The following is a 1,045,603-nucleotide window of genomic DNA, read 5'->3' as shown; positions in this document are numbered from 1 at the left end:
TAATTGCATTACTCTGCATTTTTTTAGCATTAAATCTTAGCTGCCAGACCTTAGGCCATTCCTTGAGCTTCGCTAGATCCCTCCTCATGTTTTTCATTCCTCCCTGGCTGTCCAGCTTGTTACAGATTTTGGTATCATCGGAAAAAAGACAAACCTTGCCCAACAACCCTTCCATTACGTCGCTCACAAAAATGTTGAAATGTCTAAGGATCAATCCCTGAGGCACACACCACTAGTAACAACCCCCTCCTCAGAGAAAACTTTACCCTTTGTTGCCTCTCACTCAGCCACTTTCTAACCCGGTCTGTCACTGTAGGATCAATACCAAGGGCACACAGTTTATTTATAAATCTGCTGTGTAGAACCATGTCAAAGGCCTTGCTGAAATCCAAATACACTGTGGGTCAGATTTTAATACCCACGTGTGGGCGTAGATTTGCGCGCGCAACCAGCCCTCGCAGGGAACCTTCCTTCCTCCCCCCCCCCCACACCTTCCCCCCTTCCCCTACCTAACCCTCCCAAACCTTTATTATGCAAGTTGTGCCTGCCGAGTGCCAGCGCAAGATCACCTGGCACGGCCGCTGTGCCGGAGGCCTCAGTCCCACCCCACCCCTTTCACAAAGCCCCGGGGCATGCACGCGTCGCCAGGCCTATGCAAAATAGGCTCTACGCGTGTAGGGCTTTTAAAATCTGCCCCTATGTCTAGCACTCTCCCTTGATCCAGCTCTCTGGTCACTCAATCAAAGAAATTAATCAGATTCGTCTGACAAAAATTACCTCTGGTAAAACCATGCCGCCTTGCATCTTGCTACCCATTGGATTCCAAATATTGCAGTATCCTCTCTTTTAGCAGCGATTTAATTAATTTGCTCACCATAGAAGTCAGACTAACTGGCCTATAGTTCCCAGCCTTCTCCTTATTTCTTCCACTTTTATAAATAGGAACATCTGCCCTTTTCCAGTCCTCCAAAATTACTCCAGACTCTATGAAAGCATTGAAAAGGTCTGCCAACGGAGCTGCCAGATCATCTCTTAAGTTCCCTTCGTACCCTCAGAGTTATCCCATCTGGCCCCATTGTCTTATCTATTTTAAGTTTAGTTAGTTCCTCTCTTACACACTGTTCTGAAAATCGATTGAGGTTTACCTCACTTCCAGACTTATTTGTGTTTGTTTTCATGTGATCCTGCTCCAGGCCTTACCACAGTGACAACCAAACAGAAATATTTGTTAAGTAATTTTGCTTTTTCCTCATCAGCCTCTACATAGCAGAGATGAGCTTCGTTATTTACTACTGGGTCTTTTGAGTCGGATGCTTCGGGGTAAAGCTCGTTTTTCCTCGGTTAGTTTTTTGGAAAAACGAACAAAAACTAAACGGGGAAAAATGAAACCGGCCCAAAAAACGGCACAGGAAAACGAAGCTAAAAAACCCCCACCGCAAGCATTAAAATTCACCTTAATACATTAAATACAATCCTCCCCCCACCATCCCGATCCCTCCTCAAGACTTACTAACATCCCTGGTGGTCCAGTGGGGTCCCGCGAGGAATTTCTCTCTCTCCCTGCTGTCGGGCTGTCTGGCTTGCCTCGCTCAAAATGGTGCCGATAGCCTCTGACCTACTATGTCACAGGGGCTACCGGTGCCATTGGTCAGCCCCTGTCAAATGGCCATTGGCGCCATCTTGTGCTCGTACCATGTGACAGGGGCTGACCAATGGCACCGGTAGCCCCTGTGACATAGTATGGGCAAAGGCTATCGGTAACATTTTGATTACTGGCAGTCGATGGATAGATTGCTCCCGGACCCCCGCTAGACCCCCAGGGACTTTTGGCAAGTCTTGGGGGGTCAGGAGGCCCCCCAAGCTGGCCAAAATTCCCTGGGGGTCCAGTGGGGGGTCCCGGAGCGATCTCCTGCCCTCGGGCCGTGGGCTGGCAGTAATAAAAATGGTGCCGATAGCCTTTGCCCATATTATGTCACAGGGGCTACCGGTGCCATTGGTCAGCCCCTGTCACATGGCCATTGGCGCCCTCTTGTGCTCGTACCATGTGACAGGGGCTGACCAATGGCACCGGTAGCCCCTGTGACATAGTAGGTCAGAGGCTATCGACACCATTTTGAGTGAGGCAGGCCAGACAGCTCGATAGCAGAGAGGGAGAAATTCCTCGTGGGACCACCAGGAATATTAGTAAGTCTTGGGGAGGGATCACGATGGTGGGGGCCCCCCCCAAGCATTAAAATTTTGTATAATTCAAACCTCCCCGGTTTGAATTATACAAAATTTTAATGCTTGGGGTGTTTTTTTTATTTAAAAAAATAAAATGTGCCCCTCCCCCTGTACAAACCCGAAAACAAATTTTTCTTGGAGTTCGGGGAAAATATGTTTCGGGGGGCGGGGCCCCCGAACCATGACAAATTAGGCAATCTCTTTGAAATTGCCTAATTCGTCATCAACAAATGCACATCTCTACTACACAGTCCTCCTCTACACCTTTGAGACTCACAATGCCACTTTTGCACTTTCTTCTATCACTAACATATCTAATAAAAGTCTTGTCCCCCTGTTTTATCATTTTTGCTATTTTTTCTTCTATTTGAATTTTCGCATTTGTGACAAATTTTCCAGCTTCTCTTAATTTTTCCAGATATCGTTGCCTGTCTTCCTCTTTCTGTGATCTCTTGTAGTTTATAAATGCTAACCTTCTCTCCCTTACCTTTCATCTACTTCTTTAGAGAACCATAATGGTCTCTTTTCTTCTTCCCTTTATTTACATTCCTAACAAAAAGATTACTTACCCTTATATCCCCTTTTAGTTTTGCCCACTGCCCTTTCTGTTTTTCCTAGATTTTCCCCTCCAGTTAACGACTCCTTCAGGTACTCCCCCATTTTGAGAAAGTTAGTTTTCCTGAAGTCTAGGACCCTTGCCTTAGAATTAACTTTCATCTCTTATGTCCTATTATTGAGCCACACCATCTGGTGGTCAGTGGTTCCCATTACATGAGTAATGGCTTTTGAAAATTGCCCTCAAAAGTCTAGCAGAAATAGATACCTACTACTTTGGGCAGTTTTGCAGGTTCCCTCTTGGACAACCCCCTTATTGAAATATTGCTGAGTTTAACACTCTGATATATTATATGATTTTTCCCCTTTATTTTCATCAACCACATTTCAGGAATTTAGTACAGTAGCCTCAGTCATAAGGCTGACAGCACAACCAATAACTTATTTTCTACTGCCTTTCTCAGTACTGGTCTCCTCTGTTTAGGATTTTTCTTAAAAATATAAAACTAAACTACTGGAGGTCAATATTCAAAAACCATTTAGAAGGATAACTGAAAAGTTATCCTTCTAAATGGTTACTCTCCTATATTCAAAACTGTATGTGGCTAAATTCTAGAATAAGTTGGGGGCATTCCAAAGGTGGGTGGGCAGCATTTCCAGGTGGAGGAGAGTTAGCTGAATAAGTTATGAGGCTCCTCTGGTTATGCCGTAGGGCTGACCTAAAGTTGGCTGGATATACTTATCCATCTAATTTTAAGATAGCCGGGGATATTCAGTGTCTCAGTTGCGTTGCTAAATATCCGTATTAAGTTAGCCGGATAGCTAAATCTGGGTATCTTAACTAGATACTAGTCATGTCAACCATGTTCTCAGGGCTAATCCACAGTTTGTGTGAAATATTCATGGAAATCTTGTGAATGTGCTCTTCGTTGGATGCAGAACCTTTTAAAAGGTCCACTCTAAATCATGTTTCTGGAAGGAACTTTTTTATTTTTAATGAATGTTTTTGTGCTTGATCATTGGTACATAATCATAATAGTAAATAGGGAATGAAATAAATAGTGATAAGATGAAGAAATGTGAAAGAGTCTCTTTAAAGCAATTTATTAAAACCATTTAATAAAAGAGAGTTGTGGTTCTTTTCATATTTTGAGCGACAGTAAAATTTCCTGGAATATTATGGCAGTAGAAACTGAAGTATCAAGAGAGATGTATACACAATTCTGTTGGCCTGCACCATGCCCCAAATTACAATGAAAATATGTTTTGTTGAAAAGGTCATTTTTATCACCTGGGGGCATATAAGCAAACCGTATATTTATTCTCCTTTCCCTGCTGGTTATACCTCTTTTTCTGTGTCTTAGTATGTTATGGGTTTTCCTTACTGCTTTGTCATGCCGTATGTCAACCTTGCATCAGATAATATTGCTTCGGTTTGCTTTAAGATTTTCTGTGATTAGACTAATTCAGATGTATGGCACCACCAGCTCAAACTTCATTGGAATCTAGTACAGATATGGACATAACCTGAGGGCAGCCTACAAAGTCCCAGCAAAAAGCAGCAAGTGTGATCCAGAAGCAATTAAATCATGACTTGGCAGTCAAAATATCTACAACAATAATCCTATAAAAACTACCTTGACCTGCATCAGTCATGAATTTTGTGATAGAAAATGTCAGAGATATAGGATTTTCCTGCTCAAATTCTGTGAATGGGCAGACTAGATAGGCTATACGGTCTTTTTCTGCTATTGTGTTTCTATGTTTTGTTTTATTCTGCTTTTCGGCACATCAAACTGGATTAAATTCAGGTATTATAGCTATTTCCCTATCCCCAGAGCACTTACAATCTAGGGAGTCATTTTTCAAATCACGATAACTACTGCATCACAAGTTGAAAATTCAGATTAGGGCAAGGGGAGAAATTTGGCCGGGGTTAAGGCAGGACTATGGAAATTTAGGCACCAGTATCACTGAGGGCGATAATGTATCACACACTATCACCCGCATTAGCGCCGGAAATAGCTACAACTATTTCATTGGCACTATGGGGGTGATAGTGTGCAGCGTGCCCACAACCGAGGCGGACAAAAACGCACCACCTTGATGCGGCCGCCTGCTCACTATCGCTCCCTGCCCCTTTTTTTCCTGCATTTCGGCGCTATAATTATAGTGAAATAATAAATCCTCCAGTTAGTTTGTACTTGGGCCAATGAAGGCTGATGTGAATTACCCAAGAATTTGGCAGTGGGAGGTGCCCTGGTTTATAGCCTGCTGTTCTAACCAGTAGGTGGCTACTTCACGCCATTTTTAAATTGTGTTCATGTTCCCTGGCTTGCTTTCTTAAGAGACGTTACAGACCAGTATTTTTCAATCATATTTAATGCATGTCAGTGCAATCTAATTTATTTTATTTTCAATGAAATAAGTCACAAAACATTTATATAAGAAACAGTCTACAAATCATCTCAAAATATAAGAAAAAATCATCCATCCAAAAATTATGTAAGGTAATCTCAGATGATTTTATAGAGCCGTCTAGTCCACAAAGCCTAGGGGGAAACCCAAACATAGAAGATAGCAGAAGAAAATAAAAATAAGAAAGGAGCTAAGCATGAATTAGCCTGGATATCTTATACAATAGACATATATCAAACAATTTCACATAGCTACTGGAGTAGAAATAGCTAGGTACTGCTTCAAGAAAAAATCTCATTTGCTCTGGGTTAAAAAAATATGTAATTCGCACCAGAAAATTTAAACAGACATTTTTGTCGATAATACAAAAAAAAAAAAAAAAAAGCAACAGGAACTGTAATTTCTGGCACAAGGCCAAAACCATCTCTTTCTCTCCCATATATCTTTTTCCAAATTGAGGTAAATCCATATTCTCTGTCTAAAAATAACTTCAAAGTGTTACGTAAAGAAAAGCACATGACCATGCTAAGATCTTGTTGAAAACAAATGACAACAACGAGGTAGCTCTAGTAGATTCTTCAGTTGAGGACTGCCGAAGGAACGCTGTTAAATCCAAATTGTCCATAGTTAGGCTGAGCCGAGCTTTGTTCCAAAACATGGTTCTGGACTCGCTTCCCAATCAGGAGAGAATATATTTTATTCAAAGGAGGAATTGCTTCTGAAAAAATTCCAAACACCCCCATTATATATTTATTCTAAACCTCTCGAGACTACAACCTACGGGACTTTGGAAAATTTGGTATTCAGAGCTTAAGAGACATTGCCTGACTCTCCATCTGCTCCAGAACACATGACCATCATGGGGCTAAATGTAAAAGTATAGTTTGCATCCACAGGAACCCCCTGACCCCCAACAATGGATGTAAAGCAGAACTACAACATTCCCCAAACAACTCACCCTACAAAAAAGATATTCTGGTTCTGGTGTCATCGCAGTAACAGCAACACAAACTCCTTCTACTACCAGGCTCAATATTCTACTTATGAAAAGACAGCAGTTTACCACCAATGCATGTCCTCTTGAGAAAACACAACAAATAAGACTGATACAAATGTCTAACCTCTGTCACAATCCAGATCCAACCTAACATACTCCCAGGAACTGCAGTAATGCATATAAACTAATCCGCACACAGTTACACTTGTATTATGGAATGCACTCAAACAGTAACAACCCTACCTATGAAAAGGTAACTCTACAAATATTAAACCAGGCCCTAAACACCAATATACCTCCTATTAGGAAAATAGAACAAGCATCTATAGATCCCCACACAGAAATAATTGTAAAATTATACTAATAAGCAGAATGAATGTTTCAAAACAGCTATGAACAGAACAACATAAAAACTCATAAAAATTATCCAAACAAAATATTTCAAAACAGCAGACACTTAATATTCAATAATTAAAAAGGCAGTCAATCAAGAAAAGTAAATATAAAAAGCCACCTTTACTTACCTCCTCCAGCAGCTTTCCTACTCCTCTCCCATGCAGGCCAGCAGCACACACCAGAAGCAGCAGTGGCTGCTGAAGCTCTGTCCTCATGGTCCTGTTCCTTAGGACTCACGACAAATCTCTCTGTCACACACATACAGAGGCTTCCCACTCCCATGTTCTCTCTCACATATACAGGCTTCTTACTCCTACTCTTTCTCACACCAGCCCCACACACCCAGGTTTCTCACTCCCATGCTCGCTCTCTCCACACACACAAGCTTCTCATTCTCATAATCACTTTCTCTGTCACATTCACACACATGCACCAGTCTCTCTCTCAGTCCCATGCTTGCTCTCTCTACTTCCACAGGCTCCTCATTCCTATAATCACTTTCTTTCTCTTTCTTGCACACATACACACGCCATTCAACTCCCCAACCATTCTCTCTCTCTCATGCATACACACACAGGCTTCCTCATGTTTTCTCTCATGTTTTCTCACATATACAGTCTTCTCACTCCCATGATGTCTCTCTCACACACACCCCAGGCTTCTTACTTCCATGCTCTCTCTCACATGTATCACCCTGACCAGTCTCTCTTTCTCTCACAAACACACTCCAGTCATCTCCTTGACTAGTCACTGTCTCTTACATATTCACATCACCTCTCTGACCATTTTCTCTCCACCATACACATGCTGACTCTCACACTTATACACACTCTCTCAATCACAAACATGCTCTCACGTACACAAAGGCCCTTAATCATACATGTTCTCTCTCACTTACACATAGGCTCTCAATCATAGTTTCACATATGCACTCAATTACACCCACACTTTTTCACTTACACACAAGTTGGCTGGCTAGCTGCCTCTCTCTAGCTCTCACTTCCTGCCCCCCCCCCCCCCCAAGCACAAATGGTAGCTGCAGCAGCCTCATCCAGCCCCTGCAGGCCAAGAAAAAAGAATCCCATAAACTGCAGGGGGCTAATGCTGCTATCTCCTTTGCCAATTGCCAGCTGCTTCTGATTTTGCTCTGGATCCACACTACTGCTCGGGGCTGATGCTGTCGCCGCTACTTTTCAATGCAGCATGGCTCGTTCTTCTTCCCGCGCACCCCACTGCACATCACTTCCTGTTCCAAGCCATGGGGGAAGGTGCGGGAGAAGAAAAGGCCAGCTGCATCACACCAGTTGAGACTCGCTGATTTAAAGACCTATGCAGCCTCACCAGTGCACTCTAGATAGCGTCAAGTGTAAACATCAGGGGCCCAATATTCAAAACGTGCTCAGCACTGTTTAGCCACAAAAGCGGGACTTATGTGATTAAGTAGCGGCTACTAAATATGTGCCTATGTTCAGTGGCTGCCGCTTAGCTGTATAAGTCCTTTATATGGCTAAAAGTGACATGCACAAAAAGTAGGCATGTAGTGAGCCGATCAGGGGCAGAGCAAGTTAGCCTTGTAAGTATCCGTGTAAGTTTAGACCTGCCATACAGCAGGTCTAAACTTACACGGAATTGATGGCACTTTAGATGTGATACTGTGTTTGTTGCCTGCAGTCTTACTTTCTGCTTCCTGGATTCTGTTTTGTTCTTTAATAAAAGTCTATGAAATATTATTTCTGATTTGCTTCTTTTCCTCCTTTTCAGCTGCACCATCACATTCATTCATTCATTCATTCAAAAATTCATCTGTCTACTTATCTATCAAATTTAGTACTTGCCCTAAAGCTGAAGCACTCCAGGTGAAGCAGAACAATCTTTAAAAACAGTGGGCAGTAAGACATGCTGATTCTCCAGCTGAAGAGCAAGTTGGAGTAACGGCAGAGGGAGGCTTCCCACTCAAACCCCAAGAGATGACTTAAAAGACTTAAGCAGCTCCCTATCAGGGATGAAAACTCTTGCTGGGTGTGGGATCACAAATATGTGAATTTCTTTTTAAATAAGAAATATTGTATTATTTTAATATCTACAAAGGTGAATTTTAAAAGCCTGATGCGTGCATTAATTAGGGGTTATGCGAATATGTCAGGCTTGCGTGTACCGAGCAGATTTCAAAAGCCGCCCAGATACATATGTAAGTGCCACAACACATCGGTTATTTACACTTTCGAATAATAGAAGGACTAGGGGGCACTCCATGAAGTTAGTAAGTAGCACATTTAAGACTAATCGGAGAAAATTCTTTTTCACTCAACGCACAATAAAGCTCTGGAATTTGTTGCAAGAGGATGTGATTACTGCAGTTAGTGTAGCTGGGTTCAAAAAAGGTTTGGATAAGTTCTTGGAGGAGAAGTCCATTAACGGCTATTAATCAAGTTTACTTAGGGAATAGCCACTGCTATTAATTGCATCAGTAGTAGTGTTTGGGTAATTTCCAGGTTCTTGTGGCCTAGTTTGGCCTCTGTTGGAAACAGGATGCTGGGCTTGATGGACCCTTGGTCTGACCCAGCATGCAATTTCTTATGTTCTTAACACACACATCTCGGAAGTTTTCAAAAAGGAGCAGGGCATGAGCATGGTCTACGTGGGACATGGGCATCTCAGGATGTGAAACTGAGTTTGTGCATAATAAATAGTCACATAACTCCTGCTATGGATGCTGTGTAACTTATAAAATAAAGTTAAATAGGCAGATCAGCAGGGTTTTAAGGGTCGGGGAAAACTGCTGGGAGTGAAGGTTATTAAACCAAGGGGGTTTGGAAGACCTCTCTCTTAACTGGGTGAACTGTGGATGAATTGGCAAAACTGGAAATGGCGATGTACGCTCCTTTTAAAATCCTCCAATTTATGTGGTAGAAGCAGCACTTAAAATTTGGCGCAAATGTATATGCGGCTAGGCTATTTTATAACATGCATGCATATACATGCACCTGTTGTAAAATAGTTGCGTCACTAGGCATGGGCCAACAAACGTGCAAACGTGTACCATTACGGTAACTTTCAATGTGGCATGTGGGCGACATGTGTGTGCATTCATCTGTCAAAAATGTAGCCATTTTATAATGTACATGCGTATATGATAGCCTGCATACGTGTGCCTGTGCGCACAAATGCCGCTTCTATCGCATAAGTGGGATTTTAAAAGACGCATGCGCTGATGCCATTGCCAGTTTTCCCAATTCATTCCCAGTTCACCCAGTGAAGGGATTGAACTTCCAAACCCCCATAATTTAATACCCTTCCTTTCCCCCCCCCCGTTAGACCCGACCCTTAAAACCCTACAGATCTTCCTAGATTTTTTGGTTTTACAACTTATATGTCATCCATAGCAGAAGTAAAGTTACGCAGCGGGGACCCTGGCATATGCCAGTGTGTGTAAGTATTTATGTGCAAATTTTAGGTTACAATTCAGGAATGCCCATGCCCTGCCCAAACCCTCACTTTTTTTGAACTTTTCATTTGTGCACACAGTGGCAAATACGTGCATATCTGGGCGTTCTATCTCATAAATCAGATAAGTGGACTGGCAAGTGGTAGATCCCCGAAGCTTCAATTTCCTGATGATCAAATCTTTCCACACTTCTGCATAATCGATTGGGAGAATTCAGAACAATTGCCATATGTTTTGTTACCAGTGAATGTGCTGGAAACCTGGGTCATAATTGGTGGCAAATAAGATTTTATCACCAATACCAGGTCACAAACCAGACTGAATCAGCAATTGTTAATTTATTTGGTGAGCAAACATACAGTTCATAATAAGGAGTTATTGTTTGCACCAACCCAATTGCATGCACCGTTTAAATGTAGAGTAAGTCTCTACAGATTTTTTTGGTTATTAAAATTGAGACTATTTTTTTCAAAGCTTCCAAATGCACATGATATTTCAATAGTGCAGCCCAAGTCTAACTGGCTTCCTTTAGGATCTATTGACGAACACACAAAAACTTCCAAAAGAACATAAGAACATGCTATACTGGATCACACCAAGGGTCCATCAAGCCCAGCATCCTGTTTCCAACAGTGGCTAATCCAGGCCATAAGAACCTGGCAAGAACCCAAAAACTAAGTTCATCCCATGTTACTGATGCTAGTAATAGCAGTGGCTATTTCCTAAGTCAACTTGATTAATAACAGATAATGGACTTCTCCTCCAAGAACTTATCCAAACCGTTTTTAAACCCAGCTATACTAACTGTACTAACCACATCCCCTGGCAACAAATTCCAGAGTTTAATTGTGCATTGAATGAAAAAGAACTTTCTACGATTTGTTTTAAATGTGTTACATGCTAACTTTATGGACTGCCCCCTAGTCCTTCTATTATCCGAAAGAGTAAATAACCAATTCACATCTACCTGTTCTAGGCCTCTCATGATTTTAAACACCTCTATCATATCCCCCCTCAGCCGTCTCTTCTCCAAGCTGAAAAGTCCTAACTTCTTTAGTCTTTCCTCATAGGGGAGCTGTTCCATTCCCCTTATCATTTTGGTCACCCTTCTCTGTACCTTCTCCATCGCAAATATATCTTTTTTGAGATGCGGCGACCAGAATTGTACACAGTATTCAAGGTGCGGTCTCACCATGGAGCGATACAGAGGCATTCTGACATTTTCTGTTTTATTCAGCATTCTATGGAATTGGACACATTGGAACAGCATTCTCATCATATTCACTTTAATTTAAGTAGAACAGAATTTTCAGCTTTAATCTCTGTGTTACAAAATTCCAATGTGTTTATAAAACCTATAGGTAAGGGGAGGGGGCCGCTGTTGTTTAGAGCCGCACATGCACACAGTACATTGTGGAAATTCAGTCACAGTTGGCTAATCTTTTACATTATAAGGCTCTGCCAACAAATCCCATTCTTGCCTTGATTAGTAGTAATCTAGCAGGAACCTAAGAGAGGCCTCAGGGAAGGGTTCCTCACAAAGAGGGAAGCAACTTTTCTAATGAAGGAAAGTCCTAAAGTCCCATCATTTATACGGTTCCCAAGATTCACAAGGACATCAATAACCCTCTGGGCAGACTTAGAGTGTCCACATTGGAGTCGGTGTTAGAACCACTGTGGATTTTCATTGACCAATTTTTACAGCCCTTGGATCTTTTGGCTTGATCTTGCATAAAGGATTACAATCATACTTTAAGGACTTTTGACACTATTACAGTTATTGAAATACTCATCATTGTATGAGTCCTTTTTTTTAGACATTCTAATTAGAAAACAAGAGCAAAGATTTTGCACTTTGATTTACAGAAAATCAAGTGATAGGAATAATCTATTACATTTTGAGAGCTGCCATCCTTTTAAGATGAAGTCTAATTTACCTGTCAGGGGGTTCCTTCGGATACATCTAAATGCACTGAGCAATCTGATGTTTCATCCAGGCACAGGACTTATTTCTCCATTTACTGATTAGAGGTTACCCTTTCTCCCTAATAAAAACAGCCTACAAATGAGCTTTGGATGGCTTCTTCTTAATAATAAACTGTCAGAGTCTTCACGTTTAGTGTTTGTTTTAGGATATTCTCATTTGGCAACAGCAGCGCTTTGCCTATTTTCAAACATTGGTCAGTATTTACCAACTGCATGATGCATTTAAGGAAGTAGCAATGATAGCATATGCCCATGGGCGTAACATGAAATTTTGTGGTAAAATTATATTTGCCACTAATTACAGCACATTCACTGGCCATAAAACATGTGGCAGTTGTTCTGTATTTTCCCAACTGATTGTGGGAGAAGTGTGGAAAGATATGATTACTATCAGGAAATTGAGGCTTCGGGGATCTACCACTTGCCAGTCCACTTACCTGATTTAAGTGATAGAACTCCCGATTGTGCATGGTGGTCAAAACACATGTTTTGTACCAGATTTATTGATCTTTGGGGGCTGCAGAGTGACCAAAAAGTTTCAATTTAAAAAACGAAACATGTGCGGGTACAGAAAACCAGAAAGATTTCCTATGATCAGTTCCGGTTTTATTTTATCACCATGAAACAGCAACACTCAAACTGTAACCTAAGACTCTTTTCCTCTGTGTTTATTTTGGTTGTCTTTAAAATTGTGGTGGGGGCCTTATTCTATTTACTCTTAGATAATTAAAAGCAATAAAGACATCCCTCTGAGGAAGAATATGGTTCAAAACACAGTCTTTGACTAAGAATAAATAGGCACTTGGCTTACAATAGTAGTGAGGGTATATTCTCACAGCTAAGTATTGCTGTTACCATTTTTTGTGATAAGATGTTATGTATCATTCACTGAGAATTATTTGTGGATTGCATTTTTGTCTTTAACTGTCTCCTGTAAATAAATATATCTTAAGGAACCACCAATTTTTTGGATTCAACATCATTCCCACCCGACATGTCAGAGCCTGACAGCTATCTGGTAAATCCCTGGGTCTAAGCCTTACAGGAAGCCTGGACAATCCTCAGAAGGGCCTCGTCAACTGTGGCCTGTAAATGTGTTACCTTCGTGGTCCACTCATCATCAGTTCAATCATTGACCATTGCAGAACCAGTGTAGGGATTAGAACCCACCCACTATCAACAAGAGTAGGGAGTTGAATTTTGTGAGTTACTTGAGATACTGAGACTTTGTAGATCAGATTTTGGTCTGTGGTTCATTTTGAAGTATACTGTGTTTTTAATCAATTAATTTCTTGAAGATAAGAGGTAATAAAATGTTCAGAGAAGAGATTTTTAAATGTTGAAGTTAAATAAATAGCTAATTTTGAGAAGAGTAAGAAATAAAATTGGTTTGCTGGAAACCTATAAGTGGATATAAACATTTAGAACTATGAATAGAAACAGAGACAAAAATTCTGTAAAGTTTTGTTTTGTTTTCTTTAATTGACACCAATCATCTCCCCAACCAGTCTCTCTCTCACACACACACACACACACACACACACACACACACACACACACAAGCACACACATACCAGTCATCTCCCTGATCAGTCTCTCTCACACATACACACGTCACCTCTCTGGCCAGTCTCTCTCAATCACACAATGCTCTCACTCTCTCTTACTTACACACAGGCTTTCAATCACACACATACTCTCTTTATTTCATTTACACACAAGCTCTCAATCACACACATGTTCTATCTCATTTACAAACAGGCTCAATCTCACAGCCACAAGCCAGCCAAAAACATGCTCCATCTCTCGCACACACACATTGACACACACAAGCACCCTCCCTGTCTTACATATACACCACACACATACAGAAGCACCCTCCCTGTCTCACATATACATTACACTCTCACAGACGCACCTTGCTTTCAGACTTGCATGATTTTTCACTTTTACTAAAAGTGAAAGTGATGCTCCCAACCCTTAAATAAGAAAACCACATTCCAAAATGACACCCTTCCTTCAGGTTCTGTCCTCCCAAGGGACAGCCACCCACACTGTACAGCTTCTCTTGTTTTATGCTTTCAGGCAATAAACAAGTGTCTTTCTTCAAACTATCAGTCGTATGATTATTCATGTGGGAGATATGGAACAGAAAGACATCCTTAGTCAGCTTCCCTTTTAAATGGGAAGATTCCAGTCTTAGTCATTTAAAAATATACATTTTTTAAAGGCTAAAAAAAACAAAAAAGCAAAAGTTTCAGATTAGAACTATTCTAGTCTTCATGCTTAAATTATGCTTAAAAAAAAAAACCCCAAATACTTTAATTTTTTTTTGCTTTAGTATTTGTCTCTACCCACTTTAAGTTAAATTTTATTTTCCAGAAGAGGGATGCTTAAAATTCAGTAATTTCATCTTTCATCCAACTTTTCAAAAGTTGCGGTACCAGCACAAAAGCTGAGGTATATGTATTATCACATTTCATTTTTTTTAAACTGGCAGATTCCTCTCTCACATACATATCACATACACACACACACACAGAAGCACCATTCCTTTCTCACATACTCACCACATACACACCACATCTCACATACACACAGAAAGAAGATCGGTGCAGCCGGAAGCCAGATACTTCAGCCACATGATCAGCTAGACCGGCCCACTGAGGGAAGCCCGATCCCCCGATAGGCCAATCCGCCCCGGCGCCGGTGGCCTTCAGCCCCTACCATGTGACAGGGGTTGCCGGTGTCATTGGTTGACCCCTGTCATATGGTAGGGGCTAAAGGTCACTGGTGCCATTTTGGTTAGTGGCAGCCGAGGTCCCGGGAGTGGCAGATCGCTCCCGGGCCCTCCGCTGGACCACCAGGGGGGCATCGGGAGGGTGGCACTGGGGGGGGGGAGGGGGGAGGCAGGGCGAGTCGGGGACTGGCAGAATTTTGAAAGGGCACTTTTTGCCCTTTCAAAATTCTGCCCCCTGCCACATCATCCCCTAAGTATCGGCGCCCTACGCACAGGCCTAGCTCGCCTAGTGATTCCTCCGGCCCTGTATACACATGCAAGTAGCCTGTATCCGCATATATACTATTTTATAAACATCAAAAGTATGCGGGCATATTTGGTTTCATGCGCACCTTTAATGGTGCAAGAAAGAGATGGTCTAGGGGCATTCCAGGGTCAAGAGGTACATGCAGAAGTTTCTAATTTATAAGGGATTTACATTTATACATTAGCCAACTTATTCACACATTGTTAATATATGATGTGCATTCATGTGAAATGACAGACAACATTAATGACAGCTCTATGCAGTTTCTTTTTGATTTTAAACTAAATGATAGAAAAAACTCCACAACATTTCTTCTTTTTTTTCCCCTATGTTTTGTATGCACTATTTGCAAACAGTGGGCAGGATTTTAAAAGCCCTATGCGTGTAGATCCAGAGGATTTATGTGCATAGGGGGGGTTACGCGCACTGGGCCTATTTTATAAAGGCCCGGCGATGCGCATAAAGTCCCGGGGCTTTACTAAGGGGCTGTTGTGGGGCAGGGAGGGCGGGGCCAGAGGCCTCTGACACAGCGGCCATTTGCTTCTGTGTCGGAGGATTGTGTGCCGGCAGGCTGCTGGCAGGTGCAAAAGGTAAGACAAAGGTAAGGGGTGCACACACAGGGGCACACACGCACAAGGGTGGGCACACAATTGTGCCCTCCCTTGTGCGTGCCGACCCCCGATTTTATAACATGCGTGCGCCTGCACGTGCATGTTATAAAATCGGGCGTACACGTGCTCGCGCTGGGTAGCACGCGCACATGTACGCCCGTGCTTACCTATGAAAATCTACCCCAGTGTGCGCAGGAGCTCCTCAGCAAACATCCCAACCCGGGAGTTCTCCATCTAAATGGCTTTTGAATATGGACTTAAGTACATTTCAGAAGCCTCCAGAGTTAGGAGTGGGACAGACTGAAAGCTTATGGGGGTATTAAGAAAGAAAGAAGAGGCTTAATAGAAGCATTAGAGTTTATCAAACATTTCCATTGCCAACGGCTGACAGAAGGAAGAGAAAGTTCCTATGAATTAGCAGCTATTACTTTTCCAGGAACTCCCTGTCTAGTGAAAATTTTATCTCACTCCTAGTAAGAGCAGAGAACAGAAAACTACCAACTCAGGGCCCTGTCAAAGGCAGACACACAAAATGAGACAAAGTTCTTAAAATATCTTAAGGCCTAAAATACAAAAATAAAGCCATGTTAAAAACAGTGCTGCTTTGCAAGACTGCAGAAATGTACACATATGTGAAGACAAAGTGATTTAAAGTGCAGATGATTCTTTGAAGTGTAAGTGTCAGGATCTATTGTTTGACTTTGACTGCAGCTGCTCTTGGTCACCCCTCAGAAGCTGCCACCCTAGATGTGTCACAAAGACCCAGGAGATGTGTTGTGGAAAATTTCTATTGGCAGGCAGGATGCCGCTCTCTCCTCCATCTAGACTCAGCAGGATGCCACGCTTTCCTCCCCCGGACCTGGCGTAACGCTGCTGTCTCCTCCTGCGCCAAGGCACGGCAGACACAGCTGATTCCTCCTTTTCTGGACCTGCAGGGTGCAGACCATCTTCTCCCGCCAGGCTCAGAAGTGATCCTGCCAGTGTCCCTTTCCACGTTGGGGATAGTAAATCGTTTCCCATTCGGCCAGGAAGTGATACTGCCTACCCCTTTCATCCCCCACCGGGCCACCAAACTTTATCTTCTCATGCAGAGTTGCCAGCAGGGCCAAGGAAGCAGTGCAGAGCTGGCGTTGCCGAGTACTTCGGGTACCTCTACCTCCTTCTGGAGCATGTTGCATGGGTCACAAGAGCAGAGAGCTGCTGCAGGTCAGTTTCAGCCTCCTTACTCCTGAGGAGGCAAACGAGAGCATAGTTCATTTCCACTTTCTCCTGAGAAGTCTGGCGATGGGGGGTCCATTTGGCTGCCTGTGCCCTTCCTCCCCCTTCATGGAGACAGACAAGCGTGGGCAGCATGGCTCACTTCCAGATCTCCTCCTCTTCCCCTGAGGAGACAGAGGACAGCACAGGATGCAGGGGGACATTTGGTCTCTTCTTCCCCCTCCCCCCCAAGGAGGCAGATGACCACAGATTTTGTGGGCCAGTTTGCTTCCTGAGGTAGAGTGGGCTGATTCTCTTGGCCCAATAGGATTGAGAGATTTCAGCAGCCACTGCCGCTTCTTTTGTGGAGGAGGAGTAATGGAGAGGGGGAGGGAAAGGTGGGTTCTCTCTCTCTGTACTGCAGTGCTGGCACTTGGTGACCGCCCTGGAACTCAGGACCACCGGGGATAAAAGGGGGTGAGATTTACTGAAATGATCAGAGTGAGACTAGGGGGGGGGGGGGGGGGAGGGCTCAAGGACCAGTAGGTGGAATCCAAGGGGGTGGGAGACTGGGACTGGAAAGCACTGGGGAGAGAAGAGAAAGGCAGTGAGAAAGTGGGAACCCTGAGGCTTTAGCACTAGTGGGCAGTGGATGGCAGGGAGCCGAGCACGGGAGGGGAAGGGGTGGAGGATCACCGGAAGAATGAGAAAACACATTGGTGATCTATCATTCAAATCTGTGTGCGCAAGGGACAGTGTATGTGTACATGTGGGTGTCAGTGTGTGGGAGAGAGGCAATATTTAAACAAGTGGATTCATGAAGGAGTCTTAAAATTATGGCAGCTCAGAATGGGAGGAAAGGGACTTTATTCTGGAGAGTTTTGCATATGTTCAATGTTATTGCCATGATGTCCCTCACTTCCACTCAAATGCTAAACACAGCATGGAAGTTAATCTCAAGTGTTTATATAGTAGTAGTCAGTCACTTGTGAAATCAATTGTAGCGTGTGTGTGTGCGAAAGAGAGGGAGAGAGTGGCAATACTAAAATGTTCAGATTTGAACCCTTCTACCTCCCTTCATTATCCCTATCATGATATTGCCATTCCTGGTCAGACCAAAGATAGGCTTATAGGTTTATTTATTTTTATACCGCTATTTCAGTAAAACCATCATAACGGTGTACAATAAATTAAAGTAAGAAAATACAATGCATCATCGAATCATATAAGATAACAATAGCTAAAACATAACACTAAAACTTATTAATTGCTTAAAGCAAAGTTAAGATAAGATAAAATAAGATAAAGTGCTACAATGATGCCATATTCTGCTGTCACTGTAATTCCAAGTACGCACATTTAAAAAGCCATGTTTTAAGATCCGCTTTAAATTTCTTAGTATCTGCTTGCAGTCTAATCTCTTCAGGCAAGGAGTCCCACAGTTTTGGGCCTGCTATCGATATTGCTCGTTCGCGAACCTGACAAAGTTTTGCAGTTCTTATTGCTGGTACTGTTAACAGACCTCTATTAGCTGAGCATAAATTCCTCTGAGGGACATGCAATCGAACTGTTGTGTTAAGCCAATCAACATTTGTATCATGAACTATATTATAAATAATGCATGCCGTTTTATATTGAATACAATAAATTAATGGTAACCAATGTAACTTGATCAATATAGGCGTTATATGATCACTCTTTTTTGTACCTGTTAGGACGCGGGCCGCAGCATTTTGCAAAATTTGTAATGGTCGAATGACACTCTGTGATAACCCTAATAAGACAGAGTTACAGTAGTCTATGTTTGCATCAACCCCCAGTATCCTGTTTCCAGCAGCAGCCAATTCAAGTCACTAGTTGGTAGGATCCCAAGTGGTAGATACCATGCTGCTTATCCCAGGGATAAGCAGTAGATTTCCCCAAGTCCACCTTAATAATTGTTTATGGACTTTTCCTACATGAACTTGTCCAAACCTTTTTTAAACTCAGCTATGCACACAACTTTCACCACATCCTCTGGCAACAAATTCCAGAGCTTAACATTGAGTAAAAAAATATTTTCTCTTATTAGTTCTAAATGTTCCACCTAATAGCTTCATTGTGTGTCCCCTGCTCTTTGTACTTTTTGAAAGAGTAAACGATTGTTTTATGTTTACCTGTTCCACTCTACTCATTATTTTATTGTCCTCTATCACATCTCCCCTCAGCCATAGTCTCTTCTCCAGCCTGAAGAGTCCTAACCTCTTTAGCCTAACCTCATAGGGGAATATTGCCATCCCCTTAACCATTTTGGTTGCCCTCCTCTGTTCCTTTTCTAATTCTGCTATAACTTTTTTGAGATGTGGTGACCAGAACTGCACACAATACTCAAGATGAGGTTGCACCATGGAGTGATAGAGAAATATTATAATATTCTCTGTTTTATTCTCCATTCCTTTCCCAATAATCCCTAGCATTCTATTTGCTTTGTTGGCTGCGCAGCAGAAGATTCCAATGTATTATCAATGATGACACCTTGACCCTTTTCCTGAATGGTGACTCCTAATATGGAATCTTGCATTGTGCAGCTATAATTTAGGTTACTCTTCCCCAAGTGCATCACTTTACACATGTCCACATTAAATTTTGTTTGCCTTTTGCTTTTCCCAGTCTCCCAGTTTTGTAGGGTTCTCTGGCAATTTCTCACAATCCTCTTAATATTTAGCAACTCTGAATAATGTATCATTTGCAAATTTGATCACCTCACATGTTCCCATTTCCAGGTCATTTACAAATGTATTAAATGGATGTGCAGCTGTGATGACTGCATATTATGAGAGAATTTTCATACCTGTTACAAGTTAATGTTGTTCAGTTTTAATACGCTCAAAAAAAATTAAAAAAAAAAAAATCAGTGGTCCCAGAACAGATCCCTGGGGCACTCCACTATTCACCTTTTACCACTGGGAAGATTTACCGTTCAGCCCTACTCTCTGTTTTCCATCTTTTAACCAGTTCTCAATCCACAACAGGACACTGCCCCCTATCCAATGACTTTTTAATTTCCTAAGAAGTTTCTGATGAAGGTCCTTGTCAAATGCTTTCTGGAAATCCAGATACACTATGGCCTGGATTCACTAATGCAGCAAGGCTTAGTGAATCCCGGCGCTAATGGGGGACGGGGGGTGAAGCGAGGGGCGGTCCTGTGCTAGCCGGCGACGCACCAAATAACTACATCATAAAAGGTGTAGTTATTCGGCACGAAATAGGCAGCGGAAAGGCTCCTTACCTTTTCGCTGTCGGCGCCGTCTTCGCGGAGTCGGCCCCGGTGATGCCCCGACTCCTCCTCTTCCGGGACCGACTCCGCCCTGATGTAGCTACCCTGTTTCCCCGAAAATAAGACATCCCCCGAAAATAAGACCTAGTAGAGGTTTTGCTGAATTGCTAAATATAAGACCTCCCCCGAAAGTAAGACCTAGCAAAGTTTTTATTTGGGAGCCTGCCCGTCGCACAGAACACCAGAGCATGCAGCTGTGATTTGTTTTACCCTGCAGGATTCACAGTTAGTTGTCATCACAAACCAGCATAACCAGACAACTATTCAGAATATAATAAATGTTCATTTTTTGGTTCAACAATATATGTGAATTCTTCTTCATGGAAAAATAAGACATCCCCTGAAAATAAGGCCTAGTGCATCGTTGGTAGCAAAAATTAATATAAGACACTGTCTTATTTTCGGGGAAACACGGTAGCGCAGACCTGCTCTAAGCTTTCTAGCTATCGCACGCTTGTAGCGCTGGTAGCGCAAGCGTGCGATAGCCTTAGAAAATAAGGGCCTTTATCAACTAGTTCCTTCTCTATTACCTTTTTGCATTTCTGAAAGAACACATCTACATATGAGCCAACATTTCTCTGTTCTATTTTCCACCCTTGGGAAATTAACCAGGCAGAGAGAGACTTACTTTTTAGGTGTGTTCTCAGCAGCTTCCAAATTGTGATAAAGGGTTATTTTATTCTTAGAGGTACATCTAAGAAATGGGAGAGAAAAGTTAAATGGTTTCACAGGGTGTTCTCTAGGGTAGTGGCCTCAACTTTGGCATCAGATTGGAATCTAATTACCTGAAACAGCTAAAAACATGTTTATTTCTGTGAGAGTAGGTCGAGGCTGAGGTAATGTTTGTTCACAGTGGTGCTGGCATTTTATTGGCATTGTTAGACTTCTACCTTTTATTGTACACCGCTTTGGGCAGCCTGTTTGGCTGGGTAGGAGGTGTATAAGTATTTTAAATTAATTTACTAATACATTACATATATTTTGAATTAAGGAAATGTTGATTAATGAACTTTAGGAAAATATTTTTTCCACGAACAATGTCTTCATATTTAGCAATTTGTTTCTCATATAGCACAACTATATCATGTTGACAAGAAAAGATTGGATAGCAGCAAAATGATATAGTTGTGAAATATGACATAGTTGCGGCCTTGCAAAAGCATGAAATAAAATGGCCAGACATGATGCTTCCCAGTGGGGGCCCAGAAGATCTAAAGGTGTTTGGAAAATTAAAGTTCTTTTTAAATAATTATTTTTCACATTTACAGTCCATCCAGGAGCTTTTGTTTTGTAAGATTGCACTTGCTGGAGACTGAGTACCTGCATGCTGGGACTCTACAAAACAGCCCATGAAAAGTCCTGAGTCCCCGAGACATATCCAAACCAGAAGCGAGAGAGTCTCCTCCGCCGGCAACAGAATGAACTGACTTGGGCAAACCACCAGACATAACAGAAACAGGAAAGGTTTCAGGGGTCTACCGTGTCACTGACATCCCAAATCAGGCCTTTCCCTGCAGCAAACACTGCCAAAACAGAAAGAGCAGTACTTCCCCCTGCCACCGGTTCTCTGAAGCCAGAAGAAAGGAAGGTGGTGAGCCAGAAGGAGGTAGCTGTGCAGGGTTAAGAGAAGCTTCTGTCTGTGAAGTTTGGGCAGCTGGCTGAGAGGAGCAGCTGGCTGTGGTGGAACCAGTGAGTCTCCTGAAAGGTTGAGAATGGGAAAAGGAGGGGACTGCGGCAATGTGAGGAAGGGCTGGCAGCAAGCACCAACTTTTACATAATGATGCAGCACTGCTGGGGGTAGGGGGACACTCGCTGAATGAGCACATGAACAGCAATATAACTGCAAATGTCTGTCTCAGTGTGCGTTTTTGTGTCTGTGTCCGAGCCACTGGCTGGTAGTATGATTGTCTCATTACTTGGCACCTGATTCAAGAGCTGATTTGTTGGCAATAAATTAACACCAGATCAGGAATATAGGATATATGAGAGATGTAACTAAACTTGGGAGGGCTGACTGATTGCATAGATGGAAGTAGGACTGCAGTTCAGTTTGGTCATCTTTGGTCTAAGATGAGCTCTACAAAGTTGTTTAAGAAAAACGTGAAATTGATGTTGGAGAATATTTGTCGCAATTCTGCCAGGCTTCTGGTCATATGAAAGTACCTCTTAATGATTGGGTTGGTGTGCTTTTGGGAGCAGATGAAGCACATGCAGCACAGAAAGCGCACACGTGAGTCACAGATACCCCGAGGACCAGTTCTGAAAAAATCCCCAGGGCTGATATTTTCCTGCAGTATTTGTTCATAAACTTTTTTTTTTTTTCCAAACTTTTAGGGTTTTTTTTAAATTGTATTATCATCCTCAGTATTGTACAATCATATAATTTTAACCTGAACCAAGAAAAGAAAAATAAACTATCCTCATGCAGTTATGGAAACAAATATAACAAAGCGAGAACATAGAAAGGAAAAAGCTAGGGATGTGCTTTTATTTCATATCTTTTCTAAACTGAAAAGATATTCCCATGATTTCTATCTATCCTAAAATTCAGCAATCCCATATTATCTTATCCCATTATCCCTTACCTGCTCCATATGCTTACTCTCTCTATTTGGTTTTTGCATAATTCATTGACTTAACCCAGAGCTTTCCAAACTTTTCATGTTGGTGACACACTTTTTAGACAAACATAATTTCACGACACGGTAATTCAGTCTACTAGTAAACCAGAGGTTAAAGGTTAAACGAACGAAACATATTTCGACAATTTATGTATGTTTCCTTAAATATATACATAAATAAAATGTTTCACGACACAACCTATCTCATGAAAACCTTAAATTTATATTAAAAATATATATTCCAAGATTCATGTTATTGTTATAATTTATGAGAAACAATAATAAAACAAATTGTCTGTCCCCCACACACTCATCTCTCTCCTCCCCCCAGCACATGTCTGGCCCCCACACACTCATATCTCTCCCCCTCAAGCACATGTCTGTCCCCCCAGCACGTTTGCCCCCCACTCACTCATCTCTCTCCCCCCAGCACATGTCTGGCCCCCACACTCATGTACCTCGTCTTTTTGATTGTTGCCAGTTAAGTGCTTCACTCCCTTCCATGATCACCAGACACTGCTGCTTGCAGTCAGTACTCCTCATGGCCAGGCCTCATCGGCAGCAGCAGCCAATGCAAGGATGGCTGGGCTCGTTCCACCCACCAAGCCCCCCAAAAAAACACGATTGACAGCAAAAATCACCCAATAATAAGCAACCCATAAACAGAAAAAAAAAAGTGAATCTCTAGAAAAAAAAAAGCCCAAACTCGCATCAGAGTTGACCGCGACACACCTGCACACTGCAGGCGACACACTAACGTGTCCCGACACACAGTTTGGAAAGCTCTGACTTAACCCCTCCCCCTGTCTTTCAAATTCTGTATATAGACTCTAATGTGACATAGGACTTTGCCTTCGACAGTTTATTATTCCTGCGTAATTCTTGAATATTAATATATTATGGTTATTATAGTTAATGAAGTTAGCATATTTCCCTTGAATTCCGTTATATTATTTATTGTAAAGCATGTAGCTGTTAAATGTAAAGCCTGTTTCTGATAAATGTTCTACTGTTTAAACTGTTATATGTAAAGCCTGTTGCTAATTTATTGTTTCCCTGTAAACCGAAGTGATGTATGACTATACGTACCTCGGTATAAAAGAATCTATAAATAAAATAAATAAATAAAATAAAAACATTCACAACATTTTTTTAAATTTTTTGTTTAGTGCACATGTTTGATGGAGGGGAGGTATTCTTCTAGTATATGTTGTGTCTGTGGACCCTTGAACTGAGGCAAGATTTGAAGCTACCTGCAGGGAGGAGCCCTGCAGATTCTCCCTCTCAGCAGGCGTGCACAGGCGAAGCAGAGAGCAGTCAGGACCTTCACCTATACCAGCCCACATTCCCCTCGGGTTGAGCCTTTGGGTGCTGGTGGACATCAGGTGGGGGTCACTGCTGATGCTAGGGTCGTAGCCAGGTGGAGGTCAGGCGTATCCGGGGCACAGACAATGGTGAGAGGCAGGAGAAGGTCAGGCGTATCCATGGTCCAGTGCGAGGTCAAAACCAGGTATCCATCCGAAGGAAAAGAAGAGGGATGGATAAGCAGGGCAGGCAAGCAAGGGCAAGAAAAAGCAGAACAAAGACTAAAAACAAGCTGGATGAAGACTGAGGATGAGCTGGACGAAGAGTGAATGCAGGGAAGCAACATGCATGACTGAGGAGTAACTGGGCCTGTTGCTGAGGCAATGACAGAAGGCCAGGGAGAGCCCTTGATAGGGCTAGGAGTTTGAGGTCATCGGCAGGCATTGTGGGGCTTTTTTCCCCGCCATGGGTCCTTTGAAAGGAGATCGGGGCGCTTGCGGCTGGATGGGCTCGGCAGCATCCTGCCACGTGCAGAGCAGGCGGCGTCTCACCATGTTGGAGCGTGGTATCTCACTGCAGGGAGGGCCGGCCACATCAGGCCATCACAGGAGCCCATCAGGATGGCTTGGCTGGGGAGGTGAGTGCAGTGGTTTGAGGGGCCAGCCCACGAACCACCAAATGTAACAATATATAGTTTCTGTGCCAGGATCAGTAGGAATCCAGATTGTTCTGCTTTCCCAGTAAAAGGTGTATTGGTGTTCTAGGAAACCTTGCAATATTTGCATTGCCACCTTTTCACTGGTAGGGTTGTTGGTGTATGAGTTAGTGGTGTTTTGGTATGGCATGTTTGCTACATATGCACAGAGTGTTTTTTACAGGGTTTTTTCATTACTTCACAAGGTGCTTGATAGTGGAGGGAATTTGTGTCGCTTTTACTTAGACGACTCCAGAATCTGAACATTCTTTTTTTTACTGATTAGTAGTGAAACCTAGCATCCACTCAGGTAAAGGAGAGCATCACCACTCCTGACATAGTGTCTGGGGTGGCCTTCTGAAAAAGATATATTTGTGGAGAAACACATTCACTTATCAACAATCTAGTTGTCAGGAAGTAATATAATCATTAATACCTATTTGATACCTATTAAATCAAACAACTAAAACATATATTGCCAGATAACTTTAGCAAAAGCCTTTTTGGCATCTAGGCTTAAAATTACCACCCACTCCCTTCCCTCTGATTTAGATGCCAAGGGTGTGAGAACTTTACAAACATTGTTGACCCCATAGCGACCCTTTACAAATCCAGTTTGACCCGAAGATACAAGCCTAGGAACCATACTGTTTAATTGCATCACTAAAATAGATGCTAGGATTTTAATATCAAGATTTAGAAGAGAAATAGGATGATATGCACTCAGTTAGCTAGGATCTTTATCCTTTTTTTGGCCAAACAACTATCAACACCTTATGATTGATATCTTGCAAGAAAAAAAAATTCAACAACGCATAATTTAAAAATTCCTGCAAGGTAGACAAAAGATGAAACTTAAGAATTCTATAAAATTCAGGGCCTAAGCCATCCATTGCCAGTGATTTCCCCAGTCATAGCCTGTATAACTCCAAAAAATCTCTATTTCCCTAATGGGCCTATTCAGGACATCAGCTTGTTTAGATGATGACAGGATACCCAGTTCCTGAAAAAAAAGCATCTCTCAGACCACGATTAACCATCTATTCATCATAGAGAGAGCGGTAATGTTCCACAAAAAGCCTTCAGATATCCGCCATATTGCTGGCAAACTTCACTTCCCATTTTCCACTCTTACAGTCGTGGCATTATGCTTTGCACTCCTGATCAAATGAAGTATAAGTTTGCTAACTCTATTGCCAAACTTGTGAAGCTGAAATTTATAGTAATGGAGAGATTTAACCACCTGCTGATGCAACAAGGAGTTGGGCTGATTCCGAACTAAATCTAAGGTAGGCTTCTGCTTCACAGACAGATTTCTGAGGCCACCTTTTCTCCAATGCTATTGTTAGACAGCTGTAAAATCTCTCTGTACGCCTCTGCTTATTCCACTTTAGTGAAAACTACAATATGCAAATCCTGAGACACATGGGGAGTGGGTTGCAAAGCTCAGAGAGACCTCATATCTAGATGCCCAAAGGCTAAGCTAATGCAAGCTTTTAATGGCACGAGGTTTTCTTTTAATCATTGGTCTCTATGGGCTGTTTGTAAAGGGCGCTTCCCTGTGAGAAGCTGCCCGTATGCACTTTAAGTCTATGAGTACTTCAAAGTTGGGTAGCACCGATGCTGGAAGCTATACCCGAAAAATGTACTTATCTTGTAATATAATGTCCGTCGACAAGCCTTGAAGTGATGTTGGCAAAATGGTAAAGTCCAACGTTGTTCCGATACTGAGTGTTTCGGAGAGAACCTCCTTCTTCAGGGGGTCGGGTACCACTGTTGCCGGCTCTGTCGTTGTCCGGAGGTACTTTACATGTAGTGCAGAAGTTGTAATTTATACGGCAGAGCCAGTGGCGTCTCAATGTGGCTTTTCACAATGCTGAAATAAAGTCAATCGCTTGGCTGTGAGACATCTATCGGCGGCCACTTTAGTGACATATGCAATTTTATACTGTCTCACAAACCACTTTTCCAGCTTCCCACAGAAGGGTGGGAGAAACATTGGGCTGACGATTAAAAACATGATAGTTCTCCCATTCCTCTTTCAAATACTCACAAAATCTATGATCATACAACAGCCCAGGATTTATACTCCATCCGAAGGCCATCCGCTGCACTCTACCCAGTGTTAATACGACCAAGACAGAGCGCAATTGAAGGGTGATATTTCCTATAACTGCTGATTGCCTTGAAAAAAACAAAGCCTCTGACACATAAATGTAGTCAAGTCATGAGCAACTATTATGGGGATTAGAATAAAACATAAAATCTAGTACCCCAGGATGCAATGTATGCCAAATATCCATGAGTTGCAGCCCAAACATCACGAGATTAACTCCCCTGGAAGAATCCTGAGGTTCAGAGGATTTAGCAGGTTTGCCTCAATCCCATTGCAGTGACTGTGTTAAAGCTCCCATCCATGACCACCCTGTATTCAGGAAATCCTAGAACCATAGTTACTAACTGTATGAAAAAAGAGCAAGTATAAACATTTGGAGCACACACATTACAGAAAAGATATTGTAATCCATTTGGGATGCCCATCAATATTACATCTTCCCTCCTCATCCTTAAGCACTTTTTCAGTCACAAAGGGGAGCTGCTTATGAATGAGAATCCTCACGCCCCTCTGCCTCTTAGAGAAAGCACACTATCCTACCCAATCCTGCTCTAGTTTGATGTGATCCATATCAGACAGAGGAGTCTCCTGTAAAAATGCTATTTGTGTCTTCAAGCATTTTAACATACCTAGAATCTTCCTCCTCTTCACAGGGCAATGTATCCCATCAACATTAAAAGTTGTCACATGCACATTAACCATGGTCCAGGACAAAGAAGACCATCAGTGATCCTTTGGTCACCCATTTCCAAGTTACCCTGCTGACTGCTGTAAACCTCTGTGCCCCCCTCCCCCCAGGAACCACTATTTGTTCTGATTAGGGTTACCAGCGGGCTCCAGATCTTCAGGACAGGGTGACCCAGTCCTGGATTTACCTCATTGCATGCTGGGACTTATTCTGCATTCCCTAACACAAGCAAGGCTATAAGTACCTGCATGCAGGGGAGTAAAACCAGGACTGGATCAACCCGCCCTGAAAATCTGGAGCCAGCTGGCAACCCTATCACTTCCTCCTGCAACTGAGCAGCACAGCTCTGCCTGGGGGAGGGAAGCCTCTTTTGCTTTTAAGTCTAAAGATTTCTGATAGAGCTCTGTCTGGGGAATCTCTGGGAGGTGCTGAAGACAGAAGTCCTGCAGCATGTTATAATCTCTTCTCACACTGCTTAGGTGCCCCTCGCTGGGAAAGTCATCCCCAGAGAAAGCCTTGCAGCCTTCTCCAGCTTTTCCCTCTGTCACTGTTTCAGAGATTCAGTATGTGAGCAAACTGCTCCTTCTAATCCTATGTGGAGTGACTCTTGCATTCTTGGTGGAGAGGATAGTGCGGTTTGGGTACGATATTTCATTATTTTGTTACTTCTCTGAGGCTTTCCATTCATTATTTGTTGAGTTTCATGTTGCTAACCAGGATATGGTATCACCTTTGGATTCTTTTTTTCAGAGCTATTTAAAAGCAGCACAGATCCGTGTTTAGCATGGGATTGTGACGGAGTAGGCGTATATAAACAGAGCTTTGAAAGGGATCTGCTGGACTGTGCTTCTCTCTAGCCTCTTTTGTCAACCTTTGTACTTTGCAAAGAGCAATGTGCATGATTCAGCAGAATCAGAAACTTAGTGTTAGACCTCACCTGCTTTTAGCTGCTACTTCCAAAGACATTCCAAAGCCCTACTGTTATTCATAGAACATGAAAATTGTCTGTGCTGCATGCTAAAATAGCAAGCCTATGTAAAAAGCGAGGTACTAGTACACTGCTTATCTGAGTCGGCCAGCTGTTAATTAAAACAAACTGGATCAGTAGGATCCCCATTTTCATTCAGAATTTTCTTTCATTCCTGATTAGATGTTGGTATTTAAAGTTTACAGAAGCTCCTCTTTGTGATTTCCACTGTTCTAATAAATTTGGAACTACGGAGTTAACCCCGATAAAAGTCCATGCAATGATCACACTGATACATGTAAAGCAGGATCAGAGCAAAAACAACAGAACGGTGGAAGCAGAGATTTTTCAAAACATGGAATATGATTATATATAAAAAGCACATACCTTTTATTCCAAAAACTGCAAAAATACAATACATTAATTTGAAACAACAAAGATGAAACCAAGGAGTATGTCAGATAAAAAAAAAACAAAAAGTAATTCTGTGTGTGTTTTCCTCACAATGAATGCTCCCTCTTAGAAATTCTGAGCTAGCCAACAAGCAGTGCTGAGGATGTCTCAGAGGAGCAGGCAGCCCACCAGGGCATAGTCTTGGAAAGAGGTGACCAATAATGGGAGAGGGAGACTCCTTCCCCCAAAATTGACATGCCTAAGGAAGTTCTGACATAACCATGCAAAGAAAAAAAAAAGTGTATTGATTTGAACGAACATATTTTGCTGAAAGTGTACATTTCCTGCATGGGGAAAAATGATGCAAAAACACAAATTTGTTGTTGAAGCAAAAACTTGTACAGGCCAAGAAATAGGAGAAGTTGATAACTTGAGACATCTGGCCAGGAACTGCTGCTTTAAAACACAAGTCTATTTGTCCATGGCCGGGATCAAAGCAAGATAAGTTCCAAATAAGCCAAAAGCCCTGTCAGTGGGCACTCAGCATTTCACTGCCAGCCTACCACTAACCTTTCCGCCAAAGCATTATCTGTGTGCCTGGACATGCAGCACAAGGGTGGGTTATGGGAGTTGCTCAACTGCAGGATGGAAGAGATAAGCTGCTTCTCTCTGACTGTATGGGGGAAGCAACAGCGTAGGTTATACAAATGTTTCTTTGAGAGGTTTGATATTTTTAAACATGTGTTGGAGCCACTGACAACTATTTCCAGCAGGAAAAAGTCCCCAAAATTATCAAGATACTGTTATAAGCTAGATTGATAATTCTAAATGCTGTGCACCATAAACAAGTGAAAAGTAGAAAACTCTGGAGGAGGATTTCTGCTCTCGGGCCCTCGTCCATTTCTTTCAATGTAACACGTGTCTATTCATATAAATATTTATTGCTTTTATTTATTTTTTTCATTAAAATCAACTTCTAAAGTTTAGGCTGATGGGCTGGTATCCACTTCTTAACCTTTTGGCTAAGATCTAACTGTAGCTAAGCTCCCTTCTTGGCCTTTTGGTTGAGATTGAGAACATGTAAAATATGGGAAGTAAGGGGGCTAACGGTTTTCTACCTAATTCTACTGGAGAGATGGTAACATAAGGAGAAATTACTACTTACCTGATAATTTCCTTTTCTTTAATAAGGACAGGTGGATCCAGAACCAGTGGGTTATGCACCTCTACCAGCAGATGGAGACGGAGCAAAACTGATGTCATGGTACTGACATCAGCCTGCCAGTACTGTTTGCAAAACCTGATTATTAACAGATAGCCATTCATTCACTTAGCCAACAGACAAAGAGTGTAGTAACAGTAGTCTATGGACTGGAGTAACACCAGTAACCCCTGGAACATGCAGCCACACAGGAGAACAATAGTGCAACCATCCGGCAGCCAATGGCAGGAAGATGGACCCGTCCTTATTAAAGAAAAGGAAATGATCAGGTAAGTAGTAACTTCTCCTTTCTTAGCATACAGACAGGTGGATCCAGAACTAGTGGGATGTACCAAAGCTACTCCCAAACAGGGCAGGGGGCTGCCCGTAGTCCAATAATCACTGCACGTGCAAAGGTTGTGACCTCCCGGGTCTGAACATCTATGCGGTAATGCCTGGAAAAAGGTGTGTAAGAAGGACCATGTCGCAGCTCGACAAATGTCACCTGGAGAAAAAAAATCTGATCTCCGCCCATGACACTACCTAATCCCTAGTGGAATGAGCCCAAACTTGATCAGGCAATGATTGCTCAGCATCCACATATGTGGCCATGACTACCTCCTTAATCCAGCAGGCTATTGTAGCCCGTGATGTTGGCTCACCCTGTTTACTCCCCTTATGAAGAACAAACAGGTGATCCATCTTCCTGGAGAGGTTTGGAAACTTCCAAATATCTCACGATATACATCTTGATATCCAAGGGCCATAACAGGCGATATTCCTCTGATTCTCTTTCCCTGTCCAGAGATGGCAGGGAAATTGACTGACTCAAGTGAAAATCCAAGACTACTTGTGGCAAAAAAGGATGGAACAGTATGCAGCTGTATCTCTCCCAGAGGCATCCGATGAAGGGCTCTGGCAAGAAAAGGCCTGCAGTTTGGATACTCTATGCACAGAACAAATTGCCACCATTTTCAAAGTCTGAAAACTCAAGGAGAGGCTACACATCGGTGGAAAAGTAGGGCCCACCAAAAAATCCAAAACTAGATTAAGACTCCACAAAGGCATTGGTAACTGCAAGGAAGGACGAAGATGCTTCACTCTTTTAAGAAACGGGCCACATCTGGATGAGCTGACAAGGGTCCCCCATTCACCTGACCTCAGAACAGGCAAGAGCCACCACCTGTACCTTTAACGAATTAAGAGCCAACCCTTTACTCAATGCATCCTGCAAGAATTCCACAAATGAGTGAGATTTTAACCAAATGAGGAAGATCCCTTCAATCTTTACACCAAGCCTCAAACACTCACCAAACCCACACAAAGGCTAAGAAAGTGGAGAACTTTCTTGCTCATAGTAAGGATGCAAACACTGCAGTAGATATCCATGCTTCAGCAACCAAGTCCTTTCAAGGGCCATACCATAAGACAAAACAGAATCGAATCTTCGAGAAAAACAAGCCACTGCCATAGCAGATCCCTGTGAGCCAGAAACCAAAGGGGAAAGTCCACCAGTAGCCTTCACAAATCTGCATACCCTGGACTCCTGGGCCAATCTGGTACCACAGAAGCACGATTCCCGAGTGACTCTCCACCCTTCAAATCATTCTGCCCATCATGGGCCACAGGGGAAAAGGCATAGAGCAGCTTCCCCCGGCCACTCCTGCATGAGGGCATCAATTCCCAAGGACGTTTGATCTCTCCTGCGACTGAAGAAGTGAGGAAACTTCACATTTTCAGAAGTCACCAGAAGGTCCAGGAATGGATGACCTTAATGATCTACTACAATCTGGAATGCCTCATTTGAAAATTCCCATTCTCCTGGATACAGACTCTGACTGCTGAGGAAGTCAGCTCTTACATTGTCTTTTCCTGCAATGTGCGAGACTCAGATCTCCTAAAGATGCACTTCCACCCATTCTATATGTTTGGATATTTCCTGCGACACTTGCTGGCTCTTGGTTCCTCCCTGCCAATTGATGTAAGCCACCGTCATCACATTGTCTGACATTATCCAGACCGCTCGACCCTGCAAGCAGTCGCCAAATCACAAACATACCAACCAGACGGCACGGGTTTCTAGCCGATTGATGCTCTGGAGAGACTCTTCTGTACTCCAGCACACGTGCTGTCAACTCCTGACAGTGAGCTCCCCAACCCTGGATGCTCGCATCCATCTTGAGTACTAGCGAGTCCGGTGATCTTAGGGAACCCCCTTTCATAGATGATCTGCTTGTAACCACCATTACAATTGTGTGCGGGTCTCTATTGGAAGGAGAAGCCAAATTGAATATCCTGAAACTCTGGACTCCAAGGAGCCAGCAGAGTTCACTGAAGATGGTGCATATGGGCTCTTGCCGACGGCACCACCTCCAAAGTTGCTGCCATCAATCTGAATGCAGGTAGATAAGACCATAGTGTTCGTCAATAGACACATCTGTGCCATCAGCTTCTGAATATGGCCTTCCAGCAGGAACAACCTGTTCCACTTCATGTCGAACCAAACATCGAGATACTCTGTGATCTGGGATAGCCGAAGATCACTCTTGGCCAGGTTCACCACCCATCCTAGCTCCCGCAACCAAGAAAATCACCTTGCATGAGACCCGAAGGCTCTCTTCAAGACTCTTGGCCCAAATCAGCCAATTGTCTAAGTATGGGTGAACCAGAATCCCATCCTTTCTCAACTCTGCTGCCACCACCCCATAACCTTGGAAAAGGTTATGGGTGTGGTGGCCAAACTAAAAGGCAGCGCTCAAAACTGATAATGTCATCCAAAAACTGTGAAATGCAGACATCATTGATGCTCTAACCGGATGGGAATATGAGATGACAGAAATTCTTCCGACTGAACTGCCATTATTACTGAGAGTAAGGCCTCCATGTGAAAATGAGTCACCCGCAAATGACGGTTGACCCCCTTGAGATCTAAGATTGGGCAAAAAGAATCCTCCTTCTTGGGCACAATGAAATGAATGGAATATTGGCCCACATTTTCTTGTGACATGGGCACTGAAGCTACAGCCAGAAGACTGAGGAGCCTTAACAATGTACACTTCACTGCTTGTCTCTTCTGCAGAGAATTGCAGGTAGACACCATGAAAACATCCTGGTGAACACTGCAAAAATTCAGGGCATAGCCTTCTCTTATCTCCAGAACCCACTGGTCTGAGATGATCTCGACCAACCAATGATAAAAAAAAAAAAAAGAGAGAGGCAACCCCCTATCTCCTGCTCCCAGGAGCTGGGTTAGTACACCTTCATTGGGAGGCTTGAGGGGCTCCATTACCCAATCTTGTGTCCCTTCTGGGCTGCTTGGGCCGAAAGGACTAAGACCAATACAAAAGTCGAGCCCTCTGAAAGGTCACTCCTCTGTAAGGTCAAAAACGTTCGAAACCTCTAGTACAACGTCCGTGCTGGAGAAACGCAGTGTCTGTTTCTTATCTTCTGGTAATTGAGGCTGGGACTCACTCCACTTATTGTCCATTTTTTTTCAGCTCATTCCCAAACAAGAGTGAATCTTCAAAGGGCAATTTCATAAGGTTAGAGTTTGAAATTGCATCAGCTGACCAACTTCTAAGCCATAGCTGATGCCTGGCCGCTATTACTGAAGCCACCCTTCTGGCCAAAGTGTGGACCAAATCACAGTCCGCATCTGCCAAAAAGATGGCTGCTGGTTTCATCACTGTCCTGGAATTCACACCAGATTCAATCGACCTCCTAAGAGAGAAGTAAACAAGAGCGAGCCTCTAGGGAGCCACAAGAAGCTATCTACAAATTCATTCCCATCACTTCAAGGCCTTCTTAAGGATAGCCTCAATTCTCCTATCCTGTGCATCCTTCAAGGCTGCCCCCCCCCCCCCCTTCTATGGGAAAAGTCATTCTCTTGGTAACGGCACACACAAGCGCATTCACTTTTGGAAAACGCAATTGTTCTCTCGCAGCTGGATCCAGGAGGTATAGTCCTTCCAAGGCTCATCCCCCCTTTAAAATTAGCTTCCAGGGCACCCCATTCAAGATCAATCAAGTCTTGAATGGCCTCCATAATAGGGAAGAAATATGAGACTTTATGCAAAGAAATTAAAATGGGATATTTCTTTGGCTCAAACATGGATTCAGCCCCCAGGTACCTCAACATCTTCAATGTCTGGGAAATCCAGAGCCGGAAACTCAGCTCTATGAAAGAAACACAACATAGTTCTATAAAGCTCCAGATCTGGAGGAATTTCCCCATAAGGATCGGCATCATCATCCGTGCCATCTGGGTCCCTATCAGGGAGACCCGCAGCAGGTCTAGGTGTACTCTGACTCTTACCAGCAGCACCAGGTGTGCGGGAATCCACAGCCTGCAATCCTGAACCGCTATGATTGGCCCAGGGCCAAGGACTGCACCTGAGATCCATGCCAAAGCCAGGGGCTGTCAGTCCCGTGCCCACTGAACTACCTTCCCCCGCTGAAGAAACAGGGGAGCCCTAAAATCAGGCGACACCTCTGACAGCTCTTATTTCTATTCCAGCATCCAGCTGGGAAGAACCAGGCTTAGTAAAATCAGACTGAGGCAATTCTCCCTAACAGAGCTGACACAAGATAGAGGGAACACCAGGCTCAGATGCCCAAATATGGCAAGTAGCATAAAGGGCAAGGCGCTCAGGCTTCCTAACTATTGGCACCATCAGGTTGTCAGTACGCTTTAATAGGCATCTGACAACAGTGCGCCCAGCTGTGATAGCACTGCAAAAGATAGGCTCCCAAAAATTAGGCGCTCAACACAGGGTCCCGATAAGCACATAAAACTGAGCTCCCAGCAGGACGCTCAGACAGGCGCCCCCATGTGCCCAAGTAGGTGCACGAACTGAACACACAAACTGCATATGCACAACTGGACACACAGCCGAGTGCCCAAGCATGAATTGACATAACTGAAGAAGGCAGTCAAATGTGCAAGAAAAACCACACACAAATGCCGTCATGGCCTACCACGTGGTGAACTCAAGGCTGAGAGCGTGGCCGAGCCAAAAAGGCTGCTCAACCCGCCAAGCTGCCCAAGTCCCCTATGCTCCCCCAGAGGCAGGAACAAACATCTGATCGGCATGCCGAGCACGGAGACCGGAGGGGAGAGGAATGCATATTTAACTCCCCTTCTTCTCTCTTCCTTTATTTTTTTAATTACCTGAGCTCAGCCCAACTGGCTGAGTACAAGGTAGGTCTCCAGCTGCAGAGGGAGAGAGCAAGGTCCTTCATGCATTTCAGCTGGGTTTTTGTTTTTTTTAGCTAAGTCCAAGCTTCTGGACCAAGACACTCATCTGAGAGAGGGATCCAAGGATATCATCTCAGGAATTCTCAGCTGAGAGAAGGACCATAAGGTATCTTCTTTCTGCTTTTAAATTTTTTTAAGCAATCTCCAGTAGGGAAATGCACGTCCACCATCTGCTGGAGATGGAGAATAATGGCGGGCTGATGTCGGTGCAGGGGTATATTTACTGTGATGTCAGTTTGCTCCATCTCCATCAGCTGGTAGGTTCTAGATTCACCTGTCCGTATGCTAATATGATGATTTGGAATTTGTTTTTATAACTTTGGGTGCTAGTTTGGGTTCTTGGACTATGAGACAAGGAAAAATAATGTCCTCAAGTCAATGGGAGAACAGAATTTGAATCAGCTCAACTCGCTAATAATTCACTAGTTTACCTACTGGACCTCAACCTCCCCCAAATCCCGCAAGACAGAAGATGCTGTAGCTGGAAAGAAAGGCACATTCATTTCTTTTTGTTACGTTACAGGGCTACCTTGATGATCCAGCATTAGTGCTATGCAAGGGATCTGGAACTGGCAGAACTTTTGTTTCCAGTCAAGAAAGCTCCTTTTATAGAGGCACTGACATCATTAGAGTAGCACTAGAGAAAACCTGAGAGGCACTGCTTATAGCGTCATAGTAATAGGGGAGGATGCGGATCAGCACATAGAGATGGGCATGGACTCAAAAGGGAAACCTCCTCTACCAGCTTAGCATGAAGGCACCCAAGGAATCGCCTCAAATGTCATTTTCCTCTCTGCATGCTAGCTGAAGCAAATAGCTGCATTGTTTCTGCAGGCTGTTGCTACAAAGAGCATGCTCCATTGATCTGGATGAAGATTAAAGAAAAGCGTGAAGGACCAGTTTGCACTTTATATCAAATTTCTCCAATTTACAAAGAATAGAATTTTACCTCATGTAGGGACCCCTTAGATTCCGCTCTAATTAATAAGTTCCTTTTAAATGGGACATATTTAGGAATATGGCAAAATAGTATGGTCCATTCATAAGAGCACTGTGTAGGAGGTGGCTAGAATGGATTATTCCTGCAATGGAATGTACAGACTCAGAGTTTTCTAGAAGGAGTTCTGTTATGTACTGGTGAGCAGAGGAAGCGGCTTTTTTTTCCTCTGTCTTCTGCAGTGAGCTTCAGGAAGAACACAAAAAGCACAGGGTTAAAATCCCACTTTCCCCACTGTTGTTGGGCAAGTCACTTTGGGGGTAATGCAATAACAGTGTAGACAAATATTTATGCTAAGGGGCAGATTTTGAAAAAGCCCAGCGACACGCGTAAAGCCCCAGGGCAGCGTGCGCACATGGACGCGCTCGCGCAAGTTTTAAAATCTACCCCTAAGCTTTTAACAATGAGGTTTTTTTTTTAAATACCATGCTAAAAAAAATGTTTATCTCTTTTGTAATAAAATAATGATATATAGTTGTATGCAAACATTTAGGTACAACTGGTCAAACTTTATATTTCAATTAATCATTATGGGGTAGATTTTCCAAAGTACGCTGAAGTAAGTTGCGCGCGCCGGCCAAGTGCCAGCACGCAATCCCTGGCACAGAGACAAATGGCTGCTGTGCCTGGAGTTTCTGATCCCGCCCCGCCCCCGGACTGCTCCTCCCCACCCCTTTTTGCAAGCCCCGGGACTTAGACATATCCTGGGGCTTTACATGTGTCACCGGGCCTTTTTAAAATAGGCCCAGCGCACGTAAATGCTCCAGATCTCCGTGCATAACTTTTTGAAAATCTGCCCCTAAGTGAACAAAAGCTGACAAACTCTACATGATACAAACTTAAACAAAACTTCTTTGTGCAATTTTTAAAGCAAAATTGTTGGAGAGCTGATAGCAGAACATCATCCTCCAGACCAGACAACAGAGGGTTACCATTCCTCTAGGTCAGGGGTGGCCAACTCCGGTCCTCGAGAGCTGCAAACAGGCCTGGTTTTCAGGATATCCACAATGAATATGTATGAGATAGATTTGCATACAATGGAGGCAGTGCATGCAGATCTCTCTCATGCATATTCATTGTGGATATACTTAAAACTTGGCCTATTTGTGGCTCTTGGGGACCGCAGTTGGCCACCTCTGACTTAGCTAGTATAACCTGCATGGGCTCCTAGATAGGACGTATCCTGTAGTTTCTATCTTCCTTCCTGCCTACGCTGGTCATATACAATCCCCGGTACAGAACCATGTAACTGTATATATGTCTATTGTTTTATGTTCCAGTTTCCAAAACAAATAGTCCTTACCTGCTGCCACAGAAGACTCTGACTCATTTTTGCTTCACAGTAAGTGTTTCTTCTGGAGAGGTGTGGGTCCCCCACTGCACACATCCTGTTCTGACCCTGAATAAGCAGACTGGGTCAGAACTGGTACTAGAGAAGGAGAAAATGTCTTCAAACATTATTATTATTTGCTGATTTTAACTGACTGAAAATAATAAAACAGTGAATATGGCATGTGCAAAAGTCTGGATATCCTTCTACTTTCTGAAATAGTTGTCAATAAGGCCCATAAAGTTGTTTGACTCAGTAGACCTTCAATTGGTAAAGTGAAGGCAATTCCATGGATGAACAAATACTCTGACCCTTCTAACCTCTCCGGTTGTGATTGTTCAGTCTACTTCAAGCAAATGCTCAGATAGCTGCTTTGAAGAACCCATAGTTGTTGAAAGTTGAAAGAACAACAATCACAAGCTAGGGAAGCTAGAGAGGTCAGAGTATTTGTTTAACCATGAAATAGTCTTCACCTGACTAATTAAAGGACTAGTGAGTCAATCAGCATTTGGGAATTTATTAACAGCTTTTTAAAAAAGTAGTAATGAATCAAAATAGGTGTACAAACTTTTTCATATGCCGTAGTCACTGTTTTTTATTATTTTCAATACGTTAAAACAAATAGTAATTTGGCATTAATAATTAGAGAAAGATGTCATGTTTAACCTTGTACCCTGTAGAAGCTGCGTCAGTTTCTGTTCACTTAGAGATTCATTGAAATAAATAATTTGACCAAGGATGCCTAAGCTTTTGCATACAACTGTACACTGCACCTGGTAGTTTAAAAAGCAGTGCTAAGAAAAGAGCTTCAAAATGGGTAGTAAATTAAAAAGTGAGCTACAATGGTAGTTAACTTTTTACTTTACCACCCCTTTTCAACTTCACTAATTAGAGGTGGAAGTTAAGTTTCTCTCACACCTCTCAACAACAGAATTTTAAAAAAATGAAAGGACTTCTGGATTGGAGACCTTAAATTTGAGAGATCCCCACCTGAGAGACCTGATAGCAAGAGCCTGAATCCAAGACCCTGAACCCTGAGCTCCAGACTCAAATCTACTGGGTATGAGGGACCTGGACTTGGGCTCCCTAGACCAGAGATCCTGTAATAAGAGATGCGCTTTCATTTGAAATGACATCTTTATATCATTTCATGTCATTTAAAAAAAGAAGCGATAGGGAAAAAACCACTCAAAACGTCATTATTTTCTTTTGTTCTAATTATGCACTATTCAAAAATACCACGCACTATTTGCAAATGTGCACTATGCAAAAGCACTTTTAGAGCGCATAAACTGTGCACTCAGCCCGAAGTAAAGCAGTGCAGGGAGCCTAGCACAATTTATTACATTGCCCCCTTTCTCCTGTTGCCTCAGATATCCACTAGGGCTGTGCTGTCATGAAATTAAATAGGAAATGTCACCAACATTCTCTTTCATTTCAGTTTGTAAACAAGACAAAGAAAAAAAGGAAATGAAATATTTTTTGTTTCAGGCTTCCATTTTTAAAATCAGCCCCCGCCCAGGGACTCTGTACCAATAAGGGGCTAGCCATCCTGAAGTCAGCAGCATTTTGATGTACAGTCCGCACTTCAAAATGGCGCCAGCCTCAGGTCAGCCAGTGCCAATTTGAAATAGCACAGGCAAGGTAGGGATGACTGGGAGTCACTCCTGCCCCTGAGGCTGACCTTTTCATTGCAGGAAAATTAAGGGAGAATGTGAAATGGTCCAGGGGATTGGTGCTGGGAGAAAGCCCTGGGGGAAGTGCTGTTAAACTATGCAGCTGGCTTTTAGTTTTAACGCAGGCTATTTTACAAGAGCACACTCTTTTAGCTTTCAATTTCTATTTCAAAACAAAAATAAATTTTAAATGAAACGAAACCATCCATCAGTGAAATGAAATAAAAAAACACCCATACATGCTCCTAGTACCCACTTAGGACCTGATTCTCAAAAAACATTTACACACTTAAACTTGGGTTGTATATGGGTAAATGCACTTTACCTGTGTAATTGGGCTTTTAAAAATTGCTCCAATGTATGCCTCTGAATTGTCAATAGGTTTTTACCCACCTTAAGTGCACTTAACATGGATAAATGGGTTTAAATTGCTATAATACTATATTAAATTTACATACGTAATTATTTTGAAAAGTCACCTGTTAGATTTTAAGCTATTCTGGCCAGGGGTTTATTGTACCAAAATGTCAATAGTGTAAGCTGCCTTAGTTTATTTTGTTTGATATTTATATGTCGCCAATGCCAAAGCCCTAGGTGGTGCACAAATAAGCATCCATAATAAAAACAAGCAAATACCACAAAATAATGAAATAACTATAAATGACAGAGGAAAAGAACAAAAGAAGAAAAATTCTGCTCAGCGAAAAATAATTTCACCCCAAGACCACACTCACATGAGCATCATTTGTAAAGATGGGCTGAACATTGAAAATGTATTTATGTATTTTTATTTCATTTTCTTCTTTTGACAACGCAGGCTGTATGTAATCTGCCGGTCCTTTTGAATGAATAAAATATTTGATCCTGTAATTGTGGATCTATATAGGGAATAGAACTGACAGCTTTTACCAGGGATTCCTGCATCACCATTCTTATACTAAGGTAAAGTCCTGATTTTAAAGTGAAATAAACTGGACCTTATAATTAATGGAACTTAAGCTAATTTATAAGCTTGCAAAATGTGGTATAGATATTCTGTATGTTCCCAATATCCTGGGATTGTAGGCAATTCTTCATATGTCATAAACTATTCTTTTTGCTGTTTCAGAGTGTCTCGGATATTAAAACTTCTCCCATTTGTCTTGTTTTATTAATGGGTCTTATTATATCTATCGCAATTAATTTATCACAATAAACATAATGGGCCGGATTTTAAAAGATTTACGTATGTGTGTGTGTGGGGGGGGGGTTACGTGCGCCAGGCCTATTTTTAAAAGGCCCAGCGAAGTGCATAAAGCCCCGGGACGCGTGTAAGTCCCGGGGCTTTACTAAAGGGGTGGTCTGGGGGCGGGGCCAGAGGTCTCTCACACAGCGGCCATTTGCCACTGTGTTGGAGGATCACGTGCCGGCAGGCTGCCCGCGCATGCAACCTGCGCCTGCCTCCAGGCAGGTGCAAAAGGTATGATAAGAATTTGGGGGGGGGAGGGGTGCAAAGTTTAGGTTAGGGGGAATGGAAGTTCTCTCACAGGCCGATCCAATTTCGGAGTGGCCTGGGAGGGATCGGGAGAAGGCAGCACAGCTCAGCACGCACAAGGTGCACAATAATTGTGCACCCCCTTGCATGCGCTGACCCTTGATTTTATAACATGCGAGCGCCTGTGCGCGCATGTTATAAAATCAGGTGTCCATGTGTATGCGCCGGGTTGCACACGCACATGGATGCGCACGCGAAGTTTAAAAATCTACCCCAGTGGTTTTAAAAGATAAAAAATATTGAGATTGATATTCAAAAGCCATTTGGATGGATAACTAAAAAGTTATCTGTCTAAATGGCTAACTGGAAATATTAAATGCTGTCTGTGGCTATTAACTCTGATCGCGCTGTAGGGATGCCCTAAAGTTAGCCAGGTACACATATATCTGGCTAACTTTAAGATAACGGAGTATATTCAGCGGCACAGCAGGACTGCTGAATATGCCCGTTAAGTTAGCCAGATAGCTGTATTCGGCTCTCTTAACTAGCCCCTCCACGGCTGAATATCAGCTCCATTCCATAGACAGCAATTGTCTCATATAAGAAAAATATACTTTGTGCTTATAAAATGAATAAGGCATGAACATATCAGATTCACTTAAAATTGCATTTTACCAAAGCGAAAGCAGTTTAACCCAGCTTTTAGGAGATCTGAATGCAGTCAGCTCTCAGGAGCACTTCTTTTGTTGCTCTGGAGTCTCCAGTCTCGATGCCAGCATTTGGAAATTTATGGTGGCCGGCTTTGAATTGAATGGATCTCGGTTTTGTGAGGAAAACAGAGATAGATAGCAATCAAAGACTGTAAGGCACAAATTCCTGTGATGTATGCTGGTATTCTTTTGTTCGTGGGTGCATGGTACCAGGTTCCATTGTTCTCACCTTTTTAAAAAGGACTCAGTTTGCATTTCTCAGCTCATTAATGCTAATTAGTTGGCTACAAGATCAGCAGCATGACTGGTCCAGACCATACACTTTTTCCCCAAACTGTTCATTCAGCTTGAGGGCAAATGGACATTTATCACATGGCTGCTGGACTCTGATAGGTTGGTTGGTTTGAGAAAGCCATAAAGATGAGACTTTCTGGCACTGTTCTTGCTTGGTATGCAGCAAAACAGTCCTCCTTTGTTCTTTCTTCAGAGAGAAATCCAACAAGTATCCCAGACACATTTGAGACACAACTGCATCTTGAGTCAAGCTCCTACGAGCTCTCCAAAAATAAACTCAAATATACGTTATGACGATTTGGTTTTTTCTTCTGCAGAAGACAACTAAATTTAAGAACATAAGAACATGCCATACTGGGTCAGATCAAGGGTCCATCAAGCCCAGCATCCTGTTTCCAACAGTGGCCAATCCAGGCCATAAGTACCTGGCAAGTACCCAAAAACTAAGTCTATTCCATGTTACCGTTGCTAGTAATAGCAGTGGCTATTTTCTAAGTCAACTTAATTAATAGCAGGTAATGGATTTCTCCTCCAAGAACTTATCCAATCCTTTTTTAAACACAGTTATACTAACTGCACTAATCACATCCTCTAGCAATAAATTCCAGAGTTTAATTGTGCATTGAGTAAAAAAGAACTTTCTACGATTAGTTTTAAATGTGCCACATGCTAACTTCATGGAGTGCCCCCTTGTCTTTCTATTATCCGAAAGAGTAAATAACCAAGTCACATCTACCCGTTCTAGACCTCTCATAATTTTAAACACCTCTACATATCCCTCCTCAGGCATCTCTTCTCTAAGCTGAAAAGTCCTAACCTCTTTAGTCTTTCCTCATAGGGGAGCTGTTCCATTCCCCTTATCATTTTGGTAGCCCTTCTCTGTACCTTCTCTATCGCAATTATATCATTTTTGAGATGCAGCGACCAGAATTGTACACAGTATTCAAGGTGCGGTCTCACCATGGAGCGATACAGAGGCACCCTGGCAACATTCTGTTTGCTTTTTTGACTGCTGCAGCACACTGAACCAACAATTTCAATGTGTTATCCACTATGACATCTAGATCTCTTTCTTGGGTTGTAGCACCTAATATGGAACCTAACATTGTGTAACTATAGCATGGGTTATTTTTCCCTATATGCATCACCTTGCACTTATCCACATTAAATTTCATCTGCAATTTTGATGCCCGATTTTCCAGTCTCACAAGGTCTTCCTGCAATTTATCACAATCTGCTTGTGATTTAACTACTCTGAACAATTTTGTATCATCTGCAAATTTGATTATCTCACACGTCGTATTTCTTTCCAGATCATTTATAAATATATTGAAAAGTAAGGGTCCCAATACAGATCCCTGAGGCACTCCACTGTCCACTCCCTTCCATTGAGAAAACTGTCCATTTAATCCTACTCTCTGTTTCCTGTCTTTTAGCCAGTTTGCAATCCACGAAAGGACATCGCCACCTATCCCATGACTTTTTACTTTTCCTAGAAGCCTCTCATGAAGGACTTTGCAAATGCCTTCTGAAAATCCAAGTATACTACATCTACCGGTTCACCTTTATCCACATGTTTATTAATTCCTTCAAAAAAGTGAAGCAGATTTATGAGGCAAGACTTGCCTTGGGTAAAGCCATGCTGACTTTGTTCCATTAAACCATGTCTTTCTATATGTTCTGTGATTTTGATGTTTAGAACACTTTCCACTATTTTTCCTGGCACTGAAGTCAGTCTAACCGGTCTGTAGTTTCCCGGATTGCCCCTGGAGCCCTTTTTAAATATTGGGATTACATTAGCTATCCTACAGTCTTCAGGTACAATGGATGATTTTAATGATAGGTTACAAATTTTTACTAATAGGTCTGAAATTTCATTTTTTAGTTCCTTCAGAACTCTGGGGTGTATACCATCCGGTCCAGGTGATTTACTACTCTTCAGTTTGTCAATCAGGCCTACCACATCTTCTAGGTTCACCGTGATTTGATTCAGTCCATCTGAATCATTACCCATGAAAACCTTCTCCAGTATGGGTACCTCCCCAACATCCTCTTCAGTAAACACCAAAGCAAAGAAATCATTTAATCTTTTCGCGATGGCCTTATCTTCTCTAAGTGCTCCTTTAACCCCTCAATCATCTAACGGTCCAACTGACTTCCTCACAGGCTTTCTGCTTTGGATATATTTAAAAAAGTTTATACTGTGAGTTTTTGCCTCTACGGCCAACTTCTTTTCAAATTCTCTCTTAGCCTGCCTTATCAATGTCTTACATTTAACTTGCCAACGTTTATGCATTATCCTATTTTCTTCTGTTGGATCCTTCTTCCAATTTTTGAATGAAAATCTTTTGGCTAAAATAGCTTCTTTCACCTCCCCTTTTAACCATGCCGATAATCGTTTTGCCTTCTTTCCACCTTTCTTAATGTGAGGAATACATCTGGACTGTGCTTCTAGAATGGTATTTTTTAACAATGACCACGCCTCTTGCACATTTTTTACTTTTGTAGCTGCTCCTTTCAGTTTTTTTCCAACAATTTTTCTCATTTTCTCAAAGTTTCCCTTTTGAAAGTTTAGCACGAGAGCCGTGGATTTGCATACTGTTCCTCTTCCAGTCATTAATTCAAATTTGATCATATTATGATCACTATTGCCAAGCGGCCCCACCACCGTTACCTCTCTCACCAATTCCTGTGCTCCACTGAGAATTAGATCTAAAATTGCTCCCTCTCTCATCAGTTCCTGAACCAATTGCTCCATAAAGCTATAATTTTTTCCATCCAGGAACGTTATTTCTCTAGCGTGTCCCGATGATACATTTACCCAGTCAACATTGGGGTAATTGAAGTCTCCTATTATTACTGCACTACCAATTTGGTTAGCTTCCCTAATTTCTCTTAGCATTTCACTGTCCGTCTCACCAACTTGACCAGGTGGACGGTAGTATACTCCTATCACTATAGTCTTCCCTGACACACAAGGGATTTCTACCCATAAAGATTCATTTTTGCATTTAGTCTCATGCAGCATGTTTATCCTGTTGGACTCTATGCCATCCCGGACATAAAACGCCACACCGCCTCCCAGGTCCTTCTCTCTGTCATTGCGATATAATTTGTACTCCGGTATAGCACTGTCCCATTGGTTTTTCTCCTTCCACCATGTCTCTGAGATGCCAATTAAGTCTATCTCATCATGCATTGCTATACATTCTAATTCTCCCATCTTACTTCTTAGACTTCTGGCATTAGCATACAAACATTTCAAAGTTAGTTTTTTGTTTGTATTTTCATTCTGCTTTTTAATTGATAGGGGTAAGTCAGAAATTTTAGCTCAGGTGAGTTTTTAGTTACAGGCACTTGGACTACTTTTCTTATTATTGGAACCTCACTGTCGGGATGCTCTAATTCTAATGCATCATTAGTATCCATTAGGGATGTGAATCGTTTTTTGACGATTTAAAATATCGTCCGATATATTTTAAATCGTCAAAAATCGTTAGGGCCATGATACAATACCAATTCCCCCGATTTATCGTCAAAAAATCGTAAATCGGGGGAAGGGGGAGGGCAGGAAAACCGGCACACTAAAACACCCTAAAACCCACCCCCGACCGTTTAAATTAAATCCCCCACCCTCCCGAACCCCCCCCCCCAAATGCCTTAAATTACCTGGGGGTCCAGTGGCGGTCCGGAACGGTCTCCTGCAATTGAATCGTGTTGTCGTCAGCCGGCGCCATTCTGCGCCGCCATTTTGCAAAATGGCGGCGCAAAATGGCGGCGGCCATAGACCAACACGATTCAACTGCAGGAGGTCGTTCCGGACCCCCGCTGGACTTTTGGCAAGTCTTGTGGGGGTCAGGAGGCCCCCCCAAGCTGGCCAAAAGTCCCTGGGGGTCCAGCGGGGGTCCGGGAGCGATCTCCTGCCGCAAATCATTTTCCGTACGGAAAATGGCGCCGGCAGGAGATCGACTGCAGGAGGTCGTTCAGCGGGGGTTCCCAGGTAATTTAAGGCATTTGGGGGGGGTTCGGGAGGGTGGGGGATTTAATTTAAAGGGTCGGGGGTGGGTTTTAGGGTGTTTTAGTGTGCTGGTTTTCCTGCCCTCCCCCTTCCCCCGATTTAGCTACGGACCGCCGCTGGACCCCCAGGTAATTTAAGGCATTTGGGGGGGGGGGTTCGGGAGGGTGGGGGATTTAATTTAAAGGGTCGGGGGTGGGTTTTAGGGGGTTTTAGTGTGCCGGTTCACGATTTTAACGATTTTCACGATACTCTAAACACCCAAACGGCGACGATACGATTCCCTCCCCCTCCCAGCCGAAATCGAGGACACGATTCACATCTCTAGTATCCATTGAAGATACCTCTCTCCGAACCGTGCACTGCTGAGCCACTGTCTGCTTTCCCCTTTGTTCTAGTTTAAAAGCTGCTCTATCTGCTTTTTAAAGGTTAGTGCCAGCAGTCTGGTTCCACCCTGGTTAAGGTGGAGCCCATCCCTTCGGAAGAGACTCCCATTTCCCCAAAAGGTTCCCCAGTTCCTAACAAAACTGAATCCCTCTTCCTTGCATCATCGTCTTATCCATGCATTGAGACTCCGGAGCTCTGCCTGTCTCTGGTGACCTGCGCATGGAACAGGGAGCATTTCAGAGAATGCTACCCTGGAGGTTCTGGATTTAAGCTTTCTACCTAAGAGCCTAAATTTGGCTTCCAGAACTTCCCTCCCACATTTTCCTATGTCATTGGTGCCCACATGTACCACGACAGCTGGCTCCTCCCCAGCACTGTCTAAAATCCTATCTAGGTGACGCGTGAGGTCCACCACCTTCGCACCAGGTAGGCATGTTACCAAGCGATCCTCACGCCCACCAGCCACCCAGCTATCTACATTCCTAATAATCGAATCACCAACTATGATGGCTGACCTAACCCTTCCCTCCTGGGCAGTAGGCCTTGGGGAGATATCCTCAGTGCAAAAGGACAACGCATCACCTGGAGAGCAGGTCCTTGCTACAGGATCCTTTCCTGCTGCACCTGGTTGGTGCTCTCCCATCATGAGACCTTCTTCCTCCAAGGCAGCACCTGGGCTGCCAGTCTGAAGTTGGGACTTGGCTACTATGTCCCTGAAGGTCTCGTCTATATACCTCTCTGTCTGCCTCAGCTCCTCCAGGTCTGCCACTCTAGCCTCCAGAGATCGGACTCATTCTCTGAGAGCCAGGAGCTCTTTGCATCGCATGCACATATACAACTTCTCACCAGTGGGTAAGAAATCATACATGTGACACTCGATGCAAAAGACTGGGAAACCCCCTCTTGCTGCTGCCTTCATCTCAATTTTGATCAGTTCCTAGTTAAGATTTAGGTTGCTATGGGAGTAGGAATGTGTCTAACGTCCTTTAAATGTATTAGTGAATTCACTATATGTCTGGTAGTGGCCTACCGAGGTCTGATCAAACTCTCAATAAAGATTTTGTTTTTTTTTGTTTTTTGTGAAAGTGGCACCTGCCTATAAATTAAGGGATGAGCTAGGGGTGGGTGGGCGAGGGGTGGGAGGGTTGGGAAATACAAACAGTCTAACTTCAGTTAGTCAGCCAGAGTGACTCACTGCTCTCTTGATTAACAAATGTTGGTACCTATTCAAACCAAATCACGCTACCTCAACACCTTTCCAAGGTGAATAACTGAGCTGAACTTTTCAACCTTTTTACTTAGATATACACTGCTCCTAATTTATTTCTAGCTTCTGGCTACTTTTTTTTTTTTTGGGGGGGGGGGTTAGTGGGGTTTTTTTTTTTTTTTAAATACAAACACTCAGTTCTGCTTACTAGCTGCCTTACAGACTTAGACTTTTAAAAATAAACACACTACCTACTACTTACTTTTAAAAATAAACATACTACCTACTGCTTACTAGCTGCCTTATTAACTATTTAAAAATACACAGTCTAACTTGTTTATTCACTGCCTATTAAAAACACAAACACACTAAATAATATTCCCAAATAGTTAACTTTGCCCCAATACTTTTAAAAAAGACATTGTCCCAAGCAAAAACTTACTGATTCCTTACAGCCACCAGCATGGTGATCCTCTCCTCTCAGTGCTCCCACTGGTATGTGGGTTCAATTAAATGTTAAATCCTATGGATCTGGTCAACTGTCCCTTTATTGATGGAATTGGTATGTAATTGAAGAAACAGGTGCACTGATTATTTAGTATGAGAATTAATGTTTCTATAATTGGTTAGCTTTCCAGAAAATTCAGCATCATAGAACATGTTTACATGCAAAGAGAACTTACTGCAATATCCCAGTTTATATAACTACTTCATATTATATATATATATTTAAATGTATCATGACATGTACTGGTGGCATTCACATACTGCATGAGCTTATTCTATTCATATGATCCTATTCCCTGTATCTGTAGAACTTGGCAGACAAGACAAAGTCTATGACTACTCATAATAAATTACTATTGATGCTTACCTACTTTGGAAAGATAAAAGACTATGTTGACCTTGGTAGGATTTAAACCTAATTAGCAAGGAATACCTTCATTTGATTTGCTTTGTTTATAAAATGTGATTTAAACAAATTCAGAACTGGCATTTTGTTTTGTTTTTCAGCAGAGGCAGGTACTGAAGATAATGATGTTCTTCCTTATGGGCTGGCTTTCATAAGCTCTGTAAGTATGGTGTATCCCCTTCTTGGCTAGCTCTGCAGATAGTGATAGACTAGCTTTTACTTTTCTGCTCTCAGGTCTGAAGGGGCACTACGTGCTATAGGTATTCCTGGGCTCTACGTCAAGCTGCATGGCACAAGAAGCTAGGATGTCTCACTGAGATGGTTCTTGATTAAAGGAAGATGGCTTCATGCGATGTCTCCAACTCAGAGATCTGTGGGCACCGTGCACAGATGTGTAGTACCGCTCACTCTCCTGGAAGAAAATAATCTTAGGACAAAGAACAGCTCCCAGGCAGGAAACTGCAATAGTGAAAATGTTTTAAGAAAAGGATGGTTTGTTACAGAAAAAGAAGAATCACAGAAAAGTCACAGTATAACAGTCATATGCAGATTTGTAGCAGTAAACACAGCAATCCCCACCACCCCAGGTTAAAAACACTGTTCTGGTATCTTTGTCAATTTCCAAAAGGGTAATTGTTCAGCCAGCTGAATGTGGTAGATATCAGGACGGGTTTGTGTAGTTAAAACACATTGCAGGCTTGTTATGCAAGAGAATATAAAAGCACATTCAGACAGGACCTTCCCTTGAGAATGCTGGGCAGAGCCAAGCGTGCAATGGGTTACCACAGATGGAGGCTTTGTAGGTGAAATGACACAGGAGTCTTCAGCAGTAGCAGGCAAGTATTCATTACCAGAAATGAGATAGAAAACAATAAAAGTTGGGATCTGTACTTGGACCGGTGCTTTTCAATAAATAAATAAATAAATAAATAAATAAATATATATATATATATATATATATATTATATATATATATATATATATATATATATATAAATGATCTGGAAAGGAATACGACGAGTGAGGTTATCAAATTTGCGGATGATACAAAATTATTCAGAGTAGTTAAATCAGAAGCGGATTGTGATACATTACAGGAGGACCTTGCAAGACTGGAAGATTGGGCATCCAAATCGCAGATTAAATTTAATGTGAACAAGTGCAAGGTGTTGCATATAGGGAAAATCCTTGCTGTAGTTACACAATGTTAGGTTCCTTATTAGGAGCTACCAGCCAGGAAAAAGATCTGGGCATCATAGTTGATAATACTTTAAAATCGTCAGCTCAGTGTGCTGCAGCAATCAAAAAAGCAAACAGAATGTTAGGAATTATTAGGAAGGGAATGGTTAAAAAACGGAAAATGTCATAATGCCTCTATAATCGCTCCATGGTGAGACCGCACCTTGAATTCTGGTGCGGTCTCACCAATTCTGGTCGCCGCATCTCAAAAAAGATATAGTTGCGATGGAGAAGGTACAGAGAAGGGCAACCAACATGATAAAGGGGATGGAACAGCTCCCCTATGAGGAAAGGCTGAAGAGGTTAGAGCTGTTCAGCTTGGAGAAGAGATGGCTGAGGGAGGATATGATAGAGGTCTTTAAGATCATGAGAGGTCTTGAACGAATAGATGTGAATTGGTTATTTACTCTTTCAGATAATAGAAGGACTAGGGGGCACTCCATGAAGTTAGCATGTGGCACATTTAAAACTAATCAGAGAAAGTTCTTTTTCACTCAACGCACAATTAAACTCTGGAATTTGTTGTCAGGGGATGTGGTTAGTGCAGTTAGTGAAGCTGGGTTTAAAAAAGGTTTGGATAAGTTCTTGGAGGAGAAGTCCATTACCTGCTATTAATTAAGTTAACTTAGAAAACAGCCACTGCTATTACTAGCATTAGTAGCATGGGATATATTAGTTTTTGGGTACTTGCCGGGTACTTATGGCCTGGATTGGCCACTGTTGGAAACAGGATGCTGGGCTTGATGGACCCTTGGTCTGAACCCAGTATGGCATGTTCTTATTGCCAGCCCTGATAAATGTGGGAATGGGGGAAATGAGGTGCACAGTAACAAACAAGTTCTAATCCCTAATATTGCGTACACGCCCATCTTATCTTTTAGACTTCTAGCATTTGTATACAGACATTTCAAAGTATGTTTCTTGTTTATGCTAATTGCCTGCTGATCAGTTAACAGGGGTAATTTTGAATCTTTCTACACTTTACTTAAAGATATCAGGTCGACTTTGGCATTTATTGCAACCTCTCTACTGGGATGTCCTATTTTCCCTGCTCTCTTACTATCTTTCAAAGTTGCATCATTCCGAACAATGCGCTTGTGAGTGACTGTTGGATTCCCCCATTATCTAGTTTAAAAGCTGTGCTATCTCTTTTTTAAAGGTTAGTGCCAGCAGCAGCCTGGTTCCACTCTAGTTAAGGAGGAACCCAACCTTTTGGAAAAGGCCCTCCCTTCCTAAAATGAAGCCCAATTCCTAACAAACTTAAAACCCTCTTCCCTGCACCATTGTCTCATCCATGCATTGAAACTTTGGAGCTCTGCCTGCCTCTGGGTCCTGCACATGGAATTAGGAGCATTTCAGAGAATGCCACCCTGGAGGTACTGGATTTCAACTTTCTACCTATAATCCTAAATTTGGCTTCCAGAGCTTCCCTCCTGGACTTTCTCCTATGTCATTGGTATCCACATGTACCAAGACAACCATCTCCTTTCCAATACTATTTAAAGTCCTATCTATATGATTTGTGAGGTCTACCACCTTTGCACCAGGCAGGAAAATTACCAAGTGATTCTCATGTCTACCAGCCACCCAGCTATCAACCTTCCTAATAATCAAATCACCAACTATAATGGCTGTCCTAACCCTTCCCTCCTGGACACGTGCCCCTAATGCTTCTATCCTCAGGGCAAGAGGATGCTACACCATCTTGAGGGTAGGCCCTAGCTACTGGATTGCTTTCTGCCTCACCAATATTATGCTTTCCTTCCAGGTGACCTTTCTTGTCCAAGAAAGCACAGGAGCTACCAGATTGGATGTAGGGACTTCTCTACTATGTACTTGAAGGTCTCCTCTATATACCTCTCTGTCTCCATTAGCTCCTCCAGGTCTGCCTCTAGAGATCAGAATCATTCTCTGAGGGCTAGGAGCTCATTGCACCTAGTGCACATATATAACCTCACACCAGCTGAGAGATAATCATACATGTGCACTCAGTGCAAAATACTGGAAAGCTTTCCTCTTGTTGCTGGACTGCTTTCTGCATCATAATTTTGTTGATTTCTTATTGAGTTAAACTTTCCAAGGGAACAGGGATGTAAAGCTAATCTAAAGTACTTTTAGATTTATTTTATATTTGTCTGGCACAGTCCCTCAAAACACTACAATTAATCTACTTCTATCTTCCTAGTTAACCTCCTAGTTAACCACCTTATTGACTCTTGTTTTGAATTATATTCCTTCTGTATTAAATCGGTACCAAATTATTCCTAAGAAACCTACTTACCATGTAAAATCAAAACATAGAAAACCAAATAAAAACAGATATCTAGTAAACAGATAAGGTATGGCAAGATAAACAGCATATAGTAAAGCAATTTGAGGTGCAGGCGCTTCTGATTCTCTTCTGCTGCAAGGAGAGCAGGACCTCTGGAAGTTGGGGCTGTGGAATTCAAAACCTGGATCACTTGCTGTGACCTCTGGAGTCCTCTCCCAGGGGCTTCTGGGAACAGTATGCAAATTTTCCTTCTGGTCCTCTTCTGCTGCAAGGAGTAGAGGCCCTATGGAAACTGGGGTTGTGGAGTTCAAAGCCTAGAATGCTCACTCTGACCTCTGGAGTCCTCTCCCAGGGGCTTCTGGGAACAGTATGCAAATTTTCCTTCTGGTCCTCTTCTGCTGCAAGGAGTAGAGGCCCTATGGAAACTGGGGTTGTGGAGTTCAAAGCCTAGAATGCTCACTCTGACCTCTGGAGTCCTCTTCTGGGGGCTTCTGGGAATGGTATGCAAATAAACCTTCCGGTCCTCTTCTATGTATGGCTGTACAAGAAAATGGTGCCCGATAGCCCTGAGGCTGGCATCCTGTTTAATGTTGCTATAGCGCCAGTCTTAGGGCCAATAAGCACTATTCTGAAAAGGAAAGGGAAGGAGACAAGTGGGCATCCCTCCTGCCCCTTTTACTTCTCCAACCTCACAGGAGGGGTAAGTGGGGGCCAGAGTGGTTGCTGGCCCTGGTATCATTTCAGGACGGATGAAGAGAGGGATTAGAGAGGCTTTGGAGCAGGCCATGGGTCGGTGGGGTGGGACCCGGGGTAGGCTGCATTTCTTTTTTTTTCCCCCCAAAACGAAATGAAGAAAACCAACAAATTTTCATTGGTTTTTATGTTCTGTTTTGAAAATGCAATGAAACAAAATAGGAATGTCAATGATATTTCCTATTTCATGTCAAATGAATGTCCATCTCTAGTGGGCACTGGATTTTCCAAGCCATGGGAGTGAAGAAAAGAAGGAGCAACACTTGCACTCTTTTTTTTGCAGCTGCTTCCTGTTGAGGTGACCATCATGGAAAATACAGTTCAGTCACTTGGGATTAATTTTCAAAATTTTAAATTAAGGAGTTATGCACATACTTGGACCCTATGTACTCAATGTGGATTCTAAGCTTCCTAAAAATATGCAGGTAGTGAAATTTACCTAAACAAAAATAGGGACATAAAGAGGCTGGGTTAAAGATTTCCAGTTGCCACGTGATGGCTGCTTGTAGGACATTCATGTCACATGGAACTCTGCTGCAGTGCTCAGATTTGTAGTTTCTTTATTTTTCATTGTACTAGCAAATAACTTAGGTAGGAAACATGAGGTAGAAAAGGAGTCATGCTGAAACCTAATACAAATTTGATAAATTCTACCCTTCTCCATAAATAAAAAAAATCTGATGGAGGGTCCCCGGCTGTCACCATGAGGCCAGTCTATTGGTGGGAATGGAGAGGCAGTGGTAAGGTGATTGGGGACAATTCTTACTACTATAAGACACTGTCAAAAGACTTTTTTGGAATAAAAGAGAAGAAAATATTTTTTTACAGAGAGGGTGGAGGATGCCTGGAATGCCCTTCCAGAAAAGGTGGTGAGGACAAAAACAGTAAACTAATTCAAAAGGACATGGGATAAACACTGTGGATCCCCAAAGGCTTGTGGATAATAATGAAGAAAAGGTGCATGGAGATAACCTGCACAGAATCAAAATAGTGGTTAAACTGGTATTATTTATAGCACATCTAACTGCCAACAAATTTGTTGGACCCTTAAATCCAGAGTCAGTATTAACAGCAGACTCTCTTGTGATATAGGGTTGCTTTGCTTTTATTTAGTAACACTTGTATTTTGTTCATTTTTTATAAATCTTTGATAAAAACCAAAATCTCAAATTTGTTGACAAATCCAGTCTTAACAAATTGTCCTTCCAAAATAATGCTGAGAAAATCAAGATATCCGGTCACAATCCCAAAACGTTTTTTAAAACATGATACTTGTCAACCAAGAAGAGCGTCAAAGTCCCGACACGTCCATGTTTCGGACCAAAAGATCCTGCTTCAGGGGAATGACTACTGTCGAACTTCTTCTCTGTCCGCAACCATGCACCAGTCCATCAGCATATCCAAATGGCTATTCCTGGGTAACTATTTTCTTCCTGCGGTCTAAATTCAGACTCGCATTATTCCAAAATGGCGACAAACCAGAAGCTTTATGAGCCCCTCACCGGAAACACGGCAACATCCTCAGTCCTCGATCAGGTCCTCTTCCCAACAAATAGTTGATCCTAAGGAAGTCCTCCACCACGTCCAACAACAAGGTATGCGCACCCTCCAATTCTTCACAATTCTTTTGTCTCATCTGTGAAGTCTTCTATCACGTCCAATTCACCACTTAACTACGGCATTTCAAAAAATCCCTTCCAGTTTGATATAAGAAATATATGCCATCTTCAAAATGCTGATTGAGGACTGAGGATGTTGCCATGTTTCTGGTGAGGGGCTCATAAAGCTTCCGGGTTGTCGCCATTTTGGAATTATGCAAGTCTGAATTTAGACCGCGGGAAGAAAACAGTTACACAGGAATAGCCACTTAGATATGCTGATGGACTGGTGCATGGTTGCGGACAGAGAAGAAGTTCGACAGTAGTCATTCCTCTGAAGCAGGATCTTTTGGTCCGAAACATGGCCGTGTCGGGACTTTGACGCTCTTCTTGGTTGATAAGTATCATGTTTTAAAAAATTTTTGGGGATTGTGACCGGATATCTTGGTTTTCTCCTCATTATTTTGGAAGGAAAATTTGTTAATTGTTAAAACTGGATTCATCAGCAAATTTGAGATTTTGGTTTTTATCAAAAATTTATTTAAAAAATGAACAAAATACAAGTGTTACTAAATAAAAGCAAAGCGACCCTATATCACAAGAGAGTCTGCTGTTAATACTGACTCTGAATTTAAGGGTCCAACAAATTTGTTGGCAGTTAGGTGTGCTATAAATAATACCAGTTTAACCACTATTTTGATTTTGTTTACAAATAAGGTTACTGGAATATACAATTGGTGTGTTGGTGGGTGTGGTCTGTGTTTTGATAACCTGCACAGAGCAGCAGTTACTGCCCTCAACAGAGGGCATGGGAGATTACTTTCCTTAATGCTTTTGATGCAACTTCAACAGCACTCTCCACTTTGATGTCAGTTGACAGCCAGACTTTTATGGTCTGGGGTATTGATATACTGACATTAGGGATAAAGCACAGGACTGGTTCTATGGCCAAGTCCAAAACAAAACACGTTCAAGCAACATTATCTGAATTATCAGGAAAGTTGCTTACCCCATAAAAATGTTGCTAGCAGTAATTTTGTTGTGGGTTTGACAGTTGCTTGGTTTTGATTGTAAGTATTACTATGCTTAACATAAGGCTTGGGGGTAACCTGCACAAAGCGGCAGGTACTACCATAAGAAACTTGCTGGGCAGACTGGACAGACTATTTGGTCTTTTTCTGTCAACAATACTATGTTACTATGTATATGTTACTATCTTTTATGATCTCAAATATCTAGAGCAAGTCTTGGTTACTTGCAGATCTGGCTTAGCCCAAAACATTTTGGAGGAATCTTGACTCAATCTCAGTGAGCAACTTTGGTTAATAGCTGTGGATGTTTGTTTGGTTTTTTTTTGTTAGCTTATTTAATTTGAAAGGTTTTCTTCTTTAAAGTGTCCTTGTATTTGAAGAACTGTTGCATGAATAAGTGTTAATGCTTTCCCCATCTTGCCTTTACTTTTGTCTTATAGAAGATTTATATATCTGTATGTAGTATTATTTTGTTTTAAGTAGAGGCCTTGATAGCCATATGTGTTATGAGGTTCTGAATATAATTGTTTTTGTTACATTTATATTTGTAATGAATAACGCTAATTAAAGAATGTAGAAAATAGATTCTCTAAGAGCACACACATTTTTCTGGCAAGATCTGAAAAAACAGTGAGAGAGGCTGGCAGCAGAAAAGAAAACTATCTAGAAGATAGATTTGGACAGAAGCAATCAGAAAATAATATTCAAGCTTTTTGAGTCTCAAACTGTGAAGCTGGAAAATTTGGAGAACCAGGCAAGGAGAATATCCAGGATTCAGCAGGGCAGAATGTTAAGCTATTTGGAAGACTGGGATTTTCTTAAAAATATGGAAGAGCTGCACTTCTTGTTGCCAGAATTTGCAATTTTAAGGACAAAGTTAAAATAATGGCTCTAGCCAGGAGTAAGGCCACATTATATTACAATTCTAATAAAATGGTACTGCTTTCTGATTTTTCTGCAGAAGTACAGAGGAAAAGAAGTAGTATGATGAAGCTAAGAAGCAGCAACTATAAAATGAAATATACTCTGCTCTTCCCAGCCCATCTTAGAGCTGAGCCTGAAAGAAAACCTCAGTTACTTTCTGCAGTTAAGGAAGCAATAAACTGGGATGAATGTGCTGCTTGGAAAGTTGGCTGTTTTCCTTTTTAAGACATTCTTAATTCAAGCTACTAGTTCATTGCTCCTAAGGGGGCAGTGTTAAAGAAAGAAGCTATTATGTTTCACAGTGATTTTAGTACTTGCTGCGGGAGCCAAAGTTGCAGTTTAAGCTGGTGAAGTTTGTGAAGGTGGGAGATCTTCATGCACGTCTCAAGGGTTAGTGTCTCCAAATGGGTTCATTCTGTGTATAACCTGATAGAAATGAGCCTACTCGTGAGGCAGAGGGTGCTAACTATGAGTTCAGTCTCCCACAGTTACTGCTAGTTTTCTTCTTAATGTTTGCATTGTGCCAAAGAGAGCCTCCTTCTGGAGCTCATAGGCTATACAATATGTGCAGGCAACATATCGTCAAATCACTATTTGTGGTTAACGGGGATCCAGGAAGCTTGTCAAAGGGTGGCAAGCAGGGAGCGCTGAATAGTTAAAAGTTCTTTCCCTTCCTGTTGAAGTCGGTGTGATGTATGTGAAGGATATGCTGCAAGCTCATTCCAGTCAGTCTGAGCAGCACGTTACACAAAAAACACATAATATATCTGCTTGGCATTTATTTAGTTACAAAAATGTATATGCTGCATAACCAGTAAAATTCAATAAAAGCGGTTTACAAAATTACATACACAATAAAACAGCAGACTAAAAACAATACAACACAAACTCTAAGGCCTGCCAACTCCACAAAAACCCCAAATTACAGTTCTACCCTTCTCCATCAGTCACTCTAACCTCTGACTCCCCACCCATCCTATCCAACCTTCTCTCAGATATTCTTGAAGGGAAATAAATGAGAAGTTATCAACATCTGGAGGTCAATATTAAAGAGAAAAACAGTTAAGCTGCTGAATATCCCCATTTTTGGTACTATTTATAGCTGGATGTTTTATCTGGGTAAATTAAACCTGATCTATGGCAGGAGAAGCTTGTCTGATCAATGTAACCAAACAATTCTGAATATCAGCATTTATCTGGCTAAAGTATCTGGATAAGTAGTGCCACACAGATCTAACCTTTCCCCGCCCTTGATTATCTGGCTAACTACTTAACTAGATAAGTAACTTTTCCGGTTAAGTGTCAACCGCTAAACATAGCTGGATATTCAGTGGCAGCCACTTAGTAGAGAAGTCTGTACTTATCCGGCTAACAGGCTGATACAGAAAGAAACGTGGGAGAGAAGGCGAGTGCCCTGTCACACATGCCAGTGTCCTGTGTGTGCACACATGCCAGTGTCCTGTGCGTGCGATACAGTAAATAAAATTATGCTAATTAGGGCCCGCGGTAAAAGGAGGCACTAGGGACACTAGCGCATCCCTAGCACCTCCTTTTTGACAGAAGCGGCGGCTGTCAGCGGGTTTGACAGCTGACGCTCAATTTTGCCAGCGTCGGTTCGCAAACCCACTGACAGCCATGGGTTTGGAAACCGGACGCCGGCAAAAGTGAGCATCCGGTTTTCAACCCGCGAGCCACGGGCTGATTTTACATTTTATTTTTTTTATTTTTTATTATTTTTTATTCTTCGGGACCTCCGACTTAATATCGCCATGATATTAAGTCAGAGGGTGCACAGAAAAGCAGTTTTTTCTGCTTTTCTGTACACTTTCCCGGTGCCGAAAGAAATTAACACCTGCCTTTGGGTAGGCGCTAATTTCTTAAAGTAAAATGTGTGGCCTGGCTGCACATTTTACTTTCTGAATCGCATGGGAATAACTAATAGGGCCATCAACATGCATTTGCATGTTGCGGGCGCTATTAGTTTCGGGGAGGGGGGGTTGGACGCGCGTTTTCGATGCACTATTACCCCTTACCGAATAAGGGGTAAAGCTGGCGTGTCGAAAACGAGCGTCCAACTGCGGGTTGGCACTGTACTGTATCTGCCTGTCTGTAGCTTTGAATAATAGGCACCTAGGATTTTAAATAATTTAACTCATTTCCTACCAAGACAGGTAAACTATTCTAAGCCTGCAAAGCTGTGGAGGTAAACACGTTTTGAACAATGGCTAGATCTAAAATTACATACAAACGAGAACTCTAACTGCACTTCCTGAGATGATGTAAATAATCGCACAGGCTTATGCCAAGCCAACTTAGCCAATCGATATTGTGGATCATTAGAATGTTTCCAACAAAAGATCAAAGAAGCTATTGGACAGGGAATTAGCTCAAATGGTATATTGCTCATTTAGCATAGAAGAGGTAGTGAGAGCGATGCTCGCATTTTCCAATTGGAATTTTGTAGTGGAGGAGTAGCCTAGTGGCTAGCGCAGTGGGCTGGGAAACCAGGTTTCAAATCCCATTGCTGCTCCTTTTGGCCATGGACAAATCACTACCTTCCATTGCTTCAAGTACAAACTTACACCTGGATTCATCAGGCCACAGTAAAAATAGCAGAAATATGGTGCATTAGCGTGGCGTGATAAAAAGATGGGCGTGGTTAGGGAAATTAATGAAACACCACACCGCGTATTTAAGAATCACATCAAGCATCATTTAATGCATGGCACATTATTTTCTTTCAGGCAGATACAGTAAAGTGGGGCCGCGGTTACCCCGCTCCTAACCCGCTTTCTACTCACTTTCCGGCCGCGTTAGCCCTTCCTGCAATACACTATCCCCTTTAACCCATCCTTACTGCCTCTTTAAATCCCCGGGTAACCCCTTCCGCACGCGGCATGTATATTAAATGTAAATGATCAAACTAGCTATTCCCTCCCATACAGTAACGCGCGCCCCGACTATCGCTATTTTACCCTGCCGTTTTGCCGCGCGTTTAACCTGCTAACTTACCGCCTACCCTTACCCCTGCGTTAGAGGCAGGGGTAATGGTAGACGGCAAACTTTCCCCCAAAAGGAAACCTCTAAAAACCTAAAATCCCCTCCTCCCGAAGCGACTCGACATTACTTTTTGTTGCTTTCAGCATCTTCCCTTCTCTGCCGTCCTCTGAAGGGGCAGCCGGCGGCGAAAGCGGCTTGCAGCGTTCCCTCGCGACCATGTGCAGCGTCTTTTGGGAGGAACCGGAGTCCTAGCGCCTCCAGTGCCCTGGAGGAAAAATCCCCCCCCCTCGGAGAACCCAGCTGGGGTTGAGAGGTGCGAGTACTGAGTACTGAGTACACATAGACGGGCGCCCAAATGACGGTATATAAAACTCAACAAATAAATACATTTGTGTTTTATTTAATATCAAAATGCTTGGTTTTCTTGGGACTTTCATCTTGTATGAGAGCACTTGTTATGTATGAAACTGTATGAGCACACAGTCTAGAGCAGGGCTGGTCAACACCAGTCCTTGAGAGTCACAAACAGGCCGCACGGTTTTCAGGATATCCACAATAAATATGCATGAGATAGATTTGTATATGTCTCCATTGTATGCAAATCTATCTCATGCATATTCATTGTGGATATCCTGAAAATGTGGCCTGTTTGTGGCTCTTGAGAACTGGAGTTAGCCACCCCTGGTCTAGACTGAGATCTGTACTCATCACCAGTATCTTCATGTTGGTATTTCCAGGAAAACTCAGGAAAAAAATCCTTCCAAGTAGCTAAGTTACATGAGAAATCTTATGATTATGTTTATTATACTTTATATATTGCTTATAAAAAATGTAAGCGATTTACTATCTAAAACATAAATGTATTAATCCAAATAAACACATACAGGATATAAACCCCCCCCCCAAAAAAAAACCAAACATTCTAGTCTTGATCCTCCTTCTCATATGTAAGTAATGGAGTCCACCCTTAAGTAATCCCAAGATAAAGCTTCAAAATATAACTATCTTGACACCCCCATTCTATGGTTATTTTCACTTAATTTGGAACAGACAGCTGCCTGAGGAAACAATTAAATCAATCAATTTCAGGATGAAGAACATTTACCCTTCCTTTTCAAATAGAAAATCATTTATTTATTAAAAAACATTTTCCTGCTCTTATCTGCAGTTTAAGGAGGGGTACATTAAAAAAAACCACACAACAGCTATAATACAAACTCAGACTAACAGAAAACAAACATTTAACAGGTCTGCATTGATCAATACCTGTTCAAACTTTAAGAGTACAGTCAGTTTAAAGAGCTATAATATCTTAAACATCTTGGGAGAGGGGGTATGTGTAGAGGATCTCCTTCTATTAACTTTTTTTTTTTGGTGGAGTGTCCTTTCAATAGCACACCTGAAACATGATCTCATAGTTGATGAAATCTTTTGAATTTCCCAGCATATCTTGGAGGAGAGGTTGTTCCTAGGTCAGAACAATGGTGTTTGTGGGTGCTCAGGGTCCACTGTGACAAAATGAAGAGCAAGGAATCAATTGAAGCGCATTAGCATTTCAAACAAATAGATTTTAATGCTGCTTTTCCTGTGCTACTGAAATGATTAATAGGTACTCATCTCGTCCCTGAGGAGTTGCAAGTGCTTTCATGGAGTGATGATTTTAACACAGAACTACTTAGCATTCTGGGCAAGATAGGAGCTTGGTGCTGACTGACTTGTGTACTTTTACAAGTTGACTATACAAGAAATGGATATTGGAAAAAATAAATTTATCAAGAGAGCATTCACGTGAAAATGTATTTACTTATATCATCTGAATGCAGACTTAAAGCCAGGAAAATTGCATTTATAGCAAGACTTGTTCATAATACCAGTGCATTTTTTTTTTTTTAGAAACTTGTTCACTTCATATGCTTTGGGTCACATTTAATCATAAAGTCTTGCTCCAGTTATTTAATTTTTTTTAAAACTTTTATTAGTTGCAGGTAAAACAAAGTTCCTAATTAAGAGAAACCAATTACTTCCCTTTGCATGTTAACTGATTTTCATGGTCATTTTATGAAGCAAAGAGCCTGACATAGCACTATGTTTCGCCTACTGCTGCTTCAGGTGCGTCTGGCTGAAGCTGCCATGTTCATTTTCGACAACTGTTCATTTAGATAACATGCAAATGCATGTTGATGACCCTATTAGTTATTCCCGCACGATTCACTAAGTAAAATGTGCAGCCAAGCTGCACATTTTACTTTCAAAAATTAGCGTCTACCCAAAGGTAGGCGCTAATTTCTGCCGGACCCGGGAAAGTGTACAGAAAAGCAGTAAAAACTGCTTTTCTGTACACCCTCTGACTTAATAGCATGGCGATATTAAGTTGTCCCAAAGTAAAAAAATAATTAAAAATAAAAAAAAAATAAAAATGTAAAATCTGCCCGTGGCTTGAAAATCGGACGCTCAATTTTGTCGGCGTCCGGTTTCCGAATCCATGGCTGTCAGCGGGTTTGAGAACTGACGCCGGCAAAATTGAGCGTCGGCTGTCAAACTCACTGACAGCCGACGCTCCTGTCAAAAAAAGAGGCGCTAGGGATGCGCTAGTGTCCCTAGCGCCTCTTTTTACAGCAGGCCCTCAATTAAATACTGAATCGCGTGCACAGGAGAGTGGCCTGTGCACTCGCCCACTCTCCTGCGACTTTTACTGAATCGGACTGATAGTGATTTAACGTGCTTATGGTTTTATGAGTCTGCCTGGCTGTTAGGACTGCCCTGCCTCCGTTTGCTTCCCAGAGTCACATTTCTCCTGTCATGGCATGAGGTGCTGCCTAGTCAAAACAAAGACCCATAATCTGATGAGGAGATGCATCTTGGTGTATTTAAACTGATGGTTTTTGAAGCAGCATTTTGGCTCATTTTTTCTGAAGGCTTGAGAATGACTCATCTTGAACATTTTTTGAGCAGTGCACTGACTGGACTAAAGTCAGATAGAGGCTTTTTTTTTTTTTTTTTTTGGGAGATTTCTGGCAATGTTTTCTGGGTATGGACCATTTAGCATCTAACTTGTTCAGTAAAAGCCTTTTATACATACAAATGAGCCTTGATTTGTTGTTTTGGGAATTCCATAACTATACACAGAGGACAATAACGATGAGCCCTCCTCATTAAGTATTTTCAGTGTGGTTTTTTTTTTATTTTTTTTTTAATTGTCTGCAAGTATGGAATCATGAATATTTGTGGAAACCTCAGCGTTCCAGTTTATGTGCACTGAAACTTAAGTATTTGAGTACTGTGTATAAATTAATGGCTAAATTTTAAAAGCCCAGTGCGTGCAAAAAAACGGGAGATACGCGCATGTCTGGGCCAAGGGCATTTTAAAAATGGCCTGCTCACACGCATATCTCATGGTACATGCAGAAGGGGTGGGCCGGGGGCAGGGTCTGGGCGGGGGACAGCGGCCATTAGGCCCTGTTCTGGGGAAGCATGCGAGCTGGCCGGCGCGAGGCTCCTCCAAGCCGGAGTAAGTTCAGCGACAAGAAACATTAGGGCAGATAAGGGTTGGGGAGTAGAGGGGAAAAGGGAGGAAGGGTAGGTAGGGGGGGATACGAAAGTTCCTTAATTGGAGCGGACAGGGAGGGAACTGGAGTAGGCTCAAACTCGTCACTGCGCATTTTTGAGAAAATCCCCCCCCCCCCTTGCACACGTGAAATGACCCACCCACACATGCATTCACTGATGTAAAATCGGGCACCCATGTGCGCATGGGTATCACATTTTATATCATGCGCTCGTCGGGATGTGCACACGCGCCTTTTAAAATCTACCCCTAAATATATTATAAGTTAAATTTCACATTCTAGGTTTTTTTAGATATTGAGAAATATACACACTTTTCACATGCTTATGATATCGGAATAACTTTGCTTGATAGGGAACCTGGGGCATCCCCATACATAAATTGTATAGTTCATACAGACCCGCAACTTATCGGTGGGGCTTTCCTGCACCAAAATGCTAGAAATCTGTTTGGGGCAGGGCTTTAATAACCCTGGGAATAATCTTTTATCACAGTCTACAATAAATAGTTATATCAAAGTGTAAACATTATTATAAGAATGATGACATCATTCAGCAAATCTTAGCTTAGTTTCATATCCTAGTTAACTCAGTCTTTCAATGGGGATAGAGAAAACAAAGCTTTCACTGACACATGGATAAGAACAATTGTCTAACTTGCACCAAAAACACTCTGAGCAAAACTGGTTTTACAATTTTATAGCCTGTCTTTCTCTTTTTTACACATCATTGGAAGCTGTTAGAGTTAGATAGCCTTCTGGATAACTTATCTGTGGATCCAATCACGGGAGATGCTTGGACAGCGGGTCATCCCAATGGCTGGAAACTTTTACAGTATGACCCTGAAAACCCTCCCGGATCTGAAGTTAGTTTCTTGTACATTAATAAAGTAATTAGATATGAAATCGTGCTCTAAATTGTTCTTTTACTTTAGTCAAGTTCAGTAGGAAACCACTGATACCATAGTATGAGAATGTTCCACTCTGCATTGCACTTACAGTATAGTAAACCTTGACCTAAACTGCTTATGTCCTTAGCAACTTATATTGACTCATAAAAGTTCAATAGTGCTGACAAATACCTGATTTTAATACAGCAAAACAAATGATAATGGCAGGCAGTTAGCACAAGTTTCTTTCTTGCTTTAGCACCTAACCGTGTTTTTTTTTTTTTGTTTGACATCTGCTAGGAGCGTTCTTTATGATTTAGCAACCTAAATGATGAAATCTATATAAATAAAAATGTAAATGTTTGTTTGTTCAAAATCTTAAATCTCCGAAAGTTCTTCACCGATTGCTTTGAAATTTTGACACAATGCTTCATTCGAATATGTGCGTGTTTTTATATACCTATATTATATAGATGTCACACCTGTGACAGGTAAAAACATGCTTTTTTGGAAAAACAGCGCCATCTGTTGGACGTAAAAGCAACACACGCTATCTACAATATAAATGGGCTCTGACCGACGGACCGCAAATGCGCAGTAGAGAGCAGCTCTTCCGTGCATGTGCGGACCATAGAGCTCTGCGCTACGTGCTGGGTGTCACAGAGGGGAGGAAGAAAGAGCAGACGAGTCGCCGCTCCGAGAAATGGCTCAGCCCGTTCCTCCCCCGCTGGGGAAGGGGGGATGGAGTAGGGACTGCCGGACAGTTAGACACAGGAGGAGGAAAGGGTAAAAGTCGCCGAGCCAGTCCGTCCACCGCCGGGGAAGGGGGGGAGGGAGTTGGGATGGCCAGAGCACAGCTAATGCACATTGTAAACTTAAACCAGACTGTGCCACGGCAACGCGTGGCCGGGTACAGCTAGAATATAAATAAATGTCTTGCCCAGAGGACAGCAGAGTAAGTAAATGTGCATCCCTGTGCCTATGGTAGCTCAATCTTTGAATCTTGATGCAATCTCCTGTAAAGAGGTCAAGGGTTCTTTAAAAGTAGAAAAAGCCAACTGCAGTTTTGATCCCTGTCCATCTTAAATGATTAAGGATTATTATTAAGAACTGTTTACGTGAAAGCATTCTGTTAAATAACCTAATAGAGGCCGTTATTTGTCCCCTCTTTAAAAAGTCAAAGTTAGATCCCTCAGAAGAAAGCTACCACCCTGTTGCAAACTTGTCTTTCTTGAGTAGATTAGCTGAGCAGGCAGTAGCTAGTTAACTGAATTGTATTAGGGAAGATCAGAATTAACTGGACCCTAGTGAGTCCGGATTTAGAGAAGGTTATAGTACAAAAACTGCTATACTAGGCTAAGATACTCTAAGGAGGTGCTTCAGTGGAGGAAGGGACTCTGGTTTTTTTTCTCCTTGATCTTTCCTCTGCCTTGGACACCATGGACCATGATGTTTGAATAGATCTTTGTTAAGGTCCTCAGTATCGGAGTCAGTGCTTTGCATGGTTTCTTAAGGACATTCTCTATCCTTGGTGTGGAAACCATAATTTGTGATACCCTCAGGGCTCAAGTTTTGTTCCAGCCAATAGATATGTGAGGGGGTGCAGTTGCAAATATATGCAGATGATATACAAGTTTACTGTGAACATGGGGAGATAACTTTTTGCTTATAATCTGATTACTTTCCTGATTTTATTTTAGCACGTTTTAATGAAGATTTTAATACAGATGCTGTGACTTTTCTTTACAATTATATTTTTACTTGCCACTGAATTTATGAGTAAATGTTATAAAGTTTGTTTTTTTTCTCTGTATTGTTATTTGTATTTATGATTTGTATTCTATTTTATTCATTACAAGTTGTACTTACTGTTTTGTTATAACCTGTAATTCATCTAGAGCAGTGGTCCCCAAACCTGTCCTGGAGGGCCACCAGCCAGTCGGGTTTTTGGGATATCCTCAATGAATATGCATGAGAGAAAATGTACATGTTATGGAGGCAGTGCATGCAAATTTTCTCTCATGCATATTCATTGAGGATATCCCAAAAACCCGACTGGCTGGTGGCCCTCCAGGACAGGTTTGGGGACCCCTGATCTAGAGCCATTTGGATGGGCAAATGATAAAAATAAGCAATAAATAAAATATCTGTCACCTCAATGAGGTTTGAGATGGCAGAATTTAATTTTGGGGGCATACAGGGAGACAACAGGTTACAAAGGAGGCACTTATGCTTCTATAGAAGTTATTGGTGAGATTTGGAGAACTCGGTCCAGTTCTGGGGGACATATCTTCAAAAGAATATAGACAGGGCAGAGGCGGTCTGGAGTAGAGTTACCAAAATGGTGCACAGTCTGCACCCAAGAGTCTTATGAGATGAGACATAAGGATTTCAATAAGTAATCCCTGTTGGGGAGGGGAGAGGGAGGGGAGTGAATATGATATTTGATATTCAGGTACCTCAAAAGGCATAAATAATGCACAAGAAGCTACCATTATGGAGGAAAAGAAATTCTAGCACAAAAGGCCATAATGTGGACAAGTTACAAAGCATGTGGGTACTTTTACTGCGTACCAGGCCCAAATTTAGGCATAGGCAACTGCCAAGGATGGCAAATTTTGAAAGCACCAAATAGTCAAACCAACAACTATCCTACTTCTGTTTGCTTTAGGGCTTCAAAGAGCTGCTGCCATGGCCCTCTACCTATGGCCAGCAGAATCTAGAATCAGGCCCTGCTGCAAGCCCTTTGGGGTAGATTTTAAAAGGGTTACGCGCATAAGGTATGTGCGTAACCCTTTTAAAACGCCCCTGCGTGCGCCGAGCCTATTTTGCACAGGCTCGGCAGCGCGCACAAGCCCCGGGACGCATGTAAGTCCCAGGGCTTCACTAGGGGGCGTGTCGGGTGGGCGGCGTGACGTTCGTGGCGTTCCGGGGGGCGTGTCGGGGCGTGGTGCCGGCCCGGGGGCGTGGCTGAGGCCTCCGGAACAGACCCCGAGTCGGGAGATGATGAGCCAGCAGCCGGCAGGCGTAACCATTACAATAACAGTAAGGGGGGTTAGATAGGGCCGGGGAGGGGTGGGTTAGGTAGGGGAAGGGAAGGTGCGGGGGGAGGGAACGGGCAGCGTGCGCAGGGCTCGGCCCACTCAAGGTACACAAATGTGCACCCCCTTGTGCGCGCCAACCTCGGATTTTATAAGCTACGCGCGTATCTTATAAAATCCAGCATACTTTTGTTTGTGCCTGGCGCGCGAACAAATGTATGGGTGCGCGTTGTTTTTTAAAATGTACCCCTCTATAGGTAATTTTCCAAGGGAAACCATCCAGCATAAAGTATACGCTGCACTGTAGGTCTCATTTTCAGCCAGTGTAGTCCGCAGGTCCTTCCCCCCCCCCCCCCCCCCTCGGTACACTCATTTTCAAAACCAAACTACTGTGCCATGAAAACTACCTGTAGACATTTACACCTGAAGACATATGTGGGTAAGGGTCCCTGGTGGCATTTTCATGTATACTTCATGAATGTAAATAAAATATGCAATGCATGTCTCCAGGGGCGGATTCCCGATGACGACCGGCCCGGGGATTCGCCGCCCAGGCCGACCCAGGAGATACCACGTGGTCTGCCGAGCGCGGCTCTGTCACGGCCACGCTCGGCAGGCCACGTGACTAAAGTGACTGGCCCACTGGGGGATGCCCGATCCTCCGATAGGCCAATCCGCCCCTGCATGTCCCACATCAGCCCCCAGATCACCTCTCTGATATGTGGGGGAAAATGCTCACACGCAAGATGTACGTATATTTTTCCCTGCATATGGGCAAACAATTTTACAAGATGCATTTATGTGGGTAAAGCACATTTTCATTCCCTCTGTAATAATCTGCAGCCTATAAAGCAGCATCCACTATGGCTGTGCTAAGAGTACCGCAGAATAAGTTACAGAATTTAAAAATTGCGTACAATTTTTAAAACTCTGCGGATTGTTGCAAAGTACATGTATACTTGCCCTTTGAGAATTTCCCAAGGGGGAAATGCAGCTGAGATCTGCACCTCCTCTCTCTGCGGATGCTCTTTCCCTGAAATACATGTGGAAGTTAATATTCAAAAGCATTTAGATGGATAACTCAAGTTATCCATCTAACTCCACTTAAATTGTTTAGTTTTGAAAATGCAAATCAACATTATCATTTCCCCCACGTCTCAGTCTGCCTACGTTTGCTGTGAGTAAAATTATGCATGCTGTTGGGTAGTTTTTGCTACCATTATTGTCCTCTTGAAAAAATAACTTGCACAAATTTGTACCTGCTTTGTGTGCAGGTATTTAAAAGGTTTTTTTTTAGGAGAAACTATGCAGGTAAATGCTTCCTCCTGATATCTTGTCACCCCATGAACACCTTCCTAGCTGTGCAGGTAAACGTTGCTCATGTGTGCACGTATTTTCACCTGCATAGCATGCGGGCAATAAATGGAAGGCCTATTTATGTGGGTGAAATATTTTCCCCATGGGAAGGGCTTTCATTATTGTCCTCGGGGAGGGCCATTTTCAAGCAGCCTGGATAGTGGTGAATTCTGCGTCTGCATTGTAGACAGATTTTAGTAAGTATTTTTAAAGGAAACTTGTACACATGGGGTAGATTTTTAGAGACACGCACATGTTATAAAATATGAGCTGCATACGCATGTGTGTGTGCAAGGGTGGGTAGAGAATTGCAATTTCCATGCAGCAACACATCGAGGCCTTCCCCAGTTCCCCATCCCCTACCCTAACGTCCCTTCCCCTTCCCACCCCACCCCTGTCTTTTTTTATTTTGTTGCTTACTGCTCCAACGGAGCAGTAAGCAACAAAATTGAATTCAACAACAAATTGAATTCTCTTTGAAGTTATTAGTTTCAATAAATATTGCTCCATCCTGACATCTGTCAGAGCATTAGACAATCAGATCAAATAAATGTTTTCAGTTCTTTTTTTAAACAGCTTGTAACTCCTAGTGGCTCACAACTGAGCAGGGAATGAGTTCCAAAGTACAATTGAGAAGTTTTCTCACACAAACATTTGTCAAGGGAGGAGGAATAGCCTAGTGGTTAGAGCAGTGGGCTAAAAATAAGGGGACCAGGGTTCGAGTCCTGCTGTCACTCCTTGTGACCTTGGGCAAGTAACTATCTTCCATTGCCTCAGGTACAAAACTTAGATTATAAGCCCTCTGGGGATAGGGAAATACCTACAGTACCTGAATGTAAACCGATGTGATATCTCAGATCGAATGTCGGTAAAAAATAAAAGTGAACTAATTTAAGAGAGGGAACTTCAAGGAAACTCTGATTGCTAGAGCTTAAAGCACATGAAGACAGATAAACCTTTAATACCGAACTGATGCATAAGGTGACTCACTTTTCTTGGGTTTATGAACTATCATGGCAATCTTAAATTTCATATACCAAATGACAGGCAGCCAGAGCAATGCCACCAAGACATGAGCATGGAAGGATAGGTCTGACTGATATGAATCCTAAGGGGCAGATTTTCAAAGGGTTACGCGCATAACCACCGAAAAGCTGCCCCTGCACGCGCAGAGCCTATCTTGCATCGGCTCGGCGTTGCGCGCAAGCCCCGGGACTCGCGTATGTCCCGGGGCTTGCAAAAAGGAGCGGGGCGTGGGCGGTCTGGGGCGGGGGTGTGGCCTGAGCCTCCAGACACAGCGGACATTTGCTGCTGTGCCCGGGATCGCGGGCCGGCCGTCGGCCGGAAGTTACGCCTGCCCGGAGGCAGGCATAGCTTCTTCAACAAAGGTAAGGGGGGGGGGGGGTTTCTAGGTAGGGCTGGGGGGTGGGTTAGGTAGGGGAAGGTACGGGGGGGGGGGGGGCGGAGGGAACGGAGGCAGGCTGCACGGCCTGGCGTGCGCAAGTTGAACGATTGTGCACCCCCTTGCGCGCCGACCCTGGATTTTATTAACATGCTCGCAGCTGCGCGCGCATGTTATAAACTCGGGCGTAGATTTGTTCGCGCCGGGTTGCACCAACAAATCTGCGCCCGCGCGCAGGTTTTAAAATCTGCACCTAATTGTTTAGCTGATGACTATTATGACTTGCAAGACCCTCATATTTTATTACTGAAGGAATCTCCAATACAGCAAACCTACAGAGTTCCATGGTCTCTCTTTTTTTTTTTTTTTTTTAATATTTATAACCAACTGTTTTGGAACATACAATGTTCTATCTTGTCAGGCACTGTGACATCAATTTATCTGCATCATCCCAAGATGTCGTGATAGGGACAAAGAACTGTATATCATCCACATAATCTCTGTATCCTATATCAAACTTTTCTACAGATTAGTTAACATCTATTTGTTCCCAATGTTGGTAACAAGGCAGACCCTTGTGGAACACTTGTAATCTGATACTAAGAGGATACAGTACTAACATTACTTGTTTAATTTGCTGCTCTCTTATCTTCTAAACAAGAAGAAAATCAGTCCATCACCATTCCAGATACCTCAATTTTGGCTAGCCATGCCAATAAAATCTGATGATTCAGATTATCAAAAGCCACTGAGATATTAAGCAGCCCCAACAAGTACCCCTGATCAAAACCCCTCCTGATAACATCCAAGATTGAAAGATGTAATTTTTCCATGCTCTGGAACTTTTGGAAGCCATATTAATATTGATCGAGCAGGTTATGATTATCAAGAACCTCAGTAAGCTGTCTCAGTATGACTGCTTTGATGACCTAGATTTTAAAAGGCAGTAATTAAATGGGGGAGTAAGTAGCCAGCATCAAAGAATCTAGAGCTGTTTTTCCTCGGTATAGCCTGACCTGAGGCTTACTTAAATCACATTCAGGCCGATACAGTACAGTGCGCTCCAATAGAGCGCATTGTTAACCTGCCATTGGACGCGCGTTTTCCCTTACCCCTTATTCAGTAAGGGGCGGAAAACACGCGTCCAACTCGCCGAACCTAATAGCGCCCTCAACATGCAAATGCAAAGGCATGTTGATGCCCCTATTAGGTATTTGCGCGATTCAGAAAGTAGCACCTACCCAAAGGTAGGTGCTAATTTCTTCCGGCACCAGGACTTAATATCATGGGTATATTAAGTCGGAGGTCCCGAAGAGTAAAAAAAAAAAAAAAAAAATTGGAAGTCGGCCGGCTGCTGTCGGGTCGAAAACCGGGCGCTCAATTTTGTCGGCGTCCGGTTTCCGAGCCCGTGGCTGTCAGAGGGCTTGAGAACCGATGCCAGCAAAATTGAGCGTTGGCTGTCAAACCCGCTGACAGCCGCCACACCTGTCAAAAAGGAGGTGCTAGGGACGCACTAGTGTCCGTAGTGCCTCCTTTTGCCCGTTTCTACCGCTGGGCCTCATTTAAATACTGTATCACGTGCACAGGCGAGCTTTCGCCCGCTTTCCGCGGACTTTACTGAATCGGCCTACTAGGTAGGCAGCCAGAGGTCAAGGACCTATTTATGATGTTAGGCACGGACTCAATGTCCTCTCTTAGTGCCTTCAATATCACAATTAGTCAGGGATTTAGTAGGAAGGAAATGGTATTCAACAAGTCCATAATTTGCTTTGTTTCAGCAATAATAACTGCAGAAAAAATTATCCTAATTAGACCCACAGCTAAATATGGAGAGAAGAAGCTTCCATTAGGGAATACTGTTTTTTCCTGCTGCTTTTGACCTTCCAGCTCAATTTTAATCTACACAACTTAGTGCCATCGCACCATGACCCTTCATTTGCAACTAAACTGGCATTCTCCTATCTGGTCCAGGCGTTGCATTGACACATTCTTTGGCTCCCATACTTTTATCAGCTGGATAGTCTAACAATGGCAGCATGATATTTAGGAAACAGGAAGTAAATAGAGATGAGAGTCAGAAAAGACAAAAGATCCTAGTAGATGTTGGCATAAAGGAGGGTCCAGGCTCATCACATGGTAGGTCTGCTCCAAGTAGAATTCCTAGATCACTCAAAACAAACAAAAGGAACAAAGTTCTAATTTCGAGATACTGTACTTACACACTGATTTATAGAAGAGATGTTAAAATAGCTTCCTGAGGATTTTCCCCTCACATTTATAACATTCTATCTAGCCTAGCCATTTTGGTAACAGTCTTTCAGACCTAGGCCAGACACTTAGACCAGGCCTGGATTTAGTCTTAAGCAACTGACTAGAGTGCTAAATTCCCAGGTAAAAGAAAAGTCAGCTACTGCTTGCTTTATGGTCATGTGCTATCACACATTGCTGCTGCTGGGTAAAATATGTTGTTGCTTTCAATGTGGTTTGACAGTTGTTTTTGTACTGTTTTTTCAATTAGCTTGGCTAATAGGGGTACGTTGGAAACTGGTCTATAGTTGTTAAGATTTAGGGTGTCGAGGTTCTTTTTCTTAATGACTGGTTTGATTATGGCTCCTTTCAAGGTATCAGGCATTACTCCTTCATCTAGTGAGAGGTTGATGATCTTCGTTAGTGTTGTGTTATTGTGTTGGCTAATTTTTTTAGTTCTGTAATGGGAATGATGTCTATTACGTGGGTAGCGGGTTCAATTGATTTATCATTTTCTCGACTTCAACCTGTGATACCTCCTCAAAATCTGACCAATTACCAACATCTCTAGTGGGCATCTTAATTTCTTGTTTAGTAGTAATAGGGATTTTCTTTTCTCAGGTTATCAATTTTTTCTTTAAAGAATTGAGCTACATCACTGCATTGGTTCTCTTGTAGGGTTAAGTGGTTGTTCATATTGTCACTTGTTAGGTTCTTTACTCTGTTAAATAGGGTTCTGGTGGTGTTTGCAAATTTTTCTATTTTTGAGCTGTAGTATTTCTTTTTGGTGTCTAAAATTAATTTTTTGTAGTATGCTAGTTGTTTTCTATACTTTGTTAAATTCTCATTTGTTTTGTTCTTTTTCCATTCTTTTTCTTTCTTTCTCAGGGTCCATTTCACTTCTTTGATTTGTTCACTATACCATGGATTCTTTAACTTTGATTCTTTAATGCGGGCTATTTGCAGAGGGTTTAATTCGTTAGCTAAAGTAGTGGTTCTATTTAACCAGTCGTTTGTTGCTTTGGGGCTATTTGCGTAGATGATGTGTGTTAGTTCTTCAATTAGTTTGTCTTTAAGAGTAACTGTGTTGGGGGGGGGGGGGCGGTATGAGAATTCAGCTGGTTCTATGTTTTGTTTTTTTTATTGTTCCTGTGTGCTTGATCTGGGAATTAATGAGGAAGTGGTCTGAACACGGGATTTGTGTGTATTCAATTTTTATGTTTTCAAGGAGGCTAGTGTTAATGAAGGTTAGATCTAATGAGTGGCCAGCTTTGTGTGTTGGTTTATCTGTGATTAGTTTGAAACCTAATGCCATCATTATGTCTAATAGAGTTTGGCAGGTGTTAGATAGGGGGTGAACATCCATGTGAAGATTAAAGTCACCTAAAATTATGGTGGGTTTGGAGGGATTGTCTCCATTGTGGGCTGATGCTGGCTCCAGAGGCCACAGATACAGGCGACTCCTAACGTTCTGGCACCACTGGGCTCATTTCTGGACCTACAGCACCATGCACAAGAGGCTGTGGGTTTGTTTCTGCCATTGGCAAGGGGGATAAGAGCTGCAGTTGCCATTGAAACAATCTTAGCTACTGCTGACATGGTTGTGGTTAGAAAATCAGACTTTCATATCTACTGCTGAGACTTCTTGATTTGCTATAACATTTAAGGAAATTGTTCCAGCACTCAGAATTACTACGGAGATGCTCTGGGGAAATGACGGCTCATAATTAAAGGGGAAATTACAGAGATACTTCGAAGTGTACATCAAAGCGGATTACATTCAGGTACTGTAGGTATTTCCCTGTCACAACAGGGCTCACAATCTAATTTTGTACCTGAGGCAACAGAGGGTAAAGTGACTTGCCCAAGGTCACAAGGAGCAACAGCAGGATTTGAACTCTGGTTTCCTTGGGTCGTAGCTCGCTGCTTTAACCATTATAGGCAATTTTCAGAGTGTATATGCCTACTTTCCCTTAGGGAAATGCTTAAAAAGCCATGGGGGGGGGAGGGAGAACCCATGCACATTGCAACAATCCGACATAATTATGAAAATTGCCCCTGCTACTCACCCCCAACTACTTGTGAAGGTGGAATACTATTCTTTTTATACTTGCGCTATTTTTTTGTAGATCTGAATTTGTTTTTCCTTTTCCCTTAGGCATGTATGATTTGACTGTCTTGATGACGCATTGTATATAAAAGCATATTAAAAAACAAGTGTAAATGAAGAGTGTGACATAAGCAACTAAAACAACTATAGACAGGGCTGATTAGGAGTTAGAGGAGCTTGGGAGCAGCAGGACACCACTGAGCCCTGAAGTAAGGAGGGACTGCTATAGCGCAGCCGTTAATGGAATCAGCTGGGAACCCTTCTTGGAAGTCTGAGTTAATAGAGATGGGGGAGTTTTATTAAAGGTTAAAAAAAAATAAAACTGCATACAGAAGAAAAAGAATTATGCCTGGAACATTAACTAGAGTCCAATATCCATTTATGATTATGTAACTGCCACAAGAAGGGCCTTAGCTAAGTTTTACATCTAAATACAATCAATATAATTTTTCATCATCCACTTCAGATGTTTTATTTATTTTGTAAACAATGGTTTTATGAACCCTGGTTCACTTACCTTTCATTTTTGAAACAATATTTATTCATAGTACAAAGTAAAGAAGTTTTATGATGGTAAAAAAAAGTGAAAAAAAAATATAGAATCAAAAGCTACAGCTATTTTGTTCATTATTAAGTATATCTTAAAAGCCCAGTGCGTTCGCCAACGAGGGGATGCGCTCATACGTCAGGCTTGAGCGTGAATTTTAAAAGCCTAGATGTGTGCATACCTCCCACAGCTTGCCTATCTCACTCGGTTTAAAAAAGGGGAGCGATGGGGGTGTAGTCTGGATGGAATGTGGGTGTTTCAAGGTTTTGGCAAGAGATGTGTGCATAAATACCAATGCACCCCGGTGCACACCCGAGTCCACTGCTGCTAAGTTTACTTCTGCTATGGAGGAGGTGGAACTGTAAAAACATAAAACAAACAAAAGCAAGCCCTTTTGGAGGGGTTTAAAGGGTCTGGGTTAACTGAGGGGGGGGGGGGCATGCAGGCTATTAAACGAGGGGGCTTTGGGGGACTTAGCTCAACACTGGATGAATTGGTGAAAGTGGTCATGGCATGAACGCGCACTGGTTATAAAATACTCTGACTTACACAGTAGATACCTGATTTGTGTGCTTGGGCGGACACACACTAAACATTGTGCACGCATGTGCATGAATGCAGCCTATTTTATAACATGTGCACATATGTGCGCGAAGGTTGTAAGATGGCCGCGTATCTGGGCGCACGCTGGCATCCATGTGCCATAGTCTGCTTATGTGCCAGTTTGAAAGTTACCGTCCCTATTCACAATATTTCTGTGCTCTGTACAACCCTATGACATCTCTTTTTGGTTCCTTTGTATCCTTGGAAACTTTTTCTGTATGTATTGTTAACTAAACTCTAGGTAACAGAAAAAAAAAAAAAGGCTTCAGATTTACAAAATCAATGCACCATAAAATATTATAACTGATTTTTTGTAATTTCTGGTCTGCTGCTATCAGGAAACAACAATCAACATAGATTGGTCAAGTGAAGTGAATTAGGAGGAGGATTTATCCATAGATGCGTGGGTAAATTATTACATACCACCAGTGTTGTAGCTCTACATTTTACAGTACAACTTAACTAAATTAGTCAAGGTCCAACTGGAGTAGAACATAAGAAAATGCCATACTGGGTCAGACCAAGGGTCCATCAAGCCCAGCATCCTGTTTCCAACAGTGGCCAATCCAGGCCATAAGAACCTGGCAAGTACCCAAAAACTAAACCTATTCCATGTTACCATTGCTAGTAATAGCAGTGGCTATTCTCTAAGTCAACTTCATTAATAGCAGGTAATGGATTTCTCCTCCAAGAACTTATCCAATCCTTTTTTTAAACACAGCTATACTAACTTCACTAACCACATCCTCTGGCAACAAATTCCAGAATTTAATTGTGCGTTGAGTAAAAAAGAACTTTCTCCGATTAGTTTTAAAAGTGCCACATTCTAACTTCATGGAGTGCCCCCTAGTCTTTCTATTATCCGAAAGAGTAAATAACCAATTCACATCTACCCGTTCTAGACCTCTCATGATTTTAAACACCTCTATCATATATCCCCCATCAGCCGTCTCTTCTACAAGCTAAAAGTCCTAACCTCATTAGTCTTTCCTCATAGGGGAGCTGTTCCATTCCCCTTATCATTTTGGTAGCCCTTCTCTGTACCTTCTCCATCGCAATTATATCTTTTTTGAGATGCGGAGACCAGAATTGTACACAGTATTCAAGGTGCGGTCTCACTATGGAGTGATACAGAGGCATAATGACATTTTCCATTTTATTTATCATTCCCTTTCTAATAATTCCCAACATTCTGTTTGCTTTTTTGACTGCCACAGCACACTGAACCGACAATTTCAATGTGTTATCCATTATGACGCCTAGATCTCTTTCTTGGGTTGTAGCACCTAATATGGAACCTAACAATGTGTAACTATAGAATGGGTTATTTTTCCCTATATCCATCACCTTGCACTTATCCACATTAAATTTCATCTGCCATTTTGATGCCCAATTTTCCAGTCTAACAAGGTCTTCCTGCAATTTATCACAATCTGCTTGTGATTTAACTACTTTGAACAATTTTGTATCATCTGCAAATTTGATTATCTCACTCATCGTATTTCTTTCCAGATCATTTATAAATATATTGAAAAGTAAGGGTCCCAATACAGATCCCTGAGGCTCTCCACTGCTCACTCCCTTCCACTGAGAAAATTGCCCATTTAATCCAACTCTCTGTTTCCTGTCTTTTAGCCAGTTTGCAATCCACGAAAGGACATCACCACCTATCCCATGACTTTTTACTTTTCCTACAAGTCTCTCATGAGGAACTTTGTCACACGCCTTCTGAAAATCCAAGTATACTACATCTACTGGTTCACTTTTATCCACATGTTTATTAACTCCTTCAAAAATGTCAAGCAGATTTGTGAGACAAGACTTGCCTTGGGTAAAGCCATGCTGACTTTGTTCCTTTAAACCACGTCTTTCTATATGTTCTGTGATTTTGATGTTTAGAACACTTTCCACTATTTTTCCTGGTACTGAACTCAGGCTAACCGGTCTGTAGTTTCCTGGATCGCCCCTGGAGCCCTTTTTAAATATTGGGGTTACATTAGCTATCCTCCAGTCTTCAGGTACAATGGATGATTTTAATGATAGGTTACAAATTTTTACTAATAGGTCTGAAATTTCATTTTTTAGTTCCTTCAGAACTCTGGGGTATATACCATCCGGTCCAGGTGATTTACTACTTTTCAGTTTGTCAATCAGGTCTACCACATCTTCTAGGTTCACCGTGATTTGATTCATCCATCTGAATCATTGCCCATGAAAACCTTCTCCAGTACGGGTACCTCCCCAACATCCTCTTCAGTAAACACCGAAGCAAAGAAATCATTTAATCTTTTCGCGATGGCCTTATCTTCTCTAAGTGTCCCTTTAACCCCTCAATCATCTAATGGTCCAACTGACTCCCTCACAGGCTTTCTGCTTCAGATATATTTTAAAAGTTTTTACTGTGAGTTTTTGCCTCTACGGACAACTTCTTTTCAAATTCTCTCTTAGCCTGTCTTAGCAATGTCTTACATTTAACTTGCCAACGTTTATGCATTATCCTATTTTCTTCTGTTGGATCCTTCTTCCAATTTTTGAATGAAGATCTTTTGGCTAAAATAGCTTCTTTCACCTCTCCTTTTAACCATGCCGGTAATCGTTTTGCCTTCTTTCCAACTTTCTTAATGTGTGGAATACAGCTGGACTGTGCTTCTAGAATGGTATTTTTTTTTTTTTTTAACAATGACCATGCCTCTTTTGTAGCTGCTCCTTTCAGTTTTTTCTAACAATTTTTCTCATTTTATCAAAGTTTCCCTTTTGAAAGTTTAGCATGAGAGCCGTGGATTTGCATACTGTTCCTCTTCCAGTTATTAATTCAAATTTGACCATATTATGATCACTATTGCCAAGCGACCCCACCACCGTTACCTCTCTCACCAAGTCCTGTGCTCCACTGAGAATTAGATCTAAAATTGCTCCCTCTCTCGTCGGTTCCTGAACCAATTGCTCCATAAAGCTATCATTTATTCCATCCAAGAACGTTACCTCTCTAGCGTGTACCGATGATACATTTACCCAGTCAATATTGGGGTAATTGAAGTCTCCCATTATTACCGCACTACTAATTTGGTTAGCTCCCTAAACAGGGAGGAAGGGGGATTTAGGTAGATCATAAATTTGCTGCTATTTTCCAACACAGAGTAGGAACAATAGACCTAGATGGGATTATATAGCTAATGAATGCCTTAAAATAAAGGACAGAAAAACAAACCTTGAACAAATGCCTAAGGGTAGAGCATAAAAAAAGCAAGTTTGCTTGCTGTAAACTGTGTTTTCTGTAGATAGGATGAATTAGCCATGATGTCTGGGAGCGCCCCCTGGCGGCTCGATGTGGGAACTTCCCTTGGAACGTTGAAAGCCGTGCTCATGCACGCCTGCGCTATACCTTCCTGCGCATCTGCCGGCATCGCTTCAGTTTGGGAGAAAGCATAGATAGGGCAGCGGTAGTTGGTAGAAGGTAGAGCAGGCAGAAGATAGAACTGTCCAAGGAGGAGGGTGGGGACTCATGGTTAATTCATCCTGCTGTCTACAGAAAACACCATTTACGGTAAGCAAACTTGCTTTTTTCCTGCAGATAAGCAGACTGAATTAGCCATGCTGTCTAGGAGTCCCTAGCTAGGGAAGGAAGCACAGCTGTGTATGCAAGCAGGTGGATTGTGAATGTTTGTAAGGAAGGAGGATCTGCTGTGTAGCATGCCATGGAGGTGGTGGACAGTTCAAGAGTTTGTAGCATAATGTAATATCTCTCGTCTTATGGTTCTGGCATGCTGATGGAAGCAGTAATGAGACGTGAATGAATGCAATGAAGACCATGTAACTGCTTTGCAGATGTCCTGAATCGGCACTTCTTGTAGATGTGCAGCTGATGCAACGATCACCCTCATCTGGTGTGCCTTGGCTTTGGAAGGCAGCTTTTCATACTTAGCCGAAAAGCAGAACTGGATGCACTGGGTTAACCAACTCACTAAGGTATGCTTGATTACTGACAGACCTGGAGCATTCGGGTTGTAGGATAGAAAGAGTTGAGAATGTCTGTTGGGCATACTAGTCCTTTGCTTGTAGTAGGTCAATGCCCTTTTGCAATCTAAGGTGTGCAGCAGGGCCTTTCGGCTGGAGGCATGCGAATGTGGGAAAAAGGTCATAAACATTATGGTTTGGTTGAGATGGAATACTGAAACCACCTTAGAGAGAAAGGATGGGTGTGTCCAAAAGGTGACCTTGTCATGGTAGAATTAAAGATAAGGAATGTGATGGACCAGTGCTTGAAACTCACTAACCCTCTGCACCGAAGTTATTGCTAGTTGAAAGAGGACCTTCCACGTGAGAAACGTGTGTGTATGACTGCATTGGCTCAAACGGAGGATGCATCAGTGTCTCCAGGATTACGTTTAGGTCCTATGGGACTGCTGGGTGTGTAACTGGAGGGTGTAGTTGTAAAGTTCCTTTCATGTAACAGGAGATGAGGGGGTGCATGGAAGTTAAGGCACTCTGAAAGGAGGGGTGATAGGCCGCAATAGCACTGAGGTGTACTCTGATGGATGAGACTGCTAGTCCCGATATATACAAGGAATGCAGATAATGAAGTAAGCATTCCAGAGGGCACTGAAAGGGGTCCAGGGATGCTCATATACACCAGCGGTGAAGTCCTCCATGTGGACGGTCTGCGTGAACAATGATGATATATTGTACCTCCAGTGAGATGGGCAGATGGCTTAGTTCCTCCCTTTCAATCTCCATGCCGTCAAATGGAAGGGGTCTTGCGTGGTATGAAGAAGCGTCCCATCTTCCTGTGTTAGGAGATCCAGTCTGCGAGGAAGAAGGATTGGTGGTTGAAGGGAGAGGTGCATGAGGTAGGCATAACACTGCTGTTTGGGCCACACCAGCGCTATGAGGATGAGATCAGACTCCTCCACAATGCAGTTTTGTAACACCCATGCGATACGTGGGATCGGGAGGGGGGGGGGGGGCGCATACATCAAAGACCCCTCCCATTGAAGCAGAAAGGCATCCTGAGCCACTTGCCAGGAGCTGGGGTTTTAGGGAGCAGAACGCTGGCAACTTCATGTTTTGTTTGGTGGTGAAGAGATCTATTGTCGGAAGTCCTTACCTGCAGAAGGGGGAGGACACCACTTCCGGATACAGCTCCCACTCATGGGGAAGAAAGATTCTGCTGAACCGGTCTGCTTCCACATTTCTTACTCCAGATAGGTAAGTGGCTTGTAGCTGAATGAAATGAGTCAGCGCCCACTCCAAAATTAGCACTGACTCCCTGCAAAGCGGTTTGGAACCTGACCCACCTTCCTTGTTGATGAGAACATTGCTTCTTGATTGTCTGTGTAAATCATGACTGTTTTGTCTTGAAGAAGGTGAACAAAGGTGCGGACTGCTTATCAAATAGCTCAGAGTTCCAGCAGATTGATCTGAAAACATTTTTCTGAGGGGGACCAAAGGCCTTGGATCTTGAAGTGTAGTACATGAGCTCCCCCCACCCTTGGTGGAAGTGTCCATGGTTAGGACCAGCTGGTGGGATGGAGTCCAGAAAGGTGCTCCTGATTGGAGAATCCCTGGTCACAGCCACCAGTCAATGTCTGACAACATCGGATGAGTTAGGCTCACTGTCCTCGACATGGGATGGGATCGTTGGGACCACTGGAACTTCAGTCCCCACTGAAGGCAGAGCATGTGAGACATGTGTGGGATCACATACATGCCATGTGACCTAGAAATATGAGAACTTGGTACACCATGGGGTGGGAAAGGCTCTTTAAAGTTGAAGCAAGCGTCTGGAAGGTGCAAATCCTTTCCTCCAGGAGGAAGGCCTTACATATGTTTGTATTGATGATGGCGCTTATGAACTGCAGAGACTGAGTGGAATCCAGATGAGACTTCTCAAAATTGATGATAAATCACAGCTGCTCCAAAGTTGGTGCTTGTGCAGACATTCTGGGCTCAGGGTGACGAGAAGCCAGTTATCCAGGTAAAAGAAGAGCTTTATTCTTTTTCCAAAGATGGGCCACAGCTACTGCTATGTGCTGCTAGCTACTGCTAGGTATTTCATGAACACCCTGGGCACTGAGGATAGACCGAATGGCATTGGTAGTGTCCATTATTGACCTGGAAACAAAGGTAGTGCCAGGAAGAGGGGTGCATTGGTATGTGGGCATAGGCATCCTTGAGGTCCAAGGAACACATCCAGTCATTGGGATGCAGGAAAGGCAAAATGGTTTTGAGGGAAGTCGTCTTGAACATCTCCCAGTGAATAAAGCGACTGAGGGCATGCGAGTCCAGAATCGGTCGTTGTCCCCCACTCTTCTTGGGAATGAGGAAGTATTGGGAATAGAACCCTTGGAATTGTTGCTTCAGAGGCATCACTTGAATGGCCCGCTGACGGAGTAGCGAGTGCACTTTCTGCAAGAGGAGGGGAACATCCCGCACCCGCTGGGGGGATGGAGCTAAGTGTGGTAACGGAGGCTTGGACTTGAAATTTAGGCAGTAACCATTTCAGATAATGTTCAGAACCCAATGGTCAGTTGTAATTTGCGCCCATGCCCAAGCATAGGAATCTAGATGGTTGCCCAATACTTCCTGCAGCAGTGACCCGGACAATTTTAAAAAAATTATAGAGGCTTCTGTCCTGTGCTCTGCGCTGATTTCTGCAGGCACTGGGTGTGGTTATGGTTCCTCTGTTGGGGGGGTTGTTGCTGCGGTCTTTGTGGCTGGTATGGGGGCCTATATGATAAAAATGTCTGTATGACTGCCTGGGATAGAACGGCTTCCGGAAGGTGGAATAGTATCGCTTTGGCAGTGCCTGATCCATTGGAGATGTGAGTGGACACCACTACATTTTGTTCTTTTAACTGGGAAAACATTTCCCAAACAAGCTGTCCCCTTTGCAGGGCAGGTCCGCTAGCTTCTCGTGAACATCCTCACGAATAGCACTTGCTCTTAGCCAGGCAATCCTTCTGGCCACGATGGCTGCGGCGGAGGTCCATGCCGATGTGTCAAAGCTCTCGTAGATTGTGCAAAGCAGATGCAGGAGCCCTTCTTCCATCTTGGTGATGCCCTCTCTCTGGGGTCGATTACCCACACCTTGGTCTTCCACTGACTTCAGGGCCTGAAGACATTCTTAGAGATACTGGGGAATGTAGAATTGCTGCTGCTGAATTTTTGCATTCAGCATCGATCTCTGGAATACCTCTTTCCCCGACATCATCTAGGTTAAGTTATCTTTATCCACAGGGGAGTGGGAGTACAGCCTGGTCTTTCGGGCCCGCTTCATGGTGGATTCCACCACCACAGATCCGTGTGGCAACTGGACTGGGCCATAATGGAATGACTCTCATTCTAAACGTGAGATCTGTCTTTCTAAAGGTGACAGACACAGAGAACGGAGAGTCCCCATGCCCTGTCCATAGCTACGTCCAGGACTGAATATGAAGGCAGGGCAGTGAGCTCTGCTGGTTCAGCAAGATCTTGAATAAGCCATGGACTTCAGCCCTAGGGTCCAGTGATTTTTTGGTCTCCAGTAAGGATGGCACACACTTTCTCTACAAATCTGGAATAGGACAGGTGGAGACATGGGTTCCAGGAAATTCTCAGGGGGACCCGAGAGTATGCCTGTCGAAAACCCAGGGGTGGAATACACAAGTTCCTACATCGACTGGGGTGATGGTGGGCTGATCTCTTCATCATGCTGTGCCCGATCCAGGGGTTCCCTGTGTGGGGATAAAGCAGGAGAATAGTCAAGAGGATGTAGTAGATTGTGGGGCCTGAGAATACGTTACAGTGTCAAAAAAGGACTGAAGAATCCCTGTGATCTAGAACATCAATTGAGTCACAGCATTCCGTAGGGATGTAGACACAGATGCACTCCTTCTCCTCTTGGCTGGCGGAGGAGCATTCCTGTCCATTCTGGGGGAGTCAGGTATTCGGACCTGTGCTGTAAAAAGGTCCAGGTGACTTGTGTTACTGGCACCCTCTTCTGGGGTTGCTGGATGGAGCTTTTCCGGGTTGTTCAGCATTCATCTGAAGCCAGGGAATGTGAAGGGCTGGTCATGCGTGCACCGTCTACCTTTAGAGGGCCCGGAGGGGGAAAAGTGTTGAGTGAAAAGTGTTGGCGGAGTCCTAGAGTGGAACAAGCCGCTCTTCCTCACTGAGTCGTGCATCACATGGCGCAGATGTGTCAAGATAGAATGGTGGGACTTAGCCTTGGCCTTTCCCGGCATCGAAGTTGGCGACGATGGTGGATTGCTTCGGCGCCGGTTATGTCGAATGCTTCACTGTGTGCTTCAGTATCCTTTGCATCGATGATTTGGGGGTGTGCTTCAGCACTGCAGGATATGATTCAGTGGCCCTATGCTTCTTGTGAAGCTTAGTGTCTGGAGACTTGCTACGGGCAGCCATTTGGGCTCCTGTCCTGGAGAAGAGTGTGCTGATTGCTGGAGGGAGCGTAGGATCCCGAAGTTTGTGCACTTTTCAGCTTCACAATTTTAATAGCCCGCTGCTGCTGGGCCCAGGGGGTCATCCTGCCGCAATCCTGGCAGGATGCCTGCTCGTGGTCCGGCCCTAGGCAGCGACAGCAGACCACATGTTTGCCACATTGGCAAAATTTTAACTCTGGAGCTTTAGCTGAAAAGTGCTGTTGGGGGTTCACATAAGTGAAGAAAAGAGAGAGAAAAAAAAAACTATTAGAAAAGGCGAGACAGAGAAGTACCCTTGACCGTTGCTGCACGGGAAAGCAAAAACTGAGGTGATGGCTGTAGATGTGCAGGAAGGTACCACGCAGGTGTGCAGGAGCATGTCTTAACGTTCTAAGAGAAGTTCCCACATTATTCCACCAGGGGGCACTCCCAGACAGCATGGCTAATTCAGCCTGCTTATCTGCGGGAAAATAAAACTTGTGACTGAAGGGAAACAACCGTTTTCCTTCAGTCACATGGAACATAAAGACAGGAAGACAACAGAGAAAAACAACAGGCAGAAATGGGCTGTGGGAAGGAGGGTGTTGGGTTCTACTCCACAAACACTAGAATCCTGTCAGCATGTTTTCAGGTCAATAGTTATTGGTGAATGTGTTGGCAGATCTGTACAAAACTCTTCCAAGGAACCAGATCTTAAACTAGCTACTGACAATGCAAACATCTTGACAACACGGGGCTTTGACACGGCCTTCTAAAGTCAAATTTGTCAAGGTACAACAGTGAAAAATACAATCTGCTACCCAATTACAAAATGTAGCCTTTGTCACAGCAAGGGCCAGTCCATTGGGATCAAAGGTCAGGGTGGACTCTTATATGAGCTTTAGTTTGTTCCAGATCAAAGGTGATAGTGCTCCTGTAACCAAATGAATTAAATACAGCTTTTCTACTAAGTCCATATGGGCAAGGGAACAATATTGGAATAATGACTGGCTCTTCAGACACGGTTGTGATGGCATTTGGGGTATGTTTTCTGTGTCCAAACACTTGAAGTCATGTGACAATGGGATGCAAAAAAACCAAAACAAAACATTGACATCTCTGCTTAAGACTTGGTGCTCACCTGCATTGACTCAGGAGTCAACTCCTTTAAATTTTTGTCAGAATGATTTAAGCAGGAGGAGTGGGGTTTTATCCCTGTTTCAGGGCCTATGTTCAGACTGAAGAGTGGAAACAGCTGAGGACTGTTTTGACAAACCATGGCCACCGATTCCTGTCAACATTCTGGGCTTTTTAACTGACTTTGAGGCCAACTTTGAGCTGGGATTGCTCACACAGGGCAGCAGGCTTGGAATCTGTCCAGCTGGGCCTCACTGCTTGTAGGAACATCTCAGTACAAAGACAGCACACAGTCACATGGTCTTTGCACAAACTGTTGCAGCACTCCTTATGAAGATCTCTGATCTTTGTTAAAATGGGGGGGGGGGGGGGGGGGGGGGGAACTCAAGTCGTCTTTAGCTGGAAGAGAAAATCTAAGGGAAATAGAAGTGAGCAAAATGGAAACGGATTGGAAAGTAACCTTTTTGTTAGGAAAGTGGAAAGACCGCTATGGCTGAAAAAAATGAGAAAAGACTGCAGAAAGAGGAAGGCAAGTGACAATCACCAGAAAAGCTAAGAGAAGCTAGGAAAGTAGGAATGTAAAGGGAAGGAAAAAAATAGGAAATACAGTAAAATTGTGGGGCGGAGAAGGGGGGACAAGACTTATTTAAGAACGTATGGCCCACAGAAGAAAGGGCAAAAGTGTTATTGTGAAACTCAGAGGTAAAGAGGAGGAATATGTATATGAAATTAAAAAAAAAAAGAATTGCTTTACAAATATTTCTGTTGGTGTTCACTGTGGAAAGCCAGAAGAATCACAGAAAACAAACACAAATAAGATTAGAAGTGAAGCAAGCCTTAAAATGATTTTCAGAAAAGTATGTTAATGAGGAGCTAGCTTTAAGTAAGCAGATAAAGGAAACTTATAGAAGTTCTGTTAGCTCTGCTAGCTGAACTTTTCAAAGCTTCTTTAGAGTTAGCAGTAGTTTAGGAGGACTGGAGACAGGCGGATATAGATCTTCTTCAAAGTGGAAGTAAAGACAAGGTTGGGAACTACAGGCCAGTTAGTTTGATTGGTGTGATGAGCAAATTAATGGAAATGTTGTTAAAAGAGAGATTAGTCCAATTTCTGGAATCCAATGGATTACAAGATCCAAGGTAGCATGGTTTTCACCAGAGGCAGGTGTTATCAGATGAATCTTATCAATTTCTTTCATTGGGTGACCAGAGAATTGGATTGGGGAGAGCACTTGATGTAGTATAGTTGGATGTCAGTAAGGCCTTTGACATTTCCACATAGGCAGGGATTTCATTTTCAGTTATTTTATTTTTCCTTGGATTTTTCAGTGTTTATTACAACAAATATAGAAGAAAATCAGTAGAAAATATGTAATCTTTTCCCACTGATTTTCTCCCATTTTTGTTCATTATAATACTGTGAAATTCCCAGGAATAATAAAACAGGAACTGAAAACAAAATTCCCTACGCATAGGTGACAAAGAAATTGAGCGCCCTTGGTATGGGCCCTAAAATGACTGACTGGGTTAGAAACTGGTTGAGTGGGAAATGACAAAGGGTAGTGGTAAAAAGGAGTTCACTCCGAGGAGTGGGGCATTACTAGTGGTGCGCCAAAGGGATTGGTCCTTGGACTGGTTATTTTCAAAATTTCCTAAGCGATACTGTGGAAGGACTGTTGGGAAAGGTTTGTCTTTTGGTGGATAATAGCAAAATCTGCAACAGGGTCTGTGGAAAATATGAGGAGAGGTACAGCAAAGCTCAAAGAATGGTTTAGAATCAGTCAGCTAAGATTTAATTCTAAAAATATGCAGAGTCATGCATTTGGGCCAAAAAAACTCAAGAGAGCCGTACAGTATAGTGAAATTCTTCTAGATGATCTTAAGGTGGCCAAATAGGTAGATAAGGCAATGACAAATGTCAAAAACATGCTTAGGCTGTATAGGGAGAGGAATGGTTAACAGAAAAAAAGGAGATGATGTGCCTGTATATATTCCTGTAACGACCTCATTTGGAATAGCGTATACAATTCTGGAGACTGCACCTTCAAAAGGATATAAACCCGATGGCGTTGGTCTACAGGGTGGCTACTAAAACAGTCAGTGGTCTTTGTTCTAAAGAATATGGGGACAGACTTAAAGATCTAAACACATATACCCTAGAGCAGCGGTTTTCAACCAGTGTGTCGCCAAGCACCGGCAGGTGTGTCGCGGCTCCCGGTGTTCCACTGCCCCGCTTGTGCTTCCCTTCTCCCTAGGGGTGGGGCTGAAGAATGGAGACACACTGCGCGCCATCGCTGGAGGCCAGGCCTGCAGGGCCAAAGAGTAGAGAGACCTGCGCACCGCCGCCGGCAGGGCCGAAGAATGGTGAGACGCTGTGAGCTGCTGCCGGCGGGGCCGAAGAGTAGAGAGACCTGTGCATGCTGCCGGTGGGGCTGAATAATGGAGAGACACTGCGCGCTGCCCTGGTGGCTGAAGAGTGGAGAGACCTGTGCGCTGCTGCTGGCGGCTGAAGAATGGAGAGACCTGTGCGCTGCTGCTGGAGGCTGAAGAATGGAGAGATGCTGCGCTTCACCGCCGGCGGCTGAAGAGTGGAGAGACCTGTGCGCCGCCGCTGGTGGGGCTGAAGAATGGAGAGATGCTGCGCTTCACTGTCGGCAGCTGAACAGTGGAGAGACCTGTGCGCCACTGGAGGCCAGGCCGGCAGGGCCGAAGAGCGGAGAGACCCTGCGCACCGGTGGGTGGCAGCTGGAGAGCCGTTGCACACCGCCGGAGGTCAGGCCAGAGGCGGCTGAGAAGCGGAGGCCAGGCTTATTGGGCCAATGAGAAGAAACTCCATGTGAGCTTGTGTGTGTGTGGTAGAATGGGTGCCTGGGTGAAAGCTTGTGTGTGTGTGTGGTACAATGGGTGTATGAGTGGCAGTGTGTGTGTGGTAGAATGGGTGCCTGGGTGAATGCTTGTGTGTGTGTGTGGTAGAATGGGTGCCTGGGTGAATGCTTGTGTGTGTGTGTGTGGTAGAATGGGTGCCTGAGTGAGAGCTTGTGTGTGTGTGGTACAATGGGTGCATGAGTGGCAGTGTGTGTGTGTGTGGTTGTAAGTGATAGAGTATGTGTGAGCTTGTAAGTGACAGAGCATGTGTGTGATTGAGAGAGACTGGTCAGGGAGGTGATTGGTGTGTGAGTGTGTGTGATTGAGAAAGATTGGTCAGGGAGGTAACTGATGTATGTGTGGGAGAGACAGACACTGGTCAGGGAGATGACAGGTGTGTGTGTGTGTGAGGAAGTTACTGGTCTGTGTGAGGCAGAGACTGGTTGTGGGCCCTAAGGAAGAGGACTGTGAGGACAGAGCTACAGCAGCCACTGCTGCTTCTGGTGAGTGCTATTGGCCTGCAAGGAAAATGAGTAGGAGAGTTGCTGGAGAGGATAAGTAAAGGCAGCTTTTAAAGTTTATTTTTCTTGATTGACTGCCATTTTAATTATTGGGTATTATGTGATGTGCTGCTGTTTTGAAATATTTTATTGATATTTGGAGAATTTTTAATAATTTTTATGAGTTTTTAATTGTTGGATGTTATTCTGTTGTTCAGCTGTTTTGTAACATTTATTAGTATAATTTTACAATTATTTCTAAGTGGGTATCTATAGCAGCTTGGCTTGCTCTGTTTTCCCAATAGGAGGTGTGTTAGTGTTTAGGGCCTGGTTAAATATTTTTAGTGGTAAATTAGTCTTTTCATAAGGAGGGGTATTGTGCTTGCCAGTAAAGAGAGTTTGTTTTGCTTTTACAGAGATGTCATCAGATCCAGAACATCTTTTTTTGTATGGTGAGCTGTACGGGTAATGCCCTAGTTCTGCTCTGCACCCATTTTTTGGGTTCAAAGGGGTTCCTGAGGATGCAGAATGTATATGTACATTTTGCCCCATGACGGTCACAAGTTCAGTGTGTCATGCATGTGAGAACCATCTGTCAGGTGTGTCCCGGCCGAAAAAAGGTTGAGAACCACTGCCCTAGAGGAAAGGGGAGATATGATAGACATTCAAATAGGATAGAGGAAATGATATAGACACATTCAAATACCTCCGTGGTTTCCATGCACAGGAGATAAGAGGCCTCTTTCAACAGAAGGTAGGATCTCTTTTGATGGGTCATGGGATGAGGGTAAAAGGGGGTAGAGTCAAGTGTAATCTAAAGAAATAATTTCTTTACAGAGGGTGGTGGATGCATGGAACTGCCTCAACGTGGAAGCGGTATAGACAAGGACAGTATCCGAATTCAAAAGACATGGGATAAACACAGGAGATCTCTGAGAAGGTGATAAGGATCGTAAAGTGGAGTAGTTGGCGAGGATGGGCAGACTAGATAGGCCATATGCCCATTTTTTTCTGCTGCCACGTTTCTATGAGCAATTGGAGAGCCCTTGTGTTGGCACGGGCTTGCTTATCTTCCATGGCATAGAAAAAGAATCCTTGCGCAGCGGAGAGAAAACATTTTCAGAGAAAAAAGATGCACTGAAAAGTAAAAGCGATAACTGTGTCGCAAGTATTTAATGTGATGCGATGTAACTGAAGCTACAAACATGTGCCCAGTGAGAGTGTTGATCCCAAACAGGGAAAAAGTTTTGAAGTACAAGAATACCTAAACTAGGGGGAAGAAATCAATGAAACTCACTAAAAATATATGGTGCAGAGTTGCTGAAAAGTCATAAAGGCTGAAATACAATGCAATGTGTATTAGGGAGGCGGGCATCAGCAGTAATGATGCAGAACATTCTCTTTCACAAACCCATCAGGCAAAAACCGAAGAGTATAGGTCTGGTAGTGCACTGAATGTCTCCCACACATGCTCACAGCTCTCCAAGGAAAGCTACGAAAAAAAAGCCTCTAGCAAATCACATCATGTGACCCATTCGCCTAGATTGTTCCTCCCCCTCACTACCAGAGAAAGCAGAGGAAAACAGACAGGGAGCCTAGCTTTCAAACCTATCCATGGTACAACATCAGTGCATGTAAGTGGATGCATGGAGATTAATGCTAGCATTTTATAAACCGTACCGCAGGAGCCGCACAGTTTTATAAAATGTATTTTTTTCCAATGCAATTTTTATTTAGTTTTAATCAATTACATGATATGAAAAAAGGAAAAATCAGAAATAATCAAACGTAGTATTCATATATTCTTTACATACAGATCTGAATAGAACAAGCCCATTTCAAAGGGGCCAGACTGCTCATCCATATAATTAAAAAGAAATCAAGCAGATTTATCTATAATAAAAGTTTCCAAATGTGATGGCTCATGAAAAATAAATGTTTCCTTGATATTTGACTAAACGAAGACAAGGAAATTAAAAAAAAAAAAAAAAAGATGCCCCCATTGCAAGTACACATGGCTTAAACTGAATAAAGTTTCTTTTTAAACTGTATTTACAAGTATTTCCCGATATCTCCATGGAAAGTATGACCACAAAATAACCCTTTATATCTGAAATAATGCTGGAAAATAATATCTCTAAGCACTAGCTGAAACAAAGGAAACTACCAAGGTAGATCTTGTGGAAATATCAGCGATCTGTAGAAAGAGAGAAACATCAGTGCTATCAGAGAGGGCCAAGATATCTATGGATCCCTCTGAAGCTCCTGTAACTCTCCTCTTATCAAGTATATAATATCAATTAGAAAGAGAGAGCGACTTGGCAGCAAATTGCGAAACCTCAATTGCATACTTTCTAAAAAGCTTAAGACCTGACATCTAATCCCAATAAATAACACAATAGAGGAAACCTACAAAAAAACAGCCACGTATATCACCGAAGTAAAGAAAATACTTACAGACTTGAAACTCATAATAAATATAGAAAAGACAGAAATAATCATCCTGGATAGAAAAAAGAAGCCATCACCCACTCCCCTCCTCTAATAATTGAGAACCAAAAAACAGCAATTGCACCTGTCACGCACGCTCGCAACCTAGGGATCATCATCCACAGTGAGCTATCATTCAAGAACCACATCACTACTAAAATTAAGGAGGGGTACCACAAACTACTAACATTAAAACTACTAAAACCGTCCTAACCCCAGACGACTTCAGGACTGTCCTACAACTACTCATTTTTACCAGCCTGGACTATTGCAATTCATTACTATTTGGTCTACCAATCTCCACTATCCGCCCACTACAAATCTTACAAAATGCAGCCGCCAGAATCCTCACTGGTACAAAAAAACATGAACACATCACCCCAATTCTGGTATCACTACATTGGCTCCCAATAAAATTCCGAATATAGTATAAAATACTGACTCTATTACACAAACTTATATGCGAAGGACAACCTGACTGGTTAAACACAAAGATATGACTACATGCACCACAACAAAACCTCTGCTCAACCAACAAAGGCCTCTTGAAAATTCCACCTGTAAAACCGAAACAACTAACCTCAACCCTCGATATAGCCATAACTCTCGGAAGCCCCAAGCTCTGGAACTCACTCCCAACAGAATTAAGAACACAACCGATCCTAAAAACTTTCAAGAAAGAACTAAAAACCTGGTTATTCACAAGGCCTACCAAAACAACAATTGAAATCCCACCTCATCCTTATTATCCGACAACCCAAACCTTTCAATATAAACACTTGCAACCCTGTGAAGAAAAAAAAAAAAAAGAACATAACCAACACTGCTTACACAAAACCAGAAGATGTACTATAATGCCGTTACATGCGCACTAACTTATTATACTATCACGCCTATGGTCAATAATACCGACAACACTGAAATAAATGTACTTGTAAATTCTTATATGTACTTACAATACCTATACGTACTCACAAACTTTGTATTTAATTTGTAATCTATATATATGCACTAAGTATTAGATAACAAACTCTGTGGGGTAGATTTTCAAAGGGATACGCGCGTACCTCCCGAAAACCTACACCAAACCCCCCCTGCACGCGCCGAGCCTATTTTGCATAGGCTCGGTGGCGCGCGCAAGCCCCGGGACGCGTGTTAAGTCCCAGGGGCTTGCATGGAGGGGCGTGTGGGGGGGGGGGGGGGAGTGTCGGGGGCGTGCCGGTAGTGACGCGACGTTTCAGGGGGCGTGGCCGCGGCCTCCGGACCAGCCCCTGGACCGGAACATGGAGTGCGGCAGCCGGCCCGGCGCGCGCAAAGTTACGCCTGCTTCCAGCAGGCGTAACTTTGCCAACAAAGGTAGGGGGGGTTAGATAGGGCCGGGGAGGGGGGGGGGGGTTAGGTAGGGGAATGGAAGGTAAGGTGCAGGGGGGGGTGGAAGGAAAGTTCCCTCCGAGGCTGCTCCGATTTCGGAAAAGTTCAGCAAGAAAAAATTCTAAGATCTTAATTTAAGATCTTCCAGTAGATCACATTTGTAATGGAGACAAACTGTCTAATTCCTGATATTAATGAGGATTGAATATTTGTCATCACACTAGATTGAGATTCTAAATTAGTCTTGATTAATCCCAGCCTATTATCCACGTCCATCGACTTTGATGACACTCCTGTTGAAAATTGACATAACTGAGAGACAGAATTAGATACTGATGTTTCAATATGTTAAAAAATCCTCCATATATCTTTCAAAGAGATTTCAGAAGGTTCAGCTGACGTAGCCACTACATCCCTAGCTCCAAGAGAAGGTGGCTGTACAGGAGCAGGAACAGCACAGTAAACTCCTCCCAAAGCAAAGGTAGAAGCAAGAAGTCCCAGTGTGAAAACCTCCTCACTGGAGTGCAGTGCGGCTTCTCCCTAGAACCATGAACATCTGCCTCAGCAGATAACAAAGGTGCTGAGTCAGTACTCTCATTAGGTAAAGGACCTTGAGGGATAGGTGGAGAAGATCTTATCTCTGGACTCAGGTTCCCTTGCAGTGGTGAATTGGATCTGATAAAATGCTGATCCATTGGACCTTGTTTGGGAGTCGCGCTCAATGATGTAAAGTTAATTTTGCCTTTTCTCTTTCTTCCCATTTTTCAAAGGGAAAACAGTGGAAAAAGGAACACAAGGGGTCTGCCAGCGGTGACACACCACTGCTCACTGTGTTTTAAGGCCCCCAGCGATCACATGGTAGGAGTGTCGGGTGGCCAGCTGGTATCTGCAACAGTCTCCATTGGGCTGGATCAAGTTTTCTCCAATACCATGTATTTATGTTCCAAAATTATGCTTGTATATTTCAGTACTTGCAAATATTTCCAATTCAAGAAAATGCATACTTTCTCTTCCCATCTGATAAACATAACCATGTATATTTTAGGGGTGTATAAAATATAATATGGATGCATAATAACAGACATACGTGGAGGCAGTTTTTTTTTTATAAAGTATATGCGTATATCACTTTGAAAATACTTACATGTATACTTGGAAGCACCAGTTTGCTGATACCTCTACCAGTTTAACTCAGTCCTTTTCCAGTTCACCTAGAGCCCTTAGCATGTCAACCTGAAACCCATCAGTTTACCCAGACCTCCCAACTAAAAAAAATGCAGAGACAGACAAGTCCAGTTTCATCTGCGCAAGTCAATTTGCAGGTGTAAAAGTGCACATGCAATATATACATGTATGTCACTTACAAACTAGCAGCTACCACAAGTACTTCTGAAACCCACCCCAGAATGCCCCTAGACTACTCTTCATTTCCCCCCTTTAAAATGAATTCTCGACATTTAAAAATAGCATATACATGCATGCATGCTACTTACACACGTCTATGCTATTTCTACACCTGGAACTCCTTTAAAAATTTACCTTTAAGCTTCAAACTGCACACTCCATGCTGCCACCTAAATTATTTGCAATTTCTAATAGAATGTTTCTAATAGAAAGTTTCATATATGTATATATATGCATGAAAAAAAAAAGTGCAACATAAACCCAGAGATACAAAAAACGTGGAAAATATAGATATCAATTTAATCAGGTGTCATAGCAGAAATCATAAATATACCATTTTAAAGACTTAACATATTTATGGCACCCTGACACCTGATTAAATGTATATATATATTTCCCACATTTTTTGTAAATTGATTATACATACATACAACTGTATGTATGAATGTGTATGCTAGTGCAAGCCTTTGTATGTCTGAAATCATTTCAGTGTGTAAACCTTTTGAAAGCAATAGAAAATCCTTGGATTTTGGCGAATGGAAAACATCTTTGTGCAGGATTAAAAGCAGCATCTAAAGGAGTCAATGACAGAACACACACCTGGACAAAAGAAAGGCAGAGTCCCTGACACATCGTGTGCGCGCTGTGTTTTCAAGTACCAGCCTCTTTTACTGCATTAAAACCAACAGCATAAAATGCAGACTAATCCTTTTAAGGTTAAATTATAAACTGTAACAATCAACACATTTTTAAAGTCACTATTAACTCTGAAATCTTGGTACAGACTAAACAGGAGATTGTGGAAATTTACAGTACTGAGGCTACTGGGACATGGAAATAACCTGACTAGGAACAGTTTTGGTTGCACATCTGTCAAAACAGCAGGAATGCAAAATCAAGCTACAGAAAACAATAACACAATGGTCCCCTTAGGAAAAAAAAATAGTACAAATTGTACAGCTGCAGTAACATGAACAGACTTTTCTATTATATACATCGATCAAGAAAATGATCATAGATAGAGTCATAACTTAAAGAAAATAATAGATTCAGTGCTTTTACTGTTGAACATATGCCCAGTTTATTCCAGGTACTGTCTTTCTCCAGCTTGTTGCATCTTTATTATCAAAACATTGGGTCACAAACTGGCCAAGCACTAGTATCACCAGGTCTATAGGACAGCTTTCTGGGGTTTATTAGAAATCTTTACTTACTGCAATAAAAAAGCATTCCTCAATAAGTGGTCTTTACTTATGTACAGCATTTCTCTTTTTTGTTTAAAATACTGGTCCCCTTTTCTTTGTTTACTGGTGGCACACACAAATATGAAAAAAAAAAAGCCTACTCAAAATACCAAAATGTTATAGCCTATTTTTCTGTTCTGATTCTTTTTTGTGATATACACCACTTCCTCCCCCCACAAGATCGCTGTATAATTAATATACTTTATAGAGTAACAAGTTTATATATATATATATATATGGGCTTGTTACTCCATAGAGTATGTGTAACATAGAAGGAAAGCTTCACTTCAGGGGAGAAGTGCTTCCTACTACTACTACTTAACATTTCTATAGTGCTACATGACATACGCAGCGCTGTACAAAATATAAAAAGACAGTCCCTGCTCAATAGAGCTTACAGTCTAATATGACAAACATACAGGACAAGAGACTTGGGAGTTTTTCATAAAGCAGTGTTTCCCAACCTTCTCCTGGAGGCACACTTAGCCAGTCAGGTTTTTAGGATTGCCCCAATGAATATACATGAAATAGATTGCGTCTTCAATGTATGCAAATCTATTTCATACATATTCATAATGCATTGGCTCCCTATCCACTCCCGCATATAGTTGAAGCTCCTCTTTCTCATCTACAAATGCCTTCACACTCTGCAGCACCTCACTACCTCTCCACGCCCCTCCTCGTTACCTCCACTCTTCGGATAAGTCATTCTTATCTGTGCCCTTCTCCTCGGCTACCAATTCCAGACTCCGTGCTTTCTACCTGGCTGCGCCGTGTGCTTGGAATAGTCTTCCTGGACTGGTGCGTCATGATCCCTCTTTCCATGCTTAAATCCCATTTAAAGCCCAACCTTTTTTAAACCGCTTTTAAATCTCATGCCTGATTGTTTGCTTTTCGTGTTAACTAACTTTCTTTTTTTTTTAACCACTGTCTTGATTTATGACTGTTTCCCATCCTTCTCCTGGAGGCACACCTAGCCAGTCAGGTTTTCAGGATTGCCACAATGAAAATGCATGAAATAGATTGCCATACCCTTGAGTCTCCAATATATTCAAATCTGTTTCATACATATTTTTTTATATTATATTTTTATATATTATAAAAATTATAATATATATTATATGTATTATAATATAATATATATTATAAAAATATTATATTTTTGCACCCCTGTTTTTCTGTAAACCGACATGATGAGAACGAGTTCTTGAATGCCGGTATAAAAAAACCTTAAATAAATAATAAATAAATATTCATAATGGATATCCTGAAAACCTGACTGGCTAGGTGTGCCTTCAGGAGCGGTTTGGGAAACACTGTCATAAATCAAGACAGTGGTTAAAAAGAAAAGAAAGTTAGTTAACAAGACTAAAAGCAAACAATCAGGCATGAGATTTAAAAGCGGTTTAAAAAACGTGGGCCATTAGATGGGATTTAAACATGGAAAGAGGGATCATGACGCACCAGTCCAGAAAGACTATTCCAAGCACACGGCGCAGCCAGGTAGAAAGCACGGAGTCTGGAACTGGCAGCAGAGGAGAAGGGCACAGATAGGAGTGACTTATCCGATGAGCGGAGTGCACAAGAAGGGGAGTAGAGAGAGGTAAGAGAAGAGAGGTAACGAGGTGCTGCAGATTGAAGGCACTTGTAGATGAGAACGAGGAGCTTCAACTGTATGCGGGAGTGGATAGGAGCCAATGCAGTGACTTCAGAAAAGGGATTATGTGAGCATAGCGACTTTGGTGAAATATAAGTTGAGCAGCTGAATTTAAGACAGATTGCAGTGGAGAGAGATGGCATGCCGGGAGACCTGTGAGGAGCAGGTTGCAGTAGTCTAAGCAGGAGGAGATGAAAGAGTGGGTTCTGCTGGTGTGTTCAGAAAGGAAAGGACAGATTTTGGCAATGTTATAAAGAAACAAACAACACATTTTAGCAGTGTTTTGGATATGCGTAGAGAAGGAGAGAGAGAGGAATTGAAGAGGACTCCAAGGTTACGGGCTAATGGGACCAGGATGATGTCTGTGTTATGTACAGAAACAGAGAAAGAAAGAAGAGGGGAGGTGGGCTTGGGGGGAAGATAAGGAGCTCCATCTTGGCCATAGTGAGTTTAAGGTGGCGGCAGCAGCAGTGTCAGACAAGCAGGTTGAGATCCGGGACTGGATTCTGGTGAAATTTCTGGTGTGCAAAAGTAGATATGGGACTCGTCATCATAAAAATGGTACTGAAAGCCATGAGAAGAAATCAGAGCACCAAGGGTATTAGTATATAGTGAGAAGAGAAGAGGGCCCAACTGGTAGTGGAATGGCAGTAGAGATGGAACCACCAGAGGAAAGGTTAAAAGTACAAGGGGAGAGGTAAGACAGGACAGTCTCTCGAAATTCACACGAGAACAGAGTATCAAGGAGTAGATGGTGATCAACAGTGTCAAAAGCAACAGACAGGTCAAGGAGGATAAGGACAGACTTGTTTATGGCTTTAGCCATAAACAAGTCACTGAAAACTTTGGCAAGGGCTGCTTCAGTTGAATGTAGAGGGCGAAAACCAGACTGGAGTGGATCAAGAATGGCTTGAGAGCTAAGACAGTAAAGACAGCGGCGGTGAACAGCACATTCAAGTAGTTTGGAGGCCAAAGGGAGAATGGAGACGGGATCCAGTGAGGAATTTTTTTTTTTAATTTTTTTTTTTAAAGAGAGTATGATTACAGCACGTTTGAAGGCAGCAGGAACAGTGGCGGCGGAGAATGACAGATTGAGGATGTGACAGATGGAAGGGATGACTGCAGTGGAGATGGAGTTGAGGAATCGGGTGGGGCCAGGGTCAGAGGAGTTTGGAGGAAGCGAGAAGACGAGCAGTTTCCATCCAATATAACCTTCAGGAAAGGAGAAGAGAGTGGCGGAAGCTAGGGGAAGGGTTGAGGAAAGAAGTGGGAGAGAGGCAGATAAAGGTGAAATAGTTGAGAACTCAAGACTAATTTTGTGAATCTTGTCATGCAAGTAGTCAGCCAGCCTGGGCAGAGAGAGAAGGGGAGGCGAGGGAAGTATGAGGAGGGAACTGAGAGTGGCAAAGAGACAGCAAGAGCTGGATATAAAAGAGTTTGTCAAATGGACAAAGTAGTCTTGTTTGTCAAGTACAATAGCATACTGGAAAGTAGTCAGCATGAATTTGAAGTGTATGACGTCTGCATGGGCATAGGAAATTTAGCCAGAGACATTCTGCAGAGTGGGCGCAGGAATGTAGGAGGCTTCCCGTGTCAGTATAAAAACATTTCTAAGGACTAGCTTGAAACCCTGTGCCATACCATCAATCCCCAAGTCAGCAAAGCCTTTATGTACAAAAAAAAAAAATTTCCTTCAAGAAATGCAGCCCAGAAAAAAAAAATGGAAGTAGGCCATGAAAGTATATAGTGAGAGAATTGTAAACAAATTGGATTTGCTATTAAAAACAACATGGTGGGAAAAACACCAACATCTAACTGGCAGAAAAAATAATTTGATACAACAAGCTGAGAAAACAAAAACAACCAGAAGTGCATACTAGACAAGAACCTCTTGTCTAGCATACGTAGTTTCATTATTGGCATTGAAACTAAACATGTGGCATGTCTGATTAGCAAGGAACACGTCAATGCATATGGTAAACCTGAAAATTAATTGCTCAACACTTTTCTGTACAATAAGCAGAGACTGAAAAAAAGGGCAAGAAATTCAAAATTGTAACCTTTACAAACAAGTAAGCTTTTTCTCTTTTGCCCTGCTACGTTGACAGCTTAATTGGTAAAGCAAGTCCATCAATGCAGAAAGCATCTCCATCAAGAAATGTTACTTGCTGTCTCTAAAATGAAAGCAGAGTGGAGTTATTCTGCACCCCAGTGGCTGGTGCACAGTAACAAAAGATATTTTGCTTTTGGTAATGTTTCTCTCTCAATGTGCTGGCCACAGGGAAGTGACGCTGAATTCATTTGAGCTGTAATCCTTAAAAGCTTCCCCTTGCCAAGTAAGTGCTGAAGTTAGGCGTAAGCTGGCAGGTTTTTGTTTTTTTTTTTCCCTTCAATTATTCTTTTTGGAACATGCAGGTGAATCTCTTTCTGAAATTCAAAAATTAGATCCCAATTTTGAAGAAAAGAAATAGTTAAGACAAATCTTTGGATTTCAATGGCGGCCACCATCTTTGTTTTTTTTTTCTTTAAAGACCTCTACACAGTGCTTTGGAATCAAATATAAAAGCTTCCAAAAAAAGGATTTAAGTGGAGCCCAAGACATTATGTGCTGTACGTAAATGTTAAGGAAAACGGTCAATGCTCTGGAGGACTCACCTAAAGCCAGGTTTGAAAGAAACCCAAGCCGCTGCAGCTCTACTCACTGCAGTACTTGTCTCCATGTATTCAAGTGTCTTCTTACACTTTTACACAACAGTGGTTTTTTTTTTTTTTTTAACTGAGCAGATCCTAGTTTTATATCAGTTCTGAGATGACTGCCTTCTGAATCAGTTTTATAGAGGCACGGACCGAAGAAATGGTGCACTGTGCTCTGGGGATGCTATCGTTCAGTTCACAATGAGTCAATAACAATGTGGCAAAACTGAATAAAAAGGGCATGCAGCTGAGGAGTGCGTGCGGTCCTACTGCCCTAAAATTGTGCTGCCCTGCTGCAGTGACAGATGTTCAAGTCTTGGTTGGACAGCAATGGGATAATCACCTTCAGGCTCCATGATAACCATTATCCGTTTGTGATTTCTGCAGGTAAACATTTAATTTCTGTACTTACAAAAGGAATTTCATCTCACAGGTACAAGTAGGGCTTCCCAAAACACTGTGAAGAATCATTAGGCACAAGAATAAAGCCAAAGAAAGAAAATAAGGAAAGAAACATTAATTAGGCATAAGAAGAGTGACTGGGTGGTTCAAGGTCATAGTGCGGAGATTTGACTGCGGGCCTCCAGATTTCGTCATTGCACTGCTGATCTGCAGATGCCTGTTCTTATTCCAGTAGAGAAGGGTCGAATTTTGTAGCTGACACAAAAAGTTAGGATTTCAGTTAAAGGCATATCAGCTCTGCTGTGGAGAACTTCAGTTTGCTCACTTGTATGCACTACCACGGATAGATCTGTTTAACCTTCACAAAAAATTGAACATATAGAGCGGTGCCATTCTGGTTTCAATATAACATTACAAAGCACAGTGAGCACAAAATGACACATCTGAAGTTATAAAAATTAAAGTCAAAAGATGATGTCTTTTTAAGTTCTGTACTATTCTTGATTCGATAGAAATAAAAAAAAAAAACACACACAGTTTGGGCTGGTTCGGTAGAATAAAATTAAAATCCCTATTCTGCTCCTCTAGCTCTTCCTGCTAGATGTGATCCTCTCTGCTGTGTCTACAGTTCCCCCTGTGTTTCAGTGGGATCAGTGCAAGGGGGCACAGGTGCTAGGTCTGTAGGTTCTCGAGCACCTCCCAAATTCTCTCCTGCATGCCTGACTAGAAACTTAGAGTTCTGCGTTGCACAGCCACAGGGCAGGGCAGGCAAGAAGCACTTGTGCCTCTCTCCTCTGCAGCTTATCGGATCGCTAGGGAATGTGAGCAATGGGCAGCAGAGGGACCAGAGACCAGCAGCAGTGCAGGACAAGCAGGCTTCCTTCATTTGGTCTGCCTTGAGGTGCAGTGCAGATGGGGAGAGCTGCTGACAGAGGTACTTGGAAAGAGGGACAGAGGAACTCGGGAGGGGGATGGGTAGAAAAGCTGACAGAACTGCTGTGAGATGGGAAGAGGGAATGCTGACTGGGGGATGGGATGATTGGTTGCAAAAGGAGATACTGACTGGGAAAGACAATACTGGTGTGAGGATCTGGGAGAGGGATGGAAAGAAGGCAGGGAGAGAAGAGGAGTAGAGCGGAGTTATAGGGAAGCTGTGGGAGGGAGTGGAGTAGACACAGGCTCTGAGGGTGAAAGAGGCTGGGAGAGGAGCTGAAAGAGGGGACATGGGCTGTGAGAAGAGGAAATCTGCTGAGACAAGGGGATACAAGCTGTGAGGGATAAAATGGGCCGTAATAAGAGGAGCTGGGATAAGAGGTTAGGCAAGGGGAGAGAAAGAGGTGAAGAGGACTGGGAAAGGAGGTGCACAGAGCAGGAGGAGGGGGCTGATATTTAAGAAAAGAGGAGATCACAATAGTGGGAATAGGAAAGGAGGGGTCAGGAGAGGGATGGAAGTGACAGGAGGGGTAAGACTAGAAGGAAGTGAGAAAGGAGTTGCAGAGTGAAAGCAGTGGATATAAAGATATACACAAGGAGGAAAAATAAAACAAAGAAGACTGAAAACCAGGTTTTACAAGAAAGGGAATGATGAAGCAGGGAGGAAATTAAGAGAAAGTCAAAAGCAAGCAGAGACAGAGAGCACAGATCCAAATTGTTTGGTGAAGATTTCTGTCCTAGCTGGGGTGGTTCAAGGGTAGGGGCAGGTAGTATCTGCCCTTTTATTCCAGCCCTGCAATCACTGGGTTAAATGAGGTATTTTGCTGGAAGGATGGGGAAGATTGTGGTGGTTGGGGGGAGGTTGTGGTGCCATGCAATACTATGGGTTTAAAATCTTTCAAAGATTGTTCCCCCTTGGCAGCTCTGATACTGAGAGGGTTCTGTAGTCAGGGCCTGAACTGAAGGGAAAAGGAAGGGAACACAGTCCCCCTTATTCACAAAGAAAAACTGTTCCCCTGTTCTCTTCCATCGGAAACAGCAGCTCTCTCTGAGGTGTCCACGCTGAAGGCGGGAAGCACCCCATGCATCTGTGGTTCTGGAGCTGGGGAGATGCCGACTGCTGAGCTGCCAGGGTTCAGAGCATGCAGGTTGTGGGGTATTGGGGGTCTAACTCTGCAGGCATGGGGCTGACTTTGGCATGGAATCTGACTGGTGGGATTTTGAGTGCTTAGCTACCTTTTGTTTTGGCCACATGTGTCTTCTCCATATCTGCATTATCTGGACTTCTAAACATAGGCTGGACAGTCACAAGGCTCGTCTTTTATCTTTTTTGCTTGGGGAGGGGGGAGGTGGGTCAGAGGGGCACAGGATGCTATAATTTCTGTTGCGTCCAGCACCCCAAACCATTTTCAAAATGTGGCTCCTACACGTGGGGATTACCAGGGGCAGCCTGAGCTTCTTTCACTGATATGTTCGAATCACCGAGGTGGATCTTCAGGGTCATTACTGTTCAGTGGGAAGGGTGTGTGCAAAATGCAAACTTTCTTGCTTCATGAGGAACATGGGGAGAATTTGCCACTTTCTTGCTTTTCTGGAAAACTTTTCTGCAGGGGTTGAAGGTGAAGTTTTCCGCAGTGAAAACCAGGGAAATTTCTCTGTGCAAAGACGCAGGGGCGTGGGACTCTTGTGGAAAAATTATGCAAAATCAACGAATCATTTATGAGATGCTTCTGTGTGTTTGGGATGAAAAACAGAGGTGAAACTTGCAATTTTTTTTTTTCATAATTAATCAGCAAGGGTGAAAATTCTGCTCTCTGCTCATGGTGCGAGTATGTCTGTGCACCTTCTACTCATTGGTGCTGTCTGTGGACTCCAGGGAAGGTTTCTGTGCTTTTTTGGCCTTCCTCTGCTGTTGCTCTTCTTCCTTTTTCCTCAGTTTTTCCCTCTGCTTCTCCAGTTTCTCTTGTGCTTTGCGTGCTTTCTCCAGCAACAGCCTTAAGTCCTTGAGTTTTTTTTTAATGACCGCTCTATCCTGGGACGACGTAACACCGAGGGCCTAGGCATGAAGACAGACAGAAGAGCAGTGTAAATCCATGGAGAAAAAGGATCTAAAAAGGTGAGAGAAAGCTGAAAGAAATAGTTTAGGAAACAAAGAGATCTGAATTTGCTAACAAACAATGACCTCTTCATTCAGCTGACAGAAACCTCAAATATCACAGAAACATTCATTACAGTCAGGCAGCAACTAATATTAGATTCATGGACAGAGTAACAGCATTTGGTGAAGAAGTGGCCATGGTGCGTCTCCCAAAGCAGTTATCCTGGTCACTGCTAGAAACACAATACATGGTACGGCTCACAAAGTCAAAACTCCAGCACGTCCTGTTAAAGCCTAGCTGAGGATGCTGATCTGCCTCACTGGAGAGAGCTTGTCCCTCCAAACTCGGTCTGATGACAGCAAACGCTCTCTGCTATAATCAGTGTAGCGAAAGCGGCACTTTTATTTTGTACGGAGTAACTCTGAAATGGGCAGAGCTCCTTTTTATTTCAAATGTGCTGGAAAATACCTCCCCCCCCCCCCCGAAAATATCCTGGACCTGCCCCTGTGGCTCGACGCTGGAGCACTGGCTGAGGAAGGAAGGTGGCTGCTGCTACTGCAGTGACCCCTGCTGGCGAAGGAATGGCACCGAGAGGCCTTTAGCATCTGAGAGGACATCCCTCCTCCCCCCCTCACAGGCAGCATGGGGATCCTTTATCGGCAGAGTATTCTGCCTGGGGAAGGGATTATAAAGTAGAGAAAAATCAGGTTGGCAGCAGCACACACTGAAATGGGATTTTATATATCTATAAATATGGAATTGTATATCTATAAAATCCCATTTCAGCATGCACTACTGCTGACCTCTGCCAGGCCTAATTAGTAGGGATGTGCAGAGCAAAATTTTATGTTCATATTTTTTATGTCCGAAAGGGGGTCCCACTTGCGGCCAATATGGACATAAAAAAAATCCAATGAGTTGGGTATATGTACATATGTGCAAAAAAAAAATTTAAACCCCCTCACCCTCCTTAATCCCCCCCCCAGACTTACCACAACTCCCTGGTGATCGAGCGAGGAGTGAGGACGTCATTTCTGCAATCCTTGGCGAGAAGCATGTGACGTCGGGGGCACGTCGAGTGACGCGGCGTCACGTGATTCCCGGCTCGTTCGCGCCGGACGGCTCGTTCGGCCCAAAAAGAACTTTTGGCCAGCTTGGGGGGGCCTCCTGACCCCCCCAAGCTGGCCAAAAGTTCTTTTTGGGCCGAACGAGCCGTCCGGCGCGAACTCGCCGGGAATCACGTGGCGCCGCGTCACTCCACGTGCCGCCGACGTCACATGCTTCTCGCCAAGGATTGCAGAAATGGCGTCCTCACTCCTCGCTCCATCACCAGGGAGTTGTGGTAAGTCGGGGGGGGGGGGGGATTAAGGAGGGTGAGGGGGTTTATATTTTTATTTTGGCTCAACAATCGCGATTTCCCACATATCGAACATATCTATGTTCGATATGTGGGAAATCCGATCGTTTATGTCGAATCAATTTTTTAAGTAAAAAAAAAATATGAGTTGCGTTTTACTAATGCGGTCAATCCGAATGCACACCCCTACTAATTAGCTTGTATTGCTAGTTCAGTACTTTAGGACACAGCTCCCATCGCCATCTCTGCCTGTTTCTCCTGAAACGTTTAACTTACTCCCTCCCCCCCCCCCCAAAGTCTGAAGCTTCAAGCTGCACCCCCCGTATAAATAAGCAATTCAAGGGGCAAGTTAGGAATAGTGCAAAATGTTCACTCTGCAGGACAGCTCCCTTTTTTCATTAAATGTGAAGAATGCAACAGGAACATAAACACTGCACATTTGCCACATCTTTATATGACTGTTATCAGACACCTCGTCCAGAAAAGCCCATGCTGGATACAAGCAGCACACAGGAAAGGCTGACTCCCATGCTAATTGACTCATTTTTATGCTACCGTGTCCCCAGCATAGGCTGCATGCTTTTCTGTATAAATATAATCACGGAAACCACGAGTTGCATGCATAATGGCGATGATGCCCATAATAGCGATGCTTTTGCTGCCTTCAGCTTTCTTGCTTGCTCAGGTGTCTCCCCCTCACTTGCAGGTCCCACTGGGTATAACTTATTTACAGAAACTATTTATATTACACCTAACCCACCGCTGTTCATCACAGGGCGTGAGATCCGAAGGTTTCCTCTTCCCTCGGGAATGCAAAGTTCTGTGCATTTTCACAGACCTCATGACCCTTAACTGCTTCTTTTAAGGTGAAAATCCCCCCCGGAATGATGGCAATTTGTTTTGTGGTGATCTGGGGGAGAAGTTTGACAAAACTGATCTAAAACATGCCTTTTCCTACAATTTGGAAAGGAAGCTTTAAGTCTAGGTACCAGACAGGTGAATAATTTACACAATGGTGCCTCCCTCTCCTACTATCCTTTTGTTCTTTCCCTTTCATATCTTTTTTTCTCATCCTTTTAACTCTTCCTCCTTTTCCTGCTTTCCTCCCCCTCCTCCCCCCCCTCCCCCCCCCTCCCCCCCATCTCTTACCCAAACTCAGTACTGCTCCCTCCAGCCCCTGGATTTCTCTCTCTCTCTCTCTCACTTTCGCTTCAAACCATTTTAAGCTAATAGAGATATTTATGTACCTGGGAAAAGGCAGAATTTAGAACTCCTTTGAGACGCAGCGGTTTCTCAGTTGCTATGGAAGCTGACAGGATACCATCATCTGTGCCAGAAGAGATTTTTATCTTTCCTTCCACCACTCTGCTTGCTAACCAGTAACCGTGTCACTGGTTCTAAACATCCCTACTGCTTCAGCTGCTCTGGCCTGTGGGACGGGACCAACCCTAAGCTGGGGTGTTCCATGGCTGCCACGGTGTGAAACGGTTTCAGAAAATGTACCAGCGCTGGCAAATACTTTAAAAACAGATCGGGAAGCTGTACCTTGTGCGCACTGCAATATCTGTATAAAATACGCCTAAGTCAGTAGCACTGCTTAAAAACGTGACCGCCAAAAGCCATTATTATGGGTTCTGCTGTGGCAGCAGTAAAGAACGCATTAGGGGGGAGAGACTGTGTCTGTCCATCTGATCCGTGCTTCACTGAAGGGACAGTGCAGATGGCCGGACTTTGGCGCCTACGTCTGTCCGTCTGCTTGTACAGTTAAGGAACAGTGGGGACACTTGTGGGGGGGATGATGCAGACGGGCTTGCATTCGGCTGTGGCATTACAGTGTTCACAAAAAAAAAAAGTATTTGGAACGACTTCTGTAAGGAGTACGGCTTTTCAAACTTATTTTTCATAAAGACTTTACGTTGCCCTTCTGTAACTCATATGGTGGCAGCAATGCCAGCAAACATAATCTCTCACGCTCAAATTGCTGTTTGGACTGGCTCATCTTCCTCCTACCTTGAGCTTCCAGACAAATTGGATCCTGCCCTAGTTTCATTCACAGACATTTACGATCTGCGTGGATGGGGGTGTCAAAGCTTTGGTGCCATGAGCCTTCAATTTGTGGCAACCACATTATTTCACCAATTTTCCCACCTCCCCCCCGCTCTAAACAAAAATGTCACAACAAATGCCCCCAAATCTCATCCTTTGGAGCCTGTTGTGCAATGGCTGGGACTCTCTCTCTCCCCTTCCCCACTCCTCCGGGGGGGTCCTGTGCTCACTACCCTCTACCTCACTGCCAGCTCCTGCCAGCATCCTGCCACTGGGCCACTGTCCCTGGTCCCTGCACTCACTTGAATGATATTAAAAATGCACCTGAAACAAATCTTTTCCAATGGAAAGGAAGTTGTGGAGCTAGGGGTGTGACAAAAAGCTCTGGTGGGGGTAGACTCAGCAGTAACATCAGGAAACATTTTTTCATGGAAAGGGTGGTGGATGCAAGGAATGCTCTTTCATGGATGCAAGGAATGCTCTTCCGAGGAGGTGAAGACAAAACCTGGTAATGGAATTCAAAAGGGCTTTGGATAAACACAGAAGATCCCTAGTGGCAAGAGGATGCAAATGAAGCACTAGGGTAACCTGCATGAAGCAGCAGTTACAACTGTAAGAACACCTTCCTGGGCAGGCTGGACAGGCAATATTCATCTTTACCTGCTGTCATTTACTATGTTAATGTGTTGAGCAGACTGGGTCACACATTGTCTAGGAAGTTACAAATGGCATCACAATTAGAACCTATTCAACCCTCCTATGGAGGTGATTTTAAAAGTGCTGCTCACGCTAAAATGCCCACGTATGCGTGTCTGGGGGCCACATGTGCGCACGTAAGAAACGAGGAGGTGGAAAGGGGGCGTGTCACGAGCGTTCCACGGCAGGGCCAACTGTGATGCATGTAACTCCATATTTTAAAACCGGAGGCCGCAGCGCGCGGCAGCTTGTTAGCAGCGTTAACTTTACTGTTGGTCCTGAGGAGCAAGTCTGCAGATCTCGCATTTTAGGGTTTGACATGACAGGGTGAGGGTCCAGGTCACCTCGGGGGGATGGGGGGGGGGTGTGTGTGCAGGATGAAGAACTAGAGGGGTCTAGATGACTTTGAGAATGGGCAAACTGGTGGACTAATTGTTAAAACTCATGCATATTTTAAAATTCAATTACCTGCGCAGCAAAGTACTATGGAAAATATGTGAAGTAGGTTTTCTTGAGTAACCTTTTAAAATTAGGAGCATGATTTAAAATTCCAGTGTAGCTCCACTTGCATGTCAATGTGTGCGTGTAATGCTTTAAAATTATCATCTAAGTGAGGAACATAATTGCCTCCAGGCACTCAGGGGCACTGCAAGGGAGCTTTTTATTTAATTTTAAAAATAATAATACAGGGTGAAGTCCGGCCAGGGAAGGAAGGAGGGAAGACATCTGCCCCAGTTGGCCCTGGCAGCTAGGGTGCAGCAGAGGCTGCTGGGGAGAAAAAGAAAATCACATAGAAAACCTATCTTTCAGTAGTATAATTTTTTAACCAGTGGAGGATCGGCATTATTTGATTTATGCACTTTTTAAAAACCTCTTTCACAGCTTTTGTCTAAAAACTGTCCACACATATTTCACAGCAAAAGATTGTGCAGCCAATGCTGAACAGAACATTCAATAACAAAGACCCATTGCCCAGTGCCATTTCACATAACTTTAAAACAAGAAAAAGTATCTAATTCAGCAACATTCTGCTCTACCACCAACACCCTACTGAGATACTCATCTATTCAGTAATATCCATAAAAGTATTTCAAGTAGGAAATCCTGATTTTTAGCACAGGCAGAACAGTTTATGGCTGCAAAGAGCTGTAATTCCAGCCAGCTAAACTTGATGGCGGTGGGGGGAGGGGAGAGATTACAACAGAAGCATTCAAATATTTAACAGGCTTTAGTAAGGTAGGAGAAGGTGACATTTTCCATTGAAAAAGGAAATTCAAAGACAAGGGAGGAAAGTTCAGAGGAAGCATGAGCAAATTAATTTTTACAGATAGGGTGATAGATGCCTGCAATTGTCAGTACCTCTGCAATATGTGGCAGAGGTACTGACAAACGAATTGTGTCAGGATTAAGACACGCTTGGGACTGACGGTGGTAAGAGTAAGGGGGAGGGGGAGGGATAAGGTAATTGACAGAATAAGTGAGGGATGGGACTTGGGTGTTTTTTGGTCATATGGAACTTTAGAGGGCCAGAGGGAGAATAAAAGTCTATTATGAGCGAGGTAGCATGGCTGCATCGGGCTTTCAAAACCACTAGGGTAACCTGCACATAGCAGCCATAGTTATAATCCTAATATCAACCAAGACAGGGTGGCTGGATGATTCAGACAACAGTCTTGTTTGTTTAGGTTTCTGTTTGGAGTATTTCAAAGCGCACCTGGGATAAGGACATGGGAGAAGCCCTGGGTGCTGGAGTACGTATGAGTCTTGGAAGCATCAAAGAGGAAGACAACCAGGCCTGTAACAGCCTATCATCAGAAATGGGGTGGCCAGCACAGAACTAGAATTTAGATACTCCTGGGACAGACACAGAGGGAAGTGGTAGGACCAGGGTTGAGAAACTGGGGAGGGCAGGGACTGGTGTTGGTTTAATTATAGGAATTCACATGCTCACATACCCAAAGCGGTAGAGAACCAGATAGGAAGGCCACTGGGCAGACTGGATGGGCCCAACTGATCCTTAATGTACCATCATCTACCTTGCACAAAATAGTTCAGAAGTGATAATGTCTAGTAAGTTCTTTACCTTTAGCTTACTTCCATCCAATTGGAGAAGCTGCTCACCATTAATACCCTGGGCAGCGAATTCGGGTGCATATTGTTCCAGGTTCAGTCCCATTAACCAGTGGGACACCTGCTGTGTACTCCACTCCGGAACAGAACGATTCTGCCAGTGAGTGTGTTTGGGCGACTGGCCGTCATCCAGGATCTGTGAGGAGAACGGGCTGTAGTATCATTAACACAGCAAACCTATACGGCAGTCTGTGGTGTACAACATGCATCTTACAAACAAATTTTACAGAGATAAAATACATTCGGGATTCTAGCGATGGCTACATACACAAGACTGACCCATTGTGTTAGCTCAAAGAAATGATAGGGCAGTATGTTTACTCATTGGGTGAATCCTACAGTGAAGCCCAAAAGAAGGAATTATTGCTGAAAGGTAAGGCATTCAAGCTGAGCAGTTATACTACCCATGCCGGAAATCTGTCATTTACCTATAAGCCAACATCATAATTTTCCATTGATTTTCATGCATTTCACCAAGGGTGTTTTTTTTTTTCCTAGGCAATCATTTCTCAAACTTGAAATTGCAGAATAGTATAGAGGGGTTGGCAGGCAGAAAGTGAAAAATCCACCAGTTCATGCCCTAAACAAAGTTATTTTCACTATGTAAGCTCCAGCTTTTTTGGGGGGAGGGGGAGATGATTGGGATGGGCAATTTTAATATACAAATGTATTATTTATTTTGTTCTTACAAAAACAAATTGAGATTGGAGGAATCTTCCAATTAACTTGCTGCTATGGGCATTTCCTGGAAATAAAGAATTACAATTAAGGATGCATCCCATGTGCCAAATGCTCCATTGTGGATTATAATCAAGGTCAGCATTACATTAGGATATGCTAGAATACAATCTCCTCTCTTCTGCATATTAGACAGATGTACATAATGTAATTGAAATACCATATTTCCTTCACACTGTACTGACAAAGACCATAGTATCACCCCCAAAACGGCACTGTGGTTCTACACATTCAAAATATTTTGCATTTTCACAAAAATGTTTTAAAATTCCTTTGACTCAAAATATAACAGCAGCTCTTTCAGTATGGAGCTGCCATGGCAATGTGCAAAATAAATGAATCATTTGAAATGCAAGGGATGCACAACACCAACTGAAACACAGAAATATAAAATAAAATAGAGACAAGTGCACTATTAAAATGGGAAACAGCTAAGTTATAGCAAGGCACATTAGCGCCCAGAGAAGGTGTGTGCATTTGTAGCTCCATCCCTCCCCCAGACACTTCTCCCTGCTCTTCTCCCCCCTCCACCCTCTGCACGCTTCTCTCTCCCTCCCCTTCCCCCAATCCAGATGGTAGGAAGGAGGAGGCACTCTTTCTGGCTTTTCACCCTCTGCCTGCCTACGCTAGCATTTCCATTTTATTATTTTTTTTATCTTGGGGAGCTGCCCCTCTCGCCTGCCTCTAGTTACAGCTCTGGGAAACACGGCAAACAATCACCATGGGGGAAGTAAAGACATCCGTTTCATAATCCAGGGAGCGGACCACAAATGACTGCAAATTGTTGGTTTACAGCATGATGCATAAAAGATAGGGCGACTAGAGAAAAAAACACCCCTCATGCGGATGTAATGCAGCATGTCCTGAGAGTAAAGAGCCGCAAAGAAAAATTCACTGTAATATTAGTTTCCTGAATATCACCCAAGATTTGCATAGCCGCAAACAGGTTCCCCCTAGACATTCCTGGGAGAATTACTGCACAGAAAATGACATTTGATAGTACTGTGCCTTCCTGTCAGTAAAACAGACTAATTTTGTCCTTTTTTCATTTCATTAAATATGTTCACATTAAACTCAGAGGTGACTTCAAGGAAACAGACATTTCTCACATTTTATTCTTCACCGTTCACACTTTTGCTTCAGATAATTTCAACCATCTCCAGCAGTGAGAGCATTATTCCATAATGTCCAGGTGTGCTAAAGATGTGTTTTTGGGATAGAGTATTAATGGTTTGTCCAACTTTTATTTAAACCGAACGTGAAGTGTATACGATATGTTCGGCATATAAAAATCCCTAAATAAATAAATAAAGAGCAAGCCAGTCTTTGTCTAACACTCTGCAGGACATTACAGATTTTGTATAAATCATGTTTATGGGATGTTATTTTGCATATGGGAAGGAGGCGAGCTCTAAGCTGTAGTGAGGAAATGAACAATGTGGTGAGTACAGTTAACTGTCACAATGAAACACACAGCCAACCACAGAGAGCGCTCTTGATTGTCTCACCTCATCATCTATCATATCCAGGCTCTGGTTGGGCAAGCAGCAAAGAAAACAGAATTAAAACACCATTACAGAGGCAAGAACATGATATGTAATAGAACAGTCAAACAAGCTGCTCTTGCAACACTTGCACCAGTATGAACGAAATATAGATACACAGATATAATCATCCACAAACATATATATATATATATATATATGCGATAATTTCCTTGACAATGGAGAGCAAACCTTTCCCTCATTTGGTATATGCATGAAACCATGTAGCTGAACAAAATAAAGATAGAATTAAAAACAAAATACAAATTTTTCCTTTTTTTTTTTTTTTTAAATTCGGCCTAATCGTTCCTCCTTTATCCTTTCCGCTCAGTTAGAACCAGTGCTGGGATCTAGGTGCCAAGAGCTTTCATTCACAACTCCCCAGGGGGTCCTTCCCCCTCCCCCTATTTTAATAGACCTTCCCTCCCACTGTTCCTAGTCTGGACAATGCAGCAACAGTCCTGAGGCCAAGAGCCATGCAATATCATGGGGGTCTAAATCCAGTCACCAGGTGTTGTCCATGACTTTGACCATGACTCCTTCCTGGCTGACAAAGAGTGCAGGCGACCCAACTTGAGAATGGAACCATAGACCTTCCTCAAGACCATGTATAGCACTGCCACTGAACCACCAGATCAGATCAGCCTGTTTTCCCTTAGCATAAACTCTGCCTATAGCATAAAAAAATATATTTTTTGACATCATTTTATTATTGATAGGTGGTAGAATCATCCACCAACAATTCTCAGAAAATAATAGGGATTTTACTACTACAATATGGGTTCTGTTCACATTTTCTGTGCAGTCTTGCAGTACTCCTCTGGGAGAGACAGGCAATGAACTCTTCCAACAGACAAGTTAATTTAGCCTACGGCCTTCGTTCTGCATTTCCTTAAAAGAAATGTACCATAAAAGAAAATGCTAAACTCCAAAAAATTAGCAAACAAAATGCACACGCTACCACTGTCATTGCTGTGTGCTACACCACAACAAGGCAGCTTTGTTCAGGATTCTGCTGGGAAAAACTGGTTACGACAAATGTTGGAAGAGAAAAAAATGTGCTTTTAAAATATTTTTGCTAAAATGGAATTCATAGTGGTCCCATTATACACATTTTTTAAAGGATGACTTTGGAAAATAGAACAACTCTGGGGAAAAAAATGTTCTTCTTTCATCATGGCTCAATGAAGTTTTCTCAAATGGGTAAAAGCCAGGAAATAAATACTACCTGCTGATTTGCAGTTTCAAAAAACCCCAAACTAAGACTGCATACTCCAAGGATTGCCTTAACTTCAAAAGGGGCTTTGCCAACAGTAAATCAAGCTTTTAGGGATTTCACAGTGTATCATGTGTGAAACAGTAACTATAAAATTGATGCCTATGCTAAAAGGTGGACACATAAGAGCCAATGTTAGCACTGGCATGCACAAAGCCTTGTTCAAATTAGGAATTTTTCTCGTTTGCTTTTAGAATCCATTACATGCCTTCCCCTTAAATTACAAAACACTGTTTAAGCCAGTTTTAACCTTACTCCTGTATTTGTCTGTGATTTTTTTGTTTTTGTTTTTTTTAATTTCTCTTCTTCCCATCACAAGTCTATTAAACTCTTGGCCTGAAGAGCAACGGGAAATGACTCAAGGTGCTGCGAAGATGAAACTTCCAAACTTCCAATAGATTACCAAGGGGTTCCAAGGATGTCATCATCACCCCTGCTAATGAATATTAAACAGCAATTTTTTAAGTAGACACACACTATATAGAAACATAGAAAAAGATGTAAAATAAGGCCCTTAAGGTCCCATATAAGTCGGCCCAATTTCATAAACCTGAGCTGATTCATTGGCTCTCCCCTCAACTCTTTACAAAGGGACGAGGAATAGGCTAGTGGTTAGAGCAGTGGGCTACGAACCAGGAGACCAGGGTTCAAGTCCTGCAGGCAAATCATTTTACCCTCCATTGCCTCAGGTACAAAAACTTAGATTGTAAGCCCTCTGGGGGGGGGGGGGGGGGGGGGAATAGGGAAATACCTACAGTACCTGAATGTAAACCGGAATATAAAAATAAATAAATAAAAAATAGGGATCCCTCTATGCTCATCCCAGGCTTTCTTGAATTTACTGTTTTTACCTCTACCACCTTCCCTCTGAGAGGCTGTTCCATGTTCCTGCCACCCTTTCCATGAAGAAAATATTTTTGTGTGTTACTCCTGAGCATACCCCTCCATGGAGATGCACCCTGTGACCATTATTGGCGTGGATTTCAATAAATAAATTGTATAAAAGAAAGTGGAGTCAGAAAGGTGTGCAGAACGCACTCAAGTCCTTTCCTTTCATTTGGGCAGATGCAGAAAAGTTTTCTAAAACCTAGGCAATAGGCATGTGAATTAGTTAAAAATGAAACTGAAAAACAAAACAAATATGGCTAATTCATTTCTTTCGTGAAGCACCAAAACGAATTGAGGGGGGCCCCGACGAATTAAACAAATTCTATTGGTTTCATGCGTTTGAAACAGAATGATTTCTATAAGCCATTATAATCAATGGGTTCATAGAAAAAAAATCATAGAAATGCAGCAGGTGCCTCTGAATAGTTACAAGTTGATACACAGTGTAGAGCAGGCAGTCAGCAGAGAAGGGTAGGATAGGCATGTTGTAAAGGAGACAAGAGGAATGACATATCACAGCAATTTGTCAATCTGACCTATCACTGTGAACCGGATACAGTGACGCTGATCTAGAAGATTGAGTATGTCAGAGATTTGCTTTGCATTCATTCTGAAGACATTGTCTGTGTGATGGCATGTGTTCTGAGCTCTCTCTGAATCTAGTTAGACCAGAGCTTTCCAAACTTTTCATGTTGGTGACACACTTTTTAGACAAACATAATTTCGGGACACAGTAATTCAGTCTACTAGTAAACCAGAGGTTAAAGGTTAAACGAACGAAACATATTTCGACAATTTATGTATGTTTCCTTAAATATATACATAAATAAAATGTTTCACGACACAACCTATCTCATGAAAACCTTAAATTTATATTAAAAATATATATTCCAAAATTCATGTTATTGTTATAATTTATGAGAAACAATAATAAAACAAATTGTCTGTCCCCCACACACTCATCTCTCTCCTCCCCCCAGCACATGTCTGGCCCCCACACACTCATATCTCTCCCCCTCAAGCACATGTCTGTCCCCCCAGCACGTTTGCCCCCCACTCACTCATCTCTCTCTCCCCAGCACATGTCTGGCCCCCACACTCATGTACCTCTTCTTTTTGATTGTTGCCAGTTAAGTGCTTCACTCCCTTCCATGATCACCAGACACTGCTGCTTGCAGTCAGTACTCCTCATGGCCAGGCCTCATCGGCAGCAGCAGCCAATGCAAGGATGGCTGGGCTCATTCCACCCACCAAGCCTCCCAAAAAAACGCGATTGACAGCAAAAATCACCCAATAATAAGCAACCCATAAACTGAAAAAAAAAAGTGAATCTCTAGAAAAAAAAAGCCCAAACTCGCATCAGAGTTGACAGGGCTTGCGCGACACACCTGCACACTGCAGGCGACACACTAAGTGTCCCGACACACAGTTTGGAAAGCTCTGAGTTAGACTGTTTTTTGCTGCTGGCCATTTTCTAGCATTACTGTGCCAGTCACACAAGAGAAGAAAGCAGAGAGGCAGTGGTGCATCACAATACCTGTGTCTCAGAGCAGATTGTGTTGCTTGCGGTTCTTTTTGCTTTCTGGTGACTGAAGGCAGACTAGAGATTTGCTTGAAAAGCTGTTAGGGATTTTCTGTATGCCTGACCAGTCGGTAGTGTGGGAACTGGGCATAAGTGAGCACTGAGGGCAGAGCAGAGCGTGCAGCATACCAGGCTGTGTTGTGAAGTAGTGCAGACAGTGTGACACTCACTGCAATCCTAGCAGTTTCTCCGTGTTCTCCAAACATCAGCGTGGTACTGACACATTCAGTAAGCATTACAATACCACTGTGAAATATTAAATCACTGAAATCTTCACATACCCAGCAACAGAAAATCAATCATGTCAGGGATATGGAAACGCAGAACAGGTAAAGTAAATGTGTTCAAAATTGGCCAGGTTGGCACCGGAAGTGCCAGCAAGAACCCAAAAATTAGTCCTGTTAGTAAGCTGAAGCGGGATTTCTTCGACTACTTTGTTGTATTAGGGTGTTTGCTTTTGTCCAGAAAAAGAGGTGAACAATTTTGGAAAAAAACCTCTCCCCTCCACCTATTTTAGTTATTGTTTTGTTCTAACCCCTCAGCAATGATCCCAGCATAGTTTCCACACCCTATTTGTTTCCACTGTGTTGTATTCTCCACAAATCAAAAATGTGAAAGTTTTTCCTTCCATCTGCTTCCTGCCTCATACTTACCTACCTCCCCCCCCACCACCCCCAGTTGCCATATCACCATAAAGAACTTGCTGTCATATGCCAACCTTCCCTAATATTGCTGGTGCCCTCTTTTGGAGCCTGGGGGTGTTCTTCCCATACCTGCGCTCTTCTTGGTTTGTTATCCTGGGGTGTTTTGCCCCAAGAACAAACATTTGAAAGCAAAAAAAATAATTGTCATTACCAGAGCCCAAAACCTGTTCCACGGTTCTTCCTTTATTCCAACAATCTCAGCCTGGTTCTCCTATCCTGTTGTATGCTTGATTAAATTGGGCTGGTTTCTTAAAAAAAAGCCCTCATTCAAAGGAAGAACTGCTGGTACAAGATAAAAGATGCTCAAGAGAAACCAATTGCTATACTGAATGTCATAAAAGGTTAAAGTAGTAAGAGGGAGCTCATGCAAAATCACTAAGTGATGAAATACAACAGACAGAGCTTAGGTACAGGATATGGGAACTCTTTTGCCCCCAAATCCCTCTTTCTAAAGGAGAAAATACTGGTGCAAGAAAAAAAAAAAGATGCACAATAAAACCATTTTGATGTGCTGAATGTGATAGAGAAATGCCTCCGTCAGCAAGAATGCCTCCATCAGCAAGAATGCCTCCGTCAGCAAGAATGACCTGCACAACGGGTGGCCCATCTCCTGCCTGGCCAAAACCAAGGCTTTCATGGAGAAGTACACCCACTACTTCCTGGAGGTTTCTCTGCAAGGCCATGCCTTTCTTGGTTTCCGTCCATCCGTGGTGGCGGCTGCCTGCATTAATGCTTCTCGCATCTGTCTACAAATTTCTCCAACCTGGACCACACAGCTGCAACTCTTGACGGCCTACTCTGTGGAGCATCTTGCGGTGTGCGTTGACCTGCTGCTCATGGCTCACGACAGTGATGCCCAAGAAGCCAATGCCAGAGATTTCATGCAAAATCAGGAAATGGGACAGGCTTAGGGCAGCTCAATGATGTGGGAAATGGTCTCTAAATAAAGCAGCCCTCACTGTTTTCCTGGAAAGCCGTCTCACAATAATTAGAAAAACTATTGTCATATGTAAGTATGATAATAACCTTTACATTTGGCAAATCCATTCTAAATGGTACAGGGTGGAATATCTAAATTCCACCCTGTACCTTGGGGTCTGTGTGTCACTCAGCCTTGCTTCTGTGCCCAGAGTTTACACCTTGGATTTCCCTTTGCCACCGTGCCTTGTTCTCATACCCCAGAACTATACCTTGATAGTCTGGAGAGATTTTTGCTTTGCACCTTTCATGGTGCTTTGAAGCCTTGAAGCCACTCTTTATGCTGCTTGCCCCCTTTATCAGTGCTTGCCTTGGTAGTTTTACTGCCACTTTTTCTGCTTTGTTTCCCCTTTCATGCAGCCTTAGGATGCTAATGCCACTTTTGCTGCCAGTTTGGCACTTGAGATGCCATCAAGGGTTCATAGCACTGTTGCTGGTAACCTCTTTTGGAGACTTGGGGTGTTCTTTCCTCTTTTTCTATTTCTTTCCTCCTCTCACAGTGTCTTGGTGAATTTCTGCCAATGTTGGTATCTCTTTGCCTCTTTATGGAGTTGTAGGCTATATTCATGCCACTTTTGATGCACTATCCACTCTTCTCAGTCTTTCTAGGTACCTTGGAGTTCTTTCCCCTTTCTATTCATTTCTTTCCGCAAGTTTTAAGATAAATTAGCAAATGCCTATTCTAGAGCCCAATATAGGCTGAAAATTACCTGTAATGCTTCCTTCATTGACTTTAATGACAAATGAAAAATCATACTAAAAATGTTTTTTTTTGTTTTAAAACTAAAGAAATTAATTAGGATACCCACAAAATGAATTTTAAAGTAAAACCAATTTTTTCGTGCTGCACATGCCTATTAGGTACCAGCCCTGAATGTGAATTTTTATAGTTTTAAGTAGTTTTTACATCTTTTTTGTTTTTTAAACTTTTTTTTTGCCCTTTTCCTTTTTTTTTTGACATTTCCCCCCTTCCTCTCCTAATATCTGCCTTCTATCCATACTCTCCCACCTTCTACCCTTTTTGTGCAGCCCATTAGACACTGTTCCTCCTGTCCCCAACCCCAGCTCCTCTACCTGGTGGGATTCACTGTATGTCAGTTTAGGCACCCAGGCAATCTAGCAACTGCTTTTATTCTGGCTCTGCCTTTGGGTAGCATTTTATCCATCCACCCCCTCACCCCTGCCTGTATATTTCTGCACATTCAAGGGAGTTATCTGCTAGTTCCTAATGTTCACCCTGACTCTATGGAGGTGACCTGGCCCAAAGCAAACTGCCACATCGCAGATCTGCCAATTCTCCTGCATTTGGAGAGTTTCCTGCATGGGGAATCTCTCCTACTCTTCAGGAAATCCTGGCAAGATGGAGAAAGATAAATAGCACAGCCAATGCAACACATTAATTGCTCAGTGTTGCCTTCTTGCAACCCACAGCAATGCAAGGTGTAGGCAGCAATGTGGGCTGTGGGATGTTTAGCAAGCCCAGTGATACCTTTTTCTGTGGTCTACAGCAGAAATGTGCAGGTGAGGAGAAGACAGGGGGACACACAAAGCTGTCCCCTTATCCTCTCTGGCTATCGGAGTTCTCTATGACTTACTCTGCTAATGAATGGGGAGACTTCCAATGGGATATAATGGGGGTGGAGGTGGGGAAGGGAAGAAAGGGAGATGAAGGAGAAAGTGATGAAGAGGGAGGAAGGAGGGAAAGGAGGAAGAGATGAAGAGGGTTGAGAGAGGGATGGAGGAAGATGAGGATGGAAAGAAGGGAGGATGGAATGGAGGAGAGGATGGCAAAGAGGTGAAGGAGAGTATAAGGATGTGTGTTAAAGTGAGAGCAGGAAAAAGCAGTATATGAGAAAGGAAGGAAAGGATTATTATGTGTGAGAGGAAGGGACGTATGTGTAAAAAGAGGGGGGTAAGGCCTGGAAATCATGAAGTGGGGAGAATGGTAAAATATAATGTAGCATAAAGAGAACTAAAAGGGAAAGTGAAAGAAATGACAAAAATTGAATCTAGTAACAAACAAAAAGCAGGGCAGAAAAATATATATATAGAAGAAAGTTTGAAAAAAGCATGGGCGAGATGATGAAAACCTAGAAATCAGAGAGAAAAATAGAAAAAATGAAAACAAATCTAAATACAATAATAAAAGAAAGGTGGGTGGCTCCAAGAACGAGTGATCGGATATCCGGAGAAGCAAGAACAGGCAGGCAAACGGTGAGGGCAGAGATGCTAGGTAGCTTCCATTTGCTCCAATCACTTTTCCTTTTGGATTGAACCCTCAGGTGTTGGTAGCCAGCGAGGCATGGGTTTAGGGGGGCAGCCTTTGAACTAAGCAAGGTGTTAAAAGCCTGGAACAAAGCAGGAACACAAAATAGGTCAAGCGAGAATGCTGAGGGCAAGAACTGGAGAGTATAAAATCTTCTTGGTTCAGGTAACAGGAATGGAGGCAGACTATGAAGGCCAAGAAATAGGACTAAGCTGTGGTAATAGACAAAAAGCCTGAGTAAAAACACATATCTAGGCAGAAAACAAGATGGCCGTTGAGTGGAAGTGAGAGGCACAAAGCTGGGAGGACTGGATATATAATCCAAGTGGCTCAGAGCACCCCTACAGGCCAGAGGTGAGTTTGGGTACAGTTTCTCACAGGAAACCCATGAATTCAACTGAGGTTGGAACAAAGGAGAAAGGAACAAGAAAAAAGCTAAGGAAATAAGCATAAATTATCTAAAAACGCAAATGTTTGAAAATATTTTATGGAAAATAATAATATTACATTACAGGGTAAATTGGCAGACCAGGAGTAAAGAAGTTAGTAAAAACTAGATGGGGTGAGGGAGAGAAAGGAGCCATTACCAGTAGCCCTGCACGCAGTGACTGGATTCCAGTTAAAAGTTGCTCCCCTGTGACCTCATCGGGGTGAGTTGGGCCTCTATAAGATCCTCACTACAGCGGTGTGCTGAAGTCCAGGTTTGATCTTCCTATTGTTAGGATATTCTGCTTTTCTTGGCTTCCAGATAAATGGGTAAGAAAAGGAAGTGTGGTATTCATGCCAACCCATCTGTGTCTTCTGCTATCCATTCTATGCAATGAATTCTGGAGACTTTTAATTTTCAGCAACAAGAAGTAATTGGAATAGGTGAACTTGGAGCCACGTTCTGAATGAGGCTGTGGTCTTACTGAGTCCCGATGGGCCTTTTCCTCCGCAGGTTGATGAATTGATTGGAGAAGGAATAATGGAAGTGGGTATCTCCACTCCCTCACCTCTCCGTGATGGGGACTGCCTAGTAATTGGAGGTTTAACAACTACCTCCATCCCCATTAGTGTTGAGGCATCATGTAACACCCTGCCTAAGAAGCCTGATATAACAATATTCAAAGTGTTATGGTCAGCTATTGTAAGTCTGGAGAACTCAATATCCTCTAAAATTCATCCAATGCTGAATTTGTTAGCTAGTCTCTCAGGTCAATGAATGCACATTCACAACAACTTAAAGACTATAATGAGAAGATAAGTGAAATTGAGAGTAAAAGTTCAAATTTGTATGAAACTAATGTGGCTTTGATTAAGGACAATCAGATATTGTGCCAGACATTAGAAAATGCTGGTTAGCTGTGCTACAAGATTAAATCTTAGAATGTTACATTTTCTTAGATGCTTTTTGATTATACCTTCTAAATGTTGACTTGGTTTTATGTGAATTTTTTTGAAGATGTTTAAAGAGTCTGTTCCTCCCGTTTCTAAAGTCTTATTTACCTGAGAAAGTGAAGAATGTTCCTGATTCAGAAAAGGATTCTAAATTAAGAGAATTCTGCGAGTAAATTTAACCTCACTGCATTTTTAGAGCAATCACAGTGTGACGTCATGAATAGAGCTATTCTATTAGGAAGCTTTGTCCATGAGTCAGACAAGCAACTGACTGAGAATGCTCTTTCATGTTAAAGAATCTTGTTTCTTAGGACAAAAAAACAGCAGTGTTCCTTGACATAGGGAAATACAATATAGAAAAAGGATGATTTTGTTAAGGAAAAACAATCAAGAGTAATTGCTCTGGGGCAAGTTTTCTTCTCAAATTTCCCTGTAAATGCATGGTGAAACTAGAGGGGTCTAAATATGTTTGCTCCAATTCAGCTGGAAGGATTTCTATAAAATAGGAGTGTTCCAAGTGCTCCAATTGCTATAACCCATAACACTTTTGAATTACGCCTCAGTGGATTAGCCGATTCTTGCATAATTTTCTTGTGTTTAACTCCCCCATGATATAGAATAAATGAATGGCTGAATCGCAACTTGTTTTTTTAATTTTTTTTAACTTTCTTTCTTACTCTAACTGTGATTGCCATGTTTTCTTGCATCACTGTTCTCTCGATTTGATTTTGTGAAAATTAATAAAGAGATAATGGAGAACTAGATGGGCTAAAGAGTGTTGCTTAGTTCTTGGAGATCCAGAAATTCTATGTTATCATAAAATCACACAGGATATGTGGGAAACTGGGATATCTTAAACAGAACAGTTGTGTAGAGGGGGCATGTCCGGGATGAAGGACGTGGAGCAATGAATGCTCATTATGCTACTGGGCCCACCTTCACTGACCTGATTGGTCAAGTAGAAGGGGGAAGAGACTCAGCCTCAACCTAGTGCCATAGGATCAGTGAGTTCCTTGGACTCGATGGATGCACATATTGTTTGTAGCTCCCTCACTGATGGACTCTACAATTTTATCCTTGGAGGTGCCCTGAACTGCAAGAGTACTGGTGGGTTTTCAGGATTCTAGACCTTTCTTTTAGCCCAGAGATGCAGGTCCCTCCACTGGCCTCTGCCTGTGAAGGAATGAGCGAGATGACGTCAGACTCCAGAGTGCAGCAGGATCTGAAGCTGCTGACTGAAGAGGCTGGGTTATGGCAGCAGTGGGCAGTAGAGCGAGCCAAGGCTGAGGAGGAGGAATGATTGTTTGGGAGAAAGAATCAAGCAGAACAGCAGAAAAGAAGAGTTTGGGAGCAAGTCTGATGCTTCAGGAAGATCAAAAGCTGTGAATTTGGAGGGAATTCAGTGATTCACAGCAAAATCGAGAGACTGGAAAACGATTAGAAATCTTACATTGCATTTTAACGTTCCTAGATTTACTACTTCTCCAATGGTTCTGTTAGAAGGGTATTTTATAGAAAATCTGAAAATTTCTGAAAATGCTTCTCTACTTGTTTTCATAACATATTATTTTCCTCTCTTTGTTAAGAAAGAGGGCCAACAGCTAGATTCAAGTATGTTTAATTTCCTTGATTGAACAGGTGCTCCGGAAGAGGTAGAGGAAGATGCACCCCGGAATAAAATGTATTAGTAAATTTGTTTTCTAATCGGCCAGAGATTTGGGTGATGAAACTTCTTTTTCTAGAGAGAGAGGTACCTTTTTTTGAATTCTAAAATTCAATGTTTTCCCAGATGTGGCCAAGTCCACTCAACAGAAAGAGAGGCAGTTTCTTTTATTGCATCTTAGGTTTTACCATTAGGTGCTATATTTTGGATGAATTACCCCAGCAAATGAGTAGTTAAATATCAAGCAACAGGATGAATTTATATGTTTTCTATGACCTTCCTCAACTCACAGCTTTTTTTTTTTTTTAGTACCAGACTAGGAGCAAGTAGAGCTACTCTGGCAACAATCTCTCTCACAACTACTAGTTATAACTTCTTGGCTCTTTTAAAAATGGCAGTTGAGTTTCATTGTTTAGATTCCTCTTTTTTCTTCAATTCTTCATTTTCTTTGGAATATTTTTTCATGCCCCCCCTATAAATCTGATGGACTGATATTATTTCAAGATTTGTGTATTTTTTTCTCTATGGTAATCATTCATTTTCTTTTGGTTGTTCTTGAAACAGTTTTCAATGCAAGCGTTTTCTTGTTATTGCCAATTTAAAATACAATAAATAAGAGTTTAAAAAAAGCAAAATTTGGAAAGCTCAGGAAATTGTACTGGTCCTGGAGAACACTGGAGTCTTTGAAGGTTGTGATAAATCCTTTCTGTATGTCCCTTAAAAGGTGTCACAGCCCACACAGTAGAATAGGTGAGGTTATCTCATTGCTTTAAGGAAATGAATTCTGAGATTCAAGAACTCGCACATTGTAGGCACCTTTCCCCTGCCCTTTTTGGCATGGTTAATATTCCACATCTCTGTACATGCTCACAAGTAAATCTCAGGTTAGGGAGATTACTGGGGGGGGGGGGGGGAGAACAAGATGGCAGAAGCCTAGAGTTCACACTCTTACCTACCTTCCCCTTCTTGCCAAGTGATTTCTTCTCTCTCCTTTACTTAAGACTCAGGATGATCAAATGAATAGGGAAGACCTGTGTGTCCCCTTCAACTATGGGTCCCCCTACTGCAAGTTATTAGAAACGCAGCAGCAATCCCCAGTGAAGGTCCACTTGAGTGAGCAAGGGAGGAAGGTCAGCCACCCCCAGCCTTTCTGAAGAGTGAAGTGCCACTGAGCCCCAGGATGGGAACTCCACCTGCAAATCCAGCAGGGCAGGATACCATGCGAGCACTTCAGGTGCCCTTGGATGACGTGGCTGCCTCTGGGGCTGTTGAAGCTTGACTTTACAGTCCTGCTGGTGGAGGAAGTTTGGTAAACAATGGTGGACTATAACTAATGTCTTAAGGATGGTTCCATAAATTATTAAACATTCACACACTATAAAGTAGAAATACCCACTACTTTTGCACCTACATTTACGGTGTATGAATTGATTAGAACTACATCTGAAAAAGTAACAGAGGTTTCTACTTTATATTGCTGTACTGTGGGTATAACTAATAAATGAGTATCAATGATCTCAATGTTCTTGAGGGACATACTACTGGAGCCCTTGGTTTTAGCGAACACGACTCTTGCCTATTCAAGAGATTATGCACCATCACAAGTAGACTAAATGCACGCCTGCTTTTTATGAGAAGCCAGTGCAAATCCCTTAGTGCTGGGGTGACGATCAAAATGTATTATTCCTAATAATACACGTGCAGCTGCATTTTAAACAAGTTGCAATACCCTCAGTAGCTTATCAAGCAAACCTATCCATAGGGTATTGCAGTAATCAATGTGGCCCAGTATGAGGGACTGAAGTACTGTACAAAACATTGCGACTGGCAAAAAAGACTTTAAATGGCACAACAGTTTCAATTTATAAAAAGGCCAGGACTTTGCGTTTTATAAACTTTCCAAAGTTGTCCATTTGTACAACTCTCACTATTTTTCTTGGAATAGGAAGTTTTAAAGATTCCGAAACAGCCTTGCCCCCTATATCCAAGGCTCATTACCTGCCACTGTCTATTAAGAAAACGGTGGTTTTGGCACACGGTCTCCAGAGGGCAAATTATCCTTTGATTTTCTAAATTTAACGCAAGCTCTGGAGAATGTGGAGGATGATGAGGCTGTGAAACCAGCTACTTTAATTGTTAACTTCGATCTTGAATCAGATAGAGGTCTTCCAGCTCTTTATAGGCATGGGGAAACCCAGTTCCTGCACTATAAAATTCATGCCTCTAACTTATTAGGAGAAAATAAGAGAAGGAAGAAGAACTGGCAGTATGTTCATCCATAAGAGATACCTATCTCATATAAAAAGGAGAGTAAAGGAGGTAGCTACCTAGTACAAGTAGGCCTACTAAATGAATGGAAGCAGAAGAATGGATCAGATCAGGACATCAGTAAAATTCAAGTTCCAAACAGAGATCTCTAAATTGGAGGGCGTCTCTAGGTATAGGAGTCCCAAATTTCAAAAGGGAAACAGCTGATGTTTGAAGTATTTCTGTAGTATGGATTTATCAAAGAGAACGTGTATTGTGTGTCAGATTATCCATATCGAACATGTACTTTAACGATGACTTTATGCTAGAACACTATTCAAGTATTCTTCGGCACTTGGAGATACACAGAGATATCCAGGGCTATGAAGTGTAAAACCCCTCTTCAAGCCAATTACAGAGAATCCACCTAACGAGGCTTAAGAAAATTGAAGGTATTGGGCTAAGACTTAGTCCTGGTATTAATTGTGGACCCTTGACTCACAGTGAGTCACCAGTTGGTGTTACAAGTAAATAAGCCACAAAATAATAATTATAAAAAAAAACCCCTCTCACTTAAGGTTCCAGTTTGGCGGCTCTGACATCATGACTGTACAAGATGCATCTGAGAGCAAAGGAGAAAAAATGTAAAGGCTGGAATTGCTTAAAAGCCCTTCTGGACTCTTTCCTGCTCCCCACAGAGACTGTTTCCAAAGAGACTAGAGCAAAGAGACAGTGAGGAGCAGGTAGGATCCCCTATTGAATCTGCTGGGAAATACAGCTCCAGAAAAGTGCCTGCAGAGGAACCAAGGCTTCACGTGAGGTTTAGGCGAAATGTGATTTTGGATAGAATGGCAGCCTCTGAGGATGCAGCAGGGATAAGCAGTCTTGGTCTCAGCTGCAGCAACAGGAAGAAAATTGTAGCTTAGAAGAGCCATCAGCAAAAGACCTTTTTGTCAATAACTTCCCACAGTTTCTAGGTATAAAGATGGAGAAGCCACACAAATGTAACACTCTGCCACGCTTTACTTTTGGAACTAAACAGAGGCAGCAATAACAACTTGCTACCATAATTTCTTTACATAAGACTTTTGTCATGTGTCTCTCTCGACTAGATTGTAGGCTCCATCAAGCAGGAGCAGGGACGATCTCTTATCTTGCATGTGTCTAGCTGCACTTGAAAATCATTTATTTATTAAGTGTGCCAGGCAACTGAATGGCTATAAACTGGCCAGGTCTCGACTAGCAAGTAAAACAGGAAAGCTCCTTACACCCACACTTAGTCTGCTGAGAGTCAGCTAGACAGTATAAAGGGCCATGCAGTAGGACAATCCTGGGAAAGGGACTGTGCTCAAATTCAGCTTCTCGGGTGAAGATTAGCTGAGTGTGCCTCCTTGATGTGTTCTCTAGCAGATTTGCACAGTGCCTCCCAACTCAAATTCCATCCAATTCCCATCTTAAAGCGCTAGTTCCAACTGGACTCTGTGGGAAGAGAAGGATAAGGATACAAGGCCAGTGGCTTGCTACACTAGGGAGAGAAGTGGTTGGGTTGCTGATGTGCCATGTGTGTCAGCAAATTGGGTCTTGATCTCATTCTTGTATTTCCTGTAATACACTTTCTCATTTTTCATTCTTATGGGTTACTGGCTGAATGCAGTATCTTGTGCTCACTCCCCTTTATTACTAGATTACTGGTGTACACACACACACATCTGTGCACATAACTTTCCTGGGTGGATGCACCGTGAGATATCATCTACTTGCAATCAAGACTCATCTTTGTAAGAGGCAGTCTGAGCTTCTTGTTCCCATCCGGTTGAGAGGAAATCACAGGCCCCGCACCTTTAAAAGGTAGTCCCGTGAACAGACCAGGAAAAGAAAGATGATCTATCTTACGGAGAAGCCAGGAAGGGGTTTAACTCATACATCACAGAAAAATGCAAAATTTATTTATTTATTTTTTAAACTCCATTACCCAAAGAAGAATTTCGGTACCAGTGAAAAAAATGCCACCAGGGACATAGATGTAATATTTCTGCAGCTAGAAAGTCAAGCACATACCTCATCTGACGACAGCACTAAAGAATGAGAACGTCCAGGGCCTTTGGGTTCTGCCACTAAACCACTCAGATCTGCTGAACTTGTACTGCTAGGGCTGAAGTCATCACTGAATGTGAAATTCTACAAACAAGAAACCAAATGACCATGAACTGAACAGAAGTTAATTGTAACATAAGAGACTAAGTGCCACCCAAACACAGCTGAACTAAAAAGTCAGTTATGCTGAGATGGTCCCCTGCAGGTTCAAAATGCTATTTAAGTACTATGTTGCATGCTAGAAAAGTCCCTTGCTGGGCTCCATCTAGAAGGAGAGCATAATCAAATGATGTGACCCAGGAAAGCGTCTGAGCACCAAAGAGGAAGGAGCTGGGTCTTGTGTGCTACTTGGATCATACGAGTAGCTTTTGCCAGAAGTACATAGAACTCCTGTGATTTTACAGCACTACAAAATAGCATTGCATACCTGCAAGGCGGATTTTTAGCACGGCAGACTCCAGAACTTGCAATGTTGAAGTGCTATTTGATGACCTTTATTAAAACATCTAAGACGACAGATGAGTAATAACATAATTTAAGAGAGAGAAGGCATGCCTTGCTAATTGGTGACCAACGGGTTGGGTCAGAAACTCCGATAAAAGAATGGACACAGTACCTTTCACTAGTGGTCAGCAACAACAGGAATGTCTTCTCTGAGGACCCAACTGTTATTTTAAATAACCAAAAAGTTTTAAAAAACCCAAAGCTTCATGCATTTTATTTACTTATTTTCAGAGTCACTGGCTATATGCACCATTGACTGTTCACACTAGTGGTCTCCGCCTGGTAATCTGAGAGCACTAGTGTAGCCACTCACCACCTGGGTAATGCTCCAGATGCTCACCCACCTGCAATAGTCTCCTTTGGTTTGGGGGGGGGGGGAAGGGGGGTTATTATAGATCATTGTCATGTGTTAGGTTCCTTTCTTTTAACCTAGCTGAGATAGGCCATTGACAAGTACTACTCAAGTGGAGATGGTACTTCAAAAGGATAACTGAAATTTTAAATAGACATTTTTCAGTGCACATTGGAACCATTTCATAGTGAACTCTTATGCAAACTTCCTGATGCGGGGAATGTTCCCCAAATTCCAGTCTACTTCTAAGGTATTTCAGAAGAGACATTTTGCCTAGGCTGATCCAAAAATCTGCCACGCTGAAATACCTTTCCCCGGGTATATTATTTATAAGCTGAAACAGCACTATCTATCCCTCCTAAAAGTTTAGGATGCACAGTAGTGCTTTCTTAGACGCTCAACGCCTCTGTGACAGGGTGAGTATATCCTGCACATGGATGCCTTTATTCCAAGGGATTAAACTTGTTCTAAGATTGTGATAAATTGCAGGAAGACCTTGTGAGACTGGAAAATTGGGCATCCAAATGGCAGATGAAATTTAATGTGGAAAAGTGCAAGGTGATGCATATAGGGAAAAATAACCCATGCTATAATTACACGATGTTGGGTTCCATATTAGGTGCTACAACCCAAGAAAGAGATCTAGGTGTCATAGTGGATAACACATTGAAATCGTCGGTTCAGTGTGCTGCGGCAGTCAAAAAAGCAAACAGAATGTTGGGAATTATTAGAAAAGGAATGATGAATAAAACGGAAAATGTCATAATGCCTCTGTATCGCTCCATGGTGAGACCGCACCTTGAATACTGTGTACAATTCTGGTCGCCGCATCTCAAAAAAGATATAATTGCGATGGAGAAGGTACAGAGAAGGGCTACCAAAATGATAAGGGGAATGGAACAACTCCCCTATGAGGAAAGACTAAAGAGATTAGGACTTTTCAGCTTGGAGAAGAGACGACTGAGGGGGGATATGATAGAGGTGTTTAAAATCATGAGAGGTCTAGAACGGGTAGATGTGAATCGGTTATTTACTCTTTCAGATAGTAGAAGGACTAGGGGACACTCCATGAAGTTAGCATGGGGCACATTTAAAACTAATCGGAGAAAGTTCTTTTTTACTCAACGCACAATTAAACTCTGGAATTTGTTGCCAGAGAATGTGGTTCGTGCAGGTAGTATAGCTGTGTTTAAAAAAGGATTGGATAAGTTCTTGGAGGAGAAGTCCATTACCTGCTATTAGGTTCACTTAGAGAATAGCCACTGCCATTAGCAATGGTTACATGGAATAGACTTAGTTTTTGGGTACTTGCCAGGTTCTTATGGCCTGGATTGGCCACTGTTGGAAACAGGATGCTGGGCTTGATGGACCCTTGGTCTGACCCAGTATGGCATTTTCTTATGTTCTTATGTTCTTATGTTCTTAAGAACCTGCCAAGAAATATGTGGCAGAAGGTTAAAAAGGAGAACCAGCTCCAGGAAGTAACTAATTATTCATGTTGGCTAAGCGAGTCAGCACTGCGTTCAGAACTCCCACAGAACAGCAGGTGTTCCTGGAGTATAAGAAACACAGTCTATGTGGGAGAGGAAGAGAAAAAGAGTGTGTTATGCAGAGTTCACCAGGGACTAATGCAGTAGTGGTATCGATTTTTTTCTCATACTCTGGGACCAAGAACATTGTCTCCGTGGTCATACATATTTTTCTAGGATGAGTAGGGAGTTGAATAACAAAGGGAAAAGATAGAACACCTCTGTATTGGTGAGACATCTGGCACATTGTGTTTATAGTTCTGGAAGCCGTACCTTCAAAAGTTATAGGTAGGCAAGAGGTGGTACAGAGAAAAGCAACTCAAATGGTAGAAGGTCTACATTTAAAGCTATATGAAATCAGAATTCAGAACTTATATATTTAGTTACACCATGCATTCCAGCAGGACATTCTATTATTAATCCTCATTTAAATACCTGAAAAAAATAAAGGAAAAGAAATAAACCTTTCCAATGAAAAGAAAGTTGTAGATCTAGGAGTTATGGTATGAAGCACCAAGAGGACAGACTCAGGAACGTCAGTATTTTTTTTTTTTCCACGGTTAGCATGGCAGATGTCTGGAAAGTCCTTCTGGAATGGGTGGTGGATGCTAAACTGGTAAAGGACTTAAAAAATGTATAACTAGAATGGACCCTAACTTGCAAAAAGAGAACGGATAGCAGAGGCATGGCCTAGTGGCACCACAGACCATGGGGGTAGGCTAGTGTTAGCCTGTTAGAGTGGCAGTTATGACCCTAATAGCAGTGGTATGAATGCAACAGGCTGTCAAGCAGGCACTGGAGTAATCAGTATGTTGTGACCATGATTAAAACCCAACAGGATGTTTTGTACAATGGTTTTACTAGTTTTGGTAGCTGTGTGGTGGATTATTAGAAAACTTGATAATAAGACATTAAAGGGGAACTGGATGTTGGATTTGGTGTTGGATTGGTAACAATCATAGAGAAACATGACAAAGCCTGAATCGGCCTACTAGTGGAGGTGATACAGACTAGTACTTTAACACATATGCCGTCATATGGACGGCAGTGGGTTAAAAAACGAAGGTAAAGGGCATCAAGGTTGGGAAGCAGTGTTAGGTTGAGTGTAGATATTTAAGTCCTCATCTAGCTAAGGTGGAAGAATTGCAACTGGGTAGACTGGATAGTCCAATTTAGGTTTTTTTCTGCTGTCATTTACTATTCTACTCTGCTGTAAACCAGGGAGAGGTGGCTTTTTCTGAAGAGCTGGTTAATGTCATAACCTGCTAGTAAGGTAAAGACTTATTAAAGGTGCTTATTTACTTTCTCTGAGGCTGGAGAAGCATAAATATTGTTGATCAGACACAGCTGGCTCTGTTGTAAGGTTCATCTGTACCAGAGAACCACAGTCGACCAAGACTACCATAGCCCTGATACCAGGGCAAAGATATTACAGTAAAAGTCCCATTATCTGGAATTCATCCAATCAGAAATCTCAAATCATACACATCTAGAAATGCAGTCCCCCCCCCCCCCCTTGCATAATTGCAAGGACACAGACTTCCACAGGGCAGGGAGCACACGTTATGGATTTCACTATGATAGGATTCCACTGTGTAACAGAATTTAAGATATATATGTATATATATACACATATATATATATATATATATATATGTATATATATACACATATATATATATATATATATTTTATTATTTTACCTTTTTAATTTTTTTTTTTTAGCACAGCAATAGTTGTAAAGGTTTCAGGATACAGGTTTGAAACCCTAATAGAATCTTAAGAGCTGGAGGTATCAGTTCTTTGGTAAGTGGGTCTTGCACTGCTCTGTTTAGCCACTAAACTGCATTCGTACCCTCTCTCAAACAGGGAATGGAAATGGAAGCTGACAAAAAAGTAGGTTAAAGACCCTATACCACCCTCTGGGAGAGCCCCAAAAAGGGTCTTTAGAAGTAACCGGAAGCATTACCATTTATTTGTCAGCTAAAACCAAGGATATTATTAAGATTTCTGTCCGATCATTCTCATATTCTTAAGGAGACTGGTTTGAAGGGTTTGAAAGTCCCTCCTGGTCTATTACCCCACCGTTACAGATGTCAGTACACCAAAGCACTGCCGTCCCGTGCCGACTCTCGGAAACCAGTCACAGCACCATCCTGATGAACACAATACCGTATTTGAAAAGTTACTTTAAGGAAAGGCCGTTTAAAATTAAAAAAAAACGGAGGGTTTGGCCATAACAAGAGATACATACCTTTTATTGTAAAAGAAAAAAAAAACCGTATGGCGTTGAAGAAATGCAGTAATTTTAGAAAGAGAATGCACGAGGCAAGGTCAGGAGGAAAGGTGCGGTGGGAGGGTGGGAAGCAGGCAGGTGTATATTTTGTGAGAAGCGTCCTGGGGGGTAGTACTGCTGCTTTAATGATTCATCGTTTAATTCCATGGGTAAAGGAGAGCTTCTATTCCCAATGCCAGTGTCTGCATCCAGAAGTAGAAACACCAAAGCGAGACAGCCTTAGCCCCCCAAAAACTGGATTGGTTGAGACACCACAATTTTCCACTTGCTAGAGTGAGGAAGGATTAATCGTCAAGCTCCCCAGATTTCACTGTGCAAATCACTACAGGGCTGCTAATCAGTTACAATTACTGTTTAATCTGTAAAATCTTCTCTCTTCAGCATCAGATTGCAAGGCGGGGACCTGATTTGTGGGAAAACGAAATCCGAATGCCAATCAAGTGTTTTTTTTTTTCTTTTAAGGGGAAATGACCAATTATATATGAGCGAAGTGACACGGTCCCAATCCTGGGGAATCTGTGCAGCATCAGGTGTGGCCTTCACAGACTTCCACCCCACCCCCTCCCCCACCAGCCTTCCAGATAGGAACAAGTAATCTGTAACTGATTGCTGCTTAACCGATCAGATCTGCCATCACAAAAAAGTCACAACTACTGATTGCATACATACATACATACAGCCATGCCTCAAAGTTCAGCATTTTAAGAAAATACAGAAACTAAATACTATACCAAACGATATGAATGGGGGAATACTGGTGGCCATGAAAAGATGCTCTGTCAGAGAGAAACAGCACACAGATGAAGATGGATTAGAAACATTACATTCAAAGGTTAAGGTTATGGTTTTTTTTTTTTATATCATGCTGACAATTTCCATGCAAAAGAAGATACAAAAGGGTCGCACGTGGCTTATGCTAAAGGATTTAAATGACTCTGTTCCCAGCCCATGTTGATATTTTTGTTAGAGGGGAAAAAGATGATTAGCTGGAAACATTAATGCTGAAGGTTTTAGTAGGTGATCACCTACCTTTAATCTTTTTTTTTTTTTTTAATTACTTTAAATACATTTTCCGATAACACCATTAACAAAGAAAACATTGTTTTCGTACAGACTTGAAGTACTCTTTCAAAGGTTATCCAGTGATTTTTTTTTTACAATATAGGTGCTTTAATAAAGTGGAGATTTTACAATAGAATGGCATATACTGTGGGCCCCTTCCTCGAGGATTCAAACGAAGCTTTTAGATCGGTTCAGTGATAAAACACATCTTGTCTGTCTTACTGGGGCAACAGCAATACAGCAGGCTGAGTGAACGAGTGAGAGAGAGAGAGCGAGGTCTCGTACAATCTGCAGTAGAATTGTACAGATGTAAAATAAAAAGCCTTTCCTTATTTGTTTGCACTTTTTTTTAGGTAAAAATACACATCTACAGATTTATTTATATTGTTGCATCATGACCACATTAGTCCCTTATTTAGCAATAAAAAAAACAAACCCCAAAACACAAGATCTAAGCAATGCATTCACAAAAGGTTCTGGAAATGTCCTCTGCCCTTTTCTTTCGTTTCTACCTTGGACCCCCTCTTGTCTGGGCTGAGGTTCTCCGAGGAGGGCTCCGTGGAGCTGGCCGGGGAAGGCACGTTGCTGGAGGAGTTGGATCCTCTGCCGCTCCACGTGAAGGGCAGACAAGGCGGGAGGGAGGAGGAGCGCTCTCCCAGGGACTGGTTACTTCCTGAGCTTCCCAGCGTTTCTCTGGAGGTCCTGCTCAACCAAATTGAATGACAAGCAGCGTTAATGGAATGAAGTTTTACTCACCTTAAATGCTCAGGCATTTCTGCCTGGAGCATGACGTTCTGAACTTGCTTAGTGATTTTTTTTTGGTTTGTTTTTTTATATCCTTTGAAGATTAAGTTCTAAAGCAGGCGTGGCTCAGCCTTTCACGCACCAAGAGTCAAGGAATCAGAGCGCACAAATACCAAACATCCTCACATTTTCAAGAAAAGAGATAGGGTGGGGGGAAAATGGTCCTTGGAGGAGGGGAGAGATGCTCACTGTTGGGAACACTCCTTCTCCGATATCTCCACCGGAATCTCTCTCTCAGTGCTCCCATCTTGTCCCTGGTCTTTCTCATCTCAATCCCCAGTCTCTCTTTCAATCCTACCCTGATCCCACTGCCCACTCTCAATCTTCCACCAGTCTCTCTCTCATTCCCCCAACCTGTCCCTCACCAGTCTCTTGCTATCCAATCCCATCCTATCATTTTCCCCACCAGCCTCACTCTTAGTCCCCATCCTATCCCCACGAGTCTCTCTTAATCCTCTCACCAATCTCTCTCAACTCCTTCACCCTGCCCCACCAGTTTCTCTTAATCCCTCCACAAGTCTCTCATCTGTCCCCACCAGTCTCCCTCAATCCTCCCACACTTTCCCCACCAGTTTTTCTCTCTTAGCAGTACCATCATAACTTCCCGCTGCCACAAGTACGAGAGGCTCAGCATCCCCAACACAACACTTCCCTCCTAGCCCCTGGTGCTAATTCCCCCTCCGTACCAGTATCCCAAGGCCTCGCCCTGACTGCACCACTTCTGTGTCTCTCTCATGCATCCTCTGCCACAATTCCTGGCTCTCACAGCCTTCCCACTTCATTACCTCATTGTGTGTCCCTCTCAAACCTTTCCCCCTCCCAGTCACAACCTCTAGCTTTCTCTCACCCCTCCATCCCCCCATCACACCTTTGGATCTCATTCCTCCCTAACTCTCCCCCTTTCCCTCCACATCACAACCTCTGGCTCTGTTACCCTCCCTTTTGCCCTTCACCACCTCTGGTCCTCTGTCACATTCCCTCCCCCCTCTTCACTACCTGGGGCTCTCAATCATCCTTCATAACCCCCCTTCACCTTTCTCTCACACATACCCTCCATCACCTCTACCCCACCCCAACACCATTTATGGTTCTTTAACCCCTCTCCCCACCACCACCTCTGGCTCTCTTTCTCACATACATCTTCCCCCCCCCCACCCCGACTTTCTCGTACCACATTACTGCCTTTGCCCATGTTTTTAAAACTCCTTCACCTCTATCCCTAGCTCTCTTGTGCCCCCTCCACTCAACTATTTCCCAAACAATACCCCCCCAACATAGCTCTAATGAAATTTCCTCTCCGGCCCTCTCCCCACTCGCTTATTCCTCCTACCTTAGCCCTGGGCACCTCATAGCTGCTGCAGAATTTGTAGCAGCGCAGCTCTTGGAGGAATAGGATGCCAGACAGCCTAATATCCATTGCTGATTACAAGGAGATGAGCAGGGACGTGATACTCACCCCCCTCCTCAACCATTTATCCCCTTTCAAGTCCCTCCCGAGAGAAGCCTCCATCCCCTTTTGCACTGCTCCTCCCTCAAGCATTCTCACCCTCACCTCCCCCCACCATTCACCACTTCTTGCACTGCCCTCCCTCCATTCCTTGCATTCACCCCCTTTCCCTTGCCACATCATCATTTGGGCTGAATGAAGCTGCAAGTGACTTCTCTCTCTCTCTCCCACTTTGCTATTGGCTGGAAGCACAGTGATCTGCTGCGTCCTCTCCAGACCCTTCCCCTCTAGGTAATACAGCAGAGAAGGGCCCCCTCTGTTCCAGGCAGTAGGTGGGGTGGAGGGTGGACAAGGATAGGGAGGGCCTGGAACAAGGTGCTGACTTTGCTCTCCTCTGCTATCCTGTCAGCTCCAGCCTTTGCCAGCCTCTCCCCATCATCCAATTCTTCAGGTTGCAGACAAGAGGGGGAGGGAAGAGCAGGAAGAGTAGACGAAAGCCTCTGCCCACTGCTCCAGTCCCTCCCTTCCCTACGGCATCAAGCAGGCAGCACTGCAAGGGCAGGAGCAGAGGAGCTGGAGGAGAACGGCTTCTCTCTGCTCTGTTATGCTGTGTGCGCTCCCTGCTCTGGCCTCTGGCCTCCTGTCCTCCACAGTACTGCTCAGTTGACAGGAGGACAACAGCTGCATTTTGCATACAAAAGAGCCACAGGTTAGTCCCCGCAGTTCTAAAGCATCTACAGTTAACAGCAATTAGTCTATGTAATCTTAACTATTCACTTCGGAATACATTTTCAAAGCCATCTGGCTTCATAAGTGAGGACTTAGGCAGCTAGGCCAAAGCCCTTGAAAATTTACTGAGACTGAGCAGCAGACTAATGCAAATTTCAGGCTAAACTAGCCCCAGCCTTCCCCAGCGGAACGGACGCGAGAGCAGCACTGATCACTGCTGAGCGCTTGCTGATGAAGGCTGGGCCCTTGCAGAATTGTAAGTGCAAGATTCTGCAGGGAATCGGAGGCTGTTGGGAAGATACTTTTTTGATCTTGGGTGGTGGGCACTTTTTACTGTTGCCATCAGGAAGGAGGGAGGGGCCGGTTGGGAAGACTTTTTTTTTTTTTTTTCCCTTTACCTTGGGAGGAAGGGAGGGGGGAGGGGAAAAACTGCAGTAAAATTTCAGTGCTGCTCAGTGGCCGCTTGGCTGGCTATATTGTAGCCGGCTCTGTTCACTGTAGGCATATTTTCAGCAGAACGTTATCTTGGCTACTCAGCTGCTCTTTGAAAATTGGCCCCTTAGTTATTAATCCTCTTTGGGAAGGCTATACTCAACCCCCTTCATAAAAGGTGACCTTGTTTCTTAAAGTTCACCTGAACAAAAATAAATCAAACTGACATCCATGGCTGAGGATTTTGGGGGCACAGGTAGACCTGCCGGCATTTCTGCGAAGTCCGTGGGCAGCTTTCACCAGCAAGACTTTGCACTCATTTTCAAAGGAAATCCATTTGCCTCCTTTCCCTTTGAAAATTATCCCAGAAAAAAAAAACTATCTGCACACATTTAAACCTGTTTTATGCAGGTAGTTTTGACAGGAAATATTATGTGCATGCTTTTGAATTGTGTGTGCGACAATCCCCTCCCCTAGCCCTACAACCTCCTCTCACTGCAGGTAAAAGTACTTGCAGAGAAGCCCCACGCGCCTACTTTTACCTGCATCAGGGGAGAGGACTTTTTTAAAAAGCCAATTTTTGCACGTAAAGCACTCTTTTTACTTGTGGAAATTATTTTTAAAATTACCCTCATAAAGGGCAATTTTAAAAAGTCATTTGCCCAGATAAAAGCAAGCCTGAGGATCAACAATATGCAGATTTGTACCCACGGAAAGAGTAGATAGGATCAGAGGTTAGGTTGGGGGAGGCAACAATGTGCATATTTGTGTTTTCAAAACTACACATAGGGGCTGATGCAAAAAAAGGTGCGCCCGCTTTCCTAAAGTGCCCCCAGGCACCTCTCCCGGGGGCGCGATGCCTTATTTAAATTAGGGCTCGTGCTGTCAAGAAGGCTCTTGGGGTGATTGCATGCCCCTAGCACCTCCTTGACAGCGTGTGCCTGAGAGAAGTCCGCTGTCGGTGGCTGTCCTCCGGTTAAGAAAGCGGACGCTGAATTTATCAGCATCTGTTTTCCTAACTGGCCCACATGCATGGGTTAGGAAAATGGACGCTGACAAATTCAGCGTCCATTCTCCAAACCTGACTGCCGGAACCATAAGGAGTGAATAAATCAATATTAGATTGTCGGGCACTTAATATTAATTTATTCATTCCTTCACTTATTGCCGATTGGTGCTTTCATTGTCAGATGTCAGTGGAAGGACCAATCCTCTTTCAGGAGGCAATAAGTGAAGAAGTGAATACATTAATATTAAGTGCCCGACACTAATATTGATTTCTTCACTCCTTACGGTGCCGGCAGTCAGGTTTGGAGAATGGACGCTGAATTTATCATTCTCTGTTTTCCTAACCCATGGATATGCCAGGGATTGAGGAAATGGATGCTTGTCAACTGAGCATCCGCTTCCTGTACCTGACTGCCGGCACTTTTTTTTTTTAACTTTTTATTTATTTTTTTAATTTGTTCCTTCTACTTAACATCGCAAAGATATTAAGTAGGAGGCAGTACAGAAAAGCTGTTTTTTCTGCTTTTCTGTACTACTTTAAGGGGCACTCAGCAATTAATGCTGAGTGCCCCTTGTGTCTGACGCACAAAAATGTGCGTCAGACACACTTTTTTTTTTTTTTTTGCATTGGGAGTGAATAGCTAATAGCCTCATTCACGTGCATTTGCATGTGATGAGCGCTATTAGTTTCACTCTGCATCAGACGCCTGTTGTGGAGGCGCTAATCTTCCTATTGCATAAGAGGATTAGGTAGCATCTATACAACCCATGTCCAACTGCGGGTTGTACAGTGCGCTTGGCTGAGTGCACTGTATTGCATCGGCCCCATAGTGTTTTACAGGTTAAAAGTATGCACAGGAAAAAACAAAGGTGCAAATCTGTGTGTTTACCGCTTCCCTCTTCTCCTTGCCTTTAAGAACTGGTGCCCATGGGGGAAAAGTACCCACAGATTATTCACAACAATGCCAGCACTTTTGAAAATTGCCCCATTAATGAGACCCCCAACCACAACTCTAAAAATTAGCAGGGAAAAATCTGTGTTTTAGTTTGATTTTAAGTCATATCAAAAAAGTAAATTTTAAGACATGGTGACTTAGGCCCTGCTCCTCTTCGGAGTCCATCATAAGCACGTTAATATGGCCGAAGCACAACCATGATCCTTTTTATGCTACCTTTCAGCCTGGTCTTTCTTTGACTCCCCATCTTACTACCAACCATAATCTTCCTTGTTCTTGCTGCAGCCAAGAAGCTATGTGAAGCTGTTTTTAGTTACTGGTTTAACATTCACACGTTTGTTTCTCTAAGTTCCTCTTTACAAAGGAGTTTGTGTGCAGCTTATTTTACTTTAGATAGCACTTTAAGCTAGCTATGAGGAACAGATTTGCGTTATAGTCCATTCTCTCTGCCTCTCATGCACCTACCTCACTTCCTGTTCATTTAATATGGATGTTTAGAGGGCACAGACTCAATTCCTTATAGATTTATTTTGCTATATAAATAGATTCTTTTTCTCAATTAAATACAACCTGCTTTTAATTATTTAACATTGATTTTCCCTTATCATTCTTTTTTTTTTTTTTTTTTTTTTAAATAATTAAATTATAATCCACACTTACTTGTCTTGTCTGAGTGACTAACTGTAAGCTCCACAGAGCAGGGGCGCTCTCCTATGTGTATCCGTACAGTGCTGTGTACATCTGTAGTGCTATAAAAATTGTAAATAGCTGAAGTAATAGAATTGGAGACAATTTTTTTTAGGGCTTCTAATGGGCTTAGATTGTGAAGTTATTTTAAATGTGTGTGGCTGATACGTCTTATATCTGTCAAAGTTATTTCTCAAAAATCTCCTTTAGAAATACTGGAAGGCTTCAATGAATACCAATTCCAAGTATGCAAGCAGTAATGAAACATGCAGCAATCAGTCCACCGACACACTCCATGTTTCGCCGGAACGCTGAAAAGGGAGGGACAATTCAATCTTGATTAACATGAATTGCATCAGTCTGTGATCTGAATCATGTTGACTAACATGGACTGATCCAATGTTAGTCAAGTTTGAATTATCCCTCCTGTTGCAGCCTTCGGGCAAAAAAAAGGACCATGTCAGGGGACTGACTGTTACATGTTTCATTACTGCTTGCATACTTGGAATAAAGGACTTGGGATTCATTGAACCTTTCCAGTGTTAATTAAAGGAGGTTGTTAAGAAGGAACTTTAAGGATAGATCTAAGATGCGTCTGCCACACACTTATTTGATTTTGTACCTCTGGTGTGTTGCGCTGTGCTATCTCCACTTTCTTGCCTGCTGATTTTAAATATGTGCCACAATCCCAAATCACCAAAAGCTTAATTTTTTTATGCTTTTTTCCCCAGCTTTATTGTTAACAGATGCACCACAAGTATTTCCATATTACTTCTATATGCTTTATATATACATATATTATATACACACACACAATATAAATCTTTTCAAATAATAAGACCAGAGGTCTTTTTTTTTTTTTTTTTACTGCTTTATACATAAGACTCCTATTTCTTTACCGGAAACATAATAATCAGTGATTTTGAGAAAGGAAATGTTTTTCTCAGTGCCTGGGCACAATAATATCTTGATGACAAGGAAGGAAACAATGTCTGGATTTTCTCTTCCCCCATTACCTGCTGCCATAAGACAACCTGCTGGCTTCTCGCTCTTTGTCGTTTCCATTTTTTCCCCTACTGAAACACCTCCTTTTGGGATCCCTGCAATAACAACACAGCATTCAGAAAGAACCCCCTGGCGTCTGGATTTAACACATATTTTATACTCTTTCTATATAAGTTACATATATAGAAAGTCAGAGGTATTTTTAAAGTATGGCTTTTGTGAAATGCTTACCTTAGTTCGATAAGGCTTCGTTTTATTTTTCCTTCATGTCCCACACTAGGGATGGGTGCCCTTGGTGACTGTGAACATATGGCACCATCTAGGATATATTTGTACATGAAAAACATCCATTACCATCTTAAAGGACTACAATATATTTGATTTTTAGGCCAGGAAAACATTACTACATATGTGCATATACAGATAGATTTTGGAGATACAGATATAGTTCTGAGCATAGCCATATATATATACACATAAAAATACACCCCGGGAAAATCAGATATTTATCACCAGGACTATAAATTGTACCCCGAATGAAGATCAAATTAAGTATGCAAATCAATGAAATAATTAGGTGAACTGGTACTAAATGTGCTGTGTGCATCTAGTAACTTACTGGAAATGATAAGCAGTTGAGGGCTTTCTCCTCAAATGCAGAACTGGAATAACTATTACAAAACCTGGCACTTCGTCCTGTACAATACACATCTAAAGGGGGGGAGGGAGGATTCAGTTTTCATGAATCTCTTATTAAAATGTATATCAGATTTGACTGAACTGTTTGCATGAACTTAGTAATCTTGCATACTTACTAATGCTGTATACTTGCTATAAAATATCCCATATTTTTAAACATACACATGCAGTCATTCAGAAAAATCCATTTGTCCTAGCAGCAGCTCTTATTTACAGATGTGTTACGAATTTAAGGAAGAAAAAAAAAAAAGGATTTTTTAATAACATTATAATACTACTGCTTAGTGCCTCACATGAAATTTGTAAAGGTTTAAAAAAAAAAAAAAAAAAAAAAAAAGTCCCTGCAACAGAAAATATTTTCCATGTCTCCTGGTTTCAAGGTACAATAGTTATAACTATTTAGTATGGCATCCCACTCGTACAGATAAAGACACTGGAGGGAGCTAGCATTTGTTATCTATACATAAACATATCTGAGCATCCCACTGAAGCAAGAGCCTACTACAGTTGACATGGTCGCTAGCTGTGGGAAGCTGCTGCCAGCCGCAGCTGGGTGTGATTTGGTTTCATCCAGTGTCCTCAATGGGTCGAATGCAACTGGCACCAAGGATGAGGTGTATAATGGACTTGCAGCCAGTAATGCTGAGTACGACTTGTGACAACTGCCGACCGCACGAGAGAGTCCATCTGTGAGCACAGTTTTCAGATGAAGAACACAGGGACAAAGCATCAATGCTGTACCATTCAGACTGCATTCCAGATGGCCACATAAGATGCTGCAAACTGGGACTCCTTCCGCCACTGGCACGTCTGCCAGATTTAAGAGCAATAAGGTATACAGGCACACAGGCAGCCATGGCCAGGTCCATGTTAAATCACCTTCACACTAGTGCCCATAAGGCATAGTATCAGGTAAACAGGGAGCAGGAGACACCTCAGAAGCCCTGCTGGAGCCAGTCCACCACTCATAAGAACATGCCATGCTGGGTCAGACCAAGGGTCCATCAAGCCCAGCATCCTGTTTCCAACAGTGGCCAACCCAGGCCATAAGAACCTGGCAAGTACTCCCCACGCATTGCTAGAGCTATAGGGCCTCCCACCTCCTCCCTATTGAAGACCTTGCCTTTGTTTCTTACTCTGCTCTTCAGCCTCTTTTTCTGTGAAACACCAGCCCAACACTTCTTTCCTCACAGTTACAAAAACAGAGGTGATTTGTAACTTGTTACATGAATATCGGTATATAAAAGTGCCAATAAATAACAGTTCAAGCACGGGACAGAAAACAGAAAATGATCTTCAAAAAGAGTTTAGAAGCCTAACTTTGGGAGTTTGGCACCTAAATTGTGTAAATTTACTAGAGCTAAGTCCTTAAATTTAGGTGCATAAAAATGGCTATGAGGCTGGAGATAGGGCAAGAAAACAAAATTAGGACCTTAGTGTTGATCTTCACAAAGTGCCTAAATCTAGCAAATGAATATTTATTTTATTTATTTAAAAAGCATTTCTTAACGCTCCTCCAGATTAAAATAAACTGCTCAAAGCGATGCACAACCATCAAATAAAATCAGAAATACAAAACATCACAATAAAACAATATTAAAACAACATGAACATAATACACTAACATTTAAATCTGCTTTTATCTTCCTTATCAGCACTATTCCAATCCTGCTTTAAGCACCTGTGGTTATGAGCCATGTTTTCAGACCTTTCTAAGATTTTAACTGATCTCTCTCTTTTCTTAAAGAACTTGGAAGTTCATTCCACAATTTCAATGGTGCCGAAGAAAAAGCCCTGTTCTGCAAGCAAACTTGTTTAAACTTAGCAGGCCTAAATTTAGCACCTTAAGTTTTAGGGGCCTAATTTATGGGAATTTTCAGCAGAATACTTAGGCACCCAAGGGCCCTATTTACTAAGTATTTTTTTCCATAGAACAAAATGGGAGAACATCTTTAGTAAATAGGCTCCTAACTTAGGCCTGGATTTATCATCCCTCGCATAATAATGATGAATCCTGCGAAAACGGAGGGCGAGGGGGCGGGCCTGTGAAAGCCCGCAGCCTTCGCACCATGGTGGTGCACCGGCTGCCGGCTTTCACACCAAAAAACGCCACCATGTAAGGTGGTGCTATTCGGTGCGTTGCTGCCGACGATAATGTTAGTAACATTATCGCTGTCAGCAAAGACACCGCCGTCTCCGCCCCTCCCCCTAATTTACATTCCATCACATGTGAAAAGGCCCTTTTTGCGTGCAATAAGCCTTCCATAAATGACCCCCTTAGGGGCCTAAAAGTAGGTACTCTGCTATGCTCTACTATCAGCTTCATGGTAATTTGGCTGCTCAGTCAAGCAAAAAGATAAAAACAATGAAGGGCAGGAATATTTACAACTTCACTGAACCAGAAAGGCTGTGAAAGTAATGTGTGATTCTCTTTCTGATATTAAGAAGCTTGGGGACTGTGATGAAGCAAATCAATGGTCAAATTAATACTTTTGAATTAAAAAAAAGAAAAAGAAAAAGAAAAAAAATCAAACGAGGTGCTGAAAGATGTTTTGGCAAATGAGTCCAGGGGAAAGTGAGACAACTGATCAGTCACCAGTTTAAGAAAGGAAACCATGTGTTTTGCAGTACAGCAGAGTACAACTTTCAGTTATCTAATCTCAGGTATACTATTTTATTCTATATTTCACTGTTGTTCTATGCATGGTACATTTTTACTGTAAGGCATGTAACAAAATTAAAATATTGTTATATTATCATGAAGCCTGGGAGGACAATTTCTGGAAAGTGGGAGCACATTAGCTCAGCTGCAACATATTGTTCATGCATCTGAGGCTGTAGCAAGGCAGGCGGTACAAACTGAAATTCCTTTTAGACTTGTTACAAACTGTGTACACAAGAACAAAGCAATGTTTCAGAAGAGAACGCTATCACCGCAGCATCTGTCACCCAAACTTGGCAGGAATGTGAATTGCAAAAGCTTTTTTTTTTTTTAAAAAAAAGGGAGAGCCATCTCAAGGTATCTTTAGAGACATATGCAAAACAAAAAAAAAATTAACACATACTGAAACACCACCTTGGAAAAGCAAGGCAAGAAAACATGCAATTTCTGGGACATGACCAAGGATACACATTAAGAGATTAATATTCACCACCATTTGTCTGGCTGAGTTCGGACTTAAATGGATCAATGGAATGTTTAAACATCCCTGCTGGCTAACCAGCAGGATGAAACTTATCCTAATAACTAGGTGGTGTTCCAGGGGCCTCTGGGGTGAAGTTAAGTTAGCCAGATAAATAATTCGGCTAACTTCAATATTCAGCTAGCTAGATAAACTCTTGGCAAACCCTGGTCGTGCCGTAGAGATAACTGGTTTTATGCAGTGGCATTTCTGTTCAAAGTTAGCCACAAGTTTAACCAGCTAACTCTGCTGGCAAGACAGCAGCAGAAAATGGACCCCCTGAGGGATCCATACTGAAACAGTTTGCCTGGATAACTTTAGGACATAGCTAGACAAACTGCAGTACTGAAATATCCCACCACTTTGTCGGCCTCAGGCTTGCCTGGGTACATTTTCTAGCTAGATAAAACATACCTGTATATACCTGAGGCATTCCAAGGGTGTCTTGGAGTGGGGCTAATTTACACAGAAAACACTGACATTCAGTGTTATCTGGATACATTTTCTGGATATATCTGGTCATACCAGACAGCAATCCTAAAGTTATACCAATAACTTGGACTTTTATCTGGCTATATTAAATGGAACGCATAATCAGCCACTTTCTGCTGAATATGCAAATAAAATTATCCAGATATCTTTTTTCAGATAACTTACCCACATACTGGATTCTCTGAATATGTGCGAGTTTCTGATAGGCAGTTCTCATCTCCTGCCAGCAGGGGCTTCTGCAGGCTTCAGGGACTAGCTGGTCAGTCCTTTATCTCCTTGGCCCACCACTTCCTGCTAGCAGCCATATATAATTTCCAGACTTCCAGTCAGCAGGTTTCCAGCAGCCTTGTTGGAGGGCTACTTTCAGAGTTTGTCTCACTGCATTTATTCCAGCATGTTCCTTGCTTCTCAGGAGCTTCTGATTCATCTTACCAGGTCTTCCTTTTTCTAGTTTGTTTGTGCTACATACTGTGATCCTGCTGAGTCCTGGTTTGGGGCCTACTACTTAAGTCCTGCCGGCTACAGCACCCGAGAGTTCAACCCAAGGACAAGATAGCCAGCGTAGGCAGAAAACACCCTGCCGCTGTTCCAGTTGGAGACCGTCTGGCTTGCCTGGCTAGTGTACTGACAACTCCAGCCTTGGAGTCACAACCCCAATATAATATGGACCTCCTACTGTTCAGGAAGCACTGGGAGAAGTAACTACACCTGTGACAAGTAGACAGCACTTTTGCAAAGATACTGACATGACCATGGATTGAGTTGTAAAAATTACAAAAAAATATGGCATGAACTAAAATGAAACTGTATTGTGCTTCTGACAACACCAAAAATAAGTTGTACTCTGAGCAGGCAGTTTTCAAAGCCTATTATCTGGACAAATAATAATTAGCCTCGACAAACTGCCCTCCTCTGCTCAGAGAAAGCTACCTGCAGGCTCCCAGAGTATGCACACATTTAGCTGGGCTAGAAAGGTATTTCCATGGGTGTGTTTACCTCGGGGTAAGAAAACAGTGCACGTACATTCGATCTTCCCAATGCATGCTTGCTATTTTATCCCCCTCCTGCGTGCTGCCTGCACTAATAGTGGGTGCAGAGCGCGCAAGTTATTTTGGCGAAGGTGTTCTGTAGCCATTGATTTTCAAAGGGAAGTGATGTGGATGGGTTTCGCTCTGAAAAAGTGTTTTCAATAATGCATGGGCTAAAAGTCTCCACATGCAATACAAACATTGGGCTTTCCAAAATTATTCCCCCTCACCATCTGAATGTGTAAGCCACTAGATGCCACGGGAAGAACTTTGTAACACATAAAAGAAACCAAAACGTAATCCCAAAAATAATCCATTAAGAAAGATGGCAAAGGGCGAAGCTGAGACACTGTGATTGAGATGGACTTGCTGTGAATACGAACATCTCTCTATATGCTTACTGACATTTTACACAGGTGTGGCCTAGAGGTAATATACAATTGCCAGTGAATGATAATATACCCCAAATAGCACCCTGACAATAAATATTGGGTATACAAGAAGGTAATAAAAGAACCTCATCGATTCAAAAATCTGATCCCAAAACTTATCCCTATTTGACAGCAAGAAGGGGATCAAAAGGTTTATAATAAGTGCTTTGTAAATAATGCCCTTCACCAAAGTCTTGCAAAACCATTCATGTGTTGGTTTTGGCTCTATAAGTGTGAAAACAGAGACATAATGAACTAGGGGGAGAGAATTTAGAAAGAGATGAATACGAGGATGCCAGATCAGTACTCACAATTGTATAAATTCTCTCACTTGTTCTGCACTCATATGCTGAACATCGCAAAGATTCATTATATACTGAGAGGCGCTGCTCATAAACAGAAAGTGTGTACAGAAGTTCTGTACGAACATTGGAAGCACAAGCAGAGCTATGATAAAGGGGGTGTCTTACTTATTGTAGCCGCAGCCCCCAGTATCCCGCAGCAGCTCAGGAAGAGATTCTGCAGTACGGATTGAAAAATTCCTCGGCCAAGTTTCTGAAATTCTGTAGCAATTCTGCAGCACAGCTACCCAAATATTATTTAGTTAATGTAAATTTATTTTGTATAATAAAGTTAAGGTCATGTCCATACTTGCTGTGTGTCTGTACAATTCATTTTGTTCTTTCGATACTTTTTTTGGGTGGGAATCTCAATTATCTATGTGGGAAGAGAGAGGAAGAGGAGATCTCAAGGGCGAAGAGAAGAGTATGAAGGAGGACTGGGGAGGGAGAGAGAAGAAGGGGAGGGGGGGGGGAGAATGGGGGATGGGAAGACAGAGGAAAGATCAGGATAGAACAACATATCCCAATCTAGTCATGTAGGGGCATTAACAAATCTGGTTTTCAGGATCCTGAAAAGCAAACTGGTTAGGGGTTTCTACAGGGGGAGCTGGAAACCACTGGGATAGGGGATGGGGGATGGGGAGAAGGAAAGGAGAGTTGAGAAAAGCTTCTGACATCATGGAGAGGATTCTTTGCAGGGGACTTCTGGAATCTTCTAGAAAGATCTGAAAGCAGGAGAAGGAATTTCTCATCGCCCCAACCCCTCAGTCTCCATCCCGCACCTTCTCTCCTCCCATTCTCATTCAGTTCTCTTTCTCTCCCTCTCTCCCCTTAAAACTCTCTCCCCATCCCAGGTTTTCTCTCATTTCTCCATTCCAAAGGTCAATATACAGTTGTGCTCATAAGTTTACATACCCCTGACAGAATTTGTAAGATGTGCAATTATTAAACCAATTTTAAAGCAGACTAGCACAGATTCCTCAGATTTTAATAAGTGCTTCAAAATGCAGCTGCTAGGTTTTTATGTGGGGGAAAGAAATTTGATTATATCACCCCAACCCTTATCAAACTACACTGGTTACCAATTCAGCAAAGAATTGAGTATAAATCGTTATGTATCTTATTTAAATCTATAAATAATAAACAAACTGAATGGCTGAACGCTTTACTAGACTACAAACACCATAAAGAAACCTTTGTTCTTCAAATAAATGTTTATTATCTGTACCATCAATTAAAACTGCGCATCTAGCAGAAGTGAGAGAGCGAGCCATCTCAGTAGCAGGGCCAAAATTGTGAAACTCATTACCTGAGGAACTTAGACTGCAAAAAGATTTAAATATTTTTAAAAAACAATTAAAAACACTTATTCAGAAATGCATATGATTTGGAAGCTGGGTAAATAATTCAATGTGTCTGTGCAATCCTTTTACTGGTTATTTCTTATTGTTTTAAAGCTGTAACATCTTGCTTAATTTTGTTATTTTGATTGTTTTGTATTATTTGTATGCTTTTATTGTATTATTGAGTTTTATTGTGTTCTTATATAGTGTTTACTATATAAGAGTGTACACCGTCGAGATTGTTCCAGATTGACGGTATATAAAACAAATAAATAAAATAAAATAAATAAATGTCATTTTTAATGTGTTTCAAATTAAACTATTTTGTTAGTCACAGAATAGCACAACCATAGCAATAAAGGAAATAAAATGGTCCTGTTCAAAGTTTACATACCCTTGCATGTTTTGTACTAATATACACTCAAGTTCACACACACAGGTTGAGATGGCAATGAAGAGTAGGTATCCAAACCTGTGCCTTGTTTGATTGTAATTACTGTCAGTTTCTTAGCTCTTGAGAAATCCTTGTGCGTTTCATTCAGGGCTGCACTGACTTTGGTGATTACTGAAGCATGGGGAAAGCAAAAGAACTGTCAAAGAATCTGTTAGCAAAAGTAGTTCAATTTCATAAATCAGGAAAAGGAAATAAAAATATATCTAAAAACAAACAAACAAAAAAATATATATATGTATGTATGTATGTATGTATGCATCCAGAAATGCCAATCAGTACTGTTCAAACTGATCAAGAAGTGGAAAATTATGGGTTTGGTTAATACTAAGCCAGACCAAGAAGGATTTCAGACAACTGCCAGGAAAATCTGTGGGATGCACAAGCAACGTCATCTGAAATACAGGATTCTCTGAAACAAAGTGGTGTGGGTGTTTCACCATGCACAATAAGAAGATACTTGGGGGAAATGCACAATAAGAAGATACCTGGGGGAACAAAAAGTGTCGCATGGTAGAGTTGTCACAAAAAAGCCATTGCTGCACCAATGTCACAAAACAGCCTGCTTACAATAAGCCAAACAGCACCTAGAGAAGCCTCAAAACTTCTAACAAAATAATTTGAGTGATGAGACTAAAATTGAACTTTATGGTCACAACCCTAAACGCTATGTTTGGAGAAGTGTCAATACCATTCCTATCATGAAGCATGGAAGTGGATCTCTGCTGTTTTGGGAGTGTGTGAGCTACAGAAGCACATTGAATTTAGTCAAAATTGACAGCAGGATGAATGCAGCACCTTATCAGAAAATACTGGTGGAGAATTTGCATTCATCAGCCAGGAAACTATGCATGTGGCACAGTTGGACTTTCCAACATGACAATGATGCAAAATATAAGGCCACTTCGACCCTTCAGTGGCTGCAGCAGAAGAAAGTAAAAGTTCTGGAGTGGCCATTACAGTCTCCTGATCTCAACATCATTGAGCCACTTTGGGGAGAACTGAAACAATCAAATAATTAATAGGATCTGGAAGCATTTTGCCAAGAGGAATGGGCAGAGAAAATAAAGGGCCTCATTCACAACTATTGCAAAAGATTGTAAGCAGTTATTGATGCAAATGGGGGCAATTCTCAATATTAAGAACTAAGGGTATTTTATTATTTTCTTTATTGCTATGGTTTAATGATTGTGCTATTCTGTGATGAATAAAATAGTTTAATTTGAAACATTAAAAATAACAAACATGTTTTGTCTGATCACTCATGTTTTCCTAAAATGCTACACATTTTACAAATTCTGCCAGGGGTATGTAAACTTTAGCACTGCTGTACAAAATGTACATACCCCCAATTCTCCCAGTTCCTCTTTCACACCCCCCCGCTCTATCCTCTGAGCCCTCTTTATTCCAATGATCCCACCTCCCCAATCCCTTCCCTCCCGTGCTAATTGGGTCAACAGTGGGAATAGGGGAGCTGTGGTGCCTTAGGCTGAATCTGCCTCCTTTTCGGGGCCCAGAGTTTTACTACTGCTTTAACTATCTGGTTCAAAAGGCTAGTCAGGTCCTTGGCAGTATAGAACAATAATGTAGCTTGAGGACTGCCCCTCACCTCCATCACTGCCAAACTGATCAGCACGGGATGCAGGAAATTGGCATAGAGGGGGTTGTAAATGTGCTGCTGGCTAGCTACTGCCTCCTCGCCCCACCCCCCTATTCTCCTATGAATGTTCTGCAGGAACCGGCCAATTCTGGATTTTATTACACTTCTTGTAATTGCAGAACAACAGGGCCCTGATTATAGACTATCTTTTACTAAGACTCTTATTATTATTTGTCTATCTTTTTAGGTACTAAAAGCATAAAAAAACCCCCATACAAATTGTAGATACGTTTTTCCATGTTTTTCAGGCAGTAACATGTTACTGCCTGAAAGAAGACAGAGAAAAATGGAAGGAGTATATCTGGGTAATAACCATCTATCCCTGCCCCATGGAAGAATTATTTTAAATGACCAAACATACTGGGTTGTTTTTTTTTTTTTTTTTAAACTGGAAAGAAAAACAAATAGTCAATGAAAAAAATGTAGTGGGCCCCTTTTGCAAATACTGTTAATATAGCAAGCTTGCAAAAGTGAAAGATAAGCGACTGACCATGATTATTTTCAAAGACTGGTCCACTTAGATATGTAAGAGACTTGTGATACTCTCAACAATATATCTCCCACAGTTTTTTAAAATATTTTTTTAGATAAACTCAGCATCATATGATTATGAGCGTCATCTAGGCTTCATCAGCTGATAGTCCCAAGTAAAATTGGCCTTATACATAATCATTAATCATATAGATATAGATACTGAGCCGCTGTGCAGCTAGGCTAGTTAGCTGAATAAACTTATCCAGCTAACTTAACCCATATATTCAGTGGTGCAACTATGCCACTGAATATATCTGGCTATCTGAAAGTGAGCCAGGTAAGTTTATCCAGCTAACTTTAGGACAGTCCTATGGGCCAGCCAGACTTAGCTAGATAAGTTATCCAACTAACTGAATATCTGAGTTAGCTGGATTACTTAAACAGCTAAGTCCGCTCCTCCTCGGAATGCCCTCACCCCGCCTGCCACTTTCCAGCTAAAGAATTAGCTGGCTAACTAGTCAGCAGGGCCAGATATTTTGCTGCCGCTGCTTAGCTGGATAAGCCCTAAATTGTCCAGCTAAATAGTACTGAATATCATTCTCTTCTTGTCTAACAAATGTTAAACGTTTTTGTATTTATGCGATGTGAAAATAAAATAAAAAATGACTTATCTTAAAATAGTCAAACGTTTATTAATCCATAAAGTTTCCAAAATGACATGTTAATTACAGATTCCCAAATTGGAAATCTCACAAATTTTCATCCCACAAAATCCCAAAACAGATATTTCAAATGGTCATTTTTTTTTAGGGGAAAATGTTTAAGTATTCAGTGCTCTTTTCTCTAAAAAAGACAAGATAAAATAACCAAAGGAAAAATTAAAAAATAAAATATTCTGGGCAGATCTAGTGATGTGTCTTAATACCCTATTAAAAGTAATCAACTTCTTAGCTGCTCAATATTTTTTTCTTCAACTAGAATTCACTACTTGTTAAATTTCTACTATTTTATATACATTCTATGGTTGGAAAATGCACTGAAACCCCCCCTCTGTTAAAACTCTACTTTAAAACTTTGCTCCAAAGTGAATGTAAATGGGGATATTATCATAGTTACATTTCTCGTTAGATATTGACTCACTATATGCTAGCATATCCCAACAACTATTTTATCTTTGAAGATCTATTTTTTCTTCAATTCACAGAACAGCTATGGATGTGCCTTAGCCCCAGACTTAGCTAATCTTTATGTTGCTATTTTTAAGAGACTTATCTTTACTCATCACAATGTTTTCATATATAACTCTTTGGGTAAGCTCCCATAATAGCATATACTTGAGGACGAAGTGTGAAAGACTATGTGATGATGTCAATTTTACCAGTGATCACAAATAACAAGATTACATCTAAGGGGCATACACCGTATGGTAACTACTCTTTATGTGATCAGACAATTTTTGGGACAGTTTGGTGAAAACACTGAGTACAAATTGTGAGGTCTTCAATTTTTCATCTAAGTTTGTCAACTATTTGATAGCTTGTCTATATCAAAAGATCTATGTTGGTAGAACAAAGCAGACAATTTGCACGTGTTTAACAGAATATTGGAGTTGCCTCACTAGTAATAATTTAAAAGCACCGATCAACATTCTGTTGAACATAGGCATTCTTTTCAGCAACTGAAGTGGTGCATTATCAAGCAAGGGAAAAGTATATCTGAATCTTAGAGTTATTTCAGATTTTTAAAGTAAATACAGTATCTCCACATTGGCTAAATTCAGAAATTGAATGGAATTCTGTCCTTCAGTTATATAAAAATTTGCAATGTTTTATTAGTAAGGACTTTCACTTTTGAGCTAAGTTTTTTGAAGCAGAGCTTCTACAGAGTTTATTTCAGTGTATTTTCCCACCATAGATAAGTCTATGCAAAAATGGAAGTTTAACAAATGGAGAGGTCCGGTTCAAGAAAAACATGCTGGTTTCTTTTTACAGGATAGTTAAAATACGTCACTGAATCTGCCCAGAAGATTTTTTAAAATATTTTTCCTTTGGTTATTTTATCTTGTCTTTTTTCTTTTTGAAGAGAATAGAGTGTCAAGTATTTTAAAATGTTCCCTGAAGAATGACGACACAAAACGTGGACTGATGTTAGGATTTCATAGGATGAGAATTTCTAAAATTTCCAGTTGGTGCTCTGTAATCAATAAGTAGTAGTTTTGGAATCTCTATGGATTAAGGAACATTTGACTGTCTTTTTGAAGATAAGTCGTGTGTTTATTTTATTTGTACATCGTATTAGCACAAAAAAAAGCAAAACAAAAAGGGGTAGATTTTCAAAGAGATACGCGCAAAACCCCCGAAAACCTACCCCTGCGCGCACCGAGCCTATTTTGCATAGGCTCGGCGGCGCTTGCAAGCCCCAGGACGTGCGTATGTCCCGGGGCTTTCCAAAATGGGCAGGGCCGGGGGCGTGGCGGCGGTCCGGGGGCGTTCCCGAGTGCTCCAGCACAGCGGCCTGTGCCGGGGCATGGCACGTCAGCAGCTGGCTGGCGCGCGCAAGTTAAGGCAGGCGTAACTTTTGAAACAAAGGTAGGGGGGATTTAGTTAAGGCTGGGGGATGGGTTAGATAGGGGAAGGGAGGGGAAGGTGGGGGGGACGAAAAAAAAGTTCCCGCCAAGGCTCCTCCGATTTCGGAGTGGCCTTGGAGGGAACGGGGAAAGCCATCGGGGCTCCCCTTGGGCTTGTGCACCTTGCGTGCGCCGACCCTGGATTTTATGACGTTATAAAATCGGGTGTACATTTGTGCGCGCCGGGTAGCGTGCACAAATGTATCCCGCGCGCGTAACTTCGGCCCCAAAATGTTTAACATTTATTAGACATTTATATGACCAATGATTATATATAAAGCCAATTTGCATCAAAATTATTACTTGACACTAAAAGCAGATGAAGCCTAGTATGATGGTCATATCTTATGATGCTGAGTTTATCTAAAAAATAAACTGTGGGAGATATAATGTTGTTGAGGGTATCATGATTTTTTTCAGCCATGTCTCAGGATTTGGTAGAAGGTCTATGAATCTCAAGGGCTATGCTTCTCAGATATTCACAAATGCACTTGATAGGCAACCAACATTATAAAGAGATTTAAGGACAGAGGGGCGGATTTTAAAAGCCCTGCGCGCATAAATCCTTCTGGATTTATGCGCACCGGCGCGCCTATTTTGCATAGGCCGCCGGCGCACGCAGAGCCCCGGGACGCGCGTAAGTCCCGGGGCTTTCTAAAAGGGGCGGGGAGGGGGCATGTCGGGGGCGTTCCCGAAACGCTGCGGCGCTTTGGGGGCATGCCGCGGCGTTTCGGGGGCGGGCCCGGGGGCGTGGTCGAGGGCTCCGGACCAGCCCCCGGGACCGGAACATGGAGCGGGGCTGCCGGCCGGCGCGCGCAAAGTTACGCCTGCTGAAAGCAGGCGTAACTTTGCCGACAAAGGTGGGGGGGGGGGGGGTTTAGATAGGGCCGGGGGAGTGGGTTAGGTAGGGGAAGGGAGGGAAAGGTGGGGGGAGGGCGAAGGAAAGTTCCCTCCGAGGCCGCTCCGAAATCGGAGCGGCCTCGGAGGGAACAGGGGAACAGGCAGCGTGCGCTGGGCTCGGCGTGCGCAGGTTGCACAAATGTGCACCCCCTTGCGCGCGCCGACCCCGGATTTTATAAGATACGCGCGGCTACACGCGTATCTTATAAAATCCAGCGTACTTTTGTTCGCGCCTGGTGCGCGAACAAAAGTACGCAATCGCGTATTTTTTTAAGATCTACCCCAGAGTGTACAGCATTCTATTGACTACTCATTTTTTTGGGAGAAGAGAGCCTGTAAAAAAGTTAAGGATGTATAGCAAACATAAGAAATTAATCGGTGCACATCCCTAAACCCGTGTGCTCTGCATGGCAGCTAACTGCACCACCACTGGGCCGTTAAGAACAGTCCTACTACAACAGTCCTACTACTCTGCTATTATTAAACAATTGCTCAATGTTCTGGCTTCAAGGTTCTGAAAAGTATAAATAGGAACATTTTACTGACAGTAATTAATTTTGGTCACTTAGCAGAGCATAATCAAAATTCACCTATGGTTCTTTTTTTGGGAGAAGGTCAAAAGCAGCCCAGAGATAAGTCATATTATTTAATTGAACTGTCAAAAAAAAAAAAAAAAACCCACAAAAAAACCCCCCTCAGGTTAATTGAGATTAGAATTTTGACTGCATATTTTACTATGCTGAATTATAAAATAAAGTCCAATTGAGGCCTTTTCTGACTAGAATATAAATTAAATAATTAACTGCTCAATATATATTTTTTAAATCATGTAAGGTTAACTCTTACTAAAGAACTTCTTTTCATGCTGTGATATTTTTCCTAAAGTTATTCTTTTTTTTTTTTTTTAATATACCGTATTTTTCGCTCCGTAAGACGCACCTGACCATAAGACGCATCTAGGATTCAGAGGGGGAAAATTAAAAAAAAATAAAATTGTGCTAAACCGGCTTTGTCCCCGGGCGTCTGTGCGTCTTATGGAGCAAATTAGGGGAGTGCATAACATTTTTTTTCTCCCCATTTTGTTTTCGGGTCTGGGGAGAGCCATTTCGGTCCATTCCCCAGATCAGAAATCTTTTGTCTTTCTAATTCTGTGGGAACCCCCCCCCAAAAAAAAAAAAGACCAACCCCATCCCAACCCTTTAAATTAATTAACAACCCCCCACCCCCCTGACTCCTCCCCAAGATCTTCCAAATTAATTTACAACAACCCCCCACCCTCCTGACCCCTCAAGACCTGCCAAAGTCTCTGGTGGTCCAGCGGGGGTCCAGGAGCGGTCCGGGAGTGATCTCCTGGACTTGGGCCGTTGGCTGCCAGCAATCAAAATGATGCCGACGGCCCTTTGCCCTTATTATGTCACTGGGGTCGACCAATGGCAGCGGTAGCCCCTGTGACATAATAAGGGCAAAGGGCCATTGGCTGCCAGTAATCAAAATGGCGCCGACAGCCCTTTGCCCTTAATATGTCACAGTATAGCATGGGTTATTTTTCCCTATATGCATCACCTTGCACTTATCCACATTAAATTTCATCTGCAATTTGGATGCCTAATTTTCCAGTCTGACAAGGTCATCCTGCAATTTATCACAATCTGCTTGTGATTTAAGTACTCTGAATAATTTTGTAATTTTGTATCTGCAAATTTGATTGCCTCACTCGTTATATTCCTTTCCAGATCATTTATAAATATATTGAAAAGCACGAGTCCCAGTACAGATCCCTGAGGCACTCCACTGCCCACCCCCCTCAACTGAGAAAAGTGTCCATTTAATCCTACTCTGTTTCCTGTCTTTTAACCAGTTTGTAATCCACGAAAGGACATCACCATCTGTCCCATGACTTTTTACTTTTTCTAGAAGTCTAATCTCATTTAGATTAACCAGTCTTTAGGCAAAGCACTACAGTATTGGCAGATTGTGACAAGCCAAAAAGTAATGATATGTTACTAGGTCATCCACCAAAAATGTGTTATTAAAAATGTAAAATACACAGCTGCTGCATTGCTCGAATCCTACGTATAGCATTATGCAAAGATATGGGTAGAAGACAGATTTTTTTTTTGTTTTGTAATGTATCTTACTATGACGTAGATAAATCACAATTCACAGGAGTGATCACACAGGTGTACTAACATACAATCTAATTCCAAATTGAACACCTAGTACCTTTTGCATTTTTAAGACACAGCCATGTTTCGCAACTTCCACTGCTGCTTCAAAGCATTCTATTCACAACATGGACTAAGCAGCAACATTTTCATGATTTGCAGAAGTCTATGGATCAATTTAGATGAGATCTATGTTGTTTCAATTATCTAAATTTTCTAGAGATAACAACTATCGTAAAGGCTTTATTTATCCTTGGATAAATACAGAGAATAAGGAACGTGGGCAGAGACATGTTATGATGCTTCTTCATCGGATGGTTCTAGTGATGAGGAAGAATCAAAATCTTTTTTAGGCAAATGTCAAATGTGAAAACAAGAATGAGGGAAGTGGCTTCCACCAGTGAATAGGAGAGATTTGGAAGATTACCCAAGATGACAGACTTGTTTGCAGAGAGGTAAGATCATTTGATCTTCAATTTGTCATCGTGTTGTTTGACTCCCATAGAAGAATCTGTGTTAAAGAATGAGTTGACTTTTGTCCCATATAGCCCACATTTAAGTTTTCAATTTCGAATTGATTTTGAAATGTTTTGGTGTAATCTACAACTTAAACTTTATTTCTCCACACACCTCTATGAAGAATATAGTGAATCGAGAGTTTCTAATCGCTATATGTGGGTGATGCCAGGATCCATGGATCCTACTTTGTTAACATTTAAAGAGCTTGTGTTAAAGGATGTTGCTGCATTAGAATCCACAACTTGTTATTTTCGGGAAAATTTAAGTAGAGAACAGTGAACGGCTTTAAAAATGTTATGAATGGGTGTCTCCCTGGTGATCAAAGCAGCTGATAAAGGAGGAGGGATAGTCATCCAGGGATGGGAAGACTTTAAGCGTGAATGTCTTCGCCAGCTGAATGATTCACTATGTTACCGGAAATTGCCAAAAGTTCCCACGTGGGATTTATAGAGATAAATCAAAAACTTAACTGAAGAGGCATTGGAACAGGGATATTTACATAAGATAGAGTTTCAGTTTCTTAATAGGAATTTCCTTGGATACCAAAGTTTTATGCACTTCCAAAGGTTCATAAGCAACTAGTTAATCCACCTGGTCGGCCAAACATCTGTTTGAATGATTCAGTATTGCAACTATTATCCCAATAAGTGAACACTTTTTTGAATCCAGTAGTTACATCAAGTCCTTCATTTGTTAGGGATTCTTCACCTTTTTTTTTTTTAAACAGTTGCTCGATTCTGTTCAGGGAGCTCATCAGGAATGTGTTTTGGCAACTTTAGATGTTACATCTTTATATATGATTATTCCTCAAGAAGCTCTTGAAGTTATTTGGCAAAGGCTGGATGCACGTCCTAGACCGATGCCTGCACCTACTGAATTTTTTTCATTAGCTTGTTTAGGGTTGACAAAGGATTTTTCTTATTTGATGGGCAAATCTATGAGCAGATATTGGGAACTGCTATGAGTGCGACATTTGCTCCCTTATTGGCAAATCTTTTTATGGCAGAATTCATTTTCAAATGCCATAAAACATCAGAGAGTCAGTAGCAAATAAACTATGACCACTATCAACAAAAAAACTCAACCCTAACTCCCCAAAAAGACAACCGTGGTTCACCAATGAACTCAGAAAACTCAAATAAAACAGACAGAAAGAAAGCAAATGGCGCAAAGCCCCTAGCCACAGCACACTATCCGCATACAAATTTGCCCTCCACCACTACAAGAATGCTACCTTAAGGTCAAAAAGGGATTTCTATGCTCACAAGATTCATGACCTTATCTTCGACTCTAAAGCATTATTCTCATACGTATCGGAACTTACACAAACTAATGCTCCAACGATCCCTAACGACCAAGCATAATCCAAAGCCGATGAACTAGTGCTTTTCTTCCAAAACAAAATCTCCAATCTCTTAACTCTTCTGCCCCCATCCCCTCTGCTACTACTAGCTCCCACCATCTCCTAAACAAACAAATCTCTCTTGAATCATTTGAACCCACCACTGCTTCAGAGATCCAATCGCTATTAAAGAAAATGAAACATTCCTCCCATCCATTCGACCAAATCCCTACAAAACTACTCCTGCTAGTACCTGACACCATCTCTAAACCCCTGGCTGACATCAAACTGTTCATTATCTCAGGGGATCTTCCTAGACGCTCTAAAACTAGCATCTCTTAAACCTCTCCTAAAGAAACCGAATTTGGATCATAAAGATCCCAACATCTTCCACCCTATTTCCAATCTTCCTTTTGTAGCCAAGATAATGGAAAAATTAGTTAACTTGCAATTTTCCGATTACCTAGATGATCATAAAATACTGCACCATACCCAATACGGGTTCCGTAAGGCATTAAATACTGAAACCCTTCTCATTTCTCTCACTGACTACCTCATCATGGGCCTGGACAAAGGACAATCCTTTTTACTAATTCTCCTCGACCTGTCTGCGGCCTTCGACACCGTCAACCATTCCATCCTCCTTAACCGACTGGCGGACATCGGAAAAGCAGGAACGGCATTTACATGGTTCGAAACTTTCCTTAATAACAGAGGTTACAAGGTCAGAATCAACAATAAAGAATCCCCTCGTTACAACTCATCACTAGGAGTTCCTCAAGGTTCCTCCCTTTCCCCCACCCTTTTCAACATATACCTACTTCCACTCTGCCAGCTGCTAACTAACCTTAAACTAAAACATTTCCTTTATGCCGATGACGTGCAAATACTGATCCCCATCAAAGAATCCATTACAAAAACACTCGAGCACTGGGAAACCTGCCGATGAGAGATCAACCTTCTCCTCTCTAGTTTAAACCCGATACTAAATTCAGCGAAGACGGAACTCCTCCTCATCTCCCCAGAAAACAGTAATACCACACAAAGTGCACCATCGAACATCTTTGTAACCCAAGCAAGAGATCTAGGAGTACTAATCGACAACCGTTTGAATTTAAAATCATTCATCAACTGCACTAGCAAGGATGGCTTCTATAAACTGCAGGTACTAAAAAGAATTAAAACACTCCTTCACTTTCAAAACTTCAGAACGGTCCTCCAAGCCGTAATTTTCTCCAAGATAGACTACTGCAACTCTATCTTGCTAGGTCTCCCTTCCTCATCCATTAAACCTCTTCAGATGCTCCAAAACGCGGCAGCCAGAATTCTGACAAACACCAGAAGAAGAGAACACATCTCTCCCATCCTCAAAAATCTACACTGGCTACCAATATATTTCAGAATTCTTCATAAGTCCATTTCCATCATTCATAAAACCATCCATTCCCAAGCCCCTCTTAGCCTCCAAATCCCGCTCAAACTACACTCATCATCCAGACCCATCAGAGAAGCCTACAGAGGATCCCTACAGGTCCCCCAAACCAAAGTTACACACCATCTTTCCTTCAGAGAACAGGCCTTCTCTACAGCGGGACCATCTATATGGAACGCCATTCCCCCTGACCTCAGACAGGAACCATGCTTATTAACATTTAGAAAGAGGCTGAAGACATGACTGTTCAGACAAGCCTTTCCCGAATCTAACTGAAGCACCTAATGGACTTAACAGACTAACTGCAACTACCATTAAGATACATTCCAGCACTATGTAAAAAATGTTCCTCTTCTTACTGTTAAACTACTTCGGCTTCTCTACTTCCTCCCCCAGTTCATGCTCCCCCTGTTTTATTGTAACTTTGCCAGCTTCTCTCCACTGTTAAATGTTCAAATTTATCACTCCCCCTGTTACTTGTAAACCAGCATGATGTGATTGTATCATGAATGCCGGTATAGAAAAGCTCTAAATAAATATATAAATAAATAGACATGCAATTCCTTTGTTGCTTCTATAAAGTTGTGGAAGTGCTTTATTGACAATTTTTTGATTTGGGAAACTACTATAAAAAAGTTGCTGAATAGTCGACAAATGAATATTCAATTCACTGCTCAGAATGAACAAATGGCTTTTTTTTTTTTTTTAGATGTTTGGATTATCAAAACTGAAGATGGTTTTTCCACCACTCTGTATAGAAAACCTATGGATAGGTCTTCCTTTTACAAGTTTCCATCCATATCATCTACATAAATTTACCATTTTTGCAATTCTTATGTTGCTGATGCTTATGCACCTGAATGAATGAATTTAAATGACAAGCACAAGTAATGGTGGATCGTTTCATTGAAAGAGGTTATCTTGTTAAGATCATTAGAAATGCCTACAAGTGAGCCTTATACTCAGATCATGAAGCATTATTATGGTCGAAGAAAAAAAAGAGGCAGTTTTTTTGTGATATTATTTGTTCACTACGATTCTCTAATTTTTCGAAATCAATCTGCAACTTTATCAGGCAACACTGGGAAGTGTTATTACATCATTGTTTCAGAATATCGGTAAGTTTTGCCTTTATTCAAGGTAGAAATCTCTCGGATACTTTAGTGTCTTTTATATTTAAGGAACATTCAGAATGTGTGGAAGATAATTTTGGTCACAAGACTTGTGGAAAATGTATATATATGTTTGTGCCCACCACAAATCCACGTGACAATCTGAAGTATTTATTGAAACACTCTTTGGACTGTGATAGTTTGTTTATTGTGTACATTTTTGTATGTCCATGTAAGCTGCTGTACGTTGGAAAAAAATACTCAAGCTTAGAGTATGTTTAGCAGAGTGTAAGAGCCATTTGGTAAACCAAATGTTAGAAGCACTGATTGTTCAAATTGTTTTCAGAAGGGTCATTTCTTTGATGAAATTTAGTGTGCTGTGTGCTGGATAGGATCCTGGTTTATAGTTGAGGAGGGAATCAAAGGCTTCACACATCTTCTGCAACAAGAGCAGCTCTGCATTGCCTTATTGTCTAAATATTTTTGTTGAGTGGCATTTTTTTCAATTAAAAAAATCTTTAAAATAAATTTCATGAATGAACTTTGCAATTATGGAAAATTGCTATACCAGCATCACACGATTTGATTGGTTCTTGAAGCCCTCTCATTGGCTGAGGAATGAAGTGATAGAGGTTTTTAAATAAAGTTTTTTTTCAGACTCTTCAAAATGGCCGTGACATCAGAGGCAGATGCCAGTTGCCACTTAGTCTGTTTTGTGAACAGAATGCCCTGAAGCAGCAGTAGAAGTTGTGAAACATGGCCATATCTTAAAAATTTGAAAGGTACTAGGTGTTCGATTTGGAATTACAGAGTTCATAAAATATATTTGCTTTTCACTTATTTCATATTGTTAGTCAAGAAGAAAGGGCACAATGTGAATGCTGTAGAGAGACAAAATCCATACTGTGTATATAATGTGGAGCAGCACCAAGATAAAGACTTCCTCCTTTCATTGCTACTTGCTACATGATGGTCAAACAAAAGGGAAATTCTGTTTAAAAAGTAGCTCTAAGTTTAAAGACAATGCCAGCAGCATTTTGATTCCTGTGAAATCTGTGAGTTTTAAAATAAAAAAAGCTTTTTTTTCTATCCTGCAATCACAGTGTGCGCCTACAAGAGCCTGCTGTCCATTTGTGAAACAGAATATGACGACAGGTAATGATCCCTTTAGTCTTCCCAATTTACTTCCTATTGCAATGGCATAGATATCATTTGACCTTTGGCTTTTTCTTCACTTATCTGTGCTTTCCACAGGCTTTCTTGAATTCTGTTACTGTTTCTGCTTCCACCTCCTTCATTGGGAGAATGTTCTATGCATGTGTCACCCTGTGAAGAAACATCTATTAATTTACACTTGATTCTATTGCCAAGGAACCTCATGTGATGACATCTTGTTCTAGAACTTCCTTTCCAATGAAAAATATTTGCTCCTTGTACGCTATCATATGAATTTTAAAAGCATGGCGCTCGCCAAAAGTGAGATAAGCGCACAGATTGGGCTGGTGTATGCTAAGTGGATTTTAAAAGCCGCCCAAGTAAATGCGTTATCTCCCGCTACATGCACAAATGAAAAGCTCCAAAAAAGAGGAGGGGCATGAGCATTCCTGGATTTCAACGTCAAATTTGCATGTAAATACTTACACACACAGGTTCGTGCCAGGTTCCCCTACTGCTTGACTTTACTTCTGCTATGGATGACGTGTAAGTTATAAAACAACAAAAAAAAAATGCTAGGCAGATTAGTGGGATTTTAAAGGTTGGGGCTAACAGGGGAGAAAGGAGGCTATTAAACAAGGGGGATTAGAAGTCCTATCCCTTACCTGGGCCAACTGGGAACAAACTGGAAAAACTGTTAATGGCCTTGGCACATGTATCTATTAAAATCCCCCTACTTAGGAGATGGAGGTTGAGGCAACTGCAACCCACAAACTGTCAGACATGGAGACTGACTAAGGTTACTCTACACTATGCTTTCTTTTCTACAGAACCCTGTAGTTGCTCTCATTAAGGGCTAAAGCCTGAATATGTTTTCACTGTGAAAGGACTGTGCCAGAGGGGGTTTTCTTTTGGAGTTTTTCTTTTTTTTTAATTTTATTTTCCACCAGAGCTGCAGGCAAGGGCTGTGGGCCTACAGCTGAAAGCAGAGAAGGGGTGAGATTGTGCCTCAGCTCCCCCTCAGGACACTTTCAGAGGACCTACGTTTTGTGTTTCTTTCCATAAAGATTGAAATGCTACTGCTGGGGGTGGGGAGCAAGTGCCTTTACATTCGTTTGGTTAAAGACAGAACCACTACAATAGGGAAACTAGAGAGTCAGGGAGTTGACCATTGTAACCAGCAGCTATTTTAAGCCCTGCAGAGGACCCTCAGTAAAAGAAGTCAAGTCTGTGTTAAGGTGGAGACTCAGCATGGACCCTGGATTCTGACAGTATTATAGACTCAGCTTTCCACGTCCCAAGGAAGCTACCTTTAGTTCCAAGAACTGTCCGCTTGAAGAACTGTGGTGGATAATGTCTCAGAAGAAAGGTGCCCTGGAGGGTCCTGTTTTTCAATTATGCAAGTTTAGAGTTGAAGCAAAGATCAAGTTTCAAGTCCCAGGACACTTTGCTCAAAAATTATAATTCAAAGTTTTAAGTGTTTGTAAGGAAACAAGTTTTACTGTGCAAGAACAGAATAAGGCCTTTATTATAGACAATGTTTTTCTATGAAGTAAGGTTGAGTCACTGGAAAATGCATCTAGTTACGACAGCCTGTGCTTTTCAAATCTTCTTATTCAGCCTTTTTGTTATGCCAAAAAAATACTTTTTGAGTACTGGATCACTGTAATAAGCTCTGTGTTAAGACTATGGGCTGAAATTCAGCACACAGTTTAACACAGGCATTAAAAAAAACTACCTAACTCCTGATGCAGTAAGCAAATGGTATGCTAATGCACTGGAAATTAAAAATGTGCACTCAGCATAAGGGAGACAGGATTTAGGAATCATGCACAAAGCCTGTTTTCTGTGCATGAATTCTGATTACGGGTCCTGGCACCAGAACTCTTTCTTCTGCCCATAGAACACCACCTCTGGTCAGGGGAAAAATTTCCAGCACAAAAAAAACACAAGCCAGCACACCTCTGTATTGGGGGATAATAGCTAATGCTTTTATTTGCATGGGATTTCCATGCAAGGGTGCTAAAACAATGCACACAATTTTAACACACACACAGACATTGTGTGTGTGAAACTCTTTGCAGCAGCAGCAGCAGGACTGCAACCTGTGCACAAAAAACATTTGCACACAGCTGCGGGTAAAACTGTGTGCTGTATCGAACGAACCTTATTATTTCCCTTATATGTTTCTTGTAAAGCCCGTTTCTGCATTTTTGTTACATGTAAACAGAGATGATGTTCCAAACGTGCCGCGGTATATAAAAATAAATAAATAAATAAATATTACATCTGGCCCTAAGTTGAGCGTTTGTGAGGAAAAGATTTCTACCTTGCAAGAATCTAATGGGGCCATAATTAATTTTCTTCAAAACAAAGATATAAGAACTGTGCTTCTCAAATGTTCTTAAGAGTTACTATTTATTCAGCCTACATGCTATGCTGAAAAAATACTTTTTGAGTCTTTTCAGAACACCTCCTGAAGCAATGCTGTCAGTTTCTAAGGCATATTACATTCCCATGTCCAAACGCCAAGTTAATTTGGCAGAAGACGAAATGGATAAGGTTGATCTCCTCTGACAGTTTGCTTGAAAGAATGCAGGAGGCAGAGAGCTCCTCAGCAACTTTGCTAGTATCTTTTGTTTTTGACCTGGATAGAAAAGTGGTGCTGCATCTATTCTTTAAAAATAAAAATTGCTTTTTTTTTTTGGTCAGGAGGTGTTCCCTGATATTTCTAGAACTATCCAGCTGCGTAGGAGAAGGTTTCTTGAATTGAGACAGCATGTGATGTCTACACACATCACATGCTGCGGATTATTTGCTTACATTTTTAAGTGTATAGTGAAATAGGGCAACAAAGTAATATTTGTAGAAGTGGGTCATTTAAAAAAATCTCTCTCTATAGCGAAACCCCTGATTGTCTCTTCGTAGCTCCATGCTAGTTTCAAATTGATTTATTAATTAATGGGATGGATCAAAAGACCAATTGCATCGTGTAATGCTCTCAAGGACCCCCTCACCCGCTACACTCAATAAAAGTAAGTACTGTTTGTTTCAGTAAACTTGACTTTAGTCTGGAAGCATCTTCAGCATTGACTAAGTTGTCAAGAATGTGACTTCCTGACGATAATTCAGCCCTCCTCATTTGACAATCAATACCACCGCATTGCACAAGTACAGGTCTGTTTTTAGTTTCTATTGTTACTTATTGTTATGTGAGATGTTGCCTCACACATCCTTAGAATGACTAGAAACCCCCCAAATTGGGAGAGAGCGCATTAACAGAGATAGGCTACTCTGGTTCCCAGATGCCAGTTAGGTACATAAAGGTACATGCTAATTAATTACACTTAGTTTCACTGTATTGCAATGAATGTAAACCAGTTTCATACTGAATATGAAAGAAACTGGCCCATGGGGCATCTGACTCCCTCGTGCTCTTTCCCAGTGGCCCATGCTTCAACAGCTCCAAAAAGCAAGTCAAACTGAGCCTTGGGAGATACATTATGTGACCTGGAGCTTGACAGAACAGAGTCAAAATAATCTGCAACATAAATTTCACATTTTTCCTAAATAAGTAGTAGAGTACACTCTAGACCAGACTGGGCAAACTAAGCTGCAATCTCGCTTCCCTCCATGCAACTGGACGGGCCCCCTCCCCCAACAAGTTTGGTTAGATCTTATATATCTGTATCTTTATCTCTCTCTCTCTATATATATATATCAAATACAAGAATCCAGGCAATGTGAATATGTATATGAAGTGCTCACTCAATACAGCAAGAGAACACAAGGTGCTGAGTTGACTTTCTCTCTGAAAGCTGGATACCCTCACATAAAGTACACACTATCCTTATGATCAAATATTAGGGGATCAGGAAAGGCGACCCAAGAGGATTCCAAAACGGCACGTTGAAACCACTGGGCTGTAGAACGACAAAAGCTTATTGTACTTTGCTCAGACTTGTCAAGCTGCCCAAAACAAAGTCGGGCCTGCTAATGAGTGGACTGCCCTCACCAGTCCTTATACTGGCAAAAGTTTGGATTGGATCTCCCTTATAGAAAACAGGCTGCAGACTTAAAACGATGTATCAAGCGAGACCTTCCTCCTGCTACTTCCGCCACGGGAACCAAACGAGGTGCCCACACAGCACCTCGTGTTCTCTTGACTTTATATCATCCAAATTCGCACAGTGTGATCAATGTGACTCCTGAGGAAGCCTGTTTTCAGTGGAACAGGGCCTTGGTGGGGACTGCACGTTTACACCTTGGAAATCTGATCATAATAGAAGGGAGATTAGTGTCTAATAGTTTCATTTGTATCAGGTCTGTGACACTTGTTTTTTTTACATTTAACTGACTGATTGTTATGAGTAATTGTTTCTTTGTATTAAACTTTTGTATCCTACATAGAACTGAGCAAATGTTCTAGTTTTTTTTTTTTAGTTAAGGAATGTTTTTGTAATTGAACATAACCGGATGTATACATGTTACTGTGTTCATACAGAAGCTCATTTATTTTATGTAACAGCATAATAGGTGTCAAAGAATAATTTTTAATTTTGTATACTGCATATTCATTCTGTACATTAGTTGTTTTCCCTTGTGGGAATTTTCTTTGCTGTGTCTATATATATGTATATATATATGTTGTTTATATATTTTATAAAACACATGTATATCATATATATGCATTATAAATTACTTGTGTAGATCTGCTTGTGGCCTCTTAAGCATTGTATATAATGCCATGCACATTTGTTTGAAAGTTATCCTCCCTGCATTTATAACAGATTTTACATGGAAAAGGACATAGTACACTCTTCTGAGGTAAAAATATCACAACATGTATATTATATACACTGCTGTGGTGCCAACCAAAAAAACAAAGACCCTGGAAACCACATGGCAGACATATTATATGTGTGTTTGATGTGGACTAGGCATTCAGAAACCAATGAATAAAATGAATTACAATTACAATATAGTAAACCTCTCATACCAAAACAACACTAATTGCCAGTACTTAAACAGTGACAATCCTATCTTTGAAAAGGCAGAACTGCAAATATTAAACTAGGCCCTAACACCCAGGCCTGGATTTGTCAATAGTGACACTCGGCCTGTGCCTAGGGTGGCAGGCATCTCAGGGGTGAGGGGGCGGGGAGGGCAGCAGGCTGGCTGAAGATTTACTGCCTTCCAGCTGTGCTGAATCTCACTCAGCAGAGAATAGTCCTCTGATTCCTGATCCAGTCCCTCCCTTCCCAGGCAGCATGCAGGGGACAAAATGGGAGGAGAGTAAGCCTGGAGCACAGCGAGCAAAGGAGGATCATTTTGGTAAGATTAGGAGGGGCTGAATGGGGATCACTGGGGGTGAGAAGAGAGGCTTAGGGATGAGAGTGGATCACATGGGGGGGGGGAGGGGGCAGTCTGTGTGTGTGTGAGAGAGAGAAGGGATTGATGCTGGTGTGTGTCTTTGCCAGATTGAGAGGATAGAGAGGAGCTGTAAGGGGAAGCAGGATCAGAGCACAGTAAGGATACCCCCTCCTCTCCTTCCCCTTCCCCACCCACTGTGATTCAGGGTCTCCCTCCCTTGATCTCAGATTCTATCCCTCAGATCCTGGAACCTCCCTTCCTTCCTCTCCAGATCCTGGAACCAAGCCCTCAACTTTTCCTACTCAATTTCCCTCTCTCTCAATCCCAGAACCTCCCTCCCTCTCCCATCTCAGATTCCACTTTCCTCTCCCTTCCCCATTTCCCATCCTCCCCATCCCTTTCTACCTCTCCTCCCCCATCCTCAGTCTTTCCTTCTCATACTCCTCCCTCCTATCCCCAGTCCTTTCAACTTCTCCTCACCCCATTCCTAGTCCTCCACCTTTCCTTTCCCCATCCCTAGTCCTCTCACCCTCTCTTTCTCTTTTGCCCATCTCAGAGATCACATCCATGTACTGATTTTTAAGATTCCCTTTACTCCCCCAATTAAAACAAATTATACAGGCAGGCAAGGTTGGAAAATTACTTCATTGTTATAGTATGAAAGATGGAAACGTTTGCCAATGTGCTTCAGATTTTTCCAGTTTTTGCCACAGAATCTATGCCTGAGCCTGGGTCTGGGCCTTACTCTTCCTGCTCATTCTTGTCTGATGTTGGTTGGGTGGGGTGGGGGGGGCACAATAGCAGCAACAGTGTCTAGGGGAGACAAACTCCTAAATCCGTATCTACTAATTAGAGATGGGATTCAGCCGAACCTTTTGGTTCGGCCTTCATTATCGGCCCGCCACAGGAAGTTTCGTTTTCCTGTGGTTCAGGCCAATTCTATTTTGTCTATCCCCCCCCCCCCCCCGAAATGAAGCCCGAAAGCCGGGGCGGGGGGGGGGGGCAGATGGGGGGGTTGTAAAAAAACAAAACAAAACAAAAACCCAAACCCACCCCAACCCTTCAAATTTAATTAACTGCAACCCCCCACACTCCCGACCCCCCAAGACTTGCCTGACTGACTCCCCAAGATTTACCGAAGTCCCTGGTGGTCCAGCGGGGGTCCCGGGAGCAATCTCCTGCTCTCGGGCCGTTGGCTGCCAGTAATCAAAATGGCGCCGATGGCCCTTTGCCCTTAGCGTGTGACAGGGGCTATCGGTGCCATTGGCTGGCCCCTGTCACAAGGTAGGTGCAATGTTTGTTTTTAATGTGCCCTTTCTCCCCCCCCCCGAAATACGATAAGAAAACCACACAAAATTTCATGGGTTTTCTTATCGTTTCGGTGCCCTCCCGAAACACGATGAAATAGGAAATATCATCTCTATTTCCTATTTCATCGCAAACGAATGCACATCCCTACTACTAATACCCCTCATATTAGGAAAACAGAACAAGCCAGGCTGCTAGAGATCCCTAGGCAGAACATACAAGCTAGCAGAATATCTCACCTCAGTCACGCATGCAGAACACAAACAGACCCTCAGCAAATGTATTTATTTATTTAAAAACGTTTCTATACCGTTGTTTAGTAGTGCACCATCACAACGGTTTACATTTAGGCATGAAATAGGTTTAATAGTTTTCTAAGTTATCCAAGCGGTGCCAATATTTTACGGTTACATTGTTCAATAATATACTCTAATTGAAAAAATGACATCATCACGCTAACGGCAGAGCCGGTAAACGACGCCGTTATGCCGGGCGTCGCGTGACGAAGGGGCGCGACAAAGGGGATTTCCCCTTTGTGCTCCCCTTCGTGCTAACCGTCGTGCTTCTTGTAAAATAAGTTTAGTTATGTTTGTTATTTAATTAACCTTTATTAAGTTGTCTAAAAATTTTGCTTTTATATCTTTTTCAGTTCTAGATGTTCAATGTATTAGACTAAGGAATTGTATTTCCTGCTTGTTCAGCTTTCACTGTAAACCGGCCTGATTTGCATTTTATGCAAGAAGGTCGGTATATAAAAATTATAAATAAATAAATAAATAAATAAAAGTGGGTTGGAGAAGCTATTTACGATTGCTGTGCTAATCGTATAGGTGCATACTGTTTTTAAATTAATATTTAATTATGAGCAAAATAATAAAAACAAACTCTGCTTTTATAGGTGACTTTCAGCTGAATGTATTTGTTGTTTCTTCAGTGACCTTACTGTGGAATGCTTTTTTGAAGAGCCAAGTTTTTAAGCTTTTTTTTGAAGAGTTTTATATGCAGAATAAAGAGCCTATAAATTAAAAACAGAAATGTACAGACAAATACTGAACTGGAAACCACAACAACTAGTCCCTATATACAGTGTAAACATGGAGAAACAGAATCACCACCATTCCTTATAAAATATACAATAAAATCAAGAAATAAAATCATTAATAGTAAACCCATACTAATAAAAAGAATAAATATTTCAAAACAACATTAATTACAAACTCATACATACATTTCAAAAAATCTACCAAACACCAATAAAATATTTTAAAATAGCAGACATCAAACATCACTCAAATAATTAAAACTAAAAAGGATAAAATAATCCCTCGCTCTCCATATTTGGGAACTTTTGATTCCAATCACCCTGAGATTATGATGGAATCCTCAAGGGTGGGGAGATGCCCAAACTTTGTACTCTCTCATATACATATTTATTCTTATGCTTGCACAGAAGCATGCTACTCACACACAGGCACACTCTCTCTCACTCCTCTCTCCCTTGATATGCAAAGAAGTAAAAAAAATAAAATAAAAAATTGCTAATTACATTGGTAGTTTGGGGGGGGGGAGGGGGATCAAGGCAAGGCAGCCTGTTCATAATCCAGGAGGTGACCTTTGGTGTGGGAAGAGGAAAGCTGAAAGGCCCCAATACTGGCTGGGAGGGGGGCTATTTTTTTTTTTTGCAGTGGCCCAAACATATGGTGGCCAGTGGCAGAAAGCAATGGGAGGCCTTCAGCTTGCAGCGAGGCACCGGTGCGAGAGATCTGTTGGCTGCCTCCCACTGGCAGAGGAAGAAACAGAGGCAGAGATGTGAGCGGTCGCAGGGAGAACATTTCCCACTGCTGTAGGTACTGGTGCCATGCTGACGCAGTGCAGGTTGGAGAGGTGGGAGCAGGCCCCATGCTGCTGCTGCTGCAGCAGTCAAAACTATAAGGCAGAAGTAAGTGGATAATCTCAGGAAGAAGCTCCCACTCTACAAAAACAACTACCGCAGGGCTGGTGTTGGTCATAGTGACTTCACAGGCATTCGGCTGCTCTGACCAACACCAACCTATGTGACTAGCCAGACTGGTCCCAACAAAGCCCCAGTAAGCCATCTGCCCCTGGAAATGAAGTTCAGGCAGTGGAGCAGAGCTTCTTGCTGCACTTGCAGTGGTATCTGCAGTTCTGAAAATGTAAAACAATGCCAGAGGTGCCAAAATACACAGTAACAATCCTTCTCTCATACATGGTGAATCAGAGATTCACTTCTTACCAGATCAAGGAAACTGCACAGATACTGTTCTCACTTCTGCTTCCCGCAGTTCCAAAAGCCACTTTTTTTTTTGGGGGGGGGGGATTTCAGGTCAAAAATGCAACTGGTGCCCATCAGGTTCTCCAGGCAGCCACTTCCATCCTGCATGCCTCCCTACTCCAGCATCATGATTATTAATAATGTTCAATGTGTTACATTTAAATCCAAGAAACCTTAGTAATTGCAAAGGGACGAGATCTGGTTTATCTATGGAATACTTCCATTTATTTGGACTTTGAGTTGACTCAGATTGTTCTATCCAGCAAGGATGACAGTCACTATGAACAGTAAAACCAAAACATTTGAGGAGCCTGATAAACTATGAGGTTATTTTATTCTCTTTCAGAAAACAAAACAGACTTGGTGATTTATATTTGCAGGAGATGACAAATGATTTTTGATTTGCATTGTTATCATAATTATAATAAGTACCTTAGAGACTTAGAAAGAGTTACTGTGAGGTAGGTCCTATGAAACTTGTATAGTTGTACAGTTTAGGAGTTTCAGATCTGCAGGCAGATTTGTTACTTTGAAATTTAATTTTCTGTATAAGCAAAATGGAGCTCTATAGTACCTTTGCACCATGTGAAAAAGCTTCCAGAGATTTCCTTTGAAACAATAACGGGCATACAGAGAACACATTGTAGAAATGTGAAACAATGAACTTTGCCAACAATCTCTGACCTTAATAGATACAAAAATGAAGATAAAACTGTTACATGAATAAATGGAGTATGTTATTGCATTACAGAGTGTGAGAACGTGTATTGCTCTAAAAGTGATACACTTAATGGTTCTGGATGATAAATGTTTTACACACATGGAAAGGCAGCAGTCTGAGAATTTTACAGAAATACAACAAATCTATGTTGGGGATTGAGAAGAACTACTGTACATGTGATTTATCTGTAAAAACTAAGGGGTAAATATTCAAAGGCCATTTAGATGGATAACTGAAAAGTTATCCATCTAAATGGCCAACTTGTGATTTTAAAACTCTTACCCAGCTATGTTCTAGCTGGATAACTCATTATTGAGCTAGAATATAGCCGATTAAATCGGGGACATTCCAGGGCGGGCAATAGGTTAAAGTTCAATGGCAGGGGGAAAAGAGGAATTCGATTCAGACAGCGACCAAAAAGAGCTTTGACTTTTATAGTCTGGGAAACTGATAAATATGGGGGTGACCTGTACGGCGCTACAGATACTATCATAAGATTGCTGGGTAGACTGGAAGGACTGTTTGGTCCTTTTCTGCTGTCATTTCTATGTTTCTATGTTAGCTGCATATACTTATCCGGCTAACTTTAAGATAATTTGGTATATATTTAGCGGTGCAGCTGAATATCCCAGTTAAGTGAGCAGGATGTGTATCCAGCTAACTAACTAGCCACTCAGTGGGTGAATATCAACCCCTAAAAGATGATCTGACTGATTTATCTGCAAGGTGTAAAGGCTTCTAGAGATAATCTGAGCTGTGCAGGGAACATACGGAGTAGCTACATTTTGTGCAACTATTAGTCAATATATCTTTTGACTTTAAATATTACTCATTGAACTTTATTAATAAACCATAGCTTCACGTGAAAATAAGAAGCAAGGGTTTAAAAATGTATTTATTTTATTTATTTAACACTTTTTTATACCGACCTTCATAGTAATAACCATATCGGATCGGTTTACATAGAACAAGGGTATAACTGAAGCAATAAAATAAAAGTAATTAACAAGAGAAGTGAATAAGGCAAAGTTACATTTAACAAGGAGTAAAAACTTGGGAAGCTTAAAAGCTGGAAGAAAGAAAGGCAGGAGGAATTATAACATAATACAAAAGGAATTTGGGTTAGAGCTTAAAATGCTTTAACCTGTGATTGTCCTTCATTCAAAAGGATAGTGGACCTCTATCCTCTACGTCCAGGTGAGATAAAATATGACTAGTGATTGTCTAGCGGGTCATCGAATGCTTGGTGAAATAGCCACGTCTTGAGTTTTTTTCTGAACGTTATTAGGCAAGGTTCTAATCGGAGGCTGGAAGGAATGTTGTTCCATATCGCTGGTTCTGCAATTGAAAAAGCTCGGTCCTTGGTCGAGGACAGGCGTGATTTTGTAGGCATATTATATATGGGTATATTCTGTGTTAGTGCTGTAAAGGAAGGTCCAAGATAGTGGATCAGCAGCAGGTCATTACTGCCCAAGATCCAGAGTGACTGCTCTTTTTCCTTAATTTTCACTTTATAAAATCTTGTCCTATGAAAGACTTGCATTTTTCTGTCTGAGACAGTGGTTCCTGCTGTAAGAAGCCCAGTGGATCGCTTTGTTTCTTCTGCAGCAGCAGCTGCAAGTTTGACTCCTGAGACAGCATCCTGGGTCTGTCAGACACAAGAGGGTAGGGTACACTGTTGTTCAATCTGGACCATGAAACAACCTTTGGTCAGCCTCCCAACGACAGCTGCGTTGAGAACTCTTATGCAAACTATGGAGAGTTTGGTCAAATTTGATGATGCAGCAGGGCAGCACGGGATTACAGAGCAGTTATCAGAGACTGCTGCTGCTCCAGTTGGATTACTGGAGAGACAGTAAGTAGTGGGCTAGGACCTATCATTTTGGGAACTTCTTTAACACTCACCTGAACAACAGAGCATGGGAAAATGCTGGTGATGGAGGAGTCTGGAACAGATCTTGCTTTAGAAATCCAGGGGATCTTGGTATAGGTAAGAGACAGAGGTTCCAAGAAACTTAAACCTGTGTTGATAAGACTCCGTGTTGTTATTAGCCTGGAGACTATCTGAACTGCTTGGAGAGGTCTCTCGCTGGCTGAATTTTCATCTAGCAGAGCAAATCCAAGAATTTAAAACCTAGACTAAATTCCTTGAGACTGAATTTACGGCTCTAGAACAGACTTGGCCAAGGAATGTGACTCAACCCTGGTTAAAGACTACGCTCCAAGACTGAGAAATGTGAGAAGGCTGTTCAGCAGGAGATTCAGTTTTATTAAATTTGCTGTAGTTCTCTCTCACATTTGTTGCTGACACATTTTGTAGATACTGTTCAAAAATCTTGAAAATACCTATCCAGCTTCTTCCTCCTGCTGCAATGTTTTATTACCACCTCCCCCCCCCCCCCCCCCTCAGAAGAAGAAAATTGTGCAGGAAAGAGGAGATGGTAATCCCCAACTATTGTTTGCTAGTTTGGATACTGGCATTTTTCAGAAGTCTGAGGATGAAACCCCCTACGGTTACTTTGTTGATTATTTATTTTGTATTAGATCCTGACAAGGAATGTATTCTTAAACTTTATTTTTTTGTTAGGTAAAAGGATATTTTATTTTTAAATTTGAGTTAGAATTTTCTCTGATATTGGGAAAGGAAGCACTAATTTTCTTTTCTTTTGTGATTGTGACCCAGAGACCTGCAAGCTGGGAAGTTAATTTGCAGAAATTCCCTGGTTAGGGTGTTCTGATGTACCAGAATATGTTTTATTTATTTCAGAGGGCACGGTTAATAAATCCTTTTAAATAAATAAAATAGTTATTTTCAGGGAGTTATTACAGCTGGCCTTCTTTTTTTTTCTGTGACAAGGGTTCATAGTCAGATTCTTCCTGCTTGTTATCAATCCCAACTGTTTCGCTACCATAAGACCGTACAGTTATTACTACTGCTTTCTGTTTTTTGTTCTCATAATTTAGTTCATTATTATTACTATTCATTTGATATACTGCACTTTGATCAGAGCGGTTTAGAGTACAATCCCTTATATATTATTAGGTTTTTTATTTTTATATGCTGATTTGGATTTCCCTTCTTTACGGCTGACTTCATACAGCAATGTAAGGATTAGTAAGGAAATTGGGATTTTTTTCCCCCTATTTTCTCTTATTTTTCTGTGTACCTATATCACTGCTATTTAATATCAAGAGATATTATGAAGTAAAATTGCATAAATATAACAAAGAGAAGGGGGTTGCGAAAATGTATGGCTGGGTCTTAAAAGATAACACTGAGGAAAAGCATTAGGGAGTCTGCAAATGTAATCTAGGAGATTCTTTGAGGTCCATAATGGAATATCCTTAATGTTAATAGAGGTTAATGTAATGTAATAAGCTAGATACAGAAACGTGTTGAAAAGCTGGTATCTGAGGGGCTGGCACAGCTTCAGTAGGAAGTTTGTAATAGTTTTGTAATAGTTTTGTAATAGTTTGCTTTAAAATAAAATGGTGCTAAATCAATCCAGGGATGTAGGTATATGAATAGTTTATGCATTTGTTATGCTAGTTGAAATATGCGATCGGGATTAAATGAAAGGATGGATGTTTACAGGAAAGAGAATGAAAAATGAAGATATATGTCTGCACTAAGGGAGATTGGAAAGTGAATGAAATGAAGGGAAATAGGAAGGGATTATATTTCTAAGAATTACTTCTATGTAGTGTTAGATTACTGTTTTTAGATTATTACAAGGAACTAAATTCATGTGTGGGAAAGGTAGGGTGTGAGAAGAATAAAAAGGTTGGAGAACAGATTCCTCTTACAGGTGTTCTGAATGCTAATGGAGCCAAATGTTTGTTCTAGGGTTATTTATAGTTTATAGTTTGTTCTGGGAAGATTCAATTGCAGAAACTGCACAAAGTCTGGTATATGTTTATTGCGGATACTAAAACCATGTTGTATAGATTTGAATTTCATGGATGCACGAAGGTTGGTCCAGTACAATCAGTGGTAGTGCACTTCCATTTGGAAGATCTCTTAATTGGATCCCCGAACTGGGTCTTCCACTCTGTGGGTCAGCTGGCGGTTTGCAGATGCTGTAGAGGCAAGGTTCACAGCTGCCAAGGGAGAGGGAATCATGGTCATTGCTGTAGGGGTCACACCTTGTGGCCAGATTTAGGGCCCATGACCGCAAGATTCTGAAAGGCGCCCTGCTTATTAATGGCCCCCTGTCCAGAACCATCACTACAATGACCAGACTGGGTACATGGGAAGGGAGGCAGGAGGTGGAGGTAGAAAGAATGTACAATAGTGGAAAAGATCCCTGGGTAGTTGCACCTGAAGGTTCCCAGTCTTCTGGTTCTGACTGAGCTGAAAGTACAAAGCAGCAGGATAAAAAAAAAATATGGGTACATAAAAATCAAGAACTAAAAGTTTATGTGGGAAAGATGTTTGTGTCTAAATTAAAAGTAGCATTTATACATGGAATGAATCGTTCAACTTAAAAGATTTTAAATTAACGTTAATAAGGAAAACCCTGACTAAAGCTGAAGAGAGGGTGAATCAAATATTTATTTGTCAGCAATGGGAAAGGCAAATGGAGTTGATATCTTGTTTAAGAAGTCCTTGAATCTTAAACCGATTTCTTAAACATCAGATGCTAAAGGGAGGTGGTTTATAGGTGACAAATCTCTGGACGCAACCCCCCCCAACTTTCTGTAAAGTATATACACCCCAACAGTAGATTCCTTGACATTTTCTCAAAGTTTACATGGAAATAAAGGTTATCAAATAAAAAAATAACAAGGTGATCCCTTTATATTGGATTAACAATACATTTTTTGACTAGTTTTCGGGAGCTGACACTTTTCCTCAGCTCTGAAAAAGTTAACAAATCATAGTTCCTTTAGAGGAGCTATGCTGTACCTATTATAGGATGGGATTTCAATTAACCACTATATTCGATGTTAGACAGGCGTCTGAATGTAAAGGTTAAGCATACTAAATCTCTAAATGTAACTAAATCACTGATGAGGGAGAATGTGTTTTTGGACCCACCGAGACACTTGCATCCTACATACAGAGATTATATGCATTTCTCCTTTCCTTGTCAAACATAGTAGGATAGACTATTTCTTGATATCCAAAATGATTGTGCCTTCAATCGTTCAGGCAAAGATCTACAGATCCTGCTGAAATCCATCTAACTAAGCTGAGGGGATAGAAGTCTTCCCAGTCCAACTTGCATCTTTAATTCTAGCATTCTGGAGGTAATTCAATGTAACAAGGCAAGTGGTGAATTTCTTCGTGTAAGGGTCTATGCAATAAAGTTTAGTATACATGCTAATCAGCATGATTTGTATCAAGGTCTTGACATGGACACTAAGGTCCTATGTTATGTTTGCAGGAATACACTTGTAACCCCGCCCTGGTGTGTTGTCGAGCACAGGTGAGACCATAAACTTATTTATACTCTTTGGGGCAGGGACCCTGACCAGCTCTTGTACCTCTTTTACTTCCCAAGGTGTAGGTTTGTTGGACTGGGGGAAGAAAGGAGTCCTCTCAGGTCCCGATGTGACACAGGGGTCGTTGCCTTACACATTCCCTTATGTTTTCCCTAGGGAGGATGTTGGTCTCTGATGTGGGTGCACTAAGTGCAGAAATAAATACTCTGCAGCCTCTTGGTTAGTGTCCAAAATAAAAGTCTTTACTGTTAAGCACTGATGGTGAATGTCACAAAACAAACTGCAGTACCACAGAACTCTCTCTTCAGTCCCTTTACAATTTCTTCTTTCTATCTGCGCAGGACTCATATGTCAGGACAGGAAAAACATGCACTCTTGCTTTAAAATGAAGTGGCACTCCCAGATGGGCAGGGTCTTTAGGATGGTCAAAACCCCTTCCAAGCTGATAAAAATAGCAAAGTCTATGGAACAGAGAGTAAATCTACTCTCTCTCTTCCCAGGGCGGGAACTCTAGGATGGGTATCCCCAATGATGTTATTTTCCTATACTCATGGTTAGCATATCTTCAGGATCTTCTTGATCTTACACAGTCTTTTTAGTACTCTCTCTCTCTGTAAGGGACCCTCGCTGAAACAAGCAGTTCTCTTGCTTCTAGCAGGAAGTGGCAGCCAAAACTCTTCCTTTTGGATCTTCTAACAAAAGTGTACTTTCCCCAAAAAAGGAACAGAAACTAACAGAAGAGTCCTCTCCTCACCCCCACTTCAGGGGTGTATCTTCCCTATCCCTGGGTGGTTCACATTTCAAGGTTCCCCAATCTCTGCATGCAAGACATGCCCAGTTGTCCAGTGCAGCTCCCAATAAAAATCTCAAAACCCTCAAAAGCAACCCAGGCGGATATCCCAACCAGCTACTGAGTAGACTGGAAGGAACTCCATCCCCACCCTGGTCAGGGCCAACAGCCTGGGTCCGCCTGCCTTTACTGACTGGGCCTGTAAAACAACAAAAGGTAAACTCTTAACACCTCTGCACCCTGTGCTAGCAAAAGGACTGCCTCTCAAGCTCACTGTGCAGAACTTCTACACGCTAACGATTTTCGCACTGTCCTCCAGGCACTTATTTTACCTAAACTTGACTACTGCAATGCATTATTTTTAGGCTTACCAATTCCAACTGTCCGTCCTTTACCTGCAAAGCGCAGCGGCACAGCTTCTGACTAACACGAAGAAATATGACCATGTCTCCCCCGTTTTGATGGGATTACATTGGTTACCAGTCCAGTCGCGAATCCAATATAAATGTTTGTCATTAATACTTGAAGCAGTGTATGGCAATAACGCTGAATGCCTGTCTTCGTATCCACACCCCATCACGTAATTAAAGAGCTCTTGGCAAAGTCTTTCCTTTTACCCTGTGCCATAATTCCAGAGATGGCATCAATAAAAATTAAGGAGAATCTAGTAATAATTTCATTATGTAGAACATTTTTTATAAATTGGATAATTCACTGAAAGTTACATGGAAAGGAATCACGAACATGCTCTCACGGTACAACCCAATATTTAACATTTTGCATGGATGGCAAAGACAAGAATACATAAAATGCTGTACTGGGTACTAAAAGGAAAAAAAAAAAACGTTTGGCCTTCCAAAGGATATAATGAAATTTAACTTTACAGGTTATCAAAGATTTAAATGGCTTCAGCTGAGGCACGAGATACAGGAAAATGTATATTTATTCACTGCAAGACATACCAGTGATTTTTAAAGCTTGTGTTAAGGTGCTGGTATTCTCTGAAGTGATTACAGAATGCACTAAGGGGTAGATTTTAATACCTACCCGGCGTGCACACATGGACATGCGATTTTATAACATGCGTGCGCAGGTGCATGCATGTCATAAAATCAGGGGTCGGCGCATGCAAAGGGGTGCACAATTGTGCACACCGACGCCCATGGCCTTCCCAACCCCCTAATGTAATCTCCCTTCCCCTCCCGCCCCCCAGCTCTCACCTAGACCCCCCTGACCTTTATCTTACCTGTTGACACACAATCCCCCGGCAGAGCGGCAAATGGCCGCTCTGCCGGGAGCCTCTAACCCTGCCCCCTGGACCGTCCAACCGCCGTCCCATCCCCTTTTTCGAAGCCCTGGGACATACGCGCATCCCGGGTATGTCCCAGGGCGTCTGGCCGGGCCTTTGTAGAATAAGCCCAGTGCGCGTAGGCGTTTCAAAATCCGGGGCTTACTGGGGGCTGCTGAGGATCTGAAAAAGTGTGGGAAGAGGACTTAGAGGCCTAAATGAACCTGCACAATGGGGGTTTTATTTTTAGAGCAAATTCTCATGGGTTTGGATGGCCATCTCTCTCATTCATATGTTATATGTTGTTGTTCATAGAGCAGTTTGGACAGCTACAAAACAAAACAAAAAAAGTAAGGCTCAGGAAGATCACAAACATTGGTTTTATCACCCAGTGATAGGGACATTCTTAAATATATTATATTATATATATATTTCTAACACAATAGCATAAGGGACATTTTGGATAGCAGCATGGAGAAAGATTTAAAATGTTCTACATATCTAATGTGATTTTTTTCATTTCAAATTACTACTGTATTTGGAAACCAACTGCAATTACAGAAAATATTTCTACCCGTACTAAGAAACCGATAGATACTTTACTATCCTTGGCCTTCAAATTTGTCCTTAATAACTGGTAAGGTAATTCCTAGAAGTGCAAACTTGTTGGAACATAGTATGTATGCCTGACAAGCTGAAGAACAGAATTAGAAATATTTATAAAATCAGGAATCGTAAAGATCACTGTGCATCCTAGCTTCTAACACTGCAACCTTTTTTGTCATCTGATTAGTTAAGAAAGGGTGTACAGTATAGCAGTAGCACTCTCCCAGATGAGTCAATGTTATTATGTTACTGAATGAAAATAGTCTACAAAAACTTATATGAAGTCAATAAAAAAAAAATATATATGAACATAGCGCCTTCCCTGCCTCCCCCCACCAAAAAAAACACAGCAGCTCTGGTAAGAGAAATACATATGTTAGGCAGACAAATGCATAACCCATTTCAGAACAGCAAAAATAAGTTTGCAAAGGATTCAAAAATGCTTTTTCAAACATACTTCATGAGGGTAATTTTCAAAAACAATTCCGCAAGTAAAACAGCGTTTTACCAGCAGACATGGGCTTTTCTGAAACAGCCCACCCGACACACAGTTAAACTTATGCACGCATGTCCTGTCTGTGCATACGCTGCTTACTCAGACCGAGCGTAGGCACTCCTGGGGGTGGAGGTGGGGAGAGGTTTGGACTTCTGTGCATGTGTATGCGACTTTTCAGGGAACACTTGTACAGTGGTTCCCAACCCTGTCCTGGGGACCCCCCCCAGCCAGTCGGGTTTTCAGGATATCCACAATGAATATGCATGAGAGAAAATTTGCATGTTATGGAAGCAGTGCATGCACATTTTCTCTCATGCATATTCATTGTGGATATCCTGAAAGCCTGACAGGCTGGGGGGTCCCCAGGACAAGTTTGGGTACCACCGTTTTAGCAGGCATAATTTGCGTGGGCAGATATGGTGGGCATCATTTTCAAAGTGGAGTTAGGAAAGAAAGTCAGCTTTAAAAATTGGTGTAACTTATGCAGGCGTTTGACGGCTAATTTACACTCGAGGTTAGAAAAGCCTGCGCACATTTGTGTGCTGAGAGAGATTCGTTCCTGTGGCTAAGATTCTCTTACCTGCGGATGTCCCTGTGAAAATTACTCTCAGAGAGTATTGTGTCTGACATTTTCTTGTTCTCCCTTTATCATGCATGACTTGAGACTTCTGGTGTGATAATACATATTAGATCTGCTACAGGAGATACTAGCTGTGGCTTGACTGCTTTCAGACGGAGAACAAGTGAAAATTGTTTAGAAACGGCCTAGGTGTCTAATGGATACTGACCAACTACCTCAGTATAGGAACGGTGAGGTGTAAGAAAATAATAACTTTATGGGTTTACTATAAAGAACGATCACTCTTTGGTTTTTCTTAGATGTATTTCTACTCAAGCCCTGTAGAGCAGAGGTGCTCAAACTGGTCCTCACCCCCCCCCCCCCCATCCAGTCGAATTTTCAGGATATCCCTAATGAGTATGCATGGTAAATGTTTACATACATAAGAGGTAGTGCATGCAAATGACAATGCATGAGATTTATTTGCATACATTACCTCATGTATGCAAATATTTCTCATGCATATTCATTGGGGACACCCTGAAAATCTTGCTTGCTGGGGGGACGGACGGACCCCAAAGCTGGTCCGAGCTCTCCTGCTATAGACTATACAAAGATTACTTTTACCTTCCCCCACCCATTTACAATATAACAAACTAGCACATACAGTGGACACGCCTGTTTTTACTGCATAAAATCCATTGCAACCTATTCTGTAATCAGCTATGTGATAGTCAATTCCATTATAACAGAAGTTTCTTCAGCTTTACTGCCAGTTCTTCCCTGTTGTGACTTATGTGGCAAAGCACAGTTTCAAGCTTAAGATATTTAATGATTCTTACCAGCCTCTCAGTTATGAAGACAAAGTAAGCACAGTGAATGCACAATTGCTCAAAGCCCAAGCTATGCCTTCAGCCTGACCGACATGCTTGTTGGTTGGATGATGCAAAGAAGAAACTTCAGAACTCAACAGGATTTTGAAGGAGAGGAAACTGGAGTGTCTCCTTTAGCATATTGGGAAAGTGTACCTCCAGTGTGCTGCCGCTCTTCCTCTTGGCTTTCAGTTGCGTAGTCGTAAGAGAATGCTGGGCTGCCAGCCCCTGGGGACACTGAGGAAGCCCCAGAGTCTGATGCTGGGGAGCAGGCTGTCACAGACATGGGGAGGGGTGATTTTGCAATATGCATGGGGCTACCGTAACTGTCTGATGTCTGTTGGTACAAGAGATTTATAAGTAGGTTATGCCATCTGGTAACAATTCAAAGCAACGCTTGCTCTGAAATTATGTCATTTTATTAAGAAATTAACAGATTGTTATGCATTTGAAAACCAAAATAAATGCCATAAGCATTCATAGCGCTCTCACATACATCATACATTTTTGATGCTTAAAATTTGGGGTGTACTGAATGTTACATTTAAGTATTTGGCTGAATATCCAATGACAGATTTCAATTATCAAAATCAAAGTGCATGTTATAACCTAAATATTATCAGGATGTCCCTTAACATGAATAGAGCTTAGACGTGACACTGTTTAAAAGGCAATAGTGCAGGTGTTGTGCAGTATATGTACACCTGCATTAAAGCAGCATGCCAATATTACAAATTCATTATTTCTTTTTTGAGAAGTTGGCCAGAGATGGGCAATGAAATTCAGTGCACCCCTACTTACATGTTTCCTAAGATCACTAAACCAAACATTAAATACAAAAACGAATGAGGAAAACAAATACAGGATACAAATAGAGTTGCTTAAGTATGACTTCCTCCCTCTGTAACGTAAAGAAACAGTTTCATATGCCGATGTGCATTCTGCTATATTAAGTGTTAACTCATGACGCTCACAGTAGCAAAGGACACAATCTAAATCATGAATCGATAGCATTTGGATAAATCAGAATAAAGCATGCTGTTCCCAGCGAGACAAACAGATGTGTGGTCTCCAAGGAGACTGGGCTTGCTCACTATTCAACCATTATTCCCAGCAACCATGCACGGATAACTTGCCTTATAACAGAACTACACAGAAAGATGAAGATGTAGAACAAACCAGACCCCCAGAGGTTATGAAGCATAAAACATACAATTTAAATAGATGGTCTGCTTACCTTCCTTTCCAGGCTGTCCTCGCCATCAGTGGAACTGATACTGTCACACAGTCTTGCTCTGGAGGGTTTCTGCCGTTTATTCTTCACAGAGAGCTGGACACGAGTTTTCATTGCTTTGGAATCCAGCCTGTCTGTTTCTGGGACAACTTCATTGAGATCTGTGAAAACGGGAGTTTCATGGTTATTTAATAACTCCCTACACTATTCAAGGGAAAAGAATTATGGAAAAATTACAGCTCTTGGATTGTTTTTTTTTTCATATTATTATAAAGAGTGCCTACTATGTCTACGATATATACAGGGAGCATAACTTTCAAATGTATCCATGGTATTGGATTTGTGCACACAAGTGGACGCTCAGATTTTCAATTCTGTTCTGAAAGTACACACGTATGTTTCATTACATGCAAATATTTCCAATGTAATGGAAGTGCATACTTGTCTACCTATTTTATAAACATATACATGTATGTATATATACATATTATTTTAACATGCTGTTTATTGAACAGTTGAGATTGTTTACAATCCATTAGAAACAATTTTCTTGATCTCCCCATTTGCCGTAATTTTATAGCAGCTCCCTATATTCCAGTATTTAATGAGTCATATGAATATAATAGCCCATCATTTATTCTTCAATTTGCCATCTTTCCCTTTTGCTTTCCTACGCACATATAAATCCTCAATCTGTAGGCGGACATCTTCAGATATATGATTCAAAAACGGTCTCCAGATGTACTGAAAATTCTTGGCATGATTCCGTTTTCAGTGACATCAATTTAGCCTCTAGCGTCTCTTATGAAGATCTGCTAATTTCATGTATCTCATGTCGATTATAGATGGATCTATTGCCATTCATTTCACTAAAATACATAGTTTCCCCAATCATACAGCATTTATAAGAAATTTTGACTACTTTCATCCATAGAGTTTAATGGGAGATCCAATCCTAACAAACAAACTTCTATCAGTAATGGTATAGATCGCCCTAACCAAAGGGTTAATTTCTCACCAACAGTTTTCCAGAAACTATCAATACATGAACAATGCAATGTCCCGTGCAGAAATGTAGCATTAGGGGTTGTACATTTTAAACACCACCTTTGATTAGCAATGCCCTTTCTAAATGCTTGCATTGGTGAAATAATGATTTTTTTTTTATATATGTATTTGTAATTCTCTGATTTGTATTGAGCATATATTTTGGCATTACAGGCATATATTTCATCTTCAGACATGGAGATTTGAAGATCCATAATCCATTGTTTTGCAATGGAAAATATAAGTTTATGGCTTATAAGAATTTATGTATTAGTGATAATACATATTTTCCTTGAATACAAGTGAACACAAAATGTTGGCATGCCCCTGATGTCCAGGTAACCGACTTCAAGTCATATGTTTTCTCTATATAATTAGAAATTTGGAGATATGTTAAATAATCCTTTTGCTGAAAATTTAAGTGTTTGATACAGTAGTCAAAAGAATATATCTTTGTTTTGTATATCAATAAACTTGTATACTATATTTGTGTGTCATTTTAAATTTTTTATACTTACTATGAAGAGCACCTGATGGAAACCTAGGAATACCATGTAGATGGAACAAAAATGATTTCTCCCACAGTACTTCCAATACCCTCCCCGTAAATGTTACTAAGCATAAACAACAGATTTCATCCTCAGTTGTCCAAGTGAGCTGGTTTGGTAATTCTGAGTGGAAAGCATGTAATACAAACTTTGGAGAGAATGGTATCATTAACCTTTCATCCATAGGAGAGTCAATAAAGGAGAACTTGTCTCCAATCCAATCAGCCACATATCGCAATAAGCACGCCACATTATATAAACAAATATTTGGAAATTCCAACCCTCCCTCTTCTTTAGACATCATTTTACTTCTGGCCAAACTAGGTGTTTTCCCTTTGCTTCATAATCAATTGAATATTCTTTTTCTTGAGAATCAATCGGGATCATTTGTAAACTGAACTTAGGAAAGAGCACCTGTTTAATTAATGCTATTCATCCAGCTCTTCGTTTTTAACTGGAATTCTTTAATAAATGGAGTAATATTGAGCAAGTACCACTGGGAAGAATCTTCATAGATTTTAAGGCCCAGATAAGTAAGAGTATTTCCTGCCCATTTTAATGGATATTGTTTCCCTGAATTTTTTTTTTCAGTATCCTGTCAAGTCTAGCGCTTCTGTTTTATCTAAGTTTAGGCATAGCCTTGAAAAATGCCCATATACAGCAAATAAATCTAAAACTTTTTGCAGATACATTGGAGCATTAGGTAAGAACAGAAAGATATCATCTGCAAATAAGGTTTTTAAGAAATGTGACAAGTATATTTTAAGTGCGAAACAAATAACATATATATGAGTAAGCCCCTCCCCAATTTATATGCACTGGCAGGAATTTTATAAAGTATGTACATATACCATTTTGAAAATACCTTGCGTGCATACTTGAAATCAGTTTGCTGATACCTCTGCCTACTCCCAAGTCCTTCTCCAGTTTGCCCAGATTTCCTCCCCAAAAATTGCAGACAGACAAGTCTGATTTCACTTGCACGAGTCAATTGGCCGGTGTAAAACTGTACGAATAAGTTCAATAATTTATACGCATCTCTCTCATAAATAGAAACTTTCACGCGTACGTCTTGGAACGCCTCTAGACCAGCCCTTTTTTTGTGCAGATAAAACGTAAGTGCGAAATGGTAAATGCACAGCTGCTTACACGGCTGAGAGTACAGGCTACTTACACACACATATGCTATTTTTCCGTGTGGAACCCCTTTGAAAATGTACTCAATATTCTACACGCTGCATAATTCTGAGCTGTGCAAAAAATTATGCAGGCCAGTAAATCTCTCCAGGGCAGTCAAATATCATCCAAACCAGCCAGAATATCTTTATAGCATTAGAAACTGCCTGCAGGCTGAATAGTTCAAGTTAGTTCATTTATGCAGCTTGAGAATTTTGCCGATTAACATGGTAGATTGAGAAAAACTCCACAACACACCAAGACAGGAGGCTGGACATTTTTATTCTAAAAGTTTCTTCCTAACTGTAGGCCGAAGGTGACTATTTCACCTTTGGATACATAGAAACAAACCTTGACAAACAAGTTACAGGTGATATACTTTTTTAGACTAACTTAATCCACCTGAGACTAGCTTCATCAGGTCAGTAAGAATGAGCTACAGACGAAGCTGCCAGAATACACAAGCAAACCACAGCTTACATTACAATGGTGGTATTTGTTTTCAACCCTATGAAAATTTTGAAAAGTAAAAGGACAGGAGAAGAGAGGTATTATGTGTTAATGCAGGGGTAAATAAAGGTGACAAACAGGAGAATTTGTAACTACATTTGTATGTCCAAGGTTCTAAAAAGCAGTTCTGTGGTAGTATTGTGCAATAACTGCAGACATTTCTTCAGTTCGCCTAGTGTCTATCCCTGATATAATATGTTACAATAATCTACTCAAATGGAAATCAGAGCACATACAAAACACTGAAGGTCATTTCATTCTAAAAAGATTTTTTATAGCTGACAATGGCCACAGAACTGGAAGGATGCAGTACAAGCCAAAGAAGCTGAAAATAGTTTAATTTTCTTTTTACATCCCAGCTTTCGAGACTGGTAGGCATTTCTCTGTCCCTAGAAGATTTACAATCTACAGGTAAGTTGTAAAATTGCAGGTGCCTGCACACATGTGTACAGTTGTTCTCTGTGTGTTTATATTTGTTTGGCAGAGGGACCGTGTTGCAGTGTTGGATACTTGCTGAGGTGAGATGTGCTGCAAGGCAGTGAGTATCCTGGAGGTAACCGCTAATGAAACAAAACAGACAAAATCTTTAATACACTAATAATTTAAATTCAAAATGGACCATTATAAAAGAAGCCAATGGGAAACCATCAGTTTGCCTGACATTAAATTATTGTAAAGCTTGTTGCTATGTTACGTTACAATGTGAACCGGGGTGATGTTTTTAACGTGCCCCGGTATATAAAAAAAATCTTTAAATAAATAAATAAATAAATAAATCAGTAACCAAAGGCTAAACAGTTTTTTTTAATCATAGATCCTCAATATCACTGTCCTTATATTTATGAAAAGCGTCTTACAATTGCACTTAAAATTATCGTGTATATAGGTGATCAAAACTCGTGCAAGAATTTTCGGGCGCCCAGTCACTGCCTGCACTCCAGTGTGCTGCCTCCAGGCCAGACTGCCACTTCTGCAATGGTCAGGTGAGGGTCTCGACCATTCCCATCCCTTCCTCCCCCTCTCTTTGCACCTCCTCTGCCCACTGATCCCCCCCCCCCCCCCACCCCCGTTTCCCGCTCTTGTCAATGTCTGGGACTCTCTTGCTTGTTTTCTCCCTCCTCACTCAGCTGCCTTCTGTCCAGGGGATCCCTCCTCCTACGGTATTAATCCTCCCCTGCTGCCACCGCTGCCCCAGCCCTCTCACTTCCTCCTCGTGTCTTCACTCACACCTCTCACACGCTCAATCACTTCCCTGCCACTGGCTACTCTTCCACCTAGCGCACACACACCCTATGCAAAACATTATGACAGCCAAACAAGACAAGCCCAGCAAACACAAACACATCTTTCATAAACACATCTTTCATAAACCCCTCGCCTACTGCCTACCCTTCAGATCAGAAAACCTTTGTCTTTCTATTTCTGTGGGAAGCCCCCACCCCAAAAAAAATCCCCAATCCCAACCCTTTAAATCAAATAATAACCCCCCACCCCCTGCCCCCTCCCAAGACCTGGGAAATTAAAATTGTTGGTGCTACATGTGGTCTGTCCCTGGGCGTCTGCGCGCGTTATGTAGCCAAATAGGGGAGTGCCTAACCAAATTTGCACTTCCAAATTTGTTTTGTGGTCTGGGGAGGGCTATTTTGGTGCTTTCCCGAGATCGTGCAGGTTTAGTGTATATATTTGTGTGTGAACCTCCCCCTTCCCCCAAAAAACAACCCTATGAGAAAAGTTCTCTTAAACTAACCACCCCACACTCTCCTGCCCCATCCCCCAGCCCCGCGAAAAACAGTAGCCCACCCCCTGCCCCCCCCCAGAGTTGCTGAATGAATGAAACCTGCCCCCCCCCCTCGTGACCCCTCCCCAAGATGTTCACAATAAATTCATCACCACCCCCCACCCTCCAGACCCCTCGAGACCTGATAAAAATGTCAGTCGGTGGAGCGGGCGTTCAGGAGCGGTCCGGGAGCGATGTACTGGCGTTGGTCCATCGGCTGCGAGCACTGAAACGGGTTCCGACGGCCCTTTGCCCTTACTATGTCAGTGGGGTGGAGCAATGGCAGCGGTAGGTCCTCTGACATAGTAAGGGCAAAGGTCCGCTGGATGCCAGTCCTGAAAATGGTGCTGAGGGGCCCTCGCCCTTACTATGTCACATGGGCTACTGCCGCCATTGGTGTCCTCGAGTGGCAAAGTAAGGGAAAGGGCCATCGGCGCCATGTTGAGTGCTGGCAGCCGACGGCCGTAGTGCAGGAGATGTGTCCCAGACCAGTCCTGGCCCCCCGCTGGAGCCTCCCGGACTTCTGTCAGGTTTTGTGTGTGTTGTGAGGGCCTGGGAAGTAAATCAATTTGGCATGTGTGGGGGGTGGGGGGGGGTGTGAGGAGGGTGGTGGGTGTATTTTATCTGTAAAGGAAATAGTTATCTTCCGGCGAAAAAAGTGCGCGAATGTGTTAAAATGGAAGTGAAACGTGGACCTGGACTGGCGAAATGATTAGTGTAGCGTGTGTTAGTGTAAGGTGTAACAGATGGCACTTATGTCCAGCAGATGTTGCTGTTTTCTCAAAAAAAATGTTAAACCTATTTTACCTGTCACAGGTGTGACATATCTGTAATGTAAGTACAGAAGAACCTTCCTGTATGCAAAATGAAGGTTGAGTCCAAATTTGAAAGCAATCGGTTCAGTGGTTTCTGAGATTAGTGATTTTGTCCAAACTATTTAACATTTTTATTTATATAGATATACACTGTTTTGGTTTTTAAGAAGATAGATATCCTAGTTATTTTTATACATAGACTTTTTGTGCAGTCAGTATCCTATAATTAATTTTTTAAATTTCACCTCCATTTTGACATTGACATTGGTACATTCCAAGTAATTGTGCACGGCTTTCTTTACACATCACAGTCATCATATTCATTCATGATATACTTTATTCGTGCACAACTGAAGTGCACAGATCAATATCGGCAGTACTCAAATCAGTTGTTTTGCAAAGTCCCCATCAAATCTGCATACCCACCCGCCCAATATACTAATATTTCAGCCAGCGCGAGCGGTCCACAAGATGTATTTATTATTAGAGACTTTAAAGTCTATTTTGATTCAAGTAGCCCCGTCACGTCTAGCGCCGAACAATATTAGAACAATACTTTGGGCATTTACATCCACCCATCTAACACTTTAAGGAGTGAGCGAATGGTCTATGTCACTGACATTATAATGGTTATACTTTAAATGAGCGCTTTCATATATGTCTGTTCTGTCGCAAGTTTCTAAAAGCTTACTGACCCAGCCGCACAATTAATTAGCTAGTTTCACTTTTGGTGGGAATTCTTTCCACAGTATCGCGATAACAGCATTTAAACATCCCGATCTACGCTCACAAACTTTTCATTCTCTGACTACGTGACACAGGTAAGATGCAACATGCCTAAGATATTCCTTTTTGCATTATTATAGTCCTTTTTATAGCTGCACAACTTCACAGACTACACATGAGACTGTTGCTCGGCGCGTCTAACCAAAGCCCGCATAGTCTAAAACATATGATGGTCATCCTTTGCTTTGTTGTTTCTAAAAATATAGACACTTTATATTGAATTGACATGCATTTTTCATGTTGGTAAATATGAGGGCAGCCGGCAGTGTATTTAATAAATGCATATGATGCTTTTCAATAACTCACAGCACTGATTTAAGTTCAATTCCATTCTTATGTCTCCACCGCGGTTTGTGAGTACTGCCGATATTACATTTTCCACATAATTTTTTCACACACACATTTTAAATATACAATTCTCTCTGACTCATCGTCATGGTTCAAATTTAATTGTTATCCTTTTTTCCTTGCCAACAATAGTCTTTTTTAAATTTTGACGGCTTTTTCTACCACATATACCCAATTCTATTCATTATATGCTGTTTTTATTTTGCAACAGATTTCTCAGAAATTAACTCCATATATCTTGATATCCTAATTTGGAAGTACTGTCTGCACATCATTCACTAAGGTAACCTATCTAGCCTTTTTTAACTTTTTTTTTTTTTTTTACTGTACATTTCGTCACCAGCAAGCTAAATGAGCATTAACACTGCCACCATTAAAGGTTTTTAATCATTCTTAATATTATTCATATATTTTTTAAATTACTTTCAATAACATGTTTTAAGGGTATGTTAGTGTTTGCAACGTACACTTTTATATCAACACAACTAAAATTGTTTTTTTATCATAATTTCTAACTTTAGGATTATTATTCATAGAGCTCCATTTTACCTCTTTTTTTTTATCCCTTTTTTGTTTTAATATTTTTTCATGATTTTTAATTTTTATCTAATGTTTTAGATAATTTAATTTTACATTAACAAATGTTCACTTTTTATGTGTGTACATTCTCCATATAACACCAGGTTGTTTTCCCTGTCTTAGGATTCACAATTTACATGTTGTAATGTCATAACATTGAAGTGTTACATAAGACGAGTAACCACTGGTACAGGTATTCACTGCTATGATACAAGCTTTGTTTTCACTGATGATTTCCCTCATTAAATTCACGCCCACCGTTCGCAGACACACATATACACATACATTTTGCACAACAAGCAAATGTCATGCATCAATTGTTAGCCAATATGTATTGATGTCACAATATGAACACAGTCATTTTGTCCATTTTTGGGAAATATATATATGTTTTATTATTTATTTTGATTTTAATATTTTATTAGTATTGACATACATTCATGTTCATTTGTCTACTGTATATGTATGTTTGTCATGTGTAATTTTAATTAATATTGTTCTTGTAGTAGCCCCTGAGGCAGCTCCTGCGAGAGCGAAACTCGGCCAGAGTCGGGCAATATACCAATAAAGAAGCCCTTGACACACCGATCACTATCGTTTGTTCTGCTTCCAGCATCACTGATCAGCTTCCGATTTGCTTTTTGGGTCCTACACCTTGCACTTGTCCACATTAAATTTCATCTGCGATTTGGATGCCCAATCTTCCAGTCTTGCAAGGTCCTCCTGTAATGTATCACAATCCACTTGTGATTTAACTACTCTGAATAATTTTCTATCATCCGCAAATTTGATAACTTCACTCGTCGTATTCCTTTCCAGATCATTTATATATATATATTGAAAAGCACCAGTCCAAGTACAGATCCCTGAGGCACTCTACTGTTTACCCCTTTTCCACTGAGAAAATTGACCATTTAATCCTGTTTTCTGTCTTTTAACCAGTTTGTAATCCACGAAAGGACATTGCCTCCTATCCCATGGCTTTTTAGTTTTCGTAGAAGCCTCTCTCGAGGGACTTTGTCAAACGCCTTCTGAAAATCCAAATATACTACATCTACTGGTTCACCTTTATCCACATTTTTATTAACCCCTTCAAAACAATGAAGCAGATTTGTTAGTCAAGACTTCCCTTGGGTAAATCCATGTTGACTGTGTTCCATTAAACCATGTCTTTCTATATGCTCTACAATTTTGATCTTGAGAATAGTTTCCACTATTTTTCCCGGCACTGAAGTCAGGCTCACTGGTCTATAGTTACCCGGATCGCCCCTGGAGCCTTTTTTAAATATTGGGGTTACATTGGCCACCCTCCAGTCTTCAGGTATAATGGATTATTTTTATGATAGGTTACAAATTTTAACTAATAGATCAGAAATTTCATTTTTTAGTTCCTTCAGTACCCTAGGATGCATACCATCTGGTCCGGGTGATTTGCTACTCTTTAGTTTATCAATCTGGCCTGCTACATCTTCCAGGTTCACAGTGATTTTGTTCACTTCGTCTGACTCATCACCCCTGAAAACCATCTCCGGAACTAGTATCTCCCCAACATCCTCATTAGTAAACACGGAAGCAAAGAATTCATTTAGTCTTTCTGCAATGGCCTTATCTTTCCTAAGATGTTTTTTTCGCTAAAATAGCCTCTTTCACCTCACCTTTTAACCATGACGGTAATCGTTTTGCCTTCCCTTCCACCTTTCTTAATGTGTAGAATACATATGTACTGCGCCTCTAGGATTGTATTTTTAAACAATGTCTATGCCTGTTGAACACTTAACCTTTGCAGCTGCACCTTTCAGTTTTTTTCTATTTTCCTCATTTTATCAAAGTTTCCCTTTTGATAGTTTGGTGTTAGAACTGCAGATTTACTTTTTGTCCCCCTTCCAGTTATTAGTTTAAATTTGATCATGTTATGATCACTGTTGCCAAGTGGCCTCAACACCGTTACCTCTCTCACCAAATCTTGCATTCCACTAAGAATTAAATCTAAAATAGCTCCCTCTCTTGTTGGTTCCTGAACCAATTGCTTCATGAAGCAGTTATTTATTACATCCAGGAACTTTATCTCTAGCAAGCCCTGATGTTACATTTACCCAGTCAATATTGGGGTTAACTGAAATCTCCCATTATTATTGCACTGCCAAATTGGTTAGCTTCCCTGATTTCTTTTAGCATTTCATCATCTGTCTGACCATTTTGTCCAGGTAGATGGTAGTATACTCCTATCACTATACACTTACCCAACACACATGGGATTTCTACCCATATAGAATCTACTGAGCATTTAGTCTTGTGTATGATCTTTATCCCATTGGACTCTATACCCTCCTGGACATAAAGTGCCACACCCCCACCAAGTTGATCTTCCCTATCATTGTGTATAATTTGTACCCTGATATAGCACTGACCCACTGGTTATCCTCCTTCCACCAAGTCTCTGTGATGCCAATTATGTCAATCTCATCATTTACTGCTATACACTAACTCTCCCATCTTACTTCTTAGACTTCTGGCATTGGCATACAGAATGCCAATGTGTGTTTTTTGTTTGTATTAACAACCTGCTTTTCAGTTGTTAGGGATAATTCGAAAATCATTAGCTTCAGTGATTTTTTGCATATAGGCACAAGAACTATGTTTGCTTTTAATGGAACCTCTCTGTTGGGATGCCCTAACTCTCCTGATTCATTAGTATCCTTCAAGGATACATTTCTCCGAACCATGCACTGCTGAGTGACTGTCGGCTTTCCCCCTTGTTCTAGTTTAAAAGCTGCTCTATCTCCTTTCTGAAAGTTAGTGCCAGCATCTTGGTTCCACTCTGGTTAAGGTGGAGCCCATCCTTTCGGAAAAGTCTCCCCTTTCCCCAAATGTTTCTCCAGTTCCTTATAAAGCTGAATCCCTCTTCCCTGCACCATTGTCTCCCATCCACACATTGAAACTCTGGAGCTCTGCCTGCCTCTGGAGACCTGCATGTGGAACAGGAAGCATTTCAGAGAATGCCACCCTGGAGGTTCTGGATTTCAGCTTCCTACCTAAAATCCTAAATTTGGCTTCCAGAACCTCTCTCCCACAGTTTCCTATGTCGTTGGTGCCCACATGTACCACGATAGCCAGTTTCTCCCCAGCACTGTCTGTAATCCTATCTAGGTGACGCATGAGGTCTGCCACCTTCGCACCAGGCAGGCAAGTTACCAGGCGGTCCTCATGTCCACCAGCCACCCTATCTACATTTCTAATAATCGAATCACCAACCATGATGGCCGGCCTAACCCTTCCCTCCTGGACAGTAGCCCTGGGAGACTTGTCCTCAGTGCGAGAGGACAATACATCACCTGGAGAGCAGGTCCTTGCTACAGGATCACTTCTTGCTACACCAGGGTGATGTTCTTCTACTGGGAGACCTTTCTGATCCAAGGCAGCACTGGGGCTGCCAGACTGGATTTAGGACTTGGCTACTATGTCCCTGAAGGTCTCATCAATGTACCTCTCTGTCTGCCTCAGCTCCTCCAAGTCTGCTACTCTAGCAGAAAATTCAAAAATTAAAAATGGTATGAATACCAATAAGGCTTTCACCAACATATGGGACAGCCTAATTAACAAAAATCAGTGTACATAATAGAGATGTGCATTCGTTTTTGCCGAATTGGAAAATTTCAACAAAATTGTCCAATTCGGCATGGATCGGAGGACCCAAAAAAACGATCGGGTTTTCCTCGAAATTTCTGGGAAAAATCATTTTTCGGGTTAGCACGGAAGGAGGAGCACATTTATTTTAAAAAAACCCAAACCCACCCCAACCCTTCAAATTTACTTAATTACAACCCCCCCCCCCCCAAACTTGCCTAAAGTCCCTGGTGGTCCAGCAAGGGTCCTGTTCTCAGGCCGTCGGCTGCCAGTAAACAAAATGATGCTGGTAGATAATGGTGCGGGCCATCCATTGCTCCTTCCATGAGACGGGGCCGACCAATGGCACCGGTAGCCCCTGTCATATGGTAAGGGCAAAGGACCACTGGTGCCATTTTGTTTATTGGCAGCAGACGGCGCGAGAGGGAGAGATCGCTCCCGGGACCCTGCTGGACCACCAGGGCTTTTAGTAAGTCTTGGGTGGGGGGGGGGGGTTTGTATTTAAGTAAATTTGAAGGGTTGGGGTGCTGGGTTTTTTCCGTTTTTTTTCAGTGAAAATTGTCGAGAAAAAACCCCCAACCCGTTGGAAAATAAAGTTTTCCACAGGTCGCCCGACCTGACAGATAAAAACGAAGCACATCTCTAGTACATAAAGAAAACAGTGTTCTCTGTTTATTTTGATACGTTTAAGAGAGGACCTTTTTGAGCTTTGGAGTTTTTTGGTATGTTTCTATGTTTAACAGACACTGTTGTCCCACACTCCAAAGCTTAAGATGGAGGTTACCAAGTCTGACTTACTGACCCAATAAATAAGCTGTTTTTTGGTTGGTTTTTTTTTTTATAGGATATCCACAATGAATATGCATGAGATAAATTTACAATATTGGATCTTCTGCATAAAAAGCTGCATTTGCACTTACCAAATACATCATCAAGGTCACCACCTTTCACAGCTCCTCCTGCAAATATTCATAAAATTATTGGTTAATGATATTTATGCTTACAGGTGTATATTATAAAAACTCTACAAAGTACCCAAATGATCAGCACACTTGAATATTACAACCAAATAACTCGTAACTGATGGTAGTGCAGGGGCCTCTGCAAAATTGCTCAATGATCTCAGTGGACAACTTGGTATGGGAACACTGTTAGGAGCTGGTAAAATGCGAATGGATGACATTTGTTTCCAACCCTGGAAACAGCAAAAATATGCAACTTGAATTAACGGAGATTTGGACCAGCTCAACAGGAGCAGTCTCAGCAGCAAGCGCCAGTTCTTCTGCTCCTATCTGTGTAACCTTTCTGCCACAACACAAGAAACTTAAGAGCAAATCCCGAGACTGAGGCAGACGAGCCCTTTCTGTTGCTTCACCGTAGGCATGGAAATTTAATTTCATTTGCATAGCAATGTCAATTAATGTTATTTTTAATTCAAAGCTTTGGCAGGGCCTGAATAACTTCTGCAAGCTTTTCTCTCATTTCTCTTCGTGGTGCAACAGCCAAAACAGGTTTTGTGCAACCTGCTGGGTGCTACCAACACTCAGAAGTGCAAATAATTGTCAGCCACTCCAGTGTGGCACACCATGCTCCAACGGCCTACAATTCAGGCTTATTTTAAACATTTAAAAAGGATGAAGGCATCATTAAAACATCATTAAAATGATATTAAAAAACAAAATTAGAATACCAAGACCACCTGCTCAAAAGTCTTTCACATTGTGCCAACTTAACTGTATCCTTTAAATAATAAGAATCCCATAATAACTAGTATTAGCTGCAACTACGGGTTACAGGCCCTTTAAAGCAGTGGCTCTTATTCAGGTCCTAGGGAGCACGCTATCCAGTCTTGTTTTTCAGGCTAGCTGTAACAAACAGTATGAGACAAATCTGTATACATCAGCCAGATCATTTGAACCAATGTCTGTTAGCAAACTGTGGTTTCTACTTTCTTGAGTTAACTTGGTCTAGACGTACTGCAGGCAGTGTTCATAGCCATGGCGAAGAATGAGCACATTATATTTGAATACCCGTTAATAGTTGTATGCATTAATAGTTAAGTATAATACACCATAAGTGAAGCCAGTATTTTGTCCCACATTTTATCTGTGCTAGAAATTTCAATGGTATGAGAGTTCATCTAATACAGTGAGCAAGCAATGTACGTTGGCATGGTACCAAAAAAACATCTCCTAAGGAGATGTAAGGTAATATGCATTAACATGCATTATTTAAAGCCGCTCCCGTTATTTTTGATGGGGGCTATTCATTAATAAAGTATATTAATGCACATCTCAGGTTGATAAATAGACTCCATCGAACTTCTCCTCAGGGCAAGCTATGGAGGTAATGTTTCTAGATGCCATAAATAACTGCTTCAGGGAGCAGCTGGTCCTGAACCCAGGAATGGAGATTCTACTTTAGATCTGGTTCTCAGTGGAATGCAGGACCTGGTGCAAGAGGCCATAATGGTTTTTTTTTCAGGCTATCCATGACATGATGGAGCCGCCTGACAATAATGATCACAACACAATCACATTTGACATAATTGAGGAAGCATGATAAATACAATTACAGCATTAGGATTTACCTTTAAAAAAAGACTATGATAAAATGAGGAAATTAGTTAGAAGGAAACTGAAAAAAACAAATTACAAGGACTAAAGAGTCTATATGAGACATGGATGTTACTTAAAAACACCATGTTAGAAGTCCAGATATATTGTAGTCTGTAGGTCACAAATCTGAGTTAGGCCAAGAACCATTTTCTCCGAGTGAAACTAAGATGGAGGACAGCAAGGGCTTTGAATTTTCCACTATGCCTTGGAAGACTACAGACATCGTTGGAAGACTACAGACATTACAGAAAAACAAGGTTATAAACTATTTGAGAAGACTCCTTGCCTGAAACAAAGAACTCAACACAGATTGGATATTGCTTATCTTTAAGGCATTCTTAAGACTATGTGGTCATCTAGACAAAGATGAACACTTCTCCAAAAAGGAAACTCTTCCAAATCAAAAGGCTGCACTTGGTCCTCATCTATATGCAAAGTAGTAATAAAATCTTCTTCAGGGACATCAAAAGCAAGAAGCCTGCCAGGGAGTCAGTTGGCCATTTGAACAGGGGTAGAAGGGTGCTAAGGGAATAGGAAAGCAAAATTAATTTTTTGGTTCAGCCTTCATTGCAAAGGATGTTAGGGAGATATTGTATGCTGGATCCACTGTTTGTAGTTAAGATTCGGAGGACCCAACACAAATGAATGTGAATCTGGAAGAGGTGCTGGAGCAACTGACAATCTATATACTCGTGGTATAAAATCAGGACTGGATGGTATTCACCCACAGCGCTGAAGAAATTCAGATATTATTAAAATCTGCCAGGGGGTTATCCTGGAAACTACAGACCAGTAAAGCTGGATGTTGGTGCTGGACAAAATGGTAGAAACGATGGTCAAGAACAGAATTAATAAACTACCCTGGGCCTGCCTTACTTAAATAGCTATACAGAGCTCTGGCCAGACTGTTAAATTGATTGATTAGTACTCTTAAGTGATTAGGATTCCAAACAAATATACAGGTGCTCCACAGAGGCAAAGTGACAAGATGTCTCTTATTCGGTGCAATAATTGAGGATCTCTACTCCAGAGGCAGACGTCCACCCAGAAACAGAGTATGTACCACCTGTTTACAGTTCTCCGCACTAAACAAAGGAGTTGGCTGACATTATAGAGCAGGGGTGGCACTCGAGAGCCATAAACAGGCCAGGTTTTCAGGATATTCACAATGAATATGCATGAGATAGATTTGCATACAATGGAAGCAGTGCATTCAAATCTATCTCATCCATATTCATTGTGGATATCTTGAAAACCTGGGTTGTTTGTGGTGTCTCTAGGACTGGAGTTCGCCAACAAATTAAGGAAACCTCCATTAATACACAACATCTACAAAATCATCTACCACTCCTACAAAGGAGCCAAAAAACTGATATAGAAGGGTCACAGTGGACTCTGGTAAGACAAGACCCATGACACAGACATCCTCCTCAAACCATACCCATACAGACTGCCTTCACAGCAACAGAAACAGATTATACCTTACAAGGTGTATCTCAAATATTAGATGAGTTCAATAAAGACATCCACTGTTCACAAAAATCCAAAGATCCCAAAATAGAAATATCTTTCTCTTAGGGGGCATTAACTTGGAGATGCTTGTAAGGCAAAAAAAAAAAAAAAAGAAGTCAAATGGCTACTAGGATCCTCAGCTAACAGGAATCACAAACCAGATTCTTTGTACTATCACAGAAGATATGCAATTCTGACACTGATCTTAGCATCCATTTGGATACCAATGACCTGGCAATAAATGAAGTCCAGACAGTTTTCCAGGCTTTAGGGAATGGGCTCCAGCATTAGGCAAGGACAGTAGCATTTTCAGAAGTATTGTATGGTAAGGGAGATGAAAGGCTTGGTTGTATCACCAACTTTGTAGCTGCAACTCAATGCAGCAGTGATGTGGTTGCATTGTGCTTCCTGGAAGGCATGGGGGGAACCTGGCCAGAGCAGCAGCTGCAACCCTAAAGAGGATACAGTGCCATTGGGTTCCATGTGGAAATTTGATCTACTTTGGGAAGATGCATATAAAATTGCCGCAAGGCAGACTAGATGCGTGTTTTTGATCTTTACCTGCCGTCATTTCCTATGGGACTATGTTTCTAACATGGCTTAACCACAGACTGCATGTACTTTCCCTTTGAAAATTATTCCACTAAAACTACCTGCACACAGTTGCATCTTAATTTGTGTGCAGATAATTTTCTTGGGAAAAAAAAATTACATGCATGCTTTTGAGAAGGCAATCCTATGCACGTAGTTCCAAACCTCATCCCGACCTCACCCACAGGACTGTCTCTTCAGACTGTGGGTAACCATAAATGCATACAGGAATATCGGGGCGGGGGAGCAATTTTGTAAAAGCCCATTTCCATGGGCACTGTTTTACCTGTGGAAATGACTTTGAAAGTAACCCTTATGGTAGAGATTCCAACTGGAATAAGATGACAAGTCAGGTCAAACAGGGATGTCTGCTTGGATCTCTGTTTAATATTCTTACCAGTGATTCTTTTTTGCCAATATCAACTGGATTACACCGTAAAAGGATAAACCAAAGATTACATAGAATACGAGCTTTCAAGATCATGCAGATTTCTTCACTTGTGACTTGAAAAAGTGATACAAATTCTCTGGGAGAACAGATGGATAGCTAGCAAGATGAAATTTAATGTACTCCTGTTTACGGTATTACAACATTCAAGCAACATACTTTCAAGAGGGGCAATACATGCCAGCATTAACCAGAGAGAGAGTATCTAATATGGAGATTAGGGCATAAAACTAAGGGAGCTTAAAGGAAAAGTGGAAGCAAGAAACAAAGATGTCATCCTTGCACCCTATAAAGCTTTTGACAGGCCACATTTTTGGGAACTATCAGAGCTTAGGGATGAGTGAAAAACAGCACAGATCAATCACACAAGTCAATAATTCAAACAGGGTTTATTTGGAAACTTTAAACCACAAAAGAAATAGCTTCATCAGCAGTAAACAGGAACATAATCATAGCTTATCTTTAGTTTCCTCCAAGCAAATAATAAAAGACAACAGTATAGTGAAGGTCTCTCACTCTTCAGGCAGAGCATCTGCCACAGGTCAGGAGCTCTGCAAACATTCTGCTGTCCAGGCCACGACCAGGCTTATTTCTCCCTGATTATGGAAATGTCTTCATCCAGGAAGCAGTCAGCCTCATCTTGCTGGCAGTACTTTCCTTCGGTCTCATAGGCAGAAGACTTGCAAACTCTGGCTTGAATTTAGACATAGGTTGTCCACCTGTAACATTGGGTAGAAGATATCCCTATCTTGTTATAGGCATCTATTCTTAAAAAATATATTAAAAAGCAAGAAAAACTACAAAAATTGGCCACTTAATTATAGGGAATACAAGAGATTACAATATCCTGAAAAACTTTTCAGACTGTGGTTACTTTCCTTAGAAAAAGAGTTTTGATGGGATATAATCACAATGTACAAATTGGCTAAACATTAAAAGACAAGTTTTGTTGATCCAGTGCCTTAATTCATCACGTATCTGAGGGTCAGGAAGACATTTTTGTTCACTGTGCTTCAGTATTGGCTACAGGTAACATGATTTGTTTGTCATTTTCATATATTTTCTTCCAGGTAAAGACAGCTTTAAGGCACAAGTCACTTCACCTTCCATTGCCACTAGCACAATTTGGGATTGTAAGCCCTTTGGGAATAGGGAAAATACCTACTGTACCTGAATGCAATCTGTTTTGAAGTGTCACAAAAGGCGTAATATAAAATTTAAAAGATTAGAATGAGAAGAAAATTGGATAAAATAGGCCTCTTCTACACTTTTTTCCAGTTCAATTATGTACTTATAATTGAGATAACTGTCCATGCCAAGACAAAAGAGATGACTGAAAGCAGTACTGCGATTAGAAAATGGAATTAAATTACTTGTACTCACATAGATTTTCTCAGAGATTGCAAAGATGTTTACCCATACCAGATGTTCTCAGAGGACAGTAGGATACATAAGCTTTTCACACATGGGTGACCTCAGCCAAACTGAGCCCAGGTCAGAGCTTTACTCAAGCTCTACACTTTTAAAACTGTTCTACTGAGAATGTGCAAGAGCGCCTACGTCTGTGGTGAGTGCGAAGAACCCCTCTCAGTTCAGTATAAATCCATAAAATTTAGAGAGACCAACTCCTAGAAAAGGTAGGTGGGATTGTGAAAACTATATATCCTGTTGTGTGCTGAAAGTATCTGTTGCAGGTAAACAACTTTACTTACTCAGTGCTTCAACTGCCAGGATGGGCAAGCAAGATGGGCCGTATCGTCTTTTTTTTACCATCATGTTTCTATGTTTTTTCAAGGACAAGCAAGATACATGAGTCCTCACACATGGGAGTCCTCAGCTACCAGGTGCCTTGAAATAAAAAAACGGAAAATGTCATAATGCCTCTGTATCACTTCATGGTGAGACCGCACTTTGAACACTGTGTACAATTCTTGTCGCCGCATCTCAAAAAAGATATAGCTGTGATGGAGAAGGTACAGAGAAGGGCAACCAAAATGATAAAGGGGATGTAACAGCTCCCCTATGAGGAAAGGCTAAAGAGGTTAGGGCTGTTCAGCTTGGAGAAGAGACGGTTGAGGGGGATATGATAGAGGTCTTTAAGATCATGAGAGGTCTTGAATGAGTAAATGTGACTCGGTTATTTACACTTTCGAGTAATAGAAAGACTAGGGGGCATTCCATGAAGTTAGCAAGTAGCACATTTAAGAATAATCGGAGAAAATTATTTTTCACTCAACGCACAATAAAGCTCTGGAATTTGTTGCCAGAGGATGTGGTTAGTGCAGTTAGTGTAGCTGGGTTCAAAAAAGGTTTGGATACGTTTTTGGAGGAGAAGTCCATTTATGGCTATTAATCAAGTTTACTTAGGGAATAGCCACTGCTATTAACTGCATCAGTAGCATGGGATCTTCTTAGTGTTTGGGTAATTGCCAGGTTCTTGTGGCCTGGTTTGGCCTCTGTTGGAAACAAGATGCTGGGCTTGATAGACCCTTGGTCTGACCCAGCATGGCAATTTCTTATGTTCTTATGAAAAAACAATAGTACAAAAGGGCAAATATCAGGTTTTTGTTGGCAATGGGAAGATCTGTAATCTTCTCTTTTTTTTTTTTCAGGCATCCTGAAACAACAAGAATGAGCCCTAGGGGAGATGGAATTGTATTCTAAACCCCCAAATAATCCATGCAAGACAGTCTGATCAAATCTACTGTCATATCCGGTATCCCTATCCAAACAGTAGTAAGTTGTGAATGTGTGGATAGAAAACCATGTCATAGCTTTGCAAATCTCTCCAATGGAGGTTGATCTCAAGTGGACCACCAATGTTGCCATGGCTTTGAAACTATGAGCCTTGGCATGCTTTTCCAGAGTCAGATCTGTCTGAGCGTAACATCTGCTATTCAATTTGACAGTATGCATTTGGCTACAGCAATTAGTTATACTGGGATCAAAAGAAACAAAAAGTTGGGGATCCAAGGTGGTCGCAGGGTAAGTCACAACACTGGTGAGGTCCGAGACCCTTTTAACTGCTGCCTTTTTTTTTTTTTAATTTCCTATGACTCATAAGCTCAAGGGCAAGGTAAAGGAATTTCACCCTGATCTCTCCCAGCCATCTCAATTTTGTCAAACCTCAATGGCTGAACTGAGAGCAACCCTTGGCAGTTTACTCAATGCTTCTACTGCTGAGAGGACTGGAAGTGACCGTCCGGCTGGATACCAAGGTTTGCCTCAGCCCAAATGAGCTTGCTGCTTCCCCAGTGGTGAATCATGGAGCTGTGGCTTGCCAGAAATGTTAGAGTGTACAGAACCTAAAGAGGAAGTAAAGACGGAAGCTACTGTGGCACCAAGGAATGAATCACTGACAGAAATGGCAAGGCTACCGGAGGCATTACGATCTGGATCCACAGGTGAGAGAGTTAGTAAACGTTGGTATTTTAGGAGGTGCTACATCAGACTCATGTCTGGCTAAGAAACCTCCTTTAATTAAACCTTCCACCATCACCCTGCGGACTCTGTTCTGCCCTGGTCTCACCAGAGAAATTAAATGTCCTCTTTAACTGTTACCTCTCATATTCAACTAACAGTACAGGCCTAAGAAATTGTCCTAGATTCTCATGCTAAGACAATTGACTAGCTTGGGCTAGTACAGGATAAGTCTGTGGTTCATCGGAAAAATGAAAACTCTGCAAGGCAGCTCAACCTTTGCCTGTTGAATTTCCTAAATTTTCCCTGACCTCTCCCCTAGACCTCTTAAAAGTATTTACAAGATGTCCTTAGTATCCCAGGAGAGATGATGACATGTTAGTAAGAATTACTTTTTGTCTTTTGGGAAAAGATTTGGTGTCAGGAAGGAAAGACTCAGACAGTCTGGATTTGACTGGGCAACTGGAGGAATCCTCGGCAGAAGAGAACAAAAAAGCCACAGTATTAATTACTTTTGTTTTTCCACAGGATCATGATATTTTGCGTCTGTTCTTTTGCAATCATCAGAAATTAATTTTAGTCCAAAAATTATGGATTTTTCCAGACCTTGGTAAGCCTACCTAGGAACAGAGAAAGAAATGCATTACTATGCGTCAAGAGGTATCTTCTTTCAGGTCAGGAACTTCAGCTGACAGGAGTTTACTGGTTCAAAGAAAGTTTTCATCAGATCCCATGATAGTGGGATGCTTCAAAAGAAGCAAGCCTTGCATAAATTGAACTAAAGGGTGTACAGAGTTGGGTTTACCTTTTGCATGTTGATAAGCACTAATTGCATTAAGGTGAACCCTAACAGTTAGTTTATAAACCAGACTCTAAAAAAATCATAGAAGGTATTCAAGCAGTTTTCATGTGGGAAGCAGAAAGGAACTAAGGACTTTCTCTTACACCTCAAGGCAAACCTTTCTAGAAGACATAAGAATATGAGAGAACCTCTGACAGATTTAAGGAATTCAATACCATCTTCTTAACATACAGGCTGGCTGTGAGGACTAGAGACCTTATGATGGGAAGAAGCAATGCTCCCTGGCTCTGTGCAATGAGGGTTGCAGAATTTGCCAACCTGGCTGGTTTCCCTGATGGACAACTCCTGGAGAAGTGAGAATCTAATCTTTCTTGTCAAATAAGGGGCTACGAGAATTATAGTCCTTTGGTCTATCCTGAGTTTTAGGTGGTCTTTGCCACCAGAGAATTGAAGGATGTGTATTCACAAAACCCTCTCGCCAAGTTATAGGGATGGCATCTAAGGCTACTTTGCTCCATAAACCTCTGCTGGAACAGAATTGAGAAATCATTCTTTTCAGAGGAGACACCAATAGATCTACAATGGGTATTCCCCACTCGCAGCGTATCTGAATTACTACTCTTTTGGTCTGGAACCATTTGTGTGGATCCAGGGTTTGACTTGGTTTGCCTGCTAGGGTATTGTCCTTGCTCCCCTGATAAGTGGCTCTCTGAGTTATTCCCTGCAAAGTGACAAGACCACATTCTGAAAGACTCTCAACAAAGAAGGCAGGATCCTGTTTCTCCTATCTTGTTTATGTAAAACATGGCCACCTAGTTGTTTGTCTAAATTAGAATAATTTTGTCGGTTAACTGATTTCTGAAAGCCTTTAGAGTATTCCAGATTGCCCTTAGCTCTAGGAGATTTGTGGTAACTTTTTTTCCTGAGAAGACCATAGATACTGGATGCAGAGCCCATCTAGATGTGCTCCCCAGACAAGGTTGGACACGTCTATTATAGTAATTTGAAAGCTGGAATTTGAAAAGATATCCTGTTAGCCAAATTCCACTAGTTTAGCCACCAAGATGAATCTCTGAGCCAGTGACAGATTTAGGATTTTTCCACCTCTAGGCATTGTTGGTGCTGTCATCCCTCCTCTTGCCTGCCCTGAACAAAGGACAACAGAGCAGAAAGTCTAAGCCTAAGCCTTCTTTGTTCTACTCTATCTGTTCCAGCTCACCTCCACCCCTCATATCCCTAAATACCAGGAAGAGAGAGGTTGAATTAGGGAGCAGTGTGGCTATGTTTTTTGCTCCCTTCAGTGTGCTCTGGCTTCAGCCCTTCCTCCTGTTTCCTGCACAGGACACGATGGGATGGGCTGGAATAAGAAGCAGAATAGTTTGTCTTTGCTCTGTCTCTTCCAGCCTCACCCATCTCCTCCTGTTCTCTGTTTAATGAGATTCAGCACAGCTAGGAGGCAATAAATTTTCATCCAGCCTGCTGGTCCCCAGAATTTTGCTACCTTAGGTACAGGCCTAGTGTGCCTATTGGCAAATCCAGGCCTGCCCTGAGCTGATGAGTGATTTGGGCATTCTCTTGAAGATCTTGCATGGCCTGTGTACACAGATATTTGGGTTCATTGAGCTTGTCTCATGTGGAGACATGCACTGTTGATTCCATAAGGCCCAACGTTCTCAACATATCTCACGTTAATTTCTGCTGACTTTGTATTTCTACCAGGGATAAGCTGGTTATTCTTTCTTTTGGAAGGCTGCTGTCAGAGTCATGTTTAGCAGAATTCCTACAAACTCCAATTGAAATAATGAGCTTAATAGGGATTCTGGGTAGTTGATGATGAACCCTAGTAACTTCAACACCTGACTGTTTTTAATCATTAATCCTGTGGCACTTCCTTTAGATGTGCTCTTGATTAACCTATCATCCAGATAGGGAAACACATGCATTCCCTATATATGTAAAGCTGCACAGCAACCACAGATAAACATATAGATTTATATTCCATTTTTCACACTTTTTTTCAGCACTTCCATGTCATAAATACACACAATGCTGATGTTAGGCCGAACAGCAGAACACAATATTGGTGGTGGTGATTCCCTATTACAAATCAGATAATTCCTATGATCTAGAGATATCCCTATGTGGGTGTAGGCATCCATTAAATCCAGTAAACCCAGACAATTTCCTATTCTCCAGGAAAGGAATTAAGGCGCTTAGGGAAATCATCCTGAACTTTTCCTTTACTAGAAACTTGTTCAAGGATTTTAGGTCTAGGAAGGGACAGAGTCCTCCTGTTATCTTTGGAATCAGGAAGAACTTGGAATAAAATCCCATCCTTTACCCCATGGTGAAACAATTTTCCACCATCTTAGCTTCTAAGAGGGAGAAGAGCTCCTTTAAAAGCAGCTCCTGAAGCTGAGAGATAGACCCCGAACCTCTCCATGGACAATCTGGTGGAGTTTCCAAAAGATGTAATTTGTATCAATTCTGGATTCTACTAAGATCCCATCTGTCTAAAGTTATACAGTTTACCTTTATTTATTGTGATGATTATTATATACCCTAGGAGAGATGGGATGAAGCAACCAGTGGGAGAATCCGTGCAAGAGAGGAAATCTGGTGAAACCTTCAAACCCCAAGAACCCTCAGATTAGGGGGAAATCTCTTTCTCTGAGAGGCACGGGGGGGGGGGGGGGGGGGGGGGGGGAGGGTTGGAGAACCAAGTAGGAGGAGCTGCGCAGCCTTTACCTCAGCCAGGGGGAGGGGACACCCAGGTGGATTGGGCGGAAAAGGGGCCTGCAGAGGGGGCTGGACAAGAACAGGAAGAAGGATTACTAAAGACAGAGGGAGACATGGAGGAGATGGAGGTGTTGGAGAATCCAGAGCCAGAACCAAAGCCGATGGAGGTGGGAGATGAATGATGGATACTCCTGCAAGGAGACCTGGATCGCTAACAGAAACTGCTATGAGGGCGATTGTAGCTGTAGTTGGGAAAGGCAAGTGTATGAGTCTCCCTCTACAAGCTACGGTGGGTAGTAGCAATAAGGGCTTGGTTTCCATCGAACCAAGCCCACAAGCACTGGATTTGGTGCTTGAAAGTTTCTTCTGGTCTAAGCCAGAAACTGTGCCTGAGACAGAGAGGTTTAAACCCAGAGGCAGAAGCCCAAGATTTTGCCTTAAACAGAGACTTGAACCCAGTGGTATAAACCAGAGGCTGATCACACTGTGGTTCTCTTCATGAACTGCAGTTTGGCCTGTGCAGAGAAGACCTCTTTTCAAGAAGCCTGCCATGAACTGGAAGGGGACAGTAGAAGGACAGTGCTTACTCTCGGTTGTTTAAGCTCCCTGCAGGGCTAAAGTATCCGCTGAGGCAATGACTGTGTTTTGAGGTTACCATGCTGCACAGAGGAATTTCTGCAGAGGTGAATGGGTTACAGAAGCTTTGGCTATGCTGGGAATCATACAACTTACTCTTAATCTGTGGGAATGCGGACATGATGACATTATTTACAGCAATTTCTAACATGCTCAATTATGAGACCTCTGTTGTGGGCGGTTTATATCATCACATACGTAATAAAAACAGTTTAAAATATCTTAAAAACAACTTAAAACAAACCAGACTTCATATAAGCTTATCCAGAAATCTTGCAAAAGAAATTAGCTTTTACCTGCTTATGAAAGGCACTATAATCCTGAAACTGCCTGTTCTTCACCAGAAGGCCATTCGACAAACATGGTGCTATACAAAAGACCCTGTTTCTTGCCTCCTGGAGTTTCACCATAGCAACACCTGGAACTGTTAACAAGAAAGCCTCCTACATGCATAGGTGCCTATTAGGTACAATCCTAGACACCACCATCTTCAGATAATCCTGGCCCCCCATGAATTGCCCTAAAAGTCAACGATATTTTACATTTAATTCTCTGACTGACTGAAAGCCAGTGCCAAGATTCTAGCACTGGAGTAATATGATTCCTTAAGGGGGCCCTAGTCAACAAACAAGCAGCTGTATGTAATACTAAATGATAAAGCCTTAGTCTTACTCTCACAGGAAGGTCCTCCAGAATGGGTACTGGAATACTTGATGTTTTCCAGAATCAAGTCAAAATCCATTTCCACATTTTGACTAGTCAGCTGGCTGTGACTTAGGTGTTCTCTCCTGTCTGGATCGATAAAAAGGCACCTACTATTGGCAGGGATGAAGAGGATGGAGGATAACGTTGCCTCAGCATCCCACTCCAGTACCTCCTAGTTGATGTAGAAAACATAGGTAAGAAGTGGTTACAGAGAGTCTGAGTCTGGCACACTGGTCTTTTATTTGATCCACCGCTTCCCTTGACTATCTCCAAAGAGATTTCTTCCACTGAACTCCTCATGTAGAGTATATCAGTAATCTTGTCCTACACACCATGACAGAGAGCTGAAGCTTACAGCTATGGGAGTCTGCATGCTCCAATCACAATAGCAGAGACTGTCAATGTTGGTGCAAAAACATCATAGGTTGATCTGACCAGATGTTTCCACATTCCTAACCCTTGTCTACTAGTGACTCCAGCTCATCATGCTTCTCCTGAGGGAGTAAACTTGACAGGGTCTTTATTTTTTTACAGAATATTTTCCATGTACTGGCCCCATAAAGAACTGGTAGGACACACACTGTATGAGGAGAGCATAGAAAACCTTCCTTCCAACAATGCCAAGGGAGCACAGAGGATTGTATTCTCATCCTCTTGGTCTTCTTGAGAGTGGATTTTACTACAACAAACTGGTGAAGCAGTTGATTCTCTAATCTGTGAGCTTTCAGAACATGATACATTGAGTCTACTTTAAGTAGGGATAAAGGAGGGAAGACCCTTCTACATTTTGTTTTTTTGTAATTTATATTTTATTTATAAACTGGATAATGTACAAATGTGTAATATAACAACACCACATTGCAGAGTAGAATATGGTACATAAGAACAAAAATGCCAAAATTTCAAAGAGTCCATTATATAGCAAACTGTCACTATGGGTACAAAAGAGCAAAGATGATTTAAAATACACTGAGTCTGTAATGCAACAATCTGTCATGATATGAACAGAAATCAAGGTTAACAAAGTACAGTGATTCCGCTATATGTCGAACTGTCATTATATGTGAATATAACAAAGTACCTACTGTAATAGTACCTTCCTACAACTCAGTGGTTAACAACATTCTTATCAATAAAGACATTACAAAACTATGCTATTGGCGTCTCAGTTACTTGAGTAAAATTTATCCAAATCCCTGGTGAATCCCATCTTATGCCCTATCCCTCCCCCCCCCCCCCCCAGCAGCCAGCTCATCAAACATTCCTTTCTAATCTTGTTTTTGTTGGGTGTATACTTAACAAGACATTGGTAAGATGTGTGGGACAGTGACAAGCCTTGAGGTAAAAAGGGTGTGGCTTTACGTTATGGAAAGAACTGCCTTTTGGTACATCAACACCAACTGTGCAAGTCAGACATCCATACCATCATTCCTTGGCTTTTCCCTTCACATATGGTTCCCAGACCTTTTGAAATTTAAGTAATTGATTTTTTCGTTTAGCCGTGAGGTGATTCATATGATACACCTTATCTAGTCTGGTCAAGACATCACGTAACACAGGTGTCTCAGATTTCTTCCACCAATATGCAATTTCACATCAAGTCGCCAGTGCTACCTGTGTTACCAGTGTTCTTTGCCAAGCAGTTCTTTCCTCCAGATCTGCCTGCAATAAGCAGAGCTGGGGAGTTTGGGTTATTGTAAATTTTAAAGTATTTTGGATATAATCCTGTATACCTGCCCATGTCTGTGCCACTTTGGGGCACTCCCACCACATGTGATAGAAGGTGCCCACCAAACCACACAGCCTCCAGCAGCTAGCGTTAGGTCGTAATGACATTCTGTGCAGTCTTTCCGGTGTTAAATACCAGCGATAAAGTAGTTTATAACAGTTTTCTTTTAGGGTCGCTGAGACTGAACACCTAGCTATGCGCAAATGGCAAGTTTCCCATGCCTTCGCGGTCATAGTGTCGGCTAAATCCGAATCCCAGTTCACTTGATGTGTGGGTTTATTTCCTTGTCCCTCGTTCAACAAGGCGTAAATCCTAGAGATATGCCTCTTAACCATATCAGCATTCCCACAGAATTTCACAAATATAGGTTGTTCCTGAGCGAACAGTTTAGTTAATCTATGTGTGGAGAAGAAATGGGAAAGTTGTGAACAAGTATATTGGTCTGACTTAACTAATTGGTACTGGGCCTGCAACTCCGAGAAAGGTATAAGTTTACCATCTTTCCATAATTGGCCCAGGGTAGTGAGTCTCTTATGCTGCCAGCGCCTAATGAACGCGTCATCCATCCCCGGAGGGAATAGTGGGTTGTGTAGAAATGATGTATAGTGGTACGCTATTTGATCCCCTACGAGCTTCCTTTTCCATTGATGCCAAGTTTGCATTACCACCTTGGAGAAAGTTGTTAGTCTTTCCCCGCATATTTTATGGGTTGCCCAGACCCTAGAAGCCAGAGATGGTGCTCCTGCCACTGCCCTTTCTATTAAGGTCCAAGGTTTGGGCTGTTTATGACAATGCCAATTAACTACCACGGCTAGTAGATTAGCAACATAATACCATAATAAGTTGGGAAAGTTAAGCCCCCTATGCAGTTTGTCTTTATATAGCACTGATCTAGCCACCCTTGGGGGTTTCCTTTTCCAGACAAAGCGGAATAGCTTCCTCTGCCAGAGAGTCAATGCTTTAAGAGGAACTCGAACAGGGAGCATCTGGAACAGATAGCAAAATTTTGGCAGAACCGTCATTTTAACTGTAGCAATACGCCCTATCCATGAGAGATTTGTTCTATCCCATCTATCAAAGCAGTGTTGGACTGAGGTGACAAGAGGCTCATAGTTTAAGTCGTACAATTGCTGGAGATTAGACTGATCTTAACACCTAGATACTTTACCCACTTTTTAGCCTTCTTAAAGGGCAATTGAGCTGCCAGTTGTGTATATTCTGTTTCAGACAGAAACATTTAGCAGTTCAGATTTATCCTCGTTCATTTTGAACCCTGACACCCTCCTGAAGGTTTTGATTTCTTCTGCTAATGCCAATAAAGAGGTTTCAGGTTTGGTGACCGTAAACAGAAGATCGTCAGCAAAAAGGGATATTTTCTACTCGGAACCCCCCCACTTGTATACCTTTAATGCACTGCTGGCGACGTATAATTCCTGCTAGGGGTTCTAGTGTCAGGGCAAATAAAAGGGGTGATAAGGGGCATCCCTGTCTAGTTCCTCTCTTTACATCGAATGGAGAAGAGAAAGCACCATTAATCTTGATATGGGCCTGGGGTTGATCATAAAGTTTAGACACCCAGGTCTGAAAATTAACTCCCAACCCCATTTTAGTAAGCACTTGGAATAAATATGGCCAGTGGACTCTATCAAATGCCTTTTCGGCATCAATTGAGAGAAGTGTTGTAGGGATATCGTTCTTATGTACATATTCAATTAATTCAACAACTCTACGAACATTGTCCGATGCAAGCCTCCCGGGTATAAACCCCGATTGATCCTGTGCGAATAAAGTAGGAGCCACATGACCCAGTCTCCTGGCAAGGATTTTTGCCAAGATCTTTAAGTCTATATTGATGAGCGATATCGGTCTGTAGGAACCGAACAGGGTATGATCCCTCCCTGGTTTAGCCAGAATGGTAATTCCTGCAGTGTTCGCTTGTTGGGAAATTCGGCCAGTTTCACTTAAATCATTAAACATATTTATGAGAGGTGTAACTAGCAAAGGTCCAAAGACTTTGTAAAACTTCCCCGTGTACCCATCCAGTCCCGGGGACTTCCCTATTTTTAGCTCTTTTATAATCTGTAGGGCTTCTGTTTGCGTCACCTTCCCATCTAGGTGCTGACGTTCTACATCCGCCAGTACTGGTAAGTTAATATTCTCCAAATACTGGGATATCTCTTGTTCTGATATCGTCTTATCAGAGTCGTATAGTTCTTGATAATATGCATTGAACCTCTTTCCTATCTCTCCTTGGGAATAAATATATTGCCCATCGATATTACGTATTTTTGTGATTTGTGCGGTGGCCTCCTTTTCTTTTAGTTTCCTTGCTAAATGCTTGCTAGCCTTGTTTCCATATTTGAAATGTTGCTGCTTAAGTAAATCTAACTGATGAGCCACCCTTCCTAGCTCCAAATCATGGAGCGCTCTGCGTGCTTCCTTTAATTGTTGTGCGATATGGACCTTCATATTCTGTTTATGTCAGAGTTCCAACCTAGCAATGGATTCTAGAAGCTATAGTCGCTTCCTTGCATTCTCTCTTTTAACAAACACTGCCCGGGATATAAATAAGCGCCGTAATACCACTTTCAGACTTTCCCATAGCGTACCTGGTGACACCTCCCCATTATCGTTCGTGTCCAGAAAGTCCTGTATGGCTTTATTTATCGTCTCAACAAATTCCTTATCATCCAGTGAGTGATCATTGAGATGCCAGAACAGAGTCCCCTGATCCCCCCCCCGGACTGACACAGCGTCAACCATATCGGGGCATGGTCGGACCAGGTTATGCTACCAATATCTGTATCTGAGATGTTACTCACCAGCGCTTTGTCTATTAGGAAATAATCAATTCTTGAGCAGGATTGATGTGGGTGTGAGAAATATGTGTAATTCCTGGCCGTGGGGTTTAGCAACATCCAAATATCAGTGAGACCCCTATCCTCCATCAGATGCTTTAATGCTTGCCTCCCTCTGCGCCCTCCTCCTGTACCAGAGCTGGTATTATCTAGGTATGGATTCCTGGTGATATTAAAATCCCCGCCTACAATTAAATGACCCTCTGACCATTCTGCAATTATCCTGGAGACCTTCATATAAAATTCTGCCTGGGCGCTTGTGGGAGCATAGACATTAACTAGCGTATAAAGTGTGTTATGAATCTTCACTTTCAGCATGATATATCGTCCCTCCACAACCCGTAATATTGTGCCCACATCTGGTGTAACATGCTTGGAAAACATAATACCCGCCCCACAATATTTCCCCCCCCCTTAGTTGCCGCTGCATAATAATAGAGAGGAAAATCCCTTGATAATAATAACTTTTCAAACCTTTTGGCCAGGTGCGTTTCCTGGCAAAATACAATATCAGCATGCATAAGTTTCATATCCTGAAAGGTTTTCCTTTTCATTGGTGTGTTCAACCCTTTGGTATTAACAGAAACTAGTTTTAGACTATCCATCTGCATATATAATTAGGTTCAAGCCATCTCTTCCGCCTTCCCCACTGAACAGCGCTATGTCATGCCCCCCACCAATAACATGTCTTAATTTCCTTGTAGCACCCCGCTCCACCGTAGACGCTCCTGACCTGCTAATTTTATGATTCTGAGCCGTTCCCCCCCCACTTCCCATCCCCACCCTTCCCATCCCCCATTGGACCCACTATCTGTGTGAGTCTCGTCCTTGGAGAGTGATGACATCACCGAGCAAGCTCCCTCTCACCTCCCACCCCTTCTCTTCATTTATTTATATAAAACAACGTTGTTTCGCATAAACCTGTAACAAGAAAGTAAACTTAGCCGGGGAACCTAACCGGTATTGTGGCCACAATGTGCCTTGGTCCCCCCACAGTTTGAACTTAACTCCGCTGAGTCTTACTAATACCTCAAAGTCCCTTCACCTCAACCTGGGCCTTTAGATGCATTAGAGTCCTCCGAGTTCCTGTGCAGCCGTTTCCCACCTTTAGGCACTCTTTGCCACTTAGGGTATTCTCTTGGGGGTGCTGCCTCCAGTGTTCCTGCTTTCGCGGATCGCCGTTCATCTGTCATGAAGCCCGCTGCTCGTAGTATATCTTAGGCCTCTGACACTTTCTGGACTCCAGATGTAATGCCATTAATGGAAAGACTCAGTCCAAAAGGGAACATCCATCGGTATCGGGAATTTTGGTCACGCAGTACTTGCACCACTGCCCGGAACTCTCCGTTTTTGAATTGTGGTGAACGCCAAGTCTTGGAATATTTCAATCTTTTGCCCATGCCACTGCAAGGAGCCGTGTTTCCTGGCAGCACTCATCACATTTTCTTTCACGGTAAAGTTATGGAAGCATGCAATGATATCTCTAGCCTGGTTATTCCTGGGAGCTCCCAATGACCTGTGTGCTCTATCCAAGGCAATAGTTGTCTCCTCGTCTGAGGCTTGACCTTCACATAGCAAGTGCACACATATCTTGGACTACCTTGGTGCAGTCCATATTTTCAGCAGTTTCTGGGATACCCCTGAAACGTAAATTGGACCTCTTCAAGCCTGTTCTCCATATCTTCCACCTGTCTGGATAAATTTTCCTGCGTGCCCTTTAGTTTTTGTTGTTCCTCGCTAATAAATTGACTGTGTGTCTGTTGTTCCTCTAGGCCCTCCTCCATGATTTCCGCACGTGGTGGTTTAGCTCAGATACCTCCGTTTTTAGGCCCGACATTAATTCCTCCATCTCCTTTTTATATTGAGCCATGTCTACTCTCAATGCCCCAAACCACACTGTAAATTCAGCCCGGGATGGTATCTCGCCATCTCCCTTCTCTTTTAGCCCCGATATTACCTCCTCCTTCGTTCCCGGGAGCATGCTAGGCCCATCCGCCATTTTGTCCACATTCTCCGAGTCCAGCTCCGCCGCTGCTGTGGCGAACGAGAATCTTTTTAAGTCCGTTTTTTTTTTTTGTTTGCAGCCATAGCAGCGCTTGAGGAGTATATATCTCCATTTTTAGTGAAAACCGAGGCTTCGGTGTGCCGATGTTCGCTGATGTTCGGAGCAGGAGGTGAGCAGCCCGAATTCAGCCGTCCGTCCTGCGCGGTGACGTCATCCGCTCTCCCCTTCTACATTTTTAACTGTATCTCTTTACAGATGTCATTGATGGGCACTGATAGCATTCATAGGAGGATTCAGGAACCGGAAAGTGTCCAACATTTGTGCCCTGGTTTCATCCTTTTTTTTTTTTTTTTTTTTTTAACTATAACTGAGTGGTTTCAGCTAGTCCTTAAACTTGGTGAAGGAGAGATCTGCTGGAAGAGTTTCTCCTTTTCTGTGGAGAAAAGAGGACTGAGGGGGAGATTTATAGACTCCTCCTTTTTGGTATAGTCTTCAGATTCATAATTATATCCTCAAGAATGCACAGATTTCAAGTCAGAATAAGGCATCAGAGTCAGCATCTGGCTCGTAAAAGAGGTCTCTGTAAGGGTTCCCTTTGACTGTTGGCATCTAGGCTCAGATGAATATCTGCACCTTGGTGAAGCTTCTTCCATGATGCCCTAGAAATTGCCATGGATGCAATGGGGATCAAAGCAGATATCTCTTCAAATCTTTGCATTAATGCCATATTGCTAGGTGCTGATAGAGTCCCTAGAACTGGGTGAAGCTCATTCTGTATTAACATCGATAATGCCGATGCACTGTCAGCCAGAGTGCAATCTACCACCTCCTGGATCCGTCTATTCAGCTCCTCCTCTAAAGTTTCCAATGCAAAAATGGCTTGGGGAACAGAAGGAGTGGTCACATATTCTTGGGTAACTTAAGCTATATCGATGGCTGCAATATGAGCCCTTGAAGACTGTCGCATGCCCTCAGAATGTCTTGAGTGTGATCAGCCATCTCCAGAGGGTTGACTGGGAGGATGTATGGCTAGAGTCACTATCTTCTTGCTCCTGGCATCAAGCATAGTCAGGGATCAAATGTCAATACCTCTGACTTTGTTCAATGCCAAATCCCCCGATGCCACTATCAGTGAAGTGAAAAACCCTTGCTTTCATCAGGTGAGAGGAGCTAGACAATGGTCTGTCTCCTTGGCCTTTACCAGTGCTCAACTTCATTGAAGATCAATAATCCCTTGAGATAGATGCCCCACCCATGTCTGGTGCAATTACAGGGCTTACTGATGTCGATGCTTATATTGCTAATGGGCTGGTTTTGATGAATCCAAAGAGATCTTTCGTGAGCACTAAACAGGTCCGATGCCTCGATCTACAACCAGAGATGTATTTATCTCCCAGGAAAACCATACAGATATCATATAGATCTATAAGACAAGACATCATGCAACTGCACTGGAGCTAATTGCTGTAGTTGCTGGCCTTTGGTTCTTTTTGGAATATTGACCGAAAAATAGCTGCAAACTAAGCTCTCTGAGCCACTAGGTCTCAAGGGAGCTGATGCAAAAAAGAAAGAAAACTTTAAATTATTGAAAAAAACCTTAAGTAGTTACTAAAAGGAGAGAGACTGAAACAGGCAACTTAAAAAGTTGTTTTAATGCTGAAATATGAGGAAAGAGACAAAAAGTTTGTTTCCCTTTATGGAGCACATAAAAACGACTATTGCTACCGTAGGCAAAATGGAACCAAGAGGGGCACTGTGTGCTCCCCACTGATGCAAGAACTCCTAAACGTGCTCAGTACAGCAATTTTAAAAGTGTAAGCTTCAGTAAAAATCTGACCTAGATTCCATTGGCTGATGTCACCCATTTATGAGGACTCATCCTTCTTGATTTATTCTTTGTGAGCATTATTAAAGTTAAGGCCAGTATTAGAGCTGAATTTGTGGACTGATGGATTTACACTGATTTAAACTTGTGGATTTGATGAAGAAATAAATGTACTGAACCACTGCCAACCATTTAGGAGTCTTAACTTTGTATGCAAGTCGTCCATGCAAATATATTTGAAAGGAAATGTTTATGATGAATGCAGTCATTCCATGAGTCTACAAAATATGACACTTGGTGCATATATTTAACTAAACTGGCTTGCAGGATTCCTTAGAAAGAAGGTCTAATATATATACTTATATGCTTAGTAGAAAGGGACAGGGAAGGTAATTTTCAAAGAAATTTCATGGGTAAAACTGTTTTATCCAAGGAAATAGTTTGTTATTAAATTGTCTGCCCGATATGCAGGTTAGCTTATGCACTTATCTCCTCTATGTGCATAAGTTTACGCGGATTGAGCAAAGGCCTTCTTAGGGGTGCAGCTGTGGAGGCGTTTGGACTTCTGCACATATTTTTGTTTTTTTCAAAAGTATGTGCATATATTTTCTCAAAAATGTCCTGCACACAAATTAGTTGTACATGGTCACCTGCACTGACTTTTTGGATGGGTAGATTTTTGCAGAAAAGTATGCACAAAGATTTAAAATCATCATCTACATGTGTATGTTTCCCTTCCCAACCTAAATATGCCCCCTGTAATACTACCTCTCAGTGCAGCTAAAAGTACACACATTGTAGGTAGTGAATGGACATTTAGTAGCACCGAGGGCAATTTTCAAACACATGCACGTAAAACACATTTTAGTTGTGTAAATCACTTTAAAATTGTTTTCATGGTGGTTTTCTATAACTGGGCTCTATTACAAATAGATAAAGAATTTGTGTGTTAAGGCTGGAGATCATTTTCAAAGAGTTACATGCATACAAATGAACATATTTGCACTCAAGTAGTCTGCATGCGTGTAATCCGTATTTTATAAAAGTTGAAAGTATGCATGTACTTTACATTTTGCAGATATATATATATATATATAAAAGAGTGTATAAAAAAGGCTGGTCTAGGGACATTCCAGGGTAGGGCCAAAATTACGTGTGGAAGTTGCTATTTTAAGAGACGTGCGCACATTTGGCAACTTTCCTAAATTGACTAATTGCTAATTATCCGGTGTAATTCATATTGGACTTGTTTATTGCATATTATTGGCTAAGTGGGAGGTCTAGATGAAATGGGGAGAGTTCAGCCTGAAGAACGAGGGGGGGGGGGGGGGTTGATGACCTGGAGGACTGGGAGAACTGGTGGAATAACTGGTAAACTGGCAATTTCAAGTATGCATGCGTGTTTTAATATATACTGACTTGCGCACATAAATTGGGTTTTACATGAGTAAATCCTATTTTATTTTTGCTCAGAAAATATGTACATATGTTTTTTTTTAATCAATTTTCAAAATTTAATACAAAGCAATACATCTTTGTTCAGCAAATTATTCGAGATCTTTGCCAAGAAATAATAATATAAAGAAACATGTCAAAAACAAATTTACATATTCAGTATTTGAATACACAATCTCTTTTGAACAAGGGGGAGGGGGTTAAGAATGAGGAGAACAATACTATTATCACCAAAAAAAAAACCTAAAAGGAAAGAAAATAGTGATTATACCACTCCCATTATTTTATTAACCTAGTAGACTTAGATGTACTTTCAAATCTGTAGGGTTTTTTGGTTTTTCAAAAAACTACTCAGTTCTTCTGGGTTGAAAAAAATATAAGTACTATTCTCCTTTTTTTTTCATCACACATCTAAAAGGGTAACGTAAAAAAATGAAGCTCCACTATCCACTACTACTTTTTTCATATTTAAGAAAGCCTTGCGGCGATCTTGTGTAGCTTTTAGCAAAATCATGATAGATCCTAGCTGGACCATCATAGAAGAAAGTATTGAAGTTTTGGAAGTAGTGTTTCATTACTAAGTTAAGATCCTAATAGGAAAGAAACGTGATCAAAAGAGTTGCTCTCTCGAGAACCTCTTCTGACGAGGTCTCTAAAAAAGCAGTCAAGTTATTCAACTCTAATGGATTAGTAGGAACCATTGCCGAACCCTGTTTTCTTTGAAATGGAAAAAATATGCTCTTACTTAAAACAGGTATTTTATCCAAAGGGATTTTAAAATTTTCCACAAAATATTTCCTCACTGAGACAGATGTAGATAAGCCTAATATTTTGGGAAAATTTATAATCCTTAAATTTAATCGACGTGAGTAATTTTCCAGAGCTTCAATTCTCCTCACAGTATTTAAATACTCTCGAATTATCGAGGCATTTACTAACTGTAAATTTTTTATATCAGAACCCATTGATTGCAAAGTGAGAGAATGTTCTGAAAGTATTCTTTGGTGGTCACTAGTCACAACATCTAATTTTGCTGTAACTTCCAGACGCTGAGATTGTTCTTGAGAAACCTGCATAAGCCCCGCAGTTAGGTCCCATAAAGAGTCCAAAGTCACCACTGCTGGTCTCATCAAAATCTGAGGGGTGACTGAAGTAGTTGTAATCCCAGGAGAAACATTTTCCAGATGATGTTGTTCACTCTGTATTCCTCCTACCACTTCTACATTCACCATAGATGTTATCTGAGAGCTGTTCCTTTCAGACTCCCCAACCTGGATTGATTCTAAACTTCCTTCGACCGGGGGACTAGCTGATTTCTTAGCTGTCTCCCAAGCACTAGTTTCAATCCCAGGGAAAAGGGGTGGTATCCTAGGGTCTGGAGGCATAAGTAAAACTTCCCCTGACGAAAAGGATACTCCTTTACCTGTTTCGCCAATGAGGCTTACCTGCATAGGGTCAGGAGTAGATACTACAAAGTCAGTGATGACCCGCTGATCTAATGGAAGTGAGGATTCCGAAGGGAAAATCCTCACTTTACCCTTCCTCTTATGCGACATTTCAATGAAGAAAATTAACAAGATATTCCAGGAAGCTTAGACCAAAACGAGACTTTGTTGTAATAAAAATCACTATTTACCTTTACTCTCCTTGTGGGGACTGAAAATTCTGGAAGGAATCGAGATATCCACTTGAGAAGGGAGTGTTTGATTTCTTGAACAAAGCCGCATGCCCCTTTGGCGCGCGCGGCTTCGGCAGCACACCGCTGCCAAGCCAATTTTAAAGGGCTTCCCTCGGCAACAGGCGGAAACGACCTCACGACACCCTGTTCCAGTGCCAAGGCTCTCCGAGTCTGATGATATCAACCTTTCTTTTAGCAGGGTGATGTCCCCCTCAGAAGGGGTCTCTCCTCACCTTCCAGGCAAGTCTGTCCCCCACATATGTATTTTTAAAATAGCCAGGAAAAGTATGCACATTCATTGGTTTGCATGTATTTGCATGTAAATATATATATATATATATATATGCACATATGTTGTGGAGTAGAGATATGCATATTTAATAATACGAATAGGTTATAAAATACTATTGTCGATCTACGCATGGTCATATACATGCGTATATGCCACCGTGTGGAGCTGTTTGAACATTATCCTCATTACATTTATCACTAAATTTACTAACGAATGATAGCACAAAAGTAATTCATTCTAAGACCTTTCTTTAACAAAATTGCTTAGCCTGAGGTATCTTAATTTCCATTCAAATTAATGGAAATTAATTCAAATCTGAATTTATTTCAAATTTAAATATTCTAATAAAAGAGCGGTCAGCGATAAAATGTAATTTAGTTTGGTTTATTAAATGTGATATACCTTTACTAATAATTCACATGGAAGTACACAATACCAATAAAATAATAGGAGAAACAGTAAAATCATAATATCACACCAATGCATTCCCCTCCTAAACCCCCACATAAAGTTCATCCAACACTATCACAATATCACAACTTTTGCCCAACATTTATCACAGGATAAAGCAGAGTTGCATACCTGTTTATAGAACTATGACTGGCGTACTGAGCATGCCCAGCAAGCTACTATCCACACATCCAAGCAGGGTCCCTCTTCAGTCTCGTAACATAGAATTTCCACACACCCCCCCCCCCTAAAGAAAAAACACAGACGAAACCCAACTCCACGGGGTGGTGGGTGGGTTTCATGAGGACTAACATCCTGTTGTCCTAGTACACCTGTTACAGGTAAGCCACTCTGCTTTCTCCTAGGACAAGCAGGATGGTAGTCCTCACACATTATAATTTGGAGCAGCTACAGGCTGCTCTAAACTATAATGAGTCAGCACTTAACAGGTGCCAACGTACACAACTCGTGCTGCGACAACCTGGGAGACAGCCTGAATCCAACCCAGGGCCTAAGGTAGGCAGAGTTGGGTTTCATGAATGAAAAAGATTTTGGAGGATCGACTGACCAAAACCGCTGTCATGCCGACCGTCCTTAACTAGGCAGTAGAGTATGGCTAAAGTATGGAGAGAACTCCAGGTCGCAGCCCTGCAGATCTCACCCACCGACATGGCACGCAAGTGGGCAAATGACACCGCCATGTCATGCAGCAAATGAGCCTTAACATGGCCACCAAGCTGCAGTCCTGCCTGTGCATATCAGAACGAAATACAAACTTGCCTGCCAGTTCGATAAAGTCTGCTTGGACTGTTGATTTTTGTCAAACAAGACAAAATTGTGTGGATTGCTTATGGCCCGCTGTATGCTCTAGTTAAAAAAAAAAGTAGGGCCCTTTTGCAGTCCAGGGTGTGAAGAGCCCGTTCACCCTGGTGCGAATGCAGCTTTGGAAAAAAGGTGGTAGGACTATAGACTGATTGAGATGGAAATCAGCCACCACTTTAGGAAGGAACTTAGCATGCGTACGCAGAACCACCTTATGAAAAAATTTTGTATAAGGTGGGTACAACACTAGAGCCTGAAAATCACTGACCCTGCATGCAGAGGTGATCATGACCAGGAAAATAACCTGCCAGAAGTCTTTTCCAAGTATTTATTATGGTGGAGACGTATATTAAAAGAACTGCCCAACTCAGGCAGAGTTTCGCCACTCAGGGGTTCAAAAAAATAGCTTGGACTGAGAACCATTGAAAAATTGAACTTATGATGCAATGTCATTTAAATGAGTGGAGACCATACATCTGGTTGTGGAGAGCATGTATTGGGCGCCACTGTGTGAATGGTGTCCACACAATTTTGAGATTCACTATATACAACTTAAGAAACGCCTCCACTGTGGATGTTGTTTAAATGACATTGCATCATAAGTTCAATTTTTCAATGGTTCTCAGTCCAAACGATTTTTTTGAACCCCTGAGGAAGCCGTTGAGAGAGTGGCGAAACTCGGCCTGAGTCGGGCAGTTCTTTTAATATACGTCTCCATCATAATAAATACTTGGAAAAGACTTCTGGCATCTATCTCCTTTGTTTTACCTCACGGCTTTTTTAGATCGCCTACCTTCTTGTTTCTTGGGTCAGGAAGATAACCTTCCAGGATAGATACTTCATGTCACAACATCGCAGAGGCTCAAATAGGGGTCTCATCAAGTGCTCCAGGACCCAGTGGCCTAATCAGAGACTTGATCTGAGTAAGCCTCGCATGAAGCGCCCCAAAAGTGGCTGCATTGAGATAGGTGAGCCATACACCCCACAGTGATAGGCCCCAATAGCGGTGAAGTGGACCCTCACGGAGGTGGTCTTCAGGCCAGTGTCAGAGAGATGCAATAGATAGTCCAGGAGTTGAGGTGGAATAGGAGAATGGATCCAACCCCATGTCTCTCGAACCAGACCAAGAACCTCTTCCATTTCAGACTATAAGACTTCCTAGTAGAGGTACTTCTGATGGTTGGGAGAGATAGCAATGTACGTGTAGGCATCCTTTAAGTCAAGGGAGTAAAGCCAGTTCCCCTTCCGTAGGAGAGGGATCAGGGCCCCCATTGAAACCATTCTGAACCAGTCCTTTGCAAGGAATCTGTTCAAAGCCCTCAGGTCCAGGATAGGACAGAGGCCTCCTATTTTCTTGGGAATGAGAAAATATTAGGCATAGAAACCAGTGCCTCACTGACTTAGTGGTATGGGTTCGACAGTTCAAGCCATTATGAGGGCGGAAAGAAAGCTCTACTCGCAGTATTTTCTGGTCCACCGAAAACCCCCATGAAGGGCACAGAGGGGATTTTGGGGGGACCCTGTGGAATGATGGATAGCACCGAGTGGGTCCGAAGTGATTGCCTACCAGCGATGTGCAAAAGTCTGCAGGCACCCTCCAATAGGAGGGTTGTTCGTCACGGGGACAGGCTGGTGGCTTAAACTCCCTCCCAACCAGTCAAAACCCCGTGGTGGTACTCTGCTGCTGGGCTGGTTTTGGCCAAAGGGCCTGCAGCTGTTGCATGCATGTCCTAGGCACAGCACTCTGCAACCTCGCTCTACCCGCTGGAGGATAATATTTCCTTTGGGCGGTAAAAGGGCCATCTTGAACTCTGCCTCAATGGCTTCTTGCCAGAGGACTGAGGGTTGGAGGTGCTGGCCGACAGGTGCTGGAGGGTTTTGTGATAATCCTTCAGCTATTACACTGCTTCCTTGATTTTAATTCTGAAGAGATTTTCACCAGTACAAGGGAGGTCAGCAGCAATACGCTCCTGCACTTCAGGCCAGGGATCCAAGGCCCGAAGCCAGGCCAGAGGGCGGGTGTCTATGTCTGCAGCAGCTACCATCACCGCTGTTTCGAAGACATCATAAGCAGATCAGACCTCGTGCTTGTCACACTCCAATCCCTGCTGAATCACTTTCAGGAAAACTTTGTGAAGATGTTGTGGGAGGCATTCTACCAGATCTTGAACCTGTTTCCAGAGGTTCCTGGAGTACTGACCCATGTACCTGAATGTAATCCACTTTGAAGTGCTGAAAAAAAGTGTGAAAAGTGGAATATAAATCTAAATAAATTAAAAATAAATACAATAAAATGCTATCCGGGTCACCAGCATGGACCCCTGGAAACTTTTCTGACCTAGGGCATGCAGGGTCCTGTGATCATGACCTCGAGGAGAGGAAGCAAGGGTCCATGTCATCTTAGCTCTCTTGAGAGTGGATTCCACTACCACGGAATGATGTGGAAGATGGCGTCTCTCAAACCCCGTGGTAGGTTGCACCAAGTAATCCGTATCAGTCTTTTGGTTCACTGGAAGGACAAAAACGAGGTGCTCCAAGTGGACGAACAGATCCTTGAAAATGTTGTGCACTGGCACTGCTACGACCTCTTTAGGGGTATCCACAAATTGTAGGATCTCCAGCCTTTTGTGCCTGGAGTCCTATTTGGCCAAAAGCTGGAAAGGCACAGACTCTGACATAGCCCTTAGAAAACCAGCAAATGACAGGTTTTCTGGTGGAGACTTATGCCTTTCCTCTGGATGCGAGGGCTCAGAGGGAAGATCCTCAGAGTCTTCTGAGGAGAACAGGGATGCCTCCCACTCCCAAGATCATAGGGGGCTTCCTCCACACTTAAAGCACCCATGGACAATGGAGATGGAGCCCCTACACTAGGTCTAGGCCTAGACCGTGAAGGCACCGGGATCCCCAAAGGTATAGGTGCCAGCACCGAAAGCGCTGTGGGCACAGAGGGGTACCTCAGCACTGGTGGCATCGTGGGCACTGGAAGCACCAAAGGAACTGGGGGATCCATTGACACTGAACCCGATGGTCCTTCTTCATCAGAGGAATCAGCCACAGAGACAGCTTCCAGTAGAGGCCGCTTCGGTGCCCTGTGTGGCATCGAGGGTGGCCAGAGTACCGGGATAGGCTGCATCAGTAAGGCACCGGGCAGTAAATACAGGGAGCAAGGGAGCAAGCATTGATGGAGCCAGTTCCGGCAGCAGTGGCGGCCCTGAAGGAACTGGCAGTTCAATGCCTTGTAGGGCTCGACTGACTGCCAACTGTACATGATGCTCCAACTCCTCCTCAAATGCTGACGACGAGAGGCATCTTAAGGAGGAGGAGGCGGAACTGAATCCCCAAGGGGGATTGGTGCCCATCACTGAAGCTGGTGGGGATTGCCTCAGGCCTTTGGTCTTGACGGAGGGTGGAGCCTCCTCAGACCGGGGCTGCTTTGGGAGCAACTTGAACGGTGCCGATGCCTACTTGAGCTTGGAGCCAAGGGACTTCTCTGACTTCTCCCGATGCTCACCCGGTCCTTTCCAGTGAAGATCCAGACCTGAAACAAGAGAAAACAGAAAGCAGATGATCCACTGCACCCGATTCAGAGAGAGAACTCTGCAGTGGAGAAGACAACACAGGATCAGGAATTTCTGATTCACACCCCCATGCCATTGATGCCCCCGATTTAGCAGTTGACATTTCGGTGCCGAAAAGTTTATCCATCTTGTCCAGACGCAAGTAACAGTCCTTCAAGATTCATCTGGGCACAGAAGGTGCAGCCTCCCACGTCATATGATGCCCCCAGGCAAGAAATATAGACGTCATGGGGGTCCGTGATAGACATGGTCTGAGGGCACTGGGGGCATCGGCGAAAACCAAACTCCATGGGAAAAGGAATCCGGCGCATGGTCAATGGCCGGCGGATACCAGGAAACGGCCCAGTCAGTAACTGACCACTAACAACGTAAAAACTTGCCACGATGTCTAGCCACTAACCCCAGGAAACAGAGGGACCTAGCGTGACTGGGAATAAAGAAAAGAACCACAACTCAACAGCAGCGATGCGAAAGCCTTGCGGAAAAAGAGGCTGACAAGGGACCCCCACAAGGACGGTGGCATGCTGGGCATGCTCAGTGTGCCAGTCAAAGTTCTAGAAACTTTGACAGAAGTTTTCCATGCCATGTTCCATCTGATGATGTAACCCATGTGTGAGGACTACCATCCTCCTTGTCCTAGAGAAAGGCAGTTGTTTTAAAGATCCCTGAAAGTGTTTTTGTTTTTTCTTTGAGAAAAGTAGGGAAGTTGCATTCTGTTACAGGACTGTAGTCCTTTACTTTTATTCAATCGATTTCATGTATAAAATATTTTTATTTATATACTTAATACAATTTTAATGCGTCTATTTCACATGGGTTATAGAAGTAAGGATCAATAAATAAGTTGCCATGATAACTTTTTATTGAATGCAATACATCTGTCTAGAGTTAGTTCAGCAGAAATATATCATCCACAACTTGCTTGTTGGCTCTTAATTCTGCATATTCAAGTGGACTAATGCAGCAAATAAAATATATTTGGGTTAAAAGTACAAATGAACTAGTATATGTTACAATGTCAGAAAAATCTTTAAAAAGTAAAATCAAAATTAACTCAATCATGCATTTATTTTACATGGCTAGGAAAGATTTTTGATTAAAGTCACACACATACATACCATACATATTTGTAGGGAACATTTGGTTTCCCTAACTAAAAGGAGTGTACTAATTTACTGGGGAGGTTCTGTGTAGAAATAAGTGAGAAAGATTTGGTTTTGCTCCTCCATGTGGGAACAGTAGATGGTATGTTCGAGCTGTTTATCACCTCAAAGCACCATCTATCCTCGTGGATTTTCAGTTCAGCTTTTGTGGGAGCAGGACCTCTTTGGCTCTTGTTCTATAATTTTTTTTTTAATTTAAGGGAAAGGGGTCAGGAGGATTAATTTTTTTGGAGTGAGCTCTCCAGCTGACTCGGCTGCCTGCCTGATGGTGGATTGAGGAAGACCAATATAAAAGGCACCAAACTGTCCAAATTGCTGGAAGCCAGAGTTTTTTACATTCTGAATATGAGTAGAGGAGAGAGAAACTAGGGAAAGGTGGGAAGGTAAAGAAGAGTGAAACACTGGATACCATTAGCCTGTTCCAGAGCTCTCTACTTATTCCCATCTAAAGCTACATTAGTAGTAAAATGAGAATGGACAAATCAGTTCTAAGATTTACTTCCAACAGAAAGAAAACGTTCTGAAATGTGCAAATGCTCCCAGAAGTATTCAGGGTGCCACATTTACTTTATGGTTTCCTGCTGAACATATGGGTAGCAATAAGGGGATGTGTTTTGTTTTTCTTAGATACCAAACTTTGAATGTTTTGGCCTCTAGGAAATCGGATAATGTTAAATTTGATTCTGAAGACACAGAAGATGCTCTCTTCACTTGAATAGGAATTTACCGTTATTTTTCATAAAGCTTTTTCAGATTATTCGTTTTATTGTTTTGAGAAATGGAGTGTATGTATATGAAAGTTACCCTGCTTCTTCATTTAATTCCTTTTTTTGTATAGTGCTTTCCCATCCCATCTTGTCTTTCTATGTTTTGGAGGGATAAATTAATTGGCATGTTTTGGATAATTTAACAATTCTTGATGCTGATTACATTACATTGTGTTGTATCGTACATTTATATACTGCCTAATCAATACAACAGAATGTCCTTCGAGAATCACATACAAAAAATAATCTTATAAAATACAATAAATATATAAAATATCAAATGCAAAGTGGAAAAAAATTGCCTGCCTGTTTGATTGCTTTGGACTCTAAGCCAAATTTTGAGAATTCCTTGTGAGAGTGTTGGTACCCCTTTCACAGTGGATTGGGGCATCTGCTCTGTAAAATTAGATCACGTGTAAGGGAAGATTCTGGCAGTCTTGTATCTCTCCTCCCGAGGATAAAGCTGACTGGAGACCCACTGGAGAGGACAAATATGTTTGCACTCTGTTGGAGGGAAGGAAGATTTTTCACCCTTCGCGAGTCTTGTTTGATTCTTTTTTTCCCTTTTGGATTTAGCTAATATTGTTGTTCCACTTGTGGCTGATGGTGTACCCGGAAATCAGTAAACTAAACCTACTACACATGGAGATCTTTTATCCAGAAAGAAAGGGATGTGCTACACGTTCCATTTAATGGAAGGGATCCCAATAAAATGCACTACCAAAAAGGAAACAGAGAAGATACAAAGTAAAGGTAACAAGAACTTTGTTTGCTGCTGTGTATTGGGAAGTGGTGCCCATCAGGCACTGCCTAAAGATTATGGATTCCATTGTAAAGTAGAGTTGCTTACCTGTAACAGGTGTTCTCTGAGGACAGCAGGATGTTACTTCTTCATAAATGGATGACATCATCAGATAGAGCCCGATGCGGAAAACTTGATCAGCATGCCCCATACCACACGTGGGTCCCTCTTCAGTCTCGTAACATAGAATTACGATGAAAATTTTAAAAAATTAGGCAAAACTCAATTCCGCGGGGTGAAGGGCGGGTTTCTTGAGGACTAACATCCTGCTCTCTGTGAAGAACCCTTGTTACAGGAAAGCAACTCTGCTTTATCCAAGGACAAACAGGATGGTAGTCCTCATACATGGGTGAATCCCTAGCTACAGGCTGCTCCCCAGCACAAAAGGGGACCAACAGACACCTAACCAGGTGCCATTGGGCACAACACCAATGCTGTTGGTTAACAGAGGAGGAGACAGCCTGAACCCAAACAGGGCCTATTAGTTTGGGAGAGTTGGGTTCTACACCTCAAATAGTAGGTTCAGCTAATCTGTCCTCCGGAGCCTGTCACGTCGGCCACTCCCATCCAGACAGTAATGGGATGTGAATGTGTGGAGAGAACTCCATGATGCAGCCTTGAAGATCTCCTCCATGAGAAATGCTCGCCAGTGGGCCATCGACGCTGCCATGGCTCTGACAGAATGAGCCTTAACATGACCCCCAAGAAGCATTTCTGCCTGGGCATAACAGAAGGAGATACAATCTGTTAGCCACCTGGATACTGTCTGTTTGGTAAAGGTGACGCCCAACCTATTCCTATCAAAAGGCACAAAATGTTGGGTGGACTGTCTATGGGCTTCTGTCTGCTCCAGGTAGAAGGCTAAGGCTTGCTTGCAGCCCAAAATGCAGTGCTCATTCGTCTTGGTACAAAAGGGGCTTGGGAAAGAAAATTAGCAGTATGAATGACTGGTTAAGATGGAAAGCCATCACCACCTTAGGCAGGAACTTGTGCAAGACCACCTTGTCATGATGGAACTTAGTATAAGGTTGATAAGTCACTAAGACCTGGACCTGACCCTGAACGCTGAAGTGACAGCCACCAAAATTACGACCTTCCAGGTCAGGTACTTCAGGTTACAGGTGCACAGTAGCTCAAAAGGAGCTTTCATCAACTGAGCTGACACCACATTGAAGTCCCAAGAAACAGCAGGAGCCCTAGGGGAGGCTTCCACTGAAGCAGGCCCTGCATGAAATGTACCACTATAGTCTGTACAAAGATGAGCATACCATCTACACCATGGTAGTAAGTGCTAATTTCACTGAGATGAACTCTAACAAGCCAGCCTCTGACAGGTGTAGAAGGTAGTCAAAAAGTGTTTGTGTTGGTCAGGAGAATGGATCTAGGGCCTTCTACTCACAACACATGAAAAACCTCATCCACTTCAGTCTGAAGGACTTTCTAGTGGAAGGCTTTCTGGAAGCCACCTGGTCCTGAGACACATCCTCTGAAAGATCAAGCAGCTGCAGGACTGACATCTCAAAATCCAGGCTGTGAGTAATGGGGCCTGGAGGTTGGGATGCTGCAGTCTGCCCTGGTTTTGTATGAAGAGATCTGGGGAAGTCCCCAGACTGACCAGTTTCTGGATGGACAACTTCTGCAGGTGCAAATCAGACCTGTCTTGTCCAATGAGGGGATATAAGGATCATAATCCCTATGTCCTCGTGAAGCTTCAAGAGAGTCTTCGCCAATAACAGAAGACCCATGCCCCAATGACAGGCAAGGGTGTCTGACCTGTACAGGTAGCAAAACTGTGACACCTTCCTGTTGCAGAGGGGATGCAAACAGATCTATGTCTGAGCTCCCCCAGAGATGGAATATCTGATTAGCTACCCCTAGTGCAGTGACCATTCATAGGCTCTATTCAGCCTGACCACTATGACATTCTCCGTTCCGTGCAAGTACATGGCTCTGAGCACCATCCCACTGGACAGGGCCCATGTTCAGATATGGACTGCTTCCTGACACAGGAGGTATGATTCCACGCCTCCCTGCTTGCTAACATACCACATGGCTACTTGGTTGTCAGTTTGGATCATGACAAGTCTGTTGGACAGCCAATCTCTGAAAGCCCATAGCGCGAACCTGATCGCCTGAAGCTCCAGGAAGCTGATCTGACAAGAATGTTCCTGAGCGATCCACAGTCCCTGGGTGCTGAGCCCATCTTCATGAGCTCCACACCCCAAGGTAGATTCATCCGTGGTTAGCACAATTTGAATAGGGAGACTCCAAAAGGAAATCCCCCATTCCTGACTGGAAAGTCCCCGCCACCAAGAAAGGAGTCCTTGAGACACAGGGTGACTCAGATGCAATCCTGGAGGCTCTGGGTGGCTTGGCACCACTGTGGCCTCAGGGTCCATTGGGGTCTGTGCATGTGTAAGCGTGCCAATGGAGTGACATGAATGGTTGGTGCCATTTGGCCCAACAGTCTCAACATGTGCCAGGCTATTTGCTGGCTTTGTTGCACCTCTGAAGCAATGGTCGCCAGAGCGACGGCCCTCTAATGCAGCAGAAAGGCCCTGGCTTGAGCTGTGTCTAGCAGGGCTCTGATGAAGACCAATTGAGGTGATGAACTGAAATGGGACTTCAGGTAGTTGAGAATGAACCCTAGTCACTCCAACACCTGAATGATCAAGCATATGGACCGGATGGCCCCTGCCTGAGACATGCTCTTGATTAGTCAATCATCCAGATATGGGAAAATGTGCACTCCCAGTCTGCGGAGGTGTGCAGCCACCACAGCCAGGCACTGCATGAAGACCCGTGGGGTGGACACAAGCCCAAACAACAGCACCCGGCACTGGAAGTGCTGTTTCCTCACCACAAACCGGAGATACTTCCTGTGACTGGGGAAGATCTTGTTATGGGTGTATGCGTCCTTTAGGTCGAGGGAGCATAGCTAGGCCCCTTTTTGCAAAAGGGGGATCAAGGTGTTCAGGGAAACCATTTTGAACTTTTCTCTTTTTAGAAACCTGTTCAAGGGCCACAGGTCTAGGATGGGACAGAATCTTCTTGTTTTCTTTGGAATCCGGAAGTACCTGGAGTAGAATCCCCACCCTCTTGGAGGGTTTCATGATGGTCCCAGAGTTGGGCCACAGCATCATTTACCCTATCTCCGAAGAGATTATTTCCTGTGCATGACACACAATCAATTCTTTCCTATACCTCTGGTCTGAGATCCGAAGCCTCTAGCCATGCAAACATCATGAGGATCGGTGATGTACATGGTCCTCGGGCACTGGGGAAAGTGACGTTAACTAGATGCAGCCCTGATGGGGCAAAACAAACAGGGAAAAAACAGAACGTTGGTGGCAAGTGTCGATGGAAGACGGGCACTGGCTCCACGGGGGGTGGGGAGGTACTGGCCACAAAAAGAAACTTAACTGAACGCTGAAAACCCTGAATGGGGGGCACTATGAGGAGGCACCGAGAGGGACCTGGCAACAGATTGATGGGAAAAAAATTGCAAAAAAACCACAAAAGCTAAAATGTTTAGAGTTCAATTAAACCACAAGGCTTACAGTTCCATGGAAAAAAAGAGAAAGAAGAGGAATCCCACGTGGATGCGTGGACAGTTTCTAGAAACTTTGACATAAGTTTTCCGCATCAGGCTCCATCTGATGTTGTCACCCATGTGCGAGGACTACCATCCTGCTTGTCCTCTGAGAAAGGGGAGATACACCACTCATCTCTCCTGGGATTGGGAAATATTATAGCTTCCTAGTATTATAATAAAATTTGTGATCAGCTATTAGAGTTTTCTGGATTTACAGATGTTATGTCAGCTGAGATTTTTGCTGTTTGTATGAAAATATAAGAAGAAAGTTTATCAATAAATTTTGTCTTCACAATCAACATCCGGTTAGCAAGTTTCATGAAGAAAGTCAGTTGTGTATATCTAGTCCATATCAATAGCCTAATAGTGAAGAAATAACTGCAAAACATTAAAAGACCCACAAGTGTGGTTTCTGGTATTTGTCGCACATAGTTATTACAATTTAAAATCATCCAATTATGTATTGTACAAAGTCTCTATACAATGTCTTTATGAGCCCACAATAAAATAACATTCTTTTCAGAAGGAAAACACTGATTCTTTTTATAGCTCTCACAAGTCACAAACAGCATTGGACTATTCTTTTGTTTACTTCCGTTATTCACAGAATTACAAGGTTTAGGGGCTTGGTTCAACAAACCTTCAGTTAAGCCATCCAGGTAAGTCATTTGCTTGGTGTCCATGTTCTCTGTTCGAACTCCTCTTGAGACTTCTCCGAGAGATGTTCGGCCTTCCAAGATATTGTTGTTATTGTTAACTTGACTCCCATTCTGTTTCAGCAGCCGAACTACTTCAGCTTCCAGGTCCCTAATCTAAAAGATATAAAGATAGGAACAAGGGGCCTGATTCCATGTCTTGTGGAGAAGAAACCAGTTTGATGCACATACATGGGCATTCTAAAATTGACCCAGGCTCAGTGCACATAAAAGAATAAACACCTCATGGTTTTGCACCTTTTACACATCTGCTCCAAGCAGGGTCTAACTTCTGTGTGGTAATTTGCGCGCAGTTTTTAAAATCACAAACTGTGTTTATGTGCCAACTCCACCCCTTCACCCTGGATCGTCTGTCTGTAGTCACAAACACAGTTTGTGATTTTAAAAGCTGTGTGTGCAAATTATCACCTACCTGAAGCAAGTGTAAATTTTGTGCAAGCTGATTTCTGCATGTACCCCACCAATTCCCTAAGGATTTTCAAAGCGAATGTGTGTGCAATAGTTCGCTTTGAAAACATGCACGATGTGCATGCAGAGGTAACGTCTGAGGGGGTCTGTTTGAAAATCACCCTCTAAAAGAACTTTCAGACCTACAGTAATTATCCACATCTCTAATCATACCGCGTTAACATTGCTTACACGAGCTTGTAGACTCTGAACTTCTGCAAAATGAAGTTTCTCCAAATCTTCAATTTTTTTCCTTTCAGCTTCCTGTCGTTTGATAAATTCGAGTTCTCTTTAAAAATAAATAAATAAATAAAATAAGCACATAGAATTGTGATGATAAAGAATCAAATATTCAAATGTTTCATATCCTCCTTTCTGACATGATTACATTAAAAAAATGTTAGCTGACTGGAAAATCTGCTATAGGTGGAATATAAGTATTTTAAATAAATTATTTAATAAATGTCCTACTATTACAACACAAAACATGAAGTAAACAGGGAGGAAGTAGTTAATCCATACAAAGGCCTCTAATGATCATGTGACTAAGTCCCATCATACGTTAGTATGTCTAAAATCAAGGTCATGAAAATCGGTAGCACAAAAGCCTACACATTAATCTCCTGACATTTCAATGTACATGAATATTTCTTCATGATTTAAGATCAACTGGCTATGTTAAAGTTATAGAGACCGAAGTAAAAAAAAAAAAAAAAAGCAAAACAGATTTTGATGATGAGAAAATAAATGATGTGATTTATCTTTGAGACCCTGCCATGGTATGGTCTTCTACAGACCATATTCCAAAGCAATGATGCCAGAAGACTGCAATCCCATACCATCGGGCTGATATAGTAAAAGTTGCGGGAGAGCGGGCGAGCGCCTGTTCTCCTGGCGTGCGCACAGGCCACTCTCCTGTGCGCGTGATTTAGTATTCAAATGAGGGCCCGCGGTAAAAAGAGGCGCTAGGGACACTAGCGTGTCCCTAGCACCTCTTTTTTTTGACAGGAGCGGTGGCTGTTAGTGAGTTTGACAGCCGCCGCTCAATTTTGCTGGCGTCTGTTCTCAAACCCGCTGACAGCCACGGGTTCGGAAACCGGACGCCGGCAAAATTGAGCGTCCGGTTTTCAACCCATGAGCTGCAGGCTGGATTTTAACTTTTTTTTTTTTAAAATTATTTTTTACTTTTGGGACCTCCGACAATATCGCCATGATATTAAGTCGGAGGGTGCACAGAAAATCAGTTTTTACTGCTTTTCTGTACACTTTCCCAGTGCCGGCAGAAATTAACACCTACCTTTGGGTAGGTGCTAATTTCTGAAAGTAAAATGTGCGGCTTGGCTGCACATTTTACTTACTGAATCGCGCGGGAATAACTAATAGGGCCAGCAACATGCATTTGCATGTTGCTGGCCCTATTAGTTTCAGAGGGGTTGGCCGCGTGTTTTCGATGTGCTATTACCCCTTAGTGAATAAGGGGTAAAGCTAGCGCATCGAAAACGCGCATCCAAACACGGGTTAACAGTGCGCTACTGTATCGGCCCGATTGTTAGGACTTTCCGATGTAATGCCGCAGCTGCTTACTTTTGCTGAAAGTCCTTGATGAGTTTCTTTGCTTTGTTGTACTTCTTTTCCAAGGCCTGATACTGGCTCTGTGTCTCTTTGAGGTGTTCATTTACGGTGTGGCACAGGGACTGTGCCTCGATCCAGTGGCTCTCCAGCTTCAGCATCCTTTCCTTGTTTTCTTCAATGTTTTGCTGAAGTTGGGTCTTCTCGAGATCCCACTTCACTTTTTCATTTTCCGCAGCTTGCAGCTAGGAAAGAGCAAATTAGATAAATCCATCTTTCATAAGGTCCATTCAGATTTTTCATTTTCAAAGCAGGAATTCTATCAATGCTCCTCAAGCTATCAGGTTTACCTCTTGATAGACCCTGTTCCTTTTAATCCAGAGCCTACCTTCTGCTTTTTTCCTGAAGGGATTTTCTCTCATGTTTTTGCTGCCCTTAGAGACACAGAGAGTTGATAATAGTTTGGCCTATGGTAATTCTTCCCCAACTCATTCTGTTTCCATAACTCGGGCATCTCTGGGGCTTAACACAGCTTTCAGGTGCACATCAGAAGCGAAGCATTTACTTTGACCGTAACATGTGGCAAATGGTAAGAGGTGCTTTCAACAACTCAAAAGCAGATCTTTTGCCTCAGAGATACCATAAAAAGCAAAATGGATATTTATAATTTTGCTTATTCTAGTGGGTACTGAATTGCTGAATTACCTAATTTACTGCATGGCCTTTCATAAACAATCACTGCATCCCTGTAGTGATTTCCCTCTTTTACCTCATACTGTGCCGTACTCTCTCAGCACTACCCAACACTAAAACCATAATTACTAGGCATAATTTAAGAATGAACTCTGCGTCCTAAAGGCAGTCTTCTCGTTTGTGCATAAGAAAAATACCATTCATGAGAAAAGCATTCACAGGCACTTTTTTAAATATCAAAAAGCCTCCAGTGTACCCTATAGCTACTGCATGAAATCATTACAAAGAAAACCTAACTGGCTACTGCTTAAATAAATAATGTTTAGTATCCTTAAATTATCAAAATGAAATCAAATTGCCTTTATCTATAATCTGTCTGTCCTATGAGCGGTTGAGGCAAAGAACATGAGTCAATTGTAAATTCCATAAACAGAAAGAACAAAACCATAAAAAACAAAACATCTTCGATTTATATTCTTAGTAATATTGATTACTCTCCCCTTCCTTCAAAAATAAAAAAAAAAATCCCAATAAAAGCAGATGAAAAGCTACTCGCTAAAGTATGTTGTATCCAAGCCAACCAGTCACAAACACTGTTCAACAATTGAAGAACTATGGAACTGGTGAATCATGTTTTAAGTTTAATGAGCAGCATCCTAATAAAACTTCTGCAGATCATCAGTTTTCTTTCAGTACAGAGACAAATTCAATTAAAAAAAAACCAAAACATGAATGGAAGATGCATTCATCTAAATGAAAATAAGAAAATGTGTGGACAAATGGGCATTTCTTTCAACCAAATCACAACTTCATTTTACCCAGTAAACTGACTGCATGCGTTTGGCTCTCCATTTTTAATTAAGTTTTTCCTGCAATATTATCCATCACCATTTATTGTACAGATCAGATAATTGCTTATTTTAGATTGCATTCTAAACAGTTTGAAGTCTAGCAATCTTGCCAATTGGTACAAACCTGGAAATACCTTGTTTCACAAATGTTACTGAATATAATCCAGGAGACATTTATACCTGATGGGATCATGCAGCACATGTAAGAGTGTGTGACATCACACTTCTAAACACGGCAGCTTCCAGGGCAAACCTTGCATTCATAGGGAAACATTAAGAATTTAAAAACTGAATTATAGCTAAAATTCTGTGTGTTATATAAGGTACTCTACCATACGCCTTTTGATATACCATACAGTACATGGTGGGATATAGTTTACTTCTGAACATAGCAATTATTAGAAATGTCACATTATAGGAGGCAAAGCCTATGAAATACATTTATTCCATTCATTACTATAACAAAGGCCAAGTTCTGCAAAAGTTGATTTCGAGAAGCAGCAGAAGATTTGGCACAACGCCCTGTTGGGGGATCGATTTATGTCTCCTGTCCTTCGGTCGAGGTGGGATTTGAGCAAGGTGTGGAGGTAATGCTCACTGTGGCAGGGGCTGTGGAGGTGGGCACAGCGAGGACAGACACAAATTGCAATGGATGGACATTTGTATGAGAAGGGGAAGGCCCAGCCCTTGTGACAGGACGACTCTGGGTAAAGGAGTGAGTGGGGACAGAGGGGGAAGAGAAGAGGGAGGGCAGGGGAGCAAATCCTTATTCTCACCAACAAAAGACAAATCACAGTTTGAACTGTAAGGGTTCTCACATTTAGTCATGGTCTGCTGTAAGCTGCAATCTGTTTAATAACGCTGCTTCATGCTGTTACATTGCACAAGTTAAAGCATAAATTTAACTCATTTTTAACTAATTTGCTCTCTTGATCGTCGGTCTTTATGCTCTTGTGTTTATTTATTTGGAGCCATTCACTCTGAATGACTTAGCTACCTCACTGTTCAAGTACTAGCAGTCTACGAATCGTCAGACTGGTTTGAAAATAACCACAAACCACAGGTGGCCAAAAACCCTCCAAATCAAGAGGCAGGTCTAGTGTTATGCCCCTGCCACGTGGTAGATCTGGGTTCAATTTCTGAGCCCGCTGCTGGTTCCTCGGGCTGGGCCACAGATGTGGATGCTCCCAGCTCCCACTGGGGAGGAATCTCAACCATGGCACAGCTGTGGCACCCTGTGGCCAGACTCTCAGTGCACGCATAATGGGCTCCAGAAGAAGCCTCAATCCAAGATGACTGGATTAGACAGGATTGGGGGAGAGGGGGCGGGGCAAGGGGTGTTAAAAAGTAAGAAATCCCCCCTTCCCTGGCTGCGAATAAAGGTTCGTGGTATCCTAGCTCAAGACAGGCAGATTCTGACAGGAAGCTCAAAGGGGCAGAAAAAAGCGACAAGCCAAAACAATAAAAAAAAATCCCAACTCAGGGCATGCTACTGAAATGCTGATAGTTAAAAGCAGCACCAGATGGCCTGAAACACTGTCAAAACTAACAGTGAGCTGGAAGAAGTAGTTAGAGGATATCACAGCTCACCGGATATTTAAGCACAATAAAAGCACCAAGCATGAAGGTTTTGGGCTCAACAGTTTTTTCCCTCTTGCCTCTTTGGGCTTCCAGTTCAATTGGAAATGTTGTCTGCTGGATTATAGTATCATGTAATCTCTTGAGGTTTTTACTCTATTTTGATAAGTCCCACACTGTCCCAGCCACTGCAGTGACAGTATATGGTGAGGAGCTACAGGCCACAGCTTCCTCTGGAAGATGGTAAGCTTACACCCCGAGTGTGGCTCTAGGTGTTGCCAATGTGCAATGGCTGAGAGTTCCCCTCCCCTAACCAGGGCCGGTGTGAACAATAGGCCGGACGAGGCAGTTGCCTAGGATGGCATCAATGGGCAGGGTGCCAACTGGGTACACGAGGGAGCCATTTTCAAAATGTCAAAGGAGGGGTGACAGTTGCGGAGCACTTGCTAGGTTTGTGTGACGGTGTATGAAGAGAGAGAGAGAGAGAGAGAGAGCACTCACTAGGTTTGTGTGACATGGTGTATGAAGAGAGAGAGAGAGCACTCGCTAGGTTTGTGTGACATGGTGCATGAAGAGAGCGAGAGCACTCGCTAGGTTTGTGTGACATGGTGTATGAAGAGAGAGAGAGAGCACTCGCTAGGTTTGTGTGACATGGTGTATGAAGAGAGAGAGAGAGAGCACTCGCTAGGTTTGTGTGACATGGTGTATGAAGAGAGAGAGAGAGAGCACTTGCTAGGTTTGTGTGACATGGTGCATGAAGAGAGCGAGAGCACTCGCTAGGTTTGTGTGACATGGTGCATGAAGAGAGCGAGAGCACTCGCTAGGTTTGTGTGACATGGTGTATGGAGAGAGAGAGAGAACTGTAAGAGGGAGACCATAACTCTAGATATCTACCACTGTCAGAGGGGCACATTCATCTCAGAGCGGGTTTGGGGGTGTGGGGGGCAGTATTACATTGGTTTGCCTAGGGTGTTACAGACCTTTGCACCGGCCCTGCCCCTAAGGGGCTATGACTATGGCTTCTTATTTGCCACAGCAGAAGTTAGGACTCAGGAATTGAACCCAGGTCTCCCACAAGGCAATGCACAAGACTGCCATGGAGCCTAGCCCCAACTTTGAATGCCTGATGAGGATCATAAATCCAGTTTCTAATTCAGACACATCCCTAAAGCTTCTCGTCAGGGCTAAAAGTCATTTTGGGAAAATGAGAGATTAAGTTTTATGCTTTGTGCATGCTTTGTGGCTTCTTCACCAGATCTGCCTAGTTATCCAAATTAAGTTAGTCAGTTATTTTCTAACTTAACTACTGCATAGTAAAACGACTACTGCCAAGCTCAAGTTTGGGTATTGTCTTCTGATGTCCTGCACAGACAGTACAAAGCCTGAGCTGAAAAATTCAGCATCAATCAACAGTAATCATGAGTGTGAAAACATAGCTACGGTCTACGCAGGAATGATTTGGGAATCATACAAGATGCAATCACATCAAACTGATACACTTCATTTTCACAAAGTAACTTCCAGTGGTAGAGCCATGTTTTTACATCACTCTCTGGATAATATGCAGCAGAAATGGGATTTGAATGTTCAATGCTGAAAACAAAATTCTAGGGCAAAAAATAAGGGAGAATTAAGAGGGCCCTGGTTTTATGCACAGGAGCGTAAGTAACTTGGGTGGAGTGCCCAGCAATCTCCTCCTCTCTCCCCTGCTTTGTCTGGAGGCATCGGCGGGAAGATTTTGCATTCCTCAGCACTAAGCCCAGAGTATTGTGGGAATGGAGAGTGGGAAGGGCAGAAAGCAGAGAGACTGCAACAGGAGGCAGTCTCCGGCTCCTGGATCATAACTCAAGTTTCCCTCTTTGAAATTCATCGTTATTGTCACGATGCCTGGTGGAAGGTTTTCTTCAAACTCTATATGATAATGGGGACATCTGAGCCAAAAGTTCAAAAGATAGGGAACAGCAGCTATCTAGAGCAGCTTCAATTGAAGTGGGGTGAGGGAGAGAGGAAGGGCAATACCTCTTATCCTGGCAAAGGCAGGGGACTCTCTCCTTATTAAGGGAAGTGTGCACTGGGGCTTTAGCTTGTGGGAGTGGTGGTGCTGCACAGCTCAGTAGGCAGGTGGGGCATTGGCAGCCTCAAAGAACTGCACAGCACATGTGCCTGCTGCAATGCTAGGAAAGGACCCCAGCTCGGTTCGTGGTACTGTTAGTACCACCCAACCTGTGCAGACGGGGCGGCGGGGGCAGACCCCATCCCACTGCAGCCCGAAGAGAGGCTGGTGGGTCCATCCTGCCAAGGCTCGAAGAAAGGGGGAGGAGGATTCAGAAAGTGTGTGGGTATGAGAGAAAGTGAACCTGGTTGTAGGCCTGTGTGAGAGCCTATATTCATGTGTGTGTTACAGCCATGTGTGTCTTTGAACATGTATGAGAGAATGAATATGTGTAAGTGTGTGAACAGAGCTGGGCTCTCTTTCTCACACACACACACACACTTACACAGTTGGGGGTGGGCTTTATCCACCATTTTCATCCAGGGCAATAAAGCTGGCCCTGCTGGAAAGACCAGCCCAGGCTTGGATGGTGAAGCAGGCTACCTAGCTTGGTTATGGCTGGCAGCCAAACAGGACAGAACTTAGCTTGGGGTGATTTTATGTGATAACCTGATATGGATAAAACCGTTGCCTAAGTTAATTCCACATGAACAAGGTAATCTTTAAAGGAAAATGTAAATGTAACATATTACCTGCGTTAGGTGCACTTACCATGGCTAAAACCTACTGACAATTCAATAGCATATACTGCTACAATATATGCTATTAAATTGTCAACAGATTTTGTCCACATCAAGTGCACTTAATGGGGGTAAGTAGGCTTTTGAAAATTACATTTTCTTTTGAAAATTAACCTGAAAGTATCAAATGTGATTTTTTTTTTGCATTAAGGCAGAGGGAAGGGGAAGCAAGGATCATGACTACTTACATTAATACTCTTTTTGCTTACTACTTATTTTATTATTTTATTTAACACATTTATAACCTGCCTCCCCAATTTAATTAAAACGCCCAAGGCGGCATAACAGACTAAAAATACGTAACACATGGTTACACAATTATGACAATACCATCATATCTTATTTCAATCCATCACTCCTCAGCTTAACAACCCAGTAAAAAGTCTTTATATCTGTGAAAATGATTTTCTTGCAGAAAGTCATAATTTTGCTCCATTCTGATCTCTACTTGTAGAAAGTTCAACAATACTGGGGAAAAAGTTGAAAAGCCTCTTGCTCGTAATTGGGGATGCCTTTAATCTTTAAAACTGGGCACCACCTACAATGCTCCCTGGCTCGATCGCAATGGTCACGTGGGCACCTACCAATTCAATTTCTTCAGTAAATACTCTGGGGCCCCTTTCCTCTCAATATCCAAAAAGTCAATATTAAGATCTTAAATTGGGTACATTTGTTTATGGGCATCCAATGTAGCTTAAAGAAATGCAATCTAATTGGTATTGTACAGAATACTCCCATCACTAAGGGACCATCATATGTTGTACCACCTAAAGCTTACTAATAGGTCTATCCTGAAGGCCCACATAGAGGCCATTATAATAGTTTATCTGGAACATACTCAGGGCTTGAATCACTATCTTAAACATAGCCATCTGTAGAAATGGCCAAAGTCTTTTTACTTTCTTCAACCTATAGTATATACCATGAAATATCTGGGATTCCATTAGAAATTTTGAATTTAGCTTTACTCCTAAGTCATGGCCCTCTCCCACTGAAGTTACCTTATCCAAATCAATCATCTTAGTCACTGGTGAAAAATCCATTTTATTTCCACCTATTCCAAAAAGCTCTGTCTTCTTAACATTTAACTTCAATTGACTTTGAAAAAGCCACTTTGACATAATTTCCAATTTAGATTCTAATTCCACCACATCCCCTATTCTATTCTTGCTTAATGGAACCACAATCTGAACATCATCAGTGTGTATGTGTGTGTGTGTATATATATATATATATATATATATATATACACCTACAACTGAAGAGAATAAAGAAACATTACCAATGGTTGTAAAAAAAAATATTAAATAGGAGAGGGGATAATGGCTTTGCCTGTGGAACCTCACATTTCATCAAAACTGGGGTGCAATAATTTCCATCTACAAGGACTTTAAAAGTACTACTCAAAAAAAAAAAGAAAAAAAGATGTAACCAACCCAAAACATCCGATAACCTCAGCATAGCATTTCTCTTCTGCATATTATGATCCACCAAATCAAAAGATGATAAATCTAACAATCAGCAGTATCTCCTGGCTCCTATCTCAACAGTGGTACATATCATCACATACAGAAACTAATACGTCTCTGTACTACGGACCCTCTTGTAAATCCTGCCTGATTTACTTTCATTGTATTAATTTGGAATCATTATGTGATTTATTTATTTTTAATATCCCACTGGCAGCATTTTCCAAAGGTTCGGTGGGTGAGAAGTCAAAATAGATAATTATCTTTTCATAGATATTCTCTGAATTACTTTTTTCCTGGGGAAGGAGCCCAGTTTTACAGGCGGAAGGGGCTTGTTGAAAATAGCCCCCGGGAGGTCTGCCTGTGAGAGTGCCCACGCAACACAATTTCACACCTACTTTTGTACGCACATTAAACAGGCAATCCGGGGGCAGAGCTCGAATGGCATCAGTATTTATACACAGACTTGTCCATGCACAAAGTTCCACATGCTCTCGAATTTTTATAAGCCCCTAATGCCCACGAATATTCGGGCTTGAATATAAACCATCTGCAGACTTTAGACTATTTGAAGATGACCCTTTTTTTTTTTTTTTACTCTACGTTCAAACATTTTTATGGAAATAATTTTTAGTGCCTTTGAACCCCGCTGCCAAAATTATCCAAACTATGACACTAGAACTGAGTGCCTCACAGTGATGGCTAAGTAGATCAATTAACTACTTCATACTCTTAATTCTATTTTTATTATCGGTATGGTTTATAACGTTCATTTTCCTTGTTCCCTTGTTTAGTGTGTAAGCCACATAATTAATGTTCTGCTGTGTATAATAGCAAACACTAAAAAAGATTTACATCTGTTTACCCACTTGAAAGAGCAACGAAAAAATGAATAAAGCAGCAGAGTTAATTGGATATAGATATATATATATATATATATATATATATATATATATATATAGATATAGATATAGATATAGATATATAGATATCTCTTTGAGTGTGTAGAACGTCACAGAGGTGGCTCCGGGAATTCTAGAAGAGAAGCCACACAGCCCACTGAACTAATCAATAATATTCACTAAAGCTGTATAAACTGAAATGTCTGGGGTCAAACTCTTATATTTTATAAGGGATGTATGTCTTGAAGATTTTTTATTTGCCCATACCTTCACTACCTGTGGTTAGCATCTCACCATAACCCCTTCCCCTCCCCCCCCCCAAAAAAATAATAATAAAACAGTCAAATGACTCTTCTCAGTCTACTTTAGCTTAAGAAAACACTTTCTTTTTTTTTAAAGATACTGTACACATTTTTCAAAGTATAGGAGCAGGTCTTTTTCAGTCAGGACATAAGGAAATCAATACTATTACAGACACGTACCTTTGTCTTCAGCTTCTGTATCTCAGCTTCTGTAACGGCATGTTTGATCTGCAACTAAAATTAGAAAGCACAAAATTAAATAACTGAACTAAGACAAGTGATCCAGCGCTTAAAAGCCTGCACAGCCTAGTGTACAGGGTTCCCCATCACACAGCAGAAGGCCTGGAGAAGTACTGCACTGCAGCAGGCTGTAAATTTAATCTGTCTAGCTGTGCAACCTAATTAAAGAGGGGGTGTTGCCTAACAATTCATAATTTTTATTTTCAGATTAGGAAAGAAAACAATATACAGTAGTGAGTTCTAGCACAGAAAACAAAGATCAATTTAAGATGGCTCTGTTTTACAGTTCTGTGATCCTGCTGTTGCATTCTCTGAATTCAAACACATTCTCTTTGTACCTTCCAAACACTGAGGGGGTAATTTTGCAACATCGTGCGCAAGCTAGCTGGTAAATAATCTCACAGATTACACCAATTTCCAAAGCAGATTTGCACGTACACGTCAGTTTTGAAAATTACTCCACCAAATCTACCCTACGCATTCACAGCTGCTAAAAATGCTAGTAGAATTTTTTCCTGAAATTTTATTTGAATGCTTTTGGAAATCCATGCAAGTTCAAACCCTTCCCTTTTTAAAATTAGATGCTTGTAAATTAGTTTTATATAATGTCTTCCTTCCAGTGATTATGTCAAACCTGACTGCATTATGACCACTAATGCTAAGTGGCCCCACCACCAGTACCTCTTGTAGCAGGTCATGCATTCCATTGACAACTAGATCTCGGTTCCAGGACAGTCAGTTACGACATCTAGAAACTACCTCCCTAGCATGTCCTGATGAGTCATTTATCCAGACAATGCTGGGATAATTGAAATCTCCCATTTCTATTGGGTTGACTATTTTATTTGCCTTTCTAATTTCTGCTACCAATTTCACTGTCAATTCCATTTCACTGTTCATTCTAGTCAGATGGATGAAGTATACCTCCCACCAGCCACTCTTACCAATCCATAAAGATCCCACAGTGCAGTCTGTTTTCCATAGGACTATTATCCTGCTTGACTCTATACCTTCTTTAACATATAGTGCCACCCCTCCACCAATTTGATCTGCCCAATCTTGTTATAATTGGTTCCCTGGTATCAACGTCCCATTGGCCATCCTCCTTCCACCGGGTCTCTGAGATGCCTATTGTGTCTATATCTTCATCTAGTGTCATGCATTATAAGTGCTAGATTAATGAGTATACTACTAACGAAACACTGGAACAGTGCTGGCAGTGTCGAGTGGTGTTTTGAAAGGGATTATGAGATTAACTACTAGTATTATTGTGGAGGAGTGGTTCTCTAGTCTTTTCACAGTCCTACTTATAAGAGTCCAAGGAAGGAATACATAAAGCAGCTTGTCTTTTTACCTTAGCAGAATCAAGGGATCTATTCCGATGACTGAAGAAACTGTAGAATTTGGAATTCTACTAGTTGTCATCAGATCCAGAGAGTGCCCCACTGGTCTAATATTTAATGGAAACTCTCCAAGTTGAGATCCCACTCCCCAGGAACCTGAATGTTTCTGGGTAAAAATTCAGCCCGGACATTGTTGATTCTCGTGATGTGTACCAATAAAGATGAGCCAAATTCTGCTCCACCCACTGGAGCAACAGTTGTCAACCTTTTTTTTTTTTTTTGGGGGGGGGTGGGTTAGGAAGACTTGCCCTATTTTAGTACTGAACTGGGCAACTAAGAACTCTAAGGACTGGGAGGGTCTCAGCCTGCTCTTTGAATAGTTTATCACCCATCATAAGCATTACAAGGCCTGGACAATTGTGGCAGATGCCAATTGTTTGTCTTGGAATCATTTGGCCCTGATGAGTCAATCATCTAGGTAGAGATGCACCATACATGACTACAACTATGATCTTGGCGAAAGTCCTTGGGGCCATAGTGTGTCAGAACAGCAGAGGCTTTAACTGGAAATGTTCTAGGACACAAAATTTGAGAGATCTCTGATCTTCCCAAATGGGAAAATAAATATGAAACTAGACCTCTGCCAGGTCCAGGGATAAAACGAACTCTTCTCTTTTTACTGCCACTTTAAAAGCATGAAGAGTCTCCATTCTGAAACAGAGAACCCAGAGGCAATTATTGATCCCTTCAGGTTCAAAATATGGTAAAATAACCCATCCCTTCTTTGGGACTACACCATAAATCAAGTATTTTCCCTGGGCATCGGACGGGGACCAGAATCATAGTTTCCAATCTAAAGTTATCATGTTAGCTCTCACCATTTTTCTCTTGTTGACAGACATGCAGGAGAAATCTTAAAGGCATCACCAACCTCCAGGAAATATCCATTGTGCACAACATCTTGGACCCACTGGTCCAACATCCACTCCCAGTAAAAATGCTGAAGGTTATCATCCACTGGAACTGGAAGGGACCTGCTAAATCTCATTGGGATCACTGAACACCTCTTTATGTCTCAAGGTTGTCATTGCTTGGCTTATCTTCATGAAAGCAGTGGTTCCTGCCATGAAAATGACTGCCCCATGAAGGGAACTGTTTCCATGGCCTGAATCTTCTGGATTCCTTGAGGTGCATGCAACTTCTGGCACCCTGAGTCCCTGGAGTCTGTCCTCAAGAATCCTCTGGGCTTAGATTCTCCAAACTTCTTGACCAGCTTATCCAGTTCCTCAAACAGTAGCTTGCCCTTAAAGGGCAGCTTACTGAAGTGTGCTTTAGATGAGGTATCCACAGCCCAATTACTGTAATGATCGTGAGCCCTTGTGCTGTGGCGAGGTTGGCCCATCCTAGTAGGCAAACTCACTAGGCCCATGCCGACAGCGAGCAGATGTGCCCTGAGCTGGGACAGAGCTAGGGCTTCACCTGTACCAGCCACGTTCCCTGCTAGTGCAGCCTTTGCTTTCCAGGGGACAGCAGTTCTTAGGTGATGGTCCCACAGGGCAAAGATGAAGAGAGAGTCCGGGCCCAAGCTGAGGTCAGTGCAGGCAGCAGTCAGAACATAGTCTAGATCTGAAGCAATAGTCAGTGGCAGGCAAGAGAAAAGTCTGGGATTGAAGCAGAGGTCAATACTGGGACAGCAGGCAGACAAGTGAATGGAATAGGAACAGGACCAGGCAAGGAGTGGGAATGAGGCAAAGCTGGACTAGGGCAAAGCAGACTGGACAATGCAAAGCTGGGCTGGGTCAGGAAGCAACATGCACAGTAGAGACTACAGGAGGACCTGTTGCTAAGGCGAGTTGGAAGTGGCATGGTTGGGTTTAAATACCCAGCTGCATGTCATCATCACGGTACACTGGTACTTTTTCTTCCCACCGTGGGGCCTGTAAATGCTGACGCAGGGCGTGCACACCTAGGGGATGGTGCAGCACTATGGTAGGAGGCACAGTGGCGGCATTCACACCACAAAGAGCACCCTGGGGCTTCCAGTGGTAGCTTGGGTGAGTGTAGCCGGTCATGGAACCACCTTGCAACCAGCCAAACGTAACAATTAAACACCTAGAGTAATCTTGGGCTGCAACATAGAAGCCACTGAACTAGAGAAGACTCTGACAAGATCATACATGATGTCCCACCAAAAAGGGAATGCCCGATTCCAAACGTGTTTCATGCCAGACTTTCAGGAAGCTGCTGAATCCAGTGGACCAAGGCCTGAGAAAAATATCCTCCATAAATAGAAGGTTGTATGGCCAATGTCACCACCAAAACAGCCTGTTTTGGGTGGTCTTCAATCTTCCTATCCGGCAGGACCTTGAGAGCCATGCCACCTTCTATTGCTATAGCAGTTTTACACATTATGGCTAGCATCAGAGCGTCCACCATGCAATTTGATGGAGGCTCTCCTTGTCCTCCATGTGCAGTAGATACAATTTGAAATATAACTATAAAGGCTTTTTTCTCTTTTGTGCAGAAAGGAGATGAGCTCTTGTAACTAAAGCAAGATATAGGGAGGGAACGTGTTTTGACAAGCACAAGAGGCAGTAGCATATGGAGCCATGGAAATGTTAAAGGTCAGGCGGTCACTATTTGGCCATCAGCCAGTCAACAAGAAAGTGTTAAACAATGAAAAACTGATCTTTTGCAGTAGACTTGAAATGAGCCACTTGTGTTTTTATGACCTTTTAGAAACAGGTGATGAATTTTAATAAAATAGAGGTTTAGGTTTTTACCAGGAAATGCCTCCTGGTCCCATCAGAGGCACATAGCCATCACCTAGCTGGACAGCAACAGCCAATGGTATCAGCTGGTCACATCTAATATGTCACATGGCAAAATCACTCCTGTGTGGAATAAGTAAAATCACAAGCATAAATGAAAGAAGAGAAGAATCTATGCTACCAGGGCTGAATCTGCACTAGCAGCTGAACTGTAACAAAAGAGAAGATCCTGATATTCACTATGCCAAGACCAGAGTGCCCAAGAGAAAGGGACCATGCTGGAAATCAGAACCTGTTCTGGGAGACCTTCAGTTGGCCAACAGAGATATTTCCATCAGAGACATTCCTGGTCCAATTTGGGTGCAATACAATTATGTTGGGATTTTGATTCTCTTGGTATGTTTTTTTCTCATACAAACACAGAGCTGGGTTCAAACACTTATGCTAAGAAGAGATAAATAGTTTTCCTAAATAAAGGCTGGGATAAATTCTTATTGTGTCCTAATGAGTTTGACTTGGGTTTGGTAAGGTACTACTTCCTATGGATATTTACAATATTTAGGGACTTTTTCCTTCCCAACAAGAAATCTGAACACACACTTAAGGGGCAATAATACTGTCTCTGAGGGTGGGCAGAGCTATCAAAGAAACAGCCTTATAGACCGGGCTTCTGATTTTTGGTTCAAACCGAAAAACCCTGATAAAGCATATCTGATGGGGAAATTGGGCTTTTTGGTTTGAACCAAAATAAAACACAAAAATAGCCCTATCTTGAAGTGCTACTATGACATTATATGGCTTCTGTAAGCAGGGCCAGATGACATTGCAGCGGGCCAATGGAAAGCCTAAGCCCTGCTGGTCCAAGAAGAGGATAGCAGGAACAGCACTAACCACATCCGCTGGCAACAAATTCCAGAGTTCAATTGTGCGTTGAGTGAAAAAGAATTTTCTCCGATTAGTTTTAAATGTGCCACATGCTAACTTCATGGAGTGCCTTCTAGTCCTTCTATTATCCAAAATATTAAATAACCGATTCACATTTACCTATTCTAGACCTCTCATGATTATAACGACCACTATCATGCCCCCCCCCTCAGTTGTCTCTTCTCCAAGCTGAACTGCCCTAACCTCTGTAGCCTTGGTTGCCCTTCTCTGTACCTTCTCCAAGACAATATATCTTTTTTGAGATGTGGCGACCAGAATTGTACACAGTACTCAAGGTGCGGTCTCACCATGGAGCAATTGAGGTATTATATTTTCCATTTTGTTCACCATTCCCTTCCTAATAATTCCTAACATTCTGTTTGCTTTTTTGACTGCTGCAGCACACTGAGCTCGTACACTCCCTGCCACACCCACATACTTCCACCATGCCCACCAATGCCACATCCACATACTGTGCAACAGCATGTAAAATATTTAAGATAAATTGATGTATACCTTATTAAATTGAATCTACCTAAAAATGCACCAATTTTAATTGCATCAAGAAAACACCACCACGTATTTTTGGTGTACACCAAAATACATAGTTGCCTGAAAAATAAACCCCTAAATCATTATTTTATAAACTCTTACAGTAGAAGACCTACTTACAGTATAGTGATCAGTTGGAGCTGGGGCAGGAATTCCAGAAAAACTTAGGTCACTGATATTGCTATCACGTATGGTGTGTTCCAAATCAGGAGACCTTTCCTGCTGGTACTTAGGTGCTTCCTTATCTGGTTCCACTGATTACTATGTTTTGTTGTAGGGTAAGAGCCAGAGGTCCACCGAAGGATAGCCTTATTCCAAGGAATCACCCTGAATTGCTCAGTTATGGGAAGGGATGGGGTTATAGAGTTTACAATTATTTTTTTTTAAGGTGCATCACAGGCAGGATGGGTATGCTGGGTATGTGGGCTGTGGGAGAGAACTACGCTAAGTCTAATCTGAGGGGAGCAGGGGAATTGCTCTGCAGCACGTATCCCACCAGGAGGAGCCAGGCTCCGCAAATGCTGCACAAACATTCTCTTTCTCTGAACTGCTGCTCCCAGTAATCCAGCTCTCTCCTTTTTCTATTTCAATAAAAGTTTATAAGGAGCTTTGCCACAGCAAAGGACGAGGAAGGAGTGAGGGTGAACAGCCAGGTTTGGGTTTTTTTTTGTTTTTTTTTTTACTGAGGCAGGCTCCACTCTCTCCAAGAGCTCAACATGCCTGGGAGACACCTACAAGGGGCAATTAATCAGGACCATGAAGGATCCTGGGAACAGCCCCAAGGCTTACTCCATCAGGGAAAAACCAGAAGTCCTTGGGAGGTAAAACTTTTAACAGGGGAAATCAGCCCAAGGAGCACTCTGTCCTCTGCTCAATCAGGCCAAGACATGGGCTAAGGACCCTGGAATGTTGCTGCTCTAATCCATGCAGCTACTTTCTGCTGGAGAAAAACTACTGCAAGGGCCCAGACTGCACCTGCCTTTATCCAATATTGTCGCAGAGCAAAAGGCATGTTCTCTATCTCCATTATCTGGAAGGCAGAGTAAAGCCCACTTATCTGGACTGGCCTAGCAGGATGATAAGGAAATAAAAATCCTTAACATAACCATTTGTTGGAAAAATACATTTTTATATTTATACTCCAGTTTCAAAGAATGTTATATAGGAGTTAGAGAAGACATCTCGTTTAAGCAAAAAAAAAAAGAAATTCCTTTGTAAATGTTGCCTTTCCCTCACTGCCTTATCTATAATCACAATACCAGATTACCACAGTATTTATTACCCCCTTAAAAAAAAATCCTGAAGTGCGTTACAAATTAAGTCAGATTAATACAATCAATTAAAATGAAATAACTATTACTGTAATGTTAAAATTACAAATTAATACATTTAACAAATAGCAAAGCATCAATTTAAATAATTAGTTAATAAATAAAATGCAGCCAGCCTAATAGTAAATTTGGGACAATTTAATTTTCCTAAAAAGTTGCCGATATACATTTTAATTTAGCAGTTGTAATACATCAGAGAAATACAGCATAACAACTCTACTTTAGCAGCAGACTCAGACAGCATTCAGCAAATAAAGGCTATCATTACAAACTTCTAAGAAATAAAATAGCAATCCAAAACTATGGGCTTCATTCACTAAGCCACAGTAAATAAAAGAAATTACCACCTAATATATACCATTAACATTGTGCAATAATAGCTAAAGTTATCGTGGTATTCAGAATAGTTAGGAGGCAAGGATATGAAAATATTCTGTGAAGCGATAAAATATCGCTTTGCACAGTATTTTCTTGCTGTATAAAAGCAATTCCTGTTTTTGCTCCTTTAAAGGTTGGTTAGGTATTGGAGAAGAAAAGAGTTTTGTTTTTTTTGGAGAGGAGGCTTTAGATATCAATTACCTGAGTGCTTTGTCTTGTGTTTTCTTATTTTCCTAAAGTCCTTACCTTTTCCATGGTCTTTAGTTTTTATTTGTGAGTAAAAGAAAGAGTGCGTGTGTTTCTCTTCTTTGCCTTATCTGTTTGTCCCTTTTGTTTACAGCATGAAAGAAAGCTTGTGCTACACTAACTGCACTAACCACGTCCTCTGGCAACAAATTCCAGAGTTTACTTGTGCATTGAGTGAAAAAGAACTTTCTCCGATTAGTTTTAAATTTACCACCTGTTAACTTCATGGAGTGCCCCCTAGTCTTTCTATTATCCGAAAGAGTAAATAACCGATTCACATCTACCCGTTCTAGACCTCTCATGATCTTAAAGACCTCTATCATATCCCCCCGACAGCCGTCTCTTCTCCAAGCTGAACAGTCCTAACCTCTTTAGTCTTTCCTCATAGGGGAGCTGTTCCATTCCCTTTATCATTTTGGGCACCCTTCTCTGTCAGAACTTTGAGGGTGGGAGGCATGGCGATGGATGGCTACTGGGTAAGACCCTTTAACACTTATTTCCTTGCGCGATCTGTTTTAAGGCTTTTTGGCATATTGCTGGAAGAAAAGTTAATGTTTAGTTTTTGATCAGCTATAATATGTGCAGCCTATAGAAGCTATCTATGTGCATCACTTTCTCTGCCGATCCCAGCATGTGGGAGAGTGAGAGCTTGCGTGTGTTTATGGTAAAGCATGTGAGAGAGAGAGGGGGTGTGTGTGTGTGTGTGTGTGTGTGTGAATGGGAACCTGGCAGGTATATATGTGTGTTAATGAATGGGAACCTGGCAGGGATGTGTGTGTGTGTGTGTGTGTGTATGTGTATGTGTGAATGTGTGTGTGTATGTGTATGTGTGTATATGTGTGTGTGTGTGTGTATGTGTGTATATGTGTGTGTGTGTGTGTATGTGTATGTGTGAATGTGTGTGTGTATGTGTGTGTGTGAATGTGTGTGTGTGTATGTGTGTGTGTGTATATGTGTGTGTGTGTGTGTGTATATATGAGACAGCTTGTAAGAGAGATAGTGTGTGTGCGCGGGGGGAGGGAGGAAGGGAAGAAGATGGGAGAAGAGTGAAGAAACAGAAAGAGAAGAAAAACCCTGATAAATGAATTAGAAGACCAACAAGGGGAAAGTGGAAAGAGAGAGACCAGGGCCAACTGATTGGAAAAAAAGATCAGATGTCAACGGTAAAAATTGAGTGTTTTTAGCAATTGTGATATGCCATCTTTGGGAATAAAAAAAATAATATTTTTTGTATTTTGCTTTTTCTTTAAAGTTCCACTGTTCACTCTAGTTTCTTAGGCTATTTCAGTTTTGTCTAAATGTTTGTTTCTAATTTGTAAGCCCTTATTTTTGTATTAGATAAGGGTTAGTCTGTGTTCTGCCTGTGTGTGACTGAGGTGTAGTTTTTCTCTGTAGAGATCTGAGGCAGTCCAGGTTGTTCTGTTTGGCCAATAGATGGTATCTTAGTGTAGCAGGGTTGGTGTAATATGTAATATTATATGGTGTAATATGTATTGCTGCCTTTTCCTAGATAAGGTTGCTGCCCATTGAATCCTGAGAATTCTGGCAATGATTATATGGTATAGCAAGGTTCTAGAAACAGAGTAGGATTAAATGGACAATTTTCTCAGTGGAAGGGAGTGGACAGTGGAGTGCCTCAGGGATCTGTATTGGGACCTGTACTTTTCAATATATTTATAAATGATCTGGAAAGAAATATGACGAGTGAGGTAATCAAATTTGCAGATGATACAAAATTGTTCAGAGTAGTTAAATCACAAGGAGATTGTGATAAATTGCAGGAAGACCTTGTGAGACTGGAAAATTGGGCATCGAAATGGTAGATGAAATTTAATGTGGCCAAGTGCAAGGTGATGCATATAGGGAAAAATAACCCATGCTATAGTTACACAATGTTAGGTTCCATATTAAGTGCTACCACCCAAGAAAGAGATCTAGGCATCATAGTGGATAACACATTGAAATCGTCTGTTCGGTGTGCTGCGGCAGTCAAAAAAGCAAACAGAATGTTGGGAATTATTAGGAAGGGAATGGTAAATAAAACGGAAAGTGTCATAATGCCTCTGTATCGCTCCATGGTGAGACCGCACCTTGAATACTGTGTACAATTCTGGTCGCCGCATCTCAAAAAAAGATATAATTGCGATGGAGAAGGTACAGAGAAGGGCGACCAAAATGATAAGGGGAATGGAACAGCTCCCCTATGAGGAAAAACTAAAGAGGTTAGGACTTTTCAGCTTGGAGAAGAGACGGCTAAGAGGGGATATGATAGAAGTGTTTAAAATCATGAGAGGTCTAGAACGGGTAGATGTGAATCGGTTATTTAGTCTTTCAGATAATAGAAAGACTAGGGGGCACTCCATGAAGTTAGCATGTGGCACCTTTAAAACTAATCGGAGAAAGTTCTTTTTCACTCAACGCACAATTAAACTCTGGAATTTGTTGCCAGAGGATGTGGTTAGTTCAGTTAGTATAGCTGTGTTTAAAAAAGGATTGGATAAGTTCTTGGAGGAGAAGTCCATTACCTGCTATTAATTAAGTTGCTTATTTAGTGTGGATGTTAGTATGAATACCCACCTTAAAGCTTTGAAAATGACCCTGAAGAACAGAGAGCCTGTGCAGTTGGAAACGTTGAGCATTCGTGGAAATAATATTTGATACTTTATTCTGCCAGACAGTTTATCCCTCAATACCCTGCTAGTTGATGTTGAGCCCAAAGTGAAATCCAAAAAGAGAGAAGCTGGTAAGTGAGCAGATTAATGTTCTATAAAACTAGTTCCAGTATTCTAAGGATGTTCTCAGGACCAACATGAAGGTAACCATTAGTCCCAGTTCATGGAGGCTGTTGTCTAGGATCTCTCCAGGAGTGTTAACGCTCTGAAACCTTCTTGTTCTTATGTCTGCTCTCTCAATGGATGAAGGAAAACAGTAGTGTGCCCTAGGGATTTGTACTGCAACTGGTGTTTAACATCTTTATAAATGATCTGGAAAAGGGAATGACAAATGAGGTGATCAGATTTGTAGATGACAGTTATTGTGATTTGTTAAATCACAATCCGCTTGTGAGAAACTGCAAGAGGACTTTGCAAGAATGGGAGTCTAGACATCCAAATGGCAGATTAAATTTGGATAAGTTCTTGGAGGAGAAGTCCATTAACGGCTATTAATCAAATTTACTTAGGGAATAGCCACTGCTATTAATTGCATCAGTGGCATGGGATATTCTTAGTGTTTGGGTAATTGCCAGGTTCTTGTGGCCTGGTTTGGCCACTGTTGGAAACAGGATGCTAGGCTTGATAGACTCTTGGTCTGACCCAGCATGGCAATTTCTTATGTTCTTATGACTTAGAAAATAGCCACTGCTATTACTAGCAACGGTAACATGAAATAGACTTAGTTTTTGGGTACTTGCCAGGTTCTTATGGCCTGGATTGGCCACTGTTGGAAACAGGATGCTGGGCTTGATGGACCTTTGGTCTTACCCAGTATGACATGTTCTTATGTTCATTTTTTTTTTTTTTGCAGGGTTTTGTGCTTCTTCACAAAATATTTGGCAGTGGAGGGAGTTTGTTTTGCTGAGATGACACCAGAATTTTAGTATGATTTAATTTTGAATAATTTTTCATATCAGTTTTATTCCTTGATGTTTTGTGAGGAATGATGGTTTCTGTTTTTCCATTGCATAATATAGTTGGCTTGTTGCAGTTTTCAGTTCAATTTTTGTTGGCAAGTTTGGAGTATTTGGGGGGGGGGGAGAAGGGCACCGTATTACTAGCCTGTCCTGGGCACCAAAATATCTTAGCCCGGCCCTGCCTTAACTAGACACAAAAATTAGCCTCATCTGCCACTGGCTGCCCCTGGTTCTCTTCCCCCTCCCCCTTCTCTGCTGGTCCTGCTGCTTGGCTGTGTGACTTGTCTCCACTCTCTCCCTGGGCCCTGTCCCACAACTACAGCATAGGAGCTGGAGACTACTGCCGCTCCTGGCCCGCTGCTACATGCCTATAACCCAGCTTGTCTCCCTAACTTGCTTAGTCCTGTCCTTCTCTTGCTGACCTCCAGCTGCTGCAGCCTCCTGTGCTGCTCGATTGCATTGCTGAGGATCAGGAATGGACACTAGTACTGCACTAACCAGCTGATGCAATACAGTGCACTTAGCCAAGCGAACTGTTTAACCCGTGGGTTGGACACGCGTCCATAACCCCTTATTCTATAAGGGGATTAGCATGTCCAAAATGTGCGCCCAACCCCTCGTGAAACTAATACCGCTCATCACATGCAAATGCATGTTGATGAGGCTATTAGCTATTCTCCCGATTCCAAAAAAAAAACATGCGCCCGAGGCACACATTGTTACCCTCAGAAATTAACGCCTGCCCAGAGCAGCCCAAAAGGTGTACAGAAAAACAGAAAATGCTGCTTTTCTATACTTCCTCCATCTTAATATCATGGCGATATTAAGTCGGAGGAACAAAAAGGATAAGAATGTAAAAAGTAAAAAATAAATTTTAAAACTGTGCCGGTGCTCAGGTTAGGAAAAGGGACGCTCGTAAAATTGAGCATCAGTTTTCCTAATCCACTGACTGCCACCTCTCCTGGGCGCCCATTGCCAAGGAGCACATTTGTCCCTAGCGCCTCCTTGGCAGCGCGACCCCTCATTTAAATATTTGATCACATGCCCAGGAGAGGTGGCTGGGTACGCGTTAGAAAAGCGGGCACTCAACACTGAGCGCCCATTTTCTGTTCTGATTTATTGCATCGGCCTGAAAGCAAGGTAAATAAATGCTGTGGGTTTATTAGTGGGATTGCTCCTCCTAACTGTTGAGTGTTGAAGTTCTTGGCCTCGGTTTGGAGGTATTGGGGTGGGGGAGGGGAGCACTGAAAAGGAAGTGTGTGCATTGCAATTTTGCTGGGCTTGGGCCTAGGGAAGAGGGGGCACTGGGGAAAGAAATTCTTCCCTTTCCCCAAAAGGCACCTTGATGTTGTTGCCCTACAGCGCAATTTCTGCAGCAGCAGCATACATGGCCTTTTCTTCTTCCCGCGTGCCCGGTAAACATCAGTTCCTCTTCCGGGCCACAGGGGCGGGAAGAAGAAAAGGTCACGTTCCTGTTGCCGGCTTCCACAAACACTGCTGCCGTTCCCCTCGGGGCTTGAATGTGCTGATAGCCCAGGCAGAAACAGCAGCAGTGTTCCTCTCGCTGAGGTGAAGGGGGGGGGGGAGAGCAGTGGGTGTGCAACACACCTGCCGGTGCTTTGCGACACACTGGTTGCGAACCGCTGCGCTAGACGACCAAGGGGAAAAAGGTGCTCAGGGAAGACAAGGACATAGTAGAAAAACTGAATTAATTATTTCCCTCCATTTTTATGGAAAAGGATGTTGAGAACATATCCACACCTGAAACATTTAATAATAGAGATTCTGAGCAACTAAAATGAATATCTGTGACAACAGAAGCTGTATTAGATCAGACTATTAACATCAACAGTAAAAAAAAATCACTGGGACCAGATGAAATCCAACCCAGACATGCTGCAAAACAAGACAAGTATATTAACAACTAATTATTCATCATTTGTCACATTCATCCATTCATTATTATATTAAGTTACTAAAAGATATTGTTAGTACTGAAAGCCTAAATAAAATTCTCATCAGAATCTGAGGAACACTTATTCTCCTTCTTGAACTAACTTACTTTGAAAACGGTTCACTCCTGCTATGGATGGGGGAAGATACATTGATTTTGTACTATTAATAGTAAGGCAGTATTACATAAATGTTCTTCTCATTATGGGAGATACAAGGCAGGCAGATATCACTGCTGCTGGTATGAACTGCATGGCTTAAAACTTTTATTTTACTTTACCTTCAATATGATTGATTGGGCCATTTGAAAGTAAGGATTTTGCAAACAAGCTGGAAATCAATTACTGTATATTATTCAGAGCAGAACGAGTGTTACAGAATAAATACACGCATGAAAAAGTTTCAATTCCAAGACTCACCTCTTTGAATTTGTGAGCAAGCTTGCTCGCATCCAGCTCGGAAGGGGAAAACATGTCATTTTCTGGAATATCGAACACTTCAATGGCCATTTCTCCCCCTGGATGAATTGGGCCCACATCCTCATCCTCCTCATCAGTAGCATATTCCCTTGTCTATTATAATAAAACAAAAACATGTCCATTTTCCTGCATGTAGAATGTCATATGATATTGAAACAACACTACAGCAAATAAAAATGTAAAAAACACACTATTACTGACAAACTGTTAAGGAAGCTGGCTTGCAGATCTGGAGAGCAGACATGCAATAAAGGTTATATTGCTGTGGTATAAGTATGTTTATTTTGTTAGTGAAATAATTTAGTGAAATACCTGCATTTTAGTGCAAGATATCAAAGCAAATATTTTAGGTTCCACTTGTGAAGAGATCATGAAAGAATGAAATGATATATTAGACACCAATTTATTGAAAATGAAATCATACATTTTAAAAAAGTCTCTTAAAAATCCTTACAAATATTTAACCCCCCCCAAAAAAAAAAAAACAAAAAACCAACCACCAGATATCAACATAACCCTTCTTTAATGAGCATATCCTCTCAGGGCTGGAAAAAACTGAGTGTGCTGAATGGTAAAATTTACTGAGAATGGACATAACATTTTAAAAAAACAGAATGAATGCTGGTGATCTCCATCCCAAAGACTAATAAAGACAGAGAAACATAATGATGGAGCAGAGTTCCAACTGTTGCAAATTAGTTCAAATGCATTTATAACAAAACACAGTACTCAGGAAAGCGACCCATGCACAGTGCTTTTGCACATCTCGGTAGGCATGCCTTCGTTAACTCTTTCAAAATGTACAAAAACTAGGGGATCCACTGTGAAGTTACTAGGTAATACATTTAAGACAAATGGGATAAAATAATTTTTTACTCAAGGCATAATTAAAGTCTGGAATTCGTTGCCAGAAGATGTGATGAATGCTGACAATAAAGCTGAATTTAAAAAAGGTTTGGACAAGTTCCTGGCGGCAAAGTCCATAAACCATTATTAAGGTGGACTTGGGGAAATCCACTGCTCATCCCTGGGATAAGCAGCTTGAAATCTAGTGATCTTTTGGGATCCTGCCAGGTACTTGTGACCTGGCTTGGCCACTGTTGGCAACAGGATACAGGGTCTGATGGACCTTTGGGCTCACCCAGCATGGCAAACCTTATGTTTTGACGTACAGCTTGTATCAAACATTTTACAAATTTATTTATTTATTTATTTAATTTCTTTTACTATACCGATGCTCAAGACTAGGTCTTATCGTACCGGTTTACAATGTAACTGAGGGGAAACCAATTAACATCAAGGTAGAAAGTAAAGTTACATTAAACAGGGAGCGTAAAAACTGGGCAATGGAAGACAGTACAGAATTTAAACTAAGAAACAATTAGAGAGAGATAAATATATAATCAACAAAAACTATAAGATACGTAAACATAGATTTATCCTAGGCAGTTATTAGCATGGTATGTCCAGTGGGAGAAGGAAAGGGTGAGGTTGGGTGGGGGGGAAGGGGAGAGGGAAAAGAGGGGGGGTAGGGATTAGGGAGGGGTGGGAGAATGAGAGTCAGTGATGGTTGAGGAGATCCTTCAGCGGTAGGCTTCTGCGAACAGCCAGGTTTTCAATTTCTTTCTGAATGTTGAATGGCATTGTTCTTGGCGTAAGTCTTGGGGAAGTGAAATGGACACCTGAGCTTTATTTTGGAACTCATCAAGCTTTTCCAATGATATAACACTACAGTTATCCTAATGCAGACATTTTACATAACTGTTGATAATCCAGGTCGGCCAAATTTCAAAGCAATTTATACAGTTAAAAGTGTCTGTTCCGTATAAATCAGCTGTCTAGAAATTGTCTGCCCTTAATGTGATGAAAAGCATGTGCGTTGTTTGACAGGGTACATGCTTTTCACATTGACAGAAGGCAGTCCCAGAAGTGGGGGGAAGGGAGTTTGGGTCAGGGGTTTCCACCTGTACATCACCTTAGGTCTGTTTAGATTGCATAAGGTCAGCAATATGGTCCTTCTGCATTGAAACTCTTCAGTATTTAAGATATATGGAAGGTCTGGTCCCCCTGACGCAGCCCTGATGCGAAACACGGCTGTGTCGGGGGTCCTTGTTCTTACACCATGTATCACTATTTGTGCTTTTGAACATGTACCACTGATGTGACTGTATTCACAATAAAAAGTTTGTTGCTAATATGTATTGACCAGTCAACATTGTTTGCCACACATTATATTTACATTGTATAAACAAAATATGACAGATAAGGATCACTAGGCCCCATCAAATCTGCTTAATTTAATTCATATAATGCCACAGATTCCACTGATCTCTAGCTCTCTCTCATTTCTTTGTAACTAAGGATCCTCTGTGCTTAACTCCCTGTTGAATTCTGTTATGGTTTTTGCCTCTACCAACTCCGCTGGGAGGCCATTACATGCATCTACAGCCCTTTTTGTGAAGAAATATTTACCAATAATAATCTCAAGCCTACCCCCTTTGGGTTTCATATCCATAGAAAAGGAACTTCTTGTGCATTAACACTTTTTAGGTATTTGAATGTCTATCATATCCCGCATCAATTCTCTCCTCTCCTCTAGGGTATACATACTTATGTGTTTGTCTCATCCCATAGAGCTTTTGTACAGTCCCTGCACCATCTACCCTACCCTATTTCCTTCTGGAGATACTGCCTCCAGAGCTAAACACAATATTCTAGATCAGATCTTGCCAATGAACTTACAGAGGCATTATCAACTTTATTCTACCAATCATACTTTTTGCACCCTAGCTTCCTTCTGGCCTGGCCTTCATGTTGTACAGTTTTGTTTCCTAGAAATCACCAGATGTGACAACCCTGAAGTCTCTCTTCTAATTAGTGCACATTAGTATATCCTTCCCCATCCACCTCGTGCCTCATACTGCTCTCCTGGATCACTCAGCCCCATATGTATGACTATAGGGTTTTTTTTTGTTTGTTTTTTGTTTTTAGCTGCCATGCACTTTGCCACTCTTCAAGCTCTCTTAGATCACCCCTTATTTTTCTACTCTTTTTGGGGTGACCAGTCTGTTGCAGATCTTAGTGTCATCTACTAAAGGGAACTCTTCCCTACTAATGTCGCTACAATATCACTCAAGAACTCACAAAAATGTTAAACAGAACCAGCCACTTTACCAAACCCCAAGGCACTTCACTGATATCCCATCTTTCCTCAGAGTGAAACCCAATACACTCTGTTGCCTATCAATTCTAAGCCAGTCATCCAGTTTGAGGCCCACCCAAGACATACAAAAAAATATTCCTGTCAATCCAGGCTATAAGTACCCAAAAACTAAGTCTATAGGTACTTATGGCCTGGATTGGCCACTGTTGAAAAAGGATGCTGGACTTGATGGACCCTTGGTCTGACCCAGTATGGCATGTTCTTATGTTATGTTAATCTAAATCTCTTGCAACCAGCAACAATGTAAAAAAATTAATAGTGACAGGAAATTTTTTTTGTATGTTTTGGGTAGGCCTCAAACTGAATGACTGGCTTAGAAATGATAGGCAACAGAGTACATTGGGTTTCACTCTGAGGAAAGATGGGATATGTGTGAAGTGCCTTGGGGTTTGGTAATGTGGCTGGTTCTGTTTAACATTTGTATACTATGTAGATTTAGTGTAAAATACATATAAGAAAAGCAATTAATATACAGATTTGCAAGGTATTAACAGCTGAAGGCCAAAATTTCAGCCACAGGCTAATAATTCAGTTATGTACTTAACACTTCATGTATGCATCATTTTTGCAATGAAAACTCAAAGCAAACGGATATTTTCCTGTGTTACTTCATGAAAAATGCATATTAATAGAGACATTCTAGAAGGTTTTTCCTGTTAATACAGAAGTATGACAGAATAGATGTTCACTTCTGTTTGAATTAGGCATATACAAAAGAGTATAAAGAAAACTTATGAGCAGGTTTCATTTTATATACTAACATTCATTCTACTGATATCTTTTCTGATATTTGCATTAAAAAATGTTTAACAGAATTTGTAGCTGTCTCAAACACATTTATCAAGACATATCTGTATTGTTTTACACAAGACAGCAAACTCAAAATCTGAGATACATTTCTGTATTTATAGCTACCACGACATTTTTTGTCTCATTAATGCTAACAAATGCTGCTGGCAATTCTTATTGCAATCTGGTCACTTGATTTTTTTTCTATTTGTTGGGGACATGCAAACCTAGAAAGCCTTCCTACCCAATGGAGACCCCAGTGGTATCAGGACTTTTGTCTTATTCATACTGATGGTGATTATTTTGCTTGGGGCCTCAATGTCACTTGTACGGACTAGGGGCTCTGACTCGGAGGCAATTCTGAGTCCAGGAGTGCTACTCCCAGCAGTTACAGCCACCCCATGGCAAAGATGTCTCCTACACAGGTTGCGTTCTCCTTTTGGTGTCACTGGAAAATGGTTCTCCGGATTCAATGGAAGTTACACAGGGGAGAGATGATCAAAGCCTGGAGACAGCTGGTGCAGCTTGTGAAGTGGTGGTGTTGGAAGTGGGAGAGGCCTGTGAAGCTGCAGGGATGGCTACTATGGAGAGTGGGGCTACTGCCAGAGGTGCATTATATATTTTATTTGGAAAAAAAAATGAACTCACTAAAAATAGAAAAAAGTACTCCAAGCAAGGTACAACATACCAATAAATACAATTAAAATAATAAGTACAAATATGGAATACCAATATTGATTAGAAAAGTATAAAAAAGTAATTAAATATTCCATGAATACAACGTCAAAATCAACAGAAAAATAAAAATATTCATAAATAAAAACTAAGAACAAAATTAAAATTAAAACCTTAAAGCCACCAGAATACTGCACCACAAAAAGACAAGTAAAAGCTTGAGAGGAAAAAAAATGATTTTACTGTTTTCCCAGAGGATAATTTTCAAACAACCTGCATATTTTGAAGTCTACAGGAACATTTTACCTACAAATGTTAGCCTGAATTTTCAGTGCACATTTATGCACATAAATCTGCTTTGTAAACTTGCAAGTGGGTCTGGAATCAGTATCGATACACTTGCACAAAGTTGTACTCACTCAGGGGCAGGTATAATTGTGGGCATATATATATTTACATACATACTTTTGAAAATCAAAAGGATATGTGCAAATTATGTCCCTGTTCCAATCCCACCCTCCTAGAACACATCCCCCATGTGCATAATTAATTCCTTCTGAAAATTATCCTCACCCCCCCCCCCAGAGTTCTAAATAATTAGTTATGCAACAAACCTCAGAGGGAAGACTATTCCAAAGATAGGGGGCAACAGAGGTGATGCTATGCTTCCTTTTTAACCAAAGGCGAACCAAGAGAACATGGAGGACACATGACTGGGCCAGATGGTTTACACCTCAGAGTTCTGAAAGAATTCAAAAATTAAACTGCAGATCTACTACTAGTAATTTGTAACCTATCATTAAAATCGTCTGTTGAACCTGCAGATTGGAGGGAGGCCAATGTAACACTGATCTTTAAAAAAGGCTGCATATGTGATCTGGGAAAATATAGATTGGTGAGTCTAACTTCAGTGCTGGGAAAAATTGTAGAGACTATTCGAAAGAACAAAATCACAAAACATATAGAAAGATATGGCATAATGACACATAAGACAATAGATTACCCAAGGGAAGTCTTGCCTCACCAATCTGTTACATTTTTTGAATGGGTTAATAAACATGTGGATAAAAATGAGCAGGTAGATGTAGTGTATTTAGATTTTCAGAAACTGTTTGACAAAGTCCCCCATGAGAGACTCATGAAAAAATTGAAAAGTTAAGGGGTGGAGGCAATGTCCTATATTGGATTAACTGGTAAAAAGACAGAAACAGAGCAGGATTAAATGGTCAGTTTTCTCAATGGAGAAAAGTAAATAGTGGAGTGCCTCAGGGATCTGTACTGTGACCAGTGCTGTTTAATATATTTATAAATGATCTGGAAAGGAATACGACGAGTGAGGTGATCAAATCTGCAGATGATACAAAATTATTCAGAGTAGTTAAATCACAAGCAGATTGTAAGAAATAGCAGGAGGACCTTGTGAGCTGTGAAAATGGGCATCAAAATGGCCAATTTAATGTGGACATGCAGAAAGTGTTATACATGGAGGAAAGTAACCCACAATGTAGTTACATGATGTTAGGCTCCATATTAGGAGCTACCACTCATGAAAAGGATCTGGTGTCATCATGGACAGTACTTTGAAATCCTTGGCTTAGTGTGTGGTGGCGATCAAAAAAGCAACCACAAAGTTAGGAATTATTTGGAAAGGAAAGGATTGGAGAATAAAACAGAGAATGTCATAACTCACTCCATGGGGAGACCACACCTAGAGTATTCTGTGCAAATTCTGTTTTCCACATCTCAAGAGAGATATAGTTGAACTGGAAAAGGTATATAAAGAATGACTAAAATTATAATTGGGATTGAACAGTTCCCCTGTGAGGAAAGGATAAAGAGATTAGGGTTGCTCAGCTTGGAGAAAAAAATACAAAGGGGGAAGGGGGCGGTTTGTTGTATGACAGAGGCCTATAAAATCAAGAGTGGAACAGAATGGGTAATGTGAATTGGTTATTTACTCTTTCAAAAAATATATGAAGTAGCATGTTCTGAATTCATTGCCAGAGGATGTGGTAAAAGCATTTAAAATAACTGGGATTAAAAAAAGGTTTGGGCAAGTTCCTGGAGAAGTCCATAAACCGTTATTAACCAGGTAGACTCGGGGAAAGTCACTACATATCCCTAGGAATTAGCAGCATTGGGATCTTATTTACTGTTTGAGATCTTGCCAGAAACTTGTAACCTGAATTGGCCACTTTGGAAACAGGAAATGGGCTTGATAGATGTTCAGTCTTAGTATGGCAATTCTTATGCTTTTGAAATTTGGTATTACCAGAAGTAAAGATACTGTAGATACTGTTTCCAGTATATTGCAAATTTCCTTTCAATTTCTTCTCAGGAGTGTGCATTTGTGTTTTCACAGTAGGGAGGATCCACTCTCAGGAACAGCCCTCCAAAGAATGTACAATGTTCTGTTATTATTCACATCAAAGAAATGGTTATGGCTGGGATGAAATCTTCTAATCAGCCAACACAGTGCTTAAATTTAGCTTTGTCAATACAAGATTCTTTGGTTCAAGATACTGCTGAGAGTTACTGATATAGAGAATAAAAGTAAAACATAAAATATGTTTTAAGGCTTTCTTTGGAAATTTGGAAAGTAAGAAAAAGTAAAAATTTAAGATTGGTAAATTGTCCAAGATTAGAAATGTCTATTCCCTGAGAATTATTTTTTCAGTACTTGATTGCTTATTTATTTCAATATTTGCAAACCACCAATCAAAATGTCTTAGTCGTTTCCATAAATACATTCATAAAATCAATATATAGGATAACATTAAACAAATTAAAATAAAGCAAAAATTAAAATATCATTGACTAACCTAAGACAACAAAATAAAGTAAAAGCATTACACTGGACTTATAATAAAAGACAATGAGTGTTGCACAGAACCTCCATAATTACACCTTATCATACTTCAACTGTACATAGTCTCCCTCTTTTCTATTTTATTTTTTGTTTTTTATTTCATCTATCTATGCCTTTTCCCCTTCCCCTCCCCATCCACCCCTTCCCACACCCCTCCTACCCTTGCCCTGCCCCCCCTGCCTATCCTCCCCCACCTCTCCTTCCCCTATCCTCCCTTATTTTATTGCTCCTTTGGTTCATTGTATTTTGTTTTTGTTATTAATGTTATATTGTTTTATTGTATTTCCCGCCTGAGTTCATTGTAAACCGGAATGATGTGCTTCACGAATGTTGGTAAATAAAAGTTAATAAATACATAAATAAATAAATTATCAAACCTGCATCGAATACTGCCTAAAATATACTCTGAAATAAAACCTGCCTTGTGCCCATAAAAAACAGACACTTAGGTCAAAAATGAAAATGATAATACAACTGATTCCTCACATTAGTATAGGCCTTTTTCCTATATCATGATGTAGTTAAAAGCCTGCTGGAAAAAGAAACCCTTCACCAGCTTTCTAAATTTAAGAAATAAAGTCTCTTCTTTTAAAAGCCGAGGGAGTGACTTCCGGAGCTCAGGACCTTGCACATAAACTTGTTCACGAGTTTCATCTAATATGACTACATTGTGAGAAGATTTTTTTATTTGCAAGACTTAAAGAGGCAGATCTGAGAGGCCTGATGGACAACAAAATTTCAGAGAGGCATTAAAACTTGTGGACACAAGGCCATTAAAAACATTAAAAACTAATAGGGATGGGCATTCGGGAGAAAGGAAATAGGAAATGAGACAAATTTCCTATTTTGTTTCAATTCATTCTAACACAATGATTGAAAATCTGATTAAGTTTCATTGGTTTTCACATTCCTTTTGAAAACAAAAAAACAAAAGTTATAACTCAGACCTAGCCTAGGGAATAGACCAAGGCTCTAAGAGAGGGCCTCAGGCAAACATAGGAGCCACTGCCTAGGCCCAAGCACAACACCGGGGTCTCAGTGGAGGTGTAGGCCCAATGCTGGGGTCTCAGCCGAGACCCCAAAAATTGTCCTCACTTACCCAGGCTGGAGGCCGGGGACCAACACCTGGGTCTCAGCCCAAACTGGTTTGTGGAGTTCCCGACGAGGTACAGCTTCCAGTTTTTGAGATGATACTATCTCATAGAAAGGAAGGCCTATAAGGAAGTATTTCCTCTATAGATTCTTTTCTTTATTTCTATTCTTGTTATTGCAATAACTATTTGCCTTGATTAATCTATGTAATATTTACTGGGATGAAATGTGCATATTACTGATATTCATTTTTTATATTTTTACTGATTATACAATTTGATACCAATTTTTACCATATTTAATAAAGTTTTGCTTTTACAAGATTGTGTGTGTATATGTTCTACGATGTAATAGGACACCACTTTAGACCATCTCTCACACTTAGGCCCCAGGCTGGATCCCAACGCCTTGGCTTCAGCCTAGGACAAGATCTGGAGGTCAGAGCCCAGGCCTCGATGGTCAGCCTATTCTGTCTTACTGAAAATGACAGCATCCGCTGGGGAGGTGCCAGAATTAACTACAGCATTTCCCTCTTCAGCAGAAGTTGCCATTTTGGTGTATAGCCCAGGCCTAGGCCTAGTTTGAGGCCCAAGTATTGGGACCTGGCATCAGGCCTGAATCCGGGATGAGGCTCAAGTATCAGGACCAGGCCTTCAAGCCTCGGTCTTGTGTAGGTCATCATTGGATCCCCCCTCTCCTGGACCAGGTAGGTGGAAGCCAGTGAGGATCCTGCATTTTTTCAGGTGGGAAAGATTGGAGGTAGGGACAGGTGGTCTCGTAAGGCCCAGTTTCTTTCTTTTTTTTTTATGTTTCTTTTGTTTTAAATGAAGAACATTTGTGGAGGAAAACCCTCCAAATGAAATTTTTACTTCTTCCCACCTTTAAAAACATTACAATTTTAAATTTAATCCGCCAATTGATTGGTTACCAATGGTATTTTGACAAAATGGGAGTATTTTGTTGGTGGATAGATGCTCTAGACACTACTCCTTCAGCAGAATTCTGGATGTATTGTAGTGCCCTGATGGTGGATTGAGGAAGACCAATATAAAAGGCACTGAACTGTCCAAATGGCTGGAAGCCAGAGTTTTTTACATTCTGAATATGAGTAGAGGAGAGAGAAACTAGGGAAAAGTGGGAAGGTAAAGAAGAGTGAAACACTGGATACCATTAGCCTGTTCCAGAGCTCTCTACTTATTCCCATCTAAAGCTACATTAGTGGTAAAACGAAAATGGACAAATCAGTTCTAAGATTTACTTCCAACACAAGAAAAATGTTCTATCCTGAAATGTGCAAATCCTCCCAGATGTATTTTCAGAGTGCCATATTTACTTTATGGTTTCCTGCTGAACATATGGGTAGCATATAGGGGATGTGTGTGTTTTTTTAGATGATACTAAACTTTGAATGTTTTTGGCCTCTAGGAAATCGGATAATGTTAAATTTGATTCTGAAGACACAAAAGATGCTCTCTTCATTTGAATAGGTATTTATCGTTATTTTTCATAAAGCTTTTTCAGATTATTCGTTTTACTGTTTTGAGATACTGGGGTAGATTTTCAAAGGGTGACGCGTGTAACCCCCGAAAACCTACCCCCAACCCCCCCCTGCGCACGCTGAGCCTATCTTTCCTGGGGGAGGGATGTCGGGGGACGTGTCATGGTCGGCGCGTCATCGGGGGCATTCCGGGGGCGTGGCCATGGCCTGCAGACCGGACCATGGCGTGCTGGCTGGCCCAGCGTGCACAAGTTACGCCTGCCTTGGGCAGGCGTAACCTGTGCAACAAAGGTAGGGGGGGGGGTTTAGATAGGGCCGGGGGGTGGGTTAGGTAGGGGAAGGTGCGGGGGGTGGGGTGGTGGAAGGAAAGTTCCCTCCGAAGCTGGCTGCACGGCTCGGCGCGCGCCGGCTGCCGATTTTGGATAGCCTTGCGCATGCTGACCCTGGATTTTAACGGCTACGCACATATCTATTGAAATCCGGCGTACTTTTGTTTGCGCCTGGTGCGCGAACAAAAGTACGCGCGTGCACTTTTTTATAGAGTGTCTGTGTATGAAATGACCCAACTTTTAAAAATCTTCTCACAATGTATATTATTGTGTATTAGATTGTGTATTGTGTATCAATGTATATTAGATGAATCTCGTTCATTGAAGGAATTATTTCCTGATGCTTTTTTACATATCTTACTTAACTAGACCCAAATATGGTATAAAAAATTTGCAAGTAATTAGAAGTATATGAAAAAATGTTCCACTTGTGGAATGTTGGTACCTAAAAGGTTAATTGGCATGTTTTGGATAATTTAACAATTCTTGATGCTGATTACATTACATTGTATTGTATCGTACATTTATATACTGCCTAATCAATACAACAGAATGTCCTACATGCATCAGATAAAAAAAAAATCTTATAAAATACAATAAATATATAAAATATCAAATGCAAAGTGGAAACAATTCAATAAACAATAAGTATAAAACAAAATAATCGAATGCCCTAACATACAGCTGGAACCAAGCCTTACTCTTGCTAGGGAGGGACCAGCTAAAACACCACTCACTAGCTAGACCTAAGCTCATAAAAACACTAACCACTCTCCTCCTTAATCCTAGAAATTACCAAATAAAATAAATCCTAACACATTCACTGCCCATTTGCTCCCTGAAGGTCACCCCAGGGAGCACTATGGGTGCTGAATTTTTTTTCTTGCATTTATGATTAAATGTATAGTCAAGTACCAGGGCATGGGTCTATTTTTTTTTTATTTTTTTTTTTATAATGCAGTCCAACTTGATCTTTCTTCAAGAAACCTCTCATTTTAATCGGCTAGTGGAAAACATCCCTAATTTTATGTTGAGGATTGTTTTGTTTTTTTTTTGCAGTGTCCACCTCTAATTTCAATCTTGGTTATTTTAACCAAAGATAGTTCTTTGTTTTCCCTGTTTTATTTTTCTTTGTTTCTCTTCCATTGTGATTTTTTGTAATTTTTCCTTTGTATTTCAATATTGCCATTGTATTATTTTAGTTTTGTAAATGCTGCATTATTTCTTTCCTAGTCAATAACTGCTTGGCTTAAATTGTGAAACTAAGAAATAAATAAAAACTAGGCTTGGGAGCACTGGATGGCCGGCACTATCTTTAAAAATGGTGCGGGCCATCCAGTGCTCCTACCATGTGACAGGGGCCGGCCAATGGCACGGATACTCTGTCACATGATAAGGGCTATCGGCGCCATTTTGATTAGTGGCAGCCGACGGCCCAGGAGCGGGAGATCGCTCCCGAGATCCCCACTGGACCACCAGGTACCTATAAAAAGGTTTTTTTTTGGGGGGGGGGGTCGGGAGGGTGGGGGAAGCTAGGGGATTAGTTTTAAAGGGTCGGGGTGCGTTTAGGGGTTATTTTTGTGTGCCGTTTTTCCCGCCCTCTCCCAAAACGATAAGAGAACCCACACAAACAATATCGTGGGGTTTTCCTATCGGGGGAGCCCCGATTTCTGACGATTTTGAAAATATCGTACGATATTTTCAATCGTCCGAAGCCCGATTCACACCCCTAGTGGTTATATATAGGCATTAATGCTATCCCACAACTGTTACCCAAGCTAAAGATAGAAGGCATGGAACTGAATGCTGGTTCAAAAGTAAAGAATTTGGGGGACGTTTGTGATGATCAGTGGGGTTTTGATTCTCATATTTCTTTGATTGTACAGCAAGTCTTTTTCAAACTGAGGCTACTGAGGAGATTGCGGTGGTGTTTATTTCAAGTAACTTTCCGGTTGGTGCTTCAGGTTTTTGTATTGTTCCAGAGAGACTATTGAATTGGATTGCAGGTAAAGCAAAATATGGCCACAAGGTTAATCTATGTTTTTCCTTGAAGGGTTAAATGCTGCTACTTTGTTAAAACATCTATATTGCCTGCCAGTACAGCAAAAGGTAAGATTGTACCATGTACGTACCATGTACGTTAAACTCAAAGGTCATGGGACAAAGTATTTATAGTAGTTAATAGAGATTTACAAGCTCAGGAGATGTCTTCTCTCAGTATTGGAGATTTTATTTAGTGTTCCAACATTCAAGGAAGTAGCACAATTAGGAAGAGGCTTTTTTCTTATCTTAGGCCTTGAATTCAGCTCCAAAAGAGTTGCGGATGGAGCCCAATGATTTACTCTCTTGAAAAATGGTATAAGCTTGGCTTTTTCCAGGTTAGGCTGAGTATAATAATTGTGATATCTCTGGCTTTCTGCAGGTTATTTTTATTTTGTTTTATTTAAATTTTTGTATAATTTGGAATTGTATGTTTTATTATTGATTTTATTATGCTATTGTAGACTGTATGGACCAGGGATTGCTGAGTGAACAGTTAATATGAATGAATAAATAAACAATAGATTAATCATCACACTATTCATGACAATTTCAAAAGAAAACATGTTTTTCTTTTCATTTCAGTTTGTGCCATGCTGCACTTTTAAAAAGTGTCCAAGCCTTTCTCCCACCCTCCACAGGCCTCCTAGTGGATTGTCTGCCATCTCCTGTGCCTCCCCCCCCCCCCACCAGACTCCCCCTTACCATATTTGAATCTGGTAACCTCCCCTGGGGACCGGGTCAAATCCCAGTCACTCTTGCCCCACCTGTGCCATTTCTCAGGGAGAGCGGTGATACCAGCAGTATGTTCAGGAGCCTGGAAGGGGTAGGAGAAAGCCAGGGGTGGGCTTTTTCTTTTTTTAAATGATGGCCAGAGTAATGAAAAAAACAAAATGAAACAAAAATAAATGAAACAAAATTAAAGAACATGAAACAAATGGGTAAGAAAACAAAAACAAATGCAAAAATTCTAATCCTATGCAACATGCCTATTGCAACTATATTCTGTCCTTACAGAATTTTCAATGGAGCTACTATAAATTACAAAAAATTATACTACAAAATTCATCTTTAATCCTTCTCAGCAATTGCATTAGTCCATGCTTCTTTATCTCGATACTTAGATTTATCATGGACTTTCTCAGTACTATATACCCAACTTCATTTCATCTTCATTCATGTCATCTTCTACATTCCTCTAAGAGCTCTGCATTCTCAAACTGTTCACATTCACAACTATTTCAAGTACACTCTCAAAACTGCAAGGATTCTTCCTTCTGATTTAATCCTATCCAAACCCTCTGTAATTGCCTCAGACGTTTTAAACCACTTCTTGAAACATCTTTTTTCAAGACTTATCTTTTACATTATTTTCCTCTCTCTTTCAACACGGACCATTATATTCTGCTTAACGTGAATGCAAAATAAGAAATCCAGTGATCTATATCCATGACCTTCTCAATTTTTACATTCGTGACCTTGCCTCAAAAATGATTAATCGATTACAGTACTTTTCAGCAAATGTTGTAACTTTTAGTGAAACACACAATCTTCATTGCAAAATAAACCAAATTAAATAATTTAAAGCAACCAGAGAAGCATTCTCAATATCTTGTTAATATTATGCAGCAAAGATGATACAGAAAGTTAGTAGTATTTTTTAGAAATTTGATTAATGAACTACAAAAGCAGCAGAAAGCACAGATAAAGTTATTTACTTCAAAACAAACCTTTTTAACGTAATAGTTGTTATTGTTATTGCAGTTGCCTGAGGTTCCTTGTAATTGATGCTCAATGTCCTAAAACAATTAACAAAAAAATAAGCAAGAAATCTCATCTATAATTATCTTGATGTTAAATTTACCATTGTGCAATAAAATTTTGGAATTTTCTTTATGTCCTCACATTAGCTCACACTTACATGGCATGTTATAAATGTAATAATCAATATCAGAAAAACTGGTGAAATATGTGATAGGATTACAAACAAAATATGAAAAAAATCACATATATTGACATGAGCTTATCAGGACAGGTTCACCCTCATATATGAGCCACAGTACATCTACACTGAAACAGTGTTTTAACTCTTGTGCACTTATTGTAAATGTGCTCGCTCACCTTATATAATCATGGGATGACCTTTTTTCTGTCACATTAAAGTGTGCTGTTTTTATAAGCAGAAAAACCTTTTTTGTAAGAAAGGTAAATTTTTTTTGAAAAGGAAACAACTTTTTTTTGAGTATATTATATTAAAGCTTTGACTCCAATCAAGAAAAGTTTTCTCTTCCTTTGATAAAATTTATCTTTTCCAAAAAGACGGTACAGAGCAAAAAGCTCGTCAGCTTTGCTCTGCCGAGTGCCCGACACCGCTGGTGTTTCGAGAGTTTCTTCTTCAGGGGCTTAAGACACTAAAAAGAATAACAAAAGCATATTTAGCATCAAAACCGCCAACCATTACCCCAAAAGTTAGTAACATGAACTTATGAATTTAGAGTCAAAAATCAAGTTCCTGTGTTATGCGGCAGAGTAGAGGACACGCCATCTTACAACTGATGTATTTAAAGCTGCGTACAGCTTCAAACGAAGACCAATCAGAGCTAAAATTCAAAAGTCGAAGCCTGCTATTGGAAGGTTAAAGAGCCCTTTAAATCAATGAAGTCCACTCAATGCTTCGTTCATACCCCGAGGAAATTCCATACGGAGTCTGAAAATCCATCTTTGCTCTCTATAGTTTAGCAAGGATTTTATGTCTCATCCTCTGATGTTTTCTGGGACCATATCTAAAATGGTCCACCGGAGATCTGTGAAATCGTGACTTGCTGACAGGCAGTGCTTCACTATTGGCGCTTCAATATTGCCTGTCTTAAGTCTGCTTCTGTGCTCTCAGATGCGTCCTGATCGGTCTCGACGTACGACCAATGTACAATAAAGGACAGGAACATTGTATTAGATACACAACATAACGAGAATCACAATTGGTGAAGAATTTCTTTTTATGTTCAAGCTCGGTAATTGGATCCTTCCAAATCTCACCGGTCATCATTTCTGATGGTGTATCCTCTCTGGAATGAAATTAAAGGTGGTTCTTTAAACATGGGATGAAGTTGTAATAGGTAGCCTCTCTCGAAGAACCGCTTGGCCAAATCATATGCCTGATATTTAAAATCCTTTAATGAGGAGCAAATATGCCGTAGGCGAAAAAACTGGCCCACTGGGAGGCCGTTTTTAAAATGCCCTCGGATAGAAACTCTGATATTTCAGAAAATTGTTCTTATCAATGTCCTTCCGATGAAGAGTGGTACATATTTGGTTTCTATTTTTAATAATCATAATGTCCAGAAAAGGTAATTGCTGATCATCAACCTCTGATGTAAATTTCAGGTCACTGTCTTATCGTGTTTAACCACAAAAGAAATAGCTGCAGACATGGTGAGTCTGATGTCCAAACGAAAAAAAGGTCATCAATGTAGCAAATCCATAGGCATACATTCTGAAAAAAGGAGATGTGTATATTATCTGTGTCTCAAGTCGATTCATCACCAAGTTGGCAACTGTAGGGGTAACTGAAGACCCCATCACAATTCCATGAATTTGAAGGAAAGATTTACCACCGAAAGAAAAGTAATTGCGCTTCAATACTAGCTCAGTTAGCTTTAGTAAAAATGATGTTGGAATCCGATGAACCAAAGTGGACAAAGCTTCTTGCACCACATCAATAGCAACCGCATGTGACACATTTGTGTATAATGAAATGACATCCATTGAGACTAGTTGTATTTGGTCTGTAGGTAACTCAATTTCAGAAAGTATTCTCAGGATATGTATAGTGTCTTGGACAAATGACCGTGTTTGTTTTAACATATGGCAGGAGAAATTTGTCCAAAAATATGGCGAAAGGTTCTAAAAGAGAACCATTGCTGGAAATAAAGTCAAAAGTATACATAAACACTGGCATGTCCTACAACTTCATCCCATGTTTAAAGAACCACTTTTAATTTCATTCCAGAGAGGATACAACATCAGAAACCATCTTGTGAGAGAGCAGCATTGCCAATTTCTCCCCAACCATACACAACTGGCCATCATGAAATTTGTGGTCATTGTGACATGTGTTACAATGCGATGACCGGTGAGATTTGGAAGGATCCAATTACCGAGCTTGAACATAAAAAGAAATTCTTCACCAATTGTGATTCTCGTTATGTTGTGTATCTAATACAATGTTCCTGTCCTTTATTGTACATTGGTCGTACGTTGAGATCAGGATGCGTCTAAGAGAGCACAGAAGCAGACATAAGACAGGCAATATTGAAGCACCAATTGTGAAGCACTGCCTGTCAGCAAGTCACGATTTCATAGATCTCCGGTGGACCATTTTAGATATGGTCCCAGAGAACATCAGAGGATGAGACATAAAATCCTTGCTAAACTATAGAGAGCAAAGATGGATCTTCAGACTCCGTACGGAGTTTCCTCGGGGTATGAATGAAGCCATTGAGTGGACTTCGTTGATTTAAAGGGCTCTTTAACCTTCCAATAGCAGGCTTCAAAGACTTTTGAATTTTAGCTCTGATTGGTCGTTGTTTGAAGTTGTACCCAGCTTTAAATACGTCAGTTGTAAGATGGCGGGTCCTCTACTATGTTGCATAACACAGGAACTTGCTTTTTGACTCTGAATTCGAAGTTCATGTTATTAACTTTTGAGGTAATGGTTGGCGGTTTTGGTGCTAAATATGCTTTTGTTATTCTTTTTAGTGTCTTAAGCCCCTGAAGAAGAAATTCTCGAAACACCAGCGGTGTCGGGCACTCGCCAGAGCAAAGCTGACGAGCTTTTTGCTCTAGACCGTCTTTTTGGAAAAGGTAAATTTTCTCTTCCTTTGATAATATTTTTCTTGATTGGAGTCAAAGCTTTAATATAATATACTCAAAAAAAGTTCTTTCCTTTTCAAAAAAATGTTAACTTTCTTCAAAAAAGGTTTTTCTGCTTATAAAAGCGGCATACTTTAACGTGACAGACTAAAGGTCATCCCATGATTATATAAGGTGAGCGAGCACATTTACAATAAGTGCACAAGAGTTAAAACACTGTTTCAGTGTAGATGTACTGTGGCTCATATATGAGTGTGAACCTGTCCTGATAAGCTCATGTCAATATATGTGATTTTTTCACATTTTGTATGTTATAAATGTAGACACAATACTCCTTATTTGTATGTATCTATAAATAGTGAATTTGTTGGTCAGGAAAGCCATATTAAGATGAATGCTTTATTTTCAACTGGGCCTAAGTTAATGATTTAAACCACCGATAATACAGAAGCAATTGTGAAACAAGTTCCGACTGACAGGCAAAACTAGGTTCTTACTGGCTGGGAAATACACATTTTGAATGGCTATGAACCATAGACCCCGATTGGCCAGAAACCCAAAGCAATGCAAAACTATATAAGAATCTGAGAATTTTTCTAAAGAATTGTGGCAGATGAAGTTAAGATAGGTTTAATTAGGAGCTGATACTGTGATTTCAAGACTTTTCAAATAGACCTCACCTGCTCTTTTGAGGGAAAGACCACCTGTACCTGAATAAACCTTTCTTTCTGGCAGAAGAAACCTAGTGGTTGGTGTGGCTTTGCTTGAATGAAGAAGTGATCGGGTAACGTTTTGTGGTTATTTCAGGCTCTAGCCAAAGAGGCCAATGTACTAACCTGTGGGATTTCCCATAGGTTAGCAGCAGCAGCCTTTTTTGCTGTGATGGAAATGAGCTCTCTAGTAAACCTGTGCGCCAAATTTTCCGATGGAGCCTGGCAGAAAACGATAACTGCACCTCACTGAGATGCAGGTATCTTATTTTGTGAAAAGCAGCATGCAAAGATGCTTTTGCGTGTAGGTTTCCACAAAATTCAAAATTAATGAACTGTTCTGCATACTTCCGCATCCCAGCAGCTCAATTCTGAAATTTATTTAGGTATTTTATATATCATCGTTCCAAAAGAAGATCACAACGGTTTACAAAAGCGACATTCATATTATAAGTCAACATAACATCTAAAACATGTTAACTAGAGGGTCAGAGTAGTAATTTGTGATATATAATTTCCATTTCAATGGCCATCATATATTAGTCAGAGTTGTCTTAATGTACTTTGCATCACTCATTAATTGTTATTATTTCTAATTATCATTTTTTTTAATATTGCAGTTTTCTGCATATTGATATTTTATGTATGATCATATGCATTTTTGAAGAGCTAGGTTTTCAGCTCACGTTTGAAACTCTTTCAGTTATCAGACAAGCATCTCTGGTAGAGAATTCCACAACAAGGGGCCTGCAATGGAAAACATTTGGTCTCTTATTTGCATTAGATGCGTACTTCATATTGTAGGCACAGTTAACAGACTTTTGTTTGCGATCTTTGTTTGCTATGGTGTGTATGGTTGGAGATTTATGCCTATTAAGTGGGGTTTCTGCTGTTGATGTTAAAAATCAGTGTTAGTACTTTGTAATGGATTCTGGATTGTACTGGCAGCCAGTGGATTGTACTGGCAGCAAGGGGGTGATGCGGTCAAATTTCCTTGTCCCTAATAGAAGTCTTGCTGAGGCATTTTGTAGTAGCTGTAATGGTTTTAATAGTCCTGAAGGTAGGCCTAGTAATAGGGAGTTGCAGTAATTTATGTTTGAGAATATCAGTGCTTGTAAAACAGTGTGGAAGTCCTGAAATGTTAGCAAAGATTTCAACCGATGTAATATTCACAGCTTGGAGTATCCTTTTTTAATTAATTTATGTGCTTTTTCATTGTGATGTTCTCATCTATCTGTATTCCTAGGTCCCGTACTTCTTCAGAGGGTGCAATTTGAAAGTCTAGAGGTGGTGAGTTAACTATACAGTCACACATTATTTAACCACACAACTTCAGTTTGTTTTTTGTTTAGTGTTAGTTTAAACTGCAACAGTCCCTGCAGCCCTAAACTTGCTTACCCTACCTTCACAGAACCATGTAAAATTCCTGCGGACTCTGTCAGGGCTGGATTTGAGAGCGGCTAGAGTCCTAATTGCTGTAGAGAATTTATCATTTCATTGCTGGACTGGTGAGACTGAGGTGGTAGATGTGGGCATGTTGATGAGATTGCTTTAGCTTTCACTTGTAACACAGGACAGGTTCCCGTTGAGAGGTTTGGATGTAGGATCACAGAGGATTTGATTTGGGAACAGGATGTTGGTCCAGGCAAGATTATGGTCCGACCAGGAAATGGTGACCGGTGATACTGAGTCAGAGACTATCTTGGTACTAGAAAACTGGAAAACTAGGTCAAGAGCGTGGCCATGTCTGTATGTAGGGAACTTGATCAACTGGGTGAGGCACTGGAAGCTGGCAGCATCTCCTTTGAGGGGGGATTCTGCATGAATGTTGAAGTCTCTTAGAATCAGGAAATTGTGGGTGGTAGTAACGATATCACGTAGGAATTCAGATAGCTTAAGGCAGTGATTCTCAACCTTTTTTCTACTGGGACACACCTGACAGATAATGTTTACATGCCTGACACACTGAACACTTGACCATTACAGGGATAAATGTAAAAATATACTCTGAACCTGCCCCCTGCCCCCAAGAATGGATAAGGGGAGATTTCTCCATATAACTCGCCGTATATTCTGATTCTGGTGCTATCTCAGTAACAGAAACACAAACTCCCTTACTACCAGGCGCATTGTAACTATACAAAACCTGAAGAAAAAACCCCCCACTCAGCACATGTATAGCAAACCTGCCATACCATAGCAGTACTAATTCTAAGAACTCGGACAGCAATATCCCTACCTATGAAAAGGCAGCAGTGCAGCACCAGTGCATGTCCTATTGAGAATGAGAAAACGCAACAAATAAGGCTGATACAAATCCTACATACCAGTAAAATACCTCACCTCACTCACACATACTGTTCTAACCTTTACCAAATACAGAATAAAAGACTACAAATTACAAATGTGGAGACAAACACTGGAATGGAAACCTCAAAAATCATTTCTGTATGCAGTACAAAACTGGAGAACTAGAAACAGGAATACATTTCTTCCCACACTAAGCAAAGTAGAAAGAGAGAAGAACTGCACATTCCCAAAACTGTCATATGTCTCTTGCTCCCTGTAACTCCCCCTCCATGCCTCCATCATCCTTTGCGTCTCCCAATTATTCACTTTTATTCCCTCACACACATATCCCTGCCCAGTATCCCCCCCCCCAATATTTTCTTCCCTGTGCGCCTTCTCTCTCCTGCTCGACTTTCCGCACATCCCATCCCCCTCCCTGCCCAGTTACCCCGACCCTTGTTTCCCACCCGTTCCACCTCTATCTGCTCAGAATCCCCAATTTCCTTTCCCCCACCCTCCATAGGGTGAAGAGATCAGCAGCAGCATCACTCCCAGACTCAGCAGAGGGAGATAAAGTTTGTGTTCCTTGGGAGCCCAGAACAGCAGGAGTTGGCAATGGCTCACTCTGATCTGGGTGAAAGAGGAAACAGCCTCCCACTGGGCCAGAAAGAGGAGAAGGAAGTGAGAGGAGCCTCCCATCAGGCCCAATATAAGAGAAGTCAACCAACTCCACCCAGGCTGATAAGGAGACTGCAGCCTCCTGCTGGCCCTGCGGCACACCAGGGTGTCCCGACACACTTGTTGAAAACCACTGGTTTAAAGAATGAGTCAAGGTGGGAAGCAGATAAAGATGATTTTAGGTCCCTCACTGTTTTGGAACTTTGTTACTAGGCAGATTTTCCTATCTGTTTAGTAACTTCTAGCTCCAGGGCCAGTGAGTGATTGAAGATGTCAAACTTCTCCTCCACGGTCCATGAGTCAGGGGATGTGGTGAATTTGGTAGCCAGGTTGGCAAAGCTGAGTGAGAATGTCACCTTCTCCTATGCAGGTCTCAGTGATAAACAGAATGTGAAACTAGTATTCTGCAATTAGGTCCCGAATGTGGTGAGATTTGCTGTTCGTAGAGTGAATATTAAGAAGGCTTAGATGAAGGGATGGAGGAATGATTTGGTTGGATTGGGTAGAGATCTTGGGTTGCAGGAAGATAGGGGGATGATAACTTGCATGGTTTGGCTTTGGAAGTAATAGACCTTGCCTATCCCAAATAGTGATGTGCATTTGTTTTTGCTGAATTGGAAAATTTCAACGAAATTGTCCAATTCAGCATGGATCCGAGGACCCTCAAATTGATCAGGCTTACCCTGAAATTTCAGGGAAAATCGTTTTTTGGGTTAGCATGGGGGAGAGGGGCACATTTATTTAAAAAATAACAACCCCCAAACCCATCCCAACCCTTCAAATTTACTTAATTACAAACCCCCCAACCATCCCGATCCCCCCCAAGACTTACTGAAAGCCCTGGTGGTCCAGCGGGGGTCCCGGGAGTGATCTTCCGCTCTCGGGCCATCGGGCCTGCCAGGAATCAAAATGGTGCCGGTGGCCCTTTGCCCTTACCATGTGACAGGGGCTACCGGTGCCATTGGTCGCCCCCTGTCACATGGTAGGAGCAATGGACGGCCGGCGCCATCTTAGAAAATGACGCGGGCCATCCATTGCTTCTTCCATGTGACAGGGTCCAGACACAAAATCTTTACCCGAAGCACATCTCCAAATGTCATTACTTTGATTGCTCCTTAAAGATGATTTGTAAAAATCTGTATTCTTTCCCTGTCTACAAATTATACACACATATATATATTAAAGCTGATAAAATGAATAACTATATCTATATCAAAGAATAGATGTAATTTTCAATTCAGCTAATTATGGTCTGGTATTTACTAAGCTGGGTTAAAATAGTGCTTATAGCCATGAATGAAAACCTGAAAAATCTAACACTGCAATCTGTTAAATAAGATGTCATTCTCATTCAAATACATTCTATGCTATGTGTATTAGTGTAGACAGCTTTCCTGTTGCTCTTTTCCCCAATTCTGTATAAATGTTTAATGTTTTACTCACTTGACTATTTTCACTTACATTAGGGCTTTCTTCACCCATCCTCAATGATCCTAGTTGAAAGCCCTCCTGCCAGTCTGTGCTGGAAGACATGTTGGTCCTCTTTTGACAAGTGAACCCCCATATCTCTGCTCAGCCACAAACCTTGAACCATCATTCCATGGTCCAGGAAGCCAAAATATTCATCAGCACCATCTTCACAGCTATTCAAGCATCTCCAGAATGGAAGCTTCCTTGCTTGGGCCTTTATTCTTGATTGAGAGGATTGAGGGAAAATACCACTTGGGCACCTATCTGCTTTACCCTCTTGTCCCAGAGCCATGAAGTCGCTTTTGGGAAACTGAGCTAAAAATACTGATTTATTGATCTCCAGCAATCAAAAATATAAATCATTTTCCTCCAAAGTCATGAATATGGGTAAATAGTATGAACTAAAGACACTTTTGTAATACTTTTATCAACATCTGAAAAGTATCCCAGTGCCTATGTTCATGATACCATAACACTATTCTAAGTTTCCTTTTAGGTCGCCCAACAAAAGTACTAAAAGAGGAATTAGAAAAACTTGTAGCTCACACAAAGAGGAAAAGACTTAAGTAGTATCTTAAGAGGTATAAACCTGTGGTAGGATGTATGTAAAACTGTATGATGGTTCTGATGCTATAATCTACATTTAGTACCTGTTGAGAACCAAGGGACAACTATGCCTCAAAACTTCCAACCAAACTTTCAGTCAAGATCTGATTTACGTATCGGACTGCATTTCTATGAATGCTACTGTGATGGGCTGGGCAGACCCCACGCACTTCGTAGGTAGAAACAAGGATTAAAAAACTTGCCTTTATTAGGAAAGCTTATGCCTGGAGAGGCAATTAGCTGCATGTGGGTGGATGCTCAGGCAAGAGCAAATGGTTAGCATTCAAAAAATACAAAGACAGTCACAGGAGCACAGGCAGAGTGTTCAAGAAAAATGAAGGGAAGTAGTGAGAGCAAGAAGCAAAAACTTAAACAGAGGAAAAGAGTTACCCAAATGAACAGAAGAGATAACCCCATCTTTAGATATACAAGGGAGAGATTAAAAACCAACCAAAAGAGGAATAAGTAAGATAAAGTGGAATAAGGGGTAGCCTTGTGGTTAGAGCAGGAAGCTGAGCCAGAGAGGTCAAGGTTTACATCCCAATGATGTTCCTTTGTGACATGTCACCTTCCACTGCCTCAGGTTCAAACTAGGAGCCTATACCATATGGGCAATATCTATCAAAGACTGACTGGCACCATTCTGAAAATGGTGTGGCTGGAATCAGAGCCTTAAGGGGCACTCAAGGACCCACTGGACCACTAGAAGCTTCCACAGTGAATACTAAGAGGGGGGCAGTGTCTATCTGGGAACAAGGGTGGAGAATGGAGGTACGGGGAGAGCAATTTTCTCATACAAAGGGGGAAAAGTTTGGCTCTGGAAGGTGGGGCTGGGCCAGCTTTCTCTCCCCTCTACATATTCATGTATTTATTTGTACTTAACAGTTCGGCAGCTTCTAGGTGAGGCAAGGTGAGGAAACAGGAGCCTCAATAGAGCCCCCTCCTCCAATTTTTACAGACCTGAAAGGGGGCTGGGGTCTGTGGGCCGCATGGGCTCATTAAGAAAGATCCCAGGAGCATCAGAGCATGTGTTAAAATCCCAGTGCTCCCAGGGAAAGTAAGCAACATCTATAGAAGCATAGCTAAATTTCATCAAATAATGTGATTTAAGAATTTCAGGGCAGGCTATATTATTTGATTTGCATATTTCCCTATTTATGAACTGATCTGTATCTGTTTGCATGCAAATCAGTCCATTTTAATAACATTGTGCAGTTTTTTATAGGGGTGGATCACGCAGGGAATTTGAAATTCTGTGCATTATACCTACAGTAAGGAATTTACTGCTCCGTAAACATTGTTTACCATGCAGTAAAGGCCTGCCACAGTTTAGTAAATGAACCCCTTAGATTATATGTCCTCTGGAGACAGGGAAATATGTTTGATTGAAGCTTACTTTCAGCTAGCAATGAAAAGGTATGAGCTAAAAATAAAAATAAATGATAAAAACAAGTATAGTGAGAAAGTGAAATTTGTGTCTAGGACAAGCAGAAGGAAGAAATGTTAAATATCTTAATTTACCTAATGTTTACAGAAGGGTGAAGAACGAGCTGGAAAATTGCAACTACTATAAAATGATTACAATCCAAATTATAGGCTGTACTGAAAGCCCTTAAAACAAGTGAGGCCATAGGACACAATGGTGTATACCCAAAAGATACTAAAAGAGCTCAAGAATGCGTTGACCAAACTCTTTACAACAATACTCAATTTGTTTTTGAAGAGAGGGGTAGCCCCAATATTCAAGTGGGGAGGAGGAGGTGGCTGCGGAGGTTGCAGTATTAACAGCCAAAACTGCAGAAACAGTTCTAAAGAAAAGGATGGTGAAACACTTTGCAACAAGAAGACTACAGTACATCAGACAACATGATTTCAACAAGGGGAAGATCCTGAGGGACAAGGTCATTGCATTCTTTAATGAGCTGACAAAAGTGATGGTTCAGGGAGATAAAGTAGGCACGGCCTACCTAGATTTCAGTAAGGTCTGATAATGGAAGACTGCAAAGCAAGCCAGATGATATGGCAGTAGGACAAAAAGTTTTAAATTTGGGGAGAATCTGGTTGAGTAGCAGGATGGAGAGAGTGGTGGTCAATGGATCCTAATTCTGGAGAAGGGAGACTGACCAGTGAAGTATCCCAGTGCTTGGTGCCAGGATCGGTTCTTTTCACTACCTTAGTAACATTGCAGAGGAACTTGGGGGAAAAATATGCTTGTGGGGAGATGACACAAAAATCTGTCACAGACACACAGGAAGAGGTGAAAAAATTAAAAGGCGACATGAAGGAACTGAAAGAACTATCAAGAGTTTTGTAAATGAGATCCAATGCTAAAACATGGAAAACCATGCAATTGGGATACAAAAAATGCATTAACCATAAATCAGTTAGAAGGACAAGAACTGGAAAATATTAAAGCAAAAAAAAGATCTAGGAGTAATCATCTCAGAAGACCTGAAGGCAACCCATGTAATAAAGCAATTGTGAAAACTAACAGTATGATTGGTTGCATAAATAATGGGAAAAACACAGTTTACTTTCAAAAAGGCAGTTAAGAAATCCTAACAAACAGAAATAGAACCCCATCTTCCTTTGGAATGACACTGAGACATTGAGAGGATGGGAGTGATTCAGAGAATGGCTACTGCAATGATTCAAGGCTTGCAACACAAAGTGGCTCAATACACTCAAAATGTACTCATGTCTGAAAGAGAGAAAAGGGGAAAATCATAAAAAGTTTTAAATATTTAACAGGCTTCAATAAAGAAGGTGAAATTGTTCATAGGAATAATTCAGAGAGAAGCAGTTAGGAGAAAGTTGAAAAGATGAAAATTCAGAGCAAACCTGCCAGCAGAGAGAGGGACAAGCTAAACCATGACAGACTTTAAACATGTCCAGGATAAAACACAGAGTGTATTGGTAAGGGCAGATGGAGGTGGGAAGAACAGGAATAAGAAATGAGGGATTTCGTAGATGCTTCCTTAATCATATGAAACTTCAGAGGACTAAAGAGGTGAAAATACAAATCAATGTCCACAGTGTGCATTGGAGTCATTTGTTTTTGTTACTTTTGCTGAATTATATAGAGGTTAGGCTGTATGGATTCAGATTTTTCACCCAAACTAGTTTGAAGGCCACAGGCCAACGTCTGAGTGTACTCCTTGCACTGTGAAATGTTTATGAACAGGCAAGTCTATTTATTAGTTATTCCACTAAGTCTATGATGAGAAATCTAGCAATTAACTTATACTAAAGCCTGAGAGAGAAAGAGAAGGCCACACAGCTGTGCCTGAAATCGGATAAGAACTCAGAGGGAGGGAAAGCCATTCCTTCCAAAAGGTTTTGGAGTGTAGAAGAAGAAAGAGAGAGGAGAGAGAGCCCTGGACATGATGGTACGGCTGCTCCTTTGGAAATGTAAGCTTTTTATATCTATGTAGTAATTATTATCTTCCATTACTTCTTCTGTGTAATCTGGTTTTATTTGTTCTATCCTCCTATTGCTCAAATAAACTCACTTTCCTAAATACCTGGAACTGTGATGTAATGAACTAAAGTTTGTGTGTGGCTCTTTGTGTAGGGGATAAGTTCCTGGGTTCAAGCCCCCAGGTATTATCCCAGTAATTGTGTGTGCTTATATGGGATAAGCCCCTCAGGTAGCCCCAGTGTAGACCTCAGTGAGATTAGCCCCCCCCCCCCCCCCCCCCCCCAGGTCAGAGCCTGGGCAGAATTCCAGTGTGCACAGTCTGAACCCATAAGAGTGCAATACAAACAGATCAAACCTCCGAGAAGGATGGGATAACCTGCATAGAACAGACATAGCGATAACCCTATCACCACCAAGCATTGGGTGGCTGGATGTTTTCAAGACAACTGCCTCACTAGTTTTGGGGGCTGCTTGAATAAACAGTTACAAACCTTGGTGATAAGAAAGAGGAAGTGGCCTGGATGCTGGATTAAGTATGCAACTTGCAAAAACCAAAGTGCAAGATGATAAAAGCATAGAATGGCCTATCACGAAAGATGTTGGAAGTCAGCATCGTAATAGAGTTAGAAAATGCTTGGGACAGATACAAAAGGAAATGGTAGAAACAGGGATGAGAGGTTGGGTAAATTTGTTCTAATATACCACATACATGTGATGACATCTAGCTTTTATTTCCAGGGGGGGGTGGGGCAGATGGGACATCTTCCAGACTTTCAAACTCCTGTTCAACTGAAATTTTGAACTGGCTATCGGCCAGTAAATTAAAGCTGGAAAGTAAAAAAACAGACACTTTAAGGATTGGATTACCTAGTCAAACTGATTTTAGCCTCTCCCCTCTATTGAAAATGATCATTCCTGGAGCCCGGGGCATTGAAAATGGTGACATTCTCCTTGTGATTTTGCAGTTAGATTTCTACATTGCTTTCTTTGTTAATTCACCTACAAGACTACTAAGGAAGCTGTAGCTGATACAGAGCAGAGCTGATACAGAGGATGATTCTGGATAGGTCAAAGGGAGCGTGCCAGCAGCCCCTGTTAAAAGAACTTTGCTGGCTACTTATTTTGGTCTAGATAAAATTCAACTTACTGACCTCGATTAATAAAGTTTTGAAGGGCAAGTAATCATCCTGTTTGAGAAACTTTCATGGTATGAGTGTGTTCACCACTCAAGAGGTTTATCTGATACGCCCTCCTCTACTCTATTTAATGTAAAAATCAAGTTCAGCGCTTTTTCCAGTGTGGCTTCCATCTTGTGGAGTAAGATGCCTCAAAAAACAGAGTGGATCACATTTCTTTGAGAAAAGTCCTGAAACCTCGATTGTAATGAGTTTAATTCTTTAGTAATAACTGACCTTATTTTATTTTTGCTTACAAAATTAAAATTAATCCATTACCTCCATGCAGACGATGTACAGATTCTGATCCCTATAACAGAATCACTCTCTAAAACGCTCTCATACTGGGAAAGCTGCTTGGAAGCTATTAACTGCCTACTCTCAGGTCTAAACCTAGTCCTCAATGCATCTAAGACAGAACTCCTCATCTCCCCCGACCACTCTGCCCTAACCCATCTGACATCATCCAACACCCAGATCTCTCAAGTAAGGGACCTAGGAGTCATCCTAGATAACCACCTGAATCTAAAGAAACCCATCAGCAACACCTCCAAGGATGGTTTTTATAGACTCCAAGTTATGAAAAGGCTCAAACCTCTCCTCCATTTCCAGGATTTCAGAACTGTGCTCCAAGCCACGCTCTTTTCCAAAACAGATTACTGCAACGCTCTCCTTCTCGGACTCCCTTTCTCCTCTATCAAACCATTACAGATGCTCCAAAATTCGGCAGCCAGAATCCTAACCAACACCAACAGAAGTTCGCACATCACTCCCATACTACGGAACCTTCACTGGCTGCCAATAAAATATAGAATAATGCACAAGGCCCTCACCACAATTCATAAATCCATATACAATCAACAACAACTAGACCTCCAGATTCCTCTCAAATTATATTCATCCTCAAGACCTATAAGAGAAGCGTACAAAGGTACCCTGCAAGTTCCCCCAACAAAAGCCACGCGACTATCATCCACCAAAGAACGAGCATTTTCTACAGCGGGTCCAACCATCTGGAACAATATGCCCATGGACCTCAGACTAGAATCTTGCCCTCGAACTTTCCGAAAAAAACTTAAGACCTGGCTCTTCCTCCAGGCCTTCCCCTAACTTTCTAGGCCATTAATTGTCAACCGGACAGGACTCTGCTTTACCGGCTAATGCCTCGCCATGTTTAGACACTATAATTAAGCCGCCGTTTCTTTTTGTTTCATTGCCTTTTCTAGTTCTCCTCAGTTACACTGTCCTTTACCTCTGACTAGCCTAGCCCCAAGTTATATACCCTGTTATATGTAACTTCCGCGTCAAGTGAATTGTTCTTGTTTAAGTTATACCCTTTGTTACATGTAAACCGATCTGATATGAAATCTTTCATGAAGGTCGGTATAGAAAAAATGTTAAATTAAATAAATAAATAAATAATAAATAATTAAGTTTTCTATTTGATATAGTTTGCATCAACGTTTATTCTTTAGTGGATTATATTTTAACAAGAGTCACTAGTTTTGGCATATTTTGGATGTTGCTTTGTGTGTTATATTGTCCATGTTTATGACTGTACACTGCCTTGTTGTGATTTATAATTGGAAAAAAGCGGTCTATAAATATTTAAATTAAATTAAAAAAGAGCAGCAGAAAGAAAGAACTGCACTGAAAGTATGGGGAATTTTGGGGCTTGATTTACCAAAGTCACTTTCGCACATAAAATTTCATTTTATGCGCATAAGTGCTGCTTTGAAAATCAACCTAGGTTTGAACATGCCAAAGTACGCACAAAACCTCATGTCACATGCACTTGTACCTTCATTAATAAGAAGTGTTCCAAGGGACAGAGTTGGGAGAAGGAAAATATTTATATGAGTACTTTCAGTGTTTTGAAAGTGCTCATGTAAATGTATATGCAGGGAGTTACAACCTGCTTGGAAGCAGGGGGGTAACTTTTTGCGCATACCAAGACAACCTGCAAATTTTCAAAACTGACGTATAGGCATCAATTATCTTTGAAAAATTGGGCAATCGCCTCTGGATACAAAGCACCTGCAGGCTTTAGCCTTATGTGGGCTGTTATAAAACTACCATCTGCATGCACATCTACCCAACCTGGTAAAGAACCAGACAGGAAAACAAATGGGCAGACTGAGTGGACCAACTGGGCTTTAACTTCCATCATCTACTAAGTCTCAATGAACTTTTCAAAAGCTATTAACACCTGACCCCTGTACATACAAAGATATCTCCTACATAGACATTGTGAATACAATGAACACATAGGACAGGGTTGAGAAGGACAGATTAAGAGCTTTTCTTTCTAGTGAGTTTCTAGGAAGTTGAATACAGGCAGGAGCTGTGGTGGTTATAACTAGGGGTGTGCGTTCGGTCCCTACGTATTGGCAATCCACAAAGGATGTTGCCATATTCGTTGTATTCGTGGGGAAGCGAAACGTATGGAGATTCCCCACGAATACAAGAATCTTCGCCGAATTATTCGGCTGCCTAAATAAATCAATTTAAACAAACCCCCCACCCTCCTGACCCCCCCCCCAAGACTTACCAAAACTTCCTGGTGGTCCAAAGGGGGGTTCGGGAGCCATCCGCTGCACTCTTACACCCTCGGTGCCGGTTTCATCATGGCGCCGATAGCCTTTGACCTACTATGTCACAGGGGCTACCGGTGCCATTGGTCAGTTCCTGTCACATGGCCATCGGCGCCATCTTGTGCTCCTACCATGTGACAGGGGCTGACCAATGGCACAGTAGCCCCTGTGACATAGTATGGGCAAAGGCTATCGGCACCATTTTTATTACTGGCATCTGACGGCCAGAGTGCAGGAGATTGCTCCGGGACCCCCGTTGGACCCCCAGAGACTTTTGGCCAGCTTGGGGGGGCCTCCTGACCCCCATAAGACTTGCCAAATGTCCAGCAGGGATCCAGGAGCGACCTCCTGCACTCCAGCCGTCGGATGCCAGTACTCAAAATGGCGCCGATCGCCTTTGCCCTCACTATCTCACAGGGGCCCTGTGACATAGAGAGGGCAAAGGCGATCGGCGCCATTTTGAGTACTGGCATTCGACGGCCGGCATGCAGGAGGTCACTCCCGGACCCCTGCTGGACGTTTGGCAAGTCTTGTGGGGGTCAGGAGGCCCCCCCAAGCTGGCCAAAAGTCCCTGGGGGTCTAACGGGGGTCCCGGAGCGATCTCCTGCCCTCGGGCCGTCGGCTGCCAGTAATCAAAATGGCGCAGATAGCCTTTGCCCATACTATGTCACAGGGGCTACCGGTGCCATTGGTCAGCCCCTGTCACATGGTAGGAGTACAAGATGGCACCGATGGCCATGTGACAGGGGCTGACCAATGGCACCGGTAGTCCCTGTGACATAGTAGGTCAAAGTCTATCAGTGCATTGATGAAACCGGCACCGAGGGTGTGAGAGTGTAGGGGATATCTCCCAGACCCCCCGCTGGACAACCAGGGAGTTTCAGTAAGTCTAGGGGGGTTCAGGAGGGTGGGGGGTTGTAGTTAATTTTAATTTTAGCTGGGACATGAATAGAAATTGCCATATTAACGCATCGGGGCGCCACATGGCCGAATGCAACGCATCTGCTTCCCGACGAATCCAAATCCCGAATGCAACGTATGGCATCCCTCTGCACATTCCTAGTTATAACCCAGGCTGTAGCCTGGAAGCATGAAACCCCCAAAATTGAAGAATTAGACAAAATTCTCTTTTCAATACAGCACTATTTTACTTTGAATTAGGCTGCCGCAGGAGTGCTTCATTATTGTATTTGCTACTTGTTAAACCTGAAAGGGAGAGAGAGACTTTCCTGGGTTCTGATCTATTTTGCCAGATCTGCAAGGTGAAAGATTTGTATTGTGAGCAATTTGTGTTCTTTAATTGCCCAATCCTGTCAAGGAGAACAAACTGTCAAACACTACTGTAAATGTAAACTGTGAATAATGCAATGATACTTCTTTTCCTAGCATTTGATTTCATGCCAGCTTGCCAAACTTCTCCTCTGAAACCTTCCCTTCCTGTTCATTCAATTAGTCCTTAATTTCTAGGTATCAGAACACACTGCAAATCCCAATTCTATAAAACCTTTTTGCACTCCCCCCCCGCCACAAATCTTCTGCAGAAAATACTGAATCCCCTTGTAACTATTCCTTTGATCGCAAACGTTTCAATCCCCATGAACCGTAGTCCAAGTAAAAACTAATATAAGGCATGGAACCTCTAGGATTATAATATTCATTATACACCTCCCTTAGCATCGGTCTCCCCTTAGAATACAAAGTTCATCAAGCTAGTAAATGATAGGGGTAGTAAGCTAAAACATTTTGTGGCTTTTTTTTTTTTCGTTTCGGGGGAGGGCCATTTTGGGTCCCCCCTTGGATCTAGGGTTGTTTCCCATTTTTGGTGTAAAAAAAGCCAAAACACCCCAATCCTTCTGATGCCCAATGACAATGGTAGCTTCCCGTCACAAAATAGGGGCAAAGGGCAGCCAGCACCATTTTGACTAATGGCATCCAGCGGTTCGGGAGGCCTCAGCTAAACCACCAGGCAGTTTAGTTGAGTCTTGGGGGGGGGGGGGTGTCAGCTACTGGGGGGCTTAATATTGTAATAAACTTGAAGGGTTGGGACGGGTTACTGGATTATTTCTTTTTTTATACAAAATGTTGGTTTTTTTGGCCAACGTCAGCGGCAGCTTTTGCTGAGACTTTTGCTCATCCAGAAAGGACAGTCATTTCAAGATAAGTTTTATCTTATATACGAAAAATGATTTAAAAAAATAAAAATAAATTGCACAGATGAAAACTGAATAAAAACAGGTTAGTTGGAGGTTTTTGACTGATGATTAGAAAACACTGCCATACTAAAGCTGGTTGACATAGTATGCCAGATTTCTGAGGTCTTTTCCTCCACATTCTCATGTTGTGAATCCAAGATACTCTCGGCAGCAATACTATTTCCAGTGAAAGAATTTTGTATGTTTTGGGTTATCTTTTCACTAGCCCCTTTGTGGTTATTTTGAGTATATCAATAAATAAATAAAAATAAACATACAAAATTTCATGTTTTTCCTTTTTTTTTTTATTCCAAATTGAAACAAAATAGGAAATAACATTGGTATTTCCTATTTCATTTCAAATTAATTCCCACCCTTCGTATATAATTACTCAAGGCCAGTATTCCAAAAATGTTAGATTGCATTTCACATGCAAGCAATTTCCACCAGTTTAACCAGTCAAAGAACCATTAATCTGTTCCACTGCAAGAAAATAAAGAGGAGCATATGCCGATGAATGCAAGAGGTAATTTATCCTGCAGCAGCTTTTAGGATCTTGTTTTGAATAAACTACTAGAAATGTTGCAGAATGACCAATGCAGTCTTAAACCCTCATGGACCACTGGTATCTTTTTTTGTTAACTCAATAAAATTTAAGAAAACCAACAAAGATTCAAGCATGCATAAAAGAAAAGGTAGCTTTAGCATCATAACTATACTGAACTATAGTAATACAATAATCAATAAATCATCAAAATAAACCTGTTTCAGCAAAATACTTGATATAAACCTATTTAACACATGTGCTCAATTATCCAAAAGTGTTCATATCTTTTTTTTTTTTACCTAACCAATAGCAGAAAAACGTTTACAATCACCGCATACATGAGAACCAACAGCACTAGATAAGTGGGATGTAAAACCCTTGTATCAAAGAGATTAAAAAATATCTTTCAAATTCCCAGTGAAAAGGGAAATTAAACAAATGTGAATAAAATGCTGCATTAAAGGAACACCATTTGAACGTATTTCTTCACGCACATACAAACACCTTACCAGGTAATCATGCTCTGCATAGCATAGATCAATAAAGGGTCAAAGGTCTGCCAACCAGATTTGGCTGCTCGTTGCCAGTACTTTAGGAAAAGAGATGTTAAAATTTGCCAAGGCATGCCCACAAGCATCAGAAACACTGGGATATAAGTGAAAGATGCCAGGGGCTACCTGGATGTACTATCAACCTTCACTGATTAGAAATCTGCTCATCCAATAGAGATGTGTATTGTACCGGCAATCGTTTCCAGTTTGGTTTTTGTAGAACCACGGGAAATTTTGTTTCCTGCGGTTCTGACCATTTTTTTTTTTCGGCTGTTCCGATCCGAAAAACAAAACAAAACATAAAACCCCACCCCAACCCTTCAGATCTAATTACTTACAATCCCCCACCCTCCCGATCCCCTCAAAAATTGCCTAAACTCCCTGGTAGTCCAGCGGGGGTCCCGAGAGCAATCTCCCCCCCTTGGGCCATCAGCCGCCACTAATCAAAATGGCGCCGATGGCCCTTTCCCCTTACCATGTGACAGGGGCTATCGGTGCCATTGGCTGGCCCCTGCCAGCCATTGGCAGGGGCCAGCCATTGCTCCTACCATGTGACAGGGGCCGGCCAATGGCACCGATAGCCCGTCACATGGTAAGGGCAAAGGGCCATTGGCGCCATTTTGATTAGTGGCAGCTGATGGCCCAAGAGGGGGACATAACTCCTGGAACCCCTGCTGGACTACCAGGGACTTTAGGCAATTTTTGGGGGGGGAGGGTTCAGGAGGGTGGGGGATTGTAAATAATTAGATCTGAAGGGTTGGGGTGGGTTTGGGGTTTTTTTTTTCTGTGTGCCCTTTCTTCCCCCCCCCAAAAAAAATGATAAAAAAACCACACAAAATTTTGTGGGGTTTTCCTATCATTTTCAGGGACCCCCCAATACATGACAAATTATGAAATATCGTACAATATTTTAATTCGTCATAAAAACAATGCACATCCCTATCATCCAAGTGATCTGTGAAACATGGTTTGGTAATCTCTTGGTTCATGTGATCCCTTTACTTACCCAAACTGTGGTCATGGATTGTGATTTGCTTATTTTGGACCTCCTGAGGGACTACCATGGACATAATCACCAGTGAGGAGACAAGAATATATGCAGGCCTGGATGAATCCTTCCCCTTTCCTTCCAGGTGACTGAAGTGTATACAGCATGGAGGAGGAGAATTTGCCTGAACCTCTCTGAGGCTGCCAGAACTTTTCTCTAATGGCACTGCCACGCCACGAGAGCAGCTACTCAGGAGATATATCTTACATATATTTGGGCCTAATACAAGCAAACATCAAGACACAGCAGTACTGTACATTTATACACAGGGCAGAAAGATTACTAACAAAATTTTTACCTCGTCGTCATCTGCATCATACTGGGCATAATGCTGCTCCATCAGCTCTTTCTGACGGCGCTCCTGCTCCAGAGTTTGGCTAATCAGTTGCGCAACCTCACTCATTTGTCCCGGCTTCTCACGTCCTATCACAAACCTGTACAAATTATTATTGTGGAAAGTTACTCACTGTCCCAAATCACAATTAACTCATCACAGAGAGGGTACTAAACTCTCTGCAAAGTTTCCCTTTGAAATTTCTGGCAGTGCATGCACCATGTACCCTATCTGCATACACTGCCTCAGCAAGGGAGTAGGTGCAAAAAACGTGCATGGACTTGAAAATGAAGTCACCAAGTGTGCATTTCCGATCCTTACCTAACCCTGCCCCTCTTTTCTCATTGACAAAATTGCACATCTTGTGGAACAGCACGCATACTGTTACCCACATTAAGAGAGAACAGTATTCAAACTGTGCTTACCTAGGTAAACACCATTATTGCCCCTTAAATGTTTGAGTTTCCCATGTTAGACAGAACTCCCGTGTCCTGATTTTTTGCATGTTATAATGTTCCTGAATACAGTTAGTGATTTCAAGAAGAACAAATCTCTAAGACAAGATAAGGCAGAAAATGTCTTGTTGATCTCACAAATTGGACTGCACTCTCCTTGGTGTCCATCATGTTTTTGTCAAACACTGAGCTTATAAAAATTGTTTAATGCAATTTCGTACAGAATGAAAAAAAAAAAATAGGAGGACAAGCAACTATTTATATGTTTGCTTCTATGTTATACATGATAAATTAGAACTTTATACATTCCAAGTTTAGATGCCAGGGATAGCTAAAAGATAGGCATGATTAAAATACACACTCCCAGTAACCTCGCCAATGATCATGATGCCTTGCAATCCAGCAGCTCACTGGTCAAAGTGCACGATGGTGAATAAAAAATGTCACTATCTTGAACGTGTTAACATGTTCCAGAGACAAATATCAATGTCAAGGTCTGCCAGCCATGAAAGGGCTTCAAAAAGAAGTACATCTGTTTTTTGCCATTCTTCCATTGAAGGAGCACAGATTACAGTGGTTTCCTAGTTTGGGCTCTATTACCACAAATGCACAGTGGACTTGGTACACTGAAATAAAACCCTCTATACAGCATCAAGTACAATGATGAGATTTGCAACTATAGTGGGCCTAGGAAGATATCCGAGCGCTAAACAGGTGTCAAGGTAGCCTGTAATCCCTAAATACATATATCCCCACATATCCCCATATATATACATATATCCATATATAGTTAATCATTCTCACATATATATTGTTCATGGCATTGCATGTATTTGTTTTCCTGTTACCTGTTAAACGCAACTTAAGTGTAGTTTCTTGTTTATTGTAAACCGATGTGATAGCCCTGATGAATGTCGGTATACAAAACCATTAAATAAATAAATGTGCTCATGACAAAAATCCTTTCCTCAGTTAAACACACAAATTAAATTGGAAAAAAATCCTATCACCTTTTTTATAAAACGGTATTACCTTTTAATAAAATTTATTTTAATACTTTTGAATTTGATATAGTATAGTTTTTGTACCTAAATTTATTTTTCCTCTCTCAGTTTATACATGTGTATATATATACCGGTAGTTCAATCAACTCAGTTTCTTGCTGTCCAATTGTTTTCTGCTTCTATAACACAGACATTCACAAACTAAAATGTTTCATCATTTGACAGCTTTTCATTTCATGAATACCACTAATGTACCCAATTCTTTTTGTGAATCTCTACATATACTTATTCTACCTATTCCTTTGTTAGTTTTACAAGAGGCAAGTTTATGTTACTTCTTTAGCTCCTCTTTTTTTAATGCCTAATAGATTTCAGATGCAAGTTTTTGCACTTACACAGTTGGTTATATCGAAAAATCAGAGGTCCACAGAGCCCAACCTTCTGATTGTCCAACAGTTCTCTCTACACAGTAGTCCAGGGGAAGGTGGAAAACACTGTGGAATCTGAGCGAGTACTGGCTCTGCCACCTTCAACCCAACTCGTTCTACTACTACAGAACCATTGTATGTTCAACAGGTACAGGAAACTGAATTAGTAGGGGGAAAAAAAAAAAAAAGGTGTTGGGGCCCCATTTCCTCCCTCATGTACTGAAAGTGTTGCCTCCACATTGCTTCCAGAACCAACTGAGAAGAAAACATTTCTTGTACAGAGCTGCAGGGCTTTCAGAGTTATCAGGCTGACCTGGACTAACCTGCTGAGATCTCAAAACATTGTCTACTACTATACAGTAGTGTGTTCCTCATGATCCGGCAGCAAATATTCCAGTCTCTGATGTATAACTAGGCACACACATGATCTTAAGATAAGAGGATTAGACAATGCCACTCTCTATAATTCACTTAAGGATGCTAAGTTTTAAAGACGGTAGCTAAAAATAACACTTTCAAACAAGCTACCTGAAGAACTGGAAGTTCATCTTGGTCGAAGAGATGACAATCAGCGGCTGTAATAAGCTGATGGGGGGGGGAAGCCACCTTTGGGCATTTCTATATCATATGGTAGCATGTGCCCTGGTTTCCTCAAAATATCATGCATAAGCATTCATATTCTGCTCAGCTACTTTTATCCACAGCAGACAGTGGGATATTTTAATAGATAAAGTGGAAGTAACAAGCAGTGTAACAAAAATGTGATCCATCTGTACCTCAGTGAATCCCAACTTGAGAACATTTGTAGGAGTGTTTCTGAAATGAGAAGCTCTCTACCTGAATACCATGCATTTCTTGCAACAAGTTTGTTACTGGAGGAGTTTAGTAATGACATGGTCTGGAGGAATGAATAGATCTTGAAAACGAACTGCTTGAAAAAAAAAAAAAGTTTGATAACTTCCAAAAGGACATTAAAGGGAACTTCAAAGATCTCTTTTGCATAATCTCCATGTAAATAAATAATTAGCATAATCTTTATCAGCCAAATGTTGCATATAGCACACTTAAGGAGCTATTTTCAGATTTAATTATGATGTAAGAAATTTTCTGTGCAGTATAATGGAATTTCATGGAAAGAGGGCACAAGTGACATCATAGTAGCAGCAAGTTATAAGAACGGAATCATTGTCCCAAGATTAAAGGAAATCTGTCAGCTATAAAGTTACAAGAAAGTAAAGCAGAAACTTATAATTATAATATTTCTAATCTACATATTTATAAATTACAATGTATTAGTCTAAGAGCAGCCAAGAGGGGACTGATGATGGCATACCTGAGTTTTACACTGAATTCCTCATTTAAGTGCTATCTAGCACATTTTTTAAGGTTGCAGAGGTGTGAGCCTCTAGCCCTTAAGAAAATCTCTGGCCTCCTTAACTAAGGCAAAAAGAATAGCCTTCAGCCCTTATTTTAAGGCATTAAAAGTCAAACAGCAGAAAAATAAATTCCTTACTCTATTAGCAGGCCTGCAAACCTTCCTGATCTTGCTGTATTTCTTCCATTGTAAGAGAAATTTGGAATGCAGTTGGTTGTTTCTCTTCCCCAGCCTTTACCAATCTCCAAGTTCAAGGAACAATCACAAAACTGAAGTAGAAATCATCTACCTTGGCAGTAAGGTTGTGAAAATTAGCCATTGTGTTAACTGCTTTAGCAAAAACAAAACCTTCTTCCAGTCTTGTCCAAGCAGGTTTGCCCTCCGATCCCTTACTCTGCCCTCTCTCATGTAAAGATTATTCCTCACAAAGGCTATTTTTAAAAAAGCTGAGTGCATAAGAGAGAGGCGCTTACTTTCAGCCTCCATCCTTTGGTGGAGGCATCCATTACCAGAACTGTTTTGTAGGGGAGCGAGCGAAGAGGGGTTCCTTCTATGAGAACACATGGGTGTAGCCACCACTGTCACTCTTATTTCATGGAAGTCGTGACATGCACCAGAGACAACAGTTGATGGGCACATAGACCCCACTGGAGATAGTGGATATGAAAATGGGTCAGTAGAACCGCATAGGTGGCCACTGCCATATGGCCTAGTACCATAGGCCTAGTCCCTAGACTAGCAGTTGCCTTGCAGATGAGCAAGAGAAGTGATTGTGGATGAGTGATGTCATGGTGTTCGCTCAGTCGGGAGATAGGAATGCTCTTTCCTGTATCAAATTTATCCAAGCCTCGATTAATTTTATTTTTCAAACTATCAGAAAACCTAAGCCCTATAGAAGAGCTATGGTTGAGCTCAGAGAAGGTAGTACTTTGTCCCTTGAATTCGCTGTGATAAAACAATCATCCAGGATTAGGAAGACAAATTTCCTGTGATGTAGATGAGCTGCCATTACTATGAGGCAACTTCATAAAGACTCTTGGAGCTGATGAGATTCCAAATGAGAGTACTTTGTACTGGTAGTGAGAAGAATCCACCCAGAAGCAGTAGCAGCACCAATGCAAAGGGCGGATGGGCGAGTGTATGCATCCTTTAGATTCAAAGCACACATCAATTTGTCCTTCTGTATATAAGACAGGATTGTGATGAGAGTTCATTTTGAATTTCTTTCAAAGAATGTGTTTGTTCAGGCCTCACAAGGTAAGAATGGGCCACAATCCCCTTGTTTCTTGGGAATTAGAAAGTATTGAGAATGGAAACCCAGTGCGTGCTGAGAAGCTAGGATTGGTTCTATAACTCACTGTTGGAGAAGCAACTGGACTTCCAATCAAAGCTGTGGTAAATGAGATGGGTTCAGATGGAGTGCGAATAACATGGGAGGGATAGAGACAGGAAAAATGCAACTGGTACCTAGACTGCACAATTTGGAGGACCCAAAGATCCTTGGTGATCTGATGCCACTCCTCCATGAAATGTTGAATTCTTCCCTCTACTGGAAGAAATGGATTGTTTGTAGGGATCAAAACCTAGGCCCTGGTTTGGGTTGGGCCTGTTATGCAGGTTTCTGTTGGCAGCGTTTTCTTTATTAAGGCCTGACTGGAAGGGACAGTAGATGGTACTTTTGAAAAGAGCATTAAAGCCTCCTGTGAAAGTATAGTCATTTGTATAGATAGAAGCGAAATCACTCTGTGGTGGTCTGTTCAGGAGCCATTCAGAATGTGATGGTGCAGTCATTCCCGTCCTTTATCTGGCGCAAGTCAATGATATTGTGTTGGTTGCATCAAAGCTGCGCCATGGTTCCTTGCACTGTGATTTGCAGGATCATGTATGGAGGCTGCAGGCTTGCGTTGACTGGAGCATTGAGCATATTGGTGGGTCATGCACATAGTGCATCAACTGCATTGGTGTGTTGAGTACATCAGAGTTCTACTTAATGTCCTCATACCAACAATGTGATTCAAGCTGTTACCTATGTCATTCTATATTAATTGTGTCTCTATTGTTACCCCGATGTTCTAATGTTAATCGTTGTTATATTTGTTCCTCTGATTTTTAATGTAAATCGTTGTTATAATTGTAAACCGGAGTGAAGGCTGACACCAATACTTCGGTATATAAAAACATACAAATAAAAATAAATGTGTTAAGTGCTTCGATTCGCCATGCATCAATTGCATCAGTGAAAGTTGCATCAGATGAGAATGCACAGTGTGTTGCCGATGCTTTTGACTCTGATGGCTGTGTCAATGGTGCTAGTGCCAATACACTGAGCTTAGAATGTCTATGCTTCTTTGAAGCAGGTTGTAATGGCTCCAATGATTGATGCCGCTTTGTCTTCAATGCAGGATTGCTGGTGGACCTCGACCCTGTGACTTCATTCTACACAGACGGTGGAGTTTTTGAGGACTTCTGCTCAACTCATTTCCTGGCAAGGCGCTAGGACACAGAGACCTACTGCAACTCTGGACAGATTTACATAATTCCTCAACGTGAAGCACCCTGGATCTGTGAAAATGTGGAGATATCTGTCCCCAGGCATAGCAGTTCTTCTGGTTGTGTTCCAGGCCAAGGCATTGATAACACAATTCATGGCCATCTGTGAGAAACAATCTTTCCACAAATACAATTTTTGAAGCTGCTCATCAAAGTTGCTTTCTTCTTCTGACCGGAAGTCGTTGAAGAGAAGGCCATACTTCCTCATTATGCTGGTATTTTTATTTTTTTTTTTTGTAGCACTGATAAGTACTGTTGTGGGGCTACAGACACAGCATGTCAACTTATAAGGAAGAAAACTGAAGTAAAAATATTGATTTGAGGTGGTTATTTTTCAGAAAATTATAGAAGAATTCACATCCATGCTGTGCTCGGACAAAAAACAACTGAAGAAACTCACAAAGCAATGTCCGCTCAAGAACTCCCACACATGCTCAGTAGAGTTCAAAGCTCTACTTGCTTAGAGAGATGAGTCTGTTCGGTGCTGCCGGATGATATTACTTGACATTTAAAGGCTAATTCGGCCTGCTTATTTATGGAAAACTGCCTTGTGTGAAACAGGAGTGTGCTGCATGGGTACAATTTGAACATGGTGCTAATAAATCTAAACAGAAAACTATAAATGGTATAGAATTGAGAAATAAAATTTCATTGCATTACAGAAAAAGGACCGGTTTACTAAAGTCCATTAAAAAATGCACATCAGTGTGTATTTTTAATTCATATTAGTGTGTCGGCATTAATGTTGTATTTACTAAAAGGTGTTATGCGGTTACTGGGGCCAGTAACACACACAGATGTTACAGGAAATGGAAAGCATCCGCATTCCTGCTGCTGGTAATGCACAAGACACAGTAATGCTAGCCATACCCCCTTCCCATTTTCCTAAAAGGCCACTGGCAGCCTGAAGTAACCCCACCTACCTCAGAATATCAAATTACATTTGAGCATCAAAACTCACCTCCCTTGTTCCCTCCTCTGAGAGCTTAGTAGGGGGGACCTCCCCATCTGTATCTATGCTGAACAAAAGGAATTGTAAATGCTCTTGGCAGGAGCGATCCTTTCCTGGATGAGCTACTTGGCCTCTAGGTTTATGGCCTTCCAGTTAACCTGCTTTAGAAGTTACTGCAGGTAATGTGGATGTTGTGGGGAAGGACAGCCTAGATCAATGCTGGTAAACACCAGTCCTCGAGTGCCAAAAACAGGCCAGGTTTTTAGGATATCCACAATGAATATGCATGAGACAGATTTGCATACAATGGGGGCAGTGCGTGCAACCTCTCTCGTGTAAATTCATTGTGGATATCCTGAAAACCTGACCTGTTTGTGGCACTTGAGGACTGGAGTTCGCCATCACTGGCCTAGAGGATGTTTTTATTGAGGGGAGAGAGAGGGTGGGGAAGGCAAGGTGAAATATGTTCAGAAAGGGTGGCAGGGTGATTACTATTTAGAAAGAAGGCCTATTGCTGACAAAATGTTTGGTTAGACAATCTTGTGGATCTGAACGTTTATTGTTAAGAACTTATGGAGAAGGATGGTTTTAGCAGCAGCTTAATTAACTGAGCGCCTAGAGAATTACCTAAATCCTAAATCATTATCGAATTTGTTTGATATCTCTGAAATAACCCTTGAGCCTGCTAAATTAATTATTCTTGGGGATTTTAAAACTCTCATTCATAAACAAGACTTGTCAAGCTGATAATTCTGTGAACTGTATGTCAGTATTTGGATTCAAATAAGTTATTAACTCATCAACCCACACAGTAGGTCATACCCTTGGATCTGATTTTCTGCCCCATGGGGGGGGGATAGATAAGGGAAGTAGCAATTTCCTTTCTTTCATATACCAATCATTTTTTAATTAAGGGTAAAATAATAGGGTGCATGACTTTCAGAAATCAATGCATAATGAGGCAGAAGATCTGTCTTAATAATAATAATAACACTGCCTCAGAACAGTTTTGTAAGTTTCAGTGGCTCCTCAGCAGAATGAATCTGAATTCTCAGGAGAAGAGTTAGTTAACTCTTGGAATTCAATTAAGAATTCTGCCGGGGAGCCTTGAAAATTTGCAAAACTGTTCTAAGACAAGATTACTAGGACAGATCTTCTGCCTTTCTATATATTGTACACTATTGCAGAAGAGCTGATATAATATGGTGGGTAACCAGAACTGGGAGATCTGCTCTTTGGTTCACTGATGATGTATCAAAACGTGAGAAGCACCAATAAGGGGTGTGCATTTTTTTCGTTTCACTGGTGGGGTGTTTTTTTGTTTCAGGGTTTGAGGATATGTTTCTATTTCACTTTGGTTTTAGTGTGCACTATTTTACAATGGAGGGTGCTAAAATCAAAACCCATGCCGACTGAATAAAGGACAAGTCCCATCCCGGCTTTCTTCCACCCTGCTGGATTGCTCCCAACCCCTTTCCAGCTTACTCACACCTAGTCTGGAGTCCCAAAAGGGGCAAGACCGACCCCCAAATCACTCTTGCCTCAGGTGCTGTATTTCAAAGTGGCACCGGCTGCCCTGAGGAAGGGAAGGCTTTTTTTTTTTATTCCTATGGCACGTTTTGTCTGCAGGGGCATGGCCCATTTTAGAAACAAAAGCATATTCCTAGCACCAAGTCTGATCAGAAGTCTCTCAATTTTCCTGCTAGAGCATAAATGAGTGCTTGAAACAAAAAAAAATATTTTTCTTAAAGAGTACATGATTGAAGAATTTCCACTGACTGGCAAAAAAAAAAACACCCCAAAAAACTTCCCAAAATTGCATTTCCATGCTACTCAGATCCAGCCTAACAGTAAATGGTCTGTGTCACATTTTATGGATAACGGTTTACAGATTAGGTGCAAAATGGATGACTGTGTTGCCCTTTTATTAGAACAGACTACGCTGCCTCTTATGAAGCAATTGACTAGTTGTCTGCCTATTTCATATGAGGAAGTAAAAAACAAAAAACCTTTGGATCAAACAAACCCCACATCTTGCATTCTGGATCGCTGTTCTTTTGGGCTGGTTAAGAATGCTAGGAGAGGGTTATTAAAGTGGATCCAATAAATTATCAATTCCTCTTTTATAGAGGAAGAGAGGCTTCCTTAAAAGTGGCAGTAGTTTATCCCATATTAAATAGCCCTCTTTAGATTAAGAAAATCTGGACAATTTTTGTCCAATTGTCAATATCTCACTGCAAATCAAATTGAAAGGGCTGTGACAATACAAATTATTAATTTCATTAAGGAAATTGATTTCTTAGACAGTAGGCAATCTGGGTTCAGACAGAGTATTTATTAGGGATATTGATAGGGGTTCTTGTTGCTATTATTTCTGATCTCACTGTGGCATTTGATACCGTAGATTAGAGGTAGCCAACTCCGGTCCTCAAGAGCCAAAAACAGGTCTGGTTTTCAGGATATCCACAATAAATTTGTATAAGGCAGATTTGTATATGATGGAAGTAGTGCATGCAAATTTCCTCAGGCATATTCACTGTGGCTCTTGAGGACCAGAGTTGGCTATCCTGCCATAGGATCATGCTACCCTAGCAGAGCACTTCCGGCCTGGAGTGGGCAGATACAGGTCCCTAAACAATTATTAACCAGACAGAATTGGAGGTCTCACTGCATTCTTCTGAGGGTAAGCAATAAGAAATATATTATATTATTGGGATCTTCCTGATTCTTCCAGACTAGCCACGGTCAGAGACAGGATGCTATGGACCTCTCTGTTCTAGCATAGTGTCTCTTATATTCTTTTGTGCATAGTAGATTCTGCAGTTTGAAATATTTTATGAATTATATGTAGGCAAAAAAAAAAAAAAAAAAATCAGACTTGAGACCTAGAGGGTCCATATAGCGATAGTTACTGTTCAATGTAAACCGGGGTGATATGTATATTATACAGGAACCTCCGGTATATAAATCCTTAAATAAAATAAATAAATAAATAAAATATGCTGCTGTGACATTTTTGCAAAAAATTCACATTATGCAGCATTGTGAACTAAGATAGAATTGATCCTATATTCAAGAAAAATATAGTAATAAAATGGATGTGGCTTAAACTTACAGAACTAATGAGATATATGGGGTTTGATGGTCCCATGTGGGTGTTTTTTCGTCATTGTCAAGAAGGATATTTTTGTTTCCATTCCATTTTTTTTAATCTAAAATTGAATGCAGTTTTGTTGGATAATGAATTCCTGTATTCAAAATGCAGCATCACTGTCAGCTACTCTCCATTTTACAAGACACACCTGAGGATACTAATATTCACGACAATGCTTAATTTAAGAGCTTAACAGATTAATGCTTTGTCACCTGAAGTATATGGATGTTATTCTGAACAATTTCACATTTGGGGGCACTTGTATGATTTACTGAAAAGAAAGAATATAGATGATCAAGGATTCCATGAATGGAAATCAGAGCTTTGAGAACAGGTTTATTCTAGAATTTCAGGAAATCCACTGATAAATGTTTCCAGCATAGCTGTTATTGTGTCTGAACATAGTTTCTGTAATAGATAATTCCCTTACAATGAATACATGGTAAAGAAACAGTGTATGTTGAGACAGCTTAACGAGGGCATTTATTTTTTTTTTTACTGTGTGAACGTTTGTGAATCTATCACTGGTTTTTGATTTAGTAATTTATTTTATAAATTAGGCATGCGCTAAAACAGTAATTATTCTGATGGTTACATACATGGTTTGAAAATGAAAAACAAAAGAACAAATGACTGCTAAAAACAAGAGGAAGATGATTATAAAAATGGCATATGCACATTAGCTATCAGATGATAAGTTTTTCTTTTTATTTACTGAATTTTAAATTACATTGAACAAGCATATACTTGTCACTAGAAACATGTTAAACCATAACAAAAATATTATGAAATGGAAAATAAGGGAAAATACATCAAATGTGGTATATTCAATAATACCTCAAAATTTAAGAGAGGGTTAAAGAACAGTGTGAGCAAAACAGAGCAGGAAATAAATACAAGAAAAGGCATTAGTAGAGGATGGTATGACTCATGAGACATTCTCGCTTCTCACACTGGAAAGCCTCCACAATTATCTTTGAATCTAAGTACAGCCTAAGTTGCTCAGGCATAAAACATTTTTAATATTATAATAATGTATTATAAACTTACATCGATAGTACAGGAAAAAGATGCCCCGAGGGAACATGGCACATCTCTAAAAATAATTTCCTTCTGTCCTATGTGGTCCTAGCCACATCAGGCAAAATCCATATTTGCTGACCTAAGAATGATTGCATTTTTCTAAAGTATAAACACATGACAAACTCAAGACTCGTTCAAAAATAAAAGAAAACTTGTTCAAAAATAAAATGGAGCTCTCCTGATGTTGTCTTCTCCAATACAGCTGTAATATCCAAACTATCTATGGTAATTTGAGCTTCACCTTAACCTTCCATCTGAGCCCCTCAAAGCACCACTGAAGTCAAATAAAAGCTCTTGTTTACTGGAAGGACTGACTCACGGGCCAATACAGAAAGAAGCGTGGCAGAGCCAGCAAGCACCCGCTCTCCCGACACGCGCACAGGCCAGTGTCCTGGGCGCAAGATTCAGTATCGGTCCGCATGCAAATTAGGGCCTGCGGTAAAAGGAGGGGCTAGGGACACTAGCGCGTCCATAGTGCCTCCCTTTTTGACAGAAGCGGCAGCTGTCAGCGGGTTTGACAGCCGACACTCAATTTTACTGGCAGTGGTTCTCGAACCCGCTGACAGCCACGGGAGCGCACTTTACTGTATCGGCCCATCAGTGGGTAAGCTGGAGCAAATATTTCTTCTTTAGTTAAGTCATATAGGCCCACATCAGGAAACATCTGAGTTTTCTGACCATAGAAGAAATCCACTATGCTTGAAAACCAAGTCTTTCTCTGCTTCTTGAACAAAGGTAAGGATGAATGTAGCCCCAAAGTTGGAACACAGTGGAGGGGGAGGAGGAGTTAAAACGCTGGGACTAAGAGAGACCTCTGCACCTTTATTACTCTGATCTCCTCCGGCTGACATTGGGCAATGGGCATGACTGTCCATTGGCTCTTGAACCACCATAGATGCAATGAAAGAAGCCCAGACTTCTCTTTCCTTTAGCCAGATAAACCCTTTGAATATATCTCATAGATGACAGATTTTACTAGGAGACTATTTTTGTCTCTCCTGAACACTGTTTATTTTTGTGTAAAAACTTAATAGATGCTTAATTAAAAAAATACATCAACACAGTTGATATTGTCTTAGGACTTGTAGTGTGATTCCTAAAAAAAAAAAAAAAAAAAAAGCACAAACACAGTGCCTTTTAAGTCACTAAAGATGGCTCTGTTTGGAGGATGACTGAGGTCAAACCAGACAAGCCTCAAGGTTTGAAATTATTTACTCTCTTCCAGCTAAATTTTGTCTGGGTACCTACTCAGTGTTTATTTTAATATGGTCTTCACTATAGATAGGTTCTATTAATCCAAATAGGAACCTTATTTGAGGTGAATTTTTATTAAGGACCATGAACTTTTAGCTATTTTCTTTTAAGCAACACATCAAGGTAAAGGTGCAGGCACTAAGACAATGGTCCTGAGGCAGTAGAATCACAACTGTGTTTATAAGACTCTTTTTCTTTATAAGTATCACTCACGTAAATTCCTACTTGGACTTAAATCAGTTTTATGGAAACCCACAAAAGAAAATATAGGAAGTGACTGCTTTTTAAACTTTGCCTTTGCTGACTCTGATTTCCCCCTAAACTGTGCAAAGAATCTCTCCAACACTTTCTCTGTTCCAGGGAGGGGATTCGCCGCCATGCTCTCTCTCTCTCTCTCTCTCTCTGCTTAAAGGACAAGGAATTCCTAGATTGTGCCCACTCCTCACCCTCCACACCCTAGGGGCCTAAGGGGATTCCCCAGCCCGTATCCTCTCCTGAGGAATAACCTGGCCCAGAAACCAGACTGCACCAGGCAGCAAACATGTTTACGGCACTTGCTGTAACTTTTTTCATCTTCATTTAGAGACCATTTGTCAATGTAAAAAAAAATGTAAATGCTATTTTTCAGTAAAGTTACCACCTTTTAATCTTTAAAGGTGTATGTGTGTGAGGGCAATAGGAAATAATCTATCAATGCATCTATATAAACGCTCTAAGGCCCTTATTAAATTATATTGGACTTCATAGAAGCCAACTTTTAAAAATACTTAGGGATGCTGAACACCACAAATTACAGTGCCCCAAGCAAAAAAGAAAAAACAGAACACAGACGCTCAATGTGTCTGACCACCCTATATTTAAATGTCCAGAGAGAAGCAGGTAATGTGGACATGAGGCAGGTGTAAGTGATCAAAACAAAAGCCAGGCAAGGCCTCAAAGTCCCACCAGTCATCCTTCTCCTCAACCCCAGCTCAGCCCCACCAGTCTCCCTCCCTCCTGCTCCATTCCCTCCCCCCAACAGCCCATCCACTTCCCCCACCCTCCTCTGTCACTAGCACTCTCTCTCTCTCAACACCCCCTCCCCCCTTCTCTCATTCTCTTAATACCCTCTTCCTCCTCCCGCTCCACTCTTAATTCTCCCTCTCCTACATGGACATACATGGGATTGTATATTTAGAAGGAGGGAGTTTAATACCCCTCTTCCACCCCCACTCCCTACATCCCTTTAGCCTGCTCAGTTCCCCATTTCCCACTGACCTGTCCTGTCCTCTGTTGCCAATTCTTCTTCCTATCCCCTCCACTCCCCAGCAGGTCCCTCCTACCCACCCTCTGCCAGCTGCCCTCACCTGCAGGCCTGAAGAGACTGAGTCCCACTCCTCATCAGCATTTTAACCTTTCCTTCACTGGCAAGCTCTTTCAAGTTGTGATGCCCCCTCCTTAGGCTGGGATCACTTCCCTGTTGGGCACTCCCCGAGTCCAGGCACTTTTTTCCTGGACCTGCTGCAGTCTCTCTGTCCCCTGCAGCTCTTCACACACACTCCAACCGCATTACCATGAGCCCTAGCAGCCCAGCAGTCAGTCTCTCTCCAGCTTCAGGGCCATAGCTGCACATTCCTGCCCTCGATCTGGAGAAACCCCAGAGATAACTACTGCCTCTTGCAAAATATAAAAGGGAACGTTTTGTTTATTTTTGTGAACGAGGAGAACAATCTTCATTCACTTTAGTTCCCCCTCAGTTCAAACCCTGAACACAGCCCCTCTCAATAATGGAGCTGCCAGTTTTTAAGGGAGACATTTTAAGCCCATGATTTTGCATGTCACCAAAACCTCCTTCCCATCCTTCCAGTAAAATATCTTATTTACCCTGGTGACTGCAGGGCTGGAAGAAAAGGGAGGTACCATCTGCCGGCCCAGCCAGCACAATTCTCCATCTATCTTCTGTCTCTGCTTGCATTTGGCTTTTTCTGTTTTCTCTCTGCCTCCTCATTCATTTTTCGGCTTCATTTTTTTTGTTTTTTGTTTTTTAATCATTTGTTATTTTTCCTCCATGTGTCTTTCTATCCCCTGGCTTTCTCTCCATAGCTCAATATCATCTCACCTCCTCCTGCTACTTCCATCTCTCTGCTTGCTTCTTTTTACCTCTTTCCTCCACCATGATCCCTCTCTTCTGACAGTCCTTCCCTTGGATTACCTCCCCCTATCAGCTCCTCCTCCTCTGTCCACACAGCTCCATCCCCAGTCCTCTTCACCTCTCTCTTCCTCTTAAGTTGCCTTCATCTAACCACTCATCCCAGCTCTTATTTTAGTTCTACGAGAACTCTGCAACAAATCAAAAAAACAAACACAAGTAAAAATTGGCAGAAAGGAGAGGCAATAACACGTGCATGACAATGATTACATAGTGCATGACAATGTGCATGACAATGATTACATAGTGAAAAACAGAAGAAAACTGGTAATAACCATACCCAAAATAATACAAATAGTTACAAAGTGGTAATGTATGTTTCTACAGGCTCCAAATGCGCCAAACAGTGGTATGCTCTATCCGCGCTGCTAGCAGCTTCCATCTCATATTACAGACAGTATTCCACCAAAATGTTACATTTAAACAGCAAGATTTCCAGCAACCTGAAACATTTTGACATGCTACAGATAATAACATGGCTTCAGAACACAGTAAAAGAGAACAAGGTACATTTCAGAATTACAACAGCATAAATTAGAGGGGTACGGATGTCCAGTATTTTACAAAATTTCCCATACCTGTCCCCAAAACGTCAAACATTGGGACAGTAATATATGAGATGATCTAACGTGCCAGCAGGAAACATACAGAACCAGCATAAATCAGATAAACTAGAATCAAGCTTATGTAATCTAACAGGGGTCCAAATACACACAGTGAGCAAGAAAAAAATTGGACCGTGCCAGAGAAGCAGAAGTGTACATCGTATTACCTCTGCCCGGAAATACTGCCACAACTTACGAGATATAGCTACAGGTAATTGCTGTTCCCATATTAGATTAACCCCTCGAACTATGAGGCAATGGACGCTACAAATGTTGGTAAAAGCGGAAGCCATATGGCCAGTGGCAGACGGGATACGAGAAATACTCAGTATTGTTGGAATAGCCTGGAAATCAGAAAAATGTGTAGTCCAGTGAAATTTGTAGTCTACTGAAAGAAACAAGAAGGAAGGGCAAACTGAGCACAGCGATGGGAGAGATTTAGACACACCATTATGTACTGTATGATGAAGAGACCAAATTCACCAGGAAGGCCAATGGACACAAGGTTTATTAATTTTAAAAGACTGGATTACACCAAAAAGGAAAGCTCCCATTTTTTTTTTTTTCTCCTTTATCTTTTGGTCATCAATGTTACAACGTTATCATTAAATTTTGAACTTATGTACACTGTTCCAAGTTTCATAACCTTGTTCTATGTAATGCCTTTTGGCAATTTTCATGTTCTGTTTCAATGTAAACCGATGTGATCTTTATTTCATATAGGAACACCGGTATATAAAAATCTAAAAATAAATAAATAAATTTAACTCTTCGTATTACAACCCCTGTCCTCTCTACCAGCTTGTACACCCTTTTCCATTATCTAAGCTGCTTTCCTCTCACAGCTCTGCTACTCTCCAAGCCCCTCTCACCCTCACAGCCTGTGTCTACTCCTTTCCCACATACCCTCTGAGTCATTCTTCCCCTTCCAGTTCCTCACTTTCTCCTCTCCCAGGCAGAATTTCTTCTCTCATTTCCTCTCCCAGAATCTCACTGCTGTATTTTCTCTCCCGACCAGAATTTCCTTTTACAGTCTCCCAGCTTGCATTATCTCCTCTCCTAGCTCCATCGCTCAGCAGCTATACCCACCTCCTGTGCACCTCAGGGAACCTGTCCTACGCTGCTGCTGCTACTCTCTGCTACTGATCAGACTTCCATAGGCTGCAGGGGGAGGTGGGAGCAGAGGCAAGGAGACAGGAGGACTTCCTGTCTGCCTTCCCATGCAGCCCAGAGCTCTCAGCAGTGCAGGAGATGATATTGGGGGGAGCTCAAGCACCCACAGTGCCGATGCCTAGGACTGATATTATATTATATGTCATTACAATGCTGGTTCACAGCAGATCACAGTAAAACAAAAACAAAAAAAAGCACAAAAAAGATACAAAAATGATAATACAAAATATATAGACAAGCGGCAAGCCACAAAAAATTACACATACTATCCCCTTCCATGGGCCAGGCTCATTCTTTCTTCCAGACCCCTGAGAAAGGATGTCCAACTCAGGCCAACTCCTCTCTCCCCCTTTTCTCACCATCGTTATTTGGGATAGAAGGAAAGCAGAAATCCTAAGTGATTTATTTACTTTAGTATATAAGATAGAGAATGTGTGAGTGAATGAGGTATATTTTTAGGGGTGTGTATTTAAATGGTGATGTATTAGGGTAAATATGTGCATACAGTAGGTGTCCAGAGTGTCAGAGGATAAAGAGTTATGATATGTTTGAAAAATTGAATATTTAATGCTGTTTTATGAAGTGATATGTAATTGAAGAATGTATATGTAGTAAATGTGATACTGTTTATGAAGAAAAGATAAAAGGATCCCTTATTTTGTTGTGATTACTAGGATTAAATATAAGGGAGGGTGATAAGTCTCTTTGTATGTTACCTTTTACAAAACTGCCCTCCGTCCATGATGTAAACTTACCTGCATACATCCCGTGTGGAAGTAAAGTTTCCCACACTGAGCAGTAGGGGTGTGCATTCGTTCCCTATGAATTGCGAATCCGCAATGTATAGGGCCTTATTTGTTGTATTCGTGGGGAATCGAAACGTATCACAATTCCCCACGAACACAACGAATCTTCGCCAAATTATTCGGCTACCTAGGAGCCAATTTAAACAAACCCCCCCACGACTTACCAAACCTCCCTGGTGGTCCAACGGGGGGTCCGGGAGCCATCCCCTGCACTCAAAACCACAGCTGCCGGTTTCAAAATGGTGCCGATAGCCTTTGACCTACTATGTCACAGGGGCTACCGGTGCCATTGGTCAGCCCCTGTCACATGGCCATCGGGGCCATATTGTGCTCCTACCATGTGACAGGGACTGACCAATGGCACCAGTAGCCCTTGTGACATAGTAAGGGCAAAGGCTATCGGCGCCATTTTTATTACTGGCAGCCGACGGCCCACGTGCAGGAGATCACTCCCGGACCCCCGCTGGACCACCAGGGACTTTTGGCAAGTCTTGGGGGACCCTCCTGATGGTCGGCCCATGTGACATAGTGAAGGCAAAGGCTCTCGGTGCCATTTTGAATACTGGCAACCGACAGCCAGAGTGCAGGAGGTCGCTCCCGGACCCCTGCTGGACTTTTGGCAAGTCTTGTGGGGGTCAGGAGGGTCCCCCAAGACTTGCCAAAAGTCCCTGGTGGTCCAGCGGGGGTCCGGGAATGATCTCCTGCACTCGGGGGGCCCCCCCCCCCAAGTACGCCAATGTTGCCAGGTACTTGACTCCTGGATTGGTCACTGTGGTTGGAAACAGGATGCTGGACAGGATGGACCTTCAGTCCGACCCAGTATGGCAACTTATGTTCTTAAACTCAACCAACCAAGGGCGCAGAATACCTAACCTGGCAAACAAACCAGGGAACCACATTGCAGTGCACAACGCTGCCACTGAACCGACCAAATTCTGCTCTTCCTTCAACCTACTCAATTATGTATAAGATAGTCCCCATAATAATTCTTTAACCATTGCTACACAACCAGTATAAAGTAGCGTGGTTACTATTTATTTATTTAAGGTTTTTATATACCAGCATTCATGATAGAATCACATCATGCTGGTTTACATTGGAACAGTGGTGCATAACAGAAAAACAAACTGGAACTGTAGAGCGGAAGAAAGCAGTTACAAAAAACAGGGATGCTTAAACTGGGAGAGGAAGGAAAAGAAGAGGAGAAAAGCAATTTAAATATTTACAACGAACAGTTAAAATAAGCTGAAAGTGTTATAGAACTTGAAGTGGAGGGCCATTAGCTGGTTAGGTGTCTTCCACAAACAGTTAGGTGTCTATGTTAGGTGTCTTCAACAGTTAGGTGTCATATGTTCTTATGTGTCTTCAACAGTTCATATGTGTCTTCAACAGTTAGGTGTCATATGTTCCACTATGTTAGGTGTCTTCCACAAACAGTCTGCGAACATCTGTGGGGGGAACCATCCTGACACAGTCTTCACTTCCTGTGATTGACACTTCAAGAAAACCACTTCACTGTGGAAGTTTGTGAATGAAGATCACCTTGCATCATTAGAGAGAGATGTTTGGGGACTGAATTCCCAGAGTCTGTGCTAAATGCCTCAGAATCCCTGCTCTCTCTGTGCATTCTTTGTCTGAAAGCCTCAGAACTAAGCAGCTGAGATCCACTGAACTAAGCAATTGGATTCTGGGGCGACTATCATGAATGGATGAAACTGAATAATATGAAGTGAACCTTTATGTCAGCAACATGCTGCAAATGAAATTGAACCTGAAGAAATTTTTTTTTAATTATTTATTTATAGCATTTGTTTTTAAATACATTCAAGAAATTATTATAAAGAAAAAAAATGACATTACTAAATAGAAAACTTATTGCAAAAGGTCTTAAAAAATAAAGTAATTAACAGTAATGCCAAATATTCCAAATCCTGAATCTGAGGGTCCAAAACACTATGCCAAAAGAATTTAAATCAGGCAATACTAGCAGACAGTAGAACCTAATACATATGAAAGAAATATCCCAACCACTATGAGATTATACAGTATCAGAAGGATATGTTTCGCTTATAGAGGAAATCCTATATGAAAGAAATTTAGAGAGAGTTGATAAGGATGAAATAAAATATGAGACATCACAATGTTTAATGAGACATTTACATGGGTATTTTAAAAGAAATAGAGCACCCATTTGCAATAATCTTGGTCTCATTTAAATAAATTTTCGGCTTTTTATGAGTTTGTTTTGCCAGGTCTGGAAATACTTGTAACTTCAAACAGAGAAAAAGCATCCTAAGGATCCAATCTGTCTGATTCAAGTAGGAAAGATATAATTAAAGTTACTGGTTGAGCCATCTCAGTATCAGATGATTCTAAGATCTCTGAGATATTTAGATTACAAGTATCTCAAGGTGAAAGAGTCTGAATATTCTGACCCTTAGCAGATTTGCTCTTAAAAGGAGTTAACTAATATATATGTTTGCAATCGGTGGTAATGTTTGCTCCAGCTACATTAATATCTCTTCCACGTATCCTTGGCTGGAGTAAGAGGAGCTCTGGGAAAATTTAGAAGCCATAGATTCTGTCCACAGATTTGATTCTCCATATTTTCAAGCCTATTTGTAAGGAATTGATTTTCTCTCACCAAAACTTGATATTGTTCATTTAAATTTCCATAGTCTTGTTTCACGGTCTCACAAGTCTGGACGATCTTAACATTTTCATTTTGTAAGGACTTAACTTGAATCTCTATCTCAGTAAACCTTGTTAACCACAGGGCTCAGCTGAAGTGTAATATTTGAATTTAAAGTTACTATCACATTCTCTTCAGAATGCTGTACAGGACCCTCTGGTGGGGATTTCCTCTGCGACGCCGAGAAAATCTGTCTCCAAAGTGGCGGTTACAGGCACAGCAGTCTTGGAAGGGCTCTCAAACTCCGCACCGTCAGCGTGTGTGTCGAGGGCCGTCGCTAAGTGGTGGTTCTCCCTGCCACGAGATTCACAGGGGCCATTCTTTCAGCCGGTGAAAGAGATGTTGAGTCTTGGAGGGGGTCATGGATTTCTTCCTCGTGGCTCCCTTCGTGAGACTGACGAGCGATTCCTTGGTGTACATGTGCGTCCATCGGTCCGAAAAGAGGGCCATCTGGGGGGGTTTCCGAGACTTCCATTTCCCTGGCCCTCCATTTGTGGTTGGAATGAGATATGCATTTACCCAGACAAAGCAGAAGAAAGAAGGACGCCTCAGCGTGCAATGCTAGATCGCCATCTTGGATCCCAACAAACAAAGAGCCTGAAAATATTTTTCCCCTTTTAGAGCGATTGCATTATGGGATTTTTCCCTCTTTTTTTCTTGGGTACTTTTCCAGGTCTGAACTAGTGAGCACCAGTGACTCTTAGTTATTAAAATGTTCATTTCCCTTTTTTGTTGCAAATCCAAGCATGACACCTAGTGACTGAACCATAGATCTTTGTTCATGCTCACTAATAGTGGTGAAGCACAGCAACACCTCTTGCCTTGGTATGGTGACTCCCTGTGGTTAAACTATAAAACACACCCTTCTTGTAATCTGTTAACAATTACTAGTGGGTAATTTATCTCGCTTGCTTTTATTTATATACTATACAATCTTTAACTCATATATTTAATTTGATTTATGCTGGATATTCTGAAAATAAATTGTTTTGACTTACAGAATGGTGTACTAACTGGAACGGAAAGGTTTTCAGTCTGAAACTCTGCCTAAACTTGCAGGGGTTCAAGTGTGTTGCTTATAGTATTAATATTTTTCTCCTTCAACAGTTTTCCTCCATCTCCACACTCCCTCCCCAGGGCCTTTGCTAGGAAGGAGCAACAAGGGTGGAGGCACGACTGATACCTAACGTTTAGCAAGCAATCGAGGGGGTGGACATCGACATAGGCTGTAACCTAGAACCCAGGAATGCTGGCACCTCTGAACAGACTGGTACAGAGTGCTAGAGGAAGTGGCAGAAGGGTAACTGAGCTACTGGGTTTTTTTTTAGAAAAAAAGCTAAGATTTTTTTGGTTACTTTTAAATATTTTAGCAGTCAATATGTATTGGGTACATCTTAAGCAAGAATTTGTATACAACTGTTGTAGTGAATAAACATTGCATAGCACTGGTCATGAGATACAATCAAATGAGGGGAAAAGTCAAGATTTTTGCTTCCTTCCCATCCCCCCCCCCCCCAAGACAAGTTGCAGTGCCACAGCTGGTGGGTAATATTTGTTTATAAAATAAAGAAAAATAGGCAGAAGAGAGAACATTTGAACTTTATGTTTGCAATATGCTCACTTCTACCAGATGGGTAGAGTACAACGAAAGGGGCAAAAAAATCCCCACAATGCATGAAAGATGAACATATGGTTAATGGCCTAGGGACCCCTATGGTTTGCTGAACTTTATCTAAGGTTACCAGATGGCTTTGGTCATCAATTATGCCTTTTATTACTCCCATCCCAATGCAATGTGATATTTTGTCATCCTAAAAAAGCAGAACCACTAGCACCAGAATTCAGTGGGCCAGATTTAAATTACAATTAAATGGCATGGCCTGTCAAGAGCCCACCTGGAAGGGAAGAAGATTGGAAGACATGAGCTGAACTCCTCAGTTTTCTCTGATTAACTTGGGACTGTCCAAACATAGTCCTAACTTGCCCATAAACTCAGATCTCTATAAGCTAATGTAAATTGTTTACAATATACAGTGCAACAGGGACCCCAACCAACGGGTATTTAAGTGTCTCGATCAATTTTATAAACCTGTAGCAATGCCAGTCATTAACAGAAAGACATCTAGGTAGAAAGCATCACTACAAGGCATATGGTATATCCTAACATCAGATACATTCTTAATATTTAAAAGGAATGTAATACTGCACTCAAGTCTAGTTAACCCAATAAAGATGCCCCAATCATTTTTTATCTAAATTAGCAAAGCTTGCAATCAACTGCAGTAATCATTTTAACCCAGATGCTATGACAGTTTCACCCATTAGATTTTATGCATATCAATCAACTGAATGAACTTTAAATTAACCAGGACTGATTGTATTTAAAAACTGCGCTGGCATAAGAGAACAAACAAGATGCCATCTGCCCATTTTAGAAGGAGTCTGTTCTATCACATCCTAAAAGTGAACCTGTCCAAATTATTAATGGCAAACCATAATTCAGCCCAGTACTAATGACATGCAGAGAAGCTCTCTGCCATCACAGACCGACAGGAAGAGCCACTGGGCCAAAAAAAGCCTTGTAAAAATCTTAAGGGAATTACAGATATTAGTGCTAAACATGTAATCATTATTCAGTATTCTGTTCCAAAAAAAAAGGCCCAGAGAGAATATCAGAGACATATAACACAAAGAGCAGGAAATGGAGGGAATCTGAATAAAGAGAAGAAAACAAAATATGAGTGAGAAGTTTAGAGAAAAAAAAAAAAAGGATGAAGAAAGGTCAAATGGCTTGAGAAATTATGCTATCCTGAATGAAAATAAAAGCAGCAGCAATGCACGCAGTACATCAAAGGATACCATACATAGAGGCGAAAAGTAAACAGAATAAAATATATTAAAAATATAAAACAGAATTACAATTACATAAAATTTAAGAGGAAACAAAATAGAGAATAAATCCCAGAAACCTGAAAGAAAAAGAGCAGAATAATATTTAAAAATGCAAAGGAGAAATATGAAAACAGAACAGACGTGCGTTTCTAACAAATGCACAAACTACGAAGAAAGACTCCATTTTTGGTCCCTTAGAAATTAAACCAAAAATAGCATATGATAAACATGCCAGAATATTTTGGGGTATTTTTTATGTATATTAAAAAAAAGGGGGGGCCTCCAGCAGGCTCAGGCCCCTGTCACAGGGCCCTGAGGCAGACTCCAATCACTTAGGCCCAGGACTGGCCCCATTGCTGAGACTTGGGCCTAGACCCAGGCCCGATCCTGGGTCTTGTTAGCAAAGCTGAGGCCAAGGCATTCCATCTTCTTTCTATGAAAAATTACTGTACAGCCATTCAAATATATGTCCGTATATCAAAATGGCACAATCTGTTTGGGAGAAGGCGCCTCAGTGGCGCCACTGGAGCATATCTTTTGGGCGGACAGCATCATTTTTTGTTGATGAAAGAAGCTAAGATGATGAAAGGCCTGGGCCTCCAGGCTTAAGTCTAGGAGATGGGACCCAGCCTCGTGCTGCGCCCTGGCGCTGGGCTTAGGCCAGGCCCTGGTAATGCGACTTGGGCCTGTGTGACAAGACCCTTCCCAGGCCTGTTTTTGATTTTATAATGAAGTAAATGGGGCCAATTGATTGCTTTCCCCTTTGACTTCAAAGTAAAATGAAAAAAATCAATGAAATTAATTTTTTTTTTTCATTTGGAGATGAATTTGACAAATGATTGTGACCTACAAAACAAATGCATGAACCAAAGTTTTTTTTTTTTGACTCTGCACATATCTAGTAAACATTAGGATATAAAACAGAACTTAGAAATGACAGATAGCATAAGATATATAGGACATTTTTTTCACATTTTGTTAGAGCTGCAATGTGCAGTAATAAGTGTATGTTAAGGGATGATTAAAGAAAGTAATAAGAAGTTGCTAACAGTTATATAACAGTTATAATTTCCAAAATTTTGGCTCAGTAAAGATTTAGAATTTCTAAAATATGGGTTGAGTTCCTAATTTGAATTTAAAAAATAATAAAATTTCCTGAAGCCTTAGATGAGAATAACTTATATCTTATAACTGGATATATCTTGAGAACACTGCACAAGGAACTTAAGGTTAGAGAGCATGAAATGCTCAGCTGGTACAACCCAATTATCCACAGGTGCTGACCTTGGTTCTCAAGATACAGATAATATTTTCAACCCCAATGCACTTAATTTGGGTAAAGATATGTCTTAGCTCCATTTTAGCAAGTTTCAACTCTGCAGAACTGAGTTTAAATTACATTTTTACTTTAATTAACTGGTACATTTTTATCTTGGTCCAAGGACCACAAAAACAATAGATGTTCCCATTTAAAAAAAAAAAAAAAAAAGGCTCATTGCCAGTACTTTCTGAGAGATAAGTTTGAAGCCTGGCTCAGGATTATGTTTCTCCAGCTGAAAGAAGTCATAAGGGTCACAGTCGTTCATGGAGTGGGGCACAGTCACCTAGCTACCTTATTCACATTAAATTTTGATTTCCACATTCAGTAGGTTGGCAAGCAGCAAACTTATCCAGGTAAAAATGATCAGGATAACTTTAGCCGAATATTCAACAAAATATATCTCCTGCTAAATATACTCAGCTAAAGTTAACAGGATAAAGTTAACCAGGTAACTTTGCCGCTCACCAGCTTACTGAATGATTGAAAAGAAAAAGTCACAGGCTCTGATGGGCCCAATTTTCCTACCTGGAACGGATCTGATACTCTGTACCCGGAGTATGTCTATTCCTGAAGAGAAATCTAACCATGTTCCAGTCTTTAGTGTTTGTTCCTGATCCTGCTCTGAACAATCTAGTCCAGGATATGAATGCTACTAGAGTGGTTCCTGCCACGCCGCTCCAGGAAGAGCGCAAATCAGCTATACCACTCCAGGAGGAGCCCCGTCCAGCCTTGCCACTATGGGAGGAGCCCCAGCCAGCCAATCCAGCCATGCTGCTCCAGGAGAAGCCCCTGAAGGATCCTGCTTCTACAACCTGCCTCTGAGGGATCCCAGCCTTGCTTTTGAGAGAGAGTTTAGTCCACTAACTTTGCTCCTAAAAAAAAAACCAAAAAAAAAAAACCCAGAGTCTGACAACTCAATCCCAGGTGTTCTCAATGGACCTTCAAAGACTTTATGCAGACCCTGTTGCCTATGATTCCTAGTCTCAGGTTCCACCCTGGCTATACTCCCAATGCCCAAGATCTTCCTTACTGGAGAGACCAGAGGCTTAAGGGGGGGTACTGTTAGGATTAAGTCTGCTATGCAGCCTCCCTGTCATCAAAGGTCCACATGGAGCTACACCTGCTCTCACTCCAGCCATAGTCTCCATGGGCTCATGACTTAGCAGGGCTTGGCCTATTCAGCCCTGCTTCTTGCAATACCCGACGCCTCCTCATCAAGTTTCCTCAGCTCTGCTTGGCCCTGTTCTACCTTGTATTGCACTCTGTGGCTTTCAGGCCTTCTAGCTCAGTCTCCCCTTGTCTTATGGCCTTCTCAGGTCTTCCAATTCTGCCTTGCCTAGTCCTGTGGCCTCTGGGCCTCCTAGTATCTCCCTTCCAGGCCTTCATGCCTTCTAAACTGCTGCCTTCAGGCCTCTGTGTTCCTTGTTCTGTTCTGTCTTGCCCCCATCCTGTCCTTGTCTGGCCTAGTCCTGTTCCTGGTATCTGTTCCCTGTATTGCCAGTGCCTTGGCTTGTCCCAATCTGCCCAGCCTATCTAGCCTAGTTTCATGTATGCCCAAGCCCTTGTATCCAGCCCTGCATTGCCTTCGCATCCACTCCTCGTCTCCAGCCTTTGTCTCCAAGTTCCAGCCTACACCTCGATTCCAACCACGGACTAAGTCCTGCCAGCCACCAAAACCCAAGAGCCCATCCAGCAGGGGAAGTGGCTGGTACAGGCAGAAGATCCTCTCTGCCCTGAAGTCCTATGCTGCCCCCTATGGGGGGCCCCCAGCTCTAACTGGACCCTCAGTTGTGACACTTGCATGGATGATTAATTTAACTCACAAAAATGCCAACACCACGATGATTCAAAAGAAATCTGTCTGCATCAAAAGGAAACTCTCATAGAAATGCTTTCTTCTCAGAGCGTTCAATTCAATAAAGAAACTCAGAATTTATAAGGTGGTGTATGATTATTCGAGTGCCTTTTATGATTCAGTCTAAAACCCACTGTGGCATAAGGTTGCAGATTTGTGATTTGGCATAAATGTGAGTCTGATAAGACGCTGATGAATTTAAACACATTTGTAAATTATTTTGAAATACTGGATTCCTTATTAGTATCGATGATTCATTATCTGTGAAGGATCTTTTTGGTTTTGCTCTTGTTTTAGTGTTGTGGTTTATAAAGTTAAATAAGATATTTCTGCAATTTTTAATACAAAATTACTATTTATTGACTCATTTTCACAAATTGAAAATCAAAAAGTGAATGTGGCATGTGCAAAGGGGCAAACAGCCCTTCAGTCAATACTTTGTAATGCCTCCTTTGGCAGCAATAACAGCTTCCAATGTTTTTGTAGACAGCTAAGGATCTTTCTATTTTTGCTTTGGTAATTTTTTCCCACTCTTCCTGCTCAGATATTCTTAGGTCTCCTTGCTTACATTTCCCACAGATTTTCCCCATAATTGTAAGGGGTAAAACTGAAAGATCAAACAAGACTACCTAAAGGCGCCAAAATATGTTAAAAAGGAGTGGAGACTAAGAGCTACCTTGTGGTACTCCTTACAACACCTCCTTAAATTCTTAACCCCTTGAAATGTTAAAGTCTGATCTCTTTTTTTTTTTTTTTTTTTAAAGGAAAAGTTGAAATCCACCTCAACACTGAACCCTAACTCAACACAATGCATGATCAAAATAGAATGATTCACTAGATCAAATACACTGGATAAGTCAAGCAGTAATAAATAAATAGTGTCTCCTACATTCAATCGATGCGACACCTCAAACAATGCCACTAGCATAGTCTCCTTACTAATCACACTTTAATCATACAATTTCTCTTCAAGATCACAAAACTCAGATACTTGTTTTCTACCTTATCAATAAAATCAGCAACAAAAAGGCAAATTAGAGATTAGTGTATTATTACATACTGCAGGGTCCAAACTGGTATTCTTTAAGACGGGTGGAACAAGAGCCCTCTTCAATATAGTTGGCACCTCCCCTCCTAACAAAGGATAATTCAGGTTTAATAACCACAATAGGACCTCATCAAAGAGACTTCAAATTAAATAAGATGGACAAGGATCCGATATAAAATGGGACATTTAATCTGTCCTAAGTAATGTTTAAATTCCACCAAGGAGAGCTGGTCAAACTCCCTCAAATCAAGCTGGCTTGAACCAGCCAACCTCTTCACCTCTACCAAGTCAGGCCTCTTAACATCCCATTCCCGATTCCCCCAATCCCAACAGCCCCCTGTTGCACCCGGTCGCAGATGGCTGCACCCTCTGTTGCTTACCTTTCTTCTGCCTAACTCCGTTCATCTTGGGAAGATGGCTGCCTCTGCTTCCTTACGCCGACCCGTTCGGAGTCTCCAGTCCGGCATGGGCAATTGCGTTCGCCATCTTTTTCCTGGGATTACCTAGGGCATGAGTGCGCAGCCCCGTCCTTTACGTGCGTCATGGCAGGAACCTCGGGGGCGTCCCCACCGCATGACGTCACAAGCTCAGGACATTTAAACCCAATTCGCAATTCCAGCTATGAGTTGGGTGGGAGGCTGCCCGTGGTCCAGTTAGGATTGCCCTTGCAAATGCTGCGTCCTCCCGGGCCTGAATATCCAGACGGTAGAATCTGGAGAAGGTATGGATGGAGGACCATGTCGCCGCTCTGCAGATCTCGGCAAGTGACAGCATTCTAGTTTCTGTCCAGGAAACCGCCTGGGCTCTGGTAGAATGGGTCTTGACCTGTAGAGGTGGTGGTTTTCCCGCTTCTACATAGGCCGCGCCTTGATGACTTCCTTGATCCAGCGGGCAATGGTTGCCCATGAGGCCGCTTCCCCTTGCCTCTTCCCGCTGTGAAGGACGAAAAGGTGGTCCATCTTTCGTACTGGTTCCGACATTTCCAGATATCTGCTCGGTCACTAAGCGCACTACCATCCCAGTGGAGGGAGGAGCGGTGCTCAAGGATGCACACGACCGGCGCCTGGAAGCAATACTGAAACAATCATTTGAGGTGGCAGCCATGTCCCTGCAGATTGCGGCCTGCTGCACCGTGGTGACACGTTCCTGTTTATCCCAAGCCAGGAACAACATCCCGGGAGAAGACATGGAATCAGCACTATCATTCCTCACGGATGCGGCATCCGATCTAGTGCGCACAGCAGCCAGAGGATTGTCATCCACAATGGCAGCCAGGAGACAACTCTGGCTTCGAAATTGGTCTGCTGACGCCTCCTCCAAGACACGCCTCATGAGAATGCCCTTCAAAGGATCTCTCCTCTTCGGCAGTGAACTAGAGAAGCTGGCCAACAAATGGGGCGACTCCCCATTACCTCGCCTGCCGGAGGACAAGGCGAAGAGAAACCAGTGTCCCTTCCCCAGGTCCACCAGAGGCAGAAGCTCACAGCGCTTCAACCCTTACAAGAACAACTATCAAGCGCCCCGCCCTATGGGCAGGAACCAGTCCTTTCGGAACAAGCACAACAAGAGGGGAACCAGCTCGGGTCCAGGTCCCAGCCGCACCCCACAATGAGATTCAGCCGACCCATCCAAGGGAAGATGCCATAGGGGGCAGGCTAACCCTATTCTACCGCAGATGGGTCGAGATAACTTTGGACAAGTGGGTCCTAGCCATCATCCGAGAGGGGTACTACCTGGACTTCTTTCGAACCCCTCCGGACAAGTTCGTGGAATCTCCCTGCCACGACCCCCACAAGAGGGCGGCAGTGGAAGCTACACTGACCAGACTCCTGGCCCTCGAGGCCATAACCCCGGTACCCACACGTGAAATAAATACTGGACATTACTCCATTTACTTTATTGTTCCCAAGAAAGAGGGTACATTCAGGCCCATCCTGGACATCAAGTCGGTCAACCAACACCTAAGGATCCCACGCTTCCACATGGAAACCCTACGTTCGGTCATACGTGCAATACAACCAGGAGAGTTTCTCACATCCCTGGACCTGTCGGAGGCCTACTTACACATCCCAATTCATCAGCGCTACCTATGCTTCAAGGTCCTGAATCAACACTACCAGTTCCGGGCACTACCCTTCGGGTTAGCCACTGCTCCCCGGACGTTCACCAGGGTAATCGTAGTGGTGGCGGCAGCACTCAGGAAGGAAGGAATCCTTGTTCATCCCTACCTGGACGATTGGCTGATCAGAGCAAAATCACCGGAAGAAAGCCACCAAGCAACCAGCAGTCATCACTCTACTGGAAAGCCTAGGATGGGTAGTTAACACGAACAAGAGCTCCCTTCAGCCCTCGCAGTGGCTGGAATACCTAGGAGTCCGATTCGACACCAAGGAAGACAAGGTCAGCCTGACCCCCATGAGGAGATCAAAGCTGTGGAACCGGCTCCAGACCTTACTGAGCGCCTCCCGTCCCACAGCATGGGATTACCTGCAAGTCCTCGGACTAATGGCATCCACACTGGAAGTGGTACCATGGGCACGTGCCCACATGAGGCCCCTGCAATGCTCACGTCTATCACGGTGGAGTCCATGATCCCAGAACTACACCGTACGTCTACCACTACCGGCCAGAGTCCAGACCCAGCTACAGTGGTGGCTACAGACCAGCCACATGAGCCGGGGATCAAGTCTATCCTCCCTAACCTGGACCCTGCTCACCACAGATGCCAGTCTACATGGGTGGGGAGCACACTGCGAAGAGCTAACCACCCAAGGGCGGTGGAACGAAGAAGAGGCGGGGTGGAACATCAATCGCCTAGAAGCACGGGTGGTCAGATTAGCCTGCCTGTGGTTCGCCCACAGACTTCGAGACAAAGTGGTCAGAGTGATGTCGGACAACGCCACGATGGTGGCCTACATCAACCGGCAGGGCGGAACCAGAAGCCAACAGGTCTCCTTAGAAATAGACCCCCTGATGGCCTGGGCGGAAGCAAATCTCCAAGACATTTCTGCCGTCCACATCGCCGGGAAGGACAACACTACGGCAGACTTCCTCAGCAGGGAAAGTCTAAACCCAGGAGAATGGAAGCTGTCACCCACAGCCTTCAAGATGATAGTGAATCAGTGGGGGACTCCAGACATGGATCTTCTAGCAAACAGATCCAACGCTCAAGTACCCAGATACTTCAGCCGCAGGCGAGATCCACAGTCCCAGGGGATCGACGCCCTGGTACAGGCCTGGCCACCGGGGACTCTGCTATACGTCTTTCCACTGTGGCCCTTGCTGGGCGCAATCATTCACAAGATTCAGCAGCACAGGGGACTAGTTCTTCTGGTGGCCCCAGACTGGCCAAGAAGACCCTGGTACGCAGACATGAGAAGACTACTGGCAGGGAATCCCCTACCCCTGCCTCCACACAGAGACCTGCTACAACAAAGTCCCATCCTCCACGAGGATCCAGCTCAATTCTCTCTTACGGTCTGGCCATTGAGAGGGCCCGCCTGAAAAAGAGGGGATATTCGGGGGCGGTAATAGATACTCTCCTCCGAGCACGCAAGTTCTCCACATCTCTAACATACATAAGAATCTGGAGAGTCTTTGAGGCCTGGTGCGAAGACCACAATGTCAAACCACGCTCCTCTAAGGTTCCCGTGATCCTGGAATTCTTACAGAATGGACTACAGAAGGGTCTGTCCCTCAACTCCATCAAGGTACAGGTGGCTGCATTGTCATGCTATGGCTCCAGGAGAGAGGACGACAGCATAGCCTCGCACCCAGATGTATCACGCTTCCTGAAAGGAGTCAAACACATTCGCCCACTACTAAAGTGACCAGTGCCCCTGTGGAACCTCAACCTCATCTTGGAATTCCTAGCGGGATCCGCCTTCAGACCCCTCCGAGACCTGTCCCTCCGTCTGTTAATCTTGAAGATGGTGTTCATGCTGGCCGTGTGCTCGGCCCGCCGCATCTCAGAGCTACAGGCCCTGTCCTGCCGTGAGCCATTCCTCAGACTCCCCCCGGGGACCATTCAGCTACGGACGGTTCCCTCCTTCCTCCCCAAAGTGGTCTCACACTTCCACCTTAACCAAACCATCTCACTACCTACGATGGGCGGCTTGAAGAAGTCGGAAGAAGCCCATAGTCTGCGCCATCTCGACATCGGCAGACTCCTATCCAGATAATGAGCTTGATGGACTCTTGGTCTGGCCTAGTATGACAAGCTTTATATTGCAGTAGTTATGAATGGAAAAATGAGCATTTCAAATGCGCGGGTAATTAGTCCTTTTTATTCTAGGATGTGTTTGATTGGTAAGGTAACTGTCTTATTAGATCTATAGTGAAACATCTGTTGACCTGCAAATCTCGCAATATATTTTTTTCTTATTTTCCTCCTTTAAACCCTAGGTGCGTCTTATGGTCAGGTGCGTCTTATAGTGCGAAAAATACGGTAATCTTTTCTCAGGATGATTAACATTCTCATTCCCTTGAGAATCCTTAGCAAGGAATATCTGTGAGATTTTCGTTTACTTTTTAATTCATAAGCTCTTTCCTCCCATTGGTTTAGTTCCTAACATAGCATGATTTATTATTTTTTCGGCCCAGCGATTTCCTCCTGCTGCTTTGGACCTTCAGTTCAATTGGAACTGCCCCGCTGTCGGGCTATGGCATAATAACATTTCATTGATAACTACCCTGGGTTTTGCCCACTTACGTTATACCCCCTCCCAATTCAGCTTAGCCATCAAAGTGACTGTCCTTGGCCTGGCGCCACAGACCACAACTCCTTCCAGAACCCGCCCCAAAGTCTGTCCACTAGAATTATTTTTCTCATTGCCTCCTCAGCATCTCTGCCCAGCCCAAGGAGTGAAAGATCTGAGCCAGGAATCACTCAGCGTCTTTGTCATGGCAGTGCACAGCATTGCCACTGGGCTAGGCCAACATGATGCAGGTAATCCCCTACACAGCTAACACCTAGCACTAATTTGTATTGGATGATAAATTATCTGTGGGACAAACTAAATGTAATGCTATGTCATTAAAAACATAGTGTGCATTTAATATTATATGTTCTTCAAGAAGGTATTTTTCAGGGGAAATGTACCCTCCTGAACAGCACTTATCAGACACTATTTTCCTGTTTTTAACAAGCAATCATGAACTGTGGAGCAGGAAATATTCCTGATACCTTGCGGGTGAGAGATGGAGAGAGCATATCTGAGGCCAACCCAGTTTTTCCTAGCGTGTAGCAGATGGACTCAGGACCAATGGGTATAGTGTACTCCTGTTAGCAGTTGGAGACGGATCAGATTTCAATCTGACGTCAGCCCCTAGTACATATACCCCTGCAGGAAGTGCAGCTCCCCAGTATTTTCCATCTCCATTGCAGTTAGGGACTATCTGCATGCTCTCAGAGCATTAGACCAAAATTAAAGAAATTTAAAGAAGAAACCCACCTGAAGACGAGCCCCGCACTCCTGCGGTGATACCCTCGGGTCCCTCCCCCAGTTGAGTTTCCCGAGGTGATTTCCGTGGTCCCTCGGAGGTGAGCCTCGGTCCGGCAGCCGATCCACGGCAGGGACCTAGCCCCCGAATCCTTGGGTGCAGCGCAGAGGCAGCCTCGGTCCGGCGGCCGAATTGCGGCGAGGACTTAGCCCCCGATCTCGGGCATGGCTGAGAGGCAGCGGGTGCATCCCCTCGAGCGCGGCGGTGAAGGTATTTGCCCTCTCCCCCCCGCAGCCGGAGAGAGGGATTGTGCACCCAACACGCACTTTTTAACAGAGCAAATTTAACACCAGCCCAAGAGTTGGCATTAAGTATTGCCATGTGTCAAGGGCTCATCTAAAAAACTAATTTTTCTGTGATTTCTACACCTGAGGCGCATTTTTTTTTTTTTATATACTGTAACTCCCTGACATGGCCACATTATCACTGCCGCCAACCCCGACCCCAGCTGCTTCCCTGACAAGCGGGCAGAAGAAAAAGAAAAGGGTCCATGCACCCGGGGTCCACCTCTCGCCTCTGCCCGCAGCTCTTGCCATCTTGCAGTATGTCCAACTTTCCAGGTATTTAATGCACAGGTTTTTCATGTCCCGAGCCAAAATCAACAAAATGGACTCAGGAAATTGTTGGTTAAGTGACTGATTGTAACATAAAATATTGAGAAAAGTGCACCACTAAAAGCCAGCGGCCTATAATGGGAAACAATAGATTTTACTTAATCAAAGCATAAAAACAAACTATGGCATCAATCAGTGTCACAATTTGTTTACACGTGGGAAGTCAGTTTGATATAAAAATGTATCTCTTTTAGGCAGGGAGAAAGATGTGGGGAACAGATGCAAAACGTGTATCCAAAGTGGGTGCCCATTTTTCCAATGTACTCAGAGCTACAGCTCCCCCGGGCACACCTGCTGCACACCGAGCAGAAGATTTCAAAGTATTAACAATGACACCTAGACCCTTTTCCTGATTGGAGACTCCTAATCTGGAACCTTGCATTGTGTAGCCATAATTTGGGTTCCTCTTCCTTAAGTGCATCACTTTACACTCGTCCATATTAAATTTAATTTACATGACCAGTCTCTCCCAGTTTTGCAAGGTCCTCTTGCAATTTCTTACAATCCTCTTGATTTAATGCTGAATAAATTTGTGTCATCAGCAAATTTGATCACCTCACTCAATCTCATTTCCAGGTCATTTATACATATACAAGCCGTTAAGCCCGTTAAAACGGGCTACATTAAATTTTTTTTCAGTCCATTTTCTAACACAGCACCCTTCTACACTTTTTCTCCCTCATGCCCCCTTCCCCTCGTTCACTCACCCCCTTCCCTCCACTCAGTCTAACTCACCCTCTGTCTCCCACTGCCTCCTTCCCCTCACTCTCACCTCCCTCCTCTTCCCTCAGTCACTCCCACCTCCCTCCCCTTCCCTCAGTCACTCCCCACCCTCTCTCAATCCCATCCCCTCTCCCTCAGCCCTCCTCCACTCCCTTTTTCTCTGCTCCACAACTTCTTACCCTTCCACTTACTCACATCCCTCTGTCTCTCACCTCCCCCTCATTCTCCCTCATTCTCTGACTCCCCTCACTCTTCCCCACCTCTCTCTCCCTCCCACACACTCTCACCCACTCCTCCCTCCCTCCCACACACTCCCTCCCTCTCACTCTCTCCTCCCTCCCTCTCACTCACTCTCTCCCTCCCACTCAGTCCCTCCCTCTCCCTCTATCATCCCTCAGTCCCTCCCTCTCACTCTCTCCTCCCTCCCTCTCACTCACTCTCTCCTCCCTCCCTCTCACTCACTCTCTCCTCCCTCTTACTCAGTCCCTCCCTCTCACTCAGTCCCTCCCTCACTACTGGCTGCTGCTGCTGCTGACACTCGATGCCGCCGCCGCTGCTCCTCGTTGCCGCCGCCGCCATATTGATATATTCAGCTGACGCTCGCTGAGACCGGCGTGCTTGCCCGCACATGCGCAGTAGAGCTGCTCTCTACTGCGCATTTGCGGCACGTCTGTCAAGCTTCATTTATTAGGTTGATTAAAAAGCAGCGATCCCACAATAGATCCCTGGGGTACGCCACTATTCACTTTTCTGACTTGGAAAATTTACCATTTAGCCCTACCCTCTGTTTTCTCTTTAAACCAGTTAGCAATCCACAAAGTGCGCTGCCCCCATCCCATGATTTTTTAATTTCCTAAGAAGTCTCTCATGAAGGTCCTTATCAAATGCTTTCTGGAAATAGACACACTCTATCCACTCCTCCCTTTGCACATGCCCCTCCCCCCCCCCCCCCCACCACCCCCGATGATGCTCCTTGCGCTTCCTCACTGTTTTTTACCCTACACTCAAGGGGGGGGGGGGGAGGTGAGGAAAATCACCACCAGAGGGAGATATGCAGGAGACATCTTTGTTGGGGGTCAAGTAGGGGTGGAAAGAAAAGCACCACCAAATGAAAGTACTGGGGAGGGAGCAGCAGTGCATTCCTGTTGGAAGGACAGTGTGAGGAAGCGGAGATGTCAGGAGTACGGCACGGTAAGAAACTGGGAGCCTCACTGGACAAGAGTAAGGTAAGGTGGTCAAAGCATCACCATGAGTAAAGGTTGATATCAGCATCACAGTAGCATTTTCATGCATGGTCAGTGTTTATTATGGTGGCAGACGTACAGTTACAGTGAACTTGTTATATGAATTCAAGGCTATGGTCTCAGAGCTCTAAAAGAAGTGAATCATTTGTAGTGCAATTTTTAGTTAGGACATGGGAAATTTAGGAATTATTCTGCTCTCTCAGACAAAAAAACTAATGACAGGGTATTCAGATAAAACAGATTCTCCATGTCATGAGGAAAATGCCCAGCTTATCAAAACATTTCTACAAAAGACAGTACATCATCCACAGTTACTATCATGATGGATGCTCACATGAGCTACTGCAGGAATGCTAACATCTTTCCTCTGGTGTTCTATTTGGCTATGTTGTGGCCTAATATGTTGGTGTGTTGGCTGTTGCATTTTAAGCTACTTTTTATTTTTAGCAGTTATCAATCTACTACCTTTTATTGTAACCAAGCAACTAATCATTTGTAACTGCAATCCATTTAGCTTTTATTATTAGTCTAGCACAGCAGGATTTAAAAAAGGTTTGGACAAGTTTGGAAAAGCCAGGTAGATTAAGGAAAGCTATTGCTACCCCAGAGTAACAGAGAGTAACAGGAAAGAGATCTATTTTATGGCATGTACCAAGCAGTTGCAACCTGGACTGGCCACTGTTAGAGATGAATGCTAAGCTCGATGGAACATTGACCTGGCACCGCATGGTATTTCTTATGTTTGTACATTCTTAAAATTTTCAGCTATTGGCTTATTTCCATGACTTGTGCAGATGCTTTGATAATTCAACATTTTGTTTCCTGGGTGCCAAAGTGGAGGAATGCGACAGCTAGAAAGCATGTCTTTGTCCCTGAATACTTATGATACCTAAAGAGAGCTGGGTTACATTTTTAGCCTTGAAAAAATACGGAACGAAGTATTCTAGGTCACTGACTTTTGCTGAAGAGTGTGCAAAGCCCATTCAGAAATGCAAAAAAAAAAAGCTTATGGGATAAATCCCTACTGTAATGCCGAGTACTGTTCAAGGTCTCTGAACAACAACTGACAATTATCAACAGGAATAGATAAGAAATTAGCTTCACAACAAAATGATTACTGCATTCTACAAGAAATTTTCAACTGATTTTAATACAAACCTAATGCAAAAACTAAAATGCAAAATAATTTTGATTGTTTCAAACTAAAAGCATAATGCTCAGAATGAAAGAGAAAGATGCTGTAAAGGAGATGAGGCACTAGACAAGATTCTCAAAGCTATTTGAAAGAAAGAATGGCCATGGAAAAGCACGAATAAAAACTGAAGGACTTTTCAGCATGGCTAATACAGAACATTTACAGAAACACAAACACAGAAATGACAGCAGAAAAGGACCAGATGGGTCCATCCAGTCTGCCCAGCTATCTTATTTTAGTATCTGATGTGCAGGTTACCCCCCCCCCCCCCCCCACATGCTTATCAGTTCCCCAGATCATAAAATTCAGGTCCCTCGGTTGCTATTTGAATCCAATTCTCCATTATCCTTGCAGTTGAAGCAGAGAGCAAGATTGGAGTTACATCAAAGTATCAGGCTTATTGGTTAAGACAGAGCTTTCCAAAGTGTGTGTCGGGACACATTAGTGTGTCGCCTGTAGTGTGGAGGTGTGTCGCCCGGTCCACAGGGCCGGCGGAAGCAGGGAACTATAGCAGGAAGATCTGCGGGCAGTGGGTGGAGCTTACATCACCACGGCCCGAAGAAAAGGGTCACGTTCACTCCTCCTCCTTCCTGCCTGTGCAGCCCTGGAAGAAAAACGTTGCCGGAGCCATGTGGGCAGGAAGGAGGAGGAGCATCTGCTGCGTACAGAAGAAGAGCAGCATTAATGGGCCGTTGCGGATCCCACATCGCGACGGCCCGAGAAGAGGAGGAAACCCGATAGCAGGGCCGCTGCAGATCCCATGTCACGGCCAGGGAAGATCAGGGCCTCTGAAGAGCCCATCCTTCGGCAACCCGTGCAGAGGGACAGCATGTGCCAGTGAGAGCCTGTGCTTGAGCAAGAGAGCATGTAGGAGTGAGAGAGCCTGTGTGTGTTAGAGTGAGACAGCATGTGCACGAGAGAGACAGTATGTATGTATGTATGAGAGAGAGGCATGTGAGAGTGAGAGCTGTGGATGTGTGAGATTGCATGTGAGTGAGAGCCTGTGTGTGTGAGAATGTGTGAGATAGCGTGTGAGAATGAGAACCTGATTGTGTGTTTGAGGGAAGACAGATGGAGAGAAAAGAAATAGAAAAAAAGACCCTGTAAAAGGAATTGGCAAAAAAACAAGAAAGGAAAGGTGGAAAAAAAAGCCTGTGACCAACCGATTAGAAAACTAAGATCAGACAGCAAAGGTATAAAAAAAAATTACTTTTTGGCACATGTAATTTTTAGGAATGTAATCTTTAGGAATGTAATCTTTAGGAATGTGCAAGAGTAGCACTTTCTCTATGCCGATCTCACAATGTACGAGATCAGCATGGAGGAAGTGGAAGCCTGCAAATATTTATTATGAGATAGGTTGTGTTGTGAAACATTTTATTTATGTATATATTTAAGGAAACATACATAAATTGTTGAAATACATTTTGTTCGTTTAACCTTTAACTTCTGGTTTGCTGGTAGACTGAATTACTGTGTCACGAAATTATGTTTGTCTAAAAGGTGTGTCACCAACATGAAAAGTTTGGAAAGCTCTGGGTTAAGAGTAGGGATGTGTGAAGCCTTTTCGGCTAGCCACAGGAAAAATTTGTATTTCCCGCGGCTCGGGCCTTTAAAATTCGGGGAGACTCGAATTTAGTTTTAGTGCGCACTAACGGGGAGTTAGTGCACATTAAACTTGAAATCAAATTTTTCCCCAAAAAATCGGGAAAAATTCCTTTGGGTTTCGGGCTCCCCGAACCAGGACGAATGCACAACCTTAGTTAAGAGTAGTAACCGCCACACCAGCAAGTTACCCTTATGTATTTTCTTCATTTCCATCCTCTAGCTTTAGGGATCCACAGGGTTTATCCCATGTCTCTCAATTCTTTCACTGTTTTAATCTTTACTACCTCCACGGCATTTTAGGCACCCACCACCCTCTCTGTGAATAAATATTTCCTGACATTGGTTCTGAGTCATCTTTCCTGGAGTTTCATTTTGTGACCTCTATTTCTACTTCTTTCCAACAGAAAAAGTTTGACGAATGTGCATCATTAAATTCTTTCATGTATCTGAAGGTCTGTATCATATCTCCCATGCACCTCCTCTCTTCCAGGCTATACATATTTAGATCCTTCAGCCTCTCCTCATAGGTCTTCTTATTCAGACCTCACACCATTTTGGTCGCTCTTCTTTGGACCATCCTGTTTTAATCCCTTTTGAGATATGGGCTCCAGAACTGAACACAGTACTCCAAGTGAGGCCTCACCAAAAACCTGTATAAGGGCATTATCACCCCTTTTTTTTTTTTAACTGGTTATTCCTCTCTCTATGCAGCCCAGCATTTTTCTGGCATTAGCTATCACCTTGTCACATTGCTTCACCATCCTCAGATCTCCAGACACTATTACCTCAAGAATCCTCTCTTGGTCTGTGCATATCAGTCTTTCACCCCACATCATATACAGCTCTTTTGGATTACCACACCCCAGATGCACGACTCAGCACTTCTTGGCATTGAATCCCAGCTGCCACTCTTCCACCTTTCTTAAATCTCTTTTCATTCTCTCTACACCTTCAGACATTTCCATTCTATTGGAGATCTTAGTATCATACGCAAATCAACATATTTTACCTTCCTTCCCTTCTGCAATGTCGTTCACAAAGATATTGAACAGAACCGGACCCAAAACTGAACCCTGTGGCACTCCACTTAACACTGTTTTCTCTTCAAAGTAGGTTCCATTTATCATCACATTCTATCAGTCAACCAGTATGTAATGTACACCACCATCTTGGCGCTCACTCCCAAGCTTCTCATTTAATTCACAGGCTTCCTATTTGGGATTGTATCAAAAGCTTTGCTGAAATCCAAGTAGATCTTCCTCGATCCAATTCTCTAGTTACCCATAAAAAAAAAATTAAACAGATTTGTCTGACATGACCTTCCAATGGTGAATCCATGCTACCTCAGATCCAGCAACCCACTGGATCCTTTCTTCAGCAGAGTCTCCATTAATTTTCTCACCACAGAGGTGAGGCTAATCGGCCTGTAGCTTCTGGCATCCTCTCTGCTACCACTTTTGTGAAGTGGGACCACCACCGCTTTTCTCTAATCATGCGGCACAACTCCCATTTCCAGGGATCTATTTAACAGGTCTTTTAGCGGACCCGCCAGCACATCTCTGAGCTCTCTCAGTATCCTGGGATGTATCTCCTACGGCCCCATGACCTTGTCAATTTTCAGTTTGCCCAGCTCCTCCCATACATTCGTCAACTCCATCCCCAGCAATGGTCCTTCTCCAGGGTCGTCTTTAGTGAATATCGAACTGAAGTATTTGTTTAATATTTCTGCCACTTCTTTGATACTCTCTATAGATTGCTCCTTCTCAGCTTTCAATTTCACTGTACCACTTCTGACCTCCCTTCTCACTTGATATATCCGAAAAATGTTATCTTCTTGCTTTTCCTCTTTGGCCATCCTTTCTACCTCTTGACCTTTTGCTTTCCTTATTTCTTTCTTTGTTTCCCTCAATTTTAACAGATATTCTTCCCTGTGTTCCTTTTTCTAGGAATCCTTTATACTTCTTGAATGCTATTCTTTTTGCCTTTATTTTTAGAGAACCAGATTGGTTTCCTTTTCTTCTTACTCGTTTCCTCTTTTTTTTTTTTTTTAATACATAGATTTGTTGTCTTTGTAATAGATCCTTTTAACTTGGCCTACTGTTCCACCTCATCCATTTTCTCCAGTCTTCCAGTTCTTCCTCCAGGTATGTCCCCATTTTGATAAAGTCTGTATTTTTTTAAATTCAAAATACGGGTGTTCATGTGAATTCTCTGTGTCCTATTTGTAAAATTGAACTATAATATCTGATGATCACGTGCTCAGGTGAGCCCCTACCCGAACAGCAGAGACATTATCACCATTAGTGAGCATCAGATCGAGTATTACAGCCTCTCTCGTGGGTTACATCATTATATGTTTTAGCAGAGCCCCTTAAAAGGCATCCACTATCTCTCTGCTTCTCATACATTCCGCAGAAGGGATACTCCACTCCACATATGACAGATTAAAATTTCCGAGCAACACTTTGCCCTTCTTTCCCACACCAGCAAAAAATGGAAGCACAATGTTCTTTTTTTTTTAGGATGGTTCACAATGCTTCTTTTCTCTACCCCACATCCTTTACAATTCAGCTGATTGGATATTGTTTTTGACATAAAGAACTACTCCTCCTCCTTTTCTGTCCTTTCTTAGCAAGTTGTACCCCAGGATGGCCATATCCCAATCATGAGAATCAGTGAACCAGATTTCTGTAACAGCAACAATGTCCAACTGTCCTTTACCATCAGGGTCTGCAGGTCTGGGATTTTGTTGCCTTGACTATGAGCATTTGCAGTCATAGCTTTCCAGCTGCTCTTTGTACTCATTTTTTCTGCTTTTTTGAACTGATTGATTGTATTACCTACTCTTCTTTCCTTCCTGTTTTGCTTGGGAATGAAATGCCAAATTCACTGGCTACCTTCAGCCACCCCAGCTCCCTAGTTTAACTGCCTGATAATGTATGGTCTGAATTTTTCACTTAGCACCCTCTTTCCTGCCATTAACAAAGGTAGGCCATCCTTACCATATAATCTTTTATTGCTCCATACACAGCCCCAGCCTCCAACGTATCCAAATCCATATTATTTACACCAGGTTTTGAGTCAGGCATTGAAATTATCTATAACATAACCTTTCCTTTCCCTTTCCACAAACAGGTAATACTTCTGAAAAAGCAATAGTGTCTGCAACATGTAATTTTTCCCTAAATTTTGGAAATCTTTCTGTACATTATGGATACCGTTTCTAGCAAGGTCCCTGGTCCCAGATGGATGACAAACTTATATCAGAGGTCTTTATTTCTTCTGTAATTGCATTGCCCACATGGTTTGCATTTCTGTTAGCTGAGGACCCTGGAAGGCATTTAACTGTTGTATCCCCATCAAGACGAGTTTCCAAATTGGTTCCTCTGATGAATGAATCTCCCAGCAGCAGCTTTCTTTTTTGACATTTGGTCATGTTGAAGGGTATCTGGGTTCATTGGGTGACTACATTCCTTTCAGATATCATTTCATATTCTGTTAATTGGACTTCATTTTCCAATGCAGAAAAGAGAAATTACTAATTACCTGATAATTTTGGTTTCCATAGTTTAGACAGATGGACTTGAGATCAGTGGGTTATGCTCCCCTGCCAGCAGATGGAGATTGAGCAAGCTGATGTCACAGTATATATATACTCCTGCAGTGACACCAGGCTGCCAGTATTCCCTTCAAAAGCAACTGTGGATAGCCTAGCAAAAAACTCAATTAAAAATAGCCAACCATTACAATACTTATCCAAGAAACACTGAACTCAAGCAATGAATGAATGTACACCAATCTAGGGATTGGATGAACACTTACCAATAATCTCCTAGAACACATAGTCCCACAGAAGGATCACAGACACAATCATCTGGCAGTCGAGGGTGGGGAAGCTGAGTCCATCTGTCTACACTAAGGAAAACAAAATTATCAGGTAAGTAGTAACTGCTCCTTTCCCAGCATGTAGATAGATTGACTCAGGATCAGTGGGATGTACCAAAGCTACTCCCGAACAGGGTGGGAGGCTGCCTGCAGTCCAGTGAACACCACATGTGCAAAGGCTGCATCCTCCCAGGCCTGCAGATCCAGATGATAAAACCTGGAAAAAGCATGTAAGGAGGTCCACATCGCAGCCTAGGAAATGTCGAAGAGAGAAAATCTAACCTCCACCCATGACACTCCCTGAGCCCTAGTGGAATGAGCCTTAATCTGAGTAGGCAAAGACTTTTCAGCATGCACATGTGCGGCTGTGACCACCACCACCTACTGTAGTCCGCGAAGCTGGTTTGTCTTGCTTCCTTCCATCATGAAGGACAAACAGGCGGTGTGTCTTTCGGAAGGTTCAGAGATCTCAATATACCACATGACATGTCTCTTGACATCCAAGGGATGCAGGAGGCAAAACTCCTCCACATCCCTGACCTTATCCAAGGGTGGCAAGGAAATAGACTGATTTAAATGAAATTCCGAGACCACCTTAGGCAAGAAGGATGAAACAGTACGTTGTTGAAATGCCCCTGGAGTCATCCGAAGGAACAGCTCCCAACAAGACAAGGTCTGCAGTTCGGAAATTCATTGCGCAGAATGGATAGCCACCAGGAACTGTTTTCAAGGTCAATAACCACAAGGAAAGGCTATGCAGCAGTCAGAACATAGGGCCTACCAAGAATTCCAACACCGAATTAAGACTCCACAACGGAACGGGTAACCTGAAGAGAGACCGAATATGCTTCACTCCCTTCAAAAAAAATGTGCACATCAGGATGAGACGATATGAAATCACCATTCACTGGGCCCTGAAATAGGCAAGAGCTGCAACCTGTATCTTAAAGGATTGACCTTTAATTCCTTGATTTAATCCATCCTGCAAAAATTCCAAGATGAGCGGGATCTTAACCGAACAAGGGAGAACATCTCAATCCTCACACCAGGCTTCAAACACTCTCCAAACCCGCACATAGGCCAAGAAGTGGAGAACTTCTGAGCATAGAGCAAGGTAGCAATCACTGCAGAAGAATATTCACGCTTCAACAAGCGAGCCCTCGCAAGGCAAAACAGAGTCGGATCTTGGTGCTGCTGCAACAGATTCTTGTGCGGTGGAAGACAAAGAGAGGTCTCCACCAGGAATCTTCACAGATCTGCATACCATGGTCATCTGGGCCAATCCGGTGCCAGCAGGAGTACCAACCTCCCTGTGATCTTCAATTCTGTGAACTATCCTGCCCAACAAGGGCCATGGAGGAAATGCATAAAGCAACTTGCCTTCCGACCAGACCTGTACGAGGGCATCTATGTCCAGGGACTATGAATCTCTCCTGTGACTGAAGAATTGAGGAACCTTCACATTGTGAGACATTCCCAGCAGGTCTAGGAATGGAAGGCCCCAGCAATCAGCTATCAGCTGAAACACCTCGTCCAACAATACCCATTCTCCTGGGTCCAGACTTCCCACTAAGAAAATCTGCTCTTATGTTGTCCTTTCCTGCAATGTGAGAGGCCAAGATCACCTGGTGATGTTCTTCTGACCATTCTATAAGGTGGACTATTTCCTGCAACACTTGCTGGCTTCTTGGTTCCACTCTGCCGGTTGAAATAAGCCATCTGTGCGTTGTCAGACATCACTCGGACTGCTTGATCCTACACAGTCTGTGGCTGAATTGCAAGCATGTCAACCAGACTTCCCGGGCTTCCAGGTGAGTGATGTTCCAAAGGGACCCTTCGGAATTCCAGTGTCCTTGTGCCGTTAGCCCCTTATAGTGAGCTCTCCAATCCTGGAGACTTGCATCTGTCATGAGTATGAACCAGTCTGGCGAGGTCAAGGAAACACCTTTTATCTGATGATCCTCCTGCAACCACCACCGGAGGTGAGAGCAGATTTCCATCGGCAAGAGGATCTGAACAAAATAATCCTAAGACAGCGGGTTCCTACGAGACAGCAGGATGCACTGAAGAGGATGATTATGCACCCTCGTCCACGGCACACTTTCAGGGTTGCCACCATTAAACAGAGTATCTGTAGAGAGGGCCCCACAGTCGGGCGGATACTGTTCTGTGAGATCAACTTCTGAATTCGAAATTATGGGAGGAAAACTTTGCCCTGCTTCATGTTGAGCCAAACACCCATATACTCCAGCGACAAAGGCTCTCTTTAACCAGATTCACCACCCAACCGAGCTCCTGCAAGAAGGAGATTACCTTGCAAGTCACCAAGCGACTCTCTTCCACAGACTTGGCTTGAATCAGCCAGACATCCAAACATGGGTGTACTAGGATTCCATCCCTTTGCAACTCTGCCACTTCTAACACCATAACCTTGGAAAGAATTCTGGGAGCAGTGGCTAGGCCAAAAGACAGTGCCCGAAACTGATAATGGCACCCCAACACCGGAAAACGCAGAAAACGTTGGTGGTCCAAACAGATGGGAATATGAAGGTAGACCTCAGAGATCCAAGGAGGTCGGAAATTCCCCCAACTGCACAGCTATTATCACTGAGCGCAATGACATCTGACTCCCTTGAGATCCAGAATGGGACAAAAGGAGCCCTCCTTCTGGGGCGCAACAAAATAAATGGAATATAGCCCCATACTTGCTTGAGATGTAGGCACCAGAACCTCAGCCCTCAGCCTGAGGAGTCTTAGTACTGTAGATTCCACTGCCTGTTTCTTCTGCACGGAGTGGCAAGGAGATACTATGAACACGTCCCGAGGAATATTACGAAAATCCAGCGCATATCCTTCATGTATCACCTCCAGCGCCCACTGATCTGATGTGATCTCGACCCACCTCTGAATAAAGAGAGAGGCATCCCCCATCTCTAGTTCCTGAAGGTGGGTTGGCAAACCTTCATTGTAAGTCTCGGGAGGATATGCTCCCCGAGCCCATTCCCCACTTGGGCTATCTGGGATGAAAGGAATGAGATCTGCTGTAAAGCCAATTTGTCTGAAAGGTCGACCCCTCTGTAGGGATGAAACCGCTTGGAACCCCTGAGATGACCCCCTTGTAGCAAAGGGGTACTGCAACTGTATCTTATCCTCCAGCAATCAAGGAACCGGAGATTCATCCCACTTACTTGTCAATTCTCCAACTCGTTCCCAAACAAGAGCAAGCCTCTAAAAGGCATTTTCATGAGATTAGCTTTGGAGGTCACATTAGCCAATTAATTTCGCAGCCATAGTTGAAGCCTGGCCGCTATCACCAAAGCCACTCCTTTAGCCAAGGTACAGAACAAATTGCAGCCTGCATCTGCTAAAAAGGCGGCAGTCGGTTCCATAACTGTTCCGGAATTCACTCCTGAATCAACCACTTCCTAAGAGAGAAGCAGACATGATCGAGTCATTAGAGTGCAACAGGAAGCTATCTGTAAGGTCATTGCCACAGCTTCAAATGCTTGCTTAAGGATAGCCTCAATCCTTCTATCATGCACATCCTTCAAGGCCACTCCTCCCTCCATGGGGATAGCACCCACTTTTGGAAAACACAAATGTTCTCTCTCTCTCTCCGCTGGATCCAGGGGGTAGAGTCATACCAATGTCCTACTCCTTTTGAAATTTGCCTCTGGAGTGCCCCCATTCAATATTGATCAATTCTTGAATGGCGTCCATAACAGGGAAGAAAGGAAGAGGCTTTACACAAGGAAATCAAAATGGGATTCTTCTTTGGTTCAGACATTGAATCTGCACTAGGGACCAACCAGCATCCTCGTGGTCAGGGAAATCAGGGCCGACAGTTAATATCTATGAAAGAACTGATACAGTTCCAGTGCTTGAGGAATTTCCCCATCTTCCAGGGAATCAGTAACTGCCTTATACCCAGTGCCTTCCGGGTTCCCACTGGTAATACTGGCAGTGAACCTAGGAATGGAAGAGAGAGGGGCTACCACCAGCTGAGGATCCAACCTGACAGGATCATGCAAAGTTGAGGACTGTACCCGCAGAAAGGATTACAAGCCTTGAAAAAAACTCTATCCAAGAAAAGGCAACAGGATCCAAGCCAAACCCAGGAGGAACTGGAGCAAGGCCCATTCAGCTGCGATCTCCTGCAGAGGAACCGGTCAAAAGTAAGTGCCAAGGTCCGGTGTACCTCCAGACAAATCCTTTGCCAGACTATTATCAGGCTGGGAAGATCCAGGCTAAGTAAAATCAGAGGAAGACAATTCTCCCTGAGCTTCTAAACCAGGGCTTCCCAAACCTGTCCTGGGGACCCCACAGCCAGTCAGGTTTTAAGGATATCCACAATGAATATGCATGAGATAAATTTGCATATACCGAGTCTCCATGGTATGCAAATGTATCTCATGCATATTCATTGTGGATATCTTGAAACCCAACTGGCTGTGGGGTCCCCAGGACAGGTTTGGGAAGCTCTGCTCTAAACAGCGCTGACACATGTTAGAGGATACTCCAGGCCGAGATGCCCGAGTATGACAGGCAACGTAGAGAGAAGGCACTTAGGTTTCTTGGTCATCGGCACCAGAAGTGCACAGCCAATGGAGAATGCGCTTTCAGCCGGCTTGCGCTGAAAAAATTCAAGTGCACAATTTTATGTACACAAACATTAGGCACGCCCAGAGTAAATGCCATCAAAAAACAAACTGTGTGCCACCGATGAAGTAAAAAATGTGCGCACAACAGTTGCGCTCAAAAGTGAGTGCACAATGTGTGCGCAGAGCCAACACACTGCACACACTGATGTTCCTGTAGAAGGCGGCAGAGCATGCACAAAAGCGCATGAAAACGCCGCCATGACCTACCATACGGCACACAGGAAAATGCCTAACTGTGCTGCCTAGCTCACTGGGGCCACTCAACCGCCAGACTGCAGAGTTCCCCTAACTCCTACGGGAGTGGGAACAAACGTCGGAACGGTGTGTCGAGCATACACTGGCTCTGTCTCATAACAATTTTTTTTTTTTTAAAACTTACCTGAGTTCAGCCCTTACAGGTTGATTACAGAGACAGCCTCTGGCAGTGGGGAGAGAGGGCAACTGCCATCACCACCCGCACTTGGCCTCCTGCAGCCGCTGCCTTTAAGCTGTACAATCAGCTAAGTCCACACCAGTGTAAGCCAGCTACTGGAGCTACGCACACATCTGAGGGACCACAGAAATCACCTCAGGAATTCTCAACTGGGGGAAGGACCATTTGGTATCACCACAGGAGAGTGGGGCTTTACTTTTCCATTTAAAATTCTCCTTCTAAAATCTGAATCAATCCCCAGTAGGGAGATGCACGTTCCCCATCTTCTGAGAATCCTGGCAGGCTGGTGTCACTGCAGGAGTTATATATACTGTGACGTTAGCTTGCTCCATCTCACTGGTCCTGAGTCCATCTGTCTATATGCTAGGAAAATGCATTATTTATGTAAGGGTAACTGCACGGAAAGTGGGTGTCCATCACAGGCCTTATTCTACCAGAATAAAAGTGCATCTTTTCTATTTTGCATACCTAAAAAATAACAGCATCTTGGATGGAAGTGTGTTGACTCAAGACCCAAATATGCCACCCCTTACCCCATTTCCTGATTATATAGATCGTTTTCTGGGTCAAAGATTCAAACCTACAGCTTTACCCACTTAGATAACTTGATGCCTGTATTCAATTAAACCACCCCTATCAATGAACCTTGAGACTCTACATATTTTTGCCTATTTTCTCATTTGTCTTTCCTGCCTGTCTTGACTCGACTAAGTTCCACTGTGCAGGACTGTCTCAAGTGTGTTTCTTTACAACACTGCATACACCTTATAGTGCCATATATTTTTAGCAGTGGTCTTACACAGCACCCTCTTTCCAAACAGAATCTCAAGGATCTCACAACTAAAGAAACACCAGTATTAGAAAGGATGGCTATGCCCCTTTACATACCACAAAAGAGTTTGGTAGGCAAAAAAAAGCAATGCCATTATTGACCCGGAATACTGACTCATAAAGCCTTAATACAATAAAGATTTTGTTCCATAAACACAGAACAGAGAAAAGTCCTTTGTGAATGAAGTCCAGAGTCTGGCCATTCTAACCACACATGGAATATTTTTGTTTGCAATCCAGAAGATATATTTCCTTGCTTAATGTGCCATTTAAATTATCACATCAATTCCTTTCACTTTTCATTGGCTTTTGGCAATAAAAGTATTGTTTTCCTCAAATAAAAAGCACTTGCAAAAAAGCAGATTTTTCACATCAGTCAGCTTCAACTGCTGATTTATGAAGTGTGACAAACTGCCAAACTACCACTGCTAATTAATCTAACATCGAGCTCTGGCCTGGCACTTGGTGCCCAGGACGTCAGATATTTGCATTTGAATATGTCATAAAAACTGCAATTGCTTGTGGACCCAGCTGACCAGCAGAACTGAATGAATGACTTTCTGATGAACATGAAATAATGGCTGGGCCAGGGACATCATGGCAATTACCTGGAGCATAAAAAAAAACCCAACATGATTTTAGGGCCAACATGTGAGAAGCTCAAATTTGGAAGCAAATTCTGCCATGGTGAGGTTCATCCTGGAGTTGACCGCTGTAGAATCATGCATGCAGAGACAAACAGAGAACTAACCTAACCTCATGTCATAATAAAAAGCTATGGTAACTAGGTGCCAGAGGTGGGAAAACCATGGCCCATATGAGATTTCCATCTGAGCTGGGTGGTGAGTCAAGTTTCAGCATGCCACAGGAAGAGAATGTTACTTCTAGTTAGAAGTGATGATATCAGTTCATGGGACCTCAAGGATGAACCCCCACATGCCTAACCCTGGTTTTTCAGACTCTGAGGCTTCAGAGGAGACCAAATCCAGACTTCTGGGACCCTTACTGGCTCGTCCACCTGGACCAGGTCCAAACATTTGCCCATCCATGCTGTAGGCAGAGAAACACATTATGAGTGCATTAGCTATAAAGCTCATATCATTTATATAAAAAAATAGCAAAACAAGAAACCGTGTACCTATTTTTACTGGACTAGCATTTAAGTGCTTTTAAATAACCTCAGAGTCCTTCAATAGATGTGGCAGCTCCTGTCTTACATCGTTATTCATTTCAAAGCATTATGTAAAATTCCTTGTATACTGGTTCAATAAAAAGTGCCACACAAACTATTTTATATTCTCATGTTTAGCTATCTGTTCTAAACAGCATTTTTCATGTACCCACTTTACTGACAATACCATATCTACCCATAAATACACAAATATTGCTTTAACAGCCCAGCCCAAATAAAATTTTGAGCAAATCCATGAAGTTTAATCCACTTTTCAGACAACCACCAGAAATCAAGAGGGTCACAAGCCAAAGATAGAAAGGGAAGGCAGTTTAGCAAAGAAATAAATGAGGCACTGCCTTAACATTTAAATTGCTTTCAGATAAATCAGCTTCCATTTATTTTCTTAGCAGACCAAAATAAGTCCATAGAGAATTAAAAAAAACAAGAATGACAACGTATGGCTACCCAGAATGTTTACTAAATTTGATTCAAATTCTCACCCGCACTGCTGAAAAAGCTATGTCAAGGGGGAGGGGGCATTTGCATGGTGGGGAGAAGCAAGATGCAAAAGATACTGCCAGATGGAGCAAATAAACGTGAGATCAGAATCAAAGAAAAGATACAGAAACTATAGAACTTTAACTGATGGAGCATGGTTTGCTCTGGCGTAGAAACGTTTTAGTCAGAGTTCTAGAAAGCTGAGCCACCAGTTGACTTGCCAGGGAATATTAGCCTGAAGAAGGGACGGCTAAAAGAAGATATGATAGAGGTCTACAAAATCTTGAAATGAGTGGAACAGGTAAGCGGGGATTGGTTATTTACTCTTTCAAATAGTACTAAGACTGGGGGAGACTATGAAGATAATAAGTAGCACATTTAAAACAAATCGGAGAAAGTACTTTTTCACTCTGTGCACAATTAAACTGTGGAATTTGTTAACAGAGGAAGTGATAAAAACAGAGTAGCTGAGTTTCAAAAGGTTTTAGACAAGTTCTAGAAGTATATGGACAAATCCCATATACAAGCTATACTCATACTTACCTCTATTACTAATATCAGTTGTATTCAATTTTATTTAGAAAATGCATCTTCCTTAAATTATGCTCAAGTCATGGTACAACATAGCTGAATTCACTATACGTTTACATGTAAAATAGTTAAACCTCAATAAATATGCAAAAAACAAACACAATACCATGTATATAGAGACTTTGCTAACAAACGTGAATACATTCTGTTTATGATTGCAGGACATCATCCTAACTCAACAGTTGGACTCAAGCATGGATCCATCAAACTCCATCACCAATGACAATCAGCTAGTATCTCGGAACATAGACAAGAATATGAGGACAGATTAAGATCATAAGGTCCAAATGGTCTGCCCAATCCCACACCTAATACCCACAAAATTATCCATTACAAAACTATCTCTGATATATAATCTGTTCTAATAAGCACCAAAATGTGCAGTAGTAATTTCAGGTCACCTGATATGAGTGTTCTGAATACTATTTTGCATAAATTTTGATGGTATGGGTAAGCTGTGTTGAAATCTTTCCACTGTCTCAGGTACAAACTTAAGGGCCTATGTACTAGCCCGTGGAATTTTTCATGGAAGGAAAAATAGTGCAGGAGTCACTAAGCTGCAGAAATCGGTACTGCAGTTTACTGAAACACACAGTATTTTCCCCCATAGAGCTGGGAAAATACTGCAGCTTAGGAACCCTCAGGATTGTTCATGTGATTGCAGCCCTACAGCCCAGGGTAGCCATATTGTTAAAGGGGCTAATCGGCCTATATAACCCCAACCTTGCCAAATTTTATCAAAACCCCATGGATCTAGACAGTCCCATCCTCTTAACGTGGCCACAAAACTCCAAAATTAAAAAAAAAAAAAGTAAGAAGCTGAAGCCTAGGTCCTCCCCCCATGCAAACCCCATCTTTTTTATGCAAGGACCCCCCCCCGGACCAGCAACCCCCCCCTCTCCCAACATAGGCCCCCCTCCCAACAATCCTTTGCCATACCTCTAGATCCCTGGCAGACTATTAAAGACCCAGAATGCCCTCTAGACACCGGGCCTTGTTCCATCACTTACAATGCGGTACTAGCCGGCTAGTTTTAGGGGTAAATTACAAAACCGTCCAGCTGGCGCCATATTGATAGTAACAACACAGGGCCCAAAGCCTAAGGGGTGCTATGGATGCCCACTAGACGTCTAGGGCCCCAGAGGCCTGTACAGCAAGGAGGGGATTGGAAGAGGGCTTGAGCAAAGCTTTTTTTTTTTTAATTTGGGATTGATGGCCGTCGGCTGCCAGTATTCAAAATGGCGCTGATAGCCTTTGCCCTTACTATGTCACAGGGCCGACCAATGGCAGCCGACAGCCAAAGTGCAGGAGATCGCTCCTGGACCCCCGCTGGACCACCAGGGACTTTTGGCAATTCTTGGGGGGGGGGGGGGGGTTATAGTTAATTAAATTTAAAGGGTTGGTATGGGGGTTTTTTTTTCAACAAAGAACGCTAAGTTTTCTGATAGGGGGAGTGGACAGAAATGGCCCTCCCCAGACCTGAAAACAAAATGGGGACCAAAATAAATGTTATGCCCTCCCCTAATTTGCTCCATAAGATGCACAGATGCCTGGGAACAGAACCAGTTTAGCACACCATTTTTTTTTTTTTAATTTTCCAGCTCTGAATCCTAGGTGCGTCTTATGGAGCGAAAAATACGGTAAACCTAATCTGCTTTGAAGTGACTGACCAGTCACGAAAGGTGGGGAATACATGTAAAAAAAATAAAAAAAATAAAAATTAAATCAATATGCACAGGATTTGATAATTGGAAGAGTTTGGTTCTCAAATACATACTCTGTTTTCTAAGTAGAAATAGTGGATAAACCAACTGGGATTGCAGGGGAAGTTTTTCAGCATGGACAGCTTCTATTAAAATGAGTTAAAATTCCACTTTACAAGGAGGAAAGATGGCTGCTGCTACAGTGCTAAAATTAAAAAATAAACAGATCACCTGTCGGGGCAAAAGCAATACTATCAAGCTCAACATTCTATTTTTTTGGCGAAAGGCACACAACCGGGATTTTTTTTTTTTCCTTTAACAACTTCTTTGTATAATCGATTTTGTGAACACTTGCCTACTGTTGTGGCTCCTATATAGAACCTGATTTAATAAAGATTTCTCCTACGGGCACAGAAAGCGAGAAAATCTTGCTGCACAAGTCCAAAAAGGTTTCATTGCAAAGAAACAGAGCATCCCCTCTTTATGAAAACACGATGCAGGCTAATAACTGAGAAATATGGCAGCAGAATTAGCACTGGGGGGGAGCCATCTGTGTTTGTGCAATGAGGGATGAGTATACTTAGCCGTTGGGCAGCGCAGGAGCTTTTCCAGAGATGCATTTTCTGTGTACTGCCTCATTTTTCAGCCTCGCTCTCTAATCTGCTGTGGTTCAATTCTAAAACGGTGGTGCCTGCAGAAATCAGCTCCATTCCAAGGGAAAGGGTCTTGCTAAATCCATTTATTTGTAGCGTAAGATGAATTTAAGTCCATAGAGAGAGAGCAAGAATGCACACCCCCCAACACACATTTCAGTTACTACCCTGCCCATAAGGCAGGCATACCAACGATGCGAGGAATTTATAATCATAACCTCCAAAAGCAGAAATTCCGTCTCGTGCAGAAGATGCTCAGAGATTCCTAAAAGGTACTATGGTGACCAGCTTAATGAACACACAGCTTGCCCAGGAGGAGGAATTCAGACTGCTGAAAACAGCTGGAGGAACCACATATGCAAAGAGGAGGCAAATGCAGCATGGAGTAATAAGCTCAGACAAACACACTTGAAAAAAAATTGCTAAATGTCAAATAATAAGGCATTGAATAAATAACAGCGGAGGAGAACCACCAAGTACAGGCCGCTCAAAGGCAAGCTGAAAAAATGCCACACTAGAAAAACAATGCAGAAATGCTGTGTGTTAATGCTCCAATGCCACACAGATGTACTTTCTATATACTAACTCATTTTAAGTCATTTCCTACAGGGAAACTGGCCTTATAACATCATCATGTCTGTCTCTCTCTACTGGTCATTCCCTCTGTAAGGCCCCATTTCTCCCACTTAACTTTTGAGCCATTTATCTAATGTCATTCAGATTTCTGCCAAAGGCAGTAGATTGTTCACACTTTCCATGTGGCCTCACTGTCCCTGACACTTGGAGTCCAGGTTTCTCTTTCCCACAGGAAGCCAGCCAACTCAGTTGAAATCTCAGAAAAGTCAAAGCACCCTGTGATGTCACTGAGCATTTTGAAAGTGGCCCTGCCATTGGTTAGTAATCATAACCCTATGCAAATTTGTGTACTAGAAAAGGAAACTAGTCATCATAAAATGTTCATCCAAACCCTCGGCTCTGTTGTACTCTTGCCTGCTACAGTTCAGCTTCTCAACAGTGGTGACTACAGAACTCAAATGTAAGATCTTAAACCACAACACAGAAATGACGTTACCTGACTTTCCCTCTGGTGTTTCTGAGAACCGTGGCAGCGAAATTCTGCGTGACCCCCACCAGACTGATGCCATCCACTTCCACAATTTGGTCATTTACTTGGATCCTATTGGAAAACAAAATTACAATGTCACTGCCACTTACAATTAGATGCAAACAGCGAAAGGGAAAGGAAAATGCTGTAGGATTTTACAGCAGCTGTACTAACACATTTTTCAATTAAACCAGAAGCTGAGCAAAACCATTAAGATTCTATGCTATCACTCTGAATTGTGTAATTTTGGAACAGAAATAACTATCTAAGGAAGCACTTGTGGTCAGACAGCACTTTATAAGTTAATACTGGATATCCACATGAACCTACAATTTCAGGTACACGTCGATTTTTATGATTATTAAAATATATAAGTGAAAACTTCTGCAAGGGCTGGCTGTCAGCCCTGTAGGAGATGCGGCAGGTGTGACGATCTTGCTACTGGGATTAGCACTGCATGAGTGTGACTGAGCTGCTTCCTACAGGGGCAAAGGAGAAACGGACCACTTTGACAGCCCTAAATTGCTTCCGTACTCAAGACAGCAGGTCAAGAGTTGATATAGCAAAATGGCAATACTCTACCAGACCTGAGAGGCCTGTAGCTGGGGTAAGAGGCAGACCATGCAACACTTTTCGGTCTGCCCGCTGCTTGAGAATGGCCTTTACACAGCGCATGATCTCGTGGAGGGCATCTCACGAGTGCTGAATTGCGCTCGTCGGCAGAAAGGAATAGGATTATGGTGGATGGACGTGAGAAGCAGCAACCCTGCTTTCCCAGCTTCATATCTTGGGCCTCTTGTTTTCCTTTCACATTAACAGGAGGGAAAAAAAAAAAAAGTTGACATGTAACGTTGAATGCTGGGGCTAACTGTGGCTGTGACGGACAACGGGTCGGGCCCTATGAAGTTTTAGCTCAGTTTAAAAGTTATTGGGCAGACTGATGTCTAGCAATAGCTTATCCAAAATCACAAATAGTGGAACCAGAGAAATGCACTCCAAATAATCAATTTCCAATGCCATGGTCAACTACTTCGGCAGAAAGAAAGAAAATGGCGCAAAGCCCCCTCACCGGCCTCAGTCTCTGACTACAAACGTACACTCCACCAATACAAAAACAGTATACAGAAAACAAAAAGAGACTTCTATGCCCGTCAGGTTCATCACCTCATCTTTGACTCAAAAGCTTTATTTGCCTTCGTCTCTAATCTCACTAAACCTATCACTCCGGATATACCACCAGAACTTTCTCAGACCAAAGCAGACGAACTGGCTCTTCATTTCAGCAAAAAAATCTCTGACCTCATCAATCAATTGCCACCAACCACTAGCTCTCAAGATTTCACACACATTCTCCCTAACAAAGATATCCAACTTAACGCATTCGAACCCATCACTGTCACAGAAATACAATCGGTGTTGAAGAAAATGAAACCTTCATCACACCCCTTCGATCAAATTCCTTCCAAAATGCTACTTCTCATTCCTGATACTATATCAAAATCACTAGCCGAAATTATAAACTGTTCACTGTCCCAGGGTATCTACCCAGATGAACTAAAAACAGCTTCAATCAAACCCCTCTTAAAAAAACCGAATCTAAATCCAAGCGATCCCAATAACTTCTGCCCTATTTCCAACCTTCCATTCATAGCCAAAATAATGGAAAAATTGGTGAATACACAACTCTCCAACTACTTGGAAGATCACGGAATTCTATCTCCAAACCAATATGGCTTTCGTAAAGCTGCAAGCACAGAAACATTACTTCTTTCACTCTCAGACTTCCTCCTCTCCGGAATAGACAAAGGCAAAGCATTTTTACTAATCCTCCTCGACTTCTCGGCGGCCTTTGACACCGTCAACCATCACCTCCTTCTAAAACAACTAGCTAATATCGGAGTTACAGATACTTCACTAACATGGTTCAAAACCTTCCTGGAAAACAGAGGATATAGGGTTAAAATTCATAATACAGAATCACAATATCACCCCTCCACCAGAGGGATGCCACAAGGTTCATCCCTTTCACCCACTCTATTCAATGTATACCTGCTACCTCTTTGTCAACTATTAACAAAATTAAAACTGAAACACTTCCTCTTCGCTGACGACGTACAGATTGTGATCCCTATAAAAGAATCTATCAAGATAACAATGGAATACTGGGATAGTTGCCTATTAGAAATCAAACACCTCCTTAACAGCCTTAACCTAATCCTTAATGCGTCGAAAACGGAATATCTCCTTATAGCACCTGAAAACAACAACACACTTTCAAAGCCTCCAACCATTCTACAAACCACACATGTAAGAGATCTAGGAGTCATCTTAGACAACCGTCTTAGCCTCAAACCATTCATTAACAAAACTACCAAAGACTGCTTCCACAAATTACATATTCTGAAAAGAATAAAGCCACTTTTCCACGCGCATGACTTTAGATCAATCCTACAAGCAATAATCTTCTCCAAACTAGATTATTGCAATTCTTTACTACTAGGCCTCCCAGCTTCCTACACCAAACCTCTACAAATGGTACAGAACACTGCAGCCAGAATCCTCACAAACTCCAGGAAAATTGACCACATCTCCCCCATCCTCAAAGACCTTCATTGGTTACCGATCCACTTCAGAATTATGTACAAAACCATCATGATTATCTACAAAAACATCCATCAACACACTCAACTCGACCTACAAATCCCTTTTAAAAAACACACATCTGCCAGACCCATCAGGGAACACTACAAAGAATCACTACAGGTTCCACATGCCAAAACCTACCACCACAAATCCTACAGTTCAAGAGCTCTCTCATCTGCAGGTCCAATCCTTTGGAACTCCATCCCCCCGGACTTAAGACAAGAACCATGCGCTCTAACTTTTAGGAAAAGACTAAAAACTTGGCTTTTTGAAAAAGCATTCCCAGAACTGGATTAAATTCTCCACCCATCAGCATAAACACAAAAGTTAGTGAACTGTAACAAAAACCCACTAACTTCACACGCAGTGACAACAACATATTATTATACTTCACAACAATTCATATTTTGTCAATCTTTCCTACCCATCTATATTTTATAATTTTATACATATTTATTAATTGATACAGTTGGATAAAATGTTAATATTCTTTCTTTAATTTCCTCCCCTTTCAGATCCTAGTTATTTTTCCTTGTTTTTTTTTTTGTAACTTTCTCACATCCTAAATATTGTTACAATGTTTTTATTTGTTAAGTTTCTTATTATATTTGATGTCGAATTGGGAAATGTTTCTACCATGTTACTCTCTGCAGTTATTCACATTGTTAATTGTAAACCGGGTTGATGTGATTCATATCATGAAACTCGGTATAATAAAAAAAATAAATAAATAAATAAATAAATAAATAAATAAATAAATGCCAATTTCCAATGCCATGTCAAACATGAACAGTTAGGGGGACCTTAAAGAGAACTGTTCATGTTTGACAATTGAGCAATGGAGTTGCCGCTTTGAATAATAAAGACATCTTTACTTAAAATCCTTAAACTTTTGGACCTATTAAGTTTCTTGCATCTCCTTTGGCATTGGAAATAGCAATAGCTTATAAACAGCTGCTAAACCACACTAGTTACTTAAAGATGCACTTCAAAATGAAGGCCCCCTCCTCCCTGCAAACCTCCCATAAATTCCTTTTACGTAACACCCAACCACTGAGGGGTGTGTGTGTGTGTGTTAAATTTTCGAACAGCCTGCATAAGAAATGCACTTGCGTGCGTATGCTCGCTTTGAAGATTACTCCATCAATTACATCTACTAAAACGTATGCGGAAATATTTAGGGAACATGTATGTGCGCATGTTTGAAAATCCAAAAATTATCAGGACGTATCAAGCCCCTCCGCCCAGGTAAACTTACACATGAGCATGACACACAGGCGGGTGGAGTAGGCAGTTTGATAAAAAGACATTTCGCTGAGTGAAGAGCTGTTTTACCCATGGAAGAACATTTGGGAAAAAAAAAGCTCCCCGCATTAATAAAGCAAGAATCCAACACTAGCAGGTGAACAGCAGAGCCAGAGAAGGAAATCCAAACGGCGCTGGTGTGGCAATAATAAAATGGGAACACGGTTGCATTCCAAAAGATTTAGTGCAAACAGAACAAAGATAAAATGCACAATTTTGACAAGCTGGACGTGATACACAAGGTGGCCAAATCAGGGAGAAATTTCATGGAAAAATCTCAGAGAGCAATTTACTGTCATGTAATTTTCCCTTCCTCCTGCCAAGAGCGGTAAAACTTTCTTTTGAAGCATGGGAAACATTTTTCACTCCAAAAAATACATCAGAGGAGTTCTGCTTTTGCCTATCACACACATTTATGAATCCTAGCCATCAACAAAAGCGCCAATAAAAAATACATTTTTATATTATATATAAAAACACTGAGTGAGCAAGTTCATTATTTCTCTATTTTCACTTTGGTAACGTCTCCTTAAAAAAAAAAACCAAAAAAACCAAGGAAAGAATCATCAAACCTCCAAAAGTGTCTACCATTTCACCTCCTCAAACGTGATTCAACTTATCCCAGCCCCTCCCCCATCTCGGAAAGCATGGAAAGGTACCCGCTAAGAATATACAAAAAAAAAAAAAAAATCTAATTTAATTTTACTTGCAATCTGCCTTGAGATCATCTTTGGAAACACTGAATACCAAATGTTTGTACATAAATTAACTGGCGCAAGGGCATGAAATGGTGACCTTTTCTGCAATGATTTCTATTTCACTCAAATTTAAATGCTAAATAAATAAATAAATCACACAATTTTATGTCATTCATTTCATTTAGTCATTTATAAGCCGTGCTTCCAAATAATACACATGCCCAACACTGTGCACAATAAAAAACTGTCTACAGCTCAAAAACTAAACAGATATAAATGTTTACAACGTATACAACAATAAACCCCTAAACCAGCAGCAGATCAAAAATACTACAAAAAGCCTTCTTTATAAGGCAGAACAGGATCATCTGGCAGGCCTAAATGTTAAGCTAAACAAGCAGGCATTGGTCTGTGTCCTGAAATTTAGATAGTTTGGCTTCAATTTGCAATGATATGGGGACTGTATTCCCTAGGGGTGAGCCATACAGAAAAAGGGTCTGTTGTGATAGTCAGAGAGCCACAGTTGCAGTAGCAATGGAATAAACAAACGTGCCTGAGTGGAAGAGCATAAAGTAAAGCCAGAAATATATGGGACAGGTAAACAGCTCACGTAAACTGCACCATCCCCCACCAATTGCTTTAAATGTAAGCAGCACTTTAAATTTTATTTGCAAGCAATCGGGAGACAGTGATGCTCTCTCAGCACTGATGGCATCCTCTCCTCGTAACCATGGCCTGAAATCAGCCAAGTCCTCGTTGCAAGTGATGTAATCTGAGCCTGCAGAGGCAGATTAAAATCTAACAGGAAAGGGTTTCCCAAACCTGCCCTGGGGAACCCCCAGCCAGTCGGGTTTTCAGGATATCCACAATGAATATGCATGAGCTAGATTTGCATGCACTGCCTCCAGAGCATCACGTTTTATCTCATACATATTCATTATGGATATCCTGAAAACCCAACTGGCTAGGGTCCACCAGGACAGGTTTGGAAATCTCTGCAATAGGACCCTTAGTTCTTTCACCTCAAACTGAAAGGGAAGAGGGGGGGTCCCATCCAAAACAAACTGTAGGTTGTGGTCTGTGGCAAGAGATCTGTTCACCCAGAAAAGCTCCATTTTCTAACCATTCAAATTTAATTTGTTTACCCAGAGCCATGTTCCAACGTCTTGGAGACAGCTGGATGTTTTTGACATAAATTCTGTAGCTGGTCCCATACTATCTAAGCACTTCCTTTAATGGCTGGCGATAAATATTAAACAATGTGGTGGAAAGTAATGCTGTCTGAGTAGGCCAAGGAGTGGATATCATAGGCCAACAATGAGTGGCTTTATCCAATAATCTAACTTGTAGATTCCTATCTCCCAGAAATGATTGGGACCACTCTAAGATGACCCCACCAAAATCAATATTCCAATATTCCACCATTCCAATGAAAATTAGAAAGGTCCTTAAAATCATTTGCTGGGGGAGGGGAGGGGAATAGAAGAGTCAATTTTCAAAGGCTTAGTCAAGAAGTATGCAAGTAAGAATCAGGGGGTTAGGTGGGTAGAATGACTAAATATGGCTAAGTGGATTTTCAGCTGGCTAAAAGTACATGCGCAATGTCATAACACAAGTAGTTTTGGTCGTATTAAAGAGAGACATTTTGGAGGAGTGGTTGAAAACTACACACGGATATTTTATTTAAAAAAATGCATGAGTGCAGTAAAGCTGCATGCTTTGCACCATTGCTTTAGATGGTGCAAATCTATGTACTCACTTTTATGCGCATAATAAGCTGATGGTCTTGTGTTGGATTTGTGGCAGCTAGACTGCCAGTTAGGTACCCTCCTGAAAATCATCTTCTAGATGTGTAAAGTTGGATGAACTCATCACTTTTTCATTATATAGTCATCCTATAATGCCTAGGAAACTCGTAAGTGAAATAGGAAAATTGGTTCTTACCTGCTAATTTTCGTTCCTGTAATACCACAGATCAGTCCAGACAGGTGGGTTTATGCATCCCTATCAGCAGATGGAGGCAGAGAACAAAACTTTGAGGTACTGCTGCATAACAGAGTGGGATGTAACCAAGCAACCCTAAATTGGGCGGCATCCTGAAAGACCCGCACGCAGAACACTCTCACCAAAGGACGCCTCCTACTACGCCCGCACATCCAAATGATAGTGCCTGGTGAAATTATGAAGCAAGGACCACACCACTGCTCTACAAATCTCCTGAGGAGAGAGCAACTGACACGCTGCCCAAGAGGCCACCTGCGCCCTTGTAGAATGTGCTTTCAGCTCCTCTGGAATCTTGTGACCCTTACAAATATATGCAGTGCAAATGGTCTCCTTTAGCCAACACGCAATTGTGGCCTTTGATACCTTATCACCTTTCTTTGTGCCCCCGAACAGCACAAAAAGATGATCTGACCACCAAAAAGGATTAGTGACCTCCAGATTACTGCAAGAGAATCTGACGCACATCCAAAAGATGTAATTCCTTCTCTCGCGGGGAATCTTTAGACCACTCCGGGAAGGCCAGAAGATCCACCATCTGATTAACAAGAAAATAGGACACCACCATCGGCAAAAAGGAGGGGACCATTCGTAACGTGACTCCATCATTAGAAATGTGTAAAAAAGGGTCCCTGCAGGACAGAGCCTGCAACTCCAAAATCCTACAGGCGAAACAAATCACCACCAGAAACACAGTCTTCAACATGAGATCCTTCAGCATCGCCGTCTCAAAGAGTGCATCACAGAGTACTCGCAGAACCAAGTTCAGGTTCCATTCTGGACACAACTTCTGAACCGGCGGTCGCAAATGCTTTACCCCCTTCAGAAACAGAACCATATCAGGGTGCAAGGCTACAGACCTACCCCGCAACTTGCCCCTAAGGGAACCCAAGGCCAAAACCTGAACGCGGAGTGAGTTATAGGCCAAGCCCTTTGACAAAACCTCCTGTAAGAAGGCTAAAATCTAAGGACAGCCATCTTTACAAACTGCCACTGAAGGCAAGACTCAAAAGCCTTCCAGACCCGAACATATACTAGTAACATAGAAGGCCTCCAGGCCCGGAGAAGGGTAGAAATAACTGGCTCCGAATAACTCTTCAGTTGCAGGTGCCGCCTCTCAAAAGCCAAGCTGCGAGACAGAATTGATCCTCGTGGTCCGCAAATATGGGCCCTTGATGAAGCAAGCGTGGCAGAAGGGCCAGCCTGAGAGGTCTCTCTACCGCGAGATGAACCAGGTTTACGAACCACGGGCATTGCGGCCACTCTGGTGCAACCAGAACCACAGACCTTGGGTGAGACTCTATGTACCTCAGAACGTGCCCGACCAGTAGCTATGGGGGAAACACATACAGAAGTATCCCGGATGGCCAAGGACACCCCAGAGCATCCAGGCCCACTGCGTCAACCTCTCTTCTGTGACTGACAAATCTCATCATCTTTGCATTGGATCGCGTTGCCATGAGATCCAACTGTGGAACACCCCACCTGGCAGACACAATCCCAAGCTTCCAGGGACAATTCCCATTCCCCCGTATCCTACTATTGTCTGCTGAGGAAATCCACCTGAACAATGTCTGCACCTGCAACATGGGAGGCCACTAGTCCCTTGAGATGAATCTCCGCCCAGATAAAAACAGTTGCCAGGACTTTCAGAGCCACCGCATGACTCTTCATCCCTCCTTGCCTGTTGATGTATTCCACTGTCTGAGAACACCCAAACGATCCTGGCTCAATGTAGCTACATGACCCAGGGAAGAAAGGCTTTCAGAGCCAGACGAGCCGCCCTGGTTTCCAGACAACTGATAGACCAGGAGCTTTCCAGCTCCAACCAAAGCCCTTGGGCTGATCTCCCCAAGCACACAGCTCCCTAGCCCCTGAGACTGGCATCCATGGTTACCACCACCCAGTCCAGGATTTCCAGATCACAACCCTTTTCCAGACTGGGCCATGAAAGCCACCACAACAGACTGCAGGACCTGGAACTTTGCGGAAGCGGCAAAGGCAGATGATATTCCTCAGACACGGGATTCCATCTGGACAAAAGCACGTTCTTATGTGCTTTTGTGTGGTCTTATGTGTGGAAGGCCCATGGGATGAAGTCTAATGTGGAAGTAATGGACCCAGGACCTGTAACTAATCCCAGGCCGTTGGCACTGACAATCTCAACAGATGCGTCACCTGCACCTGTAACTTTGTCAACCTGTCCGAAGTGAGAAATATCCTGCCCTTCTGGGTATTGAACCACACCCCCAGATCCTCCAACATCTGGATCAGCACCAGGTGACTCTGGCATATTGATCACCTAACCCAATGATTCCAAGGTGTCCATCACTTGCTGAAGTGACCGCACCCACTCCTCCTCCGTCTTTGCATGAACAAGCCAATCATTCAGATCGGATGAATCAAAATTCCTTCCTGCCGAAGGGCAGATGCCACTACCACTATCACCTTCGTGAAGGTGCATGGCGCTGTGGCCAAGCTGAAGGGAAGAGATTGAAACTGGAAGTGCCATCCCAATACCAAGAACCAAAGAAATCTTTGATAGTCCTTCAAATAGGAACATATAGATAGGCTTCCTTCAGATCCAGCAACTCTAAAAACTCACTTTTAAGGACTGCAGCAATCACAATGTGCAATACCTCCATTCAAAAATAAGGAACCTTCAGGGCCCTGTTGACCTTCTGCAAATCGAGGATGGGCCAAAAAGTTCCTTCCTTCTTGGGCACTCCAAAATAAATGGAATATTTGCCCCGTCCCTGCTCTTCCTGAGGTATGGGAACTATGGAATTTAGCTGCAACAGCCTGTGCAGAGTTCCTCACACCACCTCTCGCTTGCTCCGAGAGGCCACATGGGACTCTAGAATGGCTTCCCTGATGGGACACGAAAATTCTAAAGGGTAACCTTCGCAAACTAACTCCAGCACCCAGCAATCTGAGGTAATCTTGACCCACTCCTTGTAAAAGCTGGACAATCTTCCCTCGACCACTTCTACGGAGGATTGGGCAATGTTGACTTCATTGTGAGGATTTTCCCCCCACTGGCCCCTTAGCTGGCACTATCCCTGGAAGATCTGTGGGAGTTCCGAAAGGACTGCTGCCATCCAGCAGACTGCTTTGCATCCACACCAGAGGAGGACTTGTCGGCCAGGAACCTACGTGACTCCTAAAAATGGACCTGTGATGGAAAAACCTTCCTGGAGGTCTTTTTATCTTCTAGCAACTTGTTTCCTTTGGACTCCCCCAAAGTCTACATCAGCTGATCCAAATCCTCCCCAAAAAGGAGTTTTCCCTTGAAAGGAAAATTACACAACTACGCCTTGGACCACATATCAACCGACCAAGTCCGCAGCCACAAACGCCTGCGAGCTACTACTGCCAAGACCATGCTCCTGGCCAAAGTGCACACTAAGTCAAACACCGCATCTGCGACATAAGCCATTCCAGCCTCTAAGCATGCCAACTGGAGAGCACTAATGTCTCCGGAGGAGACTATTGCACCCAACATAAACAAGCCCTTTGCATCATGCTGCCACAAATAACGGCTCGGAGTCTCAAAGCAGAGACTTCGAACATCCACTACAATTGAATCTCCAACTTGCGGTCCTGCACATCCTTCAGAGCATCCGCCCCCAATACCGGTATGGTCGTCTTCTTGGTCACCACAAACTGCCACGTCCAACTTTGGTATATATAGGAGCTCCAAGGTCTCCTCCTTCAGAGGATAAAACTTAGTCATGGCCTGGCCAACCTAAAGAATCGCTTCTGGAAAATCCCATTCCCGGTTCAATTTGCAAATCTTCTTAGGCAAAGGGAAGGCACTAGGAGGGCTCTGCAGCCCATCCAGAACTGGATTCATTCCCTCATTATCTAACTCCTGAGTCATTTTTAACCCCCAGTTCCTGCAACACCTAAGGAATAAGAGGGAATAACGGGATGCAACTCCTCCTTCTTGAACAAGCAGACCACCTTAGGATCATCTCCTTCAGACATCGGAAACTCATCCTGATCCGGTTCATCCTTATTCGCATCCGGGACAACATTCGGAGCCGCATCCACTTCCACACCCGGTTCTGACTCCTGCAACTCTGGGTCCTCCTGCAAATCATCTGAATCATCCAGATCCCTGGAATCAGCATCCAAACCTTCGCACCCCAGACCCAGACAGCGCAGCAGATCCCCAGACACCCCAGAGGGCACCACCTTAGGACGTTTAGAAGCCCGACAACTAGGCCTCTTCTTAGGATGCAAAGACCCCAGTTCCTTCCTTGCCAGGAAGACCTTATGGAGAAGTAACAAACAAACTCTGGCGAGAACTCATGAGGATCCGCAGTCCCCTACCCCCAGAGACTGTCATCCGACTACCCCACCTCCTCCTGTCCCTTTGCACCACAGGCGACAGAGGAGGAGCAGCATCCATGGTGACTCCTGCTCCAACTAGCCCCTGTCCGCGATCTCCAGTGGGACTGGATGCCCCCCCCCAGGGTCCCATGGCACTCACAGCTGCATTGTCTGATGATCGGAGGGCCTTTTTCCCTATGGTCACCCCAACGAAGTCCCTTCTCCCCTTGCCGCACAAGCAGTGCAGAGAGATCAGCTACTGAGCAGTGCGGACCAAACACCACAGACCTTACAGGCCACTACATGTGGCTTCATCGCCATGCTAGACATAGTGCACGGAAAACCCCGCAGGCCGCACATGTGGCATACTGAAGAAAAGTTGGGGTGGGTGGTGCACGGGAAAAGGCGTGAAAGAAAACATTGTTGCAAACAGAGGTCCGTGGTGTCGGCAGCAAGAGCGTCACAGAAGAAAACATTCAAACCGCACCCGCAGTTAGAAAACAGTTCCCCGCCGCCAGAAATAGGCGCTCATGAAAACTCCCTCAAACCTCCAGGCTCCCCTGGAGAGAAGGAAGGAAGGCAATTCCCTGAATCCAACCCTTTTGAAACGCAGCAGATCCTGCTGTCCCTGGCATACTCACTGCTGTGCCCTGACTTTCCTGCAGCTGCTGTAACAAAGAAAAAAAAACCCCACACTCCCCCCCCCCCACCCCAAACAGCTTAAAAGCACAAAACCAGGGTACTTCCTTGACAAATAGGTGAATCTTCAGGAGGGGACCTTGGAAGTCCTGAGGGAATCAGTCCCCTGGGCTAGCAGCACCTCCGGCCAACCAAAGATGAGCACCAGCCAAGGGTTTCCAACCCCCCTGGTCCACCTAAGGGATGGTCCATAAAGGAGCCTCAAAACAAAAACACAAAAGGCACCTATTCTAATGATTGTAAACCAATCAAGGCGTGCAGACAGATAAGTGTATAAAGCAAAAAAAGTTTTTCTAAAGGCAGGAGCCGCATCTGCAAGCCTGACGACGTGTCTAACCTTACCCGGTCAGACCGTCCGGTCTGTTCTTCATCTGCGGCTCCTACCTGGCCGTGAGGCCTGTTGGTGATTTATAATAGCACTTAAGCCTTAAAATTGTATTGTTCATGAATGACAAATGTAAACAATATCCTATGAATGTTTTAGCAAAATTCCTGACAATGGCCGGTGTTTCGCTGCCTGCCTGGCAGGCAGCGAAACACCGGCCGTTCAATAGTATCTTCGCTTTTATTTTTGCGAAGATACTATTGAGAGACTGGGAGTCCATTTTGAAGGAGGCTGTTACCCCTGATGAAGCTGCCAGGCAGGCAGCGAAACACCGGCCGATGTCGGGAATTTTGCTAAAACATTCACGGGACATTGGACATTGTTTACATTTGTCATTCATGAACAATACAATTTTAAGGCTTAAGTGCTATTATAAATCACCAACAGGCCTTACGGCTGGGTAAGAGCCGCAGATGAAGAACAGACCCGACGATCTGATCACCCCCTTGGTGATGGATGAATAGAGTTCGATAAAGGTCCATCGGAGATCTTGAAAATCATGGCCCACTTCCAAGAGGCCAGCTAAAACACGACTCAACGAGTACTGCAGCTGCTTGACAACCTGAAATTTACAAGCTCCAATTATGCTTCATTGTTTGGAAGTAGGTCATGATATTCAAGACCTCTAATTGATGCTTGTGGGTGCTGTTATCCCCTGACGCAGAGATACACTTGAAATGTGGATCCATGTCAGGCTAAGCTAAGTGTCATGTTATAATGAAAATAAAAGAAATGTATATATGTGACTAATCTGAGTACACAGGATCGATGATTAGATTTGTTGAACCATTATAATTTGAGAGTTGGTTTATTGTATGATGGTCCTTTTCATATATTTCTTGTTGTATTGAAGAGTTTTGGATAGAACTTGTTTGTTCGGGAAAGAATCCTAACTGTTGCACAGCAGCTATGGATGAGATTTGGGGTGCAAGCACACCAGGCCCTGAAGAAAGCTGTGCTCTGCAGCCCCCTCTGAGGGCTGTTGCTGTTCATAGCTGGGCTACTGAAGGAGGAAGGTGGGGGACTAATCAGTAAATAAACCCTAGTAGCTTCTAATGAAAACCCATGACACTGTAGCCTTGGCATCCCCCACCAAGTTGTTAAATGACAGAGCAAGGTTAGTTCTAATTGGGTTGAAAGCTAAGGTTTGAATGTAGATTATCCCAGCCTACTTCCCCTTCTCCCAAATGTGAGGGGGGGGAGTAATGTTCGTTTTATATGCTTAGAAAGGAAACCAGTACAAGCAATATCTGGAGCATATGGTAGGTTATTTAGATGTCATGCTCAATTGGATCCATAGATTTTCGCTGTCCTACCTCTATGAATTAAGAATATCTTTTATTCTAGGGCTGAACAACCTTCTCTTTATCAGAATTTGCTGGAGCTGAATGAAGTGACTGTCATGACATCTGACCAATTACAGATCATGTTCATTCTCCCTTCTACATATTTGTGCACTTGATGTTACATTACCTCTTTACGCTAAAGAGTCGTCATTTGATACTGTATTTACAATTAATATTTGTTTGGCACTTCCTCTTCCATCTTACAAATCCTTGTTAGAGCAAAAGGCTTGTGATGCACTGGCTCAGTTCATAATTGAATAGCAAAGAAAGAAGAAGGATTTTTATAACTTGATACCATGCAGGCTTGCTTTATTCAGATCAAGAAGATTTCCAATGTGGCCTCCTTTAGGAATAGACTCAGTTCAAATTGATTCACATGATACTTATTCATGCAGTCTGTGACTTCAGGGCAGGTTTGGAGTTTAGTGATGAATAAACACTTTTGCTTCAAAAGAGGGAAGTGCCCAATTTTCTGTATACTGATTTTCATAAGAATATTCCTGTATGAAGATTTCTCTTCTTATTCACAGCAGCATAACATACAGGCAGTAGGCTTGTATCCTGAGGTGAGAGAGAGAGACTGGGAGAGCCATGCTTGTTTAAATTGTCTTACTGTACAGAAATCGTTAAGACTAACTCCTTTTCCTGTACTTACCCAGATCTGTCCAGACAAGTGGGTTTATGTATCCCTACCAACAGATGGAGGCAGAGAACAAAACTTTGAGGCACTGCTACTTTAACCGAGAGTGCCACCTGCAGTCCTTCAGTATTTCTCTGTCTCCAGCAGATGGTAGAGATGCAGACCTGCAGTCTGGAAAGAAAAATTTTAGAAGTTGGAAATTTGGAGTAGTTGGCTCCCTGAGATGTTAGGCTCCTTTATGGATCTCAACAACAAAGAGTGTATAGTAGGTCCTCAGACTCAAATCAAAAACACAAAAGGCACCTATTCTAATGATTGTAAACCAATCAGGGCGTGCAGACAGATAAGTGTATAAAGCAAAAAAAATTTTTCTAAAGGCAGGAGCTGCATCTGCAAGCCTGACGACGTGTCTAACCTCACCCGGTCAGATCGTCGGGTCTGTTCTTCATCTGCGGCTCTTACCCAGCCGTAAGGCCTGTTGGTGATTTATAATAGCACTTAAGCCTTAAAATTGTATTGTTCATGAATGACAAATGTAAACAATGTCCAATGTCCCGTGAATGTTTTAGCAAAATTCCCGACATCGGCCGGTGTTTCGCTGCCTGCCTGGCAGCTTCATCAGGGGTAACAGCCTCCTTCAAAATGGACTCCCAGTCTCTCAATAGTATCTTCGCAAAAATAAAAGCGAAGATACTATTGAACGGCCGGTGTTTCGCTGCCTGCCAGGCAGGCAGCGAAACACCGGCCGATGTCGGGAATTTTGCTAAAACATTCACGGGACATTGGACATTGTTTACATTTGTCATTCATGAACAATACAATTTTAAGGCTTAAGTGCTATTATAAATCACCAACAGGCCTTACGGCTGGGTAAGAGCCGCAGATGAAGAACAGACCCGACGATCTGACCGGGTGAGGTTAGACACGTCGTCAGGCTTGCAGATGCAGCTCCTGCCTTTAGAAAAATTTTTTTTGCTTTATACACTTATCTGTCTGCACGCCCTGATTGGTTTACAATCATTAGAATAGGTGCCTTTTGTGTTTTTGATTTGAGTCTGAGGACCTACTATACACTCTTTGTTGTTGAGATCCATAAAGGAGCCTAACATCTCAGGGAGCCAACTACTCCAAATTTCCAACTTCTAAAATTTTTCTTTCCAGACTGCAGGTCTGCATCTCTACCATCTGCTGGAGACAGAGAAATACTGAAGGACTGCAGGTGGCACTCTCGGTTAAAGTAGCAGTGCCTCAAAGTTTTGTTCTCTGCCTCCATCTGTTGGTAGGGATACATAAACCCACTTGTCTGGACAGATCTGGGTAAGTACAGGAAAAGGAGTTAGTCTTAACGATTTCTGTACAGTAAGACAATTTAAACAAGCATGGCTCTCCCAGTCTCTCTCTCTCACCTCAGGATACAAGCCTACTGCCTGTATGTTATGCTGCTGTGAATAAGAAGAGAAATCTTCATACAGGAATATTCTTATGAAAATCAGTATACAGAAAATTGGGCACTTCCCTCTTTTGAAGCAAAAGTGTTTATTCATCACTAAACTCCAAACCTGCCCTGAAGTCACAGACTGCATGAATAAGTATCATGTGAATCAATTTGAACTGAGTCTATTCCTAAAGGAGGCCACATTGGAAATCTTCTTGATCTGAATAAAGCAAGCCTGCATGGTATCAAGTTATAAAAATCCTTCTTCTTTCTTTGCTATTCAATTATGAACTGAGCCAGTGCATCACAAGCCTTTTGCTCTAACAAGGATTTGTAAGATGGAAGAGGAAGTGCCAAACAAATATTAATTGTAAATACAGTATCAAATGACGACTCTTTAGCGTAAAGAGGTAATGTAACATCAAGTGCACAAATATGTAGAAGGGAGAATGAACATGATCTGTAATTGGTCAGATGTCATGACAGTCACTTCATTCAGCTCCAGCAAATTCTGATAAAGAGAAGGTTGTTCAGCCCTAGAATAAAAGATATTCTTAATTCATAGAGGTAGGACAGCGAAAATCTATGGATCCAATTGAGCATGACATCTAAATAACCTACCATATGCTCCAGATATTGCTTGTACTGGTTTCCTTTCTAAGCATATAAAACGAACATTACTCCCCCCCCTCACATTTGGGAGAAGGGGAAGTAGGCTGGGATAATCTACATTCAAACCTTAGCTTTCAACCCAATTAGAACTAACCTTGCTCTGTCATTTAACAACTTGGTGGGGGATGCCAAGGCTACAGTGTCATGGGTTTTCATTAGAAGCTACTAGGGTTTATTTACTGATTAGTCCCCCACCTTCCTCCTTCAGTAGCCCAGCTATGAACAGCAACAGCCCTCAGAGGGGGCTGCAGAGCACAGCTTTCTTCAGGGCCTGGTGTGCTTGCACCCCAAATCTCATCCATAGCTGCTGTGCAACAGTTAGGATTCTTTCCCGAACAAACAAGTTCTATCCAAAACTCTTCAATACAACAAGAAATATATGAAAAGGACCATCATACAATAAACCAACTCTCAAATTATAATGGTTCAACAAATCTAATCATCGATCCTGTGTACTCAGATTAGTCACATATATACATTTCTTTTATTTTCATTATAACATGACACTTAGCTTAGCCTGACATGGATCCACATTTCAAGTGTATCTCTGCGTCAGGGGATAACAGCACCCACAAGCATCAATTAGAGGTCTTGAATATCATGACCTACTTCCAAACAATGAAGCATAATTGGAGCTTGTAAATTTCAGGTTGTCAAGCAGCTGCAGTACTCGTTGAGTCGTGTTTTAGCTGGCCTCTTGGAAGTGGGCCATGATTTTCAAGATCTCCGATGGACCTTTATCGAACTCTATTCATCCATCACCAAGGGGGTGATCATTTGGCTGTTCTCAACTACAGGAAGCAGTTTTGGATATTCGTGTTAGGATCAATCAAACCTGCAGGTTGAAATGATTAAGTTGAATGGCACGCTGTCATTTAAGACTCACTGGGACACCAGAATGACAGGCAATTGTTTTCTCTAATAGAATGTAAGGCTGCATTAGACTTCTTGTCTTTAGACTGATAATTATCAGTCTACAACCCCCTACAAGTATTATAATGGTTATGTAACAGATATGGTTGCTTGCTTAAACACCGCATTGTGCTTTATCTACAGCTCAATCCTTGTAGGTGCTAAGATGCAAAGCGGATGTCTCCAATCAGTTTTGAATGAAGCACACTCTTATTCCCTAACATATAGGTACACTCAAAATGTGGATCCACTTCAAGATAGGCTAACTGCCCTATTATCATGCAAATTAAGATACTAATAATATATTTGAGAATGTGATTTGAGGACACAAGACTAATGATTAGAACTGTTGAACCAATATAAGAAATTTGCAGTTAGTTCAAGGACCCATGTCAAAACACCAAATGCAAGGACAAAATGCATAAAAATCCAAACGTATTTGCACATAATGATGAACAAATTGTTCAGGGTCAATACCACTCTACTGCTTACTATGGAAGGGGTGGCCAACCCCAATCCTCAAGAGCTACAAACAGGTCAGGTTTTCAGGATATCCACAATGAGTATATATGAAATCAATTTGCATACAATGATAGCACTGCATGCAAATCTCTCATATCCATATTCAATGTGGATACCCTGAAAACTTGGCCTGTTTGTGGCTTGTGAGAAACAGCATTGGTCATTCCTGCGTAGGAACATATAAGAGTGTTCTATAACCTGTGGATGGCCGGGGGGGACGAAGTATGGGGGAGAGGCAGACTATATAAACTGACCACTTATTACCTCCTATATATGCAATCCAAGAGGCTCAGAAAGGTCAGTGTGAGAATTACAGTATTTCTTTATCTTATGCTTTTATATTTACTATTATCAATGTATCTTTTATTATTCCCTTATTACTCTCTAGCACTATTATATTCATTTTTATTCCATTACTACCTTTCATTATTATATTATGATTCTTTATCAGTATTACTCTATTATTGTTGCATTATTGTGTCATTAGGATGATGTCATCATTGGTTACGCATGCCATTTATATGTTTATCTATCAATTCTTTTAACCTGCTAAATCAGAACAAGTCTGGTGAGAGCAGTTTAGAATAATCTAAAAATAACCATAACCAATAAAATACATCAACGTAAAATTACATAAAATCATTCATAAAAACTACATAACTAACTAGCAAAAAGAAAACAATCCCAAGGGCTCTATGTCTCAGATTAAAATAATTAAGCTTGTATTTTCTTCCTAAAAGCTAAATAGTTTGATTCTAATCTTATTTCCTGTGGTGCCGAGTTCCACAACTCTGGCCACCGGCTAACAAACATCCTCTTCCTATAAGCCACATTTCTCATGTCCTTTCTGGAGGTAACCACACATAGAATGTCATTCTGGGAGTACAAATCACAATATGGAACGTAGCGCCTTAACCCTTTCTGTAAATACTTGGCTCCAGCCCCATGTAGCGCCTTAAACATCAAACAGAAGATCTTAAACTGAACTCACTATTCTATTGACAGCCGATATAATTGTTGTAACAATGGTGCAGCACTCATCCTTCTGTAACAATGGAAAATCAACTGAGCGGCCATATTTTGGACTGCTTGCAGCTGAAGTAACTCATAAGAACATAAGAAATTGCCATGCTGGGTCAGACCAAGGGTCCATCAAGCCCAGCATCCTGTTTCCAACAGAGGCCAAACCAGGCCACAAGAACCTGGCAATTACCCAAACCCTAAGAAGATCCCATGCTACTGATGCCAGTAATAGCAGTGGCTATTCCCTAAGTAAACTTGATTAATAACAGTTAATGGACTTCTCCTCCAAGAACTTATCCAAACCTTTTTTGAACTCAGCTACACTAACTACACTAACCACATCCTCTAGCAACAAATTCCAGAGCTTTATTGTGCATTGAGTGAAAAAGAATTTTCTCAGATTAGTCTTAAATGTGCTACTTGCTAACTTCATGGAATGCCCCCAGTCCTTCTATTATTCGAAAGTGTAAATAACCAGAATTGTACACAGAATTCAAGGTGCAGTCTCACCTGAAAACCATCTCTGGAACTGGTATGTCCCCAACATCCTCATTAGTAAACATGGAAACAAAGAATTCATTTAGTCTTTCTGCAATGGCCTTATCTTCCCTAAGAGCCCCTTTAAACCCTCAGTCATCTAATGGTCCAACCGACTCCCTCACAGGTTTCTTGCTTCGGATATATTTTTAAAAATTTTTATTATGAGTTTTTGCCTCTATGGCCAACTTCATTTCAAATTCTCTCTTCACCTGTCTTATCAATGTTTTACACTTAACTTGACAATGCTTATGTTTTATCCTATTTTCTTCAGATGGATCCTGCTTCCAATTTTTAAAGGATTTTTTTTTTGGCTAAAATAGCCTCTTTCACCTCACCTTTTAACCATGACGGTAATCGTTTTGCCTTCCTTCCACCTTTTTTAATGTGTGAAATACATATGGGCTGCACCTCTAGGATTGTATTTTTAAACAATGTCCATGCCTGTTGAACATTTTTGACCTTTGCAGCTGTACCTTTCAGTTTTTTTCTAACTATTTTCCTCATTTTATCAAAGTTTCCCTTTTGAAAGTTTAGTGTTAGAGCTGCAGATTTACTTATTGTCCCCTTCCAGTTATTAGTTTAAATTTGATCATGTTATGATCACTGTTGCCAAGTGGCCCCACCACCGTTACCTCTCTCACCAAATCCTGCGTTCCACTAAGAATTAAATCTAAAATAGCTCCCTCTCTTGTTGGTTCCTAAATCAATTGCTCCATGAAGCAGTCATTTATTACATCCAGGAACTTTATGTCTCTAGCAAGTCCTGATGCTACATTTATCCAGTCAATATTGGGGTAACAGAAATCTCCCATTATTATTGCACTGCCAAATTGGTTAGCTTCCCTGATTTCTCTTAGCATTTCATCATCTGTCTGATCATTTTGTCCAGGTGGACGGTAGTATACTCCTATCACTATACTCTTACCCAACACACATGGGATTTCTACCCATATAGATTCTATTGAGCATTTAGTCTCTTGTATGATCTTTAACCTGTTGGTCTCTATACCCTCCCGGACATAAAATGCCACACCCCCACCAAGTTGATCCTCCCTATCATTGCGACATAATTTGTACCCTGATATAGCACTGTCCCATTGGTTATCCTCTTTCCACCAAGTCTCTGTGATGCCAATTATGTCAATCTCATCATTTGCTGCTATACACTCTAACTCACCCATCTTACTTCTTAGACTTCTGGCATTGGCATACAGACATTTCAAAGTGTGGTTTTTGTTTGTATTAACAACCTGCTTTTCAGTTGTTAGTGATAATTCAGAAATCATTAGCTTTGGTGATTTTTTACATATAGGCACATGGACTACGTTGGCTTTTATTGGAACCTCTCTGTTGGGATGCCCTAACTCTCCTGTTTCATTAGTATCCTTCAAGGATACATTTCTCCGAAACATGCACTGCTGAGTGCATTGTAATAGTCAAATAAGGGACAAACCATTAACTTGGTGCTTCTCCCCTTTCTTTCTCGGGACTATCCTAACAGCAGAAGAGTTTGTAAAAATAGTTCCATGCCAACTCAATGTCCAAGTCTGGAGCCAGGTACTAAACTTCTTGGGGTGAGTGGAAGATGTCCACTATTCTGTTGCTCCTATAATAGTCCTGGGAGAATTCTGTGCTACTGCGCAATGCAGAATTTGCGCAGAATTACCATTTTCTGCACAGAATTTGATGAAGATGGAGGTGACCCAGGCGTACTGTGAGCAGAACTCGTCCAGCTCGCAGCGAAGATGAAAACCCAAGCATGTCACAAGCGGGGTGGCGCTTTATGTCCGGGATAGCACAGAGTCCAACAGGATTAAGATCCTGCATGAGGCTAAATGCATAATCAAATCTTTATGGGTAGAAATCCCTTGTGTGTTGGGGAAGACTATAGTGATAGGGGTATACTACCATCCACCTGGCCAAGACTGTGAGACGGACAGTGAAATGCTAAGAGAAATTAGGGAAGCTGACCAAATTGGTAGTGCAGTAATAACGGGAGTTTTCAGTTACCCCAGTATTGACAGGGTAAATGTATCACCAGGACATGCTAGAGAGAGAAAGTTCCTGGATAGAATAAATGACAGTTTTATGGAGCATTTTCCTATGTCGTTGGTGCCCATATGTACTACGACAGCCGGCTCCTCCCCAGCACTGTCTAAAATCTTATCTAGGTGACGCGTGAGGTCCGCCACCTTTGCACCAGGTAGGCATGTTACCAGGCGATCCTCACGCCCACCCGGCTGTCTACATTCCTAATAATCGAATCACCAACTATGACGGCCGACCTAACCCTTCCCTCCTGGGCAGTAGCCCTGGGAGAGAGATCCTCAGTGCGAAAGGACAATGCACCACCTGGAGAGCAGGTCCTTGCTACAGCATCCTTTCCTGCTGCACCACGTTGATGTTCTCCGAGTTGGGACTTGGCTACTATGTCTCTGAATGTCTCATTTATTATCCTCTCTGTTTGCCTCAGCTCCTCCAGGTCTGCCACTCTAGCCTCCAGAGATCGGACTCGTTCTCTGAGAGACAGGAGCTCTTTGCATCGCATGCACATGTACAACTTCTCACAGGTGGGTAAAAAATCATACATGTGACACTCGATGCAAAAGACTAGGAGGCCCCCCCTCTTGCTGCTGGACTGCTGCCTTATTCTCAAATTTGTTCAGTTCCTAGTTAAGTTTTAGGTTGCTATGGGAGTAGGAATGTGTCTAATTAGCTTTCTTTAAATGTATTAGTGAATTCACTATGTGTCTGGTAGTGGCCTACAGGGGAATGATCAAACTCTCAATAAGGTGTGGGGAATTCGTGAAGTGAAGTTAAAAGGCTGATTTTTTTTTATTTTTTTAAGTGTGAAAGTGGCACCTGCCTATGAATTTAAGGATGAGCTAGGGGTGGGAGGGTTGGGAAATACAAGCACACTAATTTCTGTTTATTAGCTGCCTTACTGACTATTAAAAACACACACACACACAAACACACTAAATAATATACCCCAATAGTTTACTTCTCCCCAATACTTTTACAAAATAATTTTCCAAGCAAAGCTTACTGATTCCTTTCAGCCACCAGCAGGGTGAGCCTCTCCTCAGTGCAAAATTTTAAATTATTTTGCACACAATTCCCCCAGGAATACTGTATATGAAAACCTGACGCTCAGGGTTTCACCAACCTGTAGAGAATGGAGAGATAATGGTCTTATATATGTTGCTCAACTATTGGATGAGAATGGGTTCTTTACTTTTAAGTCCCCGTGTGACTAATTTGATCTGTCTCCCCACTCACAATCTTATCTCCAACTGAGAAGGGTTTTGGGGGAGAAATTTGATTTGACCAAGCCATTACATCAACTAAATGGGCTGGAGACTTATGAGCGACCCTGATGCATATTCTAAGGGTATTTCTCTTATACATTTAGGAATGCCCCTTAGTAAATATGGGAAACAAACTCCACAATCTATAGTGGATACCTGGAACAATGATCTAAATTTAGAGTTAGATCATAGAATCTGGAAGCATATCTGCCACAGCCAGGGCAGCGCTGGTCAAATGTCACAGGACAGAGATCATGCGTCCGGGTCAGGAGTTGCATCTTGGCAAGAGTAGTCACCCCCTCCAGATGGAAAAGGGGGGCAGCAGTCTGTAATGTTCCTGTTTGGCTATTCTTGAGCTTTTGCATATGTATACCCTGCCTGTTAAAAGCAGCTGGGGAGAGGGCTCTGGGAGGTGGTTGGAAGAGGTCCATTCATACCAGCAGAAGACGATGCCCAAGAGATCACCCCTGACCTTCCCTGCAATGAAGCAGAAGAACTGCTGTGTCCTGAAAGGCTGCAGGTAAGAAAGTCCTGTCTGTTACCTGGCTGCTTGTGTCAAACCGGTCTTTTCTTCTCCGAGCTGGAGATAAGCCTCCTTAACCCAGCAAGTGACAGGGGCCAAGAATAAATGCTCCCTTTGGTAGATTCTGCTCCAGGGTGAAACTGAAAGTAATCTCCTAAGGTTATGAGGGTAGTTAGCTAGCTATGTTTACAAATATACCCAAAGGAAGTCAAAGTCTCTGATAGGTTTGCTCTAAGTTCTCTAACGATGCAAAGTTGTACTCAGTATAAGCCTATGCTGTGTTAAGGACTGTAGAGGCAATTGTTGTCTAACTGGTAAGCCTGAAATGTCTGATCAATAAAAGTGATTCTTGGACTGAAAGTGTCCTTCCTGAGCTGCTGGGATTGCATATATAGCAGGTAAGAAGTTGTCAGTTTATGTGGTGCTGTACCTCCCCCATACATCAGTGAAGACTAACGGGGGAAGGAAGTAGACGGCAATCCACAGCTTACAGAATACACATTTTCCAACACCTAAATTATGAGAATAAAGGAAGCAGTGCCAAATCTAGATTGGTTATTGAACTCAGCCCACTACCCAGGCTAATTCACAGTGTCTTAGTAACATAGTAAATGATAGCAAAGACCAACTGTTCCATCCAGTCTACTCATTTATTCTCATCTTCCTTCTTTATACTGTACCATCTTGAGTAGATGAATGCACAAAACCCTCTGTTCACACCTAGCCCCATTCTCTCTCATGTCAAAGCACAAAGTTTTTTTTATAGTCTAAATACTAATACTAGTTTGGCTGTGGTCCAAGCATCCGGCTTCCTCGGTCCCCTGCCAGACAGACCTCGGTATGCGAGTGCCTGCACTTCAGTTAGGATTTCTAGATATCACTGTACTGTTTCTTCAAGGGAGAAAATATGGTAAAGAGAGCAAGAATGATGAGTGGGAAGAGGATTAGAGGTGAGAGTGAGCATGTTTGGGAGAACAAAGCATGTGAGTATGCTGAAAGTACCGTATTTTTCACTTCATAAGACGCACTTTTTTTTCACCAAAAGTGGGGGGAAAATGTCTGTGCGTCTTATGGAGCAAATATTAAAAAAAAACAAAAAAAACCCCCCTAACTATAACCAATGGTTTTTTTTGTCCCCGGTCCCCATCCCAACCCTTTAAATTTAATTAACTACAACCCCCCACCCCTCCTGACCCCCCCAAAACTTGCCAAAAGTCCCTGGTGCTCCAGCGGGGGTCCGGGAGCGATCTCCTGCACTTGGGCCGTCAGCTGCAAGTATTCAAAATGGCACCGATAGCCTTTGCCCTTACTATGTCACAGGGGCTACACCAGTGCCATTGGTCGGCCCCTGTCACATGGTAGGAGCAATGGACAGCCGGTGCCATTTTGAATACTGGCAGCCGACAGCCCAAGTGCAGGAGATCGCTCCCGGGCCCCCGCTGGACCACCAGGGACTTTTGGCAAGTCTTGGGGGAGATCAGGAGGGTGGGGGGGGTTGTAGTTAATTAAATTTAAAGGGTTGGGATGGGGAATGGGGACAAAAAAAACCCAAACATTTTATGCCCTACCCTAATTTGCTCCATAAGACGCACAGACGCCCGGGGACAGAGCCTGTTTAGCACACCATTCTTTATTTTTTATTTTTTTTATTTTCCCGCTCTGAATCCTAGGTGCATCTTTGGGTCAGGTGCATCTTATGGAGTGAAAAATACGGTATGTATGGGTGGGAGAGGGAGAGGGAAAGAAAAGTGTGTGCGAATGAAAATGTGTGCGTCTTACAGAGAGAATGTGGATGGGGAGTAGAATGAGAGGAGTTGGTCTGAATGAACATATGTTGTGTGCGAGAGAAAAAAAATTAAAAAAAGGAAAAAAAGTCTGTGTGCCCAAACCTCCTGCCTAGTAATCCAGGGCCATCTCAGCGTGACAGTAAATTGAAAGTTCCCAGGTATGGTGATTCTTGAAGTACAGCACAGCATGCACAGTAATGTGTCCCTTATCTAGAAAGCAAGCCTTACTGTAAAAATCATGAAATCAAATGGAAATTTTAGGTGTGACAGCATAAGAAAATATATACTAAGCTTTACTTTAAAAGAAGGATTTACATTTGGAAGACCTGCCACCTATGCATTTTACTTCTCTTCAGTTTTGTACCTTTTGCTCACTTTGTTACATTTTGACACATAAGGAAATCTTTACTAGGGCTGGAAAAGACAGATAAGGTTTTATTCTAACAGTTTGCCAAGTTGTATTAACTCAGTAGAAAGTCCAACAATGCTGGAGGGATGTCAAAAGATTAGTCACAATTAAGACTCTCGTGACAACATGCACAGATCTGTCCTGGAAGGGTCCATCACCGGCTAATATGCAGCTTTCAAACTGTTCTTTAATGCAGCGTTCTCTCGGCCCTCTCCTGGAGGCTCACCTACCCAGTCCGGTTGTCAGGATTACCACAATGAACACACATGCAATAGATTTGCACACTTTCAGACCCAGTATATGCAACTCTCTCTCATGCATTTTCATTCAAGATATCCTGAAAACCTGACTAAGGTGCGCCTCCAGGAGAGGGCTGGGAAACACTGCTTTAATGCCTAACAGAGGGCTTTTGCCAAAATGACCCCATTTTAGTACTTTAAAATTCATATGACCCCTAGACGTTGATCAAAACAATGGGGGGGGGGGGGGAGGAGAGGACTAATCCCATTAAAAAAAAACAAACCCAAACACTCCCTTTTCAACCTCTGTACTCCAGTTGATCCCCTCACTCCCTTCAGCATTTCTCTCACATCCCCACAGCTGACCCCCTCTTTTACCAAGACCCTCTTATAACCCCAACTGATCCTCTGTCAGCCCCTCATCCTAATCCTATTCCCCCTCTCACAGTTATCTGTTCTTACATCCCTCATCACCTCTCATCTCATTCCTTCTCCCATCCCTCTCTCAAGCCCCATCCATCTCACTCTCTCTTATCCCTGCTACCTTTTCTTACAACATCTCTAGCAGATCCCCTCTTGCTTTCCTCTTCCTTTTCCAGTTTTCTCCCCACAGCTACTCCTCTCTCTCACTCACCCACTGAGGCTCACCTTTCTTGTTCATATCCCCCCCCCCCATCTTCCTCTCCCCTCAACCCCCATAGTCATCCCCTCTCACACCAATTCCATCCCCCTCTTTTACCCTCACAGCCAATCCCCTCTCATATATACCATCCACATTCACTCCAGCTCCTCTCACTCCCTTCAGCCCATCCCCTCTAACCCCCAAAGCTCACCCTCCTGTCAATCCCCACCCCCCAATCCCATTCTAATCTTCTCAAGGTTTCCCCTTCCAGTCGATTCTCTTCTGAAACCCTTTCTTCCAGCTAATTTCTTCCCTCAAACCCCTCTCCAGCTGATTCACTCCTCTGGAACAACCCCCCCCCCACATAGATCCTCTCTCTTAATCCCCCCCCCCACCAGCTCGCCTTCTCCCACAGCCACCTCCTGAAACTTCTGTTGCTGATATTCCCATCTCAAATGCCCCCCTTTTATTTCCCTCCACATATTCCCTGCCCCTTTGAGTTCCCTTGTTTGAAACTCACTCCGCTGCTGCCCAATCAGAGTCAGAGGTAGGAGGAGAGCTAAAGTATCTTTGGCCTCTCTCCTTCTTCTGCAGTAATGTTTTTGATCCAGGCTTGTGCGGGGGATCCGTGGGTTGCTACATTGGATCGGGCAGGTGTTAGGGGTACCCTTGCCCAATTCAGTGCCTAAATCTGAGCAGGCAAGCCTCCCTCAGGCTCTTCTATGCTGCAGGCGGCTCTGAGTATTTTCTCTACTAAGGCCGCCAGCGGGTTTGATTCTGCCAGGCAGTCCCACATCCTCCACTCCATTTTGTCCAGGAGGAAGAGCCTGGGAAGGGGAAAGAGGTGAGGTGGGGGTGACTGGGTAAGAAGGCGGGTGAAGGGACAAAGTGGGAAAGCACAGGAAAGGGTGAGGGAGAAAGTAAGAGGAGCTTCTGCAGGAAGGGAGAGAATGAAAAGCTAAGGTAATGAGGAAAGAGGGTGAGAAGGGAGGAAAAAGCTATGATAGTGACTAAGAGGTAAAAAGAGGAAGACGAATCTCTAGAGAGATAGGAATGAGGGAAGAACTCAAGTAGTGTGAGAAAGAGGGGGAATATCTAGAGGGAGGGAGGGTAGATCCTCTGCAGGGAGAGAAGGGGGGGGGGAAGATACAAGATAGTGAGGGAAAGGGAAAGAAGAGCGGAGGTAGTGAGGCTGTGGGCTGCCCGGTCGCCCCCATCCCATCAGCAGCCAAAGTGGAGTGGAGGCCACCTTGTGATCCTGACCCGATGGAGGCCAAAGTGAAGAGATGGGCCCAAGGCTGCTGGGGGAGCAAGTAGAAGAAAAGAAGGTGACACTGTCTATGTGCGCATGTGTATGTGAGACAGAAGGATCACGTGAGAGAGGTAGTTTATGTGTGAGGAGAATGTGTGAGCAAGAGTGGTGAGAGAGAGAGAGAGAGAAAATATGTATGTGTGCACATGCATGGGAGAGAGGGACTGTGTGTATCAGAGAAGAACCATGTGGGAATATATGAGAGAGAGGAGAACGTTTGTGTGCCCTCCCACACCACTAATCCACAACAAACTCAAGATGACAGATTTCTCAGGTATGGGGAGTGGGATGTTTCTTTTAACCCTTATTAGTTTTAATTTGGTGTTATTTGAAGTGTCTGCTGTTTTGAAATATTTTACTGGTGTTTGGGAAATCAACTTATATGAGTTTTTAATGACTAGATTTTTATTCTTCTTTCTTGAAATATTTACTTTTGTTATTAATGTGGTTTTACTGTTATTGATGTTTTATATTTTATAATGAATGGTGATGTTTCTGTTTTACCCATTGTTGTACTATATTGACTGCACATATTTATTTATACCTTACGGTCTCTTTTTTATTCTGTATTTGGTGATGGTCTGTCTGTGTGCTGCATGGGTGACCAAGGTCAGATACTCTGCTACAGTGTAGTTTCTTGTTAGGAATCTATAGCAGCCTGGCTTGTTCTCTTTTCCTAATAGGACTTCTGTAATATTTGAAGCATTTCTTTTTCATTGGTAAGATTGCTATTGTTTGAGTGCTGGCAGTGAGTGCTGATTTGGTTTAGGAGGTTTACTATATTGTAATTGTTCGCTCATGGCTTTTCTGAGGTTCAAGCCCACATCCAACACACGTCACAAAAGGCCTAATATCATATAGGTACTTTTGCAGGGTTTTTTGCTTGTTGTCACAGCACTGCATGTAAACATAATATATTTTTACTTTAGAAGACCGTGCTCTTAAAGTTTGTCCAGAGCATCTAATACCCTTCTACTGGCTATGGGATGCAAAGGAGAGAGGGTGGACCTGGGTTGGGAGGAGATTTTAAAGCTTAGATTACTGGAGGGAGATAACTGAACAGGGGACAGGGGGGAGGAGGGGGGCAGCACAGTAGTTTGCACAGGGCAGCTCAAAAGCTAGCACTGGCCCTGGGAGGAGAATGGGTGGGCACTGGTATCATTTCACTGTCCTTCCTGGCCTGCCCTCTCCCTTTCAGACAGCAAACACATGTGGCCATGGAGGAAAGAATGGGTTTGCTGGTTTACATCAGCTGGCACTGGCTTTGGAAGCAGCTGGGTTCTGGGGGAGGTATGAAACCCACAGGGATCCAACTCCTAACTCCAGCTGATGATGTCGTAACCCCATATGGGGGTGTGACCAGGGGATGGGAAGGAACTGCTGGTCTAAAAGCTAGGATTGTGAATCCAAATGACCTATTTCAATAAGGAGGTGGGCACATTTGGAGTTATGCTTACCAAGGGTCTTTTCCCGAGCCACAAGATGTGAGGAAATCTTGTAGGATTCAAGCATTTAATTTAAAAATCAAATAGGATGCCAGACAGCACTATTAAGAGGAGAGGGGAAAAACGACATTTCAATGGCAGAAAAACAAATTAGAATGGAGAGAGATTTAAACATTTGTAGAACTTTGTTTTTCTTAAGTTTCTAAAGCAATGCAAGTATCTATTTGGAGGGATGGCCTGGACTTCACGTATCACCAAGAAACAAAAGCTCAATCTTCCAAAGGGCTGAATCCAGCATTAACATCCGACAGTTATGGTTGGGTGCGGCTATGTGCGTGCAGCACTTGAACACTTCCACATACTCCATTCACCCCCTTCCTTGGCTTTTCCACAGTTTATGAAAAAGTATTTCATGTGCGAGATTGTGTGTGTGAAATTTATGGAACGTGCATCAAGGAAAAACAAAGAGCTAAAACCAGGATTAGCGGAGCAGCCACCTCATACATCCATCTAACTGCACGCGTGACTGGGAAATTCCCGCCTGCATCCATGCTTAGTGCGCATCAAGGCTTGCTTCTCTTCTATTCACACGGCTTGCTTCTCTGAGTTCAGGGGCCCAGTTTAGTCTGCACTTTAATTTATTGAGTTAGTAGAAAGTTTCAAAACCATTTGAAACTGCATCATGGGCTGTCATAAATCATCCTGCAGCACAAGTAAAGCTAACTTATAAGCCATTTTCAAATACAATATACAGGAAGCAACGATTGTTATAACAATGTCATGCAGTTTAGATTTACGATGTTACCTGCCGTCCCTCTGTGCAGCTCCACCTTCTGTTACAGTTTTGACAAATATCCCCAGTTTTTCGAGACCTGCGTCTGCGCCAACTCCCATTCCAATAATGCTGATTCCAAGGCCCTCTTCATCTGTTAATGGGGAATAAATACATTATCCTTAGCACCTCAAAGCATTTACAACCACAGCCCCCTAATGATGCAGCTACAGCAGAAAACAGAGAAGCAATTTGCTTTACTCTAGCTGACAGCATGAGAGTAGGGTGACTGGATACTGTGGGATTTTAGCCAAACAGGAAAACGTCCTACTCTGTCAGAGGATATACAGAAAGATTTCAGTTTCCTCAGCAGACACAACCTCGCTGCATTATCTCATGAAAGAATACACCTCTTGCACTACACTATACTACCTGCACAAGGTTTGCATCTGGGCTTAGTACACGAGCAATCTCTGGACTCAGCAGCACCAGTGAATCACTGTATGACCCACTATATGCAGCATGACTTTTAGTACTGAAACAATAATCCCCAACGAACAGGGCTTTTTCTCCCAGCAAATGCTCAAACTGAGTTTCTACTTAATAATGCCCAATCAGTCCTCAGAAAATTAAGAAGTCATAAGATAGGAGTCCCATTGAGATACGTAGCTTGTTAAAAAAATTGAAAACAGGATAGGTCTAAATGGTCAGTTTTCCCAATGGAGAGAAGTGAATAGTAGTGTGTCTCCGGGATCCATACTGGGACCTGTGCTGTTTGACACATTCATAAACAATTTGGGAAAGGGAGCAACAAGTGAGATTATCAGCTTGGCAGAGGACATAAAATTATTCCAAGTTGTTAAAACATGAGCAGATTGTGAAGAACATAAGAACTGCCATGCTGGGTCAGACCAAGGCCCATCGAGCCCAGCATTCTCTTTCTGCCCGTGGCCGATCCAGGTTGTAAGTATCAGCAGCAGGGGTAACTTGCTTGATGCGGCGGTTACTACCCTTAACCACGAAGCCTTATGCTCACCTTTGATGCAACTCCAACATTACTCTCTGCATCAATGGCAGGGGGTGGCAGGAAATTTGAATCAAACAGTTACCAACAAGGGGCCCTGAACTTGGTGGTCGGTGAAACAGCCAAGTATGGGAAAATAAGTGTGGGAGCTTGCTGGGCAGACTGGATGGGCCAACTGGTCTTTTTCTGCCATCATTTCTATGTATGTTTCTGGCAGATCTCAAAGTAGGGGTGGCCAACTCCAGTCCTCAAGATCTACAAACAGGCCTGGTTTTTAGTATATCCATAAAGAATATGCATGAGAGTGATTTGCATGCATGCATGCATTGTATGCAAACCAGTAAATAGGGAATGGTCACTTACCTTTTCAAATAATACTAAGTCTAGGGGGTACTCCAAGAAACTAACAAGTAGCAGATTTAAAACAAGGTGGATAAAGCGTTTTTTTGTGCTCAACGCACAATCAAGCTATGGAATTTGTTGCCAGAGGATGTGGTCAAGTTATCTAGCATAGCTGGGCTTAAAAGGGGTTTGGAAAGTTCCTGGAGAAAAAGTCTATAAACCATTAATAGCCAGGTAGACTTGTGAAAGCCTCTGCTTATCCCTGGGAATGAGTAACAAGAAATGCATCTACTCTTTAGGATCTGCTGGTCACTTGTGCCCAGGATTGGCCACTGTTAGAGACAGGATGGTGGGCTCAAAGGACCTTGGTCTTATCCAGCATGGCAATTCTTAGGTTATAGGATGTTGGGCTCAAAGTTGATGGGCCTTTGGTCTGACTGAGCAAGGTATATCATAAGTCCAAGTTTTGGATTTGGATTTAATTGAGCGCCTTTCTAAATCTGAGTTTAAAGTGCATTAGAAATCCAGGTACAATTGGTACATCCCTGCCCCAAAATGGCTAGGGCTTACAATCTAAGGGGACTATTTATTAAAAGTTGCCTCCTATTTTGTGTCTATGGAGAAAATGCTTGGTAAATAAGCCCCTAGGTTGCACCTGAGATAATGGAGGGTTAAGCATCAGTGGGAGCAGCAGAATTAGATCCCTGGCTTCCCTGGTTCTCAGCCTACTGCTGAAATCAAGCTTGAGGTTACTTCCACTTTACAGCAAAAAGGGACCTCTTAGCATTGTAGTGAGATCCTTTAATATGCAATTTGACTGACAAGGAGAGAAGCTATTTGCTAGCAATGTCATCAGTGACATCCATTGTCTCTCGCTCCTTCAAACAGTAACATTTGACTGATCATTTTATTGATACTGCTTTAACTGTGAATATGCTGCAGGCATTCACAACAGTAAAATAGTAAAACACTGCTGTTACAGTGCTTTTTGGGGGATATTTTTTACTAAAGCAAGACATAACGCTTGATTATCATGGTTGCCACTATTAAACACCCCGCCCCCCAAAAAAACTAGAATTTGATCCATATACTTCAACACTCAAAGCCATGAATGCAAGAAAAAATGTCATGCACAGAATCGTCAGATTTCTTATACTGGTTCAACAGTTCTAATCAGGCCATATATATTTATCACGAGAATTACATGTGTGGCCTCAAATTTTTCCACACACTCTTATTCTATTTTTACGTTTAAGAAGATACAAATTACGGCACTTTCACATACAGTGACTATCAATATTCTACATACCCCTGAACATTTTTCACATTTTCTTTTGCATCTGACGTGCATGCATTTTAATGAGAAATTGCCACCCCCACCCCCCCAAATTCATAAACAAACCAACAAACCATATTCCCCAGCATTCTGGGCCAAAAATGTTTTACTGGGGGACAAAGCATATAATTATGTATCCAAAAAACAAAAACAAAATCCACCAACTTTGTCTCCACCCCCACTGGATAATTTCTACCTCCCTGACTTAATACTTAGAAGAAAACCCTTAGCAGCAGTTACAGCTGTGAGTTTGCTGGATAGGTCTCTAACAACTTTGGTTACCTAGGTTTGTCAAAATTAGTCCATTCTTCTTTACAAAACCATTCAATCTGTCAAGTTCCTTGGGGAGCACTGATGGCCAAGGCTCCGTCTTGGCCATTCCAGGACATTACCTTTCTGTTCCTTAGCCACTCCAGTGTGGCCTTGGCTCATTGCCATGCTGAAAAGTGAAGTTCTACTCTAATTTCAGCTTTCTTGAGAGCAGCAGGTATTCCCCAAAGACTTTTCCATACTTTTCTCCATTTCCTTTCCCCTTCTGTTCTGACAAGTGCACCAGGCCCTGCTGACGAGAAACATTCCCCTAACATGATGCTTCCACCAGCAAGCTTCTCTGGGGTTTGCACCAAACCTAGCACTTTGCATTCAGGCCCAAAAGTTTTATTTTAATTTCGTCAGACTGACAAAACCTTTTGCCGCATGCCTGCAGTATCCCCTCAGTGTTCTTTTGCATACTTCAAATGGGATTCAAGATGGGTTTTCAGGAGTACTGGCTTCCTTCCCGCCACTCTACCGTACAGTCCAGATTTATGGAGTGCTTATGATATTGTTGTGATATATATATATATATATATATACACATATATATATATATATATATATATACACATACACACTTTGACAAGTCTTGGCCATCAAAGCCTGTAGCTCTTTCAAACTGGCCACTGGCCTCTTGGTTGTCACCTCTGATTAGTCTTCTTCGTGCTCAGTCATCCGGTTTGGAAGAATAGCCTGATCTAGGAGGGTTCTTGTTAGTACCATACACCTTCCACGTTTTTAATAATTATCCCAACCATGCTCCAAGGGTTATTCAAGGACTTTGCAATTCTTTAATAGTCATGCTCATGTGGGCATGATTGGTTACACCAGAGCTTTAAGCATTAGGATTGCTACAGAAATATAAGGGAGGTGAATTCCAAGCTATTCTGTGTTTTTATTTCTCCTTCATTTTCTAAGGAATTCTAGAATATATTTTTCACTTGGTGGCTGAGAGGCAGGATGTATGGATATATGGAGCAAACAGTATTTTAATTTATCTTACTTCTAGGCTTTAAGGCAACAAATGGTGAACATTTTGAAAGGGGATGTAGACTTTCTGTAGCCATTGCAACAATGAACGCAGCTTTTGTTTAATCTAAAACTTGGCATACATCATATCTGGCTGCACAGCTGCAAAAGGTAATAACCCAAAGGGTCCCTGAACAAATTATGTTACCCCATGCTTCAGATGCATATGAATAATAATAATAGAATAGGCACCTTTCTCTAGTTCTGTAGGGAAAAGATCCAGCTTTTCTACACGCTTTTCCAGTTCATATTCTGCTGATGCAGCCACTGGGTCCACTTCATCGTTTCTCCTGTCATAGTCTTCATTTGAGTAGGTATTAAACACCTAGAGAAATAAGCAGCAACATTGTTAAACTTATGCTGTTCGGATGAATGGTCAATCATTATCTAGGTAGTTTGTGCTTAAATTTAGTTCAATCATAAATATCTTCTGCCTTGCGAAATCCTATAAAATTAATATTTCTAATACTGGCTCAGATGCCTTATAGCATGGATTGATCTGTCACTGTTTTTCTGTTTCCAATACAGTGTAATACAAGAGTTTATTAAATGTGCTTTTCCCGGCAAGATATGCCATAAGCAATGAATAAGTGACTATATATTTTCAATTAGAGAAGGTCATTTTCAAAGGGACTTTTGCGAGTAGGGTAGTGCTTTATCTTCAGAAATAGACCCTTAGGAAACTGTGCAACTATGTGCATAAAATTAAGCGCACACTCACTGGGGTAGATTTTCAAAGGGTCACACGCGTAATATAGGTCTTGCAGGCATAATATACGCGCGCAACCCTGAAAACCTACCCCTGCGCGTGCCGAGCCTATTTTGCCTAGGCTCGGCAGTGCGCACAAGCCCCGGGACGCGCGTATCTCCTGGGTCTTTGAAAAAGGGGAAGGAAGGGGGCGATCCTGAGTCCTCCAGCACAGTGGCTGTGCCGGGGGGATGGCGCGCTGGCAGCCGGCCAGCGCGCACAAGATACGCCTGCAACAGGCAGGCGTAAAAAAAATAAAATAAGGTAAGGGGAGGGATTTAGATAGGGCTGGTGGGTGGGTTAGATGGGGAAGGAAGGAGCGAAAGAAAAGTTCCCTCCAAGGCCGCTCCGATTTCGGAGCGGCCTTGTAGAGAATGGGGAATGCCAAAGGGGCTCCTCTAGGGCTCGGCGCGCGCAAGGTGCAGAAGTGTGCACCCCCTTGCGCACATGTTATAAAACTGGGTGTACATTTGGGCACACCGGGTAGCGCGCACAAATGTACCCCGCGCGCGTAGGATTAAAAATCGGCCCCATCGTTTGAGGTACTTTTACATGCATAGGAGGAGTGGAATCTGTCAGGGTTAGGGACCTGCACACACACTTTCTGATTTTCAAAGATACGTGCATAAATTCTCTGGGCCAAACCATGCACAACAAACAGCAGGTGTTACTGTGCGCGTGTAGTTTTGCCAGGATCATTTTCAAAGCAGATTTATTCGTGCACGTCCATTTTGGATAACCTACGTGCGATGTTACAAACACTACCCCGTGAATTCTGTGAAGGCTACAAGGATACCTTTTATCAGATCAATATAAGGATTATTCCTTTTGATACTACGCAGATCCATTTTTCAAAACATTTCTGGAGAAGGCCTATGTTGACATACCGGTAAATAAGTTAATTACAATCTATAAAAGAGCACAGTTGTCTCCAGGAATAATAAAGTTAAATGATCTCTGCACTATATGTATATAAATAGGCTTTTTTTCAATCTCTAAAGGAGGCAAAAAGCTTTCCAGTATTCAATTTATATCTTCTAGTACACAGTAGTTTGCCAAAGAACTAGAAAGTATCCATAAAAGCAAATGATTCACTACCTTTGTTCTAATAATTGCAGGGAAAGCTCTGGAATGACTGTGATTCATAGTACTCCTATTAATAATTAAATTGCTCAATAGGTGGATTGCAAACTGAGTGGTATCAAGCTAGTTCTAATGTAACAAGTTATACTGCATGCTGAGATACTTTGATCCACTCTGAATTATGATACTCTCTCATTTACAGTTACTTGGACTGTCACTATAAAGTAGTATCAGAAAAGTATAAAATCTAAAGATGTAGGTTAAAAAAAAAAAAAAAGATAGTCCCTTTTAATACCTTTCAGGGCATTCTGCAACAATACTGGTGACTTCTGGGGAATTTTATTGAACATTTTGTTATTCTGCTGGAGCCTCAGAAACAATAGAGTTCTAGGTGCTAAAAAGGCTGGTGGTTTCAGTAAAACCATAAGGGATAAAAATGTTGGAGATTCAATGTAATTATATCGAATATATAAAATTGACTGACAAAAAACAGTAAACTCCAGACAAATAAATAAATAAAACAGCATAAAGACTAAGATATGGAAAAAACTGCTATTTATTTAAATGTGTTTAAAACAATTTCTATTCCACCTATAATGGATCTCCATGCTAGGCGGATTACAACATAATTCAGCTAAAAGTTAGAGAGAATAACCAATCTTAATATAGCATCATCTTTCGTTAGTCATTTAACATTCTTCTATGTGATCCTCCTTTACTTTCCTTCCCTTAACCTTGTAAAGCACACTCCATTACTACTGCTAATTATAATGGCTTGAAAAATGGTTTATGCTACAGTATGTATACAAAATTCCCTTCATTACTTAAACCATAAATATTAGTAAGCAGCCACTTTAAAAGATATACATCCCAGTTTGTCGGATAGTCCTTTGTAACTTCTCTATAGCAGCTCCTAAGTGACAGAAGTTTGGAAAACTGCAAAGGTAATGTGTGCATCCTTGGAGATAGGGAGAGCTAGGGAGGTTCAAAGAGTACCTAATGCTGATCATGGGATGCACCATGCAAACCAGTTCAAAGGGCAAATCCGCTTGAGCCCTAGCAAAGTCTGAACCCTATCCTAGAAGTCAAGGAAGTTTCAAGAATGAATTGTTTAAGGAAGAAAATCATGGATACCATAACTGAATCCAGCTATTTCCAACCTCATGATGAATGATCATAAAGTGGAAAGCAGACTGTCCTTAAGGTTAAAATTAGCAGGAGAAGTAAAGTCTCTTGTCAGAACTACAGAAGGTTAGCCTACATTGCATTAATATTGGTAATAGTGGAAATGTTTCTTTTACAATAAATGCAAAAATATGAAAATTTTATAGATTCTATCACCACCAATTGTCATTCTTACAATAATCCACAATAAAAGAAACAGTCCAATCTATCAAAGAGGATCAAATCAAAAAGCAAACCAGATGCACTTTTTACTTTAAGAAAAACAAATGTGCGCCATTACAATATTTTAAGACGACTGAGGGACTCTCATACTGGGTCACACAGATCAAAACTTCAAAACTGTGAACGGACCCTATATTTAATCATAGGTCCATAAGAACACAAACTTCTCAAAACAAAAATCACTTTTTGATATTTACATATAATTGAAAATCACCACTCTTCCAACATTGAAAGTTCTTTAAAGTTAAATCTGTCCCCGTATTACCGAATTTTCAAATCTGAGTCAATACCAAACAAGGGACCATAAGAACATAAGAACATGCCATACTGGGTCAGACCAAGGGTCCATCAAGCCCAGCATCCTGTTCCCAACAGTGGCCATATGAACCTGGCAAGTACCCCAAAACTAAGTCTATTCCACGTTACAGTTGCTAATAATAGCAGTGGCTATTTTCTAAGTCAACTTAATTAATAGCAGGTAATGGACTTCTCTTCCAAGAACTTATCCAATCCTTTTTTAAACACAGCTATACTAACTGCACTAACCACATCCTCTGGCAACAAATTCCAGAGTTTAATTGTGCGTTGAGTGAAAAAGAACTTTCTCCGATTAGTTTTAAATGTGCCACATGCTAACTTCATGGAGCGCCCCCTAGTCTTTCTATTATTTGAAAGAGTAAATAACCGATTCACATCTACCCGTTCTAGACCTCTCATGATTATAAACACCTCTATCATATCCCCCCTAAGCCGTCTCTTCTCCAAGCTGAAAAGTCCTAACCTCTTTAGTCTTTCCTCATAGGGGAGCTGTTCCATTCCTCTTATCATTTTGATCGCCCTTCTCTGCACCTTCTCCATCGCAACTATATCTTTTTTGAGATGCGGTGACCAGAATTGTACACAGTATTCAAGGTGCGGTCTCACCATGGAGCAGTACAGAGGCATGTGACTCTGTATTGCTCACATATCCACTGTGACGCCTAGATCTCTTTCTTGGATGGTAGCATCTAATATAGAACCTAACATTGTGTAACTATAGCATGGGTTATTTTTCCCTATATGCATCACCTTGCACTTATCTACATTAAATTTCATCTGCCATTTCGATGCCCAATTTTCCAGTCTCAGAAGGTCTTCCTGCAATTTATCACAATCTGCTTGTGATTTAACTACTCTGAATAATTTTGTATCATCTGCAAATTTGATTATCTCACTCGTCGTGTTTCTTTCCAGATCATTTATAAATATATTGAAAAGTAAGGGTCCCAATACAGATCCCTGAGGCTCTCCAGTGCCCACTCCCTTCCACTGAGAAAATTGTCCATGTTTTGAAAATGTTTCTTCAGCAGGGGAAAACAAAAGTTCAATCATACATTTCTGGGGTCACTATTTACCAGCAACACAAATGAAGGAATAAACTTGGTATCTTCTTACCACCATTAAATTTAAACAATAAATCTCCATACAATTATACAAATAGCTAACTCTCTCTGTGAACTGCTACTAATCTCTTATAGTATGCTGCCATCCTAATATGTTATACTGTGCCTTGAATGAATTTCATATTCAAAAAGGCAAGCAAAAAATCCAAAAAATAAAGCAAGTTTGCTTACCCTTAAATAGGGTTCTTTGTAGATAGCAGGATGAATTTGCCATGATGTGTGTTTGACATCATCTGATGGCACCTAATGGACGCCTCTCTCAACGCGCTCAGCTCCTATATTAGTTTTAATACTGATTGACCTTGCCCTTTCATTTTGTCTCCATATCAAGATCATTAAAGCCAGTTTCTTTAAACTTCCATTCTACGTGGTCTCAAAACGTATTGAATAAGGGTGATTTCTGAATCATAGTACGGGTGTCCATTTTTCCCATAGTAGATTACAATTCCATTGATAGGTTTACCGACCATAATGGTAAAACCTCTTCAATTGTTTCTAAATGCTGTGGCATGCCTTATTTCTGGAACCAAGAAATGTGAGCATATTATGCCTGTACTCATTGACTTGTATTGGCTTGCTATACCTGAGCGCATCAAATATAAGGTTGTACTGATTACCTTCAAACTGATTTCCTCAGCGGTTACCCCATGATACAATGCTTTGCTGCGCCTGTATTGTTCTTCCCACCAACTTCGCTCCTCTCTAAGGGGCCTGTTGGACAAACCTTCGCCGGTACATGCCAGACTCTGTTGTATGAGAGATTCTGCCTTCTTGATCGCAGCTCTGGCTCTTTGGAATACTTTCCCTGAATTTCTGTGATTGGCAGACAATTTAAAGACCTTTAAGCAGTTCCTGAAGACATGGCTATTTAGGCAGGCATTTTATTAGTAGTCTATAGTGTATTTTATGTACCTTTTTTAAATAACTGGGAACAGGCTAGTTAGATGTTTGTACATTTCTGTTTAAAAAATTTGTATGCATGTTCATCTTTTGTACATCGCCGGGCATTTATGTGATTAACACATTTAAATAAAGAAAGATAAAGTTAAATAAAAGTCTTACTGAGCATGCACAGATGTTCCCATGCATACTGCCTTGTGAGCCCCTCAGCCTATTTCAGAGCTTAAGTTTTAGCGAGGTATCTAACTCTCCAGTGAGGTGGGCAGGAAATAAGCATGGCTAATTCATTCTGTCTACACAGATCCCTATTTACAGTTAAGCAAACTTGCTTTCTCTGTCGACAAGTAGGACTGAGTTAGCTATGATACGTGAGGTGTCTCAAACTGATGATTGCAAACTAGAAATTTACTGAATGAAAAACTCAGCCCCACCAATAGAGAGTGGACTACTGAGTGAACAGGTTGTGTAAAACTGCTCGTTCAAAACTACTGTCATCTCTTGATCTGGTGTAGATAGCAGTTGGATGTGAAGGTGTGCATTAGATGACTAAGACACAGCTTTGCAAATTTCTTCAGTCAAAACTGTTAAAGGTGTGGAACCACCACCGAGGGATGGTCCCCAGTGGTCCTCGTTACCAGGAGGCAGTCCTGGTGGAGAAGACCCAGCTTGAGCTTCACCTATACCAGCTCTCATTCCACTCAGGTTAAGCCCTTGGGTGCCGGGGCTGGCAGGACTTAGGTGCAGGTCTCCTCGCGGAGCGGAGTCCAGGGAGAAAATGAAGCAGCATCAGGAAGTCCGGGTCAAGGCAGGTGGAGTTCAGGTGAGACCGTGGACAGTCCAGGAGTCGGGGCTGGCAGAAAACAGGCAACACGATGGACCAGGCCAGAGGTCAGGGCAGGCAGCAGACAAGCGGAAGCAGGAAGCCAAGCCAAAGTCAGAACCAAGAGGACAATCTGAAGAGCAGGGGCTCAGGAACAGGAACAAGCAGGAACTCAGGAACAGGAACTCTGGAACGCAGCAACAACGCACTCTCAGGAGTAGGACCTATTGCCAAGGTGAAGTGCAGGAAGTTGAGCCGGGCCAAAAAGCCCAGAGCCATGATGTCATCTTCGGAAGTTTCCAGCCATGGCCCCTTTAAGTATCGGCATGTTCCACGTTCGCGCTAGGGGAGTGCACGCTGGAGGGAGGTCGGCGGCGTCCTAAGACGCTTGGGAGAGATGCCGCCGGCCGATTCGGGGCCAGACCATGCCGAAGAGGGAGCCCGCAGCTGTTGCCTGCCGAGGCAGTTAAGTGGACCTGGTCGCGGGTTGCCGCAGCCGGGGTTCCCAACAAAAAACAGCCCTTAGGTAAGCCAGTGAAGCCACCATGACTGACTTGATGAGTCTTCATAGTTTGTATTCTGTAGGCCAACCAGCACAAAACAGCATGCAATACAGTTCACTAGTCATTTGAAAAATTTATTTCGGCAACAGCTACTCCCAAACTGTTGGGATCATATGATACAAATGACCAAGAAGCCTAATAATGAGGCAGAGTCCTTCTCAAATAACAGGTCATGACTCTCTTATAGTCCAAGGAATAAAGAGCCTTTTTACTTCTCAAGTGCATGAGGCCATGTAAAAAAAAGGTAGGAAGAACAATCATTTGATTGATGTGAAAACAGACACCATTTTCAGAAGAAACTTTGGACGAGAACATAGGACAACCTTATTGTGGAAGAACTGAAGGTATGGCAAAAAGGAGACTAGTGCTTGCAATTCACTGACCCATCAAGCAGATGTGAAGGCTATCCAAAACAGAAACTTCTATGTGAGGAACTTTAGAGTAACCAACTCCAGGGGTTCAAATGGAGCCTTCATAAGCTGAGCTAAAATATTAAGGATCCCAAGGCACCAGAGATTTAGTGAGATTTAGAATCCCACCACCTGCTGATAGGATGCCGCAACAAAGAAAGGGAAAATAAGTACTAGAGCAGCCAGAGAGCTAGCCTGGTAACAGGATGAACACCTCTTCAATTGAAGACTATCTGGCAGAGATCACATCTTCCACTTCATTTGAAAGAAGCAAGGAAGAAACTACCATAATTCAACATCCATGCCATGAGAGCCTGAGGAGCGGTTTGGATAAGAACATAAGAAATTGCTATGCTGGATCCATCAAGCCCAGCATCCTGTTTCCAAAAGAGACCAAACCAGGCCACAAGAACCTGGCAAGTACCCAAAAGTTGATTATCCTCCTGTATAATGAGGAATGGATAAGTCCGTAATGGGGTCAGAGGCCACTCAGACAACTGAATGAGGTAGGGGAATGACCACGTTGGAACAATGAGAATCATTCTGGCACTTGCACATTCTTGAGGCACTTTGTGGACTTGGACTGTCCTCACAAGTATCCAGCATCCCAATATAGCAGAAAAGTACTGGGAGCTGAACTGAACATGTTTGGAAGCATGAAACAAATTTTTTTTTGCTTTCCTGTTGCCCTGCAAAACAAACAAGTTGATCAGCAGCTGACACCACAGATTGAACAATCTGCCACTAATGGGTCCAAAGCCTACTCATGTGGCAGAAGGACTCAGCTGAGATAGTCCAGAGTGTTTAGGACTCCTAGAAGTTATGTCACTTGAAGATGAGTACCATAACTGACAGGTTTCTTTACTCTCTCTTGAAGCCCTCTGGATCTGTAGGTAGGCTGTGTCCTCTTGTTTATGGAAAACATGGCTACCTGATTGTCTGCTGAATTAAGATTCTCCTTCCTGCTAAAAGGAGAGAGAAAGCTATCAATACATACTGAATAGCATATATTTCTAGGAGGTCGATCTGAAGACAACTATCTGCCAAGAACCATATCCCACTCCCCTCCCCCAAGTCAGAGCTGTACCAATAGGAACTCCACATAAGGAGGCTTCAGTCAAAAGGGTCAGATGATGAGGCTGAGCCCACAGAGGGAGACCCACCACCAGGACTGATGACTTAAACCACCACCAGTGCAATGCTGCTTTCATCCTGCTCATCACTGAAAGGTGATGAGATAATGGTTGACACAGCTGGTTCCAATGACATAGACAGCCCCATTGAAGACTTCTCATGTTCAACCACATCAATGGGATGATATGACCTGCCTCCGCCATATGGCCCAGGACAAGCAAGACTGGAGTCAGATTCTGCTGCAAGAGAGCCTTCACCAGGCTCATTAACACCATGGCCCTTTCATCTGTTCAGCCTGAAGAGTCTATTGATGCAACTATGAACAGAATCCTTTGGAAAGGAGTGAGACTTCACTTGACAAAGTTGAACAGGAACCCCAGGAATTCAACGAGTCAAATGGTTTTCTCGAGGGACTCCAGCACCACGTAGTGAGATGACTCTGTCACCACCTAATGATCCAGGTAGGGGAAGAGACAAATTCCCAGCTAACACATGTACACTGATACCACCACTAGGCACTTGATGAACACCCTCAGGGCACCAAACAGGTCAAAGGGAAGGACTTTATACTGATAATGAGTCCTCTCCACTATGAATCTGAGGTATCTCCAGTGAGATTGATGAATGGGGATATAAGCATAGACATCCTTGAAATCCAGGGCACACATTCAATCCCTAGGTTGAATGAATGGGAAAATTGTGTGAAGAGAGTTTGTTCTGAATTTCAATGAAATTCTGCTCAGTCTTCATAAATCCCAGATAGGTCTTATACCTCCAGTTTTCTTGGGGATGAAGAAGTAACAGGAATAGAATCCATGGCCTCACTCCTGAGAAAAGACTAGCTGTGTTGCCTTCTGCTGAAGGAGCAATTCTACCACCAGTCAAAGACAGGCAGACTCAGATGGGTCCGAACTGAAAACCACCGGCTGGAGGGTAGGCAAAAGAATAATGAACTAAAAAGTCATGGGATAGGAGGCGATGTCCTTTCATGGATTACAAACTGGTTAAAAGACAGGATACAGAGTAGGATTACATGGTCAATTTTCTCAGTGAAAAAGGGTAAACACTGGAGTGCCTCTGTACTTGGACCGGTGCTTTTCAATATATTTATAAATGATCTGGAAAGGAATATGACGAGTGAGGTTATCAAATTTGCACATGATACAAAATTATTCAGCATAGTTAAATCACAAGCAGATTTTGATACATTACAGGAGGACCTTGCGAGACTGGAAGATTGGGCACCCAAATGGAAGATGAAATTTAATGTGGATAAGTATAAGGTGTTGCATATAGGGAAAAATAACCCTTGCTGTAGTTACACGATGTTAGGTTCCATATTAGAAGCTACCACCCAGGAAAAAGATCTAGGTATCTTAGTGGATAATACTTTGAAATCGTCAGTTCAGTGTGCTGCAACAGTCAAAAAAACAAACAGAATGTTAGGAATTATTAGGAAGGGAATGGTTAATAAAACGGAAAATGTCAAAATGCCTTTGTATCACTCCATGGTGAGATCACACGTTGAATACTTGTACAATTCTGGTCATCGCATCTCAAAAGAGATATAGTTGTGATGGAGAAGGTACAGAGAAGGGCAACCAAAATGATAAAGGGGATAGAACAGCTCCACTATGAGGAAAAGCTGAAGAGGTTAGGGCTGTTCAGCTTGGAGAAGAGACGACTGAGAGGGGATATGATAGAGGTGTTTAAGATCATGAGAGATCTTGAAGGAGTAGATGTGAATCGGTTATTTACACTTTCGGATAATAGAAAGACTAGGGGGCACTCCATGAAGTTAGCAAGTAGCATATTTAAGACTAATCGGAGAAAATTATTTTTCATTCAATGCACAATTAAGCTCTGGAATCTACTGCCAGAGGATATGGTTAGTGCAGTTAGTGTAGCTGGGTTTATAAAAGGTTTGGATAAGTTCTTGGAGGAGAAATCCATTAATTGCTATTAATCAAGTTGACTTAGGAAATGGCCTCTGCTATTACTGGTATCAGTAGCATGGGATCTTCTTGGTGTTTGGGTACTTGCTAGGTTCTTGTGGTCTGGTTCGGCCTCTGTTGGAAACAGGATGCTGGGCTTGATGGAACCTTGGTCTGACCCAGCATGGCAATTTCTTATGTACTTATGTTCTAATGAAAGAGGTAACTAGACTGCACAATCTTTAGAACCCGATGATCACTAGTGATTTTTCTACTCTGACTGAAAAGTCTGGCTCCTTTTCCCCCCAAAGACTCATCAAAAACCAGGCCCAAATTTCACCTGTGGTTGTTGCAGTGTCTTAGATTGATGTCTTTCCCATTGCTGCCTTCTAGCTAGAAGCTGTTGCTGCTGCACAACAAGGGCAGTTTGATAAGATGTGGTTAAGGCAGTTAGTCTAGCTGGGTTTAAAAAAGGTTTGGATAAGTTCCTGGAGATGAAGTCTATAAACTATTAGTCAATAGGTAATAGCCACTGCTTGTTCCTAGCATTTGTAGCATGGGATCTATTTAATGCTTGGGTACTTGCCAGGTACTTGTGACTTGGACTGCAGATAGGATAGTGGGCTTGCTGGACTCTTGGTCTGACTAAGTATGGCATATCTTATGTTTTTATGATAACGTTGATAAGAATGGAAAGGGTATCTCAGCTATAAGAGACGTATTGGCGCCTGGGAGTGAGAGGCTGATTGCCTCTTCCCATCAGCAGTGACAAATCAATCTAATCCACAATCTCTTTGTGTTTCCCAAGCAAGGGACATCTGCAAACCAATCATGCATGTCTTCCTGTAGGCTGCTGGCTCAATTATGTCCAGCGTGTAGGTCCCAATAGCTGCAGCTGAAGTTCTGGCCACCTTGAACGCTATATAGACTGAGCAGAATAAATGTCTCTCGCATGCCTCTGTGCCCTCTACTATTTTTTAGACTGCTGCATGCTCTATGCCTAGTGACTATTAGAGTTCAGCTTCTTAACACATTGGTGCAAGTACTGAACCATATACAACTGATGTACCACTTTACAAATGCTCAGCATTGAACTCTGGAATATCTTTTTTTTCCCAGAAGTGTCCAAGAGCTTTGGATCTTTCCACAGAGTGGCATTAGAGATTTTCTGAGACTTCTTTGCTAATTTAAAGACAGATTCTACCACTACAGAGTAGTGAGGCATTTGGACACACGGAACCCAGGTGCTAGCAGCACCCTATACAACAGGTCAAGTTTCCTTGCTACCAGCAGGCAAATAATGAGGTTCTGCCATACTCTGGACTGAAGATCCTGGCATAAGATCACTGCCAAGTCTACAGGAAACTGCAGGAGCTGCAAAAGGTCAAAAACCTCTTCTCAAACCTGCCTTCTTTCTGACACTGATGCCCAGAACCTTAGCCAATCTATCCAGAAATCTGGAAGAGCAGAGATCCTCCAGAGGGGAGTAGTGAATCGGTAAGTCAGATAAAGCAGTGGTCCCCAACCCTGTCCTGGGGGCCCACCAGCCAGTCAGGTTTTCAGGATATCCACAATGAATATGCATGAGAGAAAATTTGCACTGCATGCACTGGGTGATACTTCCCAACTATAAGAGAAGGTTTGCCAGAGTGTTGGGGGCCAACACCTATGATGGCAATTCTTGTGATGGGCTATGCTTTGGTATGGAACAAGAAAGAACTCTAGTTTGCAGAAACTGGAGTTTCCATTTTAGACAAGAGAGGCTTCAAGGCCCCTTTCCTGTCTTTAGAAATTAAGGAGACAATTTTTTCACCAACTCAGTAAGCTGGTCCATCATTGTAATCTCTGGGCGAAAGTTGGAGAAGCGATCCTCTTCTGGTTTCTAAATAGACTCATCTTCACTTTGCTGGAATAGAGCAGATGTATTTAGTTCCAAAGAAAGGTTAGATTCTGAGGCGTTCCAATCAATGTAGTTGGGCCCTGATTTGAGGCCTCTGCTGCCTTTGTCAGAGTGGCCTTGCCCAGTGCCATTTTTCAACACCACCTGAGTTATAATGGATAGAATTGTCACTGGCATCTCAAGCCTGTGCACTGAGGGAACCATGGACTGTGCACTCCATGCTGAGGCCACGAATGGTGCACTGGAGAAACTGGGGTCTGGGTAAAAAAAAAAAAAAAAGATTGCTCAGTGCCATTAGAACCTTCCACATCATGAAAGAGGAAGATACCTGCACTAAAGGTTCCATAGTCCAGGAGTCGCGCATGATTTCTTACTCTTCAGGTCCAACAGATTATGCCTTGGGAATGAGCCTGTCATCTTCTGCACCTTACCTTGTGCTGAGCAGTTCTGTACTCTGTTCGACTGCTAGCCTGAGGTGAATCCAGAGCCCGGTGTCACAAAGGGGGAGCCTTAACTGTGGGATTGGGGATGTAAGCAGCCTTTGCTCAACTTGGCATGGCATGAACTAAAATACCACCTTCTCTGGGATGATGAACAGCTATGAAGTCCGGACTCATGGGTACGCTTAATCCTTGCGCACTTTTCAGATATCCTCCATTTTTCAGGCCAGATATTGTCGAGCCCTGAAGGGCATATGATCACAGCTATAACAATAAGCCATGCTGTGGTGGGGGCCCAAACACATGAAGCAAACGTCTGCGGAAGTTTGGTCCAAATTGACCTGAAGGATTTAAAGGCCATGAGTACCATGTACATGCAACTTTGTCCAAATGCGGCCAGTTCAAAATGTTCCCCCAATATAATGCAACATTTTTCTTTTTGCTATATAATAATGTTCTAACTTCTCTTATGTGTCGATAATTTATTTTATTATTATTTGGGTGGAGGAAAAGGGATCTTAGGGATCAGTGTAGAAAAGGAAAGAAGAGATCGGCCTAGGGCTGGGATCTTAGGGATAGGGGAGGAAAAGGGAAAACAGGATTGGATAATGAGGGAAGAGAGGACTCAAAACAGGAGGGAAATAGAAAGGAGAAGACTCGATTAGAGATGGGGGAGGATAGGGAGAGATTAAGGGAGTACAGATGGAGAGGAGAAGATAGGAGATGGGAAAGGATCAGATCAGAGTTGTGGAGAAGTGAGTAAGGAAAGAATTGGAGATAGCGGGAGAAAAATAAAAGATGGGGCGGGGGGGGGGGGCAAGAATGGAAGAAAGATGGAGGAAGGGTATTCAGAACCGGGAGAGGGAGAGAGGATGCCCACTGATGCCATGCTGCTTTTGCACCACATACCTGGTGCTAAACCCCTTTTTCTTGCAAACTCTCCTGCCTATCCTTTTGCACTTCTCACACACACAAATCCAACCTGTCCCCTGTCTTCTTCTCTCACCCTCTTCCCTCTCTCCACTGTTGATTTTCACCCTTTTGTCCTCCTCCCATTCTTTCTGGGAAGTGAGTTGGGCTTTAAACCATCATGCCATGTAGTTTAAACTGCAAGTTGGACTCTGGGCAGCAGAGGAGGAGGATGCAGCCCAAGACAACACCTCTTTCCTCCTCCTGGCTGTAATGTTTGTCCAGTCGCGGGAGAGCCAGTGACCGGTTGCACCCACCCAAGATGTCACCAACCCTCCCCAATGCAACCCAGACTTCTTTGCTGCAGGAACACTGCCATCTCTCTCACTCCCAGCAACGCATGCCACGCCCTAGGGCATGTACATGCGTGACAGCCCTGCCTTCATAGGACCTGAAGCAGAAAATCTGAAGCAGCACCAGGAAATAACGTCAGCATGGGGTGGGAATTTAAACTCCAGACACACTCCCAGCCACTGCCTCAGCAACAGGTCCTCCTGTTGCGTTGCCTGTTGCCTCTTTACCTTGCCCTGCTCGTGTCTTGGTCCCCAGTGCCTTGTCTCTGTCTTGTCTGTCTGTCTCTGCCCAACGTCTGGTTCTGACCATTGCAATGGACATTGACTTCTCTTCTGGACTGCTGCCTGACCTGACCCTAGCTTGGACCTCAACCTGTCTGCCTGCTGCCGGCTCAGACCTTAACCTGGATACAGTTTGCTCGCTGCCTGCCTTGATCTCTGCCCGGTACTCGACTGCATCTGACCACTCCTTACAGGTCTCTTGCCTAAGCCCTTACGGTCCCTGGAACCCAAGGGCTCAACCTGGGAGGTACAGGATTGGTATAGATGAAGACCTAGCTCCAGTCCTACTAAGAACGAGTCCACCTGCTGTCTGCATGGGCTTAGTAGGTTCGCCTGCCAGGCTGTGTCAACCACGCCACAGCACGAGGACTCGCATCGTGTTGCTGGCTGGATCAGCGCATGGGAATTAAAAGGGAGTAAGAGTGTGGTGCACACCCCTGCATGCCTATGTGTAGCCAGTTGCTGCCCCTTCCCATTCCTGCTTCTGGTCTCCTATGATTCCATGACAGACTTGTGCAATTCTACAGCAAGAACTGAATGTCAACTCTTATTGCAGCTGTGGAATCAAAAGAGCCCTAGGGCCCTGCTTATGCACTCTTCCCTGCTTGAATTCATATTGGACACCAATCCAAGCCCATTTTACTTAGTAAGTATACAATGGGAAAATCTCCTGTGTGCTAAATACTGATGCAACAAAACACAATATGGTTCAAAAGAAAAGGCAAAAAGATGACCATTGCTGGCAAACCACATAAATCAAATGTTTTCTGTTGAACCTTCTGTACGGCTTATTTAGACAGTGAAGGAAGTCATTAAAACTCCTCTTAAAAAAAATATAAGATCTCTGTCACATCTGTGGTGGAGACAAATCACACCAAACAGAGCAAACCTTAAAATACTGGCTTTGTGCAAGAAATGATTCTTACTACAATTCACAGCCCCCAGTTTCCTACCACAGCTCAAGGGGAATGTTCTTTAGCAAGCATTAGAAAATTCTGTGGCAATGTTTCTCAGATTCTGCACAAATTAGGTAGCACATATCCATACATTTGAAAATTTTCATATTTAATCATATACATTTGTATTTTACTTTAGAAAAATAAATCCATACTCTGGAATTTCTTGTGTCCCCATTTAATCTGGTGGCTCTTTTGGGGAAAAGGAACCTTCGTGATCAGCCTTAAGATGGGAGAAGAGGAACAGAGAATGGAGTAAGGGGAAGGGATCTCAGAAAGAAGATGCAGAGGGATATGGAATAGAGGAGAGGAATCTCAGGAATGGAGGGGGGACTCGTATGGAGGAGAAGAGGGAAAATCATTCATGTGCAGGGGAGAGAGATGGGAGATCACCAAGAAAAAGGAAGGAGAAGAAAGAGAACCCAGAGAGGGAATGCTATGTCTGGTAGGGCCATCCAGTCAGGACCAATAAAGCAAGAGGGTAGACTATCCAAGAAAGCCATTTAGGCAACAATGTAGATTAGACGCCAAAAGTAGTCCAAGGTTGAGCTTTATTTGAAAGGAGATGTATATTATATATTGTGCCCGACTCAGGCCGAGTTTCGCCCCACCAGGGGCTGCCTCAGGGGCTGTATATGAATGAACACTATGTTAACCAGAAAATTCACTTAAACTTAGTGCACCAAAAATCAGGTAGTCTTCTGGTTCAGGTATAACAGTGGTCTAACTCAGTCTCCGCTCATACATAACAAGGACGTCAACCATGCAATACTACAAAGGTCAAAGCACCACATTCTATCCCCAAGCAGCACAGGATGATAACTTGGTCCAATGTGCCACGGCTCTGATGTTCTCATCCTAGCCAAGCCTGGATCGTAATGAGGTAAGGAGAGAGATCCACGGACCAATGCCGACGCTTCCACTTTAATCAGGCTTCCAACGTGTCCTGTGGCAATTAAGGATGTGCTGACGTTTGCTCGGTTTCATTTCCTGCGCAGAAATATTTTAAAATCAAAATTTGCATGCACATGATCAAATATGCATGTAAGCAATCAAATGCATACATACTAAAAAGTGTGCAAGCTGAATTGATTTTGTATGCACAAAAGGGTAATTTTAGAAGAGAGTCATACACAGACTTGTTTATGTGCGTAAATCTGCTTCTGAAAATCAGCCAGACGTTATGAAGGGAAAGGTACGTGTGTAACGATTACAGTTGTAATTTCAGGGGACGGAGTTGGAGCGGGTAAGTATGCATAGAAAAGGTACACAGAAAAGGTTACACTTGCTGGAGTGTAGGTAAGTGCCCCCTCCACGTCTGCCCACATGCACACCGGCACAATCCAGGAAAACAGATTTAAGCACATAAATTCACTTTGAAAGTCTAGGCTGAAGGCCGCAGGTACTGTGTAGTCACAGACATTAGTCCTAGGCAGGCTGTGGAAAATAAGCTCCCAATGACAGAAAACAAAAGAAAAGGTTTTTAGCTGCTCACACCTCCAGCCGCAATTCCATGGAGAGGACCGGATTCTGCAGCCCTTCCCCCAGGCATTGAAGTGCAGGGAACGGGGGGGCGTTCTACTGTAAGATACCTGAACTGCTAAACTGCTAACTTGCTGGTAAATGGCACCTGTGACATTTGAAACAAGCCTCAGGTAGACAACCTAAGAGAAGATGTCATTGTAATGATGCTCCTAGGCCTGGACTGGAATTTGTCACCTCTACCATGCAATTTTGTCAGAAAAATATGCAACGCAAGTTCTTTTTGGACCCTGTTTTCCTCCTACTTCTTTGTGCTTTCAGATCAATTAGAACTATCTTCTATTGGGCAACAGGCCCATGAACTTTCACTTACAGCTACTATGGGTCCTTTCCACCCATAAACCCTAAATTTGGAACACAAATGTACCCCAAGTCAGTCGATACATGTTGACTTTGTCAAATGACTTAAGACACCCTCTCTTCCCCTAGGGCCCACGAACACCATCTCCACAGCATCCCCAGCCCAAGAGGCAGAAGCAGGGCTCAGGAACTGAACCTTAATCTCCTGCAGGGCAGAACACAGCACTGCCATGGAACCATTGTTCCAGCGGCAAACAGGAATTTTAATTCTTTCAAATGCTGGTGTAAACTTCAATATTTTTTTTTCTTCAAGAAATAGCACATCAAACTGAGAACCAAAGAAAAGTCCTACTCTTTTCCTTGTGCCCACAGTATGTGGCTTCCTTGTAGGAATTCAGCAGCCATTTTAAGCTCTTCTCAAGTAAAAAGACATAACAGCAACAAGAACAACAACATTCCAGTTCAGTGCGTCATCTTTGCAGCCGCACACTTCCACCGCGTAAAAAAGATTACATCCCATTTACGGGGGGCTTCAGTTACAGATGAGAGCTTGGAAAGTCGGCTTGGCATTTCTGCCAAGTCCTCACCTGCTTCCTTCAAAGCTGAACTCATTTTGGTAGTAGACACTGCTGAGTTCATCTCGGAAGGGCTGTCAGGAAAACTCAGATCAGTGAATAAACATCACCGGGAACATGAAGGAAGCAAATCTCTGTCAAAATCCTGACAACCTCAATGACCAAAAAACCTATTTTAGGCTACTGTGATAAGGCAGCCATCACAGTGAAGTGTCTTTCTTTAATTCCCTTTAAAAAAAAAAAAAAAAAAATTGACAGTGGTGTGAACTTTTCCTTGCAGAAAAGGCAAAATATTTTTGTAGTCTTTGCTGAGGGTACAGGAGGAACAGTGGGGCTGCATATTTCCAGGGAGTGTAAAATGTCAGCGCACACAGTGTGAAGTGGAGCACTTCGGTATGATATACCTGTTATTCTTTACCCTTCTTTTTGTTTCTTAGAGAAGGAAAAAAGTGTCATAAGAACATTAGAAATGCCATTTTGGATCAGACCAAGATCGACTGAACCCAGCATTCTCTGGCGAGCCAGCAAATCCCAATAAGTCAATCTAGTTCCTGTTACTCACACCCAGAAATAGCAACGGCTTTCCCTAGTCCACCTGGACCTATCCTTCAGGAATTTGTCCACACCTCTTTTAAACCCTGCTATGCCACATCCTCTGGAAACAAATACTGCTTAATTGTGCACCGAATGAAAAAGTACTTTCTACGATCTCTTCTGAATCTGGTGGTTGTTAGTTTAATGAAGTATCCCCTTGTATTAATAATGTTTGAAGGGTAAATAGCCATCCTTTACTTACCCGTTCCACCTCACTCATGATTTCATAAATTTCTATCACAGTTCCCCCTCAGCCACCTCTTTTCCAAGCTGGAGCCCTAACCCCATCATAGGGGAGCTGTTTCAGCCCCTTTATCATTTTTGTTACCCTACTCCCCATATGTCTGCTAGTTACACTATGCCTTTCTTGAGCTGAGGCACCTAGAACTGCATACAAAACTCAAGGTGCAGTTGCATTATTGCTTGATACAGAGGCAATATGATATTTTCTGTTTCATTCTCCATTTTATTTTTCAGATCATTCCTAACTTTCTATTTGCTTTTTTTTTTTGACTGCCGCCGCACAATAAGCTTTGAATTTTAATATGTCCACAAGGAGTCCAAGATCCTTTTCCAGATTGATGACCTCTAATACACAGCCCAGCACTGTGGACCTGTAGATGGGATTATTCTTCCCTGTGTGCATCACCTTGCACTTTTCCACATTAAATTTCATCTGCCATTCAGTTGCCCAGTCTGCTAGTCTTACAATCCACTGCTGTTTTAACAACTTTGAATAATTTCTTTTCATCTGCAAATTCGATCACCTCACTCATCATATCTTAAATATCACAGGTCCCAATGTAGATCCCTGTGGTTCTCCACTTGGAGAATTGACCGGTTAGTCCTGTGTTCTGTTTCCTTGTCTTTTAACCAATTACCAACCCATAATAGGCCACTCCCTCCTATCCCATGACTTTTTAATTTCTTGAGGAATCTCTCATGGGGGACTTCAAATGCCTTTTGAAAATTCAACTACCCAATATCATTCAGCTCACCTATATCCACATATTTATTAATACCTTCAAAAAAATCTAATAGATTTGTAAAGCAAGGCTTCCCCCTTGCTAAAACCATGTTGACTCTGCCCCATTAAGCCATGTCTGTCTACATGGCCAGTAATTTTGTTTTTAAGACTAGCATCTACCATTTTACCTGGCACTGACATCAGGTTCACCAGTCTAGTTTCTTAGATCACCCCTGGAGCCATTAAAAAAAAACTGCATTATTTTGGCCACACTCCAGTCTTCAGGGATTGTGGCTATTTGCAATGATACATTACAGATTACCAGTTACGTGGGGTTTGCTATATCTTGTTTAAATTCTTTCGGGACTCTGGAATGCATACTAGCCGGTCCTGGTGATTTGTTACTCACTACTTTGTCAATTTAATTCATTACATCTTCCATTATCACAGAGATTTGTTTTACTTGCTCATAATCACCACCATCAAAAGAATGATTCTAGCATGGGTATATGTAATGCCCTTCTCAGTAAAGACAGAGGCACAGATTTTTCTAGTCCTCCTGAGCACCCCTTTTACCCCTTGCTCATCTAGTGGCCCAACTGATTGGCTCTGAATGTACTTGAAACTGTTTCTCTCCGTTTTTGCCTCAGAGACTAGCTTCTTCTCCAGTTCTTACTTGGCTTGTCTTATTACATTTAACTTGCCAGTACTTGTGCTCTTATCCATTTTCTTCATTTCCATTTTTTGATAAATGCCCTTTTGGCTTTAACTACTGCTTTCACCTTACCATTAAACCTTGCTGGCAGTCGTTTGGGCTTTCGTCAACCTTTTTTAATGCATAGGATACATTTTCTTCTGGCCTAAGATGGTATTTTTAAACAATGTCCATGTGTCATGCAAACTTTTTTAACCTTAGCAACTACTCCTTTTAGGGGTTTTTTTTCTAACTAATGTCTCATTCTATCATCGTCTGAGTCTCCCTTTTTCTCTTTATATGCAGTCAGAGGAGACCCTCTCACCGACCAGTGAAGAGAAACACTCCCTAGATGATGCAGGACTCTCTCTCTTTCCAACCTTCCCCATCACTACCATGCTGCAGCAGAGACAGAGTTAACAAGCTGGCAGGCTGGGGCATTGGTACTGGTGGCTGCTGCTGCTCCTGTCCCCTCCTTTATAAATAAGAGCAAGGGGAAAGGAGCAATGGGCCCCCACGAGCATGCACTAACAGCCCAAGCACTATATTCCCGGTTCAGCCCAAGGGTAGGAGACATGGGAGGAGGAGGAGGAAGAACAGGGGGAAGAGAATACAAATGGAAGGATGTGGGCTGTCTGTTTCTCTCTGGCTCCTAAAAATTACTGCTGGCACCTAACAAGTTCGAATAGTTTTCCAACCCTGATGCAGAAGACCAGATACATTTCACTAGAGATAGCCAGCACTTTTTGTTTTATTTTGTTTCAATTAGTGCATGCTAAAAATGAATGAAACAAAAACAAACAAGGGAAAAAAAAAAAAGACAAAACAATTTCTTTCTGCACATCCCTACATTTCACCATGCACTGACTTTAGAAGAGTGCTGTGCCAACAGCTTTTGTTAAACTGAACAGATGACCTAAGGATAATATACAATTGTGGGTCAAGGTCTCCAATGTGAATTTCACCATTGCTGGAATAACTTATACAGCCATTATTCCTGTAGGGGGCATTAATCTCAATGACACCACTAAAAAGTCGGCCATGAAAAGGACCTAGAATACTACTAGCCTCTTACTGCATTCTGTCATGTATGTGGCACATGTGTCAAGGTCAATATTCATCTAAAGAAAAAAAAAAAAAAGGGGCATTGCAGACATTGTATACCTAACAAGGTCCAGATACATTCCAGACTAGTCAAATCTGCCCTCAGGACTTCAAGTACACCCATGTCCCCCACAAGAGCAAAACAGGCAAAGGTTAGCTGACTTCTTTAGGTACACTCTGGGCCTGACACACGCCCCTAACACAGGAACCAGGAGTGGAAACCACCCTTCTCCAGGCCAGCATCCACCCCCCCCCCCTGGAGGATCCTCCTAATATATCACCCACCAACACCTCCCAGTGCAATCCTGTATGAACTAGATCAGATCTCTTACAAAACACAAGAACACTAATCCTAGGAGACTTACATCCATGTAGATGAGTCACATTTGTAATCCCACAAGAACTTCTAGCCTTACTGGAATCCCTAAGCTTAATTCAACCAGTAAATTACTCAATTTGCTCAGAAGTACACATTTTGGACAAGTTCTTAACCCACTCCAATTTCTTAAGTGAAAAATTAATCAAGGTACAAAATCACTGCAGTCTCCTGCACAGACCATCACCTGCTGCATCTTGAAATACTTCCACTCCTACTAGCCCAGAAAACCCAACCATAAGAGACCAGACTGGTTTAACTAACATCGTACCTCAACCCAGCCTCCTCATTGCATAACCTCTCATGCATAATGGAGAATGACTCTTCCCCCTCCACAGCCACACAGGTAGAAAACAATACGATCACCCCAGAGAACATTACCCACATAAAATAACCTGAACCAACCCACTGGTTCACATCAAAACTAACAGCACTAGAGAACTGGCAGGAAACTAACAGAACTGGTACTAGTCAAAACCCCAGCCAGAGAAAATCCAATGTAAACAGCATACCACAAAGCCTCTACTTACGCTTGTTCTCAAGTAAGTTAAGTTAACCTAGCTGATAATTCAAGACTATAAAAAAGCTTTTGGCGTCTGTCTCCCTCCTTCCCTCCACATTTGCAACCCAGGCCCATCCTAACGAGCTGAATTCTTTATAGAAGAGATCACCTGCATCCCGTCATAGACAGACAGGGGATCAATGAGAAGTCCTCAGACATGACAGCTAGCAATCTTCAACCCACTACTAGAAGATATGAATGCCCTGCTCACCGCCATCAAACCAGCCACCTGCCTTGAAATTCTCTATCCATCCTGACTAATCAAACAAGCCAAATTGGGACTGTTCTATCACATCCAACCCATTGTCAAGCCCATTTTCCATATTGCCTAAAAAAAAAAAAAAAAAAAAGGGAGTAAGAGCAGAAAGACGGTCAGAGCAATGCTGGAAGTAGCTGGAGGCAGGTAAGATTTGACAGAGTTGCCGGCTAGGAATTTGAGAGGGGAGGGAGAATCAGAGAGCTGGGAAGGATGCGGTTAATATTGCAGGTGGATGGGGAAGGGGACGGCTGGTTTCAATATCATGAAAGGAAAAGGGGGACAAACTCAGGTGGCAAGGATCCACTTTTTCTTCTTTAATGTAATTATAGGCTAGCACCCAATTCCCCTCTCAATTCCTAAATTAAAGTATTTTGGTGGGCTAAGAATTTTTTAATTGTTTGTGATTATGTTTAAACCAGCTATATCTTGAATATAGCCAGGTAAGTATCAAGTTATCTGAATACACATCTGAGGCAGTCCTAGAGGTATCCAGCTAACTTAACCAGATAATGCTGATTTCTGGTCAAATTAGACAGATACTGCTCCACCTCAGAATGCCCCGACAAACAGCTAAGATGTTAGCTGTATAACTACTTTGCCAGATAAGTTGAGGGTGGTTAAACCCCCATGGTTACACAAAAGGAAGCTACTGTTAGACAGACTTGATTGAGGTTTTTTTAAGTGGAAATCAGGAAGTTGTGGTAGGTATTGCCAATCTGGACTTAGGTAAGGACTTTGATACTGTTCCGCACAGAAGACTGGTAAGCTAATTGGAAGGCATAGGAATAGACCAGAAATTTGTAAATTGGGTGAGAAAAAGGTTAAGTGATAGGAAGCAGAGCATGGTGGCAAATGGAGTCCACTCTGGGAAAAGCAATATGATTACTGGGATTTCCCAGGACTCGATACTGAACCTGGTTCTTTTAATATCTATTTATATGTTGATTTATATTCCGCTCTTCATGTAGGTACTTACCTTGTATTTCCCTGTTCCCAGAGGTCTCACAATCTGTTTTTTTGTGCTGAGGCAATGGAAGGTGAAGTGACTTGCCCAAGGTCACAAGGAGCGGCAGTGGTATTTGAACCCTCGTTTCCCTGATTCTTAGCCTTAACCACTAGGCTACAGAGAAATTTCTACTTACCTGATAATTTCCTTTTCTTTAGTAGAGACAGGTGGATCCAGAACCAGTGGATTATGCATCTCTACCAGTAGATGGAGACAGAGCAAAGCTGACACCATGGTGTATATATATTCCTGCACTGACATTAACCTGCCAATATGCTCTGCAAAAGCCAACTGTGAACAAACTAACAAAAATGTGATAACAACCACTCCAGTAACCTGCCAACAGGAACCATTGAACTCAGACAAGGAGAGCAATAACACTAGTCTAGGGACTGGATTGACAAATACCAGTAATCCCTGAAGCACGCAGCCAAAAACGAGGACCATAGCACAACCATTCGACAACCAAGGGCTGGAAGATGGATCTACCCGTTTATACTAAAAAAAGAGGAAATCATCAGGGAAGTAGAAATTTCTCCTTTCTTAGCATTCAGACAGGTGGATCCAGAACCAGTGGGATGTACCAAAGCTACTTCCGAACAGGGCGGCAGGCTGCCCGCAGTCCAGTCAAAACTGCACGTGTGAAGGCTACGCCCTCCCGGGGCTGCACATCCAGGTGATAATGCCTGGAAAAGGTGTGTAAGGAGGACCACACAGCAGCTCGGCAAATCTCGACTGGAGACAACAATCTAATCTCTGCCCATGACACTGCCTGAGCCCTAGTGGAATGAGCCCTAATCTGACTAGGCAAAGGTTGCTCAGCATCCACATATGTGGTCGTGACTACCTTCTTAATGCAGCAGGCTATTGTAGCCTACAACGCCAGTTCGCCCTGTTTACTCCCATTAGGGAGAATAAGCAGCTGGTCAGTCTTCCGGAGAGGTTCAGAAACCCACAAATACCTCAAAATATGCCTTAGCATCCAAGCATCGAAACAGGCGATATTCATCCACATCTCTCTGTCCAGAGACAGCAGGGAAATTGATTGATTCAAATAAAAATCTGAGACCAACTTTTGGCAAAAAAAGATAGAACAGTATGTATCCTTATCACCCCTAGAGTCACTCTCGGGAACAGCTCCCAGCAGTTTAGAGATTCTTCATGCAGAACAAACTGCTACAAGAACTACTGTTTTCAACCTAAGTAATCTCAATGACAGCGGAATTATTAATAAATCGAAACACCAGGGTCAAGAATTTATATTTGACCCTCCAAGCAATAGGCAATGCAAGGCACTAAGAACAGGAGAAACATGTTCAAACATTACCTGAAAGAATGTGCGCTGCAGAATTTTGCACAAGTTGAAGTGCCCTCAAAACGCTGGCTGGTCAAGACGAGAAATAAGGAGTTGCAATAATCGAAAGATGGAAAAGGCAACAATTGCAGAACAGGGCAAAAATCATCAGGGTTTAACAAAGGTTTCAGTCAACATAACATCCTTAACTTAAAGGAGGAGGAGTAGCCTAGTGGTTAGAGCTGCGAACCAGGGAAACCAGGGTTCAAATCGCACTGCCGCTCATTGTGACCTTGGACAAGTCACTTTACCCTCCGTTGCCTCAGGTATAAACCTAGATTGTAAGCCCTCTGGGGATACAGAAATACATTATCTGAATGTAATCCACTTTGAAGTGCTGAAAAGCAGAATAAAAAAAAAAAGAAAGCAGCAGTAAACTCCTTTAATGTGAGGGTACACAGAAAAATGAAGCATCCAAAATTACTCCCAGATTCTTGAACTGCGTTTTCATGGGAAGTGAAAAACCATCCCAGGGAAATCTGCACAGATGAATGATTTCAGACTTTTCAACATTCAAAATCAGTCTGTTAAAAAAAAAAACAGCCATCTTTGATTGTTGAGAGACAAAGAGTCAAAAATTGAAAAGTTATTGACCATAACGTTGTAACTGGGAGAAGAAAGAAAAAAAGTCCTGTTCGAAAAGTTTGAAAGACACTCCCAAGGTGGATAGCAGTTTACCTAATGGAGTCAAACAGATATTAAGAAGTCCTGCGGAAGATGCAAACCCCTGGGGCACAAAGGTGTCAATGTGTTACAAATCAGAAAGATAGTCTGAAATCCTCCCCTATCGTACACAATTACTGAAGAAAGAATTAAACCAGGCTAAGACTGACACTGCAATCCAAACCTTTTCTAAACATGACAGGAGAATATTGTGATTTATTGTATCATTTATCATGATTTAGCTTAGTTTATCTGTCCTATTTAGTTTAACTGGTGAAAACTAAAAAAAATGTAAAATGAGTTAATTAAATGCAGAGGCGTTTATCTTTTTTTTTTTTTTTTTTTTTTTTTTACAAAGATGCTGTTGACTCAAACATTTCAAGCTGGTGAAAGTTCAGGCTTTTTAGGGGATGAATATGCTCAACTCAAATCAGAACGACTATAATCCAAGTCATCATTCTATATAGTTTATATAGAATACGCAATATCCATATTTGTTAAAACTTAGAGCACATATTTTAAGTAGTGCAACCATTTTTGGCCCTGGATTCGTGTAATGAGGAATACTCAGGAGAGAACATATTTATCTGTAGGCAGAAATAAAGCCAGCTGCTAAAGTAATGAAAGGAACACTGTGAAAATTAATTTGATAAATTGTTCCTAAAATCTCCCTTTACTAGATCATTTATGATGCATTAACTTCACAACAGCATAAATGTGGTGAATGAATGATGGCAGTAAAAGACAAACTAGACTATCCAGGCTACCCACTGCTTCATGTAGGTAAGGTGACAATAAAAATTCCCATGTGCAATCCAATGCAACTCCTCCCAACTCTTCTCCCTAATCTGGTCCTTTACCTGACCTCTTCACCCTATTCCCACTATCGCTCCCCATATTTGACCCAAGCATGCCCAAAATCTGTTAAAGTACTGACTTCCAACACCTCCACTGGTATGCAATGTTCTCTCTATGGTGCACCCACATAGAGTTTCTCATACTGCCGCACACATCTTGAATATGTTGAAGAAGTGGGAGCCTGTTTAGCACACCTCATCTACTGGCTGTATGCACATATTAAAAACTCACGGAGTTGGCAAGTTCTGTATGCTATCTTGCGATATATGAGATCAACACAGAGGAAGTGCCAGCCCCATGAGTTTTGAATATGTCGCCAAATAAGGAGAAGCAGCAAAACGGACTCCTGCCCTCCTCCTCCAATGAGGCATGGGGCAATGGCAGCATCAGCAGTACAATGGGCTCCTGTCATTTTCCCCCAACGGGGCATGGGACAGCAGCCACAGTGGAAGAGAGGCAGGCCCTGATGGGGCTGCTGGCAGATCCCATGTGCCACTAGCAGCCAAAGAAATGGATGAGAGGCCTGGCCTGCATATGAGAGAGAGAGCACCTGTCTATGAGCGAGAGGGAGGGGATAAAGTTTGTGTGCCTGCCCCCCCCACCCACAACAGCAGCTAATACATAACATCAGACTGACTGAAAATCAAAAGTTCCCAGGTATACAAAGCAAGGAATTTTTCTATCCTTAATTTTAATTAATGGGTGTTTGATGTGTGTGCTATTTTGAAATATTTTGTTGTTTGGAAGAAGTTTTAAAACTTTTTATAGGTGTTTTTAATTATTGGATGCTGTTCTATTTATCAGCTGTTTGGAAATATTCTATTAAAGTTTTATTATGATTGTTTTATATTTCTTGATATTGTTTGATAGTTTATGAGGACTAGTGATGTTTCTATTTTCCATTATTGCACTGCATACAGAGTCTGGCTTGTTGTGATCTCTATTTATACTTGGTCTCTCTATTCTGTATTTGGTGAGGGTCTGTGTTCTACGTGTGTGACCAAGGAGAGGTATTCTGCCAGCTTATAGTTTCTGTGTAGTTATCTATACAAGCCTGGTTTGCCCTGTTTTCCTAATAAGAGGTATATTGATGTTTTAGGGACTGTGTAATGTTTGCAATATTGCCTTTTCATTGGTAGGGTTGATATTGTTCGAGTGCTGGCTATTAGTACTGATTTGGTATGAAAGTTTTACAATATTTTTTATTGTAATTCATTTTCCTCAAGGCTTTTTGTGGGCCAAACCCACACTCAACACATTACGATAGGCCTAATACCATATGGGCTCCAAGTGTCATTTTTTGCAGGGTTTCTGGTTGATACCACAGCAATACATGTATTTCTGTACAAAAACTGGTGCCATTACAGGGCCAGCTAGCATCATTTTTACATACCAGCAGGTGGGGCAAGGCACTTGGAATTTTGGGCTTACAGTTGGGTAAGATAGAGTAGGGGATGCATCAATTTTTAAAATTTAGTACACTGGAAGGAGGACTTTTTTCAGTAGGGAAGGGGGACCTGGGGCAGTGCGAGACTTAACAGTTTTTATTGCATGTTGGTTACTGGAAAAAACAACATAAATTAAGTGTAAGGACACCTATTGTTTTCACACAGCAGCAAAAACACTAGTACCAACCCTGATCCTCATCTATTTAACTGTTCTTCACGAGGGAGCAGTTTCATCCCTTTTAGCATTTTTGTTGCTCTACTCTGTACCTTTTCTAGTTCTGCAATATTTTTTAAGATGGGAGAACCAGACCTGTACACAATACTCAAGATGTAGTCACACCATAGATTTATACGGAAACATGATAGTCTCACTTTTATTGGCAATTCCTCTCTGAATAATTCATATCACTATTTGCATTTTCACTGCTGTTGCACACTGAGCTGAGGATTTTAACTGGTCCAAGGTCCTTTCCTAATGTGGGAGATCCTAATATAGAACCCAGCATTTGCATACATATACTTAAGATTCTTGTTCCTAATGTGCATTGCTTTGCACTTGTCCACATAAAATTTGATCTGTTATTTAGATTTGCGATTTCCCTGTCTTGTAAGGCCCTTCTGTAATTTCTCAGTCTGCTTGTGTTTTAACTACTTTAAATAATTTTCTGCCATTGCTCAATCTGATCACCTCCCTCACTGCTCACTTTTCCAGGTCATTAATGAGTTTGTTAAACAGTGGGCTCAGTACAGATCCATACAGCATTCTGTTCACCCGTCTCCTTTGGGAAACATGATCATATCACCCTACTCTATTTCCTATCCTCAAACCAGTCATCAGTCCACAATAGGACACTGCCTCCTATTTCATGACTTTTCAGTTTACTGAGGAGTCTTTTGATGAGGGACTTTGTAAAATGCCTGCTGAAAATGCAGTACACCATGTCAACTGGTTCACCCTAATCCACATAATTATTTAAATTTTCAAAGAATTCTAAGAATGGTATGGAGCACTTCCTTTTGTTAAATTCATGTTGGCTCTTCCCCATTAAGCCATGTCTATCCATATGAGGAGAAGGCAGAAGGGCAAATACTGTGAACAGGGGAGAAGGCAGCAGAAGGGTAGATGCTGGAAATGGGGAAATGGAACGTCGTTGCTGTCAAGGGCAAGAATGGCAATGGAGGCATTATATTGATGATGGATAGTATATATATAGATGAATGGGGAAGGTGGTGGAAGAAATAGGAGACAAAGAATGGAAGGCTAAGAGAGAAGAAAATGGAGAAGCAGTGAGAGCTGAAAAAGATGTAGAAAAAAGCTTAGGAGTAGTGAAGAGATGGTAAGGAAGAGAAAAGAGAAGCGGAGAAGAGAAACATGGAGAGAATGAAGGAGAAAGACAGAACTTGGGTTCTTAGTAGTAGGCTAGCAGCAGCAGTCAATGATGGCACTATGGTAAAATCAGCAGCTCCTGGTACGAAAAAGTTCTGTGCTCAATGGAAGGGCACACCAACACACAGCCTGGAAAAAAATTAAAGGGAACACTGCTGGGTAGGCCCCTTCCCGCTTTGCTATCTTTCTCTATGATTCTTACCAGACCAACAAATGCATCCAACACCCAGGTCCCCTACCACAGTGTCTCTCTAGCTGGTCCTGGAGCACTTTTAGGGTTAAAATGTGCCTTGACCAGCCTCGAACCAGGGTCTGCTTCATTCAGGGATGGTGGGCTGTATGCTGAACTCAAATAAAAGGCAAGACCAGGCAGCTAATAGCCTGGTGCATGACCCTACCCCTTAGGATCCAGACTGCTCATCAGGGTATTCAAAAGATAGGCTCGGATGCTAGAAAGGAAGTCTTGAAGGACAAGAGATGCTATTGGATCCCAGTGGGAGACCTGGAAACTTTTAAAACTACTGTATACAGATGTTATATGATGGAAAGGTACTGAAGTGTTTAACCTAATTTGTCCATAGTGAATGATGGCAGATAAAGACTCAAAATATCCATCCAGTCTGCCTAGTAAGTTTTTTGTTTTTTTTAATGTAGTTTTCTTTAGGGTAATAGCAGCTGCAGCTCCGTGCAGACTACCCCAAGTCACCTATTAAGGATGTACAGACTGAATTTAAGTCGGGCCTCAACCATGAGTGTCTGAGCCTTAAGTTACACCTGCAGTATATTTAAGTTAGGAAATGCCTGTGTTATGCCCTACCTGAAAATAAACTAGCATTGAGACAAATCACTGAGGTTTGTTACTGAAAGAGCTTCCAACCTGACAAGTAACCTGCGTGCCAGTTTGGTTTTCATGCTATCCATAACTGCATGCAAACACTCATATGCATATCTATTGTGGATATCCTGAAAACCAGAATGACTAGGAACTATTCTGGGACCAGTTTGAGAAATACTGACTATCATGTCTTATTACCAAGTTTTCTAATGATCCATACAGCTACCAAAACTAGTCATTGTCTAAAACAGGAAATGTCCAACACTGGTCCACAAAAGCCATAAACTAGCCTGGTCTTCAGTATGTCCCTAATGAATATGTATGAGATAGATTTACATACAGCTAACATAACATGCATGTAAATATATCTCATGCGTATTCATTAGAGATATCCTGAGCACACAACTTTGAGGACCGAAGGTGGATTCCCCTAGTTTAAAACATTCAGCTCCCACTAGCTCATTAAAGTTTGGGTTTTAACCATGGTTATTCCATGCAGGTTGCCTCAATGCCTTCTCAGAAACTGAGTGTTACCATTACTATACTCCTGCTGTTAGGGTTACAACTGTTTTCCCATGGCTTGTTGTACCAAAAAGGTCATGTTTCTGCCATCCCTTCACTTTTTTGCAAGTAAGAATCCTCTCTTTGTCCTATAACCTTTTGCAGCATTACCATTTTAGCTTCCACTACCCATTCTGGAAGGGTACTGTAGGCATCCACTACCCTGATGTTGTTCCACTTAAAGTATGTATTATTGTTACTTGCTTAGAACTCATGATAGGAGAGATACAAATCTTCTAAATAACCCTAGTTCTGCAACTTCTTTTCCACTTAAAAATATTTACTTCTTGTGCATTAATACCTTTCAGGTATTTAAACATCTCAGTCTTACTAAGCCCAACAATGCATGAGATGTGGACAAAACACATGCAAGCTTATGGACTGGTGAAGTTTGTTTGTTTTTTTTTGAGTGGGGTTTTTCCTTCCCTCTCTCGCCATCCCAGGACAATTATAACCCTCATTGACAGCTACGCTCTTCATAACTACGCGCTTTGATTGGCCTACCACTGAAGTCTATTAGATTAGTCCGTATCAAGAAGCATGCTCTCTCATTTCTGAAATAGCTTGCTGCTTGAGGTCCAAACTTCTAATGACTATCTAGACTTCAGAAACTTTAAACATTTTTATTCTCTAATTACTTATATGTGAAGTTTATACAATTCCTGTATGTTTGAAATTGCAGATATCTTTATATCTCCATGTAATGGCTGCTAACATTCTTTTTCTTTGATTACTGCACACATTCATGCATAAGTCAAAATATTTTAGTCTAAAAATCAATCCTTAAGATCAAAGTCACCTTATCCATGGGTCGATCCAAATGAATAAGTCAAGATTCATGATTGAATCAGATGCATGCTCCCCTTCCCGATCCCTTAACTCACCTGCTGCAATCAGTATGACAATGGCACTTGAAGTTGCTAAGGCACATCCTTCCTTCCTCCCCCACGTTGTCCCAGTATGGCATTCAGACATATCTCCCTCGCTATCAGGACACAGACGACAGCACTTGCAGTTGTTGAGAACGTCCTCCCTTCTACCAAGCTAGGGTCTGATTGGTGCACTTAGAACCATATGGTTCAAAGCGCGCCACTGAGACCCCGCGGGGGAGGAGGGAGGATGCACCTCAACAACTGCAAGTGCTGTCGTCGGTGTCAGGATAGCAGTGAGAGAGTTAAGGGATCAGGAGGGGGAGAAAGTAAACAATTCAAACAGCAGGGACGGCCACGGGTGGACGGAGGGAAGGATTCCAACAGCAGGGACAGCCATTAGAATAATGACTTCTTACCCTCAAGAAAAGGAGCTCTGAGAAGAAAAAGAGCATCTTACATAGCATCATTGAAACTGAAGGTTATTGAACGTGCAAAGGAGGCCAATAATTGTGTAGCAGCAAGAGAATTCAATGATAGTGAAAAACTTGCCAGAGATTGGAGGAAAAATGAGGAAAAGCTGCTAGAAATGCCAAAGTCAAAGAAAGCCTTACATTTCAAAATTGTGCCTTTTGATGGAATGGAAAAGGATTTGAATGACTGGGTAATGGGATGCAGACAGAATGGCTACATTGTGACTCACTCGAGCATTAGGATTCGTGCCCTTCAAATGGCAAAAGAAGAAAAATATTCAGTGTCCAAAGATCTGAAAGAATTCACAGCATCGTCTGGTTGGTGTTCGTGGTTCATGAACCGATATTGATTGTGCCTTCATCAGCGTACAAAGATTTCACAGAAACTGCCTAAAGAGCTTGATGAAAAGATTTGTTCGTTCCACAAATTCATTGTTCAGCAGAGAATAATCATTTTGATATGAACATTGGTAACATGGACGAAACGCCAATGACATTTGATATGCCTGGCAATTGACTGTAGCTGGAGTTGGTGAGAAGACCATACTTGTAAAAACAACTGGTCATGAAAAAAAAACCCAGGTGGTCCTGTCTTGCCTGGCAGATGTTACAAAACTGCGCCCGTTAGTAATATACCAAGAACCTAAACATTCCGGCAGGCATAATGGTTCAGGTTCATCCTAAAGGCTGGATGGGTGAGGAGGAAATGAAATGGTGGCTGTGCGATGTGTGGGGTAAGGCAACTAGGCATGGGGCTAAGATAATGACTGTCACTATTGGTGTGGGATATGTTCCATGCACATATAACAGATGTGAAGGACGATGAAAAGAAAATGGCGACCACGTTAGCAGTGATTCCAGGAGGTCTGATATCAATGCTCCAGCCATTAGATGTCTGTCTCAACAAGCCTTTCAAGGACCAATTATGGAATGTGGCAACAGTGGATGTGGTTCTGGTCAAGCAATGAAAGGAGGGAACCTGTTGAAACCAGACATTGATTTGGTAGCAAAATGGGTAAAGGATACCTGAGAGTCAATTCCAGCAGAAATGGTAAAGAAGTAATTCCAGAAATGCAGCATTAGCAATGCTTTGGATGGATCAGAAGACAACGTCATCTATGAAGACAAAGACGAATCAGCATCGGATGATGATTCAACAGATGGAGATTGCAAAGACAACGTTTACACTGATGACATCACCAAAGAAAAATTCCACAATTTATTTGGACTTTCCGACGATGAAGAATTGGACTTGGAAGGTTTTGAATGAGGCACTTTATTCTTCATTTAACTAAATAAAAGGAATTTTCTTAAAACTGTTTCTTATTATGATTTCATCTTCATTTCATAAGCCCCCTAGGTTTTACCCTCAACTTATCCACGGTTCATAGAAATTTCTTACTTTTTGGGCCCAAAACTATCCTCAACTTATATATGAAATAGACTTATACACTAAGTATACATGGTAATAAATGTAAATCTGGTTTTGATTTATTTTGTTTTTACTGTTTTTGATTGTAGGTTATATTATTGACTTTTTACATTTATATTTTATCCTTAGGACATACCATTTCCTGGTGTTTCCTTAAAGGGAAAATACTGAGGTCCATATTCAGCTACTGAGTGGCTGGCAAAGTTGGCCATATTGAGACATTGCCAACAGTTTTGAGATTATGTAACCCTTGAAGCAGGCAATAGACTGTCGCTGAAATATTGGCCTTTGTCAGATATTCAGATGAATGTACAAGGTTTAATGTGGCTTGTCTACATTACAAGTTGTTTTTAAATCAGTGTGGTAATAGATGTGAACGTGAAGCAACAGTAGAACGTCATGCTTTTTTTTTTTCACATGGATCACTGACTATTTAAGATAAGTATAAATGTGTTTGGTGATTAAAAAGAATTGAGATTGGCTTAAATATTGGACCAGTAAATGACTGAGTAAAAAGCACTGCCTTCTGATACTGCTTGGGGCCCATTACAAGGCGAGAGGCAGCAGATTAGATCTTCTGTGCACTATCCTCCAATGCTGTGTGCAATAATTTAAAAAGAAATCCTGGTAAAGCAAAAGGTGCCTTATATGAAATCTGTGTGAATGTCCTCTTTCTTTTTTGTTTTGATACAGAGAGGTGCCGCTGAACTTGGTTTCTCAGTTATCAACATCATGATTTATATTCCTGCTAGCTAAATCTCCTGGCAGGCATTTAACCTTGTTTCCCTTGAAATGTTTCCCCAAGTTAATACTTTTGATAAAAAGAGTCCCCCAGCAGCAGTTTTGGAATCTTTTGATGGCATCTTTGGGTTTTTGAACATAGTTAAGTGTCTTTCTTCACCTCTGATACCACTTCAGATGTCATTTCTGGAGTATCATCTGTTTCCAATGCTGTGAAAGCATTTTGCATGGGTGTCATTTGTGTGTGAGAGAGAAACTGGGAGGGAGGGGTCTACACATCACAGGTACTATTCTGCCAGAACCCACTGTAATCCTCATATTCCTCCTTCAACTCTTTTGTGGGAGTGCAGATAGATTTTCCAGATGCTGCGTGTGGGAGAAACACTTCTAATTTTAGTTCAGTGCCATACCAGGTGGGGAGGGGGCGAATGTCCTGATCGTGAGGCCCAAGAGTGTGTTGACAGCAGGGGTGATTCTACCTATGAGCATAGCATGGGCCCATTGCATGAGCACACAGTACTCTGCCCCCAGTGATTCTACCAGTGATTCTACCCTGAATCTTACAGCTGAGAACAGCACTCTGCGGCCTGCTCCAGCCTCTCCCTTCTCAAGCGGCATGCAAGGAATAGAGGGGGGAGAAGCTTTGAGCTTGCAGCAGACAGAACACAATGCAAAACAAAGAGCCCTCTACTCCCTAATCTAGCCCCTTCCTCTCCTCCCTGCCCTCATCCGTCTGCAGGTAATAGGAGGGGGAGGGGTGAAACAAGTATGAATATGAGAACAAAGAAGAATTCAGCTTTTGTCTGCATATTTGTTTCTAATTTGTAATCCTTTACTCTGCATTTGAAAAGGGTCTGGGTTCTGTGTGAGACCATGTTGACATATGCTGCTAGTTTGTAGGTACCGTGTAGGGATCTGTAACAGTCCGGCTTGCTCTGTTTCCCCCCAACAGAAGGTCTATTGATGACTGAGCCCACTGGAATATTTGCATTGTTGCCATCAAGGCTTATTTGAGTTCTGGGAGTTAGTGCTGTTTCGGTATGGCAAGTTTGCTATATTGGTTCTGAGGAACTTTTATGCAGAGTTTGTGTTACTTGGTGGGACTGTGTCATTGTTACAGAAGTGACAATATAATATGAATTTTTTTCTACGGTGAGTAATAAGGGGAAACATGAGTTCAGCCCAGGCAGCCATTTCAGAGATTATCTTCAACCAAAGTTAGTATGAATTTATTTCAGTTAATAAATGTGGGTGTTTCTTGGGTGGAGCAGAGGGGGAGGAGGCAGGGTTGCACTCTGACTCCAAAAATCACAAACAACACATTCATCAGGCTCTATGACGTGATTTTTTAAACATATGAATTGTGTATATACATTCAAAAAGTTCAATATTTAAATCTGAGGTTCAGTTATGCAATTACACAGGACTGTTTGGGGAAGGGTGGTGGTGAGGACATAGTTGTGACAGAATGCCCAATTCTGCCCCTTAAAAGCAGCTCTTCCCCTTAGCCCCTTTCAAAGATTGCCACAGAGGCTTCAGCTGGTCCGAGTGCTCAGTGTGTCAGGGGATTCCACCAGACCCTGCCCCTGCTTAGAGGTCAATGGGGTGTAGATGTGTTAGGGAGGTGGACCACTCTCCACTAGATCCATGTGATGCAGTAGGCACTTGTGGTGAGGTTCCCAAGATCTCGAGTTCTGCATCATATTCATCTCCCCATGGAGGGGGACAGTGGACCTTACAGGGAAGTGCAAGGGGTAGTGATGGCTGGGACCTAGGGAAGAGATTGACCAGGACCTACTGGGAGGAAGGTGAAAGGAGTCTAGAGGAGGTATGCTGAGAAAAGGGTTACTGTGGAAGTTCTGAAGTTGAGGAATCCAATAAAGAAAGGAATTCTTCAGAGCCTAATGGATGAGTGTATTGGGGAGATCTAAGGAAGAAACAACCTGCCCTGGAAAAGTCCAAAGAGTTGCTGACTGATCCAAAACAACTGCCTCTAAAGTCACAATTAACTTTAGGAACAATAAATAGAAATTCATAAACAGGAAGGACAGAAGAAACTCCCCGATATGTTTGTCCTCCTTAGAAAGCAAACTCTGTTGAGCAGGAATTGTATCTCATGCAGCTCTATATGGCTCTGTGCACAACAGGCAGTTCCATTTTAATCTCCTGCCAAACCCAGGATAACAATGAAGGCCCTGACCTCCCAAGAGAGTCCTTAACTGGTGAGGCAGAACCAAAAGAAAGGAAATTAACCAGTAAGACTAAATTTCTCCTTCCTTATCATCCTGCTGCATTAGTTCACATGCATGAGACATACCCAAGCCCATTACAACACAGGTGGGAAGAAGACAGGGCTGCTCAAATAATGACTGGCCCATAATGGCATCTCCCTTGGTTTGCACATCTAACCCATACAAGCTTATGAGTGAATGTAAGCAGGATCAAGCGACTGCCTTGCAGATGTTTTCTGAAGCAAGCACTGTAGACTCCGCTCAAGCGGAAACCAGAGCCCTCGTACTTTGAGCACAAAGCATCTTGAGAACCTGTTGATCCTTCAGCAAAAGGTTGAGGAGATCATCTGCTTGATTCACACAGACAATTAAGAGTTTGAAATTACCTCCCCCTGTAAGATCTGCTGAATAAAGACCCACCAGTTAGCCAAAAGGTATTAGCCATCTTTTAAATACCGGAGGAAGATTCAAATAAACTTTAATAAGGGGAGAGACTACCCTTATAATTACCTTCCCTTTTATGGGAAAAATGACCTTGGATAAGAAGGATGGCACTGGTTTAAAATGAACTATTCAGAAAATCCAGGTGGAATCACTGCCAATTAAAATCTGTAACTCTGGGCATAAGCCACTAGGGATACCGCCTTCAAAGATGCACCAGTCCAGCATGTGCCCACTATCTGCTAAGAGATACACCAAGGGATGTCACTGAAAAGGGTGCATCCTCCGCCTCCTCCTGCTAGTAAGTGATATTAACTTGCGCGTATGAACTAGTGTAACAGAATAAGGAAAACATTTCAATGGGCAATATCTGTACTTCTGGAAAGAATTCACCCCTTAAAATCTCTTGCCAAGAAACTAGGTCTCTTGGAGCAAATATGTTTGCTACTCTTGACAATGTTTGGTGGTATCTGAGAAGATGAAATATGTTTTCTCTGAGCCATCTCAAATAAGATTTTCTTTAGGATCTAAAAAGATGTCTGGTGCCAAGGCCGCCAATATTGTGTCTTAAGTGGGTGATGTGGTTTGGATCTGTCAGATGTGTCAGCTGTGGCTTGAGGCAGAGTTCTCTCTTTTTTGTCACTTCTTATTGCTTCCTGATCATGGGATTTTCATTCTTGGCTCTTTCCTATTTTATGGACTATAAACAAAGCAGTCTGATTTTTTTCTTGTATTATAAATATTACTTTTGTAAGGGTTTGTTTTTTTTTATAGTATTCACTTTATTACATGTATCAAGTATATTCTTCATGATTTTTTAATTAAATAATTAACATTAAAAAAAAAAAACCAAAAAATAAAAACCTGAACTCTGCCCTTGGATGACTATATAAAAAAGCAGGAAATGGAGAGAGTGGGTGGGGGAAGGGGTCTAAAAACAGCAGTTTTGAAAGACTTTTAGAATGCAAATGCACCCAAACTGAAGAACAGAAAAATAGTAAATATACAAAAATATTCTCATTATTAAAAGCAAAAAATAATCTCAAACTCTTAGCTTATGCAGCAGGAAAGCTGAAGGCTGTGCAACTCCAGAATGTCTCCAATGAATGTAAGGACTAGAATCAAAGATTAAACTCATATTTTAACAAAACAATTGCTCAGTTGCCATTTGTGCTAAATAAAGCTTTTTGGTTTGCTTTTAGCATTGGATATTGGCATCAAGGAACAGATCGCTGCCTCAGTAACGTTGTTTCCCATCCCACCCAGCTACAGATTCCAGAGGTGCCTTCCCTAGGCATCTTTTTCATGTCAGTGGTCAGGGTCTCTCTCAAAGCAAAAGCTGCCCCAAGGGCCAGGGCGTCTGAAAACCATTTTTCACTAGAACCTGAACTGCATTACTTGAGGGGACATTATCCTCCAGCTGGAGGTCTGGTCACATCTTCCTAGCTCAGCTTGACGCTTTCTTGCTTTATGACTGCAGCTGAATTTGTGTGGAAAATCATTCTGTGTGAACAACTTCTGTAAATCTGTTCACACTTTGAAAAAAAATAAAAAGTCCAAAACCAAAGAAAAATGAAGCGAATCAACCTTGCTTAACAGAACAATGTGTCACTCCTACATTCTGTCCATTGTGGCACTGCAGGTTTGTGGAGGATTGCTAGAGGCAATTTGTCAGCACGGTTCAAGCAAGAACAGTAACTTTTATAGACAGAAGAGTCTCCCCAAACAGCTACATGAATTTCTCCATAGAGAGGAGCAGATTTCTCAAGGGTTTTCCTACAGGTACAGAAAGAGGAAAAAAAAACAAACAATCTCCCGATAAATCAGGTCTAGAACATCAATCTGCAGATACTCGATCGTTTGCAACAGTTAGGGTTTAGTGGGACCGCTTTCCAATGGGTCCCGTCTGGTTTAAATGATAGAGAACAGCAAGTTTGTTACAATAATGAAAAGTCTCGATGGTTTGGTGTGCAATAGACAGTACTACAGGGCTCTGTATTTGCAGCTTTTTTTTTTTTTTTGCGTATTTACTACGGCTCTGCCTGCCATTAGGCCGCCTTGGCATGGAATTTGGAGTGTACACAGACCAAATGCTGTCATTTTCCAGTAAAATACTTAATTCCTGTGATGATGGGGCATTTTACAGACTGCCTTACAGTTATTCTACTTGGATACATGATTAACAACCTTATTCTTCTTTTCTCAAACAGAATTCAAGATGTAAAGAACTGTATATTGCCAATTAATGGGAACCTTATTCAGTTTAAACCTGTGCTTAGAAACCTAGATTTCCAATTCGATTCGCTTCTCAGATTGAGGTCACATATTCTAGCAGCCTTAAAAACAGGCCACTTCAAAATAAGGTTTTTGCGACATCTTAGATATATTTGGGACTGGGATGACTTCCGTTCTGTGGTACAAGCTTTTGTACTTTCCACAACGGATTCCTGAAAAGGTTTTTATGTCGGTTGCGCCATTTTTCATGTTCGCAGGCCTTGTAGTTGTTGCAAAATTCCACCACCCCTTTGGTTTTTAGTGGTTTAAGCTTGAGAGCATGCAACCCATTTACCTCAGAAATTATACTGCCTCCCTGTACAACGCAGCACCTAATTTAAACTGTTTGTTGGTTCTTGTTTTACATCCTTGAAAGGGAATGGACCTTCTTATGTCTAGGCCAGGGGTGGGCAAGTCCGGTCCTCGAGGGCCGCACACCAGTTGGGTTTTCAGGATACCCCTAATGAATATGCATGAAATAGATTTGCACACAACTGAGGCAGTGTGTATGCAGGTCTCTCTCATGCATATTCATTAAGGATATCCTGAAAACCCGACTGGTTTGCGGCCCTCGAGGACCGGAATTGACCAAACCCCTGGTCTAGGCTAATGGAGTCTTTTACTCCTACCCGAAGTTTGCATTCTCAGGGGAAGGGGTTGCTGTCCATGCCATCTGCGAGGCTCGCTCAGCCAAATGAAACAAGAAAGCCTGCTTTTTCAATTATTGGCCCAAGTTTGTGGATTGCTTTGCTGGAAACCCTACGTTTTGTAGATGATCTTTTCTATTCTGCAAACAGCTAAAAGTGTTATTGCTCCAAGAAGCATTTGGCAGGGGAGCAAGTTAGGATTTGTTCAGTGTTGTGTATTCAAGGAATGGGGTATGCCTTTTTTTTTTAATTACATATTTTTGCTCGTTTTATTTCTAATTTGTTTTGTAATCCGTTTAGTATGGCAGGTCCGCTATAAACAGATAATAAATCTTTTAAATACATATAAATAAATATAAATCTCTCTTTCCCTCTATCTATAAACAGACACACATACACATACTTCATTTTCAAAATGACCACGGAGATCTCAATTGCTGCGGAGCTTGAACAGCTTGGGCTGGGGGATGGATGCACTGGTGGTTAGGCGACCCCAAGAGAACAGAAAAAGACCAATACCTCAGGGGAACAGCCTTCAAGGACAGCCTCTGAATCCCTGGCTCCCAAGCAGATAGATTTGCTTGAGAATCAGTTAAAAGGGAGTGCTGGAAAGAAAATGTTCCCAGCAGTTCAAAGGCTACCCAGCTCTCCTGCCACAAGACCTCTGCCCTGTGTTTGTATTTGGGCCAAGTTTCCCTGTAACTCAGACCTGCTTCACAGCAGGAGCCTGGCCTGCTTGCCTGTGGACTTTAACAAACTTTATTCAGCATCAGAGCTACTGGTTCACTGTTGCTGCACGGTTTTCCTTGTTACTTGTGCAATTTGAATTAAAAGGCCTAAAACTCATGCCTGACCTGTCTTGTCTGTCTCTTCCTCAGCAGTCCAGGAGTACATCCCACTGGGGACCTAACAGCCACTTAGTGACAATGTTCGCAAAAATAAAATAACCCACAGAAGAGCCTTTGGAGCACACTGCATGTACATGGATAAAACAGCAGAAGCTGAAAGGATTTGGTGGAAAGCATTTACTGCATTTTGTACATATCTTGAAAAAAAAAAGTAATAAAGCGTTCAGTGCCAGATTGCTCATTTTCTTTGTATGTTCAACATGTTTCTTAATTGTACCTGCAAGCAGAATTTTTATCAGGTTTCTGGTTTCCTGCTAATGATGGCATCACTCTTTTTCTAGAATAAATTGCCTCAGAACAAAATATAAAGCTACCAATACTGCTGGCAAGAATGTTTCTCGGGAAAACATTTGTACCAAGTCTATTTCATTAGAGCTAATCATATCAGTGCTTTCACATTTAAACAGCTTTCCACTTCATAAGCAATTTATTCTTCTAGTGCCTCTGTATACAGTATCCACGGCATTGCAAAGTGAAATCTCAGCCAAGGTCTCGATCTGCTATCTCGGCTGTATCGCTGATTTGGAGACACCAGCTATGGCTTCAATCCAAAAGATGGTTGCGCATAGATAAATATATTTGACTGGTAATTACTTCACAATCAGCAGTGTGTTGTTTTTGCCTTTCAACAAAATCTACTTCATCAATGGGCCTGTGACCAGAGATAAAATCTTGCTCAGGCTTCTTTATCCCCAATAATTTGGCAATTGACAGCACTTCACTGGGGTGGTTTACTATTTCACTCTTCACAGCCTCTTTTTGGTTAAGAGCCAAGTGCAAGTTCTGAGACAGGAGATGAGGAAAGTCCCTTCTTGGCCTTGCGGCTGAAACTGAGAACCTGCATAAAATGGGAGGGGGGGGGGGGTGTTTAACACCCTCCCACCCAAATCCATTGGGGACAGAATAATGTAATGATACCACCAAAGCAAAAGGATTAAAACTCCTAAAAAAAAAGAAAGATGCAGTTTATAGAGTGATGTTACTCAAAGCTTGACCACATTACTATTAGAAATTCATCCATTATCCCCAGTTACCAAAGAAGTCCCACCCCCTGTTCCCAGTCTCCCCCTTTTGTTTTCCCTGTCCTTTGCATTGTGTACTGCTGTCAGGGCTGGCCTTTGGATAAGACAAGCAGGGCGGTTAACTGGGACTCTGTGATATGAGAGGCTCCCTGCCGCCAGCTCAAGGGTCACTAGTGCTCCCACTGCTGTGCTTCCCCTCCCCCCCCAGTGCTGGCATTGTACGCCTCTCCAGGCACATGCACATAAGAGCCAGCATGGAGGCATCACATCAGCTATGCAGGCAATGATGAACTGGCCAACGCAATGGAAGCATCATGTCACATTTAGCCATGTGGACAGGAAAAGGAACCACTAGGCAGAAATAGGAGGGAAGGGCCTGAGGGGAGGGGGGGGGGGGGTTCATGAAGCTGCCACCTTATCTCCCAAGAAAATGCTACTAACAAGGACAGAGAAAATGCCTTGGGGGAGGAGAGAATGCTGGAGGCAGAGCCCCCCTAGTTTCCTATGGAAGATTTCTCAAGATTCTGTACCGAATGAAATTTGCATAATTTTGAGTATATCTACATATAGGTGTAATTTTTTTTTTTTGTTTTATAAAAAAAAAAAAAAGTTATTTTCTGACACTTGTGTGTCTAGTTAATTTGGTTCTTTTTAGAGGAAAACTGATTTTAGTGATTGATGAAGGAGATAAAATCTAGAGATGTGCAGAGTATTTCAGAGAGAAATGAAAACGTGATCTCAGGCAGGAGGAGAAATGAGGGATAAGGGATAGAGCAGGATAAAGACACAAAAAGGAGAAGTTGGAGGAATCAGGAAATAGAGGGAAGAGCAGTGAGAGGATTTAGGGTCAGAAGGGGAAAGAATGATCCATTCCCTCTGAGGAGATTGGCAGGACGTATTTGGAAAGGCAGTAAGAAAACTGGAATGGGTGAGGGGATTGAAGAGTGTGTGAGTGTGAGTGTGTGTGTGTGAGAGAGAGAGAAAGACTGGTTGGGGAGATGACTGGTGTGTGAGACAAGAGACTGGTCATGTGAGGACAGAGCTTCAGTAACCACTGCTGCTTCTGGTGAGTGCTATTGGCCTGCAAGGGAAAGGAGTAGGAGAGTTGCTGCAGAGGGCTTTTATACATTTATTTTTCTTGATTGACTGCTGATTTACTGGTGTTTAGAGAATTTTTAATAATTTTTATGAGTTTTTAATTATTGTATGCTATTCTATTCATCAGCTGTCTTTAAACATTTATTCTGTTTATTAGCATAGTTTTACAATTATTGTTTTATATTTTTTGAATTTTGTTTGATATTGTATGAGGAATGTATAAACAGAAATGTACAGACAAAAACTGAACTGGAAACAGCAAGAAGCCATAAATTCTATGCAGTGCAACAGTGGAAAAACAGAAACATTAACTTTATGGTCAGTTTTTTTCTGGATTTGGTGAGGATCTGTGTTCTGCATGTGTGACAAAGGTAAGGGCATTCTGCAAGCTTGTAGTTTGTGTAGGGATCTATTACAGCTTGGCTTGTCTGTTTTCCTAATAGGAGGTGTATTGGTGTTTAGGACCTGGTTTAATATTTGTAGCGCTGCCTTTTCATAGATAGGGTTATTACTGCTTGAGCGTGTGCCATAATACAGGTATTACTTTGTGTGCATTATTGCAGATCCTGGGAGCCTTTTAGGTGCCATATTTTTATTTCCATTTCTTCAGTTTTGTATTGCATGCAGAGTGAATTTGTTTGGGTTTCCATTCTAGTTTTTGTCTCCATGTTTGTAATTTCTAGTCTCCCTGTATTTGAAGATTGGTTCTGTGTGTGTGACCGAGGTGAGCTAATTTTACAAGCATGCAGGCATTTGTATCAGTCTTGCTTGTTGTGTTTTCTCAATAGGACACGCATGGTGGCAAACTGCTGCATTTTCATAAGTAGAGCTATTGCGCCTGGTAGTAGTGTGTTTGTGTTGCTGTTACTGAGAGGACACCAGAAACAGAATATGTCTTAGTTCTGCTCTGCACCCATTTTTGAGGGTTGGGGGACTCCTCTGGATGTTTACATTTAGCCCTGAGACAGTCATGTATTCAGTGTTTCATGTCTGTGAGCATCATCAGTCAGGTATGTCCAGACAGAAAAAAAAATTGAGAACCATGGGTTTAGATGACTTACTTTACCTCTTGAGATCAAAAGAATGAGCCAAGTTGTTTTACCAGTCATAGGCTGAAGGATGCTTTCTTTGGAACCATAGATAGCCAATTTTCAAAGGTCAGCATGGAATCGATAAGAATCCTCAAACGTTTCACCGTTGAGGCTTTGCTAATAATAATTTTAGGGAATTCTTCAGGAAAAGGGAAAGAACTGATACACACGACAGTGAAGCTGCTCACCTGTAACAGGTGCTCTTTGTGGACAGTAGAACAAAATCTGTCACCCAAGTGGTGATGTTATCCAACGGCTCCGAGACAGAATTCTCTCTCAAGCTGAGAAAGAAAAACGGGATTCTGAGCATACACAGGGATTCCTACGCAGCCGCTCCATGCGAGCGTCCCCAGTCCTTCCCAAGCTCAGCGGGGAGAAGGGTGGAATTTTGTGCCAATAACTTGCGCAATCAGAAAGCCACGAGGAAATCTTTTTTTTTCTCACTGGCAATCCTTGATTACTTGAATCAAATGAGACGAATAGTTGAGAGTTTCCAGAATGAAGATATCCTTTCCATGTAAAGCTTTTTGGATTGTTTAAAAAAACAAAAAGTGCAGGGCATTCTCTGCTTTGCTGGAATGAAGTTTTGGAAAGAAGGTAGGAAGCACTATGGACTGATTTAAATGGAATCAAGAAACTATTTTTGTTAAATTCTGATGAGTCTTAATAAAATCCTATTTTTTAAAAATTGAATATCGGGTTCATGAGTCAAAGGCCTGAAACTCGCTTACTCCTTGGATTGAAGTTAAAACTATTAAGAAAGCAGAGCTGCTTGCCTGTAACAGGTTTTCTCCTAAGACAGCAGGATGTTAGCCCTCACACATGAAGCCCAGCACAGAAAACTTGTCAACGTTTCTAGAAACTTTGACTGGCACACTGAGTATGCCCAGAATGCCACTATCCACTCAGGGTCCCCTTCAGTCTCGTAACATAGAAATCCTAAAAAATAAAACACATAGGAGAAACCCAACTCTGCAGGGTGGCGGGCAGGTTTCCTGAGGACTAACATTCCTGCTGTCCTAGGAGATCACCTGTTACAGGTAAGCAACTCTGCTTTCTCCTAGGACAAGCAGGATGGTAGCTCTCACACATGGGTGAATACCAAGCTACAGGCTTGTTCTCGAACTTTACTAAACCACATAGGCACCTAATCTGGTGCCAATGGGCACAATAACTATGGTGCTGTGGAGAACAGAGGAAGACAACCTGAACCCAAAAAACGGGCCCTAGGCAGGAAGAGATGGGTTTTAAAGCTGAAAGAGATTCTGAAGAACAGATTGGCCGAAGCTGCTGTCATGTCAACCATCTCTGTCCAAACAGTAATAGGCAGCGAATGTGTGGCGAGAACTCCATGTCGCAGCCTTGCAGATCTCAGTCACGGGGACTGCTCACAAGTGGGCCACCGAAGCCGCCATTGCTCTGACAGAGTGAGCCTTGACGTGGCCTCCAAGCTGAAGGCCTGCCTGTGCATAGTGGAAGGAAATACAATTCGCCAGCCAGTTTGACAATGTTTGCTTGGTAACCGCAGCTCCCAATCTATTCTTGTTGAAAAAGATGAAGAGCTGTGTGGACTGCCTGTGGCCTGCTGTTCACGCGAGGTAGAAGGCCAAGGCCCTCTTGGCCTGATGCGAATAAAGCCTGGGGGAAAAGGTAGGCAGGACAATTGACTGGTTAAGATGAAAATCAGCCACCACCTTCGGCAGAAACTTATGGTGAGCACGGAGAACCACCCTATCATGAAATAATTTTGTGTAGGGTGGATACAACACCAACACCTGAAGCTTGCTGACTCTGCACACCTAAGTAACCGACACCAAGGGATTCCAGCACCTGAATGATCAAGCGTGGGGAGCAAAGCGCCCTCTCATGCGCCCTCTTTTTTTTTTTTACATCAGCCAGTCGTGCAAGTGGGGGAACATGTGCACCCCCAAGCAACAGAGATGTACACCCACTTCTGCCAGGCATTAGGTGAAGACCCATGGGGCCAAAGCTAAACTGGTGCTGGAAACCCTTGGTGGCGGTTACTTAGCCATGCAGAGTCCGCAAGCTTCAGGTCCTGCCCACCTTTTCCCCCAGGCCTTATTCGCATCAGGGCAAACGGGTTCTGCACAGATTGGATTGCCAAGAGGGCCTTGGCCATTCTTTCAGCTGTAACTGTAAGTACACTTGTGTACCGTTTTAATATGAAACCTTTTTTCTCTCATATATATTTTAATTTTTTTTATATGCAACTAAAACCATCCATTCCTATTTTCATTTACTCTCTTTCAATTTTCAGGATTTCTTTGCAGGAGAAAATGACAAACACTTATCTTTAACTGGAGGGAATGCCTCCACTTGCTCTTTTGAAATATCCTGCTCAATTCCCCATGCCAGACACTGTCAGCATTGCAACGTGAATCGTCTGCTTCAGGGGTTAGAGAGAGCTTAAGAAACAATTAACAGACTCATATTAGATATCCTTTCTGGTACAAAGAAAAGAAGAATTCTAACTTACTATGTATCTGTGTTTTTCATTCATATGGCCACCATCTTACTTGGATAGTCGGCATCTGCTTACTTACGTGGGCTTTTCAATAGGTAACTGAACAATCACACACACACACACACTTTAGTGATGTCACAGTGCTTCCCTGTTATCCCTAATTTCATCAGGGGCAGAAGCCTGTTTCGCTCAATGTTTTAAGCAATAACAATGTCCTAGTAAAAGAAAGACCAGTCTATTTCTCTATTGAGACCCTGAGGCATGATAGTGTCCCAATTGTAGATGAACTGTTTTAACTGTTTAGATCAACAGTTTAGAAAAAAAAATCTGGAAAATCCTCAGTTGAATCTGTACTTTCTTCTACAAGAAAGAGAATGGACTGAGTCATTTTCTGTCTGAAATCCAGATATCATAGATCCTCAAAAGGGGTAGTACTTCTGGGTGTTTCAAGGGATCTGGAGGCAACCCTGGATAGTGATCCAAAAACAATACTTCACACAAAAGAAATGGAATCCTCTTTTGAATCATCTTGATGAACATGGGAGACCAACTTTTCTGTTGGTGGAAAGTGAGCAGGTGCCACACATGAAGGATTCTGGTATGGAAGAACCTGACACATGAAGAATTCTGGTATGGAAGGTTGTGATTAAATCTGAGATGCAAATCTCTCCAGAACCAGCTCATCTGAAGGAAAAGGCATAGAAAATGGGATATCATTCATGTATTTGAGGACAAATTTTAGCCACATTTTCGGTACTGAAACATGAGATCCTTGTTCTCAAAGACATGATACAGAGGATAAGCCAGACTCTGGCACCTCACCAAAGCCAATTCTAATTTCAGTTTTAAGAATTGAGGAAACTGTCACCCTCTCCCTCCCAGATCTTCTCTATTGCTTGGACCTATCAGCCCTGCTTACCTCTCCATCCCTACACAGCACCAGCAATGAAAGCAGCAACCTCCTCATAACACTGCTACAAGACATACACCAATACCTTACTCAGACTGACATCAACTGGAAGAGCTGAAACTGTCTCCTCATGGGGCTAGGCCACAGAGGCCAAATAGCTTCATGGGGGCTGTCAAATTTCTCAAAGTCTTAAAGGCTGTGCATTTCCCTTTTTTAGCCAGTTTGGCAGAAAACAGCAAGAGCAGGACTGCCTTGAAAGAGAGAAATTGATAGAAAGGAGGCCTATAGGGAATGAAGAACATTGTACAGACCTTGCCTGCTACCCAGACAACAGTAGCCATACCAACAATGCAAGCCATGCTGATGGGAAGCAGAGGCAATAGGCAATAAACAACAGAGCTGGGAGTGTCCGCCCTCGGAACCTGTAACGATACCAGTACATCATGCCCTTGCACTTCACAAAAGTCATGACTGTGGCCCCCCCTTGCATAACACACCACAGCCATGAACTCTCCAGCTAATCTTTCCCACAATGCCATTCTGAAAGATAAAAGAAGCAGCAGCAGAAATCCAAAAGGAGAGGAGACAACACGTTCTTCAGCCCTTCAACTCTCCTACTGGGCCCTTAGCTCATCACTGTAAGAACTGAAAAGGAGAAAAAATAATGCTCCCCCCCTCCCCCCTTTTATCCCCATAGGAAATCCATCCATCCATCCACTACATGCCCAACCATGTGAACCATTAGATGGGATTTTCCTGCCATACAGAGACCACTGGTCTTGTACAGCGAATCCCCCACCCCCAAAGAAACTCCCATCAAGTTAGGTGGTCAGACGCCGGGGCAGCAGCCATGATCTCATCTGGTCACCTTCCCATAGTTTTTACCAACAAGAATCCAATTGAGGAAAATACATGATTAATCAAATTCTTTGTTAACAGATTCCTCTAAAATGAATGCTGCTGGGATTGTTTATCATCATCATCATCATCATCATAATAGATAGATAGATTTCAGTTTATATTTAAACTATACCTTCCTTTAGGTACTGGATTCAATTCAACACAAAATAATGTGGCCCTTTCCAAATCAGATTTTGATCTAATATCTTACCCAGGTGGTTCAATCTGACTTGTGCCATTGCAAAGTACTTGAGAAATGATTCAGACGTCAAGCCTAAGCTTTCACCTTGAAACATCAGTAACCAGAAGAATCTACACAAGTTTTGTAAAGTCTGACACTTTCAGAATCAAAAGTTAAAGTTTTATTTTCAAAGGGCTGGCTAGAAGGCCCTGTGGTAGACCTGGATTCAGTCCTTGGCTTTGGATCCTTGCTCCTATTTCTGGCTGCCAGAAGGAAAAGTGGAGACCTTGCTTACTTCCTGAAGCAGATAACTTCACTTGTCACACCTGCTCCCTGGAAGGTCAGCACTAATCAGAACTCCAGAGAGGGCTGCAAGTCTCCCCTCAGTTATCTAATGAGGTAACTGCATTCCTCTGGGCAATCAAAGTTAATTGCCATTTCAAGACTTTATGCTAATCTAAAGAAGCATTTTATTTTCACTACCTCAAACAATGTGTCAACTTGAATTGTTCCCAAGGGTGAATGCCCTCACAAAACTGAAAGAAAGAAAACCATTCTTGAAATTAAAAAAATGCATTTTCTTCACGTTGGAGTTTTGTTGCAGGTTCTGTGCACTAGACCACCCACTAAATATGCCCTAGCATCCACATCTCCTCCACACAGAGTCTAGCTGGAAGCTGCAGCAGGAGCTGTCAGTTTTATATATGACATTGCCAATGGAGGAGCAAGGCCGTGGAGTGTTTAGAGAATTCCGGCATGCACCAAACTCTAATTTTCTTTTATTTGTAATTAAAAATGTATTTTGTTTTGTTTAGTATATCTGATGCTCTACATGCTTAAGCAGCATTTCCACTCAACTAAGTCTATTAAGTAGAAGTGTTACTTTAATAAACAACTTGGTGCATGGAGCAAGAGCTGCTTTTTTTTTTTTTTTTTTTTTTAATTAATTGGGGCATTAAAAACTGTGGACTGGAAAATTTTCCTCCAAGCAAAGTTCTCCATTTCTAAGGAAACAGGCTAGTTAAAAAGAATTTGCTGTTTTAACCAGGTATTGTGTGTCTTCTTACCAAGACAGGAAGGATGGGAACTGCTATCAAGCCCTTAGAGAGTTTGAGACGCACAATGACATTTGTCCTACTGTTATTCACATTAAACTGCAAAACCTCCCATATGATTTGAACTTTGCATTTTAGCCCAATTTTAAGGTAGTCATTCCCTGCAATTAGGGAACACAGTTCAATAAGCCACAACTATAGGAAAATACCTAGATTTGGAGCAAGGATTTAGAGTTTAACCCTTGATTGAAGCAGCTAGTACAAATAAACAGGCCGATACAGTAAAGCGCGGCCGCGGTTACCCTGTTTCTAACCCAGTATGTACGCACAATTTGGACGCGCATGTCAAACCTGCGATTCAGTATCCAGTTTTACGCGTCCTTACCGCTTCTTGAAATCGACGCGTATCCCTTTCCGCCCACGGCATGTATATGATATGTAAACGTTCGGATTAGCTATTCCCTCCGATACAGTAAGGTGCGCCCAGATTATCGCCATTTTAACCAGCTATTTTGCCGCGTCTTTAACCTGCAAATTTACCGCCTACCCTGACCCTGGCGTTAGTGTAGCGAACTTAGCCGCTCAGTCCCAAACCAACCCAATCCACAGAAAAAAATGCTTCTCGCACAAGGGGGAAAAATTATTACACAAAATAAAGCGAGGCGCAGGGCGAAAATCATTTCTGTATTACGCTCGGGCATTGCCAGCTTGACAAGCGTCGGGCAAGCCCCAGCAGCCGGTGATCGGCGGCAGGGAGGGCAACAAAGCTCCGATTTTCCGCCTCCTTCAGATGGGCAAGAGAGAGACGAAATTTCACAGGCAAACTTTCCCCCAGCCCCCGCTCACCTGCCTTGGCCGAGGCCACGCAAGCCCCCAGCAGCAGAAGGGCGTCCATGGGTGCCGGTGTCCCGTGCGGGCGCGCTGACAGCTCCGGAGCAGCCCCAGTCCTCTCTCCCCTCCTCCCGAGGCGCGCACCGCGGCTCCCCTGCCTCCCGGGGGTAGCCGGCGGCGAGAGCGGATTCAGCAGCCCAGGGCGGATCGGGCGCTCCCCATGCGAGGCGGCTTCCAGCAGCCCCCACCGGCGAAGGTGCATGAACGCACATCCGAGGTCACGGCGTGCGTTCATGTGCTTTCGCTGCCTTGAGCGCCCAAATTGGGCGTACAGGCGGGCGCTCAAGCATGAACGCACGCCTGTACGCCCAATTTGGGCGCTCAAGGCAGCAAAGGCGCATGAACGCACGCCGTGACCTGAGAGCCCGGCTGGACATCAGAGGTCACGGACGTCCCCTGGAAACGCTCCACGTGTCCCCTAGAAACGCTCCACATCCAGCTCTAACCTGGGCTCCAGCTTGGGGTCTTCTCCGTGGCCAGCAGCCGGGTCTCCAGCGGACTGGCCGCGGGCGCCGCCAACAGAGCCTTCTGCCTGGCCTCCACCTCGCCGGCCTTCAGCAGCGACCACGGCGGCCTCTTTTCCAACACGGCGGGCGGCGGGGTGGCCGCCCGCGGCCTCCTCCACCTCCTCATCGCAGGACGCCAGCGGCCAGTCGGCCTTCATCTCCAAGGTGCACAGCTCGGCGGCCGAGGGCCTGTACCCACGCATGGGCATGGCACACCCCTACGAGTCCTGGTACAAGTCGGGCTTCCACTCGGGCCTGTCGGGGGAGGTGGCAAACAGCGAACGGTGGGACGTGCACAGCCAGGCGGCGGCGGGACCCTGGCTGGAGGTGCAGAGCCCGGCCGGCGGGCTGCAGCCCTCCCCGCAGCTGGGCGCCTACAGCCCGGACTTCGGTTCGCTCATGCACTCGGCCTGAAACACAGCACCAAAACAGAACACCTTCCCGCTGCGGTGAGCACCCGCCTGTACGTCCAATTTGGACTTTCAAGGCAGCGAAGGTGACCTCGGACGTCGGACGTCCAGCCGGGCGCTCAGGTCGCGGCGTGCGTTCATGCACCTTCACTGCCTTGAGCGCCCAAATCGGGCATTCAGGCGTGCGTTCATGCACCTTCACCGGCGGGGGCTGCTGGAAGCCGCCTCGCATGGGGAGCTCCTGATCCACCCCGGGCTGCTGAAGCCGCTCTCGCCGCCGACTGCCCCTGGGAGGCAGCGGGACCGCGGTGCGCGCCTCAGGAGGAGGGGAGAGAGGACCGAGGCTGCTCCGAGCTGTCAGCGGGAGACCGGCACCCATGGACGCCCTTCTGCTGCTGCTGCTGGGGGCTTGCGTGGCCGCGGCCAGGGCAGGTGAGCGGGGGCTGGGGGAAAGTTTGCCCGTGAAATTTCATCTCTCTCTTGCCCGTCTGAAGGAGGAGGAAAATCGGAGCTGCGCGCACAGGTGCTTTGTTACACTCCCTGCCGCCGATCGCCGGCTGCTGGGGCTTGCTGGTGACAGGCACTCAAGGCAGCAGGGTCTGTAGGAGAACCATCCACTTTCCCGGTGGAATGACATTTGAAATGACAGGTACCAGCACACCCAGAATACTGTATAGGTGCTGTATAGCGCTCTATTCAGTAAAATGGATTGCGCACGCCTACCGCTTCAAGGACCCGCTTTGGATGCGGCTTGCATTTGCATCTCATTTGAATACTGTATCGAGCGGTATGTGATCCAAACTGTGTGCGCAGCAAACGAGGGTGTGCCCAGCACTGCCGCATTCTTTTTTATGCGTCCTTACTGTATCAGCCTGAAAATAAGTCAAACTAACTTTTCTTTTAAACCCACCTGTGATGGAACAAATAGATCCCACATGTGGCATGGGCAAAACTAGGTCCAAATCATGCCTTTTCCAAAAAGGCTGCCTGAAATTATTCCAAAAATGTTTCTAGCCAAGAGAAAGGACCTGCATGGAAAATGCCTTCCCTCAATTCCAGAATAAGTTTCGGTATATCTTCTGAACTGTCATTTTTCATTTTAAATCCTTTTTCTTTTTCATTTTAGAGTGTGAAAGCTACCATGTTTCATTCTCTACTTCTGCCCTGGAGACTGAAATATCCCAAGCCACAAGCTCCTCGTCCTTGCTCAATAGGCAATAAGAGCTCTCCTGCCGCAGCGCAGAAGAAACAACGTTCAACAGCGAGACTATGAAATGTGCCCTGGCAGCTGCATGCAAATGGCATCCTCAAACCTTCAGTTTAACAGACTCTGTACTAATTCTGAGGAAAAAAAATGAGAGGAAGCAACGGCTGGATTATGAAAGAAGAGGGTTAGAACAGCATAAGTATTAACTGGGCAGCCCGAACACCCATGGTTCTATCCTGCCCCAGCCCCATCTGAGTCAGACAACCAACATTACACAGACACAGTGAAAACCTGAGTAATAACTGGGAAGCAAATGGCTGCAGCCGTTTACTAGAGTACGCTAACAGGGGAGTCTAATTTAGGTGCAGAGTCTTGAATCCCAACCGCAAGGCAGATGCCGATATATCCGTTCCTTCCACTCGAGCAGAACCAGGAGAGGGGGTCACACTCCCTGCAAGCTCCCCCAACCAGCGGCAGAACGCCGGATCCCCTCGCAAATGTGCTGGCCGTTGATTCATCAAGGCCCACTCCCCAGGCCTGACATTCATCATCAATGGCCAATCGCCAAGTGGTTGCCCCAAGGCCCCTCTCTTCCTTACCGGCACCTCCCTGCTTCGTATACAGCCACCAGCATTATAAATAATCTCCCAAGATTCAGTCGCCATCGCCAAATCGATCCTGTCAGCTATGGGTCACGAAGTACCCTTCCGCGCCCCCCCCCCCAACAGGACATACTCCCCCCCCCCCCCCCCCCCGCCATACCAAACAGCTACGGCTCCTGCATTAAAGCAGCGAATACCATGTGCAAAGCCTGCAGTAACAAATCATTTCCCATGTCGGACAAATATACTCTGTTCAGAGCATACAATTTTGCACAATGCGCATCCACCCACACATGCCTTAAGAGGATATCCGCCCAGGAGTTGAATGGCCTTGGCTATCTGCCTATTGACCTTGACACAGTATCTCCTCCACCATCCAATGCCCAATAGTTTCCACCAGGGTATGATTTCGTATCGGCAGATTCTTGGTCGAGTCCAAATTTCCCTCTCACGGCCCTTCTACGTGCATGGTTAATGAATAAGTGACCAACAATGACGACGGACAACAGCTGCAAGAGAAAGAAAATTTAAGTCGCGGGACACTCCAAACCCGGCACAAGCGCAGGGGAGTCATAGTCACGCCTGATGTATAATGCAAATGTCCTGAACCTCCATCGGCCCCATCTGTTGTATGACAGCCTGTGGCAGACTGGCAGCAGCGCTGGAGGCGGCACTGATGCGGAATGAGTGAGTGCCGAAACATTCACTCTGAAGCCTGGTCTTTAGCAGCGCTTTCTTAAAGACTGCATAAAACTGGTATCTGCTTAATGGGGGATTTGTTCCAGTGCAGTAAGAACAAGCCATCCTCTTTTGGGAGTAATGCTAGGTAAAGTGTCACGGCCGCATCTGAACATGTTACCAGACCTTTGACTGCAGTTAAAGTGATGACTTGACCATGCGCCCATTGATCTCAGCCTCAAGCATAACGTGCTGTTCAAGACGCTAACGTCCTCCCATAGCAAGCCACACAGCTGTGATGTATTCCGTGATGGCGCTGTGAACTCGTTAACGCGCAGGGCACCAAAGAATGCAAGCATGACAGCGATTCGGAAGAGCATAGTCTTGAACTCACTCACCGCTACTAAGGGCAGGGCACTCTCCACGGCGACATCCGGTCATGAGTTAGCAGCTTCAGAGTATCATGCCAAGGTAAGTACTCTCTTGCCCATCCTAGCTTTACTCTTTTGACCGCAAACTTTTGCTCTGCTTGGCTCATTTCCAGCTTCAGGAAGAATGCTAAGGTGGCTAGGTGCAAACGAACCAAGTTCCTGGATAACCTACACTGCTTGGCATGCACTTTGTATCTAATCAATAGATTCTTAGAAACCAAGTGACCCGATCAGTGATTTGCAATGAGGAACACCTTCGCTTTGTTGTAATTGTGAATATAGGCATTCCAGGTGGATGGAACAAGTAATCTTCGCAGCATCTCATAAGCCGTATGGCTCCGAAAGACCATAGCTGCTCTGGGACCTCTCTGCCAACCAGCTCCACTTGTGGCGCCAGCTTCCTGGAACAGGACCACTTGCAACAAGAGAATGAATCCGCTATCTCATTGCACATTCCAGGACCAAGCTTCATCCGTGCCGCAATGTTCATGTGCAAGTAACATAATACGAACTCCATCAGCAACTATGACACCAGGAGGCACTTGGAGGTCTGCTTGTTTACCAACTGGACTACCACTGCATTGTCGCACTATTACACCACCCGTTGACAACTAAGCACCTCGCCCCGGTTGCGTATGGCAACTACGATAGGGAACAGATAAAGAACTGTGATATTTCTGGTTAAGCTAGTCGCTGCCCAATGGTCTGGCCATCACGCTGCACACCAAGCGCCTTTGAAATAAACACCGAAACTAATACCTCCTGACACGTCTGAGTAAAGCTGAAGGTCGTTGCTGCTGCCCGGCCTAGGAAACCACACAAACACTGTTGACGTCCTTGAGGAACTTAGATCACAAAACTAAGTCCTCATTGACTGACTTGCTTATCAGCAGGCGGTGGTGGTCATGAACCAGACCCACCTTGGATCAGATTAATCAGCAAGAAAGATTCTACCCATGGGGATAACTCGCACAGCGAAGGCCAAACTGCCTATGAGAGACCTCATGTGCTCAGTATGTCTTTCCTACTTCGCATGGTGACAGCCACCATATCGGCCAGTTTCACTAGCTTGTCACTAAGGAGTGTGGATTCCATTCGCATGAAATCAAGCTCAATCCCCAGGAAAGTAAGGACTACCACCGGGCCTTGAGACTTGTCTCCTGCCAACAGGACGCCAAACCTCCACGCCAGCTTATGAAATGTGTCAAACGGCCTTACACATTCAGCTGCACCCCCTCTTCTTATAAATAGGAAATCAAGGTAATGGACTAGCGACACTAACCCAGTAACCTCTGAGTGGCCTAATGTAAGAAGGTACTGAATGTTTTGAAGCAGGTGCAAGAGATAGAGCATCCCATTGGCAAACACTTGTTATAATAGAAATCCCCCTGAAAACTGAAGCTGAGTAATGGGAAACTGCTCAGGTGAACTGGGAGTAACTGAAAAGCAGACTCAATATCCACTTTTGCCATGAGGGCACCCTGTTCACAGGAGCTCAGTAGCTCTATTGCAGTGTCAAAGGATGAATACTGTACAGAGCAGTATTCCAAGGTGATATGGTCATTCATGGAAGCCCCCACCGGATTTGATAAATTGTGTATCAGCCTGTACTTTCCAGGCTCCTTTTTGGGGACGATTGCCAGGGGAGACAAGACAAAATGGTCCAGCAGGGGATCGGCGAAGGGACTGGCAATCCTCCCAACTTAAACCTCCTTCCTGATCTTCTCCCTGACGACAGCCAGACTGCATGCCGAAGGGGCATTAACGACCCTGCTGTATTGCGGCTGACCTGTATGGGAGATAAGGAAATTATCTCGGAAACCACTCAAAGTATTCGCCCCTACACTGTCAGGGTAACGTGCTAACCATGGAAGCATCACCTGCCACTTTACAGGGGTCAGGGCAATAACCTGTCCCCACCCTCTAATTATCACTTTGCCAGCATTTTCCCGCTGCTTAAGATGTGCTTATGCCTGCAATCGATAGCGGAGCAGGCTCCTCGGTTGAATCTCCAGTCGACATTGGTGGGGGGTTTGCGAATGCTTGGCTTGTCCGCCACGCACCTACTCACTGCGAAAGGGCCGTGCACCCCGCTTTGGCATCAAGAAGGCACAGTCATTTTTGTGAGCCAAAGGCTGTCATTCTACCTTCCCCAAGACATGGCGGACTTGCTGGCCATTCTCTCCTGAAAGGCTTTGTCTTAACTGAGCCATGTGAACCCCACTGTACTCTTTTGTAAGTCCCCAAAATGGTGTCCAGATATGTGAACAAGGGCTGCATTACAGCAGGCTCCACATGCAATAAAGCTCTGGAATTTGTTGCCAGAGGATGTGGTTAGTGCAGTTAGTGTAGCTGGGTTCAAAAAAGGTTTGGATAAGTTCTTGGAGGAGAAGTCCATTAACGGCTATTAATCAAGTTGACTTAGGGAATAGCCACTGCTATTAATTGCATCAGTAGCATGGGATCTTCTTAGGGTTTGGGTACTTGCCAGGTTCTTGAGCCTGGTTTGGCCTCTGTTGGAAACAGGATGCTGGGCTTGATGGACTCTTGGTCTGACCCAGCATGGCAATTTCTTATGTTCTTATGTCCACAAAAGCCATTTGAGAGAAAGCCCATACCCAGTTTACAATTTCCCTTTGTGAGGGTTTTGCTGCCTCCAGCTCCTTTTTCCTTTCCCGTTTCCTATGCCCCTCTAGCAACCGGAACAGGTCAATATACTGCCAGTGCCTGATGCGATGCCTGAGGGTTTGGGGCACAGATTCCCAAAGTTCATGCTCCCCCCTCCAGCAGTTCTGGGGGGCATGCGGCCTCTTCCCAGCCTAGCTTACTTGCCACGGAAGAGGAGCGCAAAGCTCCAGAAGTAAAGGAAATTGTATCGGTCGAGCGCTCAAATACAGGCATTGACTGCATTTCTCCTCGCCCCCAGATTGATGTGGGCTAGGTGGAAGCATTATGGGGGGGCTCCTTGTACCCATGTCTGCACTTGGTGCAGCCAGGAGTGTATTGACTGCGCTCTCCCGATTCCCCACCACTATCGGGAATTGGTGAGAATTCCCGATAGGATTAAGGTGGTGATCCATACGCAGTGGGACCATCTCACTCATATGGATGGGAGTCCCACTCAAAAGTCCTGTCCCTCCAGTATTGCGTAAAGTTGTCCGAATCCCTTGCGGAGCAAAAGTAATTTCTGGGCCTCTGGTACAGCCTGCACCTTGGACCAGAACTTTCAAGTAGGCGCTCGAAAGACGAGCGCGAAGCCATCCGGGATGGAAGCCTGTACCGCAGTACTTCCCCTTGGGCTGTGCCCACTTGTAATGCTGGGCTCGCGAGAAGGTGCTGAAGCACGCTCCACATGGTCAACCAAGTTTTGCAGACCTATTTCCAGTACCAGAATAGGGGGGAGCAGCATAGCAACTTCGGGCAAGAGACACACATGGTCCTTCTTGCTCTCTTCAGCTCTGGGCTGCAACATCTCAGTGTTGTGCTCATCAGAACTGCCACTGCCCCTTGCTTGCACTTTTCTTCCTTGGCACCTTTTCCGTGCAGAATTATCTAAATTCTGCTTGCCTTTCCGAGCCCTTCCCATCTTTGGCCCACCTTTCCCAGACCTTACCCCCCCCCCCCCCCGTCTTTGCTCCTTGCGGCAGCCTGGTTGCCCTACCTCCTCTCCCCGTCGGCTTCTGACTCCCCTCTGGTCAGAAATGCTAGTGGGCGGGAGGGCCATGGAATGAGGACCTCAATGACAAGAGTGCCCAGAACCTCTGCAGCGCACTGTGCTGGGGCCTGCTGAGCCACAGCCGAGCAGTTGGACCTCAGGGACATCTGTGGCAAACGTTGGCCAGTGGCCACATGTCTGAGTTACCAAGTGCCAGATTTCAAATAAAATTTTTTCCTAGCCAAAATTATTATTATTATTATTTTTTTTTTTTTAAGGAGCATACAAAAGGCAGTACCACACGGTCTCAAAAACGGGGAAGAGTGGGGGGGGGGGGCGGCATGATTCAGCACACGGCACGTCACGTCTGCGAGGTCCAGTAAAAAGCAGGTCTTTTTTTTTTTTTTTTTTAATTCCTTTACATCTAGAGAAGTGCTTCAGTGCTACTCACCTGGATGTTTGCGGCAGAGCAAGGCCTGCATCTCGACCAATCGCCGCAGCGAGATTGGGACCGGAGCAGAAGCGCATCGTGCCACGCCATGGCAAGGAGGAAGAGGCCAGACAAAGGGGAGCCAGTGGGTTTTAAGTTTCCCGCCAGTCCGTCCCTCCCCCTGGGCAGTCATCGCGTCGCTCCCCCGGCCAATCGTAAGGCCCAGCATCGGGAAGCGTTCTGACGTCACCACGCCCGACCAACCAGGGGAGCAACCTCAAGAGCACTTCCCCCCACACACGAGTAGGATGCCACACATTTTTTGCCAGTTGAACACAGCCGGCACCATCACCGCCAGCTGCTGCTGGAGTGAGAGGGGGCAAAGGGATTCCCCCCCCCCCCCGCACTCATCGATAGGCCCGGCACCAGCATGGCAGCTGCGGTGCCCCCCCACAGATGCAGTGGGTGCCTGGTCGTTCCCAGTGCTCACACATCCGTGCTGGGGCACCTCCCACGTCTCACTCTGATCTACACACAAACTAAGCACATTTGTAGCGGTGCTGCTTTACATTGTTCTATACAAGACTTAGTTATATCGTAATGAATCTGGTTTTGTTTTGTTTTTTTTAAACACTGTGACCTAAATACTGCTACTTGACTCCAGCCTGTTAAGTAACTGGCACTCAGAACAGCCAATACTAATTTGACCTCATTGGTACTATATTTGCTTTCTTGTTTACATTGTAAGGATCAGCAAGCAAATGAGCTCTGGAGCAGTGGCAGAAATAGGAACCATGCTATCTGCTATTTTGCGAACAGGCTGTTCAGTGGGTTAGGCAAAAAAAAAATAAAGTATTTTCTTCTTGCATAAAGCAGCACATGGGGTATGGATATTGACATGATAAATCTGAAAGGTGTTTTTCACATCCGTTTCCCTCAGAGACCTCGTGTGTGTGTGTGGCTGAAGCTGCCATTATTTCAGGTCCACCTGACTCTCAGTGATGCAAGCGAACGGGAAAACGAGGGCAGAGGGCTCTGCTACTTCCACATCTCAACGAAGGCATCCTAGGCTCCTCGCTGTGCCTCCTTCAGCATGGCCGTGTGTTGTGCGCCTTCCTTGTAAATTACTTAAGCAAAATGATTGCTTTGATGTTGCCACTAGACGACTAAGGTGTTTAAATTGGATTAAAGTAACATTTAAAACTTTTTAATTATGAATCAGGACTTCATTTTTTTTCCTTTGGTTTACAGCATTCATCGGTTTAAACAACTGTGTATGACAGTACTGTAGTGTAAGCCAACAATTGAGTTTTCAGTTTATAACAACACCTGTTTTGCATATTTGCGCTCCTATCAGGGATGGCTTTTAGGTAGGGCAAGCTGGGAAGTTGCCATGGGCACCCTGGATGCAGCTGGGTCACCCGTTGGGGCTGGCCAGTCAGTGGGCAAGGCCAAGGTGGTGCTCATTGGATATGGAGCTGGCTGGTGCAGGAGACAGGCAACTCAGGCAAATTTTAGCTGCAGAGAGGCTGACCCCTTAAAGGCACGATTCTGACCAACTGCAGATACTATGGCACTTAGGAGGATCGAGCAGGCGGCTCGGACTGGGCAAGCGGCCCAACAGATCCGGCACAGTCCCTCAACGCTTCAATGGCCAAGAGGGAGGAAGAGGTGAATGCTGAGGCACTTAGACCAAACGACCCGACTTCCACGGTCGGGTCACCGGCAATGACGCTATGGCTTTAACGGCCAGATGTAAGTGGCAGCTGCCTGGCTTCTACTGCTGGGGGCATGCGCGCGCCTCAGCGGACTTACATGCTTGGTACTTAGAAGCGGGGGGGGGTGTTCGCTGGTCACAAAGTTAGTTAATAAATTGTTATGTTTTACTATTTATGATAATGCTGTTGTTGTGCTATTTATTGCTGGTTAATCATATTGATGGGCTGCGGCCATTTATTGTCCAACAATAAACCGTTATCGGAAGACGTTGTGTGAGACTGCAATGAATTGGGAAGGGTGGGTGGGGGTTAGACACAGCCTTTCCACTGCCCACACTGAGCCTCGTAAAGACTCGTGGCTCTGAAATAAAGAACTGGAGAATTAAGACTAACTTGTCAGGATGCTCAACCCTAGTCTTCATACAAATTTGAGAAAGAACACACAAAAGAACTGCATGCCAGTTCTAAAGTGCAGAGCAGATTTTGCCCTAATCAGTCTCTGTGGGTATTTGCAGAAAGTTATCACAGCAGTAGGCAGCTCCGGTCCTGCAGTAGCACAGACAGGCCTGGTTTTCAGAACATCCACAATGAATATGCATAAGAGAGCTTTGCATACAACCATGGCAATGCACACCAATATACCTCATGCCTAATCATTGTGGACCTGCCTGTCATACTGTAGGACTGGAGCTGCCTTCTTCTGCATCACCTTACAGTTATATGAATTAAAAGAATGACGTAGATGACCTTCCTCAAAATCCTAGAATGCTGCAAACATTAGGGTATGTGTTGATAAAGAACTAAGTTTAATCAAATTTACTACTTTGGCAGGATTGCAGGATATTGGTCATAAGTACCAGAGAGCGAGTTTGTTTAAAAGATTTATAACCTGCATTGATTCTGATGTTTCTATGTCACTCAATCCAGTAAAAAAAAAACAAAAAAAGAAACAAAAACAGTTGTCTATATCAAAAACAGCCAGTGAAAATTCATGAAAAAATACTAAGAAAGTGAATTAATTTAGAAATATCTTGATATATCATAATGAAAAGAAATCATTAATTCAAGAAGAAATAAAATATCAATCATTTTTATTGCTATTTCTACTAAATTATTTCTCTTCTCCATCCCCATCCTGTGTAGTCCCACAGCAGGCCAAGTATTTTATGGCAACCAAGTTTAAAAAAAAAAAATAGAAGGAATCATTGCAATGTCTTCTAAAAACACAATCAATTTGGTTGCACAATGAAACCAAGTTTGATTCTAAAACTGTTTAGGCTCATAGCTCCAGTACAAAATCAAGGCATTGTGTGCCACATTCTGTTTAAGAGTCCAGCACAAGTTGGAGTGAAAATATTACAAGATTAAACCTGCCTCACTTCCCCAAAATGTGTACAAGTAGCACTCATGTTAAGTAGTTAGCAGGGCCTGGAAGGAAAGAGAAAGATGGGCACTGAGGAAGTAAATAGAGAACACAAGGGGATATGAGAAGAGGAAAGACAGAAAGGAAAAATAGGAGAAGAAAAGAAATGACAAAGAAAAATGGGTGAGAAACAAATGGGAAAAAAAGGAATGAACGTAAGCAGGGGATAAAGAAAAACAGAACCTAAGAGAAGAGTCACAGACACACCAAAAGGCTAGAAAACTATTTTTCAGTCTCAGTGGAAAATGTCATCCAGCAAAGATCTGCACTGATTAGTGCCTCCTGGGTTTACCTGGCTAAGTGCAGATGTCATATTTACTTTATTTATTGGGATTCTTTTTACTCATCTTACTTCCATAACACGGAAAGCAAGGTATAATAAAATAATAATTACATCAAGATCAGTGAAACATACCAAATTAAAAAATAAAGCCCATATCAACTGCAATATTACAATTTAAACAAAACAAATGGAGGGTAATTTTATAACTGTGCACACACTCTGCACCAAATTTTCAAAATAAACATGAGTCAAGTTGAAAATTTGCAGGTAATTAGCCGTGTATGCACACACCCAATAACTGGCACAAAGCTGCACCTCTTCTTTGAAGGATTTAATTTGTGCAGATTAATTTATATGTATACTTTTGATTTTAAAAAGTGTGCACACAGGCTCCAACTCTGCCCCAGCTTCTCCCACCTCTGTAAAAGTGTTTTACATGCACAGAGCCCCAGGCTTTTTTCCTAACAGTCCTTTACTTGGCTTTATGCATATCAATGGCGTTGAAAAATTCAGCCCAATATAATTACATTCAAATCTTGTTCTACTAGCACAAAATCAGAAATAAGAAAATATTATGAATTACAATAAGCAACAAACTCTTGTAGGAAAACGGATTCAAATTTCACTCATTTTTCATACAAACTGAAAATTTTGATTTTCGATACTTCCAGGAACATGTATATTCCGCAAAGCAATTGTTTAGCTCTGTGCGCTCAACATTACAGACTATGGAAGCTGAGCAGCTGAAAGATGGGTGTATCCAAGTTTCGGTTAAATACCCCACCCCTAATAAAATAACTCTTTTAAGTGATATTTATATATTTAGATTTTCTATGTATATGTGACAGAATATATAAATATCACTTAAAAGAGTTATTTTATTAGGAGTGGGTGTATGCATGTGGTGTGAATGGGGTGTGTGTAATGTGGGGTAATTAACCATTATTGATGTTTTGTATTATCGTATAATAAAGAAAGATTGGCTCTCATTTATGTTGTTTAATGTTTCATGCTGCATTTGAGAGTCGTGTGTAATCCTGCCCATTTGTAGTGTATCCAAGTTTTACCATTGGAACTCAGAGCGCTATCCATGCCAGAGCGAGGTGGTGAAAGAGCACTGGATTCCGGAATTCAATAACAGTACTTGGATAGGTGAATAGTGAAGTGTCCCAGGGATCTGTTCTGAGACCACTGCTTTTTAATATATTTATAAATGACCTTGAAATTGAAACAAGTAGTGAGGTGATCAAATTTGCCAATGACACAAAATTATTCAAAGTTGTTAAATCACAAGATGAATGTGAGAAATTGCAAGAGGACCTTGCAAAACTGGGAGTCTGGTCATACAAATGAAATTTAATGTGGACAAGTGCAAAGTGATGCACTTAGGGAAGAGTATTTATTTAAAATCTTTTCTATACAGTCATTAAGTTATTTACCTTCATAACGGTTTACAGGCTGGCACAAATAGGCAAAACAAATGTTAGTACTTTAACCCAAATTATGGCTACTAAATGCAAGGTTGCACATTATTTGTCACCACTCAGGAAAAGGATCTAGGTGTCATTGTTGAAAATCTGTTAAAATCTTCTGCTCAGTGTGCAGCAGCAGCCAAGAGAGCAAATAGAATACTAGGGATTATTAGGAAAGGGAGAATAAAACAGAGAATATCATAACGCCTCTGTACAGCTCCATGGGGCAACCTCATCTTGAGTATTGTGTGCAGTTCTGGTCACCACATCTCAAAAAAGATATAGCAGAATTAGAAAAGGAACAGAGAAGGGTGACCAAAATGATAAAGGGGATGGAACAATTCACTTATGAAGAAAGGCTAAAGAGGTTAGGACTCTTCAGCTTGGAGAACAGAGGGGAGGTATGATAGAAGCCAATAAAATAATGAGTGGAATGAAACAAACGTTAATCTGTTATTTACTCTTTCAAAAAGTATAAAGACCCACAATGAAGTTACTAGGTAATATATTTAAAATTTAAGTAAAAAAATAATTTTCTTATTAACATATAATTAAGCTCTGGAATTCATTGCCAGAGGATATGGTGAAAGCTATTAGTGTAGCTGCGTTTTAAAAAGGTTTGGACAAGTTCCTGGAGGAAAAGTCAATTAACCCTTATTAAGGTAGAGTTGCAGAAATCCACTGCTTATTCTTGGGATAAGCAGCGTGAAATCCATCTATAAGTACCTTGGGATCCTGCCAAGTACTTGTGACCTGGCTTGGCCACTGTTGGAAACGGGATACTAGGCTTGATGGACCTTTGGTCTGACTCAGTATGGCAAGTCTTATGTTCTATGTTCTTATGGATATGAATAAGATCATCCACCAGCATTCGCATCCCAAAGATGATGATGCGCACTTCAGAATATCAGACAAGATTTTTGCCAATATTTTCCATTATCTGGAGGTGTTATTTTACATCATTAAACTCAGGAAAGTGTTCTTTCATGGCAGTTGTTGGGAGACGCTTCAGCCAACAAGAAATGGATGTAAAGCTGTACACAGAAAATCCTGAGTGCCAATTCGAAGAGTAACTGTTTTCAGGTCTCTCTGCAGGAAAAAGCTGTTCCAGTCCCTTTTTTGTTTAAATAATATTGGTCTTCAAGTAACATTCATCTTTCAAGCCTGATGGTTATTTAACTATCTACAGGGATTCTGATTTGAATATTCTGATTATACCATGAGTTATTCCTATTTTTATAATTAGCATATGTTTATCTTCTAAACTGCTACGATTATAGGCATGTGCAATAAATAAATGATTTGAAATAAATATTTTGAAATCAGTTAGCTGCTTGATTCCTACAGCACGAATGCCTCAGGTCTAACCCTGCGCACATTACTGCAGGTGGAAGACAGCACAGAAATTAAACGATTCAAAAAACATATATATAGAAACTGAAAAAGCACTTCTAAAATATTCAGTTTCACTTGATAAAAAACCGTCCCTGCTAAACGGGTTACGTTCTGCTTGCTTTCTGTGAAAAAGCCTTAGCCGAGGTAATTAACACCACAGCACAGAGTTCACCAACTATTAATCTTTTGAAGAAAGGAGTGTATGCCAGTTTAAGAAATGAAGCAATATACCTTGTTAAAACAATCATCATGATTTGGCAGTTTATTAAGATGTATATTTTATCCAGTTTTGTACTGTTCTTACCTATTTTTAAGTATTTTTACATTTAATGTATTTATTGCTTTAAAAACTATTATGTACATAATCTGTACCCCCGCTTAGAATTGTAGATAGGCGAGTTTTGCATTTCAAATAAATTCATCAAACAATATTAGTTTAATTTTTCATGCGCTCTTAATTTGGGTTTTACATGCAAGCCCCTCTTCTGTCGTCTAAGCAGCACAGAAGGTTACACTGACTTGGGGCTAAGTCCCCTCACAGAGTCACAAAGTCTATCAGCCCCAGGGCATGGGTGGGGGATAGACCTCCAGGGCCCAACTCCCACTGCCTGTAACTGTCAATTCTTATTTGCTGATTCATGACTAAATATTCTAAGGTTGTTTGCAACATTTTAACCTCTGCAACATGCTTGAACCCTCCCGGCAGCAGAAAGAGGGAAGCTGGTGTACGCTGCCACTGGAAGGAAGCAAGCACTGTCGTGGTCTCTGACTGACACTGTACGGGGCACTGCTGACAGAACTATCACTGGCCAGTTACTGAGGAGATGCTGCTACCATGCCTGGGTGACTGCGAGCCAAGACAGAATGAAGGAAGGATCCCATTGGAAGCCTGCAAAAACCTGAGGGACGACGTGCATCCAATTGCGATTGGGTGCAGGTTACGCCCATTTTAAGAGCACGGGTAAAAGGAAAACTGAACTGCCTCTTGCTGTCTCCATGCGCATGCTTGAGACAGCAGATGTGTGTGCTATCTGGAAGCAGGGCAATAGCTAGCTGTGTCTGACAGTGTAGAAGCGGCTGGATGTGTGCACCTATGCACATGAGGTCATACACATCTGTCTGCATGCATTAAGCTTTGAGTGCAAGACCAAGTGGGAAAGTCTTTTGTTTTAAATCAAAGTATGACTAAGTATGTGACTATGAGAGACAGAGAGAGAGAGAGAGAGAGAGAAAGAAGGCAATGAGATGTAAGACAGAAGAAGAGGACAACTAAGGAACAGAGATAAAGGAAAGGAGAAAAATGCTGCAATGCAGTGATAAATGAGCCAGGACACTAGAGATTTTGTCAGTGCATATTCAGGCTGTTAAAGCTATTCTACTTCAGTGTCCACTGCGGTAGGTGAGAGAGTAAGAGTAAGCACTCAAGCAGACCCTGCCTCTCCCTGACACGCACCATGGGGTAAAGTCTACAAATCCAGTTCTGGAACTCTGCTGCACATTGGCATGAGGTCTGCACTGATTTATTTACAAATATATTTGCCCTTAAATTTATTTTTTTTTAAACTTTTCCTACCTTTGCTGTGTGTACATTTTTTCTTCTGTACATCCCTAGTGTAAATTTTCATCTTTCTTCAGTTATACTATTTTTTCCATTATTCCCTTTCATCTTTGTTCTCGTCTACTTTTTTCCTCATTTCCTCTCTTCTCTTATGCCACCCTCTCTCTGCCTCCAAAAGATGCCTCGTCTCCTATCACCTGCCTCACTTACCCACTGTTTTCCTTTTCTCCGTTCCTTTCACACACGTCTTCTCAGGTCTCCCCTTCCCCTCCCCTCCCTAGCCTGTCACCCTTCCCACCCTGTGCAGTGCCTTCACCCTCATCTCACATTCCCTCTGGTCTCTTTCCTCTCCCTTAATACCTTTCCTCCCTCTTCTCATGTTGCTTTGCAGAACCCAAATTCTCCATCCCCCTTGGCCCGCTGCTGCTGCCTTCTTTCTGCAACTGAAGCCTGATAAAGTGGTGGCCTAAGCCAGAGAGATTCTGGGTGCACAGAGGTATAATTAGCAGGGGAAAAAAAAAAAGAGTCAGTATTGAATCTGTACAGATTATTAGTTAGACCTAACCTAGAATACTGTGTTCTGGAGGCCATAAAGCCAAAAGATTATAGCTAGATAAGAGACAGTGAAGAGAAAGGTAGCCAAAATGGTGCAAGGTCTGCACCAAAAGCCATATGAGATGAAATGAGACCTAAGGATCTAAATATGTATACCCTAGAGGAGAGAAAAGATGGGGGAGATATGGCAGAAATTTATGACTTATTTAACTTGATATACCACTTGTCAAAAATCCCATCTAAGTGGTTTACAATAAAATTGTTGTGAGTTAGGAATATGATTGTTTATATATGTGACAGTGTTCAATTTTATGTGCCAATATCCATCTCCCTGCAGGATGCTGTAGAATCTGTTCCCAAATCTCTTCTAGCCATCAGATGTTGAATGAATGCTAAAACTGACTTTAAATATTGAATACACAACTGTCTGTTCTTGGTAGGTTTGCAACAAACGATGTTCCTTCTTCCTTAGTATATGCGGAATGGCCTATTCCAACCTAAGAACATAAGACTTGCCATACTCGTTCAGACCAAGCACAATATCCTGGCATGCCGCGAACGGAGCGCGTCCTGCGGCACATGCTCCGTTCGCGGCAAGGATGAAGGCCCGGCGCGCCGTTCGCAGCAAAAAGGGAAGGCCCCCGTGTGCCACGATCAGCGCACCCGGGCCTTCATCTTTGCCGCGAATGGAGCGTGTGCCACGGGACGTGCTCCGTTCGCGGCATGCCGGGGTCTCCGCTGCTATTTTCTGCTTAAGGTGAAAATGGAAGGCCCTCGTGTGCCGCAAACGGCACGCTGGGCCTTCATCTTCGCCACGAACGGCGCAGGTCCCGTGGCATGCCGGTGAGAGAGAATGTGTGTCGGGGGGGGGGGGGAGGGTGAGAGAGAGCAGGAAGGTGTGAGAGCATGGGGGAGGATGCCGGTGAGAAAGAATGTGTATGAGAGAGAGGGGGTGACAGAGAGCATGGTTGGTGAGAGGGGGTGGGGAGGGTGTGAGAGAGCATGGATGGTGAGAGGGGGTGGGGAGGGTGTGAGAGAGAGCATGAGAGGTAAGAGAGGGTGGGTGGGGGGAAGCCGGTGAGAGAGAATGTGTGTTTGAGAGAGGAGAGGGGGTGTGGGGGAGTGTGAGAGACAGTTTGGTTAGTAAGAGGGGGAATGCGCGGGATGCTTGAGTGTAGGTTTCAGAGAGGGAGCCTATATGAGGGGATGTGTGTGTGTGTGTGTGTGTGTGTGTGTGCCAGAGAGTGAGGGTGTGTGATTGTGGAAGGGACACTCTTACAGTGAATTTCTAGGGACATTCTGCTCAAAGCAAGAGCAGATGTGCCAATAAAAAGGCTCACTGCCCGGACGTAGAACGGGTACAGTTCTTTATATCTAGGCCATTGTTCCCTCTAAGCTGAGCATTTGAGCAATTGCTCATACATTTTGGACCGTCGCTCACAAGTTTTGATTGATCCATCACAAGGATTTTAATTTGTACTATATACAGAAATGCAACTATTACTGGTGCTCAAAAATTGTTGGTTTAAAAAAATTGGTGCTCACAAAAAACAAAAAAAAATGTACACACAACTAGTCACTCCTTAGAGAGAACACTGATCTAGGCTTTCCTTTGACTACAGTAAAAGCTATGCAAGCTTTTCGGAATGCCACTGCCCTTGTTCTGAACAGAGCTTGCTTAAGAGAACGTATCTGACCTATTCTCCGCTCTTTATTTATTTAGGCATTTTATATACCGTCATTCCAAGAGAAGATCTCAATGATTTACAAAATCAGCATTCATATTCTTGGTCAAAATTCACTTTTTGGGTAACATTCATATTTTAGGTCAACACAACAGCAAATACGGTGTTCTAGGTCATATTCATACTGGGGTAGATTTTCAAAGGGGTACGCTCGTAAGATTTTATTTTATTTATTTATTTTAAGTTTTTCTATACCGGCATTCGCAATGAGTATCGCATCATGCCGGTTTACAATTAACAAGTGGTGAAGGGAGATAAAAATAATAATAAATAATAATAAACATTAACAGGTGCTGAAAAAAGGTTGCAGTTACAATAAAGCAAGGGAATTACACAACTTGGAGCAGTGAAAAGGTTGGTGATGAGATTGGTAGAATTGGTAGAATGATGAGATTAGTAGAATCTTCCAACTGCGCGTACCTCCCGAAAACCTACCCCAAACCCCCCCCTGCGCGCGCCGAGCACAAGCCCCGGGACGCGCGTAAGTCCCGGGGGCTTGCATGGAGGGGCGTGTCGGGGGGGGCGTGACAGCGGCCCCCGGACCGGAACATGGAGCGCGGCAGCAGACCCGGCGCGCGTAACTTTTGGGATAGAGGTAGGGGGAGGTTTAGATAGGGCCGGGGGGGGGGGGGGCGAGGGAACGGAGGCAGGCTGCGCGGCTCGGCGCGCACAGGCTGCCGATTTTGGGCAGCCTTGCGCGCGCTGACCCCGGATTTTAATGTATACGCGCGGCTACGCACGTATCTATTGAAATCGCGCGAACAAAAGTACGCGTGTGCACAGATTTATAAAATCTGCCTCACATTTTCTAGGTCAATACAACAGTAAATACAAATTCAAATTCTATCATTACGCTTTACATCATTCAGTCTTATTGTTCACTCTATTAACATTGTCTCTAGTACTGACAGTGATCAGCATATTGGTGTTTTACATGAAATCATATAAATTTCTAAAGAGCCATGTTTTCAGTTCATGTTTGAAACTGTCTCTTTCTGTTATCAGATGTAATGACTGTGGAAGAGAATTCCACAATTTGGGGCCCGCTATGGAAATCATTCAGTCTATTTGTGTTAGGTGTGTGTTTCACGTTGTAGGTACCTTTAGAAGTCCTTTGTTTTGCGATCTTAGAGTTCTCTGAGGTGTGTACGGTTAAAGTGTCACTCCTATTAAACATGGGTTAAATTTGATAATATTAATACGTTATAATGAGTTCTGGATTGTACAGGAAGCCAGTGCCGTGCTATCATGGAGAGGATGATGTGGTCAAATTTCCTTGTCCCTATAACAGTCTAGCGGAGGCATTTTGTAGTAACTGTAGTTACTACAAAATACAGTCTTTACACTGGTTATCAATCTCATGGCATGTCAAGTTTAAGATTCTAACTTTAAATCACAAGGCTTTGAGTGGGGATGTAATCTGCCTCAATACAACTCTAAAGATATATCAGCCACCTCATTATTTAAGGTCTGAGGGGAAAAACAGATTACAAGTTATTTCAATTCAAAAAGCCCATTTGTCAAACAAAAGTCAGGACCTTTAGAACTTCAAGTCCTCAGATATAAAACTCATTCCCAATGCACTCAGAGCAGAGGTGTGCACTGGTTCTTTAGGAAACATCTAAAGTCATACCTTTTGGGGAAATAAATTAACCAGGCTTGATTTTGATGTGGGGGAGGGGGTGGTTTATAATATTCTGTGATCAGTCCTCTTTTGCTTGGGTGATTGTTTTCCTTACTATGGAAAATGCAGTCAATAGTTTCGTTTATTGTTTTATTAGTTTTGTTTGTTTTACTTATGAATGTATTTTTGCACCCTACCTAGTATTTTGCAGAATTGCAGGTGATAAATGATTTAAAATAAATCTGAACAAGAACATTTTATGTTCCATTCCCTCCCCTAATTTGGCAGTGTCTCTAACCCTAGTTGCAAAAGGTTTCATTACCATTGTGAATAATAGTGGAGTAATAGGTCAGCACTGCCTTGTACCTCTGCCTAATGGGAGAGGCAGATAACACACCCTTTGTCTTAAAAATGCTCCTGAAAATTTGGTACTTATGGTCAATCTAGGTTAAAAAAAAAAAAAGAAAAAGGGCCAAATCCACAAATGTTTACAATTCTATTTGACCCTGCTGCATACTTTAGCATCCAAAGACATCAGCAAAGATTCCTGTTTCATTTTCCTATCTTCATTAAATCAATGTAATACTGTATTTCTTATGCTCCAATCCATACACATGGTAGAAAAAAATGTCCACATGCATGCTTAGCATTTTTAAATCACAGTTCAATAACGAAACTGGTGGTCTATATGATCCACACTTCAATGTACCTTTTCCTAGTTTATGAATTATTGAAATGACTGCACTCATCACTGGGTCAGTGAGAAGCTCTCTTTCAAGAACTATATTAAAATTTGCTGCCAGATCAGGATAAATTATTTTTGCATGACATCCCCATCACCCAAATTTTCCCTAGTTTGCTAGGGATTTTTTTTTTTGAGGCGGTATCTTTTTAATAATTATTTAATACACTAATACAAAAGGGCATTAAGTGTTAAAGTGCCAAAAGGCGTATTATTTACCACAGATCCCATTATTTTCAGCGGGGCTTATTTACTCTAATGTGCTTTTTGGCATGTTAATCCTTAATCACCTTCATGAATAGACTTGCTAATCAAGACTTCTCTTGAAGCAACAAACAGCATGAAAAATGTTTTAAAAATTTAAAATCAGAGAATATCATACTGAAAAATAAAAAATAAATTCACAAAAAAACATAGAAGATCCTAACATTTCAAATCAACAAAATTACCAAAAATACAGAATCCAAAAGAAAAAGAAGAAAAATCTAAATACAGATTATATATTTATATTTATTACAGGGAACCTAATCAAACCTGTCACGCTAATTAAGATAATTCCATCCTTTTTAGCCTGGAGGATGACACTCAATTGTTTTGAATCAAAGAAAAACTTTAAACTTTAAACTCAAGTGTAACATTTACTGGGTATCCTAAAAAAATACAGTGCCCCAATGAACACATTCTGGCATAGATGTAAAAATATTTTTTCTGCTGGGTATGGGAACAGAGTCAATCTGGGAAAATTAATTTCACTGAAAAATAATTCTTTTCATTAACTTTCTTCACATCTGTTTGATTTCTGTTCAAAATTCTTTAAACTATTTTTTCAGTTCTAGTTTCAGCATACTTTTATGCAGAATTTCTTTCAGAATATATGTTTTCAAAGAAGAATGTTGTCACACTGACAACAAAACAGAGGGTCAAATGTATAAATGTTGGAGTCAAAACCCTCTATTTTCCCTTGTTCTGACATCATCCTATTTTCAATGACCTCCCTTCTTGCCTCCTCTTCTATTTATCTTGTATCGCAGGAAATCCTCCATCTTCCTAGCTTCCATCAGTTTTTGTCCTTCCATTTTCCTGCTTACCTGTGCTGTCTCATTTCTCCCTTCTGCTGTCCTTCCCCATCCCCTCCCCCTTTTGTCCTCTCCTAAAGGGAGAGATTCACATATCACGATCTTTCCCCACCCATTCCATGCTACCTTCTAAGCTAATTCATGAAAGTGTGCTAGCGTTAACACACACGATTTACTACAGTTCCTATTGGCTATAATAGGCCGCACTGACTAATAACGTGCTATCACAGGTAAATGCAAGTTATTGAGGGAATGCACTTTCATGAGTAGCATGATGCATAGGAAAAGCAGGCAACAGAGAATCATGCTCACTTTCCTCTTACACTGCCTCTACTGGCAGGGAGGATGATTGCAGTACAATCTAATGGATGCTGATCAGTACAAGGCAGCTGCATGCATCCTAATATCCCAACCCCATGCAAAATTTTGTCCACAAAGGGAGAAGCTGTGGGGATCCCGAGGCTTGAAATAAACCCTGCAGAGTTAGTGCAGTTAAATTATAATTTTTGTTAATAAAAGGAAGAGAAGGTCTTTGTTTAAGTTCCGTGACTCTCTAACATCCATGGCAATCAACTTTTGATTGAATGGCTATGTTCTAAGTGTCATTTACAGACAGCTAACCTCTACATGCAGTCAAAATAAAGTAACTTTCCTGTTCGTTTTCCTCTCAGAATACCAAACTCCACCACCTTGAAACATTCTCCCAATCAGATCAATAATAACCCTGCATGCTAATGCAGTGTTTTCATCCTTATAGAATAAAACAAAAATCCCTTGCATCACAGTTTATACTAACAGAACCCTTGTGGAGGATATTCTCATTTGTTCATTATACTGATCACTGGCACATATTTCTCAGCACCTTCTTATCCCGTCTAAGGCAGCCATAGGTTGAATAATGACCAATTCTAACAAATAAATAGAATACAACAAAATTAATTCTCAGTAAAAAAAATACATTCTATACTTGAAGGGGCTTTTTCGGTCTGATGTCTGCATCAAACCCTGTTTGGGCTAAAGAGCCCTCCGACGTCACAGTCTATGGTGTGTTTAACTGCTCTGCACGGGAAAACAGATATAATAAAGAAGCCGTACTGAGATGTTCTGCATGTCAGAACAGCAGACCACCAGGATAAGAGCAGATCAAGTTCAGGAAGCTCATGCAGGGGTGTGTGTCTGTTCCCTGGGGAGAAAGGGAATGGAGGGAGGATCCAGAAGCAGCAAAGGAAGGCTTTCTGACTAACTACCAGGGCTGTACAGGAATGCTCATCTTCCGAAAAGCGCTCTAAACTGCAGCTGTCGGCGAATGGAAAATGAAGATAAATGAATAAAATGGGTTAAAAAAAAATTAAGAAACTAACAATGACCTGGAGGCAAAGATCTCACTAAAATTGATACAAATAGTGCAAAACCTATTAGGATTTCATTCTCTACAGTGGCAGACAAAAGAAGGAAAAAACCCTCATCACTATGACAACTAATTTCAGGCTCTGTACTAACATCTTTCCGCTAATACGCAGTATCATCTCCTCAGTCAGAACATGCCACTGCTTTAGTAATATGTTTATTTCCAAAGGCCAAACAATTTATCCTGTCAAAAAGAAAATGTCAGTCAAACATCACCATCAAACCACAGTCACAAAATTCTGTATGTTAATCAGAGACAAACCCTACTGTTTCTAAATGATTCCTAGCTTCTACAACCCCGACCATTGAGCCGCAACTCAAGGATTGAGGAAAAACATTGTATATTTGGATGTGTGTTTTCTTGTTTGCTTACAGCTCATAATTGCTCAGTATATTCATCAACATAGCGATGTGCTACAAAACTAATTCATTCCTGTGTAGGCAGTGTCAATACAAACGTTTCCATTTGCAGACATGCATCACTGAATTGTAATCCAATCCATGACAGACTTTAATCTCCTTTCACAGGGGCCCAATTTGATCTGGTTGACCTGATATCCGGGACCAAAGAGCCAGAATTAGTCATTCTCTGCAGCTGGGGTGCATTACAGCAGGTAGTGCTGGTCATTTTATCTCCCCCCCCCACACACACACAGGCCACCTGCAATGGCTTTTCTATACATGAATCAGCACAAAACACAGAGTTCACTTCAGTTCTGCAAAGCAGCTTTTAGATTGTGTCAGATAACACCAGTCTACATCCTGCCCTACGATGTTCTTAAACTTCAACATCAATGAACAGAAAATGAAGCCATGCACAACATGAACTCATTTAGCCCAGTCTGAATTTCTCGCCGCTCAGATATGAAAACATCTTCTTGAAACTCAAAAGGCAACTTCTGCCATGGTATTGATGCCTACAACTAACACACTGCGCATATTCCTCTGCCTGAGTCTGCTCAGCAGAGAACAGAACCCTTGAGGAGGATATTCGCTTGCCATCCAGCTACAGGCTACAGTCAAGAGAGTGTCCAATAAACCCCCACGGCATGCACATACATTCACAACTGAACATAACACACAAAAAACTATTTAAACGGTTGGGGGAAAACTATAGGGTTTTGGTTTTTTTTTGGGGGGGAGGGGGTTAGCAATCTTCTAAAAGCAAAAAGAAACCTTACAATGGCGACCTAGACTTATCTTAAAACTGAACAGAAACTCTGGAATATAGTATTAGAAAGGTCTCTCCTAGAGGTTTTCTATTTACTAATGTATTTACTGTTCTTGGCAGCCTTCCTCTGCTCCTTTCGGCTTCCGGCTTAATCAGAACCTTCCCCAGCTAAGGCTAGGCCACAATGAGCCTTCAGCAGTAGCTGCCCAGGGTTTTACCTCTCTCCCCCTCTCCCTTTGCAGCTACCGCCGTCCAGCGAGAGGCCAGCACTGTGTATCCCCTCGAAAATTCAGTACATCTCTGTTCTTGCATCGGTCACTTGGGTGTTTCTGCTGTACCATCCCAGGGAATACCTGCTTCCCAAGGGAAAGGCTGATTCCACACAATCCCCAACCTCTGCTAGCACAAGGAGCAGGAACCTGGCCTGGAGATCGAATCCAGGCCTCCCACATGGCAGCGCTGCAAGTGGGCTATTGGGCTGGCCCACACGAGACTTTTTCTTAAGTTATACATTTTTAATTATTAAAAATAATCAGTGGGGCAGTGAAGTATTAAGAACAAAGACAGAATCAGTGGCATTCAGAAGAAGATGAGCATGGTGAACAAACGTTATTCAGTTTAAAACACACAGAGCTATCCATGAATGGGCCAACTCAATGACTCTGTGGCACTCCTGTGTGCTGCCATGCAGGAGATCAGAGTCAATTCAGAGTGGCTTCTACACCTCAGCTCCGCTGGCACTAGGGATGTTACAAATACAGTTTCCAGTTCTTGGGATAGAGGGGAGTGTGGTCAAGAGGGTTCCAAGCTATTGTACAACAGTGACACGATTCCAAAATCAGTCACAGCCTATGGCCAAAAGTGATCATTGCAATAAGTAGGTTAGACTTGGAAGGGGTTATAAATATAGAACTCCCTAACCAGGAAGCTACAAATGAAGGTTTACTGCACAGTAGCCCGACTAGAGGCTGGTTTAGACTATTTGGTAAATTTAAAAGTAGTAGAAACTGCTGGGTCAAAAATAAACACACCACAAGAATAAAATCCCCAGATACGCATTCTTTATAGAGACAACTGATCAGCAAATTCTATTAAAATACAATTCTAATTTATTCACTGAAAACAGTGATGGTTTTATGGAATACCAGCATGCATTGTGGCATTATTCTCAAACAAGCACGGAACCTAATTCTATTTTTTCCTAGCCTCTTGCAAGAAACTGATGTGCTGCACTAGAATTCCAGACAGTTTTAAACAAGTAAAAATGCCATTCCAAGATGTCTAGATCAAACAGTAAGAAGGAAGGCACTATAGTTCTCAGGATTTTGATCCCATACATTCTAAAGCGGTAATCCTAGTTAGACTGCTGAATCCACTCCAACCCAACCCATACGCAATCCAGAGATTATTAATTACTATTTAATCTTAAATAATATAGAGGCAGATGTAATAAACAGTGTGTTTAAACTGTTCTCTGAAATTCATGCAAGTGCTAATAAACAATTTAATTCCTGGATTCAGTAGGCTTTTATTCTATAATGCATCAGGAATTTTTTTTAAAAAAGCATGCTAACCTGAAAATGGTTGCAGAAGACATGCGATTTATGAGCATAAAACATTTTCAGCACAGAAAACATTTTGTGTGCACAAATCGTGTTTTCTGCACATAGATCATGTTTTAAGCTTGCATGCCTCTCAGCAGCATCAGGGAATAACAGCTAATGCCCACATGTTGTCACGTGCAAAGTTCATTGCTGCATTAGGAATGAAGTCTATGCACAGAACATTTGGGCACATTCACAGGTAAAACTGTGCACATAGCCCAGCACACCAGATCATATTGGGCCCTTAAATAGCCCTGCAATTTATAATTACACAAATAATCATGAGAAAATATTTGCAAAGCGCACAGATAGACTAATTAAAGAAATATGAATTTCAGAAGGAAATAAACTTAAGCCAAATTATCAGGAGGCAATAATGAACTGCTCACATCAAGGCAAACTGTGGGTAAGTTTTAGCTGCAGAGTTTGTGCCAAGAATCGAAACAAAAATGTGCAGGTAGATTTGCTTTGATTATTGTCCCTTGAAAAGCATCTGCAAAAATTTGCATCGGCTTTTTCCACAAGTGCTTTCTGCAGCAAGAACTTTGTATGTTGCTGTCTCCCAACCTGCCCCCAATACACACCTCTGCTATCATCGGGTAAAAGTACTTGTGTTTGCCTGCATAGAGAACATAAAAACGTAGCATACTGGGTCAGACCAAGGGTTCATCAAGCCCAGCATCCTGTCTCCAACAGTAGCCAATCCAGGCTACAAGTACCCAAAAACTAAATCTATCCCATGCTACTGATGCTAGTAATAGCAGTGGCTATTTTCTAAGTCAACTTGATTAATATGGACTTCTCCTCCGAGAACTTATCCAATCCTTTTTTAAACACAGCGACACTAACCACATCCCCTGGCAACAAATTCCAGAGTTTAATTGTGCGTTGAGTGAAAAAGAACTTTCTCCAATTAGTTTTAAATGTGCCCCATGCTAACTTCATGGAGTGCCCCCTAGTCTTTCTATTATCTGAAAGAGTAAATAACCGATTCACATCTACCCATTCTAGACCTCTCAAGATCTTAAACACCTCTATCATATCCCCCCTCAGTCGTCTCTTCTCCAAGCTGAAGAGTCCTAACCTCTTTAGTCTTTCCTCATAGGGTGGGCAATTTTCTAAAAACCCATTTGAAACCCGCATAATGAGGGTTTAAAAACTGCCCTCAATAAGGAACATTTTTCAAAGGCACTTCTGCAAGTAGAGCTTTACCTGGAAAAACTGCTCTTTAAAAAAATTGCATGGTCAGTATGTGAGGACTTCTACACACATAGGGGAGAGGCATTCTAGAGCGAGGAGTCTGGGTAGGGTGAGACATGCGCATACTTTATTTTTAAACTTGTGTGTATAAATTCTCTCAGCAAACCTGTGGCTACAAATATCAAGTGTAACTGAGTGCATGTAGTTTTACAGTTATCGGTGATTTTCTTTACAAAAAAAAAAGGCAACAGTGTGAGGCCAGCCCGATCAGGATCTCTGCCCTCCTTAATATCACAGTTGGTCAGGGGAAGAGGGGACTCCCTCCAATGATGCAACTGCAGAGAAGCTTCCAGACATGATGGTGGCAGCCTTGCCCACAAGTGCCCTCCTCAACCTCTCTCTTCCCAGCTCATCCCCACCAGTTTCTCTCTCGTGCTCTGGCCTTCTCTTTCTACCCAAAGCCTGTCCCCTACTACTCTGTCTCCCCCTGCTCTCTTTCCCAGCTCATCCCTTTCAAATCTATCCCCAAAGCTTCCCTCTCTCAACTGCCATACAATCCCTACCAGTCACTTTGCTCCCCCCACCCACCCTAGGCCCCAGTCCATCCCCAGTAGTTCCCCCCCCCTCCCATCACCCTCTCACACCATTCAACCGGTTCTGGCTGGTTCACCTTATTATGGATATTACTGCTACCTCTCCCCTTCTTCCAGGACAGCGGCAGTGAAGCCTCAGAGGAGCTGGGGCACAATTGGGCTCCACTCTTCTCCTCCTCTTGCAGGACAACAGTGCTGCAAGCTTCAGAGAGTTACGAAATGCCTGGCTTCCATCTTGGGACCTCAGCGTGAGATGCAAATTGGTTTAACTGATGTACATATCTGTCAACTAACTTGCTCGCAATGTTACAAAATCTCCCATATTATGAAGGGTTTCACAACCTCAGTTACCAAAGGTAGTCTCAGGAAAGCTAAGATACGGGAGGACATCAGACAGAGGAAGACTTCTCGGAAAGCTCAAGATGCACAGGTCCCTTTCCAAACAGTTCTCGGTATGTTACCATAGATCTGTGTGGAGAGTTTTAAATGGCTTCTTTTTTAACTTTGAATTTATTCAAATATATCCAAAGTCAAAACAATACATTTTTATGGAAGAAAGAATCTCAATTTTACAAAAGTGAAAATAAGATAAGGGAAAGAAGATTTATTTTATTTAGTTTTATTTAGCTTTTTATATTCCGCTTTTCGTGCTTTTTTCAGCACTTCAAAGTGGATTGCGTTCAGGTACTGTAGGTATTTCTTTCACAAGTATTTCATCCAATCTGTCCACAAATTAAGGGAGAACCAAGTCATTTACCAAAAGAAAGAAAAGTGACCATTGGTCTGGAGCAATATAAAGCAAAGGCATCTAAAGGTTACTCCTCAAGGGGAGCAGTAACAAGCTAGAGAACTTAGTCACTAAGGTGGCAGATATTTAGGAAGGTTCAAAGAAAGTATATCTCTAACCCCCTGGAGTTTTATTAAACATTTACAGGGAGAAACAACCTTTGAGACTCATGATAAGAAATGGCTTCCTTTCCTCTCAGTAACTTTGGAGACATCCAGGCAGATCCTTATCGATAATTCAAGAACAAAATGTTTGACTAATGCAAAAGTAATTATTAATGTTCCCGGCACAGGCAAGTAAAATTCAGTCCCTCCAGCACACCAGTAATATCTAGAGTGTCCAAGGAGAATTGTGAAGTCTGCCGTTGCCCTTCCACTTTTCCTTTTTTAAAATGTGGCAAGTAAAAAGTCCTAGAAAGGAAAGGAATGCACTCTAGTAGTACCTTTAACACCTCAGTAATATTTTTTAAATGTATCAACTGTGGATACTGCACTTTAGGAAAATGTGATCAGGTACAGATTGTGCACTCTCACAGCATACAAGGTTTTCCAATTTACTAAGAGGAATCGTAAAAGTCTCTATCTTTAATTTTCTTCACCTTATCCTCCAACGACAAGGTATGGTTCTTCATATCTGACATTTCAGTCTCCTGGGCTTTAAAATCTCTCAGAGATTGTCCTAATCTACCCAGATAAGGCTCTCTACAAGGTCTCAACACCATCCCAAATAGTTTCAAAATTAATTTGGTTAGGTCTTATCAACATTAGCTCCACAGACAATGGAGAGCTTCTTCGCACCCCTGATGACAAATTCATGGCCAGTTATCACCAATCTTCAGTTCCATGGTCCTAGAACCCACTTAGAATGCCTCCAAGCTTAAGATAGATTTATCTTGTTTAACATGCATAGTAGTTGATGGCAGATATAGACCTCTTGGCTCACCTGGTTTGCCAAGCCGCCCTTGCCTACCTGAGACCCTACTCTATCTGTGATCATGCTCATACTTTGCCTTACCCTACTCTGTGTCCCAGGTATGCCTGCATTCTATCATTGCTGAGTACCACCAATTCTGTTTGTGGGATGTTCCTGGCATCAACTACCCTCTCTTGATAAGGAAGTATTTCTTTACATTCCCTTCCGAGCCTCCCTCTTGCCAGATCTGTATCACATCTCCTTGTCGCTTTGTTCAATACTTTTTCATATTTTATTGAAGTTTGCTGAAGCATTTAAAAAGAACATTTGTTTCCTACTTGCATTCAAATTTGCAAGGAGAAAGAGGAAACTATTACACTATGACCATTTTACTACAGTTCTTGGGTTTTCTACGACAGGTCCTCCTTGAGATAAATACAAATTTGTTTTAGCTAAAGTAACTGGGAATCAATATAACAGATGATGGGCGCTTTCTTCCTCACCCTATTTCACCTGTCAACTTGATGCTTCTGAAGTGGCACCCAACTGGTAGCTGGTAGCAAGATAACGATGAAACATAAGAGGTAACCTGGAGGACTGTTGCCCATATTCTCTGTTAATTTGGCTGAAACCTGGACTGTGCAAAGTTTGCAACTGCTTTGGAAATGTTATCTTTAGCCTATATTCTAAAGGAAGAAAAGAAGGCTTACGAGATTGGTATGTGTGTGTATGTTTCCCTTTTAACTTTCCAGGCCAATAGTCAAGAAGCCAGTGAGTGGGGTAAGTTAGCCTGCTGAAGTTTACCTGCCTAACTAATCTTTGATATTCAGCACAGCATGTAACTGCACAGTCTGAATACACTCAGATAAAGTTACCCTGGTAACTTTGCTGCTCAATGGCTTACTGAATATTGCAAACAAGAAAAAAAAAATCTTGGGGCAGAACAGCAGCCCAATTCCCCCCACCCTCAAAGTAAAAAAATAAAAACATTAAAAAGAAAATTCTAGCCCAAGTTAGTGGCATCACCCTGCCCATAAAAAATACTTTGTAGCTATAAGTCAGTACCATCTCTGCTTTAATTACTTGTGAATGTTTAAGCTACGGATGATCTACTGGGTGTGAGTTTCTTTGCCTCCTTTGATATGGTAGACTTTGTTGAGCAGGTTATTACTTTGTTGCATATTCATTTTTTTCCCACTTTAACATTCTTACGGATTTCTGATTTGCCTGTATGACTTTGAAGGCCTGGTGCATCAGGAGGATGAATTCTGCCAAAAATGCTCCTGGAGGGGGGGCCAAGAGTCCCCCCCCAACCTTGAGATGCTGCCTCATGTTTGAGGAAGCCATGGAAGGTGGGCTTGAGATCATAAGGCTTCTACTAAGTAAGCTGCCCTGCTATAGATCCGCCTCTTGATCTGATGGCTTTGCAACCTCTCCCTGAGGGGAGCTGGCCGTTTCCATAGTCTCCTCGGAGTGGGGTGCGGGATCTGCCCTGCTGGATTCACCCTCCCAGAGTCTGTTTCAGAAAGGGGGGCAGAGGGACCCTGCTAACTTGGGGACCCTCTTAGTACCGCACTCCGAGCACCTTCTTCCCCTTAGCATTTTCGTGGGAAGGATGTGGCTTGCCCTGGCGATGATTTATTTTTTATTTTTAACTCACCATGGGTACGAGTGTGCCTCCTGCGAAAAGAGAAGAGAGAAGCGCCATCCATCCACCTCTGCTGGAGACAGAATTCCTGAAGGCTGCCTCCAACCACACACCTCTTTTACAGTAGACCTAACATCACACGAACGTCTGAGGAGGTGTGGTTTCAGATTCCACCGGCAGAGGAAGAGGGAATCCCTACACTGATGACTGGTCTAGCAGTAGAATAAGGAACCCCTACCTTTAAAAAATTGTATGGCAAAAATCACCCACCACAGCTCCATCCTTGAACCACCAAAAGTGGCCCCCAATTCAGAGCAGGAGGAGAGGCTTTTACTACTTTCCACTATGCTTAATACTAAGTGCAGATAAGCTCTGACAGCTACTGGCACTTAGTATTAATTTATGCATTGCACTCAGGCACCGACAGCTGATCCACATAATTCTGGACAGCAGAAGTGTGCATATATGGATCAGCTGTGAAAGATCCAATACTCATTCAGTACTAAATGGTCCCTTCACTGACATGTCCAGTGAAGGGACCAATCATTGCCTGAGTGCACTGAAAAATGAATAGTAAGTGCTAGTAGCTGTCAGACCCTGACACTTAGCATTAAGTGGAATGGGAGGAGAAAGTAACTGCCTCTGCTCTTTTTGCTCTGAAATGGGTGGAATTTAGGGGGCTCAAAGGTGGGGGGTATAGTGAGTGACTTTTTTTTTTTTTTAAGGTAGGGAATAAGTGGTTTAAGTGCCACTTGGCCACTCTACAATTTTAATATTTGGAGGGATGGTTGCTGGATCATGGCTATATTTTTAAGCATATTGGGGGAATGGGAAAGTCACTGCTGGGACATGACTAGAGGTGTTGGTTTTTTGGTTTTTTTTTTTTTTTTTTTAGTATATTGGAGGTCGGGGGGGGGGGGGGGGGAAGGCGTGCAAGCGACACTGATGGGCTGAATTTCTATTAGCCACCTAACGTTAGGACAGGAATTTTTCTGACGAGACTTAGCCAGCTAATTTTATCCCAGCTAACGCTATTTGGTGCAAGCTGGAAAAAATTAAGTCACGCTCCCAGAAGGCACCGGCACTAATTCATTTTTAGCCAGCTAAATTTTAACCGCTCAGCAGGGAAGGAAATCCAGATCTTGAGGTTTGTCTGGCTAATAAACCCTTTTGAATATTGAGCTATTCCTATTTAGTGTCCTATCCAACTTTTCAGTACATTTCAGGGGATCCAAGAGAATCCCAACAGAGGTATTTTATTTTTTTTGTCCACATACCTACGCACATTTCAGAAAGTAGGCTTCATTAGTTCCGTGTAGACAAGTTTAATTGTGCAGCTTCTGAAACGCTGTGCCCAATTTCCAACAAACTCACTGTAGTACATATAAACACAATGCTCATTTGTTGTCAAGCTGATTACATTTCAATATTGGATCAATAAAGGTTTCTGATGGGAGGCCAAATTTGACTTGCTTCAGCAAATTTACTAGTATCTAAAAGCTTTTCTTGTTTTTTTACATTCCTGTGGCTGTGCATTTGGCACAACTGATTTCTTCGATGGACATGGGAATGCTATGATCCACAATTTAGTTTTCTCAATAAATTTTGAACAAAAACTGCAATACAGTTTCTTCCATATTATTTGAGATGGTGAAGCAAATACCTCACGACTCTACTTCCTTGCCTTTTGACTTCTTTATCTATCTGTAATGTTTCTTAATACAAAGTCCATGCAAGCTGGAGGTGGGAGGCTGCGACCAATTCAATTTTGCCGTTACTGTACCTGCTCAGCAGCTGGATAACATTCTTAAATCACCAAAAACATCCAGATATCACACACAACTACATCTAAGGGCACTAAATAAATGCCTCTGTGTCATGGATCTGCCAAGCCAAAGAGTTTTGGACTAGATAAAAGACTAAAGTATTTCAAAATGCACCCTGCTGGCTGTTAGTTAGATATATTTTCTGAAATTATTAAATATATGGTTCTCTAAAAAGCACGGAGGCTGGTGCATGTGGCAAACGGTGTGCACTGTCATGCGAAAGGTCTTCTGCTCCCGGATCAGCCAGCGTACGGGATGGTATAAAAGTAATGGTGGGGAGGACTGGGAGAGGGAATCATGGTCATTGCTTTAGGGGGACATCTGCTGGCCAGATTTAATGTCCGTGATTACAGGATTCCGGAAGGAGCCCTGATGGCACAGTTCCCAGCCCAGGACCATCGCTGCAATGATCAAATCATGTTATCTTGGGGGGGGGGAAGGGTGCAGATATAAAATAAGGGACAAACCTTCAGGTAGTTGCAAAAGAAGGCTCATGCGGCCAGATCCCAGGCTTGGTTCCGGCTGAGCTGATGAAAGTTCAAAGGAGCAGGAGGAGACAGCCGGATCACAGTGAGTGTCGCACTTTCACAGAAATTGCTGCTGCTAGTTATGCTTGTCTTGGTAGCTTTTTAACACCAACCCACAAGCACCGTAAACCCTTGTCATCACAAAGCGATTGCTCAAGCTACTCTTCAGATCTGTCCAAGTGCAGCTTTGGGAGTAAAACCACACAATTTTCATCGGTACATGTCTCTTCCTGTTTTAGCCTCCTTGCTTTAAAATGCAAGACTTGCTTGAAACCGTACAGAAGGGATTTAAAAAAAAAAAAAAGTTTACCGATCCTTCTGGTCAAACTACTGCTCTGTTCAACTTTCAAAAGCCATGGCTAAAATCCTGGACCGCGAGGCCTATGGCAAATGACACGAAACAAATGCATCCAAGCACACACCGTACACTAACGATGTTATCACTTGAAAAGATTCATATTTCATATCTTTCTTGAGCAGCAGCAGATTCCAGAGGAAGACCGGCCCGGGGATTCGCCGCCCAGGCCGGCCCAGGACACATCACGTGGTCTGCCGAGCGCGACTCCGTCACAGCCGCGCACGGCAGACCACGTGACTGGAGCGACCGGCCCACCAGGGGATGCCTGATCCCCCGATGGGCCAATCCGCCCCTGTTCTTGCGTTCAGGTTCCTTTAAACTACAGCAATGTTCTTTTTTTCTCTCTCTCTCCATTTCTACATCTCTTCTCCATGCGTGTGTGTGTTGTAACTTATTTTCCAACCTTCCACATTCATCTTTACCTTTCGTTATCTTATTTTTATGCTCCTTTTACGGATAAACATTTACACAAGTAAACCTTGGCTGCAGTCTCATACAGCCTTCCTCATTGCATCGGCCTAAATCATTCACACACAGCCACAACACTCAAGCTGCTGCTCCTCCCTCCTCCTCCTCCTCACACAGCTTCCTTCAGGCTGACAGAACCATCGCACTCAGTCTCATTTCCGATGACGCACAGACCAGTAAAGTCAGTCTTCTCCCACAGCAAGCAGGCACTTGGCAGCCCTGGTCTTTTTATCTGTAGAACTTCCTTCTATTTTTCACACCTTTACACACTGTTCTCAGTCACAGAGTCCTGAATTTAATCCACTTTGAAATGCCAAAAGGCAGTATATATAAATCTAAAAAATAAAAACATTTTTCATAAAGTCCTGAAGCTCTCCAGTCCCCCGGATCCTACCATAGCTTTATTATCCCCCTCTAGGCCACGCAACCACAGGCCCTCTCTCTCTCCTCAAGGGCCTTGCCACTGTGTTACAGAATTTTTCTCTCTCTGGGCCCTATGCTGCAGCGTTTCCTTCTCTCCAGGCCCCACTGCACCTTTTTCTCTCCCTCTCTCTGGGGCCCTGCTGTTTCTGCAGATCCTGTCCCCTCTAGGCTCTGCAGTAGCTTCTTTCTGTTTCTCAGAACCAAAGCTCTCCTCCCTTCCCTGGAGGCCTTGCAGTGCTCATCTGTCATGCCATATCTACGCACGCCAGCGTCCACATGGCGATGAAATGCGACATCATTTAGGCAGGAGGTGTTCTTTAGACAGTGGAGGACCAATTAACTTTCAAAGGCTACACAAAATGGAGTGACCACATAGAGCCCATGGGTTGCCAGTAGGCCATTCTACAGACATTAAAGAAAGAAACACAGGGCTGCTTCTACGGCCAAGCCCATAAGCAAAACATGGGGGTAATCTGCACGGCGTGGCAGATACTACCATGGGAAGCTTGCTGGGCAGACTGGATGGACGACTGGTCCTTTTCTGCTGTCATTTCTATGTTTCTGTGTTTACCTATATAGTCAAGGTTAGCACTTATCTAGTGTTTGAATAACACTACAGCACTGGCAGGCTACAGCAGGCATGATGTCGCAGTGTGACAAGCACTATCACTATCCTGCCTACCCTCACTTTTCCTCTCCACCCTACCCCTTTCGTTTGCCTTTCCTCCCTGCCACCCAGTAGTCCTCTCTACCTTTCCCACTGAATGAGGACCCTTCCATTACCCTCTGCTTTTGCATCTCCAGTGTCTATCTTTGGCTAAGTAAGTGTACCTCTGTACCTACACATGAGCCACCATTGCACTGAAGAATGAATGACCCATCATATTGTGCATTAAAATGTCCTACTTAGAAACTATGCAATCCCCATTCAGAACTAAGAGATGCAGCCAAATCTGTTCAGTATTGAGTTTTGGAGTGAATAATTGGATACTAACTACTGGCAGCTCTCAGAGCTCTCGGCAGTTAATATTCAGCCCAGTGGGAGCAGATAAGAGCCTGACCTCCTCCCACTGGGCTTCAGGGGGTTGACCAACAATTTTATTTTTGATACGGGAAGAGAGGGATTGGTGTTTGGCCCACTACATTGTTTCTTAATCTTGGGGTTGTGGGCAGTGGCACTGGGGCTCAGGCATCTGGCCTGCTATGTTTGTTTATGCATTTAGTTATCTAGCTAAGGGACTGCATCTTTCCCAGAGTTAGCTGGCTTCCTTTATTTGGCTTGCACTGAATTTCAGCACTAGCTGGATAAATCTTAGCCACGCCCCTTGAAATGCCCCTATCCCGCCCCTCCACCCTCAGGGGGTTGGGGGCTAGGTGAATTTTAAATGCTGTATTTTGCCCAGCTAACTAGTCAGACAAATGCTTTGAAGAGCAACCTCAGACTTTCTGAAAGACTGAACTTTACCAAAGGAAGATAAATCAGAGCTCTGTATAAGTTGTGGTTACACCAATATTTTTCTGATGAAGAGTAATGACTGAAAGAATAACAACTTTAGGCAGGAAGGAGGAGGGAATACAAAGCATAACTTGTATCAGCGAGAAAGGCGATGTAAGGGAGAACCACAGGACAAAGTGCTTAGCTCAGCAACTAAGTAAGTACGATGTAATAACTAAAAGAACTGTTTCAACATACGTATAAGGAACATATGGAGAAAGTTTCAAAAGGAGGAGCACAGCAATCAAATTTGATTTGAAGGAGGAACAGATGAATATGTATTAGCTGGATTCTAGTAATTACTCAAAATCTTGACATCACAGGGCAAGTGCTGAAAGAGCGACCACTGAACCTGCTTTTTGGACCCTCACGGTGTTCAAGAATAATCTTTTGTCCGCTGTTGGCACAACATAATTCAGGCTCTGGGAAAAAGGATAAACTTGTGATGAACAAAATCACAAACACAGTAAAGGAGACATTACTTACCTGACAATTTCATTTTCCTTAGTGTAAACAGATGGACTCAGGGCCAGTGGGATGTACCAAAGCTACTCCCCAACAGGGTGGGAGGCTGCCCGCGGTCCAGTCAACACTGTACGTGCAAAGGCTGCGTCCTCCCGGGCCTGCACATCCAGATGATAAAACCTGGAAAAGGTGTGTAAGGAGGACACATTGCAGCTTGGCAGATATTGATGGGAGACAACAGACTAACCTCTGCCCATGACACTGCCTGAACCCTAGTGGAATGAGCCCTAACCTGAATAGGCAATGGCTTTCCAGCATCCACATAAGCGGCCGTGACCTCCTCCTTAATCCAACGAGCTATAGTAGCCTGAGAAGCCTGAGGACCCTGCTTACTCCCGCCATGGAGAACAAACAGGCGATCCACCTTTCGAAAAGACTCAGACCTCCAGATACCGCACAAAACGCTTAACATTCAAGGAGCGCAAAAGGCTCCTGACCTTATCCAGGGATGGCAAGGAGATGGACAGATTCAAATGAAAGTCTGAGACTACCTTGGGCAAGAAGGATGGAACAGTACACAGCTGTAACGTCCCCAGAGTCACCCGAAGGAATGGCTCCCGGCAAGACAAGGCCTGCAGCTCAGAAATCCCACATGCAGAACATATAGCTACCAGGAACACAGTCTTCAAAGTCAACAACCTTAAGGACAGGCTACACAGTGGTTGGAACATAGGGTCCACCAAGAAGTCCAGCACCAAATTAAGACTCCACAATGGAACCAGTAACCCCAAGGGAGTCCTAAGGTGCTTTACTCCCTTCAAAAAATGGGCCACATCAGGATGAGATGACAAAGAAACACCATTCACCAGGCCAAAAGCAGGCAAGAGCCACAACCTGCACCTTCAAGAAATTAAGGGACAAGCCTTTATTCAAACCATCCTGCAAAAAATCAAGAATGAGAGGGCTCTTAACTGAACGAGGAAGAACACTTCACTCCTCACACCAGGCCTCAAAAACTCTCCAAACCTGCACATAAGCCAAGGAAGTGCAGAACTTGTGAATGCGGAGTAAAGTGGCAATCACCGCAGAGGAATAACCACGCTTTAACAGGTGAACCCTCTCAAAGGCCAAACTGTAAGACAGAATTGAGTCAGATCCTCATGAAGAACCGATCCTTGCTGAAGCAGATCCATGTGCAGTGGAAGACGAAGGGGGGCCTCCACTAGAAGTCATCGCAAATCTGCAAACCACAGACAGCTGGGCCAGTCTGGTGCCACCATAGTTCTATCCCCCTGTAGCCTTCGATCTTGCAAATGATCCTGCCCAGCAAGGGCCATGGAGGAAAGACAAAGCAATGTCTTCCGGCCAGACCTGTACAAGAGCATTTATTCCCAGGGATCATGGATCTCTCCTGCGACTGTAGAAGTAAGGAACCTTCGCATTCTGAGAAGACATCAGCAGGTCTAGAAACGGAAGGGCCCCAGCAATCCACAATCAGCTGAAACGCCTCTGCGGACAACACCCACTTCTCCTGGGTCCAGACTCTCCCTGCTGAGAAAGTCTACTCTTACATTGTCTTTTCCTGCAATGTGAGAGGCCAAGATGACCTTCTGCCTATTTCATCAGCTGGTCTATTTCCTGCGACACTTGCTGGTTCTTGGTTCCTCCCTGGCATTTGATATAGGCCACCATAGTCGTGTTGTCTGACGTCATGTGAACCACTTGAGTCTGCAGCCTGTGGCTGAACTGCAAGCATGTCAGCCATACCGCTCAGAACTCCAGGCAATTGATGTTCCAGTGGGACTCTTCGGCATTCCAGCGCCCCTGGACCATTAACTCCAGACAGAGAGCCCTCCAACCATGGAGACTCGCATCTGTCATGAGTACCAACCAGGCCAGAGAGGACACGGGAACTCCCTTTCTCAGATGATCCTCCTGCAACCACCAGTGGAGGCAGAAGCAGATTTCCATCGGCAAGTGGAGCTGAACCGCATAATCCTAAGACTGCGGATTCCAACAAGATAGCAGAGAGCGCTGAAGGGGTCACATATGTGCCCTTGCCCATGGCACCACTTCCAGGGTAGCTGCCATCAAGCAGAGTACCTGTAGGTAGGACCACGTCAGGCATATGGTGTTCATTAACTGACACACTTGAAACATCAATCTCTAGATCCAAACTTCCAGTAGGAAAACTCTGTCCTGGCCTGTTCGAACTGGACCCTTAGATACTCCAATGACTGGGATGGCTGAAGATTGCTCTTGGTCAGGTTCACCACCCAACCGAGCTTCTGCAATAAGGAGATCACCTTGTGTGTCACCAGGTGGCTTTCTCCCTGAGACCTGGCTCAAAATCAACCAGTCGTCTAAATACGGGGGCATCAGGATTCCTTCTTTTCGCAAGGCCGCCACTACCATCATCATAATCTTGGAAAATGTTCTGGGAGTGATGACTAGACCAAAGGCAGCGTTCAAACTGATAATGGCGCCCCAACACCACAAAGCATAGAAAGCGTTAGTGTTCCAATCGGATGGGAATATAAAGGAAAGCCTCCGATAGATCCAAGGAGGTCAGAAATTCCCCCGACTGCATCGCCATTATTACAGAGCGAAAGGTTTCCATTCAAAAATGAGTCACCTTCAACTGACTGTTGACCCTCTTGAGATCCAGATGAGACAAAAGGAGCCCTCCTTCTTGGGCACAACAAAATAAATGGAATTTCGCCCCATACTTTTTTGAGACATAGGCACCAGAACCACAGCCTTCAGTCTAAGGAACCTTTGAAGCATGAATTCCACTGCAGCTTCTTCTGCAGGGAGTGGCACGGGGACACCATGAACATGTCCCGAGGAATTCCAGTGCATACCCTTCGCTTATCACCTCCATGATCCACTGGTCCGACGTGTTCTCGATCCACCTGCGATAAAAGAGAGCGAGATAGAGAGAGAGATATGTCCCCCTATTTCCTGTTCTGAAAGGTGGGTCGGCAAACCTTCATTTGGAAGCTCGGGAAGGAAAGGAAGCTCAGGAAGGACAAAAGGACTGAGACCTACCGAAAGGTCATCCCGCTGTAGGGAGAAAAATGGGTGGATCCTTGGAAAAGCCCCTCATGCCAAAGGGGCATTGTAACTGTTTCTTATCCTCCAGCAACCGAGGCACCAGAGACTTGCCCCACTTACTTGCCAGTTCCTCCAACTTGCTCCCAACCAAAAGCAAACCTTTAAAGGGCATCTTGGTAAGACTGGCTTTGGAAGCTGAGTCGGCTGACCAATTTCACAACCTGAGTTGACACCTGGCCGCTATCACCGAAGCCACTCCTCTGGCCGAGCTCCAGACCAAATCACAGCCTGCGGCAGTAGACCATAACCGCTCTGGAATTCCCTCCAGACTCATCAACCTCCTGAGAGAAAAACAGACAAGATCTCACCACTAGGGTGCAACAGGAAGCAATCTGTAAATTCATTGCCACTGCCTTAAAGGTTTGCTTAAGAATAGCCTCAATCCTATCATTTACATCCTCCTTCCTCGGGGATAGTCATCCGCTTAGACACGGCACATACCAGAGCATCCACTCTGGGAAAACGCAAACGCTCTCTCACAGCCAGATAAAGGGATACAGGCCTTCCAATGTCCAACCCCCTTTATAATTTGCTTCTGGGGCATCCCATTCCAGATCCATCAATTCCATCACTGGGGGAAAAAAAGAGGCTTTACGTAAGGAAACCAAAATGGGATTCTTCCTTGGCTGTGACATAGCATCTGAACCAGGTACACCCAGCTGTTTCAAGGTCTGGGAAATCAGGGTCAGCAGTTCATCTCTATGAAAGAACCACAACATGGTTCGATACGGTTCCAGTCCTGGAGGAATTTCTCCATCTTTCAGGGAATCAGGATCAACCTCATCATCAGTGCCATTCAGATTCCTATCAGGAACACCCACAGGGAGCAGAGGTGAGCCCTGGTGGTTAAGCATAGGACTGGAAGAAAGGAGCCACTGCCTGAGGGTCTGACTGGACAGAAATGGGGGAAGCAGAGGACTGCGCATAAAGAAAGGCTTGTACGCCTTGAAAATATTCCACACCTAAGAAAAAGCAACTAGGTCCAGACTAAGCCCAGAAGGAACTGGAGCTGGTCCCACAGAACTGCTCTCACCAGCAGAGGAGCCAGTCAAGGGAGAACCAACCATGACCAACCCATCATCAGAATGGGAAGAGCCAGACTTAGCAAAATCCAAGGAAGACAACTCTCCCTGAGTGTCTGAGCAGTGCTGACACAGGTTAGAAGCCAAGTCAGGCTGAGAAGCCCTAATATGACAGGCAACATAAATAGGAAGACGCTTAGGCTTCTTGCTTACCGGTGCCATTGCTGCGGTAAATATGCGTCGGAACAGCTCATGCTCAAAAATGAAATGCGCCCAAAAAATAAGCTCCTAGAAGAAAGTGCAGCAAGGCGCACGCACAACCTGTGTGCCAAGTTAAGCATGTACAAAAACATGTAAAAAGCGTGCCCAAAAAGTGAGTGCACAATGCATGTACAGAGCTGACACACTGCACACACCAACAGCCTATAGAGGGCAGAATACGCACAAGAGCATGCAAAAATGGCTACCACGGCCTACCATGCAGTGTGCAAGAAAAAAAACCTAAGTGTGGGGCCTAGTTCACAGAGGGCCGCTCAACCCGACAGGCTGCCCAGTTCCCCAACCCAAGCGGGAACGAACGTCTGCATGACATGCCGAGAACAGAGACCAGCCATCCCATTCATTGGAGTATCTAAGTATCCTGAAACCCCTCTGCCTCTTTTTCTGAGCTTACCGGCTGAATACAGAGACATCTCTAGCTGCGGGGGGAAAGGGCATCTGCCATCACCACCGCGCTCAGACTCCTGTACCCACTGCCTTTCAGCTGAACTAGCAGCTAAGTCCACGCCGGGAAACCCAATTACCGGACCAAGGCACACCTCTAAGGGTCCATGGAAATCACCTCAGGAATTCTCAACTGGGGGAGGGACCTTTATGTATCACCACAGGGGAGCGGGGCTTTCCTTTCCTGAATTAAAATTTCAAATTTCTCCTTTCAAAAAACTCAAAGCAATCCCCATAGGGAAATGCATGTCCTCCATCTGCTGGAGACGGAGAGGTCTGGGGTCAATGCCGGGTTATATATACTGTGATGTCAACTTGCTCAGTCTCCATCTGCTGGCAGGGGAGCATAAACCCACTGGTCCTGAGTCCATCTATCTACACACTAGGAAATACACTTTAGACTTACTTTGTTGGCAAGGTCAGAGAACAGAGAAGGGACTCTTCTAGAGATCTTGCATTTGTTTCAAAATCTTCCTTTCATGAGCTGAGCCTAAATATTTAGCTGTTGAGGATTTAAGCTGTGTACCAAATCCATTGAAGGATTAGTAGGAGTTATAAAGAGGTACTGATTTAAACCAAGTCTGCAAACCATATCCTTTTCTGGGTCAATAGAGATCAATCATCCCACATTTTTCCTTTATTTTCCCCCAATTACCTTGAATAAAAAGGCAACAGTAGTTAAGTTCAACCCTTGTAGCCCTCAAAATAGAATTGTGCTTCAAAATGTCCATAATAAATATTCCAGACACATTCATATGAATACACTTTAATATACAGTTAATGTACATATTTCAGTGACCCTGAGAAGCAGATCTATTTAGGAACTATGAGGATCAAATGTCAAAACCAGCATGATCTGAACTGCATTTGCAAACATATTCAAAAAGTATCTGTGGTTGATGCTCTTTTCCCTTAATATCTGCTATGCAACAGACCAGTGTTTCAATGTGCCTTCAAACCTAAATCAGGTGTGCCATGGAAAAGTCACCACTGCCTGACGCTCAAATTCAAGCACTTGGGCTCCACTATCAGCACCTTATAGCAATAAACGACACCAGGAGTGGTTCTTAAACTTGTAGTAACTCCTTTCTGAGAACATGTATAATCATTCATGCCTTGTCTTCCTAGCTACAGCATAACCCCTAGAGTGTGATAATTAACTGGCAGCATGCCGGGTATGGCTACTGGCAGGCTAGGACCCACTGTGTGGCACACATATTGCACAGAGCAACTCATCTTGTTGTTCCCCAGGCTGAATGAGATGCGCAGCGAGTGCACTGAGCACTGGATATGACAGTGTTGGCGGCAGTAGCAGCAGAGGAGCTCTGGCAGCTGAATGCAGCAGCTAAGTTAACAAAACCTGATGCTCACACCACGTTGACTTCTTCTAAACCATTTTTGGCTTAGTATCTGGCATGCTAAGATACCTTGACATAGGAGTCATCATGTTAAAAGGGCATTTTTTGTCTTTGAAAGGCTATACCTATTAATCATTTTGCTTTGCATGAAAATCTTGACATCTTACAGACAAGTGATTAGGAAAAACATCCTTGCAATTAACCTAGCCTGCAATGAGTTTTCTTGCTAAAGGAGCAGGTTTCTATGCCAACATAGATAAGAGGCTCTTTAGTAGGGAGTTGCTTCTTATGCCTCCTTTAAGATTTAAATAAGGAAGTGTTACCAATTACATTATCTGTTGGTACAGCTTTGATTTCAAAGTGAAAGAGAATCAACCACAGTGCTCTAAACACCAAAGATATGTTATGTGGCGAACTGCCTTGAACTTAGTGGGACTTCACAGAGCTTCTCTTTTTAATGCTCTTGCCTTTATAGAAACTGGAACCCACACTATAGTTCAGTGAATGGGCAGCCTTTGAGAGAGATGGGAGTTAAAGGGAAACCTAAGAGCTATTTCTATGTAGGAAATTCAAACTAATGGATTCGAGTTATGGCAGAGGAGGCCAGAATGAAGAATAAACGTGTACATGGATCTTAGATGCAGAAAAGCCCAAGTAACTAGGTCTCAAGTTCAAAATCCTCTCAGGCCTACAAAGCTCTGTCAAGCTTACTTTAATGTGATCTAAAACTGTTAAAAGAAGTATTTTGTTAAATGCCCAATTTTTCACATGCAGTGCACGGAAATGTCAGGTCACAGAAAATCACCACCATTGCTCCCAGATGACAAATAACTGCAGTGTTAGGAAGTTATCCAGCATGATTCTTAACACTGTCAGGTCTGTTTCCTTGGAATAATGAGTCTGGAGCAGGCAGTTAAATATGGTATAATGCAAATACTTTTTTGCTTCACACATTATCCCAATGACCATGACACTATAAAAACAAATACAGCTAAGATAAATAGAATTGCTAAGCACTGGAACTGATAGCCTCTTGTATGCTAAATCTGAAACCTTTTATTATTTTTATGAATAGATTTCTGAAGATATGACTCAAATCCATGGACATGAAAATATGCAGGAGACATTATGTATCCAGTCTAGCATGCAGACATTAGCCCCAAATGCTGAGCGACAGAAACGTGTATTGTAGAAGATGGCACGCAGTATCTGTTTTACCTGCATGCTACAGGGGGAACTTCTGTTACCTGTAACTCTGCACTCCTTGGCTCTTATTCAGAAAAGACGACTCCAACCCTATTCTGTGCCTACGGAAAAAATCTTTATGGAATATGGCCATATGTGTCTATGTAAGCAAAATGCACAGGCTGTAGTTATTGAATAAGAAGGCAATTTAAGCCATACCTTGACAGATTTCCTTTGGATCTAGGAGCTAAAAAAAAAGCCATGAGAGCTCTTTCAACTTCTTCAGCAGATCCCCTGAAGGTGATGGGGGGAAGAGAGGTTCAGACAGCTCTCCAACAACTGGCTGCAAAGTTTTTGGGGTTCCCAAGGTCTGCTGTAGCCCTATTATCAGATTCATATTCTGTGTTTTTTGTGGATTGGGCGGTGGTTTTTGTTTTTGGTTTTTTGTTTGTTTTTTTTTAAATCAGGCCTCTTGCCACATAAGCATGCTGACAGCAGTGCGCTGGTGGCTCCCTGACAGCTGCACCACAGGTAATTGTTTCGCTGCTTCAGTTACCAATGGCACAGATCCCCCACAGGTCTCTGTCATCCCTCCATCCTGACCCCCAAGTAGCTTTCCTCAATCTCTCCACCCCTCTCATGCCAAGCAATTTCCCTTTCCCTCTCTCAAACTCTCCCCATCCCCAGCAATATCCCTCTTTCGATTCCCTATCGTCCCCCAATGTCTCTCTCTCTCTCTCTCTCTCAACCCCCACCCCAAGTCTCCCTCACTCTCTCAATCGCCCACCCTTGTCTTCACCAGTCTCCTCCTGTCAACAAAAGCTAGATGTAGGCACTTAACATTGGTGGCAGCGTGATCTGGGGCTGGAGAAGTCAGGCAGTGACAGCCAAGGCTTGTTCTTATCTGAAGGGGCAGCAGAGAGAACCAGGGAGCACAGAGGTCAGCTGCCACAATGTTGGATTAGGCAGCAGAAGCATCAACAAGAGGAGTAAGGGAGAGGGACCTCAACTGCAGCAAGGGGGTTTGGGGGGGGGGTCCGCACCTCGCTGGCTGTGGCTATTGCTGCCAGTCTAGCGCTGCGCAGCTCTCAGTGAAGACCGAGCCCCAACGCTGCCCGAACTTCCATGCTGGTCTTACGGTTTCGCAAGAGCAGCAAGGAGGGTTTCAGGGCATTGTGCTGCTCAAACTCACCGAGAGCCATGCGCACAAGCCCAGATCAGAAGGGAACCGCCGCCGAGACAGCTGGGACAAGGCACGAAAACCCACCCAGGGTGTCACGGTGAAAGGGCTGGTCGCCATGGCAACCCAGCATGCAAGATTTGGATTTCTGGAGCCCTGGATTTAAGTCATTGACAAGGGTGAAGAGCAATTTAGCCAGGTAAACTGACTGCCAGAAAGCCATCCCTTCCTGAAGAAGTCTGAAAGAATGCAGGGTGCTTTCAGCTGCATTTGGGAGAGGCGGCACAGGGAGGAGGGGCAGGGGAACGTTTCTGAGTGGAGTCAGAACATACACACACACACATTGTATTTTCAAAGGTGCACGCATTATTTTCCATAAAAATTCTCCCCTCAACAAAAAGCAGGTGCAAAGAAAACACCAGAACTTTGACAATTTTCATGGGCGCAAAGTGAAAGTGAACTTTCCCTTTGAAATTTGGTGCAACGTCTGTAGGAAGCTGTAGACAGCTTGAAACCCGTCCCCTGAAGCTCATGTTAATACCTCTGCCTCCCTAGCTCACGCTGGGTAACCACAAAAATAACTATTGCCCATACAAGATGTTGAACTTCCTAGTGAGGACATATGCATTTAGGTCATTTAGATTTAGGGCTGAATGTTTAGGAGCTACAAAATATATGGAATAAATTCTTTGGAGCTGGGCCTTTACTAGGTAGTTTGAATTCAAAGGCAAATGTAAACAGAGTCCCTAAAATATGGCATTTAAATTACCTTTCTGGGGACAGGAAAGGATCTGGATCTAAAGCGGCATGCTGCTTGGCACTGGCTCTGTTACAAACGGAGGTTTAAATGGGTTTTAGGATATGTGAGCTGGTTTCAGAAATTGCTTGGTCATTCAATTTTTATATTCCGCTATATCTCAATATTCAAAGTGGATTGCACAAATACATTCATAATCTCGTTAAGAAAACAGTCTCACATCATAATAAAACACATTTTCTCTTGTATGTACACAGCACTGCCTGCTCTTGGCAGTGCTATACAAATGATTAACATTAATGGAACCCCCCAGCAACGGTTCTTCTGGCAACTGGCCCGTGGGCTTTAAAAGTGGTCATGTGACTGAGGAAATGGACCGGGTTCAGTCGGAATGAGGAACAGGACAGGGAAACGGTAAAAAGAATCCATATTTCCCAACCCGTGTAAAATGTGGCCCCACACTTCTTCAGTCCTTTATCATCAAATTAAGGATTTGAGAGATTAAGTAACTCCAGGCCACACACAAGTTTGGGGGCTCCAACTTAAAATCAGTTTATTTATGGCTCTGGAGAATTGGCAGTGAAATACACAAAACGATGAGCCATAGGCTTCCACAGCTGAGGTAACAGCAGCTAGGGCAATAAAAATTCACTCTACCCCTCAGCAGCAATTAGAATGTACTTCATTGCAAGAAATACAAAAAGACTTCGTCCTCACCACGTCCTGTTCCCTTGCGTTCCAGCTGCAGACTTTTTTTTTTTTTAAAGAACACTCCTCACTTGAGAAAAACAGCATTAGACACTCCTTCTAAAGCAAAAGTGGCCAATACCAGTCCTCAAGAGCCTCAAACTGGCATGGTTTTCAAGATATCCACAATGAATATGCATGAGAATTTCATGCACTTCCTCCAATGAATGTAAATCTCTCATATGCATATTCATTGTGGACATCTTGAAAACCGGCACTGTTTGTGGCTCTTGAGGACCAGAGTTGGCCACCCCTGCGCTAGAGGCTGTTACGCCACACTAACTTAGAGTTAACATAATTACAGCTTAGTACTGCATAGAAAATGAAAGCTATTTAAAAATTCTTCAGCAAAATTAAAAAATATTTGTTCTAATTGAATTACAAATAAAACATAAAACCAAGTATAAAAAGCCAAACACACCACAAAAAATCCATCAACTAGTAAAGACAAACCATTAAACATACGTATTGAAAACAAGAGAAACGATAATTAAATTTTAAGTGTTTGATAAATCATAATACAACTTAAATATTGGAACCAAAAGGCTGAAAAGTAAGAATGCTTTAACATTTACTTAAAAAATATTTCCCACACCCTACAAAGTTCGGGATAGGGTACATACAAGAACATGCATAATAAAATGATCAAATTATATAGAATAAGACAAGAACATGAGACCATGTGGAATAGCCTAGTGGTTAGATTATGAACCAGGGAAAGCAGGGTTCAGATCCCACTGCGTTGTGACATTGGATAAGTCACCTCACCTTCAGTTACCTCAGATACAAACTCATTCATCAAATAGCGTTAAGGCCTCATCAAGCAATAAAAGAGGTCTAACGCGCGATAAGCATGTGATCTTTATTCTGTCGTGCAAGAGGATGCAAATTAGAGTACACAAAAGCTAGCTTTTTATGCAAATGAGGGACTCCTACCGCATGTTGCAAAAATTTAACACACACTGCCGCGGGATCTTGCGTCAGAAATAACACCTTTTTTGGTGCTATAGAGGGGTAAAAAAATGTTAGTGCAGGATAGCCGCTGATATTGTGGGTTGCAGCTATAATGGCAGCTAATATAGCAATCGTGAAAACAAAGGCTTTTCTCACACACACTTTCACATCCCTTTTGGGCCAAATAAAATACCTTTTCTTTCCTGCCCCATCTTCCAAAATATTCTATGTTGGGGGAAGTATACTAGTAGTGGAATACTGGCTGCTTCATCGGTCCAGTTACGTGATGGAATCGGGATCTGTGAGCACATTTCAAATAGGGAGCACATGTAGGCTCTATCAGTGTATTTCATACCAAGCGCACATATACACACCTATGTTACAATGGCTGTGGCCATTTTATTACATACAAGTGTACATGTGCGCAATGCATGGCATCAAATAGGCTGAAAGCGCCTACATGTGTGCCCCATTTAAAATGCGAGTATACATGTGCGTGCAATCTCGATTCCTTCACGTAAGTGGGTTTTAAGGATGGGATGGGGTAATGTGGATTTATTCTGGGCTGCAAGGGGGGAGGGGGGCAAGTCGAGAGTAAACAAGAAGGTGAAAATGGTAAATGTTTATTTTTTTTTCCTTTGGAGTGTATAAGACACACTGCACTCCGATGGTTTGTGTATTTGGTTATATTGGCGTGCCAACGCCATTGCCAGTTTCACCAGTTTGTTCCCAGTTTGTCCAGGGTAGAGATAGAACTTCTAAACCCTCCTAGGTTGGTTTGTTTTGTCTTCCTTTCCCCCCAATTAGCCACAACCAGTAATAGATTGCTGACTAGCCCAAGATTATTTTCTTTTATGGCCTATACGCCATACATAGCCGTAGTTAAATTACGAGGTAGGGGACCCCAGCGCACGCCTGTGCACAATTATATACATGGACTTCTATTGGCCTCCCCTACAAGCCTACACTCCACCGCTTTTTTTATACTTTTCACGTGTGCACGACAAGAGCTACGCACGTACTCAGGTGCCTTTTCAAACACATTCTGTGTGTATTGACCCGACTTGTGTGCGTATCTTCCGGTTTGAGAATGCAATGCACTATTGCGTCACAAAATAAGCCATTCCGTGATAAAAAAAAAATCATAACTCACGATAATTTTTTGTATCTATGCGGAATCTTGAAAATATGCATAATCAAGCCCCCCCCTTTTTTTTTTTTATCATGCCCTTTAACGTGCCATATTTCCATATTCCGTGATAAAGATAACAGTTTGATTAATCTAGGCTTTAAATTGTAAGCCCTCTGGGATAGGGAAATATCTACAGTACCTGAATGTAATTCACTCTGAAGTGCTGAAAAGCAGAATATAAATAGCTAAATATAATCATACAGGAAAGTGCCTGGGAATTACTAGTTATTTGCCCAGATAATAGAGGAGAGGAGGAGGACCTGGCTAACTGCTGGAAAGGCTGCTTTGAATAGGTAAGTTTTTAGTGCTTTTCTAAATTCTTTGTCTTGTATCAGCGAGCTGCTGCATTTTGAACCAGCTGTAGAGGTTTAATTGTGTAACGCGGGAGACTTATGTAGAGTGAGCAACAGAAATCAAGAGCAGGATGGATTAGTGATTGTAGGACTGTCTGAAAATCAGATAGGTCTAGGAGAGGCTTAAGGTGATGTGAAAATCTAAGCGAAGGATGCATGGAGGGACATAAAGAGTTGAGGATTATGCCAAGGTTACGTGCCTCTTTAGCAATATGTAGAGTCTGACTGTCGAATGAAAACTTGGCAGGATTTCTGTCCAGAGTTGTATGATCTAGCAGAATGATCTCCGTTTTCTTAACGTTCTGATTGTGGATAGGTATAGGGAAACTGAGTAGTGACCAGGAAGATTTCAATGGGAAGAGGACTTGGTGTCTGCATATAATCTATACGACAAGCCAAGAACAAGAGAGATGACACAGGAGTGTGAAGCAGACATCGAATAAGGCTACAGACAGTGCCGAGCCTTGGGGAACTCCAGTAGGGACAGAGTACTAGAAGTAACAGAGGTGGCCATTGTTATTTGTCAAATTCAATTGTGGAGAGAAGGACTGAACCATGATAGTACAGCACCAGAAATCCTAATATCAGACAGACAAGTAAGGAGAACATTATGATTCAGAGTGTCAAATGCAAATGTAGTGTCTAGAAGAAGAGCTGGAATCGAACCCCTGATGCAAGAATGTCAGTACTAGATAAAAGCAATTTTTTGGTACTATGGTATTTCCTGAATCCAAATTGGTATTGATCCAGGATTGAATTATTGTCGAAGAACTGTGATAACTGTTTCAGCACAACTGATTCTATGCTTTAAGTTAAGAAAGGGAGAAATTGATAATGGGACAAAAGTTTGAGATATAAGAGGGTTCAGAATTTGGCTTTATTTATTTATAAAAATTGGCCTGAGTGATGCCCACTTCAGTGGAGAGGAAGTGTTACCTGAAGAAACTGACAATTTTAGTACTGAGGTTAATTTCATTACGAGCTCATTTAAGTAGGACAGCAGGGCAAGGATTAAGAGAGCAGGATGAGGAATTTAAGCACTTAATGGTTTGCAAAATTTCAGATTGTGAAACAAATTCATTTCAACTGTTAAATGCAACAGGGTTGTCGTTTGGCAAGGCAGTGTCACTTGAAGGAAAGGAGATACAAAGGTTAGCAATTTTAGCAGAGAAAAAGTCAGCGAATAGATTACATAATTCTGACCGTATTTGCTTATGGATAGTTATTTAGGTTAGAAGGTAAGCTGACGAGTTGCTTTAGAGTACAGGAACAATTCCTTACAATTGTCGATGGACCTTCCAAAGACAGGGTAGTCAGATTACTGTCTCTCACAGAAAATGGAAGAGAATTCTAAAGCACAGGACTGGCCACAGAAAGAGAGCAGTTACGGGTGTCAAGCAGGTAGAAAGATTTCAATGAAGGCATTACCAGGCACAATTTCCCTGCAGAACAAGTGCATTAATAAGACAGCAAGATCTCCTCTGAGAGTTTAGAAAATAACTAGAGCATCTGAAAGTTTAACAGCAATGCAACAGGGAGCCAATAAAAGTTCTTCAGCCTTGGGGTAATATGGTCCCTAATGCCTGGTTACAACCGGATGTCAACCATGGTGTAGTCTGCACAATTGCCATGTAGGGTTTCCCTACTGCACTGTCTTCTTAAGGCTGCATGATGGGAGAGGCTTGATTTTCCAGTGGTGTAGTTCCAGTTAAGCCCCATGGCAGTGATCATGTGCTTGGTAAAGTACCGAAAAGGTTTTCCTCTCTGTACACAGGTGCTCTCTTGCAGATCACTGTGATGCCGCTGGTCATTTCTGCTAGTTCTAACTTTTTTTTCTTTCACCTTTTTCCTTCAGGTCCTCGTGCCCGGCAGCAGAAATAGTGCTGCCGCCCCTGTGCTCACTGAAGCTGAGCTCAGTAAGTAGTACTTGCATGTGTATTGCTAGTCCATCTGTGCTGATCCGAGGCATGTGGCACATGCTGTCAACTGTATTTTTTTTTTTTTTAATTACAGGTTCCTGGGTTGCTGTTGCTGCTGAGGTGGTGATTCCATTCCTGCTCTTCCTTCTGGCACAGATACTTTTTTTTTTCTGGCAGGTGGGCTGCATCGTCGGCACTCGTCACTGCAGTTTGTAGAAAGGGCTGTTCCACTCCTGCTCTTCTTTCTGACATCATTTGGAAGCCTTGTTTCAACGCAGATTCTTCTCCCACGTGGATGCCCGGTTTCTGTCGTTGTTCGCCCCTGTAAGTCTCCTCTCCTCCTCCCTTAAGTATTTAGGCACCAACATTCCTGTTCATTATCCTTGCTGATCCAACACTGGACTGGTAGATCTCTAGGCTTCTGATGTGCATTTCTCATTTTAGGGGGCGTTTTCTCCCCTTTGATGGGCGCATCGTCATCGTATATCATTGCGGTTTGCAGAAATGATGGTTCCGCTCATGCTCTTCCTCCCCTCTTTTCTAAAGCATCTGGCACTTTAATTTTTCGGCTCACCTGCAAAACGCACTAAGCAAAAATTTTAAAAAACGTATATAATCCACGTTTACCACAGGGAAGCAGCTACATGCAACACCGCAATAACTGAAATAGCCAGCGCCCTCCTCCCCATACCTCCGCATTTCCCAGAGCCGCTAGACTGAAGGAACAGAGTGGGCTCAAGCCGCAAGCTCACACCTCCTGTTTGGCAGCAGAAATGGTCTTGAAGTCCACTCAAAAGCTTGATCAGCTCCAGATTTGCAAGTAATAAATTCTAGGATGAAGTCTGTCAGTGCCTTAAGAGTTCAGAATAATGTGGATTGACATTTAAAGACTTTCTATTTGACCGGCACCAACAGAAAATAAATTACAGCAGCAAATACTCCCACTTGCTCAAAATAAAATTTAAAAAAAGGCAGCAGCTAAAGGGGACAGAGGAATCAAGTTTAGCGGCTGGCCCACATGGGGGCTGATGCAGTACAGTGAGCTCAGCCGAGCGCACTGTATAACCCGCAGTTGGACACCGGTTAAATAGGCGCTGATCCACCCCCTAATGCAATAGGGGGATTAGAGTCTATTTAACACGCGTCCGACGCAAATGCATGTGAATGAGGCTATTACTCATTCACTCCGAATGCAAAAAAAATAAATGTGCGTCTCAGGCGCACATCTATCGCTCAGCTATTAACGCCTGCCTGGAGCAGGCTAGCTGAGCGCACTGAAAAAAAGTACAGAAAAAACTGCTTTTCTGTACTTTTTTTTTTTTAAGTTAAAAAAAAAAAAAAAGAAAAGAAAAACCTCTGCCGGCTTCTTTGAAGAGTTTATCGGCGTCTGTGTTCATAACCGGCAGACCGCTGGTAACCGCGCTTGCGCCTCCTTGCTAGCGCGACCCCCTAATTTGTTTATTGCATGGCGCGCCCCCCTTGCGGGGGCCATGCACACATTAAAGAAAGCGGGCGCTGAAAAGTCAGCGCCCGCTTTCCGCATTTAATATTGCATCGGGCCCATGGCGGATGCCCCAGAAACTGAACCTCTCAGTCTGAGCCCTAGTCCCAGAGAGATTCTGCGAGCATGCTCTAGAGAGCGCTCAATTCAGTCAAGACTAAATCTGGACTCTGATGTCCGAGACCACTTACGTGAAAAGCTGCAATGAATGAAGCCGAAGAGTCAGAAAATTCCCAGGAGGAATGAGCAAACGAAGGCCCAAGCACTTGGGAAAAGAACAGAATTCCCACTTGTGAGATATTTTCAGTCCGCGAGTAAAAAAAAAAAAGGGGATCCTCCCAACACACATGGACATTTTAAGCAGAACATGAAAACCTACCTCAAGGTATCTCCGGAAAAAGAGGATTCCGTCAGAAGATCCTTTCCTTGGGTGAGCTGAGGAGAAACCACATGCTTAAAAGTCCTGGCGCGTTCCTACTTAGTACCATATCTGAAGATGCACCACTGATTTGCCCAAAGCCCCTAGTTAAACTCAAGGTTTCAAAGAGGACGGATCTGTGAAATTGGACACACAGACCCTTTAACCTATGCACGCTGTATCTGTGCAGCACCTTGCAAATAAGAATCAGAGCAGTTGGAACCACAACCATTAGAGTTGTCTGTAGTCATTTTGTGTTTTGGCCAACACAAATCAGAGCTGCTGCTGAGAACATCTGGTCTCTGGTGCTTTGGGTGCTTTCACCCACAGTCCACCTCAGCATCTTATCAACCACTCTAAAGAGCCCTCAGACTGTCAGGAACTGACATCTCAAACAGTTACACAAGCTTGAGAAATGAGTTTTACCGGATTAAGCATGTACAAGAAATGGAGTCTGCCATCCACAAGCCCTTTTGGAAGCTTTACAATTATTGAACAGTTCTACAGAAAAAAAAAACAAAAAACCCTACATTTTGTTTTCTGTTTCTTTCAAGCAGACTCAGAACCTCTCTCTCTGGGCTTCCCTGGTGCTCTTTCTTGCTATAAATTTCATTTTTGCAGCAAGCAAGAGGCACTGGTTCTGTAAGAGACACGAGTAATTCAGCTATACAACGATTAGAGTAGGGGCATTACCAAAAAAAAAAAAAAAATACAGAACAAAGTGCACCAACGTGTGAAATTCCATTTGCGGATATAAGAAAGATTGAGCTCCGGAAGGAATACAGTAGGGCTTTGTAGTTTTTTTTAATGAATTAATAAAGATTTAAAAACTGAAGACAGAATAATGAATGATGCAGACACTACTATTATTTTCAGGCCACAGAGACTGAAAGTCGACATCAAATGCAGTCTCATTTGATCAGTGCTATGAATGGAAGGTGTGGTATGCTGGTTAGAGGGTGAGAGAACTATGCACACCGGGAGAGCTCCTGGGACTCAGGAACTCAAACCCTGCTTACCTACTGATTTCTCTGGATGATCTTCCATGAATCATTTTATTTCCTGTGCAGTACAGGCTGGTAAATACAATTTTTCATGGGACAGTTATTTAGAACTTTACATACTAATATTTTTTAGTTGCCTGATTCTAAAAGACAACTCTGGGAAATTACAAACCGTAATCAATACCCGAGAAATAAAGCAAATAAAAATAAATGACAAATACATTAAAGATAAAACTAAAATAATAGCACACAACAGCAATGAATGTATGTAATGCCTCAATAATCCATCCCTCTCACCAATGAGAGAAGAGCAGCACCCCTTTATTTCAACAGCTCATTCCTGCTCACTCTTTCTCCGGCTCCCCTCTCTATTTGTGCCCCTCATGCTCTGCCCCCAATTTTTTGCATCTCATTCACTCCTCCCCACTCTAAACCCCCTCAATCATGTTCCTTCTACTCCTCTGCATCCTTCATATGCTCCTCCTCCATTTTGCACCCTGCCCTCTCAGAGAAAGATCTGAGTGCAGTAGCCTGCAAAGCCAAATATAGACCAGTAGATATAGTTATTGGTAATTGTTTATTAGGTAGATCAATTAATTACAGAAGAAAATGGGTAATCCCAAACTCCCAACTCTGGCCGATATATACATGCATCTGGCCAAATTCAACTATTATATATATATATTTATAGTGCCTGTACTTATTTTATTCGGAACCATATACATGAGATACTTCTTGAATTAAGTAAATGCTCGTATAGGTCCCCAATTGTGCTGTTTCCGGCTGTAGCAAGTATCTGTCAGAATATCTATATTTTCTGTCATACACCAAGTAAATGAAGACAGAGAAGTCTATTACCTGCTTTTGGAGGAGAAGTCCATTACCTGCTATTAATTAAGTTGACTTAGAAAATAGCCACTGCTATTACTAGCAACGGTAACATGGAATAGACTTAGTTTTTTAGGTTCTTATGGCCTGGATTGGCCACTGTTGGAAACAGGATGCTGGGCTTGATGGACCCTTGGTCTGACCCAGTATGGCATGTTCTTATGTTCTTATGATTTAGAATCAATGAGAAAGGTAAAGAATTTTGGGGGCTAAATTATTTATTTAAAAGATCGGAAGGTGGCGTTCACTAACATGGTTGATAGGAAAGACAGAAATGTCATCCCATAGCAATAGTGTCATATGTCCCCACTGGATGGCATTTGTGGGAGAAAATGCTGATGGTTTTATGTAACACTGCAAGTACAAGTTTCAATCCATTGTTTAAGATTAGCTTATTTTTGTGATCACAGTACAGCTAAGAGTGGAATAGAAGCGTCTTTTTCAATTTAAGCCATAATGGGGCTGGTTCAAATACATAGATGATACATGTTTTTACTCTCCCTGTTTTAATGTAACTTCTCATTTCTACTTATACGTTAATTGGTTTCCCCATGTTCTAATGTAAACCGGTACGATAAGACCTGGTCTTGAGTGTCGGTATAGTAAAAGAAGTTAAATAAATAAATAAATGTGTGCATTTGCAGTGCTAGCACTTGTTTAATTGACTGGAGCCGCATGCTTGAGATACCGGTTTGAAAGAATGAATGCCTGCGGGGGTCTCCTTTTGTGACGCCATCCTTTCTTGTTGGTTGAGAACATAAGTCACGGTGTATGTACTCTGTCTGCCCACTGGACTAGTGAAGAAAATGGGCTAAACTAAAATAATAATAATATACCTTTGGAGTATTGTTCTGATTAAAGAAAATAGGTAGTAAAGTGGCCATTATATAATCAATCGTATTGAAAATAATGATTTATGCACATGCAACGTGCCCAATTAATATGAGTTCAGTTCTAATTTTCTGAAAATGTGTCTACCAAACATTTATTTCCAAAGTATGTGGTGTTATTTTAATGTGAACCAATAATAAATTATAATTCTTTTGCCATAATAAAGCTCTCTCTGCACCTATAAAAAAATAATAGGTAGAAGTTTAAAATATAATTTATTGAATTATTTCAACACAGCACTACCCCTGTTTGAAACTATAAAAACAACTTCTTATGCTCACCAGCTACAACTGTGCCATCACCCAACACTGATTGTGGAACATATATGGCTTTTGCAAATGCAGGTAAAGAATCCTATTCTGATTCAATAATTAATAAAGAGTTAATATTTAATCTGATTAATAATGATATGTCCTTATTCTCCTTTAGGACCCATGAGCTAAGGAATTCACATTAAAAACTGGAGCGTAAGCCACATATCGTTTTCTAATAAGCTATCACCGTCTCCCATACATATTTCATTTTAGTTAAATAATGCATTTTTTTCTTTTCCTCTCTCTCATGTGGGATATTTCTTGAACTTTAGAACTTATAATATGCATATAACAGGTTGCATATGTTTTCTCTTCACCTAATGGTGAAATGTATATACTACAACCAAGAACTATATCGACTGGTCTACATTTTTATATCTGGTACCTGGCCTTCACAGACCGTCTTCCATGCTGTTTGAGAAGTATTACATTAAAAAGCACACTGGCAGCCAGACTGGATGAAAGGGGAATAATGATCCTGATTCTTCCGCTCAGGTTTGTTTCAGAAAGGTGAGAAGACAAACTGGACTGCAGAAAAAGATTAAGCATAAAGCTCTGATGGCAGTAAACCACATTAATGGATTTGCTCACACAATGTCCCAGCTCTCAGATGAACAGTTTTGACAACTACCAGTGTGACTAAAAATTGGAAAGCATCTATTGTTAAAATGCAGCAAAACCACACTTCTTTAAAAAGAGATGACTGTATGTCGTGTTTCAGTCAAATATAGAGTAGAGATATGTTCATGCAACGTTGCTCTGATGATCATGCAACATCTTAACTTAAAAAAAAACAATGACCAGGCATGACAAAAAGATCTGTTGTCTAGCATTTGGAGCATTTTTACTTTCAGTTCAAATAATGGAAACAAACTAAGGGCCTTGAGACGGATTTGAAGTGGCATTTCACAATTTTACATAGCACAGAAATGGGGAAGGCCTGCTCGATACCAGGTTCCGAGCAAAGAGTAAGGAGAAGCCCATGGGGTGGCAGTAACACAGCACCAGCACTGACATGTTGTCCCCAGCCTTTTCTTCAGGGCCCCACAGGGCTCCACAATCTTCAGTAGAAAAAATACCAGCCAGGACTGGAGAAGCTGGGGAGGGCCTAGCTGCCCATGGTGGGCTCTATTAAGAAAAATCCAGCAGCTCTTTCTTCCCCTTGTTGACCCAAGCAATGTTTGCAGGTAGCGGCAAAATGGAGGCTAGTGATGAAGCTGCATCGGAGCCTGTGACACGGAGCCTGTGACACTTCACGTCACTGCAGCAAGATGCACTTTGATCACAAAACATTGCAGAGCATGTGCCTTATTCTGTCTGAGGAACAGACCACGGTTTCTTTTTTTTTTCTGTGGTTACATCCTCATATGTTGTGCCACTGGAGAGTAGCCTCTGGTCAAAGAGCCATGATCAGTGGGTGCCCTACTCTTGGGATACTGATGAAAGATGCAGATCATAGTAGAGATGTGAATCGGAACCAGAATCGGTTCGAATTCCGGTTCCGATTCACATGTGGGTTTTTTTTCATCGGGCCCGATCGCGGTTTTGTTTATCGGCTGCGCCCGAGCCAATAAACAAAAAACCCACCCCGACCCTTTAAAACTAATCCCTTTGTTCCCCCACCCTCCCCGACCCCCCCAAAAACATTTTACAGGTACCTGGTGGTCCAGTGGGGGTCCCGGGAGCGATCTCCCGCTCTCGGGCCGTCGGCTGCCACTAATAAAAATGGCGCCGATGGCCTTTGCCCTTACCATGTGAAAGGGTATCCGTGCCATTGGCCAGCCCCTGTCACATGAAGGGAGCACTGGATGGCCAGCGCCATCTTTAAAAATGGCGCGGGCCATCCAGTGCTCCTACCATGTGACAGGGGCCGGCCAATGGCACGGATACCCTGTCACATGGTAAGGGCAAAGGGCCATTGGCGCCATTTTGATTAGTGACAGCCGACGGCCCGGGAGCAGGAGATCGCTCCCGGGACCCCCACTGGACCACCAGATACCTGTAAAATGTTTTTTGGGGAGGGGTCAGGAGAGTGGGGAAGCAAAGGGATTAGTTTTAAAGGGTCGGGGTGGGTTTAGGGGTTATTTTTGTGTGCCCGTTTTTCCCGCCCTCCCCCATACCGATAAGAGAACCCCCACAATCAATATCGTGGGGTTTTCCTATCGTTTCGGGGGAACCCCCGTTTTCTGACGATTTTGAAAATATTGATGATATTTTCAATTGTCCAAAGCCCGATTCACATCCCTAGATCATAGTCCCTTGATCTATGCAGCCATGGTCGTCAGCAAAGACAGGAGGGAGTAGAAAGCCATGCCCATGCTGGCTGGGTATGGCCCATCATCTCATACTCTAAAGGAAGGGGGCAGAGTCAATTTGTGGCCAGAGCAGCTTAGGGATGGGTTGGAGGCAGGAGTGGCACCTAACCTTTCAAAGGTGGGCCTCTTAAGCATGGGAGAGACTGCACTTAGTCAAAGGCAGTTGGGTCACTGAAAGTCAGTCATTCAATGGGATTGGGGCAGGCTGGAGTCAAATTGATCACAGACAGTCACTGACAGGTGGGAGAGGGAGGGAAACTACATGACCATGGCAAGGGTGCCTCTAGGGTGGTTGACAGTTTTGCAGGTGTACTGTAGCACCTCAGAATACCATATTCAAAAAAAGCAGTATAATCCAATTTTTTTAAACCACTGTTGAAGGATTATCATAAAGCGTTTTTGTTTTTGCTCTCTGTCTCTTGAAATAAATTAGACCCCCAAAATTAGATCATATAGCCCTGTCACTTTTTTCAAAAAAGTTTTTCTTTTAAGTTTCCTGTGCATCAGGTTCATAAATCAATTTTTTTTACGTGTCCTGGGTACAACGAACATCACTGCATGGCTGCTTATAAAAACATCATTCTTCCCATACCCAGCATGCTTTTCTCCAATATTTGAAAAGTGCCCTGCAGGCTCTCAAAAATCTGTAATTATTCCAAAAAACATTGGATTATACCTCATCTTTTGATTTGTTGAATCCGACCTCAGAATCTCTTGCCAGGTCCTTGGGCATATCGGTTTCCTTTTTGGGGGATCTATGTGGCAGCCTGCTTCAGCTTCCAGCAGAAGTCTTAAGTTGTACTCCGATGCCTTGAGGGAAAGGGCTCATGGTGTGCCTCCACTCGGCCTGACGTCTCGATTAAGGCTGGTACCATTCACGTCACCTTTCAGAAGTTGTTCCCAACTTGTGATCAACCTTGGATCCCATAAATGGTAAAGAGAGTGGTTTTCTGGATTGGTAATTTGGGGGTAATGCCACTCATATACAGACAGTCTGCAAAGTGCAACATGGTGTTTAATCTGTTAAGGGATTCTTTGCTGTGTTGCTTAAGATTAAATATAACTGCTTGGTACCTAGAATGTAACTGACTCCCCTCTACTTTCAGGACCGGTGTTTCCCCGGGTGGATGAAGAGGGAAAGGCAGTGATGCCAGAAGACCTTTGGGCAAATCGGAGTGAAAGGGCCTGGGAGCTCCGATTGGTGGCTCCAACCGCTTATAGGTGCAGCTTCAGGGCAGTCTGAGTTATTTATGGAGTCAGGGGCTGCCACCTGAACTCATGGGAAAGGAGCCATTGATCTGTTATATAATGCACTCAAAGGGTTGGGGGTTAGTTAGGGGACCAGTAGCACCATATCACAGGGCTGATGGTTTTCTCTAAACTGCAGGTGGGGCAATTCCTCTTTGACCTTTGTAGTAAGGAAGGTCTTGGCCTGACTGAAGATAGCCTGTTGAGCACCTCATCTTAAATGTAGCTGATCTTATTGGGGTAAGCAAACCTGCAACATGACACATCCTTATTTTATATGTGTTTTTCACTGGCCTTTTTTCTAGGGTTATGCAGATAAGTGAGCTGGTTGCCAGTGTAAAGAAAGAAGCATGTGAAAATGGCTTCTTAACAAGCCATGCAGTCTTGCAAGGAGCAACCTGTTCATGAAGATTCATAGGTCAAAGCATCAGGCAGATAAGGTGCCTGTCACTTATACAGTAGGCCATCCCTTCAAGTTTTACGTGCAATGAACCATGTGTATGCTTTCATAGCTATGAGGCCAAAGAGGGGCCCACATCTAGCGAGTATTCAGGGACGCTGCCTCCTACTAAATATCTATTCACAACTATGTTTAAGTGTTGTTTAGCAGCAGTGAGCAAAAAAGCAGCACAAGGTCGTGGCCCATTCAATTCATATCAGGACTGCCATGTGTGCTGTCTTGTGGGTTTTGCTAGTGGATACCATAAAAAGGATAGCAAGAGGATTACCTGCATAGGTGGGCCAGTGGTCGGGGGAAAGATGTGAGGATTGTTAATTCACATTCTTTTAAATATGCAGGTACAACAGATCATATATGCCTGGTATGGCTCTTCCATTAGGCAAACTTGGCGGTTGCCTGGGGCACCAACATTTTTGTGGCAGGAAAAAGCGCCAGGTGCCACCCTACTCACTTTTAAGGCATGGAACCATAAGAGAGAATGGAGTGGATGCTGGGGAGATGTGGGGAGTGGAGACCGAAAGGAAAGTGGGTGGATGGGAGAATTGTGGAGAAAGTGTGCTGGACAGGTGGAAAAAGGGGTTCTGGATAGGTGAGGGGTGGAGAGAGAATGCTGGGTACTTAAAAAAGGGGGCATAAAGACTGGGGTGATGGTACTGTGCTGAGTAGAGCCTGAAGGCTGGGGTGTGAAGGAAAAATGGATAGGGGACAAAGGGAGGGGGGATGCATGACCGAGCGTGAGAGGAGAGTAGGAGGTGGATACCAATAGGTAGGTAAATAGGAGGGAGATGCAAGATTACAGATTCACCCAGCACACTTAATACCCTTACACTGGCCCTAGCTAAGCATTCCTTTGCTTCCCAGACTGTCAAGTGGGTGGCACCATGGCTTGGTGGCAAAAGGAATCTGCAGGACTGAGATGGGCAAAAGGGGAATAATCAGAGACCAATTAATCTCATTCCTGTTTCAGCAGGCCAAAGTACAGTAAGATAGCCTGGTGACACAACTTGGAGATGCTACCTGTGTACAAATTCCCATCTGCATCTAAGTACATGGAGAGGGAGCTTGCTTTGAAAGCATGCTACACCCTGAGATGGGAATGGTTTACTCTGATTCCTCTCCCTGAAAGAGATGGTACCTTGGGAGGCTGTGGTGCTGAAACACTGAAATTGCTGTCCTGTGGTCCCCCTTAACCCTTGGAAGCAGGCATTTGGAATAGTATCAGAAAGCAGCTCTGTGTCTGATCCAGTGCATCCCCCATAACTTTTACCATGCATAGCATGAAGTATTCCTGTTCTATTGCAGCTTGGGTAATCTGTGACAGTTCCACACTCGGATGTCCGGAATTATAGTTTAAGGGGACAAAATCAACAGATTTAGCAAAAGGAAGTCGGTGCCTCACAGATCTGCTAAATTTTTATGACTGTGTAAACAAACCTGTGGATAAAGGTGAGCCAGTTTATAGAGTGTATCTGCATTTCCAGAAAGCATTTGACAAAGTCCCTCAAGAGAGACTTCTTATGAAATTTGAGTCATAGGATGGGGGCAGTGTCTTATTGGGGACTGTGAAATGGTTAAAAGATAGAAAACAGAGAGTAGGGCTAAACAGTAAATTTCCTCAATGGAGAAAGATGAATAGTAGAGTGCCCCAGGGATCTGTTCTGGGACCTCTCCTTTTTAACATTTATAAATGAACTGGAAATTAGAACAATGAATGAGGTGATCAGATTTGCAGATGACACAAAATTGTTACAAGCTGTTAAATCACAATAGGATTGTGAGAAATGAAAGAGGACCTTGGAAAACTGGAAGACTGGGCATGCAAATGAAATTTAATTTCATTTAAAACTATCCTCACAGACAACCAATTGGCTATAAATACCAACAAAACTGAACTTATCATAATTTCACCTCCAAAAAACACAATATTGATTAACTCTGAGATTTCTCAAAACAACTACCCTATTTCACAAGTACGCAGCCTTGGTATCATCATTGACAGTAATCTCACGTTTAAAAAATTCATCGCGGATACGGTAAAAAGCGGTTTCTACTATTTTATCAAGGATTGACTACTGCAATGCTCTGTTACTGGGTCTACCTAAAACCACCATTCAACCTTTACAAATGCTGCAAAATGCAGCTGCCCGTATTATCACTGACACAAGCCGCCATGATCACATCACCCCAGCTCTTCAGTCTTTGCACTGGCTACCCGTGGCTTACAGGATAATTTATAAATCTATGTCTCTGATACACAAAGCCATTCAAAACAGAGAAATGCTTTGGTTCACAGATCAACTACAATTCAAAATTTCCTCCCGCCCAACGAGATTCCAGAATTTAGCCAAATTAAACATTCCTGCACCCAATCTGACTAAACTCTCTAGTACAAAAGAACGATCTTTCATCATTGCTGGATCAACAATATGGAACACCATGCCCTCTGAATTACGCCAGGAACTCTGTCACAAAAAATTTAAACAAAACCTTAAAACCTGGCTATTTAAAAAAGCCTACTAACAATAATCTGAATCCTCATCTACTCTTCCTAACATCCACAATCTATCATATATTGTTTATATGTTATTAATACAAAGTTATATACGGTATTGTATTCAAGTTACCATGTTATATTGTAAAGCGCAATGCTGAATTACTGTTTGTATGTAAACCGAGATGATGTTATTTACGTACCCCGGTATAGAAAAATCTATAAATAAATAAATAAATAAATAAATAAATAATGTGGACAGTACAAAGTGATGCTCTTAGAGAGCGTAACCCAAATTACAGCTACACAATACGAGATCCACACATTAGGAGTCACCATTCAGGAAAAGGATCTATGCATCATCGTTAATATGTTGAAATCTTCTACTCAGTGTGCAGCAGCAGCAGCAGCCAAGAAAGCAAACAGAATACTAGGAATTACTAGGAAAGGAATGGAGAATAAAACAGAGAATATCATAATGCCTCTGTATCACTCCATGGTGCGACCTCATCTTCAGTATTGTGTGGTCAGTTCTCATCACCACATCTCAAAAAAGATAGCAGAATTAGAAAAGGTACAGAGAAGGGCAATAAAAATAACAGATGGAATGATTCCCCTATGAGGCAAAGCTAGAGAGGTTAGGACTCTTCACCTTGGAGAAGAGACAGCTTATGGGAGATGTGATAGAGGTCTATAAAAAACACTCAGGTACTGTAGGTATTTTTCTCTATCCCCAGAGGGCTTACAATCTGACTTTTGTACCTGAGGCAATGGAGGGTAAAGTGACTTGCCCAAGGTCACAAAGCAGCGACAGCGGGTCTCGAACCCTGGTCTCCTTGTTCATAGCCACTGCTCTAACCACTTGGCTATTCCTCCTTTTATTAAAAAAATTATTATGTACGTGCATAACCCTTTTAAACCCCTCCTGTGTGCACCGAGCCTATTTTGCATAGGCTCCTCGACGTGCGTATGTCCCGGGGCTTGAAAAAAAGAGGTGGGGCAGGGGCGGACGCATGGCCAGAGGTCTCCGAAGGCCTGCTAGCCAGCGCACGCAACTTAAATAATAAAGGTAGCGGGGGCATTTAGGTAGGGCTGGGGGGTGGGTTACATAGGGGAAGGTGCGGAGGGGGGGGGGGGGCGAAAGGAAAGTTCCCCCCCAAGGCCGCGCCGATTTCGGAACAGGGAAAGCCAAGTGTGCACCCCCTTGCGCACGCAGACCCCGGATTTTATAACATGCGCTAACAATCAATTAATTATGTTCCCATTTTATCTCTAGGTTATTAGTGTTTCACTAGTCCTCTCCAGACAAGTGGCAGCAACACAGGTCTTGTCTCTCTCAAATCAGTTCAGGAATCCCCCACAGTATTCTAAACTAAGTAAGTTTCAGCAAATTACTGCTCTGAGTGATGTCACTGAGTAAAATAGTTCCTTCCCTCTTTGTTCTGGGGAAATGAGAATATATATCAAATTTAATCAAGCTGGTAATGAGTAATAGGATTAGAGAAATTTTTAATATACTTTTAATTCTACTGATCTCACAAAATAATTAATTTTGAAAAGTGCTTTTGCTTTAAAATAGTAAAGCTACACTAACTTCTTACTTCAAGAATTTTAAGCAGGGCTTTGCTGTCAAGGAGATTCCACGGTAACAGTTTCCCGTGTTATGATTGCTCTGATGCTTTAACCAATGGAACTAGTTTTTATGAATGGCAGAGACAATTTTAAAATAAAATTAAAACCTATATTCCACAAAAAAATAATTTTCCCCAAAATGCAAAATGAACACCTTAAACTTATTCATTCATCATTCACATCTCTGCAGTATTCATTCCCTTGAAATCCCTCACGATTCCCCTTAGTTTCAAGTTTAAAATTAAAAATATTTCAGAACTTTAAAAATAACCAGATATTTCTTAGCACTCCTTAAATGTTTATTAACTCAGTATATATTTTCTAGAGTATGTACCTTATTATTTGGTCTCCAGAACTATTTATGTAGATAACCTTTTACATGGATTATATTTTAAAGTCGTCTCATGACCATAACCATCAAAAGTATGAATTCTGAAACCTTAAAGGCTCCTCTGAACCCCCCCCCCCCCACCTCCAACAATGGTGTGTAAATGTGTGTGTATCCCTTTAAAAGTTTGAGAGCCTCAGCAACTACTACTCATAAAAATTGCTAATATTTGGAACCAAGTGCTTAAAACATTTTATTTTTACTTAAAAAGCGCCTCTAGGCACTCTACTGAACAGCCACTGATGTCATCAATGACATCATTGGTTCCTTCACATACACAGTGTGCCAGGAGTCTGTCTAAGGCTCCCGGCACCAAGTGCCCTTCCCCTTATTTACTTATAGTGCAATGGCAGCTTCCCAGGCTGCCGCTGCCATATCTGGGCAATCAAGCAGCGGCTCTACTTTATTTATTTATTTATGTTATAATAATCAACAAAAATTGATTTGGGACCCTAGTGCTACACTGAAGTCCCGGAGCATGGCAGCACTGACACTCACTGCCCACTCCAGTCCCTCCCGCACACATGGCTGCTTATTATTTTTTCTGTGTCTGTACTGGCGGGAGTCCCCATTCCCTCATGGCACACTTCAGCACTACAGATACACCTCGTGGCTACGACGGGAGCCTTGGAGCAGTCGCATGGCACCTGTAGCCACCCGCTCCAGCCTCCCAACGCCTCCCCACCTCCCCAAAAGCGACCTGCCTTCAAATCACGGCAGACACCACCAGCTCGTGGCAGATGTTGCTTTAATTCAATACATAGCCTGAGCCGCTGAAGGGCTATGTATTGGCGGACACCGCCCCCCCTCCCCTTTTTTTTTTTTTCTTCACGGCACTTGCCGCTTTCACTTTTAAACCAGTGACTCAGCTGCTGGAGGCCAAGCTTGCATTACCCAGCCCCCGGATCACAAAATCTTTTTTTTTTTTTTTTTTTTTAAATGCCATGCTCCACATGTCCAGCAGCAACAGGGTTGCCAAAAAAAAAAAAAAGAAGAGAAATTAGGTTAACACTATCAGGCCACCACAGCCCAGAAGAGGGACTGCAACATCACAGCCAGCACAAACCCCAGGGACTAAGGCACCCAGACACAAAGTATAGGTTATTACTTTTATTTATCTATTTTTCTACTTATCTACACATGCAATGTGCAGCTGATGCTGGTGGAGAACCTGATCTGGATGACGGTTCAGCTGGACTCCTTTGCTGGTGTTCTTAATAGTGGCACAGATACGGATGCTTCAGAAAAAGGCAGGTGAGTATGGTAGGGAATGTAAGGTGAAGAGAGCTAGCTGAGGGCGTCAGAAGGATGTAATAGTTTCTCATGATGTATCTTTTTAGTTGTTTTCCCAGGTGATCATTGGCCGATGGACAAAGAGAAGCAGCCAGCATCTCAGGAGATACAACCTCAGAATCCGCTTCCCATGGGAACAGCAGAACAACCCATTAACAGTCTGCAGCTGCCAAGCGAGACACTGGTACCTGATACGCAAGACGTCAGACAGTTGAGCTCCACTTCACATGGCCAGGCACTTTCATGACTGACATCTAAGGATGTACCACCAGCACAGGAGGCAGCATGGCTCCAGATCTTGGCACTGTCCCACCAGCATCGATGCCATGACAGACCAGATAGCTACAGAACTGACTGCGAGGCAGAAACTAGTTGAAACCCATGAGATGGCAGGATGGATGGCTATACCCAACGAGATGGAACACGTGGAAGGAAATGCATAGCCCTTGATTCGATTAACGGGATATAAACAGGATCCTTACCTATGCAATTGGGCTCATATTCCCCCAGGAGACAAGCTCATCATCTAATTCTGAAACCACAGAATACAGCAAAGCACCATGCAGAGAACCAGAGGTGGGAGCAATGGACAGAAGCCATATCTACTGAAAAAAATTCCCACCACACTACACCATCAATCTCTTATTTCTGACTTTATCAGGACCAGTCCTCACCCCAGAGCGGACCACCAGTGACCATCCTGCAGTGAACTGCCATGCTGGACCACAAAGAATGTTCTCATAGTTCACTTCTGTGATTGGTTGCTGACACACAGCTGTACATCAGGTTTACTGGGCATGCACCCCCCCCCCCCCCCCTTGCGATATACAACTGACACCAGCATCCAAGCTGAACTCTTCCACTCTTATTTGTAGGCCCATGCCAGACTACCAATAACTATCCTGCAGTCAACTGCCACACTGGATCACCAATGAGTCTCTGAACCCCACCTGGCTCACAAATAACCATCAAAGACCAGAAGGGGACAGTAGCTCAGGAGCACTGCACACAACCTGTACATTCAGAGAGTGGAAATGCTTCCTGTTACAGTATGCCCTCTCTCTCTTCTGTGTGGGAGGGTGAGAGCAACACGGGTGCAATCGATTGCATTCATTACATTTGGCATGTCAGCTATATCGAAAAAAAAGCATACTTCATCTTCTGAGGCTCTAAGTTGCTATGTGTACTTGAGGTACTCTCTGACACATTTCATCATCAAACCTCAGTACCTGGCTGAAATGCCTTGAAAACGATGTTTCATACCGGCCACTACAGCCACTGTATTCTGGAAAGAGCCAGTGGCAAGAAAATTTAAGGTACTGAGAAGCTTGACCAGGTCTGGAATGGCATGTCCTCAAGTGGTTAGACTATCAATATCGTCTCTGATTTCTTCAGAGAGAAATAATTGCCCTGGGGGCTCAGTCTATATGTCTGGAACACATCGGTCTCCAGTAACCCCAGCAACGTTGTCCTCAGGAGACGCCTCCATGCCCTTCTGCAAATGGCTTGAACCAGGACAGTCTGCTCCTCTCAGACCAACCTTCAGTAATAAATTGTCTTCTCTTTGCTTTAAAACTTCTGCCACTCTAATTCTTCAGCTCACTTGCAAAACATACCAAGCCATAAAAAAAAAAACAAAAACCTGTATATAACCATATAACCCATATTTGCCACAGAGAAGCACCTACATAGAGTAACACAATAAACTAAAATGGCCACCAGAAACGTGACAAGCTTTACTCCCGCCCTGAGTCTGGCATTAAAATTTCCCATCTTAAAACCACTCACTAAAATGTCTCTCCACTAACACGGTTCCCTGCTAAGACCTTCGTTCACATGTAATTTGCATGTACCCGCACTAAGCATAAAACGGGCTTCTTAGCATAGGTTTTTTTTAGTGCTAAAACCCATATTACATGCCAGAGTATGGTTTAGCACCACAAAAGCCCACACTAAAACCAGAGTAAAAATCTGTAGAAGGCTCCCTGCAACTTATTACATCTGCTGCAGTTATTAATTAGAAACCGTGCATCCTCACACTGAATAAAATATACGATGACAGAAAAAGGCCAAAAGGTCCCTGCACGTCTGCCTCTAGTTATTCCGTGTGCACTGCTAGGAATATATCCAAGCTGCCAGTTTGTAACGGGACTCTCCTTCCCCAGGACAGAAATTGTCACCTTGCTCCTTTGCACTCAACATTTTGGGTAGACGAGCATACAAGAGTCATTTAATTCTCCCCGGCTCCCCTCCTTCCTCATGTCTAACCACAAAGATTTATAATAATCTAAATAGCTACCAATACTAATGTGGCTGCTGTCCAAACATTCAGCTTTCTAAGTCCCCTGCACACTCTGCCAGAAGACCCGGCAATGTAAGTGCCTGCATTTCTGCGAGGACTTCAAGATATTACAGGTCTGCAGGATGCAGCTGCTGGCTTAATTCTATAATTTTACAGCAGATTAAAAAACTAAATTAAAATAAAGATAAATATTCAAAGTATATTTACTGACACATTTATAACCCCAGTATCACTGCACTCCCCAGCCCAGGCAAGTGGCTTTATTCTGAACTCCTGTCCAACTGTGTCTGCATTAGGATTATTCATTTTAGAGCTGCCTTCCTCCCAAAAACTTTCACTGAATCTTGGCTCAGACAATGTTAATCTCCTTGGTAACAGCTTTAACCGTGAATGTGTGTCGATATTTCTTTAAGAATGCTACGATTTTCATTTCTGAAACCGTTTTGTATAAAAAGATTTCCTTAACCTAGAGAAACAAGCAGTTCAACTCCTTTCATAATAAAATCTGAAACGGTTTCTTCTGAGCGCAAGGGAAGGCAGATTCTCTGCCTATACTGAAGCAGCGACCGATACGGGTAAAGCTTGGCATACGGACAAATTACCAAGGAGCTCAGGAATAGGACCGCACTTTGGCAACAGGCGGCTGTGCTGTAACTGGGGAAGGCTGATACTATTTAACAGCAGCTTGGAAATCTATACTAATGCACCCTGCAGGCTGGGTGTTTACAGAATGGAAGGTAAGTATTGCTCTAACCTACTGTCCCATTTTGGTATGCCACGGTGCTCGGTACTTGGGTGTTTAGACCTGTGCGTAAGCAGGATACACGGTCTCAACCAGAGCTTCATGAAGAGCATTTAGAAACAGTAATCTTACAGCGTATATCCCACAATGCCACAGCAGCAGCTTGATTCCGGGCGTCAGTAACATGCATCCAACAGGGAAAAGAGACCATTAAAACGTAGCAAGAGCTCAGCTAATAACTGAGATCCCATTAAGCAAGTCTTGAGCCCTTGGCACCATCCCTTTTCCCTTTCCAAGTTAAAAGGGGGGGGTGTCTCCCTGAAAGAACAGCTACTTTCAAGATGTGCCAATTTTGCATGTCCATGTCATTAAGACACTGTAAAAAGGGCAGGCATGGCACTCGTCTCCTGGTCCTTGTTTTTTGTAATTCAGTTTGTGCAATGGTGTACGTTAAGGAAGTTTTGTGCAAAATATACCCCGCCAAGTAAGAGAACAGTGTGAAATCTGAAGTAAAGAAAAAAAAAATTCTTGTAAGATTAAAGTATGAGATATAAAAACAAAACAGATAAGCATCACAAACAGATGGAACTTTAGAATGGGAAGAAAAGGTGCAAATATTTATTTCTTTTTAATGATGTTGTAAAGCTGAAATGAGGATTAATCCATAACTATTTTTCTTGAAAAAATGTTTTGTAGCAATGTGCTGAGAACAAAGGACTGAATGTGCCACAATGTCAGGTATGTACGAAACAAACCATGCTTTGACTATTTGCCCATGAGTTGCAGGAGAGATCTGGGGCAGTGCCTTGGCAGAGTTGGCCTTTCAAGATGAAAATAGAAGTTTGACACATAAAAGGTGTCAGTGTCCAGGACAACTGGTCCCTAGTCTTCTCCAGGCTGGGTCACGGCATCTAACCTGGGGGTCCAGGCTTTAGCTTAGGCCGAAGTCCAGGCTTCGGGACCCAGACTCCGGGCTGGGTTGCGGTGTCGGGACTGGGACCGGGACCGGGCCGAGGCCCTGGCTTTGGGATGTATTGTCGGGGCTGGGTTTGGTCTCTGGTCTAGGCAGGGGAACAGGCTTCGAGACTCAGCCTCCAGGTTGGGTCGCGGCATTGGGCCTGGGGTCCAGGCCTAGGCCTGAGCTTCAAATCTGAGCCTGGCTGAGGCCATGGTGACATACGGATACCTCTGGCCTAGGCCTCACTGGAGGATCCCTACCGGACTGGGTAAGTGGGGGCCGGGGGGGGGGGGGAATACTGGCCCTGGGAGGCCTCATTTCGGGTTTTTTTGCTGTTTTGGTTTGTTTGGATTTGGGGGGGGGGGGGGGTTTAATGTTTGATTCGTTTTTTTTTCTCACAAATGAAATGAATCAACACAAAGCAAAATTTTGGTGGTAAAGAACCTCCCAAAAACCTTTTTCCCCTGCACATCGCTAGTGTTATATTACACAGTTATGACGACAATCATAAAGGAATGCCAGTTCTCAGTGATGATGAAGGTCAAACCTTAGGGTGAGGTTATGATAATCTTACATTTTTTACTTACAGGGGAAGAAGATGAGGGAAGAAGAGAGACACAAAATTGGTGCACACTTACTATTAAGAGCCATTACAGATCAGATCCAGGCAGGCAACATTAATCCCAAAGAGAATGTGGAAGGGGGAGACACGACATGTCAAACACTTCTCATCCATGGGGGGGAGCCAGCAAAGGTAGGCAAGCAGTTTAGGAAAATGCTGGTTGTCATATGGGTCAAGAATGTAGCTCCCTTCCTGGCAGCTTCCCCTGAGAAACAAGAGTATTGCAACAGGAAGTCACAGTATGAGGCTCCAAAGGGGACAGACCCAGAAGCAACATCCAGAAAGCATGGAGTAACACCCGCCCCCCTGTCCCAGGGTTGAGACAAAGCTTTAACAGAATTCACAGAGCACGCATTGAGCACAGAGGAACCCTGTGTGTGAACAAATAAATTAAATTTGAGAATGCTAAAAGCAGGAGTTGGGAGATAGGCCTTTCACCAGCATGTTCATGTCTCCTTAGAGGGTGGTTCCTAAGAGTCAGTCACATTTAATTACTGGGGACACACACCTAGGACTTCCATTTTCAAGGACCAGCTGGGTCAAAGGCATCAGCTGAGTTACTGCAGCTTCAGCATCAGAAATGTTCAGTATCAAGACTCACAGTGGTAACGTTCTTGGATATTCTGATAGATTCACAAGCGAGGGTGTCTGGCTGTCCTCATTCTAGGACACAGAAGCCAGAAAGTAAGGGTAGGTGACTCTGTGGGGGAATACGGCTACTCTGGAGCATAGTGAATCCCTCCTTGGCCATCCAAGTGTTTGCTTAAAGGATGGTTCCTAGGAGCATAGTTTTGAAACCATATGAAAATGTTAACATCTGATCTGAAATTTAAAAAAAAAAAAACATTTAAAAAAAAAAATCCACACATTAGAGGCATGTTACTATCCAAAGTGAGTGAGCCATCAGAACAGGGCACCTGCCCTGCTCATTATCAGGCACCTGAAGCTGAAGGTAGACACATCAGGGGCAAGAGCTCAAAGGACCAGGACCCACAGATTACATATTGGGCAGTCTTCTCTGACAAAAAAGAAAATCACATTCCTTGAAACGTGTATCTTAGTGTTATTGCTCCGAGAATTCTTGTTGGGTTGCTGGCAAGTGAACATGATAGCACAGAAAAGGCATGTCTCAGGGTGCAAAGTGATATTTCTGGCTCTCTTTTCAAGAGGACTCTTTTAGGAAGTTGACTCCCTGAAGGCACACTTGTTCTGGAGAACCTTTCGGCTGGTGGAAGCAACCTGAGCGCTCTTGAGTAAAGCAGAGGGCCAGTTCTGATAGGAGTCTGGTATGAGCAAGGAAGCTCTACCGAGAATCTCCTCATTATAGAACTAGTACATGGGCAAACAGAGAAGACCACCCAGGATGATAATACAAGGCCTGTGAAGCACAACATCTCTGTGGCGTAGGCTACCCATTTTGCCACAAACTTGTTTTCCCATCATTCAAGTCACTTTGTTTCACTTGGCCATCTCCTGAACGTTATTGGGTATTGAGGTAGAGGCTTTGTATGTAAACAGTTTGGTGACTGGGTCGAAGGGAGACCCAAGCAGAGTTGCTTTGGTGTGGTATAGGATGTGTTTAAGAGTTGTGCGCGCGCGCGCGCGCACACACACACACACACACACACACACACACACACCCCTAACACCAATCCCTTCTCACTCATATATACATACACACAAGCTCTGTCCCCTCCTATTCCTCTCTCTCACATACAGGCACATGCCCCACCCCGCAGATCATTTCTTCTCTCTGTTTCCTCCTACCCCACCACTCAAGGTCTAAAAAAAATGATCCCTCTTTTCTCTGTCTGCGCCAGGCTCCCCTCCTATTCCTGAACAGGGGAAAGTAGGAGCTGGATTAGAAAACAGAGCAACTCTTCTTGGCTCTGCTGTGTCTGCTCCAGACTTGCCACCTCCTCTCCTGTTCCCTGCAGGCTCCCTGGGACTGGAGGGTTTGGGTTAGGAGGTAAAGGGCTATTTTCTGCTGAGTGAAAAACCAGCCCAGCTGCAAGGCAGCAAATCTTCAGCCAGCCTGTTGCCTCCAAATTTCGGGCACTCTAGGCAAAGGCCAGGTCTAATTGACTTTGAATCTGCAGGCCTCTAATTTCATCTATGAATGAGTTCTCACAGTAAATGCTAACCTCAGAAAGCTTACTTTCCACATGTAAAAAAAGATATTACACATCTCAGACTCCAGCAAGGTACTGAGTTTAAGCATGTTAGCATGCAGACATGATGCATAAGTGCATTCTGCAGGATTATGCAATAATTGAAAATTTCACCCTGCACTGTACAATACTTTTTTTTTTTTAACTGTGAGAGTTTAGCCAATTTCTCTATGCAGAATACTCCTTTTTGATTGGGTGTGTTTTAGAGAATTGCCTAGCTCATAATTAGAGCCAAACTGTCAATATATGAAATGTAAGTCTCCCATTTGTTTATGAAATTAGGACCCTGCACCCATTTCAATGAAAGGCAGTACCTAGAACTGATGCGAGACTTCTGGGAGTCACAGGTACTTCAGTATTCATTTGATCTTGATGCACTGCAGATATTACCAAGTAGTTTCAGTAAGTACTAACTGTATAGTATCTGTCATGATGTCTCCACCTATCCAACTGAACATCTAAAATGGTCAGAAGAGATTAACCTTTGGTTACTACCAAACTGTTGCAGATTTGAACCAAGCTCTTCTGTGAATCACTAATTATTGTTTATTAGCAAATAGTGGGTCAACCTAGTTCACAAGAATTCTTTTCATTACCAAGAAATGCCTTATAACTCGCACCAAGTAGCAGTGTTAGCCACTCCAACATCTACTGTGAGTTTACTTAGCCAGACATGCATAGATATGATGAGTGGCAAACAGCAAACCTCAAAATATGGTTAATGAAGCATAAAGTGAAAGCTGGAAAGGTTCAAATATACAGCAAAAAGTCTATTTAAAATCATGATAAAGAAAGTTTCTTCTACCAAGTCATCACAATTTCATGGCAGATTGATGCATTCTAGTAGAGCTTACAGGTTTAAGTTCTATACTACATCAGGGGAATTCCTACAGTTGAGTTAAGGGGTTAGCACAGTGCTTCCCAACCTCTGTTTCATGGCACAGCAATCACGTCATTGTAGCACACCACCCACTTCCCTATCATCACTTTCTTGTCTCTGCCCTCTCCCCCCATTCCATTGACATCGCCACCTTCTCCCGGCCCTCTTCCTCCAGCTCATAATCACGCCTCTCCCCTAGCATCATCATCATCATCGTCCCTTCTATCTCCCCCCACCCCCTGGCATCATCATCACTTTCTCTAGCCCTCCACTTTTCCCCTCCCACCCCTGGCATTATCAACTTCCCTCTCCCACATCTCTTCCCCCTCCCTCATATCACCTTCCCTCCCTTATCACCATCTTCTCTCTCCCCCCATCCCAGGCATCACCACCATCACCTTCCCCTTCCCTCTGGCATTATATCATTCCCTCTGCCTCCATCCCTCTCCCTCATTGCCTGGCATCATCAACTTTCCTCTGCTTGCACTCCCTGACATCTCCTTCCCTCTCCACCCCACCCCACCCCTCACCTCCTGACATCATCAATTTCCCTCTCTATCCCTGGCATCATCACTTTCTTCTCCCTCCACTCCCCATACCAATCACCTCTTCCCTTTCCCTTCACCCCTATCACTTTCCCTCTCACTCACTTCCTGGCATCATCATCTTTCCTCTCTCTCCACTCCTCTCCCCACTGACATAGTCAATCTTCCATCTCCCCCACCATTCTGGCATCACCTTTTCTTCAGTTCCCTCCACCGCCTGGCATTACCTTCCCTCAAACTCACTCCCTGGCATAATCATCCCCCTTCCCTCTCCTTACACATTTCTTCCCCACCCCTTGAATCATCATCATTTTCCCTCTCCCTCCACGCATCATCATCTTCCATCTCCCCCAAACCCTGGCATCAACATTTCCCTATTCCCCGTCTCCTAGCATCATCACCTTCCCTTCCCTTCCCTCACCCCACCCCACCAGATGCATATTCAGCTGTTTCTTCCCCCAATCCTCGAACAGCAGACACTTAGGAGCAGGCCTACCGAGTGCTGCTTCTTCCTCCTTTGCCAGCTTCCCTCTGCAATCCAAACTGCACAGGCCAGCAGGTTTCCTGAGACTACAGGAGCCCCATGCAGTTTGTTGGAGAGGAGAAAGCAGGAGCAGCTGTCGATAAGTGCTGCTCTCTGATGCTTCCTGCTGACAGGACGACATCCTGCAGGTCAGGAAGGAAAGAGAAAAGGAGAATGCAGCCGCGGCACACCTGCACTTCAGACATGACACACCTGTTGGGAAACGCTGGGTTAGCAAACCTTTTAAGTCAAACTTTATGAATTCTTAATTTTCTTTATAGCTTTTCTACAGTATATAGTGGTACCTCCTCCCCACATCATTTGGTCTCTCTTCTGCTATTGTTTATTGAATGTATTGCTATTTTATTTTCCAAGTAAACATGCTGGTGATGGCTTTTGATCTGGAAGTTATGACGCTCTTCATCTATTTTAGCTGTACCTCTAGAAAGGACTTTAGCAGTCCCTGAATTTTGTATTTTTTTAAAGTTTGAGAACATTACTAAAGGTATCAATCTCTACCCAACTACTTGGTCAGTAATCTATCAACTAATTTTATAAATGGCAAAACACCACTTTCACTATTGCATTTACTAGAATAACCTAAATATTGTCCCAAACTAAATTCCAAATTTAAGGATAATATAGTAATATAGTACAGTAATAATAGCAAGCAAAGAGATAACCTAGAAAATCCCAGAGCCTATTGTTCCCTCACTAGTAAATTAAAATTCAATCCAAATATACAGGAAACATTTAGTACAATAGGTGCACTTTGATGACTCACATTTGCCTTGAAAAACTTGTTAAACTGCCAACATTATAACAGTATTGATTGCAGCACCTGAATTCTGCTATTAATAAGATTCCTGTCTCAAAAGAAAATGGATGAAGTTTATTGATTTTATAACCATATATGCAGAATTCTCTTATTTGAACATGTAGGCGGTGAGTCAAAAAAATCAGTTGCTGGCACTCTAAATATCAAAATTCGATTAGCATAAAGTGTGTGTATGTGATACAATTGATACAGAGCTAAATAGAAGAAAAAACACTCAAACGTACATGACAGCAGATAGACCATACGGCCTATCTAGACTGCCCATCCACACTAACTAGTCTGCTTTACAATCCCTACCCCTCTCCCTTAGAGACCCTCTTTGCTTATCCCATGCTTTCTGGAAATCGGATACTGTTCAAGACTCCACTGCCCCCACAGGTAGGCTGATACATGCATCTGCCACTCTTTCTTTAAAGAAATATTTCCTTACACTACTCCTAAATCTATTCCTTTTCACCCTCATTCAATGACACCTGGTTCGAGAGCCTCCTTTCTGTTGAAAGAGGCCTGCCTTTTGTGCATTGATATCTCTGAGGTATTTAAATATCGCTATCATATCTCCCCTATCCCACCTTTCCTCTAGGGCAGTGGTTCTCAACCCTGTCCTGGGGACCCCCCCAGCCAGTCGGGTTTTCAGGATATCCACAATGAATATGCATGAGAGAAAATTTGCATGTTATGGAGGCAGTGTATGCAAATTTTCTCTCATGCATATTCATTGTGGATATCCTGAAAACCCGACTGGCTGGGGGGGTCCCCAGGACAGGGTTGAGAACCACTGCTCTAGGGTATACATATTTAGATCTTTAAGTCTATTCCCTTATGTTTTCAAACAAATACCACTGACCATTTTTATTAGCCACTCTCTGGACAGACTCCAGTTGTGGTCTCTAGAATTGTACAAAGTATTCCAAATGAGGTCTCACCAGGAGCAAGATCACCTCCCTTTTTTCAGCTGACCATTCCTCTCCCTATGTAGCCAAGCATCCTTCTGGCTTTTGCCATTACCTTATCCACCTGTCTGCCTTGAAATCATCAGATATTGTCACTCCTAGATCCTGCTCTTTTTGTGCTTAGAAAAATTTCACCCCCTAGATTGTACAAGTCCCATGGGTTTTTGCAAACAAATGCATGACTGCATTTTTTTTTTTTTTTAGCATTATTTCAATTGCAGACCATAGACCATTCCTTAGGCTTACAAAAATGTGAGTAAGTCAGTGCCCTCACATGGAAATTCCATGCTAATCATGGCTTTTTATGCACAAATCAAGTTTTCTGTGGATGAAGTGTGATTTATTTATTTATTTATTTGTTTATGTTCCGTTTTTTGTTCACACCCTCTTGTTATATGTAAACCGGCATGATGGGGTTTCTAATCTCGAATGCCGGTATAGAAAAAAACTATAAATAAATAAATAAATAAATAAAAATTCCATCCTATTTATATTCTTTTGAACTTGTAGTCTCCAGAACTGTACACAGTATTCCAAGTGAGGTCTCACCAGGGACCTGTACAGGGACAATATCACCACCTTTTTTTTTGGCTGACCATTCCTCTTCCTATGCATCCAATCTTTTTTTTTTCTTTTGCTGTCACTTTATCCACCTGTTTGGCCATTTTAAGATCAGATACAATCACCCACATATCAACTCTTCCTTTGTGCTTAGAAGAATTTCACTTCTAATATTGGACTATTCTACTCCTTGGGTTTTTGTACCCTAAATGCATTACTCTATATTTTTAGCATTAAATGTTAGCTGCCAAATCCTAGACCATTCATCAAGCTTTACTAGATCCCTCATGTTTTCAACATCTTTTAGGTTGTCCACCCTGTTACAGATTTTGGTACTGTCTGCAACAAAACACACCCTTCCACTGTCATCACTCATGAAAATGTTGAAAAGAACCAGTTCAAGGACAAATATCTGAGGCACACTGCTAGTAACATCCCTCTCCTCAGAGAAAACTCCATTAATCATTATCATTTCAATACTTTTCACTCAGCCATTTTCTAACCCATCAGACACTCTACGCCCCTTACCAAAACTGCTCAATTTATGTCTCCTAGGCAGAACCGTGTCAATGGCCTTACTGAAATCCAAGTACACTACATCTACTGCTCTCCCTTGATCCAACTCTCTGGTCACCCAATCAAAGAAATTGATCAGATTTGACCTCTAATAAAGCCATGCTGCTTCGGATCTTACAATCCATTGGATTCCAAAAACAGCACTATCCTCTGTTTTAGCAGCAATTTCATTAATTTGCTCACCACTGAGAGCAGACTAACTGGTCTGTAGATTTCATCCTCCTCTATTTCCACTTATATGAACAGGAACCATATCTACCTGTCTCCAGCCCTCTGGGACTACTCTTGACTAATGAAGCATTGAAAAAGTCAGTCAGCGGAGTTGCCAGGACATCTCTAATTTCCCTCAGTATCGCAGATTTATCCCATCTGGCCCTATCGCCTTATCTACTTTAAGTTTATTAGTTCCTCATGAACACTCTTCTGAAAATTGATTGAGCTTTACCTTACATTCAATCTTATTTGTGTTCATTTTATGTGGTCCTGCTGCAGGCTCTTCCACAGTGAACACCGAACAGAAAGAAATATTTAAGCAAAGAGGTAAAGAGAGGTGACAAAACATTTTTCAGATACATCAGTGAAAGGAGAAAAATTCAAAGTGGTATAGTGAAATTGAAAGGTGAAAAGGATCAATGTGTGGAGAGAGACGAAGAAATGGCAGAAATATTAAACAAATACTTCAGTTCTGTGTTCACTAAAGAAGACCCTGGAGAAGGACCGTCGCTAGTTAACAAAAAACTATAGGGGAATGGAGTAGATGTAACTACATTTACAGTAGAAAATGTATGGGAAGAGCTGGGGGAAACTGAAAGTAGACAAAGCCATGGGGCCTGATGAGGTTCATCCAAGGATACTGAGCAAGCTCAGGCATGTGCTGGCGGGTCCCGCTGTGTGACCTGTTCAATAGATCCCTAGAAACGGGAGTGGTGCTGAGCGATTGGAGAAGAGCTGTGGTGGTTCCGCTTCACAAGAGTGGGAACAGAGAGGAGGCTGGAAACTACAGGCTGGTTAGCCTCACCTCGGTGGTGGGAAAAGTAATGGAGTCGCTGTTAAAAGAAAGAATAGTAAACTATCTACAGTCAGAAGAATTGCTGGACCAGAGGCAGCATGGGTTCACCAGGGGAAGATCCTGTCAGACAAATCTGATAGACTTTTTTGACTGGGTAACCAAGGAATTGGATCGAGGAAGGGCACTCAATGTCATCTACTTGGACTTCAGCAAAGTTTTTGATACAGTTCCGCACAGGAGACTGGTGAATAAAATGAGAAGCTTAGAAGTGAGTGCCGAGGTGATGGCCTGGATTGCAAACTGGTTGATGGACAGAAGACAATGCTTGATGGTAAATGGAACTTACTCTGAAGAGAGAGAGGTGTTGAGCGGAGTGCCGCAGGGGTTGGTGTTGGGACCAGACCTGTTCAATATCTTTGTGAGTGACATTGCAGACGGGATAGAAGATAAGGTTTGTCTTTTTGCGGATGACACTAAGATCTGTAACAGAATGGACACGCCGGAAGGAGTGGAGAGAATGAGACGGGATTTAAGGAAACTGGAAGAGTAGTCAAAGATATGGCAGCTGCGATTCAATGCCAAGAAATGCAGAGTCATACATATGGGGTGTGGAAATCCGAAAGAACTGTATTCGATGGGGGGAGAAGGGCTGATGTGCACAGAGCAGGAGAGAGACCTTGGGGTGATAGTGTCTAATTATCTGAAGTCGGCAAAACAATGTGACAAGGCGATAGCTAAAGCCAGAAGAATGCTGGGCTGTATAGAGAGGAATATAGAGTAAGAAAAGGGAAGTGATTATCCCCTTGTACAAGTCCTTGGTGAGGCTTCACCTGGAGTACTGTGTTCAGTTCTGGAGACCGTATCTCTGAAAGGACAGAGGCAGGATGGAGGTGGTCCAGAGAAGGGCGACCAAAAAGGTTGATGGCCTTCATCAAATAACTTATGAGGAGAGATTGAAGAATCTAAATATGTACACCCTGGAGGAAAGGAGGAGCAGGGGTAATATGATACAGACTTTCAGATACTTGAAAGGTTTGAATGATCCAAAGACAACGACTAACCTTTTCTGTTGCAAAAAAAAAAAAAAAATCAGCAGAACCAGGGGTCACGATTTGAAACTTCAGGGAGGAAGACTCAGAACCATTGTCAGGAAGTATTTCTTCATGGAGAGGGTGGTGGATGCCTGGAACGCCATTCCGGAGGAAGTGGTGAAGACCAATACTGTGAAGGATTTCAAAGGGGTGTGGGATAAATATTGTGGATCCATAAAGTCTAGAGGATGTGAATGAAGAGAAGAGGCATGGGGGTGGCTTGTGGGAATGATGGCTACTACCTGGAGATTAATATCCTTATTCAATAAAAATACACACAGTTAATGCAACTCCAACATTGCTCTATGCTTCAACATCAAGAGGAAATGTGGAAAAAAGGATTTGCATCCATATAAAAGCAGGGGAGTAGCTTGCTTGTTACAGCGGTTACTACCCCAAACCAAAAATGCCTGATACTTCACTTTCAATGCATAACCAGCACAGCTCTCTGCTTCAACGGCAGGGGGAATGAAGAAAAGATTATTTGTATTCAAACAACCAACAAGGACTGAGTTGCACAGGCTGGGTAAACAAGCACGGGAGTAGCTTGCTTATTACGGCGGTTACTACCCCAAACCAATTACCTAGATACTTCACTTAGATGCAGCTCCAGCACTGCTATCTATGATGGCGGGGGTGGAAGGGAAATAGAACCAAAAAAGTTATTTAAAGGGACAAGAGTAACAAAAGTATGGAAAAAAAAAGGTGTGAAAGCTTGCTGGGCAGACTGGATGGACTGTTTGGTCTTCTTCTGCCGTCATTTCTATGTTAAGCAATTTTGCTTTTTCCTCATCAGCCTCTAAATATTCCTCCCGTTCACCTCTGAGTATAACAATGCCACTTTTGCAATTTCTTCTATCATTAACATATCTAAAAAGAGTCTTGCTCCCTCATTTTACTGTATTTGCTACTTTCTTCTTTTTTAACTTCTGCATTCCTACTTTCTCAGCTTCTCTTAAGTTTTCCAGATATTGTCATCACTTGTCTTCCTATTTCTGCAATCTCTTGTAGTTTATAAATGCTAACCTTTTCTCCCTTACCTTTTTAACTACTTCTTTAGAAAATCATAGCAGCCTCCTTTTTCCTCTTTCCTTTATTTACTTTCCTAACAAAAAGGTTTGATTTTGATATCTTTCAGTTTTGCCCAATGCTTTTCTTCTAACCCTAGATTTTCCTATTGAGCTAACAATTCCTTGAGGTATTCTCCCATTAAAAAAAAAAAAAAAGTTTTCCTGACTAGGACTCTCGCCTTTGAATTAACCTTCATTTCTTGCACCCTAATATTGAACCACACGATCCAGTGATATTCCACTACATCAGAAATTCTGCCCGCATTGATAAGCACCCGATCCAATATCGCCCTCTTCCATTTACCACTTGACAGAACAGTTCTCTCCTTGCAACAAATCCAGAATCTCCCTACTTCTAGAAGACATTGTAGCCGGGATGGCCCATGCTCAGCTTTTTGTATTGGTCCTAAAATCAGCTAAAAAGAAATAGGTCTTCAAACATACTGAATACCAGTAAGTATGACAAATACTGCACAGCATAAGACTATAAAAATAAAAGTAAACTTACATTCATCATAATACCTCTAATTCCATTAGAAAATCAGCAATACTATGCAACAAAGGGAACAAGACAATTACACCAGACTTAGGTAACTGGAGCAATGAAAAAGAAAAGAAAAAAATATTTTAAATAATGTAGCAGAATACACCACCACAATGAGTGCACTTAGAAAAGGAAAGAAGAAATAGCTCAGCCATTATTTTTTTTTTTATTTATAATTTTAGATAACATTGTACAATAATATAATAGTATGTTTACAAATAGGTAGACAGTAGTATCTTGTCAAATAAAAATATACAACATTGTAAACAGCCGTATATTAGTATGAATAACCATAATGTACAATAAAAAACTTCTTAGTTTTAAGACCAGAACACATTTTTAGAGATGTACTTCATTTTTTTATCCCAGGTCGGCCAACTCGTGGAAAACTTCATTTTCCATCGGGTCATTTTTTTTTTTTCTCGGCAATTTTCGCCGGAAAAAAACACAACCCACCCAACCCTTAAAATGTAGTTATTTACAACTCTCCGTGCCCCCCCCCTCCAAAATTTGCCTAAAATCCGTGGTGGTCCAGCAGGGGTCCCGGAAGCAATGGATGGCCCATGCCATTTTTTAAGATGGCACGGGCCATCCATTGCTCCTACCATGTGACAGGGCCCGACCAATGGCACTGGTAGTCCCTGTCACATGGTAAGGGCAAAGGGCCACTGGCGCCATTTTGTTTACTGGCTGCCGACTGCCCGAGAGTGGGAGATCGCTACCGGGACCCCCGCTGGACTACCAGGGACTTTAGGCAAGTTTTGGGGAGGGTCAGGAGGGTGGGGGGGGGGGTTGTATATAACTAAATATTAAGGGTTGGGGTGAGTTTGGTTGGTTTTTTTTTTGTTTGTTTTTTAATAAAGGTGCCCCTCCCCCCACGCTAACCCAAACAACAAATTTTCCCTGAAGTTGGACTATTTCTTTGAAATATTCCAATTCAACAAAAACAATTGCACATCACTATACATTTTTGTCTTTATTTCTTTAAACCACACCTGCATCCCCCCTCCCTTTAAACCACACCTGCATCCCCCCTCCCCTAATATAACACTGAAAGGATCCCTTCTTTCCCATAAAATGCCTCCAAATACATAAGAACATAAGAACATAAGAAATTGCCATGCTGGGTCAGACCAAGGGTCCATCAAGCCCAGCATCCTGTTTCCAACAGAGGCCAAACCAGGCCACAAGAACCTGGCAATTACCCAAACACCTAGAAGTTCCCATGCTACTGATGCAATTAATAGCAGTGACTATTCCCTAAGTAAACTTGATTAATAGCAGTTAATGGACTTCTCTTCCAAGAACTTATCCAAACCTTTTTTGAACCCAGCTACACTAACTGCACTAACCACAACCTCTGGCAACAAATTCCAGAGATTTATTGTGCGTTGAGTGAAAAAGAATTTTCTCCGATTAGTCTTAAATGTGCTACTTGCTAACTTCATGGAATGCCCCCTAGTCCTTCTATTATTCGAAAGTGTAAATAACCGAGTCACATCTACTCGTTCAAGACCTCTCATGATCTTAAAGACCTCTATGATATCCCCCCTCAGCCGTCTCTTCTCCAAGCTGAACAGCCCTAACCTCTTCAGCCTTTCCTCATAGGGGAGCTGTTCCATCCCCTTTATCATTTTGGTTGCCCTTCTCTGTACCTTCTCCATTGCAACTATATCTTTTTTGAGATACGGCGACCAGAATTGTACACAGTATTCAAGGTGTGGTCTCACCATGGAGCGATATAGAGGCATTATGACATTTTCCGTTTTATTAACCATTCCCTTCCTAATAATTCCTAACATTTTATTTGCTTTTTTGACTGCTGCAGCACACTGAGCTGACGATTTCAATGTATTATCTACTATGACGCCTAGATCTCTTTTTTGGGTGGTAGCTCCTAATATGGAACCTAACATCGTGTAACTACAGCTAGGGTTATTTTTCCCTATATGCAACACCTTGCACTTGTCCACATTAAATTTCATCTGCCATTTGGATGCCCAATCTTCCAGTCTTGCAAGGTCCTCCTGTAATGTATCACAGTCTGCTTGTGATTTAACTACTCTGAATAATTTTGTATCATCCGCAAATTTGATCACGTCACTCATCGTATTCCTTTCCAGATCATTGATATATATATTGAAAAGCACCGGTCCAAGTACAGATCCCTGAGGCACTCCACTGTTTACCCTTTTCCACTGAGAAAATTGACCATTTAGTCCTACTCTCTGTTTCTTGTCTTTTAACCAGTTTGTAATCCACGAAAGGACATCGCCTCCTATCCCATGACTTTTTAGTTTTCGTAGAAGCCTCTCATGAGGGACTTTGTCAAACGCCTTCTGAAAATCCAAATACACTACATCTACCGGTTCACCTTTATCCACATGTTTATTAACCCCTTCAAAAAAATGAAGCAGGTTTGTTAGGCAAGACTTCCCTTGGGTAAATCCATGTTGACTGTGTCCCATTAAATCATGTCTTTCTATATGCTCTACAATTTTGATCTTGAGGATAGTTTCCACTATTTTTCCCGGCACTGAAGTTAGGCTCACTGGTCTATAGTTACCCGGATCACCCCTGGAGCCTTTTTTAAATATTGGGGTTACATTGGCCACCCTCCAGTCTTCAGGTACAATGGATGATTTTAATGATAGGTTACAAATTTTAACTAATAGGTCAGAAATTTCATTTTTGAGTTCCTTTAGTACCCTGGGATGCATACCATCCGGTCCAGGTGCCTTGCTACTCTTTAGTTTGTCAATCTGGCCTACTACATCTTCCAGGTTGACAGTGATTTCGTTCAGTTTGTCTGACTCATCACCCCTGAAAACCAACTCCGAAACTGGTATCTCCCCAACATCCTCACTAGTAAACACGGAAGCAAAGAATTCATTTAGACTTTCTGCAATGGCCTTATCTTCCCTACAAAAGATCAAATATTGATATTGAATCGTTCAGTGACTGCCTCACTCAATACCTTCCTACTTCTGCAAACTCTGAACATCAACTTGACATCAATTCAGAATTTGAAAATTGGTTTACTATAGTGTCGAACTACTACAACCAAATGGCCCCTATAAAACTTTGTCAAGCTAGAATGCATTCCAACGCTCCATGGTACACCTCGGACTTATGTCAATTAAAAATCTAACTACGCCATCTCGAATGAGGGAGAAAAAAAATCCTACTCCTGAACGAAAATCCGATTACGGTGTTTGTCTAAATAGGTATAAAAAACAAATCAACTATGACAAAAACATTTTTTTTGAAAGAAAATATCAGCTGCCAATGGTAATAGTAATATTCTATTCAACATTGTCAAATCATAAACCACACTCAACAATGTCCATTCTAACCCACCATCTGACTCCTTTTGTAATGATATTGCACATTATTTTAAAGACAAAATTCAAACTCTCTCATCCAAATTTGACCACCTACCAATTCCAAATACACAACACATGCCTGCATACCCATGGACAGAATTTGCAGAGATATCAGTTGATACTATTATTCATATTCTCTCAAAGATAAAAATTTCTAATAATCCCTATAATCCATGTCCTGGCAAACTTCTACAAGATTTCCATGAATCAATCACATCATCACTTAATTAATCTATCTTTATCCTCTGGTACTTTTCCAACAATTCTCAAAAAAACCTCTATCTTACCGATTCCCAAGAAAAAAATCAACAGACCTGATCATATTAAGTAACTATCATCCCATTGCTTCACTAACAACTCCAGCAAAAGTCATCAAATCTGTGATATTACACCAACTTAACAAATACATAGAGGAACATAACATCTTACATCCAAACCAATATGGTTTCCGTAAAGGCTACAGTATGGAAACCCTACTTCTTTCATTTGACTCCATAATTCGTGGTTTTGACTCAAATATAGATTACATTCTCATTCTCCTAAACATATCCAATGCATTCAAAATACTAGATCACAATATTCTCTGCAATAATCTTAAAAATATAGGCATTAATGGCAATGTACTTGAATGGTTTACATCTTATCTACAGTCCCGTCTGCAACAAATTAATCTACTAAGTACTAATCAGATTTGTGATGTTTAACAACTCTAGAGTTCAAGGATCTGCCCTCTCTGCTATTCTATTCAACATCTATCTTCTCCCATTATGTCAACTCTATTCTAGCCTCAATGTAAATTATAAAATATATGCAAATATTCAATTTATCCTCCCACACAGTATATCATGGAATCACACCTTTTCTTTAGCAACTCTCTACCTACAGACTATCAATACATAGTTAACTCATAATCGCCTCACTTTAAATGCAGCTAAAACAAATTGTAATCTACCATTCCCAACTCTGAACGTGCCCCACCCTCAACATTTATTTTTGATAATCACTCCATACTATTACGCAACCATGCTCGCAACCTAGGTGTCACCATTGATTCTAAACTTTCCATGTCATCTCACATTTCAACTGTTACAAAATCTATGTTTTATAGAATTCATCTACTAAGAAACCTCAAACCTTTACTTTTTCCTCATGATTTTCAGTCTTACAGTCTCTAATTCTAACATGCATTGACTACTGTAACTCTCTCTATAACGGTTTCCCAGAATACTCAATTCAACCACTTCAACTAATCCAGAACTGTGCTGCTAGACTCGTTATCAATACACCCTGGAATACTCATATAACCCCTACACTTAAACAACTTCACTGGCTACCAAATCGTCAACGAATACAATATAAAATTTTGACAAAAATGCACTCATTACTTCATACTACTTCTTAATATGGTTATGCTCTACTCTCCATTTATATCAACCACCACATCACCTTCGCTCTTCTGAAAAAAACTTATCTTGAAATACCCACTGTCAAACAGCCCATTTAGACCTTACTAGAAAACTGTGCCTTCTCTGTGGCCAGTCCTAAATTATGGAACTCCATACCAAACTATGCCCGTCAACTTACTACCAAAAATGACTTCAAAAAAGCAATAAAAACATACTCTATGGCCTTTCCAAACCCCCAGAGTTAATTTTTCTTTGAAGTGATTTAAGTTATTTGTACATCTAATATTTCCTTTGTTCATTTTTATCTCTGATTATTTTATTGATGTTAACTGTAAACTATTTTATTGATGTTAACTGTAAACTACCTAGATTCACCAATGTGTGTATATGCGGTATATAAGAACCTTTTAAATAAATAAATATATATTTGCTGAATAAATAAAATAAAATAAAATATATATTTGCTGAAACGTCTGAGATTATATTATATATAAACTCCTTCATGTATGTGCAGACATTGAAAAGCCACTCTTCTGTTTTTCTTTTACCAAAAAAAATGGGAGACACCTCTTCATGAAGCCAAAACACATCCCAAGTAGAAAGCTACCCTGAACTCTGTCCAGAGTGCATGCAACATGACCCACGATTGATAGTGATGATATCAGCAGTGACTACTGGACTCACACTGCTGAAATAAGTTTAAAACATGAAAAAAGACAAAGGAACATCAGAGAAGTTGCTGTTAACACCATAATGAAGCAAATATGAGTGCAGACTAAACATCTGACCACCACACCCATCTCACCTACAAGCAGCAGTTTGGTTAGTGGCCAGTAAGTCCTAGTCTCCTTGTAAGCAATGCAGTAAGTAGCATATTCTTGCTTTCTGTTTACATCTCTAACAATTCCTAGGGAATGCAAAATAGCTAAATTTTTGTATAATTATATGCTATAATCTGATTATTTTTGTAAATGTAATAAGTATAATAAAATATTAGTTTATTTGGGTGAATTTCTGGTCTCCAAGTCTTATTCCCCTCACAAAAATTGGCAACAAGCAAAACTCTAGCCAGTTCTATGACACAATGCAATATTACAGAAAATAGTACATCAAAACCCAACCTAACTCAAAAAAGTGCTATAAAAATGGCCATAGGGCATGCTTCAAACCTCCAGCTCCTTTATACCTCCACCTAGCTGCATTTTGATACCTGCTATATTCAGCTATTTCTTCAAGCACTGAGAACAAATTAAGGAAAGCATTATGGGGTAGATTTTAAAACCCCTGCGCGCGTAAATCCTCCCGGATTTACGTGTGCAGGTCACTCGCGTGCCGGCGCACCTATTTTGCATAGGCCGCCGGCGCGCGCAAAGCCCCAGGATGCGTGTAAGTCCCGGGGCGGGCCGGGAGGGCAGTCCCGAGTCCCCCAGCACTGTGGCCTGTGCCGGGGGATGCCGGGGCGGCAGGCGTAACTTGCCCAACAAAGGTAAGGGGGGGATTTAGGTAGGGCTGGGGGGCGGGTTAGGTAGGGGAAGGGAGGGGAAGGTGCGGGGATGCGGAAGGAAAGTTCCCTCCGAGGCTGCTCCGATTTCGGAGCAGCCTCGGAATGGAGGGAATGGAGGGAATGGAGGGAATGGAGGGAATGGAGGCAGGCTGCGCGGCTTGGCGCGCGCAGGCTGCCGATTTTGCGCAGCCTTGCGCGCGCCGACCCCGGATTTTATAAGATACGCGTGGCTACATGCGTATCTTATAAAATCTGGTGTACTTTTGTTTGCGCCAGTGGCGCGAACAAAAGTACGCGTGTGTCTGTTTTGAAGATCGACCTTCTATGTGAAACAAAATCTTTGAGTTGCTTTGATATGTATTCCCAGACCAGTTATTACAGCCTTTTTTTTTTTTTTTTTTTTTTTCTGTTACTTTACTATCCGGATAATGAATAGCAGCTTTCAGAATGACTATCTTGAAAAAATGGATGAGATTTCCTGAGCACTTCAAATTGTAGGCTAAACAGATTTACATTTCCTAGTTTCTCCTCAGATATAACCTATGCAGTTCAAACACCATTTTTGTATTTCTCTGTTGCATACGCTCAACTGTTGAAAGGTTTCCTTTCAGATGCGATAAGCAGACCTGAAAACAGTGTTCCAAATACAGACAATTAGTAATTGGTACGAGGATTAAAAAAAAATAAAATCACTTTTCATTTCAGTTTCACAAAGATGTCTTTTTAATGTATCCTTGAGGTTCACCAACTAAAACAAAACTTGTTATTAACGTGTACTACTGGCCAATTTTAGTACATGTTACTTTTTAAAGAATAGGACTTATTTACTAAATTTTGCTTTAACACGCATTAGCAAAGTTTAGTAAATCTTAGCACTAGATCCTTCTCCTTAGCAAGCAGCTTAGGGTCCTTCCATAGTCACGTGTGAATAGGGAATCAAATCCTCAGCCCACTATCTTCTGTTGAGGTCTTTCTAACATTATATCCATAAATACCCAGCAAAACAACAGTCAGAAAATGCTTTCTGCCCTACAGCAGCCCAAGTTCTCTCATTAAAAAATGAAAAATCCAGATGGTGTGAAACTCTGGTCTGATCCATCAAACTTTTCTCCCATTCTGTGCATATGCCTATGAAAAAAAATCTCAAAGTGAAATGCTTTAGCTCTTTTTATGAAATCTGATAACTAGGAATAACTTCTGATCTACACGTTAGTTGGCAGGCGTTAAAAGCCCTACACTCTGTTACATTTGTTAAGTATAAAATGCTTCTGCAGTATCTCAGATTTTTTTTTTTTAATGAATATTTTATGTTAAATGAACATGCTTACAAATGTGCCTCCAAGTCTTTTTTTCTTTAAGCAAAGAAAAAATATTCAGTGCTATTCAATACTTAAGAAAACCCTCTTATATCCCCATTGGTTAAGATATTATACATTTTAATGGTGTGTAACTGGGAAAAAACTGGCCTTCATCCAGCCTTTTGGGTTATAAGATAAAACAGACTTTGCTGCTTGATGTCCACAATGTATTCTGTTGGAAGCAAAGGTATTAAAATCTCTAGGGCCAATATAATTTTTTCAGTTATGTAGCTTTTAGTTTAAAAATAACATGACAAATGTTCAAATATTGGCTTACCCTGCCAAGACTGGGGTCAATTCATTGCCACTTGGAGCTTGCCCCATGCATGGTAGCAACCCCGAAAGACCCCCCCCCCCCCCCCCCCCACCCCCTTCATGCGGGTTCCAGGCCTGCCTCTGCTCTTCAGTGTTGGTTTCATTACAACGACGGCAAGGTTTATTATTCTCTTTTCAGGCACGCAAAGTTGCTCTGCTGACATTAGCAACATCTGGTATTGGGTAGGCGTGCGCAAAGCAGCCTCACCGCATGGCACTGATGCAAAATATGAGCAAGAAGCCAAAAATTGCTTGCCCACACTTCACTCAGCCTCATTTAAATATCCTTTGAAAACACTTAAGCAGACTGGTTCCAAAAGAAACAAGGAGGTAAAAAAAACAAACCAGCAATGCACATATGGGAAACTTATTTGCTTTAAAAAAAAATGTTATATATATATGTATATATATATATATATATATATATATATATATATATATATATATATATATATATATATATATATAAAATAAAAGGCAATGGCTTAGGGAAATAAAAATACAAAGCATGAATAACTACAATCTTAAAATGCAAACGTATCCAACCCTACCACCCCAAAATTATTTTCAGCTCTAAACTCTTACCTTTTCCTTGAACAGCTCTCCTGCCCATAAAAAAGTGTGAACACTGGCTCCTCTAAAGGCAACACCCACCTTTCTCTTGCTCAAAACATTCAAGTCCTGTAATGCTTTCCTCACCCATGCTCACGACTATAACTGAAACACATGAACACAGGACAGCAAAGGTTGGACAGTGAAAAATGGAGCCTCATTTTGTCCTATATAAAACCACTGATCTTTGCAGCATCTCCCACAAAGGACTCTGAACATGGAATGCTCATGAGCTATACTCAGATCTCCCAGGCAAGTCTGGAATGGCAGCACACATTGCAACTGATAGCATTACGTTGCTTGCATAGGGCATACGGTCTGGCGAAGCACTTCTAAAAAGATGAGTACTGTGATCTGCTGTGGAGAAAAAATGTGTCCATCTTTTTAAAGTGGCTTTTGCGCCCCAAGCATAAGCGACAATATGTTGCAAATTATTATTATTTTTTTTTTTTTTTTTTTTACTTTTCTCTATCAAGGCCTGTGACTAAATAAAATGCTACCGCTTGATTCAGCTAGGTTTGCCAATTTGGCCATGAGAGGAAAAGGAAACAAAAAACGTGAGAAATATTACTCCCAAAGGGGCGGATTTTAAAACCCCTGCACGCGTAAATCCTTCCGGATTTTGCATAGGCCGGCGGCGCGCACCGAGCCCCGGGACGCGCGTGTCCCGGGGCTTCCTGTGGGGGGCGTAGCGGGGGCGTGGTGGGATGATGCGGCGTTTAGGGGGCGGGGCGTTTTGGGGGCGGTGATGTGGGTGTGGTTTCGGCCCGGGGGCGTGACCGGGGGCTGTTCCGGTCAGAAACATACGAACTGTCAGAAACATTGTTAAATGGAAGTTATGTGGAACCGTTGAAGGCAGGATCTGGAAGACCATGAAAAATCTTGATAGAACTGCTCAAAAACTGGTCAGATCTGAAAAACAGAACTCACAGATCACTGCAAATCAACTGCTGAAAAGTTTAGTTGACACTGGAGTCGTTCATTTAGCCACAGTACAGCACTGCTTAAACAATGACTTACATGGCAGACCTATCAGAATAATTTTTTTTTTAATGAGCTCATCACAAAAGGAATCATTTAAAATATGCAAACAAAACTTTGATAAGCCTGAAATTTTTGGAGCAAATTACTTTGGAGTGATGAAGCTAAAATTAAACTGTTCTGCCATAACCACCCAAGATACCATAACTTCCATTTCTTGACCATGTCTCTGACAGTTGACATTGCTAGATAGAAGCATTTAGAGATGTGTTTATAGGTTTCCCCCTACTTTATTAAAGTGAATTACTATATCTTCATGTTCAAATGCTCAGAAAGCTGCTTAGAGGAGTCCATGGTTGCTAAAAGAATACAGAACAATCACAACCTGAGAGGTTAGAAAGATCAGAATATTTGTTCAACCAAGGAATTGCCTTCACCTGGATAACTGAAGGCCTAAAGGAGTCAATCAACTTTTTCAGCCTTAACTGATTTAAAAAAATAGTAACCGTTCCACTGGAAGGTATCTGAACTGTATATGCACCATTTTGATTTAAATATGTTAAAACATTTAACAGTAATTTGTCATTAAAAATTGCAGAAAGATGTCTTGTTAAACTTTGTACCATGTAGAAATTATCAGCTTCTGTTCAATTAAGAGATTCACTGGAACATATAATTTGAACAAGGATGCACAAACGTTTACCATGTCTGTTTGAATTTGGACCCTTCCAAAGTTATGTCTCTTCAATGCTTCCTTTTCTCTTGCTTTCCTTTTCTTCGATTTTAATTTCTTTGGGTACTGGGAATTGGATCTGTTTTGTTGTAAACTACCTTGGGCCTAAGCATTGATGGTATGTAAATGTAAAATTGTGGATTGATAACATTAGGAATACTGTATTTGCTTCATATTAAATTGATGTTGGGTATATGATTTCATCATGTCTCTTACTTGAAGTTATTATAAAAACTGCATATTAAATTTCATATTTTACAAACATCTGTTCACATGTGCAGAACATCTGTTCACATGTGCAGAACTAATATGTTAGAAACTGCACTGTATTATCTTATTCTCATAGCAAATAAGTTTGCATACATCAATCTGATGTCTCCCATAAGCAACACTGCATCTTACTCTCACTGTCAGCAACAAGCGAAAGTTGCCTCATTTTCTTTGTGATGCAATGTTAGAAGAAGATGAACTCAAAACATAACACATTCACAGGGTGGGGAAATTCTTGGATGCCCACATTTGGAAACCACAATATTTCATACGAACATAAGAACATGCCATACTGGGACAGACCAAGGGTCCATCAAGCCCAGTATCCTGTTTCCAACAGTGGTCAACCAAGTCGCAAGTACCTGGCAATTACCCAAACATTAAATGAATAGATTCCAAGCTACTACCTTTATTGATTAATAGTTTATGGAATTTTCCTCTAGGAACTTATCCAAACCTTTTTAAAACCCAGCTACACTAGCTGCAGTAACCACATCCTCTAGCAATGTATTCCAGAGCTTAATTATGCATTGAGGGGAAAATAATTTTCTCTGATTTGCTTTAAATGAGCTACTTGTTAATACAAGGACTAGGGGGCACTCCATGAAGTTATTTGAAAGAGTAAACTGCTTCACATTTACCATTTCATGATATTGTAGACCTCTACCACATCCCCCCTCAGCCATCTCTTCTCCAAGCTGAACAGCCCTAACCTCTTTAGCCTTTCCTGACAGGGGAATCATTCTATCCCCTTTATCATTTTGATCACCCTTCTCTGTACTTTCTCCAGTGCAACTATATCAATTTTATATTTTGATACTGATTTGCAGTCTTTGATACCCTTTCCAGATTGCTGTACCATTCCATGTCAGCTCCACTTCCAGTCATCCCTGGCCCTTGTATCTATGGGGATCACTACCTCAGGGGTAAGGGTCAGAAAATTTCAACTGCGAGAAAAAAAAAAAAATCAAGGCATTCAGCAATTCTTAAACTTAATTCTCAAATTACAAGAACTTGCTTCTAAAATTAGTTTAGAAGAATATTACCAAATGAAAAGGGGAAGCCACAGATTTTAATTGGCAGATCACTTAACAAGGCTCTTCTTTTAACTGCAAAGGACAAAAATGAGAATTTACGAGTTTCTTTCGTCTAGCTCAGTACATGGAAAATGATTCAGGAATCGGTAGGGCATATTACGCAACTCCACAGCAGGCGCATAATGAGAAATTTCTTCACAGAAAGGGGGATGGAAAGACTGCCACTGGAGGTGGAGGAGTCAAACGGTAGGAGGATTCAAGAAAGCCTGGGATACGCTCAGAGGATCCTTAGTTACAAGGAAGGGAAGATAAAAAGCCACAGATCAAGGGTCAACAGTGCTGCAGGAGGAAAGGAAGATGGGCAGACGAGATGGGCTTTACAGTCTATATTCTCCGTTTCAGGACCTGTTCAGGCAGGAACACTTGCTTTACAGACAAAGCAATGACAGCAGCCACTGTTGTGCTGTAATTTCCTCAGGGACAGTTCAAGCTGTGCTGTGGAAGTAGCCGCAGGTGACCTGGTACTTGAAAGTTAGCCTTTCCAGCAGTTTGAGCCATTAAATTGTGCTGCCCTCCACATTAATCTAAGGATAGGAATTTCTTTCACTTTATTTTTTCTTTCTTTGCGGTTTGCCCCAACTTTGAATTTTCTCAAATATTTTTTAAAAAGCTTTCATTTTTGCTTTCACTATATTTTGCTTACTGATATTTGATAACAGGCTTTTTAATGCAGTAGTGGGTTCTCTTATCAGGCAAGAGTGGCATTTTATTCTCTTTAGCCCTATAAAAAAATCTTCACCCAGGCACCATCAAATCTCAGACTTCGAAGCTCACGCCGCTGCATTTTCATCACGTGCAAGATGTGTATCACGATGAGAAAAAAGCACCTCCTGGTTTACGAAGCATGTAGGGTCCTTAGCATCTGGAACGAGCCACCTGAATGTGTGGTTACTGCAAAGTTAACAATCTCAGTTTAAAGTACCGTGCTAAATCCTCGCAAGAAAAAAAATAAAATAAAGACCATAGATGTTAAAGATGAATTAAATGGCCCATTGTCTACTGTACAATAGATATTTATTTTCTGATGCACTTAACCTCTACAAATTCAAGATTCCCAGCACACTATTCTAGCCACATCCTCTAGGGATTATAAAGACTTTATACCTGTTGGTGAGGATTTACCATGATTTCCTGTATTACATTAAGGCAAGATTCTCGGCCATGGCTCCTGCCTATCATCATGCACAAGTCACACTGGAGGGAATCTCAGACCTGCCTGCACGGTACCCAATACCCAGTGACTCTGCACCAGTTCTCAAAAGGAAAGTACAAGATAGCTTTTCATGGGATAATTTTCAAAGGAAAAGTAATCAGCACACAGTTACAGCCACTAATTTGTGAGTAGCTTTTACATGAAAAGTTACATGCATACTTTTGAACATTCAAAATTCTGCATGGAAGCGCTTCACGCTGCACGTAAAGTTAATCGTGTGGTGGCACCGCGTGCATACGATTAGCCACACATAAGAGCAGCAATTTTCTAAAATAACTCTCAGAGGGCAAAACGCTGTTTTACCAGCAAAAATGCCTTTGAACATTATCCTCCTTATGTCCCTATTTCCCTTGCTCCTTCTCCTCTTTGCCCCTTGGAAACTTGCTTAAGACCTAGGTGCAAAATATGTGCTATCGAACCATCCCATTCTAGGAGACGGCTGCATGTACATTTCTGCAATGTAGAATGACATCTTGTTTGGATACAAGGCACAACAGATCCTTAGTTATTACCTCACCACCACCACTGTGGGAATGTAAGGATTATGAGCCTTTAAATGTTAAAATAGTAAAATATGCTTTTTGACATTAACTTTATTTTATACAAAAAAATAAATACATTAAATTGAATCGTTGTATGAAACTGTACAATCTTGTCTTCCCAGAAATCTGATAATCAAGGCTCCAGTTGCCCTCAATCCTGAAGCTTTCTATAATTTCCAAAACAAAGGAATTTCCTAATTTTTTTTTCAAAGATGGGGGGAGGGAAGGGAACTAAATTTTCATTTCCAAAAGCATGAAAATGCTTCCAAATAAATGCATTATATATGCCTCATTAAACTTATGGTCTAAGTGAATTCCCACGCTGTAATGTAACTAAATGTTGAAATATATGACATTAAACCTTCGACATTTTCTCATAAACCTATAAAGAACATAATTATAGAAAAGCGACTTGAAATTTTTCTAAGGGTTTGACTTTCACTCTCTTGGCGAAAGTCTGCCCCTGCTTTAAAAAAAAAAAAAAAAAAATCTAGCAAATCTAAAATGCTGACATTTAGAATGCGCCAGGAAACAAAGTCTCTTTTAGGAAGCTCTCTCTCTTTAGAGAACAATATGGATTTCTATTGTAGTATTAGCACTGAAACATCTGACAAAGTCTTATGCTGTCAGAATCCAAAATATTCTTCCAATCTCCTTACACAGCAGATCTGACAGCACATTCCAGGAACTGCCAGTGGCAACGAGTGTGTTAACATTTAAGAACATGTGTTATGCTTGCTCCACAAGCTGGGATTCAGCTAGCCTTGATTTGAAAGCATTTTACTCTCAAAAAGCCATCAGCACCTTAAAAAATCATAGGGTAGAAGCATTTTGCTTTTAGAAAGCAATCCTCTCTTTCATTTAAAAGAATACGCAATAAAAGATGATACCTTTAAACTGCACCTCCCTGTGGCAGAGACCATTTCCCGCTGTCATGGCCAAGGGTGGTGGTGTTTTTGTATTGCAAGGTCTCTAGCTGGAAGCTCACAGGGTGCATGTTTGATGCCCTCTTCCCAACTGGGTCTCCTGTGCAGAAGAGAGGTCCAGAACCCACCACGCAAAGTCTCCCGGCTGCAGGGAGGGGACGCAGGGTTAAATTTAAGATAAACATCTTGAGTGAGGATGTGGTCTGAAGAACCTCTAAAGTAATCCCTGAAGTTACCAGGTTTAACAATTTGATGGTACTAAAAAGAAAACTATTAGGAATATCGCAATAAGCAATATGTCAAGTGCTCAAGATCTTTCAAAATATATCTTCAAAACAATACTGCAAAACAATTTATTTTTTTTTTTTATCGGTATACTTTGACATTTTCCCAAACTCCTCTATTCTCTAGCTTGCCTAGGGACCCTGGCTGCTTCCTCACCCCAAAGCATTGACAGAGCCACAGGAGGCAGAGGAAGGCCTCCCCGTGGCTGCTGGTCCTGCTCCTCCTTTGTAGGGGACAAAGATATTACTCCCGTGGCTGCCTGCAACTTTTCCTTTTGGGCTGTGCTTGAGCCTCAGGATGTGGAGACAGCTCTTCCACGGCTGCCAGTGGCATCCTCCTCTTCCTCTCTAGCTAGCCAACGTGCCAGGGGGCACTGCCAGGGGCATGGGTGCTCCCCTTATCCACCAAGTAACACCTTTTTTTTTTTTTTTTTTTTTAATATACTGTCCACATTTATATGGCTAAAAAATGTTCCAAGATGCAAGCTGTCAGGGCTACTAAGATCCCATCTGCAGAGCATGTATACTGCAAACACAGAAGTACAGTGACCGATGAAGAGACCTTAGAGTCTTACTTATCCCTTTCACCATTCATCAGTTATAGAGCCGGTCTCTACTGGGCTTATGGCAACTTAAACCTTCATTTCCGACTATTCAGGGGCCAAACAAACCAAGGCTCCCTTTGGAACATGATATATGTTCCAAAGACGTGGTTATTTAATCAAGCCTTTCCAGACCCCAACTGAATCTCAATTCAACGACAACCATAGTCAGACATTCCTAGAACATTGTAAATAATTGCTCTTTCTGTTAAATTCCTTTAGCCTTTCCTTCTTCACCCAGTTGTGAACATCCTTGTTTTATTGTAACTTCATAGTTTCTCTTCACCAGTTACTGTTTTATTTTATTTTCATTTTACACCCCCTGTTAAATGTAAACCAGCATGATGTGATTCCTATCTTGAATGCCGGTATAGAAAAACACTAAATAAATAAATATGTATATATATGTATATATATATATATATATATATATACACACACACACACACACACACACACACCCCCACACCCTGTGTTTGGCAGTTAAGAATACCTCCCCTTTCTCCAAAACACTTCCCTGGGGGAGGGGAAGTGGGCGTAAATGCTACTGCCACAGCATCCTCAGCCTACTCAAGCAGCAGAAGCTGGGCTCGAGAATCAAACCCATATGGCAATGGCCAGCACTATCACTGAGCCATCGGCCCGGTCCCCCATAAATTACGCCTGGTCTACCAATTATGTTCAATCCAACAATGTAACTTGCCCGTAGTTATGGCTGACGTAAAAATGCAATCCCCACCCCTTCACACCTCCAATCCCGCTGAATACATTAGCTACTCCCTAAATATTTAAACTCATAGATGTTCAATGTTCTTATTTTAAAAGCAATGTTTAAGAAAATGGGGAACTAGCAGCCATGTTTTAGAAACATGTCGGCAGAAAAAGACTGTATGGCCCATCCAGTCTGCCCATCCGTCCACTTCCTTAGAGATTCCCTGAATTTATCCCATGCTTTAATTAAGATACTGTTTTTGTCTCCACCACCTCCACTGGGAGGCTGTTCCACATATCAACCATCCTTCTCTGTAAATAAATATTTCCTAAGATTACTCCTGAGTCTATCCCCTTTCACCCTCATCTCATGACTGCTTATTCTAGAGCCTCATTTCCATTAAAAAAAAATGCTCACCTCCAGTGCATGGAAACCTTTGAGATATTTGAATGTCTGTATCATATCTCCCCTATCTCACCTTTCCTCTAGGGCAGGGGTGGGCAATTCCGGTCCTCGAGGGCTGCAAACCGGTCGGGTTTTCAGGATATCCCTAATGAATATGCATGAAAAAGATTTACATATGACTGAGACATATCTCTCTCGTGCATATTCATTAGGGATATCCTGAAAACCCGACCAGTTTGCGGCCCTCGAGGACTGGAATTGCCCATCCCTGCTCTAGGGTATAGTTGTTTAGATCTTTAAATCTATCTCCATATGCTTCAGAATGAAGACCACTGACCATTTTAGTAGCCCCCCTCTGGACCAACTCCATCCTGTTTATATTCTTTTGAAGGTGCAGGTTCCAGAACTGCACACAGTATTCCAAGTGAGGGGCAATATCACTTCCCTTTTTCTCTCCTTACATAGCCAAGCACCTTTCTGGCTTTTACCATCACTTTTTATCCACTTGTTTGGCCTCCTTAAGAGCATCAGATACAGTTATCCCGAGATTCCATCCTTCCTTTGTGCTTAGAAGAATTTCACCTCCAATACTGTACATTTCCTTTGAGTTTCTTAGCTGCCACACGTTATACCATTCCTCAAGGTTTTCTAGATCCCTCCTGTTTCCCACTCCTTTCTGGTTGTCATAGGCAAAAAGGCAAACCTTTGCCGACAAACTTGTATCACTCACAAAAAATGTCAAAAGGGACCTGTCCAAGGACAGATACCACTAACACCCCTCCTCAGAGAAAATTCTATTTACCACCACCCTTTGTCGCCTCACATTCAGACACGGATTCTAACCCAGTCTATCACTCTAGGATCCTTACAAAGGATGCACAATTTATGTGTAAGTCTTCTGTGCGGAACCGTGACAAAAGCCTTGCTGAAATCCAAGTGCACTATGTCTAGCGCTCTCCTTGATCCAACTCTCTGGTCACCCAATCAAAGAAATCATATTCGTTTGACAAGATTTACCTCAGGTGAAACCATGCTTCCTCAATTCTTGCAATCCACTGGATTCCAAAAATTGCACTATTCTCTGTTTCAGCAATGATTCCATTAGTTTGCTCACCACAGAGGTCAGACTAGCTGGCCTATAGTTCCCAGCCTCCTCCTTACTTCCACTTTTATGAATGGGAACTACACTCGCCCTTTCCCAATCCTCCAGACTCTAAAACAGCATTGAAAATGTCGGCCAGCGGAGCTGCCAGGACATCTCTTACGTTCCCTTATTACCCTCTGGTATATCCCATCTGGCTCCAACACCTTATCTACTTTGGGTTTAGTTAGCTCCTCATGAAAATCGATTGAGGTTTACCTCACTTCCAGTCTTATTTGTGTTTGTTTTATGTGGTCCTGTTCCAGGCCCTTCTACAGTGAACACCAAGCAAATGCTTGTTAAGCAAGTTTGCTTTTTCCTCATCAGCCTCTACATATTCCTCCCCTTTACCTTTGAATCTCTCAATGTCACTTTTGCACTTTTCTATCACTAACATTTCTTAAAAAAAAAAAAAAAAAAAAAAGTTTTGTCCCTCATTTTTACTGTATTTGCTTTTTCTTCTATTTCAATTTTTCTATTCCTGACTACTTGTTCTGATCTACACTGGACTGGGATGAGGGGGAATGGTATAAAAATTTGGCTTTATAACAGAGCTAAACGCATGGTCTACAGAGAACTGAACATCAAAGAATGTGATGGGCAAGAAATAGCTATCAAGAAACAACTTCACAGTTTATAAAGCACAGCATAATACATCAGTTCCATCTGCTGCTCTACCTTTCACTTCCTCAACTTCACATAGTCTGACTAGTCAAAGACCTTTTCAGTGCACTCCAAAATTAGATGTAAAAGTCACATGGGAGGAGTTTCAATTTAGAGAACACTGCAGTCGTATTAGGGCTCCATCTTCACAGCGTCCCAGGCAATGAACTTCTGACCCACTTAGAAGCATTAACTGCTCTGGCTATAGAAACGTGACACACAAAGGGGTTTTTTTTCTCCCCGACAATAAAGGGAGCTGCTTTGTCAAGCTAGAATGGAGAATAACTGAGCTATATTTCAAAAGGTTAACTCGCAGGTTTTTTTAAAATTTCCCTAGGTATTAAAAGCTTTCAGACAAAAAAAAGTTCATGGAAATAACCTCCATCAGTTTTGGGGTTTTTTTGTTTTTTTTAAGTAATTTTCAGGAGTAACTTACTACACAATTGCAGTCATACATAAAAGAAATAAATGTCAAGTTGTCGGTGATAACTTTTTTTTTTTTTTTTTGGCTTGCCAGTTTTCTTCCTGCTCTTTTGGGTACCAATTCAATTGGAATCAAAACTTAGAACTGGCACCAGGTTAGCCGTCATTTGCAAATACGTAGGATTTATTCTCTTATTCACCTTCCAACTGAGCAAGTCCAGCCATTGCAGCAACAGTGCTCGGCCAGGGGCCACACACCAGGGCTCCTTCCAAAACCCCCGCAATCATGAGCCCTAGGTCCCAGCCACTAGGTGTGACTGCTGCAGGATGACAGACTCCCTTCCCCAGGGCTGTGAATGCCGTCTCTGCAGTACCCCCAAGCCCAGTCAACCCGCGGTGCAGAAGCCATGAGCCAGGAATCAAAGCAGAGTCCCTCTGCATGGCAGTCTACAGTATGCGAAGGAGTCATAAAATTCCCTTCATCAGGGCAGAAGAAAGAAATGGGAGGATTATGTTGCTTGGATATGTAGTTAAACTGTAATCTGGAGTGCAACATTAGCATTCGTTTTCAAATCTATAAATGCAGGGGTGCCCAAACTACGGCCCATGAGCTTATTTTCCAGTCCTCTCCCATGCAATTCCCTCCTGGGGCCAAATCCGGTCCAAGGAGGAAGTTTTGGTTTTTCCTTTACGCGTGCAGGAGAGAAGGCAGGATCTATGGCAAAAAGGCAGAAGCTGGTGGGATTTCCCAGGTTCTGTCAGCAGGAGAAAGACTGGAACCATGGCGACTGCTAGAGCCGTAGGTGGCGAGGCCGGGCCCTGCCAGTGGGAGAAGAGATGGGACTCGTAGGAACAGCGGGATTCAGGGGCAGGGACTGCAAGCAAGAGAAAGACTGGGGGAAGAGCAAGACTATGCCAAGGTGGGAGTGAAGGGAGGAGAAAGGGGTGAATAAAAGGGAAAGGAGGGGGTGTCAGAGAGGGGGGAGTGAAGGGAGGTGAGGAGCTGAGAAAGGCGGGAAACAAGGGGAAGTGAGGTGGAGAGCGATGTGAAGAGGAAGGACAGTGAAACTGAGGAAGTGAGAGAAAAGGTAGGGTTGAGTTAGAGGGAAGAGTTGGTGAGTGAAGGGAAGGGAGATGAGTGAAAGAGAAGGGAAAGGAAAGAGGATTTGGGCGACAAAAAGGAAAAAGAGGGGGAGGGGACGAAATGAGGAAAGGGATAGATAAGAGGGAGGGGAGAGGACTGGAATGGCAGCGGAAGTACCACATACAAACCCCTCTTGGGGCAGAGGAAGGGGAAAGCAAGAGGCCAGGGTTGGTTAACTTCTGACAGACTATATTTTGCCACAGACCTGGAAAGTCTGCTCCTTGCCGCCCCCCTTTTCAAACCATCAATAAGGCCTGCCCTATGCTACCTCAGCGTGACATCCCCTTTTCCAGCCCTCGGTGATCTGAAGTGTGGGGACCCCTGCTATAAAAATGTTACAAACTAAAAGGATGAGTGCTGGTGAGCGAGGGGAACGGGAAAAAATGGAGAATTGCAAAATATTTAGACAGGAAAAATGTACAGATCTGAGCGAAAATCTGAGTCAAAGCGGGAAACTGCACAACTTGCTGTTGCAGGATAATTGTGTCTGAGAAAGGGCCCTGCGAACTCAGTATCTGGTACTTTCACATCATTTGGTTATTTAAATTCAAATGTCTTAGATTTTTTGTTTTTTCTCTTTTTAAAATTCCGTTAATAAAGCCATTGATGGAATGATTTGGCCTATCAACCTGCGACTGTCTCTCTGTATTTGAGATGTAATTTGCGCCTGTATTTTCAGTCCGTTTCCTACATCTAGCCGCTCTCTTGACACTTCTTGCACTGGATGATTTATATCACATTAGTAGACTAGCATAAAGGTAGTTCTCTGTTGACCGTCTTCCCTTCATGAATTAACTGTCAGCTCCTGATAAGGGCTGCCACCGTTTGCAGCATGGGACCTTGCCAGCTTCCGTGCCTTCCTCTGCTTGCACTTGCTTCTCATCAGTTTTCACATTACATTAGTGGTTGCTAGAAAGCTAGAATTGGAGCAGTGGGAAATATTTATTTCAGTGATTCATCTTTCAGTAACAGCTGTAGATGTGTTTTTGATTTTCCTTCCAGTTCTGATTTACATGCACAATGGTGGTTTTCTTCTCATTATTACATTCATTTTATTTGCCAGTCTAACCTCTGTTTGCAATTTACAGTACTGTTTCCTCAACCGGCCAGGGATTTGTATACCCCATTACTGTATTCTTCCCTGTTATACTAGAAGTTCCCCCCCATAAGGATTCCAGTGTACAGTATCCTACAGAACTTTTATTCTTTTGTTGACAGAGCCCTGCAGGCTATTTCCCCTCTCAATACCTATTTTATCATGAAATTAAGAATTTGTTTGTTGTCTGAACATATTTAGCAATATTTTTTCTCTCTGGTTATTTCACTACTAAAAGCATTATTTCCCGAACTCAAAACACTTTAAAACCAAAAAGGCATAGCCTGAACGCTAGCAGAAACTGCATCAAAAGCCATTTTATAGGGCCATCTTATTTTTAAAAACATTTTCTCACATTATGAAACATGCATATAATCTACACAATATTCTGCATCTGTCTGTGCACGCTGAGGTAGATCTTAAATAAGTACGAACAAAAGTACGCCGGATTTTATAAGATACGCATGTAGCCGCGCGTATCTTATAAAATCCGGGGTCAGCGCGCGCAAGGCTGCGCAAAATCGGCGGCCTCGGAGGGAGCTTTCCTTCCGCGTCCCCCCCTCCTTCCCCTATCTACCCCACCCCCCAGCCCTACCTAAATCCCCCCCCTACCTTTGTTGTGCAAGTTACGCCTGCTTGAAGCAGGCGTAACTTGCGCGCGCAGCCTCGGCATCCCCCGGCACAGGCCGCAATGCCGGGGGACTCGGGACCGCCCTCCTGGACCCGCCCCCAAACCATCACCACGCCCCCGGACACGCCCCTTTTATGAAGCCCCGGGACTTACGCGCGTCCTGGGGCTTTGCGCGCGCCGGCGGCCTATGCAAAATAGGCGCGCAGGGCTTTTAAAATCTAGCCCAGTATGTACTTCTTACAGCTGCTACTCTTCAGTGCGTTGTGTTTTGGTTTTTTGCTTACAACTTGACTTTGAGAGCACACCAAAGAGTTGGAGATTGAGTGCACTTGCTGTTGTATTTGTTACAATGCTTTTAGATTCAATTTTAGATGCCACATCTGGAAAGGTTATTTATTTATTTATTTAAATAATTTATATACCGGAGGTTCCTGTATAATATACATATCACCCCGGTTTACATAGAACAGTAACAATCGCTACATTTAGCGGTTAGAGGGGTAAAGTCCTAAATGCTAGAACTGACCGCGAAACTAACAATAGTGGGGTGGGGGAACTACTTTACATCTAGTTTTCAATAGAAAACAAGACCTGATGCAAGGGGTAAGGTTTGGCAATAGTGATCAAAGTGCAATTAAATTTGACATAATCACTGAAGGACACATACTAAGGAAAACCACTGCATTACCATTTAATTTTAAAATGGGAGACAAAATGATGAAGTTGCACAGCAAAAAAAAAAAAAAGTGTGGTTGCAAAGGTTTAAAAGTTTGCATGATCATTGCTTAAAATTTCCATCTTAGAAACCCAGAGCATTCCGTGAAATTAAAAGGGCCAAAGGAAAACCAAATGACCTCCAGCATATTTTAATAGGTTAAAAAAAAAAAAAAGCAATTAAAGCTAAAAGGGCATCTTTCAAAAAATGACCCAAATGCATAAAATAGGGAAGAGTACAGACACTGGCAAATTAGATGTAAGAGTATTAAGGTAGATCAAGAAGAATTTGAAAAGAAGTCTGCCATAGAGGCAAAAACTAACAACAACTTTTTCAAATACATTTGAAACAAAAAGCCTATGAGGGATGGCTCAGGAAGGACAAGGAAATAGCAGAAAAACTACATTACTTCTTTGCCTCCACCTTTACTGAGCAAGATGGTGGGGACATACCAACACGAGAAACATTCTTCGAAGGTGCTGATACTGAACGACTAAAGAAATCACTAGGAAACTGAAAGATGTAATAGAGCAAATTACATTAAAGAGAACAAATCACATGGACTAGACTGAGTTCATTCAGAACTCTTGGATGAATACGAAACACAAAACTGCAAACCTGTTACTAGAAATTTATTTAGATTTCTATATTTCACTTTTTGGTACTCCAAAATGCACATCAAAGCGAATTATATTCAAGTACTGCAGGTATTTCCCTATCCCCACTGGGCTCACAATCTAATTTTGTACCTGAGGTAACAGAGGGTAAAGTGGCTTGCCCAAGGTCACAAGGAGCGACAACAGGATTTGAACCCTGGTCATAGTCCACTGCTCTAACCATTTAAAGCAGCTACAGTAGCTGAAGGCTGGAGTGTGTTCAAATGTAAAACTGATTTTTAAAAAGGGTTCCAGGGGTGATCAGGAAACTAGACCAGTAAGTCTGACACCAGTGTCAGGCAAAATGGTAGAAGCTATTCTTAAAAACAAAATTACTGGTTATGTAGAGATAATTTAATGGGGAAGAATCAACAGGGAAGTCTTGCCTTATCAATCTATTACATTTTTTTTTATGGTATAAACAAACATGGATAAAGATTAGACAGCTGATATAGTGTCTGGGTTTTTAGAAGGCATTTGAAAAAGTGCCTAATGAGCCATTCCTCAGGAAATTAGAAGGCAGTGCCCTATTGTAGATTGGTAAGTTTATTTATTTATTAACCATTTTTATATGCCGAAACTTTCGCAATAACTTCAAGCCGATTAGTGTTTAAAAGATAGGAAATAGTAAGTAGGACTAAATGATCAGCTTTCCAAATGGAGAAAGCTCAAGTGTGGAGTGCCCAAGGGATCTGTACTGGAAACCCTGGTGGTTAACATTCATTAATGATTTGGAAAATGGAGCAGCAAGTAAGGGGATCAAATTTGCAGATGACACAAAATTATTCAAAGTTGCTAAAAAAGCAGCGGATTGTGAGGAATTGCAGAAGGAACTTGGCAAGACTGGACATCTAAATGGCAGATGCAGTTTAAAATGCAAAAGGTCGCAAAGTGATGCACATAGGAAAAAAAAATAATAATTCCAACTACAGGAACACAACACAGAGTTCATATTAAGAGAACACCACCCAGGAAAAGGACCCCTGGAGCCTTTGCAGCACAATACTCAAAATCAGTTCAGTATGCATAAGTTAAAAAAAAAAAGCCTCATCAATCCATAGATTGATACACCTGAGTATTGCATGCGGTTCCAGTTACTCCATCTAAAAAAAAAAAAAAACAAACAACCCAACGGGAATGGAAAAAGTACAGCAAAGGGCAACAAAAATGATAAAGGGTTCAGAATGGCTGCCTTATGAAGACAGACAAACAGGTTAGTGCTCTTCAGCTTGGAAAAGATGACAGAGGGGATATGATAGCGGTTCATAAATCATGAGAGGGGTGGAAAGGGTAAACAGGGGATGGTTATTTACTCTTTCAAATATTAAAATATGGGGGTCATGCCATGAAACTAACAACCGGCAGATTTAAAACTATTTGTAGAATGCATTTTTTCACTCAAGGACACAATGAAGATATGGAATTTGTTGCCAGAGAACATGGCCAAGGTAATTAGCATAGCAGAGCTTAAAAAAATTGGTTGGACAAGCTCCTGGAGGAAGAGTCTAAATGCAATTATTTTCCATGTAGACTTGGGAAAGCCGTCATTCATCACTGGGGGCGAGCAACAAGAAATCGATCCTTTTTTTGGAATCTGTTACTGTCTGAGACGGGATGCCTGGTCTGAGCCAGCATGGCATATCTTATGGAGAGCGCTCTCTGTGGATTCACCCTCCCCCGATATCAAACTTTGTGGAATGGTCCTATCCCAAAAGATCATTATTATAAATGACCTTAAAAGGAACAATTTGATTTGCTGTCGTAGTGGCTCCTGAGGCCTCACTGGCATGACTACTGCCACTGTTTCCCAGCAGAGGTCACTCACTGGCTGAGGCCGGAAGGGTTTTGAAATTGTGTTTATCTGGCCAGACCTCCTCATAGGTCCAACATCTATCTTCTCCACAGCACTGTGGTGATAGCCTGCTCCGAGAAAAATGAAGTGGCTGCTATCTGCCTCTGTTGCTACCCCACTGCAATTCTAGACTTGCAGCTCTGCGGGGGGGGGGGAGTAAGAAGAAATAAGATTTACAAAACGCAATCCCCCGCTTCTCAAATGTTAAGGGCTACATTTTCAAAAGGTTTTACATGCCTAAATGGGCTTTTGAAAATTATCTGGTGGGGTGAGGGGTAGGGTTTGTTCTGCATGCCCAACTAAATGTGCTACTCACTTATCTATTTTACATGAGTGGAAAAAAAAGGAACTCCATGGGAGTTAAGTCAGGGAAATCATTTACGGGTGTACTTCTATTAAAAAAAAAATTACAAGCAATATTACACAAGTAGGCCTGCCTTCATTTCATAGCCATATTTTTCAATGTCTGCAAGTATGCTTTGAAAATTCAGACTAAATAGGGTTTTATTTACATACTTTAGCCCTATGCGCACAATTATAAAGTTACCCTATAAGCATGAGTAAAGGGAAGCAAATAAAGACTATTGAGAAGCACAAAATTTCACAGTTTCTTAATGGTTCACACACAGCTGGTATCATAATTTTTCCTTTTCCATCAAAGATTTAACTTCTGTTGTGAAAAAAAGTCAGCAGAAACAGCCATTTTCCTCCAATTTTCCTCCCTCCCACCCCCGGGTTAAAAGCCTAAAATTCCTAAGATTTATTTTTGCTAAGACTAACCCACATCTCTCTAGACCAGGGGCCAAATGGTAAGTAACAAAATATTAGAGACAGTGCAACATCATCTCACACCCTTTGAAAAATTTGTATTCACTGAGAAATCCAGATTACAGCAAATACCTTGGTTTTTAGCTAGGTCCCTGAAAATTCAAAGAGATAAAGCAGCTTGCTCAAGATCACAAGGAGAGTACAGGAGAACTCAGAGTTCACGCCCAAGAACAGTTCCTAGATTACTACTACAATGCTATGATCCGGTGGTTCTCAGCCTTTTTTCCCCGGCATGACACACCTGACAGACGATGCTCACGTGTGTGACACTGCACACTACTTTTAACAGCTATACTAAAAAAAGAAATCCTAGACATTTTATTGTTGAAAATTATGCAGGAGAAAGATAACATTCTTTAATTTCAATAACTGCTTATAAAATATTATAGTTTTCACAACAATTTGCTTACTGCATCCGTGAGAAATCTGGGACTGATATGTATATGCAGCACACAGGTTTTTTTTTATACAGACACTCTCATGCATTTCACTGTTAACTTCAGAAAGATCTGACCTCTTTAGGAGTTTTTAGAAAGTAGAGTTAGGAAATGTCCCCTTTTAATTTACCATACAAAAAAATATTCAAATTCTGATATCCCCTCAGTAAAAGTACTTCGAACTCCCTTCCCTGCCAGCCACTTTGTGAAATAACATGAACACCTGCTAAAAAGACATTTAAAAATTATATAGCATACCAGCCATACCACCAGAGTACTAACACCCAGGACCTTACCTATGAAAATGCAAGACTGCAAACATAGAACACAACACAGTACACTCACTATTGGAAAAACAAAGAAAGCCAGACTGCTCTAGATTCCTACGCAGAATCTACATCTTTGTTAGAATCCCTCATCTCTGTCAAACATGCAGACGGACTCTTATCTAATAAAGAATAAAAGACCATAAATGATCAATAAGCATACAGAGAAAACCTGAAACGCCAAGCTGGGGGGGGGGAGGGGATGGCGGGGCAGGATACAGCACGCCCGCAATATTTCTGGCTTGGCTTGGTGGTGGCAGTGATTGCCAGGGGCGAGGGAAAAACTGCAACAGGGAGCGATAACGAGGAATTTTAAGTCCCAGCTCCTTACTCTGCACTCTCCTCAAGCAGTGAGCACATGTGGCTGTTACGGAAAGCACGGGCTTGCTATGTCAAATTTTTGGTGACACACTGGTTGAGAACCTCTGCTATAATCACTAGACTACGCTTTTTCCACATTAATATATTTTTGCTTTTGGCTCGGCCAAGACACATTTTTAATAATAAAAGAATAATTTTAAATTAAAAGGTCCGTTTTGTTCAAAGTCAAGAAGGCACTACCTGCTCTAGAACGTGTCATTTCTTGGTTGCAGGGGGCTCTTGGCACTTTTCGCACTACCCCACAAAATCAGATAGAATCTATAATATTGTAATAGGAAGGCCTCGTCCGTCATTGCACGCTGTTTCTAGGGGATGCCCTGCTATGTGTCATTTGAAGCTACACTACCAGTTCTTCACTAGGAAAGGCTAATGAACTACAGAAGCTGTTCTGTTTGGTAATCTCACTCATCTGAAAGAGATATATATATAAAAAAAAAACGGGGGTGGAACATGATGGGAAGACAGAGACTCAGGTATTCCCGTTATGATCACATCTGTCAAGTAGCATTGCTACATAACATAACTTGATATAAGCAGAGGTAAAGAAGTAATGGGGGAAAATGCTGCAATCTATGTATGGTGGTTAGGGCCTCTGTCACCACGTGGTTTCTAAGAAGTCAGCGTATAGAGTTCTAATATCCAAGCCCAAAGACAACTTGCCACCTGCATTACTCCACTTACTTGCCACTGCTTAAACAAGACTGTAATCTCTTTAGTGTAGGGACTTGCAAGCACATAATTCATCTTTCACAAAGCTATCAAAACAGCATCACTCAAATGCAGGCAAAGAAATAAGAGAACTACCTTGTTAGGGTGAATTTTTAAAAAGTATTCTGTTTCTAGGGCTAGGCTAGGGTATACAAGTGAGAGAGGGAAGCAGGGTGACAGAGAGCCTTGAGAGAGAGATACAGAGCAAACTACTTTGTGAGTGGAGAGAGAGTCCACACAAAATGCTCTGCAGGTTTGCTAGAAAAGAAACTTGTCTCTGGTATTCAGACCTGGCACCAATACTCTCAATCCGAACATAATGAATGCGACCATGACTGAAGTAGAGAGATGCACTTTATGAGTGTTCTATGGCATTGCTAACCTCCATTTTATCAAAATGGATGCATTATTACCCTGCATAAAATAGCAGCAATTTTAAGACAGCTGGTCCCAACTTACTTACCGCAGACTGATTTCTATTATATGGATATCATTTATCCTCAGTTCTCTAGGGGTTTTACTTTCTGTTTAAGTCATTTCCTAGTGAGGGGTGAATGGATTGCTAGATTGCTCATGGGAGAGTGTGTAAAGCTGAGAAAAGATGAGACGTCTCCCAGAGTGCAATGTTAACATACAAAATTGCTGGGGTTTCACTTGTAAATGAAATCCATGTGGCCAGCAATGCTATAGGTAATGCTGCTGCAGTCTTGAAAAGAAGCCAAGAGAGGACAAGGCTAGTCAAAAACACATATATATTCTGAATCTAGTATTAATCATGAAAACTCCTTAAGTCAAAGCAGTTTTTCAGTAATTGAAGCTGAAAATACTACTACTACAAAAAAGCAAAATACTTGATAAAAAATATTAATATCCAAGGAGAAAAGTAGGTTCTTTCCTCCTCCGCTGCTACCAGAAGGTACACCCACACTTAATCAAAATGTTAATCTGTCCCAGGCACTAAGTAAAAAAAAAAAGTCATCTTTATTATAAGGGCAGAAAGAAAGATCAATGTGTTAGCCTGCCAGAAATAAAAATTAATTAGGAAACTACCAAATTAGAAAGGAATTACTGAAGTCTCCTCCTCAGAAAATATTACATTTTTATTTAAGGGTGCTTTTCAGTTTATGAAATTATTATTTATTTTTTTTTTAAAAACTGTTTTTGAAATGTACGGCTCACATTGTTTGTGCAGCAGTATGCGTCAACAGAAACCAAACGAGAAGGACGACAACCAAGGGCCTCTACTTGGTAAAGAGTGGCCAAATATTCAGGTTCTGCTGCATATCAACCATCACAAAAGGCTTTATTTGGGGTGCAGTGGTAGGGGATTTGAGGCTGACCATTTTCATCGCAGTCTGTGGGAAAAATATTTTAGACTACAAAAATTGAAGCCACTACAGGTGGTCTGCAAAGGCCCTCCACTCTATCCTTAACCTTACCCTTCCAGGGGTTAATCATTTACACAAACACAGTGCCTTGAAAAGTCTTCACACCCTTGTATTGTTCACAGTCTGCTGTCCAAAAAGTTCAAATCAAAATGCATTAAAGTAGGAGTTTGTCTCATGATCACATTTTTGTTAAAGATAGACTATAGAAATATTCCAAAATAAAGAATAGAAAACCATAAAATCTTGTTTGCACAAGTTTTCACAGTTATAGCACACCCAAATTAGCTCCAGTTCAAGTAACTGCCTTAACAAGGCCCATAAGTTAAACAGAGCCTACTATATCCAATCACAGTAACTGAGCTGAATGAAATATGCCTGGATAAAGAATCAAGTTGTTTTTGTTTGATGAAGTGAATATGAAGTAAATTTCAAAACATGCCAAATAAGGAGCTCCCAAAAAAAACTGAGAAAAAAATCATTCAAAAAAGTACAGTTTGGGGGAAGACTAAAAGTGCTGACGTGTTTGAAGGAGAAATAGACTGGCACCACCAAGACATTGCTTTGATCAGTCTATCCTTCCAAAGTCAGAAGAACATAAGTTTTGCCATGCTAGTCAAACCAAAAGGTCCAACAAGCCCAGCATCCTGTTTGCTACTGCAGCCAATCCAGATCACAATTACCTGGCAGGATTCCTAAATTCAATAGATTCCATGCTGCTCATCCCAAGGACAAGCATTGGATTTCCCCATGTCCGCCTTAATAATGGTTTATGGATGTTTCTTCCAGAAACTTGTCCAAACCTTTTTAATTTAAACCCAGCTACACTAACAGCTTTCACCACATCCTCTGGTAACGAATTCTAGAGTTTAATGTGTTGAGTAAAAAAGTACTTTCTCCTATTCATCTTAAATGTATCACTTAGTAACTTCATTGCATGTCCCATAGTCTTTGTACTTTTAGAAAGCATAAACAGATTCTCATTTGCCTGTTCCAAACCACTATGTTTTACAAACCTGTATCATATCTCTCCTCAGTCGTCTCTTCTCCAAGCTGAAGAGCCCTAACCTCTTTAGCCTTTACTCATAGGGAAACAGTTCCATCCGCTTTATTTTGGTCACCCTTCTCTGTACTTTTTCTAATTCTACTGTATTTTTTTGCAATACAGTGTACTAACTGCACACAACACTCAAGATGCGGTTGCACCATGGAGCAATACAAAGGTATTATGATATTCTCTGTTTTATTCTTCATTCCTTTCCTAATAATTCCTAGCATTTTATTTAACTTTCTTGGCCACTGCCACCACACACTGGGCAGGAGATTTCAAACTATCCTCGATGATGCCTAGATCTTTTTCATAGCTATGACTGCCAATATGGAATCTTGCATTGTGTAGCTATAATTTGTGATCCTCTTTCCTATGTGCATCACTTTGCACTTGTCCACATTAAATGCCATCCGCCATTTGGATGCCCAGTCTTGCAAAGTCCTGTGGCAATTTCTCAGTCCTCTTGTGATTTAACAACTGAATAATTTTGTATCATCAGCAAATTTGACCATCTCACTCATTCCCATCACTAGGACATTTACAAACATATTAAACATCAGTGGTCCCAGTACAGACCTCTGTGGCTCTCCACTAGTCACCTTTCTCAAATGAGAAAATTGACCATTTAGCCCTACTCTTTTTTTCTCTCTTTTAACCAGTTCTCAATCCACAATAGAACATTGCCTCCTATCCCATGGCTTTTTAATTTCCTCATGAGATACTTTGTTAAATGCTTTCTGAAAGTCCAGATAGACCATATCAACTAGCTCATCTTTATCCATGCCTTCAAACAAATGTAGCAGATTAGTGAGGCAAGACTTCCCTTGGCTAAACCCATGTTGGGCTTGTCCCATTAAACTATGACAATATATATGTTCAGTAGTTTTGTTCTTTATAATAGTTTCAAACATTTTTCCCAGTACAGACATCAGGCTTATCGGTCTGTAGTTTCTGCATCACCGCTGGAATCCTTTTTAAAAACTACAATGGCCACCCTCCAATCTTTAGGTACCATAGTAATCTGTAAACTATCATTAAAATCACCTAACAGTAGGTTTGCAATTTCATTTTTCCGTTCTTGCAGTACGCTGGGAGGTATGCCATCTGGTCCGATTTGCTAATCTTTAGTTTGTCAAGTTACCCTATTACATCTTGCAGGTATACTGAGATAGGTTGCATTTCCTCTGAATCACCACCTTTAAATATTGTTTCAGACATGGGTATCTACCTTACATCCTCCTCAGTAAAAACTGAATTAATCTCTGCTGTGTCCTTGCCCTCAGTTCACTTTTTACTCCTCATCTTAATGGTCCAACTGACTCCCATGTAGGCCTTTTGTTTCAAATGTACCTGAAAAAGTTTATTATGAATTTTTGCTTCCACAACTAGCTTCTTTTCAAATTCTGTCTTAGCCTTCCTTATCAATGCTTTACATCTAACTTGCCAGTGCTTATGCTGTTTCCTATTTTCTTTATTTGGATCAGTTTTCCATTTTTTTGAAAGATGCTCTTTTGCTAGAATAGCCTCTCTCGCCTTGCCTTCAAACCATGCTGGCAGTCATCTGGCCTTCCTTTCACCTTTTTTAATGCATGGAATACATCTGGTTTGGGCTTCCAAGATGGTATTTTTGAACAGAGTCCATGTCTGATATAAAATCTTAACCTTTACAGTTTATCCTTTTGTTTCTTTCCTAACCATTTTTATTTTCTCATACTTAATGAGTGGAGTGGAAAAGGTAAATTCAAATTGGTTGTTTACTCTTTCAAAGAGTATAAAAACTAAGGGACACAAACTGAAGTTACTAGGTGATACATTTATAACTAATGAGAGAAAATATTGTTGTTACTCAATGCATAATTAAGCACTGGAATTTGTTCCCAAATGATGTGGTGAAAGCTAGAAAGTTAGTGTAGCTAGATTTAGAAAAGGTTTAGACACGTCAATGGAAGAAACGTCCATAAACCATTAAGGTGGTCAAGCAGCATGGAATCTATGAGCCTTTTGTGAGCCTGCCAGGTACTTGTGACCTGGATTGGCCACTGCAGGAAACAGGATACTGCATTGACTCAGTATGGCCAATCTTATGTTCTTATGTCTTGCACTAGACTTTATGCCTTCAGCATTTATGCACAAGAATTTGGAACAATGTACCACCACCCTATGCAACTTGAGCCTTGATACCTTACTTTTTCAGGCAAAAAGCTACAGCTTCACTTTTCAGCCAGGCTTTCCCTGCAGAATTCACATCCCCCCTGAGCCAAGCCCCTGTGTTTTCGATTAAGGAATTGTAGTTATATACCCCCGATTCCCAACGCTATTCAGCCATATATCTGACCACCACTGGGACTTATTTCAATTGCAGTTTGTTTGATCTAAATTGACTGTAATCTGCCTTGAGGCCATTCTGGGTAAATTTCTATACATAAATATCATTAAAATCATATATTGTGCCTGAAGACGGAAGGGTGGCCAATATAATGACTGTTTTTCAAAAAGGCTCCGAGGCAGCAAGCCCGATGTCTATGTCAGGCAAAATAGCAGAAGTTATTCTTCAGAACAGAATTACAGTTCATATAGACAGACATGGCTTAATGGGGAAGAGCCAACAAGAATTCAGCTAAGGGAAGTCTTGCCTTACTAATAGGAATTTTTGAAGGTATAAAGCATGCATTTAAAATATTTCCCGCACCTCTCCAAAGTTCAGGTTACATCACACACACAATGTGTGATACATAAATAGAAACAGCTTAACAAACAAGTAAAAAGGACTGAATATTCACAAAATGATGCACAAATCATATAAATGCCTGGAATTGCTTCATATACTTGGACAAGATATTTTTAGCCAACAGATTCAAAAGCCTCATCAAATATAGATAAGGAAGAGCTGTTCTCGATTTTCAGAAGGGATTGTTGACCCAGTAACTGAAAGCTGATTTGGTAAACCATTGTGATCTTATTTTGGAACACTGGTATATAAAAAGCCTATATAAATAAGACATAGTCCCTTGTGAGAGGCTCCTCAGGAAATTAAAACGTCACAAGATAGGAGGCAATGTCCTACTGTGGGTTGCTAACTGGTTAAAAGATAGGAAAGAGTTAGACTAAATGATCAGTTTTCCCAATAGAGAGAGAAAACAGTGGAGTGCCCCATGGATGATGCTCTTTAACATTCAGATAAAGGATCTGGAAAAGGGAGCTAGAGTGAGGTGGTCAAATATATAGATGACAAAATGATTTAGAGTTATTCTAAAATGAGTGGACTATTAGGAACTGCAGAAGGACCTTACCAATCTGGGGAACTGGGTAACTAAGTGACAAATAAAATTTAATATGGAAAATGATGCACATAGAAAAAAATAATCTTAGTTAAAGGTGCAAAATGCTAGGTGCCTCATTAGGAGTCTCCACATAGGAAAAAAAACATCTTGGGATTTATTGTGGACAATCCATTGAAATCCTCAACTCTGTGTGTATCATTAAAAAAGCAATAGAATGCAAAGGATTGTTTCAAACTAATTCAACCCTTTTTTATTTGTTACTAAGTTTCCAATGTATATGCATATATTTTTCTTTGAATTATTTGGAAAGGAATGAGGAATGAAACCGAGAATATCATAAGACCTATGTATTGATCCACAGTGTGACTACACCTTGAGAAATGCATGCAGTTCTAGTCATCCCATTAAAAAAAAAAAAGATATAACACAACTAGAAAATTTACAGAGAAGGGCAACAAAAATGATAAAGGAGATGGAACAGCTCTCTTATGAAGTAAGGCTGGGGTATAATAGGTAAATAAGGAATGGTTATTTACCCCTTCAAATGTACCAAGACTACAGGGCACTCCATGAAATTAACTTCAGATTTAATACAAATCTGAGAAAGTATTTTCACTCAACCCACAAGCTGCGGAATTTGTTGCCAGAGGATGTGGGCAAGACATCTACCATAGCTGGGTTTAAAAGTGACTGGACAAGTTCCTACAGGAAAAGTCCATAAACAATTATTAGCCAGGATACTTGGGAAAGCCACCAGTCATCCCTGGAGTTAGCAGCAAGGCATGGATTTACTCTTTGGATATGCCAGATACTTCCAACATGGACTGAATGGACATCTAGTCTGACCCAACATGGCACATCTTGTTTTCTTATGTTCTGAGGGGGGTTGTATCTGGAGAATAATCATGGTAGGGGGGAAAAAAAAAAACTAAAAAACTGTCCAGGCAATCACCAGGAAGAGCTGGTGGTTGCACTGGAGGCCACCTAAAATGTTGTTCCGATATCCCCTTCCTTATAGTACAGGCCATGTACAATTTTAGTGGCACACCTTTGAATTGCCTGTGCCCTTTCATCGATGTGATCTCCAGAACCGCATACAGTATTCAAAATGGAATCTCAGAGACCTATGCAGTGGCAATATTGCTTCTATTTCATGTACCCAAGTATACTATTAGCTTTCCCAACTGCTTTGTCGCACTGACTTGCTACCTGAAATTCATGTGAGCTGTCCCTACAGCGAAATTTTAAGAAGCCAGAGCCAAATGTATTTTCCGTGTAATACTTTTTTGTTTTCTTTTTATTCTTACTTTTTTCAATTCAGGTTTGTTTGGGGGTGGGGGATAGTTTAATTGTGCTGTTGAATATATTTTGATGTTTTCATTTTTTGCTTTGTTTGGGGGTTTTGGGGGTTTTTTTGCTTTTTGTTTCTTTTGTCATTTTTGCTTTATTTTTTTTTCCCAGGGTGGATATTTCTTTTGTTTTGTCTAATATTTGTTTTTAAGGAGGAGGTGTTTTTACTCATTTTGTTGTGTGTTCAATTTTTTGTCTCCTCCAGCCCCAGGTCTCGGTGGCTCTATTTAGGCCTGAGCCCACTGCAGCAGTTCCTCCCAGACTCAGCAGAGTGAGTCAAGCCTGCTGCTGCAGCCATGCTCCCTCCCAGGACTAGGACCAGAGCTGAGACAGCAGCTCCTTCTTGGCCCTCGCAGCTGGCCCAGGTAAAACAACTCTCAAATTTTCCTCTCCTGCCTCCAGGTCCTCTTCCTATCTGGTGACTTTCATTCACCTCCAGATCTCTGCATCCCAAATGCACAGTTTTGCATTTTTGGGGGGGGGATTAGGGATAGGTACCAAATCCTTGAACCAATTCTTTAAAGTCATCAATAAAAGGCTTCTTTGTTGTTTCTTTTGACATTAATTAAAAAAATAAAAACCATTTTAAAACACCTTGAATTTGCCTTCTCAAGATGTTTAGTACCAAATGGGTGAAGATTCTGAACAAAATGTAACACATTTAGGTTTCAAAATAAGATGCAGTCTGAAATGCCATCCTACATTCAGTGTAATCGTTTCTGAACTTTCCTTCAGATAAAGCTGGACCAACATTTTTTAAACACAGATCTCACAATAAATGTTTTCAGGGTCACAAAGCTCTCCGATTATCTGCTCAAGTATTTGATTCAGGAACATGACCAGTGTGGTCTTATTAGAACTAACTTTTTTTTTTTTTTTTTTTTAATTGGACCAACCAAAGAAAAAGTTACAAAGATTCAAGCATTTGAAACAGAAATAAAATATAATTCAAACATCTCTGGGGCAGTTAAATGAGGACTATACTTTAATCTTTATATATCGCAAGTAAAACACAGATGTATCTTAACTGGTATGACAAACCACGCACATAGAATGATCCTGCAATACGGTATTAAAAAACCCTCAAGCTTTATTCTGCACAAAGCCTTTTTCAACACAATTTTCCAGTTCCTTTTATGCATATTAAATCACAGTCTTCAAATATTCAAGGCATAAAAGCTTCAATGAACATCATGTATCCTTTTGTTAGACGTAACAACCACAATGAGACCACATTCCTTCTGCTCTGATATTCATTGCAAGTAAATAACTTGAGTAGGCTGCTACCGGGGGTAAGAACATTTATGAGAACCTTTCAGCTCCGAGTCCATTAACATTTCTGCCAAGTTTTCTGCCCACATTACAACCCACAGATCTTGAAATTTAAGAGAGGCCCTTTTAATCCACCAGTTTTGCTCCGGAGGGAATATAGCTGCTCTTTTTGTCCTCCACACAAGAGCATTTTTTTTTTTTATAACTGTTCTCATACAGCTACAATCAAGCTTAAACTAGCAAGCAATTTAATTCTGCTGCATTTTCTGTGCATTGCTGGACTTTTCATCTCTATGGCATGAGCACTCAAATTCTGAGTTCACTGGGTTTTTTTTGTTTTTGTTTTTTTTTTTTTGCTTTTTGTTTAAGGGTTTAGGCTTTTATTTGTTAACTTCTTTCTACAAAACATAAGTATCACAACTGTACCTGGTCTGTTGTACACTGTGAATTGTCTCTCGAGTAGCAAGTTTTGATTTGCTTGTCATATTACTTTGATAATGACATAATGAGATTTGAGATGTTTACTGTGTAACATGTTTTCATGTCTTTAAAGGCATATCAAGGATGAATAAATTTAAAAAAAGAAAAGTATAACTCAGAAAGGCTTACACAGAAATCTGTGAGGTGACCTCCTTGATTGCATTACAATTTCATTTAAAACTGCTGGGCGAGTGAACCAAAAGAACATGGATATTTGATAGTTGCACATTTTTGACAAAAACTGAGGGTCATTAAATGTTTCTGGTGCTTCACTCCTTCGACAGTGCCATATTAGTTCACTCCAGCAGACTTCAGAGAGCCTTCTTTCCTAAAAACTTGTCCACTCCTGATGGTGCCTCCAGTATTGACCTTTTATTTACTAGTCAAAAGTACTCTGTGTTGCTAGGGTTATCTAGTTCAGCTGGCAGATGCAGTTCCTCAGCTGCAACTGGAACTTCTCTCAGTCACCACTCTCTCTTAGGTCCCGCAGAACTCCCACACAGCTTCTCCTTTTACTCCAATCTTTTCGGATTTTGGTCTCTGCAAACATTCTCTCTCTGCTTCTCCTAATTCTCAACTCCTGTAGGGCTTTGTGGAAACACCAATTCTCCTTTCAGCTTCTCACCCACTTACGCTTTCTAGAACCCCTTAGCAGTACTGGATGTAGCACCTGTTCCTTCTTCTTGACTCAAGTCCCTTTAGAGCCTACCATCCTGAGATGCCTTCCCCAGCGACCAGTAGTTAACCCTGGTGAACCAGCTCTGACATTCTGATACTTTCCCCTACTGGACTGAGTCATACTGCCACTCATACAATGGCACAATCCTCCATGCATTCCACACGAACCTTAAAACTAGAAAATGCCACAATTTAGCATATAGGCTACATTCACGATAAGCAATTTCAAATATCCATATGCCATCTAGAGGCCAGAGTGCCACACCATGACAGACTGTCCGACACAAGTTTATATGTTTAGATCTTATTTACTTTGCTCAAAGCATGTTACATTCATGTAATATACGTATTTTCCTGTCCTCAGAGTCCTTACAATTTTAGGAGGTTATTTATGAAGGCTTTTCTCCTATTCTGTATCTATGGGGAAAATGCTTAGCAATTCAGGCCCAAAGTTTGTATCTGAGGCAATGGAGAGTGAACTGACTTGCCCAATGTCATAAGGAGCGTCACTGGGATTTGAACCCAGACTTCCCTTCTTCTCTTCATAGACAGACGTGGACAATGCTATTTTCTCACATCACCAGACAAACATATGGAAAAACTACTTTGCATAACAAAGGTCAGCATGATTGGAAACCCTCTTGATGGTCAACAGCAGCAACAAATGTTTTTAAAGTTTACTCTTTTTTGGACTTATCAAAGCAAGCGTTACCATGACAATTTTGGGACCCTGCAATTTGGTATGAGGGACATAAAAAGCCATTTTTCCTGACTTTCACAAGATACTTGCAAAAGCTAAGAATTCTTTCAATTTTCCTTCATCTTTTCCCCTGGCTGTTTCCTCCTCTGTTAAGATTCCTGATCAGTTCAGAACTTGTCTCAACTAAGGCTATGGAACAATGAGCTTTGCTTTGTAGCTACGCTGGGTTTATTCTCCCATTGATTTTTTTTCCATCCTCTTCCCGGTATAACTCTGGCATTGCAGTGACACTCTTCAGAAGGGATTCCACATACCATAGTTTTCTTCAGAGCCCCAATATATGAGCAGCCTGAATCTCATCTGTTGGGTGCTGCCATTGTGCAATGCCTAAAATTCCCAGACACCCTGCCTCCACGCCCCTGCTGGCAGGATAAGCACAAGTCAGGTCTACAAACGAAAACCAAAATCTCTTACATGGCAATACTCAGTGCTGGTGCTTGGCCACAGGGCCAAGTCAACATTACTTGAGTCTTAATCACACTACTTTCATTTAAAAATTTGAATTAAACAACTAAGATCAGAGCAGTGGTTCTGAATATGATGGACAGTTTGTACACATTGATCACATTTGTCTTTCTCAATATTTTCGTGTGTGACTCTTCAGTTCACCAGTGTTTTCCTTAGACTACATGATCTAAAGTGAAGTCTTGAAAATAAACATTAAAGTCAAAGAGCTCTAAAGGAGGCATGAACTATAGCCCAAGAGAGCTGAACCGTGAGTTTAAATCAAATCCAGCCTTCCCACTGACTCAGATTCACATAACAAATGCCAAAGTGGGTCAGACCAAAGGCTATCAAACCCAGCATCCGACCATGGCCAATCTTAGTCACAAGTAACCAGTAGGATCCCAAAGAATAGGTCCAATAACTCGCCTCTCTTCCTATCTCTCAGGTTATCCAAATGCAATTGGATAATATTCCCTCTTCCCTTTAGGAAGCCATCACACACATCAGGGAACAACCTCCTAAAGAAGGGATGATGTCAGAGCACAGCACGGATACTAAGGTCTGCTGCCAGTCTGCAAATCAGCTGTACACCCTATGCAAGAATTCTCACACAGATAGCTTTTATTATTATTGCTGCAAGTCTTATTCCCAAACTGGGTCTCTTCTGGCAGCTCTGATCGCTAGGAGCCTTTGGGTTAGAAGCTGCCGAAACCGTGCACTCATCTACCATCAATGCTATCTTCTCACATCATCATGTTTTGGGTTTTAGCAGTATTTAATAACCCTGTACATCTTCCCTTTCCTCTTCAGAAATGGTCAGACAGGGCACCAAAAATTAGGAACCCTACCCACCACTCCATTAGGAACAGAATTTAGATGTAAATAGGATCCTTCATCTTCAGTTTTTATTTTATTTTGCCTGGAAATTTCAATGTTAGAACAAAAATAGTCAGTGGGGAAAAAAAGGACTCGGATAATCACACACAGGAGAAAAATCAGTGGACGTTATTTCTCTACTGATTTCTTTTTTCATCTAACACTTATCAAGGAAAATGAAATAAAAACTGAAAACAAAGGTCCCTGGACTGTAAAGTATACAGATTCAGTGCAGATAAAAGTTGCTATAGAAAATTCTACGTTTCACTTCTAAAAATAATTACATGAAAAAGAGGTTTTAAAATACATAAAATTAAAATAGCATAGAACTGGAAGGCCCATAAACAGAGCAAGAAATGTTCCAATAAACAGACACAATTCAAAGGGGACGGGGGTTCTGTCACTGCATAACGTGGACTTTAAACCCCATGGCCAACGATGGCCACGTGCCTCAGCAGTGATTGAACGCTTCTGACAAGTGCTGCCTCTCTAATAAGCCATTTTTCCTAAGATAAACATTATACTGATTTGTCAAACATTATCAAATGATAAGAATTCTGTTAAATTGTATCTTTTTTTCTTTAAAATGAAAACAAAAAACCGACAGCTATTAAACGAACACTTTGTTTTCTTCTTTCACCACGCAGAAAATGTGTTCAGGTCATCTTCCTGCCAATCAAAAGATAACGCTGGTTAAAAACAAGTCTGTTTTGTTCCATTTGGAAGACAATACCTCTAACAATTCTTCAACTGAAAGACAAGGATAATTCTTCAGTTGTGAGCATCTCATCATTTATGTAGTACTGCCCAACAAAGTCATCTCCAGTGTGGCTTTGGAGCATGCAAGGCTACGTAATTTCACTTTCCAAAGAGGTTCAGCGGCTGACCACTGTCCACTGGCTGTCCTTATGTGGAAAAAAGAACCTATTAAAGAGAGGAATGAAATACCCCTAGCCAGAATTCACCGACTACCAAGGAAGCAGAGAAAAGTGATACAGGGGGAGATTTAGGGAAAACAAAATAGGAAATAAAGATGATATTTCCTATTTCATTGTAAACGAATGCACATCCCTAGTAATATAAATTTGTACTTTCCAAATGCAGAGGTCCGAAAATAACGAGGCGCTGGCATGTGGAGGGCTGGAGTTCCACTCCCAGCTCAGGTCTCCTGCCCTCCAACCCCCAACCGAGGCAGCTGCAGAGGAGCTCCCCCCCCCCCCAGCCCTGGGAGAGGAAGTCCCAATCCTCAGGTGACGCCAAGTGGCTGGAATCGGAGGCCCCAGAAGGAGCGCTGATGAGCGAGCCCTGGCCCAGGCCTGTCACTGCAACAATGAAGCTAGGGAAAAGCTGGGCGAGAATACAGAGGGAAAGTATCCTTAGGTAAGGTGCGAATGCAGACTCATGGTGCTAGATCCCAGCAGCGGCTCCCATACAGCTGCAAGCCCAAAAGGAGGAGGAAGAATTCAACAGAAAGAAACATTGTTAACTGTTCTGCTGTGGGCATTTCATGCTCCTAAACTCACCCCCTTAAATCACTCTTTACTCACGCTCCTCACCCCCCCCCCCCCCTCCACATACTCCCTTCCTTCTTCCTTGTAACCTCCCTACCTCCTTCCCCCTCCCCACCTTGCTCCATCAGTGGTGCGTGGGGGGTTTCCCTGGGTCTGGCTGATCTCAGGGACTCCGGCAGCAGTGCGATACCGTGATCTGCTCGCTCGGTGGGGCTGCGGCGGCCCCGCGACCCTCTGGGCACAGGTTTCCTAAACGGCAGTTGCAACCGCCTCCCAGAGCAGCCAGACCCAGCGTGCCCCGTGCGCCTCCGCCAGAACAGAGACCTTATGAGCGGTGAGGCAAACACGATCGCGTGGGGAGGCGAGGAAGGCACGCGGCAGAGGGAGGGGCAGCCTGCATTTTGTGAGCGGCGCCCAGATATGCAGTTTTATTTTCCCCCAAAGGAACTGAGAAGTGCCACAACACACAGAGTTTGAGAACACTAAAGGCCCATCTTGTATTTCCCTGCATCCCACAGAATCTAATCAGCAAGGCTGCCACCACCAGTCTGTAGCTGCTCTCGGATGAGATCGGAACGCAACACAGAAATGCAAAAACTCCAAGAATTGTATGCTAAACATTCTCGGGGGGGGGGGGGGGGGGGTTGTTTGTTTTTTTAAACTATTTATAATTTAAATTTACATGCCTTAAGATACCATCTTGAGAAAAGAATATTCAGAGCACACACAATGAATTAATGAAGGAAAAAAAAACAAACATTTACCTACAATGCTCAAACAAGTAGTCTACAATTTGGAAGGAGTCAATGTCACAGTCCACTAAGAAATAGAATAAAAGAAAAATCGAAGCTAAGCATCAATGGTTCCTGAAGCTTATATGAAAAATGAGAACAAAGACCTAGGTCATAAACTAAGTTTTAGCAGGCAGAGGAGATATACAGGACCACTTATACAGACTTGTCACATAATAATAAAATAAGCTGATTAGGGGCAAAAAATCTATAGGAATTACCTTGGCATTTAATATAACATTTACAGGGGAATTTAGAAAAAGGAAAAAGCATACCTAATTGCAAAACCTTAGATCTCAGTAACAAAAACTGTCTGCGCTTTTCCACATTTGTTTGATCCACATCTGGAAAGAACAAAACCCTAGGCTGCAAGAAGCTTTCACTGCAGTGTCTGAAACAGAGCTTCAGAGGCCAATCTCTGGTTCTAAAGCCCAGAGAAACTATCAGTGTTGAGGTTTCTAGTAAAGCAGAAATAACCAGAGGATCCTCAGAAATAGGAGACGATTCTCGATGACCCTCCATCATCTCTTCCATCTTGAAAGGGGAAGATAACATGCCCTCAACAAAGGAGCCTTAAGAATTTCCAATAAACAACCTTTAAACAGGTCTTTGGCTGATATTCTTGATAGCTTAGGAAAATTAATAAATCTAAGGTTTCTCCTCCTGAGATCATTCTCAATAGCCTCTAGTCTATTAGATAAATATTATCCTTAATCAATGATTCTTGTACATCTTAGAATGACCTATATTCCTTTGAAAATCAGAGGCTTGTGGTAAAACTTCAGACTTAAATTTCTCTAAAGAATGTAGCCTATTTCCTGGTAGATGTCTTTCCACCAAAGGAGTCATTTGGAATATCACAGCATTGCCCAAACCTTCTATAGAAACCCATATGGCCTTTAAAGTGAAGAAAGATGGTCTAACCAGAGTAAATTTCTTACCAACATGAGCCAATGTAAAAATTGGCCCCCAAATCACCTCCTTCTGCTCTTCTTCATGCCTCCAAGATCAACAGTCCTCAGCCGTCCCAGGGACAAGCGTCAATGAGTTAATGCTTCTTTCTACAAACCTCGTACTCAGACATCATGGGATCATCATCCAGCTGCGACTCTTCTCGCCCTGGGGTGGACTCGTGGACTCTCATCACTGCAGATTCCACTGGAGGTGCTCTTGACACTGGGCTCAGGGGGCAAGCCTTCCCCATCTGACCTCCTCAATGGCCCATCTTCTAGAGACCCAGAGCTTCGGAAGTCATGAGCATCCATAGGCCTCTAACCACCACAACACCAAGAGTACTACAGGAAGATGTCCTTTCCTGTCCTTCTTCTTCTGACTAGTTTCACTGAACATAAACCAGGTAATTATTTATAATCAGGAAAAAGCCACATAGGGAGATAAGAGCACACACACTATATACTGCCTGCCACCATCTTGATTCCCCCCGTTTTAACATTGTTTTTAATCATCTGCAAAGAAAAAAGTGCATAGATCATTTTGAAATATTGTCCACCTATCATGGTAGATCAGTTAAATATTTCATAATGGGCTAAAATACAGATTTTAGAAAACCAGCAAATGACAAATCAGCAATACTCAACCTGTAGCTCTTCAGGACACTCAGTGTGGCCGAGTTACACCCAGAATTTGTCTATTATTACGAAATCATAGTCAAGTAATACTGACATGCTGGGACTATAAAGACTAAACATCTGAATGTGGCACTTGGAGGCTTGGCTTGCTATCAAGTAAGGCTCACAGCAATAAACTAAGGGACCTATTTATCAAGCATTTTTCCCCACTGGCAGAGACTGAAAGAAAAATCAATCCTTAAAGAAGAAAGCGGAGAATTTTTGTAATAAGGCAGGAAAAATCTCCCTTGGATCCAAAGCATTTAGAAACTAGAAGAGCCATGTACAGCAAAGATGTGGCACCCTCTAATTTTGGGAGGGGGAAGGGGATTCTGAAACAGCTCGCAATCACTTCTACTTCCAAGCTTTTCCCCCCATTCTGAAAAGGAAAGGTAATCCAAGTTCTTTGCATGCACCTGGCCACCTCTTCCTCAGAGATCCATGGGGCAAGACACACAATTACAAGAAATGCAGAACATCTCTGTGGGTTGTGATGTGCCTGCCAGTTTTGACAACACTTGGGTAGCTAAATATTGTCAGAGAATCCTTCTTATGTAAAAATGAGTTACAGTAAATCACATCTAGTGCAAGCAATTAATTAGGAGAACAGTCCCTGTGCTTTAAAGTTAAGATAAAAGTACAGTGCTGGGCTCCTTAGATTATGCTTGTGGGATATTGTACGTTTAGCTTGGAATTACAACTGAAAAATATGTGAAAAGGGAATCTTTCCAAAAGTAGGCCTTTTTTCCTGCTCCAACAATACAACAGGAAGTTTATAGAAATTCCTTAACTCTGTTTTATAAAAGAAACAAAAACACATTGCACTAAACCGCTCTGTGTAGCTTATTCTGAAATAGAATTGCATTTTGCTATTATTGTATAGAATGTGTTGTTAAAAATATCTCTCAAAACATTTCACAACAGATATGACACATATAGGAAGTTTACTACAATTCTCTTCACAGAGGATGAAGAAAGATGCGAGGTGGCAGAGCCGCAGTCACAAATCGGGATCCTAAACTGGCAAGGTCCAGCTTGTTTTCAAGGGAGGCTTGCTAGCGAGCTGAAAAGAAACTGCATGAGAAACAAGAAGTTTGCAGCTCCCTGTCCTTGAGAAATCTGGAAACTGAAACTGTAAAAAGCACATTCAGGGATTTGACATTGGTTACCCCCACTATTAAGCCTTATGGATGGAAAGAAAGAAAAGTATGAGGAGAGAAAAAAGGTAAGCCAGCAACACACACACGAGACTTGGAAAATGTGAGAAAAGTGAATAAATCAATAGTGAATGGTCAGAAAACCAGAAAAGAAAGGGAATCAACTGACATGGAGAAATGAAAATGAATAAAATGGAGATGTCAGACAGACGCATACAGGTTGGGGAAACTTCTGTAACCCCCTGTGCTGGTGTTCACATTCACAGGGCCCGGGGGGGGGGGGGGGGGCCCCAAGGACTACACCTCCTCTAAAGCTTAAGCTGGTAACGATCTCTCCTCTCATTAATACAATCTGAGCGTCCAGAACTCCCTGGCAGGAGGGACATTCTCTTCTACACCTTGAGCGTCCAGAACTCCCTGGCAGGAGGGACATTCTCTTCTACACCTTGAGCGTCCAGAACTCCCTGGCAGGAGGGACATTCTCTTCTATACCTTGAGCGTCCAGAACTCCCTGGCAGGAGGGACATTCTCTTCTACACCTTGAGCGTCCAGAACTCCCTGGCAGGAGGGACATTCTCTTCTACACCTTGAGCGTCCAGAACTCCCTGGCAGGAGGGACATTCTCTTCTACACAGGAGGAACATTCTCTTCTACACCTTGAGCATCCAGAACTCCCTGACAGGAGGAACATTCTCTTCTACACCTTTAGCGTCCAGAACTCCCTGACAGGAGGAACATTCTCTTCTACACCTTGAGCGTCCAGACCCCCCTGACAGGAGGGACATTCTCTTCTACACCTTGAGCGTCCAGACCCCCCTGACAGGAGAGACATTCTCTTCTACACCTTGAGCGTCCAGAACTCCCTGGCAGGAGGGACATTCTCTTCTACACCTTGAGCGTCCAGAACTCCCTGGCAGGAGCGACATTCTCTTCTACACCTTGTGCGTCCAGAACTCCCTGGCAGGAGGGACATTCTCTTCTACACCTTGAGCGTCCAGAACTCCCTGGCAGGAGGGACATTCTCTTCTACACCTTGAGCGTCCAGAACTCCCTGGCAGGAGAGACATTCTCTTCTACACCTTGAGCGTCCAGAACTCCCTGGCAGGAGCGACATTCTCTTCTACAACTTGTGCGTCCAGAACTCCCTGGCAGGAGGGACATTCTCTTCTACACCTTGAGCGTCCAGAACTCCCTGGCAGGAGGGACATTCTCTTCTACACCTTGAGCGTCCAGAACTCCCTGGCAGGAGGGACATTCTCTTCTACACCTTGAGCGTCCAGAACTCCCTGACAGGTGGAACATTCTCTTCTACACCTTGAGCGTCCAGAACTCCCTGGCAGGAGGGACATGCTCTTCTACACCTTGTGCGTTGTTCAAGCATTGCAGATTTATTGTAAACAGCACTAATAATCACTCTGTAAGCTGATGAGGTTTTCAACTCAAACTTATACTGATTTGAAGATTGAAAATGATGATCAGGTTCCTTACAACTCTCAATTACAAAATCATTTTTACAGCTTCTGATCTCCAATAAATTTGTGACCTTACTTTTTCAGTCAGTCAATCTGGTTAAACCCAATTCTAATTATTTTGTTCCTTTTCAGTCTCTGAAGTAGTTATTAATCTGCCTCCCAATTGCTGGTGGACAGGATTTTAATCCAATTTAGATGCATTACTGTGACATTCCCCCCCCCTTTTTTTTTTTTTTTTAAATATATTTGGTTGTTACTCTGTATTTTCCTCACTTTCTTGTGCTGTACCTGCATGGTACCTCCAGACTCCACTCGTCATCTGAATGAGATGATAGTGAATGCACCAGACGGGAGCCACTCTTTTTCTTCCAACTTCTCCTCCTACTCCTCCTCCTCCTCCTCCCTGGGAGCAAATGATAATTCGTTCATCCAAAAGGACATTGAAGGACCATTGGTTCTCTCCCTGTCATAGTAAAACACGACTTCCTTCAGATGATAGAGAAACTGAGTCCCTGGGTTTAGGGTACTCAGGAAGCTAAAAAAAATTAAAATAAAAAAAGCATTCTTGTGAAAAAGGGGAAACAAACACAAAGGAAGGAAGGAGTTGAAGGGAAAAAAAAAAAACTTCCTCCTCCTAACACAAGGCTTCCAACAAACATGGCAAAAATAGGGAAAGACACCCTATCTTCTTTACTTCACCCAGGCCTCAATCCGAGAGACCCAAGGTCCTTCCCTGTTCTTCTCCCAAAAAAAAACAAACCCAAGTGGCATGGGTTTACATAGTCTAAGACGATGATGGCGAACTCCAGTCCTCGAGTGCCGCAAACAGGCCAGGTTGCACGCAAATCTATCTCATGCATATTCATTGTAGATATCCTGAACACCTGGCGTGTTTGCGGCACTCGAGGACTGGAGTTCGCCATCACTGGTCTAGGAGCTCACCATCTCAGCCTCCTACAAGGGGGAGCTGCCACCCACACTAATACTCTCTTTCCCCCTATAAAGATAAGACATTCCTTCTAATAGGAGCCCATAGGATTCTCTACACTTATTTTTGAACAGAAAAGATCCAAAGATTCCTATTAATACAGCTAACAAATACTGTCTGTAAAACCAGGTGTGTATTCTCGACAGCTGTTTGCTCCATATGACGACACACAAGTCAGAGGAAAAACAGACGTGCATAGAGCACTCCTGACAGGAGCCAGGAACTTTATAACCAAAAGTGCTGTAGTAAAAAGGGGCTGCATGCTGCCAGGTCATAAACATGACCAAAGGAACCAGAGCCCCAACAGGGGGTCCACTTCCAATTTCTCAGGGAGCATAGAGAAAAAGCTCAGCAGGTCCACGCGATATTCACAAAAAAAAGATGAACAATCCGTATTAAAAAGACAGCATGGTGGCTGGCAACTCAGGTTTCCTTACGTCAACCAACTCTACTTCAAAAAAAAAAAAAAATTACTTTAGGGCCCACACTCACCCCATTCCCAACACCCCCCTCCCATGACCCTCCCCCCCCCCCCTTCAATGCCCTCACCAGCTACCCAGGCCAAGCCGGCAGAAGAGCCTTTCCCTTCAGCCTCCTGATTGGACCGCACAGTGGCACACTGAATTTAAACCATACGAAGGAGAGCGTGAGAGCGCTCGCACACAAGAGAGAGCGAAGTGGTGGGGCATTTGGACCCAGAGGTTACTTATTTATTTTTATTTATTTAAAAGCACTTATAGCCTTCCCTTCCATAGTTCGGGGTAGAATAAAACATTCATAAACAAAGACATACTAAATATATTTATCTGCATGATCGAAAACAACTGGAGAGCACTGAAATATCACTGCAGGAACAGTTCAGTAAATAAATATGTTTTTAACAGGTTTTTTTTTTTTTTTAAATTGTTTGGAGTCTTGTGTGAGTCATAGTGATAGTGGGAGGGAGTTCCAAGCATTGGGTCCATGAATGAAGAAGCAACACTGTCCTTGGGAGGGGTGTTCTGGGCCCATAAAGGCCATGTTAACTTAGCATACTAAGGCCACAAAAGGTTTACTACAACCCCTGAGACACAGTAATTTTGCAGCATTAGACAGGTCACATTAAACCACTTAGGTATTAACAAAGGATAGCGCAGCCAACGTTAATATCTAATGAGATAATGTAGATACTTGGGGAGTTAGGCTAATGTGTGTTAGTGTTACCAGTAGGAACTGTCAGCAATACAAACAGGCAAGCAACAGCTATTAAATACTGAGGCCCCAAAGAGTGAAATAATTAATTAGTACGATAAGAGTCAATCACCCTCTCAGGAGGATACATGGTCTCTCTGTTAAATCACAGAAATGAGGAGTGAAGGCAGCTTTCTGATTTAATCCAAATGGAAACAAATACATTAAATTTCAAGCTCCAATTTACTTTTCTCATGAAAAGCGTTTCCTTCAGATTTTCTCCCATATCAAATCCAAAGTAATTAAAGGAATCGACAGAGTTTCAAATTCCTTGACATACTGCTCACTTTTTTAAGAAGGGTAACAACCAGCCAGCTTACGCAAGGTCAAGCTTCTAGTCCAATAGCAGCCATGTCAATGACAAAAAATACAATATTGTTAGTTTACTTCCAAGATTTCTATCTATTGCTGTACTAAAAACATGTTCCTCTGAATCTCAGCCACTTCTAGAGCAGAGAAATATTTTCATGTGCATCCCTGCCAGACTTAGCATAGATAGAAATTTCCTCTCTTGGGGAGCAGGGATTGGATAGATGTTACCTACCTCGCTGTTCTATATTGTCTTAGCAACTCTCCCTTGGACTGGAAGTTACAAAATTAACCCCACATTTCTCATGCAATTTTACTTCAAAATAAATTGGATTCTCTGGAGGTAGAGAAGGGCTCACAGCAATCAAGATGTTTCTTAAAAAATACTCATGTAATTGCAATATACTATATTTTTCAAAAATAAAATGTCTTAAAAACAGTACAGAATTAAGGATTCAATAAACAATTTTTTTCAGGAATGACAAACCCAAACTACAAGATATTATATTGAGTTTTTAAAAAATTGTTTACATTTCCATAACATTAACTGCATATCACTAGACAATTAAAGAAATCATACATGTTACAACTAGAACCATTTCTTTCCATCTCTCACAGAATTCTCTGTTCATCATTTATAAAGCAACATTTATTTTAGAAATAACCTTCATTCACATTACTTAAAGAAAGGTGCTATAGAATATTTTCCCAACCCATTGCAAGTGTATGCAATTCTGCACAACTCAATGGCAGACCAGTGCAGAAAGTATACTGGTAAAGCAGGAGCAGAGATTTCAAAATGAAATCACCAAGCTTTCTTTACCTAGCTCGCCCTCCTCTAGATCCACCCCCAGTATCGACCCATTTTCCTGCAAGAAAATGTAGGTCTGCTAATACTTTTCCCTGCTTATAGGAGGGAGAGAAATATTCAAACTTTTTATGCACAGGCAATCATCATAGAAATCCCTTTGAAACTGCTCCAAAGTGCATTAGCAAAAGCTTAAACTTATTTTTTTGTTTTTTTACTAGTTTAAACAAGATTTTTATTTAAATATTTCTAGGTCACACATCCCAAGTTCCTGGAGGCTTAAAAACAAAACCTTTAAAACTACAATTTTAAAATTCTTATGCACACACAGAAGAAAAACAAAAACACTTTAAAAGATAATGATCAGATCAGAATATTTTTTCTCCTTTTTAGTGCATGAGCTCACATGTCCTTGGTTTTGCAGGTGTTGCTCCCAAGACCCAACAAAGTCTCATTCAGCAAGATGTAGGAGGAATTCCCTTGCCATAGGCTTGCTGTCCCTTTTTGCCTCATTCCAATTTTAAAACTTATTACTTACTGTACTAAAATAAAATAAACCTAACAATTATTCCATAAAGTACCCTATGATACTATATGCCTCTAATTAGAGTTTGCACTGCCTTTTCACCATTAATTGTAACTACAAATGCAATAAAATTAGCCAAACTGTCAATGCCGCCTATACCTGTCTTTTTGTTATTTAAAAGTACTGAGAATTAACTTGCTTTAACAGGTTTTTCAGGAAATTGCCACTAACTATTAAGGCAGGGGTGGCCAACTCCAGTCCTTGAGAACCACAAAGAGGCCAAGCTTTCAGGATATCCACAATGGACATGCATACAATGGAAGTAATACATGCAAATCTCTCTCATGCATATTCATTGCAGGTATCCTGAAAATCTAGCCTCTTTGTGGTTCTCAAGGATCGAAGTTGGCCACTAAAGGTTTCCATTCAGTAAAATTACTCCAAAACACACTCACTACCAATGAACACCTCTATGCATTCCTGACTCCTCTCTGTCAGAGCTCTAACATCCATGCACAGCCACTTTCTCCATAATCCCAACAGAAATGGCCCCAATTTTCAAGAGCCTCAAAATTCTGTTCTAGAAACAGGATTGGATAAAGTAACTCTTCTCTAACAGACCATATCTAATTGGTTAGCTACAAACACAACCGTATCACAGTATTCCACCCATTCTAATCCTAGCCATCAAGGTGTTCACATCTCTTCAGATATTATAGTTTTCATCTCAAACAAACATTCTAAATCCTGAAGTTCAAAAGTTGTTAAAAAGATATGGACTAGGGGTGGCACCCAAAAAAAACGTTCATATTGTTCACCCTATCAGGAACTAACCCGTGTCTTTATGAAAGTGTTTCAAATGATTAAGACCTAAGCTGTGCTAAGTCAAGATAAATTTGTTCATTAGTAGGAAATCAGAAAATCGAGAACTTTGAGACATCTTAATTTGAGATTTATAAATTTTCCTAAGGTACAGAGATAGTTTCTCCACTAGAGCTCTTCAAGAAATATTTAACAGAAGTGCTTAAGTTAGCAGACAATGCCCTACCTCCTATAAGCAAGATATAGGATCTTCCAAGAACTAGGTCTACTGAGTGGGAAGAAGCTCAGGCTAGTGGAGCAGCAGGGGAGAGTTCAAGGGAGGAAGGGGTGGGGAGGGGTGGGGAGGGCAATATTTTGGGTTTCTTTTGTATTTGATCAAGATAAAGACTACACATTTTATTTGCATTTCTGTAATAAAGATGCACTGTTTTATGGTAGGAGGATTGGGGTATATCCAGATTTATGTGAGAGAACACAGGAATGTCATAAAAAAAATTTTGGAAACACACCAGGAGGCTTTCTGTGTAGTTCACTTTCCTTGTAAAAGAATAATTGAAGTTACAGCATGTTACGTATACTTTTTTTGATCCCTCTCAATTGCACTCTTTTTTTTATTCTAAGATGATGGTAAGTGGGGGTGTAGTGACTAAATAAAGCTGCTGGTTTATCATAGTAGTTTATTCACTGGTTAGAGGCTCTAATGCTCTTTAAATTTGTTTCCCCAAACACCTAACCAAAAGGGAAATGTACATTCATATACAAAGAAAATCAAAAATCTTGTACAAATTTTATTAAAGCAGCAGCATAAACATACACAAATTACACATCAATAATCTCATTCAGACATTAAAAATCAAAACATGAACTGTGCTTCAATATTTAAAATACAACTCACATATATATATATTAAACAATTATCTAATATTACAAATCTTTCTGAAAAAACTGATGACAATTAGATGAACCCAACACAAAAAAGTTCACCTATTGTAAACAAGTTTACCCTATTCAAGGATCATATATTTTATTAGTGAAAATTCCTCAAAACTAAGGAAGCATCTTCCACAATGTCTTTCAAAAATAGCTTTCAACTTATCAAAATCTTCTCATGTTCAACAGTACACAGTGTCATCCAAATATCTCAAGACGATGCCTCTCACATCAAAAATGATCCTCCCCTACAAGGGACTCTCGTTTCACCCTACTGGGCTTCTTCAGAGGAATGAACATCCTACAATAACGCAATAAACAAACCTTTATCATACATTACCTCATTTAAATATAAAAATGAAAAAAATAAATTACCACAAAAGATCTTCCACATCTATATAGTACAATCTATCAATTTCGCGTTAATAGCTCCCAATTCTACTACATATTCCTGACATTATTCCTGTAAAGCTGCCAAAACACGAGAACAGATTTAATATATATCGAAACCATATTTCTAATCACTATATGATTGTAATATATTGCTTACAATTATTCCCAGCTTTTCAGAAGAAACCACAATGAACACAGCCTTCCATAAGGTTTTTTGCTCAATTGCCTTGCGCTCTATTGCTTTTATATTTAACAGGTTTTATAGACCATCGTTTAGTTAAAAATTTTCACAATGGTTTACAATTTTTAAGAAAATAAATACATCATAACAGACAATTAGAATCAGTAAAAAGGTAAAAGCAATAAAACATTCAGTTCAAGGATGATCATTCACCTATGCTGTACATTCTTTTGAACAACCATGTTTTCAGGTTCCGCTTAAAATTCTTAAAATTTGGCTGTAGTCTTAGCTCAGGGGGCATTTCGTTCCAGTGTTTTGGGCCTGCTAGCAAAATAGCTCTATCACGTACTGATGTTAGTCTAGCTGTATTGATTGAGGGTATGGTTAATAGACCCTTGTTTGCCGATCTCAAGTTCCTTTGTGGCATATGAAGCTGTATTGCGGCTTTCAGCCAATCATTTTGATCTCCAAAGATCACTTTGTGTAAGGGTCATAAAGTCTTAAAAAGGATACACGATTCAATTGGTAGCCAGTGCAGTGCTTTCAAAACTGGGGTTATGTGTTCATCCCTTCTTTTCCCCATTAATACTCTAGCGGCGGCATTCTGTAAAAGTTGTAACGGCCTGACTGTTGATGTCAGAAGACCTAAGAGCAGAGTGTTGCAGTAATTAGTGCTGGTGAAAATTAGAGCCTGCATATATCTTGGATCTAGCTTCATAATGGGCTAATAATGAAGAATTGTGGGGGGTTTCCTTCATGTTTCAATACACAAGTGCATCTATTTCATGTTTCAAATGTGCTTGTATGATAATTCGAAATTTAAGAAATAAATTAAAATATCCAAACATTTATAAATTCCTATAGTGTTACATCTCCAATCCATGCATCACATTAGTAGGTATTTGTACTATCTGACCAAATGTTTCACAATGATTTTATTGAGTGTTAAGATATATTATTAACTTGCCTACATAAAGGTGGCCGTGATCAAAAGTTTTTACATACACACAGATGAACATATGAGCTCTGGATTACAGCGCACATGCTTACATCCATGCTAAATGCAAATGGTGCTGAAGGAGAGGTTGGGGCAGGAGAACAAATTAAGTGCAGGCGCGTACTTTCCTCACAGGTACTAAGCAGATGTAAAAAGTATGAGTACAAAGTACCCACTTTCCTGTATTTCTACAAGCTGTGGATTTTGGGCAGATTGAAACCTCTACTAAGCACAACAGATTTCAGAACGGTTTTAAAATCTCTCATTTTCTCCAACCTCAATCACTGTAATTCATTACTTCTAGGTCTTCCAATTAGTCACTTAAACCTCCTGCAGCTACTGCAAAATGCTGCTGCTAGACTACTGTCTGGAGCACATTACCCCAATTCTGATGACTCTACATTGGGTTCCTGTACAGTCAAGAATACATTATAAAGTTCTAATTATAATATACAACATTAACTTGAACAACAACGATCTGCTAGGAATAACATTTAAACCTCACATCCCCCCATGAACTCTCAGATCATAGGCCTCCTTGAAATTCCAAACTTAAGAGGCTCTCATCTAACGAGAGATAGAGTGATATCAATTGCTGGCCCAAAACTATGGAATTCCATGCCAGAAGAGCTTCGAACATTAACAGATAAAAAGAAATTCAAGAGAGACTTAAAAATTCAGCTATTCAAAAATGCCTTCTACTTGACTGAAACACCTAGTTCCCCATGACTCAGATAATATAAATAATTCTTGAATAATAACCCTCAGCCCTTGCTAACCCCTTTCATCTAGCTCTGTTTTTATGTTAGAAGTCTATTGTTGCATCACTTCCATTTCTATGAACATTTATCCACCTTGTAACACTCTTTATATTTATGAATGTTTTACCTGTAAACCATTATAAACTAGTGATTCTCACATGCAATGATGGAATATAAAAGATTTAAATACATATAATAAACAACTTAAATATTTGGGGGTAATCCTTCACAGGGATCCTTGTTAATGGTATCAAGCTAATATCCCCAGGATTCTTCGTGAATTCCGTGTTCGGACACAAGAGTGGATGAATTTTCCTCTATCATTATTGGGAAGAACTGCTTTGCTTAAAATGTCTCTTTTAGCCAAATTATTATATCCTTTACAAACATTACCGTTAATACTAAGACAAAATGTTAAATTTCTCTCATGTATTTGTGCCAAATTCATTTGGAAGGAATGTAAAGCTAGAGTATCATTAGTGAAGTTAATGACACCCAAACTAGAAGGGGGGGGTGGGGGATTCCCGATTATACGTTTTATAATCTTGCCTGTTCTCTATGCGCCTTGGGCGATTGGCTTTATGGGGATGACTCCTTTGCAAATGTTGATATGGAGACTTGTTTTGCTCAACCTGCAGTTTTTGTTACATGCTGGGGTGGGGGATATACCCCATTTTCTTGCCAATAATCTTTTAATAAAGTATATGCAATTTGGTTGGCATTCCGTATGGAAGACTTTACCTTTAATGTGGCATCTTACTCTGTGGTTGACCATCCGTGGGAACCCCTGGTTCCTAGTTGGGGATTCAAACTTAGTCCTGTCCTTATTTAAAGCTGGACAAGCAAGGTTTATAGATTTTGTTGGCCAGATAGTCAAAGTTTTCTTTTCAGCATTGTCAGGCAACCTTTCAATTTCAAGTGAAAGATTTGTTATATTTTCAACTACACAACTTTCTCTCTCATTGGCTTCATATCACATACTCTTCGGGCTTTTTCAGTGGCTGCTATCTTTGTTTAAAGGACGAAAGCATTCATTAGCAACGTTGTATAGATTTCTTCACTCAACCACATAAGAACATAAGAACATAAGAAAATGCCATACTGAGTCAGACCAAGAGTCCATCAAGCCCAGCATCCTGTTTCCAACAGTGGCCAATCCAGGCCATAAGAACCTGGCAAGTACCCAAAAACTAAGTCTATTCCATGTAACCATTGCTAATGGCAGTGGCTATTCTCTAAGTGAACTTAATAGCAGGTAATGGACTTCTCCTCCAAGAACTTACCCTTCCTTTTTTAAACACAGCTATACTAACTGCACGAACCACATTCTCTGACAACAAATTCCAGAGTTTAATTGTGCGTTGAGTAAAAAAGAACTTTCTCCGATTAGTTTTAAATGTGCCCCATGCTAACTTCATGGAGTGTCCCCTAGTCCTTCTACTATCCGAAAGAGTTAAATAACCGATTCACATCTACCCGTTCTAGACCTCTCATGATTTTAAACACCTCTATCATATCCCCCCCTCAGTCGTCTCTTCTCCAAGCTGAAAAGTCCTAACCTCTTTAGTCTTTCCTCATAGGGGAGTTGTTCCATTCCCCTTATCATTTTGGTAGCCCTTCTCTGTACCTTCTCCATCACAATTATATCTTTTTTGAGATGCGGCGACCAGAATTGTACACAGTATATCAAGGTGCGGTCTCACCATGGAGCGATACAGAGGCATTATGACATTTTCCGTTTTATTCGTCATTCCTTTTCTAATAATTCCCAACATTCTGTTTGCTTTTTGACTGCCGCAGCCACACTGAACCGACGATTTCAATGTGTTATCCACTATGACACCTAGATCTCTTTCTTGGGTTGTAGCACCTAATATGGAACCCAACATCGTGTAATTATAGCATGGGTTATTTTTCCCTATATGCATCACCTTGCACTTATCCACATTAAATTTCATCTGCCATTTGGATGCCCAATTTTCCAGTCTCACAAGGTCTTCCTGCAATTTATCACAATCTGCTTGTGATTTAACTACTCTGCACAATTTTGTGTCATCTGCAAATTTGATTATCTCACTCGTCGTATTTCTTTCCAGATCATTTATAAATATATTGAACAGTAAGGGTCCCAATACAGATCCCTGAGGCCACTCCACTGTCCACTCCCTTCCACTGAGAAAATTGCCCATTTAATCCTACTCTCTGTTTCCTGTCTTTTAGCCAGTTTGCAATCCACGAAAGGACATCGCCACCTATCCCATGACTTTTTTACTTTTCCTAGAAGCCTCTCATGAGGAACTTTGTCAAACGCCTTCTGAAAATCCAAGTATACTATATCTCCGGTTCACCTTTATCCACATGTTTATTAACTCCTTCAAAAAAGTGAAGCAGATTTGTGAGGAAAGACTTGCCCTGGGTAAAGCCATGCTGACTTTGTCTATTCTGGCTTCATGTGGAAGTGGAAGATGATGATTTATATGAGAGTATAGCTCTACTTAATGATAATATACCTTCGATGATCATATGAGAACAGCATATGAGAGAAATCCATAAACTTATAATTTTGGAGTACAGAGCGCATCAAATGAGGCTAATCGATAGTCCCCAATGTAGATGTTCCGACATGCATGCAACCTTGATTCATGGTCTGGGGGATTGTCCACCCATACAGCAGTTTTGGGAAGAGATTTGGGTCATCTTATCTGATAAACCGACAGGTTGAAAAGCAATAAAACATACAATCCCCCATGAGAATTTCATGAATGTAAATTCCATGTCATAAACCATATTATACTTAATATTGTTTTTGTTACCGAATGATTATGGCACCCTCTATGTAAAGTATGATATATATTTTCTTTGATATATGTGCCCTATTGTAAACCGTTATGATGGTAAATAACTTAATGACGGTATATAAAAACTTTTAAATAAATAAATAAATCTGGTTCCCAGCGAAAGCAACTGTGTATGTCTTGGGGATATGTTCTAAGGATGGTGTTTGCTCAGATACTGAGATTGCGTTTTGACCAAGAGTCTCTGTATTGCCAGGAGATGTATATTGTCCAGTTGGGTGGCTGGGGACACTGGCATTCAGACAGACAGAGATGATACAACTGATGACTATGGCTGTTCAAACTTGGCGTCTAGATGTTGGTGGGAAGAAAATTAAGTGATTTCCCAGTATGTGGGGGGCATTTTTAAATAGCCTGCCTCCCACCCTTAAGGACAGGTTTTCTGTGACACAGAGTATTACCTCACTTCATACTAGCTTCAGTACAGACAGCGCTGCAATTACCCCACTCAGTCCTTAATTGAGTTGAGTAGCTCCCATTAGGTTGTATAGCTCTTATCAGCTCCTAAACACTGGGGGAGGGGGGGGCTGGGTGTGCATTTGCATATGATGTGTTTTTTTTCTCCTGTGATGCTTGTGATTTGGATGCAAAACCATGCCCTTTTCTTTCCCTTTGATGGTTGGATTGTTCCTTGCTGTACTGAAGAATGGCAAGTACTTGGTTTAATTTTCTATCAAATGAATAAAGATATTAAACAAAAAAAAGAAAGAAAGAAAGAAACCCTCAGAACACCTTAATAGACAGGTCCCAGCAGTCTGAGCCGGGTCCACCTTAACTCAGGACATTCTAGGTGCAGGGTGTCTCCTCTCAGCTCGGATAAAGCGTAGGCTCAGAGGAGAGCAAGAGGCCCTGGGAGAAGGAGAAGGCAGCTCCTTAAACATAACTTGACCTACTCAAGTTCTTTTGCTGTTATACTATGAGGTAAACGGTCATATCCTATTTTGTGTGTAAAGAATAAAGTTGTGGCAAGAGGATAACTGGAGTCCAGGCAGTAATTCTCTCCTCCAGCCAGCCATAGACCGCTTGTGTTCTGTGACAAGGATATTGTTTATACTTGTTTTGGTGCCTTTTTTTTCCTTCTCTCTTTAAAAGGTCAGTCATGGTCTTTCTTCAGTGCCTTTAGTCTTCATAGGTGGCAAAGACTGTAGCATTGCCCACTGGAAGCATATTTAAATCTCAGGTGCAGAAAGACAGAACATAGGAAAACACTCATTTCAGCACAGCAGCTAATTTAGAAATCTTGGGAGCAGATGGCTTGTAAGTAAGTTGCCGAGAGAGGAAATTGTATCAAAAGCTGAGATATAGTGCATTAGTGCACAGTACTAGATGCCCTTGCTAAAGTGTTACAAAATGAAGGCTCATCTGCCCTAAGCCAGTCAAGTTTCTCGGTTTGCTCTCAAAACGTGTGGTTGCCATGTTAGCCCACTTGAACTGTGTGCAAATAAGTCAGTAAGCAAAACAAAAAGTGTATGAGGCAATACCCTTTTTATTAGACTAACTTAATACATTTTTTGACTAGCTTTCAAGAGCTATCACTCCCTTCCTCTACTCGAAAACAAAATGAGCAGGCCAGATCAAAGGATGACATTTTGTGAACAAACAAGTGAATCCTGTGTGTGTGTGCTCGGAAACAATGTATGGTGATGGCTTCAAAAGGCAAGAATTTGCTGTCCAGGCATCTGTGGAATGAAAGGGATGCACATAATTGAGAGGTGATCAAAGTAGCAGATAAAATACAGCAGCATCAGGTGGATAACGCCAGGAAGAAAGCCAATCCATATTTGATGCTCCCAAAGTGTTAAAGAATGGAGAAAGCCTGTTTATGGTGTCTCCTCTCTAACATTGCTCACAATCTGGCCCAGATTTAGGCACAGACAACTGCCTACAGCACCATCTTTTGAAGGCACCCAATATCCAGGCCAAAGAGGCCTGGATATTGGGTGCTTGCATTAGAACCTTGTGCCAGAACAGTTTCAAAAAGGCAAGGCTGTGGCCTTCTACCGATGGGTGTCACAATCTTAAATTCGGCCTTGCTAATGATACACAGTGGAATTCATGCTGCTGAGTAATTGGTTAAAGAAACGAATTTGTGATGCAGTTTCAGCAGTTAATTATCTCACATAAATAGCCATTAATTGCAGTTTATTAGTAGATCATTACCACTTTAAAGTAATTTAAATTACAAGAAACATTTTCATGAGTACTCATACACATTTGAACATGAACCCTGAATATTTGTCTATATTTGGATCATAAGTTTCTCATTATATGTATATCGTTGATGAATACTGCCACACACTGTAACCAAATAGCTTAAAGAGATGTTGCAAATGGGCTTTTCCTCGTCTTAAACAATGAATATGCACAAGATATCATTTTTGAACACTGATGATCCAGTATATGCAAATTTATCTCAACATACTCGTTGTGGATATCCTGAAAACCCAACTGGCTGGGGGACAGTATATTAGATTTGCAATCCACTGTTTAATTTTCATATATAAACACTAGCAGAGAAATTCTTCACAATACAAGGTGAATCAGAGTAGTGTACGGGGAATGGTACAGCTTAGATCATTAGGAGCTTAATGATGTGGCATAACTAGAGGCCACTGCAAAACTGCTTGCAAATCTGATTATGTGAGCAGATGTTTTAGTAGTGTTTGACACTTCTTACTAGTTAGATCATTTGTTTAGTTGCATTTGACCACATTACATTCTGACCTTCCTACTAGAGGAAAGGTCAGGAGACAGTCACTTTAGTGAATCTGACAGGCTTATTAAATGTCAAATATCCTGTATGATTTAAATTATTTAATTTGGGGGTGAGTAGTACATGGAGATGGATAATATTCATGATAGAGAAACTGCAGAGCAGCACTTTCTGGGGGTCATGTGGGCACCACCAAGGAAGTGTTAGAAGGATGAGTTTGAAGGTGTAAACAGGAGGGGCCAAGGAGAGAAGTGGTAGAGCACTTTAAGGTGTCATGGTGTACTGACCCCTGGAACTGGAGCAGAGCTGGTGAGACTGGCTGGAACAGAATATAAATATGGCATTTTCTGCATGTACTGGCCACATTCCTCTTGGATTGAGCCTTCAGATGCTGGTGGCCAATAGGACTTACACAGGAGAGCCTACACACACACACAGAGTTGGGACAGGGACTATAGAGCTCCTATGAAAGCAAAAAAGTGCTGTAGAACAAAAGCAGGAGGCACTTGCTGGAAAATAAAAATAAAAAAAAAAGTCATAGGAAAAACAAGACTAGAACCAAACAAACAAGAACAGAAGAATAGAAGGCCTCAGATTAGAGCTACAAGGCTAAGAGTAAAGCACCCATAGGGCTACAACTAGAACCGGAACTACGACCAAGCTAAGGTAAGGCACTGACTGTGAGGCAGCACTAAATATGTCTGCTTGGAGGACTATGCAACTGATATTAAAGGCCCAGTGAGGGCCCCTGCTGGCAGGAGGCAAGAACTGCCCACCATAATGAGAAATTACTACTTGATCGTTTCCTTTTCATTAGACTAGATAGATGGATTCAGGACCAGTGGATTATGCACCTCTACCAACAGATGGAGACAGAGCAAACTGATGTCATAGTATATATATACCCCTGAACTGACATCAGCCTGCCAGTTATTCTTTTCAAAAAGCTAACTGTGGACAGACTAGCAAAAACTTGATTAATAACAGGTAACCATTTCTGTACTCAACCAACAGGAATCACTGAACTCAGGGAAATAATGTGTGAACACTTACCAGTAATCCCCAGACCACGTAGCCACACAGGAGGACCATAACAACCATTCAGCAGCCAAAGACAGGAAGCTGAATCCCTCTATCTACTGTAAGGAAAAGGAAATTATCAGGTAAGTAGTAATTTCTCAATTCCTAGTATGTAGATAGAGGGATTCAGGACCAGTGGGATGTACCCCAGCTACTCAAAATAGGGTGGGAGACTGTCCGAGGTCCAATCAAAACTGCACATACAAATGCTGCGTTCTCCTGGGCCTGTACATCCAGATGATAATACCTGGAAAAGGTGTGTAAAGATCACATCGCAGATCGGCAAGTGTCGATGGGAGACAGCCCATGACCATGCCTGAGCTCTAGTGGAATGAGCCCTAACCTGAGTAGGCAACGTTTCCGTGGCCAAGTATGCGATCGTGACAACCTCCTTAAACAAGCAAGCTATTGTAGCCCAAGAAGCCGGCTCGTCCTGTTTACCTCCACCATGAGGGACAAACAGGTGATCAGTCTTTTGGAAAGGTTTATAAACCTCCAGATACCTCACAACATGTCTCTTGACATCCAAGGAATGCAACAGGTGATATTCCTCCACATCTCTTTCCTTATCCAAGGATGGCAAGGAAATGGACTGATTCAAGTGAAAATCCGAGAACACTTTAGGCAAGATAGGGACAGTACGCAGCTGTATTACTCCTGGAGTCCCCAAAGGAACAGCTCCCAGCAAGACACGGCCTGCAGCTCAGAAATCCATGCACAAAACATATTGCTACCAGAAACACCATCTTCAAGGTCAGTAACTGCAAAGAAAGGCTACAGGTAACAAAAAGGGAGAACGAAGATGTTTCACTCCCCTCAAGAAATGGGCCACATCAGGATGAGATAAGGATTCACCATTCACCTGGCCCCTGAAATAGGCAAGAGCCACTACCTGTACACTTCAAGTAATTAAGTACCAACCCTTTATTCAACCCATCCAGCAAAAAATTCCAAAATGAGGAGGATCCTAACTGAACAAAGAAGCACTCTACGATCTTCACACCAAGCCTCAAACACACGCCAAACGCGCACATAGATTAAGGAAATGGAGAACTTTCATGCTCGTAACAAGGTGTCAAATCACTGAAGTAGAATATCCATGCTTCAACATGCGAGCCCTCTCAATGGCCATACCATAGACAAAACAGTCGGATCTTCATGAAGGACAGCCTCCTGCTGCAACAGATTCCTGTGGGTCGGAAGATAGGGAGGGGAGTCCTCGCAGATCTGCATACCATGGTCTCCTGAGCCAATCCCATGCTACCAAGAGCACCATCTCCCTGTAGCCTTCAACCCTCTGAACTATTCTGCCCAATATGGGCCACGGGGAAAGGCATACAGCAGTTTCTCCTCTGGCCAAACCAGTACGAGAGCATCAATACCCAAGGACTTCAGATCTCTCCTCACATTGCGAGAAGTCGCCAACAGGTCCAGAAACGGAAGGCCCCAGCAATCCACTATCAGCTGCAATGCCTCATCAGACAATACCCATTCTCCTGGGTCCAGATTCTCTCTCTCTACTGAGAAAGTCTGCTCTTATAGTTTTTCCTGCAATGTGCGAGGCCTAAATCTCCTGAAGATGTATTTTCCATCCATTCTATAAGCTGGTCTATCTCCTGCGACACTTGCTGGCTCTTGGTTCCTCCCTGGCGATTGATGTAAGCCACCACTGTTGCATTGTCCAACATTACTCAGACCGCTCGACCCCACAGCCTGTTGCTGAATTGCAAGCATGGCAACCAGACTGCCCAGGCTTCCAGCCGATTGATGCTCCAGAGAGACTCCTCTGTATTCCAGCGCCCTTGCGCCATTATTTCCTAACAGTAATCTCCCCAACCCTGGAGGCTTGCATCTGTCGTGAGGACCAACCAGTCTGGCGATGTCAGGGAAACTCCCTCTCTCAGATGCGCCACTTGCAACTACCACTGGATGTGAGAACAGACTTCCACCAGCAGGTAAGCTGAATTGAATAGTCCAGAGACTGTGGGTTCCAATGAGACAGCAGGGAGCGCTGAAAAGGACACATATGTGCCCTCACCCATGGCACCCCTTCCAGGGTTGCTACCACCAGAGTACATAGGATCACACTGTCGAGTATATAGTGCTCACCAGACACACCCGAGACAGATTCTGAATACGAGCTTCTAGCAGAAAAACCTTGCCCTGCTTCATGTCAAACCACATTCCCAGATACTCCAATGACAGATGGCTGTAGACTTCTCTTGGCTAGGTTCATCACCCAACCACGTTCCTGCAACAGGGCGATCACCTTGTGGGTCACCAGTCTGCTCTCTTCCAGAGTCTTGGCCCGAATCAACCAGTCATCCAAATACGGATGCACAAGAATTCCAACCTCTCAACTCTGCTGCCACCACCACAATCTTGGAAAAAAGTTCTGGGTGCAGTGGCCAGACCGAAAGGCAGTGCCCAAAACTGATGACACCCCAACACCGCGAAACACAAAATGTTTGTGCTCCAATCGGATGGGAATATGGAGGTACGCCTCTGACAGATCCAAGGAGGTCAGAAATTCTACTGACTGCACAGCCATTACCACTGAGCGCAAAGTTTCCATGCGAAAGTGAATCACCTGCAAATGACTGCTGACCCTTTTGAGGTCCAGGATGGGACAAAAAGGAGCCCTCCTCTTGGGCACAATGAAATAAATTGAATATCAACATGTATTTTCTTGAGACATGGGTACTGGAACCACAGCCCTAAGACTGAAAAGCCTTGACAGTGTACACTCCACCACTTGCTTCTTCTGCGGAGAGTGGCAGAAAGACACCATGAACAAGTCCTAAGTAACACTGCAAAATTCCAGCAATTATCCTTCTCATATCACTTTCAGGACCCACTGATCCGATGTGATCTTGACCCACTTGTGACAAAAGACATAGGCGCCCACCTATCTTCTGTCCCCAGGGGTAGGTCGGCAAACCTTCATTGGGAGACTTGGTTGATTCAACCACCCAAGCCTCGCTTGGGCTGTCTGTAGCAAAACGACTGAGACCTGCCAAAAGGCAGAGTCCTTTTGAAAGGTCATCCCTCTGTAGGGACCAAACCATTTGGAACCCCTGAGATAAACCCTCATATCAAAGGGGCACAACAACTGCTTCTTATCCTCTGGCAACCAGCTTTTCCAACTCACTCCCAAATAAAAGCGAGCCTTTAAAGGGCAATTTCGTAAGATTAGCTTTAGATATTAGGGATGTGAATCGTGTTTTGGCTGGGGGCGGGGGAGGGAAATCTGATCGTCATGTTTTGTTTTGTTTTTAAATCGTAAAAAATCGTAAATCGGGGAGGGCGGGAAAACCGGCACACCAAAACAACCCTAAAACCCACCCCGACCCTTTAAAACAAATCCCCCACTCTCCCGAACCCCCCCAAAATGTTTTAAATTACCTGGGGTCCAGTGGGGGGGGTCCCGGCGCGATCTCCCGCGATCTCCCGCTCTCGGGCCACGGCTGCGTTAATAGAAATGGCGCCGGTGGCCCTTTGCCCTTATCATATAACAGGGCAAAGGTAGCGCCGGCACCATTTTGGTTCCTGTCACCTGACATCACGAGTGCAGATCGCTCCCGGACCCCCGCTGGACCCCCAGGGACTTTTGGCCAGCTTGAGGGGGGGCCTCTTGACCCCCACAAGACTTGCCAAAAGTCCAGCGGGGGTCCGGGAGCAACCTCCTGCACTCGCGCCATATTGCCAATATTCAAAATGGCGCTGGCGCTACTTTTGCCCTCACTATGTCATACGGGTCGTACGGGCACTGGCGCCATTTTGAATATTGGCAATATGGCGAGAGTGCAGGAGGTCACTCCCGGACCCCCGCTGGACTTTTGGCAAGTCTTGTGGGGGTCAGGAGGCCCCCCAAGCTGGCCAAAAGTCCCTGGGGGTCCAGCGAGGGTCCGGGAGCGATCTCCTGCACTCGTGACGTCGGGTGACAGGAACCAAAATGGCGCCGGCACTACCTTTGCCCTGTCATATGGTAAGGGCAAAGGGCCACGGCGCCATTTCTATTAACGCAGCCGTGGCCCGAGAGTGGGAGATCGCGGGAGATCGCGCCGGGTCCCCCCCACTGGACCCCAGGTAATTTAAAACATTTTTGGGGGGTTCGGGAGGGTGGGGGATTTGTTTTAAAGGGTCGGGTGGGTTTTAGGGTTGTTTTGGTGTGCCGGTTTTCCCGCCCTCCCCCGATTTATGATTTTTTTACGATAAATCAGAGGAATTGCTATTGTATCGCGGCTCTAACGATTTTTGACGATTTAAAATATATCTGACGATTGTTTCAAATCATCAAAAAACGATTCATATCCCTATTAGATATTGCCATTGGCCAATGAATTTCTCAGCCATTACTGACATCTGGCTGCTATTACTAAAGCCACTCCTCTAGCCGAGGTGCGGACCAAATTGTAGCCTGCAACTGCTAAAGCAATCAGCGGGGGTTCCATAAGTGCTCTGGAATGCACTCCAGAGTCATCAACCTCCTGAGAGAGAAGCAAACAAGAGCAAGCCACTAGGGAACAGGAAGCTATCAGTAATGTCATTGCTACTGCTTCAAGCGCTTGCTTACAGATGGCCTCAATTCTCCTATCATGCACATTCTTCATGGCCGCTCCTCCCTCCACAGGGATAGTTTGTTTAAAAATAGCACAGACAGGCACATCCATTTTCAGAAAATACAGAAGCTCTCTCCCCACTGAATCCAGGGGGTGCAGGCCTTCCAAGATCTGTCCCCCTTTAAAATTTGCCTCCGGGGCATCCCATTCAAGACCAATCAATTCTTGAATGGCCTCCGTAACCATTGGGGGGGGTGGGAGAGAGAAAGGCTTTATGCAAAAAAACCAAAATGGGATTTTTCTTTGGCTCAGACATGGAATCTGTCCCAGGGACTCCGAGCATCTTCAATGTCTAGGAAATCAGGGCTGGCAGTTCATCCTTAGGAAAGAACCACAACATAGCCCTGTACGGTTCCAATCCCGGAGGGATTTCTTCATCCTCCAGAGAGTCAGGATCAGACTCATCACCAGTTCCCTTCAGATTCCTGTCAGGAACACCTGCAGCCAGAGGTGTACTTCAGCACTTAAACGTAAGGCTGGAAGAGGGAAAGGCCACTGCCTGAGGACCCGACCTGACAGGATTGGACGGGCTGAGGACTGCAATCCCTGAAAAGAGTTCTACCCATGAAAAAGCAGAAGAATCCACGCCAAAACCAGGAGGCACTTGTGCAGCGCCCACTGAGCTTCCATCCCCTGCTGAAGAACCAGTCAAGGGCATTCCAATATCAGGTGTCCCTTCTGACATCTTTACCTAGAACCTCAGACTGGGAAGAATGAGGCTCAGTAAAATCAGAGTAAGATCATTTTTCCTGAGCCTCTAAACAGCGCTGGCACAAATTAGAGGACAGGCCAGGCTGAGACGCCCGAATATGACAGGCAGTGCACAGAGCAAGGCGCTTATATTTCTTCGCTATAGGCGCCATTTTTGTTTTATATGCGTCCAAAATTTAGATGTCCAAGAGCTAGGTGTCTCAAACTAAACGCACACGAACTAATGCCCAATTTATGCACTCAGGGTAAGCACACATCCAAACCGGATGCCGCATAACCTAAATACCCAGATGCCCAAACTAAGCATCCAAAACCTAGATGCAGAACTAAAAGCCCCAGCTGAACAGACAACCTGCAGAAGGCAGCCAAACTTGCTTGCAAAAAACGCATGAAAAACACAGTCGTGGTCTACCATGTGGTGTGCAGCAAAGAAGCCTCAGAGCGAGGTATAGCCAAAAAAGGCTGCTCAACCCACCAGGCTGCCCGTCCCTAACCTCGCTTGGGGTAGGACGAATGTCAGAATTGCGTGCCAAGCATGGAGACAAGGGATGGGGGATCCCTTAAAATGACCCTCCTTCACTGCTCTGTAATGGTTTTTGGGTTGGTTTTTTTTTTTTTTACATAAGAACTGGGTCAGACCAAGGGTCCATCAAGCCCAGCATCCCATTTCCAACATTGGCCAATCCAGGCTATAAGAACCTGGGGTAAGTACCCAAAAACTAAGTTCATCCTATACTACTGATGCTAGTAATAGCAGTGGCTATTTTCTAAGTCAACTTGATTAATAGCAGGTAATTAACTTCTCCTCCAAGAACTTATCCAAACCTTTTTTAAACCCAGTTACACTAACTGCACTAACCACATCCCCTGGCAACAAATTCCAGAGTTTAATTGTGCGTTGAGTGAAAAAGAACTTTCTCCTATTAGTTTTAAATGTGCTACATGCTAACTTCATGGACTGCCCCCTAGTCCTTTTATTATCCGAAAGAGTAAATAACCGATTCACTTTTACCCATTCTAGACCTCTCATGATTTTAAACACCTCTATCATATCCCCCCCTCAGCCGTCTCTTCTCCAAGCTAAATAGTTCTAACCTCTTTAGTCTTTCCTTATAGGGGAGCTGTTCCATTCCCTTTATCATTTTGGTCGCCCTTCTCTGTACCTTCTCCATCGCAATTATCTTTTTTGAGATGAGGCGACCAGAACTGTACACAGTATTCAAGGTGCGGTCTCACCATGGAGCGATACAGAGGCATTATGACATTTTACGTTTTATTCACCATTCCCTTCCTAATAATTCCTAACACTGTTTGCTTTTTTTGACTGCTGCAGCACACTGAGCCGACGATTTCAATGTATTATCCACTATGATGCCTAGATCTCTTTCCTGGGTTAGCTCCTAATATGGAACCTAACTGTGTAATTACAGCAAGGGTTATTTTTCCCTATATGCAGCACCTTGCACTTATCCACATTAAATTTCATCTGCCATTTGGATGCCCAATTTTCCAGTCTCACAAGGTCCTCCTGCAATTTATCACAATCCACTTGTGATTTAACTACTCTGAATAATTTTGTATCATCTGCAAATCTGATAACCTCACTAACTGTATTCCTTTCCAGATCGCTTATAAATATATTTAGAAGCACAGGGTCCCAGTACAGATCCCTGAGGCACTCCACTGCCCACCCCTACCCCCCTCCACTGAGAAAATTGTCCATTTAATCCTACTCTCTTTTTCCTGTCTTTTGTAATCCATGAAAGGAAATCACCACCTATCCCATGACTTTTTATTTTTCCTAGAAGCCTCTCATGAGGAACTTTGTCACATGCCTTCTGAAAATCCAAATAAACATGAATCGGTAGATGAAGTGTATCTACATGTTTATTAACTCCTTCAAAAAAGTGAAGCAGATTTGTGAGGCAAGACTTGCCTTGGGTAAAGCCATGCTGACTTTGTTCCATTAAACCATGTCTTTCTATATGTTCTGTGATTTTGATCTTAAGAACACTTTCCACTATTTTTCCTGGCTGAGTACAGAGACAGTCTCTGGCTTCAAGGGAAGAGGGCATCTGCAGACACCACCACACTAAGCTTCCTGCACCCGCTGCCTTTCAGCTGTGCAATCAGCTAAGTCCACGCCAGCTAAAAAAAAAAAAAAAAAAAAAAAAAAACAGCTACTGGACCAAGTCACTCATCTGAGGGACCACGGATCAGGAATTCTCAGCCTGGGGAGGGACCACTTGGTATCCCCACAGGAGAGCAGAGTGAATAGTTTTCCTTTTATTTCTCCTTCTAAAATCTGAAGCAATCCCCAGTAGGTAGATGCACATCCACTATCTGCTGGAGGAGAATACTGGCAGGCTGATGTCACTGCAGGGGTATATATAAACTGTGACATTAGTTTGTTCAGTCTCCATCTGCTGGTAGAGGTGCATAACCCACTGGTCCTGAATTCATCCACATGCTAGGAAAGGAATTAATTGTCAAAGGTTTCCACATGTAAAGTCGGCATTTAAGTAAATTATATTTATTTGCAGAATTTATAAAATCGCTTATGAGCCATTCCTAGGTGACTAACAAACTTAAAGTTCATAATCATAAAACAGCTTTAATTGTTTAAGAAATGTAACATGAATGTGGACATGCATATCTACTATTTTGGAAATATTGCAAGTACACACACATACAAATGTTGATAAAATGGAGCAGTTTAGAAGCATCCTGGGGTGGGGTTCTCACAAAAGTTCTCACAAAAGTTGCTATTTGGATGCTTTTCCTTCTACTAATTAAGTTGCAGATGTTTAAATTTAACTTGTCTGTTTTCTGCAGTTTTTGGGTGAGAGGTCTGGGTGAAGTGCTGGAGGCATCAGCAATCGGATGATTCCAGCTTTATGCAGAAGAATTTTCATAAGTGGAGTATAAAATAGCTGTCTCTGCATTTAACTGAGTTATTACGCATACATTAAATTGCTGCACACAAAATGTACTTTTATAAAAGAGAGAGAAAGTATGTGCTTTCCTGCATTACAAATACATGTGCATAATGAAACCTACAGGTGTACTTTTGGGCCAGAAGTCTGTGGTAATTTATAAGACTATATATCTCGTCACACAGTGCAAAGAAATACTGCTGGAACATAAGTGTGCTGATTTTCAGAGACGATTGAAAATTGGGCTCTGCACAGTAAAGCAAAATTTTGAATGCCATGAAGCTTATAAGACTAGCAGGTCTTGAACCATGTCATCGGGATGCTGACTTTTCAACACCTTTGTAGTACTTACCTAGTCTACCTGGCAAGGATGGGCCATGCCCCGGAAGCTCCCGACTGTATATAATAAGCAGACCCTGCTTGACACAACCTTGCTGGTCCAAATGGTCTTCCGAGGCCTTGCCTGTGGAAATGCTGTCCGACTGGCCCTTGATTCCTGATCCATGCCGAGACTCAAAGTCTTGGCTTGCCTGCGCCCTCAAGTATTTTCAGACAATCAAGTCCTAAGAGTCTGAACCTAAGGGCTTAACTTGGGGGGGGGGGGGGGACGACGACGCCAGAACGCTGTGCATGGTGATCTTACTCATCAGCTGCTGCTTATTAAGACCCCCGACCTCCTCCAGATGCTGTCCTTGTTCTCCCTTAGAGGGAATCCTCATAACACCTGCCAAAGTACAGAACGAGACGCTTGTTCCCTTGTGGAAAGTTGCAGATTTACAGAGTGGAATGTTCCATTTCAGGGATCCGATACGTCAGCGGCAAACTCCCGTCTCTGTCACGGCAGCAGCGCAATTCAGTCAGTACGCTAAGGAACTCTTGGCAATGAAACAGCCAATCAGAACACAGCGCGTGCACACACGCATTTTCAACCATTCAAATTAAACAAAGGCGCACCCTAAATACCTAGCCTCTATCCCAGCTAAGCCCTCCGGTCAGAGGAGCGAGTCCAGGGAGAATGCTGCCTGCCTCCAGAACAGCAGCTGAAGGCTCCCCGCCTCCACATTCCCTCTGGCAGGAACTGTACAACCCTCTGTGCTCTCCAACTAGGGACTTCTCTACATGGCCCCCCCCCCTTCTGTTTACACCACTGATTCTCCCCCCTCGTGCCCTCCCAGAAAGTGCAGCTTAGTTTCTTCACCAGGACAGCCATCCACTACTCACCCCAAAATAAAAAAGAACCAGCAGCACCTAAACAAGCTTACTAGGCTCTGTCCTGGACATATGCATTTCATGAAGGAAAGCAATTGTAGAATTCTAGTTTGCTTAATGGGATCTGAGATGCCACTAGCATTCATGGAAAGTATTTCAAGATCAGAGAACAGCATATCAGAATGACTGATAATCAGTGGGCTGATAAACATTTTATGCCATACTTTTCCACATGCTATAATCAATCGATGCAGATTTGTGTTCAAAAATTCCTTTCCATGTTTAGTAAAAGAAAAAAAAATTAAGAAACTTAAAAAATGGATTCAGATTTAGACATGGGCAAGGCTTCCAAGTCAAACTCACCATTCAATCCTTAAGAACATAAGAACATGCTATACAGGGTCAGACCAAGGGTCCATCAAGACCCAGCATCCTGTTTCCAACAGTGGCCAATCCAGGCTACAAGTACCAGGGCAAGTGCCTTTCAAAGACATATCCAGAGATGCTCTTCTACCCCACCACACTCCTACATCTCCCCTAAGTGGAGATATCTCAAGCGCGCCACCTCATTCAGAAACTGAGATCTCCTGTACCCCAAGCTGCCAGATATCTGCCATGGGCGTGTAAATCAATGCACTTTTCAATAAAAAGAACACAAGTATCAAACTTATCCTAATTCAAACCCCTTGTGTGATATTTTAATAAAGAAAGATCTTAAGACACAAGTAAATGGAGGCATTAGGAAGAAGGGCACACACCAGAAAGCCATTTTCTGATACTAGCTTGCCCATGGGACATGTGAAGCCTCTGCCAAAACATTGGGCACATGGCATTTTATCTGCTGGCAGTCAGAAACAGCATGTGAAACCCAGTTTCCTGGACAACAGGAAAACAACATGAGCTTAACAAAGCCATCCTCTTGTCATGTCAATATTAAGAACACACCATAAAAAGCAACATCAAATCATTCTGACTGAAATCTGATAGCGAGGTCTGGAATTATCGTTCACCAGTCATGCATAAAAGATGTCTTGTTGTTCCCAGACCTCTCTCAGGCAGGTCGGCATTTCTGCAGCATTTTCTTACCTCCTTAATTTATAATTTTCCAGCGAGATAACGTTTCTAAGTGCCTTGGCTCTGACAATGTCTTACCAACAAGGAGTCAGGGTCAGCCGCCTTAGGGAAAACAGCGCCCTGTGTCAAAGCTAAAAGTGGTACCCCCACCCCATCCAAAAAGTAAAACACAACAGCTTTTTTGTTTCCTTTTCCTGACTCCAACAATATTGCCCATAAATTCAACTTCAGATTTTCAGATGCTTTTATGTCTATTAATGGCATCCCCTCTCCTTTCCCCCACCCCCAGCATACAACTCTCTCGCTTTCTCTTCCACCGCCTCTTCTTGCCAGCAGGAGGCTGTGCTTCTCAGCAGCCACCCGTCTCCTCTCCTGGCTTTAATCTGAAGCCTTAGCATGCAGGGAGCAGTGGGGGCCTGTGAGGCTAGGAGCCCCCGTGGGTTTGGATTACTAAGCAAAGCCAGCAGAGGCGGCGGCGGCAGATGCAGGTAAGATGCACAGCTCTCCTCCTGCCAGGGTGAGGGCATCATGCCAAGGCATGGAGAGGGGCAGGGAAGGGGGACAATGGAAGCATCTGCTGGCCTATCAGAGGCCCACAGGAAAGGGCTCTGCTGTCAGCGCGCATCACCAGTTGTGGGCTCTGGGGTCAGCATGCGTCATACCAGTTTTGTTTTTTTTTTTCTTCAGAACATGCAAGGATAATTTGTAAGGCAAAATAAGCTATCCATAAAGTAAGAAAACGACAAAGGAATAACTGCAATATAATCATACAGGCTAAGGCAGTCCCAAAAGAAGAAGGAGACAGCCAGAAACAAGGGAGATACAAAAGAAAGGAAAATATTTCAACGTGAAACAGATTCCAAGAAGATGCCTCCCTCCAGATCCTGCAGAACGCCATGGCTAGGATCATAACCAACACACGCAAAAGGGACCACATCACCCCTATCTTAAAGGATCTACACTGGCTGCCCATTCCCTTCCGCATACAATACAAAACCCTTACCATACTGCACAATACCCGGTATAAACAAAATCTCCCCTGGCTCGAGGAAATGCCACGCTTCCGTTCTTCTAACTGCCCTACCAGAACTTCCCTCGCAGGCACCCTGCACACCCCGTCCCTTAAAACCGCCCACCTCGCCCTCACTAGAAAAAGAGCCTTTTCTATTGCTGGCCCCTCCCTTTGGAATACCCTACCAACTGAGCTCCATCTAGAACCATCTTTACACAACTTTAAAAAAAGGAATCAAAACATGGCTCTTCAAGCAGGCCTACCCCTACGCAGACCAATCCCTAGCCAGACTCCCTACCCTATCCCGCCCTGCCGGTCCTTCAGTTTCTCTGCCCCCACTGTCCCATTTATAGCCCTCCCTCCACTACAGCATCAAAGCCACGGTTTTTGCATAATATACAAAACCATCCATCAACACACCCCACTCGACTTACAATTCCCATTCCAAATTTATAACTCCTCCAGACCAACAAGAGACACACTCAGAGGATCTCTTCAAGTGCCCCCAGCCAGATCTACCAAACACATTACCTTGAGAGATCGGGCCTTTTCAACAGCCGGCCCCCTTCTATGGAACTCCATCCCACCGGACCTAAGACAGGAGCCCAGCCTCCCAACCTTCAGAAAGAGACTCAAGACCTGGCTGTTTAAAAAAGCTTTCCCGGACACCGATTAATTCTATTCAGCCAGATTCTACCACTTCCACATGTAAAAATGTTATTACTAATGTAAATACCTATACCTAATGTTATTCTCTCCCTTTTCTTCTCTCCTCCCAGTTCTTTTACCTTGTTATTTGTAACTGCTTCCTTCTACACAAATAGGTTATTGAATTGTTCACTGTACACCCCTGTTATATGTAAACCGGCATGATGTGTTTGCAACATGAATGCCGGTATATAAAAATTTTAAATAAATAAATAAATAAATATTTTCAATCCAGTTACAACTTTGTACACATCTGGTGATGTGATTCTAGTATAATATAGTAGTTCTTCTCTTCGCTTCTTGCCTGGTTCCTTTCATTTCCCGCTAGTCTTCTCTCTCTCCCCACCCCTCTCCCCGCTCATTGTAATTTTCACTCTTTTTCAGTTGATTGTAAACAGGCGTGATGTGCCCTACGAATGTCGGTATATAAAAGGTCATAAATAAATAAATAAAAAAGCAGACACTGACCCCATCCTGCACTGGCCTCCATTCAAGAGGCAGCACTTTGTTCTCCAACAAAATTTGGACCTTTACACGGAAAACAAAGTAGAAAATGTGCACCCAAACCAATCGCCTGATTGTGCATAGAAAGACGGTTCTTCCTTCTCGCTTGAGTCCTGAAAGAAAAGTCAGGAAACCCCCAAACTTTAACTCCCATAAGAAGCAACTGTGCAGCACGGAAAAAAAAAAAAAGAGCTTAAGAACCAAATCACGCTGAGAAGATGAAGCAAAAGAAACCAACAACCTGGCCCTATGTTTTTCGGCTACCACCACCATTTCCAGGAAAACACCAGTTGTTTTTAAAGTAGTGCCGCAGACTTGCATGCTCATTGCATCTGCTCTATCAGAGATTGCTGATCTGTGGCTGATTTGTGTCCTCCAAAGCACAGTGCCCAGGGAAAAGGCGCCCCAATATGCCCCCAGGGATGGCCCTGCATAAAAGTAACTGATGCAAATATAAAAGGAATACACCATCGATTAGAAAGCCCGTGCAAGCAGAAAATGCAGCACGTTTTACAACAGAGGGCGCTCAGCATCCCTCGCACATGATACCCTGTACAGTAGCAAAAAGCCTGTCCTGAAGCGGGGCAGACTCGGAATAATGGCCACTATCACCCAAAGAAAGAGCTCTAAGACATCACTCATCCTGCGTCAGCAAGTGGCAACTTTCAACACGTGGAATCTGATCGTAGCAACTCGAAAGGCCTAAAAGTACACGACGATGCGTCACGGCCAGGCCACCTCCTCCAGAAAAGCACTGCTGGTTCTTCACACTGCAGACGGCAAAGCTTCTCGTCTACAGTCGTTTCACCAGCTGGGCAATGGTTCCAACTAATATGGCAAGCAAATGGAAGGGAAAGCTGCTTAAATTTCATGTTTACTCACCGGAATAATGGCCACTATCACCCAAAGAAAGAGCTCTAAGACATCACTCATCCTGCGTCAGCAAGTGGCAACTTTCAACACGTGGAATCTGATCGTAGCAACTCGAAAGGCCTAAAAGTACACGACGATGCGTCACGGCCAGGCCACCTCCTCCAGAAAAGCACTGCTGGTTCTTCACACTGCAGACGGCAAAGCTTCTCGTCTACAGTCGTTTCACCAGCTGGGCAATGGTTCCAACTAATATGGCAAGCAAATGGAAGGGAAAGCTGCTTAAATTTCATGTTTACTCACCTGAAAGTCTAAAACTCTGAGCTGAATTCTTAAATATTCCAATAAATGTTACATCTGAAAGACTATGCACAGTCCTGTCCCCTCCAGCTTTCCACTTTTCCTTATGCCATTCTTAGGTCCCATGATTTTTGTGTTATCTTTTCCTCACACCTCACATACTGCTCTGCTGCGAGCATACATTCCTCACCAACTGCCCTCATCTCTCCTCCATCTCCCCCACACCTTCCTCTCTCTTCTTCCCTTTCTTCACATCCTCACCTGTCCCTTCCTCTCGCCTTTCCCCAGCTCTCCTGCCATCTTCCCTCCCATCATCCCTCACCTTCCTTTGCATCATCTTCTCTCATCTCTCTCTCTCCTCCCTCATCCACATTATACTCCCACATCCACTACCTCCTTCCCACTGCTCTCTTCCCCCCATTTCTCCCCTCCACTTTTCCCCCTCCCCCAGCTCTCTTATCTTCTCTCTCCACTTTTCCTTTATTCTCATCTCTTACCCTCTTCTCACAGTCAGCAGCATGGGATGTAAAAGCTCAGAGCACATTCGGTGCTGCCTGTGCCCCTGGCACTGCTCCTAGTCACTTGCTTCCGCTGGAGTTCCCATAGCCTGCGCTGCCGGGAGTGCCGGAGTCCGTGCTGCTGCTGCTCCCTGCCCCCCGCCACTCACTGCAGGGTCCCACTGCAACTACACTGGCTTTCCCCACATCTAAGCATGTTTGATTGGGCAGGAGGAAAAACAGGAGCTTAAACGTAGTTACTCCTTGAAATCCTGAATGCTGCCCTCACTCTGCCCATATGCTTGCCTTCAGGCCTAACTGGTGAAAAGAGCATTTATTAGACAAAAAGATTAGGTTCTGAAAACAACTCTAATTCAGGCAAAAGCATAAAGCTCACAGTAATCAGTGGATCACAAGCAGAGACTCAAAAATCACCAACCAACTAAAGCTCCTCAGGACAGTACTAAAGCAAAATAATCACAGTCACTGTTGGGGGTCATTTGGCCTCCCCCCCAAAATGGACACTGAGCATCGCCAGCTCCCCTCTTTAGCAGGAATGCGAGTCAGTAATTTGTCTTCCACTACATCTCCACACATGGAGTCAAGGCCCGAGATATACCCGATCTCCACTGTGCCCAGTTGCTAGCACCCTTCTCTCACTCAACGTCCTCCTCCCCCCCCTTTCAGAGTCTTCTCAGCTAATTTTCTGCTCTAACACACTACTTTTCATCTTTAGCTTGATTTTCATGTCTTGGTAGTTTTTTGGGGGTCCCCCCCCCAATTGCTAAACCAATGGAATGGGAAACCAGTGCTGGAATTCAGGCCGTCAGTTATGCCACGTCAGCGCTAACTCAGCGTACCATCCGAGCTGGCTTCCACGGTAATGGCCCGACCTTATTTAGAACTGGCTGATATAAGCAGGACTTTAAAAAGAAGGAAAACTAAATGCACCATTCCATTCAGCACACAGTGACAGAAATGGAGCAAACTGTTAAGGCTGCGGATGGCAGAGTTTGAGTTTATACATTGCTCTCTCAACAATAAAATAGTGGCACCTGCATCAGCAGTTTGCTCCTTTTGAGGGGCATCAGTGTCTGGGGGAGCAGTTTCCTTCTGTTCATGAAAGTTGATTTCTAAAACCACTGGAAGTGTATGTAAAAAGAAGAGTATTGGGCAAATGTGCAAGTTCCAGGCCTACACTTAACTGAAGGCGAAAAAAAAAAACCAAAAAACCAAAAAACCTCACATTTCTTCTATTTAAAATATTTATTAAAACTAACCCCTTGCATGTAACACATCCTGATTTTGCTCTCTCTGACCAAGGGCAGTAGGATTAGAGCTTCAAAGAACCACACAAGTCACAGCCTGAGATCATAGACAGACAATGTGTGAAGTAACCACAAAAGATCACAGCATGTCAGGTGTTATTTTTCATAAAGATTTCAAATACTTCAAATTTATGTAAAAGTTAGAAACATTCTATGTGTGTAAACTTGCTGGAAAAAAAAATACATAGGGATTTTTGTTTAATAAACCGTTTACAGTGATTCTATAGTAGCCATACTGTACTGTCAAACAATTGAGTCACCTTTGAGTCGCAATAAGATATGATTCATAAGCAGCTAACATACAGCTCCTTATTAAGGTATCTGAAAATACAGTACAGTTCATTCTTATCAGTAACCAGTTTGAATTTAAGCCAATTTTTTTTTTAACTGCAAGCCAGCGCAAGGTGCAAGGCAGCAGGGTGATGTGAGAATTTATTTATTTAAAAACTTTTCTATACCGTCGCTAAGTTATATACCATTGCAACGGTTTACAAATAGGCACATAGATTAAGGTATGTAATGTAGGTTATCATACATTCTAACAGGTGCCAATAAAATTCGGTTACAATTTCATAAATAAAATCAATATTTGAGCAAGGTTGGTCTAGTCCAGGTATATTATTGAGTTACTATCTCTTTGAGTATTACTTCTTAAATGTAGGATTGAATAAAATCACTCATCTGCATTTCCGTGTACTTTCATTCTCTACCCTCCAGACTCTTTAGTGAAGGCTTTTTTAAAGAGCCATGTTTTTAAATTTTTCTTAAAAGTTTTGAGATTATTCTGTAATCTGAGTTCAGGGGGCATCGTGTTCCATAATATGGGCCCAGCCAATGTTAAAGCCCTTTCTCTCACTTGGGTTAGTTTTGCTGACTTTACTGAAGGGATTGTTAGTAGTGCTTTGTTTGCGGAGCGGAGGTTTCTTTGTGGGACGTGTACTCGTAAGGCTGTGTTTAGCCAGTCTGCTTCTTTATCATATATTAGTTTGTGTATGGTACATAAAGCCTTGTATTTTATCCTGTATCACAGGGCAACAATGAAAGTGTTACTGACCTAAAAAGGTCCTACTCTGTAGTATCTTGATATGCTGAACACTAATATGACCATGAAAAGATTTTATTGGCTCTCGTTTTGAAGATATTTAATATAGTTCACTTTCTATGTTTAGTCATGTAAATTTATCCAGGACTGTAAATAAGCCTAGAATGATGTAATATTGCATCATATTGCATAATACCATCATGCACACATCATCCAGAGTTTATTACATCATTTTCTGATGCAATGCAGTTCTACTGCCATGCTGCTGAGTAAGCTGACGTCAGCAGTGTACTATATGAAGCCTAGTCAGAAAGGGTGAGCTTTTGAAATATTCATGCTGGCTGACTACTGCTGGACACGCCGCAGAGATGCTCCCAAACAGGTGTACAAGAGACAAGCAAAGAAATCTAAGACGTAGTCTATGACTTCATTTTTCAAACGGTATTAACTGTAGGTCTCCTACTATTGGCATACAATGCAAGATGTAATTATATTATTGCATATTACAAAAAAACTAGAGCCAATTTTGCATTTTCACAGTCATATTCATGTTTAGCACATGGAAATGTATAAGAATTGACTAATTTCATTTCCGTAACATGACTTTTGTGAAAATGTGTTGCCCAGTGTATTCGATGGGCAACCAATGTAAGTCTGCTAGAGTTTCAGTTATATGGTCTCTCCTCTTTTTTCCCGTCAGTATTCTGGCTGCAGTATTTTGAAGTATCTGGAATGGTCTTATTGATGTGCTTGGGAGTCCTAGTAAGAGTGCATTGCAGTAGTCAGTGCTGGAAAAGATAAGTGTTTGTAATACTGTTCTGAAGTGGGCAGGTGAGAGTAATGGTTTCAATCTTCTGAGGATCATAAGTTTTGCACAGCCTTCTCTTACTTTTAAAGATATGTGTTGCTTCAGGTTGATTTCTGGGTCCATTATTACTCCCAGATTCCTTACTTTTTCGGCTAGCTCAATTGTCTGGTTATTTCTTAGAGTTATCGGTGTTTGAATGATTTCTGTATGTTTTCTCTCAAAGTGAAGGAATTCAGTTTTGTCAATGTTGATAACCAGTTCCATTTGGTTTAGTAGTTGTTTAATTATGTCTAGGTACATGTTAGCTAGACTTAATTGTTTTTTCAATTGTGTCGTCTATTGGTAGAATTAATTGAATGTCGTCTGCGTAAATGTAATGTATTATCCCTAGGCCTGCCAGCAGATGACATAAGGGTAGCATATATATGTTAAAGAGGGTAGCAGACAGTGCTGAACCCTGGGGTACTGTTTCAAGTTTAAATTTTTTTGATAATGTGTTTATCTGGACTTGAAAGAACCTATTGTTTAGGTAGGATCTGAACCAGTTTATTGTTTTGTCACGTAATCCAATTTCTTCAAGTCTTTTTAGTAGTATTTTGTGGTTTACTGTATCAAAGGCTGCAGATAAGTCGAGCATTATAAGGATGTCATGTTTACTGTTATCAAAACCTCTTAGTATGTTGTCTGTTAGTGAGAGAAGTAATGTCTCGGTGCTGTAGCATTTTCGGAAGCCGTGTTGTGAGGGGAACAGTATGCTATTATTGTCTAGGTGTTTTTGTACTGTTTTCTCAATTAATTTAGCTAATAAAGGGAGGTTTGAGACTGGGTGGTAGTTGAGGATTAGTGGGTCACTTTTTCTTTTTGATGATTGGTTTTATGATTGCCCCTTTCAGTATATCTGGCATTAATCCTTCAATTAGGGATAGGTTTATGATATTAGATAGTGTTGGTGATACTACATTGGTAAGCTTTTTTAACTCAGTTGTTGGTATTGTATCGATTTTGTGTGGAGCAGGGTTTATATTGTTTATCATTGATTCAACTTCTTGTTCGGAAATTTCTATAAATGAGGACCATAGGTTAACATCTCTTTTTTGCATTACGACTGCTTGTTTGCTGTTTTTTGGGAGTTTGTTTCTTAGGTTTAATATTTTGTCACTAAAAAATTTGGCTAATTCATTGCATTTTGATTCAGGAAGACTTTGAGGTGATTCTTGTTTGTCATTTGTGAGATTTGTTACTATGGAGAATAGGGTTCTTAGGTTATTGGCAAACTTTTCTATTTTATTGGAATAGTATTCTTTTTTAGTATTAAGGATCAGTTGTTTGTAGAAAGCTAGATGTTTCCTGAATTTGGTTAGGTTTTCAGTTGTCTTGTGTTTTCTCCAGTTTTTTTCAAATTTTCTGAGCTTTCTTTTATTTTTGCATTAAGCCAGTGGTTATTTTGTTTTGTTTCTTTGATAGTTATTGTTTTGGTGGGGTTTATTTCATCGGCTATCTTTTTAACTGAGTTTAACCAAAGTTCCGTAGCTGAGTTACAATCATTGAATGTTATTGATTGTACATTGAGAGCATGTCCTCTTCAGTTATTACAGATCTGTGATGCATACAAAGTATAGACCTCAGAATACCAGCAAGAAACCTTTTTGCAGTAATCAAGACAAGAAGAAAGTAGCATGGAGAAGATATAAGACTTGGCACAATGGGTCAGACCAAGTGTCCATCAAGCCCAGTATCCTGCTTCCAACAGAGGCCAATCCAGGTCACAAGTACCTGGCAGGATCCCAAGTGGTTGATAGATTCCAAGCTGCTTATCCCAGGGATTTCTGCAACTTCACCTTCATAATGGTTTATGGACTTTTCCTCCAGGAACCTGTCCAAAAGTTTTTTTTAAACACAGCTGCAAGACAAAAATGTTGAACGTGAGAGAGGGGTGGAACTTGTAGATATCATGGTAGTTGAAGATAAAGCAAGGAGAAAAGAACAGATTATATAGGAATGGAGAGAGAGATGGGTCATTGGTCACTAAGACTTTTTATGGAGTCAGATGGGGAGAAGAAATTAATGGAGTGTGCACTGAAGGAAAGATGGGGAACATGTCCACAGGCCAGAAAGTACAGGTCTTTGTTATTCTAGGTATTCAACCATAGAAAAAATTGATGCTTCCAAGATGCCCCAGCTGAGGATGACGACAGCTGATAAGAAGTCAAGGTGCAGGGGTAAGAGAACGAGAGAGGTCTGAGGACCACTGACTAAGGAAGAATAAAGATGTTGGGAGGACCCAGTGTTTTTTGGGTTTTTCTTTGCAGATGAATAGCAATGGCTATAGAAAGTGGATACTGGACAGAATAGAGATTTGTTAACCAGGACCATGAAATAACAGTTGGAGAGAGAGAGAGAGAGGGTAAAATTGGTTAAGAACTCTGCAGAGAAACCAAATGAAGAGAGGGTAGGCAGCAGCTGGGAGTATTATAAGGACAGCCTGATGTGGGTGTTCATTAACTAAATCACCTCATGTCTAAACCTTGCAGTGTCTCCGCACTCCCTGAACAAATCAGGCAACTTCTCACTTTCTGACAACCACCCCTTTTGTTTGGAACAGTTAGCTCTCAGACATTTAAAATCCTCACTCATTTTCTAGTTTCTAAGATTCATGTTTTCCCACTTAGCACATCCTTATGCCTAATTCCTTAGTCTACTGTACTGTCTCTGGGTCCTTCTTCATGTAGCTTTGTTATATTTATTATGCTTCGTTTTCACTCTCTCTAAAGCACCATCTAAATATTAAACACTTGCTGTCATTTCCATTTAAACCCCAATTTTTAGCCCATCTGCTAGGACTCGCTTTATGTTCAAGACAAAAACAGGCTTTGTATTTGGGGAAACTATTGTCAGCTGTGAAGATCCCTCCTGGTCCCAGACTGGTAGATCCCCAAAATATAGCATTCACTTCCTCCACAGCAAGGAGGCCAGGTCTGCAGGAATCCTCAGTCAAATTATCAAAAAGAAAAAAAATCCCACAGGAGCCTCGTTTATTTCCACATGAATGTTCTTCCTTCCCGAGAGTCTTCATTAATATTCCTCGGCACACAAAACAAATCCCCTGATCCAAAAACAAATAGCTGAAGATCTCCTGGAACATAACCAGTTCCTGCTTCCAGGTTCTGATGCACAAAAAAAAAAAAAAAAAAATCTTTCAGTCTTGAAACAACCCCTACAACCACCCTGGGTGCCTGGCACTCAGAGAAAAGTGAAGAGGGGGAAAAAAATTGTAAAACATTTTATACTACAATCACTGAAGCTTTTAAGCCATACCTGCAACAATTCTGGGCATTTGGTGTTCTGAGAAGATGAAGCAAGTACAAAAGTTGTATCAGTTTTTAAAGCACAGACACAGGGTGGCACTGATCTCAATTTGTCCCCATTTCCCAGTCTCTAGCTCATATCCTCCCCTCTGCATCCACCCAGGACATTACATCCTCCAACTCCCCCTCTACTCTCTATATGCTCTTATTATTCTTTCACTGCCCCTTCAAGTGAGGTCAAAATCCCTGCCCTCAGGGAATCCCGCATCAGAGCTCCAGTCAATATCCTCCCCAAATGCTCACATTTGATCTAGGATTTTCCCTTCTGCAACTCGTGTCCACTCCTAGTATCCCCCAAGATTTCCCAGGGAAAGATCTTGGGGGATACATATCTTTAAAGCAGATCTGTCTCTTCTTCATGGCAACATTTTTAAACTTGTTGCAAGAACAAACCTTTCTAGAGTCAGAGAAAAGATCTGCCACAACATTCTTCCCTAAAATAGTCCCACAGGAATAAACAGAAAACCTAGGAAATGGCCTGTAGGCTTGTTGTCGACCTTCCAAGCCTTCTTTTCCTTATGCCCTGGACCACCAGTTTTTATTCATTTGATGCCCTGACTCAGGCTGCCTCATGGTAAAGGAGCAGCTTAGGCTGTGGTACATATCAAAAGGAAATACAATTTATACCACCAATGGAAGACAATGAGGAAAAACGTTTATTTTTAAATGTGGCCTCAAAGAACTGAAACAAGCATCCTGACTAGCCAGTGGAAGTCTTCCCAAGTAGCAGAAAGCCCGAAAATCAAAAGCAGCTCAGCGGAAAGTGAGGTACAATCAGGAATGTGCAGTTAAACAAGAGCGTGTACCAGGGAATTTAACAAGACATGACAGAAGCATAGAGAAATAAGTACAGCTATCCCATGAATGCAATTAAAAAAAACAAACCACTCTAAATTGACATGAATATTTAAGCCAAAGCTACTGCAGGGAAGCAAGAAGCATAAAAATAATCCAGGACGGAGATAAAGACATGCAATGGATCTCTGCAGAATCTAAAGGGGAAAAGAGCCAAGGAGGCCACCAAGCAGACTAGGACATAAGAACATGCCATGCTGGGTCAGACCAAGGGTCCATCAAGCCCAGTATCCTGTTTCCAACAGAGGCCAAACCAGCCACAAGAACCTGGCAATTACCCAAACACTAAGAAGATCCCATGTTACTGATGCAATTAATAGCAGTGGCTATTCCCTAAGTAAACTTGATTAATAGCCGTTAATGGACTTCTCCTCCAAGAACTTATCCAAGCCTTTTTTGAACCCAGCTACACTAACTACACTAACCACATCCTCTGGCAACAAATTCCAGAGCTTTATTGTGCGTTGAGTGAAAAAGAATTTTCTCCAATTAGTCTTAAATGTGCTACTTGCTAACTTCATGGAATGCCCCCTAGTCCTTCTATTATTCGAAAGTGTAAATAACCAAGTCACATCTACTCGTTCAAGACCTCTCATGATCTTAAAGACCTCTATCATATCCCCCCCTCAGCAGTCTCTTCTGAACAGCCCTAACCTCTTCAGCCTTTCCTCATAGGGGAGCTGTTCCATCCCCTTTATCATTTTGGTCGCCCTTCTCTGCACTTTTCTTCAGTACAACTATATCTTTTTTGAGATGCGGCAACAGTACACAGTATTCAAGGTGCGGTCTCACCATGGAGCGATACAGAGGCATTATGACATTTTCCGTTCTATTAATCCAAGCAAGAAATAAAGCAAGCATGAAGAAAAGGGTGGAATGACAAAAGCGGGGACTTTTATAAATGTTTTAAAGTTAATAGTGTAGAGAGAAACAGAGACTAGACACAGAAAAAGAAAAGAAGAGGAAGTGATTAATACCAAAAATAAATAGCCAACAGCAAGGCTCTGAGCAGAGTCAGACAACAGAAGTGATGAGTCAACAGAAAAAAAAAAAAAAACCAACACACACAACATGGTAGAGGAATTGTAACATTGTCAGACAAAAATGAGGACTTCCGTTTTGGATGCATTCAACTTGAGGAAATGCAAACTCATCCCTGAAGGAGATAGTTAGAAAAAACAGAAGGAGATAGAGGAGAATGTAAAGGAGAGGTTGAGTTAGAGAAAAGGAGAAGACCAGACTAAGAACTGAGGAACATCAACAGTAGAGAAAGAAACAAAGAAATGTGGACCAGGATCTTGAAGAAGCGGTCATTGAGACAGGAGGAGAACCAGGCCAGAGAAAACAGGGAGGAGACTGTTGAGAAGGACAGTTTGATCTATGGTGTCAAAAGAAGCAAACAAGTCAAGAGCAGCGAGTACCATACTGAAAGTACCCAATGGGTTGTGCAAAGCAAGACGAAAGAAAATCACAACTGTCCTTGTGGCTATTTACTGTGCTCCTACTGATCATCACAGGAAATACACTTTTTTTCCTAAAATAGTACCACCACATAATATGGTTACTAGAGGTTCCCAATTTTCCAGATATCCCCAAATTTGACAGCTTGTTCCCAATTGCTCACTGCCTGAATTACCCCTAAATTGTTACAAAACAAAACTACACTTTACCTTTGCGGTGGGGCATGAGGCAGCAGTATGGATGTTAAATCAAACAGAGAAGTCATCACAGAGCCACCTGCTGCCTAGCAAGAAACTGATGGTCCTGGGTGCAGGAACACCATAGCAACTGGTAAGAAGGCCCATAGTTTTCTTGAGAGAAGCCATGACTACCTTGGTGGGAAAAGGTGTGAGGCAATGGTTAGAGCAGCAGGATACAAACCAGAAGAGCAGGGTTCAAATCCTGACGACCTCCTCCTGAGCTTGGGCAAGAAACCTTAGATAAGCCCCCTGGGGGAATAGGGAAACACCTACACTACCTGAATGTAATCTGCTCTGAAGTGTCACGAAAGGGAGGAATAAAAAATATTAATCAGATCTGAGCGCCTCTCGTTATGAAACTGAAGAGCAGATGGTGGAACCAAGGAAGGAGAGCAGAGGGAGGAGGGCAATGAAGGAGGTAGCAAAGGAACCTGTGGCAGGGGAGGAAGATATAGAACATCTGGAAATTTTGAAGCCATTAAAAAAAAGAAAAGTACTTTGGAAAAAAATTTGTAATATATGGAACACTGATTTTCTTGAGAGTTTTACTTTTCTACTTTAAAAACAAAAAGTTTTACATATAAACAGGTCAGGAGGTAATTTTTCAAAAGACTTACATAGGGATTGTGCACATACAATCCACATAATCACCTGTATATGCATGCATAATAGCTCAAAACTACATCATTTGCCCGTTAAGCAAATTTTCAGAAGGGTGGGAAGAGTCATGTATTGTTGCCGCCACATGGAAAAGGATGTGCGTAGAACAAGGGCATTCCAGGGTGGGGTTTGGAAACTTGTGAATATTGATATATTTTATAAACGGAGTACATGCATCAAACCCGAGTGCATGCTTTTAAGCCAGTTAAGTCACAGATATTAAATCCAACTTTTTTGTCTGCCGTTTTTGGGTGGAGGGCGTGAGTTAAATTTTTTTTTTAAAATGTAAAGGCCGTATCATCCAATCACCTGAGCAACTTCCAAAAGAACATGCATAAATTACAATTAAAAACAAGACAAAAACAAACCAGCACAATTTCCAATTGCTGTCCAAGCCTCATACTATAAACAGGACCATATCAAACTGAAAAATGAGCCACCTCAAACAAATGGCGTTTTTAGTTGCTTCTTAAAAGTCTTCCTGCGCGCCTGCTTACGTAGCATAAGGTAGCTTCATCCACTGAACTGCTCCAGCATTGAACAATCTCTCACATGAATCGAACAGTGTAATCAGGACTTAACTTGGAACATCCAGAAAGCACAGCCCTGCTGATTGCAGGTTTCTTTCTGGCCTGTGAATCTTCAAAGGTGAACTGATGCAAAAAAAAAAACAAAAACAAAAACCAAGCATCATGGTGAAGGTCTGTGTCAAGTGGTTAAAGTCTCAGTGAGCTTCTGCTTGGAAGTACATGCACAAGTAATTTATATGCGAGATACACGCACACATCAGCCAACTTCATAAAATACCTGCCTCTACGCATGAACTGAGAATTACTAAGCGCACATTGCAATTATTTAATGCGGAAAATATACACATGCAGTTTTACAAAATAGGTGTATAGATTCTGATTACAAAAATGCACATCTAGTGAATCATATGTGCATACTATCAGGGCAGCAATATGTGGTATTTCATAATCTCTGTGGCTCCCACGTCAGAGTTTAGAAAATACAGGTGGAACTTTAGGGGCACCTACTATGAGCATGTGCCGATTTATGGAAACTATTGAAAATTACCTTCATTTAAAAAAAAAAAATTGTAACCTTTTCTGTATTTATGTATAAAAAAAAGAAATTACAAAATATTTGATTATATGAATAAAGTTATGGCATTTCTAAATATTTTATTTTGAATTATTGTTAGAGCTTAAAGCAGGCCGGTATTATCTGGAATTAAAATCTCTCTTCTGTATTGTCAACATTCTCCAGAAAAGACATAACACTGTATTTTTAGAATAGCAGCTGAGGGGGATGGAACAGAGGAGGAGAACCAGATCAATCAGAAAATTAGTGTACAGAAAGAGGAATAAGGAGCACAAGGAAAATCATGCAGTAGAATGGAACAAATGAGCTGGGTTTAAAACATTTTATTTTGCATAAATGACAACACGGGGGTGGGGGAGCAATTTTCAAAATTATATTTACCTGGATAAAAACGGCCTGACTGAGAAAAACTGTTTCCTTCAGATGCAGCTAGCAGAAAGAAAGGCTCCCCGAGCACCTGAACCTTTAGTCACACTAACAGGAGATATTACCATGGGCATGTTTAGGTCGGTGAAGAAAAACATAGCACATGTGCATTTGAATTTCAAAATGTATACATGTTATTTTGCACTCCCCTCTGCTGCCTGCACCATAGGCACAAAACACACGGACGCCTTACTTTCTGCTTAAGAACATAAGAACATGACATACTGGGTCACACCAAGGGTCCATCAAGCCCAGCATCCTGTTTCCAACAGAGGCCAATCCAGGCCATAAGAACCTGGCAAAAACTAAGTCTATTCCATGTTACCGTTGCTAGTAATAGCAGTGGCTATTTTCTAAGTCAACTCAATTAATAGCAGGTAATGGACTTCTCCTCCAAGAACTTATCCAATCCTTTTTTAAACACAGCTATACTAACTGCACTAATCACATCCTCTGGCAACAAATTCCAGAGTTTAATTGTGCGCTGAGTGAAAAAGAACTTTCTCCGATTAGTTTTAAATGTGCCCCATGCTAACTTCATGGAGTGCCCTCTAGTCTTTCTACTATCCGAAAGAGTAAATAACCGATTCACATCTACCCATTCTAGACCTCTCATGATTTTAAACATCTCTATCATATCCCCCCTCAGCCGTCTCTTCTCCAAGCTGAAAAGTCCTGACATCTTTAGTCTTTCCTCATAGGGGAGCTGTTCCATTCCCCTTTATCGTTTTGATCGCCCTTCTCTGTACCTTCTCCATCGCAACTATGTGTTTTTTTGAGATGTAGCGACCAGAATTGTACACAGTATTTGAGGTGCAGTCTCACCATGGAGCGATACAGAGGCATTATGACATTTTACGTTTTATTCACCATTCCCTTCCTAATAATTCCCAACATTCTGTTTGCTTTTTTGACTGCCGCAGCACACTGAACTGATGATTTCAATGTGTTATCCCCTATGACGCCTAGATCTCTTTCTTGGGTGGTAGCTCCTAATATGAAACCTAACATTGTGTAACTATAGCATGGGTTATTTTTCCCTATATGCATCATCTTGCACTTATCCACATTAAATTTCATCTGCCATTTCGATGCCCAATTTTCCAGTCTCACAAGATCTTCCTGCTTGTGATTTAATTACTCTGAATAATTTTGTACCATCTGCAAATTTGATTTCCTCACTCGTCGTATTTCTTTACAGATCATTTATAAATATATTGAAAAGTACGGGACCCAATACAGATCCCTGAGGCACTCCACTGCGAAAATCCCACTTTCTGTTTCCTGTCTTTAAGCCAGTTTGTAATCCACGAAAGGACATCGCCACCTATCCCACGACTTTTTACTTTTCCTAGAAGCCTCTCATGAGTAACTTTGTCAAACGCCTTCTGAAAATCCAAATACACTACATCTACCGGTTCACCTTTACCTACATGTTTATTAACTCCTTCAAAAATGTGAAGCAGATTTGTGAGGCAAGACTTACTTTGGGTAAAGCCATGCTGACTTTGTTCCATTAAACCAGGTCTTTCTAAATGTTTGGTGATTTTGATATTTATTTATTTAAAAACTTTTCTATACCGTTGTTTAGTCATGCACTTTCCACTATTTTTCCTGGCACTGAAGTCAGGCTAACTGGTTTGTAGTTTCCCAGATTGCCCCTGGAGCCCTTTTTAAATTTTGGGGTTACATTAGCCACCCTCCAGTCTTCAGGTTCAATGGATGATTTTAATGATAGATTACAAATTTTTTACTAATAGGTCTGAAATTTCATTTTTTAGTTCCTTCAGAACCGTGGGGTGTATACCATCTGGTCCAGGTGATTTACTACTCTTCAGTTTGTTAATTAGGCCTACCACATCTTCTAGGTTCACCGTGATTTGGTTCAGTCTACCTGAATCATTACCCATGAAAACCTTCTCTGGTATGGGTACCTACCCAACATCCTCTTCAGTAAACACCGAGGAAATCATTTAATCTTTCCGCGATGGCATTATTTTCTCTAAGTGCCCCTTTAACCTCTCGATCATCTAACGGCCCAACTGACTCCCTCACAGGCTTTCTGCTTCGGATATATTTTTAATGTGAATTTTTGCCTCTATGGCCAACTTCTTTACAAATTCTCTTAGCCTGTCTTATCAATGTCTCACATTTAACTTGCCAACGCTTATGCATTATCCTATTTTCTTCTGTTGGATACTTCTTTCAATTTTTGAATGAAGATATTTTGGCTAAAATAGCTTCTTTCACCTCTCCTTTTAACCATGCCGGTAATCATTTTGCCTTCTTTCCACCTTTCTTAGTGTGTGGAATACATCTGGACTGTGCTTCTAGGATGGTTTTTTTTTGTTTGTTTTTTTAACAATATCCATGCCTCTTGCACACTTTTTACCTTTGTAGCTGCTACTTTCAGTTTTTTTCTAACTATTTTTCTCATTTTTTCAAAGTTTCCTTTCTGAAAGTTTAGCACGAGAGCCTTGGATTTTCTTACTGTCCCCCTTTCAGTCATTAATTCAAGTTTGATCATATTATGATCACTATTGCCAAGAGGCCCCACCACCGTTACCTGTCTCACCAAATCCTGTGCTCCACTGAGAATTAGATCTAAAATTGCTCCATAAATCTGTCACTTATTCCACCCAGGAACTTTATCTCTCTAGCATGTCCCAATGATACATTTACCCTGTCAATATTGGGGTAATTGAAATCTCAAAACCAATACGTTACAAGCTACAATTTTTTATTTTTGTGCATAGTGCATATTTTTGAGATAGTGTGGCTTGTTGCACTTTGATAATTAACTGTTCATTCTATTGTGGTAATTGAAATCTCCCATTATTACTGCACTACCAATTTGGTTAGCTTGCCTAATTTCTCTTAGCATTTCACTGTCTGTCTCACCATCTTGACCAGGTGGACAGTAGTATACTCCTATCACACAAGGGATTTCTACCCATAAAGATTTGATTGTGCATTTAGTCTCATGCAGGATGTTTGTCCTGTTGGACTCTATGCCATCCCGGACATAAAGCGCCATACCTCCTCCCGAGTGCTCCTCTCTGTCATTGCGATATAATTTGTACCCAGGTATAGCATTGCCCCATTGGTTATCCTCCTTCCACCATGTCTCTGAGATGCCAATTAAGTCTATGTCATCATTCACTGCTATACATTCTAATTCTCCCATCTTACTACTTAGACTTCTGGCATTAGCATACAAACATTTCAAAGTTTGTTTTTTGTTTGTATTTTCATTCTGCTTTTTAATTGATAGGGATAAGTTAGAATTTTTTAGTTCAGCTGAGTTTTTAGTTACAGGCACTTGGACTACTTTTCTTATTATTGGGACCTCACTGTCGGGATGCCCTAATTCTAATGCATCATTAGTATCCTTTCAAGATTCCTCTCTCCAAACCATGCGCTGCTGAGCGACTGTCGGCTTTCCCCTTTGTTCTAGTTTAAAAGCTGCTCTATCTCCTTTTTAAAGGTTAGCGCCAGCAGTCTGGTTCCACCCTGGTTAAGGTGGAGCCCATCCCTTCGGAAAACAACACAGGCCCAGTAGTTTCTCAGAGAATCTATGTAGAGCGCGCGCATTAAAAGCAATTGCTCAATTTGCCCATTACGTGGATTATTTGAAAATTGCTCCTCAAATGTACCTGGGAGTGCTCTCGTTTTCACCTACAGACTGCAGAGATTTGCACAAAATCCCCCAATGCCTACTGCCTGTGCTGCCTTTTGCTCTTGGGCTTGGGGAATTACATGAGTCCTACACCAAGGTCCACCTGTGGCTTCACCTCTGGGTCTTTTGGCGCCCGGCCCTGCCATCTGTGGCTTTCCTACTCCTCTCCCCCACCGGCAGAGAATTACAGTTTTGAACTATTATGCAAGCACTCATTTCTTATGCTCAAAATTCTGAAAGCACATAATTACTTCATTTCTCGAGACTGAACTATATCTAGGGGTGTTGATGCCACTCCTCTTACTGTCTTGCTCTCCACCTAGGCTTTGCTGCATATCTGTCAGTGCTCCTGCAGATTTGCCCATCTTGTTGCCTCTGCACCAACTGCTCTGTCCCTTATTTAATGGCTTGGTTGTCAGGGCTGGGAACAGGGGCACTGATGATCCACCATCCCAATCCAATCAACCGTACCATCTGTCTAAATTCTCCAGGCATACTGCACAGACCTTATCTGTTTACTTCTAATGATCTCATACCCCTTTTTTACTCTCTTTCTTCAAAGTTCTATTCAAATTCCTTTACGACACTATTAGTCTTGAACTGAATTTAGCCTTCGATGGATTATACTATCCATTTTAGGCTGCATTCCCTAATAACCCAACTATAAGTATGCCTGATCCCGGTGAGCCATAGGCCATTCCAAGCCTAACACCAGTTTGAGCCTTCAGAACGTCAGCCCCTGCTCAGCATCAAGGAGGGAATCCACCGTATGCCACATTTCTTTCACACAGACGATAGAAGAGAAGTTGGTGCTGGGCTCTTATTGCCTTGGGCCGGTTTACTTCCACACCTGCTGCCTTGGCGCTTACTAATTATCTTTAAATATTAATGTCTCTGACAAAAGACTCCCTCAAACCATCTTAAAACACAGGCTAGAACCATCTGCCTCAATCCACCTTAAAGCACAGGGTAGCAAAGGATTCTGGGTCCCGGGAGGATACCTACCTAACAGGATAAAGGATCAGGACCCAGAAGGGCTAGGGAAGCCTCAGGGAGCTGAGTCGAGCCCATGATATGCCTGTACAGCCTACATATGAACTGACTGGAGGATTAACGTGATTTGAGCTACCGTTTTGTTTGCTGTTTATTTTGAACTCTTTTAAATAAAACTTTGTTCCTGATCAGAGCAGCCAAGTCCTGCTGTGTCCCTTGGCTGTTCCAGTTGCCATGGCCGGCTCAGCACTGCAGTCTGCTCCTGCAGCCCTTGGGCTAGGGTGCAAAGATGTGCTCGGACCCAATGAAAGGCTGCAGAAAAATAGTCAAGGTGTTGATGTCACAGCTCCTGCTGTCTCAGCTCTCACTCAGAGCATCAGCATATATTGTAAAGTCAGTCCACGCCAGGGACGTACAGTGTAAGTTCTTCCAGTAATCAGCATAGAATATAATCATAAACATGCCAATTTTTCCTTTCCGAGTTTACAGGCCCAATATAAAAGCTTATTTCTTCAGTGTATTAAGACTGTAACTTTTAAAATCAGCTCGCGGGCACAGGTACATGCATTCGGCCAGCACACAGGAACACAGCCATTTTATAACATGCACACATATATACGCTCACGCTGGCCGCATGCACATGCGCACAATTTTAAGTGGATGCATATAAATGCTTCTGCCACGTAAGTGGGGGGATTTTAATAGACACGTGTGCCAACGCCATTCCCAGTTTTCCCAGTTCGTTCACATAAGAGATAGGACTTCCAAACACCCCCCCCCCCCAGTTTAATAGCCTCCCTTCTCCTGTTAGCTCAGACTTTTAAAATCCCGCTTATCTGGGGGGGCTGATGACGTCAGCGGCTCGAGTGGCAGCCTAGCCTGGAGCTCCTGGCTATGCCGGATAGCATCCAGATAATATCGTAGCCATCCCTCCACCTTTTGACGCGGCTCCAACACCAAGCTCACCCCCGAAGGCTGCTGATGGCGAATCGGGCCCCCAAACCCGACTTTTGCAAGTTTTCCTACCAGAAATCGGCCCGGGAAAATTCTCCTGAAAAAAACAAAATGGCCGCCGTGACGGGAGAAGCGATCTCTGAGGCCTCAGCTGCAGCACCGGCACTCCCCAATTCGGAAATCCCTACTCGGGGTGAGTTTAAGGCTTGGTTTGGGGAGCTCAGCCACGATCTCAATTCTTTTAAATCTGAGATCCGTGAAACGGTGGGTGAAATGAAGGAGGAACTGTGTGAAATGGGGAGGAGGCTTTTTGAGTATGAAACCCTCACTGAATCTCAGGCAGATAAAATGAGCTCGCTGCAGAATAGCCATAAGGAAATGGCTAGTGAAATTCAGCAACTCTCCTCCAAACTGGAAGATTTAGAAAACAGGGGCTAATCTGCGCTTTCGGGGCATTCCTGAGACCTCTGACTTTGCTAACTGTGTGCAAGTTATTACAGAGCTTTGCACTGATTTATTACAGCAAGATGCAAACCAAAATGCTGCAGGCTCTGGAGGGTCTCTAGTGGTCAAGCTGGAACGGGCTCACAGGGTCCAGGGTCAGAGAGCTCCTAATCAACCCAAGGATGTGATCGCTTGCTTCCATGATTTCCCTGTGAAAGAGAAGATCCTGGCCCTGGCGCGCCAGAGGGGGAAGGTGCAGCTGCAGGGACATGATGTGCAAGTCTATGCTGATGTTTCCCCGACTACTATGAAGAAACGCCAGGCTATGAAACCTATTACTGCTGTTTTGATTAAAGAAAACATCCGGTACCGCTGGCTCTTCCCCTTTGGCCTCAGCTTTACTGTGCAAGGTACAACGCACAAGGCACAATCCGTGCATGAAGCGGCGGGCATCTTGAAGGACCTTGGCTATACTGTGACGGATTTGCCGCCATCTTCCTCGCCACGTGCCGACCGCAGGGAGGAACCTCGCTGGCAGCGGATGGGAAAGGGGGGAAAGAGACTGCGACGCACCCCGGATCCAGATATCGCGAACAGAGCCCCTACATGATCTGGCTGCTTTGGCTCTGAAGGCTTTGACACTGTTTCTTGTTAAGCCGCACCGGACGTGGAGGGTTTGGTTACTGGTTATATGTTTGATAATATGCTGATGCTGCCGGGTGGGACGGCACCTGGGACGCTGTCTTCACTCACCCCTAGATGATGGGGGACCCAAGAGATGATTGTGGTTCCTTTGGGAGGGGGGGAGGGGGGGGAATGGGGAATAGTGGGGATCTCCTCTCTGGGAGTGCATTGCCTTGTTGTTTACTGCCCGGCTCACTGAGGGCTACGTGCTGCTTGGTACTATGTTTAGTTGTCTCTTGTTTCATGGGGGGACCTCTCCTGCTCTTATCTCTGTCTGCTCTATATACGCTGGGGCACTTGAAATGCACCATCACTTGTCCAGATGGCTACCTTTAAGGTACAGTCCTTTAATGTTAAGGGACTGAATACGCACCGTAAGCGTAAATTACTATATAAAGATCTGCAGCGTGCTGATATTGCGATTGCTTGTCTCCAGGAGACACATTTAAAGCGGCGCTATGAGCATTTAATGAGCTCTGCCCTTTACCCGCATCAGTATTGGGCGGCTAGCTCTAAAGCTGCTAAATATGCAGGTGTGGGGATTCTATTTCACAAGGACTTTGCTTTTGAATTGCTTGACAGTGTTGCTGACCCTTTGGGTAGATATTTATTGCTGGTCCTTAATATTGCTGGGGTCTCGTATACATTGCTTAACGTATATGCCCCCAATGTTCACCAAGCCAAATTTTATGATGCGCTGGTGAAGCTGGTCCTCTTGAAAAAAGTGGGTCACTTGATGGTGATGGGAGATTGCAATCTGCCCTTAGACCCTGGTCTTGATTCCTCGGGGGGGCGATGTTCTACTTTGAAAAGAGACCGCAATAGCCTCCTTGCTTTTTTGGACCACTTTCAGCTGGTAGATGTGTGGCGCTTTTTGCATTCCACCCAGAGGGATTATACTTTTTTCTCGAACCCCCATAACCTATACACTAGGATAGACTATGTTTTTGTGGATAGGGGAGTGATCCAAAATGTGCGCAAAGGGGTTATAGAGTCGATCACGTGGTCCGATCATGCTCCGGTGTGGGCTGAGCTGACTTTCCCTAATTATGACAAAGGCCAACGCTTTTGGCGCCTAAACGATAGCTTACTTGACAGTGACTCCTTTGTGGATCAATGTCGGCGGGTACTTACAGATTACAGTTCTCATAACCTTCACCCTGACATCTCGCCCATCACTTACTGGGACTGTTTAAAGGCAGTGCTTAGGGGGACTTTTATAGCTCGGGCCTCTTGGGTTAAAAAGGAGACCCAGCGGGAACGTTCGCTCCTGACTGCCAAATTATTGGACTTAGAACAGCACCACAAGCAAACCCCCACTGAAGTGCTCCGTTTGGCCTTAGCTGACTACCGATCGCAACTTGGGGCGCTAGATGCGGCCAAAATTGCGCATGAGCTGGAGCAAACGGAACAAGTATACTTTGAAGGGGGCAATAAAGCGGGGAAGTTGCTTGCGCATAAGTTGAGAGCCAAACGCTTACAAAACACTATTACTAAAATTGTAGGTGCTCATGGTGCACCACTTACCTCCAATGATGCGATCCGTGACTGCTTTTTACAATTTTATTCTGCACTGTATTCCCATAACCACTCTATAGAGTTCAGGGACATACAATCCTTTTTACAGGACACTCCCTTATCCCAGTTATCAGAGTCCGCCAGGGATACGCTAGACAAGGATATCTCAGAATCTGAGGTGTTATTTGCCATTAAGCAACTTAAGGCTGGCAAGTCCCCGGGGTTGGATGGGTTTACTGCCCGGTTTTATCAATGCTTTGCCGGTGATTTACTTAACCCACTTACGGCCATGTTTAATGCCTTGCGACACGAGGGGGTTTTGAATCCTAATTCTAATGTGGCGGGTATAACGATCATTGCAAAGCCGGGACGGGACCCTACCAAGTGTGGCTCTTATAGGCCCATCTCATTGCTGAACATAGACCTCAAGCTTCTGGCTAAAATTCTGGCTAACAGGCTTAACGGTTATGTAGCACAACTCATTCACCCGGATCAGGCCGGTTTTATCCCTGGTCGCATGGCGTCCGATAATGTGCGGAAGTTGTTGGATTCCCTCTGGTGGGTTAAGCGCCATCATATCCCCTTTCTTTTTATGGCTATGGATGCGGAAAAGGCCTTTGATTTGGTTCACTGGCCTTTTTTATTTCAAGTCTTGCATACCATGGGTTTTGGGCCTTTTTTCATTACCTGGATTCAGAAATTATATGATAAACCGAGGGCCTGCATTAAGGTAAATGGGGGCTATTCCCCGTTCTTTATTGTTGAGCGGGGCACCCGCCAAGGTTGCCCGCTCTCTCCATTACTATTTGCCCTATTTATAGAACCTTTGGCCCAACGGATCCGGTTGTCGAGGGATGTGATGGGCATTAGTGTGGGGTCATATTCCTCCAAGTTGGCGATGTTTGCTGATGATGTCATTCTGACCCTTGCGGACCCTCAGCAATCGTTGCCAGCCGTGGTAGAGATTATTAAAACCTTCAGTCAAGTGTCTGGCTACTCCATTAATTGGGACAAAACTGAAATCCTTAATATTACGTTACCGGAGGACCAGGCACGGGATCTGAAAGCCCGTTTTGCTTTTAAATGGGCAAAGGAGAAAATTAAATACCTAGGTATATTTATAGGGGCTCATTCTGATGTTTTTAGGCTTAACTATCCACCTCTTCTCGCTAAATTGTACAGGGAAATGGAGGAGTGGAATCGATACCACATTTCGTGGCTGGGACGAATTGCTACTTTTAAAATGAACATCCTGCCCCGGATTGGATACCTTTTCCAGACCATTCCTTGCGTCATACCAACTGCACTGCTTCTCAAGTGGCAACGCAGGATTATGAAATTCCTGTGGCAGGGGAAGCACCCCAGGGTGGCCCAGAAAGTATTGTTTCAACCTCGGGTGCGGGGGGGCCTTGCAGTGCCTAACTTATTACGGTATTATGTTGCGGCTCAATTACGAGCTGTTGTTGATTGGCACAGAACCACCGCCCGCAAACCTTGGGCGATTCTGGAGCAGGAACTTATCGGGCCACACCTGCTGACTAATATCCTCTGGCAACCTCCTAGCTCTGGGCCCAAATTGGAAGGCCTACCGGACACGATTCAGTGTACCTTACACCTTTGGTATAAATGGAAGCCTCAGGTGGTGGGGTCCAAGGTGGGGTCGGTCCTTTTTTCCCCCTTTCACTCTGGGTCATTCTTGGGGGGTACAGCTCCGCAGGTCTTTGCAGATTGGTTGGCTAAGGGTCTTTATAATTATAGTCACTTCTGGGAGCACTCCTCGTGGGTGACGTTCTCCACTCTCCAGGCCCGGCATGACTTACCTCAGGGGGATTTCTATCGCTACCTCCAACTAATGAGTTACGCAAGAGCGACCCATATTTCCCGGGATTTACTCCAGCCAATTGGTCTCTTTGAGAATTTCTGCCGAGCGGCTGACAAAGTACAGCACTTAATGTCCAAAATTTATAAGCTGCTCCTTCAGGGTATGGGAACGCGCCCAACATACCTGTCCGCCTGGGAGGCTGATCTGGGGTCCCCGCAGGGTGACGACTTTTGGGACACTATCTTTACAGTGGGGTGTAAGGGTCTTATCTCAGCCTCCTACTTGGAAAATAGTTTCAAACTCCTTTATCGGTGGCATTATACCCCCGCTAAACTCCATAAAATTTATTCCACGGCCTCGGATCGGTGCTGGAGGGGTTGTGGGGAGCGAGGTTCCTTTTATCATATGTGGTGGGAGTGTGCTGCTGTTTCCCAGTTTTGGCAGGGACTTGCTGTGTGGCTTTCAGACATATTGCATGTTTCTATTACTCTAACCCCCATAGTTGCCCTGCTTAACTCAGACTATCCACAGCTCGACACGGCCTTACAGCGTTTTGTTAGATTGGTGGTCACCTCTGCTCGATGTGAGATAGCTTTACACTGGAAGTCTCAGGGTGTACCTACATTATTGCAGGTTCAGTCACGGGTGGCAAAGGTTTGTACCCTTAGTAAGATTACGGCGCACCGTCGGAAACAAATAGGGGCCTTTCAGCGTACCTGGTCTTTATACCTAACATGGCAACAACAACAGAAGAAGATATGATTTCCTTTTATGTTTGATTTTCTCTTATGTTATTTGTTCATACTACCTTTGCAGGAGCTCCCAGGGATGGTAGGGGAGAAGGGTGGGGGGTGAGGGGAACAGAAGGGGGGGGATATGTTTACACAATAACTGAGAAAAGCAGAGAATCTGTTGTAAGTCTTTATTGCATCTATTCTACTGTCAATTTTGTTATTGTACATGCTTCACAGATGCTGTATGGTTTTGTATTGTCGGTATTATCTTTCTCTAATAAACCTTAAATTTCAAAAAAAAAAAAAAAAAATCCCGCTTATCTACCTAGAATGTTTTTCTCTCACAACTTACACGTTTTCCATAGCAGAAGTAAAGATGCGCAGCAGGGGACCCTGGCGCTCGCCTGTGCACGTGTATATGCGCTAATTTCAACGTGAAATGCAGGAACGCCCATGCCCCGTCCCTTTTTTGGAACTCTTCATTTGTGCGCCTAACAGCAAGTACGCGGTTACCCGGGGGGGGGGGGGGGGGCTTTTGCACGCACCACCCTGACTTGTACACATATCTCCCGGTTTTGACGAGCCTCAAGCTTTAAGAGTTTTAAGGACTCTATTATTCTTGGAGATAAAAAACTTAAAGGCATCACAACCCCCAAAGGACCAAACCCCCTTTTTGCAGTGCAAACCCTGCCCCCTTCAAGGCGCCTTACAGTTTTCATAGCACGGTTCGTGCTGCTTTGCCCCTCACAGCACCTTGAGATGCTCATGCCACTTCTGGCATGGCATGGCACTGCCGCCCCCCCCCCCCCCCTCCCCTCACCGTGCCATAGCAACAAAGTAACATGCTAAATGTCAGCAGAAAATGGCCTAACTGGTCCATCCAGGCTGCCTAGCAAGGCTTTTTTAGGGTAATAACTGCCACTCTGTGCAGGTTATCCCTTTGCTTCAGTTCCATCCTTTAGCCACTTGGGGTCTTTTGTGTTTATCCTACACTTTTCTGAATAGCATTACTATGCTCATCTTCACCACTGCTTCCAGGAGGGCATTCCATGCAGCCACCACTCTTCCTGTGAAGAAATATTTTCCTGACATCGTTTCAGCGCCTACCCTTTTGGAGTTTCATGTCATGAGCCCTAGGCTCTAGAGCTTTCTTTCCATTGGAAAAGGTTCAATTCTTGTGAATCAATACCTTAAAGGAATTTAAGTGTCTTCAGTGATTGTGCCACTGTCTGCGAGGCGTTGCCCCTCTCTCAGTGCCTCAAGCGATCATGCCACCATTAGCCAGGCAAAAATGGAGATCTGACTATTTCCACCTGCTATCGGGCTAAATTTTGTTCCAGCAACTCATTGCCTGCACAAAATTTAGCTACATAAAGAGAGGTAGAACTTTTGACATCTCCAGAGCACAGTTTTACTTTGTCCAGGCAGCATTCAATATCAATATATCCTGGATAAAGTAATCTGGGCAAGTCTGGGTGCATACAATTCTCTTTAACTAGATAAAGTTACCCTGATAAAACTTCATCCAGGTATATTCAATGAAATACTTATCCAGGTACCGTATTTTTCGCTCCATAAGACGCACTTTTTTCCCCCAAAAGTGGGGGGAAGTGTCTGTGCGTTTTAAGGAGCGAATATAAAAAGAGAAAACAAAACTAAAAAGCTAAGTACAAACCCCCCCCCCCCCCAAAGACTTGCCAAAAGTCCCTGGTGGTCCAGCGGAGGTCCAGGAGTGATCTCCTGCACGTGGGCCGTTGGCTGACAGTAATCAAAATGGCGCCGACGGCCCTTTGCCCTTACTATGTCACAGGGGCTACCGGTGCCATTGGTCAGCCCCTGTGACACAGTAAGGGCAAAGAGCCGTCAGCGCCATTTTGATTACTGGCTGCCGACGGCCCAAGTGCAGGAGATCGCTCCCAGACCCCCGCTGGACCACCAGGGACTTTTGGCAGGTCTTGGGGGGGGGGGGGGGTCATGAGGGTGGGGGTCCCACAGAAAGAGAACGATAAAAGTTTTCTGATCTGGGGAGTGGACCGAAATGGCCCTCCCCCGACCCGAAAATGAAATGGGGACAAAAAAAAAAAAAAGATGTTTTGCACTCCCCTAATTTGCTCCATAAGATGCACAGACGCCCGGGCACAGAGTCTGTTTAGCACACCATTTTTTTTTTCCCCTCTGAATCCTAGGTGCGTCTTATGGTCAGGTGCGTCTTATGGAGCGAAAAATACGGTAACCTTCCTACTCACCGGCTTACTCCTTATGGACCTCAGAGGGCGATGAGCACAGACTGAGTAAGACCTACAGTTTTACCTGTATAATAGGCAAGTACAAATGGGTAGACTAAGCCAAGTGATTTTCTCTTTTGCTGACATCTGTTTTTCTTTTTTCTATAACCCCCACTTTGGTCAAGGTGTTAAAACAAAGAAGGATCTGGGATCAAACAGAGGTGAAGGGGTGGATAGGGATTACCATGGGGGAGAAAGAGAGAATGGAGGTGGAACAGAGTCCCAAAGAAGTGTAGAGAACCTGGGTGCAGCGTGTTTGAGGAAGGGGTTAGGAAATGGTACAAAGCACAAAGAAAGAAGAAGATAAAATATGAAATACGAATAGTGCTGATGCCATTTTGAAAAACAGCAGCAGTGGGTAAAAACAACTGGAGATCACTCCTGCCCACTAAAGATGGGTTAAGAAGAGAAGATGGAACCTGAGGGATTTTTCTTCTTTTCATTTGTTGACCATTTCACTTTAAAGAAACAAACAAAAAAATTAATTAATTATTAAAATAAAGGTTCAGTGCACCCCCTAAAATTGAGGAGAGAGAGAAAGACTGAATGGGAGAGGAGAATAGACAAGAAAGATCAGAAGAAGAGAAAATAAAAAGGAGTAAAAAAAAAAAAAAAGAGTATTAAACTATCAACTGCTAAAGAAAAGAATGTTAAAACAAAAAAGGGGAAAAAAAAGGAAAGAGAAAGAGAGAGACAAGTTACAGAGAATGAGAGAGAATGAGCCAGAAAATCAAACCAAGGACATCAAAAGCTTGGAAACTTATTGTCTGAAAAAAACATTTATTAACTCCTCAGCATAACATATCCTGAGATCTAGTTCAAAGTCACATGTGGTAACAAAGAATGTGCTTTTAGGTATCAGGAAATTGCATATTTTGAGAGCAGATTACAGTTTTCTATGGGGAATGTAATTTGCACTGTACCTCCTCCCCCATAAATGAACTGCTCACTCATTACTGGTACTATGGGAACAGATCCTGGATTCGCCCACCAAAATTCTGGTATCCTTACTATAGGAAAAAAAAGTCTCTGTCCTTATTGTAATAAAAAGCTTCTTCCTACTTGTAGCATATTTCATGCTATGAGCAGCTTCCATTCACAAAAAGGCAGGGATGTTGCCCCCCTATTTCATATGTCCACCTTTCCCACCAACATATCTAGGCTGGTCACTGAAGCAATGGACCTGGGCCTGGGGTCATGCACCAGCACTGCTTTTGGAACCCTGCCATCACAGGCCCTGAATCCATCCCTGAGATGTCACCCTTAAGCAATGACGACTCCTTTACCTTCCCGCCCGCCCCAGTCCCCGAATACTGCCTTTACAGCATCCCTGGCCGACCCAGGGAGTAGAAGACAACTCAGGGATTGAACCAGAAATGTTCATTCCGCATACAACTGAGCCAATCCAAAGGGGGTTTTTTGTTTATTCTCTGTAAAGTTCTCCACATGTAAATTGTTTAACACTGCTTGCTCCTCTCATGCTGGCCAGTTGAGCTCTGCAAGGGCCTTATAACCCAGAGGAAGCTCAGCTGCTGTTTCCGTGGTTGCAGAAGCTACTGAATAGGCCGTACAATAAGAATTGGCATGGCTAAGCAGTGCCAGGTGCGCGACACATCATTATCTCCAATAGGCTGAATCAGATCCAAGCTAAACAGATACCACCTCCCTTTTACCAAGAACATTAAATACAAAAAAAAAAAAAAAATAGCAGATGAGAAGCAGGAACACACCAAAAAAAAAACCCACCACAAAAGCTGTAACATGCACATTTCAGTGCAATCTTTCTTCATGAAGAAAAACTAACTATTTGTAGTCAATGTGCTTTTTCTACATGACAATAGTTTGTGAGGAAGCATTTTCTATTTCTGCTGCTTTATGGATAGTATAGTAAGTTTTCTCCAACACTATTGATAAAAGAATTTGCTCACTGTTAGAGACTTTCTCCTTGCCTGCCAGTCCATGTTACCTCGACCCCCTGCTGTCATCCAGTGGCCATCATTTAAATTAAGCCCCGTGGTGTGGGCAGGTTGCCCTTTAGGGAACTTCTTCAGGAGTAACTGGGAATCCAGAGTCATTTTTTGGCAGCTGTTTATTAAGAGTGGGTTTGTAGGTACTCTATATTTGTATCTGGGTAGATTGCTTCTAGTATTAAATGTTGTTATGTAGGATAAGTAATATGTGCTAAGTACACAATAAAGCTCTGGAATTTGTTGCCAGAGGATGTGGTTAGTGCAGTTAGTGTAGCTGGGTTCAAAAAAGGTTTGGATAAGTTCTTGGAGGAGGAGTCCATTAACTGCTATTAATCAAGTTTACTTAGGGAATAGCCACTGCTATTGGTTGCATCAGTAGCATGGGATCTTCTTAGAGTTTGGGTACTTGCCAGGTTCTTGTGGCCTGGATTGGCCTCTGTTGGAAACAGGATGCTGGGCTTGATGGACCCTTGGTCTGACCCAGCATGGCAATTTCTTATGTTCTTATATAAATACCAATACAGAAATGTGAATGCAGTAACTGAGAAGTCTGTTCAGCATGGCACTTGAAGACAAAAAGCCAGACAAGATTCCTACAATCAGTAAATTGAAACAAAAGCCAGATAAGATTAGCCATTCAAATGAATACATATTTAAAGACTGACTGAATGGTATACACAAAAATAATATCTAACAAGGATTGCTCAAAAGGTAGACACAACTAATACAACTGAATACACAAAAGCTGAGCAATGATCATCTCAACACACAACTAAAGTTTGATTGAAGTGAATATGCCTGAAGACAGAGTCAATCATCTCAAGCAATGTGACCTATACTCCTGCAATTTTCACACAAAACTATAAAATCAGAAAAAACCACAGATGAAAAAGCAAGCAGGAGAAGCCAACACGAGCAGCAGATCCAGGACATACAAGAGAGAATCCACAAGTAAGAACACCAGACTACAGCAAGATCCAAGGAGGCCCAAAGCCAACAGCACTGAAGAATTCCTGTTCATCTAAGCCACCAGCACAGAAGGACCAGAGACCTGTGGAGTCCCACACAGCGATCAGAGAGAAACCACAACCAAATTCCTACAATCAGCTAGGGATGTGCCTTCATTTTAAACAAAATAGACAATGGCAACGAAATTGTCTATTTTGTCGTGTTTTGGGAGCACCCTGAAACGAAAGAAAAACTGAAATTTCGTGGAATGGTTCGGGATGTAGTTATTTCATGTTTCCCTCTTGTTTTGAAGGAAATACAAAATAACTACCTCTTGAGCCATTATAAAAACAAAGTTTGACAGTAAACACCCCGAAACGAAAACAACACCAAAAAAAAAAAAATAAATAAAAATCTGTGCATATCTCAGCAAATTAAAACAAAAAAAAATCAATTACAAAGAAAACAGCACTCTTTCTGCACATTTTGCCCTAAAAGATTCAGAAACAGTTACAGGTTTTTGAGCGATACCAATTATTCCTAAATGGTAATATAGAAATAATACAATACTCAAAATCAGAATATAAATATGTGATACCAATAAAAATGCAGCAATACATCCAAAACTAGAAACCTAATTGAACCTTACTGTATACTGGATGGGTTCAGCTACAAGTCATGTAATTTATATATCAATAACTGTTGCATGAGAAAAGGCAGATATTTACTAAATGTAACGAGGTTATTACCCAACTACAATTCCTTACATGACAAAGTTAAATACAATAAATGTCTGCTAGCCCCAAATGGTAGCAGGTTAGTCTAAAGAAATAGTCTTGTTTTAAAACAATACTTTATAAGGTAATAGATTAAATACTCCATTGTCAGCTACTGTTGCAGCAAATAGCTAATTACTTTACTATATCATTTTAAACCACTTTGCATTGTCTTTTCGATCAAGAAGGGCATACATAAAAGAAATTCAGATTAAACAAAAATTAATTATGAAAATAAACATTAAAGTTTGCATTACGTGAAAAGACAGAAAAGTTTAAAATGGCTAAAAGAAAAAAATCCAAAAACTGTTCTCTGCAATACAGAAAGGTTTTTAAAATTCTGCCTCGGACAGAAACACAAAGGTCAAATTTCAGTGGTGTGGGCAGCGGCAAGTCAGCCAGGTAAACTTTCCAAGCTAGCTTTAGCCAGGATATTCAGCAGAACTTACCTGGGTAAGTCAACTGCTGAATATACCCGGGTTACTTTATGACCCATTCACCCAAGCCAGAGTTATCTGCTTACATTTATCAAGATCATGCTGAATACTGGCACTCCTCAGATACATTTATGACATGCCCTCAGAACCCGGTCCTTCCTCTTTTTATTTGACTACATTTTACTTGGATAAAAATGTTGCCAGCTGGCAGGGCAGCAATTTGAAACCTCTAGGTTTATCCGACTAATTCATAGGTTTTCCAAACAAAGCCTTTTCAACATTGATCTCAGTCTTAAAAATAGAAAATTATTTTTTCCTTCTTTGAAGAAACTCCGCTAAACACATTAGCAAACATTTAAAAAGATAAATGGAGAACAAGATTTAAAGCTACACAGCCTCAGATCACTTTTCACAGACCTGCTGAATAGCAAGGACTGGCTAATTCTAACCAGTTGTCTTTCAACTAATATTCAGCTGAACCTAGACAATTAGATTTGCAAATTAAAAATTGTCTAAATTTCGCAGTCACAATTTGACCAACTAGATTTAACATTTTTTCACTCAGAGTTAACTGGCTAAATCGTCCAGGCAGTGTTAAAAATCAGTATGAATAGGATAAGATCTATCCCCTCACCTCATCACACCTCTGTCTCTGTCCTTTTTAACTAGTTAAATTTATGGATCTTGAGAATTTAGCCAATAGTGCATATGGTTACCAAATAAGAGTCTTCGGACCTGCATTAGGTCATCTTGCCCCCTGTGTGTTGAAATTCAAGCTGCTAAAAAAAACTTTATATAAAAGGGACACAGACTTTAAAGTTGGCCACAGTGCAAAATCTGCCTTCAGGCTGTCACCGAGAACCAAGGACTTGATTATACAGTAGCACATTCCTTTTACTTCCTACATTTTTTAAATGTATTTTCAAAGGAGGGTAACTCAAAAAGGTGTGGTCAAGTCAAGCTACAAACTGGTCTACTGCAAAGAAAGTCTGTTTACTAGAAATACTCTGTAGGAACCCAGTTGCCCAGTTCCAACAGGGCAGCCTAATGGTTGCTTTTCACTGTGTTTTTTATATGCTACACCAATACCTTTTAGGTCAGATGTAACCTTAGCTCTGAAGTCTACAAACCTTGAAGATGTAACCGTTAGTTCTTGTAGATTTAAACCTTATTCTGAAGATGTAAACTTAGATTTTGAAGACTGTAATCTGTAAGCATTTGTATTTATTGTAAGAATTTGTATTTATTATTTAGCTATTTACATTGATCTGTTACCACTTGGTCCTGTTCTCTCCTTTACCTCAAGTTCTAAGTTCCTACAAAGTTAGCCTTGTTATTTTATACCCACTTGTTTGATGTAATTTTCCAATATTGGTTCTGTGTAAACCGAAGTGGTATGTACTAGTACATGAACTCCGGTATATAAAAGCCTTTAAATAAATAAATTAAATAAATTAAATAAATAAATAAATAAATAGCAGAAGTACCATCTGTAGTAAAACAGTTAATATCAGCAGATAAGAAGATCTCCCAGCTGAATAAGCTTGATCACTTACCAGTGGCCACTCCTCATCCTTTTCACTGTTAGCTAAGGAGTGCAACTTAGACATTCAGCCACTTCTTCTTCAATAACATCTGAGATCTTAATAAGTCCTACCACTGCTCCATTCTGGTCAATGTTAATACCCCTTCCTAGGAACTCAATGCAGTGGTACTGCCACCATGGGCAGAGCCCTGGAGAATTAGGGCCAAAAAGGGAGGCCTGTGGCCCAAAGGGGACCTGGGAGGCAGCATCAGGGCCATAGGGAAGAGAATAAGGAAGCAGTAGAGGGAGTGGACAAAGCTTGTCATCGGGAAGGGAACAGGAGTTCAAGATGTGCTAATATTGGAGGAATTATATGGGTTTCCATGTCTAAACCAAAATCCTTCGATTTCTTTTGTCCCTTTCTGCTCTTACTTTAGCACTCTGCACCTTGTCTCAAGCATGTCTGCATTCTGCCATAGTTTTGGTTGCTGCTGGCATCTACCACTTGCAATAAAAAAAAAATAAAGAGTTTCCTCACATTTCCTTTAACACTCCCTCTTAAACTTGAGGACCAGGGCTTATAAGTTATCTATGAAAAATACTTCTGTTTTTTTGTATCTTACTGATGCCTGCTCCCCCCCTCCCCCCCATCATCTATCAATTATCAGGACCAATTCCCTTGTACAAAACACTTAGTGCAAGAGAAAATGCCCTAACATAATAAAGTAGTAATGACAGCAGAAAAGGACCGATAGCCCATCCAGTTTGCCCAGCAAACTTCTGATGGCACTATCTGCCGTTCCATTCAGGATACCCCTATGCTTCCCTCAAGGGTAGTAACTGCCACTCCATGCAGTTACCCCCAAGCCTTATGTTAAGAGTAGTAATATTCACAATCAATCAAAACCAAGCAAAATGTCAAACCTATAAATTGTTAGCAACAATTTTACTGGATAAGGAGCCTTCTTGATAATTCAGACAATGCTGTTTGATGTTCTTTCTTTGGGACTTGGCCGTAGAAGCCATCTTGTGCTTTTTTCTTATTTTTGCATGTCAATACCCCAGATCGTAAAAGTCAGGACCCATGTTGGTAGTTGTCTGTATCCAGTTCTCTCCCACCTCCCCCCATCAAAGCAGGGAGTGATGTTGCAGTTGTGCCAAAAGCATTAAGGCCATTCATTGAAGGTATTAGTTCTCATGTCTTCTGTTAAGGGTAATAACTGCCGCTCCATGCAGGTTACCCCCATGCACCCTATTCTTCATTTCCACCCTCTAGCCTTTAGAGATCCACACAGTATTTATCCAGTACACCTTTGAATTTGTTTTCTTCTTCACGGCCTCCTCCAGAAAGGCATTCCAAGCATCCACCATCCTCTCTGCGAAGAAATATTTCCCCGACATTGGTTCTGAGCTGTCCCCCCTGGAGTTTCATTTCATGACCCCTAGTTCTGTTTCCTTTCCGATGGAAAAGGTTTGAAATTTGTGCATCATTAAAAACTTTCAGGTATCTGAAGGCTGTATCATCTCTCCTGCACCTCTGCTCCTTAGCCTCTCCTCATGTGTCTTCCAATTCAGACCTGATACCATTTTGTTCACCCTTCTCTGGACCACCTCTATCCTGTCTGTATCCTTTTTGAGATACAGTCTCCAGAACTGAACACTGTACTCCAGGTGAGGCCTCACCAAGGACCTGTACAAGGGCATTATCACCTCTTTCCTGCTGGTTATTCCTCTATGCACCTCAACATTTAATTTTGTTTTAGCTATCGCCCTTCCACATTGCTTCGCTGTCTTCAGATCACCAGATGCCATTACCCAAAGGTCTCTCTCTTGGTCCTTGCACATCAGTACTTCACTCCCCACCATATACATATAATCTTTCAGATTACAAACACCCCAAATGCATGACTCTGGACTTCTTGGCATTGAATCCCAGCTGCCAAATCTTCAACTACTCTTCAAGCTTTAACTCACTTTTCATTCTCTCTAATCCTTCACACATGTCCACTCTGTAGAAGATCTTAGTATAATACACAAATAGACAAACTAACTTTTATCCCTTCTGCAATGTCTTTCATAAAAGATATTGAATAGAACCAGACAAAACCAATCCCCGTGGCACTCTGCTTAACATGGTTCTCTCTCCAGAGAAGGTTCCATTTACCATTACACACTATCTCCTAACAGTCAGCCAGTTTGTAATCCATGCCACCATCTTGGCATTCATTCCTAAGCTTCTCGTTTTATTCACAAGACTCCTATACGGGACCGTATCAAAAACCGCTAAAATCCAAGCAAATCACATCGAGCACTCTTCCTCAATCCATCTCTAGCCACCCAATCAAAAATATCACTAAAACTGGTCTGACAGGACCATCCCCTGGTGAATCCATGCTGTCTTGGATCCAGTAAGCCAAGTGATTGTAGATAGTTCACTATCCTTTCCTTCAGAAGTCTCTCCATTAATTTTCCCACCACTGTAGTTTCCAGCATCCTCTCTGCTCCCACCCTTGTGAAGATGGACCTCGATCGCATTTCTTCAATCTCACGGCACCACTCCTCCCTTTTCCAGGGATCTATTGAAACAGGTCTTCCAGCAGACCCACCAGCACATCTCTGAGCTCCCTCAGTATCCTGGGATACACCTTATCCACTTTCATTTTACTTAGCTCATCCCATATATTCTCTTCTGTAAATGGAGTTTCGTCTACCCATCCCCATCTACGGTCTTATCAACCAGAAATGGTCCTCCTCCAGGATCTTTTTTTTTTTTTTTAGTGAAACCGAAGTATTTGTTTAATATTTCTGCCATTTCTTCATCTCTCTCCACACATGGATCCTCGTCACTTTTCAGTTTTACTATATTACTTTGGGCCTTCCTTCTTTCTGATATACCTGAAAAATGTTTTGTCACCTCACATCACCTCTTTGGAAAACCCTTTTTCCACTAAATCTTTCGCTTTCCAGATTTTTCTTAGTCTCCCTCCAGCTTCAACAGGTATTCTTCCCTGTGTTGTTTTTTTGTTTTTTTTTGTAATGTTTCTTGAACACTGTTCTTTTTGTCAGCCACCTCCTTTGAGAACCAGATTGGTTTCTTTTTCCTTACTTTTGTTTACTTTTTTGAACTCATAGATTTATTTATTGCCTTTGTAATAGTTCCTCTTACTTTGGCTCACTGTTTCACCTCACCTATTTTGCCCCAGTCTTCCAGTTCTTCTTCAAGGTACATCCCCATTTTGACAAAGTCTGTACTTGTGAAATTCAAAACTCAAATCTTCATGTGACTTCCCTATTCATGATAGGAACCATGCAGTCTGATGATCACTGATGCTCAGGTGGGCCCCAACCTGGACATTATCCCCATTATTGAGCATTAGGTCGAGTATAACTTCCTCCCTCATGGGTTCCATTTCAATCATGAGTGCCCGTTTTATGCACAGCAGTATTACATTGGCCTGATAGGGAAGTAAAAGATAACTAGCAAAGATACCACCTAGACAACAAATTATAAGAATCCAGCAACACAAGGAAAAATAAGCAGCAGCAGCAGAAATAAAGCACTAATAGAGATTTGGGTTTTTGTTGGTTTTTTTTTGGGGGGGGGTTGGTTTGGGAGGAAATCAGTCAGCCCCACACCAGACAAAGCAACAACAGAATAAAACAATATCTACTGGCAAAATAAAAATCCAGCCACACCCGAGAAGAGAATCAAAATAGACATAAGGCAATATACAGTTTCCAATCTTAGCCAATTAGGAGCCAGGAAAGCAGCTCAGCCCTCAGCCAGAATACTGGTGCTTTGATCTGTAGTTCTACCTAGATTTTTTTTTTTTCTTAATTCAATACCCTTTATTCCTAGGCAATTTAAACTGGGAAAATAATATTCTAATCTTCTAACCATCATATATTTATCTTGTATAGTGCAGTGTATGTATTTTTATACGGTTCACACACACCACAGAGCAAAGAATTCTTAAGAGAACATTATGAAAGCAAACCCACTTAAAAAAAAAAAAAAAAGGCTTTCATAACTTTGCTAACACATCAGGGAGATTCCCACAGCTGAAAAACATTGAAAGTTTCTAGAGTCATCTATCAGAGAACCACCTTTCTGGTCCCTATCCTGTACAGTAGGACAACAGTGGCTCTTAACCCAGTCCTGGGGACAACCTAGCCAGTTGGGTTTTCAGGATATGCGCAATAACTATGCATAAAATATTGTAGATCTGCATACAAAGCAGATCCATGCACATTCACTGTAGATATTCTGAAAACCCGACTGGCTGTGCACAACCAGAGTACTGTGTTGAAAACACGGTAGTATGGTACCCTGCTCTGAGGACATCATGTGAGGAATGTGTCATGCTACAATAAGAATGCAGAAATTTGCAGAAAACATTTTATCAAATGTGACTTTTCTGGAAAAGTCTGATTGCAACTGTTTGCCCTCAGCATTTTGTTAGTATTTACTCTATATACAGTATACATCTAATTGTGTCTTTTCTCCCCATTTTACTCTCCAACATCTACCTTCTAATCACAGAGAGCATACCTAAATGGTTCTAGAATCCCATTTCAGCCAGACGGAGGGATGCCCCTCCAAGATGTATGCTCAGCATTGCTTGCTGGCTGGCAAGAGCTGCTACAGCAGCCGCCGCTGTCCTTCCTCCCTGGATTAAGCACACCACCTCAATGGCCTATGAGCCTCCACCAACCCTCAAAAAATGGGGGATCCAAACATGAATCCCTGGTCCATAGTATCTAAGCCATGGGCCTTGCCTATTATAGTTTTTTGGGGTTTTTTGTTCTATAAAAGTGATTTTTCCAACTATGATAAAACAAAAAAGGAGTTACGACTTTATTTACTCTTACTCTCCTGTGCAAAGCCTCCCTCCATATTCTTTCATTCACTGTGCATGAAAACTGTAACCTTTTAAAATTCTGACCAGCAAAAAGCTAAATAAAACCAAGTGACAGGGCATTTTTACCACATAATGAATAAAATGCCACTCTTTAATACAAAGTTTGAAAATTATTTAAAATTTTGCCAGGTTGTAGATAAAACCTTCTCCTCAACTAGGCCAGACATTATGAGCAAGTGTAAACTAGTGGTGATTAAATTGTTAATTTCCATGCCTGGCTAGAGTAAATTAAAACTACAAAGGGGATAATCCCTGACCACTTTTTTTTGAACTTCAAAATCTCTCTTTTGTCTGTTATACAGGAATGCAAATGCAAAATGTTCCTTTTGAAAAGCAACAAAGGTCATTAACACTTTCTTGTGATGGTTATTACCTTCATTTGATGTCAGAATGAAGGCAACTTTGGCTGGAAGCTAGTGCTGTATTATTTTCTAAGTTAACATTGACACTACATGGACATTAGTGGAAAGGGAAATACTAAAATTTAACATCTTCTCTGATTCAGCCTATTGAGATGACAAATGATATCTTTGCAGCAGCTTAGGTAAGCAAATACATTACTTATTCATTCCTTGTAGCCAATAAAAAATAGGTGAGGAGCAAGGGGAAATTATAAAGGCATCCGGGGCAAAAGGTGAATAGTTTCTTAGTATTTCTTTGTACAATTTCTAAAACCCATTGGTCTGTAATAATTTGGTTCCATTAAATGTAAATGCATAGAAGGCAGCAACCCATGGGAATTAATGCCAGGGGGAAGGGGCGGCTTGAAGGGGTATCACTGGGAGTCATTGTGAGGGAAAACTAACAGCTGATGCCAAAACATTGACCCTCATCTTTCCAGATCCTGGAAAGAAGTGACTTTTAGACTTGGAAGTGTGTTGGGAAGATCTCTTGGCTGGTCTAAAATTTTCAAAACTTCTTGTTTTGCTGTCACCTCCAGACACAAGACCGAGACCAGGGTTAATCCTCTGGCAGTCTGAGGCTTAGGCTCACCCAGGTCCTTGACTATTTTCTCCAAGTCTTCCCCAAATAGCCAGCCCCTTTTAAAGGGAAGCTTAGAAAAGTGAGCCTTAGAGGCAGAGTCTGCTGACCAATTACTAAGCCAGAGAAGCCTCCTGGCTGCCGTCCCTGATGCTACTGCCCTACAGCAGTGTTTGCTAATCCTCTCCTGATCGCACACCTAACTAATCAGGTTTTCAAGGTTTTCATAATATGTATGTTTATGTATTTTGTTTGTTTGATTTTATTATGTATGTATAATTTGTACATCACCTAGGCCTTATAGTGATAGGCGATTAATAAATTTTATTAAATGAAATGAAAAAAATGAAATGCATAAGAATTTGCAAACCCTGGGTTTGTAATACTTGCAAATCTCTCATATACATATTATAGATATCCTGAAAACCCAACTGGTTAGGTGTGTCCCCAGGAAAGGGCTGGGAAACACTGCCCTAGAGCACATTCTAATAATAATCATACAGTGGTCGCCGCATCTCATAAACGATATAGTTGCAATGGAGAAGGTACAGAGAAGGGTGACCAAAATGATGGAGGGAACAGCTCTCCTATGAGGAAAGACTAAAGAGGTTAGGACTGTTCAGCTTGGAGAAGAGACTTCTGAGGGGGGATATGATAGAGGTGTTTAAAATCATGAGAGGTCTAGAACGGGTAGATGTGAATCGGTTATTTACTCTTTCGGATAATAGAAGGACTAGGGGGCACTTCATGAAGTTAGCATGGGGCACATTTAAAACTAAATCGGAGAAAGTTCTTTTTCACTCAACTCACAATTAAACTCTGGAATTTGTTGCCAGAGGATGTGGTTAGTGCAGTTAGTATAGCTGTGTTTAAAAAAGGATTGGATAAGTTCTTGGAGGAGAAGTCCATTACCTGCTATTAAGTTGACTTAGAAAATAGCCACTGCTATTACTAGCAATAGTAGCATGGGATAGACTTAGTTTTTGGTTCTTATGGCCTGGATTGGCCACAGTTGGAGACAGGATGCTGGGCTTGATGGACCCTTGGTCTGACCCAGTATGGCATGTTCATATGTAGCGACTAAGAATGCCACACCAGATTCCAAACATGCTGTCTACATATTTTTTGGGAGTTGCTGCATTCAGCAAACTACAGCTCATGCCACAAAGAAGTCTCTATTTCCTTAGAATTTATAGGAAAAAAAGCTTGTTTCAGACTAGCCTCAATCTTTCTGTCCCAGAGGTCCTTAACAGCCATCTCCCCCCTTCCACTAGGATGGTTATTTTGGGTATCACCACTGAAACCAGAGCATCAACCTTGGAAATTCAGATTATTCTTGTCCAGTAGAAGGTAGATTATTCAAAACCTTGCCTCCTCTAAAGACTCCCCATTAACACCAAGCTCTTAAAATCTTTGTGAAGGGGAAAGGCCTTAGGGGGTTTACATACCCCCGCAACAAAATAGGACTTCCTTCAGTAGGGTTTTGCACCTTATAGCCTAAAGTTTAAAAAAAAAAAAAGTCAAACATCCAAGATAAGAGCCAACAAATCCTATATTCTAAAAACAACTTCATCAGGGAAAAGTCTTCCTATCCGGAAGAATATTCCCCTTCATCCTGGGAACTGCCCTGACTACTATGGTCAGAAGCATCTGCTGACCAGGATGATTCCCTCGAGTCTGGCGAGACCAAAATGGTCGGTAAGCCTGAGGCCTGAAGGCCAATTTTCATTCTTTTCAAGGCCAGCTCCTTTCTCTCAAGGGAAGATGGGGGTGAGGGGGAACCAGGTCCAGAGTTCCACATTGTGCGTGAGCACCGCAAAACCTGGTGAAAATCCCAAGGGGGCTGAAGATAAACCTGCCCTGGCCTGTTGAGCCACAGCCCCATAAAAGGGCAGTGTGAGAACGTTTCTCCGATGAGGGTTCAGAGGGAGGATCCCCTCGGGCTTAGGCTCTAAGGTAGTTGAGCCGGTGCTGCATTGCCGGCATCTGCAGCGAGCTTTGTGGGCCCCTCCCACTTGCTCTGCGCGCTCTAGCTAAAAGGGAAACCCCTGTGCTTTGAGATCACAATCAAATGAGGCAAAACAATTTGGTGACACTAGGCAAATGTTTGGAGCCACAGTCTGCATGCTTGTGGCCTTGCTTGCGACAAAAACAAACAAAAAAAAAAAAAAACCCACAACAAGAGCATCATGCCTGCAATCTTTCCCCCTGAAAGCAAAGACCTTGACTGACATGTCTAGCTCCTCTAGATTCAGGAACCCAGGCGCCCCTTTCCAGAATGTATTCACCTGGCCCCTAGGGGGCACGAGGGTCAAACCCCAAGGGAATGCTTAAACAGGGTCCGTAGGAGACAGGCTCCATCAGAGAAACAGAACCCACAGACATGTTGCTATAGGAACGCAAGCTGCTCAACCCTGGCTCTGAGAGGAAGATTCCCAGCCTCTTGTGTCCGCAGCTGCTGGAGACAGATTACTGGCAACTGCCTCAGCCCATACCTCCCTCATAGCCTACAATGATATCGTAAGGAGAAAGGTGTGTCCTCTGCCTCTAGCAGTTATGGAATGAGAAATCCCAATAGCAGAGACTGGTCTAAGCAGGAATTAAAGGAAATGATAAGACAGAACCAAAAGGGTTAGAGGGCTTCCATCTTTCAGAATGAAAATTACAAGGCATAATTACCTCCCAGAAATGGATAAAGGAAGACAAAATGAAAAAGCCAAAATTATCTATCATAATTTATACCCATTATTTTGGGGAAAGTTAGAATATACAGAATGATGCCTTCCTATTCACAAACTTACAGTATCTAAAATTATGCAACTAGAGATGGAGAACAAACAAAAACAAATTAATGGAATGAAACCATGGCTTAGCAAGGAAACTAGAGATCGGCAAGCACCCAGAATCAATACAGGCACAATGTTTATTTTAAGAAGAAGTGATTCATGAACCTGAAGTCAAGAGAAAATGGTAAAGAAAATAAAAGAAAAAAATATATATGCACACACACACACACACACAGAGCCTTTTATCTAAGTATTACAATTTTTCTTTTAGACTATTTGAATCCTGTTTTGGTTTTTTTCCTTTCACCCTGCTCTCTCTCTTTCACACCTGATCTTCCAGTCCTGCAACAGTCTGCACTATCCTCACTCACAGGGGTGAAGAGAAGTCTGAAAAAGAAGTGCCATGGGTCTTACCTGCAACTACAAGGGATTTTCCCTTGATTAGCAGTAGCACCAATCTCCTCCTTCCATAGCCTAGCTGTTGCAGAAACAAAGCTCAGTAGGGGCCACAGGCCACAATTCCCTTCAGAACCTGGTATAAGGGGGGACCCTGAATCTCACCTGTAGATGTCGCTGTTGTGCAAGAGCAGCAATGCCCTCTCTGGACAATGCAGCATTTCCAGACCCTGCCTGTCTGATGAACAGAAGTCCAAAAATCAAACCTGCATCTCCTAAATAGCAGTAGCTTGGACATTTAATGTTTGTCTTTCTATTTTGAACTTTTAAAAAAAAAAAAATGTTGCCTGTCACCTTTTTTTGTCATTTTATAGTACAGCCTTATGGTCATAAGGCTGGCTCAGAGTTTACATTTTGGGCGGAACCAAAAGCTGCGTTCACTCTAGTCATCTTTTGACCAAGAGTTCTACACACCATTACCGATTGTTCTTCATGCACCATTTTATCAGCAGCTAAGAATGTGTTACACCAACGTTTGAATTCACTATGGAAGACACCACTAATCTGCTGCTCTTGATTTTTTTAAAATAAATTTAACCTGGATCAATTTAAACCTACGACTTTGGCTATCAATGACCTGCACAGTCCTCCATATAAACCTCTGCAGCGCTCTCAGTTACATTGTTGTCATACCCCATAGTAAACCTCATGTAGAGGCTGATTTACTAAAGCAGCTTATTACCATGCCCAAGAAGCACCAGGTTTGCAGGCTAGGAATTAAGTGCAGAAATTCACATTCCATGTCTAATTTCTGTGTTAATGCCTTTTAACATGCAGTAAACAGTTAAAGTGTTCGTGCAGCACCCCCCAGCCATGTCTTACTAGCCTTGCTGAACACAGTAAGTGTTCTATGACTTTTCTAAAATACATTTTTGCTCTTCTTTAACCTCCCTCGCTCTATTTTTATTGCACTGAGATGACCAAAACTGTACCCAGAATTCAGATGAAGTTACAAGTTTAAAAAAAAAAAAGTGTCGCACCAATTTAGAAAACTCAAACAACTTTCAGTACTAATGTAAAATAGCAGTACAGTTTTCAAAGGAGTTACAAATGGAAATGTAAAACTATTGTAGCAATTTTCAAAAGCCATTTACATGAGTTAAGGGCATTTACACATGTAAAACCCAGTTTTGAAACTCAAGCCCATTTTGTAAATTTCCTTGAGATTTTCAAAGATTAAGTATTAGAATGGCAAAAGTCCCAATATTTAAATTCTGATACTTGCATTTCAGTTACAGCTAACGCCAACAAAATTTAAATACACCAGGCCAGTTCCATGGGCCCACACAACACCACACTGCACTGCAGCAATGGAGATCTGAGCTCACAGTCCCTGTTCATCACAGCCAGTTGAGCCTGGATGTGCTAACAAATGCTATAGTGAGTCAGACCTAGTGAGTGGCCAATCCAAAACACAAGTATCTGGCAGGATCACAAAGAAAAGATCCAATCCTTCTTGCTTATAATCAGGTATAAGCAGTGGCTTTCCCAAGTGTAGCTGGCTAATAATGGTTTATGGACTTTTTCCCCCTAGAAATTTGTCCAAACCCTTTTTTTAAACTCAGCTACATAAATTGTTTTCACCACATCCTCTGGGAAACTCCATATTTTATTGTGCACCAAGTTAAAAAAAAAAAAAGCCAACACACACTTTCTCCAATTTCTTTTTAATGTAGTACCTATTAGCTTCATGGAGTGCTCTCTAGCCATATGGAAAAGGATAAATAAAACGCTCATTCCATTTGCCCACTCCACTCAAGATTTTTAAAGACTTCTGTTATACCTCCATTCAGCCATCTTCTCTAGATCGAAGACTCCTAACTTGTTTAGCCTCACCTCAATGGGAGTGGTTCAATCCACAATCATTTTCACCCTTCTCTTTATCTTTTCTAGATCCGCAATATCTTTTCTGAGATGGGGTGACAAGAACTGTACACCACACTCAAAGGGGCAGATGCAACAAATTAGCATAGAAAGCAGGTGCTGAACAGTTAGTGCCCACTTTCTTAATGGGCGCCATGCAATATTTAAATTAGGGGGTCGCGTCCTTGCTAATGAGAACCCAATCGGTTTTCATAACTCGACCGTCCGCTGGTCAGGAAAACAGACGCCGAGGGTTCAGGAAACGAACGCTTGTCAGTCGAGCGTCCGTTTCCTGAACCCGACTGTCTATTTTTTTTTTTTTTAAATCTTTTTTTCTTGAATTTTTCATCCTACTTAATATTACGTAGGAGGCAGTACAGAAAAGCATTTTTTTCTGCTTTTCTGTACTTTTTTGATGCACACAGCTATTAACGCCTGCTCCAGGCAGGCGTTAATAGATGACGGTTAAATGTGAATCCGAGATGCACATTTTTTTTCGCATAGGGGTGAATGCCTAATAGCCTCATTCACATGCATTTGCATGTAATAAGCGCTATTAGATTCACTCTGCGTTGGACGCACATTGAATATGTGCTAATCCCCTTATTGCATTAGGGGATAGATTAGCGCCTATTCAACCCGCATCCGACTGCGGGTTATACATGCGCTCGGCTGAGAGCACTGTATTGCATTGGCCCCAAAGTGTGGTGCACCATGGATCAACAGAAGCATTATGATGATAGAAAAGGAATGGAAAATAGTATAATATTGCTTGCTTTTGCGACCACTGCCACATACTGGATTGAGGATTTCAAAAGTATTGTACACAATGATTCCTTTCCTGTGTGGCGACACCTAATATGGAACTTAGCATCATGTACCTATAGCTTGGTTTATTCTTCCCTATATGCATCACTGTGCACTTGTCCACATTAATTTCCATCTGCTATTTAGATGCCCAATCCCTCAGTCTCACTAGGTACTCTTACAATTACTCACAATCTGCTGGTGATATGAAAACTTTGTACAACTTTGTATCATTTGATCACCTCACTTATCACTCCATATTCTACATCATTTAGAATAAAGCTCTGGAATTTGTTGCCAGAGGATGTGATTAGTGCAGTTAGTGTAGCTAGGTTCAAAAAAGGTTTGGATAAGTTCTTGGAGGAGAAGTCCATTAACTGCTATTAATCAATTATACTTAGGGAATAGCCACTGCTATTAATTGCATCAGTAGCATGGGATCTTCTTAGTGCTTGGGTAATTGCCAGGTTCTTGTGGCCTGGTTTGGCCTCTGTTGGAAACAGGATGCTGGGCTTGATGGACCCTTGGTCTGACCCAGCATGGCAATTTCTTATGTTCATTAAAAAGCACTGCTCCCAGTACAGATCCCTGGGGCACTCTGGGACAGCTATTGCAACTGTAGTGGCCCCATCTTACCAACACATGGAGCCAAAGACGCACCTCCACCTCTCAGGAAAGGTTTCAACTGCCACTTGAGTATGTTGTCTTGGGAGTGGGGCAATGAACAGTGGAATGAAAGATCAGGAAAAGAAATGGTACTAGTCGTCAACATTTTTTATGTAGAAGAAGAAAAACAAAAATATTACACTGAAAAATAAGCAAAAATACAGCATATAATTAAACCTTAATGATACAACAATCTCAACTCTGAGTCATCACTGCAAATTTAAGTAAATCTCTGATTTACTTATTTTTAAGTAGCATTATTACTAGCCGTCTTCCTGCTATCACTGTGGGATGCTGCAAGCATCCCATGCATAACAGGATAGCATCCTACAGTATAATGTTATTCATCTGAATTTCCTAAGCAACAATCCCTGGTGGGCAGTCAATCATCCATCTAGAAAGTAGGGGTGTTTTGGGTTTTTTTTAATGCACTTTCTATTTTATATTTATTTATTTATTTGTAGCTTTTATATACCGAGGTTTAGCATAAGCCTTCACCCCGGTTTACATTGAAACAAAACAATTATACATAGAACAAGTTGTGAAATGAAAGTATATGCATATAGCAGGTCATGGAGCAGGTTGTAACAGGAAATAACTAAAATATCATAAGTCAAATAACGAAAATGAATATAGAAACGAAAAACGAGGGGGAGCAAAATGGCAGCCTAGAGAAAAGCAGCGGAAGACGCTCGTTCCGAGATTTTCTTGAAATTATTACCTAAAATGCCTCATTCTAAGCGAAAAGCCAAACTTCGAGAGGCGACAGCTTTATCTTCGTCGCCAATCTCAGAAGCTGGCCAAACCCGGATCGAAACTTTTTTCGCTGCTGAAGCAAGAGGGAAAACGCCGGCAGAAGTAGCCGCTGCAAATGCTGAGCTCGGGCGGATCTCAGCATTGCTGGCTGAAGAAATCACCCTCAGTCCCGGCGCTCCGACTACCCCCCCCCTCCCCGAAACCGTCTGGAGCTGTGCTTGGAGGGGTAAGGGTACCTGAAATACAAATACTATCTGGAACATTTTCTAAAGAAAAGGTTTTTGAAAGGGACTTACCCCATGCCAGTACAGACGATGAAGAAAGATCTTTAAGGGAGGTTGTGAGTGGGGAAACCGCTGAGGGGGGAGAAACGGCTCAAAGGCCCCTGCTGGCTATGTACACCCCTGTTGAAATGCCGACGACTTTTACACTGGAATCGCTATGGCATGCAATAAAAGGCCTGGAAAAAGCAGTTATGGATTTAACCAGCATAACTTTACAATCCAACAGTAAAATATTGAACTTGGAGAAGAATATAATGGATCATACTGAGATAATAAAAGGAACTGAGCAACGTCTAGAAAAAATGGAAAAAGTCCAATTGGAAACTATGAGGGTAGAGACTATAAATTTGAAAAAACTTGAGAACCTGGAAAATCAAATAAAATATCTGAACCTGCGGGTTTTGAACTTTCCATATATGAAAGAAATATCTGCATATGATATGCTGAAAGAGTATATGGTTAAAATTTTGAAGATTCCATCTGAGGGATTGCCAGTGATATCTAAGGTATATTATTTACCAAGTAAAGAAGAAAGAAGGAAAGATCAGCAGCAAGAAGAAGAAAACGTATTGGACTTGACTCAAATCCTGGAAATGTCCATGGAAACAGAAATTAAGAAAAGAATGACTCTATTTCTACAGTGTACTTTTTCCTCTGACAGAGATTTAATATTAAAAAGATATATGAGAAACAGAGAGGTGGTATATTATGGAAGTAAAGTTTGGATATACCCGGATATATCTCGTGTGACCCAGGAGAGGCACAAGAAATTCTTGACTTTCAGGTCTGATGTTGTAGCAAGGGGTTCCAATTTTAGTCTAAGGTATCCCAGCAAATGTGTAATTAAGCATCTGAATGCAAAATATATTTTCTTTGAACCAGACCAATTGCAGAGGTTTCTTGAGCCTAATAATCCCCCAGACTCAGTTGTTGTCGAAGCTTAATGTAGAAGTTCCTCCTGCAGTCTCTTGACGGTCAATATTCTTTGTTTAAAATGATAAGAAATACTTGTAAGCCGCCTTTGGTTTAGCCTCCCCCCATTTTCTTGGAATAGTAGATAAAACAAGTTATGATATATTTAGACCGAGTAAGTGATGAAAAGTCTTTTTTGTTTAAAATTTGATGATTTACAGAATCTACGAACTGTAATATATTTGCTGTAATGTGAATATTGAAAATTAATAAATAAAAAAAAAAAAAAAAGAAACGAAAAACGAGGAAGGTAGATACAAACGCGTGCTCTAAACACAAGAAAGTATGAGTGGGAAATGAAAGGAAAGGGGGGGGGAGAAGGAGGGGGGGAGGAAGGGGTAAAGAAGAGGAGAAGAGAAGAGGGGAGTAGGAGGGGTGGACTAAGGCATCACAATTGTAATTAGCCTATATATCATTTTCTCTGACAACCTTCTAGGTGAATAATAAAACAAAAGCATAAAAATGTGGTACATCTAAATACAGCATTACCTTAAAATGTAACAATTAAAAAAAAAGAAAATTATATATTCCAGTCATCCTGTAATTCAACCCATATAATTACAGAGCACCCTAAGAGAAGAGTCAGGGCTCAAAGTTGGCCACAAGAACAGGAAAACTATGAGAAGGCTCAAACAGCCATGCCTTCAAATGTTTACCAAAAATCATTTAAATGTACTCCAAATGAATATCTCAAGATGCCTCATTCCCCAGCACAGGGCCAATCCTACTGAAAGCTGATCTGGGGGGGGGTGTCACGCAAGCTTCACCTTAGCCAGAAGAGAACAACCAGCAAATCCTGCTGTGAAGTATGGAGGTTCCTTCCAGCACATATAGGAATTAAGAGGTCCCACCAACAAGAGCCTTTTCCATTCAGACACTTGAAACATACAAATAGGATTTTAAATAGAACTTGCCACTAAATAGACAACCAAAGTATCTTCTCCAAATCTGGAGCAACATGGTCTCTGGAACTGGCACCTGTTGGGTATTGAAGCCTTTTGAGAATATTTTGTAGTAGCCCTTGAAAAAGCGAGTTACAGAAATCAATCCTGCTTGCGATCAGTGCATGAGCAATTGGAAATAAATCCGTCCTAGACAGAAAAGGTGTAACTTTCTAATATGCTGCAGGGCAATAAATGAAGACTATGACTGATGAAATTTGGGGGACCGGGGATAGAAGGGAATTGATAATGACTAAGAAGTCTGTATGCTTCATTTCTATTCTAATTACTCAAGAAAACAGCAAGGGTTCTCTCTCTCCTGGATATCCATAATAGTTTTGATTGGGGGGGGGGGGGGGGGCAGGGGGAAGTGGGTTAAACTTGGCATACCAATGTCAACCAGCCAAATACTCCTAAAAAGAAACTCACCATGGAAACTGCTGCAGGGCCCAGGATTTATAATATAAACCTAGCTGAGTGCCAGCTGGATTTCAAAAGGCAGTGGTACAGCTAAGTATATTTCTCTCCCTTCTATAAGTGACCAGTGAGAGACGGAAGAAATCCAGGGCTTTTTTCTCCTGTTTCTGCTGACCCTCTAATAGCCATCCAGATTCCTTTCTTAAACTATTTGAATTGCTACTACTATCCACAACCTCCTAGTTCTGGTATATTTCAACTATCATGCAGAATCCACCCCTAAAAAAAAGGCACACCGCCAGCTTCCAGAGCAATATGGACTACCTTGGCCTCACCCACCTAATCAAGGTCCCTACACATGCACACACATGTTCACACTATGTAATTTTCCAGTACCAAAATAGCTTCCAACTCAATATCAGTGGTCACCATTTATTGGTCATTCCATAAACTCGCCTGTGTTACAAGTGAAAACTTAAGCAATGTCATCAACATACCCACAACTACTACCGCAGGCCCATCAGATGATGATGTTCTAGTTCAGCAATGGAATGACAAATTCTCTACAGCAATGAAGGCTCTAACCCCTCTCAAATTCAGTCCTACCTGAACCCCCAAGAATTCTCCATGGTTCCATGAAGGTCTGCTCCTAACAACACAATCCCGACAACTCAAAAGGGGCATGGCAGAAACATAAAAAACTAATCTCAGTCTTTAGCTCTGCAAACATCAATTAAAAAATAAAACTGCCATTCAGCTAGACAAAAAAAAAAACCCACCAACAACAATTAGAGTAGTCCATGAACTACCCAAGTAAACTTTTTGACCTGAGACAGAACTCTCCAAACTGGAAGCCTAAACTCCATCTACCAGATGGTCTCATAGCTGAAGACTTTGCCAAATTCTTCATTACTCCAGTCATTTCACCAGCTTCTCCACCTCACACACACACTTCACACCAACCAAATCATTAATGCAGCAATCACGCAGGCAAATTCTGTTCAACTCCCTCCAAACTTGATCCCGTTGCCCAACTTCAATACAATCACTCCAAGAAAAGTGGTAACAATCTTCCAGTAAATAAATCTGCGAGGCCATTAGGTCCAATTCCCCCAAGATTCATTTGTAACCTGAACATGACCTAGCCCCCTGGCTAACCAATATAATAAATGTCATTCTAACCCAAGGCTCGTTGCTCAGCTCACTCGAAAAGGCCATTATCAAACCCATTCTAAAAAGATCTTGTGCTGACCCTAACATAAATCAACTATCGTCTAGTCTCCAGCCTCGCCTTCTTATCCAAGGTGTTAGAGAATGTTCTTAACCTCCAAACCCTTAGATTTCTTAGAAGAGACAATAGTCTACATTGGTACCAATATAAATTAAGGAAAAGTCCTGGAACAGAACCTGTTTGCCATCACAAACTGTATCCATCTCCATGATGATCAAGGTGGAGACTCCCTCATTGTCCTATTTGATCTCTCAGCCACTTTCAATAGTTATGAACATAAGAACATAATATATGCCATACTGAGTCAGACCAAGGGTCCATCAAGCCCAATATTCTAACAGCAGCCAATCTAAGTTACAAGTACCTGGCAAATAAGCAAACGTTAAATAGATCCCATGCTACTAATATCAGCAACAAGCAGTGGCTATTCCTTATTGATTAACAGTAGTTTATAGACTTCTCCAGGAACGAATCCAAACCTTTTTAAACCCAGCTACACTAACTGCCTTAGTCACATCCTTTGGCAATGAATTCTAAAGTGGAAAAGAATTTTCTCCAATTTGTTTTAAAATGTGCTAATTGTTGACTTCAGGGAGTACCCCTTAGTCCTTATATTATCTGATAGAGTAAATAACCGATTCACATTTACCTGTTCAAGTCCTTTCATGATTTTGCAGACCTCTATCGTATCCTCCCTCAGCTGTCTTCTCCAAGCTGAACAGCCTTAACACCTTTAGCCTTTCCTCATAGGGAAGCCATTCTATGCCCATTATTTGGATTGCCCTTCTCTGTACTTTCTCCAGTGCAACTATATCTTTCTTGAGATGTGAGACCAGAATTGCACACAGTATTGAAGGCGCGGTCTAACCACTGAGCAATACAGAAGCATTATGACATCCTCTGTTTTGTTATTCCCTTTCTAATAATTCTTAACACTGTTTGCTTTTCTGACAGCCACAGCACCCTGAGTCGACGATTTCAATGTAATATCAACTATGACACCCAGATCTTTTTCCTGGGTGGTAACTCCTAAAATGAAACCTAACATTGTGTAGCTACAGCATGAGTTATTTTTCGTTATATTTTATCTGCCGTATGGGCGCCCAATTTTCCAGCCTTGCAAGGTCATCCTGCAACTTATCAAAATCCACTTGTGAATTAACTACTCTGAATAATTGTGTCATCTGCAAATTTGATCACCTCACTCATACCTCTTTCCAAATTATTTATAAATATATTAAAAAGCACCGGTCCAAGTACAGATCCCTGCCAACTGATACAATCGATTCATTCTGAAAGAAATTTAAACCACTACACCCCTGGCACCAGCGACCTGCAATTGCTGTAACAACAGCTTATGGCCTACTCTGTAGAAAGCCGCAGATAAATAAATAAATAAATAAATATATATCAAGAAGACATTGTTAATGAAATGCCTTCAAATCTCATCCATCAATGAAAAAACAGATTCCATTCCGCAACCATAATGGGAGCCAGACCGTTGAGGGTGAAAGACAGCATGCTTGATCTGAATTCGCCAGAGATTTTTAAGTTGCTCTCTCTCCACAATTTTTCTGAGAAAGTGGAGATATCAAACCTAGCATATTACTACCCAGTTCCAATGTCCAGACTCTTCTTTCTTCATTCCCCTCTTCAAACTCCCAGGAAAATGTCCTTGTTCCAATGTGCCATTCCCTATTTTCAGTAACCAAGGGAATAAATCCATCCCTATCGCTTTAATCCAGCCAGAAGGTAGAGCCTACAAAAGGTGGTGTTAATAGAGGTAAGTAGTTTTTGCAACTCTGACGACATTAATCTAAAATTATATCACTCACTTAACCCACTCTAGGCATCAGAAAACTGAACTAGCCCATGTCAATCAGATCCCTCCTCACCACCATGGGCACCTTAGATAAATCACTGACACTAGATTCTTTCAAATCTCAACCTAGTTGGCCCAAAGGCTTGGAAAAAGAATTAATCATGACAGAATCTAACAAAATCCTGTGACCTATTTGCAGGTTGCACTGGGTTCATTTGCAAAGCATGCAAAACCCCACAGTGAGATAAGAACAACATAAGATTTTCCATACTGGATCAGACCTCGGTCTATCAAGCCCAATATCCTGTTTCAAACAGACAGGTCAATACAGTAAAGTGCGGCCATGGTTACCCTGCTCCTAACCCGCTTTCTACCCACTTTTCGGCCGCGTTAGTCCAACCCGCGATACACTATCCCCTTTAACCTACTCTTACCGCGTCCTTAAATCACCGGGTAACCCCTTCCACCCGCGGCATGTATATTACATGTAAACGATCGAATTAGCTATTCCCTCCCATACAGTAACGCGCGCCCCGACTATCGCTTTTTTATCCTGCCGTTTTGCCGTGTGTTTAACCTGCTAACTTACCACCTACCCTTACCCCTGCGTTAGAGGCAGGGAGTAAGGGTAGGCAGCAAACTTTCCCCCAGCCCCCGCTCACCTGCCCTGGCCGCATCCATGGGTGCTGGTCTCCGGGGCAGCCCCAGTTCTCTCCCCTCCTCCCGAAGCAACGAAAGCGGAAAAAAGCGAAAAAGCGAAAAAAAAAAAGTTGCAAGAGAGAGAGGGGAGAGAGGACGGGCAATCCTACACTCGGGATTGCCAGTCCTCTCTTCCCTCCTCCCGGAGCAAGACGCGAAAAGCAGTCTTGCTTCGCGAGGAGGGGAGAGAGGACTGGCAGTGTAAAGCAACGAAGCGACTTATTTTTGCAGCCCCCCTCCGGAGACGGACATCGGCGAAGACGACCGCGGCTCCCCTGCCTCCAGCTGCCCGCGAAGATGGACGCCTGCATGAGCGAAAGCGGCCCCTGTGCGTGCAATTGGGCCGCTCAAGACGTGACGTCACATGCCGTGACGCCAAACGTCGTGACGTCACGTCTTGAGCGGCCCAATTGCACACACAGGGGCCGCTTTCGCTCATGCAGGCGTCCATCTTCGCGGGCAGCTGGAGGCAGGGGAGCCGCGGTCGTCTTCGCCGATGTCCGTCTCCGGAGGGGGGCTGCAAAAAAAGTAAGTCGCTTCGTTGCTTTACACTGCCAGTCCTCTCTCCCCTCCTCCCGAAGCAAGGCTGCTTTTCGCGTCTTGCTCCGGGAGGAGGGAAGAGAGGACTGGCAATCCCGAGTGTAGGATTGCCCGTCCTCTCTCCCCTCTCTCTCTTGCAACTTTTTTTTTTTCGCTTTTTCGATTTTTTCAGCTTTCGTTGCTTGCTTCGGGAGGAGGGGAGGGAGGACTGGCAATCCCGAGCGTCGGAGAACCGTCCACTTCCTGGTACCTGTCATTTCAAATGTCATTTGAAATGACATTTGAAATGACAGATACCAGCCTGTCCGTGAAGCGTTAGGCCAACGCACCCAGGATACTGTATAGCGCTCTATACAGTAAAATGGGTTGCGCGGGCCTAACGCTTCACGGACGCTTCTTAGACGCAGCTTGCATTTGCAAGCTATTTACATACAGTATCGAGCGGTAGGTGAGCTGGACTGTGCGTGCGGCAACCGCGGGTGCGCCCGGCACTAACGCAGCTCTTCCTACCGCTCCTTACTGTATCGGCCTGAGAGGCAGGTCACAAGTTCCTGGAATGTTTCCAAGGGTAAATAGATTCCATGCTACTTATCCCAGGGAGAAGCAGCGGATTTCTCAAATTCCACCTTAATAATGGTTTATGGACGTTTCCTCCAGAAACATGTCCAAACCTTTTTAAAAATGCAGCTACACTAAAAGCTTTCACCACATCCTCTGGCAATGAGCTCCAGAGCTTAATTATGCATTGAGTAAAAAAAAAATTCTTATTAATTTTAAAATGTATAACTTAGTAACTTCATTGTATGTCCTTAGTCTTTGTACACTTTGAAAGAGTAAACAACTGATTCAGGTTTATCCATTCCACTCCGTTCATTATTTTATAGACCTCTATCATATCTCTCCTCAGCCATCTCTTCTCCAGCCTGAAGAATCCTAACTTCTTTAGCCTTTCTTCATAGTGGAATGGTTCCATCCCCTTTATCATTCTGGTTGGCCTTCTCTGTACCTTTTCTAATTCTGCTATATTTTTTTTGGGATGTGGTGACCAAAACTACACACAATACTCAAGATGAGGTTGCACCATGAAGCGATACAGAGGCACTGTGATAGTCTCCATTCCATTCCTAATAAATCCTAGCATTCTAATAAAGGCATATGTATATCCTCAATCATTTTCCCCATAGTATTCTGCAAAATCTTCACAGGATAAAATTACTTGCCTGAGCCTCAGAAACAGACTGGTTTACTAGTGACAATCAGTTGGGAAAAAAAAAAAAAGTATTATTGAAAGATGATTTGCCAAATTAAGTTGTTCAAAAGAAATATCGTTGCTTAGCTCATTGAGAGAGCAAATTTTCCAACAGCCAGAATAGGCTAAAGTCTGTAGAGAGAGAGAGAGAGATATATATATTTATTTATTTATTTATTTTTACCAGCAAACTTTGGCCAGAATTTTCAGAAGTGGATTTCTGTATATAAAATGGATACAAATCTACTTTGAAAATTCATGCCACATTCACTCAGAAATGTCCTGCTTGAGAACAGATTAAAAACTTTGTAAATCCATAAGCACACATAAATCTTTTCCCTGCCCACTTATCATGTAAGTAAAAGTATGAGCAAAATCATGATTTGCACGTATTTTTAGGAAAGACACCCTGAATGAAATTACAAATGGGGATTTACGCACAGAAGTTGGGGTTTTTGCATGTAAATCCTTTTAAAAGTTACCCCCTTAATGGCTTCTCTATATCTAAATACAATTTCTTTATAACTACTCAAGCCTTCCACCATTTTCGCTCCCACCGGTGAACCGAAGTCTCTCAAGAAACCAAAATACATTTCTCTGAGTCTTCATGCCATACAAACCTACAAGTGTATCAGACTGACTCTAGAATCTTATCCCGAGTCAGTCATTATTTGAAGAGAAACTAAAATCTGTGAATGTTCCAAGCATCTTCTCATATGATCAGAGGTCAAAGTTTTTTAATTCCTTAAAAGTGCCATCCCAGGAACCCTGAATGTCCGATACCACAATACTGCTTAGACTAAATGCAAGTAAAAAAAAGTGGCCTGTCTGAGCCAGAGGAACTGAGACAATACAGTCATTAATCACTGTACAAAAAGACCATTTAAAGACCCAAGCTAATGAACAGCCTTTAAAATATGTAGGCCCATTAGCCAGTTGTATAATGCCATAAAATCCAAAACTCTTACACAGACTCTACTACAAGAGGCTCAAAGTCTCCCAACAGGATAAACTCTTGATATGACAACAAGAAAGAGAAATAATTATCAGTTCAAATGCAGCAGAGGCCTTAGAAGATGAGGTCTTTAGACCACTGTATTACGAGTCAAGAGATTTACTGCTCAATATTCAATATTCCCCAACTGGGAAGATGCAATAACCTCTGTCTTTATTGAATTGGTGAAAATTGCCACTGCTACCCTGCCCTTAGTTTTTGCCCTACGGTGGTAACAGCCGCCCCATGGGCATTATTTCCTGAAAATTGATAGCTTCTCTCTCCTCTATCCATGTCGCCGTTAGATATAATATCCTTGGTTTATGTTCAATGATCAAATCATGAATATTCTTTTGTTGATAATTCATGTAAAATGCAACAGTCCCACTTGAATACAAATTGTATTAAATCCATTAGTGTTCTTTAAACTCCTAGAATACGATCAAGAGCCGTTGTATCTGTTAGAGGTACCATATAATTGCCGTTGTAAGACAAAAATGTTATAGCTGGTGAGGGGAGAGGTTTCATGATATAAGAAAGGCAAGAAACAAAATGTATGAAACAGCACCATTAAAATCAGTCCTGTTTTTCAAGCAGATTGCTTGAGGTAAGACTAAACACTATTGTGTCTGCCCAATATTTAATCCAGTAAATTTGTGCCATAATTTAGAAAAGTAAAAGATTATGCTAATTTAGCACCTCTGAAAGCCTAGCTATAGTATTAGCCAATATATATTTTTTTAAAACGTTCACATTCAAAATTATGCAAAAAGATCATTTTTCTTTCTAAAGGTACCGTCTCATACTTTGGCACACACAAAAATAAAAATATGAGACTGAATGTTTCCCAGCAGCGGTTGCATTCATGTTATGTTGATCGTAGGCAGAAACCAAAGCAAGCACCACTGTAATTCTCACAGCAGAGATACGAACCACCAGCTGAAGGAGGAGAACTGAAAGTGACTTTGGCCAAGAAGCCTGCCAGTGCCAAAAGTAAAAGTTGCATATTGTTGCAATATGAATAGACATGAGTCCAAACAGAAAAACAAAGAAGTAGCCACCGTAGGAACATTGCAAAACAGATAAATGTGTATTTTCCACATTCAGCAACTACTGCATCTATAAAGGAATGACCTTGCTTTTAAACACAATGAAATGCTGGTTCCTCTCACCACCCTAATATACACAGATAAATCATAAATATCTGATCTCTCACCCACAAACTCTAAAATACTGCTTCTCAAACCTGTCCTGGGGACCCCCACAGCCAGGCGGATTTTCAGGATATCCATGAGACAAGTTTGCATACCATGGAGACTCGGTAAATGCAAATTCGCCTCGTGCATATTTATTGTGGATATCCTGAAAATCCGACTGGCTATGGGGTCCCCAGGACAGGTTTGAGAAGTCCTGTTCTAAAGAGTCTTAGGGAGTTTTGCCTCTATCAAATAGTTTCATTAGATTCATTTCAGCTATGGAAGCAGAAAGCAAGGTTTGGGTAACTTAACCCACTTTTGTTAATTCCTCTCTTTTCACCTGCTTTTTTTTTTTTTTTGTTAACGTATTTTCCCTTTCCTGTCTCTGCCACTCCCCTACAAGCATGCCTGGGCAGCTCAAGGGTGCTGGCAGAGCCACTGCGAAGTTTGGGCCTGAAGGGTGACTGACCTGAGCACCACACCTGCGGGTATCTACATCCCCCCTTTTGGAATAAGTCTCTAAGCATGCAAGCCTAAGTGAATAGGAAACCAAAAGCAACCCTTGCCAGGGGGTGCCATTTTGTCCAGTGACTGCTCTGCTTTCTGGCTCGAGGACAGAGCTACCTTCCTTACTTCTCCAAGCCACAGTACACCACCTCAGATGGGTGAACCAAGATGCTATGTGCAAAAGCAAAGAGAGCAGTGTTATAGCCCCATGCTTGTTTTATCCTAGGCAAGCTGCCACTCCAAAATGTTAGTGATGTCAGAGGAAAGCTTGCTGTCCGGCAGGCAATTTTCAGAATTAAGTTGCTGATGGATGGAGGGCAAATATATTGAACAACTTTTTAAATCAAAGCTGCCTGCGAGAAGCCTCTGGGTCAGAATCCCATATATATTAGCCACCTCTAATCACAGACCAATACCACAGTGTTGTCAGTAAAAACAGAATATGGTAAGAAAACCCATCTGTAGTAAAAAGGTTTTAGAACTCTTACATCCCTATTTTACGCTAGTGGCAAAAATGCATTGTGAAGAGTGCACTGGTTGTGCAATACGACATATTTCATTGAATACATTTTAATGGAATTGCCATCTTCAAATTACCAAAATATATCCATGGAGCAGAAAACAAGTGTCGATGGTCTACATCATGTTTTGTCAATTAATAATTTGTCTATGAGTATTAAGGCCAACAAGAGGTTCTTGTTTTTTTCAATAAGATTAACAATGCGGTTTTGGTGGTTCTCAGGAACTTGTCAGATATGCACATACTTGTCAACATATATTTCTTTATAATTAATTCACAGATGTGCTGGGAAGTAAAGATCCAAGTGAATGCAGCTGTAGTGTGCACTTAGGCCTTTACAACAGGTATGTGTGTCTGTTGTACTCTGCTACTCTACAATCAAATAAACCTGATTATACGTTACTATGCCGAAAACACCAGCAACTAAAGTTATTATCTATGTCCCCTAATGCAAAAAAGATTATCAGAGCTCAGATTCCTCTTTATCCTTTAAAAATGGTTTCAGTAGGCAGGCTGAGAATAAATTTAAAGACAACTTTACAACCCTTCACGAAAGATACTGCGACTGCCAGATTCACATGGAACAGAGTTAAGCGTAGAAAGTTACTGAATATGAACAGACAAAAGCATCACTTACCTTGATGGGTGCACTGCTGAACTGAATCTTTCGATGCACTGGGACTTCTTCTTCCTCTGGTAATCCAGGAACTTCATTGTATTCCATATCTGGCTCATAATAATCATCATTTTCATCACTGTCCTCTTCATCCTCCTGTTCAGTGTCTCCCCATTCTGCACTATACCTTGACCTCACCCTATAGACATTGTAATCAGAATGTGCAAAGGTATGAGAGGTTGAAAAGTTACTAAAGTCATCCTTTCCCCTGGTATGATCATAAGAGGATCCAATGAAGTCAGAAACCCTCTCCCTTGAGAATGCTGCCGAATTATCCTGTCCATCTAACGCTCCACACTGATCAAGAAAGGTCTCAGAACTTTTGGGAAAATCACTGTGTTGCAAAGATGCATCAAAGTCTAGATTTACCTTGTGCTTACTGCAAGATTCATCTGGCCTCTCTTTAACAGCTCTGTTGCCCAACTCATGTTTACAAGGTATAACATTCTCATCAGCGTCGCTGCACATGTCCTGATCCTTTGTTTGCTCCTCCGATTTGGCAACTGGCAGAGTGCATTTAGGTACCTCAGATTTTTTAGCAATGCTTTGTTGAGCATCCTCAATACACAAGGATGGGATCTGTTTCTGTGAAGGAGACCAAGCATTGGAGGAAGGTATATTGAGGGGATAGTGGCCAGTTACGGTGTACGCTTCACTGTTTTCAGCTTTTTCTAAGGTTGCTATGCCGTGCGAGTCAGTGTTTTCAAATACTGCACTAAGCTGACTGACTGTAGGTGAAACGGCCTCCGTCCTTGAACTAAGACTATCCAGTGAATCAGTACTGCCTCTATTGGACTTGGACCCCTGGCCTTCCTCCAGGAGGTCGTTAGATCCTCTTCTTTCTTTCCTGGGAGAATGACGATTGGAATGGCCTGCCTCGTGGATACTTTGCTCAAACATCTTTCTAGTCTCTGTAAACTTAGAATAGGAGGGGCCATCGTGTGCGGTGTCGAATCTGCTGATCCTATCCGAAAGCGCCGAGGTGGGCTTTGAAACAGAGCCACCTGCCGCTTCCCGGAAGTCTCTCGGCCTCGTCCGTCTTTGAGGAGAGAGTGGGGCTCCTTTGGCCTTGGAAGGAGGGTTTGCGGGGCTCTCGCTGGGCCCCATGCCCATCTGCATGAAGAGGTTTTTAATCCTGTTGACATTGGAGCCGTATTTTCTCCCCCTGTTCTGCTGGGACTGAGGGACTTCCTCCTCCTCCTCTTTAGCCGTTTGTTGTCCATCTGATTTAGGTTTATCAAACGTGCTTTTCAGCGCTTGGAATTCAGTTCTGTAAGCATTCCTGTGGGGAGAAGCACTTCGGAGGGTCGACCTTTCTCCAGAAGCCTCCGTTTTCATCATGTTTGTTTCAGCAGCGCCGCAACTCAATGCACATAGTGGCTAACCCGCCTTGCACAGGGTTTCAGCACTGGTAGTTTAAGGGTGAAGAAATTCTTCCTGGTTGCTGCTCATCTCTAAATGAAGCCAGAGATGGTATTCCAGTGAAGTTCTGTAAATTAGCCGCCAGCTGTTATAAAAACGGCAAGGCTGGCTCCTATCGAAAATGTTCCAATCGTGTACTTAACCTGAAATAGAAATAAATATAACAAAGCATTTTCCTTCGTTTCTTTGAAAGCAATGAAAATTGCCAAAATTGAGCACTGGTCATATCATAATTTGCTTAACTAGGAATCAGCAATGGCATGAGTTCTATGGACTTAGGTTGCATAACTGAACTAGCAAACACTTAAAGCCGGTGCAATCCAACTACTGAATCCCTGCCTTGCAATTCTTCTACTGGGAAAAAGTCCTTGACTCTCAGATTTCTCCATTAATCAGACATGAATCTGCCATAATATTTTTCATGAAAATGGCTGTAACTCCTCCATTATTTGTGGCAATAAGGTGGGGTATCAGCGCTTCCCACAGTAAATATATAAGACAAAATGAAACAAGAAAGGGAGGTTGTATAGATCAAATCCTCTCTTTCCCTGCAGTCACCATGACCACAATTTTAGTTTTAACAATTCTTTTTTTAATTTAGCACAACCCGAAAATCTAAATCCAATTGGCTGAAACAAACGAGTTAAACAGTCTTCTAAATTAATCATACAGTGAAGGTCAAAAAAAACAGAAGGGCTTGTAACTAAAGCTGCAGTCCAAAGTACTAGCTATATAGATATATATCTAGGAATGTTTTACTGCTCCCTCAGTCTTTGCTCTGGAATTGGGGACATGCATACTATAAATAATCCAAACACCAAGATCCCAGAGAAAACGACCCACCCATACATTAAATGAAACCCTGTGCTTTCAAGGTACCGATTTCAGCAGGGCCATTTATTTGTGCCGCTAACATACAGCATCGGAGGGAACTGCAGCAGGATGTCTCCGATCAGCCACTTCATACCTTGTGATCCTGCTGCCCTGGACGTGCTTTCGGGAGCAGCTCCGTTACACCAGGCGCGATTCCCAAGGACTGCGGATCCTCCGCGCGCGCAACATGGTTGCACGGCTCACTGCGAACCTCTGGTCCGAGAGGTGCCGGGCACTACACCGACGCCGAGCCGCCACTGCAGCAGGTTAGCGCCGCTCCTGCTGGCGGGGACATTTCGCTCGCGTCACTCGTTTGGACAACAAATCTGCAATGGCAATGCAGCCCCCAGCAATAGGCGCGTCACGCCAGCTCTCCAGCTCCAAGCAGCGTGCAAAAGGCGACCCACAAATCCCCCTCCAAAACACAAACACCCCCCCCCCCCGCCCGAGTGCAGGGGGAGCCCGATCGCTGTGCACCACGCTCCCGACTCTCCCCACGCCCCTTTCCTCCCGCCCTCAACTCACCGCGTCCCCGTGCAGCCCCTCTGCCGGCAAGCGAGCATCGGCTGTGGCCAGGCTCCGTACCGCCCCCCCCGAAACCTGAGCGCCCGACCCCGCGCTGCGGGTGGGAGGAAAGGGGGGGGGGGAAAGAGAGTGTGCGGGCTGCGAGTTCTCACCTCGGAGCCCCGGCAGTGGTTTGATCCAGCAGAGCTCCGGCCCATGTGAGCGGCTACAGCAGGGGGGGGCACCTGATCAGCGGGGCTGAAGTCCCGGGCCCGGCCGCGCAGGCCTTAATCGTGCCAGGCTCATTGCCGCGACTCGCGGTTCTGTCTGCAGGTCCCCGGGCTGCGAGCACGTGACGAGTGTTTGTTGCCCGGGAAGGGTCGGCCTTTTCCGCCGGGTCCGCGGGCAACTCCCACCTCCGGCGAGTTCCTCGGGGAACGCAGGGACTTTTTCCTCCTCTCCCTCTCGGGCAGAGGTCCGCTCAGCCTTGCCCGGGACGCAGGTGCACGGCTCTCTCTCTGCTGCTGCTGCGGTATCCCCCAGCAATACAGGCTCCCGCAATAATGTAAAGTTTAAGGAATACACATTTGTAGCGGCCGTGCTTGGCTCAGGCACCGAGTTCGCCAGCGGCTACAAAATTCCAGCAATAACGCCGACTTGCAAAAGCCGAGACATGGCGCTGTCTCTCCCAGCCGTGAAAGTTCAATTAGCAAATGCTTGCAGTGGCAGCGTTTTTTCTTTCCCCTCCCCCAGTAACACGGACGCTGGGGGGTTCCAGTAGCGGTAGGGCTTCAACAAGAAGCATCTTGCAAACGCTAAGCCAGAGCTGTGGCTCGCAGCCGTGAAAGTTAAGTAACGATCATTTTACAGTCGCGCTTATTTTTCTCGCCACAGTGACACACAGACGCTGAGTTTTGCAGCCGTGGCCACAGTGTCCTATAACCACAAAGTGTTTCAGAGTGAGCGAGAGCTGCATCTAGGAGCAATTAAGTAGTTAGGAGCTACGTTCAGTCCAAATCGTCTGGCTACTCTGACATCTCTAAATCCACCTTCCACTACTTCCATCTCATCTGCCACAGGCAGCTGTATACCTCCTCCTGCCTTGGCTTGCCTCTTGCAACTTAATCTGGGCAAAATTTGGCCAAACTCACCTGCATCTTGGTGAGTTTGGAACACCTGCCCGTCCTGCTCATAGGAACTTAATGGTGGCACAGTAAGTCCAAGGCCAATATGGCACCCTAGCCTGCTTACCTCCCTTTGCTTGCCCTGCCCTCCCCCCCAGCATGTAAATTGAGAGCACACAATACAAGTCAGCAGGCAGTCTTGTGGAATAATTCTAGCCACAGCTTAATTTATCAATCAAAGGTACAATGACGTCCCATACATCCTAACTCACTAGCTAAAGTTTGGCTTACAATAATATATTCAGTCAACCTAAATCCTCACTTGCAGCTGTGGCTGCCCTTATTAACCTGTCAGACTGACCTGGCCGAGACGTGGAGCATATGGCCTGCTAGACCGGCCCAGCTATGCCTGCCTGCCTGCCTGCAGTTGTTCTCAACGCTTTGCGCGCAGCCTGCCAGATTGACCCAGCTGGGTACCTGATTGAATCGGCTCAAATTATACATCTTGCTTTCAGGCCTATTTCAGAGAGGCCTCATAGCATTGTTAAGTCCTGTAAATTTGTCCATCCTGCTGAATCTGTGATCTATCTCCCGCCACAGGATAGAACAGCACCCTCGCTTGACCTACCTCCCCCATGCACTGCAGCTGAATCCATAGCATGAAGCGCTGCCTTTACTGCGTCCTGAAAGGGCACAATATGATGTCCATGCCAATATCAGAGAGATGCACGCCATTAGGCCTGAAGAGCCCTGGACAATCTGCGCGATCAATTCAGGTCTCAGAGCCACACCACCTTGAAGGGAAACAAACTTGGAGATTTCCCAGTTAACCCTTTTTCTCCTTTTTTTCATGTCCTTTATCTCCATGTCGGAGCACCACTCCCTCCTCAGGATAACATTGGACCATATTATCCACTTCCTAGGAAATAAGGTTGCAATCTGTGCAAGGTTCTTCCTAATCCTCAAAATCAATTCAACCTCTTTCAGGCCAGCTAGGTCATTGCCACCCAGGTATTGATATATGGCAAGCAGTGGAGGTTTTGTGTGAGCTGCATGCATCAAGGCTGGGAGCAACTGGTCACATTTCATACCGCAATCGCCCATCCATTGAATCCTAACTCCTGCCTGCACAAATCCCAAATGCTCCCCCCTGTAACTGGTCTACTGCTTTCCTGCCCAGAAGACAAATGAGTGACCGCGTATCCAAATCTGTTTCAACTGACCTGGAACGATACCGACACCATTCAGTTACTGGTTGACAGAACCCTTTTCCATTTATTTATATACCTGTGCACATCGGATATCTAGAGTTGCACACCCTTACATCAGTCTGTATAAACATACATAATTACACAAATCTGGATCTGCATTCATCTGACCCCATCTCTAACCCGTCATTATGCTGTGCGGCCTTACATACCTCCTGAACCTACCTGGCTTCCACCTACCAATCTTTTCGAACTTATTGGCTGAAGCGCCCTCCTGTGCTGCAAAAGTTGCTGCACCAATACGGAATGAGTATGTGCCATAAGCCTGAATGTGCTTAGCATTTTCTTAAAAACAGATGCGAACTGCAATCTAGAAGGGGAGGAGCCGTCCTGGTGCATTAAAAATGACACCTCCCCAACCCTCCTGACCTGCATAAAAGACCTTGCATTCAATACACAGCAGGTGACGTTCGCTGCCACTTCCCGCAAGCTGACCCACACACCTCTAGCATCCTGGTCTGTCTTAGACCTTCTAATTCTGACTTTCAGGCCCTTTTGGTGTAATAAAACACCACCCTTCCGTATACCACCTTGTGCCCCCCCCCCCCTAGTTGCCTGGAGGAAGGCACTAACTCGCCCAAAAGGCTGCAAAAAAGTGCTAGAGAAAACGCTGTCTGAAATAGAACTGTCTCATAAGGGGAAAAACAAACAGCTGCTGCCACCCCCACATCTTTTTCAAGACCTGCTGGACTATTGGTCTCCGCTCGTCCAGGTGTTTCAAGTGAATGCCTTCCCAGCCCCATGCCCGTAGGAGTTTCTGCACTAGGAAGGATTCCATGGGGTCCAGCTGGCCTCTCATCTTGGAGAAGAAAGTGACAGCAGCAGGCGCTGTCCTTGCAGCACCCCTTGTAATCCCCAAACTGCGTGACCGCATAAAAAATTTAACTATGTACTCCTTACTGACAAGTCTGCCGCAATCCATACTACCTTTTTTTTGCAGGATGAAAACAGCTTCCATTCTCTCCAATAAGCTTTCCAGATGCTGGGAGCCAGGGCTTTCAATATTTGCCTCTCAACATCATGTCCCCAAGGCCCATAGGATGGGTGACATCTTCATACCTTTTTGGCAAGCCTGCTGCCCCATAGCTCTACTGCCAATAATATCGGGAATGACTCTAAAAAGCTACGTTCCTTGCTACCTCTAAATTACACCAATGGACTGGCCAGAATTCTGCACACCAACTCCCTTGGAAAATTACACCAAATCCTTGTCCCCTGACACACCAGGGAATAATTCTAAGTCTGCGTCGATGACCTCAAGTATCTGCTGTTATAGCAGTTGAGAAAATCCTGCCAAACTTCTAAGTCCTTTTTCATGTCATTTGATAGTCATATGTGGTGATGTTTCGCCCTGACCCCAGCCGTAGCTGCTGCTAGCCTACAAATGAATACCTTGACCATGGGTATAATCCTGCATGCAAAACTCAAGCTGCCTATTAGAGATTGGATCTGCTTGAGCTGGAAGGCAAAATGCACTGACTCGGACAACATCTGCATCTTGTCCACTGGTAGCCTGGACACCATTCTTTCCAAGTCCAGCTCGATGCCTAAAAAGGTCAATCTGTGGGTAGGTCTTTCCATCTTGTCCTCAGCAAGTGGGATGCCAAAGTTCTGAGCCACGGCCCTGAACCCGTTGAAAAGATTTGTTGCATGTGCCAGCCGCGGCAGGCCCGCAGCCAGGCCCTCTTACCCTCTGATGCCTAATCCAGCGTCTGGCTCCACTTCCCTCGAGGCGATAGGCCGCTGGCTCCATCCTTGGGCCACCCCCGGTGCTCCTGATGCTACGATGAGCTCCTGTCTTCCACGGCGGGCCTCTCCGCGTGGCCTGTGGAGAGACGCCGGCGTTCAGCGCCGTACCCCTCCCTAGGCATGCGTGCATCACTGTCTCTTTTAAAGGACCCTCAGTGGGAACTTGGCTGCAGCCCTGGATGATGATGTCGCTGAAGTTCTGGTATATAAGGCCGGGCTCAGGTCCTGTTAGTCACCTTTGCAACAGGTCTCCACGCTGGTCATGTACTTCGTTGCTTCCTGGTGATTCCTTCGTGTTCCTGGTTCCTATTCCCTTCGAGTTCCTGTTCCTGGTTTGTCTTCTTCGTTCCTGTGTTCCTGCTACCCAGCTTTCCATACGGACTGATCTCCTCCTGGATTCAACTTCTGCTTTGCCCGACTATGCCATTGATCTTCTCCCGGACCCGACCTCTGCTTTGCCAGACCTCGCCATTGGTCTTCTCCTAGTCCAGACCTCGGCTTTGCCTGACCACGCTACTGATCATCTCCTAGACCAGACCTAGTCCAGACCTCAGCCTTGTCTTGCCACCGCTCTCTACTTGTAGTTTTTTTTTTTTTAATTCTTTATTTATGTTATTTTCATTTCACATGTACAGGAAAATATAAACAATTCAGATCATAACAAATACATCGATAATTCTCAAAAGTAATTTCAATTAAGAAATCCATCTTAAATTGTGCATCTGATCTCCTAAAACAAAATATCAACTTTCATTAGGACAAAAAAAGAGGCTGATTTAGGAACTAAAGTAACATATGGAGATATTTATCTGAAAATATAATAATAAGTGAACCGTAACCTAGTCAATTGGACTACTTACATACATATGCCCTGTTAAGTTACTCACTATTTGGTATTATATTTGAAGGAGATGACTCTGCTATAGGTACTACTGCTGAAACCATAGATTGTTGGGCCTCTATGAATTGTTGAATCTGATCTAACTGAAAAAATACATATGCATGTTCTCCCTTCTTTACTTCACACCTACAAGGATACCGTAAAAAGAATGTAAATCCCAGTGAAATAATCTGTTGCCGTAAGGCTAGAAATTCTCTTCGCCTAGTTCTAGTGATTGGCGCTAGATCCGGATACAATTTTACTACTTGGCCATGAAAGCTTGTAGGAAATTTCTTAAAATATGTTTTCATTATACTGTTTATATCTTTAGTTGTTATAAATGATACAATCAGTGTATTCCTATGCAGGACATCTAAATTTGAATCTTCTAAGAAATTGGTAAGATCTACAGGTACTGGGGGTCTCTGTGTTAGGAAATAGCATGTATTAACTGGAGGAATTTCTTCCTCAGAAATTGATATTTCTCTAAAATACTTTTTTAAAGAAATAAATGGAATTTCCCCCAGGACCTGAGGAAAATTAGTTATCCTTACATTTAGTTGTCGTGCACGGTTCTCTAACATCTCCAAGCGCCTTGCATTAGCCATCTGATCTTTAATTAGACAAACATTAACTTTCTGCAAAGATTGTATATATCTTTTACATTCTCGTTTACTCTATGTAACAATTCATTACTTTGATTTTGGATAGTCACTAATTTTCCTTGAAAATCTGAGGACACACAATCAATCTTTCCTTCCAATCTAGCCACAGCTGTACTTAAGTTGTTAACTGCTTGCCATATCGCTTCAAGCGTTACCTTTCCAGACAAAGGTGGAATTTGCAGGAGTTCGTTTTCTTTACGGACAGATGTTCCCTCCTGTCCTGCTGCAGACTCCCCTTCTTGGGGTAGTGGCAGGATCGTTTCATCGTCCGTGCTGCGTTGTGCTGGAGGTGGGCGACTATCTGGGCTGAGGGACGCTTCTTCTTGGGAGCCACACAAGTCTCCATTCTGTGTGGCTCCAACAGATTCCTCAGCTCCCTTATTTTCCAATTGTGTCAAGAATTTATTAATTTCAAGTTGAGTTAGGTTGGACGAAATAGGTGCCAAGGGAAACATCCTAATCTTCCCCTTTCTCTTTGCAGGCATATTCCAGGGATTCCAATATCTTGACTACTAGGTAGGCTATTCCTATAACCCAGGAGACTTCACAAGAAATTATATAAGCAACATAAACCGTTTGCACTAGGAAAAAAAAAAGTGAAATATCTCTCACCAGCAGCCTCCAGAGAAACGCTGGAGGAGTGCAGCTTTATTCTGATCTTCAGGCACCTCCCTCTGACGTCAGGAACCAGCGTTTCCCCCAGCACAAATTCAAAGAAGGTATAAGCTTTATTTTTCCTCTGCACTAGGAAAGAAAGTGAAATGTCTCTCACCGGCAGCCTCCAAAGAAACGCTGGAGGAGTGCAGCTTTATGCTGATCTTCAGGCACCTCCCTCTGATGTCAGGAACCAGCGTTTCCCCCAGCACAAATTCAAAGAAGGTATAAGCTTTATTTTTCCTCTGCAGTAGGAAAGAAAGTGAAATGTCTCTCACCGGCAGCCTCCTTTCAATTTTTTATTAGTACAGAAGCATCTCAACTAGGGTTGTGCATTCGTCCAAATTCATCCTAATTAATCGGAGAGCCCGAAACCCAAACGAGTTTTCCCCGAAATTTAGGGAAAAATTTGTTTTTGGGTTTAGTGTGCGTTAATGTAAAAATGTTAGTGCGCTCTAACCCTGTTAGTGCGCACTAATCCAAAATTTGGGTCCCCCTGAATTTAAAAGGCCCGAACTGCAGGAAATACAAAATTTCCCGCAGCGGGCTGAAAACAAAGCCTGAACCAAAAGGTTCGGGCTTCGCACATCTCTAATCTCAACTACTTTTATTTTATGATGAAACTTCTTTGAGGGAAAAGTATAAATTGTTATTGGTTAACAAATTAAATCTAAGGGAACCCCTAAACTCTGAATCATTCTATGTCACCATGCAAAAGATAGTTTATACCCCCTCAATAATGGTTTACATGAAAATTGGTTGAGGTTTATCTCACTTCCAATCTTGTGTTCATTTTATATGGTCCTGCTCCAGGTTCTTCGACAGGGAACACTGAACAGAAATATTTGTTGAGCAATTTTTGCTTTTTTCTCATCAGCCTCTACATATGCCTTCCTTTCACCTTTTGAGTCTCACAATGACTTGAAATAATTTTATTTTCATTAACTGAAGTGAATAATCATGTGGAGACCCAGGTGCAGGGGACTGGAGATCTAGGGTAGAGACTGACTTGCATGGAGATTCATCAGAAAGAAATGCAGGGATGTGAAGTTGCCCTGTTTAAAGTAAAAAAATATGGTTCATCAAAAGTTAGAGATTTTGGAAAATCAGTGTAAGAGATGAAGCCTTTGTCTGTTGAATTTTCTATGGTCCTACCTGATATCTCCTACTGAGATGTTGAGAAGATTTTATGAAGAAATTTTGAAAGTTCCTTTGGGCTCCATTCCTCTGTTGGCTAGGGTCTATTACATTCTTACTGGCCTTCAGGGATTTTCTGATTTGAATGTTTCTGCTATTGCTGATTTGCCTACAGATTAAATTTCACAGCTTTCTTACAGGATTTCCAGTTAGAAATATCCTCTAGGGAAAATTATTAGTGGTTTTTGCTTTGGAACCAAATAAAAACTGGACCATAAAGATTTATTTTCATGCTAAACAGAAGATGTTTTGGATCATAGAGTGGCTATGTTTCCTGATGTTTCAATGCTCAGACAGTTAAGATGGAAGTTGTTTTTGAGTAAAAAAAAAACAGGGGGTAGTTTCCCTAGGAGAATCCTTAATGTAAAGATTTCCCTATAAATGTGAAATTAAATTGGAAGGTAAAAAAATATATTCCATGAGCCCAACCAGTTAAATTTGTTTCTTCAGAAAGAGTCAAGTCCAACATTGTGACAGATTCATAGAGGTTAAATCATCTAAATTATTAAGACATGAAGAACCCATTTCAATTATTTTTATCTTTTTTTTTGTTTGTTTGTTTCTTTCATGGGTCACTCCTATTTGAGGTCTATGTCTGGGAGGGCATAGAGTCCAATAGGAAAAAGATCATACAAGAGACTAATTGAACTGTAGAATATTTATGGATAGAAATCCTGTGAGTGATGGGTAAGAGTGTAGTGATACGAGTATACTACCATCCACCTCAACAAAATGATGAGATGGATGACAAAATGCTATGAGAAATCAGGGAAGCTAACCAGTTTGGCAGCGCAAGTAATAATGGGAGATTTAAATTACCGAGAATAGATGTGTTGGCTAACAAAATACTGCCCCAGAAAGAGTTTCTCAATTGCACATTAGGGGGAGTGTACAATCAATTTCAAAAAAATCTGTTGTGCCCGTCGGTCACAGGTGGCTGCGACCTTTGCTGTTCACCTCAGTTTGCCCAGTAGCTCTGATTCTGGCAAAGATGGCTGCCTCTGCCTCCACACGCCCTTCTTCTCTTCCTGTCCTTCCAGCTTCAGCCTTCGCGGCATGGAGCCGCTCCTACAGCCTACCATCCTTCAGCTCCATTGCAGGGCTGCTACGCTACCTGCCTTGCACCCTCGGGCCCTCTACGTGGCCAAGGATGCCACCAGCGGATCCTGCTTCCCTTCTCTCCAGCTTCTTTAGGCGCGGGCGCGCGCCTCTCGTCTATTTTTCAAGGGCCAGCCAGATGTGGCCCTCTGCTGACCCCTCCCTGGGCGTTGTCCTCTTTAGCCCTACAAAAGAGCTCAGCGTTCTTTCCAGCTTTGCCTTCGCAAGGAGTTGGTCACTCCTGGGATCCTGCTATCCTTCGCTCCAGGAGTCGTCCTTGTTCCAACACTTCTTCAAGGTCCCGTGTTTCCTGTTCTTCGTTGGAGCTCCTCGTCTTGTCCAGATGTCCACCTGCTGTTCCTGTAAACTACGTTCCAGTCCAGATGTCCGCCTGTTTTTCATGTTCCAAGTCTTAGGTCAGTCTCCTGATCCAGTATCAGTATTCCAGTCCAGATGTTGTTTCTCCTAATCCTGATGTCCGTGATCCTGTCCAGTTGTCCTGTACCCCGGCGTGCCATGTCATGGTCCGCGACCAGCCCCATGGGCGGGCTGAGTAGGGCGCTTCATGATGCAAGGCTTGTACCTCATTCCTGAGTCTTCTGTAAGCTTGGTACCCCGCGGCAAGCCATGTCGTGGTGCGTGACCAGCCCCATGGGCGGGCTGAGTAGGGTGCTTCATGATGCAAGCCAAGTACCTTGTTTCTGAGTTTCCTGAAAGCCTAGTACCTTGTTCCTGAGTCTTCTATAAGCTTGGTTCCCCGCGGCAAGCCATGTCGTGGTCCGTGACCAGCCCCACAGGCGGGCTGAATAGGGCGCTTCTTGATGCAAGCCTTGTACCTTGTTCCTGAGCCTTCTTAAAGCCTTGTACCTCGCTCCTGAGTCTTCTGAAAGTCAAGTACCTCGTTCCTTCCTGCGCTGCTCCCGCGCTTGTAGGACAGAGCACCCTGAGGGATCGCGCCACTGTCCGTATACCCGAGTCTCATCTGTGCATCCCAGTACCTCGTTCCTGAGTCTCGTCTGTGCATCCAAGTACCTCGTCCCTGAGTCTCGTCTGAATCTCCATGTTCCGGTCTTCGCTGCCCTGGCCTCCATCCGGCCTGCCACTTCTTGCTGTGCCCTGCGGCAGGTCCGAAAGGGCTTGGAACGGTCGGAGGACTGTTCATAAGACCATCATTGCGTTGTTGGTCTTCCGAAGCATGCAGGTCCAGAGGAGGGTCAGTATCTCCAGTCTTCAGTCCAGCCTCGCTCCCGTTCAACCCATGCTTGGGCATGCCTCGCCTACCGCAGCACCTCTTTGGAGTTCCTCTGGGGTCGAGCTGTGGCCCAAGAACACATCTCCTGGTAAGCGGACCGCTCTCCTAGCACTCCTCAACATCTCTCACACACTTACACACATGCTCTCAATCAAACACACATTCACTCACTTACAGGCTGGCTGAATTCTTTCTCTCTCACTCACTTCTTCCCCCCCACCCGAGCACAAATGGTAGCTGCTGCTGCAGCAGCCTCCTCCAGCCCCTGCAGGCCAAGAAAAAAGAATCCCATCGGCCGCGGAAGGCTTATACTGCTGTCTCCTTTGCTGATTGCCGGCTGCTCCGATTGCTCTGGGCCACGCTACTGCTTGGGGGCCGATTCTACTGCTGCCGCCGCCGCTACTTTTCCACGCGGCACGGCTCTTTCTCCTTCCCACGCAATGCATTGCGTATCACTTCCTGTTCTGGGGCAGGCGCGGGAAGAAGAAAAGGCCAGCCGTGAGTGCCACAGCTTCCTCTAACAACGCTGCCATTCCCATTGGAATGGCAGCTTGAACGTGCTGTTAGCCCAGTGGCAATGGCAGCAGGGAAGGAAGAGCAGCGGGAGACACCAGGAGCACGCGACACACCTGCCGGTGCTTGGCGACACACTGGTAGAGAAGCGCTGGTTTAATGGAACACAGCCAGCATGGATTTACCAAGGGAAGTCTTGCCTCATAAATCTGCTACATTTTTTTCAAGGGGTTAATAAACATGTGGATAAAGATGAACCGATAGATATAGTTATTTGGATGTTCAGAAGGTGTTTGACAAAGTTCCTCCTGAGAGGCTTCTAAGAAAACTAAATATTCATAGGATAGGGAGCAATGTCTTTTCATGAATTGCAAACTACTTAAAAGATAGGAAACAGAGAGTAGGATTAAATGGTCAATTTTCTCAATGGAGAAAAGTAAACAGTGCAGTGCCTCAGGGATCTGTACTTGGACCAGTGCTTTTCAATATATTTATAAATGATCTGGAAAGGAATACGATGAGTGAGATTATCAAATTTGCAGATGATACAAAATTATTCAGAGTAGTTAAATCACATGCAGATTGTGATAAATTGCAAGAGGACCTTATGAGACTGGAAGATTGGGCATCCAAATGGCAGATGAAATTTAATGTGGTGCATATTGGGAAAAATAACCCATGCTATAGTTACACGATGTTAGGTTCCATACTAGGAATTACCTCCCAGGAAAAAGATATAGGCATCATAGTGGATAATACATTGAAATTGTCTACTCAGTTTGCAGTGGCAGTCAAAAAAGCAAACAGAATATTCGGGATTATTAGGAAGGGAATGGTGAATAAAACGGAAAATGTCATAATGCCTCTGTATCACTCCATGGTGAGACAGCACCTTGAATACTGTGTGCAATTCTGGTTGCAGTATCTCTCAAAAAAGATATAGTTGCATTGTACAAGGTACAGAGAAAAGCAGCCAAAATGATAATGGGGATGGAATGGCTTCCCTATGAGGAAAGGCTAAAGCGGTTAGGCCTGTTTAGCTTGGAGAAGAGATGGCTGAGGGGGGATATGATAGAGGTCTATAAAATCATGAGAAGACAAAAATTGGTAAATGTGAATTTTTTATTTACTCTTTCAGACTAAGGGGCACCTCATCAAGTTAGAAAGTAGCACATTTAAAACAAATTGGAGAAAATTATTTTTCTCTCAATGCACAATTATGCTCTGGAATTCATTGCCAGAGATGTAGTTAGGACCGTTAGTGCAGCTGGATTTAAAAACAGGTTTGGATAAGTTCCTGGAAGAGAAATCCATAAACTATTAATCAGGAGGTAAATTCTAAAACGCCAACATGTGCCAATACCTGGAGATATGCGTGTGGCCGGGCTGTGCATGCATGCGCCGCGGGCTTTTTCAAAGATCCACAGAAATAAAGGGGCCAATTTTCAAAGTATAGGCTTCTAACTTTTGGAGTTAGGAAATTAGCCCTTTTGAAAATTTACTAAGGCTAAGTGCCTAAATTTAGGCTCCTAGTTTCATTAGGATCCTAAATGTAAGCTCCTAAAAAATAGGTGGCTATGGAGATGGAGTTAGGGTGGGGAAACAAAGTTAGGAGCTTAGCACTGATTTTCAGAATTAGGTACCTAATATAAGACACTCAATCTAGGTAAGTGAATAGCAGGCCTAAATGTAGGTGCCTAACTTTCAGGCTTCTAAATGTATGTGAATTTTCAGCTGAAAACGTAGACTCCTAAATTTAGTTGAAAATAGGTGCCTAACCGAGGTACCTAATTTAGGGGTCCAAATGTAGGAGCTTAGCTTTATTTGAATATCGGCTGCAAACGATTTTTGGGTTGAAGATACACAGCCTGGTTTATCTCAAGTTATGGGTGTGTCAGGATCTGGTTTAAAGATTTGAAACAAAGGAGAAGTGGTCAAAGGACTTACAGAGGGGAAATAAAGTCTGAAGATTTTCCCTATCTAGCTGGGGCATTCATCCCTTGCCTCGGGGTTAGGTCCACTACGCCATATGCTCGACCATCTAATGATGGTGAACCCTTTGAGAGACTAGCGCTCACTTCCAAAACAGGCAACAGACCCATTCACAATTTTGTGTGCCCCATCCGGAGGCTTGCACAATTTAAAAATCCACACAAATTTAAGGAATTACGTACTTTTAAACAAGCTGGAATAAACCAATACAATAGCCTCTAGTGAGTATGCTGTGGCATCAATGGCACATTCCTCTACTCTATGCTGCTTTGACCTAGCCAACAGGCCAGGGGCGGTCAACTACAATCCTTGAGAGCCACAAATAGGCCAGGTTTTCAGGCTATCCACAATGAATATCCATTGTAGGCAAATCAATTTCATGCATATTCATTAGGGACAGCCTGAAAAGTAGGCCTGTTTGTGGCTTTTGAGCACCAGAATAGTCACCGCTTCACTAGGTCATACTCCTTTGTAGGGCTCCCAATGGAGCCCTACACTTGAAACTATAGTACTAAATAAAAAGAGTTTAGCCGAGTAGCACAGTTTCACACTATAGCCCAGAAGCATTAGCATAAAATCCATTGGGAGCTGGAGCTTTTATTCCATACAACATCATCCAACTAGGTGGGAGCTGCATAGCCAGGAACAGAACCAAAAGAATGTATAGCACAGAACCATCCAACTAGAGCACCCCTAGTTGTAAACATAACACCTATAAAGGTGTTTTCCTGATCATTTGAGAAGATGAGAAAATTCTGGTTGTCTGAGGGCTTTTCCAATGGAAAAAACAGGGAGTTTGCTTATCTTAATGTAGAGAACATCTCGATCTAGAGATCCTGCTTCTGAGCAGGTCTAGAGTTATCCAACCTTGTGAGACCGGATAACTAGCTACTTAGCCAGATATCTTCAAAGATATCTGGGCAAGCAGCGCATCTTAAAAAAAAAAAAAGACATAGGCCTCCTAGCCTGATGCCCACCTCCTCACCACATGTCTTTACCCACTCTTCCTCTACTGACCAAAAAACTACCTTAAGCTTAAAAAGTCTGAGAACCAGCACAATGAAAACCCCCAAAAGAAACAGCTGGAAAATATGAAACAATCACGAAATATTATATTCAGCTATGAAAAAGAAGAGCTCTTGCTGAGGAGTCTTACGACCATCATAAATTGCCTCTAGAAGCTTTCGGCTTATATGTGAAGCCCATATAGCTCTGGGCTTGACTAATCATAGGTCACAAGGAGTCCTGATATTCTCCATCCGGAGCTATAACATAAGATAAGGCACTGAATGTATGACTACTAATACCTGCACTTAGCTTAAGACACGGCAGTGTTTCGGAGGGCAATACTCCTTCTTCAGGGAGCTTCAGGAACCGCAGGTCTATTAATGCGTAGTGAGACACTATTGTGGTCAGTTCTGGGCTGGTGGGAGTGAGAAAGAGCGATGTGCGACAGAATGTTGTCTGCTAGCATTCTGATGCTAGCAGACAACAGATTATTAAGCTTAAAAAGAGCATTTAAAGGTATAAAAGAGGATTTCTCTGGCTCGAGCCTTCCCACTGCCCCCTACCTCCCTGCTAAAAAGTCTTTTCATTGCCCCTTCTGCCCCCCAGCCCATAAACAGCCCTCCCTCCCTCCCCCATCCTAGGCAGATACCCTCCCTCCTACCTGTTACCTTCAAAATTGTCCTCTTTGTCCTGCCAGGATCCCTAAGCTAAGCAATCCTGGCCACTTCCAGAGTTACTTAGGTACTAACTCTGGAAGCGTAGTTATGAATGAAAGCTCATGGCACCAGATCCCATCCCTTCCAGTTCCTATTGAGTTAGAATCCCAAAGGATCAAGAGGAAATTGCCGGGTCACAAAAATAGAGACTTCACGACTTAATCTCTGAAAGCTCCAGGAAGTAACAAATAGCTGCAATCTAAAGGATGAAGTAAACTTTCTGTACATTGTTTGTGATTTCTCTGTAAGTGGTATCTGAAATCAGGACAGTCTAAGGAGCTGGCATTCTTGTTTATATTATAAATATTGGCATCCAGGTTAATATCCCTATACGTCTGGACTGCTGCAAACCTTATTAAAATATCAGATGATTGGTGTAGGGGTGATGTGCCTTGCAATCGAGCAGTGTGTCTGTCTTCTCAGTCCTGTAAGGGGGCACATTTTCCCACAGCTCGTTTCTGTGTGCCTGCCTGCTCTTGTGCTGCAGGATACTGTAATGTTCATAGAGCAAAGTTAGAGTTCATCCCACAAACAGCATTGTTAGAAATGTCAGAAAACATCACTTTTAGTACTTGTAGAAAAGAATGACCAGACTAAACAAGTAACTAACAAAAATAAATTAAAAAAATTCCAAGGTCCTACTCAGTAGTATTAATCCTTCAGTAGCTATAGTGTGGGTATTGTAGAAAAGGGATTTGGTAGTTTCCCTAATATTATACAGAGGAACATCATAAAAACAATTCCACAACTAATACAGTCATAAAGCAAAGTGATACTTTTACTGCAGAGCTTTGATTCATGTCTGCTTTTTATATTTTATTTATTTATTTATTTTTAATTTTTATATACCGGAATTCCTGTATGCAATACAAATCAGTCCGGTTTACAAGTAACGAAAAGGTTGCCCTGGTCTGGTAGATTAGACTGGGGTTTTTTACATAGAACATAGAACAATAACAATCAACTATTGAACATTATTACAAGGAACAGTGAAAGTAACAATAGTATTTAACAAACATATAATATTATTATAACATATATATATATGTTGCACTTATATATATGCACTTATATATATATATATATGTATATATATATATATATAAGTATATATATATATATATATATATATATACTTATATATATGCACTTATATATATATGTTGCACATATATATATGGAGCACTTGGACTTTTTTCATGTCGCCAAAACTCTATTATTTTCAGAATCTTTATTTTTTGGTCTTATTTTTTTTCTCTTTTTTCTTTTTGAACTGTGGCAACTGGTAGCATTGTCCACAAGAAACTTTCTTGTGCTGGCACTGATTCTTCACTTCCTTTTGCATCTCACTTACCCCTAGCTCCAGTTTGGTTCTGTTTTTTTTTTTTTTTCCCCTTCTGGAGTCATAAGATGTAAAATGGCCGGTCCCTGATATTGTCTTGCAATCCTTATCCTTGAATTCCAAATCCCGACTCCTTAAAGTTAGTCAGATGCACTGGGGATAAAGTTACTGCCAGTGGCATATTTCTCTGCCCTTCCATTCTTTTTCTTTGCTTGATGGATGAGGGCTTTTCATTCTTGCACCATAAACTCAGTGTAATGACTGGATGGAGCCTGGCTGTCCAATCTACAGCAGCCAGAATAATGCTGACAACTAATCCATTTGCTTAAAGTGTTGCTGCCACACTAAATGGCTTTCTTTTTCCCCAAAGGCGAAACAACAAACAGATGGGCACATCTTAAGTTGTTTTTTCATTAGTCTAACATCAGTGATGTACTGGAGAGCTTCCAGGGGGCTTCCAGGCTTCTCTTAGGAAAGCAGAAAGGGTCCCATCACATGAAGAAGGGCTGGTAAGAGGCCCTTGAGAACAAACTGGTAACACTGCTGGCTGGTGAAATGCGGTCGGCAGTGCTGTCCATCAAAGGCCATTCTTTTTTCCTTTTGCTCACTTTCCTTCCTCTTGGGGTTATTTCTGATTCCCATTCCATTGTGCAGAAAAGCCCCTAATGAGCACAGAGCGGGTTGCCAGACTGACCAGATGGAGAAGACATATGGGTCTGTGGAGGAGGTGTGCAAGTGAGAGAGAGGACACGTGTCATCAGTGGTATTCATGGACTCAAAACCCTAAATAGGAATTCTAAAATTACTCGCAGAAAATTATTTATATTCAGTGCAGTCGTGTGGAAAGTAGCTAATTACACAGTGGTTGGTAAGCCGAGAAAAATCTTTCACACTCCTCATCCTGGCGGAACGGCTGCCATACACTTTAGATCTGTTGCACTGCAGACACTGAGGTAACACTAAATCTGAACTTGAGGACCTTGTGTGTGTAGTAGGATGCTATCAGAAAATATGCAAAGTTCGATTTTAATTCTTGTCTTTATTAACTTTATTCTGGACTTGGCTTGTTGTGATTTTTTTTGTTTTCTTTTAAGGCATGTAGTGTAAATCTGCATGTGAACTAAGATTGGGAATAACTTGTTCTAAGCCATCTGTTTCTGTACAGCCCAGAGAGACCTCCTGCTATTCATATGATATTGTTGGTGCACTTCTGGTGTCCTTCCATTCTTGGCTTTGACATTCTAAGTCGCTGCACTTGGCTGCTGACCCATGCCACTATACTAGTAAACACTCAATAAAAAACGGAAGAAGATTGGTAGGGAAAAGTGCCCTCTCATGTTAATCTCTTAGCAAAGGCCAATAGAAAACAGAGAAGTAAGTCTTAATGAAAATTCAAGGTTTTTATTTGAGTGGAAAGTTATGGGCAACAAATTAAATGTAAACGTTAATGGGCATCTGAGATTTTGTTCTCTGAACTGGTCTTTAAGGAATACTGTAAATGGGAGACTTTTTAAGATAAAGAATCTGAAGTAAAGGATAATGTCAGTGAACTCTCATATTTATCTGGCTAAATCCGAAACCTAGCTGGACAAATCCTTTTGAATATTGGCCTCATTATTATTATTGGGATTTATTATTTAACTTTAGGAATAGGAAATTCACCAAAAGTAAGATAAAACAGCTTAAAAAACCAGTTTAAACAAACAGTGGGTATAGTGACCTAACAAAGGTCTAATAATTAGGATGATCTATAAAGTGTAGCAGCTTAACAAGGTAGGAATGTACATGAAAAAAAAACTTTTTTTTTTTTTTCATTTTTCAGTTACTTCATTTCATTGAATTAAAATGAAATACAATTAAAAAAGAAAAAAAAGCACTGTGTTCCTTTTGAATATTGCTGAAGGAAAAAAGTACCTACAGAGATTTACAGCTGTAGCTCTGGTCAGCACTTTTCTGAGTCTAGTTTTCAAACCTCTCCGTGCTACAGCATTTGTGTACATAAGTGGATTTGTAGAGATTAATGCGGGAGTTGCACAATTTAAAAATACTGCTTATTTCTGCTCTGAGAGTATACACAAACATTTCCAATGGAAGAAAACTACCCATTTTATAAACCCATGTGCGTATATTTTCAATGTGAAATAAGTGTGATGCTGTGCGAATAAACACCCAGAATGAAATGAGGAGGCAGGTATATTTTAAAGTATGCGCGAGGACTTGGAATCACCCGTTCATCAATACCTCCACCATTTCTCCCAGAACTTATCCAGTTCATCTAGACTCTCTAGCACTTCATCTAGACCTCTAGTTCATCTAGACCCTCTAGCACAGTGGTTCTCAACCCTGTCCTGGGGACCCCCCCAGTCAGTCGGGTTTTCAGGATATCCACAATGAATATGCATGAGAGAAAATTTGCATACACTGCCTCCATAACATGCAAATTTTCTCTCATGCATATTCATTGTGGATATCCTGAAAACCCGACTGGCTGGGGGGGTCCCCAGGATAGGGTTGAGAACCACTGCTCTAGCACTTCACCCACACCTCCCAACCAAAAACTGCAGACAGACAAGTTGGATTTCATTGGACAATTAACCCGTCAGCAAGTGTAACAGAGTATAAAGAAGGTTTGGTAATGCATATGTGTGTATCTCTTACAAAATTGCAATTTCCGTGTAGACTTCTTAACCTCCCCCCCCCCCCCCCGAACATCCCTAGATCACCCCTTTTTTTTCAGTAAAATATGCGCGTACTCTCAACATTTATAAAATAGCATGTGCGCGGATATATGCCATCAACGTGACTACACAGTATTGCTATGCGTGAAACCCCCTTTGAAAATTCACTCCATGGTTTTGAAAATGCAAAACTTGTGTGTTGTTTTCTCCCCCGCCCTGGGAACGCCTCCACTACAAAGCACATACAAGCATGAGTGTTCTGGAACCACCCCCGCACACGGGGCATGCAAGCTTCAGACGCTCAGGTTCCGCTTTCTACCCACAGATATTGCCCTCTTTATGTTGGTTGTGAAGTGTCTGATGATTTTCATTTTCATTGATCACAAAAGGACTCCACTGCGAAATGAACATTTCAACTCAGGATCAGACGGAAGGGTCGCTATACTAGTGCCAAGGCTGAGTGCATATTGTATGTTTACTCAAGCTTGTGGGAACATTTCTGTGTGCGTAATTTTACTCCTAATTTTGTACAGATCTTAGTGCACAAAATATGTGCACTAAGATCTGTGCAAAATTTTTGCACATTTGTGCAAAAACAAGCACACTAAGGTGTGCTTGTTTTTGCACAAATGTGTGCAAAAACAAGCACACCTCCATGTAAATCCTATGTTAATGAAAGCATTATCTATTAGTACCCAAAGCAGGGAGGGGCGTTAGAGCTCTGAATATTTAACTCACATTTTTTTGAATGCTGGAAATGTATTTCTTTAAAAAAAAATAAAATCTATATTTTGCAAACATGCACAGTTCCAGAAACATCCATAATATCACGATAAACACCAAACAAAGATCCTATAATGACAGAGCTCCCAAAGAACTAAACCAAGACCTGAAAAAAAAAAAGCGCAATGTCGTGCCAGATGCGCAGACACCCCGAGTAACCTGGCGTCCGCCAGAGTAAGGGGAGGGAGGACTCATGGGTGGACTGGGGAGGTGGTGATGGTTTTGGGCAGGACAGTGGGCGTGCGGGCCATGAGGAGTGCATCCTGCGAGGTCCAATGATATCATTGGGGTGACTGTCATTGGAGCAATGGCACGGCCGGTGGAGGTGGTGGCACTCTCGAGCTGGACGAGGGGCAGGAGCACGCTGGGTGGGCAGCGGGACGGATGATGTCTGCCCATTGGGCAATTTTGAATATGTAGGCTGTCGAGGGGCCAGTCCGGCTGAGTGGGGGGGATTAGGAAGGGAGCAGCCCAGGATCCTTTCCTTTTGTTTCCACTCCCCCCATGCTGCTGTCACCGATAGAGTAACTTTCATAGCCGCAAGTGCAATGAAAGGTATTAAAAAAATGAAAGACTCAAGTTATAAATCAAAGACTTGTATTTAAAAGATTGAGTGCAAGTCATGGTACAGAGCTGTTCAGGAAGTATATTATAAAAAAAGAGAAAAGGCTCTGCCACTGAAAAGGCTCTATCCCAGGTTACCGCCAATTGAAAAGCTCGTGGTGAAGGAATTTCCAGAAGGCCACGACAGGCAGAGGTTAAAGGCCTACAGATGATTTCTGGTAGCTGGTGTGAGTTCATGGTGCTGGAGTTCCCGGGTGCGGGGTTCTTGGACTCCTTCCCCCAGCCACTGTAATGTAATCTACGATTCACTTGTTCCACGGACATCCTCTTTTGCTCTGACACGCTCTTTTTGCTTTGATTTGATAATGGGAGCTTTAGCTCCTGAAAGTTGGTCAAGAAATGTAACAAGTTCGTTTTGTTGACCTCTGTTTCAGCGCATTCAAGTGGACTAACACAGCAGCCACACTATTGCATTTTCAAATCTGTGTGGCTGGTGCTATAGAAAGCAAATACTTAGCTAATTTCAGTTTGTAAAATACAGGCTCAACTTCACAGGCCTTTCAGTTTTCCTGGAAATAGACCAGCTCCCCCCTCCCAGCTGACAAAATACTCTACTAACCTGGGGGAAACTGAACAGATTATGCGATTGGGGAGGGGCACTGTAGGTTACAGTGGATTTCATTTACATGGCTAGGAATTAGACTCTAATTTATAGCCTTAGCTTTTTCCAGTGTTTTCTAAAATAAACTGAGAGCTGGTATTTAGAAAACATGTTGCCATTGCCTTTTGATGCCTGATAAATGTGTCACTGGTAAACAGAAAATTCTGTTGATTCTTGGGATCCACAATGATTCAGTACCGTTTTTATGCTACAATATCTGGTAGACCTGACTTCCATGCGGCGTCGTTGGATCCCAAAAGTAGGTTCCTGTGTTTTCTGTTAACGGTGAGAAAGGTAAACCTTTGCTGCGTGGTGGTATGCAGTGCTCTGCTTGTCAGTTTCACGACTCCTCAGCACACATGCAGTGGCTGCCTTGGAAACCATCTCCACTGAAATTAGCGTGTGTCAATGTGCACAGCTGAAAATGTCAACAAGAATGGAGCCAACACATTTCTGATGGGCTGAGTCACAAAAGCTCTTTATTCCCAGAAAAATAATATATAGCATCGCATTCTTTTGTTCTACACCATTTACTGGAAAAGCTGATTTTTAAAACAAGCCCATTGAACCCACTGACTTGAAATGAATGGGAATCATAGAACGAGGCTCCCTTTTAGTGCTTTTCAACAAGGGCTGAAAGCGTTATAGCAGTGATTCTATCCATCCATCTGTCTGATCGGTTTTCTGTAAGAGAGAACGGACTGACTTTCAACCTTGAGTCAAGGTCAACAGCGGTGCTGTGACTCATGCTGTGGCAGGTGGGCTGTGGTACCAATATCATAAAATACAAAGTTGAAATTATGTGCATGCATGATTTTCACTACCTTGTTTTAGTCTAGCTGTTTTTTTTTTTACATATTTCTTATTAATCTCCTCTTCAGAAAAACTGTGCAGGGAACAGTCATCTTCCTGGAGGGTATCGAGCACATATCCTTCGAGCCACATCCAGTGGTGAGGAGAGTCGAAGTCTCCCGAGATGAAGTGCCACAGCAGTCTGGCTGAGACAGGGGACAACCATGCCATTACCTGGGTAACTTTTCCAGACTAAAAATTGCCCTCCTTTCAGTGCGTAATATTATGCCCTCTGTTTCCAAGCTTGTAGACTTTTAGTTATGGGTAAGGGGCTGGGTTAGGACATGGAAGGGAAGCAGCTTTCCCCACAGAAATCAGGTGCAAAGTCTGTGGGTGCTTTTCTACCTGTGGTGATGGCGGGCCCCACATTTTCAAGGAGAAAATACTCCCAGACCTGAAAACTGCCTGTGGGGTTTTCAGAATGGCTCCCATTCTACTAATGGTGGTGTGATGAGGGTAAAGAATAGTCTAGGGTCTATCATGTGGATTCCAGTATTCCTTCTCTAAGATAAGTTGGAGAAATGCTGGTATCCCTCGAGGAACTGAACTTTCCTAACCCTTTGCTGACTTGGTAACTCAAGCAAGGAGTTGTTCACCATAGCTCAGGCTGGAGCAAGGGCAATAAGCGTCCTTAAAGAGATCAGCACAAATGAAACTTCTTCATGCATGATCTGATTTTACGGATTAGCATTCTAATTAATCCTAGCACATATGGGTACATTTTAGATGGGATGCTCAGCTTGAAAAGTAAACCCATAATTTTCAGCCTGCACAAACCCAGCCAAGCAGATTATTTAAGCTTGGATGTATGTGTATGCTGGTGCATGCGCATTACTTTGATTTTTATAAATTACAGTTATCTATGTATGCATTTTGTTTTGTTTTGTCTTGTTGGTTCTTGTTGCACACCACTTCAAATGGCATGTACAGTGAAACGGGATAGAAACATTTTAAAGAAAATATATAACTAAATTTTCAAGCACAACATATAGGGCCGGATTTTTAAAAGGTTACGCTCGCCGGGTCTATTTTCAAAAGGCCCGGCGACGCGCATAAAGCCCCAGGATGAGTGTCGCTCCCGGGGCTTTACTAAAGGGGCAGGGTGTGGGTGGGGCAGTCCAGGGGTGGGGCGGTCCGGGGGGAGGGGTCAGAGGCTCCAGGCGCAGCGGCCATTTGCGCACGCATGTTATAAAATCAGGCATACGTGTATGCACGCCGGGTAGTGCGCGCACTGGTACGCCCGCGCGCATCCTTTAAAAATCTACCCCATGTTGTCTTTGAAAGTTTAATTTCAAGCACTGCATACGTTTTCTTTCAAAGTTTAGCCACTATGCATCTAAAAATATGAACAACCACTTTTGTTATACTGCATGATGGCATAAATTAGGCACATATATTTTTGAAAATGAAGAGGTCCATGTTCCACACTGACAATTAGAAGGCCTTATAGCATGTGAGAAGTCCCTAACGTGTGCAATAAATATTGCAACGCAAATGCTTTATACCTGTGGAAAATGTTTTGAGAGAGAGGGCACCTCTGTATAGAATCAATGTGACAGGTGCACTTTGGGAGGTGCTTTTACAATACACAGAGGAATTAACTGCAAATCAGATATTACTGATGAATTTCTATCATTTGAATCAATTAAAGGAGTTGATTTATGCAATGCAGTAAAATGGTAAAATTTATCCGGTGCGTGTATGCAAGTGTGTGTGTAATCTACTTTCATTCTCAAGCTGCCATCCAAACTCATTTAATCAGAATTTACTATTAAGTCAATTCTTTCAGCTGCGTCATGTTTGTTTATCTTTTGCTGAATATAAACTGAAAGCAAGGGAAATGTATGAGAGATGTAGAGTTAGAGGTTACCCAGGCTATGCAAGGTTATCCAGATGCGAAGCTTAGAAAAGGGCTTTATATGCAAAAAGCAAATCTTGGCTTCAACAGAAGCCTGTAAATACATCATAGAGCAGTCATAAAATGTCTTGTGTTCTTCCCTTTTCTCCCTTAGCAACCTGCATTAGGAAAATCCTTTATAAATATTGGTTTGTACTATATTAGCAGCTTCACTAGTGGTTGTCTTTTTCTCGCAGCTGCAATATTTAGGATATAGGAGTCTCAGCTGATTTAAGATCCCATTCTGATCAGGCTAGATTGTCCCAGCTGCTGATTGTGCAAGGACTTTGGAAACGTAGGAGCTGTTCTGTGTGCCCTTGCATTGGAATTACAATGATTCAGTCATCCGAGAACTGAGATTTACCATCTGCAACACTTTAGAAATTGTTGTTCCACTTTTGTTTATAGCATTCAATGCCCCTGTGGATTTTTTTTTATGTGGGCAAGACCAAACGGATGGTTAAGAACAGAATAATTGAGGACAGGAGCTATATCAGAATTAATAGTGTAGAAACTCTTTTGGTGCTCCGTTATATCCAGACCTTACACAAGTTTGAAGACCTTCAGTAGTTTGTATTGGATCAAGTTGTTCATTCCAGGAGAGGCAGACATAGGTCTCTCTTCCTCACTGGATTGGACAGTGCTGGATTTTTTAAAATATTATGCACCCTATGGGTTTAAACAAAGAATCAGAGTGGAATTTGTGCATCTGAAAAATCATGAAGATCTGTATTCCTTTGGGAAAGTGCTATATTAAGCTAGATTACATTTAGGTAATACTTTATATAGTCATTTAAATCATTGGGAAAACCCATCTTTGATTAGTTGACTTGTTCCTATAAATCTTCACCTCACCATTGGTTTAGAAGGACCCATGCGATTTGAAGTTAATTTTAAACTTAAATAGCTATGTGGGTTTTTTTTTCAAGATTGGCACACAGAACACATATTCTTGAGCAGGATTGTAAATTTGGCTGACAGACACTAAAGTTTCCCTTGAAGCAGGGGCAGCCCAATCAAAATGCAGCTGGGTAAAGTAAAGCAACTTAAAGTTTTACAATAAATTGTTTTCCTGTTTTTGAGAGCTATTGAAATCTACTATAGTGTGTGTCCATCCCCAGGAGAATATAATTTTGATAGAAGTTTAAATGTTTATATGAAGTGCATATGAAAGACCAAGAAAGACAGTTTTAGCTACATAATAAAAATAATTGAAAAATATATTCAGAGTTGTTAAATGTTCTAAAAGGAGCCATGATTATAATGGCTCCCATTACTTTCTTATTCTAAGGGCATCGTCTAAATGTACAAGCATAGGGGTAGATTTTTAAACTTACGCACGTGTGTCCATGTGCGCGCGCTTCCCGACGTGCACACATGGATGTGCTGATTTTATTACAGGCACGCATGTTACAAAATCCGGGGGCTGCATGCACATGCTCGCTGGATTTTATAAACTATGCACATTTGTGCGGGCGGCGCGCAAAGGGGGGGACTTATGGAATTTTCGCGTGGCAACGCATCCCGGCTTTCCCCAGTTTCCTCCCAGTCCGCTCCAATTAAGGAGAGGACTGGGAGGGAACTTCCCTACCCCCCCTGTCCATACTCCCTCCCTCTTCCCCTGTCCTTCCCACTCCCTAAACCTTTTTTCCTACCTTTCGCTTTTTTTGTTAAGTTGCTTACTGCTCATTTTATGCCTTGGAGTTCTGATGCCATTGTGCTGGTTACCTTCTCCCTAACTCTGTGCCATAGGGTTCTGATGCCACTGCAGTCTCTGCCACACTTCTTATTCTAGGTCTTGGGGTCTTGGGCTTTGTGAGTTTTAGGACACTGTGCTTGCTGCCTTAACGCTTATTCTTTCCTTGACGTTTTGAACACTGGGGTAGATTTTATAAAGTTGCGCACACGCGTACTTTTGTTCGCACACCAGGCGCAAACAAGAATACTCGGGATTTCAATAGATACACGCGTAGCCGCATGTATCCATTAAAATCCGGGGTCAGCGCGCGCAAGTCTGCCCAAAATCGGCAGCCTGCGTGCGCCGAGCCGCACAGCTTGCCTCCGTTCCCTCCGAGGCCGCTCTGATTTTGGAGCGGCCTCGGAGAGAACTTTCCTTCGGCCTCCCCCCACCTTCCCCTCCCCTCCCTTCCCTTACCTAACCCACCCCCCCGGCCCTATCTACACCCCCCCTACCTTTGTCGCGAAAGTTATGCCTGCTTGAGGCAGGCGTAACTTGCGCGTGCCGGACCAGCTGCCGGCGCGCCATGTTCTGGTCCGGGGGCTGGTCTGGAGGCCGCGGCCATGCCCCCGGGCCAGAACCATGCCCACGGCCCTGCCCCAGATGACACACCAGCCACGTCACGCCCCCCGACACGCCCCCCCAGGAAAGCCCCGGGACTTACGCGCATCCCGGGGCTTTGCACGCACCAGAAGCCTATGCAAGATAGGCTCGGCGCGCACGGGAGGGTTTGGGGTAGGTTTTCGGGGGTTAGGCACGTAACGTATGCACATAACCCTCTGAAAATCTACCCCACTGTGTTTTCTCTCTTACCACTCTTTCAATTTCTAGGAGTGTTGATGCCATTGTATGCTTTTTTTTTTCTGGCAAAAATGTCTGCTGTGTGTGTATATGAGCCCAATCCATACCATTGTGTGAACTGTAATGCTAAAATCTCCTAGCTTGCTGCCCTACTGCTCACTTATTTTTGGGATGTTCATGGCACTGTTGATGCTACTTTGCCCCTCTCACATGCTTTGGGTATTTGTGCCTCTGTTTGGGCTACGTTACCTTCTTCACTGTCTCGGCGTGCCTTGGGATGTTCATGGCACTGTTGGTATCTCATTACTCCTTTTTAGGTGCCATGGGATGTATTTTCTACTGTTATTAGTACCCTTCCCCCTCTTTAAATGCCTTGGCGTCTTCATGCTACTGTTAGTGCTGCTTTGCTCCTCTTTTGGTGCCTTGACTGTTTACGCCCCTTATGACAGGTAGTTGCATAGGCTCCGTACAACTCACTGACAATTCTCTGGAACACTGCTCAGAGCCAGCCACTTGCAGTAAAATCAACTTTACCCTATTCCTCAATGTTCATTTCACACTCAAAGCTTTCAGTTCCTGTCCTAAGACACCAGGACCATCCCAGTGAGATATGCTGGTAAATCTCTGTAGGTCTATGAAGAACCTACTTCCCAAACATACTCTTGCCGATTAAAAAATCCCTAACCAATGGCTGTGGGCATCTCTGTATCAGGATCCATTAGTAGTTCCCTGCAGGTCAGTCCAATTCCCCATGCCCCTGTGAAACCCACTTCCCAATTGTACCTTTGCAGATTCAAAATCCCTAACCGATAGCAATAGGCATCTCTGCTCTGGGTCTGGGTCTGGGTGAGTCCTCTCCCTTGGCTGCTCCCCTGGTCTCTTTCTCCGTCTCTCTCTTTCTGACAGACAGTGCTCTCCCCTAGAAAACATGCTCTGATTCCATGCAGTAGCTTTAGAATTAGCCTCAGCTGTGTGCCCCAATTATTAGCACCTTTCTGTGGCTGCCTCTTTCATCATAATAGCCATATTTCAAGCCATCAAAACACAATTCAGGAGGCTCTAGCCTCCCTCTCGACATGATTCATTTACCAGTGTGGCCTCTGCATCCCACAGGGGCACCACAAATTGACCTGAATAAAAGTCACAGATGGTATTGTGACCTGGCTGTCTGAAGGTGTCCCTGGTTCCTGAGCTCAGAACATGGGGGGGTCCACTACTAGGTACACTCCCAGGGTAGCTCTTGAAGAGGGGTTGGCCATCTTCATAGGCCTGGGAGGAGGGCAAAGGGGGCCGTAACCCTGGCAAGGAGGCTCCGGGGTTGCTCCCGTCTGCCCAAGTGGGACCCCGAGGCTCATGGCTGGCTAAGGGCAGGAACGCCTCACGCTTCCCATGCACGCGCTCAGAAGAGGGCGTGCGCCATTGCCCTAAAACAAAAAACCTATTCATCCTAGATGCACAAATCTAAGGGAGGCTGATGTCCGAAGGCTACCCTACAGAGTCCATCACCTATTCATCATAATAGGCTGTCTGCTAAGGATCTCCAAACTACATTTCCCGGCAGCCCTGTGCTTCCTGTTCCTTCTGGCTTTACAGTCCCCAAGCTAACTCCTCATTACTTTTTTGTTCTGCATCTGGGACTCCCCTTAGAGCTCTCTCTGTTTTCTGGACAAGCTAACTGTTCTGTCTCTTCAGGCTACTTCTGTATGTGTGAAATCCATGGTTCATCACACTCTGAGCTGCTTTGCACCACTGACAGAGCTTTGGGGTGTTGATGCCGCTCTTATTTCTATGTTTCTCTGCACCTAAGGTTTCTGTTTTTAATGCTAGTGCTCCTGCTACTCAAGGCTCTCTTAGTACCGTTGGGTGATGAATGTTTCTGCCTCTGTTCCTACTATCTTTAAAATTATTTTCTAATTGCCTCATGATACTTATCGACTATAGGTCTTGCTATGCAAATTTGATGCTATAGACATTTGCTGCACCTCTCATGATCCTTTTGAATGTTTTTGCTAAAGTTGGCACTGCTTTGCCATTCTTTTGGTGCTTAGGGTGTTGATGCCACTTTTTCTGCTGCCTTGCTCTGCACCTATGGTTGGAGGTTTTATTGCCTGTATTTCCTCTGTTTTGCCTCTCACCTGCTTTGCCTCCACTTCTACTGCTCTGCCTTTTAATCAATGCCTTGGGTGTCAGAATTGGTTACTCATGACACTGGCAATGACAATCCACCATCCCCATCAGACGGATCATACTGTACAGCACAGATCTTATCCACTTACATTTAGGGGCGGATTTTCAGAGCCCTGCTCGCGTAAATCCGCCCAAAACCGGGCGGATTTACGCGAGCAGGGCCCTGCGCGCCGGGAAGCCTATTTTACATAGGCCTCCCGGCGCGCGCAGAGCCCCGGGACTCGCGTACGTCCCGGGGTTCTCGGAGGGGGGCGTGTCGGGGGGCGGGGCCGGAGCGCGCGGCGTTGCGGGGGCGTGTCGGCAGCGTTTGGGGGGCGGGTACGGGGCGTGGCTACGACCCGGGGGCGTGGCCGCGCCCTCCGTACCCGCCCCCAGGTCGCGGCCCGGCGCGCAGCAGGCCCGCTGGCGCGCGGGGATTTACGTCTCCCTCCGGGAGGCGTAAATCCCCCGACAAAGGTAAGGGGGGGGTGTAGACAGGGCCGGGTGGGGGGGTTAGGTAGGGGAAGGGAGGGTAAGGTGAGGGGAGGGCAAAGGAAAGTTCCCTCCGAGGCCGCTCCGATTTCGGAGCGGCCTTGGAGGGAACGGGGGGAGGCAGCGCGGCTCGGCGCGCGCAGGCTATACAAAATCGATAGCCTTGCGCGCGCCGATCCAGGATTTTAGTGGATACGCGCGGCTCCGCGCGTATCTACTAAAATCCAGCGTACTTTTGCTTGAGTCTGATGTGCAAGCAAAAGTAGGCTGATCGCGCTTCTTTTAAAATCTACCCCTTAATGTCTCATACCCTCTTGTACTTTTTCTTTAAACTTCTTTTCAAATTCCCTTACTTTACAGTTCTTACTGACTATTGGTCTCATCCAGTATTTAGCCTTCGATGGATTATACCATAGGGATGTGCAATCATTGGAAACAAATGAGATGAATCAGCCAACTTTTGGTTCATTTTATTTCAGAGCTGTGAAGCAGCAATGACTCAGAACACTTCTGTACAAAATGCAAGGATTCTTTACTTGGAACCTGGGCTAAAAAAAATAATAAACATTATCTATTCAGTTACATTGTTTTGTAGAGGTGATTGTGCTGGCATAATAGGCAGGGAGGAAGATGGATACTCAACTTGCTAGTAAAGGTTACATCTTATCTTAGCTATCTGTTTTATTATATTTTTTATGTTTTCTTTTGTTTCTATTTTTAACATTTTGTGTTTCTGGATTTTTTGAAAGTTTATTGTTTACTGCATTGAAAATTTTGATCTGTGGTGTACATGAATTTTATATAAATAAATGTATAAATAAACATCTTTATAGTTCCACCCTTTCCCATACAGGATCAGGTGATACAGCAGGGGGAAACACTAACCCCTTGTTGTCTGGGCTGGAGGGTGACCTTTTCACTATCTATCCTTCAATGAAAAGCATTACCTTTTAGGAAAAGAGAGAGAGGGAAAGCCAGGAGAGTGGACTAACCGACACCCAGATGCAAAGCCTTCTGTTTAGGATTTTGAAGCTACAAAGGTACAATTGGGAAGTGGGTTCAATATGATACTGGGAAATTGGGCTGGCCTACTGGTGACTACCAATGTATCATACTTGGGTGCTCCCGAAAGCTATAAGTATGAACATTGCTGCATGGAATAAAGTTGGTTTTTCCTGCAAGTGCTTGACTCTGAGCTGTGTGTTCCAAAGAACCATCAATAGGTTATTAAGGGCCAAGGCAGTGACCTGTGACAGAATTAGATTGGCCACTGTCAGAGACAAGATGCTGGGCATGATGGACTTTGGCCTGACCCAAGCATAGCATATCTTATTCTATGGTCATGTATGTGCTGAACAAATATGACAGCAAATATATCATGAAGTGCAGAAGAAAAAAAATTAAGAAAAATTATCTCTTAAGCTGCTTAAGCCAAATCCAAAGAGTTTGCAGGGGGCAAGACAACTGGAATTGCTCCCCACTCTCTCACTCCAGCCCAATCCCAGAACTCTCTTAAGTCTAGCTCTCTCTTCCTCTTCCAGCCCGACCCTAAAGCTCTCCCCCCAGCATTCTGTAGTTCAGCCCACTAATGATGCCACAGGGAATGTATCTACCTCATGACCTCTACGGACCTCCTTTAGAGTTTCCACTGGCTTCTCATGGCTGGCTAAGGGCCATTGCCCTGAGTAGTTCATGATGCTTTGCCCCTCTCTCAATGCCTCTGACTATTCTTGCCTCCATTGGGGAAATGATTGCTCTGGATTACAAGCTACTGCTAATGCTGCTTTGTGCCTTTATGGTGGCTGATTTGCCTTCTCACTATCTTGGCATTTGAGATGTTCATGCCACTTTTGGTGCTGCTTTGCATGCTTCTTTTGATGCTTTGGAGTTTTTGTGTGAATGTAGTTGGTGCCCTTTGACCCTTTTGAGGTGCTTTATCACTCATGGTGCTGCTTTGCTTCTCTTAAAATGCCTTGGGGCATTGATGCCTCTGTTTGGGCCACTTTGCCCTATCACTGTGCCTTGGTCTATATATGCCACTCTTGATGCTACATTACCTCACTTTGCTGTCTTGGAGTGCTCTTCCTTTTGCTGCTGCTGTCTGCCTACAAGTTTCACTAAACTTGAATAGAAAACCTCAATATTTGAGACCAAAATAGAATTCATTATTTCCTCCATTGATTTTAATGGGAAACAAATGAATGAATGGCACAAATAAACAAAAAATGTGTTTGTTTGAAATGAATCATAAAGGCAAATGAACCAAACATTTTTCCTGCACACATCCCTATTAGCTCTTCTTGCTGGACTTCTTGTTTCCTACATATTGGTGCATAGTGGATTCTAGGTTTTTATTCCTTCAGGGCTTATCCCAAAATGTTGGGGTTTTTTTTGCTTGGAGGATAGAATAGTTTGTGCCTCTGTGAGGGAGCATGCAGGGAACTCCCTCAGAACACCTTTAAGGACTGGGCACAGTCCCAACCTAGCAGGGGATTCTGGGATAGGGTGGATCACTGCAAGCGGGGATAAGGGACCAGGGCCAGAGGGATGAGGGAGGCCCAGGGAGAGAGACAGAAGCCTAGAGAACAGGAATTGTAAGTTATAATTATTTTGTTGAAGTGCCCAAACCAGCTAACTTTTCTCTACTATTGCTTAACAATAAAGAAGCTTATAAAAAGTGTTGCCAGAGTCTAGCCTGGAGGCTTATCTTTGGCTAGTCCTGACCGCTCTGCATCACATATGGTTTTAAAAGTGGAACCGCTTGCCTAAGCAGGAAGCATAGGCAAAGCCCACAATCACAGCAGGAAAAAAAAAACCCAGCCCTTACAAAGTTTTTTTTTTCTCTTTCTCCTGGGACCTCCCAGTTTCACTCTCCCATCTGAAGCTACAATAGGCTAAGGCATTAGCCCTGTCTGTTCAGACAGGGGTCAAGCAGTGAGTCAGGGCTGAACAGGTCAGCAGGTTTTTCTGGGGTTTTTTTTTTTTCTCATTCTCCTGTTCGGAGAGATACCCAGTGGGGAAGTAGCTCAGAAAGCAAGGAAGATGGAGCAAGTTATCCAGATCCTTGCTACAGGGCTGCAGCAATTGCAGAACACTGTACAAACTCAACTTGATTAGCAGCAGATGCTGCAAGAACAACCTTTGCAGCAAAATGCACTGTTAACTCAGGTAGCACAGGCCGTGCAGACCGCTGTGTCCAGTTTAACCCAGCTGGGTACGGAGAGCGAATCCCATCCGTAAGATTCCCCTTGTTAACTCAAAGGCTAGCAAAAAGTGTAGGCTTTAAATATCCAGGCAGCGTGATGTCATCACAGGGGGACGCCCCTGAGGAACACGCCAAGTAGGAAATAAGAGTGAAGGCCGCGCGGCGCACGCACCCTAAGGTACAGACGGAGCATGGCGGGAGGCAGCTCCCAAGCTGGTCCGGCGATGCCGGAGAGGACGGCAGACAGATGCCACGGCAGCCAGGCGTCCATTAACAGCAAGAGGAGGAGCAAAAGGAGAGAGGTAGGAGGAGTGCAGCCGTCGGGAAGGGACGGTTTCAACAGCTGGGGAGATCGAGGGTCAAATGAATCCGTGGTTCAAGGTTTCCTGAATATACTGTGCCATAGCTTGTGTCTCTGGTAGGGACAAGGGGTAAACCCGACCCCGGGGAGGCGTCGAGCCGGGTAGTAGATCTATAGCACAGTCAAAGGGCCGATACTCCAGAAGGGCCTATTCTTTAGAAAAGACGTCTGCTAACTCCGCATACTGTGGTGGCAGCGTCAAGGAGGTGGTTGCCAGGGGAACGCTAGGTCGAGGCAACTTGGGCAAGCATTTAGAGAAGCAAGTGGAACTCCATGTGATTTGGAGGGAGTCCCAGTCAATGAGTGGGGAGTGCTTCTGGAGCCAGGGTAGGCCCAATACTATAGGATGGATCGCCTTCTCTAGGATATAAAAGGAGATCTCCTCCTCGTGGAGCACCCGACGTGGATCGCGCCAGTATGGGGAAGCCAGCGGGAAGCTCCAGCATCCGAGGGTAAGAGAGGGGGGACCTGATCGCGGCTGTCCGTGCCAGGTTTCCCAACACCAGCCTAGAATCTGTTCTCTTGCTAGTCCTCATCTCTCGGCATCACAGCCTCCCTCTCACTTTGTTTAAATGTTGGTCCAAGTAGGATTTGAATCAATGGCTAAGAGCTACACTATTTTTTTGAATGGATGTAAACAGTGCCGATGCAAGATGTTCAGCCACCCTAGGCAGTGACATCACCCTACCATGTCATCTTGCTCTCCAGCGATCTTGCCAATGTATGCATCACTCCGCACGATGCCTTCTCATCGACCACGGTGCCCACAGCTCCCTGCCCGCTTCCGGTGCCCTAGGCGGCCCCCTAGGTCACCTAATGCCTCCCGCCAGCCCTGGCTGTCAACCGTCTCCACTGTATCCCTATTCCAAGTGTGCCCTTATGACATAGCAGAGCGGTCTTAGACTGGAGGCATGGACCACACAGGACTCCAGCCTTCTCTTCTTAAGGAATGCTTTATTTATAACCCAAACATAGTGGCAATAGAATCCCAAACTGGTTACCTCCAGCAACATAAATCAACACAGCATTCTCATCCAGGGCAGCAATCTGATAGGAGCTGCCTTCTGGGAACCCGGGGCCTCCTTGTTCCTTCCTTAGGCCTAGGCTCTTATTCCTGCTCTCAGGGACCCACCTGGTCCAGCACTGTTTAAGGAAGGTTTTCAGGTACATAATTTCAGAGCCCTAAACCTTTTGCCTGGTACCAATCTATCAAGTGAAGTTTTTAGTGAGAGCAATTTAATCTCTTCCGGTGTTATATGCAAGCAGCACTTATTTATTTATTTATTTATTAACTTTTGATATACCGACATTCATAGGACATATCATGCCGGTTTACAATCAACTCTTGTAGCGAAGAAAGAGAAATTACAAAATGACAGGGACAGGGGAAAGGGGAGCAGGAATAGGAAAAGGAGAGAAGGGGGGTGGGGGAGAGCAAGCGCGTAAGTAGCGTGAAAAAATAAAGGTTGCAGAGCGTAAAGGAGAGAAGGAAAGTAGATAGGAACTATATTCAAAAACATTAAGGCAACAACATTTCAATGATTATATAGACAACGTTTCCTTGAGAAACATCATTATTAGAGGGTAGCAGGGCTGGAAGCAATGAAGGGGTTTAGGTTTGATTGGCATCAGGGTAGGCCTGTAAGAAAAGCCAGGTTTTGATGCCTTTTTTGAAGTGGGGTAGGGAAGGTTCAAGGCGGAGAGACATGGGGAGTGAGTTCCATAGTGTGGGGCCAGCTATGGGAAATGCTCTTTCCCTGGTAAGGGAGAGGTGTGCAGTTTTGAGGGGTGGAATGTGTAGGGTTCCTGCGAGGGTGGTTCTGGAAGGATGATTAGAGGCACGGAAGTGTGGCATCTCCTTGAGCCATGCAGGATTGATTTTGTAGAGCACATTGTGAAGAACGGTGAGGGTTTTGTATTTTATCCGGAAAGGGATGGGGAGCCAGTGCAGATCTTTTAATGCTGGGGAGATGTGTTCTCTTTTGCGTGTGTCAGTGATGATTCTAGCCATGGAGTTCTGCAGGATTTGTAGAGGTTCAATTGTAGAGTAAGGGAGGCCTAGGAGAAGGGAGTTGCAGTAATCTAATTTAGATAGGATGGTAGACTGCAAAAACTAGACGGAAGTCCTGAGCGTGGAGGAGGGGTTTAAGTTTTTTGAGGATGTGGAGTTTATAGAAACCCCCTTTTAGTAGAGATTTGATATGCGGTTGAAAATTGAGGCGTTGATCTAAGACAACACCTAGGTCTCTTACAGAAGGCAGGTGGGGGTGGGTGGGGGTGAGTGTGTTGGATGTGATCTGCGAAATGATTTCAGGATTGTTGGATATGAGGAGGATTTCCGTTTTGGTTGTGTTAAGTGCAAGTTGGAGGTTGGCTAAAAGGACGTCGATGGAAGCTAGATCTAGGCAAGATCCCCTCCTTAACTCTTTATACTCTCCTTGAATCTACACTATCTCTATATTATTCAGGTCGTTTGTACCTAAGTGCATAATAATCTCTAGATATATACCTCTAATTATAACCATATCCTCTATTTTTAGAAATATCCTTCCTAATTTCTTCATATTATATTCATACTTGAAATTGGAAATCATCAGAACTCCATGAAGACATCTCACTCACATACAAGCTTAGGTTCTTAATGGTAGGAGTTGCTAACTTGGAAGCATTTTCAAAAACCTTTTATATTGTTCTTTCTTCATAATGACATACGGTAAATGAAAATGAAAAAAATATTCATAGCAGTTAGTGCTAAGTCAATGCTTCCCATGCCATCAGACACTCTGAGTCACTTTGGATGGAGAGGGATTCTGCAGAGTTAATCTACTTTCTGAAGAAAGCTCAAGCAGTGTTTACTTTTAAATAATCAATTCTTCCTAGGATTCAATCCATTCCCATTCCTTCTCCTAAACAAAGTTCTGGCAACAGGACTATTTATAGTAAAAACAAACAGGTTTTTATCTGGCTGCATTCAAGTAAACCGAGTACAGTTCTTGGTCTACTTCATTCAAACTCTTTTTCTCTGATTCGTCTTCCAATTGACCACCCTCTTCACTGCTGGTTGAGATTTGCGTCTTCATTTCTCTCTCAGCCGCATGTGTCCCATGTTCCTATCCTTTGAAATCACAGCAAGAGGTGTGGGAGGAGTCCTGGCCGCCTGACTCCAATAGACTCCACCCCCAGGGACCTAAATCCCAGCATTTTCTCCTGTCAAATTCACTGATCTTAATTACTCTTCCCTGTGGGCTGTTAGAAGCTGGCCAGGCACTTATACTTCCAGGGTCTCTTCTGCTGCTTCCTAATGTATGAAATATAAATTCTGTCACACAGTTAAAACACACTGTTTGACAGAACTGAACTGCCTACATTTTTTCAGATCAGATGATTTAAGATCCCATTTAAAGTGCCTGCTAATGTTTTCTAAAACAATTAGCAAATAAAATACATTGTTAGGGAAAGGAGAGAAGCACAAATCACTCCTATTAATCATTCTGTCCTATACAACCCATTCATTGTGGTTTCTCTTTCCTTTCTATCCCATCAACATTATCTGGTAATATTCTTATAATAGTAACTAAGAAATATATGGCGCTACATTGCAAGTCTGCAAACTTGGTGCCATCAGCCCTATGAAACAAAACTTGAGGACTTAAATATTTATATCCTAGAAGGACAGAGAGAGAGAGAGAGAGCGTGTGTGTGAGTGTGTGTGTGTTTGTTGGGGAGATATATGATAAAGATATTAAAATATCTGAAGGGTATTAATAATACACTAGAATCAAGCATTTTTTTTTAGTGGAAATTAAGTTCTAGAGCAGGGTTAGGAAACTTCAGTCTTTGAGTGCTACAAGCAGGTCTGGTTTTCAGGATATTCACAATAAATATGCACCGGATATATGCGCATGCACTGCATCCATTGTATGTAAATATCTCATGCATATTCATTATGGATATCCTGAAAACCAGACCAGATTGCAGCGTTCGAGGACCAGAGTTGCCTACCCCTGTTCAAGAGCAAAGGTATCATGATATGAGGCTTAGAGAAGGTAGACTCTGGAATAACTTACAGAAATATTTCTAAGTAGAAATGATGGTGGATATTTAAAACTGAGTCCCAAGGTAGATGACACGGTTGATAACAGTAACACAATTCCAGCAAGCATGGAATAAATGCAGAGGATACTTAGAAGTGAGGATAAAGCCTGAGACTGAGTATGTTCTGTGACAGTGGTTACCAAACCTGTCCTGGATGACCCCCAGCCACTCAGGTTTTCAGGATATCTTCAATGCACATGCATGAGATACATTTTCATGGATGCACTGCATACAGATTTATTTCATGTGTAATTCATTAAGGATATGGGCCTTGGAGTCCTTATCTGTCATCATTTTCCAGGTTTCTATATATATCCTGAAGCTTTCAGCACGATATTCTGTTTTCCGCTAAAGTCTGGCTAAAATTACAGTGAGGGCAGCAGTACATTAAAAATCTACTATACAACATGCAAAATTTCTTATGTTATGTTCTGGTATGGGTTTTTTCTGTAATTAACTCACAAATCCACCCTAATTTTACCTGCCTTATTACTTCATCATGTATCAAAATATCTGTATAGAGGGATAATGCTTGATAGTTTATGTTGCGTCGGAGGTGGACCCTTGGGCCGAGGTGGGGTTGATGCAACCTGTAGGTGAGGACCTACGGGTCCCCACCATCAGCAGGTGGAGTGGGCTGAAGGTAGAGGCCGCTGGAGCTTCACCTACACCAGCCCTCATTCTCCTTGGGTTGAGCCTTTGGGTGCCGGGACCAGCAGGACTTAGGTGGGCCTCAAGGTTAGTTATCAAGAAAGGTTGGTTCAGCCCAGAGACAGCAGACGATAAGTGGCGTAGTCCTATCCCAGATTGGGTTCGGTACTGGAACTCGGGCGTCAAATGGAACAGAGATTAGCTGGGGGCACTCGAGCAAAGACAGGCCGGATCCTAATAAGTCCATGTCCAAGGAGTAGGCTGGAGGAGGCGTCAATGACAAGCTTGGATCAGGGCCGGTGGCAAAGCAGAGGTTGTGGCAAGCAATGCTGAGTTCAGATCTCAGAGAAAGTCAATAGCGCTAGTCAATCAAAGCAATGGTCTGAACTCTGAGAAGTCAATAGTGGTAGTCAAACAAGGCAATGGTCTGATCACGGAGAAGTCAATAGCCATAGTCAATCGTAGCAGCGGTCTAGGTCTGGAGATAGGCTGTAGCGTAGTCAGGCGTAGCAGAGGTCTGGGTCTGGAGATAGGCTGTAGTGTAGTCAGCAAAGCGAAGTTGATATCTGTAGAGTCAGTCCATCACATAGACAGGGCAGGATCAACGAAGACAGGAACTAACGGAGGTCAGGAACGAAGAATAGAGAGGATTCTCTAGTAGCAACGAGTACTCGGATAATGAGGAGACCTGTTGCAAAGGCAACGCTATGGAGTGAGGCCTGAGCTTAAATACACTGAAGAGTTTGACATCACCATCTGGGGCCATAGCCAGGTTCCCGCTGTGGATCCTTCATAAGGATCAGAGATGTGTGCACGTGCGCCTAGGGAGGGGCACGGCGCGGGTAGTGGCGTCTCTCCGTGGACCACGCAGAGAAGCCCGACGAGCAATGGCATCTTGAGCTGCAGTACTGGGGACCAAGGCAGAGCCGGAAGCACCGGGGGTTGCCCGAGGTCAGAGCCGGTGGCCCACCGCCACTAGTGAGGAGGGACCAGGAGCTGGAGTCTGTGTGAGAAGACAAGAGGGCCACACCGCGGGTCTGCCGCGGATGGCATGTGTAACAGTTTACCCTATAATTGCATATACAATATATTATATATAGGCTTATGGTGAATTAAGCTATCTTGATAAAAAGGGAACAAGTCCAATAACAACAGAGGAGCTAAATTTGCTGTTTCAATGGTTAATAGAGAGAGAGAGATAGGAGGAGACAACTAAGGCAAAAACTGTGACACAGAAGCATTAAAATGATACAGACACATTGTGTGATAGACTGAGGTATTCAGAATGGATAGTGAAGAACAACAGAGTATAGGAGTGCTCAAAGTAAGAATGAAATTATTCTTTAAAATAATGGCATCCTTGAAAAAAAAATCACCTTCAAGTATGAAAGATTTGATTTCATATGCGTTGCTCTGCCATTAGATAACACGTTTAATTTTATTTTACAGGCTGCCATAGAAGAAAGCTGAAAGTAGCTAAAGGGATTACAGCACAGTTTATTGAAAATGTGGTACACATTTATCTTATAAACTCTGTGGTTTTGAATTGCATTTCTAATGTACAGAGCCTCCAGCACTTAGGATTTAGTGCCTCATGGGAAGCTCAGCTCCACATATGCAAATTTTTCCAGTATTCAGAATGAAAACATTAGTGAACCATAGCAAATTGTGCTGTATGCAAGTGTTCAGGCAATGATGAATGGTAACATACAAGGGAGAGAGGGAGTCGAATGAAGGTCATACACATTTGTTATAAAAATGTATGACATAAATTTGTTTAAAGCTCTTGGATTTATTTGTGTCCCCCTTCTCTCGTGTTGCAGGAAGAAGTACATTATTATTTCATTATCAGCATTATTTGTCTTGGGTTAGAAGACTCTGTGGTATGGCTCCCTGGTAAAAAGGTGAATGAGTTTTAGAAATTTCAGAAATAGCTGCTTTCCCTCCTTCTGGCTTCCTGTAATGAGCAGAAAAATGTAACTAATTACAGGCTGGTGTTTTTTATTTCACCTTCCAGCAGGGGGAGGGGAAGGCAGGGCTAGTGCTTCCATTAAGACAAACAAGGCAGTCATCTAGCGTGCAAAGATTTTGGGAGTAGCAAAATCCCATCAGTGTATGGTCTGTGTTAAGGTTTGTGGGTATATGGACCCTTGGCCCGAGATGAGAGTTGTGTCCACCTGTGGAGAGGAGCCCCACAGGTCCACACCATCAGGAGGCGAGGTCAGACACAGCAGGGAGCACTTGGTGACACTGTGGAGAGGTCCCGAGGAGCGGGGTAGTAGACTCAGCCAGGAGGGATTCCCATAATAAGAAGACCGGCTGGGGATAGGATTCCCATAATAAGAAGACCGGCTGGGGATAGTATCTGGGCAGAGACCCCCGAAAGGAAGGTATCAGCTAGGAGGTATTCCAGAGAGGCAACACCGAGTGGCGGAGCTGCGCAGCGATGGAGGCATTGGTGCAATGACGTAGGCCACCCCGTGGAGCAGGAAGCCTGAGTCAGGTCTCCAAATGATGACGTGCGGGAAGCACTGACAGTCTCTATATAGCACGGAAGCACTGCCCCGAGGAGTGGGTAAGTGCTGACAGTCTCTGCATGGCCCGTAGGCGCAGCCCAGAGGAGTGGGAAAGCGCAGGCAATCTCTGTATAGCACGGAAGCACTGCCCCGAGGAGCGGGTAAGTGCTGACAGTCTCTGCATGGCCCGTAGGCGCAGCCCAGAGGAGTGGGAAAGCGCAGGCAATCTCTGTATAGCACGGAAGCACTGACCCGAGGAGTGGGGAAGCACTGACAGTCTCTATATAGTACATAGGCACAACCCCGAGGAGCGGGGAAGCACTGAGATAGAACTCCCAAGTGGTAAAGGTGTTCTACCCCGAGGAGTGGGGAGCCTTCAAGGTAGGACTTCAGGAGGGCTCAGGGCCAGCCCGAGGAGCAGGGGAAACCAGGACACCAAGTCCCCATAGAGTGCACACACTGGCCCCCAAGGAGTGGGTACCAGGAAGAGTCCAGAGTCCGATAGCATAGCCACAGGAACATGGAGGCAGGAGCTTGTAGAGTAGCAATGGAACTCGTTGCCAAGTCAGCTAGCTGGGGGCGAAGGTGGAGCTTAAGTACAGGAGTCCGATGACATCATCAACCAGGGACGCCCCCAATGTTCCCGCCAAAGAGGCTTCAAAGGAGGCCCCGGTGGCGCGCGTTCACGCCTAGGAAGGCCTGGAGTCGATGTGGGTGGCGGCGGCGTCTCAGCCACCACGAGGAGCCATGGAGAACGCGGCGGTGGAGACTAAGCCTGTGCCACGAGCAGGCCTGGAGAAGGAAGTAAGACTGTGCAGGACGTGAGTAGTCGCGGTCGCAGCTGTCTGCGACCGACGGCCATAACAGTCTGGAGGGGGGACTGTACCAGAGCCAATATTGCCAAAGAAGGGAGCACAGTCCTGGAGCCACTGCTTGGATAGGAGGGAGCCCTGTGCTGGAGCTGCCACCAATAGATAAGTTGGGGAGGGGCGAATAACCGAAGGTTTGCCTAGGCTACCGAATAGGCTTACAGTGGCCCTGGAAGGGGGGAGGGGAGCATGCTGTGACAATGCAATAGAGTAGCAGTGATTTAAATGCAGTCCTTCATCTGTGGGGGACTGCATGTCTCAAGGAAACTGGGACCCTGGACTGGAGGAGATCCTTTCATCTCTAAGTTGCTAGTTCAAATCTGGTTCAGATCAGTAGTGACCACTCTTGTCATTGCCCTTTGAAGGTCATTTGCTGGTTTATATAGGAAATGAGCTGATGAACTCTCTGTAGTTCCATGTGACCAGGTGTTAATCTCCCCCCCCCCCCCCACCCCATCTGCAGGCCCTGCTTTCATAAGAACTTTGCCAATGGCACAGAATGTGAGGCAGCACAGGGGTTCATTTTCAAAGACCAATCTAATATAGGCCATTATCTTTAAGTACATTTTCAGCTGAAGCTAGCTAGCTAGGTTTACAGCCGAAAATTTACCTAAATCAAGTCAGTCAGAATTTGACAGCAAAATTTAGTATGGCTGAGCATCCCAGAGAAACTTAGATGGTTAAAGCTGAAAGTTAGGCACAAAGTGGCCAAGTCATCTTTTAAAACAGAAAAACCTATTGAAACTGTGGACCCTTGGACTGAGACGAGGGTTGGTACTACCGCTGAGGGATGGCCCCGAATGGTCCTCATCACCGGCTGGTGGTACAGGTGAGGACGACCCGGCTGGAGCTTCACCTATACCATCCGTCGTTCCCCTCAGTTTGAGCCCTTGGTTGCTGGGGCCGGCAGGTATTAGATGCGGGTCGCCTTGACGGGGACTGGAGCGGCAGCAGGCAGAGGTGAAGTCAGGAGTCCGGGTCGTAGCTGGTAGCAGAGGTGCAGAATGAGAGTCCAATCTGAAGATCCGGGGCAGGCGGCAGACAAGGAAAGCGAGGAACCAGGCCAACGGGTCAAGACAAGGCGGCAGACGAGCGAAGACGAGAGAGGAAGCCGAGGTCAGAACCAGGAGATCAAGCCGAGGATAGAAGCACAGGAAATGGAGGACGAGGAGAGGAACAGAGACAGGAACACTGGAACAGGCAGGGACGCAGGAACTGGAACACCAGAACAGGACTCAGGAACCAAGGACAGGATCAGGACCAGGATCAGGAACAGAAGACAGGAAATTGAGGATGTCAGGATCATCAACTAGCACTCCGAGGAGGTGACCTGTTGCCAAGACAAGGATCTGGGGACTGAGACAGGGTTTAAATACCCTTCAGTCTTGACCTTATCCATTGGGGCTGGGCCGAAGTTTACCGCCCGGCCCCTTTAAGAGGCGGGATCTTCCACGTGTGCTCACCTAGGGAGAGGCCCGCTGGAAGGAGGACAGCGGCGTTCAGAGCTGTGTGGGAGGCCGCAGCCGGCCGGCTCTGGAGCAGAGCACGCTGCGCTGGCCGGAGGAGTAACCGCACCGCATCAGAGGAGGTAGGGGACCCGCCGTGGCCTGCCACAGCCGGGAGCCACAACAAAACCTCCCCAAGTTCCCCTTCTCTCGCTTTCTCCCTCTCAACCCTTTATATTTAGAACAATGCTCACATGGCGGGGGGACATCTTCACTTTGTCTTAACATTTAAAAATAATGACCCCCAGGGCAGGTGGGCCCTTCCTTCCCTTCCTCCTGACTTTGGGGCAGATTTTTAAAAAGTACGCGTGTGTGTACTTCTGTTCGCCCAACCGGCGCAAACAAAACTACACCGGATTTTAAAAGATACGCACGTAGCTGCGTGTATCTTTTAAAATCTGGGGTCGGTGCGCGCAAGGCTGCACAAAATCGGCAGCCTGCCTCCATTCCCTCCGAGGCCGCTCCAAAATCGGATCGGCCTCAGAGGGAACTTTCTTTCCGGTGCCCCCCACCTTCCCTTTCCTTCCCTTAACTAACCCACCCCCCGGCCCTAACTAATCCCCCCCTACCTTTATTTCAAAAGTTATGCCTGCCCAAGGCAGGCGTAACTTGCGCACGCTGGCACGCCATGTTCCGGTTTGGGGGCTGGTCCGGAGGCCGCATCCACGCCCCTGGAACGCCCCTGGGCCAGAACCACACCTGCTGCCCCGCCCCCGGAACGCCCCTGATGATGCGCTGGCCGCGACACACCCCCCGACACGCCCCCAGGAAAGCCCCGGGACTTATACGCGTCCCAGGGCTTGCGTGCGCCGCCGAGCCTATGCAAGATAGGCTCGGCGTGTGCAGGGGGTGGAAGGGGCAGCTTTTCAGGGGTAATGCGCTTAGCTCTTTGAAAATCTACCCCTTTATATTTATAAAAATACCCTATGACAAGGTGACCTTTTCTTCCTTCTTGTGTAAATACATTTTTATTTTACTATCAGAAAGTATGTGCTTATCTGACATAGCACATAAGGGTTGTAAACTGTGTAATAGGAAAAGTACATAGGAACAAAGTAAATGCACTGACTCTTTATGAATTATTCAGTTTAGCAATCCATCTGCTCCAGTCTCTCATCCCTGCCTCTGGGACAGCCTTTAGCTGTGTTGCCACCATTTATGTGGTCTACTGTATTTAGGAGGAGGAGTTATTTATGTCAGTCTCCCCTGCCAAGTGATCACTGGCAAATATATGATAAGGGGGAGCCACCAGTGTATGTAGTTGTGTAATGGGTGGTATGGGTTTACCATTATGGTTCCTGAGATTTTAATTCATCGCATTCCTTTTCAGCTGTTTGTGTTGTGTTCAAACTTCTCAGGATGCAATTTTCAAAGTGTCTGCACTGGGACAAAGTCCATGGGTAATTTTTACCTGCAGACTTTTGCACCAATTTTCAAAGTGAAAATGCATGTGTATATTTGCTCAGAAATTTGCACAATGTACCCATGGACATATTTTTTGCGTGCAGGTGTTCAGTCCATGGAAAGTAACACATATAGATTTGAAAAGGCCATCTATGCACATACATTGTTTTCTGAACATGCCCATGGGAATGTTTTCTCTAAACAGAGCAGCAGGTACACTCACTACAGAACCATATACATTCCTTTACCTGCACTAAAAGGAAGCGATTCTCAGACTTACAACAGAGAGTATCTCGGATGGATGGGACAAGTAGACAGACAGTGTCCTGCAGCACCGGAATACAAGCACAGACCTGCATGCCTCCTCCTGAGGTGCTCTTCTGGGGGAAGACGTCCACGCCCTAGTTGCATGGGCTCCTCGAGTTTGTTTGGAGGAGGAGCTCCACTAGTTGCGGGCCCCTCAGAGGGAGGAGAATGGGAACGTTCCGCAGCTGGACGACAAGGCAATCGGATTTCCCGGTGGCACTCCTGGAGGCAATGGTCTATGTGACCCGTGAGGTCGATGAGGCCCTCAAGAGAAGTAGATAATTCATGGGCTGCAAGCTCATCCTTGAAGGTGAAAGGCCATCCAGGTAAATGGATCAAAGGCAATCTTCTTGCCAGCCCAGCTCAGTCGCTAGGGTGCAAAATTCAATAGTATAGTTGTTTAGTGTCCGATGGCCTTGCTGCAGGTGGAGAAGGTCTGAACTGGCTGATGCCTGCCTCCCTAGATCATCAAAAGTCCATCGGAAAGTGGAGATGAAGTGCGGTAACTCTTGGAGATGAGAATCTGCTCACTCCCATAAGGGAGAAGCCCAAGCCACTGCCTTGCCTTTGAGGTGAGAAAGGATAAAGTTTACCTTCGTTATGTCATCCTGGAATACGGAAGGCTGGAAAACGAACTGCATGTTGCATTGATTTATGAAGCCCTACAAAGGTTTGGATCCCCATTAAAATGGGGCGGAGCTGGTAGGGAGAGCGAAGTCCTGACCGAAGTAGCTGGTGATGAAGAACTGGATGAGGCTGGTGTAGAAGCCACTGGGGCTGGATGAGAGTCCAGACAAGCATTGAGGCGCTCTATGGATGCAGCCAACACCTCAAGGAACCACTGCTGTTCCTGGATCTTCAGAGCCAGGCCCGGAATAGCCTGGAGGGCCAATGGCTTCGCCTGGTCCAGGGCCTTGGCAACCTGTTGAGGAGGTGGACCCCTGGCCCGAGGTGGTTTTGGTGCCACCTGTGGGGGTACCCCCAAGGTCCCCACTATCAGGAGGCACTAGAGTGTAGCACTGCATGCAACACAGCACAAACATATACTGTACTGTGTGTATGTGTGTGTGTGTGTGTGTGTGACAGACAGTTCTCCACACATAGAATGGTAGTGTGAGTGGGATACAGTTATGGTACCAATAAATAAAAATATTCTTTCTAATATCCAAACCCCCAGTAGGCAGTGCACTAACTTCACCTGTACAAATTCCATCATGTCAGGAAAAGGGAGGACAAGAGAATGCTGGCAGGGTTGGCAACAAAAAAAAAAGTCAGTTGCACATCTAAATTGAAGAGGAACTTTTTCAAGTTGGAAATGGCAAGAGAGGAAGGTGGCTCTAGCCAGAACAAATTAACATTTGGAGAGGATGAGCCACTACTACTTGTTTCTCTCCCTTTTGTTTTGGATCAGAGTGAAAATATAGGAGAGCCATCCAAGGCAGGCAATAGCAGAGTTAGCAGAAGTGGAACACCTCAAAAGCAGCAATGCGCTCTTTTTTAGTTACTGCTACTAAGGCAGTGAAAGCAGTATCTGCATCAACTGATTCTGAGGAAGAATCTTGTATACGACTCTCTGAATCAGAAAATGAGCTACTAGCTGAAGGAAATTTTGCAGGATTAGTTAATAGTGTCTTGGCCTTCAGTTCATTGATGGGGGAGATAGAGGAAACTGAGAATGGTGAGGAAGAGCAAACAGAGCAGGTAGAGAATGTGAGTGATGCCACTGGAATACTTCTTCAGGATCCACCCTCTACATTAACTCCATTGACAGCATTCATACCCCAAGGATGTCGAGAAAGGATCATGGAAGAAATCCCTGATCTGAAGTCACTTCAAAATATGAAAGGACCTGTGTTTTGCTCAATGTATTCACAAAAGATATCAGTTAAGGGAAGCAAATAGGGCATATCACAAATGCTGGTATGCAGCATCACTTGGAGAAGCAGGACCCACTAGCATTGGCATCAGTGGAGGGTGTCAGTACTATCTGTCACTCCAGATAAAAGCCAGAGGAAAGGAGGTGAAAAAGGGAAGACATTTCATTAAGCTGATTCCATGGCCCCTTCCAGCAGTCAGGGGACAGGTCAGCAGCCTCCTGCCATGTATCCAAAGTATCAACCCACCATGGAGGAAATGAGATGGTGTTCTGTTGCACTGTCTTGGGGAAAAAGGCAGCCAGCATGAAAAGTTGTAATGAGGAGCATTAGGGAAATGATTGTCCTTGATGACCAGTCCCTGCAATTAGTGAGGATGTGGGGTTTAAGCATCTGCTGCATGTGTAAGTCCCCAATTACAAAGTCCTCTCCAGGACTCCATTTAGTGAGAAAGTCTCCCCAGCCTGTACAACCAGTGCCATAGTCACATCCAGATGCAGCTGGCTAAGGAAAAAGAAGGTAGTTTGCATTTCATCAGCAATAGCTGAATCACCATGAATGCTACGCACATTTACCTCTCCTTGATGGCACACTAGAGGGTCCTGGCTAAGGCTGCTCTAGTGGGCACAGAGCATCAGGGTGCAGGTGAGTTTTGCTGCACGTCCAATTCATGTATAGCCCCTTTCCTTGACCAATATTCTGTCATATTGGCCATAAGAGAGATGCCTAAGAGTCAGTAGCTAGACTGGAGAGCCAGGAGTCTAAATGCAGGTTTCTTTGTGACAGAAAATGGTTCAAATATGGTAAAGGCAATAGAAGATAGGGGTTTTCAGGGTATCCATTGTTTTGCACACTTGTTGCATCTGGCAGCGAAGGATGCACTGGGGCTAAGGTCCAAGAACCATGAAAATGTATTCCTGCAGGAGCTGATAGAGAAGTGCAGGAAAATAGCAGGACAATTCTATAGAAATGTGAATGCGGAGCATCTTCTCTGTGAAAATCAGGAATTTCGTTTACTGTGTATGATGCTGCAGACACCTCTTCATGATCTGTCTCTGAAAACAGAGATAGGTGTATGTGGTCCCCTGGGGCATTATGACTGGATAGTGATGAGGCAACTGGTATAAATCCTGAAGCCTGTCAGGGATGTCATGAAGGACCTGAGTTCCAGGAGTGGTTCATCCTTGTAGGAAATATTCTAGAGGAAATGATAGAGGGCTTCTGTGAGGAAGAGAGAATAGAAGAGGAGGTGTTACAGTTTTTGAACTTCTTGTATCAACAAGTGCAATAGACACTGAAATTTCTCACACAAAACTAATTCATAATTATAATAATTGTTGTATTAGCTCAGTTCTAAGAATTTCTAGACGTACAGTATATGCTTACTCTGTCTGATATGATGATAAAAATCTCCTCGAGATTCCCTCTACAAAGCTTGCATGCTGGCTATTACCAGAGAAAGAGCCTTCTCTGTGACAGACCAAATTTATCGGAATTTGCTTCCCATTTCTGTTCAGATGTTACTATGCAAAAAATGTTTTTAAAAAGGATTTGAAGACCTTCATTTTTAAGGAAGCCTTTGTTCCCTTTATAAATTAGTCAAGATCTTCTCTCATAAACTGTCTCTGATGCTACTTGAGATGCTCCTTGGATGGAGAAGAAGATATAAGTGAATAATAAACTGCAGATTTTATAGATGGTATAAAATCTTTTTTTTTCCTCATGATTGTATTTTGTTCTTTTCATTGTTTTTGTTTTTAAATTCTGTATATATAACTTTTATTATCCGCTTTGAAACTTGTGATGTAGCAGGCTATACATTTTTAATATAAACTAAACTAAAAACTAAAACAATACACACATACATGCCTGATACACTTTATGATCTATGGTTGAAAATAAGCCTCATCCTTCAGTCCCAGTGTCTCACATTAATGAAGGAAATGCTGGTAACTAAAGTCTGTCAAGAGGCACACCAGACTCTGAAGCACTGAGGAAATGTAGCACAGGAAACAGTGACCACCTCAGAGAACAGTGCAAGAAGGTGTAGCAACCTGTCAGCTAGCACTTCCTCCCCCACCTCAATTTGCCAAAGCCACATTGCAAGCAAATAACTATTGATTCTGGCACAGGCGATAGCTAAAGCAGCTGGCAAGAGAGACCCATGACCCAGCCCAGCAAAGGAGACCCAGCACAAATGTCTGTGACACATTATCTCACAGATCCCTTTAAGGACATGGACACAGGTGTGCTGGCATATTGAGCATACACATCCATAGTTTGACTAGACCTAGCCAAGGAGGCTCAGCAATATCTGTCTTACCACCAACCAGGGTGCCTAGTGAATAGTGGACACTGTGAGCCTTATCACTGAAGGCTGGAGCAGAATTAATGGAAAAGCTGATTTTTTTGAAAACCAATCTGTCTTTGCTTGGGTTTCCAGAATTTCCAATCGCATGGCAAGATGATTGAAAATACCTTGAAGGCCTTGATGCCACTCTGTCTACTTGCCATGCCCCATATGTACCACTGTAGAGGTCTTTCTGCTACTGATCTGCCTACCTGCCATGCCACTGATATACCACCTTGGGGGTCACGCTATTAATATGCCTACCTGGCTTGCATAATATGTATTAGCATGAGAACGTTGGTGCCTCTTTACCGTTTGTTGGTTATACTGGGATTTTTGTTTGTTCTCAGAAAAAAATGTTAAAAAAGAAAAAATTACCAGTTTCTCCTCCTACTCCACCTGTTTTATGGTTCTTCATTTTGTTCTATCCCTCTACAATCCCAATTTGGCTCTCCCACTTTATTTGTTGGTTATACTGGGATGTTTTGTCCCCACAAAAAAAAACCCATGAACAAAGGAAAAAAATACAGGTTTGTCCTTTCAATCCACCTGTTTTCTGATTCTTCATTTTGTTCTACCCCTCTACAATCCCTGCCTGGTTTTCTTACCCTGTTTGTTGACTATACTGGGGTGTTTTGTCCTTAAAAATCCTCAGTCAGAAGGAAGAAATATGAGCACAACAGAAAACATGTAGAGGAGAGCCCCTTTACATGTTCTGATTGTGGTAAAAGTTTCAGAAGGAAGAGAGAATTAATGCAACACTAGAAATTAAATAAATGGAAGAGACTGTGTTTAGGTACAGAATATGTGAAAAGCTTTCTTAATAAAGCAAACCTCACAAATTATCAGGAAGGCCACACTGAGGAAAGACTATTGTCATGTTTTGATTGTGACTAAAGGTTTAATTGAAAAGAAAATTTCACAAGAAACCCAAAATTCCACCCAGCAGCAAGATGAAGTTGAAACCGGGAATCAAACAAAAGCTCATGTCACAAAAATTGATGACAAACCATTCTTTGTACTAAATCTGACAATTGGCAGAGCTTCCACAGGAAGACAGACATCTCCCATGCCACTTTGCCTTGCTGCTATACCCCTTATTCTTCCCCTTATTCTTCACCTTAGGAGTCTTTCTTCCACTCAGCATTGCTGCCATACCCAGTATTTTGCACCTTGAGGATCTTGCTGTAACTCTGCCTTGCTGTTATACCCTAGACTCTACCCTTTGGGACGTCCTTGCCCCTTTGAGTGATTGCTTTGCACTTCTCATGGTTCTGTGGTGTGCTGATCCCACTCTTTGTGCTGCTTTATCCCTTTGTCAGTGTCTTGAGCTTTTTTCTTCCACTCTTTTTTGCTTCGTTCTCCTTCATGGCTTGTTGATGCCACTCTTAATGCTCCTTTGCCTTTTCTACTGCCTTCAAGGGTTTTTGCCAAGTTGTTGAGCCCTCTTTTGAAGCCTTGGGGTGTTATTCTCTCTCTAATTACTTCTTTGCTCCTTTGACAATGCCTTAGAAAACCCCTGCCACTGAGCATATCCATTTGCCCCATTACAATACCTTAGGCTCTTCATGCCACATTTGCTGCCACACTAACATAGTTTTGAATCATTGGCACGCCTTCATGCCTTCTCATGATGTCTACCCACCAGTTTCATTAGAAATGATTCAAAAAATCTTGGCGACTATTGCTGAAAGTAATGTTTGTGACCCCAAACATGCATTGGCTTCTAGATATGGCGATGGATCAGGCTGTTGTGATGCCTTCACCTTCTTTTCTTTTTTACATATCTGCCCTCTATCCAATAATACATTGCCACAACTGTTCTAATTTTGGAGTGAAAGTGCTTGTATGAAAGCGTGCATGATTGGTGCATTTGCATGAGTGCCAGTCAGGGGAGGAAATTGAAACAATCATGGAGTCTACTTCTAATTTCTTTTGCATCATTAATATTGTGCACATTTTGCTTTGTTTTTGTCTGCTCAATTTGTTGTTTGTAATGATGTCTTTTGTACAGCATTGGTTTATGATGTTTTTGCAGAGACTCTCAATAAACAGATCATTAAAAAAAAAAGGAAATGATTAGAAAATTCCAATGTGAGAGCCCAAAATAGGCTGCATTGCTTCCCCATGGACTAAAAGGACGAATGAATAGAACAAACATTTTTTTTGTTTGAAACTAATGGAATGAATCTAGGTGTCCTATGAAACAAACAAACAAACCAAATAATTTTTTTTCCTCTGCACATCTCTAGTCTTAAATAGCCTTCCAGTGAAGCTATATTAGGTTCAGATTTGTTACAATTTTCCCTTTCACAAACTTATAAAGACTTGGCTATTTCAATCTGCTTTCCCTTGAATTCTGGGGGCTTTTTGTCACACAGTATATTTTATTATGTACTGTATTTTTTATGTTATTTCTTTGTGATTTGGGGGGGGGGAGTTTGTTTTATATTTATTGTTTTTTTATTTTACTTCTATTTGTGATGTTATTTGCAGTAACTCCAAAAGAGTCAGGTAATGATAATTGTGAGGACTATAAATGTAACTAACTAACTAAACCTTAGTAATATGATCTCTCTAGTGGGGGCATATGTTTAGGCTGCTAAAGGACCTGCAGATGCTCTTGCAAAATTATCAGAAGGAAAAAGTGGAGCTTTTATGAAATGACAGCAGTAACATAGTAATGATGGCAGAAAAGGACCAGCAAACTTCTTATGGAAATATCTGCCGCTCCATTCAGGATACCCCTATGTTTCTCTTACGGGAAGTAGCTGATGCTCTGTGCAGTTATCTTCAGCCTTATGATAAGTGTAAGTAATATTTATAATCAAAACCAAGCACCTTCAAACCCATATCAAATTACTGCTAGCAACATTTTACTGGGTGAGGAGCCTTCTTGATAATGAAGACAAAGCTGCTTGACCGTTCTTTGCTTTGGGATTTGGCTGTAGAGGTTATCCTGTGCTTTTCCCTTATGTCTGTGTGTCGGTGCCCAGACAGTAAAAGTCAGAGCCATGCTGGTTGTCGTCTGTATTTATTCTCCTTCCCCCCTGACCCCTGGCTGCAGTTTGTTCTAACTGCAGCCAAGATTGTCTAAAATGTGTTTGCAAGTATTTCTGCTTTCCTCTGCTTAAGCATTTAGATAATTCTTAGCTGAATAGGACCCTATGTAAATAAGAGAATAGCTGTATATTAATTGTTAGCTGTTATCTTGCTAATAAAAGTCTACATTTGCTCTTACTGTTTGAGTAGCACATGCAATAATGTGTATTTTTCCCTTAATACTAATAACAAAGTGACTCATCTAAATGTTATTATGAGAAGTTCTGAAGCTCTGTCACTGGCAACAAAGCATAAGAATTAATCTCCAGAGGATAATAAATTAAAGCTTCATGGAAATTGTTTCTGCTTTTATTATCTGAAGCAGTGATCTGCAAGTCAGTAATTATGACTATTATCTTTTTAGATAATTCACATCATAAACAAACTGTGTGTTTGAAAATGACATTATCTGTCGCTCGCTCGTGATGAGACTTGCTTTGCCGTATTTCCCTGAGTAGACTGGCAGCTCCATCTCCTTTCTAAAGTGTTTTCGGCAAGTCTAATTAATAAAACAGTTTCCCGGTGAAACTTTACAAACTGCCAGAAAGGGTGCAAATGAATGATTGTCACAGGAACAAACAAGACCAACATTATATAGTTGTTTTTGTAACAGACATTACAACAGTAGGGACTGGTTTCCACAGTTGCTCACTTACATATTCTTCCTGCAAACATAAATTATTTAGCATAAAAGTGTTATTTAATATGGATGATTTGTGCACCATATAGTCTGTCACTGCTGTTTCTTTATTCAAATAGATTTATAACCTGCCTTTCCCAGCACAAGATCAAGGTGGTTAACAGTAGAAGTAGAATAATATGGTAAAATCTTCCATTACATTAAAAACACTCATAAGTCAAAATCAAATGGAACTCCTGGGCTAGTTGAACCCAGAAAGTGTTCCAGAGGCCGTATCTCAAATCACTATTTCAGGTGGTAAACTTCCCATAATGTCAAAATGTCTCAAACTTAAAGGTTCCCGGAGTGGAAGGCCCTTGCATTGCATTCACTTAAGTCCTAGTTCCAAGTTATTGCATACAGCAGTGATAACAGCACTGATAATTGTCAATGTCACTATGCAGTTAATGTACACTGGAAGCTGGTTTCCAGACATTACTTTTACTGTCATGTTATGAAGTGGTAAAATTATTCTTTACAGCTGTTTAGTTCACTATTTGATGGTACAAATGCTTCTCAATAAATTTGTGACTTCTCAAAATCTTGTTGAAAGTTTTTGATAGTAAAGCTAATTTATTCACTCTTTAATCTGAGGTTTTTCCCATCCCGTTGGCATAGGGCAAGTGTATTGCTTCCCTCCCAATAGGTGAAATGTTAAATATGAAATCCATTTTATACCGTCATTTATTTCCTACCTCATCCATGCAGTGTTCTCCACTGAACTCCCTAGTTTCCTTATAGTACCTGGAAGGCATCACTTATTCTCTTCTTCTCCCTTTTAGTATCAGAATGATACTTCTGCATTCCTCTTTTCAAAATCTCCAGTAGATATTCATGGGATCTATAGGGGATCCACTCCAACTCCTTTCTCCTCTTTTCTCCTTCTCCTTTGGATGGGTGTAAGTCATCCCTCCTCTGGTTACTGACGATCCACAGGTTTCTTCTCAGGGAAGCAATCTTTCCCTTTGATGAATACCTAGTTAATGAGTACTCAACACTAAAAAAAATCATCATAAAAATATAAAAGGAATAGGGAGGGTGGATAGAAATTCCCATCCAAAATAATAAGCTCCATGGAGGCATTAAAATTTAATCAAACAGAAAAAGAAGAAGACAGTTAAGGCATGCCTTCCCTGGAAAGAGATACAGAAAATCCACACCCTAAAATGGTGGTCAGAGTATTTATATCAGAGGACACACCACTTACTCCTTTCCATATGGAGCAGCTATATACCCACACTATTTCTAAGTTCCCTCCCACACAAAAGGACTATTCTGTATTGTTCCTCGTAGTGATCCAACTTGATCTCTACACAAATAAAACAAACCGAGAGCCCCTGCACATGGTAAGGGCAAAGGGCCATTGGCACCATTTTGATTAGTGGCAGCCGATGGCCTGAGAGGGGGAGATCGCTCGGGACCCCGCTGGACCACCAGGGACTTTCAGTAAGTCTTGCGGGAGGGGGGTCGGGCAAGCCTTGGGGGGTCAGGAGGGTGAGGGGTTGCAATTAATGAAATTTGAAGGGTTGGGTGGGTTTGGGTTTTTTTTTTTAATGTGCACTTTCTCCCCCCCCAAAAAAAAAATGATAAGAAAACCACACAAAATTTCGTGGGTTTTCCTATCATTTCGGCGACCCCCCTGAAATGCGATGAAATAGGAAATATCATCTATATTTCCTATTTCGTCGCAAACAATGCACATCCCTACCATATTTATTTATTTATTTATTTAAAATTTTTATATACCGGCATTCATGTTGCAAACACATCATGCCGGTTTACATATAACAGGGGTGTACAGTGAACAATTCAATAACCTATTTGTGTAGAAGGAAGCAGTTACAAATAACAAGGTAAAAGAACTGGGAGGAGAGAAGAAAAGGGAGAGAATAACATTAGGTATAGGTATTTACATTAGTAATAACATTTTTACATGTGGAAGTGGTAGAATCTGGCTGAATAGAATTAATCGGTGTCCGGGAAAGCTTTTTTAAACAGCCAGGTCTTAAGTCTCTTCCTGAAGGTTGGGAGGCTGGGCTCCTGTCTAAGGTCCGGTGGGATGGAGTTCCATAGAAGGGGGCCGGCTGTTGAAAAGGCCCGATCTCTCAAGGTAATGTGTTTGGTAGATCTGGCTGGGGGCACTTGAAGAGATCCTCTGAGTGTGTCTCTTGTTGGTCTGGCGGAGTTATAAATTTGGAATGGGAATTGTAAGTCGAGTGGGGTGTGTTGATGGATGGTTTTGTATATTATGGAAAGAGATTTGTAGAGGATTCTAAAGTGAACAGGCAACCAGTGGAGATCTTTTAGGATTGGAGATATATGGTCCCTCCTCCTGGAGTTTGTCAGTAATCTTGCCGCAGCGTTTTGTAACATCTGGAGGGGTCTAGTATAGGAGGAAGGTAGGCCCAGTAGGATAGAGTTACAGTAATCGATCTTAGAAAAAATGATAGCTTGTAGAATGGTTCTGAAGTCCTGAGTGTGGAAGAGTGGTCTAATTCTTTTCAGAACTTGGAGTTTGTGGAAACAGTCCTTGGTGGTTCTGTTGATGTAAGCTTTAAGGTTCATCCGGTTATCAATTAATACTCCTAGATCTCTCACCTGTGTAGTAGTTGGGATAGTTGGAGGATTAGAGATGGCATTGTTATCTGGGGAGATGAGAAGCAGTTCTGTTTTAGAGGAGTTTAAAACTAGGTTTAGGTTAGCCAGGAGATGTTTAATTTCGAAGAGACAGTTTTCCCAGTGAACCAATGTTTTTGTGTAAGATTCTTTAATGGGTATCACGATCTGGATGTCGTCGGCGTAGAGAAAATGTTTGAGGTTAAGGTTGGAGAGGAGTTGGCAGATAGGTAAAAGATAAATGTTAAAGAGTGTAGGTGACAGTGAGGAGCCCTGAGGGACTCCTATGGATGCGTCCATTCGTGAAGATTCTTTGTTCTGTATCTTAACCTTGAAGCCTCTGTTGGAGAGAAAAGATTTAAACCATGAGAGAGCGGTGCCTGAGATACCTATAGAAGCCAGAATGGAAGTGAGAATGGAATGATTGACCGTATCAAAGGCGGCTGATAGGTCCAGTAGAATTAAGAGGAAGGATTGGCCTTTGTCAAGGCCCATTAATATGAAGTCAGACATGGAGATGAGGAGGGATTCTGTGTTCAGTGATTTGCGAAATCCGTATTGTGATTGGAATAGGATTTTGTTTTCTTCTATGTATTCGGAGAGTTGAGTATTGACAACTTTTTCTAGAATCTTGGCTATGAATGGGAGATTGGCGATAGGACGGAAGTTGTTGGGGTCTTTAGGATCCAAGTTGGGTTTCTTGAGTAGAGGTTTGATGGAGGCCAATTTGAGGTCGTCAGGATATAGTCCTTGGGAGAGTGAGCAGTTTATGATGTCCGACAATGTTTTAGCGATGGAGTCAGGGATGGCCAGGAGCAGTTTGGTGGGGATAGTATCCAAAGGGTGGGAGGAAGGTTTCATTCTTCTTATAAGAGTTTGTATCTCTAAGATAGAGATGGGTTCAAGTGTTTCCAGACCATTGTTGTTGGGGGATGATTGTTGAAGAGACTGGTAAAGAGCAGGGTCGGTGGGATTAGAAGGCAGATGAGTTAGAAGGCTGTTGACTTTGTTGTGAAAATGAAGAGCAAGTTCTTCAGCTTTGGGTTGTGCTAGGTCGTTGGGAATCTCCTGTGGGATGATTTGGGTGAGATTGGAGACATAGGCAAAGAGGGCTTTTGCGTCGAAGATTAAGTGGTGAATCTTGGATGCATAGTAGTCCCTTTTGGATTTAGAGGTAGTTGACTTGTATTGATGGAGGGTGGCTTTGTAGATGGATCGTGTATTGGTGCTTGGGGATTTGCGCCAGTCGCTCTCTTTCTGTCTTAGATTTTGTTTTAGCTTTCTTAGTTCTTCCGTGAACCATGGTTGTCTTTTGGAGGCGTTTGGGAGTGATTTTTTGGTTGCTAGCGGACATAGCTTGTCGGCTATGGAATCTGTGATGGCTTTCCAAGAGCGGAGAGCTGTGTTCGGGTTTGAGAGATCAATGGATGGAAGATGAGAGGCTAGGTGTGAGCTGAGGTCTTCTGTAGAGCAGGATCTTCTGTATGGGAAGGATGGTGAGGGCCCTTTGGAGGTGGAGGGTTTATTCAATGAGAATGCGGTTGAGATGAGTGAGTGATCAGACCAAGGGACCTTCTTGCTTTTGAGGCGTGAAGAATGTTTGATGCCAGGGTTAATAAAGATAAGATCCAGCGTGTGGCCTGCTTTGTGTGTGGGTTTGGTAACTAATTGATTGAAACCCAGGGCTGAGAGGGCTGAGAGAAAGGATTCACAGCTGGATGATGGGGTAGGGTTGTCCACATGCAGATTAAAATCTCCTAGGATAATTGCTGGAGCGTCCAGTTTGATGAGGGTTGTGATTTCCTCTACTAAGGGGGAGGGGTCTGTCTCAAGGAGGCCCGGAGGGGCGTAGATGAGTAGGATTTGTAGTTGTTCCGAGGTGAAGAGACCCATTTCTAGCTTAGAGTCTGAGTTGTATGGGTGCTGGATGAACCCGAGGTCTTTTTTTGATGCAAATAGGAGTCCTCCTCCTCTTTTTTTCAGTCGGGGGATGGAGAAGATGTCGTAGTTTGATGTGGGGAGTTGGTTTATAATTGCTGTGTCCGTGGGTTTGAGCCATGTTTCTGTTATAGCACATATATCTGGTTTGGTATCAAGGAGATAGTCGTTGAGGATTAGAGATTTCTTGGACAGAGATTGTGCATTGAATAGTGAAAGTGAGAATACAGTGAGGCCTAAGAGTTGGGTGATGGGTGTTATCAAAATTGGGGTGAATGATTTAAGGTTTCGGTGTAACGCCTGTCGTTTGTGTTGTAGTATGAATGATCTGTTAGGTTTTCCTATTGCTGACAGGCTGTGTTGTAAAATAGGTATTGGGAAGGTGGGGAACATTTTAGCGTGTAGCGCTTGTGTTGTAGTGGTGCTGCGTTTGTGCTGTTGATGGACCGGGGGGAGAAGGCAGTCTTTGTGAGTCTTTTGCTTTAATGTAGAGTGCTGAGAGGTAGTTGTTTTGCTGTTGCTTGAGTGTTGTTTGCTCAGGATGGTTGCTTGTTCAGGATGGTTGCTTGCTGAATGCTTGTAGTATGGTTGTTTGCTCAGGATGGTTGTTAGCTGACTGCTTGCAGGATGGTTGTTTGCTGAATGCTTGCAGGATGGTTGCTTGCTGAATGCTTGTAGTATGGTTGTTTGCTCAGGATGGTTGTTAGCTGACTGCTTGCAGGATGGTTGTTAGCTGACTGCTTGCAGGATGGTTGTTTGCTGAATGCTTGCAGGATGGTTGTTTGCTGAATGCTTGTAGTATGGTTGTTTTGCTCAGGATGGTTGATAGCTGACTGCTTGCAGGATGGTTGTTTGCTGAATGCTTGCAGGGTGGTTGTTAGCTGAATGCTTGCAGGATGGTTGTTTGCTGAATGCTTGCAGGGTGGTTGATAGCTGACTGCTTGCAGGATGGTTGTTTGCTGAATGCTTGCAGGGTGGTTGTTAGCTGAATGCTTGCAGGATGGTTGTTTGCTGAATGCTTGCAGGGTGGTTGTTAGCTGAATGCTTGCAGGATGGTTGTTTGCTGAATGCTTGCAGGGTGGTTGTTAGCTGAATGCTTGCAGGATGGTTGTTTGCTCAGGATGGTTGTTTGCTGAGCACTTGTTGAATGTTTGCAGGATGGATGCTTGTTGAGAGCTTGCTGAGATGACACTGGCTGGGTGCAATATGGTGCTTGCTGGGAGAGAGCTGGAAGAACGTGAAGCAAGATGGATGCTGGCTGAGTACTAGTGCAGCATTGGTGCGATGCTGCTCGGGGAAGTGAGGATCGAAAACGAAGGGGCGAAACAAAGGGGCAGGCCCCTTTGTCGCGCTCCTTCGGCGCGTGGCGCCTAGCAGGGTCTGATTTAAAGCCCTGCCGGGCTCTCTCTGGTTGGCTGCCTTCTAGTTGAGGGCGGGCCTAGGCGCGTTTCTTTTTAGTTTTTCGTTCGCCGGAATCGGCCTCGGCGATCGCGGCTGGCGTCGGGGTCCCCCGGGTGGGGAGGCCGAACACTGACCTGACCTTCCCCCGGTGGGGCTCCGGCGCCGGTCGCGCAGGTCTTCGGTCGCCGCGTGGAGGAGGAAGAGAGAGATGGCGCCTAGCAGGGTAGGATTTAAAGCCCTGCCGGGCTCTCTCTGGTTGGCTGCCTTCTAGTTGAGGGCGGGCCTAGGCGCGTTTCTTTTTAGTTTTTCGTTCGCCGGAATCGGCCTCGGCGATCGCGGCTGGCGTCGGGGTCCCCCGGGTGGGGAGGCCGAACACTGACCTGACCTTCCCCCGGTGGGGCTCCGGCGCCGGTCGCGCAGGTCTTCGGTCGCCGCGTGGAGGAGGAAGAGAGAGATGGCGCCTAGCAGGGTAGGATTTAAAGCCCTGCCGGGCTCTCTCTGGTTGGCTGCCTTCTAGTTGAGGGCGGGCCTAGGCGCGTTTCTTTTTAGTTTTTCGTTCGCCGGAATCGGCCTCGGCGATCGCGGCTGGCGTCGGGGTCCCCCGGGTGGGGAGGCCGAACACTGACCTGACCTTCCCCCGGTGGGGCTCCGGCGCCGGTCGCGCAGGTCTTCGGTCGCCGCGTGGAGGAGGAAGAGAGAGATGGCGCCTAGCAGGGTAGGATTTAAAGCCCTGCCGGGCTCTCTCTGGTTGGCTGCCTTCTAGTTGAGGGCGGGCCTAGGCGCGTTTCTTTTTAGTTTTTCGTTCGCCGGAATCGGCCTCGGCGATCGCGGCTGGCGTCGGGGTCCCCCGGGTGGGGAGGCCGAACACTGACCTGACCTTCCCCCGGTGGGGCTCCGGCGCCAGTCGCGCAGGTCTTCGGTCGCCGCGTGGAGGAGGAAGAGAGAGATGGCGCCTAGCAGGGTAGGATTTAAAGCCTATATAGCAATTCAAAATAGTGAATCTGTGATCCCATAATCTCTCCCTTAGGGTACCTCCTTTTTAGGCTAGGATAGAATATAAAGCCTCTTTGGGTGAAACTGTAAACATAGGGAGGTCCATTTCAGACATCGTCCAGCTAGCAAAGTTAGCCGGATAAATTATCTGGCTAACTTTGTAGGTATATTCAATAGTGAAACTGTATTATTGAATATAGCCAGCTACCTTAAAGTTAGCCAGCTAACTATAGCCTCCTAACAATAGGACAACTTTTTGGCCCAACCAGATTTAGCCAGCTAAGACATTCAGCTAACTCTGAATATTGGAGTTAGCTGGCTAAGTTAACCAACTAACTTAACCGGCTAACTCAACTCTTCTCAGTTAGGCCCCTGGACTACCCTGAACTTAGCTGGCTAAATTCTAGCTGGTTACCTTATTAACCAGCTAGAATTTAGCTAGATAAGTATCCAAATATTAATTTACACAAGAACATAAGACATGCCATACTGGGTTATACCAACAGTCCATCAAGCCCAGCATACTGTGTCCAAGAGTGGCCAACTCAAGTCACAATTACCTGGAAAGTACCGGTAACAAAACTTTAAATGGATCCCAAGCTACTATTCCTTATTGATTAATAGAAGTTTATGGACTTCTCCTCTAGGAACTTATCCAAACCTTTTTTAAACCCTGTTACACTAACTGCCATAACTGTTGCGGCTCCGGGCCGGCCCCGGCCGCCCCACTCACGGTTTCGCGGTCCCGCTACGCTGCAGCCCTCCCCGGGCCTCCGGGGACTCATGCCGCCACGTTTTCGGCGTCCCCACGCGGCGCCCGGGCCTGCCTCCGCTTCCCCTGCGCTGCTGCCACGCCGCTGAAGCAGCCAGCGTCTTGCCGCGGCTGGCTCCGCCCCCTAGGGGCACCCGCGCGTCTCGGCCCGAGAATTAAAGGGCCAGGCGCGGGGAACCTGCCTCCACCCTCCAGTGACGTCAGACGCGACTGGGCTACTTAAGCCCTGCAGTCCCTCTCCTCAGGGCCTTGCAACGAGGTTCCCAGGTTCGTCCTGCTCCCAGTTGCCGTGTTCCTGCTCCTCGCTTGATTTCCTGGTTCTTGATTCGGATTGGCTGTGGTTCTTCTTGGCTCCTGACTCTGGTTTGGCTTCGGTGACTTCTGGCTCTCGACTCGGTTTGGCTTTCGGTACTTCTCTGGCTCTCGACTTGGACTGGCTGACGACGACTTCTTTGGCTCTAGACGCGGACCGGCTGACGGCGATTCTCCGGCACCTGACCCTGGCTTGGTGAGCTACTACTCCGTCGGCAGAGATCTCCTAAGTCCCAGCGGCTGGGTTCCTACGGGCTCCTCCCGGGGGGACACCGGCTTCCAGGGTGAACCACCTAAGTCCCAGCGGCCGGACTCCTACGAGCTCCTCTCGGGGGAGTACCGGCTTCCAGGGCGAAGATTCTCTCCCACCGGGTCAGCTCCTTCTCCGGGCCTTTGGTCGCATAGGGCCCTTCGTGTCTTCCACCCAGCAGTCCGCGAGCCTGTCTTCGCCGCCTCCCGGTTGGAACCGGTGTCTCTACCTCTCAAAGGTATTCCATCGCCTGGTTCCGATCGGCCCAAGGGTCCACGAAGCTTACAGATTGCAAGGCCATGGACCCGGCGGATCTTGCCGGCCTCAAAGCTATTCCTGGCCTGGCCCAGAAGTTGCAGCAGCAACAGACCTGCCTCGACACGCTGATGTCGACAGTACAACGTCTGGCAGACCGCGTTGATGGAGCCTCCGCAGCAAGTTCCCGGATCTCTATGCCCCAGGTCAGTCCCGACGCCGCCGCTCCCGTACAGATGCCTGCTCCATCCCGATATTCAGGGGACCCGAAGGCATGCCGGGGGTTCCTCAATCAATGCTACATCCGCTTCGACCTGCTACCCGCCCAATTCCCTACGGACCGAATCAAGACGACCTTTATAATCTCCCTTCTGGATGGGAGACCTCTGTCTTGGGCTTCAGCTCTTTGGGAACGACAGGATTCCCGACTAAATAATCTGGTTCAGTTCATCAAAGCCTTCCGCAGAGTCTTCGATGAGCCTTCCCGGGCCTCCACGGCCGCTTCCGAACTGCTTCAGCTCCGGCAGGGCAATCGGACCCTAGAGGAGTACGCCACAGAGTTCCAGACCCTGGCCACTGAGCTGGCCTGGGGGTCCGACAGTTTGCACGGCATCTTCATGGAAGGCATCTCCCCCCGTCTTCAGGATGAGCTCGCCGGCCGTGACCTCCCCGACGACCTTCAAGAGCTCATTGAACTTGCTGGGCGCGTAGACCGACGAATTCAGCGTCGGTTCCGAGAGCGACGGTCTCCTCACGGCCAAACCACACGTAGGATCACTCCGCCTCGAGTCCGGCCGGCTCCACCTGCAGCCACCACGCCATCTACCGAGGAACCCATGCAGTTGGGCCGTGGTCCCCTATCTTCTGAGGAACGCCGACGCCGCCGTACCCAAGGACTATGTCTTTACTGCGGGGGCCAAGGGCATTTTCTGGCCCGCTGTACAGAACGTCCGGGAAACGCCCCGAACCTAGAGCTCAGCGGGGAGTTGACTCTAGGCAACATTTCACCTAGCTCCCCATGTACCGTTCCGGTACGCCTGTGTCTCCCGGAGGGAGGCTTCGACACCCTAGCCCTAATCGACTCTGGGTCCGGGGGGAATTTCGTCCTCCAGGAGCTGGTACAACAGCTACAGCTCAAGGTTTGCCCACAAGAACCGCCTGTGCGGGTTTCCTCCATTCAGGGGAACCCACTTCCTGGTATAATAGCCACTCGCACCAGCCCTCTGAAGCTTCAGGTGGGAGCCCTCCACCAGGAGGAAATCTCGTTTCTTATCTTGGAAAAATCCATCCACCCGGTCATACTGGGCCTACCCTGGCTTAGGGAGCACTCTCCGGTGATCGATTGGAGGTCCCTTCAGATTACCTCCTGGAGTCCTGCGTGCCACCGTCATTGCCTTCCTGCACGCCCGCTGCAACCCATTTCCCTCTGCACGGCCTCGTTAACAGTACCTCCGCAGTACCATGCCTTTCAGGATGTTTTTTCCAAGGAGAAGGCAGAACTACTCCCGGAACACCGACCCTTTGATTGCACAATTAATTTACTACCAGGAACCACCCCGCCCCGGGGGAGAGTCTACCCCCTGTCTCTGCCGGAGACCCGAGCGATGTCTGCCTATATTAAGGAAAACTTGGATCGGGGTTTCATCCGACCCTCCAACTCCCCGGCAGGGGCCGGGTTTTTCTTCGTAGGGAAGAAGGACGGGTCTCTTCACCCCTGCATTGATTATCGGGGCTTGAATCAAATCACTCGCCGAGACCGGTACCCGTTGCCTCTGATTCCAGAGCTGCTGGACCGCCTTCAAGGGGCTCGTGTTTTCACAAAATTAGACCTCAGGGGTGCTTACAACCTCGTTCGAATACGTCCAGGGGATGAGTGGAAAACCGCTTTTAACACCAGGGACGGCCATTACGAGTACCTTGTCATGCCGTTCGGCCTCTGTAACGCTCCAGCGGTATTCCAAAATCTTATGAACGAGGTGCTCCGGGACTTCTTATATACGTCTGTTATTGTGTATCTGGATGACGTATTGATCTATTCCCAGGATCTCAAGTCACATCGCCAACACGTCCGGCAAGTTCTTCAGAGGCTAAGGGAGAACCACTTGTACGCGAAGCTAGAAAAGTGCCAGTTCGAACAAGAAGCACTGCCCTTCCTAGGGTATATTGTCTCCTCTACGGGCTTCCGAATGGACCCGGACAAGGTGAGCGCCATCAAGGATTGGCCACAACCATCGGGAGTGAAAGCCCTTCAGCGGTTTTTGGGCTTCGCGAACTTCTACCGCCAGTTTATCCCGCATTACTCTAGTCTGGTGGCCCCTCTGACGGCCCTCACACGGAAGGGCGCGGACGCTCGAAACTGGTCTCCAAGAGCTAGACAGTCCTTCCAGGATCTCAAGGAGGCTTTCTTACAGGACACTTGTCTCCGGCATCCGGACCCCCAACGCCAATTTATTGTGGAGGTGGATGCTTCTGATGTTGCCGTCGGGGCAGTGCTGCTCCAAACCTCACCAACCGGCAAGACCCGGCCTTGTTCATACTTCTCCCGCAAGTTCTCTCCGGCCGAAAGGAATTACGGGATTGGCGACAAGGAGCTGTTGGCCATAAAATTGGCGTTCGAAGAATGGCGGCAGTGGTTGGAGGGAGCCCAACACCCGATCATCGTATATACCGATCATAAGAATCTACAGTACTTGTCTCATGCTCAAAGGCTGAATCCCCGACAAGCCCGTTGGTCCCTCTTTTTTAGTCGGTTCGACTTCTCGCTTCACTACCGACCCGCGGCCAAGAATGTCCGGGCTGATGCCCTCTCTCGCACCACAGAGGTTGACGACACAACGGAGTCCCCTCAGTACATATTGGACCCAGCTAAAGTCCTACTGGCTGCCACGGACGTAGGACCTGAGGGGAGGACGGTGGTTCCAGTCCGTTCCCGGAGGAAGGTTCTGGCATGGGCACACGACTCCTTGACGGCTGGTCACCCTGGGATTTCGCGAACCCTGGAGTTGCTCACTGAATTTTATTGGTGGCCACGGGTGAAGGAGGATGTCCGGCAATATGTTCAGTCTTGTCCCACGTGCGCTCAGCAAAAACCGCCACCAGGACGCCCGTGGGGGCTACTCCAGCCGCTCCCTATTCCCACAGAACCGTGGTCTCACCTGTCCACCGACTTTGTGGTGGAGTTGCCTCCCTCCGAGGGGAAAACCGTAATCTGGGTCACGATAGACCGCTTCTCTAAGATGGCACATTTCATCCCTTTACCCAAGCTACCTACGGCTCCTGAGCTGGCTGACCTCTTTGTCCAGCATATTTTCCGACTACATGGATTGCCCTCGCATATCGCTTCGGATCGCGGTCCCCAATTCACGGCTAAGTACTGGAGGGCATTATGCAAGAAGTTTGGGATAAAGTTAGATTTCACTACGGCATTTCACCCCCAGGGTAACGGCCAAGTGGAGCGGACCAATCGGTCTCTGAAGACCTTTCTCCGAGCTTTTGTAGATGAGCTCCAAGACAATTGGGTCTCCCTCCTTCCCTGGGCGGAATTCTCTCACAATCGCCATAAGCACTCCGCCACGCTACAGTCCCCCTTTCAGCTAGTCTATGGGAGGGTCCCAAGACCCCCACTGCCTTTACCGGTGACAGTTACCTCTCCGGCAGCACAGCTAACGGCTAACCAGCTTCACCACCTCTGGGTTTCTACGCAGGAGAAGCTCCGCAGCACTGCAGCTCGCTTCAAGACGTATGCCGATCGGTCTCGACGGCCCGCTCCGGTATTCTTACCCGGGACAAGAGTATGGCTAAGTACTAAGCACATTCAATTACGGACCCCCTCCATGAGGCTAGCGCCTCGTTACATTGGACCCTTTCCGGTGGCCGAGCGCATAGGGGCGGTATCCTATAGACTGCGACTACCCTCCTCACTTCGGATCCATGATGTCTTCCACGTGTCCCTCCTCAAACCGCTGGTGCTCTCTCGATTTCGGGCTTCCCCGCCGGAGCCCTCCAAGGTGTCCTCGGATCCGGATGTCATCTACACGGTACAAGAGGTCTTGGATGTCCGGTGCCGTTGCCGCCGCTGGGAGTACCTACTGTCCTGGGAGGGTTACGGTCCGGAGGAGAATTCTTGGGAGCCTGCTTCCCACGTTCTGGATAAGGACCTTCTTCGACAGTTCCATCTCCAACATCCGGACAAGCCGCGACCCCCCGGGAGGGGGCGTAGGAGGGGAGGTACTGTTGCGGCTCCGGGCCGGCCCCGGCCGCCCCACTCACGGTTTCGCGGTCCCGCTACGCTGCAGCCCTCCCCGGGCCTCCGGGGACTCATGCCGCCACGTTTTCGGCGTCCCCACGCAGCGCCCGGGCCTGCCTCCGCTTCCCCTGCGCTGCTGCCACGCCGCCGAAGCAGCCAGCGTCTTGCCGCGGCTGGCTCCGCCCCCTAGGGGCACGCGCGCGTCTCGGCCCGAGAATTAAAGGGCCAGGCGCGGGGAACCTGCCTCCACCCTCCAGTGACGTCAGACGCGACTGGGCTACTTAAGCCCTGCAGTCCCTCTCCTCAGGGCCTTGCAACGAGGTTCCCAGGTTCGTCCTGCTCCCAGTTGCCGTGTTCCTGCTCCTCGCTTGATTTCCTGGTTCTTGATTCGGATTGGCTGTGGTTCTTCTTGGCTCCTGACTCTGGTTTGGCTTCGGTGACTTCTGGCTCTCGACTCGGTTTGGCTTTCGGTACTTCTCTGGCTCTCGACTTGGACTGGCTGACGACGACTTCTTTGGCTCTAGACGCGGACCGGCTGACGGCGATTCTCCGGCACCTGACCCTGGCTTGGTGAGCTACTACTCCGTCGGCAGAGATCTCCTAAGTCCCAGCGGCTGGGTTCCTACGGGCTCCTCCCGGGGGGACACCGGCTTCCAGGGTGAACCACCTAAGTCCCAGCGGCCGGACTCCTACGAGCTCCTCTCGGGGGAGTACCGGCTTCCAGGGCGAAGATTCTCTCCCACCGGGTCAGCTCCTTCTCCGGGCCTTTGGTCGCATAGGGCCCTTCGTGTCTTCCACCCAGCAGTCCGCGAGCCTGTCTTCGCCGCCTCCCGGTTGGAACCGGTGTCTCTACCTCTCAAAGGTATTCCATCGCCTGGTTCCGATCGGCCCAAGGGTCCACGAAGCTTACAATAACCACATCCTCTGACAATGAATTCCAGGATTTAATTATGCATTGAGTGAAAAAGAGTTTTCTCCGATTTGTTTTAAATTATCTACTTCCTAACTTCATGGAGTGCGCCCTAGTCCTTCTATTGCCTGAGAGAGTAAATAACTGATTTACATATACCTGTTTAAGTCCTTTCATGATTTTGTAGACCTTTATCATATCCCCCTCGGCCAACTCTTGTCCAAGCTAACAACCTTAACCTCTTTAGCCTTTTCTCATAGGGGAGCCATTCCATTCCCTTTATCATTTTAGTCACTCTTCTATGATTCTATGTTCTATGATTTTGTTCTTTAGAATAGTTTCCAATATTTTTCCCTACACTGAAGTCAGGCTCATCGGTCTATAGTTTCCTGGGTCATTGCTAGAGCCCTTTTAAATATCAGGGTTACATTGGCCATCTTGCTATTTTCACTCTTGAGCAGGAAAGGTGGCAAAACTTCCAACAAAATGGACAAACACACAAAATGTACTCAAAAGGAGGGAGTAATTTTAGATTTAATTCTCAGTGGAGTACAGATTTTGGTGAGAGAGGTAACAGTGGTGGGGCCTCTTGGCAATAGTGATCATAGCACGATCAAATTTGAATTAATGACTGGAAGGGAGACAGTAAGTAAATCCATGGCTCTAGCAGTAAACGTTTAAGAGAGAAGCTTTGATAAAATGAGAAAAGTAATTAAAAAAAACCTGAAAGCTGCAGCTAGAAAGGTTAAGTGTGTGCAACAGGCGTGAACATTGTTAAAAAATACCATCTTAGAAGCGCAGTCCAGATGTATTTCACGCATTAAGAAAGGTGGAAAGAAGGCCAAGAATTGTCAGCATAGTTAAAAAATGAGGTGAAAGAGGATATTTTAGCCAAAGGATCTTCATTCAAAAATGGGAAGAAGGATCCATCAGAAGAAAATAAGAGAAAGTATAAGCATTGGTAAGTTAAATGTAAGACATTGATAAGAAAAGCTAAGAGAGAATTTGCAAAGAAGTTGGCTGTAGAGGCAAAAATTCATAATAAAAACGTTTAAAAATATATAAGAACATAAGAACATGCCATACTGTGTCAGACCAAGGGTCCATCAAGCCCAGCATCCTGTCTCCAACAGTGGCCAATCCAGGCCATAAGAACCTGGCAAGTACCCAAAAACTAAGTCAAAATATCTGAAGCAGAAAGCCAGTGAGGGAGTTGGTTGGATCATTAGATGATCGAGGGTTAAAGGGGCATTTAGGGAAGATAAGCCATCACGTGGAAAGAGTAAACAAATTCTTTGCTTCTGTGTTTATTTTATTTATTATTTATTCATATTACACTTTTCAGCACTTCAAAGCGGATTTCATTCAGGTACTGAAAAAGATGTTGGGCGTTCTAAAGATAGTTTTCAAGTGTGACTTAGGGAATAGCCACTGCTATTACTGGCATTAGTAGCATAGGATCTATTTAATGTTTGGGTTCTTGCCAGGTACTTGTAACCTGGATTGGCCACTGGGCTTGATGGACCCTCGATTTGACCCAGAATGGCAACTTCTTATGTTCTTAAAAGTGGGGAGAGAAGAAAAGTTTTCATTTTTTTTTCATTTATTAAAATTTATTAATTGCCTACCACAAAAGAGGCCTAGGCGATTTACATCATTAACATACATAATAAAAACATAAAGAATAACAAATACAATAACACACAAATTGCATATGTTTCACAGAAACAAAAATAGTCAATATCATATGGATAGACTCAATAATCAATCACCCAAAGTATGTATCGAAATCCTCACATCTATAAGAGTGTTTATTCTGCTGCTAGTGCTCTAGAATATGTTGAATGCACGTTGAAGTAGGTGCTCTTTCAATAACTGTCTGAATTTTTTCGCATCATCTAAAGACCTGACCAGTTTTCCTGTTATACTTAATATTGAAACTTTCAGTCTGACAGATCCCACTTTTCCATCTGGCAAGGAGAACTGAGTAAGATGATTTTCATCTGGAGACTCCCACTGGAGCCTCTCCCTCAGGAAGAAAATGGAAAATTGGGAGACTTGAAATATTAGAGAACATCTAGAACTCAGGTATTTCTGGGAAGGGAATACTGCCATAGTTAGGATAACCCTGCCCATCCTGGGATACTTATTGTTCCATACCCTGTAGGATAGGATATCTCAGGACTGTGATGCTTTGAAGCATCAGAATGTTCAAAGATGAGAAGTTTGGGGAATCAGTCTAGACATGGATGTAACAAAGAACAAATGTATATAATGCTAATTAATTACAATTGAAGATCTGATATAGTAACGTTGATTTTGGAACACACATCCAGTGTCCAGCCTAGTTATTTGACATCTGCATCCACCCTCCTTACACTTATGGAGATCCTTACCCCCTGAAAGGATCCCTGCTGCACTTGGGACCTGGAGGTCTTACTTCTCCCTTTTTCAAAGAATTCACCCTGGGGCTGTAAGAGACTTTCTGAGCATTTGTCCTCTAGACAGAGTATGATCCCTGCCTCCTCAACAAAGGCTACATGCATATGTATGTTCTAAAATACCCAGATCTCTTAACCCATATGGCTTGTCCTATGCTCATCACACAGTCCTAATTCACTTGCTAGTATTGCTGTGTCAATTCTAAATGTGTCCCAAACTGTCTGTGGTCCTCACCAATCTTCAATAAACCAGCAGTCATAACCCTGGGAAACTGTGAGTGGGAGACTGCTGATCTATTCTTTTGCCTTAGAAAAAGGGTCCTCGCCTGTCCTTGACTATAGCATACTCATGAGTTCATAATAGCACAAGATATATGAATGTGATTTATAATGGATCACCTTTTTGTCAATAGGCAAGGCATACTAGGGCTGTGCTTAGGGAAAACATCTGAGAGCAGAAGACTAGATGAAGGACTGCTGCCTTCCAAGTGGGCTAAATATCACTAAGCAGAAAACAGCCACTCCTCTCCTGGCAGCATACAAAAACAAGAGGGGAAGAGGTGAACCTGGAGTAGACATAGCAGAAAAAAGAGCTGCTCTGCTCCCTAATCCCTAGTCCAGCTCCTCCCCCTCCTGTCATTCAGAAATGGGGGCGCAGGAGAAGGAGCCTGGACCAGACAAGGCAAGGGAGGATCCTTTTGTGGAAGTTAGTGGGGGGGGGGGGGGGTGTTGTGGTGGTGTTGAGGAGAGAGGCTGGGGAATGAGAGATCATCTGCAGGGTATGTCTGTGAGAGAGCAGCATGGAGGAAGGGGGAAGTGTTGATGTATGAGAGAAGGGACTGATGCAGAGTGTAAATGTGTAATCCAGATTGAGTGAAAGGTTAGAAAGGGGGATCAGAACTGGAGCAGGACAGGCACACCTGCCTCTTCCCACCATCCCTGAATGCTATTCAAATCCTCTCTCATTTGATCTTGATTCATTCCTCTGATCCTGGAACCTCCCTTCCTTCCTAACGTTCCCTTCTCCACAGATCCTAAAAACCCACAACCCAATCCCTCCTACTCCTCTTCTTCAATCCCAGAACCTCCCTCCTGCTCTTCTTCTCTTCTTCCATTCTATCTCTCCCTTCTTCACAAATCCTAGAACCCACAACCCAACCCTTCCTACTCCCCTTCTGGCTCAGAAGGCCTAGCCCTCCCTCTCTCTCCTCTTCTCCTATCACAGATTCCTGATCTTCCCCATCTCTCATACAGGGCCAGTTCTTCCATTAGGCAAACTAGGCAGTTGCCTCTGGTACCAATTTATTTTCTTTTGGGATTGGGGCTGGCACCTGGCAAAAACCTCCAGGTGCTGCCTATCCACTTTTAAGGAACAGTACCACAAGAGAAAGGGAAAGGATGCTATGTGGATGTCTGGGGTGGAGACAGAAGAAACTGGGTGGCTGGAGGAGTTGTAGGGAGCAGGTGCTGGGAAGATGGAAAGAGGGTGGGGTGGAGAAAGAGGATTCCGGTCAGATAGGTGGTGGAGATAAGAGGATGCTGGGCACTGGAAAAAGGGGGCAAAGTGATTGGAGTAGTGCTGCTGTGCTGAGCAGGGAGTGAAGGGTTGGAAAAGGATACTGGGCCCTGTAGACAGGGGGGAAAGGGTGGGGGATGCAGAATGTGGCATAGGGTGAGGGGAGAATGAGAGGGGGATGCCGAGGGCACAAAACTGAAGGTTCACCTAGGTTGCCTAATATCCTTGCACTGGCCCTACTTCCATGCTCCTCATCCTCCTCCCCCCTCCTTCTCAGCCTTTTCACCTTCTTCTCACTTCATTCCTGGTCTTCTTCCTCCTCCCTTCCTTTTCACATCCTTTGTCCTTTTACCATTTCCTTCTCTCCCCATCCCTGAGATGACCACCCTGCACTGATATTTGAGATCCAGTTTCCTCTTCCAATAAAAAGAAAATACATAAAAGTTGGAAATGTTTGTCAATAAGCTTTAGAAATTTCTAATCCTTGCCATAGAATCTAACCCTGAGCTGCCACAGGAAACTGTGGGACTGTACCTCAGATCTCCTTGTGGTCTAACACTATTTCGGGGGGGGGGGGGTACTAACAGTGCCTAGGGTCAGGGAGAGGGAATCATAAGCTGAGAGACCAGCTGAGCATGGTGAGGAGGCATGAGGGGTGGGTGAGCTGAGTCTGCAGGGGAGGAGTGCAGGCAAGGAACGGGTATGGGGAACCTGATAGGGAGCAGAACTGTGAGAGGAGCAGAGCAGTCCAGCTCAGGAAGAAGTGGGGAGAAGAGCTGGCATGAGGATATTAACCCCGTGTCTCACAATTTACATCGAGCTATGCTTACGCACAGAGAATTTGGAGGGAGAGGCAAAATAGGAAAAGAAGAGAGGAGGAAGAAGAGACGAGGAGAAAGTGAAAGAAAAGGGGGGGGGGGTTTAAGTGAGAGATGGGGAAAGGGGAGAGTGTGTGCTGGGGAGGGAAGCGAGACTAGATGTGAAGGAAAGAGAGATGAACCCGGCTGGGCTGGCAGTAGGGATAGAGAGTGTGGTGGGAATGGGTTGGGAGGGGGGTGACTGGTGGGAATGAGTTTGAGTTAGATAAAGAAGAGAACAAGAGAGGATGATGGGACCATCTCTTCTTTGGTAGCATGAGTCCTCCTGTGTCTGTCCTGCCTGCTCCACTCTGGACTCATGTAAATAAGGCTTGGCCACTTTTGCCCATCACCATGCTTTCTTTTTTCTTTTTTGGCCGAGATCAGTAATTTGTGTTGAACTCAGCGCCCCCCCCCCCCCCCAATCATGTTGAAATGTTGTCTCCTATGGTCCTATCTGCCATTTATATGCTGCCATGTTAAAGTTGGGCAACATTAGATATGGTCTTTTTAAAGAAATGAGGTCATCAGGTAACCATGGCTGCCTCATACTACTTTGTTAAGCACATTGCACATATTAATGCCCAAAGGTGGCTCTGGCAGCAACAGAAACCATAACTCATGGTTGGTGGACGCTCCAACAGGCCGATACAGTAAAGTTCGTGGGAGAGCGGGCAAGCACCCGCTCTCCCGGCATGCGCACAGGCCACTCTCCTGTGCACACGATTCACTAAAAAAAAAAATTCAAATTAGGGCCCGCGGTAAAAAGAGGCGCTAGGGACACTGGTGCATCCCTAGCGCCTCTTTTTTGACAGGAAAGGTGGCTGTCAGCGAGTTTGACAGCCGACACTCAATTTTGCCGGTGTCGGTTCTCAAACCTGCTGACAGCTACGGGTTTGGAAACCGGACGCCGGTAAAATTGAGCATCCGGTTTACAACCCGCGAGCCGCAGGCTGATTTTAAATTTTATTTTTTTTTTTTTAATTATTTTTTACTTTGGGACCTCCGACTTAATATCGCCATGATATTAAGTCGGAGGGTGTACAGAAAAGCAGTTTTTACTGCTTTTCTGTGCACTTTCCCGGTGCCCGAAGAAATTAGCGCCTACCTTTGGGTAGGCGCTAATTTCTGAAAGTAAAATGTGCGGCTTGGCTGCACATTTTACTTAGTGAATCGCACAGGAATACCTAATAGGGCCATCAACATGCATTTGCATGTTGTGGGCGCTATTAGTTTCAGGGGGGTTGGACGCGCATTTTCGATGCACTATTACCCCTTACTGAATAAGGGGTAAAGCTAGCGCGTCGAAAACGCGTGTCCAAATGCGGGTTTACAATGCGCTCCGCCGAAGCGCACTTACTGTATCGGCCTGTTAATGTTTTTAACAGTGGGCAAGGCTGTCCTTAGAGAGGGTGGACAGGGGTGACCACCCTAGGCCTGCTTTGGGGAGGGGGGGCAGGCCTTGCTTTGCCATTGTTGCCTCATCCCCACCATTCTAAATTCAGCGTTCCAGGGCCCCACTTCAGTTGATTTGCCCTGGGCCCCGCACCCTGCTAAGGTCAGCCCTGATGGTGGGAATGCAGATATGCCAAAGTATCCTGTTTGCCAAAATGGAATTTATTTCAGTGGTCCTTAGCGCACCTTGTAGATTTTTGGGTTTATTAAGAGATTGGAGCTACTTAATTTTGAGGCTTGAGAAGAGAGAAAGAAACTGTAAGGAAGGATGGGCAAACCACTACTGTATTTTGGAATGCTTTAGAAATGAGCATTTCTCTCCTGATTTCCAGTTTGAGAATGGCCTGAATATGATGCTGCATTTGCAATTTTTGGAGCAGCAAATACTGTCCCTCTTTTGCAGGGAGGAGACCAATAAACAATCCCCCACCCCCAACCCCAAGGTAACGGGAAGGTACAAATAGCATGGAGAGGGGAAGTAGGCACACTGGGCAGTTTTCATTGCCAATCCTACACGGTGGGAGTGAAGGAGCAGCTTAGTGATTAGAGCAGCAGGTTGAGAAGCTGTAAACCCAAGGTTTAAATTCCATTGACAATCCCCTTCATTGCCTCGGGTACAAACTAAGGGGCCTACTTACTAAACGTTTCTCCCATTTTGTGACTAATGGAAAAATGCTTACAGGCCGATACAGTACAGTGCGCTCCAAAGGAGCGCACTGTTAGCCTGCTCTTGGCCGCGCGTTTTCCCTTACCCCTTATTCAGTAAGGGGAGGAAAACGCGCATCCAACCCGCGGCACCTAATAGGGCCCTCAACATGCAAATGCATGTTGATGGCCCTATTAGGTATGCGCGCTGGATACAGAAAGTAAAATGTGCAGCCAAGCCGCACATTTTACTTTCAGAAATTAGCGCCGACCCAAAGGTAGGCACTAATTTCTTCCGGCACCGGGAAAGTGCAAAGAAAAGCAGTAAAAACTGCTTTTCTGTGCACCCTCCGACTTAATATCATGGCGATATTAAGTCAGAGGTCCCGAAGAGTAAAAAAAGTTTTAAAAAAATTTTTGAATTCGGCCCGCGGCTGTCAGGTTGAAAACCGGACGTTCAATTTTGCCGGCATCCGGTTTCCGAGCCTATGGCTGTCAGCGGGCTCGAGAACCGATGCCTTCAAAATTGAGCGTCGGCTGTCAAACCTGCTGACAGCCGCTGATCCTTTTGCCTATTTTTACCGCTGGGCATAATTTAAATACTGAATCGCGCACACCGGCGAGTAGCCGATGCACGTGCCGGAAGAGCGGGTGTTCGCCCGCTCTCCCGCGGACTTTACTGTATCGGCCTGTTAGTAAAGAGCAAGCTTAGATTTCAAGCCCTCTGGGATCAAAGGAATGCCTAGAGTACCTGAATGTAACTCACCTTTATCTACTGATGAAAAAGCGTGAGCAAAATAAACAAAAAAAAAAAAGGTACGTTATGTGGATGGCCATGTGTATGTATGGAACTTTGTGTGCATCTGTGTGAGAGTAAGGATGCTGCAGCCGTATTCATTGCCCGTCTCTTTTACATGTGTGTTGCTGTAACCTCGCATAAAGGCTTATTCCTGTATCACTGTTTATGCAAAAAATATTTCAGAAGAATCGCCATTCTAAATGGCAAGGTAGTTGTGAACATTTCAAAAGTACTATATAATACTCCTATTACATCTTCGGCCTCAAGAGGTCTTATGGGATTAGGATAATACTGTGGAGTCTTCTGTTTTTCTTACATAATTGTCTTCATAACTTCACTTTCTTTTACTTCTTTATTTAGAAAGTATAGAATGTCTTGTGTCTTTTTCCTCTTGAATTTCTGAGATGCGTGTCTCACAGTACTCATGTTACTTGAAAACAATTGAAGAACAACAGATAGGAAATCAGTGTTTCAGGCAATACCAGGAAACAACAAGTAAAAGAACATTATTAAATGAGTGAAGTGAACTTGCAAAAAAAAAAAAAAAAATAAAAATTATATATATATATATATATATATATATATATTTGTCCCCCCTGAAAATCAGGAAAACATTTCTTTACAATGATGATTAACTCAAAAAGAAGTTGTGCAAAAGGGCACCACAAATACTGAGTCACCTTTACATTTAGGTTTCTGCTAAGTGAAGCCCTCCATTTACTTTTGTACATGGCCATCTATATTTAGGAATGGTATAAACTGCTAAAATAAAATTCTACAGGTGAAATCTAAACGTATATATTTAGATTGTAGCAAGATTGATCCACATGTATTGTGTTTTCTAAGAGAGAAAGAGAATCCTTTATTAGTGAAAGGGGCCCATAATCTGGCTGAGAAGACTGAATAATTGTGAAATTGACTGAAGGTCAGTTACAAGGATGAAGGCTTGGCACAATATTTCTGTTCACAGTTTATTCAACCATATGTGTGTTCAGTATATTCCCTGATCCATATAATTACAATTAGGTGAAGTTTGCATATTTATGAAGGAGACTCTGCAGATCCAAGGACACAGACCATTTGTGATACAGTTGTCACTTTGTTAGCTGACAGCATTTTCTTTTGGCTCAGCAATCCATTATGTTAGATATTTTTAACTATTATTTTTGATTTTGTAGTTTGCTGATTTGGATATGAGTGATATATATTTAACTTGTGTGGATATGCTGTTTCTGTATTTATTCTATTATATTTTGCTGTATGTATATTGCTGTGTATTATTTTTATTATACTACACATTGAATATAAGATGTAAAGGTATGTAATCAGATAAACATTTTTATTATTAATATTATCATGCATGTTAAGAAATTAACAACAGGTCAGAGGCAGGTGTTACATTTTCGGCCTTATTGAAAATGTGCTAAATAGCACATGATGGAAAGAATACCACCCGATTTAACATGAACCTATTACAGCCACATTGCACCTGACTTTTCCTTAATTACAGGGTACATTTTCTAAATATTTGTGCATAAAAAAAATTGGAAGTTACACATGTAATCCTCTCTTGCTTTGAGAGTCCCTTATATAGGGGTCACAGCAAGTCCCAGGGCTAATCTCACTGTCCCGGACCACTAATCTTCCTCTCATTCATCAGACTTTGGAAGCTGGGAGCTGGGAGTTCTACCGGTGGGGAGGAGGACCAAACCACAAGGCCCTAAGTGTTGCGCGTCCCGGCCGTGTTGGAACCGCGGCCCAGCCTGCTCACCTCACGCTTCCTTCGACCAGCTCCGGGCACCGCTCCCTTGCTGCCGCAGCCAGTTCACAGCGTCCTCGGGCTCTCCGCTCACCATCCTCCTCGCAGGCTTCACAGCGAAGCTCCCACTGGGGCTCTGCGTCGTTGATGTCCTCAGCCACGCCCCTAGGTGCGCGCGTGGCCGACGTGCAGCCCTTTAAAGGGCCCAAGATGAGGGAAATCTGCGAGGGTGCCTCCCGATGATGTCACATAGACTTGCTATTTAAGGCGAGGCCCTGTCCCCAGGACCTCGCCTTGGCAATCAGATCGACACCGTTGGTGTGCTAGTTTGCCTTTGTGTTGCAAGTGTTCTCCTGTTCCAGTGTCTCCTGTTCCAGCGTCTCCTGTTTCAGCATCTCCATGTTCCTGTGTCTTCCGTTCCCAGTGGCTACGTGTGTTCCCGTATCCTTCTCAGGTAGTACCTCTTCAGACTGACCTTTGATACTGACCTCTGCCTGCCTGACCATTCTCTTGCCTGCCACCTGGAACCGACCACTGTCTGCCTGACCATTCTCTTGCCTGCCGCCTGGAACCAACCACTGCCTGCCTGACCATTCTCTTGCCTGCCGCCTGGAACCGACCACTGCCTGCCTGACCATTCTCTTGCCTGCTGCCTGGAACTGACCACTGCCTGCCTGACCATTTTCTTGTCTGCCTCCTGAAACTGACCCTCACTTGCCTTGACTACCCCCAGACTGATTCAGGTATTGACCCCTGCTTTGGCTGACTCCTCCTGGACTGATACTCTGGTTCTGAGCCTTGCACTTCACTCGGACACTCTCTTCTGGCTACTGTGAACGTTAGACCAACCTGCTTGGAAACAAACTGCGGCTTCCACTTGGCTAGACCCACAGGAGCTGCCTGTCTTGCTCAGAGAACCTTCCTGAACTATTGCCTCCCTGAGGTCTCCGAAGTTTCCAGTTTGGGTCTAGCCCATCCACTGCATCAGCCGTGCACCCTTGCTCGTGGAGGGCACACCCCTCCGCTACCTCTCCGGGAGACCACCAGAGGCCCACCTAAGTCCAGGTGGTCCAGGTACCCAAGGGCTCAACCTGGTGAAGCTCCTTGTGTGCTCCACCTCCTGGTGGAAGGCGCTCTCTGGGTCCGACTAGAAGGCCTTACCAGTCCTGTACCAGGCCAAGGATCCACCTCCAGTGCAACACTAAGTGGTATGGGTGGTCATCCAATACAATCTTTTAATCTCCCTAAGCTTCAATTTCACCATCCCAATTGGTATTCACTTACGGCTGAATTTTTATTCCCGTGTGCATGTAAAAAATGGGGGTTACGCACGTGGCTGGGCCTTGTGCGCGCCGTGCCAGATCCAGATAAAGGGGCGTGGCTGGAGGCGGCCGGTACAGTGGCCATAATGTGCACATAATGCTCCTTAAACGCACATAAGTAGTATTTTGTAAGTCTGAAGTAAGTGTGAACTAACAATGTCGCACAAAAATGTGAAAGGATAAAAAAGGAGCAGTTTATGGGCTTTCTCTATTGGTGTTTGGAAATTTGCGTACAAGTTAGTATTTTGTAGGGATGTGCATTTATTTAAAAACTAATGGACATCGGGACTTTACTTTCCTTGCTATTGCCCGAGTCATCTGGAGGCCCTGAGAGGGGAAAGCACTATGCAGCACTCTCCTGGAACTCTCAACCCCCAACACTCATGTCAACAAGGCACTGGCCATCGCAGAAAGATTAAATGATTTCTTTGCTTCGGTGTTTACTGAAGAAGATGTTGGGGAGGTACCCGTACTGGAGAAGGTTTTCATGGGTAATGATTCAGATGGACTGAATCAAATCATGGTGAACCTAGAAGATGTGGTAGACCTGATTGACAAACTGAAGAGTAGTAAATCATCTGGACCGGATGGTATACACCCCAGAGTTCTGAAGGAACTAAAAAATGAAATGTCAGACCTATTAGTAAAAATGTGTAACCTATCATTAAAATCATCCATTGTACCTGAAGACTGGAGGATAGCAAATGTAACCCCAATATTTAAAAAGAGCTTCAGGGGCGATCCGGGAAACTACAGACTGGTTAGCCTGACTTCAGTGAAAGGAAAAATAGTGGAAAGTGTTCTAAACATCAAGATCACAGAACATATAGAAAGACATGGTTTAATGCAACAAAGTCAGCATGGCTTTACCCGAGGCAAGTCTTGCCTCACAAATTTGCTTCACTTTTTTGAAGGAGTTAATAAACATGTGGATAAAGGTGAACCGATAGATGTAGTATACTTGGATTTTTAGAAGGCGTTTGACAAAGTTCCTCATGAGAGGCTTCTAGGAAAAGTAAAAAGTCATGGGATAGGTGGCGATGTCCTTTCGTGGATTGCAAACTGGCTAAAAGACAGGAAACAGAGAGTAGGATTAAATGGACAATTTTCTCAGTGGAGTGCCTCAGGGATCTGTATTGGGATCCTTACTTTTCAATATATTTATAAATGATCTGGAAAGAAATACGACGAGTGAGATAATCAAATTTGCAGATGACACAAAATTGTTCAGAGTAGTTAAATCACAAGCAGATTGTGATAAATTGCAGGAAGACTTTGTGAAACTGGAAAATTGGGCATCCAAATGGCAGATGAAATTTAATGTGGATAAGTGCAAGGTGATGCATATAGGGAAAAATAACCCATGCTATAGTTACACAATGTTGGGTTCCATATTAGGTGCTACAACCCAAGAAAGAGATCTAGGCATCATAGTGGATAACACATTGACATCGTCTGTTCAGTGTGCTGCAGCAGTCAAAAAAGCAAAAAGAATGTTGGGAATTATTAGAAAGGGAATGGTGAATAAAACGGAAAATGTCATAATGCCTCTGTATCGCTCCATGGTGAGACCGCACCTTGAATACTGTGTACAATTCTGGTCGCCGCATCTCAAAAAAGATATAATTGCGATGGAAAAGATACAGAGAAGGACTACCAAAATGATAAAGGGAATGGAACAGCTCCCCTATGAGTAAAGACTAAAGAGGTTAGGACTTTTCAGCTTGGAGAAGAGACGACTGAGGGGGGATATGATAGAGATGTTTAAAATCATGAGAGGTCTAGAACGGGTAGATGTGAATCGGTTATTTACTCTTTCGGATAATAGAAAGACTAGGGGGCACTCCATGAAGTTAGCATGTGGCACATTGAAAAATAATCAGAGAAAGTTCTCTTTTACTCAACGCACAATTAAACTCTGAAATTTGTTGCCAGAGGATGTGGTTAGTGCAGTTAGTATAGCTGTGTTTAAAAAAGGATTGGATAAGTTCCTGGAGGAGAAGTCCGTTACCCACTATTAATTAAGTTGACATAGAAAATCGCCACTGCTATTAGTAGCAAAGGTAACATGGAATAGACTTAGTTTTTGGGTACTTGCCAGGTTCTTATGGCCTGGATTGGCCACTGTTGGAAACAGGATGCTGGGCTTGATGGACCCTTGTTCTGACCCAGTATGGCATGTTCTTATGTTCTTATGGCCTTAAAATCCAGCATGTATAGGTGTTTGGTAGGGTCTTTACTTTCCTTGCTGTTGCCTGAGTCATCTGGAGCTCTGAGAGGAGAAAGAACTATTAGGCACTGCCACGGACAGCCTGACCCTGATGCTGATGTCAACGAGGCACCGGGGCTTAAAATAAAGTGCACTGCAGCATGCAGCCACTGGCATGCCAAAGCCATGTGCCCATTCTGCCATTTTTTCTTGTGGCTGAAGAATGGGAAGGAAAAGGAAGGGTAAGGGTCTTGTCTCCCCCTAAAATATCCACACTGTTGAGAATTCCCATGGATTTCAATCTGCTTTGTGCCGACTCTTTACTGCAAGAAAATTTGAGTTCAGAGCTGGCTGAAACCTCTTTGAATCCAGAGGCTCATACCCCACCACCTATGCCTTCAAATGTTAAAGGAACAGGAGAGGATGGAGCTTCTCTAGTTGAATATGGTAGTGTTTCAGCAGTACCTGAAATCTTAACATCTGGACTTGAAGTCTTGCCATCAGCTGTAAGCCCTTCCCTGACTAATGTGACCCTGTTAGAAAGAATAGACAGGATCTCATTGGAATCAGCTTGAGCTTCTGTACAGAATGTCTTTATTTCTGTCCCAGAATCAGTACAAGCTCCTTTAGCCTCGGGTCCCGGAGTGGCGGACATTATTTTGCCTGAACTGGAAGATATTCCTCTTAAACATATATGGAGGATTGTTACTAGGATTGCTAATTCTTTGACAAAAACTGTGACTAGTTTATGTGTATTTATATTGGGGGTATCATCTAAGTTGTCTGAACTGGATCACAGAATGGGTGTGCTGGAGTTTCAGGAGTAATATCTACCCTGCATAATACTATGTAGGTAAGTATTAAAGCTAACTTGAATATCCATTATCAATATGATAAGATTGAAAAATAGAATTAGATTTAGAAATCGTAGGGTTTGAATTTTCCAAAAATTAATTTTGCTGTGTGGAACAGAATCACTTAAACATTACGGGCCCGATATTGAAATCGTGTTTAGTGCTAGATAGCCGGATAAGTAGGACTTATCTAAGTGGTGGCAGTTGAATATCTGGCTTTGTTCAGCGGCCACCACTTAACAGGATAAGTCACTTATCCAGCTAAGTAGATATCCAGATAGTCAACTTTAGACCTAATGTTATCCGGATATAACTTACCCAGACAGCTAGAACTTATCCAGTTATATTCAGCAGCAGCATAGCCATGCAGCTGATTATCCCTTCTAAGTTATCTGGATAACTTAGATCACCGGCTATCTTTGAATATAGGGCCCTGTGCTATTGAGGTGCTCCAGTTTTCTCTTGATTAGTTGTTTATGTTTTCTAATAGCTATTATTTACCTAATATGAGGAGGAATCCTGGCTCTGTGGAAAGAGCCTCTGATGTTTTTGCTCCTATCTCCAGTCCAGATCTTTTCCAATTTCTTCAAACTTCTAATGATAATATATTATGTAGAGCTACCTTTCTGATCACATTCAATTTAGAAAATGATAGAGATTTGTTTTTTCAACAATGCTTTAAGAATAAAAATAAGTTTGTTTAATGGACAAAAGGTATGTATTTTCTCTGATGTCTCCAGGGAGACCCAAACGAGAAGAAAACTTTTACTTCAATTAAAACAACAAGTCTTGTCCCTGGGGTCCAATTTCTTTTTAAAGTTCCCCTGTAAAATTGTAATAGCATGTCAAGAAAATAGATATGTTTCTGTGGACCTCGTCCATCTGCAAACCTTCTTAGCAGACATATCTTAATGATTACCTGTCTATTGTTGGTGAGTGGGTGATAATGAGCGATGCTGATATTTGTGGTTTTGTGTTATATTTCCTCTTTAAAGTGAGCTTGATAAGAATTTCTTTTTTGAATGTAGCGCTTGAAAAGTTTATTCCGTTTTCCTTTTTGTTAATTCTTATTTGTATTGGTTTTGTATCATGCAAATGGTTTAAAACTTAATAAAGACTAAATTATAAAAGAAAAAAAAACAAAAGCTAAAGGGCATCCTGAAATGAATATAAGTCTCATTTCTATGAGCCATTGAAGTCTATGGGCCATAAAAATCAATCGGAAAACAGGTGCAGTTAGAAATTGTTACATAGTACAGCAGCCAGCCAACTCTTTCCAATCAGTCATGTGTAACCTCACTGCTTTGTCAGACCCTAGGTAGAACATGTTGTTATGGAATTAAGAGACAATGGGCCTTATTTTCTACCAGCACAAGCATGCAATAGCTAGAAAGCTTAGCACAGGCCTGCGCTAGCTACATCGGGGCGGAGTTGGCCCCGGAAGAGGAGGAGTCTGGATGTCACCAGGGCCGACTCCACAAAGACACGACAACAAAAAGGTAAGGAGTCTTTTCGCTGCGAATAACTACACCGTGTATGGTGTTATTCAGTGCGACACCGGCAGCGATCGCACCGCGGCAGTGCAATCGCTGCCGGCTAGCGCAGGACCGCCCCCCGCTTCGCTCCACCCCCACTCCCCGTTAGTGCCGGGATTCACTAAGCCTTGCGGCATTAGAGAATCCAGGCCAATGTATTGCAATGTAGCATTTTTCTAATCCAACCTATTGATGCCCTCTGGATCTAGGGATGCTGATCTTGAAGACTGAGCATGTCTAAGACGTACTGTGCAACGTGTGCATTCCTTCTGTAGGCGTTGTTTTGGGTGGTCACCGTTTTTGAGTTTTCACAGAGTTCTTAGATTACCCAACAACATTTTGGCTGCTACACGTTTTAGTCTGTGCTCTACTGCTGGTCTCAGCCACTGTGCCAGTCAGCAGAGTTAGACAGGCAGTAGTTTTGTGTTGCAGCTTTCTCTTTCCCTTGGGGGAGGTTGGAGGGTTTGGGTGTGGGTGGGAGAGGTAGGGAAGAGAGTTGCTTCTCTGCTACTGATTTTGTCTCTGTCTTCCTAGATAGTGGGCACTATGGGGCCGATGTAATAAGGTGCGCTGAAGCTGCCACAGGTTTGTGCGTAGATGTTCTTGCATTTGTACGTGTGTTTTCCTGCGCAAAGCCCTATATGGGGATGTAATAAGGGTTTTGTGCATTGGAAAAAAGCATGTACGAATGCACTTACAGACCTGTGGTTTTTCCTGCGTGAGTGCATGCTAGCAGCATGTAAAGGAGACAATTAGCTAATCATAGGCAATGCAGGGAGCCACACTAATGCTAGTGTGGGTTTTTTAATGCGGTCTTTTACCACCATGGTCAGGGCACAAGTTAAGTGTCAGCACCCTATGTCGGCATCTGAGCATCCTGAAAACCACCTAGCTGAGTGCCTATCTCGGTGTCTGAGTGGCCAGCTTAGCTAGGTGCTTTTCTGGGAGCCTGATTGTGTAGATTTGTGACCAAGTAAGCGCCTAGCTCAGTGCCTGAGCAGCAAGATTAGTTAGATGCCTTTCTGGGCACCATAGCTTCCATATTTGTTCCCCGCTGAGTGCCTATGTCAGCAACCGAGCATCCAGATTGGTACCCAATTGAGCACCTATCTTGCTGCTATGCCAGTGTGAATAAGCATCCATGAAAATATTTGCCATGTTTATTGGAAATATTAAAAATACTTTCCAGGGTCATACTTTCACTTAATAGGGAGACCTGTTCGCTCGCTCATTTCTATGCACGGATTATAGGCGTGGGTTTTGAGCACGGATGCGGCCACTTATTAAATAGGTCCTTACCGCCCTTAGGTACCCATAGATTTCTAAGGTTGAGCAGGGCTTAATGCTGACCCCCATTTCAACCCAGGGCTGTTGACTCTCCCAAAAAGTTTTAAAAAATGTCAATAATGCGCGTGGCAGCAGCGATGCCCCCCCCCTCCCCCAAAGTCTATGCTTCTCACACCCCATCCCCTGGTTCCTCGAAGCGTACAAACCCCCCAGACCCACCTATCCCCCTGCCCCAGCCCCCCCTGAAGTGTAAACCCTTGTGGCCTGGGTCCAATCCCTTGACCTTACCTCAGTCACATGGCTGAGGTAAGGTCACGATGGTGCAAGGGTGCGCCCGTCCCCCGACTTGGGATCCAGGTTAATGTAAGGTAGGATCTGGGGGGGGGGGGGGATGGGTGGGTTTGAGTATCGGGCAAGCCAGGGAGGTGAGGAGCTCAGACTTGGGGGAGGGCTGCTGCCACATGTATGATTGAAATTTTGTTTAAATATTTGGGGGAGTCGGGACCACCTCGACCGTTGGCCTTGGGTTGAAAAAGGGGTCTGCACTGATCTCTGCTCAGCTTCCCTGTTTGGCTGTTTTTTGGGAAGGGTCAGTGACCCTTTAAGATGATGGTACCATGAGGTTGGGGCCACCATCATTTTAAAGGGCTGCTTGTCGCCTTCTTTTGAGTCACAGTGTACCTTCTCTGTACCTTCTCCAGTGCACGTATATCTTTTTGAACTGCAGTGACCAGAATTGCACACAGTATTCAAGGTGATATAATTCACCATAGGGCGATACAGAGGCATTATAACATTCTCCATTGTATTTGCCATTCCCTTCCTAATAATTCCTTACATTCTGTTTGCTTTTTTGACAACTGCAGCACACTGAGCTGATGATTTCAATGTGTTATCCACTATGACGCCTAGATCTCTTTCCTGGGTGGTAGCTCCTATTAAGGAACCTAACATTGTGTCACTACAGCATGGGTTATTTGTCCCTATATGCATCACCTTGCACTTATCCACATTAAATTTCATCTGCCATTTGGATGCCCAATCTTCCAGTCTCTCATAGAAAATAGAAATATAGAAATGATGACAGAAAAGGACCAAATGGTTCATCCAGTCTGCCCAGCAAGCTTCTTAAGGTAGGAATTGCCACTCTGTGCTATTACCATCATAAGGATGGTAATAGCTACTCTATGCGGTTATCCCCAAGCCAACATTTTTTACTAGGTGATGAGGTTTCTTAAAAATTCTGATATTTCTGCTTGACATGCTTTGCTTATGTACTTGGCCATAGAAGGAGCCCTGTGATTTTTTTTCCCTTATGTCTGCAGATCAGTACCCTAGACTATAGAAGTTGGGGCCATCTTGGTGGTTGTCTGAATCCAATTCCCCTTTCCCCCCTGCCTTTGAAGTGGGGAGCAATGTTGTAGTTGCATTAAAAGCATCAAGGCATATTGGTTAATGTTAGTAATTTCCATGCTTTCTGCTAAGGATAGTAACTGCTACACCAGCAAGTTACCTCCATGCACGCTTTCTTCATTTCCTTTAGGATCTGGCCATAGAAGCAGTCCTGTGCTTTTCCCCTTATGTCTGTGTATCAGTATCCCAGACCTTAGACGTTAGGGCCCTTGGTTGTCGCCTGAATCCAATTCCTCTTTTCTCCCCCTGCCATGTAAACGGGGAGCGATGTTATAGTTGCATTAAAAGTATCAAACCAAAACGACCAAAAAACAACAACTGTGGGTAAAAAAATCACTTACTCTTAAAGAACCCACATCATACAGTTCATCCTGAAAAACAATTTTTAAAAATTTTTTTATATTGTTTCCAAAACTTATACCAAGGAGCAAAACCTTCCTCAATATCTCAAATGAAATTCAGTTTTAGAAACAATATAAAAAATAAAAAAAAATGTTTTCAGGATGAACTGTATGAAGTGGGTTCTTTAAGAGTAAGTGATTTTTTTACCCACACTTGTGGTTTTTTGGTCATTTTGGTTTGATACTTTTAATGCAACTATAACATTGCTCCCGATCTCTCTCCAGAGTAGGTTCCATTTACCATTACACACTGTTCCCTACCAATCAACCAGTTTGTAATCCATGCCACCACCTTGGCACCTACTCCCAAGCTTCTCATTTTATTCACAAGTCTCCTGTGCTGGACGTATCAAAAGCTTTGCTGAAATCCAAGTAGATCACATCGAGTGTTCTTCCTTGATCAAATTTTCTAGTCACCCAATCAAAAACATCAATCAGATTTGTCTCACAGGATCTTCCCTTGGTGAGTCCATGCTGCCTCAGGTCAAGCCACCCACTGGATTGTAGATAGTTCAATATTTTTCCTTCAGCAGTGTCCCTATTAATTTTCTTGAGGTGAGGCTAAGCAACCTGTAGTTTCCTGCCTACTCTCTGCTACCACTCTTGTGAAGTGGGACCACCGTTGCTCTTCTCCAATCCCATGGCAACACTCCTGTTTCCAGGGATCTATTGAACAGGTCTTTCAGTGGACCTGCCAGCATATCTCTAAGCTCCCTCAGAATCCTGCGATGTATCTAATCTGACCCCGTGGCCTTGTCCACATTCAGTTTGCCTAACTTCTCTCATACGTTCTCCCATGTAAATGGAGTTTCGTCTATCCCATCTCCATCTACAGTCACGTTAACCAGAAATGGTTCTTCTCCAGAGCCTTCTTTAGTGAACACTGAACTGAAGTATTTGTTTAATATTTCTGCCATTTCTTCATTTCTCTCCACACATTGCTCCTCGTCACCTTTCAATTTCACTGTACTACTTCTAGCCTTCTTTTCTTTCTCTGATATATCTGAAAATTGTTTGTCACCCCACTTTATTTCTTTGGTCATCCTTTCTTCAGCTGGATCTTTTGGGTAGATAGATTCCAAGCTGCTTGCTCCAAGAACAAGCAGTGGATTTCTGCAACTCCACTTTAATAAAGGTTTATGGACTTCTCCTCCAGGAACTTGTCTAAACCATTTTTAAATGCAGCTGCATAATAGATTTCATTGCATCCTCTGGTAATGAATTCCAGAGCTTAATTATGCATTGAGTGAAAAAATATTTTCTCTCATTAGTTTTAAATGTATTACCTAGTAACTTTATTGTGTGTCCCCTGGGCTGTGTACTTTTTGAAAAACAATTGTTTAATGTTTTCTCATTCCATTCCACTTATTTTATAGCCCTCTGTGATATCTCCCCTCAGCTATCTCTTCTCCAAGTTGAAGAGTCCTAATCTCTTTAGCCTTTCTTCATAGGGGAATTGTTCCATCCCCTTTATCACTTTGCTCGCCCTTCTCAGTACCTTTTCTAATTCTGCTATATTTGTTTTGAGATGTGGTGACCAGAACTGCACATAATACTACATTTAAAACTAATAAGATAAGGTTTTTTTCTCAATGCATAATTAAGCTCTGGAATTCATTGCCAGAGAATGTGGTAAAATCTATAGTATATCTGCATTTAAAAAAGATTTGGACAAGTTCCTTGAGGAAAAGTGCATTAATACTTATTAAGGGAGAGTTGCAGAGATCCACTGCTTATTCTTGGGATAAGCAGCTTGGAATGTATCTAACCCTTGGGATCCTGTCAGGTACTTGTGACCTGGCTTGGCCACTGTTGGAAACAGGATACTGGGCTTGATGGACCTTTGGGCTGATCCAGTATGGCAAACCTTATGTTATGTTCTTATGTACTGTAGGGATGGGCTTGATGTCTGGAAATGTCAGTTTGGCTTGCATCTTATTGCCCAAATACTTTTGTCTAGGGATGCCACTACTAGTGGGGGAAATGCATGGCAGGGGCTTGTAGCACACAGGAGGAGGTTAAAGACTTTTATAGAGATTAACTGGCTAATTCTGAAAGGAATGCACGTGCGCCCATAAACACAGGTATTGGCGTGTGAGCGGAGATACTCTGCGATTTTTTTATCGTGCGAGCAAGTACGTGCATATTATTTAAAACCCCCCTGCCGCATGTATTTGTGCGCATAATCGTAAGAGGTAGCTCAAGGAAATGTCCCACGTGTATTTCCACTAAGGCTTTAGCAGCTTTTATGCGCAAATGCAGGCAAATTTTAAAACTGTTCATGTGAGGGAAGAAAACCAGTTTTTCCAATTAGTCCACCAGTTTACCCAGTTGATATTGAGGTTTTCAAGACCCCCTCTAGTTCTTCATCCTGTAAGCTCCCCACTTGACCCCAAACCTTCATGCTGTGCTGAAAGCTCTAAAACTCAAGGTCTCTAGACTTGATCTTTATCAGCAGCTGCAGCAAAGTTGCATGGATAACAGATGGATGTGCGCTATGGTTAGCATTTTTTAAAATTCTGAGTTACGCATGTAGTTCTTAGCTCTGCCTCGGAATGCCCATGCCCTTCCCCTTTTCCAACCCCTTATTCTTGACATGCGCATGGGTATGTACGCGCATATTTCATGGATTCTTAAAATTCACGTTGCTTGCTCGCGGTCCACATACGCGCATATGTGGCCCTTTTTGCACGAGACAACGCTTCTAAAATCTACCTCTCAGTGAAGCTCAGAATTTACACCCCACTCTCATATGTGACTGGCCTTCTACCTACTCCATCTTGTGTGAAGAGTGACTATTCTGATTGTCTGCAGTCCTCTGGACCCATGACTGGCTCTGAAGAACGATTGAGTAGAATTATAGGTGGAGCTGCCAGAACTTCTTTAAGCTTCTTTAATATTCTTGGTTGTATCCAATATAGCCCCATTGCTATGTATGTTTTCAGTTTTGCTAGATCCATATGAACCCTAGTATGAGTATAAAAATTTGTATCTGGTATCTTTTTTTGAAGAAAGTGCACATTTAAACATTACCTTGCATAGCAGAATCATTTAATGTTCTTTTGAGAAATGATGTGAATGGGGTGCAAGTGCCATAGTTCTACATTTCACTTCTTGAATCCTTTTGGTAATCCTGACTTTAAGCTACTTCTCATTTCCCTTTTTCACATCTGTGGATCTGCTGGTACAAATTAACCTTTCAAAATGGCATATTTCTTTATTCTACAAGGATATATGTGGCACTTGTATGACATGCAGAAATGCAAGTTTTATGGCTTTCTTGTTGTGCTCGGGGGTGGACCCCTGTCCTGTGGCAGTACAGGGACTGGCCACAGGGGGCGGAGCATGGAAGGAGACCGAGGCAGTGTAGGTCTTCACCACTGGAAGCCCGAGGTCCCCCTGGGAGGTGCCCGTAGGGACCTGGGCCGCTGGGACTTAGGTGGGACTTAGGTGTCCACAGACACTTGGAGAGCACTATCGGGTTCGAAGCTGAAAACAGGTTGGAAGAGAGCAAACCAGAATAAAGGTGGTGAGGATAAGGCTAGGGACAGAGCCAGAATCAGGCAAGGTCAGATGAACAGGGTCAAAGTCCAAGAATCAGTCCGAGGAGTGGTCAACGAAGCAAGGGTCACAATCCAGAGGTCAGGCAAGGTCAAAGAGCAGGCTGGGGTCTTTGGCAGGCGGCAGGCAGGCAGGTCAGGAACAAGCTGAGGTCTTTGGCAGGCGGCAGGCAGGCAGGCAGGTCAGGAACAGGAACAGAAGGATCCTGGAACGAGACTAGGAACAAGCAAGCAGGAACACGAGCAAGGGCAATCTCAGGAACAAACTGACCCGATTGCCAAGGCAAGGAAGTGAGGCCAGGAACTTCCTTATAACTTGAGTTCAATCAGGGTGCGCCGTGGAACTAGGCCCCGCCCTGGAACCTACATCAGGATGGCTGGTGCGCGCACGCATGCACGTAGGGGCATGACTAGCTGCTGAGATGCCGAGGCCTGGTGTGAGGCTCGGCGCGCAACTGAAGGCCCGGCAACCACTGCTGCGGGATGCCGGGACCTAGCTGGACTTGCAAGGACCGCGAGGGAGACAGAACCGGGACCCGCTGTGTGACCCCCGAAGGTGAGCGGTCCCGTGCGCGGGACAACCGCGGGTGGGACGCGTAACATTTCTGATAGTTTAGAGGGTGATGTTACTGAAGATTGTAAAAGAAAAAAAAAAAGGACTATGTAAGGAAGTTGGCCATCACTGTCATAAAATCTATAGTTTGTGAAGAACCACATTTGTTAGAGGAGCCAGTAGACTAGAAAATAAAAATGAAAGAAAACTTATTTTGAAAAAACTAAGTTCAACCCATATTGTAATTGTTTACGTTTCAGAGTACTAGAAGAATTCCTTCTGTGAAAGTCTGAATTCTTTTACTATTTCTGCTCTTCAAGGACGAAGATAATCAAGAAGCTGTGAACAGTGAATTCTCCCAAAGTCAGGTATGTGACATAGGCCTCTTGCAAAGTCCAGCAAGGATAAGTGACTGAGATTTTTTTCAGTGACTTGGCATGCTACCATCATCTTCTGCATCTTCATCAGAATGGCATGCAACATGGAAACGCAGCTCTATCATTAGGATAAAAGAAAAGCAGGCCAGCTGTTGGCCGAGTCCTTGCTCAGTAGGAAGAATCCTGAGTGGGAAATCTGCAGGGTATTCTGCTTTTCTGTTAGACTGCTGATTGCCAGTCAGGGATACCACAGAGAAAATTAGATGCCATGACAAATTAACCTACTGTACCTGAATGTACTTCACCTCACGCTGCCAATGAAAGAGCATGAGCTAAAATAAAAAATAAAAAAAAGGACTATTCCTTTGTGAACCAGAAAGAAGCTCAAAATAAGTGCTGTTCTGAAGTAAAAATTGTGATCAGAAAATATGATCAAGAATTTATTTTAAATAGCAGCAAAACTATACTATCAACAAATCTAGGAAATGAAAGTCTTTTTTTGTTGTTAGAGTATTATATTTCATAATTTAATAGGCAATTTTTCTTCTTTTCCATTACACTTCGGTGATCGCAGTACTTACTGCAAATGCATCTATTAATTAAAGTGCCCTGATATAGCCATTGGTGCATGTGAATAGGTTTTCTTCTTTTTATATTTTGGCACAGAGGTTTCCTTGTGCTTCTGTGGGCTTCCACTTAACTGAAATTGACTTCCAGGGGGTAATTTTATAACATTACAAATAAGATAACTGGCAAATATGCACATAAGTTATACCAATTTTCCAAGCGGACATACAGTACATGCATAAGTCAGTTTTGAAAATTACCCTGGCAAAACTTTGCGCATAAAGTTACATTTTCTATCTGGTGCACATAGTTTTGCTGAGAAAATTTACACACATAGAGGCCAATATTCACAGGCATTTAGCCAGATAACTCACAAATTATCTTGCTAAATGCTGAGATTTTAATATTCCCAGTACTTATCAAGTTAAATGCTGATGACGCTGGGAGAGGTATACTTGTACCACGGCCCAGCATCCTATCCATGTTTGCTGTGTCTGAAACAAAAGGTACTCCTAGGATCAGCTTGGGGGAGGGTTGTCAGAGCGGATGGGGGAGGGGCACCCCTTCCATGGTATAATACCAGCATCGTCAAGTGGGGGGGGGGGGGGGGCGGGAGCTGGCCTGCCTCATCGGGCCTTGTGCCAGACACTTTTCTTTGTGTTATTGGGGAACCTGGGGGGAGTAGGGGACATGGCCTTCCGGCCCAATTTTCCTTTCCACTTGGGAGGGAGGGAGGCCATGGCTGTGGTGGGAACAGATTTTATTTTTACATGTGCTGTGCCTAAGCATCCCCATAAGAGAAATGCATAGCAGAAGGAAGAGACCATGCTGCAAGAGTGCTACAAAAACACAATTAGCTGGATGATCAGCTGTGGCAATAGGTACAACTGGCAACAACACAGCAAGGAGATGAAAACAACAACTGTAGGCAATGGTTCATCATAGCTGTGCACTCAGGCCTCCTGCCACGTCTATGGAAATTCATGGAAAACCAACAGAGGAAATTTTATTTTAATAAAGACCATCTTTTTCACTTATTCTGATGCCAGATGTGAATAATGGACTTACAAAGAATGCCTGCTCACTAGGCACACTGGTTGGTGGGTAGGAGAGGAGATAATGGGCCACATTGGTAAGATCTTGCCACATGCTGGCTTTGTGTTCCCCAATAGGCCAACAGATCTGTGACCATGTCCTGGATGGGCTCATTGAGATAGCATGAGACTGAAATTTGTGCTAGGGTCTGCTTTACTAGAGGAGGATAATCTCCTTTGCTGCCATTATAGCTAAGGCCCAAGTCAGGAGAGCTCATTTTCTAGTGACCATGAGTGTGGCAAATAAAGTAGGGGAAGAAGTGGTAGCTGACAGGGTATTATTCATGTTGACAGTACTGTGTGGGGTGCCCACTCTTTCTTGTATTGCATCTTCCATCCCCACTGTCCCTCTGTCTCTGGCACTCCCATTCCCATACCCTAGTCATCAGTGTCTCCTTCCAGTGAATTAGATTATGGAACTGGAGGGCAATCCTCCCTTTCACCAATGGGTCACATCTGCTGTTGCAAGCAGTCCACCTCTGGTGCCAGTCCTTGTTCCTGCCAAAAACCCTCTAACTTATCTCCAGGATATTGACAATGGGGATGACATAACCCAGGGTGGCTGTTGTAAAACTGAAAACCTCCATGGCATCCTTCTCAGGGCTTATATCATCTGTTATGTGTAGTCAGTTATGATGCCCCAGAGTGGTGGGCCACACCTATCTCACTTTCCAGAGACAAGTCATGAAGGGGTATCTGTTGCTCCACTACTCTCTGAAGCATCAGATAGGTGGAATTCTACCTGGTGCCTATATCCTAAATGTGCCAGTAGAGAGGCACTCTCACTGCTTCCTGTTTCTCACAGAACTGCTGTTAACTCTTCACACTCTGGTGAAAATGCCCCAATATTTTCCTGCACCTCTCCATCAGTTTCTTCAGGACTAAGCTGCCGTATTCCTCCTCGGCTCCTTATGGCATCTTTTACTGGTAAGTCCTGCAAGTGTGCAAAGCACTGGATTCCCTCATAGCCCCCATCTTCAACTGCCTTTTTCATGGTCTGTAACAAAGAAACAGAAACAACAGTCCTGTCCCTCCAGTGTGGCTTCCAGGTCTCCATTATCTTCATTATTGCTCCTAAGATATTGACCAAGTTATAACTGATATCCATCAGCTGGGTTTGCAGCACATCCTACCTGTGCCCTGCTGATCATAAGAAATACCATACTGGGTCTGACCAAAGGTCCATCAAGCCCAGCATCCTGTCTGTGATAGCAGCCAATCCAGGTCACAAGTACTCAGTAGGATCCCAAAGAATAGATCCAATCCTTCTTCTTCATAATCGAGGTGAGCAGTGGCTTTCCCAAGTCTACATGGCTAATGGCAGTTTATGGACATTTTGTCCAAGAACTTGTATAAACCATTTTAAATCCCAGCTACACTAATTATTTTCACCACATTCTCTTGCAACAAATTCCAGTTTAATTGTGCACTAAGTGAAAAAATATGATTTTTGATTTGTTTTAAATGTGCTGCCTATTAGCTTTATGGAGTGTCCCCGAGTCCTAGCACTATTGGAAAGGGTAAATAACTGTTCCCTGTTTACTTGTTCCCCACCATGCATGATTTTGTAGACCTCCAGTCTGAAGAACCTTAACCCATTTAGCCATTCTTCATAGGACAGATATTCCATCCCCTTTATAATTTTGGTCACCCTTCTCTATATCTTTTATAGCTCTGCTATATCTATTTTGAGATGAGCCAACCAGAACTGCACACAATACTTAAGGTGAGGTCACACCATGGATTGATACAGAGGCATTATAATATCCTCTGTTTTATTTTCCCTTCCCAAGTTATGCATCCTTGTTTTATGTAACACATTTGTTTGCGCTGGTTTCTTTGTTATAATGTAAACCGAATTGATTTGTAACTTGTTACATGAATATCGATATATAAGAGTCCCAAATAAATAAATAAATAAATAATACTGGCAGCCACTACACTCTGAACCAAAGATTTGGGTTTTTTTTAAAATTTACTCTTTATTAAGTTTTTTCAATGATAAACAAAATACATTGAACAGAAAACGGCATAGTACATACATTTTCTTTAGATAAAACTTTCAGGTAATTAACATATAGTATATTATACCATCCACTAGCCCTCTATATGGGTGGGAGATCCAACTCAAGAAGACGACTTAAACTTATACATAGAAACTTGTATCTCATTAGGAAAAGCGCTACATTGGGGACGGTATTTACATTAACAGAACGCTCTACTCACTCTATGAGGTTACCGTTCAATCTCCAGATTAGGTATTAATCTTACCATATCTACAACTCTGTCATTAAGAAATTGTCTTAACTGAGAAGGCAAAAAAAAAAAAAGGATATGTAATATCTCTACGTTTTATGATACATTTACATGGAAACTTAATAAAGAGTTGTGCACCCAGTTTCAACACACTGGGCTTTAACTCTATGAATTATTTTCTCCTGAGTTGTGTTTCCTTGGCTAGGTCTGGAAAAATCTGCACTCTAAAGCCAAGAAAAGGTTCCCGTTGGCTCCGAAAATAAGCTTTTAGAACCCAGTCCCTGTCCGAGTCTAATAGAAATGTTACAATCAGAGTTGCAGGTTGTGCTTCTTCCCCCGTTGGAGCTTCCAATATCTCAGTCAGGTTTAGGTTCATGGGAGACAGCTGCTGCATTTCTGTGTTTCCTATTAATGATTTTTTCCTGACAGGCAAATAATATATTCTTGAAAGTGGTGGTAAAATTGCCTGCGATATCTTCAAGTTCTCCAAGGCATATTTTTTCCACATTTCTGACGGTCTGTCTCCTTGGGAAATTAATTAGCCTAAGATTTTTACCTCTTTGTTGATTTTTCTAGATTTTCTAATTTTCTTAAGAGACATATAGTATCCTTTGCCATTTCTTGATATTGAATTTTCAATTGCCCCATATCTGATTTTATTATGCTCCTCTCCTTTTTTGTTTCAACTTGCTTTTCCTTCATTTTCTTAAATTGCTTACTCATTTGGCCCATTTTAGCTGTAACAGAGCTTAATTGCACTGTTACATTTTTGTTAACTGTCTCACTGGCTAGCCAAATAGTCTCCAATGTAAAGAGTTCTGGTCTTACCAGCAGGAGAGACTCGGGTTCCTTTTCCTGAATGAAATCTTCTTCATCCATCCCATCCGACTGCCAAGCCAAAATCGCCTCTAAAGATTGAACCTCTCCTCGGTGAGTTTCTCTCCCTTCCAACCCGGCGACTCCCGGAGACTCCACTCCAGTCAGGGTTCCCTCCGAATATCATGGAGGCTCCTCCCTGACGCCTTCTGGGGACTTCTCCGGTAGGGCCAGAGTGGCTGTTCTGGTTAGTGCCGGGTTTTCAAGTGCGTTCTTTCAGCCAGGGATAGAAACGTTAATGAGTCAAGGAGGTTGTCGGTTGTCTCCATGAACTGCCTCCAGCGACTCTTCACACGGTTTTCCAGACCCTCTGAGGACATGGGCATCCATCGGCCCTCTCTGCGAACCCGGCGTCGAGGCTTCAAGGTTCAGCCTCTTGCGCGCCTTCTATTTTCATCCGGAATGAGGCATTACAGGTAAAATTCACAAAGGCAATAGGAGATAATTGGCACACGTCCTACCTCTAGTGCGCCATCTTGGATCTCCCCCTTAACCAAAGATTTCAAAGTATTGTCCATAATGACTCCAAGATCCTTTTCCTGGGTGGTGACACATAATATGGAACTTAGCATCATGTACCTATAGCTTGGATTATTCTTCCCTATATGCTTCACTTTACACTTGCCCACATTTTATTTCATCTGTTATTTTGATGCCCATCCTCAAGTCTCGCAAAGTCTTCTTGCAATTCCTCACAATTGGTTTGTGATCTAACTACTTTGAATAATTTTATGTCATTTTCAGATCTGATGATCTCATTTGTTGTTCCCTTTTCCATACCATTTAGAAATATATTAAAAAGCACCGGACCCAGTACAAATCTCTGGGGCACTCCACTATTTACTTTTCTCCACTGAGAGAAATAACCATTTCGTCCAGAACTGCCCTGATAGAGCTGCAGCCTGCCATTCCCTTGGCCAACTGTCACCAGTCTTCCATTAGGGAGAACTAGGCATGCCTAGCATTCTGGCTGGCCCAGTTGTTGCTGGTGAAATGGCTGCTGCCCCTCTCCATAATGACCTGTCTGCTGAATGTTGTCTGGGAGGGCACTTCAAATTGGGATCCAAAAGATGCAGCAGCCACGTAAATCGCATGGTCTTCTCTATCTGCAGGTATCGGTCATCAAGGTCAGTAATTTCTCTGATCCACTATGTCACCACCTTTGATGTTGTCTGTCTCTTATATTGAATCAGTAATGTTATAAAACACCTCATCTACTCCATGATGGCTTGCTGTTGACAAGGGGTTGAAGGCTGCTTAGCTGTCATCTCATCACAGGGAGGGGCTGGGAGGGTTAGTGTAGGAGACAGATTTTCCCTTTCTTCTAGCTTTCCTGCTAACTCTGTTGCTTTGAGAGGTACACGGGATCCCCAGGCTAGTACTTGTGGTCTTCCCTGAAACCAAACTAACAGGTGGTTTTTGCTTATTTTAAAACGATGTTGCTTGCCACTGTTTGAAAGATGGTCTAGTGTCTTTCTTCTACAGTGAATGCATTTTACAAAACAATTGTCCTCCCCTCACTCTAGAGCGTTTTATACCTTTGATAAATTATAGGATCTCCTCTCCCTCTCTGGATCCTTAAGTACTATTGCTGGGGCTGTAGTTGAGGGTGGACTAGGAGGTAAAAGGCAAGGAGCATATCTCATGAACTCTATTACCTGCTCTTGCTGAGGGGTGCTCTTTGCCCAAACAGTAACACTTTCTGCCTCCTATGGCTGCTCACGAGAGGATAGCACATTAGAAACTGGACTCCCCAAACCTTTGTATGGTTTTAGCCCCCAGATACCAGACACGAGACTCAGATATATTTTAGAAATTTAGTAAAATGTTTATTATGGTAAATAAATTATAGCCAATAACAACAGAAGTGTCTGGGAAGGATAAGCATAGACTTTGCAAATTATCAGAAGCCCTTAAGCTCATCCTTGCCTATGTCACAATCTTACAAGGCTTATGTACATTTTTTTTCCTAGTTACCTTTGCCAAATATTGATCATTTCTAAATCATTAATTCTGGCATGGCTTCCTTTCCCTAGATCACCTGCACCCAAACATTCATTCTCTTTCTTTTGTGTCCAAATGTTTGTTCTCCTTCTGTACTATCTTCCCACAGCTTGTAGGAAGACATTGATCATCTCTTATCTGCACTTTCCTTTATAGTTGATATCTACACAGACCACACATATATTGTATGTGAGTCATTCCTATGTCCTTCACTCCTCCACTCCGGTAGTTGTAATTAACTGCTTACTTACAGCAAACAGCACAGCATGTATTTGACATGTGCTGGCACAAACTTAGTAGGACCTAGCTCAGCAGTCAGAATTATAGACCTTCTAGAAGTTCAGTGTTCTCTGAATCTGAGATCTCTCACATGATTCATCGGATTCAGTACTTTCTCCAAGTATCTGCTATAAACACTGCTCAGGAGGAATCAGGGAGGGGAGGGGTAACACAGTGCTGCTTTGGGCACTCTACTACTGTACCCCTGCCCCTCCACTGCTGATGCTACCCTGCACTGTCTCTGCCTTCTTCTGCCCTTGTACCATAGGAACGGAGATGAGAGTTGGAGCAGGCAGCAGATGCTCTTCCTGCTTGAGCTTCTTCTTGCCTAACACTGCCTATGGTTTCCCCTGCTAAAAAAAAGAAAATCCCTCTTTAACTTCGGCAGGGGACTCCTAGTCATCTTTCTACTATCATCAGTGGTGCTACTTGTAATTACCCCAGGTTCCTTTGGAGGAAAAGCCTTCCCTTTTTCTCTGCCATTGTTATTGCTATTACAGTAGGCATGAAGGAATTTGAACAATCAGTTACTAGTAGTGGTTAGAGGGGTTTTAGTGTTACAATAAGAGTAGTATACTGCAATACTGTGTAGACCAGTACTAATGTGGAGACATAGACAGAATAGCTAAAAGAGTTTCTTTTGTTATTTATTTATTCAAAAGTTTTTTTGTCCATACACATCACAACATATGTTCATGGTGGATTACAACATTAAAACATACATCAATCATAAATGACAGACACATACATACACTACAAATCAAACCATAATACCTGCTAGTTACCAACAAATGTAATGTAAGATAGCAATCATGGACAGTCCATCTGCAGTCTAGTCTGTCCCATTAGTAGGGAAGGCTTGTGTAAACAGATAAGTCTTCAAAGCCTTCCTAAAAGATAAAATACAATAAATTGCTCTAAGATAATCTGGCGAGTTCCAGAAAACTGCTGCCGCTACTGAAAATGCTCTTTCATGAACACAAAAAAGTATTGCCTGACATGGTGAAGGGACCAGGAGCAGATTTTCTCTGCTGATAGCTGAGTCCGGGTTGGTTTGTAAATGCGTAAAATTGAGCTCAGACAGGTTGTAGAATCATTGTTAATTAATTTATGGACCATAGTAGCTGTTTTAGATAAGGCCCTTCATTTTATTGGGAGTCAATGTAGGAAAGCCAATACCGGAATAATGTGCTTCCTTAGCCATGCCCCTGTAAGCACTCTATGGGCCGGATTTTAAGACGTACGCACGGGTATACATTTGTGTGCGCAACCCGGTGCGCACAAATGTACGCCTGATTTTATAACATGCACATGCAGCCGCGCACATTATAAAGTGCAGGGTCGGTGCGCAAGGGGGTGCACACTTGTGCACCCCGAGTCCTAGGGGAACCCCGATGGCTTTCCCCATTCCAAAATCAGAGCGGCCTCGAAGGGAACTTTCCCCCGGCAAGGCCGCTGTGCCAGAGGCCTCAGTCCCGCCCCCACCCTGTCCCTGGACCGTCCACCCCGCCCCTTTTTTCAAGCCCCGGGACATATGCACTAGGGATGTGGATACAAAAAGTTTATGTTCATAAGTCCATAAGTCGAAAGGGGGGGTCAATTTCAGTCAATATGGACATATGTAGAATTCCATAAGTTGAGTCTATGTCCATACGTGCACCGATTCCCTAAATAAAAATTTAAACCCCTCACCCTCCTTAATCCCCCCCCAAGACTTACCAAAACTCCCTGGTGGTCCAGCGGGGAGTCAGGACGCCATTCCTGTATTCCTTTGCGAGGAGCACGTGACGTCGGCGTCACGTCGGAGTGACGCGGACGTCACGTGATTCACCGCGCGTCCGCTCCGGGACCCTCGGACCCAAACGGAACTTTTGGTCAGCTTGGGGGGGTCAGGAGGCCCCCCCAAGCTGGCCAAATGGCGTCCTGACTCCCCGGGAGTTTTGGTAAGTCTTGGGGGGGGATTAAGGAGGGTGAGGGGTTTAAATTTTTATTTAGGATCAACAATCGCGATTTCCAACTTATTCAACATAGCTACTTTTTAAGTTAAAAAAAAAAAAAGTTGCGTTTTACATATGCGGTCAAAACGAATGCACACCCCTAATATGCACGTCCCGGGGCTTGTGTGCGTCGCCGGGCCTATGCAAAATATGCCTGGCGTGTGCAGGAATGGGTATTCGCGGTTACGTGTGTAATATACACGCGTAACCCTTTTACAATCCACCCCTATTTGTAGCAGATAAAGTACAGTAATTACTTGAGAGTTATTTCAGATTATGTGGTCGTGGGATAACAGTGTCATACAATATTAATCTACAGAGTCAAAAAACTTTAAATGATTTAACAAAGGCATTATCGGGTGAAACTAACCTGTTTGCATCTGTTCTGGTATGGCAGATCGGGCGGTGAAAAATTCAATATTGTCGGTGCCAAACGAAAGGTTATAAATCTGAAAAAAGTCACCAAACCTTGAACTGACGTCATATCCTTGAAGACGTCATTGACTGACATCTCTAAGGGGGTCATTTTCTATCGTTATCGCCCACGCAAAGTCCCTATTGGGTGAGTGGCACTATTGGGTGTGAAAGCCGGGAGCGATCACACGGCGGTGGTGTGATCGCTGCCAGCTTTCACAGGCCCGCCCCCCGCCCCCCATTACCACGGGATTCAATGAGCTGTGCACCATAAGAAAATCCAGGCCTAAGTGTTCCTTCTACTGATGCGGTATGTTCTACAACAGCGGGCAAAGTTACTAATCATGGAAAAATAGAGTATCTTACGGTTGCTAACTCTAAATATTATTAGATTGGTATTAAATATGAAAATACAAAAAATAAAATAAAATGAAATTAGAAAAGATGTAGTTGGAAAACAATATATAAAGAAAAGCAAATATTAAAAATAAGGTAAAACATAGGGATATAAAAATAACTAAAAATACAAAAAAGAATTAACGTATATAAACAAATAATAAAGATATAAGTGATAATGAAATGTAAATAATGGAATAAAACAAAAGTTTTAAAAACTAAATAATCTATATAAAAAAGTTTTTAGATAATAAAAAATATATCTTAATTAAAAAATCAATTAGTTGTATAGAAATTACTAAAAATAAACATAAAAATGACATTAAAAATTGTAAAAATATGAAATAATAAATAATTGCTAAAAGAAAGCTAGAAAAACTATTGAAATAAGTTAAACAAAAAACTGTATATAAGAAATATAAAATAATAAATAATAAAAAGGCTAAACATAAAGGGGCAGATTTTAAAAGGCGCGCAAATAGCCTACTTTTGTTTGCGCTCCAGGCGCAAACAAAAGTACGCTGGATTTTAGTAGATACGCACGGAGCCGCACGTATCTGCTAAAAACCTGGATCGGCGCGTGCAAGGCTATGGATTTTGTATAGCCGGCGCGCGCCGAGCCGCGCAGCCTACCCCCGTTCCCTCCAAGGCCGCTCCGAAATCGGAGCGGCCTTGGAGGGAACTTTCCTTTGCCCTCCCCTCCCTTCCCCTACCTAACCCACCCGCCCGGCCCTGTCTAAATCCCCCCCTTACATTTGTCGGGGGATTTACGCCTCCCTCTGGGAGGCGTAAATCCCCGCGTGCCAGCGGGCCTCCTGCGCGCCGGGCCGCGACCTGGGGGCGGGTATGGAGGGCGCGGTCATGCCCCCGGACCGCCCCGGGCCGTAGCCACGCCCCCGTACCCGCCCCCAAAACGCTGCCGACACGCCCCCGAAACGCCGCGACGACCGGGCCCGCCCCCCCGACATGCCCCCGACACGCCCCGACACGCCCCCCCTCGGAGAACCCCGGGACTTACGCGAGTCCCGGGGCTCTGCGCGCGCCGGGAGGCCTATGTAAAATAGGCTTCCCGGCGCGCAGGGCCCTGCTCGCGTAAATCTGCCCGGTTTTGGGCGGATTTATGCGAGCGGGGCTCTGAAAATCCGCCCCAAAGGAAATAGTAAAAATGGCTAAAAATATAGAGAAAATAAATTAAAAAATAGAACAAGAAAAATAAAGGATATGAAGTGAAAGATTAGAGAACAATAGAATCAGAAGAACAATAGAATCAGAATAATCAATTTCATGTTTAAGTGCAAAGAGATGGATAGTGTTGAATCTAAAAATATAGGGGCAGATTTTCAAAGGGTTACACGCGTAACCCCAAAAACCTGTCCCTGCGCGCGCTGAGCCTATTTTGCATAGGCTCGGCAATGTGCGCAAACCCTGGGATGAGCGTATGTCCCGGGGCTTTGAAAAAGGGGTGGGGTCATGGGCGAGGTCGTGGGCGGAGCACCGGTCCGGGGGTGGGAAGGAGGTTTTGGTGTGGGTGGGGCGCTGTTCCGGGGGCAGTCCAGGGGTGGCCCCTGGACCAGTCGCCGTGGTGGAGGTTTCACTCGCCGGCAGCTGGCTGACGCGCGCACAAGTTACGCCTGCCTTTAGGCAGGCGTAAATTCGAAAACAAAGGTAGGGGAGATTTAGGTAGGGCTGGGGGGTGGGTTAGATAGGGGAAGGGAGGGGAAGCAGAAGGAAAGTTCCCTCCAAGGGAACAGGGAAAGCCAACGGGGCTCCTCTAGGGCTCGGCGCTCGCAAGGTGCAAAAGTGTGCACTCCCTTGTGCGTGCTGACGCTGGATTTTAAAACATGCCCGCGGCTGCACGCGCATGTTAAAAAATCGGGCGTAGATTTGTGCGCGCCGGGTTGCGCGCACAAATCTACGCCCGCACGTAGCTTTGAATATCTAGCCCATAATTTTGTTCTGGTCTCAGCAATATATTATCTAGGTCCTCACCTCTTCAATTCAGAGAAGGTTTATGTAGTAGACAAAATTGTAAATCTTCAAAAGTGTGATTGGCAGCAATACAATGTTCTACCATGGTTTCCCTTCAGTCTTTCTTTTAATAGCACTTTTGTGTTCCATAATTCTTTTGTTAAGTAGTCTAATAGTTTTACCTATATACGATTTCTCACATGGAGATATAGCTACATAGATAACACCACTAGGGATGTGAGTCGGGCTTCGGATGATTGAAAATATCATCGATATTTTCAAAATCATCAGAAATCGGGGGCTCCCCCAAAACGATAGGAAAACCCCACGAACAATATCGTGGGGGTTCTCTTATCGTTTTGGGAGAGGGTGGGAAAAACGGCACACAAAAATAATCCCTAAACCCACCCCGACCCTTTAAAATGAATCCTTTAGCTTCCCCCACCCTCCTGACCCCCCAAAAAAACATTTTTACAGGTACCTGGTGGTCCAGTGGGGGTCCCGGGAGCGATATCCCGCTCCCAGGCCATCGGCTGCCACTAATCAAAATGGCGCCGATGGTCCTTTGCCCTTACCATGTGACAGGGTATCCGTGCCATTGGCCGGCCCCTGTCACATGGTAGGAGCACTGAATGGCCTGCGCCATTTTTAAAGATGGCGCCGGCCATCCACGCCCCCAGACCTCCCAGATGCCCCCGAACACTACCCCGATCCGACTCCATGCCCCCTGGCCACGCCCCCGACTGGCCCTTTTTGCAAGCCCCGGGACTTACGCGCATCCCGGGGCTTGCGCGCGCCGCCAAGCCTATGCAAAATAGGCTCGGCACGCACAGGGGGTTTTAAAAGGGTTACGCGCGTACCTTATGCGCGTAACCCTTTTAAAATCCGGCCCTAAGTTTGTACCTGAGGCAATGGAGGGTAAAGTGACTTGCCCAAGGTCACAAGGAACAACAGTGGGACTTGAGGGGAAGGGAGTGGAAGGTGCAGGGGGTCTTCAGCTTTTACTAGTAGAGATTGATTCTAGTCATAAATTGGGAAGAGCCATCATATGCATTCCATATATACTCAACTTCACATCTCTGATGCACAAATAAATGTTATTCTGCAATCTTCAACTGGAGCCATGCAAGTCCCTATAAAACTAATGGGCCAGATTTTATAACATGCGCACAGGCGTAGATTTGTTCGCGCAACCCTGCGCGAACAAATCTACGCCCGATTTAATAACGTGTGCGCTGCCGCGCGCATGTTATAAAATCCAGGGTCGGCGCACGCAGGGGGGTGCACAATTGTGCAACCTGTGCACGCCGAGCCGAGCAGCCTGCCTCCGTTCCCTCCAAGGCCACTCCGAAATCGGTGTGGCCTCGGAGGGAACTTTCCTTCCGCCCCCCTGTACCTTCCACTCCCTTTCCCTTTCTAACCCACCCCGCAGCCCTAACTACCCCCCGACCTTTATTGAAGAAGTTACGCCTGCCTCTGGGCAGGCGTAACTTGTGAGCACTGGCTCTCCATCCCCCGGCCCGGTGGCTGTTCCGGAGGCCTCGTTCCTGCCCCCGGAATGCCCCCGGGCTGGCACCCCACCCATAGAATGCCCATTTTTTCAAGCCCTGGGACTTACGCGCGTCCTGGGGCTTGCACGCGCCACTGAGCCTATGCAAGATAGGCTTGGCGCACGCAGGGGGAGGCAGGGGTAGGTTTCGGGGGTTGCACACGTATCTTACACGCACAACCCTTTGAATATGTACCCTAATACATTTACTCCTATCCCTGACAAGATTCAAGCCAATCTGCAATCATGCATCTCTATGATAGTCAACATGAATTACTCTCATAGTTCCCAATTTTCCTTTTCACATTTTTTGTCTATTTTCTTTCCCTTTCCTTTTTACTTTCCCTTTCTTATTCCCTTCTCAGTGTTTCCATCTCCTTTTTATTTTTGTCTCTGTCTTTTCATTATTTTAGGAGGGAGGGGAAGCAGTTTCCTCCTGCTCCTTTGGGTTTCAAGCTAAATTGGAACTGGGTCTAGGACCCAGAGCCATAATCCTTCATTTGGGGATCCTCCCCCCCCCCCTCATTTTACATCCCCTTCCAGCTCATCTAGCCCTAGCAGCAACAGCCCTTGGCCAGAGGCCAAACAACAGGACTTCTTCTAGAGCCTGCAATCATGAGACCTGTATCTGTCCAATAGGTGTCACCATTGTGCGATAACTGGAACTTGCTTTGCCCAGCAGCTTTGAACACTAGAGATGTACATTCGTTTTTGCTGAATTGGACACTTTCAACGAAAATGTCCAATTCGGCATGTTTCAGGGAGCCCGAAAAAGATCAGGATTTTCCCGTTTTTTCGCAAAAATTTGTTTTTCCGATTAGTGTGCACTAACTCCCGTTAATGCACACTAACAAAAAGTAACAAAATTTAACGTTTTTTGTTAGTGTGCACTAATGGGGAGTTAGCGCGCACTAACGGGGAGTTAGCAAGCACTAACTAAAAATGGATTTTTTCGCCAAAAAAAAAAAGACCCGAACCGAAAAAAAAGACATTTTCCATGGTGGCCGAAAAACGAAGAACGACATGAACACAAAAAACGATGCACATCTCTATGCCTCTGAAGAACCCCTGGGCTTGGCCATCCTAGGGAGCAGAAGACCTGACTCAGGATCAAACCCAAGTTTTCTGTAGGGTAGTATGCAACACTGCCACTGAGCTGTCGGGATTGCATGCCTTTTAGTTTCTAATTTGTCATCAATTAAGCAGTCTTCCTGCCAGCTTGCAATTATATGTGTCTCCCTCCTCCTCTATCAACCCTTTTCTTTCCAGGCTATGTGCTTCTTATGTTTCTGTCACCATTCAGTCCTGCACAGAAGACATTCCAATACAATTTCCCTTCTGAGTTCCCTCCACTCCTAGACCTACATGTCAAACATTTTTTATTCTACAAGTGTACCACTACACCATTTCCAAGCAGTATTCATGTACAACTGGTGAAAAAAAAATCTTTCAGAAGAATTTATATGTCAATAGGAAGACTTTAGAAAGAAAGCACTGAGAGTATCGCGTTTAAGCAATGGTCAGTGTCAAAGATGCATGCAACATTTCTGGAATGTCTGTGTGTATCTTTCAGTTGAAATAAATATATTAGAGATCAACTTGCTCCCTTGGCATTGGAAGACCACTTTGAGCAGTCCTTTGGGAATGAGAAGGCAGGATATAAGAATAGATTAGCACAATCTTGTTTTGTATAGATCATTGGATCATTATAAATGTGGAAATAGTTCTATACATGAATAATGTTTGGTACTGAATTTATAGAACTATTGGATGTACATAATGCTGTAAAATGGTGATAAATATTGAAGTAAAATAAGTTCCTGCCCTAAACAGTATACAGTCTAAGTGGGTATCTGAGAAAACAGGAGATAAAGTGGCTTGCCCAAGGTCATGAGGAGGATCAATGGGAAATGTGGGATTTGAAGCTTGCAGGGCCAAGGCAAGGGTATTGGGCACTCTAGGTGAACCAATAGCCATGCACAATCACCCCCCAACCCCAACAAATTCACTTTCAGACCCATAGATCACCCTCTCCTCTGAGATTTTGATAAATTTTTTTTTGTAATTTATTTATTGAATTTTCAAATACAAACAAGAACACTCTTGATTGGAAACAGGTATTGCTTGACAAAAACAATTCCCAGGGAAAAAACAAAGTTACACTTTAAACATTCACCCAAGAGCAATACCAATCAAGTCCTCTATAAAGGGGAGAAGCAAGAACACAATCCAAAGTAATTAGTGAAATGTTAGAGCATTAAATTTAAGGATAACCAATTTTCCTATCTCTGACTATATTGGTCCAATTGAATTGTTTAAATCTTATGCTACAAAAATTCTTAACATACCTGAACAGGGATATCCAGTAATTATTAGGGCTTTCTATTTAGGATTAAAGAGGAAAGGTCAAGAAGAAAAAAACAATAGTTACTGAAAGTGAGAATGGAGAGAGGCAGAAAGAACATCAGTCAGATATAGCAATTAATATATCAGATTTGCTGCAAAAGTCTCAAGAAGAACTGGAGATTAAAAATAGAAGTACTCTCTTAATTCAATTTGCCTTCATAACTGATAAAGACAACATTTTGAAGTTATTCTTTCGAAATAGAATGAAATTATTTTATGGGCAGAAAGTTTGGATCTTCCCAGACTTAGAGAAAAACACTCAGATACGTAGGAAAAAATTCCTGACCTTAAAAAAAGAAGTAGTTGATAAGGGGCGGGGTTCCTGCTAAAATACCCATGTAGATGTATAATTAAATACGGGGGGAAAGATTATTCTTTTCTGGATCTGGAACAACTGAGAAATCTCCTTGGAAATTTAGCTCCGGTTAATTAGTTTAGAAGGGGATCCTATTGTATCTTACTAAAATGGAAAATTACAATTTAGAAAATTTGCTCTTTTTTCAACTATGAAAGATTCTCTAATTTCCTGTGGTTAGAAGATCATATGCATCAAATTATTTCTTTTGTTAAATACAATTTTATTGGCTTAATTACTGATGTACATGCTCTGTAATTGCCGACAAGATATTTTAGTAATTCTTGTAATGTAGTATGAAAATTCATAAATAAAAAAACCAAAACAACATGTCACTTCCAGGATTGTGGGACTGCCGTTAACTAACTATGGGCCTCATTTTCCAATATCACAGTGGTAACGCATGATAACGCATGAGGGGGCGTGTCCCATGCAAATAAGGCATTTTTCGTGCGGCGGGGAAACATCGCATGACGTGATATTTTCGCCATTTGCGGAAATGGATTCGCAAATCGCGAAAACATTGTGCGCCACGATAAAACAACCAATGAATCTTCGCAGTACACAAAAGTGTCCAAACGGGGGGGGGAAGGGAGGGAGAGAGAGAGAGAGAGACTTGCTATCATGCCTATGCCCTAGACAGGTATTTGTAGCCCTATGGGAGGGCCACCTAGTAACTCGAGGTGGGGATTAGGTATGAGCGTAGGGGGTTGGGGGCCACTTTCACATTCAACATGAGACGTACGGAAAGAACAGTGGTCTCTAGTGAAGATTTGCTAGGTGGAGAGAACATTGCCCAAATCTCTTCTTGGAGTGAGTTTCCTCACTCCGACGGCCAGCAAATCTTCACTAGAGACCACTGTTCTTTCCGTACGTCTCATGTTGAATGTGAAAGTGGCCCCCAACCCCCTACGCTCATACCTAATCCCCACCTCGAGTTACTAGGTGGCCCTCCCATAGGGCTACAAATACCTGTCTAGGGCATAGGCATGATAGCAAGTCTCTCTCTCTCTCTCTCTCTCTCTCTCTCTCTCTCTCTCTCTCTCTCTCTCTCTCTCTCTCTCAACATGAGCCGTTTTGGACTGTGATAACCCTTTACTGACTTGTAACGCAAATGAAAGTGTTGTAGCTAGGAGCCGCGGCACACGATAACTGTTTTACATATGCTCCGCATTAACGGCTGTTAGCGCGATTTGCGAATTTATCTCCCGCGTTAACACCTTGGAAAATGACCCCCTATAAGTATAAAAATAAAGGAAACCAAAGAATAAAAAAAAAAATCACTGAAACGAGATTGGGTAGATCTCAGGAAGCCCCCATGCAACTTTTATGTCCTTGAGTGACCTTCAGCAATTCTGGCATTAAAAAGTGTTAAAACTCCCAAAACACCAAACAATTTCATAAAATAAGTATAAGGCACATTTGAGGGGTCTAGGCAAACCTGTAATCTAGCACTGAAAAGAATTTTAAAGGAGGTAAATTTATTTAAAATAGAAATAGCATTGGAAAAACAGGTTTAAAATGCTTAACTTGCACATTCAAGTAAAACAACAAGATGTGGTAGGCCTGATTGACAAACTGAAGAGTAGTAAATCACCTGGACCAGATGGTATACACCCCAGAGTTCTGAAGGAACTAAAAAATGAAATTTCAGACCTATTAGTAAAAATTTGTAACTTATCATTAAAATCATCCATTGTACCTGAAGACTGGAGGATAGCAAATGTAACCCCAATATTTAAAAAGGGCTCCAGGGGCGATCCGGGAAACTACAGACCGGTTAGCGTGACTTCAGTGCCAGGAAAAATAGTGGAAAGTGTTCTAAACATCAAAATCACAGAACATCTAGAAAGACATGGTTTAATGGAACAAAGTCAGCATGGCTTTACCCAGGGCAAGTCTTGCCTCACAAATCTGCTTCACTTTTTTGAAGGAGTTAATAAACATGTGGATAAAGGTGAACCGGTAGATATAGTATACTTTGATTTTCAGAAGGCGTTTGACAAAGTTCCTCATGAGAGGCTTCTAGGAAAAGTAAAAAGTCATGGGATAGGTGGCGATGTCCTTTCGTGGATTGCAAACTGGCTAAAAGACAGGAAACAGAGAGTAGGATTAAATGGGCAATTTTCTCAGTGGAAGGGAGTGGACAGTGGAGTGCCTCAGGGATCTGTATTGGGACCCTTACTGTTCAATATATTTATAAATGATCTGGAAAGAAATACGACGAGTGAGATAATCAAATTTGCAGATGACACAAAATTGTTCAGAGTAGTTAAATCACAAGCAGATTGTGATAAATTGCAGGAAGACCTTGTGAGACTGGAAAATTGGGCATCCAAATGGCAGATGAAATTAAATGTGGATAAGTGCAAGGTGATGCATATAGGGAAAAATAACCCATGCTATAATTACACGATGTTGGGTTCCATATTAGGTGCTACAACCCAAGAAAGAGATCTAGGTGTCATAGTGGATAACACATTGAAATCGTCGGTTCAGTGTGCTGTGGCAGTCAAAAAAGCAAACAGAATGTTGGGAATTATTAGAAAAGGAATGATGAATAAAACGGAAAATGTCATAATGCCTCTGTATCGCTCCATGGTGAGACCGCACCTTGAATACTGTGTACAATTCTGGTCGCCGCATCTCAAAAAAGATATAATTGCGATGGAGAAGGTACAGAGAAGGGCTACCAAAATGATAAGGGGAATGGAACAACTCCCCTATGAGGAAAGACTAAAGAGGTTAGGACTTTTTAGCTTGGAGAAGAGTCGACTGAGGAGGGATATGATAGAGGTGTTTAAAATCATGAGAGGTCTAGAACGGGTAGATGTGAATCGGTTATTTACTCTTTCGGATAGTAGAAAGACTAGGGGACACTCCATGAAGTTAGCATGGGGCACATTTAAAACTAATCGGAGAAAGTTCTTTTTTACTCAACGCACAATTAAACTCTGGAATTTGTTGCCAGAGAATGTGGTTCGTGCAGTTAGTATAGCTGTGTTTAAAAAAGGATTGGATAAGTTCTTGGAGGAGAAGTCCATTACCTGCTATTAAGTTCACTTAGAGAATAGCCACTGCCATTAGCAATGGCTACATGGAATAGACTTAGTTTTTGGGTACTTGCCAGGTTCTCATGGCCTGGATTGGCCACTGTTGGAAACAGGATGCTGGGCTTGATGGTCCCTTGGTCTGACCCAGTATGGCATTTTCTTATGTTCTTATGTTCTTAAGAGTTGGGAACCATAAGAGAACACCTATAAATGTATAAAATGGATTTCATTCCTTTCAAAACCCAAAAGAAATGGAGTTTTTGCATTATGTGGGATAATCTCATTCTTCGCATCAAATGGGAGTAATAAAGAGGAACCCCCCCCCAAGACTTCATAGAACATTTTAGAATTAGGCCATTAACTCTTATTAAGGAAAAATGACATTAACATTTACATTTTTTGGTAGGAATGACTCCAATCCATCAAATTTTTGATAGTCCAGTCCATGTTTTGGCAGGAGCAGCACAGGTCTCAGTAGCGCTGCCCAACATTCTGAAGCAGCTTAGAATGCCCAGGTGAAGCTGTAGTTATGGCAACCTCAATGGCTTTGCTGGGGAAGACTGGGGAAGAATACTAAAAAGAAAAAGGGGTTGAGGTGAACAGGTCCCCTGGTCTCACAATAAGTTTTTAAAAATAAAAAAACCATAAAAATTAATTCAGTGTTTCCTCAGGAGCAACCAGGAATTAATGTTTCTGAAACTGATACATAGGGCCTCATTTTCTAAAGTATCGCAGGCCTGCGATACTTTAGGGAATGAGGGGTGGGGGGCCGAAACGGGGGGGCGGGCCTGCGCTAGCCGGCAGCAATTGCACCGTCGCGGTGCGATCACTGCCGGTTTCGCACCCAATAGCGCCACCATAGAAGGTGTAGCTATTGGGCGCGAACTCGGACGCGAAAAGGGCCTTACCTTTTTGACGTCCGCGGCGTCTTTGCGGAGTCGGCCCCGGTGACGCCCCGACTCCTCCTCTTCCGGGGCCGACTCTGCCCCCATTTTGGTATCGCACGCGATAAGGGACATTTCACGTGCGAAACGTCCCCTATCGCGTGTGATCCCTATGGAAAATGAGGCCCATAAGCACATAGATTCAGATACATTTTAGAAATAGTCCCTCAGTGACATCATGTAGGGAGGGATACTGTAACATTTTTACTGTTAGTTACAGTTGAAAATCTTGTACAGAATCTGTTGGGAGACTACAGAGGACAGTCTGCTAGATTGTTACTCTGCAATTAAATCAGTCTAGAACAGTCACAAGCAGCCTTAAATTGTAAAATAATTGAAGGAACATTATAAAGCATAATAGGCTGAATGAATGAATGAATGAAAAACGTTTTATTAAGCAAAATGTGTAAATGGTATAATGATCAGGTAAGAAGTAGCAAAGGTTAGATTAGTGATAATTTTGAGCTGCAACCCAAAAATGTTATCAGCACTAGAGAGGTGAATTATTGGCATTGTGAGAAGCAATTAAATATGTCAGCAAATTCACTGTGTCACCTCCCAGCCTGTGCTGATGATTGATCAGCAAATCAAATGGGTTAAAAGCCCATAGAAAAAACCTGCATAAGGGAAAAGCTGAAAGCATTTGAAGAAACACGATGTCTAAAAATTGCTTGTGTCATTAAAAGCAGCAGTCACTCAATTGTTAAAGTAATTTAGGAGAGAGGTTATAAAAAATATAATTTTCTAACTGGATAAAAAAAATAAGGTTGATAAAAACCTGATGCTCCTTCAATGAGATTGTTAGCATAGGGTTAACAAATTATCTTTTGTTTTAAACTTATTGTTGCACCCGTCAGTCGCAGACGGCTGCGACCTCTGTTGCTCACCTCTCTTTTCCCTACACCAGCAATTCTTGGAAGAATGGTGGCCTCCGCTTGCAAACGCCGCCTTCCTCAGCGTCCCCGGGATGGCGTGGGCAATCCCATCAGCAATCTTGAATAAGGGATTACCTAGGGCACGTGCGCCCCAGGCCCTCTCTTCATCTACCCAGCTCTGCTGCCCTCCTGCACTTCTCTTATCAATGACAGTGCTGATTCTCGGCATACCCCGTGCTGCGGGCCACTACTGGATCCACCCTGAGAAGTGTTCATCTGGAGGAGGGTTTCCCTGGCATACCCCGCTTCACAGGTCACTACCAGTGATATCATCATTGAGCAACCTTACTACTCTGGACCATGTCTTCCTTCCCACTCGATGGGTACTTCACCTACGTTCCAGTCTAATAAAGTCTCGTTACTATCTGTGTCCATCTCTGCTGAGGCCATTCCTATCATGGTGAGTCCCCACAGGGCTACTCCCTGTGGGTAGAGACAGCTGTCACTACGATCCAGGGCCCACAATCATACCAGAAAATAACACTTATAATTAGATTCAAGAAAATACACTAAGGTCACACACGTGTTGGGAACTCAATTTTCTAATGGAAGATTAATGCAAATAGTGTAGTACTTCTTATTTTTTGAGTTATTTTGAATTAGAGTAGTAGGAGGAAGACACAAGGAAGAAGCAGAAAACAAAGATCATCCTGTCAGATGGAGAGGAATAACCCAAAGAAGACAAATGTTGTGCACACTAGCATCAATAGCCAGCAGTGATGCCTAGCAGCTAAAGCCTAATACAAAAAAAAAAAAAAAAAAAAAAAATAATAATAATAAAAACACGTGTGCACACCAATATGATTATTTCTGAAACTACAGCACTGACAGAAAGGAAAGATACTAGAACACAGATAAAGGAAGCAACCAAAAGAAAAAAAGGTTAAAGCAAACATAAAGAAAATTAGTGCTTATCTGAAGAGATCTTTAATAATAAAAAGACACAAAAAATCATATTCTTTACATAACACTTAAGTTCATTACATGTAATTGTATCAACATGTAAGTTGATACAATTACAAATTTGCTAACATTTAAATAACTACTGTTCTTATCTAATAGAGATCTGTAATCAGAACCGGTACTAGAGAAAGAAAAGAAAACGTTATATGAATTCTGCTTTAATATACTACTTACTGTGACATTTGAATTTCATAGTATTCATTGATTTATATTTGTTGTTGGCTTATTTTGATCACTTAATACATTTTTAAAGAGAACATCAATTCTTGATTTCTCCTAGAACTCCTTCCCCTTTTACCCCTGCTTCCCCACCCTACCATCGAAAGTCTAGATTGGTTGGGTTACAGGCCCCCCTATTTTCAGAACCCAATAGGGAAGAGAGATTCTGAAAGTGCACCTGGCAGAGAACAGCCATCTATTTTGCTCCTTTACCACCGGGTTCAGGATACCATAGCAGTCGCAATTCATTCTGTAAGGGTGATTTACATAACACCAAAGCTCTAGAGCAGGGGTCAGGAACCTTTTTGGCTGAGAGAGCCATAAACGCCACATATTTTAAAATGTAATTCCATGAGAGCCATACAATATGTTTAAAACTAAATACAAGTAAATGTGTGCATTTTATGTAAGATCACACTTTTAAAGTACAATAAGTCTCTAAAAATATTACACCAGGCCTTAAGACACCAATACATCTCCTATTAGGAAAACGGACCAAGTCAGGCTGCTATAGAGTCCTACACAGAAACTACATGCCAGCAGAAAACCTCATCTGAATCACGTGCTGTCCCTCACCTAACATAGAATAAAGAGACCAAAACGCATAACAAGAAGCATGCAGAAAAAACTGAATTGGAAACTGCAACAAGCCAGAGTCTCTGTATGCAGTATAATAAAGGAAAAAAGAAACATCACCCATCCTTATAAAACAAATCAAGAAATATAAAATCATCAGCAGTAAAACTGTACTAACAAAAAGAACATATTTCGAAACAGCTGATGAGTGGAATATCCAATAATTAAAAACTCATATAAAACATTTCCAGATACCAACAAAATATTTCAAAATAGCAGACACAAAGATCCAGTAATGAAAAATAATAAGGATACAAAAATTTTTTTGCTCTGCATACCTGGGAACGTTTGATATCCAGGTGTCCTGAGATTGTTCTGAATTAGCAGGAGGCGGGGTGGTTTGCTTGGAACTTTCTCCTCTCTCAGTCACATACCAACGCTCTCTCTCACACTGGCTCTCAATGACACACCTATACACACATGCTCTCAGTACTCACATATACACATGTTTTTTCTCTCTCATATAGGCTCTTAATTACACATTTACACACATGCTGTCTATCTTTTCACGCTTACACACACACACACAGGCTTTCAATCACATAAATACATGCTGTCTTTTTCTCTCACACACAGATTCTCATTCACATGCTTACAAACATGTCCTCTCTTTCTCTCATTTACACACAGGCTCTCAATCACATACTCACATGCTCCCTCACCTAAATCAGCTCTCAATCACACACAGACACACATGGTCTCTCTCTCTCATTTAAAACACAGGCTCTCAATCACATACTCACATGCTCCATCACCTAAACCAGCTCTCAATCACACACAGACATACATGCTCTCTCTCTTACTTATACACACAGGCTCTTAATCATACATACACATGATTTCTCTCACACACAAAGGATCTCAATCATACACACATACTCTTTCACACAAACAGGTTTTCAATTACAAACTTACACATACAGGTTCCCAATGGTAAACTTACATTCATGCTCTCTCTCTCATAGGCAGGCTCTCAATCACAGACATACTCTCTTTCACATACACAGGCTCTCAATCATTCACATACATGCAATCTCTCACTCACACACACACACACACACACACACACACACAGGATCTCAAACACACATGCTTGCTCGCTCATTCACTCTCTCTCTCCCCCACCCCGGGAACTCGCGGCAGCAGCAGCCTCCTCCCAACACTAACCTCCTTCATTTTCAGCCCTCGCGGAGGCGAAGCCGGAGTCCCATCGGCCGCGGTTGAAACTCTTCATTTTCCTCCGAGCCGCGCTGCAGTCTTCTTCCCGTCGGACACTAGCGTGGCCTCTTCTTCCCGCGCAGGCACCCGATGCTCTCCACTTCCTCTTCCGGGCCGCGGGAAGAAGAGGAAGTGGAGAGCATCGGGTGCCTGCGCGGGAAGACTCCCGCGCAGACACCCGGCTGACACCCGATGACTCCCGCGCAGGCACCCGATGACTCCAGCGCTGGCACCCGGCTGACACCCGATGACTCCCGCGCAGGCACCCGATGACTCCAGCGCTGGCACCCGGCTGACACCCGATGACTCCCGCGCAGGCACCCGGCTGACACCCGATGACTCCCGCGCAGGCACCCGATGACTCCAGCGCTGGCACCCGGCTGACACCCGATGACTCCTGCGCAGGCACCTGGATGACTCCAGTCGTGCTGCTGACTCCAGTCAGTGGCACCGGCGTGCTCTCTTCTCCTCCCCCCCCCGCGGCCCGGAAGAGGAAGTGGTGAGCATCGGGTGCCGGCGCGGAAGAAGAGACCACGCTAGTGTGGTCTCTTCTTCCCGCGCAGGCACCCGATGCTCTCCACTTCCTCTTCCGGGCCGCGGGGGGGGGGGGGGAGAAGAGAGCACGCCGGTGCCGCTGACTCCAGCTGTCCTGCCGCGTTCCGCCCGGGCTGACAGCATTTTAAGCCCGGGCGGCGGAGGACCGGGGAGCAGCTGGGTCAGCGGGGAACTGCGAAGTGTGGCGACACTTGTCTGCGAGCCAGATGCAGCCCTCAAAAGAGCCATATCTGGCTCACGAGCCATGGGTTCCCGACCCCTGCTCTAGAGCAAGCTCAACTAGAAGACAAAGAAAAAAATTTATTTTTTCTAATTTTGTATTCTGGGAGCAGGCTTCTACTGGGTGAAAACCACCCAGAAGGCTTATTTCCCCTGGAGCCAGTAGGCTCAGCTAGGCCAAGGTCTAACCAAGATCCTGGGAGCTAGTCACTGTCCTCACTATTTTGCAATTATTAGAGACAGAGACTACTAGCAACTGCTGAGAGCCAGAACTCCCTTATTATATGTGGAGTCACATGGGAAAAAGGCATGTCCTCTGTCTCCGGTAGCTGTGGAGGGGGACATTTGACTGTATGTAAGGATTAGTCTAGCAGCAGGATAAGAAAATACCTATTAACCTGGCTAAAAGGGCTTTTTGAAAATTGCTCACCCTAAAATTTCCTAAAAGTATGCACAATTGAAAGGGAACACATGCTCATACTTTCCCTTTGAGAACTGGTGCAATGATTGCAGGTAAAAATACCCACAACTTTGAACCCAAACATACAGTTTTCAAAATTTATTTTATATACCATATTTTCACACACATAACCTGTGGGATATACATGCTTTTACATTCAAGCAGTCGCTGTTGCAGGGTAAACAAGGGTGCAGGTTATACTTGATTTTACATTTCGTGAGTATTTTGGGCACTATAGTACATGTGGAAATACCGGATAAAATATGCACATATTAAAAACAAAATACACACATTCTGTTTTTTCCATCAAAGCGAAAGATACTAATGAATATCCCTAGATGTTTTTATCTATCTATCTTTATAAAATCTCAAGAAAATGCAGCTTTGTTAGTATGTGGTATAGGTGCAGAGTTTACTTGGGTACGGGTTATACATCGATTTATATCTGCTAGGACTGCTTTTACGCGGGGTATACATGAGTGCGGTGTTTACACGTGTGGGATATATTCAGAAAAATGGTATATATATGTAAATAAATATATATATTGTGATGGGTATTATATTCCCTTGGTCAATAAAAGAAGGCAGTCTGCAAGGAAAACCTGGGAAGGAGATCCAGTAAGTAAAAGAAGCCAAAATAGGAGTTAGACTCAAACTCCCATAAGACACAGGGGTTCTGAAGGGGGAGGAACCACGCAGTGGAGGAGAGAACCCAGGTGTGGTGGCAGAAGGTTGAGAGCTTGTCTAAAGGAAGGATGGGGCAGGAACAAGAAAGAGTTCTATTAGAACCAGGAGAAGATGGAGGTGATGAGCAGCCCTGAAGACGAGCCTGAGCCAATGGACCTGGGAGATGAGTGCTGGAGACCCCCTCAAGAAGAGAATATACTTAGGGAATCTGCAGGTCCAGCGGCGGACTCACGATGTTGGACCGGCCCGGTTATTCGCCGCCCAGGCCGGCCCAGGACACATCACATGGTCTGTCATGCGTGGCTCTGTCATGGCCACGCACAGCAGACCACATGACTGAAGCGGTGTTTGGGTGGATCCTTGGGTACTGTGGCAGATGACCATGCCCACGGGGAAGAGCCCTGTGAGGAGCCACAGTACTAGGCTAGACTCAGAATGCACAAACTCAATTAGTTCTTTATTATACAGCTTGAAGAATACCACCAGAGGTGGTAGTAGTGAGGCAGGTTGGTAGTTGCAGTCTCAGGGACCTCGGCAGAGGGAGTCTTTCTCACTCCGTAGGTATTGGAAGGTTCCGAAGCAGGTTTCCCAGCAAGGAAGTACTGTGGATGAGATAGACTGAGAGTTAGAGTACTCACTAGGTGTTTGCTGTAAGTATGCGATTCCACAAGGTAGTTGAAAAAGGTACAAGCACCGAGGCAGGGAGAGCAGGCCCTCGAGGAGCGAGTACCTGTTCCCTGTAAGGCACCTGAAATAAAGCAGAGGGCCCCCGAGGAGCGAGTACCCAGGTTAGCAGTTACCCCGAAGGGCAGAGAGAGAGCTTCCAGCGGCAGCACGGAAGCGGCTGAGTAGCGTAGACAGGAACGGATTTGAGTCCAGATTCAAGTCTGAATCAAGTCCTTGTTCAAGTCCTTACTAACTCAAGGAGCTAGCAAATTAGAAGAGGTTATATACCCGGATGGCGTGACGTCAGCAAGGAGGAATGCCCTTGAGGTTCGTGCCAAGGTTGGAATAAAGATGTGGATGACATGCGTGTGCGCACGCTAGTAGGTACCTGGGAGGAGCATGGTGGGAGGCTGCACCACAGCCGTTCCGGGGACGCCGGAGAGGTCAGCTTGTAGACGAGGCGGTAGCCATCTTTCCTAGGTAAGCGGGAGGGGCCGTGAATAAGGTGAGGCTCATAGGGCGAAGCCGTCTAGCACCGACGGATGCAACAGTCAGGAGCTTTAAGTGAACACTGTCATGGATGGATGTAGTTGCAGCCACAATGAAAGGGGAAGGAAGTACAAACCCCAACTGCAGACTAAGGTGGAAGGTGGAGGTAGGGCCTGGTTCCCCTAGAACCAGACCCATAGAGCACAAGCCAGTCCTAAGCTGTAAAGGAAGCAACTGCGAGTAGCAGATATGAGGATTAAGGAAACAGTTGCTTTATTACTGCATTATTTTGTGACTGTTGTTATTTGATAAAGTAAGGTAATAGAGACTTTAAACTACCAGGATAACCTAACTATGTTTGCTTAAGCCCACCTCATCAACTAGGGTGAAAGAACCCAAATCTATAGCTGTGACACCCTGAAAGGAATAGGGTAAAAGTAGGCAATAGAGCTTGAAACACCTGGCCTGGGAAGCCTCCAAGGAAGGAACTGGGGGAAGTTGCAAGGAGAAGTTGGGCAATAGAACTGTTGTGTCCATCGCTGTCTGATGTCTCTGCACCGCCCACCTTACCTCGTTGGCGATTCCCTTCGGGGTTGATGGAAGGCTAGCTGCTGCTGTGGCATCTCCATGCTGTCCTCTGGCGTTCCCGGACCTGCTCGATGCTGCAAGCTGCCATGTTGACCAGATGCCTAAGGGCGTGCGCGCAGCCCGACTGATGTACCAGTGTTGGCACGAACCTCAGGGGCGTCCCCCTGAGATGACGTCACCAGCTCCAGATATTTAAGGTCTCAGTTTTCGCTAACAAGACGAGATAGCAAGGGTTCACTTCCTCCTGGTCGCTGTGGATGGGATTCGCTCTCCGCAAACCCAGCTACTCTGCCTCCTCGGACTTCACTAGAGGTACCCGCTTCTCAGGGGCCTCGCTTTCTCTTTTTCTTTGCAGGTCACAGTCTGGAACCAGTACTCGCTCCTCGAGGGCCCAAGTCCCGGACCTGCTCCTGAATACCACGTCTGCTAAGAAGTCATCGCTGCTTACAACATTGTGAGTTTCCATCTATCTCTCAGAGCTTTCCCTGGGTCCAGGTACTCGCTCCTCGAGGGCCTAATGCATTCCATCTCCTGGGCTGCCTCAAGAGACTATTGTGTGAGTGTTACCATCAAGGACTTGTTCCAGAACTCTGCATATACTGCCTACTCACTTTCTTAGTTTCTCTACAGCTCAGCCACCTTGGGATCGCTGTTCCAATACCTGAGGGACTACAGCCCAGCCGGGCGCTTCCAGCTCACTACTGCCACCTTTGGTGATTTAATATATTGCTTCTATGAAGTCTTTATTGCTTAACATCAGTGAGTCTGTATCTATCTCTGAGTGTTCCCTGGAACCAGGTACTCGCTCCTTGAGGGCCTAATGTATACCAACTCCTGGGCTGCCTTAAGAGACTATTGTGGGAGTGTTACCATCAAGGACTTGTTCCTGAACGCCACATGCTTTGCCTACTCACTTTCTTAGTTTCTCTACAGCTCAGCCACCTTGGGATCGCTGTTCCAATACCTGAGGGACTACAGCCCAGCCGGGCACTTCCAGCTCACTACTGCCACCTCTGGTGGTTTATTATATTGTCTAATAAAAGAACTAGTGTGTGTCTGTCTCCTACACTAAGCCTTACCAGTGGTCCCTCTCGGGATTTCCCCGAGGGTGTGGTCATCTGCCACTGGTCCAAGGATCCACCTACAACTATTCAAAATAACTACAGATTGCTAAATACCAGCTTTAACAACAGAGCTTTCTGACAAGAACTGAGGAGAAACATCCCAGAGACTTAACCAACATTTCAGCTTCTTATTAATTAGAGAATCCAAACCAGATTGTAACTGGGAGAGTAGCTGTTGGCACAGATCCGCGACAATCTATGACAAATACAGTTTGAAAATCATGTCACAATGTCTGATGAATATGTCATTTGTGATTTTCGGGGACTAGACCGCAAAATAAAAATCAAGAAACAGATAAAACCTTTAAATAAAAAGGAATTCATGCTGCATTTCAAATTCTTTTACCTCATTAACAGTGACAAACTCCTTCCATTCCAGGCAGGTAAAATAACACAAAACCCTGCAAAAAATTCACTCAGAATCTATATAGCGAACTTCCCATACAGAAACAGCACCACCTCCAGACTCAAATAGCAACAACCCTACCTATGAAAAGCAACACTTCAAATACTATATCAAACTCTAGAACTGCATTACTATTCTTTCTAGTTCTAGACTAATGTGCTGTGAACCAGGGAAATCATTTGCCCTGCTGTCACTCTTGGTGACCTTGAGCAAGGTTTATCTCCCATTGCCTCAGGTACCCTCTTAGATTGTAAGCTCTTTGAGGAAGGGACTTACTGTACCTGAATTCTAAAAATGCTGTGGGTCATTATGAGCATTATTTGGAAAGGTGGGCTAAAATCTAAATTTATTATTAGCAAAATACCTACAAATTCGCAGCAGAGTCAATCAAGTGAGGTCTGTGGGCCGTGGCTGAACCCATCCTGCCACAGCCTGAAGAGGACCTGCGGGCCATGGCACAGCCAGTCAAGCTGTACCAGAAGTGAGGCCTGTGGGCATGGCAGAGCCTAGCCTGCCACGGCCTGAAGAGAGATCTGCGGAGCTGCTGAAGAGAACTGTGGGCTGCGGCAGAGCACATACTGACACGGAGGATGTGGGCCACAGCTGATCCCATCTTGCTGAGGCCGGAAGTGAGGCCTGCAAGGCCTCACTTCCGGCGCTATGATTCAAAACCAGCAAAGAGAAGGCCCAGAAAAAAGGGGAGGTCTAAAAATGCATGTGTGTGTGAGAGACAGACTGCACGTGTATGTGAGAGAGAGAGACATCCTGCATGTGTGTGTGTGAGAACCTGGTTGTGTATGAGAGTGAGAGAGCCTGTGTATTTGTGAGAAACTGCGTATTTATGAGAGAGTGAGAAAGCCTGCATGTTTCTGTGAGAGCGAGAGAGCCTGTGAATTTGACAGCATATAAATGAGTGAGAGAGAACCCATGTGTGTGTGACAGCATGTGTATGTGTAAGGGGGGAGAGAGAGGTTAAAGATTGTGAGGCCCCCGTCCCCCAATCCACAATCTGTTGGTGATTGGAAATCAAAAGATCCCAGATATGGAGAACTAGAGATTTTTTAATGCTATTATTTTTAATTTTGGTATATTTCATGTGCTGTTTGAAATATTTGGAATTTGGGAAAATTAGAAAAAACTTATGAGTCATTTTAATTATTGGATATTCAATGGTTGTTACCTGCTTGACATATTTATTCTTTTTATTAGTATGGTTTCAACAGTATGAATGATGTTTTATAGCTCTTGACTTTATCGCTTAATGTTTTATGAGGAATGATGATTTTTCTGTTTTTCCACTGTTGCACTGCATAATGCGGTCAGGTTTGCTGTGCTTTCCAGAGCATATGTATGAGCGAGAGTGAGTGAGCCATGCTTTTCTTTATGTTCTGTGATTTTGTTTGTTAGAATAGTTTCCATGATTTTTCCCGGCACTGAAGGCAGGCTCACCGGGAAAAATTTCACATCACTGACATGTCTTGTGACCTGGACCAAGACACTTCATCCTCCATAGTCTCAGGTACAAAGGGGCTATATGTTTAAACTATATGTGAAACTCAATGTGCAGATTCTTAATATACACCCCAAAAATATGCTAATGTATTAGGGATTTTAAAACGCATGCGAGTGCAGAAGACATAATCAGCACACAAAAAACTTGATTTGTGCACAAAGACAGAATCTTCTACTTTAAGCACTTACGGTGTTTATTTCCAGCAATAACCTTAACAAACCCATGTTTGGAAGCCCCCCAACTTCAAACAATCTGGAGGGGGGGAAAGAACGCCGCCGAAGATCCAGGCAGGCCAACCCCCCCTTCGGCAGGTTAGATCCACCCGTATTGACCCTGTCTTTATTTTGGTTCTCTTTTATAGCTGAATCCTCGGGTGTTGCTGAAAGAAAACTCCGGGGCACATCTGGGCGGCGGATCCCAGCAGGCAGCGCGGGGCGGCCGGAGGAGGGAGGGAGAGAGCGCGCCCGGGCTGAGGGACAGTGGTTCACTCGCGCGCAGCCGCTTTCTAGCACAGCTGGAGCAGCAGCAGCAGAGGCCCTTCCCTCCCCCCTCCTCCCGGGAACAGTCTCCCACCCGTCCCCGACGGACCAGAATGATCGGGCCGGCGGCTCTTGGCTCCCTCTTCCTAACAGGTTCGTGCACCCCCCCCGATCGCATACACCCGCGCGGGTAAGGGGGATCCACGAGAGCCTCCCCGGACACCTCCCCCCCCCCCGATCTACCCCCTTCCGTATGTGCCCTCGCTCTGTATAACCTCCCCCACCTTCTCGCCGGGGATAAGGGCAGAGCCGAAGCATCCACTTCCCGCAAAGGATCTGGCGATGCGGAGCTGGGGAAATGGGGCGCCGGCTCCCGCTCCGTGTTGTGTGTGTGTGTGTGTGGGTTGGCGGCGGCAGCAGCAGCAGCGCTTGCACTGGAGCTGTGGGAGGGAAGGGGAGGTTGGCTGGTGCTCCAAGACTGCCCAGGTCTCTGGTGGGTCGCAGTGGGACGGCGCTGTGTCGGGGGTTTGGCTGAAATGACCCATCGCTTGCAGGACTGTGAGGATGCGTGCAGACAGGAGTCAGAGAGCCCTGAGAAGCTTGCAGGACTGTGATGCATGCAGACAGGAGTCAGGGAGCCCTGAGAAGCTTGCAGGACTGTGATGCGTGCAGACAGGAGTCAGGGAGCCCTGAGAAGCTTGCAGGACTGTGATGCGTGCAGACAGGAGTCAGAGAGCCCTGAGAAGCTTGCAGGACTGTGATGCGTGCAGACAGGAGTCAGGGAGTCCTGAGAAGCTTGCAGGACTGTGATGCGTGCAGACAGGAGTCAGGGAGCCCTGAGAAGCTTGCAGGACTGTGAGGATGCGTGCAGACAGGGAGCCCTGAGAAGCCCTCTTCCAAGACCGCTTCCTACGCTCATCTGCCAGGCATACAATAACCTTCTGTTAGTGTTATTTTGCTGCTTGCTGGTCTAGCTCTGGCAATTTTAATCTAGATGTGTGTGTGCAGGCTATCTCCACCCTATTTGGAACAACCAAGGGAGCATTACATCTAGAAATAGATAAATGTGCACAGCTACTCACCTGGTTCACATAGCAGAAGTGAGAGGATGGGCAAGGAGTCATGTTGTCATAGAAACAGAGAACATGATAGACGATAAGTACCATAAGGGCCTGCTCGTCTGTCCAGTTTCATTCCTCATGCATTGCTGTCCATCCAGTTGATATCTGGCTTTCTCCTCAGATCTTCTTCTGTGCTTATCCCAGGCTTTCTTGAATTCTGTTACTGGTTTTTTTTTTGTTTGGCCCACTAGCTCTTTCTTTCTCCCTTTTTGTTCCAGCTCAGTTGGATCCAGGGCAGGGATTCTGGCACCTTGATGAGCCTTCATTTATAACTACTCAGATTTTCCCCTTATTTTAATAGGCTCTCCCTCCCACTGTTCATGGTCTGGTCACTGCAGCAACAGTTCAGAGACCAAGAGCCATGCACCAGTGCTCCTTCCGGACCGGAACCCTTATCACAGGTTCTAAATCTTGCCACCCGGCGTCACCTTTATTATGATAATGACTCCCTCCCCTGTGGTTGTGAATGCTGCTCAATGTCCAAAACCTGATTCAGGGACCTTCTCGATGCTGCATGCCACTGGGCCCCCTGTTACTTTTTTTTCTCTCCACCACCTCCCATGGGAGGCCATTCTTTTCTATCCCTTTCAGTGAAGAAATGTTTTCTGATGTTGCTTCTGAGCCTACCCTTTTGGAGCTTTACATTGTGACATCTTGCTTGAACAGATATTCCTCTGCAAAAAAAAAAAAAAAGGTTTGCTTCTTGTGCATGATTCATACCTTTGAGATATTTCAAAGTCCCTATTACATCCCTCTTGCCTCTCCTCATCTCTAGGGTGCACACCTTTAGTTCCTTAAGTGTTATGTCACAGGGCTTTTGGTGAGATCTTGCACCATTTTGGTAGTCTTTTCCTGACTTCTTGCACCTTTTCTGTATTCATTTGGATGTACGGCCTCCAGAACAGGACACAATATTCCAGGTGGGGGTCTTGCCAATGACCTCTATAGATTCATTATTTCCTTTTTTCTACTTGTTATGCCTCCTGTTATGCACTTTACCATCCCTCTGGCTCTGGCCACCTCTGTCACACTGTTCTGCTACCTTGACACTAAGATGCTCTCTTGTTGCACATCAGAATCTCAACGAGAGATTCTGTATACTGCTCCCTCAGATTTCTACAATCCAGTTGAATGATTCCTCACTTTTTTGTATTGAATCAACTGCCAAGCATGCTACCACCTCTTGAACTTTCTTAGATCACTTGTTACTGTGTCTACTGTGCTGCAGATCTTGTTAACATCTGCAAAAAAAAGTGGTACATTTTTCCTTCTAACCAATCTGCAAAATAGCTCCCAAACACATTGAGCTTAACTGGCCCCAGAACAGATCCCTGAGGTTCTCCACTAATTCCTGAGATTCTTCATTAATCTTCAGCGTGAATTGCATTTACCATTACTCATTCCTGGCTATCACTCAACCAGTTTCTAATTCAGTACATCATTTTTGTGCTCTCCCCAGACCGCTCAGTTTATTTTATCATAAGTTTTACTGAAATCCAAGTACACCACATCTAGCTCATGCCCCTGGTCTAATTCTCTGGTCATCCAAGCAAAGAAATTAATCACATTTGTCTAACATAATCTCCCTTTAGTAAAACCATGCTCCTTCAGATCCTGCATGCTGCTGGATTCAAGATAATGTAGTATCCTTTCCTTTAAAAGAGTTTTATTTGACATTCAGGTGAGGCTAACTGATCTGTAATTTGGCACCTCCTCCCTGTTTCTTCTCCTATGAAGAGAGACAACATCTGCTCTTCTACCTGGGATGGCCATTGTTGGAGACAAGATGCTGGGCTTCCTGAACCTATTGCCATCCCTGGGAACTCTCCAGATTTGGCCAGGAGACTCTAGAATTTTGAAAAAAATTGCCAGGTTTGTGGGCCAATACCCGAAAACACCAGGTGCCTTGTTGCAGAAGGCCCAGAATAAAAAGTGACTTGAGCAGTGCAGGCCCGAAGGATGAGGAGCATCGGGGCCACTCAGTGAAGAAGGACGAGCAGGAGAATCAGCCCCCATGTGGCAGGAGGAAGAAGAGTAGGAGTGTCGGCTTCCCTCTCGGTGAACAGGAAACAGGCAGCATCAACCCCCCTCTGAGCAGAAGGAGGAAGAACGGCAGTGTTAGGCCTGCCCAGGGAAAATGAAATGGGGCATCGCAGAAGGAGGAAGAAGAGGAGCATTGGTTCTGTGGGCCAGGGGAAAGAGGAGGCTGCTGTGGCTAATGGGGATGAAGGTGAAGAGAGAGAATGAGTGTGCATGTGTGTGAATGAGAGTACATAGGTGAATGAGGAGTGAGAGTGAGCATGTGTGTGAGAGGATGTGAGTGAACATGTGTGTGAGAGAATGTGAGTGAACATGTGTGTGAGAGAGTTTGTTCATGTGCAGCTGCTGGTTGCCCCCCCACTAATCCACCTCAGTTTTGGGGTGACTGGAAATCAAAAGCTGCCAGGTTTGCCTATTGCTATGCCTGGGAGCAAGTAACTACCTCTTGACATTTGCCTGGTGTATTGCCTTGGGAATTTCATTAATAAGTAATTTAAAATAAAATAAATGCTTGTGACCCAGCCTGGCCATTGTCAGAGACAGGATGCTGGGCTTCCTGGACCTTGTTCTGACCCAGATGCCGTTTCTTATGTTCTTATGACCTTTGGTCTGCCCCAGTGCGCTGTTGCTTATGTTCTTTTCCAGTTTGTGGAATTACTCCCATCTTCAAGGAGCGGTTGAGCAGATCCATCAGTGAATCCACCACAACTTCTCTGAGCTCCCTTAATTTCCTAGGATATATCCCATCTGGCACCAAAACTTTGTCCTTATTTAGATCTGCTCCTTCCCTGCTTACACTGTCCTGTAAACGGTGTGGCCTCTACACTTCTACCACGAGATTTCCTTCTAGCTCTCTTGGTCATTTTCCAATCCCTTCTTCGGTTAGCAGAGAGCAAAAGTATTTGTTTAGTGTTTCTGCTTTTCCTTGTTGTCATCCATTCATTATTCCTTTTCTCTTCTCAGATTTACAATTTCTACCTCTGCCCGTCCTCTTTTCTTGAACAAACCTGCAGAAGCCTTCTCCCCCTTGCTGTCTTTTCTCCTGCTTGCATCCTTCCCGTCTTTTCTCCCACCGCTTTCCCCACATATTCTTTTCTGTCCTTTTTGAGATCCCTTGTACTTTTTTTTGCCCAATCCTTTTCATCTAGCCCCTTGGAAATCATGCGGTTTCCCTTTTCTTTTTCTAATTGACTGGGGCAGTGCAGGTAGCGCACGCTGTTTGCAGGGAGCGCATACTAATTTCTGAAAATGAAAAACATGAATTTTATTTTTCCAAGGGGGGGGGGGGGTTCGTGGCCATTTTTGATATATTATTGCAAGATTATTATTATTATTATTATATTTATATGAGCGAGACTGATGGGAAGTCCTAGATTCAAACATCTTAATCAAATAATATAATGAATTGTGGGTTGTCTTAAAAAGAAGGAGGGAAGGTGATGCCCTTGAGAGGAGAGATTTTTATATCAATATGTAAAAAAAAAAAGTTCATGGGGTTTGTTTTTTTTTCTCATTTTTAAAAGGTGCTTTGATTCAGAATACAAGACTCAGGGGAAAAATATGACATTTTCCCTTTCTATATTACATTATATTACTTTATATATATTATGTTATATTATATTATATTACTTTTTGCTCTATTTCCCTGCTTTATAGGAAGACAACAGTAGAGTTATTCTATATTGTTTTTGTAGTATTACTGTAAAGAAACACTGTAATCAGGATAGGAGGCTTTATTTTATGTTTAAGTGTTTTTATTGAGTTTCATTCAACAAATACAAATAGCTTGCAGTGAAACAAAAATAATCACAGAAATCTTGGCATACACTGGTGGATTCCTCCCAGCTTCCCTACAATGATACAAAAAGCCCCAAATCCCCCCCCCCCCCCAGTATATCCCCCTCTTCCCCATTCTACTGGTTAACGTGTCCCAGCAGATCCCAAACTGTCTAATGAACTGAACCAGTCTGCTGATCATTTAAGATGAGACTACGTGCACCGTGCCACAATGACTGAATATAGGCCTCCCAAACAGGTAGAAAGGGCTTAGACTTATGGGATACATCAAGCCGTTCAGCAAACTTTTCGTTAATACACAGGAGATGTATTTGATTACGTCAGTATGTTGTTTGGAGGATGCGACCCACCCAATAGTAGAGAATAGATTTCTTTGCCAGCAGTAAAACCTTCCGAATCCAAAGCCGTTTATACATTTGCCCCAGGGCTATACCTCGCAACTGATCAAAAAGAAGCACGTGAGTACTTGGATCCCCACAACCTGGGAAATATAATGACTATTGCCTTCTAAAAGGGTACAATCTTCAGACAACCCCAAAACTTATGGCCCAACGTGCCAGGCAACTGAGCACACATTTCACAGATTGGAGAGGTAGCCAGTTTCATGCGAGTAATAATACTACATCAGAAATTTATTCTGAGTCTCCCTGAGGTCCTGTCTGCTGGTGATAGACAGTATGTGCTTAAAACACAACGCATACTGGACAGCGTTCAGGTCCATGTACTTACTAGGGGTTTTCCCCATTGTGTCTATGTTTAATCCTTCATTATTGTGAAAGGAGTACTATGACAGAGCGGCTCCATATGTGCAAGTGTAGTCAAGCAGGCTCAGGCAGAGGAGGAGTGTATATACTGAAGCTTGAGCCCTGCTTTGTTAAATTCAATTTCATTTTACAAGAAGAGCACATTGGTACTGAAAAGAATTACACTAAAAGGATATATTCATAGACTCCCTTAAGCTAGGATCGTGTGTTCCACTGTGGTTCTCCCATCATCCTTTTTGGTTTTCTCCAGTTACTTTTGTTACCCTTGAGCTGGTTTGTCCTACTGCTTTTAACATGGGCACCTCTGTATTCTTCTCTCATTTTCCTTGCTCCATTCCTCCAATTTGCCCTTATCAGGAACAAAACCAACAACATTATGGGGGTCTATCCAGTACGTGTTAATATCTACTTTAAGGATCTTTGAATCACACTAAAAATTGTGAGCTTTGCAGTAAGGCCTTGACAGTCATATTAAGACCATCCTTTGGCATACTAAAATTAACTCTTTCCCATAGGCAAACGAAGGAGTGTCATATATAAATACCGCTTTACTGGTCCCATGGGAATTAGCGTGGGGCAGCGTGGCAAGAGAACGTAGCTGCTACCATTCTTGAAGATGCTGGGAGTAGGGTGGCAAGGAAGTTTGCTCTTATTTGTCCCCACTGAAATTTGGGCCTATCAGAAGGGGCATCCTGGGAGAAGGCAAGGGGTCTGGCAAGCCATCTGGCCCTTTTTCTCTGGTAGGGAGCAGGAGAGGTGAGATTGGGGAGGGGGGGGGAGGGGAATGAAATCCCCCTTGCAAACCGGCCCTTTCACTTTAGGCTGGTGTGCATGGGGGATTTAATGCCTCGGCAGAGAAGGATTTTATTTATTTATTTTAGAAACTTGTATTCCACAATTCACAGAGCACCATTGCGAATCACAGCAAATATACATAAAATAGACAGAAACAAAACAGTAAAATAACACAATAAAAATTAGTAATTAAAAGCATCTAAGAACAAAATAGTTTTCAACACCTTTGGAAATTTCATGTAATCAGATATCCTACTTATTTCAATGGGAATAGAATCCCAAAGTTCAGGGCCCAATACAGAAAAAGCCTTAGATCTGCTTCCAATTAGCTTTACTAACAAAATGGAAGGAACTACTAACAAATGCTGGGACCCAGCCTGTCCATTGTCAGAGTGTAATGAGCAAGGTGACACGTAGAGAATTAACTTGTTCTTCCAACAGACTCAAAATACAATGACTTATAGATCATAGTTAAACAACTTAAACCTCATCCTCTGTGCAACAGGAAGCCACTGCAATTCTTTCAAATATGGGGAAATGCTTTCACCATATTTTAATCCAAAAAATTATCCTAACCGTTGCATTTTGAATAAGCTGTAATATGAGCAGTAAATTTAGGCAGTTAAACATTTGTAACATACACATTAGTACTGCAGCGATGCTATTGAGGGCAAGTTTTCCCATGCCCTCAGTAAACCATTTTGTAGCTTGTTAAGTCCTGTTTTAACTTGCAATGTAAATTTATTTTATTTTATTTCAGCATTTATTATAGCGGATCTGCCATACATAAACAAAATTTAAAATACAATAAAATAACATATCAAATGTGAAGGTTTATTTACTAAGATGCGTTAAGGATATAATGCATGAAAAACAGTGTTTATCATATCATATACCCAACATTGTGTGTGTTTCCCTAAATAAAAAGTACTCTCCCATTGAAATGAACTGCTTTACCTGCATTTGCAGACATAACATTTAGAAATACATGCAAAGCAGCTAATGCATAGTAATCCCATTCAAATAAATTAACACAGATTGCCTCAAAAAAAGCAAGCTGCATTATTTTAATGAATTTTTAAGAATTGTATTTAGCTGATCCTGGGGACACTGGGATGCTAATGTGCATTTCAATGTCACTGGGATGCTTCTTAAAGGGCCATGTGGCCTGAAACTTCCCTTCCCAATGTGTAAATCCCCCCACCATAGGGGTCTTGGCTGTAGAGGTGGTGCAGCCTTTAAAAAGTTTAAAAATAGATTTAAAAGTCACATGGTGACATCTGGCTCCCTTTTCAAAATCCTCCCTTTTGTTACATAAAATACCCCCCAACCCTAATACCTCCCTATTCAAACAATCCCCACCCTCTCCAGCCTCCTACACTATACAACATAACCCTTGGTAGTCTAGTGGCCCCACCCCATGCCTCCCTTAGATAGAAGTGACACCCTCATGGTCTAGGGACCCTCTTCCCAACCCCGGACTCCTCTACCTAGAAGATGACACCCTAGTGGTCCAGTGGTGGTCTGGAGTGCCCCCTAGGCTCCAGGCCGGTTGACGTCAATTTAAAAAATGGGGCCGGACGGACTTTGCCCCATCACTAATAGTAGGATTCCTAGATATTATAGTGCTTGTAGTCTACTAGACCCAGCTGCTAGTCAGTTCTGCCACTATAGCCTACCAGACAAACTTAGCCATGGGGTTGCCTGTGTTTACACTAGGACTTCTAATCTATCATATTATTAACTACTTCTGTCAGCCCCAAGACTCATTGTTGAGTCAGTATATTATGGTACTACAAACACTTAAAATGTGCCACTAGATCATGTTTTCTCCTATCTCTTCACTTTTAGCAACCAAAGATCCTCTGGGGGTAATTTTCAAAAGGAGTTACATGCGTAAATGTAGCTACTATTGTAGCAATTTTCAAAAGCCATTTACTCAAGTAAAGTGAATTTACTCCAGTAAACCTGGTTTTTACTCGAGTAAATGCTTTTTAAAATCAGGCCCTAAGTGTTTATCTCATGCGCTCTTATACACTGTTATTGTTTTATCTTCCACTACCTGTAATAGGAGGGTGTTCCAAGCATCCATCATCCTTTCTATGAAAAAGCATTTCCTGTTGTTGCTCCTCAGTCTTCCACCTCGTGTCTCCTTGTTCTAGAACCTTTCCCCATTGAAACAGGTTTGCTTTTTTTGCATTATTAATACTGTCCAGGTATTTGAATGTCTTACAGCTCCCTGGTCTCTCTTTTCCTAGCCTCTCCTTTAGGTATACCTGTCTAGATTTCTAATTCTCATTTCAAAGGGTTTCTGATACCAGCCCCCTGTGCAAAAACTAAATTTGGCACAACCCTCGCATGGAAGATGGCAGCTTTACTCATGCCACTTTCGACACTGTCTTATCGTCATCCACCTGATCCCTACCTGATCCTTCCTCTAATTCTTCTTCCCTCCCGGTGATAAATTTATGTTTTTTGGCACTGCTGGTGTAGGGAACCCCTCCGCTGATAGACTGAATAACAGTAATAAAGTCTTGGGTATATACACGATAAACAGTGCCCCTCAAATTCAGTAAATCCCCTGCTTTCACATAAACTTCCTCAAACATGGGTAAAGAGCAAAACTAATTTTGGTGCCAAGACCAGTAATGGCAACACAAACTCTCCAACATGTGGAATTCTGTGAACCAGCATAAAATCCTGCAAAAAAGTAACTCAGAACATATGTAACAAATTTGCTGTCCCAAAATAGCATTAATTCTCAGGACTTAAACAGCACCAGCCCAACCTATGGAAAGGAAGCAATGCAAATATTACACCAGGCTCTAGAACACCAATACTTTTATTGGGAAAACAGAGCAAGCAGGATTGTTGCAGAGCCCTATACAGAAACCTTACATTAGCAAAACATCACATACGAACTCTCTCTCTCTCTCTCCAAACTAACCCTCCACAAATGACCACAAATTAGAAGTAGAATCCTGCAAATAAAAACTGAAATGGAAATCCTAAGAGGTCAGACTTTGTATGCAATCCTAAGAGGTCAGACTTCGTGTGCAACAACAGAGAAATAGAAACAGAAATGCATTTCATCCTGCACTACACAAAATCCAAAGATATCCGAGAGATGCACTTTCACCAGAGCTGATATATTCCATTCACTAAACTTAAAATAAAATGTTTTTTTTTCTCCCTTTGTTGTTTGTGCATTTTTCTAATTGCATTGGACCTCATTTCTTTTTTTCTGCTTTCCTCATTTTGATCTCCTAACCTCATTTTCAGGTTCTCTTGTCCATTTTCCATCCCTAACCTGACCTGGGGACCCCACAGCCCATCTGGTTTTCAGAATACCTACAATGAATATGCATGATATGAATTTGCATACATCGGAAACCAAATATATGCAAATTTATCTCATTTATATTCATTGTAGATATCCTGAAAACTCAACTAGGTAGTGAAGACTTTCAGCTATGAGTTATGAGGAAACCTGGGTCAAGAATGCAAGCCTCCTCTGTATCACTGTTTTCCTGAGTGACTGGGCTCACATCACTTTATCTCCATATATCGCGATTTACCTACATTTCTGCTTCCCTCTGGTTTTGGAAGTTTTCACACAATTTTGTCATTAGAATTCTGCTGCCAGTTATTTCATGGATATAAATACAATTGTCTTGTATTTCACCTTAGCAATGAGCTAAATCCATTACCATCTCATTGAGGCTTTGGCCATAGACAGTCTTATCAGTATTAATAGCTCATGAGTTGGGACTCTGAGGTAGATCTTCAAAACATACGCGCGCGTACTTTTGTTTGCGCTACCGGCGCAAACAAAAGTACACCAGATTTTATAAGATACGCGCGTAGCCGCGCGTATCTTATAAAATCCAGGGTCGGTGCGCGCAAGGCTGCACAAAATTGGCAGCCTGCGCATGCCGACCCGCGCAGCCTGCCTCCATTCCCTCCGAGGCCGCTCCAAAATTGGAGCGGCCTCGGAGGGAACTTTCCTTCCGCGTCCCCCCACCTTCCCCTCCCTTCCCCTATCTACCCCACCCCCCAGCCCTACCTAAATCCCCCCCCTACCTTTGTTGGGCAAGTTACGCCTGCTTGAAGCAGGCATAATTTGCGCGCACCACCCTGGCATTCCCCTGCACAGGCCACAGTGCCGGGGACTCGGGACTGTGGCCCGCCCCCGAACTGTCGACACGCCCCCGAACATGCCCCCACCCACCCCTTTTACAAAGCCCCGGGACTTATGTGCGTCCCGGGGCTTTGTGCGCGCCGGCGGTCTATGCAAAATAGGCGCGCCGGCACGCGAGTGCTCTGTGCGCGTAAATCCGGGAGGATTTACGCGCGCAGGGGTTTTAAAATCTACCCCATTATGAGGAAGTGTTATGTAGCTAGTAGGACTTAGGGGACCACTTGGGAGTGCTGGAGCCACATTCTGACCCATGCTCCTGAGTTGTTCTCCCAATAGGGAAGGAAAGGTAAAGTCATTCAGGGCCCTTAAGATATCTGGTCTTCTGCTAAGCCTCAGTAAAAACAAAGGCACAACACACACAATTTTCATGACCAATTTTTAAGAGCATTAATATTCTAAATCTTTTTTTTTTTTTTTTTTTTGCAGAAAAAATAGTGGTAAATGATTACAATAGTGTGTATGTTGCCAGTTACTGATGCCAGGCCTATTATGTTTGACTGTTTTTCATTGGCATTCAAGCACTTGTATATGATAGCATAACATAAAAAGCAAAAAATATAAAACTATGGAGCATAGGATTTTATTTTCTGATGATTTGGGGGTATTGAGTGACATTGTTATGATTCCTTTCCTCCAAGCTTCTTAAATTAGTGAATTATGAATGTGCAGATTTCATTACCAATTGAAAAGTCCATGAACCCATGTATAACTGTTAGTCCAGCTTAACCTCATATAAATGCATTACATCCCTTTCAGCTACATCCTTTTGTCAAAAAAAATATTTTGAGATCCACCCTTGACATCTACCTGCCCAAGCTCCAAACAATGGCTATTAGACTCTGGAACCCAGAGCAGCTTAACTGATATGTTTCTATTCCCTTCAGCTGTTATTCCATTTAAGAAGACACTCTCCTGAGTTGTATCTCTGTTCTGTCACATTATTCACATCCAATGCCAACCATAAGTCGATGGCATGCTTATTCCTTGAATGTGATATGTAACCTTATCATAAGGTTCTTTTTGTACCTAACCCCTCCCCCCTTCAGTTTAAACTGTTGTACGGTTTTCCTAACAAATAAAATCCAGTTATGTGACTAGAGAAAAAGATTTTATTGCGCCCTTTATGATGTGGTAAGAACTTTTATCCTCAGAGAGTTCCCGTTGTTGTATTCATATGACAACTATATTAGACTCTTCTGAAACTGAAAAGTTAGCAAAGTGAAGCGAGGACATAAGGGACTGGCAGTATGAAAAACACAGTAATCTTGCTATTTTAAAAATGTTATTTTGCAAGTACTTGAGTTTCCTAAATTTCTCTAGATCTAACAGTGCAGATGCCGCAGTATTTTCCCCTGGACAGAATGCCCCCGGAGCAGCGTTGCACTGGAATATAGCTTTGCTACATCTGCCTTTAAAAGTTTCCTGCATACCTGGGAGGGTGATTAGGAAAGTCCGGCTCGGCCACGAGCAGAACCGAGGATGGCACAGAGTGGATCTAGCTGGGACTTCCCTAGCTGCTGCTTGCAGTACATTTCCTGGTTATTATTTTGTTTGTTTGTTTTGTTTTTTTCCTGTGGCACAGCAGAATGTGAAGTTGGAAGCCAGAAGTCAGAGTTGCAGGGAAACAAACATTCTCAAAAGCAACAGCATCTGTTTGAGATTCTTTTCTCCTGTTTCTGGTCCTATATCTGATAGGAAATTGACCCAAATATTGCATTACATCTGAGCTGGGAAAAAAAAAAAAAAAGCATTTGATCTGGGATAAATACATTTGCTTCTCAGGATATTTATTAATCTGACATTAATTTCATTCTTTTATGTTTCTTTTTTTATCATTTCATTTTGGGAAGCTATTATTTTAAGCAGTGCTGATGGCAAAAATGACACAATTGTCTGGAAGGCTGAACGATCCAGCAGTTATATTATCAGCAGAGTAAAGGCTGCTGAGAAGAATGATGGTGAGTTTAGGTTGCTTACTTTAAGTCCCTTCTTGGGGATTCAGTCGGCTCCTGCCTTTAATGTTCGCTCTGCTTTCTCAGCCATGCAATCTTCTTGTCCATACCTCGGCATCCCAAGGTGAGTAGTTGATTGGAGAAACAATGTTTTTTTTTTTGTTTTTTATTTTTACCATTTTCTAATCCTCTAAACTTGCTCAGTTTTCTCCGCCCTTAACTTTCTGTTTTCTCTGTTCTAGCTTAGGGATCTAATAGTGGTTTTCTGCCTAAGTGCTGGTTGCTTGAATGTCTTTCTGGTGTGTTGTGACATAACAGTTTTATACACGGTAACAATTTTAAAATATCTAGAAAAAATATTGTGTAGCAGATCTGTTCACAAGTTGCATGTGCAGGGGATAACTGGAGACGAGGAGCATTAAGGCCACTAAATGCTGGGCTCAGTGCACCTTTGGTTTGACCCAAACATGGCATATCCCAAGTTCTTATTTCACTCTTGACAGCATGGTTTTTGGGTCAGAAACTGTAGTTCATAGAAGGCCTAGAACAAATGTGTAAAAGCATGGGTACCGATGGGGGAGATATGTATTGCACTGACTTTACCCAGCCTAAGAAAAGCTGGAATATCTTTCTTTTCATTATACCCGGTAAGGACTTTTTTTCCCCTCTAAATATTTGTCATTGACCGCCTTCAGGTTCACACATAATTCTTCTTCTCCTGTGGCAATTTGTGTGGCCCTCCTCCCCACCTAGCATGCATAATGCTTTCCTCTTCCTGTTGTGTGGCATTCGAAAGTGCCGTCACTGCTGAAGGACCAAGCCCTGATGCATCACCCACGATTTATAAGAGAGAGGACTCCATCATTTCTTAGATTACACGAAGCGTTTTTGGCTCCATGTCCAACAGAAGTTAGATTGATAAATGCAGTGCAACACTACAACTCTGCTTTTCTAGACAAATAATAATAAAAATGGTATTGTTTATTAATCTTGATCTAGCACTTGTCGAAACACATCCAGGCGGTTCACAATAAAAACCCATGTATAACAACATTAAACAATGCTCAAATTCAACCTAATGCTTCTACCAAGAATGACTAATTATAATTATTCAAACTATTTTTTGTTTCCTAGCCCTTCCTGTTTTATTTTGTTTTTTTTCTGTTTCATTATATGTCAAAATTGTATTACTTTGCATGGCTGATTTTGCTTTATGTCCTCCCTGACACTGTTTCATAAGTTACACAAAGCAAAGCAGGCTGTGTGACTCTGTTTCAAGTGCCCATCTCTGTCGAGAAATAAACCAGGAATGCGTTGGCAGAGCTGGTAGACGGGAGAGGGCATGGTATGTGAATGTTCAGCTGTGAGTGGAAAATGAAGATTAAAGGGCAGAACAACTATTGTTGAAAACAATTTCCATCTTCTTTGATACATGAAGAACAGCAGGTTTTGTTCAAGGGAGGAATTCTGTACTGAATGTTCCAAAAGGTGGTAGCATCAGTGAGAGTGACAAAAAATTAAAGCAGAAAAGGCAATGATCATGATTTTGGAAGCAGAATGCAAATATGTGCCCAAGGTCTTGGAAATGTTTGTCTTAAGAGACAATCTAAATTGGATGAATATATTTTATGTATAGCCCTCTAGGGCCCCTATAATTTCAAATAAAATCAACTTGAGAGCATTTGGAACCACAGAGAAGCACTACACAGTAGTATCCCATAGTTCTCTATACACCTTTAAGGTCATATTGCTGTTTCCCTTCATTTTATTTTCTCTTTTGGGGGGCCAGAGAGGCCTCGGAAGGTGGCTGGGGGTTTCTGAAGACCTACAGGATAATTTTAGACTAATTGGTGGGTGATATTTTGGGCATCTTGACTCTTTAATTTTCTCGCAGGTCCATTGGGGACCCTTGTTAGTATCCCAATGCTCCCTTGGGATAATATCTATACCTCCCTAAGACATCCTGAAATAACAGCTGACTTTTTTCTTAAATCAGCTCTGTCATTCTATTAACTTAGGACTGCAACTTTATGCATGAAAATGCATTCAAAGCAGCTTATTTCCATAGAGGTAGACAGCTTCATGTATATTGCATAATATGGTGATGTCGTGCGATAAACATCATGTAACATATGTTACATGCTGTTTAACACACAAAATTGCCTTATTGCTGCTTAGTAAATCTAGGCCTAAGTTTTCTAGCTGAAGTAATGGAAGGTAAAGTGACTTGCCTAGGGTCACTGTCTGAAGTCTCACCAGTCATGAATCATTTCTGGTTGGCTGGGAGGAATCTTCCTCTTTGAAACTGGCTGGTGACTGTATCAAATGTTTGGGTGTGCTTCTTAACCAGAGTTGATGGAGATTGTTGCATGTATGTTCAAAATAAAATATGCCCCTGTCATATTGGGTGGGAAAAAAAATGGGACCATCTCATGCCAACACTTGATAAAACTAAAAGCTACAATGACTCATAGTAAAATATAGGGCCCAATTTTTATTTTTTTTTGTATTTGAAATTCTATTAAGTTTATCAGTTGTTGCAGTACAAAAAAAAGTATGCAACCTATTGAAAGGATATCAACAGTAAAGAACCCCCAAATTCCCCCTTACCCCATTCCCTTAGATTACATATAGGTAACAGAAGGTATAACAATATAGCGATCTCGGGTACATAAAACAGCAAGAATCAAAAACCAAAACATTCATGCAAATGTACATCAAGAGAGCAAAAATGTTAACTTTGACTTCCAAAATACTGAAGGATATGTACCGAGTCCCTTTTAATGTTTCTATTTGATGCATTGCATTGTCATCTGGACAAAAAAACAAACCTGTGTGATACTTGCTCAGCTGGATATTACTGTTGCATCTGATAGTATAGCAGATCATGAACTTATTAAAAGATTGCATAGTATTGGTACTGAGGGTATAGTTTTAAAATGGTCCTCCTCTTTTCTAAAATAAAAAATGTGCGACACTGAATAAATCTGTTCTTAGATTCATGGAGACATAACCCAGCTTTGAGGGATGACATTTCTAAATACTTATAAAAAGTACCTTTATTCAAACACTTTTCAATGGTAGTAGAGTCCTCCAATACGGCCATGTTTCACCGATGGGGCTGCGTCGGCGGGGACAGACGATATGATCTGAATAAAAACCAACAAATTCATTGTAGGAACAGAGGCAACCACTTACTACAGAGAAACCATGTACATACCAATATCTCAAGCTTATGAAGAAACTTTGAAAGCAGAATATTCTGTGAAATTAAGAGATTTAGTCACAGTGATTAAAATACATATACTGCACAACAGTAAGCAAACCGTTAGGTTACATGTGGTGGACTGACCTGATACAGACTACTTTTTTAGAGTACATAGAGATTATCAAATTAGTTTAAGATGTCAAAACCTGAAAGGGAGGCAAACAACTTTCAGAGGAGAAGAGGCAAAAGAGCTGCCAGTACAAATAGGTTTTATAGGTGATACTTTTTTTTTTTTTTTTTGGGAGGTGCACAATTCATATCAGGGCCATATTTAAGATTATGGTGCCCATAGGCAGGGCCATGGTGGTGGTGCCTCTTTGAGGCTGTGCTGGCACTTGGCACTATAGCGAGCAGAAGCTGGCTTCTCTTTGGTTTGGATATTTGGTGCCTTCAAAACTGGCAACCTAGGCGATTGCCTATGCCTAAATCTAGGACTGATTCAGGTGTTCCTCAGGGCCAGCATTGTCATCAGTTTTGTTTGGTATGTATCTACAACCTTTAGGATAAGTGCTGATTATGTTAGGTTTGTCTTATTGTATTTACGCAGTTGACATACATTTTATCAAGCTGTTTGAAGAGAATTAATTCTTAAATAGCTAAGAACAAACTGGTATTGAATTTAAACAAGGCTGTGATGCTTTGGGTATCATGATCAACCCCCTCCAGGTGTCAGGGGTACACTATCAACAGAGGCTCAAAATTTGGGTGTTAGGATGGATTCAGGCGTAACCCTGAAGTCTCATATAGTGGCCAGATCTGCTTTTTATAAGCTTAAAATGATTAAACCTTTAAGAACAAATGTTTCCTATCAGGATTTCAGATTAGAGGCCAAAATGTTGTTGTCAAGGCTAGATTATTGTAGTGCCTTGCATGTGTGACTATCCAAATACCTGTTACAAGTACTCCTGTGTGAAGGAGTATACAGGAGAAAATCCCCAAACACCTTAAAGTACTGGATCTAGAGATCTAGCTCAGTCTATCTTAAGCCTAAAACAGCAGGGAATCCTAGTCCGGGTGGAAGTTCCTGGGTAGGTGTATAACTAGCCTGGCCCAGAGGAGAAAAGGAAGCCTAGTGAAACATTTGTGTTGTTGAACTGAGAAGAATAGCAGAGCTGCTTTTGTTTTCTTGTCACTAATAAAGAAGTTTATGAAAGATTTCTGCCAGAATTCAGCCTGAATCTGTCCTCTGGCTACCTAAGACCACTCACAGTGCCACATATGGTGTCAGTTTGGGGATTTCTGTGCTAAAGCCTGATAAACATAAAGAAACCATTCCAAAAGAGAGAATTTTTTTATCCTTCTGTTACTTTCTCCTTTACTTGGCATTGCTGCAGTGGCAGCCAAAAGTTTAATTTACAAATAGATTAAGAAGGATAGATTTGCCTGGAATGAGGTACTTATAGCTATAATGAGTTAGTGCTGAACAAGCAGGTTTGTTTTATTTTTCCTGAAAGTTGAGTTTGTGTGTTCCAGAACAGGGCAGAACTCTTCTGAAAACGTTTGTGGTACCAGAGCCAATGGGCTAGCATGGAGCAAGAAATGCAGGCCCTTGCTAGGGGCAGCAAAAAAGCTGGGAGTCAGTCCACACCCTGACTGAACAAGTAGCCCAGCAGCTGGTTTTGGTGAGAAACTAGCAAATGATACTGACCCTGTTGGTACAAGCAATTCAAACCACAATGAAGCAGACACTGAAGTCTCTTATAAGGGACTATGTTAAATGTTTTCTGGAAATTCAAATACACTATATCAACTGGCTCTCCTTTATCCACATGTTTATTTACACCCTCAAAAAAATATAGCAGATTGATGAGGCAAGACTTGCCTTGGCTAAATTCATGTTGGCTTGCTCCCATTAACCAATGCCTGTTTATATGTTCATGTGTTCTATTCTTTATGATAATCTCTATGATTTTGCCTGATACAGATGCCAGACACAATGGTCTGTAGTTTTCTGGACCACCCCTGGATCCCTTTTTAAAAATTGGTATTACATTTCAATCCTTCAGATACCATAGATGATTTAAATCATAGTTTACAAATTAACCAAAACAATTCTGCAATTTCATTTCTCAGTTCTTTTAGCACTCTGGGATGTATAACCTCTGGTCCAGGTGATTTGCTACTCTTTAGTCTGTCAATTTGCCCTAGTACATCTACCAGGTTCACTGAGATTTGTTTCAGTTCTTCTGAATAATCACCTTTAAATATCACTTCTGGCATGAGTATCTGCCTTACATCTTCCTCAGTGAAGACTGAAGCAAAGAATTCATTTAGTCTCTCTGCTATGGCCTTGCCATCCCTAAATGCCCTTTTACCCCTTGATCATCTAATTGTCCAACTCCCTCACAGGCTTTTTACTTCAAATGTACCCGAAAAAGGTTTTATTATGTTTCTACTTCTTCAGCAAGCTTCTATTTAAATTCTGTCTCAGGCTTCCTTATCAATGCTTTGCATCTAACTTGCCAGTGCTTATGCTTTTCCTGTTTTCTTATTCGAATCCCTTTTTCTGTTTTTTGAAAAATGTTCTTTTAGCTATTATAGCCTCTCTCACCTCACCTGTTAACCATGCCAGTAGTTGTTTAGCCTTCCTTCTGCCATTTCGGATGTGTGGAATGTATCTGGTTTGGGCTTCCAAAATGGTATTTTTAAAAAAGGTAAACACAAAAATTGTAGAGTGAAGCACAGGGCACACATATATCAAGTAGAAAGGCAAATGTGTGCTGCGAGGGTGAAGCGATTTGATAAATTCCAGTAGAATCCAAATGTTGTTCAAAGAGTGTAGCTTTTATTTGTTTAAGGTAAAAAGAATTTAATTCCAAATCACATTAGATGCACAACTATCAAAAATAAGATTAAAGTACAGATCTGTCCCCTGACATGGGACCGTGTTTCACCAAAGCTGCATCAGGAGGAACATTTGAGCAATTATCTAAAGAAAGGGTCAAAACATAAATGATTAAAATACAGACCACAATTGATGGCTAACAGCAGAGGTAAACTTTAAAACAGTCTACATACCCTAATTAAACATACGTGCAGTGTAACTGGTCACAGCAATATGAATTTTGCAGATGAAATAAAAAATATTGTCACTAGGTTATAACAAAGGTACATCTTGTAAAAATAGAAGTAAAACTGAACTGGGACAAAGGTACATCTTGTAAAAGAAGACATAAAAGGGAACTGAGACAGTATATAAATGTACAAACCTTGTTACATACTGGGCGTACATTTACATACTGTCCTGGTTCACTTATACTTGTATTTTTACCAGATGTATCTTTGTTAAAGCAGATTGACAATATTTTTTATTTCATCTGCAGAATTCCTATTGCTGTAACCAGTGACAATGCAGTCTGTTTTAAAGTTTATCTCTGCTGTTAGCCATTGTTTGTGGTTTGCATTTTAATCATTTATGTTTTGACCCTTTCTTTAGATAGTTGCTCAGTTCTTCCTCCCGATGCAGCTTCGGCAAAATATGGTCCCGTGTTAGGGGACAGAGCTGTACTTTAATCTTCATTTTTGATGGTTGTGCATCTAATGTGATTTTGATTTAAATTCTTTTACGCTTAAAAAAAATAAAAGCTACACTCAGGGGTAGATTTTAAAAGGTGTGCGTGGGTGCTACCCGGCGCGCACACATGTACGCCCCAATTTTATAACATGCACCTGCCGGCAGCCTGCCAGCACATGATCCTCCCAACACAGTGGCAAATGGCTGCTATGTCGAAGGCCTCTGGCCCCGCCCCCGGACCGCCCCGCCCATGCCCCACCCCCGGACTGCCCCATTTTGCAAGCCCTGGGACTTACACGTGTCCTGGGGCTTTACACGCATCGCCGGGCCTTTGTAAAATAGGCCCGACGTGCATAACCCCCCCTACGCACGTAAATCCTCTAAAATCCGGCCCTCATTGAACAACACTCAGAAGTTACTGGAGTTTATTGGACCGCTTCAACCTCGCAGCACAGATTCGCCTTTCTATTTTTAAAAAAAGGTCCATGGCTGATGTAAACCTTTGTAGCTACTCCTTTCAGTTTTTTCCTTTGAAAGTTAAATGATGTCGCCATAGATTTGTTTAATGTCCTCCCTCCATTTATTAAGTCAAATTTGATCTTGTGATCACTATTGCCAAGTGACTCCAACACTGTTACCTCTTGCACCAAATCCTGTGTAGACTCGGTGTAGAACAGGTAAATAGGGAATGGTTTTTTAGCCTTTCAAACAACACTAGGGCTAGAGGGCAGTCCATGAAATTAGCAACCAACAGATTTAATTCTAATTGTGGGAAATTATTTTGGGGAGCTTGGTGGGGAGGCATTCAGGGATTGGCTGGCAGGACTGGCATTTCCTTTCATTGGAGCGAGGTTTAGTCAGTTATCTGGGAATACGTTCCTGAATACCTTACTGTTAATCCCTAGTCATTTTAGGACTGTGGCAGAGACTCTGGAGCATTCACAGTTACACTGCTGCAACTCAGTGTATGTTGGACTACCCTGTTGGACTGATGTCTGTCCTGCATTAGGTTCAGAATGCAGCAGCTTGGCTGATTACGAGAATGTTTTCTCATGAATACATTTCTCCCAAATTATTTGACCACCTTCATTGAATTGCCATTAATTGGCAAATCCAGTTTAAGATGATCACACTGGCATTTAAAGCACTGCATGATATGGCTCCAGAACACATTTCTTGCCGCTGTTTCTGATGTGCTTCTCCATGGGAAGCTTCTAACTGTACCATCTCTTAAGAGTCTTTGTCTGACTGAAACTCATTACAGGGCTTTAGTTATAAAAGCCCCTTTCCTTTGAGCTATGGCTTTTAGAGTGTTACTTATCTTTCAAGAAGACAGAAAAAGCCCTTCTTTTTGAACAGGCCTGTCTGCTATAAGTCTCCTGCGATTTTAATGTATTTATTATTTGGATTTATTACCCATTTTTTGGATAAGGAATCCACAGTAGCAGCATTCTATCAGAGATCAATAGCAGCTGAACAATAGACTATAGTGCACATTAAGGATTGGTGTCGAAGGACTGAACGAGCATATAAATCAATTGTACAGCTTAACAGCATAAGGTGTAACACGGTAAGGAAATGATCTAGAAATAAACCAATAGTAAGGCCTAACTTAAAATCTTCATTAATGCACAGACTTAACATAAATACACAAAAACAAGAGCCAGTTTCTCAAAATGACTGGGGGTGCTAAATTCAACACAAACTACTCCTCCCTGGACAAAGAGAAGGAGGTTTCTCAATATTGCTCCACCTCCTACCCCCCTACAGCTGGTACCTATGTACACAAATATCACTGAAAAACAAACAAGCTGTAGCAGCATGCTCAAAGTACTCGAAAATTGATGAGAGAGGTGGTTTATCATAGTCGGTTTAGTTTAATGGATGCTTTCTAGGATGGATAAAGTTATGAATTTGGCATTTTTATGCACGGAGTGTGGACTGGCAATGCTCTGGTTCTTTTATCGTTACATTGTGGTGTGTTAGATTTATTAATGATGTATATATATGTAAGTATGTATTTTGATAATATTGTATTATTTTATTATGCTGTTCCTTGTTCAGAACAAGCCTTTCAGACTAGCAGGATACAAATATTTTTAAATAAATAAATATCCTCAGGAGTATGTGCTCTCTGGTTGAAAACCACCTCCTTAACCCATTTTGGAGAGGGAGGGGGTCTGTCTAGCATAACGGATGACTTTGATGGCGTTGTGGCATCTTCATCCCTTTCACAGGTGAATTTGGAGGCTGTGTGCTTAGCTTCGCAGACAGAAACATATGTTTGAATTTATATCCCTTGAAGGTACCTGTGCTAAAACATTGGTAGTTGCCTTTAGTGGAGGAGGAGATGTGGTATTTTTTTGGATTGTCAGACCATTTATAAGGCTTGCTGCTGGATTGGGCCAAAAGGGCCAGAAACAATTGTTCATTGATTTTTTTTCTCCTTGAGCCACAAATCAGTGTTGTTATGGCTATTCCTAAGCGATGATTGCTCTCCTCCATCATGGCCCTGTATTTCTCAGTCGTAATCTAACCAGGCCCAGCCCTCACTGTCTCTGTGGACCTGGATAATCCTCTTGGAGTAGCTCCATCCTCTGACGAGGGTGTGGAAGGTAAAAATCCTGTTAGTTATTTTTCTTGAACTATTAATGTTTCCATTTTGTACGCGCTTAAGCCCCTTGGGATTCCTCTCAAGGATGGAAAATATATCAGTATGTCTATGTTTAAACATTTTTTTGTTATGAGAATTGGGCACATCTTCATATGGAGATTATGAAGGCACACAGTGCTTGTGCTGTTTTCTCTGAATGCACCCCTGACTCAGAAAAGAGGACTTAAGAGTCACTAGAGGTATTCACATTGCAGTTAGAGGAGGTAACATGAACTAGTGGGTGAATCCCATGACTCCACAGCCTTTTTCCCCACAGGGTTAGCTGATTTGCTTTTTGGCCTCGTGCTCAAGGTGGTCAAGGCCTAAATCTCTTCTCAGGCTTATTTGCTTGCTCAGAGTATTTCCCCTTTGTCCTTCCTCTAGGTAGCCCCCAATTCCGGAATTAGTTGCTCAGTTCCTAGTTCTCAGTATATGTCATGAATTTACTCAACTTCAAATATAGATGAAGTTCCTTGAAGCCCTCCGTCCATGTTCAGACCCTCATTTTAGATATGTGGTAGACTGTCCTGACCCAGGGCCTTCAGCCACATCAGTAACATTGGCTTCCTGAATACCTTATGGGGCAGGGGGGCTATGCTGGGCTGCAGCAATTTCACCACCCTCAGTGGCTCCTCCCTTGTCAGCCCCTTGCCTTGACCCAGAAAGGTTCATGCCTGCAGCTTCCTTGCTGGTGAGCGCTGGAGGCTATGCTTATCAGTTAGCTGGTGGAGATTACTGGTTGGTAGTTTCCCCCAGGGCTTGTTGTGAGCTGTCTGACTAGCTTCAGGTTCCTTTTATGGAGCCAGTGTTTTCCAGAGGCAAGATGCACTGGAATGCGGGCAGGGGAGCCTGCCAGAAAAGCCTCAGCAGAATCTGAGTGATCCCTTTCCCTATGAGTTAAAACAGCACTGATCTTCCTGCGCTGATGTGGGAGGGACTGGGTTCACAAGGAAGATGTCCACTGGAAACGTACGGGTTACTTGTGTGGTGTGGCAATGCACACTGCTGATCAAGCAAGGAGCAGCAGTAATCAGGCAGACCAGTCTGAAAGTCCATGCTTGGCTATTGGGAAAGAAAAGCTAAAATTGTTTTAAACCAGTTTGCTAACAGCAAACCCCAGTTTTGGAACATAGCAGCAGGGAAAGTTAAACAAAAACTCAAAATGGTAGGGGTGTGCATTCGTTTGCAACGTATTGTGAATCCGCAACGTATATGCCATATTCGTTGTATTCGTGGGGGTCACGAAACGTATGGCGAACCCCCACGAATACAAAGTATCACTAACAAATAAACCCCCACCCTCCTGACCCCCCCAAGACTTGCCAAAAGTCCCTGGTGGGCCAGCGGAAGTCCTGGAGCGATCTCCTGCACTCGGGCTGTCGGCTGCTGGTATTCAAAAGGAGGAGAAATTAAGAAAAACAAGGTCAAGAATGTGGCCCGCTTTGTGTGTGAGGCAGTTGACCACTTGCTTCCTTCCACAAGTGGCCATAGTTTCCAAAAACCTTTCACATTAGTACAGGCAAATAGTGCAAACAAAGGAGAGGAATTATATGATAATAAGCCAGGTGGGCTGTAAATCAGGCAAACATTTAGCAAATTTGAAGACAGAAGCAAAACTTCATAGGAAAAGGCAATAGGTGACAGTAGCTTACAAACGTATGGTGGTGCATGAAAAAACAAGTATTCTGCCATCTCTTCACCCATTCCTAAATAGTGAGCTAGCAAAGTAATTAGGACTGCACTGAATGACTAGGGCTGCAACAGAGTCAATCAACCATGATTCAGTCTAACAGAAGAAGTCTGGCTTTTGAGAAGTTAGAATGTCATGAATAATGGCTGTTTTTTGGAAATAGTTGGATAATAAATTCAACCGCTGCAGTGGAACCTTTATCAGGGAAGATCTACCAGATCTTAAAACACAGCAACGAGATGCCTTGACCGGTGATCGTCGGGATCTTCCCCCCTTGTGAAAGGGATACAAGCTCCATCTCAGTGAGGATGGCAAGCGAGGAAAAAGGCAAATGGATGGTTGGATAGGCGAGTATACTGGGAGCAATTGGGTGCACACAAAGGGCAAGCTCTTTGGTAGCGCTGCTTTGTGTGCACAACAAAGGCTAATTCATCCTGCATTCCATGGGGAAATCTGTTTACAGGTAGGCAAACTTGCTTTCCTGGAAAAGTCAAGTCTAAGGATTCTGGCACTGGTGGATGTATTATTGCTATCAGCTTATTAAGGGGGTCATTTACTAAAGGTTTTCTCCCATTTTATGTCTATGGGAAAAATGCTTAGTAAATGACCCCCTAAGTAACCACTTGTTGGGCTTAGTAAGTAGAATAAAATTATGGGATATAACTGAATCCTCTGTAATCATGCTTAACTTGGATGAAAGGGAAAAATCCTAAAATCCTGTATGTTGTCCCATTCGTGACTGATTACTAAATGTAATTGATTAGCTTGGACATTGCTTGAGAGCATTACTCCAATCATGGACCAAATACAGAGGCAAATACTAATGCTATTTTTAAAATGTGATGCTGTTTCTTGTCTTTGCACATGAATTGAACTGGATCCATATCTGTTGTGCTTTTGTTGCTGCATTGAATTTGCAAATGAAAACTCTCTCCCTTGAAACTGTTATGATATCGAAACTGAACTGTATTTCATTTGCCTGTTCACGCACTATCTACCTCAAAGTAATGGTAGCACCCTGGGAAAAAGTTAGCCATTGTGTGGAAATCCAGTTAATTGTTCTTGTTAGTACTACACTGTCCCCACTGAAGGTCCTTTTCATTACAGTCTTTGGGAAGAGCATAAAAGGTAATGTCAGCCTGTTAGACCTTGAACTAATCTGGAATAAACAAGGCTACATGTTTATTTTATCTTTATGGACGTTAAAAAAGGGATGGTGAATGTGGTCTGTTTATGGGCACTTTCTGAGATGATTGAATCATTTTGAATAGCTTTTCAGGATCACAGCTATTATAAGAGAGAAAATATACAGGAAAGACCAAGCAGATGTGTTAAATATGACCAATGTAAAGAACATAGAACATTAATTGTAAGAAGTCGTTGTTTTGTTTACATGTAAGCTTCGTCAAATACCCTAAAGAAGCTATGTTTATGAACTTTGAAGCAGCTTCTTGCAGATACAGTTACTTATTTTGATTGCATATGAGATGTGTGCCTTTGTGTTTGGCATCATCCATTGGGATGCTTATTGGTAGATGTTGGATCTAGAACACTGCATGTGTCTTGGGCAGAGTTCTGTGAGTCTTTGATTGCAGAGAGATTGCTGTAGCTTTTTATTTATTTTTTTTGACAAGTACATTACATTTGTAGTACTTTGCTTATATTTCATGTTTCAACAAACAATAAAATGGTCCTTTATGGTGTAAAATATATATGAATTAGTGACTTGTCTGGCTCTCTTCATGTAAACTCTAGGCAGAATGAAGACATAATTTCTCTTGGTGTATCACAGTATCCTATCTGGTTTCAGAAGTGAGTGATAATAGAGAGGGAAAAGAACATATGCAAAAGATGCCCATGGGGCAGTGTGAGGTGCTACTTTTTCACATGTTGTTTGGGAATCGCACTGGCATGTCGCAGCTATAACAAGTATAACGCATGTTGCTTTGCTTGTTGCAGAAATTCACGCAGCCGAGCCTCCTCCATCCCTTTGCACGCCGTGTGAGCCAGAGCATGTCTCACTTTTGCTGTTCTCCGTCTTCTCTTTCTTTCTGCCTTTCAGTGTACACCATTCTGTCTAAGGTTCACTCTGATCGGAATGTTTACCCTTCCTCTGGAGTCCTCTTTGTTCACGTTTTGGAGCGAGAATACTTTAAGGGAGAATTTCCTCCTTATCCAAAGCCTGGTATGGGTTGCTTTGATCTTGAGTATTGTGAACCATTCTTTTACTGACCAATTTGTGTTTTCAGTTTAAGAAATTTGTACAGGACTGTCCTTTGTTTAAAGCTATTTTTCCTGTTTAAGGTTAGCTTTGAAAGTTAAAAGAAAAATATATCCACTTTATCTAAGTCTACTAAGACTGTGTAATAGTAACATATATATCCTAAACTGAAGACCTAGCAGTGCTATTGCAGCAGGATTTGATGTTAATATTGCAGGCCAAGATTCTAGAAATATTAGAATCTGTTGCAGGGTATTTGATGCAATATTGAGTATGCTATCAAAGTAGGATCAAAACATGTTTTAGCTATTAAAATACTTGAAGAACATTAAAACATAAATATTATCACTATCTATTTCATAGTAAGAAGGAATTTCATTTGAGATATAGAAACAGAAAGTCTTAAGGACCAATTCAGATAAAACTAGCACTGAGTAGAGTGTCCTGTAAAGCACTGAATTCATCAGCTGAATTGGCCAGTATGTAATTTATGCATATGTAAAATCATCCTACCTAACCCCCCAGCTTCTGTCTGAATTGGGTTTTTTGTAAACTGTAGACAAATACAAGAGAAATGCACTGAAAGTGGTTGTAAATAAGAGCAGTGCAACAAATTCCTTTGGTCATAAAGAATAGCCTCTAGTTAATTTGGAAACTCATCATAGCTAATTAATGAATGCAAGGAGGGCAATTGAGCACTCACGAAACTCTAATGAGAAAAACATTCATGTATCACATTTTACCAATGTTCCAGTCTCATGTACAAGATCATTATTTCTCTAGTGAATATCTCATATCTGAACCCAAAATAATATGCAACAAATTAACATATTTTCATACAAATGTGTGTGCTGCTTTACTCCATTAGCAAGTAGAGCACATTTTGCCAAAGGAAAAATAATTAGATTGATATTGCTGACTGAATGTAAATTTCAGAATAATGTAGCAGCTGCAATATGTCTTTAAAATGTGGGTAAATGTGCCTTAATAAATGAAAATGGTTTGGGATTTAACAGTTAAACAGAAAATACAGGCCTAATTATTGCATTCCAAATATGTGTCTGTTTATCCTCTCCCAGTAAAATTCTCATGGGTGTCCAGTAACTGCAGACACATGTATGATAATGTTACTCTAGTAATAGAATTCCTAGCTTTGAAAAGGCTCACCAAGTAGTTGGGTCAGCACTGCCAAAGAAATGTAATTATTAACATCCAGATCAAGGTCAGATCCCGGGGGGCAGAGATTTGGGAAGAAGGAGCTACAGTTAGTATGATATGCACTGGGGTAAGAATACTAGAGGGGAGGAAGTGGGAAAAAATATTTGAAATGGTTTTGATCCCCAAAAAAGGAAATTGCTTTCTTAAACAGTGGGAAGCTGGAATCCCGGCAAAACTCAGACACACACACACACCATTACTGCTGACATAGTTTAGTTGCTCAAAAAACACTGCATTGCAGAATGCCAGTGTTTGTATGATGGTGAACGGTAAATTCATATCAGCATGTTTCTTTGCTTTCATTTTCATTACTTTGCTACAGTACAATTAAAAACAAGCAAATTGTATTCTGTGCATGTTCAGGATATGGATACTAGTGATATACAGATGTTCAGCTGTGCAAACTCCTACATTACAGACTCATACTTTGCCCTCCGTAGCTCACTGCTTAGTATTAGTTTCTTAATTTACTTTAGCTGTTGCTTTTTGTAGAAGCTGCAGGGAGAAATGTCTGCTAACCATGCCTCTTGTACTTTTGAATACTTTTTCTCAATCAGGTGAGCTAAGTAACGATCCAATAACATTCAACACAAATTTAATGGGTTACCCCGACAGACCGGGTTGGCTTCGCTATATTCAGAGGACACCATACAGTGATGGGGTGCTGTATGGATCACCAACTGTAGAAAATGTGGGCAGGCCAACCGTCATCGAGGTACGTCTACTTTTTTAGGAATGTTCATTGTAGTTCTTCTTACCGACAGATTTTCTGGTTGGCTTGAGGTCTGTCTATACTAGTATTGTAATTACATAAATAAATGTTAAATTACATGAATATCTATTTTGATGATGGGGTAATATGTGTACAGAACAGAAGTACAACAGTGTAATGACTTGAGAGGTGGACCTTGTGGTTCAGTTTCCTTTGGGACATGTGGGTTCTAGTTCTATTCTGCACACTCTTTGAAATCTTGGGAAACGTTCCTGCTCTCCATGTGCTATTATTTATTCAATTACAATTAGAAATAAATAATAACCACAATGCTCTTTTTTTCATCTGGAAGCCATCATGTAACTTGACTTGCTCGGTTGTCTACCTCACATGCAGATGTCTAAATTGGTAAAGAGCATTTCTGAACAATTCTAATGAATGTGAATGCAATCAAGTTCATGCAACTAAACTTTCATAATGGAAAATTAGCAAAAAGAAGGTGCAAATATCTTAAATACAACTGAAAATAATATTAGCAAGAGCAATTCTGAAAGCAAGAAAAATGATTTTCAACCCCTCAGCTTTGTAGCCAGAGACATAAGCCAGGCTACCTTTAAATCTAACTCGTATGATAACACAATTATAATCACCCAGCTAAAATTCGGCAGAGTAGTTAAAGAGAAAGCAAGTGCAATTCTTTGAAACAAAATAAACCAGGCCGAAATCCAGTTCATTTGAGTTTGATCTTGGATTGTTTGCTTCTCCTCACTGTTCAAATCTAAATGCAAGGTATAATAAAAGCAAATATCAGCATGCTGATCTTTAATGAACATTTCCAAGTTCCAAAAAAAAAGCTTAATTACAACATTTTCACTATTTTCTTTTTCAGAAAAGTGCAGTTTTCATATTTCAGTGGTATTTCTCTTAATGAAAATTTTCCATACTCTTAGAATGCTTTAGTGACAGGAAGTAAGAAGCACAGAGAGCTCCTACCATTTTACCTATGTAAGAATTTGGTTTTATTAATTGGCAGAGCTTAAAATGTTAAGCCTGTGTTATTTGTCCTGTTGGTGCTGTGTGCACAACAGGTTGGGACAGTATGAACCAAATAATGCAGACTGAATTTCTAAAAGGTATTTATCTGGATGAGAGTGGAGGGAAGGAAGAGGACAGATATATTTTTATTGTCTTTGGCATCTATGAAAAGCTGAATGACAAAACAAGGAATTCCAAGGTGCAGATGTAAAGAGAGGAGACAAGTGGGCCAAGTACTGAGCCCTGAGTAGTGCTGAGAGAAAGAGAGAGTGATTGGCATAAACTCAAAAGGCATAAAAAGCTTGATAAGATCCAAACTAGGCAAGTAGAGTACTCAATAGTGTGATATATTCAAAAGAAAATAGAATAAGGGACAGTTTACAATATGGAAAGCAGCCTGCACGAAGGAGTAAACAGAATTATGAGAGTTGTGTGAACATGGAGAGGAGGTGCAAGCCAGACTGAAGAGAATCAAGGGAGTGAACTCGTAGGTAGATATGATGTAGGCTGAGTGCAATGAACTGTAGTCACCCCTAAGAATCTTCACCACTAAGGTGCCCTAGTTTAAGACCTGTAGGGAGTGTAGGAGTTGGCGCATAGCTCTTTGCTACAGTACCCCCTGTGCGGCTGCTGCAGTGGTGCGCTCCAGCCTACCCAAGAGCAGGTGGCGTTAGAGAGCTTTTAGTTCAGCTTTTGAAAGAGAAGTTTCTTTTGCTGTTTTCCTGTTTCACTGTGGCTAGGCCTTGGAACACTGGCTGTGCAGAACTGGAAGTGGCGTGGTACCTTTCTAGTCAAAAAGCTGGCCAGTAAAAGTGTCTTAGTGACTTTGATTGCTTAAAAGAGTTTTGAGTTTTATTTCTGAGAGATTTTCCTGGGCCCCTAGTCCTGACTCTGAGAGGGAAATCCCTTTGCCCTGGGAAGGATAGGAAGAGAAGACCTGCTGACTCCAACTGGCACCCAGTGGCTGGGCAGCGGTGACCTTGTGCCCCTGAAGCTGTTTCATGTACTTTTGAGTGGTTTGCCATTTTGGTTTTGGGAGGAAGCTTTTGTCTACCTTTCCTGCTTGGGCGAAGGGGTAGGGAAGGCGCTGAGTTTGGGGACTTTCACTCAGAAAGATCCCTGCTAAGACCTGAGAGGACTTGGAAGTGAGAAGAATTGTCATCTGGAGATCCCTGCCAGTGGGAAAGAAAGTCTGTGAGAATTTGAGTCTGGGGGAGCATCTGTGACCTCAGGTTAGGGGAGTCCATTCCATACCGGGAGCTTTTCTTCTCCATCTTCGGAAGTGAAGGTTACCCTAGGGTATGCTATCTTGAGGGACACTTGCACAGAGAAAGTGGGAACGAGTTATGGATGTAACAGAGAGAAAATGTGTTTGATGCCTGTTGACAACCATTGAAGACTTACCACAGTAAGCTTTACATTGGGAACACTAAATTCAAGTGTCCATCATGGTTATTGGCATAGGGGCTGCGTTACACCTAAGCGACTGAGCATACACCTACTGCGCGGTTCCCCTCCCCCCGCCCCTATGCCTTGGGCCCTGGAGGTTTATCCTATCCCCACCTATTGAAGAATCCATGCCCCAGTGCTGTTGGGTCTGTGCAAAGACTTAGCCCTGGCACTGAGTGTGACCCCTGTCTTCCTGGATAAATACCAGAAAAGGGGTGAGTGTACCTTTTGGAAGAGTTTACAAAGAGAGGGAATAAATTACATAGACCTGTACTTCCTAGCAAGTTATCATCTTAAGGGCTTTGTTTTCAATAGGGCATGCCATTGCTTTCTTTAAGTTGGATGTAAAAGCATAAAGAACTGAGCAGGAAACAGAGTAGAAATTAGAATGAATGGCAGAGGACAGTGAAAGTAGGGAGAGAATAAAAAGAAAAGGATCATGGCTATAGGTCATGAGAAAAGGTGTTCCCCTTTTTCTACTTTGTGTCTGCTGATTTCACTCAGTACCTTGTCTCTCAATGTATTTTTCTATTTTCATGTCCATTTTTTTTTTAAATGCAGATAACTGCTTACAACAGACGGACGTTTGAGACAGCAAGACATAATTTAATCATTAACATAATGTCAGCAGAAGGTATGTGCAGCAAGAATGCATTTTGTTTTCCTTTATGGTAAAGCTACCGAGCTCGGTAGACCAAAGAAAACCAAAAGTGACAGCTCCTATGATGTAACCAGTGGGCATCCTGGTAGTGGAGAGCCACTGTGACCAATTCAGGTTGGATCAGGAAATCTTGGGGAGTTGGCCACTGTGTTTAATCTTTGTGGGGACCCAGCAGTGAGGACCTGGAGCACTCTTCTGTTATAATCCTTGAGATTTTTTGATGTAGCGCAAAGTGAGCCAATGTCCGTTTTAACAGGCATTTGACGCAGTAGAGGAATGGCTTGTGATAAATGGTAAGAAATTTATCTCCTCCTGATAATTTTTGGAACTATAGAAAAAAGGCATGTAAAGATTGGCTGGGCCTTATTTTTTATACTGGAGTTTGTAAAATCAGATTGCTAGTAATAATCAGCTGAATCAAATACTTTTATATACTGTATCTCTATGTAAAAATGTTTGAGCTGCCATATTCTGTTTTGTATGTACAACAAAGAGAAAATCAAAGCCCTTCAGTTGCTTCATTTCTGCCCATTTAGCTTTAAAAGAAACAGTCTAAGGAAGCAAACATCCAAGATGCTTTGAAGTGAATGGATGCATTTAGAAACAAATGTGAAAATAATGTTGGGTTAAGGGGCAAAGCTAAATGATCATTTGTTTCATGTACCATTGAGTATTATGTAAAATATTTATTATAGCACCTGTATTTTCATGGGCAGGTAGCAATGTATCTCTGTGCTATTTTCATAGTGGCTGAACATTATGGAGAGTAGCTGTGGTATTCAATTATGTGAGTCTGACTTCTACAGGGCAGCAGTGAACTGCAAAGAATTACAGCAAAGTACTATTTATTTTTCTGTATGTCATTTGAATAAGTACAACTTGAAATAATTCAGAAGAAAATATTTTTTAAGTAAACGCTGCATGTAAAGATTTGCATTGCCGAATTTTGCATAAACAATAACAGCCAATACAGCTGTAATTATCAGCTGGTGGTCCCTATGCTTATTGCTTTTTCCAGCATTGAACTGATGTATATGTGTGTGTATGTGTGTGTGTGTGTGTGTGTGTGTGTGTGTGTGTGGTACGATGGGGTTTAAGGGCTTAAAAACATAGGAGCAGGAGGAAATCACAGGTCTGCTACTATGTGCAGAAAATGCAGCATACTGTATATGTAAGAATAAGTCAAACCCTGCAATATTGTATTATTGACCCATACTTTATTTTTTAAATTTCTAGCCTGTTCTATCTGCCATTCTATGTGAGGTACAAGAAAACAGAATCCAGTTACTGGTTAGACACTGTTGTATTAATACCCCATCACAACCCTTTCTTCGTCTGAATGAAGAAATAATTTCTCTTGGTGTATCACAGTATCCTATGTGGTTTCAGAAGTGAGTGACAGTAGAGAGGGAATAGAACAGGATGTGTATATGACAGTAGAATACCGAGGGGAGGAAAATGAGCAGTCTTGGGTATCTGTGATTTTTCCTTCTAGCTCATGGGCCAGTGTAATAAGGTGCCCTCAGCTGTGAGAATGTGTTAACATGTGGCTGTGCACACATTTTTGTGCGTGCAACTTTAGTACACAAAAATACACACAAACATGAGTAAACCTGTGTGCACCAATCAGAATGTGCAAGGGTCCTGTACTCCAGATTTTGTTCAGATAAATCGTGTTTTCTTAAACATGGTATGTGTAAATCACGTTTTCATGTTTTATGCATGCTAAGCATAACTTTCTGCACACATTTTCAGGTTAGAGTGCCTTTTTTTTTTTTTTTAAATTCCCAATGTACTCACATACCATTAGCCATTTGCTTAAAGAATCAGAGTTAGAGCTTTTTAGCGAATGAGTAAAAAAATGTGTGCTGAAATTCAGCACACTTTTTATTCGCATCTTATTGCATTGGGATTTCAGTGAGGGATGCTGCATTGTTAGCTCAGTGCCAGAGTCCTTGTGTTAAGGCCAGTGTGTTGCTGGCTGAAATCTCCTGTTACTTGATGAAATCTTCGGCTGTAGAGAACTTGCAACCTTCACACTTAGGGCCTCATTTACCAATATCGCATTGGTAACGCATTAAGGGGCGTTTCCCATGCAAATGAGGCTTTTTTCGTGCAGCGGGGAAACTTCGCGTGCCGCGATGTTTTCGCAATTTGCGCAAATGTATTCGCGAAAACATTTTCGCGGTACACGATAAAACAACCAAAGAATCATTGCAGTTCACGATGGAGGGAGAGAGAGAGAGAGAGAGAGAGAGAGAACGAGCACCTTACTATAGGGTCTACTCCCTAGACAGGTATTTGTATCCCTATGGGAGGCCCTCCTAGTAACTCGAGGTGGGGATTAGGTATTAGTGTAGGGGGTTGGGGGCCACTTTCACATTCAACATGAGACGTACGAACAGAACAGTGGTCTCTTGTGAAGATTGTTCTGTTCGTACGTCTCACGTTGAATGTGAAAGTGGCCCCCAACCCCCTACACTCATACCTAATCCCCACCTCGAGTTACTAGGTGGGCCTCCCATAGGGATACAAATACCTGTCTAGGGAGTAGACCCTATAGCAAGGCGCTCTCTCTCTCTCTCTCTCTCTCTCTCTCTCTCTCTCTCTCTCTCTCTCTCTCTCTCCCCCCCCCCCCCTAGCCTGCAGAACACTGAAACAGGCTGTCCGGAAACATCGTGAACTGCGATAAACCTTTACCGGCCTCGCGCACAACGTACCGCAAATGAAAGAGGTGTAGCTATTGGCCGCGTTAGGAGCCGCGCTACCACTGTGGCTGTTTCGCGGCACACGATAACTCTTTCCTACTTAACATATGCTCCGCCCCCTGAATACAAAATTAAAAATTCGCAAATCGCGTTAATGGCTGTTAGCGCGATTTGCGGAATTATCTCCTGTGGTAACTCCTTGGAAAATGACCCCCTTAGGGCCTTATTTTCCAGACGGATCGCATGCGATAAGGGACGTTTCGCACGCGAAAAGTCCCTTATTGCATGCGATACCAAGATGGGGGCGGAGTTGACCCTGGAAGAGGAGGAGTCGGGGCGTCACCGCGGCCGACTCCGCGAAGACGCCACGGAAGACGAAAAGGTAAGGCCCTTTTTTCGTCCTAGTTCGCGTCCAATAGCTACACCTTCTATGGTGGCGCTATTGGGAGCGAAACCGGCAGCGATCACACCGCGGCGGTGCGATCGCTGCCGGCTAGCGCGGGACTGCCCCCCGTTTCGGCCCCCTGCCCCTCATTAAGGGGCAGGGGGCCCTAAAATCCCTAAAAACACATTTATTTCAATCTGCTTTCCATATATCACACACTAAATAACATAACTACTTCTCCATCACACAGGGCACAACATTATTATATATTGATTTATTTTTTATGTAAACTATTCATTGTTTTAGATTTTTATTTTTATTATATATTTTTGTAATTTTGAGCTTTTATAATTTGATAATCTTTATGTTCTTTTAAATTTAAATCTTTATTTACATTTGTTTTTTATTTAGTTATGTAAACCGTTTTGATTAAACACTGTTTGTAAAGACGGTATACAAACACTTTTAAATAAATAAATAAATAAAATTACCTAAAGTATCGCAGGCCTGCGATACTTCAGAAAATGAGGCCCTTAGTTTGTTAACAAAGAATATGGTCAAAGCTAGTAGTATAATTATTAGCCTTGTAGGTTTGGGTGTCTCCTCTGCTTACTTTTGGAAGTGAGCAGAGGGGAAGGACTTTCCTATTGGGATCTGCTGGATACTGCTAAGTGACCCACCTGCTATGACTATGCCCACCTGCTATGACTATGCCCACCTGCTATGACGATGATGATCATTTGACATGCAACTCTATTTTTTTCTCTCCCTTTGTAATTAGATCTCTCCTTACCGTATCAAGCTGAGTTCTTCATAAAAAATATGAATGTGGAAGAAATGCTGGCAAGTGAGATCCTTGGAGATTTCCTTGGAGCAGTGAAAAATGTGTGGCAGCCTGAGAAGCTGAATGCTATAAACATTACTTCAGCTCTGGACAGGGGAGGCAGAGTTCCACTTCCCATAAATGATATGAAGGAGGGGTAAGAGCCATTTCTTAAAAATACTGTATGAACTATTTGTACTTTCTCACAGGACAAGAAGTTGGTCGTAGAGGCAAAAACTCACAGTAAAAACTTTTAAAAATATATCCAAAGCAGAAAGCCTTTGAGGGTGTCAGTTGGACTGTTAGATGATCGAGGGGTTAAAGGGGCACTTAGAAAAGATAAGGCCTTTGTGGAAAAATTAAACAATTTCTTTGCTTCAGTATTTACTGAAGGAAGATGTTGGGGAGATGCCCTTTCTGAGAAGGTTTACATGGGTAATGATTCAGTTAGACAGAACCAAATCATGGTAAACCTAGAAGATGTGGTAGGCCTGATTGACAAACTGAAGAGTAGTAAATCACCTGGACCAGATGGTATACACCCCAGGGTTCTGAAGGAACTCAAAAATGAAATTTCAGATCTATTAGTAAAAATTTGTAACCTATCATTAAAATTATCCATTGTACCTGAAGACTGGAGGATAGCAAATGTAACCCCAATATTTAAAAAGGGCTCCAGGGGCGATCTGGGAAACTACAGACCAGTTTGCCTGACTTCAGTGCTAGGAACAATATTGGAAAGTATTCTAAAGATCAAAATCATAGAACATATAGAAAGACATGGTTTAATGGAACAAAGTCAGCATGGCTTTACCCAGGGCAAGTCTTGCCTCACAAATCTGCTTCACTTTTTTGAAGGGGTTAATAAACATGTAGATAAAGGTGAACTGGTAGATGTAGTATATTTGGATTTATAGAAGGCATTTGACAAAGTTCCTCATGAGAGGCTTGTAGGAAAAGTAAAAAGTCATGGGATAGGTGGTGATGTCCTTTTGTGTATTACAAACTGGTTAAATGACAGAAAACAGAGAGTAGGTTTAAATGGACAATTTTCTCAGTGGAGGGGGGTGGGCAGTGGAGTGCCTCAGGGGTTTGTACTGGGGCCCGTGCTTTTCAATATATTTATAAATGATCTGGAAAGGACTATGACGAGTGAGGTAATCAAATTTGCAGATGATACAAAATTATTTAGAGTAATTAAATCACAAGTGGTTTGTGATAAATTGCAGGAGGACCTTGTGACACTGGAAAATTGGGCATCCAAATGGCAAATGAAATTTAATGTGGAATAAGTGCAAGGTTGTTGCGTCCGTGGCTGCTCTTCGCCCTCACTCCGCCCTTTCTACCTCTGTGGCGACTCCCTCCAGGTCTGATGGACGGTTTGTTGCCGCGGCGTCTCCATGCCGCCTGTCTCCGATGTCCCTGGACCGGCTCGACGCTGTGAATCCGCCATGTTCCTGATGACTTAGGGAGTGCGTGTGCTCCGTAGTATGTACCAGCAAGGGCGCGAACCTCAGGGGCGTCCCCCTGTATTGACGTCATCCGCTTCCAACATAAAAGGTCTTCACTTTCGCTTATGAGTTGAGTTAGCAAGGATTGATAGCGGGGATTGTCTTTACTCGCTAGTCTCTCTAAGCTACTCTGCCTCCTCGGACTTACCAGGGGTACCCGCTCCTCGGGGGCCTCGCTCTTTACTCTATTTCAGATTGCAGATAGGAACCGGTACTCGCTCCTTGAGGGCCCATGTTCCTGGACACTCTGAAGATTCTCTACTGCCTGGAAGCTATCACAGATACAGAAATTTGTGAGTTACCATCGCTCTCTAAGAGCTTTCCCTGGAACCAGGTACTCGCTCCTCGAGGGCCTAACTCTTTCCAGCTACTGAGCCTCCATAAGATCCTATATGAGATTTGTCATCTACTTCTGACTATGATTACAGCATACCCTCACTATCTATAGTCTTTCTACAGCTCAGCAACCCTGGGATCGCAGTTCCAGTATCTGAGGGACTTCAACCCTGCTGGGCATATCAGCTCACTACTACCACCTCTGGTGGTTCTACTAACCTGTCTAATAAAAGAACTATCTGTGTCTGTCTCCATACCCAAGCCTAGCCGGTGGTCCCTCTCAGGATATCCTCCTGGGGGCGCTGTCATCTGCCATCGGCCCACGGATTCACCTATTTACATTCCTTTCCAGCTGAGTGCCCTCTCTAAGCACTCCGCTGGTACAGATTGCCAACTCCGCAGTATGCATCATAACAAGATTGCCAACTCCGCCTACGGAGCATATCAGATGGCTAACTCCTCCCTCCTTGAGGAGTAGTTCCTAACAGATTGCTACTCCCTAGCAGATCTACCATAGATTGCTAACTCCTTCCCCATCAGGAGTCTTCAGCAACAGACCCCTAACAGATTGCTAACTCCTCCTACAGGAGCAGATTCCTAACTCCTCCTTCTACAGGAGCAAATTCTTAACAAAGGTGAAGCATATAGCGAAAAAGAACCCATGCTTTAGTTACATGATGTTAGGTTCTATATTAGGAGCTACCACCCAGGAAAGAGATCTAGGCATCATAGTGGATAATACTTTGAAATTGTCAGCTCAGTGTGCTGTGGCAATCAAACAAGCAAACAGAATGTTAGGAATTATAAGGAAGGGAATGGTGAATAAAACTTAAAATGTCATAATGTCTCTGTATTGCTCCATGGTGAGACCGCAGCTTGAATACTGTGTACAATTCTGGTCGCTGCATCTCAAAAAAGATGCGGCGACCATCCCCTATGAGGAAGGACTAAAGAGGTTAGGACAGTTCAGCTTGGAGAAAAGACAGTTGAGGAGGGATATGATAGTGGTGTTTAAAATGAGAGGTCTAGAACGGGTAAATGTGAATCAGTTATTTACTCTTTCAGATAATAGAAGGACTAGGGGGCACTCCAAGAAGTTAGCATGTAAAACTAATTGGAGAAAGTTCTTTTTCACTCAACGCACAATTAAACTCTGGAATTTGTTGCCAGGGCATGTGGTTAGTGCAGTTAGTGTAGCTGGGTTTGGATGAGTTCTTGGAGGAGAAGTCCATTACCTGCTATTAATCAAGTTGACTTAGAAAATAGCCACTGCTATTATGAGTAGCAGTAGCATGGGATATATTTAGTTTTTGGGAACTTGCCAGGTACTTATAGCCTGGATTGGCCACTGCTGGGCTTGATGGACCCTTGGTCTGACCCAGTATGGCATGTTCTTATGTACACAATTGTAAAGACTTTAAATCCTCATTTGCACTTTATCAGTTTGAGAGAAATGTTGGAAACCACCAAACAACTCTCCTGGTGATTCATTGAGTCTTGAGTTCATTATTCTTTAAGCTGTGATTATCAGTGCTGTTTGTAAAGACTTAAGAAGTGGGAAATCTAAGAGAAAAGTGAAAGCCTTGAACTGTATCATTCCCCTCGTGCAGGAAACCCTGGAACAATATCTTGTGGGATAGTAACAGTGTCCATCTAAATAGAAATGTGAGATACGGTCTCTGGAACTGTTATCTGGGTTCAACCATCACAGGGTTTTATATATATCAGTCCCATATTCAAGTACTGGCTATATCTATTTATGTGATATATATGATGGAGAAAAAAATGCTTTCTGTAGCTGGGGGACTATTTGGAAGAACAGGTTTATGGATATATCAGTCATGTTTTAGGATGTATCAAGGCTCTGAGACCATACTCATAGATGACATTCAACAATGTCTAGGTAAGGATCTCGATACTGAAATGGTCCTATTAGATCTGTTTCTTGCTTTTGACATTCTTACTAAAGCAGTTAAAGGATGTGAGAATTGGGGGTGTGAGGTCTTTGATTGGTTTTTATCATTTCTTTGTGGAAGAACACAATCAATAATACTAGGGGGAATCCAGTTGAGATCCTTGGCGTCTTGTTTGTGGCATCCCACAGGACTCTTGACTTTAATTGGTACTTTATAAAATATATTTAGGGCCTTTGTGTGGTGATGTTTGTATTCTTAGGTTATGCTACACTAAATGTGCTGGGTGTGTCCAGATATATTTTTCTCTGAAAAGAAATAATATAGAATGTGTGACTCATTGCAATCATTGTTTAGTGGCAGTCACTGAAAGGATAAAAGATCAGAAGCTGAAGCTGAATAGTTCTAAAGAAGAGCTGTTCAGGAAAGAGAAAGCCTACGCCTCTCTTCTAGCCTCGCAAGAGGGGCAAAGTAGTGCCTATGCTCATTTTGGAAAATGGCACTGGCAGGGCAGGAGGAAGGAAGAATAACTCTTGTCCCACTAAACCACTGGAATTTCAAATAAGCTTCAGGGGGATTCGGGGAGAGTGGTGTGGGCATTTTTTTTTTTTTTTTTGCAAGGGAATGGGGCTTCTTAATTATGAGCGGCGCCTTGGTGGGCTTTTTTACAAACTTAAATATTTTTTTATAACGGGTTGAGGTGCAGTAATCCAGGCTGGGGGGGGGGTTGTTCTCGAATGGTGGGCAGGGCGGCGAGCTGAATGGTGCACTTCCCGGGATGTCTCCATCTGTGGATGGGATAAGTACTAGTAACTCAAACATATACAAATGACATAGGGAGGGTGATTTCTAAAACCCAAGGCCAGTATCCCCCAGGCATATAACTCAATGACCAAACATCATTTAATGCAATTACTTTCTGTTTGAAAATCAGACTGTTTGATGTATTCTTAAAAGTATGCATGTAAATTTAGCAGTTAGGAGCACTACTGAAAATAGACCTGATACTGGGTATAATTTATAAAAAGGTTTTCCCATAGAAAATGGCAGAAACTACTTCATAAACTGGTCCTATTCCTTGTACTTTTGTATTTTCTGAGTTGAGAACTGTGACATTGTAAATGTTTTCAAAATAATAGTTATGGGGAAATTAGCTGTTAGCTTTATTCAGTTTTATTATTATTTTTTTTTTGTAATTTATGTGTGCATGTGAACTGTGAGGTGAAAGTCAGTAATTCTGCTCCATCTTATTAGATAAGGAGCCAAAGAAAGTACCATAAAACATAATGTTCCCAGCTACTCTATCATAAGGCTCACATTTTCCTGTGCCTTCCACCTATATCAAGCCCATTGTTAACAGTTATGCTATGTGACTGATTATCCTACCAGTTATTAATGATCCTTCATGAAAGGTACTCACATGATCCTTCATGAAAGGTACTCACATCCCTACTAAACATCACAAAATGTGATGTTTAGTAGGGATGTGAATCGTTTTTCTGACGACAGGGGCCGGCCAATGGCACGGATACCCTGCCACATGCTAAGGGCAAAGGGCCATCGGCACCATTTTGATTAGTGGCAGCCAATGGCCTGAGAGCGGGAGATCACTCTCGGGACCCCCGCTGGACCACCAGGTACTTTAAAAATGTGTGTGTGTGTGTGGGGGGGGGGGGGTGTCAGGAGGGTGGGGGATGCGAAAGAATTAAATTTAAAGGGTCGGGTGTGGGTTTTTTTTCGGCACAACACAGCCGATTAAAACGGGTAAGAATCGCGGGAACGAAGATTTCCCACGGGTTTTACCCGAACTCGATACTGGAAACGAGTCCAGTACCGATTCACATCCCTAATGTTTACGTAATTTTATTAAGAATACAAAGCTTTCTGAGCTGTTTCTATAGAAATCCTAATATTCAACATCAGTCGTATTATCTTTATCTAACTCTGTAGTCTGTTAGAAAATGAGCATGGTACCTTTATTAAGCAGTCACAGCCTATTAGAGGTAACATTTCTACATAATTTTATTTTTTAAAAAACACATTGGAGGTAATTTTCAAAGGATTTACATGCATAATGTAACATACTAGCCTAGCAATTTTCAAAAGCCATTTACTTGAGTAAAGTGTACTTATGTGAGTAAATCCTTTGCACAATTCAATGGCATATATTGTAGCAATTTTCAACACTCCACGTATCGAGTAAAGTGCATTTACATGAGTAAAATCCAGTTTTGCAAATGTAAATGCTTTCTAAAATTGGGCTATTTTATTTTGATGGCCTGAAATGTACTCTCTACTTTCTGAATGAATTTTGTGGCTTTTGGAGTAAAACCGGTGATGAAACTCAAGAAACACATACCAAAAAGTTGGAGATCATGCAGAGTCTATAGTAAAATGGAAAATGTAGGAAAAATGGACAGAGTGGATGCACCTGACAGCTTTTATCCCTTGTCATATTCTCTGTTTCAATTGTCATCATCCCAGGGTTAGTTAATCTGCAAAATTAATTGGTGGGTAAAAACAGAAAAAAACCATTAAGTACTATTGATAAGAATTGCTTTCAAAATATGTTTCTTCTCTTAAGGTAGTACACAAAGCCTCCAGATAATGCTATGTTTCTCTCGGATTATTTTAAAAGTGCAAGTATTTGTTTGCAGTTTGTTTGAAAATAGAAATTTGACCAGAAATACAATATGTACGCCAGTGGCTGTTGTCACCATAAAAAAAGATCACTACAAATTATTTAACTCTTTAATTTTTTAAAAAAGAAACATTTTGATTTAACTGGTATTCCTAAAAAAAAAGTCAAACAACTGATGGTAAGTATGTATGTAACATCATCTCCTATGAGATGCTCTGTCTGTGAACATTTAAAATTCTTTTCTGTCAAGGAAACGGCTGCAACTTGCAGTGAGCTCCACATCTCAAATGCATTATGTAATCGGGCAGCAATGAGATGTAAATAAGGGGTTGGAAAAATCAGTTCAGTTGGTGGACATGACAAGAAGTAAAATGTATTATTATCGAAGAGAAAAATTGCATGATTCATTGCCTTCCAAATACTGGTGGCTATTTCGGGAATGAACAAATGTACTCATTACACTGCAGATGTGCTAACCAACGACTTGGAATTTGAGCTGTAGATTGTACTTTTTGGGGGGGATGGTGAAGTGGAATTATTAAAACTTCATTTTAAAATTAAAGGAAAAGAACAAAATATTTTAAAGGCCTGCTAAAATAAGCAAACGAGTGGCCCAGTGGTTAGAGCAGTGGACTGCAAACCAGGGTTCAAATCCCACTGCAGCTCTTTGTGACCTTGGGCAAGTCAGTTTATCCTCCATTGCCTCAGGAAGAAACTTAAGGGCCAATGTAATAAAGCCTGCACTAAAATCTGAGTTATATTTTAGCATGGTTTTATTTATCGCACACATTACAACTTCAGAACCCTAAGGGATGCCGGAAGCTAATATCATGCAAATAGACTAACCTTTCCTCCCCTATGAGGAAAGGCTAAAGAGGTTAGGGCTGTTCAGCTTGGAAAAGAGATGGCTGAGGGGGGATATGATAAGAGGTCTACAAGATCATGAGAGGACTAGAATGGGTAAATGTGAATTGGTTATTTACTCTTTTAGATAATATAAGGAGTAGGGGGCACTCCATGAAGTTAGCAAGTAGCACATGTAAAACAAATTGGAAAAAATACTTTTTCACTCAATGAACAATTAAGCTCTGGAATTCATTGCTAGGGGATGCGGTTAGTGTAGCTGGGTTTAAAAAAGCTTTGGATAAGTGCTTTGAGGAAAAGTTCATTAACTGCTATTAATCAAGTTGACTTAAGGGTAGATTTTAAAAAGGCTGCGCACGTAAAATCCAGCCTTTACGCGTGTGGCCGTGCCTTGCGCGCGCTGAGCCTATTTTCAAAAAGGCCCAGCCACGCGCATAAAGGCCGGTGTGTGCACAAGTGTGGGCCTTCCTGAAAGGGGCAGACTGGGGGGCATTTTCTGGACAAGGAGCCATTGTTCGCTGTCCTGAAGACCCGGCGAGCGCAACTTACTTCAGCTCGGGAGCTGAAGTAAGTTGCTGAAACAAGGTAAAAAACAAACAAACTAGCATTTAGGGGATGGGGAGGAGAAGAGAAGGATAGGGAAGGTGAGGTAGGGGATAGGGAACTGGGGAAGGCCGCAATGCGTCATCAATCTAATTTTGCTAAATCGTGTCCCCGCTTGCGAGTGCTGCCCCCAATTTTATAACATGCGCGCACTGGCGCATGCATGTTATAAAATCACACATCCATGTGTGCACGCCGGTTAGCATGCGCCGATGGACGCGTGCGCGTATTTTTTTAAAAATCTACCCCTTGGGGAATAGCCACTGCTATTACTGGCATCAGTAGCATGGGATCTACTTAATGTTTGGTTCTTGCCAGGGACTTGAAGCCTGGATTGGCCACTGTTGGACACAGGATGCTGGGCATAATGGACCCTTGATCTGACCCAGTATGGCAATTTCTTATATTCTTCTGAGTAAAAAAGCAGCATGCTAGGCTGAAAAAAAAAAGATGTTTTGTTTGCTCCTGGTCTATTTTCATGCAATGCATGTACAAATAAATGTTCACTGCCTCCTGATTTGCCCATGGCCACTAACCCCCAATAGATGTTAGTATGGCCGGGCTGACAAGTTCTTCCTCTTCTCTCTCTCCCCTCCCTCCCCTCTCAAGCATTCAAAAACCCCTCCTTCTCACCTTAAAATGTGGTCCAAAGTCTGAGGTCCCTCAACCCTCCTCCCACTCAACTTTGCAGAACTAACTCCCAGTCTGCAACCCTCTCTTCACCCCAGGAACCCCACCAGAGAAGAATTTACCTCCTCCGGCAGGGCTGTTCCCTTTCTAGCAGCTGGTTGATCCCTCCACTGTCACATGACAGTGAAAGGACCAAGCCCCTTTCAGAAGGATGGGGTTTCAGAATTTTGAAATGGGATTGGTTTTTTCACTGGCATGTGACAGTGGAGGGCCCAATCAGCTGCCAGAAAGGGAATAGCCCACCTGGAGGAGGTAAGGTCTTCTCTGGCTGGGGTTCTCCGAGAGAGAGTTTTGTGGGGATTCCAGAGGTGGGAGTTAATTCTGCAAAGTTGGGAGGGAGAGGGAGGGTTTTCTGCATTCTTGAGAAGAGAGAGAGAGAGGAAGGACATGTCAGCTTGGTCAGCCATGCTACAAACCACTGGCATGCTCTCCACTTTGTTGACTCTTTTCCAGTGCTTTCATATAGTTCAGTCTGGGTTTTCACCGGTAAAACTTAGGTCTATCAACTCAGCACAAGTAGAAAAACTGCAACATTTTGATCCGTCTCCATGGAAACTTGGGAACTTGGGGAAAACAAGTTGTGATGGGAATGACATAGGGCCTCATTTTCCAATATCGCATTGGATACCAAAAAGGGGCATACCTTATGCTAATAAGCATGTGTATCGCAAATTACGATAACAGCTATGCAAAATGCTCTTAGCACTATTAACCCAATTTGGGCTACATTGCAGTTCACAATGTTTCCAGACAGTCTGTTTCAGTATGGAGAGAGAGAGAGAGAGAGAGAGAGAGAGAGAGAGAGAGAGAGAGAGAGAGAGAGAGAGAGAGAGAGAGAGAGAGAGAGAGAGAGAGAGAGACTTGCTATAATGCCTCCTCCCTAGACAGGTATTTGTATCCCTATGGGAGGCCCACCTAGTAACTCGAGGTGGGGTTTAGGTATGAGTGTAGGGGGTTGGGGGCCACTTTCACATTCAACATGAGACGTACGAACAGAACAGTGGTCTCTTGTGAAGATTTGCTGGCCTTCGGAGTGAGGAAACTCACTCCAAGATGAGATTTGGGCAATGTTCTCTCCACCTAGCTTGATGGACACTCTACCTGGGCAACAACAAGCTAGGTGGAGAGAACATTGCCCAAATCTCATCTTGGAGTGAGTTTCCTCACTCCGAAGGCCAACAAATCTTCACAAGAGACCACTGTTCTGTTCGTACGTCTCATGTTGATGGTCACACTTGATGTAGAGGCTTTATATATGAACATTCCGCAAATTGAAGCTATGGAAATTGCAACAGAGTTCTTTAACATACGTCCAGCATCACAAAGAATTCCCACTGAGTTTTTACATTCTTTATTGCAGATTGCCTTTACAAAAAAATTTTTTGCCTTTGAAGTTTCTTTCTACCAACAAATAAAGGGGACGGCCATGGGGGCAAGCATGGCCTCGGATCTGGCCAATTTATATATGGCTAATTTTGAGAAACAATGGATCTATTCCAATAATCCTTTTCTGCAACATATTACTACATGGAAAAGATACATAGATGACATTTTTCTTCTATGGTTTGGGACAAATGATAATTTATTGCTATTTTTAGATTGGCTTAATTGCCGTAATCCACACCTACATTTCACTGCAGAAGTTCAGAAAGAATGTATTCATTTTTTGGACATAACTATTGTTAACACTACTGGTAAGTTTATTACCTCTCTATCAGATCGATACTCTAAAACCGCGGCAGAAAGAGTGCGGCATTGCCAGGCGCACCCTTCCTCCCCGCACGCACAGTTCTCTTGACCTAGCGCCTGATACTCTCTTCTAATCACATGCAAATGCATGCCGCGGCTGTGAAGCGTTAGAGAAGGGTTAGGCCCGCGCAACCCATTTTACTGTATAGGCGCTTAATACAGCGCCTATACAGTAACCTGGGTGCGCTGGTACCTGTCATTTCAAATGTCATTTCAAATGACATTTGAAATGACAGGCACCAGGAAGTGTAAAAAACAAAAAACCAAAAATATGTAAAAACCTGAATGTTATAAAAAAAAATAAAAATTTTTAAATACCTGTCACTTTCCGAATCGTGCGGTCATCCAGGCAGTGGCGGGAACCGGAGGGCCGCGTGGGTCCAGGCGGCCGGCGGCGGGAGCCGGGTATTCGATCGAGACCGCGGGCGGGTGGGCGCGTGTTCAATCGAGGCCGCGGGGGCGGGTGGGCGCGCATTGGTTTCAGGCGGGCGGTGGCAGCGGCGGCGGGATCCGGGGGGCGGGTGGGTGCGTGTTCAATCTAGGCCGCGGGCCGGGTCGCACAGGCGCGCATTCATCCAGGCGGAGGAGCCGGAGGCGAAAGCGGCCTCCGCAGCCCCCACCAGCAGTGAATGAATGCGCGCCTGTGCGACCCGTGCGATTCGGCGCTCAAGGCAGTCACATGCCGTGACATCACGCCTTGAGCGCCGAATCGCACGGGTCGCACAGGCGCGCATTCATTCACTGCCGGTGGGGGCTGCCGGAGGCCGCTTTCGCCTCCGGCTCCTCCGCCTGGATGAATGCGCGCCTGTGCGACCCGTGCGATTCAGCGCTCAAGGCGTGACGTCACGGCATGTGACTGCCTTGAGCACCGAATCGCACGGGTCGCACAGGCGCGCATTCATTCACTGCTGGTGGGGGCTGCCGGAGGCCGCTTTCGCCGCTGGCTCCCTCCGCCTGAATGAATGCGCGCCTGTGCGACCCGGCCCGCGGCCTAGATTGAACACGCGCCCACCTGCCCCCCGGATCCCGCCGCCGCCCGCCTGAAACCAACGCGCGCCCACCTGCCCCCGCGGCCTCGATTGAACACGCGCCCACCCGCCCGCGGCCTCGATCGAACACCTGGCTCCCGCCGCCGGCCGCCTGGACCCACGCGGCCCTCCGGCGCCCGCCGCTGCCTGGATGACCGCACGATTCGGAAAGTGACAGGTATTTACATTTTTTTTTTTTTTCTGACAGGTTTTTATGTGTCCCACAGCATTACATTTTCTCGATCATCTCTGTATCGCTTTTTTTTTTTTATTGTTTTTTATTGTGTTTGAGTATCTTAAGTGGTGTCGATGGATTTGTTACAAGACTCACAGTCCTAACACCTACTAGGGGGAGGCGGTAAACTAACACGTTAAGGCCGCGGCAAAACAGCGGGTTACTAAGGAGATAATATCAGCGCCCGTTACAGTATCGGAGGGGAATAGCTAATTCCTTCATTATACAGCTAATTCGTTTATTTACACATCATATACATGCTGTGTGCGGAAAGGGTTATGTGTCTATTTTAAGAAGCGCTACGGACGCGTGAAACTGGAGACTGTATCGCTGGATCGCCTTACTCGTCTGTATTGTGCGCACCCAGCTCGTTACAGACGGGAAATCTTCAACCACACGTTACTGTATCGACCTGTATATCGGAAGCCTGTTTCCAGTAATACCTTTTTGCATTTTACTAGTGCTCACCCACATAGTCTTAAAGAAAATGTACCTGTTAGTCAGTTTCTCCGGATTTGGCGCCTGTGCACCACTATGACAGATTTTCAGATTGAAGCTCAAGCATTGAGTACCAGGTTTGAGACAAGAGGCTATCCAGCACGCTGTGTGAAGCGAGCATACAAGCGAGCCAAATTTGCGCAGGGAATGGCTATTCTTACATCAATCTGATGAACAATCTGATGTTCTCACATGCGTGCTCCCTTTTTCCTCAATGACGTGTCACATAAAAAATATCATTGCACAAAATTGGCATATAATGCAGCTCCATTCAGAGTTTCAGCAGATTCCACGGTTCACTTACACCAGAGGCACCAATTTGAGGGACCATTTAGTCCACTCTGACTCCAGTAGAGCATCACTAACTAATAGTACCGGGTTCCATAAAGTCGTGCTCTGTATGTGAATTGATGATAGACACAGAAGTTCTCTTTTTTTCAAGATTGAATTTCACTTTGTCATTGCAACATTGGACTGACTGTACGTCCGCAGGCGTTATTTATTTGATTCAATGCCCATGCAATTTGTGGTATGTGGGCAAAACAAGAAGACAGCTTAAAACTCGGATAATAGAGCACAGATCGTGTCTTAATAAAGCACGCATCTCGGCCCCTTTGGTTACACACTGTTTGGAGAATGCTCATGACTTTGATTCACTACGTGTCTGGTTTTAACACAGCTTTTTCCATCCTGGCATGGAGGAAATTTCAATGGAGCTTTGTTAAAGGAAGAACAACGCTGGATACATTTGTTAGACACTGCCTCTCCCCATGGTCTCAATTCCGCTCTTGAACTGTCAGTTTTCTTATAGTAAGAAGTATTTGTTTACACAGTTTCCGTAGCAACCGCGCGTCATGATGTCATCACGCCTCGATTCGTGCGGGCTATTTAATTATTCTATCCTGCAGTAACCGGTCTCTGTCCCGCGTTTGTTTTGTGAAGACATCATTGAGACTGGAAGTTCGTCTTGAAGGAGGTTGGCGTCGCGCTAACATGATCTAAGTACAACGTTTTACTGTCCCGTTATTCATATTGATTTTTTTCTTTCGTAAGGTTGTCACCCCTGATGAAGCTGCCAGACAGGCAGCGAAACACCGGCCCTTGTCGGGAACTTGGTTTACAGTACTCTCGGGACATTGGACATTGTTTATATACATTATTTCAGGAATAAAATCATTTTAAGGCTTAAATGTCACCATAAATCATCAACAGGCCTCACGGCCGGGCACGAGCCGCAGATGAAGAACAGACCACACGGTCCAACCGGGTCAGGTTAGACACGTCGCCAGGCTTGCAGATGCAGCTCCTGCCTTTATACAAATATTTTTGCTTTAAATATTATATTTGTTTGCACGCCACCACTGGTTTACAATTAAGACTAGGTGCCTTTTGTGTTTTTTGATTTGAAGTAGAGGACCTACTATACGCTCTTTGCCTTTGATATTTAAGTTTGTACCATGTAGAGGTAATGTTAGTTTGTGTTCATTTAGAGATTCATTGAAACATACAATTTGACAAGGACTGCATAAACCTTTGCACACATCCATAATCTTCAAATGAAATATTTATCATAAGTTATAATATAATACTCATGGATGCTAAAATTTGGATTCTTTCCATGAAAGACTGTGTTTCTCATATCTGCAGCAGAAAACAATCTGATCAGCTTCTGTCACCTGATATTTCTCCATTCTTTCTTAAGTCTAGATATTCAAGGATTATATATGCAGACTTAAAGGGGAATTTTAAAAGCTGGGCGCATGCCAAAATCAGGAGATGTGCGTGCCTCTAGGATATGTGTGCGTCCACCCAATTTTAAAAGCCTCCCAAATGCGTACACAAGTCCTGATGTGCAAATATTTCACATTGGATTAAAAAAAGGGCTGGAATGTGGGCGGGGCATGGGTGTTCTGGGGTGGGGTCAACAGATGTGCGCGCAAGTACTTGCGCACCTTGGCATATGCCCAGGTCCAGTGCTGCATAACTTTACTTCTGCTATGGAGGTGTAAGGCTCAATAAAACAATTTCCAGGCACTTGTGAGGGGTTTAAGGGTCTGTGGTAAGTGGAAAGAGTGCAGGCTAAAGAACCAGCGGGGGCTTGGAGGACCTACAGTAGCTCTAGACTGGGCGAACTGGTGGACGAATTGGTGAAACTGGTTATGGCGTGGATGCTTGCCTGTTTTAAAATTCCCTCATGAGGCTCAAACCCAGTTGATGCTGCTGGGCGCGCAGAAGCTTAAAATTAGGAACACATATGTGCGTGCCTTGGCTATTTTCTAACATGCACGCACCTTTTATAAAATTGCCGCATCTCTGGATGCGCACCGACGCGCAATCGTATGTGTGCGTCCTCGTGCCTGAAGGAAAGCTGCCATCCCTGTATCAACGTAAGGCTAAAAGATAGTCACCTTCAGTTTCAGTTATTTTTTTTCTCTTCTCAGGAATTTATCAATGTTTATCATAGAGAGCAAAAATTGGAGAAAAATAAATGAAAGAAATTGATCCACTGATTTCTTCCTTTATTGTTTGTTTATCATAGTAAATGCTGATAAATTCCCAAGAAAATATCATAAAAACTGAATATGAAGGTCCCTAAAGATGTTGCATAGGAATTTTGTAATTGAATGAGAAGCTTGACTTTCTGTCCTTAATTTTTCTTTTCTAGTGTTTATGTGATGGTTGGGGCAGATGCTTCTTTCTCATCATGCTTGCGGGAAGTGAAAAACCCACAAAACCAGCTACGGTGCAGCCAGGAGATGGAACCCCTCATAAGCTGTGATAAGAAGTTTCGTGCTCAGTTTCATATAGATTGGTGCAAAATTTCTTTGGTGAGTCTCTTCATGCCTACCAAAGGTGTCAGATGCTGTGCAGAAAGGTCCTGATAAAATTTAGTTTTATGTGCCTAAGTGCTTCTCTGAAAATAACCCCCGAGTGTACGTGAGGGTTCAAAATTGAACTTTATATGGCTAATGTAGCCTGGTGATGGACTTATAAAGTGGAATCAGGGCTTGCTCCAAGGTAAATGACGTCCTGGGCAAATATTGTTGATGAAGCACCCCCACCCTCCACACATGCTCTCTCCCCTCCCCCTTCTCCTCCTCCTCTATCTCCAGGCTTTCTTCCCTCCTCCACATATTCTCCCTAGGTTCTCTTCCTTCTTTATCCATTCTCTTTTCTTTTCTCTTCCCATCCTGAATCCTAAGAACATAAGAAAATGCCATACTGGGTCAGATCAAGGGTCCATCAAACCTAGCATCTTGTTTCCAACAGTGGCCAATCCAGGCCATAAGAACCTGGCAAGTACCCAAAGACTAAGTCTATTGCATGTTACTGTTGCTAGTAATAGCAGTGGCTATTTTCTAAGTCAACTTAATTAATATCAGGTAATGGACTTCTCCTCCAAGAACTTACCCAATCCTTTTTTTAAACACAGCTACACTAACTGCACTAACCACATCCTCTGGCAACAAATTCCAGAGTGTAATTGTGCGTTGAGTGAAAAAGAACTTTCTCCGATTAGTTTTAAATGTGCCACATGCTAACTTCATGGAGTGCCCCCTAGCCTTTCTATTATCTGAAAGAGTAAATAACCTATTCACATCTACCCATTCTAGACCTCTCATGATTTTAAACACCTCTATCATATCCTCCCTCAGCTGTCTCTTCTCCAAGCTGAACAGCTCTAACATCTTCTGCCTTTTCTCATAGGGGAGCTGTTCCATTCCCCTTATCATTTTGGTTGCCCTTCTCTGTACCTTCTCCATTGCAATTATATCTTTTTTGAGATGCGGCAACCAGAATTGTACACAGTATTCAAGGTGCAGTCTCACCATGGAGCGATACAGAGGCATTATGACATTTTCTGTTTTATTCACCATTCCCTTTCTAATAATTCCCAACATTCTGTTTGCTTTTTTGACTGCCGCAGCACACTGAACCGACGATTTCAATGTGTTGTCCACTAATACGCCTAGATCTCTTTCTTGGGTGGTAGCACCTAATATGGAACCTAACATTGTGTAACTATAGCATGGGTTATTTTTTCCTATATGCATCACTTTGCACTTATCCACATTAAATTTCATCTGCCATTTGGATGCCCAATTTTCCAGTCTCACAAGTTCTTCCTGCAATTTATCAAAATCTGCTTGTGATTTAACTACTCTGAACAATTTTGTATCATCTGCAAATTTGATTACCTCACGCGTCGTATTTCTTTCTAGATCTGCAAAAGGAAGGATCCCAATGCAGATCCCTGAGGCACTCCACTGCCCACTCCCTTCCACTGAGAAAATTGCCCATTTAATCCTACTCTCTGTTTCCTGTCTTTTAGCCAGTTCAGTTTGTAATCCACGAAAGGACATTGCCACCTATCCCATGACGTTTTACTTTTCCTAGAAGCCGCTCATGAGGAACTTTGTCAAATGCCTTCTGAAAATCCAAGAACATTACATTTACTGGTTCACCTTTATCCACATGTTTATTAACTCCTTCAAAAAAGTGAAGCAGATTTGTCAGGCAAGACTTGCCTTGGGTAAAGCCATGCTGACTTTGTTCCATTAAACCATGTCTTTCTATATGTTCTGTGATTTTGATGTTTAGAACACTTTCCACTATTTTTCCTGGCACTGAAGTCAGGCTAACCGGTCTGTAGTTTCCCGGATCGCCCCTGGAACCCTTTTTAAATATTGGGGTTACATTAGCTATCCTCCAGTCTTCAGGTACAATGGATGATTTTAATGATAGGTTACAAATATTTACTAATAGGTCTGAAATTTCATTTTTTAGTTCCTTCAGAACCCTGGGATGCATACCATCCATCCAGGTGATTTACTACTCTTCAGTTTGTCAATCAGGCCTACCACATCTTCTAGATTCACCGTGATTTGGTTCAGTCCATCTGAATCATTTCTCATGAAAACCATCTCCAGTACGGGTACCTCCCCAACATCCTCTTCAGGAAACACTGAAGCAAAGAAATCATTTAATCTTTCCGCGATGGCCTTATCTTCTCTAAGTGCCCCTTTAACCCCTCGATCATCTAACGGTCCAACTGACTCCCTCACAGGCTTTCTGCTTCGGATATATTTTTTAAAGGTTTTACTGTGAGTTTTTGCCTCTACGGCCAACTTCTTTTCAAATTCTCTCTTAGCCTGTCTTATCATTGCCTTACATTTAACTTGCCAACGCTTATACATTATCCTATTTTCTTCTGTTGGATCCTTCTTCCAATTTTTGAATGAAGATCTTTTGGCTAAAATAGCTTCTTTCACCTCCCCTTTTAACCATGCCGGTAATCATTTTGCCTTCTTTCCACCTTTTTTAATGTGTGGAATACATCTGGACTGTGCTTCTAGGATGGTATTTTTTAACAATGACTATGCCTCTTGTACACTTTTTACCTTTGTTGCTCCTCCTTTCAGTTTTTTGCCAACAATTTTTCTCATTTTATCAAAGTTTCCCTTTTGAAAGTATAGCATGAGAGCCATGGATTTGCTTACTGTCCCCCTTCCAGTCATTAATTCAAATTTGATCATATTATGATCACTATTGCCAAGCGGCCCCACCTCTCTTACCAAATCCTGTGCTTCACTGAGAATTAGATCTAAAATTGCTCCCTGTCTTGTCGGTTCCTTAACCAATTGCTCCATAAAAATGTAATTTATTCCATCCAGGAACTTTATATCTCTAGCATGTACTGATCATACATTTACCCAGTCACTATTGGGGTAATTGAAGTCTACTGCAAGAAACGTTGTACAACAGTATTTTAGAGTTAGCGTCTGTGTATTATTAAAATTAAATCACTTACTGCCTTATGCCTTATGCGTTATAAGGCAGTAAGTGATTTAATTTTAGTAATACACAGACGCTAACTCTAAAATACTGTTGTACAACGTGTCTTGCAGTAGTGTTTACTTAATCGTTGTATTTTGCACAAAACCTTGGATATTTTTGGTAATTGAAGTCTCCCATTATTACCACACTACCAATTTGATTAGTTTCCCTAATTTCTCTTAGCATTTCACTGTCAGTCTCATCATCTTGACCAGGTGGACGGTAGTATACTCCTATCACTATAGTCTTCCCCGACACACAAGGGATTTCTACCCATAAAGATTCAATTATGCATTTAGTCTCATGCAGGATGTTTATCTTGTTGGACTCTATGCCATCCCAGACATAAAGCGCCACACCGCCTCCCAGGTGCTCCTCTATGTCATTGCGATATAATTTGTACACCGGTATAGCGCTGTCCCATTGGTTGTCTTCCTTCCACCTTGTCTCTGAGATGCCAATTAAGTCTATATCATCATTCACTGCTATACATTCTAATTCTCCCATCTTACTTCTTAGACTCCTGGCATTAGCATACAAACATTTCAAAGTTTGTTTTTTGTTTGTATTTTCATTCTGCTTTTTAATTGATAGGGATAAGTTTTAGAATTTTTTAGCTCAAGTGAGTTTTTAGTTACAGGCACTTGGACTACTTTTCTTATTATTGGAACCTCACTGTCGGGATGCCCTGATTCTAATGCATCATTGGTATCCTTTGATGATACCTCTCTCCGAACCATGTGCTGCTGAGCGACTGTCGACTTTCCACTTTCCACTTTCTCCAGGTGGAGACCATCCCTTCGGAAGAGACTCCCCCCTTCCCCAAAAGGTTCCCCAATTCCTAACAAAACTGAATCCCTCTTCCTTGCACCATCGTCTCATCCATGCATCAGACTCGTTCTCTGAGTGCCAGGAGCTCTTTGCATCGCATGCATATGTACAATTTCTCACCGGTGGGTAAAAAATCATACATGTGACACTTGATGCAAAAGACTGGGAAGCTCCCTTCTTGCTGCTGGACTGCTGCCTTCATCTCAAATTTGTTCAGTTCCTACTTACGTTTTAGGTTGCTATGGGAGTAGGAATGTGTCGAATTAATGTCTTTTAAATGTATTAGTGAATTCACTATATGTCTGGTAGTGGCCTACACCGGAATGATCAAACTCTCAATAAGGTGTGGGGAATTTGTGAAGTGAAGCTCAAAGGATGGCTTTTTTTTTTTTTTAAAGTGGCACCTGCCTATAAATTAAAGGATGGGCGAGGGGTGGGAGGGTTGGGAAATACAAACAGTCTAACTTCTGTTTATTCGCTGTCTTACTGACTATTAAAAGCACAAACACACAAACACACTAAGTAATATTCCCAAATAGTTAACTTTGCCCTAATACTTTTAAAAAAGACAATGTCCCAAGCAAAAACTTACTGATTCCTTTCAGCCACCAGCAAGGTGATTCCTTTCAGCCACCAGCAAGGTGATCCTCTCCTCTCATTGTAGCAGGCACTATGATTTTTTTTCTGTAGCTTGAATGTAGATCCTAAATAGAAAAGTTTTAGAGTCATAGGACGAGTGCAGTTGAAGTTATAGAATTCAAGAGCAGCGCACACGTGAACTATAGTAAGGATTCACTAGCCAGCTGAGTAGCATTCATCTTTATTGTGCCTTTTTTTTTTTAATGAAAAATCTTCATGTGCTGTCTGTCTTCCCTTTAACCTCCTTAATTAATTAATTGTTTTTTTTTTTCATTCTGTTAGATTGATAAAACAAAAGAGGTCACCATCTCCCAGGAAGTGATACCCAGAGAAGGGATCTTACCTGATGGCGGAGAGTACAAACCCCCTTCTGATGCAGTGAAAACTAGAGACTATTACTCCGACTTTCTGATCACCCTGGCAGTGCCATCTGCCGTGGCACTAGTGCTTTTTGTAATTCTTGCTTACATCATGTGCTGCCGAAGGGAAGGAATGTGAGTACCGTTTGAACACTTAAGAAATGACTGGAGGATTGGTATGGGCCACAGCACTCAAGAACACATTTACAGGACGGTCTGCTTTAAAACCATTCATACTCTCAGGCAAGGGATGACTAGCAGAAGTCTCCCCTGAGGAAAAATTTTGCTAGTAGTTTCTGAGTAAATCCTTATTGAAAAATGGCTACTTGACTTTGAATCAAAGAATTATGTTACAACGATTATTCTTTAAATACGGAGTAAACTATAAAAAAAAAAAAAAGTAAAGTAAAGAAATAAATTAGGAAGGAGATTTGGCAGGTTTATTGTAAATGTAATGGACTGCAACCGGATGACTGACAGCTGTTCTGTGCAGTAACATAAAGCATAAGGAATTCTTTTGACATGGTAGTGGTAATAATAAGAACTTTTAGTTTGTCGTTTTTCCAAGATAACATATTGAATCGAAATAAAGGATAATCAAAACTTCTTTAATTAGTAAATTTTAATTCATCAAACAGGTAGGCAAGGCATTAAACAAATATATCTTGCCAAGATGGCGCCAATAGAGTCAGGACGATGGGGGTGGGTCTAGAAAGCAGCAAGTCACAACAATTCTTCCATCTTTTACATGGATCCTGATTTTCATTATTCCATAGTCTTTATTTTAGCGGAAGCTTGCTGTTTAATGTGCATTTCATTTTCCGTGTCTGTCCTTCATCATCAGCCTCACTCTCATCTGGGCCTTGCTATGAGCCACCATGGCAAGAGCAGCTGCACTGCATTTGCTGGAAACCATGACAACATTCCCATTCAGACTTTGCCTCACCACCTAGCTTTAATATTTCAAGGTGTCAATGCTATTACTTAATTCATAAATTTTGTTTTATTTCTAGGGAAAAGAGAAACATGCAAACACCAGAGTAAGTGTCTTCTCTCCTGCTATTTTCTTTATCATTTTCTTTTTCTTTCTATTTTTTTGTTTTTCTCAATAACTTTCCATGCTTCACATGTGTGTCTCATGCTCTTTTTCATTCATCTCAGTCCATGGTTTAATTTACATATGTGAAAGCTGCTGCTAGGATGAGGCGGTTGAATCAAGATAGCAAATCCAAATAAGGGTTTTAAAAAAAAGGCTAAGCTAAGGGCAATCTAGAGACATTATGTCATGATCCAATTCCCGCGTGGCTATAAATGAATACTGTTTGTTCACATAATCTTTTGTTAAAATCGAACTTCAGTGAGTCGATAAGCAACCTGCAACTGAATCGCATAAAAAGCACAAGGACCTAGTTAGTTATTAGTGCATAAATACAACACAGTTATAACATTAGTTGACGAAACATGTCCTAGAGCAGATCTCCACAAAGAACAGACCAGTTTGTAGTTATTGCTTTAAAAACTGCAATGACTCAAAGTACTTTTGATCTCGCCTTTGTTGCACTAGTTCAAAGGCTCGTTATAGTTGCTGCTTTGGTTGGAACTGTTTTCCTTGCATGTGCACCAATGATGTATGCATTTGTTTGGTTTTTGTAAATGAATTAGTTCTTCTTAGCATTACAAAATATGTTAGAGAGAGCAGATATTCTTGAGCCTCTTCTTTTTTTCTTTTAATGTAGCATCCAGCTAGTTCACCACAGTGCTATTCAGAAATCCAGCAAAGAGCTTCGGGACATGTCTAAAAACCGAGAAATAGCCTGGCCGCTCTCGACGCTTCCTGTTTTTCACCCTGCGACTGGTGAGATTGTGACCCCCCTTCATCCGGACAGCTATGACAACACTAGCATGCCACTAATGCAGACACAACAGTGAGTATCATTTCAGATCCTAGAGCACGAGCTGAGAGCTATGATGACTGCACACGGCAACTTAACCTGTACAAGCTTGCCTCAGGCCTTTTCCTCTCAGCTAGTTCACTGGTTCCACATGATGTGTAATGATCCAATTCTTAATATAAATATTTATCCAAGTTACCATTTTATATATATTTTCAGATGTTTAATAAATAACAAAGGAAAAGAAATTAATCAAGTTAATTGATATTAAATCTCTATTTAGATCATTAAAAAAAATTGCTAAAATTGTTATTCTTCAAAATATTCCCACACTGTGCAGAACTCAGTTATAGAATATATTCTGGTTCTAAGACTGTAAAATCCTTATGGAGGTTTTTTTTCTTTTAAATTCAGTGAACTGATCTATTGTCTAATTCTACCTCTTATAGGCAAAGAAGGCTACAGCATCAAATAATCTATTTATTCGATTATCATTTGCTAAAATTGGCCAAGATTTTCTCACAGTGGACCAAATGTACTAAAGGGCTTTTTCCAATTGTGTTTGAGAGGAAAAAGGCTTAGGCTGTTGTATTTTTCAAAGTACCAAGAAAAAAAGGATAAATTGTCATGTAACTAATGGGAAAATGTAGTCTCTTTCTCACTAATATGCAATAACTGTTCAAGATTTTGATATAATTCTTTGATATTATCTTGCAATGAGGAGATGCTATAGCCAAATATCTATTTTCCATTTCTTGTATTTTTTCTTCACATTCCCTGTAATCTTGTACAAGTTTCCTCTTAACAAATAGAATGATAAATTCTCTAAATGAAAAATGTATTTTTATTTGTAGATTTTCTAATATAGTAACATATTAGATGACAACAGAAAGGAAAAATTGAAACTGATTGTTCCCATCTATACTACTTTAGAAAAAGATATGTTTAATTTCATTTCATTTCATTTCTTGATTGCCATTACAGAAAAGGCCATTTAGTTTCAACAATTTTTTATTGTACAAATAACAACACCTCCTGCTGGGTGGATACACTGCAACCCAGCAGGTAGCATCAGTACAAAAAGCAGTTTACAATATATAAAAGAGACAACAATTCGGACTTTCCCCTACCACCTGTACATTTTAAAATATCAAATAGCATTAAACCAGAAAAATACACCTTATAATATCTCCCTATAATAGAAGAAACCAACCCAGAAACTAGAGAAGCAGTCAAATTGACAAATATATACAGTATTTATTTATGTATTTGTTTATACATACAAATGTTTTGCCTGCCAATCCACAAATCTCGGTGGGTAACAAAGGTACATACAAAATTAAAAACATGGACTAAAACAGCACATAAACATAATGCGAAATACAAAATCCAACAAAAAACCCATGATACAACAGACCGAACAAAGTCATGTAATCATAGTACTCCAAAAGCAGCAGGGAGAAATACCAGCGATAGAAACCACAAAACTGCCAAACCATATGAACTTGACTACCTGCAGGATATTACTGCTTAAGCAAGATAGTTTTCTTATCTTGAACTAGTGGCCTCAGGCAAAGAGACAGATCAAAGTTCTGTGCCGGGCTCCATCCGATGATGTCACCCATGAGGACTACCATCCTGCTTGTCCTCGGAGAACGCAAGACTTATAAACTGCTGACACACAGGTTGATTTTAAAAGAGTTACTCATACAAAAATACCCACATGCGTGTATGTGGGCCGTGTGTGAGCAGCATAGATTTTAAAAAGCTGCAGAACACACACATGTACCCTTGCGTGCATAAGGAATAAGGGGGTGGAAAAGGTGGAGGGCATGGGCGTTCCAGGGTGGGGGCCAAGACTTAAGCGCATAACTCTGAATTTTAAACTGAAAACTGCAGCACATATGCACTAGATAATATCCACGTAACTTTACTGCTGCTCCTGATGAGGAGCAAATCTTTAGATCTCGGATTTTAGGGCTTATAGAATAGAATGAGGGGTCCGGGTCAGCTGGGGGCTATGTAGGATGAAGAACTAGAGAGATCTGGAAGACCTCGCTATTAACAGGACAAACTGTTGGATTAATTGCAAAACTGGGAATATGCCTTGCGTGAGCATGTTATGAAATTTGATGATATATGCGCATGAAAGCCAACAAGGTCCTATGGAAGACATACATGCACACAATTAAAATTCCAGCATATCCTTGCTCGCACATCGATATGTGCATGTATGGGCACATGTGCGCTCATTTTAAAATTGACCTCTTAGGGTACTAACATAGTGCCCCTATAGACTGCCTGCAGTCCAGTCTGTCCTATAAGAGATTGTATCTCAAAAAAGAGATAGTGTACCAAAGGAGCTTAATGGCACCAATTCTATACAGTGTTTAATAAAAAAAATAAACTATAGGGTGTTGGCAAACCAGTAGGTACTCATCTTGAAAAGACTTTCTAGTCCACTCAGTCATTCACTGACTGTAAAATGATAGTTCCATATCCAATTTTTACATTTTCTTATGCATATAAAAAAAACCTAGACATTAATTAGTGTTTCTGAAGTCCTGCAACAGAAGAAACAATTGAATCAAAAAGACTTAACTGAATGAAGCGCTCTTGTTCGTACATGTAGCATTCTAACACAAGTAGAGTCCACTTGAATGTTGGCCTTGGAAGATGCAGAATTTAAATTCATATAAAATGACAAAATTACGTGATGTGATGAGATCAAATCAAGGCAATTGTACAAAAGAACATAAACTTTAATATCAATTATCGTAGAAACACTGACAAATCTTGATCAGAATTGAGACCACCTGGTGTGAGGATGTTTAAGCAAAGAATCCATTAGAGATGTGAATCGTGTGATCGATCGTCTTAATGATCGATTTCGGCTGGGGGGGGGGGGGGAATCTTATCGTCGTGGTTTTGTTTTTTAAAATATCGTGTAAATCGTAAATCGGGGGCAAAATGGCGCCGGCCATACACCGTATGGCCGGCGCCATTTTGCTGTACGGCAAAAGGTTCGAGTTTAGGAGGTCGTTCCCGGACCCCCGCTGGACTTTTGGCAAGTCTTGTGGGGGTCAGGAGGCCCCCCCAAGCTGGCCAAAAGTCCCTGGGGGTCCAGCGGGGTCCGGGAGCGATCTCCTACGCTCCTGACGTCGGGGGACAAAAAAAACAAAATGGCGCCGGCGCTACCTTTGCCCTGCTGTCATATGACAGGGCAAAGGTTAGCGCCGGCGCCATTTCTACAACGCACCGGAAGCCCGAGAGTAAAAGATCACACCGGGACCCTTCCTCTGGACCCCAGGTAATTTAAGGCATTTTGGGGGGGTTCGGGAGGGTGGGGGATTTATTTTAAAGGGTCGGGGTGGGTTTTAGGGTTGTTTTAGTGTGCCGGTTTTTCCCACCCTCCCCCTTCCCCTCCCCCTTTCCCCGATTTACGATTTTTGACGATAAATTGGGGGAATTCCTATTAAATATCGCCTCTAATGATTTTTGACGATTTAAAATATATCGGACGATATTTTAAATCGTCAAAAAACAATTCACATCCCTAGAATCCATTGCTGTTCTTTTTTGCAGCAACTTTTTAAGTATATCACTGCCACATCAATATGAGACCATTCGTCACAATGTAGGGGTGAATGCCACATGCACACAAGACAGTTTACACAAGCAGTAGAGCTTCAAACAACAACAGAACCAAACTAGGAGCTGGTGGAAATAGGCTGCAGCTTTATTGCAGTAACTATACTACAATGAAGACCTAGGAACCCGAGCCGTAATAGATTGTACTAGCCAATTGTCAACAGGCAGGCAACATGTTAACTCTGGACTCCAGGGCTCACTGCTGTCAAACAAAGCTCAGTCCATGTGAGAAGCGCTCGCTCCTCGTGGGTATACCGGTCAACCAGATGCAGACATGCAAGGTGACTGCCCACTTGGGTGGGACATCTGGTCTGCCAAAACCAGGGGTCATCCAAACCTGACAGCAGACAATCCCAACGAAAGATATGGTGGACCAGTCATACTGCACACTGCCTCCAATAGGAAAGAACCCCCCTCCCTAACCCAGTCCCAGGTATGATAAGCGGTAATTACATGGTAAACATCAGAAACAAGATAACATTGAATGCTGACTAACTGTGAATCAGGCAAACTGGGTGGAAGGGATGATGCAGCAGCTGCAGCGTGAGAAGATGGAGCAAAAGGGACAGGCAGAATCAGTGTCCCTGGCTCAGCCTCCCTGCATGGCAGGAACTGCCCCTCTGCCCGCCCAAGAATTCAAATCCCTTAAATGAGGGATCACTACGCCTCACTGGGACTGCCTTCACTCCTTCCTCAGGCCCTTCTGCTGCCCACAAGCCTGCCCCTTTACATCTGGAGCTTCTCCGCATCCCCAGCCCCACATCATCATCCAGTGATGTCGCTGCCACGACGGCATGTCCCGATGCACCACCATTGTGGCACCATGGAGCAGGAAGGCCCGGGCTCATAGCACTGTCAGGTGAAAGCACAGCCCATACCCCCTCCCAGCACTGGCCACTGCGTCCTAACCTGGGCAGCTGCGACCATTTGTCACAAGATATGGGTGAAGGCCATGTGCACACAGGACACTTTACACAACCAGGACAATGTCAAATAACAACAGAGTCAGACAAGGAACTGGTGGAAATAGGTTGCAGCTTCATTGCAGTAACTATATTACAATGAAGACCTAAGAACCCCTGGCCATAACAGAGAGTACTAGCCAATTGTTAATGGGCAGGCAACAAGTTAACTCTGGACTCGGAGCTCGCTGCTGTCAAGAATGTCCAGTCCATGCTCAAGGTGCTCACTCCTTTGGGCATTCTGGTCAACCCCACCATAGACCAGCCAAGGTGACTGCCCACTTGGGTAGGACATCTGGTTTGCTGAAACTTGGGACCACCCAACCCTGATGGCAGACAGTCCCAGTGTAACAGTCAGATCACACACTGCCTCCAATAGGAAAGAATCTGTCTCCTGGCTTGGGTATTTCCACCAAAGGGCCCAGCTAGCTGGAGGCTTACCTGGAACCCTCCCCCCCCATACAGCTGAGTCATCTGTTTCAAGCTACAAACAACACCCTATAAATGGTCAGTCTCAAGGTGTTCAAAAGGAGATCCTGGGCCATTTCAGACAGATGTATGCCGTCTTTTCGGAATTGGTCTCCGTATTCCATGCAAATCCATTCATGTCATGTGTGATAACCCTCTCTAAGCTTGATAAAGTTGCCTTTCTACTTGTTTAACTTGCTCATCCAATGCCGCCAGAGCCGAGCATGCCAGAAATGGTGACAGTGGATAATCTCAGATCCTTGAGCAGGGAATAAGTGCTGTAACGAGAGTGATGTTATTCCTGATGTTGTTAATTAACTGCCGGCCAGGAATGTTCCCCAGATCATTGCCTCCAAGGTGGGCTGATATGACCAGCACCTCAGGTGGAGCCGATGTGATCATAAGTTGTTGCAGAAATGGGATGAGCTAATGCCAAAGCATTCCTCTTCTGCCCAACCATCACACCATTATGCTGTTTGTGACTAAACCAAATTGTGCACTTAGGGCGCTCTTCCTTGCGTGGTGCTCTGCCCAAAACATGAACAAGTATCCCACAATCCATACATCCCTCATTGCTGGGAAAGACTTAAAACAAAAAGAGCAAATTAATTAAGTCAAATGCCTGAGCCTGACCTTTGCTGATGGGCTAGCCTGCTAGGGTGCACAATGACTAGGGGCACTATCCAACTGCCTGATATAAGATAAATAAGCTGGGAAGCACCAATTCACTGAATAGCAGCACTTGGAAAGTCAGACACAGCCGGACTCTATGCAGCACTAATCCTAAAAGAGTTCATCCCAAACTGCTCTGCCTGCATCCCTGTGGCATACAACGCACCCCTAAGTATGGTGCTAAATTGCTATCTGCTCAGCGGTAGGAAGTCAGAGAATATCAGAAACTGTTCCCCACCAGATGGCCTAATGGCAGTGTAGTGTGCTGCATTTGCCACAGGGCATATGGGGAGCCCCTGCACCACAGCCAAGGTGATCACCACACTGTGCCTCGCCTGGTCTGCCTTTGACCTTCTAATTCTAATCAGCCTACCATTGGAGACAGAGACATCCGATGCACAAAGGCCGGAAGTGTCGCACATGCTACTTGCTGCCGCCACCAATTCAGCCACTCTGAGCACCCAGAAGAGCGCAATAGTGAATGAAGCATGGAATAGGGCTAGCTCGATTGCACATGAAACTACCATGTGCAAAGCATGCCATAACTGCAGAAGGTGCTTGTAAAGTATTGGTCTTCGGTCATCAGGAGCTGCTGGCTTGGATCTGGCTCATCTTGCCAAGACGTTTTTGACAGCGAAGTTCCTGACTGGGTTGGGCCAATTCTGCACCCTGGTGAAAAAGGCAAAGCCTGCCAGGCTAGCCTGCACTGTGCCCCTGGACGTTCCATCCCACCAGTCCTGGACCACGTAATCCACTATCCAGTGGAATGCCCTGTGGCAGTTCTGAGGGGCTCAGAAATTGCATGACTCATTGTTGCCCCTCATATAAGCTCACCAGGAGAAGGTGCGACAGATTGGTGCAGCAGACAGACTACATCCTCATTCCAATGATCAAAAGGTACTTTGGAACAGGTATTCCTGACTCGTTTGTGTGCAGTACCAGCCTCCGGAACTCTTCCCACTTTCATCGAGAAAGACAATCAGGAATCTTGTTGTGCAGCCCAAGAATGTGCCGTGCTTGCGCTATCACATTTAACTGTAAAAACCTCAAGACTATCTCTTTCAGAAGTTCGAATATGGGGGCACACTTAGCGAATTGGTGGTTGATGATTTCAACTACAGCAAAATTACATCAAAATACCATGCTTCTGTCAACTTGACAGCTGCCCCAAATGTGCAGTGAAACTATGATTGGGAACAACTCCAAGAAGGTAATGTTTGATATAACACCCGACTGAGTTCAATCCCTTGGCCATGTCTCCAGTACAAGCCAAACCCAACGGCCCCTAAGATATCAGAGAACAGTTGAAGGTCAGAACTGGATTTGGGTGGGGGCAGGCAGACCAGTATGCCATTAAAGTTGGCCTGGAATTTCTCCCAAAATGCCAAATCCTCAAATGTCAAGTGCTAGATCCTCATTCGATGATGCACCTTCCTGACTGACAGACGACATTATCAACCTGTGCAGGAAAGCCAGCCCCATGGGTATAACCTTGTATGCAAATGCCAGACTCCCTATGAGGGATTGTGCAAATGCCAGGGTGATCTTATGGCTCTGGCCTGCACTTTGGACTAGCAATGACAGCTTCTGCAGTTTGTTGGCAGGGAGTCCGGAAGCCATCTGCGTGGTGTCTAGCTTGATGCCAAGAAACATTAAAACCATGGCCAGAGGCTCTATCTTGCCAGTGGCAAGTGGGACCCCCAGGGTGAGCACCAGACTTTGGAAACTTTTGAATATCTTGGAGCATGTGCCAGAGTTGTGGAGTTTAACAGATAGAAAATCATCAAGACAGTGCACTATACTCATCAAGCTCATGCACTGAGACGGCTCACAGTACAGGAAAGTGCTGAAAGCCTCAAAGCAAGCACATGAGATTGCATGACCCAGCATATATTTATCAAAGTATGTAAGCACCATCAAAATGAAAAGCCAAGCAAAGAGATGCTATCTGGGTGCATGGTGGAAAGAAGGCAAAATGATTACCAGCATGGTTAAAAGGGGAGGTGAAAGAAGCTATTTTAGCCAAAAGATCTTCATTCAAAAGTTGGAAGAAGGAACCAACAGAAGAAAATAGGATAAAGCATAAACGTTGGCAAGTTAAATGTAAGACATTGATAAGACAGGCTAAGAGAGAATTTGAAAAGAAGTTGGCTGTAGAGGCAAAAACTCACAGTAAAAACATTTTTAAAAATATATCTGAAGCAGAAAGCCTGTGAGGGAGTCAGTTGGACCGTTAGATGATTGAGGGGTTAAAGGGGGCACTTAGAGAAGATAAGGCCATCGCAGAAAGATTAAATGATTTCTTTGCTTCGGTGCTTACTGAAGAGGATGTTGGGAGGTACCCGTAATGGAGAAGGTTTTCATGGGTAATGATTCAGATGGACTGAATCAAATCACGGTGAACCTAGAAGAGTGGTAGGCCTGATGGACAAACTGAAGAGTAGTAAATCACCTGGACCGGATGGTATACACCCCAGAGTTCTGAAGGAACTAAAAAATGAAATTTCAGACCTATTAGTAAAAATTTGTAACCTATCATTAAAATCATCCATTGTACCTGAAGACTGGAGGATAGCAAACGTAACCCCAATATTTAAAAAGGGCTCCAGGGGCGATCCGGGAAACTACAGACCAGTTAGCCTGACTTCAGTGCCAGGAAAAATAGTGGAAAGTGTTCTAAACATCAAAATTACAGAACATATAGAAAGACATGGCTTAATGGAACAAAGTCAGCATGGCTTTACCCAAGGCAAGTCTTGCCTCACAAATCTGCTTCACTTTTTTGAAGGAGTTAATAAACATGTGGATAAAGGTGAACCGGTAGATATAGTATACTTGGATTTTCAGAAGGCGTTTGACACAAGTTCCTCATGAGGAGGCTTCTAGGAAAAGTAAAAAAGTCATGGGATATAGGTGGCGATGTCCTTTCGTGGTTTGCAAACTGGCTAAAAGACAGGAAACAGAGTAGGATTAAATGGACAATTTTCTCAGTGGAAGGGAGTGGACAGTGGAGTGCTTCAGGGATCTGTATTGGGACCCTTACTTTTCAATATATTTATAAATGATCTGGAAAGAAATACAACGAGTGAGATAATCAAATTTGCAGATGATACAAAATTGTTCAGAGTAGTTAAATCACAAGCAGATTGTGATAAATTGCAGGAAGACCTTGTGAGACTGGAAAATTGGGCAAATGGCAGATGAAATTTAATGTGGATAAGTGCAAGGTGATGCATATAGGGAAAAATTACACAATGTTGGGTTACATATTAGGTGCTACAACCCAAGAAAGAGATCTAGGCGTCATAGTGGGTAACACATTGAAATCGTCAGTTCAGTGTGCTGCTGCAGTCAAAAAAGCAAACAGAATGTTGGGAATTATTAGAAAGGGAATGGTGAATAAAACGGAAAATGTCATAATGCCTCTGTATCGCTCCATGGTGAGACCGCACCTTGAATACTGTGTACAATTCTGGTCGCCGCATCTCAAAAAAGATATAATTGTGATGGAGAAGGTACAGAGAAGGGCTACCAAAATGATAAGGGGAATGGAACAGCTCCCCTATGAGGAAAGACTAAAGAGGTTAGGACTTTTCAGCTTGGAGAAGAGACGGCTGAGGGGGGATATGATAGAGATGTTTAAAATTATGAGAGGTCTAGAACGGGTAGATGTGAATCGGTTATTTACTCTTTCGGATAATAGAAAGACTAGGGGGCACTCCATCAAGTTAGCATGGGGCATATTTAAAACTAATCGGAGAAAGTTCTTGTTTACTTAATGCACAATTAAACTCTGGAATTTCTTGCCAGAGGATGTGGTTAGTGCAGTTAGTATAGCTGTGTTTAAAAAAGGATTGGATAAGTTCTTGGAGGAGAAGTCCATTACCTGCTATTAAGTTCACTTGGAGAATAGCCACTGCCATTAGCAATGGTAACATGGAATAGACTTAGCTTTTGGGTACTTGCCAGGTTCTTATGGCCTGGATTGGCCACTGTTGGAAACAGGATGCTGGGCTTGATGGACCCTTGGTCTGACCCAGTATGGCATTTTCTTATGTTCTTATGGTATTGAGCCAGAAGGCGCACTCTATGTCTGCTCTCGCCATGAGTGCCACCTCACCGTAATCCCTTAACTGCTCCCTCATTTTCTCAAATGATATGTACTGCACTGCACATGACTCCTGTGAGATGAAATCATTAACTAAGCCACCTGCTGGGTAAGATAGGTTGTGGATCAACCTACCCAGCTCTTTCTTTGTAACTACTGTGAGGGGTGACCTGATTTTGTTAGGAAAAGGTGGAGGCCAGAACAGGCTGGAAATCCTGCCTAAGGCTAGCTCAGCTGCTAACTTTTCCTTCATTATGGAGGTGAACTGAGTTGCAGAAGGTGCATTTCTGCAAGGGGCAGTAACCATCAGGCCCTTATATAGAATTTTAAAGCCCAACTTGAAGCCATCTCGCAGGGCAGTGGCGACCTGCCAGTTCAGGAACCACTTTAAACTCCTCTCCAGCCTGAGCCGCTGCACTGGGGATAGAGCTCTATAAAAAACTTAACTTGCCTCTTGCACTAGGACCCTTCCTGAAGTATTTGGTGGCTGGGTGATCTGCCACACAGATGGTGCAGATATGCTTGTGTTTGCACTCCTGCACGGAACAGCCCCCTTTATTAAATCGCCAGCAAGCCTCTGATGTATTGGGCCCTGCTCACACCTGACCTTGCAAATTGCCTTGGCCTCAAAATGACCAGTTGTTCATGGGCGTATTAGAGCTTCTACTGGTCATGTTGGTGAGCCACAACTCAACGTCATGAGAACCCCATGATATGCTCGGAGTGTCGGCCATTCTTTCTCTAAACCGTTCATCATAATTCAACCAGGTGAAACCCTTGTATTCTGAATATGCGCTAACAGTGGTGTCCAAATAGGACCATAAAGTCATCTGCTGCAAGGGATCTGCTCTTCCAACTATAGATGCCAGTCAAGTGAAAAAATGGACCCAGTTGTTAATGTTCCTTGCCACCATCTTTGTGCCCGCTGGAGGCTTGTGCCATCTGCCCCCTTTCCAAAAGCTGTCTCCCTTTCTGCCCCCTTCCAATAAACTAAATATGTCAACATATTGTTGCCGCCTGACGCAACGCAAGAGGAAATGTGAAACTCCCTGCCAAAGCTGCTTAGTGGTGCTCATAGCGGGAAGCCCCACACCCGCAATGGCAGAGCTTCTGGTCCCCTCTGGAACTGAAGAACCCCAGGAGCCAGAGGATGACACCAAGGAAGAACTCTTCCTGCTGGATGTGTCAGAGCAACAGGAGTGTCTCCTGCCTTTGTTTATGCTTCCGCCCCGGGCCCTTAACACTATCTATCTCTGGAGTGGTCACCAGTGAATCTCCTCCTTTGACTCCAGAGATAACTAGGTTAGACTCACCCTCTGATGCCTGCACTGCTGTTAGAGGGTCAGCTGGGGGATCTAGAATTTTCTCTGAGAATAAATCAGTTGCCACATTTGCCAGTGCTTCTGATGGAAAAGCCTGGGCTGGCTTGGGGTTGAACTCCGCACAAGGTGCGGAAGCTGCTAAGACAGGAGCGGTTGAGGCTGGGGTAACGCAGGGACCCCCGGCAGGAAGAAAGGAGGGTACTATGGAGATCTCCAAAGGTTGTGGTGCAGGTGGCCAAGGACCACCACCTTGTGGCTGAGGCCATGATGTCTGAGCCAGTTCTGAATTGGCATGTTGGGGAAGAAGCAGGGTGATCCACCACATCCTCAGGCTTGCTATCCAGAGGGCACAGCCTCCACCAGCCTCCAGGATGGGACTTGGCTTGTGGCACAGGATAAGAGGGGGCTAGATAGCTACCCTGCTGAGCTCCCCCAGCTGGACACTCCCCCCCTTGTTGGGGCAAGGCAAGGCATACTCCCTAGTTGCCCAGCCAGGTGGCTGGGAGGCCAGCTGCTGGGGACAGGTGTTTCTACTGATGCCTGCAAAATTCCACTCCCTGCCATGCCCTTGTCCTGCTCCCCCTGCTAAGCTGCTCAAAGCCAGTTGTGCCTCACCCATGGCTGCATCAGCTGCAGAATCCTTGTGCCCAGCCCTGCCTTTTCCCTGATGGCCTCTGCACCCATCCTGACTCTTGATCCCCCCCCCCCCAAGGTGCCAGTGGCCGTGCATCCCTTGACTCCTCAGGAGGTGGGACAGCACAGTTAGCCCCCCCAATGCTGGGATGAGCGAAGGATTTTGGCAGCAGCCCTGCATCTTTTACCTTGGCCTTTGGGCATAGTTAAGCCTAGCAATGGCTGCAAGAGGAAATGGGCTGGACAACTTAAAGGCCTCAAGCCCTATTGTGCCGCTGGATTTTTTTTTTTTTAAACCTCTTTTTTTTGCCAGTTTGGGCCAATTAAGTCTGATTATCAAATTAAATATATGCAGTCGATGGGGGAAGACTTACCCAATAAATAAGACAGATGAGGCAGCAGCTTCAGTGTAGGGATCTGGAGCAAAAGGACTGGGTAGAATCAGCGCCCCTCTGCCCACCCAAGAATTCAAATCCCTCCAAAGAGAGATCACTGCATCTCCATAGGACTGCCTTCACTCCTCCCCCAGCCATAAGCCTGCCATTTTACATCCAGGGCTTTCCTGCATCCCTAGCCCCGCATCAACACACGGTGACATTGCCGCCGCAACAGTGTATCTCAATTTTGCGAGTGCCATGCAGCAGCGCCACCATCGCGGCGCCATGGAGTAGGGAGGCCTGGACTCGTGGCCCTGATGTCAGGTGAGTGCACCGCCCAAATCCCCTCCCAGGTCCAGCCATCGGCACACCGACCCAGCACCACATCCAGATCATTGAAAGAATGGTGCGGTCTCACCATGGAGCGATACAGAGGCATTATGACATTTCCGTTTTATTCACCATTCCCTTTCTAATAATTCCCAACATTCTGTTTGCTTTTTTGATGGCCGCAGCACACTGAACCAACGATTTCAATGTGTTATCCACTATGACACCTAGATCTCTTTCTTGGGTTGTAGCACCTAATAAGGAACCTAACATTGTGTAATTATAGCATGGGTTATTTTTCCCTATATGCATCACCTTGCACTTATCCACATTAAATTTCATCTGCCATTTTTGATGCCCAATTTTCCAGTCTCACAAGGTCTTCCTGCAATTTATCACAATCTGCTTGTGATTTAACTACTCTGAACAATTTTGTATCATCTGCAAATTTGATTATCTCACTCGTCGTATTTCTTTCCAGATCATTTATAATATATTGAAAGTTAGGGTCCCAATACAGATCCCAGAGGCACTCCCACTGCCCACTCCCTTCCACTGAGAAAATTGTCCATTTAATCCTACTCTCTGTTTCCTGTCTTTTAGCCAGTTTGCAATCCACGAAAGGACATCGTCTTGCCTCTCATGTCGCTCTGGTGGACATTCTTTGTAACTTATTAAGTCAGTAGTTGACCAGCCCACAGCATCAAGAGTTAGGGAACAATTAATAGATTGAGTATATGACTTTCCTGATGTATAGGCCCATTGATGACTTGTGTCAGATTATAGGATTATAGCAAGGCAGATAAAGAGGCTTAGATGGAAGATCAACTTGGATGAAGACTGTTGGTCCATAGCTTTGGGGTCTGATTCCTTGAAGTTCAACTCCAGAGGTCTGGAGAAATAGAACAGTGAGAAGGCTTTGGAAGTGGGAGAAATTCTACCCAATGAAGGGATGACCCACTGTGGTACAGTGATTATGCAGGCTCTGGAAGCCTTGGACATAGATGAGGAGCAGACAGCAAGAAATGGGGATTCCATCCTGGAAGGTCTGTGGAAACTGCAGGAAGCTTTTCCTAGACATTCGGTTATTAGTCTTGATGTCAGTAGAGTGGGATGCTCTGATGAGCAGGTTATATGTATTCACTGTCCACCAAGGAAAGGGAGACACTCAAGTTCCCAATGGTTTATGTACTGGTTTCAGCAGTCTCTTATAAAACCGTGATTCCAGTGGAGAGCAGTACATCAACTCAAACAGGGATTTGAGGTTTCTGATGTAGTGCAGCAGTCTACAGTCTTTTTGTGCTATGTGCAGAAGCTTCAGGTTGGGAATCTGAAGGAGAGCCGTGTGTATTTCAAAGAGGCTATATGGCTAGAGGCAGGGATGGTCTTTGTGATGGATATCCTTTATGACCTTATTAGGACTTTGGTGAGAGGTATGGCTACAGCTAGCAGAACACCTAGACAATAATAACATACTGTATCCATCACAACATGGATTTCGCAAACACTACAGCACTGAGACACTACTTCTCTCACTAACAGATAACATTCAAAGAAGTTTTGATAGCGATAAACATTACATTCTAATAATGTTAGACTTATCATCAGCCTTTGACACAGTAAACTATAAAATACTACTATAAAGACTAGAAGAAATTGGATTACACAGGAAAACAATAAACTGGTTCAATTCATATCTAAACAATAGGTTCTTTCAAGTTCAGATCAACAACGTATTATCAGAAAAAGTCAATCTTGAAACAGGAGTACTGCAGGGATCAGCCCTGTCTGCAACCCTCTTTAACATATACATGCTGCCCTTATGCCATCTGCTAGCAGGACTGGGAATCATACATTACATTTATGCAGATGATATTCAACTAATTCTTCCAATCGATGACACACTAGAGAAAATGTTAAACCTAGCTAACATGTACCTAGACATTATAACAAGGGGACAACCTTATGCCGTGGAAAGATTTAATATATTATTACAGAGCCTGACTCCGGCCGAGTTTTGCCAGTTAAGGCTGCATCAGGGGATGACTTCTGATGTCAAACGAAACTACATAAATAGATTATTTTGTCAAATTTCAATCTTAATCCTGCATATAGTTATTTCCACTTCGCAATCTGACAGCATGTCACGCTTAAATTTATGTAGAAATTTTGCAATGTCTCAAACGCAATGAGACATTGCAAAATTTCTACATAAATTTGAGCGTGACACGCTGTCAGATTGCGAAGTGGAAATAACTATATGCAGGATTAAGATTAAAATTTGACAAAAGAATCTATTTATGTAGTTTCGTTTGACATCAGAAGTCATCCCCTGATGCAGCCTTAACTGGCGAAACTCGGCCGGAGTCGGGCTCTGTAATAATATATTAATAAATCTTTCCACGGCATAAGGTTGTCCCCTTGTTGTTTTTTGCCTTGACTACGTGGGACCACCTTCCGATTTGCTTTATTGGACCTAGACATTATAAAACAACTGCTAAACCGAATGGAACTCGTGATTGACATTGAAAAAACAGATTTTCTACACTTAGAATTGAAAAATATCGAAATCATTCAAACTCCAATATTACTCAAAAACAACCAGAAAATTGAACTAACTGAAAAAGTACGGAACCTTGGAATAATAATGGACCCAGAAATCAATCTAAAATAGCACATATCGCTAAAAGTAAAAGAAGGCTATGCAAAACTCATGATCCTCAGAAGACTAAAACCACTACTAACACCAGATCATTTCAGAACAGTACTTCAGGCACTAGTCTTTTCCAGTACTGACTACTGCAATGTACTTTTACTAGGACTCCCAAATACAATATTAAGACCACTTCAAATACTACAAAACACAGCAGCTAGAATACTAACTGGAAAAAGAAGGAGGGACCATATAACTGAAACCCTAGTGAAATTACATTGGCTATTTATTTATTTATTTATTTATTTATTTATTTAAAACTTTTCTATACCGTCGTATAGTAGAGCACCATCACAATGGTTTACAGTCAGGCACAAATATGTGGTTTCTCAATTATCCATAGGGTGCCATTATTATACGGTTACATAGTTCAATCATATACTTTAAATGGGGAATGGGTGTGGTTACCATTTATGATTAGCTGTCTTTCTAATTTAATACTTAATTGTGAGAAAATAATATAAATAAGCAATTCTGCTTTTTTTCTCTTGTTGACTTCCTGCTTTGTGTATGTGTTGTTATTCCGCTACCTCACTGTGAAATGCTTTTTTGAAGAGCCATGTTTTTAAGCCTTTTTTAAAGAGTTTTAAGTCCTTCATTAGTCTTAATTCCAGGGGTAATGTGTTCCATAATAATGGTCCTGCCAAAGATAGTGCTCTCTCTCTAACTTGGGTCAACTTTGCTGTTTTGACTGAGGGTATGGTTAACAGAGCTTTATTGGCCGATCTGAGATTTCTTTGAGGGACATGTAATCGTAATGCGGTGTTTAGCCAGTCAGAATTTTCGTCATTAATTAGCTTATGAACTGTGCATAGTGTTTTAAATTGAACTTTCTGTTCTATTGGGAGCCAGTGTAGATCTGCAAGTGTTTGGGTGATATGATCTCTTCTGCCTTTACCAGTAAGTATTCTGGCAGCCGAGTTCTGTAGTAACTGCAGTGGTCTGATAGTGGTGTATGGTAATCCTAGGAAAAGTGTGTTACAGTAGTCCGTGCTGGCAAATATTAATGCTTGTAGTACTGTACGAAAGTGTTCCTGATTTAATAAGGGTTTTAGTCTTCTAAGGACCATTAGTTTGGCGTAGCCTTCTCTTGCTTTTATTGATATGTGTTGCTTAAGGCTCAGTTCAGTGTCTATAATTACTCCTAGGTTTCTAGCTTTATCAGTTAATTCTACTGATTTGTCATTTTTAAGTTGAATGGGATTTTGAATTCTTTCGATGTTTTTTCATTCAAGATGTATAAATTCTGTTTTTTCAATGTTGATTACTAGTTCCATTTGGTTTAATAGTTGTTTAATTATGTCTAGATATAACATTGCAAAGTTTACCCATAGAACACAGAATAAAATACAAAGTATTATGTACTATACATAAACTAATACATGACGAAAAAGTGGACTGGCTAAACATAGCATTACGAGTACACGTCCCACACAGAAACCTTCAATCAGCAAACTAAGCACTTTTAACCATTCCTTCAGTAAAGACAGCGAGACTAACCCAAGCGAGAAAAAGGGCCTTATCTTTAGCAGGCCCTACACTATGGAACAAAATGCCTCTAGAGATCAGATATCAAAGAGATCTCAAAACCTTTAAGAAAAGTTTAAAAACATGGCTTTTTAAACAAGCATTTTCTAAAGAGACTGGAGAATAGAAAATATACAGGAATAGGCAGAAGAGCACCAGCACACAGCACTATTCTCAAAATGTGTATGATAATACTAATAACTCTATTTCACAACTAACATAATAGTAAAACACAGAGGCTGTGAATAGTACCTTACAGGTACACATGGTCAGGACCTACATCACTACATATTCGATTGTCTTTTATGATATATCGTAACTGAACCTATTTGGCACCTGTTAGAATGTACTATTGTACGCATTCACCTACTTTAATCTATGTGCCTACATGTATACCATTACGATGGTATAGAAATAAATAAACCGATGAGATGTTCCCAACGTTCGTCGGTATATAAAAGATATTAAATAAATAAATAAATAAATAAATAAATCCATGGTTGTTATACTATGGAACTGAATACATGGTTGTTATACTATGGGTTCTAAGGAATGCCTGAGCCAGATCCAAGGGAAGCTTCTGTCATGTACTTAGATTGGAAGTTGGTAAAATACCTGGAGAAAGACTAAGTCCTAGAAATTACTGGAGGATAGACCGTGGGGGATATTGGTCTCATAGAATTAACCAATCTTTCTACAATTACTTCAACTTTCTGTAAACAGAAGGAGGATAACTTTCAAAACTGCTCAAGTGCACCCATATATGCGTGTATATGGATGCACATAGTGTCACTCCTAACAAGCCGGTGTTATTGGAATGAATGATGTTGAATATTATCATTAGTAAAGTAGGTTCTGGATTGTATTGTTAACCAGTGCAAGTGACATCAGTGAGGGTGTATTGTGATCATGTTTCCTAGATCCTGTTAATAGTCTTGCAGAAGTATTTTTTAATAGTGGTAGTATTTTTAAGTGACTTGCTGGAAGACCACAAAAGTTAATAATGGTTTCAAACTATGTAGTATTCGCAACTTGGCATAACCTGTCTTAATTAATTTATTGATGTGCATTTTCATTGTGAGATTCTCATCTATCTGAAAATTACCCAGGTCTAACTATCGATGCATTTCTACTCAGCTAAATTATTTCAGTATATTTAGGGTTTAATGTCAGTTTAAGTAGCAATAGTTCTTATTGCTTTCATATAGATAGAAAGTGTCGAAGCTGTATTTTCAAGTGATATGGAAAGTGGAATATAAAATTATGTCAGCATACAGGAAGAATGTTATACCTAGATTTGTCAGTATTTTACACAGTGGGAGCATGTAAATATTAAATAGTGTTACTGAGAGGGCTGAGCATTGAGGGACACCTGTATCGCACTGGAAAGTGTCAGGTTGCCCAGTTTGACTTAGAATGTTCTGTTAGACAGAAATGGAGAGAACCAACTGAGAACCCTGTTGTCAATCGCAATGTTTCTCATCTGATGGCATAACAGGTTATGGTCTACCGTGTCAAAGGCGGTTCTTAGATCAATTACCACAAGACAATAAGATTCATAAGCGCCAAGTGCTTGTAAAACCGAGAGGAGTAATGTCTCAATTGAATGATGTTTCCTAAATCCAAATTGATTTGGGAAGAGAATATTTTGATCTTCCAGGTGATTTATAAGTTGGAATAACACTGCTTTCTTGAGAACTTTTGCGAGAAATGGCAAGATGGCTATTGGATGCTAGTTGTCCCAATTGTCAGTTCTACCAGTCTTATCTTTTAGAATTGGCTTTATTACCACTTGTTTTAATCCATGTGCTTTGATTCCTCCTGATAGTGAGTGATTAATTAAGGTAGTGATTGTTGTAGGGATAACTTGGTGTACTTGTTTCAAGGAACTGGCTGGAATTGGGTTACATGGGTGAGTCGCAGGTTTAATTTTAGCAATGATTTGACTAATTTCCAGCTTCGATACTGTGTCGAATGTTGACCACCTAACCATGCTATTTGGGTCTTCAGGAGCTTATGTTGGAGAAGAGATAGGGAATTGTTTTTTCAGCTTATTGATTTTGTCTAAGAATGTGGTGACATATTCATTGCAAGAGGCCTTTGTAAGGTTGTAGTTTCTCGAGATGGAAGATGTAGCATCTTTAATGAAATGTTTAACAACCTCAAAGAGCAGTTTAGAATTAAATATAACCCTGTGAATCTGTTTAGCATAGTAATTTTTTTTTTTGCTTTATTGGTTAGTATACAATATTTTGTAAGGAAAGATTTATATTTTCCTAGGGATTCAGCAGATGGGCATTCCCACCATTGTATTATCACTTAATTGTCTCATGACTTCAACTTTCCATTTATCTTTGTCCATAATGACTATAGGCCTAACTTTAGTGGCAGATTCCATTGTCATGTACTTAGATTGCAAAGAAGATAATTGTTCATTCTTTGTCAAATTAAAATGTTGTAACTGGCATTTTACAGATCTAATAAAAATATCTTCTGAAGGACTGAATGCCAGCAGTCAAAATTAGCCTTTTGATTTGAATCATAGGGCTAGATGTATTTACAATCTGTTCATCTCTTTCTTCTGTAACTACACTTTCAGTGTAATGTCAGTTTTCTTGCTGAATTATTAATGATTTAAGGGGCCTGTGGACTAAAGATTGGCATGCACTCTCAGGTTGTTGAGCATTCAGAAAAATAGCATGTTGTGCACTAAGGGGTAGATTTTAAATATTTGCGCGATCACGTACTTTTGTTCGCGCTCCAGGCGCGAACAAAAGTATGCTGGATTTTATAAGATACGCGCGTAGCCCCCCGTATCTATCTAAACCCCCCCAGCCCTATCTAAACCCCCCCCTAACTTTGCGCGCGCCGGCCGGCAGCCCCGCTCGTGTTCCGGTCCCGGGGGCTGGTCCGGAGGCCTCAACCACGCCCCCAGGCCAGCGCCACGCCCCCGAAATGCCTCCGGGCTGGAACCACACCCGCGTCCATGCCCCCGGAACGGCCCTGAATGACACGCCGCTGCAACACACCCCCAACACGCCCCCCCGGGAAAGACCCGGGACTTACGCGCGTCCTGGGGCTTGCGCGTGCCGCCGAGCCTATGCAAAATAGGCTCGGTGCACGCAGGAGGGTTTTGAAAGGGTTACGCACATAACTTATGTGCGTAACCCTTTTAAAATCTACCTATTAGTGCGTGCTTGCTAAAGCTTAACATTTAACACCTGCCTTGGACCAGGCATTAACCTAGCGTGCATTCTATAGTAGTCTATACATATTGCTACTAAGAAACTCATATTTTTTACACACATCAAGCTTATTTCTGTCTCTCCTCCCCCCCCCCCCCATCCAAAGGGTAAGATAGACTAAAACCTTAATTACAGTGCTTCACCAGAGATATTCAGACTGCATGCAATGATGCGCCTATAGACTTGAAGATAACATGACTTGAAGATAACATGATTCGGTTTGTTTTTTCTTTACCCAAGAGATGAAGGGACCCCATATTTTTTGATAACTGGGCATATTATGGTTCTTCAATGCAGTGAGTAGATATAGAGCACAGATCCTCTCTAGGCGAGAGATAACTGATCCTTTAGAAGGAATCACATTAGATTTCCAGTTGGCAGACAGTTCACATCGTGCCATAACAATTATAAGATGAATTAATCTGCTTGTATAAGCATGAGTCACAACAGGTAGATTAAGTAATACACATTCAGGCATGCCTATTACTGTCTCCAATGTAATTTCCTGAATGATTGTATATAACATTTCCCAGAATTGAGTAATTTTAGGGCACTCCCACCACATATGAAAAAAGTGCCTCATTGCCCACACCCTTTCCAACATAGATCTGCTCACCTAGGTTATGCCTTGTGAATCCTGACTGGGGAAAGGTACCAGTGTAAAAGCATTTTATGGCTATTCTCTGACATTACAGTAGAGAAAGAGCCCTTCTTAGTGTGATAAAAAATATTATCTCATTGTTCCTTTGTCAAGGTGCGGTTTAGATCCTTCTCCCATGCTATAACAAATGCCGGTTTAACCGCTGGATCTGAATTAAAATATTTGTATAGACAAGAGATCAGGCCCTTCATTCTATCTGTGTGGTTGCACCAATGCTTGAATTGTGTCCTGCTCAGAGATAAATCTGTTCTCACCCTTTCTGCAACCATAAAGTGATGGATTTGAAGATAGGGGAATACATCTGAAGGGGACAGCTGGAACCTGTCCATTAAAGTAGAGAAGGCTAAAAAAGTCCCAGATTCCCAGAGTTGGCCCAACCGATAGAGCCCCTTCCCCACCCAGGAAGAAAATAAGTAAGCGCTGCTGCCTGCTGGGAAGGATAGGTTGTGCTGTATGGCTGAGTTGAAAAAGTATCTCCGGTGGCCTACCAGCCTCACATGCCATTGTTGCCACAATCTCAAAGATGTGGATATAGCTGGTGACAGATTATTTATAGGGTGCCAAATCTCCCTTGGTTGCCATGGCAATGCCCACAATGGCATTTTGCCAACCAAGGCCTGCTCCAAAGTTACCCAGGGTTTCTGTTCCCCCTTCCTACTCCAATCAAGAAGGGCTCTTAGATGGCCTGCTGCATAATACCAATATAACTGTGGAACCCCTAGGCCCCCTTTTAATTTAGTCTTATACATTATATTACTGGCGATTCTAGATGGCCTCCTTTTCCAGATAAATGCAAAAAATCGTTGTTGCCACTGTTTTAACATAGCTGGAGTTAACTGTATAGGGAGGGATTGAAATAGGTAGGAAATTCTTGGGAGTGCATTTATCTTAATAGATACTATTCTTCCCATCCATGAAAGGGTTAACCCTGACCATATGCCTAAATCAAAAAAGATTTTATTAAGAAGGAGTTTATAGTTTAAATTGAATAGATCATCAATGTTGTTGCTGATATGAACCCCTAAATATTTGATCGTTCATGTGGCCCATTTAAAGGGAAAGGCAGCCTTTAGCCAAGAAACATTAACCTCTGGTGTTGAAATGTTTAGCAGCTCTGACTTGTCTAGGTTTAGTTTAAATCCAGATAAACTCTGCTAAACTCTTGCAGAGCTTTCACTGCCCTTGTCAGTGAGGATTCTGGAAAGGTTAAGGTAAACAAGATATCGTCCGCAAAGACTGACATTTTATATTCGACTCCACCTACAGCCACCCCTTTTATTATGGAGGAATTATGAACCTGCATAGCAAAGGGTTCTAAGAATAAAGCAAAGAGCAAGGGGGAAAGGGGGCATCCCTGATGCATTCCTCTTTGGATCTCAAAAGGGTCTGAGTAGAAGCCATTAACCTTTACCCTCGCCGCTGGAGAATTATAGAGTTGCCTCAGCCAATTCAAAAAGAGGGGGCCAAAATTAATCTTCTCAAAAGTGTGGAATAGAAAGGGCCAATGTACAAGATTGAAAGCATTCTCTGCGTCCACAGACAGGAGGACCACAGGTATTTTTTCTTTCTTCACCCACCAAATGAGATCTATGATTTTCCGCACATTATCGGCGGCCATCCTGCCGAGAACAAATCCTGCCTGATCAGGGTGCACTAAGTGGGCCATAACTCTGTTCATATAGTTAGCCAGGATCTTTGTCAATAATTTGAGATCAACATTAATTAATGAAATAGGTCCCAATAAATTTGAGTCACACCCAGGATTTCCCAAAATAGAAATGCCCACCACATTAGCACCCTGACACAGGGAAATACCCTTCTGCAGGGAGTTAAACAATATCTGAAATGGGATGGCAATATCTGTGGAAAATGTTTTATAGAATTGGGGCGTGAAGCCATCTAGGCCCGGGGTCTTGTTCGTCTTAAGGTCCTTAGTCACCTGTTGGATTTCAAGAATTGAAATCTCCCACTCAAAGCTGCTCCTCTCTTCCTCGGTGAGGTGCAGGAGGTCAACTCGAGACAAATATAACACTATCTGATTATCAGGGATTGCGGGATCTGCACAATAAAGATCCCTATAAAAATGTTGAAACCTCTTCCTAATATCGATGGGCAAGGTTAATAGAGTGCCTTTTGCATCTTTAATCCCCATAATCTGGTTTTGAGAGATATGCTTTTATAGCTGTCGAGCAAGAAGACAGCTTGATCTGTTGCCCCATTCAAAATACTCTTTCTTTACTATATTAAGTTGTAATACAATTCTATCTATCTCCAGTGACTATAGGGCATCCCTCACCCTCTGCAATCAGAACAGGACTGAATTTGATAGGGTCTTTTTGTGTTGGGCTGCTAGTTTGGCTATTTCTGTTTGAGGAGCTGTTTCTTTTGCATTTTTACTTCTTTCACATAGGACGCTCTGGAGAACAATTGGCCCCGAACTACTGTTTTAAGACAATCCCATATGAGAGATGGGTTGTCCTTGACCCCTTTATGTCTCTCGAGATAATCTGAGATGATATCAGATATTTGAACACAAAAACCCTCATCTGCTAGCAAGGTATCATTAAGCTTCCAAAAGCGACATCCTGGATCTAATCCCATATTCATAACATCTAACCATATAAGAGCGTGACTGGTCCAAGTGATGGAGCCAATCTCTGCTCCTGTGATCTTGCTGACCAGTAAGGTATCTATTACAAAGAAATCTATCCTCGAATATGTGTTGTGGGAGTTTGAATAGAAAGAGTAATTTCTATAAGTAGGAGATCACTGTCTCCAAATGTCAATCAAGTCCCAGCATTTTAAAATGGACTTTAGATGCTTGGGATGATGACTGGTCCCTGACCCTCCTCCCAAGTTGTCTATTTGGGGAGAGAGGGTCATATTGAAATCCCGAGCTATAATGAGATGTTCCTCCCCCTTTTTTTCCAGTAAGTGAGATAAGCTGTCATAAAAGGGGCCCTGCTCAACGTTAGGAGCATAAATGTTTAGGAGGGTATATGTTTCTCCTCCTGCAGTGAATTTCATCAGTAAGTATCTACCTTTCGGGTCTGTCACTGAGTGAGAAATTGAGCAGTCAAATGTTTTTAGGAAAAGAATCCCCACACCAGAGTATTTGGCTTCCCTATATGCTGGTGCGAAAAAACATGAGGAAAACAAAGGCCATGCCATTGCATGTTCATGATGGCATTTCAGGTGCGTTTCCTGCAGTAGCACTATGGAAGCCTTTGAATCTTGGATCTAAGGAGTTGCCTTTTGTGGTGGGAATGCAGTCCCTTCACATTCATAGAAAATATCTTAAATGATGCCATCCGTTACACAGTTTAGAATTGGCTGACAAACGACAGGAGGATGAACCTATCCATGATATAGTAGTATAAGCACGTCCCCAAACTGAAGCCCACTCCACATATCAAGTATCCAAACGCACAGATTTTGTATAGGCACCATACTCTTTGTAATAAGTGATGAAGCATTATAAATAAAACCCCAGGTAACAACATTAATTGCAAGGAAAAAAATAGACAACATTAACCATGAAGACATTGAACCCCCTCCCCCCCCCCCCCCAGACCCATCCACTACTACCCTGTAGCAAATCTGCCATTGCAGATAGAGCTGATGAACCCCACAGGTGCTATGCCAGCTCCTACCGAGCTCACCTCTATTGCTAGCTATCGCAGAGAACCACCCCTGAACCCACAAGCCATACAAACTATAAGGCTCCCAATCATTCAGTTCACAAAAGAACATGCTGTCTCGCCATCAATAGTAGTAATGGGCCTACAGAGCCAGGTGAAACCTGATTAAAACAAAGTTCATCTGTTGCCCAATTCTTTAGCTAGCAGGGGGTCACCCGAATGCCATTGCAGTCTTCTTCCTCCCTTCCCCACTCTCTGCCATCACGGGGTGTCTTCACGCACTGGTATGGGTAGAGCTGTCAAAGATGTCGGCATCTTGATTGCAATTCCTGCAGCTTTCAAAATGGCTGCTGCCTCACTGATTGAAGAGGCTTTAGTTGTGGAGACTTGAATTGTGATGGCAATCCCAAACAGAAACAGCCAACGGTATTTGAATCCTTCCTTTCGCAGAACCAAGCGTTTTTTAATAGTGGTTGGCGACAAGTCTGCAAACACTGAGATAGAATGAGATTTACAGATCCAGGATTGTTTGCGCCTAGCTACCACGATTACTCTCGCCTTCACCGGGAATTGAAGAAAGCACGCCGTTATGTCACGGGGCCTGTTGCCGACCCTTGCCCCCAACGATTGGTGTGCGCGTTCTAGCTTAATGATAGGAGGATTGGCCTGGGAGCTAGCAGCATTTATTTTGCTCGAGAAAAAACATGCTGAGTTCCTTTACCACTGTGTGGCAGTCTGTGAACTCCTCAGACTCCGGGATACTCCGGAATCACAAGTTACATCTGCGATTTTGATTTTCTAAGTCCTCCAGCTTGGATTGCAGGTCGGTATCGAAGAGTTGCAGCTTATCACACATTTGTTGGATCTTCCCTAGCTTGTTGGCCTGGGCATCCTGCCTGGTGTCATATTCATCAACTCTCCAGTCTGTGTCAGCCATTTCTTCTTTCAAGTCTGACATCGTATCAATCAGTTCTCTTTTATTGTCTATCATCTTTTTTCTAATTTCACTAAACCATTGGCGGAATTCCTCCCATGAAGGTACATCTGGCTGCAATTTTTCTGGCAGGTTAACAGCCATATCGATCTCTTTATCGGCTGTGTCCACCATCTTAACCTCTGTTAGCCCACTGGGCTCGTCTCCATCCAGACCAGCTTTTACATACAAATATTGTTTAAAATCGGGCCCCCCCCCCTTTTTTTTTATGTCATCATCGTTGGTCAGGACGATAGCTTTGTACAAAATCAGCCTTGTTTGGGGCGGATAGACAGCGATGGAGGCAGATATTAGCTCAAGGTGCCAGGGAGCTCGGAGTTAAGCAGCCATCCGCTCGTTGATGTCACCACCTCCTTTTAACTGCTTTTTAAAGGTCAGAGTACAGAATTTTTGCCATAACTGTATAGGCAAAGAGTTCCAGAGCTTGTGATTGAGAAGGCCTCCCTTGTTTCAGCATGCCAACCGGGGGGATGGAATATTAAAAAATACCCGATGAGAAGACTCAAATATATGGGGCGAATTGTAAATGTCGAGCATTGCATAAATCCAGGGTGATGAAGAACAGTTTAATAACTTATTAACTAATAAAGCCAACTTAAATTTAATTTGCCACTGAATAGATAAACAAAGAAGAGAAAAAAGAAAGGGAGTTTACAGTATATGCTCATTACACTTTGCTCCAGAAAGAATCTATGCTGTTGAATTTTGTACCAATTGCATTGCCCTCAAAACATTTGCAGGGAGCCCACTATACAAAGAATTACAGTAGTCCAGGCAAGGCAACACCAAAGTCTGAAGTACTGTCTGAAAAAATGAAAAAGATAGTAATGGTTTTAACCAGTGCAAAAACTGTAGTTTACAAAAAGCTAATTTTACTACTGCCTTAACTTGAGCTCACAGTGATAAATCATATTCCATAAGAAAACCTAGATTTCTGACCTGAAATGAAATTGGAATATCTTACCCTTCAAAATGGAAAACAGTAGGGCCTTCATAAGAAAGAAATCTCTTTAATATCATGACTTCTGTTTTATCCACATTGACGGCAAGTCTACTGTAAAATAGCCTTGTCTTTATTGCTGATAAACCATGCCAAATGTAATTGCCCACAATGATCTATAAGGGACAACGAATTGAATGTCATCAGTATAAGGATGATATCCCACCTCTAGGCTGGAGAACAATTTACAAATAGGGGCCATATAAATGAATAGAATGCCCGACAATACCTATCCCTGTGGAACTCCTGTCACAACCGGATACCATGAGGAAGTAGAGGTACCTATTTATACTTGAAAAGAACACTCCATAAGAAAAGATGAAAGCCATTTGAGAACAGTACCAGAAATGCAAATATTTTCCAAATGAGACAGTAGCAATTTGTGATTCAGAGTATTGAAGGACGCTAATATATCTAGCATTGTCAGAACAAAGCTCTGACATCTATCACATCAAAACTTGACAAGAGAGTCTCTCGGTACTAAATGTCTTCTGGAACCCAAATTGAAATTGGTTGAGAATTCAGTGCTCATCAATGAATTCAGTTAATTGTTTCAATTCTGCATTTTCAATGATCTTTGCTAAAAATGGCAAGGATGACATGGGACGACAATTTGAAAAACAGGCAGGAATTAATTAGATTATTTTAGATGTGACATTTACAGGCGCACGCTTAAATTTACCAGACATGGGTGCTTTCCTCAAGTGAGAGACAATTTGTTTTATAGGACTGTTAATATAGGGATATGCTGTCTTTTTTGTTTTATTCATTTCAATTTACTGCACAGAAAAACAAAACAAAGAAATTTAATGACACAAATCAAAAAAACAAAATGAAACACCCCACCCGAAAGCTTTTTGGTGGCATATCTCTAGGCATTGATAATAAGGGGATCAGTTGTGTTGAATCTACAAGACCATGTTTAAATATGATTCATATTTTCTATAAGACTTGACTTCCAATGATTTTTCACTAAATGGAAATTAAATTATGGGACTGTTCTCTATTTGATATTTTGCAAATAATTTGAGCATAAAATTGCCTCAGTGTTGGATTACAAAAATTGAGCAGCTGTGAACCATTTCTTATAGTTTACTATATGATGCAGTTCAAATAGACCATATTACATTGAGAGGCCTTTAGGCAATTTTGTATGTAATCATCTGAAAACAGATGATATTATTCTCCATTTTTACTAGTTAGACATGTAAAGGGTCGATATTCAGTTGCTGAGCGGCTACATAAGTTAGCCAGATGCACTTATCTGGGTAATATTTAGTGGTGCGGCAACTCCTCTGAATATACCAGACTATCTTAAAGTTAGCTGGATAAGTATATCCGACTAACTTTAGACCAGCCCTTCAGCACAGTCAGAGTTAGCTGGATAGCTTAACCTGCTAACTACACTCCTCCCTGGAACACCTCTTACCTGCCCCTGGAATGCCCCCGACTTATCCGGCTACAATATAGCTAGACTTCTAATATTGTGGTTTTGAGTATTGGTCCCAGATATTAAAAGATATAATTGATATGTAAGATTTTTCCCTTCCCAGTGCAGTCTCCCAGTAGTATTAGAATCAATTTGTAAAATTAAATGGAAAAAAAAGTTGGAAATACCACACAGAGTCCTGTTTCTGTCTATGGGGAACTGTACCCCCTACCTGGAGGAGGGCAGAAGAAGGGGAATTAGAGCTCACATCCTAAGGAGTTGGATGGGCAGCAGTTCTTGCCTTCAGACAGAATTCTTTCTAGGATTTTTATGAAGCTTTTTGCTCCTATTTTTGTTTGGGAGGAATTTTATGTCGCCATTCCTACCCATGAGGAGAGGTTGAGGAGGACATTATTTTTTTCCTGCTTTCTTTTGGACTCTTACAAATGCACAAAACACAATGAATTAAGGGCAGGTTGGGTGACCCTGAAACAAATTGAGGGCCCCCAATTGAATCGAACTTTGTTCGTTGCATTTGTTTTAAATGAAGGTATAGGACCTGTGCCTAGGCACAAGGCCAGGTCTTCACTTAGGGCATAGGCTGATGCCCAAAGCAGGGGCCATGGTCTATGCCCGAGCTGAACACTGAGGTCTTGGCCTAGGCCCAGGCCGACACTGGGGCCTTGGCCAAGACCCAAGCCCCCCCCCAATTAATCACTTTCCTGATCCGATAGGTATCTGTGGAAGTGGCCAGACCAGGACCCAATGCCTGTTTCTCAACCCCCATCCCAGGTCCGATGCCAGGGCCCAGCCTGGAGGCTGAATCCTGATGCCTGGGCCTGAACCTAGGCCAAGGCCAGGGCCTGTGCCCAGGCCTGATGCCACAGCCTGGCCAGGATGCTGGGTCCTGATGCCAGGGCCTCAGTCTGGACCCAGGCCTGATGCCAGGGCCTGGCCCAGAGGCTGTGTCTCAACGCTGGGGCCTCAGCCCAAACCTAGGCTTAACATCGGGTCCTAGCCTGGTGGCCAGGTCCCAACATATGTGCCTCTGTCTAGGATCAGGCCCAGGCTTTGGAGGAGCTCTGATGACATCCTCTTCTTTCTTTTTTTCTTCTTCAACTTACACAGTCTGCTAGGTTTGTGCCAGAATTAATTAACTTTGATGCATTCACTCCAGCGGAAGGTGCCATTTTGCTGTATGGCATAGGGTGCCAGGCTCCAGTTCAGGCCCCAGCTTTGGGCCTGGATCTGGGCCGAGCTGTAGCATCAGACCTGGGCCTGGGCTCCTGCCTAGGCTGAGGCCCACCCATTGGGACTTGACCTCCAGGCTGGGCTGCAGTGTTGGATCTGGGCCCAGGCTCCAGCCTAGACCAAGGCCCAGGGATCTGGACCTGGCCTTCGGATAGGGCCATAGCATTGGGCCCAAGCCTGAGCTCCAGTTTTGACTGAGGCCCCGGCTCTGGGACCTGGCCTCTGGGCCAGGCTGCAGTGTCTGTCCTGGGGCTGGGCTCCCGAGGTTTTGGCCTTGAGTAAGCCAATGCCATTCTCACAGTGACCTACCGCATCCTCAGCCTATGCAAGGCCAAGGCTTTGGCCTGGGCCTAGGCCTCGCTGGCAGATCCCCACCAGACCAGATAAGTGGGGACTGGGGGGGGGGGGGGAATCTTGACCCTGGCATTTTTCTTGGTGGGTGGCAAGAAGGAATGGGAGGCTTTGGGAGGCCCATATTCATTTTTGTTTCTGTTTTTTGTTTTTTGTGTGCGTGTGTGTGTGTGTGTGTGGGGGGGGGGGGGGGGGGGGGGGGGTTAATGTTTGATTTGTTGTTTTCACTCAAATGAAATTAATCAAACATTCCATGAACTGAAATTCATAGGAAAATACCTCCTGAAAATGAACAAAAAACGAAATCTAATTTTTTATCCCTGCATACCCCATCTCTATCAGAAAGGTCCCTGGGAACCCCAGAGAAGGACACCGGAATCCAGTACCCATCACCATGGAACTATCCTGTACCTCCTGGAAAGAAGGATTTTCCATGGTGCCTGCCATTTAAGAGTATAGTGATAGGAGTATACTACTGTCCACCTGGACAAAATGGTCAGACAGATGATGAAATGCTAAGAGAAATCAGGGAAGCTAACTAATTTGGCAGTGCAATAATAATGGGAGATTTCAATTACCAAATATAAAAGATCTCTTAATGGGTAACCCCACGAGTACAGTAAACTATATTGAAATACGTGGTGTTTAGAATTTTGAAAAAACTTCAACGCTGTGCATATCAATATTTACTTATGAATTTAAGGACCATCATACCACCCAAGTGCTCACAAGTCAGACTTGCATTTCATGCACTTCATTAGGGTCACTTTTAATCAATTGGTCCACATAGCTCAGTTCAATTTTTATGGATTTTTTCATTATAAGTTTAAAAAAGAAAGAAACAACTTCCCTTATTCATCCATTGTCGGGGTCATTCATCCCGTAGCTGTCGGGGGTATTCGTCCGACGCGCGCGTTTCGCCACACTAGCTGCTTCAGAGACGTGTATTCAAACTCTCCTGATTCAGCACTCCCCTTATTTTAGCGGGGATACAAACAGATCTTTAGGTAATCGTAGATTCTTACAAAGGAAAGAACTTCAATGATGTTAGAGGTCCATCAAAGTTTTCTAAAAATGTGTAAAAATTCTTTGATTAAATTCAGCAATATTACTTCTTTACAAACAATGTTTTAACGATGTACAATTGCAGAGGGAAGAAAAACAAGTAAACTTACCGGACCCAACGCCATCTCCCCGCTTAAAGTTCTTAGCGGTAGAGCGGCTTGGGTCGGTCTGAATTTAAATGCAGTTGCGTCTAGTATCCACCTGACAGTCAAGTGATTCCTGATTTCGGCGGGCAATCGCCAGAAATGAAACCATTCAATGTCTTTATTCAAGCCACCAGGGGTCACTGATTTTAATTGAAAGATCCACTTCTGCTCGCACTGTCTCAAGGTCTGTACACGATTTCCACCTCTCCAATGCTGATTGATGATTTCTAACACCGTCCATTTGATATCATCAAATTCGTGTTTGAACTCTTTAAAATGAGCAAGGTCGTATGACATAGTGAGGGCAAAGGTAGCGCCGGTGCCATTTTGAAGATTGGCAATACGGCCCGCGTGCAGGAGGTCGCTCCCGGACCCCCGCTGGACTTTTAGCAAGTCTTGTGGGGGTTAGGAGGCCCCCCCCCCAAGCTGGCCAAAAGTCCCTGGGGGTCCAGCGGGGGTCCGGGGGCGATCTCCCGCACGCATGATGTCGGGAGCCAGGAAACAAAATGGCGCCGGCGCTACCTTTGCCCTGTCACATGATAAGGGCAAAGGGCCACCGGCGCCATTTCTCAACGCAGCGGTGGCCAGAAAGCGGGAGGAGATCACGTCGAGACCCCCCCACTGGACCCCAGGTAATTTAAAACATTTGGGGGGGGTTCGGGAGGGTGGGTGATTTGTTTTAAAGGTTCGGGTGGGTTTTAGGGTTTTTTTGGTGTGCCGGTTTTCCCGCGCCCTATTTAACGATACAATACAAATGCCCCTGACGATAAATCGGGGGCATTTGTATTGTATCGTGTATCTAACGATTTTGGACGATTTTAAAATTATCTGATGATAATTTTTATTTTTTTTTAATATTTTAATATTTATTAAATTTATTAAATTTTTCAATAATTAAACAAGAGTTTCAGGATTTCCATAATACAATAATCTTATATCCATCCTACTTCCAGGAAGATACATTACACAATAAACCAAAAGAAAATTTCACTCAAACTCCTGCACATTACTATAAAAATATTAAGGAATGTAATGGGAGATCCAAGACAATATACAAGAGCATTATTTCCATCATTACAATTATAAGAAATCAAAAGGAGAGTTAGCATAATCATTACTGCCCTACTCTAGGGTTCAGCTCTCTCAGCTTCAAAATTATCAATATAGGAACGCAATTGTGAGGGATCATAATACACGTATCTATTGTTGTTAATATACATTAGACATTTGCAAGGGTATCTGACTGTTATTTTGGCCCCCAGTTGTCTGGCTTCTTGGCACATTTGTAACATCTGTCTTCTACGTAACTGAGTACTTCTTGCGATATCTGGATATATTCTGATTTTTTCATCAAAAAACAACTTTTCTCTATTACGAAGAAAGCATTTTAATACGGAATCTCGATCTCCAGAAAAAATAAAAGTACACATAACAGTTCCTCGGAATTCCAACTGTTCCACTGTAGAGGATTCAAGAATTGCTGTTAAGTCATCCCCTATATTAATAGGGGGATTTTGTTCCTGTTGGGATGGTACAGTTGTTTTCTTAACAAAATAAATACTCGAAACAGGTGGTATAGCCTCTGTTGGAAATAAGAGAACTTCCATCAAGTATTTTTTAAACATATCTCGCAATGAGGTATATTTTATAGAAGGAAAGTTAATTAACCTCAAATTTAAATATCTTTGCGAGTTTATCTGACGATAATTTTAATCGTTCAAAAACGATTCACATCCCTATAAAAGAGTGCTCATTGGGCTGCTAGCACAAAGAGTTCCCGATATGCAGGGGTAGGAATAATTATAGACAATTTGCTGGTGCATGAGGTTCTGTTTAAACTAGCGGATGACAATGGCCGATTTTTGCTGCTTCAAATTAGGGTAGGTTCCCAAGTCTACATCCTTCTCAATGTCTATTTTCCAAATGCAAACCAGGTGGCATTTTTAAACACCATTGACAAAGTACTTCAGTATCATGCAACTGGCAAACTTATCATTGGTGGCAATTTTAACGCCGTTCAAGATCCCAATCTTGATATATCTCATAGCGGCACTGTAGTTAGAGGCATGAAGCGGGATTGGCACAACTTCTTGGAGAGATGGAGCCTAATAGATATTTGGTGCCAAAGAAATCCAAGGTCTCACTCTTATACATTTTTTTCCAAGCCACATTGCACATCTTCCCGTATACACTACTTTATTAATCACACTATCCAAAATGTGGTTAGTAAAACTGGCATAGATAGCATAAACTGGTCAGACCATGCCCCTATTTGGATGGAGTTTGTTGCAGGAGCCTGATAGTGGATTTCGTACCTGGCGACTTAATGACAGTTTGCTGTGTGACAGTGATTTTGTTAGTAAATTGGATACACAAATTAAATCCTACTTTGAGAATAATCGAACTGAGGGCATGCCTCATACTGCAGAATGGGAATGTTCTAAGGCTGTCATAAGGGGCTTACTCATTGCAAGAGCAGCATACTGTAACAAGGAGCGGGAACAGCACCACAGGTCTCTGTTACAAGAACTTGACTATCTGATGCAGCAACATAAGCTTTCTCTATCTACTACAGTGTATCAAAAGAAGCTAAGGGTCAGGGACTCCCTAAGAACCATCGATGATGCTGCTATCAGTCACACCCTTAATATGCTAAAGCAACAATATTTTGAAGGCGGCAATAAAGCAGGGAGATATCTTGCACATAAACTAAAGGTTGCCCGAGCCCACACATTGGTAGCAAAAATTTGCAACCCGCAGGGGGAAACTGTGACTTCATCTGTAGACATCTGGCAGGCTTTTACAAATTTCTATGCCACCTTGCACGCTTCAGGGGGACCGGTGGCTGAATCCACTATAACAGATTATCTGGACTCTGTAGCCCTTTCGGTGCTCACCCTCGAACAATCTTCGTTACTGGACAAACCTATAACAATATTTGAAGTAGAAGAAGCCATTAAAAAGCTGAAATTGGGAAAATCACCGGGCTTTAGATAGGTTCACTGCTGCATACTATAAAACATTTAAGGCGACCCTTACAATTCTTTTGATGGATATGTTTAATTCGCTCAGGGATAACAATTGCTTAGACCGTCATGCTAACACGGCAGGAATATCAGTAATTGCAAAACCGGGCCGCAATCCAGACCAATGCGGTTCATATCAGCCAATATCATTGACCAAACTTGATCTGAAAATATTGGCTCGAATCTTAGCAGCTAGGTTGAATAATGTGCTCCCTAACCTAGTACACTCAGATCAGGTGGGGTTTGTCCCTGGATGACTAGCAGCTGATAATGTTTGCAGGATTTTGAATTTAATCGAATACATGCAAAAGTGTGGCATCCCAACAGTCCTTCTTTCACTAGGCATTTGACTTGGTTCATTGGCCTTTTCTGTTTGAAACATTTAAACGTTTGGGGTTCGGCTCCTATTTTATACAGTGGATTATGAAACTCTACGACCACCCCTCTGCCAGAGTAAAAATCAATGGCAGTTACGGTGATGCCTTCCCAATAGACCGTGGCACGAGACAAGGTTGTCCATTATCACCCCTTCTGTTTGCATTATTTTTAGAGCCATTTACAAACCGCATCAGAGCTGCGACTAGCATACAGGGAATTGTTAAAGACCAATACCACTTTAAGATTTATTTGTTCGCAGACGATGTCATGCTTACTTTGACAGATCCCTCTCCCTCCCTACAGGGTATCATGATGGAGCTGACCTCTTTCAGTAGCATATCTGGACTATGGGTGAATTATGATAAATCGGAGATCCTTAATATCAACCTCCCCCAATCCGAGGTCACTGAAATTGCAAAGCACTTCCCTTTTAAATGGGCAGCTAAGGCCTTGAAATATTTGGGCGTCCATATCAGAAGTCGTGCTAGTCAGCTTCATGCACTTAATTATTATTAACTTACTTAATTATTATTAACATAATGATTAATTATTATTATTATTAACTTACACCTTATTAACTTACACTTAATTATTATACACTAAATTATTACACCTGATTATTATTTATTTATTATTATTATTTATTATTTAATTATGACTGATATAATTATTACACTTAATTATTACACTTAATTATTATTAACTTACACCTTGTAACTTGTTCTCTGTAAAGCTTGTTGCTATTTTTAGTTCTCTGTGAACCGAGATGATGTTCCCAATGTGTCCCGGTATATAAAAACACATAAATAAATAAATAAATAAATAAATAAATAAATAAATAAATAAATAATTACACCCCCTTCAGAGAGATTTAGGCGGATGGTCAAGGGGTACCTTTTCATGGCTGGGTTGTATAGCCATTATCAAAATGAATGTTTTGCCTAGATTACTCTACTTTTTCACCATGATACCGATAATTATTCCTTCTTCACTACTGAAAAAATGACAGAAACTCATTTTTTGACTTATTTGGAGAAAACGTCCACCTAGGGTTAATAGGACAATCCTATACCTTCCGAAAGTAAGAGGGGGCCTTAGTGTACCCAATTTAGAAGGATACTTCTGCGCAGTGCAACATCGAGCCCTAGTCATCCTACACAGAACTACGGCTTTACGACAATGGGCACTATTTGAACAATCTTTTTCTGGGTCTCAACCATTATCTGCTCTCCCTTGGCAACCCAAGTCCACCTGGTGATTATATACCATATGCTTTAGAAACTACCCTACAGGAGTGGTCTCGTTGGAGAACAGCCTTAATAGGTCCTGAACAGCATACACCATTAACCCATATTTTTGGTAATTCAATACTTCCATCCCCTCAGCAGGAAGGACCAGCTTCCCAACTGATGCAAGCGGGTATCCTATGCATCAAGGATATTAAAAAACAAGACCTTATTATGTCCTGGGAGGATGTGGGTACTCGTTTTCACTTGGCACAGGTGAATTTTCTTTTATACGCCAGTGTGTATCATGCTATTAAGCAGGGGTCTAGATGAGGCACACTACGACTAACTACTACACTGTTTGAAAATATCTGTATTAATGCTCACCATGTACGAGGTGTCATATCAAAAATATATGTTTTATTAAGTGGTAAAGATCTAAATACTTTCTGACAGCAAAAGGTATGGGCTGAAGATTTCGCCCAACAATTATCTAACAAGGACTGGGACATGATATACACCGCAGTGTATAAGTGCTCCATTTCAGCAAGCATACAAGAAAACTGCTATAAGTTACTCTACAGATGGCACTATACACCAATTCAAGTACATAAATTTGTACCAAGGTCATCTGATCAATGTTGGCGGGCATGTGGCGAGGTGGGCACGTATTATCATATGTGGTAGCAGTGTCCGAAAGTGCAAACTTACTGGTCATCAGTTATGTCCTGGACTTCTTCTATTCTCAAAATTGACCTTAAGGCAGAACCGTGGCATGTACTGTTGACTCTACCTTTGGAAGATTTAAATAAAGACACACAGCGCTTCCTCCAACAAACTTTTATTGCAGCAAGGTTAGTTTTGGCTCAACACTGGAAAGACAGCAAGGCACCTAGTCTTGCCATGATGCAACATAAACTTCATTTTCTATTCCAGATGGCTTGCCTGACAGCAACTCACCATGATCGCCTCCAAGTCTTTCTCAGACTTGGCTAGCAGAGCAGAAGTAGATAGTCTGCTCTTCTATTATTTGATCCTCCATGATTCAGGTCATTTATACTCGCAGTACTTTTCATTCCCACTATTTGATCCTTTATTTTTGCCAGCATTATTGATAATTGAATGGTATACACAGATTTGTCCTTGTTGTCAGCAGGGGTTGGGAGGGGGTAAATAAATAAATTAATGACTCAATGCTTATAAAACCTTTGTTGGGGCAGACAGATGCTCTTGTTTCTGTATGTTATATTATCTGCAGAGAATTATTGCATTTTGTATTTTGTATTCTGTATATTGTACTTGCATTTACTCTGTTTATGCAGATATCACTGTGTTAGTGCATCATGTTTGCTTTGATAATAAAACATGATTAGAACAAAACAAAAAAAATACAATCCTAGAGGCGCAGTCCATATGTATTCCATGCATTAAGAAAGGTGGAAGGAAGGCAAAACGATTACCATCATGGTTAAAAGGTGAGGTGAAAGAGGCTATTTTTGCCAAAAAAAATCCTTCAAAAATTGGAAGACGGATCCATCTGAAGAAAATAGGATAAAACATAAGGCTTGTCAAGTATAAAACATTGATAAGACAGGCAAAGAGAGAATTTGCAATGAAGTTGACCACAGAGGCAAAAACTCATAATAAAGACTTTTAAAAATATATCCGATGAACTGAACCAAATCACTGTGAACCTGGAAATGTAGTAGGCCAGATTAACAAACTAAAGAGTAGCAAATCACCTGGACCAGATGGTATGCATCCTAGGGTACTGAAGGAACTAAAATTGAAATTTTTGATCTATTAGTTAAAATTTGTAACCTATCATTAAAATCATCCATTGTAATTGAAGACTGGAGGGTGGCCAATGTAACCCCCATATTTAAAAAGGGCCACAGGAGCGATCCAGGTAACTATAACCATTGAGCCTGTCTTCAGTGCCGGGAAAAATAGTGGAAACAATTCTAAAGATCAAAATCATAAAGCATATAGAAAAACATGGTTTAATGGAACACAGTTAACATGGATTTACCCAAGATAAGAATTGTCTAACAAATCTGCTTCATTTTTTTGAAGGGGTTAATAAACATGTGGATAAAGGTGAACTGGTAGATGTAGTGTATTTGGATTTTCAGAAGGCATTTGACAAAGTCCCTCATGAGAGGTTTCTATGAAAACTAAAAAGTCATGGGATAGGAGGCAATGTCCTTTCGTGGATTTCAAACTGGTTAAAAGACAGGAAACAGAGAGTAGGATTAAATGGTCAATTTTCTCAGTGGAAAAGAGTAAACAGTGGAGTGCCTCAGGGATCTGTACTTGGACCGGTGCTTTTCAATATATATATATATATATATATATATATATATAAATGATCTGGAAAGGAATTCAACGAGTGAGGTAATCAAATTTGCAGACGATACAAAATTATTCAGAGTAGTTAAATCACAAGCAGATTCTGATACATTACAGGAGGACCTTGCAAGACTGGAAGATTGGGCATCCATATGGCAGATGAAATTTAATGTGGACAAGTGCAAGGTGTTGCATATAGGAAAAAAACCCTTGCTGTAGTTACACGATGTTAGGTTCCTTATTAGGAGCTACCTGGAAAAAGATCTAGGCATCATAGTGGATAATACTTTAAAATCGTTGGCTCAGTGTCTTCTGCAGCTGTCAAAAAACGAAACAGAATGTTAGGAATTATTAGGAAGGGAATGGTTAATAAAATGGAAAATGTCATAATGCCTCTGTATCGCTCCATGGTGAGACCGCACCTTGAATATTGTGTACAATTCTGGTCGCTGCATCTCAAAAAAGATATAGTTGTGATGGAGAAGGTACAGAGAAGGGCAACCAAAATGATAAAGGGGATGGAACAGCTCCCCTATGAGGAAAGGCTAAAGAGGTTAGGACTGTTCAGCTTGGAGAAGAGACGGCTGAGGGGGGATATGACAGAGGTCTTTAAGATCATGAGAGGTCTTGAACAAGTAGATGTGAATCAGTTATTTACACTTTTGAATAATAGAAAGACTAGGGGGCATTCCATGAAGTTAGCAAGTACCACATTTAAGACTAATCTAAGAAAATTCTTTTTCACTCAATGCACAATTAAGCTCTGGAATTTGTTGCCAGAGGATGTGGATGTTAGTGCAGTTAGTATAGCTGGGTTTAAAAAAGGATTGGATAAGTTCTTGGAGGAGAAGTCCATTAACTGCTATTAATCAAGTTTACTTAGGGAAGAGCCACTGTTATTAATTGCATCAGTAGCATGGGATCTTCTTAGTGTTTGGGTACTTGCCAGGTTCTTGTGGCCTGGTTTGGCCTCTGTTGGAAACAGGATGCTGGGCTTGATGGACCCTTGGTCTGACTCAGCGTGGCAATTTCTTATGTTCTTATGATATTCATTCAGAGAATCAGGCCTATGACAAAAAGCACATTTAGATTTTTCTTAATATCACTTGGAAACTGTCTGCTGATTGTGGTGAAGAGTTTTTGATAACAGTAATTTTTTATGCTGAAACACCCCACCAGAGTGTCCATTGTATTACTGACTGCAAACATGTCGTATACCTTCCTTGTTCTCTGCTAGGGTAATTTTGTAACTGCCCAGATTGGTATAAAATCTGCAGGTCCTTTTTACTTGTAGACTTTACAGCAATTTTCAAATAGAATGTTGGAAGAAAAATATGCGCATATTTATGAAAATGCAAAAGTATGCACGTAAGTGGAAACTTCACCCCCAGGAGTGCTTCCGCTCACTGAGGATAAACTTGGGTGCATACAGACCCTTGTGTGTTCTTTTGCCTGTATATTGGGCAGGCAATTTTGTAAAAGACCAATCCCACATGGAGTACACTGTCTTACCTGCGGAAATGACTTTGAAAATGACACTCTGTATGTTCTTAAACCACTTTTCCCTCTTTTATTTCATTGGTTTGCAGTAATTATAAAAATAACAAGTACTACTTTTCTTGAGCATTGCATTACTACTGCAATGCTTTCTGAAATATGAGATTAACATCTGAGGAATTAGCACCTGAGAAGTGTTTTAATCTTAATCTTTAATGCACAGTCTGTAGTCCTGTTATCCTGTCCTATGGATGATCACTTTCCCTGATTTTCTTGATTTGCATTGAGCTGGGAAAGATTCTTGATGTAATGGATTGGTAAAAACAATAGGGGTAGATTTTAAAAGGGTCACGGGCATAACCCTTAAACCCCCCCCCCTGTGCGCGCCGAGCCTATTTTGCATAGGCTTGGCGGCATGCGCAAGCCCCGGGACGCACGTATGTCCCGGGGCTTGCAAAAATGGGCGGGGCCGTGGGCGAGTGCCCCAACACAGCGGCCTGTGTCGGGGCCTGCCGCGCTGGCAGACAGCCGGCACGCACAAGTTACGCCTGCCAGAGGCAGGCATAACTCAACAAAATAAGCTGGGGGGGATTTAGGTAAGGCTGGGGGGTGGGTTAGATAGGGGAAGGGAGGGAAAGGTGGGGGGGAACAAAAAAAAAGTTCCCTCCAAGGCCGCTCCAATTTCGGAGCGCCTTGGAGGAAACGGGGAAAGCCATCGGGCGTCCCCTAGGGCTCGGCGCGCGCAAGGTGCACACATGTGCACCCCCTTGCACGCACCGACCCTGGATTTTATAACATGCGTGCGGTAGCGCGCATGTTATAAAATCGGGTGTACATTTGTGCGCGCTGAGTAGCGCGCACAAATGTACCCCCGCGTGTAATTTTAAAAATCTGCCCCATAGTGTAACAATACAGGTAGGACATCAAAGAGTAGACTGATCGGCCAATTTTGTTGCAGCTTTCATCCTTCAAGATTGTGTTATAACCTACATTATCATTTTACAGGAATTTACCACACCAGACTCAGATTCCACAACAGCAGACTGCAGGTCAGTATAATAATTGCAAAAGGGCAAAATTCATCAACATTGTATTTGTTGAAGAGATCAAATAACATCTTTAAGGTCCAATTTTTTTTTTTTTGCACTAAATATATGTAAAACAATAATCAGAGAATTGTAAATTAAATTGGATAAGCAGCCACAGATTTTCTTCCTCAGCTCAGATAATGTAAGGTACTGACTGACACAATGATATGATCCCAGCATAGGTTACCCAGCTTGGACACAGGAATGTAACATTTTAAAGAAAGTTTTTGCTGACTTGAAGCTACAGTGCATACTAAAGACACGTGTTTGGTGTTTTCATTCAAAATTCTTCCTCTTTGTTATTGCTTTCGGGGATTAAAGGAGAATTTCGTATGACAACATTTCAGAGATTTGAGGCAAGTATAATGTAGTTGCTTTGTATATTATGATCAGGGCTTCTAATTTTGGGTGTTTATAAATTGTAAATTTAGGTGTTTAACTTTCCAGCTAATTAAGGGTTCTTTTGGGGGGGAGGTACAAAACAATCTGTGTTTATTGGTGTTTTCGTAGGGCAGGTACTATTGTTGGGCACCTTTCCTGGTTGATTGAAATAAACACATTTGTGTGGCTTAAGCGTAGTTAGTGTGGAAAAGGCACACACGAAAAACGCAGAGGATCCAGGGTAGGCAAAGGGAGGGATGAGAGAGTACTAAGGGAAGTGGTGTTTTTCTTGTGTTTACCTAATATACACCTTTTTTTTTTTTTTGCATTGGGGGTATTTCATCCGGGTTTATCAGTTAAAACCTAAAATCAGAAGCCCTAATGATGACTGGTGGAAGGCCCATATGGTGATACAGTTGTGGAATAATGTAAACTGCATCTTACATGCTTATACTTATGGGCTTTCTGCACTCCTTAGGTACAATTAGAGTGCAAAAATAAAATAGAGTTCAGTTTCAAGTCGACCTAACAGACATCAGTACCTAAAGCCAGACTGAAAAAATAAATGTTTGGACACCAAAACTGTATAACTGGCTGTTAAATCAAAATCTGTGATTTCCTGTACATTGACGACATCATCTGCTAGAAAACTGGTGCATGATAAAATTGACTTATGTGCTTCTATACCATTTGTACGCCTTAGTCCAGGCGTTGGAGTTTGTTGGGGGTTATGTATCTCATCAGTACAAGGTAAGTGGAGGAAACTGAAAATACTTGATGTTTAAATTAATGGGCCTGAATTTTTTTAAATTATTTTGCTTTTTGTCTTATTGCAGATATCATAGTATTGTTATCAAGCTGGCTGCACTGACACACCCATGTTTCTACAGTTTGTAATATTATAATTCATGGGGAACCTAAATGTATCATATCAGTACAATGGACTCAAATTTTCAAGTCAACGTGACTCTACCCATCCATCCTCACCCTGAGCTTCCAAGCCAGTAATGTGCTAGGAGGGGGTTTCTAGGAGCCCCTTGTAAAAGAAATGCTGTGAAAGTAGGGAATGTTTCATTGGATGGAACCAGGGTTGCCAACTGGCTCCAGGTTTTCAGGACAGGTCATTCCAGTCCTGATTTTACTCCTCTGCATGCAAGTACTTATAGTCTTGGTTTTCTGAGAGAATGCAATTGGTGAATCAGAATACATCCCAGCTTGCAATGGGTTAAAACCAGGACTGGATCAACCTGTCCTGAAAACCTGGAGCTGAGGCAGACAGAGAAGTATATAGATGAGACCTTCAGGGACATAGTAGTCAAGTCCCAACTTCAGACTGGCAGACCTGGTGCTGCCTTGGAGGAAGAAGGACTCATGATGGGAGAGCATCAACCAGGTGCAGCAGGAAAGGATCCTGTAGCAAGGACCTTTCGCACTGAGGATATCTCCCCAAGGCCTACTGCCCAGGAGGGAAGGGTTAGGTCGGCCGTCATAGTTGGTGATTCGATTATTAGGAATGTAGATAGCTGGGTGGCTGGTGGGCATGAGGATCGCCTGGTAACATGCCTACCTGGTGCGAAGGTGGCAGACCTCACGCCTCACCTAGATAGGATTTTAGACAGTGCTGGGGAGGAGCCGGCTGTCGTGGTACACGTGGGCACCAACGACATAGGAAAATGTGGGAGGGAGGTTCTGGAAGCCAAATTTAGGCTCTTAGGTAGAAAGCTTAAATCCAGAAATGCTCCCTGTTCCACGCGCAGGTCACCAGAGGCAGGCAGAGCTCCGGAGTCTCAATGCGTGGATGAGACGATGGTGCAAGGAAGAGGGATTCAGTTTTGTTAGGAACTGGGGAACCTTTTGGGGAAGGGGGAGTCTCTTCCAAAGGGAGGGGCTCCACCTTAACCAGAGTGGAACCAGACTGCTGGCGCTAACCTTTAAAAAGGAGATAGAGCAGCTTTTAAACTAGAACAAAGGGGAAAGCCGACAGTCGCTCAGCAGCGCATGGTTCGGAGAGAGGTATCTTCAAAGGATACTAATGATGCATTAGAATTAGGGCATCCCGACAGTGAGGTTCCAATAATTAGAAAAATAGTCCAAGTGCCTCTAAAAACTCACCCGAGCTAAAAATTCTAACTTATCCCTATCAATTAAAAAGCAGAATGAAAATACAAACAGAAAACAAACATTGAAATGTTTGTATGCTAATGCCAGAAGTCTAAGAAGTAAGATGAGAGAATTAGAATGTATAGCAGTGAATGATGACATAGACTTAATTGGCATCTCAGAGACATGGTAGAAAGAGGATAACCAATGGGACAGTGCTATACCGGGGTACAAATTATATCGCAATGACAGAGAGGAGCACCCGGGAGGAGGTGTGGCGCTTTATGTCCAGGATGGCATAGAGTCGAACAAGATAAACATCCTGCATGAGGCTAAATACAAAATTGAATCTTTATGGGTAGAAATCCCTTGTGTGTCGAGGAAGACTATAGTGATAGGGGTATACTATCGTCCACCTGGTCAAGATGGTGAGACTGACAGTGAAATGCTAAGAGAAATTAGGGAAGCTAACCAAATTGGTAGTGCAGTAAAAATGGGAGACTTCAATTACCCCAATATTGACTGGGTAAATGTATCATCGGGACACGCTAGAGAGATAATGTTCCTGGATGGAATAAATAATAGCTTTATGGAGCAATTGGTTCAGGAACCGACGAGAGAGGGAGCAATTTTAGATCTAATTCTCAGTGGAGCACAGGACTTGGTGAGAGAGGTAACGGTGGTTGGGCCGCTTGGCAATAGTGATCATAATATGATCAAATTTGATTTAATGACTGGAAGAGGAACAGTGTGCAAATCCAAGGCTCTCTTGCTAAACTTTCAAAAGGGAAACTTTGATAAAATGAGAAAAATTGTTAGAAAAAAACTGAAAGGAGCAGCTACAAAAGTAAAAAATGTCCAAGAGGCATGGTCATTGTTAAAAAATACCATTCTAGAAGCACAGTCCAGATGTATTCCACACATTAAGAAAGGTGGAAAGAAGGCAAAACGATTACTAGCATGGTTAAAAGGGGAGGTGAAAGAAGCTATTTAGCCAAAAGATCTTCATTCAAAAATTGGAGGAAGGATCCAACAGAAGAAAATAGGATAAAGCATAAACGTTGGCAAGTTAAATGTAAGACATTGATAAGACAGGCTAAGAGAGAATTTGAAAAGAAGTTGGCAGTACAGGCAAAAACTCACAGTAAAAACTTTTTAAAATATATCCAAAGCAGAAAGCCTGAGAGGGAGTCAGTTGGACCGTTAGATGATCGAGGGGTTAAAGGGGCACTTAGAGAAGGTAAGGCCATCGCGGAAAGATTAAATGATTTCTTTGCTTCGGTGTTTACTGAAGAGGATGTTGGGGAGGTACCCGTAATGGAGAAGGTTTTCATAGGTAATGATTTAGATGGACTGAATCAAATCACGGTGAACCTAGAAGATGTGGTAGGCCTGATTGACAAACTGAAGAGTAGTAAATCACCTGGACCGGATGGTATACACCCCAGAGTTCTGAAGGAACTAAAAAATGAAATTTCAGACCTATTAGTAAAAATTTGTAACCTATCATTAAAATCATCCATTGTACCTGAAGACTGGAGGATAGCAAATGTAACCCCAATATTTAAAAAGGACTCCAGGGGCGATCCGGGAAACTACAGACCGGTTAGCCTGACTTCAGTGCCAGGAAAAATAGTGGAAAGTGTTCTAAACATTAAAATCACAGAACATATAGAAAGACATGGTTTAATGGAACAAAGTCAGCATGGCTTTACCCAGGGCAAGTCTTGCCTCACAAATCTGCTTCACTTTTTTGAAGGAGTTAATAAACATGTGGATAAAGGTGAACCGGTAGATGTAGTATACTTGGATTTTCAGAAGGCATTTGACAAAGTTTCTCATGAGAGGCTTCTAGGAAAAGTAAAAAGTCATGGGATAGGTGGCGATGTCCTTTCGTGGATTGCAAACTGGCTAAAAGACAGGAAACAGAGAGTAGGATTAAATGGACAATTTTCTCAGTGGAAGGGAGTGGACAGAGGAGTGCCTCAGGGATCTGTATTGGGACCCTTACTTTTCAATATATTTATAAATGATCTGGAAAGAAATACGAGTGAGATAATCAAATTTACAGATGACACAAAAGTGTTCAGAGTAGTTAAATCACAAGCAGATTGTGATAAATTGCAGGACTACCTTGTGAGACTGGAAAATTGGGCATCCAAATGGCAGATGAAATTTATGTGGATAAGTGCAAGGTGATGCATATAGGGAAAAATAACCCATGCTATAATTACACAATGTTGGGTTCCATATTAGGTGCTACAACCCAAGAAAGAGATCTAGGTGTCATAGTGGATAACACATTGAAATCGTCGGTTCAGTGTGCTGCGACAGTCAAAAAAGTAAACAGAATGTTGGGAATTATTAGAAAGGGAATGGTGAATAAAACGGAAAATGTCATAATGCCTCTGTATCGCTCCATGGTGAGCCCGCACCTTGAATACTGTGTACAATTCTGGTCGCCGCATCTCAAAAAAGATATAATTGCGATGGAGAAGGTACAGAGAAGGGCTACCAAAATGATAAGGAGAATGGAACAGCTCCCCTATGAGGAAAGACCAAAGAGGTTAGGACTTTTCAGCTTGGAGAAGAGACCGCTGAAGGGGGATATGATAGAGATGTTTAAAATCAGGAGCGGTCTAGAACGGGTAGATGTGAATCGGTTATTTACTCTTTCAGATAGTAGAAAGACTAGGGGGCACTCCATGAAGTTAGCATGGGGCACATTTAAAACTAATCGGAGAACGTTCTTTTTTACTCAACGCACAATTAAACTCTGGAATTTGTTGCCAGAGGATGTGGTTAGTGCAGTTAGTATAGCTGTGTTTAAAAAAGGATTGGATAAGTTCTTGGAGAAGAAGTCCATTACCTGCTATTAAGTTCACTTAGGGGTAGATTTTAAAAGAAGCGCGATCAGCCTACTTTTGCTTGCGCATCAGACTCAAGCAAAAGTACGCTGGATTTTAGTAGATACGCGCGGAGCCGCGCGTATCCACTAAAATCCCTGGATCGGCGCGCGCAAGGCTATTGATTTTGTATAGCCGGCGCGCGCCGAGCCGCGCTGCCTAACCCGTTCCCTCCAAGGCCGCTCCGAAATCGGAGCGGCCTCGGAGGGAACTTTCCTTTGCCCTCCCCTCACCTTCCCCTCCCTTCCCCTACCTAACCCACCCGCCCGGCCCTGTCTAAACCATCCCCTTACCTTTGTCGGGGGATTTACGCCTCCCGGAAGGAGACGTAAATCCCCGCGCGCCAGCGGGCCTCCTGCGCGCCGGGCCGCGACCTGGGGGCGGATACGGAGGGCGCGGCCACGCCCCCGGACCGCCCCGGGCCGTAGCCACTCCCCCGTACCCGCCCCCAAAACGCTCCCGACACGCCCCCGAAACGCCGCGACGACCGGGCCCGCCCCCGACACGCCCCCGACACGCCCCCCTCCGAAAACCCCGGGACGTATGCGAGTCCCGGGGTCTGCGCGCGCCGGTAGGCCTACCGGCGCGCAGGGCCCTGCTCGCGTAAATCCGGGCGGATTTACGCGAGCAGGGCTCTTAAAATCCGCCCCTTAGAGAATAGCCACTGCCATTAGCAATGGTAACATGGAGTTGACTGAGTTTTTGGGTACTTGCCAGGTTCTTATGGCCTGAATTGGCCTCTGTTGGAAACAGGATGCTGGGCTTGATGGACCCCTGGTCTGACCCAGTATGGTATTTTCTTATGTTCTTATGATCTTAAACCTGGAGCTGGTTGGTAACCCTAGGTGGAACAGAACTTGGAGAGAGCATCTTGATAAGAAATTGAGAGCACATCACTACATAGAAATAACATTTTTTGAATGATAAAATATTTTAATATCTGAGTCAAAAGGAGAACTCCAAAACTGCGGAGCCAAGTATTTTAAAACATGATAAAAGTAGGACTAAATGGTCAGTTTACAAAATGATTTTAAGAATGGAATCACTTCCTTATGAAGAGAGATTAAACAGGTTAGGGCTTTTCAGCTTGGGAAAGCGGCAAGAAAGGAGATAGAATGGGGTGGAACAGTGTTCAGTTATTTACCTTTCAAATTGTATTAAGACTGGAGGACACTCCATGAAACGAACAGGTAGCAGATTTAAAACAAATAAGTATTTTTTCACTAAATGCATGATCAAGTACGGCATGTGTTACTGGAGGGTAAACAAACACTGGGATATTACTCAATAATTCTCTATTATTCCAATAGTTATATACACTTAAAGAGAATAATTGGTATCTATAAATATATTCATGTAAAAATTTTTTATTGATATCACACACTATAAAATCACATTTCTAACTAGACAATGTTAAAACTAACTAACGCTCACCCACTCACCTTCCATTCATGCTATTAAAATATTTGAAAACATTGTGACACTGTATACATATACATATACCAATACCTAATACACCATATTTTAACACATTGTGTTGTCCATGTGTGCCCAATATTATATAGTGGTTTTTTTTTAAAATTCTTTATTTTCAGTTTTGAAATTATCCAAGATATAATCTCTTTACAGAAAATCTGATGTCTAATACAAAGAAACTAATGAGGAAGAACTAAAATACATGAATACTTCTTATTACATTTTAGGCATCATAATTATAGGATAATAAGGGGATGATAAACAGAAGCATTTACACAAGAAATTAATACCATATTTAACAAATTGTGACTCACTAACTGAACATTCCATAGAGCCCTTTCTTATTCTACTCCAAGACTGTGGTAGATGCTTATGGAGGGTGAGCAACCAAGAACTCCTTCAACTGTTTAGGCTCTAAGAATATATAACTATTACTTTTGTAAGATATACAAGCCCTACAAGGGTATTTTAAAGTAAATCGGGCCCCAATCTTTATTAAATCACTCCTCATTGAAAGAAACTCCTTACGGCGTTGTTGTGTTGGCTTAACCACGTCAGGATAAACCCAAATGGGAAAACCATAAAACTTTGCTTGTTTATTTCTAAAAAACATCCTAAGTATATTATTTCTCTCTGAGAGAAACGCGAATGTAATAAGTAACGGTTTCCTTTGGGATATCTCTAACTGCAATGATGATTCCAATAAATCTGTTAAATTTAAAGCCAAGTTTGGCTCCTCCATCTGGGTTACCTGATGTAAGTAATAAGCCTTCACCACCACTGGTAATGCGGCTTCAGGGATCTTTAATATTTCCTGCATATAAGTCCTAAACAAATTTAAAGGTGTAATATCTTTAATAACTGGAAAATTTATTATTCTCAAGTTATGCGCCCTTAATGAATTTTCTACAGCCTCTAATCTTTTAGAAGTGCTAATTTCTGACTCAATCAGTTTAACCTGATTTTTCTCTACCTTGGTAATCTTACTTTCAAGTACTTCAGACTTAGCATTAAAACGTGTTATTATCTCATTGTTAATCATAGTCTGCTGTTTAGTTTCTAAAGTAGCCTGTGAAAGAACTTTGATTGAACTATCAATTGATTTCAAAATGGACCATATACCTTCCAAACATTGAACCCTCAGTTAGGGCTCTAAGCTGCTCATCTTTCCCATCGACAACAGTTCCTTCTTTCTTTTCATTACTTGATGGTATATGGCTAACAGCTGCATATAATTCAGGTGTAGAAGTCAATAAAGAATCCATTTTTTCAGGTATCTCCGCTGCTGTAGCCATTACTGGTGACAAGATATTAATATCTCCAGGATAAGAAGGTTTCTTTGGAGTTCCGGGGCTCAAGGTGACATCTAAAGTCAGAGGGGGTGGTATATGCTCCTCTACCAACCCCCTAGCGACTAAACTCTCCAGTTTACTTGGCTCGGGTACTGAAAAAAACCCAGGTATCTGTGATTGTCTCGGTTCTATTGTTGGTGAGTTTACTACCTCACCCCTCAATCTCCCCTTTCTTTTTGTGTGAGGCATATAGATAGAAAGAAAATATTCCAATACGGAAGGTCTTGTCTCTGGGTTTCCAACAGATATGCTCAGTTAGTCACTTTTACACCTCCTTATTAACGGGGGCTCATGGGAGAGAGAAGGAGAAAAGCAAATTTTAAACGTACCGATATTCGTTGGTGTGTAGTCGTCCCAGCAAACAGGAAAATGTAATTATCCTCAATACAAAATGCCCAAAGTTCTTCCAAGCCGCGCGCGCCCCTTCGGCGCGCGCGGCTTAGGCAGCGAGCCGGCGTCGGCTGCGCGCCGCAGGAGGGGCGGTTTTAACAGCTACCGTCCCTCCTAAGTGACGTCAGCTTCCGGGCCGGCAGATGGTGATCTTCGGGACTCAGCTGTTCGTAGCCTCCGACTGTCAGCTTCCGGGCCGGCAAGATCTCTCCCTCGGGGCTCAGCTGACTCTCAGCCGCGACTTCACACGAGCAGTAGAAGGTACTCACTCCTCTCTCTCCCTCCTTCCCCGAAAGATTCGCCGCAGGAGGGGCGGTTTTAACAGCTACCGTCCCTCCTAAGTGACGTCAGCTTCCGGGCCGGCAGATGGTGATCTTCGGGACTCAGCTGTATAGTGTTTAATAATACTTTCTCAATATTTATTCTTCTTATAATACCATGTATCCAATCTTGTTTATAGTATTTTTCTCAATATTTATTCTCTTCTTGCCTTCACACACCACGGGCAAAATCACCCCGATCTACTCAGGTTTCTCTCCAAATATTTTTACTTCAACATGATTCCTTCCAATTCGTATGTTCCGTCCAACAAAGATCCTTGTTTCACCCCCATATTGGGGCTTCATCAGGGACTCATCAATATAACAGGAACCAACTTCCCACCTATTCCCAAAAAAAAATATCACAGTTATATGCCTATAACTCAAACTTATTACCAACCCATCAAACATCTATTAAACTCATCCACAAACGACTATAAACGAACCTTCAAATACCGAAGTTCCTCAAACCTGATATCAGATATACAATCTGAATATATTATAGATACCAATTATTCTCTTTGTGTGTATGTAACTATGTGTTACTGGAGGACATGATCAAGACATCTAGTATGGATACATTTAAAAGAGGTCTGGACAAATTCCTGGAGGAAATGAAAATAAACCATTAATTAGCCAGGTTTTATTTATCTATTTTTATTTCACATTTATTTTAAATTTGTGATGTACCGCTTAAGCAAACATAATGTACAAAGAGGTTTTCAACTAAACATACAGCATTTAAAAGAGACAGACAGCATACAATTATACAGAAATACAGTAATAGCTAATTAACATAAAGTATACATTTTATTAATAAAATTATAATAATAATTAACCCTAAATTATTTTAAAAACCTCCTGAAATAAATAAGCCTTGGGAAGACCACTGCTTATCCTTGGGAGTCAGCAAAAAGGAATGGATTTACTGTTTGGTTTCTACTGGGTATTTTTGATCTGGATGGACCTTTGGTTTGACTCAACATGGCAGATATTGTGCTTAAATCAGCCTTAGCAGAATTTTGATAATTCAGTTGGCAGTTTAACCAAGAAGAATCATTATTTTCATTTGTTTAATTTTGATTTTTATTTCTTTTCTTAGTGTATATCAGTGGTTAGTTGTTTTGTTTTTTTTTGTTTGTTTTCAAAGCTTCTTCTGCTGACCAGCTTTGAATACAGGGTAGAATATGCTGATTGTCACACAGTGAGAGATGGAAAGCAGTATTGAACAATAATCTCTAGATTTCCCATCTAAGTCTATATGCCTTTACCAAGAAGGTTCAGTTAAAGTATTTTATAGCAGAGCTAATAATAGTGAATAGTAAGCTTGTTTGTGTAAATGTGCTATTCCCATGCATTGCCTATGAATGTTATAAATTCACAATTTAGAAATAAATAGTTATATCAAATTTTTACTTATTCACAGGTAAATGGTATCCCTGAAGAAAGAAAACTGACAGAAGCAATGAATTTGTAATTAAATGATATTGCATTTAATTATTTAACAAAATAATGCATGTGGTGGGGGGTTTTTTTTTACAGCACAGTATAGTGTGCATGCCAGTATTATAACTATCCATTGCCAGACACAGTATAATAAACAATTTCTATTTAACTAGTGTGCCACATTTTTTTGTATTTTGAACATGTATTATTTGTATAAAACAAAACAAAAAAAGAATAAAACATCTTTCTGGTAACACTATATATTTGTTATTTTGTGATATTTTAAAAGAAATAACTTTTTAAACACCAATTAAACATGTTTTTTGTCATGGATATTTTAGAATGTACTATAATTCACAATACCGAATACCAGATAAAATAGATCTAAAACTACTTACCTCTAACACTAGCCTTCTCCCTTCACCAAAGAAATGGACAAATATATCTTCTTCCATGAGAACTGTAAGCTATTATCATCTGCTAACCCTGATTTCCTTTCCACATAAATGGATCTCTTTCTGCCACCCAAAGAGGATCTAATCAGACATTGTTTACCAAAGAAGTTCAATAAACAAAATAGTAGCATCATTTCAATTGCATTAATCTGGCACATATGTTCTGAATAGTTATATAGTAGGCTATTCAAAATTAGATGAGCATAGTAGGACCAGATGATATATGTTTAAACTGATTAAACATAGGTTTGTTGGTTGATTGTACATCACTGATGGAAACTAATAAAATGTAAATTTCAAAAAAAAAAAAAAAAAAAATGAGAGAGACATTTTTGTACGTCCAGATGATGAGGCTTCAGGAATAGTATATCAGACATTGGTGTGACATTTTCAGCACAGATTCTTGAGCACAAATTAGACATTCTTAACTTCTAAAAATCATTGGAGGAGTTAGAAGATTGGGAGGATATAGGTGAAGTGGAATGACAATGGGTCAAATTAAAAGGAGCTATAAGAAAGGCAACAAACATTTATATAAAAAGAGTAAATAAACGCAAGAGAAAAAGGAAACCCATCTGTTTCTCCATGGTAGTAGCTGAGAAAATAAAGGAAAAAGATCATCATTCAAAAGTATAAGGCAGTAGGGGTGTGCATTCGTTTTCGCCGTATTGGCAATCCGCAACGTATATGTCCCTTTTCGTTATATTCGTGGGGAGGCGAAACGTATCGCGCCTCCCCACGAATATAACTTATCATCCGTTGCATTCGTTGGCCACCATTTTGAAGGGGCCAATTTTAATTTTAATTCCTACAACATCCAGGGTTGGCACGTGCCAAGCCCGAGGGGAGCCCTGATGGCTTTCCCCATTCCCTCCGAGGCTGCTCCGAAATCAGAGCAGCCTCGGAGGGAACTTTTTTTTGCCCCCCTCCCCAACCCTCCCCAACCTTCCTCTCCCTTCCCCTATCTAACCCATCCCCCAGCCCTAACTAAATTGTCCCCTCCCCCCTACCTTTGTTGTAGGCCCTGACACAGGCCGTTGTGTTGAGGCACTTGGCCATGCCTCAGGACCGCCCCCGGATCTGCGGCCCACCCACGGCCCCGCCCCCAGACCGCCAGTTTTTGCAAGCCCCGGGACATACGCGCATCCCGGGGCTTGTGTGCGCTGCCGAGCCTATGCAAAATAGGCTCTGCGCGTGCAGGGTATTTTTTTAAGGGTTACATGCGTAACCCTTTTAAAATCCGCCCCAAAGGACACCATTTCGCACTATCCAGAGCCAAAAACCAGCCCTTTCCTGTGAGTCATCAGTGACTCACAGGAAAGGGTCTGACAGGTTGGCACAGATACCGGAACGCAGCGTATCAGCGCTTACATTCTGTGAAATGCACTGAATGCAGCCAATCACGCTGTCATTCAGTGCTCAGTGACCATTTTACTGATGACCCAGCACTATATATACTTCAGTATGAGGCATGCCACGCACTTTCTTTGCAGGGGAGGTGGGCTTTGTAGAAGGAGGCTGCACTGAGAGATAGGCTAGTTAGTAAAGAGAAAAAAAAAGCTATTTATTCTTTATTTGGCTGCAGTGCCAGCTAGCCCTGTTTGTGTTTTAAGCAGTTTATTATGAAGGTGATCTGAGACGGTCTCTGTGTGTCAGGGAGAGAAGCTGCTAGCAGTGCCATTTTTTTTCTTTCACCCTCTGGGCTAGGCTGCAAGCAAGCACGATTTGGATGTTGTGGCTGGGAGAGATATATTCAATTTTGCTAGAATTTGCATTGGAAAATATATTTCATCAATTTTCATGCTGTGCCAACAATTCCAGCTTTTTTAAACTGAGTTTGTTTAATTCAACTCACTCAGTCTCTCTGTGCACTGGGCTTCAGTGGGCAGTGGGTATAAAAGACTGAACTTTATTATTGGGACGGTCTGTGCAGTGAAATCCCCAGTCTGCCTCTTTTGTGCTTACAAGCAAGCTGCATGTGTGTGCATACTACACACGTTACATTAGTGCACAGCAAGGTACCATGACAGTGGGCAGTGGGTAGTTTAACAAACTGAACTTTATTATTGGGACGGTCTGTGCAGTGAAATCCCCAGTCTGCCTCTTTTGTGCTTACAAGCAAGCTGCGTGTGTGTGCGCACCACACACGTTACATTAGTGAGCAGATTCCTAACAGAATGCTAACCCCCTAGCAGGAGCCATAACAGCTTGCTAACTCCTCCCCTTCATAGGAGTATAACCATAACAGATTGCTAGCTCCTCCCTCCAGAGGAGCTCGCTCATAACAGATTGCTAGCTCCTCCCTCCAGAGGAGCTCGCTCATAATACCACCATCCTATCGAAACTTGATTACTGTAATGCCATCCTGCTAGGTCTACCCAAAAACACAACCCAGCCCCTCCAAATGCTCCAAAATGCTGCTGCCCATATTCTCACCAACACCCACAAAAATGATCACATCACCTCTGTACTCAAAGAACTATACTGGCTCCTTATCACATCCCGGATCCTATACAAGACCCTCACACTCATCCATAAATCACTACACAATCGAAACATGCACTGGTTCAATGACTCCCTTTTATTCCGCACCCCTGCAAAACCCACCAGAAACCAATATTTGGCAACTCTACACACCCCATCACCTAAGCTTACAAACCTTTCTTCCATCAAAGGTTGGGCACTCTCCATTGCAGGTCCTGCACTATGGAATACCATGCCTACCGTTCTATGCCAAGAACTCTGCCCGAAGAAATTTAAGCAGAACCTAAAGACCTGGCTATTCAAGCAAGATTACACATGATCTGCCCTTCTCTCGTAAAGCGCCCAACACACTCCCCCCCTCCCCCTTTTGCCCCATACTCCACCATGCTAACTTTGCTACAGCCCCTTCACCCTACTTCAAAGTTCCTCTATGCTATTTCTCTTTTACTGTAAATATTGTCTACACATCTCTACTGTAAATAATGTGTAAATACATACCTAGATTGTCTTGATAAGTTGTCACCCCTTACGATTGCTGTGCCTGTTCATCCAGGCCTTGTGTTCCTACAAGGGTTTGACCTCGATTGCTGTGCCTGTCCGTCCAGGTCTTATGTCCCTATGTGGGACTGACTCTGTCCTCAATTGCTGTGCCTGTTTGTACAGGTCTTATGTTCCTACAAGGTTTTGACCTCGATTGCTGTGCCTGTCCGTCCAGACCTTATGTCCCTATGTGGGATTGACTCTGTTCTCAACTGCTGTGCCTGTTCGTCCAGGCCTTTTGTCCCTAGAAGGTTTTGACCTCGATTGCTTTACCTGGCCTTCCAGGCCTTATGTACCTAGGTGGGATTGAATCTGTCCTGTATTGCTTTGCCTGTCCGTCCAGGCCTTATGTCCCTAGGTGGGATTGACTCTGTTTTGTATTGCTTTGCCTGTCCATCCAGGCCTTATGTCCCTAGGTGGAATTGACTCTGTCCTCGATTGCTGTGCCTGTCCGTCTAGGATTTATGTCTCTACAAGAGTTTGACCTTGATTGCTTTGCCTGTCCTTCCAGGCCTTATGTCCCTAGGTGGGATTGACTCTGTCCTGTATTGCTTTGCCTGTCCATTCAGGCCTTATGTCCCTAGGTGGGATTGACTCTGTTCTGTATTGCTGTGCCTGTCCATCCAGGCCTTATGTCCCTACAAGTGTGTGACCTCGATTGCTGTGCCTGTCTGTCCAGGCCTTATGTCCCTACAAGGGTTTGACTTAGATTGTAAGCCCTCTGGGGATAGGGAAATACCTACAGTACCTGAGTGTAATCCACTATGAAGTGCTGAAAAAGCGTAAAAAAATTAATATAAATAAATAAAAAAAATTGCTGTGCCTGTCCGTCAAGACATTATGTCCCTAGATGGAATTGACTCTGTCCTGTATTTCTGTGCCTGTCCATCCAGGCCTTACATCCCTATGTGGAATTGACTCTGTCCTCGATTGCTGTGCCTGTTCGTCCAGGCCTTATGTTCCTACAAGGGTTTGACGTCGATTGCTGTGCCTGTCTGTCCAGGCCTTATGTGGGATTCACCACTCACCTCGATTGCTGTGCCTGTCCATCCAGGCCTTATGTCCCTGCATGGGATTGACTCTGTCCTTAATTGCTGTGCCTGTTCATCCAGGCCTTATGTTCCTACAAGTGTTTGACCTCGATTGCTGTGCCTGTACGTCCAGACCTTATTATTTATTTATTTATTTATAGTTTTTTATATACCGCCGCTCATCAAAGATATCACGTCGGTGTACAATGAACAGGAACTTACGCCGGAGCGTTATACATTTAACAGGATTAAATAAGCATTATACATTTAACAAAAGTAAGAATATATATATTTGAACATAAAACAAGTAGAATCTTTTAAAACAGAACTATCATTTAGGATTAACTGAGCTGAGTTAAACAGAGCTGGAAAGTAAAGGGATTTTAGGAAATTAGGTAAGAGGTTAGGGACAGGTTAGGAGGAGATGGAGTTATAATAAGGAGTGATAAGAGAGGGGAGAAAGCGCTTCAGGTGCAATTAAGAGCAAAAGTATGGAATGGTATTTACAGTAAGGACATAAAAAGGGGAAATTAGAGATAGTGTAGAGAAAGGGGGTGTTGGGTAGATAAGGCCTGTCCCACATGTCCCAATGTCCCACATGTCCCACAAGGCCAATCCCACATGTCCCTATGTGGGATTCACCTCTGTCCTCAATTGCTGTACCTGTTCATCCAGGCCTTATGTCCTTACAAGTGTTTGACCTTGATTGCTGTGCCTGTCCGTCCAGGCCTTATGTCCCTAGGAGGGATTGACTCTGTCCTTTATTGCTTTGCCTGTTCGTCCAGGCCTTAAGTTCCTACAAGTGTTTGACCTCGATTGCTTTGCCTGTCCATCCAGGCCTTATGTCCCTAGGTGGGATTGACTCTGTCCTGTTTTGCTTTTCCTGTTCGTCCAGACCTTATCTCCCTACATGGGATTCACCTCTGTCCTCGACTGCTGTGCCTGTCCATCCAGGCCTTATGTCCCTACAAGGGTTTGACTTAGATTATAAGCCCTCTGGGGATAGGGAAATTCCTACAGGACCTGAGTGTAATCCACTATGAAGTGCTGAAAAAGTGTGAAAAAAAAGAGGAATATAAATAAATAAATAAAAAAATTGCTGTGCCTGTCCATCCAAGCCTTATGTCCCTAGGTGGGATTGACTCTGTCCTGTATTGCTGTGCCTGTCTGTCCAAGCCTTATGTCCCTACTTGGGATTGACTCTGTCCTCGATTGCTATGCCTGTTCGTCCAGGCCTTTTGTCCCTACAAGGGTTTGACCTCAACTGCTGTGCCTGCCTGTCCAGACCTTATGTTCCTACAAGTGTTTGACTTTGATTGCTGTGCCTGTCCGTCCAGGCCTTATGTCCCTACAAGGGTTTGACCTCTGTCCTCGATTGCTGTGCCTGTCCGTCCAGGCATTATGTCCCTACGTGGGATTCACCTCTGCCCTCAACTGCTGTGCCTGTTATGTTCCTACAAGTGTTTGACCTCGATTGCTGTTCCTGTCCGTCCAGGCCTTATGTTCCTACAAGTGTTTGATCTGATTGCTGTGACTCTCCGTCCAGACCTTATGTCTCTACATGGGATTCACCTCTGTCCTCGACTGCTGTGCCTGTCCGTCCAGGCCTTATGTCCCTACAAGGATTTGACCTCTGTCCTCGATTGCTGTGCCTGTCCGTCCAGGCCTTATGTCCCTACGTGGGATTCACCTCTGCCCTCGATTGCTGTGCCTGTTCATCCTGGCTTTATGTCCCTACAAGGGTTTGACCTCAATTACTGTGCCTGTCTATCCAGGCCTTATGTTCCTACAAGTGTTTGACCTCGATTGCTGTGCCTGTCCATCCAGGCCGTATGTCCCTACATGGGATTGACTCTGTCCTGTATTGCTGTGCCTGTCCCTCCAGGCCTTTTTATCCTTACATGGGCTTGACCTCTGTCCTCGACTGCTGTGCCTGTTTGTCCAGGTCTTATGCCCCTACAAGGGTTTGACCTCGATTGCTGTGCCTGTCTGTACAGGCCTTATGTTCCTACAAGTGTTTGACCGATTGCTGTGCCTGTCCATCCAGGCCTTATGTCCCTACAGGGGTTTGACCTCTGTCCTCGATTGCTGTGCCTGTCCGTCCAGGCCTTATGTCCCTACGTAGGATTCACCTCTGCCCTCAACTGCTGTGCCTGTCCGTCCAGGCCTTATGTTCCTACAAGTTTTGACCTAGGTTGCTGTTCCTGTCCATCCAGGCCTTATGTTCCTACAAGTGTTTGACCCGATTGCTGTGCCTGTCCGTCCAGGCCTTATGTCTCTACATGGGCTTGGGATTCACCTCTGTCCTCAATTGCTGTGCCTGTCTGTTCAGGCCTCATGTCCCTACAAGTGTTTGTCCTAGATTGCTTTGCCTATCTGTCCAGTCCTTATGTCCCTACGTGGTCTTGGGATTCACCTCTGTCTTCAATTGCTGTCCCTGTCCGTCTAGGCCTTATGTCCCTACAAGTGTTTGACCTTGATTGCTTTGCCTGTCTGTCCAGGCCTTATGTCGCTAGGTGCAATTGACTCTATGCTCAATTGCTGTGCCTGTTCGTCCAGGCCTTATGTCCCTACAATGGTTTGACCTTGATTGCTTTGCCTGTCCGTCCATGCCTTATGTCCCTACAAGGGTTTAAGTTAGATTGTAAGCCCTCTGGGGATAGGGAAATACCAACCGTACCTATGAAGTGCTGGAAAAACGTGAAAAGAGGACTATAAATACATTTTTTAAAAAATTGCTGTGCCCGTCCATCCAGGCCTTATGTCCCTATGTGGGATTGACTCTGTCCTCGATTGCTGTGCCTGTTCATCCTGGCTTTATGTCTCTACAAGGGTTTGACCTCGATTGCTGGGCCTGTCTATCCAGGCCTTATGTTCCTACAAGTGTTTGACCTCGATTGCTGTGCCTGTCCATCCAGGCCGTATGTCCCTACAAGGGTTTGACCTTGATTGCTGTGCCTGTCTGTCCAGACCTTATGTCCCTATGTGGGATTGACTCTGTCCTGTATTGCTGTGCCTGTCCCTCCAGGCCTTTTTATCCCTACATGGGCTTGACCTCTGTCCTCGACTGCTGTGCCTGTACGTCCAGGCCTTATGTCCAGTCCTAATGGCTGAAACCTCGTTGCAAAGGGAAACCTCAGTCTCTGGCAATTCAAACTAGTAATCCTTCACAGCATGGATCCTTAAAGAAAACAAACAGTTTTCTTTAGTTTCAGGGCAGAGAAGAGAACTTCCTCCATCTTGCTTATGAAGTCATGATCTGTTTGCAAATGCTTAAATCCTAACAATTTATACCATTATATACTCTATGGGCCATCCCATTCCAGGGAACCCTTTCCTGCTCAAAGGAACGGGAACTCTCCCCGTTGTTGCAGCCTATCTCTTACCACCTGCTGACCCATGTTCAGAACAAGAAAAGATCTCCAAGGTACTTAAACTGTGGCAAACACAACACAGTGAGACCATGCTCACAGTGAGACCCTGCTCCAGGTCACCACACTTTGGAGGCTCGTGCTCCACTCTATGGGCCAACCCATTCTGGGGAGCCCTTCCCGGCTCAAAGGAAAGGAAACTCTCCACGGGTGTAGCCAGCCTGTATCTACCCTCTGACCCATGTGGAAACACTACATGGTAACCTCCTCCGCCTCGGCCTTCAAAATTCTCTTTTGTATATCTGCTAACTCTACCAGATTTTAAAAGACCAACGAGAGCTCACCAGACGCCAACGGAAACACCCCACTCTAGGGGCGAACCTATTCTAGGGAGCCCTTTCCTGCACAAAGGAAATGGAACTCTACCTGGGTGTAGCCAGCCTGTATCTACCCTCTGCCTCTGTGCCTTGCTGCCTTACACCAGATGATTCACTCAGCTCCTTGTGGTGTTCTGGCCACTTTCATGGTTGCTCAGTGTATTGGTGCTAGTCTTTCTGCTTGCTATGTTCCTCTTTCATTGTGCTGTAGGATGTCGATGCACTTGTCTTGCAGCTTTGCCTGTCGTGCTGCCTTCGAGGGTTCATGCATCTGTTATCGGTGCTCTCTTTTGAAGCTGTGGTGTGTTTTGTCACTCTCTCTGCTGCTTTGTGCCTCTATTAAAGCACTCTTCTTGCCACTCCTGGTACCCCTTTACCCCTTTGAAGTACCTTAGGCTATTCCATGCCACTTTGGTGCCACTTTGCCACAGTCTAAGTACTTTGGAGCTGTTTTGGTGTTCTGATGATTGCTCCCCAGAAATTTCATCAAAATTGATAATAAAACCCCAATTCTGCAGCCAAAAGTAGGCTGCAAATCCTTCCCCCATTGACTTTAATGGGAACCGGAAAACGAATGCACGTATCAACATATCAGGGCACCATTGAATGAATGCAACGAATATGTCCCCAACGAATACTTATCCCGAATGCAACGAATACTTTCTGGCTGCACATCCCTATAAGGCAGGCGTATAAGGGAACGCAAAAAGAAGAATACAGGCAAGAATACTGGGTGAAGCTGAAGGAAACAAGGAATGAAATCAGTATGGCAAAAGCTTACACGGAAGAAAGGATTGCCAAGGGACAGAGTTGCTAGGAGCTGAGAGACAAAAAGACTTCCATTCCAGAGATATCCATGCCCAGGAGCCCAAGGCTAGATCACCCTCCTAAGATACTGAGTTAAGTAATCTAAACTTTGCAGAGAGAATATCTGAGCAGAGGGAGAAGGTTTATTTCCTTGCCTTTTGTAACAAATTCAGTATCTCATCTTAACTGCTTCAGCCTTTCAGCTGAAGTCAAGCATAAACACTTCACACAGCCACAGAAGAGGGGAGGGAAAAAGAAGCTGATGGATGTGGTCTTTCTATAAGAGACTGAAACCAGGCCCACTTTCTGTTTAGTACCAAGAATACTATTTGGGAGAGCTCTCCAGGAGAGAGAGAGAGACCTTCAACACACCTCAGTACTCAACTATTTGGTTGTAATCTATCCAGCTCCACCATCAAGAGTGACGTCTTCATTTTCTTGATTGTGTTTTTTCCACATAATTTTGTTTTTGGGACAGTGTGCACCCTTTACAAACTGGTGACTTTGGGTTAGATCTCTCCCCCCCCCCCCTTTTTTTTTTTTTTTTTTTTTTGAGTACTCAGGGGTAAAGACAATTTTTGAAAGCTGTGTACTTTGCTGCCTTCCCCCCCTCCCCCCCCCAAAAAAAAAAACTTTCTCTATTAGCGTTCCCTATTTTTATTTTTACTATCCATATGAGTATGTTGGTTGCCCTGGCTAACAGGCCATACAACCCAGTGTTATTTCTGCAGTGCTTGATTTAAATAAGAAAACTGCAAGTTGATATTTTACTTCACCACTGTTATTTCCCATTCAATGTTCTGGTTGGATTAACTGCCTACTTACATAATACTAGTAAAAGGGTTAATTACTGTTTTATTCTGGTGTGATGATTTTATTTGGTCTGTGGTGCTATAAGTGAGAGGTTGTTTGGGAAGGACACAAAATTGTGGTGACCAGGGTGACCAGGACCCCGTCTCATCCCCCACTCAGGCAACAAACCTGAAGATAAATCTATTAGTAAACATAATTTCTTATGTGGTACTCCCCATCCCAAGCATTATAGTCCAGGCCAAGAGGGGGCCAGAGTGATATGATGGAAAGGCCCTAGATCCTTTTCCTGTTTCACCCTATAAGTGTGTGAATACCTTCTACGACTCTCTGAGTCTGGTTTGGAAAACCAACTCAGGATTCTTCTCAGTGCATTAGTCACTTATCTCCAAAATATGGAAGATAAATCCATGTCCATACAGTCTTTAATTGTTTGTTTCATGTGGGGTTTACTTCAATTGAAGCCTTCCATCAAGTCATGGGACCTTAATGAGTTTCTATCCCAGTTGATGAATGCTCTTTTTCAGCTTTTGGACTCACTCATGTGAGTTATAGTGCTTGACCTGGCAGCCACGGTGGTGGCCACGTCAACATGAGCAATGAGCTCAAGGCTCTGGTGATTTACCTACCTCACACTAAGTTTTCCAACAATAGCATGAGGATATGCATGTACCCTAAGTTTCTGCATATCAGGGTATGCCTTTAGGCAATACCCTGCCTTTAAAAGCATGTATTGGTGCATGAGCAGAGAATCAATTTTAAATCGTGCTCGCAAATACATGATTAGCATTTGAAGTACCCCTCCTGCATATATTTCAGCTAGGGCTTTAGCGGCTTTTATGCGTGTATACAGGTGGATTTTAAAACATGCTTTCATGAGAGAAAAACCAGTTTTCCCAAGTAGTCCACCAGTTTGTCCAGTTCATATTGAGCTCTTCAAGACCCCTGTGGTTCTTCATCCTGCAAACCCCCCACTTGACCCCGAACTTTCATGCTGTGCTAAATGCCCTAAAATGTGATGTCTCTAGACTTGCTCATCAGGACCAGAAATAAATTTACGCAGATAACCAGCCAATGTGCACCATGGTCAGCTTTTTTAAAATGCAATTAGGTCTTGGACCTACCCCAGAATGTCCATGCCTTGCCCCCTTTCCACCCCTTCTTCTTGACATGCACATGGGCATGTACGCACATACTTTTGGCTTCTTAAAATGTGTGTTGTTTGTGCAAGGCCTACATATGCACATATGTAGCCATTTTTGTGCAAGCAATGCTTTTAACATCGATCTGTTTGATAGTGTCTGACTTCCACCTTAACCAGTCATTGTCAATTTATCATTTTTTCCCAGGCTGCATGTTCATAAGGTGAACAGGCAATGCACTACTGGACTGAAAGAGAACCTCACCTTTTAACTGGAGTGGACTGAAACCCTTAAAGTACACCTAGCTTTGTATTTTGTCACCAGCAAACCTGGAATTGCCATTGTCAAATGCAATCTTTCTAACTGGCTAGGAGATTGCATTTCTTTCTGTTAGACCCAAAAGGTCTGAATCTGGCTGGGCCATGTCAAGGCTCATAGTGTCAGAGTCATGGTGGCATCACTAGCCCATCTAAGACTGGCCTGCATGGTTCTGCAAAGCTGTGATGTGGCATTCTCCCCACACAATCACATCACACCATTGCTCGGACAGGGATTCCCGACATGACATAGGTTTGGCCAATCTGTCCTGAAGAGTCTATTTGAAATGTAGAACCCAACGCCATCCTGCCAAGGGCAAGTTATTTTATTCTAAGTTGCCCTACAAAAAGAAAGGGATAGAAAATATAAAATGGCCTGTTGCCACCAAAAAACATTTTTTTGCCCATTGTCACTGTTCCTCGGCTATTTTCCCCTTTTTCATTCAAGACAGATTTCCCACTTGTGAAAACTGCCATCCTGCTTATCCTTGGAAAAAAGCAAACTTGATTACCTGTAACAGGTGTTCATTGAGGACAGCAGAATGTCAGTCATCATAAAACAATCTTACAACCCCTTGGAGTTGGTCTATATCAAAGTCTTTTTTTTTTAATGTATTTAAAATATTTGTATCATATATGCTTCATAGGATGCAGGGAGTAGTCAGGGCTGCACATGCCCAGTGGGGCATACTGAAAGCTTCTAGAAACCTTGAAATCAAACTTCTAGCCTGGGCTCCATCTGATAATGTCATCCATATGTGAGGAGTGACATCTTGCTGTCCTCAGAGAATACCTGTTACAGGTAAGCAACTCTGCTCTATGTTATGGGTTTATTTCATTGTTTTTATCTGTGTTGTGTGCTTTATTTAAATTGAAAGATGTATGGTTTTTTGAAATCCACACTGGGCAGTTTTGAAAGGATAAGCTAAATACCGATAAATAAACAAATAAATACATTGAATTAAATTGTGAAAAACTTACAACAAATGACACTCCTTCCACACACACAGAGGCATTCCCATACATTGTGCTAGGATTAAAAGTAACCTTACCACAATCTTGCAACTGTGTTTTTTTTTTGTAGTTCTCCCTTCATGCAGAGTAGGATAATTAATCTAAAGACAAACATCGAATAGAGCAATCAAACAAAATATCAATGACAAAGAATACAAAATCTGTTTTATTCATGCTGAGCTTTCTAACAAAGTTATCTTATGCAGGGCCAGCACAACCAGGTGTGCATACCATGCATTTGCACGGCATGGCACACCTAGGAGGGGCAGCAGTGGCAATGGAGGAAGGCAGATTCATGGCAGCTTCATCCTCATCCTCCCGAGTCCTACTGGGCCGATGCACTGAAGAGTGGAGCTCGATACAATTAGTAGATGCACAGTCTCACGGTGGAAAAATGACTTGGAGAGCATGCCCCTTCCCCTCCTCCCGTCTGCCACTGAAGCCAGCATTTTTTTTCAATGTCCCTGAGCTTCCCCAAAACCATGGCTGCTGCATCTAGCAGAGGCATGTGGAGTGGCATCGTGGGACACCTCTGAACAGCTTGTTTTGATCTGCCAGTTCCTGCTTTGTACCACTAGTGCCAACCGAGAACAGAAGGGGCTGTATTAGCAGGGTAGGCACAATTGCCTTCAGGCCTATTTAAGCCTGTAAGGGGGGCTTAGCCTGCAGAGGAACTGGTCAGAAGAGGAAAAAGAAAAGCAGGAGCAGCTGCAGAAGTTTTGAGCAAGGCGGGGAGCCCTGTAAAAAGAAAAATGGTGGTGTTTGTATGAATGGGAACCAGCCTGGGTTGCGTGTATGAGTGTTGTGTAAACGGAAGCTTGCTTGGGCTCTGTGTGTGTGTGTATTGTGTGTAAGGGAGCTTGCCTGGGTTGTGTGTGTGTATGGTATGGATGGGTGCTTGCCTGGGTTGTGTGTGTGTGTATGGTATGGATGGGTTGTGTGTGTGTGTGTTTTGTGTGGATAGGAACTTGCCTGGATTGTGTGCATATTTATGTGACTGGGAGCCTACCTGAGTTGTTTGAGTGTGTGTGTGTGTGCGTGTGTGCGTGTGTATGGATGTGTGAGAGAAGAAAAGTTTGTGCCATCCTCACTAATTCACGACAAGCTCAAGGTGATAGGATATTAAATATTTTAAGGTATGGGGGATTGTTCCATTCTTATCAGTTTTAATTATTGGGTATTTGATCTCTGCTGCTTTGAAATATTATATTGCTGTTTTTGAAAAAAAACTATAAACTTTTAAAATGTGTTCTTAATTATTGGATGTTATTCTATTAGTCAACTCTTTGGCAATATTCATTTCATTAGTATGGTTTATTATGCTTAAGTTATATTTCTTGATTTTATTCTTTGATGATTTATGAGAAATGTTTCTGTTTTTGCATTGCTGCATTGCATAAATGGTCTGTTTGTTGCAGGTTCCAGTTCAGTTTCTGTCTAACCGTTTCTATTTATTCTTTATGGTCTCTTTATTCAGTATTTGGTGAGGGTTCTGTCTGTGTTCAGCATCTGTGACCAAGGTGGCATATTGTGCTAGCATGTAGTTTCTGTGTAGGGATTTATAAAGCCTGGTTTGTTCTGCAATCCTAAAGGAAGTGTTTTAGTGCCTGGTGGAATATCTGCAGTGTTGCTTTTTCATAGATAGGGTTGTTCCCTTTTGAGTGCTGAAAGTTTGTACCTTTTTGGTACAAGAAGTTTACTATGTCATTGTCATTCAGTTTTCTCTGGGCTTTCTGAGGGCGAAACACACATTACAATAGGTATAATACCATATGGGTTCCAAATACAATTTTTTCAGGGTTTTCTGGGTGGCACCACAACAATGCATGTTACAGGACCCAGCCGGTGCCATTTTTATGTGCTGGTAGATGGGGCAGGAGTACCTGAGGATAACTTCTGCACAATTTAGGTGTTTTGGACCTGTGGATGGAGTAATATAGGTCCGGGGGGGGGGGGTCAGTTTTGGAAGTTTGGATTATTGGAGAGTGAAGGGCTTTTATCAGTGGGGAAAGGGGGTATGAGACAGAGTGTGAGACTGACAGTTTCTATTGTGTGTTGGTTATTGAGAAAACAACAAAATTCTGTATTAAAAAAAAAACAGAATGGGGGTGGGGTGGGGGGGCGGGGGCAGCACCATAATTGTTCGCACAGGGCAGCAAAAATGCTAGCATCGGCCCTGATTTTATGCACTTGTGTTTCAGCCTTTGGTCCATATTGATTATTAAGCTTTTTTATGTTTAATTTGAACACATATTGTATGATATTTTATGAACTTTAAAAATGCCTGTGCCATATTAGAAAGCATTTTTTTTTTATAAAAGCATTGGTTTGTATGCACTTTCATGTCCAGTAAAACTTAGGAATGAGAACCTGATCTCCTGCTATTATTTAAAATCTTTTCCAGAGCTTTCATATGTCATTTTTTCCATTGCTAGAATTTCCATCCTTTTTTTGAAGCAGGTCTCCATACATTCCTGTCTGCCCTAAGGAAATGTGATTAGCTTGCTGTTGAGAGGAAAATCTCCTGGCACTTTCAACAAGTTAACTAAAGGAGCAGAAGATTTGTGGAGATTTTTACTTTAAAAATGCGTTTCCCAAATTCTTGTATAGCTGGACAGGACCACCAAATATGGCTTTTTCTACATTATACCCACTTTACTATATAGAAGAAATTCCAGAAAACATTGTGTGTGATTTTAGTGAAGTTAAATGTCATCCATTTTTCTTAGGTTTCTTGTACAGACAGACGTTTTAATTATTTGTGCTTGCTCTCTTTCTCCATATATCATAGGCTTGACTCCTGTTTGGTGGGTCTCTGTCAGCCTGTATGCCCTGTTTCACCTCTGATCACAAGGGGGGCCCTCTCCACTACAGAACACTCATATTGTGCAAAAGAAAGCTGCAGGGAAGTGCAAACAGACTCAGGGCTGGAGGGAGGCAGCAGGGCCGGCTCTGAGCTATCAGGCACTCTGTGCGAAAACTGAAATTGGTGACCACTCCTTGGCAGCTGCTCTAGCACAGCACCCCCTCCTTCAGCAGTGGCAGGGGCACAATATAGCCATCTCTTCCACCCTCACCTCACCACATCTCCCACCTTCTAACTTGCTCTTTTTCCTCTTGTTCACAGCATCCCCCTCTCTCTCCTTCTCCTTTCTTGCCCAGCAGCATCCCTCTCTCTTCCTCACATCCCCTCTTCCTCCCTGCAGGTTGATCCTTCCCCTGCAATCTCAGAGAGAATCTGCCCTTCTCCTACATAGCTGTTTCGTTTGGCAGCTTATGCAATATCCCTGCGAGCCGCTGCACTTACGCCCGACACCCACAGCAGTGCACCGCGGCCGGGAGTCTGCCAACAGCAAGGCCTCACCCTCGTGGCACGAGACGCCACCATCTCTTCTCCTCCTCCTCCTGCCCTCTTTAGGTGCGTGGGCACGCCGATCTCCTGACATTTGAAGGACCCGCGGTGGGAAAAGGCCAGGTGCCCACTGATGATGTCAGCAGCCTCAGCTCTATATAAGAGAGCTCCTTGGGCTCTCTCCCACTTTGCCTCAGCAACAGGTCATACTACCTTTTGGCAGCATGCATTGCCAGCGTTCCTGTATCCTGCGTCCAGCCTTGTCTCGTCTTTCCAGCCTGCCCTGCTTTGTCCAGTCTTGCGACATCTCTCCAGCCTGCCCTGCCTCGACCAACCCTGCCTTGTCTCTCTAGCTTGCCTGCCCTCCTGTGTCAGTCCCTCTTGTCTCCTCCTTGACTGTCCACTAAATTCTGCCTGGTCACTAACTACTCTTGTTGCCACCTGCCTCTGAGCCCTTGCCTGGACATTGGCCATCCTTGCCTGGCACCTGCCTCTAATCCTTACCTGGCTCTGGACCATCATCTAAGTCCTGCTGGTCCTGGCCTCAACCTGCAGGGCTCAACCTGCAGGGAAAGGGGCTGGTACATGTGAACCCATAGACTAGTCAGTGAGGGCCTATAGGGTTTAACCCATAGGTTGCATCAACTTTACCACATCAATAAGGGGTCACATTTGCTAGAAATGCATTTCTGAGTCTCCTACTTGTAGACATATGGAAGGATGCAGGAGAGAAGGGCCAGCAGTGCTCCTTTGAGCATGGCACACTCCAAAAGCTGGCCCTGAGAAGCAGCAGGGTGGGTAGGCAGGTAGGAAGAGGTTGGCTGGAACTGGAGGATAGCAGGTAGGGCCGTGGATTCCAAAATAGAAGACATTTGGCCTAACTGAAAGGAAGAAGGAAGAGAACCAGCAATATTAGTAAGATAATCTTTTACAAAGTCAATCCACATTTTTCTCACAAGGGGTGGTATTCTGTACTAGCAAGAGTAATCCCCATAAAAGAACTATCCAACAGTGGAAATATAATTGGCATAGTTTGTTTACATTTTGAATATTTTCTGATTGGTTGGTGCCAATATATGTGTCTCAGCACTGAGAAGTTGATAGAGCTGATAAGGATATGTTTCCTTTATGTGTTGATGGTGGGCGAGACTTCTGCATCGAGGAGTAAAGACATTTTAGTTCTGTGCACTGAGAAATCATCATCATAGAAAAGGTCTACCTTGGTGTCTTTTTTTCTTTGGCACCAAAGACAGCAATAATAAAGGAGAAATAATGTCTGTACCAAGACTTTTCTGAATCATGGCACTTAGCATGATAGCACTCTGGCCTTTTTGCTTTAGGTACTGGTCCCTCAGCCGGTGATTATTTTTACTTCTCACTGCTCCACAAGGTTGAGGAGAACTAAAATAATCTTTGTGAAATGTCTGAATCTTATGGCACTGGGAGACATTTTGTTGTGTCTGTGGACCCTTGGGCTGAGGCAAGATTGATGCCACCTGCAGGGGGATCGCTGCAGGTTCTCACTATCAGCAGGTGGATCCAGGCAAAGCAGAGACCCAATAGGACCTTCTCCTATACCAGCCCACGTTCCCCTTGGATTGACTTTTGGGTTCCAGAGTCAGCAGGACTTGGGGGTGTCTCTGCTGATCACAGAAAAGAAGGCCAGTAAATAATTAGGGTCATAAGAAAGTAAAGGACAGATGAATCTGATATCCAGGCAGTGGTCAGAGACAGGCAGCACTCAGGTGAATCTGAGGTCCAGGCATTGGTTAGAGGAAGGCAGAAGGGCAGGCGTATCAGAGGGCTGATGTGAGGTCAAACAGGGTATCCATCCAAAGGAGAGGGAAAGGAACAGATAGGACTGAGACAGGCAAGGGCTGGGAGGTGGTACATGCTCACACCCATGGAGAGGCATGGCATGTGCTATCGGTGGAATCCTGCTAGCGGCATCCTGCCACTTGGCTGACTGATGGTGTTTCACTGCATTGAGAGGCAATGGGACCGGTCTGGCTGGGGGAAGTTAGTGCGGTGGTTTGCAGAAGTAGCCCGCGGACCACCAAACACAACACATTTGAGTTCAAGCAGTACAGTTAAGGACATCATTCAATGGTCACAAAGAACAAAGACAGCGGTCGTGGAGATCTACTGAAGACATCTTGTAGGAACATCTGGGATGGAGGGAGCCTGTGTAAGGGTGCATGTATGAATGAGACAAAGAACCTAAGGGGCTGATTTTAAAAGCCCTATGTAGGTAGGGGGGGTTATGCGCGCCGGACCTATTTTATAAAGGCCCGGGGATGTGCATAAAGCCCCGGGACGTGTCTAAGTTCCGGGGCTTTACAAAAGGGGCGGACTGGGGGCAGGGTGGGGGCAGGGAGGGACTGCCCGGGAGTAGGGCATGGGTGGGGCCAGCGGCCTCCGGCACAGTGGCCATTTGCCTCTGTGTCGGAGGATAGCGTGCCAGCAGGCTGTCAGCGTGCGTAACTTGCGCCTGCCCAGACGCAGGCGCAAAAGGTAAGACAATGGTCGGGGGGGGGGGGGGTTTAGTAGGGCTAGGGGGGAAAGGTTAGGGGAAGGGGTGGGAAGATTAGAATAGGGGGAGGGAATGGGGGAAGGCCGCGGGCTTCAGTGCGCGCAAGGTGCACTAGTGTGCACCTCCTTGCGCGCGCCAACCCCATGATTTATAACATGCGTGCCCTTGCGCGCTCATGTTATAAAATTGGGCGTACATGTGAGCATGCCGGGTAGCGTGCACATGTACGCCTATGTGTATTTTTTAAAATCTACCCCTAAGTGTATGAATAAGAGGGGGCTTGTCTGAGTGAATGAGGTCGGGGCCAGACCCGGGGCCTCATTCACTCAGATGGGGGGAGAAGGGGGGCATGCACAAGGCAGAGGATTCGCTTAGGATGCCTAATACCCTTGTACCGACTCTGGGTCATGGAACCATTACCTGATAAAGATAAGGGCTTTATTGTTCCTGCTGGAATCAGTGCTGGTTAGGGGGATTGTTTTCATATTGGGGAGACTTCTTTGGAACCAATTACGTTATTCTATTGTGTCTGAGGTAATTTGGCCTCCCCATATTACCACTGAGACTTTATGGGCAGTAGCTATCAATCTTGAGAAATCTTTGTCTACTAGGATTGACCAGTCTATGAATTCCTTTGAATTATTCAATATCCAAGTTCTCGATCACTTAAACAAAATGCAAGAATGTCAACAGAAGATTCAGTTTTTGGAAGAATAAGTAGGAACTTTGTAAAATCCTTCCATTGCTTTCATTAAAGACTAAGATGATAACTTGTAAAGTGGCACACGGGCACGCATGTGCATTAATTCATTGGCCTGCATCCAGGAACATGGCCATTTTATAATATGCATGCATATGTGTGCTCATGTTATGAAGTAGCTTAACCATGTGCATGCAACCAATTTTAAGTGGATATGTGCCTATGCATTCAAATGCCACTTCTACTGCGAAAGTAGGGGGATTTTAATAGACACTTGTGCCGATGCCATTACCAGTTTTCACAGTTCATTAACAGTTTGCCCAGGTAAGGGATAGGACTTTTAAAAAAAACCCTAGTTTAAAAGCCTCCTTTCTCCCCCATTAGCCCAAACCCTTAAAATTGCGCTGATCTATCTATTTATCTTTATTTTATTACTTACGCATCCTCCATAGCAGCAGTAAAGTTAAGCGGCAGGGGACCCCGACGCGCATCTATGCATGCAACTATGTACTTGCTAATTTGAAGTTGAAATCCAGGAACACCCATGCCCCACCTAGACCCCATCTGCCCCTTTTGTGGAACTTTTCATTTGTGTGCACAGCGGCAGATATGCGCATACTTGGGCAGCTTTAAAATTCTGCTTGGCTCACGCCAGCCCAACATATTCACATATCGCCTGGCTTTGGCGAGTGTCGAGCTTTCAAAATACATCTTAATGAGTTACTTCATTACAATTTAGATAATATGGAAAAGTTTTCCAGGGGACTAAAAAGAAACAAACATTCGAGCATTTCTTTCTTGAGAAGTTGAAATTTCCTCTTGATCAATCTCCAAACGTACTTAAGGTATATTGTGTAATACAAGCTAAGAAAGTAGTTAAAGCTTCTAGTACATCACCTGTTTGCAATGCAGGTGATGGGGATAAAATACCGAATTCCTCTGATTCTCTGGATCTTCATTTTCGATGCCTTCATTTTTATTAGTGTGACCTGCATTAAGGAGTGATAAGAACCATATTATGAAGTATTTTTGTTTTAAACTTTAGGAAAGATCTTTTGTGGGTAGACCATTGGGTATTTAACCTGCTGTAAGCAAGGCAACTTAAATTAGATGGAAATTGCTCCATGCGAAAAAGCAAATAACTTTAGCATTGGGGGCATCTTATTCAACTAAGGATTCCTTGTAAAAATGCCATGTTCAACTAGCAGATGCAACATTTATTTTCTTTGATGCTGATCACTTGGAGCAATGTCTTCAGGATAAAGAAGCTGCTCATTGAACTATCACCTAATCTGTAGGATTAGGTGATAGGTTTGTTTTTTTTTTTTTTGGGGGGGGGGGGGATCTTCCATGATGTTCCTTTTCTTTGATGTGCTCCTCCATTTATATGGACTATATACAGTGACTTACACTTAAAATGTTTCTTTCACGTATCCTAGATATTCTTAATGTTGTAATGATCTGTTTGTTTTCTCCAGGTTTTTAGTGTAAATGATTTATGTAAATATATATATATATTAATAAAATAAAATCTAAAAATATCTCCTGACTTAGACCTTTCACTATTTATTGCATTTGTGTTGCTCTTATAAAACTGACATTCTATTTGTTAAATTACCCTTTTTGTAATATTATTACATTAACTGCAGTTAATGGTTTTTGAAATTGCCTCTAGAAGTATCCAATTACCCCAATTTTTCTTTTAGGATTTGACTAATTCATTCACAAGTTATTCTAGTCTGAGTTGCATAACAAATTAGCACAATGCTGTCAATTTACCCCCCAACGGTTGCTTTAATATGAACCCACACAATAGTTTGTGCTCCACTATCATCATCATTGCAAGAACATATTTTCTTGTTTCTAGATTTGATGTAGCTGGATTGAGACGGGTGCATCCAATTAATATTGCCAATGTTAGATCTTGGCAATTGGTCCCTTAAGAACTGATGCATGAAAAAGATTTCTCATCCATATCAAGCCTACATGTAAATTTGATGTATCATCTCTCTTTTTCCAAATATAATATTCTCCAGAGGGTCATTAAGCCTAATGAACTTGTGCAATGTTTTAGCAAATTGCTATTTTATTCCCTTTAGGGTTTATGTTATAGTTGTCTAGTTTTGACTGCTTCACATAATTAAAATCTCCTGCTAATATATGTCCTAAAAATTAAGAAATTGATCAACAACTGCCATGCTCTTTTTGGTACAGTCATGCATACATATCATAAGACCATTTAAAGTTTGTCATCCGCTCCCTTTTTTATTTCATCTTCTAGGTTGAAATTAAATTTTTTTAGATAATTTGAACCTCATCACATTTCTTATCAACTGTTCATTTTTGTTTTGTACTCATTACTATGCCTGAAATCAGTTTCATAGCTTCCTTGAACATGTAATTTTCTCTTTAGAGGTATTTAACCCTATAACATGGTAGTGATTACAGTCATTGTATATTATTATACTACTGAGTTGAGTTAATAATCCTCCACTATATATTTAACATAGTAACAAAGTAATGAGGGCAGAAAAAGGCCATCTGGTCCATCCAGTCTGCCCAGCAAGTTTCTTATGGTAGTAACTGCTGCTTCGTGCAGTTTACCCCCAAGCCTTATGTTAAGTGTAATAATATTAACTTTCAAAACCAAGCAACAGTCAAACCCATAACAAAATTAATATAGCAACAATTTTACAGGGTGAACAACCTTCTTGATAATTCAGACAATGCTGCTTGAATGTCCTTTGCTTTTGAATTTGGCCATAGAAGCAGTCCTGTACTTTTTCCATAATGTCTGCATATCATAAAAGTAAGGACCCAGCATTGGCTGTCATCTGAATCCAATTCCCCTCCCCTCCCACCATTGAAGCAGAAAGAAATGTTGCAATTGCATCAAGGCTAATTGGTTAAGGATAGTAATCCCCATGCCTTCTGTTAGGGGTAGTAGCTGCTGCTCCTTGCAGGTTATCCCCATGCCCCCTTTTCTTCATGCCACATTGAGCCTTTAGGGATCCACAGTGTTTATCCCATGCCTTTTTGAATTTGTTTACTGTTTTCATCTTTCCTATTTCTTCTAGCAAGGAATTCCAGGCATCTACCACCTTCTCCATGAAGCAATATTTCCTGATGTTGGTTCTGAGTCTTCCCTATTGGAGTTCCATATTGTGACCCCTAGTTCTACTGTTTGCTTTCCAATGGAAAAGGTTCAAGGAACATGCATCATTAAAACCTTTCAGATATCTGAAAGTCTATATCACATCTCCCCTGCACCTCCTCTCTTCCAGGGTATACATATTCAGACCCTTCAGCCTCTTCTCATAAGGTTTACGATACAGAAACCTTCACCAGACAGTTGGTTAATGGTTGGTTAGCATGTTTGTTGATTTCACTGCCACAGTGTTTGCATGCGTGTGCAGAATGCACATAGGACACAGGAATATGTGCAGTCTGACATGTTCTGCTTGGTGACCTGAGGGGCAGGACTACAGACTGTGTGCAGTGCCAGCTGACTGGCAGGAAGATCAGGCCCACCAGCAGAGGAGGATGTGGCACCAGCACAAAGGAGCAGTATAGCTAGTGGTGATCCTGAATGGCATGACTGGTAGGGTGCTGAGGCCCCACGAGCCAACAAACTGAAGGTGCTGCTGGGGACCAAGGTGGGAGTTGGAGAGGATGGAGGGAGCTAAGGCTGAATGGAAGAGGAAGGAGAAGGGAAGTGAGGTGGGAGAGGATATGCAGGAGTGGAGAGTGCAAGGGTGAAGAGTGGACCACCTCTGCAAACCCACATCTTCCATTCCCTCTAAGCACCTCATCCCAATACACCCTCAGATGATACCACTTATTAAGTATTAGGTGATGGGACTCCAATAGTGTGCCCTGTCTGTGTGGGCAGGGCCGGTGCAAGGGGATTAGGTGCCCTAGGTACCTTCTGCCTTGCACCACCTCGCCCCAGTCACACTGACACGCCTCTTGCCCATGGTCGCACCAACACCCCCCCCCCCCCCCCGCCTCTGGTCGTGCCAACACACCCCCTGCCCCCTGGTTGTGGCTTAGACTCCTTACTCTCTGTTTTTTGGGCCGTGAGCGGCAGTGGCACCACAAGGCTCACACTCCCTAATGGTCGGTGCCCTAGGCCCAGGCCTAGCTCACCTAGTGCATGAGATTCATTCTGTAATTATTTTGCTTTACACTGTTCTCATCTACCTCCATTTCAAATCTATTAGCTGTCAATTTTTTAATCATATCATTCTGTGAATTATTATCTTTTAGAGATGTGAATCGGAACCGGAATCGGTTCCGATTCACATTGTTAATTTTTTTTTGTGCGGCCGATCGAGGTTTTGTTTATCGGCTGCGCCCGAGCCGATAAACAAAAAAACCCACCCGACCCTTTAAAACTGTTCCCTTAGCTTTCCCCACCCTCCCGAACCCCCCCAAACATTTTACAAGTACCTGGTGGTCCAGTGGAAGTCCCGGGTGCGATCTCCCGCTCTCGGGGCCGTCGGCTGCCACTAATAAAAATGGCGCCGATGGCCTTTTGCCCTTACCATGTGACAGGGTATCTATGCCATTGGCCAGGCCCTGTCACGTGGTAGGAGTAATGGACGGCCGGCGCCATCTTTAAAAATGGCGCGGGCCATCCAGTGCTCCTACCATGTGACAGGGGCCGGACGAGAACCCTAGGAACAAAATCGTGGGGTTCTCTTGTCGGTAGCCCCTGATTTCTGACGATTTTGAAAATATCGTCCGATATTTTCAATCGTCCGAAGCCCGATTCACATCCCTATTACCTTTAAAACCTGTTTCCTGGTATAATAGAATTTGCATACTACTTTGAGACCTCCACCTAAATAAACTCAAACATGAATATTTACTGAATTTATAAATTGCCTATTAAACATTTCTAGGTGATGAACAGGTTTACATTCATAATCATATAAAATCGATTGCATTAAAATAATAAAACCTGGAGAAATATAAAATAAAGACCACTTAAATCAATAAATGAAAAAAATTAATACAAGGATACCTAGAAGAATGTAACACTAGTCATTAATTGGTGTTATGTTTCGCCGACTGCAGTAGCCAGTACTAGCCGCATCGTCACTGGCTACACTTACCCCAATGCTGAGCCCAGCCATCTTATTTCCTCCAATCCTCTCACTCTTGCTGCCCCTAGGCTTGTGCATGCTTCATAGACCCCACAGCGGGAACCTCGACTCTGATAACTTCTGATGACATCACTTGCCAGGAGATTTAAACACCAACATTCTTACCCAGTCCTCGCCTTCATAACAGGTCTCCTGCATCACGGCAGTGCTAATTGCTCAGTGTTCCTGCTTGTTCCTATATATTCCTGAGTTCCTGCTTCTTTCCTTTTACTCCTGCTTGTTCCTGCTCCATTCTTGGTCTTCTCCTGTGAGTCCTCGTCTTGTCTTGTTCCTGGTCCCTTGTTAGTCCTGTGTTGTGGTCCCAGCTTTGACTCTTTGTTGCCCTGACCTTGGATTAACTCTGCTTCGCTCTCAACCTACTCTGATCTCAGATTGGACATTGACTCTGTTTCATTCTCCGTGTGCCTCGATCTCAACTTGGCCTATAAATCCTGCTGGCTGCCAGAATCTGTGGGCTCAACCCAAGGGGGAGGTGGTTGGCCAGGCAGAAGATCCTGTCTCCTGGCAAATAGGGCTGCCATATGTTAAGGCCTATCATGTACTTGCAAAAGATAGGCTGTGCCAACTTAACAATGGTCAAAGGGCTCACTATCAATCAGCGCAACAAGAGGACTGTAAAATACCTGCTGTGATACTTCATATTTAGCATTAGCTAAGACTGTGCATAATCACACCCTAATACAACACTTTGCATTCCCAGGACCATGGAAATCTGCTTTGATACTTAATTAAATTGCTGCTGTACCAAGGATCATAATCACCCTGCAATGATTCCATAGATATAAATATAGATACCAAACATGTATATATCTTCTAGGTGACATTTCTAGTACATTCTAATAAGCATACTGTAGTACAATGTAACCACCTGTAGGTAGATATTGTATCCTACCTAAAGCAGCTAATCATCATTAAAGGCCTGCTTAAATAGAAATGCCTTTACCATTTACCTTGTTCTTAAATAGCTTAATGCATATTTCAGATCTGATATCAGCAGGTAACCTATTCCACAATTCAGGGCCAGCCACCGCAAAAGTGTGTTCGTAGGTTTCACATAGATGGGATAGCTTAACAGCAGGGATTTCTAATAAGGTTTTATCCTGAGGTCGAAATGACCAGCAGGGAGGGTATACCTTAAGCCATGCCCTAACTGATACTAGAACAATCAAATGCAACACTTTAAAAATTAAGAGCAAGATCTTAAACCTGGCCCACAGAAAACGGGTAGCCAATACAGAGATTTCAATATCAGTGTAATATGGTCCATTTTTAAAATCCCAGTAATTGTGCGAGCTGCAGTATTTTGGGCAATTTGAAGGACCTCATTGTAGAATTAGGAAGGCCTAATAAGATCAAATTGCAATAATCAAAGTTGTTCATTACTACAGTTTATACCACAGTGCAAAACTCTGATGGCAACAGATAGGAGCAGAGTTGACAAATGTACTTATTAAACACATTTTTAACCACCTTTTTAACATGAGATTTGAAAGATAATGTAATATCAAAGACTACTCCCAAATTACATATCTGGGAGGCGATTGCCATCTTGCGGCCATCAAGATAATTGAAAGCAGGTAAGTCATCCTTTGCATGATTAACTAGAAAAAGGTTTTGACAAGTTCAGCCACTTACGATTAGCATGCAACCAATCTTGAATAAAATGCACAACTTTTTGGATCTTTACTTAAGAGGCATCGATAGAATCAATTACAAACTGTATATTGTCTGCATATATTTTAAAATCAAGATCTATATCAGCAAGCACACAACAAATTGACCGCATATGAATGGTAAAAAGTGTGGCTGATAGGGCCAATCCTTATGATACTCCTGTGAATAAAGCTGAACATGATGAATAGACATCGCCAAGCTTCATTCTTTGATGATGGTTAGTAAGAAAAGATCAAAACCAATCAAAACTTTTTCTCTTTATTCCAAAATCAATTAACCTGGCCAATAATATCTCATGGTTTAACATATCAAATGCTGTGGATATTTCTAAAAAAAAAAAAAATATTTCTTACCTGAGTCAGAGATCCTATGAAATTTATCAGTACTGGCCAACAGCAAAGTTTCAGTGTTATGACCAGCTCTGAATCCATATTGAGAGCTTTCTAATAGCTCGCATCTAGTCAAGTGTTCACTCAACTGTTTCAAAATAGGTTTTTCTATGATTCTTGAGAGAAAAGGAAGGGAGAAGATGGGACAATAGTTTGCAGGATCGTCTGTACCTAATGATTTTTTCAGGATTGGCCTTACACATGCAGATTTCAAACTCTCAGGAACATAGCCTTCTAGTAAAGAATAATTAATCATAGTTACTAATACATTAATTACCTCATTACAAAGAATTGTTAACATGGCTGTAGAGCATAAAATGAATGAACATGATGAGTTATTAAAGCGAGAGATAATCTGCAATGCTTCAGACCCAGAAGCATTGTCAAATTCATCCCAGTCGGTACAGACACCAAAAATCAGTGTGTGTAATCGTAATAGAAGTGCTACCAAATCCAGCAGAAAATGCCTGTTCTTTTTTTTTCAAAAAACTGAAATAAAGGTTCCACATTTAGTTGATGAAAATCTACTAGGGATGTGCAGCCAAAAAAATTTCGTTGCATTCGTGATACGTATTCGTCGGGGGTCATTTCCCTTGCATTCGGACGTATGGAGAATCCGATACGTCGATATGTCAATACGTTTTCCGGTTCCCATTAAAGTCAATAGGGGAAGGATTTCCAGCCTATGTTTGGCTGCAGAATTGGGGTTTTATTATCAATTTTCATGAAACTTCTGGGGAGCAATCATCACAACAACAAAAGAGCTCCAAGGTACTTAGACTGTGGCAAAGTGGCACCAAAGTGGCATGAATAGCCTAAGGCACTGGAAAGGTGCAAAGGGGTACCAGAAGTGGCAAGAGTGCTTTAACAGAGGCACAAAGCAGCATTGAGAATGTCAAAACCACACCACAGCTTCAAAAGAGAACACCAATAGCAGATGCATGAACCATCAAAGGCAGCACGACAGGCAAAGCGGCAAGACAAGTGGCATTGACATCCAACAGCACAATGAAGGGGGAACATAGCAAGCAGAAAGACTAGCACCAACACACTGAGGAACCATGAGAGTGGCAAGAACACCACAAGGAGTTAAGTGAGTCATTTGTTGTATGGCAGCAAAGCAGAGTGGCAGAAAGCTGATAGGGGCAAGACAGGCTGGCAGAGTGGAGGTAGTCTGGTCCCTGTGGTTTTGATAGGGGAAAGACAGGCTGGCCCAGGAGACAGTTCCCTTTCCTTTGTGCAGGAAAGGACTCCCTAGAACAGGTTCACCCCTAGAGTGGGGTGTTTCCGTTGGTGTCTAGTGTATACCGTTGGCGTCTAGTGAATACCGACTGTACTTACGCACTTCAGCTGATGACAAAGGAACTTGAAGAGCTCTCAGAAATAAGAATACTGCTACTCAAGTCCAAATCTGCAATATCAACCTATGTTGACTTTGTACCATACAGTGCCTCTGTAAACAATGGGAACACAGAGGATGAACTAGAGTACAACTACCACCAGTTTTCTATAGCACTAGAAACATTAATGTAGCATCAAAGAAACAGCTTGGGAAAATGGCCCGTATTATGATGGTCATGAAAACTATATCCTAGCTCCAAGCTGGACAGACAGGCACAGTGTTAGAGGTCGAGCCCTGGTAGGGACATAAGGCCTGGATGAACAGGCACATCAATCTAGGTCAAACACTTGAAGGAACACAAGGCCCGGACTGACAGGCAAAGCAGTCGAGGACAGAGATCAATCCCACCTAGGGACACAAGGCCTGGATGAACAGGCACAGCAATCGAAGTCAAACACTTGTAGGAACACAAGGCCCGGACTGACAGGCACAGCAGTCGAGGACAGAGGTCAATCCCACCTAGGGACACAAGGCCTGGATGAACAGGCACAGCAATCGAAGTCAAACATTTGTAGGAACACAAGGCCCGGACTGACAGGCAAAGCAGTCGAGGACAGAGGTCAATCCCACCTGGGGACACAAGGCCTGGATGAACAGGCACAGCAATCGAGGTCCTCTACAATCCAGTGCTCCAACTCCACCCACCAGCCACGGTGTTACCCACACTGCGGGCTCCTGCCTATCGTGAACATCTGGGTGAGACTATACTTCTGAGCCTGTTGAACATATCGGCACTTCGTGGATCAGTGCCTTACCTTCCTGCTTCACCATCTATTTTAGAGGTGTGAATCATGTGATCGATCGTCTTAATCGATTTTGGCTGGGGGGGAGGGAAAACTTATCGTCGGGTTTTTTTGTTTTAAAAAATCGTTAAAAATCGTAAATCGGGGGAGTGCGGGAAAACAGACACACCAAAAAAACCCTAAAACCCACCCCGAACCTTTAAAAGAAATCCCCCACCCTCCCGAACCCCCCCAAAATGTTTTAAATTACCTGGGGTCCATTGGGGGTTCCTGACGCGATCTCCCTCTCTCTCTCTGGCCACGGCTGCGTTGAGAAATGGCGCCGATGGCCCTTTGCCCTTATGTGACAGGGCAAAGGTAGCGCCGGCGCCATTTTGTTTCCTGGCTCCCGACGTCACGCCTGCTGGAGATCGCCCCCGGACCCCCGCTGGACCCCCAGGGACTTTTGGCCAGCTTGGGGGGGGCCTCCTGACCCCCACAAGACTTGCCAAAAGTCCAGCGGGGGTCCGGGAGCGACCTCCTGCACGCGGGCCGTATTGCCAATCTTCAAAATGGCGCCGGCGCTACCTTTGCCCTCACTATGTCATACGGGCAATACGGCCCACGTGCAGGAGGTCTGTGTATTAGTTCTACTTTAAGTTATGTGTGAAAAAGCAGGAAGGAGCTGTGCTTTTGGCTGGAAAATAATCATTGGCTGTAGCTGAAATTGAATTAAAAATTGAGATTGATCCCCCATTATGAATGTTTGATCAAATCAGGTCCCTTTTGTCTTTTGAATTGTTCACCAATCATTGAACTGTTAACAGCATCCAATTTCGCTCTTAGGCAGATGCTATTAAAGGGTGACTTTAATATGCATTTTGATGAGGATTCTCTTGCACCAGCTTGTGAGGATTTTTTGTATACCTTCTTTATTGGTTAAGACATCAGGCAATTGGAAAACAATGTCTGCGCAGCAGGTAGCTGGATGGTATACAGGCCTGGTAACAGAAAGGTGGTAACTAAGACTTTGGCATCAGTCTGGGCCCTTTAAGTCCCTCACAGATGATGTCACTGATGGGTGAGACTGCCATCCGCAGACCGAGGGAATAGGAGAGGTGCCGTAGGACTTTCAATGGAGATCTACCTTGCTGAATATGGGCTGGGTCCAGAAGAGCCTCACCAGCATTGGGCTTCCAACCATGGTCTTGGGTCGTGGCTCAGGATATTGTTGAATGTTATCATAATAATAAAATCAAAATCGATAGATAAGCTTTAATAATTAAAATGGGCACTAATGGCATAGTATTATCAATCTATATTTACATACAGATACAGTTAAGAGCAATTTTCTAAATTGTGCAGATAGGTGCAAAGTCTGCACCTATTTTTTTACTTTTGTATGGGGTGGGGGTAGTTTTCAGACAGCCTATTTACCCAGCTACATTACTTTTAAAAATTGACCTCTGTAAGGACAAAACATTTCTATCACCACCAGATGGCACCAAAGTATTAAATAAAAATCAATAACCTTGCACTTTGATAACGTAAAAAAATTACAGACTCAAATGAACATTCAGGACACCTCACTTCCCGAGTCCTCATGACTTCGTTTGTTTCTATTCTCTCTAAGTAGAATGGATCAACAGAAATAACATTGAAGGGCAGGATTTATTTTAGCAAATCTATTCCTGCAGCTTGTCATAAAAGTTGTCTTAGAGGTGTGAATGTTTGCCTGAAATCTCTTGTTTTAAGTCTGTTTACAGTAGAAAAGCTGTTAAGATGTATTCCATTCTAGTTATAGACCTGGGTTTCAGAAATGCCAACGGGAGCCTAACAACAGACTCTTAAACCCAAGTCCATGCTGTTTATTGGCGGTGCCTATGTTGGAAACTTAGGCCTGGATTCTCTAAGGTCACAGACCTTAGAGAATCCGGCAGTAATGGAGGGGCGGGGCGAAGCAGAGGGCGGTCCTATGATAGCCGGCAGCGATTGCGCCCAGCGCCTCCTTGCTAGCACGACCCCCTAATTTGGGTATAACATGGCGCCCCCCTTGCGGGCGCCATGCGCACATTAGAAAAGCGGGCACTGACTTTTCAGCGCCTGCTTTCCGCGCTTTTTATTGCATCGGCCCATAGTTTGGAGCATGACCCTTCTATGCTCTAAATACCATTGTGCCAAATAACTACACCATAAAGGTGGAATTATTCAGCGCGAAACTGGCGGCGATAAGGAACCTTACCTTTTGCCGCCAGCGATGTGTCCGCAGCGTCGGCCCCGGTGCCACCCAGACTCCTCCTCTTCTGGGGCCAACTTCGCCCCGAGCTTGCTATCGTGTGCGATAGCGTTAGAGAATGACCCCCTTAGTTAGTTTAACTGGCAGTCCAGTTAGAACTGTAATCTGGGCAATTGGTTTATAAACATGCTTTAGTTTACTCTGTTTTAATATTCTCAAGTTAAAATAATTATCTTCTAGCACTATCCATGCTCGCAGTTGATTTCTCGGTGAATGGCCCCTTTTTCTCAGGGACTGTGAGTGCTGCCTCCACCGTATCCCAGCAGAATGGGGCACAGAAGCTGGGCTTAGAAATCAAATCCAGATCTCCTGCATGAAAGTATGCAGGCTGCCCACTCCTGAGCCTTCCTGGGTGCTCAGCTCCAGTCTAACTTTCACCTCACTCGCTTTGCTGGCGAAATTTACCTGGATCTTGTTCAGGCCACGTTGGCTGCATTTGTAAAGCAGTTATACTTGGGCGGGACTATTTTCCAAGCAATTTGCATGTATACATGGGCCACTGAACAATGCAGCTAAAAGTCTGCACATTGTTCTAGCCACCTGGAGAGGAGTTGCTCCTGGGGATGTGTTTAGGTCTGTGGAGGAAATGTCCGAGCATGGATGGCATTTTTAGATCTTCACACTTGCTTTTCCAGCAACAATGCACCCTGCAGAAAAAGCAAGCGGAAGTCACTGTGCTTTCTGCACACCCGTGAAAGCACGCCCACCTTCTTGCTTTGAGAATCATTGGAAAGCCCATGGGAGAAAATGCACGTGTGCTGAAAACCCAAGACTGGACTTGTTCTCTGCTCACTGGCAGTTCAATCTGCCTTTCCATCTGAGAAATGTGCATAAAACCTGTCAGCTGCATGGAAGGCACCAAGAGCCTGCTACCTTTGGGAGCCAAGTTTGTTTCTATGAAGTCTTGCTGTTATTATCCTCTGAAGTCTGTCATTCTATTCATTCCCACTATCATCATTTCCTCATGCAGGTTTCTCATGCAAGCTCTAGAGTGCTGAGGAAGAACTGAACACTAGTTGACGTTACTTTCGAGGTAGAGAAAGGGGGAATTTTGTTTTAATTCTAGTTTCATTCTTACATTATTAACATATTTTGTCTCATGTATGTATGCATGTCGTACTTAAGGTTATGTATGTTTTACTGTGATCCATCAAGAACTGTGGTTTGGTGGAATATAAATGATATCAAATAAATAATTAAATCCGTGTTCTTCAACCTAAGGTCGGAGGACCAGTGGTGGCTCCTATTGCCAGCATTTTTTATTGGGGGGGGGGGGGGGAAGGAGGTCATTTCCAGTCCTCTTTGTATGCATGCATATGGGTACATGTGCATATCGTGCAGCCTGATAATATACTCTGAATTGGACTCTGGGAGCATGGCATTGCCAATGCCAATATTGTGCCAGTGGGGGTAGAAACTACAGAATATTTTGCTTCTGGCTGACCCTCCCGGCACCAAATTCAGAGGACAGTGAGTTATTCTTTTACTTTTTTTTTTTTTTTTTTACAAATTCACGACCGCCGAGTGCATTCTGCTTACAACATGGACAGTAGAAATACAAGCTACATACACACGTGAATCTATCCCACCACAGAACAGCATGGGAAGAAACAATGAAAGTTACATACACACAGCACAGGCAGTAGAAGTGCAAGCTTGACATATACACACACACACACACAGCCTCACCACAAATCAGGTAAAGGGCATCAGCAGTCAAGCTACAGCCATACACACAGTACTGCATGGATGGCAGCAGTGCAAACTACACACACACACACACACACACACACACTACACAGCCCAGGCAGCAGATGTGCAAGCTTCACCTAATTAGGGTGTGTATACCCACACCCACACAGTACATAACAGGCAGCAGCACTGCAAGCTACACAGCTGTCCCACCACAAAACAGGAATACCATGGACAACACCCGTGCAAAAACTTCACCTCACTCATAATGGTGGCACAAGGCTGAGAGACTGGTGGGACAGGATTTGGAGGGGGCTGAGCAAAGACTGCTCGAGAATGGCTTTAGCTCACAGCCCCATCTGGGAATATTTTTTTTCCAGCCCTCCTCCGATCTCTTTGGATCCAATGTGGCTCCCGCTTTAAAAAATTGTGATGATCTCTGCTCTAGCTTGTGTTATAGGGCAGTGGATTCTCTGAACTGGTGCGAGAAAGCTGTGCCAAGGCAGAAAGTGGGCTGGTAAGAAACCTTTTGTAGTAAACAGAGCAAAAGGCAGATAGAGCTGTAAGTCTCCATAGAACATCCCTACAAAATGGGGGGTACCTGAAGTGAGACACCCACGGGAGCCAAGCTGATTTCTATGAATTGTTTTGCTGTAATTATCCTCGGTCTTACTCTGTTCTCTTTATGCTAGTTAACATCAGTTTCTGCAAAAGAAACTAATGCTAACTAGCAGAGACTGTTTCCTGTGTGCTTTGTTAGGCATGTCGCCAGAGCACAGATGTGAGATCAAGCGTTTCATCCGTTTAGATAGCAGTCCCTGCCTCCACTTAAACTAGTCCTATTAATCCACCTCTGAGACTTCAGATCTTAGCCCTGCTTCTCTTGGCTGGCAGGGATTGTCTCATGTGTATCGGTACAGCACTATGCACACCTTCTAGTAAATTTCAGTAGTAGCAATCCACCACCCTATAAACCAAATGGCTTAAATCTGACCTTAATTTAGCTATGTTAATAAGAAGGACATCACTTTTAATGTTCTTACTTCCCCCCCCCCCCCCTTTAAATTCTGGTCATTAAAGCAGTGAATTCCTTCACTAAGGGGCCAGGGTGAAGCTAACACTTTTCGGTCCTTACTTGAGAACTGTAACAGCCTGGGTTCAGGGAAAAAGCATCCACAGCTATCCTTTCAAGTGTGTTTATTTACACATAATAAAACCAAGAGGGGAAAGCATGCATGAAAGCAGTTACCTCACCCCTGAAGTTCAGGCTCAGCCAGTTATGGCGAACTCCAGTCCTTGAGTGCCACAGACAGACCAGGTTTTCAGGATATCCACAATGAATATGCATGAGAAACATTTGCATGCCAACCTGGCCTATTTGTGGCACTCGAGAACTGGAGTTTGCCATCACTGGGCTAAGCCATTAAACCTCCAGCACCTTCAATAGCAGCAGCTGAAATCCCTACTCAGGACCTTTACCTTTCAGCTTGTTCTCTGGGTTGCTTTACTCCAGACTCCACTGACATTTTTTCTAAATATTGATCTGAAGTGCAAATATCTTATATGGGAAATATTGTACTTTGGAAAAAAAAATCCTATCATCTGCTGCTTTTATGTCTCAGTAGGTGATAGACTCATTCTTTTGTCCTCAGTGACCACAGAGCTTTTGCATGGTTTTGTGTTGTTTTTTTGTACTTTAACACCACCAAATATTTTTCACCATGGTCAGATATTTGAGCAATTTATTTCAAGTGGGCAGAGGAATGACTACATTCAGTAGTATTTATTTATTTGAGGGTATTTGGTAGGAATGTGCATTCGTTTGATTCATTTTGCCAGTACATGCGTATCTGACAAATGGATAGTGTGCATACTGAAATGAATGTGTTCTCATGTACTCGGCCTATACATACGTGCATACCATTTATTTCTGTGAGCACACTATCCATTTGTCAGTTATGCGCATACCGCCGAAACAAACAAAATGGAGCAACAAATGCACATGCCTAGTATTTGTATCATGTAGGTGCACATATCAGAGGGGAAGAGGTTAGAAGAGGGGGAGAGAGGATGGTAATGGTGAAGAAGGGCTGGGTATTATCCCTAGGCTCATAGATGCAGAGCTCCAGCCACTCATCTCCTCCCTTTTGGTAACAGAAAGGAGGCGCCCGGGCCTGATGTGAGAGAATTGAGAGCCTAGGTGGCGCCGGCCGGCCATTGCTCCTACCATGTGACAGAGGCCGGCCAATGGCACAGATAGCCCTGTCAAATGGTAAGGGCAAAGGGCCATTGGCACCATTTTGATTAGTGGCAGCCGACGAATCGAGAGAAGGTGATCGCTCCCGGGACCCCCCGCTGGACCACCAGGGAATTTTGGCAAGTTTTGGAGGGAGATCGGGAGGATGGGGGGGGGGGGGGGTTGCAATTAATTTTTTTTTAAATCTGAAGGGTTGATCATCATTTCAGCATCATTTCAGGGACAGACGAAATAAATTCGGCCCAAACCATGAGAAAACGAAATTTCCCGTGGCGGGCTGATAAGGAAGGCCGAACCAAAAGGTTCGGCCGAATCACATCTCTATGTAGGCACTGATAGTCTGATTTTACCCAGAGCATCTGGTTTCAAAGCAGATTGCAACAATCACAAAAGAAAACATTTTCAATACAAAGTTAAATCAGCATACCATATAAAATAGTAATAAAATGTAGCATACTAAAAATGACCAAAGTGTAACCCACCTTTAGTATGAGAGAATGAAAACATGTGAACTTGCACTTGTGATATTGCAGGGCTGCTCCAGAAAGCAACAGGTCAACAATGTCTCACAGCTGCACTTTTGCGACAGGTATGAATGTCGCACAAAGATCGAGGACTCATGCTGTAGGATTCAGTGCTCTGATTTCTCAGAAACAGAGGTTGGCCATGGCTGAGGGCTCTTACAGCATGAATTGAAGAAGCTGCCAGCAAGATCAGCCATAATGACTTTTCCTGCCCCTTCAACATTCAAATCAGCTTACAGTGGGACACCTAAACTGGGAAGTTGCTGAGTGCAGTACAGGGACTTTGCAGGAGAAGTTAAAGCTAGCTGTGCAAGTCAGTATTAGACTGAAATAATTTTGCTGGAAATTAACACACACATCGCTGAAGCATTTATCTGTTGAAATCTGAACAAGTTCAAGGTGGAGGAGTAGCCTAATGTTAAGAGCAGCCGGCTACAAACTCAGGGAAACCAGCGTTCAAATCCCACTGCTGTTTCTTGGTTCCATGGGCAACTTACTTTAGGGTCATTTATCATTTTGCATTAGGGCCTTAACAAAATATTTTTATTGCAGATGCATGGGTGGGTGGGGGAGAGAGAGAGAACCACTGTAGGGACCGATATGTAACTTTATTATTTATACCACTGTAAGAGGGAGCACTTTTCTCTTGCTGTGGGGTTTGAGGGATGGGGTAGGTTTGGGGGTGCGGTTACATACACAGAAGGAGGTACGAACAGCAAAGTTCACATCACTGAAGATTTTCTGCCATTTGAATTGACGAAAGGTACAAGAGGAGTTGATTTTGTACAATGCACTCTCTACGTAGCTACTCTGAAGATTTTCAACCCCTCTTGTACCTTTAATAGCCCCTTGCGGAAATTACCTATGCAATGCGGGAGCAGGGTAATCAGTCTAACCATGCCTTCTTTTTTTTAATTGCAGGCACTATTTGTGCTATAAATATAGCATTTTGATAAATCTAAGCCAAAGACTGTAAGTCCTCTGGGGATAGAGAAATTCCTACAGTACTTGACTGCAATCTACTTTGAAGTGCCCAAAGGCAGAATATGAATATATTTAACCAAGTTGCTTATTTTCTCAGTTATTTCATGATGTTATATGTTAATGAACTGTACATTCTCATTATTGCTGCTATGTTAACAATTTAATTGCAGGTTTCTACAGCCTTTACCTTGCAAAGTCTATGCCTGGTAAATCCTGAAGTGGAATTGTACAACCCAGAAATTTGTATTACACATACAGTATATATTGCAAGGTTACATAAGCACAAATCATCATCATTTTATCAATATAACAATTCTATAATGATAAAAACAATAAAATACCAATATCAGAAGTTTTATACATACAGAATAAGCCAAGCCTAACCTAAAGCTTTATCATTCCATAATATTACTTACTATATAACTGAGGATCTGTAAAGACTTCTAATCCCAAAATATCTGCAGGATCCCATAAAGACCACAAGAAATATTAAAGCTGACCAAAGAACCAGGTCTTAAGGGTCTTACAAAAATGAAGACAGTTCATTTCAAATCAAACTCGAGTTAGTGCGCACTATTCAGAAAAACGATTTTTTTGCAAAAAAATCATGCCGATCAGATTTTTTTCTCCCCCCAGCCGATCCAGATCATTAAAATGATCGGGCACACGATTCACATCCCTAATACATATGTGAAGGTCCCACCCCTTCAGAAACAATTATTAGTGATCCCTTTGTTAAAAAAAAGGAAAAGTGAATCCTAATGATGTAGGAAACTGTAGGCCAGTTTCTAATTTGCTTTCATTTCTAAAATAGTAGAAAAAGTGGTGTATTTTCAACTAACTTCCCAGAGTAACGCTCTCCACCCCAGACAAGCTGGATTTAGACAAGGACACAGCATGGAAATGTTACTCCTTGCTAGGTTACATGAGATTAGAATTTATGCAGACGGAGGAAAGGATGCTCTCATTATTCTATTGCAGAGCTTTCCAAACTTTTCATGTTGGTGACATACTTTTTAGACAAACATAATTTCGGGACACAGTAATTCAGTCTACTAGCAAACCAGAGGTTGTATGCAGTGTAACAAAGGAAAAAAGAAACATCACCCATCCTTATAAAACAAATCAAGAAATATAAAATCATCAGCAGTAAAACTGTACTAACAAAAAGAACATATTTCGAAACAGCTGATGAGTGGAATATCCAATAATTAAAAACTCATATAAAACATTTCCAGATACCAACAAAATATTTCAAAATAGCAGACACAAAGACCCAGTAATGAAAAATAATAAGGATACAAACATTTTTTTGCTCTGCATACCTGGGAACGTTTGATATCCAGGTGTCCTGAGATTGTTCTGAATTAGTAGGAGGAGGGGTAGTTTGCTTGGAACTTTCTCCTCTCTGTCACATACCAGCGCTCTCTCTCACACTGGCTCTCAATGACACACCTATACACACATGCTCTCAGTACTCACATATACACATGTTTTTTCTCTCTCACTTATATAGGCTCTTAATTACACATTTACACACATGCTGTCTATCTTTTCACGCTTACAGACACACAGGCTTTCAATCACACACATACATGCTGTCTTTTTCTCTCACACACAGACTCTCATTCACATGCTTACAAACATGTCCTCTCTTTCTCTCATTTACACACAGGCTCTCAATCACATATTCACATGCTCCTTCACCTAAATCAGCTCTCAATCACACACAGACACACATGGTCTCTCTCTTACTTATACACACAGGCTCTTAATCATACATACACATGATTTCTCTCACACACAAAGGATCTCAATCATACACACATACTCTTTCACACAAACAGGTTTTCAATCACAAACTTACACATACAGGTTCCCAATGGTAAACTTACATTCATGCTCTCTCTCTCACAGGCAGGCTCTCAATCACAGACATACTCTTTCACATGTACAGGCTCTCAATCATTCACATACATGCAATCTCTCTCTCACACACACACACACAGGGCCCCCCGCGGCCCGGAAGAGGAAGTGGAGAGTATCGGGTGAGTGTGCGGCAAGAAGAGGCCACGCTAGTGCGCTCGGCATCGGCCCGAAGAAAAGAAGACTGCAGCGCGGCTCGGAGGAAAATGTTCAACCGCGGCCGATGGGACTCCGCCTCCGCGAGGGCTGAAAATGAAGAGGTTAGCGTTGGGAGGAGGCTGCTGCTGCTGCCGCGAGCTACCGGGGTGGGGGAGAGAGAGACTCTCTCTCTCCCCCACCCCGGGAACTCTCTCTCTCTCCCCCACCCTGGGAACTCGCGGCAGCAGCAGCAGCCTCCTCCCAACGCTAACCTCTTCATTTTCAGCCCTCGCGGAGGCGGAGTCCCATCGGCCGCGGTTGAACATTTTCCTCCGAGCCGCGCTGCAGTCTTCTTTTCTTCGGGCCGATGCCGAGCGCACTAGCGTGGCCTCTTCTTGCCGCGCACTCACCCGATACTCTCCACTTCCTCTTCCGGGGGGGGGGGGGGGGGGCGGGAAGAAGAGAGCACGCCGGTGCCGCTGACTCCAGCTGTCCTGCCGCGTTCCGCCCGGGCGGAGGAGGACCGGGGAGCAGCTGGGTCAGCGGGAAAGTGTGGCGATACTTGTCTGCGAGCCAGATGCAGCATATCTGGCTCGGAGCCATGGGTTCCCGGTCCCTGCACTTGCCGGTGTGTCACGTGCACCGGGCTTGCGCAACACACCGGCACACCTCAGGCGACACAGTAAAGTGTCGCGACACACACTTTGGAAAGCTCTGTTCTATTGGATATGAGCATGGCCTTTGATAATGTGCACAATTTGCTTATTCAATGAAGGAATTAGGCATTAATAAATTAGCACTAAAATGGTTCAACATATAGGGTCACTTGGTGTCAAAATCTTTCCACATCTAGGCCTGTACTTTGTGGTGTCCAGGTCTTTTTAATCTCTATCTTGCTCCACTTGCTACTATTATCCAGAGTTAGGGGATTAGTAGTTTAATTTTTGCTGAAGTTATCCTGTTGGTAGTTTATTTAGACTCAGATCAATTAGGAAGATTATCAAGGCTGAACAAGTACCTAGAGGCTATTTATATGTGGCTGCAGGAACAAACTAAAGCTAAATCCTGCAAAATCTGAAGGAATATGGGTTAGGGGATTAAATCGTCCACTAAAATCTCCTCCTACTCTAGGGACTATTAGCATTCCAATAAAAGATAGTGTTAGATCATTAGGTGTGAGACTAGATTCAAAGCTATCAAAGCAGGGGCAAGTTTCATCTATTGTAGTCCTACTTTTCCATTTAAAAGTGCTACGTCAACTACAATCATATTTTAAACTGCTTGGATTACTGCAGTGCACTATATTAGGGTTGTTCAAATGTTCTGATGAGGTGTTTACTACTGGTCCAAAATACAGCAGCTAAACTCCTTTTTGGAGCATAAAGGATGGTGCATATAACACCTCTACTGATGGAATTATATTGTTTACCTAGTGAATGTAGAATAACATTTAAAATGTTGACATTGACCTTTAATGCAGTTCATGGAGGGCTCCCCTCCCCAATACTTGGCTACACTGCTGTCTCCTCACCAGCCACGAAAAACCTTATGTTTGTTTCAGCAGGAATTTCTAGTAATCCCTCAACCTATGTAATCAGGTTGGAACTTGCACATTCAACAGCTTTTAGTAATTTAGCACCTTGTCTCTGGAATTTGCTACCCTATGACAAGACAGACTATAATAAATTCCAGAAACTTTTGAAATCATGGCTGTTTACTTAAGTTTACTATGGATATTAGCTTTTATTACATGAATCTTGAAATTCTTGTATTTTGTTCTTTGATAAAGTTTGGATGATTTTATTTATAATTTGTTTTTATTTGTATTTATTTTTATTTGCAAACTGTTTTGAGATTAACATGAAATTTTGGTATATAAAAAAATCCTAATAAACTAAACTATATTCAGCTGCACTCTAGGGAACAATTCTTAAAATCCCCTGATCTAGTAGGCTAATTTCTAGATCATTCTGAAAACTCCCCTTCACAAAACTAGCAGTTTCTGTTACTTTCTGTAGTTTTAGATATTGAATCTTTAGATTTTTCTGCTCTTAGTTGGGCCTCCCAATGGAACTTTAGCTAAATATTTATCTTCATTGGGGACATCTCTTTCTTCCATTAAATTTTATATTAAGTCCATATACAGTACTTGTTTGGCCGTATAAATGCACTCTATATTTGTATTTTGCATTGAGAAAAACATGGCACTTAATTTTGCTGAGTTTTTATGGACTTTCCTCTTGCTTGACTCCTAGCAGTGTTTTTCTTTTTGGTACATCCATGATAGCTTTAAAGTTAAATGATTTTATGTACTATTTTTATTACTTGATCAGGATGTACAGCAATTTGTTTCAAGAGCCTTGATTAATGAAAACCATAATCCACTCTCAGTAATGTCAGGTCCTACAGAGAGTGCTAAGAGCAGCATTGTGCTATTGGTAAAATGGCTTTTGTATCAGCTAGGAGGCAAAAGCTAAAATCTCACCTTTTTGTATATTACATTGTCTGCACTGGGATACAATCTGTAGCTACTTTGCAACTCACCTGGGATTCCAGATAGAGCAAGTAAATATTTGAATTACATTTTTACCTGCTGACTCTGCTGCACCAGCTTTCAGGTAGAAAAGTACACACATGCTTCCTCTTTGAAACTTGTCACAGGTACAAAATATCAACGAGCATTCACACCTTTTTGTTTGGGTAGATTTTCTTCGGAAAATAATACATGTGGATTTGAAAATACAATTTTCTGATTCCGCCCAAAACACGCCCTCAGGAATGTCTCCCCTAATTGCAGCTAAAAGTATGTGCATTGTGGGGGCAACATGCATACTTTTAGCCATATTGAAGGAGGGTAATTTGCAGGCAGGCAATTTGTGTGCAGAAATGGCTTTAAAAAATTGCCTCCTCCTCCTTTAACCCTTTTTCATTCTTCTGGGGTTTTCCTTCTTATGATAGAACGCTCCTGTTCACCTTGGGATGGTCAAACTGCTATGACTTGCCCAAAACTAGTAATCCTATTTCTGGCTAAATCCAACAATAACCGTTATGCATGCTGTATCACATTCTGTATCCGTCCACAGTTGGGAAGAGATCACTGCATGGTTGCAGCTGGAGATCCTGTGACAAAGTTGGTTCACAAGAATAAAGGTAGGCTAGCATCAAAAGAGCTTAGAAGTACTAAAATTCCTTTCAGAAATAATGCTGTCCCCCAACTTTCAACAACAAAAGTTCAGTAAAATAAGTTAAAATATGGTTCTTCCTTAAAGCAGAGCTGCTTACCTGTAACAGGTGTTTCACAGAGGTCAGCAGGATGTCGGTCCTAACACATGGGTGCAGGGGTGGATTGGCCTATAGGGGCTTCAGGCACCCCCCCCCCCCCCGGTGGGCTGATCAGGCCAGGCACACGACTAGTGTTAGTCACAGCGACCCCCATGCCTGCAGAGCCGCAGCGACCAAAATGAAGCCATACAACAGGTTTTGTTACCAGCGGGAGCTTATCTGCTCACTGGCTCCTACCAGGAGGTGTTAAGTCTTCATTTTTTTTCATGGCAGCAACAGGTTAGGGCTGCCTGGGCCTCTCTCTTCCCACCTCATTTGGTGGTGGCAGAGAGTAATGGCAACTTGGACCTATTCCCCCCCCCGCAGGAAACACTTTCTCCTGCTCAGCATCATCACCACACACACGGGGAAAGGGGGGGGGGGGGGGGGAGAGTAAATGGTGGTCCGTCAAAACCATGGCTTGTAGAAAGGCTGGGGTGCAGTCAAGGAAGCACAAGAAATTTGAAAATAAAGCAGGGACTATCTGTGAGCCAGCAGCGCTCAGGCCTTTTGGCAAACCCTGCCCCTCGTGGTAACAGGAAATACCCGGGCGATAGGAGGGAAAGGGGTCGCTTCATAGCCTTTAGCGCTGTGTGGGTCACAAATAGGCCTCACAGTTACTGTCACATTTTTCGCCCTTCCCCTTCCGCACCACGACCTTCGTTCAAGCCATAGATTCACAAACCCCTGGCCTCTCCACAGTACTGGATCAAATAAATCAAACCAGGTAAGTGGGGAGGACCCGAGATGAGGCCGTGAATGAGAATGCAGGGAGATGCTAGGCTGGGTGAAGGGGAGAGGCAGCCTATTGCTGTCCTCCATATGCAGACAAAAGAGAAAGATGCTGGGCTGGGAGAGAGAGAGCAGGGAGATGATGGGATGAGAGAGAGAGAGAGAGAGTGCAGGGAGATGATGGGATGAGAGAGAGAGAGAGAGAGCAGGGAGATGAGGGGATGAGAGAGAGAGAGAGCAGGGAGATGATGGGATGAGAGAGAGAGTGCAGGGAGATGATGGGATGAGAGAGAGAGAGAGAGTGTGCAGGGAGATGATGGGATGAGAGAGAGAGAGAGAGAGAGTGCAGGGAGATGATGGGATGAGAGAGAGAGAGAGAGTGCAGGGAGATGATGGGATGAGAGAGAGAGAGAGAGAGCAGGGAGATGATGGGATGAGAGAGAGAGAGAGAGAGTGCAGGGAGATGATGGGATGAGAGAGAGAGAGAGAGAGTGCAGGGAGATGATGGGATGAGAGAGAGAGTGCAGGGAGATGATGGGATGAGAGAGAGAGAGAGAGTGCAGGGAGATGATGGGATGAGAGAGAGAGTGCAGGGAGATGATGGGATGAGAGAGAGAGAGAGAGAGAGTGCAGGGAGATGACGGGATGGGAGAGAGAGTGCAGGGAGATGACGGGATGAGAGAGAGAGTGCAGGGAGATGATGGGATGAGAGAGAGAGTGCAGGGAGATGATGGGATGAGAGAGAGAGTGCAGGGAGATGATGGGATGAGAGAGAGAGTGCAGGGAGATGATGGGATGAGAGAGAGAGAGAGAGTGCAGGGAGATGACGGGATGAGAGAGAGAGAGAGAGTGCAGGGAGATGACGGGATGAGAGAGAGAGTGTGAGTGCAGGGAGATGACGGGATGGGAGAGAGAGTGCAGGGAGATGACGGGATGGGAGAGACTGCAGGGAGATGACGGGATGGGACAGGAGAGAGCTTGCAGAGAGATGCTGGGCTGGGTGAGGGGAGAGGCCCCTTATTGCCATTCTCCCCCTCATCCTCAGGCTGTGGAAAAAGAAAGAAAACCTTATAAGGGCCTTGCACCCCACCCCCTTTCCAAGCTAAGGAACACGTCATCCTGGAGCATTAAATGGTAGCCCACCCAGTCCCTGTCTGGATCCCCCCTAACCACCAGTGTAACCAAAACATTTTCTTTTTTTACGTGGAATATGAGTCAGTGATCAGATGAGCGTCTGTGTCAGGGAGAGAGGAGAAAGTCTCTGTACATCCTCCACCCCCATCTAATCCACGCAATCTCAGAATGATTTGAATCTAACATCCCCAGGAACAGAGTGAGCGATATTTTTAGCCTTACTATTTTTGAACTATTATTTGATATGTCTTCTGTTTTGAAATATTTTATTAGTATTTGGAAACTTTATATAATTTTAGATGCAATTTTAATTATTGGATATTCTATTTTCAGCTGTTTTAAAATATTAGTATTTTTTTTTATATATAATTGATGTTTTATATTTCTTGATTTTATTGTTTGATTTTTTATGAGGACTGGTGGTGATTCTATTTTCCCATTGTTGCACTGCATAAAGAGTTTGGCTTGTTGCCAAACCTGGGAACTCTCTGGATTTGACCTGGAGAATCTGGAATTCTGAAGGAATTCCCAGGTCAACATCAGAAAACTTCTGGGTGCCCTGCTGCTGGTGAAGCAGTCTGTGTTGCCCTGCATACTGGAAGGTGTCCGATTGGCCCAAGTAGATAGGAAAAAGAGAGGGGGGACTGGACTACATGGGCCAATGGAATGCCTCCTCCCCCTTTCCTTCCTGCCCTTCCAATTTGTCCATGCCAGCATGAAGAAGAGGGGAGTCCCATTGACAGTGGGAGCCATCAGGAGGAAATTACTGCCACTGGTGGGTTTGGGGTGGAAAGAGACAGTGAATGAGGGGGAGGGGAAGGGAAGGGTGGAGAGTGTGAGTGGGCATAGGGCATGTGTGTGTGGGAAGAGAGTATGCTTGGGGGTTATGTGTGAGAGTGAACATGCAAGAGTGCTGGGTGTATGAAAGAGGAGAACGTTTGAGTGCATACTGCCCAATCTAACCCTTTGCCTCCCTTCTCCCCTGCTATTGAATGAAAATCTCAGGGTGACTGGAAATTAAAAGGTCTCAAGTATGCTTGTTGCAGTTTCCAGTTCAGTTTTTGTCTGCACATTTCTGTTTATACTGTATGGTCTCTTTATTCTGTACTTGGTGAGGGTCTGCATATGTGACTGAAGTGATTTTTTTTTGGCTAGAATATAGTGTCTTTTTGTAGGGATCAGACACAATACACTTGCTGCTGAACTCAGCCCAAAAGACAAGATGTAGTATTGGCGTAGTTGGTTCCCTAGTATGAATCTGAGATACTTTCTGCAACCTGAAAACATCTGTGTGGGTAGTAAGCATCCTTCAGATAAAATATAGCCAGTCCTCCCCCCCCCGAAAAGAGGACTGCCTAGGGAAACTTCCCTCACCAGATATTTGTTCAAGGCCCTTAGATCTAGGATGCATATTCATTGTGGATCATCCTGAAAACATGACTGGCTGCGAGGTCCCCAGGACAAGTTTGGGAAGCCCTGGTATGAAGCGGCGCACAGAGGTCTTTTATCTGAGCCACCACTTCCTTGCTCTTATCTCCCAACAGATTCTCCCTATTTCAAGGCACATTGGTGAGTCTTTCTTAGATATCCTCTTGTAGGTTTGAGGCCTGCAGCCAGAAGACTCTGCAGGCAATACCCACTGCAGAGACTCTTGATCCCATCTCAAAAACATCTTAAGTAGATTGAACCGTGTGGTTTGTTTTTTTTGCACCCCATACCTTTATCCACCAGCAACTCCAAGGTGTCAAGCTGCTTTTGAGGAAGCTGTGCAGCTGTTTCTTATGCTCTTCAGCATGTCCTGCATATATAATGGCTCATGAAGAACTGGGTGAAGGGATATATGTTCCATCATGTCCACTAAAGGAGAGGGAGAATGACCCCTGGAATAGTAGATGCCGGAGTGGTAAAAGACAAGAGGCTCCCAAAGCCAGGTATAAATAAAAGACTACAAATCCCAGGATTCAAGCGGGGGTTAGGGACATTATGGGGCTCTGGGGAGTGCGGTTTCCAAGATTAGGGCAGGTAGAAACCTCAGGGGCCATTTTTAGATGCTCAAAGGAGAGGCTCACTCTCTCTCGCCAATGTAAGGAAGACTTCCCAAACAAGCATCCAAAACTGGCCTGACAGTTGAAGGCCCATGTTTGTATTGAAAGGGGAACAGTGGCTAAACTTTACAACCATTTAAGGGTCAAAGGTTGACAATGGGGGAAGGGAATAAGCTAAGGAGATGCCGCTCAGCTATTTCAGACTGTTTGGAAGTTACTAGAATTCTTACAGTGAGGGAGGAGAACAGCTGCAAAAAAGGATGTGAAGAAACACAGAACTGTGCTTTAAACCTGCTGGAATTGCTACAGCGGGGGAAGGGAATAAGTAAAGGGGACGTAGTGCTGGCATCTATAGTGGGAAGTCATTAGAAGGGCAGCTACAAGAAAGGCGTTTAAGCTCAAAGGAGTTATTCAAACTGTTGCTGTTCTTGCCAAGCTAACTTGCATCTGGAAGCTAAAGCAGTGTTGGGAGGGTCATTTGGGAACTCTAAACTCTGACAAACTGATAAGACTCTATGTTTGCATTCATCATAGTGCCCTGAAAAATCTTTTTGCTAAGCAAGTCCAAGGTGCAAAAATCCCTACCAAGGCATACATTCTAGACCTCTTGCCCTTTTTGAGTGGATGTGACCACCATCGATTGGCGAGGCAGCTGCTGTTTCTCGAACAGGAGCCTTCTGGACCCAATATATTGCATTTGCCTACCTATTAACCAAAGTCACAGAGAGTAGGTTCCCCTACATTCTCATCTATACTTCCTGAAGGATCTCATGGCTGGGCACAGTCATTTCATCCCTCTGTGGGTTCCACAGGGAGGAGAGCTCTGATATCCCAGGGGTGTATATCTGTGTCTCACACCTGGACCCTCTGAGACTTGAAGCAATTTCTGGGAATGCATGGAAATAATTTGGAGGACTAAAGGCAGCTTGCAGAATGTCCCTGCTCCTAGCATCATGCATGGATGGAGTACAATATCACTACTTCTTGGTCTTCACCCAGTACACGTCATTGGAACTCCACAATGCTTGTACTAAAGAGGATGAACCTTTGGTTCTCTTTGGGTGGGAGAAGCCAGCTGGAGGCGTGTCTTACTAGTTCTATCTGGTACTCAATGCACCCTGCCGATGTTGATATACCGTCAGTGGTGCAAGCTCCTGGGCTCCTTGATGTCAATGCCTCCAATGCCAATACCATTGGGCTTGGCTTATGATACCCTGCGTGCTTTTCAATGAGGTCAAGATGGGAATGTCACTCTCTAGTGATAAGTTTATGCATGGGGACAACCCTGGACATTGTGGTCTGTCCCCAGCTGTTGTCTGAGAAATCAGGGCCAGCAGTTCATCGCTATGAAAGAACCGCAACATGGTTCGATACGGTTCCAGTACTGGAGGAATTTCCCCATCTTCCAGGGAATCCAGATCTGCCTCATTATCAGTGCCATCCTGGGTTCCTGTCAGGAATACCTGCAGGGAGCTGTGGCGAGCTCCGGCGCTTTAGCATAGGACTGGAAGAGGGAGGAGCCACTGGCTGAGGGTCTGACCTGACAGGATTGGGTGACGCAGAGGGCTACACCTGAAGAAAACCTTGTAAGCCTTGAAAAAATTCCACCCAAGAAAAAGCAGCTGAATCCAGACCAAGCCCAGAAGGAACTGAAGCTGGGCCCACAGAATTGCACTCTCTTTGTGGAAGAACCAGTCAAGGGAGAACCAAGGTCTGGCGTCCCTCCGGCCAAGGCCGTAACCAACCCATCATCAGAATGAGAGGAGCCAAGCTTAGCAAAAATCCAAGGAAGACAACTCGCCCTGAACATCCGAACAGCACTTACACGTGTTAGAAGTCAGGTCCGGCTGAGAAGCCCTAATATGACAGGCCACAAAAAGAGAAAGGTGCTTAGGCTTCTTGTTTACCAGCAGCATCACAGCGGTAAACGTGCGTCTGAACGGCTCATGCTTAAAATTTATGCGCACAGAAATTAAGTGCCAGAGAAATAAGCGCAGCAAGGCACACGCAAAAGTTATGCTCACAAAAAGTGTGCCTGAAACTGAGCTCACTGCGCACACCGATGGCCTGTAAAGGGCAGCAAAGCACACACAGGAGCACACGAAAATGTCGCCGCGGCCTACTGCACAACGCGCAAGCATAAAGTCTAACTGCGGGGCTTAGCCACAGGGGCTGCTCAACCCGCCAGGCTGCCCAGTTCCCTAGCCCCAATGGGAGTGGAAACTAATGTTGGGATGGCACACTGAGAATGGAGACTGTGCAAAATCCTAAAATCCCCTCTGTCTCTTTTTCCAAAGGTAAAACTTTTGTTTATGCTTTTTTTTCCCCCAAACTTACCTGAGCCAGTGCTTACTGGCTGAGTACAGAGATGGTTCTCCGGATGCAGGGGGAGAGGGCATCTACTGTTACCGCTGCACTCGGCCTCCTGCACCCGCTGCCTTTCAGCTGAACGAGCAGCTAATTCCAAGCACCAGACCAAGGCACACCTCTGAGGGACCAAAGAAATCACCTCAGGAACTCTCAAGTGAGGGGAGAGACCTTTTGGTATCGCTGCAGGAACACGGGGCTCTCTTTTCCTTAAGTCAAATTTCTCCTTTAAAAAATCCAAAGCAATCCCCATAGGGAGATGCACATCCACTATCTTTTGGAAAATACTGGCAGGCTGGGGTCACTGCAGGAGTAAATATACTGTAACGTCAGCTTGCTCTGTCTCCATCTGCTGGCAGGGGAGCATAACCTACTGGTCCTGAATCCATCTGTCTAAATGTTAGGAAATTTAATTTTTTTAAAAATCTATACCCACAAAAAGGATATTAATTAAAAGGATTAGGGTCAATGTTTATTCACATGTAACCCAAAAAGAACAGTTTACAGGCTGTGAAAAATCACAGTAGAAACAGACCAGGTTCTCTTACCTTCTCTTCTGTTTCAAAGTTCTGCTAATTAGAAAAATAGGCATCCAGGCAACATTTATTGAAACTTTAAATTAGGCCATATTTTATACAATCATAACCAAAAAAATATATATTTTACCACACATACAGCAGATAGGCACAACATTTCAAATATTAAAAAATAAGCTCCTAACAATATTTACAACCGATAAATAAAATTTATAGGGTGTAAAAAACAGCAAAACAATAAAAATAAACTCCAGAACAAAATCTGTTTTCATATTATATTCACAAATTGCAGGTTCTACACACCCGTTCGTGGTAACTCATAGAACTATCACTACAGTCAGTGCTCAGACACACAGTGTATAAGCTTTTGAGCAGATGAAAGGTTCTGATGTTCTAATGAGCTGGAGAACTTCCCAAATATATTCAGTAAGTTCGCTCCCTAGTAGTGCTGGTTTAGTGAATACAGTTGATATGCTGATATTTGGAGCCCGATATTCCCACAGAGAAACTTAATCTACAGAACCTACAGCTAAAGTGTCAGCTCACCAAGGTGGACTTCCTGCTGACAGAGGCACACTTTATTTACTTAAATGTGCAGACTGACAGCTCTGATGGGATAAAAGATAACTTGGAAAACAGCACTTACAAATTAGAACTCATATTGTTTTATCATCACTCATCGATTTAGAAAATACTCTTCCATAGAGAGAACATTATTCAGCAACAGGGAATGATAGGATCTATCACATTTAAGCCACAGAAAACACTAGCTAAATGAAAAAAAATTAGTAAACATTTGTCAAGAAACCATGTTCATATCAATTTCCTTTAAGATGCTGAAACAGATCTGTCAGTGGAAAATGGATCTTCCGTACCTTCAAACAACTATTACACTACAATGTGATTGAATGGGTCATTACTGCTTTACTAAAATGGGGCTGTACATATTTGTCTAAAGCTAGTTCAAAAGATTTTTCTGAAGGACATTTTTCGAATACATGAGTAAACAGGTCAGGGACAGGGAGTGAAGATTACTAAATGTGGATGGTATGTCGCACATAACATGCTAGCAAGATATGATAACCTCTTCCATCACGCAGTGGCGTAATATTTGGCTTAAGATACCACATTTTCTTTGACCTTTGATTCTGGTTTGTCTTTTTTGCCCTTTTTCCATTTGTTTTCTTGAACTGGGTTTGTCACCATCAACTATTAAAAACTATTCCCTAAGCAAGTTTTTCCTCAGTGGTTCCCTCCCCCACACTCCCACAACTGTTAAACAATTCTATATCTCTAATTATTTGGCCTTACTTTCTAAATGATCCCTCCTCAGGAACATGTCAACAAGCAATAACTTAAACCTTAAATTATAAAAACAATTATCCCAATTACCAGTAAGATTACATTTATACCATGTACCAGAAAAGATACATTACACACCAATTGCACATACAGTCTGTCACTGTTCTTACATAAACAATCCAATAATGAATACAGTCAAAGACCGCATGTGTCATACACTAGCAAATATTCACAAATGCTACCAGAGAAAATGTAACTCCTTGTCTGTCAGTGACACTGGCTAACCCATCTTCAGTATTCTTTGCCTTCATAAAAGAGCTATTCATAAAGAAATAGGTAAACTGGAATATGTATCCTGTAGAAAACAAGGACGTGCCACTGGCATTCCTTTCCCAGCTTGCTTGCAGGAAAGGTAGGATATTACAGGATGCATCATGTACAGGGGCAGTATGTACAAGTCAAATAAGACCTTCATATAGGCTCCTTCTGGCATGGCTTGTCAGTGATTATTTTCTGTTTCATCAGTTATACACCAGACCTGCAGGTCATTTTTATGGATTGCTTTGAAGCTAATGTCTTAATTGCTGTTGAACTGCTGACAGCAGCAGAAGTCCAGAAAACAGTCCTGCTATACACAGCAACCTTTTCAGAAGAGTTGGGTTATCTTTAGGAACCATAATTTGTGCCAGATCATTGGTGATCTGAGAAATTTCATGTGCCACACACACAAAGATAAAAGTGCTCACGATAATGTTGAGCATAGGGTTTGCAGGAATGAGTACCAAAATCCCCTTCGTATCAGCGGCCAGCCAAATGTGGTATTGGCAAATAAAGAGCTAAAAATAAAACAGAAAAACAAGTTTATGGGTTTGTATCAAATTCTATTAACAAAAGGAAAAGTAGCAATGAATTTAAAACAGATGAGTTCATATTTATAATTATTTTAATTCTATATAATGCTCAAAATCTACTGAAAAATTATAGAAATTACAGATTACAGAATCAAGCAACTGATAGAGTGGCTGTCATCCCTATATATTTATTTATTTATTTATTTCGAGTTTCTTCTATACTGATAGCCGTTTGTACATCGTATCAGTTTACATATAACTAGGAACATTTAGGCAGAGCCATTTACATATTGGCAGAGCCCTTACATGGAACAGTAACAATTATAAGGAACAGTAGAATAACTAAATGTTAAATTCGAGGAGCTATGTGTTACATATAAAGCTAATGAGCTAGAATGCTAGATAAGGTGAACTATAATACAAAATGTACAGCAGTTCATGGTCATTCCAGAGCGACACTATTGGATCAATTACAAGGAGGTAAGAACAGCGTCTGAGCTGAACAATTGTTTAAATAAGAATCAAGAGGAGAGGATCGTGAGTGAGCTCAATGAAAGTATCACAAACACAATTCTGAGCAAGGAGGATAAACAGAGGAACGAGGGGCGCAACAAGAGGAACATTAGAGGCCGGGGAGTAAACTGGGGTAAAATAGAAAAAAGGGTGGATGGTGGGAAAATGAATGGAGAAGGGAAAAGTAATAATACTAGGGTAAACGGGGGGGGGGGGGGGGGGGGGGGGGTACCAGAGGTTGAGGATGACGGGGATAACTCAGAGGTTCAAATGATGAGGATAACTCAGAGGTTCAATTAAAAGGAATTTAGGAATTTTGGGAATTCTTCGTGGAGGATTGTGAGGGGTATGCCTGAAAGAACAACCATGTTTTTAGTTTTTTCTTGAATTTAGGAGTGGAGGTCTCAGTGCATAAGTCTGGAGGTAAGGATTTCCATAGGGTAGGGCCAGCAAGGGAAAAGGCTCTGTTCATAGTGGAGGTAAGTTTGGTGGATTTGATTGAGGGCGTGCGGAGTGTTCCTTGGAGGGCAGGGCGAGTGGGTCTTGTGGACGTGCGGGGGAGGAGAGGCGGGTTGATCCAGTGGAGGTTTTCATTTATAAGGCTTTTATGGATGAGGGAAAGTGTTTTGAATAGTATTCGTGATTGTATTGGTAGCCAGTGAAGTTCAATAAGAGTAGGTGTAATGTGGTCTCTTTTTTTGGAGTTAGAAAGAATACGTGCAGCAGCGTTTTGTAGTAGTTGTAACGGTTTAGTATTAGTGGAGGGAAAGCCGAGGAGGAGAGCATTACAGTAGTCTATTTTGGAAAAAATAATAGACTGGAGTACAGTGCGGAAGTCAGAAAAGTGTAATAAAGGTCTGAGTTTTTTAATTGTTTGTAGCTTGAAAAAGCAGTCTTTTATGATAGATTTAATGAAGGGTTTGAAAGTGAGTTGGTTGTCAATAAGAACACCGAGATTACGGATATGTGAAGGGAAAGAAGTGGAGGAGTGAGAGAGGGGGATAGGGGGAGAGGGATGTTTGTTAGAGATAACGAGGAGTTCAGTTATATATATTATCTGACAAGTGTCACAATAAGCAGGGAAATGGATGAACTGCTCGCAATAAGAATATAAGAAATTGTCATACTGGGTCAGACCAAGGGTCCATCAAGTCCAGGATCCTGTCTCCAACAGTGGCCAATCCAGGCCATAAGAACCTGGCAAGTACCCAAACATTAAACAGATCCCATACTACTAATGCTAGCAACAAGCAGTATATTTTTGTAACTTTTTAAAAAAATATTAAAGTCAAGAATTATAATTATAGTTTCTCTATAATAAAGGATTAAGTCTATAGGAACGTATATATAACATGGCTAGGAAATAAAAACATAGGACCAAAGATAAGTTTTGATGATGCAAAAATTAAACAATTCTCTTCATGCCACCTTTGCTGAACAAATGTGTCTTTCCTTCTTCCTCAAATCTCTTGCTATTCCCTCCCATCCATAGCTCCTTCTTTTTTCATCTCCCAAAAGCAGTAGTTTATTATCGATGTCACAACGTGCTGTGAGATCGACACTGAATTGTAAAGACATTTGCTCTCTTTCTATCTATATAAATACGTATGGGTTTAAGTAAAGACTATACATTAATAAGGTTGCTCAAAGCACTGAAGGATTCTTGAGATATCACAGAAAATGAAACTGAAGTTCAAATGTTTTGATGGTAATAAAATCTGAGATGATTTTAAAAGGAGTTGGTCAAGGTTGGTATAATGGGAATGACTAGCATTTACTAACAGCTGTCATACAACAGCAAAGATCTGCAACAAAGTAACAGATGTGGCGGTAGAGTACCAAGAACTAGCCCAGTTGAGTGGGTCAATCTAGTTGCTTTATTAAGTAAAGCAGTACTGCTACAGTAGTTAAAGCAATTTCATCCAGGTGCCTTTATAAGCAGCAAAAGTATTCAAAACTACCATATTTCTGAAGCAGCTTGAGGTGAAAGGCATTGAACAGTGTGACTTAGTCCTGGAACCCAGAGAAATAACCTGCTTGTTTTTAATGGACTTTGTGAGCATTAGTAAGAAGGTACTTGTTTTTAAGAGTTATTTATGATGCTTTTAGTACTCCATTATAATTTTTTGGTGGTGTAAAACGGAAATAGTTAATTAGCTGATGCTATAAAGGATATGAAGTGTTTATGCTATTTAAGACCTACAATTGTGATCATGTTTACATACCCTTGGCAGAATTTGTAAGACATGAGGCATTTTAAGAAAACGTGAATGATCAAACAAAACATTTAATGGCTTTCAAATTAAATTATTATGCATCATAGAATAGCACAATCATTAAAGAAACCATAGCAATAAAAGAAATAATAAAATGGTCCTGTTCAAAAGTTTGCATGCCCTTGAATATATGGGCTAATATACACAAGTTGACACACACAGGTTGAATGGCAGGTATCCATATCTGTGCCTTGTTTGATTGTAATTAGTCTCTGTGTATAGTCAATGAGTTTCTTAGCTCTTGAGAAACCCTTGTGCATTTCATCCAGGGCTGCACCGACTTTGGTGGCTATTGAAGTATGGGGAAAGCAAAAGAACTGTCAAAGGATCTGTGAGCAAAAGTAGTTCAACTTTATAAATCAGGAAAAAGATATAAAAAGATATCCAAAGATTTGAAAATGTCAATCAGTACTGTTCAAACTGATCAAGAAGTGGAAAATTATGGGTTCTGTTAGTACCAAGGTAGACCAAGAAAGATTTCAGACACAACTGCCAGGAAAATCTTTTGGTATGCAAGGAAAAATCCATAAGCAACTTCTACTGAAATACAGGCTTCCCTGAAACAAAATGGTGTGGGGGTTTCAACATGCACAATAAGGAGATAACAAAAATGGGCTGTATGGCAGAGTTGCCAGAAAAATTGAGGCAGGATGAATGCAGCATCTTGTCAGAAAATACTGGAGGAGAATTTGCATTCATCAGCCAGGAAGCTGCAAATGGGGCACACTTAGGCTTTCCAACATGACAATGGTCCAAAACATAAGACCAAGTTGACCCTTCAGTGGCTGCAGGAGAAGAAAGTGAAGGTTCTGGACTGGCCATCACAGTCTCCTGACCTCAACATCATCAAGTCACTTTCGAGAGAACTTAAACATGCAGTTCCTGTAAATTCATTGGTTGTCTCGCATGATCTGGAGGCTTTTTGCGAAGAGGAATGGGCAGCTTGATCACACGAGAAAATAAAGGGCCTCATTCACAACGATCACAAAAGACTGCAAGCCATCAATGATGCAAAAGGGGGCAATACACAATAATAAGAACTAAGGAAATGCAATCTTTTGAACAGGACCAATTTATTTCCTTTATTGCTATGGTTTGTTAAATGATTGTGCATATTAGTTTAATTTAAAACACATTAAAAATAACAGATGTGTTTTATCTGATTATTCATGTTTTCTTAAAATGCTACACATCTTACAAATTTGCCAGGGGTATGTAAACTTATGAGCACAACTGTATGAACTGAATGATTCAATTAATATAGGCATACTACAGGTTTTGTACAGAGCCTTAAAATACAAAATACACTGAGATCAACATAACTGGAACTTTGGATGCATGCATTTTTTTTTGTTTTCTCTTTTCTGGTAAAAGCCTTAAAATTTCAAGCAAAGGAAACTATGACTTACAAAACAGTTCACAGAATCAGCGCTAGATGACTGATCAATTGGGAGTTATATAAAGATCATAACAGACACCCCTAAAAGCATTCTAAACTGCCATAAAGATGAACATTGCAAGTTTTTTTCTTTACTTTCACAACAAGATGGTGTTTACATTTAGCTTGTACTTATTTTGGCTGAATCTTATTCCAACTTGTGCTTAAGCCCAATGTACATTGAGTAGAACTACTGAGGCTGGGTCGACCCAAGTCAGGTCTTCCGCTCCTGGGTTGAATGGGGCTTCTGATGCTCTGGAGGCAGCATTCACAGCCCCCGGATGAGGCGAGGATGCATTATGGTCACTGTTTAAGAGTGATACCTGTTGGCTGGATTCAGAGCTTATTATTGCAGGGTTCTAGAAGGAGTTTTACTACTTGACTTCTGGCCCAGGACCACTACTTCAATGGCCAGACTAGGTATAGTTGTGAATGGAGGTTCATGGCACTGGCTCCCATCCCTAGTTTTGACTGAGCTAGAAGTAAAAAGGAGCAGGAATAAGCTGCCGAGCTAGAAGAACATGCTGATGATGTATTCATGTCTGATGTTGACAAACTGTCCTTGTGCAGTTGCAGGCAAAATTTTATAAGCAATGTATTAGCTGTCCCACATACATATAACACTTCACTGAGATGTTCCAGTGTGTGCTATATTTATTTCAAAATCCACTGCTAAGAACAATTGCATAATGTAAAAATTACTTACCTGGTAATTTCGTTTTCCTTAGTGTAGACAGATGGACTCAGGACCAATAGGTTATATGCTCCCCTGCTTGCAGATGGAGATGGGGTCAGATTTCAAAGCTGATGTCACCTTAGATACACCCCTGCAGTAACCTCAGCCCTTCAGTATTCTCTTCAAAAGCCATTGTGGACATATTATTGAATAAACTTGATTAAAACGTCATTAAATATGGATAGCCGTAACTGTACTCAACCAAACGCTGAATCCCAGCAAGATTATAGATGCCCTGATCTAGGGATTGGTCAATGGCTCACCTGTAACTTCTTGGAATCTATATTCATTTCAAGGACGATTTCTTGCCACCATTCTTGGGCAGCTATGGGCAGGATGCTGAGTCCATCTGTCTACACAAGGAAAACAAAATGATCAGGTAAGTAATTTCTCCATTTCCTAAAGTGTAGACAGATGGACTCAGGACCAATGGGATGTACAAAAGCTACTCCTGATCAGGGCGGAAGGCTGTCCGCAGTCCGGTTCGCACTGCCCTTGCAAAGGCTGCGTCCTCTCGGGCCTGAACGTCCAGGTGATAGAACCCTGGAGAAGGTGTGTAAGAAGGACCACTTTGCCACTCAGCAGATATTGACGGGAGACAGCAGTCTAGCTTCCGCCCAGGAGACTGCCTGAGCCCTAGTGGAATGAGCTTTAACCTGAAAGTGTAATGGCTTTCTTGCCTCCACATAGGCTCCCATGACCACCTCCTTGATCCAGCAAGCTCTGGTAGCTCGCAGAGCTTGTTTGCCCTGCCTCCTTCCACCATGAAGAACAAACAAGCAGTCCATCTTGCGGACAGGTTCTGAAACTTCCAGATACCACAACAAAAGCCTACTGATGTTTAAATGGCGGAGGAGGCAGTAGTCTTCCGTGTCCTTGTGCCTATCTAGGGATGGCAACGAAATGGACTGATTCAAATGATACTCAAGAGATTACCTTGGGCAAGAAGGATGGAATGGTACGAAGTTGGAATGCTCCTGGAATCATCTGGAAGAACGGTTTCCAACACGAAAATGCTTGTAGTTCAGAGATGTGATGAGCCAAGCATATCGCCACCAGGAACACCGTTTCAGGGTTAACAAGTGCAAGGAAAAACTGTACAGCGGCCGAAAGGAGGGCCCTGCCAAAAAGTCCAGTATTAGATTAAGATTACACAAGGGAACTGGCTACCGTAGGGGTGGTCGGAGGTGTTTTTCCCCTTTCAGAAAACAGGCCATATCTGGATGCACCGACAGGCGAGTTCCGTTCACCTGGCCCCTGAAGAGCCGCTACCTGGACCTTCAAGGAGTTAAGGGCCAACAATTTATTCAAGCCATCCTGTAAAAATTCCAGAACCAGTGGGATTTTGACCATCCAATGGGCAACACCACGTTACTCGCACCAGGCCTCAAATACTCTCCAGACCCACACATATGCTAAGGACGTAGAGAACTTCTGCGCGCGGAGTAAGGTGGAATTACTGCCGACGAATATCCACACTTCATCAGGCGAGCCCTCTCAAGGTCCAAACCATAAGACAGAATCGATCGGATCCTCATGAAGGACTAGACCTTGCTGGAGCATGTCCCTGTGTGGTGCGAAGCACAAGGGGGTCTCCACCAGGAGTTTCCGCATGTCTGCATACCATGGACGCCTGGGCCAATCCGGTGCTACTAGTAGGACTAATCTCCATGGCACCAGATCCTGCAAATGACCCTGCCCAGCAGGGGCCATGGAGTGAAGGCGTACATAGTAAGTTCCCTTCTGGCAAAGACTGAACTAGGGCATCGATCCCCAGGGACCACTGATCTCTTCTGCAACTGAAAAATTGGGGAACCTTTGCATTGTGAGATATGGCCAGCAGGTCGATTTAACAGGAGGCCCCAGCGATCTACCACCAGCTGAAAGGCTTTGGCCAAGAACACCTAGTCTCCTGGATCCAGACTCTACCTACTTAGAAAGTTTGCTCCATCGTTGTCTTTTCTTGCAATGTGGGAGGTTGAGATCATCTGTAGATGTAATTCCGCCCATTCCATAAGGAGATCTATCTCCAGTGACACTTGCTTACTCTTGGTTCCCCTCTGGTGGTTGATGTAGGCTACCATTGTTGCGTTGTACGACATTAAGTGGACTGCCTTACTCTGGACCTGGAGTATGTGTCTGAACTGTAGACACGCCAGTCTGACTGCCCGGGCTTCCAGGCGGTTTATGTTTCAGAGCACCTCTTTCTTGATCCAACACCCCTGGGCCGTCAGTTCCTGTCAGTGAGCTCCCCAACCCCAGAGGCTTGCGTCTGTTGTAAGGACCAGCCAGTTCGGTAGGGACAGGTTTACACCCTTGCCCAGGTGAGCTTCCTGTAGCCACCACTGCTGCTGAGAACATACTTCCATCAGTAGGTGGAGGCGAATCGAATACCTTTGAGACAGCGGGTTCCAATGTGACAGCAGGGATCACATGTATGCCCTCGCCCATGGTACTACCTCCAGGGTTGATGCCATCAAACTGAGGACCTGGAGATAGCTCTACACCTTGGGAAGTATCATGTTCATCAACTGATGCACTTGGGACATCAACTTCCTTATCCGCGAGGGCGGAAGGAAGACCTTGCTCTGCTTGGTGTAGAACTGGACTCGGAGATATTCCAAGGACCGGGAGGACTTGAGACTGCTTTTGTCCATGTTTATGACCCAACCAAGCTCCTGAAGCAGGGACGTCACCCTGCTGGTCACCCGGAGACTCTCTTCCAATGACTACGACCGGATCAACCAGTTGCCCAAGTAAGGGTGCACCAGGATTCCCTCTTTCCTCAGTGCCGCTGCTACAACCACCATAATCTTGTAAAATGTTCTGGGGGTGGTGACCAGGCCGAAGGGCAGTGCCCGGAACTGATAATGGGGGCCCAGTACCACAAAGCATAAGAAACATTGATGTTCTTGCTGGATTGGAATATGAAGATAACCTCCCTGGACCTTTCCGAGGCCTAAGAACTCTCCCAGTTGTACGGCCATTGTCACGGAGCACAGAGTTTCCATGAGGAATAGGTGTTGGTTAATACACTTGAGATCCAGGATGGGGGCAAAAGGAACCCTCCTTCTTAGGTACGATGAAATAGATTGATTAACGCCCCGTATTTTCCTGGGGTGCAGGTACTGTAATTATAGCCCTCTAGACTCCACTGCCTGCTTCTTGTGCTGGGAGAGGCAAGAAGACATCATGAACTATCCCGAGGAGTGCTGCGAAACTCCAATGTATGTATGTCTTGTATGACATCCAGTACCCATTTGTTCGACGTGATCTCGACCCACTGCTGGTAGAAGAGGGATAGTTGACCCCCTATCTCCTCGTTCTGTGGATGCATTGGCAAAACTTCATTGGGGAGTTCAGGCCGAACCTGAACCCGAACCTGCCCCTCTCTTGGGCTGTCGACTCCAAAAGGACTGAGACCTCTAAAATGTCAAGTTTCCATAGGGCCGAAAGCGTTGGAAGCCCCTGGATCAACCCCTCATAGGCGGGGAGTGCTGTAACTGCTTTCTCTTATCTTCCGGTAGCTGGGGCACTGGAGAATTACCCCACTTACTGAACAGCTTTTCCAATTCGCTTCCGAAGTGATCCTTTAAAGGGCATCTTTGTGAGGTTTGTCTTAGAGGTCGCATCTGCTGACCAATTTCACAGCCATAGCTGTCTTCTGGCCGCTACCACTGAGGCCACTCCTCTGTTTGAGGTACGGACAAGGTAAGAGCTAAAAAGGCAGCAGCGGGCTCCATAGCTTCTCTGGAATACACACTTGAGTCTTCCACCTCTCTAGAGAGGAGCAGGCATGAGCGAACCACCAGGGCACAACAGGAAGCAATCTGTAAAGTCATTGCTGTCGCGTCAAAGGTTTGCTTAAGGATGCACTCCATCCATCTATCATGCGTATCCTTTAAGGCTGCTCCTCCCTCCACTGGGATAGTTGTTTGCTTTGAAACAGTATAGACCAGCGCATCCACTTTAGGGAAACACAGGCATTCTTTCGCTGCCGGATCCAGTGGGAATAGAGCTTCTAATGCTCGACCAACTTTAAAACTCGCTTCAGGGGTATCCCATTCCAGGTCAATTAACTCCTGGATGGCTTCCAGCACCGGAAAACAGCAAGAGGCTTTCCATAGAGACACCAGAATGGGATTCTTCTTTGGTTCAGTCATAGAGTCCGCCCCAGGAACTCCCATTGTCTTCAGGGTCTGGGAAACCAGGGCCGGCAATTCATCTCTATGGAAAAAAATGTATCATGGTCTGATATGGCTCCAAACTTGGTGGGATTTTCCCATCTTCCAAGGAATCTGGATCCCCTTCTTTGTCCATGCTGTCTGGGTCCCTACCAGGGATACCCCCTTGGTGAGACGAGGCATGTTTCGAGGCCTACCATAGGGCTGGGAGACGGCGGCCCTACCAGCTGGGGTTCCATCCGGACAGGGGAAAGTAAAGCAGACTGCGCCTGTAGAAAGGCTTGAAGGCCTTGAAAAAATTCCACCTAAGAGAAGGCCCTCGGGGTCCATGCTTAGCTCAGGAGGTACTGGGGTAGGTGCCGCTGGATTTCCTTCTCCCATGGAAGACCCAGCCCTGGGATTACTCAGATTTGGGGCACTTCCGGTTAAGGTTGTGGCTGTCCCATCCTCAGAGTGGGAGGATCTGGGCTTAATAAAGTCTGCGGAGGCCAGCTCTTTCTGGGCCTCCTCACAGTGCTGACATAAGTAAGGATCAAGGTCAGACTGTGTAGCCCTAATAATGCAGGCAACACAGAGAGAATGGCTCTTATGTTTCTTTGCTGCCGGAGCCATTAGGGATGGTAGCCGTGTTCAGGCGGCTCATGCTTAAAATTTTGTGCACACAGATTTTGGGCGCCTACGCGGGCTGTGGCCCGTGTGCTTGACTTAACCTAAATTCTATGCCTAGAGAGATGTACGTGCACAGCGTACGTGGGAACCACATTGTTATGGCGTGCCGAGCAAAGAGACCGGGGAAGTCTTACTGAAACCCTTCCAACATCTCTGAATCGGAAGGAATCCTCTCTTTTTTTTTTTTTTTCCAAACTTACCTGGGCTCAGCGCTTACCAGCTGAGTACAGAGATGGTCTCTGGCTGCGGGGAGAGTGGGCTTTGGCTGTCACCACCATGTTCGGCTTCCCGCACCTGCGGCCTTTCAGCTGCATTAGCAGCAAAGTCCACGCCGGGAACCGGCTACCGGACCAAGTCACACTTCTGAGGGATTTCGGAAATCACCTCAGGAATTTTCAACTGGGGGAGGGATCTTTAGGTTAAGAACATAAGAACATAAGAAAATGCCATACTGGGTCAGACCAAGGGTCCATCAAGCCCAGCATCCTGTTTCCTACAGTGGCCAATCCAGGCCATAAGAACCTGGCAAGTACCCAAAAACTAAGTCTATTCCATGTTACCATTGCTAATGGCAGTGGCTATTCTCTAAGTGAACTTAATAGCAGGTAATGGACTTCTCCTCTAAGAACTTATCCAATCCTTTTTTAAACACAGCTATACTAACTGCACTAACCACATCCTCTGGCAACAAATTCCAGAGTTTAATTGTGCGTTGAGTAAAAAAGAACTTTCTCCGATTAGTTTTAAATGTGCCCCATGCTAACTTCATGGAGTGCCCCCTAGTCTTTCTACTATCTGAAAGAGTAAATAACCGATTCACATCTACCCGTTCTAGACCTCTCATGATTTTAAACATCTCTATCATATCCCTCCTCAGTCGTCTCTTCTCCAAGCTGAAAAGTCCTAACCTCTTTAGTCTTTCCTCATAGGGGAGTTGTTCCATTCCCCTTATCATTTTGGTAGCCCTTCTCTGTACCTTCTCTATCGCAATTATATCTTTTTTGAGATGCGGCGACCAGAATTGTACACAGTATTCAAGGTGCGGTCTCACCATGGAGCGATACAGAGGCATTATGACATTTTCCGTTTTATTCACCATTCCCTTTCTAATAATTCCCAACATTCTGTTTGCTTTTTTGACTGCCGCAGCACACTGTACCGACGATTTCAATGTGTTATCCACTATGACACCTAGATCTCTTTCTTGGGTTGTAGCTCAATCTTTCTCCAATCTAAAGCGTACAGCGATCCTGACAGAAAAAGCATGTCCACATCTGCTAGGAGATGGAGAGATACTGAAGGGCTGAGGTCACTGCAGGGGTGTATCTAAGGTGATGTCAGCTTTGAAACCTGACTCTGTCTCCATCTGCTAGCAGGGGAGCACATAACCCATTGGTCCTGAGTCCATCTGGCTACACATTAGGAAATGAAACTTATTGGGCTGAAATTTAAAATCTCCCTACTGATACTGCCTTTCTATTCGCTACAAGAAGTGCCATCGAGGCAGTGAGCACTCCACCATGGAGGGGCCAGTTACTTGCTTATGGCTTGGTCCGCCTCTTTCCATTGCTGCCCCATCCGGGGGTTGGGTTGCTCTTGAAAGGACAAACCAAAGGTGATTGCTCCTTTGGGAGTGACTGGTAGAGAAAGGGAGTTCTTTGGGAAGCAATTTATTTGGGGTGGGCTTAGAACTGGGTATATTTCTTCCTGGTCCCTACTATTTATGAGAAAAGAGATGGGGAAAGGGAAATGTATTGCATATGCTATATCTGCACTGTATAATTTTATTTGCATTTTGATATTTATTGTATATGATTTCTTAAAATTGTATTTTTGCAGCTGCCTTGGGTCAATTTTGGGGAAAAAAGGAGGCATATACATTTGAATTGAAAGAAATGATTAAAATAGATATTATAAACACTTCTACATCATGTATTTATTTTCTTAAAAAGAACACTTTTTTATATAACATACACCTATATGTTATTTACTTACCTCTAAAGAAATTTTGCCAAACCAAGCAAAAAAGGAGCTATATACAGAACGTGCATATCCAGGAATATTTCTGATGAGGACAAATGCTAATATCTACAAAATAAATGAATTTTAAAACCGTTAAATAAATAAATACATGAATTTTATTAAAGTAAAATAAAATATCTATGAGTTAGATACCACTTATATCTGCATAAAATGTAGTTATTTGCAATATTGGAATCAATGGTAGTGCTTAATATGATGGTCCATTGATTCCAATATTGCAAATAACTACATTTTATGCAAATATAAGTGGTATCTAACTCATAGACATTTTATATTATTACCATTAACACAAAAATATAATATTAGATAAGGTAAGGACAGTTACCTGTACCACAGAGACAGATGGATGCAGCTCATTGCATTCAGTTTTGTTTCTACAGCTACTAGCCCAGATTGAATATGTCTGAAAGATAAAAATGGAAGACAGAGAACCCATTTTATTTGTCAAAAATTTCTTTAAAAAAAAAAATAATGGTGGGTGGTGAGCATACTTTTTGTAGCAGCTGCTACCAACATAGGCTTGCAATGGACCACTCAATTATAATTTAAGTACTAAGAGTTTCCACTTACTAGGAAACCCCCAGTCAAAACTAGTTTGGTAGGTAAGGAGACTGTAACCTGCAGGTAGCTGCTCCTTTAAGAATCTGGGGGAAAAGCAGCCAAGCACATTCCTTCCCACTGCTAGTAATGTGTGGAGATTGGTGCCATGTTCCCCCCCACAAATGCAGGACTCATTAAAGGCTGGCTTAAAACACCCCTTAATGAATCCTGTTGTTTACAGGGCGGAGGCAATAAAGCACATTAAAAAACACACATAGTAGCGTGTTTTTAAAATGTCTTTAGTAAATAGGCCGCCTAAAGGCTAAAATAACAGTTTCTGGCTAGAGGCCAAGAGGAAATTAATACAACTGCTGAAGGAAGTGCCACAGATGTTACTGAAACATGTCCAAATAGACAAGTGGAAAAATGGAAAATGAGAGCTGCTGTGGGGTTGTTGTGCAAGTGCAGTAAAAGCTTTTAGTGGACCATTTGTTGGGCTTGACATCACGCACAATCATGTGACCCACTTATGTGCGATGGTGGACCTGCCTATCTTCAGACAAGGATTTATACTGGTATTTCATATAGGAGTACATAAAACTGGGTACCTTCATGGGCACTTTTACCTGTGGGGTTTACACAGGCTGGACAATAATCAAAACCGCCCATTTTTCTGCGGGAAAACAGCAGTTTACCCATGGAAATGCCTTTGATTATTGCTCTCCCCATAATTAATATTTTTTCTCCTGATAATGGGGACTTGATCATAGTTTCTAAACATGCAGCACTCTTAAGACAATAGGGATCCAGGATGTGGCCCCTATCTCGTAGTGCGAGGTACACTTTTCACGCTTCCCAAAATAGCTACAATTTAATCTTTTCTCTAATACAAGTGTTTTTCTTTGCCCTTTCTGTATAATCTACTTTTAAAAAAATATTTTTGACTTGGTTATAATTATAAAATGCACTACTATTGTTTTTAGAACTATGGTTTGTGTTAATATGAATTGGTGGTGATTGAATCATTACATTTCTATTTACTTATTTATTTTAAAATATTTGTTACCTGCCCTTTCTATGGTTCTGTTGAATTACCTTGTCTTAAGGAGCTTTATAGAATATCTTATTTATTTATTTAACATTTTTATATACCGGGATTCATGTAAGAAGTTACATATCATCTCAGTTTACATTATTACGGAAAAACAAACGCATGAAAGAATGCGATTACATAGAACAGGGCATAGAACTTGGAAAAGATAAAATGGGAGCAAACAAAAGAAAGATTAACGAAAAGAATAAAATGATTGTAAACATTTGAAAATGCAGCTTTACAGAGGCCCAAAAGCATGGAAATAAAAGGGCAAGGCCATAAGTTTGTTCAAGTAGAAGTTTAACACACAAGCATCTGAAACTTTGAAAATGTATTGCTTTTACACATGTGCAAAACATGGGGGGGTAATCTTCAAGCCATCTGCGTTCATAAAACAGTGCTTTACCCACAGAAATGGGCTTTTAAAAAGCTGCTCGCCCTATATACGCATAAAAATATGCACGCAGAGTGGCATTAGGGGTAGGCGTTCCCTAGGGGTGGGGATGAGTCTGCACTTGCATGGATACTTTTGAATATTCAAAAGTTATGCAAGTATTTTTCCTCAGAAAATCTGCCTGCACAGATCAGCTGGTGTAAGCATGAGTAGTTTTTCTGGGATAACTTTTAAAAGGCACAGATTGCAGCATAAAGACTGTGGGTAAAAGGTACCTGCAAACTTTCCACCAATGCAGGCAGTTTTAAAATCACATAAATAAAACTACCCCCTATGGTTCTAAGAAGGATGTGATTTTCAGCACCAACACTGGCCACCTAGTGATCTTTGAAAATGTAGTTTAATTTGTACACAAGCAATATAAGACACACAGATTTAGGACTGCTTCCCAAGACACAATGCCTCAGGGCTGTTAATTGTTAGAAAATTCAGTGGCACTTGAAAGTATCACCTTGCTCACAAGTCCACCCTCTATTAGACCCAGCAAGATTCATCTATCCCTTTTCTGCTTTTGAATTCAGATAGCCAAACTTGGCTTATGGTTTACACTGCACAAAAAAATACTACATCAACTTTGGAACTTACCAAAAATGAAACTACAGAAATAAATAACAAAATATTGGAAACTTTGCTGGAGAAGAGAGGTTCCCCTTTCCCTTCTGAGAGCACATGGCGCTTCTGCAGTGCCAGGTATACAAAAGCAAACAGCATCCCATGAACGACAGCCTGAAAGAAAAGAAGAACACACATTACATAGAAGTGATGAAACGCTCCTTCAAGACCTTAGATAAAACACAATAAAATGTAAAGAGACTGAAAATTAATCTGTGTGTAATTTAAAGTAGCTATAACAATCAAGCTTTTGCTAGCAAGAGTATTGACGACACTTAAGAAGCTAAACTGAAAACATTTACTGGGGATTACGTTTCAAAATATAACATACATAACGGTCTAACTTCCATCTGAACCACCATTCAAAGACACTTCCGTTCAGTTCGAAGAGCTTGGAAAGGGGCCAAAGAGAGAATATCTTCTCAAATGAACCCTGTGAAGCAGAACAAAAACAAGAAAGGCTGAAGGTTATATATCATCTTTAGGATTCAGTAAGACTTTTTCCAGAGAAGTTGATATTCAAAGGGTTGCCAAGGTTATTCAGATAAAACCTAAGATTTGAATATTCCCCCGCTGATGACTGGCTAAATTTTGTCCAGCTAATTTCATTACCTGCACATAATCTACCTGGATAAAAAGTGGCGGTAAGGGAGGCATTCCGGGGCGGAGCTAAATTTTAGCTGGTGAGCACTGATACTCAGTCTTATCCAGCTGAAGTTAGCCAGATAAGTCTGATCAGAAAAACAGCTGCTGTAAAGTTACCTAGGTTCTGTTAAATATCTAGGTAAAGTTAACTGGTTAACTTTCCTGCTTGCTGGCTCATTAAATATTGACCTCACATTGTTTTTGAATCATTACTCTACACCAATAACACTACATGCATGCTTATTCATGCGATTGTGTTACTGCAAATACAAGATAATACGGGTGCAGCTACAGCTATTAAAAATTAAATGAAGCATCTTCACTCAATGCTTCTACAAACCAGCCTCAGAGTATGAGTGTAGACAAGTGGATTATTGGTAGATATTGTTTGACTAGTAAAGGGGAGAATTTCAGGACAGACAGTCTATCTGCTTTGACATCTTTGCAGAATGAGAGCTATATTGGGATTCAGACTGAATGTTTGTGACAGCTGTGTAGCTGAATGCTCCAAAACATTTTGTCTGGAACCTGGAAACTAATTACTGCACGAACAAGGAAGAAATAAAATGACAAAACAAACGAATAAAGAAAATGGCAAGAAGTATGTGACATTTCAAAATGTTTGCAACATTAAAAGAGAGACAATATGAACAGTCCTGTGACAAAGAATTACCAGTGGTACCAGCAAAGTGGCTGCTTTTGTTTTTTGTTTTTTTTTTAGTTACCACACTTAAAGAAAAATGGGTTCTGATGCGTACCAGAATCCAACACAGCATGTATACATTTGAAAGGTGACGTCAAGGACAAAAGTTTTCAAGATAGGTGACCACAAAGCAGAGTTGCTTACCTGTAACAGATGTTCTCCTAGAACAGCAGGATGTTAGTCCTCACAGATGGGCGACATCATCAGACTGAGCCCGGCACAGAAATCTTTTGTCAAAGTTTCTAGAACTTTGGCTGGCATGCTCAGCATGCCCAGCATGCCACTATCTGCGCGTCCACGCGGGGTTCCTCTTCAGTCTCGTAACATAGAATTCATGAGCAAAAAAATAAAATAAAACGCAGGAGAACCCAACTCCGTGGAGTGATGGGCGGGTTTCCTGAGGACTAACATCCTGCTGTTCTAGGAGAACACCTGTTACAGGTAAGCAACTCTGCTTTCTCCTGGTAGTCCTCACACATGGGTGAATATCAAGCTACAGGCTGCTCCCGGCAACAACCATGACCAACAGGCGCCAATGGGCACAAATGGTGCCAATGGGAAAAAAAATAACTGCGGTGCTGTTGGTAACATAGAAAGACAGCTTTAACCCGAACAATGGGCCCTAGGTAGGGAGAGTTGGGTTTAAGCCTGGAAGAGGCTGCAAAGGACAGATTGGCCAAAACTACTTTCATGTCGACCATTCTGGTCCAAGCAGTAGTGGGCAGCGAACATGTGTAGAGAATTTCACGTTGCGGCCTTGCAGATTTCGGCAATGGGAACCGCTCACAAGTGGGCAAGTGGTGCTGCCATGGATCTCACAGAGTGAGCTTTTACGCAGCCTCCAAGCTGAAGGTCCGCCTGCGCATAGCAGAAAGAGATACAAGCCACCAGCCAGTTGGATGGAGTTTGCTTGCCCACCGCAAAGCTCAGCCTGTTCCTGTCAAAGGATATAAAGATTTGCAAGGACTGTCTGTGGCCTGCTGTGCATTCGAGATAGAAAGCTAAAGCCCTCTTGCAGTCCAAGATAGGGCTTTCTGCAAGATAAGGCCTTTACCTCCAACCTATGTCTAGTGGTCCAGATAGCCACTAGATAAACCACTTTCAGGAAAGCCTGCTTAAGCAGTTTAAAGGGAGAACCCATTAGAGTCATAAGGACCAAACTGTGGTTCCCTAAAGGGAGGGTGCATGTTTGACCCATGCCCCCACCAATCAGAGGAAACAGGTTACATATGTTGAGCAGCAACAGAGATTCCTCAAATGCAACCTCTGTAGTAAGAAATAGCTGCAGCATGAACCTTTCAGCAAATTTGAGGGACAGACCCTTATCCAAATCCTTCTGCAGAAAGGTCAAAACAGTTGAGATGTCTGCCTGTCAGGGTTGGACCAACTGAATCTCAAGAATTTTCAAAAACGAACCAGACTCGAACATACGTCAACAAAGTTAAGTTCTTATGGGCCTTTAGCATGGAGATAACTTAGAAAGGATATCCTTTTCTATGCAAGTGAGCCCTCCAAGGCCAGGCCACAAGACAAAAGGGAGATGGATACCTTATTAGTGATCCCCTGTTATAACAGGCCCTAGTTGTCGGGTAGGTGAAGAGGAGTCCCAGTTAGTCTCACCAGGTTTACATATCACAACCTCCTTGGCCATTCCACAGTGGTATCTCCTCCACCACGCCTGGTATATAATTAGTATAAAATTTGGCAAAAATACCCCTGGGGAAGGGCATCCAAGTCCCGAAGGGCCTCTCAAGCTCCCTACCCTTCTGGGGACAGACTTGGAGGACCTAAGGTACCAGAAACTGAAAACTCAAGGATCAAGAGCTGGGGAGGCCTGATTGCATGGTGATTCCAAAATGGTGGTCCACCAAACAGAGAGACCCCAGAGCGGTCCCACCATCAAACCCAAAGTTGCCAGTTCCCCTTGCTCTGTCTCTCCTATGGAAACCAGGAGGCCAAGGACATCCTTTGCTGGCCTTCCCACAGGCCCTGGGCTCCTCCATGACGTGGAACAAAAGGAGCCAGCTGCTCTACACATGGGCTGACTCCCACAAATCCATACCTGTGACCCTGCTCAGAAATTATGTCCACAAAAGCAGTACTTGCTGCACAGAGCTGCAGAGCAAAATCAATAACAGAAGAGGCCCTGAATCTCTCTGGGAACCACTGTGACCCCCTTCCCTCGAAGCTCCCTGATTAGCACCAAAATAAAATGGCACTGATTGTGTGGGAAAACCAGGTCAAACCTGCCAAAAAGGCCAGTAGCCCCCCAGGCTTGCAAGAAGAAACCATATCCCCTTCCAACAGCTGCGGGATCTCAGCTTCATCTGTCTCCACTAACTGCTCTTTGCTCCATGCCACTCAATTCTATTTTTTTTCTACATATGATTGTTCAAAAGAGAGAAGAGAGAAAATGAGTGTGGTAGAGAAGGAAAAACAATCTGATCTCTTCTCTTATTTTTACAGGAAACCACCTGTTATGCTCAACCTGGCCAAAGGCCCTAGGAGCCTCCTGGCAGGGGAGATCAACCAGAACCATAAGACAACTTGGGATCATACTCCAAGACCTGTTCCACCAGGGAAAGAGCAAAAGCTACTGATCTGGGTGTTGAGGCTGCTCAGCAATGGGAATCAGCTCCAAAGACTGTTGACCAGAGAACTGATTAACACCTGTTCAATCCACCTGTTCAATCACACTAAGGCCAGAAGACCAACCCTAAAGAGTCTAGGATCTTGCTATATCAGTTCAGCATGTGTCTACCATCTGCTAGAGACAGAGAATACTGGTCAGAGCCTAATCTGTTATCACTCCTAAGAGCAGTGATGATGTCACTGGAAACATGTGGCCCTCTTTCTCCATCAGCTGGCAGGTGAAATAAACACGTCTTGACTGGTCTAACTGGATGAAAAAGGAAGATATTAGGTTATCACTAACAAAGTCAATACACTTTCAATCAGCTTATTAAAAATATTTTCTATAAGCATTCACTTCGACTGGTTCAAAGACAAACATATTTCATTCATTCACCTGGACTACAAAGATATTAGAAGTGCAATATGCTAGTCACCAAGTGCTAAAAAAAAAGGTACTATATAAGAAAACCCAAGCCCAGTTTACCTACAGTATATTTATGCCAAGTTAATTTAGAACAGGGAGAACTGAACAAACATCCTAATACAATGCTATATGGGAAAAGAAAATGAGTTTAATAAACAGCCATATGAAAGAAGAAAAGAAAACTGAGCACACTGTCCAAGAAGTGGGAAGAGGCATAGGAAGCATATCACTTACGTTCCGTTTAACAGTAACAGGCTAATTTTAAAACGAGCACGTGTGCACCTGTAGACAAACATAGCAGTGCACGAGCGGAGATGCACTGGAATTTTTTTTTTTTTAGTTTCAAACTTTTTATTGAGTTTCCATTTTAAACCACTTTAACGACAAAGCCGACACTGGTGTACACTGTCCAGCATCCGCTTCAAACAAGTTACAACAAGAAAAAGGATGTCAGAAACAAACCCCCCTCTCCCCACACCCCCCCTAACCCTGCGCCCACCAGAGGGAATGTAGGTAGATTTCCCAGGTCAGAAGGAATGTCCTTCGTCATCTGTTCACTTTAAAATATGCCTATCGTGTATAAGTCTACTCCTAATTTTAAGAGGTCACTCAAGCAAATTTACTTTGAGTATCTTCTACAGGACTTTACCAGCTTTAATGTGCACGTGTAAGTGGGACTTTAAATCAGGCTCGCGCGAGGGACATTCCCAGTTTTACCAATTAGTCCACCAGTTTGTCCAATCAATCTTGGTCATCCAGACCCTCTTTAGTTCTTCATTCTGGACGCCTCCCAGTTGACCCAGACCCCCTCACCCTGTCATATAAACCCTAAAACATGAGATCTTCAGACCTGCTCCTCATCAGGAGCAGCAGTAAATTTTCAGGATAAAAAGCAGCCCTGCGCTGGGGCCTCCAGTTTAAAATGCGGAGTTATGTGCATAAAAGTTGGCTCCACCCCGGAATGCCCAGGCCCTACCCATACTCCATCCCTTATCCACCCATTATTTTTTGCTCGCTCATATGCATGTGTATATACGCATGAAATTGTGGCTTTTAAAATCCCCATTGCTCATGTACGGCCCACATATGCACATATTTGGAGGTTTTTGCACGAGCAACGCTTTTAAAATCAACCTCTAAGAGAATAATATTCTCTACCATGTAGAAGTAAGGATCAACAAACAAGTCATAGGGTAATATCTTTTCATGGGATAACTTACATGTTTGTGATTAGCTTTCTCTGTCATAAAATTCTTGGCACTTAATTTGTATCCTCATATGTTAGGGTAACAGCACCTATGCAGCTAGAGCGAAGAACCAGGCAGAATGCCATGGAAGGAAAGGTGAGAAGCTATGCTCTTGGGAAGAAGAGGCGGCAATGTTGCACCAAGTGAAAAAGGATTAAAAAAAAAAAAAAAAAAAAAAAAAGGTGTCCTTAGGATGGACCTTAGGGAGATGGAGGGACCAAGCTCCACCGATGTCAACCACAACGTTCTGGTCTCATAAGAAAAAAAAGCAGAGGCAACAAGAGAAAAGATAATTTTAGGAAAAAGTATTTGGATACTGGTAAGGCAGGACAGCAGCAGAGTCTTAGAAGCCAAGGAACCAAGGACAAGCGAGGACCAGGATGCCATAATCGCCAGGTTCACACAGGGTCTAACTGGGACTGTAAGGGTTTGCTGGAGCCTGGTCAAAAGTTGTGAGGGACCAGGAGCATCCTGTGAAGATTAGAACCTTGTGAAAGCTGAGAAGATGCCGTCTAGTCACAGGGCCGTGAAGGCCATGGAGAGGCATGGACGGCTCTCTCTAATATGAAGTTCACAGCAATCATGGAACTTTCAGAGTTTGCAAGACTAGAAATTGCAGGACAGCACTTTACTCCAAAATGACAACAGCTTTCAATTTCTAAAATCTAAAATGAAGACATGCATACTAACCTGGGAGTATGTCAGAAAACATATGCACATTAGCAAGAAAACAAGTTTCAGCAGCAAGCCAAAAAGCCATAAGCAGTTTCCTGTGAGATATGAGAAGAGAAGAGAGACCAGGACATTTGATTATTCTTTTCAATATAAATGGAAAACTATAGCAAATCTCGCTTGCTAAATTTAGTGTCGTTAAATGCAAAACAGTTAAAATATGATTCATCATTCCGGTAAAACTGTCAAAATAGTTTTCATATAATGTAAAATCAAACATTATTTTAGAACAGAATATATGTATTTATTAAAATAATTTATATTCCGCATATAATGGTATCCCATGCTGAGCAGATTACAACAATAAAAATGCAATGCACAGTCTAAAAATAATAAAATAATTTTAACCTTTCAAATTGTTTAGTGCTGTTACTAGGAATTACAGATATGCATACAACAAATAGAAGTATTTCAAGACAAGAACTGCTTTTAGAGCTGGATTAGCAGAGTATTGTTAATTTCTTCACATAAAAATAATTAGAACATTTACCATCTAATTGCTGTAGCACTGTCTATCCTACAATACTGCCAGAACAGTGAAATAGTAAATGAGGGCTACTTTTGATAGCTGCTTATATAAATTCCCCTATGCAACCAACACCAGCTTCTCTTTCATCTATAAATCTGACCTGACCTCTCAATGTTTTTCCCACCACTGTCCTCCATATTTGTTCCAATATGCCCAAAATCTAATTTAGGGATGTGCATTAGGCGGCCATTCATTTGTTTCGCCATTATGCACGTACCTCAAGTACGCCGGTACGTGAGCTACACACAACCACGTAAGCGCATACTTTGAGGTACACACATAACAGCGAAATGAATGAATGAATGGTCACTGAATGCACATCCTTAAAATCTACTACAGTGATGGAATCCACCACCTCTACTAGGTGGTCACATTAGGCCTTGCCAGCTCCAGCTTTGCTTCTTTACAAAATTAATACTTTAGCCAAGACCAATGTTCCTCTAATACCCAGAGTATAAAAGCATTTCATTATAGATTACAGCGGTAAGAGTTCAATACAAATTCTGGATTTTAAAAATTATGATCAAAAGATATTCAGCAAGTTTGGCAACAAATGCAATCACATTATAAGTTAAAAATAATTAGGGCCTGATTTTCAAAAGAATTTAAATGCTTAAAACTGGGTTTTACGTGTATAAATTACACTTTGTGGGGTAGATTTTAAAAATTTGCGCGATTGCGTACTTTTGTTCGCGCACCAGGCTCGAACAAAAGTACGCTGGATTTTATAAGATACGCGCGTATCTTATAAAATCTGGGGCCGGCGCGCGCAAGGGGGTGCACATTTGTGCAACCTGCGCGCGCCAAGCCCAGTGCGCGTTGCCTGTTCCCTCCGAGGCCACTCCGATTTCGGAGCGGCCTCGGAGGGAACTTTCCTTCGCCCTCCCCCCACCTTCCCCTCCCTTCCCCTACCTAACCCACCCCCCGGCCCTATCTAAAACCCCTCCCTTACCTTTGTTGGCAGATTTACGTCTGCTAAAAGCAGACGTAAATCTGTGCGCGCCAGCGGGCTGCTGGCGCGCCATCACCCGACCCGGGGGCTGGTCCGGAGGCCTCGACCACGCCCCCGGGCCGGCGTCACGCCCCCGGGCCCGTCCCCAAAACGCCACGGCACGCCCCCTCCCCGCCCCTTTTATGAAGCCCCGGGACTTACGCGCGCGCCGGCGCGAGAGGGCCCTGCGCGTGTAAATCCGGCCGGATTTACGTGCGCAGGGCATTTAAAATCCACCCCTGTGTGTTTAAGTGGGCTTTTTAAAATTGCTACAAAATGTGTCACTGAATTGTCAATAGATTTTGCCTGCTTTAAGTGCACTTAACATGGGTAAATGGGTTTTGAAAACTGCTGTGACGGTATGTTGCATTTACGTGCGTAACTCTTTGAAAATTACTTCCATAGGGTTATGAGCCCTGCAGAAAAAAAACAACATGCAAATCCCTGATATTCAAGGTGTTAGGCAAGTCCCAATTAGAAATGCACAATACATATCTGCTCATTAGAGAATGCTTGACCCTTGATCCAGGGATCATGGCAGAGGGAGCAGGAGAAGGAGCAGGAGCAGGCCTGCAACACAGACATTTTTGGCTTGGGTGGACTGCAACAGCAATGATCGTGGCAGAGGGGCAGGACAGAAAGCAGGCCTGCCATACTGGTACATTGTTTGGCCTGGGCTGGCGGCAATGGTAATTGTGGCAGTGGACAAGCAGAACAACAATACAACAGCAGCATGCGAGAACTATGATGGGTTCAGGGGGGGAAGTTAGGAGCATGGCAAGGGGGTTACTATCTGCAAATAGTAGCATTCATTTTAGGACCAAGGTCAACAGCAGGTGAAGAAGGAACACTGGGGAGGTGATCGGGTTGTTGTATTTCTTACTAGGCATTGCCATCATTTCACTGTATTTCCTGCCTGCGTTCTCCCACTTGGCTATCAAGCAAACGATAAACCCGAGGAAAGCACGAGTTTGCTATTTATGTCTGCTGCCCACACAATGGCGATGGCGCAGGCTTCAGAAGCAGCTGTGTTCTTGGGGATAGGGGGGAGAGAGAGTTTAATCTATGAGGATGCACTCATGACCCCAAGCTAACGATTCTGTGACCCCATTTGGGAACCATTGACACAGAACATCACATGACAATATCTCCCTCTCATCAACTTCAGATAGCCATCAACTAAATATAGTTTCCCAAAGCAAGCTCTTTAAAAGCTTGTTTAACCAATGAGGTTGCAGTCTTCGGCACCTTGTCTTCTGCAATTGTGATGTCAAATAAGAATCGCTCCCAGTCACACACAAAACCGTGAAACACACATTCTACAAAACCTAAGTGCGCAGGAGGGGGAATAGCTGCTTAGAGGTTAGAGCAGCAGGAAGTTAGGATTCAGATCATACTGATATTTTACCCTCCGTTGCCTCAGGTAAAAACTCAGACTGTAAGCCCTTTGGGGCAAGAAAATACCTACTGTAGCTGAATGTAGCACACCTTGAGTTACCAATGAAAAGATATGAGCTAAATGTAAAATAAAATAAAGTCATCTCATACTTCCTGACCACCTTTCATGCAATCATCAGCTGTAGCAACTGGAAATATCTTTTTTTTTTTTTTGGACAAATATCTCCTTTTACAATGCTTACTATTTGGCAAAACCTATTTGGAAACTCTATTAGCTATCTTCCAGTTGACAAAAGAATCTGGGCAAATCGAACTCAAGATGAATAAATCAAAGAACTACAATTTCAACTTTACCATTTGCTTGTTTCTGCAGGATTTGAGGCCAAATAGCCATTGTCGCATAGATAACAAAGAACCAGAATGTGACTAGTGGTACAAAATAATAGAACTGATAAGGCCGATCCATTACTATGCACAACACCACGACCAGGAAGTTGAGACGGAACAGCACCTGAAGGGAGAGAAACAACATCCTGTTGGTCCACATATAGTACAACAACTAGACATAAGATTAACTCTGAGAGTCTAACTCTAACTCTTTCCTTGAAGTGCTGCATTAAATAAACAAATTGTTCCACTGCTCTAATTAAGAGCCTGATTTACTAAGCTTCTTTCTCCACAGAAACAGAATGGGAAAAAAGCCTTAGTAAAACAGACTTTAGCTGTAGAAATGACAATGCAAAACGGCAGTAAACTGAGATGACTTATTTCGATTGTGCTATTACAAGTGCACAAGGCTGCAACAATGTTATACCTTTTATTTAAAACCAAACCAGTATCAGAGAAAAAAGTTCAAACAGGAGAAACATTGCCGTGAATGTTAGGACTCCCTCAAAACAGCCTTAAGAGGTGAAAGTCTTGGTGACCACTCCTTGTTGTTAACTTGGCTGGAATTTTTATAGAAAAGCAGAAACAGGACTGGTTGGAAACCCTCCTTTGTGAAATAAAACATTTCTGCTCTGTATCTAAGCAATATAAAATGAAGAGGCAAATCTACATACTTTACAAAAAAAAAAAAAAAAACCACAACAAAACCTCACCTAGGCTCTTTCCTGCTGCTCTTTTCAATGACGCACTGCTCTGAAGTACTGATACCAGAATCAGAAATGTTCATATAAAGCAATAGCATTGGAAAGTCTACTTCCTGTCAGTGTCCCACTGCTTTCACTGGCTTCCGGGCGTCAAATCATCCTTCCAGCTCCAAAACTGAGCTCGGTTACCAAATCTCATTTTAGATTTACTGCCACCTAAAGGGTTCTTTATTCTCTTTCATTAGAGCCACATTTCTAGGGGGGAGGGGGTATGTAGAGCACTGAATAGTTTAATAGAGTGTAACAAGAGAAAGTCTGTTAAATACCACACCTGACATAAGCGGTAGATTCCAAAGTCCCCTTTAATCCAGAAGAACGAGAAATGACCGTAACCCGTCTGGAACAGGTACGCAGCGACCAAGACCCGGATGTGCATGTATACAGGCAAGAACTATTGAATGAAAGAACAGGTTTTACTTTTAGGATATCCATCCTTAATTTTTTGCCTTTTGAATAAGCAAAATGATTTACAATCCAATCAATACAGCAAGTTATACAGAACACAAATAATAAACATAAAATATCACATAATAACCCAGTATAACGGAGTCCAATAAAATAGCTGAAGTACTAAAATTCATCCAAATTATAAGAAAAATTATAAAATTGCCCTTAATGGTAGTAAATGTATTTAGTTTTAAAAGCTTGTTCAAAAAGCCAGCTCTTTAACATTTAATGAAACCAAAAGCAATCTTTTTCCATTCGAACCTCACAGGGTAATGAGTTCCACAGGGTTGGCACTCTACATTTAAAAGATGAAAACCTCGAATGTAGGAATGCTTCCATAAATGTGGGAGCAGCATGCAAAGGATGCTGGGAAGAGCACAAAGGACAGCAACATTTATGCCTGTGGGCCACTATCCTACATCTCTGCTCCCTTCATCACTTTTAAGAGGTTCAATTTCTTAACAATAAAATAGAGATGACCTCACACACAAATATTTTTCTGTTCCTGACATAAAAAGGAGTGGAATTAGCACTATTCTTGCACACTTAGTTTTGGAGAATAAGGGCAAAAAGATGAATTATCCGATGTTTTCTCAGAAAATAATATATTCTGCACCTTTTCCATGGACTGGCCTTCAACAAAGGCAATCTTGAACATCGCAGATATTCTGGAAACCAGTCCCGGTTGTACTTGAAGCAAAGCCTGTTAGATATTTGAAGGTTTCTCTCATGTCCACCTGTCTCCTCCCTCAAGTCTCTGTATTTAGGATTTATATTGCAGACCCTGCATCTGTCTGCACCCAGCTCTGAACTCCCAGTGTTCTTACAGTAATGGAGAGCCAGGCCTAGGTCCCTTTAAGTGGCAAAAAGTACATTTTGTGGTTCCAGAATGGCAGTGATTTACAGTTCTCTTTACTAAGGGCTTCCATCATGTGAATAATTCACACTTTGGATAATATATTTGCTATCAACCATGTTAGGATTAGTGTGAAAAATGACTCTTTTTCATATAGTTAGCAATACTTCCTTTTTGATTACATGGTGCTGCATGATTCTTTCAAAATGTTACTGTTTTGCTAAACAAACTTCTGATGTTAAGGCTCCTTAATATATTTTACACAGGCAGATGAATATTTTCATATACATAAAATATGCTAATTGAAGTCATAGAATGCATAAACACAATCGTGGGGATGCTTAAAACATATGCATTTAACGCTTTGAAAAACGTTTCATTTTTATACGTCTAACAATATTCAGAGTGAAGTCTGCATGAAAATTTCACATCATCGTTTTATGCCTCTTAAGTTAGAACTTGGACACACCGCTGAACAAGGGGTGATCAGTACAATTAGGAGAAAAGTGATGAGAACTCCCAAAAGGTGGACTTGGTTAATACAGTATCTAGCAAAACATGCTACCAAGTGAAAAACCGGGGTCTGACTCCTTCCCTGAGACATTCACCATCTTCACAGGATGGTGAAGGTTACCCTTCTCAAGCCAGTAAGATAAAAACCACATATGGTCCTTGTGCAAACACAAAAACTAGAACAATGCACACGCTCAGCCACCAGGGGGCTCTGCAACACAGGATTCCTCTGCAGGAAAAGAAAAGAGGAGGCCAGCCTGCTGTGGCTCTGAACAGACGCAGCTGCAGTCTACTTACGGTACTGGCTCCAGAGATGTGATAGATGAGTATGACGAGTTGCATCCAGCCTTTCCATTCATCCGTCTGCTCTCTATTTAGCATTTTAGTCTAAAGTAAAAGCAAAATGTGTCACCCACAAAAATATACTGAATGTAAGAACAGCTACACGAAGCACAAAGAAACCTGTTGGGAAAACGTAAGCTTTGGACAGATATGGAAGGGAGTATGTGTGTGTGTGGGGGGGGGAGGTCATATGGAAGATAATATGGGGAGGGAGGGATCTGATGTTTGTTTGTAAATTGGAATTTATATGCCCATCTAACCAGGGTGGAGGAAACACCAGAGGAAGTATCTAACCTGGGCAAACTGCATGCTCCAACTGATCTTTATCTGCCATCATTTACTATTTATTTATTTATTTATTTATTTATTTATTAATTATATACCAACATTCGATCTCAAACGAGATATCACACCGGTTTACATTCAGGTACTATAGGTATTTCTCTATGTTATAAAACATATGTTTTTGCTTCATTCTGCTTGCTTTTTGTTCTGACTGGTTACAAAGTAGCAGCTAATCATTATACTATTTTATGCTCCTTTCTTATTGGCGTACTATATTGTGTAATGCTGGGTGCACTATGTGCATTCTTCAGTGTCCTCCCATTTAGTGAGAGTTTAGAGGCTGCTAGCCATCTATTTAGATTTAAAGCATTATAAGCAACATTAAAATCAGTGGTGTGTTCAAAGATGATTTGAACACATAGCTTACTAAAAGTTATAAAGTCATTAGTAAGTCTGATGTTAAAGCCATTTTTACAATCTGTATTACACATCAGCTTTACCAGCGACGGTAACACCAACGAGGCTCCAGTCATCCCCCCCCCCCCCCTAGCCATTCGTTAGGTCGTAAGGAGCTGTTATGACCTGATCCCCCTTTCCCCCCCCTCTATGACAGATCGCAGATGCCAGTCCACCATCTCCCCACTCGCGCTCCGGCGCACCTATTTTGCATACGCTGCCGGCGAGCGCAAAGTCCCGGGATGCGCATAAGTCCCGGGGCTTCGTAAAAGGGCGGGAGGGGGTGTGTCCGGGGGTCAGGGGGCGGGTCCGGGGGCGTGGCTACGGTCCCCCGGCACTGCGGCCTGTGCCGGGGGATGCGAGGCAGCATACGTAACTTGCCCAACAAAGGTAGTGGGGGGGGGGGGATTTAGGTAGGGCCGGGGGTGGGTGGACGCGGAGGGAACGGAGGCAGGCTGTGCGGCTCGGTGCGTGCGCAGGCTGCCGATTTTGTGCGGCCTTGCCCGCGCCGACCCCGGGTTTTATAAGATACACGCGGCTACGCGCGTATCTTATAAAATCTGGCATACTTTTTAAAGATCTACCTCTATCTGAATAAAGATGAAAGGGGCTGACTCTCTCCCTTTCTCCAAGTGAGAGATCACTGGGGCTGGCTGTCACCTCCTCCAGCGTGACAAATCAGAGGAGCTGGCCTCCTTTCAGTCCTACCCCTTCTATCATCTCAAAACATTTATTTATTTATTTAAATCTTTTCTATGCCGTCGTTAAGAAGGATCCGTCACAACGGTTTACAATAGGGCACATAAAATAAGGATGCTGAGATCTATTAATTTACACACGTGCCGTAATTTTGATTCCGTACATAGTTTTCTAAATCAAATACTTGATTTGTGATACAATACTGTCCAGGAGTTATCAGTTTAAAAACAATTCTAACTTTATAAGTGTCAACTTTACTTCTGGTGAAGAACGAGAAGGTAGAGTAGAAACAGCCAGAAATATGGCTACACACTTTATTTGTTCATACCTCTCACTTCGCCTGCCTCACTGTTTCCCCTCCTCTGTTTCGTAGGCTTGCTTGAAAAGCCAAGTTTTTAAGCCTTTTCTGAAGGTTTTGTTGTCTTTTTGCAACCTTAACTCTAGTGGTAGGTGTTCCACAGTGTGGGTCCTGCCAAGGATAGTGCTCTCTCTCTCACTTGAGTTAGTCTTGCTGTCTTAATTGATGGGATAGTAAGGAGAGCTTTATTCGCTGATCTTAGGTTTCTGTTTGGTACGTGTACGCGGAGGGCTGTGTTAAGCCATTCTGCTTTTTCGTTATGTATTAATTTATGTATGATGCAGAGTGTTTTGTATTGTATTCTCTGCTCAACAGGTAACCAGTGTAACTCAGCTAGGGTTTCGGTGATGTGGTCTCTCTTACTTTTACCAATCAAAATTCTTGCAGCAGTGTTTTGCAAAATTTGTAGTGGTCTGAGTGAGGTGTATGGTAAGCCTAGTAGTAGCGCATTGCAGTAGTCGGTGCTTGCAAAAATCAATGCTTGTAGGATTGATCGAAAGTTCTTTGGTGTTAGAAGTGGTTTGAGTCTTCTGAGTAACATGAAGGCAGGAGTAGCCAATGCTAGTGTAAAAATTGAAAGTGGCACCAGCTGATGTTAAATTGGACTCTGCCCCAGGTACACAAAACATATCTTGCATGCATCATGCCAGAACAATTAGAAAATACCATAAGTCATAAGACAGATATTTTCCAACAGCCTATTTTCTATTGCATTCATTCTTTAATACCCCTCTGGTATTTTACCACTCCAGTTCACCCATCTGATTTTCAAATGCCAAGAAACACCAACCCAAAAAATGTATCAAACTAAAACTCTCCTACTAGAAGGAAGTAAGGTTTCGATCATCTTAGATCAATAATACTGATATTTAAATCAAGAATTATTTTCACACCTGATCAATGGAAAAAACACTGTCTTACCTCTTTAGTGTTTTCAGTATAAAATATTCCCAAAACCAGGATGTAGATAAGTGGTATGAAGAAAGACGAATGTGTATAAAATTTATTTTCCTTCATAAATAAGTTTGCTCTGTCGCACAGGTAGAAATAGGCCATGATCAGACCCAGCTTGCAGAAAGAGAACAGGAGTATTTCCAGCACAGAGGTAGTCTGCGTAGCTGTACTGGGCTTCTTCTCCTCTCCACTTTCTACGTCGGTGCACAGTTTACTTTTACGATGATTATTGCGATGAACTATGCTGAGAATTAAGTACCCAATAATAGATGCAGCAAAAAAGCAAGCTGTCAGCTTCTGTATGATGGTGAGTGGAGGCAGAGGCTGGCAACAATTGCCATCCACAGGCTGCAGGATTTTATTGCAGTATGCGTTCATGAGAACCATAGCACTCTGTCAAAAGAGACAGGACATTCTGTTACTGTCACTTATCTTATACCAAAAATGTTTCCTAAACTATGACAAGAGAACCAGCACTGGGTCATTTATCAGTGGAATAAGGGATGGAGAAGAGTCTTGAGAATTTCCCATTTAAATAAAGCGACAAAAAAAGAAGCTTGGCAAGATATCGGTCAAACATCAAGCTTGCAAATTTGTATCATCTGAAAATCCAATGAGCTGTACTCATTTTGAGTTGGTGTCATTTTACTCTGTGGTGGACCTTCAGATAGTTTGCCATTAAAAAGTAGATTCTGAATGAGTAGAAGTTAGGGAACCACTGATCTGCATCAGAAGAGGACTTGTTATTTATCTCAGAGAAGAGAAAATATAGGTCTAAAGTAAAACTGGAAAAAAGTCAGGCATAGGCAGATGATGTTCCAGCAAGGCTTGCACTTCAAAAACGTGAATCTAAACTTGGCACACCAGAAAATAAAGTATATAGTCTGTGGATATAACACAGAGTAATGACGTTTTTATTAGTGATAAAATCCCTCATAAGTTATCAAGATGCCAAGGTAAAAATCAAAAGTAGTAGCAGTGATAACAGATTGGATAAAGCTATCATTTCAATAGTGCTACTAAACTGATACAGAACTATACATACAGTTCCTGTTAATATTTATGGGCCTGTGTTTCAAAAGAATTTGGCCTTAGGTAGAGAATGAATTTAAACCCTTTGAAAAATAGAGCTTAAAACACCTTTAAAGTGTGAATAATTACAAAACAATAAAAATAAGGATTAAGGATTACTTCCCTTAGGGTTAACAGTCACAGACCCTACTTCCCTCACAAAATCAACTCTTGTTTCTGGGCTTGATTTCTCCATCTCTTGGTCCAACTCATGATTTCCTCTCTTTTGCCAAAAAAAAAAAACAATTTCAAAAGCAAATGGGCATATATAGCTTTTAACAGAAGCACATCATTTGGTTTGACATTTTATCCCCAAAAGAAATACTTGGCTGACACCACAGGAAATTCATTCCACGGTACCCGGAGGGAGACACTGCCTTATGCATCTCACTCCCCCACCTCAGACCAGACTGCAAACAAACCTTCAGTCGTACGTTATATTGCATTAGAAAAAATAATTATTATATATTTAAATAATGTGAGATTGGGTTTCATAACTTTTTTTTTTTTCAAAGCAGGTCCCTGCATAGTGTGATAGTCAGGCAGGTAACAGTCTATTCTAATAGTTTACTTGTCAGCAAGTTTGCATAGATAGCAGGATGAATTAGCCATAACATATGGGTGATACCATCTGGCGGTACTGGACAGACTCGTCTCTCTTAGCTCCTACATTTTTTAGCTCTGAGCATGTATGGGTGCTCCCATACGGGCATTATCTCATGAGTCTCCTCAAGCAATAACAGAGCTTAAAACTAGCTAGGTATTTGACTCTCCAGGAAGGTGGGTGAGTATTTCACATGGTTAATTCATCCTAAGGAAAATACTGTTTATGGTAAGCAAACTTACTTTTTTCATCGATAAGCAGGCTGAATTAGCCATGGCATGTGGGGAGTCCCAAGATGAAAGCTGCAGTAGAGCATTTACTGAGTAAGCAACCTTAAAGACCCATGAAACTGGAGGTTTCTATAGCGGAGGCTTCACATGCCATGAACCTTTCATAAATCTTAAAACCAGTGGATGAGCAGAGATGGGCTCATCCACTATTGTGATATAAGCCGCTATGATGCTGAAATGTACCATGACAGAGGACACAGCAAGGCCTGAGTCAGACAGGAAGAACAAGTAGGATACAAATGCTTGGGCTCGCAAGAGAACAGATCCAAGGCATTTTGCTGACAACACCTGGAATATCTATTCCATTTAAAAGCATAGTTCTACTTAGTTGAGGGTTTTCTAGTGAAAACCACTATAACTTCAATGTTTCTAGGCAAAGAGATCCACAATTATTGTGCATTCAACATTCATGCCATTGGGTTGAGTAATGGAAGATTCAGATGGGACAGCATTCCTTTGTATTAAGTTAACAAGGCAAAGTCTGCCCCGAGATGTATTGGAGGACTGCTAGAGGGTCGTATAAGATATGCAAACCACATTTGCCTGGGTCATACTGGACTTATGAGGATTAAGCAGGCACGGTCTCTACTATTTTGGTGATCAATAGTATCGGTGGAAAAGCATACATGAGGCGTATTCCTCAATTCAGTAGCGGGGTCCTCAGCTAACCTGAAATTGCTGGGTAAAATTAAGAAAAACTGGTCGAGCTTTCTGTTCCGCTTCAATGTGAATAGGTTGACAGACTGTGGACTGTTTTAGAGACATGTGGGTGAAATACCCTGCTGAGACGACCAGGCAGTGTGTTGGATATCCCTGGAAGACAAGTGGCCTGTAGAACAGTTTAATTCTTGATCGCCCACTGCCAAATCTTTAACACTTCCTGGCAGATGGCCCATGACCCTGTGCCTCCCTGTTTAATAATGTAAAACATTGCAATTTGGTTGTTGATTTCAATCTGTTAGAATTCAGCCACCTTCCTAGAACCCTTGGTTTCGGTCACTCACTGAATGGCAGGGAGCTGCCATTGCACGCTCTGACATCTGTGTTACTAGGATCCGGCGAAGAGACGCATAGGGCGTGTGCATAATTCTGTGCACTCTGGTGAGAGTCGGGTAGTTGCCCCGAAAATGTCACACGCTCAAGACTACTCAGCCTGCCTGGACCTGGATCCGGACCCCTTGCCTTGGCAACAGGTTCCTTGGCCTGTTCCTAACTTGCTTGCTGTGTGGCTGGTTCTAGATGCTGCTCCTGCCTGCTTGTTGCCTGCCTCAACCCCAGACCGGTTACTGGAGTCTGCTTGACCGCTGCCTGTCTCTTGGCTTCTGCCTGTGCCTGATTATATTTTGGGATCCGCCTAAGTCCTGCTGGCCATCTGCACCGAGAGCTCAACCTGAGGGAATGACTGTTAGTATAGGTGAAGCCTTCCCAGGTCCCTCTTTGGCACTTCTGCCTGTGGTCAGGCTCATCGGTGGTGCTTCTTGCTGCCTCACCACACAGGGATCCAACATCACTGCCTGTAGTCTGAAAGGGCTTATGGAGTGGCCGGAGGGCTACCCCCCTTTGACATCAACAAGGACTGCCCTTCTAACAGAATCAAGATATTCTTTCCTTGAAGAAAATGTGTGAACATTGACAGAGCATATCTAATCACTCATATTTCCAGCAGATTGATCTGATAATAGCTTTTTCCTTGAGAGACCAAGAATCCTGGGTCTGAAAGGATTCTGGGTGGGGACTAAGGATACAGGATGGGGGAGAGCATGAAGTGGTCCTAAAACATGCGGGGGTTTAACCACCAGTGCAATTGCCATTTCATGTCTACCAAAACCCATACTATTGTTTATAGTGGCTGAGTTAGCTGATACCATTGACTGCACAGACCCAACTGCAGGCAACAGTTGTGAAGGCTGGTAAGAGGGACCACGTGTATGACCGCCACCATATGACTTAAGGTGACAGGAATCTGTCAGGCTGACAAGTGCTGAGCGGTGATTAGCTTGAAAATGAATGAATGATCTCATGGTGTGCTTTTGATCTGATGGTAAAACACACCTTTTATTGTAGTGAATCTATCCATGCTCTGATGAATGTTATCCCGAGCTGGAATTAGATTTGACATCTCAAAATTCACCAGAACCCCGATTCCTGAAGATGGAGGATTGTCTTGCACAAAGAGTAACATTTCTTCCCAAGAGGTTGTTGTGACTCACCAGTTATCCCGTTATTGGAAAACCTGAATCCCCTGATGATGCAGGTCTGCTGCTACCATTGCAGGGCATTTGATGAAGACTCTGAGCTGCTGACAGGCCAAATAGAGAGTACTTTGTATTGATAATGAGAAGAATGCAACTTGAAGTGAAGGTAGGGCCAGTAAGAAAATGGATGGCTATATGAGCAAAGGCACATCCATTCCTCCTTCTGGATGTAGGGGTGCATCGTGCTGAGTGAATTCATGTTCAATTTCTCTCAGCATATTTATTTATTTGATTTATATTCTTCTTTTCGGCACTTTAAAGCAGATTACACCCCAACCCGCCAGCAGCTGAAATCAAGAAGAGGCTATGTGGTGAGAGGGAGTATGAGTGTGTGTGTGTGTGTGTGAAAGAGAGGGAGCTTGTGTGTATGTCTGTGTGTGAAAGCCTGTATATGAGAGGGAGCATGTGTGTATGTTTGTGAGAGCATATGTGTATGAGAGAGAGGGAGCTGGTTTGTGTGGGTGCGACAGCATGTGTGTATGAGAGAGAGAGGGAAGCTGGTTTGTGTGGGTGTGACAGCATGTGTGTATGAGAGAGAGGGAGCACCTGTGTGTGTGAGAGCCTGTGCAAATGAGAGAAAGGAATGGTTTGTATGAGCATGTGTATATGAGTAAGAGGGAAGAGAAGGTATGAGTGAAAGGGTGGTGAGAGAGAGGGAAAGGGGTTGAATGACCGAGGGAAGGGGAGATGGGGAGTGAATGAGAGGTGAGTGAAAGAGAAGGAAAAAAGGAAGGGGGAGTGAGGAAGTGGAAAAGGGGAGTGAGAAGGGGAAGGTTACATGTGTGTGTGTTTATATGAAAGAGAGAGAGAGAGAGAGAGAGATAGGAAAAAGTTTGTGTGTTCCCTCATTTCCTGCCACCCTACCTCTCCCCCTCCACTAATCCAGGACAATCTCAGGGTGACTGGAAATCAAAGGTTCTCATGTATGGAGAAAGGAACATTTTTAATCCTTATTAGTTTTAATTATTAGGTGTTATTTGATAAAGCAGCTGTTTTGAAATATTTAATTGATTTTTCAGAAATGTTTAAAGTTGGTTTTATCATTATTTATTATATGCTCTAGTCACCTATTTTGAAATACTGATTTTTTTTTTGTTAGTATGGTTTACTAATATGATGGTTTTTCTTGGTTTTGTTTTATGAGGAACGGTGATGTTTCTGTTTTTGCATTATTGAACTGCATACGAGTCTGGCTGGGAGGTCTGGGAGGGGAGAGAGGTTGGGGAGCAAGACTGCTGGGATCTGGAAGGGTAGGAAGATGAGACTGCTATTGTTTCTGTTTCTCTGAGATGGGAAGTGGAAAGAATTTGATCTTCTCAGTCATTTTTGGGAAATGTGCATGTGAATATTTCTATACTTTTACAGTACAGGAAAAATGTTTTTATTTCTCTGATGTTATACTGCAGGCAGTCTGGCTTTTTGGAGTTTCCCGTGCAGTTTTTGTCTCCATGTTTCTCTTTCTAATTTGTGGTCAGTTATTCTGTATTTGTGAGGGGGTCAAATAATGTGTTGTAATGAAGCTGCAGTGATGTGTGCAAGTCTGGAAAAAAGGACAAATTTTCCTTTTAATGCTCCTGATGGTAAGGGAAAAAATTGGAAATTTTACAAGAATTTATAAATTTTACCTCACAGTCCTTGACTCTTGGTCTTGTTCTCTCTCAGAGAATGTTTTTGTTTTCTTGCAGTACCACGGAGGGAAGGGGCAATGTTGGTGGCCTGTCTGCAGGCAGGGAAGCTTTTGCCCCATAGGCTGTTCACAGCAGTCTGTCAAGACATTTCTTTTCTGGGTTTGTATTAGTGTGACTTTCTTGCCCATAAGTATTTCTAAAAGGAGAATTTGGCGGAGGGGTGGGTGGGCACAGGTGGCAACACAAATGCAGTGGGGCCCTTGGGTGCAGGAGACCCTCGGTATGCTTCTGCTTTGACTGCTCTAGAGAATGATGTCACTTGGTCTTCGACACAGGGCAGCTTGTTCCACTTGACCCAGAGGCTTTGGCCTGCGGCGATGGCAAAGTTTTGGAGGAACTCCTGTTCAACTCCTTACCCGATGAGGCACCTCAGGAAGATGATTTGATGCAACTTCGAAAAGATTAAACTCCTCCTCCATTTTACTAGCCTTATAATGTTGGGACCATGGGGACACCCATCCACAGGTGCAGCAGTTTGCCTGATCGCGGTTCCGCCCCAAGCATTGATAGTACAGCTCATGACCATCCATGTGGGACATTATCTTGCTGCAGATGCAACTCTTGAAGCCACAGACGTTACATTTCTTTTTGCAGACACGCTGAAGAGGCAAGAGTGTTATATTTTATTTTTTAAGCAGTGAAAAGTGCAGTTATGGTTACTACAGAGGCAGTGAGGCAACTTAAAAGAGTAAAGCTGAAGAAAAGAGAAAAAATATTGAGATTAAATTGAGAAAAATATCTGGAGAGACTGAATACAAATCTATGCTTGGGCTTGGACAAAAAATAACTGAGAAGGCTCACGAGGGCAATTCTTGCACATGCTCAGGAAAGTTAAAAATTTCTACTAGCTGGGAGAGATGAGTCCGTTTTGTGCTGTCGGATGACCTACGATTAATTTAGCCTGCTTATCGATGTAAAACAAACACTAGTTAGATTCTATTCATTTAGAAGACACTGGAACGTTTGCTGCTTTATCCTATTCCCAATATGGTACTCACTATATCTCGACTTGCATCGGGAAGATGCAAGCCATCCACAGATTCCTTTATGGTTTCCTCTGCTATCATTTTTGAAACACTGAACATCTTGATTTTGGATCTGGAATTTCTTGAGCTGCTGTTTAATATCCCAACTGCCACTTCATTGTAGGCATCAATTTTCTCATTGGTGATCATCTTCCTACTGTCACTCAGCAGAGGTTCATATACAGGATCTAAATGGAAAACAAAAGTTTTCTTTATATTTTGAAGGCTAGAATATGGTGCACGAATGCAACAACCTGACTTGTTGTCATAGAGATTCATATTAAATCATTCCAAGAATTAAAACATTTTACTTTGAATTTAAAATGGTGCATGCGTAAACGTTTCAGTGGACACAAATAGATACCCCACAAATTGGTCCTGATATTGCCAGTGTTTCGGCATTACCCTAATGCCTTCATCAATTTCCTCTAATGAAGGCATTAGGGTAATGCCACAACATGAGGAGTGTCGGGACATCTGTCTGTGACGTTGGAACATCTATTTTTGACCAAAGTTTGGAGTCACTCTGGCAGTCATTATCTGCTACATCCTATATTTGTTATGCCCTATTTACAACACTTTATGGACTTGCTTCAAAAGCTAAGTGCAAGTATTAGTGGGGAATTTTTTGAACTTTAATGGTGTTATAAACATTTCATATGGCTATCAGTATTTAATAATGGCTTTTTAAATTTATATTTTATTCAGAACAGAAAATACAAAAAACAGCATATGAAAAAGTTTCCGTAATTTTTTTAAAAGATAAAGCATAATGAATGCGAGCAGAATAAAACAATACAGATTACATGTTATCACCCCCCACCCAAAAAAGACTCATAACTCAGGGAGGAAAAGTCCACTCAGAAAACATTTCAACCCACGAAAATGATATTACATTTCCAAAGTCTGAAGATCATAAAACAAAGTAAATGAAAATGACACCCCTTCAAATTCAAAAAGAAGGCAAAAGACGATTCTCATCTAACATTCTTTGAAAAGGACTACATATCTCCAGGTACTTGGAAAAAGCATCTTTCCGCAGTGCAGTCAATTTTTTCAGGTGTTGTATCCTTTTAAACTTAGCCATAAGAAGGGTAAAGGAAGGCACCCCACTTTTCCTCCACCATAAGGCCACAACACACTTTGCTGCAATGGCCAACACAGTCAATTCCTTTTGCGAAAATGTTAAGATCCTCCACTGGCATATCAAGTAGAAACACACGAGAATCCTTGGGTATATGTCCATCCAACTTGTCATTCAAAAAAGTGCAAAAATTCTCCCAGAACAGTTTTGTCTCTGGATATGCCCATCAGAGATGGAAACTCCAGTATGCTCACAATTTCTCCAACACAAATCCCTATATGAAAGAAACATCTTCTGTAACCATTGCAGAGTTAAATACCATCTATATAAAAACGTATAGCTATTTTCCATCATAGCTGCGGATATAGAACCGCGACCTACAGATACAAAACATAGATCTCAAGTTTCCTCCCCCCAAATCCTTCTCCCAAGCCAACAAATACGTTGGCTTGCTCTATGGCACCTTATTCAAAATAAAGTATATTTTTTAGATAATCCCCCTTATTGTAGCCACTATCCCACAGTACCCCTCAAACACAGAATTCCCTTTCTTGAAATCTGACCACCTCCCTGGAGTTAACAAAGTAGGTCAACTGCAGATAGGCAAAGTAATATTTTAATGAAAGGCTATAATCTGCAACTAGATCCTGAAAATTCACCATCCTTTGTCTCTCTCACACTTGCTCCAAAATACTTAAGTCTTTAGTTTCCCACAATCTAAATACTTTATATTCCCTTCCAGCAGGAAAGGAATCACACTGCCTAAAAGTAGTAAGATGAAAAAATTATTTTATCCCCCACCAATACTCTCTTCCATTTGACCCAAAGACATAGGGTACATTTTGTGCAAGGTGAAATATTTGCAACCAGGAATTTGCACCTCTGGTACCAGAGAGGGTCCCTGCTCCCAATATGTGATTTTCAATACCCACCCATTGTTTTCCAACAACTGGGTTATGACAATCCACCACTGCTTTCAACAGGGAAGCAGCAAAATACTTAGTTATATTAGAAACACTCAGTCCCCCCTCTAATTTAGTCCTAAATAAAATATGCTTTGCAATATGAGGGGGTCTCCTTTTCCAAATAAAGGCAAAAACCCTTTTTTGTAGTGCTTTCAATACTCCATCTGGGATAATACACAGCAGAGTTTGGAACAAATAGCACAGTTTTGGTAGAAGTGTCATCTTAACTGCAGCCATTCTTTCCATCCAAGAAAGCAAAGACCTATCCCATATACAAATTGGCCAAGATTGTTGAGGACACATTAGACAATCAGGCACGACCCCACAGGATTCCCACAGACTTTGTCATGACTATGGCATCTTTAGCTATGTGTGAAATTACTTCTGTTTCAACAATACTTTTTATAAACAGATCCATAGAACCGCAATGGGAGCCACTATGACCCCTAGCTTGGCCAATTTGTACATGGACAAGTTTGAACACTGTTATTTGTATGACTCTCCCCAATTTGCCAACGTGGTTCTCTGGATTCGTTATATAGACGATATTTTCTTTCTTTGGAAATCAGATGTTTCCCAGTTACTATCTTTTTTTGTCTTGGATAAACTCACTTGATACCAACTTGGAGTTTTCCTTAATGTGTCATTTTCAGTCAATTAACTATTTAGATGTTACCATCTATAAGAGCAGATCTTTGCTTAGCACTACCATTTTTCGAAAAGCCATTGATAGGAATACTTTATTGCATTTCTCTAGTTTTCATCCATATCATTTGAAGAGGAATCTCCCAGTGGGTCAATTTTTAAGGCTCAAACACAATTGCTCGTTCCTACATGAATTTTTACACCACTCTGATTCCTTGTTTAGATGTCTTTTACAACGAGGATACCCATACAAGATTATAAAACAGGCTTTTAAAGGTGCCCTTCATGTCGATAGACAATGGCTTTTGTTGGATTGTGCACATGAGGGTCAAGATAACAACTTCATATGTGTACTAAACTACACATCTATGGCTCCTCTAATAACTTCGCTGATCCACAAATACTGGCCTCTTTTACAGTTTCACCCTAATTTTGCTGTTAAGCCTCTCATAGTCTAAAAGGAAGTAGAAATATACATGACCACATAGTTTGCTCTTGGTTTTTGGATGTGGATACATTGAACGGAAATAAGGATTTGAAACCTAAGGGTCACTGGTTCCGTTTGGGGACAATCCATCACAGGCCCCACATGGGTAGATGCCTCCACAGGAAAAAGCTATAATGCACAATATTATTCTGACTGTATGTCATCCAATGTCATCTTATTAATCATTTGTCCGTGTGGAAAGAAGTATGTTGGCAGGACTTCACATCCTGTCCACAAGCATATGATTGAACATCATAGCTGTATAACTACTCAGAAGCTACAAGCGCCTATGCTACAACACTGTGTGGAATGTCTTTATCAGTTTTCTGACTTAAAAGTGGCGTGTGACTGATCAAGTGATCAGTACTACATGAGGAGGGGATCTTGCTTTTCATCTCAATTATAGGGAACAATACTGGATATTTCATCTTCCTTCGCTATATCCTGATGGCCTCAATGAAGAGATCAATTGGCATTCACTGTTGTAAGTTCTGATACATCCCTGACGTCACTGGACGTTGGCTAATTGACAGCGATGGGGCTTTAAATCGATTGGAAGTGCAACGGGACTGAATCAGATCATGGTTCTGTTTTGATGCCATGTGGTACGTTACATTATATAGCAACAGAAAATAATGTGATTTTTGTTTTCGTGTTATAACTAATACTCGGTACAACCTTATTTTTAGACCTTATTGAAAATATTCAATGAAACTGAACCCTGAAGAATCACCTTTGGTTCGAAAAACAGACCCGTGTTGGGCTTGAAGGAGATGGGCATTCAGTGAGAGACTACCATTCATTGTTAGCGTTCCTTTGATACAACTGAATTTATATGAGATAAGTGCTGGCTTTATTTCTTTTTGAACATTAAGAATGATTTTAAATGCACAAAAAAATAAAAAAAATAAAAAGAAGACTATCACAATTGAAACACTAAGTAGTAAATAGACTTGGACATGTGTGTTAGACTGATGATTAGATATAAGGCAGAAATATGCAGGTATGCTTAAATACATCACCTAGTATGACTGTATAAAACATTTTTAAAGAACATTTTCAATTATTTGAGGGTTGAGGTGGATTACGTTTTCATGTCATAATAATTAGGATAAACACTGCAATTGTTGTGCCAATATTTTTGCTAAAATTTTCAAACCTTTGTTGATCAAAGAGATTGGCCTATAAGAACCAGAAAGTGTGTGATTCTTCCCAGTTTTAAGCAGCACAGTTATTTCTGCTACATTCGCAAGAGACAAAATATGTCCTCCGTCACTTAAATAATTAAACATTAACTAAAGGCACCACTAGCAGATCTTTACATTTTTTATAAAATAGTGCGGTAAACCTATTGATACCCAGTGCCTTACCCAATTTTAAATCCTTTATAGCCCCAGGACCTCCACTGTGGTTATTGGCTTCCCTAATATATATCCTCCATCTCATCACTAAGGCGAAGCATCATGACTTCTTTCAGAAAACTATCTATCTCTTTCTCAAAAGCTGTAATTTCATTCATATATAACTCCTTGTAGAAACTGTTAAATCTGCATCATATAGCCTCACTATTCATCAGAATAGCCCAATCCCTATCTTTAATCTTGACAATATGGGATTGGGCAGATCTCTCCAACTTGTAAGCTAACAATTTCTCTGCCCTATTATCATGCTCATAACAACATTGTTGGACTAGGTCCAGTTGATGTGCTATTCTGTTCACATTCAGCATATTTATTTTATGCCTTACCTCATCCGGTTTACCCAAAAGCTATCAGGCTTGCGCTTATGCTCTAAATTCACCAAAGTGTCACCAACATTAATCTCTGCTTTTGTTTCTTTTTTTCTCATGTAAGACGCCAAACCAAACATCTTCCCTCTCACCACAGCTTAAAGGCAGACCCAGAAGACACCCGCAGAGAACTCCCCATTATCGTTGATCGTATGTAGTCTTTAATAAAGGACAGTTCTGTTGTTCCCGCTGTTTGCCTTTTATTAAACTATCATTCAGCCTCCAAAACTGACCTCCCTGATGTTTGTTATGTGACATGTCCTACCACACTGGAACCTATCTCTGAGTCCACTGAACTAGTAGCCAGAGATTTATCCATCAACAAAAAATTTCTTCTGGATTAAGAATTGTGTGGGTGAGAAAAAAAAGGAGAAATTCCGGGAAGATGGGTGACTCACCCACCAGATATCGATCTACTGTCACTTATCCATGAATTGTTTTAATTTAATCCTATCTGCCCTAGAGCACACCCAAGGAAGAATCCAAACAAGGAGATCTAACCAGATTAAAGTCCCCTCTTATTATTATATGTCCTCCACAAAATCCAGAAGAAATTTATCCAGCTTACCCATAGGCCGATACAGTACAGTGCACTCTGGTGGAGCGCACTGTTAACCGGCATTTGGACGCGCGTTTGACGCGCTAGCTTTACCCCTTATTCAGTAAGGGGTAATAGTGCATCGAAAACGCGCGTCCAACCCCTCCGAGACTAATAGCGCCCGCAACATGCAAATGTATGTTGATGGTCCTATTAGTCATTCCCGCGCGATACAGTAAGTAAAATGTGCAGCCAAGCCGCACATTTTACTTTAAGAAATTAGCACCTACCCAAAAGGTAGGCGTTAATTTCTGCCGGCGCGGGGAAGTGCACAGAAAAGCAGTAAAATCTGCTTTTCGGTGCACCCTCTGACTTAATATTATGGCGATATTAAGTCGGAGGTCCCAAAAGCTAAAAAAATATAACGATGCGATATGACTTGTATTATGAGCGTCGGTATAGAAAAGAATATAAATAATAATAATGGCGATATTAAGTCGGAGGTCCCAAAAGTTAAAAAAAGTAAAAAAATAAATTTAAAAGAAGCTCGCGGCTCGTGGGTTGAAAACCGGACGCTCAATTTTGCCGGCATCCGGTTTCCAAACCTGTGGCTGTCAGCGGTCTTGAGAACCGACGCCGGCAAAAATTGAGCGTCGGCTGTCAAACCCGCTGATAGCCGCCGCTCCTGTCGAAAAAGAGGCGCTAGGGACGCGCTAGTGTCCCTAGCGCCTCTTTTTACCGCAGGCCCTAATTTAAATATTTTAGTTTACTGAATTGCGCACACAGGACACTGGCCTGTGCGCTCGCCCGCTCTCCCACATACTTTACTGTATCGGCCCGCCAGTGTTTCCCTCTGATTAACATTTGCACAAGACACATTAACCAAAGTAAACTGTGCATTCCCAATGATCACCTGAATGATTAAAAATTTCCCCTCCTCATCTCTATGTACAGCATTTATTTGTACCACCAAATCTTTGGAGAACAATATTCCCACCCCAGTATACTTATAAGTTGCAGAAGCAGAGGCATGATTCATAGTAAGAAAATGTTTAGAGAATAAAAGGTGCTCTGCCCTCTTTTTAGTATGAGTTTCCTGAAGGAATGCTACTGATGCCCTCAATGATAACAACTCCCTAAACATTCAACTATATTTAAAAGGAGAGTTTAATCCTTTCACATTAAATGATGGAAATTGTAAATTAGCCATAAGTATCCTCACAAGGCCCCCCCCCCCGTGTGCACGTCTAAAGTTATCTGGCCTTGTGTGGCCGGATAATTTGCTACTTATCCGGATAAGTAGCACCAGGAAAAAGAAGTACAGGACTCTGTGGCTCAATATCCTCCTACCCCATCATCAAATTGCAAAGAGGCCATAGCAACCTTGCAATCCCCACCCCTATATTGATCACATTAACATTTTCCACTGTGGACCTTCTCCCCCCCCAACTAGATTTGCAAGGATTCTGCCAGGCCTTCCCAGCCCCACTCCCCATCAGCCGCTGCACCCCCCACCCCCTCCGGACCTTCCCCCATCCCTCCAAACCCGTAAAAGCCCTACTGGGAGTGGGGTCCAAACTCACTCACTCCCAGCGACATCCTGAGTGTAGGTTATGCTTCCAGTGCAGCTTTGACAGTGGCTGCACTGGACGTCACCGGGAGTGGGTAGTTTGGACCCCATTCCCAGTAGGGCTTTTACAGGTTTGGAAGGATGGGGTGGCCAGTTTATCAAGATAGAAGGTAGCGGGAGGGGGAAGGACTGGCGGAATCCTTGCAAATGGGGGGGGGGGGGAGGTCCAGAACGGGAAAGGTTAATGTTTTCAATATATGAGGTAATGTGGGGTGGGTAGTGCAAAGGCGCTATGACTTCTTTGCAATTTGATGATGGGGTAAGGAGGAAACTGGGCCACAGGGCCATGGTTTTTGTTTTTTTTAATTTTTACTGGCACTACTTACCTAAATATCTTTTAAAGATATCCGGATAAGTAGCAAGTTATCAGGCTACACAAGGCTGGATAACTTAGAAACCTAACCGTTAGGTTTTTAAGTTATCCGGCTACATGTAGTCGGATAACTTTAAGTAGGTATATTCAGCTGGACTTCTCAATTAAAACGCCCTTTTGAAAACTGGCCTCACAAACTCTAGGGGACACTCAATGAATTTAGTAAATAGCACATTCAAAACAATTAAGCTCTGGAATTTATTGCTGGAGCATGTGGTTAAGGCAGTTGGCATAGTTGGATTTAAAAAAAAGGTTTGGACAAATTCCTGAAGAAGTCAATTAACTGTTATTGATCAAGTAGACTTTAGAAATAGCCACTGCTTATCAATGGAGTGATAGCAGCTTGGGATCTATTTACTGTTTGGGATCTTGCTAGCTATTTGTGAACTGGACTGGCCACTTTTCCAAACAGGATACTGGCCTTGATGTACTCTCAGTGTAACCCAGTATAGCACATTCTTATGAGGACTGAATGAGACCTCTCTTTCCTCAGGCTCTTGAAACCCTAAGGCTCTTTAGCCTTAGGGTTTCGATTCTTTGGCTCTTGGTGAGTGAAATGTTGGCCACCCTTGCTCTCTCACTTCACTCTGAACCCACACTGGTTTACACACAGACCTCCCACCCAAAAACTAGACAAAAGACAAGTCTGATTTCACTTGCGCGAGTCATTTAGCAGGTGTAAAAGTGAACAAATTAGTTAAGGTATACGCGTACACCTCTTTCAAAATAGGAGATACCGCATGTACTTCAGAACCCGGCCCCGGAACATTCCTTGTGTCACCTGGTAAAACGTAAACGTGAAACTGAAAATACACATTTATAAAATAGCATACACGTGCATATATATGCTGCTTATGCACGTTATATGCAATTGTTACACGTGAAACTCCTTTGAAAATTCACTCCTATATGTGTAAATTTCCCCCCAGAATTTATGGGTACATTTTAGGTGGTGTAATTGTGTGTGGGTATGTTTGGTGGGACGACTTTCAAAACAGTCATATGCGCATAAGTCTGCTTTGGAAATTGGTGTAACCTATGCACATATTTGCCGGTTAAGTTATGTGAAATGTTACAAAATTACCCCCATATTCCATTAATTTTTAATAGATGAGCCATTTCTTAAGCTGCTTAAAATCAAAAGAAAAAAAAATGAACACTAAAATCATTGACTTAAATACCTTACTGGCATATATTCATAACAGATTCTATTTACCTTGTAAGACCCAATACACTTCACTACTGTCTGCTAATGTTTCTAAAATGGGTGCAAGTGTGGTGACATTGTTTCTGTATTGGGAGAGGGCCTCACTGCTTCCATTGTGTATCTTCATGGACCACTGAAAGATTTAAAAAAAAAGGAAAAATTAGTTCAGTGTCATGTATGCAGAACACACTTAAATAACTGGAACATCACAGGTGCTTAGGAAAACCTTCTCTTCAGTAACATTTATGTTTATTACTATATAATTTGGCAGTAAGGGCCTGATTCAATAAGACTTTTCACCCACTCTGGAAGCAATAATCAGGTTGTTTTCCACAGCAAGACCCGCATTTATCCACAGAAAAAAACCCAGTCTAATTACTACCCCCCTTCCCACTATGCAGGTAAACATATGTGCACATTCACAGTGGGCCGGATTTTAAATGCCCTGCGCGCCGGCGCACCTATTTTGCATAGGCCGCAGGGGCGCGCAAGTCCCGGGGCTTCGTAAAAGGGGCGGGGAGGAGCGTGTCCGGGGGCGTGGTCAAGGCCTCCGGACCAGCCCCCGGGTCGGGTGATGGCGCGCCAGCAGCCTGCTGGCGTGCGCAGATTTACGTCTGCTTTCAGCAGGCGTAAATCTGTCAACAAAAGGTAGGGGGGGTTTAGATAGGGCCGGGGGGGTGGAAAGAAAGTTCCCTCCGAGGCCGCTCCGATTTCGGAGCAACCTCGGAGGGAACAGGCAGCGCGCGCCGAGCCCGGCGCGCGCAGGTTGCACAAATGTGCACCCCCTTGCGCGCGCCGACTCCGGATTTTATAAGATAAGCGCGTATCTTATAAAATCCAGCGTACTTTTGTTCGCGCCTGGTGCGCGAACAAAAGTACGCGCTCGCGCAAAATTATAAAATCTACCCCAGTAAGTGTACTTATATATGGGGAAAACAATGGGCAGTTAGGTTGGGGGCAAGGAGATTACATGCACAGATTCCATTATCAAATCTCTACATGGAATTTATGGTACATACTTTGTGCCTGCATCAATGTTGGCACAAAGCATGTAGGTATGGAGGAGTTTCCCATGAAAATTAGCTTGCAGTCTAGGAGGTACTTTGCAAGCTCCGTAGGGATGCTCATTATTGCCTAATCTGTCTCTATGGAAAAATAAACCTTACTAAATCAGGTCCTAAATACATTAAACAAATTACTAAAAATGTTCGACACCCATGGTGCGTTAAATTTACAGCCTGCAACCTCCAAAAAAAGAGTATGACTACTGTGCACACAGACTGCGGGCCAAAATGTAGTACCATAAAGTGCTCTACTCAAGGAATGCCTGTTTTGCTAAAACTGCTGTTTTATGTCAAATCCGGGTCTTGATGTGCAGATGCCGCACTCTAAGAGATCACACTGGCAGAAAAGGGGTACTGAACTGATCAGTTCAATGATCTCTTTGGAAATCCTTCTGAACACTATTTGCCAGGAATAAATGGGTCCTACTCATCCCAGAGAAAGATATGATGGTATTAATGTACATCTAACATGTTACAGGTGCTGGAGAAATCATATGCAACTATTCATAGACATTTTCAAAATAATGAGCAGCAACATTACAAGACAAACTTACTAAGCTGGAGGGTGCTAAGAAATAAACCCTTCGAAACAGAGTTCTGACTCCACTTGAAGAAAGATTTACTAAAAGGTAAAAAACACGTTAGGCTCCTACTAAAGCAGACTGAGCCCAAAACATGCAGTACTCTGGAGCAGAATATTTTGAAAAAGATTTAGCCCATGCCATTTCACTGGTAGGTCAAGACAAGTTACATTCAGGTATACTCAGGCAGCATCACGTGATCCTTCATACCTCATATTTTTTAAAAGTAAAGGGAACTAGATACCATGTCATTCTCTTACCTTTTTTTTTGGTTGAATACCACAGATGCCTACTATAACTGAATGTAACTTGTCTTTAGATTTAAAAACGATCAGTGCTATTCTTGAATAAACGGCAGTAACACATTTTAAACTTTTTTTCTCTATTCTAAGGAAGAGTATTTTTTTTAAACACCTGCAATTGTTAAATCTGGGAAACTAGCCAGCAATCTGCTATCTCTGATTAATGCCCTAAACTTGGCAGAGTTCCCAGAAATTTTCTCTTTCAACCTGAAAAAAAAAATTCATTATATTCTTCTAAACTTAAGAATAAATATATTTACTGTATTTTAGGACTGCATTTAATATTAGAAATTCTTAAGAAGCCTACAAATTAGGAGACTGCATCCAAGAGGAGAAGCTGTGCCACAGCACAGCTCTGTGGAAGGCCAGCTGCAGGAACTCAAGAACCCTAATCAAAGCCCTGACTCTCAAGCACCCTAACTACTCCAGAGGTACACATCTCTGGTCTTGAAGTGCCAAAACAGGTCTGATTTTCAGGATACCCACAATGAATATGTATGAGGTATATTTGCTTGCAAACATCTCTCATGCATACTCATTGTGGATATTCTAAAAACCAAAACTGTGTGTGGCACGCTAGGACCAGAGGTGCCTGCTCTTGAGCCATTTCATTCAAATACTAATGGAAAAGTAGCAATATAGCAGGCAACAAGGTTACAAAGTTAATACGTGGACTAACACAAAATCCTGGTATTAGTGCTATGTGCTGTCAATGGGAAGATGATCTTTTAATTCCTAGTTCAAATGCCAACCTCTGAGGCTGGGAGTAGCAAGAAAGGAATGCTCACAAGAAATATGGGTGGGGAGGAAGATAAATGCTGACATTATGTGGAAATTTAGTTGTTAGTCAAACAACAGTACTAACTACATCCTTCTCTCTACCCTCAGAAAGTCACTGCAGCATTTCAGTTTATGTAGGAGAAAAAATGTTCAATATGAATAATCACTGGTTCACAAGCAGATTTTAAAACTGTCCACGCCCCATAAATTCCTCTCTCTAAAGAGCTGTGTATCATATATGAATGCTAAACAAATTATTAAAAAAACCCTTAATGATGTTCAAGAACAAAGGATATTCAAGAAAAAAGGAGAAAAATTCAAGACATGAGGTATGGGGTTACTTACACTACTTTCTTCATTCTACTTCTCAGGGAACCTTTTAACTTTGAGCAGGATATTTACATAAAGAAAGGAAAACAGTTCTGTGAAGGAAATTATAGGGAATGTGGACTGAAATACCAAAAGTATTGCCCCAAAAACGTATTCATGAGAACTACTTTTCTCCCTGCCTTGCCCAGTCCTCTTTCTCTTTAAAAGAAAAACAAAGCAAACCTTCAGATAGGGGCAATGCACCAAAAATTTGTAAATTGCTCTCTGCAGGCTAATGCATACAAAAGTAGAGATATTAGGATTAGAACAGGCTTTGCCACATGATGAGGCAAAGGAAAATTGGTTCTTTTCTGCTAATTTTCATTCCTGTAGTACCACAGATCAGTCCAGACTCCTGGGTTGTACCTCCCTGCCAGCAGATGGAGACAGAGAAAGTTTAAACTGACACTGCTACATAACCATGTGTGCCACCTGCAGTTCCTCAGTATTGATCCATACCCAAGCTTAAAACAGCAAACAATAAAGCAACTTTTGAACAAACTTCTCTCTCTCTTTTTGTTTTTTTTAAACAAGTCTGTATTCCATACCAAGAAATTCGAATGAGCGGATGACTCTCCACATCCACATATCGGGCGGGTTCTGGACTGATCCATGGTACTACAGGAACGAAAATTAGCAGGTAAGCACCAATTTTCCTTTCCCTATACGTACCCAGATCAGTCCAGACTCCTGGGATGTACCAAAGCTCCATACTTAGGGTGAGACCTGGAGAGTCCCACTCGCAAAACATTTTCGCCAAAAGACCAGGACTCTGGATCCCCCACATCCAGACAATAGTGCCTTGCAAAAGTATGCAGTGACTTCCAAGTCGCCACCCTGCAAATTTCCTGTGGTGAAACCAGCTGCACCTCCGCCCATGAGGCTGCCTGGGATCGCACAGAATGGGCTTGCAAACCCTCAGGAACTGGTCGACCCAATAGCCTCTTTGAGCCATCGCACAATCGTAGCCTTAGATGCATAAGAAACTCTTCTCGGACTGCTCCACAAAACAAAGAGGTAATCCGACCTCCTAAAGTAATTTGTTACCTTGAGATATCGCAACAATGACCTCTGCACGTCCAAAAGCTTAAGCTCTCTCGCATGAGGTGCAGAGGAATCCACAGGAAAAGTTGGAAGTTTCACCGTCTAATTAACATGAAATGCAGATACCACCTTAGGTAAAAAAAAGATGGAACTGTGTACAATGATACCCCTGAGTTATGGGCACCAGGAAAATAACCTTAAGAGTCAAATCTTTAAGCATCACTCTAAGTGGCTCAAAAGGCACCTCACACAAACCCGAGGACAAGATTAAGATTCCAGGATGGACAAACTTTTCTTACCGGCGGACGCAAATTCCTTGTCCCCTGGAAAAACTGAACCACATCCGGATGAGCGGAAAGAAAGGCACCCTCTACTTGCCTCCAAAGACAACCAAGAGCAGCCACCTGAACCTTCAATGAATTCACAGCCAAACCCTTGACCAGACCCTCTTGAAGAAAGGATAGGATATGAGACATCGTAGACTCAAGAGGTTGTACCCTGTTAGCTATACACCAGGACTCAAACACCTTCCAGACCCTCACATAAGAGAAGTAGACTTTCTCCTGCACTGTAACAATGTAGCAATAACCACTTCAGAGTATCCCTTATGCCTCAATTGCTGCCTCTCAAAAGCCATGCCGCAAGACAAAAGTGAGCAGCCATCTGAAAATATGGGGCCCTGCCGAAAAAGGCCCGGTAGATGACCGAAGCGCAGAAGACCATCTACAGCCAAGTTGACTAGATCCATGAACCAAGGCCACTCTGGAGCCACCAAGACTACTTCGCCCGGATGTCTCTTGATTCTTCGCAACACTTTGCCCACTAGCGGCCAAGGAGGAAAAACGTAGAGTAGAACTTGAGGCCAAGGGAGCACCAGGGCAGACGCCCTTGGCCCCATGCTCCCTCCTTCAACTGAAAAATCTAGCCACCTTGGCATTCTGACGAGTTGCCATTAGATCCACATGGGGCTAGCCCCACCGCTCGTGGACGAACTGCATCGCCTTCTCTGACAGCTCCTACTCTCCCAGATCTAGCAATTTGTGACTCAGAACATTCACTTGGATGTTTGACTCCTGCAATGTGCGATGCCGCTATCCGTTCCAGATGACATTCTGTTTAAAGAATCAATTCTTGAGCCTCCTGAGCCACTCTTGGTTCCTCTATGCCGACTGATGTAGGCCACTGTTGTCGCATTGTCCGACAGGACCCTCACCAAACGCCTTTGACTAACGACAGAAAGGCAAGTAATGCAAAAAGCACCACTCTGGTCTCTGATAGACCAGGAAACCTCTGTTGCAGACCAGCAAACGAGTAGATTGCTGCTGACACACTGCACCCCAACCAGACAGACTGGAATTGGTAGTAAGAATTACCCAATCCAGAACATCCAGCTCCACACCACGAACCAGACTGGAACTCAGAAGTCACCGCGACACTGTCTCTGCCATCCTCAAGCGGCAAAGGAAAGTGAAACTCCTCAGAGAGCAGATTCCATCGACACAAGCGAGTTCTCTGAGGAGGCCTCATGTGTGTGAATACCCATGACATTAATTCCAGGGTCGAAGCTTTCAAGCACAGAACCTGCAAATAATCCCAGACTCTGGGTTTCGACAAACCCAACAACCGATGAACTTACCCCGCGCAGCTTCAGAACACGGTCCTGTGCGAGAAACACCCTGCCCCCAAGAGTGTCGAAGCAGGTTCCCAGAATCTCCAGGGACTGCGAGGGAACCAAGTGACTCTTTGCCAAGGTTACCACCCAGCTAAGCAGCTCGAGAGTGTGGATCACCTTCTTAACTGATTGGTGACAAAGGTTCTCCGACTTTGCCCTGATAAGCCAGTTGTCGAGATAAGGGTGCACCAGAACTCCTTCCTGATGCAAAGCTGCTGCTACCACCATCATCACTTTGGTGAAAATGCGTGCCGCTGCGGCTAACCCGAAGGGAAGAGCTTGAAATTGAAATTGCTAACCTAGAACCATGAATCGCAGAAGCCGCTGATGATTTCGGCAAATGGGTAGGTGCAGATACACCTCAGTCAAGTCCAGAGAAACCAGGAACTCGCCCTTGCGAACTGTCACTATCACTGACCTTAGAGTTTCCATCCGGAAATGGGGCATCTTGAGCGATGGATTTACTCTTTTCAAATCCAGGATCGGACAAAAAGTCCCTTCCTTCTTTGGAATGATGAAGTAAAAGAAATAACTTCCTGAGTCTCACTCTTCCCACGGAACTGTAATTATCACTCCTAGCTTCCACAACCGATCCAGTGTTTCCCGAACCACCAGACACTTGTCTATGGGACCACAAGGGGAACCAGAAACAAATCTCGGACAGGCCGAGCAAATTCTAACTTGTAGCTATCTCTTACTATACTGAGGACCCACTAATCCTCGGTAATTTTGGCCCACTCCCTGTAAAACCATGCCAAGCAACTTCCTACAACAGGATTGACGTGGTGGACCAGCCTCGCCTCACTGCAAAGATTTGGCCCTGGCGGCGCCACCACTGGTAGTGTCCCAGAAGGGTCTTCAACCTCCCCAAAAGGACTGATCCAAAGTCTGGTCACAGAGAGAAAACTGTCTCTGCAGACCTGCTGCTCCCCTTGCCGGGTGAGACTTTCTACTATCCTGAAAATGGGAACGAGCCTGAAAAAACCTCCTGCCCTTAGGCTTATCCTCAGGCAAATTGTGCACCTTATTTTTTCCCAAATTCTTCATCAACTTCTCCAGGTCCTCACCAAACAAGAGTCAACCTTTGAAAGGCAGAGACCCTAACTGAGACGTGGACGACACATATGCCGACCAATTAGACAACCAAAATAGCCTCCTGTCCGACACAGCCGACACCATAATCCTAGGGGAGGTCCTCACCAGGTCATACAGAGCATCAGCCATGTAAACTACTGCCACCTCCAAATGCTCAGCCTTCAATGCTTCCTCTCTAGGCTTCGAATTCGCATCCTGAGGCTGCTGCACCCAACGCAAATATGCCTGCTGCATAAAACTGGAAAAAATGGCTGCCAACACCTCAAAGATCCTCTTAAGCTGCACCTCCAGCTTTCGATCCTGAACATCCTTCAACTCTGTGGACCCCGCGGTAACGGCCAACACTGCTGGATCAACCTTAGGAAGGGAAAGCAGGTCCAATGTCTGCTCAAGCAAAGGATAAAGCTTCACCATAGCCCTCCTTACCGATCCACCTGCTTCTTCACAGATTTATGATAAGGAAAGGCTTTCACTGGACCATGCAGTCCATTCAGAACTGGAGCAGCTCCTTCTGGATCCGAGTTCTCCTGTAGAACCTCGACACCAAGCTTATCCAAAACCTGGGGAATCATTGACCCAAGCTCCTCCTTATTGAAAAGCCGAACCACATTCGGGTCATCACCCTCAGAAATGGAATCTCCTCTGGATCAACTGACAAGGTCGTATGCCGGAGGCACCTCCGAAATTTCCAGAGCCTCAGAGTCATCTGAACCCTCAGCCAGGAACCTTGCGATCGAACTGGGCCCAACAAGCACTGGATCAACACAGGCTGCTTTCCAACTTTCCATGGGGCAAAACACTTTTGGGACTCAAATCCAGATCCTCAGAAGGCCGGGCCTAGGTCCCCATACTAGAAGCAGCTGCCTCTTGCTGAGCCAGATAAGCCTCATGCAGGAGCAACACAAAATCAGACAAAAAAGGTCTGGCGGTGCTAGCCACGGGCTGTGCAGAACCACGGGCTGTGCAGAACCACAGACGGGCTCCCTGGAGCCCAAGCAAGCCAGGGAAAGCCAGGAAGGGAAATTCCCTTCCCCCTCTGCTCATGCGGCCCGAGCCGCATGAGTTCTCAAAATGACCGCTGTTCCTGCGCCAAGAGGAAACTGGTCTTCAAGACAACTCGAACTCTGTGGCGCAGGAGGAATAGGAATGGACGAAAGCCACCTTCTTTTCGCAGCCCCTGGAGCATCAGATGGCCCCTCACTGCTGGCAGAACAAGCAGAGCATAACCTGATGCAATTAAGGTGCAACCGTGCCGAGCTGCACGTGTGGCAAACTGTGCCACACACCATTTCTCTTTGATGGCGGGAAGCTTACCTTGGCCCTGAAGAAACACCCAATGCTGAAAACCACAGCACTGAACTTCCCAGCTGCCCAAAGTAAAAGTGGCAGGAAGTCAGCCGATGACAATAATACAGGATTCCTACCAGTCTTTGGCTTTTTTTTTTTTAAACTTTATTCTCAGGCTGGAACACAGAGCTGTCCAAAAAAAATAAAGAGAGACAGCCCCAAAAAACAGCTATCCTGAGCCTGCAGCCGCCTCAGCAGCCTCATGAAGGGGAGGGATCTGGACCACCAGATTTACACCCCATGGAAGCAAGGATCAAGCATACATAAGTATCACTGACCCCCAAGCTCGTCCACCTTAACCAAAAGGAATGGTACCACCAGGACCCACCACCCTCTATGAGGCAGGCTCATAAACTCTAAAGAAAAAGAATTTGGTCTCCTGGCTGCAGGTTTTGCACCATCTACCATCTGTTGGAGACAGGGAAATACTGAGGAACTGCAGGTGGCACACAGGGTTATGTAGCAGTGTCAGTTTAAACTTTCTCTGTCTCCATCTCCTGGCAGGGATGCAAAACCCAGGAGTCTGAACTGATCAGGGTACATACGAGGAACTGGCATTATAAGACAGATTGTGATATGATTTCCATGCCGCTTTCCTTAGGGATCTGCTGAGATCAGAAGCCAGCATGGACACTTTACAAAAAAGTAAGCATTTTCTGGCATTGGATACACATTTACTACAGCAAAGGTGCATACATTGGACCCTTGACTTAGGAACTCAATTCGTTCATGAGGGCTGGTTGTAACTCAAGACTATTTTTCCCATAAGAAATAATGGAAATACCCATAATGCGTTCTGAACCTCCCAAAACACCCCTTATCTAACCTTTTCATAATAAAAAAAGGGCTGAACAATGTCTAATTTACCAGAAACACCAATAATTTTCCTAGTGTACGCACCAAAAAGTTATAAAATGTGCCTAGCCTACCAGAAACAACAATTTCATACTGTACTCACCATTCAAGTTGACATCTTTGGCTTGCAGGAAGGGAGGAGGGGGAGGATTCCCCCCTCTCCACCCCCTCAGAGCACATCTCTTGGCTCCCAAACACTCATTTCCCCCTCCCAGCACCTTGCTGTAGCCAGCTGAGTGCTACACTCCCTTTCTGCTGCTGCACAGAAGTTTCCTTGATCACCGGTGATGCTGCTGCTTGCTGCAATGCTGTGCTGGGTCTGCCTACGTGCTCCTGTGAACATTTGCAGCTCTGGGTGCGCCCGAGATGTACAGGCCTCATCGGCAGCAGCAGCAGCCAATCACTGCAACAGCAGAGCAGACGTCCCACCCACCAAATCCAAAAAAACACGATTGACAGGAAAATATGCCCAATCAGAAGCAACCGTACGCACGAGCGGATACACATGGCCTTAGCCAGCATTCAGGTTGTAACTCAAGACTTTGGTTGTAACTCAAAATTAACATTTTGGTTGTAACCCAAGTTGTTCGTATGTCAGGCTGGTTGTAACTTGAGGGTCCACTGTACTTTCAAAGGCAGAAATACATGGTACTTTATAAATTGTATGGAACTGCCACACAGTTTCTAAAATACTTGCAGAATTCTGAACCCATCCGTTTGCATGAATTAATTGTGTACCACGGCCAACTGGGCTCTTTAAGAGTAGTAAAAACTTTGGAGCGATATTTTCCCAAAATTGACTCTCTCAGATTTCTACAAAACAGAGAATCACTAATAATGCTTTTGATCTAGACAGATTTTTGTTTTAAATACTGTGCCTGACCTAGACCAATTCTCTACATTAAAGGGGACACACGTTTTCTACAGACATTTGATCACAAACTTTTCCAAAATGGAAACACAAAAATATGTTCACAGTTATGGCTCATCATAATTACAGAAGAAAATAGAAAGTGAGATGGCATTCACAACACAGAAGAATTAATGACTTACCGTAGCTGCTCCCAGCATAATTACATTCGGCCTTGACACAGAATTCTAAACACAAAAGAAACAGTGTTACTCATTTTGGGGAATCTTTACAGAAAGTAGAACTCTTTTGTTGATCATGCAACATGAATGTTTGCAGCAGTTATCTCACAACAGACACATAATACTTTTACAGTCCATTTCGTATCTAAGGTATGCTGCAGAACCATGGATGAATCACGTTTATCCTTGTTTTGCTCTTTACTCTTAACGCTTGAATGCAGATAAGCTGGCACTGCGGGACTCGGGTCACTGCTGGTCAGGATCGTGTGCTGATGCCCCTATTCTGGTATTCTCTCGCACTGAAAATGTGCTCTGATGGATCCAGAGCCAAGTAGGCCCATCACCCAAACTGCGCGGTGTTTTTAGGAAATGCAGACAGCATTTTTTTTTTTACACTCTAGTTTACATCTTAGTTTTAAAGTTGACAAAAACAACACCCAGCTGAAATTAAACACTTTTTTTTTTTTAATATACATGTATATCTTTCTGACTAAATTATCCCCCACCAGATTGTTTAATGTCCTAAGTGACGCCATGTTCTCATCTTTCAAAAAATAATAGATTGCTCTCTATGACAGATCTCATGGTTTGAATTCTTTGCTTGCTGTCCTACCTTTTGTTGTCCCAATGTAAGTTATCCTAACATGCTGAATTGCATGAATGTAATGGAGACCCCATTAGATCCCATCTTCAGATGTGTATGAAACATACACCCTTACATACATTCATCAAGCCATAATGTTTTCTCGCAGGAGGAGGGTCCCATGGGGGGAGGGGGTGTTCACTGTGCTAGAAGGGCTCTTCCCCCAAAAACACATCGCAGCTCGATGGCACTCTCTTTTGGGTCCAGGCCAAACACCATGACACAAAATAACGCGATGGCAGCCCCAAACTCATGGGATCGCCATCGCCTTAAAAGGCAGTTACCTGCCAAAAAAATAAACCATGGGCAAACAGGGAGGTTGAAATGGGGGTCATAGCTGAATCCCATTTCAACCTGGGGCTGCCCGTTAAGGTGGCTCCCAACTCCCCCAAAATAAAAGTTTGAAGTATGCGTGCGGCAGCAGCCCCCCCCCCCCAAAGGCCCTTCTTAGCTTATCACTGATCACGCATTGGGGACGGGTTTTTCAAAACGGCACCAACCGGTAGGGGTACAAGGGTGCACCCGTCCCCAATGCGAGATCCAGGATAAGGTAAGGGGAGCTCTGGAAGGGGTCGGGGCTGAAGAGCTTGAGCATTAGGGGGGCTGGGGGGGGGGGGGGCATTGCATGCATATTTCCAGTAATGGAGAAATTACTTACCTGATAATTTTGTTTTCCTTAGTGTAGACAGATGGACTCAGTACCAATGGGCATAGTGTACTCCTGTTAGCAGTTGGAGACGGATCAGATTTCAATCTGACGTCAGCCCCAGTACATACACCCCTGCAGGAAGTGCAGCTCTTCAGTATTCTCCTCGAAAAGCATTGTGGATATATGTGTGACTGAATAATTTGAACAACTTGATTAACTTTATAACTTGGATAACTTGATTAATTTGAACCGGTTGAATTGGTTATAGCTGGAGACCGCCAGTGCCCACAACTGAGAAACGTCGACACCCGGTAGGATGAGTGTCCTAGCTGAAGGAAAGCATGACTTACCCGTGAAACACTCGCTCCCGGGGATGTCACCCAAGAAGTCCATGAGTAACGGCAGCCGTGGGTGGGATGCTGAGTCCATCTGTTTACACTAAGGAAAACGAAATTATCAGTAAGTAATTTCTCCATTTCCTAGCGTGTAGCAGAGGGACTCAGGACCAATGGGATGTATAAAAGCTACTCCCGAACCGGGTGGGAGGCTGCCCGTGACCCACTTAGTTCTGCCCATGCAAATGCTTTGTCCTCCTGAGCCTGAACATCCAGGCGGCAAAACCTGGAGAAGGTGTGGATGGAGGACCATGTCACCGCCCTGCAGATCTCGGCGGGTGACAGTATCTTAGTTTCCGCCCAGGACACTGCCTGGGCTCTAGTGAAATGGGCCTAGACTTGTAAAGGCGGTGGCTTGCCTGCTTCTACGTAGGCCGCCTTGATGATTTCTTTGATCCAGCGGGCTATGGTTGCTCGCGAGGCCGCTTCCCCTTGCTTCTTCCCGCTGTGAAGGATGAATAGATGGTCCGTCTTTCGTATGGATTCTGATCTTTCCAGGTATCTGACTAGGAACCTGCCGACGTTGAGATGGCGTAGACTTCAAGCTTCTTCCGAATTCTTATGCTCATCTGGCTATGGTAGCAAGATGGTTTGGTTGAGATGAAGTGAGACACCACTTTGGGGAGGAACAATGGAACTGTGCGTAACTGGATGGTTCCCGGGATGAGTCTGAGGAATGGCTCTTGGCAGGACAGTGCTTGTAGCTCGGATACACGACGGACCAAACAGACTGCCAGCAGGAAGGCTGTCTTCAATGTTAATAATTGGAGAGATCGGCCGCGGAGAGGTCTGAAGGAGGTTCCTGCTAGGAAATCTAGGACCAGGTTGAGGTTCCAAAGAGGCACTGGCCACTTTAGGGGTGGTCGGATCTGCTTGACTCCTTTCAGAAAGCGGGAGACATCCGGGTGAGAGGCTTTGCTGCCGCTCTCACTCTTGGTTCCGTAGCATGCCAATGTGGCCACCTGTACCTTGATGGAGTTGAGAGACAATCCCTTCTGTAGGCCGTTCTGCAGGAATTCCAAAATCGCAGGAATTTTGACTGAGCGTGGTATGATGTCGCGGTCCTCGCACAAGGCTTCGAATACTCTCCAAATCCTTATGTATGTTAGGGATGTGGAGAACTTGCGCGCTTGGAATAGGGTGTCAATTACTGCCCCCGAGTATCCGCTCTTCCTTAGGCGAGTCCTCTCAATGGCCATACCATAAGAGAGAATCGAGCTGGATCTTCGTGGAGGATCGGTCCCTGTTGGGGCAGGTCTCTGTGTGGAGGTAGTGGAAGGGGGCTCCCTGTCAGCAGTCTTTGCATGTCTGCGTACCACGGTTTTCTTGGCCAATCCAGGGCCACTAGAAGTACTAGTCCCCTGTGGTGTTCTCTCTTGTGGATGATTGCACCCAATAGGGGCCACGGCGGGAAGGCTTATAACAGAGTCTCCTGTGGCCAGGTCTGTACCAGGGTATCGATTCCCTGGGACTGGGGTTCCTGCCTGTGGCTGAAGAAACTGGGCACTTGAGCGTTGGACTGGTTTGCCAAGAGGTCCATGGTTGGTGTTCCCCAATGGTTTACTATCAATTGGAATGCTGTGGTCGATAGCCTCCATTCTCCTGGGTCTAGACTTTCTCTGCTGAGGTAATCCGCAGTGACGTTGTCTTTCCCAGCGATGTGGACGGCAGAGATCTCTTGAAGATTCGCTTCCGCCCATGACATTAGGGGGTCTATTTCCAGAGACACCTGTTGGCTTCTGGTTCCTCCCTGACGGTTGATGTAGGCCACTGTTGTGGCATTGTCCGACATTACTCTGACTGCTTTGTCTCGGAGTCTGTGACCGAACCATAGGCAGGCTAGTCTGACTGCCCGGGCTTCTAGGCGATTGATGTTCCATCCTGACTCTTCTTTGTTCCACTGCTCTTGGGCAGTTAGCTCCTGGCAGTGTGCTCCCCATCTTCGTAGGCTAGCATCCGTGGTGAGCAGGATCCAGGTTGGTGAGGATGGTCTCTTTCCCTAGCTCAGATGGCCTTCTTGTAGCCACAATCGTAGTTGGGTCCAAACTCTGTCCAGGAGCTGAAGACATACAGTGTAATTCTGGGACAGTGGATTCCATCGTGATAGTAGTGAGCATTGTAGGGGGCTCATGTGAGCTCGTGCCCATGGCACTACTTCTAGTGTGTAAGCCATGAGGCCGAGGAATTGTAGGTAATCCCCTGCTGTGGGGCGAAGTTTGCTCAACAGGGTTTGCAGCTGGGTCATCAGTTTTGATCTCCTTGTCGGTGTCAGGATGACCTTGTCTTGTCTGGTGTCGAACCAGACTCCCAAGTATTCCAGAGATTAGGAGGGCTGCAGGCAGCTCTTGTTTGTGTTGACCACCCACCCAAGGCTCTCCAGTAGAGTTTTGAATCTGTTGGTTGCCTGGTGGCTTTCCTCTGGGGATTTCGCCCTGATCAGCCAATCGTCTAGATAAGGGTGCACATGGATTCCTTCCTTCCTTAGTGTTGCTGCCACCACCACTATGATCTTGGTGAATGTCCAGGGTGCAATGGCTAACCCGAATGGTAGTGCCCGGAACTGGTAGTGACTGTCCAGGATCGAGAAGCGTAGAAAACGCTGATGCTCTTGATGGATTGGAATGTATAGGCAGGCTTCCGACAGATCCAGGGATGTAAGGAACTCTCCCGGCTGTATCGCCCTTATTACAGAGCGTAGGGTTTCCATGCAGAAGTGAGGAATCTTCAGGTGACGGTTGACCGCCTTGAGGTCCAGGATGGGTCTGAACATTCCTTCTTTCTTGGGGATGATAAAATAGATGGAATAATGTCCAGTATTTATTTGTTGTGGAGGCACCGGTGTTATAGCCTCTAAGGCTAGCAATCTGGTCAGTGTAGCTTCCACTGCCATCCTCTTGGAAGGGTCGTGGCAGGGGGATTCCACAAACTTGTCCAGAGAGAGGTAGTGGAAATCCAGGTAATATCCCTCTCAAATGATGGATAGGACACACTTGTCCGAAGTTATCTTGACCCATCTTTGGTAGAATAGGGCAAGTCTGCCCCCTATGGCTTCTTCCTTTGGACGGGCCGGCTGATTTTCATTGTTGGGTGCGGCTGGGGCCTGGGCTGGCTCCCCTTTTGTTGTGCTTGTTCCAAGAGGACTGGCTTCGGCCTGTGGGGCGGGCCGCTTGATATGTGCTTCTATATGGGTTGAAGCGCTGTGATCCTCTGCCCCTGGAGGTTCAGAGGAAAGATCGCTGGTTTCTCTTATTCCTGTCCTCTGGTAGCTGCAGCAGTGGGGACTCGCCCCATTTATTGGCTAATTTCTCTAGTTCGCTTCCGAACAGGAGTGTTCCCTTGAAAGGCATTCTTGTGAGTCTCGATTTGGAGGATGCGTCGGCTGACCAGTTTCGGAGTCAGAGTTGTCTTCTGGCTGCCACGGCGGATGACACTCCTCTAGTTGCAGTGCGCAGCAGATCAGAAGCGGCATCCACGAGGAATGATACTGCTGGTTCCAGGGCCTCCCCAGGAGTGTTGTTCCTGGTCTGTGATAAGCAGGCTCGTGTCACCACGGCACAGCAGGCCACGATGTGTAAAGACATAACGGAGATGTCAAAGGACTGTTTGAGGATAGATTCCAGACGTCTGTCTTGAGCATCCTTGAGTGCTGCTCCTCCCTCCACCGGGATAGTAGTGCGCTTCGAGACCGCGCAGACCATGGCATCCACTTTCGGACATGCCAGGAGATCTTTGGCGGCTGGGTCCAGAGGGTACATGGCTGCCAGAGCCTGCCCCCCTTTGAACGCAGGTCAATTAGTTGCTGGACGACTTGTAGTAGTGGGAAATGGCGGGAGGTCTGATGGAGTCCCTCTAGTAGGGGGTTCGTCTTAGCTTCCCCTGAGGCACTTGTGCCCGGGATAGCAAGCTCTTTTAAGCTGTGTGTGACCAGGTCTGGAAGCTCGTCCTTGATGAAGAAGCATCTCATGGTTCAGTGGGGCTCTGTCCCCGGAGGGAGTTCCCCTTCCTCCAGGGGGGCTCTGAATCCTCATCCAAGTTGTCAGTGTCCCCAAAGGTGGGGCTTCTGGGTGGTGGGATCACTTCCCTGGGCATAGAGGGTCCCAGGATGTTGAGGTCCTCTGGTGGAGCCTGTGGCTGTATTATAGGAGGACCCGGTTGCATGTGGACGAAGGTATGCAGACCTTTGAAGAATTCCACCCAGGAGATAGATGCTGGGTCTAGACTAAGGGGCACAGTGTCCCTGGGGAGCCCCGTTTGAGGGGGGGTCCCGCTGTGCAATGCTAGGTCTGGCGTACTGCTCGAGAGGCTGGAACCCGGTACCGGCTGGGGAGGGCCATGAGTTGGATCCCCTAGGGCCTCTTCGCACTGTATACACAGGGCCGTGGCCTACTCATGCTGTGCAGCTCTAATGTGGCACGCTGGGCAAAGGCCCTGAGCCTTGAGTTTCTTTTCCGGTGGTGCCATGGCTTGTGTGCGTAAAATACAGTTGTGCGCTCCGGTGCGTCGAAGTTGTGCGCGTAGGTTTGGTGCGCACTATTGTGCGCACAGATTGAAGTTATGCGCCTGGCACAGTAAGCGCGTGGCTATGCGCCTCGCTTGTGCGCACAAGGTATGTGCGCGCATAGCTCGCCTCTGTACGCACGGATCGGAACGGCGGACAGGGTGGCGAACAGATCAAAATGGTGACGGCGACCACCTCGGAGGGTCTCCACGTGGGAGGACCCTCGGATCTGACTGGGGTCTAGCCCTGCTAAGGCAGATCAACCCGGTGGCACTGGTGCCGGCTGGCGACCTGTGCGACTCCTTGAGCTTCGGAGACATAAGAACATGCCATACTAGGTCAGACCAAGGGGTCCATCAAGTCCAGCATCCTATTTCCAACACTGGCCAATCCAGGCCATAAGAACCTGGCAAGTACCCAAAAACTAAGTCTACTCCATGTTACCGTTGCTAGTAATAGCGTGGCTATTTTCTAAGTCAACTTAATTAATAGCAGGTAATGGACTTCTCCTCCAAGAATTATCCAATCCTTTTTTAAACACAGCTATAATAACTGCACTAACCACATCCTCTGGCAACAAATTCCAGAGTTTAATTGTGCGTTGAGTGAAAAAGAACTTTCTCTGATTAGTTTTAAATGTGTCACACAAGCTAACTTCATAGAGTGCCCCCTAGTCTTTCTATTATCCGAAATAGTAAATAACCGATTCACATCTACCTATTCTAGACCTCTCATGATTTTAAACACCTCTATCATATCCCACCTCAGCCGTCTCTTCTCCAAGCTGAAAAGTCCTAACCTCTTTAGTCTTTCCTCATAGGGGAGCTGTTCCATTCCCTTTATCATTTTGGTCGCCCTTCTCTGTACCTTCTCCATCGTAATTATATCTTTTTTGAGATGCGGCGATCAGAATTGTACACAGTATTCAAGGTGTGGTCTCACCATGGAGCAATACAGAGGCATTATGACATTTTCCGTTTTATTCACCATTCCCTTTCTAATAATTCCCAACATTCTGTTTGCTTTTTTGACTGCCGCAGCACACTGAACCGACGATTTCAATGTGTTATCCACTATGACGCCTAGATCTCTTTCTTGGGTTGTAGCACCTAATGTAGAACCTAACATTGTGTAACTATAGCATGGGTTATTTTTCCCTATATGCATCACCTTGCACTTATCCACATTAAATTTCATCTGCCATTTGGATGCCCAATTTTCTAGTCTCACAAGGTCTTCCTGCAATTTATCACAATCTGCTTGTGATTTAACTACTCTGAACAATTTTGTGTCATCTGCAAATTTGATTATCTCACTCGTCGTATTTCTTTCCAGATCATTTATAAATATATTGAAAAATAAGGGTCCCAATACAGATCCCTGAGGCACTCCACTGTCCACTCCCTTCCACTGAGAAAATTGTCCATTTAATCCTACTCTCTGTTTCTTGTCTTTTAGCCAGTTTGCAATCCACGAAAGGACATCGCCACCTATCCCATGACTTTTTACTTTTCCTAGAAGCCTCTCATGAGGAACTTTGTCAAACGCCTTCTGATAATCCAAGTATACTACATCTACCAGTTCACCTTTAGCCACATGTTTATTAACTCCTTCAAAAAAGTGAAGCAGATTTGTGAGGCAAGACTTGCCTTGGGTAAACCCATGCTGACTTTGTTCCATTAAACCATGTCTTTCTATATGTTTTGTGATTTTGATGTTTAGAACAATTACCACTATTTTTCCTGGCACTGAAGTCAGGCTAACCGGTCTGTAGTTTCCCGGATCACCCCTAGAGCCCTTTTTAAATATTGGGGTTACATTTGCTATCCTCCAATCTTCAGGTTCAGGGGATGATTTTAATGATAGGTTACAAATTTTTACTAATAGGTCTGAAATTTCATTTTTGAGTTCCTTCAGAGCTCTGGGGTGTATATCATCCGGTCCAGGTGATTTACTACTCTTCAGTTTGTCACTCAGGTCTACCACATCTTCTAGGTTCACCGTGATTTGATTCAGTCCATCTGAATCATTACCCATGAAAACCTTCTCCAATACGGGTAGCTCCCCAACATCCTCTTCAGTAAACACCGAAGCAAAGAAATCATTTAATCTTTCCGCGATGGCCTTATCTTCTCTAAGTGCCCCCTTTAACCCCTCGATCATCTAACGGTCCAACTGACTCCCTCACAGGCTTTCTGCTTCGGATATATTTAAAAAAGTTTTTACTGTGAGTTTTTGTCTCTACGGCCAACTTCTTTTCAAATTATCTCTTAGCCTGTCTTATCAATGTCTTACATTTAACTTGCCATCATTTATGCATTATCCTATTTTCTACTGTTGGATCCCTCTTCCAATTTTTGAATGAAGATCTTTTGGCTAAAATAGCTTCTTTCACCTCCCCTTTTAACCATGCCGGTAATCGTTTTGCCTTCTTTTCACCTTTCTTAATGTGTAGAATACATCTGGACTGTGCTTCTAGAATGGTATTTTTTTAACAATAACCACGCCTCTTGCACACTTTTTACTTTTGTAGCTGCTCCTTTCAGTTTTCTTTAACAATTTTTCTCATTTTATCAAAGTTTCCCTTTTGAAAGTTTAGCACGAGAGCCGTGGATTTGCATACTGTTCCTTTTCCAGTCATTAATTTTAAATAGATTTCTTCCTTACCTTGTCTCTGCGCTTCCCGGTCTCGTTCCGGGCGGTCTCCGGCTGCGGGGGGGAGAGGGAAAATACCTTCACCGCCGCGCTCGAAGTTGCACCCGCTGCCTCTCAGCCTCACCCAATGTTGGGGACTAGGTCCCCGCCGAGGGTTGGCCGCCGGACGAGGCTTACCTCCGAGGGATCGCAGAAATTATCTCGGGAATTCTCAACTGGGGGAGGGACCCAATGGGTGTCACCGCAGGAGAGCGGGCCTCGTCTGTAGAGGTAAGATTTCTTCTTATTTTGGTTTTCTTTGGTAAAATTACTCTAACGCTGTGCGAGCGTGCATAGAGTCCCTAACTTCTATGGAGACGGAAAATACTGAAGAGCTGCACTTCCTGCAGAGGTATATGTACTAGGGCTGACGTCAGATTGAAATCTGATCAATCTCCAACTGCTATCAGGAGTACACTATACCCATTGGTCCTGAGTCCATCTGCTACACGCTAGGACATTTTTCATTTTTGGGGGAGTCAGGGCCACCTCAACTGGTAGCTCTGGGTTGAAACATGGGTCAGCACTGATCGCTGCTCAAACACCCCGCTTGGCCATGGTTTTTTTGTTTTTTTTAAACAGATACTTCAAATGTGCGGTGGGAGCCTCAGGACCGCGTTAATTTCCCTGGTCTCCCGCCGCACATCTAATGCTTCCCTAGGAGGTGGTGTTATTTTATCACGGCTGATCACCTTCTTGGTCAGCCGTGATATATTTGCATCGAACTGTTTATTAATGACCTTCTTTGCATGCTTTTGCATTATTCATGAATGCATATCGCATACAAAGAAAGTCATTGTAATAGGAGAGGGTATCTGGGTGAGGAGATGCAAAATATCACGTATATCGCGGTGATAACACACTTTAGAGCCCTAATGCAGCTTGAATGACCAGCTAGTGTAAGCTGTTAACAGAGCATCTAACCTCCTAGTCTCCCATGGGTTTGATGGACAGTACCTGGCTACCACCAAACTGCCCCAGATGGTTTCTGGGGAATTGCAACCTGCAGACTACCTCATGGCCTGCAATAACACTGAATTGTGCTTCCTTTATTCGCTCTTTTAATCCCCACCACTTCTCCCCTTATGATCAAGGGAGCAAAGTGAGGGTTGTATGCAACACTACAACCTCCCAAACATGTTCCTATCACAGCCATAGAATATGGCAACAAATAAGGCCCATCCATCTAGTCTACCTAATTTTATTCCTTGTACTATGCTGTACACCCTTGTTCTTTGGCTTTCCCGTCACTTCTTTGAAATTAGGAATCCTCAGCCTTTGCTTTCTCGACTCCTAAAATTTGTGTCTCCACCACCAACCCTGGGAAGCCATTCCATATATCCACTACTCTATCCTCAAGGAAATGATTTCTTATGATGTTCATGAGTCTACTTCCTTGAGCCTCTTGTTCTAGAACAATGCTTCTCTAAGCCGGCCTGGGAGTACCCTCTAGCCAGTTAGGATTTCAGGATATCCATAACAAATGAGCAAGAAACATTTGCATGCATTTACCTCTATTGCATACAAATCTATCTTATGCATATTCATCATGGATAATCTGAAAACCCGACTGGCTATAGGGTACTCTGGGATAGGCTTAAGAAATACAGTTTTAGAGTATTTTTCCTCTGGGGGGAAGGGAAAAAAAAAAAAAGATTTAAGAAGGGAACAATGTTGTCTCGAAAGCTCATGGTAAACAACATATCTGGATTATTATTATGTTTATCCAACAAAAGTTATTGCAACATGCAAAGAATGTTTGCACAACATGAAAGACTTAATGATTATTTGCATTTCATCTTAACTTGAAAATCAGGCTATGTTCACAATTTGCTAGATTCTTCAAAATAAGAGCTTTCCTGCATCTAGGCTTTACTCTTCCTCTTATGGTTTTATTCCTGTCTCTGTTCTATTTTGTTCTAATACATAAGTTATATCTACTTTTTTAAACTACAGTAGTATTTTTGTATGTTCACATCCCTGTCTTAAAATTTCCTTGCTAGAATCCAGTCTTCAGCTCTTCAATGCTTTGCATTTATTCTGTGATGCTACCATTAGAGAGCCCCAATTTACTAAGATTTGTGGCAACTGCACAGGAGGCACTTTCAACATTTCTGTCTCCTAGGATATGAAACATATCACAATGAAAAGAGGGGGCCTCAATGAATTAAATGAAAAATAAATTATATTAAAAAGGTTAGGCTAGTTCTGTTGCTCTAATGGAAAATATCCTTTAGGCATGCTGGTTGGGAATGTCTGTTACCACATGATGCACTGTCACACACTCTGTGTCTTAGCTCATTAAATGGCAAAGGAAACCTGCAGCATGCTAAAGTGGTCCGATTGACCTGCTGACCAGCACTGCTACATTAATCTTAAATAACAATTCCTGCGGAAATGAAGGAATTCCTTACTAACACTAGGGGTCAACACTGGATCCACAATGTATGATGTCTGTACGTGAGCAGGAGAAGGGAGAAATGGGGCAGAAGTACTGAGAAAGTATCCAGGAGTAAGGAAAAGCAGAGCTACTTACCTGTAATAGGTGTTCTCCAAGAACAGCAGGATGTTAGTCCTCATTCATGGGTGACATCATCAGATGGAGCCCCAACAAAGAGACTTAGCCACATTGAGCATGCCCAGCATGCCCTATACCATGCGTCTATGCGGGGGTCCCTCTTCAGTCTTACAATAAAGAATTAGAATAAGAGAAGCCCAGCTCCACAGGGTGGTGGATGGGTTTCATGAGGACTAACATCTTGCTGTCCTCAGGAGTACACCTGTTCGAGATAAGCAACTCTGCTTTCTCCGAGGACAAGCAAGATGGTAGACCTCACATATGGGTGAATCCCTAGCTACAGGTTGCACCCCCCCCCCCCAACAAAAAAGGGGACCAAGAGACACCCAAATCAGGTTCCAACAGGCACAACAATGGTGATGTTTGCAACAGAAGAGGAGACAGCCTGAACCCAAACAAGGGATCCTAGGCAGGAGAGAGTTGGGTTCTACATCTCAAACAAATTCCGAAGGACAGATTGGCCAAACCAATTATCGTGTTGGCCATCCCTAACCAAGTAATAGTGAGATGTGTGTACGTGGAGAGAACTCCACATCACAGCCTTACAGATCTCCTCCATGGGGACTGTTCGCAAGTGAGCCACAGATGCCACCATGGCTCGGACAGAATAAGCCTTCACTTGGTCCCAAGATGCAGTCCCACCTGGGCATAACAGAATGAGCTGCAATCTGCTAGCCAATCCGATAATGTCTGTTTGGCAATAGCAATGCCAACCTATTTCTATCAAAAGAAACAAAAAGTTGGGTGGATTGTCTATGGGCTTCTGTCCGCTCCAGATAGAAGGCTAAGGCTCTCTTACAGTCCAAACTGTGCAGTGCTTGTTCGCCTTGGTGCAAATGGTGGCTGGGAAAGAATGTTGGCAGGACGATGGACAGCTTAAGATGGAAATCCATCACCACTTTAGGCAGGAACTTAGGATGCATACGCAGGACCACCCTATGATGGAAAAACTTAGTATAAGATTGATAAGTCACTAAGGCCTGGAGCTGCATGCTGAAATGACCACCAGAAAAAAATATGACCTTCCAGATCAGGTATTTCAGGTCACAGGAGCACAGCAGCTCCAAAGGAGCTTTCATCAGCTGAGCTAACACCACATTTAGGTCCCAAGACAGACTGGAAGGCTTCAATTGAAGCAGGCCCCTCCTAAGTGTACAACTATAGGCTGTACAAAGATGGGTGTACCATCTACTCCATAATGGTAGGTGCCAATTGCACTTAGATGAACCCTAATGGAATTGGTTTTCAAGCCAGCTTCCAAAAGGTGTAGAAGGTAATCAAGCAGGTTTTTTTGTTTGGGGTTTTTTGTTTGTTTTTTTTGGGGGGGGGGGGGGGAGGAGAAAGGATCTAAAGCCTTCTGCTCACACTACATGGAAAACTTCCTCCACTTCAGTCCATAGGACTTTCTAGTAGCCACCAGGACCCGAGACACATCCTCTGAGAGACCGAGTGGTTGCAGAATTAGCCTTTCAACATCCAGGCTGTGAGCATTAGGGCCTAGAGGTTGGGATGCTGCAACCTGCCTCAATCTTGTGTGGTGAGAGCTGGGAAGTTCCCAGACTGGTTTCCGGATGGACAACTTCTGTAGGAGTGGAAACCAGACTTGTCTCGGCCAATGAGGGGCTATAAGACTCATAGTCCTTTTGTCCTCACAAAGCTTCAAGAGAGTCTTTGCTACCAGTGAAGTCCGAGGATATGCATATAGAAGGCCCATGCCCCAATGTTGGACGAGGGCGTCCAAAGCTGGTTTATCACATGCCCAATATAGGGAGCAGAACTGATGAACCTTCCTGTTCCAAAGTGCTGCAAATAGATCCACATCTTGAGTTCCCCAGAGGCGGAAGATCCAATTTGTGATCCCTTGGTCCAGAGACAATTCATAGGGTCTGAAGGCATTTATTTATTTTAAATTATTTATATACCGTCTAACAATAAAACATTGATCAAAACGATGTACAATGTTCGTAAGCAATCAAAAATGAAAAAATAGAAAAAATACAATCATGAATTATAATAAAAATTAAAAGTTATAAAACAAAATTTTAAAATAATAACCAACTTTAAACTTTACAAACAAGAGATAAAAAAAGAAGATCTGTTCCGCATGACTTTGGAGTACAAAATGAAAAATGATGGATGTGTTAAGTTTACAATAGATCTGTATCTGGGATGGCAAATGCTTTTGAGAAAAGATAGGTTTTTAATGATCTCTTGAATTCTTTTGGGTTTTAAATTTGACGAAGCGGTGTAGGTAATGAGTTCCATATTTGTGGGCCAGCTACTGAGAATGCTCTGTTTCTTGTAATATTTAAACATGCTTGGCGTACTGATGGAATATCTAATAGGTTTTTGTTCAGAGACCTTAAATAACTGGTTAGTTTGTAAATTTGAAGAATAGTGTAAAGCCAGATTGAGGATGGATTATGTAATAGTGAATGTACAATGGTCAGGATTTTATACTGTATTCAAAATTTAATAGGCAGCCAATGTAAAGTGTATAATGTGGGAGAAATGTGGTTTTTGACAGGTGAGCCAGTTAGGATACAGGCAGCTGAGTTTTGTATTAGTTGTAACGGCTTGAATGCAGAGTCCGGTAGTCCCAATTACAGGCCATTACAGTAGTCAGTCCTGAAAAGATTAAAGATTGAAGGACAGAGTGGAAATCCCAATAGAATAGAATTGGATGTAGGCATTTTAAGAGATGTAATTTGTAAAAAGAATTTCTAACTGTTAAGAAAATGTGCTGAGACAATGACAAGTTGGAGTTTAGTAAAACTCCTAAATTACGGGCTTTTGTAAGAATCGGTATAGAAATACCATTTAATAGTAGATGTAAGGGGGGACCGTTGGACAGGTCAGTAATTAAGCTGAGGAATAGAATTTCCGTTTTTTGGGGATTTAATTTTAAGCAGCTATGAGATAGCCACTTGTCTATAATATTTACGTATAAGGCTACAGTGGATAGAGTTTATGACCAAGAGTTTTTATAAGGAACGAAAAATTGTATATCGTCAGCATATATTTTGAATTGGACATCCAAAGCTGAAAGAATGTGACATAATGGAATATGGTAAATGTTAAAGAGAATAGGTGATAGTGAAGATCCTTGGGAAACACCAGAATGAATTGTGTATGGAGCTGAGGAATGTGAACCAATATTGATCTGATAAGTTCGGTTCGATAGGTAACTTTTAAACCAATTGAGTACTGTTGAGTTTAGTCCTATTGACTGAAGACTGGATATAAGTATTTGGTGATCTAAGGTATCAAACGCAGCTGAAATGTCTAGAAATACCAACATGAAATCAGTATTTGAATCAAAGCCACGTAGATAGGTATCAAAATATGATAGGAGTAGAGTCTCAGTAGAATGATCTTTGCGAAAACCATGTTGACAGGGATGTAGGATTTCATGTTCTGAGAGATAATCATTTAGTTGATGTAAAACAGTAGATTCAATGAGTTTTGATAGGGAAGTAAGGGAGGCTATAGGTCGGAGGTTGGCAAGATCTGTGAAACCTATGACTCAGTCTGTCTGCTAATACAGGGTCCAGGACCAGATCTGAACCTCCTCCTGACACAGGAGATACAAGTCCGTACCTCCCTGCTTGTTGACCTACCACATCGCTACTTGTTTGTTGCTCTGAATCAGGACAACTTTGTTGGACAGTTGATCTCTGAATGCCCATAGTGTGTACCTGATCGCCCAGAGCTCCAGGAAGTTGAATTGGCAACAGCATTCCTAGGCAGACCAGATACTCTGAATGCTGAGCCTATCTATATGAGCTCCTCAGCCCAGGATGGACGCATCCATGGTTATGACAATTTGGATAGGAGAACTTTGAATGGAAATCCCCCGTTCCAGATCTGGAATTACCTGCCACCAGAATCATGAGTCCTGGAGGGGTTGAGCGACTCAGATGAGGTCCTGGAGGCTCTGTGTGGATTGATGTCACGGAGATCTCAGAGTCCATTGGGCTGCTCTCATGTACAGGTGGCCCATGGAAAAGCAGCCTACCTCCAATGCACTGGTATTGGAGGTGGGCTATTTTTCCATGGGCTACCCTGTACAAGCATGCCAAGGGAGTGACATGAACTGTTGTGGCCATGTGACCCGACAACCTCAATATGTGCCAAGCTAACACCTGCTGGCTCTGGTGAATCTTTGCTGCTATGACCATCAGGTTGATGGCCCTTTTACAAGGCAAGAAGGCCTTCATCTGAGCCGTGACTAGCAAGGTTCCCATGAAGACCAATTGCGGGGATGGGCTGAGATGGGACTTTGGGTAATTGATGACGAACCTTAGTGAGTCCACACCCGGATGGTCAGACGCATAGACCTGACGGCCCTTGCCTGAGAGGTGCTCTTGACCAGCCAATCATCCAAATAAAGGAAGATATGCACTCCCCTCCTGCGTAGGTACGCCACCACCACAGCCAGGCATTTGTAAAGACACGTGGGGCTGATGCGAGTCCAAATGGCAAGTATCTGAGATACTTCCAATGACTGGGGAAGATCTCGATGTTGGTGTACACCTCCTTCAGATCAAGGGAGCATAGACAGTTCCCTTTTTGCAGTACAGGGATCAAAGTTCCCAGGGAAACCATCTTGAACTTTTGTTTTTGGAGAAATTTGTTCAAGGCCTTCGGGTCTAGGATGGGATGAAGTCCTCCTGTTCTCTTTGGAATCAGGAAGTACCTGGAGTAAAATCCCTGTCCTCTTTTCCCTGCTGGAACAGGTTTGACCACTCTGGCTATTAAGAGGGAGAAGAGCTCATCAAGCAGCACCTCCTAATGTGCTACTGGACCCCAAAATGGACTTGGAGGGCAATTTGGCAGAGCATACAAAAGGTTTAATTGATAACCCTGACAGACGATGGAAAGAACCCATTGGTCTGATGTTACACTGGACCACTGGTTCACAAAGAAATGTAGCCTTCCTCAACTGGCAGGTCCATCGCCAACCATTACAGGAGACCAGGTTATGCTCCCTTCGACCAGTCAAAACCCCAACCCAGGAGTTGACTGAGGCGCCAGTTGGGTCTTTGGAGCTCTTTGCTGCCTGGAATGGCCGCAAGAGCTCTAATGTTGTGTACGGGAGTGAGAGGGTGGAGAATATCACTTCCTCTTGTGAAAGAAAGACTTCTGCTCTGATCTCGCAGACTTTCTAGATGAGGAAGACAGGTCTGGAATGCTGGCAGAGAATTGCTGAAGGGTCTCATGATGGTCCTGGATCTGGGCCACTACATCCTTCACCTTATCTCTGAAGAGATTTTCTCCAGTGCACAGCATGTCAGCAGGTTTTCTGTACCTCTGGTCAGAGATCCAACGCCTGCAGCCATGTATTTCTGTGGGTGCTGATTCCCACTGCAGAGACCCTCAATGCCATTTCGAAAACATTGTAGTTCGCACAGACTTCATGTTTTCCACACTCCAGACCTTATGCACCAGCGACATGAGGGTGTCCTGCTGCTGTTGAGGTAGCTGCTTGGCCACCTCCTGCACCTGCTTCCAGATGTCCTGTGAGTACTGGCTTATGTACAGCTGGTAAAAAGCTATGCGGGCAATGAACATAGCTCCCTGAAAAGCCTTCCTCCCAAGAGCGTCCATTGCTTTATGATCATTCCCTGGGGACACCGAGGAATGGATCTGAGAACGCTTGGCTCTCTTGAGGGCAGATTTCACCACCACCAATTGGTGGGGCAGCTGATGCTTGTTGAATCCAGCAGCCTTATGTCCTCAGCCTAGTGGAGCTTGACAATGATCAGTCTCCGGCACCCCTATCAGCCAACGATATTGACAGAACCACGGATGTCAATGGCTCAGCATCCATTGGTGCGGCTCAGTGAACCCTCAATGCTGATGCCAATGGCTTGGACTTCTGCGACCCAAAGAGGCACTCCATCTTGTCAAGTTGAAATTGATGTCCCTTAAGGGTCATCTCAATGCAACTGCGGCAACCCTGGATGTAAAGCGATGCCCCCAGGCAGAGGACACATTCATCATGGGGATCCATGATGGACATGGTACTCTGGCACAGAGGGCATCACTTAAACCTGGATGAGGCCATGATAAGACAAAAGAAAAGGGATGCCAAATCAAACTCAATGGCGATGGTCATCGATGAACAGCAGGCATGACCCCACTGCCGCCCTGGGAGATCGACATGAAAGGAAACTTACCAGCAAAATGTCAAAAACCCTGACTAAGATATTAAAGGGAGAATGAAGAGGGGTCAATCACTGTGACAGCACACAAGAACCACGAAAAGTTTTCAAAGGAGGCCAAAAAGTAGTCCAATACCACGAGACTCACTATCATAAGAAAGAAAATGCCATACTGGGTCAGACCAAGGGTCCATCAAGCCCAGCATCCTGTTTCCAACAGTGGCCAATCCAGGCCATAAGAACCTGGCAAGTACCCAAAAACTAAGTCTATTCCATGTAACCATTACTAATGGCAGTGGCTATTCTCTAAGTGCTGCAGCTCCACGGAGAAGAGACTGGAGGGACCCAGTGTGGGAGGGTGGTATAGGTCATGCTCAATGTGGCCAAGTAAAAGTTCTAGAAACTCTGACATAAGTTTTCCATGTCGGGGCTCCATCTGATGTAACCCATGTGCGAGTATCACCATCCTACTTATCCTTGGAGAAAGAATTTGGAATGGATTCAAGCTATCTGATCTTTGACTCATCCTATCTGAAATATTCCTCAAAGTCAATATCTTTTTTTTCAGTGTACCAACCTCACTCCAAGATTTGAGGCACTGTTTCATGGAGTTGTTAACTTCTGGATACCACAGAAAATCCTGTAAAGAAAGTGTATATATATGAATTCTTCATGGGACATAAAAAGGTCAGAATAAAAATACATGGAGCTCCAAATCAATAATGAAACACATCATGCTGAAGAAACACCATATCTAACAACTACATTACCCTGCAATCTAGAGCTTTAAAAACTGTTTTCCAATGTTTCTGACATATAACTTGTTTTTGCAGACTCAGAGGTTACAGCACAACATTCCTGCCAGCATGAATCAACTCCCACACAGCATGTCCAGAAGGATCCAGCTGCCTGCGCTGCAGAAGGCGAAGATCTGGGCTCTTTGTCTGAGGCTGTAGGCATCTCCAGCTGCGCTATGCCTCAGATGATCTTGAGATGTTTTTTTGAACATGCAGGAGATACAGTTGTAATACAGATAGAAAAGGATGAATAGTAAATGGTACTTTGTTATTACATTACAGTTCTCCACTATATCTATTTACTTCCTCATTACCAGGCAGAGACAGAGATTAGGCAATCAATTGTAGGCTGGATTTGAGAGACCTATGACCTTCTTTTAGTCCAGCCAATTATGTAGCTATGTAGCTAGTCAGGTAATGTCCCAGTTACTGACACGCATACACAGGTATCTGGCCAGTCCAGATACAAACATCCATTAATTCCTGCAACAATAGGTCTGCAGAGATGGGATGGAGGTTCAGCATATTACAGGCTTTGTAAACAACCTAGCAATCTTTCTTCTGTTGCACCCAGCAGTTCTCAAAAGTCAGGTATCAGCACAAAGCATGTCTTTTGGACATAGCCAGTGCTTCTCTTTCCATGTTATGCGGCAGAGGAGCCGGCATGTGAGACAAACTGAATTTGGTTTTAATACAAAACGGATTTAGACAACTTTTTCTAATTGGAATTGATTTCAAATATAACGACAACTGTGAGGTACTAGTAGATAATGTGATAACTCATACTTCAACACTAATTCTACAGATACCCTCTGCAGTAACAGGACACTTTGGTCCTCCTTATAAGAACACTAAGCAGACTTGAGTATTAATAAAGCACAAATAAACTCAAATAGATGCAGGGAGAGACGGTTCTTTTATTATTATTTATTATTTTTTAGTAAACAGGAGCTTTTACTATCTAAAAGATGCAATTTTATTACTCAAAAATAGTATTGATATATAAAAAATTGAACAGAGAAGAACATAAAAGGAGACCTAATAATGAGACCCAACCATGCTGATTGTGTTTTCAAGATAAAACTGTAACATTGGTTTTGACTGCTAATATATGCACAACAGACCATGAAGCGCCAAGAATACTCCTGGGGGAATTCTGCGCTACTGTGGAATGCAGAATTTGCGCACAATTCCCCATCTGCGCAGAATTGCCAAATTCTGCGCAGAAAATAGCAGAGGAGACCCCGGCATGCCGCAAACGGAGCGTGTCCCACGGCACACGCTCCGTTCGCGGCGAAGATGAAGGCCCGGTGCGCCATTCGTGGCACACGGGGACCTTCCCTTTACGCCGCGAAAAGCGCGCCGGGCCTTCGTCTTTGCCGCGAATGGAGCGCGTCCCGCGGCATGCCGGTGTCAGAGAATGTGTGTCGGGGAGGGGAGGGTGAGAGAGAGCATGGGAGGTAAGAGACGGTGGGTGGGGGAATGCTTGAGTGTGGGCTTCAGAGAGAGGGAGCCTATATGAGGGGAGGGGGATGCCGGTGAGAGAGAATGTTGTGTGAGAGAGGAGAGGGGAGTCTGGGGGAGGGTGAGAGACAGCTTGGTTGGTAAGAGGGGGAGTGGGGGGGGGGTTGCTTGAGTGTGGGTTTCAGAGAGGGAGCCTATATGGGGGGAGGGTGACAGAGAGCAGGAGGGTGTGAGAGAGAGCATGGGAGTAAGAGGGTGGGTGGGGGATGCTTGAGTGTGGATTTCAGAGAGAGGGAGCCTATATGAGGAGATTGTGAGAGAGGGAGCCTATATGAGGAGATTGTGAAGGAGAGTGTATGTGTGTGAGAGATTGGGAGCTCATGTGTATGAAAAAGGGGTTGTATATATGTGAGGATGCTAGCCTGTGTGAAGGGATTGTGTATGTGTGAGACAGAGCCTGTGTGAAGGGCTGCGTGAGAGAGAGACATAGGTAGCCTGTATGAGGATGTATGTGTGAGAGAGAAAGGGAGATTGTGTGGGTGTGTATGCAAGAGAGAGGGCCCTGTATGAGGGGATGTGTGTGTGCGAGAGAGTGAGGGAACCTGTATGAGGGTGTGTGTATGTGGAAAGGATACTCTTACAGTGAATTTCTAGGGAAATTCTGCTCAAAATATTTAAAATTCTGCAACTTTAAGTAATAACTTTTTCTGTAATAATTTAAAATGTAATTACTTAAAGAATGTCATGTAAATTGTGTTATTTTGACCAATATAAAGTTTGCAGAATTTTCAGTTTTTGTGCACAGAATTCCCCCAGGAGTACAAGGATCAAAGCTTCCTTGTAGAGAGAAAGGGTCTAGAGGTCATTTAGAGATGCACATCAGCTAGGATCCTATGGATGATAAGTTTTAACTCTTGGCATTACCGTTTATGTGCTTAAATTCTAATTTTTTATTTCAGAGACGGAAGCCAGTGTTTAACTGCTAGTAACAAATTAGTTAGGGTCCCTGTCACCTACCCCACTGTCTGTTATTATATAACCATCTAGAGGGTGGAGCGCTCTACTCATTTAAAGAGACCCTTTCTTCCATGCTAGGAGAGCCAGTTACATATCAGCATACCCCAGCACCATTATATTTTTTCCTCGCATACTCCAAGCCATTAAAACTTCAGCTCTATTTCTCTTTTATACATCCTCCCACTCTTCTTTCTGCTCATTTCTGCCTGACCTGTATTCTCCTCCTTCTACTCTCTTCTCCCCATGCAGTTGCTACCTCTCTTCTCAGAACATTCCATCCTGAACACTGATTTTACTCCTCTACTCCATGCCCTCATCCCTCCTCCTCTTAGCTGGGGATATCAATCCCAACCTTGACCCTTCTATACAAATCCTCACTAAACACATCAAATCATTCCACCTCCAACCTTAGCCCTATTCCCCTTCTTTTTTCTCATCTCTTGGTTGGGAGAGACGCGCAAACATTTTTTCTCAGTTGCCACGCCACAATTGTGAAATAGCTTCCGAGAAAATTTAAGATTAGCTGATTGCTCAAACACATTTAAGACCTTGCTGAAAACATTTTTATTCAAAACAGGCATTTTTTGACTATTTTAAATATTTTAAAATACCTTTCTGATTCAATATTTTAAAATGTTTTAAAGTACCTTTATCAGGATTCTTTTGATTCAATTTTATTGTGGTGAAGTGTTAGTCATTGTATTGTTCTTGTTTTACATGTGTTGAAATTGTAAATCACAGAACTCTAGATTCATCAAAAAGTCTTAAAAGTGCAGTGATAACGTCCTCGCTAAGAAAAAGGTGGCGTGTTTAGGGTATTATCGCACTGTGTGGTGCAATGCAATAAACCCAACTTTTGGCATCCTGCGCTGGAGAGAGACTGACTATCTACAAGGCCCTTATAGTAGTTAAGTATTTAAATCTCTATAGGAGGGCCGCCTAATAGGTTGAGGTGAGGTGTTAGTGGTGGTTTCGCATTTAGAGTGAGAAGTACGAACAGCACAGTACACCTTGGTGAAGATTTGACATTGTTTAGAGTGAGGAAAGTCTAACAAAGATGAAATGTTGTACTATGTTATCTCACCCTAGCATGATGGACTCTTATTCATACATCTCACTCTACATGCGAAACTGGCCCCTAAACCCAGAACCACCACTAACACCTCACCTCAACCTATTAGGCGGCCCTCCTATAGAGATTTAAATAGATGCACACAGTGAGGCCCTCCCCAGAGGCTCTCCCTCTACTCCACTCCACTAAGCCCAGAAATGGCCAACATGCAATTCCAAAAATTTATCGCGAATTGCGTTATGGCCATTTCGGGCATATCGCACAGCTTAATGCCAGGGAAAAAGGTGTAGTTATTTCTGGAATTAAGACCGTGCGATATATCCTGTAATTTAACTAATTCCCGCCCAAAACTCCTCCCCAATCCCGCCCCCCCCAAAAAACTACGCCTTTGCGCCGTGCGCTACAGCATTTTTCATGTGTGTTAACGCCATAATGCATTTTGAAGAATGATGCAGTAAGAGCCTTGACAGGTAATAAATACATTCAAGTAGATAAATAAGGGCTTTCTGTAGTGTACCTGGCAAATAATATTTTATTGACATTTCTTCTAGGAACTTGTTCAAACCTCTTGTAAACCCTGCTTTGCTATCCATTTCAACCACATCCTCTGGCAATGGAGAAGTATTGGGAATCGGACTAGCTCAGTGTTATCCAATTCCACTTCGAGGGCCACACAACAGACAGGTTTTCATGAAAAGCCTGAGGAATGTGTATGTGATAAGTTGCATGCATCCTGTCCAGACTGTATGCAAATCTCTCTTATGCATATTCATCAGGGATATCCTGAAAACCAGAATGGTCTGTGGCCCTCAAGGACCAAACTTGGCCACTCCTGGATTAACCATTCAAGTGACTTATGAGGTACAAGCTCCTCAACACTTCCACACATCACACGCATTCTGGAGCAGCGATATTGTTGAAAACCTTTCTTCTGGGCAGAATTTGAGAGAACAGAGTGAGCCAGGGACTCTATTCTGGATTTCAGTTCCCTTTGATCTGAATTTGCACCGTGTGCTGGCATTCATCAGTGTTTCCACAGCAAGGCTAGTTTACAGTAAAGTAAATGGCAAGTGCTAAATCAAGAACAAACTAGCTGGGGTTAACAGATGTAGGCTATTCATGCCTAGAAGGCTGATTTTATCATCCTATTACTGTCAGATTCAGCCACTACTGCTAATCTTTCCACTGAAGAGGGCTATGCAGGTGAACTTGGGTGGCAGACTGTAAAAGTGTACAGATGAACTGGATAAACCAGCTTCAAGAACCAAATAAGGAATATGCAAAAAACTTAAAACCTTAGAAACAAGTATTACAATTAAATTAAAATCAACAGGAATAACTACAAGCTGGCAAATGAAAAATTAGACAGAAATAAAAGTACCATCTGAGAGCCGAATAGATTTCTTTTCCATAGATGTTCATGTGGTGATCTCCTAACCTAACTCACTCCAGGAAAGCACATTAGCTAAGAGAAGTATAAAGAGGAAGACTTTTCTGCTAATTTACTTTCAGGCCGATACAGTAAAATCAGCGGGATAGCCGGCGTTCAGAGGCTCCTGGGCACGCAATCCAGTATTTAAATGAGGGCCCGCGGTCCCCGGCTCCTCCTTTTTGACAGGAGTGGCGGCTGTCAGTGGGTCTGACAGCCGACGCTCAATTTTGCAGGCGTTGGTTCTGAAACCCGCTAACAGCCACGGGTTCGGAAAACGGATGCCGGCATAATTGAGCATCCGTCTTCCGGGCCGCGGGCCAATTTTTAATTTTTTTTTTAATTTTGGGGCCTCAGACTTAATATCGCTATGATACTAAGTCGGAGGGTGTACAGAAAAGCAGTTTTTTCTGCTTTTATGTACATTTTCCCAGCAGGCGTTAATTTCTGAAAGTAAAATGTGTGGATTGGACGCACATTTTATTTTCTGTATGGCGCGGGAATAGCTAATAGGCCCATCAACATGCATTTGCATGTTGCGGGCGCTATTAGTTTCGGGGGGGGGGGGGGGTTGGTATACAGTAAGGGATAATAGCACGTTGAAAACCCGCGGCCAATCGCGAGCTAACAGTGCACGCCGCCGGAGCGCACTGTACTGTATTTGCCTGTTTATAATTAAGACAAAAGTGTCTTCCTAAAACCAAAGTTTAGCATTTATTGGCTCTGATCTCAGGCTCTTTTTTTTTTTTTTTTTTTTTTTTTTTTTTAACTCCTCTATGACAGCTGAACAACTTTCTGGCAAAGTATTCCAGTGTATGCATTAAAAACAGATTGCAGAGGGGGTTGGAGAGAGACTAAGTAACTGAAAAAGACATTTGGAAAAGGCATGGGAGAGCATTCCTTAAGATCTAGAAAGTTGGTATTGCCAGAGGCAAGAATTCATATTGTCCACAGTGATTAAAAATTCTTTCTCTCTCCTTTAAATGTCGAACGTGGCCCTTCAGTAAGAATAGGCCAAAACTACAACCTTTAAGCTGCCTGTATAGAGCCGCTTCAAGATTTCTGAGCCACATATCCTCAGTCAACTACTTTAAATGATATTTTACGTGCCCAGTTACTGGACAGTGAATACAAAATAGGAATTTCAGCATTTCTTCTTTTGGAGTAAATGCTGCTATAGAAAGTTAAGCGACATCAATCAGCATCTCAGTATACTGTCTGAGGTACATCAGGACTGGAAAAAGCTCATGTGTCAAGCTGCCTGGACACCTAGAATTTGGGGACTTATGCCACACTGAGGCTAACAGTAGCTGCCTCTGTAGGCCTGGGCCAAGATGCCACTACTCCTGCCACTGTAGGGCTGGGCCAGGGAAGGAGCGAAGCTGCTGGGAAGAGGCACAAAGAGGGAGAAGCCTTGAAAGGGAGGAACTGGGGGGATGGAGAGCAAGAGAGGGAAGGGAAGAAGCAAAGGAGGGGTAGAGAAAGGTTGGAGATGGAGAAGAGAGAAAGGGAGGGGGAGAAAGAGGAACAACATTAAACAAAAAAGGATCAAAATCTGCAAAATTTAGGTGAAAAAAAAAAAAGTAAAGGTTTTTGAGGGGAAAAAAAAAAAACATTTAACTTGGCTCGCTCTTAAGTTGCCAAAAAATTTTCCACCCCTGTTCCACAATTCTCACAATATCCTGAACTTCAGATTCCAATTTAACTGTGCAGGAAGCAAATGTGCAACCTGCAAATTGAGCAGACCTGAGCTGAAAGAGCAGCTACATCCAGCCAGCCTCACAGTCAAACACCAATAACTACCAACAGGGAAAGATTAAAAGAAGCAGTGCCAGCAAATACATATTCACATACTTTAGTTGCCAGTTTGTATATGCAAAATCCTCAAAGAGCCCTGTGGTGGTGCGGTTGTAGCTGGCATCAGAAACTGAAGTCGTATTTTAAAGTAAAATATTCATTAACTCCTAGAAGGGTTGGAACTCAGACACCAGGCGCCCCATATCCAGAGGACACTCAGTGCCAAAATTTAGGGACCTAAGTGCCCAGTTTAGATGCCTATATTCAGCCAACTTTCGAAACCTTAACTTTAGTCTGAATATAGCCACTTAAACTTGAGGTTTCTACATTTAAGCTTGCCATTTAATCACTAACTTTAGGCATCCAGTGCTGGAATTCAATGTTGATCACCCAACTTCACTGCCTCCCCCCATGCCCATTTGTGAATTAAGGCTTCTAAATTTAGAAGCTCAGGGACAATGTTGTATTGGCTTACGTTAGATCTTTAAAATATCAGGCTCTAACTGAACAGGATAAAAATTCCTAGGAATGTACGATAGACACCAGCAGACCTGTTCTGATGAGAGCTGAAAGGTGCTGCCTTTAGTTATTAATGGGCTAAAAGGTGATCTGGAGGCTCTCTCGGCAGAGGTTTGAGAAACACGGCTCAGCTAATAACTGGGAACCAGAAGACTCTGCAGAGAGTTGGAGCCTTCCCAATGGAAACTGGGAGATGCCTGAACCACAGTGTTCATGTCCACAAAGCCAAATGGTTGCCTAGCTCTACCTGGGGCCGGCTGCTGGGGAGAGAGAAATCAACCTGCCAGATAAGGGCCCGAAAAATGGTTCATTTCCTGGTAAAGGAATTTGGGGAGAAACTGATTGTTGAGATAGCAAGCTTCTCACTGCCTGCATCATCTCCTCGAGAGCTGTGCCAATTAACAGGTTTTATTAATTGGTTAATAAATTGGTTTTATTAAAAATTGTGGCGCACAATTCTCATACATTTGCTACAAACACCTCTGTAACAGATCCTGTTAAAAACACCTCTCTTTTTTTTTGGCTTTGTTCTGACCCTTCGTTTATTCTGGTAGAAGTATTTGTTAGCCTTTAACAGTTCTGCATAACTCTTCCTCCTCTTCTACTCGCCACACCAAAAGCAAGGAGAGGTGCACCGCAATGTGCAGGCATGGTACAGATACCATAAAGAGTGAACAGAGCAAGAAAACCAAGGGCATAAAAGAATGGGCTGTGGTCAGAATGAAATGGGAGATCTACATGTCATTCTGAAAAATAAAAAAACAAATATGAGAACTAAAATGTGTTTCAGGAGGGGGAAAAAAAAAAAAGGCAAAAGGCACCTGGAACAAGAAAGGAGGAGGAAGCCAGAGGTTAAGAAACAAGGAAATAGATCATTTGAAAACTGCAGCTAGTGCTGCTACTTTAACATCAATACAATTCAAAAACCTCATCAGCAACAGATTTTTATTGGGAAAGGGGAAGATTCCTTGCTTGTGTTTTGTAATTGGTGTCCCTGGGGTGGCTTACATTTCCAGCTCGGTTTGCCTCCCAGGACTCTTTCAAAGATTAGATCAATGCTTCCTTCCCCTCTCCTGGGGAAACATCCATCCATTCAGGTTTTCTGGATTGTCACATTGAATATTCAAAAGATAGATTTGCTTACCCTAAGAACATGCCATACTGGGTCAGACCAAGGGTCCATCAAGCCCAGCATCCTGTTTCCAACAGTGGCCAATCCAGGCCATAAGAACCTGGCAAGTACCCAAAAACTAAGTCTATTCCATACCCTGGATCTCCAATGTATATAAATCTAATCTCTTGCATATTCACATCACAGTCATTATCCAAACCCTCAGACACTTGACTCTATTCTCAAGAGAGACTGCCTCATTTGTCCCATACAAGAAAGAGTTTAGAAAATACAGCAGATTCACAAATTTAAAACTGGACATATCTGGGAATTACACTATAGCTACATTAAATAAATCAGCATTTTGAGGTTGATATTCAAAAACCATTTAGATAGCCAACATAAAAGTTATCCATCTAAATGGCATTCTAAGGGTGGGCGGGATATTCAGCGTTGGCTAGATCTCCTGTCCCCGCTAACTCTGGTCAGGCCACAGACCTGTCCTAAAGATAACCAAATAAACTAATCTGGCTATCTTTAAGATAGCTAACTAGCTGAGAGTTCATGGAAAAGCGGATATTTAAACCTTTTCAGCTACTGCAGAAGTCTGTTGCTCAGCTGCTTTTACTAGCAACCTCATTACCCTCACATTATACAACCCCCAACCCTTCTCTGTTGGTACCCTGCCAAGTACTGAACAATGTTTAAATTCCTGGCCCTTATAAATACATACATGATCTGGCTGCTCACTCTACCTCTGCTCGTCCACTCAGATTCTGCTCCCTATGCACTTCACCCCGAGTCTAGGGCTCTCCTTTGTATTAAGCAGGCCACTTCTCATCTCTCTGCCTTCTCTCCGCTGCCTCCCCCTCAACTTCTGCAGAAAAAAAAAAAATACCACCCAAGGTACCCATCTCTTTCAGTCCAGATTGAAGAGTCCAGTGTCCACACAAGCCAGTTGAGAGAGTTTTCATTTTATTTCTTTTAAATTTTATTCCACAGCTACTTTGTACTGCCTGAACTGTTCTCCCTTCGATTTGTGGTATAAAGCTGAAATAAAATAAAATGCACTCTGGAAAGCCCGCCTTTCTCTATAGAGCAGATACACTCCTTGACCAAAAAAAATGAATGCCTCATGGTACTCGCTTTCCTTAAATGTAAAGTGATGTAGTGCCATACTGGAAAAGCTTTTTATATCTCTGCTACTTTATATCTCTGCTGCTTTTGATACTGTAAATCACACTATCCTAATCAACATCCTCAGCAATATTGGAATCTCCAGCACCGCCCTCTCCTGGATCAAATCATACTTACAAAATCGTCACTACACAGTCTCCACTGATAACAATGAATCCAACCCTATTAGTCTCAACCAAGGTGTGCCCCAGGGCTCCTCTCTCTCATCCACTCTTTTCAACATTTACATGCTTCCCCTCACTACCCTCCTCACCAAACTTGGCTTTGAACACTTCATCTACGCAGATGATGTTCAAATTCTTTTCCCCTTTGCCGAGTCACTGCAAACTGCTCTCCAAAACTGGGAATCATGCCTGACTGCCATCAACCAACTACTCACTGACATGCACCTTGCACTCAACCCCCAAAAAACTGTACTCCTCATCCTCTCCAATAAACGTCCCCTACCCTCAATTCCCCTCGCCTATTCCTCTACGACATTCCCAGCTCACACCCGTAGTCTGGGTGTCCTCATTGACAATCAACTCTCTTTCAAACCCTTCATCAAATCTATCCTAAGTGACTGCTATTTCAAACTACAAACTATAAAAAAAAACTCAGACCTCTTCTCTACTTCACCGACTTTCGCACTGTACTACAATCTATTATATTCTCCAAAATTGACTACTGTAACGCTCTCTTCCTTGGCCTCCCTGCCACATACACCAAACCTCTGCAGCTCCTACAGAATGCCTCAGCACGCATCCTTACTAATTCTAAAAAATGTGACCACATTACACCAACTCTTATCGATCTCCACTGGCTACCTATACAATCTCGAATCCTTTTCAAAGCTCTCTCACTCATCCACAAAAGTATCACTAATGAAAACTCCAGCTGGATCAACCCTCCCCTACTTCCTCGCACCTCCACCCATCCAACCCGTGCTGCACTCCAAGGAACTCTCCGTACCCCCTCCATCAAATCCACTAAACTCAGCTCCACAATGAACAGAGCCTTCTCCCTAGCTGGTCCCACCCTATGGAATTCCATGCCCCCCGACCAACCTGTACATATTTGCTGCTACTTCCTTGTAGTAGCAACACTAGCCTTTTCTTCCTCTCCCCCTCTTTGCCCCCCCTCTCCTACTGTCTGATTTTAAACGCTTTTACTACCCAATGCTTGTCAAATACTTTGTAAATTTCCGTCTCTGTTTTTCCAGTTACCGAATCGCACATCTTGTACAATTTGTCTCCTTGCCTTCCTAGTTTTCCTATCTGTATTTCGACAATTTGTCTCCGAGCTTTGTAAATATTATTAATCTGTTTATTTAGAAGTTTGCTGTTCCTTAGTTCACAGTTACCGTTCCATGTAAAGGCAATGCCTAAAAGTTTTAAGTTATCTGTAAACCAATACGATGTGCAAACGGTTGTCGGTATATAAAAGTTTCTAAATAAATAAATAAATAAAATAGTTAAAGCCTAGGGAATTTAACTGTGGCATAGTGTCTCCTATCCTCTATACACAGTAAGAGAAAAAGAAGAGGTATTGGACTCCCTTATCCCGTTTACAAAGGTGATGCCCCCTTAACTGACAAAAACTTGTACTATTATTCCCATGTCCTCTCACTTAAAATCTCTCTTTCACAAGTGCATCTCAGCAGGAAATTTAGACCTGTTTCTCACCATATCTACTGTTAAAGCAGCTTTATATGGCTCTCTCTTTAGAAAAAGAAAAGCAAATGGGAACCACACAGGACATGTCTTCCTTTGTATAAATGAAGTTCCACACAGTACCTTTATTTCCGTAGGCTCTTCAGTATATTGTATATACATATATGTATAGACAATTATTTTACTGATTCTTTTTTTGTTTGTTTCTCTATGGCCCCTCCCTCATCTTTTCTTTTAAAATTAAGGAAAATGGCCTAAAATACAGTGGGCTTAATTTTGATTTTTGCATCACTTCTAGAATTTCGTGGGGAGCACAGAGAATCACAGGAGCCTTTAAGATTAAAAAAGGCCTTTTAGGTTGCTTCATTGGTCATCCCCTTCCACCCCTAGCCCCACCTTGTCTTCTAAATTCAAATAGGGATATTGATAGAAGGAGAGGAATGCTTTAAAGGCTTTCAAACAGTGGACTCCACATGACATGTACTGAAGTCCCATGTCAGTTGGAATCTGTGCTCAGAGAGCTGCTTGAATTTGAATATGGTGCTGGTCATGTAGGCTACTCAACTGCTCACGAGAGGGCATGAACCAATGGTTTGAAATGTATGTCCTGTATGCTGTTTCCAGGTAAACCACATATAAACCAGCAAAACAATAGCTTCCTCACATCAAATTAGAACTGCACTTACCACTCTCACCGAAGCTGCTTTGTCTTCATAGGGAATGTTTTCATGCTGTCAAGGAAAGAAACAAACACGCTCTAAATCAAACTTGCTAGGCCTTTGTTGCCTTGGAAACAATTTTACAAGCACGACATGAACTTTGAGGCATCCCTCTGCTGAAAGTGCAGTCCCTGTTTTGCCTTTAAAAAGAAAAATCAAAGGGATCCAACAGCTGGGCTAAGGTTTCAACTTTATTCATTGATGGATTAAGGTCACAGCTGGTTCTGAGCTGCCAACAGTGGGAAAAGTTTTACCCAACTACTGGAAGAGCTTCAATGGGTAGAACAGCTGGGTCCCCTCATATCAGGAGAGTAATTTTCAAATGGCTTGCCAAGTGCTCACATTTGCATGTACAAAGTACTCACAGACTTTAGCCCGCGTACTCAAAGGGGACTTATGTGCCTAGCTGGAACCCAGTGCAGCATACACGGCCACATTTACACCTCTGCTTGTTAGCAGGTGTGCAAAAGCAGATTTATGTGCAAGAGTAGATTTGCGTGCATATTTTTGAGAATCAAATGGATTCCCCACTGGAATGCCTCTTTCTAGTATGCAAAAAAAAAAAAAAGAGATGTTCTACTAATTAACCTTGACTATAAAATCCAACCTTTCCCAACAGCCTTTCCAAGAAATATACTTCCTAACTTACAGAAGTGCATCTCTTTCTTCTCTTGCAGATCAGTCTGACAACAGGGAATGTGTATGGATATGAAGTGCAAGTAGGAAGCCACAAATTCCATTTATGATCATGAACATTGCCCTCTCTTTGGGCATACAGCTACAGACCAAGGGAAAAGTATATGCCTTTTTAAGCCCTCGCCCTTTATTGTATATCAGGAAAACTATATCAGATGATCCCCTGAAGTTCCCTAACACAAATGGGCCATTCGTTCCAGGATATCAGTTTTCTTATAATTGATCCCCAGGGGTGATTATTATTATGACCAATCGTTGCTCCAGCGTGAACAGCGCTGGATCTTTTGTTTAGATTCTTTACATCTTCACAGCCTGAGCTAGGATTCAGATCGGTCTCCTTTTTATTGATTTTTGGTCTATTTACTTTGCCCATGTCTTCAGGCTTCATTTCTTCCTTTTTATTTAGTTCTTGATATTCAACCTCACTGATTCTAGTGCACTGTATTTGTTTGATCCTCTATTTTGCATGACTATTGATATTTCCTGCTTTATTTACCATGTTAGTGTAAGATATTTTGCATATTTCCTGAGAGACAGCCTGTGTGAAGGGGTGGGTGAGAGAGAGACATAGGTCGTCTCCCAACCCCTTCCCCAAAATCAGCACACCTGAACACAACCCGGCAACGTGCACTATCCTTAGCGGGACCCATCCTATGGAACAATCTACCAGCCGAGCTAAGAATGGAACCCCTTTCAAGAAAAAACTAAAAACATGGCTTTTCCGAATAGCCTTTGGATGAACACAACCAGGCCAAATACAACCACCATTCCCTCATTGTGAAACAACCTTACCCCCTAGTGCATCCTGTAAAGATATGTTACACTCGCCTTTGCTCATTCTTTGCCCATACTGACGAAATAGATACCACATGGCCAGTTCTAACTTAAATATCTCCTGTTTATAATGTTGGTTAATATGTTATCCTCCCTTCCACCCAAGTATACGCAATTCAAAAGGTTTATCACACCAAATGATTCCTTCTCCACACACATCACCACCTATGTTATTTCAATGTACTTTCCTAAGTTTCTCTGGTATGATGCAGTTATCAATCATGTTTATTTGCTGTAAACAATCTTGCTTTATTCTTCGTAAACCGATGTGATATACTAGTTCGAATATCGGTACATAAAAATAAATAAATAAAAGATGGCGGACTGACTGCAACAACTTGGCGATCCACTCCAGTGGGAGGAACACCTTCCCTAGACATGTATCGAACCGAGCCCCCAAAAAATCCATTGTCTGAGAAGGAAGAAGTTTGCTTTTGGCCTGATTGAAGACCCATACAAGAGATTCGAGAAGACTCACGACTTTGAAGACCGCCTCCTCGCAGAGATCCCTGGATTTCGCTCGAATGAGCCGGTCGTCAGGGTACAGGTGAACCAGAATTCTTTCCCTCCGAAGGGTTGCCCCCTACAACTACCATTACTTTGGTAAATATGCAGGCCGCTATAGCTAGTCCGAAAGGCAGGGCACAGAACTGGTAGTGCTTCCCGAGGGTCTTGAAGCAAAGATACTTCTGATGATCCTTGCGGATGGCTATGTGCAAGTATGTTTCCGTTAGATCCAAGGAAGCCAGAAATTTGCCGCTGTGTACCGCTGCGAGGACCAAGCACAGAGTCTCCATACGGAAATGCTGAACTTTGAGCGCTCTGCTCACCCTCCTGAGGTCGAGGCCGGAAGGATCCCTCTTTTTTGGGAACCACGAAATAGATGGAGTATCTCCGTTTTTTCCACTCGGTTTGGGGCACAGGAACTATAGCTCCTAGGGAAATCACCCCATCGAGAGTCTGTCGAACGATCTGCGCCTTAGTGCGACAACCACAAGGGGAGACCATGAAGAGGTGTCAGAGAGGCCGAGCAAATTCCAAAGCATAGCGGTGCTTTATGATGTTTAAAACCCACTGATCAGAGGTTATTTTGGCCCATTCCTTGTAAAATTGAGACAACCGCCACCCTACATGAGGAGCCGAGGGATGGGCAGACTGGATTTCATTGAGAGGTCTTAGATCCAAGCGACGTGGAAGCAACTCCATCGCGGGAGGGTCGATGATCTCTAAAGGAAGAGGTCCATACGTGCAGTCTGCCCACGAGTTGCCATAGGTCCCCAGACTGCGTCCTGCTCTGCCGAAATCTCCCGTCGCCCCCGAAAGTGAGACAGAGCCGGCGGGAAACCTCTGGAAGGCTTAGACCTGTCCTCCAAGAGTTTGTGCAGTTTGTTTTCTCCCAGGAACCTAATCACCTGCTCCAAGTCTTCCCGAAAGAGAAGCTTCCCCTTGAATGGCAGAGCACTTAACTGAGCCTTGGACGAGACATCTGCCGCCCAGTTGCGTAGCTAGAGGAGCCGCCTTGCAGATACTGCAGATGCCATAGTCCGGGAACAAGTTCTCAGAAGATCGTACCGGGCATCAGCTCCATAAGCAACCGTCGCCTCCAGGCGCTCTGCTTCCGCCGAATCCTCCGGAGGAAGGTCTCTGGGCGTTAGCAAAATGTTGCACCCAGCGAAGGCTAGCTCTAAGCATGAAGCTACTACATACAGCTGCTTGGATACCTAGTGCTGAAACTTCAAAATCTCCGTTTGAGGAGAACTTCAAGTTGTCTATCTTGGAGGTTCTTATGGGCCGCTGCTCCAGCTACGGGAATAGTAGTCCTTTTAGTCACTGCTGACAATGAAGCATCCACTTTAGGAAATTCAACAGTTCCAGGATCTTCTGCGGCAAAGGATAAAAGTTGTCCATAGCCCTACCCACTCGCAGCCCAGCCTCAAGCACATCCCACTCTCGATTCATCAACTCTTGAACCATAGGAAGAAAAGGAAAGGTCTTCACTGGGCCCCGCAAGCCTGCTAGAACCAGGTCAACAGAATCCTGGGGAAGTACGTCCTGTGGGAACTCTACCCCAAGTTCCGATAGGATCCAAGGAATTAAAGGGTCCAATTCCTCCATGTGGAATAGAAGAACTACCTTGGGGTCATCGCCTTCAAGGTGAGTCGGTTTACCCAGGTCATCCTCTGCTTCTGCCCCCGAAGGAGGAGCAGGGACTGGAAGAGTGTCCGGAGACCCAGCGCCAGCCAAGTCAGGAAGAGTAGCATCGTCCACAAGGGAGGAACCCCACAGCTTCGCAACGCGAAGGGAGGCCTCAGTCCTGGTGCTTAGGCAGCTTTTAGGGGGCCCCTCAGGGCGACCCAAAAGCAAAAGTTTCAGGTTGTTGTGCCTGGGTGTCTAGGAAGGCTTTGTGCATTAAAAGCACAAAGTCTAGAGAAAAAGAATTTGCTCCGCCCCCTTCCCCCACCTGGGGATTGGGATGACCATCAGAAAAGTTCTGGTCCGATTCCGATGGAGCTTCTGGACTGGCAGGGCCAGGTAATAAATTGGGTGGGAGATCCCCTCCCCCCACGGTGCAGGCCCATGTTGTTAAAGTATCTAAAATGGCCGCGTTCTCACGCTCAGCTGGAATGGAACGGCCAGAGGCTCATGAGGAGCAGATCACACGGGCCTTAAGGAGGAAACTCCAGTCCCCGATCTGAGCTGCCTTCACCTCCGGAGAGGCAGCGGGAGCAAAGGCCTGTGCGAGAGAGGTGCGAAGCCGACTCTCCACAGGCCACACAACGAGTGGGACGCGGCATCGGGGAACCCCGGAGAGGTGCCAAAGAGAGAGAGGGGCCGTAGTAAAAATAGCAGCGACAAAGAAAACTGGCCAGCTAAGAAGAAAAAATGCCGGTAAGCTACCCGTAGCCCAGAATAAAAAATAGCAACAGCAGCCGTACAGCACAAAAGTTAGAAAAAAGGCTGACAGGCTGCCTCTATAACTTTAATTTTTTTTTTCAACAGGCCGGGGCAACAAGGAGGGGGGCAGGGACCGGACCACCGGTATTTCCCCCCAGGCGCCTTACCTCTAGGAGCCCCGTGGGGCCACCAACCCCAGCTCTTTGCCTGCTACCAGGGGGAAGAGTCCTACTAGGACCTGCCTACACCCTGGGAGGATATGTTGAATCCTGCTTGATCCTCAGCTGTTTGTTTCCTACTAAAACTTTTTTTTTTTTTTTTTTTTTTTTAATGAAGAGATGGCCTTAACCCCAATAAAAGGGCAAGACCACAGGGTTTGCCACCTCCATCTGCTGGAGACAGAGACATACTGACACTCCAGGTTAAGAGGGGGTGCTCTTCAAGTTTTTCTCTGTCTCTATCTGCTGGAAGGGAGGCATAACCCACAGTCTGGACTGATCCGGTACAGACAGGGAACAACACCTCGGCCAGGGCCCCGGAGCGACACCGAAACAGAAGCGAGGGACTTCTGACACTGTTTCGCGGTTGCTGGGCGATGTTCCAAGTCCTCGCTGCCCTCTGAACAGCTGGCGCACAGCTCGAGCCAACTAAGCCGTGACCATGTCGAGCCTCACACGCGGCATGCTGAGCCGCGGCCCATCGCACACGAGGAGAAGCTGACTGACACACGTGGGAGAAAATCAAGAACAAAATAAACCTACTTCAGCCATGTTAAACAGTGAGGAGGAAGCCACCTGCACAGCCGAGCCATGCAACTGCCTTCAGATGTTTTCCTTTTATTATTATTTTTTTTAACTTTACTCAAAACTCCCAAACTTTGCTCAAAACTCCCAAACTGAGAATAGACTGCCTCAGACTAAAGGACATCTGGAGCCTGCAGCTGCCTGAGCGGCCTCGTGAAGGGGAGGGATCTGGAAGACCAACACGTTTACACCCCACAGGTGCATGGTACGAGCACCCACAAGGGTCACCGACCCCCGGCTCGTCCGCCTCAGCTGGACAGGGAAGAACCCACCAGGATTCAAAAACCTCCAGGAGGAAGGCTCAGGAAAAAATTGCCTAGACTGCAGAACTGCAGGTTTTGCCCCCATCTACCATCTACTGGAGACAGAGAAATACTGAGGAACTGCAGGTAGCACATGTGGTTAAGTAGCAGTGTCAGTAAAACTTTCTGTCTCCATCTGCTGGAAGGGAGACCAAACCCAGGAGTCTGGACTGTTCTGGGTACGTACAGGGAAACATGATTGTTTTGGGGGACTGACCAAGATTGAAATAACTAACAGATTAATTTGATTGCTGCATTTGATATGATTAAAAATTCTACTTTTCACTGATGAACTCCCAGCATTTTGATACTGCTTTGAATTTGTGTAGACCTCACCTCCTTCTTGGCTAATATTTAAATCAATATAATATTGTTACAGCACCCTAAAAAAACAACAAAAACTAACAAAACAAATCCTTGAGGCTGTAATGCATTCTTTTCTGGTTCGAAAATTCCTGTTCACAACTTTAACAACTTCCTTGTCTACCTGACTGTCTCAGATTTACTGGCTGCCCAGTTCCTTAACATAGTTTGAGTGGTAGTTGCCCTTTTGGCCTCACCCTCCCGTGTAGGTACTGTTGCTGCCCCTTGGCTTTACCTGTTTATAAGCTGTATTTATTTCCTCAGTCATGCATGTTTCTTGCAAAAGATTCCAGTGTTTGCTTGGCAGGTACGGGACGGACTGAAAGTGCCCCCTTTGGATGTCTCCTAGGTTGCACATCCTGTGTGATAATCTTATGCGCATGACAAAAGGGGCTGCCTTCTCCTTTTCCCCTCCCCTGCCCCCCATGTATCATATACACTAGAGAAGGGGCAGGGCAGTGACTTGAGAGAGACCTTGATACATGTGTAGGACCTATTTTCATATATATGGACCTGATAAGCTTACAGTGCTACTCTATACATTTATGTTACAGCATCTCTAAGTCTGAAGTATAGACATGGATATGTCTGCAGCACTGTCTGGCATTACTGAGTTTGAGATATGGATGCAGCTAGATTGAAAAGGAGGGGGGGGGGGGAAAGAGTCCTTGGAAAGTGAAGTTTTGCTGCCACAGGTTGTGGCGGGATTGGCCACATTCACGGACACAAGCAAATAATGTGTTTAAGCTGGCCAGGCAGGGAAAATGAGGTAACTGGACTTCCTGGCCCTACAATGCGTGAGTGAGTGACTCCTGCTCTTTTACAGAGTAGGCTTTTGTCGATTAGCACAGAATGACTTGCCTAGTAATCAAGGACCAAATTCCAGTACAACCTTAGGGGTGAGGCTTTGACAGCCCTGCATTCCAGATACCGAAATGTGTAAACAGGAGTTGGCTTGCACAGCCAACACCACGACAGTGCAATGCTTATTGAGTATTGTTGTGAAATGAAATTGTGCAGGTGAGGGTGTGGGGCCCCCCTAGGGTATTTGGGAAGTTAGCATATACTATTTATATTCAGTGATTGATTTGTGGTATGTAATTGACCTACACTGTGGCCACATGCATCCAATAAAAATATTCTCTCTCGAGTAACTGTGCAATATAGGGGTTTTTTCATGGTAAAAAACGGAGAGGTGGAAGGGCTGGGGCAAGAAATAGGTAGTGAGTGAGAAGGCAAATTGTGCCTGTTACAGTTGTATCTATTGGTTATAACCATTTTCCTTGCACATATGTAATCCTTGAAACCACTCACTGTGGCTTTTTGCCTGCTGGACACTGAAGAAAAAAATATGTCTTCATTCTTTTTTTTATATTTAAGCAGCACTGAAATGTGCTGTTTGGGGCTGCTGAGGCAACTTTCAAGAAAAAGCCATGAAGAATTTCACAGAAAACAGTAAATACACGTTCATGCTGGTGCTCTGATGAAATAATACTGAGGAGGCTCACAAGGCAACACCCACACAGGAATTTGTACAAAAGCTCTACCAGATAAGTGAAAGTGTGTGTGTGTGTTTGGTGCTGTCGGATGAAGTCACCCACATGACTAATTCAGCCCTGCTTGTTTATGGAGAAGGCTTTTGAAAATTAACCTCTATGTTCTTAAAAGTGGCCTCTAGATATCGGGGTGGCAGCACCACCATTCGTGCTACACTATTTCTCTGAATATTTAAATCTTGTTTAACATTAAATGTAACTATGACCTTATACAGTTGTGCGCATAAGCTTACATACCCCTTGGCAAAATTTGTAAGATATGTAGTATTTAAAGAATGCTGCAAACACAATATGGTTTAATTACCTCACATATCAAACATCAAAAAACAACCCTTCCCAATCATGAGGACCACTCTTAATTCTCTAAAACATATAGGGGCGGATTTTAAATGTCCTGCGCGTGTAAATCCGGCTGGATTTACGCGCGCCGGCGCACCTATTTTGCATAGGCCGCCGGCGCGCGCAGAGCCCCGGGACGAAGTAAGTCCAGGGGCTTTGTAAAAAGGGTGGGGAGGGGGCGGTCCCGAAATGACGCAGCATTTCGGGGGTGGGCCTGGGGGCGTGGCACCAGCCCGGGGGCGTGGTCGAGGCCTCCGGACCAGCCCCCGGGTCGGATGATAGCGCGCCAGCAGCCCGCTGGCACGCGCAGATTTACGTCTGCTTTTAGCAGACGTAAATCTGCCAACAAAGATAAGAGGGGGTGGGCGAAGGAAAGTTCCCTCCGAGGCCGCTCCAAAATCGGAGCGGCCTCGGAGGGAACAGGCAGCACGCGCTGGGCTTGGCGCGCGCAGGTTGCACAAATGTGCACCCCCTTGCGCGTGCCTACCCCGGATTTTATAAGATACGCGCGTATCTTATAAAATCGCGCGAACAAAAGTACGCGATCACGCAAATTTTTAAAATCTACCCCATAGGGAATTAGTATCAGAGTTAGCAGTGCTCTTGCAATACAATCTCCAGGCTCTTGCCCGCAATGGGCTTCAACCAGTCTTATATGTGGGCACTAGATTTTACGTCATTTGCTTCTTCCCATATATCAATTTTTACTCCATTTTATTTATTTCCTAAAAACTTATTTATTATTAATCCTTCACATTATTGAAATACATTTTTAAATTCTGTTTTTAAGGAAAAGCCGATGATAGCTTTCCGGCGAGGGAGCAATATAAAAGATCAAGTGGTGCACTTGTTCTATAAAGGAGATGTGGTAAGGGTAGACGAGCAAGTGGGTCACTATCCGTGTAATTCGTGTTCAATGTGCGCACAAGCACGTTCTAACAGCAATCTACCCCTGCAAAAATTGCGGGGTTATAAACCTAACGTGAGGACCACATGCTTATCAAGTAAACTTGTGTATGTAGTGTGGTGTCCTTGTGAATTGCTTTATATAGGGAAGACAATGAGGAAACTTAAAACTCGCCTGCTTGAGCATAAAAGTGCCCTGAAGTGTAAAAATGTTGAGGCACTGTTGGTGCAGCACTGCTTAGATAAAGGGCTTGAATTTGAAGATCTACGATGTACAGTCTTGGAAGTGTTGTGTTGTGATGCGAGGGGTGTAAAATATGAATTTCAGGTTATTACAGAGGGAACAGTGTTGGAGTTTTGGAGTACGGTACATCCAGCAGGATTAAACAAAGCAGTGGATTGGTCAGTATTTATGTAAGGGGGTAGCTCCGATTGGATGGTAGGCAAGTGGGAGTTTGTCTATATAAAACTACACTTCCGGTAAAGGGCATATAAGCGTTGAACGCCATTTTGGAGAGCTGCAATATGGAGCCTGTTTGGGCTGTAAAAGAGAGTAAGTCCGACTGTAGTGGAAAGAGGTGGGTAAATAAGGAAAAAGGGAACCAGTTTGAATATATGTTATGAGTGTCTGCGGTGTTCTTTTTTTCTAGAGCGACGTTGTGTCCCCTGAAGAAGGCATGGGAACATGCCGAAAAATTGTCAATGTCGGGTTTAGATAAGTGGGAGCACCGCAGCAGGCAGTAAAAGAAATTAAGAACTTTCAAGCAAATGAGAGGTTCTAAGTATACGTAGAGTTAGTGAAAGATAATTTGAAAATGTATTTTCAATAATGGGAAGGATTAATAATAAATACGTTTTTAGGAAATAAATAAAATGGAGTAAAAATCGATATATGGGACGAAGTAAATGACGTAAAATCTAGTGCCCACATATGAGACTGGTTGAAGCCCATTGCGGGGAAAAGACTGGAGATTGTATTGAAAGAGCACTGCTGATACTAATTTCCTATATATATATTTTTTTTTTTTAGAGAATTAAGAGTGGTCCTCATGTTTAATATTTAAAGAAAACATGAGTGATCAGACAAAACTCATCTGTTATTTTTAATGTGCTTCATATTAAATATGCATCACATGATAGTGGTAAAGCTGCCTATTCCTCTTGGCAAAAAGCCTCCAGATTCTGTACATTCTTTGGTTGTCTAGCATGAACTGCATGTTTGAGTTCTCCGAAAGTGGCTCAATAACGCTGAGGACAGGAGATTGGTGGCCACTCCAGACTATTCAGTGGCTGCAGCAGCAGAAGGTGAAGGTTCTGGAGTGGCCATCACATGGCCACATGATATTAAGAACTAAGGGTGTGCAAATTTTTGAACAGGACCATTTTATTATTTCCTTTATTGGTATGGTTTCTTTAATGATTGTGCTATTTTGTGATGCATAATAGTTTAATTTGAAACATTAAAAATAACAGACGTATTTTGTCTGATCAGTCGTGTTTTCTTAAAATGCTACAAATTCTGCCATGGATATGTAAACTTATGAGCACAATTGTACATAATTATAAACTGCTTTGATTGTTTCTAAAAGGCAGTATATTGTCAGAGAAGTAAATCTCACCTTGTTTCCTTCTTCTTTGACGTGAGGATTTAGAACTTTGATAAATGAATAAAATAACTGACGAATTCTGGAATCTCCTACAAATACGATGTGTTTGTCCATGAGGCATTTTTGCGCTTCACTGCAAATCAGAGAGAAAAAAAAAAGCAACATTAATTCCACTGAATTAGCATATTGCAATCATGCAACTTTCTGCATGAAAAAGCAAAAAAGTCACAGAAGACCATCCTACTTCTGCTGCATGCTCAGGTCAGCAAATGTATTATTTGCTGCAAGTACCTGAGCCTGCATTTATACAGCTGTTCAGACTGCAAAAAGATGAGAATTAACCCTCCATCTGCTGTGTATATATATAATATATATATACATATACATACACACACACACACACACACACACACACACAGTCTGAAAAACACTGCTGGCCTACTGTTTTCCATTTATAGTTTATGAGAAGGTGAAATAAAAGCAAGTTTGCTTACCGTAAACGGTGTTTTCTGTAGATAGCAGGATGAATTAGCCATGCTGTCTGGGGACATCGTCCGGGACGGCCGGGCGGAGCTTAATTAAGCTGACAGAGCTTTGCTCTGTGTGAGGCTGTGCATCCTTTCCTGCGCAGCGCCATCTTCTCCTCAGTCGATCCCAAAAGCATATCTGCCAAGCGCAATGTGGAGACTCTCCGGGTAGGCGGGTGGGCCAGCATGCTTAATTCATCCTGCTAGCTAAGAAAAACACCATTTATGGTAAGCAAGCTTGCTTTTTTTCCCCGCAGATAAGCATGGCTGAATTAGCCATGCTGTCTGGGAGTCCCCAGCTGAAGGTGAGAGCGCAACCAAAAGAGGTTCTAGCAGAGAGCTGGAAAGTTTCAAGAAGTCAGAGTCTGACAGGTTGCGCTCAACCCCATCCATGGCAGCGGAGAGTCTCTCTATGTAGTGACGGAATGGAGTATGGATCTTCCCATCACTGCAACAGCCATGGCTTGCTGGTCTAGACAGTAACGAGCCGTGAACGTATGCAGGGAGGACCACGTGGCTGCCTTGCAAATGTCCTGGATCGGAACCTCATGTAGATGAGCTACTGATGCCGCCTTTGCTCTGACTTGATGTGCTTTCTGTGAACTGGTTAGAGTCTCTAATCTTTTGGCATAACAGTACTGAATGCACTGCAAAATCCAAGTTGAAAGGGTCCTCTTGGAAACAGACTGACCCAGAGCGTTTGGTTTGAAGGAAACGAAGAGTTGAGAGGCCCTGCTTTCGGACTGTGATCTCCGCTTATAATACGCCACAGCTCGCTTGCAGTCCAGTGTATGAAGCCACTTGTGTGGTTTCAGGAAGAAGGTCGGCAGGGTGATAGTCTGGTTTATGTGGAAAACAGACTACCTTGGGCAGAAAGGAAGGATGGATCCATAAGGTCACCTTGTCATGATGGAATTCCAGGTATGGCAAATAGTGAACAAGCACCTGTGGCTCACTGACTCTCCTTGTGGAGGTTAGGGCGACTAAGAATAGCACTTTCCAAGAGAGGTATCTTGTATGAGCCGATTCCAAGGGTTCAAAGGGCAGCAGCAGCAGCATCAGCTGCTCCAGAACGAGACTGAGATCCCACGGGACGGGTGGTTTGTGTAATGGTGGTTGGAGATGCAGAATGCCCTTCATGAAGCGAGAAACCAGAGGATGGTTGGAGATTGGCAGTCCCTGGTAGAGATGGTGATAAGCTGCAATCATGCTGACATGAACTCTCACCGATGCCATCGCCAGTCCTGACTGAAACAGGGAGTGGAGGTACTCCAAAAGCAACTTGGGGAGCAGGAGAAGGAGGTCTATCCCCTTGGCGTTACACCAAGTTGCGTATCTCAGCCATTTTCCTTGATAGTTGCGCCTGTGGAGAACTTTCGGGATGATATTAGAATGTCCTGGACTCCTGAGGGCAGCTGTAGGTGACTTAATATGGCCCTTTCAATCTCCACATCATGAGGTAAAGGGAAGAGTATAACTGGTGAAGCAGAGGGCCTCCAACCTGCAACAGCAGAGCTGTACTGTGGCCCAGTGGAATGGGTAGTTTTGTGGACAGATGTACAAGATAGGTGCACCACGGCTGTCTGGGACATGCCAGAATGATCAGGATGAGATCCACCAAGTCTACTATACACTTCTGTATGGTCCTTGAAATGAGCGGTAGCGGGGGGGGGGGGGGGGGGGGGGGGGGGGGGGGGGGGGTACACATAAAGGAGTCCTCCCATCCATGTATGAGGAATGCGACTGGTGCCAGGCGAGTCTGGCTTGGGTACACTGAGCAGAACGCTTACAATTTCCTGTTGACCTCCGTTGCAAAGAGATCTATGCGTGGGAGGCCCCAGATCTGGAAGACGGATTCTGCCACATCCTGGCGAAGTTCCCACTCGTGCGAGTGGAAGATCCTGCTTTACTTGTCTGCAGTGGAGCTCTCCACCCTGGGTAAGTAGGTCGCCTGTAGAATGATTTGAGCATTCCTCTGCCCATTATAGAATGCACACCATTTCCATGCACAACCTCCAGGAACCTGAACCTCCTTTGTTTATGTAGAACATTGTGACCTGATTGCCGTGTGGACCATGACGAGACTTCCCCACAGGAATCCCTCGAACGTGCATATTGCGTTGCCAATGCCTGAGCCCCAGGAGGGTTATCTGCTGGGTCTTCTCCCAGCAGGACCAGAGTCCCTGTATACGGAAGTGACCTAAGTGGGCCCCCCCAATCTGGGGTAGATTTTCAAACAAGGTGCGTTGGCGTACTTTTGTTGGCGCTCCAGGCGCAAACAAAAGTACGCGCGGAGCCGCGCGTATCTGCTAAAAACCTGGATTGGCGCGCGCAAGGCTATTGATTTTGTATAGCCGGCGTGCGCCGAGCCGCGCAGCCTACCCCCGTTCCCTCCAAGGCCGCTCCGAAATCAGAGCGGCCTTGGAGGGAATCCTCTAACGCCCTCCCCTCACCTTCCCCTCCCTTCCTCTACCTAACCCACCCGCCCGGCCCCGTCTACACACCCCCCCCTTACCTTTCTCCGGGGATTTACGCCTCCCGGAGGGAGAAGTAAATCCCCGCGCGCCAGCAGGCCTGTTGCGCGCCGGGACGTGACCTGGGGGCGGGTACGGAGGGCGCGGCCACGCCCCCGGACCGCCCCGGGCCTTAGCCACGCCATCGTACCTGCCCCCAAAACGCTGCCGACATGCCCCCTAAACGCCGCGACGACCGGGCCCGCCCCCTGACATGCCCCCCTCGGAGAACCCCGGGACTTACGCGAGTCCCGGGGCTCTGCGCGCGCCGGTAGGCCTATGTAAAATAGGCTCACCGGCGCGCAGGGCCCTGCTCGCCTAAATCCGCCCGGTTTTGGGCAGATTTAGGCGAGCAGGGCTCTGAAAATCCGCCCCTCTGTGTTCAAGGCATCTGTGATAATCAACTGATAAGCCGCAGGGCGCAGCGTTACTCCCACCGAGAGGGTCGCGGGGCGTAACCACTAATCCAGATCAGATTTCATGCTGGGGGTAAGAAGAACCCAGCAGGACAACAGTTGGGAGAACTGTATCCACTGGGACTTGAGGCCCCATTGCAGCTGACGAATGTGCAAACGGATGTGGAGTACAACGTAGATGGCCGCTGCCATGTGATCGAGCAAGGTCAAGCGCTCTCGGGCCGATGTGTGAACAGAGTCCCTCATCATAGAGCTAGGGTACGCAGCACATGGGCCCTGTCCGTGGGCAGGAACACCCAATCCTGAGCTGTACTTATATGGGCGCCGATGAACTGGAGGTTCTGTGTTGGTTAAAGGCAGGATTTCTCATAGTTGATTATTAACCCCAGGCCTTCTAGGCATTGAATCAGCGTGTGTAGGTTGTTTTGTAAGGTGCTGTGTTGGGATGCTACCAGCAACCAGTCATCGAGTTATGGAGTTATGGAAACAATCGTATTCCCTATTTCCTGAGGTGGGCCACTGCTACCACCAGACATTTGGTGAAGACTCTCAGGGCAGACGAGAGGCCAAAAGGGAGAACTTTGTATTGGTAGTGGTGACTGATGACCTGAATGCACAGGTATTGCAATGAGGAAGGGTGATGGGGATATCTGATTCTTCCAGGTTAAAGCACCATTAAGCTTCAACCCGTGCGCCCTATGATATAACTTCATATTTATTTCCTGCCTTATCTTCTTTCCAGCTTATTGCAAGCTTCCAAGTTCGCTTACCCTGTTAATTGTAACTTTGACTCATTCCTACCTACTGTTTACTTTTGTTTACTTGAATTGTTACCCCAGTTATATTCTTTGTTTATTGTAAACCGGTCCGATATGGTTATTTACTATGAAGGTCGGTATATAAAACTGTTAAATAAATAAATAAATAAATAAAATATCTGAGTAAGCATCCTTGAGGTCCAGCGAGCACATCTAATCATTGGGTTGAAGAAAGGGCAGGATGGACTTGAGAGTCCTCCCGATTTTTGGGGGATGAGGAAGTACTGGGAGTAGAATCCCCATCCTAGCTGTGATTTGGGAATCTGCCAGATAGTGTTGTTGGAGCAGCGTAGAGACTTCCTTCTGCAAGCAGCTCAGATTCCCCAAGATGGATTGATGCTTTGACATGTAGGGAGTAACCCTCTTTTGACTATGGAGAGAACCCAACGGTCGGAGGTGATGGCTTCCCAAGAGGTGTAGAAGTGGGAGATCCCCCACCCCGTGCATAACAGTAGAAGTGGCCCTTGCATTTCTAAAAACCTTGTTGGGGCTTCGTATTGTTATTGGTTGGCAGCAAGTGTTGCTGCCTCTGGCTCATTGACTACCTCGGGGCTGCTGTTGTTGCGGTTGCTGGGGTCTCACCGGTGGGGGGGGGGGGGGGGGGGGGGGGGTAGGCCAACAGACGGTAAGCAGAATACAAACAAAAGCGGTGCCACTGAAAATAGGCTTTCCTGTAAATTGGATAGTACTTCTTCAATGCCGACTGGTCCATTAGGGATGCTAGTGTTATAATTAGTGAGATTTGGGTGGACCCTTGGACACTATGGCAGCTGAGGGGTACATCCAGCCCTTAGGCCATAGTTTCGAGACCTTCTGCTTTAAACTAACACCCAGCTCCTTTCCCTATTTCTTTTATCCAATCTCTAAAACCAATTCTTAAGAACATAAGAACTTAAGATTTGCCACACTAGGTCAGACTGAAATTCCACCAAGCCCAGAATCTTGTTTCAAATAGTGGCCAAAGGCCAATTCATTTCATAAGTATCTGACAGGATCCCAAAAGATTTGATAGATTCCATGCTGATTATCCCAGGGATAAGCAGTGGATTTCCCCCAGTCCAACTTAATAAAGGTTCATGGACTTTTCCTGCAGAACTTGTCTAAACCTTTTTTAAACCCAGCTACACTAATAGCTTTCATCACATCGTCCCAGCAATGAATTCCATAATTTAATTATTCATGGAGTAAAAAAGTATTTTCTTCCAATTTGTCTTAATCGTATCACCTAGTAACTTCACTGCATTTCCCCTAGTCTTTGTACTTTTTGAAAGAGTAAACAACAGATTTGCGTTTACCCATTCCACTCCACTCATTATTTTATAGACCTCTGTCATATCTCCCCCTCAGCTGTCTCTTCTCCAAACTGAAGAAGCCTAACTTCTTTAGCCTTTCCTCAGAGTAATCGGTCCATCCCTCCTTATCATTTTGATCGCCTTTCTCTGTACCTTTTCTAATTCCACTGTATCTTTTTTGAGATATGGTGACCAGAACTGCACATTCAAGGTGTGGCTGCACCATGGAGCAATAAGAGGCATTATGATGTTCTCTGTTTTATTCTCCATTCCTCTCCTAATAATTCCTAGCATTAGCATTGCTTTCTTGGTTGTTGCTGCACACAGAGCAGAAGATTTCAACATATTATCCACGATGACCCTTAGATCTTTTTCCTGGGTGGTGACTCTAATATGGAACCTTTAATCGTGTAGCTATAATTTGTGTTCTTCTTCCCTATGTGCATCACTTTGCGCTTGTTCATATTAAATGCCACCTGGATGCTCAGTCTCTCAATCTCTTATAATTCTCTTGTAATTTAAAAACTTTGAATAATTTTTTTTATCAGCAGCAAATTTAATCATTACTACATTATACTATTACATCTTGCACCAAACTGTGTTCCACTAAGAATTAGATCGAAAATAGCTCCCCACTCTTGTTGGTTCCTGCACCAGCTGCTCCACAAAGCAGTCATTTATATCATCTAGAAACTTTATTTTCTTGGTATGTCCTGATGTGACATTCACCCAGTCAGTGTCAGGGTAATGGAAATCACCCATTATTACACCTTACAGACTAACAGATTTATTGGCATAAGCTTTTGAGGACAAGAGCTCTCTTTGCCCGATGCAAGCTTATGCCTTGATAAATCTGCAACTCTATGAAAGTTGCCACCAACCTCTGTATCGTTTTTTTTGCAGGTGAACAATGCTTGGTTCTTGCATTTCTTTCATCGTATTACAAAGATTGCTATTAAAAGAAAAGAAAAAAATACCTTGGTATTCTTACCTATTTTTATACTTATGCATCATACAACTGTGGGGTTGCCAGACATTTTCCCCAAGAAATCTGCCACTGGAGAGAAGATACTCACATGTATCACCTGTGAAAAATGGTATCAGTCTTAGTATCCAAAGCTTTAAAATAATTTCACAAATTCTGTTTCAGTACTTCTGTAAGCTGATAAAATGTTATAGAAGTTGCTTATGTTGACACCATTAAAGCTTAATTGAGGTTTTATTTGGAGACTCATCCACATATCCATATCCAGGAATACTGGTAGGATCATATATTTATCCATTAAAAAGGCTCCTCTTTCAATGTATCAGTTTGCAAAGCATGAGGACTGTTCTGAGATTTTACTTTTCTTTTTGTCCCAGTATTAGCAGTTTGCTTACAAACTGCCACAAGAGCAAAAACAGTTGGAACTGGTTAAAAAAAGCAAAACAAAAAAAACACACTATAAAACCCTCTTTTGAATGCAAGGCAGGGAAAACGAGTCAGAGGGGTGCCATAAACATGTACTTTGTTCTCTCTCTCTCATGTCTGTCATGAAGTAGGCACAGGAATCTGACAGGAGCAACGATGTGAACACTTCTGCTATGGCCCTTAGAACCGAACAGAGGCCTAGGCAGAAGGCTCCATATTCTGAACACCCCAACAGGAAGAGAGTTCTCCCTTAAACCTATAGGTAATTAAATTTCATCTTCTTGACTTCCATTATGTTACCTATAGAAAACCATGCTGCCTAACAGAGCCTTGCACTACTACTATTTATTTCTAAAGTGCTACTAGACTTATGCAGGGCTGTAGAAATACACATAAAAGAGACAGTGTCTGCTCCATGAAGGTTACAACTATGGCTGACCTTTAAAGCATTTACATTCAGTAAACATATCACCTTATTTTCCTCTCATAGGTAATCATTTCTACCTGCCTCGCTCTAGAAAAAGGGCTCACAATATGAGACAGAGGAAAGTCCACTTGTCTGAACTGGTCTAGCAGGATTATAAGGAAATCAAAGCAAACAAAAGTATTACAGTGCTACTTGTCAATATTTGCAATCACAATTTACAAAATATAAATAGCATATAAAAGTACAAATTTATTTTAATATTTTTGAAGTCATATTCCAGTAACCATACTAGATATGAAATATGTTTCTCTCTCTATTTTGGTTATTTTCTCAGTGTTTTATCTTGTCTGTTTAATTTGGTTTCTTGGTTCTCATTTCATTTATTTAAAAAAATTATTAATTGTTATGCACTTTACTATGACCACACCCAAAGTGAGGCACAAAACAGATGATACATTTTTCATAACATATTACAAATCATACATAAATTACCCCCCCCAAAAAAAAAAAATATATATATTCCATTTTCTACAACCATTTCTCCCTCAGTTATCTCTCAGATAGCTTTCTTTAATTTCATTTCTTGCCATCTTTCTTCTCCAACTATCTTTCTCCTGGTCATTACCAGCCTTTCACCCGTCTTGCTCCTTTCTCTCGTTTCCCACCCTTACACTTCTCTTCCTCTTCTGCCACAGCCCCTCTGAGATCTCCCTCTCCCTGATTCTAACCCCCACATCTTCCAGCCCCTTCTCCCCAAACCAGTATTCCATTTGGCTCTCTCTACCTCTTCCCTCCTCCCTTGCTTGATTTGTTGCTCCTAATACCCATCTCCCATATCTTTCTCTCTCTCTCACGGTAACTGCAGAGGAGCAGCAAAGCAACCACCATAAGCATGAGAATAGTGAGACTGAAGGCACAATGGGGGGCATTGAAAGCACTGCCTCCTCTTCCTGCTACCCCTATGCAGGTTTCATTTCTAGTCAGGAAGCCCACACAATAAGATGATGGGGGACGAGGAGACAGCTACCACAAGGACAAGAAGCACAGTGTTCATAGTCCTTTGTGGTGCATGCTGCCGCTGCTTTGGCTCTGCCTCTCCTGCTCCTCTCATGCTAGTGGTGACAGTTTTGCCTGTTCCACAGCTACTGTGAGACCGAGAGATGCCACAGGTGATACAACAGGCTGGAGGGAGTGCAAACCGATGCTAGCAATAGATCATCAAGAGCAACAAAGTTGGCTTTTTCTGCAGTAATGGCAGGTGGTTATCTCCTGCAGTTCAGGCTCTCTTCATGCTGGTGAATCATGTGCTCTTCTCTGGCCATATTCAAATCCAGTCTAAAAACTCACCTTTTTTGAGGCTGCTTTTAAATACTAACTACTTCTCTACAATTGGAGAAATTACTTACCTGATAATTTTGCTTTCCTTAGTGTAGACAGATGGATTCAGGACCAATGAGTATAGTGTACGCCTGATAGCAGATGGGAGACAGAGTCAGATTTCAAAGCTGATGTCAGCCTACATATACCCGTGCAAGAAGCTCAGCTCTTCAGTATTCTCCTCGAAAAGCAATTGTGGATATATGTTTGCTTTAATAACTTGATTAACAAGGACTGGTTCAACTGATTTCCAAATTGGAGACCGCCAGTGCACTCAACCGGATAACGCCGACACCCGGCAACTATGGGTGTCTTAAACTAGGGGTAATAACTGGCTTACCCGTGCTTGTCTTTTTCTCGGGGTTTGTCACACGAGGTTCCCAGATTCCGGGGCAGCCGTGGGTGGGGTGCTGAGTCCATCTGTCTACACAATAAGGAAAACAAAATTATCAGGTAAGTAATTTCTCCATTTCCTAACATGTAGCCAGATGGACTCAGGACCAATGGGATGTACAAAAGCTACTCCCGAGCAGGGCAGGAGGCTTCCCATGGCCCAGTTAATACTGCCCTAGCAAAGGTTGTGTCCTCCTGGGCCTGGACATCCAGGCGATAGGACCTGGAGGAGGTGTGTATGGAGGACCACGTCGCCGCCCGACAGATCTTGGCGGGCAACAGCATCTTGGTTTCCACCCAGGACACTGCCTGGGCCCTTGTTGAATGGGCCTTGACTAGGGGGGCTTCCTTGCCTCTATGTAGGCTGCCTTGATTACTTCTTTGCTCCAACGGGCTATGGTTGCCCGTGAGGCCGCTTCCCCCTGTTTCTTCCCGCTGTGAAGGACGAATAGGTGGTCCATCTTTCACACACATTCCGATCTTTCCAGGTATCGGACTAGGAGTCTGCCAATGTTTAGATGGCGAGGAAGGTGTGAGTCTTCAGAGTCCTTCTGTTCGTCTGGAGATGGCAGCGAGATGGTTTGGTTTAGATGAAATTGAGAAACCACTTTCGGTAGGAAGGAGGGGACAGTGCGTAGCTGTATGGCTCCCAGTGTGAACCTGAGGAACGGTTCCCGACAGGATAGCGCTTGAAGCTCAGAGATGTGACGGGCTGAACATATTGCCACTAGGAATGCAGTCTTCAAGGTCAGGAGCCGTAGTGACAGGCCGCGTATTGGTCTGAAGGAAGTTCCCGCTAGGAAGTGTAGTACTAGATCGAGATTCCATAGGGGCACTGGCCACTTTAATGGTGGTCAGATTTGTTTGACCCCTCTCAGGAAGCGAGAAACATCTGGATGGGTTGATGAACTGATGCAGTCCACTTTGGCTCTGAAGCAGGCTAGCGCGGCCACCTGAACCTTGAGGAAGTTGAGACAACCCCTTCTTCAAGCCGTCCTGCAGAAATTCCAGGATCATGGGGATTTTGAATGTCCATGGGAGGATCTCGCAGTCCTCACACCAGGCTTCAAATACTCTCCATATTCGTATGTAAGGGATTTTGAATGTCCATGGGAGGATCTCGCAGTCCTCACACCAGGCTTCAAATACTCTCCATATTCGTATGTAAGCTAGTGATGTGGAGAACTTACATGCCTGAAGCAAGGTGTCAATCACTGCCTTAGAGTATCCACTCTTCTTCAGGCGAGTCCTCTCAAGGGCAAGACCGTAAGAGAGAATCAGATCGGGTCTTCGTGGAGGATCGGTCTTTGCCGGAGAAGGTCCCTGTGTGGAGGTAGGCATAGAGGGTTCCCTGCAAGAAGTCTTCACATGTCTGCATACCATGGCCTTCTTGGCCAGTCCGGGGCCACTAGAAGTACTAGACCCCTGTGGTGTTCTATCTTGCGGATGATACTGCCCAGTAGTGGCCATGGGGGAAAAGCGTACATCAGGGCTTCCTGTGGCCAGGTCTGGATGAGGGCGTCGATTCCCCAGGATTGCAGTTCTCGTCTGCGGCTGAAAGACTTGGGAACTTGGGTGTTGGACCGGGTTGCCAGTAGATCCATGGCTGGGGTTCCCCAGCGGTTTACTATCAACTGGAAGGCTGTGGTCAACTGTGTCCATTCCTCTGAGTCTAAGCTCTCTCTGTTGAGGTAGTCCGCTGAGACATTTATTTATTTAACATATTTATATACCGTTTTACCAATACAAGATTGAACAAAGCAGTTAACAATGATAAAAAATAAAGTAAAAACTATAAAATGAAATAAAAAATAAAATACAAACAACATAAAGATAGAATAAAAAAATACAATCAACATTTTGATCAATAAAACCAAAGACATTGTCTTTTCCCACGATGTGGGAGGCCGAGATCCCTTACAGGTTTATTTCCACCCATGCCATGAGGGGGTCTATCTCCAGGTACACCTGTTGGTTTCTGGTTCCTCCCTGGCGGTTGATGTAGGCAACGGTTGTGGTGTTGTCTGACAGACTCGCCCCGGAGTCTGTGGCTGAATCGTAGATAGGCTAGTCTGACTGCTCGGGCTTCCAGTCGGTTTATGTTCCATCCCACCTCTTCCTTGTCCCATTGTCCCTGGGCCATCAGTTCCTGACAGTGGGCTCCCCACCCTCACAGGCTCGCATCCATGGTGAGCAAGATCAAGTTCGGTGGGGATAGTTTTACTCTTTTGCTCAGATGGTCTTCCTGTAGCCACCATTGGATCTGGGTTCGAATCTCTGCTGGTAGCTGGAAGTGAATGGAGTAGTTCTGGGACGTCGGGTTCCATCGTGACAGTAGGGAATGTTGTACTGGGTGCATGTGGGCCCTTGCCCATGGAACAACTTCCAGGGTTGATGTCATGAGGCTGAGGACTTGGAGGTAGTCCCATAACTTGGGGCGAGCATAGTTCAAGAGTTTTTGCAGCTGACCCATCAGTTTCCTTCTCCTTGGAGGGTGAAGGACAACCTTGTCCTGCTTGATGTCGAACCGGACTCCCAGGTACTCTAGCGATTGGGAGGGCTGCATGCAGCTCTTGGCTGTGTTGACGACCCACCCGAGATTCTGCGGCAGATTCTTGACTCTGGTGGTCATCTGGTGACTCTCCTCTGGAGATTTTGCCCTGATCAGCCAATCGTCCAGGTAAGGATGTACGAGGATTCCTTCTTTCCTCAGTGTTGCCGCCATTACCACCATGATTTTGGTGAAGGTCTGAGGGGCGGTAGCTAGTCCAAAGGGTAGTGCTCGAAACTGGTAATGATGGTTCAGTATCGCAAAGCGTAGGAAGCGCGGATGGTCATGATGGGCCAGGATGTGGAGATAGTCTTCGGATAGATCCAGTGAGGTCAGGAATTCTCCCGGCTATACTGCCCTTATGACTGAGCATAGGGTTTCCATGCGGAAGTGTGGTACCCTCAGGTAACTATTGACGGTCTTGAGGTCCAGAATGGGCCAGAATGTTCCTTCCTTCTTGGGAACGATAAAATAAATGGAACAGTGACCAGTATTTTGTTGGTTCACGGGCACCGGGGTTATCGCCTTTAGGCCGAGTAGTCTTGCCAGTGTGGTTTCCACTGCCGTACTCTTGGAGTGGGAGTGGCATGGTGATCTCACAAATTTGTCTGGAGGGATGCTGTGGAAGTCCAGATAGTATCCCTCTTGAATGATGGTTAGGACCCACTTGTCCGACGTTATCTCGACCCATCTTTGATAGAAGAGGTAAGTCTGTCCCTTATGACTTCTTCCTGTGGATGGGTCTGCTGATTCTCATTGTGAGGTGCGGCCAGGGCGCACCCCACAATGAGCCAGCTCCCCTCTTGTTGTGTCTGTCCCAAAAAGACTGAGCCCTGCCTGCAGGGCGAGGTGCTTGGTAGTGTGTGTTCTTGTACGGTCTAAAGCGCTGAGCTCCTCTGCCCTTGGTTCTTCGGGGGAAGGAGCGCTGATTTCTTTTGTTCCTGTCCTCTAGCAGACAAGGTACTGGAGATTCGCCCCATTTGTTGGCTAGCTTCTCCAATTCGCTTACAAACAAGAGAGATCCTTTAAAGGGCATCCTCATGAGGTTCGCTTTGGATGTCGCGTCAGCTGACCAATTTCGGAGCCATAGATGTCTTCTGGCTGCCACTGCCAAGGCAACATTCCTGGCTGAGGTGCGCATCCATGAGGAAGGATACCGCAGGTTCCATAGTCTCACTGGGCATGATTGTGCCTCTGGAGAGGAGCAAGCAAGAATGTGCCACCAGGGCGCAGCAGGAAGCGATCTGAAGAGTCATTGCTGCTACGTCAAAGGACTGTTTAAGGATGGATTCCAGTCGTTTGTCCTGGGCATCCTTTAGTGCCGCTCCTCCCTCAACGGGAATGGTCGTGCACTTGGAGGTTGCACAGACCATGGCGTCCACCTTTGGAACCGCAGGAGTTCCTTAGCCGCGGGTTCCAGGGAATATAGGGCTTCTAGGGCCCGTCCTCCTTTGAAGCTGGCCTCTGGGGCATTCCATTCCAGGTCAATCAGTTGCTGTACGGCTTGCAACTTTGAAAAATAGCATGAGGCCTGACAGAGGGAGACCAAGATGGGGGTTTATCTTTGGTTCCGCTGTGGTGTCCGTGCCTGGAATGTCCAGCGTCTTCAGGGTCTGGAACACAAGAGCTGGTAACTCGTCTTTGGAGAAGAATCGCAGCATGGTTCGGTATGGTTCCATCCCTGGGGGGGGGATTTCTCCTTCCTCCAGGGAGTCAGTCTCATCCTCCAAGGTGTCTGTATCCCCGATAGGGAGGCTCTTGCTTAGGAAGGGCACGTCTTGATGGGTCCGAGAGGTGCTTGGAAGGTCTTGCGCTTCTGGTGGCGCCTGGGACTGAGTCGCAGCCAGTACTGAGTATGCTTGGACAAAGGTTTGCAGCCCTTTGAAGAATTCCACCCAGGAAAAAGCCCCTGGGTCCATGTTGATTACAGGAGGCGTTATAGTGGAGGCCCCGGAGGTGCCTTCCTGTGTAGGTGCCGAGTTGGAGACACAGAGGTCCGGGGTACTATCATTAGTGGATCCGGATCCCTCTACTGGCTGTGACGGGCCTTGCTTTGGTTCCCCCTGAACCTCTTCACACTGCTGGCATAGGGAGGAGGCCAGGTTGCGCAACTCTCGGGTGGCAGGCTGGGCAGGGGGCTTGTCCCTTGGCCTTCTTGGCAGGCGGTGCTATGGTTTGTGCTCGTGGGGAGCTTCAAAACTCGTCTGTGCGCATAGGAGTGTGCGCCTGGAGGTTTAGTTGTGCGCGTAGGAGTGCGCATAAGATGTGCGTGCGGAGTGCGCAGGCTACTACTTTGTGCGCCTGGTTGAGATGTGTGCGCACGGCACTATCTGTGCGCTTGGCAGTTTAGGCGGGCTGCTATGCGCCCGGCACAGTTATGCGCGTTGCTGTGCACATGGCACAGATGTGCGGACAATACGGGGGTCAAGGTGGGGGGGGGAAATGGCACTGACGACCATGTGGACAAGATGGCGACACCCCCCCCCCCCCCCCCCGGAGGGTCTCCACGTGGATCGTGGTCTAGCCCAGACGGGACTGCTCAACCCGATTTAACAGACACCAGAAAGGACGATCTGTGTGGCTATTCGAGCCTCTGAGACCGGACACTTAAGAGAGGTTTCTACCTTACCTGGTCTTGGTGTTTCCCGGTCTCGTGCCAGGCAGTCTCCGGCTGCGGGGGGGGAGAGGGAGTTACTTTCACCGCTGCGCTCGATTCTGCACCCGCTGCCTCTCAGCCACCCTGGGGGCTAAGTCCATGCCAGGAGCCGGCTACCGGACCGAGGCTTGCCTCTGAGGGATCTCGGAAATCACCTCAGGAATTCTCGACTGGGGGAGGGACCCTTAGGTATCACCACAGGAGAGCGGGGCTTGTCTTTTAGAGGTAAGATTTCTTTCTTCTTTGGTTTAAAATTGCTAACACTATTCTAGTGTGTGTAGTGTTCCTATCTGCTTAGGAGACAGAGAAATACTGAAGAGCTAAGCTTCCTGCACGGGTATATGTAGGCTGACATCAGCTTTGAAATCTGACTCCGTCTCCCATCTGCTATCAGGAGTACACTATACCCATTGGCCCTGAGTCCATCTGGCTACACGTTAGGAAAACATACAATTATGTTTTCCTAACGTGAAACTAGAACCTCAGTTCTAGTTTGATGTATTTAATGCACTCCCGTTTCATGTAAACCAGCAAGATATGTTCTCATGATTGCCGGTATATAAAAACCTTAAATAAATAAAATAAATAAATTATTCTTGTTTGTCGTATATGTTTATCTTGACTAGACAGTAAGCTCCATGGCGCAGTGACTTTCTCTTATTAGTAATGCTTTAGAAATGATAAATAGTAGTAATAGTACACATCAACAGTGGTCTGGCTGTGTACATCCTGAAGGACTTCTATTTACCCTGGTTAAGAAGCAATGCTCTAGCATATAGACATTTAGGCCTGTAAGTCTCAGGTCATAACACTTATGGTGCAGGCTCCACTAATCAAATAATATTTTGTAGTGTTCAGTAGTGGCTAGAACTAAGATGCAATTAAACCACCAAAATGCCAGCTCTATGAGGACTCTCTTGTTTCTTTCTCTCCTCTTCTTGGAGCTATACTGATGAGTGCTCTATGAATTGCTTGCTGAGGATCGAAGGGAGGGCCCTGTGGAGAACAGTAGTCTTTTGTCTAATAGCAGCCTTGCTATAATCTGTTCCTTCAATGTGACTAACTTAACTGTTCTGTACACAGCTGGCAAAGGGAAAGTCTTGTGGAGGGCAGATACTTTTTGTCCAACAGCAGTTTGGCTGTCACCAGACCCTTAGCTGCGACTAGCTCAGTTGCTCTGTGCACAGAATGGGGCCTTTATTGGTCACCGAGCCAGAGAGTTATGATTAACCAAGAGCTGCCACTACAAAAGAACTACGTGTGCAGTAGGCCCCCGCTGGGTTCCTCTAGTTGCAAAGTCATACTGCTCAGTATACAGTAAAAGAATGGACCATCTTTGCCACAGCACTCTTCACTGAAGGCTGCTGTAATGGTCCAAGTCAGATTCTGTAAAAGAGTGATCCTTAGTCTCTGTGGGGATTTTTTAGTTAAGAGTTTGAGGGGTCAAGAGCTTTTTACCTCTTGTTCCACTCCAAGAAATCTGTAGGCTCATGGGAAGGAGCCTAGGTAATGGGTGAGGGATGTGATGCTAGCTGGTATGCTATTTCTCTCCATGACACTATTTTGGAAGAAAGGTTTTTATTTGTCCTTCCTATGGAGGAAAGATATTGCCAAAGTCTCGGACAAACATTTCTGACCCTTTGCTGGACAAAACTCAGGAAGTATTTTTTGTTAGTAAAGAGTTTTGCTCTGTGATTGGAAGTTCTCTTTTTGGTAACTAAACACTCTCCTCTATGTCATTCAGTCAAGAAAGATTCAGTTGCCCACTTGGCATATCTTGGAAGGAGGAGTGACTATCCATCCTGTACCATATTAGGGTATAGAACTGAAGGAGAAGAGCTACCAATCTGAAGTTTGTCCAGCAGATAAAGAGAGGAGTGACAAAAGGAAGAAAAAGTGAGATCAAGCAATGTATTCCATACAGACCATACACAGGCAACTCTAAAGGTCCAGGAGAGACCAGAGGGACACCAGGGAATACTTCAAGGAAGAACAGAGACAGATTTGTAGAAATGTATTTCTGTAAAATGAATGTGACTGGAAGAAATATTACACTGTGCCAAATAATTATCATGTAACACGTGACTCAGCAAAGTCCTGATTGTTACTGGCATTTAAAAGACTAGAATATATATATATATATATTATATATCTACCTTATAAACGGGCTCTGACCGACGGCCCGCAAATGCGCAGTAGAGAGCAGCTCTACCGCGCATGCGAGCACGTCAGTCAGAGCCGAGCGTGCCCGGAAAAAAATAATGGCGCTGGGGCCGCAGGAGTGGCGGTGGCGGTGAGAAGCAGGAGCGGCGGCGGCGGGGGCGGCGAGAAGCAGGAGTGGGAGGAGCAGTAGCAGCGGCAGCGACGAAGAGCAGGAACGGGAGGAGCAGTAGCGGCGCCGCGCGCAGGAGGGACACCCCCCCCCCCCCTGAGATCTTCCGTCTGCCGGTTGTGGATCTTAAAGGGGAGGGGATTGAGAGAGGGGGAGTGACTGAGGAGAGGGGGGAGTGAGAGAGAGGGAGGGAGGGGAGAGGGAGGGAGGGAGGAAGGTGAGAGAGAGGGAGGGGGGGAGTGAGAGGGAGGGGGAGAGAGGGAGGGGAGAGAGTGAGGGAGAGGGAGTGGGAAGGAAATGGGCCGAGCCCGTTGTTACGGGCTTAACGGCTAGTATATATATATATCCTTCCTTATGTAACAGCCAGCACGGGGGTAAATAGGGTTCATCCTTAGTACTGGGGCTAAGTCCTTGTCTTTCTTTCTATCTGCCCTGAATATAGGTCCTCCATTGGGAAGGGTGGGAAATAAACCTCCAAGACCAAGGTGTTATATATATTCAGGGCAGATAGAAAGAAAGAAAGACAAGGACTTAGCCCCAGTACTAAGGATTAACCCTCTGTGCTGGCTGTTACATAAGGAAGGATGAGGGGTAGGGAAGAACAGAGGGAAAGGGAAGAGAGGCAATGAAAGAGGAAAAGGTGGAGGGGAAAAACAGCACTTAGTTTGTGGTCCATCAGTTATCACAAATTTTGTTGCTTCTACCACACTTAAGGACCCCGGTTAGATGCTCCTTTAGTTAAATCAACCAAATACAATCAAACACCTAATCAAACTGGCATCCATGTAGTCAAAATAATACCTGGTACTGATTAGTTTTTTTTGTCATACGGTACCAAGAAAACTGCTCACTGGCTATTACCTTCATTACACCAATGCTATTTGCAACACATAAACCCATAAAACTTAAAAAAAAAAAAAGAGTACACATAAGTCCTGATGGCACAACCCCAAAGATCCTGTTGGATTTCTATCAAAATTTGCTGTCAATTGTTTAACTGAAACTGTTTACATAAGGGAATGGGATAATTATAAGCACAGGAGCAGTAACTACTAAACTGCAAGGATTTTGACACACCTATTCCCTTCCTGTCACCATTTTTCTTGAAAGTCAGTACCCTAATGAATAAAATAATGTAAAATGTTTTTGTTTTTTTAACCTATAAACAGCAGTTGAAATACCAGCATTTAACATCATTTGATTAGGTTATCCATCTCCCTGCACACACTAAAACACCTATTTTTTAAAAGAATTAATTGAAATTTGATATATAATCTATATGGTGATAGTGATTTCATTCTGTGTGGACTCTTATAGGGCAATGCTCTAAGCAGTGTTACTCATAGGTGTGCTATGCACTAATGATTTAGCACAGTAAGCGTATAAAAGAGAGAGATGAGCTGATTTGCCATTAATCCCCCTATTTACTAACAGGCCGATACAGTACAGTGCGCTCCGATGGAGCGCACTGTTAGCCTGCTCTTGGACGCGCGTTTTCCCTTACCCCTTATTCAGTAAGGTGAGGAAAACACGCGTCCAATCCGCGGCACCTAATAGCGCCCTCAACATGCAAATGCATGTTGACGGCCCTATTAAGTATGCGTGCGGGATACGGAAAGTAAAATGTGCAGCCAAGCTGCACATTTTACTTTCCGAAATTAGCGCTGACCCAAAGGTAGGCACTAATTTCTTCCGGCACCGGGAAAGTGCACAGAAAAGCAGTAAAAACTGCTTTTCTGTGCACCCTCCGACTTAATATCATGGCGATACTAAGTCGGAGGTCCCGAAGAGTAAAAAAAAAAGTTTAAAAAAAAAAGATGTTTTGAATTCGGCCCGCGGCTGTCGGGCCAAAAACCGGATGCTCAATTTTGCCAGTGTCCGGTTTCCGAGCCCGTGGCTGTCAGTGGGCTCGAGAACCAACGCCGGCAAAATTGAGTGTCGGCTGTCAAACCCGCTGACAGCTGCCGCTCCTGTCAAAAAGGAGGCGCTAGGGACGCGCTAGTGTCCCTAGCGCCTCCTTTTGCCCATTTTTACCGCTGGGTCTAAGTTAAATACTGAATCGCGCACACCGGCGAGTGGCCGGTTCGCCCGCTCTCCCGCGGACTTTACTGTATCGGCCTGTAAAGCAGCCTGCCAGGAACAATATTTCCTATGGAGTTTTACCATGGAAAATTTACCTCTTGGAGGAGGTCACACTATAGTCTATGCATGAGCACTGGCTGCTTCCAGAGGGTGGAGTGTAGTGGAAAATGCTAGATAAGGTGGAAAATGGGGGGGGGGGGGGGGGCAGCAACCTGGGTCCTTATGACTCCTACCTCCCCCTTCCAACTGAAGGGTTACCTATCTGCTCCCTGCTAGCGTGCCTTCTGAGTCCACAATGATAATCTCTCTAGCTTTGTTACAGATACTGCACAGGTCAGAGCACAAATCTATGGAGAGCAGAAACCTGCCAGTTGGGGGTGGGGGTAAAAGACCTGGAGAATGACTTGGGAAGGGTGTATTTCTTCTTGAGGGGGGAAGAACATCACACCATGCAGTTGTGACAGTGTTGAACTGGATGTTCTCTCCTTAACAAGGTAAAAAAAAACCAAAAAAACAAAGAGTGATTGAACTATCTTGCATAGAAATTAGAGATGTGAATTGGAACCAGAATCGGATCCGATATCAGTTCCGATTCACATCTCTAATAGAAATACTATTTCTATTACCTATTTGTGTAATATAAATAATCACTTAGATAAGCAAGCCACGCAGTTTTTTTTTTATTTTTGGAATAGGGATGTCAGCAAGCCAGGAACTTTTAAGTTCTATATGTAAGACCAACTTGGTCTGAAGTGGACAACCTGGGCTTCTCAATTATTCATCCTCTTTAAAACCTCTTACCCGGACGGGGCCACCGCCGACAGCGCGACCAGACGAAGCACCGCTCCAGGCCCGCTCCCCTCGCGGCCGAAGCCCACCCCCCACCGAGAACCAGCCAACCAGCAGACGGCTGCAAGGCAACCAATCACACCACGACTAGTAGACCAGCAGCACCTTTAAAATTCAGTCTTCTCAGGCGCCGCACGCCGAGCGTCGCGCGCCGAAGGAGCACGCCAAAGGGGCTTGCCCCTTTGTCTCGCCCCTTAGTTGCAGCCCCGAAGGAGCCCCGACCCCTACCCCGGAGTGGCCACAGACAAACCTCTGCTTAATGTAACTTTCCATACAGCAAAAGTGTTTTCAACTCTACGGATTTCACAGCTGCAACGCTCCGCCTTCCAGGCCCCTAACTGCATCTCATCACCTTCTACTAGGGTTCGTGCGGTCGCCACCACCCACTCGGGGACCCTCGGCCTTCACACAAAGTCTAACCTACCAATTCCTTAAGCAACCAGCTTTCATCTCGACAGTCAACCAGCAACAAACTACATCTGCCCACCTAGCAGCATTCAACCAGCACCAGACAACATCTTCCTGCCTTCAGCACTCAACCAACTTCTCAAGCTACTTTCCCATCATGCACCCCGTAACCATCCCCATCATCCACAACCAAAGATGGAGAGCACCCAAGCTCCCCACCACACCTCACCACTCCACCACAACCGCCAACAAAGACTCAGGCCCATCATGCTGACACCTATCACCCAATGCCTTGGCCTGGCTCTTTTCTCAATCACACTGTTTAATGCGCAATCCATATCCAAGAAAACGCACACACTCAATGACTTCCTATCCGACTCTAAACCAGATATCTGTGCCATCACAGAAACCTGGTTAAAACCAACTGACACAACTCTAATCAACCAGCTTCCTATCCAGACCTACAACATACTGTCCATACCCAGACGCAAAAAAAGAGGAGGAGGCCTCCTCTTAGCAACAAAAAAAACACTAGGTCTGTCATTGCAGACATCCAATACCATAGCCAATCTGGAATTCGCTTTATTCAACTCTAAACATCTGACTATAGCCCTAATCTACGCTCCTCCCGGTCTCTTGGAATCAGACCCTTCCCCAATCATAGAACTAACAGCAAAACACTTAAATTCAGGAAAACCGGCTATCTTGATGGGAGACTTCAACCTCCACGTGGATGTCCAACCTCATTCCTCCAACTGCAAAACCCTTCTTTCCTCCCTCACCTATATGGGTTTCAGACAAATTGTGACAGAACCTACCCACAAAGCTGGACATACCTTAGACCTGATCTTTATAAACGAAGGTCTGTCATCCCACTCCACTCCAACCTGCCTTGCGGTTCCTTGGACTGACCACCGAGTCATCTCTTCAATGTTAAAGATCCTTGAGCCTCTTCCCCTAACAACCCAAACAATTAACATCTCAGTCAGGAAACAGTGCTCAGGAGATCACCTAAGCAAACACCTAGCCAAAGAACTAATGAATCTGGACCTCACCGACGCTAACTCAGCAACTTCATCATGGCTCAACATCACCAACAAGGTTGCAGATCATGTATGTCCCTTGACTACAAAGTCTATCAACCCGGACAAAGACAACAGGAAACCTTGGTTCACCACAGAACTAAAGTCTCGTAAACACGAGCTTAGAAACAAGGAAAACCAATGGCGTAAAAGCCCATCTACAACAACCCTCCTCAACTACAAATCATGCCTCAACACCTACAGAAACGAAATCAACAAAACAAAAAGAGAATTTTTCTCCAAAAAGATACACCACTTCTCATTTGATTCAAGAGCACTCTTCTCTTATGTCTCAGCCCTCACTAATCCTCCCGGACCAAACATCCCAGATGACCAAGCTCTAAAAAAAAAGCCAGTGAACTTGCCGATTTTTTCGACAACAAAATCACAGCCCTCGTAGCCCCCCTCAAAGGGCCAACGCCGCTCGCTAGCCTCACAAGCAACCACAGCCAGCAATCAGATACAACAACCGTTTCTCAACCCAACACTCACACAGCAGTGCTCGAATCTCTCGAACCCACATCCACCTTAGAAATAGCAAATATCCTTAAGAAGATAAAACCGTCCTCTCACCCCTTAGACCATATACCATCAAACCTGCTGAGTTCAATCCATGACATCATTGCCAAGCCAGTTGCCGATATCATCAACTGCTCCCTCGCCCAAGGCCAAGTTCCTGAACAACTCAAGTTAGCACTGCTCAAACCTCTCCTCAAAAAACCCAACCTTCCCACTACAGATCTGGCTAACTACAGACCTATAGCTAACCTCCCTATGCTAGCTAAAATTATGGAGAAAATTGTCAACAGACAACTTTCTGAATTCCTTGACGACAACAATATCCTCACCAACAACCAATATGGATTCCGAAAGAAAAAGAGCACCGAATCCTTATTAGCCACCCTAACGGACACCATTATCTTCAATCTCGAAAAAGGCCAACCTTGTCTCCTCGCGCTTCTGGATCTTTCCTCAGCGTTCGACACCGTGAACCACCCTAGCCTACTACAACAACTAACAGACATCGGCATCACTGGAGCAGCTCTCAACTGGTTTAAGTCCTTCCTAGAGAACAGAACATACAAAGTTAAGATAAACAACAAGGAATCTCACCCCATCCAAGTCAAGATGGGGGTACCACAAGGATCATCACTCTCACCCACCCTTTTCAACATTTACCTGCTCCCTCTCTGTCATCTACTTACTAACCTCAAGCTCACCCATTTCTTATACGCGGATGACATTCAAATTCTCATCCCTATCACAGAGACCATACACAAAACCATGGCCTACTGGAAAAAATGCCTCTCATCCATCAACGATCTTCTAACCAGCCTCAACCTGGTGCTAAACACCAAAAAAACGGAAATTCTCATCATAGCACCAGATCAATCTGCCCTGCCAACATCCAACAACTCTCCAGACACCTCAGGATATTCCACCGCACCTCAAGTCAGAGATCTGGGAGTACTACTAGACAACAGACTCAGCCTCAATAAATTCATAAATAACACTACAAAAGAATGCTTCTTTAAATTACAAGTGCTAAAGAAACTAAAGCCCCTTCTACTCTATAGGGATTTCCGCACAGTACTCCAAGCCATCATTCTCACTAAATTAGACTACTGTAATTCACTCCTGCAGGGCCTTCCAGCATACACTACCAAACCACTCCAGATGGTTCTGAATGCCACTGCAAGGATCCTTACCAATGCCAAAAAAAGGGACCATATCACCCCAATCCTACAGCATCTCCACTGGCTTCCCATCAAATATAGGATTCAGTTCAAGACCTGCATGATGGTTCACAAGGCACTACATAACATCTCCCCACTCAACTTAACTTTCCAGCTTCAACTACACTCTTCTTACAAACCAACTAGAAGGGCATACCAGAACAGAATGATCACCCAACCTGCAAAATCTACCCTGAGGAAACGCGCTCTATCCACAGTGGGCCCGTCTCTCTGGAACTCACTACCACCGGACCTCCGCCTTGAACCGTGCCATACTACATTCAAGGTGAAACTCAAAACTTGGCTCTTCCATCAAGCTTTCCCAGAAAGCTAAAAAAAAAAAAAAAAAAAAAAAGCAGGAAGAACAAACATCCAGCCTTGTCTTACAGCAATAATGTAATGCTCACATTGAGCCAGTTATATGTTCCAAGTTGTTTTCTAAGTTGATCTTAGTTGTTTCTTAATAGATTATACTGTATTATAGTTATTCTGTTCATTATATTCGATATGTTCCATGTAAACCGCCTCCCCGGCGATAGTTATCTCTGTTAAATGTGAACCGGAGTGATATGTATTGTATACAGGAACTTCCGGTATATAAAAACCAAAAAATAAATAAATAAATAAATAAATGTGTCTCTAAAGAAATTTGTTTTAAGTTTTTATATTGCACATAAAAAAAAGTAACTAATCCCAAAATTGTTTCACAGTGTGAACAAATACACAGAAAGATTATATTATACATTAACTAGTGCCAAAGGCAGCAAATAAAATCCCAAGAGCTGAACTTTCAGCGATGTTCTGCCTCAGGGGGAAAGTTTAGCAAAAATATTTATCTTGCAAGCATGTTTTAAGATGGACACTCACTCCATGTAGGAATTAAAAGCTCCCAGCTTGCTGATATCCCTATTCCAAAAATAAAAAAAGTGTGTTGGCATGCTTATCTAAGTGATTACTTATATCACTATCATTATAGCCTATTTGTGCTCCCTTAGCATGGCCAGTATAGCACTGCTGCAATCTGCATCACATTAATTTAGTGTGTTATGTGCAAAAGCCCATTTTACAGCTCATCTTTCACTGAAATGTTACCTGGCTTTTCAAAAATGCATTTCACAGTGAAGACACTGAATAAATACAGCTGAAAGTCACCCACATATAAAAAGTGGAATTTATTATTTTATTATTTTACTCATAATTATTAAATTAAAAACAGCATACACATATATGATTATCCCAACAATCATATAAATGGTAACCCCAACCCACTTCTCATTTAGAGTATATTATTGAACTATGTAACTGTAAATATTGGCACACTATGGATAACTTAAAAACCAAACCTATTTCGTGCCTAAATGTAAACCGTTGTGATGGTACATTACTAAACAACGGTATAGAAAGGTTTTTAAATAAATAAATAAAATAGAGCAATAACCTCTAAGGCCAGTTTCTGTTGCCCTACACACTGCTGAGGTATCTTTGGAAAGAGTAAAAGGTGCCATTCTGGTGAAAAATAGTATTTTTAAGGGAGAATGTGTCATTTAAAACAAAAACAAAAAAAAAGGAAAATAAGAGGCTGTGTCCCAGCTGTTTAAGAGATGTTCTAAAAATATCCAACTCATAGTGCATTATTGTTTTTTTCTGTCAGCACAGTGCCAGGGCATCTCTTCCCTGGGCCCTGGAACGAGAGATATGAGCCCAGATCTGGGGAAGCCATTAGGAGGAGAATAGATAGTAGGGATGTGGGATGGGATCCCCACCCTGAGTCTTGGAAACTGAGTGTGCCATAGGAAAACTGACAAAAACAATCGTTTGTGATTTTGTGTGTGTACTGATTTTTATGAACAGTTTTTTTCCATTAGGATTGATAAGGAGAAATAGCATTTGTTAAACAGATCTCAAGGGTTTCATGGGCATTTAGAAGCAAGAAAGGAGCAAATGGCAGTTTTACTAGTTTTATTCTAAGGAAGTGCAAGAAAGTATTCCATTAGTCCAAAAAACCTTGTACCATATATAGGCTACACAACGCTATAGAAACAATGAACAAAGCTGATTTGATCTATTATCTCTGTAATGAACTAATTGTATTGACAATTCTGGACTCAAACCGGACTAGCATTTTTAATAGTAAAAGCCCTATCAATCGGACTTTTGTCTGAAACTACAATGTCAATGAGAGTCTAAATTGTTTCAGGTCATCTTTTAAACAAAACACGAAAAAAAAAAATCACAAAATTGTATTTCTTTTCTTTCATTTTTAGTTAGCGCTATTTCTGAACAGCATGTATTATCTGCCAAAAGCCCCCACTCAAACAGCATCTGGACTAGAACCACCCCCAACCAAATGAAATGGCATTTTTCCAGTCTGGATATCCCTAATCAGCAATAACAATGGCAGTTTTACAGCGCAAGGCTAATCTTCAAACACTAGAAACATTGGCCTTGGAAAATGGCTAACATAGTAACAATGGCAGAAAAGGACCAGATGGTCCATGCAGTCTGCTCAACAAGCTTCTTATATCTGCTGCTCCGTGCAGGATTGCCTTACGTTTCTCCCAAGGATAGTACTACCTCTCCGTGCAGTTACTCCCAAACATTATAGTAAGGGTAGCAATATTTACAATCAATCAAAACCAAGCAACTGTCAAACCCATCAATTACTGATAGCAACATTTTTACTGGGTTCGAGAGCCTTCTTGATAATTCAGACAATGCTGCTTGCCGTTCTCGAAAAGCGAGAGACCCAGTCCCTACCAATTTCTTGCCCGTTGGCAGCAAGTCCTCTCCTTCCAGAAAAGCTGCCTCCTCGCTCCCATGCCCAGCACCCCTACCTCATCCCTAGGGCAGAAAAAAAAACTGGTGGCAGAAGGGGACAGAGCCTGGAAGAGAGAAGCCCCGCTTCAGGGAAAGGTAAAGGAAGCCCTCAAGCTGTCTTCCAGAGGAAGCCAGCGATGGAGCATCTGTGCCAAAAAAGCAGGCAGCCCAATGTACATAGAGAGAGAGAGAGAGGTGCAGCCCCCTGTCATAGCGACTCACACTCAGGTGCAGCAGTGCGGCGCGCGCCCCGGGTGCGTGGGCTAGGGGGGAGCCGCGAGCCGCCCTCCCCCCTGCAAGGCAGTGCGCGGGATAGGTTTGTTTTCTGGCGAACAAATTATAACGCGAAAGGAAGGAAGGGAGGGAGGGTAAAAGACAGCCGAGCGCTTTTTTTTCTGGTACCTACTCCCGCCCGCCCCGCACTCTTTGCCCTGCCGGCTCTTACCTCGGTAGGGGCGGGAGGCGGCATGGCAGGCGGCGAGCAGCAGCACGGCGCCCAGGGCCAGCGCCTTGGCGTTCCTCACGCTGAAGTAGTGATTGATCTCGCGCTTGCCCAGGTTGTAGGCCAGGGCCGCCATCTTGGCTCCTCCATGACAACAGTGCGCGATGGGGCGAGCGAGCGCCGAGGGGCAGCACTGGGGATGCCAGAGCCCGCCCGGCGGCGCAGGAGGAGCGGCGGGGGACGAGGGCGGCTGCCGGGCGGCGAGGTCCGCCGGGTCCCCCGCTTTCCTCTCCGGTGGCGGCGGCAGCAGCGGCTCTCCCTCCTCTCCTCGCCTCCTGTTCTTCCTGTTGCCCCTCGTGGGCCCCCCCTCCTCTGCTTCCTCCTCCTCCTCCTTCTTCTCTTCGCTCGGTGGCTCCCTCTCGCCGCTGCCGCAGATCTCTCTCCGCTTCAGCAGCTCCGGGCCGCCGCCGTCGTCGCCGCTGCCCTGCGACATAGGAGGAGGGCGAGTCGCCGCCGCCGCCTCAATTCCCTTTTTAATCAGGAAACTTTCCGCACCCTGCGCCTCTTCTGTGTTCTTTCCCTTCCACGGGCTTGGTGCTCGACTGGACGTTGCTGTTGCCCAACAACTTTTACACCTGGAAAAGTTCGGCTGTTGTTTTTAGGCTGCGGTGTAAACTATATTCTTGGAGTTCGGTCAGGCGGTAGCTCTTTACCGAAGGGAAAACCCCCGTCCCCTGAAAAAACTGCATGAAATTCTCTCTTTGCCTGTGAATTTTGCCAGGTAGTTAACGAAATGTTTGCTTGTGTTCAGTCCTCCTTTTTCGAGAGTCCCGCCAACTGACCTGTCGGATCAAGCTCAGCAGTACCGGGCAGTTTTGTAGAAGGGGCAGTCAAATGAGCAGGACCTGCTGTCACTTCAGTTTTATTTTAACTACTCAAAAAAAAGTAAAAAAAAAAAAAAATTAAAAAGAGAGAGGGGAAAAAAAAACTATTACGCTTCCACAGATGAGCTGTGAGATAAAGGTCAAAATTTGTATTAGGTAAGCTCTTGAGTGCAGATTAAAAAAAAAAAAAAAAGCTGGTGGTGAGTATCCAATTTTCAGTATGATTTTTTTCACACAATAAACTAAAGTATTGGCGGTGTGGTGTCAGGACCTCTCCTGATGTAATCTCTCGTGTGTTATATTATAGGCCAGAGATAAAGTCAGTCCTTCAAACATATTTACAAATCTCTGTAATAAAGAAAATGGCCAATCAAATTCTTTGCTGAGTTGTTCATTTTTTTAAAATACCGGTTCCGGTTTAATTGTTTACTTCTTAAACCAGCCTCCCTCGGTTACCTATTTTTGTTATACTCCACCCCAGGATACTGCAGATTGGCAAGAAAACCAGGTCAACTTGTTCTTACTTCACAGTGTTGGTGTTTGACATTTTCTTTCCAATTTCTGTCTACCTTCCAGGTGTCTTACTTTGTAATTACAGTGTCTTGACATTAGGAAGTTATAGCAACAATACCCATTTGTTTTGAAAAAGCATAAAAAGTATGGCATGTACAGTTGATTAAATGCCACTGCTTTGTTTTGGCATTTAAAAACTTTAGGAACAAGGATATGGATTGAATTATACAAATAGTAAAATCAGCTATGTTAATTTTGTAGATACAGGGAGCTATGGGATCTGTAAATATATTTCATATATTGTTTGGAGAGGATGCATAAGTTAATGTTTTGGAAAAAAAAGTGAGAAGCTGAATGTGAACAGTAACAGAAAAAAATCTAGTTGATAATGTGCACATTATCTGGTTAATGTTCATATTATCCAAATTTCTCACTTTACCCAGAACTTATACATATTGTTTTTGCTCTAGTTGCAACTGTAACCTACGTTTACTAGCTAAAATGGCACTTAAGCGCCCCTTGTGGAATTGTTAATGGTTTGTGTTTTATCTGAATATGTTCCAGTTTTTAGATAGTTCACTCTTTGGAGAGAACTGAAACAAGCATGATATCCCTCTCCAGCATACAGCCCTAGAGGTCCAGCTCCCTGTAGAGCATTTGTAAGCTCCAGAGAGAGAAATGCCAACTGATTTATTGGGACTCCTCTTGTTGAGGCATGGGGGCAAACCATTTTCTGTGAGTACAATGAGGTTGCATCAGTCCATTTTGTAGTAAAATCTCAGAGATATGAGCAGCATTATTTGATGTGAATTATAAGATTGTGTCAGACAGGATTAATATCCATTGTTGTCTTGGCAGTTTGAGGATTTTATTGAACTGTAACTACTTAACTGGAACCTTTGCTGTATGTGTGCAAGAAAATAAAATGGTTGGACTTATTTGGAGTTAATTCCATGGTGTTATTTTGGAGTTACATAAAGCGTGGAGGGACTGGAAAGAAAGGAACACCCAAAGGTCCCTAGGAGAAACCTTGCTGATTCTGGGAGTATAGTGGCATGTTACAAATTGGCACCCGAAATGTGGCGCTTTTGAATGAAAAATGGAATTCAGAACTGCTTTGTTCCCCCTTCATCATGCCATGAACTGTTTATGCCACTCTTGGTGTTGCTTTGCCCTCATCTGTTGCCTTGGGATCTTCATGCCAGTGTTGTTGGTGTCCTTTGCCCCTCTTTTGGAACCTGGGAAGTTCTTGCCACTTCTGCTTCTGCTTTGCTTCTCTTATAATTCCTTGGAGCAGTGCTTCCCAAGCTTCTCCTGGAGGGACATCTATCTAGACAGGTTTTCAGGATTGCCACAATGAATATGCATGAGGCAAATTTGCATGTACTAAGTTTCCAATGTATGCAAATCTACCTCATGCATATTCATTATGGATTACCTGAAACCTGAATATTAGGTTTGCCTTCAGGAGAGGGTTGGAAACACCGCCTTAGAAAACTCCTTCCACTGCTGTTAGTTTTGTCCTTTTAGGGTGCCTTGGAGTACTCTTCTCCTTTCTGATGATGTCTACGCACAAACTTCAATAGAATTGATTAGAAAATCCTAATTTTGGAGACCAAAATAGACTGCCTTGCTTGCATCTTTGACTTTAATAGGAAATGATTGGACGAATGGAATAAATAAACACACACTTTATTTTTTCATCTGAAATCAATTAAACTAATTTTGGTGGTCTGTGAAATGAATAAATAAATCAAAACAAAATGTTTAACTCTATGCATCCCTGTGATATTTTTCTGCCATCATGTTTCTATAGCAAGAAACTAAAAGAATAAATCAATAAGAAAATCTCTATCTACAACTTTTGGCCTTCAAAAAGGAAATAAAGCTTATGGGTGACTTTAGGTCAGTCCTTCCTTTTTCATATCCCTCCTGATGCTGATTTCATGGCAAATGTCTTAATGCATTGGTATGAAAGTTAAAAAAAACAAAAAACCCACAAGACTGGCCAAAGGTCTCTCTCCAGAAACTGGATCAACTTCCAGCTCTGTTGACTATATCTGTTTGTTACAGATAAGAGTGAGGTAAGTAGTCAGTTAAGGTTAGATGATAAGCTAATAGATATATGTTAGTAATCTGCTACCTTTAAAAGTTGCTAGCAAGTAAATAATTGAAAATATGAATAAGAAAATACTGTTTAATGATAGAATTGTAACTTATATAACATCTATATGCTAGAGACAACACCATATAAACCATTATGTGTGTGTGCGTGTGTTTGTAAGTAGGGTGGAGGGGGAAGCAAAGTTCATTGTTAAAATACTTATGTTATCTTCATTGACAAACCTTTCTCAGTAAATAAAGCTGAGTTAGAATTGAAAACATAGAATGAATGTGAATTTAGTGGATTCATACAATCTTTGTTATGTGAAATATTTTTGTTCTGCAGTATCCTGTATGAGGTCCATGGCTTAAACCTAGAAGTGAATGCTGATTGGCTGACAGCACCTGAAAAGGGGCATTGTTTGAGTTGGACAAGTACGCTACCCCAGAGTACTCACGTAAAAACTCCCACAATTAAACCTATAATCATAAATGTTTCAGATTTGGTCCTCCTCAAACTTTATTTAGGTGAAAAAAATAACTTGTACAAGATTAATATTTGTTCACATTTTAAAATGTATACAATCCAAACTCTTGAAGTTCATTAGTGATACACCTTTTTATTTATAGTTACCATACTCTTCAGTCCTTACTAGCATTCCCAGATATAAACCCTCCTTCATGCTAAACTTATACTGTGTAAGGGATAGGGGATGTGTGAGCCCTTAATGCTGTGGTGTAGTTGATGCAACCTTGAGGGAGATATCCTGAGACTTACACAGGCAGCTGATGAATAGACTCAGTAATGGGCCAGACTGAAACTTCAATTCCCTGTACGTACCAGGATCAGTCCAGACTCCTGGGTTTTGCCCCCCCTCTAGCAGATGGAGACAGAAGTTTATAAACAAAAAACTCCGCCTATATATAGGCTGGTGCCACCTACAGTCTGGCAGTATTCTTCTGTCTCCTAGCAGGTGGAGAGGGTGCAAAACCTACAGTCTGGTTAGGGCCTATGTTTTAGGTGTAAAAAAAAAAAAAAAAAAAAGAATTTTGTGGTAGGAAGGTAGGTGTTCGGTTTTCAGTGGGAAGGGACCGCAGAGGCTTGCCTGCTGGTCCCAATCCCCGCCTCCCAGGGGAAGGTAGGGTCCTGAGGGGACCGTTCCCCCTGGTAGAGGCTGCCGAGGAGTGGGAGAGCCCCACATACCGGCTTGACAGGGCTGGGGGTGATATCGGGGGTCCCGGCTCACTCCCCCCAGCCGGATCCGGATCCGAGGTAAGCTGTTTGAAAAAAAAAAAAAAAAGGATATTTTGGTGGTTTTTTTTTTCTGTGTGTGTGTGTGGTGTCCTTGTGCAGTACTTACTCCCTCGCGGTGCCTGGGGTTCGGCGATCCGGGGGGGAGGCTTCGGACAGGTTTGTTTTTTTTTATTCTTGTCTCGGGCTCTCTCTCTCTCTCCGCGGCGTTTTAGATGCCTAGGCAGGCTTCTTGCAGAGCCTGCGGGTCCGTGGCAGGGCGGCTGTCGCGCGACAGCCTCTGTTCCTCGTGCGTGGGCGGCGGAGAGGGAGGGTCGGCGGTGACTCCAGCACCTCGGCGGGGTAGGCAGGAGCGCGATGTGTCGGCGTTCGCGGAGCGTTCGTCTGCTGCATCGTCGGGGACGGAGGCCATTTTGACGGCGTTTTCGGCGGGAACGGCGGCCATTTTCTCGGCGCGGGCAGCACAGATTAGCGCGGGCCGGCAGACCAGCGGACAGTTGCGGGAACCACCGCGTTTGTCCCCCCAGCGGGGGCCTGTAAGGGAGGAAGGGCCGGTAGGGCCCAGGTCTTCTAGGGATGATTCCCCCGCGGATGGGGGGGATGAGGAGGGGTCTTCAGACTCCTCCTTTAACTCCCGGTTCGTTTTACTGATGCATAAGGCCTTTAAAGCACGCCGCCTTGCCAGAAAGAGAGGTCCAGGGATCCCCGATTCTGAGATTGGAGCTCCAGCGGAGAAAGCCCCGAAGCCCGGTCCGGGGGGGGGGGGGGGCTGCCTCGGCCCAGGCCAAGGCCCCTTCGCTCCCGGGGGGCGGAGGGTGCTTCGATCTCCTCGTCGGAGTCAGAGGCGCTGGAAGAGCCGGAGGAGGATCTGGACTGCCCATCCCAGCCCCCGAGGGGGGTTGAGGGGGATGGAGAGCCGGAGACTAAGGATGCAGGGGCACCGCATGCTGCGGATGGGGACGATCCGAAGGTAGTTCGGTTGTTCCATAAGGATGAGTTAGGACCCCTCATCCCGGAAATCCTGGGGGAACTGGGAATTCTGCTTCCCCAAGTGGAATCTCGTCTGGGACAGACGGATCCGGTTGTCTTGGGGCTCAGGGGCCCGTCTTCGGCGTTTCCGCTACACTTCTCGGCCTCGGATTTGATGTTTAAGGAGTGGGATACTCCGGATTTGGGCCTCAAGGTTGCAAAAGCTATGGATAAGTTATATCCACTGCCGGAGGACGTTCTGGAACTTTTGCGCCTGCCACGGCTTGATTCGGCGGTGGCAGCGGTAACAAAAAAGACCACCATCCCGGTGACGGGAGGTACGGCGCTTAAAGATATACAGGATAGGAAGTTGGAAGTTCAGCTGAAGCGTATTTTTGAGGTCTCGGCGTTGGGAATCCGGGCAGCGATTTGTAGTAATTTTTCGTTGCGAGCAGGTCTTCGCTGGGCGCAGCAGCTTTTGGCAAATGAGTCCCTATCGCCGGACGAGGCGAGGCAGGCGAGTCGATTAGAGGCGGTCATCGCTTACAGTGCGGACGCTTTTTATGATCTCCTGCGCACTTCGGCACGGACCATGGTCTCTGCGGTGGCGGCGCGGCGCCTGTTGTGGCTTCGCCATTGGGCGGCGGATGGCACCTCCAAGGCTAGGCTAGGCTCCCTTCCCTTTAAGGGGAAGTTGCTCTTTGGCAAGGAGTTGGAGGACCTACTTGAATCCTTGGGGGAGAATAAAGTACACCGTTTACCGGAGAATAGACACCGTTTCCGGGGTACTCCAGCCGCTCAGCCGCGGTTTTGTGGGGGTCGTAGAACTTGAGCGGCACGCGGATCGAACTCTTCGTTCCGTCACAGTGCGACCCGACAACAATCGTACTCGCAGTCCTTTCGTGGGCGTCGATTCGGCCGTCCGGGGGCCAGTCCAGCTGTACAGGGTGGTAAGCCAGCACAATGATGTGAGGCCGGTCCATTCCTCGGTTCCCAGGATTGGAGGCAGGTTAAGCCGGTTTTACGAGGAGTGGGCCAAAATTACGTCGGATCAGTGGGTCTTAGAGGTGATAAAACACAGCTACGCGTTAGATTTTTCACACCGTCCATCTCAGTGTTTTCTGGTGTCTCCTTGCGGGTTTTCAGAAAAGCGTCGGGCGGTGCGGGAGACTCTGGCGCGGTTGCGCGAACTTGGGGCCATAGTGCCGGTTCCGACAGGCGAAATCCGACGGGGCCGGTATTCCATTTATTTCGTAGTACCCAAGAAGGA

At 42.9% G+C, this 1,045,603-nt stretch overlaps 3 protein-coding genes and 1 long non-coding RNA gene across 19 annotated transcripts; 2 read left to right on the top strand and 2 right to left on the bottom strand.

The window, feature by feature from the left end:
* Window positions 1-2,099: 2,099 nt before the first annotated feature.
* On the top strand, window positions 2,100-3,907 carry LOC115084271. Its single transcript, XR_003854509.1, has 2 exons — window positions 2,100-2,871; window positions 3,063-3,907. It is a non-coding gene; the product is annotated as an uncharacterized LOC115084271 (long non-coding RNA).
* A 94,879-nt stretch (window positions 3,908-98,786) lies between these two features.
* On the bottom strand, window positions 98,787-640,394 carry PPP1R9A (protein phosphatase 1 regulatory subunit 9A). 10 transcript variants are annotated; one of them, XM_029588910.1, is made up of 23 exons: window positions 639,672-640,394; window positions 636,661-638,264; window positions 375,884-376,016; window positions 371,679-371,799; window positions 342,034-342,138; window positions 288,776-288,911; window positions 268,055-268,123; window positions 253,750-253,902; window positions 240,142-240,195; window positions 231,389-231,618; window positions 229,997-230,093; window positions 229,282-229,453; window positions 193,072-193,110; window positions 180,945-181,102; window positions 179,864-180,044; window positions 138,833-138,920; window positions 138,613-138,696; window positions 132,046-132,235; window positions 131,203-131,247; window positions 125,755-125,874; window positions 110,677-110,700; window positions 108,384-108,566; window positions 98,787-102,158 (listed from the first exon to the last, which is right to left on the bottom strand). In XM_029588910.1, the coding sequence occupies exons 2-23, from the start codon at window positions 638,038-638,040 to the stop codon at window positions 101,949-101,951; spliced, it is 3,972 nt and encodes a 1,323-aa protein (XP_029444770.1). In that variant the 5' UTR covers window positions 638,041-638,264; window positions 639,672-640,394; the 3' UTR covers window positions 98,787-101,948. The 10 variants fall into 10 exon arrangements, with proteins under 10 accessions (XP_029444770.1, XP_029444771.1, XP_029444773.1 ...); XM_029588911.1 differs by lacking the exon at window positions 639,672-640,394 and adding an exon at window positions 639,089-639,396; XM_029588913.1 differs by lacking the exon at window positions 193,072-193,110.
* A 118,101-nt stretch (window positions 640,395-758,495) lies between these two features.
* SGCE (sarcoglycan epsilon) lies at window positions 758,496-865,873 on the top strand. 7 transcript variants are annotated; one of them, XM_029588902.1, is made up of 13 exons: window positions 758,496-758,649; window positions 771,065-771,172; window positions 784,354-784,476; window positions 786,288-786,445; window positions 789,488-789,560; window positions 793,462-793,660; window positions 808,237-808,399; window positions 813,162-813,373; window positions 814,252-814,278; window positions 814,975-815,163; window positions 855,161-855,204; window positions 855,565-855,599; window positions 865,595-865,873. In XM_029588902.1, exons 1-13 carry the CDS (start codon window positions 758,610-758,612, stop codon window positions 865,643-865,645), a joined length of 1,422 nt encoding a protein of 473 aa, XP_029444762.1. In that variant the 5' UTR covers window positions 758,496-758,609; the 3' UTR covers window positions 865,646-865,873. The 7 variants fall into 7 exon arrangements, with proteins under 7 accessions (XP_029444762.1, XP_029444768.1, XP_029444764.1 ...); XM_029588906.1 differs by lacking the exon at window positions 758,496-758,649 and adding an exon at window positions 771,254-771,290; XM_029588908.1 differs by lacking the exon at window positions 784,354-784,476.
* A 48,033-nt stretch (window positions 865,874-913,906) lies between these two features.
* CASD1 (CAS1 domain containing 1) lies at window positions 913,907-1,039,552 on the bottom strand. Its single transcript, XM_029588901.1, has 18 exons — window positions 1,038,616-1,039,552; window positions 1,019,041-1,019,134; window positions 1,012,496-1,012,616; window positions 1,002,150-1,002,194; window positions 989,986-990,048; window positions 971,746-971,790; window positions 961,593-961,716; window positions 952,839-953,053; window positions 945,900-946,325; window positions 943,136-943,225; window positions 941,294-941,413; window positions 940,226-940,382; window positions 936,912-936,991; window positions 930,900-931,001; window positions 930,542-930,682; window positions 928,195-928,272; window positions 927,822-927,914; window positions 913,907-915,995 (listed from the first exon to the last, which is right to left on the bottom strand). Exons 1-18 carry the CDS (start codon window positions 1,039,103-1,039,105, stop codon window positions 915,729-915,731), a joined length of 2,751 nt encoding a protein of 916 aa, XP_029444761.1. The 5' UTR covers window positions 1,039,106-1,039,552; the 3' UTR covers window positions 913,907-915,728.
* Window positions 1,039,553-1,045,603: the final 6,051 nt, after the last annotated feature.

The sequence above is a fragment of the Rhinatrema bivittatum genome, chromosome 2, assembly GCF_901001135.1.
Source record: "Rhinatrema bivittatum chromosome 2, aRhiBiv1.1, whole genome shotgun sequence".
In the NCBI taxonomy this organism is placed as follows: domain Eukaryota; kingdom Metazoa; phylum Chordata; class Amphibia; order Gymnophiona; family Rhinatrematidae; genus Rhinatrema; species Rhinatrema bivittatum.
The sequence above is the reverse complement of the archived record's forward strand: the minus strand, read 5'-3'. Positions and strand labels throughout refer to the sequence as shown.

Bases quoted from the DNA above. Each gene is read 5' to 3' on its own strand.
- SGCE (XM_029588902.1), top strand. From the start codon at position 758,610: ATGATCGGGCCGGCGGCTCTTGGCTCCCTCTTCCTAACAG. The intron at 771,173-784,353 runs GTGAGTTTAGGT...TCTGCCTTTCAG, and splicing joins GGCTGCTGAGAAGAATGATG to TGTACACCATTCTGTCTAAG. The intron at 784,477-786,287 runs GTATGGGTTGCT...TTTCTCAATCAG, and splicing joins TCCTCCTTATCCAAAGCCTG to GTGAGCTAAGTAACGATCCA.
- CASD1 (XM_029588901.1), bottom strand. From the start codon at position 1,039,105: ATGTCGCAGGGCAGCGGCGACGACGGCGGCGGCCCGGAGCTGCTGAAG. The intron at 1,019,135-1,038,615 runs GTAAGAGCCGGC...CATTTTTCACAG, and splicing joins CGCCTCCCGCCCCTACCGAG to GTGATACATGTGAGTATCTT. The intron at 927,915-928,194 runs GTAACTGTCCTT...TTTATTTTGTAG, and splicing joins CATCTGTCTCTGTGGTACAG to ATATTAGCATTTGTCCTCAT.
- PPP1R9A (XM_029588910.1), bottom strand. From the start codon at position 638,040: ATGATGAAAACGGAGGCTTCTGGAGAAAGGTCGACCCTCCGAAGTGCT. The intron at 342,139-371,678 runs GTAACATCGTAA...GTTTTCCAATAG, and splicing joins GCTGCACAGAGGGACGGCAG to GATCCAAGTAAATGACCAAA. The intron at 125,875-131,202 runs GTATAGTATTTA...TCTTGTTTGTAG, and splicing joins TCCCCCATTCATATCGTTTG to AATTTCACATTCAGTGATGA.